Source organism: Callithrix jacchus, chromosome 18 (assembly GCF_049354715.1).
Source record: "Callithrix jacchus isolate 240 chromosome 18, calJac240_pri, whole genome shotgun sequence".
Classification (NCBI taxonomy): domain Eukaryota; kingdom Metazoa; phylum Chordata; class Mammalia; order Primates; family Cebidae; genus Callithrix; species Callithrix jacchus.
The window spans coordinates 51,539,610-52,693,042 of record NC_133519.1 but is presented as its reverse complement, the minus strand read 5'-3'; the positions used below and the strand labels follow the sequence as shown (position 1 = coordinate 52,693,042).

General features: G+C 35.2%; 2 protein-coding genes, 3 long non-coding RNA genes, 1 other non-coding gene and 1 pseudogene across 20 annotated transcripts; 5 read left to right on the top strand and 2 right to left on the bottom strand.

Annotated features, from left to right (window-relative positions):
* Window positions 1-250,572: 250,572 nt before the first annotated feature.
* Window positions 250,573-349,564, top strand: LOC118149216 (uncharacterized). Of its 8 annotated transcripts, XR_013529254.1 has the most exons (11): window positions 250,584-251,013; window positions 263,513-263,581; window positions 269,883-269,949; window positions 270,320-270,502; window positions 273,198-273,397; window positions 276,149-276,275; window positions 331,631-331,726; window positions 335,492-335,710; window positions 335,810-335,935; window positions 341,444-341,539; window positions 344,847-349,564. It is a non-coding gene; the product is annotated as an uncharacterized LOC118149216 (long non-coding RNA). The 8 variants fall into 8 exon arrangements; XR_008477734.2 differs by having other exon boundaries at window positions 250,583-251,013; window positions 335,492-335,935; XR_008477733.2 differs by lacking the exons at window positions 331,631-331,726; window positions 335,492-335,710; window positions 335,810-335,935; window positions 341,444-341,539; window positions 344,847-349,564 and adding an exon at window positions 283,144-284,767 and having other exon boundaries at window positions 250,573-251,013; window positions 276,149-278,846.
* On the bottom strand, window positions 261,860-730,328 carry LOC118149217 (uncharacterized). 6 transcript variants are annotated; one of them, XR_013529253.1, is made up of 8 exons: window positions 730,157-730,328; window positions 631,482-631,561; window positions 559,393-559,454; window positions 559,236-559,316; window positions 279,470-279,578; window positions 275,980-276,079; window positions 266,583-266,761; window positions 261,860-263,543 (listed from the first exon to the last, which is right to left on the bottom strand). XR_013529253.1 is itself a non-coding variant. In XM_078355342.1 (7 exons), the coding sequence occupies exons 1-4, from the start codon at window positions 575,951-575,953 to the stop codon at window positions 279,526-279,528; spliced, it is 738 nt and encodes a 245-aa protein (XP_078211468.1). In that variant the 5' UTR covers window positions 575,954-578,507; the 3' UTR covers window positions 261,864-263,543; window positions 266,583-266,761; window positions 275,980-276,079; window positions 279,470-279,525. The 6 variants fall into 6 exon arrangements, 4 of the variants coding, with proteins under 4 accessions (XP_078211468.1, XP_078211470.1, XP_078211471.1 ...); XR_013529252.1 differs by having other exon boundaries at window positions 261,863-263,543; window positions 559,236-559,454; window positions 730,157-730,327; XM_078355342.1 differs by lacking the exons at window positions 631,482-631,561; window positions 730,157-730,328 and adding an exon at window positions 575,412-578,507 and having other exon boundaries at window positions 261,864-263,543.
* Window positions 363,360-377,266, top strand: LOC118149218 (uncharacterized). Of its 2 annotated transcripts, XR_008477738.2 has the most exons (4): window positions 363,360-371,065; window positions 371,913-372,142; window positions 372,341-372,425; window positions 375,268-377,265. It is a non-coding gene; the product is annotated as an uncharacterized LOC118149218 (long non-coding RNA). The 2 variants fall into 2 exon arrangements; XR_008477739.2 differs by having other exon boundaries at window positions 363,360-372,142; window positions 375,268-377,266.
* On the top strand, window positions 519,223-519,329 carry LOC118149296 (U6 spliceosomal RNA). The gene has a single exon (XR_004736687.1). It is a non-coding gene; the product is annotated as a U6 spliceosomal RNA (small nuclear RNA).
* LOC118149120 (uncharacterized) lies at window positions 730,142-1,083,275 on the top strand. 2 transcript variants are annotated; one of them, XR_008477856.2, is made up of 4 exons: window positions 730,142-730,656; window positions 826,102-826,170; window positions 934,835-934,917; window positions 1,083,165-1,083,275. XR_008477856.2 is itself a non-coding variant. In XM_078355346.1 (2 exons), the coding sequence occupies exons 1-2, from the start codon at window positions 730,316-730,318 to the stop codon at window positions 826,103-826,105; spliced, it is 345 nt and encodes a 114-aa protein (XP_078211472.1). In that variant the 5' UTR covers window positions 730,142-730,315; the 3' UTR covers window positions 826,106-829,643. The 2 variants fall into 2 exon arrangements, 1 of the variants encoding a protein (XP_078211472.1); XM_078355346.1 differs by lacking the exons at window positions 934,835-934,917; window positions 1,083,165-1,083,275 and having other exon boundaries at window positions 826,102-829,643.
* LOC100395546 (26S proteasome non-ATPase regulatory subunit 1 pseudogene) lies at window positions 788,972-792,187 on the top strand (annotated as a pseudogene).
* Window positions 837,972-865,529, bottom strand: LOC144580164 (uncharacterized). Its single transcript, XR_013529255.1, has 3 exons — window positions 865,190-865,529; window positions 846,281-846,329; window positions 837,972-839,500 (listed from the first exon to the last, which is right to left on the bottom strand). It is a non-coding gene; the product is annotated as an uncharacterized LOC144580164 (long non-coding RNA).
* Window positions 1,083,276-1,153,433: the final 70,158 nt, after the last annotated feature.

The window sequence follows — 1,153,433 nt, the reverse complement described above, 5'->3', positions numbered from 1 at the left end:
CTATAACAAACAAAGCAAGGAATATTAATTTAAAGAATACACAGGGAATTCAGTGCCATTCCACTCCTGGCAGAGTAATTAGATGGTTCAGACACATGCGCGCGCGCACACACACACACACACACACACACACACCATCTTTATCCAAATAAATGGAGTTTGGGATTTATTGAATATGGCTGGGCAACATCCTTCTTTGGTAAAAAGATTCAAAATAGTTGTTGAATATGTAAACAGTTTACAAAACATATTAAATATTTTTGTGAAAAACCCCTAAGTAGTGTAATTTTAGGGAGTAAATTTCATGCCAAAATATCCGGACACAGCCTGATGGTAGACTTCTGATTTTCAGGGAGTGACAGGCTGCTTGCATTTCAGGTCACACCAACTCAGATGCATCCTTGAATCTCACAAAAATGCATTTTATACAATACAAAGCGGGAGACAATTTAAATAACACAAGCAAACACTCTCCAAACCTGCTGCTGAATCCTTCCATGTGAACTTGTTTTGTATTTGGGCTTCAGGAAGGGTCATAGGGAGGGCTGACAATTTGGGCTTCTTTGCTTCTTGTACAATTTAATTTAGGTAAGGAGTATTGCAAGGTTCAGCTGAGTCTAGACTACAGCTATGGTCACGCAATCCTTCCTTCTTCTATGGGATGTTTTTCAAACAGTATATCCTCCTTATTACATCTAGGGAAATTTTTGTAAAATGCAAGTCACATCATACCATTTCCTTGAGTAATAGATCTCAAACACCTTTAGACAATAGCTAAAACTATAAAGTGCTTTGCCATGTCAAAATGAGTTGTCCTTGGCCTTCCTCTGTAAACTTCTTATGTCACTCTCTCCGTCTTTATCCTAGACATATGAAAGATGTACTGTCTCATGCTTTTTTCTCACTCCAGGACCTTTGAAGAGGCAGGGACTTTTAATTCCTTTCTTTATATGGCTAATTTTTATTCACCCTTCAATTCTTAGCTGAATTGCAGCTCCTCAGGGGAATACCCCTCAGCTCTCCACAGTGAGTGAGGTCCATTATCAGACACTCTCATGCACTCTGTCCACATCATTTGGCATACCTTGAATTATTCGATTAATGGTTTGAGGTGATTTTTTTGATCTGTGTTTCCTGCTAGATTATAAACTCCAAGAAGGCAGTGTCATACTCATTGCAAATTTCATTTTTGCTAGCATTGACTACAATGCCCAGAAAGCAGAGGTTATTTTGGGGTTGATATTTTGGGGTTGATTGACTCATTAGAATTCTACTTTGGGGATGTGATACTGGAGTCCCATTTAATGACAAAGTGTTATTTTCGTTGCTTCGTTCTCTGCAAAAATTTCCCTTAGGGAACCCTGAAGGAACTTTCAGGCCGAACACTGCTGTTTGTTCTCCAGCCAAATAGCATCATAAGTTAATGTCGATTGTGCACCGTTCATCACCATCTCTTAAAATTCACGCTTATTTTTCTTCCCTTTCTTTGTAACGTTTTTGCTCAGAATTTAAAGTCTGTTTCGCTAATGCCGAAAGTCATTGTTTTATAAAGAAATTTATAAAGTCATTGTTTTATAAAGAAATGAAGATTATGTAGAGACTTTTTCTATCAGGTTTCCTTGTAAAATAACTTTAAAGACATTTAAAATATATTATATACAATATAACAGATTATTTTATTCTTATTCAACATAGTATTTATTCCATATGCTTGAATACATCTCATGAGTTTCTGTTTTCATATTTTTAAGTTTTATATGTGTTTTATGTATTGTATTGAAGATAAAACAAGATGCGCAATGAGCAATTTAAACGTGCTATTAGAAATTGCAGTTTTACTTGAAGCTATAACCAAACCCATTGTAGACCACAGGTTTAACAGTAAAGTCTGAAGCAGACACATAAATATACACAGATTTTGCAGATAGCATTGAAACTTTTTCTGTTTATTTCTATTACATTAATAGCTATAATAGCAAACAATAATGTATTTACAAAAATATGTCAGAAAGTGTTGATTTTAAATCATACACATAAAACAAGAAGTAATTTTTAAATTATGACCTCACTTCAGTTGTACAAACATATTTTATTCATAATTACATTAGAATAGAGAAAGAAATTATGAAATTCCTAAAGAACCGACATGTTCGCAAGCATCAGGAAAACTAGAGTTAAGTAAATGGGCTGCACTCAGGAAGTTAAAGCCTTTTAATTTCTGCTTGGAATACTGCTGATCCTTGTTTAGTTTTTCAGAGTCAAGAAAACTGATTTTAAACTATTTATGGCCTTTAATAATTGAGTAAGGTGTACTCTGTGAACAAAATTTGGGGCATGCTTATTTCTCTACCTGGTTCCTCTAGAATTTGGAAACTCTCTGTGTGTACTCTTAACTTATGGCAACATAGTTCTTTGCATCAGTGCAATAAGAATCCATTTTTCTTTGTCAACCAGACACAGTTGGAAAAACTGGTTATTTTGCCAAGGTTTTAACTGAAAGGGTGTGTTTCCCTTTAAGGAATCGAGCTTGACATGCAGAGCCAATAAAGCCTCTTAGGGAGAACTGGCCTGACACCTTGTCCAACAGTCTCTGCACAGGGTTCCTAACCAGTAGTCAGCAAAGAATGTCACTTTTTAACAGGACTGGGAGCTCCAAATTTATCTTGGGACCTCAAAAGAAGAGGATTACCCAACTCACAGGTATTTGAGGATACAAACCCATGGCTGGGCTGGGCTTTAAAAGTCTTGTCTGAAATTCCTTGTGAAACAGAGTTTCATCAAAGCCAGTCCAAAAGGCCTATGTAGAAATAACCATTCTTGCCGCACTTTATGCAAAAATCAAGCCAAATAGAAGACTACACTTTATTCATAATTTCTTTTTACCAAACATGAGGACTAGAGAGAAAAACTGCTCCAATGCTTATCATACATTTGTCATTAGGTCCTAGTTTCATTCATTGTCTTCAAGCTTTTCAACTACATTTTAGACTAACCCTGCTTATTCCTGTGACTCAAGTAGTGATTTCCTGAAGCTTGAAAGGAAAGATAATGGATGGGCAATATAAAAATCTGGATCAATATACTAGTTCTGGGCAATTATCCTGCAAATTCTGCCAGGTAATCAAAGTGAGTAGAGTGTCCATAACACAGAGGTTTCTTAGTTTAGGAAAATAAAACCAAGGGACTCTGTAGACAGCCCCAGCCAAAGCAGGTATCGATATCTTGACAAGTACAATTTTAGATGGATGGAAACTGCGATACTCAGTCTATTATTTGCAATAGAGTTATATACAATAGGAGCTTCTAGCTGAAATATTAACAGAGCGTTTCCATCGCTGTTGTATTTTGCTTAATTATTATCCTTATAGCAGGGATAATAGTTGCTAACGAAAAGGAAGCAAGAAAATTTTACTATCACTGGATCTGCTAGGACTTTTTAATGGGTTTAGTGATGCAGTTTTAAGTGAAACATGCTGCTTTTGGATTAATACCTCTAATAAAGATAAAGGAAAATCTACAGGTGATTAAAAATCAAATCCAAGTTATTGACAGGCTCAGGGAAAATGCCTCTTTATTAAGTTCCAATCTTCTTTATGGAATTGGTCAACCCCTTTATTAAGCTCTCTCTTGCTTATATGTCTTGTATTGATATTTGGGCCCTATATATACAATACCATAATTATTTCTTCTTGCCTAGAAGAAATCAAACTCCAAATGGTGCTGTAAACTCTACCCCACATGGACATGCCATTCTTCTGAGGACCCTTAGATCAGCCCCAGGAAGAGCCCTAGCTGCTCTTCCCCCTTGCACACCCCTTTTCAGCAAGAAGTAGCCAGAAGAAACCATTGCCCCAAACCCCCTAACAGCAATTTGTGTTGCATCTCCATGGGAGGAATGTTGTAGGAGTTATTAAGAAATTATTTTAGACAGATAGGAAAAGGAATCATTGGGAAGTTTTCATTTTCTAAAGCATCTCCAGAAAAAGTTTCTTGTAAAGCCCTGGCTCTTAGAGCCCGTCTGGCAACCTTTGATAAGCCATTAGAAACGGGTCCACTCAAACATGGCGATTCCTGCTGCCTTCTTGCACTTTCCTCGCATGTCCCTGGCCATGTGGCCACCCCACATATTCCCACCCGTGCAGAACATCGTGACGCCCTGCATTTGCATATTAAAAGGCTGGGGCGGAGGGCTAGCTTTTTTGTGGGCTACGTGAATGACATGCCTAGTCAAACCAATCCCCTGAATTGCAATCCCCATGCAAATCAGACACCACCTCCATCAGACTCTGTATGTATACCCAGCTGGTATCTGTGGCAGGTGGGGTTCCCTCTCTTGGCTTTGGAGCCCCACTCCCTCTGTCTCTAAACAGGAGAGCTTATTCCTTCTCCTTTCTTTCTTGTCGCTTCTTGCCTATTAAACTCTCCACTCCTTAAGACAAAAATAAGTAAATAAATAAATAAATAACATTTCTTTTGACCTTGAAAATAAATAAAGCAATGTGTCAATGCAATCAGTGTACCTTTTAAAACTATAAAATAAATTTGTAGTTAACTTACACTATTATTTTTCGGTAAAGATTTGAATGGTGATAAGCAATGTTTCTATAATCCTATAATTGATATTTATTTGTTTATGTTTACTTTGAATCTGAACTCCATATCTGTGTTCAGAGACTCCCACAACTTGTTAATGTGGGCAGAAGGAAGAGCCCATTGAAGCTGAAAACACCAGCTACTTGCTGTGGCAGCAGCATTTGAGCTTGGCCAATCCAGTGTACCTGCTCAGGACATTGAACCTGGGACTAGAGACAAAATACAGTAAGAAATAAGGGAGAGTAAATTCTGCAGGTGAGGGAGCAACTCCAGCATCACCTGGTCTTCAAATGCAGCAAACATAGGAGTGGTGCCCTGCGAAGGGCAATTACAGCAACCATGGTCCATCATGGCAAAGCATTACTCAGTCAACACAGTTTTGTGGTAGAATCAGACCACATACTCACTGTGCCACATTCCTGGGAATTCCATATTCAACATCCACTTAAGACTTTTCTGCTTAAAGGAGTCACCCTTAGTTTCTGTTGTTTGAATCCATAATCCTCATGAAAACAGTGTGTACACTTTACAAAATGCACATTTATATATCTATTTTGATTAGCAATAAATGCATTTCCAAAATTCTAATTTATTTTAAACTCTGGTGTAGAAAAATGGTGTTTCTAGTATTCTAACTTATGAAATTATAAAAAGATAATATGTAATTTTTTTTCATAGTAAAACCAATCATCTTAAGCAAGAATTTAAAACTAACTCACCACTTTTAGAAATACTGTAGATTTGGTTTGTTGTTGTTCAAAATAATGAACTTTGTGTTGTCATATGATGTAACTTTGAGACTGTTAGAATAATGTAATGGATGACCTCCTGGGTATTATTCACCTCCTAAGAGAGTGGAATTACTTTATACAAAGAACATCATGTTACCAATGTTTGGCATATCTTCTATCAAGAAAAGGAGATGAGGTCTTAGAGAGTTGAATAATTTATACAAGGTTACAGAATACTACCAAATGGAGCCAGAGTGCAAATTCAGGTGGTCTGGCATCTTTTGAAACATCATGCAATTGTGCACTACATTTCTTTACCTGTTTAAATCTGGGTTGGCCCTATGGCTACTTTGACCAATTAAATACAAATATAGCCCTTATTTAGCCTGGAAGCTTCCAGTTTGTGCCTTGTAAAGGCCAATTTTGTAGAGCCCTCAAGTGGTCCCAAGGGAGTGGCCCCACAGCTCTGGGCTGGCAGTCCCAGCTGAGATTCTACCTGACAGCCAGTACCAACTTGCCACTTTGTTAGTGAAGATGAGGCAGCCCTCCTTCATATTTCACCTTCAGTTTTTGAACTATCTCGCCTGAGGCTCCAGAAATCATGTAACAGATTTTGATCTGATGCGATAATTGGATGAGATTTTGGGAATGTTGGGTATGGTGTGAGTGTGTTTCTCATTTGAATTGTGGCTCAAAGCAACTGTGAACTGATCGTATTTGCTGAAAATGCTGCAGTAACATCTCTCGTCATACATGTTCTTCATTACAATCTTGCCACAGCTCCATCAGAAGTCTTTTTCCTTGTATACCCTTGACTCTGGCCTATGACTTCTTTGACCAATAGAATCAAGTAGAAGAAAGTTCTGGGTATAGCTGTTTACCAGACTGGCAGCCCTCTGTTTGCCTTCTCTGGAAATCAAGCTTCTCCACTAGGAGGAAGACTTAGAGAGGACCACACAAAAAAGAAATGAGGCCTCCAACTGATGGTCTTGAATTACAATGTTATTGAAGAAAACACCTTGCATATTCCCGTCTAGCCATTTGATCTATTCTAATTGAGGCTTCAAACTGTGGGGAATAAGAAGGGATCATCCCTACTATGCCCTGTCGGACTTGCTAAACCACAAAACCATAAGATGGCTTTATGCCGCTAACTTTTGTAATTTTACGCAGCAGTAAATAACAATACCATTTTTACTGTAGACCAATTCTCTTCCAGGCAGTGTACATAGAACAATGAATAAATAGGCTGTATCCTGCTTATATTTGAGTGAAGAGAGACAGAAAAAAAATGTTTAGTAGTAGGAAGAAAAGATTTTACATAGTGATAAATTTTATTAAAGAATACATACATGCATAAAATGGAGACAAACCAAGGTTATGTTACATTGAATGCCTCAAGAGGAAAGTGGTAACTTTAGGCAGGAAGCTTATGAAAAAAAATTCTGAAGAGGTGAATAAGCTGGGATTCAAATGATGGAAGTAATCATCCATGAGACATCTTGAAGGTTATAGACCCTGAGCTGGAAATGATTTTGGCATAGTCAAGTAGGATAATGGAGGCCAGAGAAGCTAGAGAGCAGAAAAGGCAGGGGAGTACAAGGGATGCTCCTAGGTCCTCTGGAACAGAGAGGTATCCAGGAGGTTTGTGAGCTAAGACAGGAGCTTAGATTTTGTTGTATGAACAATAGGAACATACAGGAACCAAGGAAGGGCTCAAACAAAAAGAATAATATGTTCCCATTTAATTTTATTTAACTTCCTGCGTCAAGTTACTTTTGAGGCACTTTCCTTTTGAGGCACTCAACGTAACATAACCTTGGTTTGTGACATACCATGACCTTGGCACTCAACGTAACATGACCTTGGTTTGTGACATACCATGTCCTTGGCACTCAACGTAACATGACCTTGGTTTGTGACATACCATGACCTTGGCACTCAACGTAACATGACCTTGGTTTGTGACATACCATGACCTTGGCACTCAACGTAACATGACCTTGGTTTGTGACATACCATGACCTTGGCACTCAACGTAACATGACCAGGTTTAAAATCCCTGCTTGTGGGGAGGTAACAACTTTAAGACAATATCCACAGGATCCAAGGACATGGAGGAAGGTAAATGGTACAGGATTCAGAATGGTACCAGGGAAGAGGGCCTTCATGTCCTGTACAACTGAGGAGACCCTGTATTTCCTGTTTGAAACAGTCTTCCTTCATGGGATTAGCAAATACAGGTCACTGCATTCAAAATCTCCGTCTGTCATAGTTGAACATATTCTAGCCCAAAGGGTGGTGAGATGAATCTATCTGTACCCACAGCAAACCACATTAAGTCACATTACAGTAGAAAGTAGTGAAGACGTAAAGTGACACAAATGGAATTGGGTTAGAGTGAGTGATCCACCAATAGAAGAAAATCTGAAATAGCAGTTCCAAACCCTTTTTATCTCAGGTCCCCTTTACACTAGTAAAATTATTGAAGACTCTCAAAGTTATGTGCTCAATTGCTGAATTAGAAATTAAAAATGACAAATATAAAATATTATTATTAATATAATATTATTAATAACTTAGTTAAAAGTAACTGTAATATACTCATTACAGTTTAACATGAATAACATATTTATATGACAAATAACTATTTTTCCATAAACATAAGATAAAGAGTTGCATTGTTTTACAATTTTGTAAATTTCTTAAAGATTGGCTTAATAGGAGACAGGTGGAGTTTCATATTTTCTTCTTCCTTTACTTTGTTACAATAAAGGCAGCATGTACTTTCTGGAAAATTCCACTGTACACTTGTGAGGAATGACAGTGAAAAAAGCAAATACCATTTTAATATTACCTTGAAAATATTTTTAACCCCATAGGCCCCCTGCAAAGGACCTCCCGGGGTTCCAAAGCACACGTTGAGAAACCACAGGACTAAAGGAATCACATGGTTGAGATGGATGCTTATAGGTACTGTTGCTGGATAAGACATTGCCAAAAACAAATAAAGTCTTCCTTAGTATTTTGTCTAGGGCTTGCTCTGTATTCATGATGCCAATATTCTTAGAAATGTGACATTCATGTATTAGATGCTTTTACATACTTTATCTAATTTACTTCTTGTAAACACTGAATTGTCCTTTATTCTGACAGAAATTGTTGAAATCCGCTTTTATACAGAAGGAAGATGAAGTTCAGCATGGTAAGTAACTTGTCTTGGCACGCACAACCAAATAATAGCAGAGATTGTCTCCTGAGGCGATGTGCTTTCCAGAACATCTATGCTTTCCCCTTAAGCAACAATTATTCAATACAGCAATAATTAGGACTTATGGGAAAATGAAGATTAGTTGTAAATGTAGTACAAATAAAAAAAGAAAGGACTTAAATAAAGCCTTCTGTGGGGAGGGTGAAAATGAAGAGAAGCCATAGGTCAAATGTGAAGAAAACAGATTTTTGTTGTATTAGCATAACAGTAATTACAACAAAAATTATGACATCTACTGAATAAAATTAAAGCTTGCATGAAGAGCATATTTTGGGATGGGTGTTTCACTTAAGCACCCCTGACAGGCATTCTATGGAGAAGAAATCAGTTGTATTTTAGAGGAATTGAGGGAAAGGAAAAACTCAGGGGGAGTTAGCCTGAAGCACCTATGCTAGAAGATATGAGTCATAAGGACATTTTGGGGAGCCGTGATTGGAGATGTTACAAGGACTTCAAAATCAGCTCTGTGGCTTTTCATCTACACAATTTATACAAATTCTATTTCAGTAAACCTATATATCCACAGAAAGAATTATTATGAAGATTTTTTAATGTGGAATATAAGATTTCAAGTGTGTAGCTTATCTCATTTCATTATTCTTGCTGCCAGATTCACTTTATTTCTGCATAAAATGGTGACACCTTGGGTTATTAGGTTAGCTTTTCCTTTGTAAATAACTCCAGCACTTTCCTCTGATAGGCAATTCAGATTATTACTTATGAGGGACATCAAGCTGCAGATACATTTAGCTGCATCAAAAATAAAATGTCCATTGCCTTACATTTCATGATATGTCCAGAAAGCTTAAATATTTTAGTATGTGTAATATATTTTGTCACTGTAAGTCACTTTCACAACTGACTGTGCAAAAAGTTATCAGATGGTTGCCAATATTTTCTCAAATTTGAATCTACCTTCATGTTATTGGCTGAACAGTTTCTGAGACTGAGTCACAATAAATAATTGCTATAATGTGTATAAGAATGGAGGTGCGTCTTATGTTATCTCCCACTAAAATGAAACATGTCCATAGTACTGTGGCTTTTTTCATGATCTTATAACCGCATCTGGCATGAAGATATAACCATGTCACACTCATCTGTCATTATAATGAAATTCATATAATTTTCTATCTTGAAGATCAAATGATGGGGTAATAAAAGGCAGAGGAAAGTTGTCTTAATGTTTATGTGTGAGTAAAACAGAAATCCCTCCCTCATGTCAATGATGGCTGCTAGGGATAGTTTCAGCTTCTACATAGAGGTAAGGAATGTATTATTCACAGTCCAAGAGGATAATCCATTCAATTATTGTGAGCATTAGTTTCCTCCTGGTGCTGCAACAGGTTTTACGGCTTCAAACAACATCAATTTATTATCTCACAGTTCTGAAAGTCAGAAATTTGAAATGCCTCTGAAGAGGCTAAAATCAGCGTGTTAACAAACCGTGTTCCTTCTCAAGGCTTCAAGGGAGATTCCTTTCCTTTGACTTTTCTAGTTTCTTGAAGCCACACACATCTCTTGGCTCATGTCTTCTCCTCCAGAGGAAGTCACTCCAACTTCTGCTTTCATTTTCACATCTCATTTTGTATCCCTCCTATAAAGACTTATGATCTTATGATTACATTGAACCCACCCATACAATCCAGGATAATCTCGCTATCTCAGGAACCCTATTGCCATGTAAGGTAACATAATCACTGGTTCTGGGAATTAGCATTTAGGTGTCTGTGGAGATCATTGTTTTGTCTACCAGACCAAACACTTGATTGCTGATTCTCTCACGTGCCTGCCCAAATTGCAAATGTTTACCAGATAATTTGGTAGGATAATCTGGTAGGATAATATGTCAGGTAAAAAGCAGATATTCTGCCATCAAGTCGCTTACAGTCAAACCTAATATGATGAGTCTGATACGGTGACTTTATCGAACCACAATTAATAAGCATAGAGCATTTATAAGAGCAAGTTAGATGAAAAGTCAAGCTAGACTATGGTCTCAAGGCAGGTTTTCTCGAGGAGGCAACAGTGCAAAGAAGAGCGGAAAAGGGCTTGGCAGGTGTGAGGGAGAAGGAAGGAATCATATGAATTCTGTCAGTGTCTAGCTGTCTCTTTGTACCTCCTGTACCTGAAATCCATTGTTCCTACTCCATTTCACTCTCCCTCATTTTCTTCACTGACTTCTGAACCACCTTAAAGCCAATGGATCACCGCTATAATTATTCTTCTGTGCCTACTCACAATTCCTTTATTTTTCCTTTACATTTTTGCCAAATCAAGAACACACTAGATTATCCCAACCCTTTGACATCTCTATACCTATGTCTGTGCAGCTGCATAAAGCAAGAGACAAGCACACATATGCATTCTGGTTTCACTTCACCTTTATGACCTTGAATGTTAGATGGACTCATCATGCTACCGAGAAGTCCTAATAGACTCCCCAAGGCCAGTTATTCTCTCATGACCACAGGCTTATTCCACGTCTCTGGCTCTCTTTCAAATCATCATCAATATGTCTTTTTCTTGGCTGATAATCCTGCCTTGAATCTCACGGTGAAACTAAAATGACTGGAAATGAAATTGTAATCTTGCCCTACCTATCCATGTCTTTCCACCTATCCATCTATCTATCTGTCTATCCTAGTGCCTCAGATTTTTAGAAATCATGATCTCTTCTTTACTTTCTTTTTTCACTGATGAACTGCATTTTTAGTCCAGTCTTCCCACCTGTACACCAGTTCCCGTGTGTTTTTCGAATCCTCATAGATATTATTTCAGTAATTCTGCTTTCTCAAGCACTGAAAATTTTTCCTTTTCTCTACTGAAACATTCCATTAGCATGCAAGCATGTTGTTATTTCGTGATCTTAAAAATAAAACCCCTCTCCATTTATTTTTTTTCTTTAAAAAATTTTTTTTATTACATTTTACGTTTTGGGGTACATGTGAAGAACATGCAAGATAGTTGCATAGGTACACACATGGCAGTGTGATTTGCTGCCTTCCTCCCCTTCACCTATACCCGGCATTTCTCCCCATGCTATCTCTCCCAAACTCCCCATCGCCCGCTGTCCCTCCCCTATTCCCCCCAACAGACCCCAGTGTGTAGTGCTTCCCTCCCTGTGTCCATGTGTTCTAATTGTTCAACACCCACCTATGAGTGAGAACATGCAGTATTTGATTTTCTGTTCTTGTGTCAGTTTGCTGAGAATGATGTTCTCCAGATTCATCCATGTCCCTACAAAGGACACGAACTCATCGTTTTTGATTGCTGCATAATATTCCATGGTGTATATGTGCCACATTTTCCCTGTCCAGTCTATCATCGATGGGCATTTGGGTTGATTCCAGGTCTTTGCTATTGTAAACAGTGCTGCAATGAACATTCATGTGCATGTGTCCTTATGGTAGAACGATTTATAATCCTTCGGATATATACCCAGTAATGGGATTGCTGGGTCAAATGGAATTTCTATTTATAGGCCCTTAAGGAATCGCCACACTGTCTCCCACCATGGTTGAACTAATTTACACTCCCACCAGCAGTGTAAAAGTGTTCCTATTTCACCACATCCTCTCCAGCATCTGTTGTCTCCAGATTTTTTAATGATCTTCATTCTAATTGGCGTGAGATGGTATCTCAATGTAGTTTTGATTTGCATTTCTCTAATGACCAGTGATGATGAGCATTTTTTCATATATTTGTTGGCCTCATGTATGTCTTCTTTTGTAAAGTGTCTGTTCATATCCTTTGCCCACTTTTGAATGGGTTTGTTTGTTTTTTTCTTGTAAATCCGTTTGAGTTTTTGTAAATTCTGGATATCAGCCCTTTGTCAGATGGGTAAACTGCAAAAATTTTTACCCATTCTGTTGGTTGCTGATTCACTCTAATGACTGTTTCTTTTGCTGTGCAGAAGTTGCGGAGTTTGATTAGGTCCCATTTGTCTATTTTGGCTTTTGTTGTCAGTGCTTTTGGTGTTTTGTTCATGAAGTCCTTGCCTACTCCTATGTCCTGAATGGTTTTGCCTAGATTTTCTTCTAGGGTTTTTATGGTGTTAGGTCTTATGTTTAAGTCTTTAATCGATCTGGAGTTAATTTTAGTGTAAGGTGTCAGGAAGTGGTCCAGTTTCTGCTTTCTGCACAAAGCTAGCCAGTTTTCCCAAGACCATTTATTAAACAGGGAATCCTTTCCCCATTGCTTGTTTTTGTCAGGTTTATCAAAGATTGTATGGTTGTAGATATGTTGTGTTGCCTCCGATGCCTCTGTTCTGTTCCATTCATCTATATCTCTGTTTTGGTACTGGTATGCGTACCATGCTGTTTTGATTACTGTAGCCTTGTAGTATAGTTTGAAGTCCAGTAGTGTGATGCCTCCCGCTATGTTCTTTTTACTTAGAATTGACTATGCGGGCTCTCTTTTGGTTCCATATGAAGTTTAAGGTAGTTTTTTCTAGTTCTGTGAAGAATGTCATTGGTAGCTTGATGGGGATAGCGTTGAATCTGTGAATTACTTTGGGCAGTATGGCCATTTTCACGATATTGATTCTTCCTAACCATGAACATGGAATGTTTCTCCATCTTTTTGTGTCCTCTCTTATTTTGTTGAGCAGTGGTTTGTAGTTCTCCTTGAAGAGGTCCTTTACATTCCTTGTTAGTTGTATTCCTAGGTATTTTATTCTCTTTGTAGCAATTGTGAATGGCAGTTTGTTCTTGATTTGGCACTCTTTCAGTCTGTTATTGGTGTATAGGAATGCTTATGATTTTTGCACATTGATTTTGTATCCGGAGACTTTGCTGAAGTTGCTTATCAGTTTCAGGAGATTTTGGGCTGAGATGATGGGGTCTTCTAGATATACTATCATGTCGTCTGCAAATAGAGACAATTTGGCTTCCTCCTTTCCTATTTGAATACCCTTTATTTCTTTTTCTTGCCTGATTGCTCTTAGAACTTCCAGTACTATATTGAATAGGAGTGGTGAGAGAGGGCATCCTTGTTTAGTGCCAGATTTCAAAGGGAATGCTTCCAGTTTTGCCCATTCAGTATGATATTGGCTGTTGGTTTGTCATAAATAGCTTTTATTATTTTGAGATACATTCCGTCAATACTGAATTTATTGAGGGTTTTTAGCATAAAGGGCTGTTGAATTTTGTCAAATGCCTTCTCTGCGTCAATTGAGATAATCATGTGGTTTTTGTTTTTGGTTCTGTTTATGTGGTGAATTACGTTTATAGACTTGCCTATGTTGAACCAGCCTTGCATCCTGGGATGAATCCTACTTGATCATGGTGGATAAGCTTTTTGATGTGCTGTTGTAGTCGGCTTGCCGGTTTATTATTGAAGATTTTTGCGTCTATGTTCATCATGGATATTGGCCTGAAGTTTTCTTTTCTTGGAGTCTCTGCTGGGTTTTGGTATAAGTGTGACATTGGCCTTGTAAAATGATTTGGGAAGGATTCCCTCTTTTTGGATTATTTGGAATAGTTTGAGGAGGTATGGTAACAGTTTCTCTTTGTGTGTCTGGTAGAATTTGGCTGTGAACCCATCTGGACCCGGGCTTTTTTGGTGTGGTAGGCTCTTAATTGCGGCCTCAACTTCAGCTCTTGTTATTGGTCTATTCATGGTTTCGACTTCTTCCTCGTTTAGGCTTGGGAGGATGCAAATGTCCAGGAATTTATCCAATTCTTCCAGGTTTACTAGTTTATGTGCATAGAGTTGTTTGTAATATTCTCTGATGATGGTTTGAATTTCTGTGGGATCTGTGGTGATTTCCCCTTTATCGTTTTTTATTATATCTATTTGGTTATTCTCTCTCTTTTTTAATTAATCTGGCTAGTGGTCTATTTTGTTGATTATTTAGAAAAACAAGCTCCTGGAATTAAAGTGATTTCCCATCCATCTTACATTGGGCAATGGAAATGTGGCACATATACACTATGGAATACTACGCAGACATTAAAAGAATGAAATAGTCCTTTCAGGACACTATTTCAGAAAAATATAAAAAGATTACAGAAAAATATAAAAAGATTAAATTTACAGAAAAATATAAAAAGAGATTAAATTTAAAGTTTACAGTGGTATTATCACCACTCTAAACTTCTTTTTGTTGTTGTGAGGAGATTTGTCTGTGTTTCACAGACACAAGAGTGTCTTAGAGTGTCAAAGCTGATACTCAGTGATCATTTGAAGCTCAGTGGGAATACATAGTTTTTCTGATTACAGCAGAAGTTAGTAGCAAAACAAACACGAGAGCCTGGATCTCTCCATTTATCCCGTGTTATTTCAACTATATCATGCTTATTTATTTGTAGCTTAGAATAGTCCAGCAGTATGTTCATTATTTTTTGAACTCCCAGATATCTATCATAGAATACAATTTAACCTACCTCATGATTTTAAAAAGTTAAGATTTTTCAAATTTCCTTCACCTTCCTTTAAGTAAATAAAGAAATGAAGCAAATACAGTTAAAACTCTTTTCCCCAAACTGCCCCATTTCTCTACTCCTTCCTTCCTCAGATGAATTTTTTAAAATTTTTATTTGTATAGTATGTAGCTGTATTTGCTTCACATTTTTTTCATAAATATCTTACTCTATATATCTTTTTCAACTTGTCTCTTTCCTTCAGGGTTTTAGTTTTGAGATTTATCTATGGTACCATATGTAGATTTCACTCATTCATATTACAGGTACTATGTAATACCTGTAATACATAGATTTTGTAGATTTTTATAGATTAGCAATAATTTATTCTCATGATGGAAGACAGTTTAGTTAACCAGCTTCATTGTTAGGAACAGTGTTACAACAAACATCCTTGTGCAGACAAATAAATATTTCTTAAGGGCACACACTTATAAATGGCATTACCATGTGGTAGTGTGTATGCATATTCTAATTTATAGATTGTGTCCAGTTGCCCTCTAAAATGATTCAAACGATTTACTCTTGTAGTGGCAGCAAAACTCCTTATTTGCCCATATCCTCTGCAACAATGAATAGTATTAGATTAAATTTTGTCAATCTAGGTGAAAAAATGGCATTTCATTATTTCAGTTTGCATCTTACTGATTACTAATGAGGCTGAAAATCTTTCCATATATTTATTATCAGATATATTCTTATATAACTTGATAATATTTTCTATTGTATTATTATATTTTATTTTATTTTTTTTTAAGGCTAGTCAAATGAAGCAGTGGGAGTGGAGAAGGAAAGTATTATCTTTTCTTAATGTCAGAGTTATTTATACATTCTGGGAACAAATCCTTCGCTGACAATAGGTACTGCAAATTATCTCTCCCAGTCTTCTAGTCATTAGGTTGTCTTTGTATTTAAACTTTTTATTATTATTACTATAGAGTAAATTTTTAGTGAGCCTGTGCCTCTGGACTGTGGACATGTGTTTCTCATTTTTTTCTCCTCACTTAGGTGAGACAGAATGACTAAAGTGGATAGAGTAGGATATGTCTCTTTCTCTACAATGGTTAGACTGTAAACCCCAGCAGGATAGGCTCTGGTTAACCAGTTCTTCCTGAGGGCAGGTCTTATTAAGAATAACAGGATATTCTGTAGTATTTCAGTACCGTTCCTTTTCCCCTACCCCCACTGGCAGACTGGGGGAATGTTTCTCTGACATTTAGTGTGAGAACCTAGTTGAGCTCACAAAAGCATGGGGCACCCCACTATGACTGGGTCTCCCTGGAGTTTTTAACTCGCAGACTCCTCCACACCTAGCTTCTAGTAATCTGTCAATTATGGTTGAGATTTTCCTACCACACACTGGTTTCTGTAGTTTCCTCTCTGATGATTTGTAATTCTCTGTGTCTACCTGCCTGTCTTTCCAGTTTTAGGAATACCAGTTTGCCCTGTGACCTTACAGCTCTTACAGATCTAAAGAGAGTTTTTGATTTGTCAGTTTGTTTATCTTTTTATTTTTTAGAGCAGAGTGATGACTTCCAAGTTCCTTACATGGAAACTGCAAACTAGAAGCCCCTATGGTTAGTTTTTACATGAGCATTAATTTGTCCCTTAATGCAAGGTCAAATTTTTAGTCTTCCCCTCACAGTTTATGCTTTTTGAGAATACTTCAGAAGTCCTGTTGTCTTACAAACAATCTCCATGCTTACTCTCTTTTGGGGGGGCATAAATTCAGGGGGGTACAAGTGCTGCTTTGTTATATAGATATATTTCAGTGTGGTGAAGTCTGGGTTTTTAGTGTAACCATTACCTGAATTAGTATACATTGTATCCATTAAGTATTTTCTCATCGCTCACCCACTCCTGCCCTCCTACCTTTCAGAGTCTCCAATGCGTTATATTCAACGCTCTCTGTAAATGTTTACACTTTATGTAGCTCCTACATAAACATGTAGTTTCTAACTTTCCTAATTCTCAGTTGTTTCACTTATCCATACTTATTCTTTTAGTTTGATTTTTTCTCAGCCAATATTTTTTCATCTGCATTTTGTTTTTCTATATCATTTGAGGTGGGAGTATAATGTAGCTTTTTCATATAGTTAGTTGTAATTTATAAATATACACATGCACATATTTAATATATGCATTTAAATATATATATAAATAGTCCATATTTTCCTCACTAATGTTTAATACTACTTTTGTCATATATTACCTATTATATATTTCATGAGCTTCTATTACTTTATTCCTATCAAATTTAGAAAGATATCTAGTAGATTGAGTTACCCCTTACCCTCATTCTTCCTAATTTTCTCAGACATTTTAGGTCTTTTACTTTTCCATATGAAATTTTGCATCACTGTTTCTAGGTCTTTAAAAAAGTTCTATGGCATTTTTTGTTGGAATTACATTGAATTTATTATTTTTATCTACAAACTGGGACAAAAAAAATTTAGGTTTTTGTATGTATTATAATCACATCACCACTCTCTTTTGATTTGAGACAATACACAGGTCACCTTAATTTAAGTTTTGTGTTTTTTTCTAAAACTGTTCATTCATGAGTAGTCTTTGGGTTTAGCTCTAATCACATGTAATGTGTGTGATATTTTATCAGTTTACCTTTCTAAGTGAATTCTCATTTTTAAATTTGTGTCAGCACATGACTGAATCTAGGTTTTATTCACATTAGCTTATGAGACTTGCAGTGATCTTGCTGCTACCTCTGATATCCTTGATGATTACCTTTGTTTATGATAATAATTATGCTTATGAAGTTACCTCTTTCTCTTGTGATACTTTCTATGCACAGAAACTTTGGCTAAAGAGAAAGAGCTCCCCAAGTTTTGACCCATTTTACAATGTGAAATTTTGGACAGCCTTATAATAACCTCCAACCTAGTTTTTAAGGACATAAAAACCTGTTATGGCTGTCTTAGAATAATGTTTCTTCTCTCATGGAGCCACAGGATGCAAGGTTAATATTAAATAAGTTTGTATCAGTTATCCATTGGTGATACTAGAAAACAGGTGGTATAATTCAGTCTGAGTCTGAAGGCCTGAGAACCAGAGGAGCCTGTGTAACTCCCAGTTTGAGGCCAAAGATCTGAGAAACAAAGAAACGGCACGTGTGAGTCCCATGTGCTGCAGGCCTCAGAACCAGGGGCCCCAGGTCCCAGAGCAGGAGGAAATGAAACTCCCATCTCAAAAAGAGAGTGAGTTCACCCTTCCTCTACCTTTTTGTTTAATTTAGGACCTCAAAGAATTGGAGAATGCCCACCCACCTTAGTAAGGTCAGATCTTCTTTACCCAGTCTACTGATTTATATGCTAATATCTTTTCTGTAGAAAGCTTCACAGACACAGCCAGAAATATGACTTTACCAGCTCTCTGTGTATCCCTTAGACCAGTCAAGTTGACTAATAAAATCAACCATCACAAATGCTTTTACTGCATTATCCTGTCATAGAACTAATTTTAATTCATATGATTTGGAAAGACAAAATTATGCAGCTGCACAGCCTTTAACAAGACTAACTTAAAAAATAATACAAACTATCTAGGTTCCATGAATATGACCCTCCAATCTATACCCCCTGCAACATTAAAAAAATAGAAATGACATGAACTAATGCATATTTGAGTTCTAAAATGTTGTTACATGAGATGCTCACTAGAAAATGGAATATTACAGTGAAATCTAGGTATTCAAATTTTATTCCATCTTTTCTATTGGTCAGTTTTCCCATGAAAAGACTTACTGAGTAACTTATGCTTTAAGAGTAATTTAGTTCATGAAAACAATTTTTTAAAAGATATCATGATTCCTAATAATGATTTACTTCTTTTAAGCCACTTGTTTTTTTCTTTCCTTGAGGAAAATTTCATTAGAATTCAGACTGGTTTTTGCCTCTAAAGGCTTAAGCTTCTGTGAAATGATACTGCCCAAATTACTTAAATGTATATTCATTTTCCTTTGGAGCTCCACTAATGGTTTTATTATATGCACATAAATATTTGTATTTTATTTAGATTTAGTGAATGGAAATATGATTTAAACAAAAAAGGATGCTTATCTGATCTTGATGAAAAGTGCACAAGGAAAGATTAAAAAAAAAAACAAACTATTTGCATGATTTAGGATAGTCAGAAAAATGGATTTCCAAATGCTGGTGCCAAAGGAGCCAACCGTAATGCCACCATCCCAGAAAACGATGTTTATGAGTATTCAGCTCACAGGTGAAGTAGCAAGAGAAAGAACAGTCTGTGCTGGGGAAAATGCTGACAGATGGCAGATTCGCTGATTTCTTTCTCTTGTAATGAAGCAGGATGCTCAGCTAGAGTTGCAAGCCAGTTATTAATGCATTTTTCATTTACTAAGGCCAATAAGGTTTTATTGCTGTAATGGGTAATGTTTCTAGCTGCTGTAAGACATTCAGATATTAAATTAGATTACTAAAGGTAAAGTAACATTGCCAGAAAAACAAAATTAAAATAAATCCCCAAATAGTGCAACATTTAAAAAAGGTCCAAAGATAAAGGACCAAGGTTTTTAATTACACCCTAGAGGAAGTCTTTATAATAAATTCATTTCGTGTGTGTGTGTGTGCGTGTACATACACACATATAAAATTACTCGAAAGAGATTTTCTGGGTCAGGTATTCAGGTATATTTTATATACTGTAAATAATGTATATTGTGCTGGTTACTAAACTATTATCTCTCAAATCTAACCTACCTGTCTATACCCTGCTTTGTGATACTGGGTCTAGGATTCTGAAGTTCAAATCTATGTTTTGCCAGCAGTCTCCCCATTCATCTTTATGAATAGAGGCTGCTAGAGGGAGATTAGGAGGCTAGGGACTCCTTTTTTTTTTTTGAGACGGAGTTTCGCTAGTTACCCAGGCTGGAGTGCAATGGTGCGATCTCGGCTCACCGCAACCTCCGCCTCCTGGGTTCAGGCAATTCTTCTGCCTCAGCCTCCTGAATAGCTGGGATTACAGGCACGCGCCACCGTGCCCAGCTAATTTTTTGTATTTTTAGTAGAGACGGGGTTTCACCATGTTGACCAGGATGGTCTCGATCTCTCGACCTCGTGATCCACCCGCCTCGCCTCCCAAAGTGCTGGGATTACAGGCGTGAGCCACCGCACCCAGCTTTTTTTTTTTTTTTTTTTTTTTTTTTTCATTTTACGTCTAGTCAGCTTCTTTTTCCTGTGAACATCACCCTGCTCGCAAACTTTCTCTACAGCGGCAACAGCGCCTTCTCATGGCAGCATGTGAATTCGGTACTCACAAGACCACTCTCAATGCAGCTTCCTCAGCACTTCAACTCTCAGGTTTGATTCCCAGGCCCATAGGGCCCCTTCCTCAAATTCAAAGATCCCAATGCCAGCTGAGCAGCATTCTTTTCTCAGAAGTCCACATTTCGGCTCCCTAAGACTTCTTCCCCTGGCTTCTAAGATTAATAACTCTAGCCTCCTTCATTCTGTTTGTCTAAATCTACACATGGTAGGGGCTTCCTGAATTTGCTCCCACCATGATACCTTCTCTTTTTGGCTTTTCGGTTACTAAGTTAATAACTTTATATCAAGTAAACAGTTTTTAAAAACATTAAATTACTTATGTTAAAATACCTAGTATAATTTAACTGAACACTGATGGATACTAATATTACATAGAACAATCAGAAATTTTATAGCACAATAGATGGATGGAGCTGGGTGTGGTGGCTTATGCCTGAAATCCCAGCACTTTGGGAGGAGGCACCAAAGCAGGAGGATCACTTGAGGTCAGAAGTTTGAGACCAGCCTGGGCAACTAGTGAGATCTTGTCTCTACAAGAAGAAAATTTAAAAAACTAGCCAGGTGTAGTGTGTGCCTATAGTCCCACCTGCTTGGGAGGCTGAGGTGGTAGGATCACTTGAGCCTGGTAATTCAGGGCTGTAGTGAGTCATGATCACACCACTGCACTTCGGTTTAGAAACAGAGTAAGACCCTGCCACAAAAAAAAAAAAAAAAAAAAAAAAAAAAAAAAGATAGAAAATGCAGTTCTATTTTTGCATGTATAGAAAATCAAATGTTTCCTAAACCTCTACTGTTATCTGAGATGATCTAGCTACTTCTTTAACAATTAAAGTAAATTGTTGATGAAACGAAAGTTTCTGGGTGAGAGTGTTCTGCATTATTTCCCAAGTGCTCCTGGGAAACAAAACATACAAACGAATTCCATATTCCTGCTGGCTTTGCCAAGCCTCTATCTTCCAAATGAAGCCTTACTTTATAGCTCCCTTGGCAACTTTACGTCAAATTTTATCTGAACATTTGTGGGTGATTAATCTCACATTATATACTTTCCTGTCTTCTTTGCTGTTGGTCCATTATCTGTTATGTTCTTAGGTTACCTTTTTCTCCCCTTAATTCTCACCCTTGAAATGCTCTGTGATTGGTTTCTCAGGACCCAACCTCCCATTGTACTCTATTCTCAAAATCTTTTGGATTTGACTTTTGCGAAGTTCACTATGTGTTAAGCAAAATAGATCCTTAAGCTGTATACAGAATGTTCTCTATATCTTCTTACCTTCATAAAGAAAGCTCCATCCCCAAATATGCTACTTCATAGTTGAATTCTTTTTTAAAAAAAATTTTGATTCAGGGGGTACATGTGCATGTTTGTAACATGAAAATATTGCACGATGCTGAGGTTTGGGCTTCTGTTGAACCTGTCATCCAAGTAATGAACATAGTATCCAATAGGGAGTTTTTCAGCCTTGCCCCAACCCCTCCCCCCACTTTGGAATCCCTACTGTATATTGTTTACATATTTATATTCACGTATACCCAATGTTTTGATCTTACTTATAAGAGAAAACAAATCATATTTTGTTTTCTGTTTTCCTGATAGTGACCTCCAGGTATATCCATATTTCTGCAAAGGACATGATTGGCTTCTTCTTTACGGCTGTGTAGTATTCCATGGTGTATATGTACCACATTTTATTTATTCAATCCACTGTGGGGGGATGGGCATCTAGGTTAATTTCATTTCTTTGTTATTGTGAACAGTGCTGTGATAAACATACAAGTGTGGGTGTTTGTTTGAGAGAATGATACCTTTTCCTTTGGACATATACCCAGAAATGGGATTTTTGGGTCAAATGGTAGTTCATTTTTAGTTCTTTAACAAATCTCCAAACTGCTTTCCACCGTGGCTGAACTAATTTTCAGTCTCAGTAACAGTGTATTAACCTTCTTTTCTCTTTACCGTTGCCAACATCTGTTATTTTTTGACTTTTTAGTAGTAGTTATTCTGACTAATGTAATCTCATTGTGATTGTGACTGCATTTCTCTGATGAGTTGTGATGTTAAGCATTTTTGCATATATTTCTTGGTTGCTGTGTGTCTTCTTTTGAGGTGTTTATGTTCATGTGGTTTTCTTGCTTTTTATCAGAGTTGTTTGCTTTTTCTTGTTGATTTGTTTAAAGCCCTTATAAATTTTGGGTGTTAGTCCTTTGTTGGATGCATAGTTTGTGAATATTTTTTCTTTCTGTAGGTTGTCCGTTGATAGTTTCTTTTGCTGTGCAAAGCTCTTTAGTCTAATTAGGTCTCACTTGTCAATTATTTGTGTTTGTGTGTGTGCGCATGCACACAGGTGCTTGTGTTTGCTTTTTTTTTTTTTTAATTTTTTATTGGATTTTAGGTTTTGGGGTACATGAACAGAGCATGCAAGACAGTTGCGTAGGAACACACATGGCAGTGTGCTTTTCTTTCCTTCTCCACTTCACCCACATTAGGCATTTCTCCCCAGGCTATCCCTCCCCACCTCCCCCTCCCACTGGCCCTCCCCTTTTCCCCCCAATAGACCCCAGTGTTTAGTACTCCCCTTTCTGTGTCCATGTGTTCTCATTTTTCATCACCCACCTATGAGTGAGAATATGCGGTGTTTCATTTTCTGTTCTTGTGTCAGTTTGCTGAGGATGACGTTCTCCAGATTCATCCATGTCCCTACAAACGACACAAACTCATCATTTCTGATTGCTGCATAATATTCCATGGTGTATATGTGCCACATTTTTCCAATCCAGTCTATTATCGATGGGCATTTGGGTTGATTCCAGGTCTTTGCTATTGTAAACAGTGCTGCAATGAACATTCGTGTACATGTGTCCTTATAGTAGAACGATTTATAGTCTTTTGGATATATACCCAGTAATGGGATTGCGGGTTCAAATGGAATTTCTATTTCTAAGGCCTTGAGGAATCACCACACTGTCTTCCACAATGGTTGAACTAATTTACACTCCCACCAACAGTGTAAAAGTGTTCCTTTTTCTCCACATCCTCTCCAGCATCTGTTGTCTCCAGATTTTTTCATGATCGCCATTCTAACTGGCGTGAGATGGTATCTCAATGTGGTTTTGATTTGCATCTCTCTGATGACCAGTGACGATGAGCATTTTTTCATACGATTGTTGGCCTCATATATGTCTTCTTTCGTAAAGTGTCTGTTCATATCCTTTGCCCACTTTTGAATGGGCTTGTTTGTTTTTTTTCCTGTAAATCCGTTTGAGTTCTTTGTAAATTCTGGATATCAGCCCTTTGTCTGATGGGTAGACTGCAAAAATTTTTTCCCATTCTGTTGGTTGCCGATCCACTCTAGTGACTGTTTCTTTTGCCGTGCAGAAGCTGTGGAGTTTCATTAGGTCCCATTTGTCTATTTTGGCTTTTGTTGCCAATGCTTTTGGTGTTTTGTTCATGAAGTCCTTGCCTACTCCTATGTCCTGGATAGTTTTGCCTAGATTTCCTTCTAGAGTTTTTATGGTGCCAGGTCTTATGTTTAAGTCTTTAATCCATCTGGAGTTAATTTTAGTGTAAGGTTTCAGGAAGGGGTCCAGTTTCTGCTTTCTGCACATGGCTAGCCAGTTTTCCCAACACCATTTATTAAACAGGGAATCCTTTCCGCCTTGCTTGTTTTTGTCAGGTTTATCAAAGATTGTATAGTTGTAGATATGTTGTGTTGCCTCCGGTGCCTCTGTTTTGTTCCATTGGTCTATATCTCTGTTTTGGTACCAGTACCATGCTGTTTTGATTACTGTAGCCTTGTAGTATAGTTTGAAATCCAGTAGTGTGATGCCCCCCGCTGTGTTCTTTTTGCTTAGAATTGACTTGGCTATGCGGGCTCTCTTTTGGTTCCATATGAAGTTCATGGTGGTTTTTTCCAGTTCTGTGAAGAAAGTCAATGGTAGCTTGATGGGGATAGCATTGATTCTGTAAATTACTTTGGGCAGTATAGCCATTTTCATGATATTAATTCTTCCTAACCATGAACATGGAATGTTTCTCCATCTGTTTGTGTCCTCTCTGATTTCGTTGAGCAGTGGTTTGTAGTTATCCTTGAAGAGGTCCCTTATGTTCCTTGTGAGTTGTATTCCAAGGTATTTTATTCTTTTTGTAGCAATTGTGAATGGCAGTTCGTTCTTGATTTGGCTTTCTTTAAGTCTGTTATTGGTGTAGACGAATGCTTGTGATTTTTGCACATTGATTTTATATCCTGAGACTTTGCTGAAGTTGCTTATCAGATTCAGGAGTTTTTGGGCTGAGGCTATGGGGTCTTCTAGGTATACTATCATGTCGTCTGCAAATAGAGACAATTTGGCTTCCTCCTTTCCTATTTGAATACCCTTTATTTCTTTTTCTTGCCTGATTGCTCTGGCTAGAACTTCCAGAACTATATTGAATAGGAGTGGTGAAAGAGGGCAACCTTGTCTAGTGCCAGATTTCAAAGGGAATGCTTTTAGTTTTTGCCCATTCAGTATGATATTGGCTGTTGGTTTGTCATAAATAACTTTTATTACTTTGAGATACGTTCCATCGATACCGAGTTTATTGAGGGTTTTTAGCATAAAGGGCTGTTGAATTTTGTCAAATGCCTTCTCTGCGTCAATTGAGATAATCATGTGGTTTTTGTTTTTGGTTCTGTTTATGTGGTGAATTACGTTTATAGACTTGCGTATGTTGAACCAGCCTTGCATCCCCGGGATGAATCCTACTTGATCATGGTGAATAAGTTTTTTGATTTGCTGTTGCATTCGGCTTGCCAATATTTTATTGAAGATTTTTGCATCTATGTTCATCATGGATATTGGCCTGAAGTTTTCTTTTCTTGTTGGGTCTCTGCCGGGTTTTGGCGTCAGAATGATGTTGGTCTCATAAAATGATTTGGGAAGTATTCCCTCTTTTTGGATTGTTTGAAATAGTTTTAGAAGGAATGGTACCAGCTCCTCTTTGTGTGTCTGGTAGAATTCGGCTGTGAACCCGTCTGGACCTGGGCTTTTTTTGTGTGGTAGGCTCTTAATTCCTGCCTCGACTTCTGACCTTGTTATTGGTCTATTCATAGTTTCAGCTTCCTCCTGGTTTAGGCTTGGGAGGACACAGGAGTCCAGGAATTTATCCATTTCTTCCAGGTTTACTAGTTTATGTGCATAGAGTTGTTTGTAATATTCTCTGATGATGGTTTGAATTTCTGTGGAATCTGTGGTGATTTCCCCTTTATCATTTTTTATTGCATCTATTTGGTTGTTCTCTCTTTTATTTTTAATCAATCTGGCTAGTGGTCTGTCTATTTTGTTGATCTTTTCAAAAAACCAGCTCTTGGATTTATTGATTTTTTGAAGGGTTTTTCGTGTCTCAATCTCCTTCAGTTCAGCTCTGATCTTAGTTATTTCTTGTCTTCTGCTGGGTTTTGAGTTTTTTTGATCTTGGTCCTCTAGCTCTTTCAATTTTGACGATAGGGTGTCAATTTTGGATCTCCCCATTCTCCTCATATGGGCACTTATTGCTATATACTTTCCTCTAGAGACTGCTTTAAATGTGTCCCAGAGGTTCTGGCATGTTGTGTCTTCGTTCTCATTGGTTTCAAAGAACTTCTTTATTTCTGCCTTCATTTCATTGTTTACCCAGTCAACATTCAAGAGCCAGTTGTTCAGTTTCCATGAAGCTGTGCGGTTCTGGGTCGGTTTCTGTATTCTGAGTTCTAACTTGATTGCACTATGGTCTGAGAGGCTGTTTGTTATGATTTCAGTTGTTTTGCATTTGTTGAGCAGTGCTTTACTTCCAATTATATGGTCAATTTTAGAGTAGGTGTGATGTGGTGCTGAGAAGAATGTATATTCTGTGGATTTGGGGTGGAGAGTTCTGTAAATGTCTATCAGGTTTGCTTGCTCCAGGTCTGAGTTCAAGCCCTGGATATCCTTGTTGATTTTCTGTCTGGTTGATCTGTCTAATATTGACAGTGGAGTGTTAAAGTCTCCCACTATTATTGTGTGGGAGTCTAAGTCTCTTTGTAAGTCATTAAGAACTTGCCTTATGTATCTGGGTGCTCCTGCATTGGGTCCATATATGTTTAGGATCGTTAGCTCTTCTTGTTGTATTGATCCTTTTACCATTATGTAATGGCCTTCTTTGTCTCTTTTGATCTTTGTTGCTTTAAAGTCTATTTTATCAGAGATGAGAATTGCAACTCTTGCTTTTTTTTGCTCTCCATTTGCTTGGTAAATCTTCCTCCATCCCTTTATTTTGAGCCTTTGTGTATCCTTGCATGTGAGATGGGTTTCCTGGATACAGCACACTGATGGGTTTTGGATTTTTATCCAATTTGCCAGTCTGTGTCTTTTGATCGGTGCATTTAGTCCATTTACATTTAGGGTTAATATTGTTATGTGTGAATTTGATACTGCCATTTTGATGCTAAGTGGCTGTTTTGCCTGTTAGTTGTTGTAGATTCTTCATTATGTTGATGCTCTTTAGCATTTAGTGTGATTTTGTAATGGCTGGTACTGGTTGTTCCTTTCTATGTGTAGTGCCTCTTTTAGGAGCTCTTGTAAAGCAGGCCTGGTGGTGACAAAATCTCTGAGTACTTGCTTGTTCGCAAAGGATTTTATTTTTCCTTCACTTATGAAGCTCAGTTTGGCTGGATATGAAATTCTGGGTTGAAAGTTCTTTTCTTTAAGAATGTTGAATATTGGCCCCCACTCTCTTCTGGCTTGTAGTGTTTCTGCTGAGAGATCTGCTGTGAGTCTGATGGGCTTCCCTTTGTGGTTAACGACCTTTCTCTCTGGCTGCTCTTAGTATTTTCTCCTTTATTTCAACCTTGTTGAATCTGACGATTATGTGCCTTGGGGTTGCTCTTCTTGCAGAATATCTTCGCGGTGTTCTCTGTATTTCCTGCAATTGAGTGTTGGCCTGTCTTGCTATGTGGGGGAAGTTTTCCTGGATGATGTCCTGAAGAGTATTTTCCAGCTTGGATTCACTCTCTTCGTCCCCTTCTGGTACACCTATCAAACGTAGGTTAGGTCTTTTCACATAGTCCCACATTTCTTGGAGACTTTGTTCATTCCTTTTTGCGCTTTTTTCTCTGATCTTGGTTTCTCGTTTTATTTCATTGAGTTGGTCTTCGACTTCTGATATTCTTTCTTCTGCTTGGTCAATTCGGCTATTGAAACTTGTGCATGCTTCGCGAAGTTCTCGTATTGTGTTTTTCAGCTCCTTTAATTCATTCATATTCCTCTCTAAGTTATCCATTCTTGTTATCATTTCCTCATATCTTTTTTTAAGTTCCTTAGTTTCTTTGCATTGATTTAATACATGTTCTTTTAGCTCACAAAAGTTTCTCATTATCCACCTTCTGAAGTCTAATTCCGTCATTTCGTGACAGTCATTCTCCGTCCAGCTTTGTTCCCTTGCTGGTGAGGAGTTTTGGTCCTTTCTAGGAGGCGAGGTGTTCTGGTTTCGGGTGTTTTCCTTTTTTTTTCGCTGGTTTCTTCCCATCTTTGTGGGTTTATCCGCTTGTCGTCTGCGTAGTTGCTGACTTTTCGATTGGGTCTCTGAGTGGACACCCAGATTGTTGATGATGAAGTATTTCTGTTACTTGGTTTTCCTTCTACCAGCCTAGCCCCTTCGCTGTACGACTGCTGAGGTCCACTCCAGGCCCTGCTTGTCTGGGGTGCACCTCTAGCAGCTGTGGCACAGCGAGGGATGCTACCCGTTTTTTTTTCTGCTATCTTTGTCCCAGGATGATGCCTGCCAAATGTCAGTCTTTTGGATATAGAGGGGTCAGGGAGCTGCTTGAGGAGACAGTCTGTTCTTTTTAGGAGCGCAATTGCTGAGCTGTGAGCTCTGTTGTTCATTCAGGGCTGTTAGGCTGCTATGTTTGATTCTGCTGCAACAGAGCTCATTAAAAAAACCCTTTTTTTCTCAAATGCTCTGTGTTGGGGGGTTCGGGCTTTATTTTTCGATGTCCTTTGAGGTGACCTGCCCAGCTAGGAGGCAGACTAGCCACTGTTTGCCTGCCGAGTCTCCGCCCTGCTGTTGTGTGATTCGCCCTGTTCCTGCAGGCTCTGCTGTGGTCTCCGCCACGCCCTGCAGCGGAGTCTCTTCGTTGTAGCGTGTTGCCTCGGCAACGGCAGGCTGCGTCAGCAGTGGGCGTGTATCTCAGTAGGGACGGGTTGCCTCGGCAACGGGAGGCTGCGTCCGCAGTGGGCGTGTATCTCAGTAGGGACGGGTTGCCTCGGCAACAGCTGGCTGCGTCAGCAGTGGGCGTGTATCTCAGTTGGGGCCGGTTGCCTCGGTAGTGGTGGACGCCCCTCCCCCACAGAGCGTCTCGGACCGTCTGCTCGGGATAGTTTGAAATCGCGGTTTTGTTCGTCCCCCTGGGTACCCCGAACGCTCTGTCCCTGCAATGTCCTGGGCTGGCTTACTGTCCAAGTCTCGTTCAGTCTCAAGTCCAGCCCTCTCAAGTCTCAGGTTGCTGGTTCCACAGGGCACCCGGACAAGCGCGCCCTGTGGGGATTTCTGGGTAGGTCCGGCCGCCGCTGCCCTGGCTGCCGGCTTCACCAGGCAGACTTACTGCCTGGCGTCCCGTGTCTTTTTTATACTTGGGAGGTTCCCCGTTCTGTGGGCAACAAAGATCAGTCTGGAAATGCAGCTCGGACTCACCTCTTTGCGGATTCAATGAGAGCTCCAATCCTGGGTTGTTCTCACCTTGTGTTTGCTTTTAACACCTTAGTCATAAATTCTTTGTCTAGACCAATGTCCAAAAGAGCATTTCCTAGGTTTTCTTCTAGGATTTTTTATAATTTGAGGTCTGATATTTAAGACTTTAATGCATCTTGAGTTAGTTTTTGTATATGGTGATAGATAAGAGTCCAGTTTCATTCTTCTGCAAACGGTTAGCCAGTTTTCCCAGCACAATTTATTAAATAGGCATTTTTTTCCTATTTTTGTCAACTTGGTTAAACCTCAGATGACTGTAGGTATGTGGCTTTATTTTTGTGTTCTTCACCCTGTTTCACTGGTGTATATGTCTGTTTTTGTACCAGCACCATGCTGTCTTGGTTACTGCAGCCTTGTAGTATAGTTTGAAGTCTGGTGATATGATCCCTCTGGCTTTCTTCTTTTTGTTTAGGATGGCTTTGGCTATTTGGGCTCTTTTTTAGTTTTATATAAATTTTAGAATAGTTTTTCTAATTATGTGAAAAGTGAGAGCAATTCCATAGGAATTGCAGTAATTCTGTAGATTGCTTTGGGCAGTATGAACAATTTAACTAAATTTATTTCTTCCAATCCATGAGCATGGAATGTTTTTCCTTTTCTTCGTGTCATCTTTGATAGCGGATTCCTGTAATAGAGGTTGCTCAATACTGCAGTCTAGGTATTAACCTGTTTCTCAATTCAGGATTAGGTAACTTCTCGTGTGCTCCTATATATTGTTCTGTATAGCTACATATCCCATACACCATCTAGTCTGGGGAAGTCTCATATTCTTGTTCTGAAAGCCACTTCCAGACAATTCAAGACGTTTAAACTTCTGCATTGCAGGTAAGTGCTCTCTGGTTTGCGGGGTCATCACTGACCTTTGCCTCATGCCTCACAGTTAGTCCTTTATGATTTTGTACCTGCATTTTTACTGCCACCAGTTTGGTTATGCTCCAATTCATTCTCCAGTCTTTACTGAATCAATGTTTTGTTCCAAAAATGCATAACTCTTTCAGTCACTTAGATGTTTAGAATCCTTTAGGGAATTTAAATGAACTCCAGGATCCCCAGAGTTCATTTATGTTTCCAGCTCATTTCTCACAAAACCTAACTCTAGTTCTAAGACTACTTAAACTTCTTAATTAAAAGTATATTTGATTTACATTTCTTAAAGGTATATTTTCTTGACTTCGAACCTCAACAAGTGCTATTCTTATTTTAATGAATGCCCGCCTGCATTATTTTACTGGTTAAGTTTCATTTAACTGTCAGCGTTCATCTTTAGGAATATTTTCATGTTTCCTCAATTTTGGGTTAGGTAACCTCCCACATGCTCCTATATATTGTTATGTACAACTATTGTATGATTCATTATTCTATTTTAATTGTGTTTGTACAACACTGTAATTCTTCGGTGGGAATAGGTTCAAATTAAAATTTATATCTCCATTGGTGAAGAGACAACAAAAGGACTGATATGTACTAATAAAATGCAAAAATGAGAAATGAGAAAATTAAGCATATAAATTAGGCTAAAGCATATGGATATTCATGAATGAAGGCAAACACCTTCACAGGTATTTTAACACAGCTGAGAAAACCACAGAGATTTTTATTATAAGAATTCAAATTCAATCACTGGTATTAAGCAACAAATAGCCAAGGAATAGTTAAACGTTATGAATGAAAATACAGTTGGTTATTAAACATATGAAAAGTTGTTCAGACACATTTATTTATTCAAACCAAATTGAAATATTATTTTTTACCTGTCATATTTGCAAAATTCAAAAATTAGATTTTTTAATGTTATAGACCAAAGGTATAGATAATCAAGATGCTCACATGTTTGTTAGAAGTATAAATCAGTAGAAAATATAGTAAAAATGTTTCAATAGCCTTAAAAATTACAAAGTCATATACTCTTTTGCTATGCTAGTCAAATACTAGAAATCTATTCTGTAGATATAGTCTTAAATACAACATTGTTTATTAAACAAAAAGTATAGAAAATGATGGATGATAATGCACTATAGATATCATGCAGTTATAAAACACAACTAAGTTGTTTATAAACTAACAGAAAATGATTTACATGATATTTAATGTGTTAAAAGGGAAGGAGGTGCAGAAGAATTTGTAAAGTATGTCATACTTTATTCAGTGTGTGAATAAATAGGTTGATTATAGTAAAGGCACCAATCATTCATGCTTTTCTGTATTCATGTCCGTTGCGATATGACTTTGCAACTTTTCCCGTAAAGAAGTAGATGCCTACTTCCATATGGCTTGCTTTGGCTAACAGAATATGACAGACATGCAAGTGTATGCTTTCGAGCCCGTGCTTCGGAGGGACTTGCATGTTTCTGATCTCTTGGAACCCTGCCACTGTCATGTGAACACCTGTAGGCCCAGTCACCCATGGGCCCAGCTGATAGCCTGCCAAACACCAGATATGCAAATGCGACTGTTCTGGGCAGCTGCACCTTGGCAAGCCATCAGCTGACTCAAATACATGAGCGAGAACCCATTTTAGATCAGCCTAGTGAGGCCCAGAGCAAAAACATTCTAATGTTCTGTAAACTTGTCATAATAAATGTGTATTGTTTTAAGTCACTGAGTTTTGGAGTGCTTTTCTATGCATAATAGTTAACTGATATTGGATAAGACGAAGAACATATGTATTATATCCCCCTGTACGCATGGGATATCTCTGGAAACATGCACAGGTAACTGATGATACTGACTGAGTTAAGAAAGGAGAAAATCGTTTTTGGTGGACACAGAATGGAAGGCAGACTTTCCATTGTTATCCTTTTGATGTTTGAACATAAACATGTACCATATAGTTTTAAAAATCAGTTGAAATTATGTAGTCAAATTAGCAAAATAAAGCCAAACAAAGCAACAAAAAAAGTAGATAAGAACAGGGACTCTGGTGTCGGGCACACTTGAGTTAAAATTTTGTTCCACCAAATTATTCATTTTGTGACTTAGGTCAAGTTACTAAAATGTTCTCCAAGACTGTAAAATGGAGTTAATGGATCACCTTTGTTTTGCTTTATGAGAATTAGCACTTAGGGGATCTTGTAAGAAGGAAAATATTTAGTGATGTTAGAAATGTAATCATCTGGAGCACTCTTGTGTGCTCTGGGCCATTTGGCTGTCAACAGGAGCCTCTGTGCCAATGAGAAGGGGAATAAAATGCAGGGACATGTATAGATTTAATTTCCTTCATGATGTCTGTTACTGGGTCTGATCTTTATAGTTTTGATTATCAAAAATTATGTGAATTGATATTTGTGATCTTGGAATCATAATGTCATGGAAATCAGAAGTGTTAAAAAAAACAGACAAAAATAAAAACAACAAAAAAAAATGAGTAAAAGAACCCCAAATATCAGGTACTTTTGAAAATAAAAAAATGAAAGTACTTTACTTCTAAAAACAGTAAAATTGCAAACACTTCCATAAGTTCAAATGAGAGGAGACACGAATTGTTGAATATACTTAATAAAGGAAAACAAATATCATTACCCACTCTTAGGTATTTCTTCCATTTGTCATTCATTTCTCTAATAGCCTGTTTTTTTTTTTTTGTTTTTTTTTTGTTTCTTTTTTTGTTTTTTTTTGAGACGGAGTTTCGCTCTTGTTACCCAGGCTGGAGTGCAATGGCGTGATCTCAGCTCACTGCAGCCTCCACCTCCTGGGTTCAGGCAATTCTCCTGCCTCAGCCTCCTGAGTAACTGGGATTACAGGCATGCGCCACCGTGCCCAGCTAATTTTTTGTATTTTTAGTAGAGACGGAGTTTCACCATGTTGACCAGGATGGTCTCGATCTCTTGACCTCGTGATCCATCCGCCTCGGCCTCCCAAAGTGCTGGGTTTACAGGCTTGAGCCACCGCGCCCCGCCTTTTTATTTTTTTTTTAAAGTCTGATTAAAGTCTGATTAGGTCAGGCACGGTGGCTCAAGCCTGTAATCCCCACCACCTTGGGAGGCTGAGGCAGGTGGATCACAAGGTCAGGAGATTGACACTATCCTAATTAACATGGTGAAACCCCATCTCTACTAAAATGCAAAAAATTAGCATGGTGTGGTGGCACATACCTGTAGTCCCAGCTATTCAGGAGGCTGAGGCAAGGGAATTGCTTCAACTGTGAGGCAGAGGTTGTAGTGAGCAGAGATCATGCCACTGCACTCCAGCCTGGGAGAGAGCAAGACTCCATCTCAAAAAAAAAAAATAAAATAAAAAGTCTGATTATTAACTTGCTGTGGAATCTATATCTACAAACATCTATATGTGTATATATAGATGTTTGTGTGTGTGTGTATATATATATATGTAATTATTAAATGTAAAAATTTCACTTTAGTTCCAGAGTATCCAGCTGTTGTTTCACAATCAGATGGTCTTTTCACAAATATGGAATAAGACATGGGCATCCTGAGTCTGCTCCCTCTGCAATGGTGTCATGACCAGGTGATACTCTCAGTGCAGTCCAGCTAGCTTTGATTCTGCTCTTTACTAGCTGGCTTATCTTGGGAAAATGGCATAACTGCTATTAATCACCATTCCACATTTTAAAATTAATATTTAAAAAACTACCTCATAGAACTGTGAGAGTTAAATGAGAAAATGTCTGTAATATCTCAGTAAGTCCAAGAGCAAGGATGAAGCGGGGCCTTAAGGAGAAACCAGCTAGGATTAGGAACAGAAGCTCTGTGAGCTGGCCACTTAGTTCATGCTGTCTCTCTTCTATTGTAGCTACTTTATTCTGTATATATCCTTTACTCTTGGTTGCTAAAGCTTAACCTTCTTAATATGGCAAGAAAGATCACTGTTGATAGATCTCTAGTAAAACTTTATTTATTTATTTATTTTTGAGACGGAGTTTCGCTCTTGTTACCCAGGCTGGAGTGCAATGGCACGATCTCGGCTCACCGCAACCTCCGCCTCCTGGGTTCAGGCGATTCTCCTGCCTCAGCCTCCTGAGTAGCCGGGATTACAGGCACGCACCACCATGCCCAGCTAATTTTTTGTATTTTTAGTAGAGACGGGGTTTCACCATGTTGACCATGTTCGTCTCGATCTCTCGACCTCGTGATCCACCCGCCTCGGCCTCCCAAAGTGCTGGGATTACATGCTTGAGCCACCGCGCTCATAACACATTTAACACAGGGAGAAAGTGGTTTCCCTCTCTAATTTGCTGATCTAAACCTCTCAGTAAAGGAACCTATTAGCACAACTTTGTTAAAAGTTTATCTGGAATAAGCAACTGTGATCAGGAGACTGGTACACAGTTTCAGAATGTAGCAGGTTCCGAGGGAACCATATGCTGAGAAGAAATAGCAGTGTAGTCCTAGAAATGCAATGCCTGCCAAAAATTCATTAGATGTCTGTTTTCTTTACTGCATACAATTATGCATTTTGTTGTTTTTAATTGAAATTATTGGATGTATAAGATACACTCAATTTTACTAAAATCAGCATTGATGGATTGTCTTTAAACAATGAAAGATAGTGACAATTAAACGTTGAGTTCAAAAATGAATATTGTAACATATTTAAACAATGGCATATGTGTCTAATATTTGGGCACTTACTACAACATTAATCATGTTTCTAGGTGACTAAAAACAGAATTAGCATTTTGAATTGTTTTTCACACATTTTTATTCTATAGGGGATACCTAATTTTTTTTAGTTTTAAACAAGTACCAAATACATTTTTTTGCACAAAGTTACTAAGTGTTAAGGAAATGGTGGAAAAACATTTGCTACAAGTGACCCTGGAACTAACTATGAATACAGTAGTCCCCCTTATCAGAAGTGTTGCTTTCTGCAGTTTCAGTTACTGGTGGTGAAATGATTCTGAAAATAGGTGAGGACGGCACAATAAGATATTCTTAGGAGAGGCAGAGAACAGATAGAAAGAGGAGCCATATTTACATAACTTGTATTATAGTATATTATTATTATAACTGTTCTATTTTATGATTAGTTATTGTGTATCTCTTAATGTGCCCAGTTTATAAATTAAACTTAATTATAGGTATGTATATGTAGGAAAAATCATAGTGTATATTAGATTCAGTACTATCTGTGGTTTCAGGCAACTACTTGAAGTCTTGGAACATATTTCCTAAGGATAAAGTGAGACTACTATAGTTAAATATACCTGAACTTATTTTGTATAAGCTGATCTGCAGTACAGAGAAAATGTTTCTTTTTCCTATATAAAATTGAATTCAAGAAATAATCTGAACTTTCAGAGATTATGAACCAATCACAACATTTGCCATCTCTGGTGCCTATTAGTCCTGAGTAGAGACAGCAGTCAATGAATCTTTCACTAGTATTCTTAACTGTGTGCCTGATTCAAATGATAATGTATGTGCTTAGGGAAAAAGGAAAAATAAAAAAACAGAAGCATAAGATTCAGTTATAGTTCCTTTAATTAACATATTGGCTAATATCCAGAACACATGTTCAGGGAATTGAATGGAAAGGGTGGCCTCAGTACTTTTAGGCATCCCTGAAATTTTGCTAATATTATAAGCATAAAGCCCTAGTTATATCAACACTTTTCATAATTTGTATAATTATGAAATGAAAATTTGATTACTAAGGCTATTTAAGGCTTTCTATTCTCTAGGAAAAACCAGCATCTTGAAGTTGCAAGGCAATTATTTAAGATCTTTCCCCACCGTGATAGTATTCTAATAAACTTGGGTTGGCAATAAAGAATACAGACTTTGAATCTTCTCATAAATCCAATACTCACATCCCAAACCTACTGTATCCATTTTGTTCTCTTGGATCCACAACTCCTCATCCAATAAGTGAGGCATAATAATAAGAACTCCATATATATTTGTTGACTATTTAATGAAATTATAAAACATCTACTCATGCGCTGTCTAATATACCAAAGCCAACACATTTCCCACATTTACTCACATTATTTACCAATGTTTAGAAGTTTCCATCCAGTCTCCTTGCCCTAATCTGTCTATAGAGACTAAAATCAATTTATGTCTCACTTTCCTGACTGTCTCAGTGGACATTCATCAACATACTGATTATCCTATATATTCTGCAGATCATTCTTAAAATTAATCATACAATTGCTTAAAAGCGACTTATGTCTTAGTAAACATTCATCGTCATATTGGTCATCCCATATTCTACAGATATCTTTTTTTTTTTGAGACGGAGCTTCGCTCTTGTTACCCAGGCTGGAGTGCAATGGCGCGATCTCGGCTCACCGCAACCTCCGCCTCCTGGGTTCAGGCAATTCTCCTGCCTCAGCCTCCTGAGTAGCCGGGATTACAGGCACGCACCACCATGCCCAGCTAATTTTTTGTATTTTTAGTAGATACGGGGTTTCACTATGTTGACCAGGATGGTCTTGATCTCTTGACCTCGTGATCCACCCGCCTCGGCCTCCCAAAGTGCTGGGATTAATTTTTAAAATTAATTATGCAATTGCTTAAAAGGGACTTAGGTAAATGTACTTCTTCCTACCTAGATTATTCAGCTAATTGAGCCCAGCTACTCTGTCTAAAGTGACTCTTTCAAGTACTCGATCCAGAGTCTTTCTTATAGAAGACACTCATTTATGTCGCATTTTCTGAATAAGCACATTTTTTCCATTAGTTTTGACCATCTATAGGATGCAAGGTGGTGTAACTATGGGACACCAGGATATCTACACAGTTTCTTTAAGACACAGCTTTGTTTCCAGACATAAAGACAAAACATGTTTTGGCCTTTTCTTTTTTTTGGTAGCATTTTTTTGTAGGAGAAAAGTTTTCTTAAATTTCTCCATAATTTACAAATCTTAAAATTGCTGCACTGAGACAATTATTGGTAAAAATCGGTTAGGTCGTGAACTTGGATAACAAAAGCTATGATTTATCAGTTTATTACACAAAGCCTTTCAGCATTGTGTGACATATTGTCATGTGACTAATTGTACATTATCAAAGTGGAATCTTCTCTGTTTTTTTTCTAGCACATCTTGATCTAGAATACTGACATTAATAGATTCTCAGCAACTATGTGATTTTGCTTTTTGGGCAATAACTTTTTCAAAATAACTTGTTTTCTTAACCTGTTACTTGTCCGATTGTTTTAAAAAGCCTTACTCTGAGCCAGGCAGAGTGGCTTACGCCTGTAATCCCATCACTTTGGGAAGCTGAGGTGGGAGGATCACAAGGTCGGAATATTGATACCATCCTGGCTAACACAGTGAAACTCCATCTCTACTAAAAATACAAAAGAATTAGCTGGGCGTGGTGGCACATGCCTGTAGTCCAAGCTACTCGGGAGGCTGAGGCAGGAGAATCGCTTGAACCAGGAAGGTAGAGGTTGCAGTGAGCCGAGATTGCACCACTGCACTCCAGCCTGGGTGATAGAGCAAGACTCCATCTCAAAAAGAAAAGAAAAGAAAAAAAAAAAAGCCTTACTCTGTTTCAAAATTCCATTGTTTGCTTAAAATATTTAGCGCCTTTACTCTTCAAATGCTGTGCTCTTTAGTAAGCTGGCTTTACAACTTTGCTGGAGTCATTGCTTCATATCTTAGTGGTTTGTCACAGACAACAGACAGTAGAATAGGACAACATAGATCAGCAACCCATGTACAACTCACTGATAAGTGATTTTCCTGGGAAAGAAAGCTTGTTTCATCCTGTTACACTACTGCAGTAAAAGAACTAGAAACCTTTAATTAATAATTACTAATATCAAAATTATTTTTCATCTTAAATCTATAATTTTTTCTACTTTACACATCATCTTTTAAAAAAAGCACATTGAGAGAGCTCCACCAAGATGGCGGAATAGAAATGGCTCCGAGCACAATTCCCAGTGACAGTGACGCAGACGGCAAAGTGATTGCCACATTTCCAACCTAGGTACTAGGTGTTTCTCAATGGTACTGGTTGGACGGTGGGTGTAGCGCAGGGAGGGCGAGCCAATGCAGGGTGAGCCGCTGCCTCACCTGGGAAGTGCAGCAGACTGGAGGACCCCCTTCTACCCAGGGGAGGCCACTGGGGGCTTTTTTGGCTACTCGGGCACTCCGGTTCAGATACTGCGCGTCTCCCATGGTCTTTACGGCCCACAGGCAAGGAGATTCCCACTGGCCCACAAGCGCCGCAGGCTTCCAGGACAAAAACCCTCACAAATCTGGGCGATCGTTTTAACTGGCACCTGTAAGGCCTGTGAGACAGAGCCTCACATTCCCCTGAAAAATAGGGGGCTGAAGGCAGGGAGCCAGGTGATCTGGCTCAGCGGGCCCCACCCCAACAAAGACCAGCCATCTGAAATGCTTGAACGTTTTGCAGCAGGTGCAGCAGTTTGACCCTGGACTGTCGACCTTCGTGGGGGTTAAGGGCATCCACCATTCCCGAGGCAGCCGCCGTTCTGAGACAGCCGCCATTCCCGAGGCAGCGGCTGTTCCGGAAGCAGCTGCCCGTTCCCGAGGCAGCCGCCAGTTTCCGAGGCAGCCGCCATTCCCGAGGCAGCCTGCCGTTCCCAAGACAGCCGCCATTCCCAAGACAGCCGCCATTCCCGAGGTAGCCCGCTGTTCAGAGGCAGCCCACCATTTCTGAGACAGCCGCCATTTCCAAGGCAGCGGCCGTTTCTGAGGCAGCCGCCATTCCTGAGGCAGCCGCTTTTCCCGAGGCAGCCGCCGTTCCCGAGACAGCCGCCATTCCCGAGACAGCCGCCATTCCCGAGGCAGCCCGCCGTTCTGAGACAGCCACCATTCCCGAGGCAGCCGCTGTTCTGAGACAGCCGCCATTCCCGAGGCAGCCCACCGTTCTGAGACAGCCGCCATTCCCGAGGCAGCCGCCGTTCTGAGACAGCCGCCATTCCCGAGGCAGCCGCCATTCCCGAGGCAGCCGCCGTTCTACAGCCGCCATTCCCGAGGCAGCCGCCGTTCTGAGACAGCCGCCATTCCCGAGACAGCCGCCATTTCCGAGGCAGCCGCCGTTCTGAGACAGCCGCCATTCCCGAGACAGCCGCCATTCCCGAGACAGCCGCCATTCCCGAGGCAGCCGCCGTTCTACAGCCGCCATTCCCGAGGCAGCCGCCGTTCTGAGACAGCCGCCATTCCCGAGGCAGCCGCCATTCCCGAGGCAGCCGCCATTTCCGAGGCAGCCGCCGTTCTACAGCCGCCATTCCCGAGGCAGCCGCCGTTCTGAGACAGCCGCCATTCCCGAGGCAGCCGCCATTCCCGAGGCAGCCGCCGTTCTACAGCCGCCATTCCCGAGGCAGCCGCCGTTCTGAGACAGCCGCCATTCCCGAGGCAGCCGCCATTCCCGAGGCAGCCGCCGTTCTACAGCCGCCATTCCCGAGACAGCCGCCATTCCCGAGACAGCCGCCATTTCCGAGGCAGCCGCCGTTCTGAGACAGCCGCCATTCCCGAGGCAGCCGCCGTTCTACAGCCGCCATTCCCGAGGCAGCCCGCCGTTCTGAGACAGCCGCCATTCCCGAGGCAGCCCGCCGTTCTGAGACAGCCGCCATTCCCGAGGCAGCCCGCCGTCCTGATACAGCTGCCATTCCCGAGGCAGCCGCCATTCCCGAGGCAGCCCGCCGTTCTGAGACAGCTGCCATTCCCGAGACAGCCGCCATTCCCGAGGCAGCCGCCGTTCTGAGACAGCCGCCATTCCCGAGGCAGCCCGCCGTTCTGAGACAGCCGCCATTCCCGAGGCAGCCGCCGTTCCCGGGGCAGAGCTAACCTTACTTGTGTTAACAAAACCACAAGGACATTTACAGAGCAGCTCAGCAAAGCCTCTCAAGGCAGACTGTGTCTAAGACATCCTCCTTGCTGGGCAGGGCATCAAGGACTTATAAATAAAGCCCCACCTTTCCGAGACACAATGCCTGGGAAAAGAGGCGACCAGACTTGGACGCCTCTGCCCAGCAGCTCTGCACGGGGCTCGCAACACAGCACTTGCGGGCCGACTGCGCCTCAGGTGGCTCCCTGGCCCCTGTGCAGCCGGAGAGGCGCCTCATGAAGGAGAGCTCTGGCTGACATCCGGCGGGCACCCTTCTGGGACAGGCGGCGACGCTTACGGTTCTGCAGCCCCGCAGGTGATTCCCAGGCAAGCAGAGTCTGGCGTGGGCCTCCGGCAGTCCTGCGGCAGAGCAGTAACTACTCGGGTAAGTTAATGCATTCATCCACGTAACGTTTCCCACAGCTATTCACAACTGTGTAGACACGAAATAGAGTATCATACCTTTCTCCTCCCAGGGAGTTTAAGGTTAAAATTAAGCTAATACATAATACTGACTTTAATTAAAATTGCTATAGAAACATGGCGTTTTATAAATCAATAGTTCCCAAAGGAAGAAACTGCTAATATAACTGAGAGAAATGTTATCCCATTTATTTTGTTTCTCAGTAAGTGGATGTGGTGTTTCATTAAAAAATGACTGCCTGCCATAAAAATTAAAGATTATTATTTGAGCGAAATAGACTAGTAAAATTCTGGGATTTTGACATGGGTTCACTTTTTAATATTTCAGTTATCAACAGTCTCTGCCTAGATGAGAAAACAGTAGAATATTGATGAACGTTTATAGCTGGCTCATTTACAAGTACTCAAAACTCTTTGTAGACGATAAAACTGCATGCCGAGTCAACCGTAAACCCCACCTGCCTCTCATATATTTTTGATAGATAAACTTACAGAGCTTTCAGAGAATTTGCTGTCTTCTCTTAAGGTGCAAGGCTATTGCAATTTTCCTATGATGTTTATATTTTCCCTTTGGTAATGTTGGTTGCTGTTAGTTATTTTTACAGTTGATTTTTTAAAAATTTCATCAGTATCTCAGAGAGCACATATAGCTTCAAGTGTTTTCCCTGAGTAAATCAGTACTAATCTTTTGTCTAATTGTTGATCTCTCTGTTCTCCACATATCTCATACACACTTGTATGAGTCTTGTATGGTTGTTGGGTCTTATGGTAAGTGTATAAGCCCCTTTAAATCTGCTCCTTGTTTTCATTCTTTGGCTGGACATAATTTCAGGTCTCACTCTTGTAAAGGAGTGTGGTAGTGACCATCAGATGGTGGTCTCCCTACCTCCTTTGGGTTATTTCTTCAAACCGATTTTTTCCAAAAAATTGAAAAAAATATTTCCAAAGTGCAATTAAAATTGTTGTACCTTCTTGTCCACAGCCTTTTGGGAATATCCACTAAATATCAAATCAAATACTAGACCTTTGCTTAACAAGAAGCGCTTGGTGAAAGGTATGATAAATGGGCTTTGGAGTAGGGTATGGATTGACTTTCTGTTTTTCCCTGAGCAAGTTTTTGAAACTCTGAGATCCCTGCTTCTCTTACGTATTTTAAAATCTACAAGATGGCTATGAAGATTTATATCAGTTAATTTATGTAAGGCATCCAGCTCACTGCCTGATGTACTGCCTGCACTCAAACCAATGTATTCTTCCCTCTGCCCTAGAGCAGTCAAATGCTGCACTCAAACCAATGGATTCTTCCCTCTGCCGTAGAACAGTCAAATGCTGAACTCAAACCAATGGATTCTTCCCTCTGCCCTAGAACAGTCAAATGCTGCACTCAAACCAATGGATTCTTCCCTCTGCCCTAAAATACTCAAATGCTTCTCTTTTCAAGCTTCCTGTATACCCAGTATTCCTTCTTGTCTCCTACAAAGATGCCAAAAGAGGTGTGTGTGTATGTGTATATTTCTTCTTCCTTTCTGTTGTTTTTGCTTCTCTGTTTCCACAACTAAGAATATCCGCTGGCTGTTGTGGGTCTTCTTGTTTTCTCACCTATAAACATTTTATCTGACCTTCAAGGTTCATCTCACATTCCAATTATTCATGCATTATTTTTCAATTTCTTTTAACTGAAATGTTGATTACTTCCTTTTGAAATTCCATAGTTCTATATTCTTTGCTTATGATATCTGGCACATTCAACCTTGTATTATATTATTTGAATTTTTGTTGCTGAACTCCACTCCAGATGGTTAGCAGATTCAGGATTGACATATCTTACGGCATCCAGCAATTTCACAGGCCAGAAATCCAATAAATATTTATGTGACAGATTATGCTTTCCAAAGATGGCTGCAACAATAACTCCCATCCCACATATGTTATGTAATGTAACATTGGCTATTCCCCATCAAGAGATAGAGTGTCTTTCTTCACTCTTTTGAACCTGTGCAGATATTTTGACTATTTTGGGCAATTAGAATAGGAGAGAAGTGAGGTCCTTCCTCCTAGTAGCTTTCACCTGCTGCCTCTTAGAGTGTTTGCTCTTAAGATTCTCCCTCTCTGGACTTCCTTTTTCTCTATGTGTTTCAGTTTGCCTACTTTCTGTTTATCTCTCTCTATGTATATCTCCCATATTCCTTCAAATTTACCAATTTTTCTTGGTTGTGTTGAGTCAATAATGAGCTTGTCAAAGGCATTTTTCCTACCTGCTATTATATACATTTTATTTCTCATATTTTCATTTGATTATGTCTTATAGCTTTCATCTCTCTGCGAAAATTACCCACCTGATAATGCATACTCTCTACCAGAGCCTTTAACATAGCAATCATAGTTAACCTAAAATCACTATTATATATTGTAGCATCTGAATCACATGTGGGTATTGTCCTCTTGATTGCCTTGTTTCTTTACACTGCTTTTTTTTTTTAGTTGAAATCTATTTTGTGTAGGATATTGGAGGCCAAGATAAGCAGTTTTATACCTGGAAATGGGCCTGTCTTTCCTTCCACTGAACCCTTAAATGTGAAGCCCAGAAGAAAGAGTAAATCTAGTGACACGGTGATCTGGATTTGAGATTTTTTGTTGCTGTTATCTTTAGTGTACATAGGCCTCAGATAACTCAAGTGTTATCTTATTTTTAGTGGGAGAAAGGTTTGACGGGGCGTTTTCTCAATATCTATTCCATCTTCAACTTTAGGTTTTTCCTTTCTGTTTCATCTCAGACAGGATACCTCTCTAAGTTCTTGCCTTAATCAGTGCAGTTGTCAATTCATTAGCTGGTTACCTGGGCAGATAGTATTCTCTTTCGTTCTTATTAAGTTCCAGTATGAGGGATGGGGACTACTCAGTAACACTGTTTCAGCCCCAGTTAGTAGGTCTGCTGGGCCCAACATGTGTGCCTGCCATAGTTTCAGGAGTAGATTTCATTTTCCTATTAACTTTCTGTAGATGTAGTAAGCTTTCACTAATGGCATATGGGTGACAGTGTTTATTGCCTTTTTTACAAAACATATAATTTGAACTTTTATTTTAGATTCATGAAAGATCTCTACAAGGACAACTACAGAACAGTGATGAAAGAAATCATTGCTGTCTGTGGTCTTTTTCCAGCAATTGAAGGATTTAATTTGTAGGAGAGACAGGAAAAAATGATCTAGATGAGGCTTCCTTTATACAACAGCTGCTGTTCTCTCTGTCAGGTCTGTGCTGTTAGGCATGGGTTCCTGTTCCATGGACATTCTGGGATAATTAATGTTGTTTTAAGCTCTTTGTTTTGGGATAATTTGTTACCTAGCACTGGATCTCAATAAATATTATCTACTAGCTGCTATCATGTGGAGAAAAAACTTAGACTCCTATATTAAGAAGAGTTGCCTGAAGGAATAGTTTTAATAAAAAAGCTAGAATTGTAAGTTATTTATCACAATCCAAAATCAGGGTATTTTTGTACCATATTATACTGTCTCTGATTATTTATTTAACTCTTGATGAACATAAATCTATTGATTAAAATGTATGTCTCCTATCACTTTAAGTTTATGTGCTTTCAACCACTCATCAAATTAGCTGTGTTTAGAAATAATCTTCTTCTAAGAGCAATAGTTACTATAAGATGACACATCCACTTAGGATTCAGTGGAAGTTTATTTTGTGCATAGAAGAACATGAATCTGAATGAAAGAGCAGATATCAGTGATTCTGTGAATACTATTGCGTGGAGGCTGAATAATACTGCCATGGCTTTTGTGAACTGTCATTGTGCTGGTGGGAATGTAACAGTGAGGATGACCAGAGGTCACTCTCCTCTCCATCTTGGTTTTGATGGGTTTTAGCCAGCTTCTTTACTGCAACCTGTTTTATCGGTTTATCAAGATATAAACCTGTATCTTTTGCTGAATTTCTATTCCATCCTGTGACTTAGAATGCCTTAACTGTTTGGAAATTCAGCCCAGTAGGTCTCAGCCTTATTTTACCTAGCCCCATTCAAGATGGAGTTGCTCTGGTTCACATGCCCCTGACACTATTAGTCATTTTTGTGTGTTTGGAATGGTCAGTCTTTTAATTTAGCTTTTGTAAAATATATATAGTGATATCTCATGGTTTCAATTTTTGCATTTTTCTAATGACTATAAAGAAACACCTTTTCCTATGTTCAATCAGCAACTACTTAGGTTAATTTTAAAAGTACTGTTCAAAGCATTGGCCGATTTTATGTTGGGTTGTTTGTTATCATTGAATTTGGAGAGCTGTTTAGATTGTCTAGATTCAAACCCTTCATGGTATATAAGCTTTATAAATACATGTGATATATTTTTTGTAAATATAATCTTTGAGTATATGACTTTTCAGTCCCTTAACAGGCGTTTTTAAAGATCAGAAGTTTTTAATATTAATGAACGTAATGTATCATCTGATAAGAAATGGATTATTCTTTGATACTGTAAACCAGAAAATATGTGAGACAGTTCTCAAGCAATTTAGAGGTTTATCTTGCTGAGGTAACGACCGCAGCTTATGACACAGCATTAGGAGGTCCTGAGAACATGTGGCTAAGATGTTTGGGTTATAGCATAGTTTTATACGTTTTTGGGAGACAGAAGTTATAGGCGAGGACGTTATTTTCTCGTATATTAGATACATGTATAATATATAATGATATAATGCTATATTATATACTAAATATATAATACTAAAAATGTTATATACATATTATATATTATATGTGTATATAATATACACATATATAATACATGTATATTATATATGTATATAATATATAACATATATTATAACAATAATGTTAGTTGTACATTGGTTCAGCCCAGAAAGGCAGGACATCATAGGTAGATTCAACAATATCCTGATTGGCAATTGGTGAAAGAGTTAAGTTAAGCTCTGCCTGAAGTATTGAAGTCAGCTGAGTTACAGTAAGGGGAGTTGCGGAAGCCAAGGATTTTGTCATGTAGGTGAATCCTCCAGGTAACAGGCTTCAGAGAGAATAGATATAAATGACTCTTATTGGACTTTAAAAGGTGTCAGACTCTCTGGATTAGAGCTAGTAAGAGGAGATTCTCTACAGAAGGTAAATTTCCCCAAGAGACAACTTTGTAGGGCCATATCAAACTATGTCGAATAAATATATTTTGGAGATAAATACTTCGATTTCCTTCTGGGCCTGTGATCTGTCATGTGATGTTATACCAGAGTCAAGTTGAAATGTTGCTGCTATAAGAATCTGTTTTGCAGCATGGTACTGGTACCAAAACAGAGATATAGACCAATGGAACAAAACAGAGGCACCGGAGGCAACACAACATACATACAACTATACAATCTTTGATAAACCTGACAAAAACAAGCAATGGGGAAAGGATTCCATGTTTAACAAATGGTGTTGGGAAAACTGGCTAGCCATGTGCAGAAAGCAGAAACTGGACCCCTTCCTGAAACCTTACACTAAAATTAACTCCAGATGGATTAAAGACTTAAACATAAGACCTGGCACCATAAAAACCCTAGAAGAAAATCTAGGCAAAACTATCCAGGACATAGGAGTAGGCAAGGACTTCATGAACAAAACACCAAAAGCATTGGCAACAAAAGCCAAAATAGACAAATGGGACCTAATGAAACTCCACAGCTTCTGCACGGCAAAAGAAACAGTCACTAGAGTGGATCGGCAACCAACAGAATGGGAAAAAAATTTTTGCAGTTTACCCATCTGACAAAGGGCTGATATCCAGAATTTACAAAGAACTCAAACAGATTTACAGGAAAAAAACAAACAAGCCCATTCAAAAGTGGGCAAAGGATATGAACAGATACTTTACGAAAGAAGACATATATGAGGCCAACAATCATATGAAAAAATGCTCATCGTCACTGGTCATCAGAGAGATGCAAATCAAAACCACATTGAGATACCATCTCACGCCAGTTAGAATGGCGATCATTAAAAAATCTGGAGACAACAGATGCTGGAGAGGATGTGGAGAAAAAGGAACACTTTTACACTGTTGGTGGGAGTGTAAATTAGTTCAACCATTGTGGAAGACGGTGTGGCGATTCCTCAAGGCCTTAGAAATAGAAATTCCATTTGACCCAGCAATCCCATTACTGGGTATATATCCAAAAGTCTGTAAATCGATCTACTATAAGGACACATGTACACGAATGTTCATTGCAGCACTGTTTACAATAGCAAAGACCTGGAATCAACCCAAATGCCCATTGATAATAGACTGGATTGGAAAAATGTGGCACATATACACCATGGAATATTATGCAGCAATCAGAAATGATGAGTTTGTGTCATTTGTAGGGACATGGATGAATCTGGAGAACATCATCCTCAGCAAACTGACACAAGAACAGAAAATGAAACACCGCATATTCTCACTCATAGGTGGGTGATGAAAAATGAGAACATATGGACACAGAAAGGGGAGTACTAAACACTGGGGTCTATTGGGGGGAAAAGGGGAGGGCCAGTGGGAGGGGGAGGTGGGGAGGGATAGCCTGGGGAGAAAAGCCAAATGTGGGTGAAGGGGAGAAGAAAAGAAAGCACACTGCCATGTGTGTACCTACGCAACTGTCTTGCATGCTCTGCTCATGTACTTCAAAACCTATAATCCAATAAAAAATTAAAAAAAAAAAAAAAAAAAGAATCTGTTTTGACAGTCTTCAAATCTCTGCTTTAATATTAATGCTGGTCAGCTATGTCTAAACTGATAAGTCATGTCTGACCTTTCCCACTTTCTGTAAGGGCCTGAACTAATTTTTCACAACTTTTTCTAATCCTTTTGGCTGAAAGGGGCATCCATTCAGTTTGTTGAGGGGCTTAGAATTTTATTTTTGGTTTACAGTATTGTATCCCAGCAATCTTCACCTAGTCTAGAAATTTTAAAGTTTTACATTTCATATGGAGGAATATCATCATTTGAGTGAATTATTGTATATGACACGAGGTATGGATCAAAGTTAATTTAAATTTTTGTATTTTGTATAAGTTATTTCAATAGTTCTTTCACAGTTTTCCAAGACTATCTTTTCCCAACTAAATTGCCTTTGTGGAAATCTGTTGTCCATACATATGTGGCTCTCTAATCTCTTCCCTTCATCGATGTGTCCATCTTTATGCCAGCACCACACTGTATGCTGACTATGACTTTTTGCATCTTTTTTACTTGGTCATTAGCGACATATATCTAGATGGTCCCCAACTTATGGTAGCTTGACCAGTGACTTTTCAACTTAACTATGGGTTCATCAAGGTATTAAATGCATTCTCAACCTACAATATGGGGTTTTATCTTGGGTTTATCAGGATGTCAGGGAGCACCTATATTTGTAATTGTTATATCTTTTTGATGTATTAACCCTTTATCAATATAAAATATTCTTTAACTGTAGTAACATTTTTTGTTTTAAAATCTATTACTATAGTCACTCCGACTTTCTCTTGATCACAGACACTTGGGATTTAGCTTCAGCAGCCAGAAACTGGGAGTAGAATTCAAAATGCAAGTTCCTAATTCTCTGGAGAAGGAAATTCTCCAACTGGGAGCTAGGGTTGGGAGTGGGAGGATTGGGGAGCCCTGTGTTTTTGGCTACTGCAGTCTGAAGTGGAGTCTGCTTTGCTGAGCTGGAAAGGAGAGGAGGGAGTGATATAGGTTCAAGTTCTGTATTCTCACCCTTCTTAACCAGTTTTTCTAGATTTTCTTGAATAGGTGTTTCTTCTTTTACTTAATGTTCTTAGAATCAATCCAGAGTGCTTTAAGTGGTTGGACTATTTTTTAAAAAATAATTTCTCCCAGTTTCTCTAGGGATTGGGTCAGCAGAACTCTTCATGTTGTCATGCCCGAAATCAATCTCTGTAATTTATAATTTATACAGAAAGTTTTGCTTTCGTAAAACTTTATGTATAAATTATAACTTACAATTTTAAATTTCTAATTTGCTGCAAGTATCGTGGCACTGGCTGCACTGTTTTTCATCTTTATTTCATGTATAAGAAAGATAGGTAGATCATAATCTGGCAATGTTGCTCAGATTGTGATTAATCACAGTTAAGATTTATTTACATGTAACTTATTACTGCCCACTTCAGACCCCCCTCGCTCATTCTGGGTCCTCATTGTCTACACAATCTAGTCCACATTTATGAGCAAATAATTTACAGTTTTTATTATCAGGACCAAGTCTGCTTCTCCAGCCTTATCGTTCACTGCTCAATTTGTACGGCTTTTAGCCGTTATAGAATATTTGATATTACTCATATATGTACTACACTCTAATTTATATCTGATTTTTGTGTTTTCTTCAAACTGACATTAACATTCTCTATACTCTATCTGAAGAAATGGTAGTCATTTTCTAGAATGAGCTTATATATATTTTCTTTGTGAATAAAATTAGTAGCTAAAAATTACAGAGCTTGTGTATGTGTCAGGCGAACTGCATACAATTTCAAATTTAATTTACTAATTTTGCAAAGAAGGCATCTTTACCCTCATAAGTACATTAGAATGAGTGAATTAAATCTCAGATTACTATGTTAAAGCGAGTATATCAGTACTCCTGACACCATTGCCTACTATCTTTTCTCCAGAACATTCAGGTTTCCACCAAGTTTTCTTCAACATTTTCCTCCTTAATTCTCTCACCTCACTTTCCACATCCAGTGTGCTTACGCACTGCTCCTTCCTCCCTGTTAACTGAGGATATTCTTCATAAGGCTGAGTCATAGTTTATAATGCTAACTTCATAGTTCATAATGCAGACTTCATATTCTGATCATTTTATATTTGCAAGAGGGTATAGTTCATTTGATAAACTATGAAATTATTGAGGCTATTCTTTTGTTTTTGTTATATTCAGCATCAAGAATTATGAGAAAAACAAAAATTCTCAGAAAATATTTGTCAAGTCTGATTTTATGGGTCTTGTTTTAATAGATGAGTATGAAGATTTGGGACTTATTGTTGCAAATGTGACAGTATTTATCTTTTTACTTAAATTTAGATAAATACTATATATATGGTATCCAGTAAAAATTATGCATGAAGTTTTACCTGTAGCTTCAAAAATGAAGCTTGAAATTTTATGGAAAGAAATCAAATTCACAGGGGTACATATGAGTAATCCAAACAGATAAAGTAATTTATTTGAATTCTATTGCAATGTAGACATTTTACTTGATTCTTCATGTATTAGCTATGACAGATAGGAAATTTATTTCAAACCCTTGAGTTTAATTTTTCAGTCTTTTGCTTTCTCCCAATCTTTAATAAAATAATGTTTTAAAAAGTCATACTAGCCAAACATGAGGTAATGGATATCATAAACCATTTATTAGAAGGACACTTTGCTAATAATTATTCTGATGCCATTTGAAATGGTGTCTTCATGTATTCTGCATCTTGCTGCAATTGATCTAGGATTAATTGATCATAATGCCCAGGAAAACTGATGTTCATTCATTTTGGTCAAGGACAAAATGTGAACCTGTGTCAAGTCACTGGAGGATTTTTCTTTTATAAATATCCTATTGTTAAATTTTATTATGCATATCTGCTTCCATTTAGGTGCCCTGAATATTAATAAATCTCACTGTATAAAGTATGCAGACAGGGATTTTTAGCACATAAAATAGAGTCAGAAATTTATAATTTCCTTTTCAGTTTAATTTCTTGCCTTCCAAATTTCTTTTTCTTCTGCTTTCTTCTTTTCTTTATGAGTATTTTAAACACAAAGTTGAAATTGCTGGTATATTTCTAACAACATTGTAATCCTCAGAGAAAGAGAAACAATGACTGTACCCTTTTTTTTAAAAAAATGTAGTCTCAAATAGACCATTATTGCCAGTAAGTTGTATTACCTATAATGACAGTGACAGTTATTTAATATTGTATGTGGTGTGTGCATGAATGTGCAATTGTGTATGTATCAAAGTAGTAATTTGAAATAAGATGGAGCAAAGAGTTCTGTTACCATTTAATTATATGCTATATCATGTGTATATAAAATATTTAAAAATCAGAAAAATTATGTTTATTTAAATTACAACAATTTAGAACAGTGCAGTTATTTTCACTTGTTTTCTTCACCATTTTCTCTTTTGGTTTCTCATACATATTTCAAATATTTGAAAACTGATATATCCAAATAATATAAACTCAATTCTTTACTGTTTTATACCGTATATCAACTGTACTCATGTCTATTGTTTTTGAAAGTAAAACACATTGACATATATGGCACTTGCCTTTAAAATTGATAGAAATAAAGATTAGAATGAAATTATCATTATCCTGTTGCGAGAATAGAAATTCTCATTTTTAGTAGATAAAGTAATAGGACCTAATCACAAGAATAAAAAACGAACACAGCACTCTCACATCAGTAAATAACCAGTAAAAACTGACCCCAATGCAAAATACCACATGGGTTTCTTTGGATGCCACTTCTTCTTTCTGTCCCGTAGTGGACGTGATTTAAAGCAAAGATAAAGTCATGAGGTGTGTTGGGTGAGGGAGCAGAAATTAGTGGAAGTGATTTTTCCCCCTAAATGTTTGGAGTGTTGTTGAATATCCCTAACCTACGTACTCTTTTTTTGGTTATTTCCTTGGCTGAGCAATGTATACTTACACAACACCATGAAAACAGCTTTCATAGGATCACCTATGAAAAGCATTGACTGCATCAGCTTAGTTTTCCTGCGTTTTCTAATATATTATTTCATTTGATGTTGACAAAACTTCAGGACAAGTTTTATTCTTTCCATTTAATAATAAACAGGCTTTCAGAAGGTGTCATATGTAAGAATCAAATAGTGAATAATTGTTTTGTTAGGACTTAAACCAAAATCATATTCTTTTTTTTTTTTTTTGAGACGGAGTTTCACTCTTGTTACCCAGGCTGGAGTGCAATGGTGCGATCTCGGCTCACCGCAACCTCTGCCTCCTGGGTTAGGCAATTCTCCTGCCTCAGCCTCCTGAGTAGCTAGGATTACTGGCACGCGCCACCACGCCCAGCTAATTTTTTGTATTTTTAGTAGAAACGGGGTTTCACCATATTGACTAGGATGGTTTTGATCTCTTGACCTCGTGATCCACCCGCCTCGGCCTCCCAAAGTGCTGGGATTACAGGCTTGAGCCACCGCGCCCGGCCCCAAAATCATATTCTACTCCATCAAATTCTCTTTTCACCATATTGCATCTATTGTGGCAAATTTAGTAAGCAAGTCAAGGATGGCAGGTAATTTAAAAGCTTCTTTATCCCCCAAACAATCCTGAAATTTAGTTTTAGAATGTCTGTTTTCAGATGCAAAACTGTAGCTGAAATAAAATTATTTGCTCAAGAAGTTAGTGATGTTCAAAAATTGTGCATGTGTCTCAGCTTGCCAAGTTTCTGTCATCCTTTTTTTCTGTCACAACCTTTCACTGGAAAAGTGGAAGTTTATAAAATTGAAAATTGTGTAGCCCTATTTAAACAAGTCTTGAATTCTTTAATTAAACCAGGGCTGTGAACAGAGGCAATCACACACATGGGAGTGTGGTAAAAATTTATAGGAACATATAAAATATTAATGCAATAATTAGTAATTTGACTTTAACAAGTTGAAACTTTGTTTATTCATATGCATCATGAAATTTTTATTAAAGCATGAAGTAATCAATATTTAATGGGTAACCAAATTTATCTTTCCAGGCATTATTCAATAATTTTTTAGGTAAAATTGTTATTGTAAAAATATTTAGCTCTGTCCAGGTGTGGTGGCTCATTCCTTTAATCTGAGCACTTTGGGAGGTCGGGTGGGAGGCTCACTTGAGTCCAGGAGTTCAAGACAAGCCTAGGCATATGGCGAAACTGTGTCTCTACTAAAAATACAAAATTTAGCCAAAATACAAAAATTAGTCAGGTGTGATGGCATGTGCCTGTAGTCACAGCTACTTGGGGGTCTGAAGCAGGAGGAGATCTTGAACCTGGAAGGCAGAAGATGCAGTGAGCTGAGATCGCACCACTGAACTCCAGCCTATTTTGAGTCATAAATTAATTACATTAATTTTAAAAAAAACAAATATATAAAAAATAAACATATGTCATATATATAGTTAACATAACATGTGATATGTATTTATCTGTGTCTGTAGCCATCCTAACCTGGTCATTTAAGTAAGGTGTCCTGTAAAGGGTTACATTGTTAATATTTGAATATGTGTACACGTGTACACATACACACACGCGCGCGCGCGCGCACACACACACACACACACACACACACACACCTAAGACTAAAATCCTCTTTGACCACTTGTCAGAGCTGTTGTTTAATGTTAAGAGTGAGGAGCCATAAATTTTTTTCCTCCAAACTTCTTGAACTTCAGAATAACATCTACAGGGGAAGACTATTGCATTTTCTCAGAAATCTGGAAGCATAGAATAATAATGACAGTTTACCCACATTCATGTGTTGACTATTATTCCATTTTAAATGCATATATATATGCAGATATGCGGTGTGTGTGTGTGATTAATCACCATTCTTCAACCGAGGAACTATTTGTATTACACAGAGAAAGATAGAGAATTTATTATATTGTTAAAGTGGCCTTCACAATTTTTGATGTGAATTCCTTATTGTTTCTTTTACCAGGTATTTCTTTTCTGCTCCCCCATACCTTAACTGAGTAAATTCTTGAATAAATATCCTCCTGGAAGTAACTCTTCTTAAATCCATAAATGAGGTCAGGTGTCTTTTATATGGCCTCACACAATTGTGTACCTTATGTTTATACATTTACCATAATTATAATTTTCTATTTATTTGTGATAATTTAAGTAATATCTTAGTTTCTTACTAATATGACATTTGTTAAGGTAGGAGCAATGTCTACTTTTGCTCACTTTTTATCTCTTTGTGTTCAAGTTAATGTCTGGAATATATTAATAAATATTTGTTAAGTGAAATAATTAGGATTAATTCCTAGTTTATTTTTCTCTTCTCTCTGAAAGTTTATAATAAACTTTTTTTTCACAGAGTTAAATATATTGAACTTAAATTGAACATAAATATATTATATTTTCAATAATACAGAGCTCTCTGTTTGTTCATACTCATTTTAGATAATATTTTTGCATTACATTTTATTCTGGCTTTACTTTTCCAAGAAAGATATTTCAGTTCTGTAGCATATATTGTTAGTTTGCAGATGACACTTAATTTTATGAGGCTAACTTGCAACCTTCACAGCCTAACAAGCCCTTTTTGTGTTCACTATCAGAAAAGTTGTAGAAAAGTTCATTATTGGATATTATAACATACATAAAGTTTTTAAATATCTCTTTCTACATCCTTCACTCAATTTTCTTTCATGTTATGTTTAATAGTATTAGGTATCAATAGTATTATATGTTAATATACGTATTAAGAATGTAATGGTTTAACCTAACAGGGATGTATTGATTTAGTGTTGAATTCGTTTGGCCACTTTTTACTTTATTTTTAGTGTTATCAGGAAAATTGCTGGCTGTCTCTGTTTCCTTCTCTCATATATGACATTAATAATGATCACTAGTTGATGTGGGAATAGATAAAATTGGAAATAATTAAAGTAAAATATATGTTTTTTTTGTTTTTATGTGTGCATCTTGGTATGTAATATACCTTTACAAATGGTAAGAATAATAGGTGTTACAGCTTTAAATAAGACATCAATAACATTGACAGTAATGTAGTAATGCCATTTTAAAAAGAGAAATGTCAGGTCAGTAGTGAACAGAATAAAATTTGTAAGACCTACTATTCCTCCACCTAATACACACACACACATGCACGCACGCACGCAAGCATATTTAGAACTAAAGCCTCTGAAGAATAATAGTATTTTCAGCTAGCAGTATAGCCATCCTCACCTGGTTACCTAAGTAAGGTGTCCTGTAAAGGGTTACACTGTTAATATTTGAAGTCAGTTTTCCAGAATAGCTATTTTCTCTATTCAGTAGACTTAAATACATATGCACCCATTCATAGTTATGGTGGATGCTTAGGAGGTAAAATGAAAAATATATATTATTTAGATATTCTTGTTTGCAATTCAAAGGGCAGAAGAGAGAATCCATCTTCCTATCTTTTTGGCTGTTTCTGCAGTAAGCAGAGTTGTGAACATTTGAGTTTTATCTGTGACAGTATTATATTGTTCATTCTCTGGCCTTTGGTTGTTGGCAGTGCAGTGTCAGTGGCATATTCATGTATGTTCTTTATTTCCTGGATTGAAGATATAATTTTGTTTCTGTGAACTTATGCCTTCACTGACCTCGGAGGTATCGCTGGTAGGCCAGTTTTGTATGCTCATGGGGTTCATTCTAAGGTAACTTCAGCATTTCCAATAATTCGGTAACACCAGTCTCTGAATTATTTTTCTTAGAGTACTTTGAGTAGTTTGTTTCCTGCCTTGACATGAGTTTTGCTGCTATGAGTCTTGTAAGGAACTCCATAACCTTCTAGCTTTCTTCCTCTTACCTTTACTCTTGTGTATGAACAGATCAAGGGCAATGGTTCTTAGTAAAGGCATATATTATTTGCCACCTCCCAAAATTATAGACAAAATTCAGTTGATAAAATTTACAGGCTAATTGCAATCATGTCGTTTTTATTTATTATTCTTACCTAGTAGCAGTAAAAAATTCAGGGCAAAATTTAAATGTTTAAGAAAAGAGTCTACAATTATTATTAAATATGTTGAAACAAGGATTTACTCTGCAAATTATTTTATAGCATTTATAATCTACATTGCTGGTCCTCAATCATAATATTATGAGATGCATTACAAATTACTTCTAATAATAATAAGGTGCTTAGTATTTTGACTGTTTATCTTTGTAAAATTAGAGCCATTTCAAAATTATTTTCTCATTGCTGTCACTCTTGCTAGTTTTAGTCAAGCATTATTTTTTAAATAGTGGTGGAAGTGGAAGGCATATATCTTGAACACTAGTAATTATGCATTATGGGTCAGCTAACTACTCTGTGACAGAACTCTTTGGGAACATTAAAAATGGTAACTACAAGTTAGTTTAGTAATGATATTGTTATGGCTCTAGGTTGGATTTGTGCACAGTATACATTTGTATATTCAAGAAATATTTATTGAATTTCTACTATGCAGGGTAGTGATAGTGCAGTGATGAAACAGACGTATAACTAGCCTCAAAGAAAATTTTAGCATGGATGATGGATATCAACCAGCCAAATATACAGCTTGCTATACATTTATAATTGTTACAATTATTAACAATTATTTGAAATTTTAAACAATTAATTGTTTAATCATATCATTGGGAAATTGAAAGTCTCAAAGGTTAGGAAACATTTCCTTTATCATGGACCATTTAAACTGAGGTTTTAAGGAACGAGTTGAAAAATGATGTTGAATGAAGGAAAGGGGAGGTTTGTCAAAGCATAAGGAATAATATATGCTGTATGTAAATTCATACTGGAAAGAAATGAGGCAACTCTAACAATAAAAAAAAAAAAAACAAAAAGAGGACCTGTAGCTGTATTTTAAAGATCACAGGGGTAGATTTAAAGAATTCACTTATAAAAGTAATGTGGAGCTATTGGAGGTTTAAAGGAGAAGAATGACGTAGTTTTGGATTTTAGAAAGATACTTAATGGCTGGGTGCAGTGGCTCATGCCTTTAATCCCAGCACTTTGGGAGGTGGGTGGATCACGATGTCAGGAATTCAAGACTAGCCTGGCCAACATGGTGAAACCCCATCTCTACTAAAAATACAAAAATTAGTTGGGTATGGTGGCGGGTGCTTGTAATCCCAGCTACTCAGGGGACTGAGGCAGATAATTGCTTGAACACAGGAGCCAGAGGTTGCAGTGAGCCATGATCGCTCCACTGCACACCACCAGCCTGGGTGACAGGGTGAGACTTCGTCTCAAAAAAAAAAAAAAAAAAAGATGCGATGGAAAATTGATTAGAGGAAATTTGTGGGAAGACTAATTATGATGCCATTTCTGAATCCAAGCAAAAAGATGATAGTCAGCTGGATGGGGTATCCACTGAAAGAAGACGAAGAAGTGTTGTATAGATATTATTCAAAGTTCTGTTACTCTAACTTGTATCAAAGAAAAACCATCAGTTCTAATCTCTAATGTAATCAAATCATTTTTTTCCCAGAGTATTGTTGTGTGCATCAAATCAAAACAAACGAAAAGCTGAATTATTTGTGTTATGATATGGTTCAGCTTAGAATTGAGATAAGAATTTTCAAATTTATTTCATTTGAGAATAAAAATGTTGTTCAAGCAAAAACAACAAAAATAAAAGTAGGAGGTATAATCACGAATCCTCTTTAACTAAACAATAATATGATTCTTGTTTGTGTAATATAGTGAGCGAAGGAAAACCCCGCTAGCTTTCCTGATTTATTGAAACTCTTTTGAAATCCAACAAGCAGGATTAAGATCGTTGAAAGCCTAAGTATCTAGAGAGTTTGTGTAGTCTAGCATGGAGACTTTGCTTGTCAGATGTCTCAACTACAGTGAAAGGTAACACTAGCATGACAGAAGCGGTACTTGTTGATGTTTATAATGCCCCTGGGAAGAGATGTCTAATGCAAATATAACCACACAGTTCCCTTCCTATTTGTTTCCAACATCAGTGTCTTTAGGAAACTAGACAGTTTTTCAGTGTAGTTTTCTTAAAGTTCCAATTCACCACAAAATTAATGAAAAGTATTGAGAATATGTTTTAGCACCTTTAACTTACAAAAATCAATGCGGCATACTTGCTTATAGAATGTGTTTTCTTTTTATTTAATAGCAGTTAGCAACATATATTGTCATATTAAAATTGTTGATATCTTTACTGGAGACATTCTTACTGTTTATTACAACCCTTATATTTATAATATCTTGCAAGAAGGCTGTTAGAGCTTATGAATACATTGATTGTAGTCCTCCTTATGTACAGAATTTGATATAGGTTCCTAAAAGGAGTATTTAGTGGTGTGTGAGCTGATGTATGATCACCATAACAATAGTAAACAAAACATGAGAAGTTGAAGCTGGGCACTTGAATTTAAGAAAGTTTAATTGTATCAAGATTCAAAAACCAAACACTGATTTTTAGAGTCACAGTTCAGAAAATTAGAGAGATGATGAAATGAAAAGTTCTTTGGGCAGTGTTGTTATTTGCTGCTCTTCCTACTTTTTTAAGCCATGCTTAGCAGTAGACTGGGGGTTTTCTTTGAAGAGATTGATCTAGAATGCCTCTGGATTCAGGAAAAAGGACACAGTTTAAGATGAGTGTGAAGTGACGGCACAGCCACTTTGGGAGACAGTTTGGCAATTTCTCACACAACTAGATATCTTAACATGTGATCCAGTAACCTTACCATATGATCATCTTCCTTGATATTTACCTAAAGGAATTAAAAATTTCTTTATAAATGGTTATAAATCTTTTATGAATTCCTTTATAAATGGCAAATAATAAATTTATTCATAAGTGCCAAACTTGATGGATAAACTGTCACCTTCAGAAAATGGAATATCATCCAATGTTAAAAAGAAAGAAACTATCAGTCCATGAAAACCAGACCCTTAACTGCATATTACTAAGTGAAAGAAGCCAATCTGAAAGAACTGCAAATATGAGGAGTTTGGGGGGAGAAGGAGTTTTCTCTCCCCTTAAGGGAGAGTAGTTTCTATAGAAGCTAAATATTTGCTTACCGTATGATCCAGCAGGTATACAACTAAGTTTTCACACTTCAGAGATTAAAAAATAAGACTTGTGCATTGATGTTTGTGGCCATGTCTGTTATAATAGCCAAAAAATTAAAGAAACAAAAAAAAGTCCATCAAGAGGTGAATAGAAGAACAAACTGAGGTACATTTGTATGATAGAATGCTGCTCAGCAATATAAAGGAATGGTCTGTTGATATGCACACAGACAAAGATGAATCTCAAAATAGTTGTATCAAGTAAAAAGCTACATTTTATAAAGAAAAAATTGTGTGATTTATTTATTTAAAATTCTAAATAATGCAAATTTACCTTTAGTGACAGAAAACTGTTCATAGTTGCTTGGGAATGGAAGGGAATGACAAGGGGTAGAAGGAAGGTTTATAAAGAGACAGCAGGAAAATTTTTGTGGGGGCTGGTGATGCATACATTCATTATCTTGATTGTGGTGTCAAAATTCTTCAAAATTGTGTGCTTTAAACATATACAATTTATTAGATGTCAATTATACCTCATTAAATCTCTTCAATTTTTAGAAAGTCACCACATTTGCTCGTGACTTCCTTATCAGCTCTAGAAGTTTTGTTACTCCTTTCAAATCTTACTCCCATCATTTATAGATTTTTTAAATGTCTGTCTTTAATGCAGACAAAAGTTTACAGTGTCACCTTGGTTATTTTTTCTGCCTTAAGAAATGCTTTATTATACAACCAAGCATCCTAAAATAATGCTCCCCTACCTTTTATTCAAAACAAAAAATGCCCTTTTTTTATACGTTCTTTTTTATACAGTTGAAAACAGTATAGCTGAGAAGAGTCTTAATAATACTGGAATATAGTGGCCGGGCGCGGTGGCTCAAGCCTGTAATCCCAGCACTTTGGGAGGCCGAGGCGGGTGGTTCACTAGGTCAGGAGATCAAGACCATCCTGGTCAACATGGTGAAACCCCATCTCTACTAAAAATACAAAAAAAATTAGCTGAGTATGGTGGCGCGTGTCTGTAATCCCAGCTACTCGGGAGGCTGAGGCAGGAGAATTGCCTGAACCCAGGAGGCGGAGATTGCGGTGAGCCGAGATCGCGCCATTGCACTCCAGCCTGGGTAACAAGAGCGAAACTCCGTCTCAAAAAAAAAAAAAAAAAATTGGAATATAGTATATTCATTTTATTTATGGTGAAATTAAGGTTTCGAAAGACTGACTTACCTATGTTATTGACAAAAATAATGATATTGCTGAAATCCACTTCTCTGTATTCTTTGTTCAAATTTTATTTTAGATTTTGTGTTTTAATAAAACAACACAGCTTCCATATGTTCTCTCCTTGAAGCCCTCCAACAGTTCATGGAGGTGGACCTTTCCTACTTACCCCAGCCTTCTTTATCCTTGCTTTCCAATATTTACCTCTCTTATGTGTGATATAAATATCATTGTCCTCCCTAGTTCTAATGTGACTGTCCCTATTTTACTATGGACACCCATTGCCTTTGTGTGTTGTATCCTTTCTCCATACTTTATTGCATTTCTGCCCATCTGCTTAGTTTTATTCACCTTCAATTGTGTCTTAGTTTAGGTCAGTGTCAATTACTCATTTCTCAAAATAGTTTGTCTCTTCTTCTTCCATAATATAAATATTGTATTCAAGTAATTGAGTAGTCAGATATACCCGATCTACCTCTTTCTCAGTTAAGTATAACCACATGATTAAGTTCTGCGTTAGTCCGTTTTGGCTGCTATAACAAAATACCATAAACTGGGTAGCTTATAAACAACATGTATGTATTTCTCATAGTTCTGGAGGCTGGGAAGAACAAGGTTAATGTGTGAGCAGATTCAGTGTCTGGTAAAGGTCCTGATTCTTACAAGGGGTGCCTTCTTACTGTTTCCTTACATGGTTGAAGGGGCTAGCTGGCTCTCTGCAGTCTCTTTGATAAGGACACACAAATCCCTGAAAAAGCCCCATCTCCTAATATTATCATTTAAAGGTTATGATTTGAACATATGAATTTGGAAGGAAGACACAAACATTCAAACCATAGTAAGTCCTCACCCACAGAATTGGTAGAAGTGTCTCACTTCCTTGATAAACCCTTCAAATGTTAATAGGCTTTCCCAAACTCTTTTCTTTTAAGGAGGAATATGCATATATCAGCCTATATTTGTCCTTGACAATGACAATATTCAAGAAATGGCAAAGTTAAAATCTGTGAAGTATTCCTATTTCTAAAAAACTACATGAACTATAGCCATTCACTTACTTAAAATGCTATGAGAATAATAAACTGCTTCTTCCCCATCCGCAATAAGGTACTGCATTATCGGCCATTTGCCTTACACTGCTTCGCTTTATCCAATTAATACAAGGCCTGAAGTCCTTCACTTTGTGAACTCAGCTTCATTCTCTGTCTAGATCAATCATTAATGGGCCAAATAGTATAGTAATGGCCCCATTCTCTTCAGTAACTGAAATTAGAAATTAGGTTTATTATCCTAAACTTGAGGAGGCACCTCAGTTTGACTATGCCAGTAAACTATGTGCCTACCAAGATTCCACCTTTTGGAAAGTAGTGGGGTTTAGAGATTTGTATTAGAATTTCTTAAAATCTTCCTTCTAGATGTGAGCTATGAGGTGAATTATTTAACTTCCCTAGTGTATTGTCCTGTAAAGCAAAAGAATACCTGTGTAGATAAATTGTGAGAATTTAATAGAATTTTGTTAAACTTACTTTTCCTGTTGCCTTAGATTTTTAATTAATGTCCCTGTATTGATGATAGTGGATGTTAAACAGCCACACATTCAAAAGAGTGATCCTGGCACATGCTGGTAAGACTCTAAAAAGTGGCCAAAATTATGTTCTAGACTCCCCTGTGCATCCCCTACTTCCAGCCTCTGTATAGGAGAAAGTTGGAGGGCCGTGAAAGGGCTTTATCAAAGTCAGAAGTTCTTTGCAAACAGATGTTTGTGTAACAGAGACTATGATGGTGTTTTCCTTTCCCCAGCTACTGGAAAGGGAAAAAAAGATGCTAATTCCTGCATGCCAAACCCAAGACCATGGGAGGATTGGTGCCATTATAGAATCAGGAGAGTGAGAGATATTTAATAGTGTTGATATGTATTCCTCAGAGTTTGGAAGGTAAAAGTCTGGTGCCTGACTTGTGCAGAAGAATCAAAATTGAGAAGATAACCGCTGATAGCCTAGGAGTGAATCAGTGCAAGAAGAGTGAAGCCATGGTCAACTACAGTAAACTCAAGCTGTGTTAGATCCTTGTTGAAAAGACCGGACCAAGATGCATGACTGAAAAGTCATGTGTGGGCAAACTGCGTGTTTTATGAACACAGTGTTTCATTTTTTTCTCCGATGACTCTTTATAGATAAATTTTCTTCCTTTCATAACAATGAAAAAGAATAGAAAGAGATCACTTACAGATTTCTGTACAACTACATTTAGATTAATATTCAACTCACAAATTAAAGATAAGGTATTGAATCAGAATAATAACTGATAATAAAAATAAAATAATGATACTACATTTCTATGTCTGACATGATGCTGATACCTAATATAAAAAGGGAATTCATATTAGGTTCCCAATGACCATCACATAGTAGTGAAAATCTTTTAGCAGAAACAAACTTTGTAAATTTCACTTAAGACTTATTTTATTGTTTCTTTAAAAATTAATCAGTTACTATTTTTCTAGTCTTAATGCTTTTGGTAAATGGCAAAAATGAGTCAGATTTTAGAAGATGAATGGTTATTTCAAAACGAAAAGAAACTTGAAGTTAGGAATAATTTTGTGATGCTTTTCCTATCAGTCATAGTTGAATCATTGAGGATAGTTCAATAAGAAAGAGCTTGTTGATTCAATGGTCTGTGGAATTTCATCAGCCTTTCATATCATATTGATGTTAATATCGTGCCAAGATGATTTACGTAAGAAACCATGCATATAATTTTGTCTCAAATTTTAGTTCTGAGCCAAGTAATAAAACATTGTGAGTCCAATCTTATCACTAGCACAATGGTAAATATTAGCTGTGAAACAAATTTTAATCCCATTAATTTTAGAGATCATGATTTGCAGTGTAAAAATATTGCTTTAATTAATCAAATAGTATTTCAGACAATGTGAAAATACTTTCACTTTAACTGCATAAAGATTATATAGAAGAAAATGCCAGAAGAAGCTCCTTATTGTTTCTCATTCATACAATTTGTTTTCACTAAGTTATCATTTAAAACAATTATTGGTATGTATTAGGTATATATATTTATGGGGCTTTTGAGATTTTTGATACAAGCATAATTTACCACTTTTTAAAAAGTGAAAGAGGAGAAACACTGACAGTGTTCCTTTCAATTTTAGCAAACACTTTTTTCAAGACTCAGAATAATCTTACAAGCAAGTACTTATTATCTCTGTTTTTATAGATAAGGAATCTGAGTGTCAAGGGTAAAATGATTTGGCCAAATCAAAAAGGCAGTGATTTAGCAGGACTAAACATTTTTTTCCAGATTCTAAATAGTGTGTATGATTTTCCCATAAATATTACATTTCTTGAAGGTAAAGAGATTGTGGAGACAAAAGAGACTCCATCTTGATCTGCCATGCTGCTTTCTGATTAGCTCTAGTCCCATGAATGCTTCCTGATTCTTATCTTGTTTACTGCCCTTACAGTTCTTACACTTTAAAAACTTTTAGGGTAAGAAAATGTCAATCTTGATGTTATTGCACAAATTATAGGCCGTAATGCACATAATATTCTTGCCAGTTCTGGAGGTTTGTCTGTAATTGTCTTTCTGAAGCACTAGACCTTTTTCCTATGGAATATAAGCTGATAGAATAAGCATAGGGAATAAATTCCCTATGGCATGTAAGTCTGGGGAGTGACAGTGTAGAGGTCTATCTGCCTTGTGGCCTCCCGGCCACACTTCTGTCTCCAAGTTTCCCCATTTAAACACCTTTTACTGGCAAACTGGATATTTCTGCCGTGTTCTTTGGTTTCTAGGCTCCTATGGTGTTTGGAGGCCAGTTTGCACAAATGACCCTTTCACAGAATAGAGATATAAATGCAACTAAAGTTATAATCATAATTTAGGACTAATCAATATCTCTACAGACAAAAGAAAGGGGAACTTCAACTATTAGGACAATATGCACTGGGGTTTTTGAAGAAGCAAAGTGGAAATGATTAGTCAGCAGACACTCTGCAGAAAAAAGTAAGAAGTAAAGAATTTCTCAGAAAAGGATATTTAAAACACAATTGTCATCAGTTAATAGAAGAATTTTCAAGGTAAATAGCTTTAAGTTTATCACCTGATCCCTTCCTCAGAGTTCCAACCACATATCACTGATATCCAGAAAAGTGATAAATTTGTTTTACTCACCAGTGTCTTACATATTCCATACCTTACAGTCTACTAAAAGCAAGTGTATCTCATATGCTGCTTTTATTTTTAATACATGGAGGTCATGATCCTACTACTTGGCAGCATAATACATTTTGATATGCAGCACAGGAAACAATTGTCCTTTTGGCTGTCTGTTGTTAGCTCATGTACAATTTGCTATCTAACATTGCTCAATGCCTTGTATGACACTGCAACCTTCTACGTAACTTTGGACCTTTTAATTTGTATTTCAGATTATTATTATTTTCTTTCAGATGTATTGTGGCTCTTAACATTTCCCTGAGTAGAATAATATTTCATCATTTTCTCTTAACTATTTTGTAGTCTCTATCTTGTTGGCACCAAGTATTTGAAATGCACAATAGTCCATAATAAATTCTGTGTGCATGAAAGTGAAGGATCAGGGTAATTTAATACATTCAGCTGTAATGTAAATTTCAGTAATTAGTCATGTGTATTTGTTTATCCAAGCATATGTAAACATAGAAAAGGTACAATAAAATGTACTACAGTACCACCATCGAATATGTGGTCTGCCATTTATCAAAAGTCCTTCTGTGGCACGTAACTGTCACAGAAAAAGAGGCCAAGAGTTGTAAGATTGTCTTAGTCAGTTCCAGCTGCTATAAAGAAGTCCATGTACTGCTTATAAGCAACAGAAATCTATCTCTCACAGTTCAGAAGGTTAGGAAGTCTGAGATCAAGATGCTGGTATTGCCAGTCTGAGGGCCCTCTTCTAGGTTGCAAATTGGTAACTTCTAACTGTCCTCATGTGACAAAAGAGGGAAGAGAGCTTTCTGACTTTTCTTTATTAGGACACTAATGATATCTGTGAAGGTTCTGGCCTTTTAACCAAATCATCTACTATAGGTGCCATTTTCCAATGCCATCACAGTTGAGGTTAAGATTTCAACATGTACATTTTAGAGGGGTCGCAAACATTTAGTATATATCAAAAGGTATATATCTTTGACAAGGGTTACATTTTTAATCATCTCAGGGATTAGTAAGAGCTGTAATATTATTGTTTTAATGCTGTAGTGTTTGTTGGAATTGGCTATGAATTACAGCATTTTGATTTATTGCAGCAAGTATGAGCACTTTAGTTGTAATATTGGGTGAATACAATCTCTGGACATTCCATAAATGAGACTTGATAGATAGTGATTCGTTACTGTGTTTGTTTGATAGCACTAGTAAATGAAGTGTGTTTTTTGTTGATATGAAGTAAAAGTTGACTGATAGGACTTAGAAGGTTTCATTGAGTCACAAGTAATATCTGAGTCTCATTTAGCTGGAATGAGTGTTGCTAGTGATACTAGAATGGGAGGAAGAGTGCTAGCCTAAGTGTTGGTGTTTGTGTTGATGTTACTAGGACTGACCTGTTCAAATAGTCAACAGTCTGGTTCCATTGTTCCTACACTGACTCATGTTATTTGCCTCCCCCTGGTGTACACATTGCATGCTGTTTTTAGACGTATCTTGTCAGTGGTAGGGTATAAATTACCAAGGCTAACATGATTTCCCAGTGGGTGTATAGTTAACACTAGCAAAGGTAAGAACTCTTCAGATAAGGAGGAAGAACAACACAGTAGAGGTTAAAGTTGGGGCCTGTGGGAAGTAGAAAAGTTTCTTTTAAAAATTTTCTTTCTTGTTTAAGAATAAATCATAACTGTGCTAATAACTCTTTGTTAAACTCTATCCTATATAGCTGTTAACATATCATGCTTACAGGCACGTAGTATATTCTATGTCCTTGTACTTTAACCAGGATGTCTGTGCTGGACATGCTCACAGGCATGTCCCAGCTCTTAATCGCTTTTACCTGTTTGGAAAAGTTTTAAGTTGTTAGCCAGTCCGGTTTTAGTTTAGATTGTGAGATCTGGCTACAGCCAACGGAGATCAGACACAGCAGTAAGGACAACCTCAAATGGGTAAGAAATAAATTTGTCTGTTTTCCTTTATTCTCTGTACTTTTGTGGCACAATGGCTAGTCAGGGTACCCTTCCTACAGTCCAGGAAGTAAATACTGCATTGCTAAAAGATCCTTTGTTTCAGAGGTAGTTTTTCTTAGTGGCACCGAGCATCTATTTCCAACGAAGATCATCTTCAGCAAAAGCAGGAGATCTGATTCTGCCCTTGGTATTGACCAAATGGTGTTATCTGGTGGTGGGGAGCAATTATTTCTACATCATGTTGAATTTACTACAAGAGACAAGAAAAAGATAAAATTACCCAATGATATTTCTTTGGTGTAGGCAGTAATGCCAGGGACGCCATGCAAATTGGTTTGTATTTTTCTGTGTGAACTAGTAATTGTAGCTGTGTCTACTGGGGGTGTATATACCAGCAAGGTCTCCGTGTCTCTACAGGTGGCCTCCTCGTTAGCTGTATATTAAATATGGTCTACTTATGGCATAAAAGGATGAACTTAATATAACTAGGACTATGGGAAGTATATTTAACCACTTGAAGGGCTATTGTCATCCATTTTCTCTCACTAGGCCCTGTTTTAAGAGCCCATATTTCTTTTTATGATACATGTTCCTGTAAAATAATAGAGTAGGTGAAAATGCCAAGTAATATTACTTAGAAAAAAAAGACAATCTAAAACTGAGAGTGTATGTGACCTGCAGCTCCTAATATAGTTACAGAAAACTTCAAATTCATCAGCTGTACAAAGAACTGAAAGTAATGGAAATGGAAATGTGAATATGTGGAGAAAAAAGACATATATATTTCTTGTTTAAATTCATTTAAAATATAGTTGACTACTTAAATATAGATAATAGTAACAGAATGGAAAGTGAAGTGTATCAAGTAAGTAGATGTTATAACAATAATACAAGTCCCAGCTGGGGAGAAAGGAAAGTCCATTATTTACTGTTCTTATAGTATAAGTGAAGTAATATAACATCATTTGAAGATAAAGAGTTTTAAGTTAAAGATGTATTTTATCAAAATAAAGACTTGTAGCTAATATTTTCACAAAGAAAAGAAAATAGAAATATGAAATTAAATTCAAAAGAAGGAAGAAACATACAAAAAAAGGAGAAATAAAAAAATAATTGAAAGAAATAGAATAAAGAACAGATGGGAGAATACAAAGTGTAAAGTAAGCTGATAGTTTTAAACCTAAAAATTTTCATACTCACATTTTATAGTGAAATGTCTAAAAAGCCAAAATGTACAGATTGAAAATTTAAGGGAGAGAGTAGCATAAAAAAACCAGTAAGCACCATCTTTAAGAAAAACACTTTAAATGTAAGATATACATAGTATAAAACACTGTCATACTATCAAAAGAAAGCTAAATCTTCTTTTTAAATAATAGAGTTCAGTGCAAAGAATATGGCTAGAGGTCTGGCGGACCATGTCATAATAATAAAGGTATAAATTCATCTGAAAAGCATTAAAAACTTAGGTGTTTATGTATTTAGAAACAATTTCAGAATAACAGAACTTCAGGATACATAAAATAACGTCTGATAGAATTTTAAGAAAAGAGAGACATATTAATAATGATAGCTAGAGACTTTAATACCACTTTCTAAAAGAGTTGATAGAATAAATAGACAGCAAATTACCCCAGGTATGTAGTAATTGACTTGAACAATATAGATGATTTGAAATTAGGTCAACCTGCCTGACTTAATTTAATATATAGAGTAGTCTAGCCATGAAAGCAGAATACACTTTCTTATGATGTTGAACACATGGAATATCTGGGAAGTATTCGTATTTGTTGATTTTCTTGAAGAGTGTCTGCACGTAATAGTTTTATAATGACTGATCATATTCTAGGCCATATAACAACTGTTAATAAATCTAAAATGATTCAAGTCTACAAAGTATATTTTCTGGCAAGGATGGAATAAAATTTGATATTAAAGACAAAGATTTCTGAGAAATCCATAAGTAGTTTCAAAATAAACAATCACTTCTAAATAACTGATGAGCCAGTGAGAAAACCAAAAGAAAATTGCAAGTATTTTGACCTAAATGAAAAGGCAAAGATGACAATTGAAAATATTTATGATACTGGAAAAACACTACATAGGGAAAACATGTATAGCACTGAATTCCTATAATAAAAAAGAATAAAGGTCAAAATCAATAGTTTGTTTTAGAGAATAATCAATAAAATGGATTTTAAACCTTTAATCAGATTAATTAGGAAAAATGATATTAGTACAGTTTCTTTAGATATTAAAAGAACATTAGGAGGATGTTATGAACAACTTTATACTAATAAATTTAAGTTTATATAAAATGTGTCTGTTTTTTGAAATATACCAACTACCAAAGCTTATTCAAGATGAAATAAATTGTAGATTTCTATATATTAAAGGAAATAAATTTATAGTACCTAATCTTCTAACAAATAAAATTCTAGGGCCAGATTACCTAACCAGTGATTTCTACAATATATTTGAGAGGAAAATAATACCAATTCTAAACAATCTCTTCCAGAAAAGTGGAAAAGAATACTTTCCAAGTGAATCGTGTGTGGAATTAACCCGACAAAAACCTAGAGAGAAACACAAGAAAACTACAGACCAAAATACCTCTCAATGAAAGTCGCAAAAAGCAAAAACAAAAACAGTCTACAAAAATGAACAATACATGGTGACAAAGTGCGTTTTACTTACGAATGCAAAAAATGCAATGTAATTCACCATATCAAATTATTTAGAAAAATATCATCTCAATAGCTATGGAAAAAGCCATTTGACAATATCTAACATTCCTAATAAAAGTTTTTAATCTAAGTAGGCATAGAAAGGAACTTCCTCACCTTGATAAATAACATCTATGAAAATCTATATGTCTCATCATATTTAATGGTGGAAGACTGAATGCTTTCTCCCTAAAACCAGGAACAAAACAAGGATGTCTGCTTTCATTACTTCTATTTAACATTTTACTGGAGGCTCAAACAGTGCAATGAAGCACAAAAATAAGTTAAAAAAAAAAAGGTGTCCAAATTGGAAAGGAAGAAGTGAATTGTTTTTACCCACACGTGGTATGATTATCTTCGTAAAATGTGTACTGGAATCTACATAAAATCTAATAGAACAACAGTAATGCATATATAAAATTTGCAGGATACACATCAATGTAAATAATTACATTTCTATATATTAGTAATGAGAATGAGAAAGAGAAACTGAAATTTAAATATACCATTTACAATAGCATCACCAAGTGGTAAATACATAGAGATAATACTGAGAAAAGGTTGTGAAAGATCTGTATGCTGAAAACTACAAAAACTGCTGGAGTATTTAAAGAAATATAGACATACAGAGATTACCATATCATGAGTCAGAAGACAAACTATTCAAAGGTCTATATTCAAACCTATAGACTAATTTAGGGAGAATCGACCTTTCAATTTGTTGAAAGACAGATTTCAATTTGTTGAAAGGTCAGTTCTGCCTGAATTAACCTATAGGTTTAATATGATCCCAATAGAAACTTTAACAAAAGTTTTAGTAGGGATTAACTAACTGATTCTAGCATTCACATGAAAATAAATATGGAACCAAAAAAGAGCCTGCATATCCAAGATAATACTAAGCAAAAAAAAAAGCTGGAGGCATCAGGATACCTGACTTCAAACATATGACAAGGCTACTGTAATAAAACAGCATGGTACTGGTACCAAAACAGAGATACAGCCCAAAGGAACAGAACAGAGGCCTCAAAAAGAATACCACACAGCTACAACCATCTGATCTTTTAGAAATCTGACAGAAACAAGCAATGGGGAAAGGATTCCATATTTAATAAATGGTGTTGGGAAAACTGGCTAGCCATATGCAGAAAGCTGAAACTGGATCCCTTTCTCAAACCTTATAAAAAAAGTAACTCTAGATGGATTAAAGATGTACATTAGGCCAAACACCACAAAAACTCTAGAAGAAAACCTAGGCAATACCATTTAGGACATAGGCATGGGCAAGGACTTCATGACTAAAACATCAAAAGCATTGGCAACAAAAGCCAAAATGGACAAATGGGACCTAATTAAACTCCAGGGCTTCTGCACAGCAAAAGAAACTATCAATAGAGTGAACCGGCAACCAATGGAATGTGAAAAAATTTTTGCAATCTACCCATCTGACAACGGGCTAATATCCAGAATCTTTGGAGAACTTAAACAAATTTACAAGAAAAAAACAAATAACCCCATCAAAAATTGGGCAAAAGATATGAACAGACACTTTTCAAAAGAAGACATTTATGCAGCCAACAAACATGAAGAAAGCTCATCATCACTGATCATTAGAGAAATGCAAATCAAAACCACATTCAGATACTGCCTCACACCAGTTAGAATGGCGATCATTAAAAAATCAGGAGACCGATGCTGGAGAGGATGTGGAGAAACAGGAACACTTTTACAGTATTGGTGGGAGTGTAAATTAATTAAACCATTGTGGAAGACAGTGTGGCGATTCCTCAAGTATCTAGAAATAGAAATACCATTTGACCCAACAATCCAATTTCTGGGTACATACCCAAAGGATTATAAATCATTCTATTATAAAGACATAATACACCATGGAATACTATTCAGCCATAAAAAAGGATGAGTTCATGTCCTTTGCAGGGACATGGATGAAATGAAATCATCATTCTCAGTAAACTGACAAAAGAACAGAAAACCAGACACCGCAGATTCTCACTCATAACTGGATGTTGAACAATGAGAACACACAGATACAGGGAGGGGAACATCACACACAGGGGCATGGGGAGTGGAGGCTAGGGGAGGAGTAGGAGCGGGTGGGAGTATTGGGGAGGGATAGCATTAGGAGAAAAGCTAATGTAGATGACGGGGATGGATGCAGCAAACCTCTACCACTGCACATGTATACCTATGTAACAAACCTGCACGATCTGCACATGTACCCCAGGATTAAAAGTATTATAAATAAATGAATGAAAATACAAAGGACCTAGAAAAATCAAAGTAATTTCATTTTTAAAAAGACAACACAAAACTCTCAGAAGAGATAAGGAGCATTAATATTATCTTTCAAAGACAGTGTAAAGCCACATCAATCAAGAGTATGCTATCATTGTCAAGAAAAACAAATTCTTCAATTTATTTTATGTCAAAGGTATTTAAAAAACAACAGAGATCATGTTTGGGTCATATTAGGAAGAAATACTTAAAAATATCCAGAGTCCTGTGATATTCAATTAAAAGTAAAGCTAAAATTTACATTAAATAAATTAATAGCATTGATTGATACTAAAAAAATATATTGATACTAAAAAAATAATTCTTGGAGCACCATGGTGTAGTAGGCATAGTGTGCATACTATTACATCCTCAGACATTTAAATCTTGACCCAACTATTTAAGACTTGTATCTAATGGTTCAGAGCTCTTCCTCTATATAAATAATAGATGACAACACTTTCCCGTAAGGGTAGTCATTTCAGCATGATTGGTTATGCCTGTTTTGAGTATCAGAGGTAGTATGGCAAATAGTAGGAGCTCAGTAAATGCTGATGTTCTCAATCTTCTTGTGAATAGTGAAGGATAGAGTCTGTGCTTAGTTCATGTGCTTACTCTTTGTAACTAACATGTTATTTGGCAGAACTTAAGCAAATGCCAGCTAAATTAAATCCTGAATCAAAATAATCCAGAGTTGCAAATAATTGGCAGAAAAAATTATCCAAAAAAGTGTAGGAAGAATAACACAAAAAATAGAGAAGAATAGGAATGTAAAATGTCAAGTATTTTAGAGCAAAGAACATTTGCTCTAAAAAAAAAGTTACTTTTATTTTTTCAGGTTGATTAAGAGACTAGAAACTAGATTTTTATTGAAGACAGGTTTTTCATTAAAGTGTGGTATTTGTTTATTCTTTTTAGGAGTATGAAGTTTAATATAAAAATTAAAAGTCAGAAATAAACTGTGCAACTAGAGTCTGATAAATTAACATTTGTGCCTTAAATTCAAGTAATAAGTTACATATAGTTAACCTTAAAACAACGAGATTAGAAAATTCAAACCTATAGGGTTTAACTGTCTTGGTATCCTTAAATGAATTACTCAACAACATTGCCATTTTGGGTGGAAAAGAATAGAAAACATCATAACAAAAAATGAGATTTTTAATTTCTTTATGTACTTGTAATAATGATGGTGAATCAATTTAACATCAGGTTAAAAACTGACTTTTAACTTTCTAGCTGCAGGACACCAGCTATTTTTTTATGTACATAGAAACTATAGTTAAAAACTGTGTATCCAGCCAGGTGTGGTGGCTCACGCCTGTAATCCCAGCACTTTGGGAGGCTGAGGCTGGTGGATGACGAGGTCAGGCGTTCAAGACCAGCCTGGCTAACATGGCGAAACCCCCTTTTGTATTAAAAATACAGAAAAATTAGCTGGGCATGGTGTCGCGTGCCTGTAATCCCAGCTACTCAGGAGGCTGTGGCAGGAAAATTGCTTGAACTTGGCCATGCAGAGGTTGCAGTGAGATTGCACCACTACATTCCAGCCTGGGCTACAAAGTGAGACTCTGTCTACCCCCCAAAAAAACCCCGTGTATCCATACAGAGGAATTCTAACAGAACAATCAGAGCAGAGACTGCTATCCAAATGATATTCACAGTATTTCTGAAATTGAAGAGTTCATTTGCAATTTTAGATGTGTTGTTTTTGACTAACAGAATAGAAAAATGAGGAAATTCACCATTACCTAAAATTTCTGAGTTGGATAAATATATCAATTGAGAGAAAAAGAAATAACCCATATTTTGTCATTCCTGTAATAGCATTTGACTGCACACATGCACAAAAAAACTGTTTATTTTGATTAATATAGTTTTAAAATTATTTATTTCACTATGAATAATGTTGAAAACTTGTATGTCCTATAAAGGACATATTGTACATAACATATAGAGTAATTTGGCTTTTTGTTTTCAAAATAAGGGGAACCAGCAAAGAATTTTAAATAAGAGTATTTCAGAGTCAGGACTGTACTTTAAAAAATTCATGCATACTGCATTTAGAAAAATAGAGAAATATTAGTTAAAATTATTAATAAATTAAAGACAATATAAAATATTAAGCTAATACTGTGGTAGCAGTGATGGCCAGCAAGAAGAAGTCATTTATATTTTAGTTTACAGAAGTTATATGTGAAGAAGAAAGAACATCTATCTTACATAACTTCCAGGCTTCTAGCTTAAGAAAGTAGGTAATCACTGGTGTCTTTCACGAGTAGTGAAAGTAGGACAAGCATGTTATGGGGGAAGAGAAGCTTAATTTTATACTTGATGCATATGGGACACTCATGTATAAATGGAAGTTGAATATATAAGACAAATGCAGAAAATAGAGGTCTGAGCATGAGAAAGAGATTCATCAGAAATAACTCCCATATTACAAGCAGAAATTGAATGTTGAATATGGAACAAATTTTCCAAAGGAAAATGATAGAGTGAGGATAGATGACTAAGGAAAAAACTCTGGGTATTACTAGCCTTTAAGTACTAGATGAATGAAGAAAAGAAAGAGTTACCATGTAGTTTTGAAAAAAACTGAAGGAGATGATTCTTTTTGGTTATGAAAGAGACATTGAGATTTATTCATTAAATACCTATTTATTGAGTATCAACTATAACACAATTGATCAACTACATCAATTGTAGCAGACACTCAGACACAGGAGATAAAATTTAAAAAGAAATGGTAGAGGGTCTGCCCATAAAAAAGGCTTAAGCCTAGAGGGAAATATCGTTAATTATATAAACATCTAAAATACAACAGAAGTTGTACAAGGGAGAGATACACACTTCTAGAAGGAAACACTATAGAAGATGCTTATCTGCATTTGAGGTGTCATGGAAAGCTTCAAAGTGGAATCTATGTATAAATATATAGAAAAGAAGTAGAGGTTCAGTATGAGGGACAGTAGAATGCTGCATAGAGAGAGGCAGAAGGAAAGACATCTTTGAAGGCTTGGAGGTAAAGAATGAAATAGTGGAAGATAAAACAGCTTAAATATAACTAAAAAATAAACTGTGATAGGGCCATTAGTAGAGGTAATAAAAAGGTGAGAAATTAAGACATGAAACATTGACCACATTCTCTTCAAATTCTTTCATTATTTCCCCAACAGATAATTATGAAGTGTCTACAGCTCAAACTGAGAATTAAAGCTGATGGGAAGAAATAATAGTTATTCTCTTTCAATTTAGGCAACAGAGAGATCTCCAATCAGGATGGTGCAAATTCTGCTTCTGCTACATATTAACTACATGGATATTACCTAACCTCTGCAATGCTACCTAACCTTTTGAAACCTCAGTTTCATTATTTTTTAAGAAGATAACAATATTAGTATCTATCTGATATTAAGTAACATAATTATTGATAGATTGTTTATAGCACAATTCTTTGAATATATTAACAGATCAGTAAAAAGTATTACTATGCTTTATTTCTGAGAGTGGAGCTAAAAAGGAGAATACATATTTATGAGAATAAAAATGTGAGAAAATTCATGAATTGTGAATTTTAATTCAATAATTAGCAGAATGTTCACCAGAGTTGGGGATTTGAAGAGGAGGGTAATAAAATGGAAAAGAAAAATTGAGAAAAGAGACCAATAGACAGGGTCAAATGTCCTGATGAAAAAATTAAACATTAAGTTCTTAAAATACAGATGTGCAGAGTTTATTTTTCCTTGGCAGTGCTGGGCATCTTAGGTATAGGATAAGAGACTTTTTTTTTTTTATTGTTTGCTTGTTTTGTGATTATAAAAAGTATCTTGTGAAATGGCCATTCCTAATTATCAAATAGTAGCTTATCTATTTTCTTATTAGGTAGTTTTCAGCATAGCATACAGTTGAAGATGGTATTGCAGAATAATATGTAACTAGAACATTTTATAAGTGTTATGAGTATTTTAAGTATGGCATTGATGATTTCCAGGATAAGCCAGTGCAGGTTCAAAGATATCTCAGAAACTTTGTAGTAGCTCCGATCCCCTTAGTAGTAATTGGAAAAAGATGCACCAACCAGGAGACGGAGGTACTAAGAGGAAGATCAAAGGCGCTATAGGTAGATGAAAATAGTAAATGCTCTTACTTCCCTCTCCCTCTTCTTTCTCCTGCTATTGACTTCTTCTCCTCCAGCTGCCTCCTTTGTCTTCCCCTCCTCATTTTCCTCTTCTGTGTTTTGCGTCTACTTAGATTTACGTATTTGCTTAACATTCAACTCTGAACATAGTGTTTCTAAGAAATCTATTGATTTGCTTCCAACATGGCTGCTCAAGTAAGCAGTCACATTGCCTACATAAATTTATTAGTTAACAAAGATTAAGTATCTTACTATGTGATAGGCACTATTTTAGGCTCTGTTTATATATAAATATACGATGAGAAGCTTGTATTCCAATATTTAACAAACTGGTTATCCTTCATTGTTGTGTTTGTGACTTATTTTAGTCATTACATTAAGAGAAAATACTAATTATTAAAATATAATTTATTATGTGATGCAATCTGTTATGCATTTTTATAACATCTTAGCATCACAATTATTTTTTAGAAGAATGCAGTTTCAATTTTATGTGGAGTTAAAAAGAAAACTAAACAGTGTAAAATAATTTACCTAATAAGGAATTCAAAGATTGTATCCACTGCTGACATTTCATATGGGGCTATGAAATGATTTAGAAAACATTTCGATCAGCTATCATTCCTTTCCAAAGAAACATAATATTCAAATGTATCACTTCATAATGTGATTTTTTTTTTTTTTTTTGAGTTGGAGTTTCGCTCTTGTTACCCAGGCTGGAATGCAATGGCACAATCTCGGCTCACCGCAACCTCCACCTCCTGGGTTCTGGCAATTCTCCTGTCTCAGCCTCCTGAGTAGCTGGGATTACAGGCACGCGCCACCATGCCCAGCTAATTTTTTTGTATTTCTAGTAGAGACGGGGTTTCACCATGTTGACCAGGATGGTCTCGATTTCTTGACCTCGTGATCCACTCGTGTTGGCCTCCCAAAGTGCTGGGGTTACAGGCTTGAGCCACCGCGCCCGGCCCCATAATATAATTTTTTAAATTCAGACATTATTAAGAAAAATAGAAAACATATAGACGCATAATTCTTCTAAGTATATGTGCTACAAATCCTCTTTAAATGAAGTACATGTATAGTTTTTAAAATGCAACTTCCTTCAAAACATTCTGATTCAGTATTTCTTCTCTTTTAAATGATCATCTTATGAATAAATTTATCTTTTAGTATTGCAACCTGAGATCAAAACATTTAGCAGCATAAGATCAGACTAGTCAAGGTATAAAAATATCTGTGAGAATTCAGTGCTAACCAAGTATTATTCATACTTGCTACTCCATTGAGAATTATGTGCAAGCAGAGTTCACTGAGCAAAGTCAATGTTTAGTAGTTATTTGTAGAGTGAATGAGCAGGTATCAGTTCTATTTTGTGTTTTTTTTACTATTTTAAAAATACTAATGATAAAATTTTACAGTCAATTTTGATGAGCTAATTTACACATGGAAAATTCCACGTATTTTCATTGAAATTTATAAACATTTAATGATACGTAAAACTAAAATAGTAAAACAGATTGACTAATCCAAAAGTTGAGATTGCATCATGAAGTCAGTTTTTTAAAAAGTTGCCTTCATAACCCTTCTGATGTCTCTACTTTTCTTCCATGCATGTTCTGTTTCCAGAGGCCTATATCTTTTCTTTCTGGTTCTTTGCCTGTCCAAAGACTGTACCTCTTTAGAGATGAGCAAAACTCTGCACTCTGCAACATATGCACCCTCTGTCTAATCAAAAGTTAAGTTGCCCAGGTTATAATTTCTCTTTTAAGTCTTGTGGAAGTAATGTATTAAATAGATCTTATTACAAGATATAGCTGATTACATATACATTATATCTTTTGAGAAATTTGCTTTTTAGGAGAAACATCAAGGATATCTTAATTACAAATACTGCATTTTGGTTATTTAAATAATATCTGGGAGAAGGGTGAAGATATATAGAAAGTGAAGGAAGATACCTGTATTTACCATGTCTGAAAGGTTATCTCAGTAAATAGAATTGGCTACATAATTCATCTATTATAATAATACCAACAAAGAAGATATATACCTCAAAGTTTAAGAATATTTAGAATTTGTATAATCAGCAAAATGAATGGCAAAGATAATGACGGAATAAAGATGCAAAAAAATAAGTATTTAAAAATAGAATTCTGATGGGAAAACTTAATTTTAAAAATTAAGTATGTAAAGGTGAGATTGCTGTTAAGCATTTTACACCAGTAAAGTGATCAATTAGAATATTTTATATGAAGAAAAGAAATAATGGCTTAACTTAGTCAATAAAGAAAGCACCTACTTTTGTTCTCTTTTCTTATTCTCGTTACTTCTGTTGCACTAGAAATGATGGCAGAACTTTTGATTTATCACATTTTTAATTGGTCTCCTTGGTGACATGTTCCATATGCTTATTATTCATTTAGTCAAACTTCTCTCTGAATTTACTATTATATCTGAATACTAATTAGCCTAGTTTCCTAATCCTCAAATATATCATCTTTTCAAAGACATAACCAGTATAAAGAATCTCCTTTTATTATTTTCAGAAACTCCTGCCCCTATTTTCCATACTTTTTGCAGAATCACTTGGAAACATTTTTCAAATAACAAATAAGTATAAGAAAAACACTCTTAACCTGGGAAAAAGAAATAAATTATTTGGTTGCTCTCATGCATTTGAAATCATTATAAGAATGTGTTTTCTGAGAGGGTACTGTGGCATATGCCTACAATCCTAGAACTTTGAAAGGCTGAGGAGGGCGGATAATTGGAGGTTAGGAATTTGAGACCAGCCTGGCCAACATGGTAAAACTCTGTCTCTAGTAAAATACAATAGCATGGTGGTATGAACCTGTAATCCCAGCTACTAGGGAAGCTGAGGCAGGAGAATCACTTGAACCTGGGAGGCAGAGGTTGCAGTGAGGCGAGATTGCGCTGCTATACTCCAGCCTGGGCTACAGAAGGAGATTCCATCTCAAAAAAAAAAAAAAAAAAACGACAAATAAAATTGTGTGTTTTCTAAATCAAATGTCTAAATAATTGTTGAATGTAAAATCTACACAATTCAATTTAGTTTTGTGTTGAATATTGATTCCCTTAATATATTTTTATTTTATTGCAGTCATTTTAAGTAAAATCAAATACTTCTTTAGAAATATCACACATTTATAGTAGTTTTATTTTTTGATGTCTTATTTTTGATAATCTGGATATATTGCAAACTACATATAAAGTACTGATTTGTATTATGTGTAGATAAAAGATAGTAAGGGCTTAGAAAACATAATAGTAAGCAAAGAACCAACACTTATTCCATTGTTATATTTTAGATAAACATCTGAACCGCTGTTACTTAAAATTAGTGGGTTCAGTTTTATATGTGTACTTGATATAAATTCAGATACTTCAAGATGATAGTTGATACCTTGTTCAAAAGTTATACAGAGAGATACATACGTTAACATATTCTAAATTAAAATTGTATTTGCACTATGCTAATTACCTACCAACCAAGACACCAATGGCAGAGTTTCTGGTGGGGTTCTAGTCCTCTGTCAAATTAAAATGCCTCAGCTAATGATACTTGACCATGACACAGACATTGTAACAAAGTTGAAGGGTTATAATTTTTGAGTTCACACTCAGAGCAGGATTGGAATTGCCTTGCACAAGGGCTTAATGCCTGTATCATTAACTATCTCCCTTCCATTGAATTGCATCCAACACTCAGAGGATGAATAGACCTACACATTCACAGTCACCAGGTACACTAATGGAAGACAAAATTTTTTCTTAAATGCAAAATATTTAATATAAAATATTATCCTTATAGGCAAGGGCAAAAGTAGTAAGCACATTCGGTTAAAAAGGGGCAAATGTATTTCTGGTCTACATGGAATATGACAAATTATGTAGGGCACTATGTAGGACCCAGACAAGATCAGACCAGGATAATCATTTCAGGCCCAGGAGCTAAGAGTTTCACCTCCTTGGTGAGGAAGAGATGGAGATTTAAAATTTATTGTGTGCCTAGATTCTCATTTCAGAAAATGAATTCAGTTATCAAGAGAACATTTTTATCATCTTTGTAAAATTTCAAAGAAAAAAATCACTGTAAGTATTTTTGTATATAAACATTTTGAATAATTAATCTTAACAAAGCTATTTTCTGTCTCATCATCCAGAAAACAAAGTATACAAATGCAAGAAAACAGCCACTGTTCAGAGTCCAGATGAGTTCAGCTACTATATTTTTGTAGTTTGCTTATAAGCTATAGGAAAAAATGAATAAATATCAGGTGCAACTTTCCAATTTCAAAGCTGTTTAACAAGAAAATGAACTTGTTAATAAAGTGGAGTGTTTCCCCACTGCGAGAATTGTTCAAGCAAAGACTATTAACCATTTTTTATTTTCTGGGGTATTATTATACGATCCTTTTTACATTAAGGGAAATGATTCCTACTTTCAGAAACTAGGTTTCCATTATCTTATTTATTTATTAATTGATTATCTTTTGTGTTGTGATATTGTGGTTATTGTTTTTCTTAAAGACTCTTCTACTTTTTAGCTACATATAGAGTAGTGTTGGGGTGAGAAAGGAGGAAAAGAGATATAATATACCCCAAAGAGACACTCTTTATCAATGAGAGAGAAAATTGAGAGTGTCTGGCTTTCAATAAATAGTCAAAATTCATTGATGACATTTAGGATGCGTGGAAAAGTGGTTAATGTAGTAAGATAATTCAAGACACTATAAGAAATGTGTGAAATAGAAGAAAGATTGAGAGAAGGAAAGTCTGAATAGAAAGAACCTGTCCATAACTGAGAATTGAGAATGTTTTTGAGGCTTATGGAATCACATTGAGGAATTTACATATTATAGGTAAAATTGACCAAATTATGATTAGAGAATCAGAAATATGCAGATTATGATTCTGAATATGACTATTGTTTAAATCGAAATACATGTTTTTCTTAACATGTATTCTTAACATGTACAAAATGTAGAAATATTTTGCTAGTGGACTACTTTCTAATGTTTTGCTATAAACAATGTTTTTACACTACATTTATGATTAAATATTTTAGGAATGCCTTCTCATCTGCTAAATTTGAAAAACTATAAGACTTAAAGATTAATATTTATGATTATTTTAATTGTTACTATGTGACTTTCTTTTCCCAAGAAAATATAATGTACAGCTTTACTAAGAGATAGAGAATAACTTTTCCATGTATTCTGAACTTGTTAGAATGCCCCACAAACTGCCTCCTTTGTGACAAGGTGTTTATTAAAGAAGAAAATTGTGTGCCGTATCTACAGTAGTGAATCAAATTAAGAGTTATTTCTTGGATTTATAGTTGATTCTCATGTTTGATGAGCTTTTTTAATGGCTGTTTTATGTAAATTATTCTAGAAATATTATAGAGTGGTTGTGCAGCAGCATAACAACTACATATAGTAAAATCCTAAAATTAAATTATTAAACTCTTTACACTTTGGATATTGGATGGATGTAAAAAGTTTAAATTCCTCGGTTAAAAGAAATAGAGTGTTGAATGGATAAGACAACTTGACCCAACTATATGCAGCTGTAAGCAACTCGTTTTACCTGTAGAGACACACATAGACTAAAAGTGAGAAAGTGGAAAATTACATTTATGCATGTGGAAACAAAAGCATTCAGAAGTAGCTATCCTTATATCGGGTAAAATAGGCTTCAAGTCAAAAGACTTACAAATAAACAAAGGTAGTCATTATATAATGATGAAAGAATATATTCAGCAAGAGGATATAACAATTGTAAATATATATGCACTCAATACAGGAGCACCCAAATATGTTAAGCAAATATTAGAGCTAAAGAGAAATAGACCCCAAAATGGTAATAGTTGGGGACTTCAACACCTCACTTTCAGCTCTGGACATATAATCTAGGTAGAAAATTTTATAAAAATCGGACTTAAGCTGCAGTGTAGACCAAATGGTCCCAAGTGACCTTTAGAGAACATTTTATCCAACAGCTTCAGAATACATGTTTTTCTCATCAGCATGTGAAACATTCTCCAAGATTCCAAGATAGACTATATGTTGGGCCACAAAACAAGCCTTGACAAATTTTTAAAAATTGAACTTATATAAAATATTGTCTCAGACTACAGTGAAATAAACCTGAAAATCAATAGCAAGAAACACTTGAAAACAGTAAAAATACATGGAAATAAAACATCATGGTCTTGAACTACCAATGTGTCTATGAATAAATTTTAAAGAACTGTAAAATAATTGGAAACAAATAAAAATACATTTAAAAACTATACCAAACCTATGGGATACAATAAAAGCATCACTAAAAGGGAAATTATAGTAATCAATGCCTAGATCAAAAAAGTAGAAATATTTCAATTAAAAAACCTAACAATGTATCTCAAAGCATTTCAAAAGCAAGAACAAACCAACCCCAAACCTAGTTGAAGGAAAAAACAATAATCTCAGTAGAACTAAATGAAATGTAAACAAGAAAACATTTAAAAAAAAGTTTTTTTTGAAAAGACAAAATTGAGAAACCATTAGCTAGACTTACTAAGGAAAAAAGAGAGACAACTCTCCGAAAAATAAAACTGGAAATTAAAAATGAAGACATTACAACTGATATTACAGACATACAGTTGTCAATAGAGACCATCATGCACAACTATACACCATTAAATTGAAAAATGAATAAGAAATGAATAAATTTCTGAACATATATAACCTACCAAAATTGAACTAAGAAGAAAGAAAAAGCTCAGATACATAACAAATAGTAAAATTGAATCAGTAACAAAACATCTCCCAAAACGAAAAGCCCAGGACAGAAAGGATATACTGCTTGAAGTCTACAAACTTTTAAAGAACACCAGTTCTTTTCAAAACTATTCCAAAAATTTGAAGAGAAGGGACTTCCTCCTAATTTTTTCTGTGATACCCACTTTTATTTAACACAGTACCGAAAGCCCTAGCCAGAGCAATCAGGCAAGAGAAAGAAACAAAGAGCATTCAAACTGGAAAAAAGTCCTAACCTCCACCTCCTGTCAGACCAGAAGTGACATTAGATTCTCGTAGGAGTGCGAACCGTATTGTGAACTGTGCATACTAGGGATCTAGGTTGCATGCTCCTTATGAGAACCTAATCCCTGATGATCTGTCACCATCTTCCACAACCCCCAGATGGGAACATCTAGTTGCAGGAAAACAAGCTCAAGGCACCCATCGATTCTTCAGTATGGGGAGTTATATAATTATTTATATATCACAATATTATAATAATACAAATGAAGTACACAATAAATGTAATGCACTTAAATTGTTCTCCCACCCCATCCATGGAAAAATGGTCTTCAACAAAACTGGTCTCTTGTGAGGCTGAGGCATGTGGATCGCTTGAGGTTAGGAGTTTGAAACCAGTACATTGTAAAACCCCATCACTACTAAGAATACAAAAAATTTAGCTGAGTGTGGTGGCATGTGCTTGTAATTCTAGCTACTTGGGAAGCTTAGGCAGGTGAATCACTTGAACCAGAGAGGTGGAGGTTGCATTCCAGCCTGGGCAACAGAGCCAGACTCCATCTCAAACAAACAAAGAAAAACCTGGTATCTGGTGCCAAAAAGGGGACTGCTTCTCTAAAAACTTATGAAAAAATTGAAGAGGACACATAAAAAATGGAAAGTCATCTTATGGTTTAAGATGACTAGAAAGTCATCTAGGCTTTAAGATGAATTAGAAGAATTAATGATATTAAAATGACTGTAAAACCCAGAGCAATCTACATATTCAAATAATACTTATGAAAATACCAATAATATTATTGACAAATAGAAAAACAATTATAAAATTAGTGTGAAATATTTTAAGACCTTGAATATGTAAAGAAAGCAATGCTGAATAAAACAAACAAAAAAGCAACTGGAGGCATTATACTACCTGATTTCAAATTATGCTACAAATCTAAAGTGAGCAAAAAAGTTTGGTATTATATCAAACAGACACATTGACCAATGAAACAGAATCAAAACAGACACAACAGAATAGAGAAGTCAGAAATAAATTCAAGGATTTACAACCAACTGATTTTTGCAGAGGCACCAAAACCATGCATTGAAGAAAGACACTGACTTCAATAAATGATGCAGGAAAAATTGGCTAGCCATATGCAGAAGAATGAATCTAGACCCCCATCTCTCATCAGATTAAAACAACAACAAAAAAAAAACTTAAAATGGCTTAAAAACTTAAATGTAAGAAACCAAACTATCAGACTTCTAAAAGCAAACATGAACAAAATGCTTCAAGACATTGATCTAGGCAAAGATTTTATGGGTAAGACTTCAAATGCACAGACAACGAAAGCAAAAAAAGATATATGAGACTATGTCAAACTGCAAAACCTTTTTCATAGCAAAGAAAACAGCCAATAGAATGAAGAGACAATCTGTTGAATGGGAGAAATTATTTGCAAACTATAAATTGGACAAAATACTAATATTCTTGATATATAAGGAACTCAAACAACTCAATAGCCAAAGGCAAATAACGTGATTTAAAAATGGACAAATGCTGTGAGTAGACATTTCTCAACCAAATGCATATAAATGATCGAGTAAATTTTAAAATGTTAAACATCACTAATCATCAGAGAAAAGCAAATCAAACATCATCTTACCTTAGCTAGCATAGCTATTACCAAAAAGACAAACAAGCAAACAAACAAAACCCAAATCCTAGCGAGGATACAGAGAAAAAGAAACTCTTATACATCATTGGTGGGAATGTAAATTAGCATAGCCATTATTGTAAACAGTATGTAGGTTTCTCAAAAACTAAAAATAGAAATAGCAATCTAGCAATTTCACTGCTAAGTATTTATTCAAAGGTAAGGAAATAAGTACATGGAAGATAAATCTACATTCTTATGTGTATGGCAGTCCTATTCACAATAGCCAGGACATGGAATCAACCTACATTTCCATCAACAGATGAATGGATAAAGAAAATGTGGTGTATATACGCAATAGAATACTATTCAGCTGTAAGAAAGAAGTAAATTTTTTCCTTTGTGGCAAGGTAAATAGAAAAATACTTCACGTACTAATTCATATGTGCAAACTAAAAATGTTGTACTCATAGAGGTAGAGAGTAGAACTGTGGTTATTAGGGACATGGGAAGCGAGTAGAGAGGGGAGGCAAGAGAGAAATTGGTTAATTGATAAAAAATTATAGCTCGATGGGAGGAATAAGTTCTAGAGCTCTACGGCACTATAGTGTAAATGTAGCTCACAATAATTTATTGTGTATTTTCAAAAAGCTAGAAAAGAGGAATTTGTGTGCTCCCAACACACAACATAATAGTATATGTTTGTGGTGATTAATATGCTAATTGTTCTGATTTGATCATTACACACTGTATACATGTATAGAAATATTGCTCTGTTTCATAAATATGTATGATTATTATGTGTCAACTAAAAATAAAAGCAGGAACAAGAAAAGGCAGACAACCCAAAAAGAAATTGGATAAAAGACTAACAGACATTTCACAAGGGAAAATATTCATGATTAAACCAAAGAAAAGGTACACAGCTCAACTAATCATTGGGGAAAGTGGAACTTAAACTCACAATGTGACAGCACTACATACCTACCAATGTAGTGGAAGTAAAGAAAACAAATATCTTTTTCATGTATATGACAGGCTATGGAATAACTAATTCATACTTGCCTGAGAGTGGAAATTGATGTAACCCTTTTGGAACTATCAGCAACTTCTAAAACTTAATCACATACGTTATGATTCATTCATTTCACTTCGGTGTATACACCAACACAAATACACACACACATGCAAATGTTCATAAGGCCACTAACAAAAATAGCCTCAAACTCTAAATAAGCCAGCAATAGCAGAAATTAAAAATAAATTTACAATGCAATATTGAGAATAAGAAACTACATGTCACATGCAACAACATGGGTGAATCTCAAACACTTTGGGCGAAGAGCAAACCCAGACACAAGTCACTGCGTATTTGTATTTCTGTTTGTGGAAAGTATTTTCAAAACAGGTAAAACTAACCAATGCTGTTAGAAGGTGGGATAATGGTTGCCCTTGGTTTAGTAAGGCCTAGAAGAAAATACTAGGAGCATCTGGGAAGCTGCTAACATTCTGTTTTTTGATGTGAGTGCTAATTATACAAGTATGTAACCTTAAAATTTATTATTTTTCTTAATTGCATTTTAGGTTTTGGGGTACATGTGAAGAATGTGTAAGGTTGTTGTATAGGTACACACATGGCAGTGTCGTTTGCTGCCTTCCTCCTCATCACCTATATCTGGCATTTCTCTCCATGTTATCCCTCCCCAACTCCCCACCCCTCTATTTTGCTTTTTATGATGTATAATCTCAACTTTTCTCTAGGTTTGCTTCATTTCAACACAATTTATACCCACTTGAAAAAATGGAAATTAAAAGGACTTATTTATATTAGCATGTAACAAAGATACTGTATACATAAAACAATTATGCAATAAGATTTTTTATACTTTTTGTTAAATGATTATTTTGTATATCACATCATATAGCCAAGTAAGTGTTAAAATTTTTGTAGAATATTTCATTTAAAACTTTATTGGATGTTTACTATTCTAGGCTAGAAGGTAGCAGTATGGCAGTAATCTAGATATGCAGGTCACCTGACATGAGAGAACTCTGGACTAGATCAAGACCTTTGTTATCAAGTTATTTTTATATGAGTTCAAAAATAGAATTTCTTGAATTTCAGATAAAATCCCTTTTATGAGTACCAACCATTGTGCAATATATTTTATCAACTCATCGGAAGATTTATATACCTCATAGTCCATTTAGTCAAACCAGTATATTCATGTTGATTTTAAATTATGAGTTTTCTAACAAATGAATGCAAGCAACAAATTGTGTTAAGTGAAACACGCTATTTTTCCACCCAATTATAGTTCTTAAAGATCTAAAAGGGAAACATCTGTTGAGCTAGTTATAGAGCTGGTTGCTGACAGAGAACAGCAGGAGAGCTTGCAGTTAATCATCTGTACTCCTACCAGGAGCCTCCCTCACCAGTGTGAATTACTGAGGATGGTTTCCTGAAGGAAAAGACACTCTGTAGTTTCCATGTAAAGAGCAGTAAAAGTCACAGCAGGGAGAAATGGGAATTGGCACTTTAACAAAAGAAGGGGGAGTTCTTAACAGTTTCATTGGTAGCTCAGAGGTCTGTATCAGCACCTCTTTGGAAAACACAGACTAAAACCTGCTGTAAAATAAGGTATTAGTCTTACATATAGCAAATAAATTAGTCAATTTGCTGTATCTTAACAAGGTGTTGACTTGAGTAAACGGCATGTTGAATAAACCTTCAGTTTAATTTGTGTACACTTAGCAGAGAGGAAAGCCAAGTGAATTATCCAAGTTAGAAACAGATAAAGATAATAAAGAAGTGGAGCAGAGCATATTTTATTTTTCTATTTTAGAAATCATCTGTTTACTACAAACTCAGGTTTCATCCTACTCTTAAATATTACTAATAAATATTATTTATGGATTATAAACATGAATGCAAAAATGTAACTGAAGGAAATCTAAATACAAACCTGTCTTCTGGGTTTTTTGATTCTATGATTTATATTTTCAGTGCTGAGAGTCTACCTCTGTCTCTCTGACTTTCTTTTTTTTTTCTTCTTTCTTTTTGATTCACTGGAGACAAGATTTCTGCATCCTCTTCAAAGACATAGTCAATTTCTTTTGCCCTTCTATGAATTAAGTAATCAACATTGCATTTAGTTTTCTCCATTATTTGCATTTAGCAACATAGTAACACATTTTCTGTATTCTCTTTTATACTTTTTGATGTTCTATCTTAATATACCTTCTCTAGAGAGCAGTATGAACTGAATTTACAAACAATATATCAATATTTTTCAGAATTTTTTTACTGAAGAAGTTGCCACATAAATAGATTCACAGGCACATATCAACACGTGGATCACAAATGGAGGCATTGATTGAAATACATTATGTTTTTAATTTGAAAACAATTCAATTTTTAAAGAGTGGTAGATGGACAATTTTGAAATTCCCTGACCATGTATCTTCATAAATAACTCCAAACATGATTGAATTTTTATTATTTAGGGATCAGAGTATACCTATATAATATTAAATTTGTTATGTTTCCAGGAATTTATTTCAGTGGCCACAGAAGACTATAGACATTAACAGAAATTCCTATTTTGGTATGCTACTTCAACCTATTTATAAAATTACCCTCCCGAGTCTGTAGTTATGGATGGGCTCAGAATAAGGGAAGGTTCTGCAATAGGTCAATCTGCTGTGACTGTGAGACGTTATGACCCGCCACATCTGATGGTGCTTAACGTGTTGGTGGCAGATAGGAATGCTGACTGGGGCCTTGAGCAGCCTATATAAGAGAATCTTTCTGCATACCATTAGGTTTTTGGAGCAAAACCCTGTGGATACCTATTTTCCTTCTGAGAAACAGCCTTTTTTAGCTTACCTTGGGGCTTTAGTTGAGATTGGAATCTTGATTATGGACCACCAAGTTATTATGGAATCTATAATACCCGTTGTGAGGTGGGTGTTTTCTGACCTACCAAGCCATAAAACTGGTCTTGCACAATAGCAATCCATTATCAAATGGAAGTGATACAGATAAGACTGGGCTTGAACAGACCCTGAAGGCATAAGAAAGTTGACTGAGGAATGGCCCAAGTGCACATGGTCATTACTTCTGCTTTAACTTATCTGTCCCAGCAGGCAACTATAATATCATGGGAAATTCCCTACAACTAAATTGAATGAGGAAGACAAAATTTGGGTCTGTGACTTATTGGTGATGCTGCAAAATATTTAAGTATTTCTCAAAAGAGGAGAGCTGCTGCACTCCAGCCTCTCTTTGGGATATCCCTGAAAGACAATGGTGGAGGTAAATCTTCTTTGTGCGCAAAACTTGAAAAGTGCACCTGCCCGTTTTTTTTGCCTGGAAGGAGAAATAGTCTGAGATACAGGTTTATCTTGACTCATAGCATTTGGCCAGTTGTTTGATAACATGATTAAGAACTTGGAATAAGATTGAAAATGTGATTATAGGAAGCAGGTGGAGATACCTTTCCAAATAGACACATGATGTGGAAATACTGGTACCTCAAGTGAAAGATTACCAAAAAGTAACCTCAACAGAAGAGTATTTTAAAAATCAGGTTTGTAAGACTACCTGTACTGTGAATGCTAGCCTCTTTCCCTAGCTGCTCCTTTCATTGACCCATAGACTTATGAAGAAAGTGGCCTTGGTGACGGGGATGAAGGTCTACCTCAACTCTGCAGTGTGGGCTTCTGCTCATCAGTGTTTACTGGTCACAGAATCTGCTGAGCTCCAGACCTGCTAACAGTACTATCTATGCTGCAGAATACCTTACTCAAGATCATACTATTTCTCACACCATCATTGTTGACCAAGGAATTTATTTCACAGCGAATAAAATGTGGCAGTGGGCCCTTGCTCATAAAATTCACTAATCTTGCCATGATTTTCTTCATGGCATAGCTAATAGGATGGTGGAATGCCTTTTTGAAGACTTGTTTATGAAGTCAGTCATACGGCAACACTTTTCAGGGCTGAAGTAATAACCTCAGGATATTCTGCATGGCCAGCATACATACGTGATGCCGTATCTCTTACAGTCAAAATGTATGGGTCAGGGAATCAAAAGGAGGAAAAATTCAGAGTGTACTGTCACTATTGCTTCAGGTGATACACCAGCAATAGTGCCTCTTGCCTCTCATTGCTTTGATTTTAGGCCCTGTGAGTCTGGAGATCTTAATTTCAAAGGAAGTAGTGCTTCTGTCAAGTGATATAATAATGATTGCATTGAACTGGACATTGAGACTTGACCCAGCCAAATTAGGGTCTTCAATTAAAAGGCAAAGAATGGAGTTTCTGTACTAGTTTGAGTGATTCTTCTGGCTGTCAAGGTAAAATTGGGTTGCTACTAAAAATAATATATACCTGAAATGGAGGAGATCTTACAGAGTGCTTCTTAGTATGCTCATATTTTGTGATTGAAAAATCAGTAAAAAACTACCACAGCTCAATTCAGGCTGGATTGATAATCACCCAGATTCTTCAGGAATAATGATTTTCGGGTAACTTCACCAGGCAAGAAAGTACAACAAACCAAAGTTCTTGCTGGGGTCAAAGGGTATAAAAATGGTAGTGGAAGAAATTATTTATACATAAAGCTATAACAATGAGACAAGAGGATATACAGGATATATGGACTAATTTATGAGTATTTCTTATCTCTATATGAATATGCTCTTGTGTGTGCAATATCACATGCACAATTTTTATTTTATTTTCTTTTTTCTCTCGTTCCCTAATCATGTAAAATAAGATGTGTTAATACTTTATATCTCAGTATTTAGGCTACACCACATCAATAATGGAGCATTAATAGAAGAATGAATATCACCCAAAGGCAAAAAAGGGACTGTATATTCTTTCTTTTAAAAGATAATGTGTTTTCAGCTGTGTCTGGACTACCTGTAACGTGTTATATGGTGGTATGACTTTGCCATTTTCAATATCTGAAGATAATATAGTTTAAGAAGATGTATGTGAGTGCCAAGTTGACAATGGGTGAACTTGGCTGGGCTTAACAAGATTTTTTAGAATTTTATTTTCTGTACATTTCTGATTAGGGTGGAGCATGACAGAATACCATATTGGAGATTTGGAGGAGGATGTGAGCAGCAGCCACTTTGTAGCTCACATAGGTTGGCTCACTCATTGGTATAAGGCAGTGGCGGTCAGCATTTGTCCCACCTTCCACTGGATCCTCTTTCAGCTTCCTTAATTCTTGGACTTGTGTGGATGTTTAGTTCCATGACAAGGGGTCTCAACATCTTCAACATAACCATACAAACAAGGTCAGAGGCAACAAGAATTGACATAGGTTGCAATGTGTTCTTGTGGCCTCTAGCTTGCTGTACGCATTCCTGATAGCTCTTGCTCTACTTTATATCGATCTTCCCTCTCCAGCTGCCTATCTCATGAACTCCAAGCTTCAGCATCAAACACAAATCCTAGGGATTTGGCTTTATGCATTTGTTTAGATTTGTGTCCTATGATGGGCCTTGTGGAGTACACATGACAGATAGTCGGAGAGGGAAGATGGATATGTGTATATAATTTCTCGGTCGTTCTACTTCTTTGGTTGAACCCATAATAAAATATTTTTATTTTGTTCTGGAAGAAAATAGTAATATATTCATTCTTAAACATATAGAAGAAAGAAATATGATATTACTAATTCAACCTGAATTTTCCTAAAGATCCAGAATTAAATCATGCCTTCTTCTCTGAAAGTCAAGAGTAGCATAATACTCCAAATATTGCTTATCTTTTCTTGCTAGCAATAACCAATAGAAGAAAAAGTAGGGAAAACTGAGGAGTCAGGAGGAGTCAGGAGAAGTCAAATGGCTTAGAAAATCCACGAAAATATTGTTAGCTCACTAAAAATTCAGTTATTACTAAAACATGCCAGTTTTCTCTCTTTAAAATAGCAGTAACTTCCCACCACCGATAGGGGCTCTCAACCCTGGATCTGTTTGTTGTTACGCAAACAATAGTTTGCCTGTGATAAAGTCATCCTTAGTCACCTTTAGTCAGCATATCAAAGGAATATTAATCCCTAACATGTGAAGTTCTTGATGTATTATGTTTTAAAGCAATACCTTACATGTACTCAATTAATGAGGTTTTGACATTGTTTTAGTACATTGTGCATGCACAGAAAGTACTTATTTAAACCTGTCCTTTTATTTTTCTTCCTAAGCTGCTTAAAACATTCTTGCTTTGTCATAATTTTTACTTGTTTATGTTAAATATTATCAGCATTTGTAAGCTTCTGGTGAATTTGCCTGAAAGGCTGACTGCATCGGAGCGACATTCTTCTTTCATTTGGCTGAGTATTTAATAACAGGGGAAATATGGCTTTGCAGTCAAACGTTGGGCCTAACTGCTGACTTTAAAGCCTGGCTCTGCTCCTCACCTGTTCTTCAACCAACAGGATACATTTAAACATTTCTGTCATATTTCTTCCCATTTGTAAAACTATAGTGATAACAAAATACCTATCTTCACGATTTGTTGTGCAGATCAAATGATCTAATTCATGTAAAACCCTTCAAATAGTGCCTGGCATATGGTAAATGCCCAATAAATGTTACCCATAATAATATATTCTTCTGAACATGCTGATAAACTATGAAAACATATGGACCTAAAGACAAGGCTTGTAATTAACAAAGAAAAGTGTAAAGATCTTAGACAATGAAAGTAAAAAAAGTCTCATTTAAATATAGCCCTCCATACAGAGATATTGCAAAAACAATAAAAGTCAGAGCAATAGATGCACGTAACTGTTTTATAACTAGCAGTTAGGTCCTTAGCTCTCTATAACTTGGAAATGAAACTGTAAAGCATGATACATTTCCCTCAGTAGTTTCTCTAGATTCTCTTTAAATTTGTGCAGGACCGATAGATATATCCAGGCACTATTTGACAAAACACTAGTTTTCAAAAAGTAGGAATGGCATGTAATTACCTCAGCCTGATATTTCTTTGGTAATTGCAGATAAATTGATAAAAATACCTTGACTACTAGGCAAGCAGAGTATTGATTGCAATTTACTAGGCTATAAGAAAAAGTGATTTTCCCTCAAGTTTTAATATAAGTATTTACTTGTTTTATTCTCTGACAAATACGTACTTTTTCATGTCAGAAACTCAGAGTCTTCATGGAAAAACCACATAATTACTAATTCTCAAGATTGTCTCTATATATTTTTTTGCAGTATTTGCCTGTTAATTATTTTTCTGTTGGGCAATTTCCTAAAAATTACATTTCCTATAATGGAGCATTTTATTGGTGCATTTTATCAATGTATTTCCCAAGTGCAAAATCTTCACAAGGTTTTGAAAATAATACTTTTAGAAGGAAAACTAGGGAGCTGACAGATCCTTCTTTTCAATAATTTATCACCAAACATATACTGCATACAGACATTTACTGTGTATCCTACAAATCATAGAAAAGCTCATTCCATTTGTTTTCAGGTTTTGGTTTTTGATTTGACTCCCATGAATATCCTGCAGAACAACTTGTTCTGGAGTAAAGCAATACTCTGTATTAATTTTAATTAGGTGAATACTATTACTGATTTTTGTCTCTTTAATTTTTCACTGCTTTCTTGAATTGATCTCAAAAGAAACATGTACATTTATAGTTCATTTATCAATGACATTTATTCTGAGTATAACAGTATGTGATCTATTTAACTCTAATTAAAAGTTGTTTCACCTAACCAAAAACATACTTATCTCACTGATTAAAAGGTTTTGGATTCATCACAGATAACAAAATAAGAGAGTACAGTGAGATTTAATTAGTTTAGAGCAGGGGTTGCGAACTTACAGAGGAAATTTGATCAGTGATGACATTGTTTAGTTCTGACATGAACTTCTACCATGCAGTTATTTTCCTTTTGGGAAGTAGTGTGTATACGTAAGCAGCATAGCCAATCAACTGTTACTTCTCACTGCTGTGGATTCCTTTTCTAAAGTCTAGTGCCGGTGACTCATGGTGAAATTAGGTCACTTTAGGTAGTTCTACATATACAGACAAAGGTGTCAGTGAAGATGGTAAACATTAATATTAATTTATCAAGAACCACCCATTTAATATTTGTCAATCATTTATTCTTGAAAAGACTTTTTCATAAATCTGTTGGCACATTCAGTTATTTCCTAGAGAAATATACATGAATTGAGCATAATGATGCTAATCATAAAGTTTGAAGCTGCTGCAAGCAGAAATAGTAATTTAAAAATACATAAAAATTATAATGTTATTCAAATTCCTGTTCAATTTGCAATCTTTTCTCCAATTAGAGTTTTTCTGGAATATACCCTTCTACGTCAAAAGCACTGAGAGTGGTCATTTTAGAGATTATTAGAGAATAATGGTAGCCCAGAGAAAACCTATATGTAACAGGTAGCTGGTGGCAGGCATATTGAAGAGTGACATGATTTAGCAAATCAGCTGATATATTATTTAAAATCTGAAATTTTGAATGGCAGATGAAGCATGAGGTAGAAGAATATGAGGTAGAAGGAGGTAGAGTTGTGTCTTCAGCTTTTCTCACTTCCTGTATCTTTCCCTTTTCACTTTTGTGGAAGAAAATCTCCCTTATCATAGTAACTCAGTTATGCTATGAAATAATGTGAATGATTAAAAAAAATTTGTTTGAAAGATGCTTCGCTCTGAATAATCTGAAAGAAACAGTTATTTCCATGGAGGTTTGTAAAATATTTTCTATTATCTTCCTTCCAGAATGGAGCCAGGGATTAAATCAGCATTTGTTGGAATGCTACTGGACTGAAGTCGGGTCTTCATGAGAAGGCCGGGGGGGTGAAAACACTGATGCTGACATGGCAGGAGCAGGAGGTGTAAAGACAGCTACAGAAAAAACCTGAGCACAGATGCTCATGTGAGACTGACCCTTTATGAACTGAGGTGCAAATCAAAGAAGTTATTCCCATGACCTTGGTCTGAAATAGTATGGCATCCTTTCAAATGAGTGAAAAACCCTGAGCAGTAGCTTTCTCAGAAACTGTGCCTAAAAGAAAACTACCTTCAGATCTTCTGGTAGCCACTGGAAGAGGACACATAAATACAGTTAGTGTTCTCTAGCTGGGACCTCTAAGACCACTCATAGCTTCAGGCAGTACCATCTCAGCACAGCTTATATTTCCCACAGGAGACTTACCACAGAGTTACTGACCTTTGCCCTGGGCGAGATAACTGATGCTTCAGTGGCAGTGTACTACCACCAGAAACTGTCTCAGATAGCTTGTATCTTTACCCATTAGTGTGGTAAAGATGGAATCACAACATATTTGACACATCCCTTTTCTGAATTGTGGCATATGGAAATTCCAGACATTTCAGCTAAAAGCTTTTAGATGTTGAAAGGAAAAGGAAAAGAGACTCTTTTGCAGTGGTAGCACGTGGAGCCTGAATACTATGACTTTGACCACCCATGTTATTTATCTGTGGGAAATTAGGGACAGAAAGCATCATATTCAAAGAATATCACCCAATAAGGACAAATATGAAAGAATCTTATTTTTAAACTCCACTGTCCATTCACTCCATGCTGTAGGACTCATTTTGCCTTTTCTTCCCTTGGATGAAAACAAGGGCACGTCCCCTGGCTGTCATTGTCACTTTAAGATGAAAACTTCTCAAGTAACTTCCAGTTTTCATACGCAGTCTCAGTTCAGTAATTATTTTGTTCAATCCAGTATATTAATTGTCAATACCACATCACACCTACTCATAGGTTTAAATGAAACATTGATTAGCCATTATTAATACCCATTTTTTTTTCAGAATAAAGCAATATTTCTGTTCACCCTCCTTCTTTCTCTTCCTCTATCTTCCTCTCCTTTACTCATTTTTTTTTCTTTCCTTCTCTCGAAAAAAAGAAATCAACTTGTAAACCTCTAGATCCAGGTCGGCAATGTCTCTCTCATTGCTTGATTTCCTTCCTTCCCTTCCCTTCCCTCCCTCCCTCCCTCCCCGCCCTCCTCCTTTCCTTCCTTTATCCCTGCCTTCCTCCCTCCTTTCCTCCTTCCCTCCCTTCCTGCCTTCCTCCCTTCCTCCTTCCCTCCCTTCCTGCCTTCCTCCCTTCCTCCCCCCCCCAAAAAAAAAAAGAATTATAAACCTCATCCAAAGTTGAAACCCAATAATCTTCCCATCAAAGGAAAAGCTTTTTATACACAATAGGTGCTGGGGTGTGACATGAACCTTCCTACTTGATTAATGATGCTGTGAAGGAATGTTGGGTTGTCTGGTAGGGCAGACATTTAAAGCTGACATTGTCTGTCATGATATGTAGGTTTTTCAACACCCACTGCCCCACCACTGAGAACCTCTCAGTCATGGTTTCTTTAAGGGAAACAAAGAACAACTCTATTTTGACTAGTTACATTTGGCAATGGCCTGTATCTTGTCCTATGCAAACAGACTAACCACTCTTTTGCCAGAAAAATCTATGAAACTTTAGGTCTTCTGTCAGTAATTTATTGAAGAAAATTCAGCATCATAAGCAAAACTTTTGAAATACGTACTAATATTTTATTTTATAAGTTCTTGGTTAAAACCTGAAGTAGTTCGGAATACTCACTATTGGGGTGGTGATTTAGCATTTGCAATTAATAACTTTTCCCATTTTTACTGAGATAAAGAGAAATCCATGCAAGAATTTTAAAGTCATAGGTCGATTTCAACTAAAAACTCTTGAACTATCATTTTCTTAATATACAATGGAAGACTTGATGACCAGTTTAAGGGAATTTAGAAATAAATATATTTGCTGAAATGAGTAGTGGGCAAGAGATGTTTATTAGCTGATGACCTTGTACAGATTTGACCCTTGAACAAACTCTAGAGCGCTCTCAGACTAACATTTTCCTGAGTGAAGGCTTTGGTCCAGGACTTTATTCAGTCCACTGTGCCACAGTGTTTTCCAGGAATCTGTCATCTTACTAGATGAGAAGGTTAATTTAATACTGCTACCACAACAGGTGCAATGACTGTTTGGGACTTGTCTACAGATGAATTTTTCTGTGAGTGATTTAATTCAGTCTAAGCCTCGCTTTCACTATAACATATGACCTGGCTGTGAAACTATAAGAAAGAATGCCTATCATACTCATGCATCTCTAATCATTTGAGGCCTTTTATCTCATAAGCAACAGGGTGAAAATACTGATTTATATCAGTTCTTATCAAAAGGCTGAGTCAACTCAAGCACCTTTATTCTTGATTTGCCCTATGAACTAATAATCAAGTCTTACTATTTAAAAAGATATGAGTCAGACAACAGTTTATTGTACTTTCTCAAGCTCCAGGGGAATCGTGCAAAGTTATGAGTGGGCTTTGAAAAACCCCTATGGTTTCACATTATATCAAGAGGGAAGTGCCTCCTGCCCTCTTCCCTTTGGGATGTGAATGGGACTCAACATATTAAGAGCAGTAACCGAAAGTCTTCTCCTCATCTTTAAATAACAATACTTTTATAGTCTTTGTGTTGCTTGAGAGGCTAACAATTTTTAAGAGAGAGAAGTTTTCTTTTCTTTCTACTTAGAATAGTGTAATCACAATTCAATTTGGAATATGGGAACAGTTGGTTTCTATTGTGTTGGGGCTTTAGTCCAAATTGAGATAAAGTGAATCAATTTTTATATCACACTATATGTAATAAAAATAATATAACTGCCAGAAAAAAATGTGTCAGGCAGACTATATATTTATAATCGATTACATAATCTATTAGAACCAATAGTTTTCAGGCAACCACTGAACCAATTACTATAATACAGCAGTGATTTAATCTAGTAGATCAATTGATTATGCCAAATATAATTTTTATAAATATTATTCATGAAAGATAAAATGTATAAAATAAATAAACATTATTTGATTATTGAGAGGATTGGAGGGATAGTAAAGCTAATTGAAAGAGCATTTGAGTAACTGTTATCTGTAGATATTTAAAAACATTAAAACAAGAAATATTTGTAAATGTTTACTTGAATGTGACACTGGCTAATATTTTAGAGGGCAACTACAACCGTAAACTTCAGGTTTATTCTTTTTTACTGGTAAGAAACCTGTAGGCTGTCACTTTATAGGTTCTGGTCAATAATTACATAGAAAAGGGTACAAATCTATCACAGGTATATTCTCCTAGAAAAGGAAATAGTCTTTGGGTTACGCTAAACAATGCTCTTGACTGACATTGAAAGGATATGTTACATCCCTTTGCCTATTTTCAAATTTTGCATAACTGTCCCCAACTATTGGCAACATATTTTTCCTGATATAATTATAAAGCATTTTAAGCATTTTCTATAAATAAATGAGAAAATACTAATGGATACTAAATGTAACATGATATAATAGATATGTTTTATATTTTAAAAGCATATTGTATAGTTGATAAATATTTTTATAATTATGAATATTTAATTATAAACTGACCGTGTGTTGTGAATCAAAGTACAGGGTGCTATGTAATCATAGAATGGTGGAAACTGATTTAATGGTAGGGGACACTTTTCGGGAATAATGTTAGGGAACACTTTTCAGGAAAGCTGAGACCCACAGGATGAGTTAATGGAATTGAATCAGCGGTGGTAGAGGTGTGGGTGGGAGGGAGGAGCACATTCCATGGAGAGAAAGTGCTACTGTATGTATAAATACTGGGAAAGGGCTGAGCATGTGTACTTGGAACAACTAAGGCAAATAAACAATATTGCGGCTAAAATACAGAGATTGAGAGGGAGATGGTCAGAAGAAGAGAAAGAAAAGGTAATAATACTGTCATAAATTGAGGTTTCAATTGTGTGAAAGGCATATAAAGTCAAGTAATTTATATTTGATAGCTAATTCAATTTTTAAAACAATTATATGAAGCAGGTTCTTAATATTAATAACTCATCTGAAAAACGAGTCTCAGAGAAGAAAATATCTTGTATAGTTCACACAGCTAATGAGTAAAGTATTTCAGATTTGATCCTAAGCAATCCAGTTCTACAACTCCTGTTTATAATGAGCCAAATATACTCAAACAGCTGAGGAAGGATCATGGAGGACTCATATGCCAAATGAAGAATAGTTTTTGTTTCTCCTAAGAGAAATAGGAATCAATAGAAGGGTTTTCAAGGGCAACCTGAACAGATGTGGTTTCTAAAATGGTTATTCTTTTTGCAGTGTGGAAAATTAACTGGAAAGCAGAAAGAAAGTGTTAGTGAGACCAGTTAGGAGGACTCTCTATTCATCTAAGGCAAGAGATGGTGATGCTTGGACTAGAGTTTTCATGGTATGAATGTAGATAGTATTAATGAATTTGAGAGATAGTTTGGAAGCAAATTAAAAGAAATCTCAATGTTGAATTGTATATAAGGGTAGAGAGTGGAAGCATTAAGGACAATTCCTAAGTTACTGTCTTATATAACTATGTTCACCATAAATAATTCATTAAAATGGAAATAGTGATGGAGAAATATAGTGAGAGCTGAATGATGAGCTTCGTTGAGGACTGTTTAACTTTGAGTTGACTTTCATTTATCCATATGCAGATACCAGTTAAGAAGTTGGTGGTGATGTCTGGTCTCACTGGGGCTATACATTCAGAGGTTATTTTCTAGAGATGGTATTTAAAGCAATAGACATGGATCATATTGCCAGGATAGAAAATGCAAAGCAAAAAACATGGAATCCAAGACCAGCTAGAAGAAAGAATTACATTCTCAGCAAAGAAAAGCTAAGTCCTCAGTAAAGAATACTGAGCAAAAGATTCTAAATTGTACAAAGGAGAATACATAGATGAAAATAGCTAGATACGTAGAATGAAAATGGAGAGGTATGAGAGAAATCAAGAAAGTGACTGTTTGAAAAAAATAAGAGAATATGGTGCTGAAAGGTGCTTAGAGATCAAACAGATGGAAAAATAAATTATTTGTTCTTGATGTCAGAAATTACTTTAGAAACCATTTATTCCAAATTTATTATTGTTAATATGTGAAATTGGGATCCATAGAAACTGAGGGATTTGACCAATAATATAAACTGTGACTTTTAAAATATTTATGATTTAGTGTCTGTTGCTATATACGTTGAGTATTTATTGCTTAGAAGTATCTAAATATACTTTCAAATTAACACAAGATTTAACTATTGTTATGTGCTAGCTTGGATCATTGAGAACATAAAGATAAAAAGATTAGGGCTTCTAGTTAAACATAATTGTATGTTTTGTACTCCTCTTCCACCAAATAAATCTCAATAAACTTCTCAGTAAATCTCTGTGAAGGAATAAAATAATCATAAAAACACAAGGATAAAAACAAAAAAGGAAGCAATAATATATACAGTGACTTCAATAAATTTTCAGAAGATGAAAAACACGTGGTGGAACTGAACTAACTGGGCAGAACAGAGGAAGTTGCAATCTAACTACCTTCAGAAAGAACATAAAAAAGAAGCAAGCCAATCAAGTACCATGGAAAGCAAAAAATGAAGCAGGGGCAGAAATGAGTGGAGTTGGAGAAATCGACATGAATTCAACTCCCCTTTTCCTACTTCTGAAATATTAGAGTCAAGCACGTAGGCCTATACACTTCTTTTTTTTTTTTTTAATTTTTTATTGGATTTTAGGTTTTGGGGTACATGAGCAGAGCATGCAAGACAGTTGCGTAGGAACACACATGGCAGTGTGTTTTTCTTTCCTTCTCCCCTTCACCCACATTTGGCATTTCTCCCCAGGCTATCCCTTCCCACCTCCCCCTCCCACTGGCCCTCCCCTTTTCCCCCCAATAGACCCCAGTGTTTAGTACTCCCCTTTCTGTGTCCATGTGTTCTCATTTTGCCTATACACTTCTTATGATAGGAAATGCGTAGAGTCCTCCTTGGAGAAACTGAGTCGCCCTGAGGTTTAGTAAAAACTTACAACGCCACTTGGAGGATGTGTGGGAAAAAAGCTACTCAGTTGCTTTTACATTGTTTATCAAAGAACAGCTTATAGTGACCTGAGGCATATTGTCACAAAAGGGACACATGGTGAAGGAGGGCAGAGTACTACTCCAAAAAGGGGCTCTAGAAAAAAGCAAATGGAGAGCTGAGAGGTTATCTGATAAATTCACTAATATTGATAGGAATGACAGATAATTTAAAAAGATTTCTCTAACTCCTTTCCTCGCCTTATTCTTTGTATCATCTATTACTACCTGACAATATTCTGCATTAATCAGTTTATATGTAACAGTGATACAGGAGCTAGAAACAAATTATTTAGGCAGATGGTGATGGTAAAAGAGGCCTCAGTAAGGTGCCTTTTAATAAAAAGCAGACTGAAAAATAATTTCTTGACTGGGTGTGGTGGCTCATGCCTGTAATCCCAGCACTTTGGGAGGCCGAGGCGGGCATATCACCTGAGGTCGGGAGTTTGAGACCAGCCTGGCTAACATGGTGAAACCCTGTCTCTACTAAAAATATGAAAAAATTAGCCTGGTATGGTCCTCGGAGCCTGTCATCCTAGCTACTTGGGAGGCTTAGGCAGGAGAACCCTCAAGGTAGAGATTGCCATGAGCTGAGATTTTGTTGCTGCACTCCAGCCTGGGTGACAGAGCAGACTCCATCTCAAAAAAAGAAATTCTTTCTTTTCTAACAGAAGGCAGTCTGAAAACTCAAGCAGCAAGCATAGAATAGCAACCTAAAAGCTTGCATAGGTAATCGAAGCACTTTGGAGTCCAAGGCAGGCGGATCACCTGAGGTTGGGAGTTCAAGACCAGCCTAACCAATATGGTGAAACCTTGTCTATGAAAAAAAAATATATATATATATATGTATGTATAAGCTTGCATAAGTAAATGCTGGGAGCTATGCCAATTGAAAAGGGATGCCTGGAAACCTGGTAGTATCTTCAACATAAAGGTTCCCCCTTCCCTTTGTTGCCACTTGGGCAGTAAAAAAGCAAGCAATGGCACCAGCCAGGTAGAGACCTCATGTGCATAATGAAAGATTAGGGTGGGATGTCCAGCTTCTGTGCATACTATGCAAATGGCACACCTGGTCTGACCAATCTCTAGGGCACTCTGTAAATCACTCACTACCTCCTGGAGCTTGTCTATAAAATCCCATGCATTTGACCACAAAACCAGAAGACCCACTGGGGAGCCCCTCTCTCTCTTTGTAGGAGAGAGGACTTACTGTTTTTCTCTTTTCCTTTGCCTGTTAAACCTCTGGTCTTAAACTCATATCTTGGGGGTCTGTGTCCTGGATTTCCATGGTGTGAGGCAATGAACGTTGGGTATTTACCCCAGACAATGACACTGCTTCAATAGGTCGTGGACTTTAGTTACTTAAACCATGTGTGGCATTAAAATGGAGTTTTTAAATGAATACATAGAGAAATAATATTGAAGACTGATTTAAAAATAGTAGGTCAAGTATAATAGATATACATAAGCTATATTGAATAAAATCTGAACATTGTTAGGAGCATAGAAAGTTAATTATCTTTTAGAACTAGGCTCAGAAACAACTCCTGGATTTGTACTACTTAATAAGATTTCTTGTACCATGTCACTTAAAAATATATGAATTTATTACTTTGATAAGAACAAGTTATTTAAAAAATAGACAAATATAGCAGTTTTTTTTCCTCACATATTTCACAGTTAAGTGGGAAAGTGGGAAAAATCTATTTAAATGTAAGAAAATAAGAATTTTAAAACCTACAAAATTACAAAGAAGAATGTAATTCTGCTATCTAGTGAGGGTCTTGAAAGATAATTCATATGTTAGAGTTTAGTTGCTGAACAGAAATCATTCTATCTATTTTAAGTAGAATGGCATTTAGTAAAGCTAATTGTGTGCTTATAGAGTCATTAGAAAGGTGTAGGCTGTATCTCCAAAAACAATTTCTGAATGAATGTGTTCAAAGGCCTGCAAAGGCAACAATATTCAGGAAGGTAGAATATCAGTAAGCCACTGTCCCAAACACTGGTTTCATGATCACTCCACTTAGCAGCAACCCAAATATATAAAAAAAAAAAAACACAAAAGAAAAGAACAAAACAAAACAAAAACCTGACTGCTTCCAGCGGAACTTTATGTGATAGAGCCATCTCAGCAAAATTGATGTGTTGGTGCTATTTCTTTTTTCCCCACTTACCTCAGTTATAAATACAAGTCTCACAGGGTTGTATCTGATTGGCAGAACCTAAATCAGATTTAGGACCTAGCTGTAAAGGAATCTTAGAAATGTAGCCCTTTTCTTTCTAGTCTCTGCAGAAACGTACACTCAATGGAGATTGGACCAAATGCTGAAGGGGATATATTACCACAGTTGTTTACAAGATTCCTAAAAACAGAACAAAGCAGAGGGAATATTTCAGGTTCATAACTGAGGATAGGCTAGGTGATTTTACAGTAACAAAGCTGAAATAATAATCAGCGGCTTAGTTGGGAGAGTTGCATTCATATTTCCTGCTTGAACAGTTTTGTCTAAACAAAGGATTTGCTCTTAGATATATGTCTATTTTGACAGTTCCTTCAACGGTTTTACCATGGCCATCATCGTCATACTCTTGATTTGTTATTTGATGCAAGGCTGACTTTCAGTCATTCTTTGCCACAGAAAACTTTTCTCAGTGTACTTTTACAATATTAGGGATTGAAAGAGTTGCTTCTTTCACAGCTACAGGACTCTGAATTTGTGAACTCTGTCTCTCTTCCTTTTCATTCCTGCTTGCACATTGCGTGATTCATTTCTAAACTCACCTCTTTTGTGTCACAATTCAATCATTCTATCCTGTGCGTAGATTCTTGATAGTATGTGAAGGGACACTATGCAACTTGATTGCACATGAATTTGAAAAGTAGCACCCTGGGCTCATTGTTTCAGAAACTGGAATGTATTTTAGATTTTATTTTATTTTTTAAAATGTTCCTGGATAAGAACAATTGTTTTTAAAATATTCTATCAAAACTGTACACATGAGGCAGCATAACACAGCAGATTTAAAATTTTCCAATCTACTAAAATAAAATTGGATTGGCCAAAACATTACTGAATAATTCTGAGATAAGGACAGTATACAATGCACAAATATAATGACATAAAATTCCTTCATGGCATGTGTGTAATTTAATTATCGACTCTCACATACATAGCTGGAGTATCATCAATCACCATAGGTAATATTTTTCTAAGTCACCAAAACTAATTATAGTCAGTAATCTCTATTCACTGAGACTAATCTCCATACTGCATTAAAAATCAATCTATTATATAGTGTCATGAAGGTCTGTTGGGTGTAGTGATTTTTTATGAACCTCAAAATTCTTTGTTGATTACCTGCATGCTTAACACAGGTTTATCAAATTGTCTAAATTCTGTCTTGTAGAGAATACACTGATGATTGGTATTTCATTTTGTGTTAAGAGAATTCTGAATTAAAAAATGTTTTATAAAATTGTTGCTCAATGTTTAGATAATTTTTGAATTAGAATATTGATAGAGGGGAGTAAACTGATATATAATAGGAAAAAGCTGGGCAAAGGCAGAAGTGTGATTGACATGACCCATCCTATGCCAGCGTTTTTCTCTATGCTCTTTTCTACACTGTGTTCAGTTGATTTTAAGGTCATATCTACAACACAGTAAACATTTTGTTTCCCTTAGTTGACTCTTCCTCCAACTACTTGTATAAATCAGTTTGAATTAGATATTTCATGTTCATAGAGACTGTAAAGATTGACTTACCAGTGTAGAAACTGAGAAAAAGTTTAGGCAGCAAGATTACCCTGGTAATTAGTAGCATTGTTAGAGCTCATCAGCAAACCACAAACATTAAATGTTTGCAATTATACTCATATTGAAACATGTTTTCTCTGCTTAAAGGAATAGTATGAGAAATACTCATCATTCTTCTTTTAGCTAGTTTTACACACAATATTTTGCTATATTTGTTTTATATATTTAAATTTTCCTCCGCCTCCTTACTCTCCCTCCCTTTTTTCTTTATACACTGATACCTTTTTTCTTTTTATAACCATTTGGAAGTAATTTCAACCTAGTTACTTCATCATATATCTCCTAAGTACATGGGCATTTTCATCTGCATTACTAATATGCTCTTAATCAAATTCAGGAAATACAATTTTGCTATTATTATATAATCTAATATAGAGTTCGTATTTTCAACATTTCTCTCATTGGACTAACGTTTTTACATTTTTTAATTCAGGAGCCAAAAGTCACTCATTTAGTTTTCAAGTTTCTTTAGCCTCCCTTAGATGCTTTACAGCTTTTCTGGGGAGGGAGTCTTTTTTATTTAGAGTCCTAGATAGTTGTTTTGTAGACTGCTTATTAATTTGAAAGTGTCTGAATATTTCTTAACAATTAGAATCACTTTTTCCTCAAGAATACTATGCAGGTGATATCATATCCTTAGTGTAACATCAATTTGTTTCATTATTATTAGTACTACTTTTTTTTTTTTTTGGACACAGTGTCTCACTCTGTCACCCAGGCTGGAGTGAGAGGTGGTATCTCGGCTCCTACCTCAGCCTTCCAAGTAGCTGGGACTACAGGCGTGCACCACCATACTTGGCTAATGTTTATATTATTAGTAGACAGGGTTCCATTATGTTGGTCAGGCCAGTCTCAAACACCTGACCAGGAGTTTGCTACTCCCTTAGCAAGCTTCCAGTATACAGTACGGCATTATTATAGACACAGTACTTAGGCATCATGCAGTGCATTGGATCTCTAGAACTTATTTATCCTACCTAATCATTTTACTCTTTGATCAACTTCTCTCCATTTCCCCTACCTCTCCACCCCTTGTAACCACACTATTTGCCATAGCCAAAATATGAAAACAACCAAAGTGTTCTAATAGGCTAAATTTTTAGTCACCTGAGAATATAAAAGACTCATCACCTAGAACATAGGGAACAGCTAGCACTTCACTAGTGAGCAGAGGAATGCTCTGAAATGCAGAAATACTGTCTATTAAGATAAAGAAATAAACTCTCTCCAAGGAAGAACGATTGAGAGAAGATAAATTTTAGGAATATCAAACCATTGACTTTTAAAAATTATTTCTACTGCTGGTTACACATTTTTAGAACAAAGTATGTTCTCTTTGATCAATATTAAAAAAAAATAGCAGCCTAGACATACTTATTGTAACAATAGGAATAAACAAAAATTGAGTGCTTCTCTATGTGCCTTTTATTGGTTAATTTTAATAACATCCAGATAGATACAATAGGGCAAGCAATATGGCCAACATCAAATAGCTATCAATGGTTTTTGCTAAGAACTGAAGCTTGGAACTGTTCAATATTCTATATTTTTAATATAATGGTAAATATATATATTTTACTTTGAAGGTATAATAAATTAGAAATACAGCAGAAGTGAAACAATTCACTACTATTTTCTTTAATAGATAAATAAAAGGTATCTTAGAAAAATCCTTAAGTAGCATGACAAAAGGAATTAAGATTCCTTTAATTTTTATCATTGGCTAATCTCTATAATAGAGTGATGTAATAATCACGTTGTTACAATCCCCAGACAGTTCATTTTAAACAGCCTCCATGCAAATGGGCCATATCTGTCACTTGGTATTGGAAGTGGATTTGTAAAGAAGCTAATGCTTAAGTCACTGTCTGCAAATAATTACTGACATTAGATTCTTATCTGTTGTACTCAATGTTAAGAATGTCTAAAAAGCAGATTTCATTTCTAAAACTAAATTGCCACACTATATCACCAGTGTCAAATACAAACCCCACAATGTATGAGAAACCTTAGAAAAATATATTTTATGTCTTCCTTTCTGGCAATTAACACCCAAAGTAAGCTATGTTACCACAGGTAGCAAGGTACTGACATGATAAAGGTTTATGCTTATCTGTTTTGTCTCACATTGCTTTTTGGTTTGCTTTATAAAACCTTTCTCTGGCTACATTGTATTTGAAGTTCCTTTAGAAGTCTCGGCCACATACTTTAAAAAATAAATGTAAGAAAGGGAATAGCTAGAAGTTTATAGTCATACACATTACTGTTGTTTGCTTAATGACTTAAATAGACTAAATTTAACAGTGGCTATTACACAAATAATCTGTGGCTGAAGTAGAAGAAATTGAAGGATAGCTAGTTAACAAATATTTAATGACATAAGTTTAAAAGGCATTTGTAGTAAGGAGACTAAAGAGAGGATACATGTTTGTTATTTCCTGAACATGTATCTGGTGCCTCAGAAATTGAGACACTGTAGAATGGTTAAGCCTAAGGATGGTAGACCTATATTCTGTGAGTTCCTCTTTTCAGTTTTGCCCCTTTGTATGTGACCTTCAGTAAATTGCTGAAACTATTTGTACCTTGATTTTCTTCTGTATGATGGAGATGGTAGTATCAATATCTATCCAATAGGGTTCTCATACCTGAGTTCATTAAGTATAAAGACCAGTGCTTGACACACAATAAACACTTTATCATTACAGTATATTTTATATTTTAGACACAGCATTCAACAGAGTTCCATTTAACACACAGAATAAAATGCTCTGATGCCACTCCTTTTCTTTTTCTTTTATTTTTTGACACGGAATTTTGTTCTTGTTGCCCAGGCTAGAGTGCAATGGTGTGGATCTGGCTTACTGCAACCTCCGCCTCCCAGATTCAAACAGGTCTCCTGCCTCAGTCTCCTGAGTAGCTGGGATTACAGGCATGCACCACACGCCTGATTATTTATTTATTTATTTTGTGTTTTTAGTAGAGACAGGGTTTCACCATGTTGGCCAGGCTGGTCTCAAACTCCTGACCTCAGTTGATTGCCTGGCTCAGCCTCCCAAAGTGCTGGGATTACAGTTGTGAGCCACCACGACCGGCCTGTAAGTGAATAAAATTAACATGAAAGAAATAAAAAGAGGGAATCTGTCTGATGGCCTTTGCTTGATAGAACTAAATGATCCATTGAATTTATTCCAAACGGGTTCATCCACCAAATAATATGTTCCTAGTATAGCAACACATTCTGGAGATGCACAGAAAAATATAACATTGGCTTTGCCTTTGAGAAAATCACAGTGGCAAGCTAGACAATAAATCTATGACTATTGTGTGATAAATAGTACCAAAATGGTAAGCAAATGTTGCTGTAGGAGCAGAAACTTCTTATTTCAGTGACAAGCAGAGTTTTGTGTTTCAGAGGAAAACTCTGGGAAATGGAAGAACATATGGAAGAGAGAGCATATATGAAGGTAGAAATGTCACCAGGAGAATGATTAATGAGTAAAGATTAGAGATGGTAGTGATAACAGGATTGTTATTGTCTTGATTAACAGGACTCTGGGTGATTTGAAAGATGTGAAGGAGGTAAGATTAACAAGAGTTGGCAAATAATTGTTTATTTGATATCAAATGTAAGGAATAGGAAAGCATCAAGAGTGACTCGCTCTGTTTCCATAATTAATTGGATTTTAAAGTAGAAGCTTTTTGATTCCTTTACTTTAAAATGAAGATACACAATTTTTAATTTCCAGTTATAATTATCCCCCAGAAATACTAACCTAAACTATTCATTTTCTTTTTGATATTATTCGTCCGGTCTCTCTATCTTAATTGATTTATTGTTATTATTTTGATGAGTGTTTCTTTTTTTCTTTTTTTTTAATTGCATTTCAGGTTTTGGGGTACATGTGAAGAACATGCAAGATAGTTGCATAGGTACACACATAGCAGTGTGATTTGCTGCCTTCCTCCCCTTCACCTATATCTGGCATTTCTCCCCATGCTATCTCTCCCCAACTCCCCACCCCCCGCTGCCTCTCCCCTATTCCCACCAACAGACCCCAGTGTGTAGTGCTCCACTCCATGTCCATGTGTTCTCATTGTTCAGCACCCGCCTATGAGTGACAACATGCAGTATTTCATTTTCTGTTCTTGTGTCCGTTTGCTGAGAATGATGTTCTCCAGGTTCATCCATGTCCCTACAAATGACACGAACTCATCGTTTTTGATTGCTGCATAATATTCCATGGTGTATATGTGCCACATTTTCCCTGTCCAGTCTGTCATTGATGGGCATTTGGGTTGATTCCAGGTCTTTGTTATTGTAAACAGTGCTGCAATGAACATTTGTGTGCATGTGTCTTTATAACAGAGCAATTTATAATCCTTCTGATATATACCCAGTAATGGGATTGCTGGGTCAAATGGAATTTCTATTTCCAGGTCCTTTAGGAATCACTGTTTTCCACAATGGTTGAACTAATTTACACTCCCAGCAACAGTGTAAAAGTGTTCCTATTTCTCCACATCCTCTCCAGCATCTGTGGTCTCCAGAATTTTTAATGATCGCCATTCTAATTAGTGTGAGATGGTATCTCAATGTAGTTTTGATTTGCATTTCTGTAATAACCAGTGATGATGAGCATTTTTTCATCTGTTTGTTGGCCACATGTATGTCTTCATTTGTAAAGTGTCTGTTCATATTCTTTGCCCACTTTTGAGTGGGCTTGTTTGTTTTTTTCTTGTAAATCTGTTTTAGTTCTTTGTAAATTCTGGATATCAGCCCTTTGTCAGATGGGTAAACTGCAAAATTTTTTTCCCATTCTGTTGGTTGCTGATTCACTCTAATGACTGTTTCTTTGCCGTGCAGAAGCTGTGGAGTTTGATTAGGTCCCATTTGTCTATTTTGGCTTTTGTTGCCAATGCTTTTGGTGTTTTGGTCATGAAGTCCTTGCCTACTCCTATGTTCTGAATGGTTTTGCCTAGATTTTCTCCTAGGGTTTTTATGGTGTTAGGTCTTATGTTTAAGTCTTTAATCCATCTGGAGTTAATTTTATTGTAAGGTGTCAGGAAGGGGTCCAGTTTCAGCTTTCTGCACAAAGCTAGCCAGTTTTCCCAACACCATTTATTAAACAGGGAATCCTTTCCCTATTGCTTTAGTCAGGTTTATCAAAGATTGGATGGTTGTAGATATGTTGTGTTGCCTCCGATGGCTCTGTTCTGTTCCATTGGTCTATATCTCTGTTTTGGTACTAGTACCATGCTGTTTTGATTACTGTAGCCTTGTAGTATAGTTTGAAGTCCAGTAGTGTGATGCCTCCCGCTGTGTTCTTTTTACTTAGAATTGACTTGGCTAAGCAGGCTCTCTTTTGGTTCCATATGAAGTGTAAGGTAGTTTTTTCCAGTTCTGTGAAGAAGGTCATTGGTAGCTTGATGGGGATAGCGTTGAATCTGTAAATTACTTTGGACAGTATGGCCATTTTTACGATACTGATTCTTCCTAACCATGAACATGGAATGTTTCTCCATCTATTTCTGTCCTCTCTTATTTCGTTGAGCAGTGGTTTGTAGTTCTCCTTGAAGTGGTCCTTTACGTTCCTTGTTAGTTGTATTCCTAGGTATTTTACTCTCTTTGTAGCAATTGTGGATGGCAGTTTGTTTTTGATTTGGCACTCTTTCAGTCTATTATTGGTGTATAGGAATGCTTGTGATTTTTGCACATTGATTTTGTATCCTGAGACTTTGCTGAAGTTGCTTATCAGTTTCAGGAGATTTTGGGCTAAGACAATGGGGTCTTCTAGATGAACTATCACGTTGTCTGCAAATAGAGACAATTTGCCTTCCTCCTTTCCTGTTTGAATACCCTTTATTTCTTTTTCTTGCCTGACTGCTCTGGCTAGAACTTCCCGTGCTATAATGAATAGGAGTGTGAGAGAGGGCATCCTTGTGTAGTGCCAGATTTCAAAGGGAATGCTTCCAGTTTTTGCCCATTCAGTATGATATTGGCTGTTGGTTTGTCGTAAATAGCTTTTATTATTTTTAGATACGTTCCGTCAATACCACGTTTATTGAGGGTGTTTAACATAAAGGGCTTTTGAATTTTATCAAAGGTCTTCTCTGTGTCAATTGAGATAATCATGTGTTTTTTGTTTTTGGTTCTGTTTACGTGGTGAATTAAATTTATAGACTTGTGTATGTTGAAGCAGCCTTGCATCCTGGGATGAATTCTACTTGATCATGGTGGATAAGTTTTTTATGTGCTGTTGCAATCAGTTTGTGAGTATTTTATTGAAGATTTTTGCATCTGTGTGCATCATGGATATTGGCCTAAAGTTTTCTTTTCTTGTCGAGTCTCTGCCAGGTTTTGGTATCAGGATGATGTTGGTCTTGTAAAATGATTTGGGAAGGATTCCCTCTTTTTGGATTATTTGGAATAGTTTTAGGAGGTATGGTAACAGTTTCTCTTTGTGTGTCTGGTAGAATTTGGCTGTGAACCTATCTGGACCTGGGCTTTTTTTGTGTGGTAGGCTCTTAATTGCTGCCTCAACTTCAGATGTTGTAATTGGTGTATTCATGGTTTTGACTTCTTCCTGGTTTAGCCTTCGGAGGATAAATTCCAAGTGTCCAGGAATTTATCCATGTCTTCTAGGTTTACTAGTTTTTGTGCATACAGTTGTTTGTAATATTCTCTGATGATGGTTTGAATTTCTGTGGGATCTGTGGTGATTTCCCCTTTATCATTTTTTATTGCATCTATTTGGTTATTCTCTCTCTTTTGTTTTTTAATTAATCTGGTTAGTGGTCTGTCTATTTTGTTGATCTTTTTGAAAAACCAGCTCCAGGATTTATTTATTTTTTTGAAGGGTTTTTCACGTCTCTATCTTTTTCAGTTCTGCTCTGATCTTAGTTATTTCTTGTCTTCTGACAGGTTTTGAGTTGTTTTGATCTTACTCCTCTAGCTCTTTCAATTTTGATGATAGGGTGTCAATTTTGGATCTCTCCACTCTTCTCATGTGGGCACTTATTGCTATATATTTTCCTCTAGAGACTGCTTTAAATGTGTCCCAGAGATTCTGGTATGTTGTGTCTTCGTTCTCGTTGGTTTCGAAGAACTTCTTTATTTCTGCCTTTATTTCTTTGTTTATCCAGTCAACATTCAAGAGCCAGTTGTTCAGTTTCCATGAAGCTGTGCGGTCCTGAGTTAGTTTCTAAATTCCGAGCTCTAACTTGATTGTACTGTGGTCTGAGAGACTGTTTGCTATAATTTCCATTCTTTTGCATTTGCTGAGGAGTGATTAACTTCCAATTATGTGGTCAATTTTCGAGGAGGTGTGATGTGGTGCTGAGAGGAATGTATATTCTGCGGATTTGGGTGGAGAGTTCTGTAAATGTCTATCAGGTTTGCTTGTTCCGGGTCTGAGTTCAAGCCCTGGATATCCTTGTTAATTTTCTGTCTGGTTGATCTGTCTAATATTGACAGTGGAGTGTTAAAGTTTCCCACTATAACTGTGTGGGAGTCTAAGTCTCTTTGTAAGTCATTAAGAACTTGTCTTATGTGTCTGGGTGCTCCTGTATTGGGTCCTTATATATTTAAGATTGTTAGCTCTTCTTGTTGTATCGATCCTTTTACCATTTTGTAATATCGTTCTTTGTCTCTTTTGATCTTTGTTGCTTTAAAGTCTATTTTATCAGAGATGAGAATTGCAACTCCTGCTTTTTTTTGCTCTCCTTGGTAAATCTTCCTCCATCCCTTTATTTTGAGCCTTTGTGTATCCTTGCATGTGACATGGGTTTCCTGGATACAGCACACTGATGGGTTTTGGATTTTTATCCAATTTGCCAGTCTGTGTCTTTTGATTGGTGCATTTAGCCCATTTACATTTAGGGTTAATATTGTATAGTGGGAATTTGGTACTGCCATTTTGATGTTAGCTGGCTGTTTTGCCCATTAGTTTATGCAGACTCTTCATTTTGTTGATGCTCTTTACCATTTGGTATGTTTTAGAAGTGGTGGCTGGTACTGGTCGTTCCTTTCTCTGTGTAGTGCTTTTTTCAGGAGCTCTTGTAAAGCAGGCCTGGTGGTGACAACATCTCTTAGTACTTGCTTGTTCGCAAAGGATTTTATTTTTCCTTCACCTCTGAAGCTCAGTTTGGCTGGATATGAAATTCTGGGTTGAAAGTTCTTTTCTTTAAGGATGTTGAATATTGGCCCCCACTCTGTTCTGGCTTGTAGGGTTTCTGCCAAGAGATCTGCTGTGAGTCTGATGGGCTTCCCTTTGTGGGTGACCCGACCTTTATGTCTGGCTGCCCTTAGCATTTTCTCCTTCATTTCAACCCTGGTGAGTCTGACGATTATGTGCCTTGGTGTTGCTCTTCTTGAGGAATATCTTTGTGGTGGTCTCTGTATTTCCTGGACTTGAATATTGGCCTGCCTTGCTAGGTTGGGGAAGTTTTCCTGGATAATATCCTGAAGAGTATTTTCCAGCTTGGATTCATTCTCTTTGTCACATTTAGGAACACCTATCAAACGTAGATTAGGTCTCTTCACATAGTCCCACATTTCTTGGAGTCTTTGTTCATTCCTTTTTGCGCTTTTTTCTCTAATCTTGCCTTCTCGTTTTATTTTACTGAGTTGATCTTCGACCTCTGATATCCTTTCTTCTGCTTGGTCAATTCGGCTGTTGAAACTTGTGCATGCTTCTTGAAGTTCTCCTATTGTGTTTTTCAGCTCCATCAATTCACTCATGTTCCTCTCTAAGTTGTCCATTCTTGTTATCATTTCTCAAATCTTTTTTCAAGGTTCTTAGTTTCTTTGCACTGAGTTAGAACATGTTCTTTTAGCTCACAGAAGTTTCTCATGACCCATCTTCTGAATTCTGATTCTGTCATTTCATCACACTCATTGTCCATCCAGCTTTGTTCTCTTGCTGGTGAGGAGTTGTGATCCCTTGTGGGAAGAGAGGTGTTCTGGTTTCAGGTGTTTTCCTCCTTTTTGTGCTGTTTTCTTCCCATCTTTGTGGATTTATCCGCCTGTCGTCTGTGTAGTTGCTGATTTTCAGATTGGGTCTCTGAGTGGACGTCCAGGTTGTTGATGATGAAGTTATTTCAGTTATGTCAGTCTGATCAGTCTTTTGTGAGGTGACTCTTTGGATATACGGGGGTCAGGGAGCTGCTTGAGGAGACAGTCTGTTCTGTATAGGAGCTCAAGTGTTGAGCTGTGTGAGCTCTGTTGTTTTTTTCGGAGCTGCTAGGCAGGTAAGTTTAAGTCTGCTGCAGCAGAACTCATAAACCACCTTTTTTTCCCTGGGTGCTCCATCCTGGGGAGTTAGGGCTTTATTTATGAGTATCCATTGTTCTGCTTTCTTTTTTTTAATTTTTTTCCAGGGCTGCCTTGCTCCGCAAGGAGGCAGCCCAGTCACTGTCTGCCTGCATGGGCTCTGCCCTGCTCCCCTTGAGCTTCCCTGTAGTCATGTTTATATGGGTGTGGTTAGCAGGTTACAATGGTGGCCTGCTTCTGTAATGGCTTACTCTTTCTGTTATGGAGGGTTGCCTCGGCAATGGCTAGCTGCCTCAGCAATGGCAGACTATCTCTGTAGGGTTCTAGTGCCTCAGTAATGGTGGACGCCCCTCCCCCACGGAGCTGCATTGTCCTTGGTTCAACTGTGCTTGCCTTGAAACTCTCAACCCCGATCGTTTCCAATTGCTGTTTTTTGTTTGTTTCTTTGTTTTTGTGGGAGTGGGAACCACCGAGCCTGATCACCTGGCTCACTGCCTCAGAGCCTTTTTTTTTTTTTTTTTTAAGTTGCATGGTTGAGGCTCTCCCAGGTGTTCCAGTAGCCTGCTGAAAGGGTGCCGGGATCTGTGTGATTTCCCGTCATGTGACCCATTGCGCAGGCTGAAACATCAGCGCTGCCTGGGAATCTCCTGGCCTGGCTCTGTTTCAGACCTGTTTAATCAGATGAATGGGCGAATCTGCGTTCTCGGAGTGCCAATTGCCAGCTTAAAAGGGCAACCAGAGCAGTTTTGGAGATCTGCCGCTCTGCGGCGCCGGCAAAACTGCCACGTCTGCTAAAATAGTGGCCTTGGCCAAAACAGCCACGCTGGCGACCTGTAGGGCTCCTCCGCCTAGGAATCTCCTGGTCTGTGGGCAATAAGGATCCGTCTGGAAATGTGGCGTCCACTCATCCTCTGCGCTTTCATTGGGAGCTGCAATCCTGAGCTGCTCCTAAAAGGGCCATCTTGGATCTTCTCTCCAGGTGTTTCTTTTTAAATAAACCTTAATTAATTGTGAGGTAAAATTTAAAACTGTCATTGAGTGCTTGCCCATTTATATAGGGCTTTGTAGTACTGAAATCATTTTCACATGTATAAACCAAGTAAAAATATTGTTTTGATATTAGATATGATACAAATGAGACTTAGTGTAAGAAAAGCGTATCTCTTTAAAGTACCTTAAAAGCACATTTTTCATTTCTAAATTGAACCATGAACTTAATAACATGGGCCATCATATACCCTGATAAGAATTAAGGAAAATGAAATAAAAAAGACAGTTTATTTTTGCTAAAAATATTTCCTTTAAAGGAAAATTAAAATACTACTTTTTTATTTTCATTACGTATCTCTTAAATAATTATTAGAATTTTAATCCCATCAGGCAATAGACAATTCAGCACCATAATGATACTACCTCCTCAGCATCATTAGGCTACTTGATCGAGGGTATGATTAAAGCTTATGTAGACTCATAACCACAGGAAGCCTACTCAGTATAGTAGGAACAAAATTCTATTCACTAGGAAATAGAATTGTAATAATGGGCTATTAGTTTAGGAGGGTGAATAGATACTTGGAAATGTCATTTCACTTGATGTAGTGTAGTACATGACTACTCACTGACAAGTTCAGAATGCTAGTAGGCCACTTACTACTACAACCTGAAGTCACTTAGAAAACATATTTTTCAAGTAATATTACTTACTAAAATAGTTAGTATATATAAAGAAAAAAATATATAAACCTAACTTTTTGAATATAAGTTTAGTAATATTAAATGTTTACACAGTTTAATCCTATGATTTTAGTAGACTAGAGAATTGTAATTTTCATTAAAAACTGAAATCATGCTGAAAGTTTTGTAAATAAGATATATCTTTTCTGTTGTATTAACATGAGAGGATCTTTAAGAAGGTCAAAATAAATATTTAACCTATGCATAAAGACATCTCAGATGAATGATTCAGTTCAGATTGTTTATTCTTTTCTTTTAGAAATATTCAATAATACTAATAATTGATTTAAAATTATTCAGAGCACTAAATAATTTAGAGAAGAACTTTTGATATTTGGAGTTCAGTCTGGCCAAAAGACAGCAATTTTAAAACTTTTACAGCAGAAAAACATTATGAATTTAATTCTGATAAATTAGTGTGGTTCTCCAACATTCACCCTTAGAGAAATATAATATTTAAACCTCTGTGATTATTACTAATGTCAAAATAAACAATTGCTATCTACCTGGATAGTCAAAACCATTAAAAATCAAATATTCACATGGGAAATAAGAATCTATCGCAGGCATTGATTGTTTTACTGCACAAAATCTGTGAGAACACATATTTAATATTTATCACAGTAAGTTTTGGAATGCATATTTTAATTTTTTTTTTACACTGGAGTAAAGGTAGAGAGGTTAGTCAGCCTAGCACTATTACAGAGCTCAGTGTGAAGACAGAGAAGACCAAAGTCCGAGGTATTTACCATCACATTACGCTTATTTATATCAATAGGAAGTTTTAGTAAAGTTGATTTTACATCAACACATAACCAAGACTTTTTAAGCCACATTTTACTCACAGAAAAAGAAGAGATGGGAAAGAGTGAGAGATCTCTCTCCTCTACCAGCAGAGGAGATAGAGAATTCAGTGACAACAAAATATAAGTTATTCTTTATAGGAGAAAAGAAGAACGTTAAAAATGCTAGAATAAATTAAAGAATACTTGAATTATTTATGACTCTCTTTTGAAACTAAAGACATTTAATTTAGTAATTTCAACTGATTTGAATAGTTTTAATCTTTAATGACCAATTTAAAATAATATTTGTGTTGTTAAATAAACTTTTTCTCTTAAGCATGTAAAATTAGTTTATAAGAACTTACCTGCTAATATTTAGATGTTAGTATAATCAGAGGTTGAGAAAAATTTCCTCCGAAACAATCAACTTGATTTAGAAAAAAAGACTTTTCTCTACCTATTTATAATAAATATTTTGAAAGAGCTTCAAGGAAAATAAATGATCGTTTTTTGCATAATTCCTTTTTGTGTTTTGTATTTTTCTGAATAGAATTAGCTCAACTGCTAGGATTGGCTTAGGATAACAGCATGGCATACTAGATAGAGCCTAGTAGGCTGAAATTGAATATACTTCCTGCCCGTGATCCTTGTTTAAATTACTTGTGTGTCTGTAGTACAGATTTGCTTATATTATAGAGCTTGCGACATGCACACTGATAGTTGTCCAGTGCACTTATAGATGAAAGCGTTATACACTCAGATGTTGGGCCTGTGTATTTGTCAGGGTTCTCTAATGGGACAGAACTAACAGGATGGGTGTATATATGAAGGGACGTTATCAAGACAGTTGACTCACACCATTACAGGGTGAAGTCTCACAATAGGCTGTCTGCAAGCTGAGGAGCCAGGAAGTCAGCCCACATACCCAAACCTCAAAAGTAGAAAAGCTGTTGGGCAGCCTTCAGCATGTGGCCAAAGACCTGACAGCCACTGGCAAATCACTGGTATAAGTCCGAGTGTAAAACCTCAAGAACCTGGCATCTGATGTTTGTGGGCAATAAGCATCCAGCACAGGAGAAAGATGGAGGCCGAATGATTCAGAAAGTCTAGTTCCACATTCTGCCTGTTTTTATTCTAGCCACACTGACAGCTGATTAGCTGGTGCCCACCCAGATTGAGGGTGGGTCCGCCTCTCCCAGTCCACTGACAAATGTTAGTCTTTTTTGTCAGCATGCTCGCAGACACACCCAGGAACAGTGCTTTGCATCCTTTAATCCAATCAAGTTGACACTTAATATTAACCATCAGAAGTTCGTCCCTTTTCAACTTGAAGCCATACATATCTCCTGAAATTATAGATCTAATCTTCAAATAAAGACAACAATAAGATCATAATTATGCCTAACACAATACAGCTAACCTTCATACAATGAGAAGCACACTGATCTTTAACCTAAATTGTATTTTCATAAAGTTAACAATACTTACATGTTGATATGAAGTTAATATATCTTATGTCACATGATAAAGGAAAAGGAAAGGAAATAAAATGTAAATTTTTCCTAGCGCAAGTGTATGCATGCACAAACATGCTCTTAACAAAATAAGGAGGAAATACGACAATTGCAGTCCTCATTGCTGCAACTGATTATGTGATCATAGCTGGTATTGATGACTACCTTCTTCTACTACCCATTCTGTATTTCCTTTGCCTTCAGCAAGCACCTCCACAGCTCATGGTTTTTCCCCCAGTGGAGTGACCCAAATCGTCATTCCTGAAGGGTCTGCGCCATTTGTTAGCCTGCCTGGATTGGGTTGTTGTAGTTTCCCATTGACCTTAATCACAGGGCCTGGTGACATTATGAGATGCCCTAAGAGATCTCCTATATTCCACGCACACTTTTCCTCACCTACATTGTGGAGCAGTAGACTGATTTCAGTTTGATAGTCTGAGTTAGTCACCCCAGCCAACACTGTAACTCTCTTTTTAGCCTGTTGACTTAGAGGTAGGAGGGGCCTGACGTGTCCACGTGGCAATCTTAACTTCCAGTTTAATGGAATTGATGTGTGTCCTGGTGGCAGCATTCCTCCTTCTGGAACTAAGACCTCTAGGCCAGCAGAATGTAATGTCACAGGATTAGGAAGCAAAAATTTTGTTAGTGGGTCACTGGAAGTGATAGTGAGTGGTGCTACTTCCACTTCCACCCCTTGATTACTGGACCCGTGAATCCTGGCTATGGAAGAAACAGTACCATATATTGGGTGCTGATTCAGAACATACACAATCTTCTGGAGAATTTTGCCCCAGCCCTGCAAAGTATTGTTACCTAGTTGGGATTGTAATTGTGACTTCAAAAGGCCATTCAACTGTTCTGTCAATCCAGGTCCTTTAGGATGATGGGAAAATGGTAAGATGAGTGAACATGAGCATGAGCTCACTGTCACACTTTTTTGGCTGTAAACGGGTACCTTGGTCAGAGACAATGTTGTATGGAATAGCATGAGGGTGGATAAGGCATTTCGTGAGTCCATGGATTGTAGTTTGGGAAGAGCATTGAATGCAGCATAGGCAAATCCGTATCAACAGTAAGCATCTGTTTAGGCGAGGACAAACCTCTGCCCTTTCTATGATGAAAGAGGTCCAATATAATCAACTTGCCACTGGGTAGCTGGCTGATCAACCCAAGTAATGGTGCCATTTTGGAGACTCAGTGTTGGTCTTTGTTGCTGGCAAATTGTACACTCTGTAGTGTCCATAGGCAGCTCAGGCTTGGTGCGTGGAAGTCCATGTTGCTGAGCTCATGCATAACCTCCATCCCTGCCACCATGGCCACTTGTTCATGGACCCATTGGTGATGTCAGGGCTGGCTGGGGAAAGAGTCTGAGTTGTCCACAGAACAGGTTATCTTATCTGCTTGATTATTAAAATCCTCCTCTGCTGAGGTCATTCTTTGGTAAGCACTTACATGAGACACAAATATCTTCACAGTTTTGGATTAATCAAGAGAAGTCCATCCACATACCTCTTTCCTAAACTTCTTTATTACCAATTTTCCAATCATGCTTCTTTTAAGTCCCTCATCATCCAGCCAAATGACTGGATTACAGCCCATGAATCAGCGTATCATCATGCATCTGGCCATTTCTCCTTCCATGCACACTGCACAGCCAGGTGACTGCTGAAAATTCTGCCCACTGGGAATATTTTCCTTCAGCGCCGTGCTTTAGGGATGTCCTAGAAAGGGGCTGTTGTGCTGCAGCTGTCCACTTTTGGGTGGTACCTGCATATCGCTCAGAACCATCTATAAACCAGCCCTAGTCATCTCTTCCTCTGTTAACTGATCATAGGGATCTCCCCATGAGGCCATTGGTACAGGCTGGGGGAGAGAAGGCAGGGTCGCAGGAGTGGGGAACATGGGCATTTGAGCTACTTCCTCATGTAACTTGTGTTCTCAGGACCTGCTTGAGCTCGATCACATATATACCACTTCCATTTGATGATGTAATGCTGCTGTGCATTCCCCACTTTATGGCTAGATCAGTCAGAAAGCACCCAGTTTATGATAGACAGTTCAGTTTGCATGGTGACTTGATGACCCATCATCAGACCTTTGGTTTCTACAGAAACCCAGTAACAGGCCAAGAGCTATCTCTCAAAAGGACAGTAGTTATCTGCAGAAGATGGTAGGAACTTGCTCCAATATCCTTGAGGCCTCTACTATGATTCATCTATGGGGACCTGCCGAAGGACCCACACAGCATCCCTATCTGCCACTGACACCTCAAGCATCATTGGATCTCCTGGGTCATATCACCCAAGTGGCAGAGCAGCTTGCACAAAGCCTGGACCTGGTGCAGAGCCTTCTCCTATTCTGGACTCGACTAAAAACTTGCAGCCATTTGGATCACTGGATAAATGGCTCAGAGTAACACAACCAAATGAGGAATGTGTTGCCTCCAAAATCCAGATAGTCCTACTAGGTGTTGTGCCTCTTTCTTGGTTGTAGGAGAGACCAAATGCAGCAACTTATCCTTCGCCTTAGAAGGAATATCTCGACAGGCCCTGCACTGCTGGACCAGAGAAATTTTACTGAGGTAGAAGTTCCCTGAATTTTAGTCAGACTTATTTTTCATCCTCTGGCAAACAAATGTCACACCAATAAGTCCAGTGTTTGCTCCTTCTTGCTCATTGCATCTAATTGGCATAATGTCATCAATGTAATGGACCGGTGTGATATCCTGTGGAGGGGAAAAGCAATCATGATTTCTGCAAACAAATTATGGCACAAACCTGGAGAGTTGATATAACCCAGAGGTAGGACAGTGAAAGTCTATTGCTGGCCTTGCCAACTGAAGGCAAATTGCGCTTATGGACAGGAATGAAAAAAAAAAAAGGCATTTGCGAAATCAATGGCTGCATACCAGGTACCAGGAGATGTGTTGATTTGTTCAATAAATAAACTGCAATAAGAAGCTGCAACTGGGGTCACGAGTTAGCTAAGCTTACGATAATCCACTGTCATTTTCCGAGATCCATCTGTCTTTTGCACAGAACAAATGGGAGAGTTGAACGGGGATGTGGTGGGAATCACCACCCCTTCGTCTTTCAAGTCCTTGTTGGTGGCACTAATCTCTGCAATCCCTCTAGGGATGCAGTATTTTTTATTTTTATTTTATTGCAATTTAGGTTTTGGAGTACCTGTGAAGAACATTAAATATTGTTGCGTAGGTACACACATGTCAGTGTGATATGCTGCCTTCCTCCCTATCACTTATATCTGGCATTTCTCCCCATGCTATCTCTCCCCAACTCCCCACCCCGCACTGTCCCTCTCCTATTTCCCCCTGAAAGACCCCAGTGTGTGAAGCTCCCCTACCTGTGTTCATGTGTTCTCATTGTTCATCACCCACCTGTTAGTGAGAACATGTGGTGTTTGATTTTCTGTTCCTGTGTAAGTTTGCTGAGAATGATGGTTTCCAGGTTCATCCATGTCCCTACAAGGACACAAACTCGTTTTTGATGGCTGCATAATATTCCATGGTGTATATGTGCCACATTTTCCCTGTCCAGTCTATCATTGATGGGCATTTTGGTTGGTTCCAGTTCTTTGCTATTGTAAACTGTGCTGCAGCGAACATTCGTGTGCATGTGTCCTTATAGTAGAATGATTTATAATCCTTTGGATATATACCCAGTAGTGGGATTGCTGGGTCAAATGGAATTTCTATTTTTAGGTCCTAGAGGAATCACCAGTGTCTTCAACAATGGTTGAACTAATTCACTCTCCCATCAGCAGTGCAAAAGTATTACTATTTCTCCACATCCTCTCTAGCATCTGTTGTCTCCAGATTTTTTAATGTTCGACATTCTAACTGGCGTGAGATAGTATCTCAATGTAGTTTTGATTTGCATTTCTCTATTGACAAGTGGTGATGAGCATTTTTTCATATATTTGTGGGCCATGTCATGTATGTCTTTATTTGTAAAGTGTCTGTTCATATCCTTCGCCCACCTTTGAATGTTTTTTTCTTGTAAATCTATTTTAGTTCTTTGTAGATTCTGATGTCAGCCTTTGTCAGATGGGTAAACTGCAAAAATTTTTTCCCATTCTGTTGGTTGATGGTTCACTCTAATGACTGTTTCTTTTGCCATGCATAAGCTGTGGAGTTTGATTAGGTCCCATTTGTCTATTTTGGCTTTTGTGGCCAATGCTTTCGGTGTTTTGGTCATGAAGTCCTTGCCTACTCCTATGTCCTGAATGGTTTTGCCTAGATTTTCTTCTAGGGTTTTTATGGTGTTAGGTCTTATGTTTAAGTCTTTAATCCATCTGCAGTTAATTTTAGTGTAAGGTGTCAGGAAGGGGTCCGGTTTCTGCTTTCTGCATATGGCTAGCCAGTTTTCCCAACACCATTTATTAAACAGGGAATCCTTTCCCCATTGCTTGTTTTAGTCAGGTTTGTCAAAGATTGGATGGTTGTAGATGTGTTGTGTTGCCTTCGAGGCCTCTGTTCTGTTCCATTGGTCTATATCTCTGTTTTGGTACTAGTACCATGCTGTTTTGATTACTGTTACCTTATAGTATAGTTTGAAGTCTGGTAGTGTGATGCCTCCTGCTTTGTTCTTTTTGCTTAGAATTGACTTGGCTATGCAGACCCTCTTTTGGTTCCATATGAAGTTTAAGGTAGTTTTTTCCAGTTCTGTGAAGAAGGTCACTGGTAGCTTGATGGGGATAGCACTGAATCTTTATATTACTTTGGGCAGTATGGCCATTTTCATGATACTGATTCTTCCTAACCATGAACATGGAATGTTTCTCCATCTGTTTCTGTCCTCTCTTATTTCGTTGAGCAGTGGTTTGTAGTTCTCCTTGAAGAGGTCCTTTACGTTCCTTGTGAGTTGTATTCCTAGGTAGTTTCTTCTCTTTGTAGCAATTGTGAATGGCAGTTCGTTCTTGATTTGGCTTTCTTTAAGTCTGTTATTGGTGTATAGGAATGCTTGTGATTTTTGCACATTGATTTTGTATCCTGAGACTTTGCTGAAGTTGCTTATCAGTTTCAGGAGATTTGGGCTGAGACGATGGGGTCTTCTATATGTATAATCATGTCATTTGCAAATAGAGACAATTTGACTTCCTTCTTTTCTATTTGAATACCCTTTATTTCTTTTTCTTGCCTGACTGCTCTGGCTAGAACTTCCCGTGCTATAATGAATAGGAGTGGTGAGAGAGGGCATCCTTGTGTAGTGCCAGATTTCAAAGGGAATGCTTCCAGTTTTTGCCCATTCAGTATGATATTGGCTGTGGGTTTGTCATAAATAGCTTGTAGTATTTTGAGATACGTTCTGTAAATACCTGGTTTACTGAGGGTTTTTAGCATAAAGGGCTGTTGAATTTTGTCAAATGCCTTCTCTGCATTAATTGAGATAATCGTAGTTTTTGTCTTTGGTTCTGTTTATGTGGTGAATTACGTTTATAGACTTGCATATGTTGGACCAGCCTTGCATCCCTGGGATGAATCCTACTTGATCATGATGGATAAGCTTTTTGATGTGCTGTTGCAGTTGATTTGCCAGTATTTTATTGAATATTTTTACATCTATGCTCATCATGGATATTGGCCTGAAGTTTTCTTTCCTTGCTGAGTCGCTGCCAGGTTTTGGTATCAGGATGATGTTGGTCTTGTAAAATGATTTGAGAAGGATCCCTTCTTTTTGGATTGTTTGGAATAGTTTCAGAAGGAGTGGTACCAGCTCCTCTTTGTTTGTCTGGTAGAGTTCAGCTGTGTACCCATCTGGACGTGAGGTTTTTTGGGGTGGTAGGCTGTTAATTCCGGCCTCTACTTCAGACCTTGTTATTGGTCTATTGATGGTTTCGACTTCTTCCTGGTTTAGGCTTGGGAGGTGCAGGTGTCCTGGAATTTGTCTATTTCTTTCAGGTTTACTAGTTTATGTGCATAGAGTTTTTTGTAGTAATTTCTGATGATGGTTTGTATTTCTGTGGAATCTGTGATGATATCCCCTTCATTGTTTTTTACCACATGTATTTTATTATTCTCTCTTTTCTTTTTTATTAATCTGCCTAGTGATCTATTTTGTTGATCTTTTCAAAAAACCAGCTCCTGGATTTATTGATTTTTTTTTTTGAAGGGTTTTCTGTGTCTTATCTTCTTCAGTTCTGCCCTGATCTTAGTTATTTTTTGTCTTCTGCTAGCTTTTGAGTTTTTTTGATCTTGCTTCTCTAGGTCTTTCAATTTTGATGACAGGGTGCCAAGTTTAGATCTCTCCTTGCTTCTCATGTGGGCATTTATTGCTATATATTTTCCTCTAGACACTGCTTTAAACGTGTCCCAGAGATTCTGGTATGTTGTGTCTTTTTTCTCGTTGGTTTCAAAGAACATCTTTATTTCTGCCTTCATTTCATTGTTTATCCAGTAAACATTCAAGAGCCAACTGTTCAGTTTCCATGAAGCCGTGCGGTTCTGAGTTAATTTCTGAATTCTGAGTTCTAACTTGATTGCACTGTGGTCTGAGAGACTGTTTGTTATGATTTCTGTTCTTTTGCATTTGCTGAGGCATGATTATGTGGTTAATTTTAGAGTAGGTGTGATGTGGTGCTAAGAAGAATGTATATTCTGTGGATTTGAGGTGGGGAGTTTTGTAAATGTTTATTAGATTTGCTTGTTCCAGGTCTCAGTTCAAGTCCTGGATATACTTGTTAATTTTCTGTCTTGTTGATCTGTCTAATATTGACAGTGGAGTGTTAAAGTCTCCCACTGTTATTGTGTGGGAGTCTCATATTTACAACCACTAGCACTATCGGAGCCAAATAATATGTGAAAGTGTTCAACAGAAAAAAATTAAGAAAAATTGATGTTATGTCCGAATAGTCTATTTTATTATTTTCTATCATAAAACATACAGAATTATATTATGAAAAGTTAAAATGTATCAAAATGAACACACATAACACAGATGTTACATGGTATCATTCACAATAGCGGTAAATGTAAACAAATATAAGAATGTTGTATTAAATCATAATAGCATAAGATTAACTGTAGTATGTACTATGCTACTGCAGTAATCTCATGGTTGTCTCATTGCTATCGCAGTGAGCATCTCTCAAAATTCTGTGATGCTAAGTATCTCCATGTGAGCAGTTCTCTTTAGTAAATTCCATATTGCAGTAAAACATATTCTCTCGTGGTTCCCCTGTATTTTTCATTGTGTTTAGTGAAATACAGTAGACCTTCAATAATATCATGAGATGCCTACAAAGCACCACAAGTGATGCTGAAAGTCCTCCCAAGAAACAGAAAAGCCATAGTATTACAAGAAAGAGTCGAATTGCTTGATATGTACTAGATTGAGATCTCCAGCTTTGGCTGCCCACCATTTCAAGGTAAATGAATACTATGTAAAGACCATTATGAAAAAAAGGAAAATTGTTAAGTCATGGCTTTAGTTATGCCAGCGGGTGTGAAAAATATTTTGTTTCTTGCAAAATGCCTTTGTATCTCCTATTAAAAATGCAGCTTTTATGTGGGTACAGGATCATTATAAGAGAGGCATATATATAGGCTCTAATATGATTTGAGAAAAAGTGAAATTATTATATGACAACTTAAGGTAAAAGGAAGGTGAAAGATCTAAAGCTAGAGAAGTTAATTCCAGCCAAAGCGTGATCTGATAATTTTAGAAAGAGGTTTGGCTTAAAAATGTGAAGATAACAGAAGCAGCAGCTTCAGCCAACCAAGAAACAGCAGGCAAGTTCCCAGGCACCACTGAGAAAATCATGGAAGAGAAAGAACATCTGCCTGAACAGGTTTTTAATGCAGACAACAGTGCCTTCATTTGGAAAAGAAAAATCCAACAAAGAACACTTATTAGTTGAGAATAGATAAATGCTTCTGAACCAGTGTCAGACAGTGAAGAAGAAGATGTAGAAGAAGTGATACCAGAAAACACATTGACAGGCAGTCTGGCTGCAGACTTCTGATTATTCATGAGTTCCGATGACTTCTGTTATGACGTGGCGCCTTCTATGGACACTGAAACAAAACCAAATATTGGAAGAAGGATTATTCACTATAGAAACATTTTTACAGAAATGAAAAACACAAAAAGAGACAGACAGAAATTAGGCTGTATTTCCATAAATTACACGTAGCATGCCTGCTTCTCCTGTCTGCTCTTTTACCTCCTCCACCCTCTACCTCTGCCGCCCTGAGACACCAAGACCCTTTTGATGATCTACTTCCATTTAATAAATAGCAAATGCATTTTATCTTCTTTATGATTTCTTAGTAACATTTTTTTCTGACTCAGTTTTTTTTTTTGCCAGAATATAGTATATAATGCACAGAACATACAAAATATGTGTTGATTGATTTTTTGTTATTGTTAAGGCTTCTCAGCTGTTAGTAGTTACATTTTTGGAAATTCAAAAGTTATATGCAGATGCTTTTTGACTATGTGTAGCAGTAGGGGTGAGAGTTGCTGCCCCTAACCTGTGTGTCAGGGGTCAACTGTATTTCAAAGGAGCCAGTTAGGCAATTTTGTTTTTTCTCCTTTATACCCAGCATTTTAATAATTACCATAATTTTATTACACATGATCTATAGACACTTTCAACATATTGTAGTATCTACACTAATAGACTAGATCTCATCTTTAATTTTCATTCCTATGTGCTATTTTAAGCCAAATGTTAGTGTTAATGTTTGCAATATTTGAATTAAGATAGCGAAAAGTAGTAGCTGTTTTTTTTAAAAAAATACATCTGTGTTTACATCTCTTATGGATTATTTTTTCATAATGATATAACTAGGGATTTTCTCTTTATAGACCAGACAACAGCAATTTTTCTGGGCCTGGAATGGACTTCTTTCCAGTTGTGCAAAATGTAAAGCAGTTAGGAAAACATTTTCCCAGGGAATGGTTTAAAAGATATATTTATGGGGTAACAAAAGCACTACTACTTTCTATACTTCTGGATTAACGGTGGTATTATAATCAGTATAATAAATCAAAATCAAAATAAATAAACAGTGAAAATGAAACAGGGTATTTTCTTGACCCCTTTATGGGCGGGAACTGCAGTACAGGACCATTGGAATCAGTTGGCCTCTCCAGCACCAGCACCAGCGGGGGCAAAATCCACTCCCTGGAACCTGCTGCATTTCACCCCTCGCAGGAGGGAACATGCAGGTGAATAGGTGCAGGAGCCGGGGTGAGTGCTTTTGGGCAGAAGTGAACTCCATACCAGCCCTGTGGCAGCATCTAGGGGGTGCCTGTGACCCTTGAAGCCCCAGAGGAAGTGTCACAGTGCTCAAGCTGTCCATCCACAGACAGCTTGAGTGTTGACAGCTCAGTGGACCCTCTGCCTTTTTATGTGAGGCACCTGTCTTCCACCGGTTAGGGCAGAGGGTCAGTGTGACATCCTTTTGCATCTGCACTCATGACACTCAAGCTCTTTTCTGGTGTCCAGGAGAAATGAGGTCACACAAACAAATTGGCGATGGTAAATGTTGAGGATTTTAACGCTGATTGAAGTGGCTCTCAGTGGGAAGCGTAGCTGAAAAAGGGATGGAGCAGGAACGTAATCTTCCCTTGAAATCTGGCTGTCTCCAGCTGCATTCTTCTCTGATGTTATGCTGTCAAGCTGCTTCTTTTCAATGTCCAGTCATAATCTCTGACATCCAGCTACGTCTCCTCTCTGCCAGCTTAGCCTGGGATTTTTAAGACCCTGGGCGATTTTGGAAAAGGCAACATTTGAATTATGAGGGATGTAAGTTCTCACTTTGAGCCACAGTTCCAGGCTTTTCAGCTTGAGTGCAGGGCCCTTGTCAGGGACCTTATATCTCACAGTTCTGCAGGCAGGGAAAACCCAGATCAAAACATCAAGGTGCCCGAAGATTCAGTGTCTGGTGATTGCTAATTCCTCCTAGATGGTTCTTTCTCTAATGTCCTCACATGGCAGGAGGAATACAAAGGGCAAACTGCTTCCTTATACCTTTTCTGTAGATCACAAACTCCACTGATGAGAGCAGAACACTCCTAAAGGTCCCACCTCTTAATACAGTCACATTGGGGATTACATTTCAACATACTAAATTTATGGGACACCAACATTCAGACCACAGCAGAGGCAACAGAGGCCTTGACTTCTGTGTATGACCACAACGATCTATTTACATAACAAGAGGGGCTGGTACAGTGAAGCTCAGGTTATAAGCCATTGGGCACAACCACACTTGACACTATGTTAATTTTTAAAAAGTATACCTTAGCATACAAGTGAGATTTGAAGGAGCTGGGTGTTTGGAGCTGGTGATCTCAGAGTAGTTTCTAAGGACACAATCATCAGGTATCTCTGGACTCGTGTGGCTGGTTTTCATCATTTGAAGGGATAGGATTACATGCATCTCTGAGTTTTTACTATTATATCATTCTGCTATATGTTGATATTTAGAAAGATTAGCCTGGTGAACATGGTGAAACCCAATCTCTACTAAAAAGTTAGCCAGGCGTGATGGCACACACCTGTAATCCCAGCTACTTGGGAGGCTGAGGCAGGAGAATCGCTTGAACTCAGGAGGCAAAGGTTGCAGTGAGCCAAGATGATGCCATTGCCCTTCAGCCTGGGTAATAGATCAAGACTTTGTCTCAAAAAAAAAAAAAAAATCTTTAATTTTAATATCTTATGTATTTGATTACATGTTTTCTGAAAAAGCACAAGAGGATATGAAATTACATAAATAAGTGTTTCTGTGTCTCATCTAAATAAGTATTAAACTTTCTAATTGAAAATTACATATAATTTAGAGTGAAATGATCATTTAAATCATTTAACTCTCTTAATAAAAAATCCCTTCAACTTGTGTATATGGTGCTTAGGGTGATAATACACTGGAGGACAATATTATAAATGATAAACAGTTGTGTTACTTTCTTTATAAGCAAATTTTATCCCATTTACTTCAATTACAGTTGAACCTAAACTATATGTTGGCACAGTTCTAGGCATTGTGTATAGAGTAATGAACAAAAAAAGTCTTTGACCCTATAGAGTTCAAGTGTAATTTGAATTTTTTGTAATCTTGTTCAAGATCACATTGGAACTCTATAGGGTCCAAGACTTTGATTTGTAAAAACAGAGGTAGAAAGTGACAAAACCTTTAATGATATCAGGTGATGATAAGTAGTCCACAGAAGAGGTAATGGCTGACTGTTGTTGCTATTCTCTAGGTGCATCAAGATTTTAGTTAGTTGGTTTCATTATAACGCTCTCAAATTTCTGTAAATGTTATCTTAATTAGTCTCTTGAAACTTCTGAATTTGCTTATTCCTGATGAAACACTGATACAATGGCTGAGAGGTAAGACCGACATTGCTTTGTTTTTATTGAGTGTAAGATAATTTGCATTTCTTTGTAAAAGGAGACATCTTAGGCCAGGAAATGATACTGATTAATTACCAGGTATAACTGACATTTGTTAACAGATTAAACCTCTTGGAGCACATTAAGAGTAAGCTGGGCTTTAGACATCAGTGATTCTTACTTCATATGCTAGAGGCTAACCCGAGGGCTCTTTGTTTTAGCAAGTGAGATCTCTCTCTTCTGACATAATCACCCTAGAGGCTTCTAAGTTCCTAAGAACAAAAATCAAATTCCGTGCTTACAGGGATGCATTTTAATTGATATCATTTCCTATCATGTGTCCCTTTTCTCTCCAGCACAGCTGCATTGACCTAAGTCATGCTTAGCTGACCAAACACTCTCCAAATTCAGATCTCAAATACTGTGGCTTCCACTTGGACTGCTGTTTTCCTAGATAGCATGGTGACTTGTTCTTTGAGTTTTTTAAGTCTTCTATCAGAGACCTCCTTTGACCACTGACCCGGAACATTACCCTCTGACCCCCTACTCCAGCAGAAGCCCCAATTCCCCATTTGCCTGCTGATATTGTTTCCTCATAGAACTTTTAACTGTTATGTTATTGTAGGTCTATTTACTTATTGTCTACTTTTGCCAAGGGATATAAGGTCCATGAGCATATGTTCAGTGAACACTGTTAAAGGCTGTGATAGTGTTTATTATACTACCTGGCATGTGGTTACAGCTGAATAAATACTTGCTGAGTAAGTATATAAATGACTGGAAAGAATTATGTTAAGATGAACCCAACAGAAATGAAAATATTTCTCAATGATTTCTAGAAAAGAAAATATTTTGCAGTTGGAGACATTCTTTCTTAGAGGCCCCACTTAGTCCTACAAAATTCAAAGGAAGAGAATTTTTTAAAATGGTATCTAGCCTGAGACTTGTTTTATTGTACCAGTTGCCTGAAGGATGAAATAAAAAAGAATCAATACAAAGAGGAGAGGAATAAATTTGAAAGAAGATGAGGTCCTCAGAGGAGAGAGCAAGATATTGCTTGTCTTAATTTAAATGTGTTTATAATTTCTTTCCTTATCCCATTAGCATCTCCAGCACAGTACAGTGTTTCCTTGGCTCATTTTCAAGGTTTGTGTTTTCTGCTTCAGAATGGTGGTGCTAAAAGGTTGTGAAGGAGGGGAACAGGAGTAAAGGGTGCCTGAGTTGCCCCAGAAACAGCGGTCTGAATCCTGGGTAGTTAATTAAATCACAGACTTTTAAATCTCACTTTCAAGGATTCAGAATCTCAGAATCTGTACATTTGTTAAAAATTAGATATTTCAGATAATACAATGTAAATATTCGTATTCAGTTTAATCTATTTGAAATATGATCATTCCTCTAAATAAGCGAAGCAATTGGCTATTAATATTTCAAAGGGCAAAATATAATAATAAACTAAATGGAAATTTGCCTTCTCTTTCCAATCATCTTAGGTACAGAAATTCTTACTTTGATTAATACAAAGTTGAAGATTTAAGCAATCTCTTTAATTGTATTTGTAAAAGTCTGCATATGAAAGAAAACACAAAGGCTTAGAGAAAGGGAAAGGTCTGCTGTACCTTATAGTATTATCAACTCAGATTGATATATAAATTATAATTAATTCTCATAGCAAGGTAAAGCTTTTTAAATCCCCTGAACACACATGCATTTCTCCCTAATTTTTGGGCAATGTTCATAAGAAGAAATTGTGTAGAAAGCATTAATGATTCAAATTTTAGCATTTTACATGTTATTATCATTTGGCTTACCTATAATTATAAAGTGCTACATTTCTTGGCAGTGTATGCTAATCCCTAGTCTAATTGTGCTTCCATTCTCACCAGGGGAGGAATTCCATGGTTAAATGGTTCCTCTTTCTTGGGAAAAAGTGACTGGTAAGGAACTTCATGATGCTCATTTATTATTTTCCTAATATTAGGGTGATGCAAAATTAACTGTGATTATTAGCCATTACTTTTAATGGCAAAACCACAATTATATGGCAAAAATCACAATTAATTTGGCACTAACCTAATATTTATTGAGCACACTTGATATAATGGACTATATGCTATGTTGAGAGTAGGGGGAAGTAGAGTAGACAGTTCTGGACCGTAAGGATCTAGTATTCATAAAAAGTCCTCTCAAAGTAGACCTCAGAGAAGCTGTTGGTAAACATAAAAAACTTTATAGTTTTTTTCATACAATATAGTAATGTCAGAATCTCAGTTTAGGTTTGGTATCTTGATAGAGTAGAAGGTACATTTCCAGAAATCTCAAGAGCCTCATTGGCCTTTCAGAATCATCAGCATGTTATGGCTGCATATCTTCGTAGCCTCCGAAAAGGTAGTTAGTACTTTTGGTCTTCATTACACTTGTCTTCAAACATTAAAAGATGTGTAAGAATCTTAACTAATATCAAGAATTTAATTAAAGATATTATTTTAAGTCCTAAATGTTAAATAAGGTGGTACATAGAGTCAATAATATACAAATATATAGATTCTTTTATCTAAAAAACTGATGTCATTTGATATGACATGATTTATGACAGCAAATTCAAGCTAAAAGCAGTTTTATGGCATTTAAAAATCACATTTCTGACATTTACAGTTGTGTTATTCTAACTATTACTCATTAATTTAAGCCAATAGCTTTGTTAACAAGAATGGGGCTTTCATTTTCTAGTCTTCTTTCTTCACACCAAGTTAGAAATGTTATTCTGAAGATACACTGATTAGTTATGCATGTTTTAAGTATAAAATGCTCTGGGAATAAAGAGCTAACAATTTCTCCATCTCTAGCCCCACATCTTCTGTCTTCAAAAATTTTACTTTCATTTGGATACTTCTTGAATTACTAAAATATGTCCATTAAAATTATTATTATTATATTGTTTAAAGAATATAATTTAACCAGTTACTGTCAGTATATTATGCCAAATAAAAATTATTTGTTGTAGATTTTCAGTTTGCATCCTAGGCTTCCCCAGTCTATGTACACGTGTTGTCACATCAACACGAAAGCCTGGCTCTTTGCAGGGTTCTGTCTCCAAAACTCCTTGTGTAATGAGACATTACTTTTCTGATACTGACTGTAGGTATTAATCCCCCAAGTCAAGGCTCACCGTTCTTTCTGACATTTTTGGAAAAGTTACCTTCCTTATATATTCATGTTTTTAAGATGTTATTTTGTATCAGTGACTTACACCAGTAGTAATAAGATTATGATACTATCCTGACCTGAGTGAGATTTTTCTCAGCAGAACCAGACTGAGACTCTTAGTGCTGGTAATTAGACAACTAAGAATTTGCAAACCTTTCCAGATATAGCCTCACACTGAATCTTGAACTGCTGTTAGCTCATCCTTAGCACACCTGCCATCTTAAGTGTTATGAAAATGTGAATACTCCTCGCCCCACCTGCCATCTTAACTGTTATTATGATAGTGTGAATACTCCTCGCACCACCCTGCCATCTTAACTACTCTTACCCCACCCCCATTTTAACTGAACTTATGGTAATGTATACTCCTTGCCCTTAACCCCTCCACTGTAACTAATCTTACTCTGTGACTTTCCACTGCCCACCCCAAACCGGTAAAACCAACTCCTATCCCACCGCCCTTTGCTAAGGCCCTTTTCGGCCTTAGCCCATCTGTACCCAGGTAAATAAACAGCCGTGTTGCTCACACAAAGCCTGGTTTCGGGGTTTCTTCATTCAAAGCTCGAGTTTTAACATAATTAAAAAGAAACCTATAAATTTCATATAATCTATATAATTCATCTATATGATTATTTGCCAGCCTATAATTTAATCTATGTGTCATTTATCTCTCTCAGAAGAACCAGGAGAATCTCAGCTTGAGAATTAGAAAAGAGTAGCTGTTTTATTCTCATTTTTCCCTACTCCTCGACTCTTTCAGTTGTGTTTTGCAGAATCTTAATACCCCTTCAGATTGTTATTCCCTATTCTCATTTTACCTTGAGTGGATTTCTGTTCCTTGGAAGCAAATGAACTTTACTTTGTAATTTTACATTTGTATTCTTTTTTTCCAGTGAAGCGTGAGCTTATTTCAGCATTTTTGAAAGTCTGCTTGTGAGGACCACTTATCTTATTTGATGAGATAAAAATATTTTGGTGCTGTAATAAAGTTAACATGGAAAAAGCAACATAAATTATTTTTTCTTATTGTTCGAGATAGAATGCAAAAGAGAAGTCTTTAGTGAGAACTGAGTGTTAAAATGTGCACTCTGAATGAAGAGAGCCCCCAATCAGGCGTAGTGTGAGCATCATAGCTGTTTATTCACCTGGGTGCAGGTGGGCTGAAGTCGAAAAGGGCGTCAGCAAAGGGCGGTGGGATAGGAGTTGGTTTTATAAGTTGGGGCAAATCTTTTGGGGAGGGGGCAGGGGTGTTACAGAGTAAGGTCTGTTACAGTGGTGGGGGTAGGGGCAAGGAGTATGCATTACCATAAGTGTGGTTACAATGGAGGGTGGGTAAGGCTTAAGGGTAGTTAAGATGGCAGGTGTGGTGAGGAGTATTCATACTATTATAATAACAGTTAGGATGGCAGGTGGGCTGAGGAGTATTTGCACTTTCATAATAACAGTTAAGAAGGCAGGTGTGGTGAGGAGTATTCACACTATCATAATAAAAGTTAAGATGGCAGGAGGCATGAGGAGTATTCACACTATCCTAATAACTGTTAAGATGGCAGGTGGTGTGAGGAGTATTCACACTATCATAATAACAGTTAAGATGGCAGGTGTGGTGAGGAGTATTCACACTATCATAATAACAGAATGGCAGGTGTGGTGAGGCGTATTCACACTATCATAACCGTAAAGATGGCAGGTAGCATGAGGAGTATTCATACTATTCTAATAGTTAAGATGGCAGGTGGCATGAGGAGTATTCACACTAGCATAACAACAGTTAAGATGGCAGATGGGCTGAGGAGTATTCACACTATCATAATATCAGTTAGGAGGGCAGGTGGGCTGAGGAGTATTCACACTATCATAATAGTTAAGATGGCAGGTGGGGCTAGGAGTTTCACACTATCATAATTACACTTAAAATGGCAGGTGGGGTAAGGAGTATTCACATTATCTTAGTAACAGTTATGATGGCAGGGTGGGGTGAGCCATTTTAACTGGGGGATGCCCTGCTGGGAGATGGGAGTGGTGGAGGGTTGGGGTTGGGGTGATTGGCAGAGACATGCAGTACTTCATACCTTCTGGGTCTGGGCTTGCACATGGAGGCTGACACTGAGCACACAGTGAAGAAACCGGTTGAATTTATTTAACCCATTGTTTCCCAGAGTTACTTGATCATGGAAACCTTTATTGAGGCCTAAGGTAATGATGGTGGATTCTTAGTTCTCTCCTCAATGGCTAATCACTGCAACAATCTTCTCTATTGGCAGAGCTTTTCTTCGACAGTAGGGTCTAAATACCCAAACAATCTTTTTCCCAGACTCCCATTCAACTAACCAAATGGCCCAGTTCTAACAAGAAAGCGGGATCTTGCAAAAGAAATATGAATAGGGTCCCTTTTCCACAGAGACTCCCGCTTTTGGTCTTTGCTGTGAAGTTTTATGCCTCTGCCCCTACCTTGTGACCGAGAGGGAGAGCTTGCTGACACCCTGGGAGAGCAGAGTGGAAGTGAGGGAGGAACTGGCAATCTTGAGACTATTCACAGGTTAAGCCAAAAGCTTAAATGTGTGTAAAACAAATAGTATTTGAGTATGTTGTTGTGAGATTAGGCATATACAGCAGAGAGTTTTGGTTCGAGGTAAACAAACCTAAGCCACACAAACTCTTAGGGATATTGATATTTTTCTTCCACAAATACCGTTTAAATGGTGAAACTGAAAAGTAGAGAAAATTTGGCAAAATCCCTCTATTATTTATACATAAAGTGCACCCTTAAAACAACCAGTGTAATTTTCACTTTCACTAGAAAGTTGTTTATAATTGCCTCTTGGAAAGCTAAAACTAAAAATATTCTCAATTTTTGATTTAACCTTGGTGTACCTCACAGATACTTTCATATTTTATCATATGATAATATGATTAATATTTGAAAACAATCACTCATATTTAAGAAGGTATTAAAACCTTCTAATATGACAACCACTATTTTAATTTCAGCATATTTTAAAGACTGGCATAAGAAAATAGCTATATAGATGGTATCTTAAAATTAAAAAAATAACTAAAACTTTATTGGCTGAGGCATTTAAAGTACTTTTTCAAAGGGTAAAACAAATTATTATTAACCATACAGCCTTTTCTACCTCATAGATTTGTGATAAATAAGAAATAAATTTTATTTTTTTGTCTAACTAGTTATTTAAAAATGGCCCACACAAAACTTCTAGGCAATGTTTTTAATTTCCAGAGCCAATTGCTTTTTTTGCCAGTTACTGTAATTGGTAAGAATCTTATATAATTTAAATGATTTTTTATACAGCTATTGCCTCTGTCATCTATTTAAATCAGTAAAATGTCTTAAAAATCAGAAAAAAATGATTTTCATGTTATACCTTTATTAAACACAGATACTGTTGAGAAAACACATGTTTTTTTGTTTCTTTGCTATTACTGTTCCAGATCAATACTGAAGTTTCTTTGAAATGTTTTTCTTCATACGTTTTATTCAATATCAATGTTAATAGTCTCAAACACTTGACTAATTTACTTACGTGTTTTTACTGTGTTCTTGATTTTTGAAGTGACAAACTTTTCATTTTAATTTGGATTGAATTATAGTGAAATATAATTTCTGATGTCTCTGCTAACTATTGTAGGGAACACTATTTCTTAACAATGTCTGCTTTTATTTTGGAAAATTCTATATACCTTGATGAGAAAATTAAAAGCTTTCCATTTATTTACCATATAATTAACATTCAGATTTGTTTATTGGTGTATGACTGAGTTTTAAATATTAAATATAAACCTAGTATTATTACAAATCTTTGACATAGCCAAACCTGAAATCTAAGTACTATCATAATAATTAAGTCAGGAACTATATTGAGAGAAAAAAAGGAGGATATTAATTTACTGCCCCATTTTATCATTCCACAGGATCTGCAAAATGAATCCTGTACACTAAATATGACTTTTTTTGTATGTGTGGCATTGCTATTACTCTAGTTTTAGCTTGCACTATTTTTCTTGTTTAAAATTATTTCCTACATTCAGATTACTTTGCCTTATATGATTAATCTATCTCCAGTTTTTTTTTCTTAATTCATCCTATTATATTGCTCCTAAACACTTTAGCTTACCTTATAAGACCTTGATATTGCTGCAAACCATCTGTTGAGTCTTTTTCTATTCTTACTGTGACCACTCACCCAATATTGAACCACTAGTATCTCTAATTTTTTCCAAAAGGGTTTGTGTATGCATGTGTTGGTATCACTGTAGGTATTTTATCGTCTGCATGCATAAGCTCCTTCAAATTTAGAAAGAAATGAAGCTGGTTGAGATACTATTAAAATGATAATCCCCACCGAATTTACATATGCTGGAATTAAAAAAATGTTCTCTCTCGCCAACAAGCAGGAAAAAATGCTCATCACTGGACATTAGAGAATTGCAAATCAAAACCATATTGAGATAGCATCTTACACCTGTTAGAATGGTGATCATTAAAAATCCTGGAGACAACAGATGCTGGAGAGGATGTGGAGAAATAGGAACACTCTTCCACTGTTGGTGGAACAAAAGTTCAACCATTGTGGAAGGCAGTGTGGCGATTCCTCAAGGCCTTAGAAATTCCATTTGACCCAGCATTCCCATTACTGGGTATATATCCAAAGGATTATGAATCATTCTATTATAAAGGCACATGCACATGTATGTTCACTGTGGCACTGTTTACAATAGCAAAGACCCGGAACCAACCCAAATGCCCATCAATGATAGACTGGATAAAGAAAACTTGGCACATATACACTGTGGAATACTGTGCAGCCATAAAAAATGATGAGTTCATGTCCTTTATAGAGACATGGATGAATATGGAAACCATCATTGTCAGCAAACTGACACAAGAACAGAACATCAAACACCACATGTTCTCACTCATAGGCAGCTATTGAACAATGAGAACACATGGACACAGGGAAGGGAGCATCACACACTGGGGTCTGTTGAGGAGGAATAGGGGAGGGACAGCGGGGGGGTGGGGTGGGGAGGTTGGGAGGGATAACATGGGGAGAAATGCCAGATATAGGTGATGGGGAGAGGCGGATGGAGGCAGCAAACCACATTGCCATGTATGTACCTATGCAACAATCATGCATGTTCTGCACATGTACCCTAGAACCTAGAGTGCAATAAAAAAAAATATATATATGCATATTTTTAAAAGTTCTCTCTCTCTCCTCTCTCCCCCTCCCCTCTCTCTCTCTCTCTCTCTCTCTCTCTCTGTGTGTGTGTGTGTGTGTATATTCTCTCTCTCTCTCTCTCTCTCTCTCTCTATATATATATATATATATATATATATATATATACATATATATTTGGTACTGTTTCCTTAGAAATATTATTTTTCTTCTTTAATTTACCCAACTACTTATTTTTACTCAGGGAAAGTAACACAAATGTTCACTTCACATGCAGAAACCATGCGTAAAGTAATGAAATAAATATAATTAAGTAAATAGCTATTTTAAGAATATGATGACCTATTTATATTCACCACATAGTAATACCATCAGGAAAACTATTGTTAATATAGACATGTAACACAATGTGGTTTTGATGCTTCTTCAGTTTCTTAATACGTGGGAGTAGCCGGGACTCTTACCACATCTTGCCAAGGAATATATGTGTCTCTTCAAAGTCTCTGCTTTGCATTCTCTCAGGGCCTCCGTTATGCATCCTACTTAGACTCTGTACATTATACCAGCCTGCACCCTGCTCCACTTTATCCTCACAGGGTAACCTGCATCTGACAAGTCACTTTCTTTTTTCGGGGCAGATACATTACATAATAAGAAATATTAAGGCCTCTCTGCAGCAAACAAAGTTTAAACGTTAAGTAAAAGAACATCTATCAGTCAGTTGTATTTCTTCAGCAGAATGTATTTCTGTTTGCTCACACAGTCGTGCTTGTAGTTGCATCACTCCAATTACCAGAAGACATTTAGCTTATATCCGATACTACTGGGCTTCAAAGTCTAACTTCTCCTCACACAATTCCCCCATCCCAGTGGAAGAAGTTTAAATTAGAAAAAGGAAACATTAATGCTAGTGCTTATCTTACTTTGTAACCATGTTTTTCCTTAATGTATGTAGTATTCTCCCCATTCTTTGCTGTTCCTGTGAACTCTATACACCCTTCAGTTCCCCTGCCATTATCATGTTTACGATCATTTGTGACACAACAGTTAGATCCTTATGATCCTCTTATACTTGGGTCATGTAGTGTTTATCCCGCCAATATCATGGATCACTTTCTGGTCAATCCAATTTATTTATAAAATACTGAGCAGTACTGTATGAGTTTTTGGAGACTTCCTGCAATGAATTACCACAAACTTGATGATGTAAAACAAAGGAAATATACACTCTTACAATACTGGGCACTAGAAGTTCAAAAGTCTTTTTTTGCAAGACCAAAATCAAGATGTCAGGAGGGTGATGGTCCCTCTGGAGACTACAGAGAGAATGTGATTCTTGTGTATTCCAGCTCCTGGTGGCTGCCAGCACTCCTTGACATGCGGCCACATTATGCCAGTCTCTGCCTCTGTGAGCACAGAGCCTTCTCCTCTGTGTGTCCATGTGTGCCATCCTCCCGTTTCTATCAACTCACCCACTGTCTCTTATAAAGACACAAGTGACTGCTTTGGGGCCCACCTGCACAATCCCGGGTAACTGACTCATCTCAAAGCCTTTAACTTAATCACATATTTTTGCCATATACAGTAATATTCACAGGCTCTGAGGATTAGATCTTGATGTCTTTGGGGGATGTTTTTTAGCATACCATAAACATGATTCGTATTTGGATCACTGTCACATTGTGGATGCATACCTGATATTTCCATCACGTAGCTGGCTCACAAACCTATTTTGAAATTGAATTCGCTGAAATTGGGTGGTCTTTCAATACTACACATCATTTGGTTAGCACTGACATATTCTTAAATCTAATACTTCAAAGCAAGTAGTAGAAAATTTAATGAAGAAAATAAAGAATTATTAAGATCCTGTTGTCATATAGTTTAGGTCTATTAGCTATTATCCACCATGACTTTGAGTTAAATATTATTTCTATGTAACACATGAGTAGAGAGGTTTAGAAACATTGATTTTCCTAAGATTTCTAGTATCAGACCTAAGGTTCCAAAAACCCATTTTTCTTCAGTGAAATCGTAGTGCCTCTAAAATAAATATTAGGAGAATAAAATAAAATACTCCTCAGGATGACTTATATATTAACATAAATTACAATATAAAGTGCCCTTGATCATTAAACTCTCAGCCTTGATTTAAAATGAAAAGCTAACAGTTTTCTTTCTATTTATTAATGATAAATGTGAACTTTAAGCAGTGACTATCTAGTAATAAATTGTTAGAAGCTCTCCTGTTTGTTTTGTTGGTGCTGTATATAAATGGGTATTTAGGAGAAGAGTTTTGTTTATTTCTTTATTTATTATAGCTTAACTGTTGCGAAACATTATGTGCTGCACAATCCTAGTGCCAACAAATAATGAATAATTACCTAGTACTGGGGTTCTAAATAAGACCCATACCAACAAACAGATGTCAGTAGAATTTTGGCTCCAGGTTTTTGCCAGCAGGAAGTCATTAAAAGATAAGTGGGAAATCAAGTCTGTTCCCTTGGTAGCAGAATTTCTGCGGTTTGGAACCATACAGGGAGGCTTATTTTCGGACAACAGCAATAGCTCCCACATTAGATGGTAATCACTCTTGTATTTATAGTCTCCTTGTAAATCAGTCTCAGATGGGCAATGAAATGATCTTCTTTATATTTACTTTTAGGCTATTCAAGAAAAGTAGATGTGAACAAACCAAGATTTTTTATGCAATCCTACCCCTAAGTCAGTTTGATAGTTCAGTCTTACAAAATCGTATTGTTGTCTGTCTGAGTACTCTTAATGACTTTTTCACTGTCTGGAAAGTAGCATTAGATTCCAGTGGTGTAAGCACTGAAATTTGTATTCCAAGATGGTTGATGCTTCAGAAGAAAGTCGTGATTGAGACCAGGTGCACATCATTATCTTTAATAATCAGTGTTTTTATTTCTCTCTTTCTGACATCTTAGCATCTTAATGATTTTTCAAGTTACTTTTTTCTTCTCTTAAGTTTGCAGTGACCTAAATGAAGGTGTATTTTCTCAGTAATACAATGTTTCTGTCAAACTAAATGAAAGTTAAATTTCAGACAGTCTCCATTAAAGAACAATTCTTGACTAACCCACTTTTATAAGTAATGGCAGTGAACCATGATAAGAATATAGACTAATGAATACTAAGTGATTTTTGTGTATCAGCAAGCAGCAAACTATGTATTAGACAAATGTATTTTGCTTAACAAAAGTTCAAGAAATATGTGCAAACTCCATGAACTACAATTAACAGGGTAGAGAGAATTTCTAAGGCCATAATGTCACACACTTGCCATTTAGATTACGGTAATATAGTTATGTTTCTACAGTTTTTGTTCAAATGTAACGATTGAACTATTTCTCGAAAGTATGAAATGTCAAGCCTTTTTAAACACTCTTGAATTAGACATATTTAAGATTAAAACATAGGAATAAAATGCTTCGTTTTTGTGTTCTTTTAATACAAGCGACTTAATACTCAACCTAATGTATTAATAGCATACAAGCCAGGTTAGTAATATGTATTATAAATTATATAGGTAAATAATATGTACAATGTAAGATGTTTATAGCTATTACCTGCCAGTCTAAATAAAAGAATGACATTTAAGAAAGTTACTTTCTTAGCATCAGATATTTTTTTCCTGTTGGCTATTGCATCTTGCTTTTTGGATGTTCCAAGTAAGAAATAAGTTTAAGTAGAAACCTACTTAAATTTCAGCAGTTTTCTACTTTCAGTTTTGTGGGAAAAAAACAGGTGGGAAATCCTAGCAGACTGTGGCAATACAGCATGATCGCTTACAGCATGAATCACAAATTATAGCCTAATGTTTCAATGGCTTTGATATTTATGTCACTGAGAGCTGCCTGAGGCAGTAGCACCACTCTGCACTGTGCTGTTTTCTACAATGCTGATAGACACTTTTTTATGTTTTCTAACTGGCAAGTTGTGTTTTGGTATAAGTTGTAAAACTTACACAACATCTCATTTTAATTTTCCTTTGCTTTTTATATGGACAAAAGCTATCAGTATGAGTGTGTCTTGTTTTATTGTTTTTAATAAGGTTTCCCAGAGGTAAAAATTCTATAAACATTCCTAAAATTGCAAGTGCTTCCATAGTTAATGATGAAGTTTGATGAATTGTCTAGCTTCCCACAACTAAAAGGCAAACCTTGGATAAAAACCCAGACAGACAGTCTAGCTTCAGAATCTACTTTTTAACTACAATATCATGTCTTTCTAGAAGTTACTGCCTCTTACCTTATTCTTAGTTTCTGTGTAACAAATGACCTTACGGGGATAGCCTACAGGTTTCCATACTCTTGTCTCTGTTCCTACTTAGTGTTGGTAGAGTCTGTAACTTGCTTAGAACCAACAGAATATGGCAGTATGATAGGATGTCCCCTCCTTGATTATGTTACTTTACATGAGGCTCTGTCTTCCTGGAATAGTCACTCAAGGAGACTGTCCTTACTGGCTTAGTAAAGTAAGCAGTTATGTTTGGAAAGCTCTCATGGCAAGGAACTATGGGCACCCTCTGAAACATGTGGGTGACCTCTATATATAGTAAGTAAACTCAAGGAGCTGTATACTCTAGATATAGTGGGTGAATTTTAGGAAATGTGGGCAACCTCTAGGAGCTCAGGGAAACCACCAGTGAAAAGCCAGCAAGAAGCTGAGCCCTCAGTCATACAATTACCTGTAAATGAATTCTGCCAGTGATGTGAGTGTGCTTAGAAGTAGGTTCTTCCTTCCCTGGTAAAGCCTACAGACAAAAACAGCCAAACCAATGCTGAATTGCAACCTTGACAGACTCCTAGCAGAACACCCATCTCAGCCATACCCAGGCTCTGGACTCTTGCAGTCTGGGAAATAATAAATACATGCTGTTTTAACTCATGGTTTCTCTAAGTAACAAAATTAAACTTAATTTTTTTACACAACAGATTCAGACAAAATTGCATACTTCTTATGCAATGAGGTAACTGATACAATCTCCAGATCATGTAGTTTAAAACTGTTCATTGAACTCACAATTCTTCCAATTGGCAGTTGGTTTTGGCCCCACTGGATTGTTCTCACCTTCACTTATTGGCTCATTTGACTATGGTCAGCTTATAGGTTAACAACTGTAAACAGTTCCTAAAGGCCTTGGCTGGGATGCATATTCTCTCCATTGATTTCTCATCATCTAGCAGGGTATTCTGGATTTGTTCCTAAGGTGGCATAGGATTTTTAAGTTCAATGAGAGAGCAAGCCCAAATATGCAGCTGCTTTTCAAGTCTCTGTCACATTTGCTAATGTTCTTTTGGTCAAAAAAAGTCCCATGACCATTCCAGACTTAAGGATTAGAACACAGACTCCACCTGTTGAGGGGAGAAGCTGCAAAGGACCGTGGCCACTTTTGCAGTCTATGGCACTGGTATTCTCCACTTCTGTAAACTATACCATAATTCACCCAGTTGATCAAACTGAAAATTTAGGAGACATCCTTGGTTTCTCTTATTCCCCACTTCATTCATTACTTTTGCAACCTATGTATAATTGATTCATGCTTTCCAGTGGGAAGTATCCAATCCAGGGTACTAATACCTCTTACCTGGACTGCTTCAATATACCCATAATCATTCCTCATACTTCCATTCTGCCTCCTCCATCTTTTATTCTCTACACACACCTGGATCGCATTTTAATTGAATGCAAATATTAAATACTGAATGTAATTTGGGATCTGTATAGAAAAATCACGTGTAAAAATTTGTAAAAATAGAAAAAAGTAGTGGTAAGCATTGAAATAAAAAACGTAATGGTTAAATGGTTCTGTAGCCCCATACAGTCTAATATTCTCATAATTTTATAAGTATTCATACTGACTGGTGCCTTTTAAAGACAGCAGAAGAAGGTCTACAGTTCCAGCTAGAGGCATTATGTTTATAGTATGCAACTTCTTGCTTCTTCTATTTTCAGTGATCATTCCTAGCTGGCCACTGGGCAGTGGCTGAGACTGTGTCCAGTTCTAAAATCACTAACTCATTCTAGGACAAGAAACCCCAGTGATGTTGTAAATTATATATTTTTAAAAATACCTTAAAAAGAACAGACAGCTAAACAAAGTTCATAATGAAAAGAAACAGCACATTCACAATTATGCTGAAGAGGGCAGCATGGGATCCATATAGAAATGTAAGTGCTGGTTTAGGGCTAAGGTTTTCATTCAACAAGTGGTTATTATAGTATTATAGGCATGTAGGAGACTCCAGTGAATAAAATAGACAAAAACAGTCTTCTATCCCATGGAGCTTACATTTTCTTGTCTAATATCTTACTTGTTTCATCTACCTATAAAAATACAGGCTTACTGTAGCCTTGTAGTATAGTTTGAAGTCCAGAGTGTGATGCCTCCTGCTTTGTTCTTTTTGCTTAGAATGACTTGGCTATGTGGGCTTTCTTTTGGTTCCATATGAAGTTTAAGGTGGTTTTTTCCAATTCTTTGAAGAAGGTCATTGGTAGCTTGATGGGTATGGCGTTGAATCTGTAAATTACTTTGGGCAGTATGGCCATTTTCACGATATTGTTTCTTTCTAACCATGATCATGGAATGTTTCTCCGTCTGTTTGTGTTTTCTCTTATTTCTTTGAGCAGTGGTTTGTAGTTCTCCTTGAAGAGATCCTTTGCATTTTTTGTTAGCTTTATTCCTAGGTATTTTCTTCTCTTTATAGCAGTTGTGAATGGCAGTTTGTTCTTGATTTGGCTCCTTTTAAGTCTGTTATTGGTGTATAGGAATGCTTGTGATTTTTGCACATTGATTTTGCATCCTGAGACTTTGCTGAAGTTGCTTATCAGTTTCAGATTTTGGGCTGAGACAATGGGGTCTTCTAGATACACAATCATGTCGCCTGCAAATAGAGACAATTTGGCTTCCTCCTTTCCTATTTGAATACCCTTTATTTCTTTTTCTTGCCTGATTGCTCTGGCTAGAACTTCCAGTACTACATTAAATGATGCTCATTCTTGACATCTTGAGAGGGATGTCTGGGCTCCGCTGTACTCCTCATGTGCTCCAGGTAGCCCAAGGGCCTCTTCATGTTATCTATTCAGCAGCATAGTCAAATTTTTACATGGAAAAACAGGCCCCAAGAATGGATATTCCAAGGGGTCCCAGCAAAACCTATCAGGAGTCACATGACTTGGCCTTCCCAATTCTAGAATGTCACTTCCAGTAAATACAATTGGCCAAAAACATCTTTAAAATCAGTTCAGATTTAATGGGAGGGGAAATAAAATCTGCCTTTCAATGGGAATAACAGCAAAGACTTCATGGCCATGTTTATTCGACTATACAATTCTGCTAAATATAATTTAATTAATTCATAGAGATTGAAAAATTGTACACCATTGGTTTAAGATTATGGACTTCATCTTGGGCAACACAGTAGTCAATGTGAGAAAATTCCAGCTCTCTCATCTCTCATCTAGCTCTACAACTGGAGGGAATACTTCTGCTCTTCAGCTTTCTCATCATGGGGCTCATATGCCGTTTCAGACATTGGAATTTTATCAAATGTAATTATGCTTACACTTGGTCTGTTCATTTGCCAAGCAGAAGTAGGTGAGAGAAAGTTTCTGCATTTAACCAGATTTTTCTGCTATTTAAAAACCTTTTGAGGCCTGGCAGTGTGGCTCATGCCTGTAATCCCAGCACTTTGGGAGGCTGAGGCAGACAGATCATCTGAGGTCAGGAGTTTGAGTTCAGCCTTGCCAACATGGTGAATCCCAGTTCCTACTAAAAAAATACAAAAATTAGCCGGGCATGGTGGATGCCTGTAATCCCACCTACTTAGGAGGCTGAGGCAGGAGAATTGCTTGAATCTGGGAGGTGGAGGTTGCAGTGAGCCAAGATAGCACCATTACACTCTAGCCTGGGCAACAAGAGCAAAACTCTATCTGAAACAAACACCTTTTGATTTAGCAGATTTTAACTATATTCAATTATATATCAATATTTAGGTTTGTAAAATGATGGATTACATATTTTCTCTCAATATTGACTTAATTTAGTGGAGTTTAATTTTTGTTATGAAATATTAAGTAACAATTATAGTTTACTGACATGCTTTGAAATTCACTAAGTGCTTTCATACACATAGTATCATCAACCCTTACAATGGCAATTTAAAATTAATAGACTGGTTACTATTTCCTTTTTTAATAGATAAAAAAATTAAAAGTTAAGAGAGAGGAATATACTTTTTGAAGTTCACACTTTTAATCAAGTTCAGGGCTCACAGTCAACTTGTGAGTTTGAGTCCTTAGGAAGAACAGAATAATTTGACATGCCATTTACTAAGAAACTTAAACATGTGTGAAGGAGAGAAGGAACCCTAACATATTATGAAATATTCAAGTTACATAAACACTGAAAACTTAGATTCATTAAAAAATTATCATATGAGAGAATACAGTATTAGCCAATTATAACTTCTCTGTAAGTCACATTCAACTCATTTATAAGTAAGTGCCTTCTATGTGTCTAACTCTGGACCTACAGAATCTCAAAAGGAATCTGAAAAACACTACTATAGGAAAAAATTTATTTGGAAATTTGGAAGTGATTTAGTCTTCGTTATCATTCCGATGGTGCACAGTAGTAATAATAGCACTGAGAAGCATTACTTTTACATTAGCATAATTTTCTTCTTGATGCCACCATTATGGTTTTCTTCAGTTGACAAATGACTGCTGCCCACTGCCACACCTGCTGCCTTTTCCTTAAGAGTAGCCAATATTATGTTATTCAGCTTCTAGAAATGTTAATTTCTGTTTTCTGCAATCATGAATGACAGGGTTAGAGCCGGCTATAGATAGCTGAATTACTGTGATTACTGTTTGCAAGAAATTATGCAAATATGTATAAAAGCAAAGTTTGTGAAACATGAAATTAGGATAAACTTGATTTAGCCTATTATTATTAATGCAGTAACTCAAAGTGTAAATAAAACACCAACATAATAAAATCCAAATCTGAATATAAATATTATTTCAGAGCACAAATAGAATGATCGTTAATGTAAGTTTTTTTAGTGTAACAACATTGTATTTGATGTCATTGTTGAGGTATTCTGAAACACATTAAAATACTGTCTAGGGTGGTGTATAATTTTACAATGATGTTCTAATTTTTTTTCCCCCAAGGATCACCTCATACAAATATGTTAGACTTAGATGTCAAATACTTTCTTTTCCATTATAATTTTAAAAAGTAATATTATTATTCTACAAAGTATATGTTTCTGTAATTCATATAGTAACATCAATAAGGTCTCAATTATTCATAGCATACTAATATTTAAATACTTGTTTTGAGGGAAATTTGTCTCAAGCTAAATTTACTGAATTATCATTGCTAACCCATATTTTCATTCATGCTTATTTTTGATACTTTCTTTACTTCTTTCTTGGTATGATGATAGGGATGAGGGAACCAAAGTACTTTGAAGAAAAATTGGAAAGCATTTTTGTTACCTAATCTTAAAGATTTACATTCTCACTAATGGGACAAAGTAAGAATGTAAATCTTTAAGATTAGGTAACAAAACTGGACTTGGACAAAGGTGAATAAATTATCATCAGCTTATTGGTTGATATGATAAAACTATATTAAAATATCTAAATTATGTTTTGTGATCAGATATATTACCTTATACAATTTATTTCCAAAAATTATAACACTGAATAAAACTGATCATGTGTGCATGTATGGACTTCTATATTTACATATATGGCATATACAAGTATATAACAAATGTGTTTGTAGTGTATTCATGTGTGTTCTAGACTTATATATAAGAAAACAAATGCTTAAATGTATGCATTTTGAAACCATTCTATGAATTTTTTAAGACTATGCTATAATGAAGAAAATTTTAAGCAAATATAAGTAGAAAAACTATTCATAGGTATGCATAGACATATACTTCATTAGTATGTTAGCATTGCTTCAAATATTTTAGAGAATTTTATGAAAATAATGAAGACATTACATTAATTTCAAGTCTATTCATGTTTACAGGATGCTGTTTTTAAAAACAAAGAAAACTCAAAAAATTTAGGTGATATATTTGTATCTTTAAGTTTTAAAAAACCAATTTTCAAGATCAGCCATAAAATTATAGTTGTCTATAAGAGACACATGCAATTTATTCAACTGATTTTTCTTTTTCTAGTCATTCAATTAAACCACATATCTTAGCTAAATTTGCAGTAAGGTATGGTCAAGTAGCAGGATATTAAGGGCAAAATGGTTGTCACTCCCAGGCCTGTCCCATACGCCTTCCGTACGTGATCTTCTGTGCCATTTCCTTTAGGCCACTATGCTGCTTAAGGACATAAAGATGCTAGAAATGAAGCATTGAATATGACAGACCCCAGTGTTGAAGACCGAGTTGTTCTAATACCAGTCAGGGGAGATGTGGCTGCTAGTATGAAAAATAGTTTTAGTTTTTAAGGAAATGAAACAAATGCTTATCATGTTTGAAACGTTATACATTTGTTTGTATGTGTGAGTGTATATATACCTGCATATATGACAGTAGGTAGCATGATCTTAACTTACAAACTTAGAAGACATATAAACTTGGAAAAAACTGAAAGAAAATTTTAACATGGATTTCGCATCCACTTTAAATCTTCAATAAAATACTGGCAAACTGAATCCAACAGCACATCAAAAATCTTATCCATCATGATCAAGTCAGCTTCATCCCTGGGATGCAAGCTTGGTTCAACATACACAAATTTATAAATGTAATCTATCACATAAACAGAGCCAAAAACAAAAATCACTTGATTATCTCAGAAGATGCAGAGAAGGCCTTCGACACAATTCAACAGTCCTTTATGCTAAAAATTTTCAATAAACTAGGCGTCAGTGGAATATTTCTCAAAATAATAAGAGCTATATATGACCAACCCACAGCCAATGTCATACTGAATGGACAAAAACTGGAAGCATTCCTTTTGAAAAATGGCACAAGAGAAGGATGCCGTCTCTCACCATTCGTATTCAACGTAGTATTGGAAATTTTGGCTAGGACAATCAGGCAAGAAAAAGTAATAAAAGGTACTCAATTAGGAAAAGAGTAAGTCAAATTGTCTCTATTAGCAGACTACATGATTGTGTATTTAGAAGACCCCATCATCTCAGCCCAGAATCTACTTCAGATGGTAAGGAACTTTAGCAAAGTGTCAGGATAAACAGTCAATGTGCAAAAATCACAAGCATTTCTATACACCAATAACAGACAAGCAGAGAGCCAAATCATGAGTGAATTCCCATTCACAACTGCTACAAAGAGAATAAAATACCTAGGAAAACAACTAAGAAGAGATGTGAAGGATGTCAACGTTTGTAGTTCTTCAAGGAGAAACCACTGCTCAAGGAAATAAGAGAGGACACAAATAGATGGAAAAACATTTCATGCTCATGGTTAGGAAGAATCAATATCATGAAAATGACCATACTGCCCAAAGTAATTTATGGATTGAGTGCTATCCCCATCAAGCTACCAATTACTTTTTTCACAGAATTGGGAAAAAAAATCACCTTAAAATATGGAACCATAAAAGAGCCTGCATAGCCAAGACAATACTAAACAAAAAAAGCAAAACAAACAAACAGACAAACAAACAAACAAACAAAAAAACCAAAGGTGCAGGCACTTCAGACTATACTACAAGACTACAGAAATCAAAACAGTATGGTACTGGAACCAAAACAGAGATACAGACCAATGTATCAGAACAGAGGCCTCAGAAATAACCCCACATCTACAACCATCTGATCTTTGAACAGACCTGACAAAAACAAGCATGGGAATGGATTCCCTATTTAATAAATGGTGTTGGGAAAACTGGCTAGCCATATCCAGAAAGCTGAAACTGGATCCCTTCCTTATACCTTATACAAAAATTAATTCAAGATGGATTAAAAATGTAAACATAAGACCTAGCACCATAAAAACCCTGGAAGAAAACCTAGGCAATACCATTAAGGATATAGGCAGAGGCAAGAACTTCATGACTAAAACACCAGATGTATACCAGAAAGAGTGAATTTTGCCATACATAAATTAGAAAACTAATTAGTTAAGAAAATTTGCAATCAGAAGTAGTGACTTCACAATTTTCTTTCTCTATAGTTTTGCAGGTTTGATTATATCTCATCCACATGCATGAAAATACCTCTCTCAAATTGTGCCCATTTATTCATTTCTGCTTATGGGAGCCACAACATGATATTCAAACTTAGATAACATTTCAGCTAGCCCTTTAGACTGTTTTTACATTTATTTGAAAATGTGAGGAAACATTATTCAAATATACATTTAGATTAAATATAAAAAATAATTAAAACAATATTTGGCAGTGCTACTTTATCCCCATTATCCTTTTTGTCTCATTGCTCATAAACCCATAAACTATCGAGATGGCATATTCATACCCAGATTGCACTCCTTTGGGCAAATCCAATTCCATAATGTTCTGGATATGGCCTCAGGCAGTGAAGGACCTTCCTACATGATCCTTACAATTAACAGCAATTTTCTAATTTTAAGAAACTAATCCCTAAATATTTGTGGAAAATTTCAACTTCTTAGACAAAACCCAGTGATCTCACTGAGGCCTTTCAGAGGCAGCAGGTTGTTGACAGTGTATCAACCAGGCTAATTAACAAACAGATAATCAAACTGAAAAGTTGGCTCAATTCAGTGATTGCTTCGAGTGTGATATATCCTTAGCATATGACATATTAGGGATTCTATTCCCCATGAGAGTTTGTTCCCAGCTATAATTTTGTACAAGCAATTTCAAACATCACTTCAGATATTCATTTTGAAAAACAAAGGATCTATTTTTAATTCAAAAATTAAATATACATGCTAAACCTCTACTGGAGAAAATATGTAAACCAATATGACATAAATATAAATATAACTTTCCTACTATGAGGAGTCAGAGGTAGTTTTTATTTTCATTTATTCAGGAAGTAATCGTGTTTCATGGCATGTCTATTTAATTAGGGTTACAAAGATAAAAACACCACAATGTCACAGGACACTAATGGAAGTCATAACAGGAGGACCCAAGAAAGGCTAAGATGTGAGCAGTCTGCACCATTTCTTTAAAGGAGATAAACTGTGAGCTGTGCAACTGTGTCTCTAAAGAGCGAAATTACAAAGCTAGTCTTGTAAAGGAGTTAGGAGCACTTCTAGGAATGACGGTTACCTCAACCAAAGTATAGAGATTTTAACTACCATTGTGTTATTATTAAAAAAAAACAATTTGGTATTGTATGCATGATTATATCCTTGTAATATAAGACAGTGAGTCTTCTTCCTCCAAGTGGGGAAATGTCTTTCAGGAGAGTGAGTTCCTCATCCAGATGTCGTTTCCTGGAATAAACTTTTACAACCGTGAGAGCAAGAACTTTTTTAAAACCCTCACTAAAATACCTCAGCATCTTCCCACAGAAGACTAAAAGCAAATGACTTAAAGTAGAATGAAGTGAGCAGTCTCATGAACAGACATGAGTGCTGCAGCACGCACGGTGAGGAGGACGTGGGGGACAACAGGCACATGGTGAGGACATGGTGGCAGCCCAGTCTGAGGAAAAGCAGAGCTGAATTTCTTTTAGAGGGCTCATGTAATTAGCTTAGGCCTGCCCGGAACAATCTCCCTTTTGATAAACTTAGAGTCCACTGATAAGGATATTACATCTGAAAAATTCCTTTACCTTTGCCATATTAATTTGGTAAGCAGCAAGTTATGTGTCACCCACACTCAAGGGTTGGGATTACACAGAGACATGGGAACGAGGGAGTGGAAATCAAAAGTACAGTCTCAATCCCAGCTACCATAGATGCATTCTAGTTTGGGAAGCATAGCCTTAGTATTACTTTTAGATATTTGAACAGAGATAGTGAAACACTAAATAGAATAATCTTTTTTTCCTTTTTTTTTTCATGTTATATTGGTTTTATGTTAATGTGCTTATTTCAGATTCATGAAATGAAAATGAAAAAGGAACAAACTTTGGGAATAAATGGCTCCCAATACCTTTTTGTAATTTATGTGTCAGTACCCAAGTTAAATAGCAAGTTAAGTGAAATGCAAATTAGCTATGTATTTTTTAAGATAGTTTTTCAAATTTTAAAAGGAATTTTTCCCCCAGAGAGAAAACAAACTTTTTTTTTTGCTTATCAGATAATATCCTGTCATTTTAGCTCCCTGAATAAATATTAAATTCTATTTCATATTTTGTATTTGTATAAAATAACAGACTGTTGCCATCCCTAAGGTTTATTTGATTAATTGAATAATATACCTATATTATATGTAGAAGTATATATTATAATATTATTGTTTCTAATAAATTGGTGTATAAGGGTATAGTTAATTCAAATTGGGGCCAAAATGCCAGTCATTGTTAGGATTTCAAAAGTAGTATACTTTTGCATACTGACGTAATCACTCATTATTTTTTGGTGACCAATATTTAAATAAAATATTTATATAAAACAATCAGACTGACCATATGTGATAAACTAGTTCACCATACATTTTTGCAAAGGAATTAAAGTTTTTTGTAATATGAAGTAAACTTCTTAGAAATCTCTATAATAAAGTTGGAATTGTGTTCAGAGATAAGGAAATTATTGAACCAGAAAGAAAAGGCACGGATACCCCCTGCTCCCTCCCTATGAATTGTGGGTTGTTTTCATGACAGGTGGATCATGAATTACCAAGTACAAAAGCACAATGAGAATGAAAAGCAAAAGGACAATGCCTTCCTTTGACTACTTTGGAATCCAAGTTCATCTTATTTCTTGGTAGAAGGTACTATTTTCAAGACATTGGAAGGTTCCTCAAACATTAATTGTGACAGAATAGCTCAAGTGTGTTGGGCTTGCATTGAGGTATCTTCTGTGACATTTACCCTTTCCTGACCTAATAATGGTACCACCTTTATAGAGGAGAATGGCTGAGGAATGGCATGGCAAGAGAAAAAATTCCCTCAAACACCAGAACAAAAATCCAGAGAGTATCAGGGCAGTCCATTCCTCAGACTGCCTCCCCTTCTCCCATCTGTGGCACTGGCCCCATGATCGTGTGATCTGTTTCCATGCACTGAACTCAGACCCTATCTCAATGTGGTGATCATATTCCAATGTAAGTTCAGGTTGGTTTCCTGTTACCCCAGTTTCTGAGATTAGCTGCAACTACTCCTGATAGATTCCTACTGGCACTGTCACAAAGACAGAGGAGCTGTTTCTGCTCTGCTTTTCCTGACTGGGATGCTGCCATAAAGAGTCTCTTGTCCTCTTCTTGCCCAACTTGCCTGCAGTAGTACTTGTGTCTGTCCATGAGGTTACTCACTTTACTTCAAGTCCTTTTGGTTTATTTGTCTTTCATGGGGAGATGGTAAGGTATTTCATCAAGGGTTTTAAACAAGTTCTTGCCCTCATGGTTGCAAAAGTTTATTCTAGGAAACAAGATTTGGATTGAAACTAGCTCTAGCTCAGGGCATTTTTCCACCTCAGAGGGAGGAAAAGACTCATCACCCTGCTGCCTTCCTTTTTCTTACTGGTAAGGCTTTTATCTTCCCTTTCAATAGGGGGTGTGGTTAGAGAAAGCAAGCTCAGCTGTTGTGAAAACACTCCTAACCTTGTGGCCAAGTGATCTTGTGCTGGAGTCATCTGTCCAGTACTCACTCATATTTCAGCCCTGATATTTACTAACGGTGCAAATACTGTTAAGTAAGTTTTTACAATGTAACTGAGCCTCAGTTTTCTCCATGGTATGATGTTCTCAATTTTAGTCCTTCTCTAACTGACCTGATTGTTATAGTGCTAATATTTAGATAATTGATAAATTCATAGCACAATGCTTAGCTAATATATGTAACTATAATTTTTTATGGGAAAACAGTTTTGATTTATATACATGCACTCATATAATTTTAGTAATCTGCTTTAAACTTATTCCCATTAATTTTTGGTAAGATGCAAAATCCTTAATATTGAATTTTAAATATTTTCTTATAGAATTTTAAATATTTTCTCTTGCCTTTTTCTTCCACTGTTATTTCACATTAAATTCCTCTGCCATTTTGTCTTCCTCTTTCTTTGTCTTCTGTCTCAGTGTAAGTAACCTACCTAAGGCATTAGTTAGCTTTCTCGAAGTTCTTAATTAATTGCAAACACTGGGGATTGTATTACTCAGGGGTAACCACAACAATATATCTCCCGTTCCACACTCACTTTGGCAGTTTGATGTTGCCTCTTCTCCACCAAAAAGTCAAGTTGTTTTCTCTTTGTGTTTGACTCTTGGAGTGTCTGATGATTGTCTAAACCGATAGAATACATAGGGGAAGAAAGTCTTTGGTTGAGGTTTACTTTAAACCAGACTGGCAGCTTTTGTGCATTTGGAACATCTTATCTTGCACATTTGTCCATGGGATGTTCGTACTTTTGATATAGCCAACATGCTGTGAAAGACCTAAGCTCAATGGAGAGGGTTTGTGGATCTGCTTTTCTGTTCAACGTATTAACAGAAAAAAGCATATTTAAGTTTTACATAATATAGGGGATTTCATAAGGAAATTAAGACTCAAAGAAGTGGCAAAACCTAAATGTTTAATACTAGGTTGAACAAAGAAAGCAATAGTGAAAAAAGCTTAAATACAGTATAAGAGGAGGCTAAATGAAGATAAGACTTATTTTAACAAGGTCTGTTTGCAGAGAATTTTCTTGTCCTGGATTTTCTGTCTCTGCTGATAAGAATGTTTATGTTCTTCTTGTATAGGGAGACATCTTCTCTCATATAGCGCTTTATCTTCTACTTTCAGGAAGAAAAGGGAGGTCAGAAGGTTTTTTGTGAATCTGCTGTTTTTTAAGTGCCTTTAGAGTGAAATAATTCTTATGCAAAAACAGCATATGAATGGCATATCCTGGCACTATTTAATATAAAAGTCACAAACTCAGCTATCAGTAATGATAATATATGGGACATATCTTACCCAGTTCATGAAGTCAGGCTTAAAATGAGTATACTTATTTAATTTTTAAAGCTCTTTATCAATTCATTTTTTTGTTTATTCATATATTATCTTTTTTCTCACTTATAATTTAATAAATTTAAATGGAGCTGCTCTTAAAATCTGAGCCCTGTGCACACCACTGCAGTTGTAGAAATGAATGAGAAAGATTTTTTCCAGGTATTCATAGGCTAGTTGGAAATACAGATATGCAAAGAAACAAATAAAAGTGAAATTCCTTGACTGTAATGGTAGAAGAGTCAGATAACCTTCTCTTGTAGTCATTTCTACCTGCATTTAGAAAGATGGATGGGAATTTTTGAAGCAGTACATAAGAGATTATAGCTGTTGAGGAAAGGGTTAACAGATCGTATCTGGCAGTTAGAGAAGAATGGAACTGTCTGATGATTAAATGTGAATGTAGGATAGAGCTGAGATGATTCTGCTGATGTAGGACCACCCACAGCACCCTTGGCTGTTTAGACTTTCCTTGGAAGGAAACGTGGAGCTTTTAAAAGGATTTAATCAGGAGACAGAATGAGTCAGTTTTTTTCTTTCCAAAGGGTCACTTTTGAAGCAATCAAAAGGATGAGTTAAAGCTGAAGAGTCAGGAGAAACAGATAGAAGCCCTTTCCAAAAGTGAAACGTGTTGAAGAAGTCTTGAATTAAGATAGTGACAGTAAAAATGAAGAAGGGAAAAAGGACTGGAGATATATTTAGAAGGTGAACCCAGCTGAATCTAGAGATTAATTTTATATAAGGATATGAAAGAATGAAAACCTTGTTGGCATTTTTATTTGGTGTGAGAAACTATTTAGATTATAGTAAGAATAAAAGTATACGAGCCAAGATGATATGTTTGCATATTGCTATGGTCTGAATGTTTACATCCCTCCAAAACTCGTATTTTGAATCCTTATTACCAAAGTGATGGTATCAGATAATGAGGCCTTTGCGGGGTGATTAGGCTGTGATGGTGAAGGCCTCATCAATGGCATTACTGCCCTATAATAGAGAACCCAGGAAGTCCTTGATTTTTCCACCATGTGAGGAAGGAAAGTTAGAAGGTGCCATTTGCGGAAATGGCTCCCCACCAGACACAAATCTACTTCAGCTTTGATCTTAGATTCTCTAATCTCCAGAACTGTGAGAAATAAATGTTCACTGTGTGTAATCCACCCAGTTTATGGTATTTTGTTATAGCAGCTGAAATGTTAAAACAAATGGCTAAATAAAGAGCTGTATATGTCATAAATATATATATCATATGTATTTATATGATATATATAGCTCATAAAGTTATGAGCCTATGTTAGGTATTCGTAGTTTTATATGGGTTTGAGATTGTCAGAAGAATGTATGTGATGAAATGTTGGATATATGCATTTGATTATCAAGACCAACGACTGGGAAAATTATATTGATCTGGGATTCATGAGCAAACTGGTGATATTTGAAACAATATTTTTAAATGAAATTAAGAGGAAGTTAGAAGTGGTAGAGAGAAAGAACTGAATACAGAGCTATGAGGAATAGCAAGATAAGTATCTAAGAGGAAAATATTCGAATATATAAGACTGAGAAATAATGGTAACAAATAATAGATAAGATTCAGCAAAGTGACGAAAGGCAAGGGGGATAATTTCAAGAAGGAAGGAACAGTCAAAGGTTTGACGTGCAGAAATGAGAGAGAAGTTGAGAATTTAGTATTTAAAAGGCATCAGTTACATTTTCCCAGAAACTTTAATGCAGTGTGGAAACAGAAGCCAGGTAATAATATGGGGAGTGAATTGCAAAGATTGAGTACAAACCAACTTTTAATGAAATTGAATTGGGGGAAAATATACTTGGATATAAATTGAAAGTCATATGTATATATATGTATATGTTTCTTATGTCATTGAATCTAAGGCACCATTATTTTTATGTTAGGAAAGAAAAAACCCTCGCCAATGAAACTGTAATAGTCCTATAAGGTAGAATTTTGTTAAATATTTCTACTACTTTGGTGTATGTGCAAAGAGCAAAATACAAGTGAAATGCCAAACAATGACTTATGATTCCTGCCAACCAATAAGCAATTGTAAGACTCCACTGATTTAAAGAAGCGTAATGTCAAAAACTTGAAAAGGTGAAAAACTGTGCATCTTAGAGTCAAGAAAATAATATAATGCAGTTATAAATGTGTGTGTTTGTGTTTGTGTGTGTGTGCGTGCGTGTGTGTCTGTGTGTAGGATGGACATTCTTATAAACTGAAAGAGGTGTTTAAAGACTAGCAATTTCAACATACTTAAGAATTTAAATGTAAACAAAAGTATATTTATTAAATAATTGCCTTTGTTATTCACAACAATATGTATTAAATGTTAATAAATTTAGTCTCTCTCTACATTTAGTTAGCAATGGAGAAGCAGAAAAAGAAACCTGAGGTTTTGGTATGGCTTTAGAGACTTGAAGTATATTTTGAAATAAGAAATAGCTTTATATGTAGTACTTTCAAAGGCAATAACATATTTCAAGGACTTTTGAAATTTCTATCATCTTTGATGAGAGATTAATGAGAGCTTTAATATTAGCATTTTTGTAAAACTCAGGTTGTCTCAGATTTCTAAACATGCAGCGATGAATTTCTTTCGTAAGAAAATATGTTTTCAGGTCATCCTTTTTGTATGAAAAAAAGAACAATGATTAGTGTTACACATTTATTGTCTTTCGTCATTTCTCAGTTCACCAAGCTGGCTTTGTCAAAGAAAGTACTGAAAAAATTTCACAGTGTAGTTACTTAGTATGAATCACCAAAAATGTAGCAGTCAGTTTGACACCTCCTATGAAATGAAAAGATGACTTTCTGAAAGTTTTCTTTTTCAACCAAAAATAATAAATGTTATACAGTATTGACTAACTCATAGAATTGATAAATGAGTTTTTTTCCCCTCCATTGATAAGTTCAAAGCATAATTTGTTTTAAAATGAGGTTACCATATCTAGACTAGCAAATTTTATCACATAACAAATGATTTTTTTTCTTAGAGATGGGGGCCTTTCTACGTTGCCCAGGCTGGAGTGCAGTGGCTATTCCTACGTGCAATTGTTATGCACCACAGCCTTGAACTCCTGCCCTCAATCAGTTCCCCTGCCTTAGCCTACCAAGTAGCTTAATTATTGATTTTTACTGAAATAACTCAACACACACATACGGAGGAAATTATTCATGTGGTACTAACCATAAAATGTAACTAAAGTGACCAAAACTGTGCAGCATCTAAAACACGTGGGAAAAGGGGGAGAGCTGCTGTCTCATATAGAGACAGTACTACTAAAGAAAATCAAGCTGAGGGCGCTCAAAGATGAGTATAGCTGTGAAAAATGAAGGTGAGGGAAATGAAGTTATTTGAACAGGATTATAGCAGCAGAAAAATTGGGATCATGTTATGTTATAACAAACTGAAATATCTATAATAGTAGTAAAAAACATAATAATGACTGTAGTCTATTCAGTTTTAAAGTTGGAGGCCCAAGAGATTGATCAAATTTATAAAAATAAACATCCAAATAAAATTAATCAAATTCTAGATTTTGTAATAGAGTGGAAACTCATTGTAAGGGGGAAAAAAAGGTTATATATAGAAATAAGTAGTAATATACCTGACTTTATTAGCTCAAGTTACTACAAGTCAAATGGAAACTCATTTAAGCAAGAAACAGCTAACTTTTCTAATGTATTCATTAAAAAGTTATTATCTGTGTTAAATATACATACATGCTGTTTTCAGTTCTTAAACGATATCCTCCGTGAGATTTTTTGCTTCTTTACCTCTGTATTATATGTTACCATTAAAAAAGACACACACACTCACAGAGAGACAGACACACACAAACCCAGGAAACACATTATTTCCTCGAGTTCTGGCTTCATTAAGTTCTTTTATTGTAAAATCCTTGAAAATAGTTGCCTTTTCTCTCTATCTCCAATTCTTCATCTTACATTTCTTTTTTATAGTAGATGTATTATGATATAATTTATATGATATACAATTAACCCATTTAAAAATGTACCACTCCGTGTTTTAGTATATACACAGGTATATGTAACCATTATCATTGTGGATTTTAGAACATTTTCATCACCTAACAAAGAAACCCTGGACCCTTTACCTATTGTGTGTTATGATTCACTAATCAAAGTCAATGCAATTTGTCCGTGAAGCAACCCTGGTTTATGTATTTGTTTATTGAAAGCATTCTCATGTAATTGTCCTTTCTCTGCCGTACTGTAGCACTCTGTGCTTACCTCTGTCATAACCACCCAGATCTTAACTGACAAATCTTGTGACATGGAGAAGGCCTTTCCTGTCAACACAGTAAACATTGACCAACAAAATTACAAGCTGAAAATAGTAACTGAATGCCCTCTCCTGGACTGTCTGGGCAAGGACTTTCCAAAGAGAGCTCTGGGTCTGATTTCTCAAACCCTGGGACTCAAGAGGAGATTGATGAACTTCATTGCAAGGTCTGGGTGCAAGAGCGTGACAGATGGCCTCTTCAGAGCCCTCATGGTGATGATCCTTATGACTGATACAAGCATGATTTCCGCTGACTCTTCTTCTGATGAATTTGGAGATGAATTGAAGAGCCTTGGCCACTTTTACTTGGATGTCTTGGTTTTCAGAAATAAAAAAGACCAGTGGTTAGGCCGTTGTCACTGCTCCCAGGAGGACCGAAGGCCCTCTGCCACAGTTAGAGTTCCATGGGAAGCTGGGGAGGACTGTACTTGTTAGGCCTCTTAGAGACCACTGAACAGCTGACTATGATCTCCACAACCCTTGGCACCACGATAAAGGAAAAACAGATTAGGCTTTCTGGTTTAAATGCTGAAGCCACCACCATGACTGACATCATTATGCAAGCTTGACTATGAATAGCTTCCTTAAAGCCTTTGCAAACTTCTGTTTTTATGGCCCTCAATACTGAATGTATAGATGTCCTTTGCAAACTCACTCCTGCTTACCTTCATCCCCAAACTGTGATAGAAATTGCTTTAATTAGGACCCTTATTTTGAGGCATGTGAAATATCATGAACCTGCCCTAATACATACGCCTAATGCTATTGTCTCTCAGAAACAATATTGGTGGCCCGGGGAGAAGAAATAACTTCTCTCACTGATGAGGGTAAAGAAGTCAATGTTCTTTGTAAGGCCACAGTACTTTTCCACTCCATCATTTCTTCTGGCCTGTGAGAAGGCCTTAGGCACCTAGAGATTCTCCATTGATAATAGGCTGATCAAAGTGCTAGTGGGTGTTTGGCACCTGCAATGGTATGATGGTTAATTTTAAGTGTCATCTTGACAGGATTAAGGAATACCTAGAAACTGGAATACCTAGCAAATTAGTTTTTTGTGTGTCTGTGAATGTATTTCTAGATGAAATTAGTTTGTTAATCTGAGTAGACCAGGTAAGATCCACCCTTAATATGGGCAGGCACTATCCAGTCGGCTAGGGGCCCCAAGAGAAAAACAACAGCAATAACAAACAAACAGATAAAAGTTTAATGTGTTTATTCATCTGCTTGAGCTGAGATACACTATTCCTTTCTTGTTCTTCGTTGTAAAAAGCTCAGATTTCCTAGCCTTTGAGCTCCAGGGTTTACACCAGTGACTCCCCTGGGTTCTCAGGCCTTCAGCCTCAGACTGAAAGTTACACCACCAGCTTCCCTAGTTCTGAGGTCTTTGGACTTGGACTGAGCCAGGCCATTGGCATTGCAGGATCTGCAGTTTACAGATGGACTGCTGTGAGACTTCTCAGCATCTATAATTATGTAAGCCAATTCCTCTAATAAATCTCCTCTTATATATCTGTCTGTCTATCTATCTATCTATCTATCTATCTATCTATCTATCTATCTATCTATCTATCTATCTGTCTATCTATCTATCAATCTATCCATCCTATTCTTTCTCTCTAGAGAATCCTAGCTAATACAGTTATCTAGCTGACACTGTAACTGTTAAAGAAGACACTGCCCAGGCAACGGAAGCTTGCTAGGAAGAAATTAATGCTGCAAATGCCCTTTTCAGCATCCCTCTCTACTTCGATGGTCAGAATCGGTTTCTCTTCAGATGGAGTGTGCCCAATACACCTATAATTACTTTCCAAAAGGCTCTGTACATTTTCAGGTTATCTGACATTTATGGGTAGACCGTGACTTGAAATAAGTGCCACAAGAACCGCTGAATTCCCACTGTGACAGTGACATCCTCCTGGTGGACCTAGACAAGGACACCATTCAATAAGCGTTCAATACTCTCTTAATCCACATGCTAGAGTTTTCAAATTCACCAACTCTTTATTCTGCATATTAATACCTACAGTTGAGATTGTACAGTGAGTTTCTTTTTTTTTTCAGTTACTTTGTTTTTCAGCTCCAGGATTTTATTTTTAAATAATTTTTCTTTATCAGTATTCGCTATTTGATTTGACAGTGTTATTGCCCCTGTCTTTACCTTTAAAATCATGGCTTCCATTAGTTATTTGAACATGTTTATAATGACAATTTTAATGTCTTTGTTTGTTAAATCTCAAGTATTTGTTTCACAGGTAGTTTCTTTAGCTACTTTTTGTTTTACTGGAAATGGGTCATGCTTCACTGTTGCTTTGCATGCCTCAACTTCTTGTTGAAAATTGGCCGTTTTAGGCATACATTTTGAACAACTTTGGGTATTGGCAATCCCAGGACTCTGACACCATAGAAGCAAAATGTCTATAAGATATTTCAAATGACTTTTCTATTTTAGTTTTTTACCAGTTTCACTGATAAGTGGTATCCATGGAGTTCCTTTTGCTGCCATGCTGCAGGTAAAACCTTAACATTTTCAGTTGATGCAAATTCTGTCAGTTTTTTACCTCTACCACTCCTACAAAAATTACTCTGCTCAGTAATAATCTTCATGTTGGTAAATCCAGTAATCAATTTATTTTTGGTTTTCATCTTATTTTGCATGTCAGCAGCATTTCAAGAAAATGATTAATATTTTCTATGAAAAAATAAAAACAGTTATAAGTTAACAAAATTAAAAAGAATTAAATGAATTTAAAGGACATCATGTTATCCTTCTGAAGTCATTGGCCATTCTTTAATATCCTTTTCTGATATATTTTTTGTTTTTCCAAATTCCTAACCTCTAAATACTGAAAATTCTCATGAATCATTCCTTGGGTCTCTCTTCTATCCTAATTCACTTTTTTAGTAAACTTACTACATTCCTGAATGAAATGAAAATTTCTAGTAAGTAATTCCCTGTTGAATTACAAACTAGCTTATCAGGTAACCTAATAAAAAGCTCCACTTAGATTTTATGTCATATGCTGATTTCCCCATACTTCTTGGTATCAGCCAAAGCAAATCCTGCACTTTTTCTCAACCAAGCTGTTGACATCTCCATTCTCTTAGTTGCTCTGGCCACAAAATATTGAAGTCACCTTTGGCTTCTCACTTTCTCTTGCACCCCATATTTAATCCATCAGCAAATCCTATCAACTCTACCTTCAAGACATATCTGGAATCTTATCAATAATCCTCATCCCAAATACAGCCACCCTAGTCTAAGTCACTCTTGCTTAGCCTTACCGGTTTTTCTGATACTACACTTGCCCTCCTATAGTTTGTTTTTAACGAAACAGCCAGACTGATCCAATTAAATCTGCACGAGACTGTATCACTCCTTTATTCAAACCTACAGTTGTTCTTTAACTCACATAGAATAAAAGCTAACTTCCTAACAGTGGTCTACAAGGCGTATTCAATGTGTCCTTAACAATATACTAATCTACTCAGAATCTCATAACGAAATAGGATAGAATAGGTGGTATAAACAACAGAAATTTGTTTATCAGTGTCTGGAGGCTGGGAAGTTCAAGCTCAAGGTGCCACCTTTGATTTTTTGTTCCTAAAGAGGACTTTCTTCTTGCATTGCAGATAGCTGCCTTTTTATTGCATCCTCACATCCCTTTGTGTCAGCCCAGAGAGCAAGAAAGTGCCAGTGTGTCTCTCTCTTTTGTAAAGACACCAATTCCATTAGACTGGGACCCTACTTTCATGACCTCATCTAAGCCTCTTCGCCTCTTAAAGGATTCATCTCCAAATGCCATTACATTGAAAAGGAGGGCTTCAGAATACGAGCCTGGGGGAGACACAGACATTTAGTCTATAATATTGTTGACCCTCATCTTCTATTCATTTCCTCTTGATTTTTCCTCTCCAACCAGCTGAACTATCCATTCACTGAGCACACCTGACACATTTCTTCCTGGCTGTTTTTAATGCTGCTTTCTCCATCTCTTGAAAATATATTCTCCCAAATTACCCCTATAGTCTATTCTTTCAACTCCTTCAATATTTGGTTTATCTCAGCAAATCCTATCCCAGCTCTTCTATTAAATATCACAATGTTATTACTCTCCTACTTGCTTTATAATTTCATAACACTAAACATTTTAATATTTGAGTTCATTTGTATTGTCTATCTCCTACCATAAGTATTTAAACTTAAGTAGAACAGACATTGTTCTTATTGCTTTATTTACTGCTGTATCTCTAATATCTGCAGTCATGCACAACATATTATAGAGGTTCAATATGTGTTTTCAATTTGGATCAAATAGCAATGCATTAATTTGCGTCCCCAGGTTAATGTATAATTAAAACTCTTAAAAATAAAATTACATATAAGTAAAGTAAGTTTTCTTTTGATATACTTTTTTTCCCTTAGTAGGTTAATTCTGTGGGGTAAGAGCTTTTATGCATTATGCAGTACTTAATGTTGGCAATCTGGGCAGTCCCTTGCTCAACATTGGAGTTCAATAAATGTTGTTTCAATATATGACCATTTATCTATCTTTCTATCTGTATTTATCTTTCCATCTATCTATATTAGGCAAGAATAGATTATTGCTGATGGGACTCCTAGTTTAAGACTTTCCACTTTGTACAATTAACTCATATCTAAATTACTAAGCATTCCTCTGTATTATCTATGTGGTATCTCTGTTAGGAAATAGATAACAAAGACATTAAAATTGTCGTTATAAACATGTTCAAATAACTAATGGAAGCCATGATTTTAAAGGTAAAGACAGGTGCAATAACACTGTCAAATCAAATAGCGAATACTGATAAAGAAAAATTATTTAAAACTCAAAGGAAGGACTCTTTTAATCTTAAAATATGAAATTTGGAGCAATTTACAAATTTTTTTACAGAGAAGTGTTTCATTTTTTTAATTCAGCTGCATTAGTAAACTTAGTTTGTCAAAGTAAATGACACCTGCAATATTATGTATTACATTCATTGAAGTGATTCATTTGTGGACAGATCAGTTGCTGTGTAATGTTTTCCATAATGTCTGGCACAGCTGCTTTTTAATTTGTTTATAAAATAAAACTATTCCCTTTGGTGTGTTTTCATTTGGATACACAGATTTGTAATGTTTGAAAACACTATTTTCTTCACTTTATGGGCAAAGAAAAGTGTAGTAAGAGAGCAAATGTACACATACAAATGTGCATTAAAAACTTCTTTTCTAATTAGCTCACTCTTTATTCTAGAAAATAGATAATATTCAAACATACATTAATGGCTATAATATTCTTAATAAAAAGACATATGCTCAATTGGTTTAACCTGTATTTCAATTATGGACATGTCCACCCAAATAAACACATTTGCATAGCACTTCCTAAGACATTTTCACATTCTTAATATAAACTTAATGAAATCAACATGGCAGGAAAATTATTGTCATTTTTAAATGAGAGAAAAATGCCAAACAATATGAATAATTTTTCCCTTAATATCTGTGTCAAGATCAATTCCCTGATAATTTCCACTCTTAAGTCCACCTCTTTCAGTACTCCACATACTATTCTACACTGTCTATCAGTCGGTCATGAACTTGACTTTGCTTTCATTGACATTAATGTGTGCTTTCATTTTCCTCTAATATGTATTTAGAATTCAAACTATTTCAAAGCAAATAAAAGTGATCATAGAATGAAATAATATGATTCCATTCCAATAGTAAGAAGCCATGATTTTAATATCATTATTATATTTGATAGCATTTATTAAGATTAAAAAGCTCAAAGTTTTATACTTAAGTATTTGAGGTAAGTGTGAGATGTGCTGCATTGAAAGAAAATGCATTTCAATAACACTCCACAGACCGTCTTCCATCAACGAGTAAATTAAGTGTACTATGGTTAGTGTTACGGTTATATATTAAGGTTTAGGTTTTTAATTCTTTCATATCTCATTTCTTATGCATTTCACTGATTATATTATGAAACAACCTGTATATTCTGCCCAGTGCTGTCTTTGTATCTGTTGTTCCAACTTGGTGTTGAAATCTATGTTTAGCAGCAATCTGTGTTTTCACAAGCTCTACAGGTGATGCTGATACAAACTAAGGTATGAGAACTACTGATTTAAAATATGAGCTGAACATTCTGAGTGAAGAATTCCCAAGATGCAGTGGCTCAAGTATAATATGTACATATTTCCCTCAAACAGGACTCCCAATGTAGGCAGATAACATCAGTTCATGGTGCCCTGGGTACACTTGACACTGACACAGTGGCCCTGTTTCTCTGTCATTCTAAGAATGTTGGATACTGGCTCACCAACATACAGTTATATTTCAGCCTGGAAAAGTAGGAGAGACCATGGAACCGTTAGTGAGAGCAGTGTTTGCAGCCCCAAAAAGAAACCTCTAGATCTCACTGCATTTATAACTTTAAGTGTATTGCTTAATTCACATGAAGGTCTAATCAGACATCTCTGTTTACTAGATAGATCTATTCTAGGAGCTTCTTCAAGGACTCAGCCCCCTTCCTTGTGATATTATTATGGTTGACATGTGAATTCTAGGCTTGTCATTCCTGTCATTCTCTAGCCTGCTTAGAAGACATGATAATGAAGAAGCAACTTGGGTGCTACTAATGGAGCAGGAAGTGGTACAGATCATTTCCTCACAAATCTCACTCTCCAGAATGCAGTGCCAGGACAACACCTGACTGAAAAGGGGGCTGGGAAATCTAATCTAGCAGTCTCCTGACATGGAAAGGGAATGTGTTCATTGACTAGCTACAAATTGAGCAGTTACAAGGTTTATCACAACTGAAAAACAACCGTGTATTTTTAGTTCTTACCCAGAAGTTTCATTCTTCAATTCCTTTCATTTGTGTTTGACCTAAGCTTAATCACATATTTACTGGAGCTGCAGAAGCTGGATTTAAAATGCCTTCTCCATTCCATTTGCCCAGATGAAGTCAGGGGCTGCTGTTTTAAATGGAAGACAAGAATAGTTGATACTAATGAACATTAGCAGTCTCTACCATACCTTCTCACATATAAAGTTGTCAACATTTGTTTAATATAGCTCATGTGGATAGCATTAACCTAAAGCTAATTTTTATGTAGCAAAGTTTTCTGCAAAAAAATGAAATGATAATATAAGCCTTCTCGTGTTTTTCTTTCAACTAGTGTTGTGTTTTATCTCTCAATTGCAACTATAAGCTAAAAGGTTTTATGAATTCTGACTTTGTATTTAACAAGCTGTCATTATTTTAGTGAAATGCTTCTCATTCAGTACTCTAGAATTGTCAAGGAATCATCTTCTAAAACATCACCTAGGTTTAAGTACATTGCCTTTTTTGGGAACATAGCAGATGTCGGTCTAATTTTTGATGTAACTGATTAACAGCTGTCTCTGTGTAATATTTAAGAAGCAGCATATGTGGTTGCTTAAGAGTTCACTCTGATAGCTGAATAGTTTGTTCTCAAAGCAAATTATATCTGTAGAAGAGAGCTGCCATTTATCTAGAATTGTTTATCAAGAACATGGTTAAATATTTTCATGTATCAAATTTAAGCATGCCATTGGTAGTAAGGTTGTTTCTGTAAGAAAAGATTAAATAGAAGGGAAAATAAAGAGGAAGTAGAATGAGGTAAACGATGAAGAAAAGGGGAAAAATAAAAGGCAGAGGATGTAAATCCAGAGAGATAAGCCTCTAGGTTAACCTCAGTGCCAATGAGAATTCTTGGCAAATATCACAGAGCTGATAATAGCATGACTCTTGAATTCACAGCAAGTTCAAATAGGCCCTCAACCATTCTCAGTAATTCTACTTTGCTTCGGATGAGCTCTTAAAAGCTTTTTCTCCTATTTTCAGAAAAGAGTATTAAATTTTCCGATGTACCCAGTTTTCTAATGCCACCTCATCTCTTCTGTAACCCTTCTCAGACACATGATCAGGTCATACTTTGTGAAGATAATAAAGCTTGCCAGGTAGGAGCTTCTTCATGTTTCTAATGGTGTCTGAAATTTTCTTCTTCTCTTTGATACCATGGATAAACTCTTCTGGCAAATGCCGCTTCCTCCATGCGTTCTCTAATCCCAGACTCTCCTTTTCCCAGAAAGTTCACTCTTTTGATTTCCACCCCTTTCTCATATATCATCATGCCGTTTTCTTTAAAAGGCAATCTCATTAGCATGCCAATTCCTCTAAAAGTTGTTTGAACATAGAACTCTTCTTCCATTTCACATCAGCTTTCAGCATGCCACGTCACCAAGTGCTCACCCTGTACCAGTGCTGCACTTGCTCCTCGCCCTTTACCCTCTGCTTCCCTCCATCTCACCTCTACTGTTGCTGCACTTGCTCCATGCCCTTTACACTTTGCTTTGCTCCGTCTTGGTTTTCCCCTTCTCCATTCCACAGATCCTATTTTTCCCACTGTCACAAATGAGTTCCATGTTGCCAAAACCAACAGTATGTGTTGTTTTTTATTTCTTCCCTTTACTCACCCTTTCAGAGATATATTTAAGCCAATAGCGAATTCTACCTTTGTCACATGAAATACTCATGTTTTGTTTGGTTTAGATACCTTAATAGATTATATTTTTGGATTTCCTCATTTATCTGCTTTTTCTTTTCTAGACCTGCCTTTTCTATGTAACTCCTAAATATCATGTTTTGAATAGCATCTTTCGTTTCCCCCACAGTCCAAATGAATTGAGAAATGAAAGAAGTATGTTAGGCAGATAAAAGAAAAATATATTATTTATGAATGATGTAGTAGTCATTTAAGACTTTGGCTTATTTATATGGGCAAGTAATCTTCCCAATAACAAACCTGAAAATAGACAGAGCTACTCAGTCTGTGACAGTGTGGAACTATATTAGGTCTTCTCCCACAGAGATTGAGTCTTCACCAAGTAGCTGAGAAAAATAGAGAGTGAATGCTTTCTCCAGAAGATGATTGCCAGGGAAAAGAGGAGAAGAAAAGACAGAGCTCAGCTTGAGTAGAATCACCATGATAAACTCAAAGATTATATACGCCTTTATGGGAGAGAAACCAAAAGTAACACTTTTACTCTCTGTAGAAGGATAATACTGTGGTTAAGCATCAATGTGTATAGACATTCCCATAATAGCAGAGAACTCTGGAAGTTATAAATATAAGAAATGGAGCCATGTGACATATATATGCCAGTTTTATAAAGCTGACGATCAGTTGTTTTCCTCTTAAACTCCTTACAAACTGACATATATGCTCATTTATTGCTTGAATAACATAAAAAAGAAAAGTCCTTGAGTCCATGGTCTTCATTTTGTTCAATGTTCTATCCCCAATGTCTGCAATGGAAACCACAATGCAGTATGCAATTGTAGATCCAATGAATAAATGCATGCAAAAGTAAGACAAACACACAGATGAGAGCTGTATCAGTAGTATATGAAAAGCTAAGTGAGGGCAACTGAAAGAGCTACAGGTGCTCATCAGTAAAAGACATTATTGCTTTCCAGGTTGATCAGGAAAGACTATAAAGGGTATGATTGTGCTAAATAGGGTGGTTGAGGAGACTAGCCTCACCAAAAGTAAAGTTTTAAAGGTTACAAGACATTTTGTAGGTTTATGAAATTTAATGGAGTGGACATTACATGAAAAATTCTTTGTTTACTACCACAGTATAAAGAAACATCATAAAATATGTAAAGTCATATATTTTATTTTTGAAATTAATTTTTATATTGTAATTATGTGACTTTACTGATTTTAATAATTTAGCTTTGTAAACTTCTGTATTTTAGAGACTATATTATACAGATCTGGGCATGTGTGCATATATGTGTGTGTATGTGTATTCATGTATGTGTTTGTGTATAAATGCACCTAGCAAAAAATACTGTTTTATGATTTAGTAAGCTTTTGTTAAAAATCCTGATCAACATTTAAAACTATGCTTTTTTATTAATCCTAACTTACTTCCCAAAATTGCAAATTGTTTCAGCCTAAATTTTCAGAAAACTGATATTATGTCAAAAGCATTCTTTTTCAATTACTCTAGCTTATATATTTCATTTTCCTAACTCCCAACTTCTTTTAGTATAACTTTTTTTAGGTTTCAGTTTTTGCAAATATTCTAAAGTAGAAATCAGAGCAATTGCATCCTATTTTATTTTTCAGAGTTCTATTAGTAGCAGTATGAAGTAACACAGCCTGAAAAATAGCATGTAAAATTTATTAGCTCTAAATTGGTTTACTTGAAAATTAATGTTAGATTGTAAAATTTTCCATGTTTCTTTGTCAGTAAGAACAAATATTTAAGAATATGAAATAATTGAGAATAGTTCAGAGAAGATTCCTGCTGTTTCCTGCTAGGAGATTCAATAATTTTCTGATTCTTTTGCTATCATGTCACACAGAATGACTTGTGTTAGACAACCAGCAAGTATTAAAAGAATTCTATTGTAAATAAGATAGCTTTCTCAGCTCTACAGACTGCTTCTGATTTTTAATTTTTATTCTATTTATATTGATTAGAATATATGAATAGCATCTATTAGATTGACTGACTAGAATACATGAATAGTATCTATTAGATTGACTAACTCAGCTTATGAATAAAAGTTATAATTGTTTTGAATGAGCTTATACCTTGAACTATATGTCTTTGTTTTGCATAGTACTTATCTAAAAGCCCCAGAAAGGTCCGTTTCACTATTTTTCTGTATGACAGGTATTTTAGTCACACTGCAGAACTGAGTACAATTATAACCATCACACTTTAGCTGATAATCCTTTTTTAAAAACCGTACCATGTGCAGTGCTCTGAAGATTTTGTGTGAAGTAGACAAGTAGCAAGATCTAACTTAGTGGCAACTAGGCCATGCGCGTTTAATGACTGACCACTGTGAACCCATGAGCAGGAAGAATGAATGTTACCTATCGGTCTTATCTTATAACTCTGATCTTCAAAAATTTGTGAATAACTAGATATTCACTGGTTCTTAGCTATATTAGTTTTAAAAGTAGTACTTATGAGAGATTTCTATAATAAAAGACATATATGATTTCTCTAAAAAATATTCCATACAAATGGAGACAAAAAAAGAGCAGAAATAGCTAGACTTACATCAGATGAAAGAGATTTCAAGCCAAAGCTGTAAAAAAAGGCAAAGAAGATCACTATATAATTAAAAAGGAGTTAATTCAACAATAATATACAACAATTATAAATATATAGGCAGAACCCTGATATGTAAAGCAGATATTATTAGAGCTAAAACAGAAATAGGTTCCAAATAATAGTTGGGGAATTCAACAGCTCATTTTCAGCACTGGACACATTATTTAACAGAAAATCAACAAAGAAACACCAGACAATCTGCATGACAGACCAAAGTGACCTAATAGACATTTACAGAATATTTCATACAACAGCTGTAGAATACACATTCTTCTCATCAGCTAATGGAACAATCTCTGGGATAGAACATATGTTAGCCTATAAAACAAGTCTTAATAATTGCTTTAAATAAAGAAATTACATTTTTTTTCCTGACAAATACGGGCTAAAAGTAGAAATCAATAAGAGGAACTTTGGAAATTATACAAATAAATGGAAATAAAACAGCATGCATTAAACAATATGCCCCTGAATGAAACAGTGAGTCAATGAAGAAATTAAAACAGAAATTTTAAAATATTTTGAAATTAAATGAAAATACAGCTTGCCAAACCTATGGGATACAGTAAAAACACTAATAAAATGGAATATTTCAGCAATAAAAAACATATATCAAAAAATGTAAAAAGACTTCAAATAAACAACCTAATCATGCATCTCAATGAACTAGAAAGCAAGAGCAAATCAAACCCAAAAGTTAGTAGAAGAAAAGGTAAAGATCAGAGCATAAATAAATGAAATTGAGACCAAAAAATACTAAAGATCAGTGACATGAAAAGTTGCTTAAAAAATGTTTAACAAATTAACAAACTTTAGCAAAACTAAGAAAAAAAGACCAATAAGTAAAATCAGAGATGAAGGAGGAGGCATTACAACTGATACCACAGAAATTCAAAAGATCATTAGAAACTATTGTGAGCAACTATATGCAAATAGATTGGAAAACCTAAAAGAAATGGATACATCCCTAGACATACACAATCTATTACTATTGAATTCTGAAAAAATAGAAAACCTAAATGTGACACATAGTTACTAAGCACACCTTTTCTTTGAGGTGGAGATCAAAATCTCTCCTGCAAATATTATTTTCATTTGGCAATGGAAGAAGAATAGCTATGATAGTCAACACACATTCAGAAGTGACTCTTATCTCTAGCTAGATATTTATTTATGGTCATTTGGGAGAATATTTAGAATAACTGCTATCTCCCTGGTATATGTTAAAAAATAGGAAATAAAAGATCAAATGTGGAGCAAGAAATAGAGATTGAGACAGCACTAACTTGAGTTTATTTTCACCTTTCTTTTTTTTAAAAATATAATCCAGAGTATTATTTCATATTCTTTAAAAATATTTGTCTACATAATTACCTTTCTTAAAAATGTTGAATGATATTAGATAAGCATGTACATAAGAAATCAACTATTCAGATCTGATAATTAACTTTTCTATTTTTTAACTAATTTTATTTTTCCTCATTTATTGGGGAGACCTGTTCATTAATCTAGCAAATATTTACTGAGGGCTTATTAGATACCAAGTGTAGCTCTGATTCTCAAAGAGCTTAAATTCTAACAGTAATATTTATCTAGCAAATGATAGTGATTTTCAGTATTCAAGAGAACAAACAATGATATAACACATAATTTCTATCACTTTAGCACCTCATTTTTTATTGTCTTACAAATATTATTGATCATGCACCATGAAAAGGTCATTCTTCTAAGCTACAGAGATTCATTGGTAGAAATCAATGTCAAATATTTTCTTTCTTGCTGAGTTTATTTTGTAATGTCAGCTAATCTTCCAAGCAGAGCTGCATACGAGTAGAGCTGAGTGAGCCTAGCTCAGATTACCTAGCAGAAATCTTTAGTCTCTGTCTGATCCAGAGACTAAAGAATTGTTGGGTTCAGCCACTAAAATGTTGGGTGGTTTGTTTAAAGCAATAGGTAACTGATGCAGGTCAACGCACATGATATTAAATAACTCATAATATATTAGAAGGGTAGTTCTCACTATTTTGGGGTCAGAATTGCTGTACACTCTCAAAAACTATTGTGGGCTTCAAGAGGTTTTTTTTTTTTTTTTTCTAATGTGGGCCATAGCTATTGATATTTACCATATTATTTATTGAAATTGAGAAAAAAAGTTATTTATTTGTTTAAAAGTAATAATACTTAAGCTAGTATAGGTTAACCTAATATATTCTTATAAAAATTTAACATTTTCATATCCAAACGATTAAAATAATCAGAAGGATGGCATTGTTTTACAATTTTGCATATCTCTTTAAACTCTTACTACTTAGATGACAAATTTTTATATCAGCTTCTTCATTCAATCTACTATACTATCTTGTTTTCTCTGAAAAAAAAAAAAAAAATGAAGAAAAGGTCCTCATTTTCTCTTGCCACTGCTAAGCAAAAAGTGCTTTTTGCCTCCCACCATGATTCTGAGGCCTCCCTAGCCATGTAGAACTCTAAGTTTAATTAAACTTCTTTTTCTTCTCAGTCTCAGTTCCATCTTTATCAGCAGTGTGAAACAGACTAATATAGTAAATTGCTACCAGTAAAGTGGGGCACTGCTGAAAAGGTACCCAAAAATGCAGAAGTGACAGAGGTAGGCAGAGGTTGGAACACTTTGGAAGACTCAAAAGAAGAGAGGAAAATGTGGGAAAGTTTGAAACATGTTAGGGACTTGTGGAATGGCTTTTCCTAAAATGCTGATAGCAATATGGAAGATAAGATCAAGGTGGAGGTGATCCCAGATGGAGTTGAGGAACTTGTCATGAAATGGAGCAAAAGTGACTCTTGTTATGTAATTAGCAAAGAGACTGGCATTTATCCCCTGCCCTAGAGATTTATAGAGCTTTTAACTTGAGAGACATAATTTAGGGTATCTGGTGGGAGAAATTTCTAAGCAGCAAAGCACTCAAGAAATGACTTGGGTGCTGTTAAAGGCGTTCAGCTTTATAAGGGAAGCAAAGCATAAAAGTTTGGAGCATTTGCAGCTTGACAATGTGATCGAAAAGAAAAACCCATTTTCTGGGAAGAAATTCAAGCTGGCTGTAGAAATTTATATAAATAGCAAAAAGTCTAAAGTTAACTTTGAAAACCATGGGCAAAATGTCTCCAGACCATGTCAGAGACTTTCATGATAGCCTCTCCCATCAGGGACCTGGAGGCCCAGGAGGAAAAAGTGGTTTCATGGACTGGGCCCAGGGTTCCCATGCTGTCAGCAGCCTAGGGACTTGGTGCCCTGTGTTCCAGCTGCTCCACCCGTGGTTGAAGGGGGCCAATGTGCAGCTCAGGCTGTGGCTTCAGAGGGTGGAAGCCACAAGCCTTGGCAGCTTCCACATGGTGTTGAGCCTGCAGATGCACAGAAGTAAAGAATTGAGGTTTGGGAACCTCTGCCTATATTTCGGAAGATGTATGGAAACACTGGGATGCCCAGACAGAAGTTTGCTTGGAGAACCTCTGCTAGGACAATGGAGAAGGGAAATGTGGGGTTGGCACTCCCACACAGAGTCACTACTGGGGCACTGCCTAGTGGAGCTGTCAGAAGAGGGCCACCATCCTCTGGACCCCAGAATGGTATATCCACCAGCAGGTTGAACCATGTGTCTGGAAAAGCAATAGTCCACTTAACACCAGCCTGTGAAGGCAGCCAGGAGGGAGGCTACATCCTGCAAAGCCACAAGGGCAGAGCAGCCTAAGACCATGGAACCCACCTCTTGCATCAGCATGACTTGCATTTGAGACTTGGAGTCAAAGGAGATCATTTTGGAGATCACTCAGCCTCAAGTAGTTGTACAATGGTTTTTCTTCAAGACAACCATCATGAAGCAAAAGTGCTTTGTAGACACTTGCCATTTTATCATACATAATATGAAAATGGTGTCTATTTGAAGATCAAGATTGAACAGAATCAGAAATTATTATTATTTTATCTACATCATTGCTAAATAAGATTAGTTTTTAAAAAATTACAGGTACATAGTGGAGAAGAGAGTAATGAGCACTGATACACTGTCTACTAGTGTGATTTAGTACACTAGTTCTACTCGCACAGAAATCCTTTGATTAGTGACATGAAGTCAACAGTTGTCTTCATCATTGCTTCTGTTTCATCAATGCAAATGACAGTGTAGAAGGAAGGTCGTATCATTCTATTATTATGAAAGTTTTAGCCTCACAGATGCCCTATGAAGGTCTCAAGGAGCCATTTAGTCCTGCAGAATACATTTAACAATTTTTTTTCAGACAATAAATACATGGGGAAAAATAAATGTCATAAGGTGGATTCGGGATATTGGAAAAGGGGATGATTTGTGATTTGTGAGTAGGGTGACCAGTTTCAGACTGTAAGAAGGTAATCTTTGAGCAAAGACAAGGGATTAAAGTATGTCATTATAATTTCTGGGGGAGGAATCCCACACAAGGCAAAGAATATAACCAATACTAATCCCCTAGACATTTTTTAAGAAAAGTATTGCATGCTTTTGAGGAGAGAAGAAGTTATATGACTTAATTTTTAAAATATTCAGTTTAGTGTAGAACATAAGCAATAAGTGTATGGTTCAGCACACAATGAATTATGAGACTATTGTAGATGAGATAACCTAATGGTTTGGACTGTATTGGTAGCATTTGAAATGGGTAGGATAAAATGGTTAAATAATGGATATGTTTGGAAAATGGAGCCATAAGAATTTTCTAATGAATTCTATGTAAGGTGTGAGAAAAAGACTAGCCTAAAAAGACTCTAAATTTCTTTAGAAAATTAAATGACAATATTTTCATTAACCATTACCAGTGGATTAAAATTATCTTCTTTTTTACATGCCATATTTGATATATCTTTTAGATCTACAAAACTGCGTTTTATTGCACTTCCCTTTAAAATGCTCATCAGGTACTGAGTTTTTTGTTTGTTTGTTTGTTTGCTTACAAATGTAAGGTTTGTGGAATTTCTGGGCCAGGCAAGTCTTTTGGCACCATTTTCCAACAGTGTGTGTGCACTCCATGTCTGTGTCTCGCTTTAGTATCTCATAGTATTTTCAAAGTTGTTATTATGATACCTATTATGGTGATCTGTGATCAGTGATCTCTGATGTTACTGTAATAACTGGGTTTTGGCACTATGAACCATGCCCATAAAATATGGTGAACTTAATAGATACATGTTGTGTATGTCCTGATTGCTCCACTCACTGGCCATTCTCCTATTTCTGTCCCTCTTCTTCAGCCTATTTATTCTTTGAAACAAAACAATACTCAAATTAGACCAACTAATGACGCTACAATGGACTGTAAGTCTTTATGTGAAAGGAAGGGTCTCACTTTTCTCACTTTAAAGCTTCGTGAATAAAGCATCCTAAAAGCCAAAAGAGGCCAAAAGTGAGGCCGTTTGTACCAGGCAGTTAGCTAAATTGTGAATGCAAAGAAAAGGTTCTTGAGGGAGATTAAAAGTGGTACTCCTGTAAACACACAAAGAATAAAAGCAGAAAATGCCTTATTGCTAATATGGAGAAAGTTTGAGTGGTCTAGATAGATCAAACTAGCCACAATATTCCCTTAAGCCAAAGCCTAATCCAGGGCAAGACCCTATCTATCTCCATTTCTCTGAAGTCTGCAGGAGGTGAAGAAGCAGCAGAAGAAAAGTTGGAAACTCATAGGAATTGGTTCATAGGTTTTTAAGGAAAGAAGTAATTCTATAACATAAAAATGCAAGGTGAAGCAAAACGTGCTAATGTAGAAGCTGCAACAAATTATCCAAAAGATTTAGCTAAGAGTTTATTAAACAACAGATTTTTGATGTAGATGAAACAGGCTTCTACTTGAAGAAGATGCCAACTGGAACTTTTTTAGCTAGAGAGAAGAAAATGCCTGACCTCAAAACTACAAAGGACGGGTGACTCTCTTGTTAGGGAATTATGCAGCTGGTGACTTTAAATTAAAGCCAGTACTTTATTATTCCAAACATCCTAGGAGCCTACCCTTAACAATAATGCTGAATCTACTTTTTTATGCATTACACATGGACCCAAAGAGGCTGGATGACAGCACATTTTTTAATAATATGGTTTATTGAATATTTAAGACTAATGTTGAAACCTACTACTCAGTAATAAAGATTCCATTCAAAATAATGTTGCCAGCTGGGTGCAGTGGCTCACACCTGTAATTCCAGCACTTTGGGAGTCTGAGGTGGGTGAATTACATGAGGTCAGGAGTTTGAGACCAACCTGACCAACATGGTCAAACCCTGTCTCTTCTAAAAATACAAAAATTAGCTGGGTGTGATGGTAGGTTCCTCTAACCCCAGTTACTCAGGAGGCTGAGGCACAAGAACCCAGGAGATGGAGGTTGCAGTGAGCCAAAATCGTTCCACTGCACTCCATTCTGGGCAACAGAGCAAGACTCAATCTCAAATAATAATAATAATAATAATAATAATAATAATACTTACTGAAAATGCACCTGGTCACCCAAGAGCTCTGATGGAGGTGTGCAAGAAAATTAATGTTGCTTTCCTGCCTGCTGGCACAAGGTTCATTCTGCAGCTGATGAATCAGAGAGTAATTTTGACTTTCAACTCATGTTATTTAAGAAAGAAATACACTACAAAACAGTATAGCTGCTGTAATAGTTATTTCTCTGATGGATCTGCATAATGTAAATTGAATTATCATCTGGAAAGAGTTCACTTTACTAGATGTTATTTTAAAATCATTTTTGATTCATGGCCAAAACTTCAACCATCACAGAAGTTTGAAAGATGTTGATTCTAACTTTCATAAATGATTTTAGGGATTCAAGACTCCAGGAGTTATGGAAATAGCAAGAGAACTAGAATTAGAAGTGGAGCCTGAAGATAGAACTGAGTTGCTGCAATCTCATGATAAAACTTGACCAGATGAGGAGTTGCTTCTTATGGATAAGCAAAGAAAGTGGTTTCTTGAGATACAATCTACTTCTGGCGAAAATGCTGTGAACATTGTTGAAATGACAAGAAAATATTTAAATATTACATAAATTTAGTTAGTAAAGCAGTGGTAGGGTTTGAAAGAATTGACTCTTATTTTGAAGGAAGTTTTATTCTGGGTAAAATGCTATGAAAAAGCAGTATATGCTACAGAGAAATCTTTTATAAAACAAGAGTCGATGCAGCAGACTTCACTGTTGTGTTTTTAAGTTAATTATTTTTTTGAGATGGAGTCTCACTCTGTCACCCAGGCTGGAGTGCAGTGGCATGAACTCAGCTCAATGCAATCTCCATCTCCCAGGTTTAAGCGATTCTCCTGCCGCAGCCTCTGGAGCAGCTGGGAGTATAGGCATGCACCACCGTGCCCAGCTAAGGAGTGTCACCATGTTGATCAACCTGGTTTTTGAACTCCTAACTTCATGATCTACCTGCCTTGGCCTCTCAAAGTTCTGGGATTACAGGTGTGAGCCACTGCACCTGACCTGTTGTGTTATTTTAAGAAATCACCATAACCATCCCAGCCATTGGCAGGTCCTACTGTGATCAGTTAGTAGCCATCAAAATTAAAGCATGACCCTTGAAGAACAAAAATGATTACAACTCATTGAAGGCTCAGGTGATGCTTAGCATTTTTTTTAGCAATTACATATTTTTTAAATTAAAATGTGTTAATTTTTTTAGAAATACCACTATTTCATACTTAACAGATGACAGGGTAACACAAACAACTTTTAAATAAGTCGAGAAACAGAAAAATTTGTGTGAATTGCTTTATTGTGATATTTTTGTTTTTGTAATATTTGATTTATTGCGGTGGCCTGGAACCAAACCCACAATATGTCTGAGGTATAACTGCACAACATTAGTTAAAAGCAGATAGTTACATATATTGGACTGGACTGAGGGGTGAGTCCATGATAGAGATAAAAATTTGAGGACTCTTCATCATTAGATTGATGAGATCACTGAGTAAGTGAGTGTAGAGTATAGATTATAAGTAAATACTTAACCCTACACTCTGCCAATATTAGGACGTTGGGTAGAAGAGGAAGGAGAATGGACTGAGGCGCCCACAGTGAAGTAGAAAGTAACACAAGACGGGATGCATTATTTAGGTCAAGTGAAAATGATTGGGGCTTACTTTCTATGTCAAATTCTGTAGACAGTAAAATGAGTAGTAAGAACTGATAATTGGATTTAATAACTTGGAAACCACTGGTGACTGCCAAAATATTCTACTTGGGGCAGTGTGGGCAAAATCATGATTAACTTGGATCCTAGGAAAAATGAGATCTTTAAAATTTAGCTGAGGAGTTTAGAATAGAAATAATAGAAAAAGCCTTTGAAGCAAAACAAAATAGAATTCTTACAAATATATATCCTTTTAGATCATTTATAGATCTGTTTTATAAATCAGGGCAAATAAATATTGAATCAGACCAAGAGTCACTTTATAATTATATGCTCTGTTTTAAATTCTAAGAGTATGAAACTCAGAAAGCAAGTTAACTCACAATATTATGCAAACAGTTTATCAAGATGTTTGAGAATATGATAGATAAATATGCTATCGATACTAAAAGGATATTAGATTTTCAGCATTTTTAACTTTCGTGTAAACTTTCTTCCATGTTTGTGGAAAGTCTTTTTATAATAATAATTTTGTTTTTCTAGTCCATTGATGAATATAGAAATATTACTGGAGTCACATTAATTTTATTTCAGTTTTCAACAATCAAATTAAATAAAAAAATGAAGCAGTCCAAGTGAGGATATAACCATTGATATGAACTTTCCTCCCTCATCTGTAAAGATGATCAAAATTCTTCCTTTTCCACAATTCTGTAGTATTTTAAAAAAAAAAACTCGATTAATTTTTTTTTCAGTTTTTACTATCTGTCAAGCATTTCCTCAGGGACTAGATGAAAATCAGTAAACAAAATTGCTCAAAATGTGTGCTCTCTATATATGGATTTTAAATGTTAAAAAAATACAGTGGATAATAAATCTTTGAGCCAATGTATGTCTTATATCAGCCTGATTTGGTCATTCCACAATACATTAACACATTGTACCCCCATAAGTATATACAGTTATTATTTGTCAATTAAAATTAAAATGTATAAAATGTGACTACTGAAGACTTCCATGAAAGGGAGACATTGAGGCAAAACTTCAATATTAAGTAGAAAACAGTTTGGCAAATTCTTACCTGTGCTGTATCTGGACACATGATTAATCATTGTTTATAAGCATAATTTTTTTGCGTGTGGCAGCTCTTGTACACATATCTGCCCCTGAGGTACTGTGATCATCCCAGCATTATAAAGGTTAATTTTTGGTTAACCAAAATTTGACACCACAATGAAGAGAAAATAAATCCAAGCCGAGAGAATGATGAGGGCTGGAGAACCAGGCTTTGACAGTGGCTGGACTCCACCCACCTCTGAGGATGACAAAATAGACGTACAGGGGCTATTTTGGGGAGAAAAGTTTACAGCAATGGAAAAAGAAAAATTTCACACACGACAAGGGCAGACCATTTAAAGAGAAAACACACCAGGGAATAAATGAATGTTAAAATGATCAGTGCTGAAGAGTCAATCAGAGAGCTAGAAAATCAGGCTACAGGGACTTCCAGAATACAGAAACCCAACCTCAAAGGTTAACAAGATGGAGAATTTGAGAAAAGGAAAAAGAAAACAGATATAATTGAGAAATCAATTCAGAATTTCCCAGAATCTGTACAATAACAGTTCCAAAAATAGAGGAGAGAAAACAATTTGAAGACCAGTCTAATTATAATAATATAGTAACAATGTTCAGAGATGAAGGAACACAACCTAAAAGGACCCAAATATTCTTAAGTAGGTAAGGACACAGTAGTAGTGGCTGCAGGAGAGTGCAGAGTGAGTGAACAAAAGTGAGGGCAAGAGAAAAGCTCTAAACTACTTATGTCACAATGAAAGTGAACAAAGGGAAAAAAATGTGTATGATGGGATGAGATACATGTCTTCATGAAGACTACTCATTGCTAATGCTACATTCTAGAATGTGATAAAATATACCTTCAAAATGCTGAAGGAAAAAATTTTTTTGATTATTGAACTCTTTGTTTATCCACATTATGGTTTACCTAGGGTGGTCAATAACATTTTTGACATACAAAATTTATATAATTTATCACTCTAAGATTCTTTAAAACTTACCCTTCCTTCATCTTTGTATGACTGGACATAGGAAAAGGGAAGAAAAACCCTGTTAATAGTATTATTTGTTTAATGAAGTCATAAATGCTATTTAATTCAAAATATTTGTAAGAATTTATAAAATTTGTAAGATATTAATAAGTTGAGATTAAGCACTAGTAACAATAAGCTGAATGCATATTGCTGTTTAGTATCTAAAATAAAAGACGTGGAACTAATAAAATGAGAGCAATTAAGGACAGAAAAATAAACAAAAAGAAATAAATATAAGGCATAAAATAGTAATATAAGTCCAAGAATCAATAAACAGAGTAAATGTGAAGTTGTTAAATTTCTCTTGTAAAAGACATATGTTTGGGGGAAAATTCAGCTATATCCATTTTGCAAAAGGTTTAAATATGTTAATATTATCAGACAATAAAATTTGAAGAAAAATGATTATTGTGATAAAACAAGATATTTCAGGTTGTTTTCATGGATGGAATGATTATATACCCTCAAAATTTTTATGTTGAAACCCTATCTCCAATGTGATGGATTTGAAAAATAGGTCTTTGGAGTAATTAGGGTTCAATGGTCAGAAGGGATTAGTATAGAAAGAGACCCCTTATTAAAAGAGCGAGCGTTTGTTCTCTTTCCTGTGTGCACTCAAAAGGAAAACCATGTGATCACCCAGTAAGATGGTAGCCACATCCAGTCAAGAAAAGAGGCAACACAACAAAACCTATATTCCTGGCACATTGATGATGAACTTCCCAACCTCCAGCACTATGAGATATAAATTTCTGCTGTTTAAGCTACCCAGTCTACGGAATTTTGTCAAGACAGGCTAGGTAGACTAAGGTAATTATTTTAAGATAATATACTTAGAATTTATAATATACATCACCCTCAGGTGTGCAACATAGATATGAAATGCATCAATAAAAATCACTATAAAAAATAAACAAATTGACCACACAGTTTTTCAAAAATTGTAGAATAAGTAAACAACAACAACACAGAATGAAGAATATTTGATTCATACAAATGAACATTTTCAGGTAACAGATACATATGAAACCATGTATCTGCAGAAACAGCATTTGCATTGGTTTTAAACAGTTCCATAAATATTAATAGACATTTTCCATGTATTAGATCTTAAAAGAAGTCTCAGATAATTTTAATTTTTTTTTGAGATGGAGACTCGCTCTGTTGCCCAGTGGTGCGATTTCAGCTCACTGCAACCTCAGCCTCCTAGGTTCAAGCCATTCTCCTGTCTTAGCCTCCTGAGTAGCTGGGTAAAAAAAGCACAAAAAGTAATGAATTACTAGCAAGTTTTGCCACTTATAAATAGATTCAACCTTAGAAATAAAAAATAAACATATTCAGATAGAAAAATATATTGAGATAGAAAATAGATTCAGCTGAGTGTATTATGTATAACTTTATGCTAATAAATAGAAAATTTAAGATGTTTTTCTAGAGGAAAAACATGTAATCTATAAAGCAGTCCTTGTATGTAATTGACAGTAAAGAAAAAACTATTTTCTTAAATATCATACAAACCTTTGATTATTATATAAATGAGTATTATTAAACATGCATGGAGAGAAACATATAGAACATTGGAAATCTTGCTACTCCAATTTATGAAGCTAGAATGATACTACAATTAACACAAAAATAAATTGTTTTTTTAATTGAAAATATCATGAGTCATCTCAAATAAAAATAGCTAAGTTCCCACTGTTCTAAGCATGGTCCCAATGCTTTTAGGAGGTGTTTCAGACTTGTGGAGTGAAGCAAATATCTGCAATCATTATACACTTCTTACATAATTTTATATCTCTACAGTGAACTGATTTGAATATAATGTAAATGAAGGCAAACAGCACTTAGGATGTGTTGATTCACTTTCATCCTAGCCAGTTATGACCCTGAATTAGGGACATGACTTTAATTAGGCCCTGGGCCAAATTCACAACAAACTGTGGCTTCCCTTCTGTTGTATAGAGTAGTTTACAAAAGTTTGTAAAATATTAACATTTATTTTCTTAACTTTTTAAATGAGTTACTTTTGTGGATAAAGTTTGTTTTAATAACAGATAGTTATATAACTGATCTATCAGACTGGTGTTACTTTATGTAGTGGAGAGAAGTTCGCTTAAGGTCTGTCTTCCTTCAGGGAAAGGAAGCAGCACAACAGGGAGAATATCTAAACCTCTGAGGTGGATGTCACAAAATGGCATCCATCTATGAACTAGAGATGTTAAAACTCTCCGTTGAAAATGTTAGGGTGCTTTGGTAGTTGCTATTGTTGTTGTTTTGTCTCAGTGCTAGAGAGATATAGAAATGTGCTGGAAGGTGAAAAGTGACAGCCGGCACTTACAAGGGAGAAAACTAATTTTCTGTGGTTAGTAAGTAACTGGTAAGGTTTGGCTGTGTCCGTACCCAAATCTCATCTTGATTTCCCACATGTTGTAGGAGCAACCCATTGGGAGGTGATTGAATCATGGGGACAGGTCTTTCCTGCACTGTTCTCATGGTAGTGAGTAAGTTTCATGAGATCTATAAGGGAAACTTTTCCTGCACAAGTTCTCTTTTTTTGTTTCCGCCGTGTAAGACCTGCCCTTTACCTTCTACTGTGATTGTGAGGCCTCCCCAGCCATGTGGAACTGTGAGTCTATTAAATTTTTTTCTTTTGTAAATTTCTCCACTTCGAGTATCAGCAGTGTGAAAACAAACTAATATAGTAACTATAATCCTAGATGTAGGTTATAGAGATAATGAAGGCAAAAAAGGATTTCCAAACTAGAAACACTTTTAAAAATGTTGATGTATCTCTCCACATCAGATTCAAGTTAGCCTAAGAAAGCCTACACATAACAGTATGAAAAAGCAATTCAGAAATATTCACAAACACATTATGTCAAATAGTTTCTGTTGACCTACTTTACACATAACAGTTCAAATAGCCTTTATAGCCTGCCACAAAATTTTCCAGTAGGCCTTTTAAGCTTATTCTTAGTATTCTTTACATGATTCTTATTTTCTCAATGCAGCTATGTAATTATGTTTCAGAAGCAAGAATATCAGGGCTTTTTTTTTTTTTTAATTGAGTTAGTGTTCGTTTTGGCAGTTACTATAATTGCATATTACTGAATTCAGGAACACTGGCCAGAAAAATAAAATGAGAACTGTTGCAGCGCTATTTCAGTTCACATGCTAGTTTCTGTATAAATGACTTCCCAAGCACACCACTCCTCTCTCTCTAAAGGCTTCCAAAACACAACAAAAGGAGCATGATCAACAGCATTTTTTAAACTCAAGGCAAAACAAGTGGCAGAAAACCAAAATATAAAAGGAACAGAGTATTCTCCATAATTACACTTTCAAAAATGTTTCATTGCATATGTTGTCAACAGTTCTTATTTTGTATGTTTAATATTATTCATAGTTTCTGAAATACATGATTTTTAAGAATTCCTATTAAGGCAGAAGTCCTCTTCTGTTAAGATAGTATGAATAAATAACAAAAGTAAACTTCTATGATACATTATAGAAGGTTAATTGTTTTCTGAGCTAAAACATCATTATTTCAAAGTGATGGGAGAGAGGCTTGGAAATTCAGGGAAATTAGAAATGTAAATAGATTAACAAAGGTGAAAAACAATAGCATTCACAAGTAATTATAAAAATAACACTAGGATTTTCTTAGTAACTCAAGCCATTTAATTCTTCTTATTAAAAGCACAAGATTTAATTTTATATAAAACATTTTCTGTGCTGTTACTTTGTGTCATATTAACAGTGAAAGTTGCTTATGAGATCATAAAGTTATAAGCTATGCTTTATAACTAAGCACAGTGTAATTTTGTCCTTATGTGATTGTTAATATGAATTTATCCTCACTGATAGTTACTTATATTCAAAACCTAGGGCTACTTCTCTCAGCACCCCAATTTTTAAATTTTCCTGCTATTATTTTAATCTAGCTATCTCATCATTAAAAAGAAAACCAAAACAGCCCAGATGATAGTTACAAACTAAACTCTGTGCACCTAATAAAATTTCAAGAAATATTTGGTGAATAAAAATGAGTGGGTACATGATTATATAGTTGACTTAACTTTTCAGTAGTATTTTTCATTCATGGGTAAAAGAATGTAAAGGACAAGTTTTAAATTATCATAGTAATGTTTGGCTTTTACAATGATCTTGGCTGCTGTGTTTGTTTTAGTTATTTCTTGTGAGATTATATACTATTTATAAAGATAATGACAGATGAAAAGATAATTGTTTTATATTTGAGATTTGTTTAACTTCGTATTTTGAAAAAAATAATTGCAGCTAATTTTTTAAAAACTATAAAGATTCCTTTTGTATCCTTTACCAAGCTTTCTCCCAGAGGCCAGAGTTTACATAACTATAGTACAATATGAAAACAAACAAAAAATGATACTGGTAAAATACTATTAACTAGGTCGGGTTTTTTCCAGATTTTGCCAGGTTTACAAACATTTGCGTGTGTGTATGTGTGTGTGTGTGTGTGTGTGTGTGTACATTGTTCTATAGAGTTTTATTTCAAATATAGATTTGTATAACCACCACCAAAAACACAATACAGAAACGCTTCATCACCACCTACAAATATATATGAGGCGATTTTGAATTCATTCTGTTCTAATATCTTGCCAGCTTTTAGATATTTAAACTGAACTGGTTTACTTGGGCTTGATAATATACTCAGTTGGTCTTTAATCTTTTTACCAACTAGGAGTTAAATTGTTTCATTTTTCTAGTATCTATAACCCCTAAGTTAAAAAGGGTTTTTAAACAAGGTATTATTAAAAATAATACGTTGTTTAATAAACTATTTCATTTGCTGTTATATTCACAGGTTACTGTATTCGTTTTTTAGGGTTGCCATAATAAAGTAGCACAGACTGGGTAGCTTAAACAACAGAAATTCATATTTTCACAGTTCTGGAAGGTAGAAGTCGAAGATCAAGGTGCTGACAGAGTTGATTTCTTCTAGACCTCCCTCCTTGGCTTGTAGATGTTCATTCTTCTTCGCATGTATTCATATGATCCTCCCTCTGTCCGTCTCTCAATCTTCTCTTCTTTTAAGAACACAGGAACTCTGACCCATTGGATTAATGCCTACCTTTAAGAACTAATTTTAATTTAATTACTTCTTTAAAGATCTCCAAATATAGTCGTTATAAGGTACTGGGAGTTAAGACGTCAACATGTGAAGTTTAGAGGGGACCCAATTCAGCTATAGAAAATGCCTATGCACTTTTGAATAGAGGGGTTAGTGAAATAATGGTTAGTAAAAACCGGTTTGTAGAGAGAAGGGTTGTTAGTTTCCCATCTTTACCATTCTAGCTGCTACACTCCCTTTTAGGCACAAATCAAATTTGCTTACCTTCACTGAGTCAGAGTTTTGGTAAAACCTCAGTCATTTGTGAGTTACCAAAATATATATCCAAGTAACCAAAATGTCTTTGAATAATTTGACCACTTTAAATTTGTTATTCTTTGGATATTCATCTGATAACCAGTGACAGGAAAACAAAAAGCATATGTGAAAAGCTCCCATTTGCAACTCTGAGGTGTTGTCTGATTTCTGCAGAGTATCTCAAGAAAACAGAGACCTTACTAAGCATCCAGTCACAGCCAGCCACACAAACACGAGGGCTCTTCCTGGCACTGTGTAAATCTGTAGACTCTAGTACTTTCATGAGCCCAAAACAAGTTAACTTGTTCCTAATTTTAAAAATCTGAATGTAAATTAGTAGTCACAATTTGTTTAATTACAGTGAAATCATTAGTAGTACTAGATTGGTAATGTTTTAATTCCTGGTCCCTTTTGAGTACTACACAAATTTAAAGTACTGCAGGTATTTAAAAATACTGAATTCACGAATTATTTCTACTGCAACATATCCTGCAACGAGAGTAGACAAAAAGAAAACAAGGAAAACTACTAAAGAAGAACAACAACATCTAGGCTTTTCTCATAATTTTAACACACAATATTGCCAACTCTCCACTGGTATTCCTGAATACGATTCATACCACTGGTGTCACCAAAGAATTTATGTAAGCCCTTGGGGTCCAGACTTAGGAGAACTGGAATCAAATCAAAACTACAAATTGTTGGCTGCATGATTGTAAACAATTCACTCATTTCTAAATTTTTCTCAGTAATAGAGAGCTAAGTTCAATGACTCCACAGGCAAGGTCATTTTAACCTCAAATATGTTTATGAGAAGAAATCTAACTCTAAAGCAACATGGCAAAACTAATAATTATTATGCTTTCATCTTAAATACTATGAAGCTTAATTTGACAATTGAATCTATACTAATATTTCATTCTGATCCATGTTTATGTTTGTTTGATAATCTATTTATTATTAATGAAAACCATTATTTACCAATATAGGAAACATTTATTTTTAGTAAGATGTCTAAATATATGAAACATTTTCCTTTCATAACTTTTTAGTCTTTTAAACAATTCATCACTGTTTTTTTTTTTCCATTTCTTTTTGTAGTAACCATATATAATTACCTTTAAGTCAGGCTTGCTACTATTTTTTGGCACAATTCTGCAGGTACAATGTAGACTGACCGATGATATTACATGTTTTGCTATGCTGCCTTTGACTTGATTAGGAAGGTTTTGAAACAAAATATAATACTAAAATTATCTATCAAAAATATCTTTTAGATTTTGCTTACAAAGTGTTTGCGCAGCTTAAAAATGGCAAGCTGATTGTCCCTTTATTATAGAAATTATTTAAAGACAATTCATGTAAAATATATTCCTGTAAATAAAGGAAAATCAGCATTTACTTTATTTACCCAAATTTAAATAAATTCATTCTTTATTTATACTTAATAAATAGCCATAGAGCAACATGTAGTTGCACATCAAAATATTCATTCAATCAAAGGAATATTGGTAGTTAAGGTATGTTTATGTAAATGGTACTACATTGGTGCATAAGTTGCATTGCTCTGTGTTCATTTCAGAGTTAAAATGATCACATAGCAGCCTTACAATCATTCTCTAAACTAACTTGTTTAGATTCAGTATTAACAATTATAAAACAAAGGTAGGAAAACAAAATAAATACTTTATTAAAAATTGGCTTTGTAAATGTTTGGTTTATTTTTGATGTTGGGCTTATGTTGTAATCTAGTTTTTCTCAGGCTAATACTAAATTTATTTTAGATTTAATCAGTAAATTATTTGACAAAAAATAAATAAGAGAGTGGTAGCCGTGGATTAAAACTTACACCAGGTTGGATGGGGTAGCCTGTGTGGGATTAAAATGTTGCCAAAATAATCCACTAAGTGGATCAGTTATAGCCATTAGATCTTTATCACTTAGACCCATAGGAGGCCAATAAATACAGGCATTGCTACACCTTGTAACAGAAAGAGTAATTATAGATAAGAAAAAGAACTCAGTGCATGTAATTTAAATATCAGTTTGAAACCTGGTACTTGATAATGTAATTGTTATGTAGCTAGAATAATATCTGTAACTCACATGAGCAGTATGTGTCTCTGAATTGGTTTAAAGGTAATAGATATACCACTATGATGAAAGATAGATGGAACCAGCCAGGCCAAAGAATGCGAAAAAACGTTCTAGGTAAAAAAGCCCTAAGGTGGAAACTATTTATTTTATCATGCTAGACAAAAAAGAACGTCACTCTGTAATATCTCTTAGGCATGCAAAGTAAAAAAGAGAAAGGCCAAATCAAAGATTTATTCAGCAATTACTAAGCATCTATTATGTTTCAGACATTATTCTAATTTGGAATATATAAGCATGGTTGTGATATTTTCCGAGGGGAAGTTCATTGTATCTAAAAAGAACCTAAAAGTAATAAAAGTTACCGGGCGCGGTGGCTCATGCCTGTAATCCCAGCACTTTGGGAGGCTGAGGCTGGTGGATCAAGAGGTCAAGAGATCAAGACCATCCTGGTCAACATGGTGAAACCCCGTCTCTACTAAAAATACAAAAAATTAGCGGAGCATGGTGGCGCGTGCCTGTAATCCCAGCTACTCAGGAGGCTGAGGCAGAAGAATTGCCTGAACCCAGGAGGCGGAGGTTGTGGTGAGCCGAGATCGTGCCATTGCACTCCAGCCTGGGTAACAAGAGCAAAACTCTGTCTCAAAAAACAAACAAACAAAAGAAATAATAAAAGTCAATGAACTTCCAAAGAACAAGTAACTATGAAATGCAGGCTAAAGAATGTTGTTTCTCTTTTATTGTAAGGAAACTTGATATTGGAGCAATGTGACACAAAGATGACATGCCAGGAAACTGTAGAAATACAGTGTTGAGAAGGGCGGAGAAGACAGCATATGGGAAGGCTAGGCGGTGTGATGGTCTCTCCCAGTTAGTAGAACAAAATCTCCAGTGTGGATTGGATATAGAGTGTGAATAATTAGAAGGGAGTTACCTGACACTCATTCAATATTGCGATTTGTTCAGGATGTTAAGCTAAGTATTAATCTTTTTAATATACAAGATTATGATGTTAATTATGCATGTATTTTAGACTAGTTACTGGGGAAAGTTCTAAATATCAAGAATCAATAATTGAAATGCTTTGGTTTTTCATGCGCAATCTGTGGAGCTTCTTTTTATTTTTCTAATTCAACTAATACTTTAGTTTGAATTAAGTTTCATTAACATTTAAGCCCTGTAGGCTTAATGGCAAAATATATTCATAAATAATATTAAATAAGCAATGCCTGCTTTTTAAATTTAATCAGTAACATAATCAACATAGATTAGTGGAATTAAAATGTGATGTCTCCTCTTGTTCTTTATTTTCTGCCCTTATAATACAGCAGTGAAATATAAGTCAGTGCTTTTCAGCATAGTCAAGAAATTATGGCTTTGGGCTAACTATGGTTTGATTAATGCAGATGTTATATCTAATCTGATCTAAATTCTCTGTGGACATTAGTAATTAACATACTAAATGTTGCCTGGGGTTCTGTTAATTTTTTATATTGGAAAATGAATTTTTATAACCACAGGGTTGAATATTATTTTCCTTAAAATAGAAATTGATATTGTCTCAATTTCAGGTACATAGATTCTTAAAGAGTAGAGTTTATAGTCAAACACCTCAACCAGAATTTTCAATTACCTTAGTATATACTACTTCCTGCAACAATGCACTAAAATTCACTAATTCTATTGCATATGCTGCGGTGTTTTGCTCATAGAACTATTACTTTTAAGTCGCTAGTGCCTGCATCTCTATGCCTTTCTCTCCATAGCTATTTCCAAAAACTTCTTTTTATGTGTTTTCCAAATCCTTCAGCATCTCTGCTTATTGTATACATTTCTAGACCCCAAAGTCAACATCATTCTAATGCGTTATTTCTGTATTTTTAAGTGACATCTTCCCTGTTTTTTTTAATTTTCCAGCTAATTATTTGTTGATTTCATTTATGTTTTCAAAAATCCAACTTTTAATTTTGTTGATATTTTATTTCTTGATGTCTACTTTGTTCTGCTCTGACATTTATAATTTCTTTCCTTCTACAAATTTGAGGCTTGTTTTTTAAAATATTTTTTATTTCTGTAGGTTTTTGGGAACAGGTGGTATTTGGTTACTTGAGTAAGTTTGTTAGTGGTGATTTGTGCGATTGTGATGTACCCATCACCTGAGCAGTGTACACTGAACCCATTTCTACTTTTTTGACATAGGTGTTTATCGTCAAAAGTGTTCCTCTTAGTACTACTTTGGCTATATTATTAGGTTTCAGAATGTCATGTTTCTATTTTCAGAATATATGTATCAGTTTCCTTATCCACTCATTGATTGATGGGCATTTGGGCTGGTTCCATATTTTTGCAATTTCAAATTGTGCTGCTGAAAACGTGTGTGCAAGTATCTTTTTCACATAATAACTTTTTTTCCTTTGAGTAGATGCTCAGTACTGGAATTGCTAGATCAAATGGTTCTACTCTTACTTCTTTAAGGACTCCCCACACTGTTTTCCCTAGTGGTAATATTATTTTACATTCCCAACAGTAATATAGAAGGGTGCCCTTTTCAAGGCATCCACACCAACATCTATTATTTTTCATTTTTATTTTATATTGCCATTCTTGCAGGAGTAATGTCGTATCATATTGTGGTTTTGATTTGCATTTTCATGATCATTAGTTATGTTGAGCATTTTTAAATATGTTTGTTGGCCACTTTTATATCTTCTTTTGAGAATTGTCTATTCATGTCCTTAGCCCACTTTTTGATAGGATTTTTTTTTCTTGCTAATTTGTTTAAGTTCCTTGTAGATTGTGGGTATTTATTCTTTCTTTTTTAGTTTCCTAAGGCGCATTGTTAGGTTATTTGCTTGAAATATTTCTACTTTTTTGACATAGACATTTATTGCCAAAAGTGTTCCTCTTAGTACTACTTTGGCTATATTAGGTTTCATTATGTCATGTTTCTATTTTCAATTGTTTCAAAAGTTTTATTGATTTTATTCTTTTATATATATATATATATATATAATATTGCACTTTAGGTTCTGGGGTACATGTGCAGAACATGCATGATTGTTGCATAGGTACATACATGGCAATGTGGTTTGCTGCCTCCATTTCCCTGTCACCTATATCTGGCATTTCTCCGCATGATATCCCTTCCCAACCTCCCTACCCCTGCCTTTTCCCTCCCCTATTTGCCCCCAATAGATGCCAGTGTGTGATGCTCCCCTCCCTGTGTCCATGTGTTCTCAGTGTTCAACACCCACTATGAGTGAGAACATGTGGTGTTTGATTTTCTCTTCTTGTGTCAGTTTGCTGACAGTGGTGGTTTCCAGATTTGTTTATGTCTCTACGAAGGACGCGAACTCATCATTTTTTATGGCCTCATAGTATTCCATGGTGTATATGTGCTACATTTTCCTTGTCCAGTTTATCATTGATGGGCATTTGGGTTGGTTCCAGGTCTTTACTATTGTAAACAGTGCTGCAGTGAACATACATGTGTATGTGCCTTTATAATAGAATGATTTATAATCCTTTGGATATATGCCCAGTAATGGGATTGCTGGGTCAAATGGAATTTCTATTTCTAGGTCCTAGAGGAATCGTCACACTGACTTCCACAATGGGTGAACTAATTTATACTCACACCGACAGTTTAAAAGTGTTCCTATTTCTCCACATCCTCTCCAGCATCTGTTGCCTCCAGATTTTTTAATGATCGGCATTCTAACTGGTGTGAGTGGTATCTCAATGTGGTTTTGATTTGCATTTCTCTAATGACCAGTGATGATGAGCATTTTTTCACTTGTTGGCCTCGTATACGTTTTCTTTTGAAAAGTGTCTGTTCATGTCCTTCACCCATTTTTGAATGGGTTTGTTTGTTTTTTTTCTTGTAAATCTGTTTTAGTTCTTTGTAGATACTGGATAAAACCCTTTGTCAGATGAGTAGGTTGCAAAAAAATTTTTTCCCATTCTGTTGGTTGCTGGTTCACTCTAATGATTGTTTCTTTTGCTGTGCAGAAGTTCTGGAGTTTAATTAGATCCCATTTGTCTATTTTGGCTTTTGCTGCCAATGCTGATTTTATTCTTATCATTGGCTTATTGATTGTTCCAAAGTGTCCTGTTCCATTTTCACGTGTTTGTATATTTTCTAAAGTTTGTTGTTATTGATTTGTAGTTTTATGTCATTGTAGTTTAAGAAAATATTTGAAATGAATTTGGTTTTTAAAAATTTACTGAGATTTGTTTTGTGGCTTAACACATGGTCTATTCTGAAAACTGTTTCATTATTGATAAGAAGAATATGTATTATACAGCTGTTGGATGAAATGTTCTGTAAATGTCTGTTGAGTTTATTTAGTATAAAATGCAGTTGAAGTCAAAAGTATCTTCGTTCATCTAATATCTTGATGTTGTGTCCAATGCTGACAGTGGGGTGTTGCCTAACGTCCAGTGCTGACAGTGGACCCCAATACAATAATTGAAATTTTTAACACTTATTGCATTAGGGTCTATCTCTCCCTATATGTGTAATAATATTTGCTTTATATATCTGGATGTTCCATTTGGAGCTCATATGTCCCTTTTATCATTATAAAATGACCTTCTTTGTCTGATTTTAAATTTTTTGACTTAAAATCAATTTTGTCTGATGTAAGTATAGCTCTTCTGCATACATTTGCTTTTCATTTGTGTGGAATATCTTTTTCTATCCCTTCACTTGCAGTGTATCTGTCTTTACAGGTGAAGTGCGCTTCTTCTAGGCAGTATGTACTTGTATCTTCATTTCTATTCAGCCAGTCTATATCTTTAAGATGAGGAATTTAAATCATTTACATTCCACTTTGTTATTGATATGAGGTCTTACTCCTGTCATTTTGCTAATTATTTCTGATTGCTTCTTATAACCTTTATTCCTTTCTCTCTTATTACTTACTTTGCAGTTTGGTGGATTTTTGTAGTGCTGATAGTTGATTCCTTTCTCTTGCTTGTATGTCTTCTTTATTAGTGAGTTTGATACTGTCTTGTATTTCCATGATGCTAAATATTATCCTTTTACTTCCAGCTGTAGAACTCCGTTAAACACTTTTTCTAGGGATGATCTATCACAAACATGAGTGATAAATTCTCTGAGTTTTTTCTTGCCTGAGAAAGATGTATTTCTCCTTCATTTCTAAAGAACAGAATATTGTTTTACTTTCTAAACTTTGAATATATTATTCCATTCTTTCATACCCTGTAAGGTTTCTGCTGAGAAATGTTGTTATTCTTATGAGGATTCCTTTATATTTGACTTGATGGTTTTCTTTTACTCTTAGAATTCTCTCTGTCTTTGACTTTTGACAGTGTTCCTTGGAAGTTGTCTTTTCCAGAGTTTAGTGTGTTTTAGAATGTTTGAGCTTTCATTATCTTTATGTCTGTATCTCTCCCACGTCTTGGGAAGTTTTCAGCTATTATTCTTTCTGTGCCTTTTCCCATCTCTTCTTTTTCCAGAATTTACAAACTAAAAATTATTTTCTTCATGTGATCTTATGCCATGCACACTTTTAAATTTTTTTATTATTTTTTTATCTAACTCAGTTTTTCTCAAAGATTTGTATTCAAGTTCAGATTTTTTTTCCTGCTCAATCTAGCCTATTATTGCAGCCTTTAATTGTACTCTTAATTTTATTTATTAAATGTTTCAGCTCCAAGATTTTGATTTGGTGCTTTTTCTATATTTATTTATTTTATTGAATTTCTCATTCAGATAGTGAATAGTTTTACTAATTTATTTGGATTGTATGTCTGTGTCCTCTTGTAGCTCATTGAGTTTTCTTAAGATTATTATTTTTGTTTTTTCAGGTATTACCTAAATTTTCTTTTCTTTGGGGTCTGTTAATTGAGAATTAATGTGTTTCTTTGGAGATGTCATGTTTCCTTGTGTTTCTTTTTGCGTTTATTGTGTCTCTACATTTGATATGTATACTTTTTCTAATTTTATGAAGCACCTTTTTTGTGGTAAGGCATTTCCCCATGGATGTATTCACAGTGTTGGTTTAGCACATGCTCTGGCTTTGTTTCTAGCTGGATGCAGTAGCTTAGTCTCTATACGATTTCTTCGATGCTGTCTGTGTGTCCTTCAGTGGCATAGGCTGCAGTTCTTTGTGAACTGTGGCATGGCTTTACTGGGGATAGGAGTGCCAAGTGTTGCAATACTTGGGATCCTAGTGGGCACAGATGGATACTGGAAGTAATGGTCATGGGTCCTGGTTGGGCTGATCACTGGGCTCCTGGACAGTGTGTAGCAGCATGCAGCAGCCTTTTCCTGGAAGGTGTGAGTTTATCAGATAGTGGTGGTGGAAAGTCCTGGGTTGAATGCTCATTTGCTTCCTTGGTGGCACATCTGGGCACTGGTAGTAGCATAGGCAGCCTGAGTGAATTCGTCCCCAGGTCCTCAGGTGGCATATACAGGTGTTCAGTGGCCCCACCATTGGAGGGGTTGAGGTCACTGCCAATGCTGATGGCCCTTGGCAGGCAGCTCTCAGGCTCTGGGGAAAAGGCACTTCTACGTTCTATATTCTGTGGGTAGCCTCGCAATGTGCTCAACCACCTATTCGTCATGGTTTAGTGTTCTGCATGGACTCAGATGCCAGGGATATGATTGCAGTGCTGGGTCCAGCTGGTGTTGCAATGAAGAAGCCCTCTGGGTGGATGTTGGGGATGTCAATGGCGTCTTAAGTATATGGATATGCAGGGGCTATTGGGCTGCTGGACAGGATCTAGTCTGGTGGTGACTCTATTCTCAAAATGATGCTGTGCTGCCTCTGCTTGGTTCTGGTAAATGGAGGGGAGGCCCAATGTGAATTCCCGCTCTGAATGTAGATGCATGTACTCAGGCAGGTTCCTAAAATAGGCTCAGGGTCTGTGAGGGATGAGAGGCTCTCCTGTAGCTAGGATTGCAGGTGTCTGTGTGGAAAGACTGTTAGGGACCTTCCACTCATCCTTTCCCCACGATGGGGAAACCCCTTTTGGCTCCATGCTAATACCAGCTGGCTGCATTGCTTCCCTCTTCTTGCTGTCATCTCAGCTTTCCATGCCTCAGAGGATGCTGGTCACTTCCTTGCTGAATTGCAGTGTACTCTCTTTACTCTCTTAGACCCCATATACACCGTGTGATTATCTACTTCCTGTTTTTATCCTTGTTTTGTGGAGGAAGTTAGTTTTGGATACCTCTAGTCAGTCATCTTAATCTGAACCATATATTTTATTTAATTATTGATACAGTTATGTTTAATCTGTTGTGTCATTTATTTTCCATTTTCCCCTACCAATCTCTATTCCCCCTTTCTCTCTTTTCTACGTATCAATATTATGTTGACTACTCAATAAAGTCCATCTGTAGTTCTCCAAAATATTTCTTCTATTCACCTGTATCCTCTCTGGTATTCTGTTCTGCACATTCTACTTAATACGGTATGCACAGACTCAGCTCCAGCTCCTTAAGTGAAGGATTCTGTGTATCTTGCCATATAGAAACTGTATCAAGTAATTGTGATGTTCACATTTATTTCCCATTTCTGAGAGATCACTGTCCTTCACTGCCTGATATCCAGTGTCTCACAAATTGTTTCCTGTATTTATTGTTTGTTTTCCTTGATCTGTTTAGCGAGAGGCTGAATCTGGTCTATATTAGATCGTGTTGGCTGGAATGGAGGCTGGTTCCAGACAATTTTACAATTTAGCACAATTTTTCCCTTTTTCTGCCCATTTTCTTCCACCTGTTTCCAGGCATTATTTTATTTTTGTTCAAACTAGTTAGGGAAAGAGTAGAGAACATAAATAAAAGATATTAGGTAATCTGATGGAATAAAATAAGACAGTGATTTAGTATATTGCACTGATCTATGTTCAAACATTGATGTGATGTCCATTTCAAAAGTCGGTCTTTTGTTCTAATATCAGAGAGCTCTCTAGGTTAATATTTGCCCAGCACATTTTAAATCAAATATTAATTTTTTTTTTTACAAAAGTGAGTCTGTTTATTGTTTAGTGGTTAAGATTATGACCTTTAGCATTTGAATCATAGCTTAAACAAGCAGGAAGGTTTTTAGTCTTCTATATTCTTTTTCCTCAGTAGTAAAACAGTGATATACATCTATCTATTTCCTAAGATTTCTGTGATGTTTAGATGAGTAAAATGTAACATAAGAAACAAAATAAATTTGCATTACTCTTATAAAATAATTTTAAAAATAGTCTCAATGGCATTGAAAAAAAGTATTCATTTTTACAATGTTTCAAATGTGTATTTTCTAATACTATGTAAGAATAAGTGCAATAAACAAATTATATCTGAAGTCTAAAATCCTCTCTCTCCTACTGTCACCAGGGTTTGTTCTTAAAGGAGCCTTCCATAATAATTCTCTGTATGAGATAGTGTCTTTCATAACAGCCAACCTCATTTCACCTCCTTCAAAATGGTGTTTTTGCTCAATTTTCCTTGGTTCTTGTCACTGCAGGGAGCTTATCACAGCAGGCTTGCAAATAAGAAACAGTATTTCTCTCTTCTTGGTCCATTAGATATAAAATTGTGATGTTAAAATGCTTTTTGAATCACTTGGATTAGCCTAAATGATGACGGCTTGAAGTTTTTCTGTAATTTTTAAGACATTATCATTTTTTAAAGAATAATTTTGAGTGCACAGAAAAATTGAGAGGAAGGAACAGAGATTTTCCATATATTCTTTGAACCCGCACATGTCTCGCCTCCCCCACTATCAAAATCTTTCCCAGAGTAGAATATTTGCTGCAATTGATTAACCCATACTGACACATCTTTGGAAATTTTCATGTATCATTTTCTCCAAATTGAAATAATGATTCATAATGACTCACTCAAGGCAAAACAGATATGTTACTAATGAGCATTTTCTTTAATGGAGTGAGTCCTATTATTCAAAATAATGCCATTATTCTTTGGTAAATCTATGTGAATACATACTTTTGTGGAGTTTTAAAGAGTAATCATTTAAGCATATGCAGAAGCACTAGAAGTTAGATTTTTTAACATAAACAGTCACACACACGCACACACACGCACACACACACACACACACACACACACACAAAACCTCAGCAGACATCAGTGGATCTCCAACTGTGAATAAAGATTCCATGGAAGTGTATCATTAATAAAGTCAAGTCACTAATAATAATAATATTGAATGTCATAATATACAAGGTTGGGAATACCGAGTCAAGCTTTATTGCTAGGTTTTTAGTGATAATCAATTGGAAACTTTGTCATCCGCAATATGAAGTAGTTAAGTAAGATCATAGTGAATTGAAGAATCTAGTAATCTGTTATAAACAGATTGTTATACTTAGTATCACTAATTATGTTGCATATTACATTAGTATTAATATTAGTAATGTGATATTAATGTGATACTATCACATCATATATTAGTATTACCAATTCTTATTATAGTGCACTTCATGAGATTGTGATTGTAGGCTTATTATTTCTACTTAAAATGCTTGTAGAGAAAATAATAAATTATGATTATTACCATCCTCAGCAGCAATGGTAGCAAGGAGAACAGGGGTATTCTCACTTTAATGCAAAATTCTCACTTCCTTATTCTGAAGGTAATTTCCTAAGGATACCTAAAATATGCAAAGAAAGACAGATGGAGAAAGAGAGAATGGATTTATCTAATATTAATATTTTATTTATATCTGTAGGTAGATGGTAAACAGGTGTTATGCATGTAGTGTGTGTTTTTTTAAGTCAATAGATATTTTCACGCAGAAGCAAAGTTAAAGTCATATCTAATAATTTTCTTTTTTTCATTGACTTTGCATTAAGAAAGAAATAATAATGATTTAGGTGTTCTAGTCAGACTGGAATCACTCTAATGGGGACTGAGAAATGACGTTCTGAAAAAACAAATGCAGGAGTCTGCTCCATGTGATTTAAAGATCTGCCTTTAAAAAACCTGAATTTTAAGTATCTTGAGAATTTTTTAACATTATTTCAGAACATCACAATTAATATAATTTTGCAATGTGTAAAGAAAGAAAAGATTTTAAAGTTTTAAATCTTTTAAATATGAGAAGCACATGATAGTACAGCATATTTATCAGTATTGTGATATATTCTGTATAATTTACCCATGAATGGCATAAAAGAAATGGTAGACACAGAAAGCAAGATTGTTATAACAAACAAAATTGTTAATTAAAATTGTTGCTACTTTGTTCTAGAATATCAATGACATAGCAGAAAAAGATTACTCCTGGCAAGAAAATTCTTAAACCTTTAGGAGGAAGATTTAAATTATGTTTATATGTGTGATTTGAACTCAGCTTTATGAACTAGCGTTAACTATATTAATGTCAGTTAGATGGCAAGTATCAGTCTTAAGTAAATACAGCACACTAAAACAAGAAGGGGAGCATTCCAGTACACTAAATTATTTGCAGAGGCGTATTGCAGTCCTTCATTTTGAGAAGAACTGGGGAGTTAGAAACATATATGACAAATTAAGCACTTGGCAAAATCTTACTGAATGAATAAATATAATATCTCCAGGTCTTACAATTTCACATCAAAATGTAAAACTCTTGTCCTACTTTTGAATTAAAAATCAAATGAACGCCAAATATTTGAGTGAAATATTCGAAGTTCTTGTTAGTTTTGCCGTCTAACAGTACCACATAAAAACCTGTCTCTGATTTCACTGTTGGACATTCAGCAAGGAGTTCTAAGTTTCTGTTTTTGCAATAACACAAGCCTATAAAAATGGCATGTTGGATCAGACCTGTGGCCTGCTAGGGACATGGACAAAGTAAGTAATGTTTTTGAGGAAAGACTATGCATCAGGCAAATAATTTAAATAATCACTCTGAACCTTCATAGCAACCCTGAATGTCAGGTCAATGTCCCATGTCTACTACTCCAAAATAAAATAAAGTAAAATAAAACAAACACAGTAAAAAACAAAAGTTTGTATGTTTTTGTAAGTTTATTTGTTAGCAAATAATGCTTTAAATGTGATGCCTTTGTAGTTTTTAAAATCTGACCAAATGAGAATATTTGTTTTCCTGCAGAAATATTAACAGATTTGTTAATTAGCTGTGATGTAGTATGCATTCTGTGTATTATATTAGTATTCAAAAATTTAAAAAATGCATTCCAAAATATATGTGGTCCCAAGCATTAGTGCCGGAAATAATTCACTCACGTTAGTATCACTATAGTGTATTTTGTGAAAGAGTGTGATTGTAGGCCAGCATATTAGTGGCGTATTATTTCTACTTAAAACACTTGTAGATAAAGTGATTCATCAAGATCATTATCATCCTCAGCAGCAATAGCAGCAAGAGTAACGGGTGTTCTCACTTTATTGCAAATAAATGAGTTACGACCTTTTGGATTGACTTTTGATGAGCCAGAGCAGAGAGTAATTTCCTCTTATTAACTGTATATTTATGACAGTATTATTTATAGGAAACTCATTTATGTATTTCCATTCTGTTTCATTCCCTTTCTGCTGAAGAGAGTTAAAGCTGCCCTACGAATGATAAGTAGTATGGGCTAGCACAGGCAAGTCTTACAGATGTCTGTGTCAGGCTTAGCTGGACTTCTGAGGAGCAGCTGGTTTGCTTTCTCTAGCAGATGCTCAAAATTATAAAACTGATCTTGTGATTTAGTATTAAGAAAACACAGTTTTGAGGATAGTTAGAAAAAATAATTGTGTCCAAAATAGAAAGTGTGTATATCTTCTGGCAGAGTTTTAGAATGATAAATTCAATATGGTTTCATTTTACTTACTCTAACAATTTTTCCTTTTTAGTCATTTCCCATGTTAAATATATTTTTGTCACAGTAAATAGTATGGAATTTTGGATGCTATATTAAGCATTTTTGGAACAGAGAAGTAAGTGTTTAAAATACTTCACATGCAATTTTGTATTTTTTCACTTAGCATTATAACAAAAAATTATCTGTGTTATTGAAGCTCTTCATAAACACTGTTTTATTTCAAAGACTACATAAGGTTACATTCCTTCATGATTCAGTTTATCATGCACTAGTTTAATGTTTTTAGCTTATTTTCAATTTGTTGTTATTATATACGTTATTAACATCACTGTGAGTAAAACTTAGAAAATATTTCAGATGAGAGGGTGTCAAAAAGTCTTACACTTTTTTGACACCCAATATAAGGCCTATGGTATATATAGTTACAATTAATTTATACTTGAAAGACATACACGTTATATTAAAATATGAAACATCTCTGTCTGGAGGCATTGCAGATGTAATAGGGTTAAAGGAATGGTCCTGGCATGTTCTGGCCCTAAGCAGTTTCAGGGAAAAACACAGAATTATATTGTTCCTTTCATAGGGGAGAGAGCCGTTAAATTAAAACATGTCTATAATTATTTATTTTTAAAGGCCTTTTAAGACCCACATTTTTAATATAACTGTGTTAGAGAAATTTAGTCAATGTCTTTATAGCCATTTTTGAGATATAAAGTTATTTCAGAATTTTAGATTAGTCATGTTTGTATATGTTAACATTTCATTTGATTTGTAAAAAACCCAGAAACCAAGAATTCCTACCGTAAAATAATGTCAAGTATATAAATAACTAAATAAGTAAATAAATAAATAAAACATGTCACTGCCTTGCAATTCTTCTATATTTTTCTGGGAAATTTATTTTTCTATGTAACAAGATAAGATCCTATTTTCTCTCTCCTCAGACTTCTAAGAATTCAATCCTTGGCTCCTTCAATGAGGATCGCCTCATAATTCACTTAAACAGATCTCCCTAACCCTTCACATTTGCAGCACGAATCTACTTGCATCTCTGCTCATATTACTCATAGTCCCTGCCTTTGATTAATTCACAGGGGGAACTGGATTTACTGTTCGAATCAAAGTTCAGTCTAACTCCTCAAATTTTTATTTAATTCTCATGTTCTCTAGGCTTCTTAAAGAACATCATTCCTGAAATAATATTCACCTGAAATCCTAAATTTCTCCTTTTCTTCTAGATATCTTCCAGTGGCATAAAAATGAAAGAACCATTTCTCCTTAAAATAAATCAAAACACAAAGGCAGACAAGAAATACATAATTGTACCCCTGCTTATTATATCACTTTACTCCTTTTTAAATAAATGGTACCATCCTCCCATTTGTTACTAAATTCTCATATCTCAGAATTATTCTCAGTTATTTTTGTCACCCTAACCCTCACACTTACTCCATTAGAAAGCCCATCGTTTTTCGTTATAAAATCTAACTTGATTTGGCCATATTCTCTTATTTCCAGTACCACCATCCTAGGAGAAGCAATGATTGCCTCTACTTTCTTAGCTAGATATCATGCTTTTACATGTGTCTCTATGATATATTTTCATTTTAGTAGCCAATGTGATAATTCAGAAACACAAGTACATCAGAAATTCTCTGGCATAGAGTCCTATTAACTTCTCATAGTGCTTAAACGGAAATATAAACCCTTTCCACAGACATCAAGAAACTACAGCTATATTTAGTTCTTACCCATCTATTTCTCTTGATTTTTTTTGCTCTCTTTCCCAGATTGTCACACTTTTGTGTCTATTTTATAATTTGGTACTAAACTCCAAAGTCACCTGGCCATGGCCAGTGCTATCACTGAGATTCTAAGTAATCTTAACAGTAAAACAAGAAGTAAAAATGAATTATGTAATTATGGCAAGCAGTGTATTTCTTTTAGTTATTCAGGATCACCTTTAAGTATTTTTTGCTAAAACAACATAAAAGACAGTATAATCCATGTTCACAGGCACCTCTGACTTGGCAGAATCTTTCTTTACTATTCAATACCGAGTTTCAGTTTTATCTCTGTTAGCCACTAGCCTCATATTATTTTTGTGCAGTTGAATTTATTTGCATGCATTTTTGGTACTTTGATAGAAAAGGAGAAGCAGAAGTAAATTCAGTTGAATTTAAGTCATTCTGTGTAATCCTCAAATCTTCGTTAGCCTTTGAGATCTAGCACAGCTCACCCTATTTTATATGGGATGAGAGTCTGTCAGACAGAGAGAGCAGGACTGGCTTTCCCTGACCACACTAGTGTACGTTCTTCATGGGCCAACTGTCTCAATCATTCACATCTATTTCATTTTATTGATAACATTTATCCCTCGCTATCTGAACATATGTCATTTGCTTACTCATTTTCCTTCTATTTCTCTCCTTCCCACAAAAATTAAGTGGCATTAGAAGAGACTCCCATGTCTTGCTCATTTTAAACTTCTAGCTTATAGACTGTAATAGCTGGCACAAAGGTGTTCATTAAATTTGTTTAACTCATCACATAAATAGAGCTATATTCACATTGTCATTCTGGTTAATATATGAAAAAATATATATTTAATTCTGTCTAATATGATAATTACTTATGCATATTTCTTCCATTTTGAATAATGTATTTACAGTTGTATTCACCAGAATTCACTATACTTATTAATGTATTTGAGGTGAAATCGGTCTCAGGATGAATACATTTTCTACCAGTTATCATAATTTGGAAATATAATTGAATAAAAAAATTATCATGTATACAGGGACATGTATTTAAAAAACACACCCTTAAGTCAAATAAATAAAAAGAAAAAGAACTAAATAGATAAAATAAATGTGCCCTTTGCATAAAATTTGTATTATTTACATAGAACAGTGCCATGCCATTGGGGTAACTAAAAACAGTTTTTGGTTGTAACTCAAGAATGAAATATGTCCTTATTTTAATCTGTTTATTCCAAAGAACTTTAGTCAAAATGACATATAATTTTATCTGCTTATGAGAGTTTTTATATAAAACATATTTACTAAAGAAGCATAAGAAAGTATTTCTAAGGAATATTATTCTTATTTTTAATTTTTCCATTGGGAAGTTATTTCTGAAGGCAATGCATCTGATTAGTGACAGAGTGAGAATCTGAGCTCAAGCCTAGCCTTTTGACTGTAAACTGCCTCCTGTACATGGCTTCTGACACTGTCCTCAGTGACCAGGACATTTTAATCCACATTTAGTTTATCCATAGTTACAAGATCATGACTAGACTTAAAATTAAATAAGAATAGATACGTATTTTCCTGGTCTTCAGCATGGTCTTTCTTTTGGAAGGTTACTTTCCCAGCTTTATTCATATTTTGCTGTTTCCCTTTAAACAATAATATTTAGCATTTGTTTCAGATCTTTAAATAGTTTGCTAAGATAAAACTTGCTGTCTCAGCAGGCATAATAACATATAAGCTATTTTTAAAATTTGTATATGGCATTATGATTATATCCAGATCACTCACCAGTAGTTTTGATTTTATGGGAACATATACTTTCCCAGGAATAATAAGTTAATACATAACGTAGCATTTGAATCCACATTTAGAAATAGAGTAATGTTTACAGTCAGTCAAATATTCACAGAGAAACCATGTATGGTGTCTGTTGAAACTATGCTGTATCCTTCTTAGAATATAAAATATAATTGTGTTAATTAAAAGCATGTAGAAGTAGCCATTCAGTAATATTTTACAAATAAATTGATGGTTTATCCTTCTTGTTCCCTTATACTAAATATAATAATTTTAATGGACTATCAATGAAATGTAAAGCTGATCATTCTTTTTCTGGGACACAAGAAAATTCAAGAAGCTAGAAAAAAATATCTTGTATAAAAAAATTGGAACTTCATACAATTACTTTCTAGAAAATTAAAATGTATTATTTCTTAAAACCATTGACATTGATTTAAAAACAATTTTTAAAATATGAAGTTGAAAGCTTTTCTTATGCCATATACAAAAGTCAACTCAAAGTGAATCAAAGACCTAAACATTTGACCTAAAACTGTAAACCCTTTGAAGAAAAAATAGGGGTACATTTTTATGATTTTGGTGGTTTCTTAGACGTGAAAAAGCACTAACAACAACAACAATAAACATAGATAAATTGAACTTTACCAAAATAAAAAACTTTTCTGCATCAAATAGAAAAAAAAGGCACCATCAAGAAAGTGTGAAAAGACTGCCTACAGAATGGTACAAAGTATTTGCAAAATCATACATCTGTTAGGGTAATAGAATCTGAAGCATATAAAGAACTCTTATAACTCAGAAAGGCAAAAACAATAAAAATAAGTAAACGTGACAGTTCTCCAGAGAAAATGTACATATAGCCGAGCAGCACATTAAAAGATACTCAGTGTCATCAGTGACCACAGAAATAAGACCAAAACCAGTTTTACTCATTAGGATGGCTATTATGAAACAAATAGAAAACAACTGTTGTTGCAGATGTGGAGAAATTGGCAAAGTTGTGCACTGCTGGTAGGAATGTAAAATGGGTGCTGCTTCTCTGTAAAACATGGCAATTTCTCAAAAAACTTAATATAGGATTACCATATAACCCAACAACAAACACTTCTGGATATGTATCAAAATAAACTGAAAGCAGAGACTAGAATAGACATTTGTACACTAATGTTCATAGCAGGATTATTTACAGTACTCAAGAGTTGGAAACGAATCAAATGTCCATTGATGGGTATGTAAATAAACAAAATGTGATATATATATATACACACACACACATACATATATATATCACATTTTGTTATATATATACACACATATATCACTTATGTGTATACACATATATATACACAAAATTTAATATTCCACTCAATGTATATATGTGTGTATGTATATATATATACAAGCACACATATATATTATCACATATGTACATACACACACATATACACACACACACACACATTGAGTGGAATATTAAATTTTGCCACATGCTACATCTTAGATGAACATTGAAAATATTGTACAAAGTAAAATAAGCAAGAAACAAAAAGATAAATATTGCATGGGTCTACTTATATAAAGTACCTTGAGTTTTCAGATTCATAGGGCCAGAAGGTTAAAATGGTGCTTGCCATGCCCTGTGGGCAGGAGGAAACAGGAGTCACTATTTAATGAGTACAGAGTTGCAGTTTGAGAGTCTAACAATTCTAGAAATAAATGACAGTCATTATTACATAAAAATGTGAATGTATTTACTGTCACTGAATTTTGAGCTTAACAGTAATGGTAAATTTTATGTTATGTATATTTTATCACAATAAAGAAGACACTGAATTCATTTACCAGTTCTAAGAGCTGTTTGAATGAGCCTTGAAGGTTTTCTATGGATACCATCATGTCATCAGCAAACAAAGAGTTTGACCTCCTCTTCACTGATTTGGTTGCCCTTTATTTCTGTCTCTTGTCTGAATGCTCTGGCTAGGACTTCCAGTACTAAGTTAAATAGAAGTCGTGAAAGTGAGCATCCTTGTCTTCTTCCAGTTCATTGGGGGAATGCTTTCAACTTTTTCTCATTCAGTATAATGTTGGCTGTGGTTCGTCCTAGATGGCTTGCATTACCTTAAGATATATCCATTGTATGCAAATTTTGCTGAGGGTTTTAATCATAAAGTGATGCTGGATTTTGAAAAATTCTTTTTCTTCATCTACTGAGATGATCATGTAATTTTTGTTGTTAATTCTGTTTACATGGCGTATCACATTTATTGACTTGTGTATGTTAAACGTTCTCTGCATCTCTGGAATGAAACCCACTTTATCATGGTGGATTATCTTTTTGATATCCTGTTGGATTCAGTTGGCTGGTATTTTGTTGAGGATATTCACATCTAAATTCATCAGGGATATTGTTCTTTAGTTGGCTTCTTTGGTTATGTCCTTTCCTTGGCTTGGTATTAGGGTGATTCTGGCATCATATACCAATTGAGGGAGGGATCTTTTGGAATACTGTCATTTGAATTGGTATCAATTCTTTGAATGTGTGATAGAATTCAGCTGTGAATCCTTCTAGTCCTGAACTTTTTTTGTTTTTGGTAACTTTTTAATTACCATTTTAATCTCGCTGCTTGCTATGGGTCTGTTCAGAGTTTCTATTTCTTCTTGTTTTAATCTAGGAGGTTTGTATATTTCCAGGAATTCATCCTTCTCACCAGCATTTCAAATGCAAAATTAATGTACAGAAATCAGTAGCTCTGCTATACACCAACAGCAACGAAGCTGAGGATCAAATAAAAAACTCAACTTCTTTTACAGTAGCTGCAAGAAAAATGAAATACTTAGGAATATACCTAACCAAAGAAGTGAAAGACTTCTAAGAGGAAAAGAACATGAAGAGACAATTCTCAAAAGAAGATATACAAATGGCCAACAAATATATTTTACAAATGCTGAACATCACAGAGGATCAGGGAAACGCAAATCAAAACCACAGTGCAATACCAGTTTACTCCTGCAAGAATGGCCATTAAGAAAAAAACCAGAAACAATAATAGATGTTGCATGGATGTGATGAAAAGCCAACACTTTATACTGTTGGTGGGAATGTAAACTAGCACAATCACTATGGAGAGCAGTGTGGAGATTAAAGAATTAAAAGTAGATTTATCATTTGATCCAGGAATCCCAATGCTGGGTATCTACTCAGAGGAAAAGAAATTATTATATAAAAAGAAAATGCTTGCATAACCATGTTTATAGCAGCACAATTCACAATTGCAAAAATATGGAACCAGCCCAAATGCCCTTCAATCAACTAGTGGATAAAGGAAATGTAATATATATATGTGTGTCTGTCTGTCTGTCTGTCTGTCTCTCTCTCTCTCTCTCTCTCTATATATATATATATATATACACACACATACATACATACATACATATATCTCACATATGTCTTTATATAAATATCTCATATACATCTTTATATATATATTTCTATATATCATATACTTACATACATATATATCACATGGTACACTCATGCACACACACCATGGTAGACTACTCACTACTCAGCCATAAAAAGGAATGAAATAATAGCATCTATGGCAATCTGGATGGAATTGGAGAGCATTATTCTAAGTGCATTAACTCAGGAATGAAAAACCAAATATTATATGTTCTCAATCATACGTGACAGCTAAGCTATGAGGACGAAAAGGTATAAGAATGTTACAACGGTTTTGGGGACTTAGTTGATGGGTACACCAAAATCTCAGAAATCACCATGGAAGAACTTGGTCATGTGCAAAATAAATAACATATAAAATAAACAATAAAATCAAAATAACAAGTAATTTAAAAGACACAGAAAAACCATAACACTTCATACTGACTAGGATGGGTATAATAAAAATAAAATTAAAACAGTAAACATTGCACTGACTTTTGACCCCCATTATAGTATTTCTGTTTTTGAAATTTATATAAATCAAATAATAAAATATGTGTTTTTTGTGTCTAGCTGTTTTTGCTCCAAATTATATTTTTAAATCTTATCTTATTACACATAGCTATTGTATTTTATTAATATAATTCAATTTGTTTACCTGTATGACAGTTGATAAGTATTTGGGTTGTTTGTTGCTTTGGGCTATTAAAAATAATATGAAATCAAAATATATTATCTTTTACGGTTCATACATACACTTCGATTTTGCATACCTCTAGGAACGGATTGCTGAGTGAGAGATGTATATATTAAATTTATTAGCTAATTTTGTACTTAAGTGATTGCATAAATTTACATTCTAACTAGCATCATATAAAAATTCTCATTGATCTACATCTCAGGAATATTTTGTGGTGGATTTAATTTTGTCCTTCTGGTGAACTTATGGTTTTATCTTACTCTGGTGTTAACTTGCATTTTCTTGATGCCTGACTAATGAAGTTTAGCACTTTCATATGTTGAAAGGACATGTAGATATCTTCTTTTAGAAACCTCTAATGTATTTATATTTATCCATTTATTATATCCTTTTCTATCATAACATCTTTTCTTACTGTTTCATAGCAGTTCTTTACATCCTCTGAATGCACATATTTTTTCAGCTAAATTTGCTAAAAATATCTTTCATTTTGTTCTTGCATTTTTACTTCCTGAAATAGAAATTACCAATTTTAATATATATATATAATGTGATATAATAAATATGTATATTATATATATATATGTATATATAGTATGTATATGGGGAGAGAGAGAGAGAGAGAGAGGAAGAGAGAGATACAGTTTGGCTTTCTTGCCCATTCTGGAGTGCAGTGGCACTCCCTAGGCTCACCGCTACGTCTTCTGCCCAGGCTCAAGCTATTCTCCCACCTCAGCCTCCTGAGTAGCTGAGACCACAGGTGCCCCACCATGCCTGACTGATTTTTGTGCTTTCTTTTGGTAGGGATGGGGTTTTGCCATGTTGCCCAGACTGGTCTTGCATTCCTAGACTCAAGTGATCTGCCTGCCTTGGCCTCTCAAAGTGCTGAGATTACCGGCATGACCCACTGCACCAATCCAATAATTCCTTCTATGGTTAATTTTGTCATGTCATTTTAAAGAACTCCTTTTCCTTTCTCAAGGTCATGAAAATACCCCCTTGGGTTTTCCTATGGAAGGTTTATTACTGGGCCTTTTACACTCAGGTCTATACTCCTCTGAAAATGATTTTTGTGTATTGTGGAATATAAAGCTTATGTGCAGTTCCACATCTATATCTAAAGTATTATCTTCATTGTTAATCCAGAATTGCAAAACAAATCAATTTTTGCCAGATTAATAATAATACAGAATATCAATGATCATATAAAAATAGTGGTAACCCATATCCAATATTTGCTGTATTAAAATTTTATATGAAAACTTGAGTCAGGAACAAATAGCAAAACTCTCTTAAAATTTTGTCACCACATCTAGCTAATTTTTGTATTTTTAGTAGAGACCATATTGTGTTTTAGTGTTTCACCATATTGTCCAAACTGCTTTCGAACTCCTGACCTCCAGCAATCTGCCCGCCTCAGCCTCCCAAAGTGCTGAGATTACAGGTGTGAGCCACTGCGCCTGGCCATTTCCTGTTTTTTTCTAACACTGTTTTTCTGTACTAGGATTCCATCCAGAATAACACATTACAGGTAGTAGTCTTGATAATTTCTCAGACTCTCTTGCTTTGTATGGTCTTGACAGTTAGAAGAGTACTCACCAGGTATTGCAGAATGCTCCTCAATGAAGATTTGTCTGATGTTATTCTCATGACTAGAATGGGGTTACGTATCTCATTCAGTGTCGTTGGATCTTATGACATTTACCTATTAATTTTCTGCCTGAACATGCCTGACTCAGGTAACAGCATGATGGACAGCAAGCTCTATAGTCAGCACAGGCACAGGGGTATTAGCCTCTGGGTAGTACTTGCATGGACCAAACCAAGAGCCACCTGGGTAAGTTTTGAAGAGAATGCCATTTACACACTAGATGAGGTACACTGTTTGAAAGATATTAATGGTTCAGAGAAATAAAGGAGACCTGAACACTAGACCTTGCACCAATATAGAAAGATATATCAAAAGACAAATATGCTTAGTAGGTTCTCCTAATATGGACTCACCAGAGTCTCCCCAGGTTACCCTCAGGTAAGCAAAGAATGTGGTACAGTGACTGAAATAGAGTGCAAGACCTGAGAGACAGTGAGTGCTGTGAATTCCCCATGGGCAAGACCTGAGAGTATGTACTGTGAATTCCCCAGTGTCCTTATTTGTGCCAGCCCCTGGCTTACACTGCCAAGATCTGTGCAAAGAATCTTGATTTTTGGAGAACTCCCTGGAAACAGTTTTCAGTAGCCTGTTTAATAATGAAGCCAGGGTCAAATTGTTTGGGACAGTTGTTAACCATTAGTAAAGAAAGTCACCCTGGGGGTCACTACGGGAGATTTCAGACCTTAAACAATACGTTACAAACTCCACTGTGCTTATTTTGTTTAAGTTTTAAAAACTAGATATCCAGGTATCTACAGAGATAAAGAGTATTTTCAATTCAATTATAAGTAAAGTCTATCTCCACAATATTAGAGTGCAATGTTGCTAAATTGTTTTTCAAATGAACGTTAATAATTATAAAACAGAAGGGATGAGTGCCAGATAGAGAGATGGTGAGATTCCTCAGTACTTCTCACAAGTTAGAAAGTTCAGCACTAAAATTCCTTGAGGAAGGAGGAGCTATCCCTTTGCATAATGGTGTCTGATCTCAGGGCTGTTCTTAATTTCTCCTCTTTGCCCACTGCCTAGTCACCACCTAGACTCATCAACTTCTAATTAGCTTTCCTTTGTGATCTGTTCTTTTATTACAGAATATGGGCTGAATTACCAGGCAAGAAAAAAATTGCCATGGTTACACGATATCTTTCACATAATCCCGTGACATCTCATTTTGGATCTGCCTAAACTACATACAGTTTTAAGAAGGGAGTAATATAAAAAGTTGCCTAAACAGCTTTGATTAATATAGTAAAAATATTACCTGGAAATGGTGTTTTAATAAAATAATTTAGAGTAATATGTTTTACATTATATTCAAGAGTGTGCACTTTCTTTTCACACACTTTTGTTGACTTAAGTTTACTTCCCGTAGACCAATTGAGTAATAAATGAAGATAAAACTAGTTAGAGCTATCACTGCTACAGGAATGCAGTATAAAATGGTATTCCTATATGCTTTGCATTTGATATCATGTAAGTTCTAAAAATTATTTGAAATCAAGTTGTGTGTGTGTGTGTGTGTGTGTGTGTGTATCTCCCAAGTGTCTTCTTATAAGCATAAGTCTTTTCAAAAGAGTCAGAGTTATAAGAGGCATACTCATAAAAATACATTTTGGCTTATACTTGTTATTAACATGGATACAAGTTATATAGCTTTCACAATAAAATTTGGGTCTTTTTTAGTTAATTTTATTCTACAAATTTCAAAGGAACATTGGATATATAAAAATGCAAAAACTATCTTGAAAAATTAACTCTATCAAATAATAGAAACTTACAGCTAAGTCGGGAAGTGATACTTGTAATATATATAGGATCACCTTAAGGCAGAAACCAATAGCTATTATACAGAAAATTTTGCTTAAATGGGGTATAGAAGTCCAAAAATGCTTCCGAGAAAAATGAATATTGTATGCTTTAGATTTATATTAAAACACTCTCTAAATATAGCAATAATTTCTGGAGGGTTAGTAATTACATGGCCATATAACATGGCCATAAAACATAGTGAGATAGTCACAAGTATGCAAGGAGACAAAGTAACATAAAGGTGGAAATATGAGTAATTTATACTAATATTGTGAATGGTAATGGTAAAATGCTAATGGTAAATACAGCCTAAAATCTATATTTCATTAATAAAGCCCTAAGTCCAAATCTTATTTTGTACTTCTAAAAGCCATGAAAAGTTTAAAAAATATGTATCTTACTTTAAAAATTATACTCATTACAGCTACATTTTCATAATACTATATACACATGGTCTATCTAAGCATTCAGCAAGTAGATTTACCACACATAATATAATTTTTTTAAAACTACCTAGTCCCCAAAATAATGTTATTGTTCTTTTGATTTACTGTAACTCAATAAAGAACAATTTATAATGAGGAAAGATGAATGAATGAAATATGAAGAAAATAACAGAGGATACTGAAAATTGAGAATGACATTTGTGAAGCAAGTATTTGAGGTTTTTGATATGAGTTAAGGGAACATTCTTGTTTTTACATGGAGACTTTTGCTGAGATACAGCTGAAAATATTAAATCTTCTATGTAGAACCTTGCAGTAGTTCAGAAGCCAAGATCTTTTGGATTGGGTCACTGTGAAAGAAAAATGTCATGGCAATTTTTAAAGTCAGAGGCATTCAAATCAGCCTTGGTTAGTACTGTAATTCTAACATTTCTTAAAAAGATAACCTCAAATGCCAGTTTAATTTTCAAATAACATGGTGCATATTGCTTCAACAAATTATGTAAAGACATTTTTGGTTTGTACTGGGGCTATGACTTTGTAAAAAACAAATGTGTAAGCCACAACAAATCATTTCTGTTATTTTTAATACCCGGAGATGATCAGGTTTTTAATAGAAACTATTTACCTAGTGAAATAAGCAATAATAGTTGCAGTAATGGGTTTGACAATATTTGTAGTTATTGTTTTTCCCTTTTAATTAAAGTTGTATCGTTTTTGATTTTCTAGTTATAACATGAAATGAAATACTACTTGAATTTCAGTTGTAAGCCTTATGGGGCACTTTAAATCATCTTTATCTTAAAAAAGACTCTTGAGCAACAACGATATATTAAAAAAGCAAGCCTTCAATGTTATCAATGATGCAGGAGTCATTGAGGTAATCAAAAGCCATTAGTTTTTCTCTGAGAAGTGTGGTGTCAAGATACACTCAAATTGAAACATTATATTCTGGTAATATGAAACTTTTTGGTCTACTTTAGCAATTCTGTTTTTTTTTTTTTTTAATTTTTTATTGGATTATAGGTTTTGGGGTACATGAGCAGAGCATGCAAGACAGTTGCGTAGGTACACACATGGCAGTGTGCTTTGCTTTTCTTCGCCCCTTCACCCACATTTGGCATTTCTCCCCAGGCTATCCCTCCCCACCTCCCCCTCCCACTGGCCCTCCCCTTTTCCCCCCAATAGATCCCAGTGTTTAGTACTCCCCTCCCTGTGTCCATGTGTTCTCATTTTTCATCACCCACCTATGAGTGAGAATATGCGGTGTTTCATTTTCTGTTCTTGTGTCAGTTTGCTGAGGATGATGTTTTCCAGATTCATCCATGTCCCTACAAACGACACGAACTCATCATTTCTGATTGCTGCATAATATTCCATGGTGTATATGTGCCACATTTTTCCAATCCAGTCTATTATCAATGGGCATTTGGGTTGATTCCAGGTCTTTGCTATTGTAAACAGTGCTGCAATGAACATTCGTGTACATGTGTCCTTATAGTAGAACGATTTATAGTCTTTTGGATATATACCCAGTAATGGGATTGCTGGGTCAAATGGAATTTCTATTTCTAAGGCCTTGAGGAATCGCCACACTGTCTTCCACAATGGTTGAACTAATTTACACTCCCACCAACAGTGTAAAAGTGTTCCTTTTTCTCCACATCCTCTCCAGCATCTGTTGTCTCCAGATTTTTTAATGATCGCCATTCTAACTGGCGTGAGATGGTATCTCAATGTGGTTTTGATTTGCATCTCTCTGATGACCAGTGACGATGAGCATTTTTTCATATGATTGTTGGCCTCATATATGTCTTCTTTCGTAAAGTATCTGTTCATATCCTTTGCCCACTTTTGAATGGGCTTGTTTGTTTTTTTCCTGTAAATCTGCTTGAGTACTTTGTAAATTCTGGATATCAGCCCTTTGTCAGATGGGTAGACTGCGAAAATTTTTTCCCATTCTGTTGGTTGCCGATCCACTCTAGTGACTGTTTCTTTTGCCGTGCAGAAGCTGTGGAGTTTCATTAGGTCCCATTTGTCTATTTTGGCTTTTGTTGCCAATGCTTTTGGTGTTTTGTTCATGAAGTCCTTGCCTACTCCTATGTCCTGGATAGTTTTGCCTAGATTTCCTTCTAGGGTTTTTATGGTGCCAGGTCTTATGTTTAAGTCTTTAATCCATCTGGAGTTAATTTTAGTGTAAGGTGTCAGGAAGGGGTCCAGTTTCTGCTTTCTGCACATGGCTAGCCAGTTTTCCCAACACCATTTGTTAAACATGGAATCCTTGCCCCATTGCTTGTTTTTGTCAGGTTTATCAAAGATTGTATAGTTGTATGTATGTTGTGTTGCCTCCGGTGCCTCTGTTTTATTCCATTGGTCTATATCTCTGTTTTGGTACCAGTACCATGCTGTTTTGATTACTGTAGCCTTGTAGTATAGTTTGAAATCCGGTAGTGTGATGCCCCCCGCTGTGTTATTTTTGCTTAGAATTGACTTGGCTATGCGGGCTCTCTTTTGGTTCCATATGAAGTTCATGGTGGTTTTTTCCAGTTCTGTGAAGAAAGTCAATGGTAGCTTGATGGGGATAGCGTTGATTCTGTAAATTACTTTGGGCAGTATAGCCATTTTCACGATATTAATTCTTCCTAACCATGAACATGGAATGTTTCTCCATCTGTTTGTGTCCTCTCTGATTTCGTTGAGCAGTGGTTTGTAGTTCTCCTTGAAGAGGTCCCTTACGTTCCTTGTGAGTTGTATTCCAAGGTATTTTATTCTTTTTGTAGCAATTGCGAATGGCAGTTCGCTCTTGATTTGGCTTTCTTTAAATCTGTTATTGGTGTAGACGAATGCTTGTGATTTTTGCACATTGATTTTATATCCTGAGACTTTGCTGAAGTTGTTTATCAGTTTCAGGAGTTTTTGGGCTGAGGCGATGGGGTCTTCTAGGTATACTATCATGTCGTCTGCAAATAGAGACAATTTGGCTTCCACCTTTCCTATTTGAATACCCTTTATTTCTTTTTCTTGCCTGATTGCTCTGGCTAGAACTTCCAGTACTATATTGAATAGGAGTGGTGACAGAGGGCATCCTTGTCTAGTACCAGATTTCAAAGGGAATGCTTCCAGTTTTTGCCCATTCAGTATGATATTGGCTGTTGGTTTGTCATAAATAGCTTTTATTACCTTGAGATACGTTCCATCGATACCGAGTTTATTGAGGGTTTTTAGCATAAAGGGCTGTTGAATTTTGTCAAATGCCTTCTCTGCGTCAATTGAGATAATCATGTGGTTTTTGTTTTTGGTTCTGTTTATGTGGTGAATTACGTTGATAGACTTGCGTATGTTGAACCAGCCTTGCATCCCTGGGATGAATCCTACTTGATCATGATGAATAAGTTTTTTGATTTGCTGTTGCAATCGGCTTGCCAATATTTTATTGAAGATTTTTGCATCTATGTTCATCATGGATATTGGCCTGAAGTTTTCTTTTCTCGTTGGGTCTCTGCCGGGTTTTGGTATCAGGATGATGTTGGTCTCATAAAATGATTTGGGAAGGATTCCTTCTTTTTGGATTGTTTGAAATAGTTTTAGAAGGAATGGTACCAGCTCCTCCTTGTGTGTCTGGTAGAATTCGGCTGTGAACCCATCTGGACCTGGGCTTTTTTTGTGAGGTAGGCTCTTAATTGCTGCCTCAACTTCAGACCTTGTTATTGGTCTATTCATAGTTTCAGCTTCCTCCTGGTTTAGGCTTGGGAGGACACAGGAGTCCAGGAATTTATCCATTTCTTCCAGGTTTACTAGTTTATGTGCATAGAGTTGTTTGTAATATTCTCTGATGATGGTTTGAATTTCTGTGGAATCTGTGGTGATTTCCCCTTTATCATTTTTTATTGCATCTATTTGGTTGTTCTCTCTTTTCTTTTTAATCAATCTGGCTAGTGGTCTGTCTATTTTGTTGATCTTTTCAAAAAACCAGCTCTTGGATTTATTGATTTTTTGAAGGGTTTTTCGTGTCTCAATCTCCTTCAGCTCAGCTCTGATCTTAGTTATTTCTTGTCTTCTGCTGGGTTTTGAGTTTTTTTGATCTTGCTCCTCTAGCTCTTTCAATTTTGACAATAGGGTGTCAGTTTTGGATCTCTCCATTCTCCTCATGTGGGCACTTATTGCTATATACTTTCCTCTAGAGACTGCTTTAAATGTGTCCCAGAGGTTCTGGCACGTTGTGTCTTCATTCTCATTGGTTTCGAAGAACTTCTTTATTTCTTCCTTCATTTCGTTGTTTACCCAGTCAACATTCAAGAGCCAGTTGTTCAGTTTCCATGAAGCTGTGCGGTTCTGGGTCGGTTTCTGAATTCTGAGTTCTAACTTGATTGCACTATGGTCTGAGAGGCTGTTTGTTATGATTTCAGTTGTTTTGCATTTGTTGAGCAGTGCTTTACTTCCAATTATGTGGTCAATTTTAGAGTAGGTGTGATGTGGTGCTGAGAAGAATGTGTATTCTGTGGATTTGGGGTGGAGAGTTCTGTAAATGTCCACCAGGTTTGCTTGCTCCAGGTCTGAGTTCAAGCCCTGGGTATCCTTGTTGATTTTCTGTCTGGTTGATCTGTCTAGTATTGACAGTGGAGTGTTAAAGTCTCCCACTATTATTGTGTGGGAGTCTAAGTCCTTTTGTAAGTCATTAAGAACTTGCCTTATGTATCTGGGTGCTCCTGCATTGGGTCCATATATGTTTAGGATCGTTAGCTCTTCTTGTTGTATCGATCCTTTTACCATTATGTAATGGCCTTCTTTGTCTCTTTTGATCTTTGTTGCTTTAAAGTCTATTTTATCAGAGATGAGAACTGCAACTCCTGCTTTTTTTTGCTTTCCATTAGCTTGGTAAATCTTCCTCCATCCCTTTATTTTGAGCCTTTGTGTATCCTTGCATGTGAGATGGGTTTCCTGGATACGGCACACTGATGGGTTTTGGATTTTTATCCAATTTGCCAGTCTGTGTCTTTTGATTGGTGCATTTAGTCCATTTACATTTAGGGTTAATATTGTTATGTGTGAATTTGATACTGCCATTTTGATGCTAAGTGGCTGTTTTGCCTGTTAGTTGTTGTAGATTCTTCATTATGTTGAAGCTCTTTAGCATTCAGTGTGATTTTGGAATGGCTGGTACCGATTGATCCTTTCTATGTGTAGTGCCTCTTTTAGGAGCTCTTGTAAAGCAGGCCTGGTGGTGACAAAATGTCTGAGTACTTGCTTGTTCGCAAAGGATTTTATTCTTCCTTCACTTCTGAAACTCAGTTTGGCTGGATATGAAATTCTGGGTTGAAAGTTCTTTTCTTTAAGAATGTTGAATATTGGCCCCCACTCTCTTCTGGCTTGTAGTGTTTCTGCCGAGAGATCTGCTGTGAGTCTGATGGGCTTCCCTTTGTGGGTGACCCGACCTTTCTCTCTGGCTGCCCTTAGTATTCTCTCCTTTATTTCAACCCTGTTGAATCTGACGATTGTGTGCCTTGGGGTTGCTCTTCTTGCGGAATATCTTTGTGGTGTTCTCTGTATTTCCTGCAATTGAGTGTTGGCCTGTCTGGCTAGGTGGGGGAAATTTTCCTGGATGATGTCCTGAAGAGTATTTTCCAGCTGGGATTCATTCTCTTCGTCTCCTTCTGGTACACCTATCAAACGTAGGTTAGGTCTTTTCACATAGTCCCACATTTCTTGGAGACTTTGTTCATTCCTTTTTGCGCTTTTTTCTCTGATCTTGGTTTCTCGTTTTATTTCATTGAGTTGGTCTTTGACTTCAGATATTCTTTCTTCTGCTTGGTCAATTCGGCTATTGAAACTTGCGTTTGCTTCGCGAAGTTCTCGTATTGTGTTTTTCAGCTCCTTTAATTCATTCATATTCCTCTCTAAGGTATCCATTCTTGTTATCATTTCCTCGAATCTTTTTTCAAATCTTTTTTCAAGGTTCTTAGTTTCTTTGCATTGATTTAATACATGATCTTTTAGCTCACAAAAGTTTCTCATTATCCATCTTCTGAAGTCTAATTCCGTCATTTCATCACAGTCATTCTCCGTCCAGCTTTGTTCCCTTGCTGGTGGGGAGTTTTGGTCCTTTCTAGGAGGCGAGGTATTCTGGTGTCGGGTGTTTTCCTCCTTTTTGCGCTGGTTTCTTCCCATCTTTGTGGATTTGTCCGCTGGTTGTTTGCGTAGTTGCTGACTTTTCAATTGGGTCTCTGAGTGGACACCCAGAATGTTGATGATGAAGTATTTCTGTTGCTTGGTTTTCCTTCTACCAGTCTAGCCCCTTCGCTGTACGACTGCTGAGGTCCGCTCCAGACCCTGCTTGTCTGGGGTGCACCTCTAGCAGCTGTGGCACAGCGAGGGATGCTACCAGTTTCTTTTTCTGCTATCTTTGTCCCAGGATGATGCCTGCCTAATGTCAGTCTTTTGGATATAGAGGGGTCAGGGAGCTGCTTGACGAGACAGTTTGTTCTTTATACGGGCTTAATTGCTGAGCTGTGAGCTCTGTTGTTCATTCAGGGCTGTTAGGCTGCTATGTTTGATTCTGCTGCAACAGAGCTCATTAAAAAACCCTTTTTTTTTTTTTCTCAAATGCTCTGTGTTGAGGGGTTTGGGCTTTATTTTTGGATGTTCGATGAGGTGTCCTGCCCAGCTAGAAGGCAGACTAGCCACTGTTTGGCTGCCGAGGCTCCGCCCTGCTGTTGTGTGATTCGCCCTGTTCCTGCAGGCTCTGCTGTGGTCTCCGCCACGCCCTGCGGCGGAGTCTCTTCGTTGTAGCGTGTTGCCTCAGCAACGGCAGGCTGCGTCAGCAGTGGGCGTGTATCTCAGTAGGGACGGGTTGCCTCGGCAACGGCTGGCTGCATCAGCAGTGGGCGTGTATCTCAGTTGGGGCGGGTTGCCTCAGCAACAGCTGGCTGCGTCAGCAGTGGGCGTGTATCTCAGTTGGGGCGGGTTGCCTCGGCAACGGCTGGCTGCGTCAGCAGTGGGCGTGTATCTCAGTTGGGGTGGGTTGCCTCGGTAGTGGTGGACGCCCCTCCCCCACAGAGCGTCTCGGACCATCTGCTCGGGATAGTTTGAAATCGCGGTTTTGTTCGTCCCACTGGGAATCCCAAACGATCTGTCCCTGCAATCCCCTGGGCTGGGCTACTGTCCAAGTCTCGTTCTGTCTCAAGTCCAGCCCTCTCAAGTCTCAGGTTGCCAGTTCAACAGGGCACCCAGACACGCGCGCCCTGTGGGGATTGCTGGGTAGGGCCGGTCGCTACCGCCCCGTCTGCCGGCTTCACCAGGCAGACCTACTGCCTGGCGTCCCATGTCTTTTTATACTTGGGAGTTTCCCCGTTCTGTGGGCAACAAAGATCAGTCTGTAAATGCAGCTCTGACTCACTGTTTGCGGATTCAACGCAAGCTCCAATCCTGGGTTGTTCTCACAGCGCCATCTTGAGTCCTCCTTTTCTATTATTTTAATATTAAATTAAAATGAATTAATTTTATTATACATAAATTTTTATTAATATATAATGAAGATATAATTTATATATTATTTTAATTCAATGTATATTGCTCTAAAGAGTAATACATATTATACTCTAAAGAGTAATACATAGTAGTTTAACATGTATTACTCTAACAATTTATTTAATTTATTAAATTAAATTAAACATAGATTAGTACCTACTAAATTAAATTTAAATTAAATTTTGCTATATATTAAATTTTAGAGTAATATATGTCATAATATAATATACCTACCTATTTCTCTAGAATTTAATTTTAATTTGTCATTTTATGCTATACATTGTGCTAAGCAGTGTGCTCTACCTTCAAGACCAAATGATTCAGGCCTTATATGAAACAGAAAGTTTCACTGCTTCCAGCAGAACCGACACACAGTTAATTAAAATTCTGATTATATAAAGAGGTTCTGCTACAGTCTTTACACTTTCTGGAACACTGCTTACCAACTCTAGTTTGACAATGTCTCCTATATACCTCCAGCCTATTGCTTAGAATTGTATTGACCATGTTGCTTATATTGCTTATGATTTCAACCAGTTTAAAACTATTTCTGACATGTCATAATCTACCACTACCAATGTGACCCGAACTGAATTGCTTTGCTAATTCTGGATCTTGCATCTCTGTAATTCCTACATACCCAATAAAAGAAGTCTTCCAAATATTTCCCATGCATTCACATGCCTGCTCAGAATAAACCAGTGCTTCATCTAGAACAATTTTTTTTTAATTTTGTGCTTTAGTTTTGACGTATCATTCTTTTTATTTTCATAACCTGCTTTGTGTATCCCACCCACATGTCTTAAAAAGTAACAGCCATAGTCATCTTTAGTCAGATGTGTTTTTCTATATCCCTGCTTAGATGTACGTTTCGTGATTATGGATTATGGTGATACACAGAAGAAATGGTTTTGGTTTTTGCCTTTCTAGGAAAACAACTACTATTTTTTTGAGACACAGTTTCGCTCTTGTTACCCAGGCTGGAGTGCAATGGCACGATCTCGGCTCACCACAACCTTCACTTCCTGGATTCAGGCAATTCTCCTGCCTCAGCCTCCTGAATAGATGGGATTACAGGCAAGCGCCACCATGCCCAGCTAATTTTTTGTATTTTTAGTAGAGACGGGGTTTCACCATGTTGACCAGGATGGTCTCGATCCTTGACCTTGTGATCCACCCGCCTCGGCCTCCCAAACTGCTGGGATTACAGGCGTGAGTTACTGCACCCAGCCAACAACTACTTTTTAATAGGAAATTATAAACCTTTGATATTATAAAATCAAATTTATGTGAGATGTTTATTTTGCTTTTAACTCCAAATTCAGATATTTTCTTGAATAAATAATGTCAACTCTTACTTCATTCTAAAAGACAATATAATATAATGGTAAATTCAATGGACTCTCTAGTTACCCTACATATGATATAATCCTGATTTTGCCACTTACTAGTTGTGTGACTTTGGTCAATTTCCTCTAAATTTATTCAGTTTACCAACCTGCTTAATAGAGATAGTTATTGTCATTATTTCAGACAAAAGCCTGTGAAATGTATATATATCTTAATATATAAATAAAGCATGTATAACATGTCCAACACACATATGCATTATAGATGTATTTGCTGCCATTATTTTGGGGTCACTATAATAATGAGATAAATTTGATTTAACATCTAGAAGTTTTAATAGAATATCTAAAACATACGATTTAACAATTAGAATCCAATCTATCTAATATAAAAGTTTACTTAGCTACATCTCAGAATTTCTAATCAATCTTTCAAATATGGCATGGGTTATTTAATTTTATCCAACATTTGCTATATAGTTGTAGTTTGTTTTCTTTGAGAATTCTCTCATGCTGAGATAAAATTTGTTTCATAGTTATTTCCACGAATTATAGCTAACAATATATAATTAGAGGCAGAGATAGAGAATGTACCTATTGCCTCCCAGTTATTCATGCCTGAAGCCCAGCAGCATAGCCACCTTTTGACCACAATGGATGTACAGCGTCCTTGAGTTAGCTTGATTTAGTGTCTCTTGATTGACAACAAGTTGTCTTGACCACTATAATAGCATTTATACTTTAACCAGCATTATTTATGTATCTCTTTCAACCAACCAAAAAAAGATCCCAATGTGTTACACAATCTATACTTCTCCACTTTCATTTGCAGGAAGCTCTGGCCAAAGGCCCTGCTAAAATCAAAATACTCTGCCTTATTACCAACCTCCCTTAGTCTGCTAAACCAGTGACCCTGTTGATAAAATGAACAGCAGTAGACATAGCTGAAGATAAAATCAAGATCAAGTTGTGAATCAGTAGGTCTACGGGTCATTTAAAAGTAGAGGAATGTCTGAAGCAAAACCATTACATGTGGTAAAGACAGAGGTAAAAATGTCTTTGTAAATCAGAACGCTGGTGAGGGAAGAGGAAGAAAATTGGCTTTAAGAAAATTTAGGCAAGCCAGGGTCTTTAATCCTTCAACAAGGCCATTTCATTTTATACTTGTTTAGGTCACTGTAAATTGTTCTCTCATGATAAAATGCAAAACAGAATTGCTGGAGGGGAACTCAAGATGGCGCTGTGAGAACAACCCAGGATTGGAGCCCGCGTTGAATTCGCAAACGGTGAGTCAGTGCTGCATTTCCAGACTGATCTTTGTTGCCCACAGAACGGGGAAACTCCCAAGTATAAAAAGACACGGGACGCCAGGCAGTAGGTCTGCCTGGCGAAGCCGGCAGCCGGGGCGGCGGCGGCCGGCCCTACCCAGCAATCCCCACAGGGCGTGCTTGTCCAGGTGCCTTGTTGAACCGGCAACCTGAGACTTGAGAGGGCTGGACTTGAGACTGAACGAGACTTGCACAGTAGCCCAGCCCAGCTATACTGCCCAAAGTAATTTACAGAATCAATGCTATCCCCATCAAGCTACCATTGACTTTCTTCACAGAACTGGAAAAAACCACCATGAACTTCATATGGAACCAAAAGAGAGCCCGCATAGCCAAGTCAATTCTAAGCAAAAAGAACACAGCGGGGGGCATCACACTACCGGATTTCAAACTATACTACAAGGCTACAGTAATCAAAACAGCATGGTACTGGTACCAAAACAGAAATGATGAGTTCGTGTCGTTTGTAGGGACATGGATGAATCTGGAAAACATCATCCTCAGCAAACTGACACAAGAACAGAAAATGAAACACCGCATATTCTCACTCATAGGTGGGTGATGAAAAATGAGAACACATGGACACAGGGAGGGGAGTACTAAACAATGGGGTCCATTGGGGGGAAAAGGGGAGGGTCAGTGGGAGGGGGAGGTGGGGAGGGATAGCCTGGGGAGAAATGCCAAATGTGGGTGAAGGGGAGAAGAAAAGCAAAGCACACTGCCATGTGTGTACCTACGCAACTGTCTTGCATGCTCTGCTCATGTACCCCAAAACCTATAATCCAATAAAAAATTAAAAAGAAAAAAAAAATAATAGAAAATTATATATTAATATATAAATTAATGTATTAATATATCATGATATACTATCATAAATTATATAGTAGATGACTTAATATGTAATATATGACATTCATACTACATGTAAAGTATATATGCAATACAATGTATAATATATATAAATATATGTTAATTATACATAATATAGAAGACACAGTAATATGTGTTAATACAGCTCTAAAATTTTATGTTATATATGTGTGTGTATATAAACATAACTGAAAAATTAAATTTTATTCAATTTTAATACAATTTATAATAAATTTAATGATATATACATTTTCAAATTATATGTACAAATTTGATATTCATATATAAATTTAATATATGCAAATTAATTTTGTATATTGTAATTTTAAAATTTATATATTTAATATATTATAAATATTACATTTATGTAACTTTAACAACATAAATTTTAAATTTAAAAATAAGATAATATAAATACTAAGATAAATCTTTGAATAAGCTTTACTGAGTTGATTCATAGAAATCCTGTTCCTATTAACAAATAATTATACCATAATAATCATCAAGAATTAAGATTTAAAATCCCATGATTCAAGACTTAGTGGCACATCATTTTCTCAGTCAGCCAATTATGTTCACCAAATACTTATTCTGTGTCAAAGCCCTAGGAACATGATAACCACAGAGAGACACATGCTAGCATTCACAAGATTATCTCTCGTGTGCTGGTTTGTGGCAGATAATGACATAAAGACTTGAGAATGACTCAGCATCATAAGATTTTCCATGAGGAAGTCCATTAGCAAATGAATGCATATGTGTAACATATATGCCCAGCAGATTTCTGGCTAAAAATCTTGGTGAAATTTTTCATGAATCGAATACATGTACTTATCTCCCTGCTTTCCTAAATTTTCAGAAAAAGAACATTAAAATATAGACAAATAATCTAATTTCATGGAGGCAAAGAATAATGGAAAAAGGGCAAGAGTGAATAAAAATGCTAAAAAATTTTGACAAGATGAATACTTGATGGCTGTTTGTCAGAATAGTGAAAGCTGAAACATATTTTACAGATGGAGAAATCAATAAGAAGCAAGTTAATTGATCTTGTAGATAATTGGAAATGCCAACCAGAAATTAGCAATGGGTTGAAAACTGGCTGCTGAAAACAGGTTAGGTTAAATACTTTTTGGATCAGTTATATCCACCCTCACTCTCAGTTCTGTGTCCTAACAGGAAGACAGAAAGATAATTCTAGGTAAAAATCATCAGAAGTGCTCAAAGATACTGCACACCCCTGAGAACAGAGTTAAGGTTTTATATTGACAACCACAGGGAGAGAGAAAGTCTACGCATAGAGTGACAGGTGTTGCACCTCTTTCCTGTACACCATTCCCAGGGTTCTACTGTGCGTACCCCCACTTCTGACACCCTCACAGGTGAATGAGGCAGCATCTACTCTCCAGGCTAACATTTTTACCTTTGATACTTGCCAGATCACTTTACTCTCAAGCCCAAGAATTTACATTTCTGCCCATCAACAGAAAACATCAACTTTTCACCACTTAAAATATCTAATGAGAGAAATAACCTTTTTTTTTTTAACATAGTCTTCAGCATGAATGAGAATACCACAATGAGAAAGAACAGCAACTTAAAGAGAACAGGAAGGAGGCAGGAGAAGGACTAAAATTAATTATAATTAATGTCCTTCCATAAGGGAGAGCAATTGTTTCTAAAACTGAAAAATCAACAAAGAGCAAAGTCAAAGTAATGTTGAAAGTCTAAAGGTTAACTAAGGAAATGGCTACAATGTTTAAAGTAGTTTCTGGAGAGTGTCTTTTGGATATGGGGCATAATTTTTTTTTATCAGTCTGATATTATTATATAATTTCTGAGCTAGGTAGGTGTATTAGTTTGATAAAAGCAATTTTTAAAATCACCACTAAAATTTTTGGAATTTGTTTTTAAAAATTCAGTACTTACTTATCAAACAATTAGAGATCCTGCTATATAAAGTTTTATTTGCATCAATGTGATCATGTTAGAATCAAATGACTACTGGTTTCTTTGGGGAATAATTATAGGTTTGAAGTAAAGGTTTGAGGTGTTATTTTCTCTAGGAAAATTGTCATGAATTCATAAGGTTTAAGTGTTCATTTTATATACTCTGATAACATTCTAAATGTTTCCTCTCATGGTCAACACACACACTATTGTGACTAGCCAGATTGTCTGTTTGGCACTAGAATATGAGTCTCAACAAGAGTAGGAAATGTACATCTCATTTTAATCCCCATACGCTGCCATCTAATAAACAGCTGCTACATCATGGGCCCTCATAGGTACTTGAATTAATATTGAATGAATCAAATGTCTCTCTCTAATAGAAATATTTTGTCCGGTTGAGGTGATAGAGAATTACAAATTCAATCAGTAGACCTTAGAATCATATCATTCACTTTTGACCATTTATTAGTCTCCTGAATTGTGAGAAATTTATAGCCTAAAATTATTTTGTAAAGCACTTTATCAGAGTCTCTTAGCAGATTTTAGGCATCTTCACAAATCAATGACCATTTGAAAAATTGCATTATAGTCCTAATTTCGTTAGCTTTTATTAGGAAGCATAGATTCAGGAAAAAAATATACTGTTATTGGTTTAAAAAGGGCAAAATAGCATTCATTTGATTAAATTTCTAATCAGTATTCATTTCCAGTCTCTCCCAAGTTACAGTAGAACATAGCAAATAAAAAACAAATCACCAGGCCTGGAAATATTTAAAATATGAATGTCACTTTCCAAATCCACTATTTTCTTTTCCTCAAGGCAACAGACAGCTTAGCTTTCATGGCAGGAAAAGCAATTCCTTTGTGGTCATTTCTATGCATTAAAAGATTTTAAATTTTTGGTGACATTATTTTTGTTTGATCTAACAAATGCTGAAGGCAAACATAGATTATTTACAGTATGCTTTTTCACCAACTAAATGTCTCTTACTGTATTATTTCAATACCTGTCAGTCTGTGATAATAAGAGAGTCTTTTTACTTCTTAATGTTGTTTATTTCATTAATCTAATATATGACATAGACATTTTTGAAAACTGCATCAATATTTTCCCCTCAGAGAACAGGAACTAAGGTGAGCTGAGAAATAAGACAAGCTCTGTTCCTTTCGATAGCCTAATTATTTTAGCCACACTGCCACGTGTGTCTCAGAAGTGAATTCAAAGACAGTTTAACATGGTAGTTTTCTGCAATATTGTTAAATAATATAGTAGTGTCTCCAACTTATTTACATATATTAAAGCTGATCTCTTAAATTATATTTTTAATTAAAAAGTGTATGTCAAACTGAATTACTTTAATTTTATGAATAAAAATGAAGCATTTATCTAAATAATCCAGACAAATTATCTAATTGCTGGTGATTTTCTCAGCACTTTTTATGAATTTAGAATTGTTTTGCATTGTTAATCTAACAGTGAAATCTAACAATCTAACAATGAAATAGCTCAGCCTTAATTCTGTAATATTTATCTTAAATAAACCTGTTCTCACACAGTTTTCTGGGTTATAATTATATCATGGTTTTTCCCATGTAGATCATAATTCAAAGTAAGGCCCTTGAACTATAGCTGTGACAAAATAAGGGAAACTTGAGGTTCTGACTTCTATCAAGCTGAGCTTCTAGGTTCTGCAACATGTAACTCCCCCCTTAAGTTTAAGTAGGTTCACTCAATCAGTTCTCACAATTAGCTTGTGGCGTATATACTTTATTATTTTTCTCAGTTTATTGAATTTTTGAAAAGTTGAAGAATTCCTCCAGAGCCCCACAGCTCTTAAGTATAAAGTTAAAATTTTAGCCCAATAAGTTGAACTCCACAGGGCAAGCACTTAACCTTTATGCTATACAATGTAAAATAAAATGTTACATCTGTATAATGTTCATCTGTGAAGTGTATAGTAATTATTTGTTATGCTCTTTCGAATGTCTTCACCGTCCCCTAAAAATGCAAAATAGAGTAAGCTGGTGCAATGTGACATCATTTGTTTTAGTGACTATCTAATGTATTTTGTATATAGTGCACGCATGTTATCAGGAATGCTGCTACACAGTATGAGTGCTTAAGTTGGTATTTGACTTATGACAGAGTCATTATCTCACAAACTACTGTATTCATCTTTTATGAGTGTTCCTCCAAAGGCAATTGCTGAACCCCAGGGATTTTTAGATAATTTCAAGGGGCCTCCAACCCCTGTGAAAAACTTTTTGTGATGTGAACCAAAAACTTTATGTATTTATTTTTGCCTTCTAATTAAAAAAATGAGATGTATTCATTAATGAATCAGAGGCAGCATAAGTCAACATACAACTGTAGAAATAATCGAGTAGAATCATATGAAGTGAGAGAAAGAAAACAATCTTTTTGAATTAAATAGCTTTTAGTAATATACACAAATGCAATATATATGTTTATGAATGAACATGCTGAAAAAATTATGGTTGTACAATGTAGTCAATATAGTAAATATATGGTTATGTCACTGAATTGCATATTTTTAAGCAGTAAATTAAATGTTACATGAATTTGGCCACAAAATAAGTATTTGTATACGTTATTTTATTTATTACATATTGAATGAGTAGAAAGTAAGTTGTTACTTTTAGATAGGTTTTAGGCTGTGGGCAATTATTTTCACTTACTTCAATTACTTTATAATTTTGTATCCGTTCAATATCATTAAATTAAAATAAATTTTAAAAATTATTGGCAGTTATACTTTTCCACATTTTCTTTGTTCTCAGCAAAACATTCCAATTACTCATAGCTCTGTGATTGATGAAAGAAACAAGTGGAAAGTAAGGTGAAAATTTTATATATTCTCCAAAGGAAATCGTTATTCAACCGAGAGGAATATTAAATCTTGATAAGGATATCAATTACATATAGCTCTGTATGTTCACTCAGAATTGTATGCTTCCAGTAATGATCTGCACATCACCGTTAGAAAGGGTGAATATAAATCACTGAAATTTGATTTTATAAAATCCAGAGAACACATTATTATTTGCCTTGGGTGTGTAATACAATGGTTTTGGTTTAAGACACATACCCAGAAATGGAGGTCAGCCTGTGCAAATAAAAGCAAAGATAGAAATTTATTTATTTATTTGCTAATGAAATTTTACTTAATAGATAGAAATTTATGTATTTACTAATTTGTTTTTAAATTGTTTATTGTAAATTTCACTTACTTAATTTGTGCTTTTCTCTTTTCAAGTAAATCATAGTTTCTCCCTGCTTTAATATCATTTTATCTTTTTCTCAACTTTTAATTTGGATCGGGGGCATATGAGCAAATTTGTTTCATGGAAATATTGCATGATGCTGAGCTGTGGAGTACAGATCCTATAACCCAGGTAGTGAGCTTAATACTTGCTAGGTAGTTTTTAAAACACATCCTCGTGTCCCTCCACACTCTGGTAGTCCACAGTGTCTGTTTTTTCAAAGGAACAAAAAACCAAGTACTGCATGTTTTCACTTATTAGTGGGAGCCTAAAAGCTGAGCACACAGGGACATAAATTTGAAAAAACAGACTGGAATGTTTCTGTCTGCAGAACACTCATCCTCTTCAAAAGGAAAGTAGGAAGACACTTGAGAAGTAGCAAAGTGGATTGTGACTATATACAACAGCTGAGACCAAAAGAACATATCTACATCATTTCTTCAATTGGAATTTATTTTGATGTTGGTTATTTATGTAACTTTCTTCCACAAAACTCCAAGAAACTGGAAATAGGAATTGTTTTTCACTCATGTTTATTTTATTTATTTATTTAGCGACAGAGTCTGTGTCTGTCATCAGAGCTGGAGTTCAGTGGCACACTCTCGGCTCACTGCAACCTCCACCTCCAAGTTTCAAGTTACTCTCCTAATTCAGCCTCCCAAGTAGCTGGGAGTACACGTGTGCTCCATCATGCCCAGATAATTTTTGAATTTTTAGTAGGGTCAGGGTTTTACCATGTTGGCTAGGCTGATCTCGACCTGCTGACCTCAGGTAATTTGCCCACCTCAGCCTCCCAAAGTGTTAGGATTACAAGCATGAGCCAGTATGACTGGCCTGACTACATTCTTGAGTGATTCACTTTAGCATGTAATGTTTAGTAAAACAGCTACCATCCATTAGTTTTAAGAACAACTGTATAAAATCAATCAAATGTATTAGCATTTTCTTTGAATCTTTAATTTTCATTCATCCTGAAACCCTAGGTTGTGTTAATGATCTGATAATTTTTCTTTGCAGAATTAATATGCTGTACAAACACACTTAATTTGGTTCCGATAGAAATTTCTACCATGAGCATACCACATTGTTATTTCTCTAATCTTTGCTGATACATAATTATTTGGATATCATATTTTCTATTGTAAAATTTTTTCCAAATTTTTTTTCTGTTATTTTTTGTTATTATTTAGATTTCTTAGATCTAGTTGTAACAAAAGACTTTCATATTTTTAGTCTTTTTTTTCTACCTTGTTTCCTGATTTATCATTCTAGGATGCTATGATCTATAACTTGAAAAAAATCATCTTTAATCATTAAATTCTAAATATGTAAGTTAAAATGCACCTTTTTGAAATAGAATAGGGCGATAAATTTCTCACGTCTTTTAAAAATAGTATTCAAAACATGCCAGCATAATGTTAATTTCTAATTTGAATAATTACATCATACTTTAAAAGGAAAGTAAAACACAACTTTCTTTAATTGGTTCTGTTTATTGTTAAAATGTATTTCTAAAGAACAGAAGGAAAAATGTGTCACAGATTACCAAATTAAAACATTCTGTAATCAAATGTAAAAGTTGGTTTTGAACATTCTGTAATCAAATGTAAAAGTTGGTTTTGAACAACTATGGAATATACCATCTAGGAAACACGAATTTTAAACAAAACGGTATTAAAAATTGCTTGTGTTGCAAGTCCTCAATACCCAAATGGCCACAACTATGCAAATAGACATTCTCTTTCTCTGGTAAGTTCCCCTGAGTTGCTCATGTGTCACTTGCCAGTCACTGAAGTTACACATCCACAGCTTCCTATATTGATTCTTTTCTCTCCGACAGGTCTTTTGTTCTGGTACCACGCTCCTTCAGGTCAAAGCACGGTACTTCCTGAGTTTCTCCTAACTTTCCAGGGTACCGCTTCACTATATCATATCATTGTACAAATTGCTTCCTCACTATTTAAAGTGATTCAGTCTTTCAGTATTTCCACACCTTTCCATAAAGAAATTGGAAGTTCCTTTTGATTTCTCTTTTGAATAGATTAGGGAAGATGCTAAGTAGACCATAAAACAGATTTTCCTCTTTACACATGGAATCCAATTTTTCTGGAAAACATCCAATCGTTTTTTCTTTATATTCATTAATATGAAATTTTACTGATTCAGGAAGTTGCCTGACAGGCCTAGTGACGTTTTTATGACCCAAACTTATTGCAGAAGCTCAATCCCTGGTATTTCTGCCAATCTGTTGTTGTCCACGGTATAGCTTTTCCCAGAGACACATTGAGGACTTAGTTAAATAGAAAATCTCACAGCCTATCTGATAAATAGAAAGATACAAGGGCTGGGTGTGGTGGCTCACGCTTGTAATCACAGCACTTTGGGAGGCGGAGACAGGTGGACCACTTGAGGTTGGGAGTTTGAAACCAGCTTGGCCAACAGTAAATCCTCATCTCTACTAAAAAAAAAAAAAAAAATAGTTGGGCATTACGGTAGGCTCCTGTGATCCCAGCTACTTGGGAGGCTGAGGCAGGACAACTGCTTGAACCTTGGAGGTGAAGGTTGCAGTGAGCAGCTCACTGCAATCTCTACCTCCTGGATTCAAGTGATCTTCCCTCCTCAGCCTCTTGAGCAGCTGGGACTGCAGGCACAGACCACTATGCCTAGCGAATTTTGTTATTTTATTTTATTATTTGTAGATGCTGGGCCTTGCTATGTTGCCTAGGCTGGTCTCAAAGCCCTGGCCTCAAATGATCTTCCTGCCTTGGCTTCCCCAGACACTGGGATTGCAGGCATAAACCACTATACCTAGCCAAGTTTGAGACTTTAGCTAGTACAGAAAAGAAGTTGAATAATAAAAACATAAGATTTGATAATATGTCAGCTTGAAATGAAAGTTGAAATTAGCTTTAGGATGATTTGGGCTCTCTGCATCCCTACCTTATGGCAATAGATTTTTAAATGTTTTCCTTCAATTCATTCAATAAAAAAAGTACTGAATACCTGTGACAGGGTAGATACTGTTCTATGCACTGGGAATACATTTGTGAACAAAAGAGATAAAAATCTTCTACCTCATGAAAACAACATAGCAGAAAGAGCAGAAAGCTGATATAAAATAAACATAGCAATTAAGTAAATTACAAAACATTTTAGAGACTGAAATGAGATTTAGAAAATAAAGCAGAGAAAGTAGGGTACAATTAGTCTGTTAGGCTGGGTGGGAAGGAAGTTCACAACGTTGAATAGAATAGAATTCGCTCTCAGTCCCTCTGTGGATTCCACATCCATGAATTTCACCAACCATGGATTAAAAACATACAGAAAAAACAATAAAAATATAATAAAAACACAGAATTTAAAATTTACAGTATAAAACGACATCATATTTTCATTGTATTAGGTATTATAAGTAATCTAGAGACCATTTAAAAAATACAGGAGGGTTTCTGTAGATTAAATACTATGTCATTTTCTGTCAGAGACTTGAGCATTCACAGAGTTGGGTATCCTCAAGGGTCCTGGAACCAGTCTCCTAGGAGATAGTGAGGGACGACTGTAGTTGGAATATAGGCAGTAAAAAGGAATAATTTGATCTAAGATTTGAAGAAGGCAAAAGAGTTCATCATTACGATGTCTGAAGTAAAAGTGCCCCTCCCAGAAGAAAGTTCCAGTGCACAGTGTGAAATACCCTTGCCCATTAAGGAATCTGATATGGATGGAATAGAGTGTGCAGGGAGGAGAATAGTATAATTTAGCAAGAAAACAGATGTAAAGATTAGAGAGCTTTACTGCAGAAGTTATAGCATGGTGCTGGTAGCACCAACTACACTGAAGCTATATTTTTAATTATAAAAGAGAATCCTGCATTATAGAAAGAGACAGTCACCCAGAGTGTATTAGTTTCCTGTACCTGCTGTAACAAATTTCCTACCACAAAATCAGGGGCTTAAAAAAACAGAAATGTATTCCTTCACAGTTCTGGAGGCCACACGTCTGAAATAACTATCACTGGGTCAGAATCAAGGTATTGGCCCTTACAATTCCTGCAGGCGTCCCTTGGCTGTGCCTACATTACCTCAATACTGAAGGCCAGCATTTTTACCCTCTTGCTCTGTCTTCACAGGCCTTCTCTTTTGTCTGCCTCACTTCCCTCTGCCTCCCTCTTTTAAGAACAACTGTGATTTCATTTAGGGTGCACCCACATAAAGCAGGTTAATCTCTCCATTTCAAGCTCCTAACTTAATCACACATTGGTATACTTTCTATATAAGGTAGCATTTACACATTCCAGGGATTACAATCTGATATTTTTATGAGCTGCTGTTTATCCTACCACTGGAAATGAGGAAATTTGGGTATCATTGCAATTTTAAAAGGAATGAAATTAATTTTAAATATCACCTATAAAATAAACATGTTGGCTGTACTTTTTTGCAGCTTACCTGAATCCTACCTGCATTAGATTATATCAGTCAATGCTTTTTAGAAATTTCATGTTTGATTGTCCGCATACAGGGGACTGAGCAATGCTCCAGTAAAAGCCTGCTTATCATCATTCCTAATCAGTTTCTCACCAGTTCTCCTTCACATCACAAAAGTGCAAGTGAAGTGCAAGGTTATGTTGGGAAAATCTTCACAGCTGCCTGCAGGTGTGAATTTTGCCAACCATGTTTTTGCAGTTGCCCACAAGCGTGTCACCTTCTTCATCCAAGCGTAAGCACTGAAGGGTTTAAGGTTTTCCTATACTTCTTGGCCTTGGGTTTAGAGCTTACACTTCATATACCGTATATTTTTTCCTGATGGACCCTAGGTCTGGAGGCAGGTGCTGTTTTACTTATTTGTTTCTAAGCAAAATTATTCTAACTCAAGAAAAATACAACAGTATACAGATGAGCAACTCTGCTTTGATGCACTTCAGGACATCAAAGGAATATAGTCAGAATTTACTTCTATTCTATTTTGGTAGGATTTCACGTTTCCCTATTGCTAAGTGAGTTCAGTCAGTGCTGCAGGAAGGGTCTTATTCAGGAAGAGAGTCCAGGACGTAACGGTGTCACCAGATAAGGAGAATATTTTGTACTTTTGCCAATTTTTAGTCCTAGTGCTATGCAGTGACAATTGTAGACATATGAGGAGTATAAGGTAAAGGATAATATATTCACCATGCCCCACCTGGACCCCTGCGGCCTGGCAGCAGGCCTGAAAGGAGTCTTCTGGAGACGACACCCCTCTGGACTCGTATCCCTGGCGCTGGGGCCATTTATGCCTCTACACCTTACAAGTCTGCATTGTGAGCACAGGCCTTCACTTCTGTGTTCTGATTCCAAGAAATTTGCAGTGTGGCTAGTGAGCCATGTGAGGAAATCTTGTCCCTGCACTTTAAAATTATTGAGTCATACTTAAATGTGGTTTATGATGCTATTCTCCAAGTACTCTTTTGATTGCACAGTAATCTTTAATGCTGTTTTCTCTATAAAATCACATGTAGATTAAAAGGTGATGGAAGCTAACTCTAATTCTACTTACCATACCTGTTATAAAGTATATGTCACCTGTTATAAAGTAAATGCAGTTTTTAATAACTGCGTTATTATAGTTGCATCAGTGTTACGTTTCTTTAATAATTTGAGCAGGCTTTTTTCTTTTTCATTTTTACTCTTTAGTTATTCTTACATTTATGCAGTTCTGACTGAGTCATGTGTGTGTATTGTGTTTGGAAAAGATACAGCATTTTTTTTTTTTTAGCATCACATAGTTTTTAGCACAAAGGAACACTTTTAAAAAATTGCTTCCTGATGACAGTGATTTTGTAAAGTGGCAGTCATTTGATTTAAGTACATGTAAATTCCACTTCAGTTAGTAGAACTAGAAATTTAACTGTGATTATTTTAAATGAATAACGTTTCTTGGAAATTTTAGAATATAAAATAAATGACTACAGCACTAACTATCACGCTGAAAAATAATGTTTATGGCAACTTTCGTGATAGAATTTTGCAACAGTAGATGGCGCTGTTTTATTAATAGTCACTGACCACTCTCCACGACTCTGGAAAATGACATAGTTTATTTTTTAGCGATTTCAACGAAATTCCAAAACTGCTTATATCCAGCTTACGAAATGAATCACTTTGAATGTGTGTGGTAGGGACATTTTTGCCTATTTTATTTCATAGAACAAGTTTGGATGAAAGTACAAATTTTTTTTTTTCTATTGTCACTTTTAACCTCGAGCATTCAAGGTGAGGCAAACCAAGGAAGGGTTATTATAAACATATTAATTTTATTAAAGGAGCTATTTTTTAAACCGTATAAAGGATTGTAAGATGGGAATTTGAGACAGGTTGTCTAACCTTGTCTGACTTGACATAATTCATTTCTACCTCCAAATCCATACATTCCTATAACTTTATGTTGATGAAAAACAAAACACAAGCAAAAATTTGGACAAGCAAAGTGAAGGTGCATTTTGTAAAAATATAACTACATGAAGGAATGAGGATAAATGTCTTTATAAAGAGTAGAATAGAACAAGAAATAAGAAGACCAAGAATATCACAGGTAAATGTGATATCTAATATGAGTGTGATATTTTATATAAATGTATAGTAACTCATGTGCATTATACTGCATGATGGTCAATTTACTTGGCTAGACTGTGGGGCTTACTTGCCTGGTCAAAGACTAGTCTAGGTGTCACTGTGGAGCTGTTTCGTATAGTGATTACCATTTCCAATCACTTGACTTGACGTGAAGAAGAATCCCATCAATAATGGGAAAGGGCTTCATTCAATCACATGAAGACATTATAAGTAGAAATTGAGGTTTCCCAAAGAAGGAATTCTACCTCAAGAGTGTAACATGGAAATCGTGACTCAGTTACCACCTGCTAGCCTGCCATGAAACCCCCCACAACTGCATGGGCTAATTTCTTAAAATCAATCTCTCTCTCTTCTCTTTCTTTTTGTTAGCTATTACTATTGTTAAGAGGACATTGTGTCTACAAAATGAGAGTTGGTAGTAATGAAAGGGGAAAAATCAGATTCTGGTAAAGAAAACAATTGCTAAATTAAGAATAACAAAAAAGGAAAACCACTGAGTTATCAATAAAACAGCAAACCAAATAAGGGGAGAATACTGGGCATAAAACATTCCCCTGGAATTTATTAGATGTGGAAAAGGAGGTTATAAAGTTATCAGAAAGGATGAAACTTGAAGAACAGATGCAAGCCTTCTAATGTATGTTTGAAAAGATTTATAATAGTTGACAATAGAATGATTAAGAGATTGGCAATAATAAAAACAAACAATGAATTGCTAGGATTCATGGACTATTTGGGAAATTAATATTGAGGAAACAAAATCCAAATGTCGCCTTATATTCAATGAGTGAGTGAGAAAAGTTAGTTTATGTGAAGTGGAACAAACAGCAGATCATTTTAGAAGTCTCAACAACACTAAGCATCAAATGGCAATAAACCAAAATGCTGAATGTTAGGGGGGAAGATTAGTGAGCCAAGAATTCTACACCTGGACAAATTACCCTTTATGTTCTACTGTAAAATAAAGAGAGTCTCCCTCATGCACTCCCAAGTAGCATTACTTCATTCTTCTTTTATCACCCCAGCTCATTGTCTGTTCTTTCTGGCTCTGTTAAACTACGTTCAGTTCTCCAAATGCGCCATCTCTCTCATCTGTTCCTCGAATCTGTGCGATGGCTTTCTCTGTCTGGAATACTCTTTTTTCCTCCACTTTTACCAGCTCAACCTTGCTCTTTTCATAGATCTCAGTTTTAAAAAGAATAAAATGCTGTGATTCCTCTGCATGGAAAAGGCTGTTATTTGCTTCCAAAACCAATTACTTTTCCTCGTATGGACTCTCATGACATTTTTAAATTTCACTTTTTCCATCTTTTTATATACTGAGGTATAATTTTTATACAGTAAAAATTACCCATTTTCTGTACATTTCAATGAACTTTGACAAATCAGTATATCCAAATAACCATCAGAAAGTGCAGAATATTTAGCTCTTCTCACAAAATTCCCTTGCACCTGTACCCAGCAAATCATTTATCACATTCCAGGCAATTACCATAAATTAAATATTTGTCTTTCTGGAGTTTCAAATAAATTAATTCATACTAGATTATGAATGTATCCATATATGCCTTAGTTCTTTTGATCAAGTTAATGGCTTTGGAATTAAATTATGTGTCCTTATAAGCAGTTCATTCCTTTTATTGCTGAATAGTATTCCATTGTATGCATGTACCACAGTTTGTTTATTGATTTACCTGTTTATGGATATTTAAGTTGTTTATAATTTTTTGTTTATTGTCAATAAGGAATGTAAACGTTAATGTATAGATCTTTATGCGAGCATGTGTTTTCATCTCTCCAGGGTGTGTAACTAGGTGTGGAATTATTGGGCTGTATGGTAGGTATACATTTTTTTCTGTTTATTTCCAACAAATTTAAGTTATTTTTATGTGTCCTGTTTTAGATGTGTTTTGTAAATACCATAAGGCCGTATGATTTTTTAAAAGTATCAAACCTGAGCATTTTTTAATAAGAGAATTTAATCTAGTTATATTAATCAAGACGACTATATGTTTGCACTTAATTCTAATCATATTATTTTATGTTTTCTATTTACCATCATTTTTTTCTTCTCTTCCTCTTCCTGCATTTGTTTCTTTAATATTAGTTATTTAAACTTACATACAGTGAAATATATATATGATACGGTTGGCTCTGTGTACCCACTCAGATCTCATTTTGAGTCTTATTTCCGTGATTCCCACATATTGTGGGAGGGCCCTGGTGTAATATAATTTGAATCATAGAGGCAGTTTCCCCCATCCTGTTCTCATGGTAGTGAATAAATATCATGAGATCTGATGAGTTTATCAGTGGTTTCTGTAGTAGATTGTAGATCTCTGCAGCAGGCTTGAATTTTTCCCTAGAAATTGGAGTTTTCTTTTCTACCCCATGGTCAGGCTCCAAATTTCCAAACTTTTGTGCTCTGCTCTGCTTTCTTGTTAAACATAAGTTTCAATTTCAGATCATCTCTTTGTAAATGCATATAACTCTATGCTTTCAGAAGAAGCCAGATTACCGTTGAATGCTTTTCTGCTTAGAAATTTCCTTCGACAGATACCCTAAATAATCTCTTTCAAGTTAAAAGTTTCACAGATCTCTATGGCGGGGCAGAATGCCACCAGTCTCTTTGCTAAAGCATAGCAAGAGTGCCTTTCCTGAAGTTCACAATAAGTTCCTCAGCTCCATCTGAAACCACTTCAGCCTGGACTTCATTGTCCCTATCACTATCAGCATTTTGGTTAAAACCATTCAACAAGTCTCTAAGAAGTTCCAAACTTTCCCTCATCTTCCTGTCTTCTTGTGAGCCCTCTAGACCGTTCCAACCTCTGTCAGTTCCTGAGTTCCAAAGTCACTTCTATGTTTTCAGGTTATCTTTTTAGCAGTACCCCACTCTTCCGGTACCAATTCTCTGTATTAGTTCATTTGCACATTGGTATAAAGATACTAAGTGAGACTGGGTAATTTCTAAACAAAAGAGGTTTAACTGACTCAGTTCCTCATGGCTGGGGAGGCCTAAGGAGACTTACTATCATGGCAGAAGGTAAAGGGGAAGCAGGATGCAGCAGGAAAGAGGGAGTGCAGGGGAAACTGTGACCTTTAAACCATCAGATCTCATGAGACCTCTGTTCCTATCACAAGAACAGCTTGGAGGAAACTGTGCCATGATCCTCTCACCTCCCACCAGTGCCCCCCCTCAACACATAAGGCTTACAATTCAGGATGAGATTTGGGTTGGGACCCAGAGCAAACCATGTCAGGATTCATTCACTCAGCAGGTGAGCTCAGAAAATGAATTTAAAATAGTTTACTGAAAAAAATTTTTTAAAGCCATGCAGTCTCAGGAGCACCAACTAGCCTCCCAGGAGATTCCAGGCCTTGCCAGCATTACAGGGCTTTGAGATTCACTTGCTCAGGTTCGGGAGGCCAACGGCAAAGCTGGACATGAGGAGTTGTAATGTAAATTGCGTGGCCTAATAAAGAGAAAACAAACGAACAAGCAAACAAATGAAGCTGTGAACTGGTGAAGTATAGCAAGAAAAGGGGCAAAACAGTTGTTTCCCTTTTTCGTAAATCCTGTGAGTTTCATGATTTAAGAGCAAAGATGACCTTGTCTAGTGTTACAAACAGTCATTGTAATAATTGTTAACTTGATTATTAATATGCATGAGGTGCTATGAGGTACTTGATTTGTCATCATGGCCAACTCATGGTGGCAGTACTGTCATCCTAGTACTCTCAGTTTACATGTGAGAAAACTGAAGTCACACAGCAACTAAGCAAGTTAGATCAAGAACACATAACCAGTATGATTGGGAGCTTTTATCCCAGGCACTTCCAGCCCTGAGCTCACAAATATTAATAATTATGCATTATTACTTTCAAAAAAGAAAATATATTATGTATTAACAAACAAGAAAATGTATTTAAAATTATTGATTTTCCTCAAAAAATAGAAAGTGCTTAATTGAATAAAAAGATAGAAAACTATATAGAATGATTAGAAAAGAAAATTGAAGAGCTGTCAGCTTTATATTTAAAAATTCTCCAAACAGATGTAGTTTGAGCACAAGTTACTTTAAAATATTCAGACTTTAAAACATTCAAGGTACAGTTAATTTACATGCAATTGAAGCTCTTTCAGGACATAAAAGACAAGTGAGAACTTCTAATTGCTTTTTATAAAGTCAGCAAAACATACCTTAAAATGTCAGTGATAGAACATAAAAGGAGAAAAATAACAACATTTCATATGGAGAGCGATAATGGCATGAGCTTTAAGAAATAGTATTAAAAACTGAGAACAAAGTCCAGCTTATGATCTTCCTTTATTTCTTAAAGATTTATCTCTTACTTACTGTACCTCTTTCCAACACTAATCGTCACATAATTGGGAGGATTTTCAATATCTGGGCTAAATCGCTTCTTGAAAAATGAGCACCACAATCCCCCTTCTGTTACCTTATTACAGGGACTGGAAATCTGATTATCGCATTTCTGCCAGTGAAATGCAAGATTGAAAGGGCAAAAGAAGCAGGAGCAATTATTGCTCCACTGGCAACAATAACTAGACCCCTGGATTTCAGAAATTGGATGAGACTTCTGTGTGTTCTCTTGTGAATCATTTCTTTAGGGCTGCAGCAGCTGAGATTGTTGATAAAAGTTACCTGTGAATTCTACACTTAAAAATTTCTGTAGTGGTGGTTGCCCTCCTAGAAATGTTGTATGTCTCCAAATACCTGAATTAAATCTCCTCCCTTCTGAAATATCTAGAACAATTGATGTTTCCCTGTTAAATTCTTGTGAGTAATATTTTAAGTAAAAAGTGATCCTTGCAAAAAATATGATAAATGCCATCTGAGGAGAATATCTGACATATTTGGATTTGAAAGTCGTACTGATCTCATCATTAGTCAGGAGTGAAACTGAGAATTTATCATATATTATGGAAAAAGAGCTTATTATATTACTGGCTGTATTTTCCTGAGATAAGGTGTCTACTGAAGGTAAGGAATGGGGGGAGCAATCATTTCCACACTATTGTACGGTAGAAATTACCATACAGAACTTGTTGGTTTGCTGACATTTCTCATTACAAAGGATAATTTAGGGAAAAAAAATAAGCTTCTGCTTTTCAATTCTTAAAGACATGGTTGGAAAACTAGAAGGATTCCATAACTGCTGAGAGACATTTTGTTGCCGTTTTTTAGCCAAAAGGTTGAGGTAATCCAGATTCATATTTTGATTTTCAGAGTTTAAAATTATAATACATACTTTTACAAATTTACAGTCTCTTTATAATTTGTATGTAAAAGTTAAGGTGTTTATCGGCAAATATTGGGACTTTGAAAATGGGAATGGGAATAATTGTTTGGATTGCAATTAGTTTCTAAACCTTGAACCTACTGAGCTGGCTTTTTGTTCTTTTACTAATTAGCAAGTTTGACCAAGGAAAATTTCTTTGGCATTGCAGCAGTTTGCATTTTGTGTTTTGTGTCAGGGCTTTGGTAACCCTAATCTGTGTTGCTGCTTCTTTCTTACTTCCTGTTACTATGAATGCATTGTTTGCATTTAAACACATTTACCTGTGCTCCAGGTGAGATATCTCCTACTCGCTCATAAACATTGCTCCGGAAATTTACTCTTTCTGTTCTATGTCTTTTTTTTCTCTAGTAGGAATGTTTCCTACAGATCGTGCTCAACAGCATCAAACATGATGCAATTTCTCCCATCTTAAAAATGCCCCTGTCTTTACCCCATATCCCTCTTACAGACACAGCCACATTACAAAACTTGACAGTGTGGTCAGTACTTTCTGCCTCAGCACTTTCCTCCATTCCCTCTTAAACCCTTTCTAAATCGATTAGTAGCTCTTCCATGTGAAAGAAAAAGGCCTCACACGTCTTCTGCTTTCTCAACCCAATGGTATTTCTCAGCCCTAATTTTACTTGTCCTGCAACTGATGACTCTCTGCTCCTTGAAATGCTGACTATACTTTCTTTCCAGAGCACACTCTGCTCCCTTTACCAGTCTCCTACTAGGTCTCCTCTACTGGTTTTGCTCATCTATTAAACTGTAGACATTCATACCTTACTCCCTACATGCACACCCATGACGGTGTCTTCACATTTAAATACTGTGTATATGGCAATCATGCTCATATTTCTATCTCTTAGTTAGATCTCTTCTTCAAATTAAGTATCCATCAGCTTACAAAACATCTCCACTTAGATGAGAATCTTCTCAAACTTAATCTGTCGAAAACCAAATGCCAGGTTTTCACCCTTTGATGATACAGTAATAATATCGGGTAGTTGCAGGAAAATGGGAAATTTCAGGTGGCAGTTTCATGAGACTAAGAGAAAGGAAATTGCCGACATAGCTGCAGAAATGAGGGATGCACAAGACCCTAAATAACAAGGTGTGAACCAAGGTGGCTAAGACTGACAGGACCCAACATGGCACTGAATTTGGCCTAGTTTCTCCTAGGCCCTCATCATGCGCTCTTACTACATATGAGGTGCTATGAACTGATTTGTCATCACAGACAACCCATGAGATAGGTGCAGATAGTACTCTTAGTTTATATGTGATAAGACTGAGGACACACAGCAACTAGGTAAGTTGCTAAATCATGCTTAATCACACACACCATCACCACTGCCATGACAGTTCTGAGAACAGCCATATTTGGTGTAAAATTGGGTGGCACCACGGTTTCAAAAAATCTTCACCATTTTCCAGGAATTTTCATGAATGCTCCACCCTGAGGTTAAAGAAAACCCATTGCGTGACTCTCTCTTGAGTAAACCTGCACTCCCCTTTCTTGAGCACGTACTTTTCACTTTGCCATAAATCTCTATACTCCACTATTTTCTGACTCATTCTTGAATTCCTTCTTAAGATGGTGTCAAGAGAGCTGGACATTGACTCTTGCTGGCATTTTGGGACCACCCCCAGCCCACTGGTGTCACTACCAAGCTTGCTCTTTGTTCTTTTTTCTCGTTATAGTAAATGTAACCTATTCTCTATCTATACTGACGCATGCCTAAACCACTGGAGTTTCATTTGATTCTTTGTTTTTTAGGTGTTTATTTATTTTTTTGCCACACCATATGACAAATCTCATACTTGGATTACTGCAATGGCTTCCTAATGGTTTCCTTGCTTCTGCCTTTGTCTCCCTACACTCTCTCCTATGGTAATCTTCTAAAGTTAGACTTGATAGTATGTATCTGTAATGGTGGCTGACTGTTGGCCAATCCCAGCTGCCATACTCCTGCCACTCAGAGACTGCTGAATGTTCAAACTGCATTCAAATAAGGCAAACACGGAGCTGTAACCAATCTCACTGTTTCTGTACCTCAATTCCGATACTTGTACATCGCTTTACCTTTTTTGTCTGTAAATTTGTTCTGACCACGAGGCACCCCAGAGACTCTGAATCTGCTGTGATTATGTGGGCTGCTCAATTCATGAATTGTTCATTGCTCAATTAAATTCTTTTAAGTTTAATTTTTAAAAAAATTTAAAGAATTAAATTCTTTTAAATTTAATTTTTAAAACAATTTAAAAGAATTAAATTCTTTTAAATTTAATTCGGCTGAAGTTTTTCTTTTATCAGTGTTTCTATATAAATTAGCAGTTTACCTGCTCTATTAACATTGCTCTAAAGATTCTCTCCACTTCAAAATATAAATAAAAAATCCCAGCACAACAAAGGAGATGATGTTATTAATATTATAATAATTTACCTAGAAAAACTTAGACTGGAAAGTGAATCTTTAATGAATAACAGCAAACAAAATTAGAAATAGAATTTAAACAGAGAATTTTTGCTTTTAAAGACCAACCTGTAACCATACAAGATATTCTGTTGTTCTTAAAATTTTTTTCAGGAAACCTTAATATTCAATAATAGAACCTTAATTAAATATAATATTTATAATATGATAGTATTAAAATCATACAGTCAAATAGTAGGTTATATAAAAACATAAAAAGTTAAAATGGGTCAGAAAACAATGTTCAATATGTTCTCATAAAAGATAATAGTTGCTTCACATGAAGGAAATACATACAGTATTGACATCTCTCCTCTGGTGCTATTATTAATCATTATACTTTTCCCTTACTCATTTTGAATTTTAAAATTTTGTAGAGTGAACAGTCAATATTTTAAATATCATAAGTAATATAAAGCAGTACATTATATTAACCAACATTTAAATGTGTTTTTTTTCTCCTGAGCTACCAGTATACTTTAGAAATATCAATGATATCATTGTGTAATCTGTTCATCTCTAGTGACTGCTATAGTTTTGTTTTTGTTTGGGTAATATATATAACATTTTACAATATGTACATTTCACATGTAAGTTATTTTAGCTTCTCCTAATTGTGATTAACAAGTTGAAATATAGACCATAATAATAAAATGACACTCTTTAACCCTGCAGTCATAGTAACAGATTTATATATTGACAATTGTGTGTTAACTACATACACATTGGTTGCTCTGTGCATTATCTATTAAAAGTTCTATTGCTAGGCCTTCCTGGATTTGTTCCCTTATCACCTAGGCACTGTGTGTATAGGGAATGCAAACTAATTTTAATGTGCACTGAAGCAAAATATTACCTGGAAGGTAAAGCTTCTAAAACATATAGCATGTAAATTGTTTGCAGCCATTCAGGACTTTATGATGATCAGGAATTCTGAATGTTCCACACTACTGCTTCTCCATATTAGTATATATAACTGACAGATGAGCATGACGTCAGTAGGAAAACCCCACAAACTTATTTTTACGCCTATCTAATCAGAGCAACAGCCTGAACCAGGTACATGTCAGACGAGACAAAGGGACGTAAACTATGTTACCTCAGCTGAAGCCATCCTAGGTTAACTAACAATCACTTGAACCCTAAAAATGAGAGTAAACCCACTCCGAGATCAGCAAACTTTCCTAGCTTAGTTTCAGCAAAATATTTATTGTTCTATGTCAGTAATATTTGTTGCCTGCTTGTTAATGCAACTTTATTTTGGCAATAGCTAACTGAAATTTAACTTGTACAAATGTTATTGACCTGTCATTAAGGAAAATGAGAAATTATTCTGATGGAAATTTGAAATTTTTGTGTTGAATTTTGTATTGTGTTGACATTAATATATGTTTGTATTTTACTTAATGACAGGTCAATAACATTCATACAAGTTACTGCAGCTATGTTGGATCCTCCTGATTCAAACATACAAATATGTTTATATTTGTTTCTAGATCTTTATTCCACTATATGTAATTGTATTTGTGCTCATGCTGCTTATGAAGACATACCCAAGGCTGGATAATTTATAAATTATAAAAGAGGTGTTTAAAGGACTCATAGTTCCACATGGCTGGCGAAGCCTCTCAATCGTGGCGGAAGGTGAATGAGGAACAAAGCCATGTCTTATATGGTGGCAGGCAAAGAGGGCATGTACTTTATAAAAGTCAGATCTCATGAGACTTATTCACATCCATGAGAACAGCACAGGAAAGACCCACTCCCATGATTCAATTACCTCCCACTGGGTCTCTCCCAAAGCACATGGGAATTATGGGGCTACAACTCAAAAGAGATTTGGGTGGGGTCACAGCCAAACCATTTCAATAATGTAAAAGTAAATCCTGGCTGGGCATGATGGCTAAATCCTGTAATCCCAGCACTTTGGGAGGCCAAGATGGGTGGATCACTTGAAGCCAGGAGTTTGAGACCAGCCTGGCCAACATGGTTAGACCCCATCCCTACTAAAAATACAAAAATTAGCTGGGTGGTGGCAGGCGCCTGGTGCCTGTAATCCCAGCTACTCGGGAGACTGAGGGAAGAGAATTGCTTGAACCTGGGAGGTAAAGACTTCAGTGAGCTGAGATCATGCCACTGTATTCCAGCCTGGGCATCAGAGTGAAATTTCTTCTCAAGGAAACTTGTCATGCATCTAATATGTCCTAGAACAGTCATAGCAATCATTAACAGCTTATATTCATTCTGATTCTTTCAAGCATATAATTTTGAATGGCTGATGTATATACTGGATTAAATATTTACAGTGCTATCACATCCCAACATTACATTTGTATTGGCATTATAGTTGATAGAATTTAATTCACAATTGTGTGGATTAAATTGTGAAGGGAGTTTTGTTTATATTTTCAACCAAACATCATTATATCATCCCCCATAAGAATCAAAATATATATATATGTTTAAACATATTCCACTTCGTAAAATAAGTTTAAGTAGATGAATAACGTCAAGTGCATCACTAATAAGATAGCATTCAGAAGGCGTGTCTTCATTCAGTTCTTTTGTAGGCCTGGGAATTCGTTTCCAGTGAAATAATGAGAAAAGCTATTTTTAAAATAATCATGAGTTATGTAAAGAGATTGTTTTCAACAGAGTTTCATACAATTTAAAGTGGATATGTGGGCCAGACGTGGTGGCTCACACCTGTAATCCCAGCACTTTGGGAGGCCAAGGCGGGCAGATCATTAAATCAGGACTTCAAGATCAGCCTGGCCAAGATGGTGAAACCACATGTCTACCAATAATACAAAAATTAGCTGGGCATGGTGGCGCTTGCCTGTAGTCCCAACTACGCAGGAGGCTGAGGAAGAGAATTGCTTGAACCTGGGAGGTGGAGAGAGGTTTCAGTGAGCTAAGATGGCACCACTGCACTCCAGCCTGGGCGACAGAGAGAGACTCCCTCTTAAAAAAAAAAAAAAAAAAAGTGGATATGTAATGATTTTCATTGTATAGGATAAAATAATTTATATTCATACAAATTTTAATAGAATACCAACCACACTATGCTAAATGACATTATAGAAAATGTCATTTATAGTCTATTATATTTATTTAAGGATAAGATGTTTAATGCTTTTATGTTAATTTGCTTTGTTGTTTTAAAAATGCCAAAGTATTTTGGTTTTAACCTTTGGGTATATAGTTACGGCCTAACAGAATAATTTCACATGAAAACTGTTTGAAAATATATTTTATGAATTTCACATAAGTAGTATTTTATATAAGGACAGACATTCAAAGGTTCAATAACCTATTAGTATTTATTTGAAAGAAAAAAATGACAATATAAGAACATTATGTTGTTTACTGCATTTTTTTAGATAAAATTTTTGAGCTTAGAAATTCAGTTTTTTAAATAGGGTTTCCCATTTATCTTATTAAATCTGTCAGTTCTGTCATATACGTTTTTCTTACAAATTGTTTAACATATTTATAACAGTTATTTGATAGTCCTTTGTCTACTAAATTCATCATATATAGCATATATGGATCTCCTTCTACTTACTGTTTTTTCTCTCAATCATGTTATATTTCCCTTTTTCTTCACCTGCTTCATAATTTATTATAATTCAGATACTGCATATGAAAGTATAATGGACAGGAACATATAACTTGTTTTGCTCTTTTTTCAGAGGAGTGTAGATCCTTTATTATGAGAGCCTTGGACTGATCATTCAGATTCCTTTAAGCACAAGGTGTCCTAAGATAGGGCTGCAGCAGTAACTAAAGTCAGCCCTCCTTTGTTTAGCTCCAGAGATCTTGTATCTTGTCAATATTTTGTCTAAGAAGAAGCTGAAATGCCCTTTCAGATAGGTTAGGAATATTTCAGATTAAATTCTTTTAGGTTTCTGAAATCCAAGCTTTATAGCATGTGGCTGATTTAATTCTCTCTCTTCCTCTTTAGAAATTATTTTCCTTTCAAAAATATATTTTCTTATTACTCTGTGAGCAAATCCCTGCCACATCCTAAATTTTGACCGGAGGCTTTCATTCTTACTGTTTGCTGTAAATATTTTTTAATGCTAGCATCTCTCTTCTATATCTATTAAAGGCTTCTAAAATTTATATTGTAAATTTTTAAATTTCCGTGGAAATATTTATTTTACTTGTTTTATGTAGTCCTTAATGTCATTCCACAGACTAATGGGCACTGGTAAGTATTAATTCATTCTTACATTTCTTAAAGAAACATATTATATCAAGTACCTTAAAATGAATAGGATTGTTTACTCTTCTTGTATGAAACAATATATGGTGTGAATGTGCACAAAATTTCTGAAATCATCAAATGTATAGGAGTAAAGGAGTATTTTAACTGCTGCCATAAGCAAGTATATTAAATAAAACCATTAGTCATAATTTAAGATGAATTTGAAAATGTGGGAGTTTTAGCATTAATTTTGCAACAATGCCAACTTATTAGTAACTTGCCCTTTCTTCTTTTATTACAGCACCTTTGCTTTTAGGATACTATCTGTTGTGTGTGTGTCAATGTATATCTATCTATGGATCTGTCATCTATCTATCTATATAATTCATAGGGTAGATTTCTTAATGTAGTGTGTTCCCTTTGAAACATTTAGTCATGTGAATTACATCTTAGTAGTTGCTGCCCTTGGTAGAACATAGAACAGAATGAAATGCTTTATGCTGAAAAATTACTGTTCTCTGTGGACAGAATATTTTTCATGTATTTTTAATAAGACAACAGTGTGCAATGCATCCAATGGCTTTATAATGCAAATAATCTGTAACCCATAGCAAGCAAGCAGAACTCTCAATATCATCCCCAAAATAGAGCTAAACTTTTATTTTCTTCAAATATACTACATGAATTAATATATTTTAGTTGCCTAGCATTGAATCTGATAAAGAAAGTTCCACGGATAAAAGTAACTTTGTACCTTGGCCTAAGAACACTGTATCAGGCAAAATAAAAGTTTTTTTTTGATACAAAAAATATTTGTACTTAGGTAATTGCATTTTATTCTACCAGCTAATTTCTACTTTCTAATCCTAGAGAACTTCCCAGTTGTGCAACCATTTTAGTTTCTCCCATATTCAATTATAGGATGCATTTGTTTATTTTTAGCTTATTTGACACTTTTTTTTTGAGTAAGAAGGTTTTAATTGCCTGTTTGAATTTTAAATGAGACCACCTTTCCAAGGGTAATAAGGAATATGGCTTGAGTGGGTTAGACTATTTTTTCTTGCCAATTTCTGTAGATTGGTGGCAGTAAAATGCATATTTTGGTCAGAAGAAACATATAGGGGGGTCCCTAATTGATAAGGGATTTACTTGTCCAAAGCTTTAAGTGTAGGTTACTTCTGTTACAGAATATATTAGCTAAAGTAGAATAGGTATCAACATTGCTTTGTATCCTCCTAAAGCTACTAGCCGCTGGTCAAATGAACCAGCTGTACTTCAGTACTTGTTCTTAGGGAATTTTACCTACAGTCACCTTCATAGGATTCATTTTTTATTGTCATTGGCACAATATATTTTTTTTTTGTCACATTAATCATATCAGTTCACAGGGAAAGTGGGACCTCTCAGCACTTTGATGCAGGGCTTGAACACCTACCTGCTTGTTTATTTTATGAGCTCAGGAAGTTGGCTGTAAAGAGAAAATGTATGCCTTAGGACTACAACCTTCATCCCAGCGGGCACCTGGAGACTGCTGCTCCTGCTGCCTTTCTTCCTTCTCCTCCTCCTCTCTTCCTTCCTCCTTCTCCCTCCCCCTCCCCTTCTGTACCCCCTCCTCTTCTCCCTCCTCTTTTTTTTTTTCTGGTAGAAACAATTACATGATTCACTTTAATTCTTCTTCTAAATTCCCAAAATATTTCCATAACTGGATGCTCCATTCAGTGATGTTTCTTGCCATAAGTGACTATTCCAAACAAAAATATTCTTTACCATAAAGATTGATCAATTCTAGGGTTTTTTTATTTTTGGTGTTTTTTTGTTTTTTATTAGTCAGAGTCTTACTCTGTTACCAGGCGCCATGCTGGAGTGCAGTGGTGCAGTCTGGGCTCACTGTAACCTCCACCTCCCAGGTTCAGGCAATTCTCCTGCCTCAGCCTCCTGAGTAGCTGGGACTACAGGCGCGTGCCACCCTGTCCAGCTAAGTTTTGTATTTTTAGTAGAGATGGGGTTTCACCATGTGGTCAGGATGGTCTCGATCTCTTGACCTCGTGATCCACCTGCCTCGGGCTCCCAAAGTGCTGGGATTACAGGTGTGAGCCACTGCGCCCGGCCCCAGTTCTAGGGTATTTTTTTATTGTTCAGTCATATAGAGCCAATTTGCCTGATCATACAGCAAGGCAATTGGCTAACAGATCAAGAATGTGAATATCCAAATACTTCCTGGAGTCTGTGAACTTCAGTTCTACCCTTAAATAGACATCTCTCATTTCTTGCCTTGCCTTCTTTTGTCAAGCATTAACTATTTGGAGTTCATGTTCTTACTAGTTTCCAAATAGCACTGCAGCCAAATGTATCCTGCAGTAAAAAGTTATGAGTTAATACAACGTACAAAAATATGATTAGATTTCAGAATCCTAATGTTAAGTAAAAACAAATGTGGTGAATACTCCTTATAGTATAATATTTTCATAATGTTCAATATGGAAAGGAATTAATACATTGATGGGGGACTCATATAGGTAATAAAACTATTTTTTAAAGGCATTAGGTTAATAAAAAATTTCTTATCTGGAGAAAAGATAGTAAAAAAATTTTTAATGAACAATTTTAGATGCAATGTTATGAGTAATACTAGTTCAGAAGATGAGTAGTGGTTCAGAGATGTACATTGTACTATTGTTCTGAATGATTTATATATATATATAGTATTTAATTTATACACACGAGCTTTTGAGAAAGTTATTTTATGGCATCTATGAGGTGTTGTGTCTGGTTAGAATCCTTAGGTTTTTCAATAATCTAGCATATAACTAGGATAATATAAATGTTGGAAAAACCTTTTTGTTCTTCCAGATCTTTTGGATCTGGGTCTTATTTTTACCCTGGAAACTAGCAATTGTAATAAGGACCAAAAATAATAGAATGACTGAGATTCCTCCCAGCACTGCCTATTTAAAAATATGAGACTGCATTCAAATACGATTCCAATTATTACATTAAAACCAGTGTAAATAAGTAAGAGTTATACTTTATTAAGAAAAGAAAAATAAATATTTCTGTACCTGTGCAAATTATGTCTTTTGGTAAAGAGATAAGCTATTATTGGAGGGGATAGATAATGAATAGATCTTGATGCACAGTCTGGGGGAATTATATTGGGCCAGGATCATACATGCAAATAGGAAAATTTTAGAATCTATATTATCAGTCTTTGCTGCTTCAGAAACAGGAATTATTACATTCATAAACTTGGAAAGGTATTGATCATTACTTAATCAACCTTATATCGGTGGTGAAATAATTGCAGAGTAAAATGTCTGTGGGTTGCCTCTGAGGTAGGAGGTGAGACTCAACTCCAAAGATGGGTCTCAGACAGCAGACCAGATTGAGGACTAGCAGAAGCTATGGACAGACAGAACCAGCTTTCCAAAAACACACACCCCAGCGTGCCATGCCAGTTTACTGTTGCCATGACAACAACTGGGCGTTACCACCTTATCTTTTACAACCAGAAAGTCATCATCCACAATTTACCACCATTTCCTAGTAATTTATGCATAAACCAGCCCTTAATCTGCATGTCACTAAAAGCTGGTATAAATATGACTGCAAATGTGCCCGAGGTGCTCCTCTTAGAACACTGTCCTGATGAAGGGGAGCAGCCACAGAGCTGTGACGCTGCCTGAGCTGTCGCACCATGGGAGCCGCAACATTGCCACTTCAGTAACACCCTCCTGGGCTAAGCCCAGGTTGCTTCTTGCCAGCCCTGTATCACATCCAATATTAATAACAGTCTAATCCAGGAAGAAACATGGTAATAGAGAATCTTTTTACTTCAAACCTAGGCTGGGTGGTGCTTCTTATATCAGCAACAAAGAAAATGGCTTTTATAATCATGTCCATTATCATCAGTTCACAGTACGAAGGCAAACAGAGCATACCCACGAAAATAGACTCAAGAGAACTTCTAACTCTGTGTGTAGTGTAGTATTAAATCTGCATTTTCCTCCCAACCTATGTATCTAAATATGTTACGCTTACAGTGGACATGCAATACATTTTTGGAATAAAGTAAAATTGTCTCTGAATCCCATCTTACATAAAATGCCAGAATTAAATTAGAATAGTTCTCAGCTGTTGGTGATGCAGCTTAATTTGACGGAAAAAATATAATGTAGTCACACAATTAGATTTAAATCCCCATTCTGAAGTATAGTAGTCACATTATCTACTTTTTTGGATGGCTATGACTTTATTTGTAAACTAAATTCATTTACATTGAAGGATTGGCAAGAGGGAAATGCCTGGCAAACAGTAACTCAACAAATTGTAACTAGTACAACCATTTGTAAATATCACAAAATAGAGACTCTATCACATAGCAGATGCTGTGCTTTGCTTTTTTTTCTTCATTTAACTTGTATTATATATAGACAGACCCTCCAGATTTGAAAAATCTTTAATATGATCCACATTACTAATGCGTTATATATGGGGCATTATGCGTAATTTTGTTTCTGTTTTTAATTTTCCCACCATTATGCTGCCGATGATACTAGAATATTTTTTGTTTTGTTTAGTGTTCATATTATAATAAAATAAAAAGCAAGTGCATTAATGACTGCTACACTGGAAGTGCTCAGTTAACGTTAGCTAATATTATTATATTTATATATATATGATTCATTTCTAAGACATGCTATTATAGATAATTATTGAAGCTGGAATTATATAGTATGAAAAACATTAACTGTTATTCAGTAGTCTCTGTTAACTAATATAATCAAGAACTGTTCAAACATTTTTCTAGAGTTACATTTTACAAGTTATTGATATATTTTAAGATGAAACTTATCAGATGAATGAAACTTTGAAACATGAAACAGCAATATTGTTAGAAAATTAGTTAATGGCTTACCATCAAGAGTTTTGCAACATAATTTATTCTAATAACTAAATAACAAGTTTTGTTTTGAGATTATCTAATAATATATTTAAAATAAAATTATATTTTAATGTCTCATATAAATATAAACATATGGAATAATGTAAGCTATATTAAATATGTGTTTTATACTCCATGGACCATTAATGGCATAGCTACAAAATATTTTAAAAAATCACACAAGGCTATACTTAAAATGGAGTATAGGTAGAATTTGGAAACATAATGTAATAGTTTAAAATTCATGCAACTATTGGAGCTGTATAACTACTGTTTGAATCTTGATTCTACTCAAAGCTCTGTGGATTAGTTCAAATTCTTCATATTTGGATATAGTGGAATAATAGCTCTGGAGAATATGTTTTAACATAATAATTATATATAAATTCACATTATATATCACCATTTATCTGTGGCTAATATAACTGACTTGATAGTTTGACAGAAAAATTCTCTCTTTTCTCTCTCTCTAAATATATATACATGTGTGTATGCATATATATTTGCAGATTTAACACACATATATATGTGAAGGGCCTGTGTAATCATTTATCAATTTATATATATCATGAATCAAATTGTATATATATTTTTATACTAGCATGTATATATAGCTTTTTGACAATATCTTGACACATTACACTTTGAAATATAGTTCTCTTGTGGATATAATAAATAATAGCTCAGCAAAACATGAATCATGTTTTACACATCAGATATATATATATATCTATGTATATATATTTCATTCTTTTATACTTAAAATTAATTAGAAAAGAAGCATACACATTCCTGTCTTTCTTTTGGTTACTTCAGTAAAAATGTCAGTGTTTCAGAAAAATCAGTTCCTTCTTATTTATGGAAGAGTTTATCAGAGCATAAAAATATCTATTGTTTATATTGCTGTAGAATATATGTTGGTAACTTTCATACACCATTGAGAAATGGTTCCAACCACTTGCATTCTGGGTTTATTCATGAAACACATAAAGTTACTGCTCTATATTTTCTCCTTTCTTCTCCATAGGGGCAAAAGGACTATAAATTTACCATCTGCTCTAAGACTTTCATGCCATAAAGACTGCAGTTAAAACTATGGTAATAGCTCAGTTCAGACAAGAATGATACCTTAATTTTCATTTCTTATAGGGTAAGTTAATTAAATCCATTAAAACCATTTTATGCCTCCATAAGGCTACTCAGGTTCTTGCTTGCTGCCATTTTAAAATTCCAGTCTAAATTCTGCATATTTTTTGTCTTCATAATTTCATTCCTACAAAGTCCAGTTTTATAGTGTGTTGGCTCACATATTTAGCAGTTAAAATATGTTTAAAATAGTATATTTTATACAGTTTGTTACTGAGGTTAAAATTTTATTGTTATTGAACACAAATACATCTATTGAGTAAAATAAATCATCTAAGCATTCGTCTGTGTCCAGTATCATGCTGATTGCATGCACACAAATGAGCATAATACACAGGACCCCAGAGATGAAAAGTCGATTCTGAAGCTGCTCATTCTATGTCACCTAAAGTGAATAAAATTCATAAAATACAATACAATAAGTATATTATGTGTCACAGTTTTAAATACCTACAATGTAAAAGTTATCAGGTCTTGTCTTCTGTTTCTAGCCTAGTGTTGGATACCAAGTAGGATATTGTTGGAATCAAGTTTTTTTTTTAAAGCGTTTTAAGAAAATAGAAGAAAGACAAAATCCATTTGGTAGCATTTGTGAAGACGTGTTGGAGGATTCTTTAATGATTAAAAATTTTTCCAGGGTGAGAAATAGAGGAATACATATACGTAAAAGGAAACAACTTGTTATTCATGTAGTGATTCCCTGCATTCATTAGTGACTCAAAATTTAGTAAACAATTTTGTGGAATTCTTTAATATTTTAAGCCAAAAGTTCATTCATTTATTCAGCTGGCAAGTATTTATTGATTGCCAACCATGTGCCTGGGGATGCAATGGTATTCAAGACGTGTTGAGCTTAAATTCTCCTGAGAAAGAATAAATTCAGGTATAGTGTGTGATGCAGGCTAGAGTACGGGAAGAAGAAGGTGGTCTGGGACACAAAAGGCGCATCCATTGAACTCCAAACACTTCAGAAAACACTTCGGTTAAACAGATATTTAAATTAAAGGGCATTAAAATTGTTACCGAGTATGTTGCTTAATGATAGCTTAGATTATAGGCAGAGAAGCTGCGGATAACTCCTTCTCTAAAATTATATTAATTCCCTTTGAAACTGTTGTTCTTGCTAGTTAGAAGACTTGGTTCAATTAAAATACACACCAACTGTTATTTAGTTTTAACTTTAATTTTGTGACTGTCCCACTCCAGAGTACTTTGAAAACTTTAAGAGTGGTTGACGTATTTCTTTCAAGAGTGAAAAAATAGAATTCTTAGATAACTTTCTCTTGGAGTCTATGATTGACTACTAATTAAATAACTTTCTGAAATGTATTTGATATATTTTCTGCTAGTTGTCTACTTGAAATAGTCTATTAAAAACTCGAAAACCCTCAACTTTAAAAAACCACTGCATTTTTCTTCTCAGATATCGAAGCATTCAATGTTTTTACAATTATCCTCAGTTTGATTAATGCAATATTTTTAGTTTTCAAAAACTGCGAATGAATACATATTATCATGTTCTACTCCATCTAAGCGATGCCTTTACCATTTTCTTGTAAAAACATCTATCGTATAATTTACAATATATTTCTTTTCATAAACATTCACAGACACAAAATTAATAAAAGCAGATTGTATAATGTATTCATATTAAAGAACGTTAAAAAGGCATATGTCATAAAATTAAAGATGTTTAACTCAATGGAGTCTAACTTTAAATTAGCATTACTCTGGAAAATATTTCTTAATTCTGAGATGAAAAATATTTCCAAGTCGAGAACACGTGGGAAATAGAAACCACTGAGGTTTTTATTATCCCCACACCCATCAAAACAAAATTCTATGTTCCACAAATATAATTGAGCATCTACATTGAGCACCAGAAACTCTTACAAATGATAATGAAGATAAAAGAACGAGTGAAACTGATAAGCTAGCATAACCAGAATCCTGGAAGTTATTTGGGGATGTTGGCTTTCTTCCCTAATCCATGTACTCATTCATACATTAATTTTTTTCATGATATATTGAAGACATTATCTTTTCCTGTTTGACTACTGCAGTACTAGGTATTGTGAATTCAACAGTGAGCAAAATAAGCTTAGATTTGTTTTCTTATTACCTACTGCAAAAGATAGAATTTATGCAAATAATCAAAAAGTTAATATATAGTTATATTGAATATAATGCAAGAAAATTAAATGCAATATGTAATTGCAAGGTATAAAATGGCTTTTCCTGAAGAACTGACATTTAATATAAAGTTGAAGCCTGTCTAGAAAGTAGTAATATTAATTTTAGGGAAGGGATATTCCAGGCAGAGCACTTAATGTTTAAAATTTCTACAACATAAAGGAGTGAGACACATTCAAGGACCTGAGAAAAACCTAGTGAATGTGGCATGAGAGGAGCAAAAGGAGCTGACATTAAATGAAGAAATAAGTACGAACAGGCTGAGTGGGCCATTGCAAACTATATTGACTGTTTTCTATTTAAATAAATTTTAAAAACCATTTAAAATGATTATGGCATTAAAAAATTGGTAACAAATGACTTCTAGACAGAATTGCTGTGTGAATGGTTATCTTTTTAAAAAAGCATCTTTTGAAGAATAGACGTCCATTTTATAACAAAATCTAAATCCGGCCTTCTTTCTCATTGGTAGCATAATTTCTTTACAAATTTGCTAAATTTAACAGTTATTAAGGTGAAAGTGTATATTCATGCCCCTTTGTTTTTATACTCTAAGGACAATATATAAACATAGTATTTGAAAAAGGATTATTTTCTTGAATATAATTTTAAAAATAACACATAATGTTAAAGTAGAGTTTTCTATGTTAAATGTGTTAGAGATTTTGGTTTAAGTTTAACTAATATTACCTTTGACCCTTTATGCTACCTAAATGAAACTTCCGAAGCTTTGTAAAATACAGTATCAGGGCCAGCAGCATGGAATAGCAGAGTCAGATTTTCCGTTAGTGTTAGTGAGTCATCTTTAGTGTTATTTGTTCCTTCTGTAATTATTTTCTTTTGTATCAAGGAGAGAAAATAAAATACACTGATGAAATATGGGTTTAGCTAATCCTACTTTTAAACATTGCACACAGTAGGATTTATGAGCAACCATCTCACTTTCATATATGGTTATAAGTAAATATGTAAGCCTAGGCTTAGAAATAGCATACTTTTTGCCACATTCTAGTGTCAGGAAAATGATAAATTTAATTTAGATTGAATATCAGCAAATAGACTCTACCGCTTAATGGGAGAGCTGCGAAATCATATTGTAAGGGCCTTAGACTACGAGGAGAGAAAGAAATGAAGATATTTTTATCCATCTACTACTATGGCTTGTTTATCCAAGGAAATGCTCCTTACCAATAATCAAAAGTGGTTTAACAATTCTACCAGCAGTTTACGCAAGGTTTAGTTGGTCCACATCCTTACCAGGAGATGGTGTGTTCATTTTTGTTCTCCCTCATTCCAATATGCTTGTGTAGTAGTAGCAATTTGTGGTACTCTAAATATTCTGAAGGTACTTGCCACAAAAATGTTAAGTGTATCTTGTATAAACTACAATAAACATAATTATTACTCTCTGACAATACCAAGTGATTTTAGTGAACAGATTCTTACCCATTGTTGGTGGGGACTTTAGTACTTTTGTAAAACTACTTTAGAAAATAATTGGACCATATTGAGTTAATCCGAATTCATGTATAAACAAGGATTCTTCAATTGCACTCCTACGGGTAGATGCTACAGAAATAAATCCTTATGTGTACTAGAATATATACAGAAGAATGTTCTCTGTACTATTATTCACAGTGACCCCATACTGAAAGCAATTCAAATGTGGATTAGCAATAGAAAAAATAAATAAACTAGTTCTATTTATACAATGGATCACTACAATATAATAAAAATGAATGTACTGCATCTGCTGACACATTAGGATGAATCTTAAAGTATGTTAAAAAAATCTAAATGCAAAATTATACTCTAGCTTTTATTCTACTTGTATAAAGCTCAAAACATGACGCAAACTGTATTTTTAAGGATTCATGCTTATGTAGTAAAATTATGAAAAAAAGCAATCATTAAAAATTCAGAATAAGGGTTGTTTTATTTTGAGAGAGGTCTGTGACAGAATAGGAAACATACGCAAACTAGACACACAAAAATTTGGAGGGAATTTAAAGAATGTTTGATTGGCACAGTGGCTCATGCCTGTAATCCTAGTATTTTGGGAAGCTGAGGTGAGTGGATCACCTAAGGTCAGGAGTTCGAGGCCAGCCTGGCCAACATGGCGAAACCCTGTCTCTACTAAAATTACAAAAAAATACAAAATTAGCCAGGTTTGGTGGCCTTTCCCTGTAGTCTCAGCTACTCAGGAGGCTAAGGCAGGAGAATTGGTTGAACCCAGGAGACGGACTCCTCTCAAAAAAAAAGTTAGCAATATTTTGTTTTTTTAATTTGAGACGGAGTTTCGCTCTTGTTACCCAGGCTGGAGTGCAATGGCGCGATCTCGGCTCACCGCCACCTCCGCCCCCTGGGTTCAGGCAATTCTCCTGCCTCAGCCTCCTGAGTAGCTGGGATTACAGGCACGCACCACCATGCCCAGCTAATTTTTTTTTTGTATTTTTAGTAGAGACGGGGTTTCGCCATGTTGACTGGGATGGTCTCTATCTCTTGACCTCGTGATCCACCCGCCTAATATTCTGTTTTTTAACTTGGATAGTGTTACACAGGTTTGGATAAATAATCTATGTTGTATTTGGTTGCTCTTTCATGCAACATTGTAATTTAAGAATGAATAGATTTGTTTATGTTGCCATTTATGACACCATTTGTGTCCTGTTGCAAACTTAAACTTTGGAGCACAGAAACTTTCTAAAAGAATAATATGTATAAATTAAGAAACTAAAACACATTTTTAATATTTTGATTTCCAGTACTATCTTTTAAAATTTTGTTTCTTCTCAGTGTATGCCAATTTTTGAATTTTGTTTTCTTCTAACTTATGAAGCTGATTGAATACTTAGATCATCTATATTCAGTATTTTCTTTGGTGCTGTCATCATTAAATATTAGCTTTTTCGTTATTTAATTTTTACAAGCACACGGCAAAGCAATTCCTTCATGCGTAGTTGCTGGATATGTAAATCATTGCATTTGATTTTGAGGCCACTACATATGAAACACCTTTCAAATGTACATGCCATTTAACCAACAATTTCATCTCTGTGCATCCTCCACAATTAATTATGTGTATGTGCAATCAATTTTTCTCATGGATATATCATCACATTGTTGTTAATAGAAGAATAAAAAAGAAAATAACACAAATACCCAAATCCTTGATTTTAGGAAATTAAGTAATGCTATAATCATACATAATTATTTGGATTTCCTTGAACTTTGATGAAAACATTTAACAGCAAGCAACAGTGCACACTATGTGTCAGTAAGGAAGAAGTTCAGATGAATGATTCAAGATAAATCAACCCCAAACGATTCTATACATAAAACAACAAATAATGTAAAATGCTAAAATAATCTATGTAAGAAACTCTTGGACAGAAAGGGAATGTTTACATAGAAAAAAAAGGAAGCTATACCTAACAAAAAAAATTTTAGCTGTCACTAGCTATCAGTATGATCATTAACAATTCACTTAACCTGTTGGAATGTCAGTTCCTAACAGTTACAATGGGAATAAATATATATGAGCACATATTAACTTCATAGATTTTTGCGACTACGTTGAGGTAAAATATATTTTTAAATTTATTTTTACATTTTAAAGTCATTATGAAGGTATAAGTGTGATACAAAAAAATTGTGCATGTTTTGTGGTTGGGGTTTTTTGTTTTCTTTTTTTGAGACAAAGTCTCATGCTTGCCCCGGTTGGAGTGCAGTGACTTGATCTCAGCTCACTGCAAGCTTTGCCTTCCCAGGTTCAAGCAACTCTCCTTCCTCAGCTGGCGCAGCTGGCCGTATTTTCACGTATTTGAACATATGTACGCGCTTATGATACCAGCACCGCAATAAAGGTGCTTGATGTGTCTATCACGTCTAAAAACTTCCTTCTGTTATTTTTGTGAGCACGTGGTGAAAGAACTCTTAACATGGGCTCTATTCTCTTCACATATTTTAAATTTGTTAAAAGCGGAACCGTAGACACAATGAATTAATGGTGTATTTGAGGAAATACTCAGTGTATTTGAGGAAACAATGGCTCATCCAAAGAGCAGCCGCAGGATCAGGTTTGCAGGGCTAACCCCAGCAGCGTTGAGCGTGTATGCGAAGGTGGGAGTGAGCAGCTGGCGCAGGCCTTAGGCAGACCCTGGTGCTGGCAGCGGAAGGCGTGTGGTGCCTGGTTCGGCGGCAGCCTCGCAAGGAGTGGGCGTTGCTGGAGCCCAGAGCTGTCTGCCCGGCCACAGCAGGTGGGTCCCTGGCCGCACCCCACAGTCACTTGCTCAGTGATTGAGAAACTGCCACAATTCAGAAGAGACTGAGTACATGTAACAAATTTCTGAAACAGAGAATGTTAACTAGAAAAAAAAGGAATTTAAATAATGTTTAGAGTTTAGTTAATAATAGTTAATGGCAGTGTCCTCGTTTTGATAAATGTACCATTTTAATGTAAGCTATTAACAATAGAGAACTAATAATTATGTGGTTTTCCACTGTCTTTATAACTTTGTGTAATTTAAAATTAAGCTTAAAATAGTTATTCAAAATAATTTTTTACATCCATTAAAATGTATTTGATCATTTATTTTTGCATTTGCCATGACTTAAAAGTCACCAATTGATTAAATTATTTATTTTATGTTAAATCCACACTTCCCTTGAGACAATGAGTACTTGATGGGGAAATGGCAGTGGAAAAATAAAAAAAGTAAGTGAGGTAAAATGGCTTTAAACTTCATTATTAAAGTATGACATTTATTTTGAGCATGACTGCATGATTAAAATTAAACTTTCTTGTTCCTGGGCAACAACCTAAGATGTTTGATGGACATTTGGTATGTCTTACTTGAATGTTGAAAATATATGAAAATTATCTTAGGAAAAATTATTGTGACTTTAGTATAGAATAAGATATTTAACTAGTGACAGACTGACAAAACTAAAAATTGGTAATATTTCTTTAAAAATTTACATCTGCTTTTCAAGAATACCAGTAAGAAAAAAATATATAAGCTTCAACTTTGGAAAATGCATTTAAATTATTATCTATCAGCTTTGGAAAATACATTTAAATTATTATCTATCAATATATCTACCTATTTATATCATCTATCTAAACTCAAGTAATATTATAAAAGTGAGAAACGAGTATTAATAAAACTATTATTGAGCAAAAATTCAATTAAACATGCTCAAAAGTTTTAATAGCTCTTTCACAAAGTATATGGATTGCTTAGAAAGACATACAAGTATGTTCTACATTTAGTGTGTGAAAGACTGCAGGTACTATGTGGCCAGCTGTCTGCTTTTGTACGTGAACATTTATTGGATCACACCCACATCCAGTTGTTTATATATTGCCTCTTGCTGTTTTTGAGCAACAATGGCAGAGTTGAGTAGGTTAGAGATACAATGCATGGTCAGGAAGCCAGTTTTTTATTTCCAGTTTGACCCTTTAAGAAAAAATTTCTCTGACTTTACTATTCAATGATATACACGAGAAAAGGTCAATTTTGTTACACTAGAATGACTACAAAAAACCAAATGTAAGTATCTCTCAGGGTTGCCACATGTTGGGTGCCACTGTCAGAGTCACCACCTGCAAGGGTCTGTCTTGCAGACTATTTAATTGTAATATTTAGATTAGTGACAGATGAATAAAGTACACTGACACACAGATACTACGCTTTGCTAGTTCAGCTGAGGGACTGGGCTGCTTGCAGACTCTTTGGAGAGTGTTGTAAACTGCCGCAACTGCTGTCCTTTACTAGCTAGAGAGACTTGCATTTATTTAGCAAAGTTTAATTGACAAAGGCTTCAGTCAACACCACTAGAGGCTGAAGATTAAAGCACATGTTCTGATGCTTAAATCAAATACTTTTAGAGGATAGTTTCTTCGGTTAACCTCCCCGAGAGGGTTGTCTGACTTACAAGTTAGTTTTAAGACTAACATGAGTATATAAGTAAGTTAGGTAAACTCCCCCACATACTTTAGCCATTTTCTTTACTTATTAACTAAACGTAAAGGGGATTTAGGTTTCTTTCAGCTAAGAAATACATAAAAAACTTTTAGGCCTTTCAAAATAGTTTGAGGCTGTATTTTATAACTTTCTCTAATACTTTACCCTTAATATTTTTGCCACCACCCTGAGTGAATTTCGACAAATATCCATATCTAATACTGATGAGCATAACTAACAATTTGAACTCTCATTCATTGCCTGCAGGAATGAAAAATGATACAGCTACTTTGGAAATAATTTGGCAGTTTCTTACAAAGTTGAATAGGTACATACCAAAAGGCATGGTAATTGCACTTCTAAATATTTAGCCAAGAGAAATTTTGTTAAAAAAGGAAGTGTTGCTGGGTGCGGTGGCTCAAGCCTGTAATCCCAGCACTTTGGGAGGCCGAGGTGGGTGGATCACAAGGTCAACAGATTGAGGCCATTCTGGTCAACATGGTGAAACCCCATCTTTATTAAAAATACAAAAAAATTAGCTGGGCATGGTGGCACATGCCTGTAATCCCAGCTACTCAGGAGGCTGAGGCAGGAGAATTGCCTGAACCCAGGAGAGGTTGCGGTGAGCCAAGATCGCACCATTGCACTCCAGCCTGGGTAACAAGAGCGAAACTCCATCTCAAAAAAGAAAAAAAAAGTTTTAATGTTAATCTCTGTATTTAATTGCAATATTTAGATTATATATACTTCTAATTATTGATATACTTGGATTAATATATACTTTTTAGTTCTACAGGGTTTCTTTGTTTTATGGTTCAGTCTCATTCTTAGGCAGACCTTTTGTCTAGAGTTGGTTTCTCAGTGTTCTTTGTCTTTCTTCCCAAGACAGAAAATTCTCTAGAATCTTTAACAAGTCTTGCATCACAAGAATTTTTCAGCTCTTTTACAAGATCCTTTCTCCTGGTCAAGGATCTTTATCACCCTGGGCTTATGATGGTTTCTTGTGGCTACTCTTCCCCTGGAAGTGTATGGATTTTGCTTCTCTTTCTCTTGTAACAAAGGCTTCCATTCCACAGGGGGAAAGGACATCGTAGAGGTACGTGCCTCTTCTGTAGGAGCAGCTACTGTTTTCTAACATGCCTGCAACACTCTAGGAAGCTTCTTTGGTATCCAGCCCTGCTCTCAATGTCTCACGTGAACCCCCATGGAGGCCAGTGAAGAAGAAATTTTTAGTAAGTTCAAATTCCCTTCACAACTTTCAGGGTTTCTGATTTCTCACTCTCATCTAGTAATTTGTCACTGGACCTTTCCAAAGTTCTTAAAACTGTAGCTAAAATCACCAGACCCTCTTTTAAGCTGGACTTCTTTTCATCTTATAGTCTGCTGCAGGGAAGCTCTTGTCTGTCTCTCCTTTAAGACTTTTGTCTTTCCTTAGATTTCAAACTAATGGGTTGCCCTGTGACTTTAGGTCTCTAATAAGCTCAAGTCAATACATGATCTTTGTAATGCAATAAGAAAACCTTTAGACAAATTTGACAGTTTGCTTGAACCAAGAATGATTCATTAATTGAAAAGCATTCAGAACCAGAGGAGCTTAGGAAAGTTTCACCCAGCAGCATGAGCAGCAAGCTTTTATAGGCCAAGCAAAGAAATAAGAAAGAGAAATTGATAGGCTAAAATTAGGTGTCGTCCTTATCTGGGTATGGTGTGATGAGCATTTGCTTTATTTGAGCGTGATCTGATCCTTGGCTACCTGTGATTACCTGAAGTTTAGCTGTTGTGTTTGGCTGAAAACCAACAGTTTGTTACAAAAGTATACTAATAAGTTTGGTTTTGCCTGCCTGCCTTCTTTCCTCCTTTTTCCCCTTCCTTTTCCTCTTTCCCTTTCCTTTCCTTCCTTTCTTTTGTCTTTTTTTTTTTTTTTTTTTGAAACAAGGTCTCAATCTGTTGCCCAGGCTGAAGTGCCCTGAACTTCAGTTTTCAGATCACAGTTTTCTACAACCCTGAACTCCCAGGCTCCCACCTCAGCCTCCCCAGTAGCTGGGCCTACAGGCATGCATTACTATACCCGGCTAAGTTTTGTATTTTTGTAGAGATAGGGTTTCACTGTTTTGCTCAGGCTGATGTCAGACTCCTGGGTTCAAGTGATCCACCTGCCTCCACCTCCAAAAATGTTGGGATTATACGCATGAGCCAGCATCCCAGGCCTTGGTTTGTTTTCTTAGTAAGTTGTGCTGCACTTTGTTCCATAGGAACTAAAAGTATCGAGATATAGTCTTATGTTAAGGACTCTCTGCTTTTTAAATTTTGCAGTATATTTGTTTGTTTCTCCCCCTACTCCCACCCTTGGTGATAGAAGTAATGCTCTTTTTAGCTTTTCATATACTAAGCAGAAACTAAAAATGTAGGCTTACCTTCTTAAACCCAGGATGTTGTTGCTATTTCTGTCAGATAGACTGACAGAATCTTTACAGATTATTTTGGAGTTGATTTTGAACACATTTTTTATAATTTTTTTAAACTGAAAGGAAGATAGAAGTTTCCATTAAATACTCCTCTTTTTGAGATTTTGAAAGAGAAGTTATCTTGTATTTAAAGGTAAAAACACATTTCAGGGGCTCTGTTCTCTGAAGGAATAGGATTAATTACAAACTTTTTAAATAATGAGAAATATAAATTGGTCATATAATATAAAACTAATATTTTTAAAATTAACTTTATTAAGGTAATTACCATAAATGGTTTGGTAATGTAAAGCAAATATACATGAAAAATACAAAAACATCCTAAATAACGAAACTTTTAGAGTTCTAAATCAGGAGAAGTTGATACATTGACCTCTTAAACTGTTTCTACTTTCTTTTTACATGAAAATTACCTGTGCCTAGTAATGTCAGTTAATAATTTATTAACCTGTTAATTATTAAAGATTGAGATCTTAACTTGGAAATTCACTTTGTTTTCAAATGTTCCCCAAAGAATTAATGAATATTTTAACAAACAACACTTTTGCTATGTCTCTAATTTTATAAATATAAATTTTAAAAAGACTTTACCTTTTATCTAAATAAATCAATGGCATATTGTAAAATCAATAATCAGAAAAATACTTCTATCAGTCCTGTTTATATAGCATTCTTGCTATGGAACATTATCTAAAGCATTCTAGTTTGAGAACAATCTGTATACATAGTTCTTCTTTGAAAGTTCTTTCCATCATATAGATTGGTGGCATTCAATTATTTTTAAAAATTTGTCTTTGTTTTGATTTGCTGTTGTTTTCAGCCATGGTGCCTTTATTTAAATGAAAACCTAAGCAATCTAAATAAAATTAAAAAGATAAAACTAGTTTAGTTCCTTTGTTGAAAGCAGCGGCAAGGTCCTGGCACCTAGGAACATGTTTCGTGCCTCTTTCTTCCCTTGATATTGCACAGCTCATAAAGGGGCATGCCTCTCTGGGTCACATTTTTAAAATACCAATCCAGGTGAAAGCTATTTTTTGAAAAAATGTTGAATGTTTCTGGATGGATAAGTAAGCATTTCTTTATTTAGATATATATTTTAAAAAACATTGCAATATGTAGCAAAATATGAACTTCAGTATCTTTTTCCAAACTTTGACAAGTTCATGAGGTGTTATCTGTTTTCAGTATTTAATTCTCATTACAAGAAATTACAAATGAAGATGAAAAAAAGAAACATGCCATTTTTAACTACAGACATTTGAATGCCATGCCTGCCCCGGAGAGTGCGGCTTTCAATAATCTCTAAGCTGCTCCTCTGGTTAAATTGTGCAGTTTTTATTCCAAGAACAGTAAGAAGTTAAACATACTTGATATTTAAGGAAAACAGGGGCACCAAATAAAACTCAATAAAACAATGAAATATATGGGAAGCACTGCCATGTCTTCTAACAATGCTTGGTCTGTGCCTTTTCTATTTCCACCTTGAGGAATCAACACTGAAAGATAAACAAAATTCTGCTGCCGGGAGATGTTCCAAGATGAATCCAAACCACAGCTCCCTTTGCCACTAGCGCCAAGTCCACCTTTACTATAGATTTAAAACAATACATGCCACCATGGTTTTTCTGAAGCACATTGAAAAATGATAGTAGTATAGTTTCCTTTAGCACTTCTCAGGTTTATAGGAAATGTGAGTATTGAGTCATGTGTTGGATCACATAACTGTTGTTTTATGGATCAGTATTACATGAACCTGCCACCCTGAGGTCCATAAGATGTGACGTTGGTCAGTAAGATGTGGCAGAATTAAGTTGTGTCACTTTTGGGTAGAATTTTCTAGAACTTGTCTATATATTTTCTTTTTCTCTCTTCACAGTTTCCAACAATGTCCAGAGATTGTTTGAGTCCTGAGTAAGGAAAAACAAACAAAATAAAACAATGCAAGGTGATTGTGAAAAACATGAAAAAGAGTGGGAAAACTTTTTCTATGTCAGTAAGATTTAAGAATTGTTTTTACTAAAGCATTAACTAGCTCATTCAAAATGATATAGGAATATGATATTATTAAGCTGTTTTATGAAAGAAGACATTTTGGTTTTAAACAGTGGGCAAATAAGATTCTGTCACTGACCACTAGAGGATACTGCTTTCTCTTTAATCCAGGAGTTTTTGATTTTTGTTGGCAAAGTTTCAGAATTCTGTATGGATGAAATGGAATGGAGAGGGAATGTGAAAGCTTCTGAAGTGGAAAAGTGGACCTCCAATCCATTTCAGCCATTTCAGTGCTGCTTTCGTCAGCGACTCTATTCCCTCAGCCACTGAAACATTATGTAAGATTTTAATTAACCTAATTTTCGTCTCTCAATTTCTTACAATGTGCCCTGTTAATGAAACAATTGTGTGATCAGAAAAGGAATGGTGAGGGGAGTATCCTTAGAAAAGTGAAAGTTTGAGAGCAAAGATTTTGTATGGTGTCTTCAGCCCTGGTCCTTAGGGGCAGTCCTGCCCATCGCATGCAGACTCCTCTGATCAAAAGTGCTAATTATTATCATCACCCAACTGTAGCTTCTTTGAGCTTTTTAGGAGGATTTTTCTCCAGAGAATATCTGTCTTAAATAAGGAAAATGAGTGTTACACTTTCCTTTAGCGTTACATTTTTATTTCTACATTAATGATTTTTCATTTGTTCTTGTCAGTCTCCTGTGAATTTGGCTAATGTGAGCTCTTTCTACTTAAGGCCACATTCAGCTAAGCACATGCAAATATTACAAAAGGGATTCTGGAAGTTTGTGACCTTATCTCAGCCTGTGACACTGTGAGGCCCTGCCTGGACTGGGAGCTAGAGATTCATTAAATGATAGGCATCATTTCTACCTTGCTGATCTGTACCTTTAATGTAAGGTAGCGTTGTTTATTCTTTAGCTGTTTGTTAACATTTTCTGTAGTTTTAGCACAGTAGAAAGCTTTGCGAAATGCTGAGCTGAAAAGTGAGCTCAGCTTTCACCAGAACATAAATTTCATTTGGAGTGTATCAGACTTTAAGAGTATGTATATTATACCCTTAAATCTTTCCTAGGATTCATATACTGAAAAATTAATGTATACACACACACACACACATTTATCTGTATCTGTATGTGTCTATACACATACACACATAAATATGAGAAAGATTTATGATATCTTTGTGCCCTGAACAACTACTGGCACTTCTGAATGTTTCTAACCTTTCAAGAAAGCATATTAGCATAAGGAACAGTATATTCCAACTTCAGAAATTTCAACCTTGGTAAGATTTTTAATTTAAAATTATTATTTGAAATACTAAAAGTGATATTATTATTTCCTGAAGCACAAAGAAACCGTAAGTTTAATATAATTATTCAGAACTAACAGAAAAAAATCTCACAATGTCTCTGCTGAAAATCGCAGTTAAGTCTCATATTGTGCTTCTCAAATATCAAAGTAACACATTGGAAACCTTTGCAGACAGTAACCTGAACAAACGGCAACTAAAGTTCACAGCACAGAATAAAATAATAAATGTCCTGATTTTTTTCAATGATACTTATTTTTATGCATTTATATGGATCTTGAGGCATTTTTCACTGCAGCATCTAGGAAGAATAGAACATTTGGTAAATCTGTATTGAAACAGATTTGGGGTTTTGGGGTCTTCATTCTCCAATTAGATGTTCTCTTTTTCTCCATAGTGCTGAAGTTGGAGAGACCTTTGAGATGTTACCATTTTTATTTTTCTCTAGCTTGGCATATTTCATTAAATATATTAATGTTCTTAACTGATTGAGAAGTAGTGTTGGATTTTATCTAAAAATTAAAAAAAAGAAACAACCGATAGTGATATCGCTTGTCCACGCATTTCCTGGACATTTGACTTTTTATCCTCTTCTCTCTTTTTTTCCTAATTTTCTGTTACCTGATGAAAAAGATTTTTATGGGTCGTGTAGTCAATTAGGATATGTTGGTCCAATTCTCCAATTCTTTTTAAATTTCAGTTGTTATTAGTAATTTGATCAGAAATTTTATCATTAGATTCATTTCATTTTTTTTCAATGTGTTATGATTCTAACAGTGGAAGGAATCTTAGCATGACTAACTCCATTTTTCCTGTGACTCCCTACCTCCTGTGGTCATATCCTTTAGGTTAAAAGCATCTGCTTAGTTTGCTTGTAGACCAGCTAATTATAGGAGAAATTTAGGTTGTAGTTCAAATTTAAGAAACAAAAAAACGATAAAAGTTTTTTTTTTTTTTTATCAAAACTAACTCACAGGGAGATAAGGAAATACATATACAAATCATGGTATTTTGATAAAGATTTACAGGAAAACTGTGATCTGAGCTAGTGCATCTGAACAGAGGTCAGCTGACGAACCACAAAGAATTTTCACAACCTACTGGGACCCTTGCTGATGCCTAGGTGTCTGAGGTTGTCAGTCACCTCTTGACCTCCATCCCCTTGTTTCCGCTTTCCTTTAAAATAAAAATGAGCTTAAAGTTTGTGCTATCTGAAGATGGTTCTTTGGAACAGAAGCTCATCTTGGTTTGCTGGCCCTCTGAATAAAATCACTTGCCTTGCCTTATTGCCTTGTTTCTATATCATGCAGCAAGTGGTAGAAGCTTGAACTTACTTACATGATCAAACCAGATGAAATATATTCCCCAAATTAGAAGAAAATACACACACACACACACACACCCAGCCACCCACCCACCTTTGACATTTCCTGCCTAAGAGGCAATCCTCTCAGGAAAATTAAAGTGATAAGCTAATATGCCTAAATCTTTACAACCATGATATGTTACATTTCTCCATTGTCTTCAATTCATGCATATTCCTGTTTTAAGTCATTCCACTATTCATACTTTGACTTGTGGATTCAGATTTTCTCCTTTTTCTTCAATTGACTTTAAATCTATTACTTACCCCCCAGCAAGAAAGATAGATTCTTCTTTGCTGGTTGAAGGATAGGATTAACCTTTCATTCAAAATATGGTACTTTTCAGTGGGATTCTTCAATAAAAGAACTGGAAACAGAAGTAGGTCTTCACACAACTGCCTGATGAGAATTTCAGTCTGTAATGTGATGTACTGTATTCCTTTACCTTCAAAAGAGAACATGAATGATTGCATTTGCAAGTCAATGAAGAAAATGACATGTGAAATTCTTTGTTATTAATGTTCTGCTAGATGGTCATTTACCTGAAAGGAGCAAATTTTAGGAAAATTGAAACAGTAAAAATGCAACTCAGAAGAATGGTGATTTCATCCAGAAATTGCTCTGGAATATATTAGAAGACTACAGGGTCATGTTAAAAATGGTCTGCTTCCCCTGATACAGAGAAAATCCAAATAGTTCAAGTCGTGTATAACAAAGTGTTTGTCCTTGGATATAAAATAATATTTTAGTTTTACGACATCTTTTGTAACTTTAATGTTTATTAATAGTTGCCCACATCTGGCAAGCATAAATAAACCTGTCCTTGTTATAGAAGTTTTTCTAGTTCTTTTATAACCAGGGGTGCAGTGGTTGATTCCAGAGTCTTTTATTCAGAAGAATTATGTTTTATTCAGAAGAATTATTAAAGTTCAGTTAGCACAAACTTTTATTCAGAAGAATTATAAGAATTATAGATTCCCGAGTCTTTTATTCAGAAGAATTAAATCATAAGAATTATAGAGGTGGATAGTGTTCTGTATTTGGGTGGCATCCAGAGAAAAAAGATAGATGTTTCCACCTCAAACATTCCAAAAGCATTATATAAGATGTCTGCAAAAATATGTATTTGTACCCCTAGATATTGGTTCTTAATATAAATTTTGGCAGATTAAAATCCTGTATGATTTTATAATCTTTCAAGCCTTGAGATTTTTTTATAGCTTCTCAATGGAACTTGGAGTCTGGTAAAAATATTTATGTTGAATGCAAGTATTGTCAATATATTTCAATGAAAATATAAATTATTCTTGTTAAAGATTCTTTTCCTTTCCATATACAGTTAGTACTCCTAAAATTCTTATTCTTTCAAGCATGAAATGGATTAAAAAGTGGCATGAGCAGCTGTCATTCCCACAATGGTAAAATATAGAAATCATTTTGGTAAAATATAGAAAATATAGAAATCATTTCTGCTGGCAAGGCTGTTTCCTTGCCCAGACATTTGCCATACGGCAATCTGGGAGTGTATACAGTATAGAGTATCTTGATACATGAAGATTGAGGAAGGATTTTTTTTAAGAGATGTGTTCTTGCTCTGTTGCCAAGGCTGAAATGGGGTGATTACAGCTCACTGCAGCCTTGAACACCTCTTTTCAAACAATCCTACTGCCTCAGCCACCTGAGTAGCCAGGATTACAAGCATGAGCCACAGCACCCAGTAGTAAGGATTTCTTAAAAGTTTCAAAACCAAAACATAATGTGCAACGTTCCAGTGAAATATAATAAAGTAAAGGATATTTTATTTAAAGAAGTAAATCAAAAAGTAAATAGGAAGAAAACAAATGTAAGAGAATATTCATAATGTCTAGAATATATAAAGATTTTTGCAAATCAATAAAAGAGGGGAGAGTTAAGAGCAAAACAGGTAAATAATATAAATGGACAATTTGTAAAAGGAAACAAGTAATAAAAGGAATATATTTGTTTGAAATAATTAATATTTGGACATGGAAATTTTTAAAAGAATGATATAGCCATGTCCACTACATTGGCAAAAGTTAGAAAGTCAAAAAATCTGCTGGTAGGTGTTGGTGATATGCACTCTCATGCATTGCTGTCAGGAGGGAGCCCAGAAGACAGTCATTCTGTAAATCAATCTAGAAATATTCAAGCAAATTAAGTGTAGACATAATGTATAATAATATAGAGGTAGTGATACATTTCAAATATATCCCTACAGTATTCCAAATGCGATATTTATAAGAATGTTCACTGAACATTATTTATGGTGTAGGGATTCAGAGGTAATACAGCTTTTTGTTATTAGAGAGTGGTTTGACAAATACAATGCGTGCATATCATGAACTATCCCGAAATAATTAAAAGTAATAGATTAGACACACATATAGTAATAGAGATTGGTTTTAAAACCATATTCCTCCATGAAAAATACAAAAACTAACATAAAGTTAAATATATACCAATAAAATAGAACACAGGTGTATCAAATATATACAAAATTAGCACATAATAATGGCCTATTGGAATGTGAGGAAAATTTAGTTTGATAGGATAGATGGGAATAAAAGAGGATAAGACTGAATAGCAAAGGAACCCTAATGTTTCAACAGTGATACATTAACATAAGCAAACAAGCAACTAATAACAAATAATTGAACAAGTATCAAAATATGTGCAATAAAAATTGAAGAATATGTGTTCATGCCCGTACTTACCTTTTTAAAAATCTAAGCATGTATTATATATATTCCTGCAATGTTGTTGTTTTCTAGGTATTTTATATTTTTATTGCTATTGTGAATAGGATTTATCTCCATTATGTGTTCTAACCTGTCTTATACACTGTATAGAAGAATAATTTACTCTTTATTTTAGGATTTTAAAATCAAAACCAACATTTATTAATACCAAAATAGTTGATGTTATTTCCTGGGTTTTGTGGGCAAAAAAGTATTTCTTCTGTAGAAAATTATTCTCATTTTCAGTATTTGTAGAATTATTTTCTTTTCTAACTGAATTGTTTTGAAATAACAGTGCTATTATGTGTGAGCCCACAGCATCTTGTTGGCTGTTCTGATTTTTAGTATTTATATGGTTTTTGTTTGTCTTCATAGCTGAATTATTGGAATATAACAGCTATTTTAAACAAAAGTGGTGAATTCTTTCATCAATGTCTTGTCATTCCATTGTTGCTTTTATAAATGATTTTGACTTTAGATAGGTGACATATTTATTGTCACATTGGAAAGTTTGCTTTTAATCATAACTTACAATTATCTTTCTCTGCTATTTGCATGATTTTTATAATAATATTCTGATGTCATTAAAATAAGAACTTCTAACATACAAACTATACATTTTTAATAGAAAAAGTTCCAATAATTATTGCAATTGTAAAAGTAGACTATATTCCTAAGTATGTGTAGGATTTGTAGTTTTTTTAAGTTGAGCAGAGGGGACAGGGTGCTTATTAGTTTTCTGTTGCTTTGCAACAATTAGATAAAACATTAAAACTGCAAACATTTATTATCCCGCATTTTCTATAGGTTGGAACTTCAAGCATGGAATGGCTGGATTCTCTGCTCAGAAACTCATGATGCGGCTGAAACCAAGGTGTGCTTGTGGGTAAAATGAAACTCAGAATCTTCTTCCAAGTTCTTGTTGAAATAATTCATTTATATGCAGTTGGAGAAATGAGGTTCCCATTTTACTTGAACTGTTGTATGAAGGTCATTTTCAGCAACTAGAGGCTGCCACAGCTCTTTGCTATGTGGCTTTATGGGCATGAGACCTCTGTAGTCAATCTGACTCCACACTCTGAAGGACTCTATGCTTGGTTTAATGCTCTGTTCCTATCATCTTGAAATTATTTGATCTTTAAACTCGTGTTTTGTATTTGAACCCTGATAGAAGAATGGGGCATGTTCTGAGAGCTTGGAACCTCAACTCATGTCATTTCCTCTCCCCGTCACTCTCTTTCCAGCAGGGGCCTACATAGTCATGAAATGGGTAAAGTGGAGGTTGTACACATTTGCACTGAAGTGTTTCAGTGGTGGACGCCTCATCTGAGTAGGCAGCATCCAGCCTTGTCAGGTACTCATCCAGCTAAAGATTGTGTTCTTGCAAAAGAGAACCTGCAACTTCTGTCTCACCATCATCAATCCAGGTATCTACCATGTCTTGGAGCAAAGGTTAGAAGACCCTTGGGATGTCCCTCTACTATGGGTTGGAATAGTGTGCCTGTGGCAAAGAGAGATAACAGGTTTCGCTTTCCCAGACTCCATCTCCAGCTAGATTACATCAGATCTATCCAGAGGCTGGCAGGAGGCAGAACCCTTTAGCTGTCAGGCCTGGTGCTTGCTGTTCATCAAGGGTGGCGTTCTCAGGAGCATTTACGAGTTGATACTTGCCCCATGAGTATCCCTGCTGCTGTCTTAAACTGCATACCCTTGGGCTGGCTCCTGGTCTGGAAGGGCCCTTTCTTTCTTGTTCAAGTCTTCCTGAATCTGGGTTACAGTTTTTTTTTTTTTTTTTTTTTTCCTTCAGGCCTGCTAGAGCCACTGTCAGGGACAAGCTAAAAATATAAATTGTGCAATTTTTGTGATTCTGCAAGTTTAGATGCTCTAATATTTGCATTTAAAACTGACATCGCATGTTATAAATGGTAGCATGCATGCAAATAATTTATAATTTAAATTTTTCCTTTCTTAGAAAAATAAATAAAAGCCCTGACAGCAATTTGAGAGGGAACCACCGGAAGAAAATAATATAAATTTTAATACCTTTAACAGGACTTTTTCTTGTTTTTAAAATAAGCAGCCCTCATTTTGAACATGGGCACCCATAATTTACAGAGATACACAATTATGAAGTGGGCCCTGTACCCACATCCTTATGATTAATCCGTATCCTCCTTCCCCCTCTTCTTTTGTTTAATTTTTCTTGTTTACTTTCTTACATTCTGGCCAGGCAGTACACCCCCAACTCTGTACTTTCCTGGCCACCTGATGATACCTACTTTGTAGACAATCTGCTTTTCGTTTCTATGAATTTTAGAGTTAAGTGCTTTGTAGGATTATGCTTTTAGTCTAAAATTAATAAATAGGTATACGATTTGGTATTCAATCGGCTGTATGTATTGGTACAGGACATTGATACAGTTTGGATGTTTTGTCCTCTCCAAATCTCGTTTTGAAATGTGGCCTCCAGTGTTGGAGATGGGCCTCATGGGAGGTGTTTGCCTCATGGGTGCACATCCCTCATCAATGGCTTGGTGCTGTCATCACATTAATGAGAGAGTTCTCAGTCTATGAGGCAGCATAAGATCTCTTCGTTTAAAAGGCCTAGCACCTCCTTCCTCTTTTTCTTGCTGCCTCTCTCACTATACGCTGGCTGGCCTTTTGCTTTCTGTCATAATTGTGAGCTTCCTGAGGCCCTCTGCCAAAGCAGATCCTCACACTATGCTTCTGGTACAGCCTGTAAAACCACTTTTCTTTATATATTACCCAGCCTCGAGTATTCCTTGATAGCAATGCAAAGTGGACTAACAGACATAAATTTAGAAGTGCTTAAAAATGGAGGTTTCATTATCTTATATTAAGTAGTATTATTTTCAGACTGACAGGTCTAGGAAGTATTCAAGAATTCCACAGTATTAAAGTTCAGAGTCAATGTCTCCATATTTCTTTTTATTACTTAATGTCTGTCACCAGCATCCACTCATTCTTAAGCATTGCAGAAACCTGAAGCAAAGAGAAAATTATCTTCATACATTTTATCAGCACACTTCTCAAAGGCTCTATGCCAGGATTGTATCTAAGCTCTAATATAATTAAGGCTGAGACAGTATCTTGCATTTTCAGCTCCTATTGCTAGCGTAAAGCTCTGATAGCAAGAAAAAAAACATGCTGGGGAGACATGGGGAAGAGGTGTAGGCTAGAGAAAAGGCAGCATGCAGTGATGTATGTAACAGGCTCAGAGGCAGCTCAACAGATCTGAAGAGCAAGGGATTAGGAGCTGGACCCAAGACTAACTATGTGAAGTATCTTTTGGTTTCACACTCTTATCTTCCATCTTTTCTCTCTTACCATGCCTTCTGAATTTGTACATTTCTCTCAGAAAAAGTTTTGTGACAGTTAAGAGAGCCATAAACAACGTTATTTTCTCTCTAAATACAGTAAAAATTATTTTTCTATGGACTTGCAAATAAAAATTCCACAGCAGCCCTTTAATTGTCTCTGATGGGGAGGCGTTTGCATGACTCGTGGCATTCATTATTGCCAGGGAGTTGGATGTTATGACCGGCTAGGCCTGAGTTACACTCATATCACTGGGTAAATGGAGAATGGTGGTTTGGGGTGGAGAAATAAGGGACTGGAATTTTAAACTTTATCATAGGTATTGACATAAGCGAGAATGTTTTCTCAAAAAAAGATTTTTTTTCTAACACACTATCGATTACATTTTGTGAATTTAAACGGTTAGATTTTTGAGTATTAGATTTCTAGATTTATCACATTCTCTTGCTCTCAATCAGAATTTTCTTTATTTCTCTTCAGTATTATTTTATCTGTTGCAGTTATTGTACACATTGGCTTATATCTCAGAGTTCTTCAAAAATGATTGGGGGTAACATAATACAGGTGTATAACAGTATTGTATTCAGCTATCTTTTAAAAATATTTTGCAACCCATATTCTTTTCATATCTTGAGTATTTTATGTTTCAGACTGCTTTCACCAGTCCTATAATGGTGTTTTTGATTTTGTATTTCCTTTTATGAAAATGAAGAAAGTCCTGATCCTCACAGATTTGTTGTGCTATGCTCATCTCTGCATGATAGCTTTTAAAATCTACTTCAGGTTAAAGCCACTATGAGAAGCCGAGGAAGGCAGTACCCACGTGGGGAGAGTGGAAGAGGAACCATGGTGAGCAGACCCTAGCTGGCGTTAGAACTGGAGCACGAAGAAGCAAGCGTATTCATAGGCGGGCTGGTTAATGCAGAGTCAGCTGGGAGACCGTGTTTGGAGATACCCTGGCAGGAGGTTTGGAACCAAAGCAGGTATGCCAGAAGTGGGGGGAAGCAAGGAGGTAGCCACAGAGGTAGAAGATTGCTTATATGGGATTGACTGTAAAGAAGAGGTAACTATATCTATGATAAAATAGTGGAAGTCAACTTCTTCACTTTCAGAAAATGGAATTTAAAATATGGAAATAGAAAACGCTATTATGTACACAGTGTGATGATGTTTTTCATGTTAATGTGTATATTTGTGTATAACGTACTTGTATATATGTATATAACTATGTAAGTTATAATCATGCATAAGTTATTACCTTATTTCAAGTTACTGTGGTAGAAACGTTGGCATGTTTTTTTCTGGGTATAAATGATTAGGCAAGCTATCATGACTTAAGAAGTCTATAGATAGAAGTTCTCATCACATAAAAGGAAAGGGAATGTTGGATAAATTATCAAACACTAGTGCTAAATTGGGTATACATATTTCACAGAATTTCAAATTTTTTTATACACACACACACACACACACACACACTCCTGATTATGTTTGGTGTTATGGTAGGAATTTGTGAATATTATGAGAAAATACAAATCGTACTGCATCTCTTTTTCTGATTAGTATGTCCCTAGAAAAGAGGAAGATTATTTTGAAAGATTAGATTGCATCAACTCTGCCCAGTAATTTATGAAGTAAGAGAAAAGAAGCAGTTAAAGTATTATTTTATCCATTGGACCAGTTTATTGAATTTGCAGTTAATCCATTTAAGTCAGCATCCTTCTTATATATGTAAACATTTAGTATAAACTATTTAAAGCAATTTAATATTGCTCTCATCGAGTTACAGCCTGGTAAGCATCAAGAAAATATATTTTCTAGTTTTAAACTACAGCAAAATATGTACATAGATATGAGAGGGCATATGTAAAATGAGGTATCTCAAGGTTTCTCTTTTTCAAATTAATGCTTAAATTCCCTAAATTATGCTCACTCAGAATTGTTTCTACTTGTTTTCCTTAAACTGAATAATCTTATGTTAAAAGATTTGTATCTTATTTCTGAAAGATTTACTGTTAAGATAATATGTGCCAAACACTAGGCTAGGTACTGGGGATAAGAAATGAGTAAGTGTGTAGTAAAGAAATAGGTTACAGTCTGTCATTGAGTAAACTGAGTGTTAGGAATTTCCTCAACATGGGTGTGCCTTTGCTGTTTCTGATGGTCCTTTTTGACCACAATTGATAGTTTATGCCAAGAGGTAACCCATGGTAGATCCCAAAACAGTGTATCATAATAAGATGGATCAGGACGGAAGCCGGCCGTGTCAGCAATTGCTTTTGAGGACTTAGTCATAAATCCTTTCCCAAGGCCGATGTTGAGAATGGTATTTCTTAGGTTTTCTTCTAGCATCCTCACACTGAGGTCCTACTTTTAAGTCTTTAATTCATCTTAAGTTAATATTTTATAGGGTGAAAAGTAAAGGTGCAGTTTTATTCTGCATATGGCTAGCCAGCTTTCCCACTCCTTTTATTGAATAGGAAGTCCTGTCTGCATTGCTTGTTTTTGTAGACTGTCAAACATCAGATGACTGCATGTATGCAGCTTTTTTCTTGGTTCTCTATTATGTTTCATTGGTCTGTCTGTATGCTTCTATATCAGTACCATGCTGTCAGGCTTACAGTACAGTTTAACGTCAGGTAAGGTGATGTTTCTGAGTTTGTTCTTTCTCCTTAGGATTGTTTTGGTTCTTGGGGATCTTTTTTGTTCCCATGTGAATTTTAGAATCGTTTTCTTTTTTGTAATTCTGTGGAAAACAACATTCATAGTTTGATTGGTATAGCATTGGATCTGTAGATTGCTTTGGGCATTACCGTCATTTTAGTAATATTGATTCTTCCAATCCATGAGCATGGAATGTGTTTCCATTTGTTTTTCTCATCTGTGATTTTTTCAGCTGAGCTTTGTAGTACTCCTTGTAGAGCGTTTTTACATTTTTGGTTTAATATATTCCTAGGGTGTGTGTGTGTGTCTATTGCAAATGGGATTCCATTCTCGATTTGACTCTCAGCTTGAACATTATTGACAAATAGGGACACTACTGATTTTTATAGACAAATAAGTTAAAATTGTAATGAATATAAACAGAATACATTCCTTTCTCTTTTAGTATAAAACATATCATTTCTTACTGTAACAATGTCAAAAATATATATAATAATCTTAAGTAAATATTTTATTAATGTTGAATTAGTTCAGAAAAGCACACCTGTAATAAAAGTAAAACTCAGTGACTATTCACAAACTGAACATACCTGTTTAACCAGCTTCTAGATATAAAAAGAATGCTAGCCTTTCTGAAGCCCTCTAGTAGCCTTATCCAGTCTTGATTTTCTCCCCACCCAGCAGAGGTACCCACTATCCTGACTCCTAATAAAAAGTTTATATTATGGCATAATTCTTAAATGCATCTCTATTCAGTAAAAATTATATTATTTGTTCTCCCCAGTAATAGCACACTATTTGGGTTTTGAATCATAATAATGTTTAGATGCTGGTAACCCCAGGCTCAGAATTTAGCATACAAACATGATGTACTTTTCAGCTATCACATCTGCACACTTACGCCTTAGCTTTGCTCTCCATGGTTTGCTCTTGGGCCCATCCACCTTCTAGTTTATACATTTTTCCATATTCAGCGTGATGTTAACATTTTCAGTAAATAACTAGGAAGAAAATAGAAAGAAGTCGTGAGTTTTTCAGTGGATTTAAGGCTATGCAATATTGTACACTAGGGTCAACAAAGAAGACAGCTGTAGATGAATGAAACTTCCATCTCTGAAAATCAGTGGTACATGTTGAAGAACACAGTTAAACCTGGTGCTGTCAATATCCATTCATAATACACTATTGAAAGTGAAAGTGAGTATCTGTGTTATCTGGCCAAACTAATACCTCACTATCCATAGTTCCATTAACTGTTCCTTATATAATCATTTTAATTTTCTGTGTTTACCCCAATCAACCAATATAGTATCATATATTTTCTCTTTCTTTTTATATTTAATTGATGAATTATAATTATATGTACATGATACTTTTATATACATATACATTGTGTAATGATTAAATTTATCTAATATCTATAACCTCAAAAAATTACTATTTTTTGTGGTATTTGAATTTGCCCTTGTTGCAATTTTCAAAATATGGTGCTTTATTATCAACTACAGTTGCCATCCTGTGCAATAGATCTCAAAAACTTATTCTTGCGTAACTGAAACCTTGTATGATCTCTTAATCTAAATTACAATAGCCAATGAAATCATTCATGACTACATGTAATCATGATTGCCTTTCAAATTTCACAAAATGTAAATATTTTCCATGGAAATTGCAAATTATATGATCCAACCACATGAGCCAACTTACTAAGTTCGTTAGTGTAGGTAACACATCAATTTGATTTGAAAAACATCTGCATAACCAGTCTTTTCTTTCTGAAACTGCTTAGGAATAAATACATGCTAAAACAGTTAAAGAATAAAATTCTTGTCTTTTCTTATGTGAGAAAAACTTAAGAGTTGTATAATAATACTTGTTATTTTAATTCTAAAGGGTAGAACCCAAATCTTACATTTGATTACAGGCATTTAAATTCATTATATCATTTATAGTCATAAATATTGTTAGTTTTATTAACGAGTTTCATTTATTAAATATTTAATGGATTCCTGCTTTGTATTGGACTGTGTTCTAGGCGCTCAGGATATGCCATAAACAAAACAAATATTTATTTCTGTTCTTCTAAAGCTTAAAAACCAAGTATTATAGCAATTACAGACTTTTCACAGACTCACAGAAATGCAAGGAACAGAATTAGGAAAATTCTAATATAATGAGACTCTAGCCAGACAATGATAAATAATAACAAGAAAAATATTTGTTTCTCCAACAAGCACAAAGAATCATAGACATTAAGGACATCTTCTCTTGATTAAAATAATCAAGAGTCCTGTATGATCCTTGCTCTGTCATGAATGTAAAATGCTAAATTGTGCAAACTCGTCAACCTTCTATATCATTATTTTCCTTTGTGAAATGATAAAACAGTGTAAGCGCTGAGGTGAATATATGTGGTTTTGACTAAAGGCGAGAATCACTATGAATGTCTTTCAAAGAACAATCATTAGGGAAAGTAGTGCCACTGTACGTCCCATTTATTTGGTAACTCTCTAAAGATTCAGTTATGCTATATTAATCTGAATATGGAAATATTTTTCAAATACTATTAATTAAATGCATAATTTTGCTGAAATTGCAAGATTGGAGCCATTGTTTTCTATTTTCTAATTGCATTTTCCTGAAGTTTGATGCTTTCCTAGCTAAAAGGAAAATAATTAAAGGGCAAAAACAGAATATTTTGTACCAAAGATGTAGTGAAGTAAATTCAAAATTAAAGGAGGCTTAATCAAATCTTTACTAAATTATATGATTTCTAATAATTACTTGAAGTTTTCTTTTTTAAAATTATTTGCTGTGTACACATAGAAGTTTATTTCTCCGTAAGATATTTTGCAGAGATTGCTCTCTTGCAGGGATGCTGCTTCCAATTCTTTAAATGAGGACTCATATTAAATGTCATTTCCTCAGTGAGACACACCCCTAAGGTCATACAATTTAACATAGCTGTCAACTACCACTATTTTCTTTCACCGCATCTTTCAATTTCTTTTATCTCATTTGTCTTATTATATCTTTATTTGTTTAATGTTTGTTTTAGCACTCTAAACTTGTTAGGAGGGTATATTTGAGACCTTACTCAGGCATGGCATATAATAAGTTCTCAATATTTTTGTCAAATTAAAAAAGAGGTCCAGAGATAAATTGAAGACATTATTAAATCATCTGAAAATGAACTACTCTCGTCACAATGCTAAATTGATCGATTTTATTACAAATGGCTTTAACATAGTCTAGCATTATTAATTTGTAAATAGTCAAATATGTATGTGATTGTGTACAAATGTACTTCATGCTTTTTTGAAGACTAAGATGCTCCTGGTTTAAGCAGGGAGTATTTGAGTAGCACCATCTCCTTTTTGTTAATTCATTCAAAGTAAAACACTTTCACTAAGTGTTTTAAGGAAGATGGCTCCATCCTCTGTTCAAATGCAAAGTCTAGTTGGTTCTAAGCCAAAAAGAGTTTTTTTAACCCGTGATTGGTTTAGCGGTTAGCATGTGATCCATTTCTGTTGAATGAGACTTATTTACAGGGCAGTCTGGTGGTATTTCATGTAAATTTTCTTATTCCTAAGGTGAAACACAGGAAAATTCATTTACTTCTGCCCCAGGTAATTATTGTATATGGCATTCTCATGATGACAAAATAAAAGGAGAGAAAGAATCTGGGTCCTTGATATCATCGTTGTGCGATGATATTAACCAACCGTAAAAACACCTTGACTCTGAATTTCTGTTTAGTGAAAGCAGGTATGAAAGGATTTCTTTTATATCTTTAGTCAAAAGCTTTGAAGAATATTTTCAGAACAACAATGTATTTTTTAATATTCAAGAATATTTTGAAATACTGTTACTTTAAAATAATATGTGAAATTTAGGACTGATACTAGTGAATTCTATTTCAATAAACTATTTAAGGTGCATTATTATTAATTTCACCTTGATGGTCAATAAGAAGATTGTACATTAGTACAAAGTAAAGGAGATAAGTTTACTTAAATTGGATAAGAAACATGCTTATTATCTACTGTTTTCCCATTAAAATCTTCATCATAAATTACCTTATGCCAAACAATATAATAGCTATACCCCAGCTGGAGTTTAAATTCATCATTTCACACTGTGGGAATTAAAATAACAGTATCAAGTTTATGATCTTCTTTACTTTCAAAGCGACGAAGTGAAAATACACAGCTTTACTGAGTAATATTGATGACAATTAGCATGCACATTTGTCTGCCACAGGATGCTTGCTTAATTTTCAGTACATGACATTAAAGTAAATGATTGTTTCCATATGAAAAATATTGTAAAATCCTTATTACATTAACTTAACATTTCTAAAAACTTTATGAAATAAAAAATTTTACTACCTTCTTAAAGTCGAGCAAATTGATGCATAGAGGGACTGTGAGTTGCCCTGGGTCCTTCAGATGCTACGATGTGAAGACAGTCTGAATGTACTTTTAACCACTGTGTTGGCTTATTTTTATTAGATAGAAAACATACAGAGAATAAATATTCAAGAAATTTTTCTTCTATTAAATATATATGTAATTTGTTTAGTATTTGAAAGAATATTTTACTTGTATTAAATCAAATATCCTTTTATACCATTAGCACACAAATACATTTAATTCACTGTTTCTGAGAGGGGTCATAAAGTTTTAACTTAAGATTAACTTCTGAATATAGGAATTAATTTATCATGATACATATGGAAAATTTCTTGAAAGAAAAAGTCATGTTTACTGAACATTAAAGCAGGCCCATCTGCAAAAATGATTGAATTAAACTGTCAATGTAATTCATTAGGTTCCTTGGCAGGTGCAACAGACCTGTAGTTAAAATCTATTTAATCAATAAGCTCCTGAAGAAGTTACTTATACGAAAGATAGACCATAATAAATGACATACCCAGGGGTGCAAATTAAAAATTCCTTATTTTTCAATTTTTTTTTTTTTTTTTAGAAAGAGTTTTGCTGTTGTTACCCAGACTGGAGTTCAATGGCACCATCTCGGGTCACCACAACCTCCGCCTTCTGGGTTCAAGCAGTTCTCCTGCCTCAGTGTCCCAAGTAGCTGGGACTACAGGCACGCACCACCATGCCCAGCTAATTTTTGTATTTTTAGTAGAGACAGGGTTTCACCTTGTTTACCAGGATGGTCTCGATCTCTTGACCTCGTGATCCACCTGCCTCGGCCTCCCAAAGTGCTGGGATTATAGGCGTGAGCCACCGCGCCCGTCCCAAAGTTAAGTTTTATTCAAGCTTTAAAGATTGAATATTGCAAAGAAACTTAGGGGAAGACTATAAAGTCATTAACTATGTAAGCATAGGAAAAATAAGAAGTCACATAAAGATGGATTGATTGCTAAATATTAGCATTAAATAATTATTTCCTGTCAGTGCATTGTCATATTTGGGGGTTGCATATATCTATGACTTTTTTCCACTTATATATCTATCTATTTTAGATTTGTGCACATCATACATTTAATCATCTGAGCACAATTCCTTACAAGTTTAACGTCTTCCTCACTTTCTCTGTTAATTTTACACATAGGTGTACAATCCAGATAATACTTTCTTATAAAAAGCCACTTAAGCATAAAATAATATAAATATTTTATAAATTTTGGACGTCCATGGGAATTGGGCTTACTCTAAATAGTACCACTTATAGATTGATAAATATTTTATACACAGATATTTATCATTTAGTGAGGAAGCCTTTATTCAGGACTTATGATACACTTAGATGAAACACATGTGTGAACACAGGAGGATGAACTCTCTCTACTCCCAAGGAATTAACATTTTGGTATACTAGCTTATATAGATGGTCAAGTAGTATGGTCATAGTTATAATATAATTGAAATCTCAGAACATAAATATATGACATTTGTTTTTAATTTACAAATAAATAACCTATATATCAAGAAGTACCTTGTTGAAATTATATACTATCTTTGCAGTCATAAGGATCTTCCTCAGATCTTTCTACACTTATTATTTCTCCTAACCTTGCTATCTGCATTTTTTTTCATTTTCCACACTGCAGTAAAAGTGATAATCCTACAACTAAAAAATAAAAAATAATTTTAAAAATGATCATGCTAGTCTCCTGTTTAAAGCACTTAAATTCTGCCAATTGCTTTCAGGATTATATTTGGTTTCCGCAACATGAATATGTTTTGCTTAAATTTAATCCAATACTGGTTTGAGATGTAAGGGTGCTCCTGGGGCCTTTTCTTTCATATCACAGGTTTTGTAGGCCATCATTATTGGTTAAGAATTGGAAGCACTGTTCTGAGTATAACAATATGTGTCTAGAAGTCCATTCCGTTTATTGAGGGAACTTAAGAATATCTTTGGCAATAGAAAGACTTTTTTTTTTAACATGGACTAAGTGAAAGTAGACTTTGCTAAGTCTCTGGCGTAGCTAAGTAGCTTACACATTCAGCAGCTATTAATGACCTACTCTGAGCCTGAAACTGATGACTAAGACAGTCTAGTTATCTTCTCAGATTGAGGCAATTCAGGTGCTCTCCTGAACAAGATGCCTATGTGTGAGCTGACTTGTCTCTCAGTTACTGGTGATGAAAATACAGAGGTAGGGACAGTGGCATCTTACAAAAGTGTCCCCATTTATTTCCGTAAACACCTTGTGCACACTATTCTGTCTTGGGCCCACAGCCTCTTTCTTTCACTGTTTCCACTCTGTCTACTACTCCTTGCTTTCCAGCCGGGGCACAGGTGGTAAGTGAAAGGTTTCTTATTGTTAATATTCCTTACTTGTTTCTAGGGTTTTCAAATCTCAATCATCTAGTCAAATAACTATCTTCTAGTCTTAAGTTACGAGTGTGAATAATCTATTCCCATCCCCTACCTCCCCCTCTCTTTCTCCCTCTTGTGTTTTACTTAGACACATATTTCACTAAAATAAATATAAGGTGCTGAATGCCTAACTGAAAAAAAAGTAGAAATTAGTAGTAGAGATACACTGTCAAAAGTGTATTGAAATGGCATAGGTTTGACATGTTGATTCTTGGCATACTCATCCTTAAACTCCCATTAGAAAATAACTGAACAGATAACAATAGGAAAAATATACAACTATAATGGGAAAATAAGTCTAACATTAATTTTCCAAAGTTTGGAACTTGAGTCTATTATTAATGTGTTATAATTGTACGATCATAAGTTGACATTATTGGCTAATACATACTTCAACCTTATAAATTTATGAATAGGACCATGTATAAGTTCATAGAAGATTTATGCTAGTCATGTATTATAGCTGTGCAGTGGAAGAGTCTTATCAAAGAACATTAAAGTTAACTGTCCATCTCTTCAAATTTGCTTTTTAAAAGACAGCATTTAAAGTTTTAAAAATCCAGACAGGGCATGGTGGCTCACAACTGTAATCCCAGAACTGTGGGAGGCCAAGGAGGGCAGACCATCTGAGGTCAGGAGACCAGCCTGGCTGAAATGGTGAAACCCCTACTCTGTTAGAAATACAAACATTAGCCAGGTATGTGGTGGGAAGAGCATCTGTAAACCCAGCTACTGGGGAGGCTGAGGCTGCAGAATTGCTTGAACCCAGGAAGCAGAGGTTACAGTGAGCCGAGATAAAATAAATAAATGAGTCAATAAACAGTGTTTTAAAAAATTATTTTTTTCTAAGATGATAAATTTTAAAAGAAATAGAAACACAAATATTCAAAAATTAAAGGAGGAATAAAACTAACCTCAACCCCAAATTAAGATCAAAACAAAACTGATAAGCAAAAACAAATCGCAATAAATAGTTTTGAATATTTAGGAGTATATTTGCCTTTTTATAATTATCATTCAAAAGTGAAAATTTTTTATTAAAAATATCTAATCTTAAAAATAACTGACATAATTTCAAGAAATATTCATATATCTATCACTTTCCATATGCTGTTCTAGATATCACGTTATTTCTGAATATTGAAAAAGAATGTAAACTGCCAATATTAGCTTGTCACTTAACATTTTCTCTGAATATCCCAAATAGATTGCGTGATGCTAGAACAATGGATGAAGTAGTGTACATTGTATGATGGTACTCTATACAGCTTAGTCTCACTTATTCTCAGCGCGGTAAGCCTCCCCTCCACAAAGCAACCTCACAGTGTTTTCATCCTTTAGTACAACTAAACACACTCTGTTGCATCACAATTAAGTCTCTCACACTGAATACTAAATTATCTAATAACAATAGTAATGATCATCCAGTAAGAGGTTGAATTAATTAGAATTTCAGGCCACGTACTCTAGGACAAATGGTCTGGGTTCATATCCAGCTATTCTGTTTACTCAGCACACATGAGCTTTCTATTTGTAAAGTATGAATGCTAATAATACAACTTACCTCACATGATTACTGTGAAGAGCATATGAATTAAGAATACTTGAAAAGTAAAACACTTAGAAGAGATGTTTTAAAATACTTTTAAAATGCTAGCTATGCTATAATATTATTACAATTTCAATGATGTGAGAACAGAGGTTTATTTTTCCTTTTATATATGCATATATTTTTAGATCTTATAATAGAGGATAACATGTGGAGGTGATCTAAACATTTTCTTGACTAAGTGAACATTTACCAAACACTTTTAACTGCCAGGCACTGGAATAAATATTTCATATGCATTACTTCTTTCATTTTGCTAATAAACCTTTGAGATTAATTGATCTATATGTTTATTTTCCTGACAGGGGGCTTAAAACATATGTTAAATTAATTGCTCCATATTACCTGGTCAGGAAGCTTACTAATTTCCTATTTCTGCTATAAAAGTGACCAAACTTAACAGCTTAAGCAACCTGTAATTATCATCTTATATTTCTGGATTTCAGAAGTACAAAATATGTCTTATTAGGATAAAATCACGGTATTAAATGTTTAAGCTTCTCCCTGGAGGCTTTTGGGGAGAATCTGTGTTTTGTTGTTGCTGTTATATCCTTGTTTTCCTCTTGCCTTTTCCAGCCTCTAGAGGCCTTCTGATTTCCTCAGCTTATGGCTTACCTCCTCCTATGCAAAACAAACACGCAAAAAATGGAAACACCCAGAAAGTGTAAACCCTGAGAGGAACAAAAGGTTTTAGTTAAAGTAAAAGGGCTTTAGAAGACTCAAATAAATAAAATTGAAAACACAAAAGGGGCCATTACAACTGATACCATTAAAATAAAAAAGCATTATTAGAGAGACTATTACAAACAACTGTTGGCCAACAAAATAAAAAATCTAGTGAACCAAGAAGAAATAGAACATCTGAACAACTGCAAATAACACGATTGAATCAGTAATAAAAAAAAGGCTACAATCAAAGAAAAGTCCAAGTTCTGATGACTTGACTTCAGAATTCTATCAAAGAAGTGATATCAATTTTCCTCAAACTCTTTCAGAAAATCAAAGAAAATTTTTCTAAATTCACTTTATAAGACCAACAGTTTCCTGATACTAAAACTAGACAAGAACATAAAAACAAAAGAAAACTATAGTCCAATATATTGATCAACACAGAAGCAAAAATCCTAAACAAAATACTAGCAAGCAGAATCAAACAGTACACTAACATGATTATTCACCATGATCAAGCGGCATTTATCCCAGGGACACAAGGATGATACAACACACTCAAATCAACAGACATGGTGTATGACGTGGTATATGAATGAGTAAAACACTTATATGATTATTTCCATCTATGCATAAAAAGTGTTTGATAAAATCAACATCTCATTATGATAAAAACTATGGAAAGAAAGAACAAACATCAACACAATAAGGGTTATATGACAAAACTGCAGATAACATCACACTAAATAGAGAAAAGCTGAAGGCTTTTTATCTAACTGGAATAAGAAAAGATGTCCACTCTCATCACTCTTACTCAATACAGTACTAGTCCTAGTCAGTGCAATTAGGCAAGGGAAAAAATAAAGGGTATCCAAATTGAAAAGAAGGAAGTCAAATTGTCAAGTGGTCAAACTGTTCCTGTTTGCAGACAAAATGAGCTTATTTTATAGAAAATCCTAAAAGCCCTACATAACTTATTGAAAGTGAAAAATGAATTCAGCAAAAATCAGTAGTGTATTTATACACCATGACAAAAACAGCAGAAAAAAAATCAACACAGCAATGCCATTTACATTTACAGTAGCTATGAAAAACAAAAAATAGGAATAAATTTAACAAAGGAGGTGAAAAGCCTTTACAAGGAAAGCTATAAAACACTGATGAAAGAAATTTAAGAGGACACACAAGAAAATGGAAAGACATCACATGTTGGTGGATTAGAAGAATTAATATTGTGAAAATGACCATACTACCAAAAAAGGTCTAAAGACTCAATGCAATACCTATGAAAATACCAATTCACAGTAATGTTTTAAAACTATACAAGTAATATGGAGATCAAGGACTTTAAATAGGAAAGCAATATTCAGCAAAATGAATAAAGCTGGAGGGATTATTCTTCCTAGTTTCAAATCATACTAGAAAGCTATTGTAATGTTAAGTGCATGGAACTGGCATGAGAACAAACAGACCAGTGAAAGAGAATAGAAAATCCAGAAATAAATCCACAAGTTTACGGCCACTAATTTTTAATAAGGGCACTAAGAAAATAAGTTGGAGAGAGAACATTCTCTTCAATAAATGCTGCTGAAGAACCTATTAAACACTGTATGAAGGCTTCACAGAAAACTAGAAATAGAATTACAATATGAAGCAATTTCACTATTCAGTATGTATTCACAATAAAGGTAATCAGTATGTTTAAGAAACAAATGCACTGTCATATGGATTGCAGCTCTATTCACAACAGTCAAGACATGAAATCAACCTAAGTAACCATCAGCAGTTGAAAGGATAAGGAAAATGTTTATATATACACAGTGGAATATTATTTACCTACATACAATAATGAAAATCTGTCATTTACACAGAATGAATGAGTTTGTAGGATAAGTAAAATAAGGCAGGGTCAGAAAGTCAAAAACCACATTTTCTCATATGTGAAAGCCAAAAAAAAAAAAAAAAAAAGGTATCATAGAAGTAGAGGGTAGAATAGTGGTTATCAGAGACTGGAAAATATGGAGAGGATAGCCATATGTTGGTTAATGAATATAAAATTACAGCTAGGTAGAAGACATTCTAGTGTTCTATGGCACTGTAGATTAACTATAATTAACAACTAAATTTTCAGAATCACAAGAAGAGCAAATTTTGGGTGGTTTCCTACTAAAAATTATGGCCGTCTTATATGATGGATATGCTAATTATCCTGATTTGATCAGCACATTGTATACATGCACCGAAACATTTCCCATGAATATGTATAATTATGTGTCAATTAAAAATAATAATATATGCAAAAACTCAGCTATCCTAAAAGCATATCATAAGTAAACAGGTAATACCTGGAAAATAAAAAAAGTTAAAATTTAAAAATGTATGTAGAATTAAAACATAAATCTCAATTTCTTCTAAAAAATCATATTTTATATCATATATGTATTCTATTGAATCCTATAATAGAAAAAGACAAGGAATAGCAAGTGAGAGAATATCTCCTTATCGCTTTGAATTAGATTTCCTGGTGACTTATGTTTTTCACCTTTTTATGTACTTTTTGGCATATCTTATTTGGAGAAATTTCCATTCAAGTATTTTGTGCATTTTGAAATTAGGTCATTTGCCTTATGTTGTAAGAGTCTTTATATATTCTGAATATAAGACCTGTATTAGGTATATGCTTGGAAAGTATCTTCTCCCATTCTGTAGATTGTCTTTTACTTTTTGATAATGCACAAAAGTTTTTACTTTTGATAGATTCTGAATTTTTGCTTATTGGGTGAATCAGTCACTTTTGATGTTATTACATATATCTTATTGTATTAATATGATTTAAAAATTAACAGTTAAAATAATTATTTCATGGATTACATTTTCATTAACATATCACATATTTTTTAATGAGTACACTGCTGGGTAAATTCATCATCTTTCATCTTGTGTTCTTTTAAAGTTTATTGTGTCTCAGCTATTAATTTCAATGAGAGTTACAACTGCATTTTAGCCTAATTATTAATAGTCACTTGTTTAAAGAAACTCATTTGGATAATACATACTATCAATTATATATTAGGCTTATTTTCTAAGAATAGTCAAAAGAATAAGATAGCAATAGCATAAAAGCCAATGAGAGATAAATAACTAAAAATTAAAAGTCATCTGTGTGTAGCAAATTATAATAAAGGCATATAAAAAATAGTGGAATCCTGGAGGATCTAAACAGATAAGCATGAATAAATAAGGCAGCCCACAGCAGGACATGTTAAATACCATATCTGAATTCAAATTGCAGGAAAGCACATTTTAGCATGGCATTGGGGCTGCCTTCTTGCTTATTCATAAATATCTCCATTAGCTTTATTGTCAATGAATTGAAAGCAAGTTTTCAGAGTGTATTTCATACCTTTCCAAAATTTCTGAAGATTTATCCTTATGCTGGGTCTCTGTCTATTGCTCACCATATTTCTTTTACCAATTTTGTGCTTACTATTTCTGAAAAAGGTCTTAACTACCTCACATCAGCAGAACGAGTTTTCTGTTCCATTTTACACTACGTAGATTACATGCACATCATACTAGAAAGGATGCATCCAAATCATTTAACACATCTGCATTATACCAGGTTCTGTTCTTCTCCTCTTGTTTTTTTTTTTTTTTTTGAGACGCAGTTTCGCGCTCTTGTTGCCCAGGCTGGAGTGCAATGGCGCGATCTCGGCTCACCGCAACCTCCGCCTCCTGTGTTCAGGCAATTCTCCTGCCTCAGCCTCCCCAGTAGCTGGGATTACAGGTACACGCCACCATGCCCAGCTAATTTTTTTTGTATTTTTAGTAGAGACGGGGTTTCACCTTGTTGACCAGGATGGTCTCAATCTCTTGACCTTGTGATCCACCCGCCTCGGCCTCCCAAAGTGCTGGCATTACAGACATGAGCCACAGCGCCCTGCCAACTCTAGTAATTACAATAAATGGCAAAGTTACTGAAAGAAACAATGTTAATATAGTAAAAATATTCTTTGAAAAACCCATTATGTTTATATAACAATTTGTTAGAAATGAGAATTGTAATTAATAGAGATATGTAATTCAGATAGAGATATGTAATTAATAGAGATATGTAATTCAGCTCAGTTGGGTATATTAGTTTCCTCTAAATTATTATTGTCCAGATGACTGTTTCATAAAAATTCATCATTTATAATTCATCCCTGGGAGTTTTATTTAGGTATGCTGCTACTTTATTTCATGAATATTTTTAAAGACTTTTATACAAATATAAAAATGGAACAAATTTGTAACAATCAGATGAAGATACTGCAGTGGCAAGAGAATAGCCTCTCATTAAAAGTATTAGTTTCTTTTCCAGTATTTCTTTTTATAATCACTGTATGTTTATCAATATTCTCACTTCCTAGTTTGTCATCTTTAGTTGTGTTGACTCTTTTGCATCCAGCATAAGTTCATTCTACTTCTCATTCTAATCACCCTCTTCTTGACACATTCTAATTTATTCCTTCTATTCTTATCTGGTCAGCTCAGAAATTTGTTAAATTGCCAGACTCCACATTCCCAAAATTTTACATGTGTAAAGCCTGCCAAAATGGTATTTCAGCTTTTGAACAGATACATTGTATGATTACATTGCTTCACATTTTTTTTAGTTAGCTAAAACCCTTCACTGCTCTAGGTATGTATTTCTTGCAAATCTTTGTGTTCACATTTTACTGGTTGGTTTAGTTTTTTTGTTGTTTGTTTGTTTTTAATGCAGCAATTTATACTTATTTCTAAGAATAGCTGATATTCTGCCGATGTAATTCATTCCTTTTGTCAATAGTCAAACTTGCTTCTTTTTTGTTTGTTTGTTTTTGGAGACGGAATTCCGCTCGTTACCCAGGCCGGAGTGCAATGGCATGATCTCGGCTCACCGCAACCTCTGCCTCCTGGGTTCAGGCAATTCTCCTGCCTCAGCCTCCTAAACTTGCTTCTTTTACCTCTTAGGTTTCTCTCTCAAGTTTCTCAAATCACTGATTTAAAAAAATGCTGTAGAAGATTACTGTGGTAGGAAGACTAGTGACTCTCAAAGATACCCACATCCTAATCCCCAGAAGCTATGAATCTGTTATAGTCCATGGCAAAAGGGACTTTTTGGTATAAGTAAAGGAACTTAAAGAGGGGTTGATTCTCAATTATCTTTAGCACCCAATCTGATAATATACCACTTTATTGGTATAAAAGGACATGGGTCCTTAAAATTGAAGAATCATTCCTGGCTACAGTCAAAAGGAGATGTGAGTATGGAATAATGACCAGAGAGGGAGGTGAGCTGTTTCTGTATTTGGAAATGGACCAAGGGGGACACAAGCCAAGGAATGGGGACAGCCTCTAGGAGCAGGAAAAGGCAAGGACACATTCTCTCCTAGGACCTCCAGAACAGACACCTTTATTTTAGCCTATTGAGACGCATGTCACACTTCAAACCTACAGAACTGTAAAGATGATGAATTTTTGTTGTTTTAATCCACTAATTTGGGATAATTTGTAAGCTAATTCACCAATAGGATATGAATAAAATTATCTTTCCTGTTTGATTTATAATCATTAGTGCTGAGATCTCTTGGTACCAATTTTTAATTATATATCCATTGATATAACTTATATCAGCTTGAAAATAGAATAACTGGATTTGAAAACAGAACTGGCTTTATTTATTAAATTACATATAAATTCATTTGATTACATTATAGATCATGTAGCATTTTCCCAATGGTTCTTGGATACTGAAAAGGGCATTGTGCTTGAAATCAAACTGACATGAATTATTGGCAACAAAATAAAATAATTTCGAAGGATTTCATTATAAAAATTAGGTAGCGTATAAGTAACACAACATTATGAAATGGAAGCATGCTATCTGAAAGTTTTCATTTCAATTTATTTTATTTTAATTTAAAGTAATGAGTGTAAAAACTTAAAAAGTATATAAATTAGGTCTTTAGGTATTTTTGCCTATGATTAGAAGTCGTTAGTATTATGGGATTTTTGTGCCCTGTCCATTTGTTTGTGTTTCAAGGACATTATTGTTTGGTGTTCACTTTTTACATCACATTGTGTGAGAGGGCATTTTGCTCACTTCTTAGATTGGGAAAAAGCTCATTGAAAGCACGAGTTAAAATGTTTTAGTCTTAAATGACATAAGACATCTAACGTTTAGAATTTGTATAAGCTACATGCCTTTTTTAGCTTCTGGGGGACCCTGCGATCTTTGGCTGTGGCCCCATCCTCCTCCATTTTCAGTGTTTATCATTTCGACATCTTATTCCATCTCCACATCTCTTGGACACTAACCTTCTTCCTTCCTCTTGTAAGAACCTGTGAGATCTCAATCTCAAGCTTCTTAAATTAATTATATCTGCAAAAGGCACTTTGCAGATATAATTAATCTAAGGTAACATATTCATATGCTCTGGGTTTAGGATATAAGCATTTTGTGGGAGCATTTTTCTTCCCCTGCACATAATTACTCTTTCAGTTCAATATATCTTAATTAAATAATCAGATTTTCAAAGTTAGCCACTGAAACAATTTTGTATATATAAAATATACATAATTATATAGATAACATATATTACATTTATATATTATATAATTTATATACAAATATATTTATATATAAATTATATCTAATTTTATATATTTATTCTCAAATGCTACCAATTATGAAGCACATTTCGCCGATACATAGATAAATTTTGTATGAGCGTAATTTTAGCCTAGTGTAATTATCCTACTTTGCAACAAGTTTGCATATATAAGAAAAGTGTCAGTATTTATTAAAATTTTCTATGACCAATCAGGTAGTCAATGTATTTACACATCCCTATATGCAAAAGCAGAGCATACAATAAAAATACACTTATCTTCATTTTGACTTAAATTATAGTCAGTATTGCAATATCAGTGCATTGTTAGATAAAATAAAGTCAGTATTCAAAAACAAGTGATAAAACAACAAAGCAAAAGTAATAGTCTAGGCAGAAGTTTATTCTGTCTGTAGATACAAGATAGACTTGCTTTGCTAATAGCTAGAAAATAATAACTAGGCCAGGTGTCGTGGCTCACGCCTGTAATCCCAGCACTCTGGGAGGCTGAGGAGAGCAGATTATGAGGTTAGGAGTTTGACACCAGCTTGGCCAACATGGTGAAACCATTTCTATACTACAAAATGCCAAAAAAAAAAAAAAAAAAAAAAAGGCCAGCATGGCGGCGGCGGGCACTTGTGATCTTAGCTGCTCAGGAGGCTGCGGCAGGAGCATCACTTGGACCCAGGAAGGTGGAGGATGCAGTGAGCCAGGATTGCACCATTGCACTCCAGCCTGGGCAACAAGAGGGAGACACCATCTTAAAAAAAAAAAAAAAAAAAAAGAAAGTAATAACTAAAGTGACTGAAGATTTGCTAACAATATTTTTATCTAAAAGAATCTTCCCTTTCTTCTAAGAACATTTTAAAAAAATTTCTTTGCTGTCAAATATTAGCCTTTTAATAGTATTGAGAACATAGTAAAAATAGTAGAAAAACAATGTGTTGAGGTTATCTTCTTTGCCCTGGTACCTTCAACTAAAGAAAGTTAGCTGCTGAGCACAGCAGTGCTCAAAGAATTCATGCAGTGAGCAGCTGCCTTCTTGGGGAAAACATGTGTTTAAAAATACCTTCTACTCCAGGTAATTTTGCTTTTGCAGTTGAAGAAGTTTCAGCTGCTGTCAAGGACAAAACTCAGCAAATCAAGATGTTTTGATAGAAACTGCTTTAAATAGTATAATGGCCAAACAAAGTGAGTGTTTTGACTGTGTCTATATAAAGCTAATAGATCAATAACTTTGATTACATACAATTCTGTCAAATAATTTAGACTAGTTTCAATGTGCATGATTAAAGTTTTATTGGACCTACCATACTGACACATTTGCAAATGTATATCAAAATCTTTAATTTTTCTTGTTTTGAATTAAAAAGTCCCAAGTTTAGAAGTAATTATTTACAAGTGTGAGTTTATAGATAACACAACACAGAGGATATTTTAGCTATTTTTATAATCATTTCTGCTCTTTAATGGCAATGGTTTTTGATAATATACTGAATGTTTTTGCCAATAAAATAGTAGTTACAAATAAAGTTAGAGGCAAAATTATTTTTAATTATATAGGTAATTACTCAGATTTTTTCATTTTTGAGAAAAGATATTTTTAAAGTAAAATTTAATAACATAAACTATAATTTATCTTTATAAATGCTATTTTGTATGTCAAAATGAAATAGCACTTTTTACAGTCTGGCCAGGGATTTTTTTCTTTTCTTGAAAAAAGAAAAACATATAATATTTTGCTCATAATATATCAATTAGTTTAATATGTGCAAAAATCTGGATATTTAGTCTGTATTTTCACATTTATGTATTTTTTATTCAGGATTTAGATTTTAGTTTATTAATATAGCACTTAATTTTAACAAGTCTAAGTTATAACTATAACGCCACAATTAATTCAACAATTTAATAAGGGTGAAATGAAAGATAGTTAATTTTTTAGAAATCAGTAAGAACAGCTGAGCACAGCATTCAATTTTTGTTGCTAATTTTTTGCATTGTATAATCAGATCCTAAGATTGACATCATTATTGATTCTTCTAAATTTGGAAAACATTATTTCAGAATTCAAAACAATCTAAATTGTAACTTTTGATTCTCCATTTTTGTTGAATTATAGTTGAATTGAGTTTCAAGAGGTGGACACATTCCACTTGAAATACATATGCCAGTATATGCTAATGTTCTGCCCAGTTAATCTGAGAGGTAGGATACCTAACAAATTATATGTCAATTTGATCGAACTTATTACACTAGCCAGTTTAACACATTCAATTTTATAAATAAATAATGAATATTTGAGCACCCACTGTTTCATGCTGTTAAAATAAACACATTGAATCCATACCAAACTTGTAGTCACTCTGTTTGGACTCTAGTAGCTCATTCATTTATCCAACAACACATTTGCTGAATGCTCACTATACAAACAAATCTATGTTAACAAAGGTATAAAGTTGTACACATCAAGATCATTCCTCCAAGAAGTTTGAAATGATTTATAGAGTTTGAGACACAAACATATCATTGTAATCCAAGGTGATAATTCCTGTGAATAATAATTCAACTGACTATTATAATAGTCTAAAAAGGCAGATATGCTATAATTAACATCAACAAGGCATCATAGAAGAGGTAGTTACTGAAACAGATATTGAAATGTGGTGCATGTTTTTTTAAAGTACAATAAAGCAATTTTAGAGAAGCAAAAATATTAAAGGCATTGTGTATCAAAAACACAATACCTTTTTTGTGAATGATTTTGTGACAATTAAAAGGAAATTGAGATTTATAAATAATAGTATTAATATATAAAGCTGGAAGTAGACTGGGAGTTGGAAAATATATTAATACTTTACAATTTTAAACTAGTTATTGCCATCAGAAAAATGTTTTTTGATTGATAAATCAGTTAGAATAATTTAGGATATTAAAGGAAAAGGATAATTAACTTATATTTTTGGAACCACAGATACTAATATAAAAGAGGTATAAAACGAATAAGGCTGGGTGTAGTGGCTTACACCTGTAATCCCAGCACTTTGGGATGCCAAGGTGGGTGGATCACCTGAGGTCAGGAGTTTGAGACCAGCTTGGCCAACATGGTGAAACCCCATCTCTACTGAAAAATACAAAAATTAGCCAGGCACAGTGGCATGTGCCTATAATCCCAGCTACTTGTGAAGCTGGAGCTTGCAGTGAGCCAAGATTGCGCCACTGTGGTCCTGTCTGGGCAACAGAGCAAGACTCCATCTCCAAAACAAAAACAAACCAAAAAAAGAATAATAGTGCAGTTAGGAGAAGGAAAGAATAATGAAAATCAACGTATCTACGCTAGCATAGTGTTAGAAAAGAAGAGACCAACTCCATCCTTTGGAAATAACTGTTGAAGGTATCATGTTCCTTCGGGAAAATTAGACTTTAATTCTGTTGTATGTCAAAATGATTATCATTGAAAAAATGTTTACATATACGTATTTCAATTACCACAAAGCAAATACAAAAATAAAATGGGATGAAGAGATTTGTGAAAGACTGAGTACAAAAAAAAAGTAGAAAAGTAAGATGCATTGGGTGATTCTTTGTGCTTATGCTGTTACCTGTATCATTAGATACAGGTAACAAGGCACAGCGTAAACTGAAAGAAGGTAGATAGACATGATAGGGTTACGATCAGGCTGGCATTGTGTTTCTAGAAGAGCTTTAATCTCAATTTTTGAACTTGACTCCCTTCTATTTGATAAACAGTGTTCAATAGTTTTGATTATGTGATAATGTTATGTTTTCTAGCATGTCTACATACAGGATTTAATACATCCTCTATGGTGTCATAAGCCGGCCCACACACATAGAGGCTCCTCTATGCAAATTCAAACGGAATTGCTAAAGCTCTTATGTGCTTTGGTGCCCATTCACAGGTTCTGAAAATAAATGGGAGCCTTTATTTATTGCTCAAGCGTCTAATATAATGATTGCCATATACGTGAAACAACACAAACGATGTTAGGTATGCCTGTGTTCAAAATCAGCTAGCCGCTTTGATTCACAGCTTCAGTCACTACTGGTAGAAGGAAGATCATAATATCATCCTTCAGAGTTTTTACTGTAATTACACTCAATGTATTAAAGTGACACATAACTAATTCAATAAATAGCAGTTATAAAAATCATAGTGCAAATGTATGAAATCTTAATTATATTGTATGTGTCTTTCACTTCTGAAATACCCTGAAGTAAGTGATACTATGAAACTCTTTTATTTGGTGACATAAATCACCAAGAATATGTTTAAGGTAACTTGACTTCTTTAAAAAGTATATGATGAAGCTGTCTAGAATGTAAATAATCATATATAAAAATTTATAATTAATGGAAATTTAAATTTCCCCATGTGTTTTAAAATACTGAGAGTCAATTTGTACCAATGACACATCACGTCTTCTGTTTTATGTAGCAGGAATATTTTAGTATTTACCTTGACTTTAAATGCCACAGTAAACTAATATCTCTAAAAAGCATGTCTTCCTTCACCTTTAAATTAAACATGATCTGACACACCTTCATTTAACTTAGCCTTTTAAAAGCAAGTTTAGCCTCATGTATTTATGTACACATTTTCTACTTGTTCTTTATGTTTCTAAATTTTAATGATAGAATGACTCGGTTATAAAAATTTAATGTTGGAAACTTAATCCTTCACTTGTAAAAATCAGTAGTTCAACTTGATATTAATTTTTCATCATTATCTTAATGTCCTCAAATTAGTTTAATCTTTTTACATTATGATAATGAAAATATTAGACTCTTAACACTAGGAGCCATTGAAATTTAACCTCCAAAGCTTATACAACTGAAACAAGTCTCTTGTATCTGTGTAGCATTGGTCTGATATATCCAGATGATATGAACCTCTCTTTTTCCTTTGAAAATTTTGGGGACCCAGTAGAATTAATGGTGAAAGAAAAGACGGTTGAGGAAAAAGATGCTGCTTCCCTTGATGAATAGCTTGGTAAAAGGAGAACAGATTTAGCAGGTGTGACTACTGATCTAAAAATGCAAGCCATTTAAGCAGTGCTAAAAACCAGTGCACTAGAACTTCTGTAGTTACACTATGTATATATTAACTTAATAAGATATTGGAAATGATCATTTCAGGAAAATAGCATGTAGTGTCATTGAAACATAAACCTATTTGTGTGTCTGTGTCAGGTGTTTAAAATGTGCCCTTTAATGTGATAATGTGTTTTATAAAAACAGCAGAAAAGAAAACGTTTGAACTAAAATTTCAGGAGAAGATACACTTAGAATATGCTTCCAGGTTTCAATAAGTGGCAATGATCTAACTCCATTTGTAGATGCTCATAAAAATTTAAGAACGGAATTACAATCCTTTTTTCAGAAAGTGGTTACCTGATTATTTGAATGATTATCACTTGGTTATTTGATTTTCATTTGCTATTTTGGACATATTTTATACTTTTATAGTTTAATGCATAAATACTGTCTAGTTTCTGTGACCTTTGGTATCTGCATATTAAAATAATAGTAGAAATAATAGTATTCTTCTAACTAATGTTGGAAATATGTTCTAACATTAGTTTTACTGTCATTATCTAGCAAGATAATTATATTGATAGGGGCCTAATATAAAATGTCTTGAGTCTGGGAGGAGGGAAAATGTTTCAGGGTTATTCTGCTGCTCTTTCCAAGTGTAATCTGATGCAGGTATTCCACTGTCCTTAGAAGTTGGTGAGATTTACTACAACTTTCGTAGTGTATTTAGAATTTCTGCCTTTAAATTGTTATTGAGATGGAACTTTCAGCATACCATTATCTTTTAATCTAGAATATATTTTCTAGATTTTTCCTCTAGACATACAGACTAGATTCTGAGTGTCTAGGTTTAAGTCCAAAGTCCACAATTCACTTAAAAAAATTTTTAAAGTGCATAAACACCTTCTGCCTCAATTTTCTCACCTTTCAACAAAGATGATAATATTACTTTGTTATAAAGATTAAATAGTATGACTCATATATGGTTTAAAAAATCATGCTGTTATTCCTCTTGGAATTACTTGTCACAGTTACCTCCAATTCATTTGCTTACATTTTACTTTGCTGCAAGCTACAGCTTACGCTCGATTGTGTTCAGATTTGGACTCCTTAAGGTCATTTCACAATTGTCTTCTTAAATAAACTCAGTAATAATATTTCATATTCCATAAATTTATAAAGGCTGTTACTTTTTTAAGGCAACTTAACTGATGATGGTAAACCACTAAACAGTCTTTTCTAGTAGCTTAATACACATCATACTTTGCTTATTTAATTTTTAAAAATTGACTGATAACCTTGCATATATTTATCATAGACAACATGATTTTTAAGTTATATATACATTGTGAAATTGTTAAATCTAGCTAATTAACACATGCATTACCTCATATAATTCTTAGAAAAGTGTACAGTAGAATAGTGGTTACCGGAACCTAGCTGGCTGGAGGGATGGGAGATTGGGAGATGTTGGTGAAAGGATACATAACTAAAGTTAGACAGGAGAAATGAGTATCAGAGTCTGTAGTTAATGACTGCACATTTTATTCTTGAAAAATAAAAAGTGGATATGAAATGCTTTTACTTATTTAATTTCTATCAGCTGATATCAGCACTTAGTCATTTTTGGTTCTATAAAATCAAATATTGATTTTATAGGCAGTCATTTTTTCATCTAGGAAAACTCAGGCTTGAAACTGAATGTGTGTGTGTGTGTGTGTGTGTGTGTGTGTGTGTGTGTGTGCATGCACATTTCCAAATCCATTGACATTGTGACTTTTGCATAATATGTTTTTGTGCACTGGTGATAAACTTAGTGAGTCATTCTTCCTCTCCTTCTTTCAATATCCCATTACAGAAAGTCAGTCTTTTGCTACTAGCATTACACAGAAGTCTTTTTTATTCCAACACTGGTATTGTTCAGATGGAGTAGTATTTCCATAGAGGTATGGTTGTTGTTTTGAAATTCAAGTCTTTATAGTAAATATCCATGTTTCAAGAGAGCTGGTATGAACACAATGTTTGAAATGAGTGCCTTAATTACTGTTGCCATCACTCTTGTGTTTTACTTACTAGTCGACATATAAGAACTTAAGAGAATGAAATTTTGCAGTGCATAGGACAGTGAAAATATTGTCTTATTTTGTATTCAAAATATTTATTTAATATTTTGATGAAAAGTTGCTGACCTCTAGTCCAAGAAAATCAAATGTTGATAAGTTACAGTATTACTAACATTACATTTTGCTTGGTATGTAGAAATGAAATTCCCTAGATATCATTTACAAGTACTGATTCTGCAACGTGCAGTAAATGAGGTTTCATTTATTTTATAGACCACATAATATGCTGAAATTGTATTACATAGGAATATAGTTCATTTAAATAGAAAATTTCTAGGAGGAAAAAATAATCTACATTATCTGCTGAATTTCTTTCCCACTAAAATTATATTATAATTAATCTTCAAATAATTTTAAAATAGCAACTATGACTATCAGATACTTTAGGGTAATAAACAAAGTTGTATTGATAATGGATTTTTCACCAATTTTCCAAGTGAGGAAACTCTACTCTCTAGAATAAAAGAATATGAAAATGAAATTAGATGTTATATCCATAAAGCTGCATTTTTGGAATGAGAATGTTAGTGTCCTATGTACAAAATTAATTAAAACATCAATCTTTCTCAAATTATAACTGCATAATTTCATCGCTGTGTATAGTAATTCTTTTCTACCAATTTATATTCTGGAAGAAAGTAAAACTATATCGCAGAAGCAAACATGAAAACTAGCACCAACACCATCATTTTAAAGTGTCTTCATTCAAAAATTCACTGTGTTTTTACGATCTTGGTTTCCAAACTCTATCCTTGTATATAATAGTGACCCTAAACAGCTATGTAACTTAAAAGGACATTTGTAAAACCAACCCCAAGAAGAAACAGAGTTCTCTTTCTTGAAAAGCTGAATCATGAAATTAGTTGTGACAGTATATGCAAGCCTGTAGCATGTGATTTTTTCCCCATTTTTTTCTTCATACACCATACAGCTTTTAAAATACAATGATCGTTTTACTTCACAGGAAGCTGAAATCTCAAAAATTAGTAGGGCGAAATGGATGGACAGATAGATAGATAGATGATATATAGGTAGATTGATGGATGGGGAGGGAGGGAGGGGGAGAGAGAGAGAGAGACAGAGAGAGGATAGATAAATTATTGGTTCTGTTTTCTTAAGGAACTACAACTAATACAATAATATGACCAAGTAAAGGAGAGATTAAAGGAAACACATTTGAAAACAATTTAATATAGAGTTAATGCTTTATGTTAGAATCTGCCTGATTTTGCTTGTACTTTTACAATTAGTAATGTTTTGCATCAGTGGTGTCCCATTTGTTGGTAGAGAATTCAGATACACTAGTGGGGCACAATCACATTTGAAAACCACAAATAAAACAGACTACATTGGACATATCTTCTGTGTTGCGTAGTATTTTGTAAAACCTGTATTCTGGGCCTTTGTTCAGTTGCTCAGCCACAACAATGCCCATAGGAACCAACTTTATATAGTTCTTCGTGCATTTTTAATGCTTCCTAAGGTCAGTGCCTAGAATCTTGGCTTTGTAAATTAATTCTGGTTTCATGTAATATCACTTTTTTAATGTAGAGGGCAAAGATACCCAGCAATTGTCAAGAAAAGAGGCAGCACTTGTCAAAAGTGTGAAGTTATTTCTGCATGGTACAAATTTTGATCAGTTGGGGGACAGGGAGCAACAGGGTGTCAGCAGATAAATTTCTTCCACAAGCTCTCTTTTAGTAAACTATATCAAGGGGTAGAGTTTGAATAGAGTTCCCATGATTGTCTTCTGTGGCTCAGTGACAGTCATTGCTCTTCACAAAGTGGCAGCCAGCTCAGTAACATATCACCATACATTTCCCTGCCACATAGCACTACTCCCTCACTCCTACAACCTCAGGATTACACCCAGCTAAATATTGCCACTTAAGGTTTTCTCAGTTTCTGTTTTCTAGAGAACTTGGGCCAAGACACAAGAAAATGTACTTAAATTTTCTTAATATCTAAAAGCATCTGAATGTTTATCATAACAATTTCTGTATCAGTTCAAGTAATAGTGTGTGTCTTGAAATACATTTTATATATATATATATATATATATGTATATTACTTTTTAAAATTTTTAAATTAATTAGCCATATTCTTATTTTGGGGGATCTATACTTGAAATAAAAAATCAATTAAGATAAAGAGGTATAGATCAGTCAGGTCACCATTCACAAATTAATTATCACAAAAGTGGGTGATAAAGACAAAATAGTTTACACTTGTAAATGAAAACTTTCTTTATAGCAGATAAATCAAGTACAATATTTTATAACTAGCATTTATATTTTCATTCAATATTGGAAGTTGAGTGATCTGAATTATCATATTTATCTTTCAATACTAAAAAAGGTCTTTCACTTCTTAAATGATTAATAAAGAGCTCAATTTTATGAAAAATATATAGAATAAGTATATGTTTAACTGAATTTAACAGCATTATACTGTAAACATTCAGCAATATCTTACCTATGCCCAAATAAGCATTTTTATATTTAAGGTAGCCTTTTGCTTCACCTTGAATCCAATCTTTGCTGAATCAAGCATATTATAACTTATCCCAGAGAAAAGTGTCTTTTTAAAAAAATACTTATAATAAACTGCCCTGGTTGATTAAATAGCATTATTCTTATTTATTTAGAAGCTCTGTTGTACACATGGATAAACACAGACAACATGCATGCAGGCAAATGGATTCCAGATAGCCTTTAGTATTTGTGTTCTTCAGCTAAGTAGCTCTTCTGGTGATGACACACAGCTCTTATAAAACCATTGTCAATCATCGAGAAAAATGCCCTTTTATGTAAATATAGTCTCCGCATTATACCACCGTAGTCTTGTATTAGATAAAATGAATAAGGGTGTAACTCTCTGTTCTTGACCTTCATAGATGCTTTGAACTTCTAGAAAGAAAAGTACTCTAAAATATATTTATCATTATCACTATTATTATTATTCAGAAATGACATGACTGACAGAACTATTCCCCAAGTTATTTTTTCTTTTAGTCACAAGTTTTTATTCTTGACCCAGAGGCAACAGTGTTATGCAAAATGAGATCCTTGAAAGGGGAAGAGTACATTTTCTGAATAAAATCGCTGTCCCACTGTACCATTTTAGAATGATACAAACCTCCTCATTTTAGAATATATCTCTCAGGCATTATGAGTTATTGCATTTATTTATGGAAGGCAATATAGTGTAGGAATGCTTTCCTGAATTTGTTGAATTTCTTATGTGACTTTTTGGACAGGTGCCACATATGAATATTATTAAGATTCAGGAGAGTGGTATCTCAATACAGCAAAATAATTGGTTAAAAATAAACTTTCAAACAATATTATTGAATTTAGTGATAGTATAAACTAAATTTTATTTAATAATATATTTTAAAAGAATAGAACTCTAGTGTCTGAGGGGGTTACGTCTCACAGTCTATTGTCTTCCTAACTGTTAAGTCACTTAGTATTTGCTTTCACTTTTACATTGGCTGTGAGCTTACGGCTTCACAATGAAAAGCACTCATTTTAGAATCTATTGTCCACAGGAATTTGCCTCTGTAAAGAAAATAAAAATACTTAGGAGTCACTAATATAAACAAGATGAAATCCTATTAATTATGCCCAACTACAGGAAGCATCATCATAATCTGAAATGAAGATTATTTTTAAAGAAAGAGTTTCAGTCATTCCCAGGGAATCCAGCAATTAAAGCTAATGTGCAAACACTGCCAAATAGAAATCTCGCCAAACCATATTTATTGCACATATAAGGCTCATTTTTAATTATAATTGTTAGGCAAATTGTTGCTTCTAATTTAATTGAAATGAGATTGTCTTCCTAAGTAGAACATTTCCTTCCTCATATCTTGTTTACATTATTAATTTACTTGTCAAATATTTTAAAATAAATAGTGTGAAGATAATCCCTAGTCCAGTGTTTTTCTAACTCAGAATATAACACATCTAAAGTTATCAACAATAAAAAACTTAATTAGAAACTTTTATTAGTGTATTTTGAGTTCATTTCTACGTGCTTTTATTGATTAAATTTGTATGCTTGGTTTAATTATACTTTGTATACACTTGGAAGGATTATTTTATGAACTAAGAAGAAAAATCCAAATGAAGATTTTGAAAATTTTATTGTATCAAACCATGAAATTCAGTGATGTAATGCTTGTTTAAAAGAGTTTTACCTTTTAATGGAAATGTGTATACCCTCAGAAAAAAAAAATCAGAAAATGTACCATATTATAAAGTTTCTACAAGGGTAAATGCTATTATCATCTGCATATTTTATAATACATAATATTCATTTATTTATGTGTATTATTTAAGCAGCTATTATTTGTACTTCCATTGGAAAATATATGAGCACATTTACATCAATAAGTTTGTTTTAAATTAAAGCCTAATATTGCATGCTGTGTTTTCTATTAGTATTTTCTTTGTTAGTTTTAAGACAACATGTATTATTTTAGAATCTAAAGAAGAAATATTCCTTACTCCTTTATCCTCAGAATATTTCTCCTAAACATTTGCCTGAACTCTTATTGCACCTATTATTATATAACTAGTTTGTTCACTTAATATAATGTAAATATTATGGCTGGCATAGAATTGAAGGCCTAATAGTAATGAATTATATGTAGATAAATGTCACATAATCAGATTTTGAGATCTGGATTGCTACTCCAAGTGGTAGTATAAAGATTTTCTATGAATACATCTTTAAACATACAAAATTATTTTCTCATGGGATTATTTCCAAATCAAAATTAAATTAATTTAGAATTTATTTTATATACATGTTTTCTCTAATAAATACTACTAAGTTAGGCACAGACCTTTAGAGGACACTACTTTTAATGCACAATCTTTAATTACAGTTTTGAAAAATTTATTATACAGATGTATTATTGTGAAATGAAATTTGACCAATATATGCAACATTGCAATATCAATCTGTATAAAATGAGTATTTCCTTATTCCCTGAATGTTCCTCATGCTTTGCAGTCAACACTCCGCCCATCCCTCCCTAGTTCCATTCTTGAATTTTATATTTTGTATAACTCAGAGTACTTTTATAATTTAGGATTCTATATCTAGTAAAAGTAGATTAGATTTACAATCCTGAGTTAACAGTTTTTATTTCTTTTTTAGTGCCTTAAATTGTTCTAAAGAGGAATCCAATATGTATTATTTTGGTGACGCTAAAAAGATTGGTTTACTCAACATAGTATCTATATGATTATGTCATGATGCTGTATGACTCATATTTTTTCATTTTTATATAGGAAAAGTATTTGTTAGTTTTTAGACAGAGGTTTGCTCTTGTTGCCCAGGCTGGAGTACAATGGCGCAAACTTAGCTCACTGCAACCTCTGCCTGCCAGGTTGAAGCAATTCTCCTGCCTTGGCCTCCTGAGTAGCTGGGATTACAGGTATTTGCCAGCATGCCTGGCTAATTTTTTTTTTTTTTTTGTATTTTTAGTAGAGACAGGGTTTCACCATGTTGATTCCAATATCAGTCTTTAACATTGACTGTTCTAGTGGGTGTATACTGATAACTCATTGTTGCCTTAATTTGCATTTATCTCATGAGTATTAATGTTGAGTATATTTTCTGCTTATTGGAATTTTATATGAAATTTTATTTTGAAAGCGTGTTGAAATAGAGTTGTTTATCTTTTTATTGTCAAGTTGTAAGACTTCTGTATTTCAAATATAAGTTCTTTGTGAAATATAAGTTTTCAAAAATCTTTTCTAAGTATACTTGCCTTATTATCTTAATTTTTTTGTTTTTCTACATGTAAAATATTTTTTTAATTCCCTTTTATCTTCTTTATATTGTATGCTGTGTTTATATTATTGCCTTTGAAAAATATTCATCTAACCTACTGTCACAAAGATTTTGTAACACATTCTACAAAATAGGATCTTTTTTATGTTTATAAATGTAGATTGATAATATGCAAAAGGATCTGTTTGCAGTTTGAGGACCTCATGCTATGTCTCTATAAATCTAATTCTTTATGATAAAATGTGATTATGGTATATCTACTTCATTTGCTTTCCTAACCTGGGAGGACCATGGGACTACAATCCTAACTCTAGCAGCCAGGGTTTAAGCTGCCTTGATCCTAGTATGGATAAAACATGAGACTGAGATTTCAGCAAATGACGGTTCCAGTTGGATGCAGGGAAGTACAAGATCGATGTCTCCTGGGACCAAGTGATCCTTGAGTCCAATGGTCAGCACCATTCTTGAGTAGTGACCTCCCGGCTGGATTACCAAATCATATATCGACCTTCATTGATGGGTAAATAAAGAATCAAATAGAAAGAAAAAAGAGGGAGGCTCCCCTCTGAGTATTCCCTCAGAGGGAAGCCGATTCTTCCAACCTGTAGTCTACTGGATTGCAAGGGTAATAAGGAATAAATTCTTTATTGATTTGGCACGTATTTTTCATATTCAGCGTGCTTATTATTGTTTAAATGTTAATTGTGATAGCCTGTCGGATTTAGCTAGATTACGAATGTACCACTTACTTTTCAGATCCAACTTAATTAGGATACTATGCAATAGTGTCTACTCTGTTTACTGTCTAAACCATGTGAAGCCTGGGCCAACTGAACCAGGTACAAGACATGAGTTTCAAAGTTTTACTGATAATAGCATTCGTAACTTACATGTTTATGTATTTTGTTTTGATATGTTTTTGACATATAGGGTCTTGCTTTGTTGCTCAGGCTGGAGTGCAGTGGTGCAATCATGACTTACTGCAGCCACAATCTCCTATCATTCAACAATCCTCTTACCTGCCACCTCAAGCTCCTGTGGTCTCAGCTGGGACCACAGGTGCACCATCAGCTCAGTCAATGTTTGTATTTTTCTTGTAGAGATGAGGTTTCTTCTCCATTTTGGCAGGCTGGTGTTGAACTCTAGCGTTCAGGTAAGTCTTGATCTCCCAAAGTGCTGGGATTACAGTCATGAGCCACTGCACCCAGTTATGTTATTGTGTTTTAAAAATACTTACAACTATTGAATTGTTTCACTTTTATTTCTTTTAGGCTAAGATTATTATTTTATACTTTAATAAGAAAGTCAAGAAAATCTGATATATTTTGTGGTTTTTCAAATTTTTTTGTTAAGTGGAAAAATCTATGAGGGGGTTAAGGTTTGTTTTTGTAGAATCTGTACCTCAAGATTATGGTAATATGTTCAATATAATGCTGATTGTTGGATTATCAACTTTTAGAAAAAATTCCAAGAGTGTCAGTAAATAACCATAGTAGTTGAAATCATGTCAGGGTGAATGAAACTGACAAATGACAGAACACGTAAAAAAGAATAGACTATTTGGGGAAATTTATATATTTTGGGAAGTGAAAATAAGAAGTGCTGGCAGCAAAGAAAAGATAAAAGATGGAGAAAAATCAGATATGTATACTGCACTGAAATGTAAATGAGAATAATTTGAGAAAGAGTAAAAGATTATGTCAAAAGGTTAAAGACAAAAAATTGCATATGAAATTTGGATTGTTACTGATGACCAGTAAATAAGACATTTCAATTATACGGTAGTTATTGAATCTACATTATTAAGTGTGGGTTATCCTAAAAATAATTTAACATATTATATAAATATTAGCTAATATTACTGTACCCAGGTTTCCTCTGTAATAAAATTTAAATAGTTATTAGTTTTATGTTTCAGAAAATTTCAGTTTTAGAATATTACAGTGTAAATTGTTTTACTGCTTCTGTGTAACAAAGGTTCAGCAGCTGTCTTAACTGTAAACAGTAGAGAACTATAAACAATAGAGAACTATAAATAATAGAGAAATGTTTATGTGGTTATCTTGGCTTTCTCTGGAGAACATTTCCATTTAACTTTTCACCCTCTTTTTACTGTCAACATAAATTAGCTCCTGACCACATTAAAGCTGATCACCTTGTCTTATTCATGGTTATGCTAGCTTTAAATCCTTTCCACAAATAAGCTTTAAGTTCTGCTCTTTCTGCTGACATTTTCATACACTGACATCCTGCAGCAGATGGCTGAGGATTCTAATCAAGAGATTTTGTATGAATCAACAGAAATCTGCGGCCAGAATCTGTAGTTACTGAGGAAAAAAAAAGCCGTCCAGAACCATATGTTCCGGTATCCTGAATGCTCCTCTGGTAGGAAGTTTGCACATCACTTAATCATACTGTTCCTTATTACAGTGTAATCCTTCACTGTGTCAGCAGCTCTGTGCTTAATGCTGCTAAAGTCAGTCTTTTTTGCATTAAAGAACTTCATGGATTTTTAAATATAATATCATTATCTCTTCCTTTCCATCATGGCTCAATATAGCATTAATGAAAGGACATAAGTATCTGATTTACAAGTTTTATTCCTTTGACAGATTTAAGAAACATGAATTCTAACATGCATTAGTTTTCCAAAGCATGAAATACAATATGATTTTTTTAATAAACAGATGCATGATCTAGGTAAACTCAAAAATGAGTTTAATTGCAGATAATTCTAATTTTTATTGTAATCAAGATTGAGATCTGAACATGTATATAATAAGTAAGAGTAAAATAGTGACTTTAAGTAAATTTGACTTTCTGCGCAATAGACTTAAGTCCAGCTAAAACATAAATTAAATATATATGATTATAGCTTAATTTGCATGTAGGCTGGGCGCGGTGGCTCAAGCCTGTAATCCCAGCACTTTGGGAGGCTGAGGCGGGTGGATCACAAGGTCAAGAGATCGAGACCCTCCTGGTCAACATGGTGAAACCCCGTCTCTACTCAAAATACAAAAATTAGCTGGGCATGGTGGCACGTGCCTGTAATCCCAGCTACTCGGGAGGCTGAGGCAGGAGAATTGCCTGAACCCAGGAGGCGGAGGTTGCAGTGAGCTGAGATCGCGCCATTGCACTCCAGCCTTGGTAACAAGAACGAAAGTCTGTCTCAAAAAAAAAAAAAATTTGCATGTAAAGTACTGTAACTGTTGTATTGCAATTAAACAGTGTTATTATACAGTAGATTATGAGTAATATTTAATGTTGGATTAAGCAGCTCCAAGACTTTTTTAAAAGTGACCTTAAATAGAGATCAATTCAAAACATTTATACATTAAGACATATTTTAACTTGATTTCCTTCTGCATACTTAACAAAGAAACACCAGTTAACTATATAGAATCAAAGGTATACATAACTTTTAATCTATGTGTAGTCTAAATTTATAACTCCAATGCATTCCTAGAAACTGCATCACAATTTAGTTCTTGTAAAGTGGATGATGATTTCCCATAAGGACAAGTATGAAATTATAAGAGTTAGCATATTTTCTAATGTCTATATAAAGTCATAGATCGGATCAATAACATGCTTTTAAAGCAAAGATACAACAATTACAGCTTCATAAGAATCTAGAATAATACAATTTGGTATTAGTACCATGAAATAAACATGGACATATTTTAAACTGTATTTATAAAGGGATCACAGTGCATTTTAAATATGCATAACGGAAAAGGGTCTGTATACTTCTATCATAAATTTAATGCATCAGGATATATATGTTATGATAAATATTAAAATTCAATTAATAGTTCATTTATTTTCCCACAGAGTCCTTTACAAAATTATTTGATTGCCCAAGTAATAATAAATGCTGCACAAGAAAGCTTGAGCTGTTTCTCAGTTTTCTACCTAAAAGAAGAACTTGAAATCTTTCGGCCTACCTTGAATTTGCCTCCAGGTTCTCTAAGATATTCAATAAATATTTTGTGCTTGAACATAATATTCACAAGTAAAGAAATTTTCAAAGTATTGTGTTTCAAGTTCACCTTGATTTAGTTAAAACTTTTCGTAGGGCATCTATCAGAATAAGTAAAGGTCAGAACTCATAATTTTATTAGTACAACTGCTGTTAAAAATAATTCTGAATTTTCTTATAAACCATGAAATACAGCTAGATTATTGAGCACTTTCAAAACAGTCTCTCTCTTTCCCTCCTTTCCTCGGACCCAACCAAAGGCACAAAATAAATGAGATACACATACACAAAGTAAAAAAGTTTATATTACGTTTTACACCTTTTATCAGACATGGTTAAAAAAAACTAGGGCAGTTAAGATATATGCTAAGTAGGCATTGGTAAAGAAGGAAAGAAATGTGGATGAAAGTAATTGGAAATAACATTATTCTTCTATGGGCTGAAATTCACAATTTTCTCTTTTTACAGTCACATGATTGGAGCAGTGTAGAATTAAGAGAAAGTACCCCAGATTCACACTACCTTTATTCAGTTTTTACCTCTGACACTTAAGAACAGAGAATCTTTGGACTTGTCGTTTAAGCCTGTTTTTCCATAATTTTTTCATCCATAAAATGAAGATGACAATAGTACCACCCTCATAGGAGTGTGAAGTGTGTGTGTGTGTATACATGTGTGGTATCTATGTATATATACAGCAGATATCACTGGATATGTGAATTGGGATATTTGGCAAATTGGAAGAGAAAAATATTAAATTGAAATATAAATTTGGAGAAAACACAATGCAGCATGGTTGAGTAAACCAAAAGGAATGTGGAAAAGAAATGGGTAAAGTTGAAAAAAAGCTCTCATACATTTAAAATAGAGGCCCCAAAGAAGATAATATGAAAACAAAAAAAAATATTTTTTGACATAAATGGATTTTCTAAATTCATATTTTAAAAACCATTAACCCAGAGATCCAGCATATATCAAAAAAGAAATAAGAAATTAAAACTTCAGCACATTACAGTGTGCTTATAGAACTGTAGACAAAAATAATATATTTCAACCTACAAAAAAGACGACCCAATTACAGTTAAATGACAATTTAACTGACAGTAAACTGCTCCCTAATAATAGAAACAAAAAAGAGCTCAGAAAAAATAAGTATCTAACCAAATTTCATCCAAAAGTAAATGGTTAAAGAAATCATTTCAGAACAACAAAATCTTAAAAACTGCCACCATTATAACTGCACTAAACATGTTTGTAATTGTTAAAGGTGGTGCATTAACGAAACAAGCCTAAAAGGAAAGTGAAAGATTCAAGGAAACTGAGTAAAGAAACTAATAAATAGGTAAATCTAATAATGTCGCTATGTATAATGAAATATTACAGTATTACCTGTTTTTATAATAATAGTATTAAGTTCTATTTTGTAAGGACAAAAATATAACACTGGAAAGAGACTCCATAAATTGTGTATTTAAGGCCTTAAATTGCTTCGCAGTGTGAAAGGATAGTAATTAATTTTAATTTTTCAGCAAATAGTAATTGTGAAATCTCAAGGGGAACCAACATAATGATATAAAAAGTATGTTTAACTTTTAATCAGGTAGAAGGAATAAAATATGAGAACATAAAAAGGAGAAGGAGAATCTTAATCAGTAAAGAGTAAAATAGAGAAATATCAGAGCCATTCAGGTGGAAATAAATAAGACTGAAGTGTCTTAAATCATACATAAATATTATTTCCAAGTGGAATATTTACCAAGTGGAAAGCAACTTTATAATGTTAGAATATAGCAATAAGAGAATATTTTTATACTCTTCATACAGAGAAAGATGTTTCTTTCCCAGCTGCCCCAACTTTAGTTTAAAAATGTAACACAGAAATATGAAAAGGTAATCACATAAAAGTGTATAACTGTTATAGAAACCCTTTGACATTATTCATAACTGTAAAGTCTTTAACCCATAATTCGACTTCCTAATGTCCTAGAGAAGTGTTTACAACTATGTACTAGAAGATATCTACATGTATGTTCATAATGTTTTCCTAAATAATAAAATATTTAAAACTTCCCATATGCTTAGCAACAATAAGATTAATGCCATACAATGACATTGTACTCATTTTAAAAAATAATGAACTACAGGTGCATTCACTGGGAAATGGATGGTAAACACACACGCACTAAAGAATCAAGTTACTAACCAGAAAAAGAAAAACAAATAAATAAGAAGGATGTTGAAAGAACGAGATAAAATAAAAGTTGATCAGAGACTGTTATCTCAGCAATCTCAGTGTAACTATTTTAGAGGCATCCAAGTTTGTGGTCGGAGGTATTCTGATTTTTTGGGTTGATTTTTGTATTCTTTAAGTATACTGTATTTGTTTATTAGTTCTAGCAGTTTCCTGGTGGAATACTTAGAACTTTATATCTATAAAACCAAGTCATCAGCAAACATGAACAATTTTACCTCTCTTTCCTGGATGCCCTTTATTAATTTTTTTCTATTGCATAATTGCTCTGACAAGAACTGTGAAGCTATGTTGAATAGAAATGGTAAGAGTGAACATCCTTATTTTTTAAACAGTCTCAGAGGAAAAGCTTTCAATTTTTCACCATTGAGTATAATGTTAGCTGTGGACTATTATATATGGCCTTTATTGTGCTAAGGTACATTTCTTCAGTTCCTAATTAGTTGAGATTTTATAATAAAAATATTTTGAATTTTATCAAATGCTTTTTCTGCACTAATGAGATGATCATATGATATTTTCCCTTTATTCTGTTGATGTGAGATATCATGTCTATTGATCTGTATGTGTCTATTCTCACATCTAAGAGCAATCTAAGCCCAAAAATAGCAAAAGGAAAGACCTAATGAAGAGCATAAATAAATGAAATAGAAACTTTTACTGGGATACTCCTACATGCTCATGTCCAATGATCCTTTTAATGTATTCTTGAAGTCAGCTTGTTAGAATTTTTTTTAAGATTCTGAATCTATGTTCATCAAAAATATTGGCCTTCAATTTTCTCTTCTTATAATGTTGTTAACTGGCTTTAGTATCAGAATAATGCTGGCATTGTAATAAGTTTGGAAGTATCCCCCCCTTTGATTTTCAAGTGTGTGAAGCATTGGTATTAATGTTTCCTAGAATTCAGCAGTAAAGTCCTCCAATCCTGAGGTGATTTTGTTTTGATTAAAGACTTTTTTTATGCTTAGTGTTCTGGGGTACGTGTACAGATCATGCAGGATTGTTAAACAGGTATAAATATGCCATGGTGGTTGGCTGCATCCATCCCCCCATCATCTACATTAGGTATTTCTCTTAATGTTATCCATCCCCAATTTCCCCACCCACTGTTATCCCTTTCCTAGCCCTCTCACCCCCCAACGGGCCCTGGTGTGCAATGTTCCTCTCCCTGTGTTGAGGTGTAAAGAACTAGAGGAGGCAGATCAAACATATTCAAAAGCTAGCAGAAGACAAGAAATAATTAAGATCAGAGCAGAGCGGAAGGAGAAAGACACAAAAAACCCTTCAAAAAAAAAAAATCAATAAATCCAGGAGGTGGTTTTGTGAAAAGATCAACAAAATAGGTAGACCATTAGCCACACTAATAGAAAAGAGAGAAGAATCAAATAGATACAATAAACAATGATAAAGGGGATATCACCACCAATTCCACAGAAATACAAACTACCATCAGAGATTACTACAAACAACACTATGCATATAAACAGTAAATCTGGTAGAAATGGATAAATTCCTGGACACTTACACCCTCCCAAGACTAAACCAGGAAGAAGTTGAATCCCTGAATAGAACAATAACAAGGCCTGAAGTTGAGGCAGCAATTAATAGCCTACCCACCAAAAAAAGGCCAAGTTAAGTCGAGTTCACAGCCGAATTCTACCAGAGGTATAAAAAGGAGTTGGTATCATTCCTTCTGAAACTTCCAAACGATACAAAAAGAGGGAATCCTCTCTAACTCATTTTATGAGACCAACATCAACCTGATACCAAAACCTGGCAGAGACACAACTAAAAACGAAAATTTCAGGCCAGTTTTCATAATGAATATTGATGCAAAAATCCTCAATAAAAAACTGGAAAACCGAATCCAACAGCACATCAAAAAGCTTATACATCACAATCCACTCAGCTTTATTCCTGTGATGCAAGTTGGTTTAACAAAATATGCAAATCTGTAAATGTAATCCATCACATAAACAGAACCAAAGACAAAAATCACATGATTTTCTCAATAGATGCAGAGAAGGTCTTTGACAAAATTCAACAGCCCTTTATGCTAAAAATTCTCAATAAACTAGGTATCATTGGAATGTATCTCAAAATAATAAAAGCTATTTATTACAAACCCAAATGGACAAAAACTGGAAGCATTCCCTTTGAAAACTGGCACAAGACAAGGGTGCCCTCTCTCACCACTGATGAGAGACTTTTAATTACTAATTCAGTCTTTTTACTTGTCATTCTGTTCAGATCTTTAATTTCTTCATGTTCCAGTGTTGGTAGACTGTATATGTGTAGGAATTTATTCATTTCTTTTATTCAATTTTTTGGCATACATGTGTTCATAAGCTCTTATAATCCTTTGTATTTCTGTGATATTAGTAATAATATCTCCTCTTTCACTTATTATTTTCTTCATGTGGGTCTTTTCTTTTATCTTAGTCTGCCTAAAAGTTTGTTGATTTTGTTTATCTTTTCAAAAATCAGAATTTAATTTTATGTTTTGTATCATTTTCTAGTTTCTGTTTTATTTATTTCTCCTTTTTATTATGTCTTTCATTCGCTAACATTGGTCTAAGATTGTTCTACTGTTTCCATTTCCTTGAGGCATAATGTTAATTTTTTGAGATCTTTTATCTTTTTCATATAGGAATTTATTAATGTAAACTTTTCTCTTAGAACTGCTTTTGTTGCTTCCTGTAAATTTCAGTCTGTAGTGTTTCTATTTTTTGTTGTCTCAAGATATTTCTAAATTTCCCATTTAATTTCTTTATGGACCCACTTGTTGCTCAGGGACATGTTATTTAACTTTAATGTATTTGTGGATTTTTTGAAATTCTTCCTGTTATTGATTTCTAGTTTCCTAACTAGAAATTATGGCCAGAAAAGGTACTTACATGATCTCAATCTTCCAATTTGCTATAATTTTTCTTGTGACCTAACACTTTCCAAAGACTGTTCCATGTGTGCTTGAGAAGAGAAAGAATTTTGTTGCTGTTGCATGGAATGCTGTATATATGGCTCTTAGGTCCATTTAGTCTAAAGTGTTGTTCAAGTCCAGTGTTTTTCTTACCAAGTGTTTGTAGGGATGTTTTGTACATTTTTGAAAGTGAGGTGAAGTTCCCTACCATTATTGTATTGTAATCTTTATCTCCATTCTATTTTTTAAATATTTGCTTTACATATTTAGGTACACCAAAGTTAGGACTATATATATTTGCCATTACTATTTTTTCTTGAAGAATAGACCTTTCATTATTAGCTAATGTCCTTTGCCATCTCTCTTCAGTTTTTGATTTAAAGTTTGTCTATCATAAGTATATTTACCCCTACTCTTTTTTGGTTTTGATTTGTGTGAAATATAGTTTTGTGTCTAATGTCAGTGTGTGTGTGGGATGAGTCTCTTGTAGACAGCATATAGTTGAGTCTTGTTTGCTTTATTCATTAAGTCACTCTTTACATTGAAGATTTCAATGCATTTACAGTCAAGATAATTTTTGAAAGATAAGTATTTGCTACTGCCATTTTGTTACTTTCCTGATTATTTTCCAGGTGTTTCGTTCCCTTTTTGTTCTCACTGTTTTTCTTTGTGGTTTGATGGTTATCTCCTGCTGATATACTTTGCACCTTTACTATTTTATGTTTTGCACATACACTATAGATTTTTGCTTTCTGGTTATTGTGAAACTTATATAAAGCATCCTAAAAGAGTCTATCAAAGCCAATAATAATTCTACTTTGAGTGCATACAACAACTCTTCACTTTTAATTTGTATCCCCTGATTTTATGCTTTTGATCTTAGAATTCACATAATTTTTTTAGAGATGGAGTTTCACTATTATTGCCCAGGATGACGTGCAATGGTACACTCTTGGCTCACTTCAACCTCCACCTCCCAGGTTCAAGAGATTCTCTGGCCTCAGCCTCCCAAGTAGGTGAGATTACAGGCATGTGCCACCATGCCTGGATAATTTTTTAATTTTTAATAGAGATGGAGTTTCACCATGTTGTTCAGGCTGAACTCCAACTCCTGCCCTCAGGTGATCCACCCTCCTTGAGCTTCCAAAGTGCTGGGATTTTAGGCATGAGCCACCATGCCTGGCCCATAAGGTTTTAATATTTATCCCTTCACTAATTTATTTTAGCTATAGTTCTTATTATCTGTTTTGTCTTTTAACCTTCATACTAGGTATACAATTGCAGTATACAACACCGTTACAGCCTTTAGAGTATTTCAAATAGGGTTCTGCATTATTTTTGCCTTTATGTTTTGTGCTTATTTGTATAAACTTTATGTTACTAACTATTGGTCTTTTACCTTAACTAGTTCTGTTAGCAATCCTTCTAAGGCAATTCCAGTGGATACAAACTCTGTTAGCCTTAATCATTCTGGAAAAGTTTTAATCTCTCTCATTTTTGTCTTACAGCTTTGCTGGGTAAAATATACTTGGTTAATAGCTTCTTCTTTCAGCACTTTGAATGTATCACTTCCTTTTTCTTCCTGGCCTATATACTTTCTGCTAATAAATCTTATGAAAATCATATAGGCACTCCTTTTTGTGATGAGATTCTTATTGCTTGCTGCTCTCAGAATTTTGTCTTGGTCTTTAATTTTTGAGTTAGATTGTTCTGTGTCTTGGTGAACTCTTCTTTAGACTCCAATTTGATTGGATATTTTGGCTTTTTCCCTATATAAGGGACATATTCAGCAATTATTTTTGTAAATATGCCCTTTGGTTCTTTTGCTCTATCATAAATCCCCTAGGGTACTTCATAAATCCCTATTATGGACAGGTTTGGTCTCTTAATGGTGTTCCATAATTTCCATAGGCATTTGTTAATTTTCACTGTTTTTTTTTTAAATTTCCTTTTAGATACTCTGATTGCATAGCTTTAAATGTTTTTCTCTGAGCTCACTAACTATTTCTTCAACTTGATCAAGCCTACTGTCAATCCTTTCTGTTGCATATTTAAGTTTAGTCTTCATATTCTTAATCTGTAGTATTTTGGCATTTTTTGTTTCTGTTTTGTTCTCAACTTCTAATTTTCTTTATATATTTTTCCATAATTCACTTATTTTATAAAATCTGTATATTCTTGAAGTTCACTGCAATTTATTATGAGGATTATTTTAAACATTTTGTCTTTAAGTTTATGGATCTCTATTTAGAGCCCATTGTTGGAGGTTTTTGGTGTCTTCTTGAAATGTAATGATTTCCTGCATCCTGATGGATGAGACAACCACATCCATCTTCAGCTTTTGTAGGTTTTCTCTGGCAGGGATGGATCTTCATGAATTTATTCTACCCTGTGGTTCTAAATGGGCCAGCTATTTAATTTACTTATAACAAATGGCAATTAAAACTATCAAGAGAACATGTGACTTGCTTTTACATGTTCATATTATCTGTGTTAGCAACATTTAGAACAGATACTTAAATTACTATATATAGATTATTAGGGTTGCCCATGAAACTTTTGTTTGGTTTAACAGGGTTTTCTCCCCCTTTTGGACTAATGTATCATGGAAGAAATTACATAACTTCTCAGAAAACTACCTAGAAATGCTTTGCAAATAGATAGTTGGTGTCTTACTAAACAATCCTCCACAAGATGCATCTCAGTCACACAAAATTTGGACATTTTGAAAATCATTATCTATTCTATGTTTTGCTGTTTTCTCTTTCTTAACTTGCATTACCTGATGTTCAAATGAGAGAAAAAACATCAATACAGAAATTTAACTGAGGTGACATATACATCCCTTCTAGAGTTGGCTAATTTTAAATTGGCATATACAATGATAACTGGCTTATAGTTTATCACTTTGGTGGTAACTGGCATATATTTATGACTTTGACTTTAAAACACATTGTATTTTCAGAAATGGTAAAATGGAAAATGTGTATCTTAGAATAAAAAAGAATGACAATTTTACAATAATGCAATTTGGATTCAATTATTTCATTTAAACTCAGCAAGTCTTGTTTGGCAGAGGGCAAGACAGTAAATTGTGAGGTTGAACTTTAGATAGCAAGTCTAGAGAAAATAATTGGTTATCTGAAGAAACATAAAAGTAGAAATTAAACCGGGCGCGGTGGCTCAAGCCTGTAATCCCAGCACTTTGGGAGGCCAAGGCGGGTGGATCACGAGGTCAACAGATCGAGACCACCCTGGTCAGCATGGTGAAACCCCGTCTCTACTAAAAATACAAAAAATTAGCTGGGCATGGTGGCGCATGCTTGTAATCCCAGCTACTCAGGAGGCCGAGGCAGGAGAATTGCCTGAACCCAGGAGGCGGAGGTTGCGGTGAGCAGAGATGGCGCCATTGCACTCCACTCTGGGTAATAAGAGCAAAACTCTGTCTCAAAAAAAAAAAAAAAAAAAAAAAAGAAATTAAAACCACACAAATAAATATGATATATATATATATATATATATATACACACACACATACATGACACACACAGATACATTATATAAAAAACTAGTAGAAAATATATAAATGCCTCTAAGAAGAACTATATGGTAAAAATATTGAATTAGTTTATGTATTTATAAACTGATCTAAATGGTAGGCCTCAAATTATAAAGAAAACAGAATAATCTTTATCTTAAACCAAATACACAACATTAGTCATGTAACATGAGATAAGTTATTTTTAAGACATTTTCTGGACACATTTCATAACATATCGTCAAATAATCTTTTTGCAATCATTGCCGAAAATAAGTGTCAATGTTTGGACTATTACATTTTATAATTTCTTAAAATGTAATCAATCAGTGAGTTTTCTTTTTTGCCATGAATCTTGAAATAAGGTTATACAATAGCTTTTTATAAAGTACTAATTCTTGTTCAGTTTATTATCCAAAATAATCTTAAAGAACTTATGTTGCCTTATCTATTTTTTCCTTTCTTATAACCATTTTCTCTAAGAAAATAACTCATTTTCTAGGAATGCTATGCAGAGTTCTTCAACTTTTGATAAGTGTAAAAAGAAGCTTATCATAAAAGCACATAGAATAAACAGTCTATTCGGAGAATTGACACAGGGAATCCAATCGGTAACATGCTGCTCTTGACTATTTTAATATTCTTGGCTGTATCAGTACTTATAGAGACTAAATGATCTTGTTCTTCTGAAAAAATTTTGGTTTAATATTGAAAAGGATGTGTCATTTACTAAGAATTTTGATTTTCTTTGGTGCTGGGTAGAATGCTTCTGGAATACAAAATGAGAATTCACAAAAAGATATTTTTTGTTCTATTAATGTTTAAGTATTGGGTATAATTTTGTAAAAAGAGTAAACACTATTCTGAGAATGATGATGCTGTTTCGGGAGAACAAGAATTTATCTTTTCAATGGATTTTTTCTATAAGCCAATGTATTTGCAGAAGGTCTGTGTGGTGCCAGGTTACTACATGGCACAAAGTTAGAAACCTTTACCATGGTCTGTTTTTCTTAGCCTTCACACACACAAAAATTATGTTAAAGTCAAACACTGTGATCTTGTTAAAATAGTAAGCATGCTTTCTTTTTTAATAAGAATAAATATTAAAAGTAGAGTTATTAAACTATTTCAGGGAAGTATCCACTTCAAGTAACATATAAGAAAATATTGAAAATGGTATGTCTTTTTTTTTTTTTAAATTTTTTATTGGATTTTAGGTTTTGGGGTACATGAGCAGAGCATGCAAGACAGTTGCGAAGGTACACACATGGCATTGTGCTTTGCTTTTCTTCTCCCCTTCACCCACATTTGGCATTTCTCCCCAGGCTATCCCTCCCAACCTCCCCCTCCCACTGGCCCTCCCCTTTTCCCCCCAATAGACCCGAGTGTTTAGTACTCCCCTTTCTGTGTCCATGTGTTCTCTTTTTTCATCACCCACCTATGAGTGAGAATATGCGGTGTTTCATTTTCTGTTCTTTTGTCAGTTTGCTGAGGATGACGTTCTCCAGATTCATCCATGTCCCTACAAACGACACGAACTCATCATTTCTGATTGCTGCATAATATTCCATGGCGTATATGTGCCACATTTTTCCAATCCAGTCTATTATCGATGGGCATTTGGGTTGATTCCAGGTCTTTGCTATTGTAAACAGTGCTGCAATGAACATTCGTGTACACGTGTCCTTATAGTAGAACAATTTATAGTCTTTTGGATATATACCCAGTACTGGGATTGCTGGGTCAAATGGAATTTCTATTTCTAAGGCCTTGAGGAATCGCCACACTGTCTTCCACAATGGTTGAACTAATTTACACTCCCACCAACAGTGTAAAAGTGTTCCTTTTTCTCCACATCCTCTCCAGCATCTGTTGTCTCCAGATTTTTTAATGATCGCCATTCTAACTGGCGTGAGATGGTATCTCAATGTGGTTTTGATTTGCATCTCTCTGATGACCAGTGACGATGAGCATTTTTTCATATGATTGTTGGCCTCATATATGTCTTCTTTCGTAAAGTATCTGTTCATATCCTTTGCCCACTTTTGAATGGGCTTGTTTGTTTTTTTCCTGTAAATCTGTTTGAGTTCTTTGTAAATTCTGGATATCAGCCCTTTGTCAGATGGGTAGACTGCGAAAATTTTTTCCCATTCTGTTGGTTGCCGATCCACTCTAGTGACTGTTTCTTTTGCCGTGCAGAAGCTGTGGAGTTTCATTAGGTCCCATCTGTCTATTTTGGCTTTTGTTGCCAATGCTTTTGGTGTTTTGTTCATGAAGTCCTTGCCTACTCCTATGTCCTGGATAGTTTTGCCTAGATTTTCTTCTAGGGTTTTTATGGTGCCAGGTCTTATGTTTAAGTCTTTAATCCATCTGGAGTTAATTTTAGTGTAAGGTGTCAGGAAGGGGTCCAGTTTCTGCTTTCTGCACATGGCTAGCCAGTTTTCCCAACACCATTTGTTAAACATGGAATCCTTTCCCCATTGCTTGTTTTTGTCAGGTTTATCAAAGATTGTATAGTTGTATGAATGTTGTGTTGCCTCCGGTGCCTCTGTTTTGTTCCATTGGTCTATATCTCTGTTTTGGTACCAGTACCATGCTGTTTTGATTACTGTAGCCTTGTAGTATAGTTTGAAATCCGGTAGTGTGATGCCCCCCGCTGTGTTCTTTTTGCTTAGAATTGACTTGGCTATGCGGGCTCTCTTTTGGTTCCATATGAAGTTCATGGTGGTTTTTTCCAGTTCTGTGAAGAAAGTCAATGGTAGCTTGATGGGGATAGCATTGATTCTGTAAATTACTTTGGGCAGTATAGCCATTTTCACGATATTGATTCTTCCTAACCATGAACATGGAATGTTTCTCCATCTGTTTGTGTCCTCTCTGATTTCGTTGAGCAGTGGTTTGTAGTTCTCCCTGAAGAGGTCTCTTACGTTCCTTGTGAGTTGTATTCCAAGGTATTTTATTCTTTTTGTAGCAATTGCGAATGGCAGTTCGCTCTTGATTTGGCTTTCTTTAAGTCTGTTATTGGTGTAGACGAATGCTTGTGATTTTTGCACATTGATTTTATATCCTGAGACTTTGCTGAAGTTGCTTATCAGTTTCAGGAGTTTTTGGGCTGAGGCAATGGGGTCTTCTAGGTATACTATCATGTCATCTGTAAATAGAGACAATTTGGCTTTCACCTTTCCTATTTGGATACCCTTTATTTCTTTTTCTTGCCTGACTGCTCTGGCTAGAACTTCCAGTACTATATTGAATAGGAGTGGTGAAAGAGGGCATCCTTGTCTAGTGCCAGATTTCAAAGGGAATGCTTCCAGTTTTTGCCCATTCAGTATGATATTGGCTGTTGGTTTGTCATAAATAGCTTTTATTACTTTGAGATATGTTCCATCGATACCGAGTTTATTGAGGGTTTTTAGCATAAAGGGCTGTTGAATTTTGTCAAATGCATTCTCTGCGTCAATTGAGATAATCATGTGGTTTTTGTTTTTGGTTCTGTTTATGTGGTGAATTACGTTGATAGACTTGCGTATGTTGAACCAGCCTTGCATCCCTGGGATGAATCCTACTTGATCATGGTGAATAAGTTTTTTGATTTGCTGTTGCAATTGGCTTGCCAATATTTTATTGAAGATTTTTGCATCTATGTTCATCATGGATATTGGCCTGAAGTTTTCTTTTCTCGTTGGGTCTCTGCCGGGTTTTGGTATCAGAATGATGTTGGTCTCATAAAATGATTTGGGAAGGATTCCCTCTTTTTGGATTGTTTGAAATAGTTTTAGAACATATGGTACCAGCTCCTCCTTGTGTGTCTGGTAGAATTCGGCTGCGAACCCGTCTGGACCTGGGCTTTTTTTGTGTGGTAGGCTCTTAATTGCTGCCTCAACTTCAGACCTTGTTATTGGTCTACTCATAGTTTCAGCTTCCTCCTGGTTTAGGCTTGGGAGGACACAGGAGTCCAGGAATTTATCCATTTCTTCCAGGTTTACTAGTTTATGCGCATAGAGTTGTTTGTAATATTCTCTGATGATGGTTTGAATTTCTGTGGAATCTGTGGTGATTTCCCCTTTATCATTTTTTATTGCATCTATTTGGTTCTTCTCTCTTTTTAATCAATCTGGCTAGTGGTCTGTCTATTTTGTTGATCTTTTCAAAAAACCAGCTCTTGGATTTATTGATTTTTTGAAGGGTTTTTCGTGTCTCAATCTACTTCAGCTCAGCTCTGATCTTAGTTATTTCTTGTCTTCTGCTGGGTTTTGAGTTTTTTTTATCTTGCTCCTCTAGCTCTTTCAATTTTGACGATAGGGTGTCAATTTTGGATCTCTCCATTCTCCTCATATGGGCACTTATTGCTATATACTTTCCTCTAGAGACTGCTTTAAATGTGTCCCAGAGGTTCTGGCACGTTGTGTCTTCCTTCTCATTGGTTTCGAAGAACTTCTTTATTTCTGCCTTCATTTCATTGTTTACCCAGTCAACATTCAAGAGCCAGTTGTTCAGTTTCCATGAAGCTGGGCGGTTCTGGGTCGGTTTCTGAATTCTGAGTTCTAACTTGATTGCACTATGGTCTGAGAGGCTGTTTGTTATGATTTCAGTTGTTTTGCATTTGTTGAGCAGTGCTTTACTTCCAATTATGTGGTCAATTTTAGAGTCGGTGTCATGTGGTGCTGAGAAGAATGTGTATTCTATGGATTTGGGGTGGAGAGTTCTGTAAATGTCTATCAGGTTTGCTTGCTCCAGGTCTGAGTTCAAGCCCTGGATATCCTTGTTGATTTTCTGTCTGGTTGATCTGTCTAGTATTGACAGTGGAGTGTTAAAGTCTCCCACTATTATTGTGTGGGAGTCTAAGTCCTTCTGTAAGTCATTAAGAACTTGCCTTATGTATCTGGGTGCTCCTGTGTTGGGTCCATATATGTTTAGGATCGTTAGCTCTTCTTGTTGTATCGATCCTTTTACTATTTTGTAATGGCCTTCTTTGTCTCTTTTGATCTTTGTTGCTTTAAAGTCTATTTTATCAGAGATGAGAATTGCAACTCCTGCTTTTTTTGCTTTCCATTAGCTTGGTAAATCTTCCTCCATCCCTTTATTTTGAGCCTTTGTGTATCCTTGCATGTGAGATGGGTTTCCTGGATACGGCACACTGATGGGTTTTGGATTTTTATCCAATTTGCCAGTCTGTGTCTTTTGATTGGTGCATTTAGTCCATTTACATTTAGGGTTAATATTGTTATGTGTGAATTTGATACTGCCATTTTGATGCTAAGTGGCTGTTTTGCCTGTTAGTTGTTGTAGATTCTTCATTGTGTTGATGCTCTTTAGCATTCAGTGTGATTTTGGAATGGCTGGTACTGGTTGATCCTTTCTATGTGTAGTGCCTCTTTTAGGAGCTCTTGTAAAGCAGACCTGGTGGTGACAAAATCGCTGAGTACTTGCTTTTTCGCAAAGGATTTTATTTTTCCTTCACTTATGAAGCTCAGTTTGGCTGGATATGAAATTCTGGGTTGAAAGTTCTTTTCTTTAAGAATGTTGAATATTGGCCCCCACTCTCTTCTGGCTTGTAGTGTTTCTGCTGAGAGATCTGCTGTGAGTCTGATGGGCTTCCCTTTGTGGGTGACCCGACTTTTCTCTCTGGCTGCCCTTAGTATTCTCTCCTTTTTTTCAACCTTGTTGAATCTGATGATTATGTGCCTTGGGGTTGCTCTTCTTGCGGAATATCTTTGTGGTATTCTCTGTATTTCCTGCAATTGAGTGTTGGCCTGTCTTGCTAGGTGGGGGAAATTTGCCTGGATGATGTCCTGAAGAGTATTTTCCAGCTTGGATTCATTCTCTTCGTCCCCTTCTGGTACACCTATCAAACGTAGGTTAGGTCTTTTCACATAGTCCCACATTTCTTGGAGACTTTGTTCATTCCTTTTTGCGCTTTTTTCTCTCATCTTGGTTTCTCGTTTTATTTCATTGAGTTGGTCTTCGACTTCAGATATTCTTTCTTCTGCTTGGTCAATTCGGCTATTGAAACTTGTGCTTGCTTCGCGAAGTTCTCGTATTGTGTTTTTCAGCTCCTTTAATTCATTCATATTCCTCTCTAAGTTATCCATTCTTGTTATCATTTCCTCGAATCTTTTTTCAAATCTTTTTTCAAGGTTCTTAGTTTCTTTGCATTGATTTAATACATGATCTTTTAGCTCACAAAAGTTTCTCATTATCCATCTTCTGAAGTCTAATTCTGTCATTTCGTCACAGTCATTCTCCGTCCAGCTTTGTTCCCTTGCTGGTGAGGAGTGTTGGTCCTTTCTAGGAGGTGAGGTGTTCTGGTTTCGGGTGTTTTCCTCCTTTTTGCGCTGGTTTCTTCCCATCTTTGTGGATTTGTCCGCTGGTCGTCTGCGTAGTTGCTGACTTTTTGATTGGGTCTCTGAGTGGACACCCAGAATGTTGATGATGAAGTATTTCTGTTGCTTGGTTTTCCTTCTACCAGTCTAGCCCCTTCGCTGTACGACTGCTGAGGTCCGCTCCAGACCCTGCTTGTCTGGGGTGCACCTCTAGCAGCTGTGGCACAGCGAGGGATGCTACCAGTTTCTTTTTCTGCTATCTTTGTCCCAGGATGATGCCTGACTATTGTCAGTCTTTTGGATATAGAGGGGTCAGGGAGCTGCTTGAGGAGACAGGTTGTATTTTATAGGAGCTTAATTGCTGAGCTGTGAGCTCTGTTGTTCATTCAGGGCTGTTTGGCTGCTATATTTGATTCTGCTGCAACAGAGCTCATTAAAAAAACCCTTTTTTTTCTCAAATGCTCTGTGTTGAGGGGTTTGGGCTTTATTTTTGGATGTCCGTTGAGGTCCTGCCCAGCTAGGACGCAGACTAGCCACTGTTTGCCTGCCGAGGCTCCGCCCTGCTGTTGTGAGGCTCGCCCTGGCTCTGTTGTTCTGCTGTGTTCTCCGCCACGCCCTGCGGCGGAGTTGTAGCGGGTTGCCTCGGCAACGGCAGGCTGCGTCAGCAGTGGGCGTGTATCTCAGTAGGGACGGGTTGCCTTGGCAACGGCTGGCTGCGTCAGCAAAGGGCGTGTATCTCAGTTGGGACGGGTTGCCTCGGTAATGGTGGACGCCCCTCCCCCTCAGAGCGTCTCGGGCCGTCTGCACGGGGCTTGTTTGAAATCACGGTTTTGTTCATCCCACTGGGCCACCCCTAACGCTCTGTCCCTGCAATCCCCTGGGCTGGCCCACTGTTCAAGTCTAGCTCATTCTCAAGTCCAGCCCTCTCACGTCTCCGGTTGCCGGTTCAACGGGGCACCCGGACAAGCACGCCCTGTGGGGAGTGCTGTGTAGTGCCGGCCGCTGCCACCCCAGCTGCCGGCTTCGCCAGGCGGAGGTTCTGCCTGGCGTCCCGCGTCTCCACTTCACTTGGGAATTTCCCCGTTCCGTGGGCAACAAAGATCAGTCTGGAAATGCAGCTCAGACTCACCTCTCCGCGGACACAACGAGAGCTCCAACCCTGGGTTGTTCTCACAGCGCCATCTTGAGTTCTCTCTTGAAAATGGTATGTCTTTAAATGCCGCAGTTATTCAGACATGTATTCTTACACACATGCACATATACAAGTAGATGTCCACAGATGTATGTAAATAATATGGAATTTTGGTAAGAAAACTGTATTAGTCTGTTTTCACACTGCTGATAAAGACATACTCAAGATGGGCAGTTTACAAAGGAAAAAGATTTCTTGGACTCAGTTCCATGTCTCTGGGGAGGTTTTATAATCAAAATGGAAGGTGAAAGCCACGTCTCACATGGTGTCAGACAAGAGAAGAAAGGAGCTTGTGCAGGGAAACTCCCATTTTTAAAACCTTCAGATCTTTTGATACTCATTCACTATCATGAGAACAGCACAGGAAAGACCCGCCCCCATAATTCAATAACAATGCACCGAGTTCCTTCCCTGACACGGGGAAATCGTGGGAGTTGCAATTCAAGATGAGATTTGGGTGGGGATGCAGACAAAACCCATCATTCTACCCCGAGCCCTTCCCAAATCTCATCTCCTCACATTTCAAAACCAATCATGCTTTCCTAGTATTGACCCAATGTCTTAACTCGTATCAGCATTAACTCAAAATTCCATCTGAGACAAGGCCAAGTCCCTTCTGCCTATGAGCCTGTGAAATCAACAGCAAATTACTTAGTTCCTACATAGAACTGGCATATAGGCATTGGGTAAAAACAACTGTTCCAAATGAGAGAAATTGGCCAAAACAAAAGGGCTACAGTCCCCATCCAAGTCCAAAATCCAGCAGGGCAGTCAAATCTTAAAGCTCCCAAATAATCTCCTTGACTCCATGTCTTGCATGTGGGTCACACTGATGCCAGAGGTGGGTTCCTGTGGTCTTGGGCAGCTCCGCCCTTGTGGCTCTGCTGGGTACAGCCTCATTCCCAAGTGCTTCACAAGGAGATGTTGCATGTCTGTGACTTTTCCAGGCATGCAGTGCAAGTGGATCTACCATTCTGGGATCTGGAGGACAATGGTCCTCTTTTCGCAGCTCCAGTACATAGTGTCCCAGTAGGGACTGTGTGTGGGAGGTCCAATTCTATGTTTCCCTTCCACACTGCCCTAGCAGTAGTTCTCCATGAAGAGTACACCCCGTAGCAGATTTCTGCCTGTGCATCTAGGCATTTCCATACATCTGAAAACTAGGTGGAGGCTCCCAAACCCCAATTCCTGACTACTATGTACTTGCAGGCTCAACACCATGTGGAAGCTGGAAAATATTGGGGCTTGCACCTCTGAAGCCACAGTCTGAACTCCACAGTGACCTCTTTCAACCAAGGTTGGAGCAGCTGGGATGCAGGGTGCCGAGTCCTTAGGCTGCATGTAGCACAGGGACAAATTTCTGCAGCTGGTTTGAATTTCACTTCAGGAAACTGGGATTTTCTTTTTTATAACATTGTCAGACTGAACTTTTATATTCTGTTTCTCTTTTAAAACTGAATGCCTTTAAGAGTAACCAAGTCACCTCTTGAATGCTTTGCTGCTTAGAAATTTCTTCTTGCCAGATATCCTAAATCATCTTTCTGAAATTCCAATATTCCACAAATCTCTAGGGCAGGGGCAAAATACCACCAGTCTCTCTGCTAAAATAACAAGATTTTGCTTCAGTTCCCAACAAGTTCCTCATTTCTCTGTGAGACTACCTCATCCTGGACCTTATTGTTCATTTCACTATCAGCAATTTGTCAAAACCATCCAACAAGTCTCTAGAAAGTACCAAACGTACCCACATTTTAGTGTTTTCTTCTGAGCCCTCCAAACTGTTGCTGGTTATGCAGTTTCAAAGTTACTTCCACGTTTTCAGGTATCTATTCCTTAACACCTCTCCCTGCTGGTACCAATTTACTATATTACTCTGTTTTTATGCTGCTGATAAAGACACACCTGAGGCATGTTTCACATAGTGGCAGATGAGAGAAGAGAGCTTGTGCAGGGAAACTCCACTTTTTAAAACCATCAGATCTGATGAGATCATTCACTATCATAAGAACTGTGCAGAAAATATGCAACCCCGTAATTCACTCATCTCCCACTCCCACACATGGGAATTGTTGGAATTGCAATTCAAGATGAGATTTGGGTGGGGACACAGCCAAACCACATCAAAAACCTTAAGAAGGAAATACAACTATTAACTTCTAATTATTTTAAGGTTTTTACCAACTCCACTGACTTCTGCCCTCTCATTGACATTTCTTCAGTATTCATTAGTATCTACTAGAAAAGAATAAGAAACAGATATACCTAAATTTTAGTTTGCACAAGGTATAGTGAATGAGTAAATAAATCCATTTTCTTTCATGCATATATAAATTGGTGTACCTGTGTTAATTTAATTGTAAATGCTCACTTTGTATCAAAACAAGAGACTCAGAGTATTATGAGTGAGATCCTTTTATAATGTGTAAATAAATAACAAAATATATTAACTAAATTTCAGTATTTAATATATGTGATATGGCTCTATATAAACCCTTAAGAAATTTAATAATCTTTTGCATCACCATCACAGTGAAATCTGTTGTGCTACTTTGCAGAAGTGGTACAATACTCAAAATAGACCTGACCTGGACACTCCTAAGATTTTGTTACCAATATTTAGGTTGACATAAATATAGACTCATTCATCTGTACTGCAGATGCAGTCTTCGTAAAGTTTAAACAAAGGTATCAGTTTCCATTGTAAAATAGAGATGCTGGTAGTCATTGGATGCCGATTATTTATGGCCAATAGGCCACTCTTTAATATTCTAGCACACTTCCCAAAACTGATAATGTACTCATTTGCATTTAATACACTCCAATTGACGTAGGACAATCAATGAGCCTTCTCTGTGTGGAGCTCATGGAATTTTCAAGCTTATGTTGTATTTTGTTGTTATTATAAAAATATTTTGTTAATGAATCAGATATTGGTCTGAAAAGAAAGTAACGTGTTAGGGCTACTTAAAAGTTGTAGAAATATCAAAAAACTATTGAAAATTAAAAAAAAAAATTACTTGTTGGTGAGGTTGAGGAGAAAAAGGAACGCTTACACACTGTTGATGGGAGTGTAAATTAGTTCATCCATTGTGGAAAACAGTGCAGAAATTCCTCAAAGACTTAAAAACAGGACTACTATTTGACCCAGCAATCCATTAATGGGTATGTACCCAAAGGAATACAAATTGTTCTATCATAAAGACACATGCATATATATGTTCACTGGAACATGATTCACAATAGCGAAGACATGGAATCAAACTAAATGCCCATCAATGGTAGACTGGTGTGTGTGTGTGTGTGTGTGTGTGTGTGTGTGTGTGTATCTCTCATGGGATACTATGCAGCCATATAAAAGAATAAGATCATGTTTTTTGCAGGGACATGGATGGAGCTAGAGGCCATTATACTTAGCACAACAATACTATGGCAGAAAACCAAATATGGCATGTTCTTACTTATAAGTGGGAGCTAAATGATGAGAACATGTGCACACATACGGGAGAATGACAAATACTGGGGCTATCAGCGAATGGCAAGTCGGAGGAGGGATAGGATCAGGAAAAAATAACGAATAGGTACCAGGCTTAAAACCCGAGTGATGACATAATTCATGCCACAAACTCCCATTGTTATTGAAGGGGAGGATGTGACTGGAGGGATGATTCCTTCCCTGATCAGGTGTGCCTGAGGTTCTTGGGTCTCACACTCACCCATGAATGGGGGAGTAGACTCCACCAGTGACATTGAGCTCCTTAGAGTAAATATCGGACCCAAAAAGTTTTATAGAAAAGTGATTTATTTTTTTTTGGTGGGGGGAGAGAGGAGTGAGAGGGGATCCAGAAAGATGGATTCCATGCTGAGGTGGGAGAAGGGGACTTTTAACCTGGGAGGAATTCCCGCCTGCTTCAGGAGTTTTCTTAAACTTCCACTGGAGTGATTGATTATTTTCCAGTTTAAGCAAAGAAGACTAACCTCCCGGATGGAGAACTGGGGGAAGGTTTGGCCTGGGAAGTTCTTGCCTTTGAAACTGCGCCCCCTTGTGGACCCAGGGAGAGAATACGTTCCCTCACCATGACATAGGTTTACCTACATAACAAACCTACACGTCTACCAATGAACCTAAAAGTAAAAAAAAAGTAGTTGTTTAAATTATTCTTCTTACTAGATTGGTATAAGTCTACTATAAAATGGTGATGGGATAATGGATTTCTAAATAATTATCCCTTCCTATTTCTTCATGTAAGTTTTCAAGTTTTCAGTTGAATTTAAGGATAACCAAATTAGAAATCTGTTAATTGTGTGAGAAAATATTCACTATCCTTGCACAGATCCATGTTCAAATGTTAGTACTATGTCAGATGTTAAGTAAAGTAAACTCCCTTATTTCTTTTAAAATAAAATCAAATATTTAAAATACGTATATGTCATTTTAGCGATTTCCTATCAATCACACTTTAAAATTAGGGGAATTTGTGTATTTTTATTTTATTCATGCTTTTATAGGTCTTTATAAGATTTATTATAGTATATTTAAAATACTATAAAATAAAAACAATAAAAATAGTACTGAATTGGGAGTAAAGAGAAGCCTCTTCATTGACAGTTTGACTTTTTATAAACCATATTACTTCTATGAATTCAAGGTCCTTCTCTTTAAAATGGTTAGATTGAATTAAGTAATACTCCACTAACACTGGACACCAAAAATTTATTTACACGTGTCATGGCAATTTGAAAATCTTCGATTTTCAATTCATTTGTATTTGTGCAGATAATGTTTTGGAGTTGATGATGTTATAGACAAGAAGAAGAACCATATATTAAAAAAATATTTGGAACATACCTGTGTCTCTCTAAGTAGAGTAGGAAGTTTTGAAGAGGAAAAGGAATGTTAGTTTCAGGAGTTAGGCTGTGTGTGTGTGCGTGTGCGTAAATTTTCACCTGGCAAATTCTGGGATATGAAACCAGAATTACATAGCTGTTGTGATGCCCTGAAGAAACGGTAAAAAATTCAACTGTGAACAAACAAAACGTAAGTGTCAAGTTCAACTTCACTTAAAACTAGAAATTGCATCTCTCCTGAAACCTTGTCTGGGTTACCATTTCTTCAAGGCTTTCTATTGAATTTCAACCCTCTCTTTTAGTATCTTAATTGAAATAATTTAGAGTAAGCACTTTCCTTGGCAACTATTTTGCATTCAGAAAATGACATAGAATAATCAATGAGGCTTCTGTGTGTGGAGCTTGCATTCTGGTTGGGAAGACAGACAGTAGCTAACATGATTAGGTAAAATATCTGATATGTGGTACATACTGAAAAGTATAAATGAGGAAACAAAATAGAGAAAAGGAATGTGTGGGATGGTATACTTTAAGAAAGGCCATTCGAAAGGTTCAATGGGAGGTTGATATTTGAGTGAAAAAAGTGAGGATCTGCATGTATAGATTTCAAGGAACAAAATTCAAAAAGCTCTACAAGCAGAAACATCAACAAAGGCAAAAGCTTGATTACAAACATGCCTGGCTTTCCAGAGGAGCTGCAAGTGTCACAGTTGGCAGATTGAACAAGGGGCAAAATTGTAGATGAGGCCAAAGAATTAAGTGTGTGTGGACAGACAACTTGCTACAGGGCTGTTCAAAAAGTAAACCATATATTAGTTGCCACGATAAATAGAGACACTGAAGGAAAGTGTTTAAACACTTTCATAGCTATTGGACATTTCCATGACATCTGAACATGTGATCACTAAACTTGAATTTCTATGCCTTCAACTTTTCCGTTAATATCTATCATCTTATCTATCCGTCCATCTAATCTATTTATTATCTATCTATCTATCTATCTATCTATCTATCTATCTATCTATCTGTCTATCTATCTATCTATATCTTTACAATAGCATTAGTCCATGAAAACTAGGGGGAAAATTATTCTTTGTCCCCCAGGTAGTTTAAGAAGCACTGATTTAGGAGACATTAACTTTCTTTGAGTGTGACGGGGAGCAGTTGGTGTTTAAGGGGAGAAGACATAGAGGACGACTTACTTATGAAAGGATCTTTCTGGCTTCTGTTGGAAAATGACCAAAGGTGGAGCAGGAGATGAAGCACAGACATGAGTCAGGTGGATACTGGACAAACATGTGAGGGAGGATGGTGATCAAGGCACCGTGGAAGTGGTGGAAGAAGTCAGATATGCTCTGGTTCTGGATAAATGTTTGGAGCCAGAAAAAGAGGAAGTTTTGAAAGATTACATATGTAATGTAAAGAGAGAGAGAGAGAAATCAAGGATGACTCAAAGGTCTGGCCAGAGCAAGTAGAAGAAATTGACATTTACTAGGCTAGAATAGATTGTGAGAGCAGCAGTTTCGGCTGGTGAATGAAAAACAGTATGCAAATCAATAATAGTTCAGCTTAGGAGATATTCATCATGGAAGACCCATATACAGCCTACTGAAGAATGTTAAATAGAAACTGACTTTAAGCAAGAGACAATGTGAAGAAAGTACTGAAATTAATGTTTGCAATAAAAGCATTAAATTGTGAAAACTTAAATGATTATCATTTCAAATAAATACAAAGGTATTTTTGATTGGTTGCTTAGCATATCCTGAAGTACAGTGCTAAATTCCATATTATGCATTTTCATATTTGGTTTCTTTAACAGTCTTAAAGGCAATCATCATTTTTCCAGATTTTTTGGATTAGAGACTGATGCTAAGAAAATTAAGCATTTTGCCTAAGAGAATATATATGATCAATAATATGAAAAAGAAAATACAGTATATATTAAGTTCTTAGTAAATAGTCATTAAAGGCTACCATTATCACTTATTTACAAAGAATAAAAATTATAAACAAATTATTTAGATCTTGCATAAGCTTTTAGAGTTTATAAATGATGGTGACACAATTTCAAAGCCATTGATAGGCCAACATATGAAACAGTCATCCTCACTGCTTCATCTGGAAGAGCAAGTATTCACAATAAGGTACTTTATGTTCTAGAACTCAGGTATTTATTTCCCACTGTCGCTGGCTATTCTATTAAATTTATTTCTTCACACTTGTGCAAGAATCAGAATCATTGGGAGGGTTTACTATATAATGATTGCTAGATTCCATGCCCATAAGTTCTCATTTGGTTTTTCTGGGATAGAGCCTAGTAGTTTAAATTTCTTACAAGCTCCCTGCTGCTGCTTATGCTGCTGGTCTGAGAAACACATTTGATAACGCTGCCTTACTGTATGGAATATTTATATATAATGTTATGAAATCCTCAGTTTTCTAATGCATATAGTTTAAAATAATCATGTCAGGGCTCACACATTCAAAGAAAGGCCACAAATCCTTGAATTTCTTATCAAAGTGATTCTCTGGCTTCTTCCTCTTTAAGACAGGGCATCCTTTCTGAAGGAGACAGGTCAAACAACAATGACAATTTTATGAGAAGTGAAATCATGCTGACAGCAGGCAGTTTCTGTCAAGCAGAAAAGGGGTGTCACACTCAATTAGCTCTTTGGAACTATGGTGAAAGGAGCCAGGAGAATAGCTATATTATGAACTCACTTTTTTCTTTGTAGTTCAAAAGATATATGAATGAAAAGACTATACAAAGGATGGCTACAGAAAAAAGGAGAATGCAAAGAATGTGAGGAATTGAAATACTAATGAAAAAGGTGGGGAATACTTACTTCTCTATAAAAATATATATTAATGTAGTTTGCCTGTACATGTTATCATTCGATGATATACCAATTTCATAGTCATATTTTTTCCTTAAATTGTCATTATTTACCTATCTATTTTTTCAATTTGGCTGAAAAAAACTTACATTAGATTTTATAATTCACTCTACATCAGTTGTAGGCAGTGCTAAGAATGAAATCTATCTAATGTGCTTTAACGCTTCCATCATTGGACATTCTGCTAAATTTCTCACATAATAATTCCTGTGGAATCTTTAATAGTGTTTCAACAAAAATATTCCTGAAGATGCTCTTTTTCAATGCCTCTAGATTTTCTTCAATAGCTATAACCTCTGATTTTTTTATTTCCTCCATCTCTGGTCTTCCAGGAAATAAATGTATAGAACATACCTTCCAAAATTTTTTTATATTGCTCTACTGTCAAAAAGATAAACTGTATTAGTGACATGATTAAAATTGAAGTTGCTAGAATGTGTTTTTAAAATGCTCAGTTTAACAGGCAGTCATTAAAATGTTCATATTAATTAACATCTCTGTAGATTATAATATACTGTAATGGCATTAAATAATCTAGGCTGGCAGCCATGTTGAATGAGTAAATTCTCATTTCAGCTACATTTAATTAAACAGATTTCCCCAAATATAAAGTGTACAAGGATCCAGATTAGAAAGTTGGTAATGATTATTTTCATGAGATCCCATAGGAAGTATGAGATGACATTGACTATTGGCATTTTAAAAGGTTTCAAAGAAAGATTGCTAGAATTTATTCCTGGGATGCAAGGATGATTCAACATACATAATCAATTGATGTGATGCATCATATCAAAAGAATAAAGGATAAAACCATGTAATCATTTCAACTGATGTGAAAAAGCATGTGATAAAATTCAGCATCCTTCATTATGAAATCCTGAAAAAACTGGAGATAGAAGAAACATACCTCAACATAATTAAAAGCCATATATGACTAACCCAGAGCTAGTACCACACTGAAAAATGGAAAGTGTGGTACTAGCTGTGGGTTAGTCTAGTTTCCCAAAAATGGGGAAAAAATGGAAATCCTTTCTTTTAAGAACTAGAACATGACAAAGATGCCTATTTTTACCACAGTTATTCAACACAGTACTGGCAGTCCTAACTAGAGCAATCAGTCAAGAGAAAGAAAGGACATCCAAACTGAAACAAAAGAAGTCAGATTATCCTTGTTTGTAGACATGATCTTGTATTTGGGAAAACCTAAAGATACCAACATAAATACTAGAACTAATTTTAAAAGGTCAGTAAAGTTGCAGCATATTAAGTAAAAAGTCAGTAGCATTTCTAAATGCCAACAGTGAACAATCTAAAAAAAAAAATTAAATATCTCACTTAAAATAGCCACAAAAAAATTACATACCCAGGAATTAACCTAAGCAAAAAAGTGAAAGTTCTCTATAAGGAAAAGTATAAAAAACTAAAGAAAAAAACTGAAGAGGACACCAAAAAATGGCAAAGTATTTCATGTTCAGGGTTTGGAAGATTAAATATTGTTAAAATATCCCTACTCCCCAAAGCAATATATAGATTCAATGCAATCCCTATCGAAATAAGAATGACAAATTCTGCACAGAAATAAAAACCAAAATCCTAAAATATATGTGGAACCCCAAAAGACCCAGCATAGCCAAAGATATCTTAGGTAAAAAGAACACAACTGGAGGAATTATATTACCTTACTTTGAATTATATTACAGAGGTATAGTAACCAAAACAGCATGGTACTGAATAGTAAAAAATAATAAATAAATAAACATAGACCAATGAAACAGAATAGAAAACACCGAAACAAATTCATGTAAGTTCATCTGTAGCGAACTTATTTCAACAAAGTTTCCAAGAACGTGCACTGTGGAAAAGACAGTCTCTTCAGTAAATGGTACTGGAAAAACTGGATCTCCATATGCAGAAGAATCAAACTAGACATGTATCTCTCACCTTATACAAAAGTGAAATCAAAATCAATTAAAGACTTAAATCTAAGGCCTCAACCTATGAAACTACTACAAGAAAACATTGGGAAAAATCTCCAGGACATTAGTCTTGGCAAATATTTCTTGAACAATACCTCACAAGCACAGGCAACCAAAGCGAACATGGACAAATGGGATCAAATGAAGTTAAAAAGCTTCTGCTTAGAAAAGGAAACTATCAACAAAGTGAAAAACAACTTCCCATCTGACAAGGGATTAATAACCAGAGTATACAAGGAACTTAAACAACTCTATGGGGAAAACATCTAATAAAAGTGGGCAAAAGATTTGAATAAACATTTCTCAAAAGAAGACATACAAATGGCAAACAGGCATCTGAGAAGGTGATGAATATCACAGCTCTCTAAGCATTTGTGAGAAAGATATCTAAGAATGGGATATCTTCTCACTCCACATAAAATGGTTTACATTCAAAAGACAGATGATAACAAATACTGGTGAAGATGTGGAGAAAAGGTAATCCTTGTACCCTGTTGGTAGAATGTAACTTAGCACAATCAGTATGGAGAACAGTTTCGAGGTTCCTCAGAAAATTAGAAATTGAGTTACCATATGATCTAGCATTCCCACTGCTGGGTATATCCTCAAAAGAAAGAAAATCAGTATATCAAAGAGATATCTGTGCTCCCATGTTTCTTTCAGCATTTTTCACAATAGCTGATATTTGGAAGCAATGTGTCTATCAGCAGAAGAACAGATAAAGAAAATGTTGTTCATAACACAATGGAGTACTATTAAGCCATAAAAAGAATTAGATCCTGTCATTTGCAACAACATGGATGGAATTAGAGGTCACTATGTTAAGTGAAATAATTCAAGCACAGACACAAACGTCACATCTTCTCACTTATTTGTGAGACCTAAAAATCAAAACAGTTAAACTCATGGACATAGTATAAGGATAGTTACCAGTGGCTGGGAAGTGTAGTGGGGTGCTGGCAGAGACAGGTAGAGGTAGTTATTCATACTTTAGAAAGTATGAATAAGATGTACTATTTGATAATATGACAGGGTGAATATAGTCAATGATAATTTAACTATACATTTAAAAATACCCAAAAGAGTACATTAGATTGCTTTTTACACAAATGATAAATGCTTGATGGGATGAATGGATATTCCATTTTTTATGTGATTATCTCACATTGCACGCCTGTATGAGAATGAACATCTCAGCTATCCCATAAATATATACACCTATTATGTGCCCACAAATATTAAAAATTGGAATATTTAAAAAGAATAATTAGTACAAAGAAAGACTGATAAACACTGGAGATCAGAAACCACAAATTTAAACTGTATCATGGTTAGCTAGGCTCAAAAAAAAAAAAACAGGAAAAAATATGATTGGTAGGATTAACAAAAGGCTATTAACATATATGATTCTACAGAATATAGAAACGTTTTAAAGAAATAAGATGGCTAAATGTGCAGTTAGCTACAATTGTGGTTGAATAAAAAATACTTAAAAAAAAGGAACTAGGAGCTAAAATTAAAAGAGTAGCATATGAAAGAGTGAGAGTATTTACAAGCTTGTGAAAGCCAAAGAACAACAGAGGTAGAAATAAGAGATTAAGAAAAGTAGAAAGTTAGGAATTTGTTATGAAGGTTCAATGAGTTTTTTGAAATTATGTAAAACATTACTGATATGGTTTGGCTGTGTCCCCATCCAAATCTCAACTTGAATTGTATTTTCCAGAGTTCCCACCAGTTGTAGGAGGTACCCAGATGGAGGTAATTCAATCACGGGGGCCAGTCTTTCCCATGCTATTCTTGGCAGTGAATAAGTCTCCTGTGATTTGATGGTTTTATCGGGGGTTTCTGCTTTGCTTCTTCCTCATTTTGTTTTGCCACTCTCATGTAAGAAATGCCTTTCACCTCCCACCACGATCCTGAGGCCTTCCAGTCATATGGAACCGTAAGTCCAATTAAACCTCTTTTTCTTCCCATTGTTGTGTATGTCTTTGGTACCAGTGTGAAAATGGACTAATACAGTTATGGTATAATCAAATTCTAGATTGAGATATGACCAAATGAGCAAAGGAGAGAAAGTTCTTGGAAGGTGTGGAAAACAGGACATAGAAGTTAGAGTGGTATTGAGACTATGAAACAAACACATTCATTTCATCATCTACAAAGACATGTAAGTCATCTGTGATGATGGCAGGAAAGTAAATTGTGACCCAGAGTCCAGATTTTAGTCAGTTTGGACCCATTTCTGTAGGTTTAGAGAATTATGCTAGTGAAAATGAACTGAAGATGTTATTATCTGAAGAGGTAAACCTAGAAATGGGAACAATGCATATGAATGGTAGCACCAGATCAGCTTGGGACATTAGGAGCATAGGCTACAGGAAAATTAGCAGTCTTCTATAGATGAGCCACAGGAGAAAGAGTGACCTCAGGAGAGATCTATATTTTACTTCTGGCAAAGAGAACAGCCAAATTATTTGTTAGAAGATGTTGTATGTGATGAGGATGGGGAAGGTTCTTTACAATGTAACTAAAGTATCTGGGTATAGAATTCTATGACATTATAGATGAGATTTGCATTTAGGAGCATTCCAAAAAGTAGCAGTAATGAGAGGTTTCAGGCAGATTCAGGCTGGGGAACCAAATGTGAAATCTTAAAAAATTCATGGCTTGCTGTTAAGACCTTCTGAAAGTTCAAGAATTCTTAGAGCTTTCAGCCAGATTGGTCTGCTAACTGGCCATGTGGCCTTAGATAAGACTTTTAAGATCTGAGCATGGATTTTCTCTGCATTTTGCTCCAACTGAAGCCAACTTTGTGCATCAGACAAGGGAGCTGCTGTTCCTCACAGTCTGCCCTGCTTAGCCATGTGTAATTTTTCACAGTGGAGTTGGGACGCAATGGGGAGAGCAGCCTGTGATTAACATAGTAAACACTACAATTGTTCTGACATTTAGGAGATATTTTGAATATGTGTTGCTAAATTAGCCTTGTCATTTTGCAGTCTTCAAATCGTGTTTTTGAGAATGTTTTCAGTTTTTCTTCTGGCTGTTCAGGAAAGAATCTGCTGAGCTCCTCACTCAGTTATCTTCAAAGTCCCAACCAATAGCCATTTCCCTTTATTGGATCTCCATCAGGAAACTCTTTTGGTCAAAGACTTATCCTGAACAAAAACCTTGTAGTTTTAGAAGAAAACAGACTTTGGGAATTAATTCCCAATGGTGAGTGAGTAAACTGCTGCCTGGTAACATGAAATCCTCACTTCAGCAGGGCTTTCACAATATCCTTATCTTATCCCATAGTTCCTGATGGCTTGTGCTGTCGGTGTAAGTTAAGGCAATATTTGTCTTGGAGAGAAAAATTCCAGCTAAAATGTTTTCCCTAACTTGTATTTTTAGCATTGTTTCACAACCCCCTCTGCCCCATGTTGCAGTCCTCATTTTTACACAAACACCAATTCATGATTCTTAACTACTTCTAGAGGCCTTTACTGATTTCTTTATTGATTTGCTTTGAGCATTTTGTGGTTGTTATTAAATCTTCATATTCTTGCTCCTATTTGGATTCTACATTTTAAAAATTTATTAATTTAATTTATTAAAAATAATTTAAAAATTTTTTATGATTTATGTAATTTATTTTTTAAATTAATGAAGTGTAGGGTGGAAGAAGCAGCAGTAGCCATGCTACTAAATGTTTTCACACTTCACTATTTGTTGGTAATATACTGATTCAGATTGTAGAATTTGGCACCAAGGATCTGAGATGTCACCCAAATTCAAACTGTTCTAAGAATTCAAAGAGAAAAAATAAATGCATGTAAACACGTGTCACAGGTAAGTCATGATAGAATCTGAAAAACGTCAACACACCTTCCTGGATTCTTTTTTGTTAAGCTCCCTGCTTCATATTTAAAATAACAGATACCTCAGTGACGCATATGAAAATTATTTTACAGAAAGGGAACAATACTGATCTTGAAGCATCTCCAATTATATACTCCAATAATTGCACAGTGAAGCAGTTCCATTACACACTTCACAATTACATAGCTAAACCTGGAATTTTCTTGCAGGCCTAGTCCAGTGAGCATGGGCTACATGAAAACTAGCAAATCCTCACGATGCCATATGAGAAATAGTGACCTAAGAAAAGATGCATATTTTAGTTCAGACAAAGAAAAGAGAGAAAGTTTTTTTAAAGATGGAGCTTTTTGGCTGTTTCACACCTGTAATCCCAGCACTCTGGGAGGCCCAGGCAGGCAGACTTGAGGTCAGCAGTTGAAGACCAGCTTGGCCAATATGGTAAAACCCTGTCTCTACTAAAACCACACACACACACAAAAAAATTAGCTGGGTGTGGTTGCAAGAGCCTATGATCACAGCTACTTAGGAGGCTGAGCCAGGAGAATTGCTTGAACAGGGAGGCAGAGGCTGCAGTGAGCTGAGATCATGCCACTGCATTCCAGCCTGGGCAACAGAACAAGACTCTGTCAGGAAAGAAAATAAAAAAGAAAAGAATAAAGAGAGGTGAGGAAAGAAGAAGAAAAGAGAGGAGAGACCAAGGGAAGAGAGGGGAATAGAAAGAGAGATAGAAAGAGGAAAGAAAGAAAGATGAAAGCAAGCAAGGAAGCAATAAAGAAAACGAAAAGGAAGAGAAAGAAAGAAAGAAAATAGGAAGGAAGGAAGAAAAATGAAGGAGAGATAGAAGGAGAGAGGAAGGCAGGAAGAGAGGAAGGAAGAAAGGAGCCTTTGTTTATAATGAAAATAAATAATGTAAGGGGAATGATGAAAATGATATGCTGTAAATTGCTTAACACTTTGCTCTCTGGTGGAGGAAGGGAGAGATGAAAGGCTGATTTGATGTGTATGGTACTTTTTGTCATGTCAATCCATTGTGGATGATTTTGAGCAACTGATGTGGTGTCACTGGGCTCCAAATAAGAAAGAAATATACATTATTAGTGCACAAAAACAAGTATGCACCAACTCAACCATATAACTTGGCCACACCCCAGAAATATGTACATTCTAGGTTCATTTGCCATAAGCAGCCAGACAGACCAGATGCATCATGCTAAAAACATCTCATAGAATACTCCTCTCCATTATATTTCTCTATTAGAAGCTATCAGATAATTGATTTGCATATTCACAAAGAATTTTGATAAATTAATGTTTATTTTTTTTCAAGCATTCTCAAAGGCAGAAGAATAAGCTGCAGATGGTAGAAAATTTCTGCCTTTTTCTTCCAGTCGTGGATATAGAGAAATGTACATATAAACATTTATATAGATTTTACATGTATATTTTTAATTCTACAATGAAGGACTTTTTTTTTTTTTAATTCTACATGGACTTTTTAAAAATTCTACCTAAAGGGACTTTATTTTTAATTCTACATAGAGGGACTTTTTAAAAAATTAAGATGTCTGTATATCTACATGTGCATTATATTTTATTTTAATTCCACCATTTTCTCACAATGTTCAACAACTTTGAAGAAATCAGACCTTTCAGTTTTTAGCTATCTCTTTTTAGTTGTTTCTTTTTAAATAGAATATTATTTTCTGATTTAATAAAACCTTTTTTTGGAAGAAAATAAAACAAAATTTCAGTTTAAAAGACAAAGCATATAATTTTTGTTACTAAGGGAACTGCTAATGGACATGTGGAAATTATGGTTATAACATGGAGTTTTGAAATTATCAAAACAGAAAAAGTTGTTTTTGGTTACTTTGAGAGGCAGAAAGTAGTAGTAAGCATACCTGTAGCTTTCCAAAGATTATATTAGACAATGTATGTGAAAAACATCAGTGAATATGATGAACGTGTGACCAATGGAAAAACAATAGTATTGTGTGTTATAATTTGCATGTTTCAAGTCATCTCGTTAAGATCATGAGCTCTTTTGAGACCCATATTGTATAATTATTTTGTTTAAATTATTTCAAATAAATTGTAAAATAATTTTGCTGGCATATCAAAAATAATTATATTAGAATAAAATTTCTATTGTTAATAGTGTAATAGGTATAATCTCATTCCTCTTGTGCAAGAAAAGTATCATTTTTAACTTTTCGGTAACTCAGTTGATTCCTGTTTCAAAAAACCTGTTTATTAGGATGCAAAGATATCTTTTATGCTGCTTATAATTCTTGCAATTTCCTGAGTTTTTTCTAATTTCCAAGATGCTTATACACTGTAAACTTTCTTGCTACCATCTTGACTATGAATGGTGCATATTGTAAGTGATATCATTTGTCTACTGAGGAACATTTATCAATGTCCAATATACTTTGAACATAATGGTTTAAATACATTATAGAATTCAAATTAATTTCACCTGTTTCTTTATACTGCATGAGTGTCTAAGTGTCCACATTATTCTTAGTGTAGTTGTATTACATTACCATTAGACTCGAATCTGACCAACCATGAGTGTAGGAAGGTTAAAAAAGAAAAGGAGAGAGAGAAAAGAAACGATGAAGGGAAAAATTCTTCAGCTCTAGAACTTAGAAAGGGCTGGAAAAATTACCGTGTTGAAAATGTGCTTGTGCAATTAAATCAAAATTTCCACTGAGTTGTGATGAACAAAAAGAGTAAACCAGATACTCAAGTTATGAATGTTGTTACCACACAACAGCTAAATGCTGAGACAAATGGAAAGTGAAAAAGAGAATAAGTTTCTTTTTTTAAAAAAAAAAAAGATTTGAGATTATATAAAGATGAAGGGGTAGATATGGTGTAGAAGTAGAAATTTGGATAATAATATATGCTCGTATAACTAATATAGTATTCCTTAGTTTTGTGCCTTTCAATACTAACACCTTTTCTGAATAATAGCTATAATAAAAAGTTTAAAAGTAAGTTCTAATAATGAGAAACTCCACACATATTTTAGGTCATAAAGGGATTAAGCAATGATAAAGGCCATGCCTAGCTAGCATCTTAATTTTACTGACAACATTATGGACATCGTTTTTAAAATCCTGCTTCACCTATATGTGTCCATCATTATCAGTATGAAAATTCTTTGTCTTATAATGAAAAGTAAATATTTGGGAAAATACCAAATCTGCAACATATACCAGTCAAATTATATTCTTTCTGAAGAGTGCCTACTGGTTTGGATTGTGCGCAAACTATTTCATATCATTTGCAAGGCTGACAGGGTTGTTACAGAAAGTGGATTGTAAGTATTATGTAGCAGGGCATGAGTACAAAACTACTTTTCATTTTGAGAGAATTTTCAATTGTGTGTGTTTGTGTGTGAAACAGAATTATTTAGAATCCCTCCCTGTCCCTACTTTACCACTTCTCTTACCTACTATTCTATTCTTCATGTCTATAAGCTCAGCTTTTTAGCCCCACATATGAGTAAGAACATGCATTTATTTTCCATGCCTAAATTATTTTACTTAACCTAATATCCTCCAGGCTTATCCATGTTGCCCTGAATAAAATGATTTTATTCTTTTTTATGGCTGAATCGTATTCCATGGTATCTATCATCTATCCATCTATATAGTTCCACCTTATCTTGGCTTAAGTCCATTCCGTATCTTGGCTACTGTGAAAAGTGCTGCAATAAATATGGGGGTGTGTGCATATATAACTTCAACACACTGGCACACCTAATTTTTCGCACTTTATATTTCACATATATTTTCTCTTTTAGAACATGAAGTTTTGTCATGAGTCTGCAATGAACAAGTCTACTGATGTCATTTGTCTAAAAGTATGGGCTCACTTCATGGCTCTGTGTCACATTTTGGTAATTCCTGCAATATTTGAAATTACTGTATTTTGTGATCAGATGTCTTTGATGTTACTTTTGTCATTGTTTAGGGGTGCCATTAGCACACCAATATAAGATAACAAATTTAATTGATAAATGTTGTATGTGTTCTGACTGCTCCACCACTGGCAGTTTCCCTGTATTTCTCCCTCTCCTTGAGCCTCTCTGGTCCCTAAGACACAACAGTATTGAAATAAGGCCATTTAATAACACTACAGTGACCACTAAATGAAAAGGAACAGGAAAAGTGACCTGTGTCTCCCTTAAATCAACAGCTAGAAGTAATTACGCTTAATAAAGAAGGCACCTCAAAAGCTAAGATAGGTTAAAGCTAGGCCTCGAGCCAAACGGTTAGCCAAGTGGTGAATGCCAATGACATGTTCTTGAAGGAAATTAAAAGTGCTACTGCAGTGGACACACGAATGATATGAAGGCAAAACAGCCTTATTGTGATATGGATAGTTTGTGTGACTTGGATAGAAGACCAAACCAGCCAAAAAATTTCTTTAAGCCAAAGCCTAATCCAGAGCAAGGCCCTTACCTTGCTAAGGTAATTCTGTGGAGGCTAAGAGAGATGAAGAAGCTATAAAAGGAAAGCATGAAGCTAGGAGAGTTTAGTTAATGAGCTTTAAAAAAAGAGCCATCTTCATAACATAAAAGTGCAAGGTGAGATTGCAAGATCGGAGGTAAAAGCTGCAACAAGTTACCCAGAGGATTTAGCAAACACCACCTGTGAAGGAGGCTACACCAAAATGACATTTTCCAAATGTAGACAACACAGCCCTGTTTTGTCTCTCTCTCTCCCAGTATGGGAGAGAGATGCCATCTAGGACTTTCACAGTTAATGGAATGATGGCAATGTCTTCCTTCAAAGCTTCAAAGCCCAGCTAACACTCTGCACGTATTAATACAGCTGGTGACTTTAAGTTGAAGCTGATGTTCATTTACCATTCCAAAAATCCCAGGGCTCTTTCTAAATCAGCTCCGCCTGCGCTTGCAATAGGAACGATAAATCCTTTCTGACAGGACATCTGTCTGTAGCATGGATTACTGAACATTTTAAGGCCACTGTTGATACCTATTGGTAAGAAAATGTTCATTGACAATGTATCTGGTCATGCAAGAGCTCCAGTGAAGATGTACAGGGAGATTTATGTTGTCTTCATGCCCACTAACACAACATCTACTCTACAATCTATGCATCAAAGAGTAATTTAGAGCTTCAGGCCCTATCATTTGTTGAGGCTAGGACTGCCATAGATAGTGATTCCTCTGATAGTTCTGGGCAAAGTAAGTGGAAAACCTTCTGCATAGGATTCACAATTCCAGATGCCATTACGGAAATTCATGATTCATTGGAGGAAGTAAAAATATCAATGTTAAGGGAAATTTGGAAGAAATTGATTCCACCCCTCATGGATGACACTGAGGGTTCAAAACTCCAGTGAAGGAAGTTATTGCAGATGTGGTGGAAACAGCAAGAGAACTTGAATTAGAAGTGGTGCCTGAAATGTGACTTAATTGCTACAAATTCATGATAAAACTGATGAGGAGTTGTTTCTTATGAATGAACAAATGTAAGTGGTTTCTTGAGACGGCATCTACTCCTGATGAAGATGCTGTAAACTTTGTTAAAATGATAACACATAATTTAGAACTTAGTTGATAAAGCAGCAGCAGGGCTTGAGAAGATTGATTCTAATTTTGAAAGAAGTTCCACTGTGGGTAACACTACCAAACAACATTAGATACTATAGAGAAATCATTCAGGAAAGAAAAAGTCAATTGATGTGGCAAAAAAACATGTTTAAATATTTTCATTACTTTTTCTCATCAGATATTACATTTTTGTCACAAATCTTTTTTAAGTAGTTTTTATTTGAAGTAACTACATATTTATAGTTGTTTTATTGTACTAAATTGCCACAGCCATCCCAACTTTCAGCAACCACCACTCAAATCAGTTAGCAGCCATCAAGACAAGACCTTCCATCAGCAAAAAGATTACTACTCACTTAAGATGGTTAGTATTTTAACTAACCGTAAGGGGCAGAATCAGTTTCTTCCAAATTTCCCTTAATGTTGATATTTTTACCTCCTTCCATGAATCAGATTTTCTCAATGGCATCTAGAATGGTGAATCCCATGCAGTAGGTGGTTGTTGTCACCACCTGACGGGGTCTGTCCCGTACACTCTTAATCGATAAGGGATGAATATGATAAAATACTAACCATCTTAAATGAGTAGCAACCTTTTTAATCTTAATAAAATATGTTTGTCAATTAAAGTATGTACATTGATTTTAGATATAATGTTTTTATACGCTTAAACTACACTATAAGGTAAACATAATTTTTGTACACACTAGAAAATCAGAGTATATGTGTGACTTGCTACATTGTGATGATTAGAAATCAAAACAGCAGTCTCTCTGAGGCATGCCTGTACTGATTTATTTCCCTTTGAATAAATATCGGGGTGTAGATTATTGGATCATATGATAGTTCTATTTTTAATTTTTTGACTAACTGCCATAATGTGTCCCATAATGGCTGTACTATTTCTAAGTGGTCAAATAAAGAAAATAGGCCTTTAGATATCGATCAATCCTCTTGTTACATAGGGACTATTAGAGAAAGGAAATTTTCTATTTTTTATAACTTTTCACTTTGCTTTACAACCATAGTTACCTACATTTATTATAACATCCGTTGTTCAGATGAGGTTACTAACTTTCTATCCTCTCTGCTTTTTGAAGCTTAGGTTCTAAATGAAAAGGGTATGTGTTCTAATGGAATTCTCCCCTGGGGCACATTGAGTCATTTTATACAATGACACACTAAGAAAGGCAATTTATGATGTGTGACTGACTGTAATGTGACTTTTTCATCATTTCATTTGTTTTCCATTAGTCAGAAAAAAGACATAAGAACTACATACAAATCTTTTTGTTGCACTCCCCAGGGATTTTCTAGTATATTAAATTCTGGTAGAATACAATATTTTATAAAGCTTAGAAAAAATGATTCTCAAAAATGTATTTTTTACCTTTAAATCTCTATCAAGAATTCCTACAACATTCTTAAAAGCATCTAATTTTTTTTAAATAAAGATATCTTCAAAAATATTTAAATAGCTGTTTAAAACTTTAATCAGTAATTCTAAATAATTTTCAGCTACAATTCAGAGTTCTGAAACCACTGTCATTCAAATATAAATTGAGATGATATCTCCAATTATATAATTTAAGTAAATAAATCCTTCTTTTTGGTTATCTAATAGGTTTTCCATCACAGTTTTTCCACTACTTGGATTTCTAATAAATTGTCAGCTGTAAACATGCAAATATCATTGTGATAAAGAGTATCATATAAGGTATGGAGACTATTTACATAACATCTTTAGTCTAGTGAGGTTTTACTCCTTAAATAACGTTCATCACTATATTCCCTTCCCACCCTATTTTCACACTAATTTCTTTGCTGTTATTTTCATTAGATATCTGTAGTAGTACTCTTGGTTTTCTCACCTTTTCTTACCCTCTTCATGCTTACTTTTTAGTATTATTTGAGATATAATATAAATATTAGCACATTAATTCAATATAGTGACTCACTCATTTTTATTTGTTTAAATTTTTTGACATGGAGTTTCCCTCTTGTTGCTCAGGCTGGAGTGCAGTGGCACAATCTCCACAACCTGGGCCTTGCAGATTCAAGTGATACTCCTGCCTCAGCTTCCTGAGTAGCTGGGATTACAGGCATGGGGCACCACACCCAGCTAATTTTGCATTTTTTATTGGAGATGGGGTTTCTCCATGTTGGACAGCCTGGTCTCGAACTCCTGACCTCACGATCCAACCACCTTAGCCTCCCAAGGTGCTGGGATTACAGGAATGAGCCACTGTGCCTGGCCTTATTTTAATAATTTTTTTTTTCAGATTTTAAAAAATTTTGGGGATACATAGTAGGTGTATATATGTATGGGACTACACAAAATATTTTGATATAGACATGCAAATTGAAATAAGCACATCATGAGGAATGGAGTATCCATCCCATCAAGCATTTATTATTTGAGTTATAAACAATCCAATTACATGTTTTAAGTTACTTTAAAATGTATGATTATCAAATATAGACACCCTGTTGTGCTATCAAATAGTAGGTCTTATTCATTCTTTCCAAATATTTTCATTCCTATTAACCATCCTCTCCTCCCCCATTTCCCAGGCCTCCACTAACTTTCTCCACCTCTGATAATCATCAATCTATTCTCTATGTCCATGAGTTCAATTGTTTTGATTTTTATAACCCACAAATAAGTAATAACATGTGATGCTTGTCTTTCTGAACCTGGCTTATTTTACTTAACATAATGATCTCCTGTTCCATTCATGTTATTTCAGATTACTGGATCTCTTTCATTTTTATGGTTGAATGGCACTTTATTGTGTATATGTACTACATTTTCTTTATTCATTCTTCTGTTAATGAACATTTAAGTTGCTTCCAAATCTTAGCCATTATAAACAGTGCTGGACAAACATAAAAGTGCATATATCTCTTTCATATACTGATTACCTTTATTTTGTGTATATACCCAGCAGTGGGATTGCTGGATCTTATGGGAGCTAACATTGTAGTTCATTAAGAAGACTCTAAATTGTTTTCATAGTGGATGCAGTAATTTACATTCCCACCAACAAGGGTTCTTTTTTCTCCACATCCTCACTGGCATTTGTTACTGCCTGTGTTTTGGATATAAGCCGATTTAACTGAGGTCTGAAAATATCCCATTGCAGTTTTGATGTGCATTTCTCTGATGGTCACTGATGTTGAGCACTTTCTCATATGCCTTTTTGCCACTTGTATGTCTTCTTTTGAGAATTGTCTATTCATATCTGTTGCCCATTTTTTTTAGCAGATTATCAGATTTTTTTCTATAGAGAAGTTTGACCTCCTTATATATTCTTGTTATTAATCCCTTGTCAGATGGGTAGTTTGCAAATATTTTCACCCATTCTGTGAGCTTCCTTTTGTTTATTGTTTCCTTTGTTGTGCTGAAGCTTTTTAACTTGATATGATCCCTCTGTCCATTTTTGCTTTGGTTGCCAGTGTTTGTGGGGTATTTCTCAAGAACTCTTGGCCCAGACCAATGTCCTGGGATTTCCCCAATGCTTTCTTGTAGTAGTTTCATAGTTTGAGGTATTAGATTTAAGTCTTTAATCTATTTTGATTTGATTTTTTTTTTGTAGATGGCAAATGCTAGGGTTCTGGTTTCATTATTCTGCATGTGATTTATTCAAGAGACTTTTCCCTAGTGTATGCTCTTGGAAACTTCCTTGAAAATGAGTTCACTATAGGTGTGTGGATTTGTTTCTGGGTTCTCTACTCTGACTCATGTGTCTGTTTATATGTGAGTACCATGACGTTTTGGTTGCTATAGCTCTGTTTTTTAATTTGAAGTTAGGTAATGTGTATCCTTTTTTCTTTTTCTTCTTTTTTTTTTTTTGCTTAGGGTATCTTTGGCTCTTCTGGGTCTTTTGTGGTTCCATATAAATTTTAGGATTGTTTTATCTATTTATGTGAAGAATGTCATTGGTATTTTGATGTGAATTGCTTTGACTCTGTAGATTGCTTTTGGTAGTATGTACATTTTAACAATACTGATTTGTTCAATCCATTAACATGGAATATTTTTCTTTTAGTGTTCTCTTCAATTTCATTTATCAGTATTTTATAGTTTCATTACAGAGATCTTTTTTTAAGTATTAATTTTGTATGTGTCAATTGTAAATGGACTTTTTTTTAATTTGTTTTTCACATTGTTCACTGATGGGATATAAAAATGCTATCATTTTTGCAGGTTGATTTTTCTGTCTTGGAACTTTACTGAATATTTTATCAGTTCTAATAGTTTTCTCGTGGACACTTTGGGTTTTTTTCCAAATATACCATCAATATACATTTCGAAACAGCGATAATTTGATTTTTTCCTATCCAATTTGGATGCATTTATATCTTTGTTTTGTCTCATGGATCCAGCAAAAGGTTGAATAACAATGGAAACAGTGAGCATCTCTGTCATGTTCCAGATCTTAGAAAAAAGGTTTTCATTTTTTCCCCATTTAATATGACACTACCTATGATTTTGTGGTACATGGCTTTTATATGTTGATGTACGTGTCTTCTAGCCCCAGTTTTTTGAGAGCTCTTATCAGTAATGGTACAGTATTTTATAAAGTGCTTGTTCAGCACCAATTGTAATGATCATATAGTTTTTATTTTTCATGCTGTCTATACGATGTATCACATTGATTGATTTTCATATGTTGAACTATCCTTGCATCACAGGGATAAATTCCACTTGGTCACGATGAATAATCCTTCTAACATATTATTGAATATGATTTGCTAGTATTTTGTTGATTTTCACATCAATATTTATCAGAGATGTTGGCCTGTAGTTTTCTTTTCCTTTTTCTTCTCTTCTTCTTTTCTTTTCTTTTCTTTTTTTTTTTTAATGTATCTTTGTCTGGTTCCAGTATCAGGTTAATACTGGCCTTATAGAATGAGTTTGGAAGCATTTCCTCCTCCTCATATAGTTTCAGTAGGATTGGTATTCGTTCTTTTTTAAGTGTTTGATAGAATTCAGCAGTGAGGTCATCAGGTCTCAAGCTTTTTTTACTGGGATGTTTTTTTATCATTACTTAAATCTCCAGTTCAGATACTGCGCTTCTCCCATGGTCTTTATAGCCCATAGACCAGGAGATTCCTGTTGCATTGAATCCCTGAATTGATGAAACTATTCCAAACAACACAAAAGATGGAATCCTCCCTAACTAATTTCATGAGACTAACATCATCCTGACTCCAAAACCTGACAGAGACACAACCAAAAAACAAAAAAATTCAGGCCAATGTCCATGATGAACATTGATGCAAAAATCTCCAATAAAATATTGGCAAACTGAATGCAAAAGCACATCAAAAAGCTCATCCATCATGATCAAGTAGGCTTCTCCACATTTTCAACAGATACCAGGTTCATCTCAATGGGACTGGTTGGACAGTGGGTGTAGCCCAAGGAGAGCAAACCAAGGCAGGGTGGGGTGCTGCCTCACCTGGGAAGTGCAAGGGGCAGAGGACCCCCCACCTCCCCGCTCCCACTCAACAGAGGCCATCGGGGACGTTACCAGCCATTCCTCCGGCACTCCAGTTCAGATACTGGCTTCTCCCATGGTCTTTACAGCCCACAGACCAGGAGATTCCCACTGGATTGACAAGCAGGTCAGGTTTCCAGCATAAAACTGCACGGCTGCTGTAGCTGGCACCCGAACACCTGTGAGACAGAGCCGCCCATTCCCCTGAAAAAAAGGGGGCTGAAGGCAGGGAGCCAAGTGATCTGGCTTGGTGGGTCTCACCCCCATAAAGACCAGCAAACTGAAACCCATTGGCTTGAGATTTTCACAGCCAGCACAGCAGTTTGAGCTCAGCCTGGGACAGTCAAGCTTGGTGGGGGGAATGGCATCTGCCATTACCAAGGCAGTTCTAACCTTACCTGTGTAAGCAAAATTTCAGGAACTCTTTTATATGGTATTTGCTTTTTTTCTCTTGCTTCTTTCCAGATTTTTTTTTTGTCTTTGACTTTTGACAGTTTAATTACACTATGTCTTAATATAATGTTATTTGTATTGAAGCTCATCAGAGATCTTCCTATATCTGGATTATTTACATCTATCTCTAGGTTTGGAAGGTTTCCCCTGATTATTTCTTTAAATACGCTTTCTATCGATTTATTTTTCTCTTCTCTTGAACTCCAATGACTCAAATACTTACTTGTTCAATACTATCCCATAAATCCTATGAGCTTTCTTTTCTTCTATGCATTTTTAAAATATCAGTGTTATATTTTTTTCTTCTGCTTAATCATTTCTGCTGTTGATACTTTCTGTATTGCATTTTCATGTTTTCCATTGTATTATTTAGCTCCGATTTTTATTTCATATTTTTAAAATGTCAATCTTTCCATTGTTTCTTTTCCTGTTCACTTACAATTTTTCTTATTTCAATGAATTGTTTTTCAGTATTTTTTAGAAGTTTACTAAGATTCTTTGAAACAGATATTTAAAATTATTTGTCAGATGTTTCATAATTTTCATTTCTTTAATATTAATCACTGGTACTATATTATTTTATTTGGTGATGCCATCTTTTACTGATTATTCTTGATCCTTGTGTCTAGACATTAATGTCTGCACATGCGCAGAAGTGGATACTTATTGTAGTCCTTGCAGACTGACTTTTTCTAGGAATTCCCCTCAACAGTAACCCTGTCAAGTTTCTGAATAGGCTACCTGTGCGGTCCCTTAACCCAGGACCACATTGGTCACTGCAGTACTGAAGGATGCCCTTAGCTAAAGACTTCTGAGGCTGATGCAGTGCTGGGCTGGAATCCCATGGATGTTCAGGCTAGTTTGGCCTGGTACATGCCTGGAGTCTTTTCAGGGTCTGTCTGCCACTGAGGTTACCTAAGGGTGCTGTAATTAGCTGAGGGTGATGTAGACTGAAGATTGAGTCTACTTCACAGAACCTATGTATTTCTACCTGGGTTCAAGGCATATCTGGAAGCCATGGATACCAGCATGAGTCAGAAGCTGTGAGTATCTGGTTTGCTGTGTTTTACTGGGGTAGGTCCAGCATTTGTTTCCAAGGAAAAGTCCTATGCTCACTTCCCTTTCTTTTCCCAATTTGGGAAGTATCACTATTCTTGTTATGCTACCCAAGGTTGAAGGACGGGCGACACAGATAATGTAAAAGTACTTTTTCTACCCTTTTCTTATGATTATATTATAAACAGGTATTGTGACCATTCATCTGGTCTCCTTAGCTCTTATGAAGGTATTTTTATGTATAGATAGTTGTTCAAACTAATGTTTCTGTAAGGAGAATGATCACTGGTGAGTCCTGTCCCACCATCTGGCTCCTTGGGCAATATCTAACCAACATATTTTATCATCATCTGCCACTAAATCTATCTTTCTGACTTGACTGTAAAAGCTTAAGGCAGAGGATTAGTTACGCAATTATAAATTGATGCAGAAGGTACACAAAATCTAATAAGTAAAGAGTAACTTAAATAGTTTTTACTTTAAGAACTTCTTTAAAATGTAATTATTAATGTTAAGATCAAACAGACATGATATTCTGTTACTCAACCTGACAAAAATGAAAAGTAATATTCCTTTATTGTATAATTTCTTATTTCTGTTAAAATGTTTCAATGTATCATTTTATTATAATTTTTAATATCATAGTCGTCTTATCTATGCAGTTTAGAAAATACCCTGTAGGACTTGTGAAATATTAAGTTGTGACATTCACAAGGACAATAAAATCAAATCAGCATAATTTTTTGGCATTATTTTGTGAATAAACATATAGAAAAATTCCAGAGCAAAGAACTCTTTATTGGGTAGCTGAATGCCTTGAGGGGCACACACAAAAGATGGTTGCATTGTGCTCACTTTGATATGACCTACGGTTTCTCTGTAACTGCTCTATATAAATATGCTTATCATAGCTATGTTATATTGTCCTGTATTATAGGTAGCATTACAAAAAGATAGGAATTCTAAAATTACATGTTTATAGTGAGATGGCCACAGTTTTGTTTTAAACAAGGACACATTTATAATATAATAAGATTTATTTTATAAGTATTTTTTCTACTCTTTTTTAGCATCAAGCTTTCCATTCCTTCCAGATCTTCCTCTATTCTTAGTGGATGAAGGAGGAAATAATAGCAATAGGAAGCGTTGAAGTGCTGTTAAGGAGGGTTACACTTAGCAAGAAGAAGCTTTGAAGTGCTGTTAAGAAGGGTTACACTGAAACGGAGGTAACATTCTGACAGTCACATCAAAGGTTATTTACTGATATTTACAAATACAATAGGGACTTATTTACTCCATGATATGTTGATCTCTAACTCTTTGGAATAACAATATAATTTTTTAAAGCAACATTATAGTTTAGTTTGGGGGCATAGTACATATTTTCTTAAGTCTCCTTCTACTGTGTAACTCACAATGTTTAGAAAGTTTCTCAAAATCTGATCCACTGAATACTCGCATCAGAATTCCCTGGGTATGAATGTAAACTTTTGAGTCCTTGTAACAATTAAATCGTAAGTTCGGGTTTTGAATTTCAGAATTCCTATTTTCAGCAAGGTTCTTAATAACCTTTCTGTAAAATGAGACATACTGGCTTACCAGGCTGGAGGTTAATAAACACCTGTTTATTTGGCCATTATACTACCATGAACTATGATTCATGAAATTTGATATAGTACTATATGTATATACACACATACACAAACAGTGAAAACAATATTTAAGGATTAACTAATCATTTAATAATTTTAGTCTAATGTGGTCCAATTAATCCAAAATATTATTAGTAAAATTGCTTTTTCATACTTTTGCTTCTTTTTGTTAATATGTATCAAGAGACAGGTGAAACCAAGATTAAACAAATACTTCAGAGACTTCTTTCTACTTTTAGCAAAAGTGAACTAACATGCATGAGAATTAGTCTCCTGACTGGAATAAACAAGAAAAAAGAAGTAAAATATATAAAACAGTTGTATTTCAGATGGTGAGAGTCAGTCAAAAAGGAATGTGAGCTCAAGGAGAAGGAATACTTATAAGACATACCTGCATTTACCCTGATTATTGTACTGAGAGAATTTCCAGGACTTTGGGGTGGTGAAACTCAAATGTAGCCCAAAGTGTGTTTGTCTGAACTGAGGAGATGAAGCTGAGTTTAGGGAGACCATGGGAAAGAGTTAGCAGGACACAATACTGGAAAGAATAGAGCTGTTCATAGAACTCCAGAGATCTGAAGAAGTTACCTCTCAAATATGCAGCATGTAATACAACAGAACAGCACATGCATGAAATTAAAAGCCGGCAAAAGAATGACATAAAAGGATTAAAGAATTTTAGAGAATGGTGCCCAGGGTTTACACAGGGCCAGCATTAGTGCCTGTTCTCTTCACCTATACCAGAAAAACTCCATTCACAGAGTGTTGGGTAACAGTATTCAAGAAAATCCTGTTTCAGTAACAATTAGCCCTAGACTAAGCAATGGAACCTAAAAAACCTAAAATCAAGACTCAAAATGAACAAACTTATTCCAAATAAGTTTAAAAAAGAACACAACTCAATAATATTATAGGAATCACCAGGTGTGCTATCCAAACGACCTCTGAGGTCACACAGCATTTCTTCCACTCTATTCTGTTGGTTGAAGCAATAATAAACTTGAATGATAATCAAGGAATTGTTCACACCTGTAATTCCAGCACTGTGGAAGGCTGAGGTGGGTGGATCACTTGAGATCAGGAGTTTGAGACCAGTCTGGCCAGCATGTGAAACCCCATCTCTACTAATAATACAAAATGTAGCCAGGTATGGTGGTGTGTGCCTGTTGTCCCAGCTACTTGGGAGGTTCAGACATGAGAATTGCTTCAACTGGGAAAAGAGGTTGCAGTGAGCCAAGGTAGCACCACCACACTGCAGCCTGAGTGACAGAGTGAAGCCTGTCTCAAAAAAGAAAGGAGGGAGGGAGGGAGAAAAGTATCAAAAAGGCCTGAAGATAATTCTATGAGCAGCAGTGATCAGAAAAAGAGGAAGCATTTGTTTATCTGTATCACAGAAAGTAAACCTATTGGAGAAACCAGACAGCAGTATACGTGTGAAACATCTTACAGAAGACTATGGTGTACGATTTTGAAATGACCTCTATCTATTATCCGAAGAAACAGAATGATGAACTGTTGAAATTCTATGCTAATAGTTGATTAGAAGTTACTGAAAAATAAAAAAGCATAGTGTAAAGCTGAAATTGAAGATTGCGATTGTGTATTGGAAAAGTGGATACATCAGCATTACAGTGAACACGTGCCATTTAAAGGTGTGGTGGAATCATGAAGCAAGTGAAGATTCATCATGAAAATGGAAGGGAACTGAGTATTCAACAGTGTACTGCCACAAGAATATTAGAAAATATGTGGGATTAAATTTTAAAATATTTGTGGGATAAAGCATCTGCTAACTGCAAAGCAGCAAATTCACTGACAATTTTGCTAAGTTAACTGCTGACAGAACAAATCTACAAGGGTGATGAAGCATCACTGTTTTGGTGTTACTGCCCCAGAAAGACAGTGATTACAGTGGGTAAGACAGATCCCACAGGAATTAAGGACGTCAAGGACAGAATAACTGCGCTGCAGTGTGCTAATGCAGCAGGCATGCGTAAGTGCAAACTTGCTGTGAAAGGCAAAGCTTTTGTCATCGCTGTTTTCAAGAAACGAATTTCCAAGTCTATTATGCTAACCAAAGGCCATGGACCAGCAGGAACATGTTTCCCAATTGGCTTCACATTTTATACCAGGAGTTTACACTCACTGAAAGGAAGCTGGGCTAGAATACTTCAAGATTTTGTTATTTCTTGAAAACTGATCTGCTCATCTCCAGTTGAAATTCTCATCAAAATAATCTTTATGTTATGTACTTTCTCCCAGACGTGACTTCCTTAATTCATTCATGTGAAAAAAATCAGTAAAGTGTAAATATGAAAGTGTGCTTTTCTAAACAGCGTGCTAGCAGCAGTGAACAGAACAGTGGAAGTGGGAGGTTTTCAAACAGAGTTTAGCATGAAGGAAACCATCCATGGTGTTGCCACCCTTGGAGCACAGTGACTAAAGGCACAGTTGTACTTGCCTGGCACAGTCTCTGGCCAGTAAGTATGTTCAGTGTTGATGATGAACAAGACTGTGACATTGAATAATTCTGTATGTCAATTGTGAACAAAATTGTATCTAACCTTACATATTTCAACATTTACCTTCAGAGTCTGTGAGTAAGCTGACAAGAAAGAAGTGAATATTGAAGTTTTTAACATCAATAATAAGGCTCCAGTTGTTCATTCTTCGAATCATGGTGAAATAGCTAAAACGGCAATGAATTGAGATGATCATAATAGTGACAACGAAGACAATGTTAACACTGCCCAAAAAGAATGTATAGATGATGTGGTAAAAAGGTGTGATGAGTTTATTAAAGGAGAGTTAATGAGTAGATGACTCTGGGGGAAATATGTGGAAAGCCATCCACAAGAAACTCTCCTCATTTTTAGAAAACACACTTCCTGGTCCCTCAACTGGTTTGATGTTTGTATTCAGCACCCCCCAAAATAAAATAAGTTGCACATAAACCATCTAATCAAAATACAGCACCATGGTGGAGACCGGAAGCCTGGCGTTGTTTGTTGTTGCTGCTGTCTAACAACTGATGTTAACTATTCTGGCGATGTTACTATGCTGTTTTGTTACTCAGAACACATGAGCTTTCACTGTATTAATTGTATGTCACATTTTTCTGCTACATACTTATGTATGAATAAGCCAAAGGAAATGATCGCTTATCAGTAGTGCATAGTAGTGTATACCTTTAGAGACAGGAATGCTGGTGTCAAACAAGCAGACTGTCCACATGGGTGGCTGAGAGAGCGACAGTGACTGTGCTTTCTGGTGGTTTAATGTATATAACCTGGTTGGTGCACAAATTAATTAAAAATATTGTATAAAATCATCTGCAAGCTATGTATATGAGGTGTCTATAAAATGGAAATGGTTTTGTTTTTACACTTATGTCCCAGTCCCTAAAGTATCTCATTGTGAGTATGCAAATATTCCAAAATATGAAATACTCTGAAATCTAACACATATCTGGTATCAAGAATTTTTAGACAAGGTTTACTCCATCTGTACCACTTACCATGTTACAAATTGATAGTTAAGTGTCTCTTTATTCAAAACTGAGTTTCTAAATAATAAGATACAACACATTATTGCATATGATTTGAAACTGAATGCTTACTGTCAGTTTTGAAGCTTGAAGCTTTATGTCAAAATGTTTATTATTATTGCAAATGATTTATGTAGCCTGTCCATCATCCTTATATTATTAAAATTTTAGTTGACTTGATCAATATTTAAAAAAGATATAAATATTAAAAAATTAGAAGTTCTCAAATTGGAGTTATCACTGCTTACCCAGGATTTGGTTAATACTTTTTCTTAACCACAGGAGATAAAAATAGACAGTCAATGTATATAATAAAAATTAAACTAGGAGGAAGAAAATAATAATATAGAAAATATTCTAAAATTATTGCACTAGGTATAGATGCAGATTTTCCATATATATATATATATATATATATATATCTGTAGTTTTTATTCCTCAGTAGGAAAATCAAAGAAAAAAAAATCTTCTATGTTTCATAATTTCGTGGCCCCCTCCTGAATGCTGTTTTATAATTTCTTATATACTAAAATAAACATATTTGACTATTTTTAAAAGGAAAATCATGCTTTAAAATACATATTAAGTGTAAAGCAATGCAAGGTAGAAGACTGTATTTGGAACTTCTGGTTTAAGAATGTGAATATTCCACAAAATTAGCACTATGATACTTTCTGTTGAAGATCTGTCAATGTAAAAATGATAAATGATGTCACATCTTTTATTTTGTTTTCTCCTAAGGTTTTAATTAGGGTACAACAAAATCCCTAACAATGAAAATTTCCACATATTTTATTAAAATTATTGAATTTAATTTGCCTAGGGAAAACTCAAGACACTAAGCAGCATTTGTTGATTGAAATTGTTTTTGTCATCATGCTGAAAACTTTAAGTAACTGTATTTTTTCCTGAGCACATGGGCATACTTGTTTAATTTGGGATAAAAAATACATCATTTGCAAATACACTCATATTTACTTTACCATATTTTGTAGATTTTGGTTATAATAGATTCAATGTGTTTTATATCTTCCATATATTTAAAACAGTGAGCTAGGTTTTTAAAATATTGACATATCAGAAGATATATTTATCCCTGAATTTTTAACTTTTAATACAGATATTTATCTCCTTTCTAATCAATATATTTGTTTCTCTACCAACATGGAAAATTTAATTTCCCTTCATTTTAATGGACGATGGAGCAAGTACAATCACTATTTGATGAAAAAGTTCAATTTCCTTTTTCATCATGACTTTTCCAGTGTGAGAAACATAATGTTGCTCTAAACTTGGGAATTCTTATAATAGAACTTTCACATAAAAATAACTTCATTTTTCTTTTGTATAACACATTACTACAGTATAAAAAGGATTATATCTCTTTTAACAATCTTATGGACTACTCTGTTTCTTTTTGCATATGTGAATAATGAGGTTTACATAAAATTGTAGGTTCATGGACTATGATTCCAATTATATTGTCCTGCAGAAGATAAAACACCTAGGCTGCTGCTACTAAATACCTAGGCTGTGTTACAGCCTATCGCTTCCAGATCATGTGCCTGAATGGTGTGTTACTGTACTGAGCACTGCAGGCAATTGTAACACAGTGCAAAGCATTAGTATATCTAAGCATGTCTAAAGATAGAACAGGCACAGTAAAATACAACAGAAAGGTAAAAATTGTTCCGCTTGTATAGGGTACTTACTATGAATTAAGCTTGCAGGATTAGAAGTTGCTCTGATAAGTCAGTGAGTGACTTGAGTTTTGAGTAAATATGAAGGGCTAGGATATTGCTGTATACTACTGTAGGTAGGCTTTATAAACAATGTTTAGGCATGCTGCACTAAATTTATTCAATTTTTCTTCAGTAATAAATTAATATCAGTTTACTGTATATTTTGTGTCATTATTTAATAATCTTTTTATTCTTTAATAACACTTAGCTTAAAACACAAATACATTGTACAGCTGTATAAAAATATGTTATTCCTTTATATGATCATTCTATAAGCATTTTTCTATTTTTTTACTTTTTAAACTTTTTGTTAAAATCTAAGACACAAACGCACACTTTAGGCATATACAGGGTCAAAATCATCAATATCACTGTCTTTCATATCCTTGACTTATCCCACTGGAAGGTTTTCAGGGGTAGTAACAGGCAAGAAACTGTCATTCCCTATAAAACAATGCCTTCTGAAATATCTCCTAAGAATCTGACGGAGGCTGTTTTACCCTTAACTTTTTGGGACCACTGGAATATATTCAGTCTGTCATTGATCAATATGTCCTTGTGGAGTTCATCCCTCTATTTTTTGTGCAATAGATATTTTTGTAAAGTCTTAAAGCCATCCTCAAATACTTCAGGTGGCTACTAAAAATAAATGGAATGTATTGCTCAGGGTCATTACTGGAACAGAATAGAAGAATCTAGGTAACCTCTAAAGAGTCAGGAGTGTGTAGAACCAGGTGCAATACACTCCAGTCAGGAACAAAGTCGAATACAACAATAGCATCAATAGGAACAACACCAACAAATCTGCAGAACTGGTCTAATGAGGAAACCACACCTCACTGAATTCTGAGTGCTGAGGTTTGGTAAACTCCAGGTTGGGGCCTGGAACCCATCCTGTGCTATTTCCTGCTAGCATGGAAGTAGTAAGAGCTCCACTGCGTGTATTATTTTCATCAAAAGCTCCAGGACAGGGAATCCGTACGAATCATGTCTCCTGGAGTTGTCAAAAATGAGGTCCTGACTAATGCCAAAATTAGTTTTTGGTCTGTCAGAGTCCAGACCTATGACTTAAACCGTTTAGCTATAAGGGCTGAAGGGGCACATGTGGCATTTTCACATCATTATAATGAGACATATCTAAAACTGAGATTATAACAGTGTAGACAGAGGTGGGCCCGTATATTATTTCTGGAATTCTTTGAAATAATATGTGGGCCCACCTCTGTCTATATATTTATTATATAACAGTAAGTATATAAAAAGTTACAAAATCCAACATCCATTTATTATTTTTAAAATTGCCAGCACATTTTGAATAAAAGGAAACATATATATTGAAATATATATATTTAGGTGCAGAATTTTTCAGTTCTGAATAGGAATGTTTACAGACAATATCTTTGTCTAGACATGACTTTACAAGAAAGATAATTGTCTTTCAAAATTAAGTATAATATCAGCTGTAGGTTTTTGTTTTCATTTCTTTTTTTTTTTTTGAGACGGAGTTTTGCTCTTGTTACCCAGGCTGGAGTGCAATGGCGCGATCTCGGCTCACCGCAGTCTCCGCCTCCTGGGTTCAGGCAATTCTCCTGCCTCAGCCTCCTGAGCAGCTGGGATTACAGGCACGCGCCACCGTGCCCAGCTAATTTTTTGTAATTTTAGTAGAGACGGGGTTTCACCATGTTGACCAAGATGGTCTCGATCTGTTGACCTCGTGATCCACCCGCCTCGGCCTCCCAAAGTGCTGGGATTACAGGCTTGAGCCACCGTGCCCGGCCTTGTTTTCATTTCTAAAGTTAAAGAAGTTTCCTTTTATTTGGAATTTGCTGGTAATTTTTAAAACCATGAATGGATGTTAAGTTTTGTAACTTTTCCTTTACTTATTGTTATAATTGTATTTTTTCTTCTTTACTCTGCAAATATGATGGATTGCATTAATTGGTTTTCAAATGTTGAACTGGCTTTGTATCTCTATTGTAACATCTCTTTACGGTAAAGTGTTAAGGTTGTTAAATGCTATTTCAATTGACTAGCGTTTTGTTAATGATGCTTACATCTATGTGAGTGGTAGTGGTCTTTTTTAAATCTCTGCCTTGTGCATCCGGACTTGCTTGTTCTCATAGAGATGAAAAGTGTTGCTTTCTTTTAAATTTTCTGGAAGACACTGTTAAGAACTGGCATTAATTCTTCTTTAAATCCTTGGCATAATTCACAATTAAGGCCATTTAGGTCTGATATTTTCTTTTTTAAAAAGATCTCAGCTACTAATTTAATACTTCTTATATGATTTATTCATTCTTGGGGGAGTTTTGGTAGTTTGTGTCTTTCAAGAAACTGATTCATTTCATATAAGTTGTTAAATTTTGTCCATAGAGTTTTGTTGCAATATTCCCTCATTATCCTCATATTATCTATGAGGTCAGTTGTGATAATCTCTCTTTTCTTCTAATAACAGTAATTTGTGCCTTCTCTTTTATTTATTGTTCAAACTAACTGAAAGCGTAATCAATTTTGTTTGTTCTTTTTTAGGTAAAATAAACTAGCTTCTAGTTTCACAAATCTGCAGCTTCTAGTTTCACAAATTTTCTGTAGTTTTGTTTATTCTCAATTTCATTAATTTATAATTGTACTTTTTCTTTCTTCTGTTTACTTTGAATTTGGTTTCCTGTTAGTTTTGTTTTTGTTTTCTCCTCTCAGGAGGTGGAAGCTTATATTACAAACTTGAGAACGTCAATCTTTTATGATATGATTAAATAATGCTGTAAATTTCCCTCTAATCTTGCTTTAAGTATATTTCTCATAATTTGATATGTTTGATTTTCACTTTCATTTAGTTTAAAATATTTTCTATTTTCCCTTAAGAATTCTGCTTTAATCCATGGATTATTTAGTACAGCATTGATTGCTTTTTAAAATAGTTTTGGATTTATCAAACTTATCAAACTTCCTTCTATTGATTTTATGGTTAGTTTTATTTTCATCAGATAACAGAGTTTGAGTAATTTCCATTCTTTTAAATTTGATAAGATTTGTTTTGTGACCTAGAATGTGATCTGTCTTGGAAGATGAAAGCATTGCTAAATCATGCAGATCGATTCTTTGTTGTGTAATTGTTCTGTGCATTGGAGGATGTCTAGCATCTGGGTCTTCTGTTCCCTAAATGCCAGTATTTATCACAATCATTTTGCAAGCAAATTTATGTCAGAAATTTTTAAATGTCTTTGGGGGCAGTGATGCCTCTTGTGAGAAATGACTGGTTAAAACAAACATAAATATTAAACTTGTTTAATAAACTCAGTATTTTAATATTAGGTATTTTAGATTTCCTTGGTCTTAATCCCTTTCAAACATTGTAAAATGTAATAATTTAATTACTTGACTTTTGCCTCTTTCAATAAATTAAGGAAAACAAATAAATTCAGAATATAATTTTTTATCAGTAAATTGGCATTTTATTTTAGCTTTTTTTCTCTCTGTGTGTATGTGTGTGTGTATGTGTGTGTATACACAGAAGTACATGTTAACTATTATCAGTATTGGAGATTTTGAATTTCCTTGTGTCATACCCATATATATTTGCATAATGAATAACAATTGAACAAACATTACTGCAAAATCCCTCTCTTCCATATTCCTAACTTTTATTGTGGTAAAACTGATGTGAGTTCATTTAAAAAACTTCTTTAACTATTGTCTAAAGGAATGTGGCTTGAGTGAACGCTCTTGATAGGTAGTGGTGGGCAAACTGAGCCATTTGTTAATCACTTAATAATGACAGCTTACGGGCAGCAATTTAGACCAGCTGCACTGGACTGTGTGGACTCATCATTATTTCTTCTCTGTGAAATAAGCTATCATTATGGTTCGCACAAACATATTTCTGTCTTTTCATAATTAGAACAGTTCACCTGGGAGAACTAATGAAGGAGAAAGCTACTGCTTTGCAGAAAGGATAGCCTAACAGAAATAACAGTAACGGATTTAGAAGCAAAATTTTTCTCCTGTTTTCATTTAACAAATAGTGTTGCTGTGTGCTTTACTGATGCTGAGGACAATTAGTTTAAAAGTCACAAACAGTTCATTCCTCAGTAGAAATCAATATAACTTCAAAAAACAGTATATCAATCTTGCACTGATAGAAGTGATAAAAACTGATTTATAATAGCTAATGGAGTTTTTTCTTTTTACTTTCTCATGTTTTAAACTATATGAGAGTGTGTGGATAGGGATCTTGGTGAATATTTTAATTATTTTGAGAACAAGTTAAACTGAACTGCATAATTTCCCTCAAGTTCTCTAGAAACTCAAACAAAATGAGTCAACATGTAATACATTATTGTATTTCAGTAAATATCAGCACATTTCACAAAAACAATTAGTATGAATAGTTTTACTACTCCTAGAAAACAGCTTACTGAGGAATTGGTTTGTGGTAGATACTATGCCACATTATCAAATAAAATCTATTTTAATCTTCGCAATAAAACGTAGACTGGTGCTAAATCCAGCATAAGGAACACCTAGAAACTGAAACTGAATCTGACTGTTCCAACAGTTTCCATTCTCAAATAACTCCATACTACCCCTAAAGAGTAGAAATTAGTGTAGCTTAGGAGACTGAGATGATGAAGAGAGTGTCCCACCAAGTAATAATAAAATGTAAAAAGGCATGAAGAGAGTGAGGGCATGACTTGTTTACAGATCCATAAGGAGATTTGCACATGGCTAAAGGTTGAAATTCAAAGAGCACAGTTACTAAGAATAAGGCTATGAAGATACTCAGGAAGGAAATGAGAGAGGGATTTCCCAACAATGTTAAGCAGTTTGGGCTTAACCCTGAGAGCACCACAGAATCACTGAAAGATTTTATTATGCTCATTAAACTTTGCTTAGATCATACAGTCACTGTACTGCAGGGATTTAAGAATAAAAACAATGAGTATTCGTTAAGTTGATTTTGTATTAAAATTGCTAGATAGCAAGTCTTGGCTTTGGGTGGCAGGGGGAGAGACTTAGATCATAGAATTAAAAACATCTATTTCAAAGTAAAATTTAAGAATAACACCATAGTTTCTGGATAGGAGATTGGCTAATTCTTTTTAAAACTTCTTGGTAAAGTCTTAAGTAATCTTAGAAAAAAACAGAGGGCACAGATAGATTAAAGATGTTAACCATGTAGAAATTTTCTATCTCTGTAAAGGAGCAGAAAACTCAGGCTCGAGATCAAAAAATTAAATAATAGAATAAGAAGTTAGACTGGCATGGGATGCAGGAAGGGAAATATGAAAAGAACATCAGTTTCAAGGCCATGAAGACTGGAATTCATCTAAAATTGTAGTTGTCCTGTGGTGACAGAGAATACCCTTGTTCCTGAAATAAGGTTTTAAACTGAGTAACAACACTTACTACTGCTGGAGAAGGAGCAAAAGCTTGAAGACAGACCCTATCTGTATTATAAGTGAACAATAAATAGTGAAAGTTAAGGAGCAGCAGGTAAACTGAGAGTAAATCTTCAGCACCACCGACTCTGAACTCAAGACAAGAGGAGATAATTATTAGCGGAGATGAATCATGGGCTTCACAGGAGATAATTATAGCAATAACAAATTACAAACTCAGCCTAACTTCATCTTTCAATTTCCAACTACATTGACTCCAACTTTCACCTTAAAAACCTCAGAGAAACTGCCATATCCAGATGTAAAGGTCATTTACCCAATATGGAGGTATAATATGAAGTATGATAAATTGAAGACATGTATTACAAACACTAGTACAGCCAGTAAAATGATATACCTGTTAAGCATTAAAAAATAAATAGGCATTTAGAATACATGGTTACAAATAGGTGAGTGGTATAGGACTAAATCTCTTTGTGTTGAAGAAATAGTTCACAACTCACACATATTACAAAATTACTCTGTATATGGAAAGTCCTAAATTAGTATTTTAAAGTTTTTCTCTAAATAAGATTGTAATGACTCAACTCAGTGGCCTCTATTGATCAATTCAAAATATGTTTATTAAAATTATTACATGTATTACATATATATTATTAATAACATGCTATATACTGTTATATATAATAATATATAACAATGACTATACATGTAAATTCAGTCATGTTCATTATTAAATTATGTTTTGTTTGATTAATTTTGTTAATGTTATGGGCTCAGGTTTGAAAATGACTACTAAAATTTTTTTGTGTGATTCAGTAAATAAAACTAACAAAGATTAACAAAAAGGGAAATTATATAAATAATCTTCATATTTGTTCAACAATCATTCTAACTATTAGAAATCCAACTAGTTTGAAAACCACAGATCACAGTTATATTCAGTTTTTGCCCTTAAGATAATTTAAACTTTAAAAGCACGTTCTTTTTATTAATGATAATGAGGCAGACAACCTTTTGGTTAGACAGCTTGAGAAAGGTCAAAAAGGCTAACCTGTATGGAAATCAAATTTTGAAACTGAATTCAGACTACACAAAAAAAGAGAAGTTGCCCTGTGCCTATATTAGTATGTATGGATAGCAAGGCGAGTTTTAAAAAATAATTTAAAATGGTCTTACTTTTTTGCCTTAATAATATATCTGTTCTTTTCAAAGAGGCCATGCTGTAAACATTTCAGCAGCTGAAAATACATGGAATTCTGTATACTACCTGGTAAACATTGCACAAATTATTCAGTCTGGCTGTCTACTTTGATTTAATTGGAGAGAGAAACTGTAAACTGTTCTATTTATATTCTGAGAACACAGTATCTCTAAAGACAAAACTGAATAAATTTCATCATTATTCAATAAAAAATTTGTTTATAAGGTCAGTTTCATAGATAACTAAAAATAAATACTAATTATTTTTAAGTTTGTGAAAAGTAAAAGCACTAAAGAGAAATGTTAACTCTCATTACATGTAAACTTTTATCACAGATTACACAATTATACCATTTTCCATTAAAAAGTCTCTATTTTAATTCATGGAGCCTGTTTTTTCTTAAGACAATGGCAAATCCCTTGTATATGTATACTACATTTTCTGTATCCAACTATGTGCTGATCAACATTTGTTTCCACATGTTGGCTACTACGCCCAATGCTTCAATGAACATAGGATCTTTCCAACATCCTGATTTCAATTCTTTAAGATAAGTACCCCAAAGTGGGATTGCTGTATTGTAAAAGAGTTATAGTTTTATTATTCTGAAGAGCTTCTATACTGTTTTCCATAGTTTCTGTACTACTTAGCATTCTCACAGTGTGCAAAGGGTTCCAGTTTCCTCACATTTTCACTAACACTTCTCTCTCTTTTTTTTTTTTGCGTTCTATTAGAACTCAAAGCTATCAGAACATGTGTGAGCTGATATCAGGCTTTAAAAAAGAAGGCAAATCTACACTAAGCTGCAGTACAGATGAGCCTTGAGGAGGGGGAGCATTCTCACAGTGTGCAAAGGGTTCCAATTTCCTCACATTTTCACTAACACTTCTCTCTCTCTCTCTTTTTTTTTTTTTTTTTTTTTTTGAGTTCTATCAGAACTCAAAGCTATCAGAACATGTGTGAGCTGATATCAGGCTTTAAAAAAGAAGGCAAATCTACACTAAGCTACAGTACAGATGAGCCTTGAGGAGGGGGAGCTAAGTGAACAAAGTCAGTCAAAGGAAGACAAATACTACGTGATTTTATTTGCACGAAGTATATAAAATAGTCAATTCATAGTGTCAAATAGTGGAATGGTGTTTGCCATGGACTGACAGGAGAGGAAAGCAAGAATTGCTAATCAATAGACGTAAAGTTGTAGTCAAGCAAGATAAATAAGCTCTAGAGATAGGCTGTATGACATTGGACCTATAGTTAATAACAATGTAAGCAAATATTTTCAATCCTTTTTGGCTGTTTGTATTAGAAGTTAAGACGACTTATTCTCCATCTTTTATCTTTATTTATAAGTGTCAAATTTCTTGTGTTTAAAATATTAAGATTCCATTCTCTCAAGGGAACTGTTACTTAAATTGTATGACTCATGGTTTCAATTTTAACATTAAGCAAGTCTGAATTAAAATTTAAGGTTTCATAAGGTATAGTTCCACACCACAGAATTTTAACCTTTCTCAGTTATACTATGTGAGATATCAAAAGACACATGTTCGGATTCATTTTTGCTACTTAAAATTTCCCACAGGAGGATTTATTTTATGAACTCTGTGTGTGTGTGTGTGTGTGTGTGTGTATACACACACACAATTAGCACACAGACATAAAATAAGAACAAACTATACTATGGCTATATTGTTCTTGTCCCAGTCTACATTATTTTTTAACGGCCTTGAGTTGTGCAAACACTTACTTGAACTTTCAAAAATAATTTTACTTAGGATACGTAAGAAATTTTAAAACCACTGTAAGAATTTTCTAGATGAATAAAATAGTTATTTCCTTTCTTTGTATTTTATTTCATTAGCTTGTGCGGAACAGGTGGTTTTTGGAGCTAGGTAAGGCCTATCACTTTGGGATATCCCACACTTCCCTGCCATAATTGCCACTGCAACATAACCCCATTGGCCTGACAACCACCCCTCCCAACTACCACAGTGACCATGGCCAGCCCCTATTGGAAGCTTTATGGCTCCACGCATTGCCTGAGAGACCAGAATACCTATCCTGGCCAACATAGGGCAAGCTTATGTTCCCCTACTACTACTGCAGCTGGTACACTCTGGAAAGTGCTACCTTCTGACTTGAAGCCAACCAACTGAGACCATTATAGCAACTCATGACAGAGTAACCCTGCTCCTAAGAAGAAGAAAACACAGCTAATAGCACTGCCAGCAACATCCTGGCTAAGCAGAGACCCTGAGTCTATCCATGTCACAACTTCACTTCTAGCATAACCAGCACTCGAGAAAGCCAGCACACCAAACATTTATAACCAAGGATTCTCAAATCTATTTCTTTCTTCTGCCACCTCCATCAGAGCAGGTGCGGGTTTCCATGGCTGGGAGACCTGAAGACATATCACAGGAATCTTTGCGGAAATTCCCCAGCACCAGCCCAGAACCTGGTAGCCTTGCTGGGTGGGCAGACCCCCCAGTAACAGTCACTGCAGCCTGGCTATCAGGAGGCCCATCCCTATGGCAAGAGGGAGAGCACCACATCAAGAAATTACCTTGTGGGGCAAAACAGTCTGAACAGCAGACCCTGAGTTCCAGATCTTTATATGGAAAAAGGCTACCCAAATAAGAAGAAACCAGAAAAGTAATTCTGGTAATATCATGAAACATGGTCTTATAACACTCCCAAATTCACACTGGTTCCCCAGCAATGGATCCAAACCATGAAGAAATGTCTGAATTGCCAGATAAAGAATTAATAAGGTTGATTATTAAGCTACTCATTGGCATACAGAGAAAGGTAAAAGCCAACTTAAAGAAATTTAAAAAACTTTAACAGAATATGAATAGAAAATTCTCCAGTGAAATAGATATCATAAAGGAAAAACTGTCACAACCTCTGGAAATTAAAGACACACTTAAGAGAAATACTAAATGCACTGAAAATTTTCAACAATAGACTAGAACAAGTAAAACAAAGAACTTTGTATGTAAAGCAAAATGGTAAAATATTGTTTATAACGTTTTCATCCTAGATCCTAATTTTATTTAGCCTATAAAAACATGTTTTGTAGAGCTTTGATATACAGAGATTTCCCAGAACGCAATGATTATTTCCATTAAAAGACATTTGCATGCTGGATTTGAATCTTTACTGAAAGTTGCTTGCAATTTTAAAAAGCATAGCACACTATAAATGATACTATCATTCATTACAGATGCTAAATAAATCAGCCTGTGTTTTTGGTTGTATCACATGTTGTGATTCTATGCTGAGGTTCAAGTATATAATGTTTTGTTTTGTTTTTTCCAGCATAGCTGTGCCCAGTCGGATATATACAGACCTGCAAATTTGAATGCAAATTGTTTTCTTTTATACTGTAATATATTAATATACATACAAACAGTGTTTTCACAGTTATTAGTCCAATAACTGGCTTACAACTCTTTATTACGGGGACTGCCAAAATAGCATCCCAACTTGTCTCTGTCTCTAGTTCTCCCTATTCTCCACACTCAACATCTAAATTTAGATTAAATCAGATGCACTCTTTTCCCCGAAATCTTTTAATGACTCCACTTGTTTGTAAACATTGAATTCAAATTTATTTCATTATGCCACTTGTATATATTTTTAAAGTTTATATGTGATTATATAGGCTATAATCCTGGCCTTTAACATGTGGAGCCAAAGTAATCATTAACTATGTTGAAAATTCAATTTTCAGATAGCTTCTATGATGATTTATAAACAACGGGGCATACTTTCTGACAATGCCATTACTTCCTGAATGTTTTTTACCTAGGATGTACTAGGATAAAAGTGATGTCATCTCTTTCATAGTCTTCTTGCCAACTGATTAGTATTTACTTTAAAAGACAGGGATTTTTGAGTGTATTTTCGTGCACTTGTTTTTATAATGAAATATAGTATACAACTAAGGAGAGCGCAAAATATCTGGATGTTTAAGGAATAACAATACAATGAACATACATATATATGCTTGTTAGGTTTTAAGCTTAGAAGAAGTACATTTTAAAAGTCTTCTATAGGTCCATCCTAGTCCCACAAGTATTCCTTGTGCTATATTTAAATTATTTACTATTTACAGACTTTCTAATTATATATATCCTAAAAAAATCATTTTTTTATTTTAGAATAGTTTTTAAAATAATGTAGTTTACATTTTTCTATCCTATTTCTTTTGTTTAGTATTTCATCATATAAATATGAAACACACTCAATTGTCTCAAACTGATGTTTATGGTTTAATTTGGTTAAATGTAGAAATTGACTTGCCTAATCTTGAAACTTGAGAAAGTTACTTTTGCCTAAATTCCTTTCTCAAGAAGCCCACCATCTGGGCTTCCAGAGAGTATACATCTTGATGGTCTAAGCATCCACCTACTTGCTATTGACAAACTCCTCTTCCTTTCCCCTCCCTAATTTCTGTGTTCCTGCAAGTAGTTACCTTTCTTCCCTGCTATATAAACCCTTGTAGAAAATGAAAACAAAAGTTCTTCTTCAAAGCTTTCCTCTTAGTTCATTATAAATAGTAGGCTCTTTAAAAGTTAATTTACTCTAGACCCTTTGCTAATACTCATGAGTAGCTGTTAGCCATAAGAAAGAAAGAACTGTATCTAGGGTTCTTAGTTCTTACACTTTAAAACCTAGATATTTTCCCTGGCATGCCTGGACAAGCCCTGGGAAGTCTTAGATCGTAGCTTATTCCCCTTCCTTATTTGGTAATGTTATTGCTTCTCTAAGTCTTTCGTAAGTTACTTCCTCTTTTCCTTTGTTCTCTCTTGCCTTTACTCTTTTAGAAAATGTTTTGAGTTATTAGTCCATCGGTACAGTTGAGATTGTGAGGCCCAGCTCCTGCCAATGGAGGCAGGGAACAGCAGTAGGGGCCAGTCCATAAAGGATAAATATGTCTGTTTCTCCTTGTTCTTTGTACTGTCATGGCAAACTGCTGGGGAGTGTACCCTTTCTACATAAAATAAAGTTTCCTTGCTGATAGAAACTTTATATTTGAATACTACTTCTTTTTCGGCACCAAAAATTTACATATAACAATTCTTGTGGCCTGTATGGCAACCCATTCCCCTCTGGGGTGGTCTTTGGTTTTCTTTCATGAGGAGGCAACCCACTGCCTTGTCATAGCTGCCTCAGCTCTCAAAAGCCACAACACACCTGCTGTGAAAAATAAACCCAACTCTCAGCTACACAGGGGAAGAACGGCTTGCTATACTGTAGTGGCCAGGCAACTTCTGGGCACAGACTAAGGTAAGAAAAGTCACGAGAGTGATGAAGTATTTTCCTGGTGGTTGGGATATTCTGGAAGCAGAGAGGCCCTCCAGGGAGGGGGAAGAAGGTTAACCTCCCAGGAAAAAGGATAGGCAAGACATCTCTCGTTTGAGAGACTGGGCCTCAGCAAGCCTCTAGAAAGGATAAATGAGACAGCTCTGGTCTCAGAGATCTGAGAGGATTGAGCCTCCCAGAAAAAAGGATAGGCGAGACATCTCTGGTTTGAGAGACTGGACCTATCTGATACCCGAAATGGGGAATGCTTCTAGTAAAGTAGGCATGGGGAGTAAAAACAAAAAGGAGGGTGGGGGCAATCAGATCCTCTCTGACGGCCCTTTAAGGCTCACGCTAAAGTATTGGAAGGACAATGAAAGGACTAAACATAAGAAAAAGCAACAAATGATAAAGTATTGCTGTTTTACTTGGACTAAGGAATCAACCGCCCTCGGTTGTCTGGACGAAATTTAGGTCAGATAAGGATTGGGTCTGTCAACTCTTAATAATGTATGTCAACAACAAAAGCCCCATCTCACAAGAAAAAAATAAACTATGCTCTCTGTTGGCAGGAGCCAGTTCTCTACCCATTAAGGGAAAGAGAAAAACAATCAGGAAGTTAAGTCAGGAGCAGTCTCACCTAAAAAGGGTGGAGATTTTACCCATAAGCAATCCACATGTAAATAGGACCCTTTAGACCATCTTGCCTCATTTCCAACTCTAGCTCCTGCTCCCACCATCACCACGCGCTGCCTTTTCCTCCCCAAGCAGGTGCTGCCACCAGATAACCCAACCCAGAATTCCCTACTTCCCTGTATAACCCAGGCTCTTAGGAGCCATCTCAAAGACCTGATCATTGCCAGCCTGAGTGTTCTTCCTCGAAGAAAGGGCTCTGGAAGGACACAGAGCAACGTAAAAGAGATATTCAAAGTTTTCCTTTCCTCTCTTCCTCCATGGAATCAGCTTCAACTTCAAAGCTTTTTCCTCTAAAGGAGGCGCCTCAAGGAGTAGGCACAGTTGGTTTTCTGAAGCCTCAAAGAAGAGGCACAACTGGTTTTGTGAGGCCTCAAGGAGGAGGGGCATTTGGTTTTGTGAATGCTCCCTTGACTGCTTCTAAGGTCCAGAGTCTAATGGGAGAACGTAAGGCATTAGTAGATGACCCTGATGCAGTAGCAGAACAGATTGATCAGTTACATACTTTGACTGAGTTAATGTCCATTCTAAGTATTCTCTTTTCAAAGGAGGAAACTGCAGATGTGGAGAGCCAGGGAGAGAGAGAGAGAGTGTGCGCATGAATAAGATAGAGACTTAAGGAAGAGACCCTGTGAGTCTGGCAATAAAAGATTTAGACAGAAACAGAAATACAGAAAGGCAGAGAGAAAGAAAGAGAGAGAGAGAGAGAGAGAGAGAGAGAGAGAGAGAGAGAGAGAGAGAGAGAAATAGTAAAAGAGAGAGAGAAGGGAAAGTAATATTAATAATTTTATAGATATAAGAATGTACCTTTAGTAAGGAAAGTTATAAAACAATGTTGGAAAGTTAAGGCATGTCAAAGGTTAACTGAAAGTTGTGAAAAATGTTATAAAAAGAAATTTATGCAAGAAATGATGCATAATTTTTGTTTTGAAAGTTTAAGCAAGTTTTGAAATGTTAATTGTAAGGAAATTCTGTGTGTAAACATATCGGCTAAAATTAAAGAGGTATCATCCAGTTTTTCTGTAAACTGGATATTAACATAAAAGCACAGCAAGTTTTTCTTAAAGCACTCATCTGCTCTTTAACAAAGGTTGTAAAAGCTCTCTTAGCACAGGCACCACTCCTGGAACTTCCAGTACACCAATGCCAGCCTGGAGACCACCCTACCTCATCCTGCTAACCACCAAGACTGACATTGGTACAGCAGAAAAGGGATGAACACATCACACCAGTCAGGAAAGCTCCATCATCATCAGAGTCATGGACTATTGTTCCAGGTCAGACCCTACCAAGTTAAATCTAAGAAAATCTTAGACTATCTCTCTTTTATTTTTCTTTTCTTCCATTTAACTACTCTCCATCTTGTTAGTAATGTGATTAGATCTGACTCCCCTCAAGTTGTTGCTTTTGATGTTTGTTTAGTTATGGCTTGTGGAGATTTGCATAACAAGAAGAGCCTGCTGCTTTGGAAGGATGTCTCTGTCCCTCTTAGACTTCTGCAAATTAGGAATACATAATGAGCTCCTGCAAGCATACTAGTAATCCAAGGAATAGTAACTATATTGATTGGTAGGAATCAGACTCTTGCCCTTCTAAAACAGATTCTCTGTGTTCTGTTTGGTCTGATGTCATTTGGAAAACTAAGGGTTTAAGATAGACTGCTTCCACAGGTCTTCGTCAGTCCTTAAAACCATATATCCATTTCACCAAAGGAACTATTCCTAGCTCTCAATATAATCTGATACAGCTTACTATTGTTATTGCCATATCTGAAAACTCTTTCCTTCATTAAGTCTTAGTTTTGGTATAGGAGCTGACATTTCAGGAAACGACTGAAAGAAATTTTTGAAATATGCTTTATTGCTCCTTCAACCTCTTTATCAATCACTCCTCCTAGACACAATGAGAAAACCAGTCTCAGTGGTAGAAGTAGAAGACCTAAGCCAAACCATAGGCATTGCAACCGGATATAAGGATGCAAATGCCTGGTTATAATGGATTAAATATTCCATTAAATAAAAGCTTGTGCACACGGTAGACCAGACCCCAGATTGTTCCCTTTCCACTTGGATGGTCTAATCAAGTGGACATGAAGTGCCTAACAGCACTTTTTCATGATTACAGAGTTTGGAATAAACGACTGTGCCAAGTTCTTTTGCTGCTATTTTCTGAAATTCATCATCCTGCGGGTCATCCCCTGAGGGCCACCCCGACTCCATCTTCCAAGGCAAAATTTGCCACGTCTCTCGTGACAGGGGCAGAACGTAGTATTCCTTGGGAACGTAACAGGATGCAGTGAAGTCTGGCACTTCCAAGAGCTGACTCATCAGTCTGCCTTACTCATCCCCAAGCAGGTATATGGTAATATTGTAGAGAATCTTTACTCGACACTCATCCAAACAATGGGAGGGCACTTGCACTCTAGTCCACGTGGCTATCCCTTTTACCTTGGCATTTTATAAACCAGAAAAAAAGAAAATACAACACCGGCAAAGAAAGGAAGCCTCAGGAAAAGCCCCTTTATATGTCTTTTGATTCTCATGTCCATTTAGATGCAATTTGGATTCCTTGAGGTGTACCACATAAACTTAGAGCCTAAGATCAGACAGCTGCAGGATTTGAGCCAATGTTTTTCTGGTGAGTAACAATTAATAAAAATGTAGATTGGATAACTACATTTATTACAACCAACAGCAGTTTGTTAACTATACTAAAAAGGCTGCTAAAGAAACAACTGAACAATTAGAATCCACTAGCAAAGTGGTATAGGAGAACAGAATAACCTGAGACATAATATTAGGGACAAAAGGTAGTATTTGTGTTATGACGAAACCCTAGTGTTGTACCTTTATACCAAACAACACTGCTCCCGAGGGGAGCACAACAAAAGCCCTCAAAGGGCTCACTGCTTTATCAAATAAGTTAGCTAAAAATTATGGCATTACTAGCCCTATTTCAAATTAGCTCAAGAGATGGTTCAATCAATGAAAGGGGACCATAACCTCAGTTGTTAGCTTTAGGGCAACTGTGATGTGAACAACTAAGTCAAGATGCTAAACAAGTCTGAAGATGAATTATAAAAGAGGGGAAAATTGTAGAAAATAAAAATAAAACTTCCTTTTCAAAGTTTTCCTCTTAGTTCATTATAAATAATAGGTTCTTTAAAAGTTAGTTTACTCTTGATCGTTGGCTAATAATACTCCCGAGTAGCTGTTAGTCATAAGAAAGAAATAAGTGTATCCAATGTTCTTAGTTCTTACACTTTAACCTAGATATTTGCCCGGGAATCCCTGCAGAGGCCCCGGCAAGTCTTAGATTGTAGCTTATTCCCCTTCTGTATTTGGTAATGTTATTGCTTCTTTAAGTCTTTCATAAGTGACTTCCTATTTTCCTTTGTTTTCTCTTGCCTTCAACATTTTAGGAAATGTTTTGAGTTATTAGTCAATCAGTATAATTGAGATTGTGAGTCCCAGCTCCTGCCAATGGACTCTGGTCTTGTGGAGGATTCCTGTTTCCCACGCATTTTCTTTGTTTTTTTTGAGATGTAGTTTCACTCTTGTTGCCCAGACTGGAGTTCAATGGCACGATCTTCGCTTACTACAACCTCCACCTCCCAGGTTCAAGTGATTCTCCTGCCTCAGCCTCCAAAATACCTTGGATTACAGGAACCTGCCACCACACCCAGCTAATTTTTTTTGTACTTTGATTAGAGAAAGGGTTTCATCATGTTAGCTAGGCTGGTCTTGAACTCCTGACCTCAGGTGATTCATCTGCCTCAGCTTCCCACAGTGCTAGGATTACAGGCATGAGCCACTCTGCCCAGCCCTGTTCGCCTTTTTTTCTCTTTCCACCCAATAAAACCTTTTCCTACTCACCCTTCAGTCTGTGCGCTTAAATTTTCATGACCATGTGACAGATTGGAACCTCATCTTTAGGTGAACTGAGGAAAAGTCCTGCAACATTTTTGGCATTCATTGTGGGGACTTGAGAAGCAATGAGTGAAATGAGGCCTCAAAAGCTATCATTGTGACTTCTAAGCCTTTCATCTTGGGATTTCTTAGGGTAAAGAAAACACGTCCCCCAAACTCCATCACTCTCAGGGTCGGGGAAAAGCCCTTTTCTTCGTTTTGGGGGGAAAGACCGACTAGTGGGGTTCCTTGCTGCTCCTCTCTGGGCCAGGGTTGAGATGCATGACACAAGGGTCCTGCATAGCCAGCTGTCTGGTTTCCAGCCACAAGCTTTTGCAGCCTTCCTTTTCCCTGGCCAGACCAAGGGGTTCAGGCTTTTTCAAAGAGTAATGAAGCTCTTCCCCTGGTAGAGGAGCGACTTGGATAAGAATAAGAGATTATTTACCAGGCATTTTTTAACGTTTTTTTCTTTCTCCTACTCCAACCCATCAGCATTTTTATTTATTTATTTATTTATTTATTTATTTATTTATTTATTTATTTATTTATTTTTTCTAGAGGACGTTTTTATTAGGCCAGGTCCTACAACTATCACTATTTATACTTTCTGCAAAATTTTAGTTGCAAAATCAAGCCTCCATCTTGTTTTACAACCTGAGGGTATGGCTGATAACCACTTGGCAAGGCTTTGGTTAGCAATTCTGCCTTGGGGGATGAGCCCTCTCTAGTTGGAGTCTCCAGAAAACTCCAACCAGCCTGTGTGCTGGGAATGCACACTGGTCCAGCCTCAGCAAGTTTGTACCCTTTGCCGTAAGGAAAGAGCCTGGCCCCTCCTCTTCCTGTGTGAAACCTGGAATTCAAGCTGCGGGCATTAAGCATTCTAGCAGGGACTGGCCTTGTAGAGGATCCCTGTTTCCCATTTTTTTCCCCTTTTCACCCAATAAACCCCTGTCTTACCCTTCAAACTCTCTCTGAGCCCAAATTTCTGTGACCATGGGACAAAGACCCCATCTTTAGCTACCCTAAGGAGAAGTCCTTCAACACAACAGCTTAATTTCATATTCTCTTAGATAATCCTTTTGTTTCCAATGCTTGCTATTATAAATAAAAAGATTCTGCTATAAATAATTTGGAAATGTCTACCTGAGACAAGTGCAAGACTTTCTTAGTTATTAAACTGGGAATGGACAAACTGTGTTGAAAAGTTTTAAAAAGAATGATATTCAAACTATTTAGCTACAGTAAGGTCAAGGGCAATGCCCTAACAGAATACAAGCCAACAACTTACTGCCCTATTTGAGTGTGGAACAAAAGACTTATTCATGGATACAAATGTGTTAATAATTATTAAATAATTCCAGATGACTTCCACGCGTTTATATTACCACCAACAGAAAATGAGGGTTAGCTTTGTTCCACTTAGTTGCCAGACTTGAAAGTTTTTGTGAGAAAGTAACACATCATGTTTTTTTTTCTCTCTGCATTTTCTGAATAATTAATGAGTAATGAAATGTTTTCCTGAATCAATGCTCATTTTGTTTCATGTTTTAATAATTTCTGTTCTTGGCCAGGTAGGGTGGCTCATGCCTGTAATTCCAGCACTTTGGGAGGTCGAGGTGGACATATCATGATGTCAAGAGATCAAGACCATCCTGGCCAGCATGGTGAAACTCCGTCTTTAATAAAAATACAAAAATTAGCTGGGTGTGGTGGTGTGCACCTGTAGTCCAGCTACTCAGGAAGCTGAGGCAGCAGAATCACTTGACCCTGTGAGGCAGAGGTTGCGGTGAGCCGAGATTGCACCACTTCACTCAAGCCTGGTGAGAGAGTGAGACTCTGTCTCTAAAACAAAAAAAAAGAAGAACAGAATTCTTGTTCCTTTTATTTTCTAGTGGGTTATTTGTATTTTTCCTATTACTTTGGAGGAATTCCACAAATTCTTTACCTTTGAATGTTGGTTGTTAGTGTTCCAGATGGTTTCTCCCAGTGTGTGGCTGTCATACTTGTGTTTTTGATCATGATGAGTTATTACTTATAGTGTACTTTATATTTATGATGTAAATATAATTATCATGTTTCTGCTCTCTGACCCTGAAATCATATTCTCTAACATTATTTTTAATATGTTGTGAATTATCATAGTTCCTTTTTTCTTTATCTGGAAAGCCAGTTGCTCCAGAAAATCTAGTGAAATTTCATCCACTCTTACCACTTTTATCTGAAATGTCACTGTGTCATAAAACAAGATTACACATCAGAGTAGACATGGTTTTTAGGCTATACTTTTTGTTCTGTTAATTAACTTTTCTTTCTTTGTGCAAATACTTAACTCTTGATTTTGTACTATCATTTTTATTACATTTTTCTAGTTTGATGAGGCAAGCCCCCTAACTTTGTTTTCTTAAATTATCATTTTGGCTATTTTTAGTCTCTCATCTTCTTATATATGCATTTTAGAATGACAAAACATTTCAATCACAATCCATTTAATTGAAAATCATTACATGTATATATTAATGTGGAAAGACTTAATATGTCAGTTATATCAAACACACTAGTCCATAATCAATTATCTGTGATTTCTATAATTCATTTGGATTAATATTTGACCTTTTCTCAAAATGGAGTGAGATTTAATTTCACTAAAAATTAATTATTTAAGTATGAATCCACTTAGTCAGCACAGGTTAACCAAGGAAATGTGTGGGACATTAACAAATAAGGGAAAGGTCAAATTTTCTACCCTCTGGTTATAGTGGAATATTCTGTCTCCTCTCAAATACTGTATGTGGTGCAAGAAAATTTGACATGTGGCCAGAGTGTGCAGCTATAAAAATCACAAATTTCTTATTGGCAATACTTGTTTAAGTTTGAATAAAATAAATATAAATGTTCTTCCCCAGCCATAATTGATCATTTCCAACATTTTGTTATGTTGCAACCCATTTTTGGACATCTGTAGAATACAGAGATCTAGACAACTACCTTAGTTCTTTCACTTAAGACATGGAACATATAATCTAGTCCTGTAAAGAACTTAGATTACTTCTTACACATGAAATGCACCTTCACACTAAATGTGTCTGCTTAAATGTCTCCATGATCTGGACTGTCTTCCGGTTTTCTGCTAATAGCAATCTATTCTTCTTTTGTAAACACCTTCAAATGTAATTTTTATTATATTATCCTACTAAACTAACACATGTGATTTCATAGTAGCTATTGTTATTCGTCAATGTGCATGTTTCCTTCATTATTCCTGTGTGTGGTATCAGCAGTTAGATAATATTAATACTAGATTACAAATATTTAACACAGTGGCAGAGAATACGACACAGCCATAAAAAATGATGAGTTCCTGTCCTTCGTAGGGACATGGATGAATCTAGAAACCATCATTCTCAGCAAACTGACACAAAAACAGAAAATCAAATACTGCATGTTCTCACTCATAGGCAGGTGTTGAACAATGAAAACACATGGACACAGGGAGGGGAGCATCACACACTGGGGTCTGTTGGAAGGGACTAGGGGAGGGATGGGGAAGTGAGGAGGTTGGGGGTCATAACATGGGAGAATTACCAGATATAGGTAACGAGGGGATGGAGGCATCAAACCACCTTGCCATGTATGTACCTATGTAACAATCCTGTATGATCTGCACATGTACCCCAGAATCTAAAGTACAATTAAAAAATCTATATATATTATCTTAAATTGATTCTTTTCAAACTTTACATTGGTTTGAAATTAAATATTAACACTGCCATAATGATTATATCTGTTTTGTATGTAAGAATCTGTAATTATATATATATTTAAATTGTATTATATTTACATATGATAAACTTTAAATGGCTAATATTCAATGAAATATTATTTATGCAATTTTATTTAGCTGTATAATACTCTTAAGAATTACATAGGAGGCTGAGGAAGGAGAATTGCCTGAACCCAGGAGGCGGAGGTTGCAGTGAGCCGAGATCGCGCCACTGCACTCCAGCCTGGGTAATAAGAGTGAAACTCCGTCAAAAAAAAAAGAATTACATGTGATTAGTGTCTTCTTAGTGTTTCAAATCTTTGCTCTGCCAATTAATCAATGCTTAAAATCTATTCCATAGTTTAAGATATATTCTGTAGTTCTGAATAGAGTAATAAAGTATCTATGCTAGAAGAGAATTTGGAGATTATCTTGATTTATATCTTCACTGTGTAGATATTTTATTTTCTATTGGAAGCAAATTATTATCTCATAAACTGGGGATTTAAACTTTGAGTATGTAGATTATAAATGTTCTAGGCATAATTTTAAAGCACAGTCATCCTGTTAATACGGAGTCATCCTCTTATATCATGAATAAAAATGGCTCATTGTGAGAGAATATTCAATCAATTTCAAAAGGAAACAATCTCTATGACAATTCTGAAATACTGTTCAAAAGATTGGCTTAATTTTTAAATTAATATTGTGCATTTTGCTTTTAAGATGTGTTATAAGTAACTTACAGACAATATACTTCAGAGTTTTTAATTGTAACCAAAAAATTTCACTGTAATTTTGAATCATCAATTCATTTGTACATGTATGCAATTGTACAAAGATGCATATTTTGAACTTATTGCATTTACAAATTAAAGATTAAAATTTAAAGTAATGAATGTTGCTTTGTTCTAGTTTTCCATAGTTTGCGAAAAATTCAAATTATTTTAGATCTCATTTGGGGGTGCTTTTATTAAATACTGTGTTTCATAATATATTTGTTAAATCTAGAGACAGTTTGATATTTGGAATTTTATTCTTAATTCTACTATTGATGTGATCATCTAATTCCTTTGATTTCCACTATTAGAAGAAAGGATATGAATTTGTAAAACAATGTAATATATTGCATCATATGGACATTCACTCATATTCTGTTTTATATTTCTTTCCCAGTACTTTATCCCATCATTTCTGAAGTTGCATGACATATTTAGAATAGAGAAGTAGAGAAGATTATCACGGATACAAACTCCATGATCATATAAATTGGAGCAATTTCAATATTACTTCATACAAGTTATATAATATTTAATAGGATATAGAGATAATACATGGACTTATAATTGCTAGGAACTAGTATTTGCTTTTTAGAAATCTAAGTTTAGTCCTTTTTAATCTGATTCCCTCATGTATTTTAATTACCTTTATTTTTAGATAATGTATATTCAAAAATAGTTGTAAGAAATAACAAAAAGAGATCCTGTATTTATTTACTCAGGTTTCCTCATTAATAACTTTTTGAGACACTTTAGTAGAAGATCATAAACCAGAAAACCACAAGGACCCCTCATATTGCTTTTTTATTTATTATCTGCATAAACTGTAGTTATAAGTGCAATTATATTACCTGGATATAGTTCAGAGGCAAAATCTGTGCTTTTAGTTTAACCATCACTTGATTAGTATGCATTGCCCACAGTAATTTATCATTAGTCTCCCCCTACCCTTCTGAGCCTTCAGTGCCTATCATTTCATATGCTATGTCCACATGTACACATTTAGCTCTCATGTATATGTGAGAACATTTTGTATTTCACTTTCTGCTTGAGTTGTTTTACTTAAGGTAATGGTCTCCAGTTCCATCCATGTTGCTGCAAAATACATGTTTCTATTCTTTTTAATGGCTGTGCAGTATTAAATGGTACCTATATACCACAATTTGTTAATTCAATCATCTGTTGAGGGACACTTAGATTGACTCCATTACATTGATATTGTAGATAGTACTGTGATAAACATGAGTGTAGCTATCTTTTTAATATAATAATTTCTTTTCTATTGGCTACATACCCAGTAGTGTAATTGCTGAATTGAAAGGTAATTCTGTTTTGAGTTACTTGAGTAGGTTCCATAAGCTGTTTTCAATACACATTGTTTTAAATTACATTCCCACCCAAAGTGCATAAGCATTCCCTTTTCTTTGCATCCTGGCATGTTATTTTTTATCTTTTCTTTTTTTACTTCAATAGCTCTTGGGGTACACGTTTTTTGATTACATGAATTAATCATAAAGTGGTGAAGTCTAAGGTCTGCCATGTTAGTTTATCCATCACTTAAGTGGTATACATTGTATACAATTTGTAGTTTTTTATTCCTCACCTGCCTTCTATCCTTCCTGTTCTGAGTCTCAAGAGTCCTTTGAATCACTTTGTATACCTCTGGGTACCCAAAGCTTAGTTATCACTAATAAGTGAGAACATAGGTACTTTGTTTTCTATTCCTGAGTTACTTCACTTAGAATAATAGCCTCCAGCTCCATCCAGGTTGCTGCAAAAGACATTATTTAATTATTTCTATAGCAGAGTAGTATTCTGTGATGTATATGTACCACATTTTTAGCCACTCATCGATTGATGGGCACTTAGGTTGGTTCTTATCTTTGCAATTGTGAATTTTGTTGCTTAATAAAAGCCATTGATGAGTGTAAGATGGTATCTCATTGTGGTTTGACTTGTATTTCTCTTATTATTAAGAAGTCAAGTGTTTTATTTTTTATATCCTTCTTGATCATGTGTATGTCTACTTTTAAAAATATATTTTCAGGTCTTTTGCCTACTTTCTAGTGGAGTTTGTGTATATTGTTGTTGATGACTTGAGTTTCTTGTAAATAAATTCTGAGTATCAGTCCCCTATCAGATTCATAGTTTGAATATATTTTCTATCATTCTGCAGGTTTTCTGTTTATTCTGTTGATTATATTTTATTTCTGTGAAGAATATTTATATTTTAAGTCCCATTTGTCTATTTTTGTTTTTGCCGCTTGTGCTTTGGATGTCGTATTCATGAATTATTTGCCTAGACTGAAAGAGGAGGCAGTTAGGGTCTCAGACAGAGAAGGGGTGGTCTCAGGAGGACAGAAAAGGGCAAAGGAAAAACCACAGGATAGCACCTATGTTGTTTCTGCAGCTAATGGAAAGTAATATGGTTAAGACATTTTCCTTGTGTTAGGATGTTGCTCAGAAGAGACTGTCCCCACTTAGGTAGAGTTGCAATAAATCAACCTAAATGTCCTTAATTGAGCTCATTAAAATGTTGTTAACATGACATTAGCATTGTGTTTTTGCCCTTTCCTCAGTGCCGCCCCCCACCATGGATTTTGCTTAGCACTCATGGGTAATAAACAAGACGGAGTCACTCTGGCCAAACCTAGGCATATGCAGATGCAGCACCCCTAGGAGGGAACTTTCTCTCTTATTTGGGAAAAACACACAGAAGATTTTTTGGCTACTGTCATATAAAAATCTAGAACTCTGTACCACTTCTGGAAACCTGCTATCAAGGCCCCCTCTCTTTGCTGAGAGCTTTCCTTTTTCTTTGCTCTCTGATGTCGGTATGTCTTATTCTACTTGGTCATGAGACAAGAACACAAACCTACCTTAAGTGGGGACTAAGCAACAGACTGTAAGAAGATCAATGTTCAGAAAAGTTTTTCCAGGTTTCTTCTAGAATTTTTATGGTTTTTAGGTCTTACATTTAAGTCTTTGATCCATCTTGAGTTGATGCTTGCATATGATGAATGATAAGGGTTCTGCTTCATTTTTCTGCATATGACAATCTAATTTTCTCAGCACCATTTTTTTGAAAAAGTTGTTCTTTCCCCAGTATATGCTTTTGTTGACTTTCTTAAAAATAACTTGTCTGAAGATCTGTGGCTCTACTTCTGGGTCCCCTATTTGGTTCTGATATCTATTTGTATACCAGTACCATCCTGTTTTTGTTAATATAGCCTTGTAGTATAATTTGAGGTGAGGTAATGTGATACTTTCAGGATTTTTTCTTGTTGCTTAGAATGGCATTGACTATTGCTGCTCTTTTTCACTTCCATGTGAACTTTAGAATTTTTTTTAATTCTGTGAATTAAGACATATTTAGATAGAGATTGGATTGAATCTACAGAAATCGCTTTGGGCAGTATGGTCATTTTAACAATGTTAATTCTTTCAATTCAGGAACCTGTTTTTTTCTTTTCTATTTATTTGTGTCACCTATGATTTCTTTCATCAATGTTTTGTAGCTTTCCTATAGAGATCTTCTACTTCCTTGCTTAAATGTACTCTTAGTATCTTATTTTATTACTTACTATAAATAAGATTGCTTTCTTGATGTGGTTCTTAGCTTGAGCTATACACGTCATTGATTTTCTTGTATGTTGATTTTGTATTATGAAACATTACTGAGTGTTTTTATCAAATCCAAGAGTTTTAGGGAGGAGTCTTTGGGGTTTTTTAGGTATAAAATTGTATCAGCAAACTGAGATAATTTGATTTTCTCTTTTTCAATTTGAATGCCTTTTATTTCTTTCTCTTGCCTGATTGCTCTGGCTATGACTTCCAATACTATAATGAATAGGAGTATTGAAAACAGTCTCTCATAATTCCCAGATTTCCTTCCTCACCTCTATCTTCTTAAACCCTGCCAACCACTTATTTGTTTTATATTTCTATAATTTTGTCATTTTAAGGATGCTAGGAATGAAAATATTAATCCTTTTTACTATTTTTTGTACATTCCTGAGTAATTTTCTGAAATTTGTGAGTCGCAAATATGGTTAAGGATTACGGAGAAAAAAGATTATCTCAAGTAAAATTAAGAAAAAAAGTGTATACTATTCAAAAGTACCTAAAGGGTATGTAGAAAAGCATTACTAAACTTGTTTACAGCCTTATAAAAAATAAATGAATTGTAAAGTGAAGATCATAAAAAGTGACTAAGTTTATGTACATACAATGATATGGTGTACTTGAGGCTACAATGTATTAAGAAATGATCACTTTGTGTTATGGCTCAAAAATTTTTTTTCACTGTAATAAATAGACCCTGACTACTCTAGTTCTCTCAAGCTTTCCTCAGGGTAACACATTTAGAGCTCTTGTATTCTACTCCAATTATAGAATTCCTAGGAGTCTGTCTTCTGAACTGCCACAAACTGTTCCTAAAGGCATTCAACCGATGATCAGAGGAGGGCCACCTACCGTTAAGCAGTACATGAAAAGATCGCACAGTGAAGGCAATTTATTTTCTTACTATTGTATTTGCCACCCCACAGAGAGAAGTGCAATACTTGTTGCTACTTGCTTTTTCTTCATTTGTAGAGATAACACAGAGCAAGTAAAATTATATAAGAAACAATCTGACAAAAGATGACTGAAGAATGAGAGTCTCTCCAAAATGCCTTGAGTATTCACTGTTTAGGGAATTTGACATTAAATCTTCTGCAGAAGTGCATACAAATAGATTGTAAGATTTCTTTCCTCTATTAGTGCAGAAAATGTCTATTCTGTGGAGATTCAGATGAAAGAGTTTCATTTTCTTATTATATAGATGCCAATGATTTATATTTTATATAATTTGAGGGAACACTTTTCTCAGTTACTTACTTTTTTTTACATTTTAATTGTGTAAATCAAATGATATTTAATTATAATCTAATGCATATACATATGTTGACATGTTTATCACTTCTGAGAAAAATATTTTAATTTCAAGAGAAAAGCATATTTGCATGAAATATTACTCATTTTTCTAAATTAAAATTAAAGATATTTAATATTATGTAAAGCTATTCCAGACATGACATTTTGCAGAGATGTCTCCTGACATATGCATGAGCTTATTTAGATTACATATTAATATATAAATGTAATTACATATAATTATGAATATACATAACTTGTATATAATTTATATAAAATATGATTTACATTATATATGATCTAAATATACAGATTGTATATATATCATATACAGAATGTGAAACAAAAAATATAAAATAGTTTAAATATTACATAGGATAAAAATAGATAGCTAAATATAATGTAATGTACTTGATAATCAAAGAATGTTTTATGCTGTGTTCTTGAGATTTTAATGTAGAAAATAAGAAAACCTAAAAAGTCTTCAGTGTTTCTGGCTGAAAATGATTTAATGAAGAATCCGTATAAGCTTATAAAATCATTAGAAGAAAATGAAGAAAAAGGGAAGAAGCCAACAGTGGACTTTTAGCTTTAAATTCGTATGGCTAGCTGTTACATAGAGGTCAAGAGACTGATGTTGCTACAGCTGGATGCTGGATGTTTAAAGGTACAACACAGCTACTTCTGGTTCAGGATGATGAGACCACCATTCAAAATGTAACATAAAAAGACAGCTTTATTTAAAGACATTGCTTATTTAGTAAAATTGAACTGTGCAGCTCGTGCACAGTCTTTTTAAGCAGAGCAGATCGTAGATGATCTTGTACAAAAATTTGGGGACATGGGAATTTCAAGGATCACTTGACTTTTAGAGGTGGGAATTGGCATGATCTGTAGATGTGTGGTTACTCTGGTGAGACTGATGTTCCCTAGTTGGCAGCTGAAAACCTGTTCTTTGGTGTGACTGTGTCTGATGGACATTGGGATGTGAAGGATTGCCACTGCAATGTGTGTTCACTGTGTCAAGTTAGTTATCATTATTTAACTGAGCTACAAGGAAGCTACATGTTACTATGGATAATGAGCAATCATTTTTTGCCTAAATTTGTAAGAACATCTATATTAGTCCATTCTCACACTACTGATAACGGCATATCTGAGACTGGATAATTTATAAAGAAAAAGAAGTTTAATGGACTCACAGTTTCATGTGGCTGAGAGGCCTCATAATCATGGCAGAAGACAAAAAGCACATATTACATGGTGGTGGACAGGAGAGAATGAAGACCAAAAGAAAGGGGTTTCTCCTTATAAAACCATTAGACCTCATGAGATTTATTCACTACCACAAGAACAATATGGGAGGAAACCACCTCCATGATTAAATTATCTCTCACACGGTTCCTCCCACAACACATGGGAATAATTGGAGTTACAATTCAAAATGAGATTTGGGTAGGGACATAACCAAACCATATAATCCCTATTTTAAAACCATTCAAGCCTTCCCAACAGTCCCCCAAAGTCCTAACTCATTTCAGCATTAACTCAAAAGTTCACAGTCCAAAGTGTCATCTGAGACAAGTTTATTCTGCCTATGAGCCTGTAAAATCAAAAGAAAAATAGTTACTTTCTAGATACAATGGGGGTACAGGTATTGGATAAATACACCCATTCTAAATTAAACTAATTAGTGAAAACAAAGGGGCTAAAGGCTCCATGCAAATCCAAAAGCCAGCAGGGCAGTGAATCTTATAGCTCTGAAATAATCTCTGTTTCCATGTCTACATTCCAGGTGACACTGATACAAGAGGTTGGTTCCCATGGCCTTGGGCAGCTCCACCTCTTGGCTTTGCAGTTACAGCCTCCCTCCTGGTTGCTTTCCTGACTGGAGTTGAATGCCTGTGGTTTTTCCAGGTGCACAGTGCAAGTTGTCAGTGGATCCACCATTCTGGGGTCAGGAGAATGGTGGGTCTCTTCACAAAGCTCCACTATTCAGTACCCCAGTGGGGACTCTGTGTGGGGGCTTCAATCTCACATTTCCTTTCTCCACTGCCCTAGAAGAGGTTCTCCATGAGGGCCTTCCCCTACAGCAAACTCTTATCTGGAAACCCAGGCATTTCTGTACATCCTCTGAAATCTAGGCACAGGTTCCCAAACCTCAATTCTTAACATCTGTGTACTCACAGGATCAACACCACATGAAAGCTGCTCAGGCTTGGGGCTTGCAACTTCTGAAGCCAGTGCCCAAGCTGCACCTTGGTCCCTTTCACCCATGGCTATAGTGGTTGGGACACAGGGCACCAAGTCCTGAGGCTACACACAGCAAGGGGTTCCAGGTCCCAGCACAGGATAACATTCTTTCCTCCTAGGCCTTCCAGCCTGTGATGGGACAGCTGCCACAAAGGTCTCTAACATGTCCTGGAGACATTTTCCCAACTGTTTCTTAGCAACTAACATTTGGCTTCTCATTACTTATGCAAAATCCTGTAGCCAGCTGGACTTTCCTCAGAAAGAGGGCTTTTATTTTCTATTGCATAGTCAGGCTGCAAAATTTCCAAACTTTTATTCTCTGCTTCCCTTTTAAAACTGAGTGCTTTTAATAGCATCTAAGTCATCTCTTGAATGCTTTGCTACTTAGATATTTCTTCCACCAGATACCCTAAATCATCTCCCTCAAGTACAAAGTTTCACAAATCTCTAGGGCAGGGCCACAATGCTGCCAGTCTCTTTGCTAAAACATAGCAAGAGTCATCTTCACTTCAGTTCCCAACAGGCTCCTCATCTCCATTTGAGACCACATCAGCCTAGATTTCATTCTCTATATAATTATCAGAATTTTGGTCAAAGTCATTCGACAAGTCTCTAAGGAGTTCCAAATTTTCCCACATTTTCCTATCTTCTTAGGAGCCATCCAAACTGTTCTAACCTCTGCCTATTACACAGTTCCAAAGTTGCTTCCACATTTTCAGGTATCTTCACAGTAGCACCCTACTCCCAGTACCAATTTACTGTATTAGTCTATTCCCACACTGCTGATAAAGACATGCCTGACACTAGATAATTTATAAAGAAAAAGAGACTTAATGGACTCACAGTTTTACATAGCTGGGAAAGCCTCACAATCATGGCAGAAGGTGAAAGGCCCATCTTACATGGCGGTGGAAAAGAGAGAATGAGGACCAAGTGAAAAGAGTTTCCCCCTTATAAAATCATCAGATCTAGTGAGACTTATTCCCTGTCATGTGAACAGTTTGGGGTGAAACTGCTCTCATGATTCACTTATCTCCCACTGGGTCTCTCTCACAACACACGGGAATGTTGGCGCTACAATTCAACATAAGAGTTGGGCGGGGACTTAGTCAAACCATATCAACATCTTAAATCTTAATTGTGATGAGTCAGTGGAACACATCAGGTGGAGCCTGAATGTCAGCATGTGAAACAGAAAGAGTATCATATTCACAGAACCAAAATTGTACCCAGGATGCAGAGCCAGATTATTAAAGAGCTTTGGGAACAATAACTTTTAGCCTTCTAGGTTTTGTGATGTGTTAAATTAATTGCATTAATGACCCTGGTTCTTTCTTACTTGCAATGTGCCTATAGACTTTACTCCTGAATCAAAATATGTAGAGCAAAAAATATGTCATTTTTTTTTCCATATGAGGCCATTCAGCATCAGAAAAAATGCATCCAATCCCCAGGTGGGTGAATGAATGAATCCAGATTAACATAGTCACCTTAATGACTGACACCTGCCTGCAGATGCATAAAGAGCTATGCCTAGATCACACCATGCATTTGTGAGTAAACTGAATATTTATTAAGGAATGCCACTGAGATTTTCTGATTGTTCACAACAAAATGTTATTTAAGCAATAAAATATACTAGGTTAAAAGTAGGGGCATGTAGGAATGCTGAGTGTCATTATGATTTAACACGCATGTAAAATTAAAAGCTTCAAGATAGAAACAAATTTTCAACCATCCAAATAATAGTTAGAAATGAGTTTGATATATGAACTAGAATATGTAGTTAGGTACCAGTGACTATGGATTTTGAATATAGCTTAGAGTAAGTATATGGCATTTAAGTTCAGACAAATGAGCACTGTCCTGTAATTTATGTAGGGGAAAACAAGATTATTGTGAAGGTAAAAACTATGGATCTTGGCAATTTACTGGATCTGAGTGATGCCTACCAAATATGGGAAAAGTAAAATTTTTTTCAAAACCTATATGACTTAAAAGTGATATCCATAAAAATAATTTAGCATAAGAAAACTGATGTAATTAAAGAAAATGTCATTTACAGCACTTTAAACATGAGATATATGTTCATTAAATTGCGTTAACTTATAAAAAGTTTACCTTCAAAAGAATCCTATATTCTCTTCTATGTAATTTTTTTTGGAAAATCTTGAGTTAATATAAAGTAAGCCACATGCAGTGTTAAATACCTATAGGCTTTGTTTCTTCTTATGCAAAAAGTCATTTACCAAGTATGTATTTATTTATTTTACACCAAATAAATTCTTTTCTATAACAGTGAATCTAAAATAAATGTAAGGGAGGTCAATTAGTTACACTTTGATAGCATAGACAAGACTTAAATTAGCTGTTTAAAACCTTAAAGCAGTATGTAACTATTGACCACATGGACAAAGCTTTCCAGGAGCTTGAGCATCCTCCTGCCCTATCCACCACCACAGCACCCACACACATCATCTGGGGCCTTGAGGATAGGATATAATCAAAGCCAAAGCACCCTACCTAAACAGCACTATAAATACATACAAAAATGAATTTTTCTCTGAAAACCTATATGTGAAAGAGAAGAAGTGACTGTTACACCAGATGCATAGATATCAATGTAAGGATATAGAACCATGAAAAAGCAAAGAAACATGACATCTCCAAATGAACAGAATAATTCTCCAGTAACAGACCTCAAAGAAAAGAAAATGTCTGTAATGCCTGAGAAATGATTCAAAATCATGATGTTAAAGAACCTCAGTGAGACACAAGATAACACAGATAAACAACACAGGTAAAGTATCAGAAAAGTGATTCATGATCTGAGTGAGAAATTTAACAAAGAGAATCTATCTCATTAAAAAAGCAAGCGGAAATTTTGGAACTGAAGGTTTCCATAAAGAGAAAAAAACAATTTAGTTTCAACAATGAATTAGATCAAGAAGAAAGAATTTCTGAACTTAAAAACAAGCCTTTAAAAATAATATAGACAGTAAATAAAAAGAATAAAGAAAGCCTACATGACATATGAACACCATAAAGCAACTAATATTTAAATTTGAGAGTTCCAGAAGAAGACATGGGCAAGGGCATAGAGAAAATATTTAATAAAATAATAGCTGACAATATTCCAAGTCTTGAAAGAGATATAGTCATCCAGATATAGGAGGTCTAAGGATTTCCAAATAGATTCAATCTAAAGAGGTCTTCTTAAGGCAAATTATACTCAAACTGTCAAAAGTAAACATAGAATTCTATAAAAAGGAAGTAACAACTTTAAGTCATATATAAGGAAATCCCAATTAGTAAAACAGCTGATATCTCAGCAGAAACCTTACATGCCAGGAGATAATTAGAGGGTATATTAGAAGTTCTAAAAGGAAAAAAAAAAGTGAACCAAAGAGACTAGGTTCAGCAAAGGTATTTTTAAAAATGAAGAAGAAACAAAGTACTACTAAAAAAACTTATTTTCTTACTAATGTCTTTAAGTTGTTTAGCTTAGTTTATTTTTTAAAAGTAGTTCATGCCGTAATCTTGCATTTATGAAATATGCTAATAATATATCTGTAATAAATACAATAATTTCAAAGGCATCTAGTACAATGATGAATACTTAGTATTTGCCAAACTATTAGTTAAGTCCTGCAATAATTTCAGCATACTTTTAGTTCAGCTTTTCAGGGTAGAATATGCCTGATCTGTTTTACCAATACTAACCATTCATTGTCTTTGGTCAGGCTAAACATTGTTCATTCTTTCAACTGTGCCTGTCTGAAACAGTCCACCGAAACATGAAATTTATTTACTTGTGACAAAACAAGAAAGAATAGTCAAAAGTGAGGGACTGAGCTTATGTTTTGGCTAGAATAGCCAAGGCTGTTGATGAGAAGGCCAGATGAGCTTAAACAGCTGAATTTGCTGTTTGGGAAGTTTTGAATGCAAAGCAGAATGAATGCCAATTTGAAAAAAAAAATGAAGTTGATTATGGGTTTCTATGCTATAAGAGCTCTAAATCTAAAATGTGACATTATTCATTTAACGATTAGTGTGATCTCTTAAATTTATTATCTACCTTAAACTCAGTAAATTATTTGGTTGATAAGAACTCGGCAGTAAACCATAGTAATCTGCCCAAATCTCCATTACACCCCTTTTCATTGTTTATAAATACCTTGTGGCTTATCTTTCCAATCCATTAGAGAATGAGCATTTTGGAATAGAGGACTATAACTTTGCTATTATGCCCTCTAAACCTACCATAATGCCTCATACAAAAATTTTGGGTGAGTTAGTTTATACATCAAAATATTTTAAAGTATAGAAGATATTTCTATGTAATTGCCTGAAAAATTATTGAAAATATTTTCCCTCTCATGGAATTCTATTTTTTCAATAAAATCTATTAGCATAATCTACATCATTGCTTGATTAAATTATCCGCAGGCATTTAAATAGTTTTATGTGTGTAATGTATGAGAACAAGAGCAAGTCCTTTATTTCTCTGAATTAAGAAAAAAATTCTTTCAGTCTATCTTATATTGGTTTAACAATCTCAAGCAAGTCTATTTTTTTTCTGAACAATTTTAGTCTACTTAGAATAATTATTGATAATTTCTAGCCAAGTAGCTTACATACTTTTTTCCCTACAGGAGTTAGCAAAAAGCAAAATCAATGGTCTAGGTAAGTATTAACCATGTGTGTATCTTACCAATACATAAATACTTTGCTCCATCGTTTCTCATTGAAGATTTTACACGTTTATTGAATAGTAAACCTGGATCTTTAAAGAAATAGAAGGTGTAAGGCAAGAAGATAAATGAGATCGATTACTTCAAAAGAGAGAAAGAGAAGTAATAGGAAGTTATTCAATAAGACTTTAAGAGGGAGGATACAGGAAAAGAAGAAATAGAAAAAGCTACATAAAACAGAAAAATGTATGTTTTCAAAATAATTTTTAAATAAATAAAACCAAACCGCTTATATTGCATCATTTTAAATTCTTAAAAATTGCTAAGTTCCCATACATATTCAAACACTAAACAAACACTCTACTTGTAATGAAAGTGTAAAACACTTTGAACCCCAAATCTGCTCCATGTCTTTCTGTATAGTATAAGCTATCCCTAGAAGGTGCACATTCCTTTCTTTAATATGAAACAAATTATGCATTCTTTGCAAACCATATAAAACATAGCAAGCTGATTAATACATAGTAATCTGTTCACTAACTAATATTTACTATAATAAGAAATGCAGTTTAACTGCACTGCATAATTAACCATTACACAGAGGAAAATTCTGATCGATTACCATTTAGGAATGATATATTGGCTTTTCTTTTCAATGTTTCAATACAATATAATCTGAAAGTGGTGATAACTACTAAAGTTTTTATGTGTAAAAAAAATGTTGTTACAATGAAGACACAAACTTTCCTTCTCCCTGGAAAGCTTCCTAGAGTTCCTTTTAATCCTTCCCTCTGCCTTTCCCTAATCCTCCTTCAATCTAAGGTCAATCAATAATCTGCCTCCTGTCATTATAAATTTTCTGTATTTTCTATAAATTTCTATGAATGAAATCATATAGTATGCACTCATTTTTGTATGCTTTCTATTTGTTACCTCTATTTTTTGTTTTCTGGTTTACACTTTTCTACATTATGTAGAATTTAGTATTTTCTGTGAGTTTTTTTGTATATATTCACTATCAGTTTTTGCTTGTTATTTTAGTGATTGCAATAAGGTCTACAATTATATTTTAGTGATTTCAATAAAGTTTATAATTACATATTTAACATCAGTGTTTCCCTTCAGGTGATACCATATCGCTTCATGTATAACAGGCTTGCCATAATGTATTATGTTGGTGCAAAAATAATTGGGGTTTATACCACTGAAAAGAGTGGCAAAACCCCTGTTACTTTTGCATCAACCTACCTCCTTCCGGGGCTTTCTTCCTGGCCCTCCTGCTACTACTGCCATACATTTTAGCTCATCTGCTATAATCATCATGCTTCATTGTCTTATTGTTTTTATTTAAACTATGATGTCAATTATTGACAAATTATTTTTCAAAAAATTTTAAATTTTTAAAGTTGATGCTTATTTCTTCTCATGTTTCTTGATTTTTATCTATTTAGTGCTAAAGGCATATTTTGGTATTAATAATTAGATAATCCTTGGCTAACAGAGGAATACATTTATGTTACATGAACCCAAATACTACATTTATTGAGTTTAGATTAGTTTTGCCTACTAAAAAACAAGGTAAATAGAACCAAGAAGAAGCAAATAAGAGTGGCTCATACACTTAAATAATCCTGCTTTCCTGTTAGTGTTAGGTAATGCATCATAATGTTAGTGTTCTGCAATACCCAGTAGAGGAAAAGTTCTACTATTAGTTCTTTTTTTTCTTTTTTTTTTGAGACAGAGTATCGCTCTCGTTACCCAGGCTGGAGTGCAATGGCGCGATCTCGGCTCACTGCAACCTCCGCCTCCTGGGTTCAGGCAATTCTCCTGCCTCAGCCTCCTGAGTAGCTGGGATCACAGGCACCGTGCCCAGCTAATTTTTTGTATTTTTAGTAGAGACAGGGTTTCACCATGTTGACCAGGATGGTCTAGATCTCTTGACCTCGTGATCCACCCGCCTCAGCCTCCCAAAGTGCTGGGATTACAGGCTTGAGCCACTGCGCCCAACCAAAAGTTCTACTATTAGTTCTTTAAGGAATGTCCACGTTGTTTTCCATGCCACCTTGGTGGCACTTGTCTTTTTAAATTTGGCCTTTGTGGTTGTTGTCCAGTGATATTCTTCTGCATTTAATTTGTCTTTATCTGACAACTGCTGAGATTGAGCATATTTTTATGTGCTTATTGGCCCTTTGAATATCTTCTTTTCTAAAGTACTAGTTTAGATTTTTGCCCCCTTTTTCTTCCTCTTTTTAGAACTGTAAATTTGTCAGGCAGCATTCACCAGGGGAACAGAATGCTCGCACAAATACACATATATTAAGAGATTTATGTTAAGAATTTGGTTCAGGTGATTATGAGTACTGGCAAATCTGAAATATGTAGGACAGGCTGGAGAGTTGGTAACTTAACGCAGGATTTATACAGTACAATTTTTAGGGAGAATTCATTCTTCTCTAGGAAACCTTAGTTTATACTCTGAAGGCCTTTAACTGATTAGATGAGGCCCACTCATATTATCAAAGGTTATCTCCTCTCCTTAAAATCAACTAATTATACAGGTTTACTGCTGTTCTTGGGAATGTCCCGGAAAATGTTTGTAGTGCTGTGGATGCGTAACATGCAGAAGTATCTGGAAACCAGGATTGTGTTCCTTTCCTCAGTAAACTAATCATAAAGAAGTCCCAATGTATAGGTACAGGCTGAGAAAAAGAAGGCAATATAGGAAGAGTCGGGGCCATGGGCATTTGGACCACTTCCTTAGGTAACTTATTTGTGCCTTGAGGGGCTGTTGGAGCCTGATCTTGTATACACTGCTTTGATTCAATGATGCAGTGCTTCTGTATATGCTGAATTGTACATCTTCATGAGTAAAACAATACCTAGTTCAACTTGCATGGCAACTTGGTATTCCTTAATTAACCATTTAGAGTCTCTACTATAAAAACTTGTTAGATAATTCTCTCCTAAGGGAGAAATTTCAGAGACAATGTATCATATAATTGCAGGGGCTGAAAAGTCTGAAATTTGTAGGGCAGTTGGGCTGGATGAAAAACTCAGGCAAAAAATGATTCGTAGCATTGCAGCAGAATTTTTGTTTCAGTACAACCTCAGTTTTTACTTTTTTTTTCTTTTGACATTGTTTCAGTTAGAATCAAGTTTGTTTTCAGGCAGTGGACAAGCAGGGATGAGAACTTGCCTCAGGCTACCCACCTCCCAGAGTATTTCGGTTTTCTCATGTTTCCTGATTTATTCCTGCAGTCACTCTGGAACTAAAATTCATGATGCAAGCCTCTACACACCGCTCTGTCCAACCAAGTAGTCCTGCCTCCCATCTGCCATGATGCCTAGAGTCAGAGTTCTTACTCTTAAAGACTGATTAAAAGCTTGTTCACATTATTGAGGGTAACCTACTTTACTTCAACTGATTGCAGAAGTTAACAGTTCTACAAAACCCCTGTACAGCAACATCTATATTAGTGCTTGATTATGTAATTGGGTAGTATGTCTTAGCCATGTTGACACATAAAACTAACTACCACAGTCAAGCGTTTGGTTTTTGATTTGCAGGAGTTCTTTGTAAACTAATAAGCCAGTTTATTTTCTCCTGATTTGTGCATTCCAACGATGTTCTACCAATGCAAAACTTATTTTTAAATTTACATATGGTGCATTTTATTACTTATTTAAAAATATGTTCCTACATAAAGTCATTATGATACTTTCCAATGTCTTTTTATGGAAGTGTTATTTTTAATCTTTCACATTTAAGTCTGTAATTTCTGTTACTTGTTTGTATGAGGAAATAAGAAGGGGTCAGGCCTTACTTTCTTCCATAAGGTATTGCTTTTACCCAGCAGAATTTATTATAAAGGCCACTATTTCCTTACTGAATTTCAGTGGCTTCTTCTCATAAAGGATATGACTGTATATGTGTTGTTCAGTATCTTGACTCTTTTTTTCATGAGTCTACTTTCCATACTTGGGCCAATTCCACACTGTTTTCATCATGGTGGCTTTATAATATTCATAAGGAATTTATTCATACGACCTTAAAGTTTATGAACCCAATTTTGAATTTTTATTTTTCCCAAAGTCATACCTCATACTAATTATTCTATCAGTCAGTGGCCTGGCAGGGCATAGAGGGCATAATCATATTGAAGGATTCATGGAACATATAACTATATACACATTTTTGGAAGAATCTAGGGAACTATAAGAAAGAATGCAGTATTCTGTACTACTAATTTAGTAGGACATTATTACCATGCCAAACGGGGCAAGAACAGAAGGCAATTATTGGAACACTGAGAAAAAGAAAGTTCTGTAAAGACTGTTTGACAGGAGTGATCAGGTGATGCAGCCAGCCCATGGTGACATGGAAGATAAAAAGACAGGTTTATAAATAACTAATTCTCACTCTCCTTCCTTTGCTGAAGTTACCTTGCATTGGCCAAAACACAGCAAGGAAGCCAGAAGGCCCTAAGGCTGCTTATTTACACAGTCCTTAAAGGCTGCTTTGAAGAGCACAGGATGGGTTTATACAAAGCTAGAGAAGAAATCTCATGGGAAAAATGAAAGGTACCTAACATAAATATGATGTACGAAGACTGGTATATTTTCTTCTCAACAACAAAGCAAGAATAATATCAACTTTCAGAGGTATATATTTGACTTCTGTTCAATTTTCCTTAATTTTTAGTTTATAGACTTGGTATTTTTAATGAGCAATTATTCATAATGGTAAATGATTTTAGCCCAGCTTATATTTGTTAGCCAATTTGAAGAAGCAAAATTGTTGTTTCATTTATTGAGTTCCACCACTGACCCTCAAATTATGTTCTACTCCATTTCCTCTAATTAAAATATACATGAAAAATTAAGATGACATGGCTGAAGATTTAGCAGGAAGAAATGGAGAAATGTAGTATATCTGGCTGATCAAAATATTTATATCATAATAATGGAAACTTTATAATGGAACAAAGTTTTCATTCTCACATTGTTTCTGTCCCCACCTCCAGTAATAAGCAGCATAGTTAAAAGATGTCTTTATTCAAAAAAGTTGACTTCCAGTCCAAAGAGTTTACTTCTCTTCCTGGCCAAGAGTTGAAGCCACACTAAATTATATAAAATGTGTTTTGTTTGTTTTCTGTCTAATTGTTTTTAATAGAGCATAGGTTCCATATGTCTTACATCTATATTTTATGTTCAAGGTATGCCACTTTATCATCCACATAGTCTTCAAAAGATTTGAAGTAAATGGAAACTCTAACTATAGTTTCATAATCACTTAAAGCATCACAATAATAAAAGCAAAAACTAAGTGGAGGCTCTATTCTAGGTCAGTGCTGTTCAAAGTGTGGTTTGTAGATTATTGCTGGTCCACAGACAATTTGTTATTGCACCAATATAAGAAAAGAAATTAAAAGTAAGCATCTGGAAATGTTTATAGTAGTTTGACAGTTGCTTAGGCCAAAATAGTCTTACTAGACACCAGCAGTAGGATCATGTTTAAATTTGTAACAATTTAGTGTCACTTTGGTAACTATACTTCAAAAGCATATAAAATCTGGTATTTATTTCTTACACAGACACTTCAATCAATCATAATTAAATAAGAAAATTATTGAAACTAAATAGCAGATAAAGATGAATTTTGAAAATTCAGCAACACTTCATTTTGTATAAAATTTCAAAATGAATATTATAATTCTGTTATAAAATCACATCCATTATCCATTAATATATTTATATGAGAATAAGCAGTTCTCATATAACATGTGAGTTGTTAGAGCAAATCATTTTTAGATATATATATATATTTTTTCCCCTAGGACTGGTGCTGTCATTGACCTAACAGATAAGTTAACAAGCAAGATTTCATACACCTCTGAGTTATAGTCTTCACACTATATGCACATGTTAAATACTGTGCATATGAATATTTTGAGTATTAGTGTGACAAATGGGCCTATCCAGTGTGTGTATAGAGGTGTTTAATGTGGAGAATCATTGATTTGTTTTTCAATTATGACTATAGAAACCAAAATGTATCCGTTATAAAAATGTTTATCTATATTAATCACAGTTTGCATACTTTCTGTGTTCAATATGGAAAATAAAATTTTATACTTATTTCTTCTTATCCTTATTTATTTAATTTATTTGTTCTGCATGTTTAATGTTTCTATGTCTCACATCTAATTAAAATGAATGTAATTGTATATGTCTTCATTGTTTTTATTTTGTTTTTCTACTACTTTATTGTATTTTACAAAATTATTTTCCCATAATGACTTGGAAGGCAGTTTAGTGATTCTTCACAAGACATTTTGGGAAATACTGAACTTGGTCAAAATCTCAGAAGTGAAACCGAAGGTATGAGGACGAATAAACAGGTGATGAAATAGTAATCAATGATTTAATCAGTATGCAAGTAATAAAAGGAAGAAAAAATGAAGTATAATAAGAGAGGACACAAACGGATGGAAAAACATTTCATGGTCATGGTTAGGAAGAATCAGTATTGTGAAATGGCCACACTGCCCAAGGTAATTTATAGATTCAATGCTATACTCATCAAGCTACTAATGATCTTCTTCACAGAACTGGAGAAATCCACTTTAAACTTCATATGGAACCAAAAGAGAGCCCGCATAGCCAAGAAAATCCCAAGCAAAAAGAACAAACCAGGAGGCATCACGTTGCCTAACTTCAAACAATATACAAGACTACAGTAATCAAAACAGCATGGTACTGTTGCCAAAACAGAGACATAGACCAAAGGAACAGAACAGAAGCCTCAGAAGCAACACCACACATCTACAACTATCTGATCTTTGACAAACCAGACAAAAACAAGCAATGGGGAAAAGATTCCCTGTTTAACAAATGGTGTCGGGAAAACTGGCTAGCAACATACAGAAAGCAGAAACTGGACCCCTTCCTGTCACCTTACACTAAAATTAACTCTAGATGAATTAAAGATTTAAACATAAGACCTAATACTATTAAAACCCTAGAAGAAAACCTAGGCAAGAACATTCAGGACATAGGCGTAGGCAAGGACATCATGACTAAAACATCAAAAGCATTGGCAACAAAAACCAAAATAGACAAATCGGATTAAACTAAAATTCATAGCTTCTATACAACAAAAGAAACAATCGTTAGAGTGAACCAGCAACCAACAGAATGGGAAAAAACGTTTGTAATCTACCCATCTGACAAAGGACTAATATCCAGAATCTATAAAGAACTAAAACAGATTTATAAGAAAAAAACAAACAAGCCCATTCAAAAGTGGGCTAAGGATATGAACAGACACTTCACAAAAAAAGACATAGATGAGGCCAACAAATATGAAAAATGCTAATCATCACTGGTCATTAGAGAAATGCAAATCAAAACCACATTGAGATACCATCTCACACCAGTTAGAATGGTAATCATTAAAAAATCTGGAGACCACAGATGCTGGAGAGGCTGTAGAGAAATAGGAACACTTTTACACTGTTGGTGGGGGTGTAAATTAATTCAACCATTGTGGAAGACAGTGTGGCGATTCCTCAAAGATCTAGAAATAGAAATTCCATTTGACCCAACAATCCCATTACTGGGTATATACCCAAAGGATTATAAATCATTCTACTATAAATACACATGCACACTTATGTTCATTGTAGCACTGTTTACAATAGCAAAGACCTGGAGCCAACCCAAATGCCCATCAATGATAGACTGGACAAACAAAATGTGGCACATACACACCATGGAATACTATGCAGTCATAAAAAAACAATGATTTCATGTCCTTTGTAGGGATTTGGATGAATCTGGAAACCATCATAGTCAGCCAACTGTCACAAAAACAGAAAATCAAACACTGCATGTTCTCACTCATAGGTGGGTGTTGAACAATGAAAACCCATGGACACAGGGAGCATCACACACTGGGGTATGTTGGGTGGTGGGGGGCTAGGGGAAGGACAGTGGGGGTGGGGAGAGTGGGGAGGGATAACGTGGGGAGAAATGGCAAATATAGATAATGGGGGAATGGAGGCAGCAAACCACCTTGCCATGTATGTACCTATGCAACAACCCTGCATGATCTGCACGTGTACCTCAGAATATAAAATACAATAAAAAAGTACATGTTTTTGTTGCTGTAATTGTAATACATATTTTTATTTTTCAAATGTAATTGGGTTGGTGAAATATGAAACAAGTTGACAGGCAAATATGCTTAGTTTACCACTTTTAAGAAGTGAAGTATCAGGATTAACAGGGTTACTTCTTTAGCTAAGTATTTCTTTATTAAAATCTCAAGACATTTTATTATTTTCATTAGTAGTATTGTTCAGGGATCTATTATGCATGCATTTCAGTGATAATATCATATGTATTACCCGTCCCACCAGTACCGTATACCACTGTTTTCTCATTCTTAGTACCTAGCACATTGCCTGATGAAAATTAGAGAATAACTAAATATTTATTTTATAAACATTATAATTTATTAAATATACAGACTGATATTCAGAACAATATGTTTGTTTTCTAATATGATATGGCTGAGTCCCTATCCAAATCAACTCTTGAATTGCAATTCCCATAATTCCACATGTCATGAGAAAGACCTGGTTGGTGGTTATTTAATAATAGGGGCAGTCACCCCCATGCTGTTCTCATGATAGTGAGTGACTTTTCACAAGATCTGATGGTTTTAAAAGGGGCAATTCCCTCTTCACTTGACACTTATTCTCTCTCCTGCCACCCTGTGAAGAGATGCCATCTACCATGATTCTAAGTTTCCTGAGGCCTCCCAAGCCATGTGAAACCATGAGTCAGTTAAACTTTTTTTTTTTCATAAAGTACACAGTTTCAGGTATGTCCTTATATCAGTGTGAGAATAAACTAATAGAGTAAATTGGTACTGCAGAGTGGAGGGCTGCTATAAGGATAACTGAAAATGTGGAAGTAATTTTGGAACTGGGTAGCAAGCAGGGTTTGAAACAGTCTGGAGGGCTCAGAAGAGGACAGGAAAATGTAGGAATGTTTGGAACTTCCTAGAGATTTGGAGGGCTCAAAAGACAGAAAGTTTGGAACTTCCTAGAGACTTGTCGAATGGCTTAAACCAAAATGCTCATAGTGATATTGACAATGAAGTCCAGGCTGATGTGGTCTCACATGGAGATGAGGAAATTCTTGGGAACTTGAGTAAAGGTCAGTCTTACTGTGCAAAGAGACTAGCAACAGTTCATCCCTGCCCTAGAGATCTGTGGAACTTTGAACTTGAGAGATGATTTAGGTTATCTGGCAGCAGAAATTTCTAAGCCAGTAAAGTGTTCAAGAGGAGGCAAAGCATAAAATTTTGGAAAATTGGTAGCCTAATGATGTAATAGAAAATAAAAATTAATTTTTGGAGAGAAAGTCAAGGCTGCTGCATAAATTTGCATAAGTAAAGAGGAGCCAAATGTTAGTTGGCAAGACAATGGAGAAAATGTCTCTAGGGCATGTCCGAGGTCTTCAAAGCACCGCCTCCCATCACAGGCCTGGAGACCTAGGAGGGAAATTGGTTATTCTGGGGTCCAGGCCCCCCTGATACATGCATCCTCAGGACATGGTAGCCTGTACTCCAGCTCTTCATTCTAGCTGTGGCTAAAGGATGCCAAAAAACAGCTCAGGTCATTGCTTCAGAGGGTACAAGCCCTAAGCCTTGGCATGTTGCACATGGTGTTTGTCCTGTGGGTATGCAGAAGACAAGAGCTGAGGTTGGCAACTTCCACCTAGATTTCAGAGAATGTATGAAAATGCCTGGATGTCCAGGCAGAGGTGTGCCTCTAGGGCAGAGCCCTCATGGAGAACCTCTGTAAAGGCAGTACAGAAGGGAAATGTGTGGTTGGAGCCACCACACAGATTCCCCACTGGGGCACTGCCTAGTGGAGCCACGAGAAGAGGGCAACCATCCTCCAGATCTCAGAATGTTAGATCCGCTGATACCTTGGCTCTGTGGAACTGGAAAACCTGCAGACACTCACAGCCAGCCTAGGAAAGCAACCAAAATGATGGACCGTACCCTGCAAAGCCACAGGGGCAGTGCTGCTTAAGGCCATGGGAGCCCACCTCTTGTATCACCATAACCTGAATGTTTCACATGGAGTCAAAAGAGACTATTTTGGAACTTTTAGGATTAATTATTTATTTTCTGACTTGCATGGGGCCTGTAGCCCCTTTGTTTTGGCCAATTTCTCTTATTTGGAATGGAAACATATACCCAATGCCTGTACCTCCATTGTATCTAGGAAGTAATTAACTTGCTTTTGATTTTACAGGTTCATAGGCAGAAGTGACTTGCCTTGTCTCATAGGAGACTTTGGACTTAGACTTTTGGGTTAATGCTGGAATGAGCTAAGATTTGGGGGACTATGTTTTGAAATGTGAAGACATGAGATGTGTGAGGGGCTATGGTTTGGTTGTGTCACCATGCAAATCTCATCTTGAATGGTAGTTCCCATCATTCCCACATGTTATGAGTAAGACTCAGTGGGAAATAATTGAATCATGGGGGCAGTTAACCCCATGCTGTTCTTGATGAGATCTGATAGTTTTATAAAGGGCTATTACCCTTTGTTTTGCACTCATTCTGTCTGCTGCTGCCCTGTGAAGAGGTGCCTTCTGCCATGATTGTAAGGTTCCTAAGGCCTCCCCAGCCATAGGGAATTGAGTCAATAAAATCTAATTTCTTCATAAACTGCCCAGTTTCTGGTATTTTCACATAGCAGTGGGAGGATAAAGTAAAACATTTACTAATTCCATTTGATTGTTTGCTGGGATCCATTTGTCTGAGAATAATACTAAAAGGAGGATATAAGTGCTTGTTGTTTTGATATTTAGCACTTTTATTTACTCATCCTGTTACTAATGAAATTTTTTTTCTTATGCAAAGGTGAGATAACTAGCCAAGTCTAAAAGGAAAATTCACTTTGATTTTTTTTTTCTATTTTTAAAATTCCAATGTGATATAAAATAGAGTACAGAAGCTTTCTCTTAGTGAGACACAGGATCTAACCCTGTTAATTCCAAGTGTCAGTAACCTACATCATTGAAAGAATCCTTTATTAACCGTGTGTTCAACGCATTTTGTATTTGTTAATCTAGGTACTTCTGTTTTCTAGCAAATGCTTTGTAGTTTTGACATTTGTTAGAAAAGACTGAGGTGTATCACCATTAAATTTTTTTCTCTAAAAACTGATCAAAATCTCTATTTTTATTTGAAATATTATAAATGCCTTTGTGAATACCCATATTGTTTTAATGCATTTATCAAAAATTATATTTGACAGCATTTTACAATTCTGAAAGGCAAAATCTCCACTTGCATTTCTGATAATGAGGTTGCAGAAATGTTTATTCATTTATAAACATCATTGACCACCCACTAAGGGCTAGACATTGAGTGTATATATTTCTAAAAGGCATAATTTTTGCTCTCAATCAAGTGAAAGTCAAGCGTATGAAAAAGGGAAATGTATGTGTTTGCATAAACTGTTTTATAAATGATTGCATAAATATGTATTAGAAAATTTATGCATAATTATATTGCAAATGTGTTTCTTAATGTTTAGAATGTTTAAGAACAGCTTGGAAGCTTGTAACACCAAGGACAAACAAGAGCTATATGATAAAGTATAAATCAAAATCACATAATGCAATAATTATCTTAACATAATTCACTAAAAATGTTTCATACATAATAAAATTGTGCATAAAGTTTATATGAATTTAACATTTACACTGAAAGCCCATAGTGAGACTATAATACATTTGATTGAATATTAGAAAAATATAAAAATTTCATGCATCTATATATGAAAATGTAATATTGCTAAAGATTGTAACAAATAAATATTTTGAAATAGGTACAAGGAATATTAAAGACAGTCAAGGGTCAATTTTTAGACTTAAGATTATAAATGATGCTACTGACATGCAGATATGGTTTATATATTTTTAATATTTTGATTTAAATTTCTGGAATTTAGATATTGTCATGAAGCCTTTTTTAGTGTAAGTTCTAAAATGAGATTTACATTCCACTACATATTGATTATAATCATGGAAGACACATACTCTAATGCCATGTCTTTAAATCTATAGGACTCTTTACAACAAATGTAATGGCAATGAAAAAGTTTTGCTGAATGCTACAATAAGCTGTTCCTTAAGTCTGCATTTCAGTGAATCCTATAAACATTTCTGTTTTGCTGTTCATTTCTACAAATGCCATCTCCCTTCTCATTTTTAGCACCACAAAAATTGTATAATTCTGAGAAGTCTTAAATATTGTTGTAAATAGAAAATATAATTTTGAAATGATAAATTAATATATTCTAACTATTTGCTCACCCACTTCAGATTATAGTCCATTCCCAGCTTTCATACTTATTACTGCATGGCCAATGTAATTGCAGTTGTAAAATGTGATGGCGTTTGAAAGTCTAAGTTCAGAAAACCAAAATTGTAGGGTTTGCCTTCCATCTGGAGGCAATTTCTCTGTTAATTAAAAATTAGCTGAGAGACTGGATTAGAGAGTGGATCACAGAAGAAATTCTGTGATTTTCTGACTCAGAAGAAGATTCAAAAGGGGAATAAAGTGTAGGCATTAAAATACTTAATCTAAGATATAATTATTAAACATATAAGGTCTAAAGTAAATGGGTCAAGACCTAGAGAGTTAAGCATATATTTTAAATTGTAAATTTAAATATAGAAATATTATAAAATATGGATCTTATAAAATATGAATATTATAAAACATGTAACATGTCTGGAGAAAGAGATGGCGATGAGTAAGTTAGCTTAAATCTAAGTTTCTCATAGTGATATCTCACAAATATTATTTGGAAATATAATTTATCCAAAAGACAAACTACAAAGTGAACTGTGGAACAAACAGCAGCAGTTTTAGGAGTTCAACTTTTCAATCTTCAATAAAAATTTTTTAAAAATTTAAAATGTAAGTTTTTATAATGTTACATTTTAATTCCGTAAAAATTAACTTTTAATTCATGTAATTCTGCATAAATTGACTTTTGATTCACTCAACTAAAGTAAAAATATTCACTTTAATAAATGTTAACTAATATATATATAAATATACATACATATCTATATATACACAATACATGCATATATACATATATATGATTCATGTGCATGCACAGTTATATATACACTTATTTACATGTACATATATGCACATTTCATTTAAACACTGAACTTTTAAAATATGCCATTTAGAATTTTTATAGATTGAATGGTCAGTAGAAATTTTATATTAGTACAAATAATAAATGTTTTTTTCTAAAATTTGAAAACCTCTTTAGTTTTTACAACAGTGGCATAAAATTCAGCAACAAAGATAACACTGGGCAATCATAATTACTTCAGTATCTCTGAAAAGTACAGAGTTTAGCAAACAATACATTTAGGTATGGAATTTTGGTTTGTTTTGTTTTCATCGGGTTTTTCTAATTTCTGAAACCCCATTAACACATAGTACCTTAGGAAATTGCAGTCATTCGTGTGTGTGTGTGTGTGTGTGTGAAGGTGAGAAATGTTAATGTCAGCCGCTCTCTCTCTGGCTTAGATAAGCTTATGTCTTCTACTTGTGTCTATTTTTTTTATTTTTTAGGAAGGGAGGAAAGGAGGAAAAGAGGGAGGAAGGAAGGAAGGGAGGGAGGAAGGAAGGAAGGGAGGGAGGAAGGAAGGAAGGGAGAGAGGGAGAGAGGGAGGGAGGGAGAGCAGGGAAGGAAAGAAATCAAGCAATGAGAGAGACATTGCCGAACTGGATCTACAGGTCTACAAGTTGATTTATTTTTTTTCTTTTTTTGAGAGAAGGAAAGAAAAAAAAGGAGTGAAGGAAAAAAGAAAGAGGAAGAAAAAGAGGGAGAGAGAACAGAAATGTTGCTTTATTCTAAAAAAAATGGGTACTAATAATGGCCAATCAATGTTTCATTTAAACCTATGAGTAGGTGTGATGTGGTATTGACAAGAATGTATATTTTGTGTATTTAAAGTGGAGAGCTCTATAAATATGTATTGAGTTTACTTGTTCCGGATCTGAGTTCAAGTCCTGGATATCCATATTAATTTTCTGTCTCATTGAGTCTAAGTGTCTATGTATCTGGGTGTTAGGATCGTTAGCTCTTGTTGTTGCATTGATCCTTTTACCACTTTATCTTTGTTGCTTTAAAATCTATTTTATCAATTTTATCAGATACGAGAACTGCAACTCCTGCTTTTTATTTATTTATTTTTGCTCTCCATTTGGTTGGTAAATCTTTCTCCATTCCTTTGTTTTGAGTATTTGTGTATCTTTGCATGTGAAATGGGTCTGGATGTAACAAGCCGTTGGGTTTTGGCTGTGTCTTTTGATTAGGGGATTTAGTCAATTTAAATTTAGGATTACTGCCATTTGATGTTAACTGGCTGTTTTATCCATTTGTTGATGTAAATTCTTCTTTATGTTGATGCTCTTTACTTTTTGGTATATTTTTAGAAAGGCTAATACTGGTTGTTTCTTTCTATGTGTAATCCTTCTTTCAGAAGCTCTTGTAAAGCAGGCCTGGTGGTAATAAAATCTGAGTATTGCTTGTTCATAACAGATTTTATTTTTCCTTCAGTTGTGAAGCTTAGTTTGGCTGGATATGAAATTCTGGGCTGAAAGTTCTCTTCTTTAAGGATGTTGAATATTGGCCCCCACTCTCTTCTGGCTTGTAGAGTTTCTGCTGAGAGATCTGCTGTAAGTCTGATAGGCTTCCCTTTGTAATTAACCTGACCTTTCTCTCTGGCTGCCCTTAGTAATTTCTCCTTTGTTTCAACCCTGGTGAATCTAAGGATTATGTGCCTTGGGGTTGCTCTTCTTGAGGAATATCTTTGTGGTGTTCTCTGTATTACCTGGGGTTGAATATTGTCCTGCTTTGCTAGTTTAGGAAAATTTCCCTGAATAATATCCTGAAGAATATTTTCCAGCTTGGATTCATTCTCTCTGTTGCATTCAGGAACACCTATCAAAAGTAAATTTGGTCTTTTCACATAGTCCCACATTTCTTGGAGACTTCACTCATTCCTTTTTATCCTTTGTTCTTTAATCTTGTCTTCTCATTTTATTTCATTAAGTTGGACTTCGACCTCTGATATCCCTTCTTCTGCTTGAACAATTCAAGTGTTTAAACCTGTGCATACTTCTTGGAGTTCCTGCATTGTATTCTTCAGTTTCATTAATTCACTTATATTCCTCTTTAAGTTGTCTATTCTCATTAGGATTTCGTCAAACCTTTTTTCAAAGTTCTTACTTTCTTTACATTGGGCTACAACATGCTCTTTCAACTCAAAGAAGTTTCTTATTATCCATGTTCTGAAGCCTGATTCTGTTATTGGGATGCGCTCGTTCTCTATCAAGTCTTGTTCCCTTGTTGATGAGGAACTGTGATCCTCTTTGGAGGGAGAGGCGTTCTGATTTTGAGTATTCTCAGTCTTTTTACGCTGGTTTCTTCCCATCATTGTAAATTTATCCACCTGTTGTCTTTGTAATTACCAACTTTCAAATTAGGTCTCTGAGTGGACATCCAAGTTGTTAATTCCCAGGGCCGAAATATGAGCAACCCACTGCGCTGGCCAAAACAGCGGCGTTAAGACTGATGGTGCTTTTCTGCCTGGGAATCTCCAGTCTGGCTTCCTTCTTGAATCTGTAATAGGTGACTCTGCCTTCCTGGAGCTCCAAACCTCAGTCAGAAGGGGAACCAGTCCCGTTTACTCTGCACCTAGAACTGCCGCGGTTGTGCCAGCCGCAAGAGTCGCGCTCTACTTGTGTCTATTGTCCAACACCAGATAACAGGTAGTGTTGGTGGAGGCAGGTCTTAGTTATTTGATATAAGATTCAGAGACATTTTCAAGAATACAATGCTCAGGCACCTTGAAAATTACTTCACTTATGCTGCAGAGGCCAATACCATTTATAGCAGAAAAATAACATCATTAATTCAAGAACTCCACAATAAGGCTACTTAGGAATTTAATGTCTTAGGTCCTGAAGTTTTCTTATAAGACTGACTTATGGAAGGAGTAAATGACAGAGATTACTATACAAAACTAATAAAAGTGCATCAGTGACTTGGGGACATACATTCTAAGAAAATTATTACCATATAATTATTACCATGAGAATAATATGGAATTACTACAGGTAGAATTAAAATTTCAAGCAGAGTAGTGATTAACTACTGTGATTAACAGTTATAACTAAAAATCAGCCTATGCTGCAACAGTAAAAAAATATTTGAAATCTTACTGTTAAATAGCTAATGATAAACTAATAATTAATGATCAATAACTAAAAAGATGTAGAAACATACTGAAGAAGCTCAGATGAGGGAGTTATGGTCCTATTAAAAGAGGGTTAGGTCTTTCCAGTCTTCCTTACTCAGCAAGCAAGTCAGATAATAGAGTTGAAATCAAATCTCAGAGCTAGTTAATATTTTCTAATGGAAACTGTGTCATCAAATTTGCATCCCCTATGGCAACTGGACAGAAGGCTATCACTTTGCCATCCTATGTAATCATCCCTCAACTGTTTTCAAACATCAGGGCTCCAGTAAATTTTTGTGCAATAGAAGGAAAATGAGGGGACACAGACAAATGTAGCCATATTTGCCAATAACTGAAGATCAAGATGAGGAAGGAAGACAGTGATAATCTGCTAACAATGCTGTATTCATTCCCTAGCATATGACTTTCCCTCATCTTCTGCCAAACAACTGCAACAAACAACTCCACCAAAAATATGCATATACACAGTAGAAGAAAATCGTAGATGTATTGTTACATGTGTTTCTTTTGGGAAAGGTAAATGGAGGAAAAGGACTATAAACCCTTTTTTTTTTTTTTTGAGATGGATTTTCAGTCTTGTCACACAGGCTGGAGTGCAATGACGCAATCTCAGCTCACTGCAACCTCCACCTCCTGGGTTCAAGCAATTCTCCTGCCTCAGCCTCCAAGTAGCTGGGATTACAAGCACCCACCACAACACCCGGCTAATTTTCATATTTTTAGTAGAGACAGTACTTTGCCATGTTGACTAGGTTTGTCACAAACTCCTGACCTCTGGTGATCCACCTGGGCCTCCCAAAGTGCTGGGATTACAGGCATGATTCACCGCACCCAGCCAAAATGAACTCTTAAGAGACACAGTTAAAGATTGTGATATTGTATAAATTCCCTTTCATTCCTCCAAACTCCAAGAAAAGACAGGATAAAGCTGATGGGACTAAAAAAAAAAAAGTTAACCTAAAATGCTGCACAGTTACCCAGTTTGACTGACATCTGATTCTAGTATTTAATACTCTGGGGCAATATATAAAAGACCTGGCCGGTCGCGGTGGCTCAAGCCTGTAATCCCAGCACTTTGGGAGGCCGAGGCGGGTGGATCACGAGGTCAACAGATAGAGACCATCCTGGTCAACATGGTGAAACCCCGTCTCTACTAAAAACTACAAAAAATTAGCTGGGCATGGTGGCACGTGCCTGTAATCCCAGCTACTCGGGAGGCTGAGGCGGGAGAATTGCCTGAACCCAGGAGGTGGAGGTTGTGGTGAGTCGAGATCGCGCCATTGCGCTCCTGCCTGGGTAACAAGAGCGAAACTCTGTCTCAAAAAAAAAAAAAAAAAGACCTAAGAAAGATAATATTTGTTGGTTTATTCTGTTTTATGGTAATAATAACTAAAAGAAAAAATACATGTTTAGAATATTAAGAATCATTAATTATGTATCAGAATGAGTAAATTTCTTAACTAAACAACTAGTTTGGTAAAATCACTAAAACTACATTTCCTAATGTGTGATTAACTAAATCATAATATCTTAATTTTGGAGAAAATTAGAAATAAAATTTATTTCAGTGGTTTGAATTTCCATCCTCCTTTCCTTCTCTATTATTTTCCTTTCTTTCCCGCAATACATTTTACATAGACCTATAATTAAATATTCAAGAGCATCTTGGTTTGAAATGAAGAAGGTAGAGGGTAGTAGATTGCTACCCTTTTAACAATCCTTTTCCTTCTCTACCAACATCTTTTGGCTGTGAGTAATAAGGTATAACTTCAGGGAAGTGGGAAAGCAAGAAATTTTGAACTAGAAATCTAGTTAAAATTGTTTTTTATTACACATAAGGGAAACGAGGCAAAGAAAGACTAAATATCTTTCTTTGAGCTATAGATATTAGATTTAAGTTGAACTACACTCAAGTTATTAAAAGATTGATTGTGATATTTTCTTAAAACTTTTTGCAGTGAAAGTCTGAAGTGAAAATGATGTATTAGTAGTAATAACAGTGTGCTGAACAATATAGGATAGATTTGTGCTTTTTGGTATATTGAATATGCTTTTAGCCTTCACCTTAAAGTCAAATCAATTTAAATTTTGTAATGGGTAGAATACAATTATCAACATTTTCCTCTTATCTCCTGCTTTTTAATATGACTGCACCTAATGGTTTGACATTATATTCATTCAATCTATATTCTTGTGGCCTCCAGAGTTTTATTGGAAGCAAGGCAGCAATGAAGCAACTGGCTTCAATCACCAACATGCATGAATAAAAAAAAAAAAAAAAAAAAAGTATTGCTGGAAAAATAACAACATTGAATACAGAGTCTATTTAATGTAAGTTAGCTAATTACACTGTTAGTTAAATTTATTTTTAGCCAGTCATCTTGATGATTTCAAAAACTTCTAATGAAAACATTTATCAAAGCGGCACTAACAAATCTTATTTAATAATTTAACATATGCTACTTTAAGTGCTTTTAAGTTATACTTTATATCAATTTGTATCATCATTCACTTTTTGTTAAAAGACCAAAAAGCAGTTTATAGCAGCTATGTTTTTATCTTACTAACATTCATTAAGTGCTATTTTGTTCAACAAGATGTGAAGATGAATTAGGCCCTTGTTAATATACTGAAAAGGATTACATAACCTAAGAAGGAGAAAAGGGCTTGGTACAAAAATAGTTACAATACCAGGGAGACCATGAGAAATGCTTTAAAAGAAGTGGAAATTAAACCTATATATTTAATATATAATCGTAGAGGCTAACTAGTTTATGATAAACCAATTTGGATCGCATTCAGCTATGTACATTTTAAAATCAACCGTAGCTAATCATCTTTATAAAATAAACTGACATTCCACTACCTTTTAATCTTTAGAACAATTAATTGGCTAACTATTGAATGAAATTTCAAAACATGGGAAATTCAAGTTACACATTTAAGTAAGTATTTTTATAACACATTGATAATATATTTGAATTTCATATAGCATAAAGATTCATGTACACAAAGTATAGGCGACAAAAAGTAAATATGTAAATGAGTTAAAATTGCTAGTTTATACGTTCTGGCATTAGAGAACTAGTTAGAATCACAACTTTGTAGATTTCTACTGAATCATCAATTTATCTGTTACTTTTCTCATTAAAGAACCTCTTCAGACAATGTGGGACACTATTTTCTAGAGTACAGATCTGTATTCACTCTATAAAAGGTCTACTCTTGTCATAAAACATGTTTAATAATGTTGTTACTATATATAGAGTATTTATTGTATGTGTGTTTTGTTTAACATATTTTGCCTTTTATCATTACTAGATATATTATTAAATATGAATGTTATGATTTAATATTTGTTTTTGAAATATTAAATATAACATATCTTCTTAACTTCTTAAATATCATCCAAACTGCTTTAACACATGTAAATTAAAACTTTGATAACTCGACTAGCATAGTGTGACTATAAAATATTGTAACTGAGGTCAAGCTGGTAAAAGAAAGAAGAGAAAAAATAAGGGAACATTAAAATTAGGAACAACAAATCATGATTAATATTTGAAAGTATCATGTTGGTCTACATAAAACAGCACAGAAAATATAATTTAAGAAAAGAATCAATAAAGCAATTTTGCAAATTATTGAATATAAATCAGCATATGAATATTAACAGACTTTTTATAGACAAGAAATTTCTTATTAGGAATTAGAGTAGAAAAATATTTTAGGCATATAATGAAAAGTGGAATGTGCAATGACTTTATAGAAAAAACTTATTGTATATCATGAAATAAAAATGTGATAAATGAAGAAATATGTGATGTTCATTTTTGAGATGACCCAGTGTTATACAGTTGTTCATTTTCTACAGAATAATTTAAATACTCAAACACATTCAATGAAATTTCCCAGAATTTTTGTGGCAAATGAAATTCTCATTAGAGCAAAAGTACTTTAAGAAGATACAAGAAAAATATTGATTCTACATATGAGTGACATTTGTCTTTCTGTGGTTGGCTCATTATTTTTTTAACATAATGTCCTCTTCTTTTATTCAGATTGTCACAAATGACAGGGTTTTGTTCTTTCTTAGGGATGAACAGCATTTCATCATATATATATGCCACAATTTTTTAATTAATTCATTTGTTAAAGGAGATAGTTGTTCATATCTTGACTATTGTGAATAACGCAGCAATAAAGATGTGAGTGCAGATACTCTCTGCCATATTGACTTGATCATCTTTGGATATTAACTAATAACAAGATTGTTGTATCATATGGTTGCTCTCATAGAAATAGAGTTGAATTCTGATTACCAGAGTCTGGGGAGACTAGAAGAAAGTGAATGTGGGGAAAGGTTAGTCAATGGGTACAAAGTTGTAGTTAGAAAAGAGGAGGAATAAGTCCTGGCTTTCTATTGTACATCAGTATGAATGTAGTCAACAATAATGTACTCCAAAACAGCTAGAAGAAGAAAGGATTTTGAATGTTCTTGGGACCAAGAAATTACAGTTGTTTGAGGTGATGGATATGTGAACGTCCTGGTTTGATCATTATACAATGCATATACATATTGGAATATCACACTGCACCTCATAAATACAATTGTTATGTGTAAACTTAAAACTGTAAAAATATTGAAAACTCTGAATAATGAGACATGGATAAGAATGCTCTCTGAAAATGTTAACAGAAGAAACAACAAAGTGTTCAAAAGTCTGTGAATAGGAAATAGGTATATAAACGATATTATACCATGTGATGACTAATATACCACAGTCAGAACAAACCTATGTATATGTTGACATCATAATTATGTCCAGTGAAAAATGATATTCTGTAGTTCCATGTAAGCAAAATCCAAAACCATATTTTTCAAAAGACATATTTATAACTGAAATATTTAAACTATAACTTTAGCAACTGCCTCTGGAAAGAGTGGAAAATAAAAAGGGTCGATGAAGCAAAAAGACAGAACTTTAGATTTTATCTATACTTTGCTAAATACATATTTATATTTGGTGAGTATTAATGAATTATTGTACATAAAAATGATATACAATATTAATTATATTTGATGTTATTATTTGAAATGTTTAACTTGTTACTTTTTTAGCATAAAACTGTTTATTTTCAAAATCCAATAAAACTTAAAAAGGTAAACTGAACATTAAAAGGCTATTTATGATAATATTTTATAATTTGAAAAGTCCTGATAAGTTATTTTCCTATATTTAATATATGTAATAGTAAATCTAGTTTTCATGAAGCATATGTTTTGATGTTCATGTTGCAACATTTTTCATAACCACTTTAGTTTAATACTATTTTTACAAAAATGTAAGATAAGTCTAATTAAAAACAAGAATTTAGTATCTTCTGTAAATATCTAGCACATTTAGTCTTTTAAACTATCTAGTTCATGTTTCTACATAGCAGGTGTCCAATATTTTTAAACTTTGTAAATGCTATCACATGGTAATGTATAAAATAACTGAAAAATTGTAAAAGGTCATATGGATGTGAGACCATTATTATTAAGAACACTAATGACTGTAATTTGAATAACTGGGGGATAAGGGCAACTTCCCCACTGAGCAAGAACTAATAATATACCGTGCCACTGTTGGGATCTTGAAGTGGGTCTAATAAATAGCACTTACATTCTCTATTCAGGTACCAAACCCAGAGAAAAATAGGGTTCGGTATAAATTCCAAATATGTAACCTCAATCTACCTTTAGTAAGACACTACTGTCGTATGAAATAATATTTTATAATCAGTGGCATTTGCACATCCTAATATCAAAACCTAGATTAGACAAACTCACGCACTTTATCAGTTAGGGTAGGCTAATTGCTGTTATGAGGAGACCAAAAATATATAATGGCTCCAACACATAGTAAATTATTTTCTGTTCATTTAGCTGGAGAGAAGCTGGACAGACTGATGAGGCAACCTTATTCAAGCATAAAAATTGTATTATCTTCAACATTCAGCTTCCAAATTGTCTTGGCCATCGTCTCCATGTCAGCCGGTTTAGTAAACAGCATACAAAAGTTTCCTTTTTGTTTATTTTCTATTGTTTGCTGGGGTTGCTGAAAGGTTGCACAACATTTTTATTCACCTCCCGTTACATAAAAAAATTATTCACATCATCATTTCTAATGGAAAAAAATCTGATATTTTAATGTGCATTTGTGTGTGCATGTGTGTGTGCTCACGCATGTGTGCAAAGGAAAAGGAGAATATAGATCTTGATTAGCATCTGTAAGATCCAGCCACACCCACAAAGTGGTGGAAGGCCTTCCATGCAGGGTGGTTACACCTAAAAGATCAAAACAGAAAAACCGTTTCTGTAGACAGATTTACCTACAAAATAAAGGAGAAAGGAAAGACTGAAAGTTTCAGACTCAACAATCAGAATAATAGTAGGTGGAGAGAGACCTGTTATTTCAATTAATGGCATTTCTGTTATGTGGAAGTGAAACTGCATTTGAAAAAATGTGACGAGAAAATCTGACATAGTTGACTCCATCCTGCTTCTATCCTCACAAGCTGTCTTTGCTCATTCCTGGATGTAGGCCAAGCTAACTATGGGAGTAATTTATAGTTTAACTTTAAAACAAAGATAATAATAGTCCCTTCTTGAAACTAAAACCCTCTTTGCTCAGGGAACCAAACAGACTTTGTAAAACTAATAAATTGGCACCTTGGTAAGAGTTATGGCTCAGGAGTCATGTAGTCAAGGGATTTGCAAATTCCTCAGTTGCGCCTATAGATAATATCATTATGGTAAACCTACGAGTTGTTTTTAAGGTATTTTTCAGACCTTGCATTCTGATACACCAGCTGGTGCCACCAGGACAGGTAACCCATGCTAAGAAACTGACTCAACTCATCCTGTCCTCAGCCTACTAATTGACTCAGCTGAAGAAGACAGTTTGGCCCTTTGTGATTTCATCTTCAAATCAACTAATCAGCATTCCTCATTCCCTAACCCTGTTTGCCAAACTATCTTTGAAAACCCTTAGCCTCTGAATTCTCAGGAAAACAGATTTGAGAATTATCTTCTGTCCTTTTGTGTACCTGCTTTGCCATAATTAAGTGTTTTCTCTGCTGCAATATTTCTACTATTTTTATTTTATTGGCTTTTTTGTGCAGTCAGCAAGAAGAACCAATGGGGCAATATGAGAAGTAAGCATTAGCAGTGTTTCAGAAGTACGCTTTCCACTTTAAAGATTGCTTAGTTTCCTCTTTCATATTAAAATGTATATTTTACAAACTATTAAAAACCGTGAAGGAAAAGTAAATAAGTTTATTCTTAAATTAAGTGCATTAAAAATACATTTATTTTATTTTAAGCTTTGGTAAGTAAAATATTACGAAGAGAAAGTTCTGCAGATGAGAAAATATTTTTAAAGAATAGAAGCTCCCCCACTGGTAGTAGAAAGCAAATGCAATTATTTTGCCTATTTTAGTGATCATTATTTCTTCATGAAAATAGAAATAAATATATTTTCCTTATTTATGCATTTTAAGACACATAAATTCACCTGATTATTAAAAATTATTTTGGTTGCTAGTACTGATCAATCTACAAAGTTTTTTTTTTTTTTAAGGGAATAGGTTTATTTTTCTTATGCAAATAAAGCAGACTAATTATAAGCCATCAAGGGCTATTATAGGGCTTCAGTAACAACCTCGGGGTTTAAATGTTTTCCATTTCTCAACTCCCTTTATCTTTAAGATTTGGACCTTCACCACACTGATGTCTTCAAAACATTGTAAAATCACTGTTATAACCAGTCACCATGTTCATATTTCAGGGATTAAGGATGTGGGAAAGAGGGGAAAGGGAGTCAAAGCCTAAAATGCTTTCTCCAATAAAGTTTTGTCTTTCCTTAAGGAGACAAAATGTATAAACTAAATTCCCACATTTGTATTATAGAGTCAACCACTTTACAGCTAGTCATTTTGAAACCTGAAGTAGTACACTCTAGAACTCAGCACCTCCATCTCTGATATATGTGCTGAGGGAATTATACATGGTGGTATTGTCTATAGGAGCAAATTGGAAAGAGAGGGAAAGAGAGAAGAAAGGAGACAGAAAGAAATAGAGGGAGGTTGAAAGGAAGGAAGGACCATGACGTTTATATTAATGAAGGTAATGGCTAATTTAATTTTGTTGCAAGTATAAAAAATGCAGTTAAATGGAAAATGAGATAGATTGGAGATGTAATCATTGGTATGCTAGTCAATCAACTCTTAAACTTAAGAAGTTTTAACTTATGGTGTCTGCCAATTAGCACGGTGTAAATACTTCCACTACAGCTAATTTCAACCTACCAGTATAAAAATGAGGTTTTTCAGGCCAATACCAGCCCGCTCCACCCCATCACTAAAATACTGTTCAAAAACTAAATTGCGGCCAGGCGCGGTGGCTCAAGCCTGTAATGCCAGCACTTTGGGAGGCTGAGGCAGGTGGATCACGAGGTCAAGAGATCGAGACCAACCCAGTCAACATGGTGAAACCCCGTCTCTACTAAATATACAAAAAATTAGCTGGGTATGGTGGCGCGTGCCTGTAATCCCAGCTACTCAGGAGGCTGAGGAAGGAGAATTGCCTGAACCCAGGAGGTGGAGGTTGTGGTGAGCCGAGATCACGCCATTGCACTCCAGCCTGGGTAACAAGAGCAAAACTCTGTCTCAAAAAACAAAACAAAAAACTAAATTGCGAATGCATGCAAAGGCCACGTTTCCTCAAGTGTATTTGGACAGCAATCATAATAATTCAAGTAGAGTTCTATAACACTGTATATTCTACCTGGTTATTCATATATTGGGAAGTTATAAACAAAATTCCTTATAACTGGCTTCTTTAGAATAGAATTAAATAAAAATACTTTAAAATAATGATTAAAGATCGCTTTAAGAGTATCTATAATATTATACTTTATTTTAAAGTTATTTAAAGGAAACAGATTTGGTTAAAATGATTAATTCTTGTTGACAAGGTTATTTTTTCTGTTTATTTTCTTCCTTACTGTCTGTAATTTTGAAATTTTCTCCAAATAAGTTTAAGAGAAAAGAAATAACTACTGAAACATAAGATACATGTGCCATAGCAGCACAGGCATATGTGAAATCGCCGTAGTGGTAGAAAGCAGTGATAAATTCAAATGAGTACTTCATTTTCATAACCTTAGATATCTACTCTAGAAAATCAAAAACTGTAAATGAGAAAAGATTTGATGATTGTTTAATGAATAAAGTTATTTTAAAATGGAAAATCTTTATCTAGTTTTTGAAGTGACCTATAACAAATGCCAGAGAATGGGAAAATATTGCAAGGTCAAAATGACCCAAGTAGTTATTTTAATTGGAAAAAATGTGGCAGGATTTCAGAAGTATAGCTTGGAATTAATATAAATTAATATAGTTGCTTTAGGTTGACCATAAATTTCTCCACAAAACTAGAAAAATTTTGAGGAAAAACATGGGATTATTAGTAATTAAGCCTAGACAAAATTTATAAACCAGTCTTGATGGTAAAGAGATATATGGCTAATAATTTGCAAAGAATATACTATGTGGATTAGAAAAAAAAAGTATACAGTTGAGGTCACATGATATTATTAGCAATTTAGTTATGATGAGTGGTTGGATGAAAATTGTCTAAAAGACAATTAAGATGAAATGGCAGATAAATAGAAAACACAGATTTATTCAATTACTTTCTGGATGGTATTAAAAAGAAAATATGCTGAAAGAACAAGACATTGAAATTTGTTCTAACATAAGACACAGAAAATAAGTATTTACAGTTTTCATAACAATGTTGTACTGAGAAAATTTTCCCCAATATATTCTTAAGCAAGCTTGCAAAAATGTGAATATAAATAATTTGACAAAGGTACAAGTTTAAACATCTCTTGTCTTATTTATATATTTGACCTGTTTTACAAAAAGCTTTAGGAAGTGTATCTGCATTAATATTACAAACTGCTTTTGGAATATTTCTGTTTGTGGCTTAGTTCAGAAAGATGATCATAGCGGTGTTTCCTAAAAGCAGACAGTTACTGCTTTCTTTGATATCTAAAATTTTCTGAAGGGAGGAAAATCACTATCTATGACTTTAGGTTAAAAAATCTGTGGCTGTTCTTTTTTTAAGGTATTTATTGGTAAATTGTGTCTATTAAATTGTAAAACCATCCAATTTTCTTGTTCCTGTGGTTGTTTGCTCCAGAGCCAATGTGAGAAAAGTCAACACTGTAGGCAGCATTTTTTCCTTTCTTTGTAATTGTACAAAGCAAAAATATTCACTTCTATTCTTCAAAGTTATACTCTTTTTTCAACCACTCCTAGAGTTTTTAAATCATGGAAAGCTATTCAACTCACTTCCCACTCTTTTGGAAAATTATATTCACATGAAGGACAATTCTAATTCATTCTGCTGATACAAATATCCCAGTGAATTTCTGTGCATTTAAGTGAATCATCTTTATGAAGTCATTTTTAAACTATGAAAAAACTAAAGTCAAAATAATACTTTCAATTATAGTCATCTCTCATATAAAAGTAAGCATAAGAAATGATCTATAAGACATGTGCAATGGGCACTTTTAATCTTTTAGAACTTTCAAAATGGATAAAATAATGCACACTCGTTAATCATTGTAAGGCTTGTTTGTATTTATAAATACATATATACAAAAATCAGCATAAGTGTGAAGAGGTAAATTGTACTGGTGAAAAAACACAATTACAAAACAATAGGTATAATTTTTAGAACAGATGATATATTATAGTCTTTAAAGTGGCATAAATTGCCATATCAGTTCTACCTCCCACACTCAGAATTCAGGGACAATTACAATCAAGCCAGCCGTGATGATCTGGTATTATATAAGACTTACAATTGCATTTCAAAACTTATTTCAGCATTTTTTTTTTTTTTTTGCAGGATTCATAACAACTCAAAGATTTCTATCTGATTGCAACTCTTTTTTTTTTTTTGAGACAGGGTCTTCCTGTCACCCAGGCTGGATTGCCGTGGTGAATCTTGGCTCACTGCAACCTCTGCCTCCCACCTTTGGCTCATGATTCTCCCACCTCAGCCTCTCAAGTAGTTGGAACTACAGGCACAAGCCACCATGCCCAGATAATTTTTATTTCTTTTATAAAGGTGAGTTTTTGCCATGTTGGCCAGGCTGGTCTTGAAGTTCTAAGCTCAAGTAATCTGCCCACCATTTGCCTTCCAAAGTGCTGGGATTTCAGGCATGGGCCACTGTGCCCAGCCCAGTTTTTCCCTTTTAAACACGAGCTGCTATGTGCTAATATTGTGAGGCTTAGAGAAATATTACTCCCATGATTAAAACCATTAAAACCCTTCAATCACTTAATTGTCTTCATGTTTAATAATTTTGGAGTCTTTAAATCCCTTCATACTTCATATTCTTTAATCTATCAAGTAACATAGACACTCTTGTTTGAACCTACAACAAGCTGTCATGTCTCCCTGTCTAATTGTTAATTTTATGTGTCAACTTGACTAAGAGATTACCAGATAGCTGATAAAGCACTACCTCTGGGTGTGTCTGTAAGGGTGTTTGTGAAGAAGGATAGGATTTGATTCTATGCATTGAGTAAAGATCACCCTCACCAATGGGGACAGGCATCATCAAATCCTTTAAGGGCCTATATGGAAGCTAAAGGTGAAGGGAGATCGAATATTCTCTCTCTATTTAAGCTGAGGCATCCATCTTCTCCTGAACTAGGTTATGCATGCTCTTGGTGCTCTAACCTTCAGACTTTGTGTGGGACTTACAACACAGGCTTCATGCTTCTCAGGCCTTCGAGTATGCACTGAAACTACACCCCTGGTTGCCTTGGGCCTCTAGCTTACAGGCTCAGATTATAGGAGGACTTCTTCGTGTTTCTAATCATGTGAGCTGAGCCTTCATAATAAATCTCTATGTATCAATACATATCCTATCGGTCATTTTATCTAAAGAACTTAGACTAATATACTATGTTAAACACAAAATTGCAATTCTATATGACACAGAAAAATACATATTTATAATTCCCACCATAATGTTGTACCAAGGACATTTTTCCAAGTGTCTCAAAGTGATATTATGCTATCCTTCAAAGATAAAATATGAAGTTAGAGTGTTGGGGTATTTTTCTCTTCATGCTAATTATCAACATTATTAGTACAAGAGACAAAGAAGTGTTGAACTTATTTCCTCTTTTAATCATTTTGAGTTTTTCATTTTATTCATTATATCCTATAGGTAAAAATCAAAAAGGAAATGTAGTAATTGACTATGCGGCACAATTTGGCAAACATCTTTGTTAAATTTCAACCTCAAACATTCACCAAGGAATGATATTTAGATACACACCCAGTCAATTTTTTTGTTATACAGATTTTTAACATTGTAATCTATTTGTAGTGATCCAAAAGTGATAGTGCTTTATTTTTTATTTGTAAATATAATGTTGTGAAGCAAGGAACTAATATTTGAAAAGAATATTGTTAAATACCCAAAGATGATATAACCTTGCAGAGATAAATTATTTTACTCATTTATTGATTTAACTTTGTTGCATGATTGTCATTAAAGAATCTTGCTGGTCATGGTAGTATGCACCTGTAGTCCCAGCTACTCTGGAGGATGAGGTGAAAGGATTGTTGAGCCCAGGAGTTTGAGTCCAGCCTGGGCAACATAGTAAGGCCCCACTTTTAAAACAACTTAAAGATAAAATTAAACTAAACTGGCTGGGCGCGGTGGCTCACGCCTATAATCCCTGCACTTTGGGAGGCCGAGGAGGGTAAATCATGAGATCAAGAGATTGTGACCATCCTGGTCAACAAGGTGAAACCCCATCTCTACTAAAAATACAAAAATTAGCTGGGCATGGTGGCGCACGCCTGTAGTCCCAGCTACTTGGGAGGCTGAGGCAAGAGAATTGCTTGAACGCAGGAGGCGGAGGTTGCGGTGAGCCGAGATCATGCCATTGCACTCCAGCCTGGGTAACAACAGCGGAACTCTGCCTCAAATAACAAAAAAATAAAAATAAACTAAAGTGAACCCTTCCCTCGCCCATTCATATATTCTTTGAATTTTATCTGAAAAAGAATTTGAAGTATTAGACAAAGATTCCCACACTTATGATCTTAAAAATCCTACAATCATTTGCAGACACACTTATCTCGTTTTCTGTATTATTTGCAAACTGTCAGATTGCACCCCTTTGACAAGACCGGAAGTTTTGTAGTGTTCTTTCCTCAGGAGGCACATAATACCTGGTTTACTCTGTGCCCAATTACTGATGGCACAGTAACAACTGACAGTTCAGTACAGCCGTCAGTAATCAAGCACAAAGAGAGTAAATCAAGATCCATTAACTTATGAAGAGGAAAAAATATTATATTCCATTTTATCATTTTTGTTATGTAATACATATAATTAATAAGAATATGCTTTATTTCATCTACCATTTGGTTATACAACAATGCAGCTTATATCGAAATTGCAAGATAAAGTCTTTTTGCCTAGATTCCGCAATGATTTTATTCTTAAGTCCAATAATTTTACTAGAATGTGTCTTGTTGATGGGTGTTCTGAGTTAGTATAATTACGCACATACTGCTCTTTCAATATTGTTTTAAATCATATTTTTATTTCAGAAAGTTCCATTGAACTACTTTTGGTATTTGTCCAGTTCCTTTGATTTTTTTTCCCAGTTACTACAATTATATTTATGCTGAATCAGTTTTCTTATCTTTCTTATCACTTTCTATCAAATTTATTTCTTATTTATTTTTAAACATCTAAAACTTTCCTCCTTTTTACCTTTCCTCTTCATAATGTTATCTCAAAATTTTCATTTTTCTACCTTTCCTCTTCAGAATACATGTAAATATAAAATACGTTGGATTTACATGCTCGTAGTTTAGATTTCATTTCTAAGACTATTATTTATCTTTAAATTGAAAGTCTTCTAAAAATTTTGCCATCTTTTTATACATTGTCTAGTGGTAATTTATATGTTTCTATGTTATATAATTTTCTGAATACCTTTTAACTTATGTTCGCACTCTATGCTACAGATGTTTTTGGTCGAGCTTGTTTTGGGATGATTTTATTGAAAGTGGCGATATATCGTTTTTTTTCTTGTTTAACTTTACTGTTTGTTTTATTGATTTGACGACTACTTTATTTTTCTTATTTTTATGTGAATTTAATTGTCCCAAATTGAAGACAGTTGATATATTTTCTAATTGTAATAGTAACTGCTTATGCCTGTGTTTGTATGAGTGCACGTGTGTGTGTGTGTGTGTGTGTGTGTGTGTGTGTGTGTGAAATAAAAAATACTTATTCATCCTCTGAGATTTTATGGGTATTTCTATCAGTTTTATCTTGATTTTCTCTTTAATTTGACTCTATTTTCCCTGCAATGCTAAGTTTTGAATCCAGTTCCAGGAGCTTCTTTTCTGTGTGGATCTCTCACCTAAATAGAACCCTGGATCCCTAAGGGTTTACAGGCTATTCTAGCCCATTTCATTCTCACCATGTTCCCATTGAACTCATTTCCTCTCAGATTAGACAACATGCCTTAATTACGTGTGTATCCTATAGCACACTTTATGCAATCAGATGTCTAAGTATTTATTATGAAGTATACAATACTGGTTTTTAGGACTGAGTTTAGTAGATGCTTGTCTTCTAAATCAAATCCCTGATATCTAGCCCAGTTGTGTAAAACCTGTTATTTGTTACACATATTTCCTAATCCTAATATTCCATCCTGATAATAGCCTATGTTCTCATTTCCCATTGACATGCTTCATTTATTAGTTGGAAAAGTATGATATCGCCTGTAAATTCATTGATGTTCCATTTTTTCCCATTACTCTGGGATGAAGACCATCTATTCAATATTTTTCCTTCACATTCAGCCACTTTCTGGACTTATCTCTGTGTTCTCTGCATTAAATATTTCCAGGTCATCTTTATTTAAAATGAACCTTAACATGGGATTTTTATAGACTCTGTCTTTTCTTTTTTTATCTCAAATTGTTTATCTATTGTGTCAACATGTTCATTACTAAAACCATACCTGAAACTGAGCTAAAATAACAACCGTCACGATTTTATAGAAAAATGTGTATTTTCCCAAATACTATGTCTACATGTTTCTTCTTCATTTGACATTTTTATAGTATTGAACACTTAACCTATGTTTCTTGAATCTCCAGTGCTTCGTTGGTTTTATGCATGAATAGAATTATATTTCTATTCTCATTATATGGTGAATAATCCATAACTTCTTATTGACTCTGAGAATGAATTTCCAAAATTATTCTTTTTCCAGATAGTAGTTCTACATTCTCAAAATATATGTTTTCTGGTATATCTTAATCACCTCATAATCAACATCAATTAATCCATATTTATGTAACTAATTTTTTCTTATCAATTCCTCAAATTTCTCCTACACCTTTTATTTGTTTTATTTCTCTAACAGATGTCATAAATGCCCTCAAATGTTACAGTTATATTTCAATCCATCCTTACCTACTCTGGTCTTAATAAGTATGAACTCTAGTCTCAATAAGTGTAAATAATTATTTAAATCATATTCATTCTTTTTAGATATTTTGTAGTGTTAATACAGTAACGATTTTAAGAGACATTCTGATCTCCCACTCACATCTATACCATCTCCTGCCATGTGATATACCAGCTATATTTTGGGCAATATTAATTGTGCAGTCATCCCTGGGGGTGGGTTTGATACAAATTAAAACTGTTTTCAGGCTTTTTTTTGTTTTGTTTTCATAGAAGGTTTGTGAGAGAAGATATTCCCATTTATCAAGAAATAAAAGTTAAAAATTCAATTAAAATATTTTTATTTTTTATTTTTCTGGGTATGGAGTAGGTATTTATATTTATAGGGTATATGAGAAATTCTGAGACAATTATAAACTTATTGTGGACATTTATGTTGACATAGTAGTGTAATCAGTATTAACATATAAGCACATATAAAATCTCATTTAAAATCTAAAGAGATATATAACTATAATCAATTACTGTTTGTAAAGCATGTAAAAGAAATTTATATTTCAAAATATGCAGAATGTATAAATATTCAAGTTATTTTTTCCTGCTAAGTTTTAATGTACTTACTACTCATTTATTTTCTTTCAGAAATATGGTCTTTGTGTCTTCCAGTAAAGTGCTATTATATATTGCAGTATTTTTCAAAGTTTGGCAAGGACTCTATGAGGCTCTAAGGAATGATTTAGGTTAGATTTTTATGCAGCTCTCAATGTGTATAGGAAAATCTGATATAAACAAAATATTTAGTTTTTGCAGTCCTCCGCAACAAGCATATATGTACCACTTAAAAAATGCACCAAAAGAATCCTTCAGGCACACATCCAGTTTGGTTTCACTTAGTTGATTTTACTAATAAGATAAACAAATCATTTTTTACATGCAAAAGTGGCAGAAGCTGTACTTTTCCAGGAATGTAAAGTTTGCATTCCTGCTGTGAAGCCTGTGGAAACTGATGCTAATATCTAGTTACATATATTAAGAATAAAAAGTATATTTGTTTGTTAAACACAGTTCCAAGTGACTAATCATTTTTCTGTAAGTACATTTTGATTTTAAAATATTTATTTAAATTAATGTAGTCTTAAATTTCAATTAGGAATAGTGATTAACAAAATGCACTCAGTCAAAGATAAAAAAGCAATTACTAATCAGATGAAAGGCTCATTGTCACTCATCTTTTTGGAAATCTACTAGAAGAGTACATAATAAATCTGTGAGTTCCCTGGCATTGTAGAAAGGATGTTGAATGGTTATGATTGGGAGCATTTATAAAGGTACCATTGATACATTAATTTTTATTTCTCATATATAAGTGGCAGATATCTATATTAAATTAACTTATCCATATTAAATTAACTTAGAAAAACAAAATCAGAATGCTTAATAACTGTACGGAAAATAATGAAAATAGTTTGGCTTTACTGATTACTAGAAACAGGGACTTGGAAAAAGCAAACCCCAATAAAACAAAACAAATTATCTTCATCTCCACTTACATTATGGCTAATTTATTTCTTAATCAATTGCACATTTCAACATGGCAGAAGCCATGCGACCAAGTACACTTAGGTTCAAATTGTTTACATTTTTATCACCAGAGAATGACACCCCATTTTTTATCGTTTAAATTTCCAAGAAACAATAGAGATGCCTTCCACTGTTCCGCCTTTGGCTTTTCAAATATACGTGTGTGCGTGTGTGCGCGCGTGCGCACCCACACTAACAGAGAAGCATAAATATTTATCTTTCATGTTTAGTTTAAAAAATATCACAGATAATCCATTCAGCAGTCCTGTATGCCATTCAAAACCCCATGAGGAAATAGCTGGTTGTTATATTAGTATTTTGATGTGAGGTCAATGCCTGTCAAACAGATCTAAAAATAAACTTCTCATGATAAGGCATGAAATGAATTGTATATTTTCACTCTATCCATCATAGTAAAATCATAAAATAAAAAAATAACTAAAATAAGAAAGTTTGTACAACATGGGCAATGCATCCATAAGAAGAATTCTTATATCTGGGAAGGAAAGCATTCCTTGCGCTCTCATGTTCTATCTCTAAATACTATGTTGTCTGAAGAACAAATTTATTTTTTCTGCATCAGCAAAAGAAATAATCAAAAGACTAAGCAGACAGCCTACAGAATGGGAGAAAATATTTGCAAATGATGCCTCTGACCAAGGACTAATATCCAGAATCTAAAAGGAACTGAAGTAAGAGGAAACAAACAATAACCCCATTAAAAACTATGCAAAGGACATGAACAGCATTTCGCAAAAGACATATACAAATGGCCAACCAACATGTGAAGAAATACTCAATATCTCTAATCATCAAAGAAATTCAAGTTAAAGCCACACTGAGATATCATTTTATACCATTCAAAATGGCTATTTTTAAAAAGTCAAAAACAACAGATATTGGCCTTATAGATTCTCTAAGCACTTTTTTTTTTTTTTTCAGACAGAGAATTATTCTGTTGCCCAGGCTGCAGTGCAGTGGCATGATCTTGGCTCACTGTAGTCTCCACCTTGTAGGTTCAAGCAATTCTCCTACCTCAGCTCCCAGCTAATGGGGATCTAATTTTTGCATTTTTAGTAGAGATGGGGCTTCACCATATTGGCCAGACTGGTCTCAAACTCCTGACCTCAAGTAATCCACCCACCTCTGTCTCCCAAACTGCTGGGATTACAGGTGTGTGTCATCGCACCTGGGTTCCTTAACCATATTTTGATTCTTGTTTCAATGAAATTGATTTTGAAGCTAAGACTAAATGCTGTCATTTTGCATTCTTCCTACAATATGCCCGGTAGTCAGAGTGGCATTCATTGCACTGGCTGGTTGATTGATCTCAAATGTAAAGAGCAACATTCATTGCTACCTCTTAGGGTAATAGGACTACTATCCTGGAATTAAAGTTTAGGTCAGCTCAATTATGATCTGAGATAGATTAAAGATGATTTCTAACTCTTTGTCACTTCTCCATTGGAAGAGTGAAGTAGAAACTATTTTCCCATGAACTGGCTGAATCTAATGACAACCTTGGTCAGTAGAATAGAAAGGAGATAAAGCTGTACTAGTTTCTAAGCTTAACCTCAAGTGCCTGGCAGCTTCTACTTTTTGTCTCTTGGAATATTTACTCTGGTGAAAACCAGCTTCAATAAGAAATCTGGCTACCTTGAGGGTGTCATTGTGTTAAGAGTTCAAACAGCCCTGGCTTCTAACTATTCTCATTGTTAGAAACTTAATTGTGCCCACCCATACATGTTTAATTTCTAACATCAACTACCTCAGAATATGAGTACTTTCTTTTGAAATAGAGTAATTGCAGATAAAATTATGTAAATTGATGTGAGGTCATATTGCATAGGGTGGACTCTTAATGCAATATAACTGGCATCCTTGTAAGAAAATAATGTAATGTGAAGACAGAGGAGAAAATGGCATGTGACAATGGGGACAGAGATTGGAGCAATATATATATAAGCCAAGGAAGTCCAACTCGGCAGCAAACACCAGATCTTAGAAGAGGCATTGAAGGATTCTCCAAGTTTGAAAGTGAGCAGCCATGTTGACAGCTAAATTGCTTATTTTTAGCTTCTAGAACTGTGAGACAGTAAATTTCTCTTGTTTTAAGCAATAGAGTTTGTGGCGTTTTTTCATGGTAGCCCTAGGAAACAAATAAAACCACGAAGGCATCAGATGTGTAGAAAAACGACGACAGCTCAAGCCTTCCAGTCTAACCTTTTCATGAGCTCAGTGACGCTGGGGTCATGGGAGGAGGAGCAGGTGTTGTCACTACCTAAACTTGCTAGTCTGCAGTACTATGTTGACCTTGTAGATTCACTTAACCCTACGTATGATTTGCGAAAAGACCCTCTATTAATCACTGCTTAACCATTCTGATTGTGCTAACAGTTTGTTGCTGTTATTTTGACTTCTGTACCATACCTCATGAAATCTGAACCAAAATAAAAATGGAATAAATCTAAAATGGTAAGAAAAGTTAGAGAAGAGAAGTTTTAGCAATGCTCTGTTTGCATTGTTGTTTCAAACAGGGTAGGAACATAAACAGAACAGGAGAATAACCCTGCTGACACCTAGATTTCAGATGGGAAATGGAGGGAACAAAGTGGAAGAATTTAGAGCCAGCTCTCATCTGTTTCAGAAGTTGGTTAGGTTAATTACCTAAAATGAAAATCATACTTATTATAACCCACCTACATAAATATGCTTATAAATCAATTTGAAGCCCTAATTACATATAGAAAATAAACCTAATTCAACATAGAATTATATTTTATATGCATTTAATATATTAGAAGAGAAACATGGGCCAGGCAATGTGGCTCACACTTGTAATCCCAGTGCTTTGGCAGTCCGAGGTGGGTGGATCATCGGAGGTCAGGAGTTCGAGACCAGCCTGCCCAACATAGTGAAACACTGTCTCTACTAAAAATACAAAAATTTGCTAGGTATGGTGGCACACACCTGTAATCTAAGCTACTTAGGAAACTGAGGCAGGAGAATTGGTTGAACTCAGGAAGCGGAGGTTGCAGTGAGCTGAAATTGTGCCATTGCACTCCAGCCTGGGCTACAGAGCAAAACTCCATCTCAAAAAGAAGAAGGGAAGGGGAGGGGAGGGGAGGGGAGGAAAGAAAAGAAACAATACATCTCCCCCAAAATTTCTCCAATATCTTTTCATTTATAGTACAGCTGACCCTTGAACAACAGGGGTTTGAACTGCATGGGTCCATTTATGTGAATTTTCTTCCACTTCTGTCCCCACCCAGAGACAGCAAGATCAGTTCCTTATCTTCCTCCTCCTCCTTCTAGAATTACTCTACATGATTTTTACTGTCTTTGACCTATCCTGTATTTTTACATACCTCCTTAATGAGTGAGAGGTCACAATCCATGCATGTATATGTATTCTAAATACCCTAGTATTGTCTCCATAAGACACAGTCACATGAAAAAGATGAAACCCCTGACTCATCCAATGCGGACTACTCTACACCTATACTAAACAGCTACACATGACTGGAGAAACATCACAAAACAATAGTGACTAATCCTAGTTCAAAATTAATGACTGTCAGTGGGCTCTTATTAGCTGAAAATTTAGCTATATTTCCCTAGTAATTTCATTATAACGGGCTACGACTTAAATCTCCTTATTTAAGCCCCAAACTCAACCTTTGTAATTTTCAGTCTCTATCAATGACTCTGCTTGCTATTGGACAGAGGAAATAAAGCAATGAGAAGATAAGCCTCCATGCTCTCACCACTGTAACCTTCAATGAACCCACATTTTGTCCACATATTCTGCTTTCTCTCCTGTTAGTACAATTGAATTATCCATACCACCGTTTGAAACCAATTCTCCACTGTTAACTACTCAGACATTGCCCCAACAAGTATTTTCTCCCTTGCTGTATTATCTGTTTCATCATTCTAGCAAATCTATGCTCTCAGTATACCAATGTGCAACATTGACCATCTTAAAACAAACTAAAATCAAACAAAAGAGCTAACAAAATCTATAAAAATTTCTGCTTCTTCTTATTCTGTATGTTTTATATATTTTCTTACCTTTAAATATTGGACTGACTTCTATTTTTTCTCATAAACAAACTCATTTAGATTTTTGGCTTCAATACTTATACATTTTGACAACTAAATATGCAACTTTAGCCTGTAGTCTCCTGTAACATCTTTTCTTGTATATCTAATGGATAACTAAGACTTCCCCTTGGATTTTTAACAAGATATTCCAAATAAAAAAGTTAAAACAATACTGCCAACCTCTTCCCAAATCTTGTAGTCCTATATTCACTGCAGTTTTCTATATCTTGCTAATAAGTCTATTACCCAATTTTCTCCGTCAAATAATTTTACAGTCATTCTTGAATTATTTCTGTTTTCACACACCATCTAATTCAGCACCACATTTTGTTGGGTCTGAGTACAACATAGATCCAGAATCTGAGTACAGTTCACCTACTTCCCTGCTAGCACTGTGGTCCAATACACCATCCTCTGTCACCTGGAATATTAAAACAGCCTCATAAGAGGTTACTCTACTTCTGTTCTAAAGCTTTTACAGTATATTTTCCCCAAGACAGAGTGCTCCTCTGAAAATATATTTTATATCACACAATTTCTCTGCTCAAAATTCTGCATTGATTTTACAGCTCAGGGAGAGTAAAAGCCTATGTATTTATGATGGTCAGCAACTTACTGTGTGTCTGGGCAATCCAATGCCTCATCAACCTCATCTCCTGGCTCAGTGCTCAAACAACACTGCCTTATTTGCTCTTTCTCAAACACATCAGGCATGCTTTTATCTCAAGGCCCTTCTTTTGGTGTTTTCCCTACATGAAATGTTTTTTTCTCCAGGTATCCAGGTGCTTCACTGTTCTGTTTCTTCACATTTTTTTAGGTCTCTATTCAGATATGACCTTACCAGTGTTTTATATATATCTAGCCTCAAGAATTAGAGGGGAAAAGGGAGAAAGCAATATAAGTATTGAGACAAGCAAGTACATTTATTTTTAAACCTCTCTGTGTTTTCATTGAAACTAGACACATTGGAATACTCTTGTGGTCAGATTCTAAAGTGATAACCTAGAGGGACTAATTTATGTCTAAAGGTCCTGTACTGGAAGGCTAAGATACATTGTCTGAGCTACTTTATACCATTACTGTAGACTGAATGTGCCTTCATTAAGATTTTTCTGTTGAACTCCTAAGCCCCAGTGTGATGGTACTGATAGGCGATGTCTTTGGTAGATGATTAGGTCATGAGGGTGGATCCCTCAAAAATGGGATTAGTGCCCTTATAAAAGAGACGTGGAAAACATTTTCACTTCTGCCGCATGAAGACACAGTAAGAAGACAGCTATTTGTGACCAGGAAGCAAGTTCTCATCAGACACTGAATATACTGGCACTTTGGTGTTAGGTTTCTCAGTCTCTGAAAGTGTAAGAAATAGATTTCTATTGTTTATAAAACATCTAGTTTATGGTACTTTGTTATAACAGCAAAAGTGGATTATGAGAAACATGTATCAATAATTTATCCAGACTGTTTATTTCAAATCATATTCACATGGTACTGACATGGGCCCTAGTGCTCCCGCTTGCAACACCCCCTTCAACCTTTCAGCAGGGGCTTAGAATCAGAGTACTTCTCTGTTAAGAAATTTGTCCTAATCTGACACCCTAAGATACTTTGCTGTGTCATTTTCAATTTCTCAATAATAGTCCAAAAGTTAAGTTCTGATTAAGAAATAGCATTTGCTCTTATCCAACAATAAACAAAATAATTTCACATATTCAAGCTCTTCTGGCTTTTGATAGCATTTGAGGTAATAAAAATGTGATGCCGAATCACATTTTCCAAAATTCCTAATAGAACTCGGGAGGCCATTCATGATATTAATATTCAATATTTAAATATACAAACGAGATAATTTGTTTATAAGAACTGAGATTTCAGAGTCTGACCTAAATCTTACAATATTTATCTGAAAGGTTTATTACATTTTAAATTAAGGTTGCTTTTTGTCAGATGAGTAACATAATAATTAAAGGAAGCATCTCATTATTTTAACTTTCATGAAATCCAACTTGTCTTCAGTAGGCTAGAAATATCTGAATTTCAGTGTTTATCTAATACCTAATTTATTTAGTTTGTGCTTACATACCATTAATTAGAATGAAAAAAGTTGGATTGATGTGATTTTTTAAAATACCTAACTATTTAAAAAATAATAGGTTTAGAATTAAACTTGGGGAGAAGGTTTTTGAGAGGGGAAAAATATTCCCTCTCCTTACAGGATTTCACCAAGATCTCAGCAGCATCTACCTAGAATCTGAGTATATAAGAATCTGATGGTTCATTAATTTTGGTTATACAGTGTTTTATGAAAAGTCCACAGGAATTTTTACATCATAACCTTCAGGATCCTGTTGACTGGAAAATGTGGGCTGAAAGGGTTGTGTTTTATACAATCCAATATATTGTTATTGCAAACAATATTTTCCAGTGTGCCATCTAAAATATATGCTTTGAAATTACATATATAAATGAGAGAAGAGATGCTAAATTTTTCTCTGTACTTGTTAGTTTGTGGTTACCATTCTTGCAAATTAGTATGACTTTTGCAACATGGTCATAGTGAGTCTGTTAATCAGTTATCTGAATTTTATTTAATTTTCCTAAAACCTAACTGTGGACTACTGGATTCTCACTTTTAAAATCCACATATATATTAAATCTGGGTTTATTATTGCAACAATCAGTCTAAGTCTTTCACTAGAACTTTCAAATTGTCAGTTTTTTGGGGAGGAAATTCTGGTTTCACTCAAAACTTATCTGTGCACTATTCAGAGAATGATGATCTGTTGAAGTATTTGTTTTTAATTTTTATTTTTTTAAGAGCTTTCATCAAGTCAGGAATAGCCCAAACCCTCAGATTCTACTAGGGGATAGATTCAAGCTTCTTCTTTAGACTCCAGAACAGAGGCAGAAATGCTGTGTTGTACATATGGGGAAAAGAATATGTTGTAGTAGAAACAGTGGTCTCTCTGCTAGCACTAATGTGCCCCAGTGTAGAGCTGCTTATTCACCAGCAACCGGAAACATGTGAACATTACTTCACCATTTCTTTTTAAGAACTGAAAATAGGAATTCTGAACAATACCCTCATTTTAGAACACCTATTTACAATGAAACACAGCTAATCACTGTCTCTAATATTTTAATTCTACTAAGCTGTTAACACAATAATTACTTTTTAAAATGTTTGTGTAATTGTAAAGAATACACGCATAAAATTGCATTTTGTATCATGTTTTCTTTGTTAATCATAAAATTTCCTTAGGGCAATTTTATTACAATTTTGTGCCCCATTTATTGTTCTGACTGAGAAAAGACCAACTGGCTCCTGATTGTCTCAGTCAGCTTTTGCTATAAATTTATTAATCTGTAACTATAATACTATCAATTTTTAAAAATTAAAATCCTGTTCCAAAATGGGAAATTTGGAACTTTCGATAATCCCTTAGGTCCTTTGTGCTGACCTTTGTCTTTCATGCTGTTAGCATATTGCCTAGGCAGATTTTTCCTCAATGGAGCAACAACAGATTAAATGATGCTCTTGTTTGGAAAGAAAACATATCTGACAGGCTTTTATGCAATCAAACTGCACCTACCCTCTTACGTCATTTCTTGTACCTTCATTCATTCAATGAACAGTGTGTGTGTGTTGTTCTGTTTTGTCTTCCAAGCATACATAGGAAATTCAGAAAATTTTACTTTTGACAAATATTATTTCCCTGGTCATTGAGTTTACTTGCCATAGTCATTTATATTACTTATTTTTCCAATCAGCTCTATTGAGGGACTGACCTTTCTAACTTTTGAAGGAGTTTTTCCAGTTATTTATTCATTGGCAGAATTGAAGTTAAAGTATAAAAAGTACTAGGACACAATTAATGGACAATTCTCTCTCTAAAATATAGATGATTGTATCAAGACAAGGTGGTCCTCAGAAATCAAATAAATAATCTGAGTATATATAATTTAAATGTGGAACTTCTGTCACACAAAATGTCCTCATTTAAAACTTGGAGGGTGTTGCTATTATGGTTAAGCTTTTATCACAAATTTTCCTGATTTTTAAATAAATAAAAGCAAAGATGGCATGAAATTAGTTTTCACAGTATGAAATTATTTACAGCAGCAGCAGACCAACTTGTCAGATAAACGAACTGCAATGTGTATATTTGAAAGAATGGGAATTTATGCAGCTTAACTCTGGTGCGTCTAGAGGTCGACAGCTGGTTATTATGTGCAACTAATTTACCGGAGAGGTAAATAGCTCAAGTGAACAGATCAAGTCACCAAAGGTCCATAGTTGAATAGGTTTAACACTTCATGTTGAAAATAAAATGTGCAATAAATTAGGAAAAAGCCTTTTCCATACTGCCTCAATAATAAAAGAACCCCCACAGTGGAAAAGGCAACTAAATGAAGTATATTTTATATAATTATGTTAACGATATTAAGCCCAGTCTTCATCTGTTTTATGAAACTATTATAATATTAATAATATTCAACCACAAAGCAATCCCTGAATAAATGGCAAATCTACTTTTTATATTATATTACTCATTTTTAAAAGAAAATAAATTAATAGTATATCCTACTTAAAGACATTTCAGAAAAGTTAATCAATGAATTTTCAGAGCAAGAGAAAAAGAGAAGACTTATTTTTTTAAGGAAACAGAGAATTTTATATATTGATCTTTATGTTCAAGGAATCATGTTAACCCAGAACATTTGGCTAAAAGTTTAGAGTAGAGGCCTATTAATTCAAGGATTGGCTTCTTTCACTGTATCAGCTACTAACATAGATGATTATACAATGCAATCTAGCCCCTAATCTTAACAGAACAATTCAAAATCTTACATGTAAAACAGTTTGTATTTATTTTTCACTTCTTATATAATCATTAGAAGCTTTTGCAATTAAATAATACTCAGATACACCATTCTTCTTCATGCCTGATAGCACGTAGTGTTTATTTTTTAATCAAACTTACTGAAGTAGGTTTTACTTTCAGTAAAATTCACTGCTTTTCAAAAGAGTTTAAAGAGTTCTGACAAATACATACAGTTGGGTGGCCACTATCAAATCACAAGGTATAGAATACACCTATTACCTCAAAAAGTACTCTTGTGCCCCTTTGCACTACATCTCCTCTTCCCCACAACTTGGCAATGATCATTCCATTTTCTAGACCTATAGATTTTCTTTCTATAGAATGCCATTTACAGACATTTAATAATGCAGTGTGTAGCCTTTTGTGTCTGGCTCTTTCACTTAGCATAATGCTTTTGAGATTAATCTATGTTGGCATGTATCAGAAATTTGTTTTTTTTTTTATTTTGCGAAGATATTGAGAAGATATTTTGAGAAGTATATTTCAAAATATACTTATTTTGAAAGTTGTGAACAAATTTGTAAATCCTGATGTAATTTCAGCCCTTTCTATTGTTCTGTTACTTAAAAATCTTATATATTTTATGAGTATGCCTGGGAGTCAAAAATATGTTTTCTCTTTTTAAATTTTCACTTTTATTTTAGACACAGGAAATATGTGTGCAGGTTTGCTGCATGGGAATATTGAATGATGCTGAGGTTTGGGGTATAAATCCTATCACTTAAGTAGTCAGCACAGTACCCACGCCCCCCCACTCCCTTTCTGTCTCCTCTGGTTGTCTATACTGTCTATTGTACCTATGATTATGTTCATGTGCTCTCAATGTTTAGCTCCCACTTATAAGTGAGAACATATGGTATTTGATTTTCTTTTCTTTCCTTAATTTTCCTGGGATTATGGCCTCCAACTGCATCCACCCTCCTGCAAATAATATGACTTTATTCTTTTTTATGGCTGTGTAATATCCCATGTTGTATATGTACCACATTTTCTTTATCCATTGATTGTATGTCTTTGCTACTGGAAATATCACAGTGATGAGCATACAAGTGCATGTGCCTTTTTTCAACCTGGGATTACTGGGTTGAATGGGAACTCTGTTTTAAGTTCTCAAAAATGAGTTTGAGGGTGAAGCAAGGATTTACCTTTTTAAGTACAATTAACTGCTTTGTAAGTTGCCTTCACTAGAATACATAAAACCTTGTTCTTAAATTAATTGCTTATTTTGTTCAACCTAAAGCTAATTACTTAGGCATCCTATACAATTTTCAAAATACAGTACATATTTTCTCAACCTAAGGTCAACATAGTACTTAATTCAAAATATTGAGGGCTTAATGACCTCTTTTTTCCAAAATATTTTCAAGACAATTTCATTCTAACCTATTATCAAACTTTTCAGCTATCTTTCAGGTCAAAATATCATTTATTATTGAATTTTTTTTGAATTTTTATAGACTTATTTTAAAATTAAACCATTCAGGACATAGGCATAGGCAAGGATTTCATGACTAAAACACCGAAAGCGTTGGCAACAAAAGCCAAAATAGACAAATCGGATCTAATTAAACTCCAGAGCTTCTGTACAGCAAAGGAAACAATCATTAGAGTGGACTGGAAACCAACAGAATGGAAAATTTTTTTTTGCAATTTAGCCATCTGACAAAGGGCTAATATCCAGAATCTACAAAGAACTAAAACAGATTTACAAGAAAAAAAAACAAGCAAACCCATTCAAAGGTGGGCAAAGCACATGAACAGACACTTTTCAAAAGAAGACATGTATGAGGCCAACAACCATATGAAAAAATGCTCATCATCACTGGTCATTAGAGAAATGCAAATCAAAACTACCTTGAGATACCATCTCACACCAGTTAGAATGGCGATCATTAAAAAATCTGGAGACAACAGATGCTGGAGAGGATGTGGAGCAATAGGAATACTTTTACACTGTTGGTGAGAGTGTAAATTAATTCAACCATTGTGGAAGACAGTGTGGCGATTCCTCAAGGACCTAGACACAGAAATTCCATTTGACCCAGCAATCCCATTACCAAGTACATATTCAAAGGATTATAAATTGTTCTATTATAGAGACACATGCACATGTATGTTCATTGCAACACTGTTCACAATAGCAAAGACTTGGAACCAACCCAAATGTCCATCAGCAATAGATTGGATAAAGAAAATGTGACACATATACACCATGGAATACTATGAAGCCATAAAAAATGATGAGTTCATATCCTTCATAAGGACATGGATGAATCTGGAAACCATCATTCTCACAAGAACAGAAAATCAAACACCACATGTTATCACTCATAGGCAGATGTTGAACAATGAGAGCACGTGGACACAGGGAGGGGAGCATCACACACTGTGGTCAGTTGAGGGGAGTGGGGAGGGTGGGGAGGGATAATGTTGGGAGAAATACCACATACAGGTGATGGGGGGATGAAGGCAGTAATCATCTTGCTATGTATGTATATGTGCAACAATCCTGCATGATCCACTCACATACCCCAGCACCTTAAGTACAATTAAAAAAAAAAAAAGAAGTGAATTATCACAGTTTATGTAGAACTAAAGCCTGCACTTAAGTGCCTTGAATTATGTTCTCATGCTATTGCCACTGTACCCTATGGCCATCATACTGCATTCTATAGGGACCATATTTCTCTTGTATCTAGATATTAATAACCCATCACTAAAAGAGTATTGATCTATAGCTTATGGGAACTTGTATTAATCTATCAACCATGAAAATAATCTTTATTTCAGCAATTGCCTGAAGATTATAAAGTATATGGTATTCCTGCTTTGAAGCATTTTCAACTATGCTCTATGGATTTTAAAAATTTCAAAAAATACGACAAAAATAAGAAGTGGTAGTTGTTCATATCTATAAGACTATTTAAAAATGATTTAATTACAGAAGAGAAAGAGTTCACTAACTAAAATCATTGGTTAAGGCTTTATTATTTGATAGGTAAACTTTAAAACACAATGAACTATGAATCAGTATAAAACAAGAGAAAATCATTATACACAGTGGCATTGTGAATTAAAAACTACATAGCTAAAGAAAGAGTAATTTATTTAGTATAGATAACTTTATTGAAATTGGTATTATTTTAGATATACTATGAAGACAGTTTATAACAAACTTTTAATTAGAGAATAATTCATTAGTTTAAACTTTCAGATATCTTTGAGTTTTGGATATCTAGAAGTCAATGTTCTAAGTCCTGCAAAACAAAAATTAAGAATTTCTTTGTAAGAAAAAATTTGGAAATACATTTTATACCCTGGTCAAACAATCCACCTGAGCCTTCAACAATGTGAATAATTTCAACAGCCGTGGCTTTACAATTTTACCAATGAATAAACTGAGTTTCCCATTAGGTAGTGACATTGCCATAGAAAATCACTTTGTGGAGCTCCATGAATTAAGCAGATATATATCGAACCTTTGCAACTTGATCAGATGAATTGCTACTCATCAAGGCCAAACAGAGCTCCATAAAATGGATTTGCAAGAAAATTCCATGTTGCTTCCATACATTGTGGCATTCAATAGAAAGTCTGAATCAGTAAAACTCACTTTTGGGAACATACACAGGCAATTGCTTCTTGATACAATTTCGCTAACTCCTCATCTTCTATGTTTCTTCAGTGCTATTACTGACCTGATAACTATGTTTTCCTTATTATATTTCAAAACCTAACCCCATAGACAAGACCAAGCCTAAAAGTTACATTTGGCATATTTATTGCTTGCTTTCATCACCTGCCTACATGGTCAAGTACAGCTAAATCTACCACCATTATTCCTTATTCAGACACTAACACTGATTTAATAAAGTTGAGTTCTTTCTTATTTACAGCCAGCCAACTTCCAGCTTCTACTAGCAAATTGCCTTAAATTGAACTCTGACATTCAATATAAGCATTTAAATTTTGTGGGCATGAGTATGGAACAAGGAAAGTGATATTTTAGAAGATCATTGTATCTAAAATGTGCGGAATGAATTGAAACAGTATGGAAAAGAATAAAGTAATCTATTACAATAGCTCAAACCTGGGGTGACATTGGCCTGAGCTTAGTGAGTACTGTAACTATATTAAGAAAAGCATAGATGTAAGTGCAATAATAATTTAGACGAAAAATTCAACAGGTCCTAGTGCTAGAGGAAAAAAATGAAAGAAAAAATACAACATCATGTTAAAACCCTGTAATTAAGAGATACAAGAACCAAGAGAAGAAACTGAGAAACCCAGAGAAGCATGTGATTCATGGTTAAAAACAGCATTGACTTATACATGTTGAATTTGAGGCTAAAGCATCCAGGTGGAGACATTCTGTATGAATTTCAAATTTGGAATTCTGAATACAAGTTCAGGTCTGGAGATTATAAGTTATAAATGCAGAAACAATATATAAATTTATTGTGGTACATGAGATATAAAAATAAAAGAGAAGATACTGAAAACGGACTGAAAATTAAGGGTTTAATTGACAATAGTGTTAAGAATGACACCACAAAAAAAAAAAAACAAAAAAACACAGAAGACCAAATGACAAAAGGAAAGCAAATATAGTGTGATTTTAAAGATGCCAAGAAGTGATGCCAAAAACAAAACAAAAAAAGGGGGTGAGGAAGAGAAAAAATAAAGAAAAATAATAAGATTCACCAATTTTAAAGCATCTGGCAGGTTAAAAAAGGGAAGACTAAGGAAGACTGGTGTCTATTTAAAGATAAAAAGTTACACTGTAATTCTGGGTATAACATAACAGTTATATTTAGGATTCAATTTACATGTTAGCAATCATATTTAGAAACAAAAAAATACTTAGTATTAAAACAAAAAAACACACAGACATATATACACACAAGACATTATTGTGAAACTTACAAATAGTTGTCAGCAGTTACATTGATTCATTGTTTTCTTAACTTCTTTAGGCTTATTAATTATAGAAGCTTAAGGATTTCCAGTAAAGAACTAACAACATTATATTTATGTTAAGAACATGTTTTTCTACCAGTGCTTTCTTTTACTTCTTTACTTTCTTTTACTTCTTTTTTTAAGATGTAGTTCTTATTAACAAGATTGTATCTTAGATACTTTGAAATTCACTGTAGTTGATTGAAATTATATATATATACACATTCTGCACATGTACTCCAGAACCTAAAGTGCAACTATATATATATACACACACACACACACACATATTTGTATATATATATAAAATCCTGCTTGCACTTTAGGTTCTGGGGTACATGTGCAGAATGTGTGTGTGTATACACACATATGTACACACACACACACACACACACACACATACACACAAGTTGAGGCAGTGCCCCACCTTACCTCAACTTGCCCTATTTGGTTTATACCCACTGTCCAACAGACCCAAAAAATGAACCTGGTACCTCATTTGGAATTGGGGAGACCACTGGCTTCTGTGTCTCTCTCACTGGGAGCTGCATTCCAGAGCTGCCTCTTATTTGGCCATCTTGGGACCCCCAGATAATTCACTTCTTTTTCACAATTCTCTTAGCCAAAAACTCAAGGATTATTTACTGATACAGTCTTTTCATTATTTTGTAGGTTGAATTTCCTTACAACTCTTTTGGCTCTTATTTTTTAAAATATAGACTACTTAAGTTGCAAATGCCATGACTTTCTCATTATTTCATTAATTGAATGTAATGTTTATTCATAATGAAGATTGTTTCTTGATCATCTCAATTTCTATACACAAAATAAGTGCTGTGAACATTTTTCTCATCGTTATAACTGCTTAACATACAAGTATTTACTATTTTCTGGTATTATTATCTCAGCCTTAGAAAATTATGTTGCTTATTTAGATTTATGTTGATGTTTTGGATTTAGATAACCATAATTAGGAAAATTAGTAAATAAAATATGTCTCCCTAATATTTCTTTAAATAAGCATACATAGGGAGGCAAAATGAGGTAAAAATAAACATTATTAGTTTTAACACAAATCTTATTCATTTCAACAGCTGTGAGCCACAATTCCTGTCTTAAAGTTCATGTACATTGTTCCAAAGAGTAAGACAGTATTATAGATTCAAATAAGTTACACCTTAAATCCAATCTGAAAGAAAACAAGCAATCAGTGTAGTGGCAGATTGCTGTAATCCGCTCCACATGGTCTTATGCAGATAAGGTATTTTGTACCATCAACCAAAGTTTCCCTATTTTCGAAAGCACAAGTAAACAATCATTACCTGTTGATTACTCTCTAGGGTTGTAATCTGAATTTATATATGCACAAACCTTTTTAATAAAGACAAAGACAGGTAAAAGTCCTGTCCTATTCTTTACTTAACAAACCACATTTTCTCAAGTTGAACAATTCTTAAAATTTTTTCTCACATTTCTATGTCGTTATGATGCTTCTGTGTTACTGTACTTTCTTCAGTAAATGACTACTCCCAATTTAGCAACAGCCATGGATTTAATTAGTGTGTAATTTAGCTTTACATATTACTAATTGGGATGGTAAACAAGGAAGCAAGATGTGACAGAATAACTTAAAAAATGCTTAAACTTAGCATTCTAATTCATTAAGAACTTAAAAAGAGGATGTGGACCAATTGGACCTAAAATCAGACTTTAAAACAATAAAAAATAATCAAAATGTAAAATCAGGATGGAATCATAGGGTTAGAAATTTCTGAAAAATAAAACAAGGCTAGATGATATCTCTAAGATAATTTTGTTTTCATTATACAAAAAATCCTTGACATTCTGGGAAAAAAAGGAAATGAAAGGGAGGGAGGCAAAGAAATCCCAAATTGCATATTCTGGATTTCACCCAATTAGAAATATAGGTGAGTCAGAGTTGTAGGGTAATATTAGAGGGTTTTTAACAAAAGAAATTTATATATGAAACGTTTTAATGGAAAAATCAATGAAAAGGCAACTCTTGAAACTGGTTACTGTATTTAGTTTATAAACAGCCCCTTCTTTTTCTTATCCACAATGTGTTATCTTTATTCCCATCCATAATCCAATATATTTCCTCTTCACCATACGAACACTTAAGAAAAATTTTAAAAAGGAAACAACAAAAACAAAAAGAAACATCAGCAAAAGCAAACAAGAAACTCCCAAACATAAAATGAAGTCTTGCGAACTCCAGCATCACTAAGAATTTAAAATACTAAAAAACAGCAGCTGTCATCAATGACTTACTTCTGCAGCAATGCTAGCAGCCACGATGTCAGTATCAGAACCCAAACTCCTAGCTAATTTATCAATCCCCTAGGTAGGTGAAACCATCCATGGGTGCTTTCCATCTGTTCCAACAGGTCTCTATGCTTGTCATTTCTTAGGTGGGTGCACACCATCCAACTGTGACACAAATTCACAAATCAGCTGTCAGATTGTTGTGAAGGAAAGGCACAGAAAAGTAATTTCAACTTTGAAGACATTCTTACTCATAAAAATATCAGAATCAGGCCTCTTATTACAAAATATTATATAATTTATGTAATATAAGGTTTTTTTAAATAGAAATAATTATAGTATAATTATTGTAGTCTACTTTTATGGAAGCTCTTTGATTATTTTGGCCCAAAGGTAATCTGTGATTTACAAAATTTCATCAGGCTGCACAAATAAGACACAGCTAGGCATATAAACAGCTTTCTTTTCTTTGTATCTAATTAGAAAACCTCAATTTTGCAAGCATTATAAATGTTTTCTTATTTACCAAAGACAAATATATAATTTTGGTAAAAAGTTAAGGAATATATAATTACAATACAACATAGAATCACAGAGATAAAACTGTTACTCACTTGAGATCAGCTTTAGGAAGGAGAATGTCCTAAACATCAACAATGCTACTTATGCTCTCTTTAAAAATTTTTAAACCACCTCACACATTCTCAAATATTCAGATACTGTCTACTCTTTAACATCCCATAAATTATTTCTAACAATGCTAACATCTTTATTTTATATTGTTATCAGTTAACCCTATAATCATTTGTTTTCTGAGCAAAACTGTTTTTATTTTATTACATAATGTTTTGCATACTATTTTTGAGTAAAATATTTATCTTGACAATTACATTTCATAATCTGGTCATATAAAAACTGTTGCCCAGTCATTAAGCATAAATACCTTGCAGCAAGAAAATGATGATCACTTTGTATACTACCTTCAATTATCCTCTCTTAGCTTTAGTCATTACAGTTAATAATAAATATCTCAAAATATGGTAAAGATTTAATCATATAAAGAATGAAAAGCACTTTTTACCATGTGTTTAATATAGTAGCTAGCTTCTCAATTTAAAATAGCTATTAATGTGTGGATGACATCAAGATCAAGCAATACTTGGTCTAAGACCCTATTCAACAACTGTTCTGTATGACATTTTAGTAATTTCTGCCTGAAGACATTCAAAACAATGCTATATATATATATGGTCATCTAAAATGGTGTGCATTTTAATTATCAGCTTGTGAGGACTGAGGTACTCGAGTTGCTCTCACCAGTTCCACCACATATGACATCATAGACAACACAGTGGCGGAAGGCTGGCAAACCTTCCTACCCTGCCAGGTAGAAAACGTATTTTATAAGGGCCTTTGTTTCCAGACTTCCCTTTGACACACTGTCTTCCCTCAGGGCTTTGAGATTTATCCTGCTATATTCTCCCAACTGACAGTTTTTCTTGCTGATCCTTCCTAAGTACATCATGTTGGAGAGACAAGGGTAAACATGAAAGAGAGAAAACACCTGTTTCTCTATCACTCCTACAGTGTCCATTTCTACTAGAAATTATATATACATATATATTTATATAACATGTATGTACACACACATATGTAATTAAACATATAATTTTGTGTGTGTGTGTGTGTGTGTGTGTGTGTATAGACATATATCCTTCCAATCTACCACAGGGCCCAGACAGCAGTTTGGGATCTTTAAGACTAGAGCCTCTTTGTGATGATTCTTCTCCCATACAGTTCTTATCTAAACTCCACTCACCCTGTTCCCTCCTCCTGCCCCCAGGACAAATATACTAAGACTTCTGATTTCTAGGAGTCCTTATTATGTGCCTCAGCAATGTTTACTTATTTTTACAGCTTTACATAATTGGAAATTGTAGCTTCATTAAATTATCTTTGTTCATATTGAGTATGCATCTGTTTCCTCTTTATCTCAATTGAGTATGCCAGGTCCTGTGCCTTGCCAGGATTCTGACACAACATTTATATTTATCTACCAGGGGCTATTTATTATAATTCGCTGAGGTATTTCCCCCCTCCCTCCCTCCCTCCTTTCCTTCATTTCTAATTCCTTCCCTCCCTTCCTCTCTCCTTCCTCCCTCCTTCCCTCCTCCCTCCCTCCCTCTCTCCTTCCTCCCTCCCTGCCTCCCTCCTTCCTTCCTCCTTCCCTCCCTCCCTCTTTCTTCTCTCTTTCTCTTTCTTCCTGATTATCTTATCGTGTCTCAAGTTGTTTTTAGGTAAAACCTGTTCTCTATGAAGGTCTCAGCATTTTATTTAAAGCGTAATTCCAACCAAGTCGTTCTTCTTCTTAAAAGCTTTAAATGTTACAATATTACCTGGAGAAAAAGGTCCAAAGGAGCACATCTCCTATTTCTTTTTTCTTGCTATATCAATTTCATATGGATTAATGTGATATTGAGAGTGCTATTGAGATGATTCAGTTCTATCTGTATTATTGTTGAAGGTTGATTTATGACAAATCTATAAATGTATATTGTTGTCCCTGTTTCTGATCTATTTTCTAATCAGAATAAAAAATAAATATTTCCAAAATTGATGGATTTTAGCATTTACGTGAGATTATATTAATCGTCTCTAGAAAAAAATACAACATAGAAGAGTTGCAATTGGGACTACAACTTGGCTAAATGTTGGGTCGTTTGTTGTCATTCTCTGGTTTCTGCAGCTAAGACGTTAAATTTATTAAAGAAATGTTGAAGGTTACTATCCCTGAATCCTTTCAACCCTGTAAGGTGCAATGATGTCTGCCATCTTACCCCACAATATAATATTACTTTTAGTTTATTATCTTGGTTGTCAGTTATAGATACTTCCATTTGGTATCACTCCCGAAAGCTCTTACCTTACAGGCCCAGTGCCTAATGTGGGAAGTGCACCAATCACTAGATATGAAACCCTGATCCAGGGAAATCACTAACAGATGGGTTTCAGGACCTAGTGAAACCACTGTTTGCTGAACTATGTCAAGGAATAAACTTACTGCCTAGCAACAACGGTCTCTCGTCTGAAAGGAAACCACAGCGGTGCTCAAATCTTCAGGTATCAATGTCAAAGAATACCCCCTGAAAAACAATTCTCTAAATGTTTGGGAATTTCCCTTTTTTAAATGCAGTTACCCAAGTAAATGGTCATGAGGGAAGCTGGAAGAATCATTAGCATGTCTATTTTTGATGGTGTTGCAGGATACTTCTTCTGAAGATCTGGCTTTAATTTAATAAAATATTTCTGGGTCTGAAAATGAGATCAGATCTGAAATATTAGCTGATAATTTTGATGATTTAAGATATAAAAACCAAAAGTCATCCCTCCTTGACTTCTCCTCATTTTACAGGATAAATAATACTCTTTTTTTTGACTGTATATAAATATCTGTGGGTCAGGCAGGGCTCTTGGCTGCTGATCTAACCCTGCTGCTCTTTACAATAATTGCTTCCACTTGGCTTCTGGTGGCTAAGCACATTTACTAGATCGCCACAGTTGTTTCAGTGTTCACTAATTTCTACATCTATTTTTGTTCCTAGTCTGTAACTGTCTCTGCTGCCATCAGCCCTGGCTTGCTGATGGAGAGCAGAGCTGGTGCCCTTCTCATTAATGCACACTGTAATGCTTCTATTTTTTACGGCTTTGGCAAATATTGACTTTTCCAGGTCTTCCTATGGAACATAATCATCTGGCAAGCCTTTCTACAGTATGAGAATTCAAGCGGTTCAATTTCCCTTACCTTTAAATAAAACTACTATCTGCAATGGGAGCACTGGCATTGTGACCTCACTTAGCATGTTTATTCCTTTTCTAACTTCTAGGATCTATCCTACTAACCAGTTTATACTATCCTTTGGGACTCTTGAAAGAGTATTAAAATTTGTATCCCCCAAATTTTCTCCTAAATAAATTATACCATATTCAACCTTTTATTCTATCCCACTGGATCAAGAATTATCAGAATCAAATTCTACTTGTGCTCCCAAGCTATATGCTGACTAGATTTATTTTTGAGATACATCCCCTTTCCGTCCTCATAAGGCTGTGCAAATTCTCAGCTGGCTTATTTTGTGACTTAACATAAGTCCAGTGTATAGCAGGGAAAGATGGGGCAAATCCTGAAGGAAAAAAATAATGTTTGATAAGAGACAGGCCTTTTCACCCCCTTTAATTAAGTACAGAATGCTGGCTTTTAAAAGGGAGAGCTGAGCCCCTTTTCCAAGCTCCAGTGGTTTAGTAGTCCAGAGTTTCAAAATTTTCTTAGGTGTCCATTTGGATGTACCCATCTCAATTCTCAGAGTTATATTAGGTTGCTGCAAAAGTAACTGTGGTTTTGGCATTGTCGAAATTTGCCATTTGATATTGGAATGCATTTTTAAATAATTGTGGTTATGATATACATTATTTTAATGTACACTTTCAGCTTTTTTGGCCTGAGACTTCCTGTTTATTTCATATTTATTTTAGGCTATGAAAATGATGTTAGACAAAAGAAAATTTGAGAAATCTTCTTATTCAAGTTCAAAATGAGTCATAAAGCAACAGAGACAACTTGGAACATCGAGAAAGCATTTGGCCCAGGAACTGCTAACACATGTCCAATGCAGTGGGGGTTTGAGAAGTTTTGCAAAGGAAACAAGAGGCTTGAAGAGAAGGAGCAGAGTGGCCAGCCATTGGAAGCTGACAATGACCAATTGAGAGCAATCATCAAAGCTGATCCTCTTAAAACTACACAAGAAGTTGCCAAAGAAGAACTCGACACAGACCATTCTATGAACATTTGGCATTTGAAGTGAATTGAAAAAGTGAAAAAGCTCAAAAAGTGGGTGCCTCATGAGCTGAGGAAATATTTTAAAAATCGTCACTTTGAAGTATCATTTTCTCCTATTCTACAGAAAAGCAATAATCCATTTCATGATTGGATTGTGATGTGTAGAGAAAAGTGAATTTTATACCACAACCAGCAATGATTGGCTTAGTAGTAGGACTGAGAAAAAACATCAAAACACTTCCCAAAGCCAAACTTGCACAATGAAAAAAAGGCCATGATGTTTGCTACTGTCAACAGTGAACATACGTGTGCATGTGTCTTTACAGTAGAAAAAGACTTGGAACTAACCCAAATGCCCATCAGTGATAGACTGGATAAAGAAAATGTGGCACATATACACCATGAAATACTATGCCGTCATAAAAAAAGATGAGTTCATGTCCTTTGCAGGGATATGGATGAGGCTGGAAACCATCATCTCAGCAAACTGACACAAGAACAGAAAAACGAACACTGCATGTTCTCACTCATAACTGGGTGTTGAACAATGAGAACACATGGATGCAGGGAGGGGAACATGACACGCTGGGGCCTGTTGGTGGTTGGTGGCGGGGGTGATTAGGGGAGGAATAGCAGGGGGTGGAAGGATGAGGAGGGCTAATATTAGGAGAAATAACGAATGTAGATGACTGGGGGATGGCTGCAGCAAACCACCATAGCATGTGTATACCTATGTAACAACCCTGCATGATCTGCACATGTACCCAAGAACTTAAAATACATTTTAAAAAAAGGGCATGATCACTGTTTTTCGGTCTGTTGCAGTTCTGATCTATTACAGCTTTCTGAATCCCAGCAAACCATTAGGTCTGAAAAGTATGCTCAGCAAATCGATGAGATGCACCAAAACCTGCCACAGCTGCAGCCGGTTCAGCTGTTCTCCATGGCAACGCCCCACCACATATCACACAACCAATGCTTCAAAAGTTGAATTAATCGGGCTATGAAGTTTTGTATTATCCCCCATACTCATCTGACCTCTCGCCAACTGACTACCACTTCTTCAAACATCTCCACAACTTTTACCAGGGAAAATGCTTCCACCACAAGCAGCAGGATGCAGAAAATGCTCTGCAAGAATTCATCAACTCTCAAAGCACGCATTTTTGTACTACACAAATAAACAAACTTATTTCTCATTGCCAAAAATGTGTTGATTGTAATGGTTCCTATTTTCATTGATAAAGATGTGTTTGAACCTAATTATAATAATTTAAAATTCATGGTCTAAAACCACAATTACTTGTGCAACAGAGAGTCTGGACTTTGATACATATAACAAAGTGTCCTCGGTTGGGCATTAACCAGTCTTAGGGTTTGGACACTCTATTAAAGTCCTAGGCCTGACCCACATAACTTTCTACACCCTAGGCTAAAGAAAGTCGGCACTTGCACTTTGCAGAAGGTTGATTTTAGTCTTCCTTAAGGAGGAACTACAGTAGTTTTGCTTTAAGTCTATTTGAAATGCAAATACATTTTCTAAACAGTTTAAAGCTATTGTGGATAGAAACTGTGAAACTTTTCACATGCTTTAAATTCTAGTCACATACATATAAATCTGGTATGGAAATGGATAGACAATAGTTTTTTCTTTTGCTTTATATTTATCTTTATTCAGTTATGGAAAACAATCTTATTATCAGAGAAGCGAGATGGCAGAGTATAAAAAGATGGAGAAGACTTTAAAATATCCTAACCTAGTAAGGCAGGACAATACTCAACTCCAGGTAATACAGAGAACACCACAAAGATATTCCTCAAGTAGAGCAACCCTAATACATATAATCTTTAGATTCACCAGGGTTGAAATGAAGGAGAAAATTCTAAGGGCAGCTGGAGAGAAAGGTCAGGTTACCCATAAAGGGAAGCCTATCAGACTCCTAGCAAATCTCTCAGCTGAAACCCTGCAAACTAGAAGAGAGTGGGGGGTCAATATTCAATAACCTCAAAGAAAAGAATTTTCAACCCAGAATCTCATATTCTGCCAAATTAAGCTTCATAAATGAAGGAAAAATAAAATTTTTCACGAACAAGCAAGCATTCAGAGATTTCATCACCACCAGGGCTGCTTTACAAGAGCTTCTGAAAGAAGCACTATACACAGAATGAACAACCAGTATCAGTCATCCCAAAAACTTACCAAAAGGTAAAAGAGTATCTCCGTAATGAAGAATTTACATCAACTAATGGACAAAATAGCCAGCTAGCATTAAACAACAATATTAAATTAAAAATATCAATATTAATCCCAAATTTAAATGGATTAAATGCCCCAATCAAAGACACAGACAGGCAAACTGAATAAAAAGTCAAAACCCATCGGTACACTGTATCCAGATCCATCTCGTAAGCAAGGATTCACAAAGACTCAAAACAAAGGGTTGGTGGAAGACTCACCAAACAAATGGAGAGCCAAAAAAAAAAAAAAAAACGGAGTTGTAACTTTCATCTCTGACAAAATAGACTTTAATAGTAACAAAGACTAAAAGAAACAAAGAAGGACATTACATAATGGTAAAAGGATCAATGCAACAACAGGAGTCAATGATCATAAATATATATGCACCCAATATGGGAGCACCCAGATACATAAGACAAGTTCTTAATGACTTATAAAGAGACTTGGACTCCCACACAATAATGGCATGAGACTTTGACACCACATTGTTAATATTCGACGGATCAACGAGATAGAAAATTAACAGGGACATCTATGATTTGAACTCAGACCTGGAACAAGTAAACTCAGTGAATATTTATAGAATTCTTCACCCCAGGTCCACAGAACATACATTTTTTTCAGTATCACATTACACCTATTTTGAAAGTGACCACATAATTGGAAGTAAATCGCTCTTCAGCATTTGCATAGCATTTCACAGACTTAAATGAAATATCGGTTGGCTGTTTGTTATTTTCTTCCCTTATTCCTTCCTGTCTCTGCTGTTAAGCACAATTATCAGCATAAAAGAAGTTTTTAATACCTATTTTTAGATTGCATTCTAGCCTGGGCAATAGAGCAAGACTCCTATTCTCTCTCCCCTTCTCTTTCTCGTTCTTTCTTTCAAAAAAATCAGTTTTGTTCTTTTACTTTTCTTGCTTTGTTTTTGGCTAATCAGTTCAATTTTTTCTACCTATCTGTTTGGTATTCGTTTAGCAATTTCTGAAAAGATAACAACAAACAACACTGTCTTATTACAAAGCTTATCTTATGTTGGGATTTTTACCATGTTCTCGGTAATGCACGAAACTTACAACATTATATTCCATTTGTTCCTTTAATGGTTGTTGCGCTGTCATTGACATGTATTTTATAATCATTCCATATGTAGTTTAAAACTCAGCATAAATTTATATATAGTTTAAAAATGTCAATATTAATTTATACTTCTCAGATATTTACACTTTCTGGTGATTTACATTCTTTATTATCACGTTTCTATCTAAAACATAATTCTATCTAATGCGATTTCCTTATTAGTCCTAGTGCAAGTTTTGCTGGCTATTTTCTCAGATTTGCTTATTTTTGCAAATGCCTTTATTTCATTTTTATATCTCAAGTATATTTATCACATATAGAATTCTATTTCAAAATCTAATTTTTGTCACCATTTTAAAGATGTAATAGCAATTTCTTTTGCCTTTGATCATTTTTTGAGAAGTTAGGTCCCAGGCATTTATTACTACTTTGAAGATAAATTGTCAATTTCTAGCTTTTTTTTCCCCTTTCCTTTCTTTCTGTTACTTTTCTCCTCCTCCTTCTTCTTTTTCGACTGTCTTACTCTTTTGCCCAGCTGGAGTGTGCAATGGCATAATTTTGGCTCTCAGCAACCTCTGCCGCCCAGGTTCAAGCAATTCTTGTGCCTCAGCCTCCTGAGTAGCTGGGACTATCTGCATGCACAACCATGCCCAGCAAATTTTTTGTATTTTTAGTAGAGATGGGGTTTCACTATGCTGGCCACGCTGGTTGGGAACTCCTGTCCTCAGGTGATCTGCCCACTTTAGCCTCTCAAAGTGCTGAGAACCACCACACCCAGCCTCTTACTAGGTTTTAAGATTATTTTCTTCTTTTCTTTGGCTATCAGAAGTTTTATTTAATGTATGTTAGTGTGCTTTTCTTTGTGTTTATATTGCATGGTGTTGATAAAGATTCTTTAACTTAAAGATACATATTTGGGTCTTTTTTTCATGCTTATTTTGGAAAATTTTGTGACACTTTCATTGATAATGATTATTTTTCTTTGAGTTATCATTCAAACATATTGGTAAATGTCTACCCCATACATCTCTTACCTTCTTTTTTTTTTTTTGAGACGGAGTTTCGCTCTTGTTACCCAGGCTGGAGTGCAATGGCGCGATCTCGGCTCACTGCAACCTCTGCCCCCTGGGTTCAGGCAATTCTCCTGCCTCAGCCTCCTGAGTAGCTGGGATTACAGGCATGCGCCACCGTGCCCAGCTAATTTTTTTTTGTAATTTTTAGTAGAGACGGGGTTTCACCATGTTGACCAGGATGGTCTCGATCTGTTGACCTCGTGATCCACCCGCCTCGGCCTCCCAAAGTGCTGGGATTACAGGCTTGAGCCACTGCGCCTGGCCATCTCTTACCTTCTTGTCTCTATTCTTTCCTACTTTTCTGTGTGCTGAAGTTCTGATATTTACTACTGAACTTCTGAGTTTTCTAATCTATTAAATCCATATAACAGCTCCTTAATTTCCTTTATGCCATTACTCACCTCTACTATCTTTACTGGCTCTATTTTATAAATTAAGTTGTCTTGACAGATTTTCCATGTTTTCTGTATTCATTATATTACTCTTAGTTATTTCAAAGCTCTTATTAAGTAACCCGCTATGCAGAATAAGTGTGAGCAAATAACTTTGATCATCTCAAAGCTTATTTGAGGTTTCACTGAAACTGATCTCTGCCTTGTGTGCCCTCACATTCTGGGTATAATCCTCTCTTTTAAGCATAGAACTGCCTGTAAGGCATAGCACTATCTGGCCTCAAAGAAAGCAAGGATGTTTGCTAGGGTCTCTCTACTTCATAGTAAGCTCTGACTTCTTTATAAAGTCAGACTTAGTCAAGCTCCAGTCTGCCACTCTTTGTTCAACTTGTATCTCCATGATAAGAATTCACAAAAGCCACAAGAGAATAATTGTTTATATTTTCTCTAATATTATAACCTTTCACATCCTCACTGTTTTTATGTTCTCTGATGACTTCAAATATCAGTTCCAATGTTGTACCCAGTTTTTACAGTTGACATGTATCTCTGTGGGAAAGTTAGAGTTAGTCTGATACAAACTGCTCCATCACAGTTAGAAGCATAAGAATATAACAACTTAATAATAATACAAAGACAACTGTGGTAATCTGAGGATAGAGCATATCACATAGAAGGAAAACTGAGTACAGAACAATGAGTTATAAAAAAATGTGTACAAGAACAATGAGTTCGAAAGAAGAGTTTTCTGTTTGAAGGCAATAAGTAAGGCCACCATGGTTAGAACAGAGGTGATAAGTTGAAGTGAAGTTGTGGTACATGAATTTGGAGAAATATTCTTATAGATCTTAAAATAAAAACTAAGTTTGAATTTATTATATATTTATTAATATGTTATTGGTAGTTTAAAACTGGGTCAATTGAAATAAGTCATTTTTAATTCACAAGGGACTTTTGGAGTAATGAATGTCTTCATTAACTTGATCGTGATGATAGTTTTATAGATGTATATATAACAAAATGTAAGTTGTACTTTAAGTGAAATTTATTTTATTTCAATTAGGCTTTAAGAAAACTGTAAAATATGTACTTATAACTGGTAAATCTCTAGGCTGGTGGAAAGAAAAATATCAATCAGAAGTGTTTTGCAATAGTTCAGATAATAGATGACAGTAGCTTTGGCAAAGCCTCAAGCCATAAAAATGTTGACAAAGTTAGATTTGGGAACAACTTTGGACACTGGGGTCAATTTTAGAAAATGACATAGCTGAATGTCATTTACTCATTCAACATATATTTAACTATAGCTTATTTTGTGCTAGCCTAGTTTAAGATACTAGGAACATATAATTCACCATAACTTTCAGGAAACTTTTGCAAGTTGGGAGTTATATAATAAATCTTAATCAGAATTACAGACAATGAAAATCAGAGAACTGATTTCCAAGGCTGGGCGCGGTGGCTCAAGCCTGTAATCCCAGCACTTTGGGAGGCCGAGGCAGGTGGATCACGAGGTCAAGAGATCGAGACCATCCTGGTCAACATGGTGAAACCCCGTCTCTACTAAAAATACAAAAAATTAGCTGGGCATGCTGGCACGTGCCTGTAATCCCAACTACTCAGGAGGCTGAGGCAGGAGAATTGCTTGAACCCAGGAGGCGGAGGTTGCAGTGAGCCAAGATCGCGCCATTACACTCCAGTCTGGGTAACAAGAGAGACACTCTGTCTCAAAAAAAAACAAAAAAAGTTGAGAAAGTTAGATTTGGGAACAACCTTGGACACTGGGGTCAATTTTAGAAAATGACATGGCTGAATGTCATTTACTCATTGAACATATATTTAACTGTAGCTTATTTTGTGCTAGCCTAGTTTAAGATACTAGGAACATATAATCCACCGTAACTTTCAGGGAACTTTTGCAAGTTGGGAGTTATAATAATAAATCTTAATCAGAATTACAGAGAATGAAAATCAGAGAACTGATTTCCAACACTGAATTGAATAAAATGCAAGACGGGCCAGGCACTGGCTCACACTTGTAATCCCAGCCCTTTGGGAGGCTGAGGTGGGTGGATTGCTTTAGGTTGGAAGTTTGAGAACAGCCTGGCTATTATGACAAAAACCCATCTCTACTAAAAATACAAATATTAGTTAGGCATGGTGGTATGTGCAGATAGTCCCAGCTACTCTGGAGGCTGAGACAAGAGAATCGCTAAAACCCAGGAGGTGGAAGTAGCAGTGAGCTTATGCTGCCTCACTTCACTCCAGACTGTGGGACACAGCGAGACTATGCCTCAAAATAAATAAATAAATAAATAAATAAATAAATAATTTTAAATAAAATAAAATTCAAGTGAGTAAGAAGTTTCTACTCAAGAAAATTATTAGAATAATGCTGGGAATGAGGCAGAGTTAAAGGATATATAAAGAAGGACATTAAACATGCCTAAGTACCACAATGATCACAGGAATTAAAAATCAACAAAATAACAATAACAGTAATATTATTTTCATGTAGCATATGTACTGTATTATATGTAAGGGCATGCTCTTCTTGGGTCTATGGTAAACTTTATATCAGTCAAGAAAACAGCAAATAATATATGCAAGAGTCCCTCCTCTAAATCTTAAAGTATGAGTGAAAACCATACACAAAACACAAAGAAGAATCTATATCTTTACTCTATTTTCCATGCCCTTGATGTGACCATTTCTAACAATAATTCTGAATTAAGCAATGAGTTTTCAATATATGTGTCTAATTATTTTTATCTACATTTAATACTAGTCTGTTGGTATCATTGACTTTAAAGAGTCTCCACCTGGAGAATATTTGCCAGTATGTCATGGACTTCCATATTTAGTTTTTATACTTTCTCCACTAGATGAAATAAATTATGGGTATTGTTTTATTCACACACAACTGCATTGCAATTCAAAAGACCTTGGCAGCACTTTAGAATTATAATAAAATCATCATGAAGACCAGAATGCATTGCTTTATTTCTTCAAACTGCTAGTAAACCATTCCAAGTAGAAGGGAGCATACACATAAATACATATATTAAATATAAATTTACTTTAGATTAAATCTGTGGGGATATGGAAAAATGGTGAAGTAGGATCAAGGACAGAGTTTGAAACAACTCCACAGCTAACATCATCCTGAACAGGGAAATGCTGAAATCTTTTTCTGTAAGAACTGGAACAAGAAAAAGATGCCCAGTCTCACCATTCTTATTCATCATAGTACTGGGAGTCCTAGCCAGATGAATTATTCAATAGAAAGAAATAAAAGGTATCCAAGGTGAAAAAGAGCAAGTCAAATTGTTCCTATTTGCAGATGACAGGCTAGGAAAGAGACAGCATTAAAAGAGATACCTAGATGATGGGTTGATGGGTGCAGCAAATCACCATGGCACGTGTATACCTATGTAACAAACCACAAACCTGCACTTTCTGCATTTGTATCCCAGAACTTAAAGCGTAATTTAAAAAAAAAGAACAAAAAAGAGAAACCTAAAGATTCAACTAAAATAACTCTCAAAACTGATAAAGAAACTCAGTAAAGTTGCAGGATACAAAATCATCATATAAAAATAGTGAGCATTTTTATGCACAAACAGTGAACTAGCTGAAAAGGGATTTAAAAAGTAATCTCATTTACCACAGCTAAGAAAAAAGAAAATAAAACTTAGGAGTTATTTAACCGAGGAAGTGAAAGACATCCACAAGGAAAACAACAAAATGTTGATGAAAGATATTGAAGAGGATAGAGCAAATAAAAAAAATTCTATGCTTATGTATTGGAAGAATTAATATTGTTTAAATGATCATACTACCCAAAGTAATCTACAGATTCCCTGAAATCCCTGACAAAACACCAGTAACATTCTTCACAGATGTAGGGAAGAAAAATCCTAAAATTTTTATGAAACCAAAAAAGACCCTGAATAGCCAAAGAAATTCCTGAGCAAAAAGAACAAAGCTGGAAGTATCATACTACCAGACACACACAGCAAAGCTGCATTAACTAAAACAGCCTGATACTGGCATAAGAACAGACACATAGATGAATGGAACAGAGTAACAAACACAGAAATTAATCCACTTACCTACAGAAAGCTGATTTTAGCAAAGGTGTCAAGAACATCCCTTAGGGAAAGAACAGTTTCTTAAATAAATGATACTAGGAAAACTGGATATTCATATGTGGAAGAATGAAACTAGATCCTCACCTCTGACTCTACAAAAATTAAATCAAAATAAATCAAAGACCGAAATATAACACCTGAAACTAGGAAACTACTAAAAGAAAACAAAGGAGAAATGTTTTAAAACAATGGTCTGGGAAGATATTTTATGGGTAAGGTCTCAAAAACACAGGCCACAAGAACAAATGAGATTATATCAAGCTAAAAAGTTTCTACACAGTAAAGGAACCAGTAGAGTGAAAAAGCATCCTCCAGAATAGGAGACAATATTTGCAAACTATCCATCTGACAGAGGAGTGATATTCACAATACACAAGAAAGTAAAACATCTCAACAGCAAAAGGAATGCAACAAATTAGATTGTAAAATGAACAAATGATCTGAACAGACGTGTCTCAAAATAAGACATACAAAAAGTGGGTGAGGGACATGAACAGACACTTTTCAAAGGACGACATTTATGCAGCCAAAAAACATCATCACTGGTCATTAGATAAATGCAAATCAAAACCTCATTGAGATACCATCTCATGCCAATTAGAATGATGATCATTAAAAAATCAGCAGACAACAAATGCTGGAGAGGATGTGGAGAAACAGGAACACTTTTACACTGTTGGTAGGTGTGTAAATTAGTTCAACCATTGTGGAAGACAGTGTGGCAATTCATTAAGGATCTAGAACTAGAAGTACCATCTGACCCAGCAATCCCACTGCTGAGTATATACCGAAAGAATTATATATCATTCTATTATAAAGACACATGCACACATATGTTCACTGCAGCACTGTTTACAATAGCAAATACTTGGAACCAACCCAAATACCCATCAATGATAGACTGGATAAAGAAAATGTGGCACATATATACCATGAAGTATTACACAGCCTTAAAAAGGATGAGTTTATGTCCTTTTTAGGGACATGGATAAAACTGGAAACCATCATTCTCAGCAAACTGACACAGGACAGAAAACCAAACACCACATGTTCATGCTCATAAGTGGGTGTTGAGCAATGAGAACACATAGACACAGGGAGGGGAACATCACACATCAGGGCCTGTCGGGTGGGAGCTGGGGAGAGATAGCAGGGGGTGAGGGGCTAGGGGAGGGATAGCATTATGGGAAATATCCAGTGTAGATGACAGGGTGATGGATGGAGCAAACCACCAAGGTATGTGTATACCTATGTAACAAACCTGCACATTCTGCACATGTACCTCGGAACTTAAAGTATAATAAAAAATACATGATTAAATAAATAAAGACATACAAATGGCCAACAGATATACTTTAAAAGTTCACTATCACAGATCATCAGAGCAACGTAAATCCAAACCACAAGGAAGTATCATCTCACCCTAATGAGGAAGGTAATCACCAAAAAGGCAAAAGATAACAAATGCTAGTGAGGATGTGGAGAAAAGGGAAGACTTACACACTATTGGTTGGGATATAAACTAGTACATCCACTATGGAGAAAAGTGTGAAAGTTTCTCAGAAAACTACAGCTAGGACTCCCACATGACCCAGGAATCTCACTACCAGACATTTATCCAAAGAAAGGAAAATCAATGTGTTAAAGTGTTATCTGATCCTCCATCTTTATTGCAGCCCCAGTGACAGTAGCTAAGACACAGAATCAACATAGTATCTGATAACAGATGAGTGGATAAAGAAAATGTGGTACACAGTAGAGTACTATTCAGCCATTAACAATTGAAATCCTGTCATAACGGCTATATAGATAGAACCGGAGGACACTATGTTAAGTGAAATAAGCCAGGTATGGGAAGTTAAATGCTACATGTTCTCATTCACATGGCGAAGCTAAGAAAATGTTGATCTCATAGAAATAAAAAGTAGAATAGAGGATACTAGAGGTTGGAAATGGTAGGGAGAATTGGGAGAACTGAAAAACTTTTATTAAAGCGTACCATATCACAGCTAAATAGAAAGAATAAGTTCTATTTCACTATGACTACGGTTAATCATAATGTATTACCTAGTTTCAAACAGCTAGAAAGAGAATACTGAATGTTTCCAATACAAAGAAATAGTGTTTGAGATAACAGATATGCTAATTACAGTGATCAAATCACTATACCTATGTATTCAAAGATCACTATCTACCTCATCAATACGTACAATTATTATATATCAATTGAAAACAAACTTTAAAAAATTTTTAAAGTAATAAATGAAAAAGTAGCAAATAAACATAATTATAATAAAATTGTATAATGTTTTACTTTGCAAGTAGTTGTAGACAATGGGAATTTAAGGTATTTATTTTATGTTTTATGTTTCTCTTTAGTCTTAAGAGACCAGGAGGTTCCAGTGCTACTTCAACATAGTTCTCTTGCAATGTTGGAGCCAGAAAGTGTGATAATTTTTAAATAATTATTATTGTTTAAATATAAAAATAGGAATGTTAATTTTAGTAAAATAAGCAAGATAATTACAATAACATTTATAGACTCTTAAAAGAGGAAAATTGTCTTTAAAATTAATGAAGGGGTAAGCTTCATTCTTCTAAATGAGAAAAATCGAAAGTGATACCAATTAAAGTATATATTCATTCTCTCTGCAGACATTCAATTACTCCAAAAAAATGAGATCTGCCTGGGAGTTAAACTGCGTATAGATCATCCTCAGGAGTGCCATTTCCCCTTCATCCTTCCAATCAATTGTACAAATACAATTGTTAACAATTATCAGCACAGCCTGTTGTATACCATTGTCAAATCTGTAATCATTTTATTGTTTCAATTTTTGAGCTCTGAATTCTTGTTCTTTCCAAGTTTTAGAAAAAATACATAATTTTTTTTATCTGGTTAAGAATGCAGATATAATATCAAACCCCTTATCTGAAATTTAAATAATAATGACTTGTTATTGTTTGCTAATTTAATTAAATTAAAGCAAGTAATTGCCAGTATCCAGAAAATAGCCATGGTTTCAAAGGTTATAGAGAACTAATATAAACCTTTGGGTGAGGCCTATTACATACATTCTCTAGATAAATTAGGCCTGAATCATTAGTCTACAGCAAATTTGTACATACCATAGTCTGTATATTATCTTAATATAGATTTAACAAAATTAAACAATTTTATCTGGCACTCTGGATGACTGAGAGAATATAATGTAGGAAATAAACACAATTTCTAGGCTACTTCATTTCCAAATAAAACTTGTGAATAAAAGTCACTGAGCTGATTGAGTAAAAATGTTCTTTTTTTAAAAAAAATGTATTTGGAATATTGTAATCACTTGACTGGATTCTATTATTCTTAAGTGTTTCAATGCTGCTTAGGCAGATCGACATCATTTCCCTTCATTCTTATTGATTGTTCTAGAAGATGACTTAACCACAGAATTCATATATCCTAAAATTGCATTTTGCCCATGTTTCTAACATTTAGTAAAAATTACTGAATGAAAAGTTGAGAGAACTTTCAAATATTTTTCTTTACCTGAGGATTCATTTACCCTTGCCATTCATTGAGTAGTAACTGTTTAATCCATGAAATATGTGTTGGCAATTGTAACCTAATGAGAATGATAGAACCAGGCTTAGGATTTTCTAGTGTTAGAAAAGAATTTAAATAAAAATTTAAAAATAAATATCAAAGCTTGCAAAATTTAGTGTTATTCATATCTTATGTTATGTCATTGAAATTTTCTTAAGCTTCCTATATTTTTATAACTTCTTTTAGATAACTCATTTTTGAGTGATGGAATTAAAAATGAGTAGAGTATGTTGGTATTATAAATTTTTATTTATCTTGGATGTAAATGGTAGATAAGGGCACTCTGAAAAAAATAAGTGATAACCAGGTCATGTGCAAGAAGTATGACTAGAAACAGGAAACTTTCTTTAGTTTATTTTTCAAATAGTCAAAACAAGGTATCCAATCTTATTTAGACATTTGAATTCTTTCAAGAACAGATATGTCATCATCAGAGGGCTGAAAAAATGCATGAATTATCTGATTAATAATTATAATGATTCATGATGTATTAAATGGAAAATACTGAGGTGTGTAAAAAAACCTTTTCATATAATGAATAATTGGGAGAATTTTTAAACTTTGACACACCCTATTACAAAGATAAAATATTACTTTGACTTCCATATGTATATTATAATAAACAATCTATATAAATATAAACATGGTGGGGGTACCAAAAAACATAATCAAATCTTATACACATCTACTAACATAGGGTAATTTCCAAACATATGTTATGGTCTGTATCTAACCACTTTTATGCCTCAAATTATTATTACAATTTTGATGAAAAAAAATGATAGGAAGACACCAGCAGATATGCAAAAGTAAAAGTTTGCTTAATATAATGATATTATTAATAAATTATAGTAATAACGAAGCTAACATTTATGTAGTGCTTTATCTGTATATGACACTGCTGTAATCATCGTCAATGATAGTATATTTAAACCTCAAAATAACTACAAAAATATGCATTATTATTAGTAGTAATAACATTGATAGTATTAGCAGTAGCATTCGCATTTCATAGAGGAGAAAATACTGATAAAAATGTCATATTATCAGGGTAATAGTTACATCGTTTAGTAGACACATGTATTTTTGTTTTTCATTTTTGTTTTGGAGATTCAAGTCCCCTTCTTGTAAATTCCCTGGGAAGCACACATATATTAATTGAAGTGAGAATTCCATCAGATGTTTGTAAGAAGTTCAACATGCGTCTTTCTTACAGTGTTAAAGAGAAGGTGACTTTGTACTCCTGTGGGTGTTGTGAGAGGCTTTGGGGGATTCTCACTCCTTCCTAGCCTGGTGGAAGTGTACAAGTCATAATCAACTGACATGACTGTCCATCATAACTACATGTTGCCCTGAAAACATGTAGTCAAATTTATTTTCCTCCTTAACATGAACAATTGTCCAAATCAGTTCAGCACAGCCTAAAGCAAAGACTGCAGGCTGGACTGTTGCAGGTCATTTCCAAACAACATTGCGATATGACATTTGCAAACTGGGACAGATTTCAAGTCTGCATTGTATTCCTATACACAAAAAACTGAAGTCCTGCCATTTCATTACCACTTCCTACTGTACTGAACTTGTCACACAGGCTTCCTTACATAGTCAACCTTTTCCAGCAATTGCTGAAGCATCATGTTGTTCATTTAAATTTCTTCCTGCTCTCTACTTGGAGTTGTTTCCTCTTGTCTTGTTGTGAGAGATCTAATTATCTAATTATTGAAAATATAGCATGCCCTTAATTATTCAGGCAATTTCTTCTTGTCTTCCCATAGAACTTAAAATAATTGCATCCCTTAAAAACAGATTGTGATTATTCCTTCAGGAGTGTCTTTCTCAACAACTAGAATAGAATCTCTTCAGTACTCTTGATTTTTTTAGCATATTTAATTTTATTTAAAAAAAATTTTATTGCATTTTAAGTTTTGGGGTACATGTGAAGAACATGCAAGATAGTTGCATAGAAATAAAAGCTATTTACGACAAACCAACAGCCAATATCATACTGAATGAGCAAAAACTGGAAGCATTCCCTTTGAAATCTGGCACTAGACAAGGATGCCCTCTATCACCACTCCTATTCAATATAGTACTGGAAGTTCTAAGAGCAATCAGGCAGGAAAAAGAAATAAAGGGTATTCAAATATGAAAGGAGGAAGCTAAATTGTCTCTATTTGCAGACAACATTATAGTGTATCTACAAGACCCCATCTTCTAAGCCCAAAATCTCCTGAAACTGATAAGCAACTTCAGCAAAGTCTCGGGATACAAAATCAATGTGCAAAAATCACAAGCATTCCTATATATCAATAACAGACTGAAAGAGAGCCAAATCAAGAACGAACTGCCATTCACAAGTGCTACAAAGAGAATAAAATACCTAGGAATACAACTAACAAGGAACGCAAAGGACCTCTTCAAGAAGAACTACAAACCACTGCTCAATGAAATAAGAGAGGGCACAAACAGATGGAGAAACCTTCCATGCTCATGGTTAGGAAGAATCAGTATCATGAAAATGGCCATACTGCCCAAAGTAATTTACAGATTCAATGCTATCCCCATCAAGCTACCAATGACCTTCTTCACAGAACTGGAAAAAACCACCTTAAACTTCATATGGAACCAAGAGAGAGCCCACATAGCCAAGTCAATTCTAAGCAAAAAGAACACAATGGGAGGCATCACACTACCGGACTTCAAACTATACTGCAAGGCTACAGTAATCAAAACAGCATGGTACTGGTACCAAAACAGAGATATAGACCAATGGAACAGAACAGAGGCCTCGTAGGCAACACAACATATCTACAACCATATGATCTTTGATAAACCCAACAAGTACTCTTGATTCTTACTGCAACTTCTAGTATATCTTAATTTTTTACTAAATATTTGGCTAGACATTTTATTCATAAATTATGTATTTAAACATTATAGAAAATCCACTAGAAATTCAACTATCATGAACCAGTATATTATTTCATAATTCCATATATTTTGGTGAAAGTTTGCCAGTCTTTATGTTTTACATAAAACATACTTGTTTCTATTTCATTTTCATGATAGTAATAAGACAAAAGAAAACGATATCATTTTAATTGTGTACTAAAAATGCAATGCCTTTAAAATATAGTACATATTGACTATTTTAAAATTTGGTTGCATTTTTAAAATATTTTAATTGAAACAATCAGAGAACCATAAAACATGGCAAGAGAACAATCATGAATGATGTGACCTCAAACGATTTGACTACAGGTGCAATATCTCCCATGGTGACTCCATAGTTAAAGTTTTACTGTGTGAATATCCTTGGGAAATTTAAAATTTTTTTAACAACTGCTATTACAGACCTATAAAATATCAAATAGCAAAGTCTATCAGGGACATTTTTTTATTTGTTTAAATTCATCTCTTCTCCTGACTATTGCACAGAACTATCACCCTGACTTATTACACTTTCTAATAATTCTGTAACAGTAGAAAAAATCCTTCCAGTCAAAGTTTACTTTTTTGTAACTTCCCTCAAGTACCTGACCTAGAAAGACACGATATAATTTAACGGCATTTCTTCAGGCTGATCCACTGGAGTAACCCTAAAAGCTGCAACTGGAGTTCCCTCAAGGGAGTGCCCAGACTTTTTAGAGATGTGTCAGTTATTATTCCACATGAAGGAACAACAAATCCCAGGGTGATCAATCCAAAGCATGTAGCACTTACTGAGAGTGCTACAGCATATATTCCCAACAGAGAGCAAAGAAAGGAATGTTCTGCATAGGTATTTTGATCCGAGGGGCTGAGGGTATGGAATATATATGAGAGTTTAAGAAATTTACTTATGGCAGTGGCTAGTGTCTTTCATTGTTTGGGGTATCATTCTAGACACCTTTATAAGTGCCTAGGAGTGTTCAAGACTCCAGCTTGGGTTAAAGCCTGCAGGGAAATTCACACAACTGGTCCAGTCACAGAGATGTCACGTCACTCTGTGTTCCTCAGTCAGGACAAGAGAAAAAGCAGGGAGACCTTGGGAAGCCTACAATTAAATGAGAATCTGGGCCCAGTCATAACACAACTTACATTCAAATACTCAATTTTGTAGACTCTTTTGAAAGACATATTTGTATTCTCTTTTAGTAAAAATGATACCTTTCTGGTGTTGTTTTGAAAATTAATGTTTTCAAAACATTAATTTTAAGTAAGTAATGTTAATTGAGAACTTATATCATTTAATTCCATATTAACAATAATCCTGTGCAGACAGATGAGAAAACCGAGGACTTCAAGGTTAAAGCAGTACGTTCAAGGTAATGTAGCTAATAAAGGGTGGATGTGTGATAAATTCAGGGCAATTGAGAATGAGCCATTTTTAAATTGATGAAAACTGTCTAGTAAACATTATAAAATAATTGTTATTGTCATTGTTACTACTGAAACTAGCCTATTTACACTGACTAAACTCAATTAAGACAAAAATAACAAAAGATCTGTCTTCTTCCACTACTGTGCTCCGTTGGAACCTGCCTTCTTGCTTTTGAAAGAATATTGGGACAGAGGGGTTTTGTGTCTTTGTAAGAATTGAGAGTAAAGTTTTCCCATGGCAACTGGCTTTGCCCACAGTGGCAATACCCTGTCTTCCACCCCAGCACATTTGGCTCTGCTCCCTGTGCTGCAACATGGCTCCTGGTGACTGTATCCACAGGCCCTGCCTCTGCCTGGTACCCTTTTCCAAAGCTGGCTGCTGTGCAAGACACTGGACCCCAGCTCCTCCTTCCCTGAGCAAGTGTGAAGAGCTTGCAAAGTACTGTAGAAACACATTCACCAAGACAACTCCAGATTTTCTTCATAAAGCCATGCATCCAGCTCTATCTTAGGTCTACAAAACGCCTAGCGGATACAGAGTCGAGTATTATTTATACTGTCTCCAAATGTCAATGGTCTTGGAAAACAGCTAGATGAAATATGATGATGATCATCAGGTGGCATTATCTAATGCCAGCAGTGATTCATGTTTCAGGTTTCTATGCTCAAAATGGGTCAGCCTGAGCTTGAAGGCAAGACTCAGACTCATACATAGTGTTTGAAGCCACTGGAGAGTCTAGTGCTTGCCCTTGGATGGGTTATTCACAGTAATTTTTTTTAAATTTCAGGTCATTGAACAGGTGACACTGGTATCCTCATTCTCAAGGTCCTACAACCTGGTGTTTGGCCAGATGGAAGGTTCAGGGCAGTTTTATTAAACTCTTTACTTATATTTCCTGAGATGATTTTAGAATAGACCTGCGTTTGTGTTTATGGAATGTCTCTCATCAAAACTGTGTGTGTGTGTGTCTGTGTGTGTGTGTGTATATATACACACACATTATATAGTTATACACATATATATACACATACATACATAAACTACATATATATAAAACTATATATATGCACATATACACATATATATATGTCTGTGTGTATACATATATATATATTTCAAGATAAACAATCTATGGTTACTTTAGAGCTTTGTATCAAGTAAAATGTTACAGCTGTATAAGGTGCTGCCCTGATGACAAGGTGCTGATGGCAGTATCTCTTCAGTTTAAAAAGAAAAAGATCCAATGGATTCCAATACTTTTTTATCATATTATTATCATTTGCCACAATATACAAGCTATCAGACCAAAATCTTAAAAGAATAATTGTCCACAAGCAGAGTTTATTGTTATTAGTGTTTCTGTGATGAAAAAAATTTATGGATGTTGTTTTTGTGATGGAAGAAGCAGATTAGAATTTTCAAATAGGAAAATTCTGGGTTCTAGTAGTCAATGAATTTCAACCAGCTTGTCTGGTTACATCATTCTTATCATCTTAATCAAAGATCCACTGGTTAGCCTACAGTAACCACTTCTAGGATTGACTCAATATGCGTAACACCTCCTTGTTTTTTACCAGAGTGAAAGTGAAGCTTCATGATCAAAAGCGCCTTTTAAGGCCTGTACCTCTCTTCTCACATAATCATTACATTAATAAAAGTGTATAGAAAAAGAACCCCTAAATTATAAATTTGAATTTTTAAAAAATTATTGAGGGGACATGAGATTACGATGTTATTATTTATTTGTCAGTTCCTTAAGTGTTATGTTTGCAAATCACAAATTTCTTAAGCATATATATGTTGGGAAAAACCTTAATGTGAAGTTCAAAAAAATCCTTTCTTAATAAAATATATGAGCAGTTTTATTTCACAATAGCAGATTCATCGTGATCTACCTGATAAGCATTATGTTTCTATATATCAAGGGGAAGGGCTGCAATGAACAAGCACTTTTTTAATGTATCATGTTATTAGTTTCTATGTGCTGAAGGCTTAAAACATCTAAACATATTCCATATTTGTTTGAAATTTTTGACTAAGAAAGATAATATTCTTTATATTAGATAAAAAAAAGAAAGCATTGTTATGAAGAATTGATATGAAGAAAATTTTATATTCTGTGGTAAGTTAACTTGAGGAACGTCATTTAATCAATTTATAGGTATTTTTTAAATATCTAGTATAAATTCAATTTTAAACTAAAATCCAAATTAAAATTTATACTCCATCCCTCTTTTTAACTGAGGCCTGATAAGCAGCATGGCAGCCACCTCTGGGCAACAGGGGGTATTGCCTATATACTTGCATCGCTCAGCTGTGCTTCCTCTGCCTCTCTCCCGGATTTCTGCTTATGTTACTTAAGGTCAGGCAGAGAGAGTGCAAAAGAGAAATATCAATACACACACATGCATGTGTGAAGGGATCTCAGCCCCTTCCTGGAGAAGTCAAAATGGCCACTCAATAATGCGGCCTAACCGGTAGTATTTTAGCTACAATTAGCACTCTCTTTAAAAAATTTTTTTGGTGTATAGGTAATAAATAATTTGAGAATAGTACTACGGCAAGGATAAAATTTTCAATAGTACATCTACATTTCCTCTTTGGCTTAGCACATTTTGTGTGGCTATACCAAAATACTACAGACTGGATAATATTTAAACAACGGAATTACTTTTTTCTCATGTTTTTGGAGGCGGGGAAGTCTAAGCTTAAGAGGCTGGCATCTGGCAAGGGCCATCTTCCTGTGGAATGACTATGCCTTCCCATGGGAGAAGGTGGAAGGGCAAGAAAGAGCATGCAAGAGAGAGACAGAGAGCAAGATGGGGCTGAATACCTCCTTTTATAAGAAACTCACTCCCATGGTAAGGACATTACTCTACTTATGGGCCCAATACCTCTTAAAGGGCCCACCTTTTAATATTGTTACAATGGCAATTAAACTTGAACATGGTTTCGGCAGAGAGAGCGAATCCATAGCACTCGTGTTACTATACGTGAACTTTAGCTCTTATGTCAGCCATTTCTTTTACTTGTAGGTAAGTCCCTTCCAATTATGCTAATTCAATGATGTTACTCTTACTTCTTCCCTTTTCATTTTTATAATTTTTCTTCTCTACTGAATAATATTAATCAGCGTATAAGTAATTTATATATTTTTATCATTACGAGAAATACCTTTTTTCTTTGATTTCCATTTCCCTGGAGCTCTTAATTTGCTCATTTTTCAGCAAAACCCCTAAAATGTTGTCTAGCCTTTCTGTCCCCTCATTTTCTTTTTCCATTTCTCTTAAATGATCTCTTAAGATTTTTTTTTAAACACTCCTCTAAAAATGGTCTGTTCACGTTACTTAAGGTCAGGCAGAGAGAGTGCATAACTACCTCATAGCTATGAAAGGTGAGAGCTCCATCTTTATGTTAATTGAGCTATAAGTAGTATTTAACTTTACCATGGAAGACATCCTAGAAACCTAGAAATTTATTTGCCTTCCACGGAAACACTCTTGGTTTCTCACCCTTCCCTCTTACTTTTCGCACTTCTATATCTTAGTTAAAAAAAAAAAAAAAATGAAAGGAGAATCAACACCTTCTCTTCCCTCAGTAAGCAAAACCAAATGAGTGGAGTGGTAGGAGAAGCTCAAAGAGCAAGCTGGCCTGCACTAACTTCTTTCCATACTTATTTTTTCTTTGCCAGTTTCTTTTCTCCCAGACTTCTTAAAATTAGAGTGCTCAGCTTCCACACGTCTCTATCTGCAATCACTCTGTTGGTAATATCACCCAGATCCTTGGCTCCACAGGATTTACAATTAGCTTCAAACCACATTTCTGCAGAAAATTTCAGGTCTGAAATTTCCACTTGAATATCTAGTAGTTATTTCAAATTTAACATGTCAAACTGAACTCTTCATATTGCCTTCACATCTCTTGGCAAATCTTCAAAATGTTCCCATCCCAGTTAATGGTAATTCTGTACATGTAGACCTTTATCTCAAGGCTACTTGTGTTTTCTTCCAATTCTCCCTCTCAGGAGACCCAAATATGAAATTCTGACATTTCTGTGCTAGGGAATGTAATCACGGTGTAAACGTGACTTTGCTGAAGATTCAGGGTGCTGTTGCTTTGGTAGGGTGCACTCAGTATGCCCCACTGGTGGGTCTTGTCACCTTTTTGGCATCTCGCACTTATCCCCTTCAGAGCCCCTCTGCTCTCTCTCATCCACTTTCTAAAGCTTTGCTCCTGCCATGATATCATCCCTCCCAGTCACAGGGTTTGGAAGATGTTCAGTCCACCCCTATACTTTACATTTGCATCACGTCAATAATCATATCTTGACTGAGCAAACGTGAAAATCAACACACCCATTTTTATTTTTGAAAGCCTGAATATGTGTCAGTTGGTAGAATAAAATTGAATACATTTTTGTAGAAACAGTTCAACTGTATTTTATTATCCAGCACAAATGCTGTGTTTTTTTGGAAGAACTCCCTGTTTTTATCCCAGAAATTTTGGTGCCCCCTCTTATTTATTCTAACTGCATTTATGTCTCTATTGTAGTGATTGTTTCCACATTAAAATTCTCCACCAGAGTATAAGTGCCCTAGCTTGAGTCACAGTGTGTATGCCAGGAACTCTATTAATAATTTCAAATTTATTTAATAAATAAATGAATCAACATTCACTAAAGCAGTGTTAAATTTCATTAATATGGATCATTTTCTCTAGGCCATGAAACACATTCAAGAATTGGCAGGCATCATTTTCCTTACTCACTTAAAAAAGCAAATGTACTAAGCCATCCACAGTGTAAGACTGGAATGACCTCCAGAGTTTCCAACAATTTATGATATCCCACTTGGATTGCTATAGATTTCAAACTGCCAAACCACAGGCCCAGTCTAGAAGACACATCACAACAGCATAGGAATGTGGAATGTCAATAAAGTCAGCTCACCAACAATCCTCTGAAAATTCACCTTTTTGTTAGTATATCACAAAACAGTTCTTGCAGCAACAGCCCAGTCCTTTGAGGTGTTTTGAAATTTTCAATTACTCATGAGTTTCATGCAAAATAAATAAGAAACATGTTGATTTGACACTTTAATAAGCAATAATGAGGTTTAGGGCTAAAATAGAAATCAATTGTGTGTACTCTTTATCTACACTGCCATCAACTTAATAACATGTGACAATTTTATTAACCTAGGAGTCTCACTTCTTTATTTAATTGTTTTCCAGAATGACTATGTTCTGATTGTCAGTGATTTGTCCTTCATATTTACATAATTAAGCATACTATCTTATCTTTTTGCTTATAAATTAACTAAAAATTTCATCCTGTTTTGGTTTCTTTTCTTTGAAAAGTTAAGATGTGAATTTAAAAATCTACTAAAGCAAGCTCTCTTTGTAAAGCAGCTAATTGCTAGGGACAGAGAGCCTAACATTTAATTTTTAGGACTTATGTGATAAAATTTCAAAATCTGATTATAAATAGAAAGCTATGGATGGCATTTTCATAGCAGAAAAATGTTAGCAGCTACAAGCTTTAGAAAGTAACATCTTTTCAAATGTTGAAATTACTTTTATTCTGTAGTACTGTCTACCTAACATAAAATACTTAATTCTTGGTGCCACGATAGTACAGAGTAGCTCATGGTATTCTAGGCTAAACTCGCAGCGTAACTTCAAAATAGTTACCGTACTGTTTGTCAGTTTTACTAATTTACATATTAATTCTGTTGGATAAAGAACAAACTGCTGAAGTTGTGCAGATAAAGCAAAGAATGAATCAAAATTTTTTTCTGACTCAACAAGAGAGTCTTGGTGGCATATTTATAATAATTGTCAGGGTAATTTAAAAAAATTGATTATCCTATAACAACACTGGTAAATTGGTGTATTTGATAACTTCAGGTCTGAGTGACTCTGTGCAATTTGTGGTTTCACAATGCTCAGCATGTTAACTGAAGCTTTGTTGAGCTTAGTAAAGTGCAATTAAAAGTCTGGCAAAACAAGAGTCCTACAGCAACTTTTGGACCTTTAACCTCATTTCACAGATAACATGTGACAATTTTATTAACCTAGGAGTCTCACTTCTTTAATTGTTTTCCAGAATGACTACGTTCTGATTGTCAGTGATTTGTCCTTCATATTTACATAATTAAGCATACGTCTTATCTTTGCTTATAAATGAACTAAAAATTTCATCCTGTTTTGGTTTCTTCTTTTGAAAAATTAAGATGTGAATTTAAAAATCTACTAAAGTAAGCTATGAAAGAGAAGTGTCTCTTTGTAAAGCAGCTAATTGCTAGGGACAGAGAGCACCTTCATTTTCATCTAGATGACAAATGTCAGTGTCAGTTCTGCAAGGAAATCACGTTGGTACACTTCCTACATTGTCATTCTAGTCATCTGATTCATTTTAGAATATATTTACCTATGTTCCTCATGATTGTGCTTAGCTTTTCCATGTCTTGTGAATCCTGAATCAGTTTCATTTTTTAAAAAATACCTTCAGGGCACATTATTCTTCTCATGACTTTAGCCTTCAGTTCTACAAAATCAAGTTGTTTTTAACTTCAGGATATCTGGCACAGCTAACATTTTCTTTAGCTTTCATTAACTCACTCTACGCTTCCAGCTGGAAAAGAGGTGATGAATCATTCTTGATTTCTTTCTGTCTTTCCTCTCCAAATCCTTTTCTGTAAAGTCTCACTGCCATCCCCTAAAAATATATGTACACAATGTTTTTCATTTCCACTGCTGTGATTTTAATAGCTTCTTCCTGGGATCTTGATTTCAACAGCCTCTTCCTAATGCTATTCTCAACACTACTGTCAGTGAACTTCTAAAAGTGGATTCTGTGTTTGACTGTAGGTAACATTTCAATATTCCATATTTTCAGTAACCTCTGCAACCCAAGGGTCCCTGCCCAAAGTCTCTGTTCTTGAGTTGGAATGTAGAATATTCAGGTGGAGACGCTGGTACAAAAAAAGACTGACTCATCAGGCTATCAGATAAACTAGGTGTCTAACATAATTAATAATTTGTACTTATAAATATTTTCACATTGAAATATAAGTTTATTAATGACTTTTTTGTTTTAGCCCCACTGTCTTTCATTATTTCAAGCTGTTTAAAAATTAAAGATGACCTATAGCAAAGGGCTCTGGCATCTACCTTTTTGGGAAAAAAAAAAAAAGGAAAGCATGTTTTGTTGATAAAAAATCTGTTGAATCAGCACCATATTACATGCTACACTAGGGTCCCATTTGTATCCTGTGCAAAAACACCCTTCAGATTTATAAAAGGATTCTCTCTACAGAAAAATAAAAACTATTTGACTTGGGCCTCAGAAGCCAAAATTGGGCTTTTAGTTTCTAAGAAAGTTTCTATCTTAAAGCACATGTACATGATTTGTGGGTCATTATAAAGGAGGTGTGGCTTAATATTCAAACACTTATGTGGTTCTGTTCCATCTTCTTTAAGTTTTAATTTTATGCTGTTCAATTCTTTGCATCTATATGCGATTATTCAGGTTGATTATTAGAAATAATTTCATAAAATTGTATGTATAAAAGAAGAAATGAAAATGTGCCATGAAGCACATTGTTTAGAGAATCTGAAGTAGTTAAGTGATTTCAATAGTAAGACACTTGAATAAAATATAGTTTTTTTAATATTTTTCATATTGCTACATTTATGTCGGGTTACCAAAAATATTATTGTGACCCTTAACAATCATGAATTAAGATTCAAATGGATTACAAATGATGCCATTCTCTGAGCTAACAAGCAAATGTGGAAAAACTAGCTTGTGATAGGAGGTTTTAATAAAATTATTTCAGCAGGATATAAGGTCTCCTACATCAAATATATAAACTAAAAAATGAAGAAGACTTAGAACAAAGCCCTGATGACAAGCAAAAAGGACAAGCATACAGAAGCTAAGGCTTAATAAAAGGGATTCAGAAAGGTTAGCCAGAAAAGAGGAGGAAATAGTACATCGAAAAAGATGAATCAACCTATATAAGAACAAATACAAAATATTTTTATTGGGTTTGGTAATTAGGAAACTGTAAACTTGTAAAACCAATTTAATTCTAATTTGGAGATTTTGGCCATAAGGAGTAGATTTCAAGCAGAGGATAATGAGCAAATGAGTGAGTATATTAAGAAAACAGAGTGTTTTGAATGAATGTGTTGCTACAAAATGTCTTGTTTGTTCATATCTTAGGTTTTGTTTTCATTTAATGTAAAAGTAAAGAAAAAAGACTTAGTTTCCAGTCCAGCATATTGAGGAGCTTGGAAGTTATAAATCCCATCATCACAATAATATAAAGAGGTGAACAAACTGAAAATCAACAACTCTTCTTAGATTCATCAGAGATTCGAGGTTGCAGGACAAACTGCTGCCTCCAAAATTGGAGAGAAAAACAGTTGAATACAGAAAATCACAACTTACCACAGAAGAAGCCCAGTATCAAAAATGTCTCTGTACTGGCAGGAGCCAGTACAGAGGAAAACCTCAAATTATACTGGATGAAATTATTGGGAGGCTCAACATGAACACGTTTCAAAGCTAAAAACTTCAAGCGGGTCAGTTTTATCCCACTCAGCATACACATGTCTCAGGGAGTTATAACTCCAGGAGACCTACCAGGATCTCAGGTAGAAATATGAGAAAAATCTCCTTATACTTTCATCAAGGAGAGAAAGAAAAAAAAATATATATCCATTTTAAAATATACCTCGAGTATTTTTGTCATCTTAACCAAGACTGTTTTAGATGAAATTATTTTACTAGAGCCAAACACACTGCAGTTTTCCCAAACATGGCAAAGCTGGAGAAAGGGAAAGACTCAACTCAAGCTTCCCCAGTCTTCCTTTCTCACCTAAGCCAGGAGTCAGGGTGTGAGAAGTACTCGTGGATGTCACAGCTCAAACTGAGGTCTAGTTACTACTCTACAAAACTGCAGGCACTGCAGCTACTCACAGCACATTCATAAAGAAGTTTCCAGGGAAACCCAAACACAGTGGGAGATAAAATGAAGGACGTCAGAGAAAATGTTAGCCTCCAGTGCTGACAGCTACAGCAAAAAGTAAACACAAGCCAACACTTTATCCAAATATGCATGACACCTCATACAAAAACTCAGGTATAGTGTCCTTTTTCTAGTATATCATAATGGAATTTGAAGAAAAGTTATAAAGCATGCTAAAACATGAAAGTATACACACACAGTTTAAAAAGACAGAGCAAGCCTCAGAACCAGATTCGGATAGGACAGAGACGGTGGAATTATCAGAAAAGGGCTTTAAAACAACTATGATTAATATGTTTTGTGCCTTAATAACATAGGTTGACCCTGTGAAAAAGCAGATGGGCAATTTAAGCCAAGAGATAAGAACTTAAAGAGAAGACTCAAAAGGAAATGTTAGAAATCAAAAGCACTGTAGCAGAAATATTTTAAAAATCCCTTTTATGGGTTCATCATGAAGCAGGGCACATTCAAGGAAAGAATCAGTGAACTTGAAGAAATATTGGTAGAAATTTCTAAAACTGTAGTAGAAAGAAAAAAAAGGAAGGAACAGAGGATATCCAACAATGGTAAGACAATTACAAGAAGTGTAACATTAGTATAATTAGACTAACAGTAAAAGAAAAAAAGGAAATGAATTAAAGAACAGTTGAAGTAGTGATGACTAAAAAATTTTTCTAATGTAAATATAGATATGAAATCCCAAGTTCAGGAAGTTCAGAGAATATCAAACAGGAAAAATAACACAGTATGTACCAGAGCTGTGATGATTAAGAGTATCTGTCCACTGGGATAGGCTATGTACTCAGATACTTAAACACCAGTTTAGATGTTCCTGTAAAGTTATTAATATTTTGAATTGAAAGTAAATCAAACTTGTATTTATCTTAGTACTCCTCAAAAATGAAATGCTTAGTTGTAAAGCCAAACAAGTATAAGCTTGATACAAAGAAAACTGTGAGAAAGAAATCAAAGCATACTTAAAATCTATATTCTGTGCCCATTAATAGGATGACAATATTGACAAGGTATCAGTTCTACCCAATGTAGTCTATAGATTCAATGTATTTTAATCAAAATCCCAGCAAGTTATTTGTATATGTTAACAAACTGATTCAAAACATTTATGTAGACAGGCAAAAGACCCAGAATATTCAATATAATATTAAAGGAGAAGAACGAAGTCAGAGCATTGACTCTTCTCAACTTGAAGGGTTATTAAAAGCTACAGTAATTAAGGCAGCATAGTATTGGTGAAATAATTAACAGATCTTTGGAACAGAAGAGAAAGTCCAGAAATATACCCATATTAACATAGTCAACTAATCTTTGAAGAAGAAGCAAAGGCAATTCAATTGATGAAAATAGTCTCTTCAATAAGTGATGCCGAAACACATAGATATCCATATGCAAAATAGTGAAACTAGATATAGATTTCATCAATTTTATAAAAGTTGAGTCAAAATGAATCATAGGTCTAAATGTAACTGTAAAACTATAAAAATCCTAGAAGTTAAGAAAGAAGAAAATACGTGCCCATGGGTTTGGTGGTGACATTTTAGATATCATATCAAAAGCACTACTCATGGAAAAAATATAATTCAGGCTTCATTAAAATTAAAAACTTCCACTTTTTGCATATTTGTTAAAAAATAAAATGATAAGCCATGTACTTGGATAAAATATTTGTGAAACATATATCTAAGAATGTATTTGTATACTAAATATGCACAGAAACCTTAACATTTGTGAAGAAGAAAACAAAAAACTCAATTTAAAAACAGGCAAAAGATTTGAACAGATACCTTACCAGTAAAGATTTACGGACAAAAATAAGCACATAAAAAGATGTCATTATGCAATTACAAATTAAAACAACTGTAAGATACAACCACTCACCTGTTAGAATGGCTAATATCTGAAATACCGACAACACCAAATACTAACTAGAATGTGAAGTAATGGGAACTCTTATTCCTTGCTGGTAAGAACGGAAAATGGTAAGGCCATTTTGGAAGAAATTAGGTAGATTTGGAAAATTAAATATACTGTTGCCATATAGTCTAGCTATTGTACTCCTTGGTATTCACACAAAAAAGCAACTGCACACAAATATTTATAGTAGCTGTAATCATAAATGCCAAAATCTAGAATAAGTGAGTCAATAAACAAAGGATTATATATCATTATAATGAAATATTATTTATTGCTATAAAGAAGTGATCTATCATACCACAAAGACATGGAAGAAACTGAAATTCATACTGCTAAGTGAAAGAAGCCAATCTAATTAAGCTACCTACTCTATAATTCTAACTATGTGAGGCAAACCCAAGGAGATGATCAGTGGCTGCTAGACTTTCCTGAGGAGAGGGATAAGAATGACTAGGTGTAGCACAGATGGTTTAGGAAAGTGAATCTATTCTGTATAATGCTGTAATTATGGATACATGTCATTGTAAACTTGTTAAAACCCATTGAATATACAATATACAATGCAAATATAAATGCTAATGTGAACTATAGATTTTAGTAATAATGTATCAATACTGGTTCATCAGTTTTAACAAATGCACACAAATACAAGATGTTAATTACAAAAAAAATCTTTGGGAGGGGGAGAGATTTAGGTAGTATATCCCCATTTATACTCCCTGTACTTTCTGTTCAGTTTTTTTATAAAGTTTAAACTACTCTAAAAATAAAATATATTAATAATAGATCACAATACACACCAAAAACATTATAATTATGTTTCTTCTATGAGAAAGGAGGAGAGGATTAGAAGGCATCAGCCAAAGGAAATTCCATTTAACCTAGTGTCATCTTTTTAGAAGAAAAATATTTTTATACTTTACACATTTAATATACATGAAAAGACTGAAAAATAGGGGGTTGAAACATTGACAGTAATACATTGTGCTTAGTCAGGAGCCTTGCTTTCTATTTTTTAATTAAAAATTCAAGCTACTCCTCCAAAGAGATGTATATAATTTTTTTTAACCAAAATTGTGTTAAAAAAATAAAAAAATGGGAAGATAAGCTAATGAAGTCTATATTAAAGATGCATAAGTGTATTTCCAATTTGTAAAGAGATGATGTTGAAACGACAGTACTGATAGAATGTGAGGTACAGACAGAGATGAACCTTAGGGTGGAGGTGGAATGCCTTTTCCATCCAACAAAAAAGAAATAAGACACTCCAATTACATTAATTACGTGTGTTATCCATTGTGGAAAAATGGGACATTGAAGTCTTCTGCTATTATTTTCTTGCTATCTCCTTCTTCAAATCTATTAATATTTGCTTTATGTATTTAGGTGTTCTGAAATTGAGTGCAAACAGTATGTATACTTGTTATGTAATGTTAAAAAATTCACTCCTTTGTCATTATAAAGTGGGCTTTTTCTTTTTACAGTTTTTGATTTAATTCAACTATGTCTTATAGAACTATAGCTACTCTTGCTCAATTGTTTTCCACTAGCATGGGTTATCTTTTTCCATCCCTTACCTTTAATCCATGTGTTCTTAAAGTAAAGATAGTCTCTAGTTGGTAATACATATTTGTATCTTTCTTAGCTTGTTTCTTCTAAAAATCCATTCAGCTATTCAATGTCTTTCTACTGGAAAACATAATCAATTTACATTCAAAATAATTATTGATAGGAATTTATTATTGCCATTTTCTCTACTGTTTCCTGATAGTTTCGTTGATACCATGGGTTTTTAAGAATTATATCATCTGTAAATATTTGCCAATGTTCTCTATCAAGTTGATTATTCCTAGTTTATTTGTTGAAAATTTTTATCATAAAAGGAAGTAGAATTTTCATAATACCCTTTTTATGTTGATTAAAGTGATCATATAATTCTTATGTTTTGAGATTTGCATGGCAGAATACATTGACTGATTTTCAAATATCTAGCTAGCTTTGCACACCTATATAATTCCACTTGAATTGGGAATATCTGTTTTTTTTCGATGGAGTCTCGCTTTGTTGCCAGCCATGGGTGCAATGGCACGATTTCGGCTCACTGCAACCTCTGCCTCCTGGGTTCAAGCAATTTCCCTGACTCAGCCTCCTGAGTAGCTGGGATTACAGGCACGCACCACCAGGCCCAGCTAATTTTTTTTAGTAGAGACGGGGTTTCACCATGTTGGTCAGGATAGACTTGATCTTTTGACCTCGTGATCTGCCTGCCTCGGTCTCCCAAATTGCTGGGATTACAGGCATGACCCACCATGCCCGGCTGGAATATCTGTTTTGTAAGCTAATTCCACACTTTTAATGACAAGAAATAGTTCTGATAAAGCTAATGAACATTCATACTGGATATGATTGACAAAAATCCCTTTCTATAAAACAAAATATCAATCTCTTCAAATCCATTATAATTTTTAGAGCAAATAGGTAAAATGTATATGCTTAATTTATATTAATACAAATGGATTGAATTTATACATTTACATATTGTGAAAGCTAAAATTTTGGTAACATTATCTTTCAATAACATTCTGCATTATTTTGTTTCCTTGAATCTTGTGCTTTCTTCAATAATATTTAATGTTTGTATTCTTTTAGATTTTATAATTTCTGTTAAAGTTGTTCATAATTATTTTATGGTTTTTGTTTCATAATTAAAATAATGTTATTTAAATTTAATTTCTAATTGTCATGATTTTAATATACTTTTTATCACTACTTATTGAATGCATTATTTCTTCACAGATTATTTTACTAATTCTAGTAATTATTTATGTGAGATATGTGTGTAGGGAGAAGGTATTTTGAATATCCTGATGTAATTCAGTAACTAAAATGTCTAAAATAACTTAGTTACAATAACGGATATTTACCATTTTACATATATTAATAATGTGGCATTACTTTTTTATTGATAATTCGTTTATCACTTTTATTAAAATAAGACATATAAAAAACTTTAAAACAATTTGTCAGTGGACCAGTGTAAGGCTATTACCAATAATTTACTGTCTAGTCCTTCATTTATCCATCCATCAATTCATCTTAAATACACATCATACACTGAAGAAATCAGTAAACTTCGCCCCTCAACAGATCAGCATGCATATCATTGATAGTAGTTTAATGTTTACAATTTTCCTAGGTAAAATTTAAAGAGAAATCCAGGAATTTTTCCTATACCCTTTGATGAGTTTTTACAAATGTGTACACCTGTTAACACAAATAACTATCAAGATACATGACTTAAATCACCCCAGAAATTTCCCTCATGTGGCTTCCCATATAATCCTTCCTTTTCTGAACTAACCTGTGTACTTTGTGTTACGTCATAACAAAATTACTTTGGCCTCTTTGGAATTTAATAAAAATGTTAATATTAGGTATATACCATTTTGCATTTCAGAATTGCTCATGTTGGTGAATAGATAGATTGTCACTTATTTGGTTGTTTTATTTTTCAGTTGCTGGCTAGAATTTTATTTTATGATCCTACTACTGTGTGTTTAACCAGTATCTTGTGAGGATTTTGATATTATAAGTAAAGCTGATAAAAACCTTCTTATGAACAGATTGTTACAATTTTATATTTTTATTTCCTTTCTGTAAACACTGTCTTTATTTATATTGTTAAATAATAAGGACTGGAATACATGTGCCATAGAACACCTTAAAAACTAGCAGGTGTTTTTTTTACACATGATGTTTACAAAATGCATCCAAGTTAAAATTCTTTTAGTTTCATAAGTAGTAGTATTGTGAGATTTTGAAGTTTATGTGTAGCATCTCATTATAGTTAATAAGTTGCACTTCTCTGGCTACTTGTGATGTTTCAATGTACTTTTGACCATTTGTAAATCATTTTGTGAAATATAAGCTCAAGTCTTGGGCATTATTTTTGTAAATGACTTTTTATCTTTTTGTTACTATTATAACTTATAGAATGTAGTCTGGATAAAAGTAATTTGTCAAATAAGTGTCACAAGCACTCTTTTCTTACCCGAGTGTTGATATTTCATAATCCTGATGGTTTGTATATACGGCCAATCCAGCAGGATACTTGTTTCGGTTTTGGTTTATGTTAGCACTTTTTGTACCCTATCTAAAAAATATTTGTCTATTTTCAGTTCATGGAAATATTTTTCTTGCTTTCTTTGTGACATTTATATTTGAGCCTATAATCTGTCTTGAGCTAGTTTGTTGTTGTTGTTGTTGTTGTTGTTTTATGTAAAATAAAGGTCATAGTCTATTTGTATTTAACAGATATTTCAATTTTCCATCACAAACTGTGAAAGGTTTCTTCTCTCATTTTATTTCTTTGAAATTTTTGTTACAAATCCAGATAGCATATATGTAAGCCAATTTCTGACCATCTGTTCTATTTATCTGTTTTTTTCTTAATCTTGTTGCCATTCTTTATGCCAATCCCATGTTATTTTATTTACACAGTTTTATATTGAGTCTTGAAATCAAAGATTTTACTGGTTCTGCTATGTCTTTTAAATTTCCATCTAATTTTATGATTAGACTGTAAATGTCTACAAAATTTTGCTAGGGTTATGATTAGGACTGTACTGAATCTGTAGATTAAGTTAGTTAAGAATTGACATTTTTAAACATTTAAAACGTCAATTCTACTAATAATGCTATGTATCTTTATTGTTCTTTAATTTATCTTAATATTTCATGATTATCAGAATCGAGGTTATTAAAAAGTTTTGTTAAATTTCTAAACTGTTTATGTTTAATGCTAATTTAAATGGCATTGTTTTCATATGTTAATGTATTTTCCAAGTGTTAGTTTTTAGTATGTGAAAGTACATTTTTTGCATAATGACCTTAATTCTGTGACATTACTAATTTATTTATTAATTATAGTAATTTTGTGACAGATTGGATGAATAAAATAATAGAATGTAAAAAGATATCCCATGCCATAAGAGAGCAGGAATAGTCATAAAAGATAAAAAGTATTTAAAGACAGAAAGTATAATAAAAGACAAAGTCGTTACATAAAAATAAAGTGGTAAATTCAGCAAGAGTATATGGCAATTGTTAGTATATATTTTACCCCAAAACTGCAGCATCCAGATGTTCAGATCAAATATTAATAGAGTTAAAGAGAGAAAAAGACCCAAATAAAATAACAGCTAGATGGTTTAACACTCACTTTCAGCATTGAAAGTTTATCTGGATAGTATCAGTAAGTCAAAAAAAAAAAAACCATTAAACTTAATCTGCACTAGAAACCAAATAGGGCTAATAAATATTTACAGTACATTTTATCCAATGGCTTTAGAATACACATTCTTCTCAACACATGGATTATTCCCAAAGGTAAGCTGTATGTTAGGCCACAAAACATATCTTAAAACATTCAAAAAACTGAACTCTTATCAACCATATTCTCTGACCATACCGGAATAAAAATGGAAATCAATAACAAGATACATTTTTGAAATGATGTAAATAAATAGAATTTAATCAATATGCTTCTGAATGACCAGTGAGTCATGAACAGGTTAAGAAGAAAATTTTTTAAAACTTGGAACAAATTATAGTAGAAACACAACATATCAAAACTTATGGGCTACAGCAAAAGCAGTATTAAGAGGGAAATTCATAACTGTAAGTGCCTAGATCAAAGAGGCAGAAAAACTTGAAACAAATCACCTAATTATGCATCTTAAAAATGAGAACAGTAAGAGCAAATCAAAGCAAAAATTAGTAGAAGGAAAGAAAAAATAAAGATCAGGGGAGAAATAAATGAAATTAAAAGAAGAAAACAATATAAAAGATCAAACAACCAAAAGTTGTTTTTGTTTTAAAAAGATAAATAAAATTGACTCGATATGAAAAAAGAAAGAAGACCCAAGTACACAAAATTAGAGATGAAAAAGAAGGTATTACTACCAATGTGGCAGAAATTCAAAGGACAATTAGAGGCTACCATCAATAACTATATGCCAATAAATTGGAAGACCTAGAAAGAATGGATAAGTTCCTTTACACATAAAAACCAATCGAGATTGAACCAAACTAGAAAGAAATCTAAAACCTGAACAGGCCAGCAATGAGTAACAAGATTCAAGCCATAATAATAAATCTTACAGGAATGGAAAGCCCTGGACCTGATGGCTTCACTGCTGAATTTTACCAGACATTTAAAGAAGAATTAAGTAGGATTTGTATTAAAAATCCTACTCTAACTACTCAAAAAATAGAGGAGGAGGGACTACTTCCAAATTCATTTTACAAGGCCAGTATACTCTGACACCAAAACAAGACAAAGGCACATTAAAAACAAACAAAAATAGCAAACAACAAACAAAAACTACAGGTCAATATGCCTGATGAACATTAACAAAAATATCCACAACAAAATACTAACAAACTAATTCCAAAAATACATGAAAATGATTATCATCATGACCAAGTGCAATTTATCCCAGAGTTATAAAAATGATTCAGCATATGTAAATCAAGAAATGTGATACATGATATCAACAGAGTGAGATCCAGAAACCAAATGATCATTTCAATTGATGCTGACTAGGCATTTGATGAAATTTAGAATTCTTTATGATAAAAACTCACAGAGAACTGGGTCTAGAGGAAACATAACTAAACATAATAAAAACCAATGCATAGAGGATCCACAACTAGTATCATACTGAATGGGGAAATAAATGAAAGCTTTTCCTTTAGGATCAGGAACACAACAATGATGCCCACTTTTACCTCTGTTATTTAACATATTACTGGAAATTCTATCTGGAGCAATGAGGCAATAGAAATAAAGGGCACCCCCATTAGAAAGAAAGAAGTCAAAATTTTTGTTTGCAGATGACATAATCTTATATTTGGGAAAAACTACACATACACACATGCGCACACAACTAATAGAACTGATAAGCAAATTCAGTGAAGTTTTAGGATACAAAATTAACATACAAATATCTATAACATTTCTATATGCCAATAGTGAGAAATGTGAAAAATAAATCAAGAAAATAATCATATTTAAAATAGCTACAAATAAAATTAAATACCTAAGATTTAACTTAACCAAAGAATTAAAAAACTTGTACATTAAAAATTATAAAACATTGATTGAATAAATTGAAGACGATACACAAAAACCAAAAAATATTCTGTGGTCATGGATGGAAAACATCAATATTGTTAAAGTGCCATACCACCTAAAGCAATGTACAGATTCAATGCAATTCCTATCAAAATACCAATCACATTTTTCACAGAAATAAAAGAAATTTTCAAAATTTATATGGAACTGCAAAGAACCTAGAATAGCCAAATCTATACACAGTAAAAATAAGAATTAAAAAAAACTGAGGAATCACATTAAACTGACTTCAGATTATTTCAAATGATACCACAGAGTTATAGAAACAAAAAGAGCATGATACTGGCATCAAAGCAGACACATAGATCAATGGAACAGTATAGAGAACCCAGAAACAAATTTATACATCTATTGTAAACTCATTTTCAGCAAAGGTGCCAAGAGTATGCACTGGGGAAAGGAAAATCTCTAGTAAATGGTTCTGGGAATTCTGGATAGCTACATGCAAAAGAATAAAACTGGACCCCATCTCTTACCATATACAAACTCAAATAAAAATGTTAAATACTTAAATCTAAGACCTCACATTATCATACTGCAAGAAAATATTAAGGTAAATCTCCAGGACATTGATCTGGGCAGAGATTTCTTGAATAATATCCCACAAGCACAGGCAACCAAACTAATAGACAAATGGTATCACATTAAGTTAAAAAAATCTTCTGCACAGTAATGGAAACAATCAACATAGTGAAGAGACAATACACAGAATGGGAGAAAATCTTTTCAAACTAGTCATATGACAAAAAATTAATAACAAGAAACTCAAAGTATCCCGTAGGAATAAAAACCTAATAATACAATTTTTAAATGGGCAAAAAACCTAATAATCGAATTTTGAAACAGGTAAATAGATATTTCTCAAAAAAGACACATGAATGGTGAACCAGTATATGAGAGGTGGTGAAAATTATTGCTCATCAGATAAATGCAAAACAAAACTACAATGAGGTATTATCTCACCACAGTTAAAATGACTTTTATCCAAAGACAGGCAATAGTGAATGCTGGCAAGGATGTGGAGAAAGGCAATCCTTGTACAGTGTTGATGGAAATGGAAATTAGTACAACTACTATGGAGAAAGTTTGAAGGTTTCTCAAAAACTAAATATGGAGCTGCCTTATGATCCAGCAGTCCCACTGCTAGGCATACACAGTAAAGAAAAGAAATCAGTATACCAAAGTGATAACTTGTCTCCTACGTTTGTTAGAGCACTATTCACAATAGTGCTATAACAGACCAACAGCCAAGACTTGGAAACAACATTAAATGTCCATCAACTGATAAATGATTAAAGAAAATGTGGTATATATACACAACAGAGTACTCTTCAGCAGTTAAAAATAATGAGATCGTATCATTTCCTACAACATGGATGGAACTGGAGATTATGTTATGTGAAATCATCCAGGCACAGAAAGACAAACATCACATGTTCTCGCATACTTTGTGGAAGCTAAAAATAAAAAAGAAAATTGAACCCATGGAGACAGAGGGTAGAAAGATGGTTATCAGAGGCTGGGTACTGGGGAATTGAGGTGGGGGGAATGTGATTGGTTAACGGGCAAAAAAAAGAAAAATAGGAAGAATGAGTAAGATCTAGTATTTCATAGCATAGTAGGGTGACTATAGTAAGCAAAGATTTAATTATACATTAAAAATATAGCTAAAAGAGTAAAATTAGATTATTTATAACACAAAGGATAAATGCTTGAGGTGATGAATACCTCCATGTTATTACATATTGTATGCTTGTATCAAAATATTCCATGTAGCCCATAAATAACGTACACTCGTATGTACTCACAAAAATTAAAAATGAAAAAAGAAAAAATCATGTAAGAAACACTGTTTTGGAAAGAATTCTTTAAATGGACTAGTCTATGTTAAAATAGAAAGATGAAAAGGATATTGTCTTGCTTGGAATATTATAAATAAGACTAACAACAAGAGACAACAGTATTTTAAAATAGGTGTTTTGGTTGAATCCTTGCAGTCTGTTTGGAAGATATGTTTTAATGTTTGGGTGTTACGGAAGAAGGAATGTGGCCACTAATGAAGAATTAAAATTTGGCATGGAAAAAACATATCTGAAAGATAATTTTACATAAAAGCTCCAAGAACAGTGTGTGTGTGTGTGTGTGTGTGTGTGTGTGTGTGTTCAAGATTGTCCTCAAAATGCAGGTGGGAAAATTCTTCAAATATTCCTGTATCATATGCAGATATATGGGATCCTGTTGGTCGGATTGGATGGTGAAAATGTTAGAGTACGCTGGTGACATTAGCAAGAGTGCATGCTAGAGATCTGCAGTGCAGAGGCAGCCCTTCGCCATCTAGAAATTATCTCACCCCAATTGCCAATAGTGACTTCCCACTGAGAAGCATGATTTTACATAAGTGCTACACCCAGAGATACTATCTCACTCTCTTTAGGGTATGTTAGCTACTAGAATCCATCAATATTTCTCTGGTTATAAGCATGCTGTCAACATGTTTCTTTGCTAAAAGTATCACTCTATTTAACTGACAGTTGTTTTATCAGTAATCACATACAACCATTTCAAGGTCAGGAATATATTTATGTTGTATTCTAAAAATATATTTCTTATTTTTAAAGCATATTTTTATGAGGAATATCAAGCCAAAAGAAGGGAGAAGCCAATAATAGGTATTGATAAATTACAGAAGATATTTTAGTTTTAACTGAAAGTAGCTGTCCATGGTGACTCTGGACCACATGGGTCTCACTAGTCTCTGGCCTACATTGCCTGTATTTTCTATTTCTAACAACAGTGCTTTCTCATATTGTTTTGTTATTCCTTTGCTTAACCCATTGAGATGAGTACAATTCTCATCTTTCAACAAGAATATAATTTCCTTGAGAGGTAAAAACACATTTTATGTGACTTTACATCAGCTTACACATAGCGTTTTCTTTTTAAATGCAAGATTAAAAAGTAGGCTGGGCATGGTGGCTCACAACTCTAAGACCAGCACACTGGGAGGTCAAGGTGGGTGGATTGCCTAGGGTGAGGAGTTTGAGCCTGAACAACATGGTGAAACCTCATCTCTACTAAAAGTACAAAATTAGCCGAGTGTGGTGGTGCATGCCTGTAACCCCAGCTACTCAGGAGGCTGAGGCAGAAGAATCACTTGAACCCAGGAGGCAGAGGTTGCAGTGAACTGAGATCAGGCCATCCCACTCCAGCCTGGGCCACAAGAGCAAAACTCTGTCTAAAACAAAAACAAAAGACAAACAATAAAAATATTTGAAAGTGAAAAAAATAGGATTTTCAACAAAATTTGTTATGTTTATTATTCACAGTTTCTAATATCATGCTTATTCCATTTAAATTTATAAGTTTGATATTCAAGTTTTTCCAATACATTAAAATGTTTGTCACATACTCTGTATCTTCTATGATACGTAATATGCCTTATGTTATGTATATAAGATACGTAATATTCCATGCCTGGCCAGGAAAAGTATGTTTAATATTTTTAATATTAAAATATGTTTAACATTAAGTATGTAATATGTCTATTTCATATTAAACATGTTTTTCCTGACTAGGCATGGTGGCTCACACTTATAAGCACAGTACTTTGAGAGCCTAAAGCTGGAGGATCACTTGTGCCCAGGAGCACAAGGAGCTAGGCTCATGTCACTCTACCGGAGCCTGGGCAACAGAAAACGACCTTGTCTCTTAAACAAATATATAATAAAATAAAAAGTAAAAACATAAAATAAGCAGCATGGCCAATTATCTCTGAATCTATAACACGTACTTTATGTAGAAACTTTCATAGCTTCCAAAGAATCATCAATAAGATTCTATAGTAAGAATGGTGTAATCATGTCTAGTCTTGAATACATTAAGTAAATCTAACCCAGAAATAAAATTATTTATTTCTACCACATTCTTTCTTGTATGGATTCACATTTCTAGCTCCTGACAGATAAACACAGAAGTGTATCATTAGGTACCACAGACTAAATGGACAACTGATGAAAGTTTTGGGAACTCTCTAAAATGCTTTCATGAAGACAATTTAAAAGTGAAACACTGTCTGGAATCCATTTAATGCCCTTCAGGGATTTTAAAAATTCTCTGAAACTTACTGAAAATTTTTTCAGATTTGAAACTCAGCAGATCTTCATTTATTTTCTCTCAACTAATGTTTTTTCTTTGACAAACACACCAATTTTTTGCTTTGGCTAGAATTAAACAAACACAGGTGTTAAAATTTTCAGTTTCCTCATATTTTTTCTACTTTGTGTGCTATGGAAAGTCATTAAGCTTCTGTAAAAGACACATTTTCCCAATTCATTACACCTTAAGAAACTGCCAAGAAAATGTGTCTCCAGTATATGAGCCGGTGCAGACTTTCCCACATGTATTTTGCAAGCAGGTGTTTCATTTGCAGTTTGCCAAAAGCAAACTGTTTTTCAGGTGTATAGAGAGTATCATATTTGTATAAAAAAGGAACAGTGATAACTACTCATGGTCGAGTCTTGCTCAGTATGAGAGCAATATAGAGTTGTTGAATAAAGAGTTGAACTGAGCATACAGTGTTTAAAGAGCCAAAGCACACCCCTCTAGTCAGGCACCATGTTGACTAGTGCCTGAATGGATGGAGATAAAACATGAGCACAGGCCAGAAGATGGGGGCTAACATTGTTAAAATACCTTTTATTTGAAACAAACAGCAGTGCTTTACCACATTCCTGTGAGTTAAGCTCTATTATAGTCACTCAATCAACACAAGACCGTGAATAAAATTTTCTGCGACTTCCTCAAGGAGTCACACAGTTAATAAAGATTGTGTCAGAATTCAAACCCCATCAGGGTAATAAGAAAGCCTAATTTTAAGTGGTGAAATTCTGCTTTGGTTTCTCGTCTCTTATCTTGTTTTGGAAGCTGTACCCATGCAACTAGAATACTTCATATAAATTCCAAATAGTGAATAAGCCTCTGCCATTCTATGGAGAGACTGGCAAAAAAACAAAAATGACTGTTTTCCTTTCCATTTTCCCAATACTTTGGATTATGGACTGAATCAATCAGGTACTATGTCTTGGTTCATTTTATCTTTCCTTTCTTACTAACCATGACCCTACATCTACGCTTATTTCATCGCAGTTCCTATAAAGCCTAATGGCATCTTAAATATGTTTCTTGTTGTTCTAAATGTATGTATATTTCCAGTAGTAACTGTTGTATTTTACAGAGGCTCTCAAGATACTAGTTACATTATCTTACCTAAAAGTAGAGTGTTATTGTACCTACCTGCAAGAAAAAGGCATTACAGTAGAACAATTTAGCATGTTTCTGATTAAATGGACCTTATTTTTAACCCACTCTACCACTAACTGGTAGTAAATATAACTAAATTACTTAATATTTTTATGTTTCTTTTCATTTCCTATTTAGTGAAACTGAGGGTAATTTCAACCATATTGGGTTCTTTTGAATATTAATGATACAGTATATCTAAACAACTGATGAGACTACATATTGTCTAGTATATAGTGATGCTAATAAATGTTTATCATTTTTATAATTAGCACATTGCTGTCATTTTTCAAAATGTTCCATAACTTCTACTTTATGGAATTTTGCAGAAGAATATATGTTTTATATCTTTTTATGTTAGTTTAAATTAGATGATACATGCAGTAGACATATATTACTAGATATAAATATACATTAAATATATAGACTTTAATATGGAGATTTTTATATTGATACAATTTTCAAAAGGAGGAAAAGTACAAATTCCAGGTATGTCCTAACTTAACTTCAAGGTTCTACTTTTGCAGCTTCAGTCCAAAGATTAGGAAACTATTAGCACCTAGAGGCCAGCAAAATGCAGAGAAACACTGTTAACATCACAACTGCCTACAACTAATGAGCAGATAATGGAAAAACCAAAAATAGCATCAACTAAATCTCACACCTGCACGTGCATGCATTAGAGAGAAAAATGTCTTCCGACCACCTTCTATCTTCACAAGTTTGTGGATGTACCTCATGGACATATCTCCAACTATATCACAAATCCTAGAAACAAAAAATCTCTTACTGCTTCTCCAGTGTGATACAGTGGAGAGGAAAAAAAGATGATGATAATGACAGTTAAGTGCCAAAAACTATGATCATTAACCACATCAAATATTTAAATGCTTCTGTGATATATTTAGTTGGGTTTTCTATAAACATATAAAATATGGCAAATTAAAAACAAAAACAAAAAACTCATTTTCTTTGTTGTTCTCCAAAAATGTTCCACTTTTGAGTCATTTTTATCTTTCAGTTCTTCCCTGACAATGACTTATTTCAAGTTCATAATTTTTCTTAAAAGTGTAACAAAGGGTAGCGTGGAGGGAGGACTCAAGATGGCGCTGTGATAACAACCCAGGATTGGAGTTCTCGTTGTGTCTGCGGAGAGGTGAGTCTGAGCTGCATTTCCAGACTGATCTTTGTTGCTCACGGAACGGGGAAATTCCCAAGTGAAGAGGAGACGCGGGACGCCAGGCAGATATTACGCCTGGCAAAGCCGGCAGCCGGGGTGGCGGCGGCCGGCCCTACCCAGCGCTCCCCACAGGGAGCACTTGTCCGGGTGCCCCGTTGAACCAGCAACTGGAGACGTGAGAGGGCTGGACTTGAGACTGAGCTAGACTTGAACAGTGGGCCAGCCCAGGGGATTGCAGGAACAGAGTGTTAGGATTGGCCCAGTGGGACGAACAAAACCGCGATTTCAAACAAGCCCCGTGCAGACTGCCTGAGTCGCTCTGAGGGGGAGGGGCGGCCACCATTACCGAGGTAACCCGCCCCAACTGAGATACACGCCCATTGCTGACGCAGCCAGCTGTTGCCGAGGCAACCCGTCCCTACTGAGATACACGCCCACTGCTGCCGCAGCCAGCCGTTGCCGAGGCAACCCGTCCCTACTGAGATACACGCCCACTGCTGACGCAGCCTGCCGTCGCCGAGGCAACCCGCTACAACAGAGAGACTCCGCCGCAGGGCGTGGCGGAGAACAGCAGAACAGCGGAGCCGGGGCGAGCCTCACAACAGCAGGGCGGAGCCTCGGCAGCCAAACAGTGGCTAGTCTGCATCCTAGCTGGGCAGGACCTCAACGGACATCTAAAAATAAAGCCCAAACCCCTCAACACAGCATTTGAGAAAAAAAAGGGTTTTTTTAATGAGCTCTGTTGCAGCAGAATCAAACATAGCAGCCTAACAGCCCTGAATGAACAACACAGCTCACAGCTCAGCAATTAAACCCCTATAAAGTACAAACTGTCTCCTCAAGCAGCTCCCTGACCCCTCTATATCCAAAAGACTGACATTAGGCAGGCACCATCCTGGGACAAAGATAGCAGAAAAAGAAACTGGTAGCATCCCTCGCTGTGCCACAGCTGCTAGAGGTGCACCCCAGACAAGCAGGGTCTGGAGCGGACCTCAGCACTCGTACAGCGAAGGGGCTAGACTGGTAGAAGGAAAACCAAGCAACAGAAATACTTCATCATCAACATTCAGGGTGTCCACTCAGAGACCCAATCGAAAAGTCAGCAACTACGCAGACGACCAGCGGACAAATCCCCAAAGATGGGAAGAAACCAGCGCAAAAAGGAGGAAAACACCCCCCGAAACCAGAACACCTCGCCTCCTAGAAAGGACCAAAACTCCTCACCAGCAAGGGAACAAAGCTGGACGGAGAATGACTGTGACGAAATGACGGAATTAGACTTCAGAAGATGGATAATGAGAAACTTTGGTGAGCTAAAAGATCATGTATTAAATCAATGCAAAGAAACTAAGAACCTTGGGAAAAGATTTGAAAAAAGATTTGAGGAAATGATAACAAGAATGGATAACTTAGAGAGGAATATGAATGAATTAAAGGAGCTGAGAAACACAATACGAGAACTTCGCGAAGCATGCACAAGTTTCAATAGCCGAATTGACCAAGCAGAAGAAAGAATATCTGAAGTCGAAGACCAACTCAATGAAATAAAACGAGAAACCAAGATTAGAGAAAAAAGCGCAAAAAGGAATGAACAAAGTCTCCAAGAAATGTGGGACTATGTAAAAAGACCTAACCTACTTTTGATAGGTGTACCAGAAGGGGACGAAGAGAATGAATCCAAGCTGGAAAATACTCTTCAGGACATCATCCAGGAAAATTTCCCCCACCTAGCAAGACAGGCCAACACTCAATTGCAGGAAATTCAGAGAACACCACAAAGATATTCCGCAAGAAGAGCAACCCCAAGGCACATAATCGTCAGATTCAACAGGGTTGAAATAAAGGAGAGAATACTAAGGGCAGCCAGAGGGAAAGGTCAGGTCACCCACAAAGGGAAGCCCATCAGACTCACAGCAGATCTCTCGGCAGAAACACTACAAGCCAGAAGAGAGTGGGGGCCAATATTCAACATTCTTAAAGAAAAGAACTTTCAACCCAGAATTTCATATCCAGCCAAACTGAGCTTCAGAAGTGAAGGAACAATAAAATCCTTTGCGAACAAGCAAGTACTCAGACATTTTGTCACCACCAGGCCTGCTTTACAAGAGCTCCTAAAAGAGGCACTACACACAGAAAGGATCAACCAGTACCAGCCATTCCAAAATCACACTGAATGCTAAAGAGCATCAACATAATGAAGAATCTACAACAACTAACAGGCAAAACAGCCACTTAGCATCAAAATGGCAGTATCAAATTCACACATAACAATATTAACCCTAAATGTAAATGGACTAAATGCACCAATCAAAAGACACAGACTGGCAAATTGGATAAAAAGCCAAAACCCATCAGTGTGCTGTATCCAGGAAACCCATCTCACATGCAAGGATACACAAAGGCTCAAAATAAAGGGATGGAGGAAGATTTACCAAGCTAATGGAAAGCAAAAAAAAAGCAGGAGTTGCAATTCTTATCTCCGATAAAATAGACTTTAAAGCAACAAAGATCAAAAGAGACAAAGAAGGCCATTACATAATGGTAAAAGGATCGATACAACAAGAAGAGCTAACGATCCTAAACATATATGGACCCAATGCAGGAGCACCCAGATACATAAGACAAGTCCTTAAGGACTTACAAAAGGACTTAGACTCTCACACAATAATAGTGGGAGACTTTAACACTCCACTGTCAATACTAGACAGATCTACCAGACAAAAAATCAACAAGGATATCCAGGGCTTGAACTCAGACCTGGAGCAAGCAAACCTGATAGACATTTACAGAACTCTCCACCCCAAATCCACAGAATACACATTCTTCTCAGCACCACATCACACCTACTCTAAAATTGACCACATAATTGGAAGTAAAGCACTGCTCAACAAATTATTCTCACTCATAGGTGGGTGATGAAAAATGAGAACACATGGACACAGAAAGGGGAGTACTAAACACTGGGGTCTATTGGGGGGAAAAGGGGAGGGCCAGTGGGAGGGGGAGGTGGGGAGGGATAGCCTGGGGAGAAAAGCCAAATGTGGGTGAAGGGGAGAAGAAAAGAAAGCACACTGCCATGTGTGTACCTACGCAACTGTCTTGCATGCTCTGCTCATGTACCCCAAAACCTATAATCCAATAAAAAATTTAAAAAAAAAAAAGTGTAACAAAGTATACTCTGTTATTCATTTAATATTTTCAATACCTCTATCAATCCATCCTCTCTTGGACTGGATTATTAGTGATACCACTATTATTTTTCTATAGCTTTTATTGCTCTCAGAATGTATTCAAACTCTTTTTTAGTAGTGGGTGGATCCAGGTCTCATTTTGTAACCCGGGCTGGAGTACAATGGTATAATCATGGCTCACTTCTGCCTCAATCGCCTGGCTCAGGTGATCCTCCTTCCTCAGCCTCTAGTGTAGCCAAGACCACTGGCATGAGAAACTAAACTTGGCTAATTTAAAAATTATTTGTAGGGACAAGGTCTCCCTATGTTTCCCAGGCTGACTTTGAACTCTTGGGCTTAAGCAATACTCCTGCCTTGACCTCCCAAAGTGCTGGATTATAGGAATCAGCCACTGCACTTAGTCCAAAATTTTTAATCTAATTTTGTTTTTTGTTTTTTTTTTTGTCATGAATAAGCCTTCATGATTTGGCTCTTGGTAACCTGCCAAGTTTTATCTTTTGCCTCTCTTGTGCATCTTTCTCCCTTGAATTCATATTAAAGTACTTGAATATACTCAAATAAGGCACATGCCACATAATTCTTCTCTGTGTTAACAGGTTGCTTTCCCACATTCTGATTGCTCTGGTTGTCCTGAGACCGTATCAGCATGGGTAATTCCCAAGCAACATTTAACAGTTATTAAATGAACCACCTTATCTGGGACACTTTTCTGTCTAGCCAAGTCCAGATTACATGCCATTACTATGATGACCTTAGCTTCCCAAGCACAACATCCACCTTGTTATTTACAGATTATTTTTTAAAATTTTGTTTTAAATACTTATGAAATTCTAAATATCTTAAATTCTCAAAAAGAATCTATAAAAGTCTTAAATTCTTATGTCATTCTAGATAGCTGCATCTCTAAAATTCACAGGATACTTTATGCTCCAGACATATTAAAGTATGTCAACAATGAAATAAAAAACATTTATTTACAATGATCTCTGAAAACGTATAAATGTGGAAATATATAAGCACTCATGAACATATACAAATGATTATTGAGACTGCTAAAATTGTTAAGTTAGACAACAATGTCAAGTTTAGAATATGGAAGATATAATAACGTGTGTAGCTATGTTTTATTGCTAGTAAAGGAGACATCTAAATGCGAACACAGGCAACCTAAGTTTACATTCATAGTCATGGTGAATGTTACCTGAAATTAAGAGAAAACATAGTGTTCAGTCATTTGTGTCTGTAAAAAGTTTTGCCAATGTCGTGGCAAAAGATTGCTTCAGACTGATGTGACTACATGGTATTGAGGAAGACGGATGGATACTGGTTAGTGATAATGGAATGAAATGGTCACTTGACATCAAAACATATATTATGAATTTGATTATGTCATGGCTGAAGATGAACTGGCTCCCAGTTTTATTTCAAACATACGGTGTTTGATATTAATTTCAGCAATAGGATTTTTAAACAAAATTTACCCTTTAAATTAAGTATCAACCCTGCATATACTCTTAATGATGTCCAAAATGAGTTTTATAAATATGATTCTTAGTTCATGTCCTTTGTAGGGACATGGATGAATCTGGAAACCATCATTCTCAGCAAGCTGACACAAGAAAAGAAAATCAAACACCGAATGTTCTCAGTCATAGGTGGGTGTTGAATAATGAGAACACATGGACACAGGGAGGGGAGCATCACAAATTGGGGTCTGCTGAGCAGGGGGTGGGAAGTTGGGGAGGGATAACATGGGGAGAAATGCCAGGTATAGGTGATGGGGGGGATGGAGGCAGCAAACCACATTGCCATATATATACCTATGCAACAATCATGCATGATTTGCACATGTACCCCAGAACCTAAAGTGCAACTATATATATATATATATAAATTTAAAAAAAGAGAAATAATGATTACTGGCAAATATTCTATTAATTAACAATTTTAAGCTCTACATTCCAGTTTGTTTAAATATAACTAAAAAATGAATATATGGCACAGCTACTTCAACTGCAGAGGAGTGCATAATAGAATTGCACCAGTATGTATGCATAAGGGAAAAAATGGCTTATATCAAAGCTGTAAAATTAAAGTTTAATAATTGTTTTATACCATTCTGAACAATGCTCATCTAAAGTTAGGACTTGAAATACATTATATTATTATCCTTTAAAATCAATCTGAGCCAAGTGAGGTCAATAAAGAAATAACCAATAATAGCCGGGCGCGGAGGCTCACACCTATAATCCCAGCACTTTGGGAGGCCGAGGCAGGTGGATCACGAGGTCAAGAGATCGAGATTATCCTGGTCAACAAGGTGAAACCTCGTCTCTACTAAAAATACAAAAATTAGCTGGGCATGGTGGTGCACGCCTGTAGTCTGAGCTACTTCGGAGGCTGAGGCAGGAGAATTGCTTGAACCCAGAAGGCGGAGGTGGCGGTGAGCCGAGATCATGCCATTGCATTCCAGTCTGGGTAACAACAGCGAAACTCCATCCCACGCCTCCAAAAAAGAAATAACCATTAATGTCACAGTTTTAATACAAATTTCATATAAAAAACTTCTCCTGAAGGGGACTCAAGATGGCGCTGTGAGAACAACCCAGGATTGGAGCCCGCGTTGAATTCGCAAACGGTGAGTCAGTGCTGCATTTCCAGACTGATCTTTGTTGCCCACAGAACGGGGAAACTCCCAAGTATAAAAAGACACGGGACGCCAGGCAGTAGGTCTGCCTGGCGAAGCCGGCAGCCGGGGCGGCGGCGGCCGGCCCTACCCAGCAATCCCCACAGGGCGCGCTTGTCCGGGTGCCTTGTTGAACCGGCAACCTGAGACTTGAGAGGGCTGGACTTGAGACTGAACGAGACTTGCACAGTAGCCCAGCCCAGGGGATTGCAGGGACAGATCGCTTGGGATACCCAGTGGGACGAACAAAACCGCGATTTCAAACTATCCCGGGCAGACGGTCCGAGACGCTCTGTGGGGGAGGGGCGTGCACCACTACTGAGGCAACCCGCCCCAACTGAGATACACGCCCACTGCTGACGCAGCCAGCCGTTGCCGAGGAAACCCGCCCCAACTGAGATACACGCCCACTGCTGACGCAGTCAGCCGTTGCCGAGGCAACCCGCCCCAACTGAGATACACGCCCACTGCTGACGCAGCCAGCCCGTTGCCGAGGCAACCCGTCCCTACTGAGATACACGCCCACTGCTGACGCAGCCTGCCGTTGCTGAGGCAACACGCTACAACCAAGAGACTCCGCCGCAGGGCGTGGCGGAGACCACAGCAGAGCTGGCAGGAACAGCGCGAATCACACAACAGCAGGGCGGAGCCTCGGCAGCCAAACAGTGGCTAGTCTGCCTTTGAGCTGGGCAGGACACCTGATCGGACATCCAAAAATAAAGCCCAAACCCCTCAACACAGAGCATTTGAGAAAAAAAAAAAAGGGTTGTTTAATGAGCTGTGTTGCAGCAGAATCAAACATAGCAGCCTAACAGCCCTGAATGAACAACAGAGTGCACAGCTCAGCAATTAAACCCCTATAAAGTACAAACTGTCTCCTCAAGCAGCTCCCTGACCCCTCTATATCCAAAAGACTGTCATTAGGCAGGCATCATCCTGGGACAAAGAGAACAGAAAAAGAAACTGGTAGCATCCCTCGCTGTGCCACGGCTACTAGAGGTGCACCCCAGACAAGCAGGGTCTGGAGCGGACCTCAACAGTCGTACAGCGAAGGGGCTAGACTGGTAGAAGGAAAACCAAGCAACAGAAATACTTCATCATCAACATTCTGGGTGTCCACTCAGAGACCCAAACGAAAAGTCAGCAACTACGCAGACGACCAGCGGACAAATCCCCAAAGATGGGAAGAAACCAGCGCAAAAAGGAGGAAAACACCCGAAACCAGAACACATCGCCTCCTAGAAAGGACCAAAACTCCTCACCAGCAAGGGAACAAAGCTGGACGGAGAATGACTGTGACGAAATGACGGAATTAGACTTCAGAAGATGGATAATGAGAAACTTTGGTGAGCTAAAAGATCATGTATTAAATCAATGCAAAGAAACTAAGAACCTTGAAAAAAGATTTGAAAAAAGATTCGAGGAAATGATAACAAGAATGGATAACTTAGAGAGGAATATGAATGAATTAAAGGAGCTGAGAAACACAATACGAGAACTTCGCGAAGCATGCACAAGTTTCAATAGCCGAATTGACCAAGCAGAAGAAAGAATATCTGAAGTCGAAGACCAACTCAATGAAATAAAACGAGAAACCAAGATCAGAGAAAAAAGCACAAAAAGGAATGAACAAAGTCTCCAAGAAATGTGGGACTATGTGAAAAGACCTAACCTACGTTTGATAGGTGTACCAGAATGTGACGAAGAGAATGAATCCCAGCTGGAAAATACTCTTCAGGACATCATCCAGGAAAATTTCCCCCACCTAGCAAGACAAGCCAACACTCAATTGCAGGAAATACAGAGAACACCACAAAGATATTCCGCAAGAAGAGCAACCCCAAGGCACATAATCGTCAGATTCAACAGGGTTGAAATAAAGGAGAGAATACTAAGGGCAGCCAGAGAGAAAGGTCGGGTCACCCACAAAGGGAAGCCCATCAGACTCACAGCAGATCTCTCGGCAGAAACACTACAAGCCAGAAGAGAGTGGGGGCCAATATTCAACATTCTTAAAGAAAAGAACTTTCAACCCAGAATTTCATATCCAGCCAAACTGAGCTTCAGAAGTGAAGGAAGAATAAAATCCTTTGCGAACAAGCAAGTACTCAGACATTTTGTCACCACCAGGCCTGCTTTACAAGAGCTCCTAAAAGAGGCACTACACATAGAAAGGATCAATCAGTACCAGCCATTCCAAAATCACACTGAATGCTAAAGAGCTTCAACATAATGAAGAATCTACAACAACTAACAGGCAAAACAGCCACTTAGAATCAAAATGGCAGTATCAAATTCACACATAACAATATTAACCCTAAATGTAAATGGACTAAATGCACCAATCAAAAGACACAGACTGGCAAATTGGATAAAAATCCAAAACCCATCAGTGTGCTGTATCCAGGAAACCCATCTCACATGCAAGGATACACAAAGGCTCAAAATAAAGGGATGGAGGAAGATTTACCAAGCTGATGGAAAGCAAAAAAAAGCAGGAGTTGCAATTCTCATCTCTGATAAAATAGACTTTAAAGCAACAAAGATCAAAAGAGACAAAGAAGGCCATTACATAATGGTAAAAGGATCGATACAACAAGAAGAGCTAACGATCCTAAACATATATGGACCCAACACAGGAGCACCCAGATACATAAGGCAAGTTCTTAATGACTTACAGAAGGACTTAGACTCCCACACAATAATAGTGGGAGACTTTAACACTCCACTGTCAATACTAGACAGATCAACCAGACAGAAAATCAACAAGGATACCCAGGGCTTGAACTCAGACCTGGAGCAAGCAAACCTGGTGGACATTTACAGAACTCTCCACCCCAAATCCACAGAATACACATTCTTCTCAGCACCACATCACACCTACTCTAAAATTGACCACATAATTGGAAGTAAAGCACTGCTCAACAAATGCAAAACAACTGAAATCATAACAAACAGCCTCTCAGACCATAGTGCAATCAAGTTAGAACTCAGAATTCAGAAACCGACCCAGAACCGCACAGCTTCATGGAAACTGAACAACTGGCTCTTGAATGTTGACTGGGTAAACAACAAAATGAAGGCAGAAATAAAGAAGTTCTTCGAAACCAATGAGAATGAAGACACAACGTGCCAGAACCTCTGGGACACATTTAAAGCAGTCTCTAGAGGAAAGTATATAGCAATAAGTGCCCATATGAGGAGAATGGAGAGATCCAAAATTGACACCCTATCGTCAAAATTGAAAGAGCTAGAGGAGCAAGATCAAAAAAACTCAAAACCCAGCAGAAGACAAGAAATTACTAAGATCAGAGCTGAGCTGAAGGAGATTGAGACACGAAAAACCCTTCAAAAAATCAATAAATCCAAGAGCTGGTTTTTTGAAAAGATCTACAAAATAGACCACTAGCCAGATTGATTAAAAATAAAAGAGAGAACAACCAAATAGATGCAATAAAAAATGATAAAGGGGAAATCACCACAGATTCCACAGAAATTCAAACCATCATCAGAGAATATTACAAACAACTCTATGCACATAAACTAGTAAACCTGGAAGAAATGGATAAATTCCTGGACTCCTGTGTCCTCCCAAGCCTAAACCAGGAGGAAGCTGAAACAATGAATAGACCAATAACAAGGTCTGAAGTTGAGGCAGCAATTAAGAGCCTACCTCACAAAAAAAGCCCAGGTCCAGATGGGTTCACAGCCGAATTCTACCAGACACACAAGGAGGAGCTGGTACCATTCCTTCTAAAACTATTTCAAACAATCCAAAAAGAGGGAATCCTTCCCAAATCATTTTATGAGACCAACATCATCCTGATACCAAAACCCGGCAGAGACCCAACGAGAAAAGAAAACTTCAGGCCAATATCCATGATGAACATAGATGCAAAAATCTTCAATAAAATATTGGCAAGCCGATTGCAACAGCAAATCAAAAAACTTATTCATCATGATCAAGTAGGATTCATCCCAGGGATGCAAGGCTGGTTCAACATACGCAAGTCTATCAACGTAATTCACCACATAAACAGAACCAAAAACAAAAACCACATGATTATCTCAATTGACGCAGAGAAGGCATTTGACAAAATTCAACAGCCCTTTATGCTAAAAACCCTCAATAAACTCGGTATCGATGGAACGTATCTCAAAGTAATAAAAGCTATTTATGACAAACCAACAGCCAATATCATACTGAATGGGCAAAAACTGGAAGCATTCCCTTTGAAATCTGGTACTAGACAAGGATGCCCTCTCTCACCACTCCTATTCAATATAGTACTGGAAGTTCTAGCCAGAGCAATCAGGCAAGAAAAAGAAATAAAGGGTATTCAAATAGGAAAGGTGGAAGCCAAATTGTCTCTATTTGCAGACGACATGATAGTATACCTAGAAGACCCCATCGCCTCAGCCCAAAAACTCCTGAAACTGATAAACAACTTCAGCAAAGTCTCAGGATATAAAATCAATGTGCAAAAATCACAAGCATTCGTCTACACCAATAACAGACTTAAAGAAAGCCAAATCAAGAGCGAACTGCCATTCGCAATTGCTACAAAAAGAATAAAATACCTTGGAATACAACTCACAAGGAACGTAAGGGACCTCTTCAAGGAGAACTACAAACCATTGCTCAACGAAATCAGAGAGGACACAAACAGATGGAGAAACATTCCATGTTCATGGTTAGGAAGAATTAATATCGTGAAAATGGCTATACTGCCCAAAGTAATTTACAGAATCAACGCTATCCCCATCAAGCTACCATTGACTTTCTTCACAGAACTGGAAAAAACCACCATGAACTTCATATGGAACCAAAAGAGAGCCCGCATAGCCAAGTCAATTCTAAGCAAAAAGAACACAGCGGGGGGCATCACACTACCGGATTTCAAACTATACTACAAGGCTACAGTAATCAAAACAGCATGGTACTGGTACCAAAACAGAGATATAGACCAATGGAACAAAACAGAGGCACCGGAGGCAACACAACATACATACAACTATACAATCTTTGATAAACCTGACAAAAATAAGCAATGGGGCAAGGATTCCATGTTTAACAAATGGTGTTGGGAAAACTGGCTAGCCATGTGCAGAAAGCAGAAACTGGACCCCTTCCTGACACCTTACACTAAAATTAACTCCAGATGGATTAAAGACTTAAACATAAGACCTGGCACCATAAAAACCCTAGAAGGAAATCTAGGCAAAACTATCCAGGACATAGGAGTAGGCAAGGACTTCATGAACAAAACACCAAGAGCATTGGCAACAAAAGCCAAAATAGACAAATGGGACCTAATCAAACTCCACAGCTTCTGCACGGCAAAAGAAACAGTCACTAGAGTGGATCGGCAACCAACAGAATGGGAAAAAATTTTCGCAGTCTACCCATCTGACAAAGGGCTGATATCCAGAATTTACAAACAACTCAAGCAGATTTACAGGAAAAAAACAAACAAGCCCATTCAAAAGTGGGCAAAGGATATGAACAGATACTTTACGAAAGAAGACATATATGAGGCCAACAATCATATGAAAAAATGCTCATCGTCACTGGTCATCAGAGAGATGCAAATCAAAACCACATTGAGATACCATCTCACGCCAGTTAGAATGGCGATCATTAAAAAATCTGGAGACAACAGATGCTGGAGAGGATGTGGAGAAAAAGGAACACTTTTACACTGTTGGTGGGAGTGTAAATTAGTTCAACCATTGTGGAAGACAGTGTGGCGATTCCTCAAGGCCTTAGAAATAGAAATACCATTTGACCCAGCAATCCCATTACTGGGTATATATCCAAAAGACTATAAATCGTTCTACTATAAGGACACATGTACACGAATGTTCATTGCAGCACTGTTTACAATAGCAAAGACCTGGAATCAACCCAAATGCCCATTGATAATAGACTGGATTGGAAAAATGTGGCACATATACACCATGGAATATTATGCAGCAATCAGAAATGATGAGTTCGTGTCGTTTGTAGGGACATGGATGAATCTGGAAAACATCATCCTCAGCAAACTGACACAAGAACAGAAAATGAAACACCGCATATTCTCACTCATAGGTGGGTGATGAAAAATGAGAACACATGGACACAGAAAGGGGAGTACTAAACAGTGGGGTCCATTGGGGGGAAAAGGGGAGGGCCAGTGGGAGGGGGAGGTGGGGAGGGATAGCCTGGGGAGAAATGCCAAATGTGGGTGAAGGGGAGAAGAAAAGCAAAGCACACTGCCATGTGTGTACCTACGCAACTGTCTTGCATGCTCTGCTCATGTACCCCAAAACCTATAATCCAATAAAAAAAAAAAAAAAAAACTTCTCCTAATGAGAATATATTTAAATAGATCATAAAATAAAATTTGATAGTATTAATATTTGTGGAAAAATAAAATATGCATTTTCATTTACATCAAATATTTCTGCAACCATTGCTAATCACCATAATAGCATTTGGACCTCAGAAACCTGCATCTTCCTGGATAGAGTGAAAATGATGCTTTACATTAATCACATCCCTTAATTCAGGGAGTACACCAAGCTTAGATATCAATACCTAAAGCTCTAAAATATGATATATTCAGATGTTTTAATTATCTATTATAAGCTCCTAATAACTTGTAAACTTAAACTGCATTTGATTTACATTTATTTACTGAAAAGCATTATCTTTTTTCATAAATATTTCTGATTCTAGTATTTTGATGGGATTTCAGTTATCATACATGAATATTTATAATTTTTTATGTCTGGGAATAGTGATTATTTTTTAATAATTAAAATAAATGATTGACTATACTCTCTTAAATTGGTATATACAGCAATATGCATATGCACACACATGCACACAAATACAGACACATACACACACAGAGCATATGTATGCCAAGAAATATTCATAAAGCTGAGGTTTAACAGATTGTGTTGTATCTTGCTTTTATTTACAGCAGGAAATAGAAAGGTATGAAGTGTAAAATAATTAAAGAGGTTTAGGTCTCCATTACTTTGAGACTGAACTGTCAAAACATTCCCAAGCAAGAGACATATAAGTATCATCTTTAACAAGATGGAAATTTGCTTGTAGCTAAAAGCATCAGAAAGTAGAAAGGTGTTTAAGACAATTTTAGGATATAAATATGTCTGAAAATTAGATTTAGAGAAAAAGGCAATCTTAAGATACTTAGAAGAACACATGTAATTAATTATGAAGTTTACCTTTCAGCTCTAGAAAACTATAAGCTAAGAGACGACGAGTACATGCATATTTGTGTATTAGTCCACACAACAGGCCTCAGATATTAACTTATTTTGCTAGCTATAATGGAGAATATGTTGTAGTAAAAATAATTTTATTATGTTGTTTTAAAAAGTAAATTTAGATTTTTTTTTTCGGAAATGGACAAGTAAATATCTGAAATATATGTATGACCCAATCAAATCAGGCAAGAATATCAAGCAGTGTTCTTTTCTCATAATAAGGCACACTACTCTTGAATTCCAATCAAATTAAAATAATCATATACAGATATAACTATATAAAAAATTCAATGTTAGTAATACTATGGTAATTATATTAATAATAGTTACATTATTGACATGTATAACTATTATACAATTGTGTATGATACCACTACTTCATGTATGTATATCTATATCTATATATTATTGACAGAAAAACCCAGTAATATGCTGATGTACATAGTATATCCTATGTGTATGTGCATATACATATTTATGTAGCTACATGCATATATTACTAAGATGAAAATGCTATTAATTATATATATAGATGTTTATATATAGAAAATATATACTATGACTATCTAACTACTTAATACATGCACACACATACACAGGGAAATCCAATTAACACTTTCCACCAGTCTCAATACCAATTTTGAAATGACTGCTCAAAAAATTTCACAATATGCTACTTGATACTAGTGACACTGACCTGAACATTAGCAGAGTGACAACAGAGAAAACCTAAGATCCTTCTTTGATATGTCCAAAAATACCTCTCCTTGACATCACTGTTGTTAGACAAAACATGACAGTATGTCTGACAAGATATCATCTAGGCTAATTCCCTGTATTTCTGTAAATATCAGTCAAATAAAAAAACTCCCAAGTACCAGACCATCCCTCCTCTGATACTATTCCATGCTCATAGAAACATGACATAAAAAGAACACCAATCATACATCCTCATCTGCTTCAACAATCATTCACACTGCTCTGTGGAACTGTTGGCTATCAGCAGACCACAAGGTGGTCACCTTGTAACTTCAACAATGTTCTCTCGATTGGTTTGTGACTCTGCTATAACTGAAATCAGATGCTCCCCTAAAATAGTGTTTTTCATCTTTTTCTTCTTCTGCAGTTCTCTCAAGCAGACGTTATTTCATCTGCTAGGCCTCTTTTTCCAGTGGTTTTCATCTATGCATCTCTTGCTCTTCATTGTCATCTCCAAGCCATTTTCTTCTTCTCTGTTTTAGTATGTATTTATTTTGTCTTTCTTCCATTGTTATGTTATTTTCTCCTTCAGAATACTTTATGTGTCTGATATACCTCAAAGTTTCTCATCTTTTATTTGAGGTGGGTTTTATACTAGTTTTCAAACCATCACTTTAATCCTCAAAAAAATCCCATTCTCTTTTAATATTTACAGTTGTTAAGTTCATAAATTTTCATTTCAAAACTGTTTACTTTTTAAATTTCATATAAAAAGCCTATCTCCTATGAGCTGTTTCAGAAGTATAGTTGAAAGTGTTGTTTCTATTTACAGAGGTCCTTTGTTTTCTTTTTGTCTCGATACATTAGTTGGGGATAGAAGAATGCCTTACTGACCACATCAAACCCCACAAATTTGATACATCCATATGTAAATCCATACATATCCATATACAAAAGTATGGATGCTTATAGATAGCCTTAAATTTTTAAGGACTTTTAGTTTTATAGTCTCCTTCACCAGATATTCATTTTGCATTGATATTTAACTGTGTTTTGGTTGTTAAAAATGATTCTCCCCTATTTGAGTCACTTCGGAAAGTTATTATTCAATTTTAGCTCTTTGAGGCTCAAGTATAGTTATTATAATAGTCCTATTAGTAGGATTCCTGCAGGTGATTAAAAAAACAATCATTCTTGCTTTGTGGCTTAAGATTTAAGTGTCAGCTATCAGTTCTATTCAAGGTAATCTGCATGAAGCAATTCTGATCTCTCATCTCCTTACAGTCTCCCACTCTAAAAGACCTAAAAAGTTCCAGACCCTCAATGAGCTCTACCTGGCATTCATGGGTCAGAAAGCTCTGACATAATCATACAGAGTTGATATGAAAATCACTTTTTGTAGTACATATCCCACAAATGTCAGATACCACCCAGGACCTCAATTTTTTTTCTCCCTTTTATTCTATATTCAAGGTTCTCAAGATACTCTCCTATTGACTTTCTAAGCCACAGGGGAAGTGCATTAATTCAGTTCTACAAATGTAATCTCCAAGGAGCTAAATGTGTCAATGCCTAGTTCTCCAGAGAATATAGCTGTCTGAATTAAGAAAGTCAAGTAATGACAAGGAAATGATACTCAGGTAAAGTGTGATCAGGACTCTCAGATGATTGACTCTTACTTAATTTTGTGTTTTACTCATATAATGTCTCTCAAGAATAACTGTTGACATTTGCACTTAGGATCTGAACCATATTATCAAAAGTATTTTTATTTATGTCTATGTTTTATTGCTTTAAATAGTAGCAGAAATTTGATGAAGTGATTTCCGTGTTCTCAATTCTTGGGGTTTGATGTAGTCAATACAGAAACTCTTCTGTCTCTGACTGAGTATGTATCAAGACAAGAAGAAAAGAGAGTACCTGGATGAGTAGAAACAACAATTTAAACTTTCCTTCTGAGGCAGCTCATGAAGACAGCCCTTCTGTCTGGAATTGCAGTGGGTCCCTAGAAGCAGACAGACTGATCCACATTGTTAATGGATTTGTCAGGATTCTTTAGAGGAACAGGACTAATAGGATAAATGTACATTTGAAAGGGAGTTTATTAGGGAATAGCCATTCACAATCACAAGATGAAGTCTCACAATAAGCCACCCGCAAGCTGAGGAGCAAGGAAGCCAGTCCAAGTCCCCAAACCTCAAAAGTGGGGAAGCTGACAGTGTAGCCTTCAGTCTGTGGCTGAAGACCCGAAGAGTCCCTGGCAAATTAAGTCCAAGAGTACAAAAGCTTGAAGAATTTGGAATCTGATGTTCAAGGGCAGGAAGCATCCAGCACAGGAGAAAGATGGAGGCCAAAAGACTTAGCCAATCTATTCCACTTTCCTCTGTCTGCTTTCATCCTAGATGCATTAGCAGTTTATTAAATGGTCCCCATCCAGATTGAGCATTGGTCTGCCTCTTAGGCCACTGACTTACATGTTAATCTCCTTTGGCAACACCCTCACAGACACACCCAGGAACAATACTTTGCATCCTTCAATCAAGTTGACAATCAATTTAACCATCACAGTCAGGCAGCACTGCAAAGCTACAGTCTCCCTCCAGCAATCAGAATCTTATTGCTAAGTTTACGGCAAGGCCTAGAACAGAGGAAAAACACACTCTTTCTGCAGGAAGAACCAGAAAAAAAGAAAAGGGGAGAGGGAGAGGGAAAGGGGGAGGGGGAGGGGGAGGGGGATGGGGAGAGGTAGCTTTACATAAACTGCTCTTTCTCTGCAAATCCATCTTGGCACAGATTAGTAAGAGTGATACAGACAGGTCAGAAATGCAACCAGAACAGAAGCCCCTTCATAGCAAAGATCTTGGCCCAGGGAACAAATACTTGGGTAAATTTAAAAATCTGTATCGTCTTGGCAAACGTCTGTAGAAGTGTGCGGTGACAAAGGACATTAATGTGCATTCCCACAGTCTGAGTTCAGGTTCTGTCTCTGCCACTGACTAACATGAGGACTTTGGGTAGGCTATTGAAACTCACATGTCTCAGTTTTCTCACTGCAGTCGCAGAAATCAGAGTACAATTATAAGCAGCTAATGTGTTAAAATTCATAAGTCACAAATAACTATGAGGCTCATAAACTCAGAAATGTTTATTCTTTCCCTCTCTTAGCATCAATGTTCTGCAGACAATTGAGCTTATTGATTTGTTTCCTCTATAAAGCAGCTTATTTTTAATAGTGGGTACTTCATATATTTTTATTTATCATTATAAGTTAAATGAATTGCCAGAGGTATCTAAATGTGGGTTAATTTTTATGTTTTTTGAAAAACATTAAGTTATGCAATGTAGACATTCAGATACAAATAAAACAATTATCCTATTTTGATTAATATTTAAAAGTTCATGTACTGTTAATTTCCATTTGTAATGGGCCTTTCTTTCGTGATAGGAGCATCTTAAGTGCAGAATGACTTAAAGGCATGAATCAAGTACAAATTTGGAGGAATGGTCCTCAGGCAGTGGATCCAAATGCAAAAGTGCTGAGGAAGTGACACGCTTGATGTGTTTAAGAAACAACAAATATATAAACATGGTGGAGTAGAAAGAGGAGACTATTGGTAGCTGATCAGAATGTCGTAGGACTGTTTCACCTCAGGCCCTCTAGGCCACTCTAATGACTTAGGGTTTGTTTAAATGCAATGAAAAAACATCGGACGATTTTGACAGCAGAATTATATAACCTGATTTCCACGTGGCCGCTGTGTAGAGAAATAACTGTAGAATTGCCCAAGTTAGGGTAATACATCTTGATTTCTCCTGATGCTTCTGTTTTATATATTGTGTAATTATTAAGAATACTCATTTACTCTCAGAAGTCATGGTTTAGATATTAAGTTATATGGAGACTCTGGCAAGAATAGAGAGGCAAGAGGGTAAGTAGGTGACTATGAAAGACGTCCAGAGAAGAGATGACCAGCATCATACTGTGTAAGTTTGTGTGCTAATGTGCACTGGTGGTGATGGCAGGGTTGGGAAGGATACAAAGAAAGGTATTTATGTTCTGTGACTAAAGAAGTGCCTCTAGTAGATAAGTAGATAGTAGAACTCTCACTGTATCTAGTAGATAAGTATACAGCGAGAGTTCTCACATATACAAACAAATATGCATATGTGTGCATAATACTACTACTTCTACATGTCTTTGTGTGTACACATACATACATATATATGTACACACATTGTGCTTATATGTGTGACAGTGAACGTATATGTATATAATGTACATGTGTGTATATATAACAAATTATATTTATTTTGCAGATTATATGTTATATGTTACTGTTTTTAATGTTTGGTTATAATTTCTTTTGCTATTGAAATTATTAGGTAAAATATTATGAAATCCAATAATAGCTTTGACCTTTATAAAAATGTGAAAAAAATTAACATTTTAGGTTGAAAAATATTTGAGATAATTTATTTAGATTGTGAAGCTTTACTGCTTAAGTATATTTAATCCTTAAATAAATGTTGTTTTAAATTCTACTTTGACTTACAAAAGACAGGCTAATTTTTTTTAAAATCAAAATGTGTGAAATATTTTTTACTTTACTCTTACAATCAACTACTGTATAAAGTCAATCAAATCTAATAGGGCAGAAATCTTCTGTCAATATAAAGCTATTCTATATCTTATATGGTGCTGCAAAATGTGACTTACTACTACAAATTTGATTTCAGTAGAATTTTATAAGTTTTTAGAAAAATACTGTTTTAGTCTTTTAATAATTATATATGAATGGTTAGATTAATATTATCAATTACATGTATGAAGTATTTGTCTAAACTTAAAAATGCTTTCAGAATAAGTAAACAGATTAAACATTCATATTAAAATTAGTAATGAACTGTTTATTGATGATTTGCTATTTTAGATAATTATTCATGTATAGTTTTAAAATATAGAAAATTATTATTTTGAGACGCACTTTCAGAATAAGTAAACAGATTAAACATTCATATTAAAATTAGTAATGAACTGTTTATTGATGATTTGCTATTTTAGATAATTATTCATGTATAGTTTTAAAATATAGAAAATTATTATTATTATTATTATTTTGAGACGGAGTTTCGCTCGTTACCCAGGCTGGAGTGCAATGGCGCGATCTAGGCTCACTGCAACTTCCGCCTCCTGGGTTCAGGCAATTCTCCTTCCTCAGCCTCCTGAGTAGCTGGGATTACAGGCATGCGCCACCATGCCCAGCTAATTTTTTGTATTTTTTTTTTTAGTAGAGACAGGGTTTCACCATGTTGACCAGAATGGTCTTGATCTTTTGACATCGTGATCCACCCGCCTCGGCCTCCCAAAGTGCTGGGATTATAGGCGTGAGTCACCGCGCCCGGCCAGAAAAATATTTTTATTGAATATGATCAAATTACTATAATGTCTAATTATTACCATTAAAATTATTTAACTTTTACAACTGAAATCTGAAAAATGGTTAACTTTGTAAGTTACAATAAGATTACCTACGTATTTTACAGAGAATGGGAAAAAAAAGAATTCGCCTAATACTGAGCATCAAATATTCGTATGTCCTCTTTCTCCACAACTTATATGTTAGAGTTTCTTAGTATGTTATTGCAGGTTTTTCTTCTTAGCTTCTAACCTCTTTAAAGTTCACTTATTTTAAAAGCTTTAATTAGCAGCAATATTTTTATAGCTCATAAATGTTATCTCCAGCCTTGAACTTGCTTCTGATTTACAGTTCATTCAATAGGAACGCTAGGGGGCTTCAAATGTTTCTCAAACTCAACATGTGTAAGACAACAGGTCAATAATATTCCTTTTTCCCACCAGAAAATCAGTCTTCATTTATTATTCCTTGTTTCAGTAAATGATACCACTATTTACCCAACAAAAACTTGAAATTTCAGAGTCATCCCTAATATATTTATCTTTCTATTTCTACATCTCCATATTCAATTCATCACCAATCCAATCTAAGTGACCTTCTAAATATCTTTTGAATATATTTATTTTTTTCCTTCTTGAATGCCTTAACTTTGCCTTGTTCAGGCTTCAGTAAATAATGCTTTAACTTATTTTTTCAATCCTCAATAGCCGAAATCATATTTTTGAATCCAAATCACATTTCTCTCTCATCAGAAACCAATACCACCAACAGCCCCTTCGACCCCATCACATACTGAACTTTCTCAACTTCAGACCCTTTAAGGCTTCACATAATTCTTTTATCAATGAACAAATAATGCAAATAAGCAACAGAGCCTTAAATAATCTCAGTCTAACCTAACTCTACAGCTTTATATCTTCCTAAATTCCTCCTTCATCCCTTTGCTCAGATCAACTGACATTTTCATGCATCATTAATTTAACATTCTTCTTCCCATCATAAAGCCTGAACAGATACCATTTCTTCAGTCTGAATGGTTTTCTTCTTCATCTTACTAATCCTTTTTAAACTCTTAATTCTTTTTTATATTTGCAATGTACTTCCACAGAAAAACATTTCTTAACTTTTTAAATTCTTCAAGCACCATCAATACTTTGCATGGGTTCGTTCAAATATTCACATATTTTCATGAATCACATTTTTTTCAAGTCGTAAATCCCACAAGCATAGGAAACAAGTATCTTTTTACTGACAATTCCATTCCACATGCCAAGCACAGTATCTGCATATAGTATGTCACTGAAACATGTAGGAATAAATACCTCCACTATAGCATTATTAAGTTCAAATATATACATGAAGGAGAAATTGCTTGTACAAGCACTCACAGAATTCTTTGTGAAGGAAATACAAAGGTAAAAAAGAAACCCTGAATATTTTGTCATGATACTAATTATACCTACCAATAATTTTAAATACTATTATGCAAGTATCATATTGGGTATATATTGGATCCTTCAGTGCAGAGAATAACAGAGTCATTGCTAATGTTTCAATCAAGTGCATAGAGAAATGAGAATTAATTTTAGGAAAAATGTTAAGAGTTTAGTACTGTGTACAATAAAATGAAATAGGAGAGGAGTATCATATAATTTTGAAATCAGGGAAACTATCTTAGAGAAGGTGTTTTCAATATAAACCCTAAGCTTTGCAAAGAGAGAAAAATAATGTGAGGGAGAGATAAAGGCTCTGGCAGAGAGAAGAGGACATGCAGATTCTGTGCATCAGACAGAGTAAGAGACTTTTGAAAAACTGAAGGAAACTTACTGAAACTGAGAAAAAAAATTACAGAAACAAATAGAGGCTGATGGGAAAAACAAGGCTTCAACATTGTCTGAAGATTAGGACGTGTCTCCACAGTATAGTGTTGGTGGTTGTATCTGGCCACCAAAGTTTCTGTAATATTTGAATAAATATTTATTTATGCATTTGATCAGATTCATTTCTATGATGGAGCAAAATACAACAGGATAATATATTGAGAGACTGATGAATAAATTGAGTTGAAGAAGAAAAAATAAATTTCGAAAACTTCTAATTCTTTTTTTTTTTTGAGACGGAGTTTCGCTCTTGTTACCCAGGCTGGAGTGCAATGGTGTGATCTCGGCTCACCGCAACCTCCGGCTTCTGGGATCAGGCAATTCTCCTGCCTCAGCCTCCTGAGTAGCTGGGATTACAGGCACGCGCCACCATGCCCAGCTAATTTTTGGTATTTTTAGTAGAGACGGGGTTTCACCATGTTGACCACGATGGTCTCGATCTCTTGACCTCATGATCCACCCGCCTCGGCCTCCCAAAGTGCTGGGATTACAGGCTTGAGCCACCACGCCGAGCCTCTAATTCTTATAAAAGCAAAAAGACAAATAAAACATGAAAAGCACAAAAGAACTAGTTGTGAAAGTTAGTAAGGTAGCACAGATTAAATAAATACCATGAGATGAAATTATATGGTAATGATGAGAATTTTAAAATAGTTTTTAACCTGAATTAATTTGGTGAACAAGCAAATGCTTGCCTAATTCTGAGGACAATTTAGTTTCAGGAAATTGTATAATGTTTTGCATATTTTTAAAATAAAATTAATAAGGTTGTCTATTTTCAGGTTTTCACCAAATAGAAACCAAGTTATATTTCAGGTTACTTACCATCAGGCATGTTTAGCTTCATTTGTTATAAAAGGTTAAAATATTTAAAAGAAAATTACATTAGTGATTTATAATTATTGGCTAAGTAAACTTAATTCTAATATGCAAAACATGATGATTTTATATGGAAAGCTGAATTATACATAATACAATTTTAATGATTCTTAGCAAACCCTTGCCAACAAAGTTATGAATAATTAAAACTTATACTCCTAAGTACCTTTTAGATGTAAAATGGTAACAAAAATAAATTGAAACATCTTTATTCTGTCACAAAATTTATTAAACTTTAAATGTCCATGTTCCACCTGAAAACTTTTGGATTTTCATGCTTTAACAATTTCCACAAATTTTATATTTTGTTGTAGTTGTGTATTACATATAAAGTGGCTTCCACTTTGCATATGGCCTTTTCTCCTTCCTATCCTGGAAGATCCTCCTTGTGCAAATATCCAATCATACCAAATTATGCCAGGGTATATTTTCTTTAGTTTTGTGAGGATTAATTTCCTTGGTATAGACAAAAGGTAGACATGGAAAATACCAATAATCGTTCATGATTCTAAGAATCATTTATTCAAGAACTTAGAATTTAGAGAAGACAGATAAAAAGTCACTCTCTGCTTCACATATTAATGTAGAAAAATATTGTGTATTGGAGGGGTTTCTGGCTATGGTTAAGTGAAATTAGGCATATATAGCATAGTACTATCTATGTAAATTTTTTAAAATGCAAATACTGTATACAACAGTACATATTTTAACAATTATGAAAAACACAAAGTTTAGAAAATAATTTCAAAACAATCTTTTGATGGGAAGAGATGAAAGTAGTGAATGTATTAAATGTGAATAAATAAGAAATTAAGACCAAGTAATGGGCTTGCTGATGACCAACTATGAAAAATTCATTGAACTAAAGGATATGATTAAATCAGCTTTCTGGCTCTAAGGTCAGAAATTAATCAAAATAACTGCTTCCATTCTAGTTGAGTTTGTTTTACCATGATTGCATCATTAATGTATTTGATGTCTACTTTATTTCTATCAATAAGAACTTACTCAATTTCTCTATGTACATAGCATTTTACTTTAACCGAACTGCTGATTCTTGCTATTATAAAATATTATGCTTAATTTTAAGAAATGATCTATTGACAAGAAAATTTATTAGCCAAAATATTACATCTTCTAAGCAAAAGCCAATTTTCAAATAAATGCAAGTAAAAGGTGTTATTAATAAAGAGACACATTACAAATCTGCACTGAAAATGAAAAATATGCAGTATTAGAACAACAAATATATGTGTGCTGTACCCTGTACACACTTATGAAAATTCAGTAAAGAATACTTTACATGAACAAAAAGCCATCATATGTTTCACCACTTGGAAATAGTTATTAGTGTGAACCCTATAAAATTACTGCAATTGAAAGGAAGAAAGGTCTCTGGTGCAGAGAGGGGTCTCAGAACAATGGGTTCAGGTCTGCAGTAAAATGCAAGGGTTTTTACAGAAGAGTAGTGGTGTCACTAACTGATTTACATAGGGCATGTAAAACTGGTTAGGGCTGGGTGTGTCATTTGCATAAGGTGTGAATTTCTGGGAGTCCCTACCCCAAACTTTTAGTGTGCATGTGGCTCCTTAACCTACATTATTCAATGTTGCTTATCTCTTCCTCTGCATAGGTGTTAAGGGCCAGAGGCAGAATCTCCAAGGTGGACATGCCTGTTTCAGGATAACCCTTCTTACGTGTGCTACTACAGGGACCCTCCTTTGCAAGCCTCATTCATTTGAGCTTTCCAAGAAGGGAGAGGAATGTGCTCACTGGGCCCACTGTATATCAGCGAAACTTGCTGTTGATTCTGGAAGACCCTTTCCGTGTTAGAAGTCGCCTTCCTTATCTGTGTTTGCAACCAGATCCTTCAGGCTGCCCTTTGTTAGAAGAGAAATGCATTGGGAGGCTGAGGTCGGTGATCAACTGAGGTCAGGAGTTTGAGACCAGCCTGGCCAGCATGGTGAAATCCTGTCTCTACTAAAAATACAAAATTAGTGGGGCATTGTGGAGGGCATCTGCAATCCCAGCTACTTGGAAGGCTGAGGCAGGAGAACTGCTTGAAGCCAGGAGGTGAAGGTTGCAATGAACTGAGATGGTGCCACTGCATTACAGCCTGAGTGATAAAGTGGGACTCTGTCTCAAAAATAAACAAACAGTAAAATAAATAAATAAAATTAAAAATAAAAGGAATGGCTTCTTTGGCTGTTAAAAGAAAATTCTGCCAAAGTTTCTTGCCCTAACTAACTGCTTGATTTCTTTCTACTCTCTCATAAGTGGGGCGAAAGTAAATATTTTCATGACAGAAATTATATATTCAGAATTAGGGTAAGAAATACTTTTGAAATATCTGATTCATTTTGTCTTAAATTACTATAATTGATGAACTTTAAGCACAAAATTTAATGTATTCTAATTTTAAATCACTGTTTCTAAGTCCATATTACTGAATTTTATACCATATGCATAAAGAATTCCAGACATTTTTACATTTTTTCACTCTCCACTCTTTTACTTTGGGAAACTGCCTTGCCCATAGCAAGCAGTCTTGATGAGGCTGCCAGTCAAAGTAGCTTTTTCTTTACAGGCCCAAGAATGGCAGATGGAACTGTAACCAAACTAAGCCTATCAGATTGATCTGATACCTGAATGATACAGGGATACAGGTTTGGGAAAAGTCACAGTTGCTTCAATTTAGGGATGCATCCTGTGGAAATCTTTGAGTATTGTGAGGTTTCTAGATTTCCTGAACTGCCTGGCTCCCATCCTATGCATCTTTACCTTTGAATTTTGTGAATTACCCCAAATCTATTGAATAAGTTCCTTTTTTCTTTAAGTTAATCATATTTCATTTATATTGTTGGCACTGAAAGTAGCCTACCATATAAAAATCTTTACAAGAGTTACATCTGTTAGAACTACATTGCTAAAAATAAAACAATTAAAATAAAATGCAGTTTCATATTTTCATATCAATATGTTTTATACGGTTCTCATTCTAATAGCTGTTATCAATATATGTAAATAACATTAAAATATGTGTTAATTTACTAATACAAATAATATTTTAAAATATATATATTCTTCCATAAAATGTCATAAAAATATGTTTTAATTCACATGCCTAGTTATTATAAATCAACACAAAATTCTTTACATGTGTGCAGTTTTATTTGCCTAGTCTCACTTAATATTTGGTGCATTTGTTTTTTGGATTTTAAAATATTATATTTAAAGTTATATAAACTGTTTCTTCATCCTTTCCATCATGCATCAGTGTCTGAGAACTGAGATATTATCTCACAGACAGACCTTTTTCCATAAGGACAGGTAAGACATTATTTAGTGAGTAAATGTATCATTAAGCCTCTTCTTAAAACTGTTAATGACATAGTTTCTTTTTTGTTATATCCAAATGAGGTAGAAAATTAGTAAACACAAGTTAAACAGCATTTTCTAAGAAAAGTACAGCATAAAGAAAGAAATATTTCTGTAAATTTTAATATACCATAATTTTAGAAGTCCCTTTACCCTTTCCCTTTGAGGGGATCATTTTAAAAATGTATCTGGATATGTGACAAGGATTGCCTTTTTTCATATGTGCTTGGTTTAGAAATTGCTTTTTCCCTCACCAGTTGACTTCAACTATATTTATATTCACAAGAAAGAAGTTTTGGATTACAGCCCATGAACTAACATTGAAATATTGCCTCTAAAAGCACAATTCTAGTAGGAGGAACAAATCTGATAGATGAATGACAGTTACATAGTCATACAAGTTGAAGTTGGCTAATTGCAAACAAGAAATGTTGAAATATTTAGATATCACAGAAGACCGGAGGTTTAAAAAGCTATGGACAACCATGCATCAATTTCATTTAACAGAATAATTTACCTTAAGTTATTTAGAAAAATAACTGCTGAAAGTGAATTGAGAGAAGGCTTTCAGTGCCTACTTAAGACAATGTCTGTATGTAATAGTAAATTAGGAAAGATTACTATTTGAAGAAAGTGAAAAGGACTTTGAGTTGACTGATTAACATATTTAGTTTCTATCAAACATAAATTAAATACCAAAGAATGTCATATTTATATGAATTAAAAGTGAGTAAATTTTAACTGTGAGTAACTGCAATAAAATGAACATACGGGTACACATGATGCTATCAATGTAATAATCATATTGTGTTGAAATGCATGTTATAAAAATACAAATTTCCCATCATCAAATGTGTGAAAATATGTAAGATACTTAAAATATGTAACATACTTTCCTGTAAAATACAATGCATTTTTATAATTATAAATTACAAGTGCAACAATAATTGATAGAAAAAATTTTTCCCATACTATATTTTAATTCTATAGCATATTTACATAATAATAGAACATTTAGTGCAAAAAGCATTACAAGAAATATAAAGTGAAATGCCATAGTAATATTATTGTGCTGAAATTAATAAAAATGAAAACACAATATATCAAAACACATCCATTTTGATGACTCAGTAGGCACTGGGAAATTTATAGATACCTTATTAATTTATAACCTGTTTAATATGTGAAAAGTTGAAAAGCATGCACTAAGCTTCTAAATAAAAATGACAATATTAACTAACAAACTGAAGAGTAAAAACCAAACAAGAAAAAGGTATAATTTTTTAAAGTCAAAATCAAAATTTATGCTTAAAAATAAAATAAAATAGATCAACTTTGGCAAGTAAGCTCAAAGAGAAGAGATAGATAAGATTTGCTAATAAGTAGCTTCAGAAATATTTTAAAAGAGTATCTAATTTCAGATATAAAGGAAACCAAAATCATTAAAAATACATTTCAAATAACTTTAGACCAAGAGAACTGAACACCTATATTAAATTGGAAAAGTTATGAAAAAATAAAAGTATCACAATTGTTGAAAGAAATAGGAAACTCCTTCATAAAAAAACAAGATTTCAATGTAACTAAATTATCACTCCTACCAAATAAGTCACCAATCTCAATCAGATCAAAATGAATATGAAAAATGTACCCTGAAGAAAATGGAGTTTACCAACATCTGTGTAAAGTTTCATGTTTTACAAAAGGAAAATAGGTTTATCCAGTGAAGTTAGCTGTCATTTTTTCTAAATCATTCATACCACAAAATGCTTTTAAAAACTCGTAACAGAAACACTTGCCTTGGGCTGCTGTGTAAGAATAGACTGTGGAGGGGCAACTATGCATGCAGGGAGGCAGTGTTGACTGAGGAGTTTTTATTCTACTTGCTCTTTCCTGCAAGCCTTTGAGAAAATGTTATTTTGTCAGTGAGGCCCTCACCGGCCACCATACTTAATTTTGCAACCTGCATCCCCCATGAACCCTTTATTATACAAACCCCTTATCCTCAGATACTGTCTCTTTCTAACATATAAAACACTTCCTTTGTTTTTTTTTTCCTTAAATATTCTGCTATCTTCACGCTTACTATAATATAGTTTCTACAACATCAGGGATCATTTTCTGTTCTATTTACAAATATTTCTTGCTGAATAAAGTTAAGACTACATTTATCTATTTCTATCTTTTGCTTATTTTTCTAGATATTTCCATTTTTGCTGAAATAAATTATATTGAATATATCATAGTTACGGCTAAGTCCTGTTTTGATTTTGCCTTCCTTTTATCCTCTGCCAATTTTCAGATAGAGAAACTATATATGGGAGAGGAAAAACAACACAATTTCAAAATTTAAAATGTAGTTTTACTGGATGACTCTAACAATGTAAAATGTGAAGCATGGCTTAAGAATAGTTAACCACAAGATAAATTGAATGAACTGCTATTTATGTGCCAGCTTGAAGAAATACAGTAATTGATTTCAACTACATCTTTCATCATAGTCCAAATTATTGACATTTTAAGAAATAGTGTAATTATAAATTTAATTTCTAAAAGCTCAGAATAAAATTTGCCTTTTTCTCTCCAAAGTTAAAAAAACACTGATGAACATCCAGATGCCTCAATGTAGGCTAGATATTTCCCAGTCCTAATTTAGTGCCAATAATATTCAAAACTGGTTGTAAAACTGGCAGAGACTGATCTTACAAATTATGAACTCAGCACCTGCAGGAGATGAAACCTGAGATGTAAGAACAGTGATTATTATGACATTTATCAATATGTATTTATATATCTTTACAATTTTAAAAAAGTTTGTGTTCATAGTTATATCTGAACTAATTTATAAGTCACTTCCAATGCTTAAAATTTTGATTGGCTAAAAAAACAGAAATTAATATATTAACTCTGTCTTCTGTTCAAGAATTATCATAAAAAGTGATATATTTTTTAAAGACTTAAAATATTTCTCAGATAGTTCCACTGCTTCTCATTTTATAGATTTCTTATTTTATGGTGTTTGATATACACTTAGAGCCATATGTCTCATCTGATTTGAAAGTCAGATGGAAAGAGTTGAATAAAAAGGCACTGGCATTTAGATAGTTATCTCCATATACATTAATGTGTTAATTATACTTTCTTGGATCACACAGAAAGACATTTGCATAGAAGAGCCAATGTTAATTTTGGAGAGTTGGACATATAATTATTGAGTATTAGAATTGTACCTGCACATATCTGTGAGAATTGGTTTTGAATGTGCTAATATAGTTCAAGTTTTCAAACGATTCCTGGCCAAGGCCACTGTCTGTGTGGAGCATATAGTTCTCTCCATCTTTGTGTGGGTTTTCTCTGGCTACTCCTGTTTCCTCCCACACCACAAATATGTGCATGATAGGTTTATTGGCATTTCTACATTTGTTCTAGTCTGAATTGGTATGGGTGTGTGAAGTGTGCCCTGCCATGGAATGGTGGCCCGTCCAGGACTGGTTTCTGCTCTACTCCCTGAGCTACTGGGATGGGCTTGAGCCACCCATGACCTTAAACTGGAATAAGCAGTTTGAGAAATGAATGAATGGACTAATACACATTATTACAAAAATTCATGAAGCATGTGATAATCATTCAGGTATATGGTAAGAAATTATGCAATAGGAAAGCACTCAGCAAGCCCATCATATTTGTTATTGTTTCTGTTTGAACTGCTGGTGGTAAGAAGAGCGCCTTCAGTTTTTGCTTTGCAAACATTTATTCCTTGATGTACCCGCCACCTTTTAAAGCACTATTATTCACTTATTCACTAAAAATTGAGTGAGTCATGATTTTGCTTGTTTTTATTAATCTTTCCTAAGAGTATGTGCAGCTCACATTTACTTCAATGTTTAACATTAGAAATGTTTTGGTCTTTATTTAGAAGTTTGATGACTGTTTTGTGACCAGGAATATGGTCTTAAGTAATTAACTCTTGTTTATATCAATTAGCTTACAGTAAAACTGGTTTCTTAACATCCTTCTGCTTTAAGTCACAGTTTTTAAGAATCTAACAGTGATGTTAAGTGAGAACTTACTGAACTAGGTTTGAGAAGAGTAAATTTTGTGGGAAAATGTGATAGTAAAAAGGGATATAAACAAAAAGTAGTAAACTGGGGGAAACTTAACAAAGCTATTGGTATGCCTCTTGGCCTTCCTATATCTTCATAGATAAGGATGCTCCTTTCTTCTGGGTATAGCAAGGGAATATGTCACCTGAGCGTTTAGGAGCTCTTCAGGGAAAAGTCAGAGAGTCTTTCCTGCACCTGCCATTTATTAATTTGGTAGACCAAGGCACAATATTTTGGTGTATCATGTCCTGAACTGAATCAAGTTCAAGGACATAATAATGATTTCTTTTTATGTTAAATTATAAATAAGTGTCCTAGAGTATAAATATATTTATAATAGTTATTGCATTATATGCCTAATTTAAATATAATCACAATACTTTTTAAATCATAATTGGAAGAATTATGACTTGTTAAACTAATTAGCAACAGGACCATAACAGGCTGTCTTTCTGTAAGTCCATGAAAGGAGGTAAAGTATCTCAAAAATTGAACTTAGTTTTTTTTTTTAATTTTTCAAGTAGTACATTACAAATACTCATAATTTAAAGTAAAAGCAAAAATTAAATTAAAAGAAATATTCATGGTTTTATCAAGATGCTGTGTTTACTGTTTATAAATATTGTATATTATTATATACCTTGAAGAACTTGAGATTTTTGTCGTTGTTTAAAAAGTTACTCTTTACCCTATATATTAAAATGATTTTCTATTTCTGATCTTAATATTCTTGTTACTAATTTTCTTACCATCCAATAAGAAGTTGAATTTGAGAATGCATTAGCTGTGTTGTGTAGGGTTAATAAATGTTTTCCCAGAGGGATGTTTTCATGTTTACTTAATATATTCACTTATTTTCGATTACTTATTTAAAAACCACTTATTTTTAAAACATGAAAATACATCTTGAATTTTGATGTGCATTGATATCTTCAAGCATATCATCCAAATCTTATTTTAAAATTTGAATGTAGGCTCTTTGTAAAAATACAGTTTCATAAGTTCCTTTTAATTAATGTGTCACTAAATACCAGTTTAGAAGTATTGAGTTTTCAGGAGTTCATTTTTTCATCCATTTACTTTTTTAAAACTTTATCTTCTCCTATTTTATAAAACAAAGATTAATCTGGCATATCTCCCAACTAACTTCAATAACACTGTGTGGTATTTAAAACTTATTAGCATATATGTGCCATCTGTTTTCAATTTAAATATCACACACTGAGATTTCTAAACTTGTACATTTTGGCTTATTCTTCTTTAATTTTTTTCTAGAATTTTCTTTATGTATGTTCTTATAATTGCCTAAGCATAATACAAGAGTTTTATTTTTCAGATCTAGCTGTAATCTAAGTAAAAGTATATTATGAATATGGGACAATATGAATGCTGTGGTGCTGTGAATAGAGCAATGATAGGAGTCACGCAGAATTTGAAGTTTGAATCTTGATGCTGTCACTTACGGTTATACACAAATACACAATCCTTGAAAATGACAGTAAGTTACACATATCATTGATTATTAAGGTAAGTTATTTTATCTGCTTCACAACATTTACAATGAAGAAAATAACTGTTTGGCAAGGTTGCTATGTAGATTAATTATATTGAAATATACTAATTAAAATTATTTGTAGTATCATAAATGTCTTATATTTCTTGACTCTTTTCTTATAACACTTCAAGAATAATAACAATTATTTCCATTTCATATATTAAAAAACAAAGCAAAGAGAAGTAAATAACCACCCAATGTGACATAGCTAGTTAGTGACAAAGATTATCGAAGTCAGATAATCTGAATCCTGGGCTCTGTTATCCCAGATATTCTTTATTTCTCTCAGAATAAAGAAGATAATATCTTCCTATTCATGGCTTCTTAGTGCTTTACACACTTTTCATTGTTTGGCACCAAATATTATTTAAATTATTTAGAAAGAATAATAACTATCACATTGAATTAAATGTTACAGAATTGTAGGAACCGTAATAATGAAAACTATTTACATTCTAAAACTAACTTTAGGCCGGGCGCAATGGCTCAAGCCTGTAATCCCAGCACTTTGGGAGGCCGAGACGGGTGGATCACAAAGTCGAGAGATCGAGACCATCCTGGTCAACATGGTGAAACCTCGTCTCTACTAAAAATACAAAGAATTAGCTGGGCATGATGGTGCGTGACTGTAATCCCAGCTACTCGGGAGGTTGAGGCAGGAGAATTGCCTGAACCCAGGAGGCGGAGGTTGCGGTGAGCTGAGATAGCGCCATTACACTCCAGCCTGGGTAACAAGAGCGAAACTCCGTCTCAAAAAAAATAAATAAATAAAATAAAACTAACTTTAAAATAAAACTTAACAGTACAGTTTTAGCTAGTATTTCTGCCATCATGTAATTGTTCTCATGTTTTCAAGATAATCACAAAAAAATGTATTTGGATTTAGCATTTTCTATTTAAAAGTGTCTGTTCATATCCTTCACCTACTAGTTTCAGAAGGAATGGTACCAGCTCCTCTTTGTACTTCTGATAGAATTTGGCTATCAACCTATCTGGTCCTGAACTTTTTTTGGTTACAATCACATGAAAAAAAGCTCATCATTACTGGCCATCAGAGAGATGTAAATCAAAACCACATTGAGAAACCATCTCAAGCCACTTAGAATGGTGATCATTAAAAAATCTGGAGACAACAGATGCTGGAGAGGATGCAGAGAAATAGGAATGCTTTTACACTGTTGGTGTGAGTGTAAATTAGTTCAACCATCATGGAAGACAGTGTGGCAATTCCTCTAGCACCTAGAATTAGAAATACCATTTGACCCAGTAATCCCATTACTGGGTATATACCCAAAGGATTATAAATTGTTCTACTATAAAGACACATGCATAAGTATGTTCATTGTGGCACAGTTTACAATAGCAAAGACTGAGAACCAACCCAAATGCCCATCAATGATTGACTGGATCAAGAAAACGTGGCAGATATACACCATGGAATATCTGCAGCCATAAAAAAGGATGCGTTCATGTTCTTTGCAGAGACATGGATGAATGTGGGAACCATCATTCTCAGCAAACTGACACAAGAACAGAAAACGAAACACCACACGTTCTCACTCATAAGTGGGTGTTGAAAATGAGAACACATGGACACAGGAAGGGGAACATCACACACTGTGGCCTGTTGGGGGATGGGGGGCCTAGGGGAGGGATAACAGGGAGTGGGAGGAATGGGGTGGGGATAGCATTAGGAGAAATACCGAATGTAAATGATGGGGTGATGGAGGCAGCAAACCACCATGGCATGTATACACCTATGTAACAATCCTACATGATCTACACATGTACCCCAGTACTTAAAATACAATAAAAAAATAAAATAAGAAAAAGATTTTCTGTTTAAACTGATAAAATTTAACTGAGTGCTCGCTTTGGCAGCACATATACTAAAATTGGAACGATACAGAGAAGATTAGCATGGCCCCTGCGCAAGGATGACACGCAAATTCGTGAAGCGTTCCATATTAAAAAAAAAAATACAACTGAAAAGCTATTTCAAGCTATTTCATAAAAGCAAAAATACAAAAATTAAAAGATAGAAATATAGCATATGTAAACCACGGGGTGGTTTTCAGGCCGAAATTTTGGCACTGATTTCCACCACTTCCACTCTTACCATTTTGTTTTGATTTCTAATAAACATTGTAATGTTACTTAACTTTACTGAGAAACTGGATCAAATGGAAAACTGGCTCTGCTGGGCACAGGGGCTGATACCTGTATCTCAGTCACTCTGGGAGTCTGAGACAAATTGCTTGATTTCAGGAGTGCATGACCAGCCTGGGCAATAGAGTGAGACCACCATCCTTATGCAAAATAGAAAATAGCAAGTATGCTATATTAACAGAAATAGAAAAAGATTGGGAAAATAAATAACTTCCAGATTGAAGAATATTTAGCCTATAGAATACACTGAGATATCAACTTTCACTTTTCAAATTAGAAACGAAACTAAAGTTTGTTGAATATTTACTTTTACAAGAATTTGTGATGATTTTCATTAAAAGACTTAAATGAGAAATGATGTCTTAGGGGTCACCATAATTTTATATCAGGTTGTTAACATAAGAAAAATACTTCATAGAAAATTTGGTTATACTGAGATCATCAAGTGGGATGACATGAAGATTTCATTGAATGTGCTTTGTTCTTTCTGCTTAGTATTGCTTTGGCTATTTGGGCTCCTTTTTGGTTCCACATTAATTTTAGACTAGTTTTCTGATTCTGTGGGGAATGACATTGGTAAGTTTGATAGGAATAATGTGGAATCTGTAAATTTATTTGGACACAATGGCCATTTTAATGACATTGAGTCTTTCAATCCATGAGCATAGAATATGTTTCCATTTATTTGTGTCATTTCTGATTTCTGTCAGCAATGTTTTGTAGTTGTCCTCATAGAGATCTTTCACCTACTCAACCATCTGATCTTCAACAAAGCTGAAAAAAACCAGAATTGAAGAAAGGACTCCCTTTCCCATAAATGGCACCAAAAAAAACTGGGTAGCCATATGAAGAAGACTGATACTTGACCTTTCCATTTCATCATATAAGGTGGATTAAAGGTTTAAATTTAAGACCTCAAGCTAGAAGAAAACTTAGTAAATATCATTGTGGACATGGGCCTTGGCAAATAATTGTTTGCTAAGTCCCCAAAAGTGATTGCAACCAAAACAAAAATTGATGATCAGAACCTATCTTAACTAAAGAGCTTCTGCACAATAAAAGAAAGTATTAGCAGAGCAAACAAATAACATACAGAATGGGGAAACAATTGCAAACTATGTATCTAACAGAAGTCTAAAATCTGGTATATAGGGACATTAAAAATATCAACAAGCAAAATCAAATAACTCCATACAAAATGGGCAAAGGAAGTCAACAGACACTTCTCTAAGAAGGCATACAAGTGGTCAACAAACATGAAAATATGCTCGTTATCACTGTGCATAAATAAGTGAGATACCATCTAACACCAGTAAGAATGGTTGTTATTAAAAAGTCAAAACATAACAAATATTGAGGCAGCTGCAGGAAAAGGGAACAGTTAAACACTGTTGGAGGGATATTATTTCAGTCATATGGTAAGCAGTTTGGAGATTTCTCAAAGAGAAAAAAAAATTACCATTCAACACAGCAATCCCATTATTGAGTATACACCCAGAGGAAAATATATCATTATACCAAGAAGACACATGCACTTGTGTGTTCACTGCTGTACTATTCAGCCAAGACAGAATCAATCTAAGCGTCCATTTATGGTGGACTGTATAAAGAATATGTAGTATAGGTACCATGGAATACTAAAAATCAATGAAATTATATCATTTGCAGCAACATGGATGGGGCTGGAGGATAATTCTAAATGAATTAATGCAGAAATCAAAAACCAAATACTGCATGTTTTCCCTTATACATAGGAGCTGAACATTGAGCATAATGAATAGAACATAGGAACCCCAGAAATTGGGACAATTGAAGGTGCAGGGGAGGAAGTGGGTGTGCATGGAAAACTACCTATTAGGTATCATGCTTAATACCTGTGTGCCATATGCCCAGGTAACGAATCTGCCACTGTGCCCTCTGCATGTAAAATAAAATTTTAAATTAAATAACTTAAAAAAATTAGTCTTCATGGTCAGAACTAGTAAAAAAGATTCTGATTCTCAGTTTAAATTTAGGCAGATCTGTCATTTGTATGGAAAATGTCCCTTCCTTATCCTCTGTATTTAACAAAAAATTATAGAAAATATTATATATTTTTATCATGTACAACTTTACATTTTGAAGTACAGATCACTGTGAAATGGTCAAATCTAACAAATTAACAAATGCATCACCTCACAAGGTCATTATTTTTGTGATGAGAATGCATAACATCCACCTTCTTTACGTGTTTTAAGAATAGAGTCGATAATATAATATATCGTCATTAACTATAGCCATTCTGCTGGACAATGGATCTCTTAAAAGACAACCCTCCTGTCTGACTATAATTACTCAACTTGGAACAGTATCTCCCCATTCCCTATGTCCTCCTTATAATACCACACATCTCTGGTAACCACTGTCACACTCTTCACTCTTACGAGATCAACTTTTTTAGATTCCACATATGAGGGAGATCATGAGGTGTTTGCCTTTCTGTGCCTGACATTTCACTTAACATAATGTTCTCCAAGTTCGTCCACGTTGTTATCAATGGCAGGATTTCATTCTTTTTAATGGTTGAATATTATTCCGTTATGTACATATAGCACATTTTCTTTATCCATTCATCCATTGATAAACATTAGTTAATTCTATAACACGGCTATTGTGAATAGTGCTGCAATAAACATGAGAGTACAGGTATCACTTTATCACACTGATTTCTCTCTCCAGATATATACCCAGTAGTGGTATTGCTGGATTACATATTATATTATATAGGCATAATTTTAATTTTTTGAGCTACTTCCTTATCTTTTTTCTTTTCTTTTCTTTTCTTTTTTTGGAAGCAGAGTTTCACTCTTGTTGCCCGGGCTGGAGTGCAATAGTGCGATCTTGGCTCTCTGCAACCTCTACCTCCCCTCCTGACCTCAGGTGTTCCTCCCACCTTGACCTCCAAAAGTGCTGGGATTACAGGCATGAGCCACCACGCCTGGCCTCCTCCCCATTTTTTCAAAATGACTTACTCCCAGTTACAGTCCCATCAATATTGTAAAAGATTCCCTTTTCTCTATATCTTCACCAATACTTGGCTCCTTTCACATAGTTACATAAAAGAGATCACATAAACAGTTTAATATACATATAATCTTATAAAATACAAATAATAATCCATTTGACTTATTTTCAACATTAACATTTTTAAGTGACATTATTTTATTTATGTAACATCAAAACAATTGAGTTTTGAAAATCCCTAGATTATTATTTTATGTGTGTTTTACATTTCTCTGACACTGTGTACAAAAAAATTCAGAAGTCAGTTGTCTCTGAGGATTCATAGTATATGTCTATGCACAGCATTGATGAGCTGAATCATCCCACAAGAATACATAAACATGTATTTATTTTTTACATTTCTGGTTTATGAAGTTTAAAAGTTCAAAAATAAATTAACTTTCAAAGTGTCAAAGGGAGAATGACATTCGTTTTCACTCTAGTGAACCTACATCAGTAGTAATTGAAGAAGAAAATTGTAATGCAGGTGTCAAGGCCCCCTGAGCAATAAGGATTCAGCAGACTACTTAGTGGAAAAAGATTACTGGGTCATAACTTCAATAACTCACACATATCTGGTTTTAATTAGTCTTTGGCAGGTTGGATAACTTCTATAAAGCACTCAAGGAATATTTCTATGTTGTCAGGCCACTGAATAGTACCCATGAGTGACATACCACTGCTTCTTTTCCTAGAAAACAAAATTTAGTCCAGGATGTACAGGTAAAAGCCCAATTAATATCTGGCATTGGTACTTTTAGGCCTTATCCAACTTACTCAAGTTTAGGTACTTCTGAGTAAATCATCTGTATATTTATTACCACAATTATAGTTTCTAAATTGCAATTTCGACACATGTCAATTTGGTAATCTTTAGATTTTCTCTCACTGTAGCAATGACACAATTGTTATTATTATTTTTTATTATATGATATTGCTGTCTTTATATTGGCTTTGAAAATTCATGCTACTGTATTTATTTAAAATATTTATGGGTTTTAATTTGTGTGGAATGGATTCTTTATAACATTATTTGTCATAACTTTGCAAAGCGAAATTACTTTTCTGTTTATGGTTCATGATTATAATTACTACCCATGCCAAAACCATGTTTAATTCAATGATATTTATCTCTTTACTATTTCCAAAAAGTTCATTCAATTTCTAAAAAACAAACAAAACAAGCACAAATTATATAAATAAGAAAAATGATATAAAAACAACTCGTGCCTCTCTTTTACTAAAAATTCTCTTTGTGTAATTCCTAATACTTCTTTCAAGCTCTATACTGTAAGAAAAATATCTGAAGTTACTATAAATTTTGCAGGAAAAAAAATTTCCCCAAAGACTTTTAAAATAAGTATGTGCTTCTAAACTCTATGTTTCCGAATAGATGCTTTAATTAGGTGGCTGCTTGATTTTTCCCTTTTTTCTCCACATGCAGCTTGGGTCTTAAAGAGTGCTACCTGCTGATTTTTTCTTTGCAGTACATTCTGCTCTCTTTAATTCATTTCCACAGACATGAAGTGTAAAAGGAATAGCATTTTTTAAGAAAATAGCTATTTGGGTGAATATCAGAAAAAGTGAAATAAAAAATAACATAAACGTTCAGAAAAACATTAACGTCAAGCACTTATTACTAATAGTGAATGGTCACATGATATTAATAAGTCTATCATGTTTCTTACTCTATTTACTATGTAATGACATTAATATTGCACAGCTATGCCTGTCTATTACAATGATTCCTTTGTCTCTGCATTGAAAAAGTAACACTGTCATTTTAATCTAGAAAACCTCACATATCAAGTTCCATTTAACATGCATGGATATATAGTAGACATTTTTACTGACAATATATGCCAAATGACCACTGGGTAAAACTGACTACACACACACACACACACACAGAGTGAGAGAGAGACATACACATATATGTAAACATTCTGTGAAAATTTTTCATCAAAGTGTACTTGATATTTTGTTTTGTTTTTATTTCTTGTATAGATAAATCTGGAAATAATAAATAAAGAAATTCACTGAATAACTGATATAAGAAAGCCAGAATTATAGTGATACAAATCTGTGGTATCTAGGAAACAGATTTACAACATATAGAGTTCACACACATACATACACAAAATCACATTTACTACACTTATAATTTTTTATTCCTATGCATGTCTACAAAATATAAAATCAATGTGGTTAGAAATGTCAAGTCTGCCAGTGAGGTGCAGTGGCTGATGCCTGTAATCCCAGCACTTTGGAAGGTTAAGGCAGGTGGATCACGAGGTCATGAGTTTGAGACTAGCTGGCCAACATGGCGAAACCCCATCTCTACTAAAAATACAATAAATTAGCTGGTCATGATGGTGCGCACCTGTAATCCCACCTACTCAGAAGGCTGAGGCAAGATAACTGCTTGAACCTGGGAGGCAGAGGTTTCAGTGAGCCGAGATCATTCCACTGCACTCTAGCCTGGGCGACAGAGTGACAGTCTGCCTCAAAAAAAAGAAATGTCAAGTCTGCCATGAAAGATTGACAAATGATGTTTTATATGCATATATATCTTTTTATATTTTCATATTAGTATGATTGGAATTACATACTAAAGAATAATCAAGCATCAACAACAAGACCCAGAAGAGTATTAGATATTTTGGATATATACAAGCCAAATTTCCTAAGCCGATTTTGGTCTATGGATTCAAATTTTATAGAACTGCAGAATATCAGTAAAATTAGAATATTGCTTATAACAAAGATAAGAATGATTTGTATGACTTTCCTAAGTTATAAGAGTTTAGTGACAAGGCGGATTTTAATATAACTAAATGGTCAGTTAATTCTTTGAAAATAAAAAGTAAGAACTGAAACTTAAAAATTATCAAGAAGAAGGAACAACATCTTGGAGAACTGAACAAGAAAATGCATTCATTCTTTGTAGGAGATACGTCTGCAGGAAAGTGACCATATCTGCTTATAAAAACACTTTCCATCCCTACCCAGGAGCTGCCTTTTTACATAGGAAACTCTGGTAATAATTTCAGCTATAAAGGTCCTTTCCAGCTTTCTAAACAGACAGGTAATGAAGAAACACATTTAAGGCTTTTTCTTAAACATTGAAAATTTTATATTCTGTAACTTTTCTTCTTTTAAAACTCAGGACAGGCATAACACTTTGGTTTTAGTAGTTGCTAAATATTTTTTACCTAGTAAGATCCCTGACTCTTCTGAGGTGCTCATCAGTGGTAATACTGCTCGTAATAGTAACGATAATAGTAATAGTCATATAATAAGCAGGAAGACAGGGATGAGGAGAGGAGTTGGGAAAAGAGGAGATATGAAGGAATACAAGTAAAATGAAAAGTGCCGGGATTACTATGTGTAGCACATTCTACTAGATATCTGCAAAAATGATTATTTAATTTTCCCAGAAATCCTATGAAAAAAATTCTACAATTATCCTTTTTTTCAATTAATAAGTCCAGATAGCATTAAACAAAAATCTGAGTTAAAATTTCTGAAACAGAATGTTTGCTTTCAGCTGCCAATTTTACCCCTAATAATTATACTCTTCATTTTTTTTGTAGAATATAATGATATGTTCAGGATTATCATATCCTGAACCTCAATTTTTTTTTCTGGTTTCCTAAATCTATTTAAATTAGTGGAAAAGTAATTGAAGTTTTTGCCAATGAAGGTAATGGCAAAAATAGCAATTACTTCTGCCCAACTTAATAAAACAAACTGAAGCCATAGAAATAAAGAATAAATATATGGAAATCATCTGCTTTGCAACAAAATCATTTAACAAAACAGCAAATATTTCCTCAGAAAATAAACTAAAAATATGACCTTAAAGTACGTAAGTACCAGAGAAGGTCAAATTGAGCAAAACAGAAGGCTACATTATGGAAATGTATGATGATCAACTGTGATACTAAATTTAAGCAGAAAACTATTGGGGGAGGTAAGGTACCACTAACACTAAAATTTAGATGAAACAGGATAGGAAATTCTTTTCTGGATGGATAGATAAAATAAAGGTAAGCTTTTGGACTTTGATGAAGGCACTTGTCCCGGAATATTGAGGTTCTTACAAATGAAAAAACAGAAACATGAAAAATTAAAAATGCCTACATATAATGAAAGAATTAAAGTAGCATTAATAGGAATAAAACTTTATTATTCAACCAGAAAAAGTAACATTTAATACAGCTATGGTACTTCAAATTTCAATGAATAATAATGAGCTTCTGAGATAATTTTATTGACATAGTTTTCTCTATTTCTTTCTAATTGTTGGCACATTAAAAAACTTAATAAGTACATTTCTTTCAACTGCAATTTTTGGTTCATACTGTAAGTATATGAGATAAATTATTGATTTAATAAAAGTAAATACCAAATACTAATAAATACCAAATCTCTCACTTTCCAAGTGAGAGACAGAAATAGAAGGCATTTCTGTCTTATATCATTCATTATATCATTATATCAGGTATTGCATCATTCATTATCTATAACAGAAATATAAGGTAATAATTAAAAACAGCAGTAGATAATTAATGATACAATACATACTTCCTAAAACAAATTGCTGAATCTGTCACCCAATAAACGCTTTAGCTATCTTATTGAAGTATCGTCTATATTTTTACACTAGATGAGAGAAAGCATTATAGATGCAAACATTTTAACATAATGGTAAGTTTCTTGGATTAAAATGATTTTGAGTCACAGAATTAGTACATGTTGATTAGGTTACTTTAAACCTATTACTAAGAATTGGTGTCTTTATTCTGATAGATGAATAATAAAACACTGTGTAGGTCATTTAATTCTTCTAGCTCCTATTACAGTATATTCCTCTTTGCAGTTAATTTTCCTCATTCTCCTGAAATCTTTGAAAGAAATTGACATGAGCATATGTTATGCATAAGAAGCAGCAGCAGAAAACTTCTACTGAATATAATTACTTTTATCATTATTTGGGAAAATATTTCTTCTCAAACTTGGCAGTTGTAAATATAGAGCTTAATGAGATTGTGTTTCTATTGTAGTAGAAGCTCAAATTTACTAAATGATAGTCAAAAATATCCAGTTATTCTCCTTTATTTCTCTTCACACACTTGCCACTACTTGACATTATGTTTCTTCTGTGTCCCTCTTCCTCCCCTAGTAACTAAGCTCTGTGAGGGATGGGATTTTGCTGCTGTGAGCTAGTACCATAAACAGTAGCAAAGATCAAATAAGCATTCAATAAATATTTTATATTAAAAATGATATTTGTTTCTGATGATCACAGTCATAAATAATATCACAGCAAGTATCATTTTCTAAAACTCTTTGTAAAACTCAGGTGATTTGCTCAGGATGAATTTCTAAAAGAGCAAACATTATACCAATATATTTAAACAATGTATGTGTGTGGGTGTATATGTGTGTGTGTATACATATATATTTTTTTAAGATTTTTAAATTGATATTGTAAAATACATTATCTTTCTTGGTGGCTGAAATATTCAATTTTTAGACTAGGTCCTGACAACTGATGCATTAAGAGAAGAATAAAGCAAACACTTTATGCAAAATGTTTACTTCTGACAAGACATTTATAATACATATAAATAAGAATTTATCTCTATTTCTATCATTATTTGATGTAACATCAATGAAGATGAGTTCAGAAAATATGTTACTGCTTTTTCCTTTGTAGTTTGTTGTAAGGTGCTCTTCTAAACATCTATTTGCAAGATGAGAAACTACAAATAATATATAAATACTGAAAATAGCACAGTTATAGACTGATAAAAATGTAAGGCAAGGGAACGTAAAAGACCATGGAGGAAAAAACTCACACAGGGAAACAAAATTAGCTTTGAACCATTGAGCTTCGAATAACATAACTAAATGAATCCTAGCAAGTCAAAACACTAGTGTGTCAACATATGGGAACACCTTGCAAAGGTGCAGGTGTGAGTCCCACATACATAATTCATTCAGTCCAGAGTAAATTTAGGATTGCAGGCTTGGCTTTTCCCGGTCCCACTCATCAATATAAAGTATCAATGCAGAAGATTATCTGAATATCTGAGTGTACCATATAAAATGATTCCTTAATCTTCTCATATTACAAATTCAATTCCTCTTTCTTTTATTCTGTTAAGTGATTATTTTAGGAAGAGGAAAGTAACAAGCCTTTCTCAAAGCTCAGAATATAAATTCTTCCATCACTATAAAGGATTTATGTAGGTCAAGGGCCCATTTCTGGACTAATAATAGTTACCAGATATTATATAAACTGATTCGCTTAGTCTACTCAGAATCTGAAGATGTATATGAGTGGACTCTGACAGGAAGAAATATGTGGGTAATGAATGCCAGATAAGTAAACTACCTCACACTCTATTTACTGTGGGCTGAAAGAGGACCTTAATTCCTCCCTTACCTCAATAATAAGAGATGCCCTCTACAGATTCTCAAAGTAAATATCACTTCAGAAGAGCCCTCACTAAAAATTTTCTTCAAGATAATATGATACCGTAAAAACCCTAGAAGAAAACCTAGGCAAAACTATTCGGGACACAGGCATAGGCAAGGACTTCATGACTAAAACGCCAAAAGCATTGGCAACAAAAGCCAAAATAGACTAATGGGACCTAATTAAACTCCAGAGCTTCTGTACAGCAAAAGAAACAATCATTAGAGTGAACTGGCAACCAACAGAATAAGAAAACATTTTTGCAATTTACCCATCTGACAAAGGGCTAATATCCAGAATCTACAAAGAACTAAAAGAGATTCACAAGAAAAAAACCAAACCTATCCAAAAGTGGTAGAAAGATATGAACAGACACTTTTCAAAAGAAGACACATGAGGCCAAAAAACATAGGAAAAAATGCTCATTATCACTGGTCATTAGAGAAATGGAAATTAAAACCACATTGAGATACCATCTCACGCCAGTTAGAATGGTGTTCATTAAAAAATTTGGAGACAACAGATGCTGGAGAGGATGGGAGAAATACTTTACACTGTTGTTAGGAGTGTAAATTAGTTCAACTATTGTGGAAGACAGGGTGGCGCTTCCTCAAGGACCCAGAAATAGAAATTCCATTTGATCCAGCAATCCCATTACTGGCTATATACCCAAAGGATTATAAATCATTCTACTATAAAGACACATACACACATATGTTCACTGTGGCACTGTTTACAATAGCAAAGACCTGGAGTCAACCCAAATGCCCACTGATGGTAGACTGGACAAGGAAAATGTGGCACATATACACTATGGAATACTATGCAGCCATAAAAACACAATGAGTTTGTGTCCTCTGTAGGGACATGGACGAATCTGGAAACTATCATTCTCAGCAAACTGACACAAGAACAGAAAATCAAACACCCTATCTTCTCACTCATAGGCAGGTGTCTAACAATGAGAACACATGGACACAGGGAGGGGAGCATCACACACTGGGGTCTGTTGGCGAGGGGCCAAGGGAGGGACAGCGGTGGGTGGGAAGGTCAGGGAGGGATAACATGGGGAGAAATACCAGATGTAGGTGACGGGGGGATGGAGGCAGCAAACCACATTGTCATGTGTATACCTATGCAACAATCCTGTGTGATCTGCACATGTTGCCCAGAAGCTAAAGTACAATTAAAAAAAAAAAAAATATATATATATATATATATATATATATTTATGTATTTATTAACACTATGCAAGAAGTCTGAGAAATGTAGTTTTCAATTCTCTATCCTCTTGGAATAATCTCCAGAAGGGAGTTTTGGTGCTTACTAATAATCCAAACTGCAGTGTATGCCTCAAAGCATTGTTAAATTCTCCCTTTTCCTCATACACTGGAATTTAATTCTTTCTGAAAGCTGTAAATTTTATCTGCAAATATATCTTGAGAGAACATCAAAGTTCTACAGCTTCCACTGCTAAATAGTTACCCATTCACAGATATTTAACACCAAAATTATTTTAGTATTTTTCCAAACGGTCTGTCTTACACTTTCACCCTTTTGCATCCATTCTCTATTTGGTAGTCAGAATGATTCCTTAAAAGGTTTAAATCATGGAAGAGAACATGATTGTGGTCATAGTAACATTTGCCAAAACTTCTTGAATTTAACTTTTAAAATGGATGATTTTATGGCATATGAAATAACCTCAATACACGTGATTTAAATACATAAGTCAACAAAATATCATTACCCCGTGTTTATAACCCTTGAAGGACCTCTCCTTTTAGGTGGATCAAATTCAAAATGTTTGCCCTAAACTTTGGAGTATACCTGCTCTGTATTTCCATATTAGCATTCATAGCTGTGCTCCCCACAGAGGTCTTTCCTGGCCACTCATCTGCTTAACACTTTTACTCTCCTTCCTCAGGGAATTATGAGCTATCAGTGTGCTTATCACTGTCTTATTTATTCACTTGGATCCTCCTTTGTTATCTTTCCTTCACAAGAAAACAAATTTCTAAAATGCTCTTTGTTTTGGTGACTACTACTGTATCTGCATAACTTAGAAGAGTTTGCAGTACATGGTAGGTGCTGAGTAAGAATTTCTTGGTGGGAAAAATATGACTCATGGGAATGGAGCAGGGTAAAGGGACCTTTCCCGAAGGAATAAAATTATCAGTGTCAAAATAGACAAATGGGACCTAATCAAATTCCACAGCTTCTGCACGGCAAAAGAAACAGTCATTAGAGTGAATCCGCAACCAATAGAATGGGAAAAAATTTTTGCAGTTTACCCATCTGACAAAGGGCTGATATTCAGAATTTACAAAGAACTAAAACAGATTTACAAGAAAAAAAAAAACAAGCCCATTGAAAAGTGGGAAAAGGACATAAACAGACACTTTACAAAAGAAGACATACATGAGGCAAACAAACATGAAAAAATGCTCATCATCACTGGTCATTAGAGAAATGCAAATCAAAACTACTCTGAGATACCACCTCACGCCAGTTAGAATGGCGATCATTAAAAAATCTGGAGACGACAGATGCTGGAGAGGATGTGGAGAAATAGGAACACTTTTACACAGTTGGTGGGAGTGTAAATTAGTTCAACCATTGTGGATGACAGTGTGGCGATTACTCAAGGACCTAGAAATAGAAATTCCATTTGACCCAGCAATCCCACTACTGGGTATATATCTAAAAAATTATAAATCATTCTACTATAAGGACACATGCACACGCATGTTCATTGTGGCACTGTTTACAATAGCAAAGACCTGGAATCAACCCAAATATCCACTGATGAAAGACTGGACAGGGAAAATGTGGCACTTATACACCATGGAATATTATGAAGCCATCAAAAACGATGAGTTCGTGTCCTTTGTAGGGACATGGATGAACCTGGAGAACATCATTCTCAGCGAACTGACACAAGAACAGAAAATGAAATACCACATATTCTCACTCATAGGTGGGTGTTGAACAATGAGAACACATGGACACAGGGAGGGGAGCACCACACACTTTGGGGGGAATAAGGGAGGGACAGCGGGGGGTGGGGAGTTGGGGAGAGATAGCATGGGGAGAAATGCCAGATATAGGTGAAGGGGAGAAAGGCAGCAAATCACACTGCCACCTGTGTACCTATGCAACTATCTTGCATGTTCTTCACATGTACCCCAAAATCTAAAATGCAATTTAAAAAAATTAATTAAAAAAATTTATCAGTGCACGTCTCCTTTGCCTAGGAAGCAAATATTAGTTCTTTCTGCTTTTAGAAAACTCAGACAAGCTTCATCCTTAACCAAGAGAAAGTGAATAAAGAACTGAATATATCTTAGACAAAGGGAAATTATATTTTACATTAAATTTAATTGCCTCAATATACATGTTTATAAAATATTTTTGAATATTTTAATTAAAAATATTACATGTTTGTATGGATAGCTTTATTTTTGGAATGTTTGATTAAATTTGATCATGAATCATTTCCTAGGACACATATATTATACTACTAAGTTTATGCATTACCATAGCAATCTCTAACAAGGACAGTGTTTCCTCTTCTGCTCAGATAACTGTGATACACTGGAAGAATAGGACTAGGAGTTTAATAATTCAGGTAGCATATATTCTGACACATTATAAATTCATGAGACAGCCACATGAATGTCCTAAATATTTTTTAGATGACTTTCATTTTAATCTGGTGTATTTATGATGGGCCTGGACTGATAACTTGAGCTGTGCATTACTGAAAGGTTAGAAATCCCTTTAAATATGTCCTTGGGTGAGATATTTTTGAGATTAATGGATAAGAACATTATTATACTGTATTTGAGGGTTGTGAGCATCTTGTTCACTGGAAAAAAAATTAAAAATATTTAAAGGTCAAATTTGGTATTGAAGAGCTTTTCTTAAGATGACGAACAAATGTCTGTTGTATAAATTAATAATAAAATAGCAAAATAGGAAGATAAACTTAGATATATTTCTGTGTGTGTGTGTGTGTGTGTGTGTGTGTGTGTGTGTGTCTCTAGCAAACCTGGGAAATAACTGAAGCCAACTGATGAATTCAGGTAAAAAATTATCAAATAGACTCAACATAATTTATAAATAATCCCTTACTTTGTAAACAAATTAACATTATTTCATAACAAAATGCTTTCATTAGTATCTTGCAAAGTTGTTTACTCAATAAAAAGAATTAGGATATATTGTATATTTCTTTTTTGGTTTATTTTTATTTATTTATTATACTTTAAGTTCTGGGATACATGTGCAGAATGTGCAGGTTTGTTACATGGGTATCGGTGGTTTGCTGCACCCATCAACCCTTCATCTAGGTTTTAAGCTCCACATGTATTAGGTATTTGTCCTAATTTTCTACTTCCCCTTGCCCCCCGCCTAGGAGAGGCTCCAGCATGCGATGCCCCCCTCCCTGTGTCCATGTGTTCTCATTGTTCAACTCTCACCTATGAGTGAGAACATGTGGTGTTTGGTTTTCTGTTCTGGTGTCATTTTGCTGAGAATGATGGTTTCCAGCTTCATCCATGTCCCTGCAAAGGACATGAATTCATTCTTTTTTGTGGCTGCATAGTATCCAGTGGTGTATACATACCACATATTCTTTACCCTGTCTATCCTTGGTGGACATTTGGGTTGGTTCCGAGTCTTTGCTATTGTAAATAGTGCTACAATAAACATATGAATACATGTGTCTTTATAGTAGAATGATTTATAATAGGGTATATACCCAGTAATGGGATTGCTATATATTTCTTAAATATTAAATATTAATATTAAACATTTTTTGTTAAAATGGCCACGCAAATGCATTGAGACTTGTCAGATAAAAATTAATATTTGTTTTCATGTAACTTTACTCATTCTGGTATAGTTTTCCTAAGAGAATGTACACACAGGCTGGGCGCAGTGGCTCACACCTGTAATCTCAGTGCTTTGGGTGCCCAAGGCCGGCAGATCATGAAGTCAGGAGATTGAGATCTTCTGGCCAACATGATGAAACCCTGTCTCTACTAAATGTACAAAACTTAGCTGGGTATGATGGCATGTGTAATCCCAGCTCCTCAGGAGGCTGAAGCAGGAGAATTGCTTGAACCAGGGAATCAGAGGTTAGAGTGAGCTGAGATTGCACCTCTATTCCAGCCTGATGACAGAGTGAGACTGCCTCAAAAAAAAAAAAAAAAAGAAAACAAAAAAGAGTGCATTTAAGTTAGAATAATTCACACAATAATAGAAGATAAAATTTACATCATATTGTTTCAGAATTGAAGATGATCTAGTCTAGCCTGCCTTTCTTGGGATTATTAAGTGATTTCTGGGAATTCACCTCGTGGTGGTAGAGAGGTAAGTAGACAGGCCTTTATTTCCTCCTTAGCTAGAAATGTAAAACAGTTCTTTATTTTTTAAATATGTTTCAGATATTTTTCTTCTATCTATATGTACAATTTCTTATAAGCAACAAGGTTAAGGACAAGAAAAAGAATGAAAGCTTTCTAATCATTCAATGAACTTTAAATATTCTGAGGATAGTAAACTTCAGAGATATTGAATAATTCGGTGTTGAATAATGAGAACACATGGACACAGGGAGGGGAACATCACACACTGGGGTCTGTAGCAGGGGAACTAGGGGAGGGACAGCGGGGGGTAGGAAGTTGGGGAGGGATGGCATGGGGAGAAATGCCAAATATAGGTGATGGGGAGGAAGGCAGCAAACCACATTGCCATGTGTGTACCTATGCAACAATCTTGCATGTTCTTCACGTGTACCCCAAAACCTAAAATGCAATAAAATATATATTTTTAAAAATTCCTCCAAAATCAGATAGCTCATCAAAGTTTGGATTACAAAAATTTTCTACAAAGTTGAATGCCTTACAGAACTTTTTAATTGAAATATATTTTAGTCTTTAGAACTATAGCCTTCTTTCAATAAATTAATCCACATATTTTTGGCTTTCTATACAAGATTAGTGATATCAAGAATAATGAAAGGTTCCAAATCTTACCCTACTTGTAAACTAACCTGCCAGTTTGCCACAGTTTCAGAGATGCTGGCAGAAGAAACAAGACTCCTTGATCAGAGACAAAAGACAGGTTGTTATTCACAGTAATACTTATAGCAAAAGTATCAGATTTTTTTTTTTTTAATATCCAAAACTAAATTCTCAATGTGATAAGGACAGAAAAGCAAGCATGGATTAAGGGATATATTACAGAAAAAGCCTCTGAATTAATGAAAACTGAATTTTCTTTTATAATGGGCCTATGTAACCTTTGTCCTAATCTTTATTATATTGTACAATGAGCAGACTTACACTATTCCCTGGAGAGAGTGACAATGTCTACCAAGTTGTTTGCAATATAAACATCTTTGAAAAGGTAATCTGGAAAAATAGCCATCACTACCTCTCGTCACAAGAAAATATGCCAGAGATTCATGTCTCACTGCACATGGTTACAGTTTTATAGATAATGATTAAATAGCCTTCTTAGAATTGTTATAATTTTAATTTCAAGAAATATGAAGTTTATACAGACTTCTACAATGGTGAATTCTCCAAAAAAATGCTTTTTTGAACACTAAAGTGATAGTTTCAATTCTTAAAAAGAACAGGCTTGAAGAGACAGAAAAATCCATTACATACTTTTTCTTGCTTTCATATAGTTTTAATCAGCTTGATTGGCTGGGTATGGTGGCTCATGCCTTTAATTCCAGCACTTTGGAAGGTCGAGCTGGAAGAGTGCTTTGGACCAGAAGTTCAAGATCAGCCTGAGCAACAGCATGAAATCCCATTTCTATTAAAAATATAAAAAACTCAGCCAGGTGCAGTAATAATGCATGCCTGTAGTTCTAGCTACTCAGGAGACTGAGGTGGGAGAATTATCTGAGCCCAGGAGGTCCAGGCTGTACCGCACTTCAGTTTGAATGAGTGGGGGCAACCATGTCTCAAAACCAAATGCAAGCAAACAAAACAAACAAAAAGACAAAGAACAGTTTGATTAAGATGAATTGACATACAACAAACTGCACATACTGAAAGCATATAATTTGATGAGTTTTATTGCATGTATACAACTGTGAAATGGTCACCACAATCAAAATAATAAACAGATCAATTTATGGAGATTTCATGAGTATATATTTAATTTCAATTTAATTATTCATTTTGCTTTAGGCCACATCCCTTGTTTGTTTCTGATATATTTTATTTGTTTAATATAGTTAAATTTATTGTTTTATTTTCCTTTGTGGTTAATGTTCTTTTGTGGCTTTTTTTTAAACTTAAGTTCTGGGGTACAAGTGCAGGTTTTTTTACATAGATACACTTATGTCAGGGGGTTTGCTGGATGGATTAATTTGTGGCCCAGGTATTAAGCCTAGTACCATTAGTTAATTTTTCTGATCCTCTTCCTTTGCCCACCTCCAAAAGGTCCAGTGTGTGTTGTTCCCCTCTATATATCTATGTGTACTATTTATTTAGCTCCCTCTTACAAGTGAGAACATTCGGTATTTGGTTTTCTGTACATGTGTTAGTTTCCTAAGGATAATGGCCTCCAGCTGCATCCATGTTCTGGCAAGAGTTGTGATCTCATTCTTTTCTATGACTGCATAGTATTCTATGGCATATATGTACAACGGTTTCTAAAGTGATTTTACAATTTTACATTTCCACAACTCTAGGAAAATTCCAGTTTCTTCATTATATTATCAATATTTCCTATGGTTAGTCTTTTTACTTCTATTCATTCTAAAAGTGTCTCACTTTATACCTTATTGAAATTTTAATTAAGAGTCTAAAGGGATATGTAAATGTGTGTTTCTGTGTTCAGTTTAGGTAAAGGTTTATCAATATTATTGATTTTAACAAACCAATAGCTCTTGATTTTATAGCTTTTAGATTGTTTGACTTTATTTTTACTGATTTCCACTTTGACATTTATTACTGATCTATTATTTTCTTTCATCTACTTATTTTTGGATTAGGATGTTTTATTTTCTTGATTTGAAACTGAGGACAATAATATGAGACTTTTCTACATTTATTATACAGGTATTCAATGTTAACTTTCCTTTTCATTTTTTTCTTTTAGTCATGTGGTATTTAGAGCTTTTTAGTTTCCAAATAATTGTGGATTTTATTGAGAATTTCATTTCTAATACACTTACATCATAATTGGAAAAATTTTTTGTGACATAAATGCTTTGAAATTGTTTTTGTCCTAGAATATGGTCTTTCTGGTTAAATTTTTTCATCTACTCATTTCAACAAAAAATTTTGATATTATTCCTATTTTAGAACTTCTGTAAATAACATATCTTCTTTTATCTACCCTTTTTAAAAGATATCTTTCACCTTAACACTGCTTTTGTACAATTTGACTATGGTGTTCCTTGTAATTTACTCTTCATTATTCTCATGCTGGAGGGAGCTGAAATTCTTAAATCTTATTGTGTCTAGATTTCATCACATTTGGAGACAGGTTTAAGTAATAATTTCTTCAACATTGTTCAGATTCTAACCGCTCATTTCTTCTTTTAGGACTGCATGTTTACTACCTTGCTTAAAGTTGTCACATAGCTCAATAATATCCTGTTGACTTTTGTTTTCTCTTTTTAATTTTCTTCTGTCACTGTGTTTACTTTGGAGAGTTTCTACTGCCATGCCTTCAGTTCAGGAATGCTTTTGTTACAATGTGTGATCATCATATCCAGTGTATTTTCACCTCAGACATTGTAATTTTCATCTCTAGAAGTTTGAAAGTTTGATTTGCATTATTTCATTTCTGTTCTACTTTTGAACACATGCAGTACAGCTAAAATAAGTCTTTTAATTTCTGTTTTCCTCCTTTAAATACTTGCTTGTTACTTTTTATTGGTTTTCAGACATTGTGAAATTTACATAGTTGGGTTTTATATATACATGTATTTATATAAATATTCTTGAACTCTTTTTGGAGATTTATTTGAATTCTTTGGAATTTTTTTGATCTTCTGTGTTTAGTTTTTTAGATTTATTATATTGGGAACTTCTAAAATATTGTCAAATTATTTCCCACCACTGAGGCAATAGTTTTCTGTATACAATACCAGTATCTCATAAATCCTGATATTTTCTAGTTTGAATGATAAGAACATTAACTTATACTGGCTCTGTGTAAGCGACATGCTTTGTTAAATCTGATCCTTCCCATGATTCTTTCCCTAGCCTCACAAACATGCACTAATCACTGCTTACCTGAATGCTTGAGGGAATCTCCTACAGATCTCTGCAATTCCCTTTGTGCAACTCCTCTCTCTGATCCTCTGACCTATGAACACTATCTTGGTCTCCGTGAAGTCTCAGTTATACCTTTTCAACATGTGCTCAGTTTACTGAGAGTTGAGAATATTAATGCCAACATGCCCAGTAATGAATTATCTCATGTAAAATTTGGTTTAAACATTAATTTACAATACAAGTTCTTACTTATTTTAATAACCCAAAATGTATAGTACATTCAAAACACAATTTTTGCCTAATATTCAAGTTATTTCAAATCATTTTGGAGTAGTTACAAACATAGTAAATACTGTCTCCACTTTAGGAAGACTTCTATCTATATAAGATATGAAATAACTTTCTTATACATACAAATATATTAAACAAAAATGTATTAATTGGTTTTCTTGGATATATTTTATATAGTACATAAGTTTAATTATAAATGGGTCAATCTTTTTATCTTTATTAATTTTGATCTTTATTAATCTCATCCTTTTCAGTAAGATATATATATATCAACTGTTGGAATTAATTGCTTACTTCTAGAGGTTACGTATATATATGTTAAGTATACATATATACATATATATGTTAAGTATATGTATGCTTAAACTAGAAATAAGCAATTAATTACAACAATTGATAAAATGCTACTCTCAGGAAAATTAAAGTTTATTTTCAAAAGATCAGTTTTCATCCCCTCTTTCAATATGAAAATTAGGCAATTTTACATTTAGGTCACCTTCTAGATCAAAACTCTCTAGTATTTAGCCAGGGGATGTTCAATATATTTTACATAAACTCCCTTTCATTCCCACAGGTGATTCTATACTGAAATCATTCTTTTGTTCAAACCTCAGAGTCAATTAACATATTAGAAAAGTCTTGTAAACTGTATCTTATTTCATAGTTCATGATAGTTCACTACAAGCATATTTGTAATCATTTTAAAACATCAATGCCTTGAACCAAGGATGAGAAATTCCCCAAATATTCAGTACAAGATTGATGTAATGATATATCACTTATTGAGACACTATCATGCAGCAGCTTCTCACCTTATTTACACATCATAATAGCCCTAAATCACACACAAATTTTTTTCCGTTTTACACATGAAGAACTGCAGATTAAAAGAAAGTAGCATGCTTTAATAAGCAAGCTAACAAATACATTGCGGTCATTTTAATCCAGCTGTATTTTGAAGTTTGCAATTGCATATGATTGATAATTTGAAGTTGTTTTAGGTTGATAGAAATTTTCACCAAAGTAAATCTCCAGCAGGAAGACAAACGTTACTGCCATGTCATCTGTCTCTCAACTACACATTATGATACTTAAATTAACTCCTATGAAGAAATTCAATAAAAAGTACACGATAAATTTTGCTATTTTATTCTTTTATGTAACTTAAGATTTTAAGTATTTTATTGTTCAAAGCAGTGTGCTAAAGTATTTTTACAAATACAATACTATTTTTATGGTTTGCTCTATACTTCTTATATTCGCCATGTATTCATTTACATTTATAATCTGGTATTTGTATAATTTGTTCTTATTTCAGCATCAGACATAAGCCATGATTCTTAAAGCAATAATAGTTAAAAATTGGCTCCAAGTTACAACAAAATAGAAAATGCAAAACTCTATGCCCTTGATCTTTAGAAAAAGTTAAAAAGGTTTGAGAATAAATCTAAATGCCAGTATCAAAGGAATATCATTTAGATAAAATGTTTATATCAGTATACTTAATCCAGTATTAAGGTAGTTCTAATTTTCTCTTTCAATATAATGTTTCTAGTTATCAGTAATTTAAACTAATTTTAATACATAGCTCTTATTAAACAAGATAAATGCTTAGCATGAAAAACAGCATGATCTTTTCATTATTGCTTTGCCAGGCCATTTATTCTGAGATGTTTAATCATTTCCAAAGCTTTCTGTTTCTTCAAAGAGCTCAGCATTGTGTAGTTTGTTCTTGGTGTGACTCCAAGCTTATGCATTAAAAAAGAAGATTTGTAATGTAGGATATTGTGGTGTGAGTTACGTAACAAAATAGATTTTTTTTTGTACAAAGACAAATTGTACACATTTAAGAAATGTCCATTAAAGACATGAATAATTATGCTTATGTGCAGTGATAATTTGGGATTTTATCCTGCTAAATATTCTCAGAATTGTTTATATGCTTTAGAACTCATGAGATGAAATGTCCTTACTATTCACATTGAATAGTACTAGATGATTCCATACAGCACAAAAAATGGAAATGTGTGTTTGAAATTCATCATTACATCCCTAAGAATAGTTGCTTAGTTTATTAACTTCTTGACTTAAACCTTGGGCATACAGAGGTAGACAGTGTCCACTTGGGCATATTTAGGCCCTTGGACCAACCTTTTATGTGCAAGTCACTATTACCTACTCTGTTGAGGGAACATGTTGTCTTCCTGGGTCCAAAAGGGGGCGGATTCTCTAGGGGAGGAACTTCCCAGTGACATGCCCTACCTGCCTTCCCACAAGTCTCGATCCGGGAGACTTGATGGTCTGTTTAACTTGGGCGCCCGTGGGAAAAGGATCAAAGTCAATCACTCCAGCAGAGGTTTAAAGGAACCCTTTTCATTGGCCAGGAAAGTTGGAGGAGGTAGGAATTCCTCCAAGGTTAAAAGTCCCTCTCCCCACACCCGGCCAGATTCCGTATTTGGGTCCCCTTCCACAATCTTCGTGGAAGCTTTCTCTCTCATCTTTTTCTCTCTCCTTTTTTCTCTCTTTCTCTCTGCCTAAATAAATCACTTTCTGCAAAAACTTTTTGGGTCCAGTATTTACTTGTGAGCACACTAAGCCCAGCACAGACCCCTCTCCCATTCTTGGGTGACTGAGGGACCAAGAGCCTGGAAGAACAGCCCAAGAAGCAAGCTGCTCCCTGCACCCCCAAAACCCGGTCACACTGTAATGATATATTAACAAAAGAAATCTATGAAAAAATTGTGACTAACCAGAAATGGTTTGAATTCCTTATAAGATTATATGAAAGAGTACTTATATTCCTACCCAGGAATGGTTATCAACTCAAATCTTTACTTGCAATTATGGAATGATGATCTTGAATGGAGGGGAAGCAGACTAGCAGAAAAGTACCTTGTATTACTTTATTTTTATTTGGAGACACTGCTCCTTAACATTTTTTGACACAACAACAACAAAAAAACAATTAGCAATAACGAAGACAAGAACTTAGTACCTGCAGCCTCATTAAGGAAGGCTTTCTCCTCAATGTAACCATATATAATGGGAGATTTCATTGCACAAATTTAATTTTAAAAAGTCAGTTGTGGGATTTCCCTTCTTTTTCTGATCTCTGATTTCACTCACAAAACTATTCTCTCAGGGCCTGGTGTTAGCTGTGCCTGCTAAGGGCAATTATCCAAAACCCAGCCAGCATCTAGAGCAGGACCCTGAGTTCTGGGTCTCCAGGATCCCCTTCCCCACGGGCCTTGCTTACTACATTTTAGAAGATCAGAATGTTCTAATTTCTGATCTAATTACCAGAATACCAGGTAGTTTTATGCTTTCTTATAAAGTTAAAACACTGAGTATATAATTTATGGTACTGCCATTAGGAAAAGGCATTAACAACACTAGGTATGGTATGATGACATTTATGAAAATAAAAAGATATGCATAAGTTATTTATGGAAACACTAGGAAAAGGACTAAAAGAACACACAACACTGAAGAAATATCCCTGAGAGAAGTGAAATTTAATGAGATGAAATGGATTTTTTCCTATTTTCATAATTAAAAATATATATACAATTTTAAATTAGAATATATAAAGCAAATGCTATGCAAAACAAAATGCCATAAATACAAAAGTAATTTTTAAATTTCAGTTATAAAATGTGTCTTTAAACATCAGAAACTCTTAAAAAGCACCATGCCTATTTGTACGCTTAAATATGAGCGCTGTTTTAAGACGCTCTCACCATATAGTGTTTTGAATGCTTTATCTCTCAGATATAAGTGTAGGTAATATCATTAAACAAACCAAATTCAGTATTAATAAACTATATTTGTTTCAGAATTGAAAAATGCTTTAATCTTTCAAGGCAAAATCAATATGAAAACTGTAAAATCAACCCAGATTCTGATGTTGAGAATATACAGCTGGAAACACTAAAAATAAAAACAATGGCCTGAAGCATTTTTGTACAGTTCATTCTTCTAAGCTTCTGGCCAAAAGAAAATACTTTTTACCTTATTACTATAAGCAATAAAGTTCCCAGGAAAATGGAGGAATGGTATTGGGTAGATTTTAATTTTATTTAGAGGAAGGCTTCTGGCATTCTTTTTCTTGTTGTTCATTTGCAAAAATACAATGATTATTTAAAGGAGATTTGTTTTGATTCAATTGTTTATTACTGAATGTTATATTACTGAATGGGTCCCAGATGTCACTTTGTTTTTGGAGTAATGAAGCTATGCAAAAATCCTTACTCAAGCCACATTGATTATTTTCATACATGGAAGATTATTTTAACAAAAGACAACAAGCTCTATTTTAAAGTTAACCATAAAATTCTCATCTTAAATAAAATAAGCTGCTTTAAAATATGTATGTATATGTATATATAGATGTATTCATCTTTACACATTAACATGTACAAAAATATATATGCATATCTTAACAATTCTATATCTACATCTAAATCTGTGTTCATTTCTTTGCATGCCTTAAATAGGGGGAAAAAACAATGGATTCAAAAGCATGAAAAGTTACTGTTAACTGTATATAATATCAGGAATTATTAACATCCTTAAAACATTTACTCATGTACTGTGCAAACAGGAACTCCCTTATTTAGACACACATTCATTTAATTAAAAATCATTGTTATATATAGAGAGACTAGATATGTAGACTTTTTTTAAGGTCAGCTTTTATCATGTACCCTTTGGTGAGAAGAGTTTTAGACTCTATCTAAAAGGTTAAAGCAGAAAGATAATTCCAATGTCCAGAGAATTATAACAAGTAAAGTCACCAAGGCATGGAAAGAAAATAAGATGAGGATATCCGAGGTTTCAAAGCATATTTCACTATTTTGAGGAGTAATCCTATTAGAAATGTTTAATATTGCTCTAAATATTTAAGAATTATCTTCATGAAAGAAGAGAATTTCAACAGCACTATAGCTTAATTACAAGTCAATTTTGTAATCTTTCTACATTGGTGCTGTCATATTTTATTTTCACCAGAAGAGTTACAAGGGATTTTTTGCAAGAATCACTTTTATTTTAATCCAAAGACGGAATAAGGGTAATTTAACTCAGTGCAGAGTGGACAATAATTCAAGTATTCGAAATTGCACATGAGCCTCCTCGGATAATTTTTGTTCTCTATGCACTCCCTATTCTTACCTTTATCTTTAGTCTTAGACCTACGTTTGATTTCATACATAATGTGGTATAGTGGAAGGAACATGTACTTTGGAGTCTGAAGGTAAGAAACTCAGTTTTATTATTTAATAGCTATGTTATTGTTATGGACTTGATTGTGTCTCCCATCTAAGTCATATGGTGAAGTCCTAACCCACAGTACCTTAGAATGTGACTGTGTTTGGATGGAGGTTCTTTAAAAAGTATTTAAGGGTAGATGAGGTCATATGGGCGAGCCTGAATCTACTCTGACTGGTGTACTGATAAGAAGAGAAACACCAGGAAGGTGAAAACACACACCTTAAAGGACATGTGGGGATACAAATAAAGCAGTCATCTCTGAGCAAGAAGAGAGGCCTCAGAGAAACCAACCCTATTGACACCTTGATCTTGGACTTCCAACATCTGGACTGTGAGAACAAAATTTTCCAGTGATAAAGCCACACAGTCTGATATTTTGTTATGGCAGCATTAGCTTACTAAGAGAATGTTCTTGAAGAAGGTCATATAACACTATTGAGTTTTAATTTCCTTAGCTATTTATGAATTGTGTAGAATAATTGATTGTATTAATGACAATGTAAAATAATCTAAAGGATGGAAATTATGTACATATTCATATATCTTAGTTCTTTCTTGTGTGTTTATGCTCTCATTTCCAACTCCAATTATTACTTGTTAAACTCATTCACACCAATTGTTCATTGTATGGAACTAAGAAAAGGCAGAGAAAGTGGAAAAAAAATTTTTTTTTCCTTTTCTGTTGGTTGTTGGTTCACTCTAAGGATAGTTTATTTTGCTGTGCAGAAGCTCCTAAGTTTAATTAGATCCCATTTGTCTATTTTGGCTTTTGTTACCATTGCTTTTGCTGTTTTAGTCATAAAGGCCTTGCCTATGCCTATGTCCTGAATGGTATTGCCTAGGTTTTCTTCTAGAGTTTTTATGGTGTTAGGTCTTATGTTTACATGAAAATCAAAACTAATTAGAACAATCCTATCAATGTACACTCATATGTCTAACAGTTTCCCTTTGGTTTAAAAATGAATGAAACTGCTTTGTCTGTTTGTTTTTGTTTTTGAGCTGGAATCTTGCCCTTTTTCCCAGGCTGGAGTGTCGTGGCACGATCTTAGCTGACTGCGACCTCTGATTCCCTGGTCAAGTGATTCTCCTGCCTCAGCGCTTAACTGGGAGCACCACGATGCTCAGCTAATTTTTTGTATTTTTAGTAGAGACAGGGTTTCACCATGTTGGCCAGAATGAACCTGATCTCCTCACCTTGTGATCTACTCACCTAGGCCCCCCGAAGTGCTGGGATTACAGGCATGAGCCACCATGCCCAGCCATGAATGAAATAGTTTTTAAAGAGTTTACTGGCCAGATACTGTTATCATTATTTTATGATAGATCTTACTTATAGTAACTCGAGTGGACTACTCTGGCTCTCTACAAGTAACTAGTCTAAATGATAGATGATATTATCTCTATTTTACCTATTAAGTTACTGAAGCACATATTAAATAGTTACCCTATTTTTTCTTATAAAGTAAGTAGTATATTTGAAGTTTCTGGGACCTAAGCTCTTAGCTACTAGACTATGTCTAAATTTCTGATAAACAGAATTAGATTTGGGTCCTAATCAAAGTAAAAATCAAATACTAAAAATAAAATTTTGCTAAAAAAAAAATAATTAAGCGCCTAAATAATTATGTTCCAAAACACAACAAAACTGGAGAGGATATGGAGCAAGAGAAACTCTTTCATTACTTTGGGACAGCAAAACGATACAACCACTTTGCCAGACAATTTCTGGTTGTTTCTTATGAAGAGAAACATAGGCTTACCATATGATCTGGAAATCTCACTATTACTTATTTACCTAAAAGAGCTGAAAACATCAAAACCTACATACAAATAAACTTGAAGCTTTATTCAAATTGACAAAAATTGAACACAATCAAGATGTCCTTCAATAGATGAATGGGTAAAACACAACTGTGAGTACATTTATACAATGGATTTTATACAGCAACAAAAATAGGTGAGCTATCAAGCCATAAAAAGATACAAAAAAATTATATGTTATTATATACAATAAACGTTCCTGAAAGCCTGCATACTGTATACTTTTAACTATACTGTATTCTGAGAAAAGCAATTAAGATATTTGTTGCCAGAGAGTTGGTGGGTGGGGCAGAAAGATGGATGCTTCAGGTAGGGAAACAATCTTGTATGATTCTGTAATGGTGGCTACATGGTATTATGCACTGATAAAACACATGAACTGTACACAAAAAAGAGTAAATCTTAACAACTGTGGACCTTAGTTAATAATAATGCAACAGTATTGGTTCATTATTGTAAGGAATGTACCATGCTAATGAAATATGCCAATTATAAAGTGGGGGAGGAGGACAGGGAGATTACAGAGGGGCAAAGAGTATATAGGAACTCTCTATGCTTTTTCTGCAATTATTATACACCTTAAACAGCAATAAAAATAATCAATTGACAAAAATATAAAAATTGTATTTCATTGGTGAATGTCAAAGATAATTTCTAATATTACATATTACTTTTTGCACCAAAATTCAACAAAAAGGTATTTTGTATTTTGGACACTTCATTTTTTTATATCTAGGCCAACGTATTTATTTGGTAGGCTACTGTAAACAATTGATCTTGTGGTTATTTTTCTAAAACAGCATTATGTTAGATTTAAAATAAAATTATGACTCCTACAAGTTGTCTTTGCCTCTGCAAGTTTATAAGCTGTATACTTTCAAAGAAATAATAACTACTCTCAAATACTGGAGGTGACTTGTTCCAAATCGCTCCTTCTCTCTGTGGACTACACTTCATACACATGAGCTTGTTAAGATTATGAAATGCTTAATTTCATGGAAAGGTGCTCATCAACTTACAATGGTGACACATCTCAGTAAACTCATCATAAACTGAAAAATTGTTAGTCAAGCCATCATTAAGTTAGAGATTCTCTTATATGTAAAAGAGATAAACAATTGCTTTCACGTGGAAAAGTCTTATACTTGTAGTTCTAAATGCCTGTACTTGAAAAGAAAATATAATACTGTCTCATGGTCAGTAGCAACAATATTTCCAGACTGATACGTATGTGTGCTCACTGATATACCAAAATGCCAGTTCAGCATAATCAAATGTTCACTTGTTTTCAAATGTATTTTTTACAATCGAATATACAAATAAATGATTTATATATTTATATATATGTGTGTACATATATATATATAAACTGTATGATTACTTTATAATTAGTTAATTTAGGCATTTATTTTGTAATTTTAATTCTGAATATGTATGTTTTTACATAAAATACAAGATTATTTTTATAAGAGATGAAAGCATTTTAGTTCTATGACTAGGTTTAATGATATTGCAAATTATCGTATGTTTTCATAATAATTTAAAACAAAAATTAACACAGCATTTTAATTCTCCACCTACTTACAGTTATAGCATTCCTTTTCTTTTTTTTTTTTTGAGACGGAGTTTCGCTCTTGTTACCCAGGCTGGAGTGCAATGGCGCGATCTCGGCTCACCGCAACCTCCGCCCCCTGGGTTCAGGCAATTCTCCTGCCTCGGCCTCCTGAGTAGCTGGGATTACAGGCACGCACCACCGTGCCCAGCTAATTTTTTGTAATTTTTAGTAGAGACGGGGTTTCACCATGTTGACCAGGATGCTTGATCTGTTGACCTCGTGATCCACCTGCCTCGGCCTCCCAAAGTGCTGGAATTACAGGCTTGAGCCACTGCGCCCGGCCATATAGCATTCCTTTTCATTTCACTTCCTCCCTTATTCCACAGATATCAAGGCCCTTATTATTACATTGCCAGTTACGCCTTTTTTCTTGTATGCGTAAACTACCTATTTTGTTCCATAGTTACTGTTAATTGTCTGAGTTTGCAAAGTCTACTCAATTGCTAAAAATAATTAACAAATTAATAAATGTAGCTTTAGAGGTTGATGCCAATTTGTTTAAATTTTTTATTTTTAATTGTGGGTACATAATAGGCTGTTTAAATTTTTTATTTTTAATTGTTGTGGATACATATAGGTGTATATATTTATGGGGTACTCAACATATTTTGATACAGGCATGCAATGATTAATAATCACATTATGGAAAATGGAGTATCCATTCCCTCAAGCATTTATCCATTGTGTTAAAAACTATTCAGTTATTCTTTTAGTTATTTTAAAATTTACAATTACACTATTTTGACTATAGCCACCCTACTGTGCTATCAAATACTAAGTATTACTAATTCTATGAAACTATTCTTTTTTTTATTGCATTTTAGGTTTTGGGGTACATGTGAAGAACATGCAAGATTGTTGCATAGGTACACACATGGCAGTGTGATTTGCTGCCTTCCTCCCCATCAACTATATCTGGCATTTCTATGAAACTGTTAACCATCCCTACCTCACCCCCATTCCCCACTACCCTTCCCAGCCTCTGGTAACCATCCTTCTACTCTATGTCATGTGTTCAATTGTTTTGATTTTCAGATCCCACAAAATAAGTGAGTCAGGCAATGCCTTTCTTTCTGTGCCTGGCTTATTTGACTTAATATAATGACCAACAATTACATCTATAAGTTATCTTTTGCTGCAGAATAAATGATCTCAAGCTTAATGGCAATATACAACTGTTTTCTTAGCTCATAATTCCAGGGAATGGTAATTTAGGCTTTCATTATCTGGGACAATCTGCTGTTTCATGTGAGCTCATGAATATGTCTGTAGTAATGAGCAGTAGCTGTTTAATTTTTAAACAGTTTCATTGAGATATTATCCATATATCTTACAATTCCTGCATTCAAAGTATATAGCACAATCATTCTTGGGATGTTCACAGAGTTTTACAATGGTCACCAAAGTATATTTTAGAACATTTTTATCACACAAAGTAGACACTCCAAAACCTTTCATAGTCATTTCCCATTTCTCCCTCCACATGACACCAGCCTCTTCTCTCCCAACTCCGGAGCCAGGTAATCACTTATCAATTATTTTTTAATATATAGTATACTGAGCTATTCTGGAAACATTTTTAAATATTTATCCTATCTATTTGTGATAATATATTCTTTGGCCAACACCCCTTGTCTCTAACTGCTTATGACTTTGATAACTACCATCTTACTCTCTGCTTCCATGAGATCAACTTTTTTAGATTTCACATGGCAAATTATATATTTCATAAAGGGTGAATATCCAAAATTTATAAAGAACTCAAACAACTCAATGGCAACCAACTGACAACCCTAGTAAAAAATGGGCAAAAGATAAGAAGAGACAGTCCTCAAAGGAAGACACACAAATGCCCAACAGTCATATGAAAAAAGCTCAGCATCATTAACCATCAGAAAATTTCAAATGAAAACCATGGTAAGATATCACCTCACATCTGTTAGAATGGCTATTAGCAAAAAGACAAAAAAAAAAAAATGATTGGTGACAACGTACTTACACACTGCTGCTGGGAATATAAAGAAAGACAGCCACTATGGAAAACAATACAGAGGTCACTCAGAAGACTAAAAATAGAACTACCATATGATGCAGTAATTCCTCTACTGGGTACATAAGCAAAGGAAGTGAAACCAATGTTATCAATATGTCAGAGAAATATCTGTTCTCCCATATTTGCTGAAGCATTACTCGTAATAGCCAATGTGTGAAATCAATCTAAGTATTCATCAACAGATAAATGAATAAACAAAATGTGGTATATAAACACAATGGAATACCATTCAGCCATAAAGAAGAACAAAATCTTTTTATTTTTGAGAGTATGGATGAACCTGAAGAACATTATTTAAATCAAAGAATCCAGATGCATAAATATATGTACTGCAGTGGCTATTTTAATTGGCTGATTCCTGGTTTTGGTGACAGAAATTAAAGGACCATCTGTCATCCATCTTGCAATAAGCTAAGTTTTTTCATTTAGTGGCAGTGGCAAATATCTAATGGGAGCATTTTTAACCCAAAGTGGAAGTCGTTTTCATGCATCTTCATAGAACACACTTGCAAACTCTTCCAATGAACAGAGCCATTCACAAGGCCAGCCCAAATTTAAGTAGTGAAGAATCTACTTTCTAATAAGAGGAGCTACAACATATTATAGTCATCTTACGGTTATAAAATTATTATCTCTTTCTTATTGATGAGACCACTGAAATTTAGAGAGATTATATAACTCAAGTATGTGAAATTATATAACTTAAGTATGCCACCTAGTTAGTGGTAGAGCCAGGATTCACACCTAGTTTTTATTGGTTTCAAATTTTGTTTCCCAGTCATCAAGAAGAACAAATTACTTGTCATTCTTCTGTCACTCTCTTAATTATTGAAGAAAACAATTGTTAATATGTCTATTTTTTTAGAAAATTGATGAAATGCATATCACATAATTTAGATATTAGGGTAGCAGCGAATATAACTATTGTAGTATTTCCACATCTATCAATATTAGGCAATATAGAAACAAAATCAGTAAGAAAAGAAAGTAAAATATAATTGCTATTTAGCTTTTGTAAGTAAGTTTTATATATATAATTATATATATATGTACTGGATAGGTTTACACAGTGGGGGGCTCACTAACCAAGTGGAAGTTGGCGAGGAACACAAGCGATAATCATGAGGCCAGCAACTCATGAGCATGAGCTGAAGTTTGTAGTCTCTAAATGCAGGAAAGGCCTCTCTTTTTAAAAATTTTTCTGATTAACTATATCAGACCCCCCCAGGATGATATATCTTTCAAAAGACTTAAAGTAAACTAAGTAATAACTTTAATTAGAGCTGAAAAATTCCTTCACAGCAGCACCGAGATTAGTGTGTGACTGAATCACTGGGAGGTGTGTATATGCTTGTTGTGTAGCCTCTTCCAGCTCTCACAAGAGTGCATCTCTTGCTTCCTACCCTATATGAAAACACAGTAGAAAGAGAATTCTGAAAGACGTAGTGTAGCCTACCCACGTTGGTTCAGCACAAAGCCTACACATTCCACATTGTGGCAAATCAGCATTCATGCACATCACCCTAAAGCATACTTAATTTCTAAATACAGACAATAATTAACTCTTGCTTTTGTAAGCACCATACAGCTACCCCACATACAATTTAAAACACCTCAACACCTTTCTCATAAAAATAAAAACACACAAGTATTTCCTTTTAACACATTGTAATTCAAACACTAAGATATAAAGTTAATCATTAATAACACATTTTATATAATAGATCCAAAAAGTATTTAAGCACGCATACGTAAATAGAAACACAGAGAAGTAATTATACACACATTTATATTAAAATAAAGAATAAATAATCCTAACTATGCTACTATTTGGTCTGCAATGGGTTACATGGTCATAGTTATTATTTATTGCTTTTTTTCCCCCGGTAACACATTTTATATTTTACTTCTTGCTAGCAAGCACCTCGGACCGTTGTTCTCTGCCTGAAAGCAACCTGAAGCTTCATTCTTGAAACATGTGGATTACTGGAAGTCCTGAATAGAGTTTTTAGAGTTTCCATTGATTTTAATCACAGGACCAGGTAGTAATAGCAGATACCCTAAGAGATCTTCTGTATTCCAGACATACTCTTACATATCTCAAATGCATAGTAAAAAAAAACAATTTATCCTTGGAAATAATGGATTAATCATCCCAGCCAGTACAGTAAATTCTTTCTTTACTTGTCTATTCAGAGGGATGTGGATAATGAAAATGAACAGGATTCAGTCAGGATTTTCAGCTCAACAGACTCATTCTTCCAAATAAGTCCTTTAATCAGTGGAACCTAAAGTCACATGGACGGGAGCACATTTTTGCTGGTGAAATACTTGCAACAACAGTGAGAGGAACCACTCCCATTTTCAACTCGATTCCTGGCCCTGTGAGTCTTTGCTGTGGGAGAAAAAGCATCATGTGCTGGATGGCGATTTAGAGGCTGTGCTGCTTCCTGGATGACACTGCCCCAGACACAGAAGATCATGCACCTAGCTCATCTGTCTCCAATGTTTTTGGCACCAGGGACCAGTTTCCTGGACAATTTTTCCACACACAGGCTTGGGAGAGTGGAGGGCTGGGAGGGAGAATGGTGTCAGGGTAAAACTGTTCCACCTGAGAAATCAGGCATTACTCAGATCTCACAGGGACTTTGCAACCTAAATCCCTCTCATGCAGTTAACAGTAGGGTTTGTTCTCCTGTGAGAATCCACTGCTGGAGCTGATCTGGTCAGAGGGAGAGCTCAGGAGGTAATACCCACTCACCCACCCAGGAACTGTTCCCAGTTCCTGAAAGTCCATGGACTGGTACGGGGTCACAGCCTGAGGACTGGGAATTTTGACCTCACTGATTTCGTAACTTGATACTTCAAATACCTCTTTTGCTATTCTGGCAAACTGGATGTTTCAGGATGGTGAAAAGCACAGCAAGAGGAAGAAATTGTGGATCGTGAGCCTGTTGTCATCATTCCTTTATTGTGAAGTGATTTCGTTGGTCAGAAGCAGTACTGTGTGAAATATCATGACATTGGGTATGACACTCATGGTACTTTGGAATAACTGATTTCCAGAGCAAGTGGATATTCCTATAAAAATAAAATTCTGGCTGTGTGCAGTGTATCACAGTGTACTGTATACAAAGTACTGTAATCCCAGTACTTTGGGAGGCTGAGGCGGGCAGATTGTCTGAGCTCAGGAAATCAAGACCAGCCTGGCCAACATGGTGAAGCCCTATCTCTACTGAAAAGAAAAATACAAAAAATTAGCCAGGCATGGTGGCACGCACCTGTAATCCTAGCTATTCAGGAGGCTGAGGCAGGAGTGTCACTTGAACCTGGGAGGTAGAGGTTGCAGTGAGCTGAGGTCACACCACTGCATTCCAGCTTGGGCAATGAAGTGACACTCTGTCTCAAAATTTGAAAAAAAGAAAATGCTGCCCAACGTGTAATGAAAGTACTCTAATGTGATCAACCTGCCATCTGATATTTGTCTAATCACTCCAGGGGATGTATTACAACAGGACTTACCACCAGGCTCTCTTGTCGGAATACTGAACATTCAGCAGGGGCTATTGATAGGTCAGCCTTGACAAGTGCCTAGGTCAATCCTGAAAGTCAATTTTACTGAGCTGTGCTGAGCTTCCAGCTTGACTACCCTTGCCATTTTGTTCATGAGTCAATGGGCAATGACAGAAATAGCTGAAAGATGCTAGAAATAGGCTGATCGCACACTTGGTTATTAAAACCCACCTCTTCTTATCTTCTTGTGATAATTCACATGGAACACAAATATATTCATATCCTGAGTCCAATCAAAGAGGACTGTTTACATATCCTCCCCGACAACTTTTTTCACCAATACTTTAATTGTATGCTTTTAAGTCCCTGAGTATTCAGCCAAAATATTAGCCACATCCCATGAATTGATATAAACTTGGCCATTTGGCTGTGCATCCTTCTAGATGACAATGAGCATAAAAGCTGTCCTTACTTAAGTTCTGCATACTTGGATGATTTTCCTTCATCTCTGTCCTTCAGCAAGGTGGTAGTAAGGACCTGCAGTGCTGCAGCTGCCAGATTTGGTGTGGTGCCTATATTATGCAGAAGTTTCCACAGATTTGGCTTAAGTTTTTTGTTGTTGTTTCTCGGTCAATTTCTTTTTATTTTTCATTTTATTTTATTTTTTATGTATTTATTTTCAGTCAGAGTCTCACATTGTAACCTGGGCTGGAGTGCAGTGGCGCAATCTTGGCTCATTGCAACCTCCACCTCCTGGGTTCACGCAATCCTCCTGCCTCAGCCTCCCGAGTAGTTGGTACTACAGGCGCACACCACTATGCCCAGCTAACGTTCTGTATTTTTAGTAGAGACGGCATTTTACTATGTTGGTTAGACCAATTTTGAACTCCTGACCTCATGATCCACCTGGCTCAGCCTCCCAAAGTGCTGGGATTACAGGCGTGAGCCACTGCGCCCGGCCCTCTGTCAATGTATTACAAGGACGTTACCGTGGTGCCAGAGGTTCAAGCTGAGAAGACTGAGATAATGCATCAGAAGTAGGAGCTATGGACATCTGGACCATGGCCTCAAATTGCTTGCATTTTTTTCCTTGTTTCTGCTCAAACTCCATCTCATACGTACCTCTTTTATTTGATATTTGATAACAGACTGTTGTAATGTGTGTTCAACTTCATGACTTGATGTATCAGATAAATCCCATTTCATGATGGGTAGTTTAGATTGCATAACTTGTTGACCTATAATTAAGCATTAACTTTCTACTGAGACCCAGGAGCAAGTCATAAGTTAACTCTCAAAAGGAGCCTACTTATCTCCATATGATTATTTGGCTTTACTCCAAAACTCCAAGGGTCTCAGATACAATGTATCTATAGGCAATCTGCCCATGGCTCCAAGCAATGGTGCTATCTGCCAACAATACTTAAAGTACCATTTAGGTTTGCTGGCTTACATGGCTCAAGTGGCAAGCAGCTCAGCCAGTGCCCACGGGGTTTGGTCTGCTTTTGATCTTCCCTTCCTGACTGTCTGCCTGGAGACAGGAAGCTTCAGCCCAGTGATGAGTATTCATTTGATATTAACACATCATGTCTCATTGATGTAAGCAGAAATAAATATTTAAGTATTTTTACTTGTAACCATTATTACACATTCATCTGTTCCTGTCCTCTAGCAAACTTGATGTTCCTAGAATGCAAAGGATGGTTCTTTATTACTTACAGTTCACCAACATCTAAGATTAATGCCTAGTGTATAGTAGGTATTTTAATAAATTTACTGAATTAATCTGAGTTTAATATATATTTCTGCTAATACTATCTGCATACATAGATTGCTCAGGTATACATGCACATATGAACACACACACAAATAGAGTAATTCACACAGAGAAAATAGATAAATGTTTGAGGTGACAGATACCCCATTTACCCGATGTGATTATTATGCATTGTATGCCAGTATCAAAGTTTCTCATGTATCCCATACACGCCACACTATGTACCTACCAAAAATAAAATAAATAATATTCTGATGAAAAATATTGAGTGATCTATACATTTAGTGTCTCTAAAGGTGTGTCAAAAATGATCAATTTTGTCCAAGGTCCTAATAGCTGAAAATATTTTAAATCTTATTAACTAACTCTATTTCAGCTATATATCTGCTACCAATGCTATATTTGTTTTTTTTTTAATCTTATTCTATCTACTTATCAAAAGCCACACGTAGGAAATCATACATGATCACTGTGTCCTAATTGAGCTAAGGTCATGTCAAAACCACAAGGTTATACATTAGCAGTTTCTCATGAACATATTTTAGATGATTAATATAATTAGTCTGAGTAATTATGGGATTGATACATTCACAGATTGGTCTAATTAGCCTTTGAACAGACTGATGTGTCAATTGAAGAGCTAATAAATTCTCTGGCTGTTCTCCATTCACCTTTTAGACTTGGTTTCATTAACATCCAAGCTTCTGGCAAAGTAACTAGGCAAAAGGTTAAAGCTTAGCCTATCAATTTTCAATAATCACACTGCCTTAATGAAGGTTTATTTTTCTGGAGTACTTGATTCTTTTTGTTTAAATATATGTGTTGTGAAGCTTAGGACAATGATCAGAATTTTCTCATGTATTTTAAGATGCTAGTACCATTAGAAGGCTTTGATTAAATTGCCCCTACATTATAAATGAATAATTCAAAAAATCCTAGAAATATAAAATACATGAATAAATCAATAATTTTAGTTTTCTGTCACCTAGAAATTTCATGTATGATTTACCAACAAACTTCTTTTGATTTGATAATGTTGACTTTTCTAAAATCTTCATATTAGTCTAATTCTATTCATGGACAGTATAACAGATAAAAGATTATCTCAATTATTTTCATGTCTTTGTAAGTAAATTAAGATACCTTCAATAAAATAATACTAGATATAATATTAAGTGTACAAATTCTGACATTGTTTACATTTCTCAGAAAAGAAAATCTACCTATATTGTATATATGTTGGTTTAAATTTTTAACATTTTAGCTATAATGTATATGGAAATCTCCTTGACAGTAAGTTAAGGCCATTTATTATGCTAAATCTAATAAGGCACAGTTCTCAGTTCAAGCAGGAAATGAAAACTATTAAAGCATAACTTTCTAATTACAATGCAAATCTGATATATTATCAGAGCTTATTCACTATGGTGTGAGTAATACAGATTTTTATTCATTCCTGTATTTCCTTAGGTCTGACTAACTTGTATTTATTCTTAAGAAACATTCTCATGACAACTTATATAAACTGTTGAATTATAAGATTTAATTTCAGAAAATATTGATTATAAATCATACACTGATTTTAAATTCAGAAAAAAAAGTTTTAATGCTACAGGAGTTTGTCTCTTCTACTGCAGAAGTAAATTGAAGTAGCCAAATAGCATGTTTAATAGAATTCTCATTAGCAATTTTGGAACTTGTTTTTCTCATGGATACAGTATTACCATCCAAAACCTTAATTCTGCCCCCCCACACACATAAAACATGATTTTCTTTCCTCTAACAACTTCAAAACTTCTCTTTTTCTCCAGTATTTTCTGAAGCTTCTCTTACTTAAACCATAACAATGTTTTGACTTCTGGCCAAACTTCTGATTATGCATTTAAAAAATTATGTTCATTACATCAGAATTTGAGTCAGGTGAAACTAAGTGAATGTGTTTAATCTGCCACCTTTAAGTGGAAGTCTTATGTATATTTACTATTCTGATATGTATAAAAAGTTCAGGCTAAGACTTCAATTAAAAACATTTTTATAATGTAGAAAATAACAATTTTATGGAATAAAAAAACTTTTAAGCCACGTCACCCAACCAAGGTAGAAATCATTGTCGTTCACTGCTGGATACATTGGCTACACAGCCTTATCCTATTTAATTTGCCTAACAAAGTTAAAAGTTGCCATTCAGAAGACTTCATGGCTGACATTATTCATGATGGTGAGGTAGCAGAATATGTCATTTGTTTTACATAGGCCAAGCAGTGTTATGGATAATGAAGAATTATGTTAATAGCAAAGTCAACAAAATGGACATTGCACTCAAAGAGTGAAGAAATTTATGTACCACCAAACCATCATTTTGATAAAGTTAATTTTCCTAGCGGAGTCATTTGTGTTTACTAAATTATGTGTCTTAAAATTGAGGTTTCTAATAAAACTAATCCAATACAGTGTGCGATATTTTCTGAGAAATAAGCAGGTTTTAAAAACTAAAAAATAATAAATTTACATAATATTGAACTATAAACTAAAAATGCTAGTACAGACAGTTTACAGTTTATTTACAATGTTTAATGCAACAAATTGTACCACTTATAAATCTTTATTTAGTGAGATTCAGTAATAAATTTTAATTTGCTATGAATGCTTGCAATTGTATATCACAAATATGCTCCTTGTTTTTCTAATTTCTAAGGCATTCATATTAGATAATATGTATTAATAAATACCTCAGAATTTATGAGTATTTATTACCCTAATGGTATCAAAAAATTTAATTGTCAAGAACGTTTTCTTCTTATTTAAATTTTCAATGGAATCTTTATGGGCCAAAGTGAGAGAGTCACCACTTTTCTGGCTCCTATTAGGCATTATGAAAAAGTAAAATGTTTCTCTCTGACTTGCTATTACTCTCCCGATTAAGAGAAAAGCAATTAAATACATGTAATAGAAATAGTTTAAGGTATAAAAATGATAAGCATAGAAGATTAAAGCCTTTCAAAGTCTTTAAATAAGTGTGATAAAAATATTCAAAGTAACAACTGAAAGCCAAACTTTACTTATAAAAGCAATAAATTATGAAACAACATATGGTGAAACTGAAGACTAATATAAAGACAAATTCTAAAATATTTATGTAGAAATCCTGGAAGTTAAAAATATCAGTACTGAAGGAAAGTAAACACAAAACTGAACAACAGAAAGTGAATTAATGAAAGTGATAATATTACAGTGTTTATAAATGCTTTGACATGAAAATAAAGTACTTTAAAATATCAGGGTATGATACACACACAATTGTGAAGAGTAAACCACTCTGGGAAGTGAAGCGAAATTATAAATTATGCTACAGCAGGCATCTAGATGTAATAGAGTGGGATTAGTGTGGTTCCTGAGAGTAATGGTCAATTCCCAGGTGTTAACTTTCTAAATATGCTTTACAATTAATTTACATAAAAATATTGCAAAGTGAAGAAAATAGTACAACAATAAATCAATCCTAGATAAGTTTTATCCACAAGTTATTTTATAGTTATTTATTAACCAACATATTATGCTTATTTAAAATATACCAGGTTAGTTCTTCATGACTTCTGAATTAAAACACTGGGGAAAGTGAGTGGGAAATTATAAAGAAAATATTAAAGGCAAATGAAAAGAACAGAAAGACACTAATGCAAAAATAGAAGTATAATTTATGATAAAGGACACATTAATTAGTAGAGACGAGAGACACTGAATGACAATCTTTCAACACATTAGATTCCTAATAAAGATCAAAATTACACCTTAAAGTGAATTAAATTGTTAAAAATGAAAATCTTCACATTAAATATTTACAATTTAGGATGTAGTTATGATCTATGTACAGGAAAGAATGTGCTAGAAAAATTCAAAATGGTTTCAAAATTATATAAAGGATAATTAATAAATATGACTACATTATAATTTAAAATATTTTTGTGAAAAAAAAATTATTAAAAAATATATTAGTTTAGAAAGACTACAAAAATATTTCCAACCTATGTAACCAAAAATATTAATGCCAAAGATATACATTAAATATGTACAAATTTAAAAAAAAATCAATAACCCAACTGAAAAAATTTTTTAGTTGACAGAAAGTTTACAGAAGAGATCAGCTCAACAGTCGGAAAACAAATAAAAGGATAATCAATCTCAATGATAATCAGAAAGGTTTAAATTAAAAGCATTATGTGATGCCATTATATACGTACAATCCTAACTTTAAATAAAAAGCCTGACAATACAAATTTCTAATGAAATGTAAAGCAAAGGGGATTCCCATTTACTATCAACATATAAATAGAAAATGTTACAGACTCGGTGATTTTGGGTTAAAATTCGGCAATGCCCAGTAAGGTTGAAGATTCCCTTAGTAATGTCCCAAAATTTATATTCCCAGGGGATATACCCTAGAATTACTCTTATGCAAACAGATACATATGACAACGTTCATAAAAGCAACTTGTAGGAAAAAAGCAACTTAAATGCCTCTCAGTATCAAAATGCATATCTAATTGAATATACATTAAAGGGAACATTATAGAGCACTTACCTTGGCCTGCTGTTTCTCTCTGCTGCCTAGGATCAATTGTTCCTTCCTTCCTTTTCTTCCAAAATGATAGTGACAGCTGGTCTATGTATCCATAGAGCAAAATCAAAACATGCATACTGGTGTGGACTAACCCAGCTGCCCTTGGGCATTCACTTACCTTCTATTCTCTCAAGTTCCGATGAATTAAATACATCTCCAATCATTAATAATGGAGTTTCCCTGTGGGTAACAAAATACAGAAATAATTAGCAATATTTTTATGGGCTGTCTTTAAATAATAAATAAGTTTTTTTTCAATTGACCTTTCATTTTTACATAAACTAGAAATGACACAAGCAAAGACTTGCCTGCAACTGTTTCTCCCTCTACAATTCCAAGCAACAATGCTGATTATTTCCATAGGTGGCATATTTTAAAAACTTAACAATTGTCTAAACATGAATATAAAAATGCTCTGACTTTTATGTACCTAAGATGATAAAGAACTGTGTAAAGAAACAAGTGTAAAAATATAAGTAAATAATCAAGAGAAAAATAAAATTTTGAAAGACTGATTTAAATAACGAACACATGAATGGCATCAAAAGAAGGATGGATAAATTTCTTACGTGAAAGAAAGTTCTGGTAGCTCAGCTCATGCTACCAGCCCAATTCCCATACCAGCCAAGGGCAAGCTAGGCACAATACAGTGAGGAGTGTTTGAGCGAGCGTGCGTTCTGGCCACTGTCCACAGCCAGGTGTGTTGGCTGTGGTAGGGAGGGCAGCTCCAGGCATCGGTACAGAAGTATTCTAACAGACGAAGCAAAAATGACATACAGAGAAAGATAGAAAAGAGAAAAAAATCCCGCCGGGCGCGGTGTCTCAAGCCTGTAATCCCAGCACTTTGGGAGGCCGAGTTGGGTGGATCACGAGCTCAAGAGATCGAGACCAACCTATTCAACATGGTGAAACCCCGTCTCTACTAAAAATACAAAAAATTAGCTGGGCATGGTGGCGCGTGCCTGTAATCCCAGCTACTCGGGAGGCTGAGGCAGGAGAATTGCCTGAACCCAGGAGGCGGAGATTGCGGTGAGCCGAGATCGCGCCATGGCACTCCAGCCTGGGTAACAAGAGTGAAACTCCGTCTCAAAAAAAAAAAAAAAAAGAGAGAGAAAAAAACCTTATTAAGAAATGTACTTACTAAATATACTAGTAGATATTAAAAATTGTGGTTGTAGGAGCTCTGGAAAAGTACTAATAGAGAAATATACGTTTATACCCAGAATTAGAGAAATATTTTTAAAAAACACACACACATAAAACATGCATAGAGTGCCAAAGTGAAAAGACAAAAGAAAAACAGACAAATAAATAAAAAGCAAATAAAATACAGATTAAAATTTGAGCAAAAAATAAATGTGCTGGAGGGGACTCAAGATGGCGCTGTGAGAAAAACCCAGGATTGGAGCCCGCGTTGAATCCGCAAACGGTGAGTCAGTGCTGCATTTCCAGACTGATCTTTGTTGCCCACAGAACGGGGAAACTCCCAAGTATAAAAAGACACGGGACGCCAGGCAGTAGGTCTGCCTGGCGAAGCCGGCAGCCAGGGCGGCGGCGGCCGGCCCTACCCAGCAATCCCCACAGGGCGCGCTTGTCCGGGTGCCTTGTTGAACCGGCAGCCTGAGACTTGAGAGGGCTGGACTTGAGACTGAACGAGACTTGCACAGTAGCCCAGCCCAGGGGATTGCAGGTACAGATCGTTTGGGATACCCAGTGGGACAAACAAAACCGCGATTTCAAACTATCCCGGGCAGACGGTCCGAGACGCTCTGTGGGGGAGGGGCGTCCACCACTACGGAGGCAACCTGCCCCAACTGAGATACACGCCCACTGCTGACGCAGCCAGCCGTTGCCGAGGCAACCCGTCCCTACTGAGATACACGCCCACTGCTGACGCAGCCTGCCGTTGCTGAGGCAACACGCTACAACGAAGAGACTCCGCCGCAGGGCGTGGCGGAGACCACAGCAGAGCCGGCAGGAACAGCGCGAATCACACAACAGCAGGGCGGAGCCTCGGCAGCCAAACAGTGGCTAGTCTGCCTTCTAGCTGGGCAGGACACCTGATCGGACATCCAAAAATAAAGCCCAAACCCCTCAACACAGAGCATTTGAGAAAAAAAAAAAAGGGTTGTTTCATGAGCTGTGTTGCAGCAGAATCAAACATAGCAGCCTAACAGCCCTGAATGAACAACAGAGTGCACAGCTCAGAAATTAAACCCCTATAAAGTACAAACTGTCTCCTCAAGCAGCTCCCTGACGCCTCTATATCCAAAAGACTGTCATTAGGCAGGCATCATCCTGGGACAAAGAGAGCAGAAAAAGAAACTGGTAGCATCCCTCGCTGTGCCACGGCTACTAGAGGTGCACCCCAGACAAGCAGGGTCTGGAGTGGACCTCAACAGTCGTACAGCGAAGGGGCTAGACTGGTAGAAGGAAAACCAAGCAACAGAAATACTTCATCATCAACATTCTGGGTGTCCACTCAGAGACCCAAACGAAAAGTCAGCAACTACGCAGACGACCAGCGGACAAATCCACAAAGATGGGAAGAAACCAGCGCAAAAAGGAGGAAAACACCCGAAACCAGAACACATCGCCTCCTAGAAAGGACCAAAACTCCTCACCAGCAAGGGAACAAAGCTGGACGGAGAATGACTGTGACGAAATGACGGAATTAGACTTCAGAAGATGGATAATGAGAAACTTTTGTGAGCTAAAAGATCATGTATTAAATCAATGCAAAGAAACTAAGAACCTTGAAAAAAGATTTGAAAAAAGATTCGAGGAAATGATAACAAGAATGGATACCTTAGAGAGGAATATGAATGAATTAAAGGAGCTGAAAAACACAATACGAGAACTTCGCGAAGCAAACGCAAGTTTCAATAGCCGAATTGACCAAGCAGAAGAAAGAATATCTGAAGTCGAAGACCAACTCAATGAAATAAAACGAGAAACCAAGATAAGAGAAAAAAGCGCAAAAAGGAATGAACAAAGTCTCCAAGAAATGTGGGACTATGTGAAAAGACCTAACCTACGTTTGATAGGTGTACCAGAAGGGGACGAAGAGAATGAATCCAAGCTGGAAAATACTCTTCAGGACATCATCCAGGAAAATTTCCCCCACCTAGCAAGACAAGCCAACACTCAATTGCAGGAAATACAGAGAACACCACAAAGATATTCCGCAAGAAGAGCAACCCCAAGGCACATAATCGTCAGATTCAACAGGGTTGAAATAAAGGAGAGAATACTAAGGGCAGCCAGAGAGAAAGGTCGGGTCACCCACAAAGGGAAGCCCATCAGACTCACAGCAGATCTCTCGGCAGAAACACTACAAGCCAGAAGAGAGTGGGGGCCAATATTCAACATTCTTAAAGAAAAGAACTTTCAACCCAGAATTTCATATCCAGCCAAACTGAGCTTCAGAAGTGAAGGAAGAATAAAATCCTTTGCGAACAAGCAAGTACTCAGACATTTTGTCACCACCAGGCCTGCTTTACAAGAGCTCCTAAAAGAGGCACTACACATAGAAAGGATCAATCAGTACCAGCCATTCCAAAATCACACTGAATGCTAAAGAGCTTCAACATAATGAAGAATCTACAACAACTAACAGGCAAAACAGCCACTTAGCATCAAAATGGCAGTATCAAATTCACACATAACAATATTAACCCTAAATGTAAATGGACTAAATGCACCAATCAAAAGACACAGACTGGCAAATTGGATAAAAATCCAAAACCCATCAGTGTGCTGTATCCAGGAAACCCATCTCACATGCAAGGATACACAAAGGCTCAAAATAAAGGGATGGAGGAAGATTTACCAAGCTAATGGAAAGCAAACAAAAAAAAAAAAAAAAAAAAAAAAAAAAAAAAAAAGCAGGAATTGCAATTCTCATCTCTGATAAAATAGACTTTAAAGCAACAAAGATCAAAAGAGACAAAGAAGGCCATTACATAATGGTAAAAGGATCGATACAACAAGAAGAGCTAACGATCCTAAACATATATGGACCCAACACAGGAGCACCCAGATACATAAGGCAAGTTCTTAATGACTTACAGAAGGACTTAGACTCCCACACAATAATAGTGGGAGACTTTAACACTCCACTGTCAATACTAGACAGATCAACCAGACAGAAAATCAACAAGGATACCCAGGGCTTGAACTCAGACCTGGAGCAAGCAAACCTGGTGGACATATACAGAACTCTCCACCCCAAATCCACAGAATACACATTCTTCTCAGCACCACATCACACCTACTCTAAAATTGACCACATAGTTGGAAGTAAAGCACTGCTCAACAAATGCAAAACAACTGAAATCATAACAAACAGCCTCTCAGACCATAGTGCAATCAAGTTAGAACTCAGAATTCAGAAACTGACCCAGAACCGCACAGCTTCATGGAAACTGAACAACTGGCTCTTGAATGTTGACTGGGTAAACAACAAAATGAAGGCAGAAATAAAGAAGTTCTTCGAAACCAATGAGAATGAAGACACAACGTGCCAGAACCTCTGGGACACATTTAAAGCAGTCTCTAGAGGAAAGTATATAGCAATAAGTGCCCATATGAGGAGAATGGAGAGATCCAAAATTGACACCCTATCGTCAAAATTGAAAGAGCTAGAGGAGCAAGATCAAAAAAACTCAAAACCCAGCAGAAGACAAGAAATTACTAAGATCAGAGCTGAGCTGAAGGAGATTGAGACACGAAAAACCCTTCAAAAAATCAATAAATCCAAGAGCTGGTTTTTTGAAAAGATCAACAAAATAGACAGACCACTAGCCAGATTGATTAAAAAGAAAAGAGAGAACAACCAAATAGATGCAATAAAAAATGATAAAGGGGAAATCACCACAGATTCCACAGAAATTCAAACCATCATCAGAGAATATTACAAACAACTCTATGCACATAAACTAGTAAACCTGGAAGAAATGGATAAATTCCTGGACTCCTGTGTCCTCCCAAGCCTAAACCAGGAGGAAGCTGAAACAATGAATAGACCAATAACAAGGTCTGAAGTTGAGGCAGCAATTAAGAGCCTACCTCACAAAAAAAGCCCAGGTCCAGACTGGTTCACAGCCGAATTCTACCAGACACACAAGGAGGAGCTGGTACCATTCCTTCTAAAACTATTTCAAACAATCCAAAAAGAGGGAATCCTTCCCAAATCATTTTATGAGACCAACATCATCCTGATACCAAAACCCGGCAGAGACCCAACGAGAAAAGAAAACTTCAGGCCAATATCCATGATGAACATAGATGCAAAAATCTTCAATAAAATATTGGCAAGCCGATTGCAACAGCAAATCAAAAAACTTATTCATCATGATCAAGTAGGATTCATCCCAGGGATGCAAGGCTGGTTCAACATACGCAAGTCTATCAACGTAATTCACCACATAAACAGAACCAAAAACAAAAACCACATGATTATCTCAATTGACGCAGAGAAGGCATTTGACAAAATTCAACAGCCCTTTATGCTAAAAACCCTCAATAAACTCGGTATTGATGGAACGTATCTCAAAGTAATAAAAGCTATTTATGACAAACCAACAGCCAATATCATACTGAATGGGCAAAAACTGGAAGCATTCCCTTTGAAATCTGGTACTAGACAAGGATGCCCTCTCTCACCACTCCTATTCAATATAGTACTGGAAGTTCTAGCCAGAGCAATCAGGCAAGAAAAAGAAATAAAGGGTATTCAAATAGGAAAGGTGGAAGCCAAATTGTCTCTATTTGCAGACGACATGATAGTATACCTAGAAGACCCCATCGCCTCAGCCCAAAAACTCCTGAAACTGATAAACAACTTCAGCAAAGTCTCAGGATATAAAATCAATGTGCAAAAATCACAAGCATTCGTCTACACCAATAACAGACTTAAAGAAAGCCAAATCAAGAGCGAACTGCCATTCGCAATTGCTACAAAAAGAATAAAATACCTTGGAATACAACTCACAAGGAACGTAAGGGACCTCTTCAAGGAGAACTACAAACCACTGCTCAACGAAATCAGAGAGGACACAAACAGATGGAGAAACATTCCATGTTCATGGTTAGGAAGAATTAATATCGTGAAAATGGCTATACTGCCCAAAGTAATTTACAGAATCAATGCTATCCCCATCAAGCTACCATTGACTTTCTTCACAGAACTGGAAAAAACCACCATGAACTTCATATGGAACCAAAAGAGAGCCCGCATAGCCAAGTCAATTCTAAGCAAAAAGAACACAGCGGGGGGCATCACACTACCGGATTTCAAACTATACTACAAGGCTACAGTAATCAAAACAGCATGGTACTGGTACCAAAACAGAGATATAGACCAATGGAACAAAACAGAGGCACCGGAGGCAACACAACATACATACAACTATACAATCTTTGATAAACCTGACAAAAACAAGCAATGGGGCAAGGATTCCATGTTTAACAAATGGTGTTGGGAAAACTGGCTAGCCATGTGCAGAAAGCAGAAACTGGACCCCTTCCTGACACCTTACACTAAAATTAACTCCAGATGGATTAAAGACTTAAACATAAGACATGGCACCATAAAAACCCTAGAAGAAAATCTAGGCAAAACCATCCAGGACATAGGAGTAGGCAAGGACTTCATGAACAAAACACCAAGAGCATTGGCAACAAAAGCCAAAATAGACAAATGGGACCTAATCAAACTCCACAGCTTCTGCACGGCAAAAGAAACAGTCACTAGAGTGGATCGGCAACCAACAGAATGGGAAAAAATTTTCGCAGTCTACCCATCTGACAAAGGGCTGATATCCAGAATTTACAAACAACTCAAGCAGATTTACAGGAAAAAAACAAACAAGCCCATTCAAAAGTGGGCAAAGGATATGAACAGATACTTTACGAAAGAAGACATATATGAGGCCAACAATCATATGAAAAAATGCTCATCGTCACTGGTCATCAGAGAGATGCAAATCAAAACCACATTGAGATACCATCTCACGCCAGTTAGAATGGCGATCATTAAAAAATCTGGAGACAACAGATGCTGGAGAGGATGTGGAGAAAAAGGAACACTTTTACACTGTTGGTGGGAGTGTAAATTAGTTCAACCATTGTGGAAGACAGTGTGGCGATTCCTCAAGGCCTTAGAAATAGAAATCCCATTTGACCCAGCAATCTCATTACTGGGTATATATCCAAAAGACTATAAATCGTTCTACTATAAGGACACATGTACACGAATGTTCATTGCAGCACTGTTTACAATAGCAAAGACCTGGAATCAACCCAAATGCCCATTGATAATAGACTGGATTGGAAAAATGTGGCACATATACACCATGGAATATTATGCAGCAATCAGAAATGATGAGTTTGTGTCGTTTGTAGGGACATGGATGAATCTGGAAAACATCATCCTCAGCAAACTGACACAAGAACAGAAAATGAAACACCGCATATTCTCACTCATAGGTGGGTGATGAAAAATGAGAACACATGGACACAGAAAGGGGAGTACTAAACACTGGGGTCTATTGGGGGGAAAAGGGGAGGGCCAGTGGGAGGGGGAGGTTGGGAGGGATAGCCTGGGGAGAAATGCCAAATGTGGGTGAAGGGGAGAAGAAAAGCAAAGCACACTGCCATGTGTGTACCTACGCAACTGTCTTGCATGCTCTGCTCATGTACTCCAAAACCTATAATCCAATAAAAAATTAAAAAAAAAAAAAATAAATAAATAAATAAATAAATGTGCTGTAAATGCTGGTTTCTGAAAACAGGATTAGCTACAAACAACCATAAATCACACTGACATCAGTTTTATATATAAAAATATTTGATATAATATTTCAATGTATTTAACAAAAATAACTTTGGATTAAAATTTAACCAACTAGATTAAATTGTCTTCAAATAAGGTGGATTATATGATATTCTCAGACACTGTACTCCTGAGAAGGGTTACCACATAAGTTTTCACATTTACATGTATTTGGAGGAATAATGAAAGGAACAGCTATACAAATACAGCAACAGTACATGAGATTAGGAAAATGCAAATCATAACCCCAAAAAATACCATTTCACACCAATGAGAATGGCTATTAATAAACGGTCAAAAAATAACAGATGTTGGCAAGGCTGAGGAGAATAGGGAATGCTTATACATTGCTGGTAGGAGTGTAAAATTAGTTCAGCCATGTGGAAAGCAGTGTGGCAATTCCTCAAATAATTTACAACAGAATTAGCATTTGAGGCAACAGTCCCATTTTTGGGTATATCCTCAAAGGAATATAAATCATTGTATTATCAAGACATAACGCACACATACGTTCATTAAAGTACTATTCACAATAAGAAAGACATGTAATCTACCTAAATTCCCACCAACAGCAGACTGAATTAAGAAAATACGGTACATATACATCAAAGAATACTATGCAGCCATAATGAGAATGAGATTATGTTCTCTGCAGCAACAAGGATGGAGCTGGAGGTCATTATCCTTAGCAAACTAATCCAAGAACAGAAAACCAGACACTGCATATTCTCACCTACAAGAGGGAGTTAAGCAACAAGAACACACAGGGACTAGAAGGAGAGTAACAGACTGGGGCCTAGGTGAGGTTGAGGGGTGGGAGAAGGGAAAGAGGATCAGAAAAAATACGTATGGGGTCTATGCTTATTACTGGGGTGATGAAATTATCTGTACACCAAACCTCTGTGACATGCACATGTGCCCCTAACTTAAAATACAAGTAAAAAAAGAGACTGAATATATAAGAAGCAATTGTATATTTCATGTTTAGCTTTCTTGAAAAATTGATCAAGGAAGAGACAAAATAGAAAGCATATGACAGAAGTGGTTCTAGGAAGTAGAAGTGTTAAGATAGCAATTTGGAATTGGTTTACTGATTTCATTAGACTATAAGAGTAATGGTTTTAATTTTCATAGAACTAGGATACTAGAAGTAACTGGATGATAAACAATGCCAAAATTAAATATTTATTGATGATACATATTTAGCAAACTAATAGCTGGTGCACAATAGTGTGTGAAAATTGTAGAATACAATTATTATTGAGTCTGATGATGATTCCTTACTAACATGAAGATATCATAGTGAAGAAAATTAAAAATTCAGTATGATCCAAAAAACCACAGGGCTTCTATGAATTCTTTAACAAAAATCTCATTTTTTTGGAAATGCAGAAAATATATATATCCGAAATTAAGAAAGTTGGATTGTAAGGCAGGTGGTAAAGTTATAATGTAATTTGAAATATACTATTGTATAAATGTGTAATACTGATTGTGAAAGAGTAGAATCTGAGAATTAGAGTAATGATTGGTGTCACAGGATTCTTAGGTTATTGCACCACCTCGGTGGCCAGTGGTGTCTTTGCCAGAGTTTTGCTTAGGCCCGCTGGCCTCTTTCCATACACTCAACCCAGCAGGCTCTGCTTGGCTCACACTACCAACCCAAATCCCACAGCTGCCAAGGGCAAGCCAGCCACGAAGTGGTGAGGAGCATGTGAGCAGGTGCAGGGTCCGGCCACCGTGCACAGTCAGCTGTGCCAGCTATGGCAGGGATGTAACACTGGAGTTCTGGGTGCCCTCAGCTCCCCTGAGAGGACGTTTCTCCAGGTTCTTGATCTCCTGCCCTCTCAAGAATGAGTGAGACGACCACGACACAGTGCACAGTAAATGTCAGAATCAAAAGTGTTTATAGAAAGTGATTTATTTAGAGAGAGAAACAGGAGAAGGAGAAACAGCTAACTCACACTGAGTGAGAGAATCCAGAAAGATGGAATCCAGGAGAGGAAAGCAGCTTCCACACTGAGTGGAAGGGAATAGAGAGATGGAGTTTAGGAGGGAAGACAGGCTTCCATGAGAGTGTGTGGAAGGGGACTCCAGAGGGGAAATCCAGGAGAGGAAAAGACAGCTTCCACGAAGGGAGTGTTCCTGGAAGGGGACCCAAACATGGAGTCTGAAGGGGTGTGGAAGAATGGGGCTGCTAACCTGGGAGGAACTCCCGCCTTCTCCAAGACCCGAGGCCAATAAAAGGAGTTCCTTAAAACTTCCCCTGGGGTGACTGACTCTTAGTTTCTTCCTTAGCCCATGAAATTTGAACATAAACTATTAAATCTCCTGGATATAGAGAGATGGGAGGGGGACATGGTGCTGGGAAGTTCTTGCCCTTAAAACTACGCCCACTGTGGACCTGGAAACAGAACACCTTCCCAGCCCTCAACAACAGGAAAGCCCAACTTCTGTTGGAATTACTGATGCCCATTGTTTTTTAACTACTTCCTGTTGAAATGGGGCATATAAGGAGCCCTGCATTTGAGGTTTCCTCCAGAGGGGAGCCTTTCAGGGGTGCAGGTTGATTTAGAGGTTTACGACAGAGCTTATGAGCAAAGGACATCTGAGATTTTAGCAGCAGGATTATTTGTGACCTTATTGTTCCAGAAGTAAATGTGACAAGGTGGTTAAAGATGAGAGGCCCAGATGCCAACAAACATAAAATGGTTATAAAGGAGCCTCGGAGAGAATAGAGCCAGGACAGTCAGTTGCTAAACAAGCTTCACAATACTGCTCCTTGAAGGTTTTAGCCCTGTGTTTGATTCCTGAGTTCTATTTTTAAAACAACACTTAACTGGTTTACAAAATAGCAGCATTTTTTTCATAGAAAGAGGCAGGTTCCCTTCCCACTATGAAAAGGGTAATTGAAGTCTGAGAGATAGCAAAGTTGAGGGTTATAGTCCTATCAATGCCAGGATATAAATTAGACTTATGAGTGGTAACTTCCCTGAGGATCTTGTTGGAAAAGTAGGTGTAGATTTTTTAATGGCTCACAGGGATAGGAAGGGTTGTCTTTTGGAACTTTAGGCTGCGGAGTGGAGGGTTTATGACTTTCTTAAGGAGGTGGTCAAGGCTTTAGCCAAGGCTGATGAATCCATGAGTTAATTTTCACCACCTTAACTGTCACTGGGGTAGACAGAGTACTGAACTGGTCCTCCTAGGATGGGCCTACACAGGGAGAGTTTGAGGGGAGACAATTAACAAGCACCAAGTCTTTAGGGCAGGAGAGAAATACCCAGAAGGCCATGCAGTGCTGAGGAGAACACTGGCTTCCTGGACCTCTATGGTCAGCTTCACCTGCGGCTCTGTGAGGGTGACGGCTCGTGCTGGCAGTGGCTTCAGACACCCTTAGTTCTGCCATTGGGTCATCTGGTCAGACACCTCAGGCCCTGAAAACCGGGGACAGTGTGCTTTCCAGTGATTCCCTTGGCACAGCGGGCATGGACAAGCTGGTGGTTTATTCCTTTGATGACAGTTTCTTGTAAAATGTCCCTTTAGACCGCACTGGTAACAAGCTTTGCCAGACTGGCGGCTAACCCGAGCCTTTTCCTTATTTGAACCCCTGGGGTCTGCTTGCCTAAAAGCCATGACTAGGGCAGCAGCCTTTCTTTGATGACTGTTCTTTTTAGCCTGTTTCTCCTGGTTTCTATTATAAAACACCAAGGTTGCCTGATTTAGTAATGATTTTAGGCTCTGTTCTGGCCTTGAGGCCAGTTTCCGCCAGTTTCTGGAGCTCTCACCTGATACTTGTTGCTGATTGAGTAATAAACTTGTTCTTTAGTATTAACCGACCCTTAATGGAGTCTGGCGACAAGGAGGTGAACTGTTTTAAGGCCTTCCCCAATTGCTTAAGGAAAGATGTTGGGGTATTTTTTCTGCTCTTTGGGGGTTAGGTTTTCCACTTAGCAGGGGGTAATTTGGCCACGCTGTCTGGCCGTGAAAAATGAGCGTTGTTTTTTTTTAAAGACTGTGTGTTAAATTGGTTTTAATTTTCCAGTATACACCTTAATGGGGACTGGAGCTTGGGAAGACTGGCACTCATCTGAAATTGAATACAAAGAATGCCAGCATTCCCAGTAAAAGAAATTACAGCCGCTTCAACCTAAGGCGTTTCTTAGGTAAAACAGGCACTGAAATGAAACGTTTTTCAGTCAGAACCCGGCATTTTGTGTGCCCAGTATGCGTGATTTACTTTATTAGAGGGCTGTCTGCGTACTGGGTTTTAGTTGGGACCTACCAGCATGATAGGACCCAGGCTCACCATCTGCATGACCTCCAGGGACCACTATACAGGCATGAAGGGACGCTTGGGTTGAGTGGTTCCTGCCAAGGGGTCCTTGAACCAGGCCAGTGAGGCTCAGGAGCTGGGTACCAATGTTCCCCAGCCAAAGCCCAATTCACATGGGCCGATTTATAAAACCGCCACAGAAGGGTAAACTTCTAGGAAGGGGCCATTAGAGCACACACTTTAAAGAAGGCCGGCCTCGTGGCTGAGGACAGAACAATACCCTCAGGACCCGGCCTCCTCTCCCCTAACCCACCTTCCCTTGTAGGAAAATGTCCTTAAGGACCCTCAGGACCCGGCCTCCTCTCCCCTAACCCGTCTTCCCTTGTAGGTAAGTGCCCTTAAGGACCCTCAGGACCCGGGCCTCCTCTCCCCTAACCCACCTTCCCTTGTAGGAAAATGCCCTTAAGGACCCTCAGGACCCGGGCCTCCTCTCCCCTAACCCACCTTCCCTTGTAGGAAAATGCCCTTAAGGACCCTCAGGACCCGGGCCTCGTCTCCCCTAACCCACCTTCCCTTGTAGGAAAATGCCCTTAAGGACCCTCAGGACCCGGGCCTCCTCTCCCCTAACCCATCTCCCCTTGCAGTGCCCTTAAGGACCCTCAGGACCCGGGCCTCCTCTCCCCTAACCCATCTCCCCTTGCAGTGCCCTTAAGGACCCTCAGGACCCGGGCCTCCTCTCCCCTAACCCATCTCCCCTTGCAGTGCCCTTAAGGACCCTCAGGACCCGGCCTCCTCTCCCCTAACCCACCTTCCCTTGTAGGAAAATGTCCTTAAGGACCCTCAGGACCCCGGTCTCCTCTTCCCTAACCCGTCTTCCCTTGTAGGAAAATGTCCTTAAGGATCCTCAGGACCCGGGCCTCCTCTCCCCTAACCCGTCTTCCCTTGCAGGAAAATGCCCTTAAGGACCCTCAGGACCCGGGCCTCCTCTCCCCTAACCCACCTTCCCTTGTAGGAAAATGCCCTTAAGGACCCTCAGGACCCGGGCCTCCTCTCCCCTAACCCACCTTCCCTTGTAGGAAAATGTCCTTAAGGACCCTCAGGACCCCGGTCTCCTCTCCCCTAACCCGTCTTCCCTTGTAGGTAAGTGCCCTTAAGGACCCTCAGGACCCGGGCCTCGTCTCCCCTAACCCACCTTCCCTTGTAGGAAAATGCCCTTAAGGACCCTCAGGACCCGGCCTCCTCTCCCCTAACCCACCTTCCCTTGTAGGAAAATGTCCTTAAGGACCCTCAGGACCCCGGTCTCCTCTCCCCTAACCCGTCTTCCCTTGTAGGTAAGTGCCCTTAAGGACCCTCAGGACCCGGCCTCCTCTCCCCTAACCCACCTTCCCTTGTAGGAAAATGTCCTTAAGGACCCTCAGGACCCGGCCTCCTCTCCCCTAACCCACCTTCCCTTGTAGGAAAATGCCCTTAAGGACCCTCAGGACCCCGGTCTCCTCTCCCCTAACCCGTCTTCCCTTGTAGGAAAATGTCCTTAAGGACCCTCAGGACCCGGGCCTCCTCTCCCCTAACCCGTCTTCCCTTGCAGGAAAATGCCCTTAAGGACCCTCAGGACCCGGCCTCCTCTCCCCTAACCCATCTCCCCTTGCAGTGCCCTTAAGGACCCTCAGGACCCGGCCTCCTCTCCCCTAACCCACCTTCCCTTGTAGGAAAATGTCCTTAAGGACCCTCAGGACCCCGGTCTCCTCTCCCCTAACCCACCTTCCCTTGTAGGAAAATGCCCTTAAGGACCCTCAGGACCCCGGTCTCCTCTCCCCTAACCCGTCTTCCCTTGTAGGAAAATGTCCTTAAGGACCCTCAGGACCCGGCCTCCTCTCCCCTAACCCACCTTCCCTTGTAGGAAAATGTCCTTAAGGACCCTCAGGACCCCGGTCTCCTCTCCCCTAACCCACCTTCCCTTGCAGGAAAATGCCCTTAAGGACCCTCAGGACCCAGGCCTCCTCTCCCCTAACCCACCTTCCATTGTAGGAAAATGCCCTTAAGGACCCTCAGGACCCGGGCCTCCTCTCCCCTAACCCACCTTCCCTTGTAGGAAAATGCGCTTAAGGACCCTCAGGACCCCGGTCTCCTCTCCCCTAACCCGTCTTCCCTTGTAGGAAAATGTCCTTAAGGATCCTCAGGACCCGGGCCTCCTCTCCCCTAACCCGTCTTCCCTTGCAGGAAAATGCCCTTAAGGACCCTCAGGACCCGGGTCTCCTCTCCCCTAACCTGTCTTCCCTTGTAGGAAAATGTCCTTAAGGATCCTCAGGACCCGGGCCTCGTCTCCCCTAACCCACCTTCCCTTGTAGGAAAATGCCCTTAAGGACCCTCAGGACCCGGGTCTCCTCTCCCCTAACCCGTCTTCCCTTGTAGGAAAATGTCCTTAAGGACCCTCAGGACCCGGGCCTCCTCTCCCCTAACCCACCTTCCCTTGTAGGAAAATGCCCTTAAGGACCCTCAGGACCCCGGTCTCCTCTCCCCTAACCCGTCTTCCCTTGTAGGAAAATGTCCTTAAGGATCCTCAGGACCCGGGCCTCCTCTCCCCTAACCCGTCTTCCCTTGCAGGAAAATGCCCTTAAGGACCCTCAGGACCCGGGTCTCCTCTCCCCTAACCCGTCTTCCCTTGTAGGAAAATGCCCTTAAGGACCCTCAGGACCCGGGCCTCCTCTCCCCTAACCCACCTTCCCTTGCAGGAAAATGTCCTTAAGGATCCTCAGGACCCGGGCCTCGTCTCCCCTAACCCACCTTCCCTTGTAGGAAAATGCCCTTAAGGACCCTCAGGACCCGGGCCTCCTCTCCCCTAACCCACCTTCCCTTGCAGGAAAATGCCCTTAAGGACCCTCAGGACCCAGGCCTCCTCTCCCCTAACCCACCTTCCCTTGTAGGAAAATGCCCTTAAGGACCCTCAGGACCCGGCCTCCTCTCCCCTAACCCACCTTCCCTTGCAGGAAAATGCCCTTAAGGACCCTCAGGACCCGGCCTCCTCTCCCCTAACCCACCTTCCCTTGCAGGAAAATGTCCTTAAGGATCCTCAGGACCCGGGCCTCGTCTCCCCTAACCCACCTTCCCTTGTAGGAAAATGCCCTTAAGGACCCTCAGGACCCGGGCTCCTCTCCCCTAACCCACCTTCCCTTGTAGGAAAATGCCCTTAAGGACCCTCAGGACCCGGGCCTCGTCTCCCCTAACCCACCTTCCCTTGTAGGAAAATGCCCTTAAGGACCCTCAGGACCCGGGCCTCCTCTCCCCTAACCCGTCTTCCCTTGCAGGAAAATGCCCTTAAGGACCCTCAGGACCCGGGTCTCCTCTCCCCTAACCCACCTTCCCTTGTAGGAAAGTGCCCTTAAGGACCCTCAGGACCCGGGCCTCCTCTCCCCTAACCCACCTTCCCTTGCAGGAAAATGCCCTTAAGGACCCTCAGGACCGGGGCCTCCTCTCCCCTAACCCACCTTCCCTTGTAGGAAAATGTCCTTAAGGACCCTCAGGACCCGGGCCTCCTCTCCCCTAACCCGTCTTCCCTTGTAGGAAAATGCCCTTAAGGACCCTCAGGACCCGGGCCTCCTCTCCCCTAACCCGTCTTCCCTTGTAGGAAAATGTCCTTAAGGACCCTCAGGACCGGGGCCTCCTCTCCCCTAACCCACCTTCCCTTGTAGGAAAGTGTCCTTAAGGACCCTCAGGACCCGGGCCTCCTCTCCCCTAACCCACCTTCCCTTGTAGGAAAATGCCCTTAAGGACCCTCAGGACCCGGCCTCCTCTCCCCTAACCCACCTTCCCTTGCAGGAAAATGCCCTTAAGGACCCTCAGGACCCGGGTCTCCTCTCCCCTAACCCACCTTCCCTTGTAGGAAAATGTCCTTAAGGACCCTCAGGACCCGGGCCTCCTCTCCCCTAACCCACCTTCCCTTGCCAGGGTGACCCCGCCAGAACCAGGTGAGCCGCTGCCCACACAGGGACCCGCGGCCAACAGGCCAACGTCCTGGGGAAGCGCTTCTTACCCTGCTGCCTGGGACGGGAGAACGCAGGAGAGGCTGGAGAACACCCGGGAAAGGCCTGGAGAACACCCGGGAAAGGCTGCAGAACGCCGGGGAGAGGCCTGGAGAACGCCCGGGAAAGGCTGCAGAACGCCGGGGAGAGGCCTGGAGAACGCCCGGGAGGCTGAAGAACACCCGGGAGGCTGTAGAACGCCGGAGAGGCCTGGAGAACGCCCGGGAGAGGCCTGGAGAACACCCGAGAGGCTGGAGAATGCCCTGGAGGCCTGGAGAACGCCCGGGAAAGGCTGCAGAACGCCGGGGAGAGGCCTGGAGAACGCCCGGGAGGCTGAAGAACACCCGGGAGGCTGTAGAACGCCGGAGAGGCCTGGAGAACGCCCGGGAGAGGCCTGGAGAACACCCGGGAGGCTGGAGAAGGCCCGGGAGAGGCTGGAGAACGCCTGGGAGGCCTGACAGAACCGTGCCTCAGGCCGTGGCGCTCGGCCCCCTGCAGACTCCGGCTGAACCTGCCCCTCCCCGTTGTTTTTCTCTGACCAACCTCTGCGCATGCGCGGTTCTGCGCCCGGGGCTGGGCTGTTCCTCGCCAGCAATGAGCAGAGAGTGGGGAGTGCTCGCCCTTTCCACCCCACAGGCTTCGGCAGCTTTTGGTCCCAGAGATAATATCCGAAGGATAGAGAAGGAGAGGAACGCGGAGAGAGAGCTTGGAGGTAAAAAAACTGCGCTTTTAACTTTGGTTGGGTCGGGCCTCTGAGGCGCGTGCTCAGGTTCCCCTCAGCCCTGCCCGTCCGCGCCTTCAGGAGATTTTTAAAGAGACAGGACAATGGGGCCGGTTTTACTCACGATTTTAACTTTCTTTCTCTGGCTGTACCCCTCTTCTGGCCGTACCCCTTTTGGGTGTACCCCTCTCCTGGCTGGCTCGCCAAATGTAATATTGGGGTTTTGGGGTTCAGGGTGCCCTTGGCTTCCTTGAGAGGACGTTTCTCCAGGTGCTTGGTCTCCTGCCCTCTTAAGAATGAGAGGAGACCAGGGCGCAGTAAATGTCGGACTTAGGAAGTGTTGGATAAAGGGATTTTATTTAGGTAGAGAGAGACACAGCTGACTCTCACACCGAGTGAGAGAATCCAGAAAGATGGAACCCAGGACAGGAAAGCAGCTTCCACACTGAGTGGAAGGGAATAGAGAGATGGAGTTTAGGGGGGAAGACAGGCTTCCACGAGAGAGTGTGGAAGGGGGACTCCAGAGGGGAAATCCAGGAGAGGGAAAGACGGCTTCCACCAAGGGGGTGTTCCTGGGAGGGACCCAAACATGGAGGCCGAAGGGGTGTGGAAGAAGGGGGCTTCTAACCTGGGAGGAACCCCGCCTTCTCCAAGACCCCAGGCCAATGAAAGGAGTTCCTCAGAACTTCCACTGGAGTGACTGACTCTTAAGTTTCTTCCCTAGACCATAAAATTCAAATATAAACCATTAAATCTCCCGGTTGGAGAGAGGTGGGAGGGGCACGGTGCTGGGAAGTTCTTGGCCTTGAAACTACGCCCCCTTCTGGACTTGGAAAGAGAACAGCTTCGCCCCGGGAGGGCAGCTCCAGGCCTCAGTGCAGGTGCCAGTGCTTGCGAGGCTGTGCTGGATCAGGGGTGCTGCAGGTAGCTTCCGTTGTGCGCACGTGGTGAGCCCAGAAGCTCAGAGATGCCAGGAACTGCAGAGCCCCAAAGTGTCACAGCCCTGGCTTGGGGAGCCCCTAGGTCTGGGGTCCTGGAAGGGCCGCTGCTCTTCACTTTATCACTCACAACAGGGCAAGCGGGGACTGTATTTCAGCCCTGTTTGTGTTACAGCTCTTGCAGTTTCACCCGCCGGGTGGTCCCAAGTACTTGCCCCACATCCACGAAGAATGAGGTATGTGGGCACCTGAAGGGCGAGCAAGGCAGAGAAGCTGCATGGAGTGACAGAACAACTCTGAGGAGACCTGAAGAGGATGACTCCTTTCCATAGGCAGGATGTCCTGATGAGTCAAGGACACCCAAAGCGGGTAACTCCTTCCTGCAGCTGGTAGTCCCAATGTCTGTGTGAGTCTCGCTGAGGCTGGGGTTAGGGCTCAGAAGGAAGTGCATGCTAATTGGTCCATGGGTGGCTATGGGCAGGCCCAGGAAAATCACCACAAGTTCTCTCTCTGGGCCACAGGCTCCATCAGGAACTGGCGTCTTAGCCTCCAGGCTTCAGGCCATCCCATACTTGAAGGTGGAATGTCTTCAGGTCCCTACTCCTTTCTGCCCATGAAAGTGTCTGCCTCCCACCATCAACATGCTGTCCATGGTACCCAGGCTGTTTGTGCCAGGTGGGGGGTGCTGCAGGCTCACATCAAACTGCCCTCAGCATCCCTCCAACACTCATTGGTGCCCAAATTCCAGAGGGGGCTGAGGCGCCAGGGTGCTTGTGTGTCAGTACCTCCTTGACCATGCACACACCTGGCTGGGTAGCAATAGCGCCTGGGCTTGGCCATAACTTTGCTCCACACCAGAACAAGCACTGGGATCGGGGAGAAGCCAGAAAGAGGGAGCAGGCAATTCTAAGCCTGTAGGAGTAGGAGGTTCCCAGGCCCCTGAGAAAATAGGGATGCTTGGTCCAGAGCCAGAGCTGGGTGGCTGCAGCTACGCCCAGGAGCATGAGGCTTCCACCCTGCCAACTTGGTTTTGGGGAAAGGCCTCCTGCTGTTCCAGGACCCCACCAGCCTTGCAGAACTTGCAACCCCAGCTGTGCCTCCCCCACTCAGCCAGTCTTTGCAGCACCCACCCCAGACAGGTGGGCACTGCCATCTCTGGTAGGTCACGTTTAATCTGAGTATATTCCATAAGCCTTTCTTGTACAGCATTTCCTTCCCTTTGGGAGATGAGATAATTCTTACTTGAAAAGTCTGTAATGACTTCATTTTGGCAGTTCTTTGCAAGAGAATATTGAGGCAGTATTTTGCAAGGGAATGCCAGTTGAATTAGGAAATACTGGCTCTCTTTGCCTCTATACTTAGGGCCAGATCAAGATTCCAGTGGAATGTAAAATATTTAATAGAAAGCTTAACCTAGAAAAATATATTATATATACTGTAAGAATGTTGATATTTTGTAAACCAAGCCTATAAATGAGATGCACTATTTGAACTTAGGATTTCATTCCAAATGTAGTGTAGTTCTAGGTATCTGAAGAACTTGTAACTTCAGTTACTTTCTGTAACTGAAGAACTTGACAAGTGCCATGGGAGAAACTGAGTCTCCACAAGGGGACAAGATTGTAGGCTCTGTAACATTTACTGTGTTGTAAGTTCTCTTGACTCTATTTCTATGCTCTTTCAGTATTCTGGAAAGCAGCATGGTATCTCTATTGCAAAGAAAACAATGCTTTTAATTGTCTGGAAGTGTATGTGTGTGTGAGAGAGAGTATGTGAAGGTGCATTTGTGTGTGTTTAACCTGATAAATTGCATCTACTGCAGAGAAATAGATAGGCATTTTCCTCTACCTACATGTTTCCATGTCTGAACCATGAGATTGTCGTCTTACTTATCTGTACTTAATAAAGGAAGGAAGGTTGTATGCTTGTGGTGGGTTTGTGTGTGTGTGTAGGAGTTTAAAACACATCAGAATTTTAGCAGCCTCCATTTTTCCTATCTATGCCAAATACTCCAGACCTTAACCAATTCTTAAATTTCTTCTAAATATTAACCACACCAGAACTCCCATATATATGATTCCTTTTAATCACTTCATATAGAGAAATTCTGCTCATGAAAAATAAAAAACTATACTCATTTTCTACAATGTTTTTTCCTATGTTTTTCTAGTTTCAGTTCTATCTTTTCTTTAGGTCTCAATAACACTCTGACATTACCTTTCTAGATATTCTATTATACTTTTATAAGTGCAATCCATTCCCTCAACCTCCCTTTGCTCTGATCCCTTATATAATTCGACTCACCTATGGGTTAAAAACCCTTTTTCTGGATGGTTATGAGATGTAAATAATTGGCATCTGTTATATGTACTATATGTTTTTTTACCTTATAGAGATATAAATAAAAAATAATTAAAATAACCAAGTCATTTACTTTGATCTAAACAAAAATAAATCAATTAAAACTTGTGACTTAATCCTTTTAATTTTTCATTAATATTTCATAGTTTAGGACAAAGAAGAAAAATATTTTATTATTCTTTCACAAAATCAATCCCAACAGAGAAGGTGTACACTAAGCTTTGATATTTTAGAGTCATACAATGTTTTAGGGATAAAGTTTTGAATGTTGAAAATTGAAAAATTGATATACAGTGACGTATCATTGAAAAATTGATATACAGTGACCTCACTATATTTTATTGACTATTATATATGTAACCCTGAATATGTTAGAAGCTGAAATTTTAAAACACTTACTTGGTTTTAAAAACTCCCCTCTTTTAAAAGTCATGAAAATTATATCCAATATTTATTGGAGACTTAATTTCTACATATTTTATTAACTCAGCCCTTTTAACTCTACAGTATTTCTTATCATGGTGATTTCAAATAGTATATAAACTTATTGTTTTATGGGTGTGAAACCAAGTAAAGATATAGATCACATTAATTTTTTAATTAGAAAGATAAAAAGCACATGTGGCAGGCAGTGGTAGCCAAAAGCAAGAAACTAGAACATGACATAATAAGCAGTGAAAATCCCACTTGCTTATGATTTCTGATGTTTTTCCTGTCAGTAGTGGCATAGCAAATTAAATAATTTGGAAAGGATTATTTTTGTGTATGCTACACAAAAATATAGCTGTGTATACAGCTATATTGCTCTGCTGTATGTCAAATATATTCATTAAAACTTCTATTTCAATAATTTTCTAGGTACATAAAAGTTTATTAAATGCCTTATAAGTGGTAATGTATAAATACCTTAAGTCTGTTAGAATTTTTTAAAACAATATATTAGCATACTTTAAAAATTGTCAAATGTTAAGAGTAATTTGATTATGATATTAAAATATTTTAAAATAATATCATAGGTGACATGAAAAGCATTTGGTGAGATTAGAGTTCAGGAAACATTTCCTCAGCATCTTAATAGCTGCTAATGTGAGCCATGTTTTTTACTAAGAAGAAATATATTGTCCAGTTTCATATGAAGTTTCTATCTATAATAACTATCTCTGGACACATGAATCATGAAAGGTAAAAACAGTAGAACATATGGTGGCTTCTGTGTATTTTCTCCAGAGAGCTCATCCTGAAGTTTTTTCAGAATTTGTCTTAGATTTGACAGAATTTACTCATCTAGTTTTCCTAAAGAAGAGAAAATAGGCCGGGCGCGGTGGCTCACGCCTGTAATCCCAGCACTTTGGGAGGCCGAGGCGGGTGGATCACGAGGTCAAGAGATCGAGACCATCCTGGTCAACATGGTGAAACCTCGTCTCTACTAAAAAAATACAAAAAATTAGCTGGGCATGGTGGCGCGCGCCTGTAATCCCAGCTACTCAGGAGGCTGAGGCGGGAGAATTGCCTGAACCCAGGAGGCGGAGGTTGCGGTGAGCCAAGATTGTGCCATTGTACTCCAGCCTGGGTAACAAGAGCGAAACTCCGTCTCAAAAAAAAAAAGAAGAAGAGAAAATAATCAGTGTTTTTTTAAGAAGAAAACTACAAAGGTAAATTTTATTATATACACTTTAAGAATATCAACATGTTTGTATAGCTCTTTATAGGTTGCCAAGAAATACACATACATTGTCTCAACCTTTGATGCAATCATAGGCTGTGGTAGAATTAAACAGTAGTAAACACAGTTTTGGCACTAGGCGTTGACTTAGCTCTAGGTAACATGAAGATTGATGACCAAATATGGTATGAACAAGTCACAGTCCTCTTCATTGAGTTCAGAGTGTCTCAGATATTCAGGACAAGAAAAAAAAATCTAATTTTAATAAACTACATAGGTGTATAATACTTTTAACAATATCACTGGGGCCTTCTTATGTTCCTGGAAGTAACCGAAGCCTAGTGTGATCACTATTTCAGTCATCAGAATGCATTAGGAGGTGGGCTCTAATGTCATCCAACACACAGCTGAAAATGAAGAAATTAAATTATCTGCTAATTAGTAATCTAATAGAGTGCAAAGGTTAGGTCCAAACGAATACTCTGACAAAACAGTTTAAGACTCTATGGTAGGCCAGGCACGGTGGCTCATGTCTGTAATCCCAGCACTTTGGGAGGCCGAGGTGGGTGGATCATGAGGTCAAGAGATCGAGACCATCCTGGTCAACATGGTGAAACCCCATCTCTACTAAAAATACAAAAATTAGCTGGGCATGGTGGCATGCGCCTGTAGTCCCAGCTACTCAGGCTGAGGTAGAAGAATTGCTTGAACCCGGGAGGCGGAGGTTGTGGTGAGCCCAGATCCTGCCACTGCACTCCAGCCTGGGTAACAAGGCTGGAGACGAAACTCCGTCTTAATAAAAGGAAAGAAAAAGTCTCTATAGTAAAAGATTCTTGGTTTGTGTTGAGATTGCTGTTGTGCTGGGAAGGACAATGTGGAAGGTAAGTGTAAGAATTATGAGTGAAGTATAACTGATTTTTAAAGTATATCCAATTATTCCACATGCATGAAAAGAGAAAGGATATTGCCAAACAAAGAAAAAAGCTATTTCTGTAAAATAAGAGATCTTGAATAAATATGGTGTATTTGGGATTTAATTATTCTGGATGTTGGTGAAGTAAATTACATCTACAAGAGTAAGCCAATTTATATGAATGAAAAATGAGGAGAACATAGTTCCTTTACAATAAAAATAAAACAGAAGTTGGTAACTAATATGAGAAAGGTGAAATTCTTGATTTTTTTAATTGTCATTGTTTAAGTATAAAAGTGACAGAAAATATTTTCAGTTAATATTAATGTGTTTCTTGATTATTGAAATACTCATATTTTAACATACAATAAGATACATATATACTAGTTTTGACATATTAAACAGGTGTTTAGTATAGATTTAAAGTACGTCTGATGTCAACAGGGGCTTCAAGTGTTCTTTCTAGCTATAAGTAAAGAAACAATCTAGAATTCTTTTTGCCTTGCACCCCAAATCTAGAAACAGACAATTTCTCAAAGAAGTGAATCAAAAGGCATGTTAATGATTTTGGTACCAAGTATTGTAACTATAATTGAGCTCTCCTCAGGCAGATCTGAGATGTTGCAGGAAATCTGTAGGTATTATTCTGAAGATAATATCAATAAATAAATCATGTGTAAGCGGCTAGATCTGGGATAACTGTTAACCATTCTTGTATTTGACCCAGTTTTATAGTGTGACCCAGAGCACTGTATTTTCAGTAATTTATTTTCACTTAGAAAGCTTTCTTACCCTGAATTCGTTTTCTGTTACTTCTTCATATTAGTGTTGAAAACAAAATTAGATGGGGCAAAATTGACTTTAAGACAAAAAAGTATTAAAAGTGGGGTAGTCACTATTTAATAACATGTTTACTAGGATAATAAATTAGTTTTTCCACTTAATAACATTAGGTAAAATTACATAAATTGTTTGTTATAACAGTTGTTAGTGTCACCATCATCTACTTCCAGATATCAAGCCTACAATGAACCACCGATAAATAAGAGTGATACATGAGGACAAAAATAGAAAAAATAACCAATGAAATAAAATAAAAGTGAGGGCCGGGCACAGTGGCTCACGCCTGTAATCCCAGCACTTTGGGAGGCCGAGGCGAGTGGATCACGAGGTCAAGAGATCAAGACCATCCTGGCCAACATGGTGAAACCCCGTCTCTACTAAAAATACAAAAAATTAGCTGGGCATGGTGGCGCGTGCCTGTAATCCCAGCTACTCAGGAGGCTGAGGGAGGAGAATTGCCTGAACCCAGGAGGCGGAGGTTGCGGTGAGCCGAGATCGTGCCATTGCACTCCAGCCTGGGTAACAAGAGCGAAACTCTGTCTCAAAAATAAATAAATAAATAAATAAATAAATAAAAGTGAAACTAGATAGACACCCATTATACGGATACCCTGTATATGACAAATCTGCCAATGCAATAAATTAAGAAGAAAAATAAAAGGTTTTTTTTTCACAACCAAAATGCTGGTGGTTCATTTAAATAAACACATAGAAAAATGTATATATTGTGACCCATACCTCACAACAAACATAAAATTATATTCCAGATAGGTTGGAATATATTCACATCTAAGTGTGAAAGAATAAACACATGTTTTAGAAGATACAACATAGGAAACTGTCACCAAATATTAAAGCAGGAATTTCTTTTTTGTCAGTCTCGATCTGTCGCCCAGGTTGGAGGCAGGTGGCACGATCTTGGCCCACTGCAACCTCTGCCTCCCAAGTTCAAGGGATTCTCCTGCCTCAGCCTCCCAAATAATAGCTGGGACTACAGGTGCCTGCCACCAAGCCCGGCTAATTTTTTTTTGTATTTTTCGTAGAGCTGGGGTTTCATCATGTAATCCAGGATGATTGTGATTTCCTGACCTTGTGATCTACCTGGCTTGAGCCTCCCAAAGTGCTGGATTACAGGCATGAGCCACAGCCCCTGGATAAAGTCGGAAGTATTTTTTAATCCAGTTTGAAAAGCAATGAGGAATTCATGGAAGAATAGATAGTTAATTGGACTATATTCAAGATGAGAACTTCTGCTCATTAAAGATACTTTGTAAGAGTAAATTTCCAGGTCAAAGTTTGAATAAAGTTAGTGTATATACGTGTGTGTGTGTGTGTATGTGTGTATATATATATATGTATGTATATATATATATATGTATGTATATATATCTCATGTCACAAAATATAAAGAATCCCAACATTATTAATCTTCAGTTTTTGCTTCTGAATTGATACTAAGTATAAAATTGCCTAATATTAATGAAAACAAACATATTGATAACAAAAGGATATATCTATTCAATCATCAAGCTATTAAAAAGACCACAGGCATAATCTCTAAATAAAACAAAAGTAAATCACATTTTCAAATTTAGTTTGTCAAGGAAGATATCCTAAGCACCTTTAAGCTCATATAGATTAGAACTACTTGGGAGTACACTTTGCACTTCAGAACTAGTTAATATTTATTATCAACTTATTTTCCCTTACATGTACATGACATAAAGAAAATTCAAATCCTGAAAACTTGATAGATTAAGTCATGTTGGAAACAGATTCTCCGGTGCTGCAAAGAGAAAATCAGCACTGAGACAAAGGATCACAGTGAGACGTCCTTTGCTGAGAGATCCTTGCTGTGAGGGTCTTTGTTCCAATGCTGAATTTTCTTTGAGGCACTGAAAATTTACATGTAACAATAATACATAAATAAAACATATTGAAAAAGTGCTAAATTATGAGGAATATTGTAAAATTACATAAACCTTTAGTTATATTTAAGATTTGATAAATGACTTCTATAGGGCCTTTTAAAATAAGCTTTTCTATTTCCAATTTTTAACCTGTAGATACAAGGGTTTATTTTATTTTATTAATATCTATCAATTTGATATTTCCTATTGGCCTTACAGTATTTGTAATACAAATAGAAAACATGACATATGGGTGTTTGTTATCAGGAGTTAGAAGATACCAGGAAAGAACCTCTCTATGGGCCAATGCTTTTTGCCAAAATACTTTTTGCAGAACAGAAGGTGAGGCTGGTCTATGAGGACAGTGTCAGTCATGAAGAAGCTTGAGAATAGAATTGGATCAAGGAAAAGTGAAGTATGACATACCAGGAGAGAAAAAGATGAGTCCTTCATACAATTGATTGGAGCACATACCAAGTACAGATGACTGCTCAATAACCAAACCCCACCGAGGAGTAGAAAATTTTCTAGCAAGACGCCAAACATCAATGACAAAAAATGTTTAAACAGAGATAAGCCTTTTAATTTGTCCAATATATGACCTTTGCAAAAAGGGATTAGATCACTGACAAAATGAAACTAAACCTTCAAAAACTGTATCTGCATTAATCAATAACACACATTCCCAGATAATAATTATATATCTGCACACATAGGTTGCATTATTAAGACCTTACATTAGTGAACTGGTCACTTTGCTCAGGACTAAAGTCATCATCTTCTAGAGTTACTTATAGTATTAGTCAATACATAAAAGCATAATTTTTAAGACTTTAATAAATATATTGCAAAAATTGTTCACAATTTTTTTAACAAATTTTTTGTATTTTGTATTTTTGTGAAAACGCCTTGCCTATATCAGCTTGGGATGCAAGGTGACAATACAATTAGTGATGAATTTGGAAATCACTTGTTAAACCTGACTAAATTAAAGTTTATTGCCATCAGTCATGCAAGTTAGGTATTAATATTTATTCTGTAAAACAGAAGAAGCAAAGTCAGAGACTGACTACAAGTTTATAAATTTTTTATACTTGGAATTAGATTTCAAAAAATTTAATGGGCAAAAATTTTCTTTGTACTAAGCAAGACATTATATATTTTTTTTGTCAAATATTCTTTTCTCTTTCTGCTTTTGCACAGAAATTTATCCTTTCACACATGCAAACTCTTATCCTTTTTACTTCATAATTCTACATTACAACCCTTAAACTTCCAACTGGTGCACTAACACAGAAACAAGTTTATCTTATAATCAAATTAATTTTATTATGATTGCTTTTACATTTTTTATATGGACCCCAATCCGTGACATTCTAAGATGTTCACAGGTATAGAAAATGCAACTCTAGGATGAAAAAATGAATTGAAACTTGAGAGTGAAGGAATTTCATGAACTACTTTCTAGTTACAGTAAATTATGTTTACACATGCACATGTATGTTTATTGCAACCCTGTTCACAATACCAAAGACTTGGAACCAACCCAAATGCCCATCAATGATAGACAGGATAAAGAAAATGTGACATACATACACCATGGAATACTATGCAGCCATAAAAAGGATGAGTTCATGTCCTTTTCAGGGTCATGGATGAAGCTGGAAACCATCATTGCCAGTAAACTAACACAGGAACAGAAAAACAAACACTGCATGCTCTCACTTGTAAGTGGGAGTGGAACAGAGAACACATGGACGCTGGGATGGGGACATCACACATGGGGGCCTGTCGGCGAGTGGGGAGCTAGGGGAGGGATCGTATTAGGAGAAATACTTAATGTAGATGACAGGTTGATTCCTGCAGCAAACCACCATGGCACGTGTATACCTATGTAGCAAACCTGCATGTTCTGCACATGTATCCCAGAACTTAAATTATTATAATAATTTTTTTTAAATCAAGGAATAGCATGTGTCTTGAGAATTTTCCTGTCTTCAAATAAGATTAATATCTAGTTAGGAGAAATGGCTTATTTTCTAACATCTACAGAGTGAGGTAAAATGTAGCAAGAAAAATATTAGGTAATATTACTTAAGATACTACTGAAGTGTTTTTTGTAATTATACAATGAGATGAGAAAGGTCTGTTACACCACAGATAAGTCAAAGGTAAGTACATTTCAAAGTTTCGAGTTTTTGCCAATAGAGAGAAATGAAGAAAATCTGAGTAATTATTATTTGAACTTTTCTTATTATGACTGAGTTTATATTTTCATATATTTAAAAGCAATTGATCTTTCATTTTTTTTGTGAACTATTTTCATATTTGTTTCCATTTTCTTCCTATTAGAGCTCTCTCCTTTTAATTTCTAGAAGCTTTGAAATATAAGAATGGTTTTATTGTCTATGAAATTTCTGCATTTTTCTACAGTTTTTCTTCACTTTTATTTAGATTCTGTTATGATGTTTTATGTAGAAATACATATTTTTTATATAGTTATGTCCTTTTTCTTTTATGCTTTCTGGATTTTGAGTCATATTTACATTGTATTTAAGTTAAATATTTCAAGCTAAGATAGAGAATAAATTCACCTATATTTTATTTCAATATTTGTGTGATTTACATTTAAAATCATTCATCACGTTGGACCTTTTTTGTGGTTTATGTTGTAAAATATGGATGAAAGTTTACTATTTTCTCTTTCCTGCTTCCCTCCCTTCTTTCTTCTTTCTTTTCTTTCTTTATTCTCTTTCTTCTCTCCTTCCCTCCCTCTCTCCCTTCTTTCCTTCCTTTCTTCCTTCCTTCATTCCTTCCCTCCTTCCTTCCTTCCTTCCTTCCTTCTTTCCTTCCAATGGCTACTCCTTCCTTCTATCATTGTCATGTTTAAAGTACTAATATTTATCCCACTGAAATGAGAAGTATATGTATACAAATTTCCACTTGCATGTGAGTGCACATCTGGAGTTTCTCATCTGATCATGTCCTCTGCCTAACCATGTGCCAGTAACACCTTCAGAGCCATCTTAACACACCTCAGGGAACAAAAAACTATTCAATTCGGTTTCTGCTTATAGACGTTCTTTCTTAGGTTGGTTCTTTCTCATTTACTACAGATGTTTGATATCTGTAAGCATCTTCCCCTCCTCTGAACATTTCTTCTTTTTAAAGATAGTTTAACAAGTACTCATCAGGCAGTACTCATAAGCACTTGGATTTATGTCTGCTAATTTTACTCAAATTTTACTTTTTGGGTTTTGAGTCATATTTTTTCTGAATTATTTTAAGGCAACTAACTGTAAATGTCTCCCAAGTTTAGATATTTGAAAGAATTCACCAGACTGTATAATAAATAGTCACATATAGATTGTATTTAATGGTAAAAGATACCGTGTAGCAAAACAAAGAGTGAAGGCAAGGATAGTGACATCCTTATTCACCCAAAGCCAGTACTTGTCTGGATTGAACCATCAAGATTTGTACAAGATCTTAACTTGAGAGGGCACAAAACAGAAATGTCCATTTTGTGTTTGTTTCTGTTTTCGTCTTCTTTTAATATCCTTCTTTTTATATTGTCAAGCCAGTCTATGTAATTGGTTAGGTCAGTTAAAAACCAACGGGGAACCAAGTGATCCCGGAATTAGCAGAGTTTTGGGCTTTAAACCACACATCAAAATCTCCTTTTTTTAACCAAGAGTTGAAGACAGATTGCCCAGAGAAAAATATAGAGTTTACGGCAGTATAAATCAACTATATTCTCCACAGAAATCAGTGGGAGGGAGAGGGAGAAAGAGAGAGAGAGAGAGATCTACATTGTTATGATGTTTCTAGTAAAACTAGGACGTAATATGTATATTTTAAATTTTTATACAGTCAGATTATGCTCCAAAGCAGTATGTTAATTGTATTCCCATCAACATTGTATGAGTGCTTCTTTCTCCACAACTCTACCATCACTGTTATTAAGCTTTAAAATGTTTGTTCATCTAATGCATTTATCTCATAAACATTTAATTTATATTCATTTTAATATCCTTTACTTAGTGCCTGTTAATTCTGTTTTCTTTATTATCATCACAAAATATATTTATTTTAAAAACATTTCAAGTATTTTTCCAGACTTTCTTTTTCTTTTTTTGTTTCTTCCTAAAATGGCTATGGATTTATTGAGATCACTTATTCCATATCCATGCCACTTGCCTGAAATATTTGTAGTTCATTTTTTTCTTTTTCCTTTTTTTTTTCTTTTGTCGCGGAGTTTCGCTCTTGTTACCCAGGCTGGAGTGCAATGGCGCGATCTTGGCTCACCGCAACCTCCGCCTCCTGGGTTCAGGCAATTCTCCTGCCTCAGCCTCCCGAATAGCTGGGATTACAGGCACGTACCACCATGCCCAGCTAATTTTTTGTATTTTTAGTAGAGACAGGGTTTCACCATGTTGACCAGGATGGTCTCGATCTCTTGACCTCGTGATCCAGCCGCCTCGGCCTCCCAACATTTTTTTCAATTCAAGTAAACATGATTTTTTGAAATAATCTGCTACACTCCTGATGTCATACAAGCTGTACAAGAAGTCAAAACATAACTCTTGCATTTTCAGGAGAAACACATAATATTGCATTCAAAATAAGTCATAAAAATATGACCCCAGATTTTCATTGTATTTTTATTTTATGACAGTGACTTTATTTACATCACTTGAAATAATTTGGTTTATTTTCAAATAATTAACATGCAAATATTTTTATTTGTTAATACTATCTGAGAAAGGAAAGGAAGAAGGATATTATTAATAATATTCATATTAAGGGTGAAATACTTTTCTAAGAGCTGATTGTACTAATGGGGAAAGAATAATGGGGTTTCAAGACAAACATTTTTATTAAATAATTTTCACTATTTCTGAAATGGTATACCAGGAGAGATTAATTATTTTTTTGGAATAATGATACAACTTCTTTCTTAAAAAGAATAGGTGAGTCAGAGATATTCTAAGACATTAATAAGATTAGCTGAGTGGCTTAACAGCATATGATATAATTATTCAAAAACCTCAAGAGATTTGTGAACTGATAATGATGGTGCACCAATGATTCATTCATTTGATGAGATGATTGATGAGTCTATTCATCTGATAATGAACTTGTAGTTGTTAGCTGAGAAAAGGAGTATTCTCAACAAATATTAGTTAAAAGAACATGGAATTAATTTGTGATTAAAATAAATTCATAAATGTCTGACTGCTTATTTCAATAGTGGGAAATCAACTGTATTTTTAACATAAATCTAATTTGCCAAAAAGATTGATAGAGTTTTTGACCTAATGACATGCTGGTTTTCTAAGCTTCTTATTGTACTTGATTTAAGAAGTTGTACTCTCTTTAAAATTTGGTGGTTTTCAAAATTAATTTGCATAGATTGTGTAAAAATATCAAAATAAAGCCAACCAGGAGGCTATCAGTTTGTTAAATATGTAATACTCTAAACTTGTAAATGAAGCTTGCTAAACACAATAGCATCAATTATCTGCTATTATGGATTTTGAGAGTAAAATTTCTTTCTTTTTAAAATTATTTTTAATATAAAAGAGTCACACACTTTGAAAGAAAAAAAAGGCACAGTGAAACACGCAAGAAATTATTTAGGGTCATTACAATAAGGGTTCAAGACTATTGCATGAAGAGAGAGACTGAACTCGATGCTGTGAAATAAAAGTTTTGAAATTTGAGGTTTTGTAGAAGGAGGATTTCTGTACACTGGACTGAGTTAAGAAAAAGTATTGCAGGATGTAAATGAAGAGGTTGATCAATGTGATTAGACCATCTGAGTTTGCAGATTGTCACAGGGAAATTAGACTCCTACCCTCCCACAGAAACTCAAGAGGGTGGGGGCCTTGTCTTTGCTAATGACTTGGGAATCAAAGAAATGACTCCCCAGTCCTTGAGAAAGACTGTCTTGGTTATAGAGGATTTACATATCCGAAGAACACATATTATTTAAATTGCTAGTTTCTTAAAGTATGTGCTCTAAGAAAAAAGTAGGCCGGGCGCGGTGGCTGACGCCTATAATCACAGCACTTTGGGAGGCCAAGGTGGGTGGATCACAAGGTCAACAGATGGAGACCATCCTGGTCAACAAGGTGAAACCCTGTCTCTACTAAAAATACAAAAATTAGCTGGGCATGGTGGTGCGTGCCTGTAGTCCCAGCTACTCAGGAGGCTGAGGCAGGAGAATTGCCTGAACCCAGGAGGCGGAGGTTGCGCTGAGCCGAGATCGTGCCATTGCACTCCAGCCTGGGTAACAGCGAAACTCTGTCTCAAAAAAAAAAAAGAAAAGAAAAAAGTAAAGAAGAAAATTGTCTGAATTTTAGTCAAGCTGAGGAGAATGTTAAGGCCTTCTGGGTCAGGTCCTTGTTTTTACTTATAGATATTTGTGAGAAAGGCAAAAATAAGTATCTTGAGAGAATACAACAATGTACTGTTGATAATTTTACCTTACGTTTTAGCCAGCAAGAAAATATGCATTAATGAGATAGCAAAAGTAATCCTTAGACATTCCCATAAAACCTTCATATTAATACATGACTTACAGTTCTATACTTTTACTAAAAGTAAAATAATGAAGAAAATAACGGCTAATATTTTAAGATGTTAGAGCAACTATCCTTGTAATAGTAACAGCATGAGGATCTGAGAATAATATTTAGATATGCTAGACTAATTCTATTGGCTTGAGATTGCATCCAGATACCAGGGATAATTATTCTTCAAACACATATTCATGTGTACTTATTTTCCTTATTGTCAAGACTGTTGGTCTAGTTAAAATTTAAGAAAAGTTATTAAAATATTGTGTATGTTATATAGCATTATGATTGTAAATTTTCTAAATCCAATAATCAAATTACTAAAAAGTCACTTATTTTTCACAAATTTATTTGATTTTTAAAAAATATTTTATTTTATTTTAGATTCAGAGGATACAGGTTCATGTTTATTACATGGGTGCATTGCATCCTGGCAGAGATTGGACATTTAATTTAACTGGTTTATTCGGGTAATTGTTATATAACCTAATTTAGTTGCTAGGATAATTTAATAAAAATAGCTGTTGGTCCTAGTTTCAGGTCCAAAATAATTAGTCATTCTGTGTGATACTATATCAATTATTTAACTCTTCTATTCATGAATATAAGTAAAACTGAATCAACTGTATCACCTACTTTTATAAATATTGTATTAAAAGACATTTTATGTGTGCTAATCACAATGGCAATGCATATTAGACATTCTTCAATATAAAAAAGTCAATCCTAGTTGAAATGACTGTTAAGAGCAGCAACAATGCTAGAAGGAGTAATATCGCAACAGTATTTCTTACATTACATTTTGATATTCTACTACAATTAGATAGCTCATTGTTTGATTTCCTGGTTTTAATAAGTTGTTTCCACATGTATTCTGGTGTAAATCTTTAAAAATTTGTCATAACATCCATAGATAATCTTTGCCAAGCTGAGGAGAGACTTGCATTTCCCTTCTTTCTAGCAAATAATATGATCTTTCTCAGGTAGTTTGTGAATTCATTCTCTTTTTTATAAGATGTGAAATTAGAGAAAATTCTTGTGAGAAACTGTCTACATAAAATAACTCATTTGTAGATACACATTATTCTCTTTTGGGGGTATGATTGACTACAATAATTTTAGAAGTGTATGATATAATGGGAATGCATGAAAAATAGACCTGGAATTATAAAAACATTTTAACTTATGACTTTGATAAGTTGAACTGGAAATAATTCATCAAATTATTTAATGGAATTAATAAGATAACTAATCTTATAAGGATCAGGGAAATCAATGTAGAGTAAATGGTACTAGCCAACTAATATATAGATTAATAGGCCAAAAATAAAGCGTTTGGTTTTCAAAATTAACTTACTAGTCAGAGAGAGAGAGAGAAGTAAGTGGATTCATCAATACATAGATGAATATGAGTAAAGTTATAGGAATTTGGAACTATATCCTAAAGAAAACTGATACTTGTTAAAGCACTTATATGGATAAAATTACATAAATTTAATGACTAATACTTGATTAGCTTCCCTTGATAAATAGTGCTCTGCTTAACACCTAGAAGGCATATCCTGTTTTTAAAAAGTAAAAATAGTAGAAAATGAAGCTTCAGCTTTATATTTTAAATTTTAAAACATGAGATTCTACTATGGGTTTTAGTTTGCTTGCTTTTTCACTGTCAGTCATAGGCTTGGTCAAAATATATATTCGCTAAATATTTAACCAGCATAATGAAGTACACTTCAACCCTACACATTTACTGATTCCAATATGATCTATGCTCCTTGAAAATAATTAGCATATAAAACAAAATGGAAAAGCATAAATTGTGAGTAGATACAAATTTGAATGCTCACTTTATAGTAAGAGTCATAAAAATTTGAGTAAGTCTCTTAATCAGAATCTCAATTGTCACATAAATGAATTTGAAATAACAACATGAAATACACAGTGTTGTTATTGGCATTGAATGTAAAACTTTTATAAATGACGGAAACTTTCTATATAGGAAAGCAAATAGCATTATATTTTAATGAAAAAATAATCTTTATTTTAGTTTGTATGTTTGTTTTTGGGATTTCTTTTTGTTTGTTTGTTTTGAGACAGGGTCTGGCTCCATCACACAGCCTGGAGTGCAGTGGCATGATGTCTGCTCACTGCAACCTCTGCCCCCGCTGGGCTCCAGAAATCCTCCCACCTCAGCCTCCTGAGTAACTTGGACCACAGGCATGCACCACCATGCCAGGCTAATTTTTATGCTTTTTGTGTAGAGATGGTTTTCACCATGTTACTTAGGCTGGTCTAGAACTCGTTACCTCAAGCAATCTGTCTACTTTGACTTCTGAAAGTGCTAGGATTATAAGTGTAGGCCATTGCTCCCGGCTGTTATTTATTTTTGAGATAGATATTTGCTTGGTGACTTTTATTTAGAACATAAGCAATAGAATATGCCCAAATGGCATTCACTGATACCTGTTACAAAAAGTTCTGTCATCAATTTACATTAGTTATATTTTAAGGCTATAATAGTTCAAAACTAATATTGTATTTATTGGTGCATATTCTTTCTAAGGTATTTATGAACCTTCAAGATTTTTGTTTTATCTGTCAATAAACATTTTCAATCTATGGAGAGAAAAACTAGAATACTTAATAAGAATACCCAACTTTAAACTTTACACACAATTAATCACTGAATATGTACACTCAGTATAGTTAATGTTTTAATTCATTTAATCTTTTCACCTTTAAGTTTTTAAATACACTGGTTGTACCATTGGTAAAAATCATTTAACAGAAGGAAAATATTTATTTGACATGATCTCTGTGTTACATAAGTTAGTTATATATATTGAAGACAAATTGATATAAATCTGGTGGAACCACAATCAACTTTTACATTTCTACAAAGAACTGTTGTTATTTTGAGTTTGTCATTCCTTTGGTAATATAACAAATTGATGGGAATATGTATGTGTATTTATGCACATAACTGTTTTTGATAAAAACACTGGTTTGATTTATCCTTTACTCTTACTTTCTCATTTATACACAGGAATGTTTAAATATTGTGATATTCTTAAAACTATACAAAAAAGAAACATTAAAAAGAAAACATAATCTAAATGGCTAACAGCCTCTTACATCTAATCATTTTACAATATTTGCTAATTGTTAAATATAATCCAACAGAAATCATTAAACAGACCAAACAGATGTGAATGAGGTTTTTTTTTTTTTTTTTTTTTTTTTTGCTGCAAACACTATTATAACTTCACTATGAAAAAAATTAAGAAGACTTTTAATTATGTGGTGTACATTCAGGGTTAGTATTGATACATTAGATGTTCATTGCTTTATGTTGCTACCTAGTTCTATGTAGATTTGACTGTGTGATTGCTTTAAAGTGCCTATGGACTACGTGCTTAAGTGTATTTTTGCAGTGGCAGGTGTCATTTTCTTCAATCCCATGTTTAGTAATCCTTTAAGGATCTCTCATAAGGCTGGTCTGAATCTCACCTCTGGCTTTCCCAGTGAATCACTCTGACAGATTACAATTCTTCCAGTGATAGTTTTTGAGGACATTTTTGTTTGTCTGATATAAGTCACTCAGGGATTTGCTAATTAGCAACTTCAACTTGCCGAACACACAGTTGACAGTTTCATTACAATCTATGCTTACAAAAGTATTGTAAAGCTCCAGAAATAAAAAATTAATCATTTTAAAGATCATGTTAACGTGTTTCACGAAATTTTCCTTTGAAAAGTAAAATTTTTCCAATGTAAAACAGTTCTACCTACAGCTGATATTTAAATTTGTGAACAACAGCAAAATCAATAGCATGCTTTAACCTGACATAATGCAACCCATTACTTACATAAGTGAAGGCATTCTGAAGCCTTCTTTTCAAGGGAAACACCTGAAGTTTGATCATTCACTCCATCCATCTCTGAGTGATTAGATTTTTTTTAATAGTCAAAATACACTCTTCCATGATAATGAAAGATTTATTAATCCTTCCATACATATCCATTTGAAATGTAAGAATTTAACTCTTTCCTAACCAATACACTAAATGTCATAAGAAACTTAACTACGCTATGAATTCACCCATTCATTAATTCTGGAACCTATAGAATTAGGCATCTCTGGTTCGCAGCTAGCTATGTTCTATAAAATGTAACAACTCACATAAAGTAGACAGAGAAGCCTTTTGATTATATTGAGGCTGAGAATTTAAAGCGCCAAACCAGTAATTTTTATCTGTAACATATTTCATATACACAGAAATAGTCAGTCCACTATAAAATCTTGTAGTGACTAATTCTTCTATATTGTTTTTTGTGTCAGTGGTTTTTGTGGTTAAACCTTGCCTCCAAAGAGTACTTTACTGAGGCACATATGATAATTTAAAAAGTTATTTGTCATTCCATGCCATAGAATGTCAATACCTAATTTCCACTAACAAAGTGACTCTTAGGACCAACCAAAATCACTTGAAACGATAAACAATTCCCAATTATAATTTTTGATAGTTTAGCTCTTGCTACCACTGATGGTACTATATTCCATTTCATTCAGAGTTGTGTAAAGAAAACAAAAGCTTCTTTATGTACTTCAAACAAAAATGCATTCAACATAGAGAATTCGTACTTATAAAATCAACAGAAGTTCTTCAGGAATAAGAGTCTCTACATCTCAGTCTCTCTCTCTCTCTCTCTCTCTCTCTCTCTCTCTCTCTCTCTCTCTCTCTCTGTGTGTGTGTGTGTGTGTGTGTGCGCGCCTGTCTGTCTGTGTGTGTATTTATAGTTGTGATCTAGATAATCATAACTTTGTTATCACCTCATATATTATAAAATGATAGGAAAACCTTCATGATTCATGATTATTAAAACTATTCTGAATAGTCCTAGAAGTATGAGAAGAAAAAAAATGTACAGTCCCTGTAATGTGTGATTAAGTAGATCACATAGGAGACATGCAATGGGGAATTATCTCCATTGAAATGAACAGGAAAAGAGACAGACAAAAAAAAAAGAAGCCTCAACATAGACCCCCTCATCTGTCAACCTCAGGGTTTAGATATAGAGCGACATAGAAAATATGATGGAAATTGTTATAATTTCATTCATATTTTTAGAAATATTTTCTAAAGAATACAAGGTAATACGTATTTTAGTTAACCCTGGGAATGTTATAGCTAACTAGCAAACTTTATCTCTGTTTTCATATGCTTTACAGTCTAGTGGGAAACACAGAGGAGTAAGCAGAAAGTTTCAGTTGACTGTTTCAAATATATTAACAGTGGCAAAATAGAGTGGTATTATACAGTTTAAATTAAATTTCAAAAAGTCCTGAAATTATTTAAAAAATTGTATTTTTCTGCATGTAACTCTAAATTCTAATTATTGACTACTTTCAGGAAAGGGTAAATCCAGCATAATGCTGTCAGGGCCCTGATTTCACTTGGTCTCCATCTCTTCATTCTCTGCTGTTATTGGCTGATTTTTGTAATATTTCCTTTATAATTTGTATAAAAATTTCCCAGAGGATTCTGAGTTTCCATCTAAAGGCATGGAGCCATTTCTTAGCACAATTCTTGACTTTAGAGTTATAGGAAATTCTTTTATCCTGGCAAATATGCTCGTTCTCACAGAAGAGAAATCACATTGTTGTCAAGAGTTTCACCAAAACCATGTTGAGTGAAAGGTCACTGATCAGAAATGGATAAGAGGTATTGTACTACAAGAAGTGAATGGGAAAGATAAATAGGGCAGAGAAAATCAAGATGTGTCATATGAAATTATTCCATGGAGAAGGATGGCTTTTCACCTGATTGACATATTAAGAGATACCAATGGTTGATATTTTAGATGTTAGGGAAAAGATGGATGAATAAAATAGTTCAGGCAGAATAAACTCAAAGAATTAAAGCAGAAAGCAAAAATCACAATGTTTTGAAGATCATAGACATGCATTATGAAGGGAGAGGCCAACATTAAAAGATGCTTCAAGTGAAAAATGATGGTGTTATTAGAATTACCAGCATGGAGACGCACAGATGAATTTGAGAGGGATTTAAGCTGCAGAAAAGGTGTTGTTGTTTTTTTCTCTAGGCAAACTAGTTACTAACCACAATTTTATATCTCTCCCTTACCCTGCCCGAGGTGTTTGGATTATTATGTTTCTGATAACGTAATTATAGACTGCAGCTCAAAGCACAAGTGTGAACAGACACAGAGTCATGACAAGTAGTCATCAACAGTGACTGGAAACCTAGAGCATCTTCATTCACACGGCTCTATTCATTTTGTACCTCTAATAGATTTTTATAGTCATCAGCAGTGATTAAAGCTGACTCTGATATTCTGACCGCTTGTGATCTGTCCTTGCCACCTTTCAAAGGAAAATCATTCTAATTCATTAAAAAGCCCTAGTGACAAAAGTGCATAAAAACTATTCATTACAATTGCTTTTAGTCTGAAGTAGAACAGGAATATGAGAGGAGTACATGGGAGGGATGTAGGATTTGGTCCTCTCCGTACACTATATCAGTTATTCCTTTGAGAGTGGCCAGAGGCAGGGACTCCCTTAGCAACTCTACCACAGCCCACACGTGGGCAATTAGTCTGCTGTAGCGTCTGGCATCTTGAAAATTATGTAATGAAGACAATATTTCATATAAAAATTGCTTTTTGACAAGCTTTTAAAACTGAAGTACTTATTCTAAAATGCTCCTTTAGTTGTCAAGGAGTGCCCGTATATTGAGTTAACTTTCCTTCTGCTAATTTCTTATCTTAAGATCATTATCATAAAACTTGAATTTAATCCCTGACAATTCTATTTCAGTGGCAAGGTATATTTATGATTAAATGGGAAGTTCTGGAAGTCAAGTTATATTAATGTAAGAGTTTTTAAAGTCTATTAGAGAATCTGTACTAAAGAAAGAACTTCATATTTTACCATATGCTCTCAAAGGAAACTGAATTTTCTCTTTTGCATTAGTAATTGTTAATAATCACAACTTGGTTTATAAGCTCTGTCTTGACAATCATAGAATTTGTATCATCTAATGTGAAAAATATTTTTATTGCAAAATATTTCTCATAAATTTCATGATACTTTAATATCATGAATGTTAATTGTGTCTAACATAGTGAATTCCAAAGCTCTTTTTGAAAAGTGCTCTGGAACAGCTCTTATATACTATACTTTCTTAAAAGACTGGATACAATTAGTGGTCTTAGAGATATTTCTTACCCCCACAGATTTTCAAGAGTTTCTGGAGATTATAAGATCCTTTTTTATAAATATATGTATGTATATATTCAGAATACATATATATAAATAGCATAGCGATGTTTAGTTTGACTCAAATGACAACTCATTGTCTATATGTGAGACTCCTTCATTAGTAAATTAAACCAATATTTGCTTATCAAATCTTCCAACAGAATGTATATAACTTTTTTCATAAATATTTCAAATTTAGTTCTCAAAGGAACAGTCTGCAAAACAACAAACATCTTTTAGCATGAACTATTCAATTATAAACTCAATGAGGTGAAATATGTTAGGGCCAAACTGAATTGCTTATAGCTTTGAAGAATGACATTGCATACATGTATTTGTTATATGTTTTGCAGCAGTTTTCCATTGTATATTTTATGTAAAATATGCTCCTTAATGGTACTTTGAAATTAGAATCAGTAATAATGAGTATTGATGCTCTTAATGATTTAATGAGCTTGCAGTTTTTCAATGAGGTAAAGCAGGAATCTGTTCTGACTCTTGTCTCTCACAGTTGTTCATTAGTACCTTGACGTAACTTTAAATGGACTGAAAATAATATGCTCCTTTATGCAGCTACCATGTCTTTTTGACACATTCTAGTAGTAACCTAATACATAACAGGCCTAAGATAAAATTCATACCACAAATAACACCTTTAAGTTAACTTTTATTATTAAATGAATATTGAATTGGCTGACATAAAAAGCAGTGTACAGAAAAAAAATTATTCAGTTACCCAACCGTGGTATCTGACCACATTCTTCTCTAATGTACATGAGAAATTTGCCACCATGACATTCATTTTCTCTTCCGTAGACTATGTGGAGGCATTTGCTTCAAAGGATACGTTCTTAAATCACATTTATCTTTGCTTTATGTCATAAAACTGGATGGCCTCAATCATTCATGCTCCTACTAGTTTGCAAAATTATATCTTAGGTCCTCTCAGACACTCTCCTGTACAATAAGTGTCTCATTCTAAGTAATATGTATTTGTTGGAATCTTTCATTTTATAAACATGAATAACAAATTCCTAGGACTAAGGAAATAAACATTGCTATAGCTGAATATTTAAGAATTTTTACACATAATCTGCAATGAAGAATACTTTTCATTACAGATTGTTATTGAAAGGATGACCTTAAACTCACTGCCATTAAAAACTTATGAACACTTTACTTACTTTATAGAAAAAAATTTAATATTTCATATATATATATATATATATATATATATATATATAGTGTGTGTGTGTGTGTGTGTGTGTGTGTATCAAAATTTAACAATTTCTTGTTTGGATTTTTTTTATTTTGAAAAATGCAAACAACAAAAAGATTAAATTCCTATTTACTCATTAAATTCCTATTTACTAATTATCTTCCACTAGTGTACATTAAAGGAAACTACAAACCAAATATTTTCTATTTACCATAAAGATGTATTGGGTTGCATGTCACAGCTTTCTTTCTATAAGACCTTATAACAAACCATAGCATACATTTTTTATTACAAATCCAAAGTATCTTTTGATATTTTATGCTATGTTAAAAAACTAACACTTTTGCAATTTTGGGTATGAAAATCTTATGACTTTTCAAAAATGGTACTGGAAAAACTGGCTATCCAGATGCAAAATTAAATAGACACAGACCTTACACTCTTCACAAAATTTAACTTAAAATGAACTGTAGAACTACATGTAAAATGAAAAACTATAAACTCCTTGGAAAAAATCTCGATGACCTTGGATATGGTGTTGACATTTTAGATACACCATCAAAGCAAAGAGGCATAACAGAAATAATTATTAGCTGGAATTCATTAAAACTATAAAATTTTGCTTTATGAAAGACAATGTGAAGATAATGAGAAGACAAGGCATAGACTAGGAAAAGTATTTACAAAAGACATATCTGATAAGGGATTGTTATCCAAAATATGCAAAATAACCCCTTAAAGCACAACAATAATGAACAATGTACATTAAAAATGGGTAAAAGATATGAAGAGACAGCTCACAAAATAAGATATACAGATGGTAAATAAACAGTTGAAAAGATGTTCAACATGATGTGATTGTATCTAGGGTATTGCAAATTAAAACAATAATAAGATTGTTTTATATCCTACTGCATATCTAGTAGGATGTGGAGGAATAAGAACTCTCAGACACTGCTGATGAGAATGCAAAAATGGGACAGCCGCACTGTAAGACTATTTGACAGTTTCTTACAAAATTAAACATATTCATGTCATGCAAGTCACAAATCTTACTTTCTATTTACCCATAAAAGTTGGAAAGTATGTTCATACAGAAACCAGCACACAGTTGTTATGGCAACTTTATTCATAATTGCCAAAACTTGGTAACAACCAAGATGTCCTTTAGTGGGTAAATGAATGAATAAACTGTTTGATCCATAAAATGGAATGTTATTCAGCCCTTAAGAGCAATGAACCTATCAAGCCATGAAAAGACATGGAATAAACGCAAATGTTTATTACTGAGATGTCTACCTAAAAGGTACATAGTTGTATTAGTTTGTTCTCAGAGTGCTACGAGGAAATATCTGAGGAATAAGTAACTTATTAAAAACAATTTAATTAAGTCACAGTTCTACATGGCTAGGGAGGCCTCAGAAAACTCACAATCATGGTGGTAATCATGTCTTCACAGGGCAGCACGAGAGAGAATGAACACAAGCAGAGGAAATGCCAGATGCTTGTAAAACCTTCAGTTCTCATGAGAACTCACTCACAAACATGAGAATAGCCTGGGGGAAACCACCCCAAGATCCAATCACTTCCCACTGGGTCTTACCCATGACACATGGGGATTGTGGGAACTACAATTCAAGATGAGATTTGGGTTGGGACCCATTCAAACCATATCATTTCACTGTTGGTCCCTCCCAAATCCCATGTCCTCACATTTCAAAACACAATAATGCCTTCTCAACAGTCTCTCAAAGTCTTAACTAATTCCTGAATTAACCCAAAAGTCCAAGTCCAAAGTTTCATCTGAGACAAGGCAGGTCCCTTCCCCCTAGGAGCCTGTAAAATCAAAAGCAAGGTACTTACTTCCTACCTATACTAGGGTACAGGCATTGGGTAAATATACCCATTCCAATGGGAGAAATTGGCTAAAATGAAGGGGCTATAGGCGCCAAGCAAGTCTGATTTTCAGTGGGGCAGTCAAATCTTATGGCTCTGAAATGATCTCCTTTGATTCCATGTCTCACATTCAGGTCGTACTGAATCAAAAGGTGGACTCGCATGGCCTTGAGCAGCTGTACCTATGTGGCTTTGCTGGGAATAGCCTACCCCTGTCCTGGCTGCTTTCACAGATTGGCATTGATTGTCTGTGGCTTTTCCAGGTGCATGGTGCAAGCTGTCAATGGATCTACATTTCTGGGGTCTACAGGATGGTGGCCCTCTTTTTACAGCTCTACTAAGCAGTGCCCCAATGGGGAAATGTGTGTGGGCACTGACACATTTTCCTTCTGCACTGTCCTAGTATAGGTTATCAATGAGGTCTCCACCCCAAAGCACACATCTGCCTGGACATCCAAGTGTTTCCATACATCCTGTAAAATCTAGGTGGAGGTTCCCAGACTCAATTTGTATCTTCTGTGTACCCGTAGGACCAACACCACAAGCCTTGGAAACTGCCAAAGCTTGGGTTTGTGCCGTATGAAGCCGCTGCCTGAGCTGTATTTTTGCCCCTTTTAGCCATGGCTGACTGCTGCAAAGTTCTCCAACATGACTTGGAGACATTTTCCCCATTGTCTTGGTGATTAACTATTGGCTCCTCATTTCCTATGCAAATTTATGCAACCAGTCTGAATTTCATTGCAGAAAATGGGATTTTCTTTTCTACTACATTAATGCTGGGGTATGAAACCTAGTAAAAATTTAGTAAAGCTTCTACAACTTACACACCAAGTCTCTGGATGTCAATATTTTGATATAGTCAGGTGTTCATGCCTGTAATCCTAGAATTTTGGGAGGCAGAGTTGGGAAGATTGCTTGAACCCAAGAGTTCAAGACCAGCCTGAACAATATAGCAAGATCCAGATCTTTACAAAAATAAAAAAGGTTAGTGAGGCATGTGGCACTTGCTTTTGGTTCCAGCTACTCAGAAGGCTGAGCTGGGAAGACCACTTGAGCTTGGAAGGTTAAGGCAACAGTCAGCCATGATCTTGCATTCCAGTCAGGTTGACAGAGCAAAATCTTATCTCAAATAAGAAAAAATATATATATTTTATTTCAACTCCACTCAATTTATGAAACTGCACATATAAATTTAGCTTATTCTATGATATTACCAAAATCTGGAGTCTTTGTCTTGCTCCCTCTGTGTTTGTGTTTGTATAGATTTCTGTATGTATGTAATTCAAATATTTTCATCATTACATATTGTCTGTCACATGCATCCCACAAGGGTGAGGGATAACAGTACCTCTCAGTAAATCAAGCAAGTGTCAGTAAAGTTATTCAGCCCATGTCTAGAATTTAAACGTTCTAAGGAGGTATATGAGACTATGTTTGCAAGTCTTATTTCTCTGACTTCATTTCCCAATTCCATTCACAACATTCCAGCTGTGTTTGGTCTTCTCCTCTTCTTCAAACACACCTGCCTGTTCCTGCCTCAAGAGCTTTTGCACCCAGTTCATTTTTCTGGTACAATCTACATTTAATTTCATTCATGTCTCTCATCAAATGTCTTTTCAGAGAGACAGTTTCTTCTAAAACTTTGATAAAGGTAGTCATTCTCCCTGGTCTTATCAGTTTCTCATCTTAACCCAATCCAAAGTTTCTTAATGCTATTTGTTATAATTATTAAATATACGGCTTATTAATTAATTTGCTAATTTTCTTATTTGTTTGACATATATACTTCTTTTCTGTATCTCTTCTTTCAGTAAAATTAATTTCTTGGAATATGTTGATATCATATTTCACTCTTGTGTTTCTGGGAACACAGTTTTTTTATTATAGAGTTCCTTTTATGATTTTAATATTTATAATCAAGAGACACAGAATTTTAAATCTATCTTTTGAAACACTCCTCATGACATTTTAATATTCTTCAGCACTCAATACCTTAGTGAAAATCACTGACATAATTACAATTTTCCAGTGTTGGGATTAAAATAAAAGCCTATTATGACACAATCTTTGCTGTGAGACAAACCCTGAGTCTTATTTATTTTTACAACTAGATCTCAGACTCAAATTAAATTAGTCTTTTATCTTTTCTTTTGGAAAAGAGAAAAACAACAGGTAACATAAGCATTCATTTGAATAGTGTAACGAATGCAAAAATATAAAATTAATGTATCATGTTTTCCTTCTTCTGCCTCTTTCTCACTCTCTTTCTTTTTCTTTTCCTCTCTCCCTCATCGCCAACCTTCCTCCACCCCATTGAACTGCATTCATTGTTCCACACATATTTTTCTTATAGTAATTCTAATTTTTCACATTCCTGCCCAGTTGCCATGCATTAAATCTCATTTGTATTTATTTTGTTGATTATTTAGAAATTCAATAAAAGTGCATTGAAATTTTAACATGGTTACATAAACAGTTAAGTTTTTGTTTTTAAGTGGTTAAGGTCCATAAATGGTTAAGTTTTTGTTTTTAAAGGAAGAGTAAAGAGCCACTTAAGTATTCTCTAATGCTGCTTTTGTACTACAACAGCAGAGTTGAGTAGTTGAGAGATGATGGTCCATATGGTCTGCAAAATCTAAACTATTTACTCTCTGACTCTTCATAAGAAATAAATTTTATCAACTGTTTATATTACCCTTATGGTGGTTCTTCTTTCTTGATTGATAAAGTGTGTGTGATTCACATAATCATCTATGCTTGAGATGTTTATGTGCAAATGTGTGCATGCACTTGTGTGTGTGTGAGAAAAAGAGAGAGAATATGTATATATTAAAATCACATTGTGCTGGGCATAATATTATTAGTTTATGAAGCATGAAAGTTTGCATGAACACATGTAGAAATGATATTTTCCTCTCAAAACAGTATCAAAAAATATAACACGCAAAAGAAAAGCAAAAAATCTGCTATGTTCATAAATAAATGGACTGTTACGAATTACAGAGGAATAAAGGAAAGAGCAGACCCTGCCTACCATGAAGGTAAGTAGTAGAAACTATGATTCATGGTAGCAAAAGATCAGTTTTTCTTAGGGAGCATGTGAAAAATAGAAGGGTAGCAAAAAGTTAAAGGAGCATTCCAGGAGTGGGGGTGACACTGAGGAGGTCGTCTTAGCAGAATGCAAAAGACTACTCTCTTGAATCATTGACTTAAATTTTAATGCCATTATATTTTCAATTACCAAATGAAACTGTAAGGACTATCAACATAAAAATCAGCAAAATTAATTCCATTTAAAATATGCTGCTCTAGGTAAGTCAGTGGACACTTTTCTACAAGTGTCTGATACTTATTTATTTTGTTGATACCTACCATTAAAACATCACCTTGATTTCAAAGACATAGATTCAACTTCAAAAATCTTTTTCTCTTCTATCATAAGAAACTCAAAATGTAGTTCTACTGTAAGTTAAATTTCTTTCATTTCTCTTGTCATACCCAAGACTATAATTACAAAATTCTCAAAGGTTGTAGAATCTTCTTACCAGAATTGTCTCTTTCTGACATCTACTTATGTTTCTTTCATTATTCTTTGTTATGATTTTAAAATTAAATATATTTAGACTCAATTTGTTTTCACATGCAAAAAAGAAATGAAAATAAATATATATGTTTTGAAATTTAGGAAAGGGAACATATTTGGAATGATATAAAGTACATGAAAAAAACCTACAAAAATGTGCTATTATTTGCTTGTGACTTAAAGGAATATAGATACAGTCAAATTAATTATCAAGACTATAATTTCCACAAAGCCCAGTTCATAGCAAAGAGGGAAAAATAAAGGATAATTATTTGATCTGACCTCAGATTTTTCTAATACTTCTTAATAACACTACAAATTTACATCAGTATTTACATCCTCTCTGCTAAAGGAAAAAAAAATACTGTGCTTTGTTCCATTCAAATTTCTTCATATTTATATTAAGGCTAAAAAAAATGTTTGATTCCTCAGTAGAGGATGAATTTTCTAGATAGCAGAAATTAAGGCATATTATAAGGTTATTTAAGGAGGTATTGAATTAAATTATAATAATAAAGACTGTGAAACATATATTTAAAAACATGCCTGCTTTATAACCATAACATCGCAATATTGTACAATATATAAACTAAAAGGTGAAGGAGGCCACAAGCAGTAGTTACAACCATACTTGAAGTCCGCTCGCTGAATGCAATCACAGTGTCTTTCCTCCTAAGCTTCGCTCTGTTTCAGGGTCACTGTCAGGTGGCTGAGGCCTTTTCCCAGCCAGGTAACCACTTTAATCTTCCTGGAATGCTTTTTGAGGATGCCTCATTCTGTGTCTTCTTAAGACTTCATGATGATATAATATCACTGTTATGTTGGCTTAATGTTTTGTCAATGATTCAAGAGAGTAGCCTTTTGCATTCTGCTAAGATGACCTCCTCAGTGTCACCCCCATTCCTGGAATGCTCCTTTAACTTTTTGCTACCCTTCTATTTTCCACATGCTCCCTAAGAAAGACTGATCTCTTACTTCCATGAATCATAATTTGTACCATTTACCTTCATGGTAGGTAGGGTCTGCTCTTTCCTTTATTCCTCTGGAATTAGTAACATATCATATTACATATAAGGCACTCTGCTGTATGCTAGACTCTGCATACATGTGACTGCTCCGCAATATGTTTAGTTTCCTAGTAGCAGACACCGTGTCTGCTTCACATGTGCAATTTCCTGTACCACCAACTCCTGAACTTCGAAAGTGCTAAAAGACCTTACATTGTTTCTGCATTTGAAAGTCATTAAACATTTTTATTCAAGAACAAATAGATAAAAGAATGTTGAGCTACATCAATGAAATAAATAGGAGATATTAATTTAGAAATTTGTTTTAAAAAATTAAGAATGACCTACAATAAATTTTAACATTATTTTACTAAATTGTGTTAAAATGCTATGCAAGTAGAAAATATTAGTTTTCAACTAAGTAAGCATACTAGTATGGATTCTGACTTGGTAATGTTAATACTTGTTAAACAAATTAAAGTGATCAAATATTTAAAAGTTGATGTTTGGACTGTTCTTATAATGAAAAGAAAATGTAAATATATGATTAAAATTATATGGAAAGGAACTTGAGGACATGCATATTAAGTAAGATAATAAGTAATATTCCAGATGATGTATCTTGGGAAGTATGGGAATTTTAATTAAACATTATTATTTTTAGATACAGAATAAAATAGGATTTCCAGCTAAATATGAAATAAGTTAATTACTTGGCTGTTAACACTAAATATAAGCACAGGGTATTCAACTCTTGGATGCAGCTGGAAGGAATGTAATATAATGGAAAATATTTTAAACAGATCAGAAATGCTATATTTACATTTAAATAGTGCTTTAAATGATAAGGATTAATAAATTAAGAAGAAGGCAAAGCAAGTTACTCAGGAATAGTAAGTCAACAGTTACTATTATATTTGTGAGTATAAGTGTTTTGTAGGTGTTAAAAGACACCATTTGATATATAAAAATACTTAGAACAATCGAGAGGTCAAGAATGGCCAGGCACAGTTGTTTATACCTGTAATCACAGTATGTTGGTAGGAAGAGACAGAAAATTTGCTTGAGCCCAGGAGTTTGAGATAAGCCTAGGAAACACAGGGAGACCCCATGTTTACAAAAAATGAAAAAATTAGCCAGGTGTGGTGGTAGACACCTGTAGTCCCAGCTACTCTGTGGGCTGAGGTGGAAGGATCATGGAGCTGGGGAGGTTCAAATGGCAGTGAGTCAGGATTGCACCACTGCATTCCAGCCTGGGTGACAGAGCAAGATCTTGTCTAAAAAAAAAAAAAAAAAAAAAAAAAGCCAGGAGCTGGTGGTGCTGAATAAATCTAGGGAGGCACCTATATAGATAGAATATAGTGATATTATTCATGAGGAGACTTCTGGTAATGAGAGGTTAGTCTTAAGAAGTGAGATGCAATGTGCATCCCCTGTATCAGGGTACTGTGATGCTAATTATTCCCACTGTGGAAGACCTCAACAACTCTATAGTGATCTTTACAAACAAGAACCATAATATATGGCGATCTGTCACACAGAGGCCATCAATGGCAGACTACCAAATGAGTAGTAAAGTAAAATATGTTTTCTTTAATCCCTTGAGAACACTTCATCATGACCTGGGAGGAGCCAGTAGCTGCAGAGTGAGGTTAGAGGTAGAACAATGAGAGAAAATGAATAGCCCTTGTCTCCATTGCCTGCACAGCCCACAACTACCCATTTTACCACAATTTCCAGAGGCATAAGGTAGGCTTTTCAGAAGAGAAGAGGAATTATTGCAAGTCCACTTCACATGTACATGTCCCAATTCAAGAGCTTAGCAACTCCACTAACCACTTTTCCTACAAATGAAATTCCTTTGCAGGTGCAGGAAAACCTATGGAGGACTTCTCAATGTATCGTTCAAACAGTAAGTGCTGGCTTTTTTGAAGGGAAATAACCAATCTTTGAGGCTTGGACCTGATCGAGGAGCAACTGAGTCCAGAAACCTTTTACACCTCTTCTAAGTTGGTCTTTCTGCATGATCCTTCATCTTGGCTCTTTCCTCTAGAGATCCTGGCACAGGCTCTGGCCAATAGTGCTCATATTAAAGTTTGCTTTTCTGTTTTTTCCTGAAAGATCTCAATGATGACGAGAATGACTTAGTAATTCTCTCTATTGTTGTTTGGCAGAGTTATTTCAGAAAGAACCATAAATGCGGCACTATTTACAAAGAATAACAACAGAAACTAGTATTAAATCAATTTATACATGTATATCAAAGATGAAAAGCATAGTCCCATAAAAGTACACATAATATGAGTTTTGGTAGAAAAATAAAATTATTTAAAAAATAGTTTTGTTATGTTACCTTTTGAGAATACAATTGCGATATGTGAAACTAAAATTCAAATAGGAGATACGGGAGTCAAAACAGAGATAAGACTTCCTGGCATAAATCAGAGAGATAAAATTTGCAATTTAAAAAATTCTAAGAAGCCATATGAGAAGCAGAAATAATTAGCATATATGCCAGTCAAAATATTGTGGCAGGTGTGATAGACCTACGAAACCTGGAAACAAAGTGACAAAAGAATACAGATGTATTACAATGGGTAGATAAAATATACAAAAAAGGGATATTATAAATTGACCAGAAATATTTCAAAAGAAACATTGACTTGTTTTGTTAAGAAAAATGTAGCCTACAAGGAAAAATTTGATAGGTAAATTTAAAAACAGAGAGAGACATGTACTGTCAACATTAATAAAATTCATAATTTATAAATAATCAGTAAACAAACTAGAAATCATTGATATACCTAAAAAATTATATATTTAAATAATATTACTAACAATGAAAATCAGAATAATGAGTTATTTTCAGTAGAGAATGAGGTAGAATTAAAATGCTGTTCAACAATATATGCCAATTGAGAGGGACGGTTTGGCAGTGCAACTTCTAAATTCTTTATGTTTGCAAAGGAAGAAAGGTATAGCAACCAATTTAATACTGTTTTATGAAGTATTTATTACATAATAAAATAGGTACTAAGGAAATGCCACATAAAATAAGTTATAATTTTCCAAAACCATATGAAAAATAAGGGACTAATTGTGCCTCAAAAATTCAAATGAGGGTTTACAAATAGGGAAGATGACATGGATTGCATTATAGTAAATATAAAATATATGATAATAAAAATAGATCACAAATATATAAAAGGTCACAATAAAAAGTTACTTGGACAAAGCTTGCCAGTTTAAATTAATTGGCCATTAAAGAAAATCTAGCTGCTTAGAAGACAATCAAAAAATTATAAACACTAGAGTTGAAAATAAATAACTGGAGTCTCCATTTCCACTTAAGACTTAGAAACCTTCAAGAGACCATTACTTCCCATTTAACAGTGAGAAAGACAGAGCTGAGTCACTTACACAATCATGTAACTTTTGTGAGTCCATTAGAAAAGTGAGTTCACAGAACAGCTGGGCGCACTACATTCCAAATAATGAAAACACGCTCCAAATAGATATGAGACACACATTGTTTCACTTTTGGCAAGGAAAAAAGATGACATCCTCAAAAATGGTTAAACAGAAAACAAATGATTTTTAAAAATTAGTTTCAAAGGTTAAGTTTGGACTAACATGATACTCTAGAATCTATCAGTGCCCCAAACACAAGGGAAGTCCACCTGGGAATGATTGATAACAAGCCAGGAAATGTCCAGGAGTTTCATTTGTTTACAGGCATAGAACCCAGACCACTACTACAACCTAAGACTCTTGTTAAATATGAAGAAAATACTGTCTTTCTGGAGAATAGCAGAAAAAGCACTTGGGAACAGGACTCTGACTTCATATTAAGTAGTGATCTACTATAATTTGAGTGATGGGGGGACTGTCATCATATGCCTGCCCAAGACTACCCAAAAATTTTAAAGCAGGGTTTAGCCGCCACAGGCGAAAGGGGAGCAATACTAATAAGCCCTCATGCCCAAGTTTCAGGTTCCATGGATTTTCTAACAGTAATTTTATGCTGGAAAACAGAGAAATCTTCCAATTCCTACTATGAACCTTATGCTGGGTAACAAGAAAAAGCAGCGTGTGCTGGGTGAAAGGCAAGTGCATTGAGAAATACTTATTTCTGAAAGCTGGTGGTGTACCTGAAACTAAGAAAAAGTCTGCTACTACATCACACTCAACATAAAACATCACAAAACCATCAATGGAAGACTTTGCAGTCTGTAATGCAGTGAAGCTACAGAAACTACAAAATCGAAATTCAGTTCAACTACTGGCTAGATTGACTTAGCTTTCCGCAATTATTGACAGAATATTCAGACTTGTATTTACTTTTTGTTTCATTTTTTAAAAACATATGTTTCACATTCAAACAAAAAATTGCTACTCTCTCACACACACACACACACACACACACACACACAAAACGCTGTTCTCTAGAGGTAAAGCAGCTAATAAGCCAGATGAAATATGGTTCAGATGTTGGAACCACCAAGCAGAAACTTTAAAGTAACTGTAATTTTTATTTCAAATGATCTAGCAGAAATATTGAACACTATGTATAAAGGGGAAAGGAATTTTATCAGTGAGAGGAAAACTATAAAAAGGAGTTAAAAAGCAGTACTATAAATGCAAAATTCACTAGATATAAAACATATTTTAATGAATTTATTAATAAATTACAAACAGGAGAATAAATAATTTACCCAAATTAAATTACAAAAACTAGAACACACATATTTTTTAAGTAAAAAAATGGAATTGAGTTAATGAAGGAGGAGAGATAGAATAGAGCAGAAGCATTTGAAGAGATGATAGTAAACTATTTTCTAAAATATTGAGAGCCAAATACACATATGAACAGATCAACAAAGAGCCAAGAAACCCAAGGTTGATAAATGTAAGGATAACCATACTGGAAATTCAGAATGAACTGTCTAAAATCCAAAGACTAAGACAATATTTTGAAGCCTGCCACAATTGGGAGAAGAGATGGGGATGAAGAGAGAGAAAGGCGAAAGAAAAAGAGAATGAGAGGACAAAAAGGAAATAGAAGAAAGGGAGCGATAAATATAACATAAAAGGAGGACAACAGTAACAAAATTTTGTCAGAAACTATGCAAGCTAGAAGGCAAAGGGGTGACTTGTCTGAAGTACTGGATGAAAAACAATCCGGGAATAATTTTTCAAAACTTGAAGATAAAATAATTTTGTTTTTCAGACACGCCAAAGCTGAACAAATTTATTGCCAGCCATCTACAACATAAGAAATGTTAAACTTTGTTACACTAAAATAACAGAATACCAGATGTAAATGCGATATACAAAAAGAAATAAAGTGTACTGGAATTGGCAATAAGGTGGCTAAATAGAAGAAAAATGTTGTATATTTAATCTTTTTAAATAACAATTGTCAAAATAAAAATATTTATAATGTGTAATGTGATGTATAATATATATAGAAGAAAATGTATGGCAGCAAAAAAGTGACTAAAAGTTATCACAAAATCAAAGAGTAGTTAGCTTTGCTATATGCAGAGGACAATAAAATATTTATAGTCATAAAATTATGACAAAAGGTGAAGTTTTAAAAAATTCTACTATAATCCTAAAAGTGTCAAGTCTTATAACAATTCTAATATTCTCAGTATCTTCAATAAAAACCTGTAAATCTGAGAAAATAGTAAACTATAACAAATTTAAACTTTAAACCAACCTTACTTATGGAAATTAATGAATTACCTTTCCATTATTTCCATCAAAAATGTTACTAAAAACACCACATGTTCTCACTCATAGATGGGTGTTGAACAGTGAGAACACATGGACACAGGGAGGGGAGCATCACACACTGAGGTTTGTGGGGAGGGAACTAGGGAAGGGACAGTGGGGGGTTGGGAGTTGGGGAGGGATAACATGGGGAGAAATACCAGATGTAGGTGATGGGGAAGAAGGCAGCAAACCACATTGCCATGTATGTACCCATGCAGCAATTCTGCATGTTCTTCACATGTACCACAAAATCTAAAATGCAACTATATATAAAATGATACTAAAACTTTTGTTATATGAAGAACCTAACAAAGTTATAGATCCACTAGGAACACTGAGACTGAAGTATTACAAATATGTTAGATTCAGGCGTTAATTTATAAATATCCTGTGAATTTATAATGATTATAGATCAATATTGTGGATTTTAAAATTACTATTATAACTTGTAAATTCAGAATACATACTCCTTTTATTCATGTTATATTTATTAATTCATGTTCTTTTCATAAAGAGGACCCTTCAAAAAGTTATAATATTCAGGTGCCACAAAATAAGACTTCACATCCCCATATCATGCTCCAGCTATTGTGCAATTTATACTCCTTCTCATAGAATATTCAAGAGAACTCTGTATCCCATTTGGTCTTGATGTTTTACCCAGCTTGCCACTCTGTGATTTTCAGTAGGGGCATTTAAGCCATTTTCACATAAGTTTAATATCGATATGTAGTAATCCTGTCATTGTGTTGTTAGCTGGTTATTATGCTGGCTTGTTTATATGGTTGTTTTATGGTGTCACTGGTGTGTTTTTAAGTGTGTTTTTGTATTAGCTAGTAGCAGTCTTTCTGTATGTAGTGCTCCTTTCAGGATCTCTTGTAAGGCAGGACTGGTGGTAATAAACTCTGTCAATATTTGCTGGCTTCTCTCCCACTTCAGTACTGGCTATAGATTATGGCTTGGTACTCCTGGGCAGCTCACTGTAGCTCTAGGGCAGTTGAAGGGATTATGTTTCTTCCTCAACTTGGAGGCAGCAAAGGAAGGGACTTTAGTGAAGGTTGTGGCCAAGGGGCTTTTGCTTGTCTCCTGGGGCTCCACGCAAAAGAGATGCAGGTCAGCAATTACTCAGTGCAATCAGCTCAGGATGGAGGATCTATGGTGTGGGCCCAAGCCAGGGTTTCCCTGTCTGGTGATGAGGAGGGTGAATGTGACCCATGAGAGATGTACTGGCCTCCTCTCTTTGGATCAACTGTAGCTTGTTGAGGTATGGATGAGGCACTTAAGGTCTTTTCTCCTTCATCAGTCTAAGAGTAGCAAAGGCAGTGGCAGAGTGGCTTTCAGTTTCCCCTGGGGGCTCTGTCCATGGAGTTGCAGAGCTCCTACTGGCTTGGGAGCTTTGGCAGGGGGCAACTGGATGCCCAGGCCAGGAGGACCTGCTCAGTGCAGAGATATGGGAACAGGCACCCATGAAATAGTCTGGCACTTTCCTGTAGGGCTGCTGTAGTATGCTTGGCGCTCCCACTAGTCCCTAGACCCTTGGGATTCTCTGGAGGTATCAACAGTGAAAGCTGTAAAACAGCAAAGATGGCAACCTGTCTCTTCCTCTGGGAGCTCTGTCTCAGGGAGTATGCACCAATTGCTGGCATGAACACACCTGTAGAAGGTGGCTAGACACACTGGTTGGGAAGTCCTTCCCAGTAAGGTGGAATTGGATTTGAGACTAGCTTAAAAAGCAGTCTGGGCACATTTGGATAGAGCAACTGTGCTGCACTGGGGGTACAATTTAGCCCCTGTCACCTTGGACTCTTCAAAGTCCAAAGGATAGAAGAGCTAAGTCTCCCAAACAGCAAAAATGGCAGCCTGCCTTTCCCTCTGGGAGCTCCATCCCAGGGATATTTGAAACCTTTTTTGGCCAGAAAACACTGGCAGGAATAGTTGCACATTTTCTTTCTTCACTTAGGGTCTGGTTATTTTTAAGGTCACTCTCTTAAAATGCATTTGAAGAACACCCAACATCCCTCTCCATTCCAGTAGCTGTTTATTTTTTTCCTCTGTAGTATTTATCACTAACCAGATTACTTAAAATGTTAATTCATTTTTCAGTGTCTGCCACCCCTCAACCTCCCAGGAAATAATATTGATGAAATTAGGAACTTTATCTTTCTTAAAGAACAAGCAGGTCCTCAATATTTAGAGCAGTCATAGATTGACAGTAGGCACTGAAAAGTAGTGCTTGGATAAATAAATAAATGAGTGAATGTACACATTCCCAGGAAATAAGCAATGATAGCAATTGCTTCAATATTTACAGTGATCAAAAATTAGAAATATCTTCATTTTTTTCTAAAAGGGGAAATTGTTGAAAAAAACACAGGAACACTCCACTCTGCCATCAAATACTACACAATAGATATAATATACTTAATACATACTATTTTTAATATCATAGAAATTTTCTAAAAAATTTTCTATGACACAAAGGAAGTCCCATTAAATCTCTTATGTGAGTATACTGGAGAGAAAATCTCTAGATATATTCATCAGTCTGAAAAACATGATTAGCTTTAGCAAGAAAAGTACTAATGAGTGAGGTTGCTTGTTTTAATGTTTATGTTAATTATATTATATTTAACTCCTATAAAATATTATTTTAGGTGTTTTAGAGTTCATATTTTCATGTTTAATATGTTAATAATAAATTATTCACTTATTGCTTTTGTTAAAATAATCCAAAACTTTAGAATAACTAGAAAAAACTAGACCACAACTTGCCACAAACTGTTGGACAGTGCTAAAGCTTATCCATATGTGAATCGTAAGCCAAGCATTTGCTCTGGAAACCATGAAGTGCTTGTCAAAGAACTATACTGCTGCTTGCTATATTCAATTAGATATTGTTTATACTTTGTCTATCTATTTTCCATACATTTCAGCTGAGATTCTGGTGTCCTTATAAATACAACTTAAATATTTTCTACTACAAAGAGCCCTTCCCTTTTATTCAGTGAAACTGGAAATAATATCTCTTTCTTTCCAATATTTATGCCATTTTTGTATCACCTTTATAGGAGTTATATAAAGTTTTGGACATGAACATTTTTATACACATTATTTTCCTAGGTATTTATTAGGCTCCTAAAAATAGGTCACAAATTACTGTGAGTCTGTGCATTCTGCATAACATGAATTCATGCATAGTTCATTGAAACATGTTGGTTTTCAGGCTGCAAAGCTTTTACTGAGAACCAATTTAGACCAACCCCAAAGATCACTTAGTATTATAATTCGGACACTGCTATTGAAAACTTTTTCAATCATGTGTGCTAAATTTAAAAAACAGAATGGTGAAGTTCAGTCTGTACTATCTAGTGTTGCAGGCCCTATTCATTAGCCTTAGAAGAAACTCAAACTTCAGTGGAAAGATACGCTCCAGAGAGAACCTAATCACACAACTTCCCAAAATCTATTTTAAGTTTACATCCATCTGCCATAAGCGGATTCAGGGTAAGATATAATGAAGAATCTTTACATTCGTTACCAGACCCCCATTTGCACTTAACTCTAAAATAAACTTGAGCAGTTTGACCCTAACAAGGCAAAGCTTTAAAATGTTTTCATACCCTTTGTATTAATGAAACTACATCCCAACTTTTCTAATTGGAGTAAACTTAACCATATGTGTTGTGGGCAGAATTTCACAATAGCCCTCAAATTCCTAGTGCCTGGTACACACTTAGCTCCTTTCAGTTATTCCATCAAACACTAATTTAGGTATTAGGGTAAAGGTATTTTATAGATGTAATTAAGCTTCTAAATCAGTTCACATTAAGATAGGGAGATTTTCTTAAACAGATAAACCTATTCAGACAAGCTCTTAAAAGGGCCAGAGTGGCCAGGCATAGTGGCTCATGCCTGTAATCCCAGCACTTTGGGAGGCCAAGGTGGGTGGATCATGAGGTCAGGAGTTTGAGACCAGCTTGACCAACATGGTGAAACCCTGTCTCCACTAAAAATACAAAAATTGGCCAGGCATGGTGGCATGCACCTGTAATTCCAGCTACTCAAGAAGCTGAGGCAGGAAAATCTCTTGAACCCACAAAATAGAGGTTGCAATGAGCTGAGATCTCACCACTGCACTACAATCTGGGCAACAGAGCAAGACTTCCTCTCAAAAAAAAAGGAGCGGGGAGAAAAGAAGTTTCAAGATTGAGAGAGTTTCAACAGGAAGGAGGTTCTCTATTTCTCACCTTCAAGATGGATAGGGCCACACATTAAGAAATATTGCCAGTTTCTTGGAGCTGAGAGTAACCTCCAAACAATAACCAACAAGAGAATATGGCTATCAGAACTAAATCTGCAAAGAACAAACATCCACCATAACTATATGTGTTTGAAAGAGGACTCCAAGTTTTAGATGAGAATGTAAACTTGCCAACATCTTGGTTTTAGATTTGTAAGAACCTAAGTAGAGAACCCAGTAATCCATAACCTAAAATTCTGAACTATAGAGTTACAAAACAATACATGGCAGTTACTTAAATCACTGCATGGCAATTTGTAATTAGAGAAAGGAAAAGAGGAATGGAGCCAGGGAAGCAGGGACAGAAACAGAGACAGAGAGACAGAGAAACATCATTTTAAGTAGTATTAATAGCAATGAATAGAGTAATTTCTTCTGCTTCTGTTCAGGGAGGTGAGTGAGCATATGATGAAAGAAAGGAATTCATTCTCTTCAGAAGTTCTAGTTTCTTCACAATGCTTCGCAGAATAAATTTTATACAATACTGACAGGGATTTTGTGTGTAAGGAAAGTCGTTTCCCACAAAACACTGCTAGTAAACAAGCCAGCATCATCATTTAATGTTCAAGCTCAGCCAAATTGATCTGTTTCAATAATAAATAAAAATAGGACTGAGTTTATCGGAAAATGCATATAAGTTATTAATGTGTGTCAGAATTATAGACATTTATTCAGTATAGGCAATGAAACTCTTTGGATAATTTTTACCTAAGCATAATTAATATTTTATGTGCTGAATGTGTAATCAATATAAGAAATTAGATCTAACTCCATAATGGTCCCACCTCTTTTTATTATTATGAATTCAAAAGAAAAAAGGTTGCTCTAACCAATTAAAATAATTTATTTCAATAGAATATAGGAAATAGAAAAAATATGTCAAATAATTTTCATATAGAAATATTAATAACATAATTTTCTGGCTACCAGTGCTTTTGCAAATGAATTTATTACTCCCTCTAACCAGAATGTTGTATCTTCTTGTTTAATTTCTACTTATTAATTTATTTATTGTTCAGGTGAAATGTGTCAGGAACCTTTTTCCAGCTCCCACCTTTTGGTTTGCTTGTTCAGTGTGTTTATTAGCGGGTGAACTGCCGTGTTTGAACCTCCAGCAATGAACTAGAACTACCTATTTTCTTGACTCTCTCACTGATCAGGCCATAAGCTTCTTAAGGTCTAGCATATGGCCTTGTTCAGCATTACATTTTTGGCACAAATACTTGCACAATACTACTTCTGAACAAATATTGTTTAACATTTAAATTGTAATTATTATGACTTTTTGTTTTATTTACATTCGTTAATTCAGATATATTCAGTGCAAGAAACATGGTTGGTGATGGGGATGCCAGAAAGAATGCTGCACCATTTTTGTATTTAAGGTGTTCACATTGCAGTGTCATTTTATTTTAAATGAAATCTAGAGCACAATTGTGATAATGGGCTCATATTTGCTGACTTACGACGTCCACTACAATGTACTCACCACCAATTTTCTGTTTTATGTGACTCCCTAATTATGCTAAATGGAAACAAGTAAATGATTTCAAATCCATTAGGAAACAAGCTTGATTTAAAAACAAGAAATAGTAAAATAAAGGATATTGCTGCAAAATAATAAGTATGTTCTGGCTTATAAAAGAGTTAAGCTTGAATGAATATTCTGGTAACATTTTATCCTGTTTGTCACTCCATTTTACAAATATAAGGAGTTTGCTTGGAATGACTTTGTTGATTCCTGCTGGGTTTAAAACCTCAGTTGACAACCATTCTATTTCCTATGAGAACTACCTTAACTTCTTTAATTTTTCTTCATAATTCATATCTCTGAGGGGAGGACATATTGGTTGGAATAATTTTGTATCCCAGTAGGAGTAATTATATATTTTCTCATGTGACTAAAACTGCATGCAACCCTATTGATGAGCAGTAACCTGTGCCTTGTAATTTTTTAAATTTCATTTGTATTCATCTGGGAGAGGTGCCAGATTTTTTTCTGGCTTCAGCATGCTCATTGATGGCTAGACAGTAGAGAGGTTTTTCTTCTTATTATTTGCAGTTTGAGGCAATTTTAACACATTTTCATTTTGCAGAATTTTCTGTCACTACCTATCATTTACCAGTAATAAATTTTCTTCATTTATCATATTCACCCAGGAAAGTTTCAAATTCCATTATATTGGAATGTTAAGTTCATTGGTATACTTCAAACATAGCATAGATTTGGAGCAACGGGACAAATTAAAAATGTGCAAAATAAAAACTTGCCGAGAGGCCATATTTTGGAAACATTGTATTTACTGTGTTTGTCAAAAATTTACATACTCTTGATATGCTCCATTTATCTTGGCATCTGTTACCCAATTTCTTAACTATAAATGAACACATTTTAACTTTCACTGTCTGTTCTCACTAGAAAACAGTGTGAGCTGGCATTGTATTCTTCACCTGATAGAGAGAGACATGCCATTTTCATTTTTAAGTCAGGTATGGCTGGGCTATAATTGGCATTTCTAAGTTTTCAATGTGTGCCTTTTTAAGAAAGTAGTAAGTTTGAGAAGCTCTTTATTTGTAAAAAGGAGGAAGAGAACCATTATGAAAAGATGCGACACTTACCAAAGTCAAGATTTCACAAATTCAAAATCTTTCTTTTTTTATAAATGGCCCTCTCCTGCTATTGCAGTCAGGTAACTATATGTAAGGGTGTGGTCTTTTATCTTATTCTTCCCTTCAGTTTGACTGTCTGTCCAATGTACCTTCTTCCAATGACAGTTTGCACAGTATAAATTACTTACAGAGAGAATGGTTGGGTATAGCTAGTAGTTATGGATTTTAAAAATCATATTATTGCCTAGTTTGTATTTATCTTATTTTAAATTAAATTAAACAACAATGCTATTTTTGGCACACCTTTTATTATATTTGCTACACAATCATGTCTAGTATTTCTGATGTTATAATTGTAAAGATTTCTAAATAGACCATGAGGCATTTTCTTTCTTAGAACTAAGCCTTTGAGGCTTAGTAATAGTAATAATAGTATTAATCTTAGTAATAATCTCTATTGCCTTATAAAATGTTCTCTGTGAAAATCAGTCCAACAATGCTGTTCCACAAACTGTTTACAATTAATAAGTGAACAGAACTATAAAAATATGTTTTTCCAAAGCATTGTTAGTCAATGCCCTGAAAAACTTAATAATGCTGAGCAAATGAACTAATCATATAACTAATATATTAAATGTACTATCATGTATATACATATTTATTGTGCAATATGAATATTTTAAAAAACAATACATAATACCAGAAAAATTAATTTACCCATAACTACCAGTTTAACAGATGGAAGAATACCAGTATCTTTGAAGTTCATTTGAGACCGTAAGTGACTGCATTATTCTGACAATAATTAACTACTTTCCTAATAATGTATTAAATCATTCTACTTTTTTCCATGTTTTTATCAGGCAGGTATATGTATCTAAATAATATATTTGCAATATAGTATGTATTTATGCCTTAATTTCATTGTTTACCCAAAAATAATTCAGGAGCAAGTTGTTTGATTTTTATGTAATAATGTGGTTTTGAGAGAACTTCTTGGAATTGGTATCTACTTTTATGGCACTGTGGTCTGAGAGTGTGCTTGGTATGACGTGTGTGTGTGTGTGTGTGTGTGTGTGTGTATCTTCCAATGAAGGTCTCAGATATTCTGTGTGTTGATGAGAAGAGAGAAGATGTACCCTCTGGATGTTAAGTGGAGTATTCTGGAGATGGTCATTATGTTCATTTCATCCAGTGTCTTAAGTTTAGGATACTTTGTTAGTCTTCTGCCTTGATGATATGCCAGTAGGGTGCTGAACTTTCTCCCTCTTATTGTGTGGTTCTCTACATCTTTTTGTAAAACTAGAATAAATTGTTTTTAAAAATTAGTGCTCCAATGTTGGGTGTGTATATGTTTAGAATAGTTAAGTCTATGTGGTAAATTGAATTCTTTATCTTTATAATAAAATCAGAGAAGAACTGAATAAAATTGAGACATGGAAATCCTAATTATTAAGTGCTTGCATAGTTAGAATTATTTTGTCATCCTGATGAGATGAACATTGGCCAAGGAGAGCTATTGTGTTTGTTAAAGAAGCCACTTGAAGTGAAGCAATCAGTGGTGCCTGTTAAGAAGCTGTGGCCAGTTTATTACCTTCTTGGATTTTTTTTTCTACTTCTATTTTAGATTCAGAAGGTACATTTGCAGGTGTGTTACCTGGGTATACTCCATGATGCTGATGTCTGGAGTACAAATGATCTCATTACCCAGAAATTGAGAATAGTACTCAATAGTTAGTTTTGCGGTTCTTGCTCCTTTCCCTGCCTTACTACTCTAGTAATCCCCATTTTCTATTGTTACCATCTTTATGTTTATGACTATCCAATTTTTGGCTCCCATTGATAAGTGAGGACATTGTGATGTTTCCACATTAATTTGCTTAGGATAATGTCTCCAGCTGCATCCCTGTAGCTTCAATGGACATTATCTTATTTTTTATGGCTACATAGTATTCCATGGTGTGTATGTAGCAGATTTTCCTTATCCAGTATACCATTGATGGTTACCATGTTGGTTGACTTCTTGTTTCTAATGTCTCTTTCTCTGCCTCCCATCCATTTTCTTCTTCACTCTCCTTTTCTAAGATTTAAGCATGTTACAATTTTGTCAAAAATAATTTTAAAACACAGGTTCAAGACAATTGTCCAGTTACATAACATTATAAATGTCAGCGAGCCTCTATGAAAGCATTAAAGGAGACTGTCATCTCTTCAGCTGTGGGGTTACTTGGCCAACAATCTGGTTTAGAAACTAATAATGAGAGTGACAGAACTGCAGATGAAACAAAATGTTCACATTCACGGATATGTCAAAATCTGAACCTTCATATGGGGTTTGTAGGTCACTGAGAAATGGAATGGCAATGATCAAAAGCATTTTGAATCTCTAAATATCCCAGCTGGCAGAAGTCATTTCATTTGCCTTTATAGAGAAAAAGAGACATCTACTGCTGAGAGAAATGTAAGGCCAAGATTAGGATGTTTGCATTTTTTTCCTCCTCTACCAATCCTGCTTTTTACAGGCCAATGATGAGATGAGAGAATTTTTAACTGAAGTCCAAGACAAGCAGTGCAATCTCGGTTCTGAAAGGAATACCTTACATACTAAAGAAATGATGTGTCCTCTGTAATAGTTACCGTAAAGAACTGGGACTGCACCTGTGAGACTCTATTGTGCTGGTGTCTGACTTAATTTGTGGATGGGATGTAAGGCTATATTGGGAAGAAGTTCTTTACATGGGTTATTCAATCATGACTCAAGATTCAATGTTTGGCAAAAACGTCTTGAGTGGTTCTGATTGTGAACAAAACAAATAATGTAGCTCAACATTAATTTGTGTAACAAGTTAATGACCATACACTATCCCAAGCATTGTTCAGGACACATGGCAACATTATAAAACAAAAATTATCTTTGTGGAGCTTATGTTGCATAGGAAGAGAGTTAGAAAATATATAATATGCATAATATATAAGTATGTTATTTTGCTATGAGGCAATAAGTGTCATAAAGTTGGAGCATGTTCAGGTACAGTGTGAGTTCTAAGAATCATGTTTGAAGATCCAAATATGTTTGTCATATAGTCATCTACCTAGAGTTAACATTTGAGTGAAATCTTGAAAGCAACGAAAAAGTTAAGCATTGAGTTTCTGGGAAAAAATGTGTTACATGAAATAAGAATGAGTAAAAAGACAAATAAGTTTGGAGAGTGCCTTGCTTGATTGAGTAACGCTTTCAAATGGCTTCTTTAACAAACATGATAACTCTCCTTATCCTAGGGCAGACCCATAGTAAAGGGGGTGAAAAATTATCTGTTGGGTCCTTCTCATTAATTGTCAGGTGGAAACTGTGACTTGCTTCTAACTTAAGGTGAAAAGATTTTGCTTGCTTGATTGGCTTACCCTACATCACAACCGTGATCAGGTCTCACACACATCATAAAATGGTATAATATAATCATAAAGTTGGTTATGTTTTACTAGCCACAAATTTTTCTTAGTAGACTATAGAAATATATTTTTCTGATGTCCTTAAAAGAGCAAAGGGCCATATTATAAACTGCTATAATGAGGGTCACCAGGTAGGGAAATGAGGACAGTCCCTAGAACCTGAGAGTAGTCTCCAGCTAACACCCATGGGAAGTAAGGACCCTCAGTTACAGGGCTGCAAGAGGGTAAATTATGTCGAAAGCCTAAATGAGTTGGAAACAGATTCTTCCCAAGCCAAGCCTGCAGATGAAATGCAGTCCAGCCTTGTAAGACCTGAACAGAGGACCTAACTGAACTGTGCCCAGACTTTTGAATCATCATAACTGTGAAAAACAGATTTGTCCTTCTTTAAGCCACTATGTTTGTGAAAATTCATTATACAGCAACACAAATAAACTAATACAATATTTGACTGAAAAAGTCCATCCCCATCCTCCTTCGCTCTTAACTGATCTGTGTATCTGCTTGCGCCAGCAGGCCCTGGGAATCATCAGCTCTTCATCTACGTGTCTTGCCTGGTCAGTACACAGGTCCAGAAGTCTCTGACAATCATTGCTATGCATGGAGCTCCATGATACAGGAGCAGCCCAGGTCTATAGTTCATGGATTTATGGAAGACTATGTTTTATATCCCCAAGTTATTCAGTTCCTAAGTGTTTAAATTGTTTTAGAAAAGATTATGAGAAGACTAATAATGCATGTTTTAATTCATTAACTAATGACATTTAGCATTAACTTTTTTTCAGTGCTACGTGCAGTAAGGAAGTGGTGACCAAGAACATCCATAGTTCCTGCCCTCATGGAGACTAAAGGCTGGTGAAGGAGAAATAAATCAAATTATCCAGGAAAAGAACTACAGTGATAACTTATCTTGGTGGGAAAAGAATGATATAACTGTGCTATAATAAATATTTTTGATATGTTGCAAATATTAAAACTATGATTCAGCTTTAACTACGTTTCCAACACTATTCAAAGCATTTTATATGCCTTAACTTTTTTATCCTCAAACACCCATACAATGAGGAAAACTGAAATACAGAAATGGCAACATACTGTCCCAAAGCCTTATAGCTATTAAGAGGCTGAACTAGCAATAATTCCAAACTTTATGGTTTATGTCATCAGTGAAAGCGTCACTGAAAACTAATAAATCTGAGATATGAGAAAAGTATTTAGTAAAATAATAGGGTAATATACTTTAGGCAGTCAAGTATGTATAAGCCTTAGGATGGGAGAACATATGCTATTTTGGAAGAAATGAAAGGAAAGAACAGTGGGTTTTTGAAAATCAATAGAGTGACTCAAGATACAGTTGGAGAAATGCAGGATTCATCAGAGTATTTATTGTCATATGCACTGTTCTTAAAAAGAGTTTCCTTCAATTACTCCTTCTAGTCCAGGTTTACTCCTATCTGACGTATATTTATATATTTTTAAACATCAACCTCCAAGTTGTCATCATCATCATTATCATTATTTTTTGTCTACATATCTGCCCCTGCCTTCTCACCATCACTAATTGCATTCAGTTACTAAATTTCGTTCTTCATGAAGGTTATCCTTTAATTTTTTTAGAGACCAAAAAATTGTGAGCATTAAACACCACTTAGCTTTTATTAAATGACTATTTCCTCTCACCCTAGAATATTTTAGCGCAATATATCATGTGAGAATGAGTCTCAAAACCTTTGGCCAGGCCATATGTAGGCAGTAAAGCCCAAACTGCTAATTGATGGACCCAGTAATTCCACAAAGTAGCTGCAAGAACATTAGCTTCTGGGTCAATGCTATGGCATTCAGCTCTTAATTTTCTTCTGAAATATAGAATTTCCTTTTCTTTTGTGACTCTAGACATACATTGCAACAGATTTTTTTTTTATATTCCATCTAGCATTATTTTGTGTGAGTATTACAGCAGTCTACTATGCTTCACATTGCAGGCACAAAACAAGTTGCAATAATAGGATTTTCTTGAGACTAAAGAAAATAGCTATACCTAAATAGCTAGAACAGTGTCATTTAGAGTATACATTTTTATAAATAGATGTTGAAAATATAACATAAAAGGTATAAATTCATACCTTGATATATTTTAAAATATTTTCTCTTCTAGATACTAAAATTAGAAAACAGAAAGACAACTTCAGAAGGACTATAATTGTAGTCAAGATGCTGCCCATCCATTTTATTCTGATCTCCTCCACTTGCTCTAGTAACTTAAGATCACAGTTTAAATAAATTATAAAATTTTTGATATTATCAGATATTTAAAGTTTTCCCAGTCACCGGATGAAAGATATTACCTTATTATATTGTCTTACTTCATGGTTTTTCTTAATCGCATCTCTTCCTGAAGATATTAGTCATACCACTTTCTTTATTAAAATGACTGTTCATAGATTTGTCACTCATTTAACTGAGTTATATGTTCACTGATTTCTAAAATATCTGAATTTCTTCAGGTATTTTTATATAGTAAACAATTGTACTGTATGTCTTGTCTGATTGTTTTGTGTTTGGAAAATTGGATTTTATGTGTGGCATAAGTTAGAAATATTATTTCATTTTAACATTTCTGATATGCATAAGAATTTGCCTTAACATCACTTATTGAACATTCTTTCCTACTGTGATGATACTTCTCATAGTTCATGTTTCTCTGTGGTCTGGGGTCTGCTTCTAGGTACTCTGTTCTCTTTAACTCACTGGCAATCACCGTATCAATATAATGCTCTCTTACGTATCAGAGCATGGTCTAAGTTTCCATATCCAGTAGAAAAAGTCTCCCAGCCATCTGATCTGCCCTAACAATGTCTTGTCGAAGCAGTGAGATCTGTTATCTAATGCAAAGTTTAGAATAATGCTGTCCTGTTTTTCAAAATATCCTACTGCAATTCTTTTAATTTCATTAAGAAATGTTACCTTTAATTAATATGGGAATAAACCTCCACTTATGCATATGTAATCAACTCATTGTGAACATAATTTTTTGCATACCATTTATGCATACTGTTTGGAAGATTTGCTACTAGAAAACTTATAAATGGTATATTTTTATTATACTTTTTAAGGATTGTTTTAAATGTTGGTCTTATCCTTTAAAAAAGCATTTATCTCAGTTATTTTATTAGAGATTCTGAGTGAATTTTGGACAATTTTAATTATTGTTACTTATTTTTGTTTGAAGAAGAACAGAAGACTTTAGAATATATTCAAATTATATAAGCTTATCTAATAAAAAATATAGTCAATTCCTTACAGAAAATAGTTTATTGAGAGTAACTTAGGTATCTGACATTATTCATTGTTTAAAAACAATTAGCTTTTAAAAGTCAGTGCTATTCCACTAACTAAAAAATTATTACATTCTTTTTACATTTTATTTTATATCTAATTTATGGCATTATAAATAAGCAGTTTTTAAATATATTAAAATATATATATGTAGGAAGATATACATATATATTTGAATATATTTAAAAAACATATGTAGGAAGATAAAATAAGGGACCTCATATATACATATACATATTTGAGGTCCCTTATTTATTTTATCTTCCTACATATGTTTTCTTCTATATTCTGAATTTTAGTCTTCAATATATATAAAACAGAATAGAACTAGATTAACAAAGAGCCTTTATGTTTCTTGTTAAAATAATTGATAACTTTATTCCAGTGAAAACAATCCACAGTGTTTTAACATTTTATTTGGTGCCCTCAATATATTCAATCCTAAACTAACGTTACTTTATATAAATAAACTGATGTATTTCCCGTGGTATTTAGAAAATACCATGTTCTTTTACTGAAGTGGTGTTAATAATATAGCACAAAATCAACTTCACTTTCCCCTTAATATTATTTGTTGCAGGTTAAAATAGTTTGAATGTTCCAAAAAAGGTGTGCACAAGTATATACAATCTATTTGTGATTTACATAACTGGGTCCTATAAAATTATTTTATAATATAACTTATTTTTTTAAAAAGCAAGAATAAAAGAAAGACATTACTTAGCAACTAGAAGTTCCATGATATAAAATCACTTTTTCAGAACAGATTAATAAAGTCTGGAATAAGATATAGGTATAAAATTGCTATAAATTTTAGATATAGGGATGTGCTGCTTTAATAAAAGGAGTGCTGAACAGGGTGAAGTGAATAATGTTTGTATCAAACTCCAAATTCTCCACTATAAAGAGGTAACTCATATTAATGGTCATCAAATGACACTAATCTCACAAAATCAAATTGTATCTACCAACCCTCATTCCTACATATCTTATTTTAGCATAATTAGGGAAGCCTATAGCATTTTCCCTTAATTCTCCTTAAGAAAATGCTCTAAAAACTAATCTATATACTCCCCCAATAATTAAGGTTTTTGGGTAATAAATGTACCATAATTTTATATCCATTTAAGCAGCAATTGACTTAGCATATTCCCATCATGACAACTGTCACAATATTTTCAGAGAAAAACAGTTTCTTAATTCACATATCACCAATTAATGTTATTCTAAAATGTATATAACTTTTTCATTATTTCTAATATCATAACTGAGAATACATAGATTTCATTGTAGAAAATCTCTAAATAATTGGCAATAAGTTGTACCCATTATAAAATCACCCAATATACAGAGGAGAGAAATATTCTCATTAATTGATATAATTCATGTTCAGAATTTTTAAGTTTTTTGTTTAATAACTTTTAACGTAAATAGCTACAGTTCATCTTGTATCGCTCAGTTTATGGCATAAAACAAATTCTAGGTTCATAAGTGAGGTGATATCTTAAAAATTATAATTATTACAAATTAATGCAAAAACAGTGTACAAAGCCATTTTAGTAAAACAAGCTTGAAATCTGTTCTTAGAAAATTTGCATTTTCCAGGAACTTCCCTTAACAATTATATTCCTAATATCAGTACAATAAAAACCAAAACCTGGAGACCAGCTTTTTAAATTAGGAATGATCTTCTAAAATTCCATTACATTGCTAAACAGTTTTTTTTAATAGGAAGAAGCTAAACACCATTTAGAAGGGTACTTAAATCACTTTATTAATTAAATAATGTTCAATAAAAGACTGGCAAACTGAATCCAACAGCAAATCAAAAGCTTATCCATCACGATCAAGTCAGCTTTGTCAATGGCATGCAAGGCTGGTTCAACATATACAAATCTATAAACGTAATCCATTACATAAACAGAACCAAAAACAAAAACCTCATGATTATCCCAATGGATGCAGAGAAGACTTTCAACAAAATTCAACATCCCTTTAGGCTAAAAACTCTTAATAAACTTGGTATTGATAGAACTTATCTCAAAAAAATGAAAGCTATTTATGACAAACCCACAGTCATTATCATACTGAATGGAAAAATTGGAAGCATTCCCTTTGAAAACTGGCACAAAACAAGGATGCTCTCTCTCACCACTTCTATTCAACACAGTATTGGAAGTTCTGGCCAGAGCAGAGCAAGAATAAGAAATAAGGGGTATTCAATTAGGAAAAGAGGAAGTCAAATTGTCTTCTTTTTCAGACTACATGATTGTAAATTTAGAAGTCCCCAACACCTCAGCCCAAAATCTCCTTAAGCTGATAAGCAACTACAGCAAAGTCTCAAGATACAAAATTAATGTGCAAAAATAACAAGCATTCCTATACAACAATAACAGACACACAGAGAGCCAAATCATGAGTGAACTGTCAAAAATACCTAGGAATACAACTTACAAGGGCGGTGAAGGACCTCTTCAAGGAGAACTACAAACCACTACTCAAGAAAAGAAGAGAGGACACAAACAGATGGAAAAACATTCCATGCTCATGGTTAGAAAGAATCAATACTGTGAAACTGGATCGCTTCCTTACACCTTATACAAGAATTAACTCTAGATGGATTAAATATTTAAAAATAAGACCTAACATCATAAAAACCCTAAAAGAAAACCTAGGCAAAACCATTCAGGCCATAGGCATAGGCAAGGACTTCATGACTAAAACACCAAAAGCAATGGAAGCAAAAGCCAAAATAGACAAATGGGATCAAATTAAACTCCAGAGCTTCTGTACAGCAAAAGAAACTATCATTGGAGTGAACTGGCAACCAACAGAATGGGAAAAATTTTTTACAATACCTGACAAAGCGCTAACAACCAGAATCTACGAAGAACTTAAACAAATTTACAAGAAAAAAACAACCCCATCAAAAAGTGGGCAAAGGATACTAACAGACACTTTTCAAAAGAAAATATTTATGTGGCCAACAAACAAATGAAAAAAAGCTCATCATCACTGGTCATTAGAGAAATTCAAATCAAAACCACATTGAGATACCATCTCACACCAGTTAGAATGGCAATCATTAAAAAATCAGGAGACAACAGATGCTAGAGAGGATGTGGAGAAATAGGAACATTTTTACACTGTTAGTGGAAGTGTAAATTACTTTAACCATTGTGGAGATTCCTCAAGGATCTAAAATAGATATACCATTTGTCCCAGAAATCCCATTACTGTGTATATACCCAAAGGATTATAAAACATTCTGTTATAAAGACACATGAACACAAATATTTATTACAGCACTGTTTACAATAGCAAAGACTTGGAACCAAACCAAATGCCCATCAATGATAGACTAAAGAAAATGTGGCACATATACACTATGGAATACTATGCAGTCATAAAAAAGGATGAGTTCATGCCCTTTGCAGGGACATGGATGAATCTAGAAACCATCATTCTCAGCAAACTGACACAAGAATAGAAAACCAAACACCAAATGTTCTCACTCATAAGAGGGTGTAAAACAATGAGAACACACGAACACAGGGAGGGGAACACTACCCACCTGAGCCTGTCAGGGGGTGGGTGAGCTAGGGGAGGTATAGCAGGGAGTAGGGGGATTGGTGAGGGATAACTTTAGGAGAAATACCTAATGTAGATGATGGGGGGATGGATGCAGCAAACCACCAAGGCACATGGACATACTTGTACCCCAGAACTTAAAGTATAATTTAAAAACAATAAAAAATTTATAAAATTTAAAAACTATTTATTGTTTGTGTATTTTTATTTTGAATTTGAAAAATGTAGCATATTATAGAATTGACATTAGCATATCGTAGAATTGACACTTTTAAACTTAAAGTGAAACCATGAAGTAGTAATTGCCATTTCACTTTTGTCTATTGGGAACCCAACCCAAGTAAGTTTCCAAAGTCACATAGCTAATAAATGGCCAATCTGGACATCATACACCAGCATACCATACTGATGTGAATATCTAAGTTCTTAATTATGTCACTTTTCTGGCCTTTTGAAAATAGTGCATTATTGGAATAATAATCTAAAATTATGCATATATATGTATACAGTATATAAATATATGTGTCTATGTGTGCACATATTTATTTGTATAGCAATATACATTGTGTTGCAGAAAGAACAGTAAGGTTAAAAGGACACCACTTAGCTGCAATTCTTGCTCAGCAGTTTACTGGGTGGGAATAGCAGGCTAAGCCACATCATTCTTCTAATTCATTTTTTAACATATAAAAATAAGTTCATATAGATTTGTTCTATATTTTTCCTGGTTACATAATAGGATTGCCTGAGGCTGAAAATAACATTGTGTATACTAGCATGATAATAGGCATGAGTAAGTATTATTAACACTGTCAGATATTTTTACATTAACTTAGGTCATATATTTCTTTTTTTTTTTTTTTGAGACGGAGTTTTGCTCTTGTTACCCAGGCTGGAGTGCAATGGCACGATCTTGGCTCACTGCAACCTCCGCCTCCTGGGTTCGGGCAATTCTCCTGCCTCAGCCTCCCGAGTAGCTGGGATTACAGGCACGTGCCACCATGCCCAGCTAATTTTTTGTATTTTTAGTAGAGACGGGGTTTCACCATGTTGACCAGGATGGTCTCGATCTCTTGACCAGGTGATCCACCCACCTCGGCCTCCCAAAGTGCTGGGATTACAAGGTCATATATTTCTATATTAAGTAGATGAATAAAAAATTTCCTGCCAATCAACATTTTCCTTCTTCAACTCATCTGAATAGAACATTTTACTTCACATATCCTCTCTTAATCATCTTAAAAAATAACCAGTACATTGCATTGTCAAAATCTACTGGATATCAAGTGTTTTCATCTTTCTCAGCCTTTCGAAGCCTCTGCCACAATTATGTACTACTCTGTCTTAAAGCACTTTCCTCATCAACTTCATTCTTTTTGATAAGTCTCATATGCTGGACATACTTTTATCTGACTTTAATATGTTGGAGAGAAGGTGTCTTTCTCTATTAGGACTCATTCATACAATAATGGCTATAAGTAAGGTAATTTATATCTAATATTGAAAGATTAAATCTAATAATACATAACATTGAAAGATTCTAATATCAAATCAAGATTAAATATAAGGATTATTATTAAATATAATCTTGATTTGATACTTGAGTTCTAAATCTAACTACTACGCCTATGTATCCACTTGGATGTCCATATAAGCATGTGAAACTTAATGTTCCCAAAATAGACCACATCTTTTACAATCCCCTCCAAACATGTTCCAGTTCCAGAATTCTCAACCTCAATTTAGAGTAATGTTATCTATATATTTACTGAAAACATAAACTTCAAAGGTATCTAGATTCCACTAACTCCTTTAACTTCTTGAGTCAGTCAGTCTTCCAGTTTGTGAGTGTACATCTCATTATTTTGAAACCTTACCCCAATTCAAGCCACCATATATGTTTTCCTATGTAGTTCAAAAGACTCCTAATTCACCTCCCTCTTTCCACTCTATGTCCCAAGTCAGTTTCCAATAGAGTGATATTTTAAAACTAAATCATTTAAAAATTATCCTTTCACAAAAAATAATTAAAAGATAAACAGACCAAAATACTTTTTTAAAATAGGGTAACAATATATTGAATAGCTTACCTTAAGTAAAATCCAAAGTTTTACTGGGGCATGCAAAACTCCGAAGACTGAGCATCCTGTCCATCACAGCAGTCCAGCACCTAGCAAAGAGGAGCCAATCCTTCAGGTTTGAGCCATAAGAACCATCCTGATTTCCTAATTATTGAAACACACCAGATTCATTCCCATCTCGAATCATTTGTCTTTGCTGTTCAAGATTTCTACAAAGCAATTACCGGAAGCATTTTAGTAGTTCATTCCTACATATTTGTGTGGTCACAGTTCAGTTCTGTCAGATGTTCCCATACACCTAGGCACATACTTTTTCCCTCCTCCTCACCTCCCATTCTCTCCTGCCTTTTATTCTCTTTCTTCTTTCTCTTTCTCTCTCTCTCTTTCCTCTCTCTTCCTTCACTTATATCTGGCCAAAATCTGGAATGATTTAATGATTTCTAAGTTCCTCTGTCTAGATGGAGATAGAGCCTGCTTCCTACTATAACAGCTGGAAACCCCAAACGTTGTGTCCTCAGTTTCCCTTGTAATCTGCACTGACATAGTCTCAGCTCATTAGATTTGTTCATTTTGAATCAAGTTGCCTAGTGACTCTCAGGAGAATACATATTCTGTTCTTAGAGATGTAGCAGAAGAAGTAACACCATCAAGTTTCCAGGGTGGGCAGTGTCAGCAGTGCAGAAGCTGTGATTCTGCAGTCAGCACTAGCAGCCGCATGGCCACGCGCTAATTCAATATCTTTATCATCACTGTGTTTCTGGCTGCATACTATGACTCTTCATTTCTGTCTCATTTTTGAACCCAATTCACCAGACCTCTCACAAATTCTTTGAGTATTCCCACATCTACATACATTTTCCACTTAAATGAGAAGTAGCTTCAGTTGCTTGCAGATAGACACCTCCAGACATTCTCTAGTCCATTGTTCAATTTTACATTTTTCTGACAACTTATTAATATCTAAAATCCCCTTATATATTGACTTGTTTGTTTTTTCATGAATTTTGAATTTTTTTTATTCTAAATCTTCCGTGTTAAGCAGACACTCATAAACTTTTAAACACCAAGGTGAGAGCAATGCTGAATTTCTTTACCACATAGCCTACTTCCTTAGTACAACCTTTGGCTTAAAGAAAATATGTGCTTCTCTTGAGAAATCAGTATATTTTTTAAATAGTAATTTTAAAACTTACATTTCCACTTTTGTATTTTGTTTGCCTTTTAAACTGATGTTAGGAACACTGAAGCTAAATTGTGGGTAAGTAATAGTACAAGGTATTTAATATTACTACTTAAGTGCATCAGCAGAATTAGGCAGGGAATAGAGTGTTTTTGTATTACAGAAAATAAATACACAGAAAGGCAAATGAAATTTGAATTTCAAATAAACAACATTTATTTTTTCTTATAATATAGGTATTCTCTTTGAATATCTGGGGGACATATTTGTACCAAAAAAAACTTACTTGTTGTTTACCTGAAATTGAAATGTGACTAGACATTTTATGTTTCATCTGGCAGCCTTACCGAGAGAATAGGAAGTTCAAATGAAGTCAAAATTTATTCCCAGCATCTACTTTAATCATCAATGTAAACATGTTCGCATTTTTAATCTTTATCGCATTTTGTGATATAATGGAATTTATATTAACTTCTTTCCTAAGACACTAACTTATTTTCTGTTATTTAGATGATATTTATTTTCAAAACTTGTGAATTGCCAGAGAATGTCACAGAATGCTCTTTTTTGTTTTGTTTTGTTCTGTTTGAGATGGAGTTTCACTCTTGTTGCCCAGGCTGGAGTGCAGTAGCATGATCTTGGCTCACTGCAACCTCAGCCTCCTGGGTTCAAGAGATTCTACTACCTCAGCCTCCTGAATAGCTAGGATTACAGGCACCCACGACCATGCCCCACTAACTGTTTGTATTTTTTGTAGAGACAGTTTCATCATGTTGACCAGGCTGATCTCAAACTCCTGACCTCAGGTGATCACCCACCTCGGCCTTGCAAAGTGCTGGGATTACAGGTGTGAGCCACCGTACCCAGCCAGTGTGCTCCCTTGTGTGTCAGTCTATTTATTCTTTAATCCTTTAACCAGGAAGAAAAAATAAAATAAAAATGTTTTTGAGTGTGAATCTTTTGTTGTTAATGTTCTAAAATGGTTTAGACAGTTTGAAGAAAATGAAATGGAAAACTGTATATTAATATTAAACTTTATTTAATCATTATTTAAATTCAAAAGTTTGTATGGAGTCTGGCTTTTTGCTCTACATGTTTCTGAGAAGTTTCAGAACTGGTCATGAAAATTATTCACAAATTGTTTGTATTCCAAAAAATGTAGCACTTAAGTCTATTGCATAGCTGTATATCAAGGTCTTAGTATTTTTTTTTTCTCTTAGTGACCTTGTGTTTCTTTTTTGAGACTGTGTGTTAAGACAACTTAAGTTTCATCCTAATGACTTTATATAATCTTAGAGATACTTGAACTTTTTGGCTATTAACTTTGATTACTGGATATGTTAATTAGCCCCAATGAATGTCATTTGTCTATCTGTAACATGAAGGAAATACGTAAATATTTTCTAATGTGCTATAAAACAAGAATACTCATTTTTCTGACGGTTCTAATTCTAAATCCAAAGTAAATCTAGCCCTCTTTAATCTGAATTTTATTAAAGTGATTGGCAAACTTTGTTCTGTAAAGGCCAGGAAAGTAAATATTTTAGGCTTTGGGATCCACAGTCCCTTTAGTAACTACTCAGCTCTGCTACAGTAGTGCAAAAGCATCCATAGATAATATAAAAATGAATGAGTGTGGCAGTATTCCAGTACAGTTTTATTAAAAAGAAATTAAGACTGGAGTGGACAGAATAGGACTGTAGCTTGAACCATGATTTCCATAGATAATTCAGTACAAAGAGATAAAATGTATTTTTAATTGGCCCAGATGTTTTATTTTTCTCTCTCTCTCTCTCTAAATATTTTTCACCATCTTTGTTTCTTCCTCACTTCTAACACTCCACTTGCCACTCTGGACTGATTCACAGGTCATGCCTTTTATAAGACTTAATCTGTTGTAGGACAGTAAAACAAATGACTAAATGAACAAAATCACATGAACTATGATATATCTCTCATGAGTTATTTTTGTTTTGTTTGTTTGTTTTTTGAGACGGAGGGCAGTGGTACGATCTCGGCTCACCGCGGCCTCTGCCTCCAGGGTTCAAGCCATTCTCCTGCCTCAGCCTCCTGAGTAGCTGGGATTACAGGCACCCGCCTGATGGCACACACCTGAAAATGCAAAATGACCAGCTAATTTTTGCATTTTTAGTAGAGAGGGAGTTTCGCCATGTTGGTCAGCTTGGTCTCAAACTCCTGACATCATGATGTGCCCGCCTCTGCCTCTCAAAGTGCTGGAATTACAGGGGTGAGCTGTCTCTCTTGTATTATTAAAGAGGCAATGAAACGTATTCTAGCTTTTCTAATATAACAAGCCTTTCACTTATGTTCTTGGATGATTTCAATTTTATTTGGATATACTAAAGGAGCAAAGCACAACAATAACAAGTCTTAATCAAAATTTCCGCAATGTGCTTTCAATTCATTGTCACTAACCTCTGCTTTTGCTATTTCAATGTACAGTCCTATATAGTGAAGTCTGTTGATGACGTCTTAACCTTTTTCTAAGTCATAATATCATTTTTTATATAATTTTTACATACATTTCTTAAATGTTCTTTATGAGAAATAAACCATATCTATAAATTACTTAGTGTAGCATGCAGCACATATTAATTAATTTTTGGTAACTGAAAATAAACATATTTAGATATTAAATATAAACTGATTGTAAAGTCATTTTTATATGATTATAGTCCTACTAAATTTTTAAAACAATTGATTTCTTGTGCAAATAAATTTAGTACTTGTTAAATTTAGTACTTCTTGAATGGATTAATGTGTACCAGTAGGTTTCATTTTTGTCATATGTATAAGACTACTCAAAATACATAGCTCAGTAACACAGTTGAGGGTTAAAAAAATTAATGAAAAGAGGAAACTCAGGGGCCATTATTAAAGCAAAACCTGGAACATGACTTTTAGAAAGTGAATACATAAACAAAAGGAGAGCATCTATTGTACATAAAGTTAACTGTCAACGCTTCATTGTCTTCGTCTGTTTTCTGTTGATATAACAGAATACCTAAGACTAAGTAATTTATGAGTAAGATAAGTTTATTTGACTCACAACTTCAGACTAGAAAGTCCAATATCAGGCAGCCTATTTGTGGAGGGCCTCTTACTCCTTTGACCCATGGTGGCAAGTGGAAGGGAAGGGGAGTTAGGCAAAAAAAAAAAGAAAAAGAAAAAAAGAAGAGACCAAATATCCACTCTTGGGGTGTCCCCTGAGAGCTAAAATTCACTCACTCTCTCCAGAAACTGCATTAATGCCTTCATGAAGGCAGATGCCTCATAACCCAAAATGCCTCTTAGAGGTTTCACCACTTCTCAAGACTGTCACATTAACAATTAAATTTCAACATGAGTTGCAGCAAGGACTAACAAAATCCAACCACAGTATTCAATGTCAATATGCTTGCTGGCCATGAACCTATGCTATCAGGTTTTCTCATTGAATAATTGTAGCGTGTAAACACAAGAAAATCAGAGTCATTTTGCCAATATCAATTTTCTTACTAACTCCAGTCAGAGAAGCCAAAATGACTTTCAACAAGAAACTCTTACTGATTTTTTAGTATTTATAAATTAACTGTAAGTGGCAGGGCACAGTGGCTCACTCCTGTAATCCAAGCACTTTTGGGGAGGCAGAGGTGGGCAGATTGTCTGAGGTCAGGAATTTGAGATCAGCCTGGCTAACATGAACAAACCCTGTCTCTACTAAAGATACAAAAATTAGCTGAGCCTGATGGCACACACCTGTAGTCCCAGCTACTTGGGAGGCTGAGGCAGGAGACTTGCTTGAACCCAGGAGGTGGAAGTTGCAGTGAGTCGAGATGGTGCCACTGTACTCAGCCTTGGTGAGAGAGCAAGACTCCTTCTCTCTCCACAGCCAATGAAAAAAAGAAATTAACTATAAGCAATTTAGGCCCTTGAAATTTATTGGGTCTCATGATTTTGGGTATATTCTTGACAACTTTTCCACATCTATATATAAAAGGAAGCCAGTGTACCTATTGTTTATTTAAACAATTTACATCAATGAAGTGTTACACACATCACACACATTCTAACTCCAAAATATAATACTAAACTAATAATAGCAAATAACATTATTAGACATATTTTTCTTTATATAATGATTTAAAAATTAGAGAACCTAAATAAAATCAAATACAATGATAGATTATACAACTTTTATAACCCCGAAGTTTAAAGAAAATTGTTGAATAACTCAAGAGTCACACAGAATACAATGCATTTGATTATATTGTTTTAGAAACTTAGAATTTCATTATATTTTTTAGAATGGCATGTTAAATTTAATGCAACAAACATTTTATACACATCTTGAATATCTATGTAAGCTCAGCTGTTAAGGGCATGAGTAAGTTGCTTATTTTTTTTCTGTTTATTCTATAAAGCTTAGTAGAATGATTAAAATGCAGCAGGAAAATTAGAGATAGAAGTGAGAAGAAAATTTAATAACATTTGATCCAAACAATAGGTTGCAGCATATTGCTTTCAATTGATAAACTGACAAATTAAGGACTATTCAGCCAAGAATAAAGAACAGTAAGTTAAATTCTTAAAAACATTCTAAAGTTCACTCAAGAAGAATAAGGAAAGTCAATCAAATATGCAGAACAATTAGCACTTTTTTAATGAATGTGATATGGCAAAGGTTTGTATGAAAGCTATAACCAAAAGTTTAGTTTTCCCTTAAAACATTATAAAATATAAAGAAGAAAAGCCACTGGCCTAAAATAAAATAATACACTTTATAGAGATTTTAAGTCAATCACTGAAGTCTTTATTGACAAAAAGAGTATCAAATTATAATGCCTTAAAATAAATAGATAAGATGGATATGAATGCACTTACAGAAACATAATTTAAAAGCTTGGTTAAAAAAAAAAATCTAACTTAAGTTGAACTATAAAGATTGTTAGGCAGGCCGGGCGTGGTGGCTCAAGCCTGTAATCCCAGCACTTTGGGAGGCCGAGGTGGGTGGATCACGAGGTAAAGAGATAGAGACCATCCTGGTTAACATGGTGAAACCCCATCTCTACTAAAAACACACAAAAAAAAAATTAGCTGGGCATGGTGGTGCGAGCCTGTAGTCCCAGCCACTCAGGAGGCTGAGGCAGGAGAATTGCCTGAACCCAGGAGGCGGAGGTTGAAGTGAGCCAAGATCGTGCCATTGCACTCCAGCATGGGTAACAAGAGCAAAACTCCATCTCAAAAAAAATATATATATATACATATTGTTAGGCAAACATTTTATAGTAAATACCTATTTTTTTTTTTTTTAGATGGAGTCTTGTCTGTTGCCAGGATGGAGTGCAGTGGTGCTATTTCAGTTCACTACAACCTCTGCCTCCCATGTTCAAGTGATTCTACTGTCTCAACCTCCTCCCAAAGTAGCTGAGACTACAAGTATATATCTACTTTTTTTTTTAAGTATACTTTAAGTTCTGGGGTACACGTGCAGGTTTGTTACACAGGTATACATTTTCCCTGATGGCTTGCTGCATCCATCAACCTGTCATCTACATTAGGCATTTCTCCTAATGCTATTTGTTCCTACACTTCCTCCCTCCAACAGGCCCTGGTGTGTGATGTTCCCTTCTCTGTGTCCATGCATTCTCATTGTACAACTCCCACCCGTGAGTGAGAATATGTGGTGTTTGTTTTTCTGTTCTTGTGTCAGTTTGCTGAGAATGATGGTTTCCAGCTTCATACATGTCTCTGCAAAAGACATAAACCCACCCTTTTTTATGGCTGCATAGTATTCCATGGTATATATGTGCCACAGTTTCTTTATCCAGTCTATAATTGATGAGCATTTGGGTTGGTTCCAAGTCTTTACTATTGTGAACAGGGCTGCAACAAACATTTGTGTGCATGTGTCTTTATAGTAGAGTGGTAAATACCTAATTTTAAAAAAATTAATGAGAAAGTTATGTGGTACCTTACTGTCATATCTAATGACCAAAGAAGTCTTAATGTTTCCCTCAGCTTGACCACATTTAGACATGCTTCCTTTCATTTCTAAGCCCCTGACCTCTCTTTTCCTGGAGTACTTATTACTGAGAACTTGTAAGTTCTTTCTCTCTTTGTAAATATTTGAAAATACTCTTGTTGGCTTCAAAACCCAAGTGTGTCTTCTTTAAGGATCAGGTAACCATGCCTTTCAAAGGTCATCATCAAGAAACAGAACAGACATATCTTAGTCTCTGTGGAGGGAAGGCTCCACCTAAATTAAGTGGGTGCCTTGCTCCAGGTTGTAAAATTACCTTCTGTCATGAAATTTGAGAAAGTTTACTTCTCCTTTGAGTAAGGCCAAGTAGAAACTCAGAGGGTCTATTTTCCACCTCATTGCAAAGCTCTCCCACCTTTGTTTTAATACAGTTCAGTTCTTGTCTCTCAGCTATTGCAATAGTCTTGAATACAGTCTTTTTTTGTACCCATTTCACTTTGCCCAGTGCCTTTTTCCTTTGACAGTAGTATGTCTGCTTAGTAGATATAAATAAAAGAAGTTATCTTGCTTATAAGAATAAAAAACTGCTTTTCTCAATTATCTAGGAAAACAAAGCAAAATTACTAGGTAGAATTATCCCAATAATTACCTATTTATTAACTTTATTTTCCTATGAAGGTAAAATAGTAAAATGCTTGTTCATAATGTAAACTACAGAAATATTTTGTGATTAAAAAGGTCCAGTAAAATAGAACAATTTACTTTATCAAGTTTATATCCACTATTTTTATTATTTATCAATGTAAATTGTAGCTAATAATTATTTTCAACAACTTTTTTAGCAATAATAACCATTCAATGTGAAAATAATACATATATAACATATTATATATATGAATATACAGTTGTCTATTTTCTCTGAGATTCCCTTTTACTGACTTATGGATTTATTCCAAGTAACTTGAGCTCTATATTCCATGTTTTATAAGCTTATGTTAAGTAAACTAATGCATTTAGATCTTGATTGTAGAATTCATGTATTCTTAGGTAATGACCGTATTTCTTTGCATATGATGCTGTTATCAGAAACGGTTTGGATCTAGACCCTAAGAGAGGGTTTTGATCTCACTTAAGAAAGAATTTGGGGCAAGTCCCCAGTGCAAAGTGAAAGCAAGTTTATTAATAATTAAAGAAATGAAATAATAGATACTCCATAGACAAAGTAGCTCTGAGGGGTGCTGGCTGCCCACTTTTTTTGTTATTTCCTGGGGTGGATTATTCATGCTTTCCCTTTTCAGACCATATAGGATTACTTCCTGATGTTGCCATGGCATTTGTAAACTGTCAAGGCTCCTGGGGTGGATTATTCATGCTTTCCCTTTTTAGACCATATAGGATTACTTCCTGATGTTGCCATGGCATTTGTAAACTGTCAAGGCTCCTGGGGTGGATTATTCATGCTTTCCCTTTTTAGACCATATAGGATTACTTCCTGATGTTGCCATGGCATTTGTAAACTGTCAAGGCACTGGTGGGAGTGTAGCCCTGACAAAGCCCAGAGGTCACTCTCATCGCCATCTTGGTTTTGGTGGATTTTGGCTGGCTTCTTTACTGCAACCTGTTTTATCAGCTAGATTTCTCTGACCTGCATCTTACGCTGACCTCCTATCTCATCCTGTGACTTAGAATGCCTAATCATCTGGGAATGAAGCCAGTAGGCTTCAGCTTTATTTTACCAAGCCCCTACTCAAGATGGAATTGCTCTAGTTCAAAGGCTTCTGACAATGAAATGACAAATTGTAATTAGTCGAAATATAAAATATATGGAAGTACAAAAGCATATTAGTTAATTAGAGGGGGCTGACAGTGTCACTGGAATGTCCCATGAAATGAGAAACAAAATTATTGATTAGAAAACCCCAAGGAAGACAGAAAAGGCATTTTAGAAAGCAAAGAAAAAAAGTAAATGAGATGAAAAAGTGAAACAAATAGTAAACAACAGCAAAGTTGAAGAAAATTGGAAGTTTCCATATATATCTTGAAAAAAAAAAAAGAAAATGTCTGATAGGACTTAAAAACAATACAGCAGAGATTACTCATTGCATTTACACTTCCATCTTTTCCGGCAATTTACCTAGACACATATTTTAACTTCAGATAGAAAATTAAGTTGCTTTTATTGGAATAGTGCATCTTATTTCTATTATGTATGCATTATATTACTTTAAACAATTATCATTGTAGGCCACACGTCCATTGCTATCAACCCTTGTTGATTGGAATGGATGTGTTCAGTTTTAGAAAGGGAATAGAATGTAGTACTCAAAAGAACTATATAAATAAGGAATGAAGTGAAATGGAACAAATGTATTTTTAATAACTCTGATAAAATAAATATTAATTTGAAAATCTCACTGTGCCATCTTTCTGTTCTGTCAATGGACATTGCATTAAATATCTTATACAAAATAAACAGTAACTTTTCAAGGGAAGGTCAGCATATTACATCGTAGACCATCTTACTGTATCCTCTGTGATTCTTCTGTTATATTTCTGAGATTGCCTGATTTAAAATGGCTAAAGTATCACATCAATAGAAATGAGCTATCTTCTTTTATGTTAATCATTGCAAATATTAATTAATTAATATAACCTGATTCCATAGCAGTGGTTTCTCAGCAAAAGAAATAAAGAATCAGTCCTTCGAAGATTTACATTGTCAGCTGCAATAATTTTCTTTCTTACACAATTAAAAGCTATTAATTAATATTTCACAATGCCTTGTGATTTATGCTGCCATATTAACACAGGATAAAATGCAGTAACTTGAGTTGCATTCTCAATAAATATTCAGGATGTCAAAAAGCATATTTCTTTATTTTAATTATTGATTTATAAAAAGGAAATCTTGTTATTAAAGATACTATTATGATGAAAATTATAATAACTTTCTTCAAATTGATATGCTTTTTCCCTTTGTATTAATGCTAATGAAGGTCAAGGGATTTATTTTCACAGCACTATATTAAAAAGATGTCTTGATTTGAATTTACTAAGCAAAAACTCTACCGAGATAAGCTGTGTAATGTGATTAGCAATCACATAGGCCTTTTTTGTCACTAAAGGTGAGAGAGCCATGCAGGAGGAGCTCCCTGGAGAAATTCCAGTCAGTCTGCCCACTGAAGTGGCGCCTTGGGAAGTTCAGGACATTTGCACCAGGGAGGAGCCTGGCCCTCCTCTTCCTTTGTGGAACCTGAGATTCCAATGCTCAGGCCGGAAGCACTCTAGCAGGGGCATCCGGCCTTGCAGAGGATCTCTGTTTCCCCTTTTCACCCAATAAAACCCTGCTTTACTCACCCTTTAAACCATGTGTGAGTCTAAATTTTCAGGGCAGTGGGATGGACAAGAGCCCTGCCTTTAGCTGAACTAAAGATAAGTCCTGCAACAAAGGGTTAATATGTCTAGCTTTATGATCTTGGCATATCCAGAACTATGTTTCATATGAAGGTTATCAATTAATATGTTTTAATAGAATCTTGTTTTACACACTATGATACCAGTTATTTATCAAATATATTCATTAGGTTAATTGTAGGAAGTGGAGTGGAGAACAGCTAACCCAACAAAATAATATTTACTTCCATAGAACACGTTTCATTAGCTTACTTATATATAATTTTATAACTATGTGGCAAAACCACAGTACATTACACACATATATGAAAGAAACAACTTACCTTAATAACATATATATATTTGTTATACATATATAACATTATATGTAAACAATATATACACATATTGTTTTATTTTTCAAGTCACTTGTATTTAGTATGTTGATAGATCTAGATGATAGATAGATACATAGGTAGATACTGTTGGGGGATAAAAAGTCTCTATATTCACCACCGTCATTGAACTTTTACAGAAGGTGCTAAGTAAATGTGTCTCAAATTAATAAATACATATTACTTTAGAGAAAAAATTAATGAAATTGATCATGAAATACACAAGTGTATTATAAAATAATTAAATGTCTATTTCAACCTCATTTTCTTAAGAAGGATTTATGTGTTCTTGGAACTTAGATAAAATGAGAGAAACAGGTATACACATACACATACACACTTATTTTATGGTTCCCTTGCCTCTGAAAACAGATAATGTATTAAAAATAAAAATGTAACTCTATAGTTAATCTTTAAACTGCCTAGTATATGATGGAAAATTACTTTTTTAACATTTTATAAACAATGGAGAATTATTCTATCCAAGTACTACATAGAATATTTGTACATTTAATTTATAGGAAAGGTTAATTGCATTGCTCTGTTAGCATGGCCTGCTTGAATGCTGAATCAGGGAGCATAAATGATTTTTAAGTAAACAGTAAGAGAGTAGATGTTCCCCTAGGGTTACTCTTAGACTTTTGTGCTCGGTGAAGCAATAAGAGATGTCACATATTTCTATGGTGATTGTTCTCTGCATCCCTGAAGTTTAAGCCCTAAAGATCAAGAAATAAAAATTCATGAATGGATTCTGATGCTAGCATCTAAAGAAGAAGTAACATTAGTAGCTTTCTGCTTTAAAAAATTGTATGTGTGTGCATGTGTGTGTGTGTGTAAATCACCCATAACCTGAACATACTGTGATAATGCCTTAGATCACGAACTGATAGCTTATCTTTTCTATGAAATTGTACAGATTCTACTCTATTCCATGTAATTTTTATTATGACTATACTTTCCTTTTCAGAGAAGAGTAACTCTAGCAAAAACATGCAATATTGGCGTGAACAAAATTTAGAATAATATGTATTACATAGCTGCTTCTAAGATTTAAAGATTTAAACACACAGTTGCTGACACTGATGGAAAGGATACTTGACATCATTTAAAAGCGTGTGTTGCTATTTTTTAGGAGATTTGTTTTTCTTTTTTTCTTAGATGGTGTTTTGCTCCTGTTGCCAAGGCTGGAGTGCAGTGGCACGATCTCGGCTTACCGCAACCTCCGCCTCCCAGGTTCAAGCGATTCTCCTGCTTCAGCCTCCCAAGCAGTTGGGATTACAGGCATGCAGCACTGTGCCTGGCTAATTTTGTATTTTTAGTAGAGATGGGGTTTTGCCATGTTGGTCAGGCCTCAGGAGATCTGCCTGCCTCAGCCTTCCAAAGTGCTGGGAAGCCCCTGCACCTAGCCCAATACATATATTTTTTCCTTGTCCATTGACTTCCCAATTAAATTCTGGCAGTTGATGTACCATTGGAAAATGTTGTATTTGAAACTTTGAAAGCATATGAATATGATGTATATACTTAAAGAAGGAAATGAAAACTAAGTATCTCATGTTCTCATTTATAAGTGGGAGCTAAACATTGAGTACACAGGTCATAAAATTGGTAACAAAAGTCACCTGCTACTACTAAAATAAGGTGGGAGGGAGGAAAGGGGGCAATGGTTGAAGAACTAACTACCTATGGGGTACTATCCTCACTACTTGGATAATGAGAGCAATCATATCACAAGCCTCAGCATTACACAATATACTCATGTAACAAAACTGCACATACAGGCCCAGAATTTACAATAAATTTGACATTTAAAAAACTACTAAGAGTAGTTTTAAAATTACCAAAAAGTAAACTGAAATAAATTTTAAAAAAGAAAACAACACTAAATGTATTCCTTTAGGGACTACAAATCATTTTTATTTTAATGACTGGTTCAAATACAAGGAAATTGTGAGTATAAGAGAACCAATCTGTTATGTGAGTCTTATGATTACATGTGGTATTATATAAAGAGTAGCATGAGCATGCTGACAAAAGTTACTACTGCGGTTTTTGTATGTGTGTGAAGTCCTCATTCATGAACACTTTCAGAAATTAAGTATCAGCAACCAAACCCTCTTATTGTATATTTATAAGGAGCTTCAGCATACGAGGTATTCCAACCTGGATCTTAGTTTCTTTTTTTTTTTTTTTTTAACATAAAAACAATGAAAACATACTCTATTGATTTTAGAATGGTAAGATCCCTTCGGTAATACCGTAGGAGCTAGTTCAAAATATATAAGTTCTTCTAAATTTTATCCTTTTTAGTAAGGGTTTTGTGATACCATATTGAGATTGTAATTATTTCACTAATGATACTGACCATATTTTCATCTGGTTATTTGCCATACATTTATCTTCATTAATTATAATTTTTATTCTCTTTATTATCACCATTAATGAGGTTATAATCAACCCAATACAACAATGAATGAAAGATATGAACAGCATTTTACTAAAATATATTTGATGATGTCAGATAATTTGAAAACAAATGAATATTTGCATATCCAGTATTTCTAACATAATGACTCTGCAATTTGCAAAGATAATTTAGAGCAATTATCTTAGATGTAGTTCAGAAGACATATTAAATTATCAAATGCCAGAGAAAACAGACAAGTGGCTGTACTGACAACTTCTTTCCTCTGCTTCTCTAGATTCAGGCCTACCCAGTCATAAACTATGCACTGTTCTTTTTGTTTTTTCTTGAGACAGAGTCTCGCTCTGTCATCAGGCTGGAGTGCAGTGGTGTGATCTCAGCTCACTGCAAACTCTGAGTCCCTGGGGTTCAAGAGATTCTCTTGCCTCAGCCTCCAAGTAGCTGGAATTACAGGAAGCCATCACCGCACCCAGCTAATTTTTGCACTTTTAATAGAGACTGGGTCTCACTATGTTGTTCAGAATGGCCTCAATCTCCTGACCTCGTGATCTGCCTGCCTCGACCTCCCAAAGTGCTGGGACTACAGGTGTGAACCATCATACCTAGTCACACTGTTCTCTTTCTCAGTGAATGAAACATAAATTCATCTAGACTACCAGAAACTCATTTCATATATTTGAGGATACATTCCATTATTATTCAATTATTCTATTTGGATACATTCCAAAATCAAAGTTATTTTATGTAGAACATAGAAAGATAACTCACAATTAAAGTATGATACGATACTTTGAAAAAGAAACCTGCACAACTCATGAACTCCTCCTGTCTCTTATTTCTGTTCTTTATTATTATTTATTCCATGGACTTTCTCATTCTTTTTTTGCTTTACTGTATATCTTTTTTTTTTTTGTGAGATGGAGTTTCGCTGTTGTTACCCAGACTGGAGTGCAATGGCACGATCTCAGCTCACTGCAACCTCCGCCTTCTGGGTTCAAGCAATTCTCCTGCCTCAGCCTCCCGAGTAGCTGGGACTACAGGCATGCACCACCATGCCCGGCTAATTTTTGTATTTTTTTTAGTAGAAACGGGGTTTCACCTTGTTGATCAGGATGGTCTTGATCTCTTGACCTCATGATCCACCCACCTCAGCCTCCCAAAGTGCTGGGATTATAGGTGTGAGCCACCGCACCCGGCCGCTTTACTGTATATCTTAGCGTATGATAGGAAATTCCTGTGTGTGTATCTCAGTAATAAAACATAACACCGCTTTATCTACCTATATTTTTATCTTAGTAACTCTAAAATGTTTGTTTGCTTTGCAAGAAAATGTAGAATTCCAGTCATTCTTTAGAGACAAATGTTTGCTTCAATTATACCAAATTATATTTCTCCGCTATATTGCCCCTTCTATGAAATAACTTTTTATAATAATGCTAAATTAACCCAATCTCCTTGAAGACTTAAATGACAATCCAATTTCACCCACTCATTGACAACAGTGCATTCAGTTCTATTGAAGTGAGAATTATGTGAATAGCTATGATCAAATTCACCCTTGAAACACATGATTTTCTCATATAAAACAAGACTAAATGGACATGCATAAAATATATTATTTCTGCTACATCTCTTTTCCAAATTTCAATATTCTTCAATCACCGGAGATAATCATAACACCAGCAGCCAACATCTAAAACAAAAGATGATCATTGAAACAACTTCCTAGTATCAAACATTAATTTAATTATAAATTGGAATATTTATTTTTTAAAAATCCCTTGGGAGGCCGAGGCAGGTGGATCACCAGTTCAAGAAATCGAGACCATCCTGGTCAACAAGGTGAAACCCCGTCTCTACTAAAAATACAAAAAAATTAGCTGGGCGTGGTGGCGTGCACCTGTAATCCCAGCTACTCGGGAGGCTGAGGCAGGAGAATTGCCTGAACCCAGGAGGCGGAGGTAGCAGTGAGCCGAGATTGTGCCATTGCACTCCAGCCTGGGAAACGAGAGTGAAACTCCGTCTCAAAAAAAAATACAAAAATTAGCTAGGTGTAGTGGTGTGTACCTATAGTCCCAGCTACTTGGGAGGCTGAGGCAGGAGAATAGCTTGAACTGGGGAGGCAGAGGTTGTAGTGAGCCGAGATTGAACCACTGCACTCCAGCCTGGTGACAGAATGAGACTCTGCTAAAAATAACTGGTACATTAGCTCAGTTAACATGACATATTTCAGATACCTACTATAAAAATGCTTAAAAGTGCATTTTTTAATTTAAGAATTTTTACATATAAGTGACCCTTGCCTACGATTGCATAGCACAGAAACACAATAAACACAACTCTAAAAACTTGGTGAAATCCAAAACTGCTGACATTTGCAGGTGTTAAAAAGCATCCAAGACTGTTGAGATTTAATGGTCAATATAGCACAGAGAAGAGAAATGCAGCAAAGTGAACATGATATTCTCTGTTGCTCTTCTTTTTTTTTTTTTTTTTTTTTTTTTGAGACACTGCTGATTCTTAGTTGGTATTCAGCTTGGAGGTCAGGCAGAAAGAAGATCAAAACTATAGCAGCCTTGATCAAAACTATAGCAGCCTTGTGCAGCCGGACAAACATTGGAGATCATGGATATGAAAGTATGCCAGACTTCAGAAAGTGCGTCAAGACGCCAAAAAAAAAAAAAAAAAACAAAACCTGAAGCTTCTGACAGGTGTGCTTGACATTGTGTCTCTACCTTTTCCATAAGGTTTTTGTCATTTTCTTATTTTTGGTGGTCAAGAGACTCATAAACAAAGCAAAATGCAAAAGCTAGGGAACTAAAGAGATATATACACAATGGTTCAGCATTACAGTGAAGAAAAAAAAAAAACAACAAGAAAGATTTCTGAAATGGCAGCTTGGCATTCCACACTAAAATACACATTTAACAGGTGTATGTATAAATTGAAGTTTATGGAAATAATCCTAAGACATACAGCAAATAAAGAAGAACATATTCTTAAAAAATAAAGAAGCACATATTCATTAAAAAATGACTAACTCTCAGCATTAAAGATGAGAGTCTATGGCACTTGAACCACAACTAGCTCCTACCCTTTCTCCTCCAGATTAGCATAACGGAAGCTTTACTCCAGGAGGTTACATCTTAGAACACAGGGCTTCCTCTTCCTCAAGGTTCCCAACTGAAGTTAAATTTTTACCCCAAGCTAGGCAGTTAGATATTTCTTATGATACCCATAGTTTTATGCTGCAGAAACTATTGTAGGTAGGCATAGTCAAGAGGACTGGGCTCACTTTCTACCACCCTGAACCCACTCAAAGAGTAAAAGCTCTACCCCAGACCAGGAGGCAGAGAACAGTGGGCTCTGATCACTCTTGTCTCAGCTTGTGCAGAGGGCAGAGATTCTGCGCAAGAAAGAGAAATCTGAGAAGACCCCTATCCACCATCCCACTTGTAGAGTATGAGTCTTTGAACGTGGGCCACTTTGTCTTCAAATAGCTCTGAGACACTGACAAAGTAACTTTTCCAAAAGAGAAAGAAACACCATAACAAAGGTTTTGTTGAGCAATTAAAAGGAAGAGCAGGTAGCTCCATTATACTAGTAGTAACACATGACATAGCAGCCTAGCTTAAAAATGTCACATAGTTTATCAGGGAAAAGTCCTCTTTACATTAGAACAAACTTCAATCCCTGGCAATACCCTACCACTGCAAAAGAGGCACACATATTACTGAATCAAGGTATGGAGGATTTATACCCAGGGCATTTTTTTAAAAAAAACAGTAGGGCCATTAGTTAACAATTAAGGTAGGCTAAGAGTTTGGTATGATAACAATAGAGACAGACAGGCTGGAAGCTTGATGAAGAAAGAGATCAGAGAAAGAGTTAACCAAAGCCAGTCTAGCTAAAGCCACAGTTATCTTTGGGGCTGTATATATTGTTGGGCATATAACATACAAATATGTAATATAGTTGACATTAACAGCACAAAGCGAGTGACTGAACATATATTTGTATTGAATCAGAAAATAACATGGGATGGTAATTAAAACCCTTAGGAGAAAATAAAGAAAATTATAAGATTTACAAAAAGATAAAAATAAAAAATTATATAAGTATATGCTTGATCCTCTCTCTTTGCTCAGTTTATTTTAAGGACACAGAATCATGTAAAATAATAAATAAGAGAGAGCACAGAGCAAAATGACAGAGTAGAAGCCTACACCATTCATCCCCAACACTGGAACACAAAGTTAACAACTATCTGTACACAGAACAGCATTGTCAAAAGAACCGAGAGAGCAATTACAGTACCTGATTTTAACTTCATATCATGGAAAGGGGGATTGAGAAGGGCAGGAAAGACAGTTCTAAACTGCAGACACCACCCGTCCTCCATTCCCTGGCGGTAGTTGTGTGGCATGGGGGAGGGAGAGCACAGGGACCGGAGGACTTTATGTTGGATTCAGTACTTCCCTGTCACAGTAGCTAATAAAACTGTTCTGGGCTCATCTAGCACCTGCACACATGGAGGGAGCATTTGCATGAGCCCTAGTCAGACAGGAATGGCTCATCCCAGTGGTGGGAACTTTAATTTCTCCCTTTCTCTCCTTCCTTCCTTCACTCCCTCCCTTTCTCTCTCCTTCCCTTTCTTCTTTCCTCTCTCCCTCCCTTCCTTCTTTCCTTCCTTCCTTCTCTCTTTTCTTTCCTTCCTTCCCTCCCCCCTCCCTTCCTTCCTTCTTTTGCCTCTCTTTTCCTATCTTTCTCTCTCTCGTCCTCTTGCTCTGGAACCCGGAATGGAGTGCGATGGCATGATCTTGGATCACTGTACCCTCCCCCTCAAGGGTTCAAGTGGTTCTCAGGCCTGAGCCTCCCAAGTAGCTGGTACTACAGGTGAATGCCACCATATCAAGAAAATTTTTGTATTTTTAGTAGAGATGGGGTTTCATCATGTTAGCCTGGTCTCACACCCAGCCTCAAGTGATCGATAAGCCTCAGCCTCCCAAAGTGCTGGAATCGTAGGCATGAACCACCATGCCTGGCCAGAACTTTATTTTCTTGGCAAACCTCACCACTGTGGGCTGACGTGTTCTGGAGTCTAGGACATAAGGACTGCATTTCCTGGGGAAACTTGCAACCCTGAAGGAAAGGGCTTTGGGCAAGGCCCAGTGTTGTACTATCTTCAGTTCTAACCCAGTGCAGTTCAAGTGGTGGTTGCCACAGGGGTGCTTATGTCACCACAACCCTAGTTTCACATGGTTCAGGAGAGAGAGGTCGAAACACAGAGAGTGAGAGAATAAAAGAGGAGAGCAGAGGAGAGGAGAAAAGAGGAGAGACTCCATTTGTTAGGGAGAAAGTAAAAAGAAAAAAAAATTTGCCCAGTAATCCAGAAATTTCTTCTAGATTTTATCCAAGATCAACAAGACAGTACCTTTTAAAGTCTGCAAAAACTATAGTATTACTGGGTTTGGGGGCCAAATCTCTTAAAATACCTGGAAAGTCTTCCAAAGGAGGACATACTAAACAACCCCCGTCTGAAAAAATTACAAGATATATCTAATTGTTCAGTGTCAAGACACTGTTAGTGTCTTGACACTAAAGAATATCTGCAAACATTACCATCCAGGAAAACACAACCAAATAAACTAAATAAAGAACCAGGTACAAATCCTAAAGAGTCAAAGATACATGACCTTTCAGAGAATTCAAAATAGTTGTTTTGAGGAAACTCAAAGAAATTCAAGAAAATAGATAAATTTAACAAAGAGATGGAAATAATTAAGAAGAATGAAGAAGAGATACTAGAGTTAAGAAATGCAATTGATACAATGAAGAATGAGCCAGAATCTCTTAATACAAGAATTAAGCAGAAGAAAGAATTAATGTTGAAGACAGGCTATTTGAAAATAAACAGAGGGGACAAACGAAAAAAGAATAAAAAGCAATGAAGCACACATTTTCTGTAATGTGGAAAATAGCCTTGAAAGAGCCTGTAGAAAATAGCCTTGAAAGAGCAAATCTAAGAGTTATTGACCTTAAAAAGGAGGTAGAGAAAGAGATACATGTAGAATGCTTGCTCAAAGGGACAATAACAGAGAGCTTCCCAAACCTAATCAAAGATATCAGCCTTAAAATATAAGAAGGTTATAGAATACAAAGCACATTTTATCTAAAGGAGCCTACCTCAAGGCCCTTAATAATCAAATCTCCAAAGGTAAAAGATAAAGAAAGAACACTAAAGACAACAAGAGAAAAGAAAAAAATAACATTAAATGAAGCTTCAGTACTTTTGGCAGCAAACTTTTCAGTTAAAACGTTGCAGGCCAGGAGAGAGTGGCATGACATATTTCAATTTCTAAAGAAAAAAAAATCTACCCAAAATAGTACATCCAGTGAAAGTATCATTTAAGCATGAAGGAGAATAAAAATCTTCCCAACAAACAAAAGCTGAAGGATTTTATCAACACCAGATCTGTCCTACTAGAGATGATAAAGAAGTTCTTTAATCTGAGAAAATAAGAATGTTAGTGAGCAATAATAAATCATCTGAAGGCCTAAAACTCACTCACTGGTAACAGGAAGAACACAGATAAACACAGAATATTACAAAACCATAATTAGCTTCTATAAACTTCTCCACGTACATAGAAAGAATAAATGATAAAGCATTAAAAAAATAACTGAACAACTATTGAGGACATGGCAGTACAATAAGATATAAAGAAAAACAACCAAAAGGTAAAAAGCAGGGAGATGAAGTCAAAGTGTAGCATTTTAATTAGTTTTCTTTTTCCTTGTCTCTGTTTTTATGTCATTAGAGTTAAATTATCACCAGATTAAAATAATGAGTTATAAGACATTATTTGCAAGTCTCATGGTAATCTCAAATTGAAATACATACAATAGAAACACAACAAAATAGAGAGGAAGAAAGTAAAGCATATGACCAGAGGAAATCACCTTCACTAAAAGTTAAAAAAGAAGGAAAGAACAAAAGGAAGAGAAAACTGCAGAACAACCAGAAAGTAAATAACAAATGGCAGGAGTGAATACCTACTCATCAATAGTAACATTGACTATAATGGACTAAACTCTCCAATCAGAAGGAATAGAGTGCCTGGATGGACAAAACAACAAGAGCCAATGATCTGTTGTCTACAAGAACCATGTCTCAGCTTTGAAGATAGGTATACACTGAAAATAAAGGGATGGAAAAAAATATTCCACACCAATGGAAACTAAAAACTTTGGTCAGACAAAGTCGATTAAAAGACATAAATTGACCGGGCGCAGTGGCTCAAGCCTGTAATCCCAGCACTTTGGGAGGCCGAGGCAGGTGGATCACAAGGTAAAGAGATCGAGACCATCCTGGTCAACATGGTGAAACCCCGTCTCTACTAAAAATACAAAAAATTAGCTGGGCATGGTGGTGCGTGCCTGTAATTCCAGCTACTCAGGAGGCTGAGGCAGGAGAATTGCCTGAACCCAGGAGGTGGAGGTTGCGGTGAGCTGAGATCGCACCATTGCACTCCAGCCTGGGTAACAAGAGCGAAACTCCGTCTCAAAAAAAAAAGACATTAATTATAAGAAGAGACAAGTTGTCTATAGAATGGAAAATAGGGTCAGTTAAACAACAGAATTTAACAATTATAAATAAGTATGCACCGAATACTGGAGCTCCCAGATATATAATGTAATTATTATTAGAGATAAAAGAGAAAAGACCCCAAAACCATAATAGCTGGAATCTTCAATACCCCACTTTCAGAGTGAAAGCAGTACTAAGAGGGAAATTTATAGCTATAAGTGCCTATATCAAAAAAGAACAAAAACTTCCAATAAATAATCTAATAATGCATTTAAAGAAATGTAAAAGAAAGAGCAAATCAACCCCATAAGAAAACAATAAAAAGATTCATTGACATGAAAAATTTTTTTGAAAAGATAAAATGAAAAATCTTTAGCTAGGCTAAGATAAAGGAATGAAGACCCAAATAAACAAAATTGGAGATGAAAAAAGGAAAAAGAAACATTACAACCAATACCACAGAAATTCTAAGAAACATTAGTGGCTACTATGAGTAACTACATGCCAACAAATTGGAAAATTTAGGAAAATCCATAAAGAAATCCAGACAGATCAACAACTAATACAATAGAAGCAATAATATAAAGTCTCCCAGTAAACAAATGCCCAGAACCCAATGGAATCACTGCTGAATTCTACCAAACATTTAAAGAGAACTTATACCAATCCTACTCAAACCATTCCAGAAACAGAGACAGAAAATATCTTTTCTTAACTTACCCAACAAGGCCAGTATTACCCTGATACAAAAATCAAACAAAAACGCATTAAAAATTAATATGGGCGAAGGATGTGAACAGACATTTTAATAAAGAAGACATATACAAGGCCAACAAACATATAAAAAATGCTCATCATCACTGGTCATTAGAGAAATGCAAATCAAAACTACATTGAGATACCATCTCAGGACAGTTAGAATGGCGATCATTAAACTATCTGGAGACGACAGATGCTGGAGAGGATGTGGAGAAATAGGAACACTTTTACACTGTTGGTGGGAGTGTAAATTAGTTCAACCATTGTGGAAGACAGTGTGGTGATTCCTCAAGGACCTAGAAATAGAAATTCCATTTGACCTAGCAATCCCATTACTGGATATATATCCAAAGGATTATAAATTGTTCTATTATAAAGACACATGCACATGTATGTTCATTGTGGCACAGTTTACAATAGCAAAGATCTGGAACCAACCCAAATGCCCATCGATGACAGACTGGACAAGGAAAATGTGGCACACATACACCATGGAATACTATGCAGCCATAAAAAAATGATGAGTTCATGTTCTTTGTAGGGACATGGATGAATCTGGAAACCATCATTCTCAGCAAACTGACACAAGAACAGAAAACCAAACACCGTATGTTCTCACTCATAGGCGAGTGTTAAACAGTGAGAACACATGGACACACGGAGGGGAGCACTACACACTGGGGTCTGTTGAGGGGACTAGGGGAAGGACAGCGGGGAGTGGGGAGGTTGGAGAGGGATAACATGGGGAGAAATGCCAAATATACATGAGGGGGTGATGGAGGCCACAAACCACATTGCCATGTATGTGCCTGTGCAACAGATAGAACTGGAAAATACAAGTATGGATTCTAACCCATGAATAAATACATAGCTATTTATTTTTATATCAAGTAATGAGTTCAGACTTTAAAACAATTTAATTAAATTTACTGAACATATTTGAAGTAATTATAATAAGCGTGAGAAGTGTGTGTATCTCAGAGAGAGACAGCAAAACTGCATGGCTTTTTCTGAAAATAATTTCATTTTGCAACATTATCTAGCAGTATTTCCCTTTGTTTATAGAGCTGCTATTAGTATTTCTTGTTGTGTTGTTAGCCATAAATACATTCTCTGCTACTTGTTTGTCTATAGCATTTTTATTTAGGTATAGGTTTGAAGAATATTTTTTTCTGGCTTTAGAATTCTAATATTTTTAATCTCTCTCAATACTTCAAACATTTTTCACTATTGCCTTCTGATGTCTAGTTTTTGTTTGCTACCTCTGCAGATTTTTAAAAAGTTTATTCATCATTATTATTGTCTTCTGAATATTATTCATGCATTGTAGCTGGTTTCTTTAGAATATTTTTCTTTATATTGGTTGGTTTTTAGTTAGTTTGATGAGGATATGCCTAGGGCTGTGTGTGTGTGTGTGTGTGTGTGTGTGTGTGTGGTAATTATTCTTCCTTTGGTTTGCTAAGATACTAGGATGTACGGATTATGCTTTTATTTGGGGAAATGATTTAACATTTTCTCTTTAACCATTTATTCTGCTTCATTTTCTCTTTCTTCTTCTCTGGTACCTCAGTTACACGTATATTAGACAATTTTTCATTGCCTTTAGTTTTTCTTTTACATTTATTTTTCTCCTCAAAGTTTTCATTGATTTTTTTTTTAAATTTTATTTTCTATTAATTGAAATAATTTCTACTCATCAGTTTTCAATTGCACTGATTCTTTTCTTTGTATGTTTTTGGTCTGATGATAATCCCATCAAAATGTTTTTTTTTTAACCTCTGATAAAGTATTTTTTAAGCATTTCAGGTTGGCTTATTTTTTACTCCCTGCTGAATTTTTCTGTGCACATTTGTGGTATACTTTTTGCACTATTTAATTATACCTTCACATATATATATGTTAGTTCTAAAACATATACTAAACATTATATATATTATGCATAAATATAAATCTATATATGTATATCCGGCTCCACTGACTCTTTCCTCTCTTGATACTATGCCTACTTTAATAATTTTTAAAATATATTTTGGAACATTTTGTTTAAATTCAGTATTTTGTAAAAGAATAATGGAGACTGAAGCAAAGAAAATCAAAATATTATAGATGATAGTATTTATGCCTATGCAAGGCCATGGCTTTCCTCTGTCAGGCCATGAGCACTGTTTGCTAAGTTAACCTAGTGTAGAGTTGGGTTCGGCTTTGTAGTTGGTGGAAGCGGAATCTGCTCTGTAGTGGAACTTATGACTTGAATTGCAGATCTGTTGCCCTAACTTCGAACTTCAGCAGGCCCTTGGCTTACCCTAAGAAGCATTTCCTTTAGCCCATCCCTCCACCCTACTCAACACTGCTGCTGCTTGGTATACAGGGACTGCGCACAATGCTATGTGGTTTCTTTGTTCCCTTCTGCAGGTAGACGTTAGTGGATGCTCTGAGCTTAATCCCCAGGGGATAGATATTTTATCAGTAGATGACGCAGAATGTTCCTAGAGCTCTCTCAGTTGCCTTTCTAGCAGGAAATGTTGGCAGGTTTATTCGGCCTTCATTTACTGGGACTCTCCCAGTTTTCATCTCCCATCCTCTTCCAAACACTGCAAAACACCCATTGTCTCCCACTCAGCCTAAGGCTTTAAGTGCCTAGAGAATTTCTCTAGGTTATCCTGCTACACCCTCAGACTTCAGCACTTTTTCCTCAAAGGAAGACTCTTTTAGTCTCCTGCTATCCTTTTATTCTCATGAGATCTATGTGGAAGATTGTGTGACAGAATCAAACTTGAATGCAGATTCCTTATGTGTCTAAGTTTCATACCAGGCCATTCACAGGTTTTAAAAATTTGACGAATTTCATCAATGTTATTTTTTTCATCTGTGGCAGTTCCCAATACCTCCTGCTATTCCTTCAAGAATGAGAGCTACTATGGGTCCCTGCTCCCCAAAGATAGACTTGTCACTGTTTGGAGTTTAGATTCTTTGTCAAATACGCTCCGAGATGTCTTGTTCGTGTTGTTTGCGCAGGAGAGTTCTCACAACCTTCTATACCCTAAGCAAAATCAGTTTTGTTTCAAAATGTTAATAATTATAGCACTTCGGAGTCTCACCCTGTCACCTAGGCTGGTGTGCAGTGGTGCCACCTTGGCTCTCTGCAACCTCTGCCTTCTGGGTTTAAGCGATTCTCCTGCCTCAGCCTCCTAAGTAGCTGGAATTACAGGTGCACCCCACCCCACCCAGCTAATTTTTGTATTTTTAGTAGGGACACAGTTGTACCATGTTGGCCAGACTGCTCTTAAACTCCTGACCTCAAGTGATCCACCCACTTTGCCCTCCCAGAGTGCTGGGATTATAGGCCTAAGAGACTATGCCTAATTTAAATATGTCAAATTTAAAATAATATGCTTTTTATTTCAATTTTTTCAAATGCATTTTATATTGAATTTCTTCTACAAGGTATCTAGACAACACTGTTAATCAAGTGCACTTCCTAATAACTATTATGCCTCATGGTAAAGATCTAATGACTGATTAAAGAACTCTATTACAGGTATAATCTCAATAAAATTCTAACTTCTTAGGAATAGAGATTCAGGTTTCCCCTGCCCAACAAATAAACAACTTTGGCCATCTGAAAAACCAATCAAACAAAGAAGTGTAGAAGAACAAAGCTCAAAATATTAACTATGGCCAAAGAGAACTAAGACTGTAGCCTCAGTTATCTGGCTTCCTGCTGCCCCCATAACAGCTTATTCAAAGGTTGTGTCCTAGAGGTCTGTACTGTACTTACTTATTTACTCCTAGATTATAAGGTGTCAGATTGATACTAAAATTGAATTACAATAATAACAATCATTCATGGATCACTAGTGACTAAAAGGATATTAGATTATCTCTCTGGAAGATATTTTGTGTGTGTGTGTGTGCGCACGTGCACACACACACAAACCCTAGGAATAAGAGAAATATATTAGATGGAAACAGCACCTCTCTTATTATTGGGTTTTTAAATGTATATATAATATGCTGTATAGAGGTCCAGTAGGGACACAGTCTAAGATATGGCTCATTGGTTCTCAGTGTTAGTCCTTATCTTTCCTACCATGACTTCCTGCCCTGCAGAGACCTAAAAGCTCCAAACTCATTTTTTCCTACCTTCTTGTGATTGCGTTTGGATGGGAGTTACATTTTAAAGTAAAAAGCATTTGCATGATATTCAGAGAAAAGCTTAAGAAGAGGTGGAGCCATCTCCTGCTGTGCTTTTCCAGCAAGCAAGCCAGCATTTCAACTGCCAGCTACTAGCTCAGTTGCAAGCAGCAGTTGAAGCATTGATACTTCACTGAGAGCAATGACAGTTTGTTCTTAAAATTTTTAATTCCAGTTGTGGACCTTGATTCTCACTCCTATCATATGTTGATTTTCTAAGACCTTTATCTCCCTACATTAACTTCATTTCTAGTTTATGTATCTAGAATATTTTCTATTTCTTGTCACTTAATAAACAAGGAAATAGCTCATATACCTATGAGCTATTTTTTAAGTGTACATTTTGAGTATAAAATGATCGGGCTTTGAAATCCTTTCCAACCTAAACTTGGATGTGGTATGAGAAAAAGCAATTCAAGAGGCACAGTGACAGGAAACGGACAGGATATTCATTTCATTACTGCACATTAAAATAATCATGAATGGCTCTCCTTTGAATGAACTGCTCTTGCAAATGCTAAAATCAGTTAAAATTTCTTAAATCTTACTGTGTACAATAACCAGACCCAAGAAAGTATAGAAATAAAATATAATTTTTAAATATGTAATTTCTTTCATAAAGCAGTTACATGTTTGCAATTGCAAAACACTACAATTATAAACCTTGTCTTTCTTATTAATATTATATGTGAGGTACCTCCAGGAAGCATTCTGTATAATCTGAAAATCATTCTATTTCAATATGTCAATGTTCAGACTCAGTTCTTACATTTAGATTGCTGGGAATCTAGCCCAAAAAAATAATCCTAAAGAGCAGCTTCATGAATTTCAATATTCTTCCATTCCATAATGTTAATAAGATACTCAAAATTAAATTTTTGGATAGGACAATACAGGATTACTGCTCTGTATTATGGAATTATTTTCTTATTCGTATTATAGATTAATAGGAGATTCTTACTGTATGTTGAGTGAATATAAAAAGTATGAAAAATTGTATAAAACTTTTTTCACCTGGAAAGTTGGGGAAAGCATAATTTAGAAATTGTAACATATCAGTTGGCCATTGTGGCTCACATCTGTAATCCCAGCACTTTCGGAGGCTGAGGCAGGCAGATCACTTGAAGTCAGGAGTTTGAGACCAGCTTGGCTAATACGGTAAAACCCTGTCTCTACTAAAAATACACACACACACACACACACACACACACACAGCTGGCATGCGGATGCATGCCTGTAGTCCCAGTTAATTGGGAGACTGAGGCAGGAGAAAGCCAGGAGGCAGAGGTTGAGGTGAGATGAGATCATGCCACTGCACTCCAGTCTGGGCGACAAGTGAAATACTCGTCTATAAAAAAAAAAAGAAAAAGAAAAAGAAAAGAAATTGTAAGGTACTTGCACTTTTTCATATGCCATTGCCTAAATTTTTGTATTACAGGAAGATGTTTTCATTTTTATGTTTTGGAATGCTAATTCTATTGGCATCTAAAAGTCATAAGAAAAATATATATGTTAAATATTACAGTAAATGTAGTTCCTATCCTTGGTCGAATGGACATTATTCAGATCACCCAACAATTCATATAACTTTGATAAACAATTTGAGAAGTAATTTACTATTAGATTATAAATTGCATGTGTTGTACATATCCACAAATGCCAAAGAAGGTTTCAAAACAACGGTTTAAAAGTACGTTACATTGATCCCTGAAAAGAAGTATAGGAGCAATCTGAATTTCCCTTTTTAACTATTGTTATATTATACCTTATATTTTGCATTTATAGGTGTATTCTATAATCTTCCCACTGTTAGCTTCTTGACAGTAATGTACATTGTCTCTATCTCTATATTGCACACATGGAATGGTATGCCTTTTATATTACATTGGTCCTTTATAGTAATATTTTATTTAATAAGTTAATTTGCCTTTTCCAGAAAAATTATAAATAAGCTGCAAATTATAAGAAGACAAATATCATGTGTAATTTTCTTGTGTTTTCCTTTGGACCACAATCGCATTTCTACATGAAACAAAATCTAGCAGAAACTCAGTGTTTATTCATTACAAGAAATAGTGGCTAGGAACTCAGATTCCATGATTGGACTACCAGCGGAATTGAATACTAATTTTTCCACTCTGTTTATCTTTAACCCATGGAATATTATGTTTTGTATGTCTCAACATTCTTATGTATAAAATGGAGAATTACCAAACCTGTCACTAGGTAGAACTCTGGGTTCTGTAAGGTATAAGTTTGTAATAAAATTTATCTATAATTAACATTATCAAGTTATTGATGTGAATATAGATTAGAAGCTCTGTTTTTTAATTAGAAATGCTGGAAATATACCTAAATATTACATTTGAATTTTATTTTATTCCTGGTTAAATTTTGTATTTTTAGTAGAGAAGTGGTTTCACCACGTTTGGCCAGGCTGGTCTCAAATTCCTGGCCTCAAACAATTTGCCCTCTTCAGCCTCCCAAAGTGCTGGGATTACAAGCATGAGCCACCATGCCCAGCCATATTTGCATTTTAGGGAAACCATATTTAAGCAATGTCAGTATTTTTTGAAATGTATGTGAGTTGATTCCAGTGCCTTGACATCTTTTTATTTATTTAAATGTATTTTGGGGTTCACTGTTTCTCAAGAGCTACCTATTTGCTAAAATGTGTGTGTTGGATTATGGTACCTCTGCATTTACCCGTTTATCAAAATATGTGTTAGATCACTGTGCTGAGGCATTTATCTTCATATTAAAATGTAGGAGTTGGAAGCAATGTGTTTGGAATCTACCTATTTATTGAAATATGTGTACTGTTTCACACACATCTGTGACCAAAGGGTAGAACTAATTTTATTAAGCTTTGTAGCACTTAACCTGCTATTCCTATCACTGTGCTTACTGATACTTGATAAGTAAGAAAATTGAAATTCTGACAATAAAAAGTATAAATATCAAAAATAAAAATAGGCTGGGCATGGTGGCTCACGCCTATAATCCCAGCACTTTGGGAGGCCAAGGCGGGTGGATCACGAGGTCAAGAGATCGAGACCATCCTGGTCAACAAGGCGAAACCCCATTTCTACTAAAAATACAAAAATTAGCTGGGCATGGTGGTGCGTGCCTGTAATCCCAACTACTCAGGAGGCTGAGGCAGGAGAATTGCTTGAACCCAGGAAGCAGAGGTTGCAGTGAGCCGAAATCATGCCATTACACTCCAGTCTGGGTAACAACAGCAAAACTCCATCTCAAAAAAAATAAATAAATAAAAATAAATCTCACTGTATCTTCAACCAGAGATAAAGCACAGTTGAATAGGTAGGTAGCAATAAACAAATCATTTGTAACATATTACAGAAAATTTTAAAATGGGAATATGAATAAAGGATAATCTTCCCAAAGACCAATTCCAAATAATTAATGTAGAATGAATACTGGAAGTAGAATATCACCACTAGGCTGCCATCATTACAATTGCTGCAGGCAAGACCAATTGTTAATGATAAAACTTGTGGGCAGTATTTAAGGAGAAATGGTGCATTTGCATAGCCTCAATGTATCTCTCTCAAAAGATACATGAATTTTTTTGGTTCCTTTAACAGGTCTATATATTATTCAATAATCACCAAGATAAAGAGCTTAATTTTTCTTCCTAAATGTGAATACCAGTGTGAAGCCCAAAAAGCTGAGACAAGTCACAGTTAATTGAGAAAGTTGATTTTGTCAAGGTTGGGAATGCACGCCTTGACACAGCCTCAGGAGGATCTGATGACGTACGCCCAAGGTGGTCAGAGCACAGTTTGGTTTTATACATTTTAGGGAGACATTATACATTTTAGGGAGATATGTTGATTGATGATTCAACATATCAGTGTAATCCCAGCATTCTGGCAGGCCAGGGCAGGTGGATCAGAAAGGAAGACAACTGAAAGCCAGGAAGGGGCTTCCAGGTCAAGGGTGGAAAAGAGACAAATGGTTACGTTCTTTGGAGTTTCTGATTAGCCTCTCCAAAGGAGGCAATCAAATACGCATTTATCTCTGTGACCCAAGGTGTGACTTTGAATAGAATGGGAGGCAGTCAAGCAGTTTCTGGCTTGATTTTTCCCTTTAGCTTAATGACTGGAGCGCCAAGATTTATTTTCCTTTCATGCTAGTATGAGTACCTAAATATTTTATTTATATTTTATACATTTAAAATAATATGTGACAGAGTATAATTAAATAGAATAATAGATCCACTGGGAATGAATGAAACGACAAAGATTTCACCTATACATAAAACTCAGTGGATTATGGTCTTGCAGTGAACTTGCTGTGTTTGGGTCAACGATTACTTCTGAAAATTGGAGTAATTAAATTACTTAGTAAATTGATTTAAAAATGATATCAGCTGAGTGCAGTAGCTCACGTCTGTAATCCCAGCACTTTGGGAGGCTAGGGTGGGTAGATTATGAGGTTAGGAGATCGAGACCAGGCTGGCCAACACAGTGAAACCCAGTCTCTACTAAAAATACAAACATTAGCTGGGTATGGTTGCACACACCTGCAATCCCAGCTACTGGGGAGGCTGAGGCAGAATGGTTTGAACCCGGGAGGCAGAGATTTCAATGAGCCAAGATGGTGCCACTCTAGCCTGGCAACAGAGCAAGACTCCACCTCAAAAAAAAAAAAAAGAAATAGAAAAAGTGATATCAATGATATCTGAAACCATGCAATCTAGCAATTAATAAAAACAGCTGACAAATTATCGCATAGCTTGTATCATGGTAAATCAATATAAAAAAGAGCCACTCAGGTACAAGTAGATTTGGGAAGGGGAATAGAAAGTGTGAAGGCTCAGGTATGGGTTAATGAAGCATAAATGTGTGAAAACAGGTGCATATGCTAGAGACTTGATCATAAAAATTAAGTGTGCACAACAAATTACAAATAAATAACAAATAATACCAAAAGCATACAAACAACAAAATCGAAATTATTCCAGTAAGTGGAGCATAGGTTCAGAAGCCTGTTTACTTTCTCTGCCTCCTAAGGGTTTATGTTCACCTGAAGACTCAGCCTGAAGTTTACACTGGGATTAATCTCTCAGATGTTCTGGAGATCCTCAAGAGTGAATGCTGAACATTAGTGACAGTAGGAAATGTGAACACTATTATATGGTGGGAAGTAAAATCAATTTGTTAATCCCAAGAGAACATAAAGGAGGTGACAGAGATACAAGATGCGGAAATTAGTTTCAGCTATTGAAATTTGTTGGTTTAATCATTATATTGAAGAAAAATTAAGGAGAAATAGTAATTATAATCATGCCTTCCAATAAAATGGTACAAAGGTCAAATGGAATAATATGGAAGGCATGCCTATAAAAACTTCCCTCTTTAAAATATTGGAACTTATTATTTCTATGTTGTCTGAAGGAAGTCTCAAATATAAGATATCCCTATTATTAAGATATGCTTATTAAAAATTCATTGAACTAATTGAAAGCTTATGAAACTGGAATTTACTCTTCCAGTTCTGTGGAACTTGCTAATTGCTGACTAACTACCTTAAGAAGAGTTCAGAGGCTGGGCGCGGTGGCTCACGCCTGTAATTCCAGCACTTTGGGAGGCCGAGGCGGGTAGATCATGAGGTCAAGAGATCGAGACCATCCTGGTCAACATGGTGAAACCCGTCTCTACTAAAAATACAAAAAATTAGCTGGGCAAGGTGGCGCGTGCCTGTAATCCCAGCTACTCAGGAGACTGAGGCAGGAGAATCGCCGGAACCCAGGAGGCGGGAGGTTGCGGTGGGCCAAGATCACGCCATTGCACTCCAGCCTGGGTAACAAGAGCGAAACTCCGTCTCAAAGCAAAAAAAAAAGAAGAGTTCAGAAAAAAAAAATTATGTATTCAAGGCCTTGATTCATAGAGTGTATGATACTCTACTTAGTCTTGGTTGTGATAATCAGACTAAGAAAATACTTAAGCGAAGTCTCAATAACGTTTTAAATATTTGTTGCATTATAAAGATTTAAATAGCCAAATTCTATTGTTACTGAAACACCAGGGGTACAGTCTAGGTCCTGGGGACCTGGTGCTGGCTACCCAGAAAGCCAATCACTGAGAGGACAAGTTTTGACAAGGAAGAAAGTTTTAATCTGGTGCTGCAACCAAGGAGGCAGGAGCTCAGTCTGAAATCCATCTCCCTCACAGCCTAAAACTAGGGGCTTACATAGCAGGAAAGAAATGTAACAATGTGTAAGAAAACAAGAACCAGGGAGGGGCAAGAAGGACTCTGGGGCCATGATCTAGTGAGTTTTAGTTCTTCCATACTTTTTTCAAGAGGCCTGAAGGTCCTTTCCTGAGGAAGGAGCTCAGATAAAACAAATGCAAGTTTTAAGCTTTAATAGCAGAAAGATAAATTTCTGTGTTTATCCAAAAGAGAAGTCTATGAGAGTATTGGGCCAGTTTCACTATCTTTTTATTGGCAACCATTATATGTGTATTAAGTAATTTCAAACATATAGATCTTTGATAAAGTTTTATATTTTAATTTCTATACTTCAGAAGCATAAGGGTAAAATAACTGCACAATATTCCATTTGTATGTTATTTTAGAATGATTTATCTTATGTTTTAGAAGTTTGAGCTATGTCTTAGTATGAACACTGACCTAAAAAAGTTATACACTTTTCATTTTTAAAAGCTGAAAAATAATTGTGAATCAGAATTCTCACATTTATCTCCTTTGAAACTAAAATCAACTTTGGTTAAAAGGTTATAATAAAACTAAATTATATAAGAATTATTATAATGTCAGCAAACCCAAGGTTTTTTGTGGAATGCATTTTCAGCATTTAGAATTTACATCTTTTGAGTTACATGCATGATTTGTTTAGTTAATTGATTTTGTATATTCTTCCAGATTTATGTTTATTTATCTACTCATGTAATGCAAATGATGGCCAGCTCACAGAAAGAACATTTAGACTTTGCCTAGTTGTCTTGAATTAAAAAAAGTTCAGCACAGGAGATTAAACTTTTCAGACATAAAATATATTTCTCATCATGAAACTTAATCCCTTATCACATGTTAGAGGTTAAAAAGTTAGCCCTAATAATGCACAAGTGAATTGAAAATTAATATATTCATTGACTCAAAATTATACATTATGTTACAAGGCATCAACGTAGAAGGATAAATTTATATTTCTTCAAGTTAAATATAAATGAAAAGTAGAAATATTGAAAATATAGTAATTTACTAATAGCCAAACCAGGTTTTTAACATGTATTTTTTCAAAAAATAGTGCCAAGGTAAAATGTACCAACCACAGTTTATATATATATATGTGTGTATACACACACATACACACACACATATATATACTGGTTAAAACTGATATAAATAAAAACATATTCAAAAATGTAAATAACAATAAATGAAAAATTTTATAAATCCTAGATATGAGGATAACTCAAAACGTGATATATTCTGCATCAAAAAATCATTACTATCAAATGTATAAGCAAAACAAAACTTTTGAGGTATTATAATATATCACTCTCATGTCAAGAATTTAAAAAGTCAATCAAGAAAGTTTAAATGTGTGCTAGCTTTCTTGAGATTGGTAATGGTGTTATAAAAATAGTAAATACTACCAAAGTTACAACAATTATATTTGAATTCTGGTTAACAGTGTTGATAAACTACAAATGATATTACCATATATTAACATATATCTTTATATATATTATGAATATTGCATTTTGAATTTTATTAATATCTTCGTTTCTTTTTTTTTTTTTTTTTGAGACAAAGTTTCGCTCTTGTTACCCAGGCTGGAGTGCAATGGCACGATCTCGGCTCACTGCAACCTCCGCCTCCTGGGTTCAGGCAATTCTCCTGCCTCAGCCTCCTGAGTAGCTGGGGTTACAGGCACGCACCACCATGCCCAGTTAATTTTTTGTATTTTTAGTAGAGACGGGGTTTCACCATGTTGACCAGGATGGTCTTGATCTCTTGACCTCATGATCCGCCCGCCTCGGCCTCCCAAAGTGCTGGGATTACAGGCTTGAGCCACCATTGTTTCATTTTTTAAACATTCTTTACAATTCTATGAGGGGTGAATTAGTTTAAATTCATATGTTAAATTCACATTTCCATTTTTTGTTGTTCATTGACTTAACTCCTGTGAATTTTACTTTCATGCCCTCATCTCTTAGTTTTAAGCTTCTGAGTTGTTTTTCACTGATGTATAAAGAAGTTTCCTGTTTTTAAATATAGAGACATTGAAGAAATGTTTGTTTTATGTGTTATTATAAATATAACGTGCTATTTGATTTTTAAAAGTAATTTTTCATAATATATAACAGTTCTCAAAATTCACCTAAACAGTTTGAAATTTAATTGCTTTTATATTGTCTGATGATTTTACAAACTTCATTTTCAAATATTAAATACAATTATTTATTTCCATAGATTATTTAAAACAGCATTTTTGTTTTGGAATAAAAATAAAAGTTTGCTTATGTCTATGTGAAACTACTGATTATCCGAGAAATAATCTGAATCCAGACCATCTATATTAAGGAGAACATTGACATGCACTAATTTTTAAATCAACACATATAAAATCTGTAATAATTTGATTGCTTAAGAGCACATTTCATTATACAGATAATTTGCTATGCATTATTATATAATTATAAGAGTTAATCTGTGGGAGAAATATATTGTAATTATAAATTTTTAAATGATTGAAATAGGGTGATATGCTGGATGTAGTGCCTCAGGATAGTAGAAACTGTTATTTCCATAAAAGAGTCTGATTTTGACATTTTATAGTTAGTCCAAAACAAAGAAAAGATGCTGCATTATAAAATGTTAATAATATTCCTAACAATGTTGGAATTAGGAATTAAATAGTTCCTCACTCTTATAAAACAATTTGTTACTGAAATATGTGAAGTGATAATAATTTGATATTTGAAGCAATTTACTGAGTAGAAACATAGAGTTCATTTCCAGTGTTAAAATTATATTTTAACTTTAATATTAGACCCAGATATTTGAATAATTTTTCCTATTAATATGTATATTATATAAAAATTAACATTGAAACTTAGGGTCAAATTTTTTACTAACCTATAATCAGAAATAGTACCATAATTGTTTTCTTTCATGATGTCTACAAAGTATTTCATAGTGCAATTCAATTACAATATGCATAGTATTTGTAACTTATATTTTCCTGTCAAAATTAAATGTAAATTTCGTTTACTATGTTAATGGTTGCCTTTACAGATTAAAATTATTTAAAATTTCTAAAGACAAAGTTAAAATTACAAATGACATCTCTTCACTTATCTTCAAAGTTTATAAATATTTTCCTAAATTCAAAAACTATATTTTTATCTCTAAACATAAATTCTATGGTTGCTTCTGGACCACTAAAACTATTTAGAATAAAAAAGACAATTTTTAAAAATATAATAGTATGTTGTGATATTCATGGATGAATGATATTACAATGATGTTTTAATAATATTAGCATATTGACAGGGATAAATATTTGAAATTTGTATATGTGTAGACTTAATTACAAAATTCAAAAATGTTCCATCCTGTTTAACATATGTAAGCATATATTTATGTGTAATATGCGATTAAATAACTCGTGTCTTATGTCAAATGAAGTATAAATACATAACTGTGTTCTGAATTACAGTTGTTCTACCCTTAAATTTTCATTTATTTAGAATTTCATTTCATTTCTTATTAATTATTTGTACCTGCCTAGATTGTATCCTTAGGCAGAAATGTACTACACGAATAAGAGGATCATTTCAGTTTGCAGGAGACTGCATTTTAATATAGTGAACTATACATAGAATATTATGCATTCTCCAGGTCTCCCAGTTACATTCCTAACACACACATGTACAGTTAAGGATAAGTAAAGGAAGAGCTAAAATTATGTTCATTACAGAAAGTTAAGGAAAAAGTAGCAATGGGCAACTTCCCACTGTCACTTCCATTCAATTCCACCTTCTAAAATAACCAGAGCTTTCTGAAGACAATTGCCCTGAATCCCTCTAGATGAAAGTTAAAAACAGTATAGGCCAAAAATTAACTGTAATTACAGGTCAAATTGGGGTATTTTACAATAGAAGATTTTTCTATATTATATTCCTTAATGATCTAAAATATTAATGCTAATTTGTAATAAACACAACTTTGTAATTTGCAGATACACAAACATAAAAGTAAGACACACTGCAATCATTAAAAAAGAAACCAGTTACTTTAAAGTACTACCATTTAAAAATTACATCTGTCACTGAGGATATGAACAGTGTTTGATAAGAAAAATCACATAACTCGATATTTTCTTTTCCTGCCTTCCTTGCGTAGTAAAGCCTTATCTTGCTTTAAAGCGGGACCTAAAGCACAATAGTTTCCTGCTGTATGCATCTGGAAATACAACTCTCCAAGAAGCAAACGCCTTCTAAGCTATCAAGAAATTCCAGCTTTCTAGGCTTAACTTTTTCTACAGATTTAAGCCATTGATGGCAATCTACAGTTAATTCAAAGTTTTGAAAAAAAAATTAGTTTTAAATGGGAGATAAGGACAATCAAAGAATACTAGAATCTCAGCGACCTTATACAGACCCATGCTCTTCTGTCTCATAATCTTACCTAAATGGAAATTGAGTCTAAAAGATTCATGTTATTTAAGGTAAAATACATGGCCATTGGCAAGGTCACGTAAGGTTGCCAGGGAACTGCAATCCCTTTGCAGTGTTAGTTTCTTAAATACATCTTCAGTTTCTAGAACGGGTGTTATATATTTGCCTTACTGAGGAATTTCTTCTGTTCCTGTTCCTATCGTGACTCATGCAGAAGACAAAAGGCATGCTTAATTTCTGTAAAGACAGAGAATACTGGCATTTGTGTATTCTCTCAAAGTGTTTAGAATCTTAATTACTGATTGCCTCCTTAAACTTACAAATTTTAATAACAGTTCAGTAGAAAGAAACCCAGGTTTCCATTTCTCTTCTCCAAAATGTGAATTGCCCTGTTCCCTTTACTATGGGTTCTACCTTTGCCTCTGATAAAAATACAAAAAAAAAAAAATACTTTCTGACTGGGCATGGTGGCTCGAGTCTGTAATCCCAGCACTTTGGGAGGCTGAGGAGGGTGGATCATGAGGTCAAGAGATCGAGACCATCCTGGTCAACATGGTGAAACCCGTCTCTACTAAAAATACAAAAAATTAGCTGGGCACGGTGGTGCGTGCCTGTAATCTCAGCTACTCAGGAGGCTGAGGCAGGAGAATTGCCTGAACCCAGGAGGTGGAGGTTGCGGTGAGCAGAGATCGCGCCGTTGTACTCCAGCCTGGGTAACAAGAGCGAAACTCCGTCTCAAAAAAAAAAAAAAAAGAAAGAAAGAAGGAAAAGAAAAAGAAAAATACTGTCCATGAAGGAACTGTCCATGGTACCCTTCTGATCTAGATACATTTTTTAATCTGAAATGCCTCAAATGCATACCTTAGGTTCACTTTTGCTTAAGTCATGTACTCTTAATTTAACTGACAAGTCTTATAATTTCCTCATTTTAAAATGAGAAATAAGTTATTTTCCAAAGTCAACATATCTGGAGTATATGCTTTTTCCTAATGTATTAAATCCTGTATTTGAAATATACCAACTAATATTCAATGGACACTTCCCGGGACAGATTTTTCCTCATGTAGGTCAAGTGAAAAAAAACAACAGGATCTCACTTGTGATGTATTTTGGGTGAATCACAGGTGATCAAATATTTAATTATACAGCTATGTCTTTGTTGTGGGTGTAATGTGTACCCATGTTTGTGTGAGATAAGTCTACATACTAGGACTGTCTGCCAACATACTTAGCAGAAAGCTCTTCCTTGAGATGTGGCTATTTCATAATCTTTGTTTATATTTTAGTTACATTTTTATTTGATATTCCAGGGTTTGCTAAGCATAATTAATGAATTATCGAATTATAAAATTAGTGATTTGCTAAATACAACATAGGCTATAAAAATCAGATCTTTTTGTTGTGATCAGTACTACAGCTAAATTGGCCTAGATATTTAGAAACCATCTTTTGCTTAGGATGAGAAGATCTTAAGCATTTTGCAAGCCCTATAGCATGTAACTTTAGGGCTGACACCTGATTACTTAGCTGTATATCCACCACTGAATCTACGTCTTCTGGTGAGTTGGTATTAATTTTAGGTATAAAACAATTCTGCCTCTAGAAAACATTTCCTCTTTAGAATGGATTTAATTATGATCAGAGTAGATAGAATAACAGAGTACTTTTTGGTGACTTTTTGAGGGTTAAAATTTTTTGGTTTTGTTTTTAATTAAGCCTACAGAAGAAGTAGGATTTTATACCCTCTTTCTAAAGAAATAAATGTGTTTATAATAAATACCAGCATAGTGAAGGTTCTTCAAATTGTATTCATTAATATCTGGAAGGGATAGCAGAGAATTGCAACATTAAACACAGGCTACTCCTGTTATCTATTGGCAGTGTGTAAAACCTGACCCAGGCCAGTTAACAGCAGAATAACCTTGACATCATATAACAAAAGTTCACTTTTCCCAAACTCCCTGACCTATGCCTTTGGAAACACACAGAGTGAAAGATATACTATGGATTAGTATCCCTTGACCCTGATTATTTGATGTAAACTTACATTAAATAAGACAAACATTATCTTGAGATATTTGCTTTTCATATTTAATAGGAATAACCAAGGAACACATTTTCAAAGGAGTCAGTGGAGGCTACCACTGTACAAGGGGAATCACATAAAAAATAGAGTAAACAAGGATCCAAGAAAATATGTAATGATTAACTTGGGCCCTTTCTCTAAAACTCTAAAATGCAAATCCCTAGGGAGAAATTAGACACATTAAAACAAATACCATTGCCTAACTGGGCATAGGATATTCCTGTCAAAACAGTTTTGCTTAAGTCTCTATCATTTGTAAAGAGCTGTATTGTTTCACACCAAAAAGCTGAGATAAAACCTCTTTAGGACCAGTTGTATTGCCTCTGCATAGGAATGCATTGACTTCTTCATAATTAAAATAGTACTTAAATAAAGGATTCACTGGTTCAGAATAACATATTTAGAGGCTCAAAATGAGAACTTTTGAGCTTCATTTAACCTCACTTTAAAAAAAATTTTTTTTGATTATATATTGATGATTATTTTCATTTTTATTAGAGTCCTCAATGTAACATTTACATATTGGCTATGCACAATTACTTCTTTATTAACTATAAGATATTAAAGTAATTTTGTTGAAAATAAAATTAAAATTAAAAACAAACAGCAAATATTATGCCTGCATTTATTACGGTATATTTAAATTAATGCACATATTTAAATAGAGATAACTAATTATTTACTCTTTCACCTTAAACATATACAATTCTTAGACATTCCTATGACATTACTACAAACCACACTGGTTATCTTAAAATTATTTCTTAAATTAATAAAATAATTCCTTAACTAAATCCTATATTATCAATAGATTCTTAAATTCATTTCTTATAAAAATATTCTTTCAGAAATTAAATATAGATAACAATCTTCTTAAATCTTAGGAAAAAATTCAAATAAATTAAACAAAAATTGAATGATTTCTGATATTGCCTTATTTAAAATTCAAGTTCCTGGAAAATAAATATAAGATTTCCTATAGCCTAATTTAATTCATATCGAGATTATAACATGTTTTGAATTATGAAAACCTTAATACTTGAATTTACTTTGGGCATTAGAATAAATCTAAATCAAGTGATATTTATTTAAATGCTCTATAGAAGAAAAATATTCATTTTACCCCTCGTCAAATATTTTACATCAGTGTTTCATTACTTCTAATTTAAGGTTTTGACTCTGATTAACACGAAGATACTAGGATAAGTAGCATATTATTCACAGTATTAAACTACCATTCCAAGATAATCCAAGCAGACGTGATATAATTTGTGAAAGACAGTGATATTAGGAAATAGAAATTGTATACATCTTTTATATTTACTATATACTTAAATGTACAATATAAAATAATAAATTTATATGTATTTATAGAAATATATAACAAATATTTGTTTTATATTCCTATATCTATATAATATTCAGTATTATATGCAATATTCAATAATATATTCAATAGATAATACATCTATATATCTATCTAATACATATATATAATAAATCTCTATATTTAAACTTTTATTTCAGATTTGGGGGTACGTGAGAAGGTTTATTACACAAGTAAACTCATGTTATAGGGTTTTGTTGTGAATTGTTTCTTCAACCAGTTATTATGCCCAGTACTCAACAGTTATCTTTTCTGCTCCTCTCCTTTCTCCCACCCTCAAGTAGACCCCAGTGTTTCTTGTTCCCTTCTTTTTGTTAATGAGCTCTCATAAATTAGCTCCCAGTTGTAAGTGAGAACATGTGGTATTTGGCTTTCTCTTCCTGCATTAATTTGCCAAGGATAGTAGCCTCCAGCTCCATCCTTGTTCCCACAAATGATATGATCTTGGCAGGCGCAGTGGCTCCCGCCTGTAATCCCAGCACTTTGGGAGGCTGAGGCAGGCAGATCGCAAGGTCAAGAGATTGAGACCATCCAGACTAACACAGTGAAATCCCATCTCTACTAAAAATACAAAATATTATCTGGGCCTGGTGGCAAGGGCCGGTATTCCCCGCTACTCAGGAGGCCCTCATGAAGAGCCTTTATTAGGGTAGTGAAAAGGGGAATTGTGGGATTGGAGCCTGCACACAGAGTCCACCCTGGGGCACTGCCTAGTGGAACTGTGAGAAGAGGACCACCTTCCTCCATATCCTAGAATAGCAGTTCTACTGGCATCTTGCACCCTGAGCCTGGAAAAAGTGTGAGCACTGAAACCAGCCGTTGAGAGCAGCATCCGGGGCTGAACCCTGCTTACCCATGGGGCAGTAAATCTGTGTGCCCTGGACGTGGAACATGGAGTCAAAGAGATTATTTTGGATCCTAAAAACATTATGACTACCCTGCTGAGTTTCAGACTTACATGGGTCTATAACCCTTTATTTTGAATGATTTTTCCCCTTTAGAGTGAAAGTAGTTAATGTCTGCACCCTCACTGTATCTTGAAAGTAACACACTTTTATTTTTTTGAGGTTCATAGGCAGAAAGGATTTTTTTTTTCTTTAAATCTTTGGGTCAGAGTACCAATAGATGTTCTATTCACTAACAGTTACTTTAGACTCACCTTTCACAAAGCTTTTTAATGTGAAAGTGATCTTCAAGATGGCTAATCCCTGGGTCTATTCACATTTTTATTTTATTTTATTGCAATAAAAAATAATTTTAAAGCTTTCAGAACCTTCTTACAAACCTACAAAAAATGCTTTCTCTATCTTTTCAATGTGTAATGATAGTGCACATCAAGTGTATTAATAGATTTGGTACTGGGTTTTTTAACTGCTTTTAATTTTTACTTTTTGTGGCTATAGAGTAGGTATACATATTTATGGGGTGCATGAGATATTTTGATACAAGCATAAAATGTACAATAATCACATCAGGGTAAATAGGGTGTCAGGTGGAACCAGAGGTCATTATTTTATGTTAAGTAAGCATAGAAAAGGAAACAATAGAGAAAATAGATAATGCAAATTAGGAAAAAATATTTTCAAATCATACATCTGATAAAAAGCTAATATCCAAAACACATAAGATACTTTACTGAATAGCAAGAAAAACAAAACCTCAATATAAAAAAAGGGCAAAGAACTAAATAAATACTTCTCAAAAGAGGACACTTAGATGGTCAGCAGATAAATGATAAATGTTCATCATCACTAATCAAAGAAATGCAAATTAAAACCACAATGAGACATCACCTCCCATGTGTTCATGTGGCTATTTTCAAAATGACAAGAGATAACAAGTGTTAAATAGTGTGTGGAAGAAAGGGAATTATTGGTTAGTATTGGTGGGAATGCAAATTAACACAGCCATTATGAAAAATGGTATGCATGTTTTTTAGACAACTAAACTTATATTTACCATGTGATTCAGCAATACCACTTCTGGGTATGTAATCCAAAGGAACTCATATCAGTATGTGGTAGAGCTACCCGTACTTCTGTGTTTATTGCAGCATTATTTATAATAGCTAAGATGGAAGACACCTAGGTGCCTGTGATCAGATGATTAGATAAAGAAAATGTGGTAAATTGGTTATGTATGATTTATCGGAATACTATTCAGGCTTATAAAGGTGGAACTCATCATTTGTGAGAATTTGGATGTACCTGAAGGACACTGTGTTAAGTGAAATAATCCAGGCACAGAAAGCCAAATGCCATATGATCTCATTCACCATGGAATCTAACAAAGTTTCGTTATTGGCTAGGGTATTCCTTCTGGATTGTGATATGGATCTTGGGCTTTAATACAAAATGGGGCAAGGACAATAACATCTGGAGTTCAGGGGTTTTCTTGGGATCATTACTTAGTATGTAATGTTCAATAATGACTGAAAGTGGACAATTGCAGTAACCATAATCCAATAAAGACAAGAATCACATAGGGTTGAATGTCTGGGTCACCCCACCATCAAGTTCACTCAAACTAGCCAACGTACTGGCTAAAGATAATGGAATACTAGAAGACAAAATAGAGAAAGGAGAGGATGACTATTAACTAGAGTCTCAGAAACAGCCTGACTCAACAAATAGCAGCTTAAAAATCTATCTCTGCATTTGCTTCCTAGTTCTGTCTACTTCATTTTCTTTTTCCCTTTCTCCTGTCCTGGGATTATTTTTCACAATAAAGAAAGCATCAATCTCTGTTTTGCCTTCAAGCTCTATAGTCTAAGGAAACTGCCAAAGACATTCCCTAAGACCAAAGTTACATTAGTAGAGTGCAGCTGGTTTCATGACTGAGTACAAGAAATGAAATCCCATTTAGCAGAAATCCGACAGGTGGCGGTCTGAGAAACAGATTTACAGTTAACTATACTAACCAAATATCTGCTTAAAAATGAGATAGCTATAGTGCTTACCCACTAAAAGTGTTTACACAATCAGCTTCCTTTTTAAATATTATTTTAATTAAAATATTTGAAACTCAATTTAAAAGTAGTTTTCTATTCCACGCAGAGAAATTCTGCAGAATAAATAGCACATATTCTATGCAGCAAGCATATCAAATGGTAATTAATATAGAACAAAGGAATTCCCTTTACAAAAGAAGCCACTTGGAATCGTAAGTGCCCTTTTAACTGTTGTGCATTTTATAATAGACTTCATTATGCAACCTCCAAAGATTTTTCTAAGGTCAAAAGTACTGATTGGGTATGTGTGTATAAGTGCATGCTTTTATTTTTTTAACCTCGGCTTTAAAAAAGCCATTAAATTCTTTGTCCTCATTATCTCTAGAGATTATACATCCCGATGAAAGGCTGACATAATCTTTCATATAAAATTGCCCATTGTAACACTCTGTGAGCATTCATTTGTGCACATGAAATGTAGAAGGTTTCAGGCAATTCTTAAATATTTAGTGCTAATACTTTCTCATTAACTGGATAGAAAAGGAGTCAGTAAATAAGGAGAAATAAAATATGGGAGGTTCATTAAAATATTATGAAGAAATTAAGGCTATTTTAAATAACGTACAAAATTCTACATGAATGAATTTGCCTACTTTCTGTAATTCCACCACATACATGTCTCACTAATTTAACAGTGTTTCCTGTAATACCCCATGTAACATTTGCTTTTATTTCTATAGTGGTATAAATATTACAGTATTATGTCATTTCCTATTTATTCTTCTCATCAGCATATTTCAACCTAAAGCTTAGTATATGATACAAATGCGGGATATCATTGTTCTGACCTTGAGTAATTACAACCTGGCAAGAAGATCAGTATCTTTCATCTCACCTCACTCAAAGAAAAGAAAAAAGCAAACAAAAAAGGAACTCTAACATAATAGTGTAAAACTACAATAAAGTTATATAACATCTTATTAAACTCAGTAGACATATTTGTTCAGAAAAAATTTTGATACCTTCACAAAGAAAGTATCAATTAAGCTGCTAATTGAATGGTGAGTTGTATTTGTTACATACATATAAATTTAATGTTTGCAAATGAAAATAAAAATATAATCAGTCTCAGGTATTTCCTTATCAGCAGTGTGAAAACAGACTAACATAATTTATAGAACACATTTTACTATTCTATCCAGACTACGCAAATTTGATTTCTTGCTTTTCCATGTCACTTCTGTGTCCTTATTTATACATATCTAAAAAAAGAGACATATATAATAATTAATATCTAACTTTTCTCTAGGTACTGAATTAAGGTGATTCATTTCAATATAACTTTTAGATCATTTGAGTATTGTTTTGATCTACATCTAGGTTTTATTTTAACAATTTATATAATGAGAACACAGAATTTAATTACTGCCAGTAACAGCATACTAGAATAGCATTGTTAAGTAATGATTTATTATCTTTTTGAAACTAGGGTAAGTAATACAGAATAGTACTCATGCTGCATTACATAATTTGAAGCTGTAACAAGTTGCTGGATATATATAAATTACTAAATATTAATTTGAATACTAAAATTTAAAACATTGTGAAATTTAAAAATCTTGAAAGTAGTGTAACTAACAAGGGTAGTACTCATAATAATTTAAATTTATACACCATTTCTTAGTGTAAAAAAATCAAAAAATAATTTTAGTTGACTTTACATTTTGGTAACATACTTATAGACAAATGATTGTGCTTAATATGATTATACCTTTTTATCCAGAAAATGGAATGTATATATACTTATTTCTGTGTATTCTGAATATTTCAAATGATATTATGTATTTGTTAGTAAAGTGTTTATCATCACTCTTACTCTTATTTGTTAACCAATATTTACTGAGCACCAAATAAATATGAACAATGTAAATTAAGTAAACTTTTTAGAGCACCTTTTATGTGACAGGTAGGTCTTTAGTTTCTGATTATGGAATCTTAATCAAAATGTGGCTTTTTTTAAATGCTTGCCATTGCCCTTCTTAAAGGGATAAGAGAGAAGACAGGTAATAATAAATATATTATGTATTATAAGTTGATAAATGCTATGGAAAAAAACAGAGGGAATAACTAAATAATTATAAAAATGGCAGAAGATTACATTTTATGTAAGGAAGTCAGTCAGGAAGACCACAAAAAGAGGAACATTTGGTCCAGCACTTTAAGAAAGTAAAGCATCAACTGAAAGAATATATGGAAAAAGAATATTTAAGCTAGAGTGAAAGGTCGGGTCCCTACAAAGGAAAGCCCATCAGACTAACAGCAGACCCTTCAGCAGAAACCCTATAAGCCATAAAAGGTTGGGCAATTATATTAAACATTTTTAAAGAAAAGAAATTTCAACCAGTAATTTCATATCTGGCCAACCTAAGCTTCATGAGAAAAGTAGAAATAAGATTCTAGTCAGACAAGCAAATACTGAGGGAATTTACCAGACTTGCTTTACAAGAATCTCTGAAGGAAGCACTGAATATGGAAAAGAAGGACCATTACTAGTCACTACAAAAACACACTGAAGTATTCAGACCAGTAACACTGGTCCCCCAGCACAGGAGCACCCAAATTCATAAAGCAATTTCTTAGCGACCTTCTAAGATCTCTGAGACAGAGATCTCAGATCACTGAGACAGAAAATTAACAAAGATATTCAGGACCTGAAATTAGCACTGAAATGAGACAGAAAACACTCCTCAACAAATCAAAAAACAAACAAACAAACAAACATTGAAATCATACCAGTAACACTGGTCTGAATATAAAGCAACCACGTAAACAACACTCCATAGTAACCAGCTAACAACAACATGACAGGAAGAAATCCACAAGTATCAACACTAACTTTGAATGTAAATAGGCTGAATGCCCCAGTTAAAAGGTACAGAGTGGCAAGCTGGATAAAGAACCAAAAACTATTGGTATTCTGTCTCTGTTGGTGTTCTCTTGAAGACAGAATACCAATAGTTTTTGGTTCTTTATGCAGCTTGCTACTCTGTGCCTTGACACATGCAATGACGGCCCATAGACACAAAAAAAGGGATAAAGAAAATGGAAAACAGAAAAAGCAGGAACTGACTTTAAATCAACAAAAATAAAAAAAAAGACAAAGAAGGGCACTACATAAGGGTAAAGGATTCCATTCAACAAGACCTAACTATCTTAAATATATATGCCCCCAGCACAGGAGCACCCAAATTCATAAAGCAATTTCTTAGAGACCTTCTAAGATCTCTGAGACAGAGACCTCAGATCACTGAGACAGAAAATTAACAAAGATATTCAGGACCTGAAATCAGCACTGAAATGAGACAGAAAACACTCCTCAACAAATCAAAAAACAAACAAACAAACATTGAAATCATACCAACCACTCTCTCAGACCACAACTCAATCAAATTAGAAATCAGGACTGACAAATTTGCTTAAAATCATACCATTAAATAGAAATTGAATAATCTGCTCCTGAATGACTTTGGGTAAATAATGAAATTAAAGTAGAAATCAAGAAGTTCTTTGAAATTAATAAGAATAAAGGGACAACATACCAGAATCTCTGGGACAGTGCTAAGTTAGCATTAAGAGAAAAATTTATAGCTCTAAATGCCCACATCAAAAAGAAAGAAAGATATCAATTTAACAACCTCACATCACAACTAAAAGAACTAGAGAAGTAAGAAAAAAACCAACCCAAAGCCAGCAGAGGACAAAAAATAACCAAAATCAGAGCTGAATGAAGGAGATTGAGGCACAAAATCCATTCAGAAGTTCAACAAATAAAGGAACTGACTTTTTGAAAAAAATTAATGAAACAGATAGACTTCAAGCTAGGTAAATAAAAGAGAAGATCCATATAAACACAATCAAGAATGATAAAGGGCTTATTACCACTGACCCCATATAACTAAATGTAACCATCAAAGAATAAGATGAACAATGCTATACACACAAACTAGAATATCTAGAAGAAATGGATGAATTCCTGGACACATCCACCCTCCTGAGATTGAACCAGGAAGAAATTAAATTACAGAATGGTCAATCTCCAAAATTTAATCAGTAATAAAAAGCCTACCAACCAAAAAAAAAAAAAAAAAGCTCAGGACCAAATGGATTCACAGAAAAATTCTACAAGATGTACTGGAACATCTTGTAGAAAGAAAAACTGGCACCATTTCTACTGAAACTATTCCAAAATAATGAAAAAGAGCGACTCCTCCTTCACTCAATTTATGAGATCAGCATCATGCTAATATGAAAACTTTGTCAAGACAAAGCCAAAAAAAACATCTTTAGGCCAATACCCTTGATGAACATTGATGTAAAAATCCTCAACAAAATACTGGCAATGCGAATCCAGCAGCACATCAAAAAGCTTATCCACCTCAGACATGTAGGCTTCATCCCTGAGATGCAAGGTTGGTTCAACATACACAAATCAATAAATGTGATTCATCACATAAATAGAACTGAAGACGAAAACTACATGATCATCTCAATAGATACAGAAAGTTTTTTGATACAATTTAATATCCTTTCTGTTAAAAATCCTCAACAGGCCAAGGCGGGTGGATCACGAGGTCAAGAGATCGAAATCATCCTGGTCAACATGGTGAAACCTCATCTCTACTGAAAATACAAAAAATTAGCTGGGCACGGTAGCATGTGCCTGTAATCCCAGCTACCCAGTAGGGTGAGGCAGAAGAATTGCCTGAACCTAGGAGGCGGAGGTTGCGGTGAGCCGAGATCGCGCCATTGTACTCCCTCCTGGGTAACAAGACTGAAACTCCACCTCAAAAAAAAAATATTCCTCAACAAACTAGGCATTGAAGGAACATACTTCAAAATAGTAACAGCCATCTATGACACACCCACAGCCAACATCATACTGACTGGACAAAGATATATGGAGTATTCCTCTTGGAAACTGGTACAAGGATGCCCTCTCTCACCACTCTAATTCAACATAATATTGGAAGTCCTGGCTAGAGCAATCAGTCAAGAGTCAGAAGTAAAGCACATCTAAATTTGAAGAGAGGAAGTCCAACTATCCCTCTTTGTAGACAATGTAATCCTATTATCTAGAAAACCCCATATTCTTGCCACAAAAGTTCCCAAAGTGATAAGCTACTTCAGCAAAGTTTTGTAATATAAAATCCATGCACAAAATTCACTAGAGCCTCAGAATCCTTAGGGTGTCACTTTTTAAGCTAGAAATATCTATAACTGGTGATGCCTTTGCCTGAGTTTTGGCTTAGGTTCTCTGGGTTTGTTCTGCCCACTGGACCTGGCAGGCTGTGGTTGGCTTGCACTGCCAGCCTGTATCCCACACCTGTCAAGGATGAGTCAGGCATGGAGACACGAGGGGTGTGTGAGCGAGTGAGCATGGGTTCTGGCCACTGCGCACAGCCAGGCACGCTGTCAATTGTGGCACAGTGGGCAGCTCCAGGCACCAGCACAGGTCCCTGCTCTCTGCAAGGCTGGGGCTAGCTCCGATATACTGCAAGTGGCTTCCACTGCAGGCAGCTGTGTCTGGATGAGGGGAATGAAGTGGTGCCTGAAAGAATGGAGATGCCAGGAACTGCAGCTCTCCAAAGATGTCACAGCCCTGGCTCTGTGCCCTAGGTCTGGGTTTCCCAAATGGCTACAGCTCTTCTCACCTCCTCTTCACTTACAACATGGCAATCTGGGGCATTTGAGTAGAGTTTGTGTTACAGCTCTTTCAGTGCTGCCATGCATTAAGTCTTCCGCTCTTTCTTGTGCCTGAGAAGAATAAGGTATGCAGACAATTGGAGGGTGAGCAAGGCGAAGAGCTTTATTGAGACCTAGAACAGCTCTCAGAAGATCCATGAGGGCAGCTCCTTTCCACAGGCAGGTCACCTCAATAAGCATCCAGGTCTCAGCAGGGAGGAGACGCATAGTGGGTGTCCCCTTTCTGCAGGCAGGTCACCTCAATGAGCATCCAGGTCTCAGCAGGGAGGAGACGCATAGTGGGTGTCCCCTTTCTGCAGGCAGGTTATCCTGACAAGAGCAGAGATCCAAAGTTCACAGGTGCTTCCTGCAGCTGGTGGTCCTGATGTCTGCCTGAGTCTGGCTGAATCCGGGGTTGCTATGGGCTCAGAAGGGAGGAAGTCTGCGGTGACTGGTCCATAGGTGGCCATGGGCAGCAGGAAAAAGCACCATAAGTTCTCACTCTGGGCCACGAACTCCACCTGGAATTGGCAGCCTGGTCCCAAGCTTCAGGGCATCCCTGGCTTCTTGAAGGTGGGATTTCACCTGGGACCTGTGCTTTATGCCCAGGAGGCTGTTTGCCTCCTGCCGCCTTGAACATGACATCTGCGGGGCCCAAGCTGCTTATGCTGATGGGCACCTGCAGGCCCACGCAGAGACACCCTCACCCCTCCTTCAGGCTCCCTCTCATGCTCATTGGTGCGCAAAGTTTGGAATGGACCAAGGTGAAGGGGCTGGACTGCCAGCACTTCCCCAAGCATGCACAGAGGCACCAGGTTGTGACACTGCCCAGGTTCAGCCACAGCTTGGCTTAATCCCGCAGCTGACACCAGGAGCAGGGAGGGGCCAGGGAGCAGGAGCAGGCACTCAATCCTACAGAGGCAAGGGCCTTCCTGAGTCCCCTAGAGTGCAGGGATGCTGGGGTCAGGAGCCACAGCTGAGCAGTCGCAGCTGTGCCTGGGAGCTGCAGTCAGCGTCCTCACAGGGACCACTCCAGATGGGGCATGGCTGCCATCACTAGTATTCCTATAGACCAACAACAGTGAAGCTGTTGACAAACCAGGAATGTGATACCATTCACAGTTGCCACAATGAGAATAAAACATGCAGGAATACAGTTAACCAGGGAGGTGAAAGATCTCTACAAGAACAACTACAAAACCTGCTCAAAAAAATCAGGGATCACACAAACAAATGGAAAAAAATATCCCATGCTCACGGATAGGAAAAACCAACATAATTAAAATGGTCATACTACACAAAGCATTTACAGATTCAATGCTATTCCTATCAAATATTTTTCACAGAACTAGACATTTTTTATAGAACTGCAAAAAAAGTATTTTAAAATTCATATGGAACCAAAAGAGATTCTGAAGATCCGAGGGAGTCCTAAATAAATAGAACGAAGTTGAAGATATAATGCTATCTGATTTCAAACTACAGTACATGGCTACAGTAACCAAAACAGCATGGTATGGGTACAAAAACAGACACATAGACCAACAGTATATATAGAAAACCCCAAAATAAGACCACATATGTACGACTATCTGGTCTTCAACAGAGCTGATAAAAACAAGAATGGAGAAAGGGTGCCCTGTTTAATGAATGGTGCTGGGACAACTGGCTAGCCATATGCAGAAGATTGAAACTGGACCCCTTTCTTACACCATATAAAAAAATCAACTCAATTAAATACCCAAACATAAAACTTAAAACTATGAAAATCATGGAAGACAATCTAAGTAATATGGACACAGGAATGAGCAAATATTTCATGATGAATATGCCAAAAGCAATTCAGCAAAAGCAAAAAATGACAAATGGGATCTAATTAAAGTAAAGACCTTCTACACAGCTAAAGAATCTACCAACAGAGTAAACACACAACCATGGAATGGGAGAAAACTTTTGAAAACTGAGCATCTGACAAAGGTCTAATATCTACCATTCATAAGAAATTTAAACAAATTTACAAGATGAAAACAACCTCATTAACAAGTGGTGAAAGGACATGAACAGACACTTCTTAGAAGACAAATATGCGTCCAACAATCATATGAAAAAAGTTCAACATTGCTATCATTAGATTAATGCAAATCAAAACCATAATGAGATATCATTTCACAGCAGTCAGAATAGCTATTATTTAAAAGTTAAAAATAATAGATGCTGGCAAGGTTATGGAGAAATTATTACGTAATAGTAATATGTAAATTATTTCAAGCATTGTGGAAAACAGTGTGGTAATTCCTGTAAGACCTAAAAATAGAACTACCATTCAATCCAGCAATCTCATTATTACTAAAGAAATATAAAATATTCTATCGTAAAGACATATGCATGTAGTAGTAGCACTATTCACAATAACAGAAACATGAGATCAGCATAAATGCCCATCAATAGTAGACTGGATAAAGAAAATGTGGTACATATACACCATAGAATACTCTTCAGCCATAAAAAATGAGATTATATCTTTGGCAGAACGTGGAATGTATTACTTTGATACAAATTTAAAAATTATAAAATAAACTAAAATCTATCTATTTTCAGTCAAACTGTTCTAAAGTTTTAAGCTTCTAGTGGTGCTGACAATATGTTCTGGCTGACTTTCATCCACTGAACCTGAATAACTTAAATAATTAATTAATATATGGTAAAGATGAATTAATTCCACATAAAACTTAAATGAATATATCAGATGCATTCATCTTCAGCAACATACTGCTTAATTAAAATAAAAAAGAGATCAATTATTATTTGTATATATACATTCATAACCTAAATACATACACCATAGCTGAACACAGATAGTCATTGTTCAAGAAAGATTTACATGCAAATCCATTGTTAAAACCAAAAACATTTAGAAAAATTTTATATCCTTTGCTTTCCCCTTCAAAGAGCTCAAAGGGTCAAATGTGCATTTCAGTGTCACTCATTCCTAATATTGATATTAAAAACAGCCTAGCTGAGTGGCTTACGCCCACAATCTCAACACACTGGGATGCTAAGGTGGAGGACTGCTTGAGCCAGGAATTTGAGGCTGCAGTGAACTGGCTGCGATCATGCCATTGCACTCCAGCATGTGTGACGTAATGAGACCCTGTCTACAAAACAAGAAAGAAAAAGAAGAAACTTTATTGCCCTATTAAGAAAATTAAGCTGATGATTTAGAACTGAGATCTTTTTTCTCTGAAATACAAGTAATTGTTTAATAGACATTAATTACATGTATTTTTTCATTGTTTTTAACTGATAGTCCATATCAAACACTAAAAAGCACTTTTCTTCATTATTAGCAATAAGATGCTATTAAAATATCATATATTTAGTGATTTGACTTCTGCTATTTAAATTTTATATATTTAGCACAAATAATCGAATGTTTTCTTCATTATTAGCAATAAGATGCTATTAAAATATCATATATTTAGTGATTTGACTTCTGCTATTTAAGTTTTATATATTTAGCACAAATAATCGAATGTTTTCTTCATTATTAGCAATAAGATGCTATTAAAATATCATATATTTAGTGATTTGACTTCTGCTATTTAAATTTTATATATTTAGCACAAATAATCGAATGAGAAAATAACTCTGTTATCTCAATGATGTATTAATAGTTATTATTAAATTCTGTATTATGAGGAAATCAAGGCTATATTACAATTAATAATTCATTGCACACCAAAATATTTAAGTAAAATAGTTTCATAAGCATTTTTCCCGACACAATATTTATAAAGAAATTTGCAGATTATGTGTCACATTGTTGCTAATTCTTTTCAGTAGAGTCAGCTGCTTATTTCCCTCTTCTGCAATTAGCATTTGTAAGTACTTGCTATTTAAAATTTTGAGTTTTATAAAGAATATTTGAGCAGCAGTATGACAAATAGACCCTGAGGCTCTGAGATTCATAGAAAAAGATAATTGCTTGAGAAGAAATAAAGGGATTATTTTATAGGAGACTGAAAGTATTTAATAATAGTAAAGCAATAGAATTTACAGAGATTAATTTGAATATCAAGTAAAATAGATAAAAAGTCAAAGAGAAACCCATGGTTTTGTTTTGACTGGCAGAGGAAATAAAGTGGAAGAATATTTAGTGAAAAATGTGGCAAATTCACTTATGGCATTTTTAAGCTGCTGATACCTACAGGAACACAGGTAAATACATGTTTTAAAAATCAGTGTTCATATATTTGGAACTCAAGAAAATTTTGAATTGGAGAAAAATAATGTAAAATCATCAGTACATAGGTGATTTTTAAAGATGGGTATGTAGCAACAAAGATAAAGAAAAGGAAATTGTGGAGAATACAGCATTCATTAAGAAGGCTAGGGAAATAAATCTGCAGTGGAGCAGGAAGAAAACAAGGAAATTAGAATTTACAATGGTGCCACAGAAGTAAAAGCTGTTTGTTTGTTTGTTTGTTTGTTTGTTTTAAGCCTACAGCAGTAGATGGGGCTAAAAGGTTGAGATTAAAAATAAGGTTATATTATATGTCTAGCACCATTTACCAACTTTGGCAACTAGAAAATTACTGATGACCCAAATTATTTTGTAACCAAGTAATGATTATGAATGACTAGCTATGGAAGTTGACCATTAAACAGAAAGTACAGAAGTTCAGTTTAAAAGAGACGTTGAAAAGTGAAATAACAAGGTAGTGTTTTGCAACTTTTCTACATATCATTACATCACAAAATGATAGTATTTGTATGGCACACTCCAGGAAACTGTAGGGGATTTATGGACACATTTTTGGAGATTGCTGAAAAAATATCAATGTCACTTTGTATTATAGAATAACATTTAAAAATAAAATGTAGCTCATTAGAGAAAACATTGAAATTGCATTTGAGCCAAACATACCAATAAAATCCTTTCAATATTTAATTTTAGGAAATGACAAACATGAGATTATTCTCAAAAACATATTAAATGTTATTTTTAAATGTGTATATTCTATTCTTGATAAAGAAACTTCCATCATGAAATTACTCACCCTGCCCTCCCAGCTAGATTTACCGCCTCTGAGGACCCAAAGAATGTTCTTCCTGGCATCTAGAATACACATTTCCTGAGCAGTTCCATGGATGGGCCTCTTGTCTATTACCAGTAGCAATTCTCTGTGCATCTGACTGCTAAAGTAAGTTTCTAATATTTATAGACTTTTTTGATCACATTGAGCATGATTTCCTGATGCCATTATGCTCACCATACAGCATGTTTACAGAAATTGAGGAATTTCATGAAACTCTCTTAAAACCATAAATTGCTACAGGCAGCTAGCCCAGAAAATCCAAACTCTTCTAAATCCCATCCGGATACCCCTTAGACTATGGGAACCAACATTTCCAGTTAAGCCTGTAATTTATTTGTAGCAAAACAACGGGGGTGTCCTTACTAAAGAGAAACATAGGGTTGGACATATTTTTTGTTTGTTTAAGTTAGAAAAATTTAAGAATCTATGCGAGAAGTCATGTAACTGAGAGGAGAGATGAAGATATTAACCAATAATGAAACAAGGGAAGATGAGAAAGATAATAGGGGACAGAAATTTGTTTTCTGAGTGGAAGAAAATATCAAGTGAAGCTCCGACTGAGTGACTTGCAGTTTTTGTTCATTTTAGTTGTTCAGTATCTTTTATCTCTTCCAGTAAAATGTACCTTCTATTTCCTTTGGGCAATTTTTATCATAATCTATGTGGTTATGGAAACCTATAAATTATGGTGCTTTCTCACTCTTTCTCAGGTACATAGACATACCCAAGCATGTTTAGTTCTTCTCTTCATTACTTTGAATTATACAGAATTATTGTTAATAGGACATGTTTATATACAAACATGCATTTCAGTATTTGGACTTTGCTTTGCCTTATATAGGCAATCAATAAATTGTTGTACAAAAAAAATAAAGAAAAAATAAAAACAAATGAAAATAATAAAAAAATAAAATAGCATTACATAAAAATAGCTCTATGGAAGAAAATTTCTGAATAGTTTTGTATACATATATAACTCTCCCTTCACATACGATCTAATGGGTTCACAAAGAAACCACACCTGACAGCACTCCACAGGGTCTATTGCTTGCTTTCTTACCCAATGGAAAGTCAACTTCTGTTTTCCCAATTTTTGACTTTGGTTTATTTAGGTGTAGGGTTTTGTGTTTTTGTATATGAAAAATCTGTTTACACTATTACAGACTATGCTATAACTAATTTAAAATTTGTTTAGGTGTATTTCTTCAGAATATGAAGACATTTTCTAGCAAATATTATATTTCACTTTGGTTTATTTCATTCACCACATTCTTTCCTATTATTTGAAGTGGGTACTTTGATTTATAGTGATAGTCTTCCAATATGCAGAAATTATGTCACACTAAGTATCAGATCATGCTAGTTATAAATCTAAGATTTTGTGGTGATTGAAACTTGTGAAGTTAATTTTCCAATTCAAATGGCAGCTATGTTTCAAAGTACTAACATTTTTTTTTTGGTACATGACAATTTTTTGGGTAATGACAATTACTTTCAAGTGCATTGTGCAACCACATTTGATATGAGACTTGATGGTCAATAAGTTGATTTATTTTTTTTGCACTGCTGGATGGAAAGTGGAATGTCTAGCAAATTCATGCACATCAATATGAGTAGTCAATAAGAAATATATGAGAAATAATTATAAAAGGTTTTTAGATACAAAAAGAAATATAAAAATTTAAATTAAAGACATACGATTCTTGACTTTATAAAATTTCTTCTCAGTTCTTATCTTCACAAGTCTATTTTTATGAATGAAATTAATGTTTAAAATACTTATAACTGTATTTATTAAACTGTATGTTATAAATTTTATAGTGCATACTAAAACATATAAATTATAATTATGATAAAATAATTAGTTATAAAAATACACATATTTTATGACTGGTAAATGCATTTTAAATAATGATATTGGAATGTAGGATATGTACTTCAACTAAATACGTATCCAATTTGTTGATCTTCCAGTTTAATGTGTTTCTGAAAATTTAACATTCTGACAAATATGTGTGTGTGTGTGCGCATGTGTGCATGTGTGTGTGTGTTGTAGCAAAGCAAGTACAATCAACGTAATGTTTAGTGATATTAGAGAACATTCAGGAGCCCATTGATTTATTTCTTAAATGTCTCTTAGGATAGAAGTTTCTATGACACTGTTGGTGATTGCTCTTTCATATGAAATACTAATACAGGAGCCAGCAACTCTCTTTGATGTGCCAGGCCTTTAAAAGACTATGGTTTCATTTAAAAATATTTTTACAGTCTTTCTGTACCTGAAAACAGTTCTTTATTTTCAGTAACTCTTAAGAATTTAATGAATTTATAGGTAAAATATTTAAAACAATGTTAAGAACACAGTTATTACTGACAATATCTCAATTAATACTAATCACAAATTAAAACTCACCTGCCTAATTAATGCTTAAATTTCATTTCAAGCTGTTTTATATAGTGTTTAATTATTATTATTTACTCAAATGAAATAACATTAGGTTACACAGCATTCTATCTTCAGCGAGCTCAGCTTTAAGGCATGCTGAGAATTCACCTGTTTGCTAGTAGAGGGCAAAGATTGGCCTAGACCTAATCCTAGACCAATGATCCAGACAAAGCTGATCCAAGGTAGTTTGGCAGCAGACAAAATCTAAGTGTTCAAAAAGACCAAAAAAAGTTTAAAATAATATGTTCTCAAGCAAAAGGAGATTTCCAAGGAAGGAAACCAACTGTTTGGTGGATGAATTAGTTATGATAGCACTAGCTGCTGTAGGAGATTAAATCTTGAAATCACAGTAGCTTAATATTCTGGAAGTCTAGCTATATCACATTTAAAGATTTCTCAGAGGCAAGTTACCATGTGTGTTGACATGTAGCCAACAGATATGAAAGAGAAGGTGAATCACTCTATAGGAATTTTTATGTGCCTAGCCAGGACAGAATGTGCATCAAATATATTCACATTCATTGACTGTAGGTATCTTATCTGCCATATCTACCTGTGAGGGAGGCTGGGAGATACTGATTAGCTATGGGTTCATAAGGAAAGGAAAATGAACTTGCTGTAGAGTTTTTCACTCTTTCTGGAGCACTTCAGGGAGTACTTATATTGAGAATTAATCAGAGGCATTATCCTCATTGTAATGATCCTGAAATCATCACATATTCACAAAGTAAAGAGCAGAATGTAAAGACTATAGATAGAAAGATTATGATCGAACAACAGGTCCCTGATAAGCAGGTTACCTTAAGAAAAAATTCAAAAAAATAAAGTAAGGAAGACAGAAATTTTCTCCAATGAACTAGAAAAATAATGTAGAACTATGTAAAAAATTGAGCTGAGTGGTGAGAGGGTCTCAGTACTCATCTCAAATATATCAGTTATCAAGCTTCGATAATCAGTTTTACAGCTAACTACTGGGTACTTGGATGAGGGCAGAATCAGTGACAGATCAAGAATTACTGTATCTGGAAGTGTCTTGATGCCCAGATTTGAGCAAGGAGAGTGTTACTCTATGACAAAACAAGTAGAACATTCTACTGACTTAAAAATGCATTAACTTACTTAGGATAATGCTTCAGCAATGCAGCCCATTTTTTTAATTCACTGGTACTTCAATAACTATATTCAGATTGTATTTTTTTACCAGAATGTATTGTCTGAAAACAGATTATATTTTCATTTTTACTTTAAGATACAGCATTTTAATATATTTGAAATTTGTATTGTAAATTTGTAAACCATTGTAAATCCATAAAACACATTTTATTTAAAAACCTTTGCAAGAAAATTAAGTGAAAATTTTTAAGCTCAGTGATTTTCTTATGTAATATAAGGAGAATGGAAACCATCTATTTGTTTTGGATTTGCTACTTAGTGAATTAAAAATAATTTAAACTTTAAGGAATTAACAATGCTGTAAGAATGCAGATCACCAGGTGCAGTGGTTCACACCTGTAATCCCAGCACTTTGGGAGGTCAAGGTGGGAGGAATCACCTGAGGTTGGGAGTTCTAGACCAGCCTGACCAACATAGAGAAACCCTGTTTTTACTAAAAATACAAAATTAGCAGCGCATGGTGGCACATGCCTGTAATCCTAGCTCCTCAGGCATCTAAGGCAGGAGAATCACTTGAACCTGGGAGGCGGAGGTTGCACTGAGCCAAGATCACCCTGGGCAACAAAAGTGATGCTTCGTCTCAAAAAAAAAAATGCAGATGATTATTATTTTGATGAGAAAAAATATATTTTAAATGGTTCTATAGATTACCCTTAAAAGAGTTTGTAATATCTAGAGTAAAAAACCTATTTTTACTAAAAAAAAATGTTTTAAAACATTTTATTATTCAAATCATTAAAGGTAATTTAATAAAATAGAAATTGTTTGGGACATTTGCTTTATAGAATCTTGTCAATATTATTGTTCCACTTGATATGAGGTCAGATACACTGTATTAAACATACCCACTTCATCAGAACAATCTATATATTTATGAAAAAACACCAATTTTTGCTATCATGTGCAATTAAATGCATATGTTGCATAGAATTTACTTCAACATTTCAGTTTCTCTATATTGGTATTTATATTTCTAACATTAAAAAGTGGACTTACAGAGGCAGAGGAAATACAATTTACCAAATCAGTCAATATTTGTAAATGTAATTATCAAATTACTTTTTAAAATGCCTTTAGTACCTGGTATATTTAACATAACATAAATATACAAAGATTAATATGAAGTTATTTAATTTAAATAATTTACTTTATAAAATAAATTTACTTCAAATAGTTTTACTTATTAAAATTTAAGTTTACTTTAAATCATAAATAGTTAAAGTGAGTGATTTCAGTGTTTGTCCCATGAACTTAAACAGTGTGAAAATGATGACAAGCAAGAGGATCTATTTGGTCTCACTCAGTATGCTAAATTATACAACCATTTGCTATAATCCTAATATAAAAGAAAAAGGAAAATCGAATAATACACACAAACACCAGACTAGACATACACACACGAAGTTCATTAATGCCTTCAAATTGTAACATGATATTTATTTTCAGTGTAAAATTATTGGCATGGGTTAATAATTGAGCTGAGAGACCAGAAAGAAACTCATTTCCATAATCCTGGAATGGGAGGCTGAGGTTGTAGTAAACTGTGATCACATCACTGCACTCTAGCCTGGATGATAGAGTGAGACCCTGCCTGGAATAACAATAATCATAATAAATAATCCAGTGGAGGGAAGGTGCTAGTGTGAACTGCAGTATTAATCGTGATGTTAAAGAGAATGGGAGAAACAAAAAGATATATATGGAGTAGAATTCATATGTATGTGAAGTAGAATTGATCAAATTTAGAGACTGATTGCCTACCTAGGTTTAGAAAGGGATTAAATTTGAAAAATATGGCTGCCCTTTTTTGGCATAAACACAGTTAAAGGTACAATACTCTAAAATAGGGAAGAAGAAAAAAGCAAATGTGGGAAATAAATATTAAATCACTGATGAATCTGTTGAATATGAAACGTCCAGCAACCATTCAAGTTGAGATTCTGGTGGCAAAACAGATATATGAGCCTGAGAGTGAAAAGAGTGATCAATCCTAGAGGCAAGTGGAGCCACAAGCATCAACATAGTCGCCTAAATATGATAAATGAATTGAGGAGAGAATATACATATGAGAGATGCTGAAAATTCCAACAAATAGTGGCTGGGCAGGAAGGAAAGCCAGCAGATTAATTAAGAGTATTATCCAAAGATGATGAAAACATTGTATTTTCTTCTTACTCAATGGAAATCGCTTAAGAAATAATTAAAGAACTATCCATGTCAATTATTGTTCCTTGTTTCCTTGGTGGTAGGAAGTTAAAGATGTTCTGTTCTATCTTCTCTCTGACTTTTTTTTCTTTAATTTTGACTGGAGGAAGACATCATTTGTTGAGATTGGAGGAAGAATAAGGATGTCAGATATTTGTGAAAGTACAGAAGGTAATAAGGAAAACCAGGTGTATTCATCTAGGATTACAGTTTTGCCTTACAGGAATATTAAAAGCATAAAAGGCCAGGGACATTTTGTGTATCTTCAAAAAGATGCATTCAGTTTAACTGCAGAGTTTCAACTCAATGAGATCAGAAGGGTCTGTCTAATGGTCAGGGAAAATAGACTACTTGGCAAAGCAGAGTTATTATGGAAGTAGTTGTACCTGGAAGTAGTAAGAACAGAAGGTTCTGTTCATGTAGTGAGACATCTAACTTAGAGATGTCAGAGCTTGGACATCATTAAGCAATGATAAATACCAGGAAGATATCATGAGAATAATAACTGATAAAAAGTGGAGAAGAGGATTTTTGAATTACAGACTTTTTGATTAGAGATCTAAAAGGCTAGATGGTTATATGGTTGGTCAGCATGGATTTTGAATTTGCTCAGGATGAAGGCAAAAATTGCAACACAGAGAGAGAAAATATGAATTAAGAACCAGATTTCCATGAATAACATAATATATGTGGTAGCCTCATTGCAATGAGTGGTAGACAGTGCAAAGGGTACATGAAAAATACTATAATTTTTAAAATAGTGTAATAACTATTTTATGGGGTTAAATTGATGAGTAAAAAGATATCACACAATTATTTTCAAACAGCAGATCAGTAAAAATAAGCATTCTATATTTAGGAAAATGGTGGTGGATATTGTCACTTCATAGATGGGCCAGGTTTTTATTGAAGCATGAAAATATGAGGAATGTTTGGTAAATTGTTTCAAGTGTAGGACCCGTTTTTCAAGAAGTGGGAAGTCTGAAATTCATTGCAAGGAATTGAGAGTGATACCAAGATTTGGAAGCTGAGGCAAAAGAAGTGAGCGGAGAACCTGCTAATGAGGTTTCCAATGGTGGATGTTTATTCACAAAAAGCAAGATTTAATTAATTCTAACAATATATTGATGGTAGGTAGACATATATAGCTGCTCTTGAAAGAAGGAAAATGACATTTTTACACACAAAAATGTGCAGTTTTTAAAAAAATGTTTAGACTGTGTCCATTTTTGATGCAACACGCTCTTCCAACTACAGTCCCTGACATCCTAAGATACAGGTGACAAATTTAAAGCACCGCATAAATAGTCATAAGATGAAAGAACAATTGAGTTCCAAAATATTTATTCGACAAAGACATTTATGCTGCTCATAATTTATTTGAATTGTGGTGAAAATATTCTATTCTCAATTTCTTAAACTATCAAATTACAAAAAATTATTTTCTTTTTGTTAACAGGAAAATATGTATAGGAAAATTTATGTATTCCTATAAATTTAGAATACATTTGAGTTTTGCTGTGAGATTTTTAATTATCCGTGTTTTATTTAATGTATGGGATTATTTGAATTTCATGAATTATTTTGTTAAATTTATTATTTCAAACAACTCTGATAGTTTTTATATTAAATTATAATTTTAATTAATAATCACTGTATATACTTTGATTAGATTCAATGCATTTTATAGTACTATGTAAAGAAAGGCTGTTCTTTAAAAGTATTTGTTTTTGATATTTCCTGAAAAAAAAAGTTTTACATTATATACTCCGCTATTATAAATAGCGGCTCAAAGCAAAATGGATATTTTTTCTCCTTCAACATTTAAATTATTCAAAATCTCTTTTAAAACATATATAGAAGTTATATCATATGCTTCAGAATAAAACATAACACCAGGGGAAAGATAAAGTAGATCTCACGAAGTGAACTGAGAAGTGCTGCCAAAAAGGCAGAAGAGGAATAAATACGTGGTGTTATGTGAATTTTGTGTTTAATAGCATAAAATGTGGCCAGCAGGACAAATATAACTGCGTTTTTTTTATTCAGTTTTACTTGAAAGAAGTAACATCAATTTTGGTAGGAGCAGTTTACCTATGTTGGAAGGCATTAAATTCAAACTGCAGCTGTGAGTTAAGGAGTGACTGCAATGTGAGAAAATAGAGGAGGGAAACAGAAAGTAGAAACAGGTCCTAAAACAGAGAGAAAGGTTTCAGCTCTTGTTAATTTTTACCCACTCAATTATTTTTGAAAGTATGCTTTATACACATTCTCATAAGGAAGACAATGCAATATTTTTAAGACAGTTGAAGCAAAGATGATATTTTAGAGTTAACTGATTTAACAGATGTCTACCAGGCAGTGTTCAGGGCTTTGGAAATCCATAATAAATAAATAAAACCCATGTGAACAAACTTTCCATTTTAACAGAGCTATCATTCTGATGTCTAAGAGACAAACTATACATATAAATGTGTGTGTGTATATATGTGACATGTATGTATATATTTGTATACATCTGTGTGGCATATACATGGTGTGTGTGTGTGTGTGTGTGTGTGTGTGTGTGTCAAAGTCATAACACGTCTATGAAAACCAACAAAGTAGCATAGGCAAAAGCAGGGGTGAAATACTGCTGCTTTACCCAGAGACTTGAGAAAAATTAACTAGAAAGCTTATGTTTGAGTAGGACCTGAAAAGAGTTAAGACATGAGTTAGGAAGCTCCCTGGAGGAAACAAATTCCAGGAAAATCAAAGAACAAGCGCTAGTCTCAGGTGTAAGCACGCTTGCTGCTACGGAGAAAGGCCATTCCCCAGAGTTAGCAGGAGGCAGGATTTTAAGGCCTTTTAGGCCACTGTGAAAACAGGTTTGAGTGAAACACAAAGCCATTATAGTGACTCAGTCTACTGTACTGCTTTGACAGAGTGACACCAGTGCACCTTAGGGACTAGGGCACATTCTCACTTCTGTATTAAAGAGAAACGTAGAGGAAAGGAAAACGAGAGAGAGCTGGAAACGAAACAAAACTCTTGCAGTAACTATTCCGAGTAGGAATGCAAAGTGCAAGCAGTCAGATGAGGCATTTTGAAGGAGGTGTGAATTAGACTACATTAGTATAACTTGGGTGTTATAACAGAGCAAATAAGAACAAATTCAAGGCCTGTTGTTGCAGTGGTGGTATTTGCTTTCTTGTTTTACATAAGCAAAAAAATATATGCATTGCTATTTAAAACCATGAGATATATACCTGTTCGAAATGGAAAATTAAAATTTTGGCTAAGGTTATACATGTGTATATTTAAGAAAATATTAAGGTTAGTTATTTATGTATTAGTTTCCTTTGAATGGTATTCTGAGTACTGAACACACAAAAAAATTAGATATATTCAAAAACTCTGAATTGCATAAGAAAAATCCTTCCTGGAAATCCATTTTGATAAAAGCAATAGGCTAAATGAAGTAAACTCTCTGTTTAAGAGATAGAGAGACAGGATTTTAAAAATTATTTACAAAGGACTTGAGACAATGATTTCCAAAATTTCTGCTGGTAAATGTTGAGTTAAAGAGTAGTATTTATTATGCTTATTAAGACTTTATATCTCTGAGGATGAATATCTTGGGGAAGTATGTATTACACTACCTGTTTAATATTACAATTTTTAATTTAACTTTGTGTATCTGTAATGTAACAAAGAGGAATTAGGAAGATGGTTGTATTTGAAATAACCCTCATAAAATTACATATTACATGACTCACAGTTAAGTAAATGTTTCCATGTGAATAAATTCAATTTTTTCAAACATTTGAAAACTAAATTACATACAAATATCAAAAAAACTTAATCCTCACAATTAAGAGGACAATACAAAGATTGCAACTTTCATAATGTATGTTCTCATTTAGTTTCCCTATTGGTGATACATGCAGACAGTAATTTGCAGATAAGTAAACATGAAAAGTGACAATGCTTTTTACTCAGTTACATAAGCCAATTCAGATACACTGACAACATATATACTCATCTTCTTATTGGAAGTCAGCTTCCATTTTGATTCCTATATTTTAAACGTGTGCTTTTGACCTCCAGTAAATGCACACCATTATAAGAAACCCAGACTTAACACCTCCTGAAGAATAAATAGGGTTTTGTTAATTAATTAGAGAAAATATATTAGGTAAGAGCTGATGAAACCCACATTTTCAGAGTGCATGCTGTATGATCATGGCAAAAAGCAAAGTTAAAATAAAGAGGCAATAAAAATATATTTATATTTATATAATTAAATGCATATAATAGTACCATTGTATAACAAAGGTATTACTAATTCACAAAATAATAGAAAATAATACAATAGAACTACTTAGAGATTTCAGCTTCTTTCAAATATATACCATGAATTTTAATTAAGAACTCCTGATGGGGCCAGGCATGGTGGCTCATGCTTGTAATCCTAGCACTTTGGGAAGCTGCAGTGGGTGGGTCATCTGAGGTCAAGAGTTTGAGACCAGCCTGACAAACATGGTGAAACCTCATCTCTACTAAATACAAAAGTTAGCCGGGCATGTGGCATGTGCCTGTAATCAATCCCAGCTACCTAAGATGCTGAGGCAGGAGAATCGCTTGAACCAGGGAGGCGGAGGTTGCAGTGAGCTGCGAGTGCAACATTGCACTCCAGCCTGGGCAGCAAGAGTGAAACTCTGTCTCAAAAACAAAAACAGAAAAAACAAAAAACCATCCTTACATTGATCAGTTGATATGGAGGAAACAGTTTACATTAATTTCTAAAGCTTTATAGTATTATCTCTTACCAAAACATAATAAATATATATTTTAATAAATATGTGTGTTATAAACATGCTTAAATTATACAGGTAGTGATTCTTAAAGTATGAGTTAAATATAAATTCTATGCCTGCAAATAAAATAAATTCATATGTTATCTTTAAAAAAAACTTTCTGGCCAACCATATTTAGTTCATAGTTCATCCTTGCAGTTTTGCTTTATAATTATAATTGGAAGTACGAAAGCAAAATAGCAAAACCACGCAAAGCACACTTGACATACAAAAAAAAAATCTCAGAAAAGACTTAGTTATAATCATTAAAGAAGTTATTTTTTTATGAATATTGGCTTATACTAAAACTTTATTCCTGTAGTCACTAGTAATTCAATTATGAAAGTTTGCCAAATAAGTAATAATAATTGAAACTAAAGAATGCAAAGGAAGTTATTTGTAGAAAAGATGTGATTATTCTGCATTTGAAATTTTAGGACTGTTTGGAATTTAGATTTCTAGCTCTTTACAAATGAAAAATCAAGTATGTAATTAATTCTTGTAATAGAGAATGAGCCAAGCTGTAGTAAGAAAAGTAACCACAATTACGTGGTGCAATCATGATTTTGCTCTCTTATACTAAGAGAAATAAGAAACAGGAATTACTTTTGCACCAATCTAGTATTACAGTCAGATGTAAGTGGGATGCTTAAGATTGGTAGGTGACTTAGCTCTACGATATTATCTGTGCCCTTATATATTTTTGTACCATCAGCACTGAGGTGTAGTGCTCCTCTGCATAATAAGTTCTGACACTTTTCCTGTTTTCCAGCCAATGAAAGCAAAGTATAAGTAGACATCTAATCATCTGAAGGGCATGACTGAGAAGTTACATATTTCAATTCCTTTTATATCCCAGTAGCCCCACTTAACTGCAGGTGAAATGTAGTCTCAATTTTGGTGTTCATGTAAGCTAACAAACTTTGAAGGGAGATGAATTATAAATTAGGAAACAGGGAAAGAATGAAGAACAGAAAAAAGTTGGGGTCTCTGTTAAACTCCTTTTATTATTTTCAAAATGCCACAATTTAAAAAAAAATTTTCACATATGGAAAGATATTTGACACACGAGAATACATTACGCTTTGATGAACCAAAGTAAACAATAAAAAAAATTATGTATAATAAATTTCCAGTTGAATAGTTTAATCCTGCCTTAGTCCATTCAGGTTGCTATAAGAAAATATTGCAGACTACGTAATTAAAAAAAAAAAAAACAGAAATGCAGTGCTCACAGTGCTGGAAACTGGAAACTATGAAATCCAGGTGCTGACAGATTCAGTGTCTGTTGAGGGCTATGTCTGCTTTGCCTGCTTCCTCTACCATTGCATGGTATAAAGAGTAGTAAAGCTCGTTTGAGCCTCTTTTGTAAGGGTACTCATTTTATTTATGAAGGTAGAGACCACAGGATATAAACACTTTCCAAAGACCCCAGCACCTAATACTATCAATATGGGGTTCCAAAATACGAATTTGGGAAATACACCAATATTCAGACCATAAAATGATACTAAATATATTTTCAGGATATATCAGTTTATGATAGCCATCATTTATAAAAATTAAGGGAAAATACCATCTCTTGAGAAACATAGTTGTTAAAATTATTTTTTGTTTCTTTCTTCTTTTTATATGTACATAGTAGGTGTGTGTATTCATTGAGCACATATAAATATTTCAATACAGGCATGCAATGAGTAATACTCGAATCATGGAAATGGGTATTCATGCATTAGGGTTTGCTCCCAGGACCTCATTTTTATGTGATTATTTCTTTAAATACCAGATTTGAAAGAAAGGTCAGATTGTGAGGTACTTGGTATTAAGATTTCAGTGTTTTGTTTTGAAATACAGTTTTCAGCTCATAACAAGGAGAATTTCATAATGATGAAAGGGTCCACTTTTCAAAAATATAGAAATTCTCAATGTTTTTACTTTATAACAGAACTCAAAGTACTTGAAGGAAATTCTAATAGAACTAAAATAACTCAGCAAATGAACTATTTTAGCTCTGAGTTCAGCACTCCTAATATGTATGTGGAAATAAATGTTAATAAAAGAAGAAAAATGCATAAACAACTCAACTGCAAATAGTCAAGGTAGACTAAACTCGATTCTTCACAAAGAATGATATATAAGATATATGAATGGCCAGTAAACACAAGAAAAGAAACTGAGTATTATATATTATTAGGGAAAATAAGTCCAAACTATGATGTGATAATGTTTACACAGCCCTTAGAACGGTAAGATTTAGAGTGGAAACATCAAGTTGCATTGAGAATAAGGAGCAATTTTGACACTGCTTCTCTGCTATCAAAGTTGTCATACATACTACTGCGGGTTGGCTGTGTCCCGGGCAAATGTTATCTGAAAATTTAATCCCCATGTGTCGAGAGGGACTGAGTGGAGGTCATTGGATCATGGGGCTGGTTTTTCCCATGCTGTTCTCGTGATAGTGACTTCTCACGAGATTTCATGGTTTTAAAAGCGTTTGGCAGCTTCCGCGTTGTGCGCTTTCTCTCTCCTGCCACTGAGGAAGGAGGAACCTGCTTCCCTCTCCCCTTCTGGCATGATCATAGGTTTCCTTAGGTCTCCTGAGCCTCTTGTGGAACTGAGAGTCAACTGAACCTCTTTCCTTTATGCTCAGTCTCAGGTAGTATCATTGCAGCAGTGTGAAAACGAGCTAATACGTATTTCATATGTGGGTTTGGCAGTTTCGTAGCCACTCAAAAGTTCTTAGTATCTTTTTGGTGTTGCTGACAGCCATATATGCATTTGGTAAAAATGAACTAAACTGTACTATTGAATCTTACTATTTCTCTATGTAACTGTTATGCAAATTGTGTCTATACTAAGTTGATAAAGAAGAGGAGGAGGAGGAAGCAGGAGGAGAAGAGGAAGGGGCAAAGGAGGAGGAGGCGGAGGAGAAAATGAAAAAGTAAGTAGAGGAGGAGCAGTATATGGGACACTACAAAAGTAACTGTTAGTAAATTAAATGCTAAATGCATTGATTGTCTCGTACTCCTGATACTAATTGCACAAGTCAGTTCATACTTGAATGACAAACAATTATTAGTATTCTCTCCTCTCAGAGAAAATGTTTTCTTATATTGAACAATGGAATGCTCTCAACACTCTAAATATAGAAAATTATTTCATGCTTCATGCATTTTATTATATATATATATTTGTCTATATGCATTGAAGTGCAAAAGAAGATTCTTAGGTTAAAGAATTTGGGCATTCGTAATAAATGTGCATAAAATAATACCCTTAGATACTATGCATATTTTACAAAGGCCCTGTAGGAGAGAAAAACAAAGGTTTAAAACCTGTCTAAAATAATATTATTCATTTCCTTTGCCTAAAATAGGATGCTATGCAGTATCTCTGGAGCATTTGTCAGCCCTCCAGCAAAATAGTCCTTCAACTTGGTCATAGACAAGGTCATATTGTCTCAGAACATCAAGACCATTTTTAACCTAAAATTTTATTTGAAACATCATGGTTTGTGGAGTCCTTTATTACCAAACATTTCTTGAAGACATTTTCAATAGTAATTTTTCATTTTATTTTTTATATTTTGTTATTCCTTCTGCCAAACAGGTATCCTGATTTAATAACATTTACTAAAGATATTTGTTTGTATATTAATTTCTCATATTTATGTCTGTAGAGATTACCTCAAATATAGGCCAAATTAATTCCAATAAAGTGAACAATATAGGTTCAAAAGATCATGAGCTTTCTTTAAAGTGTTGTATTTACACTGTTATGATACCTAAACTACCTGAAAATTCTTCAAGTCCTAAGACCATGCCTTGAGAAAGAGATAGTAAAATGTGAACATAATTTTTTCTATATGTTATTATATATGAACTATACTGCTTTGCTTTTTATGTCATTTGAATAAATACAGGATATCTTAATTTATCAAATTCTATCTCTGGGCTAATTTTCTTATCGACAAGACCTATATACAGTACTCTTCCCAAAATGTACATTGCTCATCAACAAAACATTGACCAATATCATCACAGCTATATCCAGTGTGCCACATTATAATCCAACCACAAAGAAACTAAAGTGTGTTCTCATGGTTACTTGAAACAATAAAAGAAAATTAAAGCAATATTTTAAAAGTAAAAAAAAATTAAGAGTTTGCATTATTTTTAATATTTATTAATCTTTGTCAGCTTTTTAATTCTTGGTTATGATACTATTTGAAACAAACTGAATGCCAAACTAATTATTCTATTTAAGATAGAGACCATAAACTTGAGTTACAAAGAACATGCTGTTTCAAAACAAAATATTATTAGAGGACAAGATGAGAAGAAATCTATACATATAGTTATCTATCGATCTTAAAAATCTATCTGATTATAGAGCTATATTCATGCCATTATAAAGCAAGTGGACTATTTTTTATTACAAAAACACCGGAATATTATATTCTCAGAATGCTATACCCTAATTCCTAAAAAAAAAAATCTAAATTAGGATTTATTCAACCAAGTATTTTTGTGTATGCAGAAAAACAAAGAAATTTTACCAAGTTAATTTTATACCAAAATATAATTCTTAAAAAGGATTGTATTATATAACATGTATTTATTCTGCTTAAGTAACATTATTCCATTTTTTAAATACATGAACACTTAAATTAGAATGCATCTTGTCCATGCCACAGATGAGTGGTAATACCTTATTAAATTACCTATTATATCATTGATCAATTTTATCTGTTTCATTAGCAGAGATCCATAGCTCTTCATATCTACATTATTTCACCTATAAAATGTTTCTTAATATAGACTAGTAATGATTTTGTGCTAACCAAATATCTTCAATGACTCATGCAAGTTAACAAGCAAATATTATGAAACTTCCACAGATAAATCAAACCTTTCTAATTATTGACTACATTGTAAAATTTTAAAATTTTCTGTATATTATTATGTTTTGACATCTTAAATTTTTCTGGCTGGAGAGAGACTGTCCTGCCCTGGAATTATCCATTTTTAAAAGATAACAAAGGGCCCAGCCTGGAGCTTTTCTTTGATAGCAAACTAATCAATCCAGAGCCATGCCTACTTTATCTGGCCAGAGTACCTCAGGATGCAGTATTCCTCTACCATAATTATCTCAGGTTCAGGAACCAGGGAACTAAGTACCATTCCTATAAACCAAGACTACCAAAAGTATTCAAATCAGCAAATCCTAAACCGTCTACCCTTTCCTGTCTTACCTTCATGTTGGAAACTTTAGTAAGGTAGTGGCCAAAATCTTCCCCTCACCCCTGTCTTCTGCCTCATGACCATCCTGGTATCTTCACCATGTGGCCCTGTATGGCATGTTTTACTTCCTGTCTCTAGAACCTGAGTAAAATACATTTTGTTTTTTTACTGAGCCTCTTTATGAATGTACCTGACTATCTTATGAAAGAATACAAAACACTAATTCATGCCAAAGCTCAAGGTTGCTAAGTATATAATGTCTTTTTAATTTTATGTGGCAGAAAATGGCAAACCTGTGTGTGTGTGTGTGTGTGTGTGTGTGTGTGTCCATGTGTTTGAGACAGTGTCTCGCTCTGTCACCCAGGCTAGAGAATGCAGTGGCGTGGTCTCCACCTTCTCACTCTAACCTCCACCTTCTGGGTTCAAGTCATTTTTCTGCCACAGCCTCCTAAGTACCTGGGATTACAGGGACCCACCACCATGCCTGGCAAATTTTTGTATTTTTAGTAGAGATGGGGTTTCACCAAGTTGGCCAGGCTGGTCTTGAATGCCCAACCTCACATGATCCTCCCACCTCAGCCTCCAAAAAAGCTGGGATTGCAGGTGTGAACCACTGCCCACCCAGAATGTTTTGAGTCTAAACTTGGTTATTGATTTCAAGTTTGCTTTAAATGTAGCTATTTATAAGAGAAAACAATGAAATAAAAATATTAAACATTGTCATTTATTTATTATTTTTCAATTTGTTCAGCATGCATTTTGGCTTATTTGTAATTTTCATTATTTGATCTCCAAAAATATGAAAGCATAACAATTTAACATGTGGTTTAAATACAAACCAGAATTTTCTTGACCGTCTCCTTTGATATTTATGTTCACTGTATCATTTCAAAGCCCAAAATGGATGTATTGATATGGTAAAATGGAGAAAACAGAATAGAGGAATCACCCTTCAAGACATAGGATTGTATATCCTCTTAGCATTATTAGTTTTCTGTTGCAGGAACACTGTACTTCAGTTGATTCATTTGCTCATAACACATTTATTGTTATGGGTGCTTACCATTTGTAAAGCACTTTGGTCAATATAAAATAAACAAGTCGATTTATCGTTTCTCTCCTCATGGAGTTAGGAACTTGGCAAAATAAACTTGAGGATCTTGTTGACCAATCATAATCTAATTTTTTCGTTTCATAGCTGTGGATATAGTATCTACACCTTTTAAATTCATTTCTAAATTATTACAGATTCCAAAAAACCTTTTGAGTCCCATCCCATTTCTTTTCCTTTCAGATTCCATAAATTGCTTCTAATCTGGAAAGGGATTGGTACTTAGTTTTTCTCCTAAGTGAACAATCCCCTTAGGTTTGAACACTGAAAACCTTTATTTAAATTTTTTCCCATTTTCTAGAATGATATTGAAATCAGAGACTGATAATGAAGACTGGTTTATCTAATTCTTAAATTAGGATGGATCTGATTATTGAATTCTTAAATTAGGAAAGACTGAAAAAACAGCAGGGCACTAAATTTTTTCTTTAGTATGACTTGCATGTGGAGAAGGAAAATAACTACCACATAATTACCCTCTGGAAATATTTGTGGAAATATCTTCCTTTCAACTACAATCTTCAAAATATACATTTTCTAATTTGGTAGTTTAGGATTATAGTGCAGTTAAAAATCTATTAAGCTTAAGGATACTTACTGAGAATGTACCATATTTAGGGCACTGAAATCTGTGCTACGAGTGGGGATGACATAAATACCTGCTCGGTGTTTAGGCTCCTATTTTAGACTATAGTAGGAGAATAATCTATTCATACACATATATAAGTATCAGTCCTACAAAGCATTGACTTATGGTTACCTTGTGAGTTATACAAATCAAATATTTAAAGAGTGGGAAGGTTGAAATCATCAACTCCCTGCTATAAGCAGGTAAGTGATCAATGGTGGATGCTACATTTGGGTTGAATTGTAATGGATAGCACTTACAGTGTCTTAAGAAATGTGGTTACAAAAAAGAATCATAACTTATAATTTAGGAATTAGGAATTAGGATTTTTTAATATACAGTGGTCTTTTAGGGGCAGAAAACCAATGATGTAGTCTCCTATAATCAGAATTCTAAAGGCGTTTTAAAATTCCATTTGATAAGTGATAAAGATATATTAGGAAATTCATGATTATGCTATGATGCTATAGGGATGTCTCTTCTCATTTTATTAAACACTGACCTTGAATTTGAAAACATATTTGACCATCATGACCTTACTTCCTGTTATTGTTTCCCGTTTCACCCTGGATTCTCTTCTCCATACTTTTTAACCCATCAGAGAGTTCACATAACTTAATATATATATATATTCTGAGTTTTCTGAAACCTTAGTTTAGCTGATACATTCAACATAAAAATAACACAGGTATCTTACAATGGTTTTCCCTAATAGAAAAGTTTAAACAATTAAAAACTATGTTTCGAAAGCACACTAAGGCTAGTCTGATTGTCTTGATTTAATTCAGGAAAAATTATATTTTGATTTTAAAATTAAGAGAAGAAATAATATTTCATTGTTGTAAAGGTATTCATTAGTTTATAAAAGTTAAAAAATAATGGGGCATACTCTAAATGTAAAGGATGTAGTTTTTAATAGCAAGCACCAAGGCCTTTTGGGATATTAGGAAAAGAAGTATTTTTGATAAAGAATAAATTAAAACATTTCTAATAAAGTGGGTTTCTATCTTGCTGCATTTTTTCCTTTTGAAATGCAAATTGAAACTCATTTATCCAGTATTTATGCTAGAAAATAAATGATATGTTTTGTTAAATGTAATGCCTAGAGATAAAAAGCTAAGATGTAAGCAAAAATAGAAATTAGACGGGAGAAGAAAATAAGTTACAAAAAGAAATAAATTAGTCAATAACAAAGTACTGAAAATATACCACTCCTAGCAGAGGGGTCTGCACATTCATTAATAATGATAGTAGTATCATCATATTTTGTGAAGTTATAAAAGCAAGTGATGATTGAAGAGCCTGGGATACTGACTGTAGCTATGATGCTTACTATAATAATCAACCTGATATTGCATTTTGTATCCTGTGAAGAAAAATACAAATTTGAAATGGCTGAACTGCTTTTCTTTATAAACATGTGATTAGGTCATGTTCAAACAAAATAAATGACTAAACTGTGATTATGTAAATAGAGATGGGATTATCTGAAAAATGTAATAAGATATGGACTTGAAGTTTGCAAACTAATATAAAAACATATATGTATTTACTACCTGCCAAGCAAGCATTACATAACTGATTTATATTCATGAATCTATTGAATTGTTCAGTAGAGCCAAAGTAAATGTATCATATTTGCAGCAGTGTGGTGATCAAAGTGATTTTCTAAAGAGCTAAGAGGAAACTCTTATTCATTTTTCTTAAAATTAGTTTTAAAGTGGATGTCATTAAAACTATCAAAACAGAGAAAATAAGTATTATGATAATAGTTTTATTCACAGAAAGCAAATTAACAAGATGATTGCCAATGTTTCTAACTTTAAAGTAAATAAAAGTAGGAATACATTGTGAAACAATTTGCAACCTATGTTAAATAGACATAAATGAAAGTACTGTATTATGAATTATATAAAATTTATCAAACCTTAGTATATTTAAAATTTCCTGGTTTAAATATACTATTTAAAACCTACAAATAATTTTTGGACACATAATACTCAACACATTTAAATTATTAATTTGACATATGATATGATGCAGAATGCCTTATGATGTTGAAATATAGCAGTCCCTCTCCCTGAAAGTAAAAAAACTCTCAATGAGAAAAATCTAGGATAAAACTCTATCATGATTTATAGAAGTTTTTATTAGGTCTGTTTTTCTTTTTCACTTTTAAACATTTGTAGCTCTCCAGCCAACTGGAACTGCAGGCTGTCGGAAAACCTGCCTGATTTATTAATTTTGAATAAATAACTTATTTGACAGCATTCAAATATGATAAAAAATAACGACTAAAGTTCATTGAGTATATACATAAAGTAACTCTTAAATCTCTTAAAATTTTATTTAGTTAGGTCCTGTTATTATTCCTATTTTACTATGAGGAAACTGAGTCTCAGAGATGCCAAGCAGTTTAGCCATTATACTTCCTTGAGTAGAAGGTAAAACGAAATTCCCACTTGGCTTTAAGGCTCAGGCTTTTGCTTATTATGCTGAACTGATTGCTTTCATTTTCTTCCAACCATGTCATTTATGTTGGTCCACTTCTCTGTTTATGGACACTCTGATTACAATACTTGGATAAAGTTTCCTCTTAACTGTCAACAGCATGAAGACTCAAAGTTAAATGTTAAAAATGCTCCCAAACTTGTCACATTACATTTTTGTTTCTTTCCATAGATAAGAGTGACATTGCAAAGGAAGAGGATAGTAGTTGTTAAAAACATACTTTTATTTTTATGAAATGAGACTAACATTTAATATATTATTTAAAAATTTTAACTGAAGTTAGAGAAAAAAATTTATTTAAATATCTATTAAAATATGCCCAAGAAGAAATGTATGAAAATGCTAAAACTCTCATGAAAACAGATATTTAAAATGTATTTTATACATATATACATTTTCTGTTTTGACCTAGCACTTGTGTTACTTTCAAAACCAGAAAATTTCAATAATTTTTTAACCCCAACTATTTCAACAACAAACACTAGAATAAAACAGTATATACTTAATAATTGACATGCTGGATAGTTGCAATAAGATAAATTACATCTCTTGATTGAGGATCTGTAATTGCTGTATTTTATGGTGGCTGACTGAGTTATTTGATGAAAAATATTTGCTGCCAATAGATTGATTCAGAAAATGGAAGTTAAAGAGAACAAGAACTTTAAGCATGAAGTATCTTGATCTTGAAAACATGAATTCCTGATGTTGCTATTGATTTTCATAAACAACAGCAAAAAAGATTTTTTTCAAACCAAGGAGTTCTTGAAAGGTTTTCATTATCTACACAATGCCTGTGGTTTCTTGACTTAAGAATGCCAATATGTGGCTGCTAATTTAGATAACTGACATAATTTTTGAAATATTCATGAATATAATAACACTTTTAAAGTCTTATTTTAGATATGGAGAGTTTTGTAAGTTATGTCATTTAAACCTCATTTACCTAACCCTGTTAGGTAAATACTATGCTTGTACATATATACACACAAACACACACACACACACACACACACACACACACACACACATATATATACACACACACACACACACACACCTACATATATATAAACTTTATTGATAAACTTTGTATTATACTGGGTGTTTTTCCATTAAATTTGATTATTTAGGTACCTATGTTTTCAACAGGTGGTTTTTCTTTTACTATGACTGTCTTTTACTTAAAACAACTATGTTAGATTTGTTTTATACATAAAACAATTGCAAAAGTGAGAACGGACTAATCGTAAAATGCCAACCTAAGGCAAAACTAATAAGTAGAAACCAAGCTGAAATATAGGAGTGTCGAAACTATGTCAGGGAGGTGGCAGACAAAACATGCTATTAAATTAAACCAATGGTTTCTGATTTATCTGGGGATTGAGGTGACCCCAAATACGACCATCGTGCATTGGTAGGAATGCTTCTGTCCCAGACTCAGCCAAAACAGGGCACTGTGTGAACTGATTTTGGGGACCTATGTATTCTCATGTGCATAAAGCAGTATGCCATTACCTCTTGGGTAAGTTGTAAAAAGATCAAGAGGAAAACAATGGAACAGGGTTTTGTCACAGAAATATTGAAAGGACTGTAGAGAATAACAGTAGCTGCAAATGGTAGCTAGAAACCCATGATATTTAGGGACAGTGAAGTTAATTAGCTAAGGAATCACCTGCTCTAATGCAAAAATGTTCCAGGGCAATCTACTTTCAGGTCTTTCAGTCCTTGAGGAGTATTTTGCAATCGCTTCCCATTAGTGCCTTGTCAGAGCGTTGAATAAGTTTCATGTCTACAGACTAGGGTTACGATCTGGCTACTGGAAAATGACCAAGAGTCACAAAACTACCACTGATTATATTTTCATGACTGCATTTAGTGATTTTATTATGCCCCAAGACAAAGGTTACAGTTTTCCTGCTGTACAAATAATACAAATTAATGATCCAAAAGAATGACCCTTCCATTCACCCCTTAAAGTTCACTCTTGGCTTGAATTTATACTGTCAAAAATAAGAAATGGAGGTGAAAATATGGATAAACAGTCTACTTCTGGTAATTATCTGTTGCTACAAAGGCCATGGATTACAATGGAAGAACCACAGACTCTGAAGCCTGTGAAACATAATATTTTATATTTGATTGCCATTAGCAATAGTATGGCTTTATGTAAATTATTTTCTCAGTCTCAATTTCCTCATCTGACAATGGAAGATAACATGCAGAGTTAAGAGCAGGTCAGGTCAAGATGTACCATTTTGGTATACTGAGTTTTAAGTCTCTGGAAAAACAGTAGATGCAAGATTACCCTGAACTTCCTTTTGTTTCTTAAAAGCAGGAAATAAAATTCTCATGTGAAAGCTGTCGTCCCTATATGGGAAGAAAAGTGCCATTTGTGTCATCATAAGTTGAGACCCTGGAAAATCTGTACAAACAAGCTTGTTACTAACCCCTATCTTCCTAGCTACTTCTCCAGCAAATTAGTACATTTGCCCAAGCCCCTTCTCCTTGTCACATTTTCATAATTTACTATTTTGTGCAATTCAGTTTATAAGTATTCAACTTATAAAAAAATCTGTAATTGTTTCTCTTTGTCTTCATTTCCTTAGGAAGGTTCATGTGCTGGTAAAACTTGTACTAAGCCAATTTGAATGCTTTTCTCTTATTGATTTGTCTCACAGCATTTTAGTACTCAGGACTATCCATTAAATTTTAAAAAACCTAAAAGAGAGAGGAAAATCTTTGCCTTCCCTAAAATTACATTCTTTGTAGAGGAAAACATCAAATATTTAATGTAGCTCCTGCTATGCATCATGTGCTAAATAAACCGTAATGCTTAGTATTATTAGATGCCAAAATAAACAAATAAAACAGTAAACAGATAATATGCTAGACAATGGCAGTTTTGCATCTGTACTCCCAAAATTATTTTGATGGAAAAAAGTTGTCTCTCCTATCAGAAAAGTAGAATGTATCAAGAAATTGTTTTTGATTCAAGCTTTGTCAGGAAAAAATAAAGGAGATCAGTTAATGGTTTGCAGTTTATCTCAAAAGAATTTGACATGCTGTTGGGTGTAAGTGCAGTGAAGTGTTTCATTTCACCCAGGATAAAACGGGGAAGTAGAACATTTTTTGTTTTTCATATCATTAACTAGGCAGTCTTGCAAATGCAAAGTTACAAGAAAAGCAGAGTTTGACACACTATTTGGTAGCTTAAGTTCTTTTCACTGCAGGAGACTCTATTTGTCACTTTATAAAGGCACATAGACATGAGTGGTTTTTAAATAGAAAGGAATATATTTTATTTTAAAAAAGATAAACCAGGGATAAATTAAAAAAAAAATCATTATTTTAGGAAATACCTTTGTTTAAAGAAGAAGATATTCCTGACACTCATTAAAGATAGTAAGGCAGACTTTATTCAAGATGGGCCATGGAGCTATGTTTAGAGACAACTACATTTGGGTTTTACAGAGGAAAAGAGATGTGGGACTGAACTATGACTCCAACAAAAACTGGGGATATTTAAAGGATATTTAGAGTCAGGGAGTGGGGTTGGGGGTCAGCTGATGAAAAATTACTAAGATAAAACATCAGGGATAAGTGGAATTCTTGCTAGGCCAACTCAAGAAGAATTCTAGCAGAAGGCAGGCCAGGGTGACACTGAGGACAGGGTAGTTCAGTGGAAAACGCTTCATCCTTGGCATCTGACCACCCTAGATATGTTGAGTTTATCTTTCATTAATCTCCTGTTCTTGGTATCTCACATGTATCTAGAATTTATATAAATGCACTGATTCTGCACAGAAGTGTAGTTTGTAAACAGGTCTACATATGAAAGACATTCAACTTGTATGCTTTATTCACATTTTCTCTGGTAAGGCAAATTTAGAGCATCCAATATAGTTTTTAGAACATTTTTAAAGTTCACCAACAGTTTGTTTGTTGTAGTCATGTTCTAAGGTATCTCCTAAATCATAACAATTTCTCTCTGGGATCTGTTCTTGCTGTACAATACTGGTCCTTATATTCCTTGTGGGCCCAAAGGACAGAACATTAAGCTAAGGATTCTTCCTTTCTTTCTCTTTTTTTTTTTTTGAGATGGAGTTTCGGTCTTTTGCCCAGGCTGGAGTGCAATGGTATGATCTCGGCTCACTGTGACCTCCAATTTCCAGTTTGAAGGGATTCTCCTGCCTCAGCCTCCTGAGTTGCTGGGATTACAGACACCCGCCACCCTGCTCAGCTAATTTTTAGTAGAGATAGGGTTTCACTGTGTTGGACAGGGTAGTCTGGAACTTCTGAACTCATGATCTACCCCTCTTGGCCTCCCAAAGTGCTGGGAATACAGGCATGAGCCATGGCGCCCAGCCAAGCTAAGGATTATTTCTGGGCCTTATAACTTAATAAATTGTTTCCTGCTGGAGTTTAAAATTGCTTTAGTTAAGTGACTTCTTTCTTCTATTTTTTTCATTTTGGGGATAACTTCATTCTATGCCTGCCTCATCACTATATTTTGGAAGTGGCAACTTATTTTCTAGTTTTGCATATCCACAAGTTGAGACAAATTTTGTCCCAGTACAGAACACACCCATAGACCCATCCAAACCTGATTGAGATGATTGAGAATGATTAGATTTGGGGTATCTAATCTGATACTCAGATAAGATTTTGAACTTTAAGTTGATTATCGAATAGCTTGAGATTTTGGACCCTTTGAGAAAGGCTGGATATATTTTAAAGTTTCTCCATTTGGGCATCTATCATATGAACATGGTATTAGAGGTAGATAGGTCATCACTTTATCTTGTGAGGATTAGTTCGGCCTTTTTCTTGACTAAATATTGACACAAATTGGACATCTCTGTGGGAAAAGGAGCCTACACTGTACTCCTAAGGGTGAAAAATGTGTGTTTTTGGTCTGCTCTATGAGAAGCTCAGCTACACCTATTAAATTCGTGGTGCTAAAACATTAGGAGATAGGTAAGAAGGCTTTTGAACCTGGAACTAAGGATTATTGTAATGGCAAGGTTGTCACACCCATTCCCAGAAGCAAAGTGGCACAGAAAAATGGCAGTATCCAGAACTGGCTACTGACGGTATGAGAATGCAAGGTACGGAATCCAGTATTAAACAGTAGCTGGCAGTGATAGCCAGTCAGTGGGACAGCCCTGCTTCTGCCTTTACTGTGTAACAGAAAACAAGACAAACAGAAAAAAACATTTTCTGTGCTTGCTTTCTAAACCTTCTATTACATTTCCCAAAGCTTCCATAAAGAATTCAACATCAAAATTTTCATACATCTTTTCTTTTTTGTTACAAATAGGAATCTAGGAGATAGGAAAAGCTATGTAACACTTTCTGAACTATATTGGAAACAAATCTGCTAATAGAAAAGAGTAAGCAATTTAAGAAAAAAAATATAAAGGCAAAAAGATACTTTTTCATCTTCTGATTCTAGTTCACTTTTTAGGTGCAACTGTACTTTTCCATTTAAAATACTTATACAAATCCTGTGCTGCTTTACTTTAAGCTGATTTTTGTTGATTTCCATTATTGGTACTTGAATAGTACTAATCACAACAGGTTTTAAATCTTAAATAGAAATATAATTATCTTAAATCATTTCACAATATATTATGAGATTGAGATTGCAGAATTTAAAATACAAAAATTGACATTCACATACTTATTATTTTTAAGGGCAAAAGCAACTAACATATATAAAACAAGCAAATGAATTTGCAGTTGTGCAGTGACATAACGGCATGGGAATTTCTACATTTAATTTTTCTTAATCAAAATATGCAGCTTTCACTTCTGTTTTAAACATTGTATAGGACTCTACTTCTTACAATTTTAACACTATTTGCAATTTTAACAATTTTGTTTTTTGATATGTAAAATAATTCCCTTTAACACTATATAGTATTGATAATGGGATGGCATTATAACAATACTATGTTGGGAATTAGTAGACTGAGGTTCATCTTGGTATAACTATGAAACAGATTATTGTCAAAACTAATATTTTATTAATTTCTTTAGTAGATTTATTAATTAAATGTACATCAAATTCATATCTACCAAAGAATCCTGCTCTGGAGAAATCTGTTTATATAATAGCTATATTTACAGTGATGGTAACATGCAATTGTTTAAGTATTTAAAACATTTCATACAATCGCTTTATTCAAAATTGCTTTTAGTGAAACCCTTGAAAATGAGTGAGTATAGTTTATTAGAAGTATTTCATAGATAAGTTACCTAGTAAATATTTAATTAGTAAATCATAGAGAAAGTTTAAATTAGAAAAACTAAAATCCAAAAATTATTTGGATTTCTAGTGTTGGTGGTGGTGACGGTGATGGTGGCATGTGTGTGAAACGTAAAATCAAATCAAGAGGATGGAAATTATTTATAGAAATAAAATATTTTTGAGTTTGTACAAATCACTCAAATTCCTGAAAAATGTAAAAACTGTGATTTAAAAACAGACGTGGTTGACATGGATGAGCACAGAAAAGTCACTAAAAAACGCACTTAACTGTCAATGCCATGCTCTTGCCAATGAGTTTGGCCACAAATACTGAAGTGCTAGCCAACTACTCCATCAATGACAGACAGGAGTACTGTGAAACAGCTCTAACAGGAGTTGAACGCAGTCAATGCTGCATATTTATCCTGACTTTAAACTCTATTGCATAATAGCAATTAGCTTGCTTGTAAAATCCAAAAAGATGAGTTTTATTTGTAATATGTACCTCCTTTTGCTTTTAGAAAATATTTTGTAAAGCAACTAAAAGTACAATATAGACAGTTGTATTGTTGCTTACATTATAACATTCTAAAAATATTTCATCTATTTAATCAAAATGTACTGTGTTTCTGGAGATATTTGGTTCATTTGTTACCACAGCATGCAAAATGAATTAATGATTTTATGATATTTTAAGGTCCATAATTAATATATTCCAACCTTAAATGTGTCATTTTATCAGAACAATATTAAAATAAATGGAAGATAAAACATAGAAGCATAAACATAAAGCTAATTAATTTGTTTCAAAATAACAATAAAATTTGGAGCTCATGAGATCTGTAAGACACTAAAATTTAATTATACACAAGCATGCACAAATCAGTGTTCCAAATTCACTTTTTTAATTTATATTTTTAATTAACAAGTATAGATTGTAAATATTTATGGTGTGTAAATGATATTCTGATATATGTATACATTGTAGAATGACTAAATTAGGCAATTTGATGCATGCATTTCCTCACAGATAATATAAACAACAAATAATATTTTAAAAAGCAAAAAATATTTCCCAGAAAATATGAATACAAATCATACAAAAAGGAAAACTTTCAGTAGAATAGAGGAGAAATTTTAGTCATATCTACAGAACTATAACATAGAAAATGAAGAATGTAAAGGACTATATATCAATGGAAAATTGTTTGACTATGCATCTGACAGGTGATTAATACTCAGAATATACAAGGAACTCAAACAACTTATGAACCATAAAAATAATTCCAGTAAAAAGTGGGCAAACAACTTGAATAAACATTTTTCAAAAGAATTTACAGAAATGGCCAAGAAGCCTGTGGAAAAAATGTGTAACAATATTAATCATCAGAGAAATGTTAATTAAAAGCATAATTATATAGCATCCTAGCCTAGTCTGAATGACTATTATTATATGGCAAAAAATAATAGATGTCAAGAATGTAAAGAAAAGAGAATGCTTATACAGTGTGGATGGGATTCTAAATTAGTACAACCTCTATGGAAACCAGTTTGGAGATTTCTCAAATGACTAAAAATAGAGCCACCTTTCAAAACAGTAGTTCCACTTCTAGGTATTTATCAAAAAGGAAAGAAATCATCATATTGAAAAGAAACCTGCACTTCTATGTTTATTACAGAACTAATCATAGTAGCAATGATATGGAATCATCCTAAGTGTCCATCAACTGATGAATGAATAAAATGTAATATATCTATAAAACGGAATATGATTAAGCCATCAAAAGGATGAATTCATGTCTTCTGCAGCTACGTAGACGGAACTCGAGGTCATTCTCAAGTGAAGCAACTCAGAAACAGAAAGACAAATACTATGTGTTCTCACAAGTGGAAGTTAAATAATGTGTGCTCATGGACATAGAATATGGAATGATAGACAGTGGAGACTCAGAAGGGTAGAGAGGTTGGGGAGTGAATGAGGAAAAATTACTTAATGGGTACAGTGTACATTATTCAGATGATGGATACACTGAAAGAAGTGTAGCAAAATTTTGCTGTATCCCATTAACTTATATAAATAATAAATAAAAAGAAATTCAGAATTTCAAACAACTGAAATAAAAGTCAAGAAAGAGGGAGAAAGGGAGAAAAGCAGAAGAGGTGAGAAAATAATTTTAAATTAAGACCACTTTGCAGGACAGAGGAAAAAAATTCAGGTTTGAGGTAGTAGCATGTATTAGAAAATTTAATAACATACACACACATCACTTATGACAATTTTATAACTCAAGGCATGAATTTAAAAATCCCAAGAGCATCACATATATAATATAGGAGCTTCATAAGACTACCTCTAAGCAATTTCTGTCTTATTTTCAGGATTTGTATGTTACAATAAATTTTATATGCTACAGTATGAACTTTTACAATTTTCTACTTATTAATATATATCAGTCAGAATATTAAAATATTTCCTAATGGTTTAACTCTCTGAACATTCATCTATTTTGGAATATATATTTTCCCTCATGCTAAAGTGATAGAAAAATTTGTTTCAGCATCTTTTTAAGGCTTTCAATATATTTTTCATTTGCATATTCAGGGCAAAATCCAAAAATGCATATTGTGGTAAACTGAAGAAAGTACATACAAATTTGAAAGGGCAAAAAGACCTGGTTAAAATTCCAACTTAGTTTCTCTTTTCTTTTCTTTGTCTTTTGAGACGGAGTCTCACCCTGTCGCCATGCTGGAATGCAGTGGCTCCATCTGGGCTCTCAGCTCACTGCGACCTCTGCCTTCCAGGTTCAAGTGATTCTCCTGCCTCAGCCTCCCCAGTGGTTGGGACTAGAGGCACCTGCCGCCACACCCAGCTAATTTTTGTATTTTTTTTTTAGTAGAGACAGGGTTTCAACATGTTGGCCAGGATGGTCCAGATCTCTTGACCTCGTGATCTGCCCACTTTAGCCTCCCAAAGTACTGGGATTACAGGCGTGAGCCACCGTGCCTAGCCTAAAATTCCAATTTAGTTTCCAATTACTATATGAAGTCTGGACAATATGTTTGATCACTCTGATTGATTTCATTAAATCTAAAACAGAGATTATACCTAGCTTATAGGTAGTGAGTAGTATTTGAAAAAATATTATTTAGAGCACTTTGTCTAATACCCATAACAGAATAGGCAATTATTACAATAGAGACATTATAATAATGAGGGAAAATAGTTATTTCTGGCCCTGCATAGAAATCTGTAGTCTCTAAATATTTTCTGTACCCAGATTTTCATTTTATAGAAAATACTCTGGATACACGGCTGTCCTTTGAACTAGGAAGTCCTATGACTTTGTTCACAATGGATCTCTAGATTAAGTGTAAACATAAGATCTTTGACTAGTTGCCTTGGGAACTTGAAATGGATAGTACTGAAATTCACATGAGGATCTGTGGCCACAGCCAGAATCTCTATGTGAATAAGTTTCAAACAGAGGAAAATAAATAAGAGCACATATATGTGAGTAAAGTAGAGAGGAACTAGATTAGGAACTACTGAGGGACAAAGAGGCAGATGGGCCATGAGGAATATGCTTTTTAAAATTGTTTCCCTAGAATTGCTAGAGTCTAGGTCATCTAAGAGTTGCTTTCTGAATGGTGTGAGACGTCACCTCTTCATGTGAACTGCATGTGTAAGTTAGCGCCTTTTTCTTACTTTTGTGTTTGTGCTTATAATGTAACCTGATCTCCTAGGTAATGTGTGGATTTTCAATGCTTTTCATTCTTCAACTCCAAATTGAAATAAATAAACTCCAAAACAGATCTTTAAATAGATAAATTTCCCTCCACATTGCACGCAAACAGCTAGATTCATCTGAAACCATTTTGAAGGTTAAGTTTAAAAGATTTTGCTTAAAATGTAGGCCATGTGATAGTTGCAAGATTCAATTTGTGTCTCCTGTAAAAGACCTCTTAGAAATGGGAAGTCATTCTCTAGGGTGAGAGAAACTTAGGACAGGATTTTCAAGTTAGAAACGATGTATTTGGGTTGGTATAACTTTCAATATGATAAATCATATAAATAATATATATTCATCGTATACTTTAAGGAAGCATTTTAATACAGAATCTCTTTTTAGAGAGGTAGAAATACATGAAGATTTTAACAAAATATTTTGTGAGTATTTGTATTGGTCCGATTAAAATGTAGATTACGATAGATTAGATGGCATTCTAAAATTCTTTTAGGACATGAGGAAGGTACTTAAAAAATAAAAACCATCCTTTTATCAGCCTAAATTGTGGCATTATAGATGTGTGATATTTGACTTCTGAATTTATTCTATGTGTACTAAAGCAAAACAAAATACAGTGATTTTTAAATACAAGTTTGATTGTAGCTTATATAGATTCTTGAACTTGCAATTGATTTGGAAGTGGTTTTACTTCCAATTGAGACAAATGATTCACTGTAACCAACTCCAGAGTTAAGTTGTTGAACTTGTCAAAATGGATATTGCTCAGTAAAATGATTACAATATTTTGAATAGGAAGAGCATATATTATTTGCATTATTTGTTAGGAGTTGACCTTTCTACTATGGATTAAAACTAAGAACTAAACAAGTATTTTGTTATATGTATTTGAATAATACATCCACGATCAACAACTTTATTTTACTGCTGAAAACTTTAGAGTGGTAGGGACATATACCTATGTTTATGCTGATGTATTATTTACTGGAGATAATACAAAATAAATTATATAATCCATCATAAGAGAAGGTTTCAAAGTCAAATGTTTTAAGGGCAGAAGAGAGACTAAGGCAGCAGTATAAATATGAACAGAGAATGGTTAAACAATCAGAGGCCTTGTCAAGTCTATGTTAGTTCACAGCCCAAAGTTCACTCAACCAAAATACATTATTACCGTTTCCCCTCACAAGTTGTTGATCTAAGCAACTAAATTTTTCACAATCGTTAGCTGAATAAATAGGGTCAAGGACTTAAAAGTTTTACAAAAGCAAGCATTTATTCAACATGTCTAGACTATAGTTGTTTCTTTAAATAAACTGAGCTTTCTTATCAATCTTGTAATTAGACTATAAGCAACTAGAAATCGTAAAATAAACAGCTTTGTAAATGTTTTCTATTGCATATTTGTTTTTGTTTTTAAACAATTATGCTTAGGGTTTTCACAAATGTTTGAACTCCATAAACTTCTATAAATTTGATAGAGCAAAAGTGCCATATTAAAACTAAAACAATAAAATTCTTTTTACAGTTTTAAAAATCCAATAAAGTGAATTGCCACAAAATACAGAAATTAAATTGATATTGAACATATAATCTTAGTTTTCAAGATGGAAATTTTTACTCTCAATTCAAAACGTATTGTTACATTACCTGCCTTCTTTCCAAATGACATTAGCCCATAGAAAAATATGTACATTTCCCTTGAAGGAGTGTGCAGTGTTGACAGGGTAAGTTATATAAATGAAATGCATATATAACCTCACTTCAAGAAAATAAATCATAGGTAGCATATAATCTTTTGTGGTTATAGTATACCCAGGATTAATAATAACCCATAAATTCTATTTATACCACAGGCACTATTCTAGACTGGAAGGACAAAGAGATAAAATAACATTAACATCCCTCTCCTAAATACTTTATAATTCAGATTTTAGGTTGTTACAGTGAAGCAACATTGAGAGAAATGTTAAAGTAAGAAAATAACTCTAATATTATATGTGGTTTTTCATGTAAAGATCTGCGAAAATGAAGTTAGTCCCCTTTCCTGGAGGCATTATTGTAACTTTAGAGAGGATGGTTTGGAGAAAGGAACAAGATCCAGAACAAAAAGAGCCAGTTATCCAGAAAAGGAAGTAGGTGTGAACAGGGCGTTGATGGAAGACTAGGTCCTACAAAGGAACATAAACTCTCTTTGCTAGACAGAGCACAAGTGGAGCGCAGCGTAAGCTTCTGGAGGGTGAGATATGGCTGAGTGGGGGCCTCAAGACAAAAGGTCTTTATGTTCATTCCTAAAAGTTTGGAGCTGTCTATGATAAACAGTCATTCAGTGTTATTTAACCAGTAACTTGATTTGAGTTGCAGCAATGCTCACAAATTCCTCCTCTTCCATCAAGATTTAGCATCATCTATTGTATTTCCTACCCTTTGTATCCAGGTTAGGCATGCAAACTCACTTTGGCCAAAAGGATATTAGCAAAAGTAACACAAGCAGAGATTTACATACTGTTTCCACAATAGATATAGCTGTCTCAGTTTTGAGATCCTATGTCCAATGCCAGATAAGTGAATGAGGCTATTCTAAATCTCATAGCTACCAGCTGACCTACCACCTGACATCAGATGAAGAAAAGAATCCAAAATGCTCAACTGTCCTTTGCAGGGACATGGATGAAACCAGAAACCATCATTCTCAGCAAACTAATACAAGAACGGAAAACCAAATACCGAATGTTCTCACTCATAAGTGGGTGCTTAACAATGAGAACACAGGAACACAGGGAGGGGAACATCACACACCAGGGCCTGGGAAGAGAGGGGTTAGGCGAGGGATAGCAGGGGCTGGGGGTACTGGGATGCATAGCATTAGGAGAAATACCTAATGTAGACAACGGGAACATGGATGCAGCAAACCACCACCATGGCACGTGTACACCTGTGTAACAAACCTACACGACATGCACATGTACCCCAGAACTTAAAGTATGACACATGCATACACACACAAATGCTCAACAGAGCATATCCAGATCACATGAAGTGCAGCAAATCAGAAGAAATATAACTAAGTCAATCCTCCTTCTAAGCCACTAAGTTTCGGGAGTGGTTTGATACACAGCAAATACAAACTGATGCTAGAGACGCTACTACAATGTTTAACATGTGAAATATATAAAGGAGGAGTAGAAAATAGATAAAAGGTTACAAGTTGCTAAAATTGCATTGTGAAAAAGTGGACAAAACTTGAATTTAACTATATTAGTAAGGGTAAATTGGAGGTAAAAGATTACAAGTGTGGCTCAGAGCTCTACTGTCGGGACTGAGAATCATATAGCTTTAAAGAAAGGAAAAGATGATTTTAGAATATCAATATAGCATAAACTGGCCCAGGTATTGTCCATAAATTTGCAGGTGAAAGGAAACAAAGTAATTTCATTTGATCTGATGATTTTCCAGATGTTCTTCACTTCAAAAGACGATCCTAACAAAAATATAAATTGCCCAATGCAAGTACTATTATCATTTATTTGGATAAAATTAAAACTCTCATATTTTATATTTATTTTTGTTATTTTATTTATTTTTCTCTATGACCTGGTTGGAACAATTTTTTTAAATTTTCCTTTCCTTTTCTATTATTATACTTTAAGTTCTGGGGTACATGTGCAGAATGTGCAAGCTTGTTACATAGGTATATACGTGCCATGGTGATTTGCTGCATCCATCATCACCCTGTCATCCACAGTAGGTATTTCTCCTAATGCTATCCCTCCCTTAGGCCCCCAACCCCTGCAATTCCTCCCCTAGACCCCCCAGTCCCTGCTAGGCCCCCCTGTGTGATATTCTCCTCCCTGTGTCCAAGTATTCTCATTGTTCAACATCCACTTATGAGTGAGAACATGCAGTGTTTGTTTTTCTGTTCTTGTGTCAGTTTGCTGCAAATGATGGTTTCCAGCTTTATCCATGTCCCGGCAAAGGGCATGAACTCATCCTTTTTCATGGCTGCATAGTATTCCATGGGAATATATGTGCCAAGTTTTTCTTTATCCAGTCTATCATTGATGGGCATGTGGTTTGGTTCCAAGTCTTTGCTATTGCAAACAGTGCCTCAATAAACACATATGTACATATGTCTTTATGAGAGAATGATTTATAATACTTTGGGTGTATACCCCTTTTATTGAGAAAACATTGATATCTATTTAAAAATTAACATCTATTTAAAACTTTGTTTTTGTTGTTTTCTGGTATTTAGTTGGCCAAGAAGACACAATTGTACAATATCCCATAAAGTACCCTTGCCATGCACATCTACACTGAATGAATACATTGGGCACAGAATTTAATTTACATTAAAAAACAGGTGAAATGGTCTTTCACTTTAGGGTTAAGTTGATCTGAAAAATAAAGAGAGGGTTGGGCACATGACTATTACTGTAATCTCAGCACTTTGAAAGGTCAAGCAGAAAGATTGCTTGATAACAACACTGGCAACATGAGACTTCCATTTCTACAAAAAAGAAAAAAAATAGCTAAGCATTGTAGTGGCACACGCCTGTAGTCCCAGCTTTGTGGGAAGGTTGCTTCAGTCTGGATCATCAAGTCTGCAGTGAGCTATAGTTACACGACTGGACTACAGCCTGGGCAACAGTGTAAAACTCTGTATCAAAAAACCAGAAAAAAGAGAGAAAAGAATACTGGCACACGTGCACGCGCACACACACACACACACACACGTGTAACATTCAATATATATTTATAAATATGTATTTATTTTTTATATTTCACACTAACTTTCACTCCACTGTTGGAGTCAGAAAGGTGTCTGTCTATAACACACAGTGAAGGAACATTGAAATGATTATACCTGCTTTGCCCTCCAGATTAATCTACCATGAGAATCAAATTAGCCATAGTTTCAAGAAAAATAAATTTAACAATTGCATACATTCTCTCTCAAATTTACTATACAAACTGGTCGGTAAGAATGAAAACTAAGCCACCCTGGAGAGTGTTAGGAGGGTGGCTTAGTTTTCTTTTTGTTATTGTTATTTGTTATTGATGTAACAATTTATTACTGTTACATCAGTAACAAATCAGTGTTAGGAAATTAGTAACAGGTGGTACGTTTCTTAACACCTGTTTGATACTGCTACTCTACTACCCACATATGACCATATCTAAAAATGAAGTGACTAACATATTCAATTAGAACTGCTGTAAAACTACACAGGCCAATTGCAAATAAAGAATATAAAAGTGAGGTGCCATGTCCCATGGGCTATGCCCTGAAACATATGATTATTTTCTTATATTTACCAAATGATGAATGAAACAAGAGTTTCAATATGCACCCATGAAATCAAAATATATATGAATAATATTCCATTGTTCTAGCTGAATAAGATTTAGCTAGAAACAAGGCTTGTATCAGGAACTTCTGAAAACCAGATGGACAATGCAAATGCCTGAAGCAGTACAAATTCATGTGAGTTGAAACGGGTTAACACATTGACCCCCTTCACATTAATTTTTGCATATGTAGTACATGAGGCATACGTTGTAATCTCTCACACCTAAAATATGGATTATGTGTTATTACATTAAGAGAATGTGTTATGGTCATTTAAATGCATGACTAGAAGAGTGCTACATGAACTCTTCCATAAGAAAACTGCTTAAGTGATAAACCAGTAGCCTGGTAGGCAAACATTTTGAAGTGTTTGTCCATACATTGTTCAGCCAATACAGTAGAAGTTAAATACAAATAATGATGAATTTTCTTTTTATTTTTTCATAGATATGAGGAATGCTATATTATTACTTATATTATGTAATGAACATTTCATGCAAATTGAGATTTATCATTGAAGTGACTTAGAACAGTTTACCTTCACATATTAAGAGAAGTGGAGGTTAAAATAATCTTTTAATATTATATAATTTACTATACATTAATAAGGTTTAAAAAGTACATTAATTGACTGCCCAGCCCATACACTTTATGATTTAAAATTATTTGAAAGCCATATGTTTTCCTCTTCTACATATCAAACACACAGAATATGATACTTACTGAGAAAGGAAGTGATGCCTTTAAAACAAAAACCTGCTATTTTTCAGACTAAATAAAAATATTGAAACATCCTACTCTTTGAGAAATATGATTTTCTCTACATTATTTCTGTGAACATGTTGCTTAAACTTCTATGCTTCACTTTGATTTCATTATTAAAAAATTTAAGATCTTTCCTCATTTCCCAAGGGAAAGAAATATTTTTCAAAAATTCTCTTTGAAGGAATGCCTTGGTTGCAGAGATTGCTACTTCCTTAGCAGATTATCTGGACACCCAATTTTTGGCTGTGAAGATGTATACAGTGATAATTTAAAATATTGCCTGATTTTATATTTTAAAATTAGCATAAAATGGCTTTATATATATTCATTTAAAGAATCAAAATATTTTGGCCAATATTCTCCTTTTTTGTTGGAATAAAGTGCGATATTTCTGATTAAGTCCTTTCTTTATGATAATTGGTTAAGAGCTTTGGGGTTCAGTGGTTCCCAGCATCTCCAAGCTTCTGGGCACCACTACAATCCCCTGGTCCAGACACAGGTGCCTAAGGATCCTGTGACATATATATACACACACATATGTATGTATGTATGTATGTATGTGTGTATATATATATGTATATATATACACACACACACACACACACTATATGTGTGTGTATATATACACACACACATATATACACCCACACACACATGTGTATGTACATCAATCTTGCAACATAGCTATTATAATCTGTAATTACTTGAAAACAGCAATGTAGCACAGAGAAATTAAATTACCCAAAGTCAAAGCTGTGTTGTTAGCACTTGTTCCAGCACTTTCTTAGAGAAAAATGTTGCTTATTAAACATTGTTTATTACCCCTCATATATGTCAGTTTTATTATTGACTTACCAGTGATATATGCCACAGATATTCTTCCTATGTTTTTTTGTCTGCTGTTTATTTGTGTTGGAAGTTTTTTATTTTTCAGTCACATTCATTTTGTTTTTTTTTTTGAAACAGAGTCTTACTCTGTCACCAGGTGCCAGGCTGGAGTGCAATGGCACGATCTCGGCTCACCGCAACCTCCACCTCCTGGGTTCAGGCAATTCTCCTGCCTCAGCCTCCAGAGTAGCTGGGACTACAGGTGTGCACCACCACGCCCAGCTGATTTTTGTATTTTTAGTAGAGACAGGGTTTCACCATGTTGGCCGAGATGGTTTCAATCTCTTGACCTCGTGATCTGCCCTCCTCGGCCTCCCAAAGTGCTGGGAATACAGTTGTGAGCCACCATTCCCAGACAGTCACATCCATTTTTATCCACATTTTGTTTCTGCCTTTATAAAGCATGTAGTCTTTATTTCAAGAATATTTACCTTGATATAAATTGTTATAAAGTGTTATTTTTTTACATGTAATATTTTATGTATTAAAATTTATTTTGACTAATGAAATAAGACTACAATATTCTCCCGAAAGCTTAGCCTCTTATATCAATATGAGGTACAAAAAAATTCTACTTATTTCTGCTGATTATACATGCTACTCTAACAAATTATTACATGTAATTTTGCCTCATTACTGAAACTTGTATTTTGTCATGTTGCCAATAACACATGCTTTTAATTATGCTAGCTTCACTTTAGAATGCCTCAAAATAAAAGTTTCTTCTTCGCATTCTTATTGGAATTTCATTAAATTTATATCTTAATTAAGAGTAAATGACATCTTTAGAATAGTTGCATTTTTAAGTCCTAAAATGTGATTATTCAAATCAAGATCTTCTGCAAAAGTCTCTAGTTTCTTTATATAGATGTTGCATATGTCTTCAAAATTGTTCCCAGACATTTGATAAATTACTTTTTACTGTAACTAGTTTACTCGATGTCTTTCAAATCACAAAGATTTTTATTATATATTTTTTTAATTGTAGAAATTACATATAACCATAGTTTTAAAAATATTTCTTGGCGACTGGGTGTGGTGACACATGCCTGTAATCCCAGCACTTTGGGAGGCCCAGGTGGGTGGATCATGAGGTCAGGAATTCAAGACCAGTATGGCCAACACAACATGGTGAAATACTGTTTCTACTAAAAATACAAAAATTAGCCAGGCATGTTGGTGGGTGCCTGTAGTCCCAGCTATTCAGGAAGCTGAGGAAGAAGAATTGCTCGAACCTGGGAGACGGAGGTTGTAGTGAGCTGAGATCATGCCACTGAATTCCAGCCTGGGTGACAGAGCGAGACTCCATCTAAAAAAAAAAAAAATTCCTTGACAAAATGCAAATTATTTTAGCAGGCATATTTCCTCTTGGCTTTAAGAAAATTCAGATAAAATTGACTTTCTGTGGATTTGCAATATAAAATATCTATCTTAACCACTCGTTTTTCATGTCGTGTTAAATCATGAGTACTATAGAAACAATATATTTCACTATTAAATTTCTTGTCTTGAAGCAAATAAAACTGAACCTAAGTTAATAATTTTTACTGTCATTATAATCAACAAGTTAACTTAAGTCTGTGTCATAAAAAAACAAGATTTTATAGTAGCTTCCTACCTGCATGCCTGGCAGAATTCTCACCATCTAGTCATTCTTCTAATCTATCCTCTCATAATCAGTCATTTTAAAGCATACTTCTATGTTTGCCAAACTCCTGTAGACTAAATTTGGTGGATCAACATCAAGTGCTGCAATAATATCTGGGATTACAAGCATGCACCAACATGCCCAGCTAATTTTGTATTTTCAGTAGAGATGGTGTTTCGCCCTGTTGGCCAGCCTGGTTTCAAACTAGACTCAAGGATCTGCTCACCTCAGCCTCACAATGTGCTGGGATTAAAGGCTTGAGACACCACACCTAGTCCCATAATCTAAAGAACAAAATCTGGCCTTCTTCAATACGGTGTTTGAGGATGTCTGCACTGTCACTCTAATGTACTTAGGGTTCTCACTAATAAACACTGTGAGCATTTCACAATGTGTCATCAAGCTGCCATGAGTAATGGCACTGGGAATGTGTACTGTAATTTTGGGATATGTTCAGATAAACCTTTTCATACAATCGGCCGGGCGCGGCGGCTCAAGCCTGTAATCCCAGCACTTTGGGAGGCCGAGACGGGTGGATCACGAGGTCGAGAGATCGAGACCATCCTGGTCAACATAGTGAAACCCTGTCTCTACTAAAAATACAAAAAATTAGCTGGGCACGGTGGTGCGTGCCTGTAATCCCAGCTACTCGGGAGGCTGAGGCAGGAGAATCTCCTGAACCCAGGAAGCAGAGGTTGCAGTGAGTCGAGATCGCACCATTGCACTCCAGCCTGGGTAACAAGAGCGAAACTCCGTCTCAAAAAAAAAAAACCTTTTCATACAATCACACACACACACAAACACAGACATACATATACACACACAGATGTATACATGTTAAAGAAATTTATATATACAAATTATATAATTAGAAAACAGTTGATTAAACTATTAAGTAAATTTTTATACAAATGAATATATGGTTGCTTATTTAAAGTGACACACAGTTATCTGACTGTATGTAGGAAAGATTAATCTTTAAGAATTTATCGGCCGGGCGCGGTGGCTCAAGCCTGTAATCCCAGCACTTTGGGAGGCCGAGGCGGGTGGATCACGAGGTCAACAGATAGAGACCATCCTGGTCAACATGGTGAAACCCCGTCTCTACTAAAGATACAAAAAATTAGCTGGGCACGGTGGCGCGTGCCTGTAATCCCAGCTACTCGGGAGGCTGAGGCAGGAGAACTGCCTGAACCCAGGAGGTGGAGGTTGCGGTGAGCTGAGATCGCGCCATTGTACTCCAGCCTGGGTAACAAGAGCGAAACTCCATCTCAAAAAAAAAAAAGAAAGAACTTATCACTCCTACAAACTTGTTTGCTTTCTGTACTCTCTATATTCTTTGTGTAGTTCTAAAACTTTGGTTATTGCTTTACCTGTAAACTTAGCATGAAATATCAATATTCTACTAAATGTTACCTTCCTAATAGTTTCACAATTATTTTTTTTTTAATTTTTAATTATTTTTTATTTCTTTGAGAAGGAGTTTCACTCTCTAGCCCAGGCTGGAGTGCAGTGGCGTGATCTCGGCTCACTGCAACCTACCCTGCCAAGTTTAGCAATTCTCATGCCTCAGTCTCCTGAGTATCTGGGATTAGAAGCAGGCACCAACATGCCCAGCTAATTTTGTATTTTCAGTAGAGATGGTATTTCACCCTGTTGGCCAGCCTGGTCTCAAACTCCTGGACTCAAGATCTGCCCACCTCAGCCTCCCAATATGCTGGGATTAAAGGCTTGAGACACCATACCTAGCCCCCAATCACTTTTAAACCCTGAAATGTGATTATTGATTATGCAATTAAACCCAAAAATATTGATTTTAAGTCCAACAAAACTATACCCTCCCTAAAGAACAAAAACTGACCCTTTTATTTGACAGAATACATTAGAATCCACAAAAAGGAGCTGCAATAAATAATTATTTACTTTCATCAAATATAATTAAAACAGCAAAATTGAGTGAATGCCTACTTCAATTTCTAAGTTTATTGTTACCAAGCATAGATAAATTCACTGGTAAATTTTTACCAAAGATTTAAAGAGAAAAGAACACCAATTTAATAAAAACCCTTTCAGAAAATAGAGAAGGTATGAATACTTCCACGCCATTTGATGAAAACAGTGTTACATGAGCAAACAAGAAAAAAACCACAGTCAACTATTTCTCCCAAACATAGATGCAGTACTGTAATACATTTTAACAAACGTAGCAAATATGATTCAAGTAATATATTAAAAGACAATATAACATAATGAAATGGATTTTATAACAGGACTGCTGGGTTGCTTTAATATTCAAAAGTAAAACTATATTATATGTGCAGAAGAAAGGAAACAAAACACATAATGATCCCAGTTGATCCAGAAAATCACATATGGCCAAATTCGGCATTGTTTATGCTAAAAAGCTCTCTGCAAGCTAGTAGTAGAGAGGAAATTCCTAATCTGATACAGAGAATGATTTAAAAAAAAAAAAACCTACCAATAACTTACTTACAGCTGAAAAACTAATTTTAGTTTTCTCTATGATTTTGCAGAAGGCAGGGATTTCTACCATCGCCTCTTCTAATCAACAATGGAAAAATCTAAACAATTTACTAGATGGGAAAATGAATCAAACACATGCACATTGGAAAAGAAAACTAAAAGCTGTCTTTATTCTCAGACAACTTGATTGTGTACATAGAAAGTCCTAATAATCCCACCATAAAGACACCAGAAATAAAGTTTAATGAAGTCAGAGAATACGAGAGGTATCTATAAAAAATAATCAGCTAAAATGTATGTGAAAATGCAAAAAAAAAAAAGTTCAAATTTGCAAAAGCACAAATCTAAAGAATTTATACTCTCCAATTTCAAGATTTACTTCAAGGCTATGGCCTTATGGTTTTCACTATTGAGTAATAAATATAAACATAAATATACTTAAAAGTAGGACAAACGAAGAATTGAAAAAGGATGATATTAATTTAGCAAATAATGTTGTAGTGGCAGATTCTACATTGGACCTCAATACTCCTCCTGGTCCCTTGGATACACACCTTTGTATAATTCTCTATCCATGACTATGGCTAGGACCATTTACTTATTTGTTAACTTGTTTAGAGATGGGGTCTCACTCTGACACCCAGGCTGGTGTCCAGGGGCACAATCATCACACACTGCAGCCTCCAACTCCGACTCCTGAGCTCCATATTCTCCCACCTCAGCATCCTGAACAGCAGCTGGTACTACAGGCAAGCCCACAACTCACAGCTAGAGACTTTTATTATGGAAAACAAAACGACTTGTTATTAATTTACTTTTTAACACAGGTGAAGGAATTTCACTGATGTAGATGTAATTCAGGTTCTAAATTGGTTTACTTTGAAGTTAGGAAACGGGATTATCTTGAGGAGATGGGGCAACCCGGGTGAGCCTTTGAAAGACTGGACCATTCCTTCATGAAGAGATCTAATTTGGAAAGCCTGCAGCAGGGACCCTAGAGCCAGACCAAGAGCAGTGCTCAGCTGTCAGCCAGCAAAAAAGTGAGGGCTTCAGTTCCACAATTCTAAGGAGCTAAATTCTGCCAACAACCCGAATGAGAATGGAAGACGACTTTTTCTTCAGTGTCGCCTCTAGTTGGGGATGTGGCCAGCTCATACCTTGAGTTTACTCTTATGAGACCCTCAGCAGAAGACAAAGCTAAACCATGCTGAACTTCTGGCCCACAGAAACTGTGAGATAATAAATATGTGTTGTTTTAAGCCACTAAGTATGTGGTAATTTGTTACACAATAATCAAAAGCTAATGATAAAAATAAATAAAATAAATACATAAACCGATAGTGTGCATAATTCATAATAGAACAATGTAAAAAATACTTTTAAAAAGTCAGAAACAGAGACATAACTTTTTCCCAACACTTTGCTGGAGCTCCTATCCAGTATGGTGGATCAAGGGAAAAAAATCAATAAAACTAAGACTTTAAAAGGAATAATTTTGTCTTTTTTTGCAATATAATTGTATACATGAAAACCCAAGAAAATCTGCAAATGTACAATACTACTACAAAGTTCAGCAGAGTTGCTTGATTTATACAAGCAAGAAGCAGTTGTAAAGTGGAATATGTTAAAACATAATGTTTAAAATCACAGCCAAGTCTATCATTTGCCTAGGGATGTATCTATGTCACCTTTACGTAGAAAAAAAAAGATATTAATTTATTAACAGGCATTAAAGAAGATCCCTCAAAGTGAAAAGATGGCACAGTATTATATAAATATCCATTCTTTCCAAATCAGTGTAAAACTTCATTGAAATTCTTGAAAAATTACTAATAGGCTTTTTTGGTTGTTGTTGAACTTGACAAAATAAATCTATGTGAAAAAGCATGAGAGCAAATATATCCAAAAAGTTTATGAAGAAAAAAGTGTGCATACTGTCTTATCAGATTTCAAAACATCTCATGACTATTATGAAAAATAACACAATATTATTAAAACAGATATAATAAATGGGCTAAACAGAACATGGGGAACTTAGAAATAAACACATGCTTTTATGAAAACTTGGTATATTACAAACATGTCATTGCAGACAAATGGGCATGAGTACACAATTTAATAATTGAGACAATTGTTTATCCACATGGAAAATAAATGTCCTCCTCCTCCATACACAAGGATTAATTGTATTAATGATGTAAATGCAAAAAAAAACAGTTTTTCAAATACTTACATAGGAGAATATCTTTATGACTTTAGGGGAAGAAAGGACTTTTAAAAGCTTGGCATAAAACATTATTAAGGAAACCATGAATTATAGAACCAAACACAGCTTCTGTGAATCAAGACACCATAATAGTCACAGACGAAAAGACGAAAATTGAAATACATGCAATTTCCAAGTGATTAATAGCCCAAATAAAACAATGAGTAAGAAATACCCACACAACACAAGGAAGAGATACAAGAAAAAAAGTAATGTAAAAGGAACTGTCCATGGTGGAAAAATATAAATAGAAACCTACTTCTTCAGGATATCATGGCTTCCTCATAAACAACTTTCAGTATCTTCCATATAACTTATATAATGTGGAAACTTGTATCACGAATTAGGAAGAACTACAAAGAACAGTTTGCATAGCTGAATTCGATGTAAACTATCATTCTGAGGGAAGCTGTTCTCTTTCCGGGTCCACACGGGTCGTAGTTTTAAGAGCAAGAACTTCCCAGAGCCATGCCCCCCTCCCATCTCTCTCCATCCAGGAGATTTAATGGTTTATATTTGAATTTTATGGTCTAGGGAAGAAACTAAGAGTCAGTCACTCCAGCGGAAGTTCTGAGGAACTCCTTTCATTGGCCTGGGGTCTTGGAGAAGGCGGGGTTCCTCCCAGGTTAGAAGCCCCCTTCTTCCACACCCCTTCGGCCTCCATGTTTGGGTCCCTCCCAGGAACACCCCCTTGGTGGAAGCCGTCTTTCCCTCTCCTGGATTTCCCCTCTGGAGTCCCCTTCCACACTCTCTCGTGGAAGCCTGTCTTCCCCCCTAAACTCCATCTCTCTATTCCCTTCCACTCAGTGTGGAAGCTGCTTTCCTGTCCTGGGTTCCATCTTTCTGGATTCTCTCACTCGGTGTGAGAGTCAGCTGTGTCTCTCTCTACCTAAATAAAATCCCTTTATCCAACACTTCCTAAGTCCGACATTTACTGCGCCCTGGTCTCCTCTCATTCTTAAGAGGGCAGGAGACCAAGCACCTGGAGAAACGTCCTCTCAGGGAAACCAAGGGCACCCTGAACCCCTAAACCCCAATATTACATTTGGCGAGCCAGCCAGAAGAGGGGTACACAAAAAAGGGGTACGGCCAGAAGAGGGGTACAGCCAGAGAAAGAAAGTTAAAATCGTGAGTAAAACCGGCCCCATTGTCCTGTCTCTTTAAAAATCTCCTGAAGGCGCAGCCGGGCAGGGCTGAGGGGAACCTGAGCACGCGCCTCAGAGGCCCGACCCAACCAAAGTTAAAAGCGCAGTTTTTTACCTCCAAGCTCTCTCTCAGCGTTCCTCTCCTTCTCTATCCTTCGGATATTATCTCTGGGACCAAAAGCTGCCGAAGCCTGTGGGGTGGAAAGGGCGAGCACTCCCCAGTCTCTGCTCATTGCTGGCGAGGAACAGCCCAGCCCCGGGGGCAGAACCGCGCATGCGCAGAGTCTGGTCAGAGAAAAACAACGGGGAGGGGCAGGTTCAGCTGAAGTCTGCAGGGGGCCGAGCGCCACGGCCTGAGGCACGGTTCTGTCAGGCCTCCCAGGTGTTATCCAGCCTCTCCCGGGCCTTCTCCAGCCTCCCGGGCGTTCTGCAGGCCTCTCCCGGGCGTTCTGCAGCCTCTCCCGGGCGTTCTGCAGCCTCTCCCGGGCGTTCTGCAGCCTCTCCCGGGCGTTCTCCAGCCTCTCCCGGGCGTTCTCCAGGCCTCTCCCCGGCGTTCTGCAGCCTCTCCCGGGCCTTCTCCAGCCTCTCCTGCGTTCTCCCGTCCCAGGCAGCAGGGTAAGAAGCGCTTCCCCAGGACGTTGGCCTGTTGGCCGCGGGTCCCTGTGTGGGCAGCGGCTCACCTGGTTCTGGCGGGGTCACCCTGGCAAGGGAAGGTGGGTTAGGGGAGAGGAGGCCCGGTCCTGAGGGTCCTTAAGGACATTTTCCTACAAGGGAAGGTGGGTTAGGGGAGAGGAGACCCGGTCCTGAGGGTCCTTAAGGACATTTTCCTACAAGGGAAGGTGGGTTAGGGGAGAGGAGGCCCGGGTCCTGAGGGTCCTTAAGGACATTTTCCTACAAGGGAAGACGGGTTAGGGGAGAGGAGACCCGGGTCCTGAGGGTCCTTAAGGGCATTTTCCTACAAGGGAAGGTGGGTTAGGGGAGAGGAGACCCGGGTCCTGAGGGTCCTTAAGGGCACTGCAAGGGAAGACGGGTTAGGGGAGAGGAGGCCCGGGTCCTGAGGGTCCTTAAGGACATTTTCCTACAAGGGAAGGTGGGTTAGGGGAGAGGAGGCCCGGGTCCTGAGGGTCCTTAAGGACATTTTCCTACAAGGGAAGGTGGGTTAGGGGAGAGGAGACCCGGGTCCTGAGGGTCCTTAAGAACATTTTCCTACAAGGGAAGGTGGGTTAGGGGAGACGAGGCCCGGGTCCTGAGGGTCCTTAAGAACATTTTCCTACAAGGGAAGGTGGGTTAGGGGAGAGGAGGCCGGGTCCTGAGGGTCCTTAAGGACATTTTCCTACAAGGGAAGACGGGTTAGGGGAGAGGAGGCCCGGGTCCTGAGGGTCCTTAAGGGCATTTTCCTACAAGGGAAGATGGGTTAGGGGAGAGGAGGCCTGGTCCTGAGGGTCCTTAAGGGCATTTTCCTGCAAGGGAAGGTGGGTTAGGGGAGAGGAGGCCCGGGTCCTGAGGGTCCTTAAGGGCACTTTCCTACAAGGGAAGGTGGGTTAGGGGAGAGGAGGCCCCGGTCCTGAGGGTCCTTAAGGGCATTTTCCTGCAAGAGAAGGTGGGTTAGGGGAGAGGAGGCCCGGGTCCTGAGGGTCCTTAAGGACATTTTCCTACAAGGGAAGGTGGGTTAGGGGAGAGGAGGCCCGGGTCCTGAGGGTCCTTAAGGACATTTTCCTACAAGGGAAGGTGGGTTAGGGGAGAGGAGACCCGGGTCCTGAGGGTCCTTAAGGGCATTTTCCTACAAGGGAAGGTGGGTTAGGGGAGAGGAGGCCCCGGTCCTGAGGGTCCTTAAGGACATTTTCCTACAAGGGAAGGTGGGTTAGGGGAGAGGAGGCCGGGTCCTGAGGGTCCTTAAGGACATTTTCCTACAAGGGAAGACGGGTTAGGGGAGAGGAGGCCCGGGTCCTGAGGGTCCTTAAGGGCATTTTCCTACAAGGGAAGATGGGTTAGGGGAGAGGAGGCCTGGTCCTGAGGGTCCTTAAGGGCATTTTCCTGCAAGGGAAGGTGGGTTAGGGGAGAGGAGGCCCGGGTCCTGAGGGTCCTTAAGGGCACTTTCCTACAAGGGAAGGTGGGTTAGGGGAGAGGAGGCCCCGGTCCTGAGGGTCCTTAAGGGCATTTTCCTGCAAGAGAAGGTGGGTTAGGGGAGAGGAGGCCCGGGTCCTGAGGGTCCTTAAGGACATTTTCCTACAAGGGAAGGTGGGTTAGGGGAGAGGAGGCCCGGGTCCTGAGGGTCCTTAAGGACATTTTCCTACAAGGGAAGGTGGGTTAGGGGAGAGGAGACCCGGGTCCTGAGGGTCCTTAAGGGCATTTTCCTACAAGGGAAGGTGGGTTAGGGGAGAGGAGGCCCGGGTCCTGAGGGTCCTTAAGAGCATTTTCCTACAAGGGAAGGTGGGTTAGGGGAGAGGAGGCCCGGGTCCTGAGGGTCCTTAAGGACATTTTCCTACAAGGGAAGGTGGGTTAGGGGAGAGGAGGCCCGGGTCCTGAGGGTCCTTAAGGACATTTTCCTACAAGGGAAGGTGGGTTAGGGGAGAGGAGGCCGGGTCCTGAGGGTCCTTAAGGGCATTTTCCTACAAGGGAAGGTGGGTTAGGGGAGAGGAGGCCCGGGTCCTGAGGGTCCTTAAGGGCATTTTCCTACAAGGGAAGGTGGGTTAGGGGAGACGAGGCCCGGGTCCTGAGGGTCCTTAAGGGCATTTTCCTACAAGGGAAGACGGGTTAGGGGAGAGGAGACCCGGGTCCTGAGGGTCCTTAAGGACATTTTCCTGCAAGAGAAGGTGGGTTAGGGGAGAGGAGACCCGGGTCCTGAGGGTCCTTAAGGACATTTTCCTACAAGGGAAGGTGGGTTAGGGGAGAGGAGGCCCCGGTCCTGAGGGTCCTTAAGGACATTTTCCTACAAGGGAAGGTGGGTTAGGGGAGAGGAGGCCGGGTCCTGAGGGTCCTTAAGGACATTTTCCTACAAGGGAAGACGGGTTAGGGGAGAGGAGGCCCGGGTCCTGAGGGTCCTTAAGGGCATTTTCCTACAAGGGAAGATGGGTTAGGGGAGAGGAGGCCTGGTCCTGAGGGTCCTTAAGGGCATTTTCCTGCAAGGGAAGGTGGGTTAGGGGAGAGGAGGCCCGGGTCCTGAGGGTCCTTAAGGGCACTTTCCTACAAGGGAAGGTGGGTTAGGGGAGAGGAGGCCCCGGTCCTGAGGGTCCTTAAGGGCATTTTCCTGCAAGAGAAGGTGGGTTAGGGGAGAGGAGGCCCGGGTCCTGAGGGTCCTTAAGGACATTTTCCTACAAGGGAAGGTGGGTTAGGGGAGAGGAGGCCCGGGTCCTGAGGGTCCTTAAGGACATTTTCCTACAAGGGAAGGTGGGTTAGGGGAGAGGAGACCCGGGTCCTGAGGGTCCTTAAGGGCATTTTCCTACAAGGGAAGGTGGGTTAGGGGAGAGGAGGCCCGGGTCCTGAGGGTCCTTAAGAGCATTTTCCTACAAGGGAAGGTGGGTTAGGGGAGAGGAGGCCCGGGTCCTGAGGGTCCTTAAGGACATTTTCCTACAAGGGAAGGTGGGTTAGGGGAGAGGAGGCCCGGGTCCTGAGGGTCCTTAAGGACATTTTCCTACAAGGGAAGGTGGGTTAGGGGAGAGGAGGCCGGGTCCTGAGGGTCCTTAAGGGCATTTTCCTACAAGGGAAGGTGGGTTAGGGGAGAGGAGGCCCGGGTCCTGAGGGTCCTTAAGGGCATTTTCCTACAAGGGAAGGTGGGTTAGGGGAGACGAGGCCCGGGTCCTGAGGGTCCTTAAGGGCATTTTCCTACAAGGGAAGACGGGTTAGGGGAGAGGAGACCCGGGTCCTGAGGGTCCTTAAGGACATTTTCCTGCAAGAGAAGGTGGGTTAGGGGAGAGGAGACCCGGGTCCTGAGGGTCCTTAAGGACATTTTCCTGCAAGGGAAGGTGGGTTAGGGGAGGGGAGGCCCGGGTCCTGAGGGTCCTTAAGGGCATTTTCCTACAAGGGAAGGTGGGTTAGGGGAGAGGAGACCCGGGTCCTGAGGGTCCTTAAGGGCATTTTCCTACAAGGGAAGGTGGGTTAGGGGAGAGGAGGCCCCGGTCCTGAGGGTCCTTAAGGGCATTTTCCTACAAGGGAAGACGGGTTAGGGGAGAGGAGGCCCGGGTCCTGAGGGTCCTTAAGGGCACTGCAAGGGAAGACGGGTTAGGGGAGAGGAGGCCCGGGTCCTGAGGGTCCTTAAGGGCATTTTCCTACAAGGGAAGGTGGGTTAGGGGAGAGGAGGCCCCGGTCCTGAGGGTCCTTAAGGGCATTTTCCTACAAGGGAAGGTGGGTTAGGGGAGAGGAGGCCGGGTCCTGAGGGTCCTTAAGGGCATTTTCCTACAAGGGAAGGTGGGTTAGGGGAGAGGAGGCCGGGTCCTGAGGGTCCTTAAGGACATTTTCCTACAAGGGAAGACGGGTTAGGGGAGAGGAGACCCGGGTCCTGAGGGTCCTTAAGGGCATTTTCCTACAAGGGAAGGTGGGTTAGGGGAGAGGAGACCCGGGTCCTGAGGGTCCTTAAGGACATTTTCCTACAAGGGAAGGTGGGTTAGGGGAGAGGAGGCCGGGTCCTGAGGGTCCTTAAGGGCATTTTCCTACAAGGGAAGGTGGGTTAGGGGAGAGGAGGCCGGGTCCTGAGGGTCCTTAAGGACATTTTCCTACAAGGGAAGACGGGTTAGGGGAGAGGAGACCCGGGTCCTGAGGGTCCTTAAGGACATTTTCCTACAAGGGAAGGTGGGTTAGGGGAGAGGAGGCCCGGGTCCTGAGGGTCCTTAAGGACATTTTCCTACAAGGGAAGACGGGTTAGGGGAGAGGAGACCCGGGTCCTGAGGGTCCTTAAGGGCATTTTCCTACAAGGGAAGGTGGGTTAGGGGAGAGGAGACCCGGGTCCTGAGGGTCCTTAAGGGCATTTTCCTACAAGGGAAGGTGGGTTAGGGGAGGGGAGGCCCGGGTCCTGAGGGTCCTTAAGGGCATTTTCCTACAAGGGAAGGGGGGTTAGGGGAGAGGAGGCCCCGGTCCTGAGGGTCCTTAAGGGCATTTTCCTACAAGGGAAGACGGGTTAGGGGAGAGGAGGCCCGGGTCCTGAGGGTCCTTAAGGGCATTTTCCTACAAGGGAAGATGGGTTAGGGGAGAGGAGACCCGGGTCCTGAGGGTCCTTAAGGGCATTTTCCTACAAGGGAAGGTGGGTTAGGGGAGAGGAGGCCCGGGTCCTGAGGGTCCTTAAGGGCATTTTCCTACAAGGGAAGACGGGTTAGGGGAGAGGAGGCCCGGGTCCTGAGGGTCCTTAAGGACATTTTCCTACAAGGGAAGGTGGGTTAGGGGAGAGGAGGCCGGGGTCCTGAGGGTCCTTAAGGACATTTTCCTGCAAGGGAAGACGGGTTAGGGGAGAGGAGGCCCGGGTCCTGAGGGTCCTTAAGGGCATTTTCCTACAAGGGAAGGTGGGTTAGGGGAGAGGAGACCCGGGTCCTGAGGGTCCTTAAGGGCACTTACCTACAAGGGAAGACGGGTTAGGGGAGAGGAGGCCGGGTCCTGAGGGTCCTTAAGGGCACTTTCCTACAAGGGAAGACGGGTTAGGGGAGAGGAGGCCCGGGTCCTGAGGGTCCTTAAGGGCACTTACCTACAAGGGAAGACGGGTTAGGGGAGAGGAGGCCGGGTCCTGAGGGTCCTTAAGGGCACTTTCCTACAAGGGAAGGTGGGTTAGGGGAGAGGAGGCCGGAGTCCTGAGGGTCCTTAAGGGCACTTTCCTACAAGGGAAGACGGGTTAGGGGAGAGGAGGCCCGGGTCCTGAGGGTATTGTTCTGTCCTCAGCCACATGGCCGGCCTTCTTTAAAGTGTGTGCTCTAATGGCCCCTTCCTAGAAGTTTACCCTTCTGTGGCGGTTTTATAAATCGGCCCATGTGAATTGGGCTTTGGCTGGGGAACATTGGTACCCAGCTCCTGAGCCTCACTGGCCTGGTTCAAGGACCCCTTGGCAGGAACCACTCAACCCAAGCGTCCCTTCATGCCTGTATAGTGGTCCCTGGAGGTCATGCAGATGGTGAGCCTGGGTCCTATCATGCTGGTAGGTCCCAACTAAAACCCAGTACGCAGACAGCCCTCTAATAAAGTAAATCACGCATACTGGGCACACAAAATGCCGGGTTCTGACTGAAAAACGTTTCATTTCAGTGCCTGTTTTACCTAAGAAACGCCTTAGGTTGAAGCGGCTGTAATTTCTTTTACTGGGAATGCTGGCATTCTTTGTATTCAATTTCAGATGAGTGCCAGTCTTCCCAAGCTCCAGTCCCCATTAAGGTGTATACTGGAAAATTAAAACCAATTTAACACACAGTCTTTAAAAAAAAACAACGCTCATTTTTCACGGCCAGACAGCGTGGCCGAATTACCCCCTGCTAAGTGGAAAACCTAACCCCCAAAGAGCAGAAAAAATACCCCAACATCTTTCCTTAAGCAATTGGGGAAGGCCTTAAAACAGTTCACCTCCTTGTCGCCAGACTCCATTAAGGGTCGGTTAATACTAAAGAACAAGTTTATTACTCAATCAGCAACAAGTATCAGGTGAGAGCTCCAGAAACTGGCGGAAACTGGCCTCAAGGCCAGAACAGAGCCTAAAATCATTACTAAATAGGCAACCTTGGTGTTTTATAATAGAAACCAGGAGAAACAGGCTAAAAAGAACAGTCATCAAAGAAAGGCTGCTGCCCTAGTCATGGCTTTTAGGCAAGCAGACCCCAGGGGTTCAAATAAGGAAAAGGCTCGGGTTAGCCGCCAGTCTGGCAAAGCTTGTTACCAGTGCGGTCTAAAGGGACATTTTACAAGAAACTGTCATCAAAGGAATAAACCACCAGCTTGTCCATGCCCGCTGTGCCAAGGGAATCACTGGAAAGCACACTCCCCGGTTTTCAGGGCCTGAGGTGTCTGACCAAATGACCCAATGGCAGAACTAAGGGTGTCTGAAGCCACTGCCAGCACGGGCCGTCACCCTCACAGAGCCGCAGGTGAAGCTGACCATAGAGGTCCAGGAAGCCAGTGTTCTCCTCAGCACTGCATGGCCTTCTGGGTATTTCTCTCCTGCCCTAAAGACTTGGTGCTTGTTAATTCTCTCCCCTTAAACTCTCCCTGTGTAGGCCCACCCTAGGAGGACCAGTTCAGTACTCTGTCTGCCCCAGTGGCAGTTAAGGTGGTAAAAATTAACTCATGGATTCATCAGCCTTGGCTAAAGCCTTGACCACCTCCTTAAGAAAGTCATAAACCCTCCACTCCGCAGCCTGAAGTTCCAAAAGACAACCCTTCCTTATCCCTGTGAGCCATTAAAAAATCTACACCTACTTTTCCAACAAGATCCTCAGGGAAGTTACCACTCATAAGTCTAATTTATATCCTGGCATTGATAGGACTATAACCCTCAACTTTGCTATCTCTCAGACTCCAATTACCCTTTTCATAGTGGGAATAGAACCTGCCTCTTTCTATGAAAAAAATGCTGCTGTTTTGTAAACCAGTTAAGTGTTGTTTTAAAGATAGAACTCAGGAATCAAACACAGGGCTAAAACCTTCAAGGAGCAGTATTGTGAAGCTTGTTTAGCAACTGACTGTCCTGGCTCTATTCTTTCCCAGTCTCCTTTATAACCATTTTATGTTTGTTGGCCTCTGGGCCTCTCATCTTTAACCACCTTGTCACATTTACTTCTTCTGGAACAATAAGGTCACAGATATTCCTGCTGCTAAAACCTCAGATGTCCTTTGCTCATAAGCTCTGTTGTAAACCTCTAAATCAACCTGTACCCCTGAAAAGCTCCCCTCTGGAGGAAACCTCAAATTCAGGGCTCCTTGTATGCGCCATTTCAGCAGGAAGCAGTTAAAAAACAATGGACATCAGTAATTCCAACAGAAGTTGGGCTTTCCTGTTGTTGGGGGCTGGGAAGGTGTTCTGTTTCCAGGTCCACGGGGGGAGGTAGTTTTAAGGGCAAGAACTTCCCAGCACCATGCCCCCCTCCCATCTCTCTCCATCCAGGAGATTTAATGGTTTATGTTTAAATTTCATGGGCTCAGGAAGAATCTAAGAGTCAGTCACTCCAGTGGAAGTTATAAGGAACTCCTTTCATTGGCCAGGGGTCTTGGAGAAGGTGGGGCTTCCTCGCAGGTTAGAAGCCCCCTTGTTCCACACCCCTTTGGACTCCGTGTTTGGGTCTCCTTCCAGGAACATTCCCTTCATGGAAGCCATCTTTCTCTCTCCTGGATTTCCCCTCTGGAGTCCCCCTTCCACACTCTCTCGTGGAAACCTGTCTTCCCTCCTAAACTCCAACTCTCTATTCCCTTCCTCTCAGTGTGGAAGCTGCTTTCCTCTCCTGGATTCCATCTTTCTGGATTCTCTCACTTAGTGTGAGAGACGCTTTCATTCTCTTTTTTCCCCCTCTGGAAACCTGCTCCCTCAGTGTGAGAGTAGCTTTTCTCTCACTCAGTGTAAAAGTTAGCGTTTCTTTCTTTCTCCTCCTTTTTCTCTCTACCTAAATAAAATTCCTTTCTACAACACTTCTTAAGTCCAGCATTTACTGCGCCCTGCACCCTGTGCCCTGGTCCCCTCTCATTCTTAAGAGAGCAGGAGATCAAGCACCTGGAGAAACATCCTCTCAGAGAAGCCAAGGGTACCCTGAACCCCTAAACCCCAATATTACAATTGCACACCACTGGTTGTGCAAGGAATTTTATCTTGTAACCAAAACTCTTGCTGATAGAGTTTTCCAGAGAAAAAGAAAATTTCCCAACATTTCCACCCTGAGTTACTTGTCTAGTCTGATTAGGGCCATCTAGACAGGGCTGGTGTAGTATCTCATTGTGGTTTTGCTTTGCATTTATCTGATGAAGAGTAACATGTAAGATTTCTTATATACTTCTTGTTTATTTGTATGTTGTCTTTGGAAAATATTAAGATCCTTTGCCTATTTTTTATTGAGTTATTTGTGTTGGCGGGGTTACTATTGTGTTTTAGGAGTTGCTTATATATTTTGAAGATTAACCTCTTACCAGCTTTTCTGTTTGCAAATACTTTTTCCCATTCCATAGGTTGTGTTTTCATTGCCGTGCAGAAACTTTAGTTTGAAGTGCCTTCATTTGTTTATTTTTTATTTCGTTGACTGTGATATTGGTGTTGTATCTGACATTGCAAAAACCAATGTCATAAACCTTTCCCCCACGTTTTTTAAGAGTTTCATGTTTTAGATCTTACATCTTTAATTCATACTGAGTTTATTATTTGTAGTTGTGTCCAATTTTATCCTTTTGCATTTGTCTATTTTTTCCAACATCTTTTGTTCAGGAGACAATCTTTTCTCTATTGTGTATTCTTGACACATTTTTCAAAGATCAGTTGACTATATATGAATGGATTTATTTCTGGGCTCTCTATTCTGTTTTGTCTATATATCTGTCTTTATATTAGTATCAAACGGTTTTGATTGCTTAGGATTGTAGTATATTTTTAAATCAGGAAGTGTGGTGCCTCTAGCTTTGTTCTTTGTCAAGATTGATTTGCTTATTGGCAGTGTTTTGTGTTTTTATGTGAATGCTGTAATTGTTTTTCCAAATTCTCTAAAAAATGTCATTGGGTCTCTGATAAGGGTCAATATTTAGATTGCTTTGGTAGTATTTGTACTTTAACAATATTATCTTCCACATTTGTGAACATGAGATATCTTTCCATTTCTTTGTGCCTTGTTTTATTTCTTTCATTGGAGTTTTTTAGTTTTCAGTAAGCAAGTCTTTAACTTCCTGAATAGAGTTTATTACTAAATATTTTATTTTTTTCTTGATAGTGTAAATGGAATAGTTTTCTTAAAATGTTTTTCAAATAATTTATTGTTAGTATAAGAAAACAGATTTTTTAAGGTTTTAAGAGTCTATTTATTAAATCTAATATATCAAGATATTTTATATATTTAGCCCAATATGTCAAAAATGTTACTATTTCAGCAGGTAGTCAGTACAAAATAACTACTAATGATATGTTTTACATTCTTTTTCCTATTAACTTTAAAATAAATGTTATTGTGTATATTTAAAGTATACAACATCATGTTTGATACATATATAGACAGTTATCATATTGAAGCAAATTACCATGTTTATCATCTCACATAGTTACCCATTTTTGTTGTTGTTGAAGAACAGCTAAATATATACATTTATTAAAAAATACATACAATTAACTATAGTCCTTTTATTGTATGTTAAATCTAATGTATACAATGATATATATATACACATATATAATGTATATCTAAGCCATATTTATTCTACTTTCTGCTACTTTGTATTCTTCGAATTACATCTTCTCATATCCTTCCCAACCTTACTCATAGTACCCACTGTCTTAGTCTTCATATTTTTATATTTGAATTTTTTATTTTTGATGTTCCACAAACTAGTGAGGTCATGCAATGTTTTTCTTTCTGTGTCTGTCTGGCTTATTTCACTTAGTATAATATAATTTAGGTTTATCCATGTGCTAAATGACAGGATCTCCACATTTTAAATGCTGAATAATAATTCGTATATGTATACATGTCATAGTTTCTTTATCCATTCATCTGTCAGTGGACACTTAAGTTGTTTCCATATGTTGGCTATTGACAATAATACAGGAATGCTGATATCTTTAAAAGGTGATTATTTCATTTGCCTTTGGTATAGACACAACAGAGGGATTGCTGATTCATATGGTTAGTTATATTTTAACTTTTGTCAGGAAACTCTATACTGTTTTACATACTGGCTGTACCAACCTACATTCTCACCAACAGTGTACAAGTGTTCTCTTCTCTCTCATCTTTTTTCCCAACTGGCATGAGGTAATCAGTTTATAATGGTTTTGACATGCATTTTTTTAATAATTAGTGATATTGAGCATATTTTCATATACTTGTCAGCCATTTTTGTCTTCTGTGCATAAAAGTTTATTCAGGTCCTGTGACTTTTTTAGATTGCATTATGTTTTCATGCTTTTGAGTTGTGTGAGTTACTTACAAATTTTTAATATTAAGCATTAATAAGATATATGATTTACAGATAATTTTCTAAATCCTTAGGTTGCCTTTTTGCCTAGAAAAGAAGATTGACTTAAGCAATACTTCACAAATATCACATGAAAAGCTTAGGTTCCAAAAATCAAAATAAATAAATGGGACTACATCAAACTAAATAGCTTCTGTACAGCAGATGCAATGAGTTTTTATATGTTGATTTTGTATTCTGCATCTTTACTAATTTTATTAGTTCTAATAAGTTTTTAAATAAAAATTTAACAATGTGTTGTTACTGCTCAGAATATCTGTATGCATCAAATGATCTCTGTTATAATTAGGGTTAAAATATTAAACACATGGTCCAATTAGCATAAATCATTGTTTATGTCTCAATTAAAAAGTCATTGTTTTCTAAAGACAACATATTTTGCCTTTCTAAATTATTAAAATCACTCAATAGCATTATTGTAATTAATATTAAAAATTATCTTACTCTACCTTCTCAAAGTATTCCTTTGAAATATACCTGAAAATTAACCAACTTCTATGTGTCTGTGTGTCTCTGTGTGTGTGTCTATATATCTGTGTGTGTGTGTTTGTATGTGTGTCTGTGTCTCTGTGTATGTGTGTAAGAGCTTACAATTATTCATGTCAACCCATCTGTGTTTCAAACTTTATGTTGAACTCATTTGCCTCATTTTCCAATCACCTATTGATCTTAGATCTTCTTCCCTATTTATTGCAAGTAGATATAAAAACTTACTATTAATACTATCTCTGTTTTCTATTTCATTACTTATATTTGTGTTTCTCCTGGGAAACAGAAGCCTATGAATTGGTGATGAGCTAGATTTATAATCAACAAAATTTTAAAGGTCATCACACAATCAGATCAACTGAAAAATAATGTGAAAAGTCCATGTGATAAATAAAAAGTTTCATTAAAAAATAAAGGTCAAAGCTCTTTGAATGTAAGGTCCAATAAGGTATTTTTATTTTCTCTCCATATGAACAGGGTTTATGATAGTAGAGAATGTTTAATAAAGAGGATGATAATAAGCATGACTGAAATGTCAAATAATCTCGTGTAAAATGAGCATTGCTTTCAGAAAACATTAATATCTTAATATGATCTCAGAAAGCTAATGTATAGCATATTCTTTACCTAGTGTATATCTAAATATAATAACCTTTAAAACTGGATGATATTTTTAATAATTATTTTGGCTTATTACAAAAGCTTAACATGCACATTGAAGAAAAGTCATAAAATAAATAAATATAAAAAGAAAATAAAAATGGTGCAAGATAGCATATGGTAACAGTTTTATAATATAAGTGAATGTCTTAATAAAGAGGCTTTGGAATAATCCATTTCCAGGGTCTACCTTGTTTCTTCTCAAAAGCTTTGAAATACAAGTTGCTTTCTTGTCTTTTATTTATGCTGGGGCCACTGAGTTATGTCCTGCCACCATCAGAACCCCTTCCCCAACCAAAAAGAAAAAAAAAAACAGAAAAGAGATACAGACCCTGAGGCTATATTCATAGGTATGGTACCCATCAGCCTATAAAAGATTAAGATGTTCACCTCTTTATGACAAATGCCTTGATATTACAGAATGGGTCAGAGCCCGTAGAGCTGGTCCATTTAGTTCATTTCCTCTATGTTGGGGAAAGTGTGAAAATGGAATGAGGACATGGTGCTTTTCCCTTTTATCTAGATTAGCCATTACATTCAGTGGCAAAAGCCACAAGTATTTTTGCACCAACTCAATACAAGGCTTGCTAGATGTGCTAATGGACATGCCTGTCCTTTGTTTAACCACAGAAATCACTATCCTTCTAATGAAACTCCTGTTACTTCAACAGCACCAGTGCCTAATCCACTCATCTCAGCAGCAGATGACCCCCAGAATCTGCTTGATAGAGAAAGAATTAATATCTTATTTCTCATCTCCGGCGGATGACCCACCCCATACCTTCCCCACTATTTCTCAGGCAACATTAAAGACTGCTTCTGCTTCTTCAAACTCTGTCAGTCTGTGATTCTATGTAAATGTTTGCTCATTCATCTAGGAAATAAACACAAATATTATCTGCCATTTTAGAATTTGGGGTTGAACTAGAAAATTTACCTTTAACTGGACATATATTGATTGTTCTTTTCACTCTAATATATAGTTTCATGCATAGTGATAAATTAGGATTTTATTGCTATAGGATGTTCAATGTTGTATTCCCAATGAAAGGTGCAGCAAACTATCATGGCACACATATATCTGTGTAACCTGTGTGTTGTGCACATGTATCCCAGAAACTAAGATTTAAAAAACTAATTAATTTAAAAAAATTTAACTTTTTTTATGTAAACAGGTACTCTTCAAAAGCGTGCTTTCCAAGACTACCTAACATTCTATCATTCATTTAACAAATTCTCTATTGACTATTGACTAGTATATTATACTTATATTTAATTAAAATTTTCTTCCATTGTAATACAATAAAATCCTATGATTTTTCTTTCAGATTACATTTCAAAAGTAGACATACTACAATGAGGAATGTATTTTATAGCTTTTAGAACACTGATTTTTCAATTATCCCACGAATATATACTCCTGTTACTGGACTATAAGTGTTATTATCTTGAAGGACCATTTTCAGTGCTTACATTCTTTTGTTCTAAATGCTTGTCAAACTTAACAGAGATAACTCTTTTTAAAATAACAGGATGACTAGTGATGAGTAATATTAAAAAGAAAGGAAAAAGTTAATAAATACTTACTACTAAAACTCATGTTACCATATATCCATAGGTGAAAAAATAAGCAATTTATTATGAATAAGACACAGCATTTATAGTCTGACAAAAGTCATAAAAAATTATCACTATTACTCAGAGGTATATAACATTAAATAATTTAATTAACTTTCTATAACTCAAGCTCTCATTTGTAAAACTGATTAATCAATGTCATGAAATAATTATCAAGATTAAATGAGAACAATTAGTGGCTCACAGACAGCTCTAGCTGTAGGTGGGTCTACCATGTGGCCAACATGAATTATTCAAAAGCAATCCATAAAATTTATCAACTTGTCTTGTGCTAAAAAAAAGTCAAACATAATTGATTTTTAAATCTTTTCCTTGGTAGTAGAATAATGCAAATGTATATTTCTAACCGGTGAGTCCTTTTTCTTTTCTTTTTCAAGTCAGCATGGAGGAGAAAGGGGTAGAGCTAAAAATGCTTTAAACATTATGACAGAACTGTGGCTCTCTCTTTTTTTTTTTTTTTTTTTTTTTTTTCATAAATCTCAGTAACTGTTCAAAATCATTTTTAAAGTCAATGCGTTAGGGACAGATGAATAGACTTTGATTCATGGAACAATCACTCAGTCTGAATAATTATCCTGTGAAGGAGAATTGCATGTAGTTTAGGCACCATTTAAAAATCAATGTTGTGTATAGATTTCAGGTGTCCTAATTTTTATCTCACTGTCCCTGCTAATATCTGCTCAGTTGTTTCTCACAAGTATAACTTTATCATGCTAGAAACTTGCTAAAATCTGTACTGGAAGTAAAAATAAGAAAGATAACAACTTTTACTATCTGCTAACTAGAAGCCGTAATTTTTATTATTTTTCTTAGCTTAAGCATCTGCTAAGAAGAAGCCATAATTTATTTTGGAGGTTATGAGAAGATTTGTTTTTTTCTACTATCAATAAGGAACATTTCTTTATTAAACAAGAATTTATTGGGGTTCTACCTGTGTGGATACATTGGGAGAAGAGTTGTGAAGAATAATATAAGTTCCCCCACTTAATTTGTCTACATTATCTCTTAAGAAACATAGAAACTGAAAAATAAAAATATAAAAGTAAAATAATAATTTCAAATTTTGATAAATGATGTGAAAGAAATAATCAGCAATGTGATAGAAAATAACTCATGGGTTGCTCCAAATTATGTTTTTTAGAGTTGTACATTTTAGGTAAGCCTTTAAAGGAGAGAAACAGTTGATTGAAGGAAACAAGGCAGTGCATAAGTTCATGAATAGGAATACATTTGTTTTGATCTACGAAGAGAAGTAAGATGAGTGTGATTGAATAATAGAGAGCAAGAGGGCAATGGCAGAAGTAAAATTTGGCAAAAAAAAAAAAAAAAACGGGTTGAAATTATGCAGGAATTTTCTGGTGAAGTAAAAGTTTTTATTTTATTCTGACTTCAAAAGAAGTGATAGAAAGCCTTCAGCCAGGAAGCGATGTGATCTGATTTGCAGTTTCAACAAACGACTGTCTAGTCTCTGTGGTAGATGTCCACAAGGTTAGCAGGATTGAAGCCAACAATGAGAGACAATAACTGGGTTGAGGAGGGTAGTATCCAAAATAATGGGAAGAAGTGGAGATTTAAGATGTCTTGTACAATTCAGGCCAAAAAGACAATTGAGAAATGCATATCAGCAGAAATATTCACCCAGTACTTGTCATCAGTCATGATAGTTTTTTAAAATAGCAAGATTTATAGTGCCAATTGGTAAATAATCACTGTCTTTAGTTCCCCAAATATCTCCCCTCATCACGTTGAGTTTTTTTTCCCCATAACACTCTGGATACCTTAACACTTCATCAATGCAGTGTTAATATCTTGATTATCAGAAACATCTACCTCTTTTCTGATTATTGGGTGTCAATTGTACAATATTGCATTTTAGTATAAATAAAAAGGTAAGATTTATTTACATTTATGAGTATTTGCTGTAAATGAATTTATTGTGAATATCTATATAGAAATACAAAGTTAAGATGTCTCTCAAGCTAAGGAATCATACACAAGACCCTGGATGATGCTGGTTATGGGATGGAGATGACCATTGGAAGGACTCATATTTATTCTCTCCTCATTCCCTTTCTCCTTGCTAAGTTCTGTGCTTTCACACATTTTACCTACCGATCATCCATAAGTAAGATGTAAAGAAAAGTTTGAGTTTTCTAGGACAAAAATAAGGCAGATCATTATCTACACAAGGGAACAGATAGAAAAAAGGAAAAAGATGAGATATTAATATATCCCCCTAAGCTTAGAGTAGAATACTTAAGGACAATTGAGTACCTATACTCTTCTTTTTAGAGCATTGGCATCTAATTAGGAATTCTTACTGAAAACAGGTCATTGAAAAAGTCTAGTTCAAGATTCTAATACCTCCTTTTAAAATTCATTTTGCACAATTTTACTAAACCATCAGTCTATTTTATATTCAATTGATTAGACATAAAAATATGGTGAGAACACTGTAGCTTGTAATCCCTTGTTCCCTTGATACATGAAATCTACTAATATTAACATGTTCAGAGTACAGTATCAAAATCTCTTATTATTCTTTTATAAATCAAAAGTTCAAGTGCAGTCAAACAAGAGACAGAATTTTAGCCATCTCATAAGAAAATTACCAGAAGGGTAGATGTAGAGACTCAATATACAAATTAAAAGTGGCAGATGATATATGACGATGAAATTCTGACCCACTCCATCTGTAGCCATTGACTGAAATGATGAGAAATTTATTAATGACTGCCAACTTCTCTATTTTATTGCACCTGCTTCCAACTTAGGACAAACCAGAAAAAAGCCAAATAGAATTACCAGATTAATTAAATAAGATCCACACTTTTAGTTAGTCCACCCCTGGATTCCCCATGCCAATAACCTCCATTTGGACTATCCCTAAAACCACCCCTTTTAAGAAAAATTCTCCTGTGCCTGTGATATGATTTGGCTGTGACCCCACCCATGTCTCATCTTGAATTCCCATGTGTTGTGGGAGGAACCTGGTGGGAGATAATGGAATCATGGGGTATGTCTTACCCATTCTGTTCTCATGATCCTGAATTAGTCTCACAAGGTCTGATGGTTTTAAAGGGGAAGTTTCCCTGCACAAGCTCTCTCTTTGCCTGTTGCCATCCATGTAAGATATGACTTGCCTCTCCTTCCCTCCCACCATGATTATGAAGCCTCTCCAGTCACATGGAACTGTGGGTTCATTAAATCTCTTTTTTTTTTCCGGTCTCAAGTATGTCTCTATCAGCAGCATGAAAATGGACTAACACAGTAAATTGATACTGGGAGTGGGGTGCTGCTGTAGATAACCAAAAATTGGGAAGCAACTTTCAGAACCAGGTAACAAGTAGGGCTTGGAACAGTTTGCAAGAATCAGAAGACAGGAAATCTGAAAAAGTTTGGAACTCCATAGAGACTTGTTGAATGGTTTTGACCAAAATGCTGATGATGATGTGGATAAAGAAATCCAGGCTGACCTGGTCTCAGATGGAGATGAAGAACTTATTGGGAACTGGAGCAAATGTGACTCCTGTTATGTTTTAGGAAAGAGGCTGGCAGCATCTCACCCCTGCCTTAGCAATTTGTGGAATGTTGAACTTGAGAGAGATGATTTAGGGTATCTGGTGGAACACATTTCTTTTTTTTTTTTTTTTCCTGAATAAAAATTATTTTTTTTTAATTTTTATTTTTTTATTGCATTTTAGGTTTTGGGGTACATGTGCAGAACATGCAAGATAGTTGCATAGGTACACACGTGGCAGTGTGGTTTGCTGCCTTCCTCCTCTTCACCCACATCTGGCATTTCTCCCCATGCTATCCCACCCCAACTTCCCCCACTCCCCCCACTGTTCCTCCACTATTCCCCCCAAAAGACCCCAGTGTGTAGTGCTTCTGGTGGAAGACATTTCTAAGCAGCAAAGCATTCAAGATGTGACTTGGGTGCTGTTAAAACCATTCATCTTTAAAAGGGAAACAGCATAAAAGTTCAGAAAATTTGCTGGCTAACAATGCAATAGAAAAGTAAATGCTAGAGGATCCAAGTTGGCTGATCGCTAACATCTCGGGATTGCAGCTCTCAGTTAAAGCGCAGAGAACTAGAGGACGTCACACTTTCAGACAAATTCAGTTTGCTCACGGAGCAGAAGATCCCTAGTGGAGGAGTCACATGGGTCGCCAGCACAACTCTTGTGGTCAGCACAGCGGTTTCGCTGGCACCTCGGCGCAGCAGCTCTCGGAGCAGAGCAAACAGGGCTGGCCTCCCTTCAGACCGAGGTTTGGAGGACCCACACAGGCCCCTAGCACAACTCCTGAGGCCGGCGCAGCAGCTGTGACGGCACTTTTGCAAAGCAGCTCTCGGCGCAGAGTAAACGAGACTGGTTCCCCTTCTGACCGAGGTTTGGAGCCCCGGGACACAAGAAGGAAGCCAAACAGGAGAATCCTGGGCAGAAAAGCACCATCAGTCTTAATGCCGCTGTTCTGGCCCTGGGAACTAACAACTTGGACGTCCACTCAAGAGACCTAATCTGAAAGTTGGTAATTTCAAAGATGACAGGAGGATAAATTTACAATGATGGGAAGAAACCAGCATAAAAAGGCTGAGAATACTCAAAATCGGAACGCCTCTCCCTCTAAAGATGATCACAGTTCCATATCAACAATGGAACAAGGCTTGATGGAGAACGACTGCATCCCAATAACAGAATCACACTTCAAGGAATGGATAATAAGAAACTTCTGTGAGTTAAAAGAACATGTTGTAGCCCAACGTAAAGAAACTAAGAACTTTGAAAAAAGGTTTGATGAAATCCTATTGAGAATAGACAACTTAGAGAGGAATATAAGTGAATTAATGGAACTGAAGAATGCAATACAGGAACTCCAAGAAGTATGCACAAGTTTAAGCACTCGAATTGTTCAAGCAGAAGAAAGGATATCAGAGGTCAAAGTCCAACTTGATGAAATAAAACAAGAAGATGAGATTAGAGTAAAAAGGATAAAAAGGAATGAGCAAAGTCTCCAAGAAATGTGGGACTATGTGAAAAGACCAAATTTACGTTTGATAGGTGTACCTGAATGCGAAGGAGAGAATGAATCCAAGCTGGAAAATACGCTTCAGGATATTATTCAGGAAAATTTTCCTAAACTAGCAAAGCAGGTCAATATTCAACCCCAGGTAATACAGAGAACACCACAAAGATATTCCTCAAGAAGAGCAACCCCAAGGCACATAATCGTTAGATTTACCAGGGTTGAAACAAAGGAGAAAATACTAAGGGCAGCCAGAGAGAAAGGTCAGGTTACCCACAAAGGCAAGCCTATCAGACTTACAGCAGATCTCTCAGCAGAAACTCTATAAGCCAGAAGAGAGTGGGAGCCAATATTCAACATCCTCAAAGAACAGAACCTTCAGCCCAGAATTTCATATCCAGCCAAACTAAGCTTCACAACTGAAGGAAAAATAAAATCTTTTACGAACAAGCAAGTACTCAGAGATTTTATTACCACCAGGCCTGCTTTACAAGAGCTTCTGAAAGAAGCATTACATACAGAAGGAAACAACCAGTATTAGCCTTTCTAAAAATACACCAAAAAGTAAAGAGCACCAACATAAAGAAGAATTTATATCAACGAATGGATAAAACAGCCAGTTAACATCAAATGGCAGTAACCCTAAATTTAAATTGACTAAATCCCCCAATCAAAAGACACAGCCAAAACCCAACGGCATGTTACATCCAGACCTGTTTCACATGTAAGGATACACAAAGACTCAAAGGGATGGAGAAAGATTTACCAACCAAATGGAGAGCAAAAATAAATAAATTAATAAATAAAAAGCAGGAGTTGCAATTCTCGTATCGGATAAAATAGATTTTAAAGCAACAAAGATATAGTGGTAAAAGGATCAATGCAACAACAAGAGCTAACGATCCTAACACCCAGATACCTAGAGACTTAGATTCAATGAGACAGAAAATTAATAAGGATATCAAGGACTCAAACTCAGATCCGGAACAAGTAAACTTAATAAATATTTATAGAGCTCTCCACTTCGAATACACAAAATATACATTCTTGTCAATACCACATCACACCTACTCATAGGTTTAAATTAAGCATTGATTGGCCATTATTAATACCCATTATTTTTCAGAATAAAGCAATATTTCCATTCACCCTCCCTCTTTCTCTTCCTCTTTCTCCCTCTCCTTTACTTATTTTTTTCTTTCTTTCTCTTAAAATAAAAAATAAATAAGAAATCAACTTGTAAACTTCTAGATCCAGGTGGGCAATGTCTCTCTCATTGCTTGATTTCCTTCCTTCCCTTCCCTCCCTCCCCCCTTCCTCCCTTTCTTCCTTCCTTCATCCCTTTCTTCCTCCTTCCCATCCTCCTTCCCTCCCTTCCTGCCTTCCTCCCTTCCTCCAAAAAAAAAAAAAAAAAAAAAAGTGAATGCATTTTCTGAGGAGATATTCAAGTTGGCTGCAGAAATTTGCCTAAGTAACAAGGAGGCATATGTTAGTTGATCATCAGACAATGAGGAAAATATCTCCAGGCCATGTAGGAGAGTTTCACAGCAGGCCATCCCATCACAGGCCTGAGGCCTAGGAGGAACAACGTGGTTGTGTGGGCTGGGCCCATGGTCCCTCTGCTGTGTGCAGTCTAGAGTTTTAGTGTCCCGCATCTCAGCCACTCTAGCCATTACTAAAAGGGGCCAAGGTACAGCTCAGCAGTGGCTTCAGAGGGTGCAAGCTTCAAGTGTAGGAAGCTTCACATGGTACTGAGCCTTCAGTTGCACAGAAGTCAAGAACTAAGATTTAGGAACATCTGCCTAGTTTTCAGAGAATGTATGGAAATGCCTGCATGTCCAAGCAGATTTTGCTGCAGAGAGAGGTACTCATAGAAAAACTCTGCTAGGACACTACAGAAAAGAACTGTGGAACAGGCACTCCCACACAGAGTTTCAGCTAGGACACTGCCTAGGGGATCTATGAGAAGAGGGTCACCATTGTATAGAGCCCAGAATGGTAGATCCACTGACACCTTGCACTGTGGACCTAGGAAAGCCTCAGACACTCGATGCCAACCTGTGAAAGCAGCTGTGAGGGAGGCTGTACCCTGCAATGCCACAGGGGCAGAGCTGCTCAGGATCATGGGAACCCACCTCTTGCATCAGCATAACCTAGATGTGAGACATAGAGTCAAAGGAGATCATTTGGGAACTTTAAGATTTGACTGCCCTGCTGGATTTCGGATCGGGGCCTGTAGCCCCTTTGTTCTGGCCAATTTCTCCCATTTGGAATGACTGTATTTACCCAATGTCTGTACGCCCATTGCATCTAGGGTAACTAACTTGCTTATGGTTTACAGGCTCATAGGCAGAAGGTACTTACTTGCCTTGTCTCAGATGAGACTTTGAACTGTGGAGTCTTGAGTTAATGCTGAAATGTGTTAAGACTTTGGGGGACTGTTGGGAAGGCATGATTGATTTTGTAATATGAGGACCTTAGATTTGAGAGGGGCCAGCAGCAGAATAATATGATTTGGTTGTTTCCACCCAGATCTCATCTTGAATCCCCATGCCTTGTGGGAGGGACCCAGTGGGAGGTAATTGAATCGTGGGAGCAGCTCATTCTCGTGCTGTTGTCATGACAGTGAATATGTCTCGTGAGACCTGATGGATTTTCAGGGGCAGTTTCCCTGCGCAAGCTCTCTTTTTGCCTGCTGCCATCCATCTAAGACGTGACTTGCTCCTCCTCTCCTTCCACCGTTGTTAAGAAGTCTCCCCAGCCAAGTGGAACTGTGAGTCCAACAATCCTCTTTTCTTCCCAGTCTTAAGTATGTCTTCGTCAGCAGTGAAAACAGACTAAACACCCCCTGCATGATTTTGAATCTCCTTCTTAATTCAAGGAATGGTGGCTGTAGCCTACTCTCTTACTGTAGCAAACGATGAATAAATAGTTTCTATTTGTATAATTTGAGTCTTCTTTGTTTTTATAGCCCAGATACAACTGTTTGTAGCATAGCCCCATTTATATCCAGAATTATCTGGAGGGATTAAAAACTACACTTCTGGAGTATACATTTTGTGGGAGTACAAAGAAATTCTATTATTTAATACCTGTTTTCTCATTGTCACCATAATTTTTATTTAGTTTCTTTTTCTTTCCTTTCGTTTTAATAGTAATATTTATTGCCTAAAAAGAAAACAATTCTGGCAATAAAAGACATGATCATTGCAAAAAATTTGAAAGCATATTTAAAAATAAAGAGTAAAATACATGTTATTCAAAATTTACTGAATACTGGTAAATGCTAGTTATTTTTATGTATTTTTTTTTAATTTTTTATTGGATTATAGGTTTTGGGGTACATGAGCAGAGCATGCAAGACAGTTGCGAAGGTACACACATGGCAGTGTGCTTTCTTTTCTTCTCCCCTTCACCCACATTTGGCATTTCTCCCCAGGCTATCCCTCCCCACCTCCCCCTCCCACTGGCCCTCCCCTTTTCCCCCCAATAGACCCCAGTGTTTAGTACTCCCCTTTCTGTGTCCATGTGTTCTCTTTTTTCATCACCCACCTATGAGTGAGAATATGCGGTGTTTCATTTTCTGTTCTTGTGTCAGTTTGTTGAGGATGATGTTCTCCAGATTCATCCATGTCCCTACAAACGACACAAACTCATCATTTCTGATTGCTGCATAATATTCCATGGTGTATATGTGCCACATTTTTCCAATCCAGTCTATTATCAATGGGCATTTGGGTTGATTCCAGGCCTTTGCTATTGTAAACAGTGCTGCAATGAACATTCGTGTACATGTGTCCTTATAGTAGAACGATTTATAGTCTTTTGGATATATACCCAGTAATGGGATTGCTGGGTCAAATGGTATTTCTATTTCTAAGGCCTTGAGGAATCGCCACACCGTCTTCCACAATGGTTGAACTAATTTACACTCCCACCAACAGTGTAAAAGTGTTCCTTTTTCTCCACATGCTCTCCAGCATCTGTTGTCTCCAGATTTTTTAATGATCGCCATTCTAACTGGCGTGAGATGGTATCTCAATGTGGTTTTGATTTGCATCTCTCTGATGATCAGTGACGATGAGCATTTTTTCATATGATTGTTGACCTCATATATGTCTTCTTTCATAAAGTATCTGTTCATATCCTTTGCCCACTTTTGAATGGGCTTGTTTGTTTTTTTCCTGTAAATCTGTTTGAGTTCTTTGTAAATTCTGGATATCAGCCCTTTGTCAGATGGGTAGACTGCAAAAATTTTTTCCCATTCTGTTGGTTGCCAATCCACTCTAGTGACTGTTTCTTTTGCTGTGCAGAAGCTGTGGAGTTTCATTAGGTCCCATTTTTCTATTTTGGCTTTTGTTGCCAATGCTTTTGGTGTTTTGTTCATGAAGTCCTTGCCTACTCCTATGTCCTGGATAGTTTTGCCTAGATTTTCTTCTAGGGTTTTTATGGTGCCAGGTCTTATGTTTAAGTCTTTAATCCATCTGGAGTTAATTTTAGTGTAAGGTGTCAGGAAGGGGTCCAGTTTCTGCTTTCTGCACATGGCTAGCCAGTTTTCCCAACACCATTTGTTAAACATGGAATCCTTTCCCCATTGTTTGTTTTTGTCAGGTTTATCAAAGATTGTATAGTTGTATGTATGTTGTGTTGCCTCTGGTGCCTCTGTTTTGTTCCATTGGTCTATATCTCTGTTTTGGTACCAGTACCATGCTGTTTTGATTACTGTAGCCTTGTAGTATAGTTTGAAATCCGGTAGTGTGATGCCCCCCGCTGTGTTCTTTGTGCTTAGAATTGACTTGGCTATGTGGGCTCTCTTTCGGTTCCATATGAAGTTCATGGTGGTTTTTTCCAGTTCTGTGAAGAAAGTCAGTGGTAGCTTGATGGGGATAGCGTTGATTCTGTAAATTACTTTGGGCAGTATAGCCATTTTCACGATATTAATTCTTCCTAACCATGAACATGTAATGTTTCTCCATCTGTTTGTGTCCTCTCTGATTTCGTTGAGCAGTGGTTTGTAGTTCTCCTTGAAGAGGTCTCTTACGTTCCTTGTGAGTTGTATTCCAAGGTATTTTATTCTTTTTGTAGCAATTGTGAATGGCAGTTCGCTCTTGATTTGGCTTTCTTTAAGTCTGTTATTGGTGTAGACGAATGCTTGTGATTTTTGCACATTGATTTTATATCCTGAGACTTTGCTGAAGTTGCTTATCAGTTTCAGGAGTTTTTGGGCTGAGGCTATGGGGTCTTCTAGGTATACTATCATGTCGTCTGCAAATAGAGACAATTTGGCTTCCACCTTTCCTATTTGAATACCCTTTATTTCTTTTTCTTGCCTGATTGCTCTGGCTAGAACTTCCAGTACTATATTGAATAGGAGTGGTGAAAGAGGGCATCCTTGTCTAGTGCCAGATTTCAAAGGGAATGCTTCCAGTTTTTGCCCATTCAGTATGATATTGGCTGTTGGTTTGTCATAAATAGCTTTTATTACTTTGAGATACGTTCCATCGATACCGAGTTTATTGAGGGTTTTTAGCATAAAGGGCTGTTGAATTTTGTCAAATGCCTTCTCTGCGTCAATTGAGATAATCATGTGGTTTTTGTTTTTGGTTCTGTTTATGTGGTGAATTACGTTGATAGACTTGCGTATGTTGAACCAGCCTTGCATCCCCGGGATGAATCCTACTTGATCATGATGAATAAGTTTTTTGATTTGCTGTTGCAATCGGCTTGCCAATATTTTATTGAAGATTTTTGCATCTATGTTCATCATGGATATTGGCCTGAAGTTTTCTTTTCTCGTTGGGTCTCTGCCGGGTTTTGGTATCAGGATGATGTTGGTCTCATAAAATGATTTGGGAAGGATTCCCTCTTTTTGGATTGTTTGAAATAGTTTTAGAAGAAATGGTGCCAGCTCTTCCTTGTGTGTCTGGTAGAATTCAGCTGTGAACCCGTCTGGACCTGGGCTTTTTTTGTGTGGTAGGCTCTTAATTGCTGCCTCAACTTCAGACCTTGTTATTGGTCTATTCATAGTTTCAGCTTCCTCCTGGTTTAGGCTTGGGAGGACACAGGAATCCAGGAATTTGTCCATTTCTTCCAGGTTTACTAGTTTATGCTCATAGAGTTGTTTGTAATATTCTCTGATGATGGTTTGAATTTCTGTGGAATCTGTGGTGATTTCCCCTTTATCATTGTTTATTGCATCTATTTGGTTGTTCTCTCTTTTCTTTTTAATCAATCTGGCTAGTGGTCTGTCTATTTTGTTGATCTTTTCAAAAAACCAGCTCTTGGATTTATTGATTTTTTGAAGGGTTTTTCGTGTCTCAATCTCCTTCAGCTCAGCTCTGATCTTAGTAATTTCTTGTCTTCTGCTGGGTTTTGAGTTTTTTTGATCTTGCTCCTCTAGCTCTTTCAATTTTGACGATAGGGTGTCAATTTTGGATCTCTCCATTCTCCTCATATGGGCACTTATTGCTATATACTTTCCTCTAGAGACTGCTTTAAATGTGTCCCAGAGGTTCTGGCACGTTGTGTCTTCATTCTCATTGGTTTCCAAGAACTTCTTTATTTCTGCCTTCATTTCGTTGTTTACCCAGTCAACATTCAAGAGCCAGTTGTTCAGTTTCCATGAAGCTGTGCGGTTCTGGGCCTGTTTCTGAATTCTGAGTTCTAACTTGATTGCACTATGGTCTGAGAGGCTGTTTGTTATGATTTCAGTTGTTTTGCATTTGTTGAGCAGTGCTTTACTTCCAATTATGTGGTCAATTTTAGAGTAGGTGTGATGTGGTGCTGAGAAGAATGTGTATTCTGTGGATTTGGGGTGGAGAGTTCTGTAAATGTCTATCAGGTTTGCTTGCTCCAGGTCTGAGTTCAAGCCCTGGATATCCTCGTTGATTTTTTGTCTGGTAGATCTGTCTAGTATTGACAGTGGAGTGTTAAAGTCTCCCACTATTATTGTGTGGGAGTCTAAGTCCTTTTGTAAGTCCTTAAGAACTTGCCTTATGTATCTGGGTGCTCCTGCATTGGGTCCATATATGTTTAGGATCGTTAGCTCTTCTTGTTGTATCGATCCTTTTACCATTATGTAATGGCCTTCTTTGTCTCTTTTGATCTTTGTTGCTTTAAAGTCTATTTTATCAGAGATGAGAATTGCAACTCCTGCTTTTTTTTGCTTTCCGTTTGCTTGGTAAATCTTCCTCCATCCCTTTATTTTGAGCCTTTGTGTATCCTTGCATGTAAGATGGGTTTCCTGTATACAGCACACTGATGGGTTTTGGATTTTTATCCAATTTGCCAGTCTGTGTCTTTTGATTGGTGCATTTAGTCCATTTACATTTAGGGTTAATATTGTTATGTGTGAATTTAATACTGCCATTTTGATGCTAAGTGGCTGTTTTGCCTGTTAGTTGTTGTAGATTCTTCATTCTGTTGATGCTCTTTAGCATTCAGTGTGATTTTGGAATGGCTGGTACTGGTTGATCCTTTCTATGTGTAGTGCCTCTTTTAGGAGCTCTTGTAAAGCAGGCCTGGTGGTGACAAAATCTCTGAGTACTTGCTTGTTCACAAAGGATTTTATTTTTCCTTCACTTCTGAAGCTCAGTTTGGCTGGATATGAAATTCTGGGTTGAAAGTTCTTTTCTTTAAGAATGTTGAATATTGGCCCCCACTCTCTTCTGGCTTGTAGTGTTTCTGCCGAGAGATCTGCTGTGAGTCTGATGGGCTTCCCTTTGTGGGTGACCCGACCTTTCTCTCTGGCTGCCCTTAGTATTCTCTCCTTTATTTCAACCCTGTTGAATCTGACGATTATGTGCCTTGGGGTTGCTCTTCTTGCGGAATATCTTTGTGGTGTTCTCTGTATTTCCTGCAATTGAGTGTTGGCCTGTCTTGCTAGGTAGGGGAAGTTTTCCTGGATGATGTCCTGAAGAGTATTTTCCAGCTGGGATTCATTCTCTTCGTCTTCTTCTGGTACACCTATCAAACGTAGGTTAGGTCTTTTCACATAGTCCCACATTTCTTGGAGACTTTGTTCATTCCTTTTTGCGTTTTTTTCTCTGATCTTGGTTTCTCGTTTTATTTCATTGAGTTGGTCTTCGACTTCAGATATTCTTTCTTCTGCTTGGTCAATTCGGCTATTGAAACTTGTGCATGCTTCGTGAAGTTCTCGTATTGTGTTTCTCAGCTCCTTTAATTCATTCATATTCCTCTCTAAGTTATCCATTCTTGTTATCATTTCCTCAAATCTTTTTTCAAATCTTTTCTCAAGGTTCTTAGTTTCTTTGCATTGATTTAATACATGATCTTTTAGCTCACCAAAGTTTCTCATTATCCATCTTCTGAAATCTAATTCCGTCATTTCGTCACAGCCATTCTCCGTCCAGCTTTGTTCCCTTGCTGGTGAGGAGTTTTGGTCCTTTCTAGGAGGCGAGGTGTTCTGGTTTCGGGTGTTTTCCTCCTTTTTGCGCTGGTTTCTTCCCATCTTTGTGGATTTGTCCGCTGGTCGTCTGCGTAGTTGCTGACTTTTCGATTTGGTCTCTGAGTGGACACCCTGAATGTTGATGATGAAGTATTTCTGTTGCTTGGTTTTCCTTCTACCGGTCTAGCTCCTTCGCTGTACGAGTGCTGAGGTCCACTCCAGACCCTGCTTGTCTGGGGTGCACCTCTAGCAGCTGTGGCACAGCGAGGGATGCTACCAGTTTCTTTTTCTGCTATCTTTGTCCCTGGATGGTGCCTGCCTAATGTCAGTCTTTTGGATATAGAGGGGTCAGGGAGCTGCTTGAGGAGACAGTTTGTATTTTATAGGGGTTTAATTGCTGAGCTGTGAGCTGTGTTGTTCATTCAGGGCTGTTAGGCTGCTATGTTTGATTCTGCTGCAACAGAGCTCATTAAAAAAACCCTTTTTTTTCTCAAATGCTCTGTGTTGAGGGGTTTGGGCTTTATTTTTGGATGTCCGTTGAGGTCCTGCCCAGCTAGGATGCAGACTAGCCACTGTTTGCCTGCCGAGGCTCCGCCCTGCTGTTGTGAGGCTCACCCTGGCTCAGCTGTTCTGCTGTTCTCTGCCACGCCCTGCGGTGGAGTCTCTCTGTTGTAGCGGGTTGCCTCAGCAATGGCAGGCTGCGTCAGCAGTGGGCGTGTATCTCAGTAGGGACGGGTTGCCTCGGCAACGGCTGGCTGAGTCAGCAGTGGGCGTGTATCTCAGTAGGGATGGTTGCCTCGGCAACGGCTGGCTGCGTCAGCAATGGGCATGTATCTCAGTTGGGGCGAGTTGCCTCGGTAATGGCGGCCGCCCCTCCCCCTCAGAGCGTCTCGGGCCATCTGCACGGGGCTTGTTTGAAATCGCGGTTTTTTTCGTCCCACTGGGCCAATCCTAACGCTCTGTTCCTGCAATCCCCTGGGCTGGCCCACTGTCCAAGTCTAGCTCAGTCTCAAGTCCAGCCCTCTCACGTCTCCGGTTGCCGGTTCAACGGGGCACCGGGACAAGTGCGCCCTGTGGGGAGCACTGGGTAGGGCCGGCCGCCGCCACCCCAGCTGCTGGCTTCGCCAGGCGGAATATCTGCCTGGCGTCTTGCGTCTCCTCTTCAGTTGGGAATTTCCCCGTTCCGTGGGCAACAAAGATCAGTCTGGAAATGCAGCTCAGACTCACCGCTCCGCCGACACGAGAACTCCAATCCTGGGTTGTTCTCACAGCACCATCTTGAGTTTTCCCATTTTTATGTATTTTTACAGACATTTTTTGCAATGTAAAAATAAGATCATATAAATATATTATTTTTAATCTTGCTGATTTTTAGTTACTCAAATTACATTAGTAGCATGTGTCATAACACATACTATTAAGTGTGGATTTTCAAGTATTTCACAGAATTTTACTATCTTGATGCATTATGCCAATTTTCTTAATGGGCTATCATGGTATCTGAGTTTTGCTTCGTTAACATCACCAGGAAGAATTTATAAGATGCCTTAAAATGAGGAGAAATTTCTGGAAGTCACACAATTAGAAACTTAGGTAACATAATAAATAAGTGTCTCATCTAGTTAAACATATAGTGCCCAACCTTATTCATATTTATCCCTCATTGTTGTATTATCTCCATTATTTTCTTGCTGACAGAATTTGTTCACAATTTTCGTATCTCTATTTTCACTATACTATAAAGGAAGATATGTTACAATTGTAATTCATGTATTTAGAACCATAAATGTGAATATTCTACTTATGAGGACCTATTAAATGAATATTCAATAAAAAGAAATTGTTTATTTGATAACATAAAAAATATTAAGAACAATTATTTACAGTGTTATGAGCCCAAAGGCTTCCTCAGACTGATGTTTTGTGTGTCTTACTCTTGCACCATCCTTGTTCCAAAAGGCAGTGTGGCTAACTCTTAAATTTACATAAGAAAGAACTAGAGCTCCTTCAATAATTACTCCTAATAAGCTGAGGGTAATGAGTATAGGTGTGAGAAATAGAACCTGAGAAGAGAGGATTCAGAGAATGACCCTGAGGACAGTCAAAGAAGATGGAACTTTGAGGGGAAATTTGGAAAGAGGCAAATATATTCATAGCAAAATTGTGTGTAATGTTATACAATCCAAGTCCTCCATCTACTGTCCCTTATTGCTCTATCAGATCTATTGATTAATGAATAAACAATTTTTTTAGAATATAATGGGGTTTGAGATTTTTTGAATGTTTTACTATGCCTGAAAGAGCATTGATTTTCTGTTTATATGTGTTTTCAAAAGTCTCCTCTTGTAGAATTTCTAAACAAACAAACAAAAAACACTGACTTGCCGTTAATTTTACCATTACTTCTGAGTTTACCAGTGTTTTCCTCTGTGTTCCATCCATCAGTAATTGCCAATTGTTGCTTATGGAAGTTAGGCTACTATCCTCCCATAGAAAGGGGGAGATGGCCTTACTGATTACATTTCACAGGGATGGTTTCCAGGCCCTTGAGAAAGACATTCCTGGGTTTTGAAACTGACCAGACGCTAGAAGTAAATTTACATCACAAAGCAGAAAAGAAAAACATTACAGCTGAAAATTATCTAAAGTAAGTGCTCTAAGAAAAGGAAGGTAGGGGCCTCATTCAGGAAAGGAACGGTAAAGTTTAGACATTCTCACAGAAATATTAGGCTGCCTTGGTCAAATGTCGTGGAGCCCCCCCCCCCATATTCTCACATGGTTAACACACATTTTAAGTATAACTTGACCATGTCAAGCCTCACACAAGGCCATTTATACTTGTCAAACTGCTTCTCCAAAACGCATTATTTGTAAAGGTGGCTTTAATGCCTACATATTCACACTTATTTTTCTGTTTCTTGGATCTTCATTTTGTTCCCCAAAAACCGGGTATTGAGCAGAGTTTCCTACATGCCTGATGATGGCGACTATTTCCCACTGAACCTTAAATGGGTCGTAATACACTAGAATTTCTTTTGACCATTTTTCAAGTTTTATAATTTAATTTTATATAAATTTAAGTAATGTTTGTTTGACGTCCCTAAGCAAAGCGCAAACACATGCATGATTTTCACCATTTTGAAATCTACTGAAGATGGGTAGAATTTCTTTCTAATTTTTACATTAGAAACATGTAATTCAATGACGTGTAGCTGATGGTTTTCTAATGTCTATGAAAAGCATTGAAATCAGCAAACAAAAAATAGATAGCTATATGGACAAATATGTGTGAACACCGCACTATTGTGTGATGCACTACCTCGTCAAACTGTTGCTACTCCCTGAGAGATGACTAGAATAATGTGTCTATCAAGCAAAACTGAATTTCTTACCTCCTCCGGTGAGGAACAGTATCAACTAAACAGTGTCGCAGTGACCCAGAAACGGAACAGCAACGTGTATTACACAGTGTGGGATTCTGTGTAAGAGTGGCTTTAGTCAAGTCCTTTAATATGGGGATGTGATCATGGTTGGCCAGAATTTCACAGTGAGGGTTTGTGATGGGTGGACACAGTGCTGAGAGAAGTTTAAAGTGAATCTGGATATGTTTGCCCAGTTAAAAGATCTGTTTTTTGCCCAGATCTTTTGATCAGTAAAAGGTTTGCCCAGTTAAAAGATCTGTTATTCTGAGAGGTATGCTGTCTGTCCACACCATCAATGCATTGTCATAAGCATGTGGCTATTTGAACAGTAAGATAAATTGATTTTTATGTAGTTCCCAACACAAATATTGAGGTTATTTACTGGTTTACAGTCTATTCTTCCTTGAGCAAGAATTTCTGGAAAAATAAAGTCATGTTTATTGAGACACCCTAAATTCACCACACGATCAAAATGATAAGGGAGTGTTCCTTGGTGACTTTGTATCATTAAAGGTGGTATCTACACATATGAAGTCTTAAATTTCTAGTAACTAGTTAATTGTGCAAATCTAAGTATTCTTTATGTCTCAGTGCTTCCCAGTACCACTCATGTATATATTACAAATAACAAACCAGAATCTGCAAGCAACTGTGAATTTTTCCGTTTCTTAAGAGCTGCTCTTTCTGTTTCTCTTGCTCTCTCCTTCTTTGACATTAATGCTAGATGTAAAATATCCCACACATGAACACATATAATTTAACTGTTGACACTGCAAAGACCACAAAATGGTTTAATCTTAAATCTCTTAAAGCATTGTGAAGGTTCTCTTTTAAACAGATGTTATTTTTTCTTGGATACAGACTTTAGATGTTCATAACATACTCCAGTTCACATTTGCAAGTAAATGGTGGACATGCATATAAATGAAATGATTTCACTAAAATTGCTCAGTGTCATAAGCAAATGCAAAATGTGTGCACATAGCACAAAACTGATATGACTGAAACATTAATAAAGTTGATTCTGAAACAGGGCCTTTAATTTTAGGGTTATTGAAAACGTTTGTTTATGTTATTGTTACAGCATTTTTTAATGACCTAACTCCTTATATTTTTATTTTTTGTAGTTGCTCTATTACTCTCAAAGTGTGCATATAGAAAAGAAATTTGTTTTGCAAACAGTTATTTCCCTTCTTCACATATTCATGGCACATTTGGTGCTTCCAAAGAGATTAAACTCAAAAGCCACAAGTGTTCTACTTATATGTCATTCATATGATGATTTTCTATGGTCTTAAAACTCTTGGCCAAAGAGACAAAAATGAAAATAATGTGAGTGCTCTATTTAAAAATATTTAGCCTACAGATACATTTTCTTTATGCTGATTTTGTTTTGATTTGTTTGGTGGGGAAATGTGATTTGAGTATTCCATAAAGAGTGTTTTGCTATCTAGTGAAAACAATTTGAAAGCTACTGATTTATAGGAAACCAAATGTCTATGCAAGGCACGCTGTCTGAGGGTGTTGGGTAGTGTATACACACAGCCAAATTTAAGAACCCTCCCCAAACAAATGAAAAAGGTGTTGGGTAGTGTATACACACAGCCAAATTTAAGAACCCTCCCCAAACGAATGAAAAAGGTGTTGGGTAGTATATACACACAGCCTAATTTAAGAACCGCCCCCAAACAAATGAAAAAGGTATTGGGTAGTGTATACACACAGACAAATTTAAGAAACCCCCCAAACGAATGAAAAAGGTGTTGGGTAGTGTATATACACGGCCAAATTTAAGAACCTCCGCCAAACAAATAAAAAAGGTGTTGGGTAGTGTATACAAACAGCCAATTTTAAGAAACCCCCCGGCCGGGCGCGGTGGCTCAAGCCTGTAATCCCAGCACTTTGGGAGGCCGAGACGGGTGGATCACAAGGTCAAGAGATCCAGACCATCCTGGTCAACATGGTGAAACCCCGTCTCTACTAAAAATACAAAAAATTAGCTGGGCGTGGTGGCGCGTACCTGTAATCCTGGCTACACTGGAGGCTGAGGCAGGAGAATTGCCTGAACCCAGGAGGCGGAGGTTGCGGTGAGCCGAGATCGCGCCATTGCACTCTAGCCTGGGTAACAAGAGCGAAACTCCATCTCAAAAAAATAAAATAAAATAAAATAAAAAAGAACCCCCCCCAAATGAATGAAAAAGGTGTTGGGTAGGGTATACACACAGCCAAATTTAAGAAACACCCCCAAACGAATGAAAAATGAAACATTGTCTTGCATTTGGACTATGCACCTAGATTTGTGGTTTTCCCATTAGAGAAAGTATTTTGGATTTCCTTGCATATCTTTGCTTTACTATTTGATATTGTGTAAAGTTCAGTTTACTTTCCACTTATATATTATTCCTCAAAAATTTTATCCCAGCATCTATTTTTCTCTATTTACATTTCTTTCCTGGATAGATATGTGTATTCCAAAGCCTTATGAATAAAGCAGATCTCCATTTTGCCATTCCAGATTCACCCTCTACCTGACTTCGTTATTCTCGTCCTCACGAGGCTGACCTCTATCAACAATGTCAACACAGCTTCCTTGTTATACAATATCCAACTGGGTTCTCCCAACTGGAGGCACAGGCAAGGAATGGAAAAACAGGGAAAATTTTTTTATCAGGATTTTATTCCCTTCACTGTTGTTCTGCCAGTTAATCCTGAAAAAATTGCATGATTTCAGGCATTCTTTGCTGTAGCTCTTCTTTTCAAATTTTTAAATCAGGCTTCCCTAACTTTTACCTTCCAAGACCAGAGAATCTCAAAACTGATGTTATTGACATTTTTGAACAGGTGATTCTTTGCTCTGGGAGAAGCTGTTTGATGGGTTGTAGGATGTTTAGCGGCATGGTTGGCCATTGCAGATTCTACTCCAATAGTAACCTCCCCACCAGCTGCACATTGAAAACTGTCTGTGAGCTCCATGTCTCATGGGGGCAGAATCCTTTCTTTTGAGAACTACTTTAGGCCTAGGGGTGCTAATACTTCCTCTCTGATATTAACACTATTTTTCTGAAAAATTTTTTGGGGGTAATCCTTAAAGATTTCCACAGCTATGTAAATTATCTCTTTCTTTCTTTCTTTTTTTTTTTTTTTTTGAGACAGAGTGAGACTCTGTCACCAGGCCCCAGGCTGGAGTGCAGTGGCACAATCTCGGCTCACTGCAACCTCTGCTTCCCAGGTTCAAGCAATTCTCCTGCCTCAGCCTCCTGAGTAGCTGGGACTACAGGCGCACACCACCACGCCCAGCTAATTTTTATATTTTTAGTAGAGACAGGGTTTCACCATGTTGACCAGGATGGTCTCAATCTCTTGACCTCGTGATCCACCCGCCTCAGCTTCCCAAAGAATTATCTCTTTCTTAAACTCTTTACATTCTCAATTTGAGTGTGTGCTTCTTTTCTGAAGGAATCATGGTAATGCAAGAATTGACCTTAAAAAAGCTCTTTAAAATGGAATCTACAAATTTGTGATTAACATAGAAAAACCTCCTTGCTAGCTGTCAGTAAAATGCCAGTAATCTGTGTCATTTGTAATATCAAGGTTCCTAAAACGTACTGTCTATGCTGTTATGTGCTGCAATCCAGATTGAAGGCAGGGCCTTGATAGACAAAAAGTACCAGTATGTAGCAACTACATTAAAACAGGTTTTATGAGACTTTGTTATCAGTTTGTTTCTTCTAATAGCCTTAGAAATAAAAGGAAACACTGAAATCTGAATGCAGAAATCAGAGCCTAAAAGAAAAATCAGAAAACCTCCATGGCATTTTTTAAAATGTGCATTCTTACCAGATGCGGTGGCTCGCGCCTGTAATACCATCACTTTAGGGGGCTGAGGTAGGCAGATCACTTGAGCTCAGGTGTTTGAGACTAGCCTGGGCCATATGGCAAGACTCCAATTCTACAAAAAATACTAAGTTAGCTTGGTGTGGTGATGCGCACCTGTGGTTCCAGCTGCCTGGGAGGCTGAGGTGGGAGGATTCCTTGAGCATAGGAGGCTGAGGCTGCAGTGAGCCACGATCACAAAACTGTACTCTGGCCTGTGCAGGAGGGTGAGATCCTGTTTCCCAGAAAATAATAAATAAAAAGTAATAAATGTAAAAGTGCATCAATTTCTAACATTTTTTTAAAAAGTGAGTAATAAAAGTCTATAACTTTATTGTGAGAATCACAGAATTAAATCTTAACCTTTCCAGGTAACATAGAGACAGTGGCGGGAAAGAATAGTGTTCACAAATGAGAGCCATGTAATTGAGAAGTTTCAATCAACAAATGTAACCAAACCCCCTAGTTGGAAAGGAAGCCATTTTCTGTACTTTATTTTAGTTTCAAATATCTCCGACATTAATTTAAACAAACGTTGATTACTTACTTGTTAATTAAACAAATTAATAAAATTGTCTCAGTGGTTAACCCTAGGACCGATACCTTCACGAGCTGATGCTAAATTTTTTCGAACTTCAACTGCACTCTTTCCCGTTGTGCTCAGACTACCTGTAACAATAGTTAGATATCAGCATAGCTCAGTCAGGAAAGTCTATAACCTGCTGCGGGGGAAGATAGTCTGTATCAAATCGCCCCATATGTTTGAGTAGCCTTACATACTTTTATGTTGATTCATTTAATATGTTTCCCCTAACAGGAGAAAAGTCTTGAATGTATATATATGGGAGCAGAGTCAAAGGGAACATGGCATCAAAACAGATCAAATATAAAGCTTCATTTGGCCAAATTTACTGATACAGATGCAATTCTTCAGGATTAAAAATTTACCATTTTGACTTGAGCACATAAGAGTGTTATCAGTGGTCTTCAAATCTGTCTAACAGTCTGAGTCACGGTGGCCTTTAGTTATTTCTGTGCAGTAGTGGAACTACCTTGATGTGGCAGACAGACTCTGAAGGAGGATGATCTCTCAGTCCTGGCATTCATGCCCTTCTGTGATCTTCATCCTTACAACAGAATATGGCAGGATATACAAAATTTTACATATGTGTGTGTGTCTGTGTGGAGAGAGATTTGACTGTTACATAAGAATGTAATGCCTATTTTACTGGAGAGTCTTTCTCTCTCTCCCTTGTTTTCTCACTGTCTTGTTCTCTCTCTCTGTTACTGACTTTACATAAGCAAATGCCTATGTTTGGGAACATCCCTTAGCAAACAAAATGTGAGCAGCCTCTTGGAGCTGAGGGCAGCCTCTGACCAATAACACGTAAGAAACTGAAGCCCCCAGTTCTACAACAGCAAGGCATTGAACTTTATCTGAATTTCCCAGAATTATCTTCACTGAATGTTTCCAAGATGAGTTTTCCATGAGATAAATTTCTGAAATTTGGAAGGCAGAGCTGGGAAAGCAGTCACTTCATGCCCTAATAGTAAGCGTTCTGCCCAGTGACATTGTCACTGACCTGCTGGCCATCCTTGTTGGTGTAGAGGAGCATCTGCTTTGCAGATTCTCCTAAACTGCCAGATCTTCTTTATCAGCATATCTGAATTCTGAGCCAGGCATGTGGGTGACTCCATAATGATGGGCACCAGCGTATCCCTCAGAGGACAGAAATTTGGTCAGTGTATCTGGAAGGAAGGATGGCCAGAGGTATGGATCTAATTGATTGGCAATTACTTTGAAAGAATACTGGATAAAAAGGCAATCTGGCAAAGAGGTATGGGCACCGACCATTCAGAATGGTCACAGACTATCCAAATTTTTGTGTTCCATGTAAATGCTCAGGACAGAATGAGTTCAGCAGAGAAGAAGGAACAATTAAACAAGATGAATCATCCTGGAGTTGTCAATCAGACTTGTTCCAGTCCTCTTTTGTATTGCTTAATTGGCTCAGATACAAAATGGCCATGGTGTCAGAGGTGAATTTTATATATGGACTGAGCAAAATGCTTTATAGTCTTCAAGGCCTCCCTAGCTGAAACCCACTGATCTGTGCTCAGCCTGGCAATATCAGGAAACAATGCTGAACCAGTCCATATCATACTCTTCCCAGGTGGGGTCAGCCAGCTTCCTCATGGCAGGTTGATCAGGGCAGAGCAGCTCTATCTCAGAAGGGACAGAACATCATTGTCTCTGGAACAGGCAATTACTCTACTTTTGGATGTGCCTCCTCTGACCCAATCTTCCTGCTAAAACCAAAGTTCTTGGACTTACAAAACACCTCATTCAATATCTCAGTATTGCACACAGCATAATTTCTGATCAAAGAATTAATATCCTAGCAGGTGAATTGTGACAATGAACTTGATAATTATGTTGTTCACTGGTCTTATAATGTTCCCATTACCATAAGGTAACTGTCACAATAAAATGGTGAATTGCCATTCTTCATATTCATTATACAGAAGCAGGGTGGCTAAACCTGGCTGAAATGAGCTTGTGCCCTCCAGGATGTTATTCACAATTAGTACCAGTATAAGCACTATTTATCATAGAGCCATGGTTCAGGTGCACATGTATCGGGAGTAGAACTTGGCGTACTTTGTTTTACCATTGACCTTACTGATCTCACCTCAAGTCTGCTACTCTAAAGGTCATAGTTTGAAAAAGTAAATAGTCCCATCAGTGGGTCCAGCAAGGGCTCCGTTAGACTTGAAGCCAAGACACCATATCTGGCCACAGTTGCCTCCCCTTGCCAGTGTATTGACAGGTAAATGTTGACCTCTCCACGTGATAGAGTGACTTACCTGACTAACGTGAAAACTGGGTTGTGACTGTGCAATGGAGATGAGGAGGAATATGTCTGCATTCTGTATTTCTATTACTAGTGCAAAAGTAATTGCAAAAACTGATCTTGTGTCGTGGCTCATGCCTATAATCCCAGCACTTTGCGAGACCAGAGTGGGTCAATCATCTGAGGTCAGGAGCATGATACCATCCCGGACAACATGGGGAAACCCCATCTCTATGAAAAATGCAAAGATTAGCTGGGCGTGGTGCATGCTTGTAGTTCTTCTACTCAGGAGCCTGAGGCATGAGAATCCCTTGAACCTGTGAGGCAGAGGTTGCAGTGAGCCGAAATTGTGCCACTACACTCCAGCCTGGGCAACAGAGTGAGACTCTGTCCCCCTCCTCACCAAAAATAAACAGTAATTGTGAAAGCCACAGTTACTTTTACACCAAACTAATAAATGTTACCATGACCTGTGATTAGAGAAAATCGACATCTACAACTGAATGTTAAAGGTGCAGATAATGACCCAGGCTCTTCAGGACGGAAGCTCTGGGCAAGCCCACCAAGCAAGCATCCATGACCACCTGAAGTTACTTGTTAAGGGGAAAGAAATATGTATTGAGTAGTTAACAAAGGGCACCATTAACTCTATCAACTGTGACAATGTGTCCAGTTGGAGAAATGAGTATTAAAATTGCTGTGAATATTTATTTTTTTATTTTGATCAGAATATATTTCTATATTAACATACTACTTTCTCTTTTCCTTTTGTTCTACCAGTTAATCAATGTAAATTTTAGGTAATTTTATATCTATCATTTAAGCTATAGGTTATTACGAGAGAGGGGAACTCAGCAAGCAGAGGAATGAACATTTCATTACCATTATCAATTAGGAAAAAACCAGGAATTTGCATTATTCTTGGGAGAGCGTTTTTGTGTTTGTGGTTATATGTGGGTGAATAGCACCATGTTAGGCATAAATGTGATTTTTCCTCCTCACGTGGCTCTACATTATAATTGATCAAACAGTAGTTTACATAAGATTGGGAAGGCAGAGGTGAGGTACCACATTTTTACACTCTGAAGGTCAGTGAAAGCCAAGTGCTATTGCTGTTCCCACACACTGTCACTCATCTGCTGAGTGACTTGCTGTGCAGGAGCAGCCTTGTTCACAACTCCATGACTCCCACAGACCTCCTCCTCCAGCTTCCCTGCAATACTGGGCCAGACACCTGGGCACCTCCTTGGTGAAGAGTGCCAATTTGATTCGTGGGTCAACTGTGCCACTGAAGTTGAAGATGGTGACAGATGCGGTTTTGTTTGTTCTCTTCAGGTTCAGATTGTCATCCTTAGTGCCAGTGAGTCCTGGTTATTCCAGTTTTTATGTTCAACTTCACAGCTGTTGGTTCTGCTGGTTTCAGACCCAATAACAGACCAAAACGCAACATCTTTATACAGACTACTTAACTTCTACAGTGATATAGGTATGATATCTCTGGTACATTTCCCATTCTTTATCATTTTAAGTGGTTCTGATTCTCTAATCGCACCTCATCTAACAATCTGAATTTTAAGCTTTCTCACTAATACTCTATAGCATCTCAGCCCTGGATTTTATGATTGTGTATCTCTGCAGGTGTTGAGGCAGAGTAGAAAACACACAGATTCATTCCTCTCTAGCTTTTGTGAGAAAAAATGTTTTGCAGTTTTAATCTAAATCATTCGTAGATGTAGGCATTGGATACTACCACTAAAATAATACTGAACATCTGTCTGGCTGTAGCATCTCAGTGTTTTACTATTCACCCATTCTTTATCCACCGTTATTTAGGCAGTATTTAAAATATGGCACTCAAGTATAAATTGGTGCACCAGCTGCTGTGTTTTAAACAAGAAATTATCATAACAAAAACTGTATAAATTTGTAACTTCTTTAATTAGTTTAATGTTAACATATGATTTCTATGAAAAAGCTTTGAGCCTTTAATCATGAAATGAAAAAAAAAATTGCTCCAGTATATTTTTTTCTTAAAAATATGTTTCACCAGAATATAGCTACAGTTTATTTAAAATCTGGGCTTGTACTAACTAACCAGTATTCTCATACTATCCTATACTAGTTTTCCATAGAACAAGAGTTCTTACGTTTAGTGTAAAGAACGTCGCCTAGGGTCCTTAAGAAATATACATTATTTGGCTTCATCTCCTGAAATTTTGACTTAGTAGATTTAGTAGGGGCCCCAGGAAGCTGTGTTATAGCAAACACCCAGGTGATATTGCTACATACATTCTGCTGAGCCTGCCAAGTCAAACTGATCATTGAATTTCTACTCAAATTTGTCTATGGAAATATGCAGAACTTCTGTAAATTCTGCATCTGAACCTGAAATTAAAGGAGCCTATTTGTTGTGGTTGTTTGTCTCAAAGTTGCTCTGAATGTGATAAAGAGTTTTAGTGAGGAATAGAAATCAGAGGTAGTGAGAATACCATGTAAAGCAACAACTTTTCAGGATGAAGGGAAAGGTAACAAAGACTGAAAAAATGTCCTTTACCTAATACCAATAACAGTGCCTTCTATATTCACAGCGCTTTATAGTTTTCAAAGCACTTTCAAATATTATTTCATTTTATTCTCACAATTGAATACGGTTGGAAATTGGATTTGTATTGCTCTTTTTATCCCCCATGGGTTAAAAAGTGAAGTAACGACACAAATGTACTTTATATCACCTTTTGGTTAGGGACCAAGCTGATCAATTGCTGCGGGAGATCTCCAGGGGCATTTATACCAAAGCAGAGAGATGTAAACTTTTTTCAGTAAGTAAAAAGTTTGAAAGTCAGAGGTAGTCAGTTAAAATGTGCCTCCTTTGCAGGGCGGTACTAAAAAACAGGAAAATGATACACCAATTTATAAAGATCTATTATCTTTTAGCAGTAATGATGACAAAACAAAATTTGTTTTGATGTTTGTGTAATTCATCATTATATTACTAAAAACAATGAAACAGCAAAAATAAATACATTATATTTTACATACGTTAGTGAGATATAGTTTTAATTATAATTTGTGAATCTACTTATTCAGAGGCTTAGTAATTTCCTATTTCTACCTATTTATTTTAGAGTCAGTATTAATGAGTTGCAAAGGGTAGTGAGAGAAAACTCGCACAAATTTAAGTGATGAAGATTAAAATATGCATAATAGAAGTGACAGCTTGGCAACAAAACATATTCTAGTTATAGGTGTTCAAATGTCAAAAATGTAATTTTTAATACAACATTTTTAATTAAAGTATAGATTTCATGGGATCATAATAGAGATAAATAATAAAACATTTTTGAATTAAAGTATAGATTTAATGGGCTCATAACAGATACAAATAGTAGAAAGTTTTTGAGTACAAAGTGACTATATATACATTGATATATCCAGGACATAAATTAGACATATAAAATAAATGGAAGTATATCATAACTCAATTATTTTATATTATATATTATTTTAATTGAACTTACTTGCATTAATATGTAAGCTCCTAAAAACTAATAAAAATGTCAATACAGTATTATGGCATTGACATAAAAACAAGTATAATTTTTAGTATTAATTACTATAAAAACAATATTTAAAACAGTTCTAAAATTCGCTGTCCAGAGCTACAACATTTGAAATGTTATAATACTAGTTCTGTTGATTTTCTCATGCAATTTCAAAGTATAGAGATTAAAATTAGGCTTCTCCAAAAACTTTTGAGACCACAAATGTCACATGTGATACATTTACAGGTAGTGGACATTTCTGGATAATATTTACAATGCCCTCAGATTCTGTGAACAGGTCAATCTACTTAGTTTGGGTAATGTGTGACTTTGTAAACCACATACTGCTAAGATTCCAATTACTGACTTAAGAAGTGCAACACTCCTGGAACACATCATCTGTCAGTCAGCTCATTTGGCTGAGTTCATTTAGGCAATAATAAACAAGCCAGGATTTAAATTGCAGTTTTGTGAATCCAGTTCAGTATGTTTTCCAGTAAAATCCTGTAGTTACAGAGTGATGTTTATTCTGTCAATAAGGTGGTACTTAAATCTCAGAATGAAAACTCAGGATGAGTTTTCCAGTACCACCTTCCCCATTCCTCTAATCATGTGGTCCTTTCTCTTGTGATATTGTTATTGTATACTAATTATCACATGACACTGCAGTTGTTTATGTGTCCCTTTTCCTACTAAAATATATTTATTTGCAGTAGGTTATGTTTCCTTTACTTTTGAATCCTTGGATTGTGCTGTCCTTCCTAGAATGTAACAGAAGACCAATAAATGTTTGTGGAATTAATGAGTGAATAGAAGTATAGAAATGAAAAAAAAAAAGTATAGAAATGATACAATATATTTGGCAGAAGGGTTACATACTTGGCAATCCACATGATGTAATCACTAACAAAATTTAACTTTCTGGTTATGGGAGACATCTGCCCCACCCTACCATTGTGACTAATCACATGAATCCAATCAACAGAATGCCCTTTTCTCTACCCCTAGCCCAGTCAGTGCTTGTCAAAATAAAACCTGCAAGATCAGTCTCAAATTGTCTTTTCTTTACGAAGCCTCTTCTGGATTCCCCTACAAAATAATGTAATTTTTATTCTATAAATGCTCAAAGTAATGTGAGGTCTCATTAGAAGAGCCTAGTCATAGCCTCACTTTCAGGAATTAATTAACATAATATATACCTGTGAATTCTCCCTGTGTGTATGCGTGTGTTTGTGCGTGTGTGCACACACAGTTTTTGAAAATTCCTTAACAGCAGTTGTCTGTTACTCATTTTCATATTCTTTGCACATTAAGCATATTATCTGACTTGAATTATAGAGAACCCAACAAATTATTATAATAAATAAATTATAATAGAAATTCTGCATGAGATGAAACATTAAAAGTGTTTTATTTAAACAAGATAAATATAAAACTTTAAAAATAAGTTATGAATCTCTGGGTAAAATGGAATGTGTTTTGCTAAGGAGAAATAATTGTCATTAAACACATAATTATTTTGCAATATACATAAAAATAGCTACATAAACAACTTACAGTTTTAACTTGTGGTTCATTTAAAAAATTTTTGTTTCTGTGTATCTGTAGGTATCTGCCAAATATTACTGTTCTCTTCCTATATAGTGCTTGTATTCTTTTAGGGGGTATCTGATTCTCCAACTTTTTCCTTGCAATCTCTATACACTTTCTGATCATGAAAATAAAATCATAGATATTTAAAATGTTACAGCATTAATTTGAGATTATTTTATATTTTTGCTTACAAGTAATTTGGTTACAATGATTTTATTTATGCAGTTGTTTTTAGAAAATATAAAAACATACTCCTTGTCACTTGCACATGTATTACCTTATTTATTTAAATTCTTCTACACTCATTCTTCAAAATGTAGGCACATAAGCACTTTTCTTGGAAGCCATCTCAGAGTAATATATATTAGTATATATTATCCAACTCAGAGTAATATATGTTAGTCTGTCCTGTGCTCCCTTAGAGTTTTGTACAGGCCACTATTATTGTCCCTATAACATTCCATGAAAGAATCCATTGGACAGTAAGCCCTATGACAATAATGACTGAGTAACAATGATTGTTATAATGAACATGAAAACAATTAGTAATTCACTCATGTTTATAGTCATTAAGAAAAATGTTTATAAATATAAGGTCAATTTAATAAAGTGGTAAAATTATTTCTTGTTAGTAAAATATCTTTATCAAGTTTTATTTAGTTGTCTAATTAGATAATACTATTCAATAGAATCCTACCTCTCCATGTATTTAATTATACCACTTACATGTATTTAAAAATAGATTTATGTCTAATTAATCTATTCAAAAATAAAAGAATAAAATCTGTTAAAAATAAATTACATAAATATTTTAATAAATTTAAAACATTATGATCTCATATAACAAGATTTTCTTCTTGCATACAAAGATTTCAGAGAAAAATAGGGACAAACAAATTATTCAAAGACTGTTTTTCAATAGTAAATTTTGAAATAAATATAGGTCACATACAGAAAGCAGTGAGACATACCACAGTCAGTGTCTTCAGCAGAAACAGAAACTATTCTGTTTCTAGAGCTATTTCACAGGGCCACCTCTGACTGAATTTGGAGGATAATACCAAGCATAGCTCAGATAATGCAGAATTTAGAAATGAACACTATACAAAACTGATGTCTTACTTACCGCTTTCCGTACATCCCATATCCTCTTGAGTACTCAAAGATGTCATACTAAAAACTGCCCCTCTTTCCCCACTCACACAGCGTTCCCTGTTGACTGAATCACTGGCATACAGATACACATACGTTATATTAACTAAAGTCGTAAAAACCAAAACCAAATCAAAGTCGTCTGTTATCTCCAGAGCTTCCTCCAGGTATCTCACATTTCTCTCCTCAACGGTAAAGGAAACTCCTCCAGAGTATTTTCTCTACCCAGTTTCTTTAGAGCAAAATCTAGCTGGATTTTCTGCTCTCTTCCCTCCCACTGCATTTCAGCACTTTCTTCACATTTGCTACTCACCTGGATCACGCCAGTTCCCGAACAATTTGCAGGCCTCTGTCCTCAAGCAAATGGGCCTCTCAGAAGCATGTGTCACTTTCTTCCCATGGCTTCCAGGTCTCCTTTCTCTCTCTGTTTTCAGGGGAATACTGGCAATTCCTTTTATTGTTCCTCTTCTTTTCATTAAACTTTAAAATTTGCAGTATTAAGGATGTACCTTTAGTTGTATTTTCTTTCTATGCTTCTTCATTAGGTGAGTGAACTGAGTCTTCTGGCTTTAAACATTATAAATGTCTACCCATCCCATGTACTCCAAAGACAATTTCAAACACTGAAGCCTGGTCATTGTTGAACTTCAGACACATCCTTACAAGTGTCTACTTGACATATTCCCTTGCGTGGCTAATCTTTGACTTCACAAGCCTCCAAAGAAACTTCTCGTGTGCTTCCACTTTTTCTATTATGAAAAATGACCAATATTCTTCAAGTGGATCAGGCAAGAATAGTTTGATGAGACAATTGTAGATTGATATCTCTGATAAATATAGATGTGAATGTCTTCAAAATAGTCAACCAATTGAATCAAACATTGTGTAGGAAAAAAGATCCCTCTTAACCAAATAACATTTTTGCTAAGAAAGTGTATTTGTTTCAGCAGTTTATAAGTATATAGAATTTACCACATTAAATGAGTGAGGTAGAAAAATAATGTGATATTACCAAGATATTAGCTATTTGAAAAGCTCAATGCTCATTTAGAAGAAAATGGAACTTAATTCATTAAGATTTTCTGCCACTCTCTACAGAATTGTGGAATACTGAAATTGCAAATAAGAAGGGTCAATTACCATTTCTAGTCATCATTGTTTTAGAAGCTCTAGCCCACAATATCAGTCTAGAAAAGGAAATAAAATGAATAATTGTTAGACGTATGTGCTGTTATTTCTAGAGATATGATTGTGTATACAGAAAGTACAAAGGAATCTACAGGTAATTATTATTGCTAAATTCAATTGTTTATCCTATTAAGTAAATAAGTTGGTTGCTTGTCTTTTTTATTATTGAGTTCTAAGAATTTTGTATATGGTCTAGATATAAATTACTTATCAGATACATTATTTGCTAATTATTTCACCCATTCTGTGGTTTTTCACTTTATTGATTAAGTATATAAAATATATTAAACTCAATTGTTCATTGAATAATCAAATGGATAAATAAAATTCAGTACATTCATACAATAGAGTATTACTGGCAATAAAAATATTGAAATACCGATACATGTAATAAAATGGATAAACTTTGAAATTGTGTGTCAAGTAATAGAAGAGAGTCACCAAATACCATGTATTGCATGATGTGGTTATAGGAAATGTTCAGAATTAGCAAACCTATGGTGGCTTCTAATTATGCACATGGTTTCATTTGGGGGTAATTACAATTTTCCAAAAATAGAGATTATGTTGGGAATTGCACAACTTTGTGACTATAATGAAGACCATAAAGTTTTACACATTAAATGTCTGAATTCTATGAGATCTGAAGTATCTCTCAATAGAGTGATTTTTTTTTTAAAGGATAAGAGCAGTCTGATAAAATAAAAGATTTATTCAAATCTTTTTCAGAGTTGCAATGAGTATAAATTAGTAGTTTCTTATGGTTGAGGTTGGTAAAATTGGGGCAAAGAGGAGTGAGTGTGAAGATACACAGGATTTTTTTGGGGGTGTTAAAAATGTTCAGATATTGGTTGTGGTGAAAATGGCACAACTCTGTGAATATGTTAAAAGCCATTAAATTTTACACTTTAACTGGGTGAAAGTGGGTGCTGTGTGAATTAAATCTCAAGCTGTTTGAAAAGGTAATGCATAAAAATAATTTCTATTTTTCTGCTGAATTTTTCTGGATGTATATTAATTTGTGTATACCTCAGTTGGCTACTGCCATAATATGTGACTACAAAATCAAAACACAACTCTGTAGCCTAAAGAAGCATCAGCAGTTATTTATGTTGCCCACATATCTTTTGTTTATCTTGTGTTTGGGTGATGTAGATAATTCTCAGTGTTGATTCTCATCTACTCCTTATGATTTTCATTCTTCTTGTAGAAGTGGTGTACCAAGCTTTTTCATTCTCATGGCAAGAGCAGAAGGACACAACAAAAGCTTGCCTTAAATTATGTTTGTTTCATTTTTGCTAATATCTCAATGGATAAAGCAAGTTATCTCAGTGGGTTCAAAGTCAAGCGGTGGGAAGAAAATCCAGTCTCTAGTGGAAGGGACTCCAGGGTCACGTCACATGGAGTAGGACATAGTTATGTTAAACGGTGACGATTTAGAGTAGTAATCTTATGACAACTGTCTACAACAACTAAGCTCTCTTTTCCTCTCTCTGTTACACACGCATGTTCTGTTGTACAAAGCAAACTGAGTCCTAAGTTTCAAAGAAGTAATGTGTTTAAATGATTTAAGGAGAATCTGAGCCTTTTGCATAGTGTCACGTGTTCTTCAGCATTTGTGATAAACACTGCTGTTCATACAACTGTCAGAAAGTAGGAATGGAATGACTTTCTGTTGCTACAAATAACCAGCTCCCCAGACTGTTTTCATTGTGCCAACTAATTACTAATTTATTACCAAAAAGAAAAATTTTATCCCTCCTTTTGAAAGGCTATGAGAGTTACTGATCTCAGCTGTTTGCTTTTTTTCTCCAGTTAACAAAATATGTCTCCTTTATGGCTGTTCAGAAGATTTTATGTTAATGGATAATACTTAGCAAATAAATATATTCTTTAAAAATGTTAATAAATCCTTAGGCTTTTATGAATGTAAATCTAATATTTTATATATAAACATACTGTTTTGTAAAATTTTAAGATAATTCCAACATTACAATATGATTTTAATTACTTTTAACTACCTAGTATTTAAATGATTTTGATTATTATTATGCTGATGTTGTATATCAAATTGTATTAAGTATTGTCTTAGTTTATACTTAACCTGCATTTAATCTAGCAGTATTACAACCAGTTGCATTAAAACAAGTAAAAAAAAAATGATTGTTATCTGCTGGGTGTAAGTCTATGAACTGCACTCCCAGTATCTTTCCAACTATTCCTGTGTAGTTTGCTGAGATGGCACCACTGTACTGAAATCATGAGCATGAGCATATTTCTTTCCTTTGTTAATTTTTTTGAGACAAGACTCTTGCTGCTCTGTTGCCAGTCTGGAGGGCAGTAGTGTGATCTCAGCTCACTGCAACCTCCCTGTCCTGGGTTCAAGTGATTCCCCTGCCTCAGCCTCCTGAGTGGCTGGAAGTACAGGCTCAGGCCACGAGACCCCTCTAAAATAGGTTGTATGATCATCAAGCCCAGTCAGCTAAAACGGCTTCCTTCTTTGTCACACATAGAATCCTCAAGATTTAGAGACACAGGTTTGAATTATTAATAACAAAGTTTAAAATTGATAGGCCTCACATTTCAAAAGACATTAGCTAACAATAAAGTTCTATTAAACATATTCCCACTTTATGTCCTCTATCATAATGTTAGTTATTCCAGTGGAGAACCTTTGTTCTGTCAATCTTTATTAATTGGTCACTGAGGCTTGCTTTTTCGAGAGAAGTCCTTAGGTGAAATATGTCCTCATTTCCTTTCCTTTTCTTTTTCTTAGTTACCAATTAGGGCTATCATTCGTTCTGATCTTGACCTGATTGTTAACGGCAGTTAATCTCATTGTGTTAACGGGCATTAAAGAGCCAGAAAATAACAAATTAATCCACATATAAAAAGGTAATATTTTTTTTGAAAATAATTTTTCATTGTAAGAAATTTTAAGAACCTTTTTTGTTTCAATCTTTTAATGATTTCTCCAGAAATCTTCCTACTCACATGCTCAAGCAAGATAAAGAAAATTCCAGGGAAATGAGTGGGGGAGAGATGAATAGCAATCTGGTTACTAGATTGTCTTAAACAGTATTGGAGAGAAGCCAAAGGTTACATGTGATAGTTGCCAAGGTAAACTTGACGAAGAAATGTGTGATACAGAGTAGATCACAGAAGAGTCCCCAGATGTGGGTTAATAACAGGTCAATCAAAGTTTGATCTTCTTTGAGAAAGATGCTGAACAGTCAAGAAAATGTGTAACATTCACAATGTAACTCAACTTATATTGTGATTATAATATAAATGAGGCATGGTAAAGTCTTGAGAGCACATTTTTATTATTGCTCTGCATACAAATTCCATTAAGTGAGAGTGACATTTTTATCATCAATGTATTTAGGAACTCATTTGATCATAAGCTATTAATCTTTAAGATGTAATTAGATTGAGTAGAATATGGTTTTGCAATGGTTTTTTATATACAGATATGGGAATAATGCATTAACATTGCATGTTATATCATTATATTGTATAATGATATTGTATAATCCTATACTTTTAGAAAAATCAATCAACTAAGTTATTGAATTAAAGTCCTCAAGGCAATATTAAATTTGGATAAGTACATGTATGAGTTGCATATTGAAAAGCTAGCATTTCAGTTAGGAAGTACATTTAAAAGTAAGACTTTATAAGGAAACTAATGAATACATTGAGGCAAAAGGCAAATCTAATGAGGAAAATGAAAGCAAGAAGCATTGTCAAAATGAATTCAGAGATTTGATACAGAATAGGAAAGTTGGAGAGGGGGAGCAACTACTAAGACTATTCAAAATTGCTGAACTCCTGATCAAATAATTTTAGTGATTATGTTTTGAGCCCACTTTCTAATCATTTTGGCATCATATTTTAGTTTTATTTGTGATGAAATTCAGAATCAAGAATGGAATTAGATTTCTCAGCTAATAAAACTCAAATGTCACCATAAAATGGTGCTATGTCTGCTTAGCAATTACAGGAAAAAAATCGCTAGACTTCTACCTCATTTCAAACTCCCAAAGAAGTTAGAAGTAGACAACAGCAGTTATCACACACACGTGTGCGCGCGCACACACACCCACACACGAGCGCGCAGAAAAGGGGAAAACCTGTTACCTAACCAATGAAGTGAAAGTGGTTTGTGTTTAGAAATGGTAGAGGGAAAAATCTATAAAGATAACTGGTAAGACTTTCTAAAAATTGAAATGCTCTATAAATAAAAATTTCCCTGATATAAGAGGAATATGTTCTGATGTAATAGGATGAGTAGCTGTAAAATAACAAATTTTATATATTTGATTTAAAATTTTATTTGAAATGCATAAAAATAGAAAACAATACATAGCTAAAGATTGTAGGATTTATTACATTTTAAAAGCAGAATTATAAGTATGAAAATATTTGAGATAAAGTTCAAGCTTTCTATTAAAAAACACTACATAAGGCAGTACTTTAATATTTTCTTTTTTAAAATTTATTTTTCTTTCCTTTTCTTTTATTGTACTTTATGTTCTGGGGTACATGTGCAGATCATGCAGGATTGTTGCATAGGTACATACATGCCATGGTGATTTGCTGCCTCCATCCCCCCATCACCTGTATCTGGCATTTCTCCCATGTTGTCCCTCGCCATCCTCCCTACCCCCTGCTGTCCCACCCCTGTTCCCCTCCAACAGACCCAGGGTGTGATGCTCTCCTCCCTGTGTCCATGTGTTCTCATTGTTCAACACCCACCTATGAATGAGAACATGTGGTGTTTGATTTTCTATTCTTGTGTCAGTTTGCTGGGAATGATGGTTTTAATATTCATCCATATCCCTACAAAAGACATGAACTCATTGTTTTTTATGGCTGCATAGTATTCCATGGTGTATATGTGCCACATTCTCCTTGTCCAGTCTATCATTGATGGGCGTTTGGGTTGGTTCCAGGTCTTTGCTATTGTAAACAGTGCCACAAATATTGTCTAACAATATTGAGGCTATTACTCTAAATGTAGTTGAGGATATTGTAAAGTAAAATTAACACCTTACAAGCAAAATTAATGATAAATTGGACAGCTCTTGATGATCAATATGGTGAATCACCTTAATAACTTCGGATTTTTTTCAGAAATTTTTGACCTAGTGATTTATCTGCTAAGAAATGTCATTACTATAAAAGGAACATTTATGGAATCTAGCCAAAAGTCTCAATATGTGAAACAATGTAAATACCTTGTTAGACTGCAATCAAACAATGCATTTATGGTTTTCAAAGACTTCAAGCCACAGGAAGAAACAGTTTTTATGTGTTTTAAAAATACGAAGTCATATATTTCAACAATCAAAATAAAACATCATATGTGAAGACTTTCCGTCTTCCTATTAAAAAGTGCAAGTACTAGATAAATGTGGTGGTGTGTGCTTGTAGCCCCAGCTATTGGGAAAACTGACAGAGAAATCACATTCCCAAAGAAAAATTATGATGTCACTTTAAAAAATGCAACAACTTACCCTCAATATCATACACACACTTTACTTACTTTACTGTTAAATAAAGTGTGGGGTCGTTGATCTTATTTCAGCCATGGGATCATGGTCTCTTATGTTCCCTGCTAGATATCCAGCCCCTTCTATGATGCTTGGCTAATCACTGTTGCTGAATAAGTTATCACTGATATGATACATGAAAAAGTAGGAATAAAACACATGTAAGAACACTTTCTAAAGGATAGAGAGATAGGCCTAGGTATACAAATACGATGGAATCTGACATGTTTTTACAAGTAAAAGTCATTTAATTTTTTAAAATATGGGTATACTTTTGTGATAGTTCAAAATCTTTAAGTTTCTATATGAATGTATTTAAATGCATTCAAAATTATTGAGATGTATTTTTAAAGCTGTTTTCTTCAAATACAATTTGATTATAAATTGGATCCACCAACTCTTTAGTTCAGAAGCCAGGACGAGTTCCATGTATTTCCTAGTTCCTCCTGTTTAATTGGAACGTAGAAAAGAGACATAATGAATCTTACAAAATAATTAGAATCCAGTTATTTTTTAATTACAATAACATACTAAAAGCATCCAAAGTATTATAGCAAATGCTAATGTAACAGAGATTCTATTATATGTGTTCTATTTGCTAATATATCCACAATTTATTAATTTTGAAACATGTGGCATCATTTTGTTGTATTGAAAGGCAGTATACAACAGCAGGTGTCTGTATAAAACATTTGTCATCAAGATGCACACTGAGGCCTAATTTGCCTTGAGCAACTTAACTTTTATGCCTTCAGGGAAAAATGAATACTAATTCTATAAAGTTGACAGTATAGTAGATTACCAATAAATGGTGGCTACTTTTGCTACTTAAGAAAAATATTCAGTTATTAAGAAAAAATTCAAAGTTATTAAGGTGATTCACCAAATCACATACATGTGTATGTCTGTGTATGAACATGTGTGTTATAGATTTTTAAAAATACATTTAATGTATATACAATTTAGTTGATTAGTTAAAAATGCACCATGTATATCTTTTCCCTTTGTCCAAAATAGTGATACTTATTGCTCACTCTTTAATTATTTTAACTTTTTGATCAGTTTGTCAACCTTCATTTCAGATCTTTTTTTTAAAAAATAGATTTAGGGACTACAAGTGCAGTTTTGTTACATCTATATGTTACAGAGTGGTAAAGTCTGGGCTTTTAAGTGTAACCATCACTCAAATAGTGTACATTGTATCCAATAGGCAATTTCTTATCTCTGTTCACCCTCTCACCTTCCTTTTGGAGATCTTTTTAAAGGGACTCAAGAGCTTTCTTTTTTTTTTTTAAGAAATGTTAGCAACCTTTAAATTAATGAATATAAGATTGCTTCCTTTTTCTCACATTCTCAAAATGTATTCAGGACTTTGTGTGGGAAGGTGAGCAGAATGCAAATTTAGTTATAAAATTTAGTATAAAATACATATTTTTTAAACTCAAATTTTATATGTATAGCTATATATAGGTGCATATATATAATATATATATATAGAGAGAGAGAGAGAGAGAGAGTGAGATATTTGACTCACCTGCTTATTAGAATACTGAAGCAGAAAATTTTCATAGAAACACTGAACACTAGGTGTGTTGCATTACTAAATATTACTTATATCTAAAAGAACAAGCAATAAAAGTTTAGATGAGTCAATGCAGAGTACCTTTGAATTGTTGACTTGAATGACAAATGTCATATAAACAAACACTTTTAATCGTGACTTGTACTTTGCCTCAACCAAAGGCAAACTAAATTGAAGTCATGGTTTTGCACCAGTCGGAGTTATGTGTTTTCTCCCTATTCAGGCTGGCATTTGCTATATCTTGTAAACTTCCCAGTTCTTTAACCATGATTTGAAGAGCTGTTGTTCAGTAACTCTAGTAACTTTAGCATTTATCTATATTATTATCTTTAAAGGAGATTTAGCTATTCAATTTTGAGAGATAAAATAGAAATATTTTAAAATATCTGTTTAAATCAACTAATTTTTAAATTAACATGTTTAAATTATTTAATTATAATATTTAATATTATATTTTATAATTATTAAATATAAGCTATGTATAATACAATTTCCCTTTTTATGAACAAAACCTTATGAAAATAAAATTGGTATTCAATCTATTTCTTTTTCAGTCTATCATTTTGCTCACTCAAAAGTAATTCAAGTCTAAGGAGCTACACTTCAGACAACAACATAGAAAATACATTTTCTAGTATTTTTATGTTATTCTAAAATGTACTCAAGAATTTTAATTCCTTTTTAATAATGTTTGTTTATATATTTGAGGGTTATAACATGATGTTATGAGACACATATAGATAGTAACATAGTTACAATTTTGAATCAAATTAACATCTCATATAGCTAGTTTTTCTATGAGAAGAGAAGCTAAAATCTTAATGAAAATTTCCAGTACTACCCAATTTTATTAATTTCAGTCTTCACCTTGTACATTAGATCTCTAGACTTGTTCTTCCAATATATCTGCTATGTTGTGTCCTTAAACCTGTATTCCTCATATTTTTTCACTTTCCTCATTTGTAGTAACCACTTGTATTAGTCCATTTTCATGCTGCTGATGAAGATATAACAGATTGGGAAGAAAAAGAGGTTTAATGACTCACAGTTCCACATGGCTAGGGGGCCTCACAATTATGGTGGAAGGCAAGGAGAAGCAAGTCACCTCTTATATGGATGGTGGGAGGCAAAAAAAAAAAGAGTTTGTGTAGAAAAACTCCCATTTTTAAAGTCTCACATCTTGTGAGACTTACTTTCATGAGAATAGCATGGGAAAGGCTTGCCCCTGTGATTTAATTACCTCCCACCAGGTCCCTCCCACATGTGAGAATTCAAGATGAGACTTGGGTGGGGACACAGCCACACCACATCACCTTATTTCATCCTCTATCTCCATGTATTTGAATTCCCCTTAAGATATATATTCAGGTATATGTGAGATCATGCAATATTTTTATGGTCTGGATTGTTTCACTTGGCCTAACGTCCTCCAGTTCCATCCATGTAGTGTCAAATGGCAGGACACGAAGATGAGTATTCAAAAAAATGAACATTCAACAAAATATAGTAAATCGTATGCAGTTCCCCAACTTCCATTGGCTTCTTGGAACAGAAAACACTAGTTTACCTAACTCATATCTGCTCATCCTGCAAAACTCAGCTCAAGAGCCAACATTCTTTGGCAACCTAGGATGATTGGATCTTACACCTTCCTACCCACTCAGATGAGGTGTTCTTCCTCTGGGGCCCCATAACACTCTGGGCATACTTCAGAAGAGGCCCTTGTCATATGAAAGAAGCAGCATTGATAACTCTTTTTTTATTCCCATTTTGCACAAAATATAAAATTTTAAAAGTATAAAAATACATAGTAAAAATTGAGTCCTTCTTAACCTGCAGCCACCGTCTCTCCTTCTCAGATGTAGATGCTGTTTCCAGTTTGGGGTCTCCCTCTCATAGATATTTTATAAGACTGTATATTCACAAATGTAAGAAAGATATATTCTCTCTCTCTCTCTCACTATGCATATATACATACATACATATATATATATACAAGCATGTATACATGTACAGGTTTCATGAATGTGCACACTACATAATGCTGAGGTTTGGGATATGAATCATCCTGTCATCCAGGTACTGAGGATAGTACCATTAGGTAGTTTTTCTGCACTTTCCCCTTTCCCTTCTCCTTCCCTCTAGTCATCTCCACTGTCTATTGTTGACATCTTTATGACCGTGAGTAGCCAATGTTCAGCTCCTTATGATCAGTGAGAACAAATGATACTTGATTTTCTGTTTCTGCATTAATTCATAGAGGATAATGGCTTCCAGCTGCATCCATGTTGCTGAAAGTACCTGATCTCATTCTTTTTATGGGTCTATAGTATTCCATGGCTTATATGTATCGCATTTACTTTATCCAGTCCAGTATTGATGAGCACCTAGGATGATTCCATATCTTTGCTATTGTGAATAGTACAGTAATCAACATAGAAGTGCATGTGTCTTTTTGGTAGGATGATTTATTTTCTTTTGGATATATATCCAGCAATGGGTCAAATGTTGGTTCCATTGAAGTTCTCTGAGAAATCTCCAAAATGCTTTCTACAGTGGCTGTATCAATTTATATTTCCTCTAACAGTGTATAAGCATTTTCTTTTCTCCACAGCCTCACCAGCACCTGTTGTTTTTTGACATAGTATTAATAGCCATTGTGACTGGTGTAAAATGGTGTCTCATTGTAGTTGTGAGTTGCACTTCTCTGATGATTCATGATGTCGAGCACTTGTTCATGTTTGCTTGTGCTTATATGTCTTCTTTCAAGCACTTTCGCCTTTCTTGCCTCTGTCTGATGAAGTTATTTGCCTTTGATTTGTTGAATTACTTAAGTTCTTTATAGATTCTGGATATCAGATCTTTGTCAGATGCAGTTTGCAAATTTTCTCTCATTCTGTAGGTTGTTCATTTACTCCCCTGCTGGTTTCCTAATTATACTAAAGACAGAAGGTCTTTAGTTTAATTAGGCCCTATTGTCAATTTTCATTCTTGTTGCTGTCGTGAACTTAATAATTCTAATGATCATCTGAAAATTTGATTTTCACAAAGAATCTGTGCAAATTTTGAATAGGTTGAGCATAAATGTTTCTTCTCCCTTTGTAGTTATGTGTGTTTTGTTGATTAGTAAGTTGGTGGTGAGTTATCAGCCAATATTTGGTTACATGCTTAATAAGAGCCCATGTCTTTTAAAAAACACTGTCAACTGTTAAAGCTTCAGAGTTTACATAATATAGGTTTGGTGATTATGCACTTAGTGTACCAGTCCACCTAAAAGTAGTCTACAATATAAAGGTTCTAACAAGAAAATCATGCATTTACTTATAATCTTGAAGGGAAATGACCCTTTCAGTCCAGAAAACTTCAATATTTTCTTTGGGCTGCCTTGACAAATTACTACAAATTTGTGGCTCAAAACAGCAAAAATTATGCAATAGTTCTGGAGGCTGGGTGTCTAAAATCAATAATTGGTATTGCCATGCCCTCAGAAGGCTATAGGTGATGATCATTTCCGTGCCTTTTTCTACGCTTTGGGCTTGGCTGGCAATCCTTGATGATCTTTGGCTTGTAGATCCAGCTCTTCAATTTCTGCCTATGTTACCAGGTGCCATTTCTGCTGTGTGCACAACTGTCCTTTTTTCTGTGCCTCTTCTTACAAAGAAACTAGTCACATTAAGGATCCACCTATTCCTGAATAAGCTCTTTATAACATACATGTACACCTCAAGTATATCTGCAAAGGATCTCCACATATCTTTCTAGAGAATACAATTTAACCCATAACATAAGCCATTATCTATCATTAAGCCCATAAAGCACTGACGATGGAAAAGAGAAAATGATATTTGACAAATTTTGTTAATCAATTAAATGACAGAAGACTCCGTGCAATATCTTTCCACTCAAGGACCACTTGGGAATCCCCCTAAAAAAGTGACAAAGATTCTCTATCATCCCTTGAGCTTCACATTTGACAAAGCTAGTACTGACTCCAAAAAGAATGTGCTAATTTTTGGAAAATGCTATGTTTTCCATTTTTTGTTATGCCAAGGATATATTTATGTTAATTATTTAAATAAACAAAAATACTTTAGAAACAAAATAATTGTAGTGTTAAACATTTAAGTTCTCCACAAACTTTTAAAAGTAAAAAAGCATTCAGAGAGGTGGTGGGATGACATGTAATGTGGGGATTTATAGCCATTGTTTAGATATGTTTGACATTTATTTAAGTTACGCAGGATTAAAGTAATGGGATGGCATCATGTTATTTCTGTTTTAAAATAATGAGTTTGTCTCCAGTATTAAGAGCAAGCTTTCTGAGATAAGGCAGGAAACTACTCATTCTAGCAATCCAAGTTAGAGATTATGGGAGTCAATGAAAGGCATTTAATTCTGGATATATTATAAAGGTAGAAGCAATAGTTTTTCCATGATGCAACAGGCATACATTTTAGGGTATAAGTTATAAGTTAAGAATAGTCCTGGAATAATCCAAGATTTATGGCCTAATGGAGTTACCACTAAGAGAGAGAATGGATGAGAATGAGGGAAACTAGGACAAAATCAGGAATTTAATTTTGAACACATTACATTTGTATCTTGATTATTTACATATACATTTTGGATTTGTTTGCATGTAATTATTATTAAAGACTCTTGGGTGGGAAGAAATCACCAAAACAGTCAGTGTAAACAAGAAGAGAAAAAGAATAAGAACTGAGTTGTGATGCATTTCAACATTAACACTGGTCATGGGTAAGAGGAAAAAGCAGCAAAGATGTAAGATACAAGAAGTCAAGTGAAGGAACTATGTCAAGAAGGAAGGAGTAATGCATTATTTCAAATGCGAAAAACAACCTTAATTAACCTGTATTTGGATTGGGGAGCTTTCCTCTTATGTGATAATGTAGCTAGGTGCTTTCTGGATAGGCAACGTTAATCTACTATACCCAGAGGCAGTGTATTCATCTGAATTCTTAAATCTGAACATTTTTATAAAAATGTATATCCTCTTTAAACCTGTAATTTGTTTATTCTTCATATTCTCAAAACCAGAATTTGAATAATAGCTAATATTTTTGGATAGATATAAGACTTAGCTTAAAAAAGTGTATTGAGAAAGAGAGGTTTTTTTTCCTACATTGAAAATGATGCCTAAAATGCTTCTCAACTTTGGATAAATGACTCAGTCATAAGCTTGGTGACATGAGTTGGCTTTCTGTTCCCACCCAAATTTCATGTTGAATTGTAATCCTAGATGTTGGAGGCGGAGTCTGGAGGGAGGTGATTGGATCACAGGCATGACTTCTAACGGTTTGGCCCAACTGTCCCATGATAGAGTTCAAAAGTCTGTAGCGCCTCCTTAGCTCTCTCTTCCTTCGGCTCCTGCCACGTAGGACGTGTGGCTCCCCCTTGGCCTTCGCCATATTGTCAGTTTCCTGAGGCCTCCCCGGCCACGTACAGCCTGTAACACTGTGAGGCAATTAAACCTCTTTTCTTTATAAATTACCCAGTCTTGGGTAGTTCTTTATAGCCTTGTGAGAGTAGACTAATACATGTGGTTAGTTTAACAGCCACTCTGCCAGGCTATGAAATGTCTTATGTGCTGATTGTAAATTGACGAGCAAAATTAACAATCCTTCACCTCAGGGAGCGCATTAATAGAGAAGGTAGATATTAAGCAAATAATGACACGAGAACATTCTTAAATATATGATGCTTTACAGATACTTACAGTGATTGGAATACAAGGAACTGTGGAGATAGAACTTTGATATCATCAAAATAACCCATCCAAAAATATTGACTATAAAATGGTAAACTTCAAGATCATGGATAATTAGCCTTGAGATTATGGACAGACTTCAAATGACGTTAGTCTGAAATTGCATGCAAAACCTTGCAAGTGTGTGAATAAGCAATTTTCCCCAGGCAATTAGGCTGATAGCTATCATCTATTGCCAAACAGTCCTTTGACCCCAAAAGTTTATACAAAATACTTCAGAAGAATACTAAAATGTTATTTCAAACACCCTGCAGTTTCAAAACAACCAGATGTTTAGGAGCATGAGAACACATACCCGGAAGATTGATTCAATTTCAGTTTCATATGAATGTTTTGACAGCAAGTACTTTTTGTAAAAAATGCAAATTAGCTCATTAGTTTGGAGATAAAGCAATTAATGCTGGAATGTGACCGGATATTAGAAATGTGGATTAAAATTCTCCTTACTTGAAGGTAGATAGATTTTTTTTCTTAAGATTTTTGTAAGGGAAGAGAATAAGCCCAGAAAATATAAACATTATTAGGATTTAATTAAATAACCACTTTCCTCAAACTTAGTTAAATTTTAAAATAATGGCGCAAATGGATATTAATATATTGGTCAATGCACTCTATTTTTAGCTGTGGAAAACTGTAATAATTTATAGAATGTTATAGAGAGTAAAAGAGCAGAAAAATACGTGAGGCTCCATTTTGTTCTTTTTCTTCGTCCTACACCCATTATCAAAGAGGAAACAGTGTCTCTTCATTACTTATCCACAAATATTTGTTTACTCATGTGCTGTATACATGTCAGTGTGCTAGAGAATGAAACCAAAGAGAGGTAACCTGTAGTTTCAGACTCCATTCTAATCTTAGTAGCTGGAGATTACTTTTGAATGTTATAATTTATACAGGACTTTTGCTTTCTAAGAAGAGTGGTGGAGAATGTCTTAAGCCTGCTCAGTATATCTTCTTCATTGAACATCTCAGAGACATTTCCTGAACCCAAATATCTATTCCTTGCTCAGAGGTATAAAAATATTTCTCGGACTGAGCAGCGCACCCGGGGAGCAAGGAGGCGCGGCAGAGTGAGTGGGCCCTGAGCTGACAGATACAAGGCGCGGCTGGAACTGCAAGTGAGCTGACCGGCGAGTGAGGGGCACAGCCATGATCACCTCGGCCGCTGGAATTATTTCTCTTCTGGATGAAGATGAACCACAGCTTAAGGAATTTGCACTACACAAATTGAATGCAGTTGTTAATGACTTCTGGGCAGAAATTTCTGAGTCTGTAGACAAAATAGAGGTTTTATACGAAGATGAAGGTTTCCGGAGTCAACAGTTTGTAGCCTTAGTGGCATCTAAAGTATTTTATCACCTGGGGGCTTTTGAGGAGTCTCTGAATTATGCTCTTGGAGCAGGGGATCTCTTCAATGTCAGTGATAACTCTGAATATGTGGAGACTATTATAGGTAATTATCAGCTGTCTGCAAAATGCATTGATCACTACACCAAACAATGTGTGGAAAATGCAGATTTGCCTGAAGGAGAAAAAAAACCAATTGACCAGAGATTGGAAGGCATTGTGAATAAAATGTTTCAGCGATGTCTAGATGATCACAAGTATAAACAGGCTATTGGCATCGCTCTGGAGACACGAAGACTAGATGTCTTTGAGAAGACTATACTGGAGTTGAATGATGTCCCAGGAATGTTAGCTTATAGCCTTAAGCTCTGCATGTCTTTAATGCAGAATAAACAGTTTCGGAATAAAGTACTAAGAGTTCTAGTTAAAATCTACATGAACTTGGAGAAACCTGATTTCATCAATGTTTGTCAGTGCTTAATTTTCTTAGATGATCCTCAGGCTGTGAGTGATATCTTTGAGAAACTGGTAAAGGAAGATAACCTCCTGATGGCATATCAGATTTGTTTTGATTTGTATGAAAGTGCTAGCCAGGAGTTTTTGTCATCTGTAATCCAGAATCTTCGAACCGTTGGCACTCCTATTGCTTCTGTGCCTGGATCCACCAATACCGGTACTGTTCCAGGATCAGAGAAAGACAGTGACTCGATGGAAACAGAAGAAAAGACAGGCAGTGCACTTGTAGGAAAGACACCAGAAGCGAGTCCAGAGCCCAAGGACCAGACTTTGAAAATGATTAAAATTTTAAGTGGTGAAATGGCTATAGTTACATCTGCAGTTCTTAATACGAAACAATAATACAGACCTCATGATTCTAAAAAACACAAAGGATGCAGTACGGAATTCTGTATGTCACACAGCAACTGTTATAGCAAACTCTTTTATGCACTGTGGGACAACCAGTGACCAGTTTCTTAGAGATAACTTGGAGTGGTTGGCCAGAGCCACTAACTGGGCAAAATTTACTGCTACAGCCAGTTTGGGTGTAATTCATAAGGGTCATGAGAAAGAAGCATTACAGTTAATGGCAACATACCTTCCCAAGGACAATTCTCCAGGATCAGCCTATCAGGAAGGTGGAGGTCTCTATGCATTGGGTCTTATTCATGCCAATCATGGTGGTGATATAATTGACTATCTGCTTAATCAGTTTAAAAATGCCAGCAATGATATTGTTAGACATGGTGGCAGTCTGGGCCTTGGTTTGGCAGCCATGGGAACTGCACGTCAAGATGTTTATGATTTGCTAAAAACAAACCTTTATCAGGATGATGCTGTGACAGGGGAAGCAGCTGGCCTGGCCCTAGGTTTGGTTATGTTGGGATCTAAAAATGCCCAGGCTATTGAGGACATGGTTGGTTATGCACAAGAAATTCAACATGAGAAGATTCTGCGTGGTCTTGCAGTTGGCATTGCATTAATAATGTATGGGAGGATGGAAGAGGCTGATGCTCTCATTGAGTCTCTCTGTCGTGACAAGGACCCAATTCTTCGAAGATCTGGAATGTATACTGTAGCCATGGCTTATTGTGGCTCTGGTAACAACAAAGCAATTCGACGCCTGCTACATGTTGCTGTAAGTGATGTTAATGATGATGTCAGGAGGGCAGCCGTAGAATCACTTGGGTTCATTCTATTCAGGACCCCTGAACAGTGCCCAAATGTTGTCTCTTTGTTGTCAGAGAGTTACAACCCTCATGTGCGCTATGGAGCTGCAATGGCCTTGGGGATCTGCTGTGCTGGTACAGGAAACAAGGAAGCCATTAATTTGCTAGAACCAATGACAAATGACCCTGTGAACTACGTGAGGCAAGGGGCACTCATAGCTTCAGCTCTCATCATGATCCAGCAGACTGAAATCACTTGTCCAAAGGTGATTTTTGTATTCCAAAGTCATCAATGATAAGCACGATGATGTCATGGCCAAGTTTGGCGCTATTCTGGCCCAGGGCATACTAGATGCAGGTGGTCATAATGTCACAATCTCCTTACAGTCCAGGACTGGGCATACTCATATGCCTTCTGTGGTTGGCGTCCTTGTATTTACCCAGTTCTGGTTCTGGTTTCCTCTTTCACACTTCCTGTCATTGGCTTATACCCCTACCTGTGTCACTGGCCTTAACAAGGACTTAAAGATGCCGAAAGTTCAGTATAAATCAAACTGTAAACCATCCACATTTGCATATCCTGCCCCTCTGGAAGTACCGAAAGAAAAAGAAAAGGAAAAGGTTTCTACTGCTGTGTTATCTATAACTGCCAAGGCTAAAAAGAAGGAAAAAGAAAAGGAAAAAAAGGAGGAGGAGAAAATGGAAGTGGATGAGGCAGAGAAAAAGGAAGAAAAAGAGAAGAAAAAGGAACCTGAGCCAAACTTCCAGTTATTGGATAACCCAGCCTGAGTTATGCCTGCCCAGCTTAAGGTCCTAACCATGCCAGAGACCTGTAGATACCAGCCTTTCAAACCACTCTCTATTGGAGGCATCATCATTCTGAAGGATACCAGTGAAGACATTGAGGAGCTGGTGGAACCTGTGGCAGCACATGGCCCAAAAATTGAGGAGGAGGAACAAGAGCCAGAACCCCCAGAACCATTTGAGTATATTGATGATTAAGGACCAGAGGATCTCATTTGCTTATCTGAAGAAGAAGATTGTTCAGGCTCATATTGGAAATGCTTATGAGGAAATTTGTGCTGAGAACTGCTATTCAATGCATGTATTGTTGCCTCTGCGCTGACCTGAAGAACCTTGTCTTCAAGTCTTTGGTTGAAGAGAAGATATATAACTATTTAGTGTGCTCTTTCACAGAACTTGGTTTTCAAATAAATATAAGATCTCCAGATGGACGAGACCTTTGTTTTTCAGCCTGGGTTTTTAATAAATATATCTAATCCTCCCCCCCCCACACACACACACACACAATATTTCTCCTAAATTTAGAATGCCATAACATTCCAGCTCTTACCCGAATTAAGCCTGAAAAAGTTTTTTGGATGAGATTTTCTGTATCGCCACTTTGCCTGTTTTTGGTCATTTGGATTCTTCAGGATATTAATTTTCAGAATGAATTACATTCAGGGCATCGTCATAAAGGTTGGTACACCAGAACAAATGGAGCTAGGTATTATAAACTTAGGAGATTGGCCTGTTCATCTTTCTTCAAAATTATTTATTTGTTCTGTATAAAATGCAGTTGCTTCATTGGTTACATTTTTAAAGACATATTTTATTTCTAGTAAAATATGATATTTATTCAATGTGAAAACAAAAAAAAAAGTACATAGAGCATTGGCATAGGGAGCTGGTCTTGGGGGGGGCAGCCCTATTTGTGTCCTCTCTCTTAACCTGACATAGGACTTTATTCAGTTGTTCTCAAGATCACTTTCCACAATAATTATCAGCAAAGTAATTCATTAACCTAAAAATAAACTTTACACATAATAGAAAGCTCTGAAAAATTAGTAATTGTATTTATTTATTTATTATTGTGAAGACTATTTAACATGTTAAAGATAACTTGTGAGGAAACCAAGCTATTCAATATTAAGAAAGCATTTATCATACAATACCTGTTACTATAATATAGTCCTTGTGTTGTAATATCCAAAGATCTAGTTACTATGGTCAGTTCAGGCAAAATAAAAACATTTCTGAATATTTTTCTGTGTATGACGACCAAAATGTTATATTACCCGTTTGATGTCTGATCTAAGACAGTTTTATTCAATTATCTTAAATGTGTATATATTTTTTAAAATTTCAGAGCAGAACATCATCTAATGAAATATTAAATAGTTATGTCTTATTTCAAACATTTTAATCATGTCAGTGCATTAATAGAAATTTAAGTATAGCTATGTTTAATACGTTAAGAATAAGTAAATCTTGAACGTCTGTTTATGCAACACTGAGAGCTCCAGAAATTCAGACATAGGCTCATTAGAGAAATAGATGGAAATATACAGAGTGGGGAAGGCATTTTCTAAAAGATTGATAGTGAACAGCCTGGCTCTGGCTGCTGTATTTTTCTTGCTTATAAATCTCTAAATATTTTGGGTTTGTTTGTCCCCTCACAGTTTGATGAGGAGATAACTTGATTGGTGCTTTAACTATAAATAATATTAAAAGAAAAATTTAAAAATATAAAAATAGTCCTGCACATTTTGGTGACTGACAACAGAAATAGATGTAAATTTTACTATTTCTGTGTTCTATTTTGCAAAATCAAACACATGTAACCCTTTAGCAAATTGCTTCCAGCAGCATATTCATAACGTCATGCAGAACATAGCATGTGGATCTCTCCTATGGAGAAAAGCTGGTAAAGAATAAAAGAGCTCTTTAGCTCTGTACTCGCAAGGTTCAAAGTTATCTTTATACAATATTCTTGTCTGTTTTAGTCACTTCTGGAGGTTCTATTCGGCCAGCGTATTGTAGAGAGAAAAATGTATAAGTATTTTTTACAATTACAAACTTAAAAAAAAGACCTGTGAATAGGTTTTATAAATTATCAATATATGAATATTTTAGTTTTTTATTTACTAACATGATTATAAAACTATATTAATGTTTTGGACATTTTTGGGGTAAAATATTCAGTCTTATTTGAAGAAAAAAGTAAGATATAATAACACACATAAGTTTGTATTGTCAGCATGTGAAGTTATGGATGCCTTCCTCTGGTTTTCAAGGGTGATAATGGAGGAAGAATAATAAGAGCCAGAGAAAATATTGATAGGATAAAGTTTCTTTTCATGTTCAGAAAAAACAGTGGCCATAATAATTTTGCCTCTATTTGGAGGTAGTAAAAATTTCTTGTTATTTTAAAAGGATTAGTAAATTCTTCTTTTCTACCCTTTATAACTGGAGATTCAGAACATACCAAAAATATATGAAATATCAATGTAATTAAAATTTGCTTAAGCTTAATGTCTGATCCTGTACTTGTGGATTTCTTATATTTAGTTGGAGCCATTATACAAATAGCAAAACATAAAGATGAGGAAATCAAAGAAATACTGTGTTCTGGGGTATAGTGGTCACATAAAGGAAGTACATTTCTGAATTGGCTGGACTGCGCATCAAAGGCATGCTCCATCCGACCCCTTTACTGTGTAAGAACTGGCTAGACCCAAGAGGGGCAGTCTTTCTCCAGCCAGAAAAGTTCTTTCTTTTTTCGTAATCTAAATAATAATCAGCTAATTTATTTTCAATCTTTATGAAAATATTTATCATTGTGCATCTATAGTCTACATTTCCAAAAATGTGTGATGTGACTTAACATTGCACCTAGATCTTACATTTTGTTTTTATTATAGCTTGTTGTAATTCTTTTTTAAGTCAATTTGAATGAGATATTTTTATTTAACTGGTCAACTAGCTTTTAATTTGGAGGAAATCTGTGATGAAAGAAATACAGATTTACTTATTTTTATGAACAATTAACTCAATGTTATTGAAGAAAGACTGAACTATCACCAAACAAAAAGAGAAAGGGAACTAAACATCATCAGAAACAAACTATAGCATTTCTCCTGAAATTAATTAGTTACGGAATTTAAAGGAAAACAAAATGTGCAGTTTGCACATTGACATTCATTCAACCCCAAATCTCAGAAGACAATAGCTTCTTTAGTATAGTTGGAAAAATTATTTATATAATGGAGTTGTAATTCTTCTTACCATTATGTCATGTATCTTCTTTTTTTATTATCCAATAGGAAAATTAACAAAATATAGTTTAACTTAAGAGTTTATAGCTATCTATAACATAAATTATAAAATGTTGAAAGAGTCCTTAGATAGAGCCAGATTACTGATAAGAACCATTATTTTGCTGTTCAGGATCCAGTTACAGTCACAGAAATGAACAATTCTTTAGCTCCTATATATCTTTCCTCATAATGTTAATTTCTAGGTTTATCTTACATAGGGTTAAGTTCAGCACCTATTCTCATAACTATGAATTTCCATGGCATTGGAACTCATCTCTAAACATCTTAAACTCTTGATTATTCTGATATGCTTTCCTGTAATACAAATTTAAGGTATAGGCTTGTGTAAAAATACTAGAGAGGACAGAAATAGTACAGACCTCAAATCATAATCCAAATAAATCTTACTTTCAAATAGAGGGTATTAAGTCTAAGATATTGAATGTAGTGAATGAGAAAGACTGATTGTTTGTATTTTAAAAAATTTTCTTTTAATTGACAAATAATTATATATTGAGGCACAATGTGATATTTTGATATGCGTTTTTTTGTGGACTGAGTCAACCAAACTACTAAACATATTCATTATCTCACATACTTATTAACTTTTATGGTGAAGACATTTACAATTTAATCTTAAACAGTTTTAAAATATATAATACATTATTATTAGTTATTGACACTATTTTGTGCAATATATCACTACAGCTCATTCTTGCTGTCTAGTTGAAAGTTTGCGAAATTGATTAATATTTTCTATTTCCCCTTCCCTCCCATCTCAATGCCTCTGGTAACCACCATTCTACTGTCTACAATTATGAATTTGACTTACTTTGATTCTACATATAAGGGACATCTTAACAGTATTTGTCTTTCTATGCCTGTGTCATTTCACTTAGCATACTGCCCTCCAAATTCATCCATGTTGTGGCAAATGACAGGATTTATTCTTTTTTTATTTTTTGAGACAGTTTCGCTCTTGTTACCCAGGCTGGAGTGCAATGGCGCGATTGCTGGTGTGCAATCTCAGCTCACCGCAACCTCCGCCTCCTGGGTTCAGGCAATTCTCCTGCCTCAGCCTCCCGAGTAGCTGGGATTACAGGCACGCGCCACCATGCCCAGCTAATTTTTTGTATTTTTAGTAGAGACGGGGTTTTACCATGTTGACCAAGATGGTCTCGATCTCTTAACCTAGTGATCCACCCACCTCGGCCTCCCAAAGTGCTGGGATTACAGGCTTGAGCCACCACGCCTGGCCCTATTCTTTTTAAAAGCTGAACACTTTGCTGTTGTATGTACATATACTCCACAGTTTTTTTGTATTCATCCATTGATGGGCACTTAGGTAGTTAATGGTAACTCAACTATTATTAAGTAATGTTGCAATGAACATGGAAGTACAAATATCTCTTCCACTTGCTGATTTTTTTTTTTTTTTTTTTTTTTTTTTTGGAGACAGAGTCTCACTCTGTTACCAGGCACCAGGCTGGAGTGCAATGGCACAATCTCAGCTCACTGCAACCTCCGCCTCCCAGGTTCAAGCCTTTCTCCTGCCTCAGACTTCCGAATAGCTGGGACTACAGGTGCATGCCTCCACATCCGGCTAAATTTTGTATTTTAGTAGAGACGGGGTTTCACTATGTTGGCCCAGATGGCCACTTGCTGACTTTTTATCCTTTGGTTATATACCCAGTAGTCGGATTGCTGTATCACCCGGCAGTCTCTTTTTTCTTTTCGGGAGGAACCTCCATTATTGTCTCTCGTGATGTCTATACTGATTTACATTTCTATCAGCAATATGCAGGCTCCTCTTTTCTTCACGTCTGCTCCAACTGCTTTCTTTCATCTTTTTAGTAATAGCCCTTCTTACAAGTCTGAGGTGATATCTCACTGTGGTCTTAGTTTGCATTTTCCCCTGATTAGTGATGTTGAGTATTTTTCATGTATCTGTTGGGCATTTGTATGTCTTCTTCTGAGAAATGCCTCTTCAGGTCCTTTGCTTATTTTCCAGTCTGGTTGTTTTCTTTCTATATTGACTTACTTACATATTTTAGATATTAGCTCCTTAACAAATGTATGATTTTCAGATATTTTCTCCCAGTTTATGGGCTGCCTCATTTTATTAATTTATTCTGCCTAATATTTAATTAAAGTAATTACACTTAGAAGAGGTTTAATATAAAAAGCAAATATTGAATAAGCAAACACAGTGATTGCTCAGTGTCCATGAGGCATTGATGGGTTCCAAAATTCTATACAGACAGCAAAATTCATGCATGCTCAATCCCTTATGTAAAATAGTGTAGTATTTGCATATAAATTATGCATATCCTGCCATTTACCTTAAATCATCTTTAGATGATATGTAATACTTAATACAGCATAAAAGTTATAAAAGCAGTTGTTATACTGTATTGTTTTAGGAATAAAGACAGAAAATAATGTCTGTACATTTCAGTAGAGATATGTTTTTCCTAAATATTTTTGATACAGTTGTTAAATCCATGGACATAAAACCCATAGATATGGAGAGCCTACTCTATTAACTATATAATCCCTATTGTAACAGCATCAAATATGTAAAGCAAATGGTAAGAGGATTCTGATTATTTATTTATTTATTTTGTTTTCCAAGAATGTTACTGAAGACATTTTAATCTTATTTAATCAATGAGATTTATAAACTCTAATGCAAATTATTAGGTTTTACATAATTCACAAAAAGCTTTAAGGCTCCTGGGTAAGTTTCAGTGGTCCAATGTGACAGCAAATGTTTTAATTCAGATGTTTGGATTTCTACTTTGCTCATTTACAATGATTTCAAAATGTCAAGAATGCAAAGCTCAGTCCTTAGTTGACCCCTAATATTATAAGATTGTTAAATAAAAAGAAAAGGATATGCATTCCTTTAGTTAATCTGATTTTTTGTACATTAAAGTTTTTCTTTAAATGTGATCTACACAGTTACTAAATGTAGAGGTCCTGCCAAACATATCATGGTTTATTTTGTATTTGTGGTTTTCTCTCTGTAACTACTTATTATATTAAATAGAAAAAAATTCTTTTGATCACTAATTGTCAATTGTTAATTTAATGTTAAATACCATACTAACATTTTCTCTCACACTTGTAAATTCAATAATAGAAGAGAAATAATTTTGCTTGTTTTTATTAAATCTGTTTTAGAAATGTCTCTTATTTTAGATCAATAATAATATATATGATATATATTGTTAATGCATAATGGCTTTAACATTATTGTAGAATTAGAATTTAGAATTCAGTTCTTAAAACTTCAGTTGAGATTTCTTTCTATTTCCAGACACTTCTGTCATATACAGGGGAGGCATTTTATTGATGAAAATGCAAATGCTTGCTCTGCATTGTACGTGAAAGGTCAAAGCAATTTTATATCTGCTTCTACAAAATATTTTACTTCAAATAAATCTCTTGATTAATACTTTATTGGAATAGATTTATTTCCTAAATTTTATTTTTTAGAACTTTGCCCTTTCAATTTTAACTGGTTCTGAAAAATTGCATTCTGTGTCTTCTCCTGAAATAGGAAAATGTCACAGAAGGGAGGTGGCTGTCAACACAATAATAAAAACTGAGAATTCTGGTACACTTCAGATAAGAATCCAGGCTTACCTGTTTTCATCAGGTTTGAATTAAATATCCAATGTTTCATTAATTTGTAGCACAAAAACCACTGTATTTTGATGTGCTCTATTAAGGTGTTTATGATATATTAAATGTACTCTTAAAATGTAAAGAAGTAAAAAAAATTGCTTTTTTTTTTTTTTTTTTTTTTGAGACGGAGTTTCGCTCTTGCTACCCAGGCTGGAGTGCAATGGCGCGATCTCGGCTCACCGCAATCTCCGCCTCCTGGGTTCAGGCAATTCTCCTGCCTCAGCCTCCCGAGCAGCTGGGATTACAGGCACGCACCACCGTGCCCAGCTAATTTTTTGTAATTTTAGTAGAGACGGGGTTTCACCATGTTGACCAAGATGGTCTCGATCTGTTGACCTCGTGATCCACCCGCCTCGGCCTCCCAAAGTGCTGGGATTACAGGCTTGAGCCACCGCGCCCGGCCAAAAAAATTGCTTTTTAATGAACATACTTGATATGAAAAATTTTTAATAAAAATGAAGTAAATTTTAATACACATTGGTAATAAATTTATCATTTAAAAATGTAAGTAAATGGTTATAGTGGTCCCGTTTCTGGTTTAGGTGCTATATATTTGGGGACAAAGTACATCAATTGCACAAATAAACAAGTTACATAATAACCAGAATAAGGAGTAGAAAATGATGGTCAGTATAAACACTAAATTTTCACTGTTGAGGTCCCGTAGTCTCCTCTTACGCACAGGTTCATTTTCATAGTTTCAGTTATTTGTTGTCAATCAAAGACTGAAAAGTACAGTAAGATATTTTGAAAGAGAAAAGAAAGGTTGAGAGTCAGAGGCATCACATTCAAATACATTTTTATTATAGTATATTGTTATATTTGTTCTATTTTATTGTTATTGCTAATTATTTTTGTTAATCTCTTGCTGTACCTAATATATGAATTAAATTATATTCAAGATTTCTGTGTATAGGAAAAAAACAGCAGTTTCAGGAATCTACTGGGGGTCTTGGAATGTATCCTCCACAAATAAAAAGGGATTACTGTATCATTATTCCTATTTAAAAAATAATTCAGTTGAGGTTTAGGCAGGATAAGTATTTGCAAAGAGTACAAACTTCGTCTTAGTTAAAGTTCATATGCAATAATGAGAAGTATTGTGGTGATAAGATAATTGTCATGAAAATGGTGATAATGCTAATTACTATTTATCAAGACATTATGTCTGAGGAAAAGTGCTGAGAGATTGATACACAGTATATTGTACATTTTACAAGAAACCTGGGAAATAGATATAATCTACATTAGATAGTCATTTTATTACCTTCAGGATATGATCAAATTAACACCTTGTTTTGAACTGACTCAAAATCCCATGGTCTTAACCATAGGTTAGTAGTGTAGTGCTGACTTTGGTATATAAGATAAAAAGATACATGTTTCTAATAAATATTCCATGTGTTCAAGAATATAAAGTCATTTTAAGGTTAATAAATGTAATAAATGATAACTCTTTGATAAATAGATGCCATTAGAATACAGACATTATTAAATTAAAATTCAAATGAGATCAAGAAACTAAGTTGTGGGTGATTTCAACTTCTATATATAAAAATATTGGTGGATAATGGATATTCATCTCCACTATGCATTAAACCCAACTATGCAAAATGCATAAAATACAAAATGAACCATTTAAAATAATAGATATAAACCAAATAAGCTATTATATAGTGTGCCAAGATCCCAGATAAAAGGCAAATGCAATGAAATAAACCTGATACTGAGACTCATGTTTTCTGGTTACTACATTAGCTGTGGTGAATCAGAGGCATGGAGGAATAAGAGAAAACTGCATCTTACAGCACATGGCTACATTAAAAATACATTTAACTCTCTGCAGGATATCCAAAGACTGTATGATCTATCATACATAATGATGGGCAGATCATTAAAAATTACCTCGAGTACTAGGAAAGAGTACCAAATAATGTAAAAATCAAAATAAAAAACAGGTAACACAGCCAACTCATAACTGATACTGATATGGGTGATATCAAGCATGATTGTTATAATAGCTAGGATTAATATATTAAGGATAGTACACAAAAAGGACAATTTCACGAGAAAACTTGAATCTACTAAGAAAGCACATTTTAGAGTGAGAAACAAAATAAGCTAAAGTATTTATGTATATATCAGTTAATATATATATATATATAAATGTGTTAAGTATTTATATAAATGGTGTTAAAGTAGACACAGCAGAAGAGAGGATTAGTAAAGTGGAATTTAGTTATCTCAGTAGAAAATCCCCAGATTAAAACATAAAGGGGAAATTTATGAAGCATAGTGAAACATATAATACATATATCATTTAAGTTATAGAAGAATAACTTGAGTAGATAATTTTTGAAAACTATTAAAAAGTATTAATTCACAGACTCTAAAGATACTGTGAAGTCCAAGCATGAAAAATGCAAAAAGAACCACAGGAGCACATCCTGGCAAACTGCTGAAAACTAGACAAACAAAAATATTAATAAATGTAATCAGATCCAAGTACACTTTCACAGGAGCAGTTAATACTAATTGCTGAATGCTCAAAAGAAATCATGTAAGCACCAAAGCAGATAAATTATACCTTTTTGTGCTGCAGTAAAATTCTAGAATTCTGTAGCTATTGAAAATGTTTCTTTAAATTCTGACAAACACAAAGACATCTTTCTGACAGTAATTCTGAACTACAAGAAATAATAAACTAAGGTAAATAATTTTAAAGGAATTAAACCAATATATAAGAAGAAATGAAAAGCATCATTAAATAAAACATATCCTTTGGAGATTAAAATACATGCAAATTTGAAATTTATAAAAACAATGTGGTTATGTGGAAGTTGTGTAAGGTCCTTGCATTTTCTTGTTAGTGATGAAAGTACATATTTAAAGTTGACTGCAAGTAAGACATCCAGTTTAATCACTAAGCAAACCCTGAGAAATACGAATAATCACTAATAAGTTAAAAGAAAACCTCTGAACAAAAATAATCTTAAAGGAGATAAAAATTAAGACAAATATGAGCAAAACAGAAAAGATGCAAAAATAAAAGGGGGGAAATATGAAAATTATTATGTTCAGTGTAAAATTCCATAAAAATGGCTTTTAAAAAGTGATAATAAAAAAAGATTTCAAAAAAAAGTAGTAGCAGATCAAACTCAAATTAGGCCACTTACAAGAGACATTCTTTAAATAGAATATTGAAAAGCAGAAGCTAAAAAAGTGATTATATATGTATAAAACAAATTCAAAGACATAAGACTGAGAGAAACATTAAATTCAAAATGTGTGTGTTTATTAATATGGAAGAGTAAATGTTAAGGCAAGAAGAATTATTAGAGATAAAACTTTTTTAATGGGTTAGTTCAGAAAGAAGATATATTAATAGTTAATTGCTGGACACAATAGCATGTCCTAAATATGTATAAAGTCTCAAAGTTGACAGAAGCAATATTAAAAAATTTTAAATGAACAATATAAACAGAACAATTTGGTTTTTTTAATCAACATTTTTATACAAGGAACTAAGAAAAAAATTAAATCACAATATAAAATATTTGGAAAATATTAAAAGTAAACTGAATAATTTTAAAAATGAATTTTTGACAGCAAATTAGACATAGCATTAAAAAAGTATGAATATCTTAAATGTTAGTTCAGTAGAATAACCAGATTAAATAAAAAGAAGGAAAAAACTTAAAAGCAAAAAAATGCTTAAGAGCCTACCTCACAAAAAAAGCCCAGGTCCAGATGGGTTCACAGCCGAATTTTACCAGACACACAAGGAGGAGCTGGTACCATTCCTTCTAAAACTATTTCAAACAATCCAAAAAGAGGGAATCCTTCCCAAATCATTTTATGAGACCAACATCATCCTGATACCAAAACCCAGCAGAGACCCAACGAGAAAAGAAAACTTCAGGCCAATATCCATGATGAACATAGATGCAAAAATCTTCAATAAAATATTGGCAAGCCGATTGCAACAGCAAATCAAAAAACTTATTCATCATGATCAAGTAGGATTCATCCCAGGGATGCAAGGCTGGTTCAACATACGCAAGTCTATCAACGTAATTCACCACATAAACAGAACCAAAAACAAAAACCACATGATTATCTCAATTGACGCAGAGAAGGCATTTGACAAAATTCAACAGCCCTTTATGCTAAAAACCCTCAATAAACTCGGTATCGATGGAACGTATCTCAAAGTAATAAAAGCTATTTATGACAAACCAACAGCCAATATCATACTGAATGGGCAAAAACTGGAAGCATTCCCTTTGAAATCTGGTACTAGACAAGGATGCCCTCTCTCACCACTCCTATTCAATATAGTACTGGAAGTTCTAGCCAGAGCAATCAGGCAAGAAAAAGAAATAAAGGGTATTCAAATAGGAAAGGTGGAAGCCAAATTGTCTCTATTTGCAGACGACATGATAGTATACCTAGAAGACCCCATCGCCTCAGCCCAAAAACTCCTGAAACTGATAAACAACTTCAGCAAAGTCTCAGGATATAAAATCAATGTGCAAAAATCACAAGCATTCGTCTACACCAATAACAGACTTAAAGAAAGCCAAATCAAGAGCGAACTGCCATTCGCAATTGCTACAAAAAGAATAAAATACCTTGGAATACAACTCACAAGGAACGTAAGGGACCTCTTCAAGGAGAACTACAAACCACTGCTCAACGAAATCAGAGAGGACACAAACAGATGGAGAAACATTCCATGTTCATGGTTAGGAAGAATTAATATCGTGAAAATGGCTATACTGCCCAAAGTAATTTACAGAATCAACGCTATCCCCATCAAGCTACCATTGACTTTCTTCACAGAACTGGAAAAAACCACCATGAACTTCATATGGAACCAAAAGAGAGCCCGCATAGCCAAGTCAATTCTAAGCAAAAAGAACACAGCGGGGGGCATCACACTACCGGATTTCAAACTATACTACAAGGCTACAGTAATCAAAACAGCATGGTACTGGTACCAAAACAGAGATATAGACCAATGGAACAAAACAGAGGCACCGGAGGCAACACAACATACATACAACTATACAATCTTTGATAAACCTGACAAAAACAAGCAATGGGGCAAGGATTCCATGTTTAACAAATGGTGTTGGGAAAACTGGCTAGCCATGTGCAGAAAGCAGAAACTGGACCCCTTCCTGACACCTTACACTAAAATTAACTCCAGATGGATTAAAGACTTAAACATAAGACCTGGCACCATAAAAACCCTAGAAGGAAATCTAGGCAAAACTATCCAGGACATAGGAGTAGGCAAGGACTTCATGAACAAAACACCAAGAGCATTGGCAACAAAAGCCAAAATAGACAAATGGGACCTAATGAAACTCCACAGCTTCTGCACGGCAAAAGAAACAGTCACTAGAGTGAATCGGCAACCAACAGAATGGGAAAAAATTTTCGCAGTCTACCCATCTGACAAAGGGCTGATATCCAGAATTTACAAAGAACTCAAGCAGATTTACAGGAAAAAAACAAACAAGCCCATTCAAAAGTGGGCAAAGGATATGAACAGATACTTTACGAAAGAAGACATATATGAGGCCAACAATCATATGAAAAAATGCTCATCGTCACTGGTCATCAGAGAGATGCAAATCAAAACCACATTGAGATACCATCTCACGCCAGTTAGAATGGCGATCATTAAAAAATCTGGAGACAACAGATGCTGGAGAGGATGTGGAGAAAAAGGAACACTTTTACACTGTTGGTGGGAGTGTAAATTAGTTCAACCATTGTGGAAGACAGTGTGGCGATTCCTCAAGGCCTTAGAAATAGAAATTCCATTTGACCCAGCAATCCCATTACTGGGTATATATCCAAAAGACTATAAATCGTTCTACTATAAGGACACATGTACACGAATGTTCATTGCAGCACTGTTTACAATAGCAAAGACCTGGAATCAACCCAAATGCCCATTGATAATAGACTGGATTGGAAAAATGTGGCACATATACACCATGGAATATTATGCAGCAATCAGAAATGATGAGTTCGTGTCGTTTGTAGGGACATGGATGAATCTGGAAAACATCATCCTCAGCAAACTGACACAAGAACAGAAAATGAAACACCGCATATTCTCACTCATAGGTGGGTGATGAAAAATGAGAACACATGGACACAGAAAGGGGAGTACTAAACACTGGGGTCTATTGGGGGGAAAAGGGGAGGGCCAGTGGGAGGGGGAGGTGGGGAGGGATAGCCTGGGGAGAAATGCCAAATGTGGGTGAAGGGGAGAAGAAAAGCAAAGCACACTGCCATGTGTGTACCTACGCAACTGTCTTGCATGCTCTGCTCATGTACCCCAAAACCTATAATCCAATAAAAAATTTAAAAAAAAAAAAAAAAAGCAAAAAAATGCATATGAAATTTATTGAAATGGTAGAAGCATTTAATATGTTGATATTATATAATATATAACAATTAACTTAATTGTAATACACAATATGTAATGTAAATATACTGCATGTCATAATTTACATATCTAAATAATTGGTTTACATATACTACATTTGGGCTTAGCCAAAAGTTCAAGAAGCAATAAAATGATTTACTTATAATATTATTTACATGATAAATCTATATATAAAATGCAAAATTATGTTTCTAAAACATAACTCCAAAATGTTTACATATATTGCATGTGATATTGCACATAATATACATTATAATATGCTATGTATTATATATTATATCATATTTTACATTATAGATTGCCCAATATGCATATGTTATATGAAATATATATAATATATAAAATATAATTTAAAATAGCCTCCACCAAAAACCTATTGGAACTGATTGATTCAGTAAAGTTGAAATCTTTAAAAAGACATAAATTCAATATACAAAAATAAGTAACATTTCTGTTTGCCAACAGTGAATGATATGAAAAAAAAACAACAAGAAATCAATTATGATAGTTCCAAGTAATATAAAATACCTAGGACTAAAATTAACCAAAGAAGTGAAATATCTTTACAATGAAAACTGTAAGAAGAAAGACAAAATTGAAAAGGGCACACAAAAAAATGGAAAGTAACACCATTTTAATGAATTGGAAGAATCAGTATTATTTAAATGTCCACACTACCCAAACAATGTACTAATTGAATGCAATTTCTATCAAAATGCCAGTGACATTCTTTACAGAAATAAAAAAAAAACACCTTAAAATTTATATAGAACTACAAAAAGAGCATGAATAACCAAATGATCCTGAACAAAAAGACCAAAGTGGTGACATCACTCTACCTGACTTCAAAATATACTATAAAGCTTGAATTATTAAATAGAATGTACAAAATTTATAATCAATTACCCTAGGGCAATAAAAAGAACAATAATTATATGCAATAATGCTGATGATTATCACTAACATGAGCTTAATAGATACAAAGAAGCAATATCTTTTTAAAAGTATAGAAAATTTATGTAAATTTCTAAAAGAAAATTATGATGTCAGAGGTCAAAATAGTGGTTTACTTTGAAGAGGTAATGACTGCAAAATAGTATTAGAGATTTCTAGAGTATTGTTACTACCCTTGCTCCAGTATTGTAATTTCATAGGGCTATTATAGTTGTAAATATTTATCTTGCCAAAATTCATTACGTTAAAAATCCCTTATCATTTAAATAACTTGTCACTTAAGGTTAGGAGTATGTTAACAGTAAAAGAGAAAACAGAAAAAATGTGCTTGGGATATATATTTATCCTTGAATTTAGCTAAAATTTAGCAAGGAAGAAAAGACAGAGCAGATCAGGCAAGCAAATTTATGAAGAAAAGATACACTAGTTGGCCCTGAATAGTTAAGTGTAGTTTGCTTATTTATTTATTCATTAATTCCTTCATTAATCCGTTAACAAACATGTTACAGTCAGTACTCTAGTCTTAGAATAAATCAATGAAATTTTTTTTCTGATTGGAAGAACTATTTTAATGTAGAAATAAATAAATCTTAAAAATTATATAATACAAGCTTAGAAAATAAAAGTAGTGGGAAAATTAAAACAAAGTGTTGATATTTTTAGCAGGTCACAATTACTTGGGTAGAAATGGAAATTAGGATGGTTGGGGTAGCCCTTCCTTAAAAGAGGGATGACATTTAGTCTAGCCTATTAATATAGCTTGTGACTGCATTTTATAATTTCTTCAACGAATGTTTTATTTTCAGAAATTCTGTGCTTTTTCTAATGATATATATTTCTTCTTTTATATACTGAATTGCTTCCCTCATTCTTTGTGTTGGTTTTCAACTTCATCTTGGATCTCATTCAGCTTCTTTAAAATCAGTATTTTGAATTCTTTATGTTATTTCAAACATTTCATTTTGATAGAGATCCATTGCTGGAAAGTCAATGTGATCCTTTGGGGGAATTGTAACATTCTGCTTCTTTAGACTTTCAGAATTATTGCTCTTCTCATCTGAATCAAGCCATCTCTCCTTATTTTTTGTATTTCCTTTCATTTGGAAGGGGTCCCCTACCCCTAAGATGGTGCCTGTAATGAATGTTTTGGTGGTTCCTTTGGCTTTGGTTCTGGATATTTGCAATGCCAAAGAGTCAGTGTAAGCTCCTTGGTTATAGATAGCCTCTGTATGGCCGCTTTCCCAGGCGCTGGTTGCTGTTAGTTATTCACTGGACCTACCTGCAAGCTCACTCCCTCCTGTGGGGCCAGTATGGTGGAGATCTGAGGAAGCTTATCTTGTTCCAAAATGCTGTGCATTTGTTTCAGAATTCCTATCGTATTGTGCAGTTCAAAGTCCAGGATAGTAGGTGATATTTATCAGTAAGGGCAGGCCGCACCCAATACAGATGGGTATATATTTGATTCTTGTTTACGGAGAGAGACTCTGTTGCCTCAAGTGATGGAGTGATTCATGGAATACACAGTGTTCATATCTCTCTGATTAACTGTCTGGCAAGGGTCAGCCAAGATAGGCAAGGTTGGACTGAGCCAACCTTCCTATGGATCCACCAATGTTGGACACAAGTACTAGCTCCTAGTCACCCGCAGTGTGACTAGAAACCTCTGCTGCCCCAAGTTTTCTGCCTGGGAAGCAAGGTGCAGATTATGCTTAGAGTCTTATTCTGTAGTTCTACATGTTGCATTTGCCTGAAGATATTTCTGGGCATCAATTAAAGAGAGTACCACTGCACCAAAATCACTACGCCCAAAGAGAGGTGTTGCTCAGGCTCCTGATCCAGGTGACTGCGTGTGCCAAATGCCTCAAAATATGTCCTAGCAAGGAATAGAGAATCTGTTGCTGCAACAAAGTCCTTGGAGAGGAAGACCTTGAAGCATATCACTTCCAGCCATGTGATATGCCCAGGGAGGGAGCAGAGAAATTGCTACCATAACAGATGCTTTGCATAGGAAGGGAGCAGCAGCAGGAACTCCTAATCCACGGGAGCAGTTATGCCAAAAGCATGTAATTACATCCAGGTGTGGAGTGAATGCTGCTACAACAATATCTCTGCACAAGAGGAGAGGGGCCACTGTGGCTCCGATTCCAGGTGAGCATGTATGCTGAATGCCTGGAGATATGTCCAGGAATTGAGAGAAGGGAGCCCTGCTGCGCTACAATCTGTGTACAGAGAGGGTGGGGTGCCGTAGGCTGTTAATGTAGAGGAGTGGGTGCTCCAAAGGCCTGGATTATGCATGCGTGTGGAGTGGAGAGAATGTTGCTGCACCCATGGTCTCTGCACAGGAAGAAAGGAATAGCTCAGGCTGCTAACTCATGTGAATGGGTGCTCAGAATGCTTGGAAATGCCAGCCATGGAGCAGAGAACACCAATATATCAAGATCTCTGAATGGGAAGGGAGGGTCAGTTTAGGCTTCTATTCCAGGTGAGTAGGTGCACTGAATGCTTCAAATTATGCGGCAACACGGCGGGGGGTGGTGGTGAAGTAGAGAGGTCCTGCTGCACCAAGATCTCTGAACAAGAAGGGAAGGGTGGCTCTGCTTCCTAATCCAGGCAAGCAGGTGCTCCAAGTGCCTGAAAGCCCATCCCCTGGTGAAGAGTGAAGGTCCTTGCAGGGAAAGGGGCAACTCAAGCTGCTAATCTAGGTGAACAGGTGCACCAGATGCCTGGAGATATGCCCAGGCATGGAGCAGAGAGAGCACTACTGCACCAAAATATCTTTGGGAGGATTGAAGCTGCTCAGACTGTTAATCCAGGAAAGTAGGGGCTGCAGAGACCTGGGAATATGCCTCACTGCTTAGCAGAGAGATTTCCACTGCACCAAGATCTCTGCACAGAAAGGGAGGGGCAGTTCAGACTGCTAATACAGGCAAGCACATGTTCTTTATTCCTGGAAATATGCCCAGGCATGGAGCAGAGGGAGGACTGCTGCACCAAGATCTTTGCAAGAGAAGGAAGGGTTGGCCCACACTGCAAATCCAGGAAGAAGTGGGGTCAGCCTCACTCTCATTCATCAGAATTAGTGGAGCTCTCTTCCCACAAGACCAAGGGAGCAGTCTGAGACAGTCAGCAATGAAGCAGGTAGACCCATTTGATTTTTAAAGCTGTCCCTGGCTGCAAGTGTTGCCACCCAGGAGAAACCCTGTCTGCAGCAACTCTGCGGCTCCAGCCTTTTATCAGCCTAAAGCTGCCATGGAAGGCTCCTTGCCCACCCTTTACTCTCAGGATCTGGAGTGTTCTTTGCTATTCTGGTGAATTCTCATTTTCCTTATTGAATTAAAAATCACAGATTTTATCGTTATGCACTATTTTGCTATTTCCAAGTGGCTGAGGAATGCTAAAAGGCTTTAATCTACCATCTTGGAAAAACAAACAAATTCTGGAATTATTAGGAGCTGCAGATCCTGGAAAAGGGAATGGAATGTGGGACTTCAAACAGTTAGGAAATTATGTTGTGACCACTGCTCTAGTTTCTGGTTCTCAGTGTAGTTGGTTTCTGTGTTTGCTCTAAGATGAAGCCTGGTGAGAGATAAATAAAAGAGGAGAAATTTCCAGAGTATAGAGATTTGCTAGAGAAATGAAGCAGTACCCCTAGGTAAAGTGTGGCCTCTTCAACATATGAACTCTCTAACCCAGAAAGTTAGTTCCCCATATATTTGAAAGGAAATACTACAAGACACAATATCCACCAATGATAAATTATTTTCAATAGCCGAAGAGTTACAATCAGTATATCTATCCATTTTTTAAATTTCATAGGCAGTTAATAGATTTTTAAAAGCTCATGACATTCTAAAAAACAAAAATTTATGGTAATGTAAATAAAAATAATGTGAAACTAAAAATACACACCAGAAGGGAAATGAGAAAAAAGCACACGTAGTTTTATATATAATTGTTTTCTTATACAAGATGTCAAAACTGAAATTTGAGGCTGTTTGAGATAATTTATATTAAAAATCAAGGGATGCTACAAGTCAGAAAGCTACCTTTATGGCAAAATATAAAAAGGTGCTCATTTCTCGAAGTAAATATTGTTTCATGCCATTATGTGTCACACAGTGTTGTCATATTCTTGAAATTAAGAAAAACAAAAATGGAAACATCTCCCCATTTCATCAGTGGTAGATGACTGTGAATAGTCATAGCTTGTAAAAGATGAGGGGAGGAGTTACTGAGTAGGTATAGAAGAAGCATAGACCTAGGATTCAACAATTTCTCCTAAATTCACACAAAGAGCTATTCTTAACAAACATGCTAAATAATATAAATTAAAAATGAATTACCCAGATTCCTGATTCGAAATCAAGAGAAGCTGCTGCAATATAGCACACTGTCTGCTTGGCCAGTTTTCACCCTGGGGAGACTTGAACAAGCTGGTAGAGAACAACGCCGGTTGCGCGCACACGCGCGCATGCACACACACACAGCCTTAGACACTATGGCACAGTTTGCTACATCAGATTCAGAGTGAAGCAATGGTGGGGATTCAGGCCTCTGAGAAAGAAGTCAGCTGCAGAGAGGAAACCTCATGAGATACACAGAGATTATCTTAGAGGATACCCAGATAGCAGTAAGAACAAGATATGCCCATTATGAGTGTTTTGTACTATCGTGGAGTTGTTTAAAAGAGCAGTTGTTTGCCTTTGCTGCTCCAGAACTTTGCTGAGAGACACAGAACTGTGTTTACTCACACACTCTTAATATTAGCTACTAATTGAATCAAAATAGTAAACATCATAAATAAAAAGATTATATTAATGAATTCAGAGGTTCCCAAATGGAGGCAAATTTTATACTGTATCATACCATTTTTACCAGCAAATTTTAAAAGATGAATGATATATGTAAATTTCAAAGAAAAATATTGGTAATTTAAAATTACAATACTTATTTAACTGGAATAAGACTACTGAAAGAGAAGTCTAAAATATACATTTAAAGAAAAAGTTATAGTTTCAGTTGTTCTAAAATATCAAAAAACATGTTTCATAATTCTTTTTATACATATAGCATGACATTTGCAACTATATCAGGCAGTGTTGTTCTAAGGAAGAAAACGGATACATTTTATTGCTGTAAGTGTTCTGCATAGATAGTTAATAAGATATTAATTATGCCACATACAGTGGGTTATAGAATTGAAATATAATGTTAGAATGTGTATTGGTGATCATACCCATCATAGTTTCCAGAGATTTGGCTTCAAAATTTTGAGTATAAAAAATAATTTGTGAGATTTATTGCACGGAAGGGTGACTATAGTTAATAATAATTCATTGCATATTTCAAAATAGCTAAGAAAACAAATTTCAAATCTCTCACTATAAAAAATAAGAAATTGAGATAATAAATATGTCATTTTGATTTAATCACCCCACATTGTTACATATATAAACAAATCACATGGTATTCCATAAATGTATAAAATTATTGTCAATGAAAATAGTATTAATTTAAAAAAGCTTATTTTTAGAATTCTGCGTTTCACAGAAAATTTTAAGAAATAAATGTGTAGAATATATAAATATATATAGACTATAGATGTGTATATATATATATTTAGAAATAAATGTGTAGAATATATAAATATATATAGACACATCTATAGTCTATATATATTTATATATTCTGCCTCAGTCTCAGCCTCCCAAGTAGGTGGGACTACAGGCACGCACCACCACACCCACCTAATTTTTGTATTTTTACTAGAGATGGGGTTTCACCATATTGATCACGATGGTCTCCTCCTCACCTTGTGATCCACCTGCCTCAGTCTCCCAAAGTGCTGGGTTTATAGGCGTGAGTCACCACACCTGGCCAAAATAAAATTGATTTCTAAAAAGTAATTCTGGCATAGAAATAGACATATTTATTTATTTATTCACTCTGTGTCAGATATTGTTGCAAGTATTGCTGACAGGTGAAGCATTAACCAAACTTACAAAAATCCCCAGATGGAACTTACATTACGAATAATGAAAAGTATCACTTAAAGTATTCTAAGAGTTCTGTAAGCTTGACTATAATAATCATGGTTTTATGTGCACAATGACCCGGTAGTCGTGATTGACTTAATCTTAAAGCATAATTTAGGGAAGCTATTTTCTAGATATGTCAATTTATTGATGAAAATAGAGCATAAGCTTACTGAGCTTTGTATTCCCTGTAGCATGTAAAAACTACAGATTAGAGGACCCGTTATGTTTTCTGAGTTTCTGAATAAAACGGTATCTGAGATAATGTTTTCAATAAATCTTTCAAAAGCTACAGGATGTAGCTCAACAAAGAAAATACAGAGAAAAAAATTTTAATCTATATGAAAGATACAAAATAAGATTCTGTACTTGCAAGAATATCACCAATATAGTAAGTGAAATAAAGTTCAGGTTGAGATATATTGGATTAAAACAATTAGAATATACTAAGATTTTTCCAATGAATAATGATTTTAAAGTGGATAAAATTAAATTATTGATGTTTACATTGATTTGGTCTACATAACATAACCAATATAGTATCAGTATATTTGTCTGGGCATGGTGGCTCATGCCAGTAATCCCAGCACTTTGGGAGGCTGAAGTGGGTGGGTCATGAGGTCAAGAGATCGAGACCATCCTAGCCAACATGGTGAAACCACATATCTAGTAAAAATACAAAAATTAGCCAGGCATGGTGGTGAGCACCTGTAATCCCAGCTACTTGGGAGGCTGAGGCAGGAGAATTGCTTGAACCCAGGAGGCAGAGGTTGCAGTGAGCCGAGATCGCACCACTGCACTCCAGCCTGGTGACAGAGCAAGACTCAGTATAAAAAAAAATCAATATACCTAAATAAATATTGTAATGTAAAATTTCTGCAATTTGCATAATTATATAAAATACCAACATTGATTTTATGGAATAAAAATAAAATCATTAGGAAGAGAAGTGTTCACTGTTACATTGATAATGTAGTAGCAACTTAATACTGATTTTCTCCTTTAAACATTTGTTTGAAGAAACAGATGAAGGCTTTATATTAAATATTTATTTCTCAGAAATGTGTCTTTAGTAGATGTTGTTTTTGATGGTTTAGTTATCTAGAAAAATGGTAAATATGTCATACATAATGACAGTACACACTTCTGACATTGTATTTAGTTCACTTGCCTTCAAATGTGACAGTTTGTTCTTTGTATCTGACAGCTCACATTCAACGTACACTTCTTTTCTGGGATGTGGAAAAACCATCACTGGGAACAGACATAAAATTCTATTTATTTTAATTTTATTTTTACATAGTTAAATTTAAAAGCACATAGGAAAATATCAGTGTAAAGGGGACTTTCAAGGGTTTCAAGTTTTAAATCTGGTATTTCCAATTTATTCTGATCATTCATTGTTGGAACAGATGGCAATCAATAGGAAATCTACAGAATAAGTTAATTGGTATTGAGTTGGTGATGCTCATAAGACACTGCCTCAAAATGCCTACATAGTTGAATATTTTCTTCAGTTTCTTTTTAAGTTTATAAAATTGGCTTTCTTTAGATGATTGCCCATTATCAACTTATATGCTTATTGGTTTGCCCTATTTGAACTTACATCAATTATTTTATATCTTTGAAACATTAAGCTTTGCTTCTTAGGCTAAGCAGAACTCCAAATAGAATGCTTTGTTTTATGTGAATATGAGGAGTCCTTTAGAAGTGGCAACTGGCAGAAATCGATACATGCCAAAAGTTAAGTAGCCTTACATCGGAAAACCTAAGGGTCTGATAACACCAATTGTTGCTGAGAATGTGGAACAAGACTTGGCACGAACCCAAATCCCAATCAGTGATAGAATGGATAAAGAAAATGTGGCACATATACACCACGAATACTATGCAGCCATAAAAAAGGATGAGTTCATATCATTTTGGGGGACACGGATGAAATTGGAAACCGTCATTTTCAGCAAACTAACACAGGAACAGAAAACTGAACACCACATGCTCTCACTCATAAGTGGGAGTTGAACAATGAGAACACATGGACACAGGGAGGGGAACATCACACACTGGCCCAGTCAGGGATAGGGGGCTGGGGAGGGAGAGCATTAGGAGAAATACCTAATACAAATGATGGGTTGATGGGTGCAGCCAACCACCATGGCACATGTATACCTATGTAACAAACCCATATGTTCTGCACATGTACCCCAGAACTTAAAGTACATATTTTAAAAAAGCCTGAATTCCCTTTATATGTTGTAAGCAATCACATATTCCATATTTTCTTGTGTGTATATAAAAATAACTTAGTTTAAATAACTTTCCTACTAAAAATTTAAAATGTCATTTATTCAAGGAATAATAAAATGTGTCTTACCTTCTCTCAACAGGTTAAAACAAAGAAACAACATGCAAATTAACCCTCAAACAGAACTATTTTATACAAAATGCATATAGATTCTCCAAAAAACCCCACTGTAATACATATAATTTTTAAATGTAATGATTTAGATACATATTTTAGCCAAATTTTCCCAAATGGTAACAAATTTTTGAAAATCTATTTCTCTAATCCTAGAGGTTCTTTTCATTTTGATGTCCGTAAAAATTTCATTGTTCCTTTAAGGAGCTAACATACTGTATGTCCCTGCAATATAATGCAAATAAATGATTGACTTGTATTTTTTTTTAGATTGCCCTTAGGTATTTTGAGTAAAAGTGATGAGACTGAAGGATACAAAAAAATTGAGCTATCTCAAACTTAAAACCTGAGCCTTCTAAAAAAGCAGTGTTAGAATCCCAGTTAAAAGTTAAATGTATTTAAAGTGATCTACACTTGTTTTACACACACACACACACACGCACACATACTCTCACACACATACACGTATAGGAAATTTAGGAATTACTGAATAAAAACAAGTATATTACATCACACAAGGAACTTTTTAAGAGTGGAGAGAATCTTTCTCAGAGTTTATCAGATTCAAGGAAACCCAGGTGTCTGTTTAAATAAAACAACATGGCAAAAATGCCTTTCTTAAGGTAAATGACCTATTGACCATTTTAGATGAATTAAATATGGTACTTGAAAGCCATCGATGCTCACTAAAATAGTCACTTTTAGTGAACATTGGATCCCCAACTGTTGGCGAAATTATTCTGAGGGAATTTTTATAAGTCTCTTTTGAACATGAAATATCTCAGTTACACAATGTTACTGACATTTGCTTGTCAGGAGCTGTGTATTTCATCTGTGACTATGAAAAATAAAATAAGACTTGGGGATTACTCTCTATCCAGAGACAGAAATACTGTGATCAATCAGATTATTAGTAAACTATAGTTTTAGTAGTTATTACAGTGTTTTAGGGCAGAATATTTGATTAAAGTAGTCATGCTACTCAGTTCTTGGTCTGTAAATGAAGAATGTATTTATAAAATAGCAATTTTAATATATTAAACAAATGTGATGCCTCTCATTATTTACCATTTATAATGTTGCTATGGAAATGCATTTTAAAATATTTGAGGAAGTTTGTGGAAGAATTTGAGCTCAACACAAATAATTTGTTTTAAAATGTACATGTAATGAAAACTTACACACTGATAAGCGCAAGTTTGCTTTAAAAAATGAGGACATTAAAGGAAAAAACAAGAACTTGACTTTTAGTATGTGAATATTAAAATGTAAGAATATATTTGAGTAATTGTAATGAAAGCATCAGCATCATAATCTACAGACACACACACACACACACACACACACGGCAGCTCTTCTGCACTTTAACCAAACAGAAGAACCTATTGGAAACACATGCATTTTGCTAACCTAACAGAAGAAAAGTGCTCAGAATACACTACAGCTCCAAACAGGTATTTATTTATTTCCTTATGCAACAGCTGTTTCCCTTTCATGTTAAGTAAATTAAAATTGGAGCACTTGATGACTTTGTGGCAATTTAAGATTAACTCCATTTTTTTAAACTTTTATTTGAAAATAATTTTAGACTTATAAGAAGTTACATAGTAGCACAAATTCCCGTGTATCTTCCATCTAGCTCCCTCTGTTGAATACTACTGAAGTCAGGATTTAAATGAGTGATTTTGTTCTTTTTGGGGCCTTATGAATGAACTAATAAAATACTAACAAAACATTGTTTTCAGTGGATTCTGGGAAGAACTCTGTGTGAGATTATACCAGAGTAAAGTATAGAGAATCAGTGGGAAATTATAGCATTAAATCACCATTTCAGGAGCCTTTGCATAATTATTTTTTTTAGCCTTGTTTTTTTTTTTTTTTAATTACACTTTAAGTTCTAGAGTACATGTGCAGAACGTGCAGGTTTGCTACATAGGAAACAGTCATTCTGATCCTACTATTGAAGAATGATTATTTTATCTAAGTATTCCTTCGACAACAATAAATACTTTAAAATATATATATTTCTCAAAAACTTGTATAGTATCAATTATCTTTTAACTTTGCCAAACAATCATTAACTGGTTATATTTATTGCTCACTTTAAAGTTAATTATTTTTTCTAATTTTAACTTTAATTTAAAAACATCAATGGCACATCATCTACTTTGAAGAAAGTATGCTACATTTGTAAGTGCAAAACTAAATTGACAGTGATTTTACCTGTTAGGTGCCTATAATTTAATCAAATGATTAGACATATAGAATATATGTTCCATCATTAATGGAAACTACACTGAAATATGCTAAATAATTGAAAGAAATGGAAAATTATACTGCTTTCCTAGGGTAAAAATTGTAAAATCAAGACATTAGTAATAAGAACAGGGGATAGTTACCCTATCTGACTGCATTCTCATTAAATTTATTTCCCAAGATCAAAAACAAATTGGAAGAATCTAATCTAGGATCATCAAACATGACAACATACATACAAAAAAGGGACACTCACTTTGCAAACTTTGTCAGTGTTAATTCTGTGCTTACTTAGTGGCCACTATACCCCAGGCCAAAGGTCATTCAAAGTAATGTTACTGCCCTAAAAACTGCCTATGCTTCATTTATTTGTCAGTTCTTCCTTTCTCAAACAGTGACTGTATTCTGTTTCTATAGATTTACATTTCACGAAACATCATATAGTTGAAATCATACAGAATCTGGCATTTTTGCATTAGCTTCTTTTACTTAGCATTAATCATTTAAGATTCTTCTGTGTATTTTTTTGTCTTGATACATTATTCTTTTTTGTCACTAAATAATATTCCTTTGTATGAATTATGACAGTTTTCTTATTTATTCACCTTTCGAGGTGCCTCTTTGTTACTTTCAGTTTTTGGCAATTATGTCTAAAATTGCTATAAACATTTGTGTGCAGGTTTTTTGGGTGGCCATAAGGTTTTAACTTATTTCAGTAAATTCCAAGGAGTGGGTTTTCTAGACCATATGGTAAGACTATATTTAGCTTTGAAGGAAACTGCCAGATTCGTCAAAGTAGTGATACATTTTGCATTCCTGCCGGTATGAATGAGAATTCCTGTTTATTGAACATCCTTGTCAGAATTTCCTATTGGCTTCTTTCACTTAGCATTAATCATTTAAGATTGGAACTTTAGCCATTCTAATTGGTCTCTAGTAGTAGCTTGTTTTAATTTTCAGTTCCCTTATGACATATGATTATGAGCAACTTTCATATGGATATGTTGTATCTTTATATCTTCTTTGGTGAGGTGACTGTTCACATTTTTGCTCATTTTTAAATTGGTGGATGGTTTTCCTATTATTGACTTTTAAGTTTTCTTTGTATATTTTGAATAGTCTTTTATTACATATATATTTTGCAAATATTTCTTCCCAATCTGTGGCTTGCCTTTTTATTCTCTTAAGATTGTCCTTCATACAGCAGAAATTTTTAATTGTAATGAAGCTTGATTTGCTGATTTTTATTTTGTGAATCATGCTCTTGATATTTATCTAAACTCATTAACAAAATTGAGGTCAAATAGTTTTTATTCCATGCTATCTTCTCAAAGTTTCACAGTTTACCTTTAAGTTTATGACTATGACTTACTGTATTTGATTTTTGTGAAAAATGTAACCTGTGTCTAAACGTACCTTTTTGCCATGTAGAAGTCTAGCTATGCCATTATCATTTGTTGAAAAGATGGTCCTTTCTCTATTAAATTTTATTTTATTCTTTGTTGAAGATCAGTTGAATATATTTGTGAGTCCATTTCTAATATCTCTATTCTGGGTTTTTTTGATGTATTTTTCTATTATACTCAGTATCATTGTGTCTTGATGACTGTTTCATAGAAAGTCTTGAAACAGGGTAGTTTCAGTTCTCCAGCTTTGTTCTTCAGTCTCTGTTGCCTATTCTAGTTTGTCCAAATAAACTTTATCAGCAGTTTGTCAACATCTAGGAGAGATTTTAATTGACATGATATTTATTTTTATTTTTTATTTCTTTTTTGAGACTAAGTTTCACTCTTGTAACCTAGGCTGGAGTGCAGTGGCAAAATTGCAGCTCACTGCAACCTCTGCCTCCTGGGTTCAAGGGATTCTCCTGCCTCAGCCTCCCGAGTACAAGGAGTACAGGAGCCCGACACCACACCTGGCTTTTTGTATTTTTAGTAGAGACGGGGTTTTACCATGTTGTCCATGCTGGTCTCAAACTCCTGACCCTAGGTGATCCGCCTGCCTCGGCCTCCCAAAGTGGTGGGATGACTGGCGTGAGCCACCACGCCCCGCCTGAGATATATTTAATCTACACGGGAAAAATAGATGGAGAGAAAATGATACTTAATAATGTTTAATTTTCTTACTGTGAATATAAAATATCTATTTAGCTCCTTTTGATTTATCAGAGATCATAGGTTTCATCATGTAGATCTTTTACATATTTTATTAGATAACTAATTTCAACTTTTTGTTTTAATGTAAAAGGTATTGTGTTTTAACTTAAAACTCTAATTATTCATGCTGCTTTATAAGCAAACAATTGAATTTTTATATTAACATTAGAAGTGGCCATGTGGCTTTCATCACTGATTCATGCCAGGAGACCCCTGAGTTTTTTAAAATGATTTTCTACATAGACAATCATGTTATTTATTACAAGTTTTATTTAATCTTTCTCAATCTGTATATCTTTTATTTCCTTTTATTTTCCTGTTACATGAGCTAGGACTTCCAGTATTGTTGATTATAATTAATGAAAATAGCATCTTTAAAACTGAAAAATATCCCAATTCTCATCATTAAGATGTTAGCTGAATGTATATTATATATATTCTTTATCAATTCTAAAAATGCTCTGTTCCGAGTTGCTGAGTGTTTTTAATTATGTGTTTGTTTTATCATGAACAAGTATTGAATTTTATCAAGTGTTTTTTGCATCTATTTGTATGATCAAATGATTTTTCACTTTGGTCTGCAAATGTGATGAATAATATTTATTGTTTTTCAGGTATTGAACTAATCTTGCATGGATTATCCCAGCTGGTTGTTGGGATTAAAATAAAAACTGTATTTGTCATTATATTTGATTTACTAATAATTTATTGAGAATATTTGCAGTTATGTTTGGGATCGATGCTGTTCTAAAGTATTTTTCTTGCAGTGCTTCTACGTAGTTTTGGTATGAGGCCATGACTGGTTTCACAGAGGAGTTAGGAGGAATTCCCTTTACTATCCTTACCCGAAAGACATGGTAGAGAATTGATGGCGCTATTGATTTTAACTATTTCCTTAGTAATTTTCTGCTTGTTAGATCTGATAATTACTGATAGAGCAATGTTATAAAAACTGTATTTGTTAAAATAATTAAAAATTTAAAATAAAAACTGTACTGGTTGCCATAATGTTTGCAGTATAGATTTGCAATCGACTCGGGTCTACTCTAATGAAAACCGTACTCCTTCATGAATAGTGCAGATATCATAAAACACAGGGTCCTAACACCTCCCTCCCACCCCTTATAAAATTTCCACTCATTTTTCTTATTCACAACATATTGCTGGTATTGTTATTTAGGACAAACTGCTATCTGTTAGATCAACAAAGAATGGGAAAACAAAATATTTTATCTTCATTTAATGTCTAATGCAGATACTCATGTTATATAGATCTGAGACTCTGACTTTTATGATTTATTTCTCTCTGAATAATTTTTCAACATTTCTCATAAGTTCGATGGCTACAAATTTAATCAATTTTTTATTTGTCTGAGTATGTCTTTATTTCTCCTTCACTTTGAAGGACAATTTTTCTAGATATGAAATGCACAATTCTGGTTTTGCTTTTGTTTTTCATTCAGGACCTTAACTAGTTCACCCCATTTTATTATTGCTTGCATGATTTCTATTTTTCTTTTTTTGAGACTGAGTTTCGCTCTTGTTACCCAAGCTGGAGTGCAGTGGCGCAATCTTGGCTCACTACAACCTCTGCCTCCTGGGTTCAGGCAATTCTCCTGCCTCAGCCTCCCGAGTAGCTGGGATTACAGGCACGCGCCACCATGCCTAGCTAATTTTTTTGTATTTTTAGTAGATACAGGGTTTCACCATGTTGACCGGGATGGTCTCGATCTGTAGACCTCGTGATTCACTCACCTCGGCCTCCCAAAGTGCTGGGATTACAGGCTTGAGCCACGGGGCCCGGCCCGCATGATTTCTTAAGAGAAGTCTGATGCAATTCTTACCCTAGTTTTTCTATAGGTAAGAGATGTTCTTTTCAGCAGTGTTTTGGTAAGTGTTATCTGAGTAAGAGTATATTCTGAGGTGGGCTCAAACCAAGCTTAGGTTTATGGTTATTTAGATATGACTAATTTAGTTAAATGTAAAATGTCAGTAAGAATAAGAGAATAGCAGGAATAAAGTAAGTAGAAGAACTGCAGTATCTAAATGTTAAAACATATAGAAAAATGAAGGGAGATGTTACTGAATAAAAATTTTAAAGGACAAAAATCGTTTAAAAATGAAATAGTTAAACTTTTTCATTCACTATTTCCATACTTTTAAGTATAACTCTATGCATTGATTTTTAATGAAGAGGAAGTTTTCAAAACCAAAATATATTCGCTAAAGCCTGAGGGTTTGGGCAGTTTTGTTATGACAAGTAGAGGCAACATATTTAAATGGCTCTCCATTAATTTCACTATCAGTGACTCCTATGTCTGAATTTTATCCTCTCAAAATTTATATGTTGAAGCCTTAACCCGCTATATGCCTGTATTTAGACATATGGCACATAGGGGGCAATTATTGTTAAATCAGGTCATAAGGATAGAATTCTGATCAGATAGGATTCATGCCTTTATTTTAAAAAGAAGAGAAAACAGAGATGTCTCTGTCTCTCTCTCTCCCCTGCATACAGGAAAAGCATTGTGAAGGATATAATGAGAAAGTAGTCACCTCCAAGCCAGGAGCATGCCCTCACCCGAAACTGAAACTGTTGGGCCTTAAATTGAGATTTCTTGTTTCTAAGAGGGTGAGAAATAAATTTCTGTTGTTTGAGACACACAGCCTATGGAAGTTTGTTATGGCAGCCCTAGCAGATTAATACAGTAACAGTCCCTCAACAAATACATATAAAGGCTGGATGTGGTGGCTCATGCCTGTAATCCCAGCACTTTGGGGGGCCAAGGCAGGCGGGTCACAAGGTCAAGAGTTCAAGACCATCCTAGCCAACATGGTGAACCCCCATCTCTTCTAAAAATACAAAATTAGCCATGTGTGTTTGTACACACCTGTAGTCCCATCTACTCGGGAGGCTAACGCAGGAGAATCGCTTTTACCTGGGTGGTAGAGGTTGCAGTGAGCCGAGATCATGCCACTGCACTCCAGCTTGGGTAAAGGAGCGAGACTCTGTCTCAGCCAGTCAATCAATCAATCAATAGCATACATAACAACTAAAATAGTAATGTTTTCTTAGAAGTCAGCTTAATTATGTCAGGTATGAGTGGGTATGATGTGTTAATATTTTTATCCTCTTAACAAGCATTTTCTAGGTAAAAGTTAAAATGTTTTTCACCAAAACTTATACTGCACACTCTGCTAGTGTTGAATATTATATCATACTCTTTCTGTAATGCATAATATGGCCCTTGACTTCAGAATTATATGTGGTGGAAGAAATAGTATAGGATTGTAAATACAAAGCACTAGGTTTTAGCTCTAGATATGTCATTATTAATTGTGTGAGCTTAGATCAACTTTGAAATTTCTACTTTTTCAGTATATATATATATGCTTGTTTAAAATCGATAGATTGGCTTTGATATATCAGATTACTTCCAAACCTAAAATTATATAATTATGCATGTCTCGAACACCTCTAATTAGGAAATCTTCATTACATTTTTGCCAATATAACATTCTGTTCTATTTTTTTCAGCTTCCACAGTCAAGTTTCAGTTATATTTTAGCTACACATAGACATTTCACAGCATATGGCAATCCAACAGTTGAATGTCACTACTAAGTAATGTTTAAATCATGGAATGGATTTAATATATGCTTTATATAAAATAGGATTAAAATTTCTTGTGTGTGGTCCTGCCTCTGATCCTGGTTTAATCCCCTTTTCCTTAACCTAACTACATTGAAGTAGTTAGGTTGTAAGTAGTCTGGCTTTTGGTTAAAAATCCATGACTGATTTTACTTTCCCAACCACGGGCAATTTACGAAGGCTTTATCTGGCAGGACTCACAGGGCAAAGCTGTCTTTCCCACCCCAGACATGAAGCAAAGCCGGTGCACTGCATTCCATGGAAAGAGTTAGTCAAGGACTCCGGCAATCTGACAGGTCATGATATTCACATGGTTGTATTCCTAGACAGTAGGTTTTCATTTCTAGCTCTCTTTGAGACTAGGCATCTCAACTGAGACTTCTTACAGGGTGGGAGGGAGTAGGTAGAAGGGAAAACCTAAAAGATGCTTTTCCCCAGTGTGACATTTTCACTTCTAGCGCTCCACTACCCAGTACTTTTCCACTTCCACCATTCGTCACCACCCATAATCCACCAAGCTCCACACCACTGCCTGAGCCTTTGTTTTTCAGGGTGAGGGGTCTTCCTCAATGAGACAACCTCTGAGTCTGTGTGAATCCGCCTGACCCTCCACTGGTATGCTTTTCTGTGGAAGAACATGGAACAGGGAGTCAGCACCTTTTCTTGTTTTAAAATATGCTTAGATTATTTTAGTGAGTGATTAAAGGCTAAATTCTTTATTTTTTTTTGCTGTTGCTTTAATTGGCTACTCTGACACCAGACAGCTCAGCACTGCTGGCACACTCTTTATTTTTTTCTTTTCAGTCTCTCTCCCCCATTTCCAGCTCAGCCGAGCTCTCGACAGCCTCAGATGAGATCACAGGGCATCCAACCTGCCCTGCGTTCCCCATTTAGGCAAATGTAGATGAGAATGCTCTGATTATGCTTACCATCATCTCTTGCTGTTTTGTTTTCTTTTGTTTTCTCACAGATTGAACATTTTTATTTCTAACTCTTATGTTTGAGGTTAGAGCACTACTGAAATAATGGGAAAGGGGTTTGTCTGATGTTTTTCTCATGACTACACTAGATTTTTGGGATTGGAGAGGAAGGCCAAAAGGTGAAGTGCCACTTTTGTTGCCACAGATAAAGAATAGCTGCTGTTATTTTGACTTATCCCTGATGCTGTGACATATTATTCATAGTTCTTTTAAATTATCTGTCTGATATTTCCAAGAACTGTGTCATATCTAAATGTGTTTCAGATGATAGCTGTGCCTCCTCAGACATGTTTTTCCTCTTGCCTTTTGGAATGCCTTGTAACTTTTTTGTGAAAAACCAAATATGTTGTATAGAGTAATACTTATTGAGATAAATCGGCTGAAATCTCTAAAGAACAAGGTTTTATATGAGTCTTCCTAGAAGTCAAAAAGTGTTTAAAGTTTATTGCCATTATAGGCACCAGAAGCTTTGCATTGCTTTGGTGGACTTATGGAGACATTACATAACTTTCTGAATTTTATTTAGTGGGCCTGCCTTTTGGGGCTGTGCCCTTCAGAAGTGTTTAGTCCTTTTTCTCCCCCTTCCTTCCCCCTAGTCTCTTCCTGGACCATACTGTTGCAGACTCTTTCTTCAAAGCCCTTTCCCCTGCTGACTGTGGCTTGTACGTGTTTATTTTTTTCTTAGGTGAGACATAGAGATAACTGGTTTAGTGTAGAAGTCTGATACTCTACTTTGGTAAGGTTTTCAGATTCCACTGAAAATCCATACCCTCAATACCTATTCCCATACCCGTTCTCCAGATTGCTGGTTATATACATAAAAGAACTCAAACAGTTCTTTTCAAGTGTAGCACACCTCCTCATGGGTCGCACTCTGATCCTCACCTCTAGGGGCCCACCGGGAATTTAGTCATAGGTCTAGAGGCAAACAGGTGTTGGGGATGACTTCTGAGGGGAATCAACGTTGTCCTGCCTGGCACCTGCTTCAGGGGAGACCATTGCTGTTGCCCCAGGCAGTGCAGTGCTTATCTCCTCAAAAGCTGAAGGCAGCATGCGTCAGGGAGGGGTTGTTGCCACTACTGGGGATGGGAAAGCTGTTCCTTCTGGCAGAAAAGCCTCATCAGAGTTTACAAACTCAGTGTCCCCAGCTTCATCAGGGTCCTCCCACACATCCCCATTCCAAGTTTCAGGGTCCCATTCCTTTCCAATCAATGCCCTCACTTTAATAGTAGACACCAGTGAGGCTGTGCATGCATTTTTCATGATAAGAGCTTGTGTCTGTTTTTCCACAAATTTCAGCTTTTTCTTTACAAGAGGTAACATTCTCACTCAGGGCAATTGTAGCAGATCTGAGGCTCAGTATCTGCTTCTGAAGCCAGGAGATAGAATCTCTGAGTTCATCATGTTCATTTATCACTTTGTCCACTGAACTTAGGAGTACCCAGTCAGCTTCATTATCTTCCTTGGTTCTCTACATCAGGTCAAAGGTATTATGTACAGTTACTAAACTCCTTGTCTCTCATGAATGGTGAATCAGAAACATCAAATGCATTGATTTTGTATAACCCTCTAAAAAGTTCATGCCAAGTACTATCAGTGTTCTCCTTATCATTAGAAGTAGAGTCCTTAGCATTTTGGGGTCTAATCATATTAAGCAGCCAGCTCCAGAAACCCCAAAAGCAATGAAATAACTCCATCCTTAATATTCTATTCCTCTAAAACCACTCCTGGTACCAAAATCAATCAGTCAATCAATCAATCAATCAATCAATCTAGCTATCTGTCAATCTAAAGGAGAGTTTATTAAGCATTAACTTACACAATCACAAGGTCCCACAATAAGCTGTCTAAAGCTGGGGAGGAAGGAGAACCACTCTGAGTCCCAAAACTGAGGAACTTGGAGTCTGATATTCGATGTGAGAAAGCATCCAGCATGGGAGAAAGATACAGGCTGGGAGGCTGGGCCTGTCTCCTCTTTTCATGCTTTTCTGCCTGCTTTATATTCCCCAGAAACTGATTAGATCATGTCCACCAGATTAAGGTTGGATCTGCCTTCCTACCCACTCATTAATTACTTTTGGCAACACCCACACAGTAACAACCAGGATTAATACTTTGTATCCTTCAAGCCAATCAAGTTGACACTCAGTATCGACATCACAATCTCAAATATATGTGTATTTATAAATACATATCTGTGTGTGCACATAGATGTTCTGTAGCACTCCTGTTGGGTCCCTTTCTTTTTTCTCATAGCAAGATTATAAATAGTTTTATCATAATATTATGTTTTAATAAGGTGTTTTTTGCTTTTTGGTATGTAATCTTTTGAATTCTATAGATATTCTGATCTACTTTTTGTTTTGTGAAGCAATAATGTCTATTCTTTGATGTACATGAAAATTTAATCACATATTATTGTGTTTTCAGATAACCCAATGGTGACCATTTCTCCGGGCTGCAAAGATTGAATCATGAATTGGCATCCATCAAATGCAGGTAGCACTCCTTGCCTTTTAATGGCAGTGATTATGAATAATGTCTTACATTTCACTTCTTCATTGTTTTAGATTTTGTGTGGCTTTATACAATGTGTCAACAATGTATATTAGTCCAGGTTCTCCAAAGAAACAGACAAATCAGAGAGAGAAAGAGAGAGAAATGAAGAGATTTTATATCTAAATCCATAATTGTGTCTTTATCAATGAACAGATAAATTTATTATATATTATTATTTATTGAATGACACATGATTATGGAGGCCAACAAGTAATAAAATATGCAATGAACAAGCTAGAGATCCAGGAGAGCCAGTGGTGTATTTCCAGTCTGAAGGCCAGAAGGCTGGACGTTCAGGATGAGTTAATGTTTTACTTCGAGTCCATATGTAGGAGAAGATGGATATCCCAGTTTGAAGACAATCAGGCAGGAAGAAACAATTCTTTTTTTACTCAGCCTTTTGTTTGATTTATGCCTTCCGTGGATCCAGTGAGTCACACTACATCAGGGAGGACAGTTTGTTGTATTCAGTCCACAGATCCAAATGTTAGTCGTATCCAGAAGCATCCTCACTGATACACAAGAAAATAATGTTTGAAAATGCCTATGCATTTAATTGCCTAGTCATGTTAACACAAAAATAACTATCACACAGAAGTGATGGGCATATACTGTCATAGCATTATAATCTGTAATTGTATAGTAACAACATGGAAATGCTTTGTTCCCTTATCCTACTCACCTGATACTTTGATGGTCAGGATAATGTGACTCATTCTCATTTTACATAGCTGGTGTCAGTGAGTGTGTGCACCCTTGTTGGACTCTGTTAGATAAAGACAATAACTCTGACTTAGTCTCACATAAAGAATATCATAATTCCTGAAGTGCCCTCACTAGTGGACCCACTTTTTACTGATTCAACAGCATCATAATAACCAGGTTTTAGCCTGTTGGTTTTACTGCTAGTCTATCTTCTCCTTGCCACTCTTCAACTAAAGGCCTTCCCTTAGGTGACCTTTTCTTTCTCTAGGTTGAACTGCACTCTTACTAGTCTTGCATCATGCATACTGACACCAGGCCTCCTCCTTTAAATTCAGCCTGAGTCCCATCTTTCACTCCGGCAGGGGGTGGTGAAAAGAGCATGAACTTTAGAAGTAGACAGGCCGAGGAGCCATGCCCTGCTTTATAATTACTGTTGTGTGTGTGATCTTTTGTAAAGCAGTTAACTCTTTCAAAATTTACCTTTCTCATTTGAAAGATGAAGGTGAAAATGCTGCCTCCTAACTTTAGAATGAGAATTAAAGGAATGTTTGTAGAAAACATATAGAATCAGGTACATAGAAAAGGCATGATCTCCATTTTCCTTCCCTCTGATATTTACAGAGCACTTGCCATAGATGAGGCTATAACCGGGTATTTAGGGTTGAAAGACAGAGTCTTCGCCATCCAGAAGCTCACGGTCTAGATAAAAGGCAACACAGGTATAAGTAACTATGAACAAAAGGAAAATGTATATAAAATAAGCAAGCCTATGGCAACATGGTTATTCAGAAAGAATGTGCTGCTATCACTCTGAAAATGTTAAGTGGTAGTATCTTGACCAGATAACGCACATTAAGACTTAGAATGAGTTATTTTCCAATAGTAACAAGGTAGGGAGACTTTAACATGTGTAATACATGAGACCGGAAGGTAGTTGCTGGCAACACGAGGTACTTTAGAAGGACTAGATTTTAGTTTATTCAGAATTGGGCTGGGGGAGTCAAAAAAACAATCTTGTAGAATTAAGAGAGGGAATAAATAAGCAAAATCTAGACATGATAAATACATTAATACGTTTAAACTTTTATCAAGTAGGTATTTTTGTTATCCCCATTTTCAAGATAAAACAGAAACAAAAATCAGCATTTTCCACATTACGAAGCTAGTAACTTGCAGAGATGAGGATACACCTTGGGAATCTGGCTCCCCATACTGTGCATTTAATCAGTCTGTATTTCTCCTCTCTAACAGATTAATGCAGGAAAGCATTGATTTGGGCTCTTCCAATACTTTGTTTTTCAAAAAAGCTCAGTCAAATATGATGTCCTTAAATCATGTTACTAATTCAAGATATTTATCCCCAGTCATTGTACATTGTTTTGTATGATGTAAAATTAGCTATATAAAACATTTGAGATATAGTACTGATATAATCTAAAAATAGCTTTTTTTAAGTAGATGGATTTTGTATCACCATATAAACGTCTATACTTTTCTATACAGCAGCACTTAACTGAGGAGTCTGACTCCTGCTTACAAATCTACTGGTGATTCTTCAGGCCTGACCTTACCTATGTAATTGCAGAGGCTTTACCTGGCAAGACTCAAAGGGGAAAGCTGCCCTTCCTGCAGCAGACGTGATATACAGTCTGTGCATCACGGTCTATACAGAGAGTTGCAGACATGATCTCAAGCCCCTGGATGGCCTGTCATGCTTTTTAACACGTTTACCTTCTTAGTCACTGTGGCTGCATTCGGAGTCCCTTTATCTGACACCATGGGCAGAGGTATTCTTCAGACACCTAAGGCCTCCTTATGCAGAGAGCAGGGGGAAAACTTGAAGATACTTTCCCCCAATCTGACTCAGCACCCAGAACCTTTCAGTTCCTCGTCCTTTCCCCTTACTGCCCCCAGCCCTCCCGTAGGGTCCACAAAACTGCAGGAACCTTTTATTTGTGGTCATTCAACACTGACATCACCCCAGGTCTGAATTCATCCACCTGACCTTTGACCAGTGTGCTCTCCCATAGGGGAACATGGATCAGTGGGGAGAGAGTGCTCTGTGCTTTTAAACTCTTGTTGATACCGTACTAAGAGTAAGTGATCAACTCTTTAATTTTTGGTTTGTTGCTTTAATAAGCTAATCTAACACCTGAAATTTCAGCTCTTTCTCTACCAGCTCAGCCGAGCTCCTCACATAAGCAATCAGAAAATAGTATAGACAGTACACCTGTAAGTGCAACAAAATATTTTAATGCCTACAAGTAAACACAATTACAAGAAGAAACTGTAATTTACGTTGAAGGTACTTACACGAATAAAGAAGCATATTTCTTTTACTGAATGGCAATATTGCATACTCAATATTGGTAGAGTTAACTATTCTTTCTGAATAAATTATAAATTCAGTACATGCGATCTTAATATTCTAACTCTTTAATATATTCAGTTGAATGTATATACAGCTTCACAAAGGTTAAAGCAGTTTCATTAAAAGTAAAGCACTTCCCAAAGTCCTAATTCATAAAGCTCTCATTGATCCCCAATTATAGAATTAAGATTATTTTATGTATCAATTGCTAAGTACCTTTTAATTTTGAATTCGAATGAAAATATATACTTTGTATTTTTATATGAGGAGGAAAAGAGATAAGATTGCTTTCATTAATGGGCATTTTGTTGTTGTTGTTAATGTATAATTCACTTTGATGAGGCCTATAAATTAAAATATGTATTATTAATATTTTATATTTTATTTATAAAACTATGCTTTACATAATTGACTGAATAAATATACTCAAATAAACTGTGTCTGTACAAATGTATAACATATTTTTAAATTAGGGAGATTTCTACAAGATCGGCAGAGGAATGGAGAGAAAAAGTATCAGAGATGGATGGAAGGCAAAGAAACATTGAGATAAACCAAACAGAGAAAACTGTTTATATTATAGGATAATCCCAAAATGTTACTGGCCATAGAAATAAAATATTCAAAGGATAGGTAATTTAGACAATGACTATTATTGCCTGAGGTTTGTTTGTTTGAAATTACCGGAGAAATGAGCTGAGTGAGTTAAAAGTCTTAGTAGAGATAAAAAGCGTAGTCTGAACACATCAACTTGAAGTACTAGAACTAAGAAGGCATTAAACTGAGTTTCAAAAAAATCAAAAGGCCGTTTTAGAACTTGATGAGTTTTGAGTTTGGTGCAGTTCAGTCATGGTTTAAGGTTCATAGAGAGTGATGTATGCCCTTTTTACAAAAGGAAAATTTTTTTATTGTACTTCAGGTTCTGTGGTACATGTGCAGATCACGCAGGATTGTTGCATAGGTACATACATGGCAAGGTGGTTTGCTGCCTTCATCCCCCATCACGTATATCTGGTATTTTTCCCCTTGTTATCCCTCCCCACCCCCTGCTGTCTCTCCCCTGGCCCCCTGCAACTGACCACAGTGTGTGATGCTCCCCTCCCTGTGTCTACATGTTCTAATTGTTCAACACCCGCCTATGAGTGAGAACATGTGGTGTTTGGTTTTCTGTTCTTAAGAGAATGATGGTTTCCAGATTCATCCATGTCCCTATGAAGGACACAAACTCATCGTTTTTTTTGGCTGCATAGTATTCCATGGTGTATATGTGCCACATTTTCTCTATCCATTCTATCCTTGATGGGCATTTGGGTTGGTTCCAGGCCTTTGCAATTGTAAGCAGTGCCACAATGAACATATGTGTGCATGTGTCTTTATAACAGAAGAATTTATAATCCTTTGGGTACCCAGTAATAGGATTGTTGGGTCAAATGGTATTTCTATTTCTAGATTCTTGAGGAATTGCCACACTGTCTTCCACATTGGTTGCACTAATTTGCACTCCCACCAACAGTATAAAAGTGTTCCTATTTCTCCACATCCTCTAGAGCAATCTGTTGTCTCCTGATTTTTTAATGATCGTCATTCTAACTGGTGTGAGATGGTATCTCAATATGGTTTTGATTACCAGTGATGATGAGCATTTTGTCATGTGTTTGTTGGCCTCATAGATGTCTACAATAAAGTGTCTGTTCATATTCTTTATCCACTTTTGAATTTGTTTGTATTTTTTTCTAATAAATCTGTTTTTGTTCTTTGTAGATTCTGGATATTGGCCCTTTGTTAGATGGGTAGATTTCAAAAATTTTTTTCCCATTCTGTTGGTTGCCGGTTCACTCTAATGATTGTTTCTTTTGCTGTACAGAAGCTCTGGAGTTTAATTAGATCCCATTTGTCTATTTTGGTTTTTGTTGCCATTGCTTTTGGTGTTTTAGCCATGAAGTCCTTGCCTATGCCTATGTCCTGAACAGTTTTGCCTAGGTTTTCTTCTAGGGTTTTTATGGTGTTAGGTCTTATGTTTAAGTCTTTAATCCATCTGGAGTTAATTTTAGTGTAAGGTGTTAGGAAGGGGTCCAGTTTCTGCTTTCTGCACATGGCTAGCCAGTTTTCCCAATACCGTTTATTAAACAGGGAATCCTTTCCCCATTGCTTGTTTTTGTCAGGTTTGTCAAAGATCAGATGATTGTAGATGTGTGGTGTTGCTTCTGAAGCCTCTGTTCTGTTCCATTGGTCTATGGCTCTCTGTTTTGGTACCAGTACCATGCTGTTTTGATTACTGTGGCCTTGTGGTATAGTTTGAAGTCAGGCAGTATGATGCCTCCAGCTTTGTTCTTTTTGCTTAGGATTGTTTTGGCTATGTGGGCTCTCTTTTTAAATATGAAAAGATAATAAGGAATTGCTTGAGGTGGACAGGTTTGTAATTATATACCTTTGTAATCAATTTTTATTTTAATTTAATAAACTACCTAAATATTGTGTTAATTGTTTTGCAAGAAAATTCCATACAGTAAAATTTTGTTTTGTAAAAAAATTTTTAAAAACCCAGTATATAGGTTAAGAGCAAACACTCTGAAACCAGACCACTTGATCTGAAAACTTGGCTCTGCTATTTGTCAATGTTTATGACCTTGGGTTCAAGTTAGTGAATTTGTCTGTTTACATTTCCTAATTCTCTTTATAGGACTAATACTCAAATCTAGCTTATCAAGTTGTTATAAAGTCTAAATATTTAACTATGTGATATATTTATTGAATAATTAACTCCTAGTTAATGACTACATATTTTCTATAGATCCAAATGGTTTGTCATAATTTTGATTATAAGCACATTGAAAAATACATTGGTGATTGCTACAGAATTCACATAGCTGGTATTTCTTTACTATATACTTACATCTGAGTTGTTATTTTTATTTCAAATTCACATATTTTAGATTTAGGATGGATTTATTTTATACTATGGATAATATTATATATTAAAAATCCACCTTATTTAATGTTTTGATGAAAAAATATAAATAGTAATTTTTATTGCTAATATTCAAGGTTGGATATGTAAACACATGAATAATAGTGGTTTGTCTCTTTACCACATTGATATTAGTAATCCTAGAATGTGATAAAAACATATGCATGTTCAGCATTCTGTTAGGTACAATTACTTATACTATTTATTTAAAATACTGTAATTTAGACCATGTTTCTCCTGTGTCTGACTTTACCTGAAAAGAAATTAATCAGGTTAATTGTGTAAAATGAGCTACTCTCAAGAAAAAACATGCCTTCAATATCAGTAGGTTTGCAACTACAAATATGTAGTTAGTTACCATACTGTATTCTGACATTCAAACATAGCACACCTTTCCAATTGCTGCTTTGCTTTAATCACACAAATGACTTAAGTTATTTAGACTTGTGTTTCTTCTGTGTGTGGTAAGTATACGTCTCATCTATAGTAGCCGGCAATGATCATCGCCTTCTGGTAATGAGAAACCATGTAGTCCTTTCCTCTGAATTAGGGCTGAAACGAACAGAATATAGCTTAAGTGATAAGTCACTTACAAGATTGGGCTACAAAGCTTGTGACTTACAAGATCACTCTACTACTTTCTAGCTTATAGCTTTGTTGGAAGTGGTCACATTTAAGATATCATGGTACAAGAAGCTGAGAGTGGCCTCTACTCAGCAAAAGTCAATCTAGAACTTAGGCCAAGCAGCCTGCAGACCCCAAGACTGCCATCAAGCACTGAGTGATCTTAGAGGAGGATCCTTCCTGATTTGAGTCTTTGGATGAGGCTGTGGACCCTGGGCTAACACTTAGACTGCAGCTATGTGAGACTGAGAAACAGAGGACCCAGCTAAGGAAGACCCAGCTCCTCATTCATGGAAACTCTGAGATAATTAATGTCTTTAATTACACCAGGAAGTTTTGGGGTACTTTGTAACACAGCGATAGCTAAAAATGTAGTATGCCCCATAAGAATAATAATATTGAAAGGGAAATTTTCCTTGACCCCCTCATGAGCCTCATGACAGTGGTTCCTCACTTACTCAGCCCGCAGCTCTCAGCCCTTGCTGGAAGGGAAACACACAGGTGAATAGTAGTGGTTTGTTTCTTTACCACATTGGAGTACCCTGTATTCCAGCAGGTACAGGGCTGGAGGAAGCACTTTTGGAAACCAGCAGGAGCAAAACTCTGTGTAGCCCTGCTGCAGTGTCTTGGGGACTTCCCATCACTCCTGAAGCCCTGAGCGTGGGGGGATTCACAGTGTTCTCTTTTAGCCTTGCCATCCACAGATAGCTTAAGTGTTAACAGCTCAGATGAGGGTCAGTGTGACAGTCTTTTGCACCTGCACAGCATCCAGGAAGAATGAGGCCACATGAACAAATTGAAGGGTAGTGAATGTGGAAATTTTATTGTTGATGAAAGTGTCTCTCTGTGGGAAGGGGAGCTGGAAAGGAGAAGCAGAAGGAAGGTGATCTTCTCCTGGAGTCTGGCTGTGCCTGGCTGGACTCTACTCCTAAGTTCCATGGTCAGGCCATTTCTCTGATGTCAAGCTGCTTCTCTCCGGCATTCAGCCGCTACTTCTTTTCTCTCCTTCCCTGCTCTCTGCCAGTGGAGCCTGGGGGTTTTATGGGTACAGTATGGGGGATGGCGTGGGCTAGGAGTGGGTTTGGAAAAGCAACATTAAAGTACAAAAACTGGGATGTAAAGTTCTCCCATTGGGCCATGGTTCCAAGCATGGGGGTAAGGCCCTAACCCAGGACCCCACATTTTTCTGCCTAGAGTTTTTCTGCCTCCTATCTCTATCAATATCTTTCACTGTTTAAAATTAAACAACTTTGTTACTATTAAATGGCATATTGTAATTTCATCATTACAAATTCAATTCCAATTATAAAAGATCAATATTGATTATACTATATATGTGAGAGAAAATAAAACATTTTCAATACATTAAAGTTTATTATAACATCATATACATAAAATCAATAAATCCTATGTATATTTTGGACAATTTTTTATTTTAAAGAATAAGTTGTATTAGGCTTCTTAAAATAAAGAGCTAAAGGATTTTTTGCTTAAGACATATGGTAATTTTCCCATTATTTTACATATAGGAAGTAAAAACAATTATGTTGTTCCAAGGTTTTTTCTAGTCATATTTCTCAAATGTAATTATCTAATCAGTACCACATATGAATATTTTTATGCATAACAACAATTTGGTCGTGACCTACTTAGATCGTCATCAGAACAACAGCACTACTTTGAGATTTTCTGACTGCTCCTTCTTGTTGAATATCTCTGCCTTTTCCATGGAGGTAACCACCATTTTAAATATTATGGTTATAACTTTTTTACTTTAAAGAGTTTGCCAATTATGGCTATATTCCTAAAATATATTTTTCTTGAAGAATATGCAGTAAATAACAAAATGTTAGTTTATGTGACCATCCCAGACAAATTGGCTAGATTGAATATCAGTAAAACATACTCTTAAGCATCATTGCTAAAATAAAGCTCTATACACTTTTTATGAAAATTTCAGAATAGACATAGTTCAATCTCCTGCATCTAAGGGGTAAAGGGACAACTATTTGCTGTGATTTATTATACTGAAGTTTCAACAAAAGTTTTCTTCTGTGGCTGCTGTATAAACTTATGTATAAACAACTAGAAAAATTTTTAGAAAGAGCTATTACACATTATGTGTTATATGAGTTCAAAAAATACAAAGGTTTGTGCTCTCTTGGATATATTCAATTCCACTTCAGGGTTGTGGTATTGGGAAACAGTGCAGACAGTAGTGTAACCTGGAGAAATAGCTTTTTTTTTCTTTTACAAAATATCTAGATAATGAAATAATCTATACAACAAAGCCCCATGACATAAGTTTACCTATATAACAAACCTGGACAGGTACCCCTGAATTTAAAAAAAATGCTCTCTCTCTCTCTCTCCATATATATATATATATATGAGCTATATATATATGAGTTATTCTATATATATAACTCATATATATATAACTCCTAGTTAATGACTTTATATATTTAAATATATATATATATGAGTTATTCTGTTATAAAACATTTTCAATGACTAAGTGTTGTTTATTTTCTTTAACACATGATTGAAAAATGTAGTGACTTGCAATAAATATATTTTAGCCCCAGGTCCTAGTTCTGACTATGTATCTTTGGGCCATTATTTGATTTTCTCCAAGGCAGAGGAAGGAGCATGGGATAAGACAAAGTTGTGAAGGAGTTGTTAAAGGAACATGGATTTTTAAGTACCTCAAAGAAGCCCTGTTACATAAGGACACAGTGAATGAAGGAGGCTTGGGGTGGATGGGGCCTGGGAAGTAGGAAGTAGTAACACATTCGGAGCCTTGTATATATAAGAAATATGACAACTGTGTGCTGTAAGAATCCATTAAGGTATTATAAGTAGTATTATATATTCACAAAACCAAATCAATGAAGTTGTGTCTAGACTGCAATAAATCACCAAGAAAAAATAATATTAAGAAAACAGAATAATGATAATAGAGAGAAAATTAATTGGCTATCCCAATTATTATGCTCATTTATATCATTGATTTAATTAAATAAAATAAATTTCATTATGATTACATTATACTTACATATATTCATTACCATTATAATTGCAATCACAAAATAACCTACTTATTAAAATTATACATAAAACAATAAAGAGAATATTTATCCTTAGTAATCTAGAGGAAAATAGCAAGTACATAGAAGAAAGTATTTGATGGTAAGTGTTGATCAAAGGAGAGAGACTGAGAATTTTAGTCTTATTTCATAGCTTAGTGTTAATAGATAATATTTAGTTTTATTAATTAAGAAATAGATTATTTCTAGGAAAACCAAAGACTATTAAAATTATATTTTTTTCTTCTTTATTGTATCTTAAAGTGCATTGCATATCTTTATGTTGCTGCTGTGTCAAAATGCAATTTTTAAATTGATTGCATTAAGATACAGAATTAATTTAAGCTCTTGTCCTAATATTGTATACTTCCTTATTCTTAAGAATGCTTTTTAAAGTCTGTGCTTTATAATATATTTGTTTTATAGCAAATTATATATTTGTAACTTCATGAGATGTTCACATTAAGGTGATTAATGTATTATGAATATATTTCAGCTACCTTATTTTGTGTATTTCATTAGACTCATTTTATACTTATTTTTTATATTTTTATCGCTATTAGTATTTCTCTTATTTTTGTCCTCTTTATTAGGTTGAAAATGACACCACCTATTTAATTGTAACCCTTGAAAATTTGTTATATTAACAAATATATATGACACTAAGATATAAAATGAATCACTGCCTAACTCTCCTTTCCGTAAAAATGGGTGCGGTGCCTTGGGATGCTGTAATTTTTCTCCCTTCTCTCAGCTTATGTGCCAACAAAATAGCTTGATTTTTTTCTAAGCTTTATTTAGACAAATTATGTCATTCAGTGTTTCATAGAAAAGTTTGTAGTTTTTGAAGGTGAATTTTACAAATGTGTTCTGTCACTGTAAAATTCGATAATGGAAATCAATATTTTTTTCAGCTAGCAAAAACATTAACTAACAAAATACATAAAATGTTTTCTTAACATGAGCTATTTTAACCTATAAGTTATATTAAATTTTGAATTAAGTTTTTTTAAAGTCAGCATAAATAAAAGAGTAATGATGACAATTAACATTAAATCAAAGACCGCAAATATGTTTGATAAGGATTCCCAAAATAATCACTAACTTTAGAAGTATTTACTCAAAACCATGTGTTTGAAATCAATACATATTTCACTCTCGCCTTTCATTGCTTCTACTTCTGTTTGAATTTAACTATATATAACACTTGTTGAAAAATAAAGGTTTATAGGGAGCAATAATAGCCTTCCACTTCTAATTGCTGACAACTCCAAAACCATCATTTATTATATTTCCTGATTGTCTTTCCAGAGAATATCTATGTTCAGATATAAAAACAAAAACATAAAATGCTTTCCAGCCATTTTTTTTCACTTTTGTTCTTGGCATTTTGTGATTTTTTTACATCCAAAGAAACCCAAATCTTTGAAATGTAACTAAACCAAGAGGTTTAAACTGGCTCTTCACCAGATCCTTCAAGAAGAAAAAATGTTCAGCTGAGGAGAACATAGCTTAAAAATACCAACCCCTTAAAGCATATTTTTAACTGACAGTTCTCATTGTTGGGCCCAGAAGTTTGGGGATGTTGCAACCCTAAGATCTTTTCACAGAGCACATCCTTAAGAATTTAAGGGGGTGCTTCACAAATCAAGCAGCACACACAGTGTCTGTCACCTGAGTACTAAGTGTTTAGACAAGGATGCCATTGCTTCAGTCATACATCTTAGAAAACTGGACACTAGGGGAACATGTGTCTTCTGTGGTGTTATAAAAGGAAATGCCAGCAGAGCTAAGAGTATGGCTTGTTATACTTGATTTTCAACTCTTATAATTAGTTTCAAAACCATATTTTATCATATATACTGTAATGCTTGTTGGTAATCATAATGAGAGAAGACTAGGACTTTTAAAAATGCAAGTAGCATAAAATTCAGCATTTTCAAGAAATGAAGAGAAACCATACACAATGTCACTATACCTTTAATTTTTCTTTATTAACTTTCTATGGAATATGGAAAATTATCACTTCTCACTAGATTTCCAAAAATGCTCATTAAAGGTAGAGAATATATATAATGCATATAATGTATGTATTACATATATGTATAAAGTTACGTGCCACAAAGTCATTTCAGTTAACGAAGGTTTACATGCATGATGGTAATCGTAAGGTTATAATGGAGCTGAAATTTTCTGTGGCCTCGTCACGTTGCAGCCATCGTAGCGGAGTGCATTTCTCCTGTGTTTGTGGTCTTTCTGGTGTTAGCAAACCCGCTGCACTGCCAGTCATGTAAACGTATACCACATACAAATATGTATAGTCCGTAATACCTGATGATAACAATTAAGACTTGCTGCTTTATGTATTGACTATATTACACATTTCATTGCTATTTTAGTGTGTATTCTTTCCACTTTATAAAATAATGTTAATTTAATACAACCTTAGGCAAGTCCTTAGGATTGTTAAAAAAAAAATGCATTGTTACCACAGGAGATGGCAGCTGTCTGCATTTCATTGTCCTTAAAGAACTCTTTAAATGGGACAAGATGTGGAGGTGGAAGATAGTGATATTGATGAATTGATGATCCTAACCCTATTTAGGTCTAGGCTAAGATATGTGTCTTAGTTTTTAACAAAAACGTTAAAATGTAAAATAAATAAATATATAATTTTGTAAATTGAAAAATAACTTCTGGAATAAGCCTCTACAGAAAAAACACATATTTGTACAGCTGTACAATGTATTTGTGTTTTAAGTTAGGTGTTATAAGAGTAAAAACATTAAACATTAAAAGGCTTATAAAGTTAAAAAATTACATTAAACTAAGGTTACTTTATCATTGAAGAAACAAAAAAATGTCTTTGTAAATTTAGGGTAGGCTAAGGATACAGCTATTCTAAAGTTTGCAGTAATATGTAGAAATGTCCGAGGCCTTCACATTCACTCCCCACCCACTTACTGGCTCACCCAGAGTAGCTTCATTCATGGCAAGTGCCCTATGAAGTGTACCATTTTAAAACTTTTATACGCTACTTTAACTTTACATTTTGTATGTATTGATACAGAAATATTTACTATTGTGTTACAGTTATTTGCAGTATTCAGTACAGTAACGTGCTCTGAGCTACACTAGGAGCAACAGGTGTACCATATAACCTAGGTGTGTAGTAGGCTATACTCTTTAGGTTTGTCTAAGTACATGCTTTTGCATTAAGATAAAATCACCAAACAACACATTTCTCTTTATATATCTCTACTGTTAAGCAACAAATGACTATATGTACATATATATATGACAGATACTTATAGAGAATATATTTAGTGCCATAAAATGCCATCAGTTTATAGAAAACAGGTATATTTATCCACACTTTCGGTTGTCTCAACAAACAAAACAACAAAAACACTTCAGATGACGGCAATCCTACTTGACAAGTTGATGACCGACAAGAGAGTCTCTGTTCCATAAACATAGTAAAGCCACTCCTCAATTTCTGACTCCTAGAAACTGAAGAAAATAAACCCTTATTATTGTGCTAAGCAGCTCGATTTTGAGACAGTTTTTTTATATGGCAATGAATAACTAATGCTGTGAGTCAGTGACATACGGGTGGATATTGAAACCAATGGAATACAATTAATTACTGAAATAAATGTGTGGAATATAATATAATGAATAAAAATTTAAATGTATTGAATTCTGGATAAAGCAATATGTGAAATATAGGACAGTTAGTGGAAGAAAAGTTTACTGTAGTGATTGAGAAGATGCATTCAGTAAGTGAAGCAAGCAAAACACGAGAAAGTGGAGTCTTGATAGTCCAAAAAAAAGTGATCCTGAATGTTACATTTTTGTTCAAGTAATAATCAAAATTAAAGACTGCTCATGAGCTAGGTAAGCCATAAAATTATTAGTGTCATTATGGAAAGGAATTTAAGAGGTGTAATAAGGCAGAAATCAACTCATTTAAGTCAATAAGAGATCAATGTGAGTTAGAAATGGGAGACAGTAAATGCAGACCCAGTATGCCTGGATGCCTGATTATGAAGATAGTCCTTGTGAACCATTTTATGGAGTAATGATAAAGAGTTGAATAGCAGAAGTAATCAGTAGTTGTCAGCACAGGTCTCAATCTCATGGGGAGTTCCAATGAGCAATTATTCCCTTCATTGTAGCATTTCTGTATTGTTAGAGATAAACTATAATGAAAGAGATTCTTTAGGGACAGGGGAAAATTAAGGTAAAAATAGAGCCAAATGTTTAACATTCACAAATGGGTTTTTAAATTTCTAACAGGATATGATGAATATTACTTTCTCTCTTTGTTAATGTAATATAGAGAGTGTACATAGTGTATTCTGAGCCACACAATGGAGAAGTGGCAGAGTTGGAACAGGAATCCATGTAGGATAATGTAAATAAATGACCATTATATTATTGGGATGAATTATACATGTTTACATGAAGATGATCTTCAGAGAGTGACAGAATATGAAAAAAACAGCATAATATGCTTGCCATTTCAAGAATGAAATGCTTTATTTTACTTGCTGCTTGGACTTCTTGAATTAATTTTTGTAAACTGTGTGGAAGGGGTCCAGTTTCCATCTTCTGCATATGGCTAGCCAGGCATCTCAGCACCATTTATTGAATAGGGCATCCTTTCCGCTTTGCTTTTGTCAGGTTTGTCAAAGATGAGATGGTTGTAGGTGTGCAGTCTTATTTCTGAGTTCTCTGTTCTGTGCCATTGGTCTGTGTGTCTGCTTTTGTAGCAGTCTCATGCTGTTTTGGTTATGCAGCTCTGTAGTGTATTTTGAACTTGGGTAGCTTCTCAATATAAATTGACATTGACCCCCCAAAAGGGTTAGCTCATGTCTAGGAAATATCAGAGTTTAGAAGTTTAATGGAACTTCCAAAGCTCACTATGGTTTATGATTCCATTAATTATTCACACTAGACATATCAGTGTGATATTCTGACAGACATTTATATCACTTTTACGGTTTCTTTTAGATATAAAGCATCATTTTCACCATGAAAGAATAAAACTGTAGATTCTAACAATATTATTTACTTGTATTTAATTGACAGTACAGCAATATTGAATAAACATAACAATAGCAGTGAAATATGTATTCAATGTAACTGATAAAAGTATTTGCTGGAATATTTTCAAAGTAGTGCTATTCAGAGGGATAGAATGATAGAAACTTCCAAGAGATCAAATAAATTTATGAAAAAGACATTACTTCAACAATGTAATGCCATTCTTGTTTAAACTCAGAGTATAAAATATTATAAAACATTTTTTAAAGTTAGATGAGTTACAAAACCACTGTTATGAAATTGTTTTTATACAGAAAGATGTTTGAAAAAAAGCTTGTTGGCCGTAAGTAAGCCCAGTAAGGCCAGCGTTGCTTCCTCAGTGGCTAGTGAACCTAAGATTCTCCTTTTCCCTCAGCTTTATCCCTGGCCTTTCTTGCTTGCTTTTGTTGCAGTTGCTATTGGCATCTTCATCATGAAATTTTTGCCTGTGCCTGTCCTGAACAATATTGCCTAGGTCGTCTTTCAGTGTTTTTATAGTGTTAGGTTTTATATTTACATCTTTAATCCATCTTGAATTAATTTTTGTAAACTGCATGGAAGGGGTCCTGTTTCAATCTTCTGCATATGGCTAGCCAGGTATCTCAGCATCATTTATTGAATAAGGCATCCTTTCCCCTTTGTTTTTGTCAGGTTTGTCAAAGATGAGATGGTTGTAGGTGTGCAGTCTTATTTCTGAGTTCTCTGTTCTGTGCCATTGGTCTGTGCATCTGTTTCTGCAGCAGTCTCATGCTGTTTTGGTTATGCAGCTCTGCAGTGTATTTTGAAGTTGAATAATGTGATGCCTCCAGCTTTGTTCTTTCGACTGAGGACTGCCTTGGCTAGTTGGGCTCTTTTATAAATTCATATGAATTTTAAAATAGTTTTCTCTAGTTCTGTGAGGAATGTCAATGATAATTTAATGGGAATAGCTTTGAATCTGTAAATTGCTTTGGGCAGTATGACCATTTTAACAATATTTAATTTTATCACACACACACACACACACACACACACGTACTTCCACTTATCTCTGATGACCTCAGCAATATACCAGTCTTACCATGTGAAAGTCTAGACAATTCCTGTCACATAATTGAGCTCATTAAATATCTTATGAACAAACCAATTTTATGTAAACTCCTCCAAGAAAGAGATATCTTTACCATTCAGTGATGTTAATAGATGTCTGGAAGCATATGCTCTGATTACCATCTATATCATCAAATCTTTTGTTTATTGTTGGACATATCCTTCTTCTTTTGCATAAAAATATCAACAAATGCTTCATACAAGGAAACACAAAGCTACATTTTGTAATTCTGGATAATTAAGTAGCACAGCATAACTGCTTACACAGAATACTTCTTTTATTTAAAATATAGCTTCAAAAGGACAACCTCCCAGACTAAACTTTAGGGACAGAGGCATTGTCAGGGAAAAAAATAGAATAATATAAGAGACTAAACATATGTCCAAAAAATGGATTAACTAAATTGTGTCTAATTACATTTAACTTACATATGAGTTGTGTTTTGTGGAACTTATGGCACAATTTTGACTCGTTTTTCCTCTGTGGTTTTTGTATATTACGTATTTACTTTGTTTTGCATGAAATCTAAAAATAATAACTTTTTAAAAATTAATGAGGTATATGCACTCAAACTCAATCGTCTATAACATGGTTAATGTTAAGCCTTATGTTCACTAATTTTTATTTTGCTAGAATTCATTCTATGCTATAGTTTGAAAGAGAAAAACCAAACTTTTATGATTTTAGTAACACATTTCGTGACCTAGCTTAAATCTAAGTAGTCTAAATTAGTAATCTAAGACATTCATGGATTATGAAAGGGTTAAAATTGATCACTATTCAAATAGTATGAAAATAAATATTTTAAATAATCATACTGTCAGTAGAAAAAGTACAAAATACCACACTTTTATTAAATTCATAAATTTTCTTGGGAAACTTGTTGTAAAATAATGCAGTAGAAAACCCAATTACTTATAATTATTTGGCCCAAAATATGCTGTAACTTTCCTGCAAAAAGGTTTAAGTATGCAATATTTGATAAAATGTACATTTTACTGTTGTCTATACAAAAACATAGTTGAAAAACTTTATAAGCTGCTTATCATTTCTGTTATCCAGTTTATGCTATGGCGTGTCACTGTATGCTAGTCCTATTGATTAGAAGTTTCTCAGATGCTGGAAATGTTTTATTACTATACTGTCCACTATGAAAACCCTTATTCATAAGTGTCACCTCAGCATCTGAAATGTGACTCTGTAACACAGAAATGCAATTTTATTTTTATTTAATTATAGTAAATTTAAGTTTAAATAGCAACATACGTCCACTGGCTATCTTACTAGAGGGCAGGCTGATCATGAGGTCAAGAGATTGAGACCATCCTGGTCAACATAGTGATACCCCGTCTTTACTAAAAATACAAAAATTAACTGGGGGTGGTGGTGTGAAACTGTAATCCCAGTTACTCAGGAGGCTGAGGCAGCAGAATTGCTTGAACCCAGTGGCAGAGGTTGCAGTGAGTCGAGATCACGCCACTGCACACCAGCCTGGTGACAGAATGAGACTGCATCTCAAAAACAAAAACAAAAGTTTAAAGTGTTTTTATCAGATAATAAATTTGAAATTCTGTAAGAACACCATAAACCTGTATATAATGATGGCACAGGATATAAAAACTTTCCAAGCCTTGTAATCTGATTATACATAATTTTGTTTTTCTCATATAAATACGTTAAGAATTAAGTTTTTTTTTTCCTTTTTGTAGAGAACCGTCTTGCTATATTGCTCAGGCAGGTCTGGAACTCCTGGGCTCAGGCTGTCCTCCTGCCTCTGCCTCCCTAAGAGCTGGGATTACAGGCGTGAGCCACAGCACCTGGCAATTTTTTTTCTCTTGTTGGTTTATAAATGTGCAGATGACAATAAAATTTTCAAAGTCTCACATGACTTTTCATATAACATTGACTTACACACCACCAATAATTTGTTGAGTGTTCCTGGAAAATTGGTTCGAGTTTTGCTGACATTTTTGTGTATTTTTGTATTGTCAACATCTTATGATTGTGTGTGTGTTTGTACCTTATATTTTATTAAATTGCAGTAATACAACTTTTTTACATTAATACAATTTAATAAAATTTATGCAATTCTTCTGCCTTGTTATCAAAAGTAACTGAAATGCTCAAAGCACCTTCAATTGATTACTCTCAGCTCTCCTCACCCTTTACAACTCATATATTTGATTAGGAAAAGTGAAATTTATCTATTTTGGAAGAGAAATGTGTATAAGAACTATTATATAATACTTCAGTCATCTCAACAATTCCAGGAGACTCTAGAAAATGTGGAAGTTTCTAGGAAATTGCCAATTTCAACTCTGTGTCTTGTCTACTCGTATTGCAGTGCTTCACTACACGCCTGCCAAGAGTGGTAAACAAGCGATCAATTTGCTTGTGTGAAATGCAGAGACAAAGGTTCGTTGTCCTGTGAAAATAAGAGATCAATTCTGTATTAATACACATGAAAAGAGAAACTTGGGCAGGGATTATATCTCTGGATTTGTGGTTCTCTTAACGTGATCCAAGAGAACCATCTAGGAACTTAAATGGAAATCCCTAAACCCTGTTTTAACATACTGAATCAGAAACTCTGGGACTGGTGCCTGGGAGTGTGTGGTTTTGTCTGGCTCTGTTGCCCAAGCCAGAGTGCAATAACATGATTGTAGCTCACTGCATACTTGAATTCCTGGGTTCGAGCAATCCTCCTGCATCATGTTCTCGAGTAGCTAGCACTACAGGCAGGCACCATCACACCTGTCTGTTTTTTGTTGTTGTTGTTATTCATGTTGTCCAGGCTGGTTGATGTCCAGTTCCTAGCCTCAAGCAATCCTCCCTCCTCAGCTCCAGTGCACTGGGATTACAGGTGACAACCAGCAACCTCTTCATGTCCTTTATAGGGACATGGGTGAACCTGGAAACCATCATGCTCAGCAAATGGACACAAGAACAGAAGAACATCAAACACCGCATGTTCTCACTCATAGGTGGGTGTTGAACACTGAGAACACATGGACACAGGGAGGGGAGCATCACACACTGGGGTCTGTGGGAGGAAATAGGGGAGGGACAGTGGGGATGGGGAGTTGGGGAGAAATAACATGGGGAGAAATGCCAGATACAGTTGATGGGGAGGAAGGCAGCAAATCACACTGCCATGTATGTACCTATACAACAATCCTGCATATTCTTCACATGTACCCCAAAATTTAAAATGCAATAAAATATATATTTTTAAAAATGTAAATAACCATAAAAAATTATCCACATGATGTGGTGATCCACAATAAAGTTGAAAAATTACTACTCTTTAACATTGCAACTAAACATAAGGTGATATGAATAGAAGCAGTATGTAAGGAACTGGGTGTGTGTGTGTCTCTCTCTGTGTGTGTGTGTGTGTGTGTAGGATTCAAAATGAATGTGTCAATTTCTACCAAATGTTTTAGTCTTTTAACTACCTGCTAGCAGAAGTATATTTTAATAACTAATAGCTTTTTCTTTTCTTTCTCTTTCTTAGTAAAACCTGATTTGTAGTATTGCCATTCAGGGTTTTAGTGGAGATTTAAAAAAGGAAATACATGTAAAACATTCAATATTGAGCCTATAGTATTGTAATTATGATCATTAGTTTATCCCATGAGTGTTTTAACTAGTTACATTCTTTTATTGAACTTAATTAATTTCTTTATTGTTGATTTGCACAACATAGATGAAAACTTGCTCCCTTATAAACTGTAATGTTGAGGCTGGCACAATTCTGCTTTATACTTCCTTGAACATTTACCTTGCCATCTAAAATGATCTTTTATGCTTTCTGAGTGTTCAAAATGTATTAGTTGAGTACATTAAAACTGAGTTGTTAGAAAATGCAACACCTAACAAAAGCACTCTAAATTACATGGCTATAAGGATGGCATAAGCGATCTCATGTTTGTTGAGTTTGTTAAAGTAGATGTAAACGTTTTGAAATTTCAGAAAAAATCATATAACATACAAATGTAATATCATAATACTATTTTATATAAAATTTGTAAATAAATATATTTACTTATTCATCTATCCAACTCACTGAACTTGAGTCTCAGCATGCCAGATTGATTTGTTATGCTTACCTTCTCTCTCCGAATCTTTTTCTCTTCTCATCTTTTCTTCTCCTTTTTTCTGTATCCATTAAATAAATATATCAGATTTTTAAAAATTTCTATATATTTTAATACTCAGTGTTTTTTAAAATGAAAGAATGAGTGACTCTTGATTGTAAAGTTAATTTGTAACAAATTTGGCAATAAGTTTATGAAAATCCTTAATATGTAGGTTAACATTTATCCAACTTTTGTCCAAAAATACTAGTATGGTTTTAAAGCTAAATTAAAAATAATAGGTAATTTATATTGGTATGGAAAAGAAGGATTAGTCATTTCGTCATTGATAAAGTATTAAATTACTACAAATAATCACAATTTTCCAAATTTATGATTATCGTATTTCTTGTTATAAGACTGAAATAATTTGTAAAAAAATCTTTAATAATGGGAGATTAGGTAAAACCATGAAAATATTTTATTTAGTGGAATAACATAAACTTATCAGAATATTATTTAAGTATATATTTACTTAGAACATTTTCGATACAATGAGAAATAAGCAAAAGTTTCAAATTGATGTGAAATAGGATCACATTTTCATGGATGAAAATCGTGTCATATAATAAAAATGGCCGTAAATTCTCTTCCTCCTTGCATCTTTTCGCTTGGATCATCTTCACCCACTCTGACTCCAAGATTAGTCATAGACCTCACTTCAGCCAATGGGAAATAAGCAAATATGCTCTAAGCAGAAAGTTAAAGATGCTGCTTATCCGTGCCTGCCTTTTTTCCTGCTCTTAGAACCTGCGAATCATGTGTAAATATGCCCAGGCTGGCCTACTGCAAGGTAAGAAATCCGGTAGCATAGAATTGAAGATCCCCACTGATAAGCTGACAGTAGTCAAGCACAATAATGAGGCAACTCTAGATCATCTGTCTGCCAGAGAACTCAGGAACTGACTATGGATGTGTCACAGATCCTACAGAATAGTCCAAAACAATGACCCAAGCCAGCCCAAATCAAATGAAGCACCTGGCTAATGGTGGTGTGATGTTATTCTTTTATGTGACTAAAACTGGAGTTATTTGTTGTGCAATAATGGATAACTGATAAAAGAATCAGCTAGAAGGATTGATTATATTTAAATATTTTGATTATAAAACAAACCCTTTGTTTATCCATATTTCTACATTGTCTTTTTACCTAAGAGTAACAACTTAAATATAAAATGTGGCTACATATTCAACTCATATTTTGAAAATATTTTCATATTCTAAAAATAAAGAGTTGCATTTTAACATGGAAAGCATGTTTACCATTGAGAAATCCTCAAAGCGATTCAAGGACAGTTGCTAGAGTTTTAGATTGAATATGTCCTCCTGAATCTCTCACTTATCAGCAGATGTGGAACCTACTCCTTGTGGTGGACTTTTATATTCTGGTTAAAATTATTCTTGTGTTATATAGGGAATTTTTTCTTCCCAATTATGTACACTCATGTAAATCAAGGAGTCTAATTTTGGCACATTATTCTTACCACCATTAACAGTTGAAGTATAGAAAACAAAACATTACATTATTGATTATTCATAATCATAATGTTTTTGTCTTAGATATACTATACTTCTCCGTTTTTTAATTTTTTGTCTTTCTAACAAGACATGAGATTCTGCAAATAAGAATTACACCTTTAATTTCTTTTAAATTTCTCACAATGTTTTGTGACCTTTACAGCATACACAGTGGCAGGTGCAATCTATAAATACTTCATGCGTCCTTTTTCACCATGAATGGATGAATGTTAATAAAATATGATAATATTATATCTGCTCTAACTGGTTTGAGGAATTGTCAGACTGCTTTCCACAATGGGAAAACTAATTTATTCTCCACCAACAGTGTATAAGAGTTCCCTTTTCTCTCCAGATATAATAATATTCAACTGCTCCAGATATAATAATATTTAACTATTATATCCAAACAATAAAAATTGTATAGAAAGGAGTTTCTAGATATATGAATAATTCTTAGTTTTACAGGAATGTACTGATATAAAATAAAATGAAAAAAATCTTATTATGTGGCATTAATTAAAAATTAAAGTCTTTATAATACAACCACTGATAAAATTACAGCTTTGTCATTGGAATAAAGAAGAAAACGTCGGAAAGCCATTACATATCAAACTGGAGACAATGTATCACAAATTAGCAACTTTGATAGTAGGCTTAGTTATCTTAAGGATAAAACAATTTTCCTTTTATTCAGTGTAAGTCATTGCATTAAAGAGAAAATATCTATACACTGTCATCCTAATTTGGGAGCATTAAGTTAATATAAAGGGAATTATAAAGCTTAGCAAATTTTGGATTTACTAAATGGCTTCTTATTTTCCATATTAAGTTACATTTTAACATGGAAAGCATGCTTCCCATTGAAAAATCTTCAAAGGATTCAAGGACAGTTGCTAGAGCTTTAGATTGAACATGTCTCCTGAATCTCTCACTTATCTACCTTGAGTTAGGATACACTTTAAATATTGTATTTCTGAGAGCAGATGTATAAGTTTCAAATTGCTTTGCTCAGATTTTGTGAAAGTATTGGCATTAGAGGATTAATAGCATAAGATGAGAGGCAACAATATTACAAATAAAATGGCCTTTTGTTTTCACTTCTGTAAACTTCACAACTGTTTCAAACACATGTATTAAATAATCTTAAAAGCAGAAACATGACAAAGACACCAAAAGCAATTGCAAGAAAAGCAGAAATTGACAAATTGAGTCTGATTAAACTTCAGAGTTTCTGTATTGCAAAAGAAACTATCAACAGGGTAAACAGGCAACCTACAAAATGGGAGAAGCATTTGCAAACTGTGCATCTGGCAGAGATCTAATATCCAGCATCTGTAAGGAACTTAAACAAACTTACAGGAGAAAAGCAACTCCATTACAAAGTGAGCAAACACATGAACAGACACTTCTCCGAAGATGACACACGTGGCCAACAAGCATGTGAAAACAAGCTCAATATCCCTGATCATTAGATAAATGCAAATACAAATCACAATGAGATACTATCTCACACCAGTCAGAATGGGCATTATTAACAAGTCAGATAATAACAGATTGTGGTGAAGTTGCAGAGAAAGGGGAACTCATACACTGTTGGTGGGAGTGTAAATTAATTCATTGTGGTAGAACACTTACAAACATATACAAAGTATACAAACAAATACAAAGCAGTATAGCAGCAATTTCTCAAAGACCTAAAAGCAGAACTATCATGCAAGCCAGCAATCGCATTACTTGGTGTATACTCACAGGAAAATAAAGCATTCTGTCATAAAAACATGTGAACACAAATGTTCGTTGAAGCACTACTCGTAATAGCAAATGACATGGAGTCAACTTAAATGCCCATCAGTGACAGACAGGATAAAGCAAATGTGGTACATATACACCATGGACTATTATGCAGCCACAAAAAAGAACAAAATCATGTCTTTTACAGGAACATTGATGGAGCTGGAGGCTATCATTCTTAGCAAACTAATGCAGTAAAAAAAAAAAAATAATGAAGTATGCATGTTCTAACTTATAAGTGGGAGCTAAATCATGAGAACTTATGAACACAAAAAAGGAAACAACAGATCCCAAGAGTCAACTTGGGAGGGCAGAATGGGAGGAGGGAGAAGAGCAGAAAAGATAACTATTAGTGCTGAGCTTGATACCTGGGTGATGTAATAATATGTACAACAAACTTCCATGACACCTGTTTGTTATGTAATAGACCTTCACCTGTACATATAAACCTAAAAGAAAAATTTTTAATAATAATTCTAAAAGTAACTTTATTAAAACCAATGTCCAATTAAATAATAGTGCATTCAAATTAATAAAAAATATTTATCACATTTAAATGTTTTATTTTGATAAAAGCTGGAATGTTTTAAAACATCCATATTTTTAAGAATCCCCCATCAACTTTCTGTGTAATATTAAAATCTCAATTTTGTTATTTCATCATTTCTATGATAGCATATGTCAGATGTTTACCTATTTCTTTAGAGTTTTGTAATTTGTTTTCAACAAGATGGAATAATTTTTTAGTGATTTTTGGATTTTTTTCTCATTTATATGAATGCTTTCTAACAACATCTACTAACTTTCATTTCCATCTGTTAGTAAACCAGCATTTGTATATTTGAATTTCATTTTAATCTGTAGGAATGATACCTATTCAAAGCATTTTTATTTTAGAGTAGAAATTTTAATGACAGACATACTATTATTGCATCCATATGTTCATTTTTATTCTGGAAAGGGTACATTTGAAATTGGCAGACTATAAAATATAAAGGTCACTTAAAAATACCATAGTTTGAAAACAGCTGGTGACAAGAGATAACACATTTTCTATCTCTAGGTAACTTTATTTTAAATTCTAAAAGTAATTTTGTCATTTATACTTGAATCATTAAAACTGAATCTGAAATAATTTTCTTTTTATTTTTATTTCATTCCCAAAGAATAGCATAGAAATTATTTTTAGGCCAGTTACAGAATATGCAATTACTAATACAACTGAAAAGCAAAAATAAAAATAAGAAATAAAGTTTTCCTATCTTTTTATTTTTTAATATATGCTAGGAAAGATTTCATGCCTACAATAAACTGTCTAAATTTTGTATATATAGCATGGGGAGAAATGCCAGATATAGGTGATGGGGAGGAAGGCAGCAAATCACACTGCCACTGGTGTACCTATGCAACTATTTTGCATGTTCTTCACATGTACCCCAAAACCTAAAATGTAATAAAAAATAAATTATTAAAAAAACACATACATAAAAAAATTAAGTATATAGAATGACTAAACAAATATACTTGTACCCATTGTCTAAATTAAGAGGAGAGCATTTTGAGAACTATTGAAGGGTCTTGTACAACATGAAAATATTTCGTTGTCTGGATATACTACAATTTATTTTTCCATTCAGTTGTTGAAGGGAATCTTAGTTGCTTTTGTGTTTTGGAAATTATAAAGCTTCTGTAATGATCTATGTGCAGGATTTTTATGGTCATAAGTTTTCAACTCATTTGAGTAAATATCAAAAAGTGGGATTGCTTCATCATAAGGGAAGAATTTGTTTGTTCTTGTAAGAAACTGCTAAAATCTCTTCCGAAGTGGCTGGACCAATTTGCATGAATTCCCATAAGCAATCAAGGAGAGTTCCTGTAGCTTCACACCCACCATCCTTGCCAGCATTTTCTGTTGTCTGTTTTCTGAAATTTGGCTATTCTAATATGCGAGCAGGGATATCACATTTTTATTTTGCCTTTCATAATTACATATGCTGTAGTTTTTTTTCACATGCTTATTTGTTGTCTTTTTATCTTCTTTGGTTACTCACAGTTTTAAATCCCCACGTTTCAAAATAGATAAATTAGGAATGTGTTGTTTTCTGACATGAAAATAAAGGGTTTACCAAGTAGAAAATTATGGAGAGTACAAATAAACTAAACAGTTGCTTTTATTAACATATTAATATAGTCTGTCAGTGAACAATGAATTCTTGAAATTGTTTGGGCAACAAAGCTGAAATTTCTCTGTGAGGCTTGTAAAACAAATTTCTGCTATCATGTGGTTATTTCTCAGATGGAAAATGCTTCTTCTTGACTAGATGGGAAGTCAGTTTGGCATCTAAGTTTGCTTTAAAGAACTGAAAGAAATGTTATTTAGGTTTAACCCTGTGAGTATTATCAGATATTGAATACACAAAGTTCTGTAAAGTAAAACTCTAAAAATCATTAGTGGCAAAATATATTTCTTTGATATAATAAGGAATAGAAAATAATTCTGTATTCCAAACCTCTTTTCTTTAAGACTTTAGAAATCACCTCCCCCACATAAATTGTCCCTTACCACACATCTAAAATAGCAAAATTAGCATTTACCCATAATTTATATCCTCTTATACTTCCATCTATCTTTAGATGACTTTTAGACACTCACAGGTACACTCAACAATCACACACACTTGACAGAAAGTGTTCTTGCAACTCAAATTTTGTGAGATCTCTTTAACTTTTCTTGAATTGGAGTTTTATGTGTAGAGTTTTTGAGCAAAACTGTAATATAGTTCATCAAGCAAGATCAGTTGTCAGTGCTATCAGACTCAATCCTCTCTCTTTGAACAATTTCTTGTAAGACATGCTTCACTATTTGTAATAACATTCAAAGTTTAGCCTACCCATACAAATTAATTTAACATATATGAAGTTAATTGTAGTATACAAAAAGAAAGAAATCTGTAATTAAATAATTTATGTATCACCTTATAAAAATTGAATATAACACACACATACACACACACACACACATACACAGAGATGTGTTGTTCTTGTAAGAAAATGCCAAAATGTCTTCCAAAGTGGCCAGACCAATTTGCATTCATTTCCACCAGAAATCAATGAGATTTCCTGTTGGAACACATTGTATATAAATATGTATATAATTTATAAGTAGATGTATAGCTGATCTAATATATGTGTATATATATTATATATATGTGTATATATACGGTCAATAAATAAATAAGTAAATATATATATAAAAAATAGGTCCCAGTAAAATATGTACATACACTATATATGTATATTATATTTATATGGATGCATATATTTTTTGGCACCCCTCTTTTATAATCTTATTGTGGTATAATTTATATGTATTAAAAGGACCTATCATGAATGCGTATTACATGATTTGTAGTATATGTATGGAATTGTGCAACCATTAGCACAGACTACTTTTTAAAAATTTGTAACATGTGGAAATGATCTCTTATGTTCACAAGTAGTTGATCCCCACTCTCTTGTGAAGCCCAGAAAATAACTGCTATTTGTGACTATATTTTGTTTTTCTCTGGATATTTCATATACATGGAATCATGCAATATGTAGACTTTTTTGTACCTGGTTTTTTTCATATAGCACAATATTTTTGAGGTTCTTTAATACCATTGCTTGTTTCAGAACTATGTTCCTTTTTATTACTGAATAGTATCTGATCATATAAATATATCACTTTTTTTTCTAGCTGATTTGACAGTTAATAAACATTTGGATTGTTTCTCATTTTTGGCCTTCATGAATAACGCTTCTTTAAACATTCATATACAAGTCTTTTTGTGAATGCTATTGGGTAGATACATAGGAGTGGAATTGCTGGGTAGTAGAGTAAGTGTATGTTTAAGGTTTTAAGAAACCATCATAATCTTTACCAAAGTGGCTGTACTATTTAACACTACCATCAGTGATGCATAGTTTCCAGTTTCTTCATCTCCTCATCAACAACCTGCTTCAGTGTCCCATAGACTGTTGCTTTTGGATAAATATAGAAATTGATCCCTCTGCTGTTAAAGCTTGAAACTTGCATTTCCTGTATCTCAGTTACTTCCACAAGAAATGACCTTCAGATCTCTAACAGAAAGAATCACAAACCTGAAACCAGATCACCTCACAAATGGCAGACCCCTCATCCACAATAATTGCTTCCTTGCCCCTCCCAAGTTTCTCTTTTCTTAAACATTTTTACATTTCTTGCTGCTGTAACAACCCCCGGTTTCAGTTAATCAGAGAGATGGATTTGAGGCTGGATTTATGCTCCCATCTCCTTGGCTGTAAAACCCTATTAAAACCTTTTTCCTTGGCAATACTTGTCATCTCAGTGATTGGCTTTCTGTGAGGGGAGTAGCAGGACCTAGACCAAACCCCCTGGTGTTTTGGTAGCAGATTTTAGTTCCCTGACCAGGAGTGCATTGCTACTGGCTCAGCTGTCTTGGGCTGGGAGTCTCAGAAGCCAACCTAAGCAGCTGCTTGCCTAATTTTCGCTGGAAGTGAGTTTCCATCTCTCTCTGGCCCTGCCTCAACTGGCCTCAAACATATTCCTGATTGCCTTGGAAGAGCTGCCTTTGAAATCTGACATAGCAACAGGATAAGTGAGTTTCCTTTGTGAGCCCAGACAGCAGGATCTGCTCCTCTCACTTTGGGAATATTTTAAAGGAATTTCCATTCATAGGTTGAACAAACCCAACTGATTAAGAGAGGGAAGCACCTGACTGCTTCAGTATGGTCACTCTTGGGGCCTTGTCTATAGTTGTGTGTGGTGTCTGGGTAAGTGAGGATCTTCTGTGGATACCAGACAGTGGGATCAGATTCTCTCAATTGGAGAAATTTCTAAGAAAGTTTTGTTTGAAGGTTGACCAAGCCCAGCCAACAGAGAGAGCATCTCAGGCATTTCAGTTTGGACACACTTGTGGCTTGTCTGTTGCAGCAGCACTTGGATAGTGCTCTGGTGATTGTGTGTGTCTGATACAGTCAAGAGAAGTTAGAGTTTGGTTAAGTGATATTCTTTTGTAATACTGTTTGACCCCAATATTGTTTGGAATTCTGGAATTTGTTGGATGGAAAAGCAGACGGAGTTGCATGTATCCAGGCTTTTGTGTGGCTTTTATAAGCAGGGTCCGGCCTGGTTAGTATGTGATGTTCTCCTTTGCTGCTCTTTGGCCCCAGTGTTCTTTGGAGTCTGGGGAGGTTTGTCCTTTAAAAAAATCAAACTACCATTGAAACTGTTTTACCCAAAATTTTGGTTCACAGCCTTCATTGGATTACCTATTGGGCAAACAAAGTAAAACAGGTGAGCTCATATATCTGTCTCACAGCTAGAGTTCTAAGCTAAAAGCTATTGGATCGTTGTGTCTGTGTGTATACATGTCTAAATGTGTTTATTTGTATGTACACATATTGGTATATGTTGTGTCTGTCAAACTGGCTTATTAGTAAAAGAGTGATCATAAACTAAGTAAATAAATCCAACCAGTTTTCACATTCACGTGACTTAAGTAAATATTTACTAAACAAACTGGCTTTAAAATTACTGGTAAAATGAAAACAGAAATGTTTTCAGAATTGTCAGCATACGTTTTGTCTGGGTTTTATATTTATCTTTCCTAGATATTTGAAATGTCAGTGTTTGGCATAGACATTTATAAAGCTATTAACACAGCCAAAACAAAATGATCTTGGTTTGTTTGACTTATTTGACAAATGAGACTAATTTAATGTTGTTAGCTGAATTTTCTGAGTTACTGGTCAAAATACCTATCTCTTTAACTTTGAGGCACTTATTTAGGTCAGCACCTGATGCGCACTGGCTATTTTAAATGGTTAACAAGGAATTAATGAACTTTAAATGATGTTGTCTAATATCTCAGTTTTCAGAAGTAAGCTAAATAAACTGTTAAAAATGAAACACTTGAGTGTGTGTAAGTGGAATAAATTTTTTAGGTAAGGTTTGTGTAATTTTAAATCTTGAAATTCTTTTTGATAAATATTGGATATCTGAGTCATTTCCAATTGAGAGGATTATGAAATGGGAAAATATGTTTCTAAAAATATGGAATTATTCTTATGGATAAAATGCTCATATCTGATTGTTCAGGATTTCTTGCTTTTTAAGGTTTCACTAAAATTTAAGGTTACTAAGGATAAGAATTATAGTTCATTTGTAATTCTGTATATAAAATGTGCCAAACGATGTTAATAGTGAGAAAACGAGTTTAAAAATTAATCTAAAAGTTAGTCAGATTGCATATTTGAAAAGATTATTTATGAAACAAGTTAGTAAGAAACCAGTAAGTAGGGGAGAAAGAGGTGAAGCAAGTTATGTATATGAAGATGTATTTCTGATAAGGAAGGTTATAAAGAAAAGAATTTTATATGATAAAATATGGTAAATTTTTTGGTCTGGAATAAAATGACTGGTTATTTGAAGAAGAATAAAGAAGGGAAAGGAGAGAGGAAGGAGAAGGAGAACATGAGGAAGAGGAATCTGGGACTGAATGAAAAGCTCATGTGTGTTGTGGATGGTGTGTGTAAATCATATGGACTGTGTCCTGTTTTCCTGTGTGTCTGCTTTCATGCACATGTAAAGAAAATAGAAAGTTGAAACAGTTTAGTTAATAAAATATTGTTTTAAACCTGAGAGATATCAGGTTTCCTGTTTGGTTTTGCTTCTAATTTTCATTTGTTTGCTGTTTCTTTCCCCTTTGAGTGTTTTGTATGCATATATAAAGAGAGTGCCAGCGTTTTATTTCCAGTGAAAGGCTTTTTCTTTTTTGGTTTTGTGAATGTTTATTTTGTCTCCTATGTATGTATTTCTAGCAAGTTCTATTTATCTGAAATTCCTAGGCTATCTTTGTTGCACCTGTAGGAATCAAGGGAGCATACCAGCTATTTGGAATTTGGTTAGTTTTGCTTCCTTCTGATGATCTAGGGAATTAAAAAATAAAAGATTTATTTTTATAAGATCTAAACGAAATAGCATCTTATATGTTTTGTTGTTTGGAGAAGTGAATGAAAGTGGAAATGTTTAAGTGATGTTTTTTTCTAGTCTCCTTCTCATACTTGTTGGAGCCCAAAGTCCAGAGAGGGTCGAGGCAGTGCACCCCTTCTGAAGCTGCAACAGTGTGGACTTGGCCCCATATTGCTCCAAGATCAGAGTGGGTACCAACAGTGGGGAGAAGCCAGGCAGTGAAAGCAGGCACCTCTGAGCCTGTCACGGCTTGGTGGGGGATACCTTTTCAGGCTCCAAAGAGTGCAGACAGGCCTAGATCCACAGCTCTGAACATCAAAATTGGAGGTAGTATTTAAATTCCTTTAAGTTACATTTATATAGATGGGTTGTTAATATGTATTCCAGGATTATATGCGATTTCTAAAATTCTGATGTGTCATATGTTGTCAGTAATAATTATGATTATGTTAAATTGCTGTATGCCACAGAAATAAATCAAATTTTCTTGTCAACTCTTTCTTTAATTATGGCTGTCTTAAGGCTTTGTCATCTACAATTGACATTTTGATTTGATGCATCTCAAAAAAAGGTCCTATCATCAGCTACAGTTAACAGCTAACTTCTTTGGAAGAGTTCAGGAAAAGAACTCTTGAATGTAGGGTTATGGTGACTTTTGAGATTGTGCCATTCAATTAGAGAGAAAACTTCCAGGGCACCAATTGAAAGGCTGATGTGTTTGGAAAGATTGCTAACCTAATATTGAACAGAGCAGGAGTTGATTGCATGCATGGACTAAACTAATGTGAGACAGAAATAATTTTTTATGGGTTTCATTGTTTGAAACATTGATGATTCTTTTTGTTTTGTTTTTTCAGCGTCTGGAGAATATTTTGCTTTTGAGGTATTTATAGCCTGAAATATACTTTAAGTGTATTGAACATGCTTTTGTATACAGAGTTAGAGCCCTATTTTATCTATCACTCTGCCTAATTTCTCCAGAATTTGGAAACTATTTGTGAATATTCTTAAACTCATGGCAGTGTTTGTATACAGTTAATAACCACATTTTCTTTTGTAATGGGACACAATTGAAGGAACTGGTTATTTCCTCAGGGCTCTGATTGAAATGGCCTTGTGTGATGTTCCAGCAAAGCCAGTTTGGGAGAGTCTATAAGGACAATGATTCTTGTTTAACTTTGTGTGTGTAATCAGGCCAAGCATATGGGACTGAAGCTTATTTTGCATGCAAATTTTTCCTGCTCTGATTTGTCTTTGATGCAGTTGGCTGCCTTAGCCCATTTTCTGAGTTTGTTGTTCTTGTTATTTCATTGTTAATAAGTTATCATTGTTTTTTATATATTCTGGATGGAGGTCTTCATGAGACATGCGGTTTCCAGATATTTTTTCTAGCCTCTCAGGGTTTCAATCATTTGTGTCTTATAGGAATTTGTCAATTTCATCAAAACTATCTAATTTGTTGTTTTAATGTTGTTTATAATATGCTTTTAAATTCTTTACATTTCTGTGGGGTAGTAGTGCTGGGTCCACTTTAACTCCAGATTTTCGTAATTCGATTTCTCCTAGTTAAACTAGAGATATCTCCATTTATCATTTCAAAGTATAAAATTTAGCTTTTATTTTAATATTTTTATTTTCTATTTTATTTTCACTCTATTTTTATATTTCCTTCCTTCAATTATTTTTAGTTTATTTTGTACTTCTTTTTTTTTAAGTTGAAATTTGAAGTTACTGAACATAAACCGGATTCCTTGTCTAAAAATAGGTATTTAAAATGTAAATATTCCTCTACAATATTCTTTTGTTATAGCCCATAAATTTTGAAACACTCTTTTATTTTCATTTAGTTATCTATATTTATAGCTACAACATATATATTTTTTAATTTTGGCTTCTTTTTTGATGTATTAGTTATTTAGAAGATGTTTTAATAAAAAAAATGAAGATTTCCTAAATTTATTTTTGTGTTGATTGCTAATTTGTGTTATAGTTTCAGAAAATGCTTTGTGTAATTTCAACTATTTCAAATATGTTGAATTCTATTTTTTGTGCTTACATATCATCAGAGAGTGTTTCATTGGACTTAACAAGGTTGCTTATTGTGTTGCTGTATGCAGTGTTCTGTAAGTTAAGTGAAGTTGATTATATAGTTGTTAAATTCTTCCATATCTTTGCTTACATGTTATATGAATTACTGAGTTAACTATAAAGACCTCAGTGTATTATTGCCATATGTTACGTGTCTCCCTCGTCCCTTTAATTCTGTAATATTTGTTTTGTGCATTAGATGGCTCTCCTTTAGCAGTGTATATACTTAAAAGTTTTGCATACTCCTGATACAGTGGCTCCTTTTATTTGGAAATGCCCCTCTTTCATTCTTATATATACATCTAGTCGGTCTGCTATTTTCAGTGCCATCCCAGCTTTCTTTCCGTTTTTTTTTTTTAACTTTCAAAGTATGTTTGTATTTAAAACTGAAATGTGACTGCTGATGAAAAACTGAATTCGGATCTCATGTTATTTCCAGTCTGACAATCTGTGCTTTTTTGTTGCATTTATTGATAATGCTGCATCTGTATGAATTGTTTTATTGTCTGTTTTCTATGTCTTTTACCCTTTTTGGGACTCTGTAACTCCTTATTTGACTTTTTGTTTGTTTCACTTTCCTATTTAGCTAGGTTATCTTGTTTTGCTTTACATTTTACATTTATTTTCTTAGTGGCTGCTATAAAAATTACAATGCACATTTTAACTTATCAAGTCTACTTAGATTAGTACTAACTAAATTCTAGTAAACATTTGTTCTAATGGAAATCAGTTTCTTTCTCTTTCCTTGGTGTGCTATTATGGTTGTATGTATTACATCTATGCTATATGCCTAACCATAACCTGTTGTAATGATTTTTATGGAACCATATCATTCAAAGATACTGAGACAAGGAAAAATACTTTGTACAGTATTTTTTTCTACTTACAAATTTGTATTTTGAGACTCTTCAATTCCTACTGTCATTTCCTTTCAAACTTAAGGACTTCTAGTTGTATTTTTGGAAAGCAGGTTTCATAGCAATGAATGATCTTACTCAATTGTGTGGGGGTAATTCTGTTTCACCTTTATCTTTGAACCATTTTGCTGGCTATAAAGTTCATGTATATGGAGAGAGAGAGCAAGAGAGAGTTGTTTGTTTTCTTTCAGCACTTTATCAATTGCATTGACTTGGGGCCTTCACTTACCAGTATTAGTAATTCTTACAAAGCATGTTCTCTTTCTCCTGATAAGTCGGTCTTCTCTTGCTGCTTTCAAAGTTTCCTTTTGTTTTTGGCTTTTGGCATTAGTTTGATTATGCTCTAATTTGATATTTCTTTACATTTAACCTGCTTTTGATTCAATGAGTTTTTGTGATATTTATATGAATGTTTTTCATAAATTTTAAATTCATTATTTCTGCATGTTTTTTTTTGTCTCTCTGTCTCCTCCTAGGACTCTCATAAAATTCATGTTGATATGGATTTGATGGTGTCCTACAGGTCTATGAGGCTCTATTTTTCTTCATTCTTTCTTTTCTTATCTGTTCTTCAAATGAGATAAACTTTACCTACCTATATTCAAGTGTACTGATCTTTATTTTCCCATCTCAAACTACTGTTGAGTCTCTTGAGTAAGGTTTTTATTTAACTTATTTTCATTTTAATTTATCTCTATTAAATTGCCTTTAATTATTTGGAAATAGTATCATTTTATTATTTGAATATAATTATGACAGTTGCACTGACATCTTTATCTACTGGTAACAATCAGCATATGACCCCATTCAGAGACGGTTAGTATTGACTAACTTTTTTTTTGCGACAGAGTGTTGCTCTGTTTCCAAAGCTGGAGTACAGTGGCACAGTCTCAGCTCATTGCAACCTCCATCTCCTGGGTTCAAGCGATTCCCCTGCCTCAGCCTCCTGAGTAACTGGGATTACAGGTGTGTTCCACTACGCCTGGCTAATTTTTCGTATCTGCAATAGGGCTTTCACCATGTTGAACCAGACTGTTCTTGAACTCCTGACCTCAGGTGATCCACCTTGGCCTCCCAAAGTGCTGGGATTACAGGCATGAGCCACCACACCCAGCCTGACCGTGCACTTTCTAATAGTTTTTTACATGCCTCATACATTTTCATGAAAGCTGAATGTTTTAGATATAACATTGTTTTAACAATAAATTTTTATTTCCCTTTTTTAAAGGCTATTTTGGTCTTTGATTGTTTCTGTTTTTTTGTTTGTCTGTTTAGTAATTCCCATCAATTTCATCTCAGTAAAGTAGTAAAAAGTAAATAATTTGGTGAGTCACATAAATTAAATCAGATTACCTCTGAGTTGAAAATGCTTGAAGCTCAAACTTGTGAAATTACTACTCAGATTAGTTTTGATTATGTTTGGAATTTCCATAATAAGACTATAATATGTATTAACATAGTACACTTTGATTAGTTGACAGTACGATTTGACATTAGGATAATCATCAAACAGTAAGTATCTCTGTGCCAATACAATAAATTACTACTACTTTGACAGTCATTATAGCAAGAAAGAGTTATTTTGCCTTGTAAAATAAAACTAATAACAATACTCTCCTTCATGGAAATTCCTTAAATATGTAAATTGATTGGTTCTTGGTATATTTTACACACTCAGTAACAACAAGGACTCCATGGAAATTGTTATACTAAGTAAATTGGTTGGTTCTTGCTATATATTACCCATTCAGTATGTGCTATTGTTTTTAATTTTAATTATGAAGAAATTTTTATATAATGAAATAGAATAATTAATAAATTTTTATCAAGTTCTCATCATCTCATTTTTACACTTATTTTCTGGCCAATATTTTCTCAGTTACATTCAAATCCCTTTTAGCTCCACAGGATTTGTTTAAAATATGTCTAGAATATTATATAATTCAATCCCTATATATTTCAATATTGGTAAGAAATAATTTTTTACTTTAACATTGTCATACCTAAAAATAACAATCATTACCTATTATCATCCTATTATTGTAATTTCAACCTGCCATTGAAGGCATGTTATTATTCTGACTATGTCAAGACTATTTAAAAAATATTACAACTATAGTAATGCGATTACTTTTATTTATGGTTTGACGTTTTTGTCTTAGGTTTACTATCTTAATTTTAATACTTTTTCATTTTCTTATTTGATACCTCTTCCAAAATTTAATCAGAATTCAAATTTTTCAATTATTTTGTTTTATTTTTATATTAAGCCTCTTGGACTTTTTGGATTTGACTGCCTTCCAATGGTGATGATTAACCTCTATAGTTTCATCCTTTATGCTGTTTTTCTCTGTGTGTATCTTGTAATGGGCAATAATCCCTAATGACTTTCTCAACTTGGGCAATGATACTTCATAATAAATCCTTTAGGATATTTATTGCTCTGTCTTAGAAAACAGATCACATTTGCTTTTCTCCCTTATGCAATAAGAAGATCAATTAGATTGGAAAAATAGGAACATCTAAACAATGATTACACTGGATTTAAATCACACAAAACATATTCAAATTCATGAGCTTAAAATAATACTCATTAAATAAAAAAAAATAAAACAAAGAAACCTTACTGATCATCTTTAGAAATTTTTAAGTATTGACTCATTATTCTGAAAACAGTAAATTGCTTTTTAAAATACAAAGGCTATTTCTCCATCAAACCCTATTCTACCAATCTCTCCTTTTCCTCATTTACTTATATACATTTTCAAAGTTACACGTATTCGGAGTTTAAAAGTCAGAGTTCTAAAATAATTATAATTGAAAAGCTTCAGTCTCTTGCTTCAACTCTCTGCAAACCTGCAGATTACCCTCAGGAAAAAATTTTAAGTATTAGCTATAAACTTGTGATTCTACCTGGATATTTCAGAATAATAGTATTATAGTGTTTTTAAAGTGTTTTAATTTGAAACAATATCTTTGGGCTTCCTAGTACAGAAATGAATATTTAGTTCTCATACACTAAGCTTCAACTTCTCAAAAGGACTTCAGTTTGGCAACCATTGGAGAAAGGTCATTATTATTAATTATAAACGTGTGTATGTATATATCAAGTTCAGAAGTGATATATGCAATGTAAAAGACTATAATATCCTTATTATAAAATATTACTATTCTCCTGAGGAAATTGTTTATGTTTTCCATATTTTATTTTGTCTACATTTCTCTGGTAGAAGTATAAATTTCTGTTCAATGTTATCAGATACATAAGTTGTCAGTTTCATTTTTTATTGCCTTCTTGGAGGCATTCCTCTGTAATCATCCGTTCTTTGTATTTCTAGACCTAGTTCATTGTTGTCTTTATAGTTTCTTAATTTGCCTTCATTTTGGGCTATTTCATCCTTCTCTCTTTTCCTGTTTCCTGAAGATCCTATGTTCTCTTTTCCTGATTTACTCCCTCATTTTGAGTATTTATTAGCATCCAAGAAGTTTTTATTCTTTGCTTGTCTGAAAAGATCTTTACTTTACCTTCACTTTTAATATATAATTTGGCTGGTTATACCATTTCTATTTCATTTTCCCTCAGAAATTTTAAAGTTATTTTATCTTGTTTCCAGTGGTATTAAGAAGTGCAATGACTTCTGACTATAAATTGTTCTTACTGGTTTTTTCCCATATACGTCGTAAAACTCATGATTTTCAGTTAGAATTTAGAATCCTGAAATTCCCAATAATTCCATTCATGTAGGTATTTTAGCATAGATTTGTCTGGGCATTAAAAAGGACTTTGTAATTTGAAAGTAACACTTTTCAGGATTGAAAATGTTGTTGATTATTCAAAAAATTTTTTGGTTCCCTATGTACCCTTTTCTGAAATCCTGGGTTCATATTATAAATATTTTAAGATATTTTTTCTCAAATATTTTTCATATCATCATCTTTAGTCTTATATTTCCATATTGCTTTTCCCTTTTAAAAATATTTATTAATTGATCCAAATGTATTCTACTATTTATTTTTGTTTATTGGAATTTCATGAGGAAAATGTATACATATGTACATATTCCAAGAATTCCTTGATATCACTATTAATTTTTTAAAAACAAAATGGCTTAGCAGTTGGAAACAGCTTAAGAGTAAGAGAGACATAAGTTCAAATTCCAACTGCAAGATTTACTGGCTTGGTGACATGAATATGTTAAAGCTATTTAACTTTCTAACTCAGCTACACTCTCCATACTGTGAGAGTAGTAATACTTAATTGTGTGGATTAAATATGATAATCAATCTGAGTGTTTTGCCCAGTATTTGATACATACTAATTCAATAACTGTTAGTTAATGATTACTTCATTAATGTTAGTAGTATTAGTGTTAAAACAAATAATACATAGTGAAATGATAATATATGATGTCTATTATCATACAATGTTAAGAGACATAATTAACTCTTAACATTGTATCATATGTGAGGCAAAATAAATTTCAAGAGCTCTATTGTGTAACAAGGTGGCTGTAGTTAATGATGATATATTGTATTCTTGAAAAATGTAGAGAAAGTGGAAGTTAAGTGCTCTTACCACAAAATTGACACTGATGTGAGGTAATGCACTTTTTAATTAGCTAGTTTCAACCATTTCAAACTATATGTACTCAAAGAATAATGTACATGATGGAAATATACAATTATGTTAGCTGTCCATTTTTAAAATTTAAATGGTTTTTATATTTTTAGATGGTTGAAAAAATAAAAAGCAGAATAATATTTCATGACACATTAGAATTGTATGGAATTGGAATTCAGAGTTTATAAATACAAATTTATAAACTAAAATAAAATTTAGGGAATATACTTTTAAAATGTATGAGAATGTTATTTACACAGGCAGAGATAAACAGCTTTATTTGACTGTTGCTTCAAAGTTTTGAACATAATTATTTAACATATCATTTATATTTACATTAATGTCACAAAAAGTAGACACTATTAATCATGGATGAATTCTGTGATAGAAATTACTATTTGTGTTCCAGGAGGTACTCCTTTTAACATGTCTTATGTTGAAAGGCTCTGGAGGGAAAGAGAACAAACCTCTGATTTCATTATATTTTATTATTCTAAATACTGGAGAATCTCTGATATTTTGAAATGAGCTTGGCTGTAAGCCTCCAGCAAGAAAGACCAAATTGCTACCAACAATTAGATGACTGCAAGTGTTCAGCTAATGAATTGGCTTTAACATCAGAGCCCAGATCATGAAAAGAGCTCACACACACACACACACACACACACACTTATTTGTACATGTTTCCTTTTGTTCCACCCATTTAAGCACATTGGGAGTACTTCAGGGACAGTGACTAAATTAGAACCTTAGTTTGCTGTGAGAACAAATGGCTTGAAATGACTGTAAAACAATCAATTTATCCTTCCTCAGAAAATCATGATGGCCTCTCCAAAATCTTCTTGAGTTTTGAACATGAAAAATCCAAGACTATGGTAGACCAAGTTAAAGAATTGCCACAGCACCGACAATTCTTATTATAACCTTACCTTAGATGACTAAAATCCCTCTTTCTTCTTTGTAGCATGGGAAATAACAGTGAGACCACAGCTGGAATCATTTGATTGATAAGAGAAAGATAAAATAATTGAAAAACATAGTACAAATTCAAATAAATGAATGAGAAAACAAACTGTGTAAATCTGAAGAGCTGAAACAGCCAATGTGAGCGATTAGAAATTCTTATTCCAGGTACGAGAGAGAGTGCATTATTAGAATCCAAGAAATAATAAACTGAAAGCGGTTTTGAGCATATGATTTAAAGTTAAAAATATAGTCGTTCCCAAAGACTGTAGTCCTGTTCATAAAAATAAACCAAAGCTAAATATCTCACTTAGGAAATTGTATGCAGAGAGGAAATAGCTGAAGTCATATCAGCCAATTAGACATGGAAAGGGAATGTGTGCATGAAAATATAGAAGACCAAGTTACTAAAAAAAATTTGTCTTTATCTTGTTTCTTCAAATTAGACATTTTTGAATGAATTAAAACTTTCAAAATAGTCTCATTGATTAAATATTAATTTCTGTTTGAAATTTTCTTCTCTAATCTCTGTAAAAAAAAGGAATTTTTAAATCAGACTACATTTTCATAAGGAGACTAATTTGCAGACCAAAGTGTGGAAACTCCTACTCATTAATGAGGCCAGCTTTACCCTGATAACAAGGTTTAAAAAAACACATCACAAGAAGAAGAAAAAAAACGATATACCAGTATTTTTATGAATATAGAGATGTAAATCCTTTTAAAACAGTAGCAAACTTAATCCGGCAACATATAAGAAAGGTTTTTATGTTGTGATCAAGAGAGATTTACTACAGAAAGCAACGTTTGTTTAACATCAACTAATCGGTCAATTAACATAAAACATATCAATAGAATGAATACTAAAAATCACGAGGTATTTAAAAGATGCAGAAAAAGCATCTGAAGCAACACCCTTGCATAAGAAAAACACACACCAAAAAAAGAAAAAAACTAAATAAAAAAGGATATTGTCCTAATTTTGCAAAGGGTATTAGGAGAAATCCTCAGCTAACGTCATACCTACTGGTGAAAGACTAATTGCTCTCTCCCTAATAAAATAACAACACAAGGATGTTTGCTCTTGTCATTTGTAGTCAACATTGTACTGAAGTTTCTAGGTAATGCAATTCGTCAAGAAAAATAAATAAAAAGCATGCTGATTAAACAGAAGAAGTGAAATTATGTCCGGATGACATGACCTGTATACAGAACATCCTAAATAAGCAAAGACAGAAACTATTAGAACTAAAAAAAAAAGTTCAATAGGTTTCACATCACAAGTTAAACATACAAAAGTATGTATGTATTTCTATATACTAGAAATGAGCAATCTGAAAATGAAATAATAACAATTCCATTTAGGTTAGCATGAAAAAGAATAAATTATGTGAATATATATTAAAAAAGAAATATAAAACTTATTTTCTGAAAACTGCAAACCATTGTTGAAAGAAATGAATCATTGGCTAAATGAAAAGATGCAATCTCATATCCACAGCTTGGTAGACTTAATATTGTCAAGCTGGCAATATTTACAGATCTGATGCAATCTCTAGCAAAACCCCAGCCTGTTGTTTCAGAAAAATTAGTTTGAAAAAATTATCAAGTTGAATAATTGACACTTTACAAAGATAACACCTGTTATAAAGTAATCAAGATAGTTTGATAATTACATAAAGCCTAGAAACAGATAAATGGAAAAAAATTGAGGTCCAGAAATAAACGCTCACATTTATACTTACTGACTTTCAACAAATATGCCAAGACAATTCAACAGGGAAAATAATAGTCTTTTTAACAAGTGGTACTGGGACAATTGGATAACCACATGTAAAATAATGAATTTCTTTTTCACACCATTTATAACACATTGAAATAGATCCTAAACCTAAATGTGAAAGCTAAAACTATAACACTCGTACAAGTATCATTAACTCATTATTCTGAATAATATCGATTAATTTGTTAAACATAAGCAATATTTTGGTGACTTTAGGTTAGGCAAAGCCTTCTTAACTTGACAATAAAACACAATTCAGAAAAAGTTGGTAAGTTCTAGTTTACCTAAAGTTTTTTTTTTTTTTTTTTTTTTTTTTTTTTTTTTTAACAAAGCTTCAAATGACAGTATAAAGGAAGGGAAAAGAAATGATCTATAGATAGGAGACAATCTTTGTAAATCTTACATATGACAAGGGACCTGTATTTAGAATAAATAAAGATTGTTCCCAAGTTAATAATACAAACTAAATGTTTAAATAGGCCACAAGCTATATCTTTGTAGAAAGTATAAAGTGGCCAATAAATACATGAAATTATGTTCATCATCATTAACTATTAAGGAAATGCAACCCAAAACTCATAGTGAAATATCACTTCACGTTAATTCTATAATAAAAAAAAAATAGAAAAATAGAATTATTGGCAAGAATGGGGAGAAATTAGAAACCTTATACGTTGCTGGTAGGATTGCATCGTGGTGCATTAAAAAATTCTGCATTTCTTCAAAAGCTTTATTGCAAAACAAATTGCTGAGCTACTCATTTTACTTCTGGGTATCTACCTGAGGCAAATGAAAACATATGTCTATACAAAAATGTGTTCCCAAATATACATAGTTACACTATTCACTATATCCAAAAGTGGAAACAATCCAAATATATGTCAACTAATGAATGGACAAATGAAATGTGGCATATTCACATGGCAGAATATATTAATTATTTGGTAGTAAAAAGGAGTAAAATGTTTGTATATCTTATACCATAGATAGATTTTGAAAAATCTCACGAAGAGAAAGGAGCCATTTAAAAAGGACACCATATTATATGAATTATATAAAATGTCGAGAATCAGAGAAAAAATGAAGTGAGTCATACAACTGAAGCCTCTGGTTACTGAGACAGAATGACTGAATTCATTGGATAATAGATAAGAGAAATTGCTTGATGATATGAGCCACCCATTTTTTAACAGCATTGAGAAACATTAAGAATGCCTACTCTGCCATCTGTTCTCCTGATAAGTAAAATCTGGATTAATAAAAACCTTTATATAATAGTACAATTTATGAAATATTAACATATTCCGATTTTTGCCGTCTCTTTCTGATAGTCAAAGTAGCATGTAGTCAATTTCCTGAGATTGCCTGTTTCTCCCTCTTTCTATGCTATTTATTGTGTCACATTTTGTTTTTGATAGTGCCCTTGAACTCCTACTGAAACTTGACATAGCATTTATTGTTCAGTTAAACTTTTAATACCTCTATAAATACTTTTGTTATTTCTTCTTATATTAATATTTTTCCCTTAGTACTGTGGCCCTAATAGGCTATATTTAGTGGTATTGATGAGATGTTATTCAATTGAAAGAGGTTTTGGAAATTCTCTTTGGAAATATTACATTCAAGGACATAAAGAACAATTATATATGCTACAATCACACAGAAAGTTGCTTCCACAACCAAATCTAGAACTTAGTTTACAATTAGTTTGCCTAGCTTCTCTTTAGTCCCAAATATTTTCCATGTTTGCTAGTATCTCTTCCAGGCAGACAGTGTATGTGTACGTGTCATATAACTATCTTTTTTTTTGAGACGGAGTTTCACTCTTGTTACCCAGGCTGGAGTACAATGGCGCGATCTTGGCTCACCTCAACCTCCGCCTCCTGGGTTCAGGCAATTCTTCTGCCTCAGCCTCCTGAGTAGCTGGGATTACAGGCACGTGCCACCATGCCCAGCTAATTTTTTGTATTTTTAGTAGAGACGGGGTTTCACCATGTTGACCAGGTTGGTCTCGATCTCTTGACCTCGTGATCCACCCGCCTCGACCTCCCAAAGTGCTGGGATTACAGGCTTGAGCCACCGCTGCCAGCCCATATAACTATTTTTATTAAAAGTTTGTGGATAGTATTGATTCGTGTTAAACATCTCTAGATTATAAAAGGATTATAAGTTCTTCAACATTGTAAGAATTCAAATTTGTTGAATTAATTAATTCATGAATGGTCAGAGGGGATGACAATTGAGTAGGAAATAAAAATTTAAATTTTAAATAATACCAGTTTTTATAGCAGAAATAGATGATTATTATAATAGAACAAATGGCACAAAGTAAGAATATAAAAAAGAATTAGGAGGAGAGGAAGACAAAAAAATGATGAGCAGCTATTTTTATTTTCTGAAATAAATTACTCAGCCTATTTGATACATTGCATATATTACCTCATTAATTGCATGTAAGAAAAGACAAAATTTATGTAACATTGTCTCACATTATGAAGGAAATGGTTTCAGATATGTCGCTATACACACACACATACACACCATAAAATACGCCCTTTAAAATATGTAATTCAGAGGCTTATATTCTCAAGTTGTATAACCACTGCCTCTATCTAATTTTAGAAAAGTTTCACCACCCCAAAAGAAACTGTATCTGTTACCATCTACTCACCCTTCCCCTTTCCCACTAAGAACAACTGTCGAATTTTCCGTATGTATTGAAATCAACTAGCAATCCTGATAAATTTGACAGACTTAAACAAATAGCACAGTGGCAAATATTTTGACCTCATCAGACTGTTTTATCATTACTAATTATTATTTCTACTTGTTTTCCTGGTATGTGTCCACAACCACAAGTTTAATATTACCAAAGTTTTCCTACGTTTCAAATCTCAAGATATTCTACCTTTCTTCCAGGTCTAATGCTATTACACCTTTTATATTTGCTAGTTGATTTCAAAGAGTTATTTATTACCTTACCTCCTTCATTTACTTGATTTTATTGATAGGGTTTCCTCTGGCTTAACTCCCTTCACTATCTACCTTGAATATCCAAATTCTTCACCATGTCATTTACATATTAATCCAATGAGTCCCACATAATTTTTCTCACACATGTTTTGAAGAATATTTCTCTAGGAAATATAACTCTAATGATAATCAAACAACTTTGAGAAAATAAGTGATTTTTCTTACAAATCTGCTGTTCCACGGACATTCCTATTTAATGAAATTGGCCACTGCAGTGTTTTTCTTTCTCCCCTCATAAATTATTTAATCATTCTTGATTCCTGTCACTCAGTCCATTCAACAAGTTCTGTAAACTTTGTCTTTAATATTTCGTTGATTATTTTTTTATATGCATCTGCCTGCAATAAGATGCAAATCTGATGTGATCAGGGACTTGATGTGTTTAGTTCACTGCTCACTCTCTATGTGTGGAATGCTGCTTGCAACAAAACGGTAAACTAGTAAAATGGTCTTGAAGTTAGGTTGGGCCGTCAGCAACACCCAGTAGTAATAGCCTTTTTCTTTGCCCCAGCTATTGTTGCAGTCTTCAGAATTCTCTCAGGTACCTTCCCATTCTTTAGTTTCTTTGCTTCCATTTAATTGAACTTGCCTTCCTTATTTTAGAATCTATAGGGGCGATGAACTATGAACATAGCCATATAACGTCTGTCAATTCAGAAAACATGGCACTTCCTATAGACTAGCATCTTAAATGCTTAAGATATTATCTCCAAAATAATTTATTTATTTGTAGCTTCAGTTGTCTATTCCTGTATTGTAACAGGAGCCAGATGTTTTTAACAGATGGGACATCTTATATGACCAGAAATCACATGGCCAGTAGCTCATTACCTTATTATATTGTAAAGTGAATTCCCTATTGAGAACAATGCTATGCAACCTGTCATGAAGATGTATAAGTTATTCGATAAGTGCATGGATGGTAATGCTAAAAAAAGCATGCAGAAAAGGAAATTCATATCAAAATGCTGAACAACTGTCTAATTCAAGAAAGACAAATTGTTGGCCTCCTCATAATGAAATGGGTCCAAGTTTTGTCAATCTGCTTCCAGTAACTGTTTGATTATCATATTGAAGAATCAAGTTTTATTGCTTCTTTTTGAAATCTTGAAACTTGGAAAGGTATTTCATGTTTCATATAGGCAATCCTTGCCTGTATTCATTACATTCTTCTGGTGACTTTTTTTGACACAGAAATGTTCCCTTTTCCGGAGTATATTTTTTTACCCTTACTTCAAACCACATCTTTGAGAAAACGTGGATACTAAGGTATATAACTGATTCTTCCCATTGGAAACATATGCCCATTTCAAGGTCATTCATGGGCATGCTGTGCATGATGTAATGGCACTAAAGTGCTTAATTAGGGTATTTTCCAGAAAGTCTTGCAGAGCCCTTTGAAAAGAAGCCTTTAAGTTTTTCATATAAAGTCCAGTGGACACAGATAATTTCTCATAATGTCATAAATACTGACAGAGTGAAGTGTAACTGTGGATCAAGAGGGGCCATGAAAGTTTGAATACTGACCAGTTCCAATTCTGCATGAAGATTGCTCCTCTCTCATTGCCTAAGCATGCTTAGAATCCAGTTTCTAGGCTTAGTCTTCAGACTTTTGTCTACGTTAATTAGAAACAGTTTCCAAATTCTTTGTCTTGAACTTCCTGATTATGTTTGACTTTTGATGGTCGTTTGTTCTCTTCTCCGGTGACTCCATGAGGGGATGCACTCTATTAAGAGATACATAAAGAAACAAGTAAAACGTCATAGGAAATGAGGACAATGTATTCCCTTTTTCAGAAAACAGCCACTGACAAGCATCATGGTCAACCTCATCAGAAGGAAGAGAAGGGAAGGCAGTCTGCAAGGGAGATTTTGTGTGAGCTTTCCATGTGGGCATTAATGCTATCTAAATCATTCTAATTCTGAAGATGTTAATCTTATCCTATAGATGTCCTACTTTTCACATAGCATGCCTAGCAGGACTTGAAATGTAACCGACATTGCATTTGGCAACCCAGCAGGATCAACAGATCAATGTTTGATTTTGGTTTTCAGGTATCTCAGTTTTGCAGCTTCAAGAGATAAGGGATTCTTTTCTCACTGCCACAGAAAATGTCTTGGTTTCTACCTCTGCCTTGAGCCTATTTGAACTTTTATTCTCTTTTTAAAGTTTTCTTATTTTTGAGCCTGCATCCCAATTCATGGTCCTTGATTTCCTTCTTTGTTCACACTGCTGAATGGCAGTCATGATGCAGTCCTCATAATCTTAGAACTCAGTGGATTCTTTATTCCAGATGATCAGTAAAGATAATTTTTATCTTGCTACCATAGAGCAAAGCTTACTACATTCCTATTGGGGAACACAAAGGGGAACATGACTGTTAGCTAACCATGTAATCAATCCAAGATTACCTATATTTTCCTAAGAAACTTTTTTTCTGTCTGGTAATTAAGCCTGTATAATAGTTTCGGGGAGCTGGGAAATGATTTTTAAATGATCTCCATTTTTGTAGTTGAAAATTGGACCCTGCCTCACATTAAGTCTCAACAAGTAGGAAATTCCAGTTGACAAGGTGGTTTGAATATTGGACAAACCAAAGTTACAAATTCTGTACTTCTTTGCAAGATAGATAATATCGTCACTATTCAGAACCTGCTTTCATGTCCTGTCTTATCTTCTACCACTCATTATTATGTGGACTTAATCGTGACTCCTTAAAAATGCCCTGGCCTTTTATGCTTTCTAGTCTTTTCCCATACTGTTCCTTTTATCTTTGAATTCCACTCACTCTCCCTTCAGCCGTTGGCCTCCTCTCTCATCCGTCCACACTCCGCCGTTGGCCTCCTCTCTCATCCGTCCACACTCTGCCGTTGGCCTCCTCTCTCATCTGTCCACACTCCGCCGTTGGCCTCCTCTCTCATCCGTCCACACTCCTCATCTCTGTCTCTCCTTTCTTTCCCACTCTCTTTCCTGTGAGCATCTTAAAATAAAGTTCTATTTTATGTATATTTTGGGATTTCCAGCACATATCACGGTAGGTGGCACATTCTTAGTACTCACCAAGAGTTGAGTGATAAGTATATAGTTGATAAATTGTTTATTTTAATATTGTATTTTAAAATAAAGATGCCGACACCTGTCTAAATTATCTGCTTTATACCAGTTCACACAGGTTAAAAACCTATGTACAGACAATAAGGCCAGTATTGTTTTCATAATGGAAAGATAAACCATCTGTGTACATGGCCTAAATGATAGAACCAGAGACTGCAAGGAACTGCACCAATATCTTTGCACCTGTGGACTTACATTGGTCAAAGTGTATGTAACTGAAAATCTTGGAAAAAGTCATCCAATATTAAGTAGCTTGAAGTACTTATAAGTGACTTACCATTCCTAAATGATATTAAAATCACCCTGTTGGTGGGCAGATTTATTGGGTTCATGGTAGTTATCTCATATAACAATTGTATCTCATTAGCTATTATTCCTATGATTCACCAATGGGGAATGTAGGGAATTATTGATAGTTTCATCATTCATCATGAAAAAAGTGTATACATATATGTATATCTGTGCATATGTATGTGTGTATATGTAATATTTATATATGTGTATGTGAAGTAGAGTATGCATTTAAAAGATTGAAAAAAGGGAAAGATACAGAATGTATACTATACTTCTGTGAAACTGAAAATAAAATCATAGTCATATCAAATTAGATTAACTAGGTTGATTTCTAAGCCGTTATTTATGCATCTTATTCAAACATTTTTAGTATCTCTTACACTATACTACATTTACTATTTACTAGTACTAAAAAGAAGCATATCTCACTATATAATAAATAAATATATATATGTATGTGTATATATATATAAAACATCTAAATGTATATCTATAAAGTTAATGGTTAGGTTTTATATATAAAAATAGATTCATATGTATATACATAGATATGAATGTATATATAAAGCACAGCTACTAGCTTTTCTAAAAAAGTTCAAGCTTTAAAGATCACGTTTTCACTATGTTATTTTAGCATACTAATAGTAAATTATTTTTAGAGGTAATTTTTAAATTTATTTTCCTCTCAGTGAAATATTTTATATTTTAACAGGTTTATTGAGGCGTAATTGACATACGAGAAACTGTACATGTTTAGTGCATGCAGTTTGATAAGGTTGCGCATATGCATACACCCTTGAAATCATGCCACAATCAAAACAGTAAGGATATTCAGCACCTGGAAAAGTTTTCTCTTACTCTCCCTTTTTTAATGGCAAGAAAAAAGCTAACAAAGTTTTGAGTGTACAATACAGTATTGTTAACTGTGGGCATTGTGGTGTACAGCAGATCTCTAGAATGTATTCGTCCTGCATAACTGGAACTTTTTCCTTTTGGTTAATTTCCTATTTCCCCATCTCCCAGCCCTGATAACCACCATTCTACAAATTATATTCTATTCAGTGTTTATATCACAAATTCTTTTTTCATTTGCCCACTGAAAGTCATTTAAATTGTTTCAATATCTTAGCTATTGCAAATCATTGTAGAGTAAAAACGGGAATGCAAATATCTCTTTGAAATTCCGATTTCAATTACTTTGGAGATATACCCAGAAGTGGGATTTCTAGATCATACTGTAGTTGCATTTTTAATTTTTGTGAAACCTCCACAGTATGTTTTATTGCACCATTTTCCATTCCCATTATCAATGTAGAAAGATTCCAATTTCTTTATAACTAACACAATACTAGTTATCTTTTGGGTTCCCTTGTTGGTTTTTATAAGAGCCATCCTAACAGGTGTGAGGAGATATCACAACATGCTTATAACTTGCATTTCCCTGGTGATTAGTGATGTGGAGCACCTTTTCATATACCTGTTAGGTAGTTGTGTGTCATTGGTGAAATATTTATCCAAGTTCTTTTCTCGTTTTTTAAGCTGGATATCTATTTTTTTTTTTTACTTTTTGCAATTGAATTTTAGGAGTTGCTCACATACCAACTGATCTTTGAAAAGGCTGCCAAGCATATACAATGAGGAAAAGGCAGTCTTCAAAAAATGGTTTAGGGGAAATTCAATATTCACAGGAAAAAGAATCACATTGGACTTTTATTCTACCCTATACACAAAAATTAACCCAAAATAAATTAAGGGCTTAAATTCATGATTTAAACTCTAAAAACCTTGAAAACAAACAAGAAAACCTTCTTGATATGAGTCTTGATGATGACTTACTGGATGTGTCACAGCAGCACAGGGAACAAAAGCAAAAATAGATATGTGGCAGCAACCTAAAAGTAAAGTGCTCTGCACAGTGAGGGACCACAGAGTGACGTCATACGGAGCAGGAGATATTTGCAAACCCTAGCGTTTTTCTGTTTGAACCTCGTTTATCCCACTGTAAACACGGATACCACCTCTAATATTTTAAAATGTTAGAAGTAAATTAGGTACATCACTTATTTCGTGTAGCCCATCACTTTTAATTTCACTTGGAAAACAATGAAAAATACCTGTACCCCTTCTTGACATCACCCAGCTAAATCTCCAACCTCATTCCAAACTATTTCCCCTCACGCACTTTGTTTCCCCACAGTGAACTTCTAGAACCTGCGCTTTCTTTGCGAAGTTAATTGTTCTCCCTCCGCATAACAACTTCATCCAGCCCCTGCCCTAAGAAAATTCACTGAACTCTAGCATGGCTTCTGCTGCCTAAGGCTATATCCCTAGGATGACTCCTACGCCCCTTTAAAATGTCTGCTAGAGAAAGTTCACCTCTGTCAGGAAAATCTTCGTTTATTTTATCCAGCATGTGATGTTAGGCCCCGTATTTGTTCTCACACTGCTGTAAAGAACTATCTGAGATTGGGGAATTTATGAAGAAAAGAGGTTTAATTGACTCACAGTTCCGCAGGCTTTAGTGAAACTTACAATCATGGCAGAAGGTGAAGGGGAAGCCAGCACATCATATGGGGGAGAGAGAGAGAGAGAGAGACACACACACAGAGAGAGACTGACTGTTAAATAACCAGATCTCGGGAGAACTCACTGTCTTCAGAACAGCAAGGAAGAAATCCACCCCCATGATTCAATCAGCCCCTCTTCCAATGAAGATCACAATTCAACGTGAAATTTTGGTGGGGTCACAAAGTCATACGATATCAGACCCTGAATTCCCTTTCTTAGAGCATTTACTATAAAGGGCTTACAATATAAATATGCATCTCTTACAACTCAGATTCTCTCAAGGCTCTGAGAGAAATGTGCTTGGCATGTAATCATCAGGTAGGTGAGGGCCTTTGATTCTCCGTCTTTGTGGGAGGACAGAATCCCAGCTGCATCAACTGCCAGGTAGCAGATACACCTTCCCTAATTGCATTTGCACTGACCAGCCCTTCAAAGCTACTCACTCTGCTGACTCTGCTGAGATCCCTGTTCTCTCCACTCCCTCTTTTTTCATTTAAAATGCCCAAGTCACCTCTGTATAAATCAGGGAAAAACAGCACTTTCCTCTACTGTCAGCAGTTATTGAATTAAATGTTTCTACTGGTATAACAAATGTACAGCTGTGTGGTTTTTTTTTAGACTATATGGACAGCTAGGCAAGTCATGAGGAACTAAAGTCATTTGTTGCTGTTTTTCTCCATTAGTATCCAAGTGTCTCAACATACAGATTATAAAGTGACATGTGCTAAATTGTGATTGCAAAGTCACAATCACTAAATAGGTATTAATTTGGAAAACAAAATAAGTACATTTTAATCATTAATTTTTTTCTTTTTGCTTATTGTATATTCTTAAGTAAAATAACCCACATACTAAAGCTTTTTTTGAATATTGATTGTCAAATTTTAAGCTTTTTTCCATTTCAGACTATAAAGATACCACTAAAAACATCATTGAGTGTTGTTCTCTAAATGTAGTTCGATAAATACAGTTACGTGTACATTAGGGCTACCTGTTTCTGGCCTTTTGCTTGTGTGAATAAAACTTAAAATAATATTAGATTTTATTGGAATGTTAAATCTCACTAATGGCACACATTGAAATTTAGATCAATTGGAATATTTTCTTGTATTTGTTCACCTTACCACTGCTTAATTCAACACTTTATAATTTCTACCTATTTAGTGTATATTCTATAGAAACAAAAGACATATACATATAAACATTAATTTTATACTGTCATTTTACCTGTTAAAAAGTTTTATCTGTTGTGTTATTACGTCTTAATTTTGCTTATCTGTAAGTTAGGTAAAAGGTGACTTTCAGTTTAAATATTTCAGAGCTGCGTGTGGTGCCTCACACCTGTAATCCCAGCACTTTGGGTGGCTGAGGCAGGAATATTGCTTGAGCCCAGGTTTTGAGACCAGCCTGGGCAACATGGTGAGATCTCATCTCTCAAAAAAATTAAGATATTAGCCAGCCTTGGTGGCATGTGCCTGTGGTCCTAACCACTCAGGAGACTGAGGCAGGAGTATCCTTTGAGCCCAGGAAATTGAAGGGGCAGTGACCCATGATCACAGATTATACCATAGCCTGGGCGACACAGAGACCCTCTCCAAAATATATCTACGTAATAATACTACACACACACACACACACACACACACACTTCATAATGTAATGAATATAAATGGATAATATTTAAAATATTAGGCAGATTAATGGGTGCATATATACAATCTGCGAGAAAAAATGAAATCTGTTTGATAGATCAGTAATATGATGGTAATTTACAATAATCTGTTGTATGTTTCAAAATAACTACACGAGAATAATTCAACTGTTTCTAGCATAAAGAAAGGACAAATATTTAAGGCAATGGATATCCCAAATACACTGATTTGATCTTTACAAATCATATAAATATGTAAAATTATCACATATACACCAAAACATGTATATGTATGTGCTTATATATATAATATATATAGAAAACATATATGGCATATGCAAAGACAAATGCTTCTAAGTTGCCTTTATATAAATCTGCTATAAATCACAATGTATGAAAATACATTTTTTCTAAGTTTCAAATATAAAAAATTAAGTTATGTTAATCATAAGCATCCATAATTATTAATCAAAATTTCATATTAACTTGAAATAATATTTAACGAAGTTAAAAAATCATGTCTGAAAACAAAGTAAATCTAAAATGCTATAATAAAATTTCATGAACATTATTAAATGTAAGACCAGTTTTAGTGACAATACAGTAACGTAAACCATTATATCTTTATTGTACGATAATAAAAATAGAGATGAAGTAATAAAGACGTAAACTAGTTCTGATGAACTCTAAACAATGCAAGAAAAGATAAGAAAAGTAAAATCGAATTAAACTACATTTCTTTTTTTAAATTTATTTTTTATTGTCCCTTAGGTTATGGGGTATATGTGCAGATCATGCAGGATTGTTGCATAGGTACATACATGGTGAGGTGGTTTGCTGCCTCCATCCCACTCAATTATATCTGCCATTTCTCCCCATGTTATCCCTCCCCAAACTCCCCACCCCTAGCTACCCATTGCTTAGCCCCCTCACCACAACAGACCCCAGTGTGTGATGCTCCCCTCCCTGTGGCTATGGGAATATGCAGTGTTTGATTTTCTGTTTTTGTGTCAGTTTGTTGAGAATGATGGTTTCCAGATTCATCCATGTCCCTACAAAGGACACGAACTCAACATTTTTTATGGCTGCATAGTATTCCATGGTGTGTATGAACCACACTTTTCCTTGTCCAGTCTATAATCAGTGGGCATTTGAGTTTGTTCCAGGTCTTTGCTATTGTAAACAGTGCCGCAATGAACATACGTGTGCATGTGTCTTCATAATAGAACAATTTATAATTCTTTGCATATATACCCAGTAATGGGATTGCTGGGTCAAATGGAATTTCTGTTTCTAGATACTCGAGGAATCACCACCTTGTCTTCAACAATGGTAGAACTAATTTACACTCCCACCAACAGTGTAAAAGTGTTCCTATTCTCCAATCCTCTCCAGCATCTGTTGTCTCCAGATATTTTTAATGATCGCCATTCTAACTGGCATGAGATGGTATCTCAATGTGGTTTTGATTTGCATGTCTCTAATGACCAGTGATGATGAGCATTTTTTCATATGTTTATTGGCCTCATATTTGTCTAATTTTGAGAAGTGTCTGTTTATATCCTTTGCCCACTTTTGAATTGGTTTGTTTTTTTCTTATAAATTTGTTTTAGTTCTTTGTAGATTCTGGATATTAGCCCTTTGTCAGACAGGCAGATTGCAAAAACTTTTTCCTATCCTATTGGTTACTGGTTCACTCTAATGATTGTTTCCTTTGCTGTACAGAAGCTCTGGAGTTTAATTAGATCCCATTTGTCTATTTTGGCTTTTGTTGCCAATTCTTTTGGTGCTTTAGTCATGAAGTCCTTGCCTTTGCCTATGTCCTAAATGGTTTTGCCTAGGTCTCCACTAAAAATACAAAAATTTGCTGGGTGTGGTGGTGTGCCCCTGTGATCCCAGCTCCTCAGGAGGCTGAGACAAGGAGACAAGGGTTCAAGGAGAATCACTTGAACCCGGGAGGTGGAGATTTCAATGAGCCAAGATTGCTACACTGCACTTCTGCCTGGGGACAGAGGGAAACTCTGTCTCAAAAAAAAAAAAATTTATTTCCTTAAATGTCGAATTACATAAACAATGAAAAACAAGATTCATTTTTAATGTTAAGAACTTTAAAGAAAAAAGACTATTCAAGATAGTTGCCAATTAAAATGTAGATATGTAACTGACTTCTAAGTATACTCTGTCAACTTTTAGAAATTTTTGCATGTTGAAACTCAGCAAGCTATATTGATGTGCACAAACCAATGGTAAGTGAAATTAGCACCTACATTCCTGTTTTATGCTGGAAGAAATTGACTGTCCTCTGCATTCTTATTATTCTTCAATTCAAATTATTTAACTTTTAGCAAGTGTCATAAACATGCATAGTATCTTAAGCGTTCTTAGTAATGCATAAGAAGGCAGTGAAGATTAGATTTGTGTAGATATTGCAGCTATTATTTTGCCAGATTTTAAAAAAAGGTATAATATTACTTCATAGTAATATACCTTATGATAGTAATTTTTATTATGTACTAATTAAACTTTTTCTATTAATGCTCTCAAAAGACAAGATCATTTCTGGTCAATGAGACATAATACTAACAAATTAGGTAAAATTCAATTAATTCAAATACTTTTCTTAATCAAAAATTATTCTAACTTTCTTATTCACTCTTTGAAACAACATGCATTTTAGTTTACTTAGGACATATTGCCTCTAACTAGAAATGTGCTTATCTATCAATTTGCTTATTCCATACCTGGAGTCAATCGCACCAGAGTATGTCCCAAGAAGCTTCAGAAAATCATATCTAATATTAACTTGTATAGGTCATAAAAGTTAGTATTAGAATAAAGCATGACATCATAGTATATCTTATTCATGAAGCCCTAAAATATTACTTGATTAAGAAAATTTATATATTCAAGGACTGATTTAAATTGATGAATTATAATTAAGTAGTTGCTTTGATTAATGCAAAGAGAGAAAGTGGACTTTTTTCCTAGTTTTCTGTTTAAGTTGACCATAGTGTTCTGTGGACAGAAAATAAAATTCTTAAATTAAAAAAGTAGACAGTTATGTTTATTGATAAAAAGCTATATATTTAAAAATAAAAATCATTTTAGTGTTTTGAGGAAATAGAAATATATGGAATTCAACCTAATATTACAAGTTACTGAGCACAAAGCTAGAAATTTTATAATTGTTACCTCACTTGAACATCAAAATAAGACAAAACAACCCTACAATATAAATACTATTTTACTAAAGAAAGTGAAGTCAAGTACTTTGGGTTCTAAATTCAAAATCTGATGGGAATCTTCAATTAGATTACCATAATATTCTCCTATTTACCTTTCTGTATATTCCTTTTCCTTTTTCTTTACCCACATGACAGCCAGAGTCATTTTAAGGGTTAGAGTATGTAGTTGAGGAACAATTAAAGTTTTGTTGTCTCTGTTATGAATTCAGCTCCATAAGAATTTTTGTTGACTTCACATAAAATAAGTGTTTTCCTTCTTAAAATCCCATCCTATGCCACACAATCTTTGCTGATTTGATTATAGTTGTCTATTCTCATTGTATTATGTACCATAATTAAATATTGAAAAAAATGTAGCAGAAAATAGTTAGAAATAGTTAAAATGAACAGCATTATTTCTTAGAAACATCTTTGGCTAAGAGAAGTAATTAACTGGTCCAAGCATATTTATGTAAGCTTTTCAAATCAGCTATTTTGGACAGGGTCTTAGAAGGAAACCTTCTGTAAGAGTTCCTTTTTCTCTGCATCCTTGCCAACCTTTGTTAACTTTTGTCTTTTGATAACAGTAGTCTTAACTGGCTTGAGATGAAACCCCATTTATGTATTTATTTGCATTTCCCTGATTAGTGATGTTGAACATGTTATGATTGTTCGCTGTGTGTATATCTTCTTTTGACAAGTGTCTGTTGAGATAATTTGCCCTTTTTTAATAATCAGATTTTTTTTTGTTGATGGTGGTTGATTTGCTGTTGAGTTGTTTGAGTCCCTTCTAAATACTAGTTATCAATTCCCTGTCAAACGGATAGTTTGCAAATATTCTCTCCCATGCTGTAAATTGTCTCTTCACTCTGATGATTTTTCCCTTTGCTGCACATTAGCTCTTTAATTTGATGTAATTCAATTTGTCTATTTTTGTTTTTACTACCTATGCTTTTGAGGTCTTACCAAAAATATCTTTGCCCAGACCAATGACCTTAGCATTTCTCTAATGTTTTATTCTAGTAGTTTCATAGTTGCAGGTCTCACATTATGGTATTGATTCCATTTTAGGTTGATTTTTGTATAAGAGAGAGGAATCTAGTTTAATTCTTTTGCATACAAATATTCAGTTTTCCTAGCACCATTTATTAAAGAGGCTTTTTTCCAATATATACGCTTGGTACCTTTGCTAAATATCAGTTGGCTGTAAATCTGTGGATTTATTTCTGGATTCTATATTCTGTTTCATTGGTCTGTGTGTCTAGTTTTAGGTTTTTGCCTGTACCATGCTGTTTTGATTACTATAGCTTTGTGGTATATTTTTAGGTCAGCTAGTGTGATGCTGCCAGTTTTGTTCTTTTTGCTTATTTTGGCTATTTAGAATCTTTTTTGGTTTCATATACTTTTTTTTGGCATTTTTGGTTAGTGTGTGAACCAGTACAGTCACTATGAAGAACAGTACAGAGTTTCCTCAAAAAAAACCTACAAATAGAACTACCCTTTGAACCAGCAATCTCACTCCTCAGCATTTATCAATGCACTTTACGTGGGTGACAGCTTCATTTGTACTCCAGACCTCACTAGCATGCAACACCTTTCCAACAAACCTGAACATCTATCCTCTGATTTGAAAATAAATATTGAAGAAAATAAAGACATTATTTAAAAACTGCCAAAAAGGACACAAAGGAAAGGAAAACAGTGTTACTGGAAAGACATCTGCACCCCTGTGTTTATTGCAGCACTATTCACAATAGCTCAGATATGATATTGACCTAATTGTCCAACAGCAGATGAATGGATAAATAAAATGTGGTTGTATACATAATGAATATTAATCAGCTATAAAAAAAGAATGAAATTCTGTCATTAGCAGCAACATGGATAAAACTGGAGGCTATTATGTTAAGTGAAACAAAGCCAGGAAATGAAAGTTGAACACAATATGTTCTCATTCACATGTGGAAGCTGAAAAAGGTGATTTCATAAAAGTTAGCAGTAGAACACAGGACACTGGAGGTGGGAAAGGTTAGGGGAAAGGGAGAGATTGGGAGAAATCTGTTAAAGGAAACAAAATTACAGCTACATAGGATGAATACATTTAATGTTCCACACCACTGTAGGATGACTGTAGTTAACAATAGTGTATAATACGATTTTGAATAGCTAGAAGCCTGCTGAATGTTTCTAACACAAATATGATAAAAGAAGATAATGATATCAGACTGCCACATGTGTATTTATGCAACAATCTTGCATGTTCTTCACATGTACCCCAAAACCTAAAATGCAATAAAAAGAAGATAATGATATGAGATAATGATAAATTGAGATATTGGATATGCTAATTACACTGACCTGATCATTATCCATTATATATATATAGAAACATCTTTATGTACTCCATAAATGAGTGCAATTATTATGTGTCAATTAAACATAAAAGAAAAGGCTCTATAGATTAGACAAAATGGGGACTATGATTTCTTTCTTCCTTGCTTTCCTTGAGGACATTAATCACGTTTAACTATTTAACCCCAAGTACTATCATTTCAGTGAGGGAGAGATAAAAAGCAAAACCAAGAACAATAAAACTAACATCGTGTCACAAAAGTTCTCATTTGCTTAGACTTTCGTTTTTCTTTTGGGAATCCGTTCCTGAAAGTTGAATTAATATATGCTAAAGTTCATGGCATATTAGCATAATTATTCTGTACAAGTTGTCATTTTTGTTTTCAATTTTTAATTTTGCCTTCTAAGTGCATCCCTGCTCTCATTCTTTACAGATGCTGTTTCTATCTTTTAATATTTATGTTAACTTTTGACATATGTGGTATTGTTACTATGAATATGCCTTTTTAAGATTTGCATAATGGTATTTTGTTACAATCTTTGCTCTGTTCTGTTTCCTATTTTATGATCTATACATATATAGTGGCTTTTAACCATAAAAGTTGTGTTTTGTTTACACCACACTTTTAATACTTCTCTAATTATGAACATCTAGTGTTTTTCAATTGTTGCCTGCCATATACTTCCTTAAAATAAATGTTTTTGCTCATATCTCTTTACATATCTGTCTAGTTTTTCTTGACCATGAAATTTCTGGGACGTGGACTACGTGTACGTTCAATTTTCTGGATAATGCTTACCATCTCAACACAAAACAAAATATTTGTCTTTATTACATGCTCTACCTTTGTCAATTTGGTGGCATCATCTGCAGTGACCTAGAAATGTTGGGCCAAAAATACAGAAAATACTTGGCCTTGCAATGTTAGAGGGTCACATGGCTATTTATGCCTCACAAGCAGAAAGCATCCAGACCTGAGGGGGACCAGGTTTGCTAGAGGAAGAGGAGCTTAGAAGGAAATTTGTCAAATGCATACTTGTTTTTAGTGTAATTGATCCAATTTTAACTTCATATTCTATTGAGAATTTGAGAATTGCCTTTCTTTGGGAAAACAAGAAAAAGAGGACCTTTTCTTTTTTTAATTAGAAGAACAGAATTTTTCATAGCACGAAAAAAAATACAATGCCAGATTTAAATTAATTATGGAAGGGGAAGTAGATTCTATATAACACCTTTACATATTGATTTTGTATGTAAAGTTTGATTAATATTTGAAAACCAAACTTAGAAGTTTAGATTTTGCATTTTAAGTGATTGAGAACTATTAAATATGTTTTAATAGAGGCATGGAATAATTATAACCCTATTCAATTGGATATGCTTGAGAACAGTTCTGTTTCCATACATTTGGAGAATTATATTAATAGATTTATATTCCATACTCCTCATAAAGATTGCAAAAACATGTATTAAAGAAACAAGCACTGCTCACTTTTATTTTCCAAGCATATAAATCTGTTGCTAAGAATAAGCATTAACATTTTGTCCTAAGTGGACATTCAAAGGGATTTTCTTAGGACTAGGGCTGTGGCTTGGATCGGGAGTTGGGAACATCTGGGTGGGGAAAGAAGGCGACTTTGGGGGAACCAAAAATATTTGGGTGAAATGGTCAGGTAGTAGTTTCTTTCTAACAAAATACCAAATGTTTGGAGAACGTGAAGCAGTGAGGCTTTTTATGCTGATTGTTTACTGCAGAGTCTTTTGGTCTTTTCTCCACAAAGCATGAGAAAATAATCATCGAACTACTGTTACTTTTAAAAATTTTATACATGACTTGAGAAGTAGAGCATATTGATGTTATGGTTTAACAAATTTACCACACATATTTTAATGTTTATAAGCTTATACACCTGTTTATAAAATGCTTAGTATACTTATTTAGTATAGAAACACTATCTTGTTTGTAAGATGTCAGTACATCAATATTACATACTTATGAGAAAAATTAAAGGATGCATCGCATTTATGTTGTGGCCTATATAGTCCAAGGTGTATTAGATAATTCGAATGATAAGGTAAATATTTTAGCTGTTTTTCTCATAGCATTAATCAAAAGGATGGTTTTATTTCTCACTGTTACACTGAAATTAAGGAAGACAATCATCTCTAAAAATAATGTAAACACTGGCCAGGTGCAGTGTCTCATGTCTGTAATCCCAACACTTTGGGAGGCTGAGGCAGGTAGATCATGAGATCGGGAGATTGAGACCATCCTGGTCAACACAGTGAATCCCCGTCTCTACTAAAATATAAAAATTAGCTGGGCATGGTGGCATGTGTCTGTAGTCCCAGCTACACGGGAGGCTGAGGCAGGAGAATCACTTGAACCCAGGAGGTGGAGGTTGTGGTGAGCCGAGATTGCGCCACTACTCTCTAGACTGGGCAACAAGAGTGAAACTCTGTTTAAAAAAAGAAAAAGGAAGGAAGGAAGGAAACAAAGAAGGGAGAAGAGAAAAAGAGGGAGGATGGACATAACTGCTCTTTCTGTTTCCCTAAAAGGGAAAATTTCTGAAAAATACCTATTTAGGTAGAAAAATTTTCTGTAATACTTGTTTTGATATTCTTTTGGTATAATTTATTTTATTCCTAGTTAATACTTTATAATAACTTGCAGTGTTCGACTCTTTGCCATTATTTTGTACTTTTTTGCATTTTGCTATTATTTGTATAAGATGCAGCTTTTGTCATTTTGAACACCAGTGGCTATAACTAACACAAGATCACCTGAGTGTAATGGTACCAGATATTGGAAATTTAAAAATAAAACTAGAGAGAAGTAAATTTCAGTGAAATAAGCACATTGTTTACTCCTAAGCCTTAGCATATGTATCACTTTATACTCCGCCTAATTTTTTATTTTTGGGGGCATAATCATGAGCCCTTCAGTATTAGCGGATATTACTATGAAGGGAATAGAAACAATTATCTGATAGTGAGAAGCTAGAAAATGGTTACTATGTAGAAAGAAAGAAAGGTGTAATAAGCAAAACATGAAAACAAAGTTAATTTTGGTCAAAGATTTGGCCAGCAAGCCCATGAGCCCCTAGAAGATCCTGAAGTACTTACTATCTTCAGCAGTATCCTAGACTTTTAATGTGTTCATATTGTACATAGAATTCTGGGAAAAAAACTGGGAGGCAACTTGAAATATTTATGTACTATAGTCTCATAATACAAGCAAGTAAAATAATTGGTAATGCCTTTTACATGATGTAAACAAAACTGAATAAAAATAAAATATTGCAGGCAGTGAAAGCTTCATTTGGAAACAAGATCTGTCTTTCCAAGTATTTGGCAGCACTTAAAAGAAGCAAAGCAACTTAAATCAAATAACCTAAGGAGTATTATCAAAGGAAAAATAACCATCTCGTATTTATGCATGGAGCATAATGAACTGAAAAACACAATAAAGCAAATACATTAGATTAGCATAATTTTATTTCACTACTTAAATTTTTAAGTTAAAAATTGGTTTTGTTTCAATTACTGCAGTCTCCCTGGGTTTTACACATTTTATTTCAAATACATGCTTGTGTTTAAATTTGGTACTGTTTCTTATTTTTAACATGGATAGTTATTGTGATTATTATATGGTGACTTTTAAGTCTGCAGCAATTGAAAGATTACTCATAATTATGTTTGGCCAATGTAGACAACTAACACATATAATAGATTTAATCTCCTTTCATTAGTAAGGAGATTAAATTTTGATGTCATTACACATCAAAAATACTTGACCAAACTTTCCTACTTTATATAGAATAATTGATCTACATAATCTTAATAAAAATAGGTTTTTGTTATTAAGCATCCTTTGTCCCAAATTCTACTATAAGAAAGGCATATTCTTGAAATCAATTTTTCCTCTGTTCTCAGACATAAGCCATAGAGTATTTCAAATAAAAAAGAAAACTATAACGTTTTTCTTTGTAACATTTGGATTTTGAAAGAAATTTAGGCATACCAATTCTGGAAGAAAAATTCTCCCACAATAATATGCAACAAATAAGTTATTAATGTTATATATTGAGTGAGTCTTTTAGTAACCGTAGAAATTTAAACAAAGACCTGAAAGCTAGGCACTTTATTTTTTCTTATGGACTGCTAGGGATCACGCCAACAATAATGCTAAACATTTTTTTTAATGTTAAATTACCATGTTTAACACTAATTTTCATACATCTTCCTAGAATGGTGACTTACAGCTAATAAATATTAATTAAATGAAGCAACTGAAAATATACTATTAAAGATAGTGTTCTATGCAGTATCATCCAAATGTCTCAACTTTAAATAGTTAAAAAGGTCATCAATTTTGTATGCCCTAGAGACTGTTATATTAAACAGCAGCACCACAGTCTAACAATAAAAATTATATAAAATCTCTATATATTAATGTTTAATTGGTTTAATTTGCCGTATACATTCTGACTTAATGTGCTAGATATAGCAAAGTTTAAAGCTCTCTGGCAGCTAGCAGCACTTGTCAGGTTTTTTTTTTTCTTCTTTGTGACCTTATTAATTAGATAGCTAGAATTGTGGATATAAGAGGAGATATGGTATAAGTTGTTTAGTTAAAGTTAATTCAAATAAGGTTCGCTAGAAAAAATAGTTTCTATATTCATTAGGTACCACAGGCATCTGGTGTTAATGACTCTAGACCAGTCATATGAAATATAGTCATCAGTATAATGAAAGAATCTCCTTTTTAATTGTTAAAAATTATTAACATTTACTAAATTCTGACTATGTTTCACCCCCAGTGCTACTTAGCTTACAGGTGTTATTCATTTAAGAATTACAAAGCCCATAAGTTAGGTTCTATGATTATTTTAACTTTAGAGACAGGGAACCAGAGGCAAAGAGAGCTTTACTTATTTTCCTAAAGTTCACCTAGCAAGTGGTTGAATCTTGATTTGAATTTGGACAGTTTGTGGCTAAAATCCTCACTTTTCACCACAATGCAGTTTGCATTACACTGAAATAAAAGGAATATGAAAGAAGAACAAAAATACTTTGAAGCAAATTAATCAATGAAATTTTGAGGATTATGTTATTTTCACATTGTTTAAACCTAAGTAAATCTGTTGTGAACATTTCGCAAAATTTGAAATTCTGTGGAAACAGTTCTGTTTTTTTTTTAAATAAAACTCTCCATCACAAGTTTAGAAAGAAAAAAGCACAATATATTCTGTGAACTAGAATTATAAGTATTGAAAAATTCACCTGTATACAGACCAGAAGGAATGCATAGATAGGTTAACTACCTAGAAACATTGACAAAATGATTTTGAAAGTTCATATATTTTATTACTAGATTTCAATGAAAAATTAACAATGAAGAGAATTATCAACTTTATCTTGGAGAGGAGTACTTACTTTTTACTTTAATTATAATAATTTCTCCACATCTAAGTATTGTCCTTTTCAATTATAAGCCTCATGGTAAAATTTTAATACTGTTTTGCAAGAATCCTATTGTTTCCCTAGTCTTAGATTTCTGAGGAATCTACCTACAGTTTTCCACAGTGGCTGTACTAACCTACATTCTCACTGGCAGTGCATGCATGCTCTTCTTTTTCACTATCGTCTGCCATTTTGTCTTTTTGATGATACACAGTTTAACTGTGGTGAGATGATGCTTCATTGTAGTTTTGACTTGTATTTCCCTAATGATTAGTGGCATGGAGCTTTATTGTACATATATTTGTGAGCCATTTTTATGTAATCATTTGATAAATATTCAGATGTTTTACCCATTTTTAATCAGGTTGTTTGGTTTGTTTTTGCTACTCAGTTATTAGAGTCCTTTGTTCTAGTTGTTCATCTTCCGTCAGATAGGTATTTCGCAAATGTTTTCTCCCATTCAACAGACTGACTCTTCAGTCTGTTGATCGTTTCCTTTGCCATGAAGATATGTTGTAGTTTGATATAACTTTGCCTATTTTTACTTTTGTTGCCTGTGTTTTTGAGGTCTTATTCAAAAATATCCTTCCCTATACCAATTTCCTGGGGCAAGAAAAGAAAGACCTCCCCTCCCTCATCTTTATAATTTATTCTTAGGAATCCTGAGTCAGATTATTATCTCCCATGCTCTCTGTCAGTTAGGCTTTTCCTGCCCCCAGTTACTACTGTTTCGTTTCTAATTATGGTAATTCATCTACCTGCTCTCTTGATATGTAACTGCCATCATCTGAACTCTGTTGTTAAGAGGTCCTACTTTCCATATTGCTATAAATTAGTCTAGTTCTGCTATTGCATCTTCCCCCTTTAGCTCAGGGAGCAAAGGAAAAATTTTGGAGTTATTTGTAATGTTGGTAATCCTTTCATAAGAACATTCTTTCTTGCTTCTGTGCCCTTCTGTGGAACACAGTAATCTTGTGGGTCTTCTAGACTTACATAACGTATCCCCTTCAGCATGCTTACTTTCCCAAGCCTTTTATCTCTTACTCCACCATGACTCACGACAATTTCAGCGTACCTCCAATACCAAATGTGCACTGTTATTTTTCCATACTTCTAGGAGCCATCTTAGCAATGTGTTTGTATCATTTTCCAGTTACTCAGCAGGGTGTTCCACCCCAAATTCTATGAGTGTGCTTTCAAATCAATAAATAGTTCCTTATTCACCATTATATTCTACCCACTTGATGCAATTCAATTCCATGAATAACTGGCTTGTTTTTGCCAGTACATACTGGTTAGATTCTGTAGGTAATTTGAGATATAGTTAATTTGTTCTTTTATCAGGCTGAGCATTTATACAAAGAGGTTATGCTGATACTTAAAACCCTAGTCATTGACTTAGCGGAGAGGAGAGAAGGTGAGAGCAGACACTAGGTCAAAGTTTTCTTTCTTTATTCTATATATGAGGACCTTATATATTTTCCAACTAATGCCCTGACTTAGTCATAGCAGACTTACCTTGGTAGAGATTTTAACCTTCCTGAGATCTGCTCTTTTTATTATTAGGCCAGGAGCATATCACCCAGATTTCTCTTCCCTCCAGCTTCAACAGGTGAGAGCCTCTTTAAATCCTGCCAAGGAGGCCTTCTGAATTTCACATTTAGCTATTAGTAGCTGATAAATTATTCTCAGCCTTTTCATATTGTTTTTGCAAATGCATCATTAAACTAAGCAATAGCCTCTTAATCCCGTTGTCCTTAATGTTTCCCCTTATATTTCTCCAGTGCCTGATACATTGGACCCACTAGCAAATTTCCACTGGAATTCCAGCTTATCTTAACACTGCTAAAAGAAAAATTATAATGGCAATGCTGCCTGTGCCATCAACATTTTCTCTGTCACTTAAAATGATGTTATTGTTGCCAGCAAGTTAGTAAGTGATCCAACTTCAAAGTTACATCTTTTTCATCTTTTTAGAGGATGAATTTGGAATAGATTTGGGCAGAGGCAGAAATTGGACTAAGATGCAATTCCAAAAAAAGATCTATGCTGACCCTACAGTTAGCTTGGAAGCTAAGAAAACCCTTTAAAATAGCTCCATTTTCAGTAAGCAGGATGGTCTTCATACTCCCACATTACACACTGAGTGTGGGCTTCCCAGGAAGAAGTGGTTTTGGTGAAATGCCTTCCTTCAGAGATGGCACTTTCCAAGGAAAGGCTGAGGGAGGATTGCTATTATCTCTCCAGGTCATAGGGAAATAAACTCTCAGCCCTAAAGCTAGCTATAGTGATGCATCAAATAATGCACCTCACAGAGAGTTAAAGAGGGTGTCTAGCGCCAGGTGCCATGTCTCATGCCTGTAATCCCAACACTTTGGGAGGCCGAGGCGGGCGATCACAAGTCAGGAAATTGAGACCATCCTGGCTAACACTGTGAAACCCTGCCTCTACTATAAATACAAAAAATTTAGCCGGGCGTGGTGTCACACACCTGTAGTCTCAGCTACTCAGGAAGCTGAGGCAGGAGAATCGCTTGAAATGGAGGAGGTTGCAGTGAGTGGAGATCAGGCCACTACACTCCAGCCTGGGCGACAGAGCAAGACTCCATCTCAAAAAAAAAAAAAAAAAGGTTTCTAGGAGGATACATATAGTACTGGCATAAGGAGAAGAAAGGGTAAGTATGTGTTCAGTTTTACTATCTTTGTTTCAAAGTTAGTTGTGCAGTATCTGTTTGTTTATGTACCATGAGAATTAGGTCTCACTTAAGATCTTGACAGAGAACCTTGGCTGAAGATAGAGATTTTATATTTACAGAATGTAATAATCGATATTGTGGTTTAGGTAAATTGAACTAGGAACAATTCACAGACAAATAGTACCCTAGTGCGCACTAATATTTAAACATGATGAAAGAAGTGCGTTGGAATATAAATGTGAGGTGGCAGGATAGTTATAGACAAAAAAAACACACAAACATTCAAATTCCAGAACTTTAACATTAAAACAAAAGTTATAATTCACTTTGATATTTACGTAATAGCTCTTCTGTGGTGTTTTAATGAATTTGTTTAAATTAGAGTAAATGAATGACAAGATATACATTGCAATTTGAACTAACATTTTTTAGGGGAGTACTTTGAAAAATAAATCTCCTTAAATATTTTATTTTTAAAAAATTTCTGTACTTCAGATTGATTCCCTAGTCTATAGCTTTATAATAAAAATTATGCCAGGGATTCATAGAAGCTATTAGTAGTATTACACATATCTTTTTAAGCCTAAAAGTCTTCCAAATGATTCAATATGTAGCTAATAAATGAAGGTAGCTGACAGGAATAAATGCATATAAAACCTTTCACAGATGTTTGTTACATTTTACTTATTAGTATGAGGATATCTATGAATAACATGTTTATTTCTGCTAATCTAATTGCTTATAGGGATCACAGCAATATAAAATAAGAAAATATGGACTAATAAAGTCATTAAACCAATCATCCTAAAAGGCAAATAAATGTACAATTACTTTTTTGCAAACTTATATTGCAGAGATTACACCAGTTTACACAGCTAAATTCTGGCTAAAATAAACTAACTTTTTTTATAGATTTTTTTTTACAGTGGCCAAAAAGGTAATAAAACACAAATAGACATTTCATCTACTTAATATCTTAATCTGAAATCCAGTGAACCAACTATTCAAATTATTAAACTAGGAATGACTACTTATGAGGGAAGGCATTATCTTAATTTCATTTACTTTTTGTAATTGGAGGAAGTATTTGTCAAATTCCTTGTAGTCACACCTTCCATTTCTAATAAAACTTTGCTAGTCATAGCTATAGTACAACCAGCATTATGTTATGCCCTAACCTCATTTCCACCCATATGTGAAGCTAATTGAACCAAACCATACCTTACTACAGACTCTCAACTCACTAACCAATTAGATTTTTTAATCTTTTGTAATTTGAACTAAAAGATCCAACAACTTAGATGCACTTGAATTGAAAGGTATTTAAAGTTAGATTTAAAGCAGAATTAATTGGTTGTACCTGAGCAAGGACAACACTTTAGAGGGACTGGTGACAGTGGGAAATAAATAATCGATAGTTTGGGGAATCTAAGCTTCTCATATGGGAAATAAAAAGATATCACTATAGTACACAATATTAAAACATTATGACCTTAATGAGTTAAATATCTTGTACTAGTCCATTCTCATGCAGCTTGTAAAGACATACAGAGACTGGGTAATTTATAAAGAAAAGCAGTTTAATGGACTCACAGTTCCACATGGCTGAAGCCTAACAATCATGGTGGAAGACAAAGGAAGAGCAAAGGCATGACTTGCGTGGCAGCAGGCAAGAGAGCATGTGCAGGGGACTCCCATTTATAAAACCATTAGATCTTGCGAGACTTATTCACTACCAAGAAAACAGTATGGGGAAAACCACCTCCAGGATTTAATTGTTTCCATCTGGCCCAACCCTTGACATTCAAGTTTATTGCAATTCGAGGTGAGCTTTGGGTGGGGACACAGCCAAAACTTATTTCTCAATAGGAAAATATACAACTTATAGCAGTCAAATTTAGAGTATAAAAATATACAAAAATATATTTTCTCAAGGTTTTCTTACAAAACAAAGTAAAGAAATCGTAAAGGAAAAGAAGTATAAATATACTCAATTAGAATAAAAACACTCAAAATACCATATATTGATTTAGATTTCATATACATGCACCTTGTGTCAAATACAGAGTAAGACTATCTCAAGTAAGTGAGGTGAAGGGCATTGTGAGATTTGATTTCTCTTTACAGAGAATTGAGAAAAATATGACAAAAATGTTTATTAATTCTCTACAGTGGATTACTTATGTATCTTTTATGATATTTGTTTTTTATATATTTTAAAAACAATAAAACAACACACAAAATAGTAAATTTTTTTTCTTCTTTTTCTGAGATGGACTCTTGCTCTGTTGCCCAGAGCTGCAGTGCAATGGTGCATTCTTGGCTCACTGCAACCTCTGCCTCCTGGGTTCAAGCCATTCTCCTGACTCAGCCTTCTGAGTCGCTGGTATTACATGTGTGTGCCACCACTCCCAGCAATTTTTTTTGTATTTTTAGTATTGGCCAGGCTGGTCTTGATCTACTGACCTTGTGATCTGCCCACTTCGGTGTCCCAAAATGCTGGGATTAGAGGCATGAGCCATCCCACAAACACTTGTCTAGGCTTTACTATTATTTTAATGATTTAATTAAATTTTCTTTGGTTCCCATTTTAAAAAGATGAAGAATGTTATAACATATGACTAATATATATGCCTTAGGTATAGTAGCTAATAATACCTAAATTTGACTATCATATATACTTTTAGTAAACATTAGTAAAAAAATCCTCTTTAATATATTCCTATCATAAATAATACAAATTGAATTTATTCTTAGCTAAGAACATTTTCTATATTAATATTAATTGCTTCAACATAAACAATTACAAAATATTATCTACTCAGTATATCCAAATCTTCTCAACTTTCACTCAAGCAATAAACCAACTTGTTAGCTATATTTAATAGAGTGTCTTTAAAACGTCTTTTTCATAGCACATTTAATAATGTCCCCCAAATGTTAGCTTATCATTTCTAAAGATACATGATATTTTAATAGAAAGTCTTATTCTCTAAATAACCTATTAACCTATTATAAGAGTTCTTTCTTTTCTATTGTAAAGACTATATTAATCACTTGTTACATTGAGCCATCACTTTAATAATATATCAGTGTTTTAAGCACCTAAAAATGTATCTCTGAGTATGTGAACAATACATTTTATCCGAAAACATAGCATTTTAAATATTTTTTAAAATTTTTCTAGTTTTGAACAATGTCCTCTATATACCTCATGTATATTACTAAAAGATTTCCTTATAATTTAATCAATTGATATGTATATATTTTATATAGATCATTGACTTTCTTAGACAATTTGTAAATATGTAATAATAGCTCCAAACATACTTCTTTGATATACTTTTTTCTTTTTTATGGGTGTGTGTGTGTGTGCGTTTTCCATTTACATTGATATTTAGATTGGAAAACTTCACTGTGATTTCATCAAAGTAGACTGTCAAAAGTTTGCAGATATTAGAAATTCTCAGCTACACTTTGAATGAATTGATATTTATCTGTCCCTCCTAATGACTCCTCACTGTTCCACATTCATTCATCTTAGTTGAATGAACAGTTTTGCAGACACTCTCTAAATAATATCAACACTGTTCACCAAGGCATAGAAGACCCTTGATCGATACCCTTTTGATGTGAATTTTCACGTGGATCCTTTATTCCAGTTTTTCCTCAAAAAGTCACAATTTTTCTTACCTTACATCATCCTAGATGCACAGATTCTGTAGAATTCCCTTTCTTGACCTCATGCCTTTTAATAATACGTCACATGGCTTTTCACATTATATCTTTAGTGTACTGAGCTTCCTGGCTATATTAGACAATATTGAACTCAGTTATTTTGGCCTCCAAGGAATGGCCAGAGAAAGTTTCAGCTTCTTGTCTTTTCAGTCCACGATTACTCACAGCCAGCCAGCACTTCTGGTTCTCTTCATTGTTAGTTCTCCACAATTATTCTGGCCTCACTACAGTGAGAAAAAGCATTTATGGGATAATGAGTGAATGGTTGTGTACCTTCGTATGTTGGCCAGAGGACACTTAGTAAGAGTAAATTTCTGAGAATAAAATATCTGTTGTTCAATTATCTTTTCCTATTTTGCTTTCCAAAACAAATACATTATCATTCAATGATGTGAAGATGGCAAAATAACCACAAGAGAAATGCAAAGCCGTTACCACTGTGAATACCTGTTGCTCGAAAGGAAAGCATGGTGCTTTGTACCGTATTGAACATTTCCTTGCTCTTAAAAGTATGCGTTACACATAAATTTTATTCATGCCTTACTAGATACAAAAAGTAGGTTCTCTGCTAGCAAATATATAGTTTAATGTAAATGTGAAGTATATATTTCACAAGTAATAGAAAATCCTTCCTAAAATGGAGTTTAAAGTTTGTAAATATGGAGTATAAAATAACTAAGTATTGCCTGTCTTTGTTCAGTTTTAATGAATTAGTTGTGATACTTTCCATTCTAATAATGAATCCGTTTTTATAAAGCGCTATCCTGTTGTGATGTGGCAGTGAGAATCAGGGCATACTAATATACATCCATCACCACTTCTCTCTGTTTATCAGAATTGTTAGGTCCACTAACTCCTTAAGTTGTTGTTGTTGTTGTTTTGCATTTCCTTTTTTATTTGTCATATCAACTTTTGTATTTAATATTTTCATAAAAATAAAAGATATTGTCAAAAGCCTGTCTTAACAACAGGTGTAATTTCCCTGCTCAGATTTTATGATGCTTTTTGCATTGAAGAAAATAATTTATCTTTGTATTTTCTGTGGAATATTGCTAATATTATTTCAAATTTGTAAAGATGTTGAGATAGACTATTTACCATTATAATTATTTTCTTAATTAATAAAGCATCATCGAGAGTATAACCAGTGGCAACCACTAGGTTTGGTTAAGAATGCCCCACCATTCATCTCTTGTTTACCTCTGAGCCTGCCCATATCCAGACAAGCTTTTATGGTGAGGGTCCTGAAGGAGTCTTGGGTCAACACGTTTATTTCTATTATCCCTGCCTCTTCAGTGTAATCTATTATAACTGAAGACCATGGAAGCAGGTGGCTAATTCAGAAAGGACTCAAACTGTCCAGGCTGTCAGTCAGTTTAGACAGTGTAATTGAAGCAGTGGCAGCTCCTTTGAGAAGAGCTGCATTCCCTGTCATGTGTGCTGACAACATGTCTAGAACTCTTCTGAGTTTGTTTCTTCCTTTAAAAACTTTGTTTAGAGTAAGAGATCAGGCAACATTAATGAATATGCTGAGATTCACCAAGCTTTTCTCATAGAGATGGATTTAAGAAGCTTGAATCAATTATCAAGGTATTGAAAGCAACCATTTCAAATCATTCACAGGATTTTTCTTCTATAAAATCTCTGTCCTTACCACTAATTGTCTAGCCACTAAATCAATGGTACATATTTTAAAATTTGCCATTGCAGAACCTTACTTTTAGACCTAAATTCTGTAATGTCTGGGATACCTTAAGCAAAAGTTAGTTAACCTGGCCACAGTTACCTTCAAGAAAGAATAATAAATGTAGTATTTATTTCAGAAAGTAATATATATATAAAATGCTTATATGCACACATATGCACATCCATATATTTATATAAATGGAATCATATATATACATTTATATATATACATAATTAGTAACTAAATGATATGCATATAGAGCAAATGATACTTTTGTAACAGTCAAAATTGATGGTCAAGAATGAAAATCCATGTTTATGTTATTTCATAAGTAACTATGAAGTTTGTACAGTTTATTACATTTATTTTGGCTTCAGGTCATTTTGGAAATTCTAAATATCAAAATGTTAAATATATGTGAAAAAGTAAAGAACAGGAAAAGCAGAAAGATAGATAATTTTAGTGATAAGCATAAAACTGGCATATTACTTTTTCAAAATTATTCTTTTAAGTTCAGAGTTTCACATGCAGATTTATTATAAAGTTAAAACCGTGTCATTGGGGTTTGTTGAACGAATTATTTCATCATCCGTATATTCAGCCTAGTAACTGTTAATTGTTTTTCCTGACCCTCTTCATCCTTCCACCCTCCACCCCCTGGTAGAACCCAGAGTCTGTTGTTCCCCTCTCTGTGCCCATGTGTTCTCATCATTTAGCTCTCACATGTAAGTGAGGACATGTGGTATTTAGTTTTTTCTTTCTGTGTTAGTTTGCTAAAGATGATGGCCTCTAGCTACATCCATGTTCCTGCAAAGGACACAATCTCACTCGCTTTTACGGCTGGATAGTATTCCGTGGTGCATATGTATCACATTTTCTTTATCCAGCCTACTCTTGATGGGCATTTTGATTCCATGTCTTCGCTATTTGTGAATAATGCTTCAATGAGTGTATGTGTGCATATATCTTTAAGAAAGAATGCTTTCTACTCCCTTGGATATTTAACCAGAAATGGGATTGCTGGCTCCCCAGCAATGGTATTTTTGTCTTTAGGTTTTTCAGTAATTGCCACACTGCTTTCCACAATGGTTGAACTAATTTGCACTCTTACCAACAGTATATAAGCTTTCCTTTTCTCCACATCCTTGCCAGCCTGTTTGACTCTTTAATAATAGCCATTCTGATTGGTGTGAGATGGTATCTCGTTGCAGTTTTGACTGGCATTTCTCTAACCATCACTGAAATTGAGCTTTTTGTCATATGCTTGTTAGTTGCCTGCATGTCTTCTTTTGAAAAGGGTTTGTTCATGTCATTTCCCCACTTTTAATGGGGTTGTTGGTTTTTTTCTTGTACATTTATTTAAGTTCCTTATAGATGCTGGATATTAGACCTTTGTCAGATGCATAATGGCAAAAATTTCTCCCATTCCATCGGTTGTTTGTTTACTTGGTTGATGGTCTGTGTAGAAGTTCTTTCCATTTGTCAATTTTTGATTTTATTGCATTTGCTTTGAGCATCTTTGTCTTGAAATCTTTGCTTGTTCCTATGTCTAAGATGGCAGTGCCTAGGTTGTCTTCCAGGGATTTTATAGTTTGCAGTTTTACATTTAAGCCTTTGTCCAGCTTGAGTTAATTTGTGTATATAATGTGTGGAAGGGATCCAGTTTCAATCTTTTGCATACTGCTAGCCAGTTATCAAATAGGGAGTCTTTTCCCCATTGCTTCCTTTGTCAGCTTTGTCAAAGATCAGATGGTTGCAGATGGGTGGCCTGTTTCTGGGATCCATTCTGTTTTATTAGTTATTGTTTATGTTTTTGTACCAGTATCATGCTGTGTTGGTTACTGTAGCCCTGCGGTATACTTTGAATTCAGGTAATGTGATGCCTCCAGCTTTGTTCTTTTTGCTTAAGGTTACCTTAGCTATTTGGGCTCTTTTGTGGTTCCATATGAAATATAAAAATTGTTTTTTCTAGTTTTGTGAAGAATGTCGTTGATAGGAAGAGCATTGAACCTGTAAAGCACTTTCTGCATCATGGCCATTTTAATGATGTTAATTTATCCTATCCATGAGCATGGAGTATTTTTCCATTTATTGTTATCATCTCTGATTTCTTGGAGGAGTGCTTCGTAGTTCTCCTTGTAGAGATCTATCACCTCCCTGGGTAGCTGCATTCCTTACCATTTTATTATGTTTGTGGTAATTGTGAATGGGATTGTGAATCTGACTTGGCTCTTGGCTTGACTATTGTCTGTGCATAGGAATGCTGTTGATCCTGAGACTTTGAAGGATCTTTTGGGCAAGACTATAAGGTTTTCTAGATATAGAATCATGTCAGCTGCAAACAGAGTTAGTTTAATTTTCTCTCTTCCTGTCTCAGACCACAGTACAGTTAAAATAAAATTCAAAACTAGGAAAATAACTCAAAATAGCTCATACAATTATATGGAAATTGAATAACCTGTACCTGAATGTCTTTTGGGTAAATAATGAAATTAAGGCAACAATCAAGGAGTTCTCTGTAGCTAGTAAGAACAAAGATACAATATACCAGAATCTCTGGGCTACTGCTAAGGCAGTGCTAAGAGGGAAATCTGCAACACTAAATGCCCACATCAAAAAGTTAGAAAGGTCTCAATTTAACAACTTCATGTCACAACTATAATAACTAGAGGATCAAGAGCAAACCAATAGCAAAGCTAGCATAAGACAAGAAATAACCAAAATCAAACAGAAAATGGAGGAGATTCACACACACACACACACACACACACACACACACACACACTTTCAAAAGACCAATGAATCCAGGAGTTTATGTTCTGAACAAAAGTAATAAAATAGACCACTAGCTTGACTAATAAAGAAGAACAGAGAGAAGATCCCAAATACACACAGTTAGAAAAAACTAAGGGGAAATTCCCACTGACCCCACAGAAATGCAAACAGCCACTAGAGAATATTATGAACACCTCAATACACAGACTAGAACATCTAGAAGAAATTGATAAATTACTGGACACATATATCCTTCTATGACTGAACCAGGAAGAAACTGAATCCCTGAACAGACCAAGACTGCATTCTAAACTTGGACCAGTAATAACAGAGCCTACCAGCCAAAAAAAGCCCAGGACCAGATTCACAGCAAAATTCTACCAGAGGTACAAAGAAGCGATGGTATTATTCCTACTGAAACTATTCCAAAGAAATGAAGAGGAGTGTCTCCTTCCTAACTCATCTGCGAAGCCAGCATCATTCTGACACCAAAACCTAGCAGAGACACAACAAAAAAACATAAACTTCACGCCAGTGTAGTTGATGAACATAAATACAAAAAATCCTGAACAAAATACAGGCAATCCAAATCCAGCATTACTTCTAAAAGGTTAACCATCATGATGAAGTAGGTTTGACCCCTAGGATGCAGGGTTGCTTCAACATATATAAATCAATAAATGTGATCCATCACATAAACAGAACTAAAGACAAAAACCCCATGATTATCTCAATAGATGCAGAAAAGGCTTTCAATAGAATTCAACTCCACTTCATGTTAAAAATTCTCAATAAATTAGGTGTTAAATGAACATACCTTTAAATAAGCAGTGCCAACTGTGGCAAAACCACAGCCAACATTATATGGAATAGGCAAAAATGGAAAGTATTTCCTTTGAAAACTGGTTCAAGACAAGGACACCTTGTCTCACCACTCCTCTTCGATATAGTATTGGAAGTCCTGGCCAGGGCAATCAGGCAAGAGAAAGAAAAAAAGTGCATCCAGATACTTTAAAATTTTTAAAAGTCAGTTGTAAATTCTGCTTTACATTCTCTTTTTTAATAGTTTGAGAAATTTTACTTATGAGGAGAATTTACTTTTTGAAACAAACTTTATGTTTTAGTACAGTTTTAGCAAAATTGTGCGGAAGAGATTTTCCACATACTCACTACCCCCACACATGTATATACTCCCCAACTCTCAACATCTTTCAGAGTGGTACATGTATTAAATTTGTTTATGTTAGGGCACACTCTGTCTAGGGTTAGATAAACAAATAAGTTTGTGCATCTATCATTATGGTATCATATAGAGCAGTTGCACTGCTCAAAGTATCTTCTGTTATCTGCCTATTTTCCCGTTTCTTTAAACCCTGGCAAATACTGATCTTTGTAGTCTCTGTGTAGTTTTACTTTTTCAGAATATCATGTAGTCAGTCATACAATATGCAGCCTTTTGATTGGCTTCTTTTGCTTAGTAATCTGTATTTATGTTTTCTCCATGTCTTGTCATATCTTGATACCTCGCTTCTTTTTAATATTTCATTGTCTGCATGTACCACATTATATTTATCCAAGTATCCACTGAAGGACATCTTGGTTGCTTCAGTGATTGACAATTATGAATAAGTCTGCAATAACTATATGTGTGCAGGTTTTTGTGTGAGCGTAAGTATTTTAACTTCATTGGATAAATATCAAGTAGTGTTAATTGCTGGATTTTATAGTAAGAGTGTGTTTAGTTTTGTAAAACACTGCCTGCCCTCCTCCAGAGTGACTGCACCATTTAGCATTTTGGTCTGCAGTGAATAAAAGTTACTGTTACTTAACGTCCTCACCATCATCAAGTTTGTCAGTGATGTAATTTTTGGCAATTATAATAGGTTTAACTCAACGTACTAGTATTAGGAGGGAGAAGGAGCAAATCTCTTTTTCATTTTAACTTGTGTTTTTCTGATGGTGTATAATTTGGAATGTTTTTTCATGTGCTTATTTGCTATCTGTGATGGTTATTTTTGGTGTCAACTTTACTGGGTTAAGATAGCTGATAAGGCGTTATTTCTGAGTACATGAGAGTCTTTTTTTAAGAGAGTGGCATTTCTTACTCAGTGTGCTAAGTAAGAAAGATCTACTCTCCTCAGTGTCAGTGGACCCCATCAAATCCATTGAGGGTCTGCATGAAACAAAAAAGGAAAGGTGATTTGTCTCTCTTCTGGAGCTAGACTACCCATCTTCTCCTTCCTTTGGACATTAATACTCCAGGCTTTGGGGCCGTCAGACACCAGGACCTGCACCTGTGGCCCTCCAGGTTCTTAAGCCTTTGTTTACTGATTGCTGATGGTACCAGCCTCCATGATTACATAAGCCCATTCCTTATAATAAAACAAATCCCTTGCTCCTTCTCTCTCCAAATACTAGTACATGGAGTTTAACCTGTACATGTCTGTGAGAATAAAATTTAGTACCTAAGAATAAATTAATCAGCGCACTCCTCAAAATCTTCCTGGTAGAAGCCTGGATGCACTGGACAACAGGGATATTTTTCATGAAAAAAAAATGGCCAATTGCTTAAATATAATGAATATTACATTACATTTAGTTTTAATTAGTTTAAAATTTTATTTTATTTTATTTTATTAAAATAAACAGGCATCTCTAAATGACTTTTGTTTTGTCTATGAGTTCACCTCTTTGAATGTAATTGGTAATTTGACCTTTTATGTAGTATAATGCTTAGGAAAATGTGTGTATTACTTTATACTTTTAATAGAAGTTTGAAAAACTCTTCAAATACCAATTTTCCTTTTTGTAATGTTCAGCTTTTATTTTAGATATAGGGGATACATGTGCAGGTTTGTTTCATGGGTATGCCTCACCCAGGTCGTGAGCATAGTACCCAAGAGGCAGTTTTCCAAACTGCTCCCCTCCATTCCCCACTCTGGTAGTCCACAGCGTCTATTCCCCATTTATGTCCATGTATACCCAATGATTAGCTCCCACTTATAAGTGAGAACATGTACTATTTGGTTTTCTGTTCTTGCAGTAATTCACTTAGGATTATCGCCTCCAGCTGTATCTATCATACTGCAAAGTACATGGTTTCTAAACATGCACTCTGGTGAACTTAATAATGAAACTTTTGGAATTGAGTTGCTAGCTCACAACAGGTTTTCTATGCCTGCATTCTATTGGTGCTTTTGAAGCCTTTGACAAAATTCAGCAGCCCTTTATGCTAAAAACTCTTAACAAACTAGGTATTGATGAAATGTATCTCAAAATAATAAAAGGTATTTATGACAAACCCACAGCAAATATCATACTGAATGGGCAAAAAGAGGAAGCATTCCCTTTGAAAACTGGCACTAGACAAGGGTGCCCTCTCTCATCATTCCTATTCAACATAGTATTGGAAGTTCTAGCCAGAGAAATCAGGCAAGAAAAAGAAATAAAGTGTGTTCAATTGGAAAAAGAGGAAGTCAAATTGTCTCTATTTGCAGACAACATGATTGTATATTTAGAAGACCCTATCATCTCAGCCCAAAATCTCCTGAAACTGATGAGCAATTTCAGCAAAGTCTCAGGATACACAATCAATGTGCAGAAATCACAAGCATTCCTATACACCAATAACAGACAAAGAGCCAATTCACGAGTGAACTGCCATTCACGATTACTATAAAGAGAATAAAATACGTATGAACACACCTAATAAAGGACGTAAAGGACCTCTCCAAGGAGAACTACAAACCACTGCTCTGGGAAATAAGAGAGAACACAAACAGATGGAAAAGCATTCCATGCTCATGGTTAAGAAGAATCAACATTGTGAAAATGGCCATACTGCCCAAAGTAATTTACAGATTCAACGCTATCCCCATCAAACTACCATTGACCTTCTTTACTGAACTGGAAAAAAAATGCCTTAAATTTCATATGAAACCAAAAAAGAGCCCACATAGCCAAGATAATCCTAAGCAAAAAGAACAAAGGTGGAGGCATCACGCTACCTGACTCACTACAAGGCTATGGGAATCAACACAGCATGGTACTGGTACCAACACAGAGGTACAGACCACTGGAACAGAACAGTGACCTCCAAAATAACACCATACATCTAAAACTCGTGGAAGTCAATCTTAAAAAATAAAAGACTTGCAAATGTATTTTCACCTATAAACCATTACCACCTATAATTGTCCATCGAATTTTTGGTTTTCTAATGCCAAAAAATTAAAAATGAGAACATAAGAAAACAACTATAATTAAGTTGTACAACTATAATTAAGTTGTAAAGTATTATAAATATTAAGTAGAATACTATAAAAGTCATTAAAATGAGAAAGTTTTAAGTTTACTCATTTTAAAAGTTATCAGGGTTATGTTGTCAAATAATAAAATCAAATTTCTAAAAATAATACCAATGATATTCTTTTATTTTTATTAGCAAAATAAATGTATCTATATTAATTTTTTTAAATGTGGTCAATTAAAAATTACATTTAAAACATATTTTTTAATAATAACATCTTTAGTGAAGTCCAACTTTTCTTTAGAGTATCTTTCTAGTATTTTGGGTCACTTAGCTTAGCAATTGAATACACACGTTTTGTTGTGTTGGTCCCGCTTAATTTTGCAACAATCTCAGAAGCTGCTGTCTCTTTGTAGAATTCATTCTCCCAAACAGTACATTTTCTTACTTTACAGAATATGAAAATGCATAATAAATAATCAGTTGCATACTAATGCTTCAACAGTGGTAATGCTTGGCTTCATTATAATAAATTAAAGTTACCGTCAATTATGTTTAAATAATATAACAATGGGCATTATTATTCCTAGAAGATATGTTAAGCATGCAAACATAGGTTAGATTTTAAAATGTTCTTTATTCAGCAGTTCCCATTGAAAGTTACTAGAATAGTTTTCAACTATTTATATTAAGTTTTTCTATACAGTCGTTAATTTTAGAATGTATTCTCCTATTTAATAAACTGTATTTCCCTACTTAATAAACTGTAATCTAAAAATATATGCTTATGCAGTATTTATAATACAGGCTCAGGGGCCTGATAATTTTTGAATGCATCTTTTCTCATCTAGTAGATACTCCAGTTTTAGACATGTGTGCACAGCAAAATAAGGATTTACATTCAGATGCTATTTTAATTTTATCAATTATCTCAATTATGACTCCATTTCTTAGAAGATTCAGAAAACACAGAATGTATGTTTAGGTACAAACCACCTATAATTTAGTCAGTTTTGCCCATAATATCAGTTGCCTTGGTTCAGAACACATTCCTCCACATCCAGTTCCCCTTAGCCGGAACTCAGATACTGAAAGGAGGCCTGTATTATGAATGTAACCACACAATGCCCTGGCAATAAATAGTCTCAGGGATGAGCATTCACAACAAAACTTTCTATGCAGTATGTTAGATCAAATATAATTATGATTGGATTTTATGTTTATATTGAGGTAAATATTGTTTATATATTGTTGATATGACATATCTGACTCACCTCAATTTATTTTTACATGATGTTTTAATTATGTTCCAAACAGAAGATACTTTCTTAAACTAAATAACGACACACAATTAGTTTTCTTATTCTAATTTAAAAATGATTTGCTCTCAAATACTAATGAAAAATGCTGAAAATGATTAATAGAATGTATTTATTAAGTTTTAATAAAATATCTTAATCCATGATGAATTTATTATCATCAATATATTGAATATGTTACCACATAATAATGAAAAATACTGATGATAATCAATAGAATTAAATATCAATTTTTAATAAAATATCTTAATCCATGATGATTTTAAATAAGAATATATTGAATACTGTGCATTCAGTGATGTTCTAATTCTGAAATAACATTGAAAATACACCACTGTTTGTTTCAAAAATATCAAGATATTGAAATAAATATTTTGGATACTATGTAGGGGTGACTGTTGTGCAACATTGTGAATGAACTGAGGGTAATTGAATTGTTCACATTAAAGTGGTGAGTTCTATGTTATGTGAGTTTTACCTCAATACATTATTAAAACATATCATTCACCCCTATGTTTATATTTTAGAAATATATCACTATATCATTGATTAAATAAGCCATACTTGGTAAATTTATTATTTAAAAATGTACAATATTGTTATGGAATTTTGTTACTTAATATTTTGTATTATCATGTTGTAAAATTTCCCAATTTGATCAGTTAGGCAAATGAAAAATTTCAGTAATACACTAAAAGTTGGAACGTTGAGTAATGAAGATCATTTATAATTATTTTATCCACATATACCTAAGCAATTCAAGTTACTGAATTAGATAAGTTGATTGTGACAGCAATTATAGTCATACAGTGACAACTGTGCATATTAAATGATCAAGGTGTGTTAATTCATTAGAATAAATTATTCACTGACATAGCAACCCTACAAGATTGTTACTGTCATTCTATTTTACATATGACTACAGTCATATGAAAATTCACACCCTACTCAATATGAAATTTGAACACATTCCTTTTTATTGGGATATGTGTATAGACTTAAAGAAAGTCATACTTAGGAAAAGTGTAATCTGTAACTGTGCAGTAAATCTGAACTGTAGTTAGTTGTGGGAGACCTCCAATGTATTTAATAATTGCCTCTCGGTATTTAATAATTGCCTCTCGGTATTTGGAAGTTGCGAGAAAATGCATTAAAGAATGTAATTTGTATTTGGACAGTGACACTAAGTGGGATAGAGTAAAAATACAACTTTTTGTTTCTTTCCCATATTTTCATTAGTATTTATGTGGCAGGGAAACTACTTTTCTTATGACCAAATGAAAACTCTGGCCAAGCCCAAGGCTCCTCTGGTAACTTTATTTAATAGGTAGTCCTGTGATCAATTATGATCATATCTTCAAACCCAATTTCATTTCAGTAATTTAAATGTCCCTTTCAATATATTAAACGTCCCCTTCAATGTATTAATCCAAACTTCACCCTTCATTCGGAGGTACCAATTTCCCCTTCGCTCCTCCAACCAGAATCTGTATTAGGTCGAATTAATGCTTTCCTGCCGTAAGCGTGGTTGGCTTCCTCTTTCTACTCACCTCTCCCTCTGCCTCTTCCCTTTTTTCTGACTAGCTGCCGTTACTGACACCTCTGAGCTTGGAGCTGACTGTATTAGTTAAACGGTGCAATTATAAGATGCCTTCCACCTGGACCAGTCTGATATTTAAAACTTGCTGTTTCTGTTAGCCACTCATCAGAGGTTTTTGTGAGAATTCTCAGATGCAATTCATCATGTGAGACTACTGACACACAAAAACAGTCGTTTCAGCAACGTTGTGTGCTGGAGTCAAACGGTCTTTCTCCTTCAGTCCACATTCTACTGATCTCTTCTGTTAGCTGCCATTATCTTGTGATAAAACCCTCTTGTTCAGAATGTACACCTATAGCAAATATATCTTTCAGATATTCCACCTAGATTACTCCCATGGCTCACACATTTTGATGAGAGCTGAATGTTTCTGTGCATTAGGAAATGTATTTCTTTCCTGCCACAATAAGGATATTGCCACATCTTCCAGCCTTTAGACCTCTCAAGCATGTGTCCAACCTTATTGGCTGTACCACACAATCCAGGCCACATGCAAGCACTCCCAGTGCTTCACTTTCTACCACTGTTTGACCTTAGGAGAGCAAGGTTCATGCAGAAAGACTGTATACAAAGATGTCACTTTTCGGATTTTCTGCATCATCTACTTTTACAAGACTTACAACTCTTGAATGTTAAGAGTTGTCTAACTGGTTCTTAGCCATGCCCTTTAACCTTCTCATTGGTGTTCTGGCATGTTCCACAAGCATTTTAAATCTATTAATACCATACCAGTACCTCAGACAAAATCTTTTATTTTTTTATTTGTACACATACATATCAGTTATACGTATTTGTGATGTACATATGACATTTTGATACAAGCTTACAATGTGTAATGACCAATTCAGGTAACTGGGAAATCCATCACTAATACTTATCATTCCTTCATTCATTAGCATTCCAACTCTACTCTTCTAGTTGCTGTGGAATATACTATAAGTTATTGTTAGCTGTAGTTGCCTGTTGTGCTATCAAACACTAGATAACCAAACTCTCCCATCCTGGTATGGACATGAAGAGGAAACTGACTTTTAACTTACTGACTCATTCCAGATTCAAAATGTATTTGTATACATAGCTGTTTATGTGGGGACACTACAATTCACCTAAATGCATCTCACATGACAGGTACATTAGAACCAGAAGGCATGCCCCATATTTACAATTTTAACCTCTTGCATAATTACCTGTGCCTTTCAGGCTCAAAGTGTTTTGATACATGAACATTTTCTCCATTTTACTGGCAATCCGTATGGGATTTCCAGATTGAAACTTTGCCTCTTCCTTCATTAATATATTTACTTTAGGTTTTGGTCTCAAGGTATACTCCATCCCCTGCCTTGCTTAATTTCAATTGCTGCATTCAGAGAGATGATTTAGGTAAACAATTGTGTTTAACTCAAATCAACCACCCACACATAAGCTTATGAAGTAAAAATTGGCAACTCTAATTTGCATTTACATTACATATAAGCTTTCTACTTATTTTACTTACTACTCACTATTGTTTAGATTCAAGAATCCCTAATAAAATTCATAACGTCTCAAACATTTTGAATCCATCATTTCTCACTTTTAAATGAAATAAAAGAAGGAAAAAAGCAGATATATTTCATCATCTATTTACTATTTGTATTGCTCTTGATTCTTTAGTGTAGGTAAGATGCGCTTGACATCGGTCTGAAAACTTCACTTAACGTTTCTGTATGACCAGGTCTGCTGGTCAACTTTTCTGAATCAGGAAATATCCTTGTTTGCCTTTTCTTGAAGAAAATTTTTATTAAATATAGAAATGTTGTTGACTTTAATTTTCAACAATTTAAGGATACCATTTCAATGTTTTCTAAACTCTATTGTTTCTGAGGAGTATTCAGGTATCATTTTGTATACCTGATTACCTACATACGTGTCTTTTTATTTTCTCTAGCTTCATTTGGTATTTACTTTTTAACACTGATTTTCAGTAATTTTTCTCTGATGATCCTACATGTAGTTTTTCTTCCCTTTACTCTGCTTATGAACCACTGTGTTTCTTGTATCTATGTGAGGACAAATTAAATTTGCAACAATTTCTCTCATAATTTATTTAATATATTTCTACTTTACTGTCTCTTTCTTTTTCTTTTTGGACTTCAATTATATGTAATTAATCAGAAGGCAAGACTTCCTGCATTATAAATTAAACTGGAAATCATTAATCCAATAGAATTATGCTTCGTAAAATCTCTCATGTGTACAGGGAGACATTTTTACGCACTAGCATGCTGATAAATGTTTAGCAACTAGCTCTCAAGTGTTCCCAACATAGATTTTGGTTAATATTTTTGTATACATTAACAAGCAAAAAAAATGAAACTAATCAGATATATGGTAATGTTTTGTTTATTTGTCAAGACTGTGAGCAATTCCTTTGCTGAATAAAACATTAGCTGTTAACACTGAAAGAAAATTTCTTTAGATTTTGTGCCAGAAACAATGTAAAAGCTATACATTTTAATCAATATTATTAATTTTTTACCTTTATTGTCATAAGTCTAAATAAGAAATCAAACAGTTATTCAAGCCTGATCTGTAGTATTTGCTGATTTTCAGGGTATAATTGTACCCTCAGTGACCTAATGCAGTACAGTCACAGGATACCACTGGATGTGGAGTTGGGAGAGATTTGCAGTAACAAAACATTATGTAAAAACTTACATATCACAGGCAACAATAAAATATAGTAAAATAATTAGGAAGAGATGAGTTTGTTTCCAATACTAATTCTTTAATTGTTAGTTGGTGTAACTTTGTTTTATATATTTATATTTAACTTTTGTCTTAAGTTCAGGGTTACAAGTGCCAAGTCTAGGTTTGTTATATATGTAAACTTGTATCAGTGGGGTTATTGTACAGATTATTTCATTACAAAGGTATTAAGCCTACTATCCATTAGTAATTTTGCCTGATCCTCTCTTCCAGCACAGCACATGTTTATGTGCTCTCATCATTCAGCTCCCACTTATAAGTAAAAACATTTAGTATTTGCTTTTCTGTTTCTGTGTTAGTTTGGTGATAATAATACCTTCTGGCTCCATCCATGTCCTTGCGAAGGACATGACCTCATTCTTTTTTACAGCTGAATAGAATTCCATGGTATATGTGTACCGTATTTTCTTTAAGATACCAAAATCTGGCAGAGATACAACAATAATAAAAAAGAAAATTTCAGGCCAATGTACTTGTTGAACATCACTGCAAAAATCCTCAACAAAATACTGTTAAACTGAATCTGGCAGCAGGGCAGGCAGTAACTTAAGTTTTAACTGCTATGTTCTATAATTGTTCCCAAAATTCAGAATAGTTTGACAATACATTTTCTAAAGTTGGTATGGGACACATACATCATACCCTTGTGTGTAAAGATTATCATTACGAAATTTTCTCTTATATCTGAGATATCAGAAATAAGCCATTTAAAAATAATTTGGAGATCAGATGACTCAGTCGATAAGATAGACTCTATTGCATAGCATAGATTGCCGTCTTGAATAAGTTGGTCACTTCAGTGCCCAGTTTTTAGTATTGTGTGACTGTTGTAAAAATATGCTAATGCCAAGAACTTGCTCACTGGGAATGACTATTATTCCATTTTGAGGGGGATTCAAATACAAATATAAATTAATTCACACTATACTTATTTAAAAACCACTTTCAAAGCTGGCAACAGAATAAAGAATAAATACTTTACAAAACAAAATTCAGTCAATTACTGGATTATGACTTTATTTTACGGCCTGAAATAATAATAAATCCCATCTTCAGCTTTTCCTTGTGACACACAGAAATCTTGCTGTAATAAATATAGTCTTCAAGGAGAAATCACTCCTTAAATAATGCCCCTACGATTGATTAAAATATTCAAAATTATATAGCACAGCCACCAAATAGATTATGCCATTTTCAGTTATATGTAAAACAAGAAGACAAACGAAAAGATAAAGAAATAAACCAATGAATAAGGAGAACTCCAATCTAACCTGACTTGACTTTAAGGTAAGCATTGCAAGATAAATCAGTGATTGAAAACTAGAGAAATGAATATTTTCAGAATTAACATTTATTTACTTTTTAATAGTACCCTCAGTTGGTGATGATGCTACGGGTAGGATCTTTACATCTTGGAAGTTTGAGAATCACTTCTCTAATGTTCTGTTTGTAAATTCTAAGTGCTGATTTGTTACTGCTCACCATATGTTTATATAATCTCCTGTTGCCAAATCTGATAATAATATAGATGGCTAAAGATGCACATTGTGCATATGCAGTGCAAACTTTTGCAATGGAACATCCTAAAGGATGTAGTTATAAAAATACGTGTATAGAACTCTTGAGCTGTTAGTACATGGTGGGACAGAATGAGTCCTAGAAAAACCTCTAAGAGTTTGAGTGTGATCAGGCCCAGGTCCAAGAAGTCATCACTTCTTCTCCTTCTTGCAGCACCAATATATAATCCATATGGAAGTCTTTGTGAAAGATCCAAAGCATCTTTAAATCTCACATCATCTTAGCATGTCTAATACTGTTCTAGCCACTATCATCTTTCCAGATTACTTAAGCAAATTCCCTGGCTCTATTTTGTTTCTGTTTTGATGACATCAGCCATTCCTGTCTACATATCCCACAATTAAAACTATCCAATAGCAATCCACCATAAATACAGTGGGATGATAGTGGTTTCCCATCCACTAAAAGGCCAGCCGTGGTGTTTCCCCTATTTGTTTCTATACTACACCTAATCTCTCTGCTTACCCAATATGCCCAGTGTCACTGTGTGTCGTCCTTCAAACACACCAAACCTTCTCTCTCCTTAGTCTTAACAGCTAGCTATTCCTTCTGAGTGAAATGCTGCAATCTACATAATTGATAGACTGCTGCCTTATTGTTCATGTTTCAGATCAGTGATTAATAAACATTTGCTTTATAAATTAGTTTTATTGGTTATACAAACCCACATGTTGAATGACAATTGCTAACATACATTTTAGTGTCCTTTACATTGTTCTGACAGGACTAAAGGACACTATTGTCCTGGACTTGAAATCCTATTATTCTAATCATATTTACTTCCAGAATTGCACAATTTAAATGTGAAAATATAATTACACTGTAATATTATAATTACAGTGAAATCAAAAGCAACAACAATGGTTGTCTCCTCTGCTTTAAACCTCTTTCTGGAAAGATGCTACACAGAAGATAAAATACTGGTGCAGTAGATAAAATGTAGAGATGTACCTTGACTTTCATGTACCAGGTCTGGAATGTGGTCACGATAACCGTGGCTAGATGTTCAGACCCACAATCATGTTACCCAATTCACCTCCACTTGCTCTAGCCCCGCATCACAGGCGAAGTCCTGCATTATCCATACGAAATGTATAAAATCTTAGTTAAACAAATGGAGACACGTGTAAAGTTTTGCACACATATTCATTAAGCACCTACTATGCTCCAAGCACTATTCTATGCAAAAGGAATGCCAAATAAAGTATAAGTAGCATGAGTACTGATACCAATAAGTATAAATTTTATATTTCTAACTCTCCAGAAGGATTAAATATGTATCCAAAATCCAAAAAATATTTTGGCTTTATTCAATGAGAATATAATTGTGAATATGCTATTCAAAGACCATGAAACCTAAATAAAACAAAAGAGCCATATTATCCTGAGAGCCATTAAAATGATTGTTTTACTAAAGATTTGTCTCTTTCTATGTAATAGAGGTTATTCTGGGTAGCACACAGTATTTCTCTCTGTGAAATCACTATGGAAACTGCCACAATGGATTATAAACTCCATGACCTTCTATTATAACACTTTTATTTTGTATGTAGAGTTTTTTCCTTCTTACAAGTATTTCAAAGAAGAATTATCAGGAACTACTCACATATCCCTATAATCTATTAGTCTATCTATTATAGGAAATAATTGCGGTAAGTTCAATCATAGAAGGAGAAAGCCTTTGCACTCTGTGACTGATTAAATCCCCACTAATTTTCTTTGCATCTTACAAAGACTATAAGGTTATAGTCTGTTTTTCTTTGAAGTTATTCTTTTTTCAGAACAACTGATAGATTTTTTTTCACTTGACCAAAAGTGTCACTAATGCATGATTGAGAGCAAAGAAATGGATGTATGAGGCAGCAAAACCCCACTAATAGAATATGCTCAGATCATGATTTTGTGTGGAGGGTCATTAATTAGCAACAAATAAAGAATTATGTGAAGTTTTTAAATCTTATTTTCCATTAAATGTTAGCAAACCATCCAAATGTTGCTTCAATGGAGAACAATTGCCTGAATATCTTCTCTAAATTGAAAATCAGGTAAGTTTGACAGACATAGTTCTCTGACATGCATGCTTTTTATTCTACACCGTATGTAGAATATAACTGTTCTTAAAATGTTGGTTTTAAGCTGTTTTCCCCCAGGTCGTGCTTTTAGCTTTATCCCAATGTGTTAATGTGTCTATGACTGTGTGTATATTTTATATGGCATTTTCACAGGGATATAGTATTTCCCTTGCAACATTTTTATGATTTATATTATATCATCTTAAACTATAACATGCATTTCTATTTAAGGATTGCATATTGTTAAACTTTTAAATGTAAATCTTTGAATTGCTCATTTAATGTCACTAACCTGTGATGTGTTAAGTATCTTTGAGAACAATTATGGATATTGAAAAATTCATACCTGACAGATTTTAAAATTGATTCTCTTAATCATGAACACTCATTGTCATATTTTAGACCAATCTCATTTTCTCCCCTGAATTTCCCTCCAAGGTATTTCCAACGAACACTTAATGTGTGGATTAAAGACAAACATATCAATCAGTTGACATGTCCATTGCTAGTGAATTTTGATGTCTTTAGAAAATGTATACAAGACAATATTAAAATTTATAATATATTATAATAACGTGAGGAATGCATGGGGTAATTTTCAGATAACTCCCATAACTCCATAGGGATTTAAACTGAAACTGAATCTGTGTAACTGTAGCCTACATTGATTATTCTTGTTGAAAGGAGACCATGCTATGTCTCAATTTTCCTTAAGCAGATTGACATTGTTTTCACGAAACTTAAAACTTTCTGAGGAACAATGCAAATTGGAATATTGTAAATTTAAATTTTACATTTTGAAAATGATTCTATGTTAAAGAAAAATAGTTTAATCTTTGGTATAGTTTGGCTTTGTTTTCCCACCCAAATCTCAACTTGAATTGTAATAATCCACATTTCTCAAAGGTAGGGCCAGGTGGAGATAATTGAAATGGGGGGATGGTTTTCTTTAAGTTGTTCTCATGAGATCTGATGGTTTTATAAGGAGCTTCCCCCTTTAGTCAGCACTCATTCTCTCTCTTGCCACCCCATGTAAAGCATATTTTGCACTGATTGTAAGTTTCCTGAGGTCACTCCAGCCATGCAGAACTGAGTCAATTAAACCCCTTTTCTTTACAAATTACACAGCCTCATGTATTTCTTCATAACAGCATGAGAATGGACTAACACAATCGCCATGCTTTTCAAAATAAGAACTGAAAACAAAACTCAGAAATTGGAAGCACCTGAAATTTGGAACAATAATCGAAAGTGTATGTAATCTAAGGTATTATTAGTAGTAAGTGTGGTGGCTTCCTTGGAGGTGATTTTAAATTCAGTTTAGCACACAATTGATTAATAGTTTATGTATTAAATATATTATAATTTTCTCAGTGGAAGCAAGTTAATTTCCTATTCTATGTGTTTTTAAATTGAGCAATGAGAACTAATATTTAATTGAGCAATGAGAGCTTATTTGAGATTATCGTGGTAAATACAAGAGAAAAAGATTTAATCACAGCTTGCTGTTTTAATTCTGATGTTTAGTAAACAGATTTTATTTTAAATTGTGACAGGCTACAATATAGCATAATATACTTATGTAGATCATTTTTGGAAAAGCCATGAGTGAGTTTTAACAAAAAAAAGAAATTTATAGCAAATCTAAACATTTAGATAGAGTAGTACACATTATAAGGACAGTTTTCAATCTAACATTGAGTCTAGTTAACAGGAAACAATAGCATTTCCAGCTGAAATTCTGGATTCTTGTCTCTTGATTTAACTTTTCAGCGATAAACTGATATCTATCTTTACTAATCCTGGCTCATTTGTCTAGTTCTGGATAATTCCTATATATATAGGAGAGCTTCATTAAGTATCATTTACCTATACTCAATTAAGGTGAATTAAATGTTAGTGAAACGGATGCTGGAGATCCCAGTGTGCTTTCTGTGCATGACTTCATGCCCAGCGTTTGCACCAGCAGAGCCTGGATTGAACTGTCCCGTGTTTCACATCACCGTGGATTCTTTCTAGAGCTGATTAGTCGTGGAATGGAAATTTGAGCCAAGGAAGGCCAGTTGGATTCCATGGAGTTTTGGAAACGAAACATAGGAACTTAGTTGTTTTAATTGTGAAGAGCTGAAAGAGCAGGTAGACCAAAAAGTTAAGGCTGCCATCTACGGAGAGAACTATGACTGATTGAGTGAAAGCAGGAGTGTATGGCGTCTTCAGAGACTGAAGTAAAGCAGTGCGGAGAAACAGAGCATCTAGCCTAGTACTATCTCTGTATCTCTTCTCCTTGGGATAATAATTCTCCAGATATCTTCTTCAAATGAGAAGCGATACAGAGATGATAATTCTCCAGTTGCCATGAGGGACTTTTGCCCTAAACTTGTGAGAGATCTCTACATTGTTTAATATCCAACCTTCTACGGCCATTTTTCTTTCCTTTTAAATAAAGCAAACAATTTAGAAATATGTACTTAGAAAAATGAAAGTGTGAACAGATTTTTCAATAACTTGTAGTGGTTGAATCATTTAATTCAGGGCAATATCTGAACACTGTGAAAACAGAACTGTTCTGAATTCTGCTGCATCAGGCTCTTTCAAATGCAGTGCTGAAAACCATCACTTTAAATCTTGGCACATTTAGAATTATTCAGAGTGTAGCCACCTTTAGTTTGGCAAGAAAACAAGGTAAAGGCTTCCTCTGGGAATTTTCTATTGGAATGTGCTACACTTAGTGTTAAAATATACTGATATCCATAAATAAAACATTGTAAAAAACAATCTCATCCTCGTTTTTTACCTAACCTCAGTAAACAACTCAAATGCCTGCCAAGTTATGTACTTATATGCCCTTACCCATTTGCTGCCCTTTAATACTAAAAACTGAAATAAAATTAAACCAAATGTATATTTTAATTTCTGTTTGTACGAACACTTTAAAAACACGATACACTCGGAAGCCAGAGTCATAGTCTTACATCAAACACAAAATACTACAGATTTAAGAAAAATGTGCTCTATTTTATCTCATTTATTATCGTTTTCACTGTGTCTTCAGGAAGTGCCACCCCATCTTTGGTCTTTAGGCCAACAGTTGATGACTAATATGGTAACCGCAATTCAGCTAACTATTCAGGACACCTCAGATCATACACATATGCGTTGTTGAATTCTGGAATATATTGCTTTCAATGTGACCATAAGTCTGAGGAAATTGCTTTAAGGCTGTTTCCTGATTTGATTACCTCACATTTTACACTGCTGTGCTCAAAGTGTCTGGCAAACCTTATATGCATTTGTCACCTCCATTTAAAAAGTATTGGGTGTCTTTGAAGCATCTGACCCCTCTCACTGAAAAACACCATGCAGAATGTAGCCTGGGGCAATGATGAGTGTGTATATAATTATTCTGCTGAAATTCGTGCTGAAAAACAGTATGCAGTTTTGAAAAAACCCAGATTTATTCCTTTCATTCTCACAGTCTCCACTTTAGTGTGTGATATAATCACATGAAATGTGGTATTCTGAAATACTATTCTAAGCATTTTGAAACTCCAGAAGAGAAAAAAGCAACTTCACAGGACCAAGGTGAAATTTTTAGTTACGATATAGCATGAATTTTTAAATAAGTCGTTGCAAGAAGGGTTCCTGCAAGGAATGTTACAAATGTGGACTTTGCAAAGACCAATGAGAGCCACTGAGGAATTTTAAGCAGGGAAGTGCACAAATATGAAATGTGCTTATAAAAAGACTCCTGTCTGTAGTTTAGGGATCAGATTACATTAACAAGAGATTATGTTAAATATTGTGTAATCAGATTATATTAACATTTTAACATTAATTTGGAAAATGTATGTGTTGTTTCATTTTTAATTTGTAAAGGAAAGAGGTTTTCTTAGTTTACAGTTCTACATGCTGTACAAGCATGGTCGCAGCACCTGCTCAACTTCTGGGGGCCCTCAGGGAGCTTTTATTCATGGCAAAAGACCAACAGAAGCAGTCAGGTCAGGTGACCAGAGCAAGACCAGTACCAACTGGGGAGATGGACGTATCCCACATTTTAAACACTCAGACTCACAGGAGATTATTTTCTATCAGGAGGACAACACCAAGCCGTGGGGGATATCACCCTGGCATCAGTCACCCACCCCCATAGGCCTACCTCTAACATTGGGGATTACATGTCCGCTTGAGATTTGGAGGGGACGATATATGAACTATATCATTCTGTCCCTGGCCCCTCAAATCTCATGTTTTAACATCACAAAACACAATTATCCCCTAACAATCATCCCACAAAAGACTCAACTACTTTCAGTATCAGTCAAAAGTTTAAAGTCCCAAGTCCAAAGTCTTATCTAGAGATGAGTTCTTTCCCCCATGAGCCTTTAAAATAGATAGAATTTCTTTATTTCCAAGGTACAATAGTGGTACAGGAATAGGGTAAACATTCTTCCAAAAGGGAAAAATTGGCTAAAAGAAAGGGGTTATAGGCCACATGCAAGTCCAAAACCCAGAAGACAGTCATTAAATTGTAAAGATCCAAAATAATCTCCTTTGACTCTATGTCTCACCCCCAGGGCACACTGGTACAAGCTGTGAGTTCCCAAGGCCTTAGAAGGCTTTGCCACTGTGGTTTTTCAGGATTCAGCCCCTGAAACCATGCTTACCTCCTGGACTTCCAGGTCTGTGATGGGAGGGGATGCCACACAGATCTCTGAAATGCCTTTGAGGCCTTTTCCTCATTGTCTTGGCTATTAGCACTTGCTCCTTTTTAGTTATGAAAATCTCTCTGGCAAGTGATTGCTCCACAGCCTGCTTAAATTACCTCCTGTAAAGGCTTTTATTTGTCTGCTGCATGGCTATGCTGCAGATTTTCCAAACTTTTATGATCTGCTTCCCCTTTCAATATAAATTTACACGTTGAGTCATTTCTTTGCTCTTGCATCTGAGTATAGGTCTTTAGAAGCACCCAGGTTATATCTCGAATGTGTTGCTTCTTAGAAACATTTTCCTCCAGATGCCCTAACTTATTATTCTTTTGTTCAAACTTCCACAGATTTCTAGGCATAAGCACAATGAGCCAGGTTCTTTGTTAAGGTATACTACACATCACTTTTGCTGTAGAAGCCAGTAAGTTTCTCACTTTCATTCTGCGACCTCCTCAGCCTAGACTCCTCGGTTCATATCACTATCACCTTTTTGGTCACAACCATTTAACCAGTTTCTAAAAAAAGCTCCAAACATTCCTTCACCTTACTGTCTTTTGAACCCTCCGAACTCTTCCAACTGGAAAACAAGAGCGAAACTCTGTCTCAAAAAAAAAGAAAAAAGAACCCGTCAGTGTAGTCATTATTGTAGGCAGGAGACATGGGAAGAGATCTGTTCAAGGCAGGGGTCATTTTGGTCACCTGCTTGGTGATTAGTCATCGCAGATCCTTATGCAAAATTGTCTCCCACTTTGTTCCTCTGAGCGTCATTTGACAACTCTTGTATTTGAGTTTTGCTTACAATGTGGTTTGCAAAGGTCAAATTATATTCTTTAAAACTTTGTTATTAGGAAAAAAAACCCATATATTTTTCTAAAGTACTTGAATTGCTTTTCCTTCCCAGTTTCAGTTATGTGGCCAAAAACCTACATAATTAATTTAGAAATATCTATGTAAATACCTTAAATGAAAAAGAATAATAATTACTAAAATAACGTAAAAGAAGATGAGAGAAAGACAGCTTCTTGCAAGGTAACACATGGAAACAAAATCTCTAGGACAAAGATAAAATAAGGGCTATCTTAACTTTAGGCTAGCCCCAGGCACTCTCTGACAAGGCAAGGAGAAGGTTATGGCAATCGGAGAGAGAAAGTCTCTAAGTCTCCTTTGTCTTTCTACTTCATATTTCGTAAACATTAAACCATGGAGATACGTGAGCCCCAGAGTGCCTGAATTTCAGAATCTTAGGATGCCTATGAAGTCTCCTTATCAGGGGATAAATGCAGGGTCATCAAGTTCACACTGCAAGTTTTCAAGGGAAAAAAATCCAAATATTGTATGCTATTAACTCTCTATCACTCTTTAACCTTTTACTTTTGGTGTGAAACCACATGTAATTTGATTTAATTGCAGCAGACTGTAGAATTATAATTTCTTATTATTTTATTATGTTTAAAAATCTTTTATAGTACAGGGAGGTGGAGGAAAGCTAAGGCTGGAAGGCAGAGGTGACGCTGAAACAAGGCAGGCTGTGTTTACCAGATTCAAACTCCTGCCCTCCCTTTCTGTAGCGTCTCTGTGAGCTACACCATCTCCATTTCTCTTCTCTTGCCAGCAGTACAGAGATGTTATATTCCATGATCAGTCATTATAGGACTGTCTGAAAATGTATTAATTCACATCACTAGTCCTCAAATTGGCTTAAGTATGACTCTATCAAAATGAAATACCTACAAAAATATGGAACATTATAATGTCAGAGGAGCTCAACAACTGAGGACCTGTGAACAGACACTGATGGCTTTTTTGTTTTCTGTCTCATATGGAATCATTCTTGAAAGGCTTCATAGCAGTTATTTTCAAGGCTAGTGCTCCCCATTATGAGAGGAGACTCAGGCCATGTGATTAATTACTTTGTTTCGGTTGTTGCAGATCTTCTCTAAGTCAGAGAAATGGATGCGATGACCTCCAGAAATGCCTTCAGGTGTTACTCCTCAGGACAACAACATATTGCAAGTGGCCAAACCCACAGCAACAAAATAGGCATTATAAATATACACATTTTCTAAACAGATTGTTTTCATGTTGTTTTATATGAGGAAAGTTAGATTATTAGCTAATTTAATTTTCTTTTGGCATAAAACTTTTGCTGGCACACATGCTTCAGATTCATACACACTACAGTGAGAAATTACCAATTATATTTTTTCTATATTAAAAAAGTAATGTACTTTTTTATTGCAACTGCAGAGTAGCCTCCACTTTTCCTGGAGAGCAATGAACAGCTATACTGTTGCCTGATGCTGATCACACTTTACACACAATAGATGATGACATTGTAACCCGGCAGGTAAGAAGTGAAATGCATTACCACACGTGAGAAATGTTGCTGAGAACGCGCTGCTAAAAAACAACACACACACACACACACACACACAACTGATGTTTCACATGCCACATGCTACGCTGGAGTAAAATGAATGTGTTCTTAAAGGAGAAAAAACACCCAGTCTCCTGTTTATTTTCCTTCTTAACGTTATTATACCGTTAGCTTTAATGTCATTGTTCTGCTCACTGAGAGGAAGAGCAGATCTGGAAGTCCAACACAAACCCATCAGACCTTTGCATCTTACGCAGTCTAAATTCTTATCCTGAGTTTTCTCCTTATCAGTTTCACCAATACTTATTATTACAGTCTCTTGAAAACATAAAAAAGAATTTAGAGAAAAATTTTGCCTTTTAACTTGGGAATATTATGAAATTGAACAATCTAGAAGATTATAATCTCATTCTCTTCTCTCTCTCTCACTCTCGCTGTCGCTCTGGTCTCTTGCTCTCTGTCACTCAATAAACTCAAGTGTTTAAAGGGAATTTTTGCTTCCAGTCTCCAATATATTACAATTTCTTGTAATTACTATAGCGTGCAATAGCAAAATAGATGAATTGGAAATGTGTTTTCCAAAAAAAAGAAACATATAGTAAAAGAAAATAATGACAACAATAGAAAATAAAAATCCAGCCAGGGGTGGTTGTTCATGCCTGCAATCCCAGCAATTTGGGTTACTGTAGTGGGAGGATAGCTTAAGATCAGGGTTTGAAACTAGCCTGGTCAACATAGTGAGATGTCATCTCTATAAATAAATAAATAAATAAAGAAGAAGAATAAAATAAGCCAGGCTTGAGGTGCATACCTGTAGTAAAAGCTACTTGAAAGGCTGAAGTGGGAGAATCACTTGCGCACAGGAATTTGAGGCTGCAGTGAGCTATGATCATGCCCCACTAGGTGACGGAGTGAGACCTCATCTCAAAGAAAAGAATTAATAAAAATGAAAATAATTCAAAACCAAAAATCTCTTCTGCAGCATGAAGCCTGACTTAAAGCTTGATGTCTTCAGAAGGTGGATGAATGCATCCTAGTGCAAAGATGGTGAAAGATGGTTAGAGATCAACTGGAGAAGACCTTTCGAAGATGTGTGTTCGCCACTCCACTTTTGTTGGCCTGTCCTTTAAGAAGAGATGTTACCAAAAACCCAAACTACTCACTCAGTTCCTTTGAAGACCAGTTCAAAGAGCAGTCTGTCCTTCCAGATTCCCAGTCTTCAGCATCATTATTTTGAGAAACTACCTTCTCTGAATCCTGCCTCTTCCTAAGATATTAAGATGGAACTCTATCCAGAAGAGTTCCTTTCTCTCTGGGATTTTGCATCCTCAAGTGCTGTTTGTTTTTACAGCTTTTTGATGCCCTCAGATCAAATTTTTTCTTTTGTTATTCATCTCGTTTTTTTCCCTCATTTTTCTTGATAGGAATGTTAACCTAGATAGAGATATTTCAGCACACTTGCAACAAAATTCAGCAGGAGAATGTTAAGATGTAGGATATGTAATAAAACATCTAGGATATATCAAGAGCAGAAGTAAAAGTAGGCAAAATGTAGTTAACAAAAGTCCGAAAGAAGGAAAAAACAAATAGAAAGATGAAAATAATTTAAGAAATAGTGAAAGATTATTTTAATTTCTGAAATACATTTACTAACTATACTCCTTATCTTATTGATTCCTATTTTTGTGAACCTACCAAAACACTTTCTCCCCCAAATCATGTAGACAAATATAGTAAAATAGTTTCCTAATACTGCTGTAAAAAAATTACCAGCTGACTTAGTGGGTTCATATAACACAGATTCATTGTCTTACAATTCTGGAGGCTAGAAGTTCAACATCAGTTTCGCTGAACTAAAGTCACAGTGTCAGCAAGATGTTTCTTTCCAGAGGCTCTAGGCGATAGTCCCATCCTTGCTTCTTCCAGCTTCTGGTGGCTGCATTTCTTGTGACTGTACCACTCCAATGACTGCTTCTGTGGTCACATTGCCTTCTTGCAGGGACCCTTGTAATTATATTAGGCAATATCCCTGACAGTATCCTGACAATATCCCTGACAGTGTCCACATCTCAAGATCATAAATTTTGTCATACATGCAAGGTACTTTTTGTTGTACAAAGTAACATTTCTCTGGTTTGGGGGATTAGGACGTGAACATCTTTTAGAGGGTGAGAGTAGTAATATTCAGCCTATCACATATAGTAAATTTAAAACCTGTATCTTTTAAATAGTTGTATATATTTAAGGTGTTCAAGACAATGTTTTGATATACAGACACATGAAATGATTACTACAGTCAAGAAAATTAACATATCCATGTCGTCACATAATTATCCTTTTTGTCTTTTGTGTGTACGGTAAAAGCTTCTAAAATCTACTCTTTTAGCCAATTTCCAGTATACAATAGAGTGTTATTAACTGCAGTCATCATGCTGTACATTTATGTCCAGATTTATCCATACTGTGTAACTGCAATTTTGTACACTTTGACAAACATCTCCCCATTTCCCCCACCTCCCTGCTCCTGGTAATCACAGTTCTACTCTGTGTTTCAATGTTTTTTCCTTTTATAGATTCCATAGGTAAATAAAGAAGAACAATAGACAAAATGAGAAGACATCTTACAGACTGGGAGAAAATATTTGTAAACCATGCAACTGAAAAGTAGCTAATATTCAAAATGCCTAAGGAACTCATACAACTCAATAGCAAATAAATTAAAACGTAACCTGATAAAACAATGAGCAAATGACCTAAATAGACATTTTTTCACAAGTCTCTGCCATTAATAAGGCACTACATCATAAGCTCCTAATGTTAATCACCAGTCACATCCAAGTAAACACAAGAGCTTCTTCAATGGAGTGGTGGGTAATGAAAAGTGCTAACGAGTATTAACTCCGGAGACCAAATTTATCAGGAAATGCACATACGGAATGAGTGGATCCCCATGGGTAGTTAAAACCTCAGTGAGCCAGTCTGAACGGATCAGGAAAATTTGGGGAAATCCTTTGAGGTTCCAATTCGTTTATAAATGCAAAACTTTAATAGAAACAGACAAAGAGCAAAGAGTGAGATAATGGTTCAAGTTCTTCAGAATGATAATGAGGTGAAGCAAATACATGTGCCCAAAAGACAGAAACTTACTCTTAAAAATAAAAAAAGTTAACAGATACAAATTTATTTGAACATTGAGTAGCACTGGGTTAAGTGAAAGAAGAGGACCAGATGGGAAGGATGAGTGAATCAAACTGATACAAGAAAAGACTTAAGAGCAAAATAGTACATCTCTCTAAATTGAAAGATACAGAAACAGGTAACAGAGAAAAGCGACCACAGCCTATTCCACTCACACAAAAAATAAACCTACCCCTGTTATGCCATAAAAATACATTTCATTTAAGAATGGATACAAGTGGGGATTAAGTAAAGTAACACACACAGTTGTTCTAAGAAATCAAAAGATAAAAGCAAAGTTAATACGGACATGAATATTGATAAAACCAGAAAAAAATCTGTGAAAGTTATTACCTAATACTTGAGATGAAAACTTAGACAAATTATTTAACATAAACAAATAGCTCAGAATGTTTTATAAATATGACTAGAAATGAGAAAGATATGAAATAAAACCTAAAAAGTTAAAAATCATATTTTTTTACATTTTGCTTTAAATTGAAAAATAATATGTATATATATTTATGGCATAACTATGATGTTCTGATACACATTTACATTTTGGAATAATTGTATCAGGAAAGTTACCATATCCATTGCCTCAACAATTTATCATTTATTTATGTAGATAATATTAAAAAATGTCCTACTTTAGCAATTACAAAATATACATTATCTTTAACTAGAGTCACCATGCTGTGCGATAGATCATCTGAACCAATTCTTCCTGTCTAGCTGAACATTTATGCAATTTATACCAGCAGTTCTCCTTTTCCAGTCTACTTCCCTGCAGCCCCCAGCCTCTAGTAAACATCATCCTACTCTCTAATTCTATGAATGTGACTTTTTTAGATTCCATATGTAAGTAAGATCCTGCAATATTTGTGTCTCTGCGTCTGGTTTATTTCACTTAGCATACTGTTGTAATTGTATATGTTTGCATGTGCCATTATATATATATAATGAAAATCTAGTGCCATTTGAATGAAATACATCTTCTTTCTATGCCTGTGACTACACAATTCTAGGCTTGTCTGTGAAAAGGAGCTACGTGGCATGAATATAACAATTCATGTCACCTTATTCATGACCGTTCTACCTTTCTTATAAACACTAAGAGTATCAATAAATTACGGGTGCTTAGTGGAGAGCTGAAATAAATAATGAGTTTAAAATTTGTGGTTGCCTTTGGCCTCGCCCAACATCCATTGCTGATTCTTGGCCCTTTTCTATTCCTGGAGACATTTCCCCTGGGCCTTCCCATTGTCCACTCATTAACACTGCTGCGAACGTGTCGCACAGACTTTCCCTAGTCCTGTTCCATGGATATATCTGCAATCATCACGTTCCTGGTTGATGTGCCCTACAGGTACTTGCCTTCTAACCAAATTACTGATAAAATGGAATGATAAAACAGCCTATCTTTTGAGAATACAGACCTGAGTTGTCCAATAAAGTAACCACTAGCCACCAGGAGCTATTTAAAATTTGATTAAATTTAGTAACATTAAAATTCAGTTTCTCAATGACACTAGTCATTTTTCAAATACTCAGTAGCCATTTCTGACTAGTAGTTTGGATTTTGGACAGAACATATATGGAACGTTTCGCTAATTATGGAACAGTCCGTTGGACAGTGCTATTGCAGATTCGTAACAGTCTCTTTGGAAATGAGATCTTATGACCAAATGTGTTTGGAAATTCTGTGCCTTCACTGTCTTATTGGAGACATATATATCATATACATTTATGATATACTAATGTATATTACCCAATACTTTATATGATAATACATGGTACTATATAATATTTTTATGTATAATATATAATATTTTAAATTGTAATTAGGCTGAGCACAGTGGCTCATGCCTGTAATCCCAGCATTTTGGGAGGCCAAGGTGGGCAGATCACTTGATGTCAGGAGTTCAAGACCAGCCTGGCCAACATGGTGAAACCCCATCATACTAAAAATATAAAAATTAGTCAGGTGTGGTAGCATGTGACTGTAATTCCAGCTACTCAGGGGGCTGAGACAGAAGGACCACTTGAACCCAGGAGGGGGAGGTTGTGGTGAGTGGGGATGGCACCACTGCCCTCCGGCCTGGGTGACAGAGCGAGACTACAGCTCAGAATAAATAAAATAAAATAATAAATAATAAATAAATTGTAATCGGTTTGTAACCCAGTGTTTCCCACATTAACTGAATTAGATACTCACTTTTACTTCCTGCCTGAATTCAGGTAAAAAGTAGAGCTCCAATGAACTAACTTTGAGAAAATTTTTATAGAAGATTTAAGAGATGATTCATTTTACTAACACTAGTAAAAGAAACTGACTCAAATCTCACATATGATAAGTTTCTGTAGATAGCGATTTAGCTTGTGAATGCAAATCTAGTAACTTGTTAAAAAAAATTTCCAACATATGTTCTATACCACATAAGCAGACTAAAGTAAACTCTGCTTAGTTAAAAGCTACTTTTCAAATGCAAGGCCTTTTTGTTTGTTTGTTTTTAATAGGGGAATTATGTAAAATGCCACAGATGTTAATGTGTGTGTGTGTGTGTGTGTGTGTGTGTGTGTGTGTGTGTGTGTATGCAAAGGCTTATTGGTTCTCTAGTTACTAAAGTTAGTTGGCATGCATAAATATTAACTGATGGCTGAAAGTTATGATTTAGTACTTTAAAAAGTGGTCTAAAAACAAAAGAGTTCAAAAAGGCACATGACTTCTAATGTGTCTATGTATAAACAAATACACTGAATTCCCGTAATTTGGGTGAGTAACAATTTATAGTCAATGCATTATCATTATTGCCTAGAGCTGGTTGGGTTTTGCTTAAATATTAATGTTTGATTAACACATTTGTAAGATTTCTCTTAATTCTTACATTGGTGATTATTTGTTTATGAAAACTTGATTCTTCTGCAACTTTGATTATTAATTATTTGTTCTGCCTCAGTTCTTCCATTTAGTCACATTCTTGGGCCATATTAATTTGGCCATCATTTAAAATATAGTTTTTTAAACACTTACCTAAAGTTACATCACTAGTGAATGATAGAATCAGGATTCAGGCAGTTATTCTAAAATATATCTTTCTATTTTTATAATATGTCTGTCTCTCTATTGGAATCTAAACATTAAAATGTATCACGTTAAATTTATTTTCTTTAGTGGAAAGTCACATACAAGTTTTGCAAAAACAAGGGCAAGTGCAAAACCAAAGGGAGCAATGAGAAGTCTCTATCTTGACAGAGAGACGGAATAGTCAACCCCTTCTTGATGAGGTTAGCATTTCAGGAGACACAGTAAGACAGGTCTGTGTACATAATGAATATGTAAAAACCAGTTCTTTTGTGGATAAACAAAGCCTGTCAGGTATCAGAAGATAGTAACTCACAGCTGAAATTTGCCCTTTCTGGCTGACATAGGAATCACTGTGAATAGCTAACAACTTGAAAATATAAGGAGGAATAAGAAATATACGAATATTTTAACCTTTTTCACTCAGCCATCAGAGTGAAACGTTATCTTTGGTTAGAACATTTCAACAATGGTGGTGTGAAATTAAGCTATACGGAATATATGGCATGGAATGAAAACAAGTATAAGACTATATGTAAAAGACATACACATATAAAAGAAAAATCCCGAGTGACAAAATACATTACAAAAGGCATTTCTCAATTTCTGTCATGAGAAGTATATATTTCTTGTTAAACTTAAGCAGTGCAAAAAAATATTGGCCTGTCCCTGTAGTTATCCTATTTATTACTTATTTTTGTTACATTTAAATAATCTCTATAAAAGGGAGGCATATGCATATGCATTACTAGAATTGGAAAAAATAGAAATGATTTTAAAAAAAGAATGCATTGTTTTTAAACCTGCCCAAATCAGAGATCCTCTATATTTTTCTGAATTTATGCTTACGCTGGTTTATCTAAATGAAATTGGTTTGGTTTTCACTAATTCACTAACTTCATCATCACACATCAGCTCATGCCTTTATGCATGTGCTTATGTACACATGTATGTATTTTCATATTTCTTGGATTGTTATTTCTTACCATATATTTTTGGTTGTGTATAGCGATTCAAAATAATAAATTGCATTATTTTAGTTGGATGTTAAAGTAATCCCAACAAAAATATCTTTATTTGATAGAAGTATAATTAAATAGATTATACTAACCACCCACTTTACCATATTATTTTCCTTGAGTTTTGATCTACTCAATCCCAGAACTGCATTCTACCTCACATTATTAAAAACATTTAACCTCTGACATTGACAACTACTTTTGGAGCGACTTGATACTGTGCATGTTCTCAGTTACATACATTTTGTCTCCTCAGTTTATCTATAAATTTGCAAATCTGTGCCTATTTGTTTCATCAAATTTGAATGGCTGAAATACAGATAATCACTAGACAGCCTTTGTTTCCCCATAATGAATGTTTATTAAGCATCTATAATGTATAAGGTATTATAAGGGATACAAAGAGTATATGATGCATGTGTAAATTAAAGAGAATTGATGGATGCATTTCAAAAATTGACTCAGATTTCTTGGACACAGTGTAGCCATATTCATAATCATTTACAGTTCTCACTTTGGACACTAAGGTCATTGGCTGAATTTATAGTGAATGTGTTAATCAGAGCATTCAGGACATGATTTTGGAGATACTCACCTTAAAGGTTAAATCGCTATTTTTGCCTTTTATGTGTGTTAGTTATTCATTGACTTTTTTGAATTGGGTATTTTTGGTCTTTTTCCCATGCAGAAAACAGTACTTTGTAAAATTATAACAAATCTTATGCTCTTTACTTTCTTCTCTTAATTATAGAATTGAGTAGCGTGATTGCAGTATTCAGCTTCCAAAATGTTTCCCCATGATCATTATTTCCTGATATTTATGCACTTGTGTTCTCTCCCAGTGAGTTTATGTAGCAAGAGTTCAGTCTCTGTCCAACAGGGAACAGAGGCCCTTAGTTCAACAACCTGGAGAAACTGAATTCATCAAAAACCATATGAGTAAGTTTGGAAGCTGATCACCCATCACTGAGTCATAAAATGATTACAATCCCAGCTAATACTTTGATTGCACTCCTTGAGCCAGAGGTCTTAATTAAGTTGCCCCTGGATTCTGGACATGCAGAAATTATGAGATAATAAATGTCTGCTGTTTTAAGGGCCTGCATTTTAGGACAATTTTGGATAACTAATGCAGTTGTAGTCCTGGAGGATGCAAAGTAGTATTTCCATGTGCAAGGATAGTATGATAAGCTAAACAGTAATGAATGTGCCTGCCTACTCCAGGAAACACAAATGGAAGCATATGCTGAAATCTCTAGTGCACTGCTATTATTACCCGTTCTAGAAAATCTGATAAATAATGCTGAAGACTAAAAGAAGACTTACAGACTACCTACCTCAATGTTCAAAAGAGGATAGTGATTTGGTAAAGTCACAGGACACAGATTTTTTTCCTATTCTTTTTTAACCCTCAGTTTTTCTGGCTTTTAAACAAGTTTTGACCATATATATATATGGTGTGTGTGTGGGTGTGTGTGAGTGTGTGTATGGTATATCATATATGGTGTTTGTGTGTATATATATTCTCTTTACACAGCATCACATATATATATATATAAACACATGGCATATCATATATGGTGTGTATTTGTGTGTGTATATACATTTATAGTATATATGCCATATATGGTACACATATAGTGTATATATGGTATATATGGCATATATATATATTTACCATATACATATTATACATATATATGTATAATTTATTTTGTGCTTTTAATGTGTCATATGGTTTGGTTTTGTGTCCCCACTCAAATGTCTCCTGAAATTATAATCCCAGGTGTTGACAGAGGCAGCTGTTAGAAGGTGGCCAGACCATGTGGGCGATTTCACTCACACTGAGAGTTTAAAGAGAACATGATAGTAAGTGAGTTCTCGTGAGATCTGATAGTTTAAAACTGTGGCTCTTCCTCCTCCTCCTCTCTTTTTCTCCTGCCACCATGTGAAGAAGGTACTTGCTTCTCCCTTGCTCTCTCTCTCTCGACACCATGTAAGACATGCCTTGCTTTCTCTTTAGCTTCTGTCATGATTGTAAGTTTTTTGAGGCCTCCCAGCCATGAAGAACTGAGTCAATAAACCTCTTTTTTTAAATAAATTATTCACTCTCAGGTAGGTTTTTATAGCAGTGTGAAAACAAACCAATACAGTGTCCTCGGTTGAAAAATGTGATGATGTATAAAGATTTGGTGGGGACAACCAGATGTAAAATTTGAATTACTGATGATAGCCTTTTCTATCTGGTATTCCTGTGCATATCTCAGATACATCTTTAATTATCATTAAGGGTTCAAAAATTATAGACAGCACCAAATGTGTACAGTACTTCTTAAATTGTGGGCCTCGATTATTCAAGGCTGAAATCATTAGACAGTGTGAAGAATGACATCCTAGAAACTCATTTGTTCCTCTCATTTATTGCCACATCTAACTGCCTTGAGTTTCTGAAAGGTTTTGCTTATAATCATTTTCAATGATTAATTGAAGAACAGGTTTACTGTGAACTATCATTTTATTTCCAGCAGCAAGCTCTGACACAGCAGCGTTTTATCAGTCCCATACTACCGGCTGTGGTTAAGATGTGTCATTTCAAATCTCATGAACATTTGTTTAATCTCATACATTAAATCTTCCTTAAATTACACAAGTTAAATATAAAAATATATGCAGTCCAAGTATGCAGATCAAGAATGATGTACCATTCATCTCACAGTGGTGCAAAATTTAGTTTTTTGACAATGTTTGCCTTCCAGTGCACTATAGGTGTTCAGTCATGCTGTCATTTCCAAATTAGTTTTCAAAAATAAGCCATAAAATTTAAAATTCAGTTATTTTTATTTCCTTTAATATCCCTGTGTGCAATTCAGATAGCAGATGGGGTGCTTTGTTCGTTATTACTTTAAAAATAAACCAGTTCAATCTTAATAAATAATTTCTTCTCAATGTGAAAAATATAAGATCAAGATGAAAATAGTGAATTAAAAGCATTTCATTTAACATGAAGCACCTGATAAAAAGTGGCTTAATATCTTTTGTAGAAAATATTATAAACAACTTTCTGTAGCATGACATTTATTATCAGTTTCTGTAAGATGATTGAAATATAAGCATTTACCTGATTCAAATTGGTGTTTTTAACAAAAGAAATGTAAGACAATGTAAAGAAAATAATGTAGAAGTGTTCAGTTTAAGGGGGATCTTGAGAAAGTCATTAAAGAGTTTTATCATGTAAACTTTTTAAGTTATGGGGGAAGGGTAAAAACAGGAAATAACTGAAAATAAACAGAGAGATAATGGAAAAGCAATTAATCCATTGGGGTAAAACAATATGGGACCTAGTGAGAACTAGAAGACTCTTTTCAGAAAGCTCCATGTTTAATCAGTTGAGAAGTAGAGCTGTTCGGGAGTATGACAAGGTGCAGGTTATGGTTACAGAGCAGGACTAGGGAGTGGAGGTGAAAATCATTGGCTTGGAGGAATCAGGGGAATGGTATGTGGTCTCTCTGGTGCTAAGTCCACATATATGCTGATACCTCAAAAATTACTGCTGTAACAAAGATGGAAAGCATGAATTGGTACCAGAAGAATGTAGAGCGTATAAACTTGGAATGCATGAGCTCCAAAGGATCTGTTTGTCTAAAAACGAAAATGTCATGTTTGAGAAGGATTAATTTTGAGCAAGAAAAATGGTGTTTAACTACCTTCCGAAATAACTCTCATAGGAAATAGCACAAAAAACAATCCTTACTTCAAAAACTGCAAGAAAGTTGTTGTTTAGTGGGGAGAGGCATATCTAAGGTAAATTAAGAGGCAAGGAGAAAGTATTCTAGAATGAAGAGAAAGGTAAGGTTCACTGAGTTTACATTAAATTGTTTTCCCTGAAGAAGGACATGGGGACAGGATAAGCAGGAGGAGAGAGGCCATTCTCTGTAATCATGGATCTAAACATCACCATCAAGAGTGGATGCACATGCAAACACAGGCGCCAGGGGAAGTTGTTTCTGAATGAGTGTAAGGGGTGATTGCATGGAACAACGCGTTGGAGATAGCTGGATGCAAACTCTAAGTAGATGTCAGTTGGAAAAACACTTCTAAGCTTAAACAGTTAAAATCAACGGCTGGTTTCAGAATTTAGATAACATTCTCTGTTGGCAATATAGTCATTAATTATAGTCATGTCATCATGCAGTTTGTGAACGACGTTGAGTGTGTTAGTGTTGAGAGCACACAAAGACTCAGCAGACCATCATATCTCCTTAAAAAAATAAAAAACCAGCCAAGTGAGCCGCAAAGACATCATATTTTTAAAACCCATCAGAGAACTGAGGATGCAGAGAAAGCTAGCTAAGTTGAATTCCAGAAAATGGCTAGACATTTCTGGGAGGCAAAATGCTTTCAAACCTGGTAAAGCAGCAGGTTGACACAGATTGTGCTATCCAAAGACGTATGGAGAAATCAGCCACATTTTTATCAACTCTTTAATTATGCCTGGATTGGGTCAATGGCTAGAAATGCAAGGAGTTCAAGCCATAGCTGCTCCTTACTGCACTCACCCATGCTCTGCTTCCCATGGACTTCCCACCGTGTGCAGAAGGTGGTGCAGAGCAGAAGACCTGAGAGAGGTGGCCTGGGTGCCAGGGTTCTTTCTGATTGCAAGGTGTCAATCAGTGAGGGATTATTGAAGGCAAAACAGGGAAAAATGAGAGTCTGTGGAACTCACGAGGTATCCCCAACATGCAAGATCACAGTTTTTCAAGGGCATCAGGAGAAAGAGAGCTGAGAAAATCTCTCCCAGGTGCCATGGCCAACCTTCAAAGCCTACTTTCCACAGAGTAAAGGGGGAGCCAAGCTTTTATCCTTAACCTGAAAGCTAATTAATTGCATGCTGTTTTGTTTGCAGAAATAGGGAATGTTCTTGATTTATGTATTTATTACATTGAGATAGAATTATGTGCTTCCTCTTTTCCGATGATGGTAGACCGATAATCATGGCTATCCTGGTCGCCTAATACATAATAATTTTGTTGTGTGTTTTATATGTACTGTATAAAGTAATGCATTGCTGATTCTCTACATAAAATTAGACATATAGTCTACGTTTCCTAATTGCATAATTAAGGTCTTTATTCTTGTTTTTATCTGGCCCATTGATCTATCAGTTTTTAAAAGTGATGTGTAGAAACTTCCAAGTGCAGTTGTTGTTGTGGGTTCTGTGCTCTGGTATAAAAGCTAGACAAGCACAGATAATTTCCCTTTCACTGACCGAAGGCTTCAAAGCACCCAGAAGAGGGTCTCACACAAACTAAGACTTTAATAAATGCTTGTAATTAAACGAATACAATTTTACATGGTGCATTTTAATTCAGGCATTCCGAAGTACATACATTTTCATGATTATTATATATTTTGATGAATTGTTCTTTTAATACATAGTACAACTCAAGATAAATCCATCATATCTTAGAAATATATCTTTGCTATGAATTTTTATTAATAGTATATAACATTATCTTATATGTTTTTTGATATCAATCTATACACAATTGGGCATATAATTAATTACTGGGTTATAGTCTACCTTTAGTAAATACTTCCAAATAGCTTCCAAAATGTTTGTGTCGATAAACACTCCTACTAGCTATTTATGGCAAAGTTGTTTTGTTTTAAATTATTGTCATCATTAGTCTCAATCTTTATTTTTAATATTTGTTTCATTATTCATTGCACATTAGAATTTTAGTGCAGTTTAAATTCAGGTTTCTGTGACAATTTATGATGTGAAAGATACCTGAATCTGAGATAAGTATTAGCTATTCCTAGAAAGGATCACGTCTCTTCTATCCTTGAATAAGGGTATTATATGAATCTAGTCAAAGCTTCAGTTGAGTTCAGGTTTTATTATTATGGTGGACCACTAGTTTCAAAATTGTCTAGGCTAAACTGATGCTGAGGGTACATGTTAATATGTGGGAGAGTTTTTTCCAATCTTCCTCACCCACCATCAGCTATGTGTTTTATTGTGCTCCTGGAGCCTAAAGAGGGTCTCTCTTTAGGATTTTACCTGCCCATATCCCAATTGTAGGTGGCATATACTTATCGAGTGATGGGGGACAGCTAAGATAATCTTTAGTATTACACATGCCTTTGGCTCTGTATCTCTCTTATGGGGTTTTCTTAGACATACTACCTACCTCAGTGTTCAGAAACTTTTCTGCATTAAGTATTTACTTGTTTGTTGGGGGCAAAATGGTTTGTTACCAAATCCTTAGTGAGTGAAAACTTTTGTTCTGAAAGGGAGAGAGTTTGGGTAGCGCTGTTAAAAATTTTAGCAGATTCTTCTTATACTTCTGTAGGTGTAAAGAGAAGCATATCTAAAATCTTGTTGCAAATACCTATGTTCCTTACTCTTCAAATGAAGTGTTTTTCCTGCAGTGTTAGCTCTCTGGCAGGTTTAAGTTATAACTTTATAGATTAACTTACTTTTTCTTATGATTGGGGTGATACTGACTCTGTCTAGCTTTCTATATTATATATTACATAATGGTGTTCCAACTGTTCTATGTTATAACTGGAAGCAGGAAGTCTACTTGGCCTCCCAAAGTGCTGGGATTACAGGTGTGAGCCATTGAACCCGGCCACGTTTTTAGTTTTAACATCTATACAATATACCAACATATTTCTTATATCATGCTTTTCTGTTTTGCCTTAAAAATCTTTTCTTTCCTGAAGTTCATAAAAATATTCTCCTCCCTGTTATCTCTTAAAAGCCCTTATATATTTGACCTTAACATTTAAGTAATAAATCCACCTGATGTAATTTTTAATAGTGTGATATAGAGATAAAATTTTGTTTTTTAAATATGAGTAGACCAACTTTGTAGCACGAGTTATTAAACAGTTTGTCCTCATTTCACTATCTGCAAGGCCCTATAGCTGCATGGATCTCTTCCTGGCCTTGCTATTCTGCTCCATTTGTCATGTTGTCAATTCCTACAATAATCTTACAGTTATTTGTGTGAGTCTTGATAGATGACAATATGTGTTCTTCTCATAGTCTTCTTCATTAGCATTTTGTTTATGTTTAGGCTATTGCATTTCCATATAAATATTAGAATCTGATAGAAAAGAAAAACCATTTGTTGTTTTGATTTTGAAATAAAATGCATATGTATACAATGTATATGTAGTCTCCTTTTCTGAAAATTTGCGTTGAATGTATTTATGTGTGTAATCACATAACCTATGATTACTAAGTTTTTATTTCTTCCTAATTCTGAACTTTATTTTCTTTTTCAGCAATTTTGCAGTTATCTATCGTAACAGCTGCTTTTCTTAGCTGCTAGAAGACCTAATGCTTACTGGATCCATATGTTTTAGAGGTAAGATATTTAGATGAATATCTGGTTCTAACTCACATACTAAGTAACAGGGAATTAGAGAATGTTTAGTTGCCATCATGGTTGCTGTTAACCCTATTGTTCCAGTGCATCCAAACGAGGCTTCATGTTTCCTTGTTGAATCAGGACACTGGTTGGAGTCTATGGAAATCTCCAATCCAAGAAGTATCTAGCTGATGTTTAGTTTATGGAACATACTAGACTAAGAACCATTATTCTTATGAAAAGTAGTCTTAGCTTCCCAGGGTTTTGAAGCAGGACACCTTAAACAAATGGAAATGGTATAAATGAGAAAGGATTCGCTATATGTCTGAAAGCTACTAATATTTTTTACATGTCTACAGGCTCGTGGAAAGATTATATTAAGCAGATACCTCTAGAAATCAAATCTAAAACCTATTTTTTTTTTTTTTTTGAGACGGAGTTTCGCTCTTGTTACCCGGGCTGGAGTGCAATGGCGCGATCTCGGCTCACCGCAACCTCCGCCTCCTGGGTTCAGGCAATTCTCCTGCCTCAGCCTCCTGAGTAGCTGGGATTACAGGCACGCGCCACCATGTTCAGCTAATTTTTTTGTATTTTTAGTAGAGACGGGGTTTCACCATGTTGACCAGGATGGTCTCGACCTCTTGACTTCGTGATCCACCCGCCTTGGCTTCCCAAAGTGCTGGGATTACAGGCGTGAGCCACCACGCCCAGCTCTAAAACCTATTTATAGTTTGTTTTTGCTCATTTATTGGCTTCATCTAGAAGTAGAAGGCTAAACTATTTTATTCACACAACCTAAAATGGAACTGCAAGCTAGTAGAGAAAATGAATCCCTCATGTGGACAGGACTTTGTGCAGTATACCTGCAGGTACCTTTTTCTTAAAGGAAGAAGTACCTGAGTTACAAATCTGCAATGATTTATGAACAATGGATAACCACATGGCAATAAGATAAAGACAATTAAAAAAAAAAGTGTTAGTAGCTTCCTCAAAAAGGGTTTTGGGAAGAATGGTGTACATATACACATTTCAGAATAAGCATTACATGAGACCATATTTGTTTTCTTTATTTTTATTTTTTTTTTATACTTTAAGTTCTGTGGTACATGTGCAGAACTTGGAGAATTGTTGCATAGGTACACACATGCCATGATGGTTTGCTGCCTCCATCCCCCTATCAACCTATATCTGGCATTTCTCCCCGTTATCCCTCCCCAGCTCCCTACCCCACCACTGTCCCTCCCCTATTCCCCCTCACAGACCTCAGTGTGTGATGCTCCCCTCCCTATGTCCATGTGTTCTCATCGTTCAACACCCGCCTTTTAAGAAGTGTCTACCCATACCCTTTGCCCACTTTTTGATGGGGTTGTTTTTTCTTGTAATTTTTAAAAAATTCCTTGTAGATTCTGGATATTAGAGTTCATCAGATGGATATATTGGAAAAAGTTTCTCCCATTTTGTAGATTATCTGTTCACTTTAATGACAGTTCTTGTTGTTGTTGTGCAGAAACCATTCAGTTTAATTATATCGCATTTGCCCATTTTTGCTTTTGTTGCAATTTCTTTTGATGGTTTTCTCATGAAATCTTTGCCTGTGCCTATGTACTTAAAGGTATTGCCTAGTTTTTCTTCAGTGGGTTTTACAGTTTTGGGTTTACATTGAAATATTTACTCCAGAGTGCATTAATTTTTATATAAGGTGTAAGGAAGGGATCCAATTTCAGTTTTCTGCATATGGCTAGCCAGTTCTCCCAGCACCATCTATTAAATAGAAAATTATTTCCCCATTGCTTATTTTGTTAGGCTTGTTGAAAATAACATGGTTGTCAATGTGTTGCCTTAGTTCTGATATCTTTATTCTGTTCTATTGGTCTATGTGTCTGCTTTTGTACCAGCCCATGTTGCTTTGGTTACTATAGCCTCATATTATAGTCTGAAGTCAGGTAGTGTGATGCCTCCAGCTTTGTTCTTTTTGCTTAGGATTGTCTTGGTAATATAGGCTCTTTTTCGCTTCCATATGAATGTTAACATAGTTTTGTTCTAATTCTGTGAAGAATGTCGATGATAACTTGATGGGATTAACAATGAATCTATAAATTACTTAGGCAATATGGCCATTTTCACAATTTTGATTCTTCCTATCCATGAGCATGGATTTTCCCATTTGTTTGTGTCCTCTCTAGTTTTCTTGAGTAATGGTTTATAGTTCTTCTTAAAGAGGACCTTCACTTCCCTTAGTTGTATTTTTAGGAATAGCTGTACTCTTAATATTTTATTCTCTTTGTAGCAATTGTGAATGGGAGTCCATTCATGATTTGGCTCTCTGCTTCTCTATTTTTGTTATGCAGAAATGCTTGTAATGTTTGCACATCGAATATGTATTCTGAGACAGTTAAAGTTGCTCATCAGCTTAAGAAGCTTTTGTTCTGAGACAATGGGGTTTTCTAGTTATAGGATCATGTCATCTGCAAACAGAGACAGTTTGACTTTCTCGATTCCTATTTGAATACCCTTTATTTATTTCTGTTGCCTGATTGCCCTGGCCAGAGCTTCCAATACTATGTTAAATAGGACTTATGAGAGAGGGCATCCTTTTCTTCTGCCGGTTTTCATCGGGAATGGTTCCAGCTTTTGTTCATTTAGTATGAAATTGGCTGTGGGTTTGTCCTAAGTGGCTCATTATCTGGAGGTATGTTTCATCAATGCCTAATTTCTTGAGATTTGTTTAACATGAAGTGATGTTGAATCTTATCGAAGGCATTTTGTGCACTGATTGAGATAATCACGTGGGTTTTGTGTTTGGTTTTGCTTATGTGATGAATTACATTTATAGATTTGTTTATATTAATGCAGACTTGCATCCCAGGGATGTAGCCAACTTGATCATTGTGAATAAGCTTTTTAATGTGCTGCCTATGGTGGCGTGGGCTCATGGGGGGGGTCTCCTGATTCAGTGTTGCACAGATCCACAGATAAAGCACACCACTCCCTGCCTCCCCTGCATGGGCATGGCATCTAAGCACTATAATTGTGGATATATTGAATGCCTCATTCACTTTTATGATATCACACAACATTATTTTTGAATAAACAATTTACTTTATAATAACAACATTAATTATGGAGTGGCTTATGTCTAAGGATGTGTTTTACCATAGTTTTCTCAGCCAGAAAACTGTTTCATGTAAAGTTAGAGTGACTTTGTGAAGTCTTAGTAACACCTCTCTACAAGCAGTGAGTATATTGTACTATATTATGCCATTCATGCAGGTATCAGTTTGTATGGACTGTAGTGATCAATTATTCTGGGTTAGAAGATGTTTTCTCTAGGCAATATTTGCTTCTATTTTTCCCATGGCCACACATATTTTCTGGTGTTCAAAATATTAAGTGGAATTTCATAATGATCCACCAACCAATTTTTGTTTTCCATTTCTACAAGTTTTTGTTCTCCTTGTGCAGAGGTTAAATTCACTCAGAGAACTTAAACCCGGTTCTATGAAGTCATCATTTTATTTTAGATCCCTAAGTCATTGAACCAAAAAGGAAAGAAAATTTTGACTGTACTTTGTGGGACGCTTAATTCTCATTATCAAGAAGTCAGCTTTAGGGTTCTCCAGAGAAACAGAACTAATTCCATGACCGTCCCTATCTGTGGATTCTGCCTGAGTGGATTCAACTAAAAACATAAATTTTTAAAATTATGTCTGTGCTGCACATACAGTTTTTGTCATTATTCCCTAAACAATACAGTATAACAACTATTCACCTAAAATTTGCATTGTACTAGGTAGTATAAGGAATCCAGAGATGATTTAAAGTGCATATCAGGATGGGCATATGTTGTCTGCAAAGAATACACCATTTTATATTAAAGACTTGAGCATCTGTGGATTTTGGTATCTGTGGGAGGTCCTGAAATTCATTCCCATTAATATCAAGGAACAACTGTATTTATATGAGAAGGCTTATTATAGACTCACACCTCCTATGGATGCAAAAGCCAAGAATCCCACAATCCGCCATCTGCAAGCTGGAGAACCATGAAAGCCAGAGGTGTACTTCAGAGTCCAAACGAAAATCAGAGGAGCCATGATCTAAGTCTGGTCTGAGTCCATATGCTTGAGAACCAGAGTGTTGGCATCTGAGAGAAGAGGAAGAAAGATGTCCCAAATCAAGCAGAGAGAGAAAAATTACCTTTATTCAGCTTTGTTATATTCAGATCATAAATGAATTAAATCATGCCTGCCCACATTGGTGAAGGCAGATATTCTTTTTTTTTTGAGACGTAGTTTCGCTCTTGTTACCCAGGCTGGAGTGCAATGGCGCAATCTCGGCTCACCGCAACCTCCGCCTCCTGGGTTCAGGCAATTCTCCTGCCTCAGCCTCCTGAGTAGCTGGGATTACAGGCACGCGCCACCATGCCCAGCTAATTTTTTTGTATTTTTAGCAGAGATGGGGTTTCACCATGTTGACCAGGATGGTCTCGATCTTGACCTCGTGATCCACCGGCCTCGGCCTCCCAGAGTGCTGGGATTACAGGCTTGAGCCACTGCTCCCGGCCAAGGCAGATATTCTTTATTCAGCCTACCACTTCAAATGTAAATCTCTTCTAGAAACTCTCTCACAGACACATTCAGATATGTTTTGCGAGCTACCTGGACATCTCTTAGCCAAAGCAGTGGGACAAAATTAACCACCATAAGTAGGTAGAGAGGAGTGTGTTTGGAGTACATGGGATTCTCAGGTGAATTGTTCAATTATTTTAGAACTTATAGTCAGAGAAAAAGGAGACACACTGATAGCTCAGAGTAATAGGTAATAAAATTTCAGGTGCTGCAATGCCATCTAAGGGAAAAGGCAACACAGAATGTGGAATAAGAGTATTATAATACAAATATCAATAAAAGCCTTGTGAACTGAAATGACTTTGGTAACTGAGTATATTCTCCCTTTCTTTCAAATGCATCTATATTTATAGCTATAGCTATATTCCCCTATGACTTTCCCGTAATGCAGTGCCTTTGAATATTTTCTTTTTTGTCATATTATGAATATAGATATCGCTGTTACTTTTCCTTAATACGTTATATAGGGTGAATTTCTTATAGTTGGCTATTAATAGATATTGGTTACAGAAAACCAAGGAGGAATTTTGACCAAATAAACAGAGATTGGTTATAACTTTGAGATAGATAATATAACTGATGGTGCCTGGGCTATCTTTTTTGGCTTCATCTCATAGTAAAGGTGGACATTTATTATGCATAGAAAGCTATGAATAGAATTTGAGTAGAGTGGTACAGTGATGAATATGTGAATTGACAGTAACAACCTTGTATTTCTATGGTTGGAAAGCTAAATATTCCATTTCTTAGATACCCTTAAAGCTAAAGTTCTGAATTCAAATTTGGTATTATATTTTAAAATGAGGCAGATAAGTATTTCTGGAATATTATGGGTAGTTAAAGTGGCCCTGACAGAAATTGGTGTTGGCAGAAATTGGACTCTGTGTCTTACTAATTACCAGCCTCATGCTTCAAGAAAATGATGGCTGTCGAAGCACTGTTACAAGAGAAAAAACGGCAACCTGAACTCTGCATGACAGAGTAGCATCCTGGTTTCTTCATGCTGGCTGTACTTTGTGAAATTAAACCCAAAACGTAGTGGTACCTACATAACATTAACTTCGCTAGCCCAGCCAATAATTGTGTAATAGCTACGTGGTCTTTCTGTCTTGTATAGAATCCTAATTGATTTTGTTTAATATTGCACTTCTCTTGTTATATCACACACACACACACACACACACCTGCACACTTACACACCACACACAGTGTCAGAACTTCTTTGGTATTTATATATAAAATTTAAAAATTTGTCTTCCATATATTTTTTGAGCATACTGATACTAACATAACATTCTCTGTAGAAGTCAAGAAAGGCTAATTATGTTGTCATTAAAAACAATCATAACATCCAGCTCTAGCCAAAATGCAGTACAAGATTTACGGTTCTGCATGAAACAAATAAAACTCTGCTCAAAATACATGAAACAATGGCTCTCAAGACATGAGACATGGGCAGTGAAGGATAGTGACTGCTGTGAAATGGGAAGCAAAATGAATCCTGTTTCCCCAGTTTACTGCCTGGAGACATTTTCAGCCTTTGACTCAGGGGCCAGGGAGCAGGAATCCAAGTGGAGCCAGAAAGTATCCCTTAGGTGTAAGAAGGCAGAGATAGACCTCTGGGCAGAATAAGGTGACCAAAATTTCCAGGAAGATGATAAAATAGATTACTGCACAAGAGAACCCTAAATACCTTTAAAGTGTACCTTCAAGTATTCATTTGAATGTGGATTAGTGCATGGCATGGAAGGAAGCTACCTAAAGACGGGGAAAGAACCAGAGATAATTAGGGGAAATAATCTATGGTGCTTACAGAGTGCCAAAGACATTGCCTGTTACAGCACACCAGAGGGGGAGCTGTAATAATTCATGAGGGAGCAAGTACACCACCCAGACTGTCCTGCCTCCATCAAAAGGAAAAATTAACCCTTGACAATGCTCTTCTAATTCTGCCTAGCACAATATTAAAACCAGATTGGAAGGAAGCAAACAAACAAGATTTAATGACATTTTAGAATAAAGCTCAAGAATATCCATAGAAATAGAAAAATTATCCACTACCCAATAAAATAAAATGCAATGTCTTGTATCTAATTATCATATATGATTTGAAATCAGAAGGTAAATATTCACAGTGTCTGACATACTCACAAGGAAGACAAGAAAATTGTTGAGGGTGGAGAATATGTTCTTTACCTTATTGTAGTAATAGTTCCATGAGTGTGTGTGTGTGTGTGTGTGTGTGCGCTATGGTGTATATATATATATATATATATATATACACACATGTATATATATTTGATAAGTTTTGATATGTACACATATATATCAAAACTTATCAAATAGTATACTTCTAATACATACAGTTTGTGTTAATTATATATTAATAAAGGAACTGTGTGGAGTTGGAGGCCATTATTCCTAGTGAAGTAACACAGGAACAGAAAACCAAATAGTGTGTGTTCTTATAAGTGGGAGCTAAATGACGAGAATACAGGAATATAGAGAGAGGACCAACACACACTGGGACCTTTTGGAGAGTGGAGGGTGGGAAGAGGGAGAGGATTGGAATAAAGACTGAGTACTCGGCTTAACACATGGATGATGAAATAATCTGTATAGCAAACCTCCAGGACACAAGTTTACCTGTGTAACAAACCTCCATTTGAACTTAAAAGAAAGTAACTTGACAGTGTTTACCTCACCCCAAAGCAACTGACATTTAGTGCAAAAGTGTAAATTTCTGCTATATTCCTTGGCATAAAGGTAGTTCTGAAAAGTTATATGAAATAAATTCATAGAACACATTATTTCTAAAAAAAAAAAAAAAAAAAAAAGAAGCTTATATTTTTTAAATCTTAAAACTTTACCCTTTTAAACAACAAAGTTTACTTCTTGAATGAGCTATAGATCTACTACTTGGCCACAAAAAGAAAGGAAAAGCGATGCAGCCTCCCCTGCCGTAATGCCCGTTTACGACAGCTGTCCGTAAAGCAGAGGTGGGCGTCCAGCATGGTCCCGAAGATTCCAGCCAACTGAGTCTTCATCATACATAGATACTTATTCCCAGAGTAAAGAGAAAATACTGTGCCACATAAGACATTTTTGTAATATTTCATTGACTGAAACAAGTCATATGCCAGAGCTGCCTTTACCAGGAAGAGGAAATGAGTACTTGTGAAGATCACTAGTAGCTACTAGAGACCATTAAAAGCCTAATTCACTCTCTAGTTAGTAATAAAATGCACTCAAACTCTTTCAGGAGAAGTGACTCAATTATTCACATAGTTATATCATCAAGATCAAAGTCCAGGTTTTTTGGGTGATGCATTGTAATCATCATGTTGGAAAAGGAAGTATTTTTATGCACTATCTACATTGTAGATTTATCTATATTATAGATTAAGCCAATTGTACAATGTGGCTTCTTTTTGTCTGGAGGTTTAGAACTGAGAAAGTCATCTGCCCACCAACATCCCATATGCCATAGAAACTGGCACAACAAAATTCCAGACATACCAGTCCTTGGTCCTTAGAAGCACTATAGTCCTGTTGAGTACAGAATGTTCTTTATTAGGGTGGTGTGAACCCTCCAGTTAAGGCCTACGATTCACCTGCTATCATGACAACAGAAGCTGGGAGGTCTTCAAATGACCTATTTGCATCTTATCTTTTCAACTCTTCTCCAGTGAATAAGATTCACTGGCCAAGAACACTCCAGATACAGGGACTATTGCAGTGGAGCAAGCTTCAGTTAACTGCCAGCTTACAATTATTCAGACAAGCCCATCATGTCCTCCCGTGGGAACCAGGGGTAACTTCAACCTAGTGTTGCTACAAAGCCTTTTCTGAAAGGCCTTGCTTTTTCACTGTTTCTGAATGAGAACCTCATGTGACCTACATGACATGACGTTCTCTTCCGCTATGATGTGAGCATATGTGATTGACAAATTATTGTTGACCTTATGTGCCCAGAGTCAGGCCTCATATATCTGCCCACTCCCATAAAGAAGTTTTTGTCCATTTTTCTCGATGATCTTCAGCTCCCTAATCTCTACAAGCCTGTTGGCATGTGTGATGACTTTCCATGATATTCTGGTCACTTCTGAGGTAAGTCTCAGGTATTCACTGAGTTCATGAACTCGGTCATTCTTTGTCATCAGTGGTTCCAAACTAGTCACTATTGTCTTGAACTCCTATTTTTCTTTTCTTTTTTTTTTTTTTTTTTTTTTGAGACGGAGTTTCACTCTTGTTACCCAGACTGGAGTGCAATGGCACGATCTCGGCTCACTGCAACCTCCACCTTCTTGGTTCAAGCAATTCTCCTGCCCCAGCCTCCCAAGTAGCTGGGACTACAGGCGCGCACCACCATGCCCAGCTAATTTTTGTATTTTTAGTAGAGACGGGGTTTCACCTTGTTGACCAGGATGGTCTGGATCTCTTGACCTCATGATCCACCCACCTCGGCCTCCCAAAGTGCGGGGATTATAGGCGTGAGCCACCGCGCCCGGCGATCTCCTATTTTTCTTGACAAACTTATCAAAAATCAACTGATACATACTGTCAGAATTTTCTTTTCTGACCTCTTCCCCAAAGTTAAAAGTTAATTAGGTATCTAATGTGTCTTTTAAGTGATTGTAGGTAGCATTTTTATCAAGTGTTTCAGTACTGAGATCTGAGTTTTTAATTATATACTCAATCAATATGTTACATGAATTACCTATCATCTTTATGTTCTTCCATTATGATATTACTCTGTTTCTGGTTTCTGTCCCTATTATTTCCGTCTGAGTATGACACCTACCTGCTAGAATATAACTGTATCATCAGCCTTCCCAGTGCGGTTTACCCTTTTGCTTTTTTCTGAAATGTAATAGTGGTAGAGGTAGAAAGCAGGTGTCTCAGTCAGTTCGGGATGCTATAACAAAATACCATAGACTGGGTGGTTTTAAACACAGAAATTCATATCTCACATTCTAGGGGCTAAAAGCCTATGGTTGGAGTGCCAGTTTGGTCAGTTTTTGGTGGGGTCCTTCTTCCAGGTTGCAGACTGCCGACTTACTGTATCCTCATATACGAAAAAGAAAAAAAAGGCAAAAGAAAGAGCTGGGGGTAACTTTAATAAGATATGTTATAAATCCCATTTAAAAGGGCTCCATTTCCATGACTTCATTATTGCCCAAACACCGCCCAATAACATCACAATGGGTTCAGATTTCAGCTATAAATTTAGTAGCAGAGGAACGTAAATCGTCCAAAGCAGGCGGTGGATACTGCACAGATTGAATCTGCTCAATAGTGGAATGAGGACCTAATTTTCTGGTTGAACACACTCTGCACCAAAGATTAGATATGTTATCTTATTTCCACTAGAGAAATATTTTTTAATTATGTTAAACATGTGCATATTCTCTTTCTCAGTCCCTTTTACTCATGATATGTATATTTTATATAAATAATGTTCCTGTCGCACCTAATCTTAATTTTTGTGTTATTCAGTAGAACTCTGGAAAATACAGCTGCAAGAACTATCATATCAAATAGACAAATCATTTTGAGTAAGTCTCCGCATAGAAAAGGAATAATGGCTAAAGTCATCAGACTTCAGTAACCTGATGCACTTTACCACTGTGCTTCAAAATATTTTTCTGTTTTATTTAGGCACAGCTAATGATGAATTCACTGTTCAATATGTTGAATGTGATTTTGTAAAAGGACCAAAAACAGATATAGCCATGGACTTATAATAACCTGGAGTTCTGGTTACATCCTCTTTTGTAATGTTATTAGCTGTTCATTAAATTATAGGAAAATAAACTTTATTTTTAGGATTTTACCAATTTTTCACAATCATATTTAAATCAAGTGTGACATAAATTGTAAATTAGAATCCCTAAATTATACTCAATGTTTTATTGCAACAGAGTTCCACATGCAATGTACCAGATCAAAGTGATATAACATTAAAGACTATTGTTAGACTTTTCCATGAGATCAAAGAAGGCATGATTTCAAATTCTGATAAAGAAACTTTTCTCATACCCTTAGGAGATCCTATGTGAAGTTTTAGGGTAGAAGAAGAAGAAAGTTAATACTGATTAATACTGGTCTTGAACTGGTAGGACAATCCCAAGTTACAAGCCACCAAAATCTAGTAATACAAGAAAAGACAAAATTGCAGTTGATATCACAAATTTGGAAATATTAAAAAAAAATCTTCATGTGAATTGATAGATTACAACTTGTCATAATGAACAAAGCATGATTAATTAATTATATTAATAGCTGTATTTATATGTTCAATTTTCTCTTTTTTCCTTATGCTGAATTACATTATTGTTAAACATAATGTTAATGTGAAATTTTAAACAAAATAATATTTTAAATTATTTTATAAACATAAAGTGTATAAATTTTTAAAGAATTGACCACTAACTGTAAGGAATTATAAGTTTAAAAAATAATCCATTGAAGAAATAAGGTCTAGAATGTATAATTACATATTTTTAAATGATAAAATATTTAAATTGATACACTGATACATGCAGCTTCTTTCAAATACTTTTTTATATTCTGTAAGCTCAGAATCAAAAGAAAATTAATTTTAGCTTACATTATTAAAAAAATAGCCATATTATTTCCCAAGTCACTCACTCCATGTTCTGCCCATTTGAGAAATATTAGCTAATATGTATGAGTGGCTGTCCAGTTACAATATCATGGATTTTTACTAATAAGAAATATAAATTAACAGAAAAGTAAGAGGAGATGAAGTTCAAACATTTGGATAATTTAGACATTTTGTAATTAGTTAGCAAAATAGACTATTTCATTTATTTCTAAAATCATTGGCAAAGGCGGAAGTAATTATGGCGCAATTACTGACTGTACAGATTCCGCTCATGTTCTTTAGGAGCTGCTGCTTCAAAATGTCATCCCATGAAATATCGCACTAGGCTGTGGCTACTTAAATTTCACTTTGCATTTGGGTTTTGATTTCTCAGGCCATTCATAATCACTGAAAAAGAAGTTAAATTTTATGTTTAAGAAAAAAAATTTTATTGAAATGTCATATGCATGCAGAAATACAATGATAGCATACAGTGCACAGTGGTGTGTACAGCAATTTATTCCCTCTACTCTTAATGCCTTGTGTTTTTACCATTTTAGGCTGCTATAAATAGTGCTGTTATGAACATTCTTGAACATGTCATTTGGTTAATATAAAGATACTTTTCCATCTGAAATATATCTAGAATCAGTGAGCATAGATACACATCTTGAAATATATCTATTAGGTAATTGCTAAAAGTGAAAAGGCTAGACTGATTTAGCCTCCAGCCTACATATTTCTTCCATAGTGGAAGCTTCCTGCCCTTGAACATTGGACCCCAGCTTCTTCAGCTATGGGACTTGGACTGTCTTCCTTGCTCCTCATGTTGCAAACTATTTCAGACCTTGTGATTATGTGAGATAATACTATTTAATAAATTCCCATATGTATCCCTGAGTGCATAATTTTCTCCATATAAATATATGGGAGTTTATTAGTTAGGGTTCTTTAGAGAGACAGAACTAATAGGATATATATACATATATATGTATATTCTATATAACTAAGAGATATATATATTATATATAAAACTAATATATTCTATTAGTAATATAGGATATATATATTTTCTGTATAATAGGATGCATATGCATCTATTATATGTATTACACATATGTGGATAACATAAATATCTACATATGTGATAATAGTTATAGGATATATATATTATATGTATTACACATGTGTGGCTAATATATACACATAAATACATATAATAGATATATATATCCTATTAACTTAATAGGATATATATATATTACATGCATTACACATATGTGGATAACATTTATATCCACATATGTGTAATACATATAATAGATATATAGATATTATATATATGCATGTGTTTTTTATATATATTAAAACAGATATATAGATATAATAGGATATACCTAACATAACTAATAGGGTATCTCTTTCATTGATAGGTTATACCTAATATAACTAAGAGGATATCTATTACATACGTATATATGTCCCTCTAGAGAACTCTGACTAATACAGATTTTGGTACCAGGATTGGTTCTAGAGGAAAATAATATTAAGAATGAATGTCTTTCATTGGTTTTGGGGTTTCTGGAGTTGGCTGCTTAATATGATTAGATTGAAAAACCTAGGGATTCTACTTCTAATAATATGGATCACATTGATAGTCCATCGTATGAACTGTTTAGTGAGTTTTGCAAAATACATTCATTTGCCACTTTTGATTCACTGCTCGTGAGTGGCAAGAAGTTTTATGAGTTTATACAAAATAACTTTGACTATATCCAGAGAACCAAGGAACCAGTTGGTTGCTCCTAAGTTCACTGGACAAAGTGATGAAAGAAAATTATGTTCTTAAGGATTCTAACTCCCAGCTTCAGAAGTAGATACTGTGCCTCAAATCTGCTAAGATTACCCTGAGTGAGAGTCTTATCTCTTGTAGAGAAGGAGCTGAAATTGTGGAAAAACAGACTTGAGTTCTTATCATACAAGTGGCTGACCAGAAACAAAAGGTGCATCCACAGCCTCACCAGGTGGCCACTGTTAAAGTGAGGGCATTGATTGGAAAAGAGTGTGACCCTCAAACTTAGAATGGGGATGTGCGGGAGGACCCTGATGAAGCTGGGGACACTAAGGTTGTAAACTCTGAAGAATCCTTTTTGCCAGAAGAAACAGCTTCCCCATCCCCAGTAGTGGCAGCATCCCTTCCCTGGCCCAGGATGCCATCAGCCTCTCCACCTCTATCTGAGGAGGTAAACCCTGCACTGCCTGAGGCAATAGTGATGGCCTCCCCAGAGGTAGCTGCCAGGTAAGATAATGCTGATTCTGCTCAGGAGGCACCCCAAACACCCTTGATTGCTTCTATACCTATAACTACACAAAAGTCCTAATGGGCCCCTATAGGTGAGGTCCAGAGCATGACCCATGAGGAGGTACACTGCACTTAAAAATAACTGCTTGGGTTTTCTAATTTATATAAGCAGAAATCTGGAGAACAGGCATGGAAATGGATATTAAGGGCGTGGGATAATGGTGCAAGGAACACAGAGTTGGATCAGGCTGAATTCATTGATTTGGGGCCACTAAGTAGGGATTCTGCATTTAATGTTGAAGCTTCAGGAGTTAGGTTTACAAAAGTTTATTTGCTTGTTTAGCTGAAATATAGATTAAAAGAAGGACCACTGTGAGTGAGCTGGAAATGCCTGATCTCCCTTGGTTTAAGGTAGGGAAAGGGATCCAAAGGCTTAGAGAGATTGGAGTGGTGGAGAGGATTAGTCATTTTAGACCTACCCATCCCAGCTAGTAGGGTCTAGAAAATATACCCTTGCCCAATGCTTTGCAAAATAGATTTGTGAGGACAGCACCTCCATCTTTGAAGAGGGCTATACATGTTATTCTCTGACATGTAAGTCAGTTCTAACAGTGGCAACTGTAGTCACTCAACTAAAAAACCTGAATACAATGGGAATAATTGGATCTCTAGGTGGCAGGGGCCAAGTCACAGAACTCAACCATCAAAGGCAAGGGGGACTTAGCTACTGAAATAGTTAGCAGAGGCAAAGCAGCGTTAAGAATAGTCTGGCTAGTGTAGAACTCTGGCATTGGCTAATCAATCCTGGTATTCCTGGAAGTGAAATTGTTAGGAAATCTGCTGCATTCCTACTTAATTTATATAAGCAAAAAACTTCCACATTGAATGGAAAAAAGACTAATTTGAATTTGAAAACAGATAATCATGGTCTCTCAATCAATTTCCACACTTGAGCCAGTTTACAGACCCAGAGCTACTTGAATGAAGGGAAGGTCAGGTCCCGTTAGGGAAGATTTCACTACACTACAGGTGATTTATGCTGTTAATCTTTCTACCGTCCCTCCCCAAGGAGACATCTGGCCTTTTACCAGGATAATCGTGCATTGACAGAAGAGAAATGATCAGAAAATCGGGGACTACTGGACAATGACCCTGAGCTGACACTGATTCCAGGGGACCCAAAATGTCATTGTAGGGACTTTGGAGGTCAGGTAATTAATAGAGTTTTAGCTCAGGTCTGACTTACAGTAGGTTCAGTTGGTTCCCAGTCTTATCCTGTGGATATTTCCTTAATGCCGGAATATGTAATTGGCAGGGACATACCTAGCAGCTACAGAACCACCACATTGGCTCCCTGACAGGTAGAGCTAGCACTATTATGGTGGGAAAGGCCAAAGGGAAGCCATTAGAGCTGCCTCTACCTAGAAAAATAGTACATGAAAACCAATACATCATCCCTCGAGGGACTGATGGTGCCACCATCAGTGACTCGAAAGACACAGAGGTGGCGATTCCCACCATATCCCCATTCAACTCTCGTGTTTGACCCATGCAAAAGACAGATGGATCTTTGAGAATGATGGTGGATTATCCAAGCTTAACCAAGGGGTTTCTCCAGTTGCAGCTGCTGTAGCAGATGTGATTTCATTGCTTGAGCAGATCAGCACATCTCCTGGTACCTGGTATGCCGCCATTGACTTGGCGAATGCTTTCTTCTCCACTCTTGTCCATAAGGCCCACCAGAAGTAATATGCCTTCATCTGGCAGGGCCAGCAATATACTCTGCCAACCTACCTCAAGTGTATATCAACTCTCCAGCTCTGTGTCATGATATTTTTGGAAGAGAACTTGATTGCTTTTTGCTTCCACGAGATCTCACACTGGTCCGTCACATTGATGACATTATGCTGATTGGGTCCAGTGAACGAGAAGTAGCAAAAACACATTGGACTTATTGGTGACACATTTGCATGCCAGAGGATGGGAAATAAATTAGCCTAAAATTCAGGGACCTTATACCTGAGTAGTACATATTACTAGGGGTAATATTTCTAGTGATGTGGGGCCTGTCGAGATATTCCTTCTAAGGTGAAGGATGAGTTGCTGCATTTGGCTCCTCCTACAACCCAGAAAGAGATCCAGTGCCTACTGAGATTCTTTGAATTTTGAGGCAACACATTCCTCACTTGGGTGTGTTATTCCAGTCCATTTATTGAGTGACCTGTAAGGCTGCCAGTGTTGAGTGGGGTCCAGAGCAGGAGAAAGATGGCTCTGTGACAGGCCCAGGCTGCTGTGCAAGCTGCTCTGCTACTCACCCCGTATGACCCAGAAGATCCAGAGGTGCTCAGGGCGTCAGTGGTGGACAGCGGTGCCGCCTGGAGCTTTGGCAGCCCCTTTAGGCCTCTAGGATTTTAGAACAAGGCCCTGCCATCTTCCTCAGATAACTACTCTCCTTTTGAGAGACAGCTCTCGGCCTGTTACTGGGCTTTGGCTGAAACTGATTGTTTGACTAGGGTCATCAAGTCACCACGTGGCCTGAACTGCCTGTACTGACCCATCTAGCCGTAAAGCGGGTCACGTGCTGCCGCATTCCATCATCAAATAAATGGAAGTGGTATATACATGATCAGGTTCAAGCAGGGCCTGAAGGCACAGGTATATTACATGAGGAACTGGCTCAAATACCCACGTTCTCCATTCCTGCCACCCTGCCTTCTCTCCCCCAGCCTGAATCAAAGGCCTCATGGGGAGATCCCTATGATCGCATGACGGAGGAAGAGATGACTAGGGCTGGTTCACAGGTGGTTCTGCATGATATACGTAGGCACCACCCGAAAGTGGACAGCTGCAGCAACACAGCCCCTTTCTAGGACATCCCTGAAGGACAGCGCTGAAGGGAAATCTTCCAGTGGGCAGATTCTGAGTGGTCAAAAACTGTGAAGATACTTGTATCCCATGTGAGTGCTCACCAGCTGGTGACCTCAGCAGAGGAGGACTTTAATAATCAAGTGGATAGGATGATGTGTTCTGTGGACACCACTCAGCCTCTTTCCCCAGCCAACCCTGTCATGAGCAAAGTGGTCATGGTAGCAGGGAGGTTACGCATGGGCTCAGCGACAGAGACTTCCACTCACCAGGGCTGACCTGGCTGCGGCCATTGCTGAGTGACCAATGCCAGTAGCCCAGTAGCAGAAACCAACACAGAGCCCTCGATAACGGCACCATTCCTCAGGGTGATCAGCCAGCTACCTGGTGGCAAATTGATTTCATTGGACCTCTTTCATCATGGAAGGGGCAGAGGTTTGTCCTCACTAGAACAGACACTCCAGATATGGGTTTGTCTATCCTGCATGCAATGTTTCTGTCAAGACTACCACCAAGTCTACTCACAGAACGCCTTATCCACTGTCGTGGTATTCCATACAGCATTGCCTCTGACCAAGGCACCCACTTTATGATTAAAGAAGTGTGGCAGTGGGCTCATGATCATGGACTTCCCTAGTCTTACCATTTTCGCCATCATCCTGAAGCAGCTTGACTGATAGAGCAGTGGAATGGTCTTTTGAAGCCACAATTACAATGCCAACTAGGTGACAATGCTTTGTCTTGTCTTGGGTCTCAGTTCTCCAGAAGGCTGTGTACACTCTAAATCAGCATCTAATATGGTACTGTTTTTCCCATAGCCAGGGTTCATGGGTCCAGGAATCGAGGAGGGGAAGTGGAAGTCACACCACTCAGTATCACACCTAGTGATCCACTAGCAAAGTTTCTGCTTCCCGTTCTCACATTATGTTCTGCTGACCTAGAGGTCTTAGTCCCAGAGGGAGGAATGCTGCCACCAGAGACACAACATGATTCCATTAAAGTGGAGGTTAAGATTGCCACCAGGACACTTTGGGCTTCTCCTACATTTAAGTCCACATGCTAAGAAGACAGTCATATGGTTGCCTGGGGTGATTGACCTGGACTACCAAGATGAAATCAGTCTACTACTCCACAATGGAAGTAAGGAAGAGTGAGCATGGAACGTAGGAGACGCATCTGGGCATCTCTTAGTGTTGCCATGCCTGTGATTAAGGTCAGGGGCACCACAACGGCCCAGTGCAGCAGGACTACAGATGGCCCAGACACTTTGGTTCACTCCAGCGGGGAAAAAACCCACAGTATGTAGCAAAACACAGTTGAACTTAGAAACATTCTGAGAAGATAAAGCATAAGCATAAATCTAATTATTATAATGCTTCAAAATATAGAAAATGATGTGTCACATTGGAAATGGCACAAATAATGTTAATTTATCAGAGGTTTTGATTTTAATAAACATGAGGAAGAAGAATCAAAAAGACATTTTCCAGATTTCCTATAGACACGTTCATGAATTTATTCTTGTGGCTTGCTATTTTCTTGAATTTAACCTTGTAAGACATCAAGTTTAAAATGTCCAATTCTAAATCCTCTCCTCCACTTTCAAGAAGTTGAACAGATATTGGAAATTTCTTCTCATGATTCCTTTCCTCCACTGCTTCTATGTTTATTAGTTCAAAAAGTAGCCCTAGGGATTATGCTGTATGAAGAGGAGATTTAACAGTCATATGTGGTAAACAAGATTAAAGGACTCCGCATTGTGCATACTCTTTTTGCTAGAATGTTTGATCCAGCTCACTGATTTTACTTTATTTCCTGATTGCATGTAGAAACCTTCATGTACCTTTATTAACGTTATGTGCACACTTTCATCTTTTTTCCTTCTAATAAAAATTGACAATATGTATTCACTGGCATATGACATGTTTTTTACAACTTTACTATCAACTGTTTTTATCAGTGAGTAATGCCAGACCACAAAGCATCAATCTATATGATAATCAGTGATCTATTTAGTGGTGGATTATCCCAGCCATATTGTCACTTGAAAAATTGAATGCAAGTCAATTATCAGTTAAAGAAAATCTGATGCAGAAAAAGAGAGAAAACAATCAGTATGGTGGCATTGTTGGCATATGCAGCAGTGGTATACTGACAATGCCCAGATGCTTCTCCTGCATTCCGTGCTCACTCATCCTTATTTCCATCGTGGAGTAGCAGACTGATTTCATCTTGATAGTCCAGGTCAAAATTATATGCCAAACTTGGCATATAAGTTTCAACCCTTAGGACTTATAATTAAGTTTTTTTTTTAATTTCCAACTTTTAAGTATGGAGGCACATGTGCAGGATGCAGGATGTGCGTGTTTGTTACATAGGCAAACATGTGCCATGGTGGTTTGCTGCACAAATCATCCCATCAATCATGTATTAAGTACAGCATTCATTAACTGTTTTTCCTGATCCTCTTCTCCATCCCACATCACACCCTCCAAGAGTTACCAGTGTATGTCACTCCCTGACATGTGCACATGTGTTCTCATCATTCAGCTCCCATTTATAAGTGAGGACATATACTGTTTGATTTTCCTGTTTCTGTGTTAGTTTGCTAAGGATAATGGCCTCCCTTGCCATCTGTTCTTTTTGATGCTGCATAGTATTTCATGGTGTATATACACCACATTTATGTAGTCTATCATTGACGGGCATTTAAGTTGATTCCGTATCTTTGCTATCATAAATAATGCTGCAGTGAACATAAACATGCGTACTTCTTTATAATAGAACAATTTGTATTCATTTGAGTGTGTGCCTAGAAATGGGATTGTTGGGTGGAATGGTTTTTCTGTCTCTAGGTCTTTGAGGAATCACTACACTGTCTTCCAAAGTGATTGAACTAATTTATATCCTCACCAACAGTGTGAATGCGTTCCTTTTTCTCCACAACCTTGCAGCATCTGTTTTTATTTTATTTTTTATTTTTTGAATAATAGCCATTCTGACTGGTGTGAGATGATATCTCACTGTGGTTTTTATTGGAATTTCTCTAATGATCAGTGATGCTGAGCTTTTTTTCACGTTTGTTGGCCACATGTATGTCTTCTTTTGAGAAATACCTGTTCCTGCCCTTTGTCCATTTATTAATGGTGTTGTTAGTGTTTTTTCCTTGTAAATTTGTTAATTTCCCTATAGATGCTGGATATTAGGTCTTTGTCACATGGATAAATTGCAGAAAAATTTCTCCCATTCTCTAGCTTGTTTGTTGACTCTGTTGACAGTTTCTTTTGCTGTGCAGAAGCTCTTTAGTTTAGTTATATACTCTTCGTAAGTCTTTTACTTTGTTGCAATTGCTGTTGGCATCTTTTTCATGAAATCTTGCCTGTGCCTATGTCCTGCATGGTATTGCTTAGGTTGTCTTCTAGGATTTTTATACTATTGGGTTTTACATTTAAGTGTTTAAACCATCTCGAGTTAATTTTTGTGTATGGTGTAAAGGATGAGTCCCATTTTAGTTTTCTGCATATGGCTAGCCAGTTATCCCAGCACCATTTATTAAATAGGGAATCATTTTCTCTTTGCTTGTTTTTGTCAGATTTGTCAAAGATTAGATAGCTGTAGGTGTGTGGTCTTATTTCTAGGTCCTCTATTCTGTTCCGTTGGTCTGTGTCTGTTCTGTGTGTGTGTGTGTGTGTGTGTGTGTGTGTGTGTGTGTGTGTGTCTGTTCTTGAGCCAGTACCATGTTTTTTGGTTTACGGTAGCCCTGTAGTATAGTTTGAAGTTGGGTAGTGTGATGCCTCCAGCTTTGTTCTTCTTACTTAGGATTTCCTTGGCTGCTCAAGCTCTTTTTTTGGTTCCCCTTTCATTAAGAAGTATTTATTGTAAAATTAATGGAGAGGTAAGGAAAATAGGAATGAGTTTTCATAGATATACAATCATACTCGAACATAAATTATTTTTGGTCAATAGGGTTACTGTTTTTTCTGAATACTATTTATGTTTGAGTGTGATTGGGTAGCTATGGAAACTTATTCCTATTCCCTTACCTTTCCATGAATCATTACAACAAGTATCTCTTAATTAAGAAATCCTCCTGTATACAAATTGGAATAGACAATTACTAACTATCAAAATATTATCCTTTGTGGAAAATGTAAACATATAGCATATATATTAAAAGGGCAAAGGATTAGCAATAATTATTTAGGGAACATCCAGCCTCTGTTTATATGGTAGTTGCATCCCTTTCTTGGTCAAGTTGTTTAACTTATATAAGCCTCATTTTCTACATCGATAAAGTCATACAACACTTAGAATGAAGTAACATACATGGCATACAGGGTCAGATCTACCATGTAAAATATTATTATTGCTGTTATTGTTAATACTATTTTGTTACCAGTAATTTCTTTCCCAAGCAACAATCATTTTAATAATTATTTATTATAGAAAGCAAAATTACAGAGATGTAGAAACAAACATACAATTATCATCTATCAATATATACATTTTGGAGGAAAAGTATCAAAATTTCAATTCTTACAACTTTTTTTTAATCATAAAATAATTTTTTTCTCTGTTTCTAAGATTTGGTTATGCTGATTAATGTATAAAGAAAAAAATTAAAAATTGAAAGACAACAAGATTATATGTATATATGTGTGTGTATATATTCAGGGAGATGGAGAGGTAAAAATTAATTTTTTTTAAGTAAAGTTGGTGAAAGGAGAATAAGAAAAGGGATTCTGTGGAATGAATGTAATGGATTAAACTCTGAACATGATGGTGAACAGGCATGATAAATTACTTTCTTGTGAATCAAGCAATGTAACTTCCTTCAAGAGTCTGTAAGAAAGATTACAATCAATTCTTAGTATTTCTTAGGGTTATCAAACTTTTCACTTCACTTTTTGTGCTTGTGTTTATAATTTACTTTGTTCAATTTGACATTCTGCTGAAACTAAGTTGGAGCATTGACTTGGGTGAAATATAATGCTTTTATAATATTTGTAGATGGAATACTAATTTGAAAAAGTAAAAATATTTTACAAATGTTTCATCTATTGTGTCAAATAATGTTCCACAAAGATACACAGGAAAGTCCTTTAGGTAAAAATGAAATTTAGAAAGGAAAGATCTGGAAACATAAACATATCAAAACTGCAAAATGAAATGCCATTGACAGGAAAGTGTGCTGGGATTTAGAGCGATAACTGATATGTGATGAAATAGTTTTTAAAAAGAATAAAACACAAAGGAAAATTAATTATAGAAATTATGTTCGTAAATGTTAGATAAGTGGGAACTAGATTTTACAAAACAAATCATTTGGAGGTCAGAAATCACAAAATTACAACTCAAGTGGCAAATTAAAAAAATTTTAAATATATAGAACAAAAATCATCAATCTTTTGCATTTTAAAAGTAAGTTAATAGACCTTTTAATTATATATTTAGGAAAACAAAAATACTATTGCAAAATATAGTGTATATTTTTTCCAGTTTTTGAAATGGCTGTACTTTATGTTTTATAATTAGAAAAAGTAATATCAATAAAAGTGAATATAATATTTCCAAATTATCTTAACCGTTAAATAGCTTAGAATTCAGAAGTATCTGACAAAGGCAATTATAACTCCAATGAGTTTTTCCTATCTCTAAAGTACACATTTTCCCATAATATAGCATATACTTGATGTTTGAGTTTTATCTATTTTCTTAAAAATACAAAGATCCTAGTGAAGTGGATTTGTTTCTCACTTAATTAAGTGAATAGCTGGGAAGCAATACTTTACAGATATTTCAGATCTATGCTGTCAAAAGACATACCGTCTGTTTTACCTTAATTCTGGTGATTTAGAAAATATTCCAAAAACATTTTACAGTTATTTGTTAATGTATTCACAAATAATGTTCTGATGTTTCTAAACAACATGTGAACAAAAGGTTCATTAGCAAAAACTGGGAATAACAAACTGAAAACTTTTTTTATTGTGGAAAGAGATATAATGTGAGAGTTAGAACCTTTCCTTCATCTTCTCCTTCCTTCCTTTTGGCCTTTCTTTCTTCTTTTTTTTTTCCTCTCTCTCTCTTTTTCCCCCACTCCATAGTTTTCTGTAAGTAAATGAAAAACCAAGAGTAGCCACTAGAGTATGATTTAGAGAATTAAGTCAGGGAGAACAAATGCCTTTTAAATGGCACCCAAAGGGCCCCAAAAAGTTAATGAACCTGATACTCTCCATGAACCAGATTCGTTTTAAAGACACACGTTCACAGATGAGGCATGTGGCTAATTATATTTGCACATTTGGCTAACTGCTTAGCCATGCAAAATGAGCGATATTATGGGCCATGAGTCACCAACCATCTTGCCATATGGACATAATTTTCTGAATATCATATATCTTTTCAAGTTTTTATGACAATATTATCTTATTGTGGAATAAAATAAAGATTGCATGTTGCAAAGTTGTTTCTCTCTATTAAATATGCTGGGAGATACTTTTTCATTCGTTTTATATTAAAGCAACAATTTGAAAATTATTATGTTTAGTGAAATAAGTTAAGTTTTTGAAATACAGTTAAGCATCATAACTGCTTTACTCTTCACATGGTAACCTCCAACAGTAGTTTCCTAAGAGACCAGTGGAGGATTGGGAGTATCACTGTGAAAGAGAAATCACTAAAGACAAGATGACTCATATTTTAGTGCCCAGAGTATAATGCAAGCATGACCTGCCTTTTATAGCCATCTGCATCACGTTTTACTTGATAGGAAAAATAGTGATTTAAGCAAGATTAACAACCTTCTCTGTGCATCCTTGTTGCGTGTTGAAATAGGATGATAGAGAAGACTTTTTTATACCTTCTCCTGATTTTATTTGAGGAAATGTAATGTTCATTTTATATAATGCATTATACTTCCCATATACTGTTGGCATTCAAACAGCAAATAAAAAATCTGGGGTAATAATTATCTCAAATAATAATATGAATAAAGACTGAAGGCTAAAATCTAAGTCTTTGTAAATAGTGTCTTGGAAGCAATATAAGTAATACATAATAACATGATGTATTGTTATAAAAAAAGTGTGACTGCCAGAATTCTTTTAAAATGTCAAATAATTTCTTTTTCATTTTCTATAGGTCCTTATATTTCCATAAGATCTTTAGGGCACTTATCCTAAAGATGAGACAAAATGCTTATTTTCAAATCAGTGACTGTCATACATTTTTATAAATAAAGAACCTATTAAATAATTTAATGCTTAGTTTTCTTTAAAAACTAAATCTTGGTTGTATTTAGAAAATTATTTTTTATAGTTATGTGAACAGCACATGCACATAAATGTTTACACTTGCACACATATATGCCAATAGCACTCTTTTGATGAACAGGCACGTCAGACTCTCTGAAGTATATAAAGAAGTGTATTGGCTTAATTAAAGGAAAGTCAGGGCAGATCTTGTATTAGGCATGGTTTCATTTGAAGGCTCAAAGCCCTGGCTTTCTTTCCTCTGTAGAATGTGTTTTCTATTTCCTTCCAGCTCATTCTCCTGGCAATTCCAGTCTCACATCATACTTATTTTAAAGGTTCCCAGCAGATAATAGGAATTATGATTATGAGTCTCCTGAACAATTAGAGTTGAGTTATAAATCCTAAACTCAGACATGAAGTCAATCCTTCCCAAACGTAAGGATAGAAAAGAAAGGGGTATCTTTCAGAGGAAAACTGACATACTATTTTCAAAAATACAGTGAATGCACATTAAGGTGAAAAACAGTATTTCCACACTTAATCATGACACAATACAAACAATTTACAGGTTACACCTCCATACTATGTCCCATTCTCACTAGATATTTCACAAAACCTTTTGACAGATTGTGTAATTTAAGATCTGGTTTTTCTAAACCTTCTTTTTTGATCTACTGTTTTCTACCATGTACCTATCCTTTTTTATTATACTGTTAGTTGGTGTATAATGCTACTTAATATCTTTTAATTCATTCAGTAGATTGACTGATCAGGATTACTCCATGGTTACAGAAAATTGTTGCTCTGTCCTCATTTGTTTAACATTCAGAAGACAAATGTAGGTAATTCTACAATCATATGTGGCTTCTGTTTTGAACACAGTGCCTGCTATTCTGATTGGGATCCTATCTTCCTTTTTGTGCACTTGATGCTTGATTAGTTTTTGTTTTGTTTTGTGTTTTTGTTTTCCAGTAACTTCAACTTATGAATAAGAGGATATTGGCTGAGTAAATCCCTAGAAATTAACCCTATTACATTAGTAAAAAAAGGCAGAAGGGTAGGAAGGAAGGAAGAAGGAGGGAGGGAGGGAAGGAGGAAGAGAAGAAGGGAGGAAGGTGAACCAAAGAAAAATATACTTTCTGTTTCTCCTTGACTTCCTGAAGTACGTAGGAAGAAATGTTTGTCTTTAAAGTCCCCAAGGATACCCTAAAATAATAAACAATTTTTTATATTTGAGCAACTTATTGACCAGGAACAGATATGTGTTGTTATACACAATATTTTCTTGTTTAATTTTTTGGGTTTAAAAGGTAGGCTTGCTTTAACATAAAACTAAATTGACTAGATTATATTTTACATAAGATAATCAAGAATGTGAAAATCTAAACTGATCAAGGTTAGAAGATCATCACTTCGCATTCTTATCTCAGAATTAGAAATGTAAATTTTTTTTTTTTTTTTTTATGAGACAGAGTTTCGCTTTTGTTACCCAGGCTGGAGTGCAATGGCGCGTTCTCGGCTCACCGCAACCTCCGCCTCCTGGGTTCAGGCAATTCTCCTGCCTCGGCCTCCCAAAGTGCTGGGATTACAGGCTTGAGCCACCGTGCCCAGCTTATTTTTTGTATTTTTAGTAGAGACGGGGTTTCACCATGTTGACCAGGATAGTCTCGGTCTCTTGACCTTGTGATCCTCCCGCCTTGGCCTCCCAAAGTGCTGGCATTAGAGGCTTGAGACACCGCGCCCGGCCCCAGAAATGTAAATTTTTAAACATACATTTTATCTTTTAAACATTTGTAAGAACATATATATTGAAGCAATTATACTTACTGCATTGATGTGAAATACAACTCTAATATGATGAATTAGAGTAAGAAGATGAAAATGTAAACCGATCAAGGTTAGTGGATCATCACTTCTCATCCTTATCTCAGAGTTAGTAACGTTAATATTTTTAAAATATTTATATTATATTTTATTTTTCAAACATTTGAGTACATATACGTTGAAGCAATTATACTTACTGCATTGATGTGAAATACAACTCTAATATGAAGCAAGAATATATGTTCAATGAACCAGCATTTTAAAAAAATAATATACTTGTATGCAGTAAGATGGAAAAAAATGCCTTCGATAATGTTTCGTGTGTTTAGACAGGAAAAAAATTTGTAACTTAGGGTACACCAACATTTTCTTAAGTTATTAAATATTTACTGTGTACAACATGCTATGCTAAGCTTTTTTTGCAGATGTACATTCATTGAACCCTTCCAAAAAAACCGCTTTTTTGAGTAAGCAAACCAAATTGAGACAGTTTAAACAGGGAGCCTGTTTTAGAGATATTAGAAATGGGATAAAAATGAAGTTTTGATAGTTTTTCTGTTAACCATCTTCAATTAGAAGTTAATGGATAATTTATTATTAGAAAATTTTTACCTTTTACATTATGCCACGGTAAAATTTCTGATGAAGTCAGTGGCTATTACTGAAAATTATTTATAGTAATATAATTAATTTCATTCTTGCCTAACCATTTGTTGTTAAATAACAATTATTCTAAATAAACTGTTATTCAAAGATTGAGAACATCCAATAAATGTGAGTTAACAGTCTATATGGTTAAATATATTTCAAGGCTGTAACCACATTATTGCATAAATTACATGAAGAAAAATGCATTTATTGTTTTCATTAAGGCTGTGATAGCAAAATAAATAACACTGTTGATGGGGACAAGGCATTAATCTGGTTTTCTAGCTTTTGATAATTCCACTGTGTTGTTCAAAGGTTTATTCTTGAAGTTTGGAACTATTCAAGTGGATAATTGAGTTTGGGGGAACTCAAATGATAGATGGATTTGGTATTAATTGAAGTATTTGCCTAGGGCCTTCACAGTGCTCTCAAAAAGAAAATAGCATTCTGCGCACCTCACCCCTGCAAAGACACCATTGTCTTTTTTTGTTTTCCTAAAACCTTTCTATAAATTGTAGAACATAAACTATTACTCTCTTTTTTTATTAAAATGATTCACAACTTACAGATGTAGTATACATCAAGCTGTCTTCATTCCTAAATAGGATATAAAGTGAACTGTTTCTGGAAAACTGTCTCAAAATACGGGGTCGTTAACACTTAGTTTTACTTTCAATGAGCTCTTTATTTTCACCTAATTTTAGAAATTTTAGGGTTTAGTCATAACACTTTGTTATACTTAAACATTTTGCTTTATATAATGAAACATATTTCCATACAGAAACAATGTAATGTCCTATAATGGGAAGATTTTTAAAAGGCTAATATAAGAGGTATAATCACAATGCATAATTTGGGTTAACTGATGGATAATGTAAGCTTTATATCAAATAATACTTACTAAAGATGGACTCTAGCCACCTTGAACTTTATTATTATTTATTTTTTATTTATTTGGAGACAGGCTCTCACTCTGTCACCCAGGATGAAGTGCAGTGGCATGATCATAGCTCACTGCAGTCTCAACTTCTCAGGCTCAATTGATCCTCTCACCTCACCTTCCCAAGTAGCTGAGACTATGGGTGCATGCCACTGCACCCGACTGATTGTTCAAAACCATTTTCTGTATAGTTGGGGTCTTGCCACTTGCCCAGACTAGTTTCTTACTCCTGAACTCAAGCAATACACTGACCTCAGCCTCCCCAAATTCTGAAATTATAGGCATGAGCTACTATCCCCTGCCTTGAAATTAGTAAAACAAAATATTTATAGCTAAGTAATTATTTAGGTTGTACACAGAAGGTTCTTTCTGCCATCAAATAATCCTTATATATCAGTTAATATCCCTTATCCAAAATACTTAGGAACAGAAGTTGTTTCAGATTTTGATTTTTTAAAATGTATAAATATTTGCATATAATAAAGAAGAGATGTCTTGGAGATGGGATCCAAACCAGCACATAAAAATTATGTTATATGTTCATTTGTGACATAATTTTGTGGATGAAACAAGTTTGCACACATTTCAATGGAAAGCCCTGACATGAAGTCAGGTATAGAATTTCTGCTTGTGGCTTCATATCTGTACTAAACAAGTTTTACTTTTTGAAGCTTTTCAGTTTTGGATTTTTAAATTAGAGTTGTTCAACCTATACTTCCTTTCTTATGGATTGTGAATTTTAGAGCTATACTTTTTTTGAAATTTTACTTTCACTCTGCTCAGTTTGGTTATTCCCTTTGGTTCAACGATGCCGTATATTTACATTTTCCATGAGAAAAAAATATAGCTCAGTGGTTGAGATTTTTTTATATACATATTTATTATTTATTTTTATTAAAATTATGTTTTGCCTTTTTATTAAGAAATTAGTCAGACAATATTACTATAAATATTGCTATAATTTTTAGGGCTAACCAAAACTCTAAACAAATATACTCATGACACTGAAACTCAGCAAGGGGTCCACAATTGAAGAACGCAATCATGTCATACTCATAATAACATCAAAACTCAACCACAAATCACTCCAAAAAAAGCATCCACAGTTGGAACTTACGAATTGTATCAGAGGAGCTTTGGAACTTAGCTGGCCATTGCTTGGCATATACACTATTTAGGATATATTAATATTGTTTTATGAGTATCGACTTTTGTTGTAATTACTCAAATAACTACTAAAAAGTACCCTCAGTCATCCAAAAACACCAAAATCAATGAGATTGTACATTATTCTCCCTTAGGAACAGAAAAGAGAAATAGTTTGAGATTTTTTTTCTAAGAAGACTCCAAAATCTGCTGACGGTGCTTGAGATAGTATTGCCGTAGTTATCCATAGAATTCTAAGTTGGCTCATTTTCTTAAGTATGTGCCTAACTAGTCCTTCTTGTGTGCAGTAAACAAGTTTACTATCACCTAGAAGACTTTTAGGTCCTTGGTTTGTGTGTTTATTGAACTGAGTTCTTCACAAAATATGAAACAAAACAAAGCAGAAAGTGATACGTTAAAGGAATCATTAGTGGCTTCAATAAAAATGGCATGATCTTAAGCATAATTTATTTATACTTCTTTGAAGTGCTTCCTGATGAGATTCCATGTTGTATATAAAGAAAATATATATATGCATCATCAGTTTATTTCATTTAAATTCTATGTGTCATCACAATTTTTTTTCTAATGTTTCACATACATGGATCAAAGTTCAAACAGAGAATAGCTCAGGGTAAACCCACTAATATATAGTGAAGAGGGAATTTGATTATGGATTTCCTAAAGGTTCCATGTCTTTACGTAGTTTACATGGTCTGAGATAGGCAACCTTTGTAGAAAGGTACAGTAGGGCTGCAGAACACTCAAGGAAGTGAGGGACCGCATCAAGTGGTAACTGCAAACTCAATAAGTTAAAACAGAAAATGACGTTCTGATGAGGGGATATTGATGGCTATATTTATGTAGTTTATAATTTTGCCAGGGTCAACTTGCCTCAATATTCTTGTATATGCTTTCAAATTTGGTTTTAATCAGCTTGCGGGATCAAAGGTTATTCAAAGAGATCATATGATTAACTGTCCCAGACTCTGGGGAAAGGAAGTATTAGGAAAGCATTTTCATAGTAGGCTCGATAAAAGGAAGGTCATCAAAGTACATTTATATTTGAACATTTAAAAGCACTTCTTTGAAGTGCTTCCTGATGAGATTCCACTTAGTTAAATATTCTTCCAAAATGCTTTCATAGTATCACATCCAACTGGGGAAAGAGAGAGAGGAGCGGCACAGAGTCCCTGAAAAGACAGGTTTATGTTTCTGTCAGGTTTAGAATCCTTTACTTTTTTAGGTTACATTAAACAGTATATATGTCATGCATATATATATATATATATATGCTCTCCATGAAAGCAATGAGAGTTCAATTGTACTTTGATCTTTATGGAATAGCATGCTCCTTTAAATTAAACAAATGCATCAGAAATGCATGTATTCAGCAGTGCACAAATTATATTTTGATTGATTTGGATGAGAGATTTGAATTAATTGATTGGGTCATCAAACAACCGTCAGCTAATTGAGGTAAAACTTACCTTCTAACGGATATTTCCTTTTTAGAGGAGTTGTGCTTTACACAATAAGGATTAGTGAGCTTCCAGTTGAAAACAACCACACTGATTTCATTTTAACAGAGCTCAACGTGAAATGTTTTTGTAAGTATTCATATAACTTCCCCTTTTCCAGCCTTTTTTTTTTAACATGGCATGCGTCAACTAAAGCCTGAGTTTGTGTAGGCAGTCCTGACATAGGCTTTATGAGACACTTGTCCCTTTAAAAGGATGAATACGTCGGCTTAATTCAAATCAGTAAGAAACAGGATTTACCTGACATAGGCTTTATGAGACACTTGTCCCTTTAAAAGGATGAATACGTCGGCTTAATTCAAATCAGTAAGAAACAGGATTTACTCTTACTTCATCCTCGACATCAAGCAGAAAAAACTATACATACATTTTTAATCCCACACAATGGCCTGACCAGTTCTGAAGACTGAATGGTAGCAAAGCTGTTCTGAGGCTGAAGTCTTGAGCTTATGATTGTACATTAAATCATTTTCTCTATCCTGTGCATACCCATAACATTTCAATCAAAGTTAATTTAAAATAAAATCTATAACTTTATTCCTTAGATTGAAAGGATTCCACTATTCAAATGTAGGCAGAAATAATAGTAAGACCATTATGATAATATGGGTTTACCCTCATAATCTCCCTGAGCTGAAATAATAAGCTCAAGGGAGCGAGGAAAAATGAATCACAGGTGATTAGAAATTATCATGCTACATTTCTTATCTGCCATAGTAGATTTTAGGAGAGAGGGCAGTTGCACCTGCAAACTTCAGTAAAATGAAAGCCCAGAAGTCTTTTCTTAGCCAAATTGTCGTTCACTCATATAACATTAAAAATGAGGCATATCTCCAGAAACAGACAAAAAAAAATCAGAACATATTCAGTTGTTTACACCATTTAAAGAAAGCATCCAATAAAAGAATCCAATGAAAGAATTCAAGAAGAACATAACTATCAAGGTACAAGTTAAGAACATGAATTTCACATCGTATTTTAAACATATCTGTCTAAGCTTTGCTGAGGATAAGCATGGAGAAGAGAAAAGCTATTAGGTAAACCACTATGTATATTGCTATTTATATAACTAAATATGCATTATACATTTAAATCACTATATTGTATAATAAAATAATATAAATAAATTTGTAAATATTGACAGATAATTATGAATTATCTAAAAATGTAAAATAAAATATTTAAAAATAAATTGATATTTTTGAAACAGAAATTACATTTTAAAACTGTATATACTATTTACTTGATTTTTTTAATTTTTAAATTTTGTGGGTACATAGTATATATATTTATGCAGTACATGAGATATTTTGATACAGGCATGTAATGCATACAATCACATCAGAGTAAATGGGTATCCATCAATTCAAGCATTTATTCTTTGTATTACAAACAATCCAGATATACTCTTTTAGACCACAGTAGAATCATATCCATATCACCAACAAACTAATAGATAATTAAATTTCAAAAAGATATCACCTTATGATGTTAAACTATATCAAATATTAGGAATGAATGCAAATAAATACATGCAACATAGCTATACTAAAATATAAAAAAATGTTATTGGCAGAAATAAATAAGAACTAAATACTATAAATGAAGGTTCTACCATGTTCACTGAAGGAGGTATTAGTACTGTAGCATAGCAGTTAGCCTTAAACTATTCTATAGATTCAATTGAACCCTTAACCATTGTCCCAGTCTTAGTTTTGGGGATACTGATAAATTGATTTTAAAACATGTATTCAAATACAAATGACCAGCTTAGCAAAGTCAAATTTGGAAGAAGTAAAACAAAGAATATGGTGACGTAGACTAACAGGTATCATGCAGAGCTATAGTAATTAAGATTGTTTGAGGTATAGGAAAAGAGAACTGGAAAACAGCTGGTTGTGTAGAAACAGATCACATATGTATGGTGACCTAAATTACGGCAAGGTCACATTGCTGTCATTTGCAAATGACAGTCTTTTCAATAAATAGTGGGGGATCAATTGGATATTCATACTGTAATAAAGAGTTTGACTATAATTTGATACTTAACTAATTACAGATTTTAAAGTTATAATGTTGCAATGCGATTTTTTTTTTTTTTGAGACTGTCTTGCTCTGTCGCCAGGCTGGAGTGCAGTGGCATGACCTCGGCTCACTGCAACCTCCACCTCCCGGGTCCTGATTCAAGCGATTCTCCTGCCTCAGCCTCCTGAGTAGCTGTGACTACAGGCAGGCACCACCATACCCAGATAATTTTGTACTTTTAGTAGAGACGAGGTTTCACCATGTTGGTTAGGATGGTCTTGATCTCCTGACCTTGTGATCCACCCACATTGGCCTTCCAAAGGGCTGGGATTACAGTCATGAGGCACCGTGCCCAGCCTGCAATGTGATTCTTAATGTTAACCACCTAAAGTTGTTGTACATTCCACAGGCTTAAGGGCACATTCCCTAACTACACTGCTTTCACTTCAAATAACAAGCATCACTTTGGGGAGCTCCAGACCTCAGACATTTCTTACTAATTGGATAAAAATTCTGAGGTTTTAATAATATGCACAGGTTTAATAATTCACTAGAACAACTCACAGAACCCAGAAAAAAATTCTAAATCTTATGATTACTGTTTTATATTATAATAAAGGATACAAATTATGACCAGCCAAATGAAGAGACAAATAAGGTAAGGTGTAAGAGGGTCTTGAAAGTAGAGCTCCCTGTCCTGTTTTTGTGTAATCATAACTTATCACCCTCCTGGTACATCACTGTTCTCATCATCATGTAATCATAACTTACCACCTTCCTGGTACATCACTGTTCTCATCATTATGTAGTCATAACATATCACCCTCCTGGTACATCACTGTTCTCATCATCATGTAGTCATAACATATCACCCTCCTGGTACACCTCTGTTCTCATCATTATGTAGTCATAACGTATCACCCTCCTGGTACATCAATGTGCTCATCAACCAATCATGTCATCCAAGCTCTGAGGCCACAGTTTTTTTGAAATTTCATTAGTAGTAATGATCGGCCTTGCAGCTGAACTAAATACCTAGCCAGCTTCCCTCCCTGAATGTTGAGTTACTATGATCGGGCTTAGAGGCCACCATTTAATTACATGTTTGGTCTTTTCCTCATGGCCATCCCTATCCTGAGACTATTCATAGGCTTACCATTAGTGACCTTATTAGCAAACAATCAGGAGGGCCCCACCATGAATAATAAAGATGGTCTTATCACTGGGGAAATTCCAAGAACATAGAAGCTTCATCCCAGAAACCCAGGAAGAAGACTGTGCAAATAACTTATTGCACAACAAAGCATCTCCAGTTTCTCCTTTGCATGTACCTTACATCTGGACGAGTTAATTAAAAAAGAAAAAACAAAACCTAAGTGATTCCTCCTATTGCAAAAGGAGGAGATTTAAATCATGCAAGTCCTTGCATACATGTGGAAGCCCTCACCTATCAACAGTGAAAACCTGGAGCCTGCCTTTTTTCTCTGCTTAACAAAGTCATTTTGGGATCAGCTAGGGGAGGAGGGTAACCCAGTTCTCTGCAGAGTCTTAGTTATATAAGTGATAAATCTGTTCATACATTCTTGGTGCATAGGTAGTGTCATCAGTATTGACATCCAAACCAAATTTTGAGTGAAGGTCCATTCTGCCTTTGCAGGATTACTTTAAAAATATGGAAACAGTGTATCTTGACCCCTGCCTCACAACATATATAGAAATCAATTCTAGATGGGCATAGATTTAGCTGTAAATGTTTAAAAAGTTAGGCCAGGGGCAGTGGCTCACATCTGTGATCCGAGCACTTTGGTAGTCCGAAGTGGGCAGATGACCTGAGGTCAGGAGTTCGAAACCAGACTGGCCAACATGGTGAAACCCCATTTCTACTTAAAGTACAAAAAATTAGCCTGGCATAGCAGCACCTGTAATCCCAACTACTTGGGAGGTTGAGGCAGGAGAATTGCTTGAATCTGGGAGGCAGAGGTTGCAGTGAGCTGAGATCACGCCATTGGACTCCAGCTTGGGCAACAAGAGTGAATCTCTGTCTGAGAAAAAAAAATTATAAAAGATAAATGAAAGAAAATATCTAGTTCATTGCAGGCAAGCAAAGAATAAATTTCATCATTTATCCAAAGTAATTTGGCTCCAATTTGTCAAAATTATAAATAAATTAGGAGAGTATCCTGCCCTGGATAAACTTTCAAAAAACACTCATCAGAAGGTACCCTCTGCAGTACAGTTTCTTTTTTTTTTCTTTTTGAGACGGAGTTTCGCTCTTGTTACCCAGGCTGGAGTGCAATGGCGCGATCTCGGCTCACCGCAACCTCCGCCTCCTGGGTTCAGGCAATTCTCCTGCCTCAGCCTCCTGAGTAGCTGGGATTACAGGCACGTGCCACCATGCCCAGCTAATTTTTAGTATTTTTAGTAGAGACGGGGTTTCACCATGTTGACCAGGATGGTCTCGATCTCTTGACCTCGTGATCCACCCGCCTCAACCTCCCAAATTTCTGGGATTACAGGAGTGAGCCACCGCCCCCGGCCCTGCAGTACAACTTCTAAAATGTTGACATAACTGCAGATTCACTGGAAATAGTAAACTCAACTAAAAAAGTGTCTTCTGTTTGACTTTAATTGTGTATACCTATGAAGTGATATTTCTATATAAAATAGTCATAGAATTAAAATGAATGAACACAAATTACAGTGTAACATCATTCTTCCATTTCTATTTGAACCTTTCGTAACTACTTTTGACTATGAGTAACAAATTAGCATTATTTCACTAAGGTTGTTTTGCACAGCGTTTGAAATAAAAGTTCTGAATGTCAACATTGTTTCATTCAAAATTGCAACTTGATGATTTTTATTAGATACAAAGGAAAACTCTTCCATCATGTTTGCCTGAACCAAGAATATAATAATTTATGGCCCTAAGATGCATTGACCATTGAAATATTCATTAATTTATATGTAACTATTTTATTACCAGAAATTTATATTGTATTCATTTATTTTCTTTTGTATTTTTAGTAATGGAAAAGTAAAAGATGAATCAAGTTAAGGATGAATTTATAAAATGTATAGATAGAGTTGCTTTATCTATTTTTAAGTATATGCAAAAATAAAACAGCCACTTCTTCATAATATCAAAAAATCTAAACTTGGATAAAATTTATAAAGTACAGGTGAATTACCAACAACGCCAGATTTTCTATAAGCATAATATATTTAATTATTTTTTTTGTTGTTCGTTTAAGTCAAATTAGCCATCAGTCCACTGAATTGACAGGATTAGAAATTTCAGAATCACAAAAGTTCTAAGTTCTTCCTTTTTTCAGAGGGAAGGTACTTACTTCAAATTAGGTAGCATTGTCCCACACTACAATGATTAACCTTGTGGCTAAGATTTTTTTTTTAATTGATAATTTATGCTAGTGTTCTACCTTTGAGATTCCAGCTGACTGCTGGAATCATTCATGGTTTATATGCTCTAGTTGGTGTGTCTGTTGAGACGTTCATTTTATAATTACTGCTCTTTCGCATGGATGTGCTACAGTTATTTAATTTACTTTCTGTTGAGGAAAAAGCAAAAGGGGAGAGATAAAGAATCAAAGCTAAAAGCTTATGCATAAGTGTTAATATTGCAGAACTTTTCTCTATCATATAAACATTGCATTATTTTGGCATAGTATATCTGTCTGCTTATCTTATCCAAGCAGACTCTGAGTACCTTTAGGTAAAATATTTTATATCTATCTTCCTCCTTAGCACAGAGAATGGTTCCCCAAAGAGCAGGTACTTGCAAAAGTATTGATGAAATCTGAATGCATTAAAGGAACATGTTGCATTCCTTACTTGGCACTTTTTAAGTTATAATGTATTGTTATTTCTGTGATTGGATGTTGCACAACAATGAAATATAGACTATTGGATATTGTCACAATCCTGAGAAATATTGAACACATTTCAAACAACTTTTGATAACCCACAATATCAGTATCATCATGTATTGCTACATAAAAGTAACAGGATAAAACATAATAAATAATAGTTCATCTTGACTTCCTAAAAATAATTTTTATTAAATACTTTTTGAAAAAATAAATGACATTAAATATTTGGTTCAATTCTGATAATCTATTATCAAACTTTTCTTTCCTCCTACTTTAGCTCAACAAATTCTTTTTGTATTTATATTTACTGTATTTTGTATAGAAACTCTTATTACTTACTCCCTGAGGGGATAAGTCCAGTGACTAACTAGTTTCTTTGGTATATAGCACTCTTTTGAAGATTAAACATTGGTCTCTACTGCTGACTGAATCGATATTCAGAATTGACAATAGCTTGATCAGCTTTCCTAAAATTAAGTTTTTGGGAATGTTCACAACTGTATCACGGCCACTTTGATCATGAAGCCAGTGAGTAAATAATGGGTTGATTTTTGGGAGAAGCTCACAGAATCCATGAGGTAGATTAGATTTCCACATGATTAATCATCGTCATTGTTGAAGAGTAAGAAATGAACACTAATATATGAGAAAAAAATCTTCACGCTCAGTGTCTATTCTGAAAGAAATTTTTTCTCCAAGATTTCATTTAAAAAAATCCTCCGGTAATAATTGTTTAAGTCTCTACCCAGTACTCTAAACAATACCATGTACTCTTGCCCATACATTGGAGGGGATCTCTCCTTTTTGGGGAATGAAGAAAAAAGCAGCTGTGTTTTCAGAGGAAGCAGAAAACAGCATGTGCAGGTTGAAGCACTGTCCGCTGTCTATGAGTTCTCCCCATTTCTCCTCTCCTTCCAGGCTACTTTAAGTTGTCTGGTAACTAAAAGCATTTTATTTCTGCTTGTGGAAGAAAAGAATATTATGCAGAATTATATGTGAATCAGATGATGAGTCATGGTTGGAGTTCTCTACACCAAGCTAATAACTGAGTCTAAAAAGGGGAAAACTTCCCTCCTACAGAGAACAGAGATTTGCTCTGAAACCTAAGTATTCTCTTAGTGCAACTAGGTAATTGTATAGGCTCCATAATGCATTCCAGTCAGACATATTCACTACAAACATTATCTGACCAACTAGGCCATAATCATCAAGGAATTACAGCAAAGGCTTCTCATCTAGGCCTGCAAAAATACTGGCAGTCTCATGATTCACACACCAAAAATATCAGAATACTGTAAACAGGCTCGTGGGTGAAAGGACTTTCATTTCACATTAGAAAAAATATTCTGACATGACTTAAACCAGGATTAAAAACACTGAGGGGCAGGTTTCACTCCTGAATTATACATGGAGTCTTTCTCCTGTGCAGTAGTATGCTGTGTCTTAACAAAACGACTGTGGTCCATGAGACAAGCTGCTAACTAGGCCCTGTGAGAATGATCCCGTTCATGTAATGAGACAATGGAAGGTCCGGTGGGAGAATCAGAAGATCAGTACCTCTTCAGCATAATATCTCACAAGGTGAGACATGTAGTATTCATAGAGTAAGGCAGTAAACATATACTTCTGTTGCTGCCATATAAAAGCAACTTGTTTCTGGTGTTTTCTGCTTTTTAAATAAAGAAAAAAAGAGCTATTATGCATTTAGAAGATGCCAGACAATAGAAGGAGTAGTGTTTATTTTTTCTTATTAATATATACTACTGCCATTCCCGATAAGTAAGCTCAAAATTCTTTCTTCTAGTGCCCTAAGACTTGCAGATTTTCTCTCTAGGCCAATAGTTGAGTAAATTTTTGGTGTCCTTGGATCAGTGTTCTTTTTGTCTTTCAAGATTTCAATGATGTTATCACTTTTCTTTAGTAATAGCATTTGGCCTGTAGTTTACACATCGTTCAGGAAAGAGTGCCCTGTTTTCAAAAATGATTTTTATTTCATGCTTTAATAAGAAGAGGACTCTACCAGTTGATGAGTGCATCTACACCAATTCGGAAGCTGGAAAAATGACTAAAGAATGGGGTAACAGACCATTGGGTCAACTGTACGAGTCAAGTCTAAATGTCATTAATCAATTAACCTCCACCAAGGCCTCTGTTTGACCAAATGAGACTTAGATGAGACCTAGAGTCCAATTATCCCTGAAACATCTGGCTTTACCTCTTTTTCTGGGGTACATTATCCTGGAAAATGGTTACATATCTCTTTAGGAATGTTTGGGAGGAGGTTTATAGTGATATTTCAGAAGTTATAGTTAGGGCTTTTCTCATGAGTATATGATACATCTTGCTCTCCATTCAAAAGGATCAGTATATTTCAACTAACTTGTTTTGAGAATTAGGTGGAATACCTTTAGTATCCTGGTAAGTCGCTTGGCTCCTCATTGGCCTATATGACTCCAGGATTCCAGTATCCTCCAGTTAAATCTTCTGCTCTCCAAAAAAATAGCTTTACCTTACAATATTAACATTAGTATTTCTTAAACCATTACCCCCTCAAGATTTATAGCTGCAAACAAGAGAAGCCACTCTGGATAATTTAATCAAAAGGACTGGTTGTGATTGTATTAGAGAGTTCACAGAATCCCCGGGGAGTCAGAAAAACTAAAAATAGTCCTGCTAGAAGGAAAGCAAACAGTTATCATGAAGCCATTACATGGAAACATTTGTTCTGCTCTAACATGCTTCTAAATAGCGATTATGTTAAGAAATGAGTTCTAAAACACTAATAGAAATACTCTATAAAACCAAAACAAATCTGTTTTGAAAGAAATCTGTTTTGGTTCTTCAGATACTTTCTTTAATTGTCAAGTCTTTTATATACCTCATGGGTAAGTTATCCATCAAGTGTTGATAGTGAAGTAAGAAAAGAATTGAGGCTGGTCACGGTGGCTCACACCTGTATTCCCAACACTTTGAAAAGCCGAGGTGGGCAGATCATGAGGTCAGGAGTTCGAGACCAGTCTGGTCAATGTGGAGAAACCTTGTTTCTACCAAAAATAGAAAAATTAGCCATGAGTGGTGGCACATGACTGTTCTCCCAGCTACTTGGTAGGCCAAGGCTGGAGAATCACTTGAACCTGGTAGGTGGAGGTTGCAGTGAAGTGAGATTGTGCCACTGAAGTCCAGCCTGGGCAATAGAGCAAGAGTCCTCCTCAAAAAAAAAAAAAAGGAAAAAAACAAAAGAACTGAGAAATTTAGTTTTTAGGTTTTCAAACAATATGGGCATGAAATCATAAAAAACATGCTTGGGAAGATTGTAACATAGGTTTTGATATCTGCCATATGCTACTTTATGGTCTATTTAACATACTTAAACAAAATAAAACAAAACTGTATTCTAAAAAACTAGATCACTCATTGTAACCAATTCTGCCTAAAAATACAACTAGAGTCAAAAGACTTAACAGCACACTCCTTCCCTCTCTTAAATAAAGACACTTCAGTCCTCACTCACTGTATACATTTTAGTTGATACATCTTTCTTTCAGTCAAAATATAATATTGGTAATTACAAAAATATTACAAAGTTAAAGGAGAGATGAAAGTTATTTCATGTTTTTTTGACTTTTAGGTTTCAGGTCAAATTTTATGTTTAATATTTTAATGTATTTATCTTGTATCCTGGTTATGCAATTCAGAAATGCTAAGTATTTAGTTAATCATAAATCTTTAACTTTGTTATGTTTTTCTATATGTATTTTACCTTTTTCTTTTCATCTTTTCATTGTGAATGAATATCGTAAACTTTCCTATCAATGATTTGGTTTTCTGGTGGGTTGATTCAGTTTTTAAAATCTGATTCTCCAATAATATTATTCACAGTATCCCTTTAGCTCTGTTGTCTCGTCTTTGATCACCATAACCTTTTAAATTTTCTTATGTATGAAGCATTGCTGTTGTCTAAAATGTTCCTCTGATTTATGGACTTAAGAATGTATGAATGACTTTTTGAGAAAGCATATGAATTTAAAATAATGTGTGAATTATTTTGTATTTTGCCTTTCGCATGCAATTTTGCTTTTTTTTTCTTCTCTCTTTTTAAAAATATTCCACTTCTGTCAGATGCAGTTTTCTCTCTTCACTGCATGTAGAAAATATTTCTTCTTTAATTTCCTGTTTTTTCTATTGATGAGTACTAATCAATTTGTTTCTGGACCACATTATTTCCAATTTTACTAGAAAAATTGTTTTTCTGTTTTAATATTTTAAATGAGGATGAGGTTACTTATGTTTTACTATCTACTTATTTTTCCTACAAGTGAATGACTTCTAAAATATTTTTCTTTCATCCTAATATTTGAGAATACATTTTATTTCTATACATATTTGTAGTAATCAAATTAAAAATGTTCTATAAGATGAGTTATCCACATGTCTTTTTTGGAGAATCTAACATTCTCAACAAGCTTTGCCACTGGACAGAGATTATGTGACATGTTCATTGAACGGTTTATTTTTCTTCTTGGAATATGGGAAAATACATTTCCCAGATGGCCTTCCACCTGTGGTGGAATCATGTGACTGAGATCTTACTAAAGACATGGGGGAAGAAGTGATTTTGATGATGATCTTTCCCTCTCGCTTTTCTGGTAGGTATGACTGAAACCTAAATTAGTTATGCTAATAGAGGTATACAATGGAAGAAGCATGAGTCCTTGGCTTAGTGCTTAGAGAAGAGCCACCAAAGAGACATGTGTGGCAAAGGACATTCACATCAGACTTTGTGTAAGTAAGAAATACAGCTTTATTATTTAAGCACCTAGATTTTTTGATTTCTTATTATAGCCAATGGTGTTTTTAAAATAGAGATAGTGAGATATCGAGACCTGACAACTTGTGTCAGAACTGATTGAAGAAGAAAAAGGGGCACCTGAATCTTATTGGGCAAACGTTAAATGTTTGAATAATCTGATTGATCTACAATAAATTAGGAAATTGGACACTGTTAATCTAAATCACTTAGGAGAACAGAAAACAACTGTGTTTGAAATGCACTTGCATGTTCCTATAGAAGAGTTCAAAAACTCCTACATCTGAGGTTGCTAAAAGCGAACTCCCTCACATTATCTTTATAATACATTTTAAAGTTATTAAATCACATTAATTTGAATAGATTTCTATTCCTAGTGCTTAATTCTTCTTAGAAAAAAAGTCTGAATTCTGTTATTAGACCTCTGGCCATCTGGCCAAAACTCACTGTGACAGTCAAAATTCTTAGTCACAGGAAGAGTTAGATGTGGCTGCTTTAAGCAGACAATGACTTCATTAAAGAATATCGTGTAGTTCACAGAGAGGGCTGACATTAAAGGCTTGAGACAAAGCAGCCAGAATCAATCAAGCAACCACCATACAGAACTGGTCTGGTGATAATCTGCAGCAATTCTCAAAGGCACTAATAACTATACTTTCCATTGTCATCAATTCTGGGCTGAAAATTAAAGTTCACAGCAACAATTAACCGAACCTCTGCTGGAATGTGTTCTAATCTCCATGTTTTTGACATTTCTGGCTTCCAAAAAAAAAGTCTGCTGAGAATTCATCTACTGATTGTTCACAAATATTTATTGAAACGCTCTGTAATAATACCACTCCTGGGTTCTATGTGGCACATGGCCACCTAGAAACAACTCAGACCTAGAAAACTGATGAAAATTCATAGCTAAAATCTGACTAACAAGATATGAGGAAAAGCAATTCTCGTAAGTGTATTTTAATACCTCTAAGAAGAAATCCATATTTTCTCTCCTGTCCTCTCCCTTTTCTCTCGGATAGAACATGTGAAGTTGAAAATTATTTGAATAAGAAAAAAAAAAAAAACTTTAAAAATACCAAGAAGGCAACTCTCACATCTCTTTAGTTCTAATTGCCAGAAATTAGGAGGGTGTGTACAGTCTGGAGAATCCTCTTATATCTGAATGTAGCTGCAGTTGGTTCAGAAAAATGTAATTTTTAAATATTCAGCCTTTGCCAAAAAAAAAGACATTGTAGAAAAGAGAAGTATGATCAAAGCAATAGTCTCTACCTGATAGAGACCTGTTCATACGTCTGTGTCCTAGGACGTTGCTCTGGGAACTGAGAAACCAGTGATTTGAGTTTATACAATACTTGAGAATATCTTAAGTACATGAAAAAATATTCAGACGCTGGAAAAGAAAATAGAAATAAAATATTTAAAATTCTCCTCCTAAAAAAAGTTTCCTATGTGCAAATCTATAATCATCATTAAATTTCTGAAGATTCTTAAATTTGATTCTGTATGTCTCTCCTACATAACGTGATCAACGTATCTGGCTAGTAGTAAAAATATTTACCAGTGCACCTCACTGATACTGCAAATGTTAGAAATAATTTTCTAAAGTTATTTGCTTGTTTCTAATTCTTTATCTTATATGTATATATAATTAGCACTTTGCTTACAACGCAGTGGTTATATTGTATACATAATTGACCAAAAGAGTGGACAGACATTGGCAAGCTTTGTATTTAATGGTAACATTTTAACAGAGACTAAGCGTTTTTGAACAAAAAGTAGTCAGTTGCCCTAATAATTTCTGTCCTTTTTATTGTTTAACAAGAAAAAGATCAAGCAAACCTGCACTTGTACCACTGAATTTAAAAATTTAAAAGTTAAAAGAAACAAATTAATTAAAAACAATTACAAATACAAATGTGTATGACACTTGAGGGATTATTTTTCCTCCTTTCTCTGGAATGCTTTTATCACAAGAATGTATATCTAAATTGAATGTCTGTCTTTAAGTTACTTGGGCCATTTTAATTGCTTTTCTAATTCCTTTTAAAAATTGTCCTAATTTTCTAATTCTAATTGCTTTTGTAATTCCTTTTAAAAATTTATTATTAAATAGATACTGTAATAGGAACTTATCAACTTATTAATTAAGATATATGTTTATTAATTAAAGTATATTCTTAAAATATGTCTGATTTCATAACTAATATAAACCTATGGAAATGCAAATGAGATGGAAGTAGGGACTTTGATTTGGGTTTGAATTTGGTACAAATTTTGTTTGACAAACCCAGTTGCATACTGTGTGGAAGAAAAATGTGCCATCCAAGACAAGATTTCTGCAGATATCTGTAGGAAGAAGTGAAGAAATATTTTCATTATACACTGTAGTAACAGTTTTCCTTTTACCCACCGGTTTGCATTCGTGTGTGTGTGTGTGTGTGTGTGTGTAAAATATTTATACCCACATATCATATATATATACATATATATACAATTTGTATATACAAATACACACTTTATACATAACATATAAATACATATAGATTCATTCTTATATTCATGTATTTGAGTGTGTATATACATTGCACATAGCACTGACATTTTGATAAATATTTGTGGATTTGAGAGACTTGTGGAGTGAGTCAGAGTACCTTATTAAAAATACAACTTTGCTTTTAAAATTATTTTATTAATATATGCTCACTCTTTAAAGTCCTTTTGTCCACCCATCTACTGAGGATTTGTACTATTCAGGTCAAATGATGCTCACATTTTATTCACTTTTTCTCCTTTCTCTCATAATTTGCACTGGGGACTCCACTGAGTATATAATAATATCAATAATATATCAATTTCATGCAGACACACATGTATGCTAGGCACTATGTATTACAGGTAATGTCTAATCTTTATCCAAAAGTGTGGTATAGGTATTACTATTGTCTTTATTTTGTTGGTGGATAAACTGTGTATTAGGAGAGTTAACTTGCAAAACTTCTGTATCTGACATGTGTTCTCAAATTCCTGTATCTTCTTTTTCCAGAAAGAGTGTCCACGTAGGTTTAGAAAAGCCTCTAGATTTCTGGACTCTGTTATAAACATAGGATCTGGCTGCCCTAATACATTTGAAAAGTCTTCTTCAACTCTTCATTAAAAAGCAAAAATTGTAGCCGGGCGCGGTGGCTCACGCCTGTAATCCCAGCACTTTGGGAGGCCGAGGCGGGTGGATCACAAGGTCAAGAGATCGAGACCATCCTGGTCAACATGGTGAAACCCCGTCTCTACTAAAAATACAACAAATTAGCTGGGCATGGTGGCGTGTGCCTGTAATCCCAGCTACTCAGGAGGCTGAGGCAGGAGAATTGCCTGAACCCAGGAGGCGGAGGTTGCGGTGAGCCGAGATCGCGCCATTGCACTCCAGCCTGGGTAACGAGAGCGAAACTCCGTCTTAAAAAAAAAAAACAAAAATTGTCTATTTACTTTCCTGTAAGCTCTGATAGACTCCCTAGATAGTAAGCACAAGTGGGCAGGAATATGTTGGGCTTTCTTATCATTTAATAATCAAGGTAGACATTATGACTGCATAATGTCAGTCATTATGCATAACAATAAATATTTATTAAGTGAAGTATACATGGATGTATAATTACAATATCTCAAAGAAAATGAAATTGAAAACAAAGAGTAAACTGTTTTCTGACTCCAGAAATTTGGTTCAAATGTCCAAAATCTCTTGAGCTATAAGCTTTAGTGGGTTAAAAATGTTGCACTTGAAGGTGGACCACTAGATGTACTGCTGCATTGAAACCTCTACATCAATGATAAAGTGGTCAACACTCATCTGTGTGGTTAAGTGTTGAAATAACTATATACTACACTCATCCATGTTAAAGTCTCTTTTTTTTGTTGTTCAAAATGAAATGCTAAAATCAGCCAGTCACATTCCCATTCCAGAAGCATAATAAGTATGGGCACAAATATTCTATAATAATAATTTATTTCAAGGAACTTGTATGGAAATAAAGTGATTGATGCTCAACTAGATTGAACATAATATTCTTTAAAATACATTATGCTACAATGAACACTTCTAAATGACAATAGTTTGAAGATGTTATAGATCCCATCTTTTATTATCTTATGTTTTTAGTATTCTTTAAACATCACACATTAAATTTCCACTTAAGAAATCAAATTATCTAACTTGAAATTCATTAAACATGATTTCATTTGTTTCATTGTGACAGACAGTCATATGCCACTAAGTTATTTTCATTTAGTATCAATTTCATAGCGGAAAGGATCAAAGCTAAGAAAAGACTTGTTTCCAAACATTAATTTTATTATTTTCTGTCTAATTCAGAAGAGTAATGAAATGAATGCTTATTGGTACAATGAAACATGGATTTGCAGGGAATGTTCTCACAGCTCTACCCAAGGTTGACAGCTTCTTCTCAGTAGTTTCTGAGAACGTCTTTGTTCTGGTTCCTGGGTGTTGATGATACCTGGGTTTGGTTCATATCCAAAGCTTGCTTGCCCTTCCACTCTGTCTTATCACTGGAGAAGGTACCCTGCTCAAACATGTTATAATACTGCCAATTTTCAGATTGATACATCCAATGCAGTCCAAGGTCTACTTGAATAAAACAAAACAAAACTGCTTGTACGTTTTGGACACGTGTAAACGTTAAAGGATTTAACCTCCTGTAAGATTTGTCCCTGCACCAGTGCTCTTCCCTTAGGCTGCTGTCAGCGTCCACCTCACTATGGAGACCCTAGATCTGAAGGTCATTAACTTTTGTTTTCCATAATGAAAAAGTTTATTGTCTTACAAAGCCATTGTCTAGATATATGGGAATGCAAGAAAAGATAAGTGCAGTCAGGTATCTGGTGGTCAACAGCCAGTACACTTCACAAAGGGGGAAAATCCAAGATTCCAGACTCACAGGACAAATTCTTCCTAACAGGTGTTAAAGCTTTTAACCCAAAAATTTTGTGTCTTCAAGCACATGGCAGAGGATCAAAGATTTATAATTAACACTGGTTCTTCATCACTGACTATCAAGGGTTTTCAAACTATACTACTTCTCTAATGCACATTTGAAATGTGTGAGGGCATATTTAATTTTTATAAAGACAGAAAAATTACTGGTTTTTAATAGACTGCAGCCAGATTCACTAAAATCTTGGAATACACAGATTATAATAAATAAAGAATTATTCTTCCATCAATGTCAGTATGACCTATTTCAAAAATAATATGTTTAATAGAGTGAATCTGGTTCTCCCTCTTCTATTGCTGCAAAATTTCTTACATTGGCTTATTATTTTTGATCCCTAATACCAACTGCTATTTTAGTAGCTCATAGTATTTTGACTGTTCTACTGCAATAATTTCCAAATGTCTCATGAAATGCAGCATTCAAGTATGCACACTTGATACGGTTTGGCTGTTTCCCTAGCCAAGTCTCATCTTGAATAGTAGTTCCCAGTATCCCCAAGTGTTGTGGGAGGGACCCAGTGGGAATTGATTGGATTATTTTGGGGGATTCCCGCATTCTATTCTTGTGATATTGATAGTGAGTGCTCACAAGATCTGATGGTTTTATAGACATGCCCTGCTGTCATGTCTCCTTCCTGACACCTTGTGAGGAAGGTGTTTGCTTCCCCTTCACCTTCTCCAATGATTTTAAGTTTCCTGAGGCCTCCCCAGCCATGCTGAACTGTGAGAGTCAGTTAAACCTCTTTTCTTTATAAATCACCCAGTCTCAGGTATGTCTCTTTTGGCAGTGTGACAACTCCACAATTTTCAAGGGCAATGCATGTGTGACATATTGTTCTAGGCACTGAGACAGAGTAAAAGTTGCTCCTTTTAAATAGTCTCATTCTTGTGCAGAAAACAAATGACAGAAAACTAAATCTAAAAATAAAAGTCAGGAAGTAAAAAAGAAGTAATGTAATAACAGAAATATGATTACTGGGCAGTAACTGGGAAAATAAGGATAACTTTGAATAGGATGGTCAAGCAAAGGGAATAACAGTGATTTTTTTTTTTTTTTAGCTAGTTAATTGGTTATTTTAGAGACAGTGTTTCACTGTGTTTCCCAGGCTCATCTCAAACTGCTGGCCCCAAGCGATCCTCCAGCCTCAGCCTCCCAAAGAGCTGAGATTACAGCATAAGCCATCAAACACACCATGGGAACACTTACACTACCATTTGTATTGAACTAACACAAATAATTGTACTGAACACATAAATCGAAGGGCATTGGAGTTGAAGTGAAGAAATACAGTAGGAGAGTGAAATGCAATAAGGATGAATATACAGGCAGGAAGCAGATACCGTAGATCATTATCCATAGGGCAACCATGCATTGCAGCTTGTCCAAAGTGATGTCATAATTAGTGTTTTGGTGTAATTATAAATAGCACTGCCTTTCATCCTTTTTTACACAATTAAATACATAGCAATTCAGGTTACAGAATATGTTAAAGGACTGGCATATAACATATACAAAAAGTTATTTGAGAACCTAGGCAAAGCAAGATGAAACAAACAAGCAAACTAAACACTGCCTACTGTGTGGAAATATTGGTGAAGAATGAGGGAAGGGAAGGAGTAGATCAAACCCAAATGGAAATATATTGCAGCAGTTCAGTGAGACTGAGTCATAGGATTGACAAGAATTTCATCATCAAATATGCAGCTAAGTGAATAGAGTCAAAATCTGTGTAGGGTGTGACTTCTGTCAATAGTTACTTGTCTGCAATTTTCCTCCCTTCAAGAACTCTAGCCAGAATAACTCTAACAACTCCTGTCTTTAAAGCCAAATGTATCTGTATTCTGGCCTTTATTCTATTTTATAGCGTTCTTTATATTGGGCGTAATGTAAACGCCAGTGATTTCAGCTGAGTGTAAAAGGGAGCTGCTGCCTGGATGGATTCGTGCCTTTTCACCTGCATTTCCTTCTGTCTTAACATTTACTTTAACGTGGACCTGCCTTTTCTTCATGATGTACGTGTCAGTGCTACACATCCACCTTCCATTGCCAGCTCTTCTTACCTAGAAATTCTTAAACTCTACCATTTCTTGTTTCTTCAGTCTTTGAACTCAGTTTCATTGTCATCAACCTTAATTAATTATTTTCTGACCTCCCAGTTGATCAATTCATGTTCCTTACGGTTGTTAAGTATGTTGGTAAGGGTTACAGACAAGGCCTTACCTTCTGCCCTCATTCGTTACCTGTTTTGATGTTTATTATGCCATCTCACGCATCATTTTACACAGTCGTAGATCCTCTTTTCCTACTGGCTTTTTTAGCTGCAAATAAAAATCATGTGGCACAATTTCAGTTGTTCCTGGATTTCGGATTGATTTTTCTTTGGATGGAAACCCATGTCTAAGCTAGGCCAAGTGTGGTTACACCATTGCATTCATATGATTTACAATCCTCCCTAAATGTCTTATCCTCAGGCACGAGTATTTTTTCCCAGAAGAGATACTTATTTTGAAGTCATCTCCTGTTGGTTATTTTTGCATTTCTATTGCCTACCTGGTATTTATATTTGTTTTTAAAATGTTATACTTTTGTTTTGCTCTCATAAAAGTCCTAAAAATTGTTTTAAAATTCATTGTTTTTTTTTTAGCTGCTATGTCTTCATTAATGAGTTGGAAGATTTACAAAACATTCTTTGTATACTAGGTATATCAAATTAAGAATATCTATTTGTTAAACAGTATATCTCACATCAGTCATTGGGATCTTTGAGGACCTATTATATAGGACCCTCACTCTTTAGTCTGTCCTTGCTGGCTTAGTGGTGGCATTTACTTTCTTCTGTTGGAGATGCGTGCCTGCATCTCTGCATCTGTGGTTTTCTAAATAAAGGAGCTGAGATGGTAGTTACAGTATCAGAGGCTTTCAAACACTATTTTCCCCTGAGTCTATTAAGTTTAATTTAAAAATCTAGGTACTGCCGTATACTTTGTTGAGTAAATATCTGAAGTATTTTGTAGTAAATTTGTAAATTTATATTCTTAAAGAGAATTAATTTCTAGTGTACTAATAAGAGGTTGACATTTTAATGTGCAATTATTATATCACTCTTCCATTGAAATTTTAAAAACCTAGCAATTTGATAATGGCACAATTTAAAGTATAAAAAGACATATCTTCAGTAGCCAGAAAATTTGCACAGGTGCTTCATTTCTATAAAATAGTACTGCTGTGCCATTTATGACTTACACTTTTATCCCAGAACTTTGTATTTGTAGATTAAAAGTCTTTTATGGATCACTGTCATATTTCTTGCTAAGAAAATATTGTAGTACCAAGTCCAATTATTTATTATTTTAGTATGACTCTTTTTAGTACACAATTAAGTCTAAATGAATATTTTACTATACTGATCAACAATTTTAAAGTAAAAAATTATTTTGGAAATATATTTCTTATTAAGATGAATGGAGCTTAACTGTACTTGTATCCCTGAACTTAAATGTTAAAAAAAAGAAAAAAAATGCCATAAATTATTCATGAAGTGAGATGTATGACAGAATACAGGGTATTATTTCCAAGTTATTTGGTCGAGTGTATGCAGAAGTCTGATGTTCAAATCTAGGACATAATTAAAAAGAAACAGAATAAGAAATACATCCGTTTGTTTCGTTGACATTCACTCTCAAATTATTTGTATGAATAAAAGTAAAATTAAATGGTGTAAAATCAGATGAACTAATAGCTAATATTGTAACTAGAAAGTAGAACGTATCATGAGAAAAAAAAAAGAAATGCCCATAATTGGAACAAGTATTTCATGAAATTATTTTTATAAAATTATATATTACCTATTTCATTGAATTTTGAGTAATTAGTATAAAACAAATCAACATTTTAGTACATCCAAAAATTTTGTTCTGGAAACATTCCAGTGACATTTAAAAGATTCGGCATCATATACAAATTTAGCTTTTGAATTGTTTAAAGGCTCTCCTTTTCAGCTACTCACTCATCTTAATAATGAGTTGTGAGAAAGCTCAAAAACATTGCTTAACTATGTTTCCTTTTGATGTTTTATTGGATTTATTCTTAAAACTCCCTTTCTGGGCTGGGCATGGAGGCTCACACCTGTAATCCCAGCACTTTGGGAGGGCGAGGCGGGCAGATCACCTGAGGTCAGAAGTTCAAGAGGAGCCTGGCTAACATGGAGAAACCCCGTCTCTACTTAAAATACAAGAATTAGCCAGGAGTGCTGACACGTGCCTGTAGTCCCAGCCACTTGGGAGGCTGAGACAGGAGAATTGCTTGAACTTGGGGGGTGGAGGTTGCAGTGAGCTGAGACTGTGTCACTTCACTAGAGCCTGTGGGTTAGAGAGAAACTCTGTTTCAAAAAAAAAAAGCCCCTTCCTTGGAAGACAGTACAGAGCATGATTGTAAGAAATGAGTCCATCAGCTCATAGTTGTTCAACTAAATCACTTGAACAGTGGCAGTCTGCAGTGCTCTGGTTCCAAATTTCAATATTTAATATGTGCCTATTGCATATATGCAATTGATGATTAATTTGTTTTACCCAGTAACCATAAACAATTGAAATGGTAGAACTGCCCTATGCAGGTACATGAGTGATTTTATAAGCCTAGACATTTTAGAGATAAGTAAGTTTTAGAAATAAAATGATGACATACTTCAAACACTTAATCCAAAGTGTTAATGTATTTGTTTCCAATCTAGAAAGAAGTCACTTTATCTTCAGCATACTTACTGCATTTATTGTTTAAGATTAATCTTTAAGATAATAAGAAACATAAAAGTACCCAGAATATTAGACATGATTTTTTGAACAAAGCAGTTGGAACTACTAAGTGGGTAAGTTTAGGTTGTATAGAAATATCACATTGCTAAGGTCTATAAACCGTATTGGAATGTGTAAGACAACTTAATTTACTCCACTTGGTATTCTGACTTATATTTGCAAGATTTATTTAAAATTATTTTAAAAATAATTTGCTTGATAAACCTTAAGGTAATTAAAGTGCTTAATAATATCTCTTTAACTGTGAAAATATAGAAGAAAATGTTATAGTAATTCAATTGGCTAAGTTTGTAAATGAAAATGATTGTTTAGAGGAATTTAATATTTCAGCTTGTTCAATGGAATCTTAATTAAATCACAAGGGAAATAAAATATTATTTGCAAATTTAAATTACAAGCTTAAAACAACCTAAGTTTTCAGATTTATAAGGTTAATAAATTAAATTCCATGGTAAATGTACAAACTGTAATTGGTTCTATACATGCACCCACACTGACACACACTCACACGCATTAGTCATGCAATCCTCAGACATTAAACATTCAAAATGACTCATAGCCGCTGAACGATCTTGGGAGAGTAACTTCATTAATTTTCCCTTGCTTAAAATAGGGACAACAACAGAACCTGTCTCACAGAATTTACTTGAACAAAGCGTTGAATGATATAATATATATAAAAACATACAGAGGTAAATTAAAGAGAAAAGCATGCTCTAGTAAGACAAGTTATCTCACTCATACGTGGAATCTGAAAAGGTTGATTTAAGAGAAATAGAGAGTAGAATGGTGGTCATCAGACTGATAACTGCAGGGTGCCTAAGAGGAAGAGAAGAATGATGGTCAAGGGATGCGTCATTGCAGTTAGGGAGGAGAAATGCCTTTCCTGAGATTTCTTGTGCAGCCTGGTGACTATAGTTAATGACTATATATTGTGTTCTTTAAAAATACTAACATGCTGGATGTTGTGTGCTCACCACAAAAATGATAGTTATGTGAGGTACTGCATTTGTCAATTAGCTAAATTGAACTATACAACAATGTACATATACCTCAACACATTATATTGTACATAATAAATACATGTAATATTATATGTCATTTTAAAAAATAAATTTTTTTTAATAAATAATTTTTTTAAAAAAATGCTTCAGGCCAGCCACCTTGGCTCATGCCTGTAATCCAGCACTTTGAGAGGCCGAGGCAGGGGGATCACTAGGTCAGCAGTATAACACCAGTCTGGCCAAGATGGTGAAACCCCATCTCTACTAAAAATACAAATAAAACACTAGCCAGGCATGGTGGTGGGCACCTGGAATTTCAGCTATTCTGGAGGCTGAGGCAAAAATTTGCTTGAACCTGGGGGACAGAGTGAGACTCCATTAAAAAAAAAAAGATATCTCTTTAACCAAAATAAGGATCACAGTTTCATGTACAAAGTTTAGTAAACTTTCCTCCTTTCCTTCTACTTTAGTACAAAATATTACTTATTTTACTTGGTGACATTCAAAATCAGAAATTAGGTTATGATTTTTTTTCCACTGACTATCAGTTATTTCTTAGAAATGCCATTTTACAGAAATATAAATCAAATGTGATTTGTGTAGCACAAGGGATTTTTTATATGTCCATCAATAATTACTGAATATCTGATATTTGCCAGAATCCATTCTGAGTGCTGGGAATTAAAGGTAAACAAGAACTACAGCATAGACCAATTCTCTTTAAAAGAATAACATAGTAATTAATATTAATAGAATATCAAATATGTGTTACAAAAAATGCTGAGTTCTTATATGCTGTCTATTATTTCTTCTTGAAAACATCCTTATGAGGAAGATGTTAATCACATGTTTCACAGATGAGAAGACTAAACTTTGACAGCTGCTTGGTCAGGCCTGCAGATAGGAAGTAGTGAAACTGGGATTCAAAATCTTATTAACTTATTAATGTCTTATAATGCCTCCAATCTGCTCCATTATCTTTGAAATGGATAGTGCAGGGGAGGAAAAATAATTTTCTCTCTACCCTTCTCAGTTCTCAGCTTGGAGTCCTTTAGCAAAAGACAGTTTAAGACAAATAAAACAGAAGTTTATCAACATGTATATTTCTGATATACATGAGAGATAGGGAATGAGTAGTTAGACAGGTGGCCCAGAACCCTGGCTTAAACAGAAGTGACAAGATTAAAGGAAAGGAACCTGTGTTTTTAGGGGTGGCCGATTGCAGTAAGGCACCTAAATAGGAAATTGGTAAATGAAAGTTAGCTAGACAAGTGTGTTAGGTGGATTCCCCTGGTGCAGTTTCCAGGGTCGTAAGGGTCTAACTGAAGTCATCTCTGGGATCAAACTTTGTCATTCTTGGTAGAGAGGACTTTATAAACTGATAAACTTTTAAACTTTATAAACTTATATCATGCTTTTACACAAATGGGAGGTGAGCAGAGAGCTTTTCTTGTATCTAGATCTTTTTAATTGCCTTCAACTCAAAATGATTCTAAGGCCAAAGTGAGATATTTCAGAGAAGCATATTCTGGTACTACTCAATAATAAGCTTTTGTGTACATAAGGCCGACTTAAATTTCAATGCAGTCTATTTCTATTCATTTTATGTTTTCTACATATATATGTGTGTATATGAAGGTATTGAGTGGTATCTCTATATACAATTTACATATAATTATACTTCATTTGTAGGTTACAGATAAAAGGAAAGTATGTTGTGGTTGCTTTTATTATAGATGCATACTCAATAAGGCAAGAGGAGATCCATATTAGAGGAAAGAAACATATTTGTGTGTAAATTAATTTCAAACATATATCTCATATATTGCCTTTTTCTCTTTTATCATGCTTTTGGAATTCATTAAAGTGTATTTCAGGTAATTCTGAAGTTCTCTATGAAAGTCTGAAAAAGGCTAACCAAGAAGTGTTCGTTGTGACATAAGTATTTCAAAGAAATCACAGAAGTATACATATCTCAATAGTAAATGTAAATTGTGTGTTTTTTGCCCTGGTTTAAATTTTAAATTATTATACATAAATTTAATATGTATATTAAAAGTTATCTGACTCTGGTTCATAGCTTTTGCATATAATGAATATTCAATTATTTTCAAAACAAGTATTTTACCTCATTACAGATTTGAAATGCATTTTAGCTATTCAACAAAAATATAATAATAATAATAGAAAATATTATATATGAATAGTTTGATTTTAAGATACATAGTTACAATTAGAATTTGATATTATAAAAACTAGAAATATAAACTCATACCTTGAAACATTAACTATTAGAAAATGGAACATTCCGTATGTACAGAATGACATATTACTGAAAAACTATTGCATTCTCCTATTTTAAGTATTTGTAAAATTTAACAATGATCTAGGGCAAAATTATAAGTAATTGGGGATAATTATTGTGTTTCAGTACTTAATTAGCCTTTGCTTACCTGAAATGGATTTCTTGAGCTTAAAAAGACTGACATTTTAGTATAACCCATTAATTATGTATATTCCACTAAAAATGTGATTTTGCAATTAAAATAACAACATAAATCCTTCAAGTCACCCTGAGTTTTAGGCAACTTTGTGTTCAAATTCATTTTAGAGAAGTTATAAAAGGTCAATTATCTGTCGACTTCACAACATCTAATTTCTAGCACAATCCATTAAGGAGAACATCTTCAAAATTGATCTTTTTTTGAGGTCTCCTCAAAAGAAAATTGTAGCAAATCTTACCTTATATTCTTTATTAGAACTTGTGTTCTCCTGAACATGGGAAAATAAAATATTCACAGTTCCCTCTAGCTTCTATCTGTGACAGTTTTGGTTTGGTAGATTAGGATCAAGAATTTTGTCTTTATAAAGAGAAATAGCACACACAATGAAATGGTGTGAAAGATTGACTACCCTGTTCTATATACAGTGACATGCTTACCTGCCACAACTACAAAGCAAGGATTTAAAAAAATTGTATTACCTTTTAATTTTTGAGTCTCTTTTATCTTTCCTCTTCTAGTATCTTCTTTGTCTTTGGCTTTTAAGGAATATTTGTATCCTTCCAAACTTACACACTGTTAATGGATCCATGACTTTCTTTTATTCTCATGAACATCTGAAATATATAGAAGGGAAAAGATAGTAAAGACAGAAACTGTAGACCAGCATTTTTAAGAGTTGTTTCTTTTGCTTTCTATAGCAATACTGAATAGAAAGGGAAGAAAATACATATGTGAATATTTTGTTCCTATCTAGGGATCTCAACTATAATATTTTTTAACTAGTGTGTATGTATGTGAATGTGTTTGTGTGTATGTATGTGAATGTGTTTTGCGGATGTATGTGAATGTGTTTCTGTGTGTGTATGTGAATGTGTTTGTGTGTATGTATGTGAATGTGTTTTGTGTGTATGTATGTGAATGTGTTTTGTGTGTATGTATGTGAATGTGTTTGTGTGTATGTATGTGAATGTGTTTTGTGTGTATGTATGTGAATGCATTTGTGCGTATGTATGTGAATGTGTTGGTGTGTATGTGAATGTGTTTTGTGTATGTATGTGAATGCGTTTTTGTGTATGTATGTGAATGTGTGTGTATGTGAATGTGTGTGTATGTGAATGTGTTTTGTGTGTATGTATGTGAATGTGTTTGTGTGTGTGTATGTGAATGTGTTTGTGTGTATGTATGTGAATGTGTGTGTATGTGAATGTGTTTTGTGTGTATGTATATGAATGTTTGTATGTATGTGACTGTTTTGTGTGTATGTATGTGAATGTCTTTGTGTGTGTACATGCATGACTCTATGTGTTTGGGTTCTTAGAGGTAGAGAGAGGGTGAAAGAAGAGAAAAGTAACCTATAGAAATTTTTTTTCCTTAGACTGAAATTTATCTGGGTCAAAATTATGGAAAACTTTTTATTTATCAAGTATATTATTAGGCTAGGCAGAAATAAAAGAACCAACATGAAAATGTACATTTAATAACATCCTAATTTAGCATTAAAACTACAAAATTCATTTACTTTGATTTTCTAAAGCAACGAGATTCTTCAGATTATTATTTCTTTTAAGTTCCAGAAGCTTTTTATTATTACAATAACAGAACACACAGACCCAGGCAGAGACATCTCCAAGGACATGATGGTTACGTTTCACTGCTGTTTGCCCTATGTTCCTTCTTTCTCTGGGCACTTATTATATTTGCTTTTAATGGTATTAGACATTTGTTTTTATTACAAATACGCTCCAAGTGTGAATAAATAAATACATCATCATGTAGCCATGCTTCTCTTCCAGTAGGAAAAAGAAGGCTAAATGTGTCTTCATAGCCTATTTAACCACAGCTGTTGAAACCGAGGTTTTAAAAGTAGAATTTAGCCAGATCTTCTGGACTTCTTCTTGAATTATAGCTCATTATGTTAAAGAAATTCTGGAAAAGGAGTCCTAGTGATATTGTCCATAGTCTCCAAAAATGAGGATGTTAACTGGGTTGAAGACAGCTAGAAGAGGTCTTCAGCAAATATGCAGATGCAATTTTTGTGACCAAGATAATGTCTCCTTCTGTTAACACTAGAAAAATGCCACTCGTTTCTAGCTGATCCAATGATGGCCACTGGTCCATTTCTTGTTGCCAGTGTGGCTTCTGTTAGGGAACCATTTGTGTCAGAGTTCCAGGGATCTGCTTTTCATTTGGCTTGAGCCATACGGCAGTCAATCAAGAGAAACAGACCTCTCCAAACTGCAGGGCTACCTCCCAACTGTGGAGCCTGGATTTTAATAGCTGTCAAACTCCTTTGGAGTTTGTGGTTTATTCCTACTGGAAAATTGTGAAAACTTTTAATGGATTGAAAGATACCACAACCAATGGTGTTTATTGTAAAGGCCCCCACATAGCCTTGCCGGGGGTGGAGGGGACTCTAGCACACTCTTCCAGGGCACAAGCAGTCTGGATTGTTTTTAATTACAGCTTCAATTAGAATACTTTATGAGTATTTCCAGAGCTTATGAAGGTTAATATTTCAGTCAAGAAATAAGAAGTGATATGGCAAGCATGAATATTGTTCATGAATTACACTTTCTTTTGTTTTTTGTAAATTATAAAATTTTATTTCAAAGGAAATGAAAAATTGAAAATTATTTTAATAAACTTTGGGAGAGTTGAAATGTCCTTATGTGATGTCAAACTAGTCATCAAATTTATATATTCTCCATACTTAAATTAGAGAAAAAATAAAAATGATTGCAAATGCTCACAAAATTATAAAAGATACTGTTTTTGAGTACAAATAGTCAGAAATTGATTAAAATATAAAGCATATTATAAAATCTACAAAAATACACATGGATAGATATTCCATCATTAACCTTCTTTCAAACTGTCTAAAAATGAAACTAACAAGTCAGCAAGTGTTTTTTTCCTCTACATTTCTACTGAAATGTAGTTTATTAGGCAGTTCATCTAAACAGTTCAAACTTCAGTCATTTAAATTATTCAAGAATCCTGAACATTTTAAAAACAATTAAACAGAGCAGTATCAGATTCTGAAATGCTTAGTCATTTTCTTTTGCATAACTCATTGTCAAAATGTTTCCATGGGAATAAAATCCCATTTTATTCCCTTAATATAGACTCCTTAATATAGACTATGTCCTATGCAATTCTCCTATGGCTACATCTAAATTCAGATATTACCAGATTAAAAAATCAGCTAAAGTGATAGGCATATAAAACAATGCATTTTGATGGCTTTTAAGCTTAGTTGTTAAATTCTACATTCACCACTCAGTTGGTATTTCTCTTTCTGTTTAATCTTAAATCAACCACAAACTATTCATACTACCCTGATACTTTATTTGGAAAAAACTCACATAGGCAGGAAAATGATAGGAGACTACACATGCAACTCTTTTTGAATGTACATATGTATAGCTCTATATATTATACTTGTATATATATTCCCAAATATATTATACCTACATGGAAGTATAATATATAGAAATGTATGTATTTACTTCTTAAAGTACACACACACACACACACACACACATATATATTATATGGTATCTGCATATATATGGTATATGCATAAATGTGTATATATATTTGACAAAACTACATTTTTTTAAATGTGTTCAAACACAGAAGAGTTTCGTACAAAGCTCCTTGGTGCTTACAGGCATACCATGTAGTTACTGTCATTGCTCATTGCTCTACTTTAAGAAAGCTTTTAGTGGCAGACACACCAATTGTCCTCTCTGTGGGTTCTTTAGCCATGGATCACATAATTTTTTAATAAATAGTTACTGCATATTTGCTTTTCTACACTAGCAAAATTTCAAAGAGAAAACGAATTTTAGCTCTCAATATACATGCCATGTCCAGAGTGGTATTTCCTAGAATTTCTTCTAGGATTTTTATAGTTTGTGGTCTCATAGTTAAGTCTTTGATTTGTCTTGAGTTAATTTTTCTACATTGTACAATGTAACGGTTCAGTTTTAATCTTCTGCATGTGGGCTAGCTGGTTATCCAGCACCTCTTATTAAATGGGGGGTCCTTTCTTCATTCTTTTTTATTGTTGACTTTGTGATTAAGTCATCAAAAGCAATTGCAACAACAAAAAAATGACAAGTGGGACATAATTAAACTAAATGCTTCTGCACAGAAAAAAAAAACTATTAACAGAGTAAACAGACAACCTGCAGAATGGAAGAAATATTCACAAAGTACACGTAATCTGGCAATGATCTAATGTTCAGAAGCTATAAGGAATGTAACCAATTCAGCAAACAAAAAACAAATAACCTTCTTAAAAGATGGGTCAAGGACATGAACAGACAGTTCTCAAAAGGAGGCACACATGGCCAACAAATATGTGAAAAAAATTCTCAGCATCTCTAATAATTAGAGAAATGCAAATCAAAACCATAGTGAGATACCATTTTACACCAGTTAGGATGGCAATTATTAAAAAATCAAAACTATGTTGCTGAAGTTGCAGAGGAAAGGGAATGCTTATACACTGTTTGTAAGAATGTAGATTAGTTTAGCCACTTATGGAATGCAGTTTGGAAATTTCTCAAAGAACTTAAAAGAGAGCTACCATTTAACCCAGGAATCCCATTACTGGGAATATATGCAAAGGGAAATAAATCATTCTACCAAAAAGTCACATGCACTCAATGTTCATGGAAGTACTATTCTCAATGGCAAAGATGTGGAATCAACCTAGGTGCCCATAAATGAGGGAATGTATAAAGAAAATGGGGTACAGATACACCACAGAATACTACACAGCCATAAACAGAATGTAGTCATGCCCTTTGCAGCAGCGTGGGTGCAATCGAAGCCATTATCCTAAATGAATTAACACAGGAACAGAAAACCAAACACCAAGTTATCACTTACAAGTGGGAGCTTAACATTAAGCACACATGGATGTAAAGATGGGAAGAATACACACTGAGGAGGGCCAGGTGCGATGCCTCATGGCTGTAATCCCAGCACTTTGGGAGGCCAAGGTGGGTGGATCACCTGAAGTCAGGAGTTTGAGACCATACTGGCCAACATGACAAAAACATCGTCTCTATAAAAAATACAAAAATTAGCTGGACATGCTGGCACACACCTGTAGCCCCACGTACTTGAGAGGCTGAGGCGTGAGAATCATTTGAACCCAGAAGCAGAGATTGCGGTGAGCTGAGATCACAACTGTGCACTCCAGCCTGGGTGACAGGGTGAGGCTCCATCTCAAAAAAAAAAAAAGACACAGAAGACCACTAATGGGGGAAGGCTGGGGAATAGTGTTGTAAAGCTACCTATCAGGTCCTGAGCTTAGAACCTGGGATCATAAATAAACCAAACGTCAGTGACACGCATAACAAACCTGCACACATACTTCCTGAACCTAAAATAAAAGTTGGAAAAAAGAAGTGATTGTCTTCAGAGTTACTGTTTTCTTTATATTTCAGCTTTGAAAACTAAATGGTTGATAAATGTTCCCAAGTTCAACTGGTTTGGTACATATTAGAACTGGGATTTGAATTCAGGCAAACTATACTTTTATCTGCTATTACCACTGATTATACTGTAGTAACAGTGGATGTGAAAATGGAATCTAGCAGTATTTGTGAATGTTTTCAGAGACAGGCTGATGAGTTAGGTGTGTGGTGTAGAATAAACTATACAGTTTCTGTATAGAAATAGTTTATTTTTCTAATACATATATAAAATGATTTCATACATATATTATTTTCCGTGGAATAAAACCCACTTAGTCTTGTCTTTTTTATGTCCTGTTAAATTGAATTTGATTTGCAAGCATTTTGTTTTGGATTTTTGTGTCTGTGTTCCTTGAGGTTGCTGGGTTGTAGTTTTCTTTTTCTTTTTTTTTTTTTTTTTTTGTCTTGTTCTTCTCAGTTTCTCATATCAGGATAATGCTAGTGTCATAGAATTAATTAGAAGGAAGTTCCCCCTTTTCAACTTTTTGAAACAGTTTGAGAATAATTGGTATTAGATCTTTTTTATAAGTTTGCTAGGATTCACCAGTTAAGCCACCCAGTCTGCAGCTTTTCTTTGTTGGGAGAATGTTTATTATCAATTCAATCTTGTTACTCATTATTTGTCAGTTGAGGTTTTCTATTTCTTCTTGGTTAAATCTTGGTAGGTTGGATGTACATAAGTTTATCTATTTCCTCTGTTTTTCAAGTGGTTTGCATATAGTTGTTTCTAATAGTCCCTAATTATTCTCTGTATTTCTATGGTATCAATTATTATGTCTTTTTTTTCATTTTTTATTTTACTTATTTGGGTCTCACATTTGAACTGTAAAGATAGTGTAGTCTTTACAGCTGAGACTGCGTCTCCTGTGGCCTGACATGAGGGCTGAACTGCTGTGACAACAGTGATACCAGGTGACACAGCAGAAAATTTAGACACAGATTCAATAGTTCTTGGCATCCTTCAGGCAAGATTCTGAGAAATATTAAGACTATTTTCAAATTTGTGCAAGGTTAAGATGAAAACTCAACCAATCAGCAATCCAGTGACATCATATTTGTAAACATTCCACTCAATGTTTTCACTAAAAGCAGAGGAAAACATATATAGCATTCATCACTTGCAGACCATTTATTGATTGTGAAATAACCTGAGAGAACACACATGGAACCATTTTTAAAGTATCATATTATTAAAATATAATTTACTTAATACATTACCATTTGATTTAATGTCCCAGGACATGTGATGTCATGATGAATATTTTCAACATTTCTTGATAGATAGCCTGAGCTTTGCATCAAATTACATATTGATGCATTTAATTTGTAACTGTATTTTCAGAATTTGGGGAATACCAAGTCAAATATATTTTGGTCTTTAATTTGTTCAGTATATCATTCAGATATTAGTGTTCATTGGGATCAAAAAGAGTCCAGAAGTTATGGAAAGTTATATTGATGAAGTTTTTTTCATTACTCAGGCAAAAATTAAACCAATACAGATATCACACTAAAAATTTCTAAACTTGAGTGCTTTAATTTATTCGGATATAGAGAATGAATACTCAACAACTCCATAGTTCATTTAGCTAAGAGGTTTTTAAATATTAAAGATTTAAAATATTCCACATTGATCTTCCACAAAATACTATATATGATTGTTTTTTCTAATACTTATGTAAAATGATTACATGTTGGGTAAAGGCAATTTAACATCTGCAATCCAAGTATATTCATATGTTTTATTTATGGTTTCTTCTCTTTGTAATCTTTCTAAAATTATTTGCCTTCTCCAAGGTTCCAAGGAGTGTTTCCTATGTCTTAACTATGATACATTTCAAGTCAATTCCTATCTATGCTATGAGAAAAATATTAAGGTTTCTTACTTTTATAAATGAATTGCCAATTGTTCCAATACCATTTGTTGAAAGGATTCTATTTTCCTATTGAAATATCCTGGTATACTGTTGAAAATAATTTGATCATATATGTGTATGTCTGTTTCTGGACTCTATTTTTTTCCCATTGATCTGTATGATTATTCTTACACTAACATCAAACTCTCTTGATTATTTCAGCTATATGTATAAATATATGTCATGAAATCCAATAGAGAAAATTTTTCAGCATTGCTATTTAAAAAATGTGTGAGATATTCTATGTCCCTTTCTCACCTGAAAAATTTTAGACTCAGTTTTTCAGATTTTATATAAATCCTACTGAAATTTACATTGATCTAGAGATCAATATTAAAATAGTTTGATTTTTATATCATTGTCATAACTTCAAAAAGTAAGTGGAAAATTGTTTACTTCTCTCGTTTATAAAAAGTTTCTATTGTTATTTGTTACTGACGTGTTGCTCTAAAAATCTTTAAAAATATTTTTAGAGAAACAGTTTTAAAACAATAACAAATTATTGTTGTTTGTTCCTTGAATGTTTCTTTCATTCATCAGTAAAGCCATCTGAGCCTGGAGGTTTCTTTTAGACAAAGTTTTTTAAGTTATGTATTTATTTATTTTTTTTTTAGATTCAGGAATACTTAAGAATTCTAATTATCCTTGATTTGGATATTGTAACATGTTGTCTTTAAAGTAATATGTCCAATATTTAGACTGCTGAATGGATGGATATAAGATCATACTAACATTCATTTTAAATTATTTTATTATCAATGTATCTGCAGTTGGGTATTCTCTTTCATTCCTGAAATTAATACTTTCCATTATCTATGTTTTCATCACTCTATTTGGACATTTAAAGATTTTTGTAACTTTTAAAAAATGGGTTTTAAGTTTTCCCTTTTTGTGTTGTTTTTGTCCATCTAGCTAAAGGCCTATAAATTCTGTAGACCTTCACAGAGAACCAGATTTTAGTGTGAGTGGGTTTCTCTATTGTTTTTCTAGTTTCTACTCTATTCTACCTTTGTTCTAATCTATCATTTTCTTCCTTCTGTTAGCTTTCAGTTTAGTTTACTTTTATTTTACTGCTTCCTTAAACTGTAAAGTTTTGATGTTAATTTGAAATCTTTTTTGTAATCTAAGCATTAATATTTATACATTTCCTACTTAGCACAGCTATCGCACAGTGTGAGCTGTTGTGTTATCGTTTTGTTTCATCTCTAGGTATTTTCTAATTCTTCTTACAATTTCATCTTTAAGCCATTAATCACAAGTTTGTTGCTTAATATCCATAGCTTTGTAAATTTTCCAGTTTTTCTTCTGTTGTTGATTTCTAACTTAATCTCTCTTTAGTCAGAGAAAATACTTTGTTTTTATTGTTTTAAATCTATTGAGGCTTGCTTGTGGCCTAACATACGGTGTATCCTGAAAATAGCCTCCTATGCACATGGAAAGAATATGTGTACTCTTGTTACTGAGTGTAGGGTTCCCACAGGTCTTTTAGATTTGGTTGTTACATTGTGTTGTTCAGTGTTACTGAATGTAGCGTTCTGCACAGGTCTTTTAGATACGGTTGTTACATTGTGTTGTTCAGTGTTACTGAGTGTAGCATTCTGCACAGGTCTTTTAGATACAGTTGTTACATTGTGTTGTTCAGTGTTACTAAGTGTAGAGTTTCACACAGGTCTTTTAGATACGGTTGTTACATTGTGTTGTTCAGTGTTACTGAGTGTAGCGTTCTGCACAGGTCTTTTAGATACGGTTGTTACATTGTGTTGTTCAGTGTTACCGAGTGTAGCGTTCAGCACAGGTCTTTTAGATACGGTTGTTACATTGTGTTGTTCAGTGTTACTGAGTGTAGAGTTTCACACAGGTCTTTTAGATACGGTTGTTACATTGTGTTGTTCAGTGTTACTGAGTGTAGCGTTCTGCACAGGTCTTTTAGATACGGTTGTTACATTGTATTGTTCAGTGTTACTGAGTGTAGCGTTCAGCACAGGTCTTTTAGATTTGGTTATGTTGTGTTGTTCAGGTCTTTTATTGCCTTACTACCCTTTTTGTGAATCACTTTACTGGTAGATTCCACCAAACAGTTAAAGAAAAACTAACACCAAACTTTATCAAACTTTCCCAAAAAAGCAGGAATGAACACTTACTAACTTATTTTATGAGCCCAATATTGCACTGATACCAAAGATAGAAAACATACTGCAAGATTAAAAAAAAAATGCCAACCAGTATTTCTTATGAAAATGAAGTGATCCCTGGGGGCTGGAGACTATGAACTGTTGCAGGCTGAATGCCAACATTCTACCCTGGCCCCTGAGATGCCAAATATCAGGACTGTCACTGAAACAGTGGCAACCCATGTATAAGATTGGTACAGTGTTACTGATTTGGCTAATGCCTTTTTCTCCATCCCTTTATGGGATGAGGATCAGCACAAATTTCTGTTCTCACGGAAGGGACTGTAGTGTAGTTTCACGTGCTTCTTCAGGAGTATTTCAATTTCCCTGCAATATAGGGCCTGTGGGTAGGACCAGATCTTCCACAAATCCAAGCCCCACAAAAGTTTCTGTCCGATGTATTACACCAGTAAAATCCTAATAGTAAATCTATCATGAAACATGTGGCTGTGGCATTCTGCTTAGCTGTTGATGCCCTGGCTAGGTGAGGATTAGAACTTCAGTCCTGCTAAAGCCTACAGCCTGGCACAACAGGTGTAATTCCCAGGGACCACGTGGGTGGGAAGCCAAAGAAATATTCGAGATGCAGCCTGGTAAAAATCCTTTGCTCTGGAAGCATCTGCTACTAGAAGAAGACCCAACAGGGGGTAAGCCTCTTTGGGTACTGAGGACAGCATGTACCCATCCTGGAGGCTTTCTTGACACATTTAGTACAAGGTGGCTCACAGGAGTCCCCACTGCAGCAGCAGGCCTTATAAACCATTCAGAAGCCATGGCCCAGGCACTACCTTTGGAACATATAGAGTTTGCTAACAGCTAAATTACAGATGTCTACAACTACCGTGTGTGCCGGTTGGAGTCTTTGGCAATAGGAAACTGCCACTGGACACTTGAATTTTGGACACAAATATTGCCTGAGGTGGCCGCCAGCTATACTCCTTTGGATAGCAACTCCTTGCTTGCTGCTTGGCACTGGTGGAGACTGAGTATCTGATGTGACGCTGTAACCTGAACTGTCTGTTCTCACTCAGGTGCTTACCAGTACCACAAATAAAATTGGACAGGCTCAGCAGACCTCAGTTATCACGTGGAAATGTTACATTCCTGATCAGGCCCAGATAGGCCACCAAGAGGCCACTAGGCTCCATGAACAAATGACCAACCTACCAGAAGAGACCAAGCAAATCACAGGGGATGCTTTGGCTCCTTCCACAGCTACTTGCAGATCAAGATTTAGAGACATGTCTGCCAATGACATGACATGATTTACCGATAGCTCTGTGAAACAAAAAGCAGATGGGGTCCACTGAGCCGAGGGTGCCATCAGGCCAGTCGATGGCCATCTTTTTATTGAGCCTGAACACGGGTGTTTCACACAGTGAGATGAACTGTGCAGTGGTGATGCTTCTGCAGGCCACCTCTTCCACCATATCTTGCTACAGTTTCACTGACTCAAATGATTGTTAACAGCCTAGCCACTTGGTCAGCAGAATGTCAACTGAGAGACTCGACTGACTGTTCAAGAATCCCTTACATGGGAACAAGGACAATAGCAGCATGCTTGATGCCTGGAAGGGACAAATATCTATCACTCATGTGGATGCTGATGGTAAAGAACCTTTCAAAATGGAGCATAAATAGATTTATCATGCTAATCAAGCTTGTGGCCAACAGGTAGCAGCAGTTCCTTCTGGATACAAAACTGATGTAGAAGTACATTTTAGATGCAAGACTGGGCAAAGGCTTGAGAGATGAGTCCACAGATGCCAAGACTAAGGATACTATACATGTGTGTGATTCTTTGCAGTGGGGCCAGATTATTCAACGAGGAGAACTATGACATATTAACTGAAGGCTAGGACTTCCCTGGGTCTGACAGACTGACCACACAGGACGACTGGCTCCAGTCATATGCACTGAGAGTGCCTCATTGTCATGAGCTAACACTGACTTGGACTGTGGTCTTTCTATTCTACTTCGACACGTGGATACTGGGACTACCATAGACACCCTTGAGAGGAATTCATGTTGTATTTTTGGACAGCCCAGAGGACTTTACTCTGACCATGAAACACCCTTCCCTGCCCAAGCAACATTATAATGGTTGCAATCTCAAGGAATACAATGGGCTTTTCATGCACTCAACTCTTCCCTCACCAGGCTATTGTAGAAAGGAAGAGTTCACTCACAGAGCAACTGAAGAAAGGTTTTTCCTGCTAGTGCCTGGTACCCCTGTACGACTGCTAGTGCATGGTACCCCAGTATGACTGACAGCCTGCAGGTCACATTTAGCAGGCTTCCAAATTAACCCCCCTGGGGAAGGTCTGATGGTTAATGGTGACATCCTGTCCCTGAGTTAGGAATCCTATCACAAATTCCTCATATTGTTGACATGCTGATTAGTATGTAACCTACTGACCCTGCAATGAAGGCTGATTTGTTTCTGAATCATGTTTTGTTGATTGTTTTGCCTACGAACACTTTAGCCTGTATGTTGCAATGCGTAGCCAATGACTACAGACTCTGAATTGTGCCCTCGAGTGAAAAAGGACAACTCCAATGTGACATTTCTCTGTCTTCTTCTACACTGTCTGAAAACAGACTCTGGAACACACCCGAAGTTTCAGTCTGTCTTACCAGATTGATCATCACATTCGGTTCCAGTCAACCTTTGTCAAATTATTTCTCCTGACCAGACGTAAAGTTGGTAAGACCGGGGCGATACAGACACTAACCACTGTACTCCCATGCAAGGGGTACAGAGTCCATAGCACACGTTGAAAAGCACTGAGCTTGGTGGAGTGGAGGTGGGCCAGGCAGCCACCTGATGAGGCCGCACCGGCCAAATCCCAATTTCAGTGTGTTCAACCATTCTGTCTGTTTTTCCTTTTTCCTTTTAGAATACATATTCTGGGAGTGCTTTGCTGTTTAGTCCAGCATAGTACCTCAGACAGGGAAAAAAAAATCCACGCCATAAAGAAGAGTATTCATAGCAAAACACAAAGTTGTAATATTGCCTGATTCACTGTGGAGAAAATCAAAATTGCTAAGATCATAGTATTTTTTAAGCAAAATACAAGATAATTGGAAACTTTAAAAATTACAACAAATCATTTATTCTATTATTACAACAAATCATTTATTCTATTTTAGGCAAAAATGAAGGAAATAACTTGGGATATAGAAAATTCTGGCAATAACCAAAAGTAAATACAGTACTTATTAACTGTTAATTATAATAAACTAATATTCAATTAACTATTTGATCAACCATAGACCTGTGATTGCTGCCTTAATAAATGCCATCAAGTAGCTGTTTTAAACCCACTAATCCACAAACCTATGCCTTTGGACTCTATTATACAAAAAAAATTTATCAATGTATCGTTTGGAATGAATCACTTCTTATTGCACTGATGTTGAAAATAAATTTTTTGAAAAAAAACAACGAAAACAAAAACACAAATAAAAAGAGAGCATAGGTATTTTTTTTTATCAAGAAAGGAAATCCTCAAATTTTTAATCAGTTGTATATTTCAAAATAGCTAATAGAGAATAATTCAAATGTCTCTCGCTTAAAGAAAAGATAAATTTTTAAGGTGATAGATACTTCAATTACTGTGATTTGATTATATGAATGTATCAAATTTCACATGTACCCTTAGAATATATGTTTTATATGTATCAATAACTAAGTATGAAGTGAAATAAGAAAATGCTAAATAAAATTTTAAAAATAATCACAAGGGAAAAAATTATACATTTGTAAATATTTTTTTAAAAAGATTAAGGAAAAGCAAGCAATGAAAGAGACAACTAAAGTATAAATTTCAAATATATAAGGTACAAGTTAAAAAAATAGATGTAGAAAATAATATCAAAATTAGGTTACAAGAGTTAGAAATAGTAGTAATGGGTGGACTGATTCAGGGTTTTGACTTCTTAACACAGAAGAATTTGAAAGTGAGTCCAAAGTAACAGTAACCATAGAACTTTATTGCAAAGCTGAAGTACACTCTGAGAGGTAAAGCAGGCTGCTCAGAGGGAGAGAGAGCCCTGAGAGCCTTTAGGAAAATTCCCTCTATGAGAACTCTGGATGTAGATTCATAAAATACTGAGATCAGTATTAGAGAATGATAGACTGTGGTTTGAGGCATGCATTTAAGTTATGCATGCTGCAGCATGCATCAGATATGTCATTAGCATGAAAATATCCACCTAGATGTGTGTGTTTTGCTATTAAAATGAGGGAAAGATAATGATAAGCTAAACCTTGAGCCTAGTTGTGTATGCAAGACCTCATAGAAACCCCAAGACCCCCAAGGCAGGAATTTGTAGCTAATAGTTTCATGGGCTTTTGGTGCTGATTGGTTGGAAATTCAGGAAGTTACATCAGGAATAAAGGAGTTTTGTTCTCTTTCTGGGTCCATATTTGGTATCAGGAGCCTGTAACCCTCTGGCTGTCTGCTGCTTACCTGTAGAATTACTTACCTTGCAAAAGAGTTAAGTGCTGACGCAAGCGTGTGCAAGACAGTACAGCCTCCTAATCTGACTTATCCTATGTCATGAGAAAGTTTCAAAGGTGAGACTCAGCCGACATAAAATTATTTAAAGTGAAGTATAAATACATGTCAATGCAATTTTAAATGCATAGTTGAGAAAATATAATTCTACACAATGTTAAAATTGGTTAAAGAAGAAACAGAAAACTTCAATATACAGATAATGGTTTTAAAAAACTGAAAATCTTCATTACATTAAAAAGAACCCTAATTTAAATATTTCTATAGTAAGTTCTACCAAACTTATACCTTGAATAAAGAAAGCATTACTCTTATCTGATACAAATTGTTCCAGAAAATTAGATAATTGAAGACTTTTTACTGTATGAGTCTAGTAAAAACCTGATTTTGAAACTAGATAAAAATAGTTGAAAAGAAGTATACCGACCCATATATCTAATTCTTTATTAAGCATAGTCACTGAAATGTGCTTAATTCATTTGGCTAAGATTTAAAAATTAGGACCGTGACCCAGAGCACAAATTTTAGTTTTGTATAGTTTTGACAGATACTCTACTCATTCCATTTCTTTTTACAAAAACTATACAAATCTTTTCAGAAAAAAAGATACTTATATGTTATCACATGTAACATTTTAATTATATTTTTATATCATATTTTCTATTTATATTTAGTTTTGTCTTTAGCAAGTAACAATATCATATGAGAAGTAAACATCATGAAAATAGTTTATTATTCATCTTAATAAAAATGCAATTTCTACTAGTAATTTGATGTTAAATTTTGCATCGTTTTATATTACTTTTACTTCATTAGTATTATTTGTATACTCACGAGCTTAAGGAAAATTTTAAACTAGTTTGTTTTAAAAGTGCTGACCCTGTTTTCAAAGAAAGTATCTTTCTGCTATAGTATGGGAGAAAGCCCTACCAAATAATAACAAACACGTACTCCCCCCATTTTCACCCCAAAATGAAAACAAAATCATGATCTTGAAATTCTACTTACTAAGGACTAATGTTAAATTAAATTTTTGAAAAAAATTACATACATACTAAATCTGACCCCTCAAAAATGTAAGAATCTTTCATTCAGTTGTCATAAAACATACATTAAATGGTGGCAAAAAGAAAAAAAAGGACATTTAGATGAACATTTATTTACCGATGATATAATCAATTTTAACTAACATTCAGACAGGATATATTCTCTAGACTTCTCTGGCTTACTTCCTGAATTAGATATATTTCGTATCTCACTTTTTTTCTTCATGCCTATTTGAATGCAAGGAACACTTTTGTTAGTTCACTAAACCATGTGTGATTTCACTTGTGACAAGCACATCATTTAAATATCCTGTTGACAGTTTTCATTTTCACATCAGGTCAGCAGTCTCGAAAGTAGACTCTTATTGTGCCATGTAATTCCATTTTCAGGTATTTAGAATGAAGTTGAAAGCATTATCGGTGCAGTTTTAAAGCATCGTTTAAAGAAAGTTTTGGCACCAGTTTTGTTTTCAACAGATTTAGATCTCCTGCTCTGCCTAATCCGTAGTCAATAGAAATCCTCCAATCCACTTTTCACGTTAGAGTGATATTTTGAAAATGCAAAGTATGATTAAATTAACCTCCCATCTAGACTTTCCACAATTGATTAATTTCATTATTATACAAACAAATAACTATAAAATAGCTTTAATATCATTCAAAGAGATGATCCTTCACAGTCTCTGTACTCTCATGTTTCAGCATATACAGGCCTCATCTCTCTTTGCATTTTTTCCAACACTGAGAGCTTCTTTTCTCTGCTACTTATATGTGATGCTTGTGTGTGTGTGTGTCTATGTGTCTGTGTCTGTGTTGTGTGTGAGAGACCGAGTTTTCCTCTATCTTCCAGGCTGGAGTGCAGTGGTGCAATCTCGGCTCACTGCAGTCTCCACCTCCCGGGTTTAACCAGTTCTCCTGCCTCAGCCATTGAGTAGCTGGTACTACAGGTGTGTGCCACCAAGTCTGGCTAATTTTTTGTATTTTTAGTAGAGATGAGCTTTCACCATGTTAGCCAGTATGGTCTTGATCTGCTGATCTGGCCTACCAAAGTGCTGAGATTACAGGTGAGAGCCATCATGCCTGGCCAAATAACACCATTTTTAACTAGACATTGTAGGTCATCATTTCATCATTGTAGGTTATGCACCTTTACAAATGCTGTGTTGCAGATTGCTGCTTGGATTTGTAGACTCAAGAATTTTTCAAACAATATTCTTGTTTTATAATGCCTAAGAATATGTAATGCCATAAAATTTTCCTTTCAAATACAAAAAAGTAATGTTAAAATCTAGTTGAAACTACAACAAAGTACAAGCATCGTATAGATGACACAATCGAGACCTAGAAATTATGCCTTTCTTTTATAATCTGGAGAATCTTACTTCACATTGCTTTAATTCATCTGTTATGAGCACTATGTCCTCTAAGTCTTTTCTATTAATTATAAATATAACTTATACCCTCAGGATTTTTCACACCTTCAGTATATAAATTTTGTATCTTTAATGATGATAAAAAGTCATCACTCTCTGTATTCATCAAAATTTTTAATGGGTGTAGATGTATTAATGTAAGTGCCAGAATGCATTGTCTATTTTTTAATAATTTATTGCTTAGAATATCTAATTTCCTTTTTGAAAATAAGTTCTTTGTCTTTATTTGACATTAATCTCCCTGAATATCCAGGGAAGGTTGAGTCAAAGTCTTTTCTATTCTGCTTGTTCTATTATTTTTAGAAAATAATAATTTGAAGATAATATCTGGGATTCCATATATGAGTCAATGAGTAGACCCAAAATTATATGCCTTTCCATTATGTACTATAGTTCATGTACATTAGTTTAAAAATATTATCACTACAAAATTATTAAATTAATTTCTCTAAGTACATTTTCTAGTTATCATGTACTGACAATGTAGCAAAAATGGTCACTTTTTAAAATGCTATATTAATTTACTCCTCTTCAGTCTTATTAAAGAAAGGCTTCTACTTCAAATGAAATGGCAACCTAATACTAAAACCTAAACTGATTAATCATGTGGTCAACAGGGAACATGGCATTATAATCTTTGGACATACCTAACTCATTGATATAATATCAAAAAGATAAAATTAAGCTTTCATAAGATTAATTGGTGATTGAAGTGTGACTTTTAAGTAAAAATATTATAAAGTGCTTCAATGAAAGAAATATGCTCAAACTTTCTTAATATTTATGTTTCCTTTTATGTCTTTACCAATTCCTATTGCTACAACATGAGGTTAAAGATCCAATTTTAAAGCTATTGCAAAATCTCCCCAAGATGTAGACAAATGTTATTTAGATATTCTGGATGCATATACATGCATACACACATATAATTTATATGGTATACAGGCTAAATTCAGTTTTAAATATAATAAAATATGCATAACATCACATCAATTTTTCTTAGTAATTATCAAAATTACATATCACAAATATCTACTAAAAAAGCTAATAAATAAAATTTTGACAGTAAAACACATATGTAGAAAAAATGTTAAATTAGGTAAAGCAATTTCTCATAAATTCTATTTACTCTAAATAAAAATAGCCTTTTCTTAAGTTTCTTTTTATCCAAATAAATAAACCATTTTATCCCATTAGTTGCTTTTTACCCTTACCAGTATTGCCTTAGTTTTCTGAGCAAATCAAGTGTTTTGTGTCCATGTTTCTTCCTCTATCTAAAGCCTCCTTTTCTCTGCTGTTATATCCCTGTAGACATTAGTCTGTCTAATTCTCCTTTGTTCATCAAGCTGCAGCTTAAAAGCACCTTCCTTGAATTCCTCGGTTTACTTATATTTTTTTCCCTTAAAAAGAAATTATGGAAAAGGTATGGAATACTGTCTTGTGTCAATTTAAGTAGGAAGAGACCCATCAGGAATGTATTTATGTCTAGGGGACTGCAATCCTACACCTTGGTTAGATGATCCTTGAGCTGCTACTAGAATGGAGACCTGTCATCATGTCCCTGGTGAGAATAGTGAGTTCTTGGAAAATGTAACATTGATCCCCAATTTTATGTAAAGGCAGAAATAATTTCTATGCATTATATTCGAAATCAGAGGTATGAGGCAGATGGGAACTTTCACTGATTGTATTTTCAGGAGAGAGAACAGAGTTTGTTAAAAGGATACTGGAATATTGGATGCGACTAGAATGCATGAGGTGACGTGGGACCACTCTGGTTGGTTAAAGTTCAAGGTGACATCCCCGGTGGGTGACATCTTCCTGAACCGTAGCTAACTCGTAAATGCCCAAATTCACTGATCTCAACCCAGCAGAATGCGCTATTAATACTTTTCCATGTACCGCTCCTTCTTCTGATCGTTTTCACCAGATGAAAGAGATTAGAAAGTGCATGAGCTGCAGTTCTGTGCCTCCTGCCATCTGTCTGTCACCCCAGCTGTGTTCTCAGCAGTTGGCATCATTCTCGTCTACTTCATCTGGTGCTAGTCCTCTGCTGTTCTTCCTGGAAATTTCCACTAACGTTAGTTCAGAACTCTCTTACCCAGAGAGCTTTGTTTCACTTTTAAATCTCTGTTAGCTCCTTGCAATTATTATTATTCTTTATTTTGGGGAGGTATCACAGTTCTCCTACTCCTAACTCCATGACTGGGGTTTTCAGATAGAGCACACTGAAGTTACTAATAAAATTTTCCTAAGGAATGAATACCTTTCTGTAGATAATCATTAAAATGCATAAGGGAGAGATCTTCTGGGTCCTCAGATTACTAAATACAATTATTTTAGCGTGTGATTTTTAAAAATTATCTGTAGTTCATTTGTATTTCTCTGAGAACTTGATTTGGAAAAAAGTCTGAAAAAATCTGACAGGAATAAATTTCACAAATTTTTTTCACTCTCTAACTGGCAAGATCAGAAATGCCATGAAGAGTAGACTGCCGCACAGAATATTTTCTGCTTCAGCTGGTTTCTGAACTCATGCAGACACATAGTCATACACCTACATACTTAGACTGATAAAATCACATTCTCAGTAACTAATGAGAAAAAAAGGAGAAGGGTTGCTTTCAATTAGTCTCAAAGTTTTGTCCATATGTTCAAAAATTAACTGATTTAAGAGACAAATAACACCTGGTAGTATTTTTTTTTATTTCTAAGGGGATAATAAAGTGAACTTAATATATTATATAAATGCTTAGTTTATTCATTGTAATTACATCCAAACCAACTGAACTTTTAGATAAAATAAAAATTCTGTTTTTAAATTTGTGAATTTCTAATAAGATACTTAATTCACATACAAATGTAGTGTTTAAAGAATTAAGATACTTACATAGAGTAATATTAACATATACATGAACATTTTACTTAACTACTCACCTCATTTCATTTTATTTTCCTCTAGGCACAATTAAGTCTAGATAGCATAGTTCATATGTTTTATGGGGCATTGAACTGGTAGCTTATGAGAGAATCATGACCATTACTGCTGCTGTTTCTGACAGAGTGGGAAGATAATAGGCCAATCTTCTCTCTCCATGACTCCTGCCTGGCCAGAGAAGATGAGGTAGTAGAGGAATTGAATCATTTTAAAAGAGGCATCTGTGCAAAATGAAGAGTGGACTATCAATTGAGCCATGCTTGACAGAAAATGGCACTTTTGCCTTTGGGCATCTTTTTAAGAGTAAGAACAAAGTTATATTTAATATCTTCTTGATTTCATGCAGTGAACGTTGAATTTTCCTTTGTGCATATCAGAATAAAGGGTATCCTGGTGTCAGTGTTATTATCACAGATAACTTTATGGAAAATAGTGATTGTCTCTGCATTTAAGCAAAGTTTCTGAGATTGAGTTTCCTTACATGATGATAATAAGGTAAGTTTAAAAGACACATAGGAATTTTTTATAATACTGAATTATGAAGACATAAACACTGATCTTCCCAATTGCTATTTAAAATACATATTAATTAAGCCCTCATTCCATAAACTAATGATGAAAATACAAGCTATTTCTTTCTGTGGATCACAAAATATCATTTATGCTATATATGTGTCTATATTTTTCCTTCCATATTGGGTAGAAAAATAAAATTTCTTTTAGTATTTTCCACCAATCATAATGTAAGATGAATTACAAATATTATATTTTTCTTTTTTCTACTGCTTTGGATTCTATTGGCTTTATCGAATTCCCCACTGTCTGTTTTCTGCATTTTTCTACTAAATCAGAAATATAATTTTTTGATTAATTTTTAAATTTGAATTAATCTATTAATATCACAAATTATAAACATACATGTCAGAAAGTATAGTAAGAGACACTGAATTGATAGTAATTATTTTATGGTTAAAATAATTTGGAATTAACTTCAGGTTATATCTGGTATATTCTGTTAAGCATACTTCAAACTTATGCATAACAAGTAATGCTTTTCTGAGTCAGCAAAAATATCATTTGTTATGAAACCAAAATGGACCAAAATAAGGTTTTTAATTATAAAATAAAAAGGGAGCTAATCCAAATAGATATTTAATGGTGTTTGAACTCATTCCTATATGTATGTGCATGTGAGGTGAGGCTGCATTTATGTATCTACATATTGATGCCATGATTTCATAAAGAAGAAATTTGGTTTTCTTCTTGTAATGTAAGTTCTTATGACAACCTAGCCAGCCTCTAGAATCCTAGTGATCTGACTTTCCCTTACTCAGGGAGATTTAATAAGTGTTTGACGTTACTAATTTAAGTAATCCAAGATACACCGGGACAGAGGCAAGACTCAAGGGCAATGAAAACGATCTAAGAATCCGCAAAAGACAAAAAGCATGCAGGGCCCTCAAAAGGCAAAATCTGTGTCCTTGATGTGTGGTAAGGCTTCAAAAGTGCATATATTAGCCTTTGGAGTCTGAACATCAAGGACTGTCATCTTGCAAACAGCCATAAAAGGCTGCTGTCATCAAGGACAGCATTGCTGGAAACAGGTATCCAGCCGGCCTGTCTAGAGCAGCAGTGCCTAAGAGATGAGAAGGAACCCACAGTGTAGAGTTGCAGAGTGCAGGAAGCAGGTACAATTCCATCCTCTCATACTTACGTTTCCTGGTACTGCACATGCCTCAGAAAAGAAAGACATGAGAAATAAAAGATAGATACACCTTTTGCTAATCTTTACTAGTTTTGAGCAGTTTTGGTTTTGATTTCACATTCTAAAAGAGGTAACCATTGGACTATCAAATCCTTCTCCCCTCCCCACCCCTCTCCTCCCCTCCCCTCCCCACCTTTTTCCTTCCCTCCCCACCCCTCCCCTTCCCTTCCCTCGGTTCCTTTCTTTCTTCTATCCCTTTTTCTTGGATAGAGTCTCACTATCGTTCAGGCTGGAGTACAGTGGTGCAATCTCGGCTCACTGCAAACTCCACCTCCTGGGTTCCAGGGATTCTCCTGTCTCAGCCTCCCGAATAGCTGGGTTTACAGGCACCCACCACCCAGCCTAGCTTATTTTTGTATTTTTAGTAGACAGGGTTTCACCATGTTGGCCAGGCTGGTATGAAACTCTTGACCTCAAGTGATCTGCAAGGCTTAGCTTCCCAAGTGCTAGGACTACAGACAAGAGCCACCACACCCTGCTTTTCTTTCCTTCTTTACACCAATTTCAGAAGCAAAGTTAATACTTCTCCATCTAAAACTAATCTATGTTCTTTATCCAATGCCTTCTACTCTCATTTTGATCATGATAACTTGTTTATTCTTTCTTATTTATCTCAGTGTTTTCTTTTAATGCTAGATAATTAGACCCATGCTATAAACATCTTCAAGAATTTATCTCATTTTGAAGCAGACTTCTTGATTCATCTCAGTGGATGGATTCTAAGGTTCTTTCATTTTCTCCTCTTATTTACTGGGTCCTGCTGTTCAATAAAAGAGACTAAAGCACATATTATCTCATGATGTCTCCTTGATACCGTATATCATTCAGTGTGTTTACTTCACATTCTTTATTCACTTCAGCAAATGGTACATTATTATCATAGGTAACCCCGCTGTTAATGCGGTTCCATGTGTGTTTTCACAAAAATTCACAAATGGTCAGGGAGAGTAATCCAATAGCACTCAACCCAGAAGATTCCTTTATTATTATTATAGTATTAATTATTATTAATAATTATTATTATAGTGCTATCAATTTATAAATAAGTATATGGATTATACTTGTTATCATACTATACCTAATCTCTTTATCTTTCAAATTAAAGACTCAACATCTTAATTGATTGATTGATGACTCAGATATTCCATATTGACTTGAAGACTTAGATCTTCTATATTGATAAGTATAAATTAAAATTTCTCTTCTACAATAAGGTATTTTGCCAAAATGCACTGGCCGAATTATCCTCTTGTTAATAAAAATTTCATTTACAAAATTTTATTAGTTAAGAGTCTTTTCAAACCTTTAAGCACTTTAAAGTCAGAAAGAGAGTTATAGGTTTGTTTTAAGTATTCTGTAGAAAAAACTCATAATTCACTCATCAATTCATTTGAAAATTTATACATCTGCTCAAGTTTAAATAAATTTAAATAAATTTTTCTTAGTATCTGTCATATCTCGATATGCTTCAAATTATTTCATTGGTTTTGGCTTCTGTGTAGGTGCACAATTATTAGTCATTATCTAATTCCAACTACGTGAAAAGTAAGATGTATGAAAAACGATTTAATAAATTAAACAAAGGACATCTATCATTGCATTGAGTCATCTAAGTATGTGATTGCCATTTATGAGCCTTTAATTACACAATGCATTATGCTTGACAACAAATCATTAAAAGTCTGTTTAGAATTTATCTACACTCTAGATAGATGTGCAAAACATACTAACCATTGTAGTAATAACTTACACTTTACTAGGATTAAAATTTCAATCCCAATATATTGAGAAATTCAGATTTGGTGGACTTATTTCATCTGATATAAACATATGAGCAATATAAAAGATTGCTCCTGATGACAATAGATATTAGAAAAAATATATACCTTTGGTTAATGGTAAGAGCTGAAAGAAGGATGGTCAGCCATAACTATATGCAGTATAAATCATTAAGATCACAGAAAAATTATATTTTTGACAAGGTAATCCTTAACAAATGCTCTGTAAATATCAGTGTCTAATACTAACCTAATAGTCAATTATTTTATACTAGAAATGTCATATCTATAGAAAGTTTTATAAAATGGGACCTTTCATGTATATTACATGTCTACAATTTCTTTTCTAAAATTCTTAAATCTCCAAAATTTTGAAAGCAAACAATCATATAATCCATTGGTGGAAAGCTCAATGTGCATTGGCAAGAGAAAACCTCATGCTGATTCCTGGTCTTCATTTTGGTGTGATAATATGTGTCTTACTGAAGGCCTATTAAAGGCTTTAATTTATGATTTCCCCAAGACATGCATGGATAGTATGTACTTCTTAATTTTATAAAACCTGAAAATTCTAAGTTTTGTAAGACATATTCCTGAGATGTTTCTGATAAGCCAGTATGAAACTAAACATCAAGAAACACTATTTTATAAAACTCCTACCTAATTTTTGATGACTGGTTTGTTTTAAATTAACTAAGAAACAAGCGTAAGAATAATTAACTATGTAATACTTAAGTGCATTGGACTTAGTGCACGTAAATTTCCATGCCTCAATAAACTGGCATTAAATACAAAACTCTCTACCCCATCTTATCATATCTATACCAATTGGTTTGCAGAACAGTACTGATTTATACTGATACCCTGTTTAACTATTAATGGAGTCTTATTTCAGACATGACCCGATTCTGATTATAAATTAAAGGCTTTATTCTCTCTCCCCATTTTCTACATTTCTTTATTCTCTCTAAGTCTCCCTACTTTCCTACTCCAGTGCTGGAGAAATCCACTTTTCTTTCGGTTTGCCTTGTAACCCACTCATCAGTTTAGGACTATCTGTACATACGACTATATCAGTGGAGGTCCCAATGTCAATCCATATATTAAATATAAGCAAAGTTATTTGCTATTCTTTTTATGATAAAAAATATAGGAATTTTAATATATTTTGACACCACAATGAATTGCTTTGAGCAATTCATGTTTTTCTCTTCAATCTGAGACACAGGTAGGCTTTGGAATAGGTCAGATGGAGGCCCAAAGTGTGTAGAGAAGCAGTGAGAAGCATGTCATGCCTTAAGTGGAGTTGACATATGGTTTCATCATCAGTATGATTGTCATGCAGTCTGGACTACTTCTTTATGCAATTTTATTATGCCTGGGTTTAATTTTTAAACATAGGTAAGGTACATTTCCTTTGTAGTTCAAAAGTCAATTTGCTTTCCAGGCAAGCGCCAAGTCATCTTACCATCTTCTGCTTTACTCTCTGTCATTAAATATGTGTGGGCAAATTTAAGATATATTTTGTTTGGTGAAGATACACACATTTAGCTGCATGCCAAGTTTCAAACATTTTATTACTTTGTAAATACTGTTAGAATAACAGAAAAAAGAAAGGCTCCTATGCAAAATAATTTATTTTCAATAGTATAAGATGACAAAAATATTTTTATTGTGTTAGTGATATTTTTGTTACACCAATAGTCTGTACTCTTAACAATAAAACAGTTTTTAATTATTTCATACCTTTGTATATTTTGTTTCACTTTGCTGTTAGGAAAGAATTTGATCCTACACAGAGACCATTTCACTAAGCAAATAAAATTATAGTGTGTCTCTAGAACTTCACAAACTGACCACTCCTGCCCAAAATAAAAATCAACCTGCCTTGGGCAAATATATGCTGTTTGCTTCTGTTCCATTTCAACCTCATCAAGTGTAACAGATGTATTGCTAATATGGATCTGGAGAAATGTTCTTCACAGATTTGACTGAACAGATGAGCAGTCAGAGAAAGATTAGAATTACATGATCAACAGTATCTTCATGACCTTTTAAAAACATCACTTACCAATTAAATCATCACTCCTGCAACTTCTTATCAAGTTATTGCAAAATAACTTTTTGAATGTATGAGGCCATCTTAAAACAGAACTCATGTGAATAGAAAACAGGTTTTAAGTTCAATTATTTCTTTGATTTCTGTTAAAGAAAATTTAAATTACCAGGACTCTACTTGTGATCATTTTGATAAAGTTATAGGTTTCTAGAATCCAACTTTTAAAAAAATCACAGCCTCCTTTAAATATATTTATGGCAAATGAAAAATTCTTTACAGAAAAATCATGTTCTTACTATATTAGAAAACTCTTGTAAATATATATTACTAAATTTTAATGTTCTTCTTCTTCTTTTTAGAAAACATAGGAAACCAAAAAGAATTTTCTGGCGACTTTAGTTTGTTGTACAGATTTTCCTGTTTATGTTTCATTCCCATATTGGCGCTCAGTAAAGTGTACATACATAATTTGAAGAGTGAATTCAAATGCTTGTTCAGGCTGAAAGCGCTATGCATTTAGATAAGAGGGTACAAGTAGCAGGAGGAAAAATAACCTTGGAAATTGTCTTCTGTGTTTGCTAATTCAATATGATTAGCTAAATCAAATAACCACTATCATGAATTTTCAATTTCACTTTAATGTAAAAATACAAAGAGGAGATGTTTATAGAATTAATGTTTCAATTATTGATTTGCCTTATTTTTCTCATAATACTTTCAAGTATACTCTATTAATGAAATGTGTGAAAAAAGACAACCTCAAAACCTTTTGCCCTTATATATTTACTTAAATGGCAAAATATATGAAACAATTTTTTTTCTTTTTTAAACTGAAAAATCTTCTTATAAAAAACAGTAATGTATTTTGTAAATAAATGCCTGGAATTTAAATCAAGTTATCTGTTCTTTTCTCAGTGTTAAGGGCAGCAGACATGACATTCTGTCTTCTCATTTCACATTTTCAGTATGCAAAGCAAACATAGGGAGAATAAATTCATAATATATTTAAAAACAAATAGGAAACATTTCAATGTGGAGCACTGTTCCATCAATTCTAAGCAATGATTTATTCACAGGGTTGAATATGACCCTTCCTTTATTTACTACAGACTGAATAATGCTCTATATTTTTTAACAGCAACTATAGAAAATTTCAGACACTTTTTATCTTAATTTAAAAAAAGTTTTAAAAATATAAACGACATCATTTTTAGAAATGCTAGCTTATTAATAGCAAATTAGAGTGTAATTATAACACAATCAGTAGTATTCCAAAATGATAATGAAAAATTTTGATCAATAATTTCTTCAATGCACATTGGTAAAAGGAGACCAGAATTCATAGAGCTGATTTTTAATATCAAAGATGATATTAAATTAAAAATCATATTAGTAAATTTACACATAAAACCATCTGAGCCTAATTTCAGAATAACCATCATGAAAATTGACATTTTCCATATAATCACTATTGGCTCACATATAATCTATGTTTGCACCAATTGAAATGGTAAAGTTTGGATATAACAAGATTTATAAATAACAAGTATTTATACTATTTGCAAAATCTTTCCATTGTAAAGGACACTGTTTTCTTTTTGGAATTGCAAAGGTTGATCAATTTTCATACACAAAGCCCCTTGCTGCTCTCAATATTTTGCATAAATATGTGAAGCAAATAAATATTACCACAACAGAAATAAATGATTCCAAAAGCCAGTTTCTCACCAATATTGGACTTTAATTAAAAGTATGGTCTTTATTTTCTTAAATTTGATGGCAGTGAGAAAACTTATGATATACAATTCAATTTAAAAATACCGTGCAATAATCATTTGTGTTTAATTTTCAGTCCCTCAGATATTTTAAAGATGGATGTGGAGAGACACTTGATAGAGACATAAATGATTAATGTTAATAAGCATTTTGCTATTATTCTTAACATACTTTGTGGTTTTAGATGGATAACTCACTTTCTAGTATCCTTGCCAATGTGCAATCTAAGGAACATTCAGAACATAATCAATAACATAACCTGATAACCTATAATAATCATGTGCAGCATGGTATCACAAAAATTCAGTTCAAATGCATCATTAAGCAGATACTTTATATAGCTGGTATTGTTCTTATTTATTCAATGTTAATGCATCAAATGGTTTACCAGCTCATATACAAAATTAAGAATAATTATGTTATATAATAAATCAATACTTTTACCAAAAGGTAATTTTTAAAAAGCAACTCATATTTGTACAAGAAAGCATAAGGGGGAAGATAATGAGTTTCATTAATTGTTAGATCCTGGAGATCAGAGAATATGCCGCACTTTTATACTTCATGCTCCTTATTATGTATCATTGTTACTCAAAATTTCTAGATTCAAAGGCATCTCAAATCACTTATTTGATAATTGTAATTATTTTAATGCATTCTTAAGTGATTGTAAATCCATAACTTTGAATATCTCTGGAAATGGTGAATTTAGTATTTGTTAAGACAGGATATTTTTATTCACATGGAGTAATAAATATCACAGATCTTTTGAGATAAATGAAATAATTAAATAACTATCAATAAATTAAATATCTTAGTCTATGGGGTAGAGGAAGTTCATAAAATCCACAAATTCTTACATATCCCCTTTTTAAGACTCCTTAAGATTTTTTACATGTTTTCACTAAATTACTCAAGTATTTCAGAAAGAAAGTAAGAATTTGGCATTGCGTTATGACCTACTGATCTGACACAATTTATCAGATAGAAAGTACAGCCCACAAAATTTTCTTTTAATGGAATTAATTACTTGAAAATGAGTTATCAGAGCTCAAGTACTTCCCCATCTTCTCTTTATGTTGGTGATACTGATGACATGGAATAATTAAATACTGTACATACCATTTTCTGGAAAATCAATAAATGTGTAGTTACCAAAACAGAATAATATGATTCTTAATGAGATAGCTAATTATTACTAAAAAGAAAATTACAGAATTTTACTGTTATATACAAATGTTGGAAGACCAACAAGGTAGATTGTGATTAGGGGATACAATGGAACAGAAAAGCTCTCTGGGCAAGATAGAACAAAAGAACACACAGAAAATAGAAAGAATGAATAGAAATGTATTATTGTGTTTGAAAACCCAATTGGGTGACTATAGTTAATAATATCTTAGTGGTATCTGTTTTAACAATACCATTCTTCTGTTTTTTCTTGTGTGCTTGAAGCAGAAAGTAATCTAGAAAAGTCATAACTATTGCCTCAGAAGACTGGGAAATAAGTTCACTGCTGTAATTATTATGTGTAAGAACTGCATGTTATTATTATTGTTTGTAATAATAAAAACTTGAAGCAAACTGATATGCCCACAGTTAAATAAATGGCAGTATAGGAAAAGAGTGCTACCTATATGCATTGATGTGGAATGAAGACCCACATATCTGGTAATACAAATATAAATTAGGAAGAGGTTTATAGGACTATTCTACTTAGGTGCATATATGTATGTGTAAATATTGGGAATTTAGAGAAGATTACATTAGGAGAGGTTTAAAGTGGGTCTCACTGAGTGGGTTGCCAATTCAGCAGGGTGTGGAAAACCTGGCAAGATTGGAGTAATTATTTTAATTATATAACCTTCTGCATTGCTTAAATTATTTTGACTTAAACTGGTTATTGTATTCTAAATCAAAAATAATTCTTTAAGGAAAAAATAGCACTGAATATTCACAGAGCCAGAATATGTTCTAATGGAGAGGTAACACTATGGCTCAATTTTAACATAGAAAATCTTAAGAGTCAGCATTTACGTTGGCTTTCCCGTAAATTGTGCGAAATTAAAAGTTTCAAAAATAAATACATGTCTATGTCTCAATAAAATGAGTTAAACTTCAGTGTTTTCTGTTCATCAGTGAAGTGAACCTTTTGTTTGTTTGTTTTGAGGCGGAGTTTCGCTCTTGTTACCCAGGCTGGAGTGCAATTGCGCGATCTCTGCTCACCGCAACCTCCGCCTCCTGGGTTCAGGCAATTCTCCTGCCTCAGCCTCCTGAGTATCTGGGATTACAGGCACGCGCCACCATGCCCAGCTAATTTTTTGTATTTTTAGTAGAGACGGGGTTTCACCACGTTGACCAGGATGGTCTCGATCCGTTGACCTCGTGATCCACCAGCCTCGGCCTCCCAAAGTGCTGGGATGACGGGAGTGAGCCACTGCGTCCGGCCGAAGTGAACTTTTAATACAGAGTTTAACATAGCTTTTCAGGAGAAGCAGTGGAATACATACCTTGCTTCCCCAGAGCGTTGCTGGATTGGAGCACCCACGCGGGTTAACTGGGTGTGCACCTGGACAGTGGACATTTTTAAGTCTGCAGGGTGTTAACAGTTGTCCAGGGCATGGAGGAAATGATGTGGTAGTAAGTTTGCTACCTGCTGTGAGAGAGACACTCACAGACACTCATCCAGCTCTCCTGCGTTTCCCAGCATTCTTTGCAGTCCGGCTGGAGTCCACTTTGTTCCCTGACTGAAGGAAAATAACCTGTGCCACTTCCTTCTACTTCATTTTGTTCCCTTGCCTCCACTGAGACCTCAGAAACCAAATGTTCCACAGAATAGAATTACAAATGGAAAAAAGCTTTCCTGGTTCATGTCAGGATTTACTTTACTAATAATCAAAATTTCAATGAGTAAAACCACCCATGTTTTAGCATTTCTGATTACCCTGACAAACATGCTTTTATTTGTATGGTACAGAGTTGAACAGTGTTCATTTTGCCTTTGAACATGATGACATGAAGTCCATTGTCGTTAGCCCAAATGTAATAGACTGGACAAGTTGAAGTTTTAATGTCAACGGAAGGAAGAAATTCTCTTCCCCTATAGTGACAGCATTGGTTTGATAAGTAAGATATATTCTGAATCTAGACTTACATAACTTCAAACTTTGGGGAGAAATATTACTTAGAATTTGCAAACACCCCTTAGTTTAATAATTACATTTGAAGAAATACCAATCTTATAAAACATGATGATATGTGATTTAGAAATTATGCCTGCCTCATATAAAGAGTTCAGCCATACCAGAGGTACTTAGTAAAAATAGTAATTGAAAAATTAATTGAAAAACCTAATTGAAAATTAATAGTATTCCATTTTTGTAGAGGTAGAATTATCAGCAAAGAAGAGAAGTAGAGATAATTTATTTCTTTCTGAGATGTAAAAATACATGGAAAATTGAATAGTAATAAAAATTATTGAGAATAAATCAATAAATCTATTTTCCTAATATGTGCATTATACCAAGATACACAGAATTGTTTTTCCTCTTACACTTAAAATGTGACTAAAATGAACTATAACAAGTTTTCTGAACTGAGTTTTCTGCATTGAATAAATACTTTTTTTTTAAATTTTCAAATTAAAAAGATGGTGGTTGCAAATAAAGATAAGTAAAACCAAGCATGGGTGGGTTGAGTTGTACATATTTTGAATGTTTAATTAAGGGAATTCTAAACAGTAAAATGTACAAATTTTATGCATATGATTCTGAGTTTTAACAAGTATATACATATTATGATCAATAAATCAGTCAAGATACAGCATATTTCCTCAGATGTGTGTGTGTGGGTGTGGGTGTGTGTATGCCTAATTGCATACACGCATCTATAAAATTTTATTGATATTACAAGGGTAATTAAAATATTTTATTTTCCAATTGTTTGCTCATATTACGTAGAAATAAAATTTATTCTTATAAATTGACCATATGTCCTATGATACTGCCAAATTAGTTTATTAGTTTTAGTAAAAATGTTTTCTAATTTCTTCATGATTTTTCACATATACAATCATGTAATATGCAAAAAAGAAGATTTTACTTTTTCCACTGATAAATTGATGGCATCTTACTTTATTTTATTTACTTATGTTTTTGCCTTGCTGCACTGGCCCGGACTTTCAGTGCAATATTAAATAAATCTTAGGAGAAACACCATTAATGTCTCAACACTGAGTATAACATTGGCTGCAGATGTGGATACGAGCCATTTTTCAGATGAGGATTTCCTTTTCCATTCCTTTTACAGTGGGGAATTGGGTTGATTTTCAAGTGTTATTTCAATATCTTATATTTTATTCTCCACTATTCATTAATATGGTGGAGTATGCACTTGTAGTTTTGAATGTTTAGATTTAAACTAATTTTATAGATCTAAAATTATTTCCAAGTGGTCAGAACAGTTTTTAAAGATATGTCTGGGAAAACGAGAAACCTACATTTAGAAGAATGAAACTGGATCACCATCTCTCACCTTATACAAAATAAATTCAAGATGGATCAAAGGTTTAAATCTCAGACCTAAAACCCTAAAAATTCTAGAAGAAAACATTAAAAAAAACTCTTCTAAACATTGGCTTAGGCAAAAAGTTTATGACTAAGACTCCAAAAGCAAAGGCAACAAAAACAAAAATAAATGGACCTAGTTTAACTAGAAAGCTTCTGTACAGGAAAAGGAATAATTAGCAAAGTAAACAGAAAACTCACAGATTGGGAGAAAATATTTGTAAACTATGCATCCAACAAAGGACTAATATCCAGAATCGACAGGGAGCTCAAACAATCAGCAAGAAAAAACAAACGATCCCATCAAAAACGAATAGACAATTGTTGGAAGAAGATACATAAACAGCCAACAAACCTATGAAAAAGTGTTCAGCATCACCAATCACCAGGGAAATGCAAATTGAAGACACAGTGAGATACCACCTTATTCCTGCAAGAATGGCCATAATTAAAAAGTCAAAGAACAAAAGATATTGATCTGGGTGTGGTGAAAAGGGAACATTTTACACTGCTGTGAGAATGTAAATTAGCACAATTATTATTGAAAACAGTATGCAGAGTCCTTGAAGAACTACCATTGGATCCAGTAATCTCACCACTGGGTATTTATTCAAAGGAAAAGAATTTGGAACCAAACTAAGTCCCCATCAACAAAAGAATAAATAAAATGGCTTCCAGCTTCATCCAGTAGCTGTGAATTTTATTGGGAGAAAATATTTGTAAACTATGCATCCAACAAAGGAATGGAATTTCAGTATTTTGTTCCATTTCAAATTTTATAAATATCTCCTCTTTGTATTTTTATGTGAAAGTGAAATTGAAAGTTCATGATAGTCGTTATTTGATTTAGATAATTATATTGAATTATCAAACATAGAAGACAATTTCCAAGGTTCTTTGTCTTCTGCTGCTTGTACCCTCTTTTTTAATGTGTGATATGGATTTGGACTGTGATAGAAAGAGTAAATATTCACGTTTTTTGATTGAGATTGATCAATCTACTGATAGACAGTCATAAAAGTGTACATAAAATGGTAGCTTTATCTTACGACAGGGATTAATAGCATGATACTCCAGTGTCAATAAGGAAAATTAAGGCCACATCTTGATTTCTAATTAACATTCCTCATTTAAAGAAACCAAGATCGCTGTGTGACATAACCAATTTCAGGGATAGGACAGAAAAATTACAGAATGAACCTAAATATTGTTTTAGACAGAGAGTAAGTAAGGGCTCAGAGAATCATAAAGATATGTCAAAAAGACAGGGAAGTCATCCAGGAAGTGCTTTAATTGGTAAATCTCTGACACTTCGATATAAAAATAAATAAGGTAGTCATAAATTGTAACTCTTTGAATAAAATAAGAATTAAACATTTTAAAGTACACATATGTATAATGAATAATGAAAGAATATATAAATGAGATCAAAGCAAAATGGCTATTAGTAAATAGAGAAGAAATAAAGAATAATGTATTAAAAATTATAATGGATAATAAACCCAATGGGTTAAAGTTTGAAAATTAACAAAATATTACATAGACACAAAGTATCTCCCAGCACATTTCTTATTAATTATAAATTGAAAGGCAGTGACTTTTCAGGGTAGAAAACTGGTTGTCACTACCTAAACAAATCAACAAAACTAACATTACTATTATTAGGGTAAGTCAACATCACATACTTCCACACAGGATATACTGTGAAGGATAAATCAGTTTACTGACATTTTTGAAAATCACATCGCCTGAATGTAATTAAGAAGAATATGCAATTCCAACTGGAGAGGCATTCTATAAAATAACTTGGCTCTACTCTTCCAAAATTTCAATTAAGAAAGATACAGACAAATAGTGTAAGACACTGCTACAACAAGAGAATAAAAAGTGTTTACATCTAAATAAAATGCATAATGCTGGATTGGAATGAGGACTGGGCATATTAGCAGCTTCAATGAAAAATAGTAGGAGAATTGACTCTGTTTGTCTTGAGTTGTATCACGTATCTCCTTAAATGAAATCAGAATTAATGATTCTATACTGATACACAGTATACATGGGTCGATGTGTAGATATAAAAGAATAAATAAATAGGGCAGGAGGTAAGTGACAACTAGTAAATAAAGAAGGAACAATAATATACTTATGAGTTAAATGGATGCTGAAATAAGGAAAGTTTGGTAAGGAACATAGTAATGACATAAATAGATATGCATCTGTGTTTTATTAGTAGATGTACTTTTGTGAATGTCAACAATTTACATACAAACATATGTATCTGTGACTTGATTGGCTATTCCAATTGATCCATTACATATACATTATACATGAAGAAAAGGAACTTCTCTCTACTAATTGTCTAGACCATTTATTCACAGATATGAGAATACTTATATTTGATATGAGGTGACATTGTACATTATTATTTGTTTTGATAATTTTCTTCAGAATGAATAAAAATATTGCCGGATATGAACCTTTGAGCTTAGTCATATCTGAGTCATGCCAATCAGAAAGGCAATCTGGAAACTGCAGATTCCGTGAACATAGCATTAATTTCATTGCTGAATAATGTAAATGTGGTTACACAGCTATTCCTCAAATCTCAAAGTGATGTAAACCACAAATATGCTCTTGTAACTTGCAAATTTATGCTCACAGATAATTTAGAAAAAGTTTTAGCATTAGAGAATGGGAAGAAAAAGGAGGTAGCATTAAATATTAAAATTTGGAATCATGCAGGGTATGGTTAACATCTTCATCCAAAAAGATATTTGTAATGAGACAAAGGATTATTCAGGACATACTCATTTGAACTGCTGGGTGTAAGAATAGCTAATCACATACTTTTCATGTCGTTTGGGAGAAAAATGATTTTTCTGAATTCAATAATTAATATAAATCCTTTTTGCTTATATGAACAAAGTTGAAAGCTATATGGACAATATAGCCAGATTATTTAAACTGTGTAGATATTCAGAATAATGTAATCCAAATATAATATTTTTCTCATACATCTTAATTTTAATCTCAACATATAAATTCGTTTTCTATTTTTACATGACAAATGGCACACAGTAATTTGGGAATGATTTAACTGAATCTTCTCACAATCTCACAGGCAGCCATCAAGGTGTGTGCTGAATGATATTCTTTTGTGGAGATCAGGCTCCTTTTTCAAGTTCATATGGTTGTTAACAGAATTGAGTTCATTTTGTTTTGCTGGCTCTCAGCGGGGGACTGTTCTCAACTCCCAGACCTGAACACACGACTTTCTCACACGGTCTCAAACAGGGCTGCTTACAGCTGACATATACTTTTTCTGTCTGAGGGGGTCTCTCTTTTTAGAGCATCAGTTGATTAATTCTGGCCCACCTGGCATAATTCTCCTTTTGTGTAATTCAAAAACAACAAATTTAGAAACCTGTTATCATCTGGAAATTCCCTTCATCCTTCCCATGTTGTCAAAAAGGTGATCTCCATCTATTCATAGGTTCCATTCACCCTCAAAGGGAGAAATTGTATGGGGTGTACACACACACACACACACACACACACACCCCAAAAGCATTTCTAAATATATGAATAAATTTTAAAAGTTAAGAAATTATTTTCTGGCACATGTTTTTTAATATTTAAAAATTTATAATTTATGTGATTTGTATCTCATTCTGAAAAATAATAATGAATACATACTTATGTAATACAAAGGAACACACATATATGAAAGAAAAATATCTTCATTTTTCTTTTAAAAATTGTTTCATTTTTTATTTTTATAGGTACATAGTAGATATATATATTTATGGATTATATGAGATATTTTGATACAGGCATACAATGTGTAATAATCACATCAGGATTTTTTTCAATTTAAAACTGTGCTATAGTGACTTTATGTGTACTTTTCTATATAAGCATTTTAAAAGCTAGTGATACAAATTAGAGTAAATTAAAACAATGATTTTACTTAACTCTTATCAGATCAGTAAGAGGTACATATACTTTTTCCTGGTGTAACAGGTTAAAGCATTCTGGAAAAACTCAGATGATTTAATACTAGATATCCATTATTATTTAGTATTAAGCTTTAAATTAGAGTTATTGTATTAATACTATTAAATTTTAATATTAAGCCATTTATTTCAGACATCATTAAATAATCATCTCTGAACTCTTAGTTTCACACAAAATGAAAATTGAGATCAAAAATACATGCAGAGAAATTCAAAACTGTAGCACTCAAGAACCACCTGCCTGGGACAACCCTTCAGTAAGAAATGTAAAACCTGTTATCTTCCATCCCACCCAGACAATTGACTCTAGAGTTAGGACACTACAAGGGAAACTTCAAAAGCAAACCTCAAACACCACAAGCATGAACATTCCGAATGGTTCACAGTGCATTGTGTCCCTAAATATTTCTGGAAATAATTGTTAATTTTTTTTTCTGAATACATTATCCATTAAAGAACACCTTCTAATTATTGGATTTCCTAGTCTTGGTTTACCAATAATTTGATCTGTTAGAGTTTATCCCCCAACCCCCTGCTATCCCTCCCCTAGCTCTCCCACCCCCCAACAGGCCCTGGTGTGTGATGTTCCCCTCCCTATATCCATGTGTTCTCATTGTTCAACACCCACTTATGAGTGAGAATATATGGTGTTTGGTTTTCTGTTGTGTCAGTTTGCTGAGAATGATGGTTTCCAGATTCATCCCTGTAAAGTATATGAACTCATCATTTTTATGGCCACATAGTATTCCATGGTGTATATGTGCCACAATTTCTTTATCCAGTCTATCCTTGATGGGCATTTGGGTTAGTTCCAAGTCTTTGTATTGTAAACAGTGTCGCAGTGAACATACATTTTCATGTGTTCATGTACTCAGGTTCTGATACGTCTCTCCTTGTGTCGAGGAGTCAGCTAATTGGGACTAAAATCTTGATTTCAGCCTCTAAACTGGGATAGACTCTTCCTCACCCTTCCCCAACCCTTTCACAACTCTGGATTCAGATTTCCAAGAGAAGGAACACTGAGATCACTAGATACTTTCTCAAGTATCTTCTCAGAAGCTCCAGTGTTATAAGGATAAGTGCTGAAAAGTGGGTAGAAGAATACTATCAACCTTAAAAAAACACACAAGAGAAAATGGTCTCTAAATATATTGGGTTCACTTGAGAATAAGAAATGAGGATTATAGTCCGGAATGCCAGAGGCTGAAAACCAGAGATGTTGTCAGTTCATTGGTGGAGATGCTGCTACTGGGAAAGTGTTTTTCTGAGAACATCTTACCTGAATGACTGCAGTCCTAAAGAACGTCTAGTGATAACTTTGATCAACACAGGAGGTATGTGAAGGACATAAAAAAGATTTTAAAAGTCCTTACAAACAGTTCTCATCTCAAACACAATAACACGAGCCTCCTCTCCTTCAGAGATTTCCGTACTATGTTTTGTTTGGGAAGGCAAAAGTGATTTCATCCTGGTATCTGCTGTATTGTCACACTTTTGGGGTAGATCTTGACCACACATGGGATAACCTGGGGAGGTAAGTTTTTCTCTGACAAAGTCTCTACCAAGCTCCATTGTCCTCATAGAGGCATAAAACACCGTGCCGCTGATGGAACACCTAAATTAACAAAAATGCTAAAAGGATAATCAAATAAGCTGTAAAATGTATAGCTTCAAAATTATATGTGATGTTATATTTGTTACATAAATTTAATAAAATTTTCAAAATATTGTATGTAATAATATAGAGAGAGATGTAACTTGCATTTAATACTGTTTAAAGCATTTTAGCTTAATTATGACTTGATGAAACGTCTTGGGTTCTTTGATTTAGAAATAGACCTTTTTCAAAAGTCAAAAGTTTGGACTCATTCTCTACAATGCTATCCTTCTAAATGTGCTTATCTCTGTGACCATTATTTTAATTGTCATAGATAATAAAGCATACTTTCAGAAAGAAAAGTCAACATTTTCTCTTTAGCAGAAACCTATGGACAGCTATTTGCCTTTATTGTAAAACCAAATTATTCTAATGCAAATGTCTCTTAATGCCAACAAGCAGATCAGTGTTCATAAGTGTTACACTGCTTCTTTTAACTGCCCTTGTTTTATTGGTAAATATCCTGACTCAGATAATACATTTTCTCTTGATGTAAATTATATAATAATCTAGGCCTCAGTTTCCTTGACTATAAAAGGAGTTTGAAAAGACAGGAATAGAAGTTACTTTCTGCAACAAGATTTTTTAGTCTGACCTTGCCTGCCCCTTCTGGATTCAGTGTTATTCTCCTTTGGCTCACTCTTTATCATGAATGAAATGTCCACAGGTTAAAGCTTAGCTATCCTGTAATTGCTGAGTGTTGTTCTCTTTCATGAATTACCATTAAAGATATTGTATGTAAAAATATAACTTTTATTATTTGCATTATTTTTTACTATCTAACATAATTTATATCATTCAGGTCACAATATCCTCAGGCACTGAGAACTTTTTTAATAGCTTAGACCTGTAATATAATGTGAGTTGTCTAGAAAGAAAATATGTTTCAGGCTTCAAGTTGCTTTTTGTTAAATATAAATGAGGAGGGGGAAGATATTGAGGAGAATGCCTGAGAAAATTCCTGTTTTCTTTCCGTGTACTATAGATTAGACATCAGTTATATCTCTCTGGCAAAAGAGAAGGGAAACATCATCCTATCATTTTTGTATTTAAACTGAGCTATCAGTGAACTGTTCTTTAAAATGGAACACAAATACTTCTTACAGTTTTTGACATCAGTAAGAAGTATAAGGATAACACACTATGTAACAGCTTGATGTCTCTTTATGTTTGGAATCTTGCCCAGGCCTTTCCAGAAAGAATGAGGTACCTGATGTTTATCCCATGCCTGCCTAAGTAGATGGCCAGCCATTTACCAAATGATGTCCAAGAGAAGGCACAGAGTGAAATAGGGTAAACTCGATTAAGGGCCCAGCAGGATAAAGGAAAAAAACGTAAGAAGGTCCTAATAGCAGATATTTAGAACCTCAGAACCAATGAAATAAAGAAGTAGGAAAGCAAAACCAGGAAGAAAGGACTGAAACGGGTCAATGGGAATACCTTTTGTCCTTTTGTGATGGCTCATCTCTTCTTAAAGATGAGTATATACAAATTAGATATATTAAACTCAAATGTGTGTTTTAGTTAATTCAACATAAGTCTGTTCAAAAATTTCTATGAGCATTTATTATAGGTTGTTAAACAAGTGCTACTTTACCTGAATATTTTATATTCAAAGATAGATGAAGGAAATTAAAGTATATTTATTCTCATTTCAATTTATTGAAAATGTAGAGAAAAATTTGAGAATATATAGTGTATATTTAATAAAATCTACCACTGTTTTCATAAAAAATCCAACTGCCTTTAGAGATGAAGTATATTTAAACTATTTTTTCCCTCTGAATTAATAGTTACAAGTAACAGGTGGATGATGCAGGTTACATTCAGACAGCAGTGATCTGCCATAAAACTGTTAACATATGGTAATGATCCTTTCATATCTTTTATATCTTCTACATTTTCTTCCAAAAGAAAATCTGTAAAGGTCACCACTGTTTGTGGAGAAAACATAAAATTTTACTACTATGCTGAAGAAAATCCAACAGAGTAAGCTCAAGTTAATTAAAATATTTACCCCCTTGGCTGTTATGAAATCACCTGCACACAGTAAGAGTATAAAATAGTCTTACCTGATTTAAATGCTTGATAAAATGTGTTGTAGATTTGTGTGACTGACAAAAACTTGTATCCAAGGAGGAAATACATATATATAATATACATACATATGTGTGGGTGTGCAGTTCCATTTTTAATGTTTTTAGCATGTAAATTATCTTAGCTTTCTTATTAATAAGAAACTAAGTTTTCTGTAAAAGATGTAGAGGGAAATAAGTTCATTTTTTAAATTAAAAAATAAAAAATTTCTTGTGGTTGCTGTGTCTTGTTTTCTTAACACATATTTTAAGTTACTATGCAAGTATTTTAGGAGCAAATATAAAAGGAACCTCAAAATGGTAAGTAAAGCTGTGGTGAGCAAGATATGCCAAGGCAATGTTAGAACACAAAGGTCATCATAATTTTAGCTATGAAGGTTATTGGATCTTGGGTGAGGAAGAGAAAACTCACCTGCTTATTGTTGGAATAGTAAGAGATTGCAAGATAAAAATAGAAGCCAAAGCTCAAATGAGGGATAACAACATGTGCTAAAATTGCCATGGAAGGGCCGGGCGCGGTGGCTCATGCCTGTAATCCCAGCACTTTGGGAGGCCGAGCCGGGTGGATCACGAGGTCAACAGATCGAGACCATCCTGGTCAACATGGTGAAACCCCGTCTCTACTAAAAATACAAAAAATTAGCTTGTAATCCCAGCTACTCGGGAGGCTGAGGCAGGAGAATTGCCTGAACCCAGGAGGCGGAGGTTGTGGTGAGCCGAGATCGCGCCATTGCACTCCAGCCTGGGTAACAAGAGCGAAACTCCGTCTCAAAAAAAAAAAAATTGCCATGGAACAATCTGGGTTTTTAAAGGAAATGGCAATGCTGTGGAGCTATAGCTGAGTGAATGAAAAAGGTTATACATAACTTGAGGTTGAACTAGTAGGTTGAGAAAGACTTTAGAGTTGATTCTAAATCTAATGGACACTCTATTAACATTTGAGAAATACTATTCATGATTCCGTGTGGATAATTGGGTAGAAACAAAGAAAAAATGCGAGGGAAAGAGAAATAAATTTATCAGTTATTTTGGAGAAGAGTTAGAGAAAGTTGGGTTTATGAAGGTGACAGCAGAGAATGAAGAAGTAGAAGGAAGTAAGACAGATTGTGTTGTCATTCACAGGACTTGGTGATGAGTTGCATGTGTGTTGTGAAGAAAACACAATAGGTAAAGAATGAGACCCAAGTGGTTTGAATTGAGTAACTGCATGGATTAAAACTTTATTTACTGTGCCTTGTTGATAAGGCCAAGCATTGTAAAAAATTCTGATTCTTATGAAGCAAATACTGAAGATGTTAAGTAGGTTTATGTGGATAAATAAATATGTATAAATCAAGTAAAATTAACCATAATTACATTATACATAAATAATTTAGGGCAATTTTAGGTTCAGGTTTTCAATATCCTAATATCCAATATTATGAAATATTAATGACCCCTTTAAATTGCTTAAAAATTATTATAACCACTAAAGACATGAAAGTAGAAATATGAACCACAAAGGACTTGTATGTAGATATTTAAAGAACTATAAACCAATATTAAAATAGGACTGATCCAGTTTTAATCTGGATAATTAAATGCTGGAAAAGATGCAGAGCAAGTGTGAATGCAAATATAAAATGGCACCAAAGTTGGGGAGTTTCTTATAAAATCATATTTATTCTGATCATACAACCCAACATTCTGTCTTGCTATCTGACCAAGAAAAATGAAATATGTGTCCTCATAGAAATCTGAATGCATATTGATAGTGGTTTAAAAATAAAATGAAAAAATCAAAATGTCTTTTTTAAACAATATTAAGCATATATATTTTCATAAAATTCTTCCATCTTTAATTGGCTAGTATGCTGATAAATCTCCAAGAGTTGTGTATAGTCCACAGTAATGTCCAATTTGACTTCACTTTATTATTTTAAAATAGAGAACTGGATCTAAATGGTCATAGATACCGCTTTGGAAACAAGTCTATGGGAACGTTTTGGGGTCCAAATAATTCAGTTCTATAAGTCTATGCTAAGTAAGTTATCCAAAACATGGAGAATTATATACCATAAAATATATTGTTTATTATTTAAAAATATATAAATAAATGTTCAACAATGGAAGAATTGTTAAGAAAATTATGTCAGTCAATAAAATATCACATAACCAATGTGACAGATGTGGATGCTGTGGTAATGAGTAATATATATATATAAAATCTGGAATAAAGATGTTTCACAATTATTGCAGCCATCTAAAGAGAGAGAAAGGAAGCATTTCAAAATATTAACATTAAGTATATTAGAATTATGCAAATGTTTTTTAAAATATATATTTTTGTTTTAACATAGTTTCTGAGAGACTTTGGCACCAGATCAGCCAATTCTATCTCACCAACTAGAAGGGCAGAGAGAAGGTGTAAGCATATTTTGAATCATCTCAGGAAGTGTAGTTCTAATAGATTCTCCCAGAGAGCGTTATTTCTGGGCAGTGGGTAAGGGACTGGAAATGAAGTAAAAATTCCCTTAGGAATAAGTGGCCGGTTAGCTAAGTGGCCTTCATCTTTGGTGAGCTGTGTTCCTTTCTTTAAAAAAAAATTGTTTTTATAATTGACACACAAGTGGACATAACACTGCATGTTCTCACTCACATGGAACCTTAAAGAGTTGATTTCATAGAAGTAGAGAGTAGAGATTGGTTACCAGAGGCTGTTTGGGGTTGGAATTCAAAGCAGATAATAGTCAGAGATCTGTGATGTAGTCTCAAATGTAAGACAATAGAGTTTATTAAAATTTAACAAAAATAGGAACATGTAATCCAGAGTAAAAGAATATTAATTCCTAATGCAAAGTGTTGGACCCCAAATATCAATCTACTGACTGTATTTGCATCTAAATCCAAATGTTTCTGACCCTTTGATACTATATTATAAACCATTAGATATAAAGGTATTTTACCCTATATTATATACCAAAGTATGTAATCGACACTATATTATATACCAAAATATATAATTATTAAATGTCAGTGTTTAAATTTTATTTTATACTTTTATCATTATTTTTTACAAGACAAGGTCTCACTCAGTCACCTAAGCTAGAGTTCAGGGGTGGGATTACAGTTTATTATGACCTCCAAATTCTGGCCTCAAGCTATCCTCCCATCTTGGCCTGTCAAGGAGTTGGGACTACCAGTGTGTGTCACTATGTCTAGCTAATTAAAAAAAAAGACATAAGGGGTATTTCTTAGTTGAGCAGGCTGATCTAGCACAGCTGACTTTAAATGAGGCTCTTGCCTCAGCCTCCCAAACCACAGGGATTACAGACATGAGTCATGCCACCTGGTACTACTTTTACCATTATTAATAGCAACAATAGTGTGATAGAAGCATAAATCTAACAAGATATTTTAGGCATGTATAAACAGTTATTTATTCTTTGCAAGACTGTATAATTATAAACATCAAATGCCTTTTAAATTCTGAATATAGCGCAAAAAGGGTGATATTCATGGTAAATAATATTTTCCATTAATTTGTAACTAAAATTATGCTTGTATGCTAATACGCATTAATTTGGTAAGAGTTTGTAAACTTCTATAATAATCAGAAACACTCTTACATAAGATGTATTAATTTTATATTATACTCAAGACATTAGATATTATCTTAATTGAAATAGCAGTTATTAGACATTTATTTATGACCGTCAACTTTTTAGCTTTTCAGCCCCATGTCACATAACATTATATTATTTACTATATATTGATTGTACGATTTATTTTCTAAGCCTGCAAACAATAATTGTCTTCTTCTTTAGGAAATTTAATTTCAAATTTTCTGGTTTATTTACCAGAAAATACCTCCAGTCAACTCTGACATTCACAATATGTTTGAAACATTCTAGAAGGGTAGTTACATTCCTGACTGGTCCAATTGTTGTTTAAAAACCAAATCCCTTGCATCCAAAATAAACCAGTACAAGATTAGAAAGGGAGTTTCCCTGTTAGTCCCCATGGTCTAATATCTGGCATTGAAATCTCTATAGTTTGGTATCAAGCACATTTATAAGTAATCAATTCAATTACTTTCCAGACAAAGACATTGCTGTTGTTTTCTATTTACTATCATTGCCACTGACAGTAAAAACTTTTAAAATGTTCCTGTGCAATATTTTATATATCCCCAAACAAATGATGTTTATTTGCAAATGTTATTCATAAAGCTCTTACTTCAGCAGGGTAATGCATATTTGTAAAAGGTATAGCATTTATTACTGAAAGGATGCCGTTTGTTACTTGCTTACTGTGGTTTTATTTTGCTTTGGACGTATTTCTTCCAGGATAGTGGCATAAAGAAAGAACAAGAGTGAGTGTGTGCCTGTGTGTTTGTGTGTTTGTGTGTGTGTGTGTGTCTGTGTGTGAGAAGAGAGACACAGAGAAAGGCAGAGGGGGCCCGATAATAGAGCAGTTATTTGATAATCTGAGAAGATCCATTGTTAGAGGAATATACCTAAGATGGTTGTAGATGAATGTGCCAGAGTGGTTTAACCATTGTAACTGGTCAAACAAGCCCAGAAGTTATCTATCAATATTAAATTCACATTCCGTATATGTCAGTAGGTTTACAAGTTGCAACACTGATTCCTAAATGACATTGGCTACTTGTGTAAGAGATCCATATTCTGAATGATATGGAACACTGATAATGGAATGCTCTGAAAGATGTTTTGGAAAGTAAACGAAACATTTCTTTAAATAAACACCGAGGGGAGAGGGGGACTCAAGATGGCGCTGTGAGAACAACCCAGGATTGGAGCCCGCGTTGAATTCGCAAACGGTGAGTCAGTGCTGCATTTCCAGACTGATCTTTGTTGCCCACAGAACGGGGAAACTCCCAAGTATAAAAAGACACGGGACGCCAGGCAGTAGGTCTGCCTGGCGAAGCCGGCAGCCGGGGCGGCGGCGGCCGGCCCTACCCAGCAATCCCCACAGGGCGCGCTTGTCCGGGTGCCTTGTTGAACCGGCAACCTGAGACTTGAGAGGGCTGGACTTGAGATTGAACGAGACTTGCACAGTAGCCCAGCCCAGGGGATTGCAGGGACAGATCATTTGGGATACCCAGTGGGACGAACAAAACCGCGATTTCAAACTATCCCGGGCAGACGGTCCGAGACGCTCTGTGGGGGAGGGGCGTCCACCACTACGGAGGCAACCTGCCCCAACTGAGATACACGCCCACTGCTGACGCAGCCTGCCGTTGCTGAGGCAACACGCTACAACAAAGAGACTCCGCCGCAGGGCGTGGCGGAGACCACAGCAGAGCCGGCAGGAACAGCGCGAATCACACAACAGCAGGGCGGAGCCTCGGCAGCCAAACAGTGGCTAGTCTGCCTTTGAGCTGGGCAGGACACCTGATCGGACATCCAAAAATAAAGCCCAAACCCCTCAACACAGAGCATTTGAGAAAAAAAAAAGGGTTGTTTAATGAGCTGTGTTGCAGCAGAATCAAACATAGCAGCCTAACAGCCCTGAATGAACAACAGAGTGCACAGCTCAGCAATTAAACCCCTATAAAGTACAAACTGTCTCCTCAAGCAGCTCCCTGACCCCTCTATATCCAAAAGACTGTCATTAGGCAGGCATCATCCTGGGACAAAGAGAGCAGAAAAAGAAACTGGTAGCATCCCTCGCTGTGCCACGGCTACTAGAGGTGCACCCCAGACAAGCAGGGTCTGGAGCGGACCTCAACAGTCGTACAGCGAAGGGGCTAGACTGGTAGAAGGAAAACCAAGCAACAGAAATACTTCATCATCAACATTCTGGGTGTCCACTCAGAGACCCAAACGAAAAGTCAGCAACTACGCAGACGACCAGCGGACAAATCCACAAAGATGGGAAGAAACCAGCGCAAAAAGGAGGAAAACACCCGAAACCAGAACACCTCGCCTCCTAGAAAGGACCAAGACTCCTCACCAGCAAGGGAACAAAGCTGGACGGAGAATGACTGTGACGAAATGACGGAATTAGACTTCAGAAGATGGATAATGAGAAACTTTTGTGAGCTAAAAGATCATGTATTAAATCAATGCAAAGAAACTAAGAACCTTGAAAAAAGATTTGAAAAAAGATTCGAGGAAATGATAACAAGAATGGATACCTTAGAGAGGAATATGAATGAATTAAAGGAGCTGAAAAACACAATACGAGAACTTCGCGAAGCAAACGCAAGTTTCAATAGTCGAATTGACCAAGCAGAAGAAAGAATATCTGAAGTCGAAGACCAACTCAATGAAATAAAACGAGAAACCAAGATCAGAGAAAAAAGCGCAAAAAGGAATGAACAAAGTCTCCAAGAAATGTGGGACTATGTGAAAAGACCTAACCTACGTTTGATAGGTGTACCAGAAGGGGACGAAGAGAATGAATCCCAGCTGGAAAATACTCTTCAGGACATCATCCAGGAAAATTTCCCCCACCTAGCAAGACAAGCCAACACTCAATTGCAGGAAATACAGAGAACACCACAAAGATATTCCGCAAGAAGAGCAACCCCAAGGCACATAATCGTCAGATTCAACAGGGTTGAAATACAGGAGAGAATACTAAGGGCAGCCAGAGAGAAAGGTCGGGTCACTTACAAAGGGAAGCCCATCAGACTCACAGCAGATCTCTCGGCAGAAACACTACAAGCCAGAAGAGAGTGGGGGCCAATATTCAACATTCTTAAAGAAAAGAACTTTCAACCCAGAATTTCATATCCAGCCAAACTGAGCTTCAGAAGTGAAGGAAAAATAAAATCCTTTGTGAACAAGCAAGTACTCAGAGATTTTGTCACCACCAGGCCTGCTTTACAAGAGCTCCTAAAAGAGGCACTACACATAGAAAGGATCAATCAGTACCAGCCATTCCAAAATCACACTGAATGCTAAAGAGCGTCAACATAATGAAGAATCTACAACAACTAACAGGTAAAACAGCCACTTAGAATCAAAATGGCAGTATCAAATTCACACATAACAATATTAACCCTAAATGTAAATGGACTAAATGCACCAATCAAAAGACACAGACTGGCAAATTGGATAAAAAGCCAAAACCCATCAGTGTGCTGTATCCAGGAAACCCATCTCACATGCAAGGATACACAAAGGCTCAAAATAAAGGGATGGAGGAAGATTTACCAAGCTAATGGAAAGCAAAAAAAAGCAGGAGTTGCAATTCTCATCTCTGATAAAATAGACTTTAAAGCAACAAAGATCAAAAGAGACAAAGAAGGCCATTACATAATGGTAAAAGGATCGATAAAACAGGAAGAGCTAACGATCCTAAACATATATGGACCCAACGCAGGAGCACCCAGATACATAAGGCAAGTTCTTAATGACTTACAGAAGGACTTAGACTCCCACACAATAATAGTGGGAGACTTTAACACTCCACTGTCAATACTAGACAGATCAACCAGACAGAAAATCAACAAGGATACCCAGGGCTTGAACTCAGACCTGGAGCAAGCAAACCTGGTGGACATTTACAGAACTCTCCACCCCAAATCCACAGAATATACATTCTTCTCAGCACCACATCACACCTACTCTAAAATTGACCACATAATTGGAAGTAAAGCACTGCTCAACAAATGCAAAACAACTGAAATCATAACAAACAGCCTCTCAGACCATAGTGCAATCAAGTTAGAACTCAGAATTCAGAAACCGACCCAGAACCGCACAGCTTCATGGAAACTGAACAACTGGCTCTTGAATGTTGACTGGGTAAACAACGAAATGAAGGCAGAAATAAAGAAGTTCTTCAAAACCAATGAGAACGAAGACACAACGTGCCAGAACCTCTGGGACACATTTAAAGCAGTCTCTAGAGGGAAGTATATAGCAATAAGTGCCCATATGAGGAGAATGGAGAGATCCAAAATTGACACACTATCGTCAAAATTGAAAGAGCTAGAGGAGCAAGATCAAAAAAACTCAAAACCCAGCAGAAGACAAGAAATTACTAAGATCAGAGCTGAGCTGAAGGAGATTGAGACACGAAAACCCCTTCAAAAAATCAATAAATCCAAGAGCTGGTTTTTTGAAAAGATCAACAAAATAGACCACTAGCCAGATTGATTAAAAAGAAAAGAGAGAACAACCAAATAGATGCAATAAAAAATGATAAAGGGGAAATCACCATAGATTCCACAGAAATTCAAATCATCATCAGAGAATATTACAAACAACTATATGCGCATAAACTAGTAAACCTGGAAGAAATGGATAAATTCCTGGACTCCTGTGTCCTCCCAAGCCTAAACCAGGAGGAAGCTGAAACTATGAATAGACCAATAACAAGGTCTGAAGTCGAGGCAGCAATTAAGAGCCTACCTCACAAAAAAAGCCCAGGTCCAGATGGGTTCACAGCCGAATTCTACCAGACACACAAGGAGGAGCTGGTACCATTCCTTCTAAAACTATTTCAAACAATCCAAAAAGAGGGAATCCTTCCCAAATCATTTTATGAGACCAACATCATCCTGATACCAAAACCCGGCAGAGACCCAACGAGAAAAGAAAACTTCAGGCCAATATCCATGATGAACATAGATGCAAAAATCTTCAATAAAATATTGGCAAGCTGATTGCAACAGCAAATCAAAAAACTTATTCACCATGATCAAGTAGGATTCATCCCAGGGATGCAAGGCTGGTTCAACATACGCAAGTCTATCAACGTAATTCACCACATAAAGAGAACCAAAAACAAAAACCACATGATTATCTCAATTGACGCAGAGAAGGCATTTGACAAAATTCAACAGCCCTTTATGCTAAAAACCCTCAATAAACTCGGTATCGATGGAACGTATCTCAAAGTAATAAAAGCTATTTATGACAAACCAACAGCCAATATCATACTGAATGGGCAAAAACTGGAAGCATTCCCTTTGAAATCTGGTACTAGACAAGGATGCCCTCTCTCACCACTCCTATTCAATATAGTACTGGAGGTTCTAGCCAGAGCAATCAGGCAAGAAAAAGAAATAAAGGGTATTCAAATAGGAAAGGTGGAAGCCAAATTGTCTCTATTTGCAGACGACATGATAGTATACCTAGAAGACCCCATCGCCTCAGCCCAAAAACTCCTGAAACTGATAAACAACTTCAGCAAAGTCTCAGGATATAAAATCAATGTGCAAAAATCACAAGCATTCGTCTACACCAATAACAGACTTAAAGAAAGCCAAATCAAGAGCGAACTGCCATTCGCAATTGCTACAAAAAGAATAAAATACCTTGGAATACAACTCACAAGGAATGTAAGGGACCTCTTCAAGGAGAACTACAAACCACTGCTCAACGAAATCAGAGAGGACACAAACAGATGGAGAAACATTCCATGTTCATGGTTAGGAAGAATTAATATTGTGAAAATGGCTATACTGCCCAAAGTAATTTACAGAATCAACGCTATCCCCATCAAGCTACCATTGACTTTCTTCACAGAACTGGAAAAAACCACCATGAACTTCATATGGAACCAAAAGAGAGCCCGCATAGCCAAGTCAATTCTAAGCAAAAAGAACACAGCGGGAGGCATCACACTACCAGATTTCAAACTATACTACAAGGCTACAGTAATCAAAACAGCATGGTACTGGTACCAAAACAGAGATATAGACCAATGGAACAAAACAGAGGCACCGGAGGCAACACAACATACATACAACTATACAATCTTTGATAAACCTGACAAAAACAAGCAATGGGGCAAGGATTCCATGTTTAACAAATGGTGTTGGGAAAACTGGCTAGCCATGTGCAGAAAGCAGAAACTGGACCCCTTCCTGACACCTTACACTAAAATTAACTCCAGATGGATTAAAGACTTAAACAGAAGACCTGGCACCATAAAAACCCTAGAAGGAAATCTAGGCAAAACTATCCAGGACATAGGAGTAGGCAAGGACTTCATGAACAAAACACCAAGAGCATTGGCAACAAAAGCCAAAATAGACAAATGGGACCTAATGAAACTCCACAGCTTCTGCACGGCAAAAGAAACAGTCACTAGAGTGGATCGGCAACCAACAGAATGGGAAAAAATTTTCGCAGTCTACCCATCTGACAAAGGGCTGATATCCAGAATTTACAAACAACTCAAGCAGATTTACAGGAAAAAAACAAACAAGCCCATTCAAAAGTGGGCAAAGGATATGAACAGATACTTTACGAAAGAAGACATATATGAGGCCAAGAATCATATGAAAAAATGCTCATCGTCACTGGTCATCAGAGAGATGCAAATCAAAACCACATTGAGATACCATCTCACGCCAGTTAGAATGGCGATCATTAAAAAATCTGGAGACAACAGATGCTGGAGAGGATGTGGAGAAAAAGGAACACTTTTACACTGTTGGTGGGAGTGTAAATTAGTTCAACCATTGTGGAAGACAGTGTGGCGATTCCTCAAGGCCTTAGAAATAGAAATTCCATTTGACCCAGCAATCCCATTACTGGGTATATATCCAAAAGACTATAAATCGTTCTACTATAAGGACACATGTACACGAATGTTCATTGCAGCACTGTTTACAATAGCAAAGACCTGGAATCAACCCAAATGCCCATTGATAATAGACTGGATTGGAAAAATGTGGCACATATACACCATGGAATATTATGCAGCAATCAGAAATGATGAGTTCGTGTCGTTTGTGGGGACATGGATGAATCTGGAAAACATCATCCTCAGCAAACTGACACAAGAACAGAAAATGAAACACCGCATATTCTCACTCATAGGTGGGTGATGAAAAATGAGAACACATGGACACAGAAAGGGGAGTACTAAACACTGGGGTCTATTGGGGGGAAAAGGGGAGGGCCAGTGGGAGGGGGAGGTGGGGAGGGATAGCCTGGGGAGAAATGCCAAATGTGGGTGAAGGGGAGAAGAAAAGCAAAGCACACTGCCATGTGTGTACCTACGCAACTGTCTTGCATGCTCTGCTCATGTACCCCAAAACCTATAATCCAATAAAAAATTAAAAAATAAATAAATAAATAAATAAATAAACACCGAAAAACTTTAGGTTAATTAACATGTGCATTAAGGGTAAATAATATGTAAGTAGCATAACATGTGTGTATGCTGAAGTAATGTTTTATCTTTACGTAAGTTGGTATAACATACATATGTAGATATGAAGTTTAAAAATCTTACAAATGCCATTTTTTGAATATCAGCATATATTTCTTTTTCTCAATTTTTTCTTTTCAATTATTATGGATACAGAATGGGTATACATTTTCATGGGAGTACATGTGATGTTTTTATACAAGCATGCAATGTTAATAATCATATCAGAATAATTGAGGTGTCCATCACCTCAAGCATTTATCATTTCTTTGTTTTAGGAACACTTTGATTCCAGATTTTTAGTTATTTTTATATATGCCAATAAACTTCGTTGACCATAATCACTTTGCTGTACTATCAAATACTAGATCTTATTTATTCTATTGAACTATATTTTTGCACTTGTGAGCCACCCCCCCTTTTTTCCCTAATTACTACCCTATATGGTAACCATCATTCTTTTCTCTATTTTTATAAATTCAATTGTTTTAATTTTTAACTCCCACATATAAGTGAGAACATGAGAAATCTGTCTTTTATGCCTGGCTTGTTTTACAAAATATAACATCCTCCAGTTCTGTCTATGTTGTTGCAAATGATGGGATTTCATAGTTTTACATGGATGAATATTACTCCATTTTGTATATGAATAACATTATCCTTATTCATTAATCTGCTATGAACACTTAGATTCATTCCAAATCTTGGCTACTGAAAATAGTTCTGCAATAAACATGGGAGTGCAGACATCTCCTTGATATGCTGATACCCTTTCTTTTGGGTAACTACCTAGCAGTGTGGTTGCTGGGTCATGTGGTTTTCCATTTTTAGGTTTGGAGGAACTTTCATAGTGTTTTCCTTAGTGGCTGCACTGACTTACATTCCCACCAACAGTGTGCAAGTGTTCTGCTTTCTTTCTATCCTTACCAGCTTTCACTATTGTTTGTCTTTTAGATGAAAGCCATTTTAAGTGGGGTGAGATGAGATCTCATTGTAGTTTTGATCTGCATTTTTATGACAATTAATGAAAATTAATAATGACGTTTTCTGACAACATTTTTTTCACATCCTTTCTTGCCCATTTGTATATCTACTTTTGAGAAATATCTATTCAGATCTTTCATCTGTTTTTAAATCAGATTATTTTTATTATTTCCTATCAAGTTGTTTAAGCTCCTTATATATTCTGGTTACTAATCTCTTGTCAGTTGGGTAGTTTGCAAATATTTTCTCCCATTCTCCCGCTTATCTCTTGACTTTGTTAATTGTTTTCCTTGCTGCGCAGAAGCATTTTAACTTAATGTAATCCCATTTGTCCATTTTTATTTTGATTGCCTGTGATCCTGGGGTATTGCTCAAGAAATCTTTGGGCAGATCAACATCCTGGAAATTTTCCCTGATGTTTTCTTTTAGTCATTTCATAGTTTGAGATCTTACATTTAAATCTTTAATTCATTTTGATTTTTGTATATGGCAAGAGATAGGGATCTAGTTTCATTATCTGCAATCCAGTTTTCTCAGCACTATCTATTGAAGAGATTGTCTATTTTACAATATATCTTCTTGGTATTTGTGTCAAAAATGAATCACTTTAGCTATGTGGATTTATTTCTAGGTCCTTCATTCTTTTTCACTGCTCTTTGTGTTTATTTTTGTGGGAATACCATTCTGGTTTGGTTACTACAGCTTTGCAGTATAATTTGAAGTCAGGTAATGTGATTCCTCTATTTTCTTTATTTGTTTCCTCAGGATGGATATATATATTCTTTAGTTCCTTCTTATAGTGTTTCCAAGAATATATATATTTTGTTAACATTATTAATAATTTAGAATTATTTTCTTTGAATTTCACACATATTTATTACTGCTTGTATCTCAAAAAGAAAAATTATTTTAGGTTAAAAATTACTATATTATTTTTAATTGACAGTCACTTCATCTGTGAAAATAAAAATGGACATTCTCACTGAATATTCTCTAGAGAAAACGTGTCCAACCTGCAGACCATGGGCCCCATGCATCCCAGGATGGCTTTGAATATGGCCCAACACAAATTTATAAAGCTTCTTAAAATATTATGAGGTTATTTTGCAAAAAATTTTTTAAGCTCATCAGCTATTATTAATGTTAGTGTATGTTAACTATCACTAGTGTATGTTAATTAAAACTAAGAAGACAATTCTTCTTCCATTGTGGCCCAGGAGAGCCAAAAGATTGGATACCACTGCTTTACAGCTTCTTCAACTTACCCTGTATATTCCCTTGCTTTCATTAGTGCTATGAGAAGATATTACTGGTGTTTCTGCATCTACCACCTGTGTTATTGTTCAAAGATTTGCATATCTTTTGAACCTTTAAAATAACAAGATAAAGGAATCTACTATCCTTAGGGTCATAATAATTGTATCTCTGAATCACTCACATTTAATTTGGTGAAAAAGTATATACAAGAATCAAGGAAGAATAACTAAACTATGCAATAATTCCCAATTGAAACATATCTTAATATTTTATATACATTTTATATGTTAATTAAGACATCCTAAGAAATTGAGTTATCAAAAACAATACTTTTCATTGTATCATTTTCACAATTAGTCAAATATTAAAGTTGTCTAATATATTATCTAATCATACACAGTTTTTTTTAACTTTTAACCAAGTTATTTTACCTTCTCAACTATGGTTTCAAATAGTATGTTTTAATAGTTTTATTCCATATCATGTGTATAGTAAATTACCTCAAATCCATTTTGGAAGTAGGTTGAACATAAATCACAAAGAAGAAGCAAATCACTTCCTAGTCACAGGTCAACCTTCAATTATCCATATTATTATGGAGATCCATTTGGATAATTGAAAACTAATAAGCTCCTTTTAATCTTATTCAGGGAGGATTTCATGTTTTTCATAGATGGGCAATTTCAAGGGCCTGAAAGTAAGAAGACAAATAAGAAGAAAAAAATAATAAAAAGAAGAAAAAAATTATTCTCATAAAATCTTTTGGTCAGTAAAGAAATCTTTTCTCAAAAAACAAATGGAAAATAATCATACTAGTACAAACTTTTTATGCATAGTTCCTCTTTATTAGAATTAGTTTAGAACAGATTATTGGAAAATGTTCCATAGAAACATATCATAAAAGAATAAAGAATTTAATGACAATATTGAGATTATATTTTAAAACAATTTTATTTAATGGTTTCAAAACATCTAACAGATAAGATTGGGAAGGAAATACTCTGGTCTTCAGTAGAAAATACAATACTGAATAATATCCATTTAAATTATCTCCTAATAAATATGTAGATTAATATAGTTCCATATAGAAAGTAGGTCAGTTTTTTTTTTAATTTAGACATACTCTTTTAAAAAATTTCTGTTGAATTTACTAATGCTTTTCAGAATCATTAGAAACTTGACAATAGTTATTATTTAACAATTAATATGAAGCCTATGATTTTAAATAGTATATTATTAGGGCATTAGAGTTTTTAATTTCTTAGTACGATTTTTACCTAAGAAGCATAATTAGTAATTTGTAATTGTTTTTAATATGATTATACATCCACTTCCTTGATGTACCTGTTTTTCTTGACATATAATTAGTGTTCACAAGTTTTTCAAGGACACTTAAAAATATGTTCATAATAGAAAGTTCCTAACTAGGCCCACACAAGTGATTTTTGACAAAGTAGCAAGTCCATTCAGTGGAGAAAGTGTAAACTTTTCCACAAATATTGCTGGAACAATTAGGCATCCATATGTAAGAAAAGGAATCTAGATATGAAACTTACACCTTTAACAATAAGTAAACTCAAAATGAATCATAGATCAAATATAAAATACAAATCTATGAAATTTCTACAAGATAACCTAGAAAACCTAGATTATCTTGGATTTGCTGATGACTTTTTAGATGCAATGATGGATGCATACTCTATTACAGAAACAGTTGATAAGTTGGAGTTCACTAAAATTAAAAACTATCTTTCTGTAAAAGACATTGTGAAGACAAGCTATCAACTGGAAAGAACTATCTGCTAATCACCTGTCTGGTAAAGGACTCCTACATAAAGTACTTGAATAATTTTTTATTATACTTTAAGTTCTGAGATACATGTGCATAACATGCAGATTTGTTACATAGGTATACACATGCCATGGTGGCTTGCTGTACACATCAAAACTCATCTACATTAGATATTTCTTCTAATGCTATCCCTCCCCTAGGCCTGTACCCCCATTCTCCCATTCTGTAGGTTGCCTGTTCACTCTGATGATAGTTTCTTTTGCTGTGCAGAAGCTGTTTAGATTAATTAGATCCCATTTGTCAACTTTGGCTTTTGTTTCCATTGCTTTTGGTGTTTTCATCATAAAGTCTTTGCCATGCCTATGTCCTGAATGGTATTGCCTAGGTTTTCTTCTAGGGTTTTTATGATTTTAGGTTTTACCTGTTAGTATTTAATCCATCATGTTAATTTTTGTAAAAGGTGTAGGGAAGGGGTCTAGTTTCAGTTTTCTGCTTATGGCCAGCCAGCTTTCCCAACACCATTTAATAAATAGGGAATACTTTCCCCATTGCTTGTTTTTGTCAGGCTTGTCAAAGAGCAGATGGTTATAGATATGTGGCAATACTTCTGAGGCCTATTTTCTGTTCCATTGGTCTATAAATCTGATTTGGTACCACTACCATGCTATTTTGATTACTGTAGCCTTGTAGTATAGTTCGAAGTCAGGTAGCATTTTGCCTTCATCTTTGTTCTTTTTGTTTAGGATTATCTTGGCTATATGGACTCTTTTTTGGTTCTATATGAATTTACAGTGGATTTTTCTAATTCTGTGAATAAAGCCAATGGTAGCTTGATGGGGATAGCATTGAATCTATAAATTACTTTGGGCAGTATGGCCATTTTTGATATTGATTTTTCGTATCCATGTGCAAGAAATGTTTTTCATTTGTTTGTGTCTTCTTACTTCCTTTAGCACTGGTTTGTAGTTCTCTTTGAAGAGGTCCTTCACATCCCTTGTAAGTTGTATTCCTAGGTATTTTATTCTCTTCGAAGCAATTGTAAATGGGCGTTCAGTCATGATTTTCCTCTTTATTATTGGTGTATAGGAATGCTTGTGATTTTGCACATTGTATCCTGAGACTTTGCTGAAGTTGCTTATTAGCTTAAGGAGATTTGGGGCCGAGACAATGGGGTTTTTTGTTTTGTTTTTTTTTTTGAAACGGAGTTTCGCTCTTGTTACCCAGGCTGGAGTGCAATGGTGTGATCTTGGCTCACAGCAACCTCCGCCTCCTGGGTTCAGGCAATTCTCCTGCCTCATCCTCCTGAGTAGCTGGGATTACAGGCACACGCTACCATGCCCAGTTAATTTTTTGTATTTTTAGTAGAGATGGGGTTTCACCATGTTGACCAGGATGGTTTCGATCTCTTGACCTCGTGATCCACCTGCCTCAGTCTTCCAAAGTGCTGGGATTACAGGCATAAGCCAGCGCGCCCGGCCGGGGTTTTCTAAATATACAATAATGTCATCTGGAAACAGAAAAAAAATGACTTCTCTTCCTATTTGAATATCCTTTATTTCTTTCTTTTGCCTGATTGCCCTGGCCAGAACTTCCAATACTATGTTGAATAGGAGTGGTGAGAAAGGGCATACTTTTCTTGTGCAGGTTTTCAAAGGGAATGCTTCCAACTTTTGACCATTCAGTATATTAGCTGTGGGTTTTTCATAAATAGTTCTTATTATTTTGAAATATGTTCCATCAATAAATAGTTTGTTGAGAGTTTTTAGCATGAAGAGGTGTTGAATTTTACCAAAGGATTTTTTGCATCTATTAAGATAATCCTGTGATTTTGTCATTGGTTCTATTTATGTGATGGATCATGTTTATTGATTTGTGTATGTTTAACCAGCCTTGCATCCCAGGGATAAAGACCCCTTGATCATGGTGGATAAGTGTTTTGATGTGTTGCTGGATTCCATTTGCCAGCATTTTGTTGAGGATTTCCACATGGATGTTCAGGGATCAGCAGTCATAGAAACTGGCCTGAAATTTTCTTTTTTTGTTGTGTCTTTGCCAGGTTTTGGTATCAGAATGATGCTGGCCTCATAAAATGAGTTATGGAGGAGTCCCTCTTTTTATATTGTTTGGAATAGTTTCATAAAGGATGGTACCAGCTCCTCTTTGTACCTCTGGTAGAATCTGGCTGTGAATCCATCTGGTCCTAGGTTTTTTTTTCCTTTTTTTTTTTTTCATTGATAGGCTATTAATTACTGCCCAATTTCCAAACTTGTTATTGGTCTATTCAGGGATTTGACTTCTTCCTGGTTTAGTACTGGGAGGGTTTATGTGAACAGGATTTCCCATTTCTTCTAGATTTTCTAGTTTATTTGTGTAGAGGTGTTTATTGTATTCTCTGATGGTAGCTTATATTTTTGTGGGGTCAGTGGTGATATCTTCTTTCTCATTTTTATTGTGTCATTTGATTCTTCTCTTTTTATCAGTCTGGCTGGGGTCTATCTATTGTGTTAATCTTCAAAAAATGAGTTCCAGGATTCACTGATTATTTTGAAGGTTTTTTTTATGTGTCTCTGTCTCCTTCAGTTCTGCTCTGATCTTAGTTATTTCTTGTCTTCTGCTAGCTTTGTTTGCTCTTGCTTCTATAGTTCTTTCAATTGTGATGTTAGGATGTCAATTTTTTATCTTCCCTGCTTTCTCTGTGAGCATGTAGTCCTATAAATCTCCCTCTAAACACTGCTTTAGCTGTGTCCCAGAGGTTCTGGTACATTGTGTCTTTGTTCTCATCTGTTTCAAAGAACTTATTTATTTCTGCCTTCATTTCGTTATTTACCCTGTAGTCATTCAGGGTCAGGTTGTTTCATTTCCACATAGTTGTGTGGTTCTGAGTGAGTTTCTTAATCCTCAGTTCTAATTTAATTGCACTGTGGTTTGAGAGACAGTATGTTATGATTTCCCTTCTTTTGCATTTGCTGAGGAAAGTTTTACTCCCAATTATGTGGCCAATTTTAGAGTAAGTGTGATGTGGAGCTGAGAAGAATGTATATTCTGTTGATATGTGATGGAGAGTTCTGTAGATGTCTATTATGTTCTCTTGGTCCAGAGCTGGGTTCAAGTCCTAAATATCCTTGTTAACTTTCTGTCTCAATGATCTTTCTAATATTAACAGTGGGGTGTTAAAGTCTCCCACTATTATGTGTGGTGGTCTAAGTCTCTTTTTAGGTCTGTAAGAATTTGCTTTATGAATCTGGGTGCTCCTATATTGGTTGCATATATATTTAGGATAGTTATCTCTGGTTGTTGCATTGACCCCTTTACCATTAGTTAATGTCTTTGTCTTTTTTGATCTTTGTTGGTTTCAAGTCTTTTATATCAGAGTCTAGGATTACAACACCAGCCTTTTATTATTATTATTTGTTTTGTTCTCTTGGTAAATAGTTCTCCATTTCCTTATTTTGAGCCTATGTGTGTCTTTGCACATGAAATGGGTCTCCTGAACACAGCACATTGATGGGTCTTCACTATCCAATTTTTCAGTCTGTGTCTTTTACTGGGGCATTTAGCCCATTTACATTTAAGGTTAATATTGTTATATGTAAATTCGATCCTCTTATTATACTGCTAGCTAGTTATTTTAGCTGTTAGTTGCTGGAGTTTCTTCATAGTGTCAATGGTCTTCACAATTTGGTTGGTACCAGTTTTTCCTTTCATGTTTAGTGCTTCCTTAAGGAGCTCTTGTAAGGCAGGCTTGGTGTTAAAATCTTTCAGCATTTGCTTGTCTGTAAAGGATTTTATTTCCCCTTCACTTATGAAGATTAGTTTGCCTGGATATGAAATTCTGAGTTAAAAATTCTGCTTTTTTTTTTTTTGTGTCAGCATCTTACTCTGTCACTCAGGCTAGAATGTAGTGGCACAATCTTGGCTCACTGCAACCTCCGCTTCCTAGATTCAAGTGATTCTCCTGCCTCGGCTTCCTCAGTAGCTTGGACTACAGGTACGCACCACCATGCCCAGCTAATTTTTGTGTTTTTAGTAGAGAAGAGGTGCCACCATATTGGAGAGGCTGCTCTCGAACTCCTGACCAAGTGTGATCCACCCTCCTCAGCCTCCCAAAGTGCTGGGATTAAAGGGATGAGCCACCGCGCCTGGCTGAAAAATCTTTTCTTTAAGAATGTTGAATATCAGCCCCCACTCTCTTCTGGCTTGTAGAGTTTCTGCAGAGAGATCTGCTGTTAGTCTGATGGGCTTCCCTTTGTGGGTGACCCAACCTTTCTCTCCAGCTGCCCTTAACATTTTTTCCTTAATTTAAACCTTGCTGAATCCGATGATTATGTGTCTTGGGGTTGCTCTTCCCAAGGAGTATCTTTGTGGTGTTCTCTGTATTCCTGAATTTGAACGTTGGCCTGTCTTGCTAGGTTAGGGAAGTTCTCCTGGGTAACATCCTGAAGTGTTTTCCAACTTGGTTCCAGTCTCCCCGTCACTTTCAGGTACACCAATCACACATAGGTTTGGTCATTTCACATAGTTCCATATTTTTTGGAGGCTTTGTCCATTCCTTTTCCTTCTTTGTTTCTGATCTTGTCTTCACACTTTATTTAATTAAGCTGATCTTCAAACTCTGATATCCTTTCTTCTACTTGATCAATTCAGCTATTGATACTTGTGCACACTTCACAAAGTTCTCATGCTGTTTTTCAGCTCCATCAGGTCATTTACATTCTTCTCTAAGCTGATTATTCTAGTTAAGAATTCCTCTAACCTTTTTTTAAGGTTCTTAGTTCCTTGCATTGGGTTAAAACATGCTCCTTTACCTCTGAGGAGTTTGTTGTTACCCACCTTCTGAAGCCTCCTTCTGTCAGTTCATCAAACTCATTCTCATCCACTTTTGTTCCTTGCAGGTGAGGAGGTGTGATCCTTTGGAGAAGAGGCATTCTGGTTTTTGGAATTCTTAGCCTTTTGGCACTGTTTTTTTTACTTTCTCATCTTTCTGGATTTATCTATTTTTGGTCTTTGATGTTGGTGACCGCAGATGGGGTTTCTGTGTGGTCATCCTTTTTGTTGATGTTGATGCTCTTCCTTTCTGTTAGTTTTACTTCTAATAGACAGGCCCCTATGCTACAGTTCTGTAATTTTTAACACTCAACAACAACAAAAAAGCAAAAAATCAGTTTAGAAATTGGGCAGATGATGTGATCAGGTATTTCACCAAAGAAGATGTACAGGTGGCAAAGAAACCTATGAAAATATGCTTAACTTCACATGTTATCAGGGGATTGCAAATTAAAACAATGAGAAAGCACTATGCATCTATTAATGGCTCAAATACATAACAGCAATGATAACAACCTCTAGAGAGCATGTGGGGCAACAGGAACGCTCATCGATTATTGGTGGGAATACAGAATAGTATAGCCACTTGGAAAAGTTTCCTTTGTTTATTTATTCACTTATTTATTTATTATAGTTTACATTCTGGGTTACATTTGCAGATCATGCAGGTTTGTTACATAGGTATACATGTGCATGGTAGTGGTTTGCTGCATCCATCTCCCTGTCACCTACATTAGGTATTTCTCCTAATGCTATCCCTCCCCATTCCCCCCACCCCCTGCTATTCCTCCCCTAGACACCATTTCCCAGGCCCAGATGTGTGATGTTCCCCTCCCTGTGTCCACGTGTTTTCATTGTTTCAACACCCACCTATGAGTGAGAACATGTGGTGTTTGGTTTTCTGTTCTTGTGTCATTTTGCTGAGAATGATGGGTTCCAGTTTCATCCATGTCCTTGAAAAGGACATGAACTCATCCTTTTTAATGACTGCAGAGTATTCCATGGAGTATATGTGCCACATTTTCTTTATCCAATCTATCATTGATGGACATTTGGGTTTGTTGCAAGTCTTTGCTATTGTGAACAGTGCTGAAATAAACATATGTGTGCATGTGTCTTTATAATAGAATAATTTATAATCCTTTGGGTGTATACCCAGTAATGGGATTGTTGGGTCAAATGGATTTTTTATTTCTCGGTCCTTGAGGAGTCACCGCACTGTCTTCCACAACAGTTGAACGAATTTACACTCCCAACAGTGTAATAGTGTTCCTGTTTCTCCACATCCTTTCCAGCATCTGTTGTCTCCTGTTTTTTAATGATCGCCATTCTAACTGGCATGAGATGGTATCTCAAGGTGGTTTTGATATGCATTTCTCCAATGAACAGTGATGATGAGCTTTTTTTCATGTTTGTTGGCTGCATAAATGTCTTCCTTTGAAAAGTGTCTGTTCATATCCTTTGCCCACTTTTTGATGGGGTTGTTTGTTTTTTTCTTGTAAATTTGTTTAAGTTCTCTGTAGATTCTGGATAGTAGCCCTTTGATGGAAAGATTGCAAAATTTTTTTCCATTCTGTTGGTTTCCAGTTCACTGTATTGATAATTTCTTTTCCTGTGCAGAAGCTCTGGAGTTTAATTAGATCCCACTTGTCTACTTTGGCTTTTGTTGCCAATGCTTTTGGTGTTTTCATTAAAACAGCACAGTACTGGTACCAAAACAGAGGTATAGAGCAGTAAGAACAGAGGCCTCAGAAGGAACACTATACAACTACAACCATCTGATCTTTGACAAACCTGACAAAAACAAGCAATGGGGAAAGGATCCCCTGTTTAGTAAATGGTGTTGGGAAAACTGGCTAGCCATATGCAGAAAGCTGAAACTGCATCCCTTCCTTATACCTTATACAAAAATTAACTCTAGATGGATTAAAGATTTAAACATAAGCCTAACACCACAAAAACTCTAGAAGAAAACCTAGGCAGTACCATCCAGGACATAGGCATGGGCAAGGACTTCATGACTAAAACACCAAGATTTTCTTTTAAAACTAAATATAGTCTTACCATTTGAACCAGCAATCCTGCTCCCAGGAATTTAACCAAATAAGTTGAAAATTAATGTCCACGTGAATCCTGCATGCAAATGTTTGTAACAGCCTTTTTTCTAACTGCTAAAACTGAAAAGCAAACAAAATGTCATTCACTAGATGAATGAATAAACATACTGTGATACATCCACTCAATGGAATATTATTCAGGGATTAAAAAATGAGCCATCAAGCTACAAGAAGACATGAAAGAACATTTAATGCATATTGCAAAGTTAAAGAAGATAGTTTAAATATTTACATGCTATATGATTATAGGTATGAGATAGTCTGGAAAAAGGAGAAACTGAAGTCAGTGAAAAGGTCAGTGTTGGCCATGGTTCTGGGAGAATCAGTGGAACAGAGAGAACTTTTAGGACAGTGAAACCATTTCTTAGGATACTTAATGGCAGAAACGTGACATCATATATCTGTGAATACTAATAGAACATATCATAAAAGAATGCATCCTATTGTAAATGATAGAATTTGGTTAGTAATAACAGATCAATATTGGATTAACTATCAATAACAACTGTAATGTGTACCACAACAATGGAATATTTAATTACAGTGGAATCCATGAAGTTGGGCAGAGGGATTATTTGGAAACTCTGTGTTTTCTGCTCAATTTTTCTGTAAAACTGAAACTGCTGTAAGAAATAATCTATTAATGTTTTTTTAAAAACTGCTAAAAAATGGAGAATGTAACGACAATTCCCTGCTGTCACTTCATGCCCATTTTATTAATTGTGTTGTTCAAATATTTAAATTGCATTTTTGTCTATTTTATGTTCCTGAGCTGATTGTGTTATGCTTAAATCTCATTATATTTTCATCACTGTTTTTCTATTTTTTATTAGCAGGTAAGGGTTTAGTTCTGTTAATTTTTATATTATATTCTTAGCACATATTATTTGTGTGGTAACAGCATTTAATAACTTCTTAGGCTTTTAATAACAGAAACAAAGTGAAAAATTTAATGAAAATGATTGAGTTATTTTTGTCAAATTTATTTGGAATCTTACTCTCAAGGCATTCATTTTAACAGCCCAATAAATGTGCTCAAATTCACATCGTGCTTACAGGTGGCGGTACGCTGAGTCTCCACCACATTCTCTGTCCATGACATTCAGAGTTTTCAGGCTGTATCATAAAGTATCCTGAACTTAGAGCCATACCAAATATGTGAGGTCAGTGCTTCATATACCTCCAGAAATTATGAGAATTATTTCCTAGGCTATGGGTAACTTTCGTCCTTCATAATTTAAAATATTAGTTTTATATTGTTGCAAAAAAATGACTATACATGTCGAGGATTAAAAGACCTATTTATTATCTGGAAGTTTCTGTAATGAGTCTGGGTGCAGCTTAGCTTATAATGCTATGCTAAAGGTCTTACAAGGCTGCAAGATATGTCGTCAGTTTGTAGTTTTACCAGCGTTTTGCCTGGGGTAAGTCCTTGGCTAAGCTCCCACAGCTTGTTAGGCAGAATTCATCTCCTTGTGGTTATAAGAATTAAGTCCACATTTTGTTGCTGGGTATTGACTGAGTGCAACACTTAGGTCCTAGGGACGGCCAGCAGTTTGCTATCACACATCCTCTCCACAGGCATGCACAGCCTGCTGCTTGCCTCTTCACGGCCAGCAGGAGCACTTTGCCCTCTAATCTGCTGAGATGGAGTCTTCTCTTACAAAACATAATCAAGGGAGTGATAGCCTACTACCTTTGCCATCCAAATGTAGCTTAATCATTACTCTGGATTTTGTTCACAACAGGAGGTTTAGAACAATGTATTTTATGGTTTTCATTTTGCTGCTGATCTCTATTTGCATCTGAGACACACTGTTCAGACAAAGCCTTTGTAATAAACATTTTTTTTTTTTGAGAAGGAGGCTCACTCTGTTGCCCCAGCTGGAGTGCAGTGTTGTAAACTTGCCTAACTGCAACTCCCCCTCCAGCATTTAAGGGATTCTCCTGCCCCAGCCTCCTGAGTAACTGGGATTACTCAGTAACTGGCACATACCACCATGCCCAGCTAATTTTTGTATTTTTAGTAGAGACAGGGTTTCACCATGTTGGTCAGGCTGGTCTTGAACTCCTGACCTCATGATATGCCCACCTCGGCCTTCCAAAGTGCTGGAATTACAGGTGTGAGCCACCACTGAGCTCGGCCGTAATAAACACATTTTTTAAACTGCATATTAAAATACTTTAGTAAAAAGCTGTTAATAATCATATCTTCTTCTAATAATCATCCTCTTTAGTGCTTTTCACCTGGGAGGCAATTGATAAATATTAATTTTTTAAAAGATGACATTATATTGAATGCCAAAATCAAGCTGATTAGCTAATATGTCTTTTAATGATAGCACAAATTTTTAATCACATAGTCTTTACCACAGCTTAACTCTGCTTTCATACATGGAATTAAATGACTGCAATTACATGGAATGAATAAAAGAGAGAAGTACATTAAAACACTGTAAAAATGTATTTTAGTTTCTACACAGGGTATTTTAACTATACCTTTGTTAATTGCTTCTCTTTGGATCAAATGACATGCAACTGACAAAACTATGATTTTTAAATGATATATAAAATAGCTGTTGTTTTTTATAATGTTTTTCACTCAAAAGTCTTTGTCATTTGCTACTAGATTGATACCTTGGCTTTATTTTGGTTCATATTTTCCTAATACATTTATTTTTGTTTTTTAGTTGGCTTCCTTTATTGTTTGATTTTAAGCATACGTCTGTTAAACTATAGATTGTTGTATTTTGTACGTTGCTGGAAATCTGATCTGTCCGAGTGTCTCTGTGTTTGCCTGGCCACTGCATGGTGTCTGGGCTATCATCCACACACAGTGTTCCACTCTGACCTCACCACCAGCCTTTTCTCTCCCTGCCCTTGTCACCATCTAGTTTTAACTTCTGTATTGTGTATATGGTCAACAGAGTTAAAGAAATTTGTTTTGCTTAGATGGCCTATCAACTACTAAAAAGCAATTAACTCCAAATTCAGGATAATTCTTGGATAAGATAGGGGAAACCTTTATTCTTACATTTATCATTTGCAGGACAAGCACAGTTGCTTATGCTTGTAATCCCAGTAATTTGGAAGGTCAAGGTAGGAGTATCACTTGAAGCCAGGAGCTCAAGTCCAGCCTGGACAACATAGGGAGACCCAATCTACAAAAAAAAAACCAAAAAATAAAAATGAAAACTAGCTTGGAGGGTAGCTTAAGCCCAGGAGTTGAAGGTTATAGTGAGCTACAACCATGCCATTGCATTCCAGCCTGGCTGACAGAGCAAGACCCTGTCGCTAAAAACCAAACAAAACAAAACAAATTGTCTTCGTAAAAGATTTAAGAATCTCTAGATCCAGCTCTGCTAACATTAGAATTCTATAATTTTATCAGTTTAATGTCATTTTCCTCTTTATATATTTTAAAATACTTAAAAGGCTCTCTATCTTCTCTCAATTATCCTAAAATATCTTCTCAATCATACATCATTTTCACAAAATTTATGCTGGAATTTGCTAAAGAGAAATCTGAATAGATTAGCAATTAGAACATGTTTGTATTCTATACAATGTCCTCTTAGCTATGTAGGGCTTAAATTTAAAAAATGTTCCCACACAGTTTTTTTAATTTTTATTTTATATAATGTTCTAAAAGTATAGAACTTGAATATTTGCACATAAAAACCTAATTTTTATTTGTGGACCCTGTTCTATATACAATATATGTCATAACTATTATTTCATATTATTGAAGGAGAATTTTTTTCCTTCTAACTAGTGGCTCACACTTACCTTTAGCTTTTGCTTCTGTATTAAACATTTTTGACAATTAGTTCTGAGATTAAGAGTTAGTCAGGAAAGGGTGTGGGAAGTGTGGGGAGAGCCCAACCTACATTGCTAAGCTATTACCCATGTACCAGTCTCCTGCCTGGGTGAAGTCTTGGAACTCAGAATTAAGAATAAAAACTTTGCTGTCTGTGGCAGACAGAATAATTGCCCCACCCTCAAAGAGTTCATTCTTTAAGGCCTGTAGCCTGTGAATATCCCATATTACATAGCAAAGCTAAATTAAGTTTATAGGTGGAAATAAATTTGCTAATCAGAGGATGTTAATATAGGAAGAGTAGCCTGGATTATCCAGGTGAACCCAATGTAAACAGAAGAGTCCTTAAAAGAGCTAAATGAAGCTGTGACTATGAAGAACTAGACAGATGGCAATGTAAGAACTTAGAAAACAGTTATTGGCTTGGAAGATAGAGGAATGGGGCCACAAGCCAAGGAATATGAGCAGCTTCTAGAAACTGAGAAAGGTGAGGGAATCATCCTCCAGGGTTTTCCAAAATAAATGCAGTTTTGTGAAGTTTGATTATAACCTGGTGACATCTGTTTTAGAATTCCAACATCCAGAACTGGAAGGTAATACATTTGTGTTGCTAGAGCCACTACTTTGTGCAGTTTGTTACAGTAGGGAGAGGAAATTAATGCAATGTCACATTAAACATGGGCTGAGCTCTCGGCTCTGATACTTAGTAATTTAACAGCATGATGTGCTCATCTTAAAACCTCTGTGCACAAGTTTCTTCAGTTGTAAAGGGACACAATGTCTTCCATTCACAACTATCATAACAAATGAAATTATGTGTGAAATCCATCTGTCAAATGATACAGTAAGCACTCTTCAAAAACAAGTTACTGGTTTTCTTAGTTTTTATTGTAATTAGTTAACATTATTGGTCTTGAATGTATTGGCAAATCTCTGTGCTTCAGATTCTGTGTGTGAAGAGCAATTTTCCTTCTAGATTCTGAAACTCCTACCTAGCTGAGTTTTAATAACTGCCAGAATCTTCAAGGTGTACCTGCTATGAACATACTGGTTGCCCTGATTTACTAATTGCATATGTCTTATTTGTTCATTAGAACACCTCTGGGGTTTCCCTTTAATATCTGCTATGCTCTACTCAGCTTATGTTATGATTCTTTGTTTTTAACCCTAGCTCTGTTCTGTTACTTACTGAAGCCAATAATTCTATGTAGTCGCTTCCCATTCCTAACACAGTTCCTGTCCAATGTCCCTTTTCTCATTCTTCTAGTGTCTGGCCTTTCACCTGTCCCCATGATTTGTTGCTTCCTACATTTTTAGACACTATGTTGTGTGTGTGAAGAAAAACATAAGTAAAAATAACACAGCAAGTAATCTTTTCAAAAGCTAATGGTGCTAAATAAGTTCAATAACAATATAATGATTTTAAAACCTTGCTGCCAAGCCTGAAAATTGGATCAGGACTCTCAAGATGGAATTTAGAGTTAGGATAAAGTTAGTTTAGTTTTCAAAATGCTCACAGCACATTTAGGTCAAAGGGAAGATTTCTAATAAGAACACTTATAAATAATATATTTTAGTATATGTAGAATTCTAGAAGGACACATATGACATATATGTCTATGAAGTGATCTTATTCTGTATGGTTTAGGTATTCTACATATGCAAATATCTTCCAAATCTGAAGGGAAAAATAATAGTAGGGAAAAAATACTTACCCAGGCTCTTACTGAGAAGTTTTAAATGACTGGGCAGTATGCTTAAAATTGTCATATCTAGGTTAAGTGTAAGACTTTTAAATGTTCTTGAACCTAGAAAATATAATTGAATACAGATGAGGCATTCATAATATAGTGTTTCATTTATAAATATCCCACTGCCCTGTAGTACAAATCTGTCACCTTTTGTAAAATTAATCAATGTGATGTCTTTATTTCCTCCTACTTATCACTATAAATTCTCATCATTTACTTGCCTCTTATTCATTGAATAAAAGATTTTTCCCCATTTTCCCTATTTTAAAAAGTTTTCTGAAAAGTTCCTCAAATATAAGGCTTATATTTGAAATATAAAATTAAGAAATGATAATGAAAATCAGTGCACATTTGTTGAAATAGTATATTTAACTGGAAGTATTTCAAACTGTAATGCAAAATTTGCAATCCGGTGGTCCATAGGTGAGATCTGGCTTTTAGATAGAGTTAGCTCAGGTATTTAAAAACTTCTTGGTGGGTTTTCTGCTTTGTTTCATGTTTAATGGAAAGATATCTCACAAGTACCTGGAAATGTTTTTTGTTTGTCCGACTTTTGTTTTTGCTTTTGTCTTTTCGAGAATCCAGGTCTCACATTCTGATTTACTGATTATTGGGAGTGGATGCAAGTTTTCTGTGTGTGGGCCAGGCACCCATGAATGGCCACTTTCCTTGCCACTTCTCTTGTATTATGCATGGCCTGTTTTTTCCTATATCTTATTTGATCAAACAGTTAATTGGTTAAGTAAACTTATAAGAAGTAATTGTGGAAATATTCCAGATTTTAATATTATGTACTATTTATGAGTAAAAGCCAGCTAATTACCTACACAGTTTCTTACATAGCTATACGCATTCAAATGCTAAAGATGATCTAGTCTTAGCCCTTAAAATAACTTTTTCAGCATTGTCTCTAATTTCTTGTACTGTAGCATGGTCATATAATAAAAGACATTTTCTCATTCAACCGGTTTTTAAGACTCTGAATTAACAAATAAAATGAGTACTACTAAGGCTGATACTTAATACATTAATATTTAGATGATCCAAGGTGTAGGAGATTCATGTACTAAAAAATATCATGAATTATGAAAGGAAATTAAAACTATAAAGTAGCACTTGTTTAAAAAAGACAATTTCTAACATTTGCAAATTCAGCAGTTACTGCATGATATCCTGTAATTTATAAAAAGAGCAAGAACTATTGTAGAAATAAAATATTGATTCAAATCTAAGCCTTGTCCCTTAAAATAACTGGACAAATCTTTTTGAGCAAATGCCTTAACATGTATAATCCTTTTCTGTAAAATGAAGTATAAAAACTGCCTCTCAAAATGGAAAATATTAAATGACATATGATTATATTCTAGACGTAAAATATGAAAATAACAAATTTGTTTTTCATATTTATGTCTGCTTTCATATATATTGTGAGATATCTTTATTTTATTTATTTTTTAGGATGGAGTCTAGCTTTGTCACCCAAGCTGGAGTGCAGTGGTGTGATCTTGGATCACTGCAACCACTGAATCTTGGGTTCAAGAGATTCTCTTGCCTCAGCCTCCTGAGTAGCTGAGATTACAAGTCCCCAGCAGTATGCCAGCTAAGTTCTGTATTTTTAGGAGGACAGAGTTTCCCCATGTTGGCCAGGCTAGCCTTGAACTCCTGACCTCAGCTGATCTGCCTTGGCCTCTCAAAGTGCTATGATAACAGGCGGGAGCCACAGCACCCAACAGTAAGCTTTAAACAAAATACAGAGCAGAAACATCACATTTCTTCATCTTCTTCTTCTTTTTTTTAAAATTAGAGACAGCATGTCATTATGTTGCCCAAACAGGAACTCCTCGGCTCCTGCAATCCTCCTGCTTCAGTCTCCCTAGTGTTAATAATGTAATGTTAATAATGTAAGTTCTGAGTGTCCCTAGGCACACAACAGGACACTCAGCACTTACATTTCTTATTAGGCCAACGTTTTCTAGAATGCAAACATAAAGACTGACCTACACTGTTTCTATAATGTGACCAAAATGGAATTATAATTTAATTGTTTCATTAAGCATTCAAAATTTATTGAATATCTACCAAAGCTAGGCAATGTGCTAGGTACTGATTTGAAATTGGTATTTATTTTTAATCATTCATATTTTATTTGACCTACAAAATTGAAAGTAAGACAGAAAAATGTCCATATATAATGTTAACAAAACAAAATATTCAGCAGAGTAATGGAGCATGAATGGGGGTAATTCCTGTTTTATATAAAATGTATGACACATTTATTCAGCTTGATGAAAACGCTTACTGTGAATTTACACGTTTTCTTAACATTTGCATATTCAGCAGTTACTGCATGACATCCTCTAATTTATAAAAAGAATCTAGTCATGACAATGAGTTGACCTAATTTACTCATTGTAAGTTGCTCATTTTCAGGTAGTAGAATGTATTTTTAATGCTAACATGTCATTTGAAATAATTCCTGTGAGTCAAAATCTTTAAGACACTCTTAGATTCTTAATGTAAAACAGTTTTCAGACAACTGTATTTTGCTTCTCAAGAAATCCTGCTTGTGTTTTGGTTTATATCAGTTTCTTTATATATGTATATATTTTATTGCACTTTAGGTTCTGGGGTACATGTGAAGAACATGCAGGATTGTTGCATAGCTACATACATGGCAATGTGGTTTGCTGCCTGCATCCCCATCACCTATATCTGGTATTTCTCCCCATGTTATGCCCCCCAACCTCCTCACCCCCATCCCTTCCCTAGTCCTCCCCAACAGACCCCAGGGTGTGATGCTCCCCTCCCAGTGTCCATGTGTTTTCATTGTTCAACACCCACCTATGAGTGAGAACATGCGGTGTTTGAGTTTCATGATTAATCATCCCAACAGTATTCTTAAGAAATATTTCCCAAATACCTACTGTGTGCCACACTCTGTAAAGTACTAAGTTACAAAGATGCCTTGGTACATTTGTGCTGCTATAACACAATACTTGAGACTGGGTTATTATAAAGAATATAGGTTTATTTCTCATCGTTCTAGAGCCTGGGAAGTGCAAGGTCAGGGCACCAGCAGTGTCAGTTGGCTGGTAAGGGCTGCAGCCTCAGAGAGGAGGAACATTGTGTCCTCACATCATGGAAGAGCAAGTAGACTTGTTAATTATTATTATTATTATTTTATTGCATTTTAGGTTTTGGGGTACATGTGAAGAACATGCAAGATAGTTGCATAGGTACACACATGGCAGTGTGATTTGCTGCCTTCCTCCCCTTCACCTATATCTGGGATTTCTCCCCATGCTATCTCTCCCCAACTCTCCACCCCCCACTGTCCCTCCCTGTGCCCCCCAACTGACCCCAGTGTGTACTACTCCCCTCCCTGTGTCCATGTGTTCTCATTGTTCAACACCCGCCTATGAGTGAGAACATGCTGTGTTTCATTTTCTGTTCTTGTGTCAGTTTGCTTTTTCAAAGGACCTTATTCCATTCAAGACGGAGGAGGCCTCACAGCCTGATCATGCCTTACAGGGCCCACCTCTTAATACTGTCTCACTGGCAACACCTGAATTTTGGAGGCAACACTACCATAGCCAAAGTTAACTCAAATATCTGTAATTAGAAGGACTATTAGTTTAATTATGAGAGGCATCTTGATGAGCAAAGTGCAGTTATCATTAAATATGCAATCAGAAAATTCCTGCATTTCTTGCTGAAAATTGGGATCTTCAATGGTTTAATAGCTCCACAATGTACCTTAGTGCTGATCAATAAGTACACCATTTCACGTAGGATTTTATGAGGAAAATATCACTCATAAATAATGTAAAATATCTTTCCTCTTACACCTGTTGGAGAGAAGCACATATACTCAGTGTTCTGTATTCAGATTAGAAATTGAAGTAGAGAGAAGTAACATCATACAGACATTTCTTCTGAAAGTAGATCTAATAGCTGATGTCTGGCAAAGCAAATTTTAAAAAGCAATGTTTTGAAGTTAAATAAGTAAAGTTTCAACCATCTCATATAGTATTTGAAGAAATACATTGAAAAGTGTGAGAAAACTATAGAAATAACAATAGATAGAATTTTCTGAGCTCCCTGCATGTGTTTTATACGAATCTGGTTCAAAGAAAATGAGAACATTTACTAATATCTTAGCCAAAATTGCTCTGAGGTTATACTCTTTCGCTAATACTGAAGAGACACAAGTTGGTATTAGAATCAAATTTCAGACTATAATGATAATTCTAATCTCTTGAAACACAATATTCTTCCTTTATTCCTTCAATCCAGGAAACGTTAGCAGCTAAAAATTTTACTTAAGTTTCACTTTTTAAATCTAAAATTTACTTTAAGTCTTATAATTTTGCCTTATTATAGCTTGTCATATATTTATAGTCTTGAAATTATAGTCACTAAAATCAGTCATGAATTTTAGTTGAAAACGGCAGAAACCCAAATGTAGTAAGTGAAGGCAAAAGGAGAATTTGTTGCTTGTATAAATAAACCATGGCAAGGACACATGAAACTCACATTTAAGTTTGATTGGCATCAGAATCTCAATTCTGACTTGAACTTTATCATATTAATCTCTTATCTTGGCTTCTTTGTTCTTGTTTGAGTCTCATTTTAAACTATACTCAGCATGTGATTGGAAATAGAGCTACCAATGTTCAGCAACTTTGCATCTGACCCGCTTTCCATCATAGGACTCAATGGCCCTTTTTTATAAGTAAGGTGAGGAAAGCCTTGCAAAGCCTTTAAAAGATTCATATGACATCTTTAAAACTAAAACGTGATTAGTGTGTATGCAATTTTCACATTCATTTAATCATTTGAAAATATTAGTTAAGCTCCTATCACATCCACTGCACTCTTCCACTCATTGGGTAAAACAGCTAATGAAGCACACAGTCACTGCTTTTATTTAAAATTTCATGGCATACAGAGACAATAAGCAAATATAATTAATATGTCAAGTTGGGATATGTTATCTTTAAAGCCTAAAAAATCATGAAGAATGATGGAATGATGTGATGTGTAGTACAGGGTGGTCAGGGAAGGCTTCCCTGATAAGGTGACATTTAACAAATATCTGAAGAAAATTAGAACCATATGGCTCCCCGTATGGCTGGAGTGAAAGAAACAGAGACAATCTTTCAAAGAACAAGTACCATTCCAATTTCTGCTGGGCTGATTTCGAAATAATAGATTCACTATGCCAAATTATATTGCTTCTGGTTGTCCTTTCCTTTGCAATTGCCTCTTTTAGAATGTCATGATCATTTTTTTATGTTTAAATTTATGCTTTGTATGTGCAAATAAGAATTATTTGTCCTCTGAAAGTTTGAAAAAAATATATAGGACAAGTAATTGTGACATGGCTCTTAAATTTAAACATACAAAAAGCAATGCCTATTTTATTTCCAAGATTTTAAGAAAAAAATATCTACTAGTCATAGGCAATTATGTAAAATAAAGAACCCCAAGATATAATATTACAATTTTCATTATACCTTAGCAATATTTTATCTAATAAAGATACATGTTTACCTAGTATCTCCTTTCTCTCCTAATTATATGCCTGGTATATTATAATCACAAGATCCTGTCTCACCACAAGAGCTTACAAAAAGTTACTTATATTTATTTCCTTTCCTTTGGGTGCATGTTCTTCTTTTTGCACTTAAGTATTTGATGCATTTGACATAATTTGAATAAGGACAGACAGATATGATTGATACTCTTGGCTTCTCTCCTCCTCCTTTTGGTAATGAACCTGCTCTGCTGCGTGAATTAAGTCAATCCTGCTTCTAGACCCAAGCCTCCTTATTTTAATGAAGTCACTTCTCTACTTCAGCTGTTACACGTGGCAGCTATCGCCAGGCCTCCTCCACCCTGAGCACTTCCTATTGAATGCTGGCCAGTATACAAAGCAAAATCTAAGTTGTAGAAAGAGAGTTTTAGGAACTGCCTGTATGCAATTATTACTTGACTTCACAGTTTTTCTCTAAACAAACAAAAAAACCCTATTTCAAATCTATACATATGATACTAGTGGTGCTTACCTTTAAACATTTTGCACAATTTTGACTGTAACATGTGTTTTCAATTAAACATCAAGTATTGAATAACATAACTTTTTCCTAGATAATTATATAACATTCTCATACATATTTCACCTGGATATTTGACGTTGCCTCATATAATCTGGATTTTCACTGCCATGGAATCCACTTATAAATGATTTAAACGGGAAGGGTATAACTTTGAGGTAGAGAAGGGTGGGTAAAAAGCTGGTAAGGTTTTTTCAACAAATGCTGGTAAGCTTCTGCTTAAAAACAGAATCACCATAAAGTCAGTGAAATTAGAAGAGTTAAAGCATCATCCATTTATGTTATATTATTTATATATGCATCTCACATGTTTGTGAGGCTCTAGATTTAGATACTTTTTTTTCCACCCACATATAAAAATACCTGACCTAGTATGGATACTAAAGAGCAGAAGGAGGATCAGAAGAACAAAAGGGAGGCCGGATGATCCAACAACATTTTTATATCAAGCTTCTGCTGTTATGTAATTTGTTGTAATGGGTGATGTTTCTTCATGACTCTCTCTTTCTTTTTTTAAATTATTTTGAGTTCCTGGGTAAATGCATAAGATGTGCAGATTTGTTACATAGGTGAACATCGTCATGGTGGTTTGTTGCACTTACCAACCCATCACCTAAATATTAAGCCTAGTATGCATTAGCTACTATTCCTGATGCTCTCCCTTTCCCTGACCTCTGCCAAAAGTCCCCACTGTGTGATGTTCCCCTCCCTGTGTCCATGTGTTCTCATTGTTCAGCTCCCACTTATGAGTGAGAACATGTGGTGTTCGGTTTGCTGTTCCTGTGTTACTTTGCTGAGGATGATGGCTTCCAGCTCCGTCCATGTCCCTGCAGAGAACATGATGTCTTTCTTTTTATAGCTGCATAGTATTCCATGGTGTGTATGTACCACATTTTCTTTACCCAGTCTATTATTGATGGGCATTTACGTTGATTCCATGTCTTTGCTATTGTGAATAATGTTATGATGAACATACACATGCATGCATCTTCATAGTAGAATAATACATATTCCTCTGGGTATATACCCAGTAATGGGATTGCTGGGTCAAATGGAATTTCTGAACCTAGGTCTTTGAGGAATGGTCACAGTGGCTTCAACAATGGTTGAATTAATTTTATTCCCACCAAAAGCGTAAAAGCATTCCTATCTCTCCACTGCCTCACCAGTGTCTGTTGTTTCTTGAATTTTTAATATTTGCCATTCCGACTGATGTGAGATGGTATCTCACTGTGGTTTTGATTTGTATTTCTCTAATGATCAGTGATGTTGAGCCTTTTCATATCTTTTTTGGCCACAAAAATGTCTTCTTTGAGCTGTTTGGCTGTTCATGTCCTTAATCCATTTTTAATGGAGTTGTTCTTTTTGTTTGTGTGTTTGTGTGTGTGTTTTATGTAAATTTATTTAAGTTCCTTGAAGACTCTGGATATTAGACTTTGTCATAAGGATATGCAAAAAATTTGAAAAAATTTTCTCCCATTCTGTAGGTTGCCTGTTCACTCTGATGATAGTTTCTTTTGCTATGTCAAAGCTCTTTAGTTTAATTAGATGTCATTTGTCAATTTTTGCTTTTGTTGCAATTGTTTTTTATGTTTGCACCATGAAATCTTTGCCTGTACCTATGTCTTGAATGCTGTTGCCTAGATCACTTTATAGGATTTTTATGATTTGGGATTTTTACATTTAAATCTGTAATCCATCTTTCTGTATAAGGTGTAAGAAAGGGGTCAACTTTCAGTTTTCTGCATATGGCTAGCCACTTCTTCCAGCATCATTTAATAAACAGGAAATCTTTTCCCCATTTTTTGTTTTTGTCAGGTTTGTCAGAGATCAGATGGTTGTAGATAGATGTGCAGTATTTTTTTCTGAATCCTCTACTTTCTTCCATTGGTCTATATGTCTGTTTTTATATTAGGACCATGCTATTTTGGTTACTGTAGCCTTGTAGTATAGTCAGAAGTCAGGTAGCATGATGCCTCCAGCTTTGTTCTTTCTGCTTTTGTTTGTCTTGACTATAAGGGCTCTTTTTTGGTTTCATATGAATTTTAGATTCATTTTTTTTCTAATTCTTTGATTATCTCCCTGGCAGTTTAATGAGAATACCACTAAATCTATAAATTACTTTGGGCAGTATGGCTATTTTCACAGTATTAATTCTTCCTATCCATGACCATGGGCTGTTTTTCCATTTGTTTGTGTCCTCTCCGATTTCCTTAAACAGTAGTTTGTAGTTCTCTTTAAAGAGTTTTCTCACTTCCCTTGCTGGCCGTATTTCTATGTATTTCATTTTCTTTGTAGCAACTGTGAATGAAGTTCATTCATGATTTGGTTCTTTGCTTATGTATTGTTGGTGTATAGGAATGCTTGCAATTTTTGTACACCAATTTTGTATACAGAGACTTTGATTATAAGCTTAAGAAACTTTTGGGCTCAGATGATGGGGTTTTCTAGATAGAGGAACATGTCATCTGAAAACAAAGACAATTTAACTTTCTCTCTTCCTATTTGAATACCCTTTATTTCTTTCTCTTTCCTGATTGCCCTGGCCGGAACTTCCAGGACTATGTTAAATAGCAGTGGGAGGGCATCATTGTCTTATGCCTGTTTTCAATGGGAATGCCTCCAGCTTTTGCACATTCAGTTTGATACCGCCTATGGGTCTGTCATAAATGGCTCTTATTAATTTGAGGTATGTTCCATTAATATCTAGTTTATTGGGATTATGTAGCATGAATGGATGTTGAATTTTATGGAAGGTCTTTTCTGCATCCATTGAGATATTCATGTTTTTGTCTTTAGACCTGTTATGTGATGAATTACGTTTGTTGATTTGCATTTGTTGAGCCAGACTTGCATCCTGGGAATGAGGCTGTCTTGATCGTGGTGGATGAGCTTTTTCATGTGCTGCTGAATTCAGTTTGCCAGAAGTTTATTGAGGATTTTTGCAATGATATTCATCATGAATATTGGCCTGAAGTTTTCTTTTGTTGTAACTCTGCTGGGTTTTGGTATCAAGATGATGCAGGCTTCATAAAATTAGTTAAGGAGGAGTCCCTCCTTTTCCATTGTTTAATAGTTTTAGAAGAACTAGTCCCAGCTCCTCTTTGTACCTCTGGTAAATTTTAGCTATAAATTAATCTGGTCCTGGGCTTTTTTTGGTTGTTAGGATATTTATTACTGCCTCAGTTTCAAAATTTGTTACTCATCTAGTCAATTCAGGGATTCAACTCCTTCCTGGTTCTCTCTTGGGAAGGGGTATGTGTCCGTGAATTTATCCATTTCTTCTGTTTTTTCTAGTTTATGTGCATAGAGGTGTTTATAGTATTGCTGATAGTTGTTTGTATTGTCTTTGCTTTTGTGGGATGAGTGGTAATATCCCCTTTAACCTATATCATTTTAATTGTGCCTACTTGATTCTTCTCTCCCTTCTTCTTTACTAATCTAGCTAGAAGTCTATCTATTTTATTATTTTTTTCAAAAAACAGCTTTTGTATTCATTGATTTTTCTCAAGGTTTTTCTTGTCTCTATCTTCTTCAGTTCTGGTTATTTCTTGTCTTCTTTTTGCTTTGGGGTTGGTTTGCTCTTGGTTCTGTCATTCTTTTAGTTATGTTGGGGTGTCCATTTGAGATCGTTTTAGCTTTCTGATGTGGGCATTTAATGCTGTGAATTTCTTTCTGATCACTGCTTTATACACATCCTAGAGATTCTGGTACATTGTCTCTTTGTTCTCCTTGCTTTCAAAGAACTTCTTGATTTCTGCCTTAATTGTATTATTTACCCTCAAGTAATTCAGGAGCAGTTGTTCAGTTTCCATGTACGTGTGAGGTTTTGAGTCAATGTCTTAATATTGAGTTTAATTTGATTGTGCTGTGGTTTGTCATGACCGTTTGTCATGATTTCAGTTCTTTTGCATTTGCTGAGGAGTGTATTACTTCCAATTATGTGATGGATTTTAAAGTAAGTTCCATGTGCTGCTGAGAAAAACGGATATTCTATTGTTTTGGGGTGGAGAGTTCTGTAGATGTATATTAGGCCCACTTGTCCACTTCATCCAGAGTGGAGTTCAAGTCCTGAATATCTGTTAGTTTTCTCTCTTGATGATCTGTCTAACATTTACAGTGAGGTGTTAAAGTCTCCCACTATTATTGTATGGGAGTCTAACTCTCTTTGTCCGACTCTAAGAACTTGTTTTATGAATCTTCTTGCTCCTGTATTGGGTGCATATATATATATATATATGGTGGGGGGGGATAGTTAGCTCTTCTTGTTGAGTTGAATCCCTTACCATCATTTAATGCCCTTCTTTCTCTTTTTTGATCTTCATTGGTGTTAAATCTGTTTTGTCAGAAACTAGGATTTCAACCCCTGCTTTTTTCTGCTTTCTATTTTCTTGGTAAATATTCCTTCATCCTTTTATTTTGAGCCTATGTGTGTCTTTGCATGTCGATGGATGTCTTGAACAGAGCGCACTAATGGGTCTTGCCTCTTTATTCAGCTTGCCATTCTGTGTCTTTTACTTGGGGCATTTAGCCCATTTACGCTTAAGGCTAATATTGTTAGGCATGAATCTCATCCTGTCATGATGCTGGCTCTTCTGGGGATGTGTTATTGTAGTTGCTTCATGGTGTCATTGGTCTCAGTACTTCAACGTGTTTTTGTCATGGCTGGTAATGGTTTTTCCTTTCCATATTCAGTGCTTCCTTCTGGTGCTCTTGCAAGGAAGATCTGATGATGAAGAATTCCCTCAGCTTTTGCTCATCAGAAAAGGGTTCATTTCTCCTTCACTTATGAAGGTTGGTTTGGCTGGATATGAAATTCCAGGTTGAAAATTGTTTTCCTTATGAATGTTGAATATTGACCCCCAATCTCTTCTGACTTGTAGGGTTTCCACTGACAGGTCTGCTATTAGTCTGATAATCTTCCTTTTGTAGGTAACCTGGCCTTTATCTCTGGCTGCCCTTAACATTTTTTTCCTTCATTTTGACCTTGGAAAATCTGATGATTATGTGTCTTGAGGTTAATCTACTCGTGGAGTAACTTACTGGAGTACTCTGCATTTCCTGAATTTGAATGTTTCTGTTTTGTAGGGTTGGGGAAGTTCTCCTAGATGATATTCTGAAGTATGTTTTCCTGTTTTGTTGGGTTGGGGAAGTTCTCCTAGATGATATTCTGAAGTATGTTTTCCTGTTTTGTAGGGTTGGGGAAGTTCTCCTAGATGATATTCTGAAGTATGTTTTCCTGTTTTGTAGGGTTGGGGAAGTTCTCCTAGATGATATTCTGAAGTATGTTTTCCTGTTTTGTTGGGTTGGGGAAGCTCTCCTAGATGATATTCTGAAGTATGTTTTCCTGTTTTGTTGGGTTGGGGAAGCTCTCCTAGATGATATTCTGAAGTATGTTTTCCTGTTTTGTTGGGTTAGGGAAGCTCTCCTAGATGATATTCTGAAGTATGTTTTCCTGTTTTGTTGGGTTGGGGAAGTTCTCCTAGATGATATTCTGAAGTATGTTTTCCTGTTTTGTTGGGTTGGGGAAGTTCTCCTAGATGATATTCTGAAGTATGTTTTCCTGCTTTGTAGGGTTGGGGAAGCTCTCCTAGATGATATTCTGAAGTATGTTTTACAACTTGGTTCTATTCTCTCCATCTCTTTCAGGTACTCTGATCAGTCATAGGTTCAGTCTTTTTACATAATTCCATAGTTTCCAAGGTTTTTTTTCATTCCTTTCATTCTTTTTTCTCTAAGTTTGTCTGCCTTTCTTATTTCAGCAAGATGGTTTTCAAGCTCTGAGTTTCTCTCCTCCACTTGGTCTATTTGGCTACTGATAATTTCTGTTGCATTGTGAAGTTCTCACCTTGTGTCTTTCAGCTCCATCAAGTAATTTATGTTCCTCTCTAAACTGGTTATTCTGGTTAACAACTCATGTAATGTTGTATCATGGTTCTTAGCTTCTTTGCATTGAATTGGAACATACTCCTTGAGCTCAGTGAAGTTCGTTATTACCTACCTTCTGAAGCCTACTTCTGTCAATTCTTCTTCTCAGTTGTGTGCCCTTGCAGGAAAGGTGTTGTGATCATTTGAAGGAGAAGCAGCACTCTGAATTTTTGAATTTTTAGCATTTTTTTGTGCTGATTTTTTTCTCATCTTCCTGGGTGTATCAACTTTGACCTTTGCAGCTGCTGACATTTGGATGGAGTTTGCATGGGTCATTTTTTGTGGATGTTGCTGTTGTTGTTGCTTTACATTTGTTTTTCTTTTAAGAGTCAGGCCCCTCTTCTGCAGGGTCGCTGGAGTTAGCCTGGGGTCCACTCCAGACCTTATTTGCTGGGGTCCTTCCTGCACCTGGAGGTATCACTTGTGGAGGCTGCACAACAGCAAAGATGGTTGCCTGCTCCTTCCTCTCAGAGTTCCATCCTACAGGGTCACCAAGAGGCATCACCAAGGTGATGACTTCAGACACTCCCTCGTATGAGGAATCTGGTGACCCTTGTCAGAGCCTCTCACCCAGTCAGGAGGCACAGGATCAGAGACCTGCTTGAAGAAGTAGTCTGGCTGCCCTTGGCAGAGCAGGTGCACTGTGCTATGGGGAATCCCACTCATTGGGACTTCCTGGACTCCTCAGAGTCAGCAAGCGGGCTGAGCTGGACACTGCAGCTGCCCCCACCTCCAACCCCACCAGGTCTCCATCCGAGGGAGATCAAAGTTCTGTCCCTAAACCCCTGACTGGAGTTGCTGAAATTTCTTCAGGAAAGCATCACCCGGTGAAGAGGAATGTATCCATGTCCCACCTAAGGAAGCAGTCCACCTGTAATTCCAGCACTTTGGGGGGCTGAGGCCGGTGTATCAGTAGGTCAGGAGTCTGAGACCAGATTGGCAAATATGGTGAAACCCTGTCTCTACTTAAAGTACAACAAAATGAGCAGAGTGTGGTGGCATGCGCCTGTAATCCCAGCTGCTTGGGAGGCTGAGGCAGAAGAATTGCTTGAACCCCGGGAGGTGGAGGTTGCAGTGAACCAAGATCAAGCCACTGCACTCCAGCCTGGGCAACAGAGCAAAACTCCGTCTCAAAAAAAGAAAAATGCAGTCTGGCCATGATCTCATGATCTGCCCATTTGCTGTGAGTAATGAAGAATTCCCTCTGGTCAAAACCATTCTGTCTCCCCGCACCAGCAGGGGAAAACAATGCTTATATTTATATTCTTAAATCTCCTATTTTATGCTTTCTTTGATGTACACAAATATTTTCCATGATGTCATTTTGAATGTAGTGGATACAATCAATTTATAAACCTCTGGTGTAACACTTAAATATCTAGAACAACATGAGAAATAAAATTACAAATGATATAAGCAAATTATCTTAACTTTACAGCTACTTACCTACTTTTTTTTTAATTAGTGGCCAAGTAATATGCTTCTTGTGAATTGTGTGAATTTTGTGTATAAAATGAACTTCACTGTTTTGAGATCCATGAGAAGAAATCAAATTCTTTATGACTAGTCTTCCACAAACTTTTCAAGATCTGAAATAAAAATTAAAATGAGTTTCTGTTCAGCTTTTGTTAACAATACATAATTAATATAATAAAATAGTCTTTAAATGCAAGATTTTATTTGAATGTATTTATTCTTGTAAATTTAACCTTACATTTTTTAGCTTAAGTTAATTAATGTTTACAACAGTTTGCCCTTTACTTAAATGCTGTCATATCAGATAGCTTAATAATTTTCAAACAGCAATACCATTTTGAGATATGAACTTGAGGGGCTTTAATATTGATATAATTTTGCATGAGCCTGTATTTATTTTTACATTATCCAAAGCATTGTTATCCTTTTGGAAGAGATAAGAAATAAAAATAAAAATAGTAGAAGTAAAGCAAAAATCAAATACTACAGAACAAGCATCTTATGACATTTTTAATACTAAATTTTATGACATCTCCGTGTGGTCTCATCTCTTGGAATTCAAGCACTTGAGAGGTTTAATTGCTCATCATAACAAAGAGTCTTCACACAAATACATTACAACTTGCATTAGTCTATTTGGGTTTTTATTGGATATTGAGATTTTGAGTTCTTTTCAAACACTTCAGTAAATGAAAATGTTTCCTAATGAATTTAATATGTATAAAATATACTGATAGGTATGTACTCTTTCTCATATTTTATCCTTCATTTATACATTTTTCCCATCATTAAATATTTTAATCATTAAATATCTTAATTACCTTAAATTTTGTTCCACTTGCTTGCATCCATCTTTGTCCAAAGATCCTGACAGTAACTCTATACCCATAGACAGACCCAAAGTAACACGTGCTGCCTGATACAACAATTCATCAAGCTTACATTCTTATTTATGTTTAAGTGTATGCAAAAGGCTTTTTAGAATCCTTTCTATTCTCTTCAGCAGGACAAGAGGGTTCCCATTTTTTAAGTTTTCTCTGGTATTTGACAACATTCAAGTTGTATTTTGCTAATCTGATAAATAGAAGGTTGTCTTTATTGTTATCTTTTTGATGTACAAGTTTTTTTATGTACAAAATAATAAAGTGTCTATAAAATTGTTGTTAGGATTCTGGAATTAAACTCCTTCCAAATCTAGAATGCTAATTCACAAGATTGCTAAAACATTTTGGCCTTATTTGGTGGAAATTCTGTTCCTAATATTACATATTTGTGTAGCGTTAACTATAAAACTTAATTGTATATCCAAAGAGAAATAAATGAAAATATAAATAAAGAGAAGCTCCAAAATAAGGTACAATAAAAGCCTTTTCTTTAGAAATGAAATTGGAATAAATCCGTTGATGAAGTAAAACTCAAAGAGCAAGATTTTCCATTTTGTTTTCCTTTGTAAGCACAGGCCATTAAACCTACCAAATCAACAAGAAGAATCTCTTATTGTACAGCCCCTGGACCAATATTGCTGGAAAGTCACTAAATATTTTCTTTCGTGTCTTGAAAATTACAATATAAGTTGAATTTTCTGTCTTTTTTAAGTGTCTCCTAGGAAAGTTAGAGCACTGATTTGGGAGAAACTAGACTTTTGTTTCATGTGAAGACACATATGTCACTAAAAACAGCCTTCCTTTATTCTACCCATTCTCAGGACACTCACTTTCTTTTACTTAAAGCCTCTGTGATAACTTTACTGTGAGCAATTGTCTTCTAAGGGAAAGTCTGTTACCTTCAAGACAAACTCCAACCATGCCTTGTTGACAAAATGACAGTCAGGTATTAGCATGTCTGGGGTGGTGGGAGAGTGCAAGATTTTGTGAATTTATATCATCAGAATCCTGAGGCATATGTGTGGAATGTATTGTAAGACCCCAAAGATGATGGAATATAGTATCAAATCTAATTAAATTTATTAATATAGACACACATCTTATTGATGATTCCGGATATAAAGTGTTTTCTCATGAAGTTACCTGGAGTCACAATGGTTTACTTAGCTGATTGACTAAATCATGGATTTAATGGATGCAAATGGTGTATAGACGCCAGAATTTTCCTGATATCATGTAAAGGAGTAGACCAAAGGCTTGGGAAGATAGGAATGTTGAAGTGGATTTATAATGTAACTTATAGACCCGATCCTCTATACCAAATCTATCTAGAGAACCCACAGAACATTTTCTTCATTAAGACATTTATAAATAAATCAGGAAGAGGACCACCGACATTATTTAGAAGCTAGTTGCTACAGTGTAAAAGTGTTCCTATTTCTCCACATCCTCTCTAGCACCTGTTGCCTCCTGACAGTTTAATGATCAACATTCTAACTGGAGTGAGATGGTATCTCATTGTGGTTTTGATTTGCATTTCTCTAATGACTAGTGATGATGAGCTTTCTTCCAAATGTTTGTTGGCTGCATAAAATGTCTCCTTTTGAGAAGTGTCTGTTCATATCCTTCAGTCACATTTTGATGGGGTTGGTTGGTTGTTTTCTGTAAATTTGTTTAAGTTCCTTGTAGATTCTGGATATTAGCCCTTTGTAAGAAGGGTGGATTGCAAAAATTTTCTCGCATTCTGTAGGTTGCCTGTTCACTCTGATGATACTTTCTTTTGCTGTGCAGAAGCTCTGTAGTTTAATTAGATCCCATTTGTCTATTTTCACTATAAATCTTTTGGAATCCTGAGACTTTATTGCTGTATAAAACCTATTGAAAAATTATTACTGAATATTTTATTTAGATAGATGCTAAAATACATTGCTTCTTGCATACTTTCATGTGCATGAATACTGTGTCTATTTTTGCTTCACTTATGTTCAAACACCCATGTATACAACTGATTTTAGTATTTAGTATAAACATTAGAATGTATATTTTTATTCTAAAAGTTTAAAATATTTTTCTAATTTTAAGAAAATATACAGATTATGCAGATACGACAATTTTTGAAACAATCTGATTTTATTTCACGGATTGCTTTCAGGTTTGCTCTTTTACTTAAAAAATAGCATTATCCTTTCTATACTTTTATGTGTGTTTCTCTTTTTGAGTAAATATTTTAAGACCAATGTAAATGATCCAATTTTACATTGAGATCATCTACTGTTCACTCTACTCGTATTTTGATGAATGTGTTCTTTGAGGTTTTAATTTCTGATATGTTCTGTATCAATTACATTTTTATTGTTCCCTTCTTAATTTTTTTTCCCAGTTTTTGGAGAAAGCTCTCAATTTTTGCTTCTGTCTCACTGTTATAATTTCCTGAGACAAATTGGCTATAAATGATAGCTATCACAATTGTGTAATTATGCATTTTATTTCTGTACAATCCTCACATATGTCAGCTTGTTATTTATATTATCTTAGAATATATCCTTCCATCAATGTCAAAATATGTTAAATACTGATGTAAATCATGATCAGTGAATTTCTAAAACTTATTTTTCCATTTCATTGAATGGTGGTTGAAAGAATTAACATGGAAATTGTCTCATCATTATTTTAAATTTAAGAATGTATCTATAAATATAATCAGTTTTCTTACAATACTCAGCATTGTTAAAATTTTGCTTAACCAATAATGTATAATCTACTAAATGTTGAATAAAGTTTTGTTCTGCATCTGGATCAGCAGCAATAGAATTTTTAAGGCAGGATTATATGACAAGAACATGAAGTACTAAAAATGCCATGGTGGTAGTCAGGCATGGTGGCTCATGGCTGTACATGGGATTACAATCCCAGCATCTTGAGAGGATTGCTTGAGCTCAGGAGTTCAAAACCAGCCTGATCAAAATAGTGAAACCCTATCTCTACAAAAAAATGCAAAAAATTAAGCAAGCATGATGGCACAGGACTGTAGTCCCAGCTACTAGGGAGGCTGAGGCTGGAGAATCACTTGAGCCTAGAAAGCAGAGGTTGCAGTGAGCCCAGATCAAGTGAGACCCTGTCTCAACAGAAATAATCAAACTCATAAAAATGCCACTGTGTCATTCACAGGGTAATACAAACTAGCAACAAAAATTTCTCCTAGGTTAATTTCATATTTTACTCAATCATTTATGGTGGAGTGAAACTCAGATTCTTGCCACTACAACATGTAAGTCTGCTTTCATATGTTATTTGTACCAAAAGTAAACTTCAGCTACCTTACAGCCTACTGTTGGCACTTGGGTGTTTTGCTCACGAGACATTTAAGAAGGTGAATAAAATGGCATTCAATAATTTTCATCTCAATCACATATCTGGCATTCATTTCATGAGGGTCAAAATGTGACAGCAGAAATTATCTGAAGAGCATTTCTCATTTTCTTTTGCCTATTAGTGTATGATTCTTTACTGAAGGGTTTCTGTTAGCCTGCTGCAATTCACTGAGCTATTACAACTTTATACTATTCTTCTACATTGGAAATCTAAATGTTAATTTACTGTAAGTCATATAAGTTTTCGAGACTAAAACTTGTATTTTCACATAACCGGAAGCTTTTAGTATGAATATAATAACATGTATTAATCATTTCCTTTGTCGTTTTCACTTTGTGTGCTGTTCAAAACATCTCTGCCTTCAGATAATTTGTCAAGCAGCTTTATAAATGTGTATGTGTGTATAAGTAATTTGACTTGTATATTTAAGCATTAAATGCTAGAACTGTTTCTGATATGTAGGATAAATAGTTGTGAATACAGTCATGTGTCTCAAGTTATTTGTTGAATGATGCTTCAAGATCTGAAATGTTAACTTTTAATATGTTGTTTCTATATATGTATTAGGATGTCCCCGGGATCCCTATTGTTTATATATGCTTATGAAACTACATTCTGATAGATCTGTTTCTTAGTACTTTTATCCTTTTTTACTATTACTATATAGTTTTACATATTTTATATATTTTTAATATATAGAATATATTTGTTACATATTTTATATAATTACATTTCAGTTATCTCACACTAGTACATAATAATGAACTGTGTATATGTATATGGTCTTATATCCAGTAATGTGGCTAATCCAGAAAACAATGAGTCTATATTCTCTTATATTTCATATAAAAAAAGAAAAATAACCTGAAAATAATCGTTGCATTGTTTCAGACTTATTAATCTTCCTGCTCTTTTTGTCTTACAGTTCTAGGAAGAACAATAATGAATAGAAATGATAATCTAACCATCCTAAGTAATTTATGTTTTTAAAGAAAATGGTTTTTGTTTTTGGGCATTATATATGGAGTATCTATAAACTCTCAGCCAATAGCTCTTTTAATAATTGGGGATTTCCTTGCTTAATCAAATATATATATATGTATATTTTTATCTTCCAGATTATATTTTTTGAACAAATTAAAATAGGACAGATATTTATAAACTGAAGAGATCTATTGTATAACATAGTAACTAGAGTTAATCACAGTGCATTATACAGTTGAAAATTGATGAGAGATTTTAAGTGTTCTCACCAAAAAACATTGATAAGTTTGTGAAGTTGATATGTTAATTAGCATAATTTAGCCATGCTGCAATATATACTTATGTAAAAACATCATGTTTTACACTATAAATATATAAACTTCTTGTCAATTAAAACTAAATAAAAATGGAAAAAAGTATTGGTCGGGAAAGATACATTAGCTTCTAGAGACAAATCATGCTAGTTTTGGCAACAATAAAATGGAAAAATGTATTATAACAGACTTAGTAACTGTTAACCAAAGGCTTGATTCCACAATTCTAAGTATTTAGTTACTGTAAACAGGCCCTTTCAAGATTCTGCTAATCCTGAGGCACTTAGAAGAAGAATCTTTACAGTGACTTAAAATACTTATTGAATAAATCTTAACATTTATTCAATTTAAACAGAATAATACAAAAATTGTACTGTATGTTGTTGGGCATTTAAACTAGAATTTTAAAAATTAAAGAATGGGACTATAAAATAATACTGTAAATTATCTTGAATTAAAGCACCACTGTATAAGATAAACTTCTGTGAAGAAATTTAATTTACCTAAGATGTCATTTATTATTCATGTTGCAGTGGTTAGTCTGATGGACTCACAAACAAGTATTTATGTAACCATTTTTATATATTCACATTTGTTCAGCTACTTACCCATTTTCAGTAATTGTTCTTTAAAAATCATTTTTTAACGCAACATAGGAAGGTAAGTGGTTGCATTGTAGAGAGCAATACAAAACTCAAAGAGGAATTTTTAAAAGCCTGTTTAAGGATATATGAGTAGGTTCTTGAAGGTTGAGCTATAGTTTTCAGTGACAATGTAATACATACATTCAAGAAAAGACATAGTACAAAAATTTCAGATAGACACGAAGATGTATATTCTGAAAACATGTGTAGATGACTCAGAAAGTGCCTCCAGTGATGATAAGGGTGCCCTCAGTATATTCTGAACACTAGTGTGCTTTCAGGGTCCGAAGAGAGCTGATGTCCAAGACTGTGCATCTTCTTAGACAAGCACATCACTCATCTCCACAGCTCTCCTTGATCATGCCCAACAGAATTTCTGTTTTTTCTAAGTTCCCATAAGCAGATGGTACTCACCACTACTATCCTGCGTCACAGCTACCTGGGTGCCACCGTGGGTCAGCTTCTGGGAGTAAGCATTCTCTCCTTTCATCCACACAACAACTCTGCATTTCTCAGAGAACTTTGTTTCTAATGTGTAGGAATTTTTTCTGAGCCTCTTTCAGGACCCACTTGACTACAAGTGGATTAGTAGCTAATGACTACCAGTCATGTTTTTAAATGGTAAATGACTTCAATTTTATTAAATTATTTACTACATCTATTTAGATGAATCTTTTTTCTTTTTATTATGTTAATGTAGTAAATTACATCGACAGAGTTTTAAGTGTCAAATCAGTCTTTTACTCCTTTAAACAACCAAACTCGATCATATATACTGTTTTCTCATACGTTAGTTGATTTATATTGCTTTTGTTTTACTTAACATATTGATAAATCTGCTAAGTAAAAATGGCTGCAATTTGTGTCTTTACATCTTCCTAGGTAGTTTTGCAGTCAAAGTTATACAATCATAATAAAATTGGCATGTGTCATATTAAACAGTTTGTATGTAAGAGTAAAATAATATTTCCACAGAATGTTTAATAAAGCCTCCTATACAATCATAGCAGTTTATTTTTGCACATTTTTATTGTTGCTTGTTATCACTGCATCATTTTATAATTATTCTGTGTTCATTTAGGATTCTTATTCCTTTGAATCATTCCTGTTAACTACAGATTTCCTATAAAATTGTTGAATTGTGAAATTTGACTCTTACCGTCTATCCATTGTTTACATTTGTTCGTATTCTGCTCCATTTCTTTAAATTTCATCATACCATTTATTTTTTCCTTCTGTTTCTTTGTCTCCAAGCTTGACAGAGAATGTTCTATTCAACTTTACAAAGAACCAATTTTTACTTGTGTTGACTCTTTCAAATTATGTCCCACTTACTAATTTTGTCTTAGAACTCTTTATTTCTCTTTCCCACTCCCTTTAGATTAGTTCTGTTTATCCTTTTCTTACTTCCTCTATGTTTAGCACATTAATTTTCAGCCTTTCTGTTTGAATATATGCATTTGCCAAACATTCTATTCTAACTTCTGTTTTAATTATACCTCATGTTTGTTTTGCATAATTTTATCATTTACTTTCAACATTGTCTAATATGTATTATATGCAGTGTTTAAATGCAAGGATTTTTGTTACAGAGACTGATAGAAGGAGTTTAAGTTCCAACCCATGGCCTTGTTTCCAGTGCTCTCCTCGTTTCTAGCGTCTAGGACTTTCTTCTTACATTCCTGTAAACTCAGTTACGCGTTTAAAATGATACGTGTTATATTGTGCACAATATTGCTTGGTGTTTTAAGGTGGAAACTTTTTAAGGGTTTTGTAGTTTACAAAATTGCTAGAAATAATGGAATTACGGTGTTTACCTTTACTCCATTCGTTTCTGTTCTGTACCATAATTCTAATGGCAAAATTCCATAACTCCGTGCCCAGTTGGTACATTTCTGGATTCATCTTACTCAAATGTTTAAGTCATTTTTCACTGTTGAATATTCTCCCTTTCTTGATATATTTTTCTCCTTTTAGATTTTAGAGCAAAGCGTTATCTGGGTTTTATTCTTTTCTCTTTGTTCGCTCCTAACGTTTTCTTTTTCATCAATGTTCCTCTCACTGAGCTCTGAATGTTGCGGTTCCACAGAGCATTTTTCTGTATCTTTTTTTTTCCCTCCAAAGCTGTATTCCTATCACAATTATTTTACTGGATTTAATAATTAACTCAAATCTACAACTTAGAAAAATCATTGAACAATCAAATTGTGTCTCCAGATGCCATCTGACAATTGGTATTAGTCTGTCCTCTTGATATCTCAAATTCATCTTCTTCAAGATAGAATTGGTTATAAATTCTTCCTATTACATATTTTTCTATCACAGTGAGGTTTATAACCAAAAACCTAGGTGATAAGTATAATATTTCTGCTTTTAGTAATATATAAAAATGTTAACATATGACTAAATTTGATATATTCTGGGGAATAAAGTTCAGTTTATCATATAAAAATTAATATTATTCATCCCACTAATAGAATTTCAAAAACAATTTCACAAGATGCAGAAGCAGCAATTTGTTAAAATCAATACCTATTCATAAGAATGCTTAACAAACTAGTAATAGACAGGGATTTCATAATTTAATCAAATGAATCTATATAATTCCACCTAATACTTAAGATTCATCATGAGTGTTTTATAAATGTATATATATTTTGAGTTAGTAACCTAATTTTTCCTTTTCAATGTGTGAATTGCTAATATATGACTGAAACTGAATTATAATTCTATTCCCTCTCCCACTTGATTTAGCCATATTTACTCAAGTGCAAACTTTAGCATAGTGCAATAGATTCAAGGATTCTAGTTTAGTCAATGGTTTGCCACTAGACAAATACATTGCTGTGGAAAATAAAAAAATTGCCATCTATTAGTTCAGGTTTAGTAACTTTAAAATGCAAATAATATTGAATCTTAATCAAGTTCCTGGCTTCTTATAAAATGACATAATAAAATAAGTGTATTTTTTCCTAGAAAGATTAAAGTAACATAAAATCATAATGAAATATTTTAACTTAGTAATGTTTTAGTAAATTAGGATCTGTAAAATATAAGGACTTCTATATCTAAATTTGTTTGTTCTCTGTGATTTTACTTTATGAATTTAATTAATGCAGTTGATAATGTACATCAACATAGGCCTAAGATATTGATTTTGAAGGAGACATAAAATCTGTGGTCATAAAGCTTTTATTCCATTATAAAAGGTAGACATTAATCAAATAATTATTTAAATTATAATGATGGGTGTCTTTAAAAGCATAATATCATAATGAATCCTTTGATTTTATGGATATATTAAAAATTTATAAATCTTCTTTGAAGTTATGCTTGAAGTAACCTACATCAGGGTAAAAGATTTTTGTATCTTGTCCATATACATAGAAGTTACATTTTGATCATGAGTAAAGACATCAAAATTCCTCTGAGGTTATTAATCAATGAAACATCTACATTTTCTAATGTATTTTTAGTTTTCATATGAAAAAGTTAAATTAAAAATGTCTAATAGATAATGTATGTCAAATATTGAAAATGTATTTAGTTAACTAGCTACAGTTATATACTAGGGACATTTTGACTAAAATTTTGTTTTATCATTAAATATATAAAAACCCCTACAGTACCAAAATTTTAGACAATCTTGTTGATTTAGCCTATACTTATAATAAAATTAAATCATGAAATATAAAATGCACATAGACAGGATAAGCCTTATTCATTACATAATGTCTCCTTTTCTTCTTACTTCACTGACATTAGAACAAGAAACTTGATTTAAAGAGTGAAATAATAAACAATTAGGCCAGGGCATTTTGTATAATACATCTTATGGGACTCTTCACCTTGGGACATTATGCAAGCAACACAAAGTTTTGTTGAAAACAGCTGAATCTACAGTGTACACATATTGAACAATCTCTAATAACAATCAGAGGTATGACAGCAAACTTAATTCCTAGAAAGTAAGGAACAGTTAATAATTCTTAATTTTGTAACCATAGTAATAATTCTGTTTTTCTCGATTTCTTAGGTTCTTGAAATCTAATGTGCTCTGGTTTTGGAGTTCTTAATGTCAAAATGTTAGGTTTTGTATTTTTTCTTGGGCATGATCTTAAAATATCACCTTTGTCTTCCAAGTCTTCGGTTCAGTAGAGACTTTGCTCCCATTAATGGTGTGTAATGCATGAAGGTAGAATAAATCATTTGAGTTTAATGATTTATATTTACATGAAATGTTAGTTTCTGAGTTTACTTGATTAAAAATATCAAACCCTTTAGAGACCCTAAACATGTCCTGCATTTTTACCACACTGTTAAGAGTATATTTTCATTGGAATAAGCACCATGAAAGGAAATCTTATATAAAAGAAGAACTATTTTAAGTCCTTCTCCATGGGGAGAGATATGTCTCCTTTGAGGCATAACATGAAACTTAATCTCTCATAACAGGATATCTTAATCTCTCTTATTTAATTTATTAACCAGAACCTCCTGTTCAAATAGCAGTATTGGGGCTGAAGGAAGCCTGGCATCATGCATGGTTAACTGAAGCATCCTTCCCTGGGGTTACGTGAACATAGAGCAGCCTTCATTGGTTCCTGTAAAATTATAACTAAATATTTAAAATAATTATACGTTTTAAAATTTATTTTGATATTCTGAAATATTTAAATTTTATACTTTCCTTAAAATTATTAGTAGAAATAAGTGCAAAAGGGATAGTTGTGTATATTTATAACCATAATGAAATATGTATTACATGTTTCCAAACTAATATTCTTCATACTTAGATTGTATTGTAAAGACAGAGACACCTGTTTTTATTTTTAAAGTTTTTTTTCTAATACACTTGAAAACTGCTGACTATTCTATTTCCTTTGAAATTCAGAATTGTTTCCCATATATCGAAGTATAATAAGTTGCTTAATAAATAAATGTGTTTAAGCCTGAGCAATATGGAGAAGCCTTGTCTCTACAAAGAATTAAAAAATTAGCCAAGCATGGTGGCACAATCCTGTAATGCCAGCTACTTGGGAGGCTGAGGTGGGAGGATATCCTGAGCTGGGTGGTGAAGGTTGCAGTAAGCCAATATTGTGCCACTGCACTCGAGCCTGGGCTACAGAGAGACCCTGAGAAAGAAAGAAAAAGGAGAAAGAGAGAGAGGGAGGGAGGGAGGGAAGGAAGGAAGGAAGGAAGGAAGGAAGGAAGGAAGGAAGGAAGGAAGGAAGGAAGGAAGGAAGGAAAGAAGGGAGGGATGGAGGGAGGAAGGGAGGGAGGGAATAAAGAAAGAGAAAGAACTAGGACAGAAAGAAAGAAAAGAAAGAGAGGAAGGAGGGAGGGAGGGAAGAATAAAGGAAGGAAGGAAAAGGAGGGAAGAAAGAGAAAAAAACAAAGTAGGAAAGAAAAAGAAAAAAGAAACTAGGAAAGAAAAAAGAAGTGGGGGAGAGAGGGAAGAAAGAGAAAGAAAGAAATGAACTAGGAAAGAGAGAAAGAAAAAGAAAACATGAACTAGGAAAGAAAGAAAGAACTATGACAGAAAGAGAAAGAAAGGAGGGAGGGAGGGAAGAAGAAGAAAGGAAGGGGAAGGGAGGGAGGGAGGAAAAGGTAGGAAGGAAAGAAGGCAGGAAGACAGGCAGGAAGGAAGGAGGTATGGGGGAAGGCAATAAGAAAGAGTTATTAAATTTGTTTAACACAAGGTTTTCTAAAGATATTTAAAAGGGGGCTTCTCAAGGATCTGAGTACAGAAAAATAGCGCCCTTCAGTGTGTTTGAGTTTTGATTTCTTCTGCAGCGTTTTTTCTCTTCTGCTTTATTAGAAGGGAGAATGAGTCCCTGGTAACAGCAGAGTCATTTTTACTAGCTTTGGACTGCCTGCCTCTGGACTTCCCCAGGAGAGAAAGTCACTCTGCCTGTTTGATGAGGGGAGTTTTGTGTTACAGAGAGCTGAAACTTGCCCTAATACAGCAGGTTTCCTGGAATCTGCCACTAAATGAAGCATACCAATCTAGGGATTTTTGCTAAAAGCATTTTCTGAGTTTAATGCACCTCTCAATATGGTCTGCATGTTTGAAGCACCCAGAGAGTTTTTTTTTTAATATTATGGTATCTAGGTGCCATGGAAGAGCAATCATTATCCTTGGGGAGGGAAACTGGCATTAGTATTTTTTAAAAGCCCCAGGTGATTCTAATACCACACTCAGGGTTGGAAACCACTGCTCAAGGCTTTCGTTTTTAAATGAGCTGAACAACTCACCGTAAATTTGCTTTTCTCTTTTCTCTGTTTCCATTATTGTTAATCTTATTACAAATGTAAGGTTCCACTGTATTCTCCATTTAAATTCCAAAGAAATAAATCTGAATGACATAGAAAATTAATCCCACCCTGTTTTGCAGGTAATTCAAGTGCTGTTTGTTGTATAATTTTTAAATGTTGTTATTTGTGTTTTTACATTAGGTTTTGACACTAGGCTTCACCTCCTAATTTGCTGTCCAGCACACAGGTCCTTTTTGGGGGTTCAGGAAACTACACGTTACCCATCATCTAGGTCCATTGAAATCAGAGTCACAAAATAATAAAAAAATTAAAAAAGAAAAGATCAAAATTTTTTAGTCATATTTAAACAACAGAGGCAATGAGTTAGAAATTATTCAGTATGCCATATGTAAAGCGGTTATTCTTGCTATTTTATGCATCCTACACATAGTTGGTTAGAAACAGACATATACTTAGTTTTATTTAGGTCACATTATTTCTCCTATTATCCCACTAATATAAAATAATAATCACAAGTACCACAACAGCCCACTCATTTAATCCCTATCCAGACAGTATTTCAATATCCTTTCAAAATAATGCAATCTAGCTGTTTCATAATGCTGAAATTAATTTTTTTTAGCCTCAGAATTCATAGCTTCTAGTTTTCCATTTCTCTTTTAGTTTTATTTCTAATCCAACCTAAATATTATTTCTTAGCATGCATCTCTCTAGAGAATAAAAGTTACATTTCACAAATATTGACATAGCTTATGTACGACCTATGGGTACAGACAGAACATTGGTGATACCAACTGTAAGTTTCTAAAGGCAAAAATATTCTGATATTTTCGTATCCACTAATTTATTTTTGCCTCATATGGAAGAAATGGGCTGAAATAGAAGTACATTTTCACTGTGTGCCCTGCAAGGCAACACTGCAGACACTTAATGTGGCCACTGTGAAGACTATGACTGGCATTTTAAAATGAGACACTCCTATACAATAAGCCAGGCACAGAAGGGCACATATCACGTGGTATCACTCCTGTGTGTGAGCTAAAACAGATGATCTTATGGAGACAGAGAATACAGTGTATACCAGAGGCTGAGGAGGGTGTGTGGGTGGGAATGGAGGGATAATGAGAGGTTGGTTAGTAGGAACACGGGTAGATAGATGGATTAAGTTCTAATGTTCAATAGCAGAGTAAAGTGACTAGTTAATAACACTGTGTTGTACATTTCAAAATAACTGGACTAAAGGACTTGAAATGATCCTAATACAAATTATAAATACTAGAGGTGGCCTTAGAAATAGAAATTCCATTTGACCCAGCAATCCCATTACTGGGTATATATCCAAAAGACTATAAATCGTTCTACTATAAGGACACGTGTACACGAATGTTCATTGCAGCACTGTTTACAATAGCAAAGACCTGGAATCAACCAAAATGCCCATTGATAATAGACTGGATTGGAAAAATGTGGCACATATACACCATGGAATATTATGCAGCAATCAGAAATGATGAGTTTGTGTCGTTTGTAGGGACATGGATGAATCTGGAGAACGTCATCCTCAGCAAACTGACACAAGAACAGAAAATGAAACACCGCATATTCTCACTCATAGGTGGGTGATGAAAAATGAGAACACATGGACACAGAAAGGGGAGTACTAAACACTGGGGTCTATTGGGGGGAAAAGGGGAGGGCCAGTGGGAGGGGGAGGTGGGGAGGGATAGCCTGGGGAGAAATGCCAAATGTGGGTGAAGGGGAGAAGGAAAGAAAAGCACACTGCCATGTGTGTTCCTACGCAACTGTCTTACATGCTCTGCTCATGTACCCCAAAACCTAAAATCCAATAAAAAATTAAAAAAAAAAAATACTAGAGGTGATAAAAAAGTAGATACTAATCCTGCACACATTTCCTGGATTCGTTTTGCACATTCAACATCCAAGAGTAAATAGCATGGTAAATTTGGAGGACACAGCAAGTAGATCAAGAGGCCCTACCATGATATTCTTCAAAAGTATCTTGGCCATTCTTGGCCCTTTCCACTTCCATCTACATTAGAACATCTGCTTGTCGATGTTCACACACATGTACGTGCACTTACATACAGAAAATTGACATTGAAGTGTATTAAATCTATAGATAAATTTGGGAAAAATTAATGTATTTATGAAAATCTATATTTCAACTAGTGAATAGGTTGTCAATTTTTATTTATTTTAGGATTATTCAACTTCTCTCAATAATATATTATTTTCTCCTTAAAATTCAAATTGGTAAATTTATCCCTAAATTATTACATTTTGATTTCTTTCTAAAATGCATTTTTAAGTAAGTTTATGTTTTCTACATAAGCAATCAGTTGATTGCTTGTAGAATGCTGATTTTTGTATTCTGATAGATTATTTTGTACCACCAATTTTGCTAAACTTCTTAATTGTAATGATGTGTCCCTAGATATTTTCATTTAACTTTTTCCAATTTTTTCTTATTACTTCAATCAGAAAAGGTATTTAACACAGCACTAGCGCTTACTAATATTCAAATTGACACAGCAAAGGCAAAATCAAAGTCTTTTCCAGTTAAGAGTAAGAACACTATGTTTATGGTTGAGTAACACATTAAAAATGGCTTATTCCTTATTGATTGCCATGCAGTAGAGTTTTAAATTACTTGTATTAATACAAAGAGAGTTTCTTACAGAAAAAAAAAAAAAAGGCAGGCATTTAACAGTAGCAACAGTGATTGTACTGGGTGCAAATACTGATATTTGAGACCCTTAGTCCCTAGAGGAAATATACTGGCTCTTAATTAAAAAATGCACAAATTAGTCTGGGATTCTGAAATTTAACTTTATAATAAATTACAGTGGGCTGGGTGCAGTGGCTCATGCCTGTAATCCCAGCAGTTTTGGAGGCTGAGGCGTGTGGATCACCTGAAGTCAGGAGTTCGAGATCAGCCTGGCCAACATGGTGAAATGCTGTCTCTACTAAAAATACAAAAATTAGCTGGGCATGGTGGTGGGCACCCATAATCCCAGCTACTTGGGAGGCTGAGGCATGAGAATCGCTTGCACCTGAGAGAGAACTTTGTGATGAGCCAAGATCGCACCACTGAACTCTAGCCTGCATGACAAAGTCTGTCTCAAAATATATATATAATAAATAAGTAAATACATAGAATGGTATTTTAACAAAGAGTATAATTCTATTAGAAGGTATTCAGGGAAGATATTGCATACACATTTTCTAACTTGGGTGACTGGTGTAGATACTTACGTCACAGAAATGTGGAAAGATGAGGCTTGAGCTGGCTGATAAAATTAAATAATTTTATTTTCCAGATGCTTTTTTAATTGTTTTTATGAAAATCTCCTCCAAAATAGGTTTTACCTTTCTCTATCAGTTTCGATATTGTGTGTATGTGCACGCGCGCGCGTGTGTGTGTATACAGATATATACACATATGTGTGTGGATCCATGCACATGCACTTATTAAAGGTTTGGTAGCATTTTTTTTATATCAAAATACAAAGGAAGAGCAAGGACAAATGTTATACCTTTCCTACTGCTCTGTCAGGGCAACAGACTCCTTGGCATTGCTTTTCCCTGATCATCCCTGGTGTGACATGAGACAGGAGTCTCCTGGGTAATGTCAGCAGCGTTCTCCTGATTTCAGGCCCAAATGAAGCAATCAAAGGGACCCAGTCAGCACAAAGGAGGAAAGTGTGACAAATGTGAGGCTAATGTGAGAACGGCAGGGAACAGGATCTCTGGCTGGAATAAGCTTGCTAAGCAGGGCCCAAGTCTGTGAAAAACAACCTTCCAGAAGTTCTAAGGCAAAAGCTTTGTTTGTCATCTTTAGCTCTTGTCAGAAGAAAGCATACGATCAAACTGCTCATGTATCTTGTAGCTAGAGAAACTTGTTTTATTAGGTCGAGTTATTAATAACAAAATATAAAAGAGAATTTTGAAACGTTTTAACAATCCATTTGAATTTTGCCTTGGAGTTTTAGCTGTATAATATATATGCCTTTATTTTCTTCTATTGTTTTGTTTTTAAATCATTATTATCTTAAACCTAGTAGAAAATTTGGAACACTAATGAAAATGGTAATAACATACAGTAATACTTTTATGTTTATTATATTTAAATTAAAAATGCAAAATTACATGAGTTCTTTCCGTTTTCATATTAGTTCATTTATAAAAAATATTTTCCTTTATATTTTGATTATAAGTTAAAATATATTTCATTAGTTATTCCTGACTTTTTTTATAGTCTTCAGAAGATATGCTGTGTAGAAGTCTTAATAATCAAATGTTTTAAAATTTTATGTTCTGCCGGGCACGGTGGCTCAAACCTGTAATCTCAGCACTTTGGGAGGCCGAGGTGGGTGGATCACGAGGTCAAGAGATCAAGACCATCCTGGTCAACATGGTGAAACCCCGTCTCTATTAAAAATACAAAAAATTAGCTGGGCATGGTGGCGCGTGCCTGTAATCCCAGCTACTCGGGAGGCTGAGGCAGGAGAATTGCCTGAACCCAGGAGGCGGAGGTTGCGGTGAGCTGAGATCGCGCCATTGCACTCCAGCCTGGGTAACAAGAGTGAAACTACTTCTCAAAAAAAAAAAAAATTTTTTTTATGTTCTAGTCTTCCATTTCTATTTAGAGAATACATAAATAATCAAATATTTAATTAGTTTCTCTTATGTTTCAGAATTTATGGTCCCATATAAGTAAAGATCAGCCTACATTGATACTAACAGCTTGGAAGAACTTTCATACTTGGGGCATCGACTTTCTTCAAAGTGAAAATCGTGTACACTGTTTATTCCCTTGTTTTGTTTTGTTTTTTTTACTTACAATGTAATTAATTGAACTTACTTCAGTTCAATACTTATTTATTGTCAAGGCTACTGCTATTAAACATACAGTGATGAATAGAATGAACTTCTTGACCATTCTCCTGATGCAAGTGAAATAGTAAGTTTGCAGTAAAAATATGTTTAAAAAAAGCACTTGCATGGTATACTCTAAAAATAAATAAGAAGGTTTTTACATTAAATATGCTACATTTTAAATCATTTTTATGAAACCCACTTGGAAAATTCTCATTAATCTAAAAAAATTCATAAAATGCAGGCAACTGCTGTTTTCACAAAATTCGAAGAGAAGGGCAAAGATCTAAGTGTTTTCTTGGTTTGAAGAAATTATGCACTAGGGGTAGGTGTTTTCTGTCTTGAGTATGATTCAAGATTGGATCAAAAATGTTTTACCTTTTTGTAAAGATTTTGACATAGTTTCCAGATGTTAAACACACTAATTATTTTTATAGGAGTATTCAACTGACTATATAACATAAGGAAAATGCTCTTTCATTTGACGTTATCTAAAATCATTAATTTTATTAAAATATGTCTATACAGGTCATACACACACACACACACACACACACACACAATAACCCAGTGAATGAGTTCATAAAATGTCTTTATCTAAATTTCACCCAATTCTCTATCTCAGGCCTGATATATTGATTTTGAGTCTTCCTCTGATAGAGCTTTTCTTGACAACCCTAGACGATATGGTTAGGAGAATGCCACAATGCGTCTGTTTCTTCAGGTACATTTATGTCTCATGTTTTCAGGTATGTTGTCTATGTTTATATCGGCATCTACGGATTTATGAATATCTAAAGAAAATTAGTATACATTGATAGTTTACAGCGGGTTTCTGGAGGCAAACAGCCACTTCCCAAATAATAATTCAAACACAAATTAGCTGTTTTCATCTGTGAAGGTAAAATAATTTCTTTGCAATTCAGTTTTCTCATCTTTAAAATAAAGATAATAAAAGTACCTATTCCATATATTTGTAATGAAAATTAAATGTGAGAAACTATACATTTATGTATACGTGTATATATTTTACAAAGGTACTTAACAAATGTAATCAGTTATATACACATTAGCTACCATTATTAATGTATTTGTAGTTGTCCAAATGTATTATATCCAAGTGTATTCTACAAATCATTCATTCTAATGTCCTTGTAGTGTAATGGCGTCAGGTGTAGAGCCTGGTATGTAACCACGATCTGTTTTCACTTCTCTATATTGGATTACTGTCAGACCACCGACGACTCCTTGAAGAGGTAATATTGAATCTTCATTATTTGACCGCCTCACACACAAGGGTCCATTCACAATGTGCACTGCGTAACTAAAACATATTGAGACAACTACAACACAAAATATGCTTTTATGACTACGACCAGACTTCTCCTTGAGAAATTACTCTTTTTTCATATCACTGCTTTCATAGAAATAGTAATTTTCCAAAAGCATTTTTACATATTTTTGGATTAGAAAACATTCTCATTTAATGCAAATAATTAATTCTCTTCTTAAAGTCGACCTATGAAAAAGGAAGAGCAATGAGAAGAGCATTGAATTGTGACAATTAATATGTGAAGCATTAACAAGTGTTTAACACTTGCCTACTCAGGGTACGCATCGTATTAATCAGAAACAAAAGAATCTGCAACATGAAAGCCCCTGGTTCTCTGCCAGAAGTTAATTTGGCAGTTGTGAACACACAGCATCGCTCTTCTTTCTCCCACCATTTCCTCTTAACCTCATTTACAAAGTTCTGCTTGTAATTTTTGTGTTAATTGCTCCGGTTTTTGATGAAACACTTTTCAATACCTGGCTGAAGGGTGTCTTTCCAGTCTCTATATTAAATTGTCCTGGGTCAGGTGTGGTGGCTCTCGCCTGTCATCCCAGTGCTTTGGGAGACCTTGAGGTCAGGAGTTTGAGACCATCCTGGCCAACATGATGAAACCCCATGTCTACTAAAAATACAAGAAAAATACCCAGGGTTGGTGGTGCGGGACTGTAATCCCGGCTACTCAGGAGGCTGAGGTATGAGTATCACTTGAGCCCAGGAGGTGGAGATTGCAGTGAGCCGAGATAGTGCCCCTGCACTCCAGCCTGGGCAAGAGAGAGAGGCTCTGTCTCAAAATAAATAAATAAACAAATAAATATATATTTTCAAACTGCAAGTACATTGTCCTGGCTTAGCTCTGTCAACCAGTTCCTGTGCCCCAGCCGTCCTAAATTCCGGGCATTCTCATCTCATTCTTAGGATCAATGACTACTGTGTGCTTCCGTCTCTGCCTCTCTGTGTCTCTCTCGCCCCACTCACCCCCAACCCCGCTCCATCCGCAGCCCCTCCTCTCCTTCCTGCCCTCGGGGCGGCAATCTTCCTTCACTCTTTTTGCCTCTCCCAGGCTCTGTCTGCTTGGTTCCTCTCTGTTGCACTCCAGTAGCTAAATCACTTACTTGTACGGGAGCAGACTGCAACCAGCTAGCGCTGAAACCTTGATCAGGCCCAGTGGTTAAGCAGGAAATAAACTAAGGCGTAAGCATGCACAGAATGAAATTTCATTTATGGCAATAAGGTAGAGCTGGAGGGCTGACAGAGCCCACCCAATTTAGATCACTGTAAAACTCCCTGGGCTGGGGACACTGGGCTCTTCTGACCTACCACATTTCTCACTTTTTGTGGCTGTGGAGAGACTGAGGGTTCAATGATGTAAAGGGCGACACAATATAGATTCATTCGCTGCAACCTCATCTGTTGCTGATCTTGTACATGTTTTTTTCACTGCTTTCTTGTTGGCTTGTAGTTAAATTAAGCCTAAATAAACTCATCTGAGTGTAAGTAATCATTCTCACGAATCTTCTAATTTGGACTCACCTTAGGGGTATTGTTGAAGCCTCGTACTTCTCACAATGACGTTGTTATGTAGTTCAGTCTCGTTCTCTGATGAATTTATGAGAAATTTATTAGAGAAAGGTGGTAAGGTTTATATTCATAATGTAATAAGATAACATAATTATATGTAACTGCCATGTTCCTTAGTCTGTAGAGTTTAGATAACTAAATATTTTTTTTCACAGCAGCCTAAGGGGAGAATCGTTTTTAATAAGAAATACTCCTCAGAGAAGTTATAATTTGTCTGAGAATATTTGCCTCATAAAAAGCAATAGCAGACCAGCACTCCAGTGATTGTTTTGAAATCACCCCACTTAATACTTGTCTCACACACAGTAAGTGTAGAATTGATGTCATGTTTTTCAGACTTGTCAAAGGGAGTAATCATTAGTGGTCCTTAGCTTGGTGGGCTTTCTCCTAGCAGGTGAGGTTAAATGTTCGAATTCAATGTCTGTGTCTGCCTAATTTTGTACATCCTGGCATGAGTTCAAGCATGTTTGAGACACTGGATATATATTTGTTGAATGAGAAAATAAATAAGTGATCTGATGATAGGCAATATATTAGATTGAAATAACACAAAGAATATGATTTTTACAGAAATTCAAAGAAGGTGCCATATAGCTAAGATGAAGAAAAATCCAAAAATACATAATTGGCTAAATTAGAGAGGCTCTTTCCTTTTCAGTAAAAAATTCTCTAAATTTTGAGACACTCCTTAGAAACTACTTGGGAGCGAATATTTTTTATTTCTAAACACAACTCTAAAATAATATTAGTGAGAATGTATACCAGAATATCTGTAATATATAGGCCAGTCTGATGGTGTTCTTTTTGACATCACTTCTAATATTTTAATTCATTTTACACATTAAGTTTTACATGTCCTGCCTTGTAAATACAAAATATTAAAGAATTAAAAGCCATAATGTAAAGTACTTTTTTAATGTCTAAGGAGCTATTATAAGTAACTCATAAAATTTTCTAATGCTCCACTCAAAACACTGATAAATATGTAAAATCAATATTCAGTAGATAACTTTTACATACAAAAAGTTTTAATACAGTTCAAATATAATACAATTTGAACATGTACAATAAAACAAAATACTAATAGAGTAATCACATATACTCTACAAATAGGAAATTATTGTGGTAAGGTTTATTATCTGGGCTACTGATTTAAGTTCTCTGGTTTGGATAGATAAAAATGAGGAAGCTAAAATCAATCTGTCCTGCCAGGCTTTGTCATTTAAATATTGCATGCTAAATACTTACTACACCTTATGCAAATACCTTGAGTTTATTTTAAATCACCTCAAGTATTAATATAACCTCTACCTTTAATAATATATATTTTACTTATTAAATGGGAAATGTTAATGTAAACTATGAAAAACAATGAGATAAACTAATATTTGGGAGATAATGATGTGTATGTTCGGGATTAATAATGACATTTTCTCAGAAAAATTTATACTCATTTCTCAAGTTATTTTTCCCATTTTTAGAACTGACTGCTACATGTCATTCTCCTTTCCTTCTTATCCACATTACCGTATTGAAACTGACATATTGAAACTGGCATACACAAAGACCATTTTTGAAAACTGCTGTTTTTAATCTTGACATAATCATGAAATAATTCCTCTGGTGCTTTACTTTCTCTGCTATAGCACATCAGTTGGTTTGGTGAAATGCCTCTCAGAGTGTCAGTCTGAAACAGAAGGGAAACAAGTTTTCAAAGAAGTCCAACGTGTTTTTTCCCTCTGTATTTGAGCTTATCTCTACCAGTACATGTTCTCATTTATGAGTTTTCTGTCTTTGACTCTCTTTTTTGGCGAGCTACTTCAATCGTTTCTTTTCTCTTTGTCGACAGAACTAATTTTTAACAAGGAGGTAAATTTGTAAGTACATTATGTGTTAACATGTAGAATATCTTATTAATTACTAGGAAAAGTATTATCATTCATTCTAATTTATTTGTTACTGCAAGCTTCCTCTATAGAATATATTTTTGTTACAGTTATAGAATAATTTTCAAAAATAAATGCAAAAACAGTCCTGACAAATGACTCAACTTTCACTTCTTTCTTCTGTTTTGATGAATAAAGCCTGACCTATTCCCAGGTGTGTTTCTTAGAGAAATGCAGTTACCAATACATTTCCAAATATTTTTCTTCTTTCTTTTATGTTCCGGTGAATAAATCCTCACCTATTCACAAGTATTTTTCTTAGAAAAATGCATAGTTACACAGACATTTCCAAATATTTATTTAATAAACATCTATTTCAAATTATATCAACACATCAACCCACAGCAAAGTAAATTGCATTGGGATATTAATAAGGTTTAGTTTCCTCTTATTTATTATTGTATGTATATATTAAAACTAGCATTATCTTTGTTGTTTATATTACAGCTAGAATAATGGAGCTTTACAAATGCATCTAGTCCACAACTTATATGACTTTGGTCAAGGAAACTCTTTTCATATAAAGTACAAACATGCCACATGCCACACACATATTCAGACACACACACATAAATTGATCATATCTTTTTTTCTTAAGTCTTTATTCTACTATTACATGGGTCACCCCAAGGAGAAAAAAATCATCCTATGTTATTAATGAAAGTTACAGGTTATAATCATGATTACCACCGGAATCTTGGCTGACAATGTAATTTGGGATTTTAATAGCTCAGGTTTTAAAAAGAACTGATATACTAAAAGTAGAAATTTATTATTACCTTTGCCTATAATAGAAAAGTACATATTTTGTGTATACTCATTACATATTATAAAACTATTAAATCCTGAATAGTTTCATGCAATAATGTTTACTTTTCTTTTAAACATGCTTTGAAATTACATCTGCTATACATGCCTAAAATGACTTCTGTCTCTGTGCTATTTTGAAGTGAAACATATGTATTATTCTGAAATGAATTTATGAAAGAGGAGAATAATTTTTATGTTGAAGGCACACTAAATCATTTTTTCAGAATATTCAAAATTATTCATACTATGCAATATTGAATAATCTTTACTTCAGGATCAGAGATTTTGGTGTTCAATGTTTTCACACCTACTTAAATATAATCTGTGTTTGCATAATATGTTCGGGTTAATAATTCTACTTATTCTGCTATGCCTTGATGTTAAGAAAGAGAAAAATGCCTAAAATCCATCACCAGAGGACTTCATTGACAGTGAAAATAAAATCCAGGTTAGTGTATCTGTAAAAATAGTTTTTCTTCTTGTCGTTTTCAAAATAATGTGGCAATTATATTTCTAGCAATATTTAAAATGAGCTAGCCTGTAAAACAAAAAACTTGTGCTATTTAACATGTAGGAATGTAGCATATAATATGACAAGCAAATATAGGAGCAACAGAAATATAAAATATAACAAACAAATATAAGAGTTTCTCTATATTTGAATGAAATACAATAATTTCTCCTTCAATTCTTGAATAGAAGGATTGTTGAATAGAATTGAAAGAGAAATTGAAATTTATCAAACTGTACCATAACTTACAAAACATTAAATTAAACCAAATCATAAAAGGCATGACAGTTCTTAAACCAGTTTAAGCATTCTAAGCCTTATTTCTAGAATGACAGTCAAACTGATCTAATAGTAATTCCCAGCTGCCTGATGGATTCTACTTTGTGTCTAAGCAATGCTTTGCAGAGATTCACACTGCCAGGACTATTCATTGACTGACTCCAGTTCACAAAACACTGCTTCAATAAGCAAAAACTAACTGTTTAGCAATTAGCTAGCGGGCTTTCAAAGAAATGAAGATTCTATTAGATTTACTTGAGATCCCTACCACCTCAGCCTCACTAATAAGGTTTGTTTCTGCAAGTCCCAGCCTATCCAAGCCAACCTATCCATCCCAAGTACTTTGCTGAATCAGAGCTTTGGATATTTCATTGAGACCTTCAAGGTTGTGTTTACTTACTTTGTCTTGCAAATGAAGGCCCCAGTGGCATGTTGGTAGTCTAGTCAGACCTCTACTTGTTTTCTTTGCTGAATGTCTACAGAAACACACTCCTTTGCCACCTGCTGTTCTATCCGCCTGCCTGTAGGCTACATTGAAAGAAGCTTTCTTGGTTACATATTACCATCAACAGAAAATCTAGTAAAATCTATTTTATGTATAATAAAAGAGCCATAAATATGATTCTAGTGAAATGATTTTTTTTTGTCAAATATTTACTTTTGAGTTAACAAGATTTTGATCCAAGAAAAAAAGTGTATGATCAGGGTCAGTTCTTGCTTACCTCTTAAAGGTACATACACCATAATAAAAGGGAAATCACTGAACTTTTACATGTATTGATTATATATTTTGTGTTGAATGGCATTTTATTTGGTGAGAATAAGAACAAAGCATTAAACCACTTGACAAGAACTTGAGAACAGTGCAAGAACAAAACATGCTTTATGTTGTGTCAAAGGTGCTACAAGGATCTCAGATTTTTGGAGAATAACTAACAATATTTAGGCTGACACCACCAAACAAAGTAATACTTGGCACATTGCAGACTGTTAGAACTAGCCAGAGAAAGTGAGCCTGCTTTACACGGAGACCTTCAAGGATACCATCAGTAAAATTTGTTCACTTTTGTCAGAGAAAAAATAATATTTATACTAATCCATCTAATTACCATGTGATTCAAAAGAGTGGAATTAATTCCCCTTCCAAAACGTCACATTACTTTAGAAAGCCTTCATATTCTGGGGCTCAATTCAGAAGTTACTTCCATCTAATCTTCACTGATTTCCCAGTTCAATAATGAACAATTTTGTCTCTGTGTGCTTCGTGCAGTTAGGTCTAAATCTGAGTGTTTTCCACATTTATCTTACACAAAAGTTGTGCTATTTATATATCCCAACTCTCTACACTCTAACTTACATGCTTTTGTGAGTTTTTATTGTGTTTTTATGTAAAAGAAGGTTTTAATTATGCAGTATCTAATTATTATAGAGTGAAAGGATTTGAAGAAGGTCCTTTTATTACTGACAAAAGACTCACGATGTATTTAGTATCATTTGCATTATATTACATATTACAGTAAGTCTAGAAGACATTTAAGAATAGGAACTGAAATATAAAAATAGCTGCATAATATTCACTTTCATAAAGTTTACTTAAAAATAGATGTTAACAAATACAAATTTTGTACAAAGATTCAGTCAATTTAAAGGAAATTTTATTTATATATTTATTTATACAATAATTATACATGTTTATGGGGTACTATGTAATCTTTTCTTTTTTTGAAATGGAATTTTGCTCTTGTAACCCAAGCTGGAGTGCAATGGCAAGATATCGGCTCACCGTAATCTCCGCCTTTCAAGTTCAAGTGACTCTCCTGTGTCAGCCTCCCAAGTGGCTGGAATTACAGGCATGCACCACCACGCCTGGCTAACTGTATTTATAGCAGAGACAGGGTTTCTCCTTGTTGGTCAAGCTGGTCTAGAACTTCTGACCTCAGGTGATCCGCCCACCTCGGCCTCCCAAAGTGCTGGGATTGCAGGCATGAGCCACAGCGCCCAGTCTATGTAATGTTTTAATACATGTAAACATAGTATAATAATCAAATAGAGGCAATGATCATATTCATTACTTGAAACATATCATTTCTTTCTGGTGACAACATTCTAATTGTTCTCTTCTAGCTGTCTTGAAATATGAACATTATTACTTGCTAAAGTTACCCTACTGTGTATTAGAACACAAAAACTTACTCCTTCTGGCTGTAACTTTGTACTAATTGACTACCCCCTCTCAGTCTTCCCACTCCCTCCCTCACTCTGGTAACAACCACACTGCTCTCTACTTCTGTGAAATCAACGTTTTTAGATTCCACATATGATTGAGAAATGTGGTGTTTTTCTATGACTGGCTTATTTCAATTACCATAGTGTCTTCCAAGTTCTTCCATGTTGCTACAAATGACAGTTTCATTCTTTTTTACGGTTGACTAGTGTTCCATTATGTGTGCATACATTTTATTTATTCACTTATCTGTTGATGGACACTTAGGTTGATTCCATGTCTTGAGTAATGTGAAGAGTGCTGAAAAAACATGAGTATTCAATGTCTCTTTTAATACTGATTTTATTACCTTTGTATATATCCTCAGTAATGGAATTGCTATACCACAAGTAGTTCTGTTTGTAATTTTTGGAGGAAACTCTACAACATTTTTCATAGTGGTCATACTAATTTACATTCTCACTAAAAGCATATAAGGTTTCCTCCTCCTTATATGCTTTTAGTGAGAATGTAAATCAGTATGAATTTACATTCCCACCAGCATTTTTTTTTTGTCTTTATGATAATAGCATTCTAACTGCGGTGACGTGATACTTCATTGTGGTTTTGATTTGCATTTTCTGATGATTAATGATGTTGAACACTTTTTGTTATATTGGCTGGTCACTAGTATATCTCCTTTTGAGAGATGTCTACTCAGATCTAATCTGTCTACTCAGACTATTTTTTGCTATTGAGTTGTTTGAGTTCCTTATCTGTTCTGGGAGTAAAATAACCTTGCAAAATCTAGCCACTCAAAAAATAAATAAATTCCTTGATACAATATCCAAATATCCATTAGCTCAATCTCATTGTTAAAAAAATTGTTGCTATAAATTCTGAAAGTTTTCATTGTTCTCTGGAGTTTATAATGCACTGTAGTCTGGAATTTTATCAACTAAGATGATATAAAATTAACACCCCCGTTATTATTTTCTGAGTTCCTCAGCTCTACATTTAGCTTATTCCTATGTATTTTTAAAGTTTCTCCTTTAAAAGACAAGTTATCTGGGATTTTAATTCTTCTTTTCTTCTCTATTGTAATGTCTGTCTATATTAAGATAAAAGATTTAGAAAGATATGCTTAAGGAAATTGGATGAAACTTTAGTAGAGAAATATGTTCTGAAAAAGCATTGGAGAAACCACAAAGAAATGAAGAGACTCTCTGGTGGGAGAAGCAGCAAAGAAAAAGGGTGAATTCAGATAGCAGCCGCTGCAAGGAGGCAGGTTATGAGAGCATGCTGCTTTGCTAGCTCTCCCACTCCTGTAGTTTACCTGGCTTACTCAGAGGGTTGATAAAAGAGGTAACAGACTGTAAGTGGTGATGTAGGAGGCCTGATGTGCAAGCTTGAGTGCAAAATAGGAGACAATAGCAGGAAGTGTGTAGAGAAAAACTGCCAGCTAATTTGAAGCTGAGTTAAAAGGAAAATGTTATCTCTTCCCAACATTTGACCTATACCGAAATGGAGTTCAACCAATGCCAGAGTGCTTAACACAGAACTGAATACATCTCAAGTAGTGACCCTTTCAAGGAATAACCTATCAGTCACGTGCGGTGCAGATGCCAGAAACTTACTAATTGTAATTTCCAAGATTTCTGTTTTTCAATGCAATATTTCCTCTGACGCTTTAAATCTGATCAAAATAATTAATCATTAATCTGTTAATTAATCATGTTAACACAACTTTGTGTCACATACATTTGTTTGTCATTTTAATTATCTGCATTAGTAATGGGATGGGAAATTTTGTCTCTACTCCATAAAATACTATCAAGAAAACCAGTCATTAAAACATGAATGCATTATAGATAATATGTTTGAGTGACTAAATTAATATACTATTCTTCAGAATTGTTGCCTTATAGTCTCTAATTTTATAGTATATTCACAGTTATATATGTTATAAACACATCTAACTCTCTTTGAATATTGTTATAAAAACAGTAAAAGCTAAGTAATAACTAAACAAGGAATTGAGAATGCCAATGGTAATAACCAGAGAAAAGTGCCTGAATTTCATGTGTGGCTGCTAGCAGAACCTAAGGATATTTGTTGGGGAGTGTTATTTTATTTTTTTAGGAGGACAGTTTTACTTGCTGCTACTTGTCAGCAAGTACCTTTTCTGGAAAGATTCCAAGGATAGCAAACAATAATGACAAATTATCTTGGACAAAAATATGTGATACCTATTAATATATCAGATTTTTAATAATTCTAAGAACAACCAACATACACAAAGAGTAAAAGAAAGCAAATTAATGGGAAGAGAAAACATTGTCAATTGTCTGAAAATAAATTTAAAAATTTTTAGAAAAAAATTGAGGTGAAAATGAGAAATAATATGCCATAATTCAAATTATTCCATAGTATATTATTCCTGTATTCCAAATATTCCTAGGCTGATGTTGCATTATTTTTCTTACACATGGAGATTGGAATAATCCTAAGAGCTTTCAATTCCCCTCTCACATAAATGACTTAGGCTTTTATTTGAATTACATTAGTTTGTAAGCATATTGGGAGATAATTTAAGCTAATTTTTGAGAAATATGCTTGAGATATATATTGTTTCCTTAATAGAGTTTTAGTTAGACAAGAGGAATTAGTGATCTATTGCACAGAATGGTGACTAGAATAAGTAATAATGCATATATATTTCATAATTGTTTAAAAAAGATTTTAAATGTTTTACCAAAAAAATAAGTATATACAAGGACGAATTTGTTAATTAGCCTGATTTAATCATTCTACATTATAACATATATCAAAACATTATATTGTATGCTATAAACATATAGTTATTATTCATTCATAAGAAAATTAAAAAGTAATTACAGCTGAAAAAATAACTAAGATATATAGGTCCTCTTTGTGCTGTCTGTGATGTGTTGTGATAGCAGTCATATGATTTTCTTTGTGCTCTCTGTGATGTGTTGTGATAGCAGTCATATGATTTTATATAATTGTACTGCATCCATATGTTGAAATATCATTTGTCATGTGTTTTGGATACATTTGTATCGTATCACTCATGCTATTTGGTTATTTGGTCCTTGTGTGGATAATCATGCTTCAATAATATGATAGGTAATTTGTCTAAGATAATTTTGTGTTATGTTTAAAAACTAAAGATGAATGTGGGAAGGTTTAACCAAAACTTCCATAAATTATAAAGCGATCTAGAATAAACTCTAAAACATCATTCAAACTGTCAGCCAAACAGCTGTTGTACTAATGAGGAGAGTTTGATGTAGAGTACATCTGCATTCCTTTTTCTGACTGTAACTCATTAGAGAGTTTATCTGTTGACATCAAAAACTATTTCTATAAACCATGATAGATGCAGTTAAAATAAAATACTAGCCATGTAGTTGTCTATAAATAAAACATAACGGTTATACAGGGCTTTATTAATACAAGTTAAGATGCTGGCCGGGCGCGGTGGCTCAAGCCTATAATCCCAGCACTTTGGGAGGCCAAGGTGGGTGGATCACGAGGTCAAGAGATCGAGACCAACCTGGTCAACATGGTGAAACCCCGTCTCTACTAAAAATACAAAAAATTAGCTGGGCATGGTGGCGCGTGCCTGTGATCCCAGCTACTCAGGAGGCTGAGGCAGGAGAATTGCCTGAACCCAGGAGGCGGAGGTTGCGGTGAGCCGAGATCGCGCCATTGCACTCCAGCCTGGGTAGTAAGAGCAAAACTCGGTCTCAAAAAAAAAAAAAGAAAAGATGCTATGGCATTTGTTTATTGATGGGCTTAATGAAATGCGGTTTAGTCAATTTGAAGTTATGTAATCATATAATAATTATTTTAATTTTACAAGTAATTATTCAGATGTTACTTGTATTTGGTTAATTGGGTTTCCGTTTACAAATGAAGCATTATTATGCTTCTTTCATCATAATTGAAAACATAGTTCATCCATTTTATAATTTTTAAAAATGACACAGCTAGGTGAGGTCGCTCATGGCTGTAATCCCAGCATTTTAGAAGGCCGAGGCAGGCAAATCACATGAAGTCAGGAGTTCGAGACCAACCTGGGCTACATGGAGCAATCACATCTCTACTAAAAATACAAAAATTAGCCAGGCTTGGTGGTATGCACCTGTAATCTCAGCTTCTCAGGGGGCTGAGGCAGGAGACTCACTGGAACCCAGGAGGCTGAGGTTTCAGTGAGCCAAGGTCCCACCACTGCACTTCAGCCTGAGTGACAGTGAGCCCTGCTAGAAAAAACAAAACACAAGAAGCTATACTGATATTTCAAGCCATTAAGCAAGACATTACTATAGTTCAATGCATAAGATGCCATGAAATGAAGGCCGTGGTTTCAATCATCCCAGGTATGTGTCTTTAAACGAAATATTTATTATGCTCTGGTGAAAGTTGCAAATACCAAGATGAAATTATCTTTTTTAGACCCAGATAAAATAGGGCCAAGAAGTTTTGAAAGAGAGGATGATCGGTTTACAGGCGTGTGATAAGAACTCTTTCCAAGGATTTTCTAAAATCCTTTGGCACCCTCCTGCTTTGATAATGTTTACCACTAGGCATTCCTTAGGAGTGCAGTCATTTAGATGACATGTCCTCTGAAGAACCCTTGCCTGTTAACGGTATCTTCATTAATAAGCTGACAACACCTCTGGCTTTGAACCTCTGGAACTAAGGAACTCTGTTTCTAAGCAGCTTATGTAACTCTCTTTTTCCTAATGAAAACTCACCATGGTCCTTCCCTCATCAAATGCACTGGTGGCTTGCCATTTCATGCATTCTAGATTATAATCCTTATCTCTATTCCTGAGTAAAGCCAACATATTTAGAAATAATTTTCTCTAGTGTCTTTTTAACATTGATACTATGATCCGATATTATTAGTCATAGTCCATTATGAGTATTGACATAGTCAGTTACCTAACATTATAGCAGAAAGCTCTGTAGTCCAGCTGTGCTGCTTCTGTCCCATAGAACACACCTTGCAAATCACATTATGTGTGGTGAACCTAAGGAAGATCTCTCAGAAAATTTCTTCATATGACTAAATGCTGATGTTGATTGTATTATACTTGAAGTATTAATCTGTCTTAGTCAGTTTGGATTGCTATAACAAAATGCCATAAAACGGGTGGCTTAAAAAATCCAACATTTACATCTCATAGCCTAAGGGCTTCATCATGGACAGGTTGTGGGGTAGGGTCTTCTTCCTAGCTTGTAGACACTGCCTCCTCTCCATATCCTTGCATGGCAGAGAGAGAGAGAGCTCTGGTGTTGCTTTCATTCCTATCTGGGGACACTAATCTCACCATTGTACGTCCATCTAGCCTTAATCACCTCCCAAAGACCTTACTTACTAATACTGTTACATTGGAAGTAATGTGCCAACATACAAATTTTAGGGAGGCACGTTTTGTTCAGAACATAATCTATGCATTTTCTCTACATTTTCACCACATTCTGTTCTCTCATTGGTAATCCAAGGTCAGTATTTTACATCTCCTAATCTCCATCTGGATCAAAATAAGGAAAAAGTAATGCAATATAATGAAGTCTCTACAGTAATAAAAACTCAGTGAAATCAAGATTCAGTCACACCATGTGCAATACAGAAAGATTTCTCAAGAGTTCTCAGAATTTATGTTTTTACTTTCATTTTGTAGATTATGGTTATTTCCTTTCTTTTTTTTTTTCTATTATTGAAACTAAGTTATACTAGAATTATGTGAGGCTGAAGGGAAATTAATGTGGAGCACTCACATTAAAAAGTGGAGAGACTTGAGGCCTAAATAAAAAGAAAGATGTTCAACCTCTAGGATTAAAAAATAAAATAGACATGATTTAGCACGTAAGTGTTTTCCTGTGTGGCCTCCTTACCACCTCATTGCCCACTCACAACCTAACACTCTGCTTTATAACTTAGATTAGTCAAAATGTCTCCTCTTCCATTTATTCAATGGGGTTTTAAAGCTGTGCAATCCCAGAGTTCACATGGGCCCCAGTGGCCAAGTATATAAACATGTGTTCTTATTTGGACATATAGCTGTTGCTGGTGTAGATAGTTGGTATGAGGTCACACTGGAGTAGAATAGGCCCCCGATCTAATATGACTGGTGACCTTATAATAATGAAACATTTGGGCACAGACACACACACAGGGAGAACATCATGGGAAGGTGAAGGCAGAAACTGGGAAGATGCAGATAAAAATAAGGAACACTCAGGTGGCCAGCAAACAGCCAAATCTAGGAGAGGAAGAAGGAACACACTCTCTCCCTCACAGCAAAAGTATCCAGCCTTTCCAACACCTAGATCTTTGATTTCCAAGCATCCGGAACTGTTGTTAGGCGGTAGATTTTTGTTGTTTAAAGCACCCAACTTGCGGTTCTTTGTAATAACATCCCTGGGAAACTAACACAAACTTTATTTTAAGAGGTATTGAATCAACTGGAAAATTAGCCCACTTGTGGGATACTGAGACATTCTCGGGACTCATCCAGAACGAACTCTGATTTTTTGTTCTTTGTTACGAGAATGTCTTCACGATGGACTGACACTAGATTAATAATATCTTCACTTATTTTAACTTTTTTAAAGAGTTGTGAAAACTGTTTTAATTCCATGCCTGATCAGCAAGTGTAGAAAATATCCTTGATGATTAATACGTCATTGCATTCCTTTTAACTCTGTATATCTCTCTGCCAAGAACTGACCATGTTGGTCACTTTAGCAAAGGTAGCACAGTTAGCTCAATGATGACCAAACATTTTTAGTACGGAGTGAGCAGAGGAATTCATATATATCTGCATGTGTTATATCTCAGTGTTGCACATAAAACACTGGTCTGTTGCGTAACAGTGATTTATATTAGGATAAGTCAAAGTACTGTGACTTTTACCAATATTTAAAAACAACTCAGTGACTGAAACCTTTCCTAAAGATTTTTAAAAGAATGCAACAGTCCTTAGAAGTTTTAAAATTCAACATAAATTAAGATGTGCTTTCCTTATAAAATTCTGTGGTTAGAAACATGATTTGTATTATGCAGCGGAATTTACTCTAGCTCCAATGAAATTGAAAAGTAATAACATATCTATTTTTAAATCAATTTAAATTTAAAATCTTCACTCAACTTTGTAACATATATCACGCAGTAAGTCTGGCAGCTTTTAAATTCCTGACCGTTTTTGACCTCATAAGCTTCCTATCTGACATATTGTTTTAAAATTTTGTGACATTTTGAAAGCTGTTATCATAATACCCTTCTGGGTTGCTTTAAAGCAACAGCATAAACACTGAAAAAAAATCTGTCTTTCACGGGGAATTTAGGATAAAAAACACTTATAAAAATAAACTTGGAAGCACAGAATCATCCTAAATCACAATTAGTGTTTCTTTTTTTTTTTAACTTTCATACTACGTGATGGCCTTCCTAATGACTTCAAAGTGTTAGTATAGCTTTAGAAAGAGACTGATTTAGCTATTGCCTGTGTAACTGACCCCCCAAAATGACACATAAAATATATACAAATTAAATCTTTTTACTTTTATTATTAACAATAAACAAAAAATGCATTCTGAAATTGATTATTATAGCCATTTCATGTTTTTTAAAAGCTAGAAATAAAGAGAACTTAAGAATACTGTAACTATTTCTAATTTAGTTATTGCTTTCATGTGAAAAAAGCCTAGCCCCTGATGAAGTTCTATAAAATTGAATAACCACACAACAATAAAAACAACATGTGATATTTAAAATGGTTAGGAGAATCGAGAAAAATTAAGAACAAAGTGAATTCACTGCAGTATTCAGAATTGAATTTAGAATAGGTAGGCTACACGATACCATCTATTGACATGATTAATTTGGATAATTACTTTGACTTTAAAAAGTGTCATTTTTACCTTTGTTATTCTGTGGAACTCACTCCTGAAACTGTATGTTCTGTTAAAGTATTAAATTTAATCGGCAGCATCCTTTAGTAGGGATTAATTCAGTAACTGTATTCTCATAGATTCCCCAAACCCAACATGTAAGACTAGGACGATTACTTAGTTGGAGAGTAGAGCAATATAAGTAAGAAAAATACTTTATTTTAACCTAGCGTTGTGGAAAAATTATTCTAAAACATAGCAGGTCAAAATAACCGACATCCTTTGCTCACGATTTTTGTGAAATGGAAAACCAGACACAGTTTAGCTAGACGTCTCTTACTCAGGTTTTCTCATGAAATTTCAGGCAAGCTGTCAGCTAAGGCTTTGGTCTTTTCAGAAGATTTCACTGACTGTATGAATCTGCACCTAGTTCATTCATGTGGCTACTGGCAGGCCCTGATTTATCATCATATGGGCATCTCCAGGGGTTGCCTAATGACAGGGCAAGTGACTTTTCCCTCAGACAGGCAACACAAGGGAAAGAAGAGAAAACACCTAAGACAGAAAGTGCCATTTAAAAAAAATAACCTAAATTCAGAATGATATCCCTTAATCTTTGCCATGTTTTATTTATTAGAAGTGAATAAATGAGGCTGGGTGCCATGGCTTATGCCTGTAATCCCAGCACTTTGGGAGGCCGAGGTGGATGGACTACTTGAGGTCAGAGTTTGAGGCCAATCTGGCCAACCTGGCAAAACGCTATCTCTACTAAAGTCCAAAAATTAGCCAGGCATGGTGACATGCACCTGTAATCCCAGATACTTGGGAAGCTGAGTCAGGAGAATGACTTGATCCAGCAGCAGATGCTCAGTGAGCCAAGATTTCACCACTGCACTCCAACCTGGGCAACAGAGTGAAATTCCATTTCAAAAAAAAGAAGTAAATCAAGGAATCTAGCCCACACCAAGGGTATAGGGGGATTATAAGGGTCCCAGTAAAGGAGGATCATTGGGGGCAAAATTACAGTCTGCCTAACACAAACATTAGGGTCCACGTATAGGCCCAATACCTACTTTAGCAACATAAGGGGCACAGAGGTGTTTTAAAAATTAAATTTTGCATGCACACATGCATGTGTATAGCATTCTACAGCTGTTTTAAAATATCGTGTATTTTATAATACTTTTCACATATCAAATTAGATAATATACTGAATGGTAGCAAAATAAGTGAAATTTGGATCATGATACAAGGAAAGAAGACTCCTGCTTTAGGAGCTCACAATAGCAAGGCAGTGTGGTAGTAGTCATACTTGCGTAAAGCACACGGCTACATAGAATTCATTCCAGAGAGACCTCATTTTTAGGCCCTAAAAGTAAAACAGCAGCAACAAAAAATATTAGAGATAGAATTTAACCTCTACCTCTATAATGGAAACAGTCCAAGTTAAGTATTCACCATGAAGAAGGAGAGGGGAATTCTCTGAGTCTCTCATTGTCCTTTGTTATGAGATCACTTCATTTTCAGCATTTAATACTGTTTCTTGAATTCTTCTAGCTAGGTCTGTCATGACTGCAAATATATTTATGAGGATGCTGTAAAAATAAAGAGTAAATCTGACTCTCAAGAGAATAGCTATCAAAATCAATTGCTGTAATTTTCACATTTATATCTGACAAAAGTGATTCTCCTAATTAGAGATTAAAAGTTTTGAAATTAAAATAGACAAAAATTCATTCAATCATAATAGCATGGAAAGAGAATTACTGAAAAATTTAAAAATTAGATACTTCATAATGTACTCCTAAATATTAAATATCAGAAAATACTGATATAGAGTGATTTGAAAAAAGATTTGTGATCCATAGATTTTAAACTCAACCAGATGTCATTTATATATATTAAAGCAAAAGATATATATGATAATAGATTTGATAATTGAAGAAACATAGCCACAGGTATATTTCTGGAGGGAAAAATAAAGATTTGATCCATCTATTTATAAGAGTAGGCAATACTAAAGAATTCTAGAATAGAAAAATTATAGTATAAAAATACATCCAGTAACCATTGAGAGGAAGGACATTGTAGTATGTCCAAATACATGTTATTAATGTGCAAACAAAACATAATAGAAAAGCCATACATAATTTTTGAATAAAAATATGTCAAATCAAATAAAAATTTAGTATTACAATATATTTTTGAAGTCTCACATATTGCCAATTATGAGTTTCAGAATGGCATAGGAAATAAAGAACTTATAGGTTTTGAAAATGTATATGTGACTGCCTATAGATATTCTTTTCTTGCCATCAGAAAATTATGTAAATAAAGGTACAATAATTTAAATTGTAAATCTACCACTTGCAATATGGAAATGTGATTTTCTTTTTTTATATAAGTATACTTTAACTTCTGGTGTACATGTGCAGAACGTGCAGGTTTGTTACATAGCTATACATGTGCCATGGTGGTTTGCTGCATCCAGCCCCATGTCATCTACATTAGGTATTTCTCCTAATATTAGTCCTCCCCAATTTCCCCACCCCCTGCTTTCCCTCGCCCAGTCCCCAATGCCCCAACAGGCCCAGGTGTGTGATGTTCACCTTCCTGTGTCCATGTGTTATTGTTCAACACTCATTTATGAGTGAGAGCATGCAAAGATTTAAACATAAGACCTAACACCATAAAAACTCTAGAAGAAAACCTAGGCAATACCATTCAGGACATAGGCATAGGCAAGGACTTTGTGACTAAAACACCAAGAGCAATGGCAACAAAAGCCAAAATAGACAAATGGGATCTGATTAAACTTAAGAGCTCTGCACAGCAAAGGAAACTTTTCTTAGAGTGAACCGGCAACTTACAGAATGAGAAATGTGATTTTCCATTGCTAGTCTTCAGTAACATTCCTATACTCCAGTCCAATGAGGTCCTGGTTCTCACCGTATCTATACCGTATGTAGTGTTTGATGCTATTAAAATTTCCTTTCTTGTAGGAAAGATCTTTGGCTTCCAAAATGACATGCCCTCTAGCTTCTCCTACCTCTCATTCTCACTTTTCTTCCTCGGAACCAATTATCTTTGAACACTTCTGAAATGTTGATGTTTTCTAATGGTTCCCCCTTTGCCTGGTTCTCAGGTTTTAGCCACCTGGGTAAATTCAAGCTTGTGTTAATATCTACTTAGAATATGTTAATGACTCTGAAATAGTATGCTTACATCTGATGTTTGCCTACGATCCATATGCAACAGGTGAGACAACACTGTCAGTATTTTCCTTTAGTACTTGAAACTGAACATATTCCCAACCAAAATGATTAAAATTACATATATATACATATGTAAATATATTACCTATGACTGGAGAATATATATTCTGTATTACTTGATAAATACAATAGAAAATAGTTTTAAAAAATAAAAATTGTGATATTCTGTTTTGCCAATCTGTTTGCATTTCATTTTTTGCATTGTTAATAAATTTCAAGTGTGTTTTTAATTTTTACTGTCATTAAATGTAAATAAAATAAAATGTAAAAATATGCTGAATACTTCCTAAATTCTTAGATTTTTAAATTAAATTGATTATTGAGCATGTTATAAATGATAAAAGAAAAGCAAATTTTAAAAATTATAAAAATGCACCAAAAACTTATGATGTGCAAGTAATATATATGCTTTGCAAACAGATTAAAATAAATTTAAGTTTCCTATTACAATAAAATAATTTTAAGTAAAATTTTAAAATAAAGCTCTATGATTTCAATAATAAAGACACCTGTAATATAATTATCTAGAATGCATAGAGCCAAGAGTAGTAGAGAAGGTTTTCAATTCTGTCTATAATGGGCAACATTGCACCCTACCAGCCCACTTACCAATAAAAATAGGAAAACTTGCAAAAAAAATAACATTTTTCTTTGCAGTCATCAATAAACCACCTGCAGAACAAGTATTTCAGGGACCAAAATCCTGAAGACAAAGAAAAGACACTGAGATATGGAAAATATTTGGTTTCTGTTTATCTTCACTGTATTTGCTCATTATGTAAAGACTGAGTAGAGTCTAAGCAGTTGAGCCAAATTTATGACAGTTCTATAAGTTCATAGGAACAAAACTGGAGTTCAGGACCCACTAAGCAACAACGGACCTGGTAAACACTGCAGGATTATTAACTGGACCATAAAGGGCAAAGCAACATAGGCCAACTCATCCTAAAACTAAAACCGTTTTTTTTTTTTGAGACGGAGTTTCGCTCTTGTTACCCAGGCTGGAGTGCAATGGTGTGATCTCGGCTCACCGCAACCTCCGCCTCCTGGGTTCAGGCAATTCTCCTGCCTCAGCCTCCTGAGTAGCTGGGATTACAGGCACGCGCCACCATGCCCAGCTAATTTTTTGTATTTTTAGTAGAGACGGGGTTTCACCAGGTTGACCAGGATGGTCTCGATCTCCCGACCTCGTGATCCGCCCGCCTTGGCCTCCCAAAGTGCTGGGATTACAGGCTTGAGCCACTGCGCCCGGCCCACTGAAACCATTTTTAACAAATTCATTTAGAAATTTGATTAAGTATTACTTGTCTCCACTTGAATTGTTTTTCTAAAATCAAAAGAAACTCTGATCTAGTTGAAGATACTGTAATTCAAAAATGATCTACACTTCAAATTTTCCTTAAAGATTTTATACATGATAGAAAACATGTTTCATCGTACATGTCTAATCAAAACTAATGAGATTTCTAAAAATGCATGAGTTGATAAAAAAGGAAAAACAGGATATAATCCCACATAAAATTTAGATATTTGACTTATATACAGTGATTAAAATAATTGTGACTACATTGTTCTAGTAAATGGAGAATAAAATTGAGAAATTGAGAACGTGAGAAGAAATTTGGAAGTTTTAAAAAGTAATTAAATAACTGAAGTTATAAACCCAGTAGATTGATATATTATATTACATGTAGCTAAAGAAAAATGTAATGAACTGAAAGACAGGTTAAGAAAAAAGGTAGATGATCATTTATATTTTCAAAGAAATTGGAAATAGAGAAAAAAGCATAAAAGCATGAGATGTGTATGAAACACAACAAATCACAATCATACATATGATCAGTCTACAAATAGAGAAGAAAGAGAATGAAACAGAAGCCCTTCTTGGATTAAAAAATGCAGGCAGATTTTTCAAAACTGATGCATATTGTAATGATTCTTGAAACTAAAGTTTCAAGTTAATAGGAAAAATATTGAAAAAGTATAAATATATAATTAATAAACAATAAATCTAAAATTAAAAAAGAAAACAGAATCTAGAAACAGAGGAGAAATATAAACAAGTAGCTAATATTAAACTGTAAAAAATAGCAAATCTAAGCATAAAAATACAAAATTAATACAAATTTTTTTACATTAAATACAAACAGAGTAAACATTCCAATTAAAAGACAATGCTTGTCAGAATAGATACAAAAGTAAATTAAAACAATTCTGTGTTGTTTTCAGGGTACATACTTTTAATATGAGAAAGTTCAAAACCAAAAAATCTAAAAATATATGTCATAAAAACATAAAACACAGGAAAGCTATTGTAGTCATTTTCATGTGAAAGAAAGTCAACATTAAGGCAAAGCCATCCCTAACAATAAAAAAAAGGAGTAATTCTAAGAGTCAGTCCTCTAGAAGGCAAAACACCTAGAAATCTGATGCATCCTATATCATAATCTCAAATATATATATAAAGTAATACATACAAATGGAAGCATTGCCCATGCTTATGTATTGGAAGCATCAATATTGTTAAAATGACTGACCTGCCCTAAGCAATCTACAGATTCAACACAATTGCTGTCAAATTACCAATGTTAGTTTTTACAGAATTTAAAAAGCAATCCTAAAATTCATATGGAATGAGAAAAGAGCCCAGATAGTTAAGACAAAGTCAGAAAAATATAGAATGGGGTAATAATATCTTATTTAATAAATTGTACTAAGACAATTAAATAGCCATATGAACTGTATTACAAGGCTACAGTAAGCAAAACAGCATGATACTGGTACCAAAACAGAAATATAGACCAATAGAACTGGAACAGAACTGAAGCCTCAGAAAGAATGCCACATGTCTACAATCATCTGATCTTTGACAAACCTGAGAAAAACAAGCAACGTTAAGGATTCCCTATTTAATAAATGGTGTTGGGAAAACTGGCTAGCCATATGCAGAAAGCTGAAACTGGAGCCCTTCCTTATACCTTATACAAAAATTAACTCTACATAAATTAAAGATTTAAGCATGAGGTCTACCACCATAAAAACTCTAGAAGAAAACCTAGGCAATACCATTCAGGACATAGGCATGGGCAAGGATTTCATGATTGATGGGTAGACTTCATGTCTACCCATTTGACAAAGGGGTATTATCCAGAATCTATGGAGACCTTAAACAAATTGACAAGCGAAAAACAACCCCATCAAAAAGTGGGCAAAGGATATGAACAGATACTTTTCAAAAGAAGACAATTATGCAGCCAACAAACATATTGAAAAAAGCTCATCCTCACTGGTCATTAGAGAAATGCAAATCAAAACCACATTCAGATACCATCTCACACCAGTTAGAATGGCACCACATGTTCTAACTCTTAAGTGGGAGTTGAACAATGAGAACACGCGGACATGGGGAACATTACACACCTGGGCCTGTCAGGGGGTGGGGAGCAGTGGAAGGGAGAGTATTCAGACAACTACCTAATGCATGCAGGGCTTAAAACCTAGATGATGGGTTGATAGGTGCAGTAAACCACCATGACACATGTATACCTATGTAACAATCCTGCACATTCAGCACATGTATCCCAGAACTTAAAGTTAAAAAAAAAAAAGACTTAGAGTCTAATAATGCCAGATAACTATCAGTGTGCAATCTGTTTTTGTTTTTTTGTTTTTTTAGAGCCAAGAATATTTCTGCTTATATACATGAAGGAGGACATGGTAGATGCTCCAGAGCCTCAAATTATATGCATCACTATTTACATCCGATTTTATTTATTAGCCAAGAAATATTTACTGGGAACTTCTCTATTGTGGACACTTTGTTTATGCTGAAGACAATGTTTTTTCACAGTTCCTGAACTGATAAGACTACTGGGCGGTCCCTCTTTTACAGAGATGACTCAGAATGTATAATCATTCTACCTGCTTTTCATGAACCACTATTGAACTTGACTATCTCCATCTCCACAAATCATTAACAAACTATTAGCAAATAGTTAGGTATAATGTCTAATTATGTCTTAATAATCTCATGGCCATGACCAGGTGAACTGCATTAAAAATGTGTAATTGGGAATATATTATATTATTCCTTTAAAATAGGTAAAAGGAGACTTAATATGATTATTTAAATAAAGGTAGAAAATTTTAAAAATATAATAGATATTATTTACAAAATAAATTTAAAAAGGTAAAGAATGCATTATCTGGTTAAAAATTATCCTCTGAACAAATAGGCTTTTGCTTTATGACGCAATATATGGAACAATTTTATTAAAGATAAGGTCAAGAATATATTTTATCAACAATAAGAAATCAACATTCCTAGCATTTGTGATTAATATCATTTATTAATATTTACCATACACTATTTTTAATGTCTTTTCGATGTCACCTCATTCAATTTATTTGAAATCCTAATAGACTTATTCAGATTTTACAGATCATGTGCCTGAGGCTTAGAATGGAGAAGCAAAGACAGACCCAAGATTTGAACCCACATATGTCTCACTCTGCAGACTGTGTTCCTAGTCAACTCAACACACAGGGTGATCCAAATATTTGCTATCCCCATTATTTAGGTTATTGCTTGTCAATGCAATAAGACTAAACTTCATCTAAATATAATGAGTTACTATTCTGGAGTAAACCCAATTAGCATTAATTTTTGATGCACCACACTGTTAAAATAAAATTAAAATATGTAATTGTTTGTTCTATGTGAATAAACTATCTCCGGTTACACACAGAAAGAACTGATAACAGGAGCTGACTTTGAAAAAGGGAACAGTATGATGAGTGGTAGAAGGACAGTGAAGATTCACTTTAACTGTGTAACCTCTGGAGTTTTGGAATTTCGATGTTTTTACCTATTGAGAAATACATTATCAAAAATGAGAAAAAAATATTACAAGTTACTGACATAACTTTTTCTAATGGTTTCATAATGCATATTGCTAACATGGTTCCATTAAATTTTAGAGTTTGTCAGAAATACCGAGAAAACAGCAGTTTTGTATCCTGGAAAAAGCATCGGGTCATAGGAGTAGGTCTGAATCCTCAGCTAATAGTTTGAGCCTCGGATGTCAGCAGTATTTACTAGGGAAAGTAATTTATTTCCTAAACTTGTTTTATGTTTGTGTTTTAAATCTGTAAGATGGAGATAATAAGTCCTGCCTTTAGAATTATTATTCATTTCAGTGATAGAATGTCATATGAGATATTAGATGCTTGTTGTGGCTTACAATGGGCATAAAAATAAAAACTGGTTTCTTGTGGATAGTGGTAACATGAGATTCATTACTACGGTAGTTTGATCAAATGTCAAGTCAAAAGAGTTAATTATGAAAAAATCGGTATAAAATATTCATAATTATCTAGAATAATGCTGCAAAGCCAAATGTATTTCTTTTACTTCTAAAGATAAAATCAAATTATATTGCTTGGATTTAAATATGTATTTTTATTAGAACTAACACCGTGAAATAAACATATGAAGCAAAATTCTGTCATTTGTTTTTCACAACTCTCAATAATATGTGTATACGGTTTTTGCTTTGTACTGAAGGAAAATTGAGGCCTTTGACTTTTGCAAGAAAACCAGTTATGTAGCTAAAAGAATGCTGCAAACACACATCATAGAAATATGCAACAATGAATTTGCTTGAAATTGTTATTTTTTCTACTCTCAATGAAAATCCAATCTCCATTTTAATGAAGTTTTCTGCAAACACCGTATATACAAATATATATATTAATAATAATATATATGCTAGGTCTACTGCTTAAGAAAAATAAGTATTTTTATTTGTGCTGCATCAATCCTATCTATACACTAAAGATTGGTCTTTGTATAGAAACATGACATTATTTATCAGCCATAAACTGGGCAAGCGAACTTAGTTGTTTTGTTAGTAAAAGTTAACATTTTCCCTTGAGCAGTCTTTATCCACACATCCATACTCTTGAGTAACAAATAGACCATACTCTTTAGTAACAAATAGAATACTTTTGTGAGATGTGAATATTTGCAGGTCTATGACTAGAGAAAACAATTGTGATGTTTGTGATTTAATCGGGACTTTATATCAGAAAAGAAAATAATGAAGTAGTTTATCATAACTGCATTATTTTGAACTTTGACAGTGGAGCTAAACCTGTTTTATACAAACAAATAATACTTTTACACCAAGAATAAAAAAAGAGGTAAATAAACATAAAACATTAACTTCCGATTTGTTGAAAAATAGTTGTTTGCTATTTGCAGTGTTTCGTGAAGTAAAAACAGTTTACTTCACGTAGACGAGTATTACTACTCTTTACACTTCCTGTTGTTCTGCAGGACGTCAAAATCTTAGAAGAGGGGTTAATAACATATTAAATAACAAGGAAAAATGATGATTTGGTGTCATTCTCTATCTTTATTTCAGAGTTATTTATTTATTTACAGAGTTATTTATTTATTTATTTATTTTTGAGATGGAGTTTTGCTCTCGTTACCCAGGCTAGAGTGCAATGGCGCGATCTCATCTCACAGCAACCTCCGCCTCCTGGGTTCAAGCAATTTTCCTGCCTCAGCCTCCTGAGTAGCTGGGATTACAGGCACGCGCCACCATGCCCAGCTAATTTTTTGTATTTTTAGTAGAGACGGGGTTTCACCATGTTGACCAGGATGGTCTCGATCTCTTGACCTCGTGATTCACCCGCCTCGGCCTCCCAAAGTGCTGGGATTATAGGCATGAGCCGCCGCGCCCGGCCAATTTTCAGAGTTATTATGTCACTTATTCATTCATTTAGCAGAAAATTGGACCCTATTAATTGCAAAAAATGTAAATATGAAGGTAGACGTTGCAGGACTGAGACTGTAGTGGATTTGCATCCCTGTGTATGTTCGTAGTTATGTGACTCTATCTATATTTATATTTATGTAAGTAATAAAGAACCCGTCAAGACAAGAAATGGTATCATACAAAGACTTACCACTAATAGAAGCAAATAAACAAACAAAAAGCAAGTAAGGCTGAAATGCTGTGATAGCACTGTATTGTGGAAATACAATTTCTTATTTCTTCAGAGCCTGGCTACAAACAGAAATTCTTGAAATAATTTTAGAAAGCACACAGTCAAATACAAAAAATGATCAATAATACTTGAATGCAAAACAAAAACAAAACAATATTTGAAATAAATGAACAACTGAATACAAGTAGTAAACATTAATCCAGAAATTGCAATTGCTTACATGGCTTCAGTGAAAATTTCTAACAAGGCTTACTTAACTGGAAAATAGAACCCATTAATACAGTTGCTGGGAATCAAGATTGAGAAAATTAAAATTTAAATATTTACTTGAAAATATTATTCAAAATTCTGCTGTGTTAGTAGTAGTATTCTAGAAAATGGAGTTATTTCAGTGAATTAAGGTGGAAAAAGACCCCACTTCATCGATATTACTTTCTATTATAACCCAATATTAAAATAAATAATTTAACACCTGAATGTGACCAATTGACACAGAGGAAAAGCAGAAAAAGAGGATACATAGGCATATTTCTTAGATGTTTTGAAAACCAATTTCCCCATGCTATAATTAACCCAGCTCCTTTCAAGAATTTTTAAAGATTATATTAATGTTTTTGTGGGAAATATCATTTAACTTCAAATGTTAATGAAGCTGCTCTTTAGTGAAGTATTTCACGCACTTTTGAACCCGTGACTATTTCACTGGTACTTAAATAACGGGCTTACTGCTTCCTGAATTGGTATGTTCGACTACTGTGTGGAAAGATATTTTGCAAAACGAGAGAACAAAAGTTTATGTAGCACCTCTGCAGGTGAAGTAATAGACAAATCATATACGCATGCACATGGTTAACAGTTTTCAAGTGAACAGATCACAGATCCGTGGCATTAAGTTTAACCACATTGTTGTGCGACCTCTGCCATCGTCCGTCTCCGGCCTTTTTCCTCTTCCCAGTCAGACACTGCACCCATTAGACAATCACTCCCCATTCTCTTATTCCCCCTGCCCGTAGCGCCCAGCCTTCTCCTTCCCGTCACCATAAACTTCACTGGAAGTACCTCATGCAACTGGAACCATGTAATATGTATTCTTTTGTACATATTATATGTAGGGCATTTCACTTCATCTCTTTAAGGTTCATTTATTTTATGGTGTATATCAGAATTGCCTTCATTTTTAAGGCTGAATAACATTTTATCGTATACCTGCATCTACATAATTTATATCTGTACATATACATATATATGGAGATGTATCTATATATAGATATCACATGTTTTTATCCATTCGTCCATCAGTAAACACTTGGATTGCTTCCAGTTGTCAGCTATTATGAATAATGCTGTGAACAGTAGTGTACGAATATCTGTTCAGGTTCCTGCTTTCAATTCTTTTAGGTATACACCCGGAAGTGGAAATGCTGGATCATGCGGTGATTCTATAAATAATGTTTTGAGGAACTGCCATAGTGCCATAGAATTTTCCATAGTGGTTACACAACTTTACATTCTTACAGGCGACGTACAAAGTTTCAATTTTTCTGTATCATTTCCAACACTTGTTATTTTGTGCTTTTTCGTGTCTGTCTGTTTTTTTACTACCAGCCATCATAATGAACATGAAGTGGTATTTCATTGTAATTTTGATTTGCTTTTCCCTTATGATTAGTGTGACATTGAACAAATTTTTACCTGTTTGTTGATCATTTGTACATCTTCTTTGGAGAAAAGGCTAAGCCAATATTTTACTCATTTGCCCCTCAGCTTTATTAAGGCATAATTTGCAAATAAAAGTTTAATGTACTTGTAGTGTTTATAAATGTTTTGGTTTTTGTTTTGTTTTGAAACTGGGTTTCACTCTGTTGTGTAGCCTGGAATTTAGTGAGGCAAACATGGCTCAGTGCAGCCTCTACTTACTGGGCTCCAGTGATCCTTCTGCCTCAGCCTTCCAAGTAGCTGAGACTACATGTGCATACCAGGATGCCTGGCTAATTAAAAAAAATTCCTAGAGATGGGATCTCACGTGTTGCCCAGGCTGGTGTTGAAATACTGGGCTCAAGCAATCCTCCACTCTTAGCCTTGCACAGTGCTGGGATTACAGGCGTGAACCACCAAGCCTGGTGAGATTTATATATATGTGTATATATGTGTGTGTGTGTGTGTGTATATATGTGTGTATATATATATATGTATGTATGAATTGAGAAATGATTACCTCAACCTAATTAACACATTTTTCAGCTCACCGACTTATATTTTTTGTAGTGAGAACATTTAAGATCCAAACTGTCAGCACTGTTCAAGTACACAATATATTATTATTGCATATAGTCACCATGCTGTTCAATAATCTCTAGAACTTTTGCTTATTGTTCTTTTATTGTGATGGAGTTTCACTCTTGTTGCCCAGGCTGGAGTGCAATGGCATGATCTTGGCTTACTGCAACCTCCACTTCCCAGGTTCAAGGGATTCTCCTGCCTCAGCCTCCCAAGTAGCTGGGATTATAGGCATCTGCCACAACACCCAGCTAATGTTGTATTTTTAGTAGGGACAGAGTTTCTCCATGTTGGCCAGGCTTGACTAGAACTTCCAGTCACAGGTGATCCGCCTGCCTCAGACTCCCAAACTGCTAGGATTACAGGAGTGAGCCACCGCACATGGCCTCATTTTTTAATCAGGTTGTTTTGGGGTTTTTTGTTGTTGTTGTTGAGTTGAAGAAGCTCTTTACTTTTTAAAAAAAAAACTTTAAGTTCAGTGGTACAAGTGCAGATTTGTTAAATAGACATACTTGTGTCATGGGGAGTTGTTGTGCAGATAATTTCATCACCCAGGAATTAAACCTAGTACCAATTAGTTATTTTTTTATCCTTTCCCTCCTCCCACCCTCCAGCCTCTGACAGACCCCAGTGTGTTGCTCTGCTATATGTGTCCTCATCATTTAGCTCCCACTTATAAGTGACAACATGCAGTATTTGGTTTCTGTTTCCCTGTTAGCTTGCTAAGGATAATGTCCTCCAGCTCCATCCATGTCTCTGCAAAAGTCATGATCTTGTTTCTTTATTTTTTTATGGTCCCATAGTACTTCATGGTGTATATACACCACATTTTCTTTACCTGGTCTATAATTGATGGACATTTAGGCTGATTCCGTGTCTTTGCTATTGTGAATGTCCTGCAGTGAACATACACATGCGTGTGTCTTTACAATGGAATGATTCATATTTCTTTGGGTATATGGTCAGTAATGATATTGCTGGGTTGAATGGTGTTTCTCTCTTTAGGTCTTTGAGGCATTGCCACACTCTCTTCCATAATGGTTGAACAAACTCACATTCACACTAACAGTATATAAGCAGTTCTGTTTCTCCACAACCTCACCAGCATTATTTATTTTTCAAAACTTAAATAATAGACATTCTGTCTGGTGTTAGAGGAGCAGCTCTTTATACATTCATATGTATGTTGGAAATATATATTTGAGGTTTTTAAGTATGAAAACCCTTTTCTTCTGGATAAATTTGGATAATTTTTTTTACTGTCTTAATTTTTTTTTTTTTTTTTTTTTTTTTTTTTTGAGACGGAGTTTCGCTCTTGTTACCCAGGCTGGAGTGCAATGGCGCTATCTCATCTCACAGCAACCTCCGCCTCCTGGGTTCAGGCAATTCTCCTGCCTCAGCCTCCTGAGTAGCTGGGATTACAGGCACGCACCACCATGCCCAGCTAATTTTTTGTATTTTTAGTAGAGACGGGGTTTCACCATGTTGACCAGGATGGTCTCGATCTGTTGACCTCGTGATCCACCCGCCTCGGCCTCCCAAAATGCTGGGATTATAGGCTTCTGCCACCGCACCCAGCCTACTGTCTTAATTTTTTAAAGTGACACATGATAATCACACATATTTGTAAGGTACCTAGTGATGTTTTGATACATCCAATGTAGAGTGCTCAAATCAAAGTAATTAGCATATCTCTTTTTTTGGTTTTTTTTTTTTTGAGACGGAGTTTCGCTCTTGTTACCCAGGCTGGAGTGCAATGGCGCAATCTCGGCTCACCGCAACCTCCGCCTCCTGGGTTCAGGCAATTCTCCTGCCTCAGCCTCCTGAGTAGCTGGGATTACAGGCAGGCACCACCGTACCCAGCTAATTTTTTGTATTTTTAGTAGAGACGGGGTTTCACCATGTTGACCAGGATGGTCTCGATCTCTCGTGATCCACCCGCCTCGGCCTCCCAAAGTGCTGGGATTACAGGCTTGAGCCACCGCGCCCGGCCTAGCATATCTCTTATTGCTTTGTGTTGAGAACATTCAAAATCCTCTCTTTATATTTTCTCCCATTCACAGGTTGCTTTTTCACTCTATTGATATCCCTTGATGCACAAAAGTCTTTTTTTTAATTTTTGAACTGCAATCTATCTATTATTTTTGTTTCCCTGCATATGATTTTTATGTGGGAGACACTATCATTTTATAAAAATGTATACCTTAGTGTCTTCCTTTCTCATTCTACAAAATATTTTGTATATTAGCACTTTATACAAATTATTCGATTTGGTGAATATGTTCATTGTGTTTCTCACCTTCAGCATCGTGTGCTCCTTAACAACCTTGTACTGGTAATCAATTGCTAAATAATAAACCATAGCAAAACTTATTGACTGAAGAAAAGAACTGTTGTATTTGCTCATGGATGTACAGTTCAGCAAGTTGACCTGAGGTCAGCTAGGCACATCTCTAACTAGTTTTGTACGGGCCACCTTATGGCCTAGACTGTGGATGGAAGGTCTGAGATAACCTCACTCACCTATGGGGCCTGACTACAGTGATTTGTGGAGATGATTAGTAGAATACAGAGAACCTAAAGACAAAATCAATGCTAAGTCAACAAGGGCACTAGTCAACTTGCAAGAAGCAGCAAGAAGAATGATTCGAGGCCAGACATGTCAGTAATATTTTAGGTAACTGGTGATCAAGGCCATGCCAGGACATCTCATCATAAGTAGTCCTGGTAGTCAAAGACAAAAGACATAATCCCTTGGTATTTCTATGTACCTGCCCATTGCCTGAGAAACTTACTCAGGTGACCCTAGGGCAAGTCTGTGTCCTTACTGTATGACCACATCTAATGCTGTCTTGAAAGTGTCACCTTCTGGCTGGAAATGAACAGACACAAAACCAGCAAACTAAACACAGATACAGCCAAGGACCCTCACTGAGTTCACTTTTCTCCCTTGTTACCTCCACTGAAGAAGGTGCTGGTATCCACAGCTGAGAGACCTGAAGACAGTTTGTATCACAGGACCCTTTGCAGACACTCCCCAGTACCAGCCCAGAGCTGGGTAATTTTGCTTGGTGGCTAGATCCAGAAGAGAAATAACAATCACTGAAGTTTGGCTCTCAGGAAGTCGCATCCCGAGGGGAAGAGGCAGAGCACCACATCAAGGAAGCACACCATGGGACAAAGGAATCAGAATAGGAACCTGGAGCCATAGATCTTCCCTCTGACATGGTCTACCCAAATGAGAAGGAACCAGAACAACAACTCTATTAATATGACAAAACAAGTTTCCTTTATACCCCAAAAGATGACACTGGTTCACTAGCAAAAAGAAAAAAAAAAGGAAAATCACTGAGTTGCCAGAATAGAATTTAGAAGATGGATTATTAAGCTACTTATGGAGGCACCAAAGAAAGGTGAATATCAACTTAAATAAATTTTAAAAATGTTGTGAGATATGCAGGAAAAAATCTCCAGATAAATAAGTAACATAAATAAAAACAATAACAACTTCTGGAAATGAAGGACATACTCTAAGATATGCAAAATACATTAAAAACTATAAGCAGTAGAACAAGTAGAAGAAACAACTTCAGATCTTGAAGTCAAGGCTTCTGAATTAACCTGATCCAACAAAAACAAGAAAAAAGAATTCAGAAAAATGAACAAAACCTCCAGGAAGTTTGGGATTATGTTAAAAGACCAAACCTAAGAATAACTGGTGTTCCTGAGAAAGAAGAGAAATATAAGAGTCTAGAAAACATTTGAAGGAATAATCAAGGAAAACTTTCCTCAGCTTGCTATAGATTTAGACTTTTAATACAAGAAGTTCAAAGAATGCCTGAGAAAATCTTCCCAAAAAGATCATTGCCTAAGCACATAGTCATTAGGTTATCTAAAGTCAAGGCGAAGGAAAGAATCTTAAGAGCAGTGAGGCAAAAGCATAAGGTAACCAATAAAAGAAAACCTATTAGATTAACAGATGATCTCTCAGCATAAGCCGTACAATTTAGAAGGGAATTAAGTCCTATCTTTAGCCTCCTTAAAAGGACAATTATCTGCCAATAATTTTGTATCCAGCAAAACTAAGCTTCAAAAATGAAGGGACAGTCTTTTTCAGAAAAACAAATGCTAAGAGGAATAACCATCACAAAGCCAGCACTGAAGAATTGCTAAAATGGAGTTTAAATCTTGAAACAAATCACCAAAATAGCACCCCCAGAAAGCATGTATCTCACAGGATCTAAAATACAACAACACAATGAAAAAAAGGTATCAGGCAACAAATAGAACAGTGACTAGAACTCACATCTCAATAATAATGTTGAATGTAGATGGCCTAAATGTGCCACCTAAAAGATACTGAATAGCAGAATGGATGAATATCCACCAACCATTTGATGTCTTCAAGGGACTCACCTAACACACAAGGAGTCACATAAACTTAAGGTAAAGGGGTAGAGAAAACATTCCATGCAAATGGACACCAAAAGTGAGCCGGAGTGGCATTCTTATTTCAAACAAAATAAACTTCAAAGCAACAACAGTTAGAAAAAAATAGGGACATTACACAATGATAAAATGACTAGTCCTACAGGAAAAGATCACAATCCTAAATCTATATGCACCTAACACTGGAGCTCCCAAATTTGAAAAACAATTACCACAAGACCTAAGAGATGAGCTACACAGCAACACAGTAATAGTGGGAGACTTCAATACACCACTGCAAAAAAACAAGGGACTTAAACTATACCCTTGAGCAAATGGACTTAACAGGTATTTACCGAACATTTCCCCCCAGCAATGCCAGAGTGTATATTCTACTCATCAGCACATGGAACATTTTCCAAGATAAACCATATGATGGGTGACAAAACAAGTCTCAATGAATTTAAGAAAATTGAAATTATATTAAGTACTCTCTCAGACAACAGTGGAGCAAAATTAGATATCAACTCCGGAAGGAACTCTCAAAAACATGCAAATACAAGGAAATTAAATAACCTCCTCCTGAATGTTTGTTTGGTCAACAATGAATCAAAATGGATTGTAAACAATTCTTCTAACTGAACAGTGATAGTGGCACAACCTATCATAACCTCTGAGATACAGCAAAAGCAATGCTGAGAGGAAAGTTCACAGCATTAAATGCCTACATCAAAAAGTCTGAAAGAGCACAAATAGACAATCTAACGTCATGACTCAAGGTACTAGAGAAACAAGAACAAACCAACCCCAAACCCAGCAGAAGAAAGAACTGAGATCAGAGCGGAACTAAGTGAAATTGAAACAAACAAGCAATACAAATGATAAATAAAACCAAAACTCATTCTTTGAAAAGATAAATAAAATTGATAGACCATTAGTGATATTAACCAAGAAAAGAAGAGAGAAAATTCAAATGACCATCAATTAGAAATGAAATGGGAGATATCACAACTGATAAACAGAAATACGAAAGATCATTCAAGACTACTATGAACACCTGTATGTGCACAAACTAGAAAACCCAGAGGAGATGGATACATTCTTGGAAATAGACAACCTTCCTAGATTAAACCAGGAAGAATTAGAATCTCTGAACAGACCAATAACAAGCAGACAGGTCGAAATGGTAATAAAAAATTGCCAGCAACAAAAAAAGGCCAGGACCAGACGGAATCACAGTTGAATTCTATCGTATCAGTCTTTCAAAGCAGAATTGGTACTAATCCTATTGATACTATTCCAAAAAATGGAGAAAGAGAGACTCCTTCCTAAATCGTTCTATGAGGCTGGTATACTCCTAATGCCAAAACCAGGAAAGGAAGTAACAAAAAAAGAAAACTACAGACCGATGTCCCTAATGAACATAGATGCAGAAATCCTCAACAAAACCCTAGCTAACTAAATCCAACAGCATATCAAAAAGATAACCCACTATGAATGAGTTGGTTTTATGCTATGGATGCAGAGATGGTTCAACATGCACAAGCCAATAAACGTGATGCACTACGTAAACGGAATTAAAAACAAAAATTGTCAGCATCTCTTTATAATTAAAACCCTCAGCAAAATCAGAGTAGAAAGGACATACATCAAAATAATAAAAGCCATATATGACAAACCCACAACCAACATTATACTGAACAGGGAGAAGTTGAAAACATTCCTGAGAATTGGAACAAGACAAGGATGCTCAGTCTCACCACTCCTATTCAACATAATACTGGAAGTTCTAGCCAGAGCAATCGGACAAGAGAAAAAATAAAGGGCACTGAGATCCTCTTTTTAATTGCTTTTGTTTTCCTTTGTGGGTTTTCATTATAGTTCTATTGCTTTTAAAGTTGTTAATTAACCTCTTTTTGTAGGTGCTTTCTCCACAAAAAATACCCTCTACTGTATATTTAATTTAATTACCTTTTCCAAATCCCAAAGCCACAAGGCTTATAAGATGATAAAGGCACATTGCTATCTATGGAGTGCAAAGCATACATTTGACATAGAGTAAATGCATATATTTCATTAAGACATTATTATCTTAATTATTAAAAAGAAAAAGGAAAGCAGGCAAATCAACAGATCACATTTAGTATTGGTCATCTTCCTTTCAAAAAAAATTCTAGAGAGAAAAGAACTAATTCACATATACCTAAAATCATTATGTCCTGTAAACTCATCAGGAACTCTGAGTATATTCAGCATAAATATTTGATTTCATGCAAAATGGTAAAACTTTTTGATTTTATATTTCATTAAATGATTATTCATTATGCTGTATAATCATCAAAATTGTTTAAGACCCCAGTCACTTAAAATATATAGAAACCCAGTGTATACATATATATGTTTATATGCAATAGGTCATGTTGATAATAATTCTGGGTCAATAGACAATAATTTAGTAGCCTACCACAGCTCTCTATTAAAGATAATGTTTTGATGCATATATAATTGTTCATATAACTTTAAGACAGGCCTCAATTTTTTTCTAGAAAAGGAATCAATATGTTCCTTCATGATATCAAAATTATGACTTAATTGTAACACCAGTGAAATTTGAATGATTTATTTGAAATTTATGTTTGAAATACACTTTTATTGAGGAAAGTTACATGATCAGAAGTTTCATTTTTTCTTAAAAGGATAACCCCGCCTACAGTCTGCAGAATGGTTTGTTAGGTCACAGGTAAAGGAATGAGAATAGGAAGGAAACTCTTCTAGTAGTTAGTCGTGAGAGCTTGGATTAGTTAGTGGTAGAGATGGACAACAAATAACAAACCCAAGATGTGTTAAATATTTAGAAGGCAAAGTGAATTCACTGTTGCCTCAGATGTAGGAGGTAAAAGAGGAGGAAAGCATGATGACTTTTCCCTGGCTGGTTTGTACAATAAGATGGGAGATATAGTTCCTCGTTTGTTGGAGGGGCTGCAGAGAAAAGACTGTTTCTCTGTAGGACAGAGGTTCAGTTGGTAGATTGAACCTGATGAGGGTTTATCAGACCTGTCTCCCAGATCTGGCAAACAAAATCATCACATGGGATGCTTTTCAAAAACACCTGTAAAAGTTCCCATTTTTTTTCTTTTTTTTGAGAAGGAGTTTCGCTCTTGTTACCCAGGCTGCAGTGCAATGGCATGATCTCGGCTCACCGCAACCTCCGCCTCCTGGGTTCAGGCAATTCTCCTGCCTCAGCCTCCTGAGTAGCTGGGATTACAGGCACGCGCCACCAGGCCCAGCTAATTTTTTGTATTTTTAGTAGAGACGGGGTTTCACCATGTTGACCAGGATGGTCTCGATCTGTTGACCTCGTGATCCACCCGCCTCGGCCTCCCAAAGTGCTGGGATTATAGGCTTGAGCCACCGCGCCCGGCCCATTTATTTATTTAACAGATCGCAAGTGGCAATAACTTATAAAAGCCCACAGGTTATTTTGAGAATTACTACCTTAAAACACTCAAATATAGATAATTTGCATGAAGGGAAACTTTCATGCATATTCCTTAGGTATTAAAATCTGAAAATGACACTATTAAAATACTAAAATATGAAAAAAGCATGAATTATTGTAACGAAAACTTTATAAAAAATAAGGAACAATAGATCTTTACCTGAACGTTTAATTAATGTGTTCATTTTATGTCCATAACAGATTTCTGTGTTAACTTTTCAAATATCTTCCTCTACTGTTAATGCTGAATACCATAAAACATTTTGTACAAGCATCAGCCTGACCAAAGGCATGGCTTTATTTTCTGACATTAGTATTTTCTGCTTTAACTCTTAAGTCTTATTTTTCTATATATTTTCTCACTCCTTTGGTTCTTTTCATTAATATTTTACGTTATTAAATAATGTTTCTTAGGCCTCATCCTGTCTATAAAATTATTAGTAAATTCATAAAAAATTATTGTTTTTATAATTGAGTTTCATATAAGGTATTATTCTGAGGAATATCTAATTGTGCTTAGACTGACTTGTGTCAGATACTTTATACTAAATGAAAGCCATAGAGTTTACTACCAATCATTGTTGAAAAATAGTTTCTAAATATCATGAAATGAATCTAATACTTTTTATGCTCAAGATACATTACTGTATCTTGCCAATGGAGTTAAACCATTTAACTCTGTTTTAGTCATTTGTTCTTCAATTATTTGATTAAATGAGTAAACAAGTTAATATTAGATCAAGTGAAAATCATAACAAATCCATTAAGTAAATATCACTAATGGCCGGGCGCAGTGGCTCAAGCCTGTAATCCCAGCATTTTGGGAGGCCGAGGCGGGTGGATCATGAGAGATCGAGACCATCCTGGTCAACATGGCGAAAGCCTGTCTCTACTAAAAATACAAAAAAATTGGCTGGGCACGGTGGCACGTGTCTGTAATCCCAGCTACTCAGGAGGCTGAGGCAGGAGAATTGCCTGAACCCAGGAGGCGGAGGTTGCAGTGAGCCGAGATTGCGCCATTTCACTCCAGCCTGGGTAACAAGAGCAAAACTCTGTCTCAAAAAAAAAAAAAAAAAATCACTAATTTGTGAGCATCAGAGAGTGAATATCTGTATTTTATTTGTGTATATATACATACCAGATACATCTATAATTCTTGAAAGCATTTTATATGTAAAGTATATATATATATATCTGAAATGGATATATTCCTTTAGAAGGGTATAAATACATATGCATGTATACATACATGTATATCAATATTTAGACAAAAACAGATTGTTGAGAATGCTGTTTATTGCACATAATATATATAAGTCTGTTTTATAAACTAGTAAATAACTGTGAAGAAAGAGATTAGAGGCTATGTTGTTGCCACTTTTTCCTTCTCATTGAGTAGTGCCAAGCATAAAAGAAGTGCCAAGTAAGTATTAATCTTTAGTATACTAAGGTATGGAATTAAGGTACCAGTAGAGTTTTACACCAATATCATATTGTACCGACAGAACCAGCTTCAAATGCAATTATTTCCATTTACACATGATCCAGAGTTTGACATAAAAATTTATGCATCTGTACAGAAGAGTGAATTTTTTACTTCAGTATGCACATAAAATGATTGATCTGCTTTTATGAACCACAGAATAATAGGATATTGATCTTATGAACACTTCACCTGTGAATACATCTGGATCAAAATATAACTCAACTGACATAATTTCTAAAAAGTCTATGTAATTTTTTCATGATACTCATAATACACATGATGCAAATTCATGGGCATTGCAAATTCTTCATTGTAAAATAAAAGATTAAATCAAATAGAAATGCAATGTTAACTTTAAAACATATTTTTAAAGTGAACATTCCACTGCCGTTTATGAAGCGTGAAATAGTCTCAGTAACATCAACATAAATGAGACCTCACAGGAGTTAAAGCTATAAATTATTTTTCTAACATTTATGAAACTAAATTAATAGGAGCCAGGGTTTTAGAAAGCTGAAAGTTGTTGTGTAATAAGAATGTTTGATTGTTTTTTAGTATCTAATAAATTATATTGAAAGTGAAATAAGAAGTCTATTGTTCAATTCTTACCTCAAAGGGAAACAAAATTTCTATCAATATGAAAATATACCTATGATGCTTCATTCACGTAATTTAACTGAACATACTTCACAATATGAAGGGTGTGGGGCTTTCTTAATATTAAACATAGTGATTTATTTACTCCAGTTATTTAATATGACTTAGTGCCTTTATCTAAGTGCTAGGTATTCTTCTCATTCAGCATTTCCTAACAATGACCAGAAGAGATGTATGAATATTTTAAAAAGTACCTAACATCAGTCTTAGGAATCCTGTGAAAGGTCATTCTTAAATGTTTAAAGTCTTCTGTATTTGATCATTATTTATAAGACTTTACATTAAAACATAATGTGTTTTGGTGGTTCTAAAAAAATTGATATTTAATCTCATTTGTTGTATACTGAAAACATATATTTGACTAAAAACAGAATTTTTTTTGCCTACAACTTTTAGAATTAGGAACTAAGGAAAATAAGTTTTCTTGGGAGAAATATCTAATCAAGTTGTTAGCCCATTTTTAATTTAAGGTGATAGCATTTGTTAAATTACTGAGTTGTCAGAGTTCCTTACATATTTTAGAGATTAACCTCTTAGTTGATAGATGGCTTGCAAATATTTTTTTCTCATTCTGTTGGTTGCCTTTTCACTGATGATTCTTTCCTTTGCTGTGCATTTTGGTTTGATGTAGTCCCACTTGTCTATTTTTGCTTTTGTTGTTGGTATTTTTAGTGTTACATTCGTTAAATCATTGCAAATTATAATACTCTGCAGTTGTTTTCTCCACGTTGTTTGCTAAGAGTTGTGCAGTTTTAGGTTAAACGCTTAAGTCTTAAATGTAGTTTACTTTAATATTTGTGTGTGGTAAATGATAAGGGTGCAACCTCATTCTTTCGCATGCGTATATCCAGTTTTTCCACCGCTACAGGAGACACACAAATGGCCAACTGTAGTATGAGACAAGCCTCAGCATCACTAATCATCAAGGAAATGCAATTGAAAACCACAATGAGTTAGCACCTCAGTCTGTTCAAATGGCTTTTATCAAAGAGACAAAAGACAACAAACGTTGGAGGATGTGGATAAATTACATCCTTGTGTACTGTCAGTAGGGAAAGCAAATGGTCCAGCTGCTGTGAAAAGCATTATGGAGGTTTCTCAAAATTCCTAAAAATAGGACTAGCATATAATCTAGCAACCGAACTTTTGCTTACTTATCAAAAAAAACCTAAAATCAGGATCTTGAAAAGATTACTATTACTCCCATGTTTATGGCAGCAGTATTTAAAATGGTTAAGGTGTGGAAACAACCTACCTGTCCATCGACAGATGAATTACTAAAGAAAACGTGGTGTTTACATACTGTGGCGTATTATTTAGCCTTAGAAAAGAAAAAAAGTCTTGTCATATGCAACATGGATGAACCTTGAGGACAATATAAAAAGTAAAATAAGTCAGTGGGTAAAGGTCAAGTGTTGGATGACTATGCTATTTTAAGATATCTAAAATGGCCAAATTCAAAGAAGCAGACAGCAGGAAGATGGTTTACAGGGGCGCTGGGAAGGGAAAAATAGGGAGTTGCCTATAAATGGGTATAAAGTTCTATTATGAAAGTTGAATACGTTCTGGAACCTGCTGTACAACACTATGTGTATAATCAGCATTATTGTATTGTACACTTAAAAGGCTTTAGAGCATATATATGAGGCAAAGTGTTCTTACCACAATCAAATAAATAGAATCTCTTAAAAAGCTGTAAAGTCTTCTGAAAATCAGTTCTTACTTTAAAATACAGAAAGATGATTTGAATTTTATTAAGGAAATCCTATCCACATTACTCTACTTTAAAAAATATTTCTATCTATGTTCATGCCTTCATTAACTCAAGTGAACAAAATATCTCATTATCAGTTTACATTGAAGAATTACGTTAATTTGTTAAGGATGAAAATCTTCAAAATCTTTTTAAAAGATGTTTTATTTTTCCATTGATTTAGGTCTTACTTTATGTCTTCAGTGATACGTGATCTTACTATAATCATTATTTATTTGTTATTAATTTATTCTGAAATATTCTGTCAATTGTACTGTTACATTAAAAAGCAGTTTTCTCATTCTATCTCGTAATAAGTTTTTTAATTATGAAAATCGGCACTGATTAATACATTTTTATTTAATTTCTTGTATTTGGCAACCTTACTAACTTCTTTTTTATTTTAATAGTTTTCTTTCTGGTTCATTTTCTTGGATTTTTCAAGTAAAAACGTTAGAAATTCTGAAAGCGGTGAAATGTTTATGTCTAATTTCTCTCTCCTCTTGAAGAAATGTGTTCTCTTTCTGGGTCCACAAGGGGGGCGTCGTTTTAAGGGCAAGAACTTCCCAGCGCCATGTCCCCCTCCCTTTTCTCTCCATCCGGGATATTTAACCGTTTATGTTTAAATTTTGCAGGCACGGGAAGAAACCAAGAGTCAGTCACCCCAGCGGAAGATCTAAGGAACTCCTCTCATTGGCCAGAGGAACTTGGAGAGGTAGGAATTTCTCCCAGGATAAATTCCCCTGCTCCTTCACCCACACCGGGTTTCCAGCTCTCTGGATCCCCTCCCACATAATAGGAGCTGCCTTTCCCCTCCTGGATTTCCCCGCTGGGGTCCCCTTCCACCCAGTGTGGAAGCTGCTTTCCTCTCCTGGGTTCCATCTTTCTGGATTCTCTCACTCAGTGTGAGGGGAGTTTTCTCCCTCTGGGAATCCTTCTCACTCGGTGTGAGAGCAGCTTTCCTTCCCTCACTCAGTGTGAGTGTTAGCTGTTTCTTTCTCTCTCCTTCTCCTGTTTTTCTTTCTCTATTTAAATAAGTCATTTTCTATCAACACTTTTGAGTCTGGCATTTACTGCGCACTGCACCGTCGTCTCCTCTCCCATTCTTTGGGAATGATAGACCAAGAACCTGAGCCTGGAGAAACATCCTCTCAGTTCCCCTGAACCCCAACACGACACTCTCACTTGCTTTCTCTATGTGCACACATATGTATATGCCCATGCACACACACACACACACACACACACACACACACACATATATATATATACACATATATATGTAGTATCTAAAATGGCCAAACTCATAGAAGCCGATAGATATGTATATGTGCATATATCTACACACATACATACACACATATATACATTTGTATATACAGATGAGTGTGTATAGAGAAAGCAAAACAGAGGAGAGATTTATATATAAAATACATAATATATAAACATGTATTTATAAATAAGACAATATATGTATTTGGATATATATAAGACAATAATTACATATATATTGGTTGTCTTTTCTTATGTTTAAATGATAGAACAATTTCCAATAAGATTAACAATGCTGTCATATTTCTGACTCTATGATGATGTTCTTATTATTCATTATTCTGTAAAAATGTTGCCCAAAACTTAGTGGTTTAAAATTATAAAAATCATTTTATTATTTCTCCCAGTCTTTACGGGTCAGAAATTTAAGAAAGCTTTGTGTAGATGTTTCTGACTTGAGGGCTCTAATGCAGTCAGTGCTGGCTCCTGCAGCAGGCGTGGTGGTGGCCGTGAAGGGCGTTTACCCGGAGGCTGGCCACATTCCTCCCTCTCTTCTTGTACCCTGTCCACGCGGTGTCTCCACATGAGGAAGTTTGTTTTCCTACAGGAAGAGCACCCTTAGAACATTGAGTTTGCTTATTTGTCGCCTGAAGGCTTCAAGGGTAAATATTACAGGCAGCAAGCGGAAGGCTTTATTACCTACCCGCAAAAGCCAGTTCACATCACTTCCAAAGTACACTATTTGCTGGCCACTAAAAAGTTCATTCTCATTCATAGGAAGGGTGGTGGTTCAGATAACTAGTAGCCAGATATCTCAATATTTTTATTTCCTTTAATTACAATAAATCTTTAAAATGTTATCAGTATCTATCAGTATGATAAATAAATTTCTCTCCCTTTCAAAAATAATGCTGTCTGATTATTTATGTTTCACTGAGCAATTTTATTTCAGACTCAGTTGATTTGCACTTTTTTCTCTTCCCTCAAACCTCTAAAGTTGGACACCCAACTTTAAGCTGACAATTACATTCCTTTTACATTGAAGAAAACAAAAGCTACAAGAAGGGATATACAGTATCATTTTATCACATAATTTACCCATTCATACAAGCTCTACCCGTATATTCTGTCTTTCCTCCAGTTAAAATGGATTAAATCTTTCTGCTACTCTTTTCTCCTTTAATTCTGTGCTAGATCCCATCCTTTGCAGCAATTCCAGGATAATGCTTCTCCAATTAATTATACTCTTTTCCTAGATTATGATTTTTCTTTCTTTTCTGCAGGATCTTTTCTTTCAGAATAGAAATAAATATCCTACATCTCCCTTAAACAAGCAAACCAAAGAAAACAACAACAAAAACACAAAAAGCAGAGATGGGGTCTCACTGCTGACCAGGATGGTCTCAAACTTGGCTTCAAGTGGTCCTCCTGCCTCAGCCTTCCAAAATGCTGGGATTACAGGTTTGAGCCACTACACCCAGCCTGTAGCTCCCGCTGTAAAAGAAAATTCTCTGAATTTGCGTGTTCTTCTTTTACTGCCCAATTCTTGTTACAGCAAAACGCTTGGAGGTCTTTACTAACCTAAGGGCAGTGACTTCCTCTGAACACTTTGTGTCTGTAGATACGTGTATATCCCCCTGATTCCCAGTTCTACCGAAACTGTTTTGTCTCAATCAGCAATATGTTGCCAAATTCAATAATTACTTCTTAGTCCTCATCTTATCTTATTGCAGCATTTGACACAGTGATCAACCGAAAGGCTTCATTTACAATTTTAAATCAGAAAAGTAGATTCATTTCTCATGAACTTATTTTATGCCCTGATCTACTAAAAAATGTAGAAGCTTCCATTTTCTTAAGTCCGGTAAATTATTTTGGTTAAAAAATGAGGGGGGTGGGCGCGGTGGCTCACGCCTGTAATCCCAGCACTTTGGGAGGCCGAGGTGAGTGGATCACGAGGTCAAGAGATTGAGACCATCCTGGTCAACGTGGTGAAACCCCGTCTCTACTAAAAATACAAAAAAATTAGCTGGGCGCGGTCTACTCAGGGGGCTGAGGCAGGAGAATTGCCTGAACCCAGGAGGCGGAGATTGCCCTGAGCTGAGATAGCGCCATTGCACTCCAGCCTGGGTAACAAGAGCGAAACTCCATCTAAAAAAAAAAAAAAGAAAAAGAATACCAGGAATAAAACATATACTTAATAACAAATGCATTTAAAACAAAACAATTTATACTTAAACCAGACTGTAATTAATATTATTCAGAATCCTATTTTTTAACCTATGCGTACTTAGAAAATATCTTCTATAGGAAAAGCTCTGTACACAGGCTGACAATTTTCTCTGTATCTCTTTATCTCTCAAAGTTAACCACAACATGATTTAATTAATATTTATACAAACTAGAATGCTGTATAAACACAAGTAATACATAAAACATGCACACATAAAGACATATGTATATGTTTAGGAGTTTCGTTTGTGTAATATTTGTGTCCGAAGTTGGAATCATGTAAAAGACCACCTCATAAAGTCCATTAGTAAGCTTTCCATCAATATCTCTAATCTTGATTAGTTTAATTAATATAGGAATTACCTGTTCTTAAAGATCAGCTAGTATTCTCTCAACTCACCTTACACTTGGGAGCAAAAGGATTAAGGGTGGCGCTGCAATCCATTCTCTCCCTTAAGTAAGAAAGATGATCCAGTCCAATCTGTTCATTAGATGCTAATGATACATCTCCTGGAAAACATATAGTGCTATTTACTACAGAGTGTCCTTATCTGTTGTATCTAGGTTACATTACATTAAACCAACTCAGCACCTATGGATTTATGGGACACAGCTCCCTGAAATTTCCATGTAAGCAATGAAAATTACTGGAGTGAAAATAGGAGGTGTTTCATAACTGAGATAGTTCCCTTTTGTGTCATGGGAACTGCATGTCTCACTCAGGAACTCCCTATTTTAAATCTGCGCCAGAAACCACTGAAACATTGCAAGAATGGATCTGAGAGAATGAATTAATATCCTAGACTCTGCCTTTCCAACAAATTAATATCCTAGACTCTGCCTTTCCCGTGTCTTGCAATCACTTGTTTACATGACATTATTAGAATGCTTAAAATTGTTAAGATTCCTGATTTTTGTTAGATTTACAATCTGACACTTTTTAATATTAAGGCCTAATGTAAATTTTTAATCTTTCAGAGCAGAAGAGTTTAACAATTTCTCTAATACCAAGATAAAATTTCCAGGATGAATATAAAGAGGAAATAATAAAGAATAATATTCAAAGATTCAAAAAGAAAAAACAGTGCCATATACATTATAAATTAGTTTTTAATTTTGAATGCCTAAGTGGTGAATGATGAACTTACCACTGGAAATGGGCAGAAAAATAATAGAGAAACATAGAAACAAACCCAACACATGTTGTGGGGAAGCATGCAGATTAGAAAAAGATAAACTTAAGTGTATAGAAAAGCAATTGATTCCAGTATAAACTAGCGGCAAGGTACACAATTTGATCTGAGAACTGTTTGCTACTTTTTCACGGTTATAATATATATTTACATAGTATATATAGAAAGTGAAACTAAGGAACTGAGTAACATACAAAATATATGTGATACATAAAATACATACATTATAAAAAGAACCAATTTAAATTTTAAGCAGTAACATGTCTGTTTTCCCTTTGTTGATTATGCATGAAAAGTCTAGCCACAGTCACTGTACTTAATGAACAATCATTAGTCACCTAGTGGTAGACAATAGCAATAAAATTAGAGTGCATGGAAGGAATTACAAAGTAACTAGGAATTGCGCTGAAACTTTAGGTTCTTTGTAGTGATGGAAAGGTTCATAAAGACACCAAATGCAAAAATAAAAAAGCAACTTTAAAGTGCAACCCAGTCATAAAAAGAATGCAGTTTTTTGTTTATCTTTTTGGCTCTTCCAAGCTCTTACTTTAATGTGCTCTATATTTGGTACAGCTTTGTTTGAATTGGAGTCTCTGTGAAAAAGCTGAATTTTTCCTCCTGACCAATACCTGCTTAAGGACAGAGATTACATAACCTATTCTACATATATTTCCTCTAGTGCCCATCAGAGCACCTAGAATTTAAAAGGTGTTGAATAAAGTTCTACAGAATGTGTGTGCAATAATAAAAGAAGAGGCAGAATTGCTTTACTTACAAGCTCATTTCTGAAATGACTTTTTTTTAAAGCGTAGATTTCATTTATCCACAAGACAACTGTACAGTCTTCATTGTTGATCTATTTAGTTGTTGCTATGCCCATCACAGAATACTGTAAATTAATTTAAGTCACACTTTGATACTTATATAAATTCGGGAAGAATATTTTCTTCATGAAAACATGGTTTACAGAGGTATTGAACATTTTAATTCAACAAGCTTATTAAAAGAACATTTAATGGTATAGCTCATATTTAAAAATTAATATATCGCTAATTAGGATTAACAGAAGGGAGGCAAGTCCCCTAATATAATTTCAAAGAGGCAAAAATTATACTTTTTAGGATTAAAAAAACAAGGTAATTAGTAATGCATGGCCCCAATAAACTTTGGAAATGACTTTCATGATATCAATGCACTGCATTCATAGCTTGAGCATAATATTTCTCTTACATTTTATTTTTTAATTTTTATGTATGTATTTAGACACAAGGTTTCTGTTCTGTTGTTCAGGCTGGCCTCAAGCTCCTGGGCTCAAGTTATCCTCCTGCCTCAACCTTTTGATTTGCTAGGACTACATGTGTGCATCGCTGCACCCAACCTCTTACCTTTTAACATTTTAAAATTTATAAAATATTTTGAAAAATGTCTATTTAAATAGATGTATGTTGCATTTTTAATATGCCCAAGAAAAATGATTTTAAACTAGGTAGTATAGGGAAGACATGTTAAATAAGAATTTAAACTCAAGATTCATCCAGTGCTTTACTCCTTTGTTAAATATGTAGTGAAAGTCATTGTTAAGATGTTAAGAAATATCTAGCCACTTAAAATGAGTTCAGCTATGCTACCTAAAAACATGGTATCTTAAGATATGGAAAATTTAAATATAAATGCTGAGCAAATTTAGTCATACTGATGAAATACATAAAATTGGTGCTTTGAACAGAGTTGAGTGTGAGTATAGGGCGTGGCAAGATGGAGGCAGAGACGGTGCTCGCTGAGTGCTAGGCACCTGTTTATATTGCTGTCCTTCTGTGCAGGTGGGTTTGGGTGTGATTCTAGTTAACAGCCTCTCCTGCTTCTGAGATATGCCACTTATCACATTTTTTCCATTTTTCATATATTTAAGGGGTACAGATTCAGATTTCTTACATGCATAAGTATTAGTATTAGTGTACCCTTCACCCAAATGGTGAACACTGTACCCAACAGATGATGTTGCAGTGTTTGAACCCCCATCCTCCCACCATCTGTAGTCTCCAGCATTGATTATTCCACTCTGTGTGTCCACCTGTATCCACTGTGTAGCTCCCACTGATAAGTGAGAACCTGTGTGTTTGACTTTCTGTTTCTGAGTTATTTCACTTAGGTTAAAGGCCTCCAGTTCAATCCATGTTGCTGCAAAAGATATAATGCATTCTTTTCTGTATCTGAGCACCATGTCATGCTGTGTGTGTGTGTGTGTGTGTGTGTGTGTGTGTGTGTGTCTATACATATAACATTTTCCTTATCCAATCCTCCATTGGTAGACACTGAGGTTGGTCCATATCTTTGCTATTAAGAATGATGCTGTGATAAATATATGCTACTTTAGATTGGAATCAGTCAACAGCTGTGTGTGTTTGTCAATGGCTTTTCCACAGTGAAAGACCAGCATTCTGTTTGGAAAGCCGCTACCCTGATTGTGAAGTATACTCTTGGAGCAGAATTTACTTTTCTCTCTAGGCGAATTCTCTAAAATTTGGAAAATATTCATAAGTATTTTTTTGAAAAATTTTTTTAAATTTCAGTAGCTTTAGAGGTACAAGTGGTTACTGGTTCCATGGATAAATGGAATAGTAGTGGAGTCTGGGATTTTAGTGTGCATTGTACCCCAAGAGGTAGCTATTCCTCTCTAACTGCCGTCCCCCCTCCCCACTTCCAAGTCTCTGATGTCAATTATACCACTCTGTCAGCCTTTGTGTACCTGTAGCTTAGCTCACATTTAATGAGTGAGAACATGAAGTATTTGGTATTCCATTCCGGAGCTACTTCATGTAGAATAATGACCCCCAGCTCCGGTGAAGTTGCTACAAAAGACATTACTTTGTACTTTTTAATAGCTGAGTAGTATTCCATGGTGTGTGTGTGTCTGTGTAACATTTTATTTTATTCATTCATCAGGTGAGGTGCACCTCATCTGATGCCATATCTTTGCAATTTCTTATTTTATAGTAATATGGGTATTTGTATGTATGTTTGTATGGTATGTAGTTATTTGTATAAATTCAGTAAGAATCTGTTTTCTTTTGAAACAGTACACACTTGGAGACAGTGCTGATTTTATCAAGGCTTTTACTAGAAGAACATATCTTCAGGTAAAATTCAAGTGTAGCCATCTTAAAAGAGAGCCTATATGGCCAATCAACTCTTACTGCATTTTATGCAAATAATCAGGCCAAGTACAATGTGCCTAAAACTTATTTATTTTGTACAGAAATTGGTTGTAATATAGTTTTTCTTTGGTAGCAAAAGAGGACTAATGAGAGAGAAATTACGTTTCAAAGGAAAACTACCTGTTACTAGATAACAGCCCTGATCTTTGTGTTTGTGTTTAGATTGAGCCTACATTGTTTCTCGGTTACAATAAGTCTCTAAAGAAGAACTAGGTTATAATTTTCTTCATGATGTTTGTAGTTTGTGCCCCAATGGAATAGGTTTATCTTTGTGTTAGGACATAGAAGTCTTTCTTTTTTAAAAAAATTTTTATGGTCAAATTGTTAGCTTCATTTACCATTTATTGTTTTACTTCTGAATAAAACAGAATCATGGTGTTGTGAAGACCAGAGATGATTGGATGAAGCCTGTGAATCTTCCTCATTTAAAACCCCACAGGGCCTGATCTGTTTTACATTGGCAATGCCATGCTGCTAAAACTGTACAGACACCTTCCCGACTGACCTGGGGAATATCATGAAATAAGTGGGCATTTGAGTGGGATAATATTGAGGGATAGAATTGTTTAGACACCCCAAATCAAGAATGGGTACACAGATACCTGAACAGCTGGCAAATGGAGGAACTTTGCCTCTGGGCCATTATGTGGCCCCTTTCCATCCATCCCAACTATAAAACATTTTCTGCTTCCTATAGATGATTTTATAGGAGAATTACTGAGAGGATATCAAGATACCCAATGACAGAGCCTTTTGGTAGAGTTGTTCCCAGTTATGGAGTTTATGTAAATGAGATACAATTAAAAAAATATTGGCCACCTTAGGACAAATTCCTAAAGAAACTACAAAGAACATTTTGGCATAAGAAAATACTCTAAGTTTCTTATCTTATATGGTTTTAGAAAAATGCTTATGTTTCATATAGTGAATGGTTGTAAGTCTGAAACCAAGGCCAAGATTGCAGTAGCTCATGTGTGGAAATTACGAGTAAGTCAATCTTGTAACTTTGCTTTTTGGCTTTGGTGTTTTGGATCTTATGTTGCTTTAGGTTTTAAGGTTGATGAGTGCCCAGCCACCTCTATTCCTGTCTGGACTAGAATGTTTAACTGGTTCTATAGGTTTTTCAGCTCTAAGTCCCTTAGCCAGAGGGATCCCACTGAGGGACAGGATGAGCTCAGGGCAGGTGGTCACACCACCTCCCTGATGATATGCGATAAAATAAAACTCTGGCCATGGATGCTGCCTCTGGCACATCTCAGATAAAAGGGGAAGAATGTAAACTAACAGTAAAATTATAAGCCCCCAAATGCCTGAGCATACCACCTCTTGGCCAAGGGGACACCAGAGTAACCTTGAAACCTGCATCCTCAGCCATTATGGAATAGGAGGTCAAACATACCTCATTATACCCCTCCCTCGATAACCACCGTTAGGCTTTCTGCTCTAAGGGCTAAACCGAAAGAGGCCCTTTCAAAGCACTCCACCACGGATGTGAACCGACTGCTGATGCCCCCCTTGCTTTTATGCCCGGTAAGAGACGACTGCCCATGAGGTCATTCTGGACAGTCTAAGGAGAATGTGCAGTAAGGATTTTTGCGTGCTCTGCTTCACCTTTTGACATCAGAGTGCCTAAGACTCCACCCTGGTGGTGCTGAAGCTGCCATTTTTATACATGCGACCCATGAAGGGGCATGAAGCTCCATCGTGCACCTGCGTATTTCCCCTTTCGTAAGTATTCATGACTCCTCCTACTTCTTGTTAAGTATGTGTATTTAGCCACTGTGTTCAGCATAAACTCCTGATCCCTTTGCCTCTCCCTGCAAGTTTCCAAGGGATGCTGTGCTTGCCAGCCTGTGAAAATGGCCACCCTGCAGGCTGCAACCAAAAATGAAGCACTCCCTCCAAATAATAAAACAGATAGTTTTCCCCAATTTCATCTTCAGATTAAATCCAATTCAAATCCAGATCTCAGTACGGTTTATGGAGGCAGGAGATTTTGTCCAAAACTGCAAACTCAATATAAAATTTACATGTAATTAAACACGGGTAATCCTGAAAACAATAAATAAATAAATAAGCTACAAGACTTAAAGTACCAAAATGAAGCCCTCTTATAAAGCGTTAGTTAGAAGGCAAAGTTGTGCTAGCACAAAGATACAGAAATTGATCAATGGAATAGAACAAAGATTAAAAACAGAGCCACACGTACATATCACCTGATTAGTGACAAGTGTGAGCTCAGGCAGGGCAGGAGAGTAGAGGGTGGGGTGAAGTATAATGTCCTCTTAAATAAATGGTACTGAGTGAATTAGGTAATGTATGAAAAAAATGTAGATGACCTCTAGTTTAAATAATGTCGCTTGCATATCTGAAAGTGAAAAGCAAAAATAGAGCTTTTCGTATAATGAGCAGGAAAATATCTTTTGACTTTGAAGCATGCAACATTAAATGAACACAAAAGTTCATATTATAACAATATTATAAATTAAATTATATTTAATTAATTGTATTAAAGTAAATATAATCATATTAAAATAAACCAGTTCATCAAGAAGACACTGCTTAGAGAGAAAAAAAATGCAACTAAAGATGTATGAGACAAAAATTCCCAGGATATTTTCTAAAAAAATAATGAATCTTAAAAATAGAGTGGATTTCCACAGGTCCATGTGAAAAAGGCAGATGACATCATAGAAAAATTGTCAAAATACTTAAAAAAGTCTCCACAAAAATAGTACTCAGATTGCTAGCAAACATGTGATTAGGTGCTTTTCCAGGTAATGGAATGGCCACAATGTACTTTCACCCTACTCTGCCAGAATGGCAATAGCTAACTGACAAAATAAATAGACTTCCAAGGGTGGAGAAGAACAGGAAACATCTGAAACTTACATTCACTCATGGAGGGAGGTTAAATTTGTAAAACCACTTTGGAAAACTGACCATATCTACTAAAGCTTAACATTAGTATAAGTTATGACACAGATTTCCATTCTGTTTCACTGTGTAGCCTACAGAAATAGATGCATATTCATTTAAATACTGATGTTTGCTTGACCCTTGCAGTGATTTTCGTAATAGCCCCAAACTGCAAACTAATCTAATATCCATCAACAGTAACATGAAAACATATATAGTTCAAGGTACTACATAGCATTAGGTATGAATAATCAGCAACTACATGTCACCTGAGGGACATTTCTCACAAATAGAATTAGCAAAAAAAAGTCCAAACACCGCAGTATGTTCTATATAATTTCATTCACACAAAGTACATACTAAAAACCAATCTATGCTTTTAGAAATAAGGATAGTGATGATCAGTAGGAGCAGCGACCGGAAGGGAGAAGAGGCGGTTTCTCATTTGCTGGTAATGCGCTGAGTTACGTTCTGGTTGATAAACAGACTTGTTTAATATATAAAAATGTTTATCCTGTACACTTATGATGGATATAGTGTTCTTCCCTCCTCATTAAAACCAAATTCTTCAAATACTTTCCTTCTCTTTTAGCTTTTAATGCACTCCAGTTTTTCAATGCATTCTAATCCGTATTTGAAGCCTCTTGCTAAGTCCAACGGAAATGTCGCTATCTCATCTCAGTTGATGTCTGCCTCAGTATTAACTGCGTAATCATCCAATATTGTTGACTATCCCTTCATTTTTTAAAAAACGTTGTCAAATGTACTTCCATTAAGCTAGACATCTTCTGGCTTAATCTTATACCTTCTACTTACCTATTAATAATTCCTATTTGATAGACACATCTTCCATGCTTTTCTTTGTGTCTCCATGACTCACAAAGGCAACCCATATTCAGAAACGTCACTTCCGTTGTCACTGACTAAACCAGTGACTTCTAAGTTTTATCCTAAGCCCTGAACTCGAACTCATCAAATCCTACATACTACTTATAATCACCCTCTGGACGCACAGAAGTTACTTCAATCTCCGCATGCCCAAATATTTCTCATGATTTTTCCACCAAACCTATCTTTCTTGCAGTATTCGAAATGTCCAGGGATGGTCCAGTCACTGCAGAACTGTGCAGGCCAGAAACCAAGATTCTCTTTGATCTTCCTTTCTCTTTCATGCTCTATACCTAATATATTCCCAAATCCAACAATTGAACCTTCAAATTCATCTCTCAAAGAGACGTTATTACTAAGATCATCCTAATTCAGATTTCAACTAGCTTCGATCTTAACCATTGTATTTCCTCTTCTATTTTTTTTCTGTTTTTATCTTTGATTACTACAAATCCATCTTCTACAACACAACCAAAAAAATTTCATCCAAATACTAATCAATCAATTTGGTGGTAATCTTCCTGAATACCTTCTAGTTAGATGAAACAGCTGTGAGCTATTCACAGTCATGGAATAGCTCCTGCTTTCAGAAGAGAGCTGGGTCTCACACAGGAAATGACTTCTGGTCTAAGTGAAGTGCCTCCCTGACTGGGGAACACCTCCCCGGGAAACAAGCCCTGTCTCAGAAAGAAAGCCCTGAGCAGTGACTGGTTGATATAATTCTCAAAGAGTCTTTTCTCTTGCTAGAATGTAGCACAACTCTGCATCCCAGACTGCAGGTTTTTGTAAAACAGGCTGTGACTCAGTTGGAATTGCATGGTAATTCAACTTCTCTTTGTGCCTAATCCTGCCTTTGTCTTTTCTTAGAGTAGATCAGAAAAAAAAAAAAAAAAATTCTTCTTTTATCCTCCATCTGTGTATGCATTCCCAGAAAGCCATTAGAACACACCCTCATTTTACAATATTGAAAATCATCAGATTCATGTATTGTTTTAAGTAAAAACAGAAACAGAATCCATCACTACGGTTTACAGTATTCATGGCACAGATTCTCCCGAGTTTGTCTCTTGCCTTAAACTCTAGCCTCATTCGTGTTTTTTTCCATTTTTCAAATCAAAATGGCCAGCTGCAGTACATGGTCTGCGGTTTCTGTTCCCTCTGCCTGAAACACCCCTTCTCCCTCAACACATTGCTACCTCCTCATTCTTCAGATCTTCATCTTCTTAGAGAGGATAATTCTCCCTGGCTTACTCTGCTCTGGCTAGTTAGGTGATTTCCTCCCCATCCATTTCTCTTATGGCTGCATTCCCATTGCAGGCTGTATCCGAGAAGTCAGCAAACTCTAGCCCACAGGCCACACCAGTGTGACATTTGGTTTTGTAAATGAGTGTTTTCCTGTTTATTTTTCCCCAAAAGAAAGACATGCCTGTAGGTTTTGTCTATGACTGCTTTTATGATGACAGCCCAGTTGAGCCGTTTCTAGGATGTTACTGTATTTTAGCATATATAAACATATACATGCTAAAGTATATTTCTTTGACTTTAATGGTATTTAATTAATTTTTATGGTTGCATACATAATTATAAGAATAACAAAGAACATGTACACTATGTACACATAAAAACTTTTAATTTAACCCCATATCATTGACAGGATTACTGCTACCATCATGATAGTCTATGCTTTTGCATATTTAAAATAATTAAACCATACTATGTATATTATAAATAGGCTTTTGGTCATTTATTTTGTTTGTTTTTACACAGAATTCTGTGTTGAGCATTTTGAGGACATTATAATTTTTCCAAAACCTTGTTCATAATAGCAGTGTTAACTATTGAATGGACTGCACACCTTAACAAGCACATGAATCTCCTCAGCAAACCTGTGAGTGAGGGATTATTATGAATCACTCTTACAGATGACAAAAACAAGGAGGACAGATACGGTAAGGAATTTCCCCAGATTAATGAGGAAGCCAGGGTTTGAACCTTGTCTGCAGCCTCAGCTATAGTAGTTGTTAATTTTTGTGTGTGTAATGATAAATAAACACTCTTTGGGAAAAAGAGAAAACTTTACATGAGGTTATTATGTAAATATTTTTATTATTCAATTTTAAAGAATCTCTTACCCATTGTGAGCCTTTCTCATATAAACTGAAACTTTCTTTTTTTTTTTTTTTTAAATATTTTGAGACTTCTGAGTTTAAGGGGGAAAGAAAGGCTTCTATAATACCCAATAATGCAATACAGAAATTATATTTATGCTATGTGTAATAAATGTTTTCATAATAATGAACAGACTCTTTCATACAAAGATAAAGACCCATTCACTAAGTTACTGACGTCTGTATTATACTCTGAAAAAACTCAGCAAATCATTTAAGCTTGCTCTTTAGTTCTAGGCACATTTATCTTGCAAGTTGGCCTTGTCTAAACTGTGATAGACTAGAACACAAATAAAGTAGGTCTCTAATTTCATGACTACCCTAATACCCACACATCCCCTCTCCTGATAAAGTCAATCAGAAGCTCCTTAGAAGAGTCTAATTTTTACGAAAAATATTTTCACCTCAAGTATTTTAGGGCTGCATACAGTGGCTCATGCCTGTGTTCTCGGGCACTTTGGGAAGCCAAGGAGGGAGGATCGCTTGAGCCCAGGGAGTTCAAGACCAGCCTGGGCAACAAAGAATGACACCATCTCCACAAAAAAATTAAAAAAATAAACTGAAACTTTCTTATACATAAATGGTCATTTCCATGCTATTAAATGGAGTTTTTTTTTGTTTGTTTTGTTTTGTTTTTTTTCCAGATTTCTTTTCCTGTGCTATAGGTAGAACAATAGTCTCAGGTCTAACTCCTCAGGACAGGTGTAGCTGCACCTACATTAATCAACTGCACAAAAGTACATTCAACTCTTGGTCTGATAAACCCTGTTCCAGGGGCACTTAACCACTTGCAAAAGAAACTAACATTCTCCCTTGCCTTTTGCTGTCATGGTGACCAAGACAAGGAATCAAGTTGCATTCTATGACTCTCTGTTCAGCATTGCTGACAGTGTTGTACAGGCTACTCTTGGCCCGTTCTCGAACAGTGATGTCTGAAGCGTGTGCATATTTCAGTGGGGCATTCACACATTTAATTTTTTATTTTTTGAGACAGGGTCTTCCTCTGCTGCCTAGGCTGGAGTGCGGTAGCACAATCATGGCTCACTGCATCCTCAACCTCCTGGGCTCAAGAGATCTTCCCACCTTAGCTTCTTGAGGAGCTGAGACTACAGGTGCACACCACCACGCCCAGTTAAATTTATATTTTGTAGAAACAGGATCTTACTATATTTCCCAAGCTGGTCTCAAAGTTTTGGCCATAAACTGTCCTCCCTTCTTGTGCTCTTAAAGGGCTGGGATTACAGATATGAACCACCATACCCAGCAATGCATTTTTGTAATCCCCACAGTTATTATGTCTTGTCGCTACAATTTCATCTCTCTGTTGACACATAAAGAAAAGTTTTTATCATAATTACCATGTTTTCTGCTAATTTTGATGTACCTCTGACTTTATGAATTTCTACTCCAAAATAATCTGCTTTCTTTCTGAATATTCCCTCTGTTGTTGTTTTGCTTATTTCGGAAGCACTTAGGTGGGTAAAAATGTTATGGGATGGAGGAAATTCTGCTCAAACTAGGCGTGGTCCAAGAAGATAATGCAGTCTTGATCACATGAATGAGTATTCTTTACACTTTTGTTGGTTCATGAGACAGTTTATTCTCTACATGTGCATGTGTGTTTTCTTAGCTTTTTCTGTCTTCTGTGAGCTAAGCCCAGCACTGCAGGAAATTTCACTGTGACAGGCTTGCTGGAGACCTACCATCACTATCCCTAAATGGATCATTTGAGCCATTAACAGTTCTTTCCTTTTCCAAGTAGTAAGATTTTTCATCTCATTTTGTGTCTCAGGATGTGAGAAGCTGTGCACTTAAGAGTTGCCAGTTTCTTCATTTCTATGCAAGTTATTTTCCAAGAGGGAAATATATAGGACGACTTCCTAAACTTCTGTTTCTGGTACGTCAAGAAGCACTTTGGGTTTCAGGATCCCTACTGACTCAATAAATATACTTCATTAATTTTGGAGAAAGAGGCTGGAGATCAAGGAAATCAATATGTAATTTAAAATATAGTTTAAAATTATTGGCATGCCTTTTTATTTATGTCTTTAAAAATATCATTATTTTCAGTTTAACTTGTTTTAAGTGAAAAAAAACCAAGTATCTCTTCTCTCTCAATAGTTGAATTACTTGGAAAATGAGAGATGGGACCAAATTTGTTATGTCTGTGTTTTAGCTTGGCAAAGTAATTCTGCGTTGTCTGGGATTGTTACGCTGTTGGCTAAAGAATAGCCACTCTGAATTTAAATTAAAACTCAGGCAGTGAAATTCAGGATTCTGGATTCTTAGTTCCCAGTCCTTGAGGGCGCATAACTTCATAAAAGGCAATTTTCTATATTTGTAATGAGATATTAGTCATTTAATGTGAGACAACTTTTCAACAGTGACGATATGAACATTATTTATTTAAGTCAGAGCATTAGTCACATTAATGTGATGTGCAAGTCAAAAAATGACAGAAATTATAAACAGACTGAACTTGTTCTGATTTACTACTGACAGGAAGTTTCACATACTCCCATAATGAGACTTTTCAATCTGAGAGATACAATATGTCAGACAGGAAAGTTGGGTACTGAATGAAAATGTGTAATGCTAAGGAGAAGAAAAGTGGGAGAATTGAAAGTCATTCATCATTGTAACCCTTCCCTGTAGACTAAGCAGAGATAAAGGATTCTGTTCACACAAGAATTTTCAGTTTTTCAAAAGCTGTGTCACTCCTTTTCTACTACAATACTATATTGGAATTCATGGTGTTGCATACATGTGATAGAGTTTAGGAGTTTAAGAAAAAGAATTTCTGTGATCATCACAAGTGTATTCTGTATTCTAAAGATGAATAAAACAAGAAAATATTTTTTAAATAACAACAAATATTTAACCTGCAACAGATCTGGCAGGCTACAAGAAACTGGGTGAAGACCATAAAATAATGTTAGTCTGCTTAGCAGATTTAAAAAGTACACATCATTCATATAGCAACTTGTAATTTTACCTTCTTATTTCATAAGTGTAAGTTTATTTGTTATACTTTAAATTCATGTTTTTGTTTCTCATGGAGTAGATGTTTTTATATTAGCTTAAACTTCTTAAACTTGACATTTTTTAGTAACTTGTCTGTACAAATGTTCTATGAAAGTCATAGGTGTCACCAAATTCTTATTTAAACTGGCAATTTAGAATTACTTGGATGTGATTAATGTAACCATGTCTTCAAAATAATTAACACATAAGAAAGTTAGAACTCAACTAGTTCACAAAAAGTACTGTAGATAACAAAGACTACTTAGAGGAATTGTGCCTTTCAAAAATATTTATTTATTTATTTATTTATTTATTTATTTATTTATTTATTATTTTTGAGACAGGGTCTCACTCTGCTGCCTAGAGTGAGAAGTGCAGTGGTGTAATCATGGCTCACTGCATCCTCAACCTCTGAGGCTCTAGTGATCTGCTCACCTCAGCCTTCTGAGTAGCTGAGAACATAGGCACACACCATCACATCTGACTAATATTTTTAAAATTTCTTGAACATTTTATAGAGTCAGGGTCTCACCATGTTGCCCAGGTTGGTCTGGTACTTCTGGGCTCAAGCATTCCTCTCAACTTGGCCTCCCAAAGTACTGGGATTAAAGCTATGAGTCACTATGCTTACCTAAAAATTATTTTCATTGATAAATAATAGTTGTATATATTTATGGGGCACAAGAGGATATTTTTATTTATGTATGTAATGTAGAAACATTCAGTCAAGCTAAATAACATATCCATTCACCTAACCAATTTATTTGAGCTTAAAGTATATTTTTTAATGCTAATTAAAACAAAGTTCTCATTTCTTGGAGTTTACGTTATACCTCTTTATTCCATATGAAGAGTGTTGTTAGGCTCCAATATGGAGGCAATTCTCGCCTGGGCCTTTGAGTCGAGTAAACTCTGAGTAAGGACTAGAAAAAGAGAATAAGAGCTTGGGACGACACATTCTTAGCCTTAAGTGATTCCATTAAAATTTCCTTCTGTTTCTCCTCTTTTTAAAATTCTCTTGGATCTTCTTTGGATTCTGTATAAAAATGAAACTTAAGTTATCCATATCCATTAAATGACTACATTTACCCAATGGTCTGCAAAGCACAGTATTGCATTGCAATCTAGTGAAAGTGAAAGAAAAATAATCTGAACATCTATTTCTATTTCTTCCAGTTGAGAGAGAGAGGAATAGATATGGATATAGATATAGATAGATATGAAGTTTATCTCTATTATATGTCTGTCTGTGTCACTGTCTATCTAGAGAGATTAAGACTGGGAAGAAAATCCACAGAACATGTGGGCAAAGTAAAAATTTGTGATGTGCTTTTTATTTTTACACTTAAGATTAACAATCAAAGCATAGTATTAATACATGATGCCTAGAAATACTTCTTGACTAGACCCCAAACTACCCTTAAAAGTCAAACGAGACCTGAATATTGGCTTAAATAAGAGCTCATTGAGAGAAGAAAGAAAGAATACATGAAACCAAATCAGCAGTTGTAAGATACACGATGGGTAAAGCACATAGTACAATACACTATACACTCACGAAAACATCTTATGTGTGAAGGTGATATACAAGGAAAAGTAAGAGAATGAAACACGCAAGTAAGTATCTCTTGGTTTGAAACTCACTAGTAATTTTGTTATAGCTAATCAAAAACTACATTATAAATTTAGAACTTTTCTCAAAGAATTAAATAGCTATCAGCTGAGGTGACAGGTCTACACATATACAACAGAACACACTACAAAAGTATTAATTTACAAATGCTGTCATTTAATGATTCAGAAATTGTACTTTAAATGGATTGGATCAGATTAAATTGTGTACAAAATGTCTTTTGGGATGGATCATCAAGAATTATCAAAATTCTTCAAGTGTAAAAGAATTTAAATATCATTTTAAGGAAAATGTAAAAGCGTAAACAGTAAGGAAAGCATAGAACATTTGAGAACTAGTGAGTATTTCATTTTGAAGTGAGCAGACGATTTACAAAGGTGAGTGATGGGGCGTGTGAAGATATGGTGAAAAGACTGCAGAGGAAGTCAACCAAAACTGCTACACTGCGACGTACAGGCAAGAAGCAGACAAGAACACTGAACATTTTGAGCAGTCATTGAATTTCTCAGACACAGGCTTCAGGAAATTAAAGTCAATTTATGTATCAGAGAGTTTGTCAAAGAAAGGAAGAGCCTTTCTTTCTTTTTTAAAAAACCAATCTTTATGAATTTATTCACACATTTGATTAAAACGTCAGAGTTAAGAATGAAATCATTACAATGACATAAGAAACTCACAGACAGACCCCAAGTGCAGTCAGGTTACCATAGGTCAGAACATGGAACAGGCTCAACTCCTTAGCAACTGCGCATGCACCCACATACAAACTCTTATGCACGTACTCATCCACACCCCAACAATTGCAGACACTAAGTTCAGACATAGCCAGGGACTCTTCCGCCTCTCCACTCTGTTGCTCTGTGTTCTTTAAGTTTTTATACCATACATAAAGTTTGGCATACAATTAGGGAAATATCAGGAATGCTTAATCCACATCTCCACTCTGCCACAAGTGTTTTATGCCTTGCCTTCCCTTAGTTAAGTGTCACGTAGGTTATTCTACAATGCCAGTTCTTTCAGAAAGCCCTTAACTTTTGTCACCTACCCACAAGAGTTTTCATGCTTTTCCCATTCTCTAACATCATATAATGCACATTTTATTACCCTGTCTATTTTAGTCATTATTATATATGTCTACTTGTTCCAGTTGATATTTATTATCCCTGGGAAAAAAGAAGATAATCTTATGTATTGTTTAAGTTATTATACTGTACATGAAGTTTGGCATACAATTAGGGAAATATCAGGAATAATTGACAAATAAGATTTATACATAAATCAGAAAGAATGAATCAATCGGTATTCACTCCATCTGTTCAAAATCATCCCTTTGATTTCTCAGGCATTGCTTTACTCTCCATGGATGAAGCAAATTTCTAAATTACCTTTTCTTTCTGCTGTCTTCTTTAACATTAAGGTGACTGATAACTCTGTTCATAATGTGACTGATGTCAGCTCAGTGTTTAAATGATTTTTTTCAAATTGAGAACAGCTATAATTATGAGTATATTTAACTGTTGTAATAGACTGCAGGTTTTATAAAGAGAGTATTTGTAACACACAGGATCACCTACTTGTACAATCATATGAGTTAGTGTCATTATATTTTAGATTTTTAAGCAAGATACTTTTTCTACTAACTCTATAAGCTAAAGCACAGTTGGGTTTGTGGAGTCGATACCTAGATAAGTGGTAGGAGTGTGGCACTCAATTTGGCACCCCAAATTACCAGTCATTACTTAAATGATAAACTACAACATATTAAAAACATATACAGCTTTAGATATTTGATATACGATATGATTTGTAGAAAGTCATGACCTTGTAATCTTTCGTTCAGGATTCAAAATGCTTAGTGTGCTTGGTACTGTGTAATTAGTACTTAAATTCCTTATTTATTCAACCAATATTTATTAGATGTTCATCATAGACCAGACACTGCCCAGTGCTAGAGATAAAACAATGAACAAAACATGAAAGCTTTTAGGCCTCAGGAAGCTTAGACAGTAGCAGGAGAGATAAACAAACAGATAAGAAGTGATCACAAAGCATAATGAGACTTGTGACAAAGGAAGCAGAGATTGCTCCAGATGTGCACATCGGGGAGGATAAAATGAATTGGAAGCTAAATCTATAGTAACTGTAAGTATGCAGATTAGAAACAAAGCTATTTATTTTATTATGTTATTACAATACCTTCTGCATTAATCATGTAGAATGTAGAGGCAAAATTAATGATACAATTTTTTAAACGTTTTTAGTAAATGTTTGTTTTTTGTATTCCTTAAAAACAAAGCAAAAATCACAAGTTTAATATTAGTCCTTTGAAATACTGTACACCAAATAAGCCTCCTTCCTCATGCAGCAAGCTGCTCTACGTTCTCTTTACTTCTTCTGTTTGCCAGATGATCCTCAATGATTTCTGCAAACGGATTCCTCTTCAACAGTTTATAAGCAAGAGGTAAAAAATGACCAGCAACTTTATGAAAATAATGTGAGCCATAGCAAAGGAGGTCCATCCCCAACTCAAGCCCCATGCCATAATCACATCCATCATTAGCAAACTGCACAAAAGTCCATAGAATTGCTAGAGACTAGACTTTTAAGAAATATTAAAAACATACTTTCAATAATATTGCATGTCCCACTAACAAGTGCTTAGCAAATCTGATGATTTTAGCCTTAGAGCCTGTATTAGTCTATTTTTGTGCTGCTATAAAGGTGCTACTTGTACTTGAGCCAGGGTAATTTATGAAGAAAAGAGGTTTAATTGACTCAGCTCTGAATGCCTGGGGAAGCCTCAGAAAAACTTACAATCATGGTAGAAGGTGAAGGGGAAGAAAAGCACATCTAATGGTGGCAACAGAGAGAAAGCACAGAGAAAATGACCACATTTAAACCATCAGATCTCTTGAGAACTTCTTCACGATCATAAGAACAGTGACACACTCAACCCCTCAATTCAATCACCTACCACCAGGCTCCATTTTTGACCCATGAGGATTACAACCCAAGATGAAATTTCAGTGGGGATACAGAGCCAAACCATATGATTCTGTCCCTGTCTCATTCCAAATCTTGTGTCCTTTTTACATTTCAAAGCAAATCATGCCTTCCCAATGGTTCCTCCCTCAGTCTTAACTCATCCAGCATTAATTTAAAAGTCAAAGTCCAAAGTCTCATCTGGGACAAGACTTGTCTCTTCTGCATATGAATCTATAAAATAAAAAACAGGTTAACTACGTCCAAGAAACAATGTGGGTATACGCATTGGGTAAATAGGTATAGGCAAAAACAAAGGGGCTACAGGCCCCATGCAGTCTGAAACCTGGCAAGGCACTCATTAAATCTCAAAGCTCCAAAATAAGCTCCTTTAACTCCATGTCTCACATTCACTGCACACTGATGGAAGGAGTGGGCTCCCATGGCCCTGGGTAGCTCTACTACTGTGGGTCTGCAGTGTACAGCCCTGCAGCTGCTTTTATAGGCTGGTCTTGAGTGCCTGCAACTTTTTCAAGCACACAGTACAAGCTGTCAGTGGATCTGCCTTTCTGGAGTAGTCTAAAGAACAATGGCCCTCTTCTCACAGCTCTACTAGGCAATGCCCCACTGGGGACTCTGTGTGGGCACTCCAACCCACATTTCCCCTCTGCACTGCCCTAGCAGAAGTCCTCCATGAAGGCTCCACCCATATAGCAGACTTCTGACTGGATATCCAGGTATTTAAATACAGCTACTGAAATTTAGGCAGAGGCTCCCAAAGCTCAATCTTGTCTGAGCACAAGCAAGCCCAGCACCTCATGGAAGCCACTAAGCTTGGGGCTTACACCCTCTGAAGCAGTGCCCTGAGCTGTACTTTGGTTTCTTTTAGACATGCTGGAACTGCAATTGTGGGGATGCAGGGCACCAAGTCCAAAGGCTGCACAGAGCAGCTGGGCCCTTGGCCTTGCCCACTAAACCATCTTTTCCTCCTAGGCATCCAGGCCTGTTATTTGAGAGGCTACCTTGAAGATCTCTAAAATTCCCTGGAGAATTTTCCCCATTGTCTTGGTGATTAACATTTGGCTCCTTATTACTTACACAAATTTCTGCAGCTGACTTGAATTCCTCCCCTCAAAATAGATTTTTCTTTTCTACCACATAATCAGACTGCAAGTTTTCTAAACTTTTATGCTCTGCTTCACCTTTAAACATAAGTTCCAATTTCAAACCATCTCTTCGTGAATGCATATAACTATATGCTGTCAGGGAAATCCAAGTCACCTCTTGAATGCTTTGGTGCTTAATTTCTTCCACCAGATACCCTAAATCATTTCTCTCAAGTTCAAAGTCCCATAGATCTCCATGGCAGAAGCCAAATGCCACCAGTGTCTTTGCTAAAGCATAGCATGTGTGACCTTTACTCCGGTTCCCAATAAGTTCCTTATCTCCACTTGAGACTGCCTCAGCCTGGACTTGACTGTTCATATCACTGTCAGGATTTTGGTCAAAACCATTTAATAAGTCTCTAGGAAGTTCCAAACTTTCCCATATCTTCTTGTCTTCTTCTGAATCCTCCAAACTATTCCAACCTCTGTCTGTTACCCAGTTACAAAGTCATTTTCATAATTTTATGTTATCTTTATAGCAGTACCCCATTCTCCTGGTACCAATTATCTGTGTTAGTCAATTTTCACACTGCTATATACTACCTGAGACTGGGTATTTTATGAGCAAAGAGGTTTAATTGATTCACAATTCCAAATGGCTGGGACAGCCTCAGGAAACTTGACAATCATGGAAGAAGGCAAAGGTGAAGCAAGGCAGCAGATGAGAGAGGGTGCACAGGGGAAACTGTCACTTTTAAATCATCAGATTTCATGAGAACATCCTTGCTATCACGAGAATGGCACGGGAAATGCCACCTCTCTGATCTGATCACCTGCCACCAGGTCCCTCCCTTGAAACATGGGGATTATAACTCAAGATGAGATTTGGGTGGGGACACAGAGACAAACCATATCAGTGCCTAATGAAAAAAATCAGGGGATATAATGCATACTGCTTTTACCTGGCCATTCCATTCATTCTTCAATGTCCATGATTAATTCAGGACAGCAAAGAAGAGACAAGGTGCTCAGTACCCACTAGTTGATTGATTACAGTTATCAGGACTCATAATATTGACAGTCTTGTGGTTAGCATGCATTTTCTCCCTTCCATAGACCTGCTAGAGACTAGACTTGCAAGAAGTATGAAAAACATATTTTCAATAATATTGCATGTCCCACTAACAAATGTTAAATTTATTCATGTAAAAAAGAGCCCACTGATGAATTTTAAGCAAACCTGATACATATATTAGGAAGAGAAATGGCCACCATGAAGTACAAACTACTTATTATTTGCCTAGGACAGATATATCATGAATCAAACTAAAGCAGTAGAAATAGAAATCAGGAGGAGGGTGTAAAATTGAAAGATATTTATGAGAAGGCATTGGCACCATGAGATTTCTAATTTGATGCAACAGCTGAATTGTTACATTCAAAGAAAATACTGTTGTGAGTGCATTCAGAAAGTAATGCAATTCCTATGGAAAAGTGTTCATTGCAAGTTAAAAACAAATAGATTTGACATAATCTCTAAAGTAGTCAAGGTGCCTTCCTCATTTAGAACATGGTATTTGATTTAATTTTTCCTTGGTCTTATGTAATCTACTTACCATCTCTCATAATGTCAGGATTAAAGAGATGTGAGTGTTATGGTGCTTTCAGTTTATAATTAACAGCATGAAAAAGAACACCATATAACGTATTTTGTGATTCTAGGAAGACTTTTGAATAGTAAAAAAATTAACAAAAGGACAATGCATATTTAAAATAGAAACTGCGACCCTATAATTATGTGAAAATTAATTCTTGGCATTATGCAATATATATATATCTATATATAGACAGACAGAAAGAGAGAGAGAGAGAAAGAGAGACTGAGTCTTGCTCTATCACCCAGGATGGAGTGCAGAGATGGGACCTCAGCTCACTGCAACCTCTGCCTCGCCAGTTCAAGCAATTCTCCTGCCTCTGCCTCCTGATTACCTGTGATTATAGGATTGCACCACCACACCCAGTTAATTTTTGTATTTTTTAGTAGAGACGCAGTTTCACCATGTTGGCCAGGCTGGTCTCGAACTCCTGACCTCAGATGATCTGCCCGCCTTGGCCTCCTAAGGTTGTGGGATTACAGGCATGAGATACTGTGTCCAACCAGAAATATTTTTAACACTATATAATTCTTCCTTAAAAAAATGACTGAGTAGGGAATATACTCTGCTTTACTGCTCTTATGAAGAAAATGAATTATTTGAATTTCAATGGAAGACACTTTTGTAAAAACCTTTTATTCCGTTGAAGTAAATCATTAGGATATAATTTAAATTAATTGTTCTCCTGTTATTCATAAACCACTTATGCTCAACTTATATAGTTTATGGTCAGCAAAAATTAAATTATAGCCTGTGTTCAGTTGGAACCCATTTTTTAAAAAAATAATCTGACATCTCAAAGTAAAAATCTTCTTTTTTCTAATATAGGGTAATTGCGGTTCATTATGAAAATGAAACAAACTGCTGGCATTCTCATTTTAAGGAAGAAAAACAGTATGTGAGGGTCTGATAATTCAATAAAATAATGAGTTTGGAAGAGAAAATTTCTATAACCTTTTTACATCCAGCAAAATCATAAGTAATCAAATCAAATGAGCTTAAAAATATATATAGTTCCACTGTGGCTAAAAAACATCCAAAAATCATTCAAATATATCAAAATATTATTAGATTGCCTTTGAAAACATGTAAAAAGTATTCTTCTTTGTTTCTAGATGAAGAATTTCACAGCTTATGTGTCTAAAATTATGTAAATATAACCCGAGTACCCAATCTTTCACTTTAAATTTAGTATTTGCACATTTCTTTCCGTGATTCTGAAGGAAAAATCAACACGTTGTTATTAAGCTTGAGTGAATTTACAACCCGCTTTTGAAAATAATCGAAGACATTTGTGGTCATATGCCCTTTTTTTCAGTCTGGGTATGATCAATGGTTGTGTTGCTTTCACAGAAGATGCTATGTCGCACTGTTTTGAATGTGATGAATATGCATGTATTTTATCAATAAAAACATTGTAGATCAAAACTTTGGAGACATCATGCTGTCCAAAAAATGCATTTCTCTTTGGAAAACATAGCACAGATTTTGATTATGAATCAATGTGTATTACTCCCTACTGGGTACTTACCTGGACCAAACCTGCTACAGTGAGATGTAGACATGACCCATGGCTCAAAGGATCTCTCCATATTCTGAATAAGTCTGACAGTATGCTGCATTTAATAAA

Coding starts and splice junctions, on each gene's coding strand:
- LOC118149120 (XM_078355346.1), top strand. CDS start 730,316: ATGCGCAGAGTCTGGTCAGAGAAAAACAACGGGGAGGGGCAGGTTCAG.
- LOC118149217 (XM_054247750.2), bottom strand. CDS start 575,953: ATGCGCAGAGGTTGGTCAGAGAAAAACAACGGGGAGGGGCAGGTTCAG. Junction 559,455..575,411: donor CTCCCGTCCCAGGCAGCAGG/GTAAGAAGCGCT, acceptor TGTTACCCACAG/GGAAACTCCATTATTAATGA. Junction 559,317..559,392: donor GGAACTTGAGAGAATAGAAG/GTAAGTGAATGC, acceptor ATGGATACATAG/ACCAGCTGTCACTATCATTT.